This window comes from Anser cygnoides, chromosome 3 (assembly GCF_040182565.1).
Source record: "Anser cygnoides isolate HZ-2024a breed goose chromosome 3, Taihu_goose_T2T_genome, whole genome shotgun sequence".
Classification (NCBI taxonomy): domain Eukaryota; kingdom Metazoa; phylum Chordata; class Aves; order Anseriformes; family Anatidae; genus Anser; species Anser cygnoides.
In genome coordinates this window covers 53,850,000-55,003,432 of record NC_089875.1, presented here as the reverse complement: position 1 = coordinate 55,003,432, position 1,153,433 = coordinate 53,850,000, and the positions used below count along the sequence as shown (strand labels likewise).

The 1,153,433-nt window shown below is 37.9% G+C and overlaps 11 protein-coding genes and 1 long non-coding RNA gene across 55 annotated transcripts; 6 read left to right on the top strand and 6 right to left on the bottom strand.

Moving 5' to 3' along the window:
* Window positions 1–138,338: 138,338 nt before the first annotated feature.
* On the bottom strand, window positions 138,339–168,677 carry LOC106034238 (uncharacterized). The gene is made up of 6 exons (XR_001205881.3): window positions 168,574–168,677; window positions 167,402–167,469; window positions 165,733–165,792; window positions 144,678–144,792; window positions 141,534–141,645; window positions 138,339–139,083 (listed from the first exon to the last, which is right to left on the bottom strand). It is a non-coding gene; the product is annotated as an uncharacterized lncRNA (long non-coding RNA).
* A 9,218-nt stretch (window positions 168,678–177,895) lies between these two features.
* On the top strand, window positions 177,896–255,258 carry RGS17 (regulator of G protein signaling 17). Of its 4 annotated transcripts, none has more exons than XM_066994205.1 (5): window positions 177,896–178,119; window positions 221,368–221,511; window positions 244,357–244,446; window positions 248,194–248,428; window positions 251,107–255,258. In XM_066994205.1, the coding sequence occupies exons 2-5, from the start codon at window positions 221,393–221,395 to the stop codon at window positions 251,293–251,295; spliced, it is 633 nt and encodes a 210-aa protein (XP_066850306.1). In that variant the 5' UTR covers window positions 177,896–178,119; window positions 221,368–221,392; the 3' UTR covers window positions 251,296–255,258. The 4 variants fall into 4 exon arrangements, with proteins under 4 accessions (XP_066850306.1, XP_066850305.1, XP_013033648.1 ...); XM_066994204.1 differs by having other exon boundaries at window positions 177,911–178,115; window positions 251,107–255,257; XM_013178194.3 differs by lacking the exon at window positions 177,896–178,119 and having other exon boundaries at window positions 220,793–221,511; window positions 244,369–244,446.
* A 1,957-nt stretch (window positions 255,259–257,215) lies between these two features.
* On the top strand, window positions 257,216–272,386 carry MTRF1L (mitochondrial translation release factor 1 like). Of its 2 annotated transcripts, XM_066994202.1 has the most exons (7): window positions 257,216–257,897; window positions 260,249–260,328; window positions 261,574–261,757; window positions 268,371–268,534; window positions 269,364–269,481; window positions 271,241–271,377; window positions 271,845–272,386. In XM_066994202.1, exons 1-7 carry the CDS (start codon window positions 257,231–257,233, stop codon window positions 272,046–272,048), a joined length of 1,554 nt encoding a protein of 517 aa, XP_066850303.1. In that variant the 5' UTR covers window positions 257,216–257,230; the 3' UTR covers window positions 272,049–272,386. The 2 variants fall into 2 exon arrangements, with proteins under 2 accessions (XP_066850303.1, XP_013033782.1); XM_013178328.3 differs by lacking the exon at window positions 257,216–257,897 and having other exon boundaries at window positions 260,190–260,328; window positions 261,599–261,757.
* On the top strand, window positions 272,184–281,777 carry FBXO5 (F-box protein 5). Of its 2 annotated transcripts, none has more exons than XM_013178325.3 (5): window positions 272,184–272,322; window positions 276,728–277,461; window positions 277,782–277,872; window positions 279,103–279,264; window positions 280,609–281,777. In XM_013178325.3, exons 1-5 carry the CDS (start codon window positions 272,299–272,301, stop codon window positions 280,858–280,860), a joined length of 1,263 nt encoding a protein of 420 aa, XP_013033779.3. In that variant the 5' UTR covers window positions 272,184–272,298; the 3' UTR covers window positions 280,861–281,777. The 2 variants fall into 2 exon arrangements, with proteins under 2 accessions (XP_013033779.3, XP_066850304.1); XM_066994203.1 differs by lacking the exon at window positions 272,184–272,322 and adding an exon at window positions 273,979–275,086.
* A 122,750-nt stretch (window positions 281,778–404,527) lies between these two features.
* Window positions 404,528–411,933, bottom strand: VIP (vasoactive intestinal peptide). Of its 2 annotated transcripts, XM_013178195.3 has the most exons (7): window positions 411,381–411,933; window positions 410,902–411,023; window positions 409,158–409,298; window positions 408,665–408,769; window positions 407,075–407,194; window positions 406,286–406,400; window positions 404,528–404,817 (listed from the first exon to the last, which is right to left on the bottom strand). In XM_013178195.3, the coding sequence occupies exons 2-7, from the start codon at window positions 411,012–411,014 to the stop codon at window positions 404,809–404,811; spliced, it is 603 nt and encodes a 200-aa protein (XP_013033649.2). In that variant the 5' UTR covers window positions 411,015–411,023; window positions 411,381–411,933; the 3' UTR covers window positions 404,528–404,808. The 2 variants fall into 2 exon arrangements, with proteins under 2 accessions (XP_013033649.2, XP_013033650.2); XM_013178196.3 differs by lacking the exon at window positions 408,665–408,769 and having other exon boundaries at window positions 411,381–411,745.
* Window positions 411,934–424,624: 12,691 nt separating this feature from the next.
* MYCT1 (MYC target 1) lies at window positions 424,625–454,208 on the bottom strand. The gene is made up of 2 exons (XM_013178340.3): window positions 453,944–454,208; window positions 424,625–430,541 (listed from the first exon to the last, which is right to left on the bottom strand). Exons 1-2 carry the CDS (start codon window positions 454,191–454,193, stop codon window positions 430,009–430,011), a joined length of 783 nt encoding a protein of 260 aa, XP_013033794.3. The 5' UTR covers window positions 454,194–454,208; the 3' UTR covers window positions 424,625–430,008.
* Window positions 454,209–470,981: 16,773 nt separating this feature from the next.
* On the top strand, window positions 470,982–782,692 carry SYNE1 (spectrin repeat containing nuclear envelope protein 1). 18 transcript variants are annotated; one of them, XM_013178233.3, is made up of 146 exons: window positions 470,982–471,196; window positions 479,750–480,023; window positions 524,048–524,109; window positions 533,405–533,500; window positions 535,340–535,423; window positions 538,035–538,055; window positions 538,356–538,448; window positions 539,580–539,758; window positions 541,423–541,619; window positions 541,786–541,892; window positions 547,820–547,927; window positions 548,733–548,870; window positions 550,104–550,268; window positions 554,019–554,131; window positions 554,689–554,857; window positions 558,664–558,760; window positions 560,162–560,364; window positions 561,967–562,131; window positions 563,610–563,762; window positions 564,203–564,346; window positions 564,716–564,889; window positions 566,080–566,238; window positions 567,856–568,020; window positions 568,639–568,773; window positions 569,658–569,816; window positions 570,147–570,355; window positions 571,151–571,259; window positions 572,488–572,652; window positions 574,224–574,391; window positions 575,260–575,436; window positions 576,574–576,714; window positions 577,772–577,932; window positions 580,252–580,402; window positions 583,670–583,897; window positions 584,470–584,568; window positions 586,336–586,523; window positions 586,632–586,755; window positions 587,667–587,833; window positions 589,076–589,229; window positions 589,526–590,154; window positions 590,541–590,720; window positions 593,166–593,316; window positions 593,676–593,834; window positions 594,605–594,787; window positions 596,559–596,660; window positions 597,864–598,067; window positions 598,351–598,558; window positions 599,329–599,441; window positions 600,107–600,312; window positions 601,375–601,530; window positions 602,757–603,048; window positions 603,729–603,901; window positions 605,907–606,216; window positions 608,059–608,223; window positions 609,649–610,005; window positions 613,840–613,976; window positions 614,932–615,109; window positions 617,231–617,413; window positions 619,024–619,167; window positions 619,499–619,654; window positions 621,509–621,673; window positions 622,404–622,576; window positions 623,421–623,574; window positions 623,696–623,839; window positions 626,231–626,395; window positions 627,764–628,081; window positions 629,389–629,544; window positions 631,167–631,337; window positions 632,242–632,568; window positions 633,881–634,033; window positions 635,061–635,228; window positions 636,218–636,394; window positions 637,240–637,386; window positions 639,061–639,186; window positions 640,668–640,844; window positions 642,632–642,897; window positions 643,660–645,820; window positions 646,197–646,534; window positions 647,162–647,306; window positions 648,304–648,522; window positions 649,422–649,684; window positions 651,262–651,427; window positions 652,049–652,204; window positions 652,726–652,878; window positions 656,776–656,958; window positions 658,594–658,731; window positions 659,994–660,179; window positions 662,928–663,050; window positions 665,995–666,177; window positions 667,419–667,562; window positions 671,018–671,212; window positions 672,279–672,419; window positions 675,550–675,717; window positions 676,526–676,687; window positions 678,749–678,943; window positions 680,575–680,748; window positions 682,649–682,840; window positions 686,401–686,535; window positions 687,165–687,271; window positions 688,679–688,829; window positions 691,103–691,237; window positions 691,399–691,557; window positions 692,253–692,462; window positions 693,943–694,044; window positions 695,599–695,718; window positions 697,539–697,739; window positions 698,295–698,468; window positions 698,864–698,995; window positions 701,713–701,909; window positions 702,941–703,073; window positions 703,836–704,018; window positions 705,012–705,161; window positions 706,245–706,421; window positions 709,097–709,252; window positions 712,496–712,651; window positions 713,386–713,556; window positions 714,674–714,807; window positions 716,391–716,595; window positions 717,777–717,959; window positions 719,012–719,158; window positions 720,213–720,367; window positions 721,386–721,533; window positions 723,954–724,048; window positions 725,005–725,239; window positions 725,977–726,171; window positions 728,135–728,260; window positions 728,993–729,148; window positions 731,287–731,445; window positions 731,924–732,090; window positions 739,704–739,866; window positions 744,821–745,008; window positions 746,829–746,979; window positions 750,687–750,869; window positions 751,295–751,432; window positions 752,187–752,378; window positions 753,186–753,519; window positions 754,363–754,431; window positions 756,449–756,591; window positions 757,486–757,612; window positions 758,872–759,083; window positions 760,593–760,793; window positions 761,153–761,281; window positions 762,554–762,766; window positions 763,204–763,296; window positions 765,141–765,199; window positions 771,635–782,692. In XM_013178233.3, the coding sequence occupies exons 2-146, from the start codon at window positions 479,960–479,962 to the stop codon at window positions 771,873–771,875; spliced, it is 26,439 nt and encodes an 8,812-aa protein (XP_013033687.3). In that variant the 5' UTR covers window positions 470,982–471,196; window positions 479,750–479,959; the 3' UTR covers window positions 771,876–782,692. The 18 variants fall into 18 exon arrangements, with proteins under 18 accessions (XP_013033687.3, XP_047932913.2, XP_066850300.1 ...); XM_048076956.2 differs by lacking the exon at window positions 470,982–471,196 and adding an exon at window positions 471,549–471,701; XM_048076961.2 differs by lacking the exons at window positions 470,982–471,196; window positions 479,750–480,023 and adding an exon at window positions 520,735–521,425 and having other exon boundaries at window positions 753,333–753,519.
* Window positions 782,693–787,162: 4,470 nt separating this feature from the next.
* On the bottom strand, window positions 787,163–958,433 carry ESR1 (estrogen receptor 1). Of its 3 annotated transcripts, XM_013178332.3 has the most exons (9): window positions 958,282–958,432; window positions 903,187–903,691; window positions 875,802–875,992; window positions 855,332–855,448; window positions 841,460–841,795; window positions 813,881–814,019; window positions 795,642–795,775; window positions 788,882–789,065; window positions 787,163–787,500 (listed from the first exon to the last, which is right to left on the bottom strand). In XM_013178332.3, exons 1-9 carry the CDS (start codon window positions 958,304–958,306, stop codon window positions 787,266–787,268), a joined length of 1,866 nt encoding a protein of 621 aa, XP_013033786.2. In that variant the 5' UTR covers window positions 958,307–958,432; the 3' UTR covers window positions 787,163–787,265. The 3 variants fall into 3 exon arrangements, with proteins under 3 accessions (XP_013033786.2, XP_047932853.1, XP_066850302.1); XM_066994201.1 differs by lacking the exons at window positions 787,163–787,500; window positions 788,882–789,065 and adding an exon at window positions 789,074–793,355; XM_048076896.2 differs by lacking the exons at window positions 795,642–795,775; window positions 813,881–814,019 and having other exon boundaries at window positions 958,282–958,433.
* A 38,203-nt stretch (window positions 958,434–996,636) lies between these two features.
* On the bottom strand, window positions 996,637–1,085,214 carry CCDC170 (coiled-coil domain containing 170). 13 transcript variants are annotated; one of them, XM_048076903.2, is made up of 15 exons: window positions 1,085,192–1,085,214; window positions 1,055,724–1,055,829; window positions 1,054,940–1,055,181; window positions 1,053,330–1,053,495; window positions 1,052,243–1,052,335; window positions 1,032,779–1,032,910; window positions 1,029,587–1,029,843; window positions 1,024,481–1,024,625; window positions 1,022,459–1,022,644; window positions 1,011,124–1,011,441; window positions 1,005,449–1,005,649; window positions 1,003,527–1,003,700; window positions 1,002,161–1,002,403; window positions 1,001,042–1,001,278; window positions 996,637–997,753 (listed from the first exon to the last, which is right to left on the bottom strand). In XM_048076903.2, exons 3-15 carry the CDS (start codon window positions 1,054,972–1,054,974, stop codon window positions 997,553–997,555), a joined length of 2,388 nt encoding a protein of 795 aa, XP_047932860.2. In that variant the 5' UTR covers window positions 1,054,975–1,055,181; window positions 1,055,724–1,055,829; window positions 1,085,192–1,085,214; the 3' UTR covers window positions 996,637–997,552. The 13 variants fall into 13 exon arrangements, with proteins under 13 accessions (XP_047932860.2, XP_047932854.2, XP_066850294.1 ...); XM_048076897.2 differs by lacking the exon at window positions 1,085,192–1,085,214 and adding an exon at window positions 1,057,589–1,057,724; XM_066994193.1 differs by lacking the exon at window positions 1,085,192–1,085,214 and adding an exon at window positions 1,056,992–1,057,115.
* On the top strand, window positions 1,057,123–1,078,041 carry RMND1 (required for meiotic nuclear division 1 homolog). 5 transcript variants are annotated; one of them, XM_066994197.1, is made up of 12 exons: window positions 1,057,123–1,057,254; window positions 1,059,042–1,059,550; window positions 1,064,296–1,064,404; window positions 1,067,317–1,067,392; window positions 1,067,611–1,067,650; window positions 1,071,140–1,071,240; window positions 1,072,200–1,072,306; window positions 1,074,390–1,074,454; window positions 1,075,355–1,075,431; window positions 1,076,610–1,076,730; window positions 1,077,496–1,077,612; window positions 1,077,866–1,078,041. In XM_066994197.1, the coding sequence occupies exons 2-12, from the start codon at window positions 1,059,056–1,059,058 to the stop codon at window positions 1,077,896–1,077,898; spliced, it is 1,341 nt and encodes a 446-aa protein (XP_066850298.1). In that variant the 5' UTR covers window positions 1,057,123–1,057,254; window positions 1,059,042–1,059,055; the 3' UTR covers window positions 1,077,899–1,078,041. The 5 variants fall into 5 exon arrangements, 4 of the variants coding, with proteins under 4 accessions (XP_066850298.1, XP_047932868.2, XP_013033695.3 ...); XM_048076911.2 differs by lacking the exon at window positions 1,057,123–1,057,254 and adding an exon at window positions 1,057,872–1,058,591; XM_013178241.3 differs by lacking the exon at window positions 1,057,123–1,057,254 and adding an exon at window positions 1,057,872–1,058,699.
* A 153-nt stretch (window positions 1,085,215–1,085,367) lies between the features above and the next one.
* ZBTB2 (zinc finger and BTB domain containing 2) lies at window positions 1,085,368–1,093,000 on the top strand. The gene is made up of 3 exons (XM_066994196.1): window positions 1,085,368–1,085,688; window positions 1,087,889–1,088,072; window positions 1,089,941–1,093,000. The coding sequence occupies exons 2-3, from the start codon at window positions 1,087,900–1,087,902 to the stop codon at window positions 1,091,301–1,091,303; spliced, it is 1,536 nt and encodes a 511-aa protein (XP_066850297.1). The 5' UTR covers window positions 1,085,368–1,085,688; window positions 1,087,889–1,087,899; the 3' UTR covers window positions 1,091,304–1,093,000.
* A 20,236-nt stretch (window positions 1,093,001–1,113,236) lies between these two features.
* Window positions 1,113,237–1,143,685, bottom strand: AKAP12 (A-kinase anchoring protein 12). Of its 3 annotated transcripts, XM_066994191.1 has the most exons (5): window positions 1,143,324–1,143,685; window positions 1,133,689–1,133,875; window positions 1,118,939–1,122,720; window positions 1,116,253–1,118,181; window positions 1,113,237–1,115,655 (listed from the first exon to the last, which is right to left on the bottom strand). In XM_066994191.1, exons 1-5 carry the CDS (start codon window positions 1,143,423–1,143,425, stop codon window positions 1,115,647–1,115,649), a joined length of 6,009 nt encoding a protein of 2,002 aa, XP_066850292.1. In that variant the 5' UTR covers window positions 1,143,426–1,143,685; the 3' UTR covers window positions 1,113,237–1,115,646. The 3 variants fall into 3 exon arrangements, with proteins under 3 accessions (XP_066850292.1, XP_013033763.3, XP_013033760.3); XM_013178309.3 differs by lacking the exons at window positions 1,133,689–1,133,875; window positions 1,143,324–1,143,685 and adding an exon at window positions 1,131,260–1,131,553; XM_013178306.3 differs by lacking the exons at window positions 1,133,689–1,133,875; window positions 1,143,324–1,143,685 and adding an exon at window positions 1,131,286–1,131,553.
* Window positions 1,143,686–1,153,433: the final 9,748 nt, after the last annotated feature.

Below are 1,153,433 nucleotides of genomic sequence, written 5' to 3'. Positions count from 1 at the left end.
TTGCACCAGCTGTGCAATCAGCAATTGCAGCCATTGGTTTTCCAGGGATCTTGACAGAAGCAACATGGACCCTTCATGGATAACAGAACCTAAACCTTACATATAGGCAGGAAAAATAAAGAATATGCTAAGTCTTCACTTTGGAGAAGCGGTAGAAGATCCTTCCTCAGGCTCTTTATCATGTAGTTCAGTGCAATCAAATTATCTGTCAGTTGGTATAGAATCAATTTTCCAAGAAAACATGATGAGTAGATTCCACCACTAGATACTTTTATTATTTTTTTCCAGAAAGCACCTCTGGAGAGAGTGAAGGAAAAGGACCTCAACAACTAATCAACACTAATCAGTTTCCTCTTTTTTTTTTTTAATTTTTAATTTCTAATTTTTTATTTTTTAGTTTTCAGACAGAAAGCTTCCTGAAACAAATTCACTTTATTTTTTTAGCACACCTCATTTTCCTTCGAAGCTTTTAGTGACTGAATAGACCTGTCTGGGTGCTTTTCTGTCTCTAATTTTCCTTACAAGTTTTGGTCCTACAGTGGAGTCTGAAATTACTCTGAAATTGTATCCGTGTACTTTGAAAGAGCACTCACAATTAGTTTACTTTTACATGTGCTTATCTACATTTCTGAGTATTATTTCATTTCCTTGTATTATATTCAGCCTACCAGACTTTATGCTAGCTGATGTGCTGTTGATCTCAGTAAATAAACTGTTGTTTTAATTGTTCACTGTTGATGAAAACTGAAAACAGACAGCAGTCTGTAAATCACTTCTTGAAAATACTAATTCCTGATGGTCTTAAACCAATCTCTCAGAGACTCTCACAGAAGAAAACCCATTTTGCAAAATCATTTTTGCAGAAATGGCTATCTTTTTTAGGTGTTCTGCTTTTGCATAACATTGATAATACATCAATGAATTCAAAGTACTCCTGTTATCTAGATACAAAGATGTTATCTCTGTTTTTCAGATGGAGAAACTGAAATGTTGAAGAGACTTCCTGAGGCCATAAGTAAGCTAATGCTGGAGCTGGTTCTTCAGTTCTCCACTGTCTGTCTTTTAATTATAAATATTGAATATCTCCCAGAGTTAACTCATAGTTATTAGTTAAGATAATGCAGTATATTAGACAGGGTTTGATCATGGACAAATTATGAAGTATATATATAATCCATGTGATATCAATTACTGTGTATGACACTATATTAAAATAAATAGTAATATTAAAACAAAGATAAGTATATAGAAAAGAAGTTTGAAAAGTAAAAGGAATGAACTCATTCCACTTCAGCTTTTCTTTAGTGGAAAATGACCACCTAGGTGAAAGACCACATTTTGTGAAAGAGGGAATTACATTTTAGTATATGTAGGAAAAAAAGAGGTGATGGCAAAGCATGGTTCTACTTGTCATTCATAGTCACAGATGATATTAAAAAGCTGTGTAAAAAAAAAAAAAAAGCATAAACTTCACAATTCTGTGCAAGTATGCTCATGCTTTGGCATAAATTTTGTAAATATGAGAGTACTGCACACAATATAACAAGCACTGAGGATCTCATGGCCAAACAGTTGCTAGATGGTATTTCTTTTTCTGTTCTTTTGACCAGCCTGAAGAGGATTTTTCATTTGAGGTATGTAAGAGAACAGATTTAACTGAAAAGAATGTTCATATTGTTCCTAAGGAGTATCAGAACCAAAAAATCAGAAAAACAAGCAAAAAAACAAACAACAACAAAAACACAAAGCAGAACTATTTTGAAACATCTTGTTCAAACTGGTACAGAGTAGACAAGCACTTATCTTTACAGACAATTATACAAGCTCTTCTCTTGTGTAGCACTTCCCAAATGCAAGTTGACACATGTCCAGAGCCACAGCTTAGAACATTCCTCTATAGAAACTTCCTGCATATAAAGCAGTAATTATGGTCAAAATCCAGCCGCTGAACTGCCCCCACAGTTTTCACAGGGCAGGCTGGAGACAGCGGCAGCTGCTGAGTTGTGTTCTACAGGACTGGAATGGACAGTCCAGGCTCCCTAGGTGTGTACCATGTGGTTAAGGGGAAGCATCCAGGGCTGAAAACAGACAACTGCTCATCATCTGGAAATGCTGTGCATGAGTTTGGAAGAAGAAAAAATCAAATCTGGAGATGAAAGAATAGGTAGAATGCAAGTGTGTAGGATATAATGATTTAAATTCTGAAAACTGCACCAGGGGAAATTGCTTCTTTCACTGAACTGTTACCAAAGTATATGATATCATTCTGAGTTTTGCACTAAGGACTTGTCTATGAGCATCAGTGAGACGTGACCTTGTTCAGACTGTGGTACTTAATGAGATACTCATTGCTCGTACTAGGGTCTGTTAAGAAAGAAAAATAGAATGTTGAATGTCTAAGTTGTAATGACCTACAGAGGGAACCATACAATTGAGTGGGTTTATTTAATTGTTAAAGAACTGCAGCATCCTCCTAGTTTTTGCCTTATATGCTATCTTCTTCCTGAATATAGAACATAATCATTCATAGCTTTGTTTGGAATCTCATATTAATACATAAAGTATATTTTCCTATTATTGACTAAAACTGCTTACTTGGTCTTCTTCCAAACCATGGTGTATATACACATTCATATTCTGTAAATATTGCAGAATTCATATTCTGTAAACTTGCAAATAATTTCTTGTTTTGACAAAAATTACTATTGTATTCCCAAAACAGTTAGGAATTGTTCATTCACAGTTAGGAAAAACAATTTATCACCTTACAGAGATTTCAATGGAAATTATGATGAGGGGAATTTGTTTTGTTTTAAGCAGACTATTACACTGAGCACATGGTGTTCTCTATATGTTATTACACATAGATTTTGCAGAATATTATAAAAAAAACCAAGGGTGATTAATGGTAATAAAAGGAGCTACAAAGTTAACAGCATGCAGTCGTTGAATGTCTCTTTATTAAAGCTGCTATGCTGTTGTAACAACTTTTCTGTTCAGGTCACCAGTGCTGGAAGGCTTTCACCCACCATGAACATTCAGTTAATGGCATTGTAAGTAATTTCAAAGCAATATTTGCCCTTTGGCATAAATTATGTGAGACATAAATTATGAAAGACATAATTCATATCAAGGCCAATTAGAAACTTTTCAGTCTCCACTACATAACACAGTCTAATATCATCAGTATTTTCATCTATTTAACGGAGGCATGAATCTCAGAATTAATTATTCTAGTGAAATTATGTGAAGGACCTTGAAATCAAAGAGTACAGCAAAATTCAGAATTGTACTTTACATCAATAGTAAATATCACTCTGTGTTTAAGTTCTATCTTTAAGCTTATACTTTGGAAATTATTTTGATATTACAGTAGGTGTGTAATTAGTTTGTTCTAGCCTTGGATTTGATTTTTAACAAAATCAATAAAGAAAACTTAAAATAAGGTACAATGAAGAAAAAAATGTATAATAATATGAATGGGTATAGTAATAACAATAATAGTAATAACAACAATAGTAATAATAATTGTACCAGGATGATAAAGGATCAAATTCATATATATTTTCTACAAGAAAATGGTTGAAAGGAATACCCTTCCTGCCTACAAAATCATCATTTAATGGATAATATACATATATGATATTTGAAAAAAGGACATATTGAATTAACTTTTGCATACCTTGCTAGTGCAAAGTTAATTCATTGAAGACTTCTAATAATCTCTTAGTATTTGAAGAAGCATCACTTCTCTTGGGAGGTCTTAATTATTTTATATCACTTATGCGTGTATTTTCTTTATCTATTGCACTTTCCCAGTCTTTAACTTTTGGGGTTATCAATGAGTTCTGGATTAATGACTCTGAAGAAGGATCATATAACACAAATACAGTCCAGTCAACTTATTATCATCTCTCAGAAAGACTTATTTTAATCATTTTGGTCGTGGATGAGCGTACTCTTTGACTGGACTTCCTTTGTGATTTAAAAATATTTAAAAGTATTACTGCTTTCCTGGATTCATTTTATATGCATATCTTATAAACTTATTATATTTGCTTTCTCTGTTGCTATTTGCTTTCAAAGTGATGCTGGATATATATATACATTTTTTAATGATATTGTTATAGACCTTCATAAATGTTTTCTGATGACATAATACCATCAACCATAGAATCACCAGGGAGTCTTTAAATCCCTTCAAACATCCTGAAGCACTGCAAATGTTGAGATTGTTTGCTTTTGGCTACGTATTTGAAAAGCTTACTTTTTCACCTGTAAGTTAAAGCTAATAAAAATACATCTGGTAGATGTGTTGACATTTTCTGTGACCATGCTAGAATCTGCACTACACAGATAAGCCCTAGAAATAGGTAAGTGAAGAGCCATTATCAGCCCAAATAAATTTTACTGTATATACCATATTGTTAGTCTCTGACTGTCAGCAGAACTGCTACTGCCTTATGAACAATTAACTTCTGTGATATCCATATTTCTTCTCTGCTCTACTTCTTATCTTTCATTTACTTGGAATTCAATTATTCTACTTTTAGGGGTAAAGCAATTATTCATTGTCAAGTTCAGCTAAATAAATCTTTCTTTCTTAAAATAAAACTTGGAAGTACCTCTGAGCATTTTCTTACTTGTACATCCCACAGAATAAACATGATCACATCATTTTTGTGATCATAAAGCTTTGAATGGACAGAAGTCAGTCATACTATCCTGACATATTGAGGACATCAGCAGAACCTACATTCTTTCTGTAATCATTTCACATGTGTACATAGTATTTGCACTTTGCAACGTACTGGGGGTGTGCACTTGTTCTTTGGTCACAATGACTCAACCCAGAGGCAAATAAGTTACAGACTTCTGGTGGTTTGAATGTGTCCTGTGATTGGGGACTGAGTGGTCCATTATTTAAGCATTGACTATTCATCCTCATTTAATCATACAGTACATGGAGTCATTAGATATAGTAAGCTGCAGTAAATGAGAAATACACTAGCAAAATATCATTGTCTAGAAATTTGGGTTCACAGTCCCAGAATTAAATCTCTGCAAAAGAATTGGAGGACATTTTCTGGTTGGAGCACTGCAGGACTGGTGACAGTCTGCTTTCCTTCCTCTGGAAAACACACCAAGGGAAGGTAGAAATGGCAGGGTTCACATTTAACTGGCCATGAGGTTGTTTCCTTACCTATGTAGAAGCAGTCAATTAGGCAGAAAACAGTATACTGGCATTTTGTACTATCAACTGCATCTTAACTGAAGAAGCAGAAGAAAGTGGTTAGAAAACACATGAGGTTAGGTCAGTCTGGGGAAGACAACCCCTAGAGAATTATACCTACATCCCTTGAGATCAAACAGTTCTGTCATGTTTCAAAAATGTATTTACTAAATGGAGATGCCACCAAGCCCAAATGTTTAATGATATTTTTGTATCCATGTGAATTAGTATAAAAATTGGGCAAGGAAGATTACCAAGATTGGAGCTAAAAAAGTTTGCAGATTTCATGCATTTCTAGTCAGGTATCATACTGTATTGCCTGTGAAAGACTAAATTGTGATGTCCAGAAACAATTTCTCTCCTTTGTTACGTGCCAGACTATTGTGAACAGCCTGTGCCAAAAGTATAATTAGTCTTACTTGGAAAGTGGAAGTTACAATGGCAGCTATCCATGCAATTATCTATTATTTATTTATTTATTTATTATTTTTTATAAAATAATCCAAAAATGTTGTAGGAAAATAATGTATTTGTTATGCATTATACACCAGCAGTAAGCTATACTATTGAAAGTATGGGTTTAGGACCTTAAAGAACTGTTTACATTTCAAAGTATTTAAGTATTATACAGCTTACTCTTGCTGAAATTCAATTCAAGATTTCAATTGTTTTGTAGTTTCTAAGGTGGGCTTAAATGAACATCTCAGAAGAAAAGGCAATTTAGCAAATGCTGATTCCTTTCTTTTTGTGTTTAAAATGTGGTTCTGACAATATAGAATCATAGAACCATAGAATATCCTGAGTTGGAAAGGACCCACAAGGATCATTGAGTCCAACTCCTGGCTGCACACAGGTTTACCCAAAAATTCAGACCAGATGACTAAGAGCACAGTCCAAGCTCCGATAGGCTTGGTGCCGTGACTACGTCCCTGGGCAGCCTGTTCTAGTGATATTTTCCTCTTTAAAGGATTTAAAAACAAAACAAAAAGACCTCAGATTATATATCACATGGTATAGTGTATAATAAATGGACCTCTTCTGCATTATTTTATTACTAGTGCATTGAAAAAGAGATTAAATTCACATGACATAATGCCTGTAGTCTTCCAGTATTAGAACACTAAAATTGCCTGGAGTTGTCACTTATTTTGGGGAGTGGAGAGATTGTTTTGTGTGCCTTCTGTGATCCAAATCTGTTATTATTAATAAAATTGTGTTCATGTTAAACATGTTTGCATGAAAATAAATGCTAAACTAATTTAAATTAAAAATAATATTATAGTAGTCAAGGTCGGCTGCCTCGGAACCGGCGCAACTGCAGCTGCAGCACCTGACCACAAGTTACTGGTGGATCTCGGGCCCTTGCTTCGCCAGGGGAGGCCCAGGACAGCAGCACGACCAGGCCGCGCCCACCGGCTCTCACAAGAGAGGCTGACAGGGAGTGGGCATTGACAGGGCAACAGCGACTGCGCCCATGCCCTCTGCCTAGAAACAGCCACCGCGAGCAAGGAGGGGCCAGCAGTGTGTGTGCAGCGGTGCGCAGCTGGTGTGGCAGGGCGCGAGAGCTCTCCACCAAGTATTGGCAGTCTGTGAGATCACACACCTATCATGGTGTCCACTCAGCAGAGAGCTCACTGCGGAAAGGCTGTGGTGACCCAGACAGAGGGCCTGCCCAGAGACGTGCCTGTTCAGGCCTCTAGCTGCTGGGAGTGCCTGAGCCTGCTGCTGCCAGGGGAGGGCAGCAGGGAGACTGTCTGTTCTCAGGGGGAAGGTCTGCTCACCATGGTGGCTGTGCTCAAGCAGGAGGTGGAGAGATTAAGGAGCATCAGGGAGTGTGAGCAGGAGATTGCCTGGTGGAGTAACTCCCTGATGTGTCAGAGAGAAGGGCGCCGGGGGGATGCTTCCCAGAGGGTGGTGGAGCCCCTGCCCTGTCACTGTCAGGCAGAGGGAGGGGACCAAAAAGATGAGGAGGGTTGGAAGCGAGTCCCAGTTCGGCACCACAGGCAACCCCCCTTCCTACCTACCTCGCTTCCCCAGGTGCCTCTCCGTATTAGGTTTGAGGCCTTCGATCTTGAAGGAAAGGTAGTCAAGGATGTGGTGGAAGGCACGCCTATGAGGTCACATCAGAAGAGGCGGCTGACACCACACCTTAAGAACACCTCTGAAAAGAAAGAAAGAAGGGTAATTGTAGTAGGAGATTCCCTTCTGAGAGAAAAAGAGCAAATGTCACTCTGGTCTTCAAAAAGGGCAAGAAAGAGGACCCAGGTAATTATAGACCGGTCAGCCTCGCCTCCATCCCTGGTAAGGTGATGGAACAACTTATCCTTGGCGTTGTCTCTAGACATACCAAGGATAAAAAGGTCATTAGGGACAATCAACATGGCTTCACCAAGGGAAAGCCATGCTTGACCAACCTGATAGCCTTTTATGATTATATAACTGGGTGGATAGTGATGGAAAGGCAGTGGACGTGGAAATCAAGACGTATCTTGATTTCAGTAAAGCCTTTGACACCGTCTCCCACAGCATCCTTGCAGCTAAGCTGAAGAAGTGTGATCTGGATGATTGGATAGTGAGGAGGCCTTTTTACTGGTTGAATGGAAGAAGACAGAGGGTTGTGGTTAATGGGATGGAGTTGAGTTAAAGTCCTGTACATAGTGGAGTTCCTCAAAGGTCAGTAATGGGACCAGTGTTGTTTAATATATTAATGGATGACTTGGATGAGGGAATGGAGTGTGCTGTCAGCAAGTTTTCTGATGACACTAAACTGGGAGGAGTGGCTGACACACTGTAAGGCTGTGCTGCCATCCAGCAGGACCTCGACAGGTTGGAGAACTGGGCAGGGAGAAACTTAATGAAATATAATGAGGGCAAATGTAGAGTCCTGCGTCTGGGCAAGGATGCAGGACACCAGTATAAAATGGGGACTGCCCTGCTGGAAAGCCGTGAAGGGGACAGGGACCTGTGGGTCCTGGTGGACAGCCGTATGACCATGAGCCAGCACTGTGCCCATTGTGGCCAAGAAGGCCAATGGCAATGACATCAAAACGAATCTTCATTGACCAGTTTTCATACTGGTCTTCCTACTGCCATGTAAAACCATCATGTAATTCATGTGCTTTAATATCCACAAATGTGGTCATTTGTCCACACCAGTTAGCTCTGCAGCAGAGTTATCTGTGAATAGTTTTTTCATTAAATGGTCTTTTAACATGGGGGTTTGAGAATTTAGAAAAGATAGCAAAAATAATAAATAATAAATAATAATAATTAAAAAAAATCAAAAATGCCATAAACAAACAAACAAAAAACAACAGCAACAAAATATAAAACCAACAAACAAGAAAGATGATGTTGCCTCTTCAAGGATTTTCTGTTTCCATATTAGGTTCCTTTATTGGGTTACATGTTTTACTGTTTCTTCTTATGTGACTCTATTACTTGTGCTGACTTGTACAAAGCCAGTAACAGTGCCATAAAACACCAGTTCAAGATGTGAATAATGACATTCTCTACAATCATTAAATCTCATCATTCTGAACTTGAATTTTGTCAGAAAGGCACATATAATCAATATTGTTTGAACAAGGTTTAGTAGTATAGAAAAATATTACATGTTAGTAGAATGGAGCAAATGGTGCTGCACCCCTTGTTAGTCTTGGCATTATAAATGCCCAGCTGAACACTATTACTGGCTCATCAGTTATCCTTGGAACTGTACCATATCCAAAAATTGATCCATTCTGAGCAGTCAGTGCACATCAACCACATATTTGAAGTGAGGAAGAGTGAATTGTGTATGTCAAAGCAGAGACATTTAGAAATTGTTGCGTTGAGTAACAGATGCCTTGAAACCTTGAAGGTCAAGGGACATGACATCTGCCTTGTCCCATGACCGACTGATTAATGTGGGTGCAATATTTTTTAATTAGTTAATATCAGCTTGCCTAACCCACACTCCTCTCTCTCAGTTACTAGAATAATTCTGGTAAATTTACCAGAAGAAAGACCTTAGTATGCACATTTAGTAATAGAAACATCCATTTCTGACGGCTGAAGCAGTAGATCTTCACAAAACTTACACAATGTGCCATAGCTGCCCTTCATTTACTCATGTCATTTCAGACTGTGAACAATATACCAACTGTGCTACCAAAAAATTACATGCACTGAACTAGTGCTGAAATACCATGGTAACCAATATATTCCATTTTTGCTGTTTCTCTGGCCAGAAAATCTAACAATTCTGTAGATAACATTTTCCTCTTGTGCCCCATTATATTTTTACTCTTTGTTGATAAATTCATTTCATTTGTGGGGTGGTATTATTTTTTGTGTTTTGTTTTTCTGGAAAGGCTATATCTTTATGTCTTATCTACAAGATTATATTGCCAGCATATATATTATTGGTTTGCTACGTTGTTTATGCAAGTCCACTTCAGAGCAACTTTATTAATCTTAATTGCCTCCTCCAGGGAAAACATTGATTCCAAATGATATAGTAAAATCCCTGGGGGAAGAAAACAAAACAAAACAAAACAAAACAAAAACTTCTTTAAAGGTATGTTTAATATACATACTATTTTAAAAGAATAATTGTTCCACAAAGATCAGTTTGAAAGTCCAGTCCTTCTCTATTCATTTAACTTTCATTTTTCATTTCACTTCAGGGTTCTGAGAAATAAATTCAAATGTTGATTCTTGTTAGACTTTCAGCAATCCATCTAATGGAAGGTAGGCATGGCTTCATTTCTAATGCACTAGCTAATTTCCAGCTGAGACGGTAGGATCATTTAAAACTGCATGATCTTAACAAATATCAGCTCAAACAAACAAATAACTATGAGAAAAAAAAATGATGTTTCCAAAAACTATTTTCTTTAGTTGAGGGAATGGATAAAAGGAGAAACTGTATGAAGGGGGAGGGTTATGTATCAGACAGGAGAAAATAGATTTTCAAAATTATGGAAGAATCATTTAAAATCATTTAAATCATTTAAAAACAAATAATAGACTCTCAGGAAAAAAGGCTATGCAGCTTCGACATGAAAAACTTTGAGGCTTCCTGCCCTTATTTTTGAAACTTTGCAAATTTACGAGTTGGAGAAAGACAGCTCTTATGTTTTTCAGCTAGGGGCTAAGTAATATAAGTAATTACTATGTGATAGCATGATTTAATCAGAAAACTCAGGAGAAAAGCTGAGTTAAATTTTGCTGAGCCATGAGAATCTGTTCTTCACAAGTTTTCTGTGCCATAATTAATATTGGTGGTATAAGATATTATATACCGTGTTAACTAAATTGATGTAATATCTCGATATCTGACATAATCTTTTAGGTTATTATACTAGTGAATTTTAACCTGCCTTGAAGAAGCAAATTGTCTCAATGTAGATTCCACTAAAAGATCTGTCTGGTTACTGTGATGGTAATCTTCCATTGAAGAAGGGCATAATAGTGGATGGAGTTAGAAAAGCCAAATCCCACCAGGAGCTGAATCTGATGAGGGATATGGAGGGCAAAAAGAAGAGTTTCTACAGGTGTAGAAAAAAAGCAAAAGCTTTTGAGCAGCAAAAGTAAGACTAGGGAAAATGTGGGTCTGCTGCTGAATGAAAACACCGTGATGACAAAGGCCATGGAAAAGGCCAAGATACTCTGTGCCTTCGTCGCCTTGATCTTCACTAGTAAAAGTGGCCTTCAACAACCACAGGCCCCTGAGTCCAGTGAGGAAATTTAGAGCCTGGAAGACTTGGAAATTGGACATGCACAAATCCGTGGGACCTGATGAGATGTGTCAAACATGCTGAGAGATCTGGCTGATATCATTGCAAGGTCACTCTTGTCTATCTTTGTAAGGTCATGGCATTCAGGGAAGGCTCCTGAAGACTGGAAGAAAGTAAATGTGGCTTTTGTGTTCATGATGGATAAGAGGGGGGATCTGGTAAACCACAGGCCAATCAGCCTCACCTTGAGCTCTGGGAACATATGAAAATAATCCTAGAAAACATTTCTGAATATATGAAGGACAAGAAGGTGATAAAGAGTAGTGAGCATGGATTTACAAAGGTGCCTGATCAACCTGAAAGCCTTCTATAATGAAATGACCAGTTTGGTGGAGAAGAGAGTTGAATGTCATTTGCTTTGACTTTAGCAAGGTTTCTGTCACAAGAGGACAGAATGTCCTTGCTTCAGTGACACTTTCACTAGCCTGTCTTGGTGTTGACCAAATTGGAAGGAACTGACACTTTGAAACGGTTAGCTTTGTTAAAGAATCAAGAATAAAGCACCGACCCAAAGAATAAAGCACCTATCCGAAGGGAGAAAATTTAAACTAAAGGAGATGTAAAGAAAGGAGATAAGTGAAATTTAGGTTAACTCACATCTTCTTCAACAGCTTGTACTCCAAAAATTCTTCTCCATGAAAAGATTTTGTCCATTTTTCCATTTAGTTCTCATATTTTTGTCCTTTACACAGGCTTAATGGCAGGAATCCACAGATCAAGCCTAAGAGACAGGAAATAGATGACAAAATAAATTGCATAACTGGAGTGAAACAAAATTATTCTTTTCTTCTAAGTTCTTCCTCTCTCTGTCTTTTTTTTTTTTTTTCTTTGTCTTCTTATCTCTCATTTTCAGTCTTTGCATAGTACAAAGGCCTCTCTGAATTCTGCCAAAGTCATAGTAGAAAAGCAGAGATATGACAGAGTTCATCATGGAACTATACAAAGTGGAAAGAAGCCTCTATATAGCAGGATGTACCTTTAGGAATAGTAAGCTTATGTTATTCAAGCTCAGTATATTATAATGTAAAAGGTTTTAGAGAGATTCCCCTCTTCATGAGTTACTGCCACTGGAGAACAGAAACAAGCTAGGAAGTGAAAAGTCAGCAAATGCAGAAGAAGATATATAGTAAGTGTACAAATTCTCACATGCTTAAATCAGTGCATTAGACTAGTGGGAAATCACTCTTGTATTAGAAATTTACCCAGCTCCCCCATGGTTACATGGTTTAGTCTGCTCCTATTATCCTCTTGCCGAGGTGATCGGCTCCGGGGAAGACGCGTTCTGCAGCAGAGCGGGGGATCGAGACAGGCAAGGCTTTTTTTTTCGGCATCGAGGCCACTCGAAGCAGCCGAGGGAGCCGCCAGGACCCGGCAGCCCTCGCGAGGCTGACGAGGCGTAGGCGGAGCCAGCAGCGCCCCCTCCCTGGCCGTTCAAAAGCAGCCCCTGGGGAGCGCGAGCGACCAGGAGCGCGGCGAACAGGGCGGGCAGACAGGGCGTGGCACGTCAGAAGGGCATGGCGCAGCAGTTCGCGCAGGCAGGGCGAGCAGGGAGAGCCCCTCACCGCTCTCTTGCAGCGGTCTTTCCCTTCAGTACTGGTACTGGTAGCCTGCTTGCGAAAAACCTGGTCATGGTATCGACCAGGCAGAAAACCATGCCCTCTGCATCTCTTGCGGCCTCTCCAGCCACGGTCACCAATGTGACTACTCAGACGGAGGGCTCAGGGAAACACACCGCTGTCTGGGTCTTGGGCTGCAGGGTGTGCCCGAGTCTTCTGTCCATATCCAACAGCAGCAGTGAGGGGTATGCCTGTGGGAGGTGTGCCCAGGTTGAAGAGCTGCTCAAACACATAGCGGAGCTTCGGGAGGAGGTGAGCAGGCTCAGGAGAATCAGGGAGTCAGAGAGGGAAATTGACTGGTGGAGGTGTACTCTACCCTCTCTGAGACAGACTCAGGAGCCTGCCGCAGCACAGGTGCCTCCTGCTACGCAGAAGACAAAACTCCCCTCATCCCACCAGGCAGTAAGAGGGGACCTAGGCCACAGGGGGGAATGGAGGCAGGTTCCTGTTCAGGGTGGTAGTCGAGCCCCGTCCCTGCCCACCTCACATTCCCATCTACCCTTATGTAACAGGTACGAGGCTCTAGAACACCATAGTCAGAACAATGAAGTAGACAAAAGCCCATCCCAGTTGGAGAGGGTGCCTAAGGCAAGGCAACCTACCCCCCGCGTTGCTACATTGTCTGTCAAGAAAGACAGAATGATTATTGTCATGGGGGACTCCCTTTTGAAAGGGACAGAGGGCCTGATATGCCGACCAGACCCAACCCACAGGGAAGTCTGTTTTCTCCCCAGGGCTTGGGTGAGAGACTTAGCTCAGAAAGTCAAGTGCCTGGTACAGCCCACCGACTACTACCCGCTACTGGTCTTTCAGGCTGGTAATGACGAGGTAGCAACGAGAAGTCCGAGAGCAATCAAAAGGGACTTCAGGGCTTTGGGGCAACTACTTAAAGGATCAGGGGCACAGGTTGTGTTTGCCTCTGTCCTTCTGATAGGGGGGATCGCTGCTGATAAGTGGGCTCACCACATTAACACGTGGCTTCGGGACTGGTGCAACGGACAGACCTTCGGGTTTTTTGATCATGGGAAGGTCTACATGACTCCAGGCCTGCTGTCACCAGATGGCATGCTCCTCTCTCAGAGAGGGGTAAGGATTTTGGCTCAGGAGTTGGCAGGGCTGATAGACAGGGCTTTAAACTAGAGTTGAAGGGGGAAGTGGATAAAACCAGGTACGCCAGTGATGAGCTAAGGGATGATGTTCTAGAATCAGAGGGACTGTGTGCCAGTGAGGTCCTTCGGTCGGCTCCACAAGGTGCTGTGTGTAGGGAAGCGCATTTGAAGTGCTTCTACAGAAACGCACGCAGTATGAGGAATAAAATGGATGCGCTAGAAGTCTTGGCCCAGTCCCACAGCTACGACATCATCGGCATAAGTGAAACCTGGTGGGATGAGTCCTGTGGCTGGTGTGCTGCAATAGATGGTTACAGGCTCTTCAGGAGGGACAGGCAGGGTAGGCGAGGTGGCGGGGTGGCGATGTATGTGAAGCATGGGCTGGACTGTGTGGAACTTCAAGTTGGGGATGGCAAAGTTGAGAGCCTCTTGGTAAGGATTAAGGGATGAACAAATAAAGGGGATGTCGTTGTGGGAGTCTATTACAGACCACCAGGATGACAACGCCAATGAATTATTCTTTGCAGAACTAAGAGATGCCTCGAGATCAACTCCCCTTGTCCTTATGGGAGATTTCAACTTGCCAGACGTCAACTGGGATCACCACACGGCTGACACGAGCAAGTCCAGGAAGTTCATAAAGCTAGATGATAACTTCTTGGTGCAGGTGCTAAGGGAGCCAACTAGGAAAGGTACCCTCCTTGATCTGTTGCTGGTAAACAGAGAGGGTCTTGTGGGAGACGTGGCAATTGTCAGCCGTCTCGGTCATAGTGACCACGAAGTGGTTGAGTTTAGAATTTATGGTGACAGAAGGAAAACTGCCACCAAAACTTCAGCCCTCGATATGGGGAAAGCAGACTTCAGGCTGCTCAGGGAACTAGTCAGCAAGGTCCCCTGGGAAGCTGCTTTTGAAGGCATAGGCATCCATCAGTGCTGGTCAGTCTTTAAGCACTGCCTCCTAAAAGCACAAGATCAGGCGATTCCAAAATATCAGAAGGCAGGCAGGCAGGTCAGAAGGCTGGCCTGGCTGACCAGGGATCTTCTACTGGAGCTTAGGCGGAAAAAGAAAGTGTATGGCTGCTGGAAGGAGGGTCAGGTGACGAGGAAGGAATACAGGGACGCTGTTCGTGTTTGTAGGGAGAAAATTCGCGTGGCCAAAGCCCAACTAGAGTTGAAGCTGGCCATGTCTGTGAGAGACAATAAAAAAGGTTTTTTTAGATATGTTAACAGAAAAAGTAGAACCAAAGAAAACATAGGTCCGCTACTTGATGGGGAAGGTCTCCTCACAGACAATGACATAGGCAAAGCAGAGACACTTAATGCCTTCTTCACCTCTGTCTTCAATGCTGATGATGGGCTTTGGGACCCTGGGTGCCCTGAGCGGGAGGACCATGATGGTGGGAATGACAAATTCCCAACCGACCCTGAACGTGTGTGGGATTTGCTGCTCCACCTGGATCCGTACGAGTCCATGGGTCCGGATGGGATCCATTCCAGGGTGCTTAAAGAGCTGGCTGATGTCATCGCTGACCTCTCTCAATTATTTTTCAATGATCTTGGGAATCTGGAGAGGTCCCAGTAGACTGGAAGCTGGCAAATGTTGTCCCAATTTTCAAGAAGGGTAAGAAAGAAGACCCTAGCAATTACAGGCCTGTCAGTCTCATGTCAGTGCCTGGTAAAATTATGGAGAAGATGATCCTTGAAGTTATTGAGGTGCACCTGGGGGACAATGCAGTCATTGGTCCCAGCCAACATGGGTTCATGAGGGGTAGGTCCTGCCTAACAAATTTGATTTCCTTTTATGATAAGATCACCCATCTAGTTGACCAAGGGAAACCAGCTGATGTGATCTTTTTGGACTTCAGCAAAGCTTTTGACACGGTTTCCCATAGGATCCTACTGGACAAAATGTCCAGCATACAACTTAACAAAACCATCATACGATGGGTGAGCAATTGGCTGATGGGCAGGGCTCAAAGGGTTGTGGTAAATGGGGCCACATCCGGCTGGCAGATGGTCACTAGTGGGGTCCCTCAAGGCTCCATTTTAGGGCCAGTCCTCTTCAATGTCTTTATAAATGATTTGGATGTAGGACTAGAAGGTGTTTTGAGCAAATTTGCTGACGACACCAAATTTGGAGGAGTTGTGGACTCTGATGAGGGTGGAAAGGCTCCAGAGAGATCTGGACAGATTGGAGAGCTGGGCGATCACCAACCATGTGAAGTTTAACAAAGGCAAGTGCCGGGTCCTGCACCTGGGACTGGCTATACGTACAGACTGGGTGATGAGACGCTGGGGAGCAGCCCCGCAGAGAGGGATCTGGGGATTGTGGCTGACAGCAAGTTGAATATGAGCCAGCAGTGTGCCCTGGCAGCCAGGAAGGCCAACCGTATCCTAGGATGCATCAAGCACAGCATTGCTAGCTGGTCGAGGGAGGTGATTGTCCTGCTCTACTCTGCGCTGGTGCGGCCTCACCTCGAGTACTGTGTGCAGTTCTGGGCACCACAGTACAAAAAGGACGTGAAACTATTGGGGAGTATCCAGAGAAGGGCCTCTAAGATGGTGAAGGGCCTAGAGGGGAAGACATATGAGGAGCGGCTGAGGTCACTTGGTCTGTTCAGCCTGGAGAAGAGGAGGCTGAGGGGGGACCTCATCGCAGTCTACAACTTCCTCACAAAGGGGAGTGGAGAGGCAGGTGACGTATTCACTGTAAACACCAGTGACAGGACCCGTGGGAATGGTGTTAAGCTGAGGCGTGGGAAGTTTAGGCTGGACTTCAGGAAGAGGTTCTTTACCGAGAGGGTGGTCGCACACTGGAACAGGCTTCCCAGGGACGTAGTCACTGCACCAAGCCTGTCTGAATTTAAAAAGCAATTGGACTGTGCACTTAGTCACATGGTCTAAACTTTGGGCAGACATGTGCGGTGCCAAGAGTTGGACTTGATGATCCTCATGGGTCCCTTCCAACTCGGGATATTCTATGATTCTATGATTCTATTAGACAGCTTTTACCATCATCCTTATGATACAGGTGACCAAAATTAGCAAAATACTACCTGCACAGAACAAACAAGTGCAGCCACTCTTTTACATGCTTGGAGAGAAGATTCTGCCCCATTTATTCTGCCCCATCTGCACAGGTGCCCAAGGAAAGTCATCGAGGTGACTATATGAAATTTTTCACATGGTACCTGTTCTTCTCAATGGGCTATCTGGGATTCCTTAAACTCTCAAAGGCACAATGGGGAACTAATGTGGAAATAGAGAAAGGGGAAGTACAAAGGGGCAGCAGACAGACGTATGAGGTCGCTCTCACCTATATGGTTATTTTCTTTGGAAATAGGGATGTTTTGATTGGGACTTACAAATCTAAATGGTGAAGCTATATCAGTGAAAATGATAAACTCCAAATTTGAATTTCACAGGAGAAGACTTTGTTTCAGCCCATTATAGACAATCTGTGCATTTCAGAGTCAGACTTTGATATGCCCCACAATTTCATTCTATTGTTTGCTATTGCAGACAGGCATCTCATTTGGGATCATCCTGTTTCTATCTAGTAATTAACTGTAATTATGTGGAAAAAGGAATGACTGAAAAATGTACACCTGCTAATTTGGTTTGTGAAGGAACCTGCATGATATTTAAAGCATAGTTTATTTGACCTATATATTCTCCAAACACAGCACAATACTGCAGTGTATACTTCTTTGTTCAGTGCACCAGACCTCAGGAAAGCTGTACATACAGTATTCTACCATATAGTCACATTTGTCTTTGAAACATAATTTTAACTAGGAGTTCAAAATATTAGTTCATTCATTGCATAGAGAAAGTGGCCTGAAGGATATAGAACTACAATCATGTAACCATACAGTCATAATTCTTCGTGTGGGCTCTCTGTTTTACCATAACTATTCCTTTTTAGAGGTCACTTTTTCAGAAACTTTGTGAGCATATTTGTGTCCTTCTTGCTATGACAGTACAATTATTTACACAGCATATTTTTTGTACAGACAAGTATCTATGATTTATCTTTAAATCAATAATACAAGCTTTCTACATAAGCTTGGGTGTCTAATACTTTACACACAAATGAGAAGCATAGCATATTTAAGAAAACATCTTGATATTTGTAAAGCTTTTATTTTACTGCTACAGTTGGAATAACTATGAAGAGAAAATAACTGTAATTGCATGTTACGATAAAACAGGGAATTAAATGCATATACAATTAAAAATAACAGAAAGTGTTCCTTGACGTTACCTCTGAGATCCCAGAATAAAATAGCAATGGATAAAACTGAGTGATTAAAACTGTTTTCTTCAACACTTCTCTGAACTATTCTGCCCTTTAAAGTATCTAAGAAGAAAAATACTCTTCATAAGATTTTTTCTCTACCATGAAACAAACTTGAAATAACCTTGGAGCATCACTTTCCACTGTAGATAATTACATCAATTTCAAGAAGGAAATCATAAGTTTGATTTTGTTGTAGGGGAATATTTCTTAATATTTCCAATCTCTAACATTAGTTTCATAGATATAAAAGACAGTTTTTTCTGGCTGAGAATAAAGTTAAAACACATTTACAAACTAGCTGAATCATCTTAAACATTCTGAATATAATGCTACACAAAATAAAGACTATAATGATAAATGAAATTAATTCTGATTAGAGATGTGACATGGGATGCCAATAGTAATAACATATTTATGTTTGTATAACATTTCAACAGGCTGCTTGTGTTATTGTAAGCCATCTCTTTTGTTCTAATCAAAATGTGTGAAAAGTTCAGTTCTGTGAACATCCTTAGTGTAGACTCAGCTTTTAATCAGTTTTTGAGTGCACATCATCTAAATATCAAACATTTAAATATGTATTTAGGTGGTTAAGTAACCACTTAAATCCAGCATCTCTGTGAATCAGAGAAATGTGTGCAAAATTTTGCGAATTGTACCCTACTCATTTAACAACTATATTTAATCTCCAAATTTTTAAATGTTATCCGTTATAAATCTGCTCTTGGTGCCCTCATTATCAAACTAATGTATTGGCCACAGCTACAATATAAGATTCTATAAATGTCGTTGTATTTGGCAGATGACTTTTAAGGAGTATCAAAAGAACACATATATGGTGTGAAATGGTATTATGCAGTTTTTTTCTGTCCTGAAGCACAGTTTTTATGTCTGACACAAAGATATCACTGTAGAAATGTTAAGACACTCAGGTCAGGTCAAAGAAGATCATGTGTGGAGATCTTTACATGCTAAACTCCCCACAGTGAATGCTAATTACCCACAGTAAAGGAAGATCAATTAGCAAGGAGATGGAACATTTAAGCAAGGAGATGGAACTAAGTACATCTGAGTTGAAGCTGGTCAGTGTCATTGCAAGGTTGCTGTCTAAATTTATTCAGAAAGGTCATGGAAATCAGAGGATATTTTTAAAGACTGGGAAAAGACAAACATCTGCTCCATCAGACATGAGTACAGACTAGGAGAACTCATTGAGAGCAGCCCTGCTGAGACGGGCCACAAGGATGATCAGAGGGCTGCAGCACCTCTTCTATAAAGATGGGTTGAGAGAGCTGGGGATGTTCAGCCTGAAGAAGAGAAGGATCTTGGGAGACCTCATTGCAGCTTTCCAATACTTAAAGGGGGCTTATAAAAAAAGATGTAGTGCAACTTTTTACTCAGGAAGGTAATGATAGGACAAAGGGGAATGGCTTTAAACTAAAAGAGGGGAGATTTAGATTAGCTCTAAGGAGGAAATTCTTTACTATGAGGGTGGTAAGGCACTAGTTGCCCAGAGAAGCTGTGGATGCTTCTTTCCTGGAGGTTTTTAGGACCAGGTTGGACAAGGCCCTGGGCAACCTGATCTAGTGGGTGGCATCCACGCCCATGGCAGGAGGGTTGGGATTGAACGGTCTTTGAGGTCCCTTCCAACCCAAGCCATCCTATGATTCTATGATCTTCAAACAGGAACAAGGGGGATGGGGAAAATGCAGACTAGCCAGCCTCCTGTCTGTGGAAACATTATGGAGCAACTCCTTGTGGGAACCTTGACTTTAGAAGTGGTTTTGACTCTGTCCCAGTTGTAACCTTGCAACAAAATTAGTAAGATAGCTTGGTGTCCTATAAGGTGGGTGGAAAACTAGCTGGACCGTGATTAACAACCTGAGCAATGGGACATAATGCACCATTATCAAAGTGCATTCTAATACCACTTATTGGTATTAGAAAAGACAATTTGTGGAATATAAGAATATTTCTGCATAAATTAACTGCTTTCATTGTAGATGAGAGTGAACCTCTATTAGAATGGTTTGTGGGTGGAATTGTGGTTTACAATGATGTGGTTTACTCACGTGTTCAGACACTGAAAAGTTTGTGATAGTTATAGATCTGTATTGTTTTATGCTAAAATAAAGGTTTATCCACATATTCTTATGTAACTCTGAATGCTGTATTTTCTTTGTTTTAACATGATTTATAAATGGTTGATTATAGGCGTAGCTGGCTGATGGAAAGAAGTATTTCCTGAACAATATGTCATTGCTTCATCTTTGTTTTTGTGATAAGAAATAGATTCAATCTATTTAAGTGTCGTTTTTTTTGTTTGTTTTGTTGGTTTTTTTTGACAGTAAACACTATCAGATATTTGTCCCTGAAGGGCTCATTATTTTAAATGATTGATTTCCCCTTTAATAGCCACTGCATTCAAAAGAGTTTTGAGAAGTCAAAGGTAAGGTAAAAAGCTACTTTGTTTAATGAGCTATCTTGCAGGATATGAACAAGTTAGTTTGCCAACCTGTGTGCCTGAATACTTGTAGATCACCTATGAACTATAGTGATAATAAAGAGAAAGATGAGAGCAATTAATTTACACCTGTTCTTTCTTACCATTTTTTTTCTAAACTGTTTATCATTATGGTATCTCGAGCATACTGACATGTCAGACACAGAGGTTGCTAATATAATGATAACTGGTCTAGTATGGAACAGCTACTACCCTAGCCAAGGTCAGAAACTAATGTAATGGCAGCTGATATCCTGGCTAAGGTCAAAAGCTAACTTAATGAACCTGAAAAAGCAGGATGGATGACTTTTTTGAAATGATTGAGGGAAGCTTTTCAGCAGTGCTATGGAGACTGATGTATATTTACTTTATCTGTGTTGTTGGAAGAGCTCATAAAAAAAATAAAATTCACAGAATTCTAGTCATTTGCTGCAAAAGGCAGGGTATGAACACTGGAAAAGTGAAATATAAGTTTGTTCAGATTCGAGGAAAGAGTTCTAACATTTTATATTTAGGAAGCTTGGTGTCACTGGTATGTGACACCTTTAACTTTGGGATAGGGAGAATTTTCCATCACCTCTTGTTCCAAGTCCCACTGAGAATATCTGTCCACTGGTAACCTCAGAAACCCTTGTAAATTGTAAACCCTTGCTGTGTTCTACCCTCCTCAAGTAAATACATCTGAAAACATTGCTTTTTATCTATCTTTAAAGTCAGTTTAACTGACTTCTCTGTATGAAATTAAATTAAGATGTAAGCAAAACATTTTTTTTTTAATATAAATGTTCCTTGAGAGAACTTCTATTTTTAAAACCCAAATCTGCTTGCTGAATAACTTGATAAAAGTGAATCTTTGAGGGTACTTCTCAGCAATATTGTCGATATTGGATAAATACCATAATCTTATTCTATTTGATGTCTTTGCTACTGCTTTCTGTGTTAGAGCAATAGCATAGTTTTGTGTTCTTTGTATGGAATGTCCTGCCAGTTACCAAGGAATTAAAGAAAATGAATGAAACAGTCAACTACATTGTGCCAAGTGAATGAAACTGTTTCCAGACTGGACAGTAAACTGTCTTAAATACTTAGGAAAAAAAAAAAAAAAAGTTTCTATTGAATTTATTGAAATCTGCCTTACCTGGAACATATTTTTCTTTCATGATTATGTGAATGACATGAACATATGTCCATATGGTTAACACTACGAAAAGACTGACAGGCAATATAATATATCTGAAATACTGTTAATTTTTCTTCCATCCTGTCATGTTCAAGATGACACAGTCTGCAATGGAAATGGTCTGTAGAAGTATTTTGACTCCTATTCTAAACAATCCAGCCTAAACAATCAGCTGAGAAAATTTCAACCCCCCTGATAGAGGCATAAGTGAGGCACAATTGAGCAATGCTGTTGTCAAAGTAATCTGAGACATCTATTCTGATGCCTTAAACTTTCAGGTTACTATAGAGATAGATGATAAAGAACAAAGTTTTCCCGTGAAATTTTTGGATTTCTTTTCTTTCCATGGCTTTGTGGACTGATGACTGTAGACAGCAAACAACGTGCAAAAAAAAAAGCGTGTGCTTTTCTTGCTGATGCTGTCTCCAAGTTAGGTTCTACTTAGTGTCCCAGTGAGCTCCACTTCACTTTGCATTCATCTTTTTCTTCATCACTCAGCAGAAACATTGTGTTGTTAATAGTACTTTGCTTTAAGACTCAGGCTGTGCACAATCAATATATTTCCCTAAAAGTGGAGATTTCTCCTTCATATCGATCAAGGGAACAAAGAGTAAACAAGTGTCTGAGCTGACAGTGGGGAGGGAGATATAGTGTATGTAAATGCTATGTTGAGCAGTGTAAGGGAGGCTGAATTAGCACAAGTTCAAGAGTTCTCAAGAAGAAATATTAAGGAAAAAATGGAATATATTGGAGGAAAAGGAAAAACAAGGAAAAATGGGGAGAAAGAAAAGGAAATTTGGCAAGAAAACAGTGCAATTAAGTAGTCAGATGGAATCACATAAGTTTTTATAAATAGCATTGAGTCACAAAAGAACCTGTTAATGGAATGGTTAGTGGAATGAAAGTTTCCCTACCAGTGTGCAGGCACTTGAAAATGACAATATTCTGACAACAAATTAATACAACATTCATAAATATTACTCAGGGTGTAGTTTTTCATAGGAAAAAGTCTGGGATGGCTGGGAACTGGTAAGAGTTTTTATATAAGCGTAGATAAGAAATATCTTCCATTTCAGTAAAGTGTATGTGATTTGGAAGATGCTGATTACTTCATTTTATGTGGTACAGAAAGGTACTAGAACGCTACCGTTAAGAGGACGCCAATACAGACTGATTTAAAAGGAACCAGTCCTCTTCTTCAAAGACAAAGTGCAAAATTTATAGCAGAAGAAAGCTGTCTGCATTACAATAGCTTCCAGTCTGAGACTCAACTCCTCCAAAGAAAAACTACCAAGAATTAAGCTGATAAAAACTTAACACTAAACAGTTTAAGCAGAAAAGTAATGCTAAATTTGATTAACATATTAATCTGTGTACAGGTATCCTTAAAGCTTTTTCCACACATTAAGTCTTTCAGGTCTTTAGTCAAGTATTTTCAGTGCCTTTTAAGGGATGATAAATCAAAGTAATCTATCAGAATTTGTTAGTTATTCAGAGTAAATTATTCCTCCCATTGACAGGGTTGCAGATGTTCTTTTTTTTTTCACCTGTCAAAGTAGGCCATACTGTGTACATTAGAAAAGTAGAAATCAAGGACACCTTTATTGACAGAAGATAGCTTTGCAATATTTTTAACCTTCTAAAAATATAAGTCTTTGAAAAAAACTTTTTTTTTTTTTTTTAATAGACATTTGAATGATCTGTATGATACAGATACAGGGCTGCCAGCCCTGCCTGTCCGTGCCTGTCACTAGGCCCTCCATGGACCAGGACCTCATGTCTCCATCCTCAGTTTTGTTTATATTAGGAAAACATAAAACAAGAAAACAATGGTAGCTGTTGCGATTTTAAAATATTTATCCTAACTTTCCTTAAGACATAGTTATTGAACAGAAAATCAGCTTCTTGTAAGAAAGTTTCTTTACTCTGTGAAAATCTTGAAATCCCTGAACATTTTGAAGATATTCTTTTATAGCTTAAACCTATTTCAGGTTGGTCTTATGCCTCTATTTTCTTCTCTTTTGCAGAGAGGAAAGGGAAATACCCATTTTCCATTCAGCCTACACCATGTTTCTTCTTTGCTTTTTCCTTGATTCTCTTCGTTACCCATCTTCATTTGTCTGAGCAAGGCCATCCTCACATTATCCCTGTACAGAAGAATGTACATCAAGCATATTTTACCAGTGAAGTATTTCCATTAACCACCATGTCACTTCAGTTTAGAGTGCATGTTTTTGCCTCTCATACAGGGACTCCAGAACTACCATCATGAGCAGGTCCTAGGGTTTTTATAGAGTAGTGTGCTGTCACTCCAGTGGCCATTGACCTCAGAAAGAACGTCTGTGATAGCAGATGCTGAATTACCTGTGTTGTAATAGCACTTGAAATGCCAGAAATACAGGGTTGCATATATGTCTATCTAAACTAAACTGTCTGTCTTCAAATTCTAGGTTGGGATAAAGCTAATTAGCTCATTAAATTACATTTGAAATCAGGGTACACAAGGATCTGAGTATTAGTACATTATCAGACATTATCAGTATCAAACATTATCATTCATCAACATGTATCCATTTATGGAAAGAAATATTTCAATAATAAACACAAAAAATAATTTAAAAAAAATGAAGAAATAAGAAGTGAAATTTAGAATCAAGTTCACAACTACTCATTTCTTACCTCAAGGGATTTCGTATACTAGAATGAACATTACACCTAATAATTTCCTAGACAATGCTGACTGGGTTCAAATACTTCAAAGAATGAATGCCAAAACAGTTATTGTATATTTAAATTTAATGAAATTTTAAAAGTAGGTGATTTGATGTAAAGGATGTATTTTGAAAAGTTAATCTATTTGTTCTGAAATTACTTTTTTTTTTTTTTTCAGAATTTTAATTTTGCTGTAGATTCCATTTCTTCATTTCATCAAGACAAAAGGAAATTTGGAAATTCTCTTCTTCAACAGGATTAAAATTCTATTTCTTACCTAGAGTGAGAAGAATGTTGGTTATGTAGAAAGTCAAAAGTGGTTTAGAATGTATTTGTCTAAGGAAAATGTATGGAAGAAGAAATGAATCTTAATATTGTAAGAAAGCATTATTTAGTATATATATATTGCATTCAATTTCACTACACTTGCCCTATTTAACTATATTAAATACATTATTATAATGCCTAATAAATTATGTCAACTACAGTTGATATAATAATTTTATTATACATTTTTTTAAAATTAATTTTTCTGTAATTATCATTACAGTCCTTATCAGAACATATATGCTGGAAACGTAAATAATTTTAATAAGAAAATAAAAAAGTACACTATTTCTGCTTCATTTTGATGCAAAACACCTCTTGTTTAATGAACCTTCTCCTCACCTACCTAAATATATTTAAAAATAAAAAAAATCATTTTATCTGACAGCACTGAATCTACTAACAGGCTTTTATTTTACGTAAGGCAGTATTTTAGCATGAATATTTGGATCATTTCTGTCAAAGGCAAGATCAACAGAGAGGAAGGTACATAAAATGCTTAAAAAGTAGGGCAGTGCTGAAAAAATGTTGAAAGATCAATCAGTGATGACAATTCTTTTTCTAAGGAGCCATTCAAGGAAAGTGGAGCATATGTTATTTTACTATGAGGCACAGATAAATGTTCTCTTATTTATGAGATCTTAATTTTAATACATTTCAAAGAAAAGTATCAAATGTTTAAGAGGCAAAAATTGATCACCAGATAAAGAATTCAACTGTCCTTAGAAATGGTTGATTTATTTGTATGCATTCATTTACTATAATCTCTTTAATTTAGTACATAGTCATATTTCTATAAAAATGTATCAGCATTTGGCTGCATGTATTAGAACTACAAACAAGTTTAGTAAATATAGCTGTTATTACTATAATGGAATAATTTGGTATTAATACATTCAAATGTATTTAGTGAAAGGTAATGCAGGAAAAAAATAAAATAAAAATCTGCCTCTTAAAAATTAGACTATTGCACATGTTCCCGAGAATATCGTTTTTATAAACACACTCTTTTTTGTCTAATTTTGTGTTTCCCTCCTGGCTGCTTCTTAAGAGTATTTATACCTTCTGTGTTTTTGTGTAGGCTGAAGAACTCTGATATTCTTGCATTTTCTTTTCTGCAGTATTACTCTTTAGCTATGACTTTTATGAGACAAAATATAAAGTTTTATCTTTCTTTCACTTGAGTAACTAGTCAGATTATTTCTGAGCTCTGATGTCCAAGTAGGCACCCAAAGTAAAGTAACTGATGATGTCAGAGCTACTCTCTTAATAAAGCTAGCTCCATTTCTGTGGGAGTGTGGCCATGGGGGTCGACAAGCCCCATGGCTGGTGATAACATCAGACTCCTAACGATGAGGCCATCAGGAATGTAAAGAGTTTAGAGGGAACAAAGAAGGCTGATTCAGGAGACGCCTTGCCGGCTCGGGTTGCTTGTTCTCTGGCCGTTGGGACATGAGGGTTGCTGGGTGTTTGCGGTTGCCGGGCAAAGTGTTTGACCAATGAATAGATAGTGGGAAAGTACTGCTGTGGGGCGAATGGTATAAGAAGGGAGCCTGTCCTCGATAAGGGATATATAATGAAGTTACGTCATCAATAAAGGAGCAGCAGCTACTGATCCTAAAAGAACCCTGGTGTCCGCGTGGTCATTATGCCACACGTTTCCTAGCATGTAGGCAGAACACTACAGCCTAAGGTTACAAGGGCAGGATTAAGTCACAGCCACAAGGCTGCAGCCAAGAAAGGGAATAGATCATGGGAAGACATGGAGCTTAGATGTGTGAAACAGTGGGTCTGCTCTAACACCACAGACTTCAGCTGCAAGACAGGGCCAGCCCAACTTAACAACCGCTGCTCCTTCTGCAAATGTATGGCTTCTCTTCCCAGTGCTGCAGCTACACAGTTCTGCTAAAGGCAAAGTACACGGTAGTTGACAGCTATTTTTCTGTAATCCAGTAATCACATTCCCTTGGAAACTATACATTTTAGCAATTTCTAGAACTGATCCTGCTTCCCAGTACTGGAATAAATAAATAAATAAATGAAAACTAAGCATTTCTTGTATATGCTTACACCATGAAGAAGAGATGGGTATGATATTCAAATTCATTCTGGAATTGAACTGAATTTTAAAGTAGAAATAACATTTCAAAATTTCTAATCATTTTAAAGTACAACCCTTAAGCTAGTCCAGCCATGACTGATAACCACATCATATGGTACCATATGATAGTATTTGTAAAATGAAAGACTCCTTCAAAAAATTGGTTTCTGAAGTAAGCATTAAAACATGTTTTCTTTTTGAAGATAGCTTGCTCAACCACAGCATTTTAGAATTAAAAATTAATAATGCAGAAAATAACTTATCCACCCACTAGACAAAGGAAAAAATCAAATCAGAACACAAATTCACCCAAGTACTCTCTATATTTCATTTCAGTTCCACAGCAGAAATGAGAAGGAAATTTTTGGGGAATGTGGTTTTCCATTTTAATTCCACTTAGAGAGTGATTGAAGAACTGGGTTCAATTACCTCAGGCCTGTGTTTACAGGCAGTTTACAGTGTAGAATATAAGTTAAAGGATCTCAGAGTAGGGCTTATAGAATGAATACAAAATAGTAGGCTATCACAGCTCATTAAATAATAATAATAACAATAACAAAACAATAATAACAATAATAATAATAATAAAGAAAACCAGAAAAATCCCAATAGATTCCCTCAGTCCCTACTAATGCCAAATATATATAATACCATTCTGGGAAAAATATTCCTATGGAAATCAATGGAAATATTGTTTGAATTATTTCTTAGTGAAGATTCCTTCCTTTGACTTTAGCTATACAAAACAGATGAATTCTTGTGGGACTGAGGTTAATTTTACACTCTTATAAACTATTTAGAAGAGAAACTTTGGGATATCAGGGACTGAATAGTATTTTAAAACTGTCCATGGGGAGGAACTTAATCCCTTCTTAAACAAAGGAAAATTTAAATAAATAAATAAATAAATAAATAAAGGCTTTCACAGCTACAGATGCCTAAACCTACTTATCTATCGTTTACTCATAAATTAGCAAAGGCTTAGAAAAAGTGGTTTGGTTTCTGGGTGTATTGCTATATTTACATGTTTGCTCTGGTTTTACTGAAGTTTTGTATGAGCCAAATTAAAACAGTAGTACAGTTTAATCTGTTCCAAATAATTCAAAATTCATTCTACACAGGTTTGTCCCCTGTTAGAGAAAGGCTTTGGAAAACGCACAATTCACCTGTTGTTGGAGGGAATGAGTACTCTGCCATTAGATTTTAAAATACTTCTTTATTATCTGGCTCATAACGAATATGTTGCTTCACATTCTTGAGGAATGATTTGCCACAGTAATTCTGAGCTACCATTTAAAAACTTTGGCACTGTAGCTGTCACTAAGACTGAAGAGTAAAGCTGAAAAGGTTGGGATTTGTGTTTTTTCAGACTACTTTTTTATTTAATGTCTCATGATGGCATAGTTCTCTCTCTGTTCAACTTTGCATTTTGGATTTGACATAACCATTAATAAATAGCTCTGTTAGAACTGAGGTTTTGAGCAAGGCTAGAGGACACATGAGTGTCATGTGCAGCTTCATTCTCCACTCCAGTTCATTCTCCACTGTTCCCAACATGTGTAAAGTCAAATGACATATTTTCATCCAGTGACCATTTGGTTGCTATAGTCTGGGCAACACAAACCTCAAGGTAAGGCGAAGAATCCTTTCCATCCTTTAAAAGTAAGCAAAACCAAAACCAAACAAATAAGAAACAGATAAGTTATATGAAAAAATGTCTTAAAGCTATGCTAGGAGTACTGACTATTGGATGAGATTGAAATGGGTAATGAAATGGAAAGGGCATATTGCTGAAATGCTTTGTTTCACAGACATCTATCCATGCAGAAGGAGCCACATATTAAGTAGCTTGTCTTTAAAGAGCCCAGAATCCTTGAGTCTCTGTTTTACAGTTTTTTTTTTTCCTTCATTGTTATGTCTTACACTACTTCTTCCTAAATATGTATCTTTATATTTTTGTGGTACTAAAACAGTTTTTGGTTTTTTTTAAGTGGGTGAAATGCGATCCATGTAATTCATAATTGCATTTTCTATTCTGATACTTTTACAGAATCACAGCATCACAGAACCGAGGTTGGAAGGGACCTCCAGAGATCATCTAGTCCAACCCCCCTGCTCAAGCAGTGTCACCTAGAGCATGTTACACAGGATCACATCCAGGTGGGTTTCGAATATCTCCAAAGAAGGAGACTCCACAACCTCTCTGTTGGACCTCTTGAACTTTAATTTTTAACTGTTTTACTGTCCTGATAACAGTGATTCACACACAGCAGCTGTAATCATGTAGGTATAGCTTCAGATATGCTCTCCTCTGACCTGCCTGTGTTCCTGAATTCAGATAACTGAAGCAGTACAGGGTATATTTCCTCTATTATATTTCCCCTAGTTATAAACAATAATTAGGGAGTAGCAACAAGCTCTTGTCTATCCTACAGCTAGAGCATTGACAGCAAGACAGAAAGTTTCAGGGTAATGTCAGATCAAACAAAAGCAGAGTAATACCCATGTACCTAAAATGTAATCTCTGCAGCAAGTCCTATACTACAGCTATTGAAGCACTTACTAAAATAACATCCAATTTTAGAGAATATAGGATATGGGGGGGGAAAAAAAAGCCTGAACTTTCAATATGATACCTGATATGCAGTGAAAAATTCTAGGGCTGATTACTCAGTCCACAGATGTAGGGAGATCCAGTTAATCTATTAGAAGTAATGGGGTTATATGGGTTCACCTACTACCAGTCTTTCAGTTTTCCAGAAGCTGCTTTACTTGTCTTTGATAGATTTTCAAAAGTGCTGTCTTCTGTTTTTCTTTTTCTGCAGAAGGCTAGCCAATCAGAGATCTTGCAGCAAGCAGTCAGAGATAATTTTGCCTGTAAATCAAAGTAGTTTTTAAGTAGGCCACAGAAAATGAAGGGCAGTTCCAAGTAACTCTTCTGAAAAATAAATAAATAAATAAATAAATAAATAAATAAAATATGAAGTGGTGGTTATTAAAAAGTTATTAAGTAGGTGACTAAATTAGAGGAGCTAAAACAAGTTTTGTGGATGCTAATGGCTGCGTGTACATAGAAGGCGGAGTGGAGTGAAAGTACTTACAGACAAGATGGAAAACATTGTCAGAAAGTAAATTCAGTGATACCAATGTAAGGGTAGAGTCTGATAGGTAGGTCTCCCATTCAGAAAAATCTTAACAGAATGGAGACATGGTCTGACAGGAACTTTATGAAGTTCAACAAAGGCAAATGCACCTGGGACAGAATAACCCCATGCAGCAGAAGAGGCTTGGCACTGGCCAGATAGAAAACAGTTTTGCAGAAAATAAATTGGAGATACTGATGAACTGCAAGTTGAAGGAAAATCAAAAATGTACTTTTGCAACAATGACAGTTAATTTCATATTGGGCTGTATTAAAGAGTGTAGAAAGCAAGGGAAGTGATTAGTCTGCTCCATTTAACATTTGTGCAAAAGTACCTGGAGCCTTCTGTACAGTTTTTTCCACCCAACTACTATAGGACTTCCAGTGGAGAGTAACAAAGGTGAGAAACACATGATATACAAGAAGAGCCTGAGTGAGCTGTGGTTCTTCACTTTTAAGGGAAGTCTAATAGATGATCTTGTTTTCTGTTACATATTGGCTTACAGAAAAAAGTCAGACTTTTTTTTGATCCTCAGATGTGAAAGTAGAAGAAGCAGTGGACACAAGATGCAACAATGGAAATTCAAATTAAATATTTAGTAAACACAAGGGTGGTAAAACACTGGAACTGGCTTCTCACTGAGGAGTGATGGAATTTCCTTTCCTGGATATTTTCAAAATTCAGTTTGTGCTCCAGAACAATCTGATCAAATGTTGAAGGTGGCACTAACCTTGTGATTAGCCCTCCTTTAGACCAAATGGCTTCCAGACTTCCAAGCTATTCTGTTCTACCTACATTCCTACCAAATATATTCCTTGATTCTATTCTGTTAAAAATAAGTATTTTGTGTTCTTTATGGTATTTCTGATGCTATAATAAGAAAAACAAAATAATCCTTCATCATAGTTACATGAAGAACTTTATTATTTTTGAGATCAAATAAACATTGAGAACTATTGAGAACTTTTCAAGACACACACACACAAAGGCAAAAGAAAGTTGCCCAAAGGACATGGTTAGAAAGAGGAATTACTGAGATATTTTATGAAGTTGGTACATGGCAGAGTGCATAGTTCCTAGAATAGGCAACTATTGATTTATTTCTGAAGAATACAACAAAAGAAAGGTTCCTTAAAAAGGAACTACGAAATGTTTTCTTGGAAAATATGACTGGAAAATGACTAAATGATTTGTATAACACACAGTAAGAGATGAATAAATGAGAGTAAGGGATAGAGTTTATAGAAAGCTGTATCTCTGTCTATCCAATTGTTCAGCCAATCCAATCTAAATGGATGTCACCTTTTGTTCTCAGGTAAAAGTCTCAAAACCTAAATTTTGTGTTCTGATCAGGAAAGAGTGAGCCAGAATATAATGCCAGGGCCTAGGCATCCCCTATTGGCATGTGATGTAAAATGCAGATAGTTTTTAAGACATGAGTAATAATGTCTCTTGATTGTCTTTAGTTATGTGAGAATCAAACATGTAAATATCCAACATCACTCTCTTCTTATAGGAAATATACTAAACAGCTGGAAAATATCCTCAGTTTCCAACTTACTTACCCCCATCCAAACCCTAGAATTATCAGAGACAAAAAATAAACTGAAGGGATGAAAGACATGGACTCCGAACAGCTCTTGAACAGGAGACATTTATTACCATTTTTCTCCACTACATATACTTTCCCCATAGCCCCATGCACTGTCCACGTGCCCGAATCTGTCATACAATTGGTTAGAGACCCTCAGACACGCACCTCAAGCCAGCCAGCAATTGGCCACTGTGCAAAGCTCATCTTTAACACTGCAGCCAAGTTATTTATCTCGACCTTGTTCAAGTTTTTGTTTCTACCGCTTACTTCCTCATTATCTCTAGTTCAGGGACATGTGAAACAGTGCAAGGCCATCTGCAACTTCCTTCCCCTCAATAAACCACTGAGGAAATTGCATCCAGCAGGAGAACACATCTAGAAAATTCTCCTAGTTTTGAAAAGTCATCAGAAAGACCCAGCAGAAATTTACTTTGGAGATAGATGATGAACAAAATCTGGACTATTGACAATAGAATATTTCATAATGTCTGAATGGGTTTAAGACTTAGTAAGACATGAACTCTGAACACAAATTCGCAGTGCGTGATACTTCCAAGGTATTGACCTCGTTCATTCAATAACATATATGTATGGACATAATCAGAATGTTTGTGTATACAGTCAACTTATTAACAACTCTGGAGTACCTCAAAATATTAGACAATTGGCGTTGCAGGATTGAATGATGTCACACAGTATGGAAAGTCCCTTCATGGCAAAAGGGATCTTCCTTTCTATTATATGTAGAAAGCAATAATTTTCACGAAAGAAAACTATCCATTGTTCTACATATTTTCCCCAATTTATGAATATTAGTACTTTTCTTCTGTAAAGTTGTACACCAGGTTATAGACAGGAAAAAAAAAAAAAAAAAAAAAAAGTCCCTGATGCCCTGAACTCACAGAAAAATTGCAGTCTGGGGCACTTTTACAGTATTCAGAAACACAGAAACACAGGACATACATTCTGTTATCTGTTTATTTTTCTGACATCTGCGTTGGTAAGATTGAATAATTTGATCCCAACACAGGTAAAATCTCACCCCAGCTCGTCAGTCTTCCAAAATGTGCCACACAAAGAGTTTTGCACTGGATTTTTTAATTCACATTACAGCATCTGTGGCTGCTGCTGCTGCATAGTCTTTCCTCCAAGCTCATGATACACCCAGCTATTTCTGAGATGGTGTGAGGGGGAGCTGTACTAACCTGCCTTCCTCTGTTCCAGCTGGACTTGGTTCCAGCAGGCTGGGGACTAGAGCGGTGCATGGCTGTCCTAACAACACGCTCTTTTCCCATCTATTCTGTCCTCAGACAGAGCTTCTATCAGCCCCCACTGTGCTGATTATCACTCCTAAATCACATATCACCAGGAATCCATTTAACCATTAACTCTATGTCTTATTAAGCTCATTTCAGACCATCTGCCTTCTTAATGTAACAAGAGCTGGTAGTAAAGTTGCCAGTGTGGTAAGTAAGTTCAAAATGATTTGAATTTTGCTGTCTCTGAGTAAACACATTGCTGAGAGGAATTAACTGGAATTGAGCTTGCAGAATGGTGGTTTCCTGTCTTGTTGTAAATCCTGGTCTATGTCTGCGGCCTGCACATACAAAGCTTTACTTTAGGCCTGTGTCCCTCTGGGTTCTCTGGATTCTAATGAGTTGGAAGGAGTGTGGTAGCAGACTTCATTCCTCTTACTTTTGAAATGTAGCAAATTAATACAGACTTCTCTCCCCTTACAGCCCATCAAGATCAAGGTTTACCATGAAGTTATGAAAATGTAATAGTTCAAATTTCAATAGTCTTAAAAAATAATATATTTCCATATCCTCTTAGAAAAGTGAATGAGACTTTTAATTAAATATGGAGGGGAAAAAAAAAAAAAAAAAAAAAGCTACTCTGTATTAAAGTTTGAAAATCTCATACTTTTGGTAAAATGTCCTTTTTAACTCCTTTCTCCTCTAGGTAGGCATGAATGCCTTGGTGCAAGCTTAAATGTTCTGTTATCAATTCTGCTCTTGAAGTCATTACATAATGACATAGACGTTGCTGTGATGACCTAAGATATTCTGCTATTTCTAATCAACTGTTTTAACAGATTTCATAATACATGAGAAGCACATAGAGGAAAAAAATAACACTTTTCAAGAAACAAGTATTTGCATATTATCCAGCTTCAGTTCTGCTTCACTATATTGTCTTTTATAGCTGTCTTTTAAATCACTGTAATAAAACTATAGACACTCTCGAAGATTTTATTTTTTTTTTTTTAATTTTTTTTCAACCCTAAGGAAATATGACTGAATTATTAGTAACAAAACAAGAGCAATGTAGAGCAATGTTTGAGCAGAAAGAGTGTTTTTTTGTTGTTGTTTTGTTTGTTTTTAAGAAAATGACATCTTATTGTTAAGGCATTTTTTCTTGTAAATGTTTCCAGATATTTAGTTATTTTTGTTTTACTTGTAAGCTTTGTGACTTGTTGTGTTTTGTTTTGATTTGAAGTTTTTTTGTTGTTGTTTGTTAGAAAGTAAGTTTAGCTGCCTTCCATTTATGCTCTCAAGTCCAAAGTTTTTCTGCAGTGACGTTTTTATATAATCCATAAGTCTGCTCCTCTGGACAAGCTTGGCATAGAGAAACATGTCCATCTCATACAACACCTTTGCACTGCCTTCTTTAAGAAGGATATTTGCCATAAATTGATCTTTCTAGTGATAAAGATACGCAATTACTATTACAGTTCTATAAAAATATACGTCATAAAGTGGAAATTATGAGACTCACAAGCAGGTGAATTACACTCATTAAAATTTATTTGCACAGATACAAATAGAAACTGTTACACATGAATATTGGGAATGCACGTGAAAAATAAGAAAGATTGTTGATTTGTGTTTGCCCATTCCAGATAACAAAGACTTTGTAGTTATATTATTTTATGTGTGCTTATTCTTAGAAGAAACTTAGACTTATTACTTTATTATGAAAGTTTGGTAAATTGTGCATTAAGGTAGTAAAACATTATTTTGTGAGGATACAGCTCATTGAAATTATTTCAGAAAAATATTTTGAGCATAAAATTATAATTAGATGCTGATACTGGTAAACCCAGTAACTATTACCAAACCAGTTGGAAATTCATTTACCAATTTAAATCACAAGTTTACATTACTATAAATTTCAATTTATGGTTGAAATTTTGGTGCACAATATAAGGTGTCATGTTTTTTAAAGTTAGCCTTTTCCATTTAGCAATTTAATCATACAGATCTTTAAACATGTCCAGAGAAATCTGTCATGAGTTGAAAGGAACAGGTTTAAAGAAATTGTATTACGACACAGATTGTTAATTCTAGTGGACACCTGGAAGAACATGGGAGAAACACAGAGGAAGTTTTCTAAGATGCAGTTCCACATGGTAAATCTTAGAATCTATAAACAAAAATCCAATTAAAAAAGAAATCTAATTAGCCTTATTTAAAATAAGAGTGTAGAGTGTCTCTGTGTAATTTTGTGAATGATTAAATTCAGGGCCTAATTATGTTATTTCTTTGCAGTTCCAGTTGCATCCCTCATTAATGTCTAGATTAAGGCTAACTATTAATCGAACAGTATTGAGATGAAAGGCCTCCAGAAGTCCCTTGCACTTATTCAAGCAGTCATCACAGTGTTGGTTTTTTTCCCTATGAAGTGCCTGTGCATTGCAAAGTGTCTGTCTTTCAGTGTGTTTGTGCAGCCTTGAAGAGCTAACTAACTGCTACAGCTCTAAATTGCCCACACCACTAATTTTCTTTCAGTCTGTTAAAAGTCAAGGAGTAATAAACTGTACCCCAGTAATGGGCTGCGATGCCAGCATACTTGCCAGACAGAACATGCCAGAACTTGCCAGACATTCAGAACACTGACCTGACGCTGAAGTCATGGGTGTTGTATACAAACAGCTCCATCGGGATTGTCCCTTTGGCTGACTTGTGCCTCAAACTCTCTGGTTCACAGACACGTAACACAAAGAATAAATCAATATTTAAGATTTTCCGGAATAGATGCTCTGGAACATCACGGAGGTTGTCTAACTGAAAATCAAGTAGACAATTTCAAGCGACAAAATGTAAACTTGACTTTAGGATCTAGCAATAATCTAAAATGAGGGTGATGCCCACTTTTTCGTCATGTGTGAACAGATACCCCCATACTCCTAACAGTTATTGTATGAATTGTCAAAGAACGGGAAGGAGGGGGGAAAAATCAAGGAACTCCCAAAATTCTGTCTTACATATATTAAAAAAAATTGGATAGGATGGTTGTTCAATACATTGGCTAACCATTTCCTTTCTGAATATGTCTCTCTTTAATTGCTTAATGCCAAATTAAATCTGCTTAGAATCAGTTACAGCAGAGCTGTGGTTATAACCTCAGCTTTATCAACATTTCTCAAACTCTCCAGCTATGTCTATCACTGTAAACTCAAATGCGTGGGGTGGAATTCCTGGGCCCCCAAACACAACTCCCTATGCTGGGAATCTGGGATACAAACTTGGAAAGTTCTGGGGCACAAAGTTGTCTTGTTCCAAATATTAATCACCATGATTCCCAGCTCCTGAGAATGGCTGGTCAGTAGAGCTGCTCTTAGAGGACAATTTTCGTAGGGCTACACAGCTATCTCATTTTGGATGCTAAGGAAGTTTAGTAGCTTAGACATGGGATTCTTAGGCTACCTGGCTTTTGTGCCAAGAAATAGTCCCAGGCATGTTCATTTTCTTGGCCAAAGCCTCACATACGTGCACTTCAACCCATAAAACTCATCTTTTGTTATCCTTTTACTGTATATTGACAATAAAATTTCTTTATTATTCTATTTTCATTAGATGTGAAAATCAGAAAACTCTTGTACCGGACAACAGAATCTAAGAGAAAGCCTTAAACATAAGGTGCTTCCTCGTGCATGTCTCTGGAGCAGAGGAAAGCATGCCTGAGAGATCTTCAATACTGCCCTCTGTGCATGAAGAGACATGTTACAAATCTGTGCCATAAAACTGGCACAGAAAGGTTGTGGATTTTTCTCTTTGTTTTGTTTGATTGTTTTTCTGAAGTTCCTATTCTACAGGGCTATATTCTACAGTTCCTATTCTACAAAGATATGGTAGATAATACTGTTAGGTATTTCCTGTCTTTTCCTTGCTGTCTTTCTCAGTTATCTCACTGTCCATTGGGAGTGACGAGGAGCAAGTAATAGTTTATGCACTTCTTACTTCTTTATAAAATCTTTGATCTTATGGGAAAAGAGGCAAAAAACTTTTGGAAGCTCTTGAAAGCTGAAGAAAAAGTTTGATATGTAGTAAATTTATCAGAGATTTCACACATTTTCAAGCAGGGTAACATTATTTGCTTTCCCAGTGGCACGTTCTACAATTCTATCTCCTTGGGCAAAAGCTATTTTTTTTCTTGTTGTTGCTTATACTTTTCCTATTTAGAAACCCTGCCTTTCTCAGCTATGAGCAACTGCACAAATCCTTTGCATCCTCAGTACCACCTATTTGGTTGTCAGGATGGAAAATTCATTGATACTAAAATTCATGTTCCAGATTAGAGCCAGAGTCTATCCAGTCACTGATCCAACATAGGGTAGCAACAGATGCGTTAAACTAAAGGTACAAGAAATCCTTGTCTAATGAAGACAGTATTCCCTATTTTTCTGGACACACACACACACACACTTTTTCTTTCCTTTAAAGGAAAACTTAATGAAGGTGCAAATGATTCTTGGGGAATTTTTTCTGTGTCTATGTCAGAGAACTCATCAACCCAGGGTTTATGCCAACAGTTCGTTCTTTGTCCACATCACTCATCTGAGCAATCAGGCTGGTATGGAAATTTTGTCCTGGTTAGGTTGCTAACACATTTTCATTTGGGCTTGTAAATTACACTTACTTCTTCAGCACAGGTCTTTCCCCTTCTATAGGGAATGTATTTATATAATACTTATCTAATTTTTACACACTTGCTGGGAAAATATATCTGATATTCTGTAAGCAGCCCTGAAAAAGGAATAAACATAATTGCAGTACAGGATGAAAATTAACTGAAGCACAGAAGCTGGAAAAAAAAAATAATAGCAATAGTTTATACCACTTGAAGACTTGCCCCAGTGACTTCACTGACATGTAAGTAGTTTTCTGAACAGTCAGGCTTGAATTTCTTGAATCAGAAGATAAAATTGAAAAATAAAATGGCATAGCAAAAATGAAACGGCACAGTGAAAGTAAGCTGATCTTTCTTTTCATCTGAATTTTTGTTTTCACATTGTTCATACCTGGGGTCACACGTTATACATAACTATGTTTCATTATGTATATTTTGTATTGCATTTTACTTGGTAACAATTCTGCTGACAAATCTCCCTAAAGGTTGGTTGTAGGTTCCTTACATGAAAAAGATGCCCCAAGAAACCATACAAAAAATGTTATTTTCTTTCACACTATGTGTTGTACAGCAAGGCTGCCTGCACCAAAGAGTCTTATAGATAACCCTGATTGTAATGCATCATGACAGTGGAATCTGAGCAAATCTTATCCAAACAAATGATAGCAGTTCAGGAGTGCACAGAATGTACCAGAAATCTTTAAAAGAAGCAAAAATGGCCAAATCTAAATATTCTAAATTCTGTATGTCCTATAAATGAATAAACCTCTGTATAGAAATACATGAAAAATAAGCTAATGTAAATGTTAATTAAAAGGAGACGTTATAAGGTTAATAAGCATAATTATAAAAAAAAAAGGCACAAGAATCATGTATTTTATGCATGAAAATTGGCCTGTTGTTTAAATTAGAAGAATCATAGAATCACAAAATGACTTGGGTTGGAAGGGACCTCAAAGATCACCTAGTGCTCCCCCTGTGGGGAAGTAGTGAATATTAAATGCATTTATGAAGCATGGAGAAGTAGTCATTAGTTGTGAAATAATAAACAGGATTTTTGACCTAAATTCTCTATAGCTGTAAAATAATTATATTATTTAATATGATTTGATGGAACATCAAAGGCAAGAAAAATGTCCATAAATACATAAAAAAAAATTTCAATCATATATAAATTGAATGTGGAACAGCAAAATGCAAGGCCATATATCTAAGAATGGAAAAAAAATAAATAAAAAATTAGCTAGCGCATTTTTACAAGATAGGAATCTGTATCCTGAACTGGAACAACTGAAAAAAAAAGTTATTTAAGAGTCATAAAAGAGGAATAGCAGAGAATAAGGCCTTACTGAAGTTCCATAATTGAGAGAAGAATATAATCATCTGATATATAATATTTTTATACGTAATATTTATCATTTTATGTAGCATTAATGATACAGTTATAAGAAATCCATGTTCTTTCTGATGGCAATACTTAAAGAAACCAAGATGATTAATACCTTTGGATTGCAAAAAGAGTTCTGAAGATTGTTAGAATGCTCTGAAAAAAATTCAGAGAGGGGAAATTTTAAAGTCATTCAGTTCAATAAACTGAAGAGAAAGTTACAAGAGTAGCTGGCTACAGTCTATATATGTTCTCATAAGAGAAGAATCTGGAGGACAGTGGATGCTTGAATCCAGCAAATGAACACTATCAAACCTAAACAGTGAAGATTTGGAAAGACAGTGATATACATAAGTGTACATAAGCATGTCTGTTTACAATGTGTAAGGATTATTTGTTTTTAACTTACTGTCAGTGTATACATTAAACTGTGTTTCAGAGTAAAGTTATTGCTTTCTGGACAATGTGAGTCTAATTTCAGTTCAGCTGAGGTGATGAGGTTAACTACAGTGAAAGCAATTTTAACAACCCTAATTCATTCAGACTGGATTGTACAGGGTAAGTACTGATTAAACCTTATTGCATCAGAGTTCAGTTAATTTATAATCTTGGAGGCAAATTCTTTTTGTTCCTGAGATACAATTGGAAAGAAGAAAGTATGCTGTCAGACTTCCACATGGACACAAGTGGCCACTAATCCCTCTTGTTTAACCATTACATTTATTTTACTACTGAGACAGATTTATATTTCTCTTTTTTGCCATTAACAAAACTTGAGTGTGCCTTAACTAGCAAGGATCAAAACACCTGGGCAGCAGAAGCAATCTAGCTACAATTGCGAGTCCAGACTAATTTAGTTTTATCTTGGAGCTCTGCAGTCTTCCTTTCAGGGCTTGAGACCTATTACTAGATTGCTGTGTGTACCCAGATTTAACTCCAAAATGGTTTGGTTTTCTCTATTTTGTAATTCAGCCATCAACGTAACCACACTAAGAAGAAGACACTAATTGAAAAAGGCAGTGGATACTATTTTAGGTAATATGCTGTGTCAAGTCCATGTTTCTGAGTGAATGTAATCACTTTAGACATCTCATTATCTGCAGCTCGTGCAGAGCGTGCTCTCTCATTAGTCTGAAGCATGACTGCTGGTTTACTGGAAAGTCACTAAATGTCTGAAATCAACCGGAAGGGGTCTGTTCTCAGGCTGTGCAGAGTTAATTAAGCACCAATTCTTTTATCCAGTTCTTCCATTTATACCTGGTCCCATTAAGCAGCAGCTTTTTGGGGTCATTAGGAGATCATAAAGAATAATTTATGAATGTCATAGAATTCCAAAGTGCAGCAATCTTAAAAATACTCAAAGCATAGTCCTGCCCCTGTGGTACCCAAAGCAATTGGCCTATATGAAATACAGCTGTACTTTGAGGGTGGTTTTGGTGCAAATTGATGCAAGACACCTTAAATGTGGCAATCTATACTTAGTAACCTCCACAGATAAAAAAGCTGTAAAAAAGGGGCCATATCAGTACTTCTTTGACCTCTGCATTGCTTTTCAGGTCATCCAGCACTTCCAAAGTTTGATGTTCCCTGATGATAAACAGAACAAAAGAAAATATACATTGCTTTTAATAAGGGATCTGTGCTGAAATTTTACAGAATATTTTATAAAATCTCATATCTAATATATGATCAAATGGAAAGAAGGAGAAGACAGAGGTTTTTTTACACCACACAAAGTAAATTATGATTTTACAAAGGTATGTGGCAAATCACACTCTCTGGTTTGGTTATGTCTTTATTAGGGTGATCAAAGCCGATTTTTCTGTTAGCTGCTTGGAGCTGAAGCTACTACAAGTCTCTCTTTATGACAGCAGAAAATAAAACAGCGTATTTGCTAACTGGAGTCTGATAAGCAGAAACATTGTCCTCTCTAACAACAGCTAGGCAGTAGGTAGAGGTTCTATCTCTCTATCTGTAGATAATGATGATATATATAAGATAGATGATATAGAATGAGTGAAACCTATTGACTTTTTATTTTGAAATTACTTTGTCTGCATATTCCATTTTAATTTACTAATTTGAAAACTCTTGGAAATCTCAAAGAAACGTATGACTTGTGATCAAGCAAAACATTTTACTTATTTTCTTAAAGGTATCAGGTAATGACACTTCCATGCTGAGACAGCTGGCTCACCTATGCTCAAGGAATCACAACTTTTATGAAAGAGATTTTCCAGGGTTTTTGCTCACTCCCTCCAACACCCCCAATTTTTTTTTTTTTTCTTAATTGTCCTTTTGGAACAGAAATGAAACAGAAAAATCACAAGAAAGATCAGTGACTCCACAAAGCATGTGGATCAGACAAAAAGAGCTGTCAAAAAAACAAACAACAACAAACAAACAAACAAAAACCTATGAACTGTATTGGATGCTTTGATCAGGGAATATATATAGTCCTGACTTACCAAAATGTTAAAACAGGTGTGTAAAACATTGATGTGGCTTAACTACCTCAGTTTGCTAATATTAAAGACCCATCACAGGCTAGAAAATTAAATTAATTTAATCTGACTCTGATTCCCTGATATAATCAAGATTAGATCAGGGAGTATTTATTCTGAATGCTGCCATTGGTGATAACTGGGGCACAGTATAGACTGTCTGGAGTTCATCCTTCTCTCATGATGCTGTCCCTAGCAGAGTCCAGCACTGGCAAATGAACAACTAGTTTCAGCTCTGTCTGCAAGTCCTAAACTGATTTCCCAGTAGTAAGACAAATCTCTGTTGCATATCTTCAGCTTATTTCAATTCATTTTGTGCTTCAGTCTTATCTGGCAAACTGATGACTATGGTTCATAACTTCACATATTCCAAGGGGATCTCAGTAAAACTTCCTGAGGGGAGAGACCAGGTGGTGGGGAGTATGTCAGGATTACTTTTTCCACAGTTTTCTTAGCCAGAGGGTGTCCTTTCTATTGCAGGTCTTGATTATTTTCAGCATTGCTCTTCTTAACTGTATAAGTAACAATTATCTACTTCCAGTTCATTGAGCAAAGAAGGCATTGTCTGTGGCATATATCACATGGTGGTGAATAGAGCATGTGGTTTTCTAGTGCACAAGTCTTTTGTTTCCTTTAGAGGAGGTAAAGCCATTGTTGTCATTCAGCTCCTGTAATGATGAAATAAAACAATTCCCTGGGCTACATTTTTGGTGAGTTGCAGCATTACTTTGGCAAGATCGACAAGTTCTGTGCTTCCAGGTGAACAACTAGCAAGTTAAGATCATCAATTCTCTGTGAAGATTATTTTAATTTAGTTTTAGTGAAGAAAAGTAAACAAATCTATGATTGCCTCCTGAAAGCAAAAGAGAAATGTGCCACGTAATCATCACTCTTGGACAGGAGCTACAAAGTCTTGAAGCTGATCACATATTCAACTCTGAAAAAGATTAAAGTGAGTAATACCTCCTCTTTTGCAAACAGTTTGTATGTAAGCCAGCAGCTGATTAGCTCATCCAGCTGTGCAATATGAGTAAGCTCCTGGATCAATGCATTTTACTAATCAGCTCCACATATTTACAGAGGCCACTTCTACCTAGGAAGTTGCCATAGAATTTATATTAATGTCACTGCCATGCTTTTCTGGACAAAATGCATGCTGCCAACCTACAAAAGAAGCTTTTGTTTATGTATTGCACTCATTAAGAACACTGAAAAAGTTGTTGACCTAAATACAGAAAAATCCCAATACTGTCATACCTGCAGAGCCATGCATGCATATCTGAGCCTGCTTACCTAATTTGGGATCCAGTCTCCGCTTGGTCCTGCAACATCGACCAGTCTGACCAAAGTATCTACCAGTTATTCTGCAGCTCTGATAATTCTCCAATCTGTTCTAAAACCTATTACAACTCTGGATTGCTGGTATCTGAATTGACTACTATTAAGCACATTTATTCTACCTTGCAATATACATCCAATTCTATGCATTCATCACCCTAGTAAATGCATAAGAAAAGTATTATCCATACAGACCTATCCTAGATGAAACCTTTATTTGTTATTATTTCTTTAAATATAATATAATATAATTTGATTACATAGCCTATTATTCAGGCATTTTCACATTGTAAATGTTCTAAAAACATGGCTTATTTATTAAACCCTATTTTTCCTCTATTTCAGAACATGACCACAGTAAGACATATATGATGTCTAGGCAATTCTCAGTCACTTCAGATCCAAAGAATTCTATTTTCTTTGTTGTACATGACCACTCCAATACCACACTAAAAGCTGCTTAACTGAGGCAAATGTAACAAGAAGCAAGTCCAGGAGTAAATATTGCACCTCCTGTAAAGACAGAAGGTAAGAGGAAACAACAAAAACATCCTCTTTCCAACCTGAGCAACCAGTATCAATAGCTAAGAAAGACCTTATCTGACACTGACGGATGTTAAAAATATTCAATGTATCTTTATTTAAGTAGTCTGTTTAGTTGGCTGTAGTTTTTTTTAATTTATGAATTAGTGAGTTCAGCTCCTCAGTTCATAGTTCGTCCTTGGTGACTGAGCTTCTGACTGAAATCTCTTGCTTTCTTTGCAAAAGCAAAGATTCCACTTTAAAGAAAGGGACAAAACAGGTTAATTTTTTTCATTACTGACCCTTATAAGAGCCAGATGTCTCTGGACTGTGACCGGCAGATGAAAGAAATATTTTATGTCTGTATGAGAGATGAATGCATATGCAGAGCAAGTGCTTGTGAGTGGTTATAATTCACCATTTGTAGAACGGCTTGCATAGATACTACATGAAGCGATGTGTTCCTAAATCTCATGACCCTGTAACAGCCTGTTACTGTCTGCCTGCACAAGTAAAGTTGAATGTTGCTACATCCAGGATGACTAGGAAAACAAAATTCAAACTTCAGCACAGGGAACTGCAACTCTGTGGGAAAGGGAGAAGAAGGTTGGTGGTAATCTAGGGAATGAGAAAGGACCACAAAGAGTTAGAGATGTTTTGTAATCAGATTCTGGCTGTAAGACATAGCTGGAAGACTGCAAAAAGGTTTGAGATGGTAATAGTCTGAGTACCCACCTGCTGATGTTAAACTCTTTAGGAACGTCCTTCCTCTGCTCCTTTTTTGGTACAAGATCCTTCACAGAACTGCTCCCCAGACACTTTATCCCTTCAGTGCAACCACCTACCCATAATCCCAGCTCCTCTTCCAAGAAGTGTTTTCTGTCTCCCACAATAGCACCTGCTAAACTAGCCAGGCCGTGGTAAAGGAGGAGAGAGGTAGGTGAATTCAGGGTTTCATTCTTCCTGCTACCTGTGCTCATTGCAGGACCTATAGCTTCTAATGCATACCATATTACTGCCCTGGGAATAACAAGCATAGTACCTGAACCTATACCTAGCCAATATCTCTGCCCCAGTAACAGACACATGCAGAGAGGCTGTTCACAGTGGAATAGATGATCCCCATCTCTGTCAAAATAGACAATGCAGACCTTCTTTCCTCAGAAAACTAGCTGTTCTGTAAGTGAGAGTTATTGCTCATCTCCAATTGAAAAGTAATTTGCTTGCAGAACAATACAGTGTTGAAACTCAGCAGGTCTATTAAAGGGTCCAATCTCACACCTGAATGAAAACTATTTTTTGACAGAGGTTGAGAACAACCATTAGGTTGTTGCAGAGTACAGCATGCTGGAAAATCTGGCTTTAAAAAGTGCTTGAAAATCCATGTGCATCTGAGCTAACTGAAAGGTTTCAAAATGTAGTGATTAAACACTTGTATGAAAATGGTCCAGAAGGGTCATAACAGGAGCCATAAAATCTAAGCATGGTGTTTTTGTATTACCTCTTGAAATGTATTAAAATAAGGTGAGCATAACTAAAAGCATAGTTATATTGTATAAAAGATGAAACAGGTGAAATATTTCCTATAAGGAATCCATAAATAAATAGCAAAAGAGTAAAATGCTTGCAAGTATCAAAGATATGTATCTAAAGACATGATATTAAACACCCACATCAAACATGTACAATACATTAAAAGGTCTATACAATGTATAAAGGCAGGGATTAAAACAAGGAAAAATATTCTTCAGAAAGTAGAACCTGTGTCTACCTAAGAGAAACAAAGAAAGTTTAAGGTTTCTTTGTTGTTGTTGTTTGTTTGTTTTCCAAGTTGTATACAAAAGCAAAATAAATCAAGAAGAGATTTCAATTATCAACTTTCTAAACTCATAAATAGCACTAACATATTTATATATACTTATATAGCTGGGAGCCCATGAGAGGGGTAAATATTTAATTGGGACATAAAGAGACCATTCAGAGGTGATAAGGTAATGTTAGAAAAACAAAATGAAACATTTGGATCAGTATTCTCTATTGAGGAACAAAACCATGTTCCCAGACTAAAACCATTTCTTATTCAGGATGAGTCAGAGGTACTATCTCAAACATAAGTGTCATTAGAAAAGGTTTTAGAACAAACTGGCAAAGTGAATACCAGCAAATTGCCAAGATCTAATCATATTTGCCTAAGAGTCCCAAAAAAATCTAATATAAATTTGTCAACCTATGATCTTTGCTATGTAACCTCTTTCTTAGATAAATATCAGTATTTGAGTAATAGAAGGTGGCAAATACAAAGTCATTTTTATAAAGAACTCTATAAGGAGCAATAGTTGAGTAAGTTTGATTTATATACTAATTAGGTTTCTTGGAATTTGGGGAAAGAATACAATTAATAAATGAAAACAGGAAAATAAAATAAAGGAAGAAGGTATCCTCAATTATTTATTTATTTTCAGAAGAGGTAACAACTCTATTATAATTTTGAGGAAGTCAGCAGCCATACAGGAAATGTGATTCATCCAACACAACAGACTGAGTACCCAAATCCTTAACGAAAGACTTGAAACAAGGTTACCAAAGAATAAGGGAAACTATGTGAAGTCTTAATAACCAATAGAGTTCTTACTGGACTTTTCTTTTCTCTTCCATTTCATCTTAAAAGATACTGTAAGAGTACAGAAGTCACAAAAACAGATTGTGAGAGTGAGCAAAGGTATCACAAGATATCCACAAGATATGTTTTTAGCCAGACTAGAAAAGCAACAACTAGGTGATATGGCAGTGTTATATAAATTCATGATGGCAACAAGTTTAAACAAGAGAGTTAAATACTTCTATGCACAATACATTAACAGAGGTCATTAGGAATTGTGGATGTCAAAATGATGAATGAGATTAAAAATCAGTGAAGCAAAATTATGAAAGAAAAGGGGTTGTTAATACTGCAAAATCCATTTTTCTAGTAAATGAATTGCCAGAAGCTCGGGAAGCATACCAGAGAAAAAAATAGCACATGTATATTTTGCATAGATTCCTCCCTTCAGCATTTCCTATAAGATAATACCAAAGACAGAGTATTGTTTTGTCTGTCTTGCAAGACAGACCTGTGGTCCAATACAGTAGAGATATTTTTAAGATATCTAGTTCTACCACAAACTAACAAAACAGGGCAAGAAAATGTTATAGTCTTCAATAGGGCAGACCATCAGGAGAGACAGTTTTGTAGACAAAATTATCTTGGTACCCAACAACAGAGTGTCAGGGTGACAACTTCTCTGTTCTTCAGCATTTCCCTCTGACACTTATGGAGCAGCATAACTTCTAGCAAGCTATTGCTAGAGATGGGTGAATGGTGAACAACTCATCTCTGAAGTTGTTCAGTACATCAGACTTTCAATTCCTTTGCATCCCTGTTTATAATTCTGTGAGCCTTTAGATGACAACTTCTTTTTGGAATAAAAAAAAAAAAAAAAAGATTGTGAAGAACCATTTTTGTGTGCAAATATGGTCAATTTTATTCAAAGCACTATAAAAATGCTGAAAATACTCTGAAAGCCACACAAGATATTTGGCAGTGAAGTCAACATATTGCGGACATGTAGTAGGTATTAGAATAATAAGAATAACAAAGACCCAACAACCGCTGGTCCTTCTGTTACCTTTAGTTGAGGAGAAAGTAGCTAACACAGAATCATTCTTAGGCGTGATGTACTAGATACATATTAAATACAATAAAAGAATAATCAGGATTTTCAAATGGTCTGATGACTTTTGTAGGTTTTATTGTTGCTGTTGTTTTTGGTTGGTTGGTTGTGGGTTTTTTTGTTTTGTTTTGTTTGGTTGGTTTTTTTCTTCCCCTGCAGTTTCTCTAAAGGGGTCCAATTTCTAGAAGAACCCGAACTTAGTTCTGAGAATTAGGTCTGAGTATGGGTATTCTCCTCAGCCTTAGCTCAGCACCTTCTGAAACAAACAAACAAACAAACAAACACTTCTGCTGTTTCTTGTTAGCTTAGAAGAAAGAAAAAGAGAGAAAATTTCCTGAGCTTGTTACTATCTTTCATGTTGTACTCCTAAAAGCTTTTATGTTCCCCTGACTGAAGCAGCAGCTATCCCACAAGAAGTGTTTATATTTCACAAAGCCACACACCTAATAAAAGGACACCACAACTACACATACATCCTGAATATCAAATACTTAGAAAAATCATATGGATACGAAATGAATTTGTAAAAACTTTTTACTGAGCAATTTAAGAAAGTTTCAGAGGGACTTGAATTGATAGTTTGCATTTCGAATATGACCTTACATCATGGTTAGTTCTCCTGAGGTCAGTTTGAGGGGTAAGACATGACTAATATAAGTAACAATATCATCTTGGTCATGTTTTATGAGTAGACGATCAGATCATTTTGATTAGTACAACATGAACAATTTACAGGTCAAATACATTATTTATCCACAACCAGACTGAAAAGTACCCAAACAGAAGTCTTCAGCTAAATAAAAGCTGTGGTAAATAAAGCTAATCAGAAAACAATGAAAAGAGAAAAAAAAAAAAAAAGAAAAAAAAAGTCAAATTCTATGTCTAGTTTGTTTTGGTTAAGTAGAATTTAAATAGTCCTTAGAAGACCGATACTTTCCAACATGCAGTACTGTGGTCAAAAAAAATTTCCCAAGAAATATTATAATGTAATTTTTTAACTGGCGATACTTACAGAGCCTTCCCCTGAAAGTCTCAGGCAAAATTATATTCTCAAATATCATACATTATACGAATGTCAGTGTCTTTTTCCCACTCAGCTAAGTAAGCCAAAAAAATTCTCAGGAAAAGAAACTCAAAGCCTCTGTTATAACAGATCTGCCAGGGGTATCTGCCAAAATACCAGATGCTCTGGCTGGAAAACAGATATAATTTATATTACTTGCCAGTATTTACTGGCTGATTTTTTTTCACCTAAGTGAAGAGTGAGATTTCAAATTTTTGTTTGTCTTAGAACAGAAACTTTTAAACTGTCATAAAAATATTTACAACGCAGTGTTTTCTTAATATAAACATCTTAATAGGCATATTTCAAGATTATTTAATGTCAGTGAAAATATAAATAGCAAAATATTTAATTACCTTTACTGTACATTTAGAATTGTGCAATGTGATATTGAGGACATCCATATTAATAATTAGCAAATCTTTTGTGGTTTAATAGATAACTGACAAAAGGAGAGAGATGCTTATGTGTTTCAAAATAGTGACATTTTTATCAAACCCTTTATAAAACATCAAAAATATGGTTATACGGCTTTTATACTCTGACAGTATTGGTATTCTGTAATCCTGGTTCCTCATTTAGGAGAGAAAGAGCATTACTTGAGTGTGTTCTTTACAAGACATAATGATTAAATTCAGGTCAGATTTCTGTTATGTTTAATTTTCCTCATTCAAAATTTTCAGTGAATAAAATTCTGTGCAGACACTTTAGATGTACAGTTCTATCACAGGGAGAATTTATTCCACAGGCAGATGTATCTTCATAAAGATTACAGAAACCAGTAACATAAAAAGTGAAAGAAAAAAAAAAATCTATTTTTATAGAAATTTCTGACACTACAAATTAAATGTTGTTCAAATTAAGCGCAACGATTATTACAATAAGTGAGTAAATAGAAATTGCATATTGAATATATCCAATCTGATCAATTCATTCCACTGCTTTATCAGAGAATGCAATTTTTTAGGTAATCCAGTTAAAGTTGCCATAACAACACAACAGAATAACTCATGTTACAAAATTTCAAATACAATCAATTAGAATAAAATTCTTCAAGTACTTGCAAGTCTTTTTGTGTCCTGTGCTCTAGGTATAGTTTCCCTCCAAGCACATTACCAAATCCTCAATAGTTTTTCTTTTAAACTTGGTAAAGATAGTTATCCTTAAAGAATAGCAATGCAATTTCTAATCCAGAAAAAAAGTTAGAAATTATTTCATCCTTAGCGTATTCCTCATTATTATCCAGTGAAATAAATGAGTGACTCATACTCAACAGAAAAAAGCTACCTCACATTAATTGCTACTCATCCCTTGAAGAGTACAATGTCCCTCTTGTTTTAGAAAGGATGAGAAACAAGAGTGGTTCATTAAGGAGAAATATATCTAATCCCAGTGGAAATGCCTAGGATATTATTATCTTTTAGTCTAGACAAATGTTGAAGAGAGGTTGTCATTTCTTGAACCAACTACTTAGATTAGAGAAATATCTTTGATAGACTATGTAAACTGCCTGATGGATATAATAAATCCAATCTCCCTTAAAACCCCACATCCATCTTTATCTATTGCATGGGAGAAGAGAGTGTAATTGAGGTAGAGATATTTCATCACCTTGATGTTTAAAAAAGTACAGCCTTGACTTCATCAAGATCACCATTCAAAACAAAAACGTTATACTTCTTCCTTTGGTCTACCTCATTTCTTTCTTATGAACAGTTATTAGGGAGTATCAGTACTTCAGTATCAGCTTCAGTACTTCTCCAGGAGTGTGATATCTTTCACCCCATCTCGGGTTTCAAAGTTTTCCTCCAACCTGAAGACAGAAGACACAACATTCAGTGCCTGTCCTGGTCCAGGCCTGTCTTGCTAGATAGCAGGAACCTCAGCCAAAGTCTTTTAATGTCTGCACACTGTTGCTACCAACATATATACCTCACCTATCTGGGGATAAGGGGACTCAGGCAACTCTCTCTGATATGTTCCTGAGGGCTCGAGGTACATAGCAGCCTCTGTGCATATCTATGCTTGAGTAGTGACAGATGATTTTACTGATTTCTTTATCAGGATCCGTGAGAGGATAAGTCCCTAAATTAAACAAAAATCCCTTACCTGACTCTGCTGTTGCTAAGTGAACTTGGTAAAAGTAGCACCAGCAACAATGGTCTCATAGAGGATAGCCAAGGAGAAAGGAAGAGAAGAAGGAGCTTATGACAAAATAATTGATAACATCCTCAAATAATCACATTCTTGTGCACCCATCTGGAGACTCAGCTTAAAAATTCCTCCAAAATTTCAAATAAGCGTCTTTCTAAGAACAGTTAACAAGTCATAACCTGTTTCATATTCTTTTTTATTTATTTTCTGTAATTAAAGACATTTTTCTTGATCATAAAATTATTACTGAATTAATAAACTCTTCATCAGAGTTTACTGAAAACAAGTTCTCACAAGTAATAGTACAATTCAGTATTTATGAAGATCTGAACTTCTAAAATAAAGAAATATGGTAATCAATAAAACCATCTGTCACCACTCAGGCATAGATATTTATTTATTTATTTAATTATTTAGGAACAAGAACATTCGTTGAAATTAGAATACATTAGCCATTATTCTTTGGAGGAATTTGCCTTTTGTCTCACTTGCTAAAAATAACTCCAGAAACTTTATAGCATTAGTCTGCAAATCTTTTGTTGTTATTGTTGTTTTGGTGGACTAAACACAAAAACAAAATAAAGAGAAAACAATGAGAAGTTCTCTCTGTTTAATGCTGGATGACAAAAGCAACTCACTGTGGCAGATTCTCAAGGAAAGAATGTTTCTTGCCTAAAGGCAAGTTCCTAGGCAAAGGGCTGCAGGAAAATTCTGTTAATGCTCCAGAACCCTAGGGTAATCTGTTGGCTTCCAGAAAAGCCTACATTATTTAAATATGAAAATAAGGAAAATCAACAAAGTGACTAAGAAACTAATCTACATTCATGATTTCTGCAGGTCCAAAAGCGTTATTGTATCACTGAAAGGTCATCATCATACTCTGTTATGTATATATATATATATATATAAATATATAAAGATAGATAGATAGATAGATAGATAGATAGATAGATAGATAGATAGATAGATGATGGATTTACTAGACAGCTACCTAGCAGAAATTTTCCAGATGTTATTCCAAATTTTTGTTCTCTGGGTTTGTGTTTCAGGCACAGCAGTGCTTGTACAGCACAGAGTAAATTCTCTTCATCAAGGAACTTGGCACACTAGCAATTACTAAAAACCACCTATAGGAGTAGTCTTTGTCTTTGTAAACAATATTGAAGCAATATAATAATTGCTTCTTACTATACCTTTACTTTGTGCCATCTTATGTGAATGATAGAAAAACAAGCAAACAAACAAACACATAATTCTTGCAAGTAAACTTGCACACTTTTATCAAATCAGCCATAAACAAGAGAGTAGAATAAGCACTCAGTTTCCTGCTTTCATTTTTCTAACTTTAGCTTTCTTAACTCTCCTTCAAGGAAATCTGAGTAAGCTTAAAAAGGTTCCTAGATTTGAAAGTATGGTTTGAAGGCAGTAATGTGAAATGTGAGGTCTACTCTACTGTTGAGAGATTTGCCCTACATTATATCAGCTGTTCAAGACATAATATGCATACTGTTTTTATCCGATATTATTTTATCTAATCTAAGAAAAAAAATATTCCTTTAATTAGAAGAACATTCTTCAATAAGAAGAATAAAAAATAAGATAACATTAATGTTTAATGAGGTACTAAAACTGCCTGAGGTGCAGCTCATTATGATCTGTGAAGAAATTTGGACTTAGCAGTGGTTGTCTGGAAAGATAGAATAAATGAAAACAACAGATAGGATTTTGGAGATTTCGCGTGGTAGATTGCAAATGTGGCAAATTTAAGGACAATATTTTTCCCCAGAATATGAACTCTGATTGAAGATGTGTTCATTTTTGTGAGCGCTACAGTAAACCGTTAATGGTTATTAAACGGAATTTCCAGTCCTCATATCATTGCATGAAGAAGAAATTCTTTTGGAGTTTGATCGTTATAAATAATTGATCATCAAAATAATTCTGAAGCAGAAAAAGACTATAATTTCCTTTATTAGTATTATTATTATTATAGGAATAAGTTTTATATACTTTATCAGATATTACTGACAAAATTTTAATAGAACAGATTTTAGTAGTGATATGTCTTTAGGTTCCCTATAACTTTCCTCATCAAAATAGGATAAGAACAAATTAAAAAAATAATAATAATTCAAGTTTGGCTGCATTAAATCTAGTTGATTTCAAGCTTGTACTTGGTTTCAAATATATGTTGTTCTATGGATGAATTTACAAATTTTTGATCAAATAAAAACCCCACCTTAATTATTTGCAGCATATTTTTTTACTGGAAGTTTCCGGTTGAGTAGAAAGAGTGTCTGTTAATTGTCTTGATTAGCTGAAAGCAGTTTAAACTGCGGAATTGTTACTGTCAGTATATAACACCTAGAGGTTTAATGAGTTGTTTGTGATTTCAACAGAATCAGAGTAATTAGTCATGTCTAAGAATCAATGTCTCATCAAAGGAAATTTAAAAAAAAAATCTAGATATTTCATGAATTTTCAGTGCTGTCAAGAAAATAATTAATGGCCAGCTTTGTTAAATCGTACTAAGTAGTTGTGTATTCCTTAAAATGTTTTTTCAACCACAGAGCAACATAGAGCAGCATAAAGCAACAGTGGGAGAATTTTGAACATAAGATAGTAGAATACTGTGAGACAATATGATAGGTTTTCTAGGTAGGTTTATCACTCACTTCTAACCTACTCTTGCTGTCATAAGAACCTGGATTAACAATACCAGCTGGTTGCATTGTAAAAACCAGGGTAGAGTCAATCTTATGTCACTTGTGACTGCAAAACTGCTTTGGCAAGAAAAATCTTTTGCTGTTTTCCAGCTGGCAGAATCCAGCAGACATAGTTTGTCCTAGATGGTTGATTTACAAGACAATAATTGAATGACATAGTAACTTTATTTTCTACTGCAGTACTGCCTGATGTTTCATCTCACTCTGTGAAGAATGGAAGTTCAAGAGCTGTAATGAGCCAAGGTTCAGCATCATAGAGTAAATTTTATTTTCTATCAGAAAAAAAAAAAAAAAGCATAATTTTCATTAGGCTTGACAGGAACTCAGTGATTTTGCCAATATATGCTATGAATAATATACTACTCACTTAATGAATATTTGAAATACACCTCCTGCTTAAGGATTTGAAAAATGCTCCACATGCTATCCTGGATGTTGTCTTGCATATATTTCTTGGAATATATACAACATTTAAACAGTTAAGGCCTGATCCTTCAAAGGTTTGCACATACCTTTGCCTTTATAGATCTTAGGGACATGAGAATAACTTTTTTATGTTTAAAGTGCTTTAAATTTTTTGTACAAAATTTAAAGATCTTGTTATTTTACTGGTATTTTTACTACATTAGGCAAAGTCCCTGTGAGAGGAGTTACTTAAGTTTAGTTTTGAAAATAATATTTTCCTTTCTCAGAATCACAGAATCATCTAGGTTGGAAGAGACCTCCATTTATAACTATCATTCCTAGAAACAGATACTTATTTGATGAAGCCAGAAATATTTGAATATATATACATTTAATTGCAAAAGATCATTTTCTCTCAAGAAAATTAGCTGAGTATTAGTCACTAGCACCTGAATAAGCTTTTCAGAAGATTCCAGTGTGTTAATGTTCAGGGAGAGAGAGAGATTGCTTACCTCAGCTCTGTATTTTTCAGATTGTACACAGCACTTCCATAAAAAAACCATCCATATTAAAAATCTTCATATAAAAGTTTGACAGATCAATATTTGTTCCTCCCCAACCTATCTTGACAAAATATATGTGTTTTGCTCACATAGATCATCCCCAGAAGATCAGAGCATTTACCCACTAAAAAGAGTAAATAAGGAAAAGATAGAAAATGTATAAATCCAATGGTGAAAGACAAGATCTATCAAAGTCAGTCAGCCAAATTTTCTGCATTATCATTAAGCGAGGAGGAAGCATTAGGTACTTTTTATATGTAAAAAATGTAAGGAAAGTAAATTTAATTTTAATTTTTATTTTTTGTTGTTGTTGTTGTCAGAGGAGTATGCATTGGAGGAAGAGGGGGGAAACTGCAGTGCAAAACACCCCGCTGAAGTCAAGATCAGAGGGAAAAGAATAGCAAGTATTACAAGATACAGTCTGCTAGAATTTTTAAGCCTTGAAATTTCTATTTCCAGTGCAGAAAAGGCAGATGCCAGACCAGTGTCTCTGGGGGACTTGGACAAAAAGGAAGAACCCATGGCTGTAGATACAGAAAGTGGGACTGTATATGCTTGATCCAGCTGAAAGCTGGAGAAAAATGGATTCCTTGGAAAGATTAGTAAAGCTATTAAGAAGGAAAGATATAAAATAACACAGTACCTTCTGTTTTTCTGGCTCTCTAGTCCTATTTCTAATGCAAAAACTAGAGTCTAATTTTATGTCTTGCTGAAGGCAAGCTATGTTTCTCTACTATTTAAGGGAAGGGCAGGTGAAAAGAACCATCTTAGTGTTCTCTCTCCCTTACAAGTAACAAATAATCCAAATAAGACAAGATGAGTAGGTACTGAAGTAAACTTGACCCCAAGATCCTCTGATGGATCTAGAAACTGGAGAGTACCACCAGATACTGCTATAGATTGTAATTTGCAGTCATTTACAATATTTATTTATAATTATAATAGTTCCAAGTACCTGAGGGTAGGAACTTTCTTGCTGCTCCGTGAACATAAGACACACATGCTTCTGTGGTAAGGACCACTTCTGGCATCTTATTTGTCTCGTATTGATGTATGCACATAAATACATACAAAATAAACCAAATCTGGTGGCCTGCCATGAAAAAGAATTGTAAAATTTTTATTTATTTCTTCATTGAAAAATGGCCAGGCTAAAGAAAATGTGTTTGTTTCCTAGTATCATTAGAGAGCTTCAGCAGAGAGCTGTTCTTTCAGAAACAAGCTAATAGCTTACACAAATGGCGTGAGCATAAAGTGGGTGCTAGGGGTCACTATCCTAAAGCATACTGTGTCAAAACCTCACTGATTTTTGTTTGGTGAAACAGGTTTTCTCAAGTAATCACTTAATATGATACTCCTACTTCTGTGTGAGTGTACGAGAAACAGATTCAACCTCCTGCCCTCCCTGGCTCAGAGCAGCCTGTGACAGTAACCTGCATTCTAAGGCAGAGACAGCGAGGGCAGGCACAGGGCTTTCTAGCAGCACAAAGCTCCAGCCACAAGGAAGTACACTGTGAGTACTTTCTCCAAAGTGCATGATTTAGTCCGGAAAGAGACATTTTGACACAGTCAACTTTTGAGAATACATCGTAAACTGCTTTATTTCATTCCAGTGCATGATGGCAAAAGACTTCAGAACATTCAATAGTGTCAGGAAATGAACTTTCAACCTTTAGTCAAGCTTCCCTCATCCCATTCCTCCATTCAGATAAAATTATTTTGAACAAATACTTTCATGAGAGCAGAAAAAAAAATATATAACCTATACTATGCAATATATTGTGTCTTGTTCAGTATCTCAATTCTGTCTTTTTGTTTTCACTGTTAAGTTTCTATGTGTCTTAAGGTCTTATGGTATGTCTTAAATGAAATTTAAAGAGGATATTAAAACTAAAAACACATTACCTCTGGTCACAGCATCTAAGTCTTTCTTATACTTTTATTCTTTCTCTGATATACACAAATATTTTAGCAATGCATCAAAAATGGCCTTTTCTTGGTCACTCACAATGCTGACATCTCAACCTGAGCTAAGTGAAGAATTTGGCATGTGCCAGCAAATATGTGTTATTAATGTTTATATATGTACATTGCTATGTTCATTTTTTTCCTTTTCTTAATGTTTTAAATATGTCCATTATCTAGATGCAACAGCCAAAGATTTGATTCTCTTAAATCTCTTTCTTGTCTCTGATCTGTTTCCTGACTTTGTCAAGTTCATTGCTGAGTCAAATCTCTGTTTACTAGTTTTAAGGACTATGATATCTACTTACCTTAGTGAGCTAACACTTTCATTGTTTGTCAAGAGTACTAGACATCTGTAAATAAAAGACACCATGTAAATACTATATATACATACTTTGACCATCTTTGTAGAATAGTCTTTGTAAAAATCCCAAAGAGCGATTTTATCAAAAGACTTTGGAAGAATCATATCAATAAATAATCACCATAAAATGATTTTATCATGTTCAAAAGATAATTTAGCATTTAAAATTGTAGTGGTTTTGTCTATGTAGTATTTTTCTTCTTTGTCTTTGTTTTTCTTAGGCTTTCATTTGCTGAAGTAGCATATTGATCAGAAATGCCTTTAACAAGAAAAAATTTAGGACACTAGCAAGTCTGGTGGAGTCCTTTTAAAATTACGTATTATGATGAGCAATATAGATACATAAATGAGGTTTGGTTCCAACAGCCCTATAGTAAGTGTTCCTACTGGCTTATAACAATTCAGTTTATAGAATTTCATTTCCTTCTTAGGTACATCCATATCTCTCTTTAACTACCTGCAGGAATCTTCCCTGAGGCATTAAGGTAGATATATTTTTTCCTCCTATTCTTTTTATTGATAAGAACCTGCAGGAAGAAATCAGTTAGGAATATTTGTTGGTTTATTTCATGGCAGTAGAAGCTTTAACTCTGGTGTATATTAAACTTGCAGTCCTTTCCTATAGTTCTGGTGTGGATACTGCTTCTCAGAACTAACCAACTAACCTCTCTATCTTAGGTAATTGCCATTGCTAAAGTGTTTTATTTATGGTTTTAAGAATTTTCTTTTATTAAAATGCAAGCATGTCAGAAACAAGGCTCCACAGGCTTGTGCAAATTTCTTAGCATTGTCTTTCTTAGAAAAATGCATAATAGGATGTCCTTTTAGTTTTAGATAGCTTGATTACTGTCAGAATTGTAAGCTGATTGGCTGAGATTTATTCTTATCATGAGTATTCAATGTCCAACAATTTAATGAAGTTGAAGTGATTTTTTTATTTTTTTGTTAGCAGCATCCCCTGAACAGCCATAAGTAGAGTTATAGTTATTACAGGAAAGAACACTTGAATAAACCAAGCAAGTTATGAGTGAACTAACTTTATTAAATAATCATAGTTAAACTCAAAAATTCATGCTTTAGAAAATTAGGAAAAAGAAGAAGAAGAGTGGAAAAAATTTCACTTTGGGGAAAGCTCTGAAAAATTATCTCATAATCTGTATATTCATTATTAGTTACATGTACACAGTATATGGAATACATGATCCATGGTAGCCTCAAGGTACTATTGTCTACACCTATTTTCTACTCTCAGTTCATTAACATGGAAGAATTACATCTTGTTTACTTAGCTTTAATTCTAAAAGGTCCTTTTTATAAAGAACTCCTTCATTTCAAGCATTTGAAGTATATCTTTTAATCTTCTATACAAACTACATCTTCATAACATCTTATCTGAAAAAAAAAAAAAAAACAACACAAACCAAAGTTCATTTTATCTTAAACTCTGTTTTGCTTCACACTCTATGTTCTTTGCTTTTGTTAACTTCTTAACCTATTTCTCAACTAGTAATTCACTTTTTCCTGTTCGTTCCCCATAAATCTTGAATTTTGTTCTCCTGAACAAGCAATTGTTTGTCACTGGCTTCATCTTTATCAAATCGTACAGCAAAAAGCAACCCCATGATTTCTTCACAAACAATTCTTTATCTACAGAGCTTGATTTGTATTGATAAACATCTGGTAAGATGTTTATCAATACAAATCAAGCTCTGTAGATATCAACCTGAATAACAATGAAGATACAAAAATAAAGGGCCCTGAAGAAAGAATTCTAACACTTTACCTTTCCAAATGCCAATAATTTGTTCAACATAGGCTTAAACATATATATTTTTTCATCTTGTTTGTTATTGAATTTGAAGAGAACACATTCATTTATATTTCCAAAGGGATTTATATCATTAGAGTCAATCACTTCATTTGGGAAAATGTTCTCACCTACTTTAAAAGTACATTTGGGTGACAGTTAAATTTACTGAGTCAATAGAATTATTTGTGTAGTTGTTGTTGGTTGTTTAGTTGTGATTTTTTTTCCTTAGAATGGAATTTTATATATAAAATCTGGAAAAAAAAAAGAACAAAGTGGAAGAAAGATAAAAATAGATTTTGTCCAGTTGATTTGCAAAGATCCTGTTATTTTTTGCTATCAGAAACTTTAAATTTGTTCTGTTTTCCTAAGTACTTGAGCTGATAAGACTTAAATTCAAAACCCACCTTTACATAACAAGATGTTACCATTACAGTAAGAAAAATTTGAATTACATCACCCCAAAGCACTTTTAGTTTTTAGTATGATCTGTTTAGACTGCCTGATACAATACCCAACATATTTCCATAGAGATTTTCCTACAAGGTCAACATTTATGACTGTCTGCAAAATTAAATCATAGTCAGCTTCATTCTTCATTCATTCAGTTCTCAAACTCATATTTCCAAAAGGTCCATACTTCTGCTTAACGTTGGAATCACTAAAGTCTTCACCTGTTATTTAGATAACTAAATAATTTTCAAGCTTTATCAAATTGTCTTTCAAGATTTGTCAAAATGGTAACATGTTTTGCCGTCGAGTATTTTTGTTGTTAGATGTCAAAAAAAAAGGGCGGGGGAGGGGAAGGGAGAAGAGAATTAAAGTAGATGCTTTATCCAGATGTAACCTTGTAGGTATGCTTAAGTCTACAGCAGAACTAGAATATTATTTCCATATAACTGATTATTGAAGGACAACAAGACTCTGAGAAGATAAGTCATGATAAAAATTAAGTTAATATTTATTTTGCTTGAGTTTTCTGTAAAGAAATTGTAACAGAGAATAGAAGACTGTCTTGTAGGGATGAATAATGAATAACTAGCTTACTTCCTTGTGAAATACAAGCAGAGCAGAACTCTAGAAATTAGGTTAGCAGCATAACCTCTTTCTCAAAGTATTAGTTAAATAAATAAATAAATATCCAACAAGGCATGGAAATATATGACCATAATTACCGGAAGGTGATCTTAAAATGTTGTTATTTACAATCCTCCCATTGCTATACAAAAATAATTGTTCTGTTTTCTTTCTGATAAACTTCTACATATCAGAAAAATATTATGTTCCCTTTCTGGACTAACTAGGTTTTTTGACTTTTTTTCTTAGGTCACGCATTTTTAAATATTCATGTATTGTGTTTTATTTACACTGAATAAATAAATAAATAATACATCTAATTCAACAAATAAATACCATAAATCTCTCTTTAGGCAGATGGTATTTACCGTTGTGATGTCCAGTAGGTAGCACAGTGAGGGAGAAAAAAAAAAAAAAAAAAAGAGAAACTCTAAGCCCAGAAAATGGTAGTTAAAAGGCTGAGATGAAGACCCTGGACCTTGTCCTAGAAACAAGGGATCATCTTAGAAGCCATCAGTAAAGGCACAGGCAAGTCAAATCAAATCAAGTTAAAATCACAAGTTAAATATGGGGCTTCTTTATAAATGATGCTATGAAAGACGTGAGGCTACCACCTATAGGTGTAGCTTGGTCTAGAAAAGGGAATATGAGACATAATCAACAGAGGAGCTGGGCTGCAAACTAGACGAAATCTAGCTGGGCTGGTAACTAGAGGAAAAAAAGTGATATCAAATGTAACAGTGCAAGGTAAAAAAATGTGGCTATAAGGACTAACATAGTAAGTTCTGGTCTTGCTGGAGTCAGGGGAAGAGAAAGATCTAGATGGCTTGAACAGGCTTGAAAAAGAAATGTGATCCTGGAATGTGTGGCTGAAATATATTTAGGAGTAAATGAGAAACATTGAAGCCATTGTATAAAGACATCATAACTCTGCCTGTTTGAGCTTACATCACACACCAGAACACTCTCTGTGAGCAGTCAGTTGCCTCAGGAATATCTGTCAGGTATAGACCTAATCATTCTTACTTCAAGATAGTTTGATTCCAACAAGATGTTAATCAATCTTCTTACTTCCTTAGCACCTTCCCCTTTTTAAAACCTGATTTTTCTCCCTGAAGAATTCCAAATAGATATTTTGATCCATTTCTTTAGCTACCAGAAAGACTCTCCTCCCCAACAGCAAGGGACCAGTCAGGTCTGAGCAGCTACATATGGGAACATCTTCTGTCAAGATCCAGTAATTAGGGGAATATCTTGTGACTGACAGTGTTGGAAAAAGTATGCTCAGAGCTAGAATAGTCTCCTTGTTCTGTGTCTGTACAGGACAACCAAATTTCATCCTCTGTTTGTGTTTCAGGAGATCTATAGGACTTAATGGGTAAGAAGATGCTGATATGTCCATCAGCCTTCTGATTATAAAGGTAAATAGCACCTTTTTTGTTCTTGGTTACTTGAGTTGAAATTAAAAAAAAAAAAAAAAAAGAAGAAGAAAAAAGTAAAAAAGGATTAGATGTCTGACCTGCAAATGTAGTCTTTTTATACAAAATGCAGAGTGGGTTTATGCAGTAATAAGGCACTTAAAAAAAATAAGGAAATATCTTTATTACTAACTTAGTTTCTGTAAGTCAGATTAAAAAGAAAAGAAACAACCACTACCACAACAACAATAAAACTAGACATATTTGGGCCCTCCAGGGTAAACATTCTGCAGAAATAATTGCTCTCTTTCATCTGCAGCTAAAACTGAGACAAGTAGTAACGTCCATAGTAATTATCAGTGGGTTAGTCATCCGCAAACACCTCTGGCAATCAGAGCTGAAGTTCCTAAGAAACAGTTGGAATCTCCCTTGGCTCCCTCCTTCTAGATGGAGAGGCAGCTGCTCCAATTTGCTCAAACATCTCTGGAGACCCCACTGATAAGTGAATAGGAGATACTGCAGCTTCCAAGGCGAGCTGTTTATACAGTTCCCAATCACTGCTTGAGAGCAATTGAGCATGGGGTCCCTTTCTGCCTCTACCTGGAAATTCGGTATTTCCAGCAATACCACAGCCTGTCTTCTGGAAGAGACATGGCTTGACCTGTACAGGTTCAGTGCCCCCTTAACAAAGTAGAGTTCACTTTGGATGGTATTATGTATTCTTGTCCAGAGTCAAAAGTCATTCTTTGTGACAGACTAATAAAACATTTATACTAAGTTGATTATACTCATCTCAGTGCTAAACCCCTGCCTCTGAAAGCAGCCAAGATTATTGACATATAAAGTGCATTCCAGCTTCAGCTGCAGAGCTCCAGGAGGCTTGCTATGTAAAACAAAGGATAAGGAGATTCATAAATTGCAGGAAAATAAGTCTGCAGTAAATAATTACTATTTAAATTATGTGACTCTTTTTTTCCCTTGCCATGATAAGTCTTATATACAGAAAAGAGCTATTTAAATATTTGAAGTTAAGTGAATTCTTAATTTATTACAAGTTTTAACAGCTGATATAACTGACCAAATGTTTACTGATGGGTTTTATCACAGAAAAAAAAAACCTAAAAGGGGACTGAATGTTTCAAAATAGTTAATCGGAACAAATAGAATTATTTTGGTTTTATTTTCTTGTTTTGCATAATCACATCTATATTTCATATGTGCATAAAAAGTAACACATTTTGAAAATCCCATACTACAGATTTTCAGAAATGCTATTCACCAGAAAATGTTGTCTCCTCCCTCTGTTTCAAAATGCCTCAAAAAATATAACTTTCAAAAGCTCTTCAATTACCACTAGTTCAAGCTGCAAGGAATGAAGATCACAGTCCTTCTTCAACTACTGTTTAATCATTTCTGGAAGTGATTGTTTGAAATATTCACTAAATGCTTATACAACTTAAATATGCTTATATAACTTACACAGGTCTACATAGACCTGTGCATTTGTATCAAACGTCCTCATTCAACTAAGTCATATTGCTGACTACCCTCAGGAAAATGAGTTATATAGGATGGAAAAAGCCTTGACAGTGACAGATCATAAGCCTACCTGAGCTAGTAAGCCTCTGTCATCAGACCACCTTTGCAAGGGCTATGATTTTAAATCCATGGGACATAAATCTTGGTTTCCAAATCCAAAATTATAAATCTCAAGTACCTTCTTCTCACATATTCAGCATTAGATGTTACTAAGTTCATCCTAAGTCCCAGGATCCATCTGCAAGCATTCACATTTTACAATGAAACAGTAGAATAAGAGCAAGTAGGAACCCATCCCTGAGGACATGTATCTCCACTGCTCCTGAACAGGTGTCCTGATCATGTCCTAACTTTCCTCACACTGCTCCTAGCTTAACTATTGCTATTCATTGTGAGAACAAAAAGAACATATTTCTCAAACTTGAATCCTCATGCTCTTTTGAAGACATTAGGTGGTTTTACCCCGTAAAAATGCCAACTTTCCTAACTTCTTTCGTGTATAATTTTGAAAAGATATTTGTTTTTCTAGGAAGAGAAAAGGTAGCTTTCAATACATTCAGAAATTCATTAAATTTCTTCTGTGGTGTTCAAAGCAACTATGTGGTCCAAGTCTCAGGATAAAGCATAGCCTTTCAAAAAAAAAATAATAAAATAAAATAAAGTTTCAAAATTCCCAATATGGAGGAAAGGGGAAAGGGAAAAGGGAGAAGAACACAAGAACCACAAGAACAACTCTTACCTTTCTAAGAAAGGTAAAACCTTATTCTGAGATAATATCTCTGCATCTTAATCTAAGTTTAATTACTTTAGATATTAAAACATCCAGTTTGTTTTCACATATGGTTTCACTGCATACAGAGAGCAGTGCTGCTTAGTGACCATACTAATATCAGAAAACATTACCTGTTTTCACCTGTTTAAATTAATAATGTTTCATTAGATGAAAAAAAAAAAAAAGTTAATCTGTCACTCATATGAACACAAATATTTTCTAAAATGCTTCTTGAAGATGAGAAATCAGGTTGTCAAGTTATTTTTAGCATTTTTTTCAACTCTGCAACCGGGCATTAAAGAGCGGTGAATAAATGTTAAAATAATCTCAGAAGGTTCTTTCATGTAAAAAATGAGTAAGCACATGAGTATTTCACATCTGTAGAAAGAGTGAGTTATGTCTCAGGCTTAAGGGTGTATCTATCAGTCATCTTTCTTTTAACAATAGAAAGTATCAAAATAATGCAAATTCTATGTCCAGGTATTTGCAAAAAGGGCAGAAAGACATACATTTTTAAGTAAAACAATGACTTTAAAGTAACTGCTAACTTTGATTGTTCAGATTCTGTCATTAAGTAGCTGAGACACATTTTGAGTATTAAATCTAAAGCTATCTTACAAGAAAAAATAACATTCCGTTTTCGTTGTTTTCTTCTAATTAATTTATTGTGAGTAAAGTGTCATTTTTTAAAATTATTATTCTTATTTTTGTTTTCCAAAATAGGGTTTAAGTCACATCAGAATGTTGCACAGCCTTTAGCACCTGTGGCTCACCTTATGGCCTCTCTCTATAAACATTTTACAGGTCAACACAGTATAACTATAAAGCTTTCTATTAGCCACGTAAATCAGAATTCTTAAATTCTTTCTATGTATCCCCTGAAAATCTTCCTCTCTTAAGAAAATAACATTCTTCTATGCCATACTCAGTATTAGTCTTCTATTACTGTGCCAATGCTCATTTTACAAATAGATATTAACACAACACAGGTGCCTGAAAAAAAAAAAAAAAAAAAAAAAGTGGATTCTCTAAGTCCATCCCTCTTTTTCTACACTGAAAAGATTCTGCCAAGAAGTAGCATTGGCTAAGTAATTTCTTCTCTGTGCTCATGACGTGTACTTAGATTTCTGATATTAGTATCACTAACAAATACTCTTTATTTGTATTTGAGCACTCACCAAACTCTGCTGTGTAAGAATAATTTAAATGCTTATAGTTTATGCTTGACTTGGAACCTAAACATCAATAAGTGTATCTATTCTCAGATAGTGCCTTACAATTCCATATTGTTAGGTCTTGACCTTTTTTTAAAGTTCTCAGATATCATGTCTTCTCTAAAATATTGTTCGGGAATTTTTCATTTGAAAGAGTGTGGTCAGTTGACCTTAGCCCCACTGCTGACTCACTCCAAATCCCCAGTTGGATAGAGAACATAATAGGAAGAGGAACAGCAAGAAATCTCTTGGCTTAAGATAAAGGGTTTAATAAGCAAAGGAAAGAGGAAGGATAAAGACAAAACAAAAACAACCAACAAAAAAAAAAAACACAGATGCAAAGAAAATCACTCACTACCGCTCATTCACGATTAGACTGATTTCCAGCCAGTCTCCAAGCAATGGCTACCTACCCCAACAGAACATCTCCCTTTTGCTTTTATTGATGAGCACGATGTCTTGGTGTGGAATATCCCTTTGGTCTGTTCCAGTCAGCAGTCCTGGCTATGTTCCCTCCTAACTTGCACAGCCCCAGCATCCTCACTAGAATAGAGCAAACACTGTTCAGCAGCAGCTAAAATACTGATGTTTGGTCAATGCTGTTTTGGTCACAAATCCATAAACACAGCATAATATAGGAAGAAGATTAAATCCATCCCAGTCAGATCTAGTGAGATAAGGAAAATAAAAATTAAGTGCACAAGAGAGAATGACAGTAGCTCTGCAGGAAAAAAATAAAAATAAAAAAATACAAAAGCTATTTATTTTCAATTCCATTAAAATAAGAGAGATGGAAAAAAAGATTTTTTCCCTTGTTTATAATTCATCTGGGGAAGTGTATTTACAATATATGAATTTGCATAGAAATTCTGTCATTATCATTATGACAATATTAATAGTAAATCATAAGCATGGAATTGTATATCTCAAGGGAGCTATACAGTAGATCATCTGCATTTCCCACAGGAAGGAGCAGCTAACTTTAGCTGTGGTAGATATAGTCTTGCTGGTTGAAAGGGCTACTGAGGATAATGGCCAGAGCTGGGATAAATGACTTGGAAAAAATGCAGTGAAGTAAAGGAATTGTACGTTGGCAAACAGACATGGATATACTTGAAAGACAAGACAACTTTGGTAGGAGAGATACTTTTGCAACAGCAGGTTTGTTTTAAGATGAGGGACAATCAAATGGAGAAGGGAAAATGCAGTCTTTTAGAAGAAAACTCAAGAGCTGAAAAAAAAAAAAAATCCTAAATAGACCCAAAGGAAAACAGAGCACCAAAATGATTCAAAATGATGAGCAAAAGAAACACAATAAGAAAGGTTTCTGTTGTTTTTTTGTTTTGTTTTTGCTTGTTTATTTGATGTTTTATGTGAGTGTTTGGTTTGGATTTGCATGCTACAAAACAAAATGAAGAACAGTTGTATATTTCAACCCTGTGCAATGCATTCTGTATATTTGGTGTTTCCAAAGAGGCCAATCTATAGATGCTTCATTATAGGAACATTATTGTTCCCTTAAGAAAAAATAGATTGTTGGGAATCTGTTCCCTACATGGGGCTTAGATGCACCAGAATTCATCTAGGGCACTATGGTCTTTGACAAAAAACTCGAAAAATGGGAAAGAGCAGTGTCACACATTGCTTCCATGTCTGGCAACCCTTCCTGTACATTCAATGCTAGCAGCAGTTATTTCCTTCTACTCAATGCCACAAAAGATGGCACAGAAAGAGTGTTGGAAGTTCCATTTAAGAGGAAGATAAAATCTGGTCAGTACCAAGACCAAGTCCTCTCCCCCCCCACCTCCTTCTCTCCACCCCCCCCCCCCCCCCCCCCCCCCAATTTTAAGAATACACTGTCATGAACTAATAGAAAAATAGAAGTATTCCAGGCTAAACTAAATTATACACAGTATTATCTGGGCCACACAAATTAAATATCCTTTTAGTTTGTGTGAAAAAATTCTCTTGATTTCCCAAGATAATTTTAAAGTGGTCTCACTTTCAGTACCTCCATAACAATGGAATGCTATACTACAGTCAAATAACAACGATAATAGAGTCCTTGTAGTGAAAAAATACTTTGTAAACTACCACAATCCTCCAACCACACATCTTCAGGCAGAACAATGGAAATGCTACAAAGATAAAAGTAAAATACATCTTGATTCTCTTTGGTGTTTTGGTCAAAAATCAAGGACAAATAATGAAAACCAAGAATTAAAGATAGCTGGTGGGAGGGAGAGAGAAGAAAGCGAAAAGAAAAACTGGCCCTGGAAACAGGGACACAAAGCAAAACTTAAATAGGACTGATTCATTTTAATACATCTAGCTATAATTTTTTCAGCTATCGCTTTCTGAATAGCTCAAACATCCCAAAGGTAAAGGAGAAAACCTTTAAGAGTAAAGTAGGATGGACACCTAAGAGCAGGTACCATTATAATCTTGCTGCTCACCAGCCAAAGATCAGAGATTTCCTGCACAGCATTCCACTTTATGCATCTTTCCTTCTCTTTTTAGATGCATTTTCCTTTTCATTCCATACATGTTTTTTCCTCTTCATTCTGTATGGTTTTTTTCCTCTTCTTTCTCAGAGAAATAACAATTTACTTTGACTAAGCTGTGGAATTTTCCCAAGCTGTTTTGAGCTTGCAACCATAGAGGCAGCTAAAAACTTAAGCAAACTTGTTTTGATCCATGGTTGGAAGGAGGATGGTCTCTGCTTCTAGCAGTTAGATTGCAATAGAAGTCTGAGCCTATGAGTAATTTTTAATAGTGAAAAAAAAAAAAAGAGCATTTTCTTTCTCTTTTGGGGATTTTTTCCCCACCCCCAAGGACTTAGGATTCAATTTAAATCAAAACAATAGCCCCAAATAATCTGAAGTAACCTTCCAGTTTTCACAGAAAGGACTCAGCACCATCATTTCAGAGACAGTCAAATGATTAATTTCCTTTTAAAGATATTTTACAGCTCCAGGCAAAGGGATATATTGTTAAAATGAAAAATTTATTTAATATTTTACATTTCAGATGCCACACTGGTTTTATTTTTTTCTCCTTTATCTCTAAGAGCAGGACTAAATGAGCCAAAATTTCTGCATTCAAAGATACTTAGTATTTTAGCTATTTAATGTTGTGCAGGTCATAATAACAACTTAGAACTGTCGTATAAAAACTTGCCTCAACAAACTGAAGAGGAGATTCCCTGTTCAAATAACCCATAATACTATCTTTGTATAGAAAACATGTACTAGTGTTGTGGGTTTTTACCACATCGGGTAGGCTTGACAGCTTTTTCTGATTCAAATAATGCTACAACTATTGTTAAGTATATAAAAGGATATGCAAAACCTCCCTGAATCCCTAGCAAATATTTTCATATGAAACCAAACTTCTTTTCTTTTCTTCCAGAGGTGCTTTTCTATTTCTGGCATAGATTCATATAGATTCATTCAGACAAGAAAACAAAACAAACAAAAAAAAAAAACACTACAACAAAAACTAATTACTTCATAGTTTAGTTGAGTTTCTGTGTCAAACAGAGTAGCTAACTCCTCTGGATTTGTAAAAATGTAAGTAGTATTTCCTCTATCCCCTAGTTCAATGGTTATTTTAGAATCATAGAACCATAGAATATCCCAAGATGGAAGAGACCCACAAAGATCATTGAGTCCAGTTGCTGGCTTCACACAGGACCACCCAAAACTCAAATCATGTATCTGAGAGCATTGTTCAAATGCTTCTTGAACTCTGGGAGGCTCAGTGCAATGACCATGGCCCTGGGGAGCCTGTTCCAGTGCCCAACTACCCTCTCAATGAAGAACCTTTTTCCTAATATCCAGCCTGAACCTTCCCTGTCGCAGCTTCAAGTCATTATATATATAATACATATATATAAAAAATACATATATATGTAAAATCAGAAGTAACTTCCTTTCCAAGGGTGTGTGTGACCCATAATATCTCTATTATATCACTCTAATAAAAGACATATGCTATTAGAGGGTCCAGACTACTACAGCAACATTAATACTGAGCAGTAAAACAGACTCTGACACCCTCTCTACAAATTCATCACATTTTAAACACTTTCTTGAACCACACTGACTTCTGCTTAAGTTACTGTAAACTGAAAGATGATTATCTTCCTCTAGGATGTGAAGTAGCAACTTGTCTTTACAAATGCTTTTATAAACTGGAGGACCTGGAAGATCTATAAGGTAGTGCCTTTTGTTCCCCTCTTGCCTTTATGTAACAGAACAGTATGCAAGAACAGTTTCAATAAAAACACTCCAAGGCCCACAGCTTTGTAGTAAGAGATATGGTGAGGCTCTCAAATCAGCCTCCTTGGGCTTCCAAGGTCATCAAATCTTTGCCACGACAGATGGTGGCGCAGTGGGAGAGCAGACTGAGCCCTGCAGGACATGAAAAGATTTGACCATTGAAGAGATACAGCTGAAAAGCTATCCCTGTTTCCAATGGTCTTGATTAGAAAATAGAGTTGCAGAGCGGCACAGTATTTTGCTGAGGAAAAGCTGATGCAGAGGAGTTTTTTGCCTAGTCATAGTGAACAAAACTAGGCGAAAAAGCTCAAGAAAGAGTGCTGCCTTGGCACTCGCATTGATGGGTCAAGCTCTGTACTCTGCAAAACCCCAGGTAGTGCAAATAACTGTTCATAACATTAAACAGCACAGGCTGTGAGAGCAAACACACTAGCATTGCATATGCTTGGGAGTAGTAAAAGATTCACAGTTCTTTTTGTGATGCATTGTGGTAAGCTTTATGTCTGTGAGACACATAGGCACACACATTTGTGTTAGCTGAAACATTATTTTATGAAGAACTATGTTTTAAAAAAAAAAAAAAGTGTATTGTGGGTACCTTTAACTCTCCGCTGTCACCTAGCATTGGTGTGAATTGCACAATTACCTAAAGGCATTCAGTTCTATACATTCAGTGATTTAAGCAGCTGCTCAAAAAACTAGAAAAGCCTTTGAGTATTGCACATCATATACATGCATCTTTCATTCAGCTGTCACAGCTGCCTGTCTGAAAGACACACTTGAATCTCCCTTGAATTTTTTGCTCACATTTCTGAAGCACAAATTCTACTCTAAATGGAATATTTCTTTGTAACAGAGTCCAAATCATTGTCCCAGTCAATAATGTTTCAAATATGTGCTTGCAGCATTTTTACATGACTTGCTGTCAAAAAAAATAATAATAATAATAATAAAAAGTCTTTAGATAAGCTATAAGTTATCTTTAGGTACTTTAGCAAAATTGATGTTGATGTGTATTGACTAGATTATTGCTCATTAACTTCCCGTGCATCTTAACTTAGTAACATCAAGCTTAAAGTCTCTTTCTGAATATTATCATACCTACCATTGATACAGAAAACAGCAAAAATAGTGATCTGGGACAAGATACTGGCACCTTAATGGTCAAAGTGAGTGACTAAGGAACACTTCTGCCTGTCTTCTTGGTCTCAGTCAGTACCAAGAAATATAATGTATTTCACAAAGATTCATTGGCTAATTTTAGTATTTCTTAACCACAGTTTTCAAAAATATGGGGGGAGAAATTCTAAAGGGAATTGCAGCTAGCGGTTTGAAACCTACTGTTTGTTACTGGGTGAAAAATTTGAGTCCCTCACTGAAGGACTCTCCCCTATATGTGTGTGTCCACATGTGTGTGCCTTACTTTGGGCTTCTGCCATCAAACAATTTTTATGGAGCCGGTTGTTCCCCAGCTATAAAATGCTCCATTATATATATATATATCCATTTTTGCAGCCTATTTAACAGTTATGAGATAAAAGAAAATCAATATACAATATTATTTTTAAAGCATTATTCAAAATTACTGGCTAGAATTTTTTTTGAAGATATTCTAGCAGCTTTTTTTTTTTTTTTAGTTATTTTAATTATATTTTGAAGTGTTTTTGCTGTTCTTCCAGAAACTGATTAGTAATCTCTGCTGTGACTGTTACAGTGTATTGTTCTCATTTAATTGTTAAGTCAGTTTCTCATCAATGGTCCTTCCCAATAAGTAGAATAAACCTTCTATTACTCAAGCAATTAATCAAACAGTGGGGGAAGAAATAGCTGACATAATTACTATTTGAAATCCTAAAGTTATTTTTAGCCAGCAACTCCTGCTTCATAAATTAAAAATCATTAAATATGGCTTATTGTGTTACACTTTTTGACAAAAACATTATGTTTTTCTCTTCAGTCTTTATGGATGTTGCCTTAACTAAATGAATTCCTGAAACTGTTAGTTAAATTCTAGAATTTAGAGCGCTATGAGTATATAAGCACACACTCGTTTAAAAATGAAAGAGAATGATGTGTTGTGAAACTGATCCTTTCCAGTGTTCAGTATCGACAGTTTATATTTAAATTGGAGCACATTTTACATCCTTTTAAAATACACCCTAAATTTTTATTAAAAAAGAATATATATATATACACGTATATGTGCAGCAAACGTGGGATAATCCTACAGCTTCAGCTCTACTACCATATATTATTCTAATCAATGCCCACATTTTTAGTGCATAAAGTATGTCTTTTCAGCTATTTCTATTTCTTTTTCTATACACTGACTTTTCTGATAGAGGTTTTTAGTATGTTCATTCCATGCCTCAATTCAATTAACTTTAATTATTTGTTAATACAGAAAATGTTCCTTTTTACCACTGGTGGAAAAGATGCAATTCAGCATACTTAATACTTAATATTTATTTTACTATTTTAAAGCAAAACATTGTCCTTACTTGTCCCAGTTTGTTAACCTTGAATATTGTAAAATAGAAATCTTTGACACACTATGATGATTTTTTTGTTTCATCACTGTTTATTTCAAATGAACTGATTCTTGCACATAAGTAAAAATTTCACAGTTTATTTGACAAATCTGAATTAAATATATTACATTACATGGTCTATGCATCCTCCTGAACAAAGCACTTTTATGAAAACTAAGGTATCAGTACTTTGCTTGAAACCACAGCCCTAGTTTTGCTAAAAGGGGATGCAAATACCTTACCAGGTTTGCAACAGGCAAAAATACAACACAACTTACACTGACCTTAAAGAGAAGCAATTAGAAGTTACTCGTTGCAATCAAGTACCCAATATCGGCTTCTGACATGCAATTAAGTTTCAGAATAACAGCTTCAGACAGAAGAGAAATAGGAATAGGGGGCATTTATGTTATGGTGTCTCTTTTCTTATAAGAAAATTACAGCCTAAATATAAAAACAGATGGGAGAAAGAATTTGCTGTCACCCCCATGTAAACAACACTAAGATAGGGTAAACATCTCAGTCCAATCATACAAGTGTCTTGAAATACAAAGTAGAGCTCCTGAGCCCCAGTTCCATTTTGACAAACTGCCAAATAGTGAGAAGTTCAGAAACTTGTAGATATCTGTGTTCTGGAGCAATTTTGTCATCAAGAGTATTTCTGAACATTTTGGATTTATGTCATTTGATGGAGTTTGATTATTCTTAGCCTGCTTGCTTCATAAAGACCTTGCTTCATGTTTATTAATTACCTGAACTGGAAAGATAACACTATCCTTCTTGTGTAGTCTCAAGCAGCATAAATAGCTTCCCTAACAATAATTATTTATCCTTAACTTCTGTTTTGCCCAGACATTCCCTTGTTAATGGTTTAGTGTTCTTTTAATATTTTGTAATTGTTCTCTTTGTAAATCAGTCAGCTGGTCGTTCGGTGTTCTTGACCTCCTTCCCAAGTACATTTTTGGCAGACTACCACACTCACAGTTTCAAACACTTGCTCTCTCAGTTCTGTTTTGTCAAGTCTTTCCAGTCCAGTTTGTTTATTCACTTGGCTTTACAATTGCTTCTCCTCAGATCCCAGTTAGGGTCATGCTCCCCTCTCTTATAAACAGAATATTTTTGTTTTCCCCACAAAGCTGGCATCATCTCGTCTTCCAGTTTGGCTGGAGTGTGAAATTCAGTTTCCTTTTCTTTTTTCCTTTTTTTTTTTTTTTTGTAGCTATGGATGAGTTTTGTTCCTCTTGCTATGGCTGTATATCTCCATTCCTACAATGGCTGTTCAAGTTGCATTTAAATGCTATCATCCAGAACAGAAATTTTACTGGATAGAGTGGTTTTGAGCCTAACATTGTGTTTTCTTTTCAAATGCTAATGCAGACAACATTTCCAGCTTTCACTGCATTTCTGGAAGTCAGATCCTGCTGTCCAAGAAACAGCTTGCAGCACTGTTCATATGCCTCAAGACTACATACAAAAGACATATTCTTTATTTGTTCCTGTTTGAATTTTTAAAAGTTTGTACTTGATTCAGTTAAATGTCACTGAAACATAGACAGGACTCTGCTGGAAAAAATGTGTTTTCCTTACTGAATGCTGGAGTCCCTGTGACATTTATGGTTGCAGTTTTCCTGTGTTTCTTTCCCATGTCAAAAGTAACCATAGCTTCCAGATGTGAAAACTGACTAGCTCTCCACATTAATGATAGCCTTTTCTGTGACTATGCATAGAACCAGTTTGAGAGAGTATTTTAAACTGAATACATAAATAAATTGTGAAATATTAACACTTTCTGCTGATCAGAAATTCCAGGCTTTAGACAGCTCTAGTTTAGAACTTCTGGAATTGATACATTTATGGTTTATCTAGTGCAAAAATAACTGCTTTGATTATGAAGTCTTCTCCAAATCATAAACAGTGTTGAAAAAAATTGTTTTCTGATTTCCTCATTCAGATCAGCAAATTTGATTGTGGAGGCAAACTGTTAGGAACTTGGCATTAAACCTGGGAAGTGTATGCACTGCCTCAGGGTAGCTTGCTGAGACTTTTTTTTTTTTTTCCCTCTCTGCATAGCAAGCTTTGAGCAGAATTGCATAGCTATGGGGTGAAAGCAGAGAACTACAGATTTGCTCCACTACTTCTTGGTTTGTCACAGACAAGATTTCAACTTCAAGTACAGACAGCACATTTTTAAGTCTTCTTGTTCACTCCTACTGTAATTGAACATCATCCTTGAAGCTCCCAGCAGAGCTGGATGGAGGCTTACTGACTAAAAATCTTAGCCTTTCCCTCTCCCCAGATATATTTTCAGCTAAAAATGTCCTTTGTAAAATGGATACCCCTTACTCATCCACCCCTTAATCAGTGTACTGATAAGGAAAATGGATTTACCTCTAACACAACTCCAGCAAGCTAGACCTACACGTACAGACCATACCATTGAGCCAGAAATCAGTTTTCCCACATTGTCACAAGCCCCATCCACTTTTTTGGAATGGGCTGTGAAAAAGGTGCTCAGCCTCTAACACCTAATATGTTGTTTTTATTTAACCCAGCAGGCACCACCCAGAGGCTCATTCACTCTCCCCGGGTGGGATGGAGGAGAGAATCAGAAAGATAAAAGTTTGACAACTCATGGTTTGAGATAAAGACAGTTTACTAGGTAAAGCAAAAGCCACATGCTCAAGCAAGGTAAAACCAGGAATCCGTTCGCTGCTTCCCATCTGCAGCCAGGTGTTCAGCCACCTTATTTCAGGAAATAAGGGCTCATCACCTGTAACTGTTTCTTGGGAATACAAATGCCATCACTCTGAATGTCCCCCTTCTTTACCCCAGCTTTTATTTGACATCATATGGTGGTGGGACATCCGTTTGGTCAGCCTGGGCCAGCTAGTTCTGTCTCCTCCCAGCTCCTGGTGCACCCCCAGCCTCCTCACTGGCAGGGCAGCACGAGGAACTGGAGTCCTTGGCTCTGTGTGAGCACTGCTCTGCATCAACTAAAGCATCGGTGAGTTATCACCACTATTTTCATCCAAAATCCAAAACCCGGCATTATGTGATCTTCTGTGAAGAAAACTAACTCTGTCCCAAAACCATGGCACATGTATCCCGGACAGGCCTTAGGACGGGACCTAGCTCTGCCATTGGCAAGCTAGTGAAAATATTGCTGCCTTGGGAATGGTTTTGTGTAATTGCCTCTTCTGGGATCATTACATCTTCTGAAGCATCTGAACAACATCTGAAACTGTGTACAGCAATGAGGAGTGGCATCAGATGAGCAGTTAGTCTGATCCAATGCGGCAAGGCTCATGCAGAGCTTAAGCTTGTCACATTCCAGCATAGGAGTGACATGTGCAGCATGATACTTGCCTATTATGCAAGAACTGTACAGAGCTGAGCCTGGCTGACTAGGTTTTTATAGAATGAAGGACAAAATGCAAATCACTTCTAGCAGTTTTGCAAAGCTGTTTTCAAAAAGAAAGAAATTAAATTACCATCAATTCTCAAGTTCAGTTCTAGAAAGTGACACCAAATGAAGAATTAAGCAGGTAAAAAATGGGGGACGGATAATGGCTGGCAAGTGTAGGTAGATGTAAAGTCAAAGAATGATGTGACAAGCCCTGGAATATGGCAGTTTAATAAATAAAATTCTGTGGTAAAAGGACCAAGTAGGGAAATCCATTCCTCCATAAACAGTAACATTAAAACTCCAAAATCATATCGTTTGCCAAGTCTGGAGGCAGAGGAGAGACATACTGCCCAGTAGCAGGTGTAGCTTTTTGCCTTCTCCAGTTTATCCTGCTGAGTTGTCTGGTCACTGAAGTGGATGTAATAAAGCTATTACAATCTTTATGATCTAATGATTACTTTCTGCATTTTTTTTTTCAATAAGGAAAAGTTATTGATCATGAGTCAAATAAAATTATTTTAATCCAAAATAAAACTTAATATTTGGGGCAAGTTAAAGGTCGTAATAGCTTTATAATGTGTTTAATAGCTATTCCAGAAGCAAATGTGTGCCTGCTGAAGCCACAGCTCTTAGCTGTTCTTAACTCCTGATACAGACATCCCTTCTTATCAACTGACCACCTAAGCAGTATTAAATGGGAAAGCAACAAACTGTTCACTATAAGTTGTTTGCATGTCTAACTCTTTATTGAAGGTCTAGTTCATTTTGGTGTGTTTTAGGGAGCGTTTCACATGAGTAGACCTAGCAGTGGGTCTGAGGAGGGAGCACATGAAGGTAACTGCTTCAGTGAGCATAGCCATTGAAAAGATAGGAGACGGGTTGATAATTCTGGTATAGTTGCTTTTTTAAATGTTTTACGAAGCTGATGGTTTGTCTACAGCAGTCTCAAAGCACTTTGCTTGTACATTCACCTGCTCCACTGTCTACAAATCAATCAGTTTGCCAGTTGTACCATATTTCTTCAAGCTGCACCGTAAATTTAATTACCCAAATAGAAATGGTAGTAAATAGATTAAATTAACCTCTCCTCAGATAATCAATACACTGAAAACAACTGAACTGAAAAGCTACTAGTTATATGCAAAATAGAGAGTAGATCAGATTGTAGGTGGGTTGCACACAAACCTGTATCATACAGAAAAGCTGTATGAAAGGACAAAAGTTTGAAGATAAAATATTTATCCAGGGCAATATTTACTAATATTTACTCCAGGGCAATACTTTTGATTTTAACCTCCCTTTGTAACTATTGAGTTTGCTGCTTGCTGAAAAAGAACATTTGGTGGAGACAAGCAGCAACTGTGCTATATTTTTACTGCTGGGGATTTGCTTTGTGTATATTGCAAAACATATAAGTTGCACAGCCTCATAAACTCATAAGCTTAGAGACAATCAATTTAGTTCCAATTGCTTACAGTACACTCAAAAACTGTAGCTCTTATTTCTTCAGATCTACCCTTCCTTTCTTAATTTTACCTTAACTAACTGCTTCCAGGTAGCAGTTTCAAAAGCATGCAAAGGTATTGAATTGGACAGCTGTCAAAAATTTGACAAAATGTCCACTTCAGGTCTTGCTTACTGGGCAGCTGGAGTTGCACAGCAAGCAAACAGTCCTGGATGTTAAGCAGCTTCTTGGGACAGTCCCTCAGCATGTGATGTGGACTGTGGTGTTAGGGTTCTTTTAGTAGAAGTAATGTGCTAGAAAGTTGGAAGTTGGTATATGTCAGAACAAATTGCAGGTTTTTGTTGTTTTGTTAGTTTGCTTTGTTGGTGTTTTTTTGTTTGGTTGGTTTTTGAGTCTATATTCACTGACAGGCTTGAATTATGAAGGTATAGTAGGCTTCGAAATCCTTTAGAATAAGTTCTTTAAGTTAGCTTGTCACTTTTCTCCTTCATCTCAATATATTTTGCCTTTCTATTTAGGCTTCCACTACCTGTGTTAGCGTGAAAAACAGTTATATGAAATTCTCAGTCTTTGGTTATCTTCCCCATCAAGAACAGTTCTACACCACATGAATCTGATGAAAAGCTGGAAAAGATGATCTCTAAAAACTCATATCCTGGAAACTTAATGCTTTCCCCCATTGCACATTACATTGCCTGGGAAAACACAGGCACTCATATCTTTGGATTCTTCTACCTATTGCCATTTTGAAGAATGCCTTTGTTTCAGTCAGTGAAGGAAACTATGTTTTAAAGAGGAAAGGATATAAAACTTGTCACTTTCTAAATGCCATGATTTGTGACATATCCAGAATTTTCAGAGCTGCTCTTCTTTTCATGTTACCATTGTACAGGTAAAACAAATAATTTACAGGTAGTACAGATATAATCCTGTAGCCAGCTATAGTGTTATGGAGCAACTGTGCTCTGTGAGACTGAGTGCAAGAAATCACAGGGTGTTTTTTTCTGAAATCATGATGCCCACACATGCTGAAATACCTACTTTCCTGTATGGATGAAAGGATGAAAGGTTGCATCTCTGCTGGCAACAGTACACCTTTTACCTAGAGAATATTCACAAGGAAGACTGAAAGTTACATAAAGACAAAAGAAGAAGTAGGCTTTTTTTTTTTTTTTTTAATCCTGTCCCTCTTTGCTCCACATTGTCATAAGCACTGTACACTGGTTTTGCTTTTATTAAGTAAAAAGAAAAAAAAATAAAAAAAAAATTAAAAAGGTGAGTTGCTTCTTCGTGAAGGAGCAAATGGCAATGAAATCCAAAAAGAGAAAACTAATTTACCATAATAGCTATTTAGCTATATTTAGCATAATAGCATATATGCACGTTATGATCTGTGTTCCCCATGCAATCTGCTTCACTGCACATTTCCAACCCACCTATACTATGCAGACTGAATGTACATCTGAGGTGCATCATCTAGTGTCACAGAACAGCTGTGTGCTAGTCCGATTTTGAGCACAGCACTGGAAGGAAAATAACTAGAATAAAAACAAATAGATAAATCAAAACAAGAGTGGGAAAGAATTAGAGAGAGAAAAAAAAAATAAAAAATCTGTGCTTAGTTCCACGGAGAAAAATAATTTCTTCAATCAGATTGTAAACTCTTAGCAGTAGTGCCACACTTGTGTATCAAGTCACTGAGTGTGACCCACACGTAACATAGTAATAATAAATATTAACTTTTAATTCCTTGGTATAGCATTAAATTGTCAATGTCAGTAGCACAGAGTTTAACTTCTGCAGAAAGAGCACTCTTTACCAGGTCTTTGCATTTCTGAAAGACAATGATAAGCTCCTTACTGGTTCTGGCTTTAGTCATCTACTCAGTAAAAAAAGACCAGAAAAGCTTGGCTTCAATACACCTCTAGTCAAGGATCTTGTCCATATTCTTTTAACAAAGTAAAAATATTCAGGTTTGGAGGTATCTTCCTGAAGTAAATGGGACAAAGAATACAGCTTAAGTTTGTACAGGCTAACTCAGATATGCAACAACTACCTGGATTCTCTGCCTGAAATTGAACCTGCCCTGGGAGAAAGGGTTCTCTGGAAAGATGCTTCTCCTGCTGCTTCTCCTGCTACACCACATAACAACCAGACATGGCCACAGCAGTGGGTAAAAGATTTCAGAGTATGGCTGAGAAGGGAAAGCACCTATGCAGACCATCTAGTCTAACCTCTGTGTTCAGAGCTTTGTCAGCTAAGCAGGGTGCTCAGGACCACATCCAGCTGGGTTTTGAATATCTCCAACTGCTTTTAATCCTCCTTTTGATATAATCCCCTGCTGAGTCTACATACTAAGTAAACTTTTGACAGAAATTCAGGTGTTCAAAAAAAGAGTTCTTTAGTTCCTACATGACTGTTGGCTTAAATTTTGTATTAGTAACTTTACACTAAGGCTTAAAACAACTGCCATATAATTAGTTATAGAAGTAGACGTAGTTATTTTTTAACACAGCTAAGATATTTCACAATATCAGGTTTAATACTGATCCCAGTTGCTTAGATTATAGTCCTGTGAGATAAGCTTTTGCTTGTAAGAAACAGCAGCTACTGTGTGTCTATAGTTAAGAGTCTGACACTGAGCTGGAATGGTCTGCATTTGTTATGTGTAAGAAGCATGTTTCCAACTCATTAAAGCCAATGGGAGTCTTCAGTCAGACATCCAGCAGTGGACTCAGAACAGAGATTTCAGAAAAGTCATGTTTAGCTAAACTAGAAATGTCAGACTATCATAACTTGAAAGAAACTGGGTTAAGGACGTGAAAGAGACTACCAGTCAAGTACAGAGTAACTGTATAGCTATAAACTTGAATTAAAAACCACATGATTCTGAAACTTGGATTAAAACTCTGATTTTTGTACCTATTAGTTTGAGTTAATGGTGGAAAGTGTGACATACAGTGGGGCTCAGAAGCTAATATGTGAAAGAATTCAAAGAATAGGGTCTCTGCTTTTTAAAAGAAATACATATATTTCTGTTTTGTGTTATATAATTTGACTGACATTGTGGCAGTCTGAAACTGAAATTTTGAGGTAGATGTAAGAGGTAACGTGTTGAAAATAGCTCTAAAGGGCAGAGTGATACAATATGATATACCACATGAAAGGTAAGAAGAGAGGATCTGTCCTTTCCTACTTGAAATAATTAACCTTTGCTTTCTACAGTTTTCCTTTTTTAATATAATATGTTGAAAATTGGTACATGATACTCTATAAATGACAGACAAGATAATGGGATAGGGCAGATTTTAGGATTGTTAAAAAGTCTAAATTCTTGCTTCACACCAACAAATGCACCCAGTGTCAAATAAAAGATATGCTGTTCTCCACACAAAAAATGCATTTTTAAAATATATTTCTGAGCAGAGCAAATGGATAACCAGTGACCTTTTGAGAACCTGTCCAATGGTTGCTTATCAGCATGGAAAATTAGCATCATGTTTCCACCTCATATTTCACCTTTTACTTTCTAATTGCATAAACACTGTCCTTGGAATTATTCTTTATAAGACCCATGGCCTCTTTCTAGACATGTGCCATTTTTAATGCCTTCCCATTGCTTCATTCCAAATATTGTTGGGAAAAAAAGGGTGTGGACCTTTCTTAAAATGCAGTGCCCAGAACTGGCCATGCTGTTTAGAACTGGCCACATTTCAAAGTTTGAGGCTACTGGCAGAGGAAAATACCTTCAGTTTATGCCTTAGACATTCCCTTCGTGTTTTATGCCATCTAGAAAAACACTTTTTTCTGCATTACCATTTCATTATTGATGCATATTCAGGTCATATACTGCTATTATAGCTCAGTACTTTAGATTATTCCATAATTATCCATTTTGCATAACAGCATTCAGTTTCCCCAAGGCATGGCATTTTTAGCTTACTTTTTATGAACTGAGTAATACTGATTACAGGGTAATTCGTCAGTTTCTTAAACTCAGCTTGAGTTATGAAGTTGGTGACACCTCACAGTTCAGTGTCACACAGGAAATTAATCTGTGTGCTTTGTCATCCCACCGGTTAACAGTTTAAATTATTGATTAGGCTCTTGCACAGGACCCCATCTGAAATGCCCTAAAATTGGAGCATTGCTCAACAAATGACTAGTTTAATCAGCACCAACTTTATGATGATTTCATGTAGATTGTTTTTCCCTAGGTCTCAGAGAATACTATAATTAATTCATGTAGTGTCTCAAATTCCCCTTTCTATGTGCTAGGGCAGCTATCTAACCAAAGGAAGAAGTTATACATGTTGATGTGATTTACCCTGGCAAATCCACACTGACCATATCTTATCGCTCCATGATCTCTATGGTTTATACCAACAGGGGGATAGTTTACTTCATGACCATTCTGATCAATTGTCCTCACCTGGGACAAGCTCCATGATTCTCTTAGGTAGTGTCCTGGGAGCTCACCATGCCTTCTCCAATTGCCAGTTCTTGGGGAACTATTTTGGCCAATATTAAGGTAAGCAAGGGGCCATCATGGTGAACGCATGCCTTCTCAAAGTGCCTGTTCACCATCATTGTGGTAACACAGAAACCAGAGAGGGACACCAAACGTTTTCTTCATGTTCCCTTTGACAGTACAGAGGATGAGGGGATGTTTAAGTTCCAAAGCAAATAAAGTCACATAGATTGACTTCAGTGGAAACTGAGCAGGTAGCTATGGTAACAGGAAAGCAGAAGCAGAAATTATCACATTGACAAACACTGCATAGCCAGGCTCCCCAGTATCTTTGTTGTTGTTATTTTTTCTGACACTAGTTTTAGTATAAAAGTTTCTCCCCTGTGAAATCATAGTTTGAAATATACAGAGACAGGCCTCTATCAATTTATCAGTACAGCATTATAAATGTTACTCTGAAATCTGTTTTCAGAGATCTCCATTCACCTTCTGTTTTATCTTTTACGTGTCTAAGATTTGCTCTCCTGTGCTTATGGCTTGTTACTTTACAGGCAAAACTTGCCAACTTCTGTCTCCCTCAAATTGTTGTCTCATTCTTATAAAGTTTTCCTATTCCCTAGGCAATGTTTCTAATATTTCTGCATTCAAAAAAAAAAAAAAAAAAAAACTTAAAAAGTTATGATTTCTACCATTTTAGGGGGGAAAAGAGTTCCTGAAAATAAATTCATTCACTGTGGGATGCCTTTTTTTTTTTTTTTTTTAATTAATTGTGCTGCAGATTGCTTGAGGCAGGGAATGGAAATGTCTTTGCCAAGGGATTCTCTAGTAGTTATTCTTAGAGAAAATTCTGAGCGTGCTTTTCAATCAACAAGTCTAAAGAAATAAATGAATACAATAGCAATCATTTGTAGCAAGAATAATTTGTCCTTACCACATCTTCAGATAGAGGAAAAATGTCCTTTAAAAACAGAACAGTAAAAACTAGAGTCAGTCCAAGGCAGGTAGTCATTCCCATTAGATCGTAAATTATTTTATGCATCCCAATAAAATTTGCTCTGACTTTGCATTAAAAATAGGTCTCTGAAACTTACTGAAGGAAGATGTTTTAAAATGAAATATACCATTTGTGTTCATGACAAAAGAAAATAATATATAGTTCTTTCCTGGTTTATAGGGGCTTGTTTTGAAATTAACCATTCTGACAGCACTTGTAGTCATGATGAAGACATTGCAAATCTCCATCAATTGGACTATGAAGACAAGGGGCAAAAAGTAGACAGTATCAGTCAGTGCTACTGGATGTTCTTTGTGTTGAAATACACTCTATAACTGCTTCTCTATGATTCAAACTATTCAATATGCTTGGACATATCATAAAACCTTCCATGATTTCAGAGCCCACTTGTGGGTAGATTAACCAACAGTAAGTCTGTTTATGTCCAATGGTGTTTTTTCTGTACATAAATCATGATAGGATAAAGGCCAACACCATAAATATCTCTCCCTTCAAATCCAAACTACTTCTTGCAATCAACTTACCTAACCAGAGAACACCAGGATTCATCAATAGCAGGTCTCACATCCCAGATGAGTACCTCAAAGTATGTGTAAGAGTCAATCAGTAATAAAGAGTGTTGCCTTTATAGGAGTTTTTTATCTCAGGAACCTTGGCAACAGGACTCCAAATTTGAATCTCCAGTCCTGTAGCCTCCTTAGAAAAAAACAAAACTCTAAGCAAGCCAGGTATACTTGTGGATTTTATACTTTGAACAAAACTTTTTCATACAGAATGAGATTATCATTAGCTAGAAGTAAGCTGGACAGTTTTAAAATACGGATTTTTCTAGGCATCTTTTGGTTAGCTACAAGATACAAGTACATAAAAGGATTTCTCCCTCCATTTCTTGTTTGTCAGAGAACACATGAATAGATTCCTTAGGCAGACTCCCATCCCAGCTATTGAATTTGTTTCTTCTTGCTAATATGGGAAAAAAAAAAATCTTTTTTTTTTTTTCCATATGGTCCCTTGGTTATTTCACCATCTGTGTGGCAGCTGCAGCACTGAAGAACTTACATAAAAATGTATCTTTCTTTAATGTAGCTTTACCAAGAAAATTTTCCTAAAGTCTTGGTCTTTGACTTTGATTAAAATTGCAGGGATCAAGCAGGGAATTTAAACTCAGCTGCATTATTAGAAGTTACAAATCAAGAGCACATGAAATAAGATCATTTAACTTCTTTGACTGTAGCACCAAAACGACTTTATGCCACAAGACATTGAACATAAGCATTCCTGTAAAGCCAAAATACATTGAACATTACATGTCTTGAACCAAGATACCATATTTATTAAAGTTATTTAGTATGTCTAATCAATACAAATAAATATTGATTTATACATCTACGTTTGAAAAGGTGAAATTTGACAACTTAAACTAATATTCAATCTGTCAAATCATGTCTTCCAAAAATATTCAAATGTGAAGGACTTTTGTTTGTAATCTTTGCTGTTTTGCTTCAGATCACCTCCTGAAGGAAAAAACAAAAACAAAAAAAAGGAGAAAAAAAAACAAGAACGACAACAAAAAACTTACATATTCTTTATTCTTTAGTTTAAATTTCTAAAGCAACTTTTCAACTGTGATAGTTGAATTTTGTTTCAAATTAAACTATGATTTCAAAATAAAATCTAACAGACTAGTAATTCTTCAAAGAGCAGGCAATTATTATCTCAGCCTAGGAAAATTTTATGGCCCTTTTGTTTTATGGCTGGGAGACGTGAGCACATTGTTTTACTTGCTGAGAATTCCAGACCAAAAGAATAGTTATCTTAAGTGACATAAGAAAGTGTCTACTCAGTGGCTGTCTTACTGTGGACATCACAAGTTCCAGCCTTGGCTAAAACTGAACTAAGTTCTCTCAGTCAAAAGGTTTTTGGTTTGTTTTGGTTTGGTTTTGGTTTTTGTTGGTGTTGTTGTTTGTTTGTGGGTTTTTATGTTTATGGTGTGTGTGTTTTTTCCAGCAAACAATTACGATTTTTTGATAGCAACTGCTTAGTAGACATATTTCTTGTGTTGGGAAGAAAATGAAAATAAATAAAATACAGTTTTAAAATTTTGATTTATTGTTTTTGATGAAAGTTAATTTTTTTATGCAAAGCTCACTATCATCTGAGTGGTGCAATTGATACACCAGAAGGAAAAGATGACATCCAAAGGGAGCTGGACAAGCTAGATAAGTGGGCACATGTGAACATAATGAGGTTCAAAAAGTCCAAGTGAAATGTGCTGAACCTGGGTCAGGACAGTCTCAAATGTGAGTACAGACTGGGAAGGGAACTCATTGAGAACAGCCCTACCAAGGACTTGAGGGTTCTGGTAGATGAAAAGCTCTACATGAGCCAGAAGTACTCACTGAGTCCAGAAGGTCAGCTGTGTCCTGGCCTGCATGAACAAAGTGGCCAGCAGGTGGAGGGAGGTGATTGTCCCCATCTGTTCTGCTCTTGTGAGGCCTCACTTGGGAGTACTGCATCCAAGCTTGGGGTCCCCAGCACAAGGACATGGACAAGTCAGAGCAGGTCCAGAGGAGGGCCATAAAGATGATCAGAGGGCTGGAGCATCTATTCTGTACAGAAAGACTGAGAGAGCTGGGGATGTTCAGCCTGAAGAAGAGAAGGATCTCAGGAGACCTCACTGAAGCCTTTCAGTACTTATATAAAAGGCTTATATAAAAGATGGAGTGTGAATTTTTACTTGGACAGATAATGATAACACAAGGGGGAATGATTTTAAACTGAAAGAGGAGAGATTTAGATTAGATGTCAGGAGGAAATTCCTCACTCAGAGGGTGGTGAGGCACTGGAACAGGCTTACTAGAGAGGTTGTGGATGCCCCCTCCCTGGAGGGGGTAGGTTGGATGACCCTGGGCATCTTGATCTGGTGGGTGGTATCCCTGCCCATGGCAGGAGGGTTGGGACTGGATGGGCTTTAAGGTCCCTTCCAACCCAAGTCATTCTATGATTCTACAATGATTCTAGGATCATTCTAAACTATACTCCTAAGCTGATTTTAAAATCAAACCTATCTACCTGAAATTGAAATTAAAACTCAGGATTCACCAAAACCTTTGCTCTACACAAAGTAAACATGCTTTATCATTTCTATTTGAACTAAAGTATAATTTACTAACTTTTAGTCTTGCCAGAAGCCTTCACAAATGCATGCTTAAGGCAATGTGTAAATATGTGTAAATTGCAACATAAAAGTTTATAGTTGGTATACTCAAGTCTACATCTTTTTCTGTCTAAATGAGTATAGAGAGCAGGATCTAAATAAGATAGTTGCCCAAGGCTGAAGTCTTGAAAGAGGAAAAAAAAAAAAAAAAAACGATGAAAAATATAAATAATTTCTACATGAGGGATTAGTTTATGTAGATTATGGCACTGACATCATCTCTTAGAGGACATGTCCCATCTCATTATATACTTCTGCAAGCTTTGAGACCCAAACTATTATATTGAAGTGTGTTTTCTATGCACAGATATCACTGTGATTTTCTATGACTGTCGCAGACAATTGCATTTTAATGAAGTCCTTTAATTAACTAATTTTACCTAGTAGCCTACTTGCTGTTGATTATTGTGTGTGTCCAATTTCCTTGGCATTTTGACACACTATTTCTCTGCTACACAGTAAGAGTTTATAAGTCACTTCCGTGTCCCAGAACTATTTTTAAACTACAAAACCATGGAGTTTTGGTGATTTCTATTTTTCACAGTAAAGCTGGAAACATTCATAGTTTTTTAAATGTCCTTGGTAGATATTTAACAGTTGCTCCTGTAATGAGCTGTGACAATATGACTAGAGAAACAGGCTGGATAAATCAATCAATTTCAACAAGGATATAAGTAATGATAGAAATGAAACTACCATACTAAAGCACAATATATATATTTTTTTTTCATTAAAAAATCTTTATTTTTCAAAGCCAAGGTAAAGCTTTTTTATTAATATTATTTTTAATTTTTCATCTTCACTTAAAATACCCTTTCTCTCTCTCTCTCTCTCGCTTTTTTTTTTTTTTCTATATATTTTAAAAGTTCTATAATCTGTTTTGAGATATGGATACTTCCTTCAGATAGTGCTTCATAGTCAAAGCCCACTTGCACCTCAAAATGGTTTTAGCAGAAAGTTTTCAACTCCTTCCTGAGAAGATGCTATTTTCTTATGTACTCAGATGGTAGGATTTAGGTGCCTAAACATGAGGAAACAGTCCTATCTGAAATGCCCTGGGATATTAAAGATATCAGGTGGCAGATGTGACCAAAGGAACTCCAGGAGATTTGTGGCACACTGGAGCACAGTTACAGGTCAGGGAAGATAATCTAAGTCATCAAAATGGCCATTAAAAATAAATAAATAAATAAATAGATAAATAAATAAATAAATAAAAATCTGAATCCCATTCAAGGTATCAGTAGATAGCATAGTAATATATATTGAGGAAAGTAATAAAAGTCTGTGGAAACTGGTAAAATGCATGAATGACATCACTGCATACAGCATTATGTAAATAATGAAGTGTGCAGATGTTCCTTACACATTTCTTGAGGAATGCTCTTGTAGTTGATATCTGAGCAGATATAGGTTTCTTTACTGAAGCTGTGTAACAAGCAGTTGGAAGGCTGAGAAAGAAGACAACATTTAATAAACTTATGTTATTGCCTTATTTTCTGGCCAGTAATTTCAATAATAATCAATAAATTTCTTACTAATTATTACCTTCACCCATTGTTTTGATTGCTCAGTAAAAAGAGGTCTCCTATGTATTTTAAAACACGCACAACACTAAAATCTTGATCTCTTTATTTTATCTCACTTCCCATTCTCTCTATATATATTTTTGGAATATTCTATATTTTATCATTTCCAAATCAGAAATGACAGTTTGTGCCTATCAAAAAGAACAGTCACACTTCCTACCTGAATCTGTCAGCTAATTAAAATAAGAATTGCTCATCACTATCTCTTCCATACTGGCCACAAGAGAAACATAAAGCCTGTGTTCTAGCAGTCTGAGTAGTAATGTGTTCAACAAAAGGACCTCAGCATTTCATCAACAGCAATGAAATTTGCAATAGCAGTTCAGCAGACTTCATTGGAAAGATTTGCTTCAACGGTTTGCCTGCAAGCATAGAAAAGGCTCTAAGGGAGAAAAGAATGCAGGAAGAAGTTCAAAAAAAAAAAAGTAATTAAAGTTGCAATGAAATTTGTGTATAAATGTCACTTTCATTTATTTTTAAAGTGCCAGCTTGAAGCTATTTTATTATTTTATTTTATTTTTTTACAGCTGTTGAGACAGGTCAGGAGCTTCAGGTGGTAAAAACTCAATATGCAAACCAAGAGCTAAGTTTAAATACATGTACTGAAGTTTAGGTGCATTGGTCAAGAGAAACTGTTTTACCTACATATACTGAAGATGACCAGAGTCTTTGAATGAATATCAGGTCCTAAATTGTAGACAGTCATGCAGGAAAAATAAATAAATAAATAAATAAAAATGGTCTATAAGATTTACGAGGAAACTTGTATTAAAATTTAAATTTCTGCTCAAGCTTTCTTATTTTGCCTAGTGCTTTCACTCAGGAGTAACTAAGGCTGATCTATAGTTATACCCCATGTTTACCATTCCATATTACAGTGTAGCTAACTGCAGATGGTTGTAAATTTATATTCTGCTGTACAGTCCATGAATCAGTGAAGATTTATCTAAAAATGAAAATTTATTTATTAAGTAATCCCTAGAGTATTGCAAATATAATCTTTGTGGTATATTTGTAACTTTATCACTTGTTTTACTATGGCCAAAAGTAACATATCTGCAGTTAGTAATATACCTGCACCTCAATCCACCAACAATTTCTTGATCTTTCTGTTAAAGCATGTTTAATTACAAGCAATAAAATTCAGTTAAAAGAATATTAAGTGACTTCAAAGTCATGCACTTCAACTTCATGCTTTCATTTTCTACACTCGTCTGTGTATATATTGTGCCTACTTTATTCAAGACACCACTGTTTTGGGCCATGTTTGGTTTTTACAGGCACCCTGGCTCATTCAGTGCAATATCATTTCATTGTTTCCATTTGTTCATTGTGCAGCTCTATTACCATTTTTTCCCTGCATTCTAGTTTAATACTGTTGTGAATACAAAATTATTAATTTATTCATAGTATTATTTTTTTTTTTTGGATTGTCCATGCAGCATTTGTGTGCTTCAAAAATGAGTTTAACCTTTCCAGGATATAATTATTGTGTAACTGTTCCCATTCTCCAGAGGAGGGACTATAGTAAAGTGACATAAATATCACAAGTGCACATTAACTTAGAATGACTAATTTGAGGTGCTCCAGGACCAGTTTTTCAGTCATTTAAGATTTAATTTTATATGCTCCAATTACTGATCTCACTGGCTATATCTGTAAAGTTCAAGATAGCCTGCAAATTAGCAATATAATAATGACTTGTCAAGACTACCATTCAATAGTGTCATTTATATTACTTGTTCAATATCACCATCCAATTTGCATGGCAGAAACAAGCATGGAAACCAGTTTTTAGGACAGTATTAAGATGTCAAAACTAAGACATATCTGACAACACTCTGTCTCATTGAAAACCATCCTTCCATCTTTTGCAGACAAGGCAGAAGTTCACAAAGGAAGGAAGGAAGGAAGGAAGAGAGAAAGAGAGAAAGAGAGAGAAAGAAAAGAAATAGAAAGGAAAGAAAGAAAGAAAGAAAGAAAGAAAGAAAGAAAGAAAGAAAGAAAGAAAGAAAGAAAGAAAGAAAGAAAGAAAGAAAGAAAGAAAAAAGAAAGAAAGAAAAAGAAAGATTTATATTTTGCTTTCTGTACAGCTGTAGAGTTCAAGCATTTGAAAATCACATCCTAACATGGAGATTAATGGACAATCTGAACTTCAGATATCATCATCAGCCTGTCCACTGTATCTAGGATTATGAAACATTGATCAAACCAGATCTTCAGGTCATGTAAGGATACAGTCCATCATCCTTGATCTTACTGACTGGTAACATAATCAGCACAATCAAGACCTCATCGAGCATTTACAAGGCAATTTCTCTGATGGCCATCCAGTCTGTCCTGGAATGACAGAAGCTGAATGAAAAAAAATCCCTTTTCAATTTGCTGTACTTCTGTCTCAGTTACAGAGTCTATACTGTAGTCACACATATATTATCACTGTACCAAGCCATTTCTTTAGATTGGAATTTTCCTTTTCCATTTTCAAGTAACATTACCCACAGGGCCTAAGCAGTGCCTCCTGACAATAAGAAATGACACATACAGTCTCAGGATATCTTAGTGTGGAAGGGACCTCTGGAGGTAAACCAGTCCAATCACTTGTCCAGAGAATGACCATCTTCAAAGTTAGGTCTACCTTGGTTACCTCTGCTTCTGCTAAGGTATTTGGCTCTATCTGCCTAAACATGAAAGTTTCATCCTTCTCACCATGTTAAAAGGATATGAGCTCTCTGTGACCCTAATAAAGCACTAATATGAGCAAACAAAACAAGAGCTTCAAACTGAAACAAGTTCATACACAATTAGTAAGTTTTCCAGACATGCAAGAAATTGAGATAAAATTACTTCCATAAGCATAAACATAATCCACTTCCTGGATTCTGGGATGCTTTGGAAACTTTTTATAGGTTTATGATCAACAGTGTTGCTGTCAGCATAACACTCATTCATTTGCATTACGAATTAAATGTCACACAGTAATAAACTTGTTTGTTCTCAGAATATACTGCATTGTTCATTGGGAGTAAACTATAATGTTGCTTCATGAATTCAGTTTATGTCTATTTAAGTTTTATGTATTTAATTTTTATATGTGGGATTTAGGGTAATTTTATATTTTTACCCATTATCTGGGCTTTTTAACAGAAGCATGAGCTAGCCTACTCTAACAAGAGATCTGGGTATCTCATTTTCACAGAGCAGTTAAATTTACCGCATACTGTAAAATGTTTTCTCTTGTACAGTAGCTGTCTGTTGCATGTTGCAACATTACATTAACTTAGTTAAGATCATTGATTGATTTATATTCAAAGAATGAAAAGATTACAATTCACATTATAAAATGAATTTAAAAAAAAAAAACATACAGATAAATGTAGTGAACCTTTCTATTTCAGTACATGGTGATTTGTTCAGCTATATTTGGCAAGAGCATTAAAAAGGAAGGACTATATTTCTGTCATGAGTGGATAACATGGGAATGTATATCATGAAACAAGAACATATGCAGCAGTCAAGGATGTCACTGGATGCCATGTCTTTACATTTCCACATCTCACCTTATGTTTTTTCAACTATGATCTTTTCATTTGCTTCATTAACATTTCATCTCATGAAAATGTACATATTTGCTTTCCAAGTTATTTTACTAGATAATTCCAGGTTCAGTGGTTCAGTCAGTTCTGTAAGCAAGTGGCTGTTAACCTGAAACAAGATGTCAAGTCTCCCATGCCATCCAGAAGTAGTTGGTACAAAGTACTTGGTAGTTGGTACAAAGATACTCAGTAGAAACTCCACTGCAAGCAAGTCTAGACATGGCTTAACTTCCCGTTGAACTCCACACTTTGCCTGTTGGCAAATTTCCTAAATCCCTGCCAGATGGGAGCTCCCCAGTTTGATGTCATGCTCACATATAAAAAATAGGTGAACTAGTTTTTGGCTGGGATAGAGTTAATTGTCTTCATAGCGGCTGGTATGGTGCTACTTTTTGTATTTGTGATGAGAATCGATGTTGATAACACATTAATGTTCTAGTTGTCACTGAGTAGTGTTTACACCAAGTCAAGGACTCTTCTGCTTCCCATGCTGCCCTGCCAGCAAGGAAGCTGGGGGTACACCAGAAGCTAAGAGCAGACACAGCCAGGAGAGTTGACCTGGGCTGACCAGAGGGATATCCCATACCACATGATATCATGCTCAGCAATAAAACTGAGGGAATAAAGGAGGAAGAGGGGGACATTTGGAAAGGTGGTGTTTGTCTTCCCAAGTAACCTGTACATGTGAAGGACCCTGCTTTTCTGGAAGTGGCTGAACATCTGCCTGCTGATGGGCAGTAGTGAAATAATTCCTTGTTTTGCTTTGCTTCCAGAAATAGCTTTGCCTTACCTAGGAAACCGTCTTTATCTCATCCCATAAGTTCTCACATTTTTATCCTTCTGATTCTTTCCTCTATCCCACTGAGGGAAAGTGAGTGAGCAGCTGTGTCATGCTCAGCTGCCTACTGGGGTTAACTCACAACATCAGGCCAGCTTGAAAGACCTAAACCCTCACATTCTTACAGTCCATTCATTCCTCTAAACTGCTTACATCCTGCTATACACTGAAGTCAGAAGTACTTTTCAGTGTTATGTTATGCCTACACAATATTACTTTCTACTTCTCTTGTGCTTTCCCTTAGCCATTAGGAATATGTCTCCTTTATTCTCTCAGAAAAGTACAGTGGTAGACGGTACTTGCATTTTAAATTAAAAATATTTGATGCACCAAAGTGCTGCAAACGTTTGAAAATCAATTTAGCTTTTATTTGTCCTGTATACTACTTTATTAGATTAATGACTTAGGGGGGTTATATATATATATATATATATTATTTTTTTTTCAGCTTTTGTTCTAACTTAATTATTACTTTCTTTGTTACAACAGCATAGGTTTGTGTGAAGTAGTTAGCTAAGAAAAATAAATGAAAATTTATTATCACAAAAAATCTTGATTTTGAGTTCTGATCAGTTCCCTGGTCTGCCCTGTAAGAGAACACCACAATCAGTTGTGTCAGACCAATATCAAGTAGGTGGTTCTGTGGTTCACAGGCAGCACTGGAGAGAAGGACTCTCTCCTACAATACTACTGCAGAATCCCACTGTACATCTGTTCTGTATGAAAGTAAAACCTAAACACCAGTATAGGTCCTTCCAGAGGTTTCGGTTCATTTAATTTTCACTTATAATACGGCTATCCATGGCTTTGTCTTGTTAATATCAATGCCTCCGCGTGCTGAGAGTTGATATAAATGAGTTGTTAATGGAACAATTAGTCATCAGATAGCAACTTTTCGACTAAAAATTCTCACATTAGCTAAACGAGACAATAGCTGTTGTGAAATATATGAAATAGGATGAAATCTGTAGCTGAATATTGCTGACAGTTCTGGTTATCTCAGTTTGAAAAAGCTATTGTGGAAAAAAGTACAGAAAAGCTCAATAAGGAGAAACAGAGAAGTAGAATGGTTTCTCTATAAAATGAGATTGAACAGGTTCTTCATATATGAAATGAAAGCATTGTGGGGGCATAAGAAAACAGTCCGTTGATGTTTTGGATGTCAAAATTATAAACGGGTTCAGAAATGGATTTGACAAAGTCACAGAAGTCCAAGGCATGGAAGAAGTGTTTATTAACATCCAGTAAAGGTTATTAGAAAGCCTAAAGTTTGTCTGGAGGCCTTGTAATAATAAAGTAAAGTAAAGTAAAGTAAAGTAAAGTAAAGTAAAGTAAAATAATAAAATAAAATAAAATAAAATAAAATAAAATAAAATAAAATAAAATAAAATAAAATAAAATAAAATAAAATAAAATAAAATAAAATAAAATAAAATAAAATAAAATAAAATAAAATAAATTTCGAGATACCACAAAGTAAGAGATTTTGGAAGTGAACATTTTTTTCAGGTTCTACCTTGAATAGATACAATTGGAGAACATAATTGTCCATAATTGTAAAGCTAGAGATAAGTCAATTGAACATAATCATCAGAGCTGTGAAAATCCTCCATGGCTGAAGGAGACAAAGCTTCTTATACACATAGGAAACATACATGAATGGAGATCTGATGTAGTTACTGATTTACAGACAGAAGTGCGGCCTCCAGAACTGACTTCCACATGAACACAATATGCAGAAGCTTCTGTCTGAGCATCCTTTTCTGGCTTTCCATGCTGCACATATTGAGCATCAAGTCTCTGGTTTTCAACACTAGACCCATTTTTCAAAAAGGGAAAAATCCAGGCTCTGGGACTCAAGTCTTGAGTGTCCCAGACAGTTTTACTTAAGGCACATTAGAGCACTTCCTGAATTTCAAGGAGGCTGAGCTGTCCAAGCAGACATAGGCCCAAACTTTTTGAACCTGTCTTTGCACCATCCACATATATTAGCAACACTAACCATAATGTTCTTCAGTTACAGAATTATTTGTTTTGCTAAAATATGTCTGCAGTGAATATTCTTTAAAATTTGCTGGGTCAGTTAAACAACTACTGCAATGGCCACTGGGACAAAGTCATAGTGCAAGTCATCAGGCCCTTCTACTCTTCTGCTTTTTCTGATAGTCCTTTAATACTTTTAACAAGATTGCTTCTACAGAAACATCAATGATTTGTAGTTTGCGAACTCATATCTAAATCTTATGCTCCCAAGTATAGGGATGAAATTTATTTGCTTTACTAGGTTCTAGGCCTACATAGTTTATAGTTGTGTTAAAGAAAACTTCATTTTAAAGAAGCTTACAGTTATCCAGTGGCATGGATTTGATAATATTTTCTTTTGTTTTTTAAATTAGTAGAATAGATAAAGTTATAAAGGTGTACTTCAAGGGTTACAAGAAATGTCTTCTTCTGAATTACCAACTTACAGTAGAATACTACATTATTGGTCAATGCTTTGAGTTATTCTACATCCTTCAATTATGACAGTGTTCTTACCATATTCTTTAAATGAATCAACACTGTTCAGCAACTCAAATACATCACCTGAAGAACAGCAGTATGTACAGATTAAATTCTGCTCAGGCACAACAGCTATTCTGAAGTTTAGCTAACTCTTTATTGAAAAATTCCCTCTGCCACAGTAAATCCAGTTAACACCCTGTCAGTTTATACCCATGGAAACAGAAGACTCAATGTATTGATTGCAGTAGAAATATTCAAGTCCTACTTCAGGAGAAGGGCCAGGGCACAGCAAGGGCCTGCTGCTCCCAGGGGCAGACAAGCTGAGAGCTGAGGTGACCCCAGAACAGGCCATGTCCTCAGCCACAGGCACTGACCTGCAGCTCCCAAAACACAGTACGCACAGCTAGCAGCCCCAGACATAGTAAGGTCTGAATCTGGTCCAAGGTCCATTCAGTGTGTCTGGTCAGGAGCAACAGCAGATGGGGCTGCAATATAGGTCCTAAGCATCCACACAAGCCTAAGGGGTCCATTCAAGAGAGAGAACCAAAGACACACGTAAAACCTCAGACAAGGACCTGGGGCTTCAATGGAGCCTGTGTATCCATGAGCAGATGTGTGGGTGGAGACCTCATGTGAGGCTGGCCAGGAAAATTAAGGCCTATTAGTACTATCAGATAATAAGAGAGCTATTTGATCTTAAGTAACTATTTTCAGGTGATCCCGAGACATTTCTGGTTATAATATCCTGAAGGAGAAAAATTTGATGATGTTCCTAAGGAATATAGATAAGCATGAATACAAAATAAGAAATACTAAATAAGTAGTGGTATTACAAAGACAAACTTCAATAAACATGCATTTAGAGGCTGAAGTAATTTAATTTATTTTTGTCTATTAATTTTTAAACATCAGTGACATTACTCTTAACTTGCACTTTCAAATATATATAGAAACATGGTGCCCTTATTACCAACCAAAATGCTTTTTAATGGCTCCTTTCACTTTAAGTGCTAAGTATTTTAAGTATTTTTAAATGCTTAAGTATTTTAAGTACTAAGTATTTAAGTTTTAAGTATTATGTCTTTCCACGTTAGATCTTTTGTCTTGATTCTTATTCTTAACTTCCACAAGCTTCAACTGCCACTAACAAGCTACATGAGGTAAGTAAAAATAAATAAATTGATAAAAACTGCCACAAGGATACATGAAATATCCAAGTAGCCATCATCAAGCCCTGAAATAACTGTATGAACACACTGAACTATAACCAAATTCAAGAGCAAATAAAAAATGATGTGGGTATGAGGAAAATAGATTCTTGTTTTTACAGAAACATATAATATACCAGGATTAAGATGCAAAGCCTGGGGAATAGACAAAGAACCACAGTGACTGCTAACTGGGAGTTAATTCCAGAACATGCTAGTACAGCTAGGTCATGACCCTACACTTCAGTAACTTTGCAATACCAAACAGAGCATCTGTGCAAAGCTACTTTATCCTGAAACAATTAATTTTACTCTCAGTGATATCTTGCCCTGGACCATAGATATGTATATGTCAGATCTTCCCATGATACAAAATCATCTGTACTTCAAATATTTAGGGACAGAACTTTGCTGGAGTCAATTGTATTAGACCTACAGCACTGACACACTACAGTAAGATACAAAATTGATAAAGCTTCTGCTGAGGTTTTCCACCTAAAGCTATCTCAACCTCAGTTAAGGGAATTTGGTGTTACTTGTCACTCTCTCAAAGGATTTTAAATTCAATGCAAATGTATATAAGGCCTTTTTAATATGATCAGCAAGCTTGAAAAGGTCTAAATCATTATATTTTGCACTACAGGAAATGGAGGCTGTGGTACTTTCTCATCTCATGACCTGGTATTTCCAAGTTGCACTTCTTAAGCAGTAAGAAAGAGGAAGAGACTAAAATGAAATATTTCTGCAAGAGTTTCATACAATTACTATTTGTTGTCATTGTTTCTAGGCTCCTTCTGTCAGCCTTGCAAATATGGAACTCTTTAATGGGAACATATCTGATATAGTACAAGACCTTCTAATATCAAGAATAGCCCAATGATTTAAATAAATGGGGGATGTCAAACAACTAAGTTTGACTTTTTAGATGGAGGGAATTGTAATTCATCTGCATGAGAGGCTTGATTCTTCCCTCCTTTACTGTGTAGAAACTCATTATGGAAATAAAGTCATTAATTTCAGTGGTATTTGTCATGGAATAACACAATAAACTGCACAAATATCAGAGGACAGGTTAAATTCTGGACAAATTCTAATTTGCCCAGAAATAAAACAAATAAATAAAACACCTCCACCCTTCAAACTAAACTTAGTTAACCATGCAAGATTTGAGTAGTGACAGGAAAATGATATGTGCTGAAGATTTTGAAAGAAAGTATCCTATCAATTTTTCCACAATCAGAACTTTCCTTTTTCTCTTATTAAATGAAGGTGAGGTTTTCTATGCAGAAAATGTTAATTCCGTATCACAAATGTAATTTCAGAATTTGGCTTTCGCTTTGTTTTGGACTGGAACAAAACGTTCCAAAAAAATGAAATTCTCTGGCTCTACCTGGAGAGTATTAAGGTTAGTGAGTTTCAGAACCCTATGCCTACATATCATCACAGTTGTTTTTATCAGCTAAATCTGTGAATAAAGGAATAGTTTAACAGACTTAAAACTTTACAAAGTCAGAAGGCTGTCATTAATTACATTGCATTAATTGTCCCTAATCTTGAATTCTCTCCTCTAAGGAACCTGCTTTGGCAGGGGGGTTGGACCCGATGATCTTTCGAGGTCCCTTCCAACCCCTACAATTCTATGATTCTGTGATTCTCTCCTGACTGAATCCAAATCCTTTCAAGATCTTTCACAGGATCCGCGTATGAATAAATAGCCTGGCAGGACCAGATTTACATTTTTACTTTTCCAAATAATATTTGCATGAAACTGGCTTTCTTCCAGAGCTCTCAGGTTTTCATAATGTTCAGATATGTTTCGAAATCAATATTTATGGTAAAAAGAACTTATTTTCCAATTCTTATAGTATTGTTAGGTGCAAATTAGCTGACATTGAAGATCTTGAAACATATTAATGTTTAATATTAATATGTTTAATATGTTTAATAATTATAATCTAATAATTGATGTTTTATATCATCTCTAGTTACTGATGTGCTGGCATGTAAGTAATGCAGTAAAATATCAATATATCACCTTTACTGCTAAATATATCATTCTGCTGTTTTCCAGAAGAGAAGAGAGTTTCAAGTAGAGAAAATAAACCTGTATTTTTTAAATGTCTGTGTTTACCAACGCTGCTATTTTAGGTGTTCCTCATATATGCAAGAACAATAGTGCATATAGCTGTATCTTTTCCCAGTGACATCTCTTAACAATTGCCTGTTGCTTTGTTGTACTCGTTAATATTTTCTGTATTTTTATAATTTCTTGGGCCTTTTAAAAAATTCTCTATTATTAATTCCACTCTACAAGTGAATTCTTCATTCAAAGAAAGGGCGTGAGTTGTTTTATCCAGTAGTGAACTGTTTTTATTTATGTTTGTCAATGTAATTTATCCAAATAACCCTTATTTGCTCTATTATATAATTTCTCTTTCTCATTGATCCTGTAGGTGGATTAGATTTTTGGACATCTAACCCTTGCAGAGACTGAGTACCTTTAGAAAGTTGTCTATGCCAACTTTTTTCTAATGCTGGGATATAGACCTCCATATTTTTGGGAAGAATTTGGACAGGGTTGCTTTTGAACAAACTTTAGCAAAGAAAGAGGCTGTGTTTGGCAGATGCGACAACCTCTGTGGAGCTTCCCATCTGCTTCCTTCCAGGAGCTTTGTGATGTACCCAGCAGATAGAGCCCAGACCAGAGGGCAGCCCCACGTCTGTTCCCAGAGCTGGGCTCTTTCTGAAGCCAGCTTCAGATCAGCCTGAAGTAGCTTGTGAAAACCTTTCCAGCACACTCATTAAACAGATCATTTGAATCCCAAATCTGTGAATCTCTTCACAGGGGTCTGCACTAGTTCCTACACCCAAGCCTTCTGAAAGTTGCTCTTCTTTTCATAACTTATGAAAAATAAATGAATTTCAAAGAGATGACTAACAACCACAGCTGGTCAAATGTCACCTGAGGAAATGTCCCATTTGTACTGGCTATATAAGCTAGCTGGCAGTACAAACAGTTACTTCACAGCTAACATAGTGTTTTCCATTCCAGAATGAGAAACAGCAAACCCCACTTTCTAATCAGATGTTCTTTGAGTCAGATTCTCTCAGCTGAGTTCTTCTCTTCCACTTCCTGGAATAATAAATAATAAATATCAATCGTCACACTTAGAAAAGACACTATTTTTAATCTGAAAAGGGATTTTTATTTTACTTATTTTTTCACTTTTTAACTTTCTTGCTGTTCTGTGCAGATGAAAGTTGCTGTATGAATGCAAATTTCATTCATATATTCAATCACTTATCCAATTCCAGCTTTTGATAAATATGATAAGACTTGTCTCAGGGACAGAAGAGAGGCTGACTGATTCCATTTCTGATTTAATGGTTACTAAGAGCTTCACGCAAAATTCTGCAGGAGCAAGCCCTTCCATAAAAAAGAAACACACCACTGCCATTTCCAATTATGTTTTAACACTAGGCAATGATTTTTTATTGTGGTATATTAAACAAAATCAGTTTTTCATAAAATATATTTTATGAATACCCAGATATATGTTTGTTTTTACATCTGTGGTGGGATTTAGTCACAAAGAGGCCCTTATTTCCATCTCTTTTAATAAAGACCTATGTAGGAATCGTTACTTTTTTATTCAAAAAGACACTGCTGTGTTTCATTGAGGTATATATTGGTCAGTGTTCATTTTAGTGTAAGGGTTTTGACATAAAGCATTACAAGGATGTTCTTATAGCATTTGGAAATTTTCTTAAACGTATCTGTCCAGTCAAATCTTTTTTTTCTGGAGAATTCTTTTACTCCTGTTTTCACTCCAGCTTTCAAATTTTTATTCTACATAGCCTGCAAATAAGACAAAGGCATCCTAGTATATGGATGACTATAGGACAGAAAGCACTATTGTAACACCATACTCACATAGTGCTTTTTTGGAGTTAGTGAAGTATGACTGGAGACTAAGAAAACATCTTATACACATTTAAGCAGAAGCACAGCACTGTTGTAGCACTTTTTTTTTTTTTTTCATGAGAACGGCCACCAGCTGAAACCAGCATTTCAGTTTCCAATGAAAAAAGCAGGAAAGAAGCCTTTTCAGATCGATTTGAACTCAGACACCCAAGAGAGCATAATTTTCTTAAAGCACTTGTGTCTTAATACATTGTGAGGTTTCCATGCTGATCATTGGGTGAACAATAGCCTGGGGATTTGCAGAGTATTTCAGAGTGTCTCCATATCAGGTTTTAGGACTCCTGTTTTTATCTTTTCTTTAATGCCAGTCTGCAATTTTTTTATTTTTTTTTTTTATTTTTTTATTTTTTTGCTAAACAAGATTTTGAGCTACAGCACACTGTGAAGCTGTTGATTTTGTCCAGAACATCAGAAGAGGTTTGAGTATGTGCTTCCTACAGGAGCTATAATAAGTACCATACAGGGTGATCAGAAATCTCTTCAAATCTTTTTTTTTTTTTTAGTTACACAAGGAAATAAATAGATAAATCTTTCAAATAATGGTGTAAATGCAGTTGTATATTACCACCTGCCTTCTCATTGTCTAAATTACACTGCACAAAAATAGTTTCTTCATATATTCCCTTCTGTATACATTCACCAGATTCCTTCATCAAGTTCTGTTTTGTTAAGAACAAAAAAAAATAATCTTGTTTTCCTTGATTTTTATGTTTGGATGCCCTGATTTCTCAGCTACACATGGTTTTGTAGGCAGCAGTTTTGTAGTCACAGAAAGCAGGCAAACCTCAAGCCACTTTTTTAAACCTCAAGAGTCTTTTAAATTACCTCGTAGTATGATCCTATGGTCAAGATTTCAATAACCATTTGGAGTTTCAGAAAGTTTTACAAAAAAGCTTATTTTCTGTTGTAATCTCTATAGCTGTTACTTGGAGAAAGATGCAACAACCTCTTCCTTGTTTGAATTGTACTCTTTGGCCTGGGGATATCCTATTCTGTCTTCATTGACTGTGCAATCTCAAGTCCAAAATCTTCAAGCTAAAGTGCGAGAAGATTTCAACAGTTCAGTTCACTAGACTTTTCCACTGGAAATGTTCAAACTCTCTTTGCATAAAGATATATACTTGTTTCTATGGTTCTGTAATGAGCATTGCACTCCAAACCATAAGTTTTTTATTACATGGTGATGATTGCTATAAAGTTTTCTATGATATCTTGCTGTCCATTTGGTATTTATAAAACACTATTATCACCAGCCTACATACTAACACTGAAGCAAAATATCAATATCACTGACCTCATTGGAAGTTAATTGCTTAAGTGTTTCTAAAAAGTTCCTATATAGCTAATCTCGTCACTAGCAACCTCTTACAAAACAGCTGCATTTAAATTCTAAAGACGATAAGAAATAAGAGTATCCAGAGAATATCTCCATGTACAGTAGTCTCCAATGGCAAGATTAATATTATTGAAAATCTGTTGACAACTCTTTATCAGAGAGAAAGATTTTAAAAATTCTTTGCATATAACTATATCCTTATTGTTTTCTATCCACCCTAGTTAACTCAAGCAAGTCAGTAATAGTATCCGGCCCTCAAAAGCAGCTAAGTTCCTTCTGGCCTTAGCCTAGCCTGTGGCTGCACTTCCCAAATAATTTGTGAGTTGTGTGGCAGTAATGCCAGAAAATGCCTGAAGAAAAGTTATTTGGCTCTGACACTTTGGAATGCTTACTTAGGTGTGGTGTCCTTATACTGTCAGTCTCATACCACTCCTGACACACTGTCATAAAAAAAAAAAACAAAAACAAAAAAAAAAAAAACACTCGACTGCAGAACAGACCACTCTTTTATACTATTACAGCCTCACCAGAAACAGGTAGGGGTTCCCCCTATAAGACAGTTGTCTTCCTTGTGTTGTGGCGTATCTACAGAAACAAGGAAAATACATTTCTCACTGCATCTCCCCTTGCAATATATGCTAAAATGCAGGAGGATAGAACAGAGAACAAGATGCAGTGATGTGGTAAAATGAATACATTAGGAACGACATATGTCAGGAGTACTCATGTCATAAGACATATGGATGGTATATATGAAACCTAGGGACAACAGCCAGAAATCTGGTGTGTGCAGATCATGACCTGAGACTGGGGTCACTGGACTCCAGTTTGGGGCTTTGTCTTGCACCTATGGCATCCTGTACATCCAGAGCAAGCCAGCCAAGTCTGGAATAGCAGAGAAATGAAGCAGTCCTCCCAGCCACCATGGTCATTTCCACCTTCCCTCACTGGGTTTTACCTGGGTGGAGAGTTTAGGTAACCTACACAAAGCCAGGGAACATGCTGGAGAGGGATGAATAAGGAAGAGCCAAACTCCTCCACCGACAACATCCCATGACAAGGACAGCAGAAAACATAGCCTGGGGACTAAATCTGCCTTGTAGTATCTAGGGACTGTAGTGGCTAGGGACTAAATCTGCCTTGCAACGGTTTAAGACCCTTCCCTCAGACATATAATGATGGCAAGTATTGTTGGTAAGCAGAATATGTAGGAACATGAATGGCTTTCCACTCTATATGGAAGAAATGGTTGTCCCTTTCAGAAGGTTTAAATAAAGATTCAGGAAACAAAATATCATGATTTATTTCAGTAACATTTCAAAAATAAGCTATAATAATTTATTTTGCCTATTGTAAATTTATGAGCACTGAAAGTGTAAAAATCAGTATAAAATCATATAAAATCTCCAGAATTCCGCAGTGTTTAGGGGAAACATAAGTATCAAAAGGAATGGGACACGTTCCTTTCTCATCTCTGTTGTTTTCAGCTGTCAGCAGACTCTGGCTGATATCAACTCCATTTGAATCATATTTTTAAGCTTTTATTTGCATCAACAAGTGACAAATACTCCAAGAAAACTATGTCTCTTGTCAAATAAAGGGCAATTTGTGTCACTGTATACACAAAGAAGCTCACATATATTTAAATAATGAGAACTGAGTTTCTGACCTCAGTATATGACCTGTGGATACGCATGTCTCTATAGCACCTATGCCTTAATTTGTCTTTGAGCTCAAGTATTTTACTACAGTGCCAATGCTTTATCTATATATTTTTTAATCAATATCACATTTTATCTGGTTGACTATGTTCTATTTTATTATAAATGATCTTCTCATGCATTGAATGCTTAGACCAGATAGTATTAGTCTGTTAGAGTGATTCACTTTCAGTAAAGGGAACAGACTTTCCTTGGGAACAGACTTTCCTTGTGTCACTTCATAAATACTTAATCATAAACACTCACAAAAGCATTTCATATTACATGGAGGCCTAATGTAGGCATGGGTGATTTTCTGGCTCTTAATTCTATTGACTTTGACTGCTGAGGATTATATTAACTATTATTATTGTAATTATTAACTATATGTAACCACCTGTAAGTCTAAGCATGAAGTAAACCGAGAACCTTAACTTCAGATATCAGAACAGCAGATATGATTTCTCAGTAAGCAAGCACTGCTTCCAAATATTTTCTTGGCCCACCTGTACTACATCAATACAGGACTTCCCTGAGTCTGTTGAAGTTGAAGGAGGTCTTCACTGACTTACTGGTCTGACATGCTAGCTAACGCAACAACAGAGGAGAGGCAGTTCAAAAGGATGCAGGGTTTTACAAGCTCCTTGTGGTTCTGTCCCCTGTACCTACACTCACATCACTGAGAATCACAGAATCACAGAATCGAAGGGGTTGGAAGGGACCTCGAAAGATCATCGGGTCCAACCCCCCTGCCCAAGCAGGTTCCTTAGAACAGGCTGCCCAGGTAGGCGTCCAGACAGGCCTTGAATATCTCCAGAGAAGGAGGCTCCACAACCTCCCTGGGCAGCCTGTTCCAGTGCTCCATCACTTTCACTGTGAAGAAGTTCTTTCACATGTTGGTGCGGAACTTCCTGTGCTCTGTCTTGTGGCCATTACCCCTTGTCCTATCCCCACAAACCACTGAAAAGAGGTTGGCCAAATCCCCCTGTCTCCCACACCTCAGGTATTTATACACATTGATGATATCCCCTCTCAGTCTTCTTTTCTCCAGGCTGAACAGACCCAGGTCTCTCAGCCTTTCTTCATAGGGAAGATGCTCCAGGCCCCGTATCATCTTTGTGGCCCTCCGCTGGACTCTTTCCAGGAGATCCTTGTCTTTTTTGTACCGGGGAGCCCAGAACTGGACACAGTACTCCAGGTGAGGCCTGACCAGGGCAGAGTAGAGGGGGAGGATCACCTCCCTTGACCTGCTGGCCACGCTCCTTTTAATGCACGCCAGGATCCCATTGGCCCTCTTGGCCATGAGAGCGCACTGCTGGCTCATGGTCAACCTGTCATCCACAAGGACCCCCAGGTCCTTCTCCTCAGAGCTCCTCTCCAGCAGGTCGTCCCTCAGCCTGTACTGATATGTCCGGTTGTTCCTTCCCAGGTGCAGGACTCTACACTTGCTCTTATTAAACCTCATTTGGTTTCTTCCTGCCAATCTCTCCAGCCGGTCCAGGTCTTGCTGAACGGCAGCACAGCCTTCTGGCATGTCAGCCACTCCTCCCAGCTTTGTGTCATCGGCGTACTGGCTGAGGGGATGTCCTGGTTCCAGTTAGGACAGAGTTAAGTAGCTCATAGTAGCTGGTAGGGTGCTATGTTTTGGATTAGGATGAGAAGAGCGCTGATAACATGCTGATGTTTTAATTGTTGCAGAGCAGTGTTTACACCAGGCCAAGGACTTTTCGGCTTCTCGCTCTGTCCTGCCAGCGAGCAGGCTGGGGGTGCAGCAGGAGCTGGGAGGGGACAGACCCAGGACAGCTGACCCAAACTGGCCAAAGGGGTATTCCATACCATCTGACGTCATGCTAAACAATATATAGGGGTGGCTGGCCGGGGTGGGGGGGCCGGCTGCTCGGGAATAGGCTGGGCATCGGTCAGCGGGTGGTGAGCAATTGCATTGTGCATCACTTGTTTTCTTACACATTATTATTGTTAATACTATTATCATTATCACTATTATTATTATTATTGTTATTATTATATTCCTTATATTCCTTATATTCCTGTCTTAATAAACTGTCTTTATCTCAACTCACCGGCTTCACTTTCCCGTTTCTCTCCCCCATCCCAGAGAGGGAGGGGGGAGGGTGAGCGAACGGCTGTGTGGTGTTTAGCTGCCAGCCGGGTTAAACCACAACAGGGGAGACACTATTCCCTCATCAAGGTCGTCGATGAAGATGTTGAACAAGACCGGACCCAGCACCGACCCCTGGGGAATGCTGCTAGTCACAGGTCTCCAGCCGGACTCTGTGCCACTGATCACCACCCTCTGAGCTTGGCCAGTCAGCCAGTTCTCAGCCCACCTTACTGTCCACTCCTCTATCCCACACTTTCTCAGCTTTGCTATCAGGATGTCATGGGAGACAGTATCGAAAGCCTTGCTGAAGTCAAGGTAGATGACATCCACTTCTCTCCCCACATCTACCCAGCTGGTGATGCCATCATAGAAGGCAACGAGGTTGGCTGAGCACGACTTCCCCTTGGTGAATCCATGCTGACTACTCCTCATAACATTCTTCTCTTCCAGTTGCTTGGAGATGACATCCAGAACAAGCCGTTCCAACACCTTTCCAGGGACAGAGGTGAGACTGACTGGCCAGTGATCTTCTCCACGAGGATCACGAAGAGACTCATGATCTTCTCTTGTATCTTCTCCCAGTCCTACCTAACAACTTTTTGTTAAGAAATAAAATTCCCCAGTCTACAAATTCATCACAAATAGGTGAAAATATTTAGTTAGAATTCCTTTAAACTCTTCCATTAGCACACTGGTCACTCGTCTTCCCACTGAAATATTTTTTAAACTTTTTAAAAATCTTTTTAAAATAAATCATGACATTCAATGTGGAGTCATATAATCTTACACTTCAGTGAACTGTTCCTCTCTACTTTAAAAGGAAATTTTACATCTAGCACAGATTTCCTTTGCTATGATTCTCCTGATTGATTCCCTCCACACAGATTTTGCACTGATGGTCAGCCTCATCAATAGAAACTGAAAGTGCATTGTAGCCTATAGCACATGCCCGATAGCAGCCCCTCTTTTTTTGCTCGTGATGCAAAAGTAGGCAACAGGAGTTCACATTATGGAGAATAACCTCTGTATCCTGCCTACCATGAATGACTGCTAAAATGCCAGTTTGTCACTATAAAATGCTGACACTTCAGTGTTAGGCCAAATAGCTAGCTTAGAAGCTTCACACAGTGTTTTAGTGCTCTTTGCTCTCACTTGTTACCACTGGTTGCTCACATACAGCTTGAGCTCACAGTGTTGTCTTCAGTTTATGTGGCAAGGGCTTGGTAGCAGAGGAGCAGCATGGCAGGCCTCTGTGAGCAGAGTCCAGCAGCTGCCCCATGTCAGATCAGAGCCAGCTCCAGCCAGCTCCAAAGCAACCCACTGCTGGCCAGATCATAGAATCACAGAATCATAGAATCATAGAATATCCAAAGTTGGAAGGGACCCACTAGGATCATCAAGTCCAACTCCTGACACCACACAGGTCTACCCAAAAATTCAAGCCATATGACTAAATGCACAGTCCAAACGCTTCTTAAACTCTGACAGGCTTGGTGCCGTGACTACGTCCCTGGGGAGCCTGTTCCATCCAGTGCACAATCACTCTCTCAGTGAATAACTTTTTCCTGATATCCAGCCTGAACCACCCCTGTCAGAGCTTGACTCCATTCCCTTGGGTCCTATTGCTGGTCACTAAGGAGAATAGGTCGGCGCCTGCCCCTCCACTCCCCCTCGTGAGGAAGCTGTAGGCCGCGATAAGGTCTCCCCTCAGCCTCCTCTTTTCCAGGCTGAACAGGCCAAGTGACCTCAGCCGCTCCTCATACGTCTTCCCCTCTAGGCCCTTCACCATCTTAGAGGCCCTTCTCTGGATACTCCACAATAGTTTCACGTCCTTTTTGTACTGTGGTGCCCAGAACTGCACACAGTACTCAAGGTGAGGCCGCACCAGCTCAGAGTAGAGCAGGAAGTCAGTGATGTTGGCTGGGCCTCTGGGAAAGCAGATTTAAGAACGGGAAAAACCTGCTGTGCAACAGCAGCTGGGAGAGAGGAGTGAGAAGCAGCCCTGCAGACCCCAAGGCCAGTGCAGAAGGAGGGCAGGAGGTGCTCCAGGCACACAGCAGCAGTTCCCCTGCGGCCTGTGGAGAGGCCCCTGGTGGAGCAGGCTGTCCCCCTGCAGCCCATGGGTCCCACACGGAGCAGATCTCCACGCTGCAGCCCCCCCGTGGAGGAGCCCCCGGTGGAGCAGGTGGATGTGGCCTGGAGGAGGCTGCGGCCCATGGAGAGCCCCCGCAGGAGCAGGCCCCGGGCCGGAGCTGCAGCCCGTGGAGAGGAGCCCATACAGGAGCAGGGGGTCTGGGGGGAGCTGCCACCTGCGGGGGACCCATGCTGGAGCAGCTTGCTCCTAACAGATGGACATGGTAAAACCACAACAAGTGTGACCTCCTGCGTAGCAGGTCATTGCTCAAGGCAGTCCTGATTTTCTGTATCACTGTGGTGCAGCCAGAGCAAGCCCTCATGAAGTGGCATATCCATCACACTCATGCTGTATTTACACTTACCAAGTTAGGCAACTGTGTCTGCTCATCCTGCTTCTTGTTTGTAGTGCCAAGCAATGTGTGTCTGTAAACCATCATACCCCTCCATCTTCTCATGCACACCTTTTGTTTTCGAGCAACTGTCATAGCCTATACATGACTGGGCAAGTCACTATATAGGTCACTGATATGGAAGGAAAAAAGATTGTAGAATTATTAAAATGTATAGAAAAAAAAAAATCCAGGCTGCATTGCCCAACCCTATAAGTGATCTAAATGGATAATTTTATTTCATGAGGTTTTCTAAGATGTTTTGTCTTTTTAAGTCTGCATATTTCTAGTTTTATATCTCTTAAAAATATTTTCATCCCACCAACCTATTCAAAGGCAAACTTAAACATGGAAGGGTTCTTCTTTGTCAAAGCTCGTCACAAGCATGCCTATGAACAGGTTTTTCTCGTAACACAGAATGACCAGAGCAACACAGAGCTTCCTGTTTTCACAGACTCCTTGAATATCAGTAGGGAAATTAAGTTCTCTTGTTCATTTTCAACATAACATCTGAAATCTCTTACAGGGCAAAATAATACAATATCTCAGTTGTAACAAAGGATATGAGAGATGGAAACATTTCCTTTCATGCAAGTTAATTTTAAATCTCATAGAATTAATTGTGAGGGACGGTTAGGGCTCCCCACCAGAACACTGTAATTGTGGAAGGTTTTACCTGTTTAGCTTAGGTTTAGTACAGATTTGTGTATGTCAAGTAGGTACACAATCAATACTAGCCAGAAAAACGGCTACTATGGAAATGAGCCTAACCTGTGATGGTTTAGACACAAGATTGTGGTGCTAAAAAACAGAAAGCAAGCTTGAGGACTGAATGGTATGACCATATGGAGTTCACCCCCATCCTCTTGCATAAACACAAAGCTATCACTTGTGTTCTGCTATAGCTGAAAGGCATAAAATCCTGAAAAAACATCTTAGGTTCAGGGATCACAGCTAGCATAAGTATGAGAGGAAAAACCATTATGAAATACTGCATTTCTTTCTTGTTTTGAACAGACTGAAAGATTTTCTTTTTCCCGTAATCTTTTCCTTCATTTAATTCTCTATTGATTTTAATTAAGTACTCACCAGATGTGTACCTCCAGCTGAGTTGTGTGTGTGTGTGTGTGTGTTTCTTTCTTTTTCCCTAGTCAGTCTGTTTTTTAGACTGTTTTTCAAGGTTTCAAATCCAATGAAAACCCAAGAGAGCACTAGCAAAAAATTGGCTATCCGCTAGGAAATGAACCACCTATAATCTGTCACTGTGAGATTTCTTTAAAAGTCTCCTTCATAGATGAGCAGCAGTGGATCTAAAATGCTGGCTAATGATTCTCATGAAATGCTTTAAATTCAAAATTGTTTAGGAAGGTTAATTAAAAAAGGTCTCCTTCTTTAGGAAAGTGATTGATAGAAAAGATCAGCTTATTGTTAAGGAAATGCTCTGATAAACAAGTATATGTGGTTAAATTTTGTCACAGACTCACTGGGAGACCATGAATAAAATGACTATTTGATCCCTCCCCCATCTGTAAATGTATGATAAGGACTGTCTTTTTTTGTCCCAGTTTTGTACAAATTCATTAGTACAATACTGGTGAATGCCAGGAAAGTCCTGAAAACAGATGGGCGGTCAGTTGTGCTTACATTACATAGCTGCCTTGTTTTTAAATCAACATCAATGCTAATAATGACAATAATGTACAAAATCTTTGCTTACATTACTTAGATCTACTTACCAAAAATGATTTCTTTTTATTTTTGAGAGTTTATTTTATTGTAAAATTACATAATACAACACACTTATACTGACTCAGAAATCTAGAGAATTCTGATGTTCAACTGATTTAGATAATTATGAAAATCCCATCTTAATATGTGCTACCACACCACCTAAATGTTTAATTACGATAATTCTTATGCTAAATGTTGAAGATAAATAACTGAATAACTTCATTAGCTGGGAGAAACCTTACAGAAGGGAAAACTGAAAAGAAGCCCATTACAAGGTAACAAAAGATCAAAAAGAAGGCTATATGAACAGGACATAGGCCAAAGAAATGGTCAGGGAAGATTACTTACATGATTAGCTAATTCCTTTACAGGGACAAATCAGGAAGAGCTCAAGTGTTTTATGCAAAGTCACACAAGATGATCGCTGTGAAATACAGTTAAAGTTGTGTACAACTACATATTTTCCTAGCAAGGTGTTTCTTATAATCCACAATCTAGGATACACATAGGCTATACATGACTACTGTTCACATTTACAAGTATTAAAATGAGAACTTTTTACAGAGTTAAAAAACAAACAAACAAAACTAAATAAAAACAAACACAACTATTTATTTTAGTATACATCTCTATACCTTCCTATTTTATAAAATGTTAGCTTTTGTAGTAGTGTTGAAATCCACAATCTCTTGCAATAGGAACTGAAAAACTTATTATGGTAGCTTAGATCACTGTTATATTGTTCTTGAAAATGAGCCTACATGGGAAATGATTTTCCAAAGAAAAATAATTCAAATGTAATAAAGATTCTTAAAAAAAAAAAAAATCATTTCCTCCAATTCATACTCTCCAAAGGGTAAAGTTTTTGCTGTTATGAACAACATATAAATTGTATGTTCTGCAAGTGGTTGCCCTGGGTGTTCTTTAGAGTTTCGGTTCTTTTAACTACAATCTCAAAGAATCTGCACAGTTTCTTTCAGGCACAAGACTTTAGCCTGCAAGACCTCAACTAAGTGGCACTACAAGGCTGGTGAGAATTAAAATGAAAAGAAATGAAAATAAACAAGAGGGGAAGGGAAGGGAAGGGAAGGGAAGGGAAGGGAAGGGAAGGGAAGGGAAGGGAAGGGAAGGGAAGGGAAGGGAAGGGAAGGGAAGGGAAGGGAAGGGAAGGGAAGGGAAGGGAAGGGAAGGGAAGGGAAGGGAAGGGAAGGGAAGGGAAGGGAAGGGAAGGGAAGGGAAGGGAAGGGAAGGGAAGGGAAGGGAAGGGAAGGGAAGGGAAGGGAAGGGAAGGGAAGGGAAGGGAAGGGGGAAGGGAAGGGAAGGGAAGGGAAGGGAAGGGAAGGGAAGGGAAGGGAAGGGGGAAGGGAAGGGAAGGGAAGGGAAGGGAAGGGAAGGGAAGGGAAGGGAAGGGAAGGGAAGGGAAGGGAAGGGAAGGGAAGGGAAGGGTACTTTAGAGTTTGTGCTATCTCAGCAATTTTTATGACTTGCCCAGTTTAAAACTCAATATTCCTATGTATCCAGTCAGGGAAAATGAACAAGGAATATTATCTGAAACTTTCTGAGTTCTTTAAGAGCTGTGCAGTCTATGGCTAAGGACCTACTAATATTTCAGGAGTTACTTCTATTTCCATTGTTCTAGCTGTGACCCACTGAATGATTTATCACATTTACCCTTTGCATACGTTCAATGTGAAACCGCATAAAAGTAATTTCCTAACATTATGAAATATTAATGAAAGCAAGAATGGGCAAGCTAGTCATTAATTTAGTCAAAACCTGTTGCATTTTGCAGAATTGTAATGGTTCGAGTCCTAAACACCAGATGAAATCTCTTATCTTTGCTGAAAAATACTATACTGTGTAATTGGAACTGGAAAAGTTTTTTGTTTGTTTTAATAAGGAGTCTAGAAATAAAATAATAATAATAATAATAATAATAATAATAATAATGTGAATCTGTGGCCTTGTCAAGTTAAAAGTTTGAAGTTTTTTTGTAGCTCTGAAATGCTACGTATCTTTAAAAAACTCCTGAGTATTCACTGTAAGTTCATGGAAAACTGTTGTAACTAAATCAAGTCTGGAAGAGCTGGCATTTGGATGAAGCTAGGGGAATAAGCAGAAAGTAATCACCAAAAGATAACTTTACCAAGAACAATGTAAAAAAGCATATTGCCTACCTTAATTAATCATTGTAATTTTTGAAGGTACTCGTTTGGTATTTTGTTTCTACTTGATGGCTTGTTGTACTGAAATGTCTGAAATTTCTTCTCTCTGAAAACATTAAATGTGTCATTGCACTGCCAACTAGGACATTGACGACTGGTCAAAATCTGTCTGAGAACCCTTGACTGAAGAAATAGGGGTGGTGACAGGAAATGAGCTTAGATGAGCTTATATCCCAGTATGAGTATCCTAGTATCCCAATGAGCTTATATTCCAGTATTTCAGTGAGTTTTAACAAAACCCCATGAAATGGCTATGTAAAAGTCTCCCTTAGTTAATTACTTTTCATTCTAACTCTGCAATTCTACAAGCTCTCCAACCCTCCAAAATCTTTCTGGACAGGCACAATTGTAACTTGTAAGAAATCATGACAACATTTTGGCACAGCTAGATTATGATGTGGAAAAGATGACAGAAATCTATGTCTTTTTTCCTATTTTAAACCTCCTTTACAAGTTATTGAAACTGGCACTTCTTGACATAGGCCACAAATTCCTAGAGCCTTTCACAGAAGTAGGAGCCATCTTTGAAAGTGCCCCACCATTTTTTTCTTTTTGTCATGCAAAACCTTAAACTGCAAATTTCAGAGTTTTAAGGGCTCTCTCATGTGTCCATGCAAGAGCTTTAAGTTCTGTCAAATTGGTTACTAAGAAAAAAAAAAAAAAAAAGACAATTTGATTTCTGCTGTGAATTAGCACTTACTCTAATAGTCTGGTATCTTCAAAAGAAAAACACGTCTCATATGCTTGTATATATATGTCATGCATATAAATTGACTTAATATTTTTTCCAATCACAATTTGCTTCAACATTTAATTATTATATGAATGAATGTTGCAAAGGAGTTCTGTTAAGGCATGCTTTGTGTGAACTGCCTTTATGTATAAAACCTAAAACACACAAAGGAGCTGCCTAAAGTACATCAAAAGAGGCTAGCATTATTCTTTCATTTATTTATTGGCTTTGTTGCAAATAAAAAGTTGTAGCCTCAAAAACTTGATTATAAGCAGTTGATCTCTTCATGTTTATGGAATCATAGAATCATATAATTATTTTATTGGAAAAGACCCATGAGATCATCAAGTCCAACCATACCTAACACTACCAAGTCCACCACTAAACTTTATCTGCCTCTTTTTATATTCTCTGCAATAATTCCTCCTCTTAGGACAGTCTGACCTTCAGTGACCTTCTGACTGAGAAACAAGACAGAAGTTAACTGATTCATATGCTGCTAGACCCTGCGTAAAGATTCCAGTATAAGGATACGAAAGCATGATAGGAAACTAAGCAGAACTTAGTCTTTCTGAAAATTCAGAAGAAACCCATAGGCACTCCCACGGGCTTTGGCAGAAACCAAGTTCAGTGCTAGGAACTATTACTACAGCATCAAAACCAAGAAGTAGGATAATGTATCTCCTCTTCCTTAGTCTGTCACCTGCTACCCAGGCTCCTAACAGCTCCTTGCAGGTGCCCAAGTCTCAGAATGAGATGAAAGCAGGCTATCAAAAAAAAAAAAAAATTAGATATCTTATTCACTCCTTCAGGCATTTTCTTTGTCATAGTAGTCCTCAGCAACAAAAAAAAATATATTATTCAAAGCCCAGTGGTATGAAAAGGCAGAAGGACCAATAGGAAAACAATAGGAAACAGAAGGCAAAACAAGGGGATGTCTTTAACAATGACTAAGAAAAGCTGTTCTCTTTCCTTGACTTTTTATTGTTTTGTGAGGGTTGAAGAAGGAATTTTTTCAAATGAAAAAGTTTTTGTGCATTATATTTGTCAAACCTCAAGAAACACCCTTCAGTTCCCTCCATCCATGGTTAGGTCTTTACATGATCAGTGCACACTTCTGCTAACACAAGGGGTGCTAGCTCCTCACTTAAAAGACTAGGAAAGGATGCCAGCTTCAAATGATCTTTTCTGCTTATTTTAGGATGTATTTGTTTTTCCCGTTGCAGGCTTGTTGAGGTCTGAATGAAGCAGTTCAAAAAGCAGAGAGGAGGGCACAGGATTAAACAGTCAAACATTAAACTAAGGTGTGCGTGTTCTGCTTCTGCAGCGCTCTCAGCCAAAGGGAACTTGGTGTTCGGGGGAATCACCCAAGGAAATGTTTGTCTGTTAAAATGGCCAGAGGGTGCAAAAGGCTGCTCAAAATCCCTGAATATACTGCAGGCAGGCATTTGGGGGATAGCCATGAGACTATTTCTGAAGATCTCTGCCCTGTCCCTAGAAGAAAATTTTGCAGGGAGAGTCCATGGTCTTTCCATTGCCAGTGTCATCTTGGGGCTGGACTCTGTCCACATCCCATAGCAGTGATTAGAGAGGAGAATGAAAATGGCAATTAGTGATGGCACAGTGATAGTGCCCTCTCCCACTTCTGCCCTCCTTGGCACACCCAGGTTTCTTCTAAACAAATCAAGTTGGCAGAAATGTCAGCAAGAATTATTGTGCCTGTTTTGTGTGAAACTGAGCTGGATGTCTGCTTGCAAACTACTCAAATCAAGGCTTAGAAATTTCACGGATCTGTGTTTAGTGATCATCTTAATGTGCAATGGCATTTGTGTTATCTTAAAACAAGAGAGCAAACTGCATGCTTATAAGGAATATTGGAAATAGTCAATTGTTCACGTAAGGAACTGCTGTTTGAAAGCTGAAGGCAACAGGCGTATTCATACTGGAAGTGGAATGAAAACTTAGTAGAGAGCAAGGAAGTTGCATATTGTAACTGTATTCATGGAAGTCTTTTGTATTTCAATCTTTCAGACAGCATTTATGTTTACAAACAAAACCTAAACAAATCAAGTGATTCTAAAGAGCACAAGGATTCAGGTAAGAACTTCTGCTATCTGCTGACACACCCATGTGATAGTGTATTTTAAGTTCAAACTCCAAGAAAAGAATTAAAAGCTGAAACATTAAAGAGCTCAGCATAGCTATTTTTTGACTGAATATTAGTGTCAGTGAAGTGAAAATGAAATAGTTCCACAATGTAAACTCCAGTCCTGCTAGCTGATTTGGTGTCTCCACCAATTCCATTTTGAGATAGGAAGTTGTCTTTTGCAATCGCCTCAACTTCTCCAAGGTGTTCTGGATTGGGAAAAGGGAAATTTTTCAGAGTTTTGGAATCTATCTGTCAATGGTCATGGTCAATAAAAATAGCCCTTAATAGAACTAATATAACATACTTTTCCTTAGTTTCCCACTTGACTGGAGTAGGAGGATCAATGGACAAATTCTTGTGAGATAGAGCAAGACAACAAAAAATTGTCCTGATTATGAAAAGATTTCACAATTTCAATCCATTTGCATATCCTTAAAAAAAAAAAAAAAAGATAGCTCTGTTATTTCATGTCAGCTTAGAATAGGTTTTTCTGGTCATCTAAAACAGACAAAAAACCTCACAAGTACAAATCATAACAACTCACTGGCTATATTCATAGCTTATACACTCAAGCTATATTTCCAGCTATGGCAAAAGAATGTAATTTTATTTGGAAAAATCGTTTTGTACCCCTTGAAGGAGAGAATCAAATAGACTTAGCATAAGCAATGTTCTTAAGTAGTACTATCCAATTATATATGAGGGGGGAAAAAATCTGGCAACAAACCCCAAAGCAATTATTTTGTTTTGGAGTTGATCCACTGTATTTTAATAAGAGTCTTTACAATCACATAATAACCCTTCATGTTTAGCAGCAAATGTTGTTGGCTTAATTATGTAAAATTTAGTTCACCTCTCCAGAACTGCCCACACCTCTTGAGATAAAGACCTGCAGCATGATAAAGCATGCATGACTATTACAAATGGGTAAGCAACCCATTTGTCAGCAGATCTGGTATTATTTGTCCTACAAAAAATACGTTCTACTGGAGCAGTTCGTAAGATGCATATGTTAATTATGTTATTAATGAGTAAACAATGCCATTCAGAACCACACGTTGTGGGGTGCAGCCCGAGCCTGGCACAGATTTGAATGGGGTGGAGTGGAGTAACAAAAGGGACTAGAACTGTCTCCTTCCTCCCATTAGCTTCCATTTTTCTACCACAGTAACAGCAATTGATGCAACTTCTTTCACAGAATCACAGAATAGTTGAGGTTGGCAGGGACCTCTGGAGGTCACCTGGTCCAACCCCTGCTCAAGCAGGGACACCCAGCGCAGGTTGCCCAGAACCACATCCAGGCAGCTTTTGAAGATCTCCAAGGAGGGAGACCCCACAACCTCTCTGGGCAACCTGTGCCAGTGCTCAGCTACCTGCACAGCACAGAAGTGCTTCCTCGTGTTCACAGGGAACCTTTTGTGTTTGTGCCCATTGCCTTCTGCTCTGTGACACTGGACAACACTGAAAAGAGCCTGGTTCTGTCTTCATTGCACCTTCCTATCAGGGATTTACATGTTTTGACAAGATCCACCCTGCATTCCTCCTCACCCTCCAACCCCACCCTGCATCCCCCATCTTCTCCAGGCTTAACAGTTTCAATAGTCCAGCTCCTTCACATGCCAGGTCTGGCACATACAATCTCCAAGCTGGAAGGGACCCACAAGGCTCATTGAGTCCAACTGCTGGGTCCCCAGAGGATCCACCCCCCCCGCCCCCCGAAAAAAATAATAAAAAATAATACATAAAAGAGGAAAAAAAACAGTCAGAGGCTGGCTGATGGAGTCTGTCTTGTGGACAAGAGTAGACACGTGGCAGCCTGGCACTCTGCTGGCTGGTGGCTCATGACTGCAGCTATCCTGGAGCCAAGCCAGAGCTAAAGAGCCCTCCTGAGTGGCTGCAGGTGTTAGCTCTGGCTCTCTGGAATGGCAGCTGTCGCCGCACAGCCCCTCTCAGAAGGGTCTTGAGCCACCTCTGCTGTCCCCCAAAGAGGGGACTCTCTGAGCAGAAGGGCCACACAGCACTGGACTTCAAAAAGAGTGGGGTGGAGCCCATGACTTTTAAAAATCCAGCCAGTCCAAGACATATGTCGAAGCCTGGCATCGGTTTTCCACAAGTCTACCAATAAAGCAAACGTGTAGATCCTACCCCATTTTCTCAGTTTTCTCCTGCAATCCCCTCTTGCCTTTTCACCCAGCTAGCAGAGAATTGTATTATTGCTTTTCCTCCTGAGAAAAGATGCTGTGTAGCTAAGAAGTGCGTGCTGTGAAAGCATGTCTAGGTAATTTGCTTTCAAAAACCAATTTGCTCCTTAAATCTTCTTCCAAATATGGTTATATGAAACACATCTACTCTCCGGTGGCATTTGCCTGCAACCTTTTATCTCCATGATTACTTGCTAATAACAAAAACAAGTTCTGCTGATCAATTTGCCACAAGCCCAAACTAGTCTTTCATTTAGAGACAGAAAGTCCAATGCAATCGACTCCCTTTTACCTAACTTCGCTTTCCTCTTCCCCTAAGATCTGGAAAGCTAATTGTAACTGCAGCAACTTTTGAGTTTGTAATAGATGCTGCATTGGCTCATAGCCCCCATTACTCAGCCTTAGGAACTGCTTTGTCTAATTGTTTTCCATCCTGGTAAAAACAATAATTTCAATCATTTGAATGAAAATGGCAATACTGTATGTCTAATTGCACCCTGCAGCTCAGACACCAGTTTTGCTCAATAATGGAGACCTGCACTTCAATATGTAGTAAATGGTTAAATCTTTCCATTTTGGAAGAAATCTCTGTAGCCATTTTAGCTATATAACTGTCTAGTTTTTTAGGAGGAAAGTGGTCTGCCAAAGAATAGACTTTCTCTTCTGTTTAATATTATAATACAGCATTGATTATTTCAAGCTTGTTTGTAATAAAACAAATTATTAGGGCTCTTTTCACACAGTTGCAATGCTTTTGAGTTACAACACCTGCTATGTCTGGGGTCTGTGTTTTTCTTTTTTTTAATAACAATTTTTAGATCTTTCTGGAAACATCTGTATATATTATGGAACTTGAAGTGTTTTTAAGTCCCTGATGAATCCAAGTGCAGGTCTCCATCTCATCTCAGCTATACAAAAGGTCAGATCAGCCTCATGCTATTCTCTCTTATGCTTCCACTTGTAATGATTTCTTTAAGTGTTTGTTTATTAACAAAAAGTTATAGAAGTATTTTCTTGTGAGAAAATAATGCACCTTACAATATAAAGCCCTATTTCTACATTAACGAAGTAGGATTTGATATGTTTTCTTCCTAGCACAGACAGTAATGAATTTGCTCCAGTTTTCAAAGTTGCAGGGGCCATAAGCATACTCTTAAACTGCCTCAGCAGTGAGTAAAATGTGATAGCTCAAGCTCAGTCTTACAAGTTCTCAATTCATACACTCAATTACTTCCTAGTAGAAATTCAAAAACTCTTGAAGAAAAAAGTATTTTTCATGAATTTGGGAAGCTATGTATTTTTTTCTTGAATTTATTATTTACTAAAGTGTCAGTTTGTTCCCAAATTCCTTTCCCTTACCCTGAACACACATGTTCCTGTCTATCCTCTCTTTGCAAGTGCTATTCACAGAAATATTCAGCAAGCCTAGATTAGATATAAGAGAAGTCATTCAAAGGTGGCAGGCATCATAATGTCTGTCAGTCTGTCTGTCTATCTATCTAATCTATGTCAGTAATGCCCTCATAGCTCTGCCTAAGCAATAAAGAAATAAATTGAATGTACCTGTGGCTTTCCTAAACAATTTGGTTGTGCTTTAAAATTAAAGTGTCTCCATAGCAACTTTGAGGGAGAGTATTTTGCAGAAAACATGGCGTGGATTTAAACTATGTAGTACACTAAGACCAATTGCTCAGACCTCTTGATGATAGTATGAACATGTGTCCTGAGCTTGTAATGGCCTGATATCCACCTCAGAAAAAAAGAGGCTGCCATCACTTCTGGCTTTGATAAACTAGCAGGGAGCAGCACGATCGCCCAGGCACCATCCTCCCAACAAGGCACAGCCTTGCAGCAGCAGAGTGAGGAAAGCAGAGCTGGGTCAGCACAGGTGACCAAGGTCTGCTGAGAGCCCAGGCCACCAGGCAAGTCTAGGGCTAAAGGTCAGGGAGTTACATGAGTGGACACAGGCATACCTGCAGTGTAGCTCAGGCAAACACCAAGTGCAGGAGCCTGAGTTTAGAAGCAGCTCCTGAGCAAAGGACATCTGCTGAGATTCTCGAAGCCTGATGGCTTTGCTATGAAAGCTGGCCCTGAGCCCAGGACACATACCCTGCAGAAGAGAGGGAATGCCCTTAGGGCCCTGACACTGACTACTTATGAAGGTTGAGAAAGCATATCTGCAGCTAGTTAAATGTTATGAGGGTCAGAGGAGCCATTTCAATGTTTTGTACCTTCAAAATTAATGCGTGCCACCACCTGCCCACCGGGGATGGGCCTTGCTGACAGTCTGGAAATAACATAGTGCCGTCTGCTTTTGGGAGGCTGCATTTGTTCTTCCGTTGTCATTTTGCAAGCCTAAGTATGCCATTTGGTCTGGAAGTCTATACTTTGTGCTACATGTGGGAAAAACAAATAATAATATAAAAAGATTGCAGGTACTTCTAAATGAAACATGACATCTTTAATAAAATCATTCTAACACAAAATATATTTCTCCCTGTGATGACTACTACTAGACTGTGAACAGCTCTCCTAAGTGGAAAAGACAGAACCTTAAGGTTATAACTACCCTGAAAGTCAATTTTGTTTCATGGCACCTTCTAATAGTTCACCATGACCCCTTTGCAGCCTACATGCCCAGGGTTTCTTTCTCCACAGAAAGCAGTACACTGTGAGCAGGCTATTTTTCTTAGGAGGAGCCGAGAGTTCTTTCCAGCTCCTAATTTCTTGCTTTGTCTTGAGGTGTGACACTGAATAACTGAATAAATATTCTTTTCATTCAAAAAAGAAAAGATTACTAATCTTTGGAGTCATTTGAGGGTCTTCAGTTGGAACTTGTCATATAAGCACACCAGGTGATTTAAAAACACTTGCAGGGGAGACACAGCTGTCTCCATATACGTAAAATGTTGGCAATCAAACAATAGTAGCATATATTTTCATATTTTCATACATAATAGCAGTATAGCTCTTTCACATCTAATTTTGTGTTGGTTTGTGAAACGTCATGTTCATGCGATCATTCACATATTTGATACAGGCCCTGCTTTTATGCTTTCCTGACCTTATCAAGTCTTTTTGGTAACTTTATTCCCTCTGAACTAAAAACACATTTTTGTAGTTTTTGCCCAGAGCAAAAGAAAAAAGCTTTTTTCTCTCACAAGCTTCTGTTGGTGTTGTTGTTCATTACTACCAATGCGATCTGTTTCCCACACCTTCAAACAGATCCCAGAAACTCTCGTAGTCTGTATTTGAACTAGTATTATGATTTTCTCTTCTCTGTCCTCCTCAGGGGCTTAACACAATCCCCATACAGTTCAGAGGGATTTTGAATTGGACTTCAGAAGTGGAAGAACAAGGCAAACATTTGCTTTTCAGATACATAAAGCTAATACAGGCATAAACATCTTTATATTCAGTTATATAAAAACCTTGGGATTAATTCCAGTTCTAATTTAAACAGAATCTGGGAATACATCAACATAGATATTGTTTGTAGCCTGGAAAGAACCTGGAAGCATGGCAGGAAAGACATACACTGCCCCTGGGGTGGTCAGGAAGGGGCTGATGGGTCTCTGGGAGCACTCAGGGATCAGGGCATGGCCAGAGGGCCAGCAGATGTATTCCCTAGGGCTGTTGACTTCTGCCTGTTTAAAGAAATGAGACAAATCATATAGGACACATAAGCTGGGAAAGGACAGTCCAGGATCTGGAAACGAAATGGGAGTGAGAAAAGGTCTGGAAGAAATATATGAGAAACAATGCACATCCTCTGACAGAACAGTCAGGCATTCAGAAAGCACCACTGGATTTCGGTGTCCATAACCCAACCTCAGCTTCCAATAAGGGCAAGCCATAATTAATCAGTGCTAGATGTTGTGTCTATGTCTCTAACATATGGCCATGTTTCTGCCAGTAGCAACCCCTGCCTCTGACCCATCACAGCCTGTTCTCACTGCTCCTGTATGTCTCCTGTCACTCCCCAAATATTCCCTAAAAGTCTTCCTGTCTCATTTTCCCCCCTTTTGCCTCTGCTTTTGTATAGGTTTTGTGATGATACAGATTATCAAAGAGGCTATTTGTGCCCATGAAAATATACTTTAATGGGCTGCCCGCTGTGCTTTCTGCCATAGAAACATTTAGAGATGAAGCATAGGAAGGGGATTCTGCAGGATGGACAAGGAGTCACTGTGCTGGGAGAGTCTGAGCAGCATTTACCAGTTCCTGAGAAATGATTAATCATGCCTGAACTCCATGACATCATAGTGGCAAAGACAGGCTGAATATATTTCCTCCAAAGTATTTCTCCATCTACTCATCCTTCTCCCAATCCCACCACAAATAGGGAAAGAGTAAAAAACCTATAATTCTGTGGCAAGAGCAACAGTGTACCTGCGTTGTGTGCAAAATAGACCAGACTGCCTTGGGAGCAAAAGCAAGAAGTACCTACTGGTGGAAAATGGGAATACAGAGGGACAGAGAACCAACAAAATACAGTTGGAGAAACAAATCGCCACAGCGGGAAAGAACCAGGTGTAGAAGATGCTTTGTCTCTTCTTATGAATACAGGAGAAAAACACTCTTACCCTCTTTCTGGATGGGAGTAGCAGAACAAGCACAGAGTTTAAGAAAAAAGTAATATGGCACAAACATTTTTGCAGGAAAAGGAAAAAATACAGAGAATACTGTAATCACAGAACCAGTCAGATAAAGTTCTCATCTGCCTTGATGCTCTTTATGCCACAGAGTAACATTTGCTGCAGGTTTCTTTTCCTTTCTTTCCTCTTTTTTTTCTTTTTTTTTTTTTTTTCCCTCTGACTTTTTGTGACTGAGCATATCAGGGCAATAATATCTTACTGAATAAAACAAAAGGAGACATTAGGATAGAGTGTCCCTTGATGATGTCCATGTGCTATTAGTACTAGATTCACAGCAAAAAAGCATAAATTATTCAAGCTGAAAAATATTGTTCAACACTTAAGGTTGTTATGCACAACTAACGTAAAAAAAAAAAAAAATTAAAAACCCTACCAAGAAAAAAAAGCCCCTGAACACTATATAGCTACATTACACACTTATTTGCACTGCTAGAAAGGGACATTTCTATTAGCTGGTACACAGTCTGTAGTCCAACAGCTCTATAAACATGTTGAAGCAACCTCAGGGTTTCTATTCTCCATTTTATGATGATCATTTCCAAATACAGGAGTAAAAATATCTCTATATTCCACCTGCTTTTCTCTCTATGATGTGTGTATCGCTTCTTCTTTAGGTAGGTTACAAGTGGGCTGTGCTGTTCTGAACAATAGCTTTGATGGTAACTGTTCGAAAAGGGAGGTGAACAATGAAAGAAAAGGGTTATTATTCAGAACACCTGTGTCTTCCTTTGTTAGTGGCTGATCAGGAAGGACAGTGACAGAAACAGGAGTGCATTTAACTATGAGTGCTTGGCAAAGATGAGCTTCAAGCAGGCAAAGGGCAATAAGTATTGCTTGCTACTAGTTAGAGGGGTTTAAAAATAAGCCTATAGAGCCAGCACAGAAGAGTGTTCTTTGATCATTACTAATAATGTATCTGAACAATGTATGATGTGGGGTTTTAATATTAGAAAGTGTCTCAGCTAGTACCTTTTCTGTTTTATCTCTTTGTTTATTGTTTTACACCTGGAATTTGCATTACAACATATGAAGACAAGCACAAACACCATGACTTTCAAAATCAGTCTGGTGCCACATAAAAATGGCACTCATATTCTGTCTCTTACCTCTAAAATGTTGTTAGTTCCTCCTTCTGTCAGTCCATTGGATTTTTATACTTAATTGTTGGCTTCTATGCTGCTATGCCTTCTCTGTTGGTCACAAAGATCTAAACAGATGTCTCCCTTCTCAAAAGAAGTCTTTCAGAATCAAGAGAAGAAATATTCATTTGGAATTACGGCGAATCCATTAGCACTCAAAATTATCATTTACTGTAGAAGAGAGAGGACTGAACCCCCCAAAAGAAAGCACTGAACCTCACTTGGGCTGTGGGATAAATAACAGAGTTAATTGCTGGCATGGATGGCACTGCCAAGTTTCCTTCTGTGCCTTTCCCCTTTGCCTCTGCCAGCTTCTCAGCCATCCTGGCACACAAGTACTTTGTATTTTTGACCCTTTCTATAATGTAGGATGGAGGTTGCTGTTTCTGCTTTCTCTCCTCTCATAGTTGCCTCACGCCTCCCCATCCCTCTTGAAGGGCATCACAAACACTAAAATGATCTTTGTTATTTTGAGTCTTTAAATCTCTCCACTGGTTTGGTCTTAGAAGCCACCAATGATTCAAGCTTTCCTCCATACTTTCCAAATGGTTTCAGAACCCATTCTTACACTTTCCAACTGCCAAAACTTTATTTTCTTCTGATGAGCATGTGAATGAGATCTGAATAACTGGTAATTTAATGTAAATCAAGTCTTAGAGCGTGACTAATCTGCTGCAAATACTACCTACCAGCTCCTGGAGAGACCTGGATGTGGATGAGTGAACCTCAGTGCCAACTACTACAGCCAGGCTGGGGAAGGGCACTCCAGCCTGTCATACCAGCTACTGGAGGGGGTGCGGGGGTCTCAGCGCCAGCCACTGGTGGGACCTGTGGGGGGGGAGTGGAATTGGTGCCAGCCACTGCAGGCAGGCCGAGGGTGTAGGCTGGTGGGCTGCGGTGCCAGCCACTGGAGCCAGTGGGGTCCTAGCATGGAACCATAGAAACATTTAGGTTGGAAAAGATGTGTGTTCCCAAACCGGCTACTGGAGGTGTGTGTGAGGGGGCAGCATGAGTAAGGCAAGTGCGGGGCTCCTCAGTGGAGGCTGGAGTGGGGCCATGAGTCGCAGCCCATGTGTCTGGTGCCAGCTGCTGTGGGACTGAGTGTCTGTATCTTCCCCTGCCTGGAGTGCATTAGTTGTGCATGTGTATTTGCTAGAAAACTTCAAGCTGGTCTAGTTGGCAAGAAGCCTGGGCCTCAGGTCTGGGCCAGAGTATCAGGCAGGCGGGTATACATGGTACACTCAAGGGGACTGGTGAGTGTAGTGTGCATGAGGGACGACTGTGTGAGGGCTGCATGTTTTCAGTAAACTTCACGCTGAACTAGCTGGTGAGTAGATGACCTGTGAAGTGAGTAAGATGCCCAGGATCTGGGCAGGGGTGCGGGATGGACAGAGGGGCTCTGCCAGTACTTGAATGATCCATGAATGTGTGTGCTTGTGATCCTAGAGAGTGCTGTGTGTGTGCCTGCGCTAGTGAAATTCTGTTTGTACCAGCCAGAGAGGAGGAAGGTGTCTCAGCTGTCTGTATCTATGTTTTACATGAGTCCTGTGTGCAAGTGCTGTTGAAGACAGCCCCTGGCTGGGGCAGCATGTGTGACCAGTCATATTATATCCTCTCTGTCTGTGTGTGTCTGTGTCTCTGGGTTATATGCTCAGTTTTGCTACTGGTTACACCTGTGAAGGAAAAAGCAGCAGCCACTTCACCCAGCCCAGGCAGAGACCCTGGGACCCAGGCACCAGGTTGGGTCTCTGGTCTCTCCTGTTGGCAGCAGGAACACAGAACTGCTGAAGGACTCCCAGGTTTCCATAGGACACCAGTCACCTTAGTTCCTCATCATTAGAACAGAAAATTTCAGTTTTAGCTCTGCTTAAAACACTGAAACACTTGCAGCTGGTTCTGGCTTTTTCTCCTGCTTCTTGGTACAAACAAAGCAAAATATAAATTAAAAGCGGATATGACTCAAATATTTGGACAAAGCATATTTCAACTATAAAAAAATAAGTGTCTGACACTGAATTAATAAACTGGTAGGGCTATTACTCTGCCCGTGCACACTAGTACAAATAGAATATACTTGGACTAAGAGCTAAACTTGATTATTTTTATTGTCACAATTCCTTCTCTCCCAGTATGAAGTTCTCTAATTATAGCCAGCAGTTTCTTTCTAGATAAGTGAATGCTGTTGTTTGATGTCAAGCTAAATCCAGTTTAGATAGCATAGTTACCAGACAAAGATTTTCCTATTCACCACGTCTTCTTATCCACTCTCAGCAACTGAAGTGAGTAAAACATTTGAAAATCACTGCAGGTCAACAGGGTGTGTATGGCTGCTTTGAGCTGTTCCAACACACTTGCAGACCTTCCTTGCTGAGATTTGTTCAGACATATAAAGTCGAATAATTCAAGGAGGCAAATCAAAATGCAAGTCAATGTGGAGAAAAATGAAAATTCCTCCTGCTGTTGCATCCAAATAATTGCATTAAAATAAGCCTATTAGCATGTCATACAAATAAATACAGTGGTTCATATTTGTTATATTCAGGTTTTGTCTCTCTGTGACCTACTTCTTATTTGACAGAGTCCCTTACCTGTCTGAACTTAGGACACAAAAATATTATCCAACATGAATTCACTTTTACTTTATTCTGGTATTTCAGATTTGGATGAAATGTAGTACAAAGCTGGCAGTAGCCTCACCACCATAGCCTCAGTAGTCTCACCAGCATAAAACAAGGCCAACACAACTGGTGACAATCCACAAAGCTTTTTGGAGGCATGCTCAGCCCCGCACAGCCACAGGGACATGGCAGATACAGAATCCATTTTCCCTGGCAACTCTGGCATTTTACATATAAAATTTCTTAGTAGCCCTCATTCATCTTATTTGCTAGGGAAAGCTGTGGTGGGAAGATGGATTTTACCCTTCTTCTTCACATGAATAAAATGAATGGCATAGATTTAGAGCAGCAAATAGCACCAGGGCACACTCACTGGACCATAGAACAGCTGACACTACCTACACACATTCACACCAGTGAATTCTTTCAGACTCCATCTTTTGTGGCCTCATCCAAACCACATCCTGGGAATAATCAGCAACCTGTGCTAACTCTGAGTCGTGCCTGGGAACTGCCCTGCCCAGAGCCATCCCAGCTGGCGCAGTGCATTACCATGCTGCAGACATCATGAACAGTTTGCCCAAGTAGACAATGAAGATCCAGTGCCTGGTCCCATGCTTTGGCACTGTTCAGTGCATTCAGTGCATATTTTTTCAAGGGAAAAAAATAAATAAATAAATTGAATGGCAAAAGACAGTGGCAACATTAACCCATTCTGTCTCTGTCCTCGAAATGTCTGGAAAGAACCAGATTTTGAAAAGATTACCAGAAATGAGCCTGTGGCCAACATCAGGGGGCATGACAAGATCTATGTAGCTACACAGTCTTGCACATCTCTCAATTTTTTGTGAACTGAGAAGTTAGGTTCAAGATTGCATGCATGCCAAGCTACAACGCTATGGTTAGCAAAGATTTTTGTTCTTATCCTTTAAAAATGGGACAGAAATTCAGGTGCCAGAGGGGCAAGGACAACTGTTGTTTTATCCTTTGTATACAATTATGAAATAAACAGTAAAATTCTACATTCTACATTTAAAAATCTACATTAAACAATTAAAATTCTACATTCTACATTTAAAACATTTAAAAGTGTTTCAGAAACTACCTTTGACATATGACATATGACATAATTACCAATTAATGCAGTGATCAGAGAAGCATAGTTCATATCTAATAATATTGAGGGAAGTTGTAGTGTTTGTGTATGCAGTGACAGCAAGTGGGCAAGGCTCATATTATTTTGTAATAACCATTTTGCTTTGTCATGGGTGTCTGGGTGGAATTTACTTCTTGTTTTGATTTTCTTGCTAATTTAGAATTTTGGAGGTTTCAGCTGGATAATCTTCTTATATAAGGATCTTCACCCAAACACTTCACATATCTTCAATGACTTTGTTTACAAGAGTCTTGTGGCTGGAATCAATATCTGACTACATATTTGACAAAATGTGCAGATGCAGGCATCTAATTAACTGTAGTGTTTACCATGCATTTATACAGCCAAATCCTTCTCAGAAAGCTATCAAATGGTAACACAGGCCTTGCTTTGGCACAGAGCACAGCATTGCTTGATGTTCTTTAAGGCACAGTAATCTTTGAAGCACAATTCTTTTGGTTAAGAACAAAGATTTTCCTACTGGGAGTGGCTCATGCCTGCCCTCTGTCTTCTCTGCTCACCTTTTCCCAGTCACACCATGCACCAGCAGGAATAAATTGCGAATAAAATGGATATGCGGGTACCAAGCCAAATGACTGGTGGGATCAGGAGAGCTTTATATGTAGCAGGCAGTATTCACACACAAAAGGTGGGTGGGCAATGTGCTTCATGGTCCTTTGGCCACCACGGCCCACCACAGAGCCTCAGGGCTGCCAGCTGAGGGACAGGGTTGGAGCACCGGAGCAGCACTTTGGGGTGCTCTGCAAAGCCTTAGGAAGCCAGGGAGAGAGTTGCTCAGCTCCATGCTCCTTCTCCTTTGCCTCAGGCCAGTGCTCGGAACATAAATGTGAAAACACCAGTCCAGCAGGTTTTGATCATGGGAAATTAGAATTATCCAAAGCAACGATCAATAGTAGACCAACCGGATCTGACATCCTTGCAAGCAGAAAGTTGTACAACAGTATTCCAGCTACCTAAATTCTCCAGACACATTCACTGAGTAAAGTTCTGTTATTTTTCATTTTAGCTAGTTGCTTAGTATGACAACATAACACACTTCACTGAAGAAGTAACAATTTTAATTGTGAGCAAAATGATTCAAATTCATATAGTGCTGGTTTTGTGCAATTAGCAGAATAAATAAATACACTGTGTACTTTTGTTCTCCCTCTGTGTTGAAAAACCCTACATAGGACTGTCATCCACTGTTAAATGCACGGATGCTTTTTTGAGAAATGTCAACAAACCCGAAATATCTGGAGTGGTGTTGGCCTGTGAGAATAACAATGTTATCATTGTGATAATGTTCGGGCATCTTCCTAGAGCTCATTCACTACTTACATGTACAGCTGGTATCTAAGCTAGCCATGCTCCATGTCCTAAACCATTAAAATTATTTGCCAAAGTAAATGATCATAACAAAAGCAAACATCCAACCTTGTGCTCATCACCTCTGTATTACTTATACTAGATTATAGCTAGTTCATTAAGTGACTATAATACTGCCTCTAGTAATATCTATGCATATGCAAGGTTTTATTTTGAAATAGAAACAGCTCCAGGGTTAACAGGACTCTGATTTTAAAAGCCTGGTAAGTACCTTGCTGCAATTAAAATCAAGTGAACTCAGAGCAGTCTCAGAACATGCATCATGCTTGAGATGATCAGATCCATGACTGAGGGCACGTGTGTCACTTTGAAGAAGAGATTAAATGGACCTAGGTACAAGTCACTAGCACTATGATGAAAGGAAACTGTTCAACTGACTCTATTCTTTTATCCCTTTCCTTCCTTTAAAACAAATTTCTGAAGTAATAGCACATTTCTTAAAATGCTTGATTACTCATTTTCTGTCACCTTCACCTAGGAAGAAAATGTCTTATCTACTTTGTCAGAGGTATGGCTAAAAAAACTTCTGAAGAAATGTTATGATAAAGAAATGGTTTGCTTTACAGCTTTCTGTTGCTGTGCTCACACTGGACTCAAGAGATGGGTGTGGCCGGTGGGTCTTTAATCTGATTTCATCTTCTGCATCTGATGCATCTGCATCTAAGAATACAGGAATTTGCATGAAAGTCTCAATTCAGCTGCAAAGCATCTGGTCACGAAGTGCAAAAATGCTCCAACACTGTGCCAGGTACTCTGTGTGTTTTAACTTACAGGAAAAAGAGCTATGAGACTTCCACTCCTCAGGAAGAATGATACAGCCCTTTGAAACTAGCAGCTGTATAAAATTAGGAAGGTCTTAAATGTCAGTGAAATGCAGAACTTCCTTGTTGTTCTTGACCTTTTAGCTGTCTTCATGCCGTGAAACTTAAATAAAAGACTTCATTAAAAACTACCACAGATATGTCCTGCAGAAAATTCAGTTACTTTGTTTTGTTCAACAAATGGATCTCACAATCATCAGCAAAAGAAAAGGTGACTCAGTGGAAAAATGGAATGTATATAATACCTTAGGGGGGAAAAAAAATGCTCTGTGAGAAAAGCAAATCAATTGATCTACTGAGAAACTAGGATGTTCTTAAGAAAGCAATTGCAGTTCTTTTACTAACAACAGTTAAGTATGGGAGAAAGAGTCCATTTAACTACCACTTGTGAAGAAATTAGGACAAAAACTGTGTCAATTGATAGATCTCTCCCTTGGGTTCCCATATTCTGTGTTCATCAATTACCCACAGTTAATTGAGAAGTGTAGTCTAAAAAAGCTTATAACTGTTCCACCAAACCTGTTCTGATGCTATATCCCAGATGACCCCCTGTGACTGAAGATGTTACCATGGAGAAAAGCTGTTTTAGATAGAACCTAGCACTTACATTATCACAATTGAAAATACGTGTTCCTGATCTATAAATTGCCAAGACAGTTCCTTTAACAGTACCAATGTTACCTACAAATTTGTCAAACTTCTGTTTGTACTTGCGTGAAGTAAAGCAAATGAATATGAAAAGAATGAATTAATATGAATTTTCTTTAATGATGATTTTCCATAGCTTCTTGTCTCAGAAAATGCCTTAACTCCCATGCTAAAATGTCCCTTGCTACAAATGGAGCCTGTCCATAAGGTGCAAATGTTGAACTAACTGAGTAAAGCTGAAAGTAATGTTAATTACAGAACTTAAAATCAGCAACTGCGCAAGAGGCTATTGTAGCCGAGTTTGAGGAAAGTGCTGCAGACACAATTAACATGCTTTGAGTATTCAATTTTGTTGGGTAGCTTCTTTGTGAAAAAGGAACAGTTCATTCTTAGTAATGCATTTTAAGATATACTAGAGTTGTACTGTTTTTGTTTTTGATTTTTGTTCAATTGTTATTGTTTTTACTTCAGGACTGACCACAGGAATATATTTTTGAAGGGGGCCTTCTGTACAAAATCCAAGTACCTGTTATTACCTATCAAGATCCACCTTAAAAATAGATAACATTTTTGCTCTCACTACTTCTTGTCCAAAATCTAATTTCACTGACGTTTAGAACATTCTTCTGAAAGTCTAAATCGCAGTATGAATTAATTCATAGCTAGTTTATGAATTTGTTATTTCAGCATTGTCTTTATACTAAACATGCTTTTCCAAGCTCTTGTTTTTCATTTCCTTTCCTCTTCCTACTCATCTCCACTTGTGCTCCCTGAACTAGGCCCAGAAACAGTAATCACAGCTCTATCTCAGCTTTTTTATTTTTTTTTTTTTTCTGCCCCTGGGACAAACAGGATAATCTATTTAAAACTGCTTTTATTAATTGTTCTGTTCTGTTCTGTTCTCAGTCATTTTTTAAACCTTAGGTGCCTCTGCTTCAATCTTAGCTTATTTTTCAATTTCTCAGAGCAGGACAGTATGCAGTTCTCCAGATGATGTTTCACCCTTTCCTTTCATAGTTCAAGTTAATATTTTCCAATTCTATTTAAATTTCAAATGTGAACTACAAATGTAAACTTCATTTACATCCTTTTGGCATGTATTGTACTTCACCACTTTCAGAGCCATCTTGGTGGCACACCAAGGCATGTATTTGATTAAACATCACAGTTCTTTTCATTCCTGTTTTCAGCTTCTTATCTTACATCTCCCAACAGAAGTTATTGCTCATCCCAAAATATAAGACATCTAGACAGAACTACTAAATTGTGTTTATTTTCTCTTACTCCAGTACTAAATGCTATCGAATTCATTCTGCAGGAGTTTTTGATCACCATGTACTGATGAAGTCTTCCATATTTGCTTCAGCGTATTCATTAGTGCCTATTAATCCTAACCAAAGCCTTGCAAGCTGAGCTTCACTTATGAACAGAGACAGAAATTTGCATTCTAACTACAAGACATCTATTTTCAGTCATTATCCCAAGGCATAGTCGATGGGCATTACAGCTCCTTTCATTTAATTTCAGCTCATCAACATTGAGACAAGAGGTCCGAGAGTTGATTTAAACAAATGATCTCTTAATATTATTTTATAATAGCCTCTCTTATAAACTCATTAGTTGGAGAAAATAGTGGTACTGCCTTCTGCTAAAACTGCCACAGGAACAGGAATCTTCTGATAAAGGGCAGCATGATATAGGAAGGCAGACTAACAGTCATGCTGAGCAAGGATTTGACATCAGGTTGATCAGACTAATCTGCTCTGTTCTGTGGAAAGTCTGTGATGGTGCTGGTGGCAAAAGGATGTTTTTGCATCAGTCGGTACATTTGTCTAAGCCAATCCACATCCACACCTACAGGTTTCAGACAATTTTTTTTCAAGTGCTTTAAAATTGGGAGATAAAGATGCACAAAAGAGAGGCATTGAAAAGTTTATTCCAAAAAATCTATAGCTTGAGAAAAAAATGTGACAGCAGGAAGGTTAGAACAAAATGGGGGGGGGGAGGGAGGAGGAGGGGAAGGACAAAAATATTGATTTTCTTCAGATTTGGGGAATTTTATTTTTATTTATTTATTTTTTGTAATATTTTAAATAATCAAATTAATGGCTTTCTGTCCCTCATACAATAGCTGAATCACTGATAGTTTGGAACTTGGAGCACTGAACGTCATCAGCCTTTTGCTATCTGTCATTTCCTAACCTCGGGGGGTACTTCACATGCTATCAAAGGAGAGGTAACATTTTATCTAATATTTAGCTGCTTGAATCTCTAGAATTACATTTTATGATAAACTCTGATTCTTGAGTTGGTTCTCTTCAGTTGTCAGCTATGGTTTTGCCTCTCTTTAATTCTTGGCTGCAGCACAACCTAAACTATCTTCTTACTTTGCAATACTTACTGAAGAGGTTGTGCAGAGTTCAGCATTATCGGAGAAATAATTATACTCAGTATATATTTGCATTAATGAGAATGAGCTGCTTTGTCATACTCTTGTGTTTAGGAAGAAAATAAGGAAATTATCTGAACATTTATAGGTAATTTGCTATCAAAGGACATACTGAGCTCACTCTATAAAGAATTTGCAAAACCGAGTGTTGAGTGAATTTCATGATTCCCTGGTATTGTCCCAGGGAACTGGGACTTGCTATTCTATAAATTTATATAAAATAGAAATGAACAAATACGTAAGAGATGTTTAAGGGGCAAAGGCTTGAGATAATTGTTGAAGTTATTTGGAAACCTATAGTTGGGTAATCTGAAACCATTGCGATTAATGCCTGGCTGAGCCACTGAGTTAATAATGCCAGTACTCGAATATTTGCCAGTTGGTGACTTAATGTGCCCCTTCCCCAAACGTGTGCAGCACTGCTAATGAAATGACCAGAAATAGTTTGCTCCCTATTGTTCTGTGCCCTAGCTGCTGAAGAATACTGTGACAGCCATCAGCCAGGCCCAGAACACAAGCTGCAGTTCAGTAGTATAGCAGATATGCAGTGTACTGTGGTGATTCCCTACTTCATGGAAAACAAAAGATAAAACAGTGGAGTACCCATGGCAATGATCTCATGCACACTCCCATGGCTTAGCAGCCTCATTTCTACAGAGTACAAAGCATTCAAAAACAACGCGGAAAACCATTTCTCTGCCCTCCCATTCCAAATTCAAAAGTAGTAGCCAAGGAGAATCACACAAAGTCAAAACTTTTCGTGTCCTCTTCTCTTGAATATCAAAAGTCTCCTGGTCCTGAAGGATCAGTCTGGGAAATAAAAGGTATGGGTGTTCAGTGTATTATCATGACACTGTAAAGAAATGCTATCGTTTCCAGTGAGATAGCCTGAACTATTTGTGAATGCCACCAGCTAAGTTATAGCCTGATTCTTGCTTGGCGGGAGTCAGCAGAAGCTTATCATTGACTTCTTACAGACATCTCTTAGTTGTGAAAGCAGTTCTAACTCAGTAACCACCATACAACTGGATACTTTAGCATTCACATATATTTCTGTATCTGTATCTATGTTCTGTGACATATTTCTTCTGAATGCAGCCACTGTGATCCACACTCAGGTCACTATTGAAGACCATTTGGAGACCATTTTCCCTGTGCTTGCCAACCAAAGAAATTTAAAATAAATACATAATTTCCAATGCCAAATCTAAATACTCTTTATTTATCTTTAAATACATATTTTAAAAAATCTTGTTTTGAAATGTATTCGGTCCTTTGTTACAGGCTTTTATAATTTCTTGCAAGATCTATCTTAACTGGTTGTTTCCCAGACTTAATGACTGCACAGAGACCAGAGACTCCTTGCAAAAATTGCTGTATCCCTCACTGGCTTATTACTCCTCACTGGCTTATTTTGCCAATTATTAAAGCCAAATCTTCATGGTTTCTACTTTGCCTTTTTTTTTTTTTTTTTCACACTCAGAAATAGCATGTGAAAGAAATTTAAAAAAACCCGGTCTCTGGTACAATGAGTCAGTGAGTATAAAGTTTCTTGTAGTCTCTCCATACAAAGGGTATAGCCTTCTAGAGTAAAAAGTATTACTGCTGGCTTTTCATTGGTTATTTCCAAAAATAATTTGTCTTGTATCTGTCAAGCAGTCATCAAAATTGGACATAAGAGAGTTCAACTCTCACCTCTGCAGGAAATGGCAAAGCCCCATTTCCAAAGGACTATTTGTATATGTAAAATAAGCTTAGGCAGAATCTTATCACTGAATATGCATTTATAGTCCTCAAAACTCTCACCATCTCTATTCTGGCAGTATCATAGGGTCAGAACAGAAGTTCCCAAGCATCCTAAGATCTGCATCCTTTTGTGCCAGAGGTCCTGACATCCTGGCACCTTGTCAACCCCTCAGTCCCACCATGAACCTAAGTGTTCCCGTAGGGGCCAGGTTAAGGATAGCACATGCAGGGAACATCTCATGGGGCAAGCACAGAACACAGCACCAGTCTTTCTTTTTCACTGCAGTGCTTCACAGACTGACAGGTCCCCCATAAGGAGGGTAGACTGGCATTTGATTACTGCTTCAGACCATCACTAGATAAAATATTCTATTCTTGTAGTCCCATGTGGTTTCACATGATCCAGGGTCAAGGTGAGTGACTGGCAGTTGCCCGTCTGCAGTAAACCATAGACCTGTCCTTGTGACATATTTGTGGGAGATGGAGCTCTGGCAGCCTTCAAGCAGCTGAGAAAAGTGCCTCCCTGTGCCTGTGTACAAGGGTGTGAGGGAACCTCCAATTCTCTTCCTCTGTTTTTGAAAACAGAAGTCCCCCTCCTTCAGGTATACTGGTTTGTTGTTTTGTTGTTGGTGGTGGTTTGGTTGGTTTTGTTTTAACAGATTTGGGCACATACCACTGGTGGTCTAAAAAGTGTGCCTAGACCTGTGGATGGATGGGATTGATATTCCTGTTCTCCAGGGTAGGTGCTGGTTAATTTAGTCTGCTCCTCCTCCCCCTTTTCGGGTTCCTGGTGGAGACACCAGCCTTGACCACTTTGGAACAGATGTGATTTCTCTGTGATGTAGGTCAGAAAGCTCGTCAGAGTCAAATCACTAGTGCAAAAAAGGCCACCTTTGGCTTCTGAAATGCAAAGAATCAGACCTTGTCACTGTTACAGGTCTACACATGAAAGTCCTACATCTATTAAAATATGCCTCTAAGAAAGGGGCCTTTTCAGGAAGCAGTGCCAGCCGACCTCAGGCCAAAACAAGGTGATCGACAGTACAGCGTGACATTTTATTTCATCTACAATTGTTTCTCTGAACAACTGTATGAAAGTGATGGTGACATTGATTTCAAAAGGATTATCAGCATGATTATACTGACTAGAGAATTAATTAATCATTGACATTTGTCAAAAAAATGTCATTGAAATTCTATTACTTCATTATTAGCATAATGAAGAGATCATGTTTGCCCTCTCTGCCAATCAATCAAGCATCTGGTATGCACTCCAAAGTCAAGGAACTAAACTTAAAACCAGAAGGTATTTGATTTTTTTGAAACAGGTTATTTTGCTTGTTTGATGGGTGCCACGCACTATTTTTCAACAGCTGAGTATTTATTTGTGTCTTTGAGATAATACCCAGTAAAAGACAAAAGATCACAAACACTAAAGAAAAATGGTTTACCTACATTTAAGGGAGGATTTTGAACAAGAGATATGTAGGGTAAAACTAATACTTTCATCTTTTTTTTTTTTTAATCAGTAGAGATCAGTATCTTTATCCGTGTTTATCAGTGGCAAATTGACAAGAGAAGTGAAATGATGCTCCCTTTGATGAGCAGAGAAGCCAGGACCTGAACCCAGGTCTTCTGAGTACAGCTCACTGCTCTGTTGTCCAAGCAAACTGTGGTAAAGTGGTAATGCCATTTTCAAAAGTAAAGGTTTTGGCCTGCACTCGTTACTGATGTGAAAAGCATTGATTTAACCACAACATTCAGTAACATAACCATAAATACTAGCACCACACAAACTTGTTGCCAGACTGTTTTGGCACAACTGCCTTAGATAAATACCTGCAGTCAAAAGCAAGGCAGAGTCAGCAAAGCAGTTTGCTTGCTGTCTGAATATAAGATTAGTTACCATGCAGATGCTCCCTCTCTACCTGAGTCATAACCTCACATTACCTACTTAAGTTCTAACCCATCTGCAGGGCCTGCAACTCCAGGTCGGGAGCTGCTTCCTCTGCTGAATGACAAGGGGTCTGGCTGAGCCTGCTGAACAGCTTTCCCTGAACATCCAAAAGTAACTGTTTTCAAAATAGCAAGGTTTCACACAGCAGTAGGCAATGCTTTATGTGACATTTTTCTGGTCCCTTAGAAGCATGGAAAATCAGTGAAAACTTGAGCAGAAAATAACAGCTGGACTCCTCTGCTAGGAGTCTCAGGCTACGTGTGACCAGTTGTGTTAGTTACAGGGCTGATGGCTCTTTTTTCAGTCTAAAATGACTGTATTGGCAGTAAATATTTACGGTCCGTATATCTTTTTACTTCAATGGCTACATTGAAGTGTAATTCAGATTGTGGATAGAATGGTGAATTTCGGCTTACCAATAAAGAAAAGCTGATAAGGAAGATAAAATTGATTAAATTTGAAAGCTGGATCTATTGTACCTTAAAATCAGATAATTTGTAACTCAGCATGGCTGAAAAGGGGAAATTCCCAGCTTACTTTCGGGACATAGAGTAACAAGCTTTTAGTACCGGAAGGCTCTACAGAATTCAAGCCTGAGGTTTAACATACATATATGTGTGTAGGCACATATATCTTGCAAGAAATGCAATATGTGGAAAGAAAAAACACTGCTACATCATTAAGGATATTTTTTGTTTGTTTCTCTCTGAGACATACAGTTTTGTTTAGATTTTATTATTCCTATTAATTTATTTTCTCCTCAGGATTTTGCAAAGCTTTCTGGAGCTTTTTGGATATACCTAAAAATGTTTGGCTTTCTTTGTGACTTTGAACAAAATTCACATCTTTATTCCTATTTTTCTCATCTTAAAAATGAGGGAAATAATACTATCGTTGTTTATAAATCATATGTGTGCGTGAATGTGCATCTGCTAGGGTAGAAAACATTTGTATCACTGGGATAACCACAGTACTGACTCACAGTTTTACCAGCTTTGGGTAATACAGCTGTTCCTGTCTCACACTGATATGGCAGAAGCATATCACATTTTGCTGATGTATCTGCACACTTGCACTCACATGCCTGCACAAAAATTTGTGGGAAGAGATTACCACAACTGCATGGCTAAGCAGGCACTAGCCAGGAAAAGCCAGTACAAATCCTGTATGATGTCTGTATGAGCATTCAGGCAGAAACAGAGCCCAGGCAGCAATCCTGGGGATTTCAAGCTCCATTTCAGCAGCTCTTGGCAGCACAGATCTTCAGGCAGCTTTGGTGGATGTCAGAGCTGGCTTCATCACAGCCACTGCAGCACATGGGGAGCCCCCAGTTGAGCACTGCCCTGCAGCATGGCTTTGGCCAGTCCTACCAGAAGTGTGGACAGCAGGTACAGCAGCCAGTGTGGCATGTCCCTGACTGAGGATCACAGTTTTGGGCAGACTGGCAAATTTCACTTGTCAGCAGAGCTGTTGCTACTGCAGAGCAATGTGCTGGATACTTGCTGACCATCTTCACTTTCTGTAGCCTCTCTGCTGATTCCCTCTCATACTTGTTCTGGCTCCCAGCATGATATCTGTTGCAGATTGCTTCCTCACCTTATGAAATTTGTGCTTCTTTTCTCCTATTAGCACATGCTTTGTTTAACCCCACCTGAGTTTCCTAAGCTGTTTCAGGATTGTTTTCACTTCTGCAATTTCAAAAGAAGCAGAGGTTGTTTTTGTAGCCTGGTCATGAAGTGGATTTTCTAACACATTTTACCACTGCATGCTTCCATCAAAAATGTAGGTCTTCATTGCAAAAGCTGACGTAAGGAAAGGATGAGGTGAAGACCAAGTACAAATTAATTATAGTGGTAGAGTAAATACTACTAAAGTGCTTCATATTTGCCTAAAGCTTTTCTTTGACCTGAACCTTTGCATTTACATTTCAAGCAACAGAAAATTATTTTTGTAATGTATTCAAAAGCAAATATGTAAAGACAAAAAAAAAAAAAACCCTTTGAAGGTCAGTTCAGTGCAACAAAGGCAAGAAGAAATAGTCTTTTTCTACATCAAACTCTTGACACTGAAAATGGCTCTTTTCCCATTCAATAGAGTTCAAGTTTAGAGCTTTAAATTTTTTACAAAATAAAGTGTCATTTCTTTTAAAATGTATTACAAAGCTAAGTGAACATAGCAGTGATAAAAGTGAAGGAGTCCAACACAATACAGGCCACTCACCTATGAGCTGAGCAAATTTTCTTATAAGTACTTTGTGGATACCCTGTAGCTATCCTCATCACCGCGATCCTATATCCCTCTAGGATCCCTAACCCCATCTACCGATTCCACTGAACAATCAGTGATGGTAGGGTCTGTGATATAGATAAACTTGAAGATCAAAGTTATGTTCACAGGAGATTTTGAATCTGTGTCTACAGAGACTCAAAGTCTCTCCCTAACAGCCACTTCCCACTTTCCTACAAAAGGTCATTGCAAGTTGAGGTGTTCCAAGACCAGGTTTGATAAGGCCCTGGGCAACCTATCTAGTGGATGGTATCCCTGCCCATGGCAGGGGGGCTGGAACTAGAGGATCTTTAAGGTCCCTTCCAACCCAAGCCATTCTACAATAATTCTTCGAATACTGCTCTTCAGTTCCTGTAGAGTTTGTCTGTTTCTTATTTATCTCTCATGAGCCACCCATGAAATCCAGCCATCCCCCACAGTGCTGCTTGCAACAACTGTCAGCTTCTCGTGCTGCTGCCTGCCAATTCTGGGAGCCTCACCCGTTATATTTGGCAGCTTCTGACACCCTGTGCACTTAGCTCAGCCTCTGGTTGGGTACTGCAGCCCCAACACCCTATCTGCTTTGGTGCAGTCCATACCATAAGACCCTGCTCTGGCCTGTCTTCCTATCTGCCACACAATCCCATGGCTACTGACCACGTGAGGGACTCAGGCACTGGTTAGCTCATCTGTCAAAGGTATTTTCTGCAGGCATCCCTTCCACACCTGGCTTTGGAAAGCAGGGTCTCAAACCCAAATTCATAGAGATGCAGGAGGATGAGAAGGATGGATCAAGGTTTCACTAAAGTTTTATTCTTGCTTTTCTGCTTAATCCCCTATCTGTGCTTATTTATTCAGAAGTAAGGAAATGTTATCTTCTGTTTTGTCTCATTAGTCTTGAACCCATTTCAAGTTACCCAGCTAGTAACACTGGAACTCCTCTAGGGAGACAGTCCTCTGATGATCGAATAAGGTTGCCTTGAAACCTGGGGGCCATTTCCTTCAAAATCTATGCTCTCAACAGATGTTCAAACACCCAACATTAAAAGAGGATATCACAAACAATATTTCTCCTTTTTATTTCTATGATTGTTATTCCCCTTTTGCTATTTTTCTCTAAGATGATTCTGCGTTATTTTCCCACACCTCATTAAACCGTCTTTACTAATTCTAACACTTTATTTTGCCTAGTGAGCAATCACAAAGTTGCAGATTCTCGAATCTGCTTTTCAGATACCTCAGTTCTTTAGCTTCCTTCAGCTTTTCTTTTTTGTGTGTGCTTATGGTTTGTGGTTTTATTTGCATGTCTATAGAGATTCAAAAATTAACCCCATGCCATGCTCTAAAAACTGAGACAGAAATAGTGAATTTTGTATCTATGCAGCTTTTTCCTTACCTCAATAATACAAGCTTCTGTATGAAAAAAATGAAGCATCCACTCTGTGATGGAAAGATTTGCCAAAACTGAACAGCTAATATGTAATTCTTTCCTGCGTACTCTGAAGGATCATTTGTAAAGTCACTGTATACCTCCAAGGTAGTTTTAACTAAATAGGACAGATTATTTTAGGGTTGTCAAACTCTGTTCTTTGACATATCAGCAACATTTAGGGTTCATTCGTACTTCTGATATGCTGAGCCTGTAATTCAGAAAATTATCTGATATTATAGAGACAAATAAGGAATCATTTTACAATCTCTAACTTCTTACCTTAGTTATCTCTTTTCTCTCTTTGAGAATACTTTGACAATTTTATAGTGAAAAGAAAAAAATAATCTTTTAGTTAGGCCAAAAGTTTAAGGTGGCATTTTCCCTTATTTTTGTGTGTCAGAGAATTTAGTGCTCACATCTTTCCAAGGGAAGGTCTCTCTCCTCCCAGAAATGCTTAAAAATATCCCATCCTGAAGACACTCCGCTGTTTGAGCCAAGGAAGCAAACAGGTGCTTATGATTAACAACTCTTTATGTTCCAGTAAAAGAAACAGTAGAAATAAAATGTCTCAAAAGGCTATTTGTGCAGATTCAGGAAGCATTGTTATGGGTGTAGGTAAATAATTTGTTGATATGCCTTTATTATTTATATACTTTTTTTTTTTTTTGGTGAGGTGTTTTTGGAAAGCTTGCTCCAAAATCTCATCTCTGTCTGCCATAAGAGCACGAAAAATCGCATTATTTTTGAAAGAAAAATGTTCTCTTTGCTAGTTTTTTGATCAACCAAAATAGACAGGTAAGTACAGTACTACAATGCTCTTGAGTGGTGATATACCATAGCAAGGCTGCACTGATATATTGTGACTGTCTGTAAAGTCTCCATTATCTCAACACAAATTCATCTGGGACTTCTGGATATATCACCTAGCTGTAGCCAAGAGCTGGGCGTTTGGTAAATCAAACTGATTTATCTGATTATCCAGTTTGGGGACAGGAATGGAATTCCCAAGTCCCCATGCTTTGTCTGTTTGTCCTCTTTAGTAAGATGAAGCTTCTTAAAGCAAGAATAATTTCACCTTCCTTTTCTCTGTGAGGAATCCAGTGTATTTTGGATGTTCTAAAGACTGTAATACACCAGCCTCTTAGAGGTATCTATCTTCTCTTTATTTTATTACTAATCTTGCAAAGCAATTGTGTTTCTAAAGATTAATATCTCAAATACAAATTCTTCTCTGCTTTTAATCTGGACAGCTTCTGATGTTATTAGATGCTCGTGGTGCAAGTTTCCAGATTATCACCTCTCCAGGCTGTATCCAATCACTTTATTTGGTTAACTTGTTATGAGAAGGGGCATTTCACACTGATTTCAGGGTGGGAACAAACTGTTCTACAAAGGCAATTTCACATTTTCTTTTAACCTTTTGCCTCTTCCTGTATGTTTCTCAGCTATGCCTTTTAAAATAAGAACTGGCCTTCAGCTCACAAGCTCCCCAATGGTCTTCAATGAAATCACAAACCTGCTTTTCTGCCAGAAATCTGCTGCTGAGGCACAAGTTTAATGCTGCCTTTGTCTGCATAGATGAAAGACAACCATATGAACTTGAAACCAGAGTTCAAAGACAAGACAAACACCACTGATCTTTATAAAAGGCAGGGGAAATAAAAAGGAAAAAAAATGCACATAGTAAAGCAATAAGGATATGCTAAGGTTTTAAACTTGGCATATCCCTTAAAGACACAAGTCCCTGCAAATTACAACAGGACCCTAAGGCTTTGTTTTTCAGTCATCCTGTGAAGAAGTATCTGTTTAAAAGAAGGAGTATATTAATTCTTCAGTCATAGCCAAGTGTCCCTTTAGTTTGGCAGAATAAATGTTGACACAGACAGTATGAACACATTCTGCTTTATAGGTCCTCTTCTCCATGTAATCCTGTGTGGATAATTACAATAAGGTTATGTTTATTGCCTGGTAAATATCTGTAGGACACAAACAAATATATAAAATGTGGTCTTTTTTCTTTATGGTAGTTTGGTCTCTTTTCATATTTATACTATGTAACTATATATTTGTTCCTTAGAATTTTTTGATCATTATATTCTTTTTCAGAGGGAAAACCGTAGCTACTGATGCCGGGCAGTCTAGGCATTAGACTATAGAGAAGCTGGCATTTGTTGAACATCATCAGGAGCTACATCCAGCATTTAAGTTTTCAAGGCCAAAATGTGTTCACGTCAATTTAGACTTATTTCATAGACTTATTATTTTATGAATAGATCCATTAATACTACATTTCCCTATTCTAATTACAGAAATCTCATTTCTATTCCTATTGAGTTGAACAGCGTTTTTTCTGTCAGATTTAATGGTGCAGTACAGGACTGAAGTTCTTTCTTAGAATTAAGCCCCACAATTCAACAGATTTTATAAATTTATGTGGGTCACGTATAGTAGGTACAACATATACAAGTTATTGAAGTTGTTCTCTTTTTCTTAACAATGCTACATGATATTGTGTTAGTGCTTAAGGTTGTTTTACATTTTTAACTGAGAAAGTTTTTCTGTGACTACTTTGTGGCATCTTTTCAAGATCTGAGTTACTTTAGAAAGAAACAAACATAATAATAACATTTACAGATTTTTTTTGAAAAAAAAAAATAAATCTCCAATATATGATTTTTAATACTTAACATACAGATAAGCATCAAAAAATGTCTGGATGCCAGTGAACATATGTTTTAAATGTAGTATTTGAGCCTGGTATATAACACTGTCAAATAAAGTCTATCACTTTAATAAATAAAGTCACATCATCAAAAAAAAAAATGTATATACTAAAGACATCTAAAAGAAATAATGGATTGAGCAATTTGCTTCAAGAATTCAGTGTTTGGTAGCTAAAGAGTTGTAAGCCTTATTTTGCTAACACCAAAATGCAATTGATCAAACAAACAAACATTACAAACTTTAAAAATATTCACTGAAGGAAAAAGCTGTTGTCTAGGGAGAATGAAAGTATTCATTTTAAAGAAATACAATCAGAACCCTTTTCTCTCAGCCTTTTATCTCTTGCCCTTGCCTCAATACCCTATTGGCTTTGCAGTCCATTTAGTAAACATATTTTATCTGTTTTTGTAGAAAAAAATGAAGTTGTGAACCTTGTATAACTTCATAATATTAACATAAAACAAATATATCACAAATGCATAGAATGATTTGTTTGAATGGACCTCTGGATTTTATCTTGTCCAACTTCTTTCTCACATAAATTATTCTGGAAGAAAGCACACTGCTGCATGCTATTTTGAGAGATTTTGAACTAAGCACTACTGAGAGCTCCTATTTCTTTAAACCATTTTCTTGTCATACTCAAGTGGCGGGTCACCTTTTATGAAAAGACCACACAGAAAGAATATGGGTCTGAAGTAGACCCAACACGTAGAGGGTATTTTCTTGTGTCTGCAAACTCTGAAATTCTGTGAGCAAATTTCCTTCAAAGTTTCTTTGCCACTCTGAACTGAGGGCAGTAGGTAGGTGATGAAATTGATTTCATCCCCATATCTCTTGAGCATTAGCTTGGCAGCAAGGCTCAAGCTGGCACATCTTTGCCTTCAGAGCTAATTAAGCCCTATATATCTGAGATGCTCTTTGCAGGATTGTTACTGTTAATGAGGTTGTTTTCATGTGATCTCATTGGCAACTGCTGCCTTTGAACTGTTAACAGTCAAAAATTTTGGCTACCAAAACAACACAGAACCCCTCTTTCTCCACTCTTATACCAGCCATGATTCAAACTAAAGTGCAAAATAGAATCAAGAATTATCATTGGTTTTATACCCTGCTCATGTTCCTTTCCTTCCATCTTGCCATGCACCTTCTTGATTTATGGGGAACATAATAAGGCTTTGACTGAAGATGTGTTTCCCGGTGAAATGAGTATTTTGAGACCATATTCTCATGTTGTTTATAGAAATGGAAATCCAAAATGATTCCATGAATGTAAGCAAGACTGGCATATGCCTCTTTTTTGCTTCACTTACCTCAGTATATATAATTTTAAAACTTCTTTATAATATATAATAAATGAAATACTCTATTGTATCCTTTACCTGGTGACTTTTCTGGGCCCCATAGGCATACCATTGCTTTGGTTTTCTTGTCAACAGCCTTCCCCCCTGCCCCCGCGATTAGATTATCGAACTAATTGTCTGCTCTATCAGACAAGGAGCGGCATGACCAGCTGTCTGCAGCTGGGCTTTTCTCATCATTCTGCATGGAAATTTGAACTCCCAAACATAGCAACACACGCAGAGATGTATGCATAAATGTAAATGAGAACTACGAGCATGATGCACTGATTAATAGCTTAAACCACCGCTTACCTTTTGCTTATGTTAACTTATGCAGTATGTCTTTCTGGAAAATCAGAAACTAAGCGTCTTTTAGGCTGATGGTGAAGAACTGCAGTGTTTTAGTGCCTTCTTGTGTTGAAGCCTGGAAGTGCAGTTAAAGTAAAACCTCTGAAGATTAATTTCATTCTGCTCAGACATATAATAAAGGAAAAAATTCCTGCCGCATTTTTCAGCCCTTTGCTAATAATGTCCATAAAACAATCTAAAACTTCTCAGAAATAAATGTTTTTCTCTGATGACAGACAACCAGTTTAACTCAGTAAGTGGTTACTGTAGTATTTGTGGCTTAAAAAGTTATGAGTTCTGCGATGGGGAGAGGTGTTGCCTGGGTATGTGTCATGGTGGGGATTTGCTGTTGGTCCCTCTGGCCCCACAAGCGTCTCTCCGACTTGTACCTAAAGTCAGTCACATGGAAAAATCTCCCTGTGCAGGGCTCAGCATGTTCAGGTTATGCTGGCAACCCACCCAATATTTCAAACAGGGACATGAAGGAGGGATGCAGGGCTTGTCCCTTCCCTCATCTAGACCCATATTCTGCTTGCTCCTTCTACTCTCCGTATGGTGCTGATATTACTGCAAAGAGCAGCTGGCAGGAAACAACAGCTTAAAAAGTCTGGAGGGGAGAGAGGCTCACCAAATAACATTTAGGCAATCCTGATGCCTATAAAATCATGTGAGGGGAGAGAGCTGGAAGTGAGCTAGAGGGATTAAGCAAAGGGGAGCAGAACTGAATGCGCCATCTCATCACATTTCTCCTAAAAACAGAGCACAGCACCATTTCCCCTGCTAGGCTCAGGGTGCAGCACTTCATCCTCTCCTCTGGGCACAGCCATGGCAACTCCCATCCCAGTTCCCAGCTCCCAGAGCAAGAGCACTAAGAGCACAAAAGGGCAAAGCCTTTCTAGCACCATCCTCTTTTCAGTTGTCCAGATAACTGGGAAATGTAGAGAAGTTAGAATTTTACAGACTCATGTTTTCATTGCAATATGCTAGTTACCATGCATTTCCTCAAATCTCTATCTTCTGGGTTTCATTAGTCAGACAGGCTTCACTCCTGGCTATGTAGAAAGGCTCAAACATATGATCAAGAGGCTTATGAAACAGAAGGCAAGTAAGATTGTCAAATGCACTATTTTATTAAATCATGTTGAAACTTTCAATCTGCACAGCAACAGTGCCATTATTTGATAATTATTTATAGTCTCCAGAAGTGCTTTTCTAACTGCCTTTCTTTCTTATTACAGGATTTTGCATTTTCTCATGAAATATGTTGCAGGGAAAAAGAGTGGTGTTAAGATAGCATACCTTCCAGAGGTATAAGGCTGCCATGAATGGAATGAAATATAAAGAAACATATAATGGACCGATATTATAGAAAATAAAATGTTCAGTGAATCTGGAAACATAGACCAAATGCATGGTCTGCTGAGCTATGAAAAATGCTCTCAGAGAAATTCACTCTCAGAGAAAATCACAGTGTAAAACCCAGTTCTTGACTCACTGTGAACATAGTACCTGGAAAAATTATGAAGATTATCTTAGGTACTGTTGAAAGGCATTTAAAGAACAAAATCATTATCAGGCATAGTCAGTAAGGGTTCATCAAGGGAAAGTCCTGTCTTAGTAATCTGATATCCTTCTGCAATAAGGTCCACTTGGTGGATGAAGGGCAGGCAGTGGATGTAATCCTTCTGAACTTTATTCACAGTATCCTTCTGGACAGATTGTCCAGCTGTGAGATAAACAGGTTCATGCTACACTGGGTGATGAACTGGCTCAACAGTAGAAATCAAAGGGTCATAGTGAATGGGACTACATCTGATTATCAGGCTTGTGGTGTTCCCCAAGGCTTAATTTAGGGGCTGACTCTGTTCAACGTTTTTATCAGTGATCTGGATGAAGGTATGGAGTGCATCCTCAGCAAGTTTGCTGAGAAAACCAACTGAGAGGTGCTGTTGACACCCTGGAGAAATGAGAAACTTTGCAGAGGGATCTGCGTAGACTGGAGCATTGGGCAATCATCAACAGAATGAAGTCCAAAAAAGGAAAATGCTGTATGCTGTATCTGGGACAGACTGATACCAGTCACGGGTACAGACTGGGAGACAAGGGGCTGGAGAGAAGCTCAACAGAGAGGGACCTGTGTGTGCTGGTCAACAGCAGGCTCAGCCTTAGTCAGCAGTGTGCCCTGGTTGGCAGGAGGGCAAACTGCATTTTGGGCTGCATTAATCACAGCACAGCTGGCTGGTCAAAAGAGGCGATTCTCCCACTGTATTTAGTGTTGGTGTGGTCTCACCTTGAGTATTGCATGCAGTTCTGAGTTCCAAAATATTAAAAAAATATATATGTGTTAAGGTCCTTGAAAGCATCCAGAGGGCAACAAAGCTGGTAAAAGGGCTGGAAGGCATGTCCTAAGAAGAGAGTCTAAGGGTTGTCTGGTCTGGAGAAAAGGAGGCTGAGAGGCAACCTCGTTGTGCTCTGCATCTTCCTGAGCAGGGGAAGTGGAGAGGAAGGTGCCAGTCTCTTCTCCCTCACAAGCAGTGACAAGACTCACAGGAATGACACAAAGCTGTGTCAGGGGAGGTTCAAACTGGATATGAGGAAAAAATTATTTACCATGAGGGTGGTCAAACACTGGAAGAGACTTCCTAGAGAGGTGGTTGATGCCCCATGCCTGTGAGTGTTCAAGAGGTATTTGGATAATGCCCTTAATAATACTCTTTAACTTTTGATTAGCTCTGAAGTGGTAAGGTTTTGATGGTCTTTGAAGGTCCCTTCCAATTCCTTCTATTCTATTCTATTCTGTTCTGTTCTGTTCCGTTCCGTTCTGTTCCGTTCTGTTCCGTTCTATTCTACTCTACTCTACTCTGCTCTGCTCTGCTCTGCTCTACTCTACAGAATTTGAAAAGTATTCCAGTAACACTATTATGTTGACGATTGCTGTAACTCAATCATTTCCACATCACAGGCCTAAATTCTCAAGTAAGATGTTCTCTACAACTGTCAGCCCTGAACACTCAACCTGAGAGCTGAGGTTCATGCTAGGTTATTTCCACTTTACACATTGTCACCAACAATAAAGACTGTCCTATATCAATTATGTCCAAGAGATACCTTTGTCCCTTTTGTGGTTTTGCACAGGTGTAGTTGATGAAGATTTTGGAAATATTTCATCTGCCAAGGCTGAATGGTTCTCCAGCTCAGCCTCTCTGCATCCAGCCTTCCTGGACTGTAAGTAAAAAGCAGCAAACAAGTTTTTGTTGTTGTTGTTGTTTCAGTTAACCAAGAAAATATTTATCTTATCATTAAAATCAGTAAAGGAGATGAACTGTAGTTCTATGTGGTAAAATGAAGCTATTTTTAGAGAGTCACCAAAAATGTCTCTAAATTAAATATCCTGAAGTACAGCACAGGAAACAATCATCTGTTCACAGAGAACAGACAAAAAGACTTAATATACATTTCCAAATCTAATTACTATTGCTCTGTTAAATTCTCTACCAGTTCACAATGCATTTCAGATGATTTTTTTTTTAAAGAAACTGCTTCCAAAAACTGCATGTATTTCATTGAAAGTATTTTGTCAGTAGCCTTCCATCAGGCCTTCAGCAAGCCAATCAGTAAATGGCTCTTTGGACCAAAAAAAAAAAAAAAATCCATTTGTGTCACTGTGTGAAATAAAAATGTCATTACTGTGGGAGTGTCTTTGTCCAAATGCAGACATAGGCTTCAGCCTGGAGCCAGCTTTCTGTAGGTCAAACATCAGCTGATGTTGGTTTGGAACAGGTCATTTTATTTTGCAGTAAACAGAATAGAGATTATGTTAGTCCTTTTAACAGAACAATTGTCTTCTTGCTCCAAGCAAAGGCTAGTGATATACATTATAATGATTACTGTAAATATTCCTAGAATTTTCTTCAGTTTTGTTTTGCACCCCAATAAAAAATGACTTCAGAAGTTGGCTTCAATCAGTCACAGAATTAACCCAATCCAGTGGAAGAAGTTCACCTGTGTTTCTCTTCTTAACATATATTTAGACTACTTTCAGGTTAACAGCAACAAGATAAATTAAGCACATATAATTTTAGACGCATCTTCACACAGTGTTGCAGAATAAATAAGAAAATAAAGCACACATATTCTGTTGTGCGATGTTGGCCAAGATCAATCTTAGGAACATCTGCAGTAGAATTTTGTATATATTGGACACGCTATTAACCAGATCTAGGTATGAACACTCTGTTAAATCTCACATTCCCACCCAGTAGAGGGCAATAGAAGTATACAATCAAAAACCAATGCATTATTCAATGCCAGAGATTTCCTACAGCATCATTTGGGTTGCTAATTACCTAGAAAGAACACGTGCTGTTCTCCCTCCTATGTGAGAAAACGGTGGGCTACAGAAAGGACAGGAATGCAGTCTTCTCCCTGTGCACTTGAATTAGAACACTAAGCAGTAGGTAGAAATCAGAGCAAAGTAAATCATTCTCAGGCATTAGAGAAAGCCTTCTAATTGCAAGGACAGTTCAACATCAGAGTAACTGAGCTGGTTGCAGGATCTACATTGTTGGAGATCTCTAAGTACAGGCTAGGCAGATGTCTGTGAGGAATGAGCTGGGGATACCACTTGGGGACAAGGTGAAATAAGTGAACTCTTGAGATCCTTTCTTGCCATTTTTCATATGACTGATTGCAGACCTAAGCAGTTTCTCATTTATACCATAAATACGTCTTAAATAAAAAATTAGTTCACAATATTAGGGTGTAAAAAAACATTTTTAGAATAACCTCTACCCATGGTTTTGAAAGATGAATTTGTTTACTTAAAAACTGTATAAATAATACATTTTAGAGACATACCTATTCAGGTGAAGAGTAGTACCAATATTAGAAATGGCTTTTAATTTATGTGTACACTTAATTCTATAAGCTTAAACATAAGCTTATAGTTACTTGTGGCCATTAAGCAATGTACTCTAATGAAAAGAGTAGAGAACTAGAAGATATATTTAAATGGCATTCATTAAACCTCTTCTTGTTCAATCCTTTTTTGGTAAAGTCAGAATTACAGCTGATCACTTGATAAAAATTTTCAATAGAAGGAGAGAAGAAAGAGAATTGTTATTACTCTTTCTTTAAATAAAACCACTGTGAATATAAATGCAGAATAACATGTGGGCTCTTGCTGATCTCATAAAAGTTTTTCAGTTGAATAATATATGTCTGGAATAAACCTCTACCTTTAAAGCTATAGTATGTCAGTTATTACTGCTTTATACAATGCAATTGCACTGCAAATGCAAAGTCATAAGTCAGAGTCCTTCAACAACATCTCAAATTTCACTAAATCTCTAGAGAAATAAGAATGTACATATATTAAGAAACAATAAACTAGAAAAATGGAAATAACATAATAAAGTAATTCATGATAACCCCAAGTAACAGAATAATCTGAAAAAGCTATACTATGCAGAATAGTTTGATCTTAAAGATCTTCTGGAAGACTCACCAGTCACCAGTCTGAAAGATTCACCAATCCAAAGCCAAAGCCAAAATGGGCTACAAAGCCAAAAAGGAGATGGAGACCTGAGATCAGGAGAGAACCAGAGAACCAGAGCAAGGAGCAAGTGTATAGGAGAAAGAAAAGGAAAAACAAAGAGGGAGAAAACAGAAGGTGTAGTAGAGTAGCAGAGTATTTGGTCTCTTTTTAATTCACACAGTTTTAGAAGGTGTTGGAGCCCTGAGGGAAAGAGTAAAAAGGTTTCATTATAGCAGGTATAGTTTATTAGTTGGCCCTTGGAAGATTTATTTATTTTATTTATTTATTTATTTATTTTTATTTTTAAGAAGGAAGGAAGGAAAAAAGTGGTTTACATAAACATTTTCATGGAATACAATTAGCTCATGGAAATTATCACTGCAGGCTTGTCTATTGGAAAATTGTGCATGATAGAAAACAATCTTCTGTAAAAAAAGATTAGCTTTGCAGTTTAGTCTGATACAGATAACACTGCTTATGTTACTTTTATCAGTCTTCATAATGCAAAGTCTCAAATAACCATCAGCTTCATTTTTAAAGACCTGTCCTTTTATGACATCATACAACATAATCATACACAGAAATTAACATGTTGCACCTATCTGGAGCATCCCTTCACCAAGTCAGCAGAATACTAGGCTTAGAGAAATCTAGAACGAGAAGTGTCTTTGTTTTGCTTTTTGTTTGTCTGGTTGGTTTTATTTTGTTTTCAGTTTGCTTATGGCTGTGTGTGTATTGCAGAAGGTGATGTTATTCATATATTGAAAAAAATAAAAATAATTTGGAGTGATGAGCCTTTATTATTCATGCCATTCAGGGGAGCTCATCTCCCAAAATTTTAGACATATATGTAGACAGCTACTCTAAATTAGTTCTAACTCACACAATAGTCAACTGAAAGTAAGAGTCAGAGATACTCATGAAATCCTAAAATTGGTGTCTAAAATATGAGCAATGCCTTTCAGGAGGTGCCTGAGTTTCTCCACACACTACAAGGAGAGATGGAAGTACTTTAGATAAGAGATTTAACTTTTAGACAATTAAATTCTAAAGGAGATTAATCATATCCAGGTCACATCTCCCCTCCAGACAATGAATTTACTTTGAGACACTATATAATGGCAGATTTGTTTGTTGTAAAAGCACTTCAGTAATAATCCCCAATATCCTATCAGAAAACTTGTTTGAGATGCACTGCATTTAAAATTGGAAGCCTCTTGATTTCCAGCTTAGTTGTGTTTGAGGCCAGTTAAAATCACATTTTCCTGTATCGAAAGATGCATTTGAAAAGTTATTCAGATAAAAAAGATTTGGGCAAGCATCCAGCTGGATTTTCTATGCATACACGATTTCTCAACTGAAGATATATTAGTTACACCAACAGTTTCTCAGATACCAGTTGGAAAATCTGATTTTTGTTGGTTTTAGTGGTGTTTGTTTAATTTATTCAGGAACATGTTGGGCTATAATGAATAAAGTGGGTATGGCAACATGAATGCATATTACTATTTGTATATGAATAAAAACTGCAAGTTGGATGACATTGTGCTGATTATTGTCCAAACACATAACAAGAAACAGATCTACCGAAAAAACAAACAAACAAACAAAAAAAACCTCAGTCTGAATAGACAAGTCAAAGAAAAGGTAAGATAAGAAACAGACATTAGTGCACAGGTGGGAGGAGGTTTGTGAAGCAAATTTGTGCAGCAGACTTGCTGGTTTACATACTAGATCTTGTGAGTCACAGGCTGACTACACACTAGTTAAACCTAAGCCTACTTTCATATATACTAGTTACTTATTTTAGTTTCTTCACTTGCTGTATTTCTGTTCATCTTTATATTTGTGTATACCATTGCTTTAGGAGGTTAGGCATATAGACACAAGTCCCTTTATAAAACAGGCAATAGTTTTTGTGGCAAGATATTCAACCTCAAGCAATTCCTCTATTTGACAGCTCTAGCACTAGCACAGTGAAATTTCACCTAGCACATGTATAAACTGGTGAACAGACATTGATATTGAAGAAGCTAGGTGGTGTGCTTGTGTGCGTGTGTGTGTGCAATTACCTGCACAAGCTGCATGCATAACCAAGGTAAGATTTAATCAATTATATTACGATTACTCTGTCTGCCAGCAGGAACTTGAATTTAATGTTTTCCTTGCAAGGATACTTAGGATTAGATGTTTGTTCCTTGATTTTCTCCATGACTTCAACAGTGTGGTAATCTTAATTAGTACTGGGAAAGGATTATTGGTCCTTGTGTCAGCTACAGGTCATACATTCTGTTAGGTTCCCAAACCACCTCTCTAGGTAAGGTATTTATTCAACAAACATGTACTAAATACATATTTATGCACCTACATGGTTTCCCTGACATTTATTCAACAGGATGAATGTTTAAAACAAGACTTTAAATGAAATTCTGTTATGAGAAAAACAGACATAGGAATGAAGATGAATATATGACTACACATGACCAGGCAATGGTAACTAAGGATAGTCCCTCTCTCAACCAGAGTAATTTTCTTCCTATGATAATAAAAACTAAACCTCTGTCATTAATCATGAAAGGAAAACAATTCACAGACCCAAAGTTGTAGTCTATGTGCAAAAAGAATTCTTTAAGAAGTAGGGTAGACCTTCTTATGACTAACTAGGTATTGGTAATTTCAGTTATTAAAATCAATACAGTAAACCTGACACTGCTCAGCTATCTGACATAGCTGGTGTTCATGTTAGTTCTCATGCTGGTTACATGTGTAAATCTTACAATCTAATTGAGTCTGTTTTTCTTGGACTTCCTTTTTGATGGAGCTTGATGTTTTTCTGGACAGCTTTGTAATTTTCCCAGCTAATGTCCTAACTCATACTTCTCATGGTATCATATTTTTTTTTGTCATTTGAGCTCTAGCCTTCCCATTTCCTTCTTGTTCAAGGGGGTATAAACAACAGATCCTATTCCTGGAAACTTCTGCAGCCCAAAGGCAGTGAAGGCAGCTGCCTATAGTGGCAACATTAAAGGAGTCAAACCAACATAAGAGCAATAGAGGACACCACAACCCAAGCAATGGCAAGTGTCAGAAAGAGCAGAAATATATAAAGTATTGTGAGAGGCAAGAAAAATTCCACCTTTGCACACAGGACATTCCTTCGTGTTGCACTAGTTTTTCTGCCCCTTGTACTGCCTCCCTCTCTCACTTCCCCAGTCACTTGTTCAGACGGAGGGAAGAGGAGGTATTTAGAACCAAGTGACAGCACCTAGCTCTTCTCTGTGTTGGATGCCTTTTTGATTAACAAATACCTTTTCAATAATACACTCTGTTAATTAGACCTGTAAAAGAAAGTGTTCTTGCAATGGGTTTCTATAGCTACCTGGTTTTAACACTTTATTTTGGCTATCATTGCCATAGATCTGTATCAGGAAAAAAAAAAAAAAAAAAAAAGTGCACCATGAGAACATAGCTTGGGATAAAGGTCATGTTTTGAAACAGTTAAAGCAATGTGTACTCTAGTCCAAACCTTCAATTTTAAACCTGAACCAGCTGCTGAAGCCAGATCTTTAAAGGTCAAAATAATTGTGAAATGTACATACACTAGTGAACTTTTCAGATAATGTCTCTCTAAATTGGTAGTGAGGAATGACAAACAAGGGATGATTCATGAGTGGTGCTATGTCCTAATGCAGGTAGTAGCTGAGGCATTCAAAAACAAAACAAAACAAAACAAAACCCAGTGCTTTCAGAAGTTGACCCCACTTCCTTACTTCTGCCTAATTCTGAGTACCTAAATGGGATCATGGTGACATTTTGTTGCATCTGTGAGTACTAATATCAAAAGATAATGATAATTAATCCCATTCCACATAGCCAAGTCCCATTTGTCAAAGCACCAAAATTGTGCACTGCAGCTATAATTAAATAATACTTCTGAAAAGTGAATGCCTGATATTTTAGGAGGTACAATGACCCTGTTCCATCCATATTTAAATAAAAATGTCCAACATGATTGATTAATTACAAAAGAGAGAGGGAATTTTGAACTTTAGCACCTTTACGATTTGAAAGCATTGATCCACTGATCAAAACTGATCATTTCTTTAAAAAAAAAAAAAACTAACAAACAAAAACTTATTGAGCAGAATAACCATTTAAACTATGCTTCTCTTTCTCTCAGGAGAATCAGAAATGCTATAATGACTGGAATATTTCACTTTATTTTAATTACACCTGACAAGAATACTTGTTACTATTTAGTTAAGTTACCAAAGTCCACTGGAAAACACAAACCAAAAAAAAAAAAAAAGAATTGTTCTTTGAAATCTTATATGAATTTGATGTTGTTGCATGAAAGACAATGAACTATGATGAAAATAACAGCACCTAGGAGTGAATTTCATGATTAGGAAATGTATCTGCAAAATGAAATCTAAAGTGGTTTCAGCTGAGTCTATTTATTACTCCACTCAAAAGACTGTTTTTTAATGCTTATAGAATATAATTTTTTGCTCAGCTTTAGTTGTAGCTTTGCTCAGTTATGTAAGACATTTAAGCAATTAGAACTAATTACTATATTAAATTTGCTTGCCTTCCTTGGAAATACTCTGCCATTGATATTTGCAAAAGCCTCTATACACTTAACTCCTATTTTCTTGAAAATCCCAGCAGGTACGTATCTGCCTATTCTGGTACTTTAATAATAACTTTGTGAACCTGTATAATAAGTGAATTTTCTTAAGCAGAAGGATTTGGGCAGACTATAAGTCTCAAGTGTTTAGCTTGAATCACTAAGTATTTTTATTAGTTGACTAGATGTGATTTTCTTATTCTTTTCTGTCTTCTACCCCAAGAGTTAAAAATTCCTGTGACTATTGCTGCTTCAAAAGAAATCAGACTACTATGTTACTCATGATTCTTAAGCAGATTTCATTGCTAATTACCAGGAGAGCTTTGATGTTTTGTGTATATGTTTATGCAAATGACAGTTATACAGAAGTAACTTGTAAGTCTCTACAAGTTTTCCATGTATTTGCAAGTTCTAGTAGTTGTAAATACTGATTCAGTAGCTTAATAAGTGCCATGTATTTAATGAATTAAGCTAGGCTTATTCGGGTCTAGCATCTAAGAGGTGTTTCTGCAAAAACTTTTCCAATGTTTAGGAGTAACAAAACGAGACTGAGTAACGAGCTGTTAGCAGTCTTGGTTCACCAATTATAGCATAAGCCATGCTGTATTTAAAGAGCATCTTCATTGTGCTTATAGTTAATTGACCTGCTGAGATCTTTGGAACATTACAGATGATAACCACTGCATGAAATAGTTTTAATTGACATATTCTTTTACTAAAACATATTCAGAAATGACCAGGACATGATTTCTAAGATATATTATTTAACTGGGTCACTATTTTCAGTGTTGCTAAAAATGTGATGTACATCTGATTGTATTTGCCTCAACTTTGGCTAAGAAATTGTAGCTTTAGCCTTAAATATTTTGGTCATATATGAAGATGAACTGGGCAGTCTCTCTTTCTTTTTTTTTTTTTTTGTGGCATTTGTTAATGCCCATGAATATCTTTTGCTTCACAGTTTACTGTTAAATTCTGCATGTGTTTTGTTAAATACTTGACTCTATGTCTTAGTTTTGATTTTATTTCCCTCATAAAATCTGATGTCTCCTTTTTACATAATTTCCACACATTTCTGTGACTAAAAGTTTTAAGTTATGTTATCATTTTCTTGATTCTAGTAGCATTACCCTCTCTTCTTGCAAGAATTAGTTTTAGAAAGCAACTTGATATTTTTATTGGTTTTGTGCATTTCTTTAGATCTTCCTTCCCCCTTGCCCAACCCCCCCCCCTCCCCACAATGGAAAGGAATGACTCTCTTAACAACGAGCTTTTCAGAATTATAAAATAAACTTATTACCAGAATTTCTTATGAGTCACATGAGGAAAAAAAAAAAAAAACACAATAGTTCTTAATTTTCAAGAGTAACAACCTGAAATTCTGAAGACTTTCCCAAAGATTTGGAAGAAAAACAATGCCGTGACAAAACTTAGAAAGTGTAAATAGAAATGATCTTCTTAGTGATAGTTCAGTCAGTCTGATTTTATTCCCAAGAAAAACAATTGAATGGTTCAAGCTGGATTCTGTTAGTCAAAAATAAAGGTCAGCAGTTTAATCAATGGGGTTCATCAAAAATAAATAAATAAATAAATAAAGGAAAAATACAAGTTTTTATTATACCAGTAGATGGCAATGTAATATATTTCAGCTTTTAGGAGACATTTTATTCAAGTAAATTAGACTACAAAATAAACACTGAATACATTTAATTCATTAATATTGATGGAGTTACAGTTTTATTTTGAGGTGTGTCAATAGATAATCACCTTTAGAAAGTTTTTGTTTTCTTCTTCTTCAGGGGATAGAACTTGGTCTTGATGAAATTAAGACTTATCTGTTAACTGGTAGAAAATACATATACTACTAATAAACTGCACAAGTGAAATCAATGGTGTAGTGAATCACCAACTAAGAGTGAGCTACAAAGCCTGGGAAAGCTGCAAGCCGGCTAAAAATATGCATTTAATGTAGCCAAATGAGAATTCATCTATTGGAGAATAAAGCAACTAATCCATACTTGCAGACATGGCAGTTCTAAGAAATTATTTGGGGTTTATGGAGGATAATCAAATAAAGATGAGCTTTCATAACAGCACTGTCACCAACAGGGCTAACATGCTGTGTTAGAGTAATTGGGAACTATGAGTTTATGCTGACTGTGAGCACAGCTGTGAGAAACACATGAAAGCTTAGCTGTTATTAGCATAAATAATGAGAAAAGGAGTACAGAAAGGAGATGGTTAGATTGGACTCATCCTGGAAAATAAATAATAAAAAGTTCAGTCAAGCGTTATGTTAAAGTAATAGTGGAGAAAACAAAAAAAACTATCTCCCACACCAACATGTGTGAGAACTCTGACCTGCGTCCTCTCCCTTCTTATACGTTGGAAAGCCCAGACACCCTCCTTGGTCCTACTGGATAGGATGGGCTCCCTGGGCCAACATGGCACCCTGGAGGATTAGTCAAGATCAGACCAGATGTCTGTCTGGTTTCTGGCATTACATTGACAAAAGATGCCTTGTCCTTGCTAAACTTTCTCCTCCATCTGTGGATTTTCTTATTTCAAAGTCAATGGCATTTTCTGAAGTTATACTTTAAAGATTTTTTTTTTTTCTGAAACTATTTCAATTGCATTTTCTGTACATAAGTCTCTTAGTATGTTAAAGAGATTTTTTGGGTGAATTTTGAAGAAAAAGAGATACAACTATAAAGGTTATTCTATCTCTGTATTTGAAAGTGATGTGACTGCAATACAGATGCTGTACTCACTTTCTGGCAGTGACGGGGCAAGGAAGAAATGTTGCTACATTGGTGAAGAATTATAGATCTACAAGGAAAATTAAAAGACCAGAAAATAAACAGTTCCATCAAGCCTTAGGAAGAGATGCAATTAGGGCATGTAATATTATCAGAGAGTAAAAATACCTATAGATATTTGATAATAATGGCTTATAAATCTGGCAATGAACATATGCAACAGCAGAACAAGGTATAACAAAGCTTGGTGACGGGGTGAAGGAGAACTATGAGAAATTCAGAAATGTGAAGGGGGAAAGAAAAAAATGAATCAAAAAATGTCTCAATAGTTGTAGTCTTTTTTTTTTTTTTCCATCATTGAAAATGTTAAAATCAAGATAATTTCTCCATAAAAGATATTTCTTCTCATTAAAACTGTATTAATTATGGGATATACATTGAGTTTTATCTTATGGAGTGAAAAACTATACTGTGGCTTCCTCAACTAGGTATATATTAAACTCTAAACAAGATTTTCACAGCGTCTAAACTAGTATTGGTTAGGATCTATAACCCTAGAAAGTACACTGTGTTACAGAAGAATGGAACCAAAGACAACAACAACAACAAAAAATAATCTTTTGATTTATATCCCTCAAATAAATTAGTACTATAAATTCAGTCTTCATATGCAGAGTCACAGAATCATAAGATCATCTAGGTTGGAAAAGACCTTCAAGATCTTCAATTCCAATCATAGAACTGACCTACTGAGTCCCATCACTAAACCTTGTGCTTGCACAATACTTCACAGTGAAAACACTAATGGCTGCCCCATTTAGACCTACAAAGTACAGTAGGTGAGTCTTCAGTCTAATCTGTTGAATGACTCGTTTGGCAGCATGAATTGACATAAACTGCTTTGATAAACCATTCACTTGCACAATAGTCATCGTTATTCTGAAGTTATACAGGACAATCACTAACTTATATATACCTTTATTTTAAATATATTCAGAAATTGTTCTTATCATTGTAGGTCACACCAGTTTAGAAGGCTACATTTTATTTTCACATGTTCTTTACACTCTAAACCTCAAAGGAATATAAGTCTCTAACTTGGATGTAATGAGGTAATTATGACTAGTTCATAAACGAATTACCATACCTTACTGTTGAAAATATGACTTAGCTATCCTAATCACTTAGGCACCACCAAGCATACGCGAATCATGATCTTAAATTCTGTTCCTCAGCACTGTGAATCCAGTGAACTGCATGAGGTGCAGAATTGGATATGTGAGTATGAGTGGGTTGAAGGTTCTTCATTTAATCACCAGCACACCACCACCCACTTCTTTCCACTCTGCATTAGGAGAATGCCAGCCCTCTCAAACTGAGTTCATCTTCACATTCTTCTCCATGCATGGCACTACAGACTCAAGAATATTTGAGCAAAGGCCAGACTCTGAAGTACTTATTCATTAGATTTCCAGTTTCAGTATACTTGACAGCATTGCAGAAAAAAAGTGCCAGAAGACCAAAACAGAGACCTTGCCATTGATGCCCTCATTAGATCCAGCATTTAAAGACATATTATTCGGTGTATAGAAAAATATAGAAAAGGAATAAACAGAAGAGTGCTGTCACTGTGGATTGGAATCCTAGAGTTACTAGAAACACTTTTCCAAGAGAGAATAGGATTTCTGAAAGAGAAACAGTTTCATTGGTAATTGGCAATAGTCTTATGGTTTAAAGCTGTTACATTATGAATCCGTTTCACTCATAGCCCTTCATCAGAGGACTGTCTAATAAAGTAATCGTCCAGAGAACAGAGAAAGTAAAAAATCATATAAGGCTACAAATATTTTCACTACAGAAACTCACCATGCCCAGGAAACCTAGCAGTACTTCTGTCCTTGATTCCATCATCTTCCATACAGGTTTTAGGAGTCAGAATTTATAGGGAAGCTTTTCAGTCCAGTCAAACTATTTAGACACAGTACGATGAATGGTGGCCTGAGACTGACAGATCCCTTAATTGCAACATTTTTGAGACTTCAGAAGTTCTGCACATTGTGCATCAGCATGGAAGTGTTCAGAAGATTTATAGAAAAGGAATCTCAGTGATAATTCCATTTATGATCAGAATGCTCCCTTTTTTCTTGCAACTTTTCTTCTTTCCCCTCACAAAAGAATAGAGACTGTATGGTGAATTGCAAAGAACTATTCCCTCAAAAATGTTGCCAAAACCAGTATCACTAAGGATATATCATTTTCAGTGGACGAATATTTTATGATTTTTTTATTATTTTTTTTTTTAACTGAAAGTGCTCTGCCTCATCATTTAATGAATTAGACAACAATCCCAGATGCTTAGACATCACAGAGCCATAACTGTAATTAGCGAAAACAAAACAAGATTTTGAAATTTTGCTCTGAGATTACTATGTTTGTAATGACTTCATAGGTAAAATAGTACCAAATACATCTCTCTTGTTGGACTACAGTTGGTATTGCAACCTAGCTGCAATGTGTAGTTCATTTTCAAAATGCCCAGAGGTAACAACCTCAAATGGGAATCCTCAAGCTCTCAGTTTGGAGATAATCATCTGAAGAGACTTCATTACAGCCAATAGATTCATCACGTTTCTCTTCTTCCTCATTTCCTTTCTCATTTCAAATCACGCACTTTGGTCAGAAGTGGCTGACAAATACGCAAGAATTGCATTTGTGGTCTGGAGAGTTAGGCCATTCTCCCATGGCTTCTGGGAGACACCTGTGAAGATGCAGCTTTTGCAAGAAGTACTATATATTTAATGGTTCAGAGAATACTGTTGTAATTCATGCTGCAAATTGCATTGCTGTGAAGATAAAAGCTAGTGTAGACTTGAGCAGGCCAGTCTGTGACACTATAATATTTTATAAATGCATTAATCTTTGCTTCAAGGTCTTTATTCTTTGCTCTTTGTTTTTGTATTGTTATTTTGTGCATGCATTAAATAACTAAAGTCAACGTTTACTCATGAACTGTTTCTTTCTGGTACTTGTTTACCTTTAATACTGCTGCAACTGAGATCAGAAAAGACACCTGCCTTTTTCAGATTAGAAAGGGCTGCTGGTAGTTGATCTGTGACAGGATCCTGGTTCTGAAAGCTGCTTTCCACTTAGGTGCCTAAAGCACTGGATGAGTACACTAAGTCTCAATGCATGCTGTTGGGTCTACCTTCTCTCCCTGTTCAAAGGGCATGCTAGTATGAAAGGGTGAAGTTAGTAACATGGATGGGGTTTACTGTAACTTTTTTGTTGTACTTGTTTTATTGCTGGTGTCTTGACCTCAGCAAGTCAACTTGCTGAGTTTTTGATGTGAAAACTATGGTCAGAGATATACAAACTCTGTCACACAACATTATTCATTTATTTATTTAGTAGCATACAATAAATAAGTTTTAAAAATGTATTGTATAAATTCAAAAAAAAATTTTTTTTTGTGGGGGGGGGGTGGATTTTTTGGTCTTAAAACAGTGAATGTTCAATGAGTTCAGTGGGAATATGCAGGAGTGGAACAAGTCTGTCACCAGAATAGAGGCTTTAGGATTTGGCCTTTTGTTGCACCATCGTGCACAAATCATCTTAAAAAATCACTTCAAAATGAAATTGCAAACTGGGAATCTAAATTAATAAAATCTTGAATTTTAATACCCAATATGAAACCCGACTCTATGATGAAGCAGAAAAAGCTATCAGTGCAGAAGATTTAAGTACAGCATTCAGTCTTCTCAGTGTTAAAATAAAAGGAAATCCAGATAATCTGTACCACTTTTTTTTTTTTTTTTTTTTTAAGTAGAAGAGCATACACACATTCAAATTAAACATATATTCTTAGACAAATATATCTGGTGACATATATTAATTTGCAATAATAACTTGGTAAACTGGTAAAATTCAATTTAAAGGGAAAGAAATTCAATTTAAAGGGAAGAAATTTGCAAATATATTTAGATTGCTTGTGCCAGAATGAGTCAACCTGCAGAAAAGCTTAATCTTTCAGCAAGTAAAAAGTAAATTTATTCTGAAACTTATGCTTTCACAGGATCAGTATTAATGTTTGATAACTAAAAATTCCTGTTGCAGATAAAAAAATATTTATTTTCTCTATTTTAAGTAATGCCATTGCCACATTTTTTTCTACTGCATTTATAAAATCTTAACAGTAAATTGATATTTTTCTATGCTATTCTGAATAGCTACAAAGAAAGTGTGATCAACCTTTGCACTGAACTGATCAGAAATTCATATTATAAAAAAATAGAATTTAATTAGTTCTTTCAATAGTTTATTTCTGAAATTTGTTACAGATAATCAGTTGCTATACTAATGTAGCCCAGCAATAATTAACATTCAGCTTTCTGGCACTAATCACCGGAACCATGGCTCGCTTCCTAGCATTTAGGGCAGCCTTTGGAAATAATGTGATAAAGCACTCAAAAGCATTCAACCAATTAGCGTGCTTGGATGAGTGAGCTTTGCAAGCCATCTGATTTTAAAAGCAAGTGCCTCATGCTGGGGAATATTTTCTGTGCAAAATTTCCTAAAAGACCGTTCCATTAAATGATGGGGATGGAGAAGAAAACTGTAATCACAGTGTATTAACCTGAAAGGAGGATCCATTGGTCAGTCAAAGAAAACCTGTATAATAAATATAACAAATAATAAATAGTAGAAATGTCTGGAAGAAAGGGTTTAGTTCTAGCTGTAGATTTTTCTGTCCATTCTAAATGCTTGTTGCCATTAAGATGGTAACACGTATAATGTATAGATACTATCAATAGACTGCAAGCAGTATTAATCTTTCAGAATGTTTTGTTATTTCAAGGCACTTCTTAAATTTTAATTTATACAATTACTAAGCATTTCCTTTGTGCACACTCTCCATCTTGTTTTGTTTCCATTTTAAGAGGTTCTGATTTTTTCTGAAATTTCATTCTCTTCAGAAAAATTGCTAATAAAGATTCATATTTTGTGAAAAAATATCCCATAAGATTTAGGAAAATTTTTCAACATGTTCACAAGGTATAAAAATGACAGGAAAAAATTCTGTTGGTTAATACACTTCATGAAATAAATAAATGAATAAATACTATTTTTCAGTGTCAGTTAAATTTGCTCATGGTATCTTCCCATAAAAATCTATTTTGTCAAGGTTTTGCAGAACCTACAAATGATGACTTGTTTATTCTGAGGCAGCTTTTACTTTTTTACTTTTTTTTTTTACTTTTTTACTTTTTTTACTTTTTTTTTACTTTTTTTACTTTTGTGACTTCGTAAGTGTCTCTACTGGTATATACTTTTACTAATTTTAAACACCAACCTTGTTGACATAAAACTGAGACCATAAGATATTTCATTATTCAATTTACAATCTAAGCAGTGTGTAGTTGTCTCTAGAAAGTCGAGATTAAAATGTTATTTTTGATATTTTTCTAACGTACTAATCATTTCTAATCTACACTCACGTAGAGGAAAATTAGTCCAATAGTACATTGTTAGAAGCAATTGAATGGTTTTAATCCAGATGAAAAAACACATTTATTTTTCTGTGCTTTTTTTTTTCTTAAAAATAATATGTATACATATGTGAACAGCTTGGTTTTGTTTCTTCTTTTAAAAAAAAAAAGAAAAAGGCTTGCAAAATGTTTTGTACAATTAAATATTTTATGCATGCAAAAATGTTGAGTTTGTAACATGTTCTAATATTTGTTAATTTTTCCAGTTAATTTATAGGATCTGTGAGACTCTTCCATAGTTACTTTGGGATTTTGAAGATCTTAGGTTCAAAAGGGATAGAAATGTGCAAAAGATCAAAGCATATCAGTAGGTATGACTTTGCCTTTCATTTGCATGTCTTTGGGATCCTAAGCTACAACCCAGCTATCATGATTTTCTAGATCTGTAAGACCCCATTCATCTTACTGCATCCAGAACTGTCTCCCACATCCCAGATCCAGATTTCTTGGTTTCACCAGATACTGGAGCAAGATCTGGGTGTCATCAAGTCTCACCCATACTCACACACCTTTGTTTTCATGTGAAGAAAATGTGAGTACACACTAGGGACAGGAGCTACTGCAGAATATCTTGAAAATTACACATAACACAGCCTACGTGTCCACCCATGGGGAAGTCCTTTTTTCTCTATGTTGGGAAGAAAAGTAAATCAGGGGAAAAGGTGGGGGACACCTGAACTTTCTCAGTACATGCCAAATTAAATGTGTCATGATCTCTCTAATACTACTGTGGCTAAAAAGGCTCAATATGCTCAATTTTTAATCAATTTGTGTAATTAGTGTTAGCTGCTCTGAGCAACAGTGTTTCTTTCACTCTTTCTGCCCCTGATACAATAGCTGATTTCCAGAGACCTTCCATAAATTGAACTAGCTTCTCTCAGGCTCCACATCTTTGGGGAATCACACATTAGGAAAGCCCAGAATGTCTCTTTTGCACTCCCTAACCATAGACAGCAATCTGGGTACTAGTGGCTTTCACTGTGATCCTTGTGCCTGCAACTGAAGTGAATTACCTTCAAATTCTTCTTTAGAGAAAAGGGTAAAATAGGTCTGAAAAAAATGCTTCTAAGGAACTAGGATGTGAGATACCAATGTACAGTTCTTTCAATAGATCTTGCATTTTGAGAAGCAAGTTTAGTGATGGGAAGGTGGGGATAATTACTTTCAGCTCCTGCAAAATTCAGTCATTGCTAAGTGAAGCACAGTAGAGATTAATGTTGTCAAGGGGTTCCCCAACATGTGGGAATTTGCAGAACATTTATTCTGTCTTGATACTGAATCTCTAAAGAAGCGGTCATACAACAAAAGCCAGGCAACCATCTGAAGATTTAAAAAAAAAAAAAAAAAAAAAAAAAAAAAAAACCTCCCAAGAATTATAGAAGAAATGCATTAGGATATTCATAAAGCTCAAGTTTTCTTTTGTTTCAAATTCTAGCTTCCTGAAAGGTAGTGTGAATGATTAAAATCCTCTTCATTGCAGGAATTCACAATAAGATTCCTACCTGGAACTACCAGCAAAGTCTTTTTGCCTTTGTCATGATCAATGCAGTGAGTCTTTTTCTGCACCTGATAAGAGTATTGAATGGCCTAAGGCATATTCTCATTCCTGAACCTTTTCTCAATCAGTCCTGCTTAGTAAAAGGAGTATGCAGTACAAGGCTTCCTCAGCTCCTAACATTGTTTTGATTAATTTCTGTCCCTTGTGTGCATTTGTGTAAAAGAGAAACACATGGGTCTGCTTTCCTACTTTAATCATCCCAATCAAGGCATCCCTTTGATCAACAACACAAATCACAGTACATTGCTTATTCTACAAAAAAAAAAAAAAAAAAAAGTGCAGGGTGTGCTGTAGATCAATATCCAAATAGCACATAAAAGATCTAGAGTATAGATCAAAGAAGAGAATGTTGCTTTTTGGCTGGTCAGTAGTCTTGTGTTGTAGTGTATTACTCCTTTATGTCTTTGGCTAACAAGGCTTCTGGAAACAGACTGACTCAATGAGCTCCTGTGGGAAAACTCACTTTTTGTTCCTTGTCAGTTTAATCTGCTGGCTATTTAGAAAGATGTCATGAAAGACTTTTATTTTCTGTATTTTAGAAATCAATCATAAAATAGATGAAGAGGCATTAAAATATGAACCCACATAAGGAATACCTGAAGCTGTCACTGTGCTTTCGGTCACTTTCCAGCCCATTAAGTACTTATAAATTGCTTCCACTGCTGTGGTGCTTAAGACCTCAATGTAGACATTCTCACAAGCTAGCACCAACCCCTCTGGTGAGGCAGGGAAGTTCTGCTGTTCCCTTCACAGATGGGAAACTTAAGGATATGAAGCTTAAAATCAGCACTAATTTTATTTTTGTCTTTTCCTCTCTGCAAGGTATACTGTGCTAAGCAGGGATGCCACATTAGATCCCATTTGGCACTATGTATCAGCAACTCTGTTCCTACCACACAGTGGTCAGTTATCAATTCGGGGCTCTTTTGTGGCTCTTATGAAAATTAAAGACAAGGACTTATTAAAGACATGGACCCATGGTACTTCAGTACCTTCCAAAGCGTTTGAAGCTTCCTTTTATGTTGGCGAGTATTTTGTGTTTTGCTTTGGTTTTGTTTAATTATTATTATTATTCTGTGAGGATTGTGGTTTTTTGTTTTGGTTTGGTTTTGGTTTTTGTGTGTGTGTGTGTGTGTTTGTGGGTGGGGTTTTTTTTTTTTTTTTTGTTTTTTTTTTGTAGTATTTTTGGCATTAGCTTTTGAATTGTTTTGGTTTTACTTAATAATCTCATGTTTTCTTTCTCTCTTGCACACTTTAGTCTTTACAGACACAGATGGTCCACTCATATGTAAAGTCAGACACATGAATCAGCCTACTTGAATAAAATAAAGCACGTGCATAACTGTTTGCAGAATCAGGGCTTCAGTGGACACATCATAAATCCAAAGGGGGCTTGCCCATAAATCTTGATGGGCAGCCATACAAACTGGCACCTAAGGAGACACCAGACATTCCTTTCTGGTCTTTCAGGAGCAGTCCACATCCCAAGGCACATACCTGTTTGGTAAAGAAGGAAATCAGGTGTTTCCTCTTGTTTGTGTTTCTCAGATTGAGACTGGAGAATACATACAGAGACAAAATGACGTGCCAGGCTTACAGCAGTTATTTTCATTGTGGTCATCAGGGTGCAAGGCTGGTGACTCTCAGAATTAAATACTCTCCTTTTCCTGGGGTACTCAGCAGAGAATGAATAGTCAAATAGTAACTTGTCTTGGTGTTGTACAGTCATTGTGACTATTCTTGGATTTGTGATGAGATAAAACAAAGTGCAGAAAGGCCTGATGCTTTTTTTTTTTCTTTTTCCTAATCTGTTTCTAACCCTTGAGCTCTAACACGGGGCCTGCTGGCACATCTGAATGCCATTGCCTGGTTATCTCTGTTTTCATGGGGGCACCCTTTTACTGAGGTTTGCAGAGACCTCACATACTGTCAGCAGGATGTGCCCTTATTGGTCTTTATATTTGCTGATGACTGAGGAGTGAAATGCCTGTGAAGATGAAATACCAGCATGCTCACCTTTTACAGAGCGCATTTCTGTGTTTCACCAAGCCTTCATAAGCACTTGGTACAGAAACAGCTCTGTTTATTGGAGGTGCTTGTTCCCCAAGCTCCTGGGACTGTGCCCAGTTGCAATCACAGCAGTGTTATTGCAGTTCCTTCCTGTCCCTTTGATGTAGCATTTGCTTTTTAAATTCCTGCTGCTTTCACTCATTTTTCTCAGTCTGCTTTTTGGCTGGGTTTCTGAAGGTACTGGGGCTCTTTTAGGGACAAAGCTTTAATAGGGAGGATATGTTTCTCCCACCTCACTTTTTCACTAATTCACGATGTTAAAGCCTGATAGATTTACTAACATGAATGACCCCTAGAAACACATCAAGGACTATATTAAATACAATTTTCCCTATATAATGCTTGAAGAAGTCGCCTTTAATAACCAAGACAGTGAACCATGTTTATTTCCCAGGTTCTCTCCTTACTCCCCCAAAATGCTGCAAGAGTTTAAGGAGTTCAGTGCCCTGGAGGAGGGACTTGGTATCTTGCGGGAATAAGCTTTTAAATGTTAAATACTTTGCAGCAAATACCCTAGAAACATAACTATCAGCAAAACCGAAGGGACTCTCATGAATTCAGTTTCATTGTCCAAGAAGAGCAAGATGCAAATGGCAAACCTGACATCAACACTAAACCTAAATGGGTGATTTAAAACATTTTTGAATTATATTACTCAAGGCAGTCTATGCTGTGCCTTGGTTTTTTTAAAAGTATTTTTTGTTGGTTAGTTGTTTTTCTTTTTTTTTCTTTTTTTTTTTTCTTTTTTTTTTTAATTGTAAACGGCAGAGGCCCTATAACTCTGCACAAAGCTATTAAGGGTTTTACCATGTTAAAGAGCAATTGGCCTTTCTCTCTCTGTATAAGGAGGGAGGATAAGGCTGGAAAAACAATCTTAAATGAAAAGGTATTTAACCTACTATTTTCCTCCTACAGATATTGTGGATAAAGTGTAGCAAAAGATGTATTGTAGGCATGACTGGAGGACTATATTTTGCCTTACACAATACTTTTAAACCATCTCTTTTTTTTTCTTTTTGTTTTTCATAAATACAACATATAAGAAATTGGGAATTCCAAATCAAATTGAAATTTACTGAAAATTAGTAGTGAAGTTGAAGTAAAACTGTAAATGTGGTTTAATGGAAGGAACATACCTCTTGATCTTGATTTTAGGAGTGTTATCTCTGCTTTTTTGGGTAAGTCACTTACCTTTAATGTTTATAAAATAGAAACAGCACTACATCACGTCCTATGAAGAATTAAGGTCACAATCTTACTCCAATCAGATCTGTTTGGAGGAAGATCAAAGTTCGTTTCGGGAAGTGTTGGACAAATTTTGCCCTCACTTAGACCCTATGGATTTCTGTGGGAGTAAGAGGGTGGCAGAAGAAGTAGAATTACTCTGTTGTCCTTTCCTATTCATTCTGTGCCAATCATCACAGCATCAGAACACTTTCCAAATTAAGATTTAAACAAAGAAGAGTGATGTCTGTCATGTGATGTTTCCTCTGTTCATCCCCTACAAAGAAATGTTATGTGAGTGCTGTGTGGGAGGGATGTTGTGATATTCACATAAACAGAAAAGGTAAATGCATATTTAAAAAACAAAAATAAATATAAATAAAAGAAGAAGAAGAAGCAGACATGCTTATTTCCTGCCTGTTGTGAAAGAAAAGATTGAATAAATGAGCTTTATAATTGAACTGGAAAGGCTTCTAATTTGTTGACATACTGTTCTCTGAGACAGATTTTCAAACCCCAGACCCAATTTTTATTCACTGTAAACATTCAGGAATGAACACTGGGATCTAAATGAGGCAAGGAAAACAATGTGGGATTGTTAGTGAAAAGTATCATTATTATACACCAAAGAGAAAAATTGAATGTGAAGGACTTCTTTGAATAATTTGAATTATTTACTAGAATTTACAGTAATATTATTTTTTCATAATGGACAAAAAATAATCATATATGGGATGGGGAAACACTGAATTATAAGTTCATTTTTGAGGCCATGAACAACAAATACAGATACAAATTCCAGCAGTTGTTGTAGCCATCCATCCCAATTTTTACACTTACACATCCTCAGGACCAAATCTGCTGACGTACATTAATACAGCTCTCCTGATTTCAATGCCCCTGGGGAGAGAGTGAGAGGAGGAGAGAAACAACTTCATAATGTTCAAGAAAATGTATTTTTTTGGAAATGTTGTTAAGAAAATGTTCAGGTTGATAAAGTTTAAGTCCATTTATGTATTTTCCTCTGATATTTTTCTTTCTCATCAGCAAAATTCTCTCACTCCTACAACTGCATCTATTGTATTGTGGTCATGTCATTATTGTCTTAAATTGGGTGTTTTCAACATTTCCCTTGTTATTTACTTCGAAACACAAACCTCATTTCCAATTCTGATACAATAGCTCTCTATAGCAAAGATGAGGGCAGCCTTTAGTGGGTAAGGAAAGAAAGACTGACAATAGTAAAATTACAATTTCACTTTCCATACAAACGTTATAAAGAAACCACATACAATAACTGCTGATTCACTACCAGGATTTTCTGATATTACCTTACATTTGGACTTACCTTTGACTCACAACGAATTGATAGATGGGCCAGCGCTAAAGAGCTTTGGTGATTAAAAACTTCCCTGCCATTTTCTGCGTGCACAAGCAGAGTGTCTGGTGCTGCAGTGACTTACAAATGCTATTCTAGCTGCCAGCATTACCAGAAATGTTAGACACATTTCGTCGTACTGAGTTCCAAAATAGCATGTGGCCTAATAGCCTCTAAAATATGCTGTTGAAGAAGACAGTCAATGACAAGGTCAGTCTTGGTCATAGCTTAGGAGATAGGGCTTGTCAAAAAGCAGAAGAGGTCGGGAATGCAGCTCGACTTCTAACATGAGCAGAACTCACTGTGCTCTCAGGAGCAAAAGCATATAAATAAGTAGGATTGCCCAGTCCCAAGCAGCTAAACTACATTTTCATCTACCCTGTTGGGAGCCAGAACTGAATTTGACAAGGGATTTCCAGATTGAGCCTGTATAACTGCAAGCACATCTTTACCGAAAATGTTAATTTATAAAAGAATGGCCTGGCCACTTGTTTGAGTCATTTTGTTCACCAAAATATTTTCTCAAAAACCCCACAGCACCAAATGTATTGTGTAACTCTGCATACATGCATTTGTAGTATTTTCTCCTACATCCAGTGGATATATATGCCTCTTAGAAGCTGATTTGTGTGCAACACTGTGACAAACAAAACAGAAATTATTTAAGATACACAGATGCCAAGATTTTGGCTGAGATAGAGTTAATTTTCTTCATAGAGGCTCATATGAAGCTGTGTTTTTTATTTTTGATGAAAATAATGGTGGTAACATGCTGATGTTTTAGTTATTGCAGAGCAGTGTTCACACAGAGCCAAGGATTCTTCTGCTCGCCATGCTGCCCTGCCAGTGAGGAGGCTGAGGGTGCACCAGGAACTGGGAGAGGACAAAGCCAGGAGAACTGACACATAAAAACCAAATGGATATTCCATACCATATGGCATCATGCTCAGCAGTAAAAGCTGGGGTCAGGAAGGATGGGGACATTCAGAGTGATGGTGTTTGTCTTCCCAAGGAACAGTTACGTGTGATGAGCCCTGCTTTCCTGCAAGTGGCTGAAAACCTGCCTGCTGATGGGAAGCAGAAAATGGATTTCTTATTTTGCCTTGCTTCTGCATGCAGCATTTGATTTACCTGGTAAATTTTCTGTATCCCGACTGATGAGTTCTCACACTTTTACCTTTCCAGTTCTCTCCTTCATCCTACCTCGGGAGAAAGAGCAAGCAGTCATGTTGTACTGAGCTGCATGCAGGGTTAAACCACAGCAAGAGGTAATGCTTATAATCCTATCTTCCTATTGGCAATATTATAAATCCAGGGAAGAAAAAGGGAAGTCTTTATTTATTTATTTATTTATTTGTCTATTTAAAGACATGTACTCCAGATTTCCCTTTCTCTCATGATGTCCTCCTCTACTGAGGGATTTATATGTAAAAAGATATATTTTCAAATTTCTGCCTACAGGATCTAAAAAGTCCTGTAAATCCTGTCCTGATCTAAATTGTAATAGCGTAACTGCTTAATCAGTTCTGTTAAGGTTGGTGTGAGTTTTTTGAATTTATAACATTACAATTGAGATCTAACTGGGACCATGATTTTTAAATAATCATGAGTTAGAGTGACCAACTTAAGATATTTCTAGAAGGCTGGTCCTTCCAGAACTCATGAGCTTCTTCCCTGCCTCTTCCTTAAGAATGTTTGGGCTTTGGGTGTCTGAGGTTGTTGAGCCAAAATAATAAGTCATTTCTGAAGAGTGATTTATTTATTATTTTTTTTAAGTTGGCAACCTTGTCTACCTGCCTCTGATGGCATACGGGTTATAAGTATTGCATGGATCTTGTAAATAACAGTTGGTCAGCGTAAAAGAGGCCCTATGGTTCATGATGCTTTGATGTTATTTCATTTTACGCACTTTGATTTGATTCATAAAGAAATGCTTAGGAATTCTTTGTAGTGTTCCTTAGCACAATGAAATTTCCAGATGCCTTCCCTCCACTATAGCTCTGATTATATCTAGGAAACAGACTTTTTTGGTTAGAGTTTGACATTTTTAAATATTCTTTTTTCAGGATAAGTTTGCTGTTCAAGTTCTGGTCTGCTGCCTTCTGGATTGTGACAGGCATTAAAATGCTCTTAAAAACAATGATATCATTCATCTCAAAAGACTGTTTCATTTTCTTTATTCTGTCTAAAGTACTTTACAGGGCAATATTAGCTACATGCCATTTATTGAACTATTAGGCTTCAGACAGATTTAGATAACAAGCCTATTATCTTTAAAAAAAAAAAAAAGGGGGTTTACTTACGTGTTGTCTCCAGCTTGTTTATAGTGTTGTCTTTCTTAGTTTTGAGACAAACAAGGCTTGACCAGATGTTGTGTTTCATGGAGGGGAAAGAGAAGAAATTGGTGGGCTGATTATGACATCATAGAGACACAGATTTCGTAGTGATTATCAATTCTATTTTATTATATGAGATCTTCACATCACAACGACTATACTATCATTCTGGATTGTGTTGAGTTAAATAGAATTTCTCAGGATTTACAGTAATATGCCCTAGATTTATTTGTAGCAAGTTTTCAAAAGGGACAGAAGCTGATTTCATTTTAGGTGTGCACAGTGGTTCCTGATTCCTCTACAGCAAAGAATGTGAAGTCACATTTCTCTGTACAATATTACTGTAGTCATGTTTATGGATTATATCCATCAGTGCAATATTAAACAGATGACACAATGGTGAGCTCTTTCCTTTTTTATAGTTCTGTAGACATATGTTGTGCTTTAGAAAATAAAGATGGAGTCTTGCTTGAAAGAAATGACATGTTAATTTAAAACAAGAGCAACAGAAGAAGATAACAAATACAGGAGATTCTTCAAGGGAGAGAGACTAATAAGGAAATAATGAGCTTAGGTGGCTGTCTGGGTATAATTTCAGAATTGCTTTATCATGTTTAAATAAATATAGACTAGTCTAAAAGTCTTTAAATAAATAAAGACTAATCCAGGAGTCTACTTAGGGAAGTGAGTTTTGACAGGTACATAATCACCATATATGAATAGTAACTACGCACGGCCTCTTAGCTTCCAGTCATGTGCTCAGACCATTAAATCATGGTGCCTAGCTGTGTGACAAACTCACAGGTCTTATAATTTGCATTGATGGCATAATCATGACATACTCAAATGTAAATGTTTTCAGTTGTGCAGATAAGGCAGAAATTTTCCTCTTTTCCCCTCTAAATAAACTATACATCTAGGACATGAAATTGCCCTAAAAAAAAAAAAAAAAAAAAAAAAAAAAAGCACAGAAGCCAGCCACCACGCTTGTCTGCTTAACTCTGATGCAGTTGTCAAGGCAGAAGTGCTTGAATACAGCTGCTGTTACACCTCTGCTTCAGGATTTGGTTTCATTTAAAATGATACATAGCTGAAATGAAGTACCATCACTTTCTCTTGTTAGTTACAGTGCAGTTTCCCATCTTTCAAAAGGAGCAATAAAGTTAGAGGTCAGTAAGACTGTGAGAGGTAATAACAGAAACAAAAAGCTAAACAAGTCCAAATGGAGCCATAAAAAAAAAAAAAAAAAAAAGCCACTTTGCACAAACCAGTATATTTTTAAATCAGAGTTTTGCAAATCACCAGACCCACGCTCATTGCCCCCTTTTTTTTTTTTTTTTCACGTGCTGTAAATCTCTCAAAGCCTCAGTGATGTTTCTGGGCTGGGCTTGATGTCGTGAGGCTGGGAAAAGAGGAGTGTGGCACACCTCACTTCTTCTCAGCCTGGGGTTACCTCACAGAATGGCTGTGGGGAGAAGGGAAACAGAACACATCCTACAGACACTCACACCTGCAACTGAGGAAATAAATGGAAGTGGGGAAATGCAAGCCACACAAGAACGTTTAGAATTTATGCAAATTTTGAGCTGAGTGTAGCAGTACTGTGCTGGTAGTCACTGGGGTGTTTTCAGAAAAATTTGGATCATGTCTCTCATAGGAGAGGTTGAGTAGCACTGTCCTCTGATCAGCTGCATGTGCCGCTTGCTGATCAAGATGGTTAGGTTGTCCTGTGAGAAGGAAGCAGAGGTCACAGACATCCTCAACTCCCAGTGTTTAGATCAAGCCAGTTTAAATTGGTTGTGCAGGAAAAAGTCTGACAGAAAAACTCTTGATTTTTGTGAGAATGTTCCAGAACTCAGAATTTGTCATCAAATTTCCATTTTTCTGCAGAAAACTTAAATTGAAGCAAAACAGTAATTTTTAGTGTTACTTCAAAAAAAGCTTGCCTCATTTTGGTTTTCCTGGCAGTTATTCTTGATCAAAGTAAACAAGGACAATTTTTTTTTTCAGACTTTATTAACAAGAACTTAAACACAGTAAATTATCTGAAAGTGTTTGTAGATGAGACAAACACCAGACAAAGAATGAAGTCCATATTTCCATTTGTTATTCGTTTTAAAAAGAATACAGTAAAAGGACATGTTACAGAATATTTGAGGCATCATTCACAAGGACAGTTTAGCCACTCTTTGACACATCTGCTAGATTACTTACCTAAATCATTCTGTGTTGCCTCTCTGTGACTGGATACAAGCTCTACTTCAGAAAGTTCCTGCTTATGCAAAAAGGAATAGCAAATACCAACCAGAGAATGGTGCTCTCTACGTGCAAATACAAATACCGGTAGAAGGGCTAGACATCCTCCCAACAGGAGTGTGTTTGTGAATACCGAGTGATCAACCGTGTCAAATCACATCACCAAACTTTTCCCCACCTGAAGTGCTGTGAGTGGCACAGGTAGAGAGCACAGCGCCCCGGCACCGGAGAGGGAGTGCTCTGCTTCCATCTCTCGGTGAACCAGAGGAAGGACAGCCAGCTGAGATTCTCTTTTTCATCAGGATACTTCATTGATGCAAAAGCCAGATGAACAGATGCTTCAGAGGGGGAGGACAGCTGTGCTATGACAGACAGGGAAGCATGGACAGAGATCCATTCACATAAGCTTTTGACCCAGAATTTCCCCCCCACACACTGTTCTGGGACTTACCACAACCGCAGGAACCTTTTAAGTGGAGCTGATCCAAGAAAAGAGGGGAAAGGTATCTAGTTTGTGGTAAGGAACCTATTCAAGCTGCTATCAGATGCTGACTTCTAGCCAAGGAAATCCATATGACTTTGGGAGGATTTTTCAATACAGCCTGACAAAGAGGGAAACAAGGACACAGATGTGCTCTCGCCAGGAGATGTGGCACTGACTGTTGAAGTCAACAAGGCTGACAGCAGAAAAAGGACCAAAGCTGAATCACTGCCTGGGGGTGCAGCCACAGGTGACAAACACAGGGCACTGCCCTGCTGTCTGGGACTCACACACGTGCCTGGGACTGTGGGAATATACAAACCTCTGATGCCAACCTGTGGGTCATACCAGCACCAGGCAGGAAAGTTGCCCATCAGATGTTCCAGATGGTGGTCTCTGGGCTGAGTTAATAAAATCCTGCCAAATGTGGTGGAGATGGAAAAGAGAGTCATGTATCCTCAACACCACACTGCTCACCCTGCTGCTTCAGCTGTTTCATAAAATCTCCAAGGCTACGAGCTGCAAAACCTGCCTCACAGAGTGCTGAGGAAATAGGAGGTCTCAGCATCAGACCAGACCCTCACTCCCTCACTGCCTTCTATGTCACATAGACCTGACTTGGCAAACATATACGTAATTAAGCCATGTGAATATCAAAAGCTGCAAGTTAAGCAATTTTATAAGAGATATCATCACCTTCTATTTCCAGATACCCTTGTTATAATATTTCTTTGTTTATTTTCCTTGAAATAAAAAAATGTTCTCTGTCCTCTTGAAAACTCTGGATGAACATTCATGTGTGTTTCTAATCCAAAGTTGGTTGCTGCTAACAACTCTGACAGAAGAATTATGTATATTACAAAAAGAAATGGGTTAATTTAACTATTGGATGCAACATTAATTTCTTCACATTACACTGGCTACATTGCTTGTACTTATAATAGAGAATAGATACTACCCAAACCCTTCCATGAAATAAAATACCCAATTTTATTCCAGCACATCTACCTTGTTCTGTATTTATGTACAAATCTCCACCTGAAATATTTGCCTATTTGAAGAGTTGGGCTTATATTCACCCATACTTTCTAGTTTCAAATGCGTGGAGGTTTAAGTCTAACCATTTGTGATTTTTTTTTTAATTTCCACAGTGCAAACTTGTGTAATCATTGTTGTGTTATGAGGTGGAGGGGCTTTTTTACAAGTTGTTATCTGCACTCTTACCTTTAACTTCAGCTTAATTATGATCTCCATGGAAATATAGAATAAATTAAGTAAAATCAGAATAAACAAAGCATAAATCTTTGTGTTTACATTTTACCTACAGTAAACTCTATAGGATTATAAATCATGTAAAGCACAATAGAAAATACAAACTCCCATTAAAGAAAATAATGAATTATGTGTTATACTTATTCAACTTCTTAAGTATGGAATTACCTTTACACTTGAAGTCCCATTTACTGAGAGCAAATACATGTTCAAGACTTTCTTGACTCAGGATCAAATTTTAAAACTTTGGTTGTTCTGCTTGTACTGAGACTAAACAAGGGCTTAGAGAAATAACATTATGATATGCCCCATGATGTTTAAGAGTAATCAGGGATGTCATCATTAGAAAGAAATGCTAAAGAGTTTGTGGATCAGCCAGGTAAGTAAAAATCAGTATTTTATGAGCTGCACCTTAATCTTGATCTTGACAAATTATTGTTAATTTTTCAAAATTCATAACCCCGTTCACTAGAAGTAGATACATCCAGAGTACTACATACTTCTTGCCACCCAAGTGTCATTTCTTAGGAGATAAAAGTGGCTTTTCTGACTACTAGACTTTAATTAAAAAATAAAATAAAATAAAAATTACTTAACCATCTCCTGGTCCTTTCTGTTCACTTCCACTCAAAACGCAGAAGTGTGTCACTGCAGAGTGCTCAGATCACTTGGTTACTGAAGTAAACTAGCTTATCTAGCTTGTAGTGGAATTTATTTGTTGAAATTATAAATGATAAAACCAATTTGTTACTGAGCTAGCGTCAAAGGGCCACCAGGATAGCTTAAGCCCACAGGAAGCTATCTCAAACACCAGAGCTGTAGTTCAGTCTGGTTTCTTCAGTTTAGTGCCAGTGCCATTTTTCTTCCCCTTTGAGACTTCAGGGTTTTGGTGCCTGTTGGCACATAATACCAGCCTTTGAAATACTGATTGCTCAGCCAAAGTTAACAGAAACAGCTGCAAAACAAGATGTCATTATCTCTGGGTCTTGCTCTGAGTGAGCTACAAGTGCACTGCCATCTGCAAAGAGCAGTTCTTTAATAAGGGGACTTCTAAAGCCTTTGTTTCTGCATATAAACACGCCAAATTATGAACGTTGCTTGGGGAAATCTGAAACTGGACTCTCAGAGACAGACTCTGAGTATGTTCAATCTATTGCTACTACAAAAATAAATCTTTGTAACATTGAGATGCTGTAGTGTTACATTTTGCAAGCCATCTTTCCATCCAAACAGCCAATGCAAAAGGATCACTTCTTCAACTTATTTGCTTGTGCCAAAGAGGAGGAGTTGGGGTTTGTTTTGTTCGTTCATTTGTTTTTCGTATTCTTCTGCATAGCAGCATAGAAAGGTCTATTTCTTTCTCTGCACCCTAATAGTATCAAATAGCATTAGATACTCTGATGGTTAAATACAGCTATGGCTGTCGCGTGGGCATAGCGAAGAAAGATTCAAATCAGTATTTAGCATGAGGCAGATCTTAAATATACAGTCACCCCTGTAACTACAACACATTTTTCTAATTCATTGCCTAGTTGATGGTACAAATGTAAGCACCTTTGATCTGCTGCAATACTGCTGCTTACAGAGGAAAAAAAAAAAAAAGTATATTATCAGGGGCTCACACATATCACACATATTTTTCACACATATTTTAAATAATTGATTTTGTATCACATCAAAGCAGTGCTGGAGAAAAGAAAGTCATGACTTTTTGATCAATTTGAAGTTTTGACTATTGATTTGTTTTAATGATAGCCATTGATTCTTTTAATGTTGAAGAGGGGCAGAGACTACTATTTACAGAATGTAATCTTGATGAGTTCATGACCATGAGAAATTTTAAACATCTTGTATTGTACAGGTAAAATATGAAGTTGTCTGAAGTTACACGGTCAACTAATAATCATGGAGCCTTTATACTGGAAAATAAGGAACCTAACTTCATGTTCATTAAAGTAATAGGCATCTTGACATCAAAGATCAGAAAGTTGGTGTATAATGATTTTATTATATTTATATGTAATCTTTATACCAGAGAGCCTTCCCATGTACACAGTGTTCTAGCTTTTTACAAAACATTTTATAATGCATTACTATGTCCTTTTCATTTTTCTCAAAAGTCAGTGACAATTCATTCGAAAAAATGATGACAACAGGTTTCAATTTAAAAATAACGAATGCATGGTAACGGAAATTGTTTGGGTTAAGAAGTGCAAAGAAGCATGGAACAAGACACAGGAACTAGGGAGAGAAAATAGAAAGGCCTGGAAGAAAAAGTCATTGAACACAATTGCAGGGGTCTATAATAGGCAAAAGGATTAGTCAGTGGTCTGAACAGAGTGATTGAACAGCTATTGAAAGTAAGTGTATTTATAAACAGGAGTTCAAAGAACAAGGAATGGCTTCAGTGCAGGAAGCTACGGTAAATAGGAATGGCTGTGGGAAACATTAAGGAAGTCATAGAAAGCTGAAATCTTTTATTCATTTAAATAACTGAAGCATAGCATTTTCTAACATAAAATTCTAAAATTGTGATTTTTTTTTTATGGTATATGGATATATATACAGTATATTGATATATATATATATGGATATTCTGGTGTATATATATATATATACACACATGTTGTTGAACACCTGCATAATACTTCCTGTGTACTTACTAAATCTCTGGGAGAAGACACTTGATTGATGGGTTTCATAGCTTTTGTCAGAACAAAACTGTCATCAAAACTGTTGTTCTAATATTAAGGAAGCTCTAAAGGCTTACTGTCTTCAGTAAGAAATTCATAAGCTCCAACATATGAGATTTAAGTATATTCCTTTTAGGAATATTTCCTAAAAAGGGAGGCTTTCCTGAACTGAGGCCTTAGAATAGCATCAAAGTTCTTTAAATTTAATTGTATATTAAATGTTAATATACCTAATGTATAGTAACATACTTTATTTATTTATTTTTTAATCATCACTTAGCAAGACCTGTTAAGAGACTCAGAATAGAACAAGTATGAAATTCTGAACAGTCATTCTTCCTAGTTGTCCTTCATCACTCAATACTTCTGGAGCGCAATGTCTAATTACACTTGGGGTTTTTTTTGTTTGTTTTTTTTTTTTTCCTTTAAACTTTGCAGATATGCAAAGCTCAAAACACTGGTTTGGCAGAATATAAAACTATCTTTCCTTTTGGAGAATCCAAGGAGCAACAGGGCAGTGTTATGCTGTTGCTCATTGTACCATTACACAACCTGTCAAATGCCATCAGCACAGGAGCAGCAGGCATGTGATTCCTAGTGCTGGGCAGCACATTTGTTAGTGAGCCTTCCAATTGCTTTTCCTATTTACATCTCTGGGTATATGTGTTCTTGGTTTGCATGTTTTTGATAGCAAAACATGCTATTTTCTGAATGTCTCCCAGGGTCTGCCTTCTTGGAGGATCAGAAAATCTAATTTACACATTTGTTGTATTCTTGACAGAAGGGATATCCTACTTCAATGCAGGGTGTGGACTGCCTAAAGAAAAGGCAGTTTTAACTTCCCTTTAACTGTCTGTGAACACTGAAGATGAGTTTGAAGCATATTTAACACCGTTAACACTTCATAAGCATTCTTTTTTTCATTTATAAAACTCTGAACAGTATTTTGGAAGAAACACATCGTGAGCTATATTTCCATAAAGATTTCCAAATTGCCATCCACTTGGTTGCTTAACTTGGAGTTACATCTACATCTTTATTTAGGTATGTAACTAAAAATTCTGCAGGCAAAACTCCACATGTAGGTAGCATTTTTATGATGACACTTGGCATAGTTGGAGGAAAAAAAAAAAAAAAAACAAAACAAAACAAAAAAATGGGCCATCAAGATCTTCTTCAAGTCCTAAACAAAACCTTAAATATCAAACTAAATGTTTCCTGTTCTTGCTTTATTAATTATGTTTAAAATGGCTGAACAAATCAAGAGAAGGCTATAGGAGCAGAAGGGGACAATTGCCAGGGAAAAGGTGACAACGTATGAGCACCTGTAAGCCACAGAAGAAACGCCTGGAAAAATTTTGCCTGTGGAAAACTGAAGGGCTACCTTGGATGGAAACATGATATTTAGTTTCCATCATGGCCTTCACTTAGCCAATAACCTTTGGTATCAAGCAGAGTTATGTATTCCAGTTCTCAGATTTCTCTGCCATGAGGGTCAGGATCAGAAGAAAGTAAGAGTGACGGTTTGCTTCCCCTCTGGACTGCTTCCAAACCTTTTAATTTCAGCCCTACTAATATACACACAGGTCTGGCCTCAGTTTTTGCACACTTGACCGTGGGATCTATCTGGGATGCACAGGAGTCTAGATCGGTGTTGTGAAGAGAATCAGTATGGGCTGTTGGCGAGGTGCGGTACCGCCTTAATCCAGCCTTGTGCCTTTTTGTACCGTCTTGCCAGATTGTTTTGACTGAGTGGTAAATGCAGCAATGTGTTCTCTCTTGAGATATTAACATTTCTGGACTCGTGGCATGATTTGACAGGATCCAGGTGCCAAATATGTATTTTTTCCAGTGCCGTTGCCTTCAGGCATACCAGGCTCCAGATTTTTAAGGTGCAGCAGGGAAGCTAAGTAACGTTCTCTGTTGAGCCAAAATTTGGAAACTGGAGTTTGGGAAGCTGGGGAAAAAATGACTGGCAAGATCTCGCAGGATTCAGGATTCGAAGCCAGATTTTCAGAACATCCTGGTGTTGTTTCTTACAGTCACAACTGACAGATCCACGCTGGTTCTTTATCCAGGCGTTGTGCTTCAGGTGCCTGACATCAAAAAGTTACTCAGGCTCTAAATGCCTGCACTGCTCTCGCCTGCACGAGCGGAAGGAAGAGTTGGATAGCGTTTTCAACACCTACTTCTCTTTTTTTACAAACCATTATGCGGACAAGAAAGACACCTAAGCCGCAGCCCAGCCACCCCTCACCACCGCGGCTCCTGGCTGCCTGCCGCAGGGCACTCCCAGGCCACCGGCACGGCTGCCGCGGGGCTGCGGGGACACCCGGGGGGGAGCTCACCGCGGCCCCCACCGCCCTCGCAGCCCCGGGGCCCCCCGCCGAGGCGCCCCGCGGAGGCGCGGCCGTGCCGAGGCTGCTCCGGGGGCTTTCCCGCGAGCATCCCCCGAGCATCCCCGCGGCCGGCGGGCGGGCGGGCGGCGGGGCCGTGCCGAGCCGTGCCGTGACTCACCCGCCGGGGCCAAGCGGGGAAACTCCCGCTTCGGTGGCAGAGCGCATGTGCCGAGGCTCCCAGCCTCCGCTCCTCGCACCCTCCCCTCGCTGCCTCCCTGCCTCCCGCCCTTCCTCCCTGCTCTGCCTCCTTCCCTCCTTCCCTCCCCGCCCGCCCGCCCGCCGCCGTCTCCTCTCCCTGCCGGCTGGGTGCTGAAGTTGGGCGGATGGCAGCAGCCCAGCTCCGCTAGGACGAGCCGCCGCAGCCCTTCCCGGGATCGCTCAGCGCCAACCGCACGCAGCCGGGCGGGGGTGGGTAAGGCGCTCCGCTGGGGTTTCAGCCTGAACCGTGCGGAACGGCAGCAAAATGTCTGCTTCGGACTGATGCGCGGGGTGGGGGGAGTGGGGAGGGGGGGGAGAAAAAATGGAAAAAAAAAAAAATAAAAGAAAGGGGAGGGGGGGAGGAAGAGAGGAGGGAGGTGAGAGGGAGGATGGATGGAGGGCGGTGGAGTGAGGCTGAAAATGGGGGGGACCGGCTGTGTGTGTGTCAGTGTGTGTGTAACAACGGGCGGCTGCGGCGCCGAGGCTGCAAGGTGGTGTTTCTGTGTGTGTGTGTGCGTGTATATGCGTGTGTGTATGCGTGTGTGTGCGCGGCTCCGTGCCCGCGATGCACAAAGGGGTGGAGAGAGGTGCCGCCGGGCTCTGCCCGCGCCCTCCCCCGCCGCCCCCCCGGTTCGTGCCCGGGGTGCCGTCGGGCGTCCGCCGAGCCGGGCGATGCTGCCCAGCCCGGGGCGGGGACGTGGAAAAGGGGGGGACACGGGAAGTGGGGGGGGACCGTGCCGCCCCCGGGGAAGCCGGGGGCATGGGCTGGCGGTGTGACAGCCGCCGGCTCGCAGCTGAGGCAGCGCTCCTCCTGCCTCCCTTCCCTCCTGACCTTCCCCCGCGTATCGCGGCTCTGCTTGGCGGGCGGCGGGCAGCAATTAGCATTATTATCGCTATTACCGTTTTCATCCGAGGAGCCGGCGTAAGGTGCGGGCGAACACCCGAGTCGTTGCTCCGAAGCCGAGAGTTGCTTCCCGCTCCCCCGTTCCCCTACCCCAAGCCCCCGTCTCGGCCGCCCCCAGCGGGCCGGGGAGCCCCCGGGGGCCGCCCCCGCCGTGCTGCCCTGCGGCACCGCCAGCCTCCTGCCCCGGCCTCCATCCCGGTGTATGCCGGCGGCGGCGGCACGGCGGCGGGGGGAGCGGGTGGCGGGACTGGGGCTGCTCCCGGTGCGACCCCCGGCCCCGGTCCCCGCACGGCGGCGCGGCCCCGGGCGGCGCGGGGCTTCCCTGAGCCCGGGGAAACCCCGGCTGCTGCCGCTGCCGGTGCGGCGGGGGGATGCTGCAATCCCCGGCAGCCTCCCCAAGCCGCCGTGCGCTGCGGTTCCTCACCTCTCCCCGGGATGAACCCGCCCGCGGTTTTAAGCAGGCTGAGGTCGTCTCGCTTGCTCGGCTGTCAAGCCCGCGTTGCACAATTTATAGCTGCTTCTTGTTGATTCATCAGGGGACCTTACCCGCGCCGTCAGGCTTAGCATCGGCAGGGGTAAAATTTAGGATTTTCGGCATTCGGTTTCCTCATTTCCGTATGTGGATTTTCACCGATATGTGTCTCAGGTTTGCAGCCAGATGCTTTTGCAAAATGGATGAAATCTCAAATACCCTGCTAGGTAAATGTAAGTTACATATTGTCTGGCAATAGTATTATGGGTAACAGGTGATAAATAGCTTTCAACAAATGTAATATACACACGCTGCAAATTTGGGGAGTTGTATCAAGGAAGTTAATCCTTATTCAAATCTGTGGATGGTAGTGGCATCATCCTTACGTAAATCACTAGGGAATTTTCCCGTGGCCCAAGTCGTTTAGGCAAACGAATTATTTCACCGTTATAAAGACACAGTGTTACACGCTGTTATCACTGTTATCAAATATGTATTTTCATTTGATTCCGTACTCAGAATAAGCAAAGTCCTAACAAAAGATGTGTGTGCCCCACCCCAGTAAGTTTACGGCCTCAGAACTGCAGGCCATGATAGATGCAAGTATTTACCTCCCTAAAATACATGAGAGTCAGACATTGAAATGCCTTTCTCAATCAGGGCCTTAGATCCTTCTAAGTAGCCGAAATGGGAACGTAATTTGATTAAAAGCATACGATCAAAAGAATTGCTATAGTGAGTTGGACATCTAGTCCAATATCCTGGCTCTGACTGCAGTCATTAGCAGATGCTGAAGGGAGAAAAATGTAAGAAACAGGGCTGGTATACAGTGTTTTTTTCCTGGCATATCCTTTCAAGTTCAAGCAAACCGTAGTACAGGGATTTCTTAACCTGGAGTTTGCTTCCAGGCCATCATGTGTAATAAGCCCCTGACTTTCTGTGCTCCTTTTTTTTAAATCCATTTATACTTTGGTCTCAACCACATTCTGTGGCAATGAGCGCCACAATTTAATTATGATTTGTGTGAAAAAGTACTTCCTTTTGTTTGCTATGAACCTGCTGCCTGATAATTTCATTCAGTGTGTGACAAAGAGCGCACACTGTGCCTGCACAAGTTGCTAGCAGTGTCCTCTCACTCCAGAGCAGGTACAGCACTGGCAGTACAAGTCCCGTCATTTCATCTAACACTGAGTTAGGAGGTCTGCCTAGGAGTGTAAAGCCATATTAAGCTCTCAGTCTTCCTGTTGAAATCTACAGATAAGAATAGTCGTTCTTTTTCTTGTTATTCAACATAGGTACTTGTGCACAAAAAATTGCCGTGAACCCATGAACTCATTTCAAAAAGGTTACTGAAAAGCTGTCTGCTGAAAATTAACTCTCTGCACTATTGATTTGAATCAAAGTCTGACTGACAGCTTGGTGAAAAAAAAATCCTGTCCTAATCCAGTTTTCTACTTATCCTGAGCAGAAGATAAAATGTTTTATTTTCAAACTGCATTTTTTTTTTCAAGAAGTATACTAAATACAAAATGGAAGCTACATATGTCTATGAACTCTGCACATTTGTGTAACATCTCTGCTAATTAATTCCTCTGTGTAAAGCTCATTATAAGGAATGTGCATATTGAACGATGCACACGGTTTCATCAGTAATGTTTAAATGTCCCATGAAATCTAACTGATTTGGAAGGACTTGTGACACGAGGTCTTCTCCCCACGAGTGCTACTGAGTTTGAATCATCCTTAAGAAGCAGAATCCTTGGTCAGATTAACATGGCAGAAAGCTTCCCCGATCTCACTGTTAGGCCCTCTTTGAGTTCGTCACAAGAGTAATAAAAGAATAAGAGCCCAGAGAGCTACAAAAGCACCACATGGACCCAAAGATCCAGAAGTTCCTACTGTTTGAAATCAGGTGCAGACACAACTTGGAACAACACAATCCACAACAAATTATGGGCCCATGGAGAACCGTAGGAACTCATGTGAGCTGAGAAATCCTTCACAAAAGATAAAATATTGGCAACCTCAGATGCTGTAATCCTCACTTCCCAACAGACTAAAAGAAGAGACCAAATGGTATGATTATGAAGACAGGATATAAGGGATGTTAGTCAGTCTCAGACATAAGCCAGTCTCAAACTAGTATGTATAGGTATACATATATGTGGCAAACATACGAATATAAACTTTCCATCATCAAAAATGCATGTGTGTAAAAAATATAATCCTACTATCTTTTAAATAAGATTAAACTTTTTTTTCTGCTTCTATAATGAGCAAATGAAACAACGTTCTTACTTGTATGCTTCACATGCATGCCTTTAAATATAAAACATGGGGAGATTCCTATGAGTACTCAAGAAGTGTACTAAAAGAAACAGTGTTAGCTCTTACAGAGACGTTGGTCGCAGTTCCATTAGCTCACTTCTTATAACATCTCCATGATTTCAGGTATGGATTTATTTTGCACTTGTACCCAATGTCTCAACTTCAGCATTTTTGATGAAAAATATATCCTCACCATACTTGTAGTGCTTGTTCTGGGAATGTATAATGAGTTTTCTAAGAACACAAAATTAATGTGCTAATTAGCTTCAGTTAAAATTAGTTAAAAATGAAATCATTCAAGAAATTTAGCATTTCTATTGACCTCTTGTTTGTCCTAAGTAGTCTTTGTAATGAAATAATGCAATCAAACTTTCCATATTGTTAATTAAAAGCTTTGTGCATAGGGTATAAAAACAAATGAATAGAATAAGTTGTAATTAAGTTTACCTATTCCTGGCTATAGCTAATGGCTATAACCATACAGGCTGTAAGTAGGCTTGTGTGAGTAGCTTTGCTGGCTCCTGGGGGGATACTGCACCCCCTGAAGGAACGGAGCCTTTCAGCTCAGCACCCTGGCAGGTCCTGGCTACAGCAGGACTGAGGCAGGGGGGCTTCATGCCTGTGTCACGCGGTCCCACTGGGAAGTTTGCTGCTTCAGAGACCTCCTGTCTGAAAAAAAATAGTAATTGTGCCTCTACCCGAAGCTGGGTGTCTGCTCTCAGAAGGTTTCCCTTGGCACAGCTGCTGCCTCTAATGTGCACAAAGGAAGCAGCCATGCAGTGTAACTATGGCAGGAACCTGTGGGAACACTTAAAGCACACAAACCAATGAACTCAGGGTCTGCACTGCTGCTCCTGCCCAGCCACCATGCAACCTGGGCCGCAGCTAAATGTGGGTCCTCCAAAGTAAGGGCTGGGTTCACATGCTTCAGCAGTTCTGCACTGCTCTGGTGATGCAAAATAGATGTAAACTCAATTTAAATGACTGCTGTGCTTTGAATAATTTGTGCTGTTCTGGTATATTAATGAATTTGGGCTTAAATTAAAAAAAAGAAAAAGAATAAAACAAAGTAATGCAAACTGATTTAATACTGAATCTATCATATCTTAATGTTTTGAGTGATAGCTTTGTGTTTGGGTTCCTTGTTTATAAAATATGAATGAAATGTTTCTTACCTTTCATACAATCACAATTTTCATAAATTATTTATTGTGTAATCAAATGGCAATAAGTTCTTAGAAACTGGTAGATTTCTAGCCAAAATGTATATGGGGAATTACAGGTAGGGAGATGGGCTAGAAATAAAAAATTAATAACATCTTAAATCTTAAAGCCAAGTATTACATATTGCACTTAAAGACACTTAGACATCTTCAACACTACAACTGCTCTGCATAATCCTTCTCCATACAAAAATACAAAATAACTAGCCTAGTTTCATCAGTGAGAAAGGGAGTAAATTAGTGAGTGATGCATTAACATAGCTATGCAGCTTCTGCTACCAAAGCAGCTTCATTTAAAGCATCTTGGCTCTTCTTCCAGTGATGCCAGCTCTGTGCTTGCTGAAATATGAGGGAGAGATCACAAGCTGGATGACTCTGTATAGACCTAACTCTATATGTGCTGCCCATCAGAGAGTATAACTGAGAAAATGCTGCCTTTAAAGGGAGTCACTCTATCATGGCTTCCTGCTGTAAAAGTCAATTGAATATGTCACTTTGGTCTGTAATTTTGGTTCAGTGCAAGTCCAAGCAAGACTTGTTGGTAGTCTGTTTTAGGAAGGCTGAATGTGGTTTGGGCTGTTTTGCTGTGTTATGTTTTGCTATGTTATATTTTGCTGTGCTGTGGTGTGCTGTAACAATGTCTTCATTTATCAGTGACTCGTGACAGCTGCAGTAAAATAACCCCATGTGTTCAAAGATAAAGCAATTAGACCACAGGAATCATGGATGAAGGCTGTCAGGGCATCCTTAGCACAACACTTCTATGTCTATTGCAGTTCAGACAGCTTTCAGATGAGAGGGCTCAAAATGCAGGGCACTCCAAGAGGCAAGTGTTCAACCAGCCCTAGACACACTGCAGCTAAGGCAAGGAGCTTAAGGAAGTCCTTACATTTCTCATGCTACCAACTAGTGTCACTGTATACATGCTGATCTCCTAAAAGCCTAAATAAGAGGAAAACACGCAGTACATGTTTAATAGTGTGGTTACTATTTATCCTTTATGCAATGAGAGTGACTTTGTGAAATTAGGAGTTTCTTAGCCAATCCACCTTATTAGGGTGCTCTTACCCAGCCCTGCAGGCAGTACCCAGTCTCCAGCATTCATATTGCACCACACCTTTGGGTGGTGTAGATGTGGCTTTCTCAATTGTTTGCATCAAATGAAAAACAAGAGCAGTGAGTAATAACTTCCTTTACAAGGGCTTCACAAGGAGCCCAGGTTTAATGAATGTAGGTGGGAAGTGTGGTCCTAATTACTTTGTGTCCAAAAGGTAGTTTTACTTCCAAGTCTTAATATCTTCAGAAATGAAAAATCTCTAAAATATTAATCAGAAAATTTTCACAGCTTTCAAGATGAGTTTGGGAAGAGAGGATTGAGATGTGTAACCTGTTTTTTATTGTTCGTTTACAATGGTTCAAAAGTACACCCACAAATTATTTTCACGCTTAACTCTGAACTAGTTTGTTGGAATGCAGTTGTCATATAATGATCTGATAATCTAACTCATTCAGCTTGATATATCTCATAATCTTGTAACAAGAGTTTAGTTTGTCCTGTTTTTTTCACTGTTACATTTATTATGTATTCAAAGGTCTCTACAAACACTTTTTGACCCAGACAATGTGGAAAAAAAAAAAAAGATAATAGTAATCAGAGTCTTAGCTGCATGGTAAGCATCATGCTGACCAGAATAGACAAGGATATTTTCAAATTCAATATCTGATTATTTCATATGTAAAACCAGGTCATAGAGCTACTGAAAAAAGTCAAGACAGTACTCGTGTGGTGAGGACATAGAAAAGCAGAGAGGGAACACCTCTACCCAGTAAATGCAGCAACTTCATATAATTATGAAGTTATGAAAATGGCATCTTTGAATGGTACGGTCGTGTACAACTGGGCATTGGTCAGCGACTGAGTATACAAAGATTCACTATAGAGATATATGACTGTTTATGGGGCTTGTCCTGAGTTCTGTTTGCAGAAGAACCATCCCATATCAAATATCTGTCTCAAAGAGCATGTCTTAACTGCAAATTGCAATATATGGTAGAGAGACCTGACATAAGTTGAACACTGGAAAAAATCTAGTTAAGGCAGCACTGTACCCTGTGGAAGAAAATGACCTTATTTTACCTCTACTATCTGTATGCCATCTTGCATCCTGCAATATAGGCTACTCAGAAACTGAGAAATCCATTCCTGATTTTTTTCTGTTTTTTAAACTAAATGTCTTCTGAGGGCATTTACCATGAAATATGTTCCATGCTCCTTCAGCCGATGTCTTAGCTGTTCTTAAACCTGCTTCAATTGATCAATATCCCTCTTCATCTACGGACTTCCCAACTGTATTTCAATAGCAGTCAGTGAAAAATACAGAATTAACACAGCTTTCACATGGCTGTCTAAGTTTTCAGTTTTATGCAGCTAAGGGAGGACAGCTCTTCCAGGTGCAGTATTGCACTGAGCACTTCTTTTACTTGCTGTGACTCTCAGTTCCTGTTAGATTCCCAGGTTATGTCCTGTAAAACAACAGAAGCCTGGGCTTGTGCACCAGAACCTGACCATCTGCATATAGCATTGTTAGAGTGGTCCCAGCCCTGGCTAGAAAACTAGCACAGTCCAGGGAGCATTCCCAATAAAATGCCTGCATGAAGCAGTCCTGTTATTCAGAGCAGGGCAGTCTAATTATAGAAATATAACTAAATTGGCCGTTTGGCCTCAGAGCCAGAGAAGAAGTCCTGGAATTGCTTAGCTTTCCAATATAGATATGTCACATCTTTTCAGGATGGAGCTTCCAGCCTCTGGCTTTGGCCTGCATCTTTTCTCCTTTGGTATGTGATGTTAGATTCAACCAAAGTAAATCCGTTTGCTGTGACTTACTTACCAATGGATCCAAATCACCTTAAGTCAGTGATTTGCCCTTGTTAGCCTATATTGTTCCCTCAATATTCACCTACTACAAACATTAGCATTAGCAATTTTTATGGTTCCTTCTGTTTCGTTCATAGTAGAGGGAAGGTTGTCAAGCTGAATAAAAGAACATATTCCTGAAAGACCCAATTAGAAATACACCTGCTTAAAAGTTATTCCCTATTTTTAATTTTAGACCAAGATTTATCAGGTTTTAATACATTTAATGTTTACCAAGTTCATTTTTATCATATTTATTTTACAATCACAATGTTATATGTACTAACAGACGTCAACGTATTTACATTGGCAATATAGCCACCAAATTCAGCCATCAAATTGATAACCTTATGTAAAATATATAGCTATATAATTTTATTTTTTTATTTACCATAACTCATATGGAATGCCTTTAATTATTATTAAGTTCACTCAAGTCTTTCATATGATTATTATTAATAATATTCTATCAAATCTGTTGGATGTGGTGGTGATGTTTTTATGTTTAATATTCATTTCTTTCACACATAACAGCATAGAGGAGAATTGTTCAAACATTCAGCAAGAAAGTGTAAAGTTTAGAAAAGGGGTGTGGCTCATATCTGTATGTGCATGATATAATAGGAAAATTATATACCTTGTGTGACTTGACTTCTACTGAGCATTTTTCTTGGCCAGGCATATAATGCTGTGACAAACACCATGACCTGGTTTCATACAGGGTGTAAAAGCTAGTGACATTTCAGGAACTTTTAAGAAAACAGAGTCCAGAAAGCTCCAAACAGTAAAAGAGGAGGGTACGATTTTTCATATTATAACAATCTTGAGAATCTAGACAATTTAGTAAGCACTGAGAATGAATACAGAGCACATTATGAAAAGGCTGTCCTTATTAATACTGTTTTTCCAGATTTCTGGGTTTCAGACCTAGGAAGTCTTTTAAGATAATTGTCCCATCATGCCATTTTTGCTACAAGCTCATTTTTCAAAGAATCACATCACCTCTGTGTTCTACGACATAGTAAACAGCACTGCTATTTCATGGAAAAGAAATACAGATACACATTAATTAAGTGATTTCCCAGGATCACACAGTAAAGTACTGGCAGGAAATTAAAAAAAATAAATTGAATATAAAGGGCAGGAATCAAATTTCTTGTCGAAAAGACGTTCAAGAGTCAGAATTTAACACCAAGAATCTTGACTCACACTCAACAGCTTTCTTTTTTACCAAAGTAATGATCAGATGTAAAATATCAGTGAGAGCTTAAGATACAGGACAAAAATGGGAATTTGCATTTGACTCAGAAGTCAGTCTTTCTGTTCTTAGACATTCTGAAAATGACCAGAGCAAAGCCCACATGTTTTCATCCAATATAATTACACTGATGCCTTGGATATGTAACCTGAATATCAATATTAAAAGTATTAGTTATGGCCCTGTTAGAAAAGCATCCCTCAATAGGAAGAAAGAAACTTCGAAAACATGATAGCTTTGGAGCAATGTAACCGTAAATTTTGTAAACTGGAAGAAGAGAATGGAAACATAGTTGGTGGCATGATACCTTCTGCATATATCTACTGATATTTGGCTCATCAGTTCTTTAAAAAAATCTGTTGGGTTTGTTTAGTTTAGTTTTTTTTTTGTTGTTTGTTTGTTTGTCTGTGTGTGTGTGTGTGTGTTTTCTTTCTTGTATGTGTGTGCATGATTCATTAAACCATTACCTATAGATCTGTCTATACAATTCCCAATACAGTAAAGTCAGTCGGATAACACTTGTTCTAGCTTTACTAAATTTAAAATAAAATAAAATAAAATAAAATAAAATAAAATAAAATAAAATAAAATAAAATAAAATAAAATAAAATTAAAATAATTTTCTGCATATATACTTTGTTTATCTTTTTTTGTGACAAAAGATCCTATGAGATCACAGCTATAACACAATTTTTTATTTTATTTTTTTTACTGCTAGCAACAAGAGGACTAAGAGTGGACTAACAAGTCAACACGTCTGATTCTGCTAATGAATACACAATACATTTTCTAACCCAAAATTACTCTGAATGATAACAACACTATACATTCTTTGGCTTAATCAGAGCTTGGCCTAGGGGAGGTGTTTTCATCAGCCTATATCAGCATATACTTTATATATGTATATTATATGGATATTTATTTTTAATGCAGTCTAAGATATTTTGAATAAATTGCCTTGTGCATAGCACGGTGACAGAATACATCCACGGGCTGTAGCATAAGTTACTCCCAGTCAACTTCTCCAGTATATTTGCCCTGAAGTACATTGATGGCCCAAGTAAATGTAAAGTAGTTTTTTTCTTAGTGAAAAGAAGTCACTCCATGTCCCTTTAAAGATAGGGGGAAAGGTCTCTGAATTCAAGTAAATATGGTTTAAAAGAACTTTAATGTAAGAAGACTAAATTTGTCTGAAAGTGTAATTTATTGCAGACTGAGTTGTAGTTGGAATTCAGATGGTTTAAGGTTCATAGGGGTTTTAACTGTCCAAATAATTCAATTGCTATTAACGTATAAGGCATTTTTCCATTAACTTCAACGGACTTCTATGGCAGAAACTATTCTTACATGCAATGCCACCAGTCATATTTCAAACATGTGATTGTGAGAGCTCTATTTAGGCTCCGTTAAATAGAAACTATTCTGCTGGACAGTGAGATCATATGCAGCAAAGGGACTAAATGCCAGAGACACCCTGACTTGGACTGCACCATGTGCAGTGAGATACTAATAGGAATCACTTAAAGACAGTATTTTTTGTTTTAAAACCAAGCTGAACAATATTCATGCAGCAGATTTATTTATTTATTTATTTATTTTTCAGTCTGTATCAAACCTCAATCCACATAGGTGAGAGACTACTTTAAATTGTGCTAGAGTCTTATCCTCAGAGGTACAGAGTGTATGCAGCAGGGTGCCAAGCAAATCAACTGCTATCGAACCAGGCTGGCAGTATGTACTCAGCAGCTCTCTGGATTAGGCTGCTTTTTATTAGTATGGCCAATTCCAGCAGGTGGCTTAGGAGTAGTTTTAGGAACACTGGAAAATAAGAACATAGACTGGAGGGAACACCCTGGCTAATTGCATCCAAATCCCCAGCTGTTTCCAACCATCAGTTCTTACTTTTCCTTCCTATTCTGGATCAATTTAATATTAGAAGCAGGAAGGGTCTTACATCTATTCTTATTCAAAGGCTGTTCCAGAGCTCCTGCTGAAAACCTTTTTTTTCTCATTTCAATATACATTTATTGAAAACTAGCTTATTCTCCATTTGTTCCTATGCAATAATACATATTAAATTGTTTTCCCTTCCTTTTATTTGTCCATCTGACATATTCATCTCGCTCCCGTTTAAATATTTGTCCCCATATTGCTCCTTAGATCAAACAGACCTCAGAAGATGGAGGGAATCCTCAGAATGCAAAATCTCCATATTTTGGGAGGAAAGAAGGCTCAAATGCCATGGCAACAGCACTCCTTCCATTCATGAAAAACCTCCTCCAGCCCTTTCTCTTCATAACTTGATCTGTGGAGTTCACTGTAGTAGGAACGCAATAGGCTGCATGACTACTACACAGTCATCCTCTCACTCCCATTTATTTAAAGGTGATTCCATGCTAAGATGCACCTAACACCTTAAGAAAGCATAAAATTGTGTTGCTTGAGTTTCAGTGCTGTGACACAGAGTCTTTCTTGCTGTAAATAATGGCATCAAAACTCTTAAAGTTGTCTGTGTAAGAAAAGACTCAGTTACATAAACTTCTACAGTCTGGACCTAACTGAAGCTGCAACCTATCCTGTGAGGCCTGCTGATAATGATTCACCACTGGTGAGGTGAACAAGTGACTGGTTGTTAGAAGGAAAGGTGGTAGCTGACCCATAGCCACTTCTATCCTAAGTTACACAATGTGAAAGAAAAAGAAAAAACATTTCAGGTGAAATAGTAGTTAGTAAAAAAAATAAATTACATGAACTCCTGCATGCATTTTCCCTACCTTAAATTTAATATTTGTATCTATCTTTCTATCTATATGTATTAGAATGAAAATAAACAAGAAACAAGACAAGAGAAAAAAAAATAGGAAGATATATCAATATATCTCAGGAAAAAAAATTAATTAGTATATTAGTATTAAATATCTTAATTATCTTAACTTCAGAAAGCTTTTCTGACTTCATGTAACTTTAATGGATGTAATTTCTTTAAAAGTTGATAAAGTTGCTTTTGGAATTATTTCAAACCTAATAAAGGAAGAAACAAAACAAGGTCTTGCTAACTTAATAGCCAAAAAATCTGGTATAATAGAATTCTCATTCACTCTCCCAAAAGAAACCAAATTTATTCTTGTTTACTACTAGGTTTAGAGGTGCCTGAAAGTTGTTTGTTTTTGTTTGTTTGTTTTTCTTGTTGTTTGTTTGTTTGTTTTTGTATCACCAAATTACCTTTCCACATTGATCTGGATACGGGAAAGCTTAAGCATTGATATACTTTCTCTTGTCAGACAAAATTGCTTTTTCAGGAAATTTCTGTAAGTTACTTGTAAGTGCTACTCAATTTTGGCATCTTGTAGAACTAGATAAACTAACAAAATATGAGCGTAGATACTAAGATGTTAGTCTAGAAGAACAGTGTTCCAACAATGACAACTGTGTGATGCAATTGCTTTGGTTCCCCCATATGAGATTTCACAGGACAAAAAAAGAATGTCATCCACTTTGATTTGTTGCTTCTTATTCAGAAGAAAAGTCAAATCACAGGATAAATTAAACATTTGTCAAGGTAATGAAGAATCTGGGCCATTTGAATGAATTGGCTCATGATTATTCTTAAAGTTGAATTGTGTTATGAACTAGGTAATGTTGACCCACTTGCAGACTTGAATGGAAACAGACCATGTGGATTTATAAAGTTTTCACTCTCACGTCCCAAAAGTTGTCTTTACACCCAAGCAAAGGTTTGAGCTGACAGTAAGCATGACATATATTTTATTCCCCTTGCTATCCTAGCTGTTAACATGCAATAAGGAAAATACTCAGCCCTATATCAGGGCAGGGACCTAACTGGGAAATGAAATTTGGCCAGGTCCAAACTTATGATAGCTGAATGATGTCCAAATGTCTGATGTGATTAACAGAGAGCAGTGCCCCCAGAAAATGCAATTATAAAACGACTAGAAAGAAAAAAAAAAAACAAATATTGTATTGTTCAAACAAACATTAAAGCCTTTCAGAAACCATCTAAATTTGGCTTCAGACTGTTTCAGACTTCGAATGCTTTTCACTGTTTCTGAGTGATGTGCGAGGTTGGTGCAATTAACACATTGAAAACACATCTCCTTCTTAAGATGTTGCATGGGTGCCATACCAGAGGCCAACATGTGTCATGAGTATTATCTACATGTGTCAGAGGAGAGTCCCCTGATCAAAAAAGCAGCTACCTTGAGGTTGTAGATATGCACATGCCATTTGTTAAAGGACATTCTGGAGCTCAGGTACCCAAACAAAATATGTGGAGACAGCACTGAGTTGGTCTCTGTGCTCAAGCAATGAACACTTACCTTTTGGGCGTCCAGTGGCTGTTTACTCCATGAAGCACTCCACATCCCACCAACATCCCAGTGTCTGAGCCTGTCTCATCCTCTTATCACACTTCCAAACACAGACACAAGAAATCTTGTCTTGTTCACAAGACAGCAATGTAGATGGGGCATGGGAACCTCCCACACATCCAGCTGGCTAGGACATACGATTTTGGTCCCCCTGTAAGCAAAGCTTCTTAAAGCAGATAGAAAGTATACACAACACCTGTTTATTATGGCTAGGACTCTGAACTAATCTGCAACTCCACAAAATCAGAATTTCAGATGTGGATTTACACAGAACACTGTTAGCAAGCATATCTAATCTTTGTTAGTCTCTCTCCAGAAGTCATCAGTCATAGCAAAATTACAACGATGATGTCGTAAATTAGGATAAAGCCAAAGAAACAAAATTCAAGAAGTTTTCTGATTGTCTTTGAGAAGTGTCCAAAGTAGTAGTAATGAGAATGGGAAGGTTAGAAGTTGATCTGTAGTGGTATAGATGGTTAGTGGCCAGGGGTGACTTCTGACAATAAGAGCAGAAATATACTTTCTTAGGGTGCTCCTGCATCCTAAAGGATGAAATCAAAAATGTTCTCCATGAAAGTATCATAGTACTTGCCCACAAGTCAATGCCAGTGAGAAAACACGTCAGTTCAAATCAAGAACTGCAATGCAAAACTTCCAGTGTTTCCACACATGGAATGATGAACACGAATACAGGCCTCCACCCCACCAGAAAAATCTGCTTAATCTTACTTTATGACAAAACATGCAGACAGCTCAATTTGACTCTGACTAGTTCTTTCTACAAAACTAAAAAAATTGCCTTGCCTGAGCAGGAAGTGCTTGAGTCAGCTCCACAGAACAGAAGTCTATCCATTCATTAAGTGGGATGAATCTTCTATTGAGATGCTAAATATTGTTTCATTGCCTGGCATACAGCCCTTCTATATGATCTGAAGAACTTTTTATTCCACAGTCATATATTCAGTGTGAGCCTTTTGCCCCTGGCTCTCCACCTGTTTTTCTGCTTATATTCTGAGGCAAGAACTGCTGAACTTGGGGAGCAGGAAAACTGAATTATTGACAGAGACAGTCTACAGAAAGATTTAGATTATGTGTACATCTCAGAACTGTTTATCCAGATCTTTCAGGAAAAGAAACAATTCTGCAAGAGCAGAAGTAATAACCAGCAAAGACTGAGGCATCAAGGAGATGTTAATGGGACATTCAAAATGTAGGAATGCAAGATACAGGCATATCAGGCATTCAGACTGTAATGGTAGACAGTAATGATGGGTACTGAAGTGAGAACATGAGCCTGGATATTAGTGAAGAAAAGAGGAATTTAGTGATGGCTACAGTGATACAAACCTGGAAGTATGAAATAGGAGGGTAAAGTAGTAAAAGTAAAAAGAGTAAAGCTGAAAAATAAATGTGAGAGGGAGGAAGGAGGCTTTTTGCTGTGGAGATGGGAAGGAGAGAGGGATTTTAGAGCTCAGAAAAATGAATGACAGTATTTCAACAGATGAGATGATAAATGAGAGAGGAGTCAATGGTGACTGAAGTTTAAAAGGTTGGGAACAAAGTGGTTTGAAAGATTTTTGGTGCAGAACAGAGTGGAATATGTAGAGAGGTAAGAAACACTGTTTCTCTTTCTATCCAATGAATTTAACTTGCCAGTGCAACATCAAGAAGAAGAAAGCCATTCGCTAGTTGATAAGAGGCTGAACAGAGCAAGATCTCACCAACAGTAAGCTGACTACACAGGTAACAGTTTAGACATAAGGCAGTAGAGGAACATGTTGCGGGAAAAAGAAAACTAATGTTAAAGTACTAGAAAAAGAAGCAGTAGTTGCTGAAGAGTTTTATAGTGAGGAATGAGGGGAATGGAAGAAATGTACTATAATCACGTTTCAACATAACAGCTGATTATTTTTAATATATTTTGATTATTAGAAGATGTTTGTAACATTTGAGGAAACCAGTCCTTATAACAAGATGTTTGTTCAGCCTGAACATTAGCTAAGATTTTATTCAAGTCCTGCTTTAAAAAGTAGTTTGAAACTTAAAAGAGTTAATTTAACTGCATTAAAATATGACACATGGACAACACCAGAACCAACCAAAGAAACAAAAATGTTCAATTTTCCCAAAACTAAAATTTCTTCCTGAGGCACTCAAAACTATGTACCATTCAACTAGGTCAGAACTAACAAACGGATAACAATTTTATATTCTCTCTTTTTTTCTGATCCTATCCTACACTCAAGACATCTTTGAATAAGTAAGAGCAAATGTATTCTTCTTGAATGGAAAAATTAACTTTTCCAAAGCTGTGCTTTCTTTGGAACTGGAGATCCATGAAGAGCAAGAATGCAGACAACTTTTGATAGCATTAAATATTCATACCATTCCTAAATTTTCTTTATGTGGGGATTCTACTGGAGACCAACTGCAAGTCTCCCAAAGATTTTATTGCTGGGTTTATTTGTTTTTTTTTTTTAAGAGATAATTCAAAATTTCATTGTATCCTATTCAATACTCTTAACATTTCAAAATAGATTTTGTTTCATTGTTCTACAAAACTAAACAAAACAAAACCAAAAACAAAAACAAACAAACAAACAAAAACTACTTTCCACCATCCGAAATTTCCACAATATTTTTTCTCATCAAAATCTGTTTATGGAAAATGCATAAATATTATATTATAACATAGCTATTGGTGACGTTGTTTTCCAACATACCAGTGCTCTGGCAAATAGAAAGGGGGGAGACAGGCGTGACTAACTGTCTTTTTATAAAAAATATATATATATATTAAGCAATTTCATGTAATTGAAATGTTTCCTAGACCTCCATTTGCATTCAGCCTTCCTTGTAGGATGAGGTATATGTGCACAGGTTGAATTGGCATAGCATAGAAATAGGCAAGGAAGAGTTTATCTTTACTTAATCTGCGATGGCAGTATCTGCTGCATGTACCTTGGCCTCAGTCTTCCATAGACATTAGGAATCCAAACTAGGATTTATTTAATTGGCTTTCAGTCCTCTGTATCCAAGAATTCTCAACATCCCATTCCTCCCACAACGTCAGGTACCCAAATTTCCCAAGTCAACTACCTTGAGTGCCTATTACTCTCCTAACAGTTATGCCTGAAACTGCTTCCAGCTAAGTAAGCCACAACCAGCTCTTATCAGGACAAGTTTTCTGCCTGAGATCCCAGAGGAGGCTGATCCAAGGGACATGCTGGGAGTGTGCTTCTCATTTTCTAAAACAGCTGAGCTCATCACAAAACACAGGTCACAAATCAACTGTCATTCCAAAACACAGCCAGAGATGAAGCCTGGCCAGAAGTAGTTTTTGTGGTTGTTTAACAGCCTCCCCTGCCCTCATAAAAACTGTTAAAATTTTCTTCACTTTTTTTTTTTTTTCATAAAACTATGCAAGATGGACAGCTCCAGCCGGGATGTGAGTTCCACAGGATGCCTCAGTTCCATATCATGTGAATCTCAGGAGTTCAGACCTCCCCTTTGCAACCAAAAGAAGCCTGCCTTAATCACCAGTATTGTGTCCTGAAGATATTTACAGTCCCCTTCCACTATTTCTGTTGACACTATATTGTTTTTCAAAACCAAACCCAAAACAAACACACAAAAAAATAAAACCCATCAAACAATTAAACAGTCCTTAGCCAGAGAGGCAGCAGAGTACCCACCACTACAGTGTTCACCTGGGAGCAGGAACACCTTGATTTTTGCCCTAAGTACCAAAGAGAGTATTGGAGCTACATTCTTTAATCTTCATGATATTGAATAAAAGCAAGAAAGCACATCTATCATTTCCTTTTTTCAAAGCATAATCTGCCCCTTAATGTGTTTTTAAAACAGATGACTCAGAGTCCTAAATCTAGGAGAGGTCCTTGGCCAAAAATCTCAGTCATTCTGCAATTCAGGCGGGGTTTCTCAGTTCCAGGAAGGGACAGGTTAAAGTACTCTCTTGGTCACCTATCCTCCACTCATGGTTGTGCCCCAGCTTAATCCAGTCCAGACCAGAACTGCTGCTTCCGTCTCCCTGCCACATGTGAATCAGTGCAGAGAGCCATTCCAGCTGATGACTGTAGAGTTAGTTTCTTGCCACAACAGCTACTTGATTTGGCTTACCACGTGGTAGAAACACATCAGCAGAAATCAGGAGTTTGAGGACTGGCAGCTCAGACTTCAGCCAGCCAAAGATGCCACAGAGGTTTCTGCTTGGTGTGCTGCCTTCGGCAATTCAATCTGAAATGCCTAATCCTGTCAGTGTATTGCAGATGCCCAGTATTTCACATAAGGATGCAAAAACACATCCAAAAGCTAGGTGCTAGTTGTGTTTTTGCAGCCAGAGTTCTCCGGTCTGGTATTTTCAAGCCAGCTAAGCAGATCAGCTCTGGGGGACCCAGTATTGCCACAGTGCTCTAGAAGCAGAGGGAGGCATTGGTTTGGTTTTATCATTTCCTCATCTTGGTAAAAATGCCCATATGCACTGTGTGATTTTTTTAATTATTATTTTATTTATTTATTTATTCATTTATTTATTTTCTGCTTGCATTGTAGTTCTGATGGGCCCCAGTTTTAACTTTTGAAATTAAGTTTGTGTTTGATTTTTTTTTTTTAATTCATTGAATAGTTAATAAAAGTTGTTTAAATTGTATCTCAAAAACAAACAAAAACAAAAACAAAAAAAAAACATTAAAAGTGACAAAATCTGTGTCCCTGCCTCGGACAAAGACTAAACCTACAGTAAATGTTACATGCAACAAATACCCTGACAAGTTCTCTTCAAATACCTGCAGTTATTATTAAGTGGATGTTCACCCTGACCAGACACCCTAAAAGATATTTATCTGTACATAGGTGTTCTGCACATATGTGGTTATCCCAAACCCCTAAATAGAAAATTAATTTCTTCCTCTAAATACAAGTTTCGTCCTTTTTCTTTTCTATTTATACTATAATCAAGTCTTGTGATAGTTCGTCTGGGTGAAGATATTCACCAAACATGGATGGGAAATGCACTGAATGCCTTTTCTAAGAATTTTTGCAGATATACCATTTGTTGTAGATGAGGAGATGAACTCTTCTGGGAGTTGTATCAGACAATTTTGAGATTGTTTCTTTCTGAAAAGAGAACACTTTTTTTATTTTTTTAACCTTTCATTTATGTTCCCCTACTCTGTGAAATTATTAGTTTGACAGGAGTCATATACGGGAGCTCAAAACTGAGATCTTGTGATCGTAAGACTGACACAATAATGTACACCACCACTTGTAATTCCAGCCAGGATTTAAATGAAGACAGGTCCACTATTATGGCCTCACACAATAGCTTATTTAAACACTAATCACAAATTTTTGTAAGTTAAAGTTTTTCTTGGGTGTTTTGTTTTAGCCCTAGAAGGCAGCTCAGCACCACTACTAAGTGAGCCGCTCACTCACTCTCCGCAGCTGGAATGGAGGAGGGAGAATCAGAAAGGTAAAAGTGCAAGAACTAGGGGGTTGAAATACAGACAGTTTACCTGGTAAAAAAAAAAAAAAAAAAAAAAAAAAAAGCCATGCACACAAGAAATGCAAAACAAGGAATCTATTTACTGCTTCCCATCGGCAGGCATGTGTTTTGGCTCATCATGCATAATGGTTTCTTGGAAAGACAAACACCATCACTCCCAACATCCGCCCGCCCCCTCCCCCCGCTTCCTTCTTCTTTCCCTTCCAGTTTTACTGCTGAACATGACACCACAAGGTATGGGATATCTCTTTGGTTATTCTGAGCTGGGTGTCCTGGCCATGTCCCCTCCCAGCTCCTGGTGCACCCCCAGCCTCCTCACTGGCAGGGCAGCACGAGGAGCCGAAGAGTCCATGGCTCTGTGTGAGCACGGCTCTGCAGCAACTAAACACTGGTGTGTTGTCAGCATTATTCTCATCAAAAATCCAAAACACAGCACTGTGTGAGCCTCTACAAAGAAGATTAACTCTATCCCAGCCAAAACCATGACATCTGGTTGTCTGCACATCTTATGTCATTCTTATGTCTCTCGTTGTCCAAGACAGAATCTTAAAATAGTGTCTGGAGTCTGAGCTAGACTATTTGGTCAAAAAGAAACGACTCCTTTCTGCTCACCCAATAGTCAATCACATGTTCTTACACCTGTATGTAGAAAGCAAGGTTTAAGGCCAAGCTGAGCTGAAAAGGGAATTACATCTGCATCTCTTGCATCTTCTAGCTATATAACTGCAAACAGTTACATACACTTCAATGAGATCAGCACAAAAGTAAGAAGTCTGGAGTCATTTGATTCAACACTGGAAAGATTTTAAAATCACAGATTTGTTTCATGGAATCAATAAATATATATATATTTTATACAGGAAGAACTGCAATACATCATTTCACAACCTACAGTCGCCAACTCCTATTGAAAGAAAGAACTTGATAGAATTCAGACAGTAAGCAACAAATTTAGTCAGGCTTCTAAATTTTAGGATAGTCCTCACCTACTGGCTTGTGCTTTCTCTCCAGTTTATTGGCTGTTTCTGATCAGTTGGGTATGGTGGCTGACTTGTACACAAGTGGAACCTCCATTAGTAATCATGTATTAAAGCTGCGGTGAATGGCTGTTGTAGAAAGTTTAAAGGTTATGTTCTTTTATGGAATCTGAACACTTTTAAAATCCCTTGGGCTTCTCTACTGACACACTGCGAGATGTGAATCACAGCAGGATTGCGTGCTGCCTTCTGTGTAAAGTTGGACACACTGAACAGATTTTCTAACTAGTCAATATAAACATAAATCCTGTATGGCTGTTTTTTCCTGAAAGGAATTTCTTGCTCATACACTGTCAGATTTTAGGGTATGAGAGAGCAGAGAAGATGAACACTGGAAGAGAAATCAAATTAAGAATCTGTGTGGTCTGTGAGAGCAATACAATGGCTTACTGTAAAGGAACACTGTTAAAACCAAAATGCAATAAGAGATAGGTTTTCATTATGAATTATACTTCAATTATCTGGATTGCACCTGGAGCACAGAACTCATTTCTTCAGTTCAAAAACATGCAAATGTCTTTGTGTGAGACTAGCAGACTGACCATCTTCTTTAAGCCTCCCATGAAAGCGACACAAATGCACAAAACCAAGAATAAATGAATAAATGGGGAAGCAACATTCCTGTCCATTGCTTCAGTAACTTAGATGGAAAAAGACACACCATTAAAAGAGAAAGGGCGATAAAAGCATATCACTAGACCGCTAAGTTTGCCTTGTACTTTGCTGTAAAAGCTAGGAATCATCAAGCTGAGTGTTCTGAAAGCTTCTCCATTCAGCAGGATACAAAAAAACAATTCCTACATTTTGTTATGAGTCAAGCCAGCAAGACGTTTTTAATGGGCTTTCAGGCTTGATTTTGGAAATATCATAGTGTCACTTATGGTAAAACTAGAACAAATAATAGCATCTGTCTTGAATATAGCCATCTCAACCCCATTACACCATAGCAATGCCATTAGAAGCAAACTGGCTTTCCTGTACTCTCTCTCTATTAAGTTATCTTCCAAAGTGATAGCATTCTTACCATAAAAATTTGCCAAGCATGTCTTGAATGATTACCTGTTTATATATAATTTCAATTTTTCCATCTAGTACAGTTTCTGATTTTTATTTTTTTTTTGGTATCACATCAACTTATTGGCCCCATTTGATTAAAAAAAAATCCTGCGTATCTGAAGGAGGGATATCTTCAGTCTGTATCCAGGTTAGTATAATGGCCATTTTTAGTTGGAAGATCATATATTGGCTAGCCAGAACAGGAAAACAAAACAAAACAAAACAAAAAAACAGTTTTTCAAAAAGCTGTGGTATGTGAGGCTTGTTGTTGGTTTGAGGTTTGGATTTTTCTGGGGTGTGTGAGGAGTTTGAAAACATTGTCTTGCTACCGTTTCTAAAGCAAGCATGCCAAAGCAATCCATGTAAACTACAAGTGTGCTCACAGGATGACTAATGTCAGCTGTCACTGAAGAAAATGTGCTAGGGAGTAACGGTGTACACCATTTAGCATGGAACAGAAAAAAATGAGTCTCTTTTATATCATTTAGGTGACAGAATCTGACTTGGTACTTAAGACCAAAGTATTACTCTCTTGGCTGCAGCTTAGTTTCCGTAAAGTCACTTGAGCTAGTAGACTTTCAGAGCTAAGCTACTAGAAAGGCATGGCTAGAGCAGGAAGCCAGACTGAGATAATTCTTGAAATCTGAGGTGGTCAGTCTGTTAAAACTGCACTGCTTTTCAATGACTCGAATTGCAGTTTCCTGGCATGATGATAAAGCATAACCCACCGTTCTTTTTGCCAAGTGGCTACGAACTGCCAATAGAGTGCTAGAGTAGACATCTCTGTGGCTGAAGCATAAGCACCTACTGAATTGCAATGAAACAGCATAAGGAAGGATGGAGCATAGAGAAAGGGAGCAGAAAGTGCTGAGACAGCTGGCAAAACCACCTCTGAAAAGGAAAACAAGGTGAACTCCTGCAAACTTATGCATCATGTCATATGCCATCCTCTTGAGGAAGCAGTAGGATGCAAACTGTACTCTGCATTTGCTCAGGAGTAATCCTGACTCCTTTAGGAAGCACAGTGTATCCAAGCTTGAGTTTTTATAGAAATAATCACTTTCACAGTTTGACATCTCAGTACTGAGTTTCCTGACTATCAGGTGAATAAGGTATGTCTGCATTCTATTCTATTCCCTTATCCTTCATAGGAGTAAAAAAAAAAAAAAAAAAAAAAAAAACCCACATACATTTTCACATTATCTAGAATCAAATGTATGTAATCCTAACTGGAGAAATTTGAGCGATTCAAGAATCTTGTGCTCTACATCCTTATTCAGTACTTTTATGTATACTCAAAAAAAAAAATACACTGAAAAAACACCTTCTATGCTTGCTTTTTACATTTATGTGGTCAGATATAGGAAACCAAAACTCATGTTGCTTTTAGGGTTATTTGGAAACCTGGTTAATATCTTGGCCCGGGGAGGTTAATGAAAGTTCTGTGCAAGTGCAAAGTGATGATGTGTAGTGAAGAAAGCTGTTTTCTCACCTAAAAAATGGTGGCTTTATAATACCTGGAGTTAACTCAGAAATAGACCTAGGCATCTTTATCATTTCACTGGTCAAAATGATTACCCTTTGATGTACACTATAGCTGATCTTTAAATTGCACTTCTTCTCCAACAGCTCATGTAAAGTTTACAGCTCATTAGTCATTTTTCATTTTATAACACCAGTTTATACAGTTTTTCTGGTATAAGAGTAAAGGGATGTTGAATAGTGATTAGTAATTCCTAGATATATTTATTCAACGCCCCTAGAAAAAATGTATGCAAATAATAGATACCTGTCTCATGAAATAAGTTTTTGGGAAATTTCTCAGTCTTTGAAACAGCACTTTTCAGGCAGCAGTCATTGTATATCACTCAATTTTGCAACCCTGACCCATTCAGTTATCTAGAAAGGACTCCTTCCAGACAATTCATGTGCTGAGATGTTATCAGGACTAAATAACTTATTATAATATTCAGTAAACTTGACTGTGGTTACTCTTCTGTAGCCATGGACAGGAGTAATTATATGGCAATTTATGGTTCTCATGTAGAAGATTTTCTTCACTCAGAGGGTGTTGAGGCACTGGCACAGGTTGCCTAGAGATGTCCCATCCCTGGAGGTGTTCAAGGCCAGGTTGGATGAGGCCCTAAGCAACATGATCTAGTGGGAGGTGTCCCTGCCCATGGCAGGGGGGTTGGAACTAAGTGGTCTTTAAGGTCCCTTCCAACCCAAAGCATTCTATGGTTCTATAAGTTTTTTGGTTTTTTTTTTGCACAGGTTTACCTGAAACTTCGGACAAGTAAATACCTGAAGAATTTAAAAAGAAAAAAAAAAAAGACAAACCAATAAAAAGTGAAATATTATAGATGATTGGCCAAAATCACTGGAAAATTACTCTCAGCATAGTCTTGACATTAAAGCAAAGCTAGGTATAACAAATTGTATCAGTTTTGGAGTTAACATTACTGTCTCTGACATATAGGCATATATGCCTAATATATGCTGATACTAACTGCTGACTTGCTGTTAGTCAGTAAATCTCATATCTTGTGGCCTCTCTTACTTCTAGGCATTAAGTGCATATCCTAAGCAAGTCTGATCTCATACAAAGCCAATAGCAATATGATAGTCAAATGTATTTCCTCTTAATATCTGATTCAATCATCATTTTCTTCTTAAAAATTAAAATTGAAATCAGCACTAACTGCTATACCTGCCAGTCCATTTTTTATGGTAGTTCCTCTAGACAGCTACAGAATTTCATGTCTGACCACGGGCGAAAACAAACAGTAATCTGCCTTCCTCCAGCTTTTCTAGGACACCTTTTTGACCTGGAAGACTCTTTCAAATGCAAACTCAAGACTGTCATTGCCATATTTGTTTACTTTGAGCTCTGCCTAGGTGAATGAAACAGTCCTGAAAGTAGAACAGAAAGCATATTTTAATAAGTAGGGTGCATATTATCCATTCTCTTCATGGGAGGTAAAGACAGAAGAAAAGTTATAACATCCTCTGTCATGCTGCTCCTCTCCCACAAGATAATGGCACTTCAGTAGCATTATAATTCTCTGTATACTCCTTGATTATTTGACAATGCTTGACTGTGCAAAGCTCTGGCCTTTCATCCCCATTTTTTCCCAGAGAATCCCATTTCTTCAGTTCAATCATACTTGCCTGCTGGTGTACTCAAAGGGGGATGAGCTAATCCGGAGAGGTAGTCTAGACGACTGTAAGAGCAGACATTAGATTGTTTGAATGTCTAAATATTCTTTTTCTTCTTATTATTGTGAGATACATAGAATAACTAAGTTGCTTCCTAGCTAATATGTATTTGCTGTAGAGGAAAGAGTAAACCCAGTGCCTTTGTGTCTACTGTTTGCCATTCAATTTGTTAAGTGGAAAAGCTTTGGTAAGCTAAAAAGCTTTTTTTAACATTTATTTTAAGTTACATTCATAACTTTCCATGAGGGAACACTGCTTTCTGCTCTAAAATAATGAGGTATACACCACTGAATAAGTAATAATCTGTTCATTAGAGCTGAATTTAAGGTATTTGTTCACATTGTTAAAAAAATAAATAAAAATGATTTGGTTACAAGAAGCACTCTAAATTTATTCTCTAAATATTAGTTTGTTGTTTGTTTGTTTGTTTTTCCCCAACTACTTACAAATTCTATAACTTGAGCTCTGATTTCTCCTCTCAATTGTTTTCCCATTTTTAATCATGCCAGCAGTTTTCTCTATTCATGTGGAAGCACTCAGGGTTTTTTCAGCACAACTGCTTGAAAACAAGACAAATTGGAATCCAGAGGATCATACAACTTTTAAATCTAGAAAATTAGTGGTTTAGAGGCAATTTGGAAATCGATATTATCATAAAAGGATTGTATTCCACTTCTAACTCTCCAGAGTCTGTAGGAACTAGTTGACACAGAGTCCTGAACAGCTCCAGTCTAGAGGCGGAGACAGGAGCATTTTTTTCATACATTGAGACTCTTTAACATTTTCCAAAATATTTCTGTCCTAAATAGTGAAAAAACTTTCTCAGATATAATAACCCTTCCTAAGTAGAAAATGTGGAAATTAATTTGGATTAATTAAAACATTGATTTTTTTTAGAATACTTTTATTTCAATTTCCATCATAAATTGATTAATTTCAAAGCAAAAGTTTCCCTTTGAAAAGCTGGCCTCAATTTAGGGAAAAAAAAAAAAAAGTAGAAGAAAAAAACAACAGTAAAACAAAGCAAAACAAAAAACATCTCAGTGAGATACTTTGGCAACTTCCAAAATTTCTTTCAAATAAATGTTTTTTTTAAGAGTACATCTACCATAAACAATTGCTTCAGCAGTCAGTTTTGGTTTTGCCAAACATGGTCTTTTCTAATTTATACTTAATTGAAAATTTCCTGACCAGGCCTATTCCAGATTGACATGGGAATTGACTGGCAGTTGGACACTATGCAAAAGAAATATATTTACATGGCAAGCTAAGGACCGTGAGCATAAAATTAAGGTGATGTTATATAAGGCAGCTCCTTTCCCAGAGAAATCTCATAGGGAGCATAAAGCGGTACTGATTTTGTTTGCTGTGACAGCATGGGGAACTAGCATAGCCAAACTGGGACTGCTTCATGCCCTAACTGTGGAAAGCATCTGCACTTATTAATATGTCCTCTGCAGGACATAGCAGTAGTATATCTACATCCACAATGCCAGTGGCTAAAAAGTTGAAATTTTACAAGAAAAATCAGTCATCAGTATCTCATTCTCATGAATATATATGTGAATATACATATATAAATAATGTAGAAACCTTTAGTAAAGGGAAACCTTTACTCCATTGAATAGCCTTAGTGATGGTGATGACCATTGAACAGCTTATGTTCTGCTAATTGCAGGGCTACAGAAAACTACGTAAGTGCAGTCACAGATCTTCCTGTTCCTCTTGTAATATTTTACCAGAATAATTACTTTGCCAATTACAAATTAACCTTGCTTATGAAGCATCTCCACATTTTTAGGCTAAATTTTCAGGAAAATATCGGGATGCTCTTTGCTGCTGCTGTACCTCCCACCACCTTTGTTGCTGCTGCTGCTACCACAGCTGCTTTGCTAGCAGAAGAGGTGGAAATGTGCACAGAGACAGCAGCAGTACTTGCAGCAGGAGCTTTACCTGTGGAGGTGAAAAAGGTACAGTGATAAGAACAGTAACAAAAGGGTCTGGTACATATAGGATGAGTAGGAATTTCTGCATTCCTAGGGGGAGAAAATGTCATGCTGGAGAGATTTCAAAACCTTTTTATACCTCCAAACCAAATTCCGTTTATTATTTTTATTTTTATTTTATTTATTTTTTTTCTGCTAATGTGCAAGAGGACAATAGTGATTTCAGTCTCCCTGTGCAATTCCAGCTTCCCAGCCACAAGCGTTTTTAGGGCAGATATAATTAATTTTTTCCTTGTGCACTTGAGATTGCATTGGGATTCTCTCTAAGTCTCATCTTCAGCAGACACCTTTGTTCCCCGGGGGGGGATTTATTCACTGCTACAAATCACTCACTTTGAACACCCAAATCAATATGTTTCAAGAGAGTTTGAATAAATTATGTTTGGAAGCTGTGGTGAATATTTCTTTATTTAACAGAAATCAAACTATCCTTGAAAGGGAATCCGCTGTGTATAATTCTGAAGCAGAACTGACAAAATGTACAGAGCTCCCCTAAATACTTAACTCATTAAAGCAGACCAATCTCTGCAGGGAATTTTAAGGACCAGTAAAACAAAAACATAGTAGATGCTCAGGTTTTTATCATGTCAGAAGTTTTTCTTTCAGCTGTAACAATAATAGTTTATTTTGCTTGGGTGTCACTGACATTAAAGCTCTAGACTTACCAAGAGGACAATAGATCACTGTCATAGACTCAAAAGGTAAATGAGAATACTTTTCTGACGAGGGCAGAAAGAGGACATGAATGTCACTGTTACAGGAATCCCTTGTAACTCCCATAAATTGATTATAATTCTTCTTTGCTTCATCTTGTTTGTAAATGTGCCAGTAGGAATGGGGAGGGGAAGAGAAGGAAAAGGAAGAACATGGGGACAGTAGTGGTTATAAATGACTTGACACAGCTCCAGCATGATTCACTGAAGCCTTCCAAAAGGCTGAGTGAAACAGAGACTGCAGCCTTAAATAGATGAACAAAGTAGGCACTGAGGAAGGTTCTTTAGAAGTGCACAGGTGCCTGTACAGAGTGGCTGACCTTCCTAATTTGTGGAGGAAAACCTAGGCCCACTGACACTGCTGCAGAGGAAGAACACCTGCAAGAGAGTCAACAGTGTGGTTGTGTTTACCACTGAATAGGGAGCTCTGAATTTGGCCTGTTGTTACTAAAGTGGCAATTGAGGAATACAAAAAAAATAGTTTGAATACAGGAAATTAATAAGTAATGTGAGTAGAAAAGGACCCACTCCAGCAAAATTACTCTTCTGGATTAATTTGAATTTGAAAAGACCACACAGCTGATAGAAGTGCCAATGAAGTTTTTCAGCCCCTCTTCTGGCTCTAAAACAGATTAACTTGGGCAAAAAATGAGACTACACATCCAATGCAGATCTGCCTTACTTAAATAATTCTGTCTCGAATGACTGAAGTAGCCACAAAACTTCTGAACTTGTATTTCGGAATAACAAGGCATCATTTGAACATCTCTGGCCAAAGTATTTCAGGCATTACTTGCAGAATGGCACCTTTCTATTGCATCAAGATCTTCTCTACCCACTGTTTCCCATATGATGCACTTGCAGTATTGAGACACAGTATGTGATTTAGGCAGCAAGGGGAAAACGGTTCATGATGGGAGATAAATCTAGCAAATGCTCCCAACATTTGGGAAACTGATGAATCATGGCATCAGTGGCAGCAACAGCCTAATGTTGAACTGAACAAGTCTGAAAGGGGGGAGGGTTCCCCCATCCAGAAATTTAGAGCATAACTAGCAAAATCTTTCCACCACCACCACACCCCCTAGGAACCTGTAATGTTGCAAAGATGCCATTTTCCAACAGTCACAGGGAAATTCTGATTAGTCCTTGGCAGAATCTGATTAAATGTTGTTCAGTAACTTACAGCAAGACACAGCTAATTGTTTCTGCAGCATTTTTTGCATTTTCTAAACTATGGAACTTGAAAATACCCGTGAAGAGATTTGTCTACTATCTGCTATCATCAGCAGCATTTAATTTGTGTCTATTTTTCTAGGGAAAAAAAATGCAAACACAGTTGTGAATATTATCAAGTCATTCACAAACATTTTAGGCTAGTGCAGGTTATTTGGAAGTTTTGTTTATGGATAAGCCTGTAGGATACCTGATGACTTCATGCAAGACAGAATGACAATGGCCAGCTACATCACCTACATAATTTTTCATAAGTCATTTATTTTTGTACATCTGAATTAGCTTTTGTGTTGGAGCAAATAGTATCAAAGGAGTACTCAACTTCTGAGTTCTCGTCACTTTCATTAGCTGCATTCAGATTATCTGTAATGATTAATCAACTTGAATAAATTGCCTGGAAACATTCCTTTAACCACTTCCTGTTTGTGTCTCATTAAAAACACTGTCTTTACATGGTAGGGAAGGGTGGCAGATGTATTTACATGCAAATAGAAAAAACAAATCTCCCTCGTGTTGCCATGTGCCTCCTGCAGTAAGAATTGCTTATGGAGTTATCTCAGCCCTTGCAGGGGAAGCTTATTCCCAGCGGTTTCACTGGAGGCCCCTCGCACGTTCAGCTCTAGTGGGAGTTCATGCAGTAGCTTTATGGGGGATGTTGATTGCATCCAGATGCTGGTTCAGAGCAGCCAAAGTAGCAATGGAAACAATGACCCCAGCTTCAGAGGAAGAAAGGGGCAGATCATCCTCCACTGGGAACTGAAACACTGGAAATGGGGAAGGCTGATGAAGAAGTTTCAGACATGCCTTCATTTTGGCAGGAACTGGAGCTATCAGAAAAAGAAGTCAAGCAGAAGCATTCATATTTCTGAAAGTAGATAGTACTCAAGAATCTCACATTTTTCATTATTTTTGCTTACTCAAGTAGAGATGGTTAAACACAAGACTGTTCAAAGTATGGAAAATACACAGAAAAGAGCCTCAGAAACAATGTGTTTTTGAGCAAGACATTACATATGCAAGTGAAATGGAGTTATTGACTGGTTTAATTTTTAAAGGTAATTTTGGGAAAGTTTCTGATGCAAAAGCAAACTAGGACTGCAATTTGAGGCAACGTGCTCGGCCTGATGAAAGATCCAGAATTAACTTAGCAATATGATTATTGATGGGTAAATGAAGTGCCCCTGCCTGAAATTTTGAATGTAAAGCAGGAATCTGATAGTGTGAACAGTGAGGAAAATTATAAAATACATTTTAAAAACAGGCTTGAAGTACAACAACATTCAGAACTAATATGCAGCAGCCTGCAAACAACACAAGTGTGGTTGTCCAGCACGGAAATAATGAAGGAGCTGAGCTGGAATATGCCATTAGGAAGACTGTGCAAACTTCAGGAAAAGCTGATGAACATAAATTGATGATCTGACCAAATGCACAGAAGAATGCTTCCTAGCAGTTCTAGACAGCACTGGAATAGAAAAATGACCAGATTATTAGTTGCAAATATGTGGAATCTCAGCTGTTAGTTGCATGCTCGTGCACAAGTCAGTTGAAGAGAAGAGAAAGGCAACAGATAGTAATACGCAAACTGAACTTTCCTCCATTAAAGAACAGCTAAACAACAAATGGAAAAGATAACACCCACAATATCACTGAGGGGAAAATAGTGTTCCTGTAAGGGCTAATATCTGTTATATCTTTTCTTCTTTTTTATCAGCTGTCCGCCTTTCAGAATAGATACGTCCAGAGACCTCTGCCTCCACTGCTCTGAGGGTGCTGCCCATGCCGGCCACATCATGTGGCCTCATTTGTTTCCACATCTGTGAGCTCCTCTGGGCACCACTTCTCCTCTGGGCAATGTTTCTCCACAAGTTGTCTCCAAACATAGCTGAGTAACTTTGTTGGGATTTTCCATTCTTGTCTATAATGTGGAATAAAGCCACTTCAAGAGATGTTTATTAGAACAAGCAAGGACTAGCGAATTGGCATTAGGCCTGCTGACATGTGTCAAGTGTGTTGGGAAGAAATGCTGAGTTTTGCTTTTCCAGTTGTGCATTTACTGAATATGCCAAAACTTTGCAAGAGGCATGAGTCAAATATAAAACATAACATGAAAGCATCATTTAGTCTGAGAGTTCTTGAAACAAAACAGTGGTCTTTTTTATTGAGAAATACTGTGCTCAATGTCTCTCTGTGAAGCCTCTGTTCTTAGTTATTACTGCATTTAATTGCACACCTCCTAACAAGTAGAGATCTGAGGATGCACAGCTGTGTTAAATGATCATCTTTTGCCTCAAAGAATTGTCTTATTTATTTATCTGGACTAAACTAAATATATATATATATATATTTTCTTAGTGAAAGAGTTACAATATCAGAGGAATCTAATTCACATCATGCAGCCTTAGGAAACATCCGCCTGAAGCAGCAACCTTGTCTAATACTTAAAACACAGATAGTTTTCCAGTAAATAAAATTAATTGCAGAGCTCTTGCACATATCTTTTAAATAATGAAAATGGTACCTTGTCCTCTAATTGTTGTAAATATAATTTTCTAAAATTGAGCCAGAAAGCTACTTAAGCATATTTCACTGTCTAGAGGGAACAGTTCTTTATGCAAAGATTTTTGCTCTTTTTTTTTAACAATATGTAATACTGGAAAAAAGGGTGCTGATGAACTTCTGTCATGGAACCTATAATCTCTGTGGCAGTAAACGTGAGAGGACATCAAACACACTACACTGCCAGCGAGCAGGATTTTGATAGGGAGATAGGTGATATAGCAGGCATTCACATCAAGCTCTGTTCAGAGATCTGTGAAGACAGTGTTCCAAGAGATCTCGCCTGCTGATAGATCTTTGGGGATCTATTTATCTAAATTAAATCGTTTCACTCTATCCCATTGCATACTCAAGCAGAAGAGCTACTTGAAAGCCTTGCTGCACAGTAATATAGCTGGTAATTGTAAATCTGTTCTAATGCCCAGCATAAGATTAGAGAGATTGTAAATATACAGATCTGGCTAGACATGACACTTTCATACCAAAAATTGCATGTTCCCAGAAATTTCAAAGGTTTCAAGTTTCCATAGCATGTTTTCTGTCCCTTGTGTTATATTTTTTTAATAGCAGTACAATGAGTAGACTTGGATTATGATAAATCGTGGAAGTTATACCATGGCAGAGTAGTTTCAAGTTCCAGCCTTTAAACTTTATAAAAATAAGGCATTAAAAATAGACATTTTATGCAACCCGTTTTTGTAATTCCCTTATAAGAGGTCTTCAAAAGGTTTTCCTGCCTTTGGATGTATTTTGCTCTTTTCTGGGCAGCAATTGATTTGCAATTCTTTCTCTCTTTTTAAGCTTTGAAACAAATTCACTAGCACTACAGCCTTCCCTGAGCACACACTGCTTCAAGAACAACATCATACAAAGAAAGAACAGAAAAAATAACTTATGGAGCATTACTTACTCTTGGTGCATGTTTCCCAAGTTCAAATATTCTTTTCTCAAGAAGAAAAATTATAATATTTTTTTAGAAAAAAAAGGATTGTATTTAGCATTGTATTTGTGCAAAAGCTAAAAGAGTTTTTATTGCAATGATTTATTAAGAATGTATTTGTTAAGAGTAAATTAGTGACATGTTTCATAGGTTAAAAAAAAAAAAAGGAAGAAAAACTTCTATATCATTTTTTTTGTTTGTTTGTTTCCATTCTGAAGGAATATGCAAGTCTTCCATAGTTCAATAGCTATCAGATCCTGCAGGAAGACATAATTTATTCTTTTCTGTTGGTGAATATGAAAGAACACATGGGCAGCTTACTACAAAACTTTGTTTACTGGAATGGTTGTGAATCTGTATTTTTAAAACTGACATTAAAAGAATGACCATGGGAAGATAAAGGAGGGAAGAAATCATACTTGCTTTTGTTTCCATTCTCTGTACATCCTCATATCCCTCCCAAAACACAGCATGTTAACTCGCTTTAGGGACTTCCCATACTCACTTCAAAATGTCTCAAACTCCCTGCCTCAGTCTGGCATTTGGAGAATCTCTATGAACCTAGAGAAACCTGTACGATTGTTAGCCCCTCTCTGTATGATTTAGACATTTATGCTGTATCCTTGCATCATATCTCCGTGTTTAGGGAGAGAGATTGTGCTAAAAGCGTCCGCCACCTGATGTTATAAAGTACCAGCAGCCACATCAGTTTGTGGCGGTAGGAAAGCGTAGCTCCTGAAAAGCCTTCCAGGCAAGATAATAAACCTGAAGCTACTGAGGATTCAGTCAGCTGAGGCAGATACTCAAGTGATGAGGCACACAAAGGAGCTTGCTGCTTTACACATGGGAATCGTTCCAGCAAGGGAAGGGATAAAACAAGGGCAAGGGAGAGGAAAGAAAGCCTGCTTATTCTGATGAAAAAGGTAGTGAATGAGTTCTAGACAGCTCTTGTAATGGCGAGGGGCTTCACCTGGAAGTCTGCTTTCTCTTTTTTCCCACAGATCTCTTTCTGTCTTCTGTGCTGACTAGTGGCCTTGACAGATGAGCTGCAGTGAGTCTTGCTGCAGTAGCACCCGCCTGGTGTTGCTCTGTAGGTTGTCGGTGGCACAGCAGAGCTGAGAAGTGCCTCAGCAGGCTTGGGATTGGGAGGGAAGGAAGCCTTGGGAAGAGAGCTGAGCTGCCAGTCAGCAGCCAGTCCCATGAGGCTCCTTCCCTTGGCCATCCCATGAGGCTCTTTCCCTTTGTCATCGGCTGTGAGCGGCCCATGCCACCACACTGGTTTGATGCAGGTGGATGCGGATCAAAGCTTGGAGAGCTCCACCACTGTACAAAATGAAGTCTTGCTCTTTTCTGCTGACAGCAAGTCTTAGAAAGGAACAACTTCAGGACCTAGAGTGGTGGTTCTCACTGCCCAGAGATGTGTCAGACGTGGGGTGTGCCTCAGTTTTCCATGAGAAGTACACAGAATTTTTATGTTTCTGACCAAAGTAAATGTTGTTGGTGAAATTTTTTTGTTGTTGTTGATAGAGATATATATATCAAGGCACCCAGAAGCTGAAAGCTCTGCGTGTTTTCATATCTGCATGCAAATACCAAAAAGTCTCTCATTAAAATGTTGAAGCTTTACAAGACACATAGCCTGCCTGATACCCACTCCATTCCTTGCTCCAAAATGGTTCTAACCCAAGATTTAGTCAGTTAAATCCACAGATTTTCTCTTCTAGATTTTTTTTTCATTCTCTTTCCATTTCCCTACTGCTGTCAGCTCCCCTTTTTACTTCAAGCCATCTTTTATCTTTTTTTTTTTTTTTTTTTACTTTTTTCTGGTGAACAAGCTGCTTGCTCATCAAAAGCAAAAAGACAGAAAAGAGCTCCTCCAAATGACTGTCCTGTGGCTGTGATAAGCAGCTCCTGCATCCCCTTGCAACAGTGAGGTCCCAACCAGCAACCAGGAACATGCAGCCTGGGGTGAAGAGGGTGAGTGCACCAGTTACAGCGATCTGGTGAAACCATGAGGAAGCCTGGGGCCACAGTGTTCCCTGCAGCTTTGGCACCTCCACAAACTGTGCTGTTGATAAGGAAAAGGGACACTTTCTTTTTATAAGTGGGGAATCCTCTCACGTGACCTGCATGTAGGACATGAAACTTGGAAGCAGCAGATGGTAAAGTGAGAGTCGCTACGAGGGATGTGTGACTAACAGGAAAGCAGCATCCAACACAAAGCAAGCAAGTACTGGGAGACAGCGAAACTAGTGGAAATGAAGGCGTTCAGACTACAAGCATTCTCCAAGCGTGGAAGCAGTAGCTGCTTCGGCAGAAAGGGATGAGGAAATGAGGGCAAAGCTTTGCTGTATTATTTGTGGGGAGGAGAAAGGGGAGATAGAAAAAGTCTGAGACATTCTTGTCAGAAATAGTGCCTGAAACACAGAAACGGCTGACACTGAGTAACAGGGAGAAAAAAAAAAAAAAAAAAAAGAGTTTTGGTTTTGTTTGTTTGCTTGTCTGTTTGTTTTACCTAGCATCTAGGAACACAGAGAGAACAGACATATTACAAGACAAGAAGATAATTGGCATGAGAACTTATAAGAACCATGGCAATTTTTGAAATTATGCAAGATTCCCTAATTTTAAAAACACAAAATCGGAGGAACATTTGATTACAATTTATTGCAAAGATTTGGGTAATGATGGTAGATTTCATCCTAAAGCTACAGTCTAAAAAAGTCAAGGCAGCAGAGCCATTCAGGTAAAAATCAATATATCTTCCTAAACTGAAAAATAATTACCTGTATAGCCCTGATAAAAGCATAGCAATTAAATAAGAAGAAGTGCTAAGTAAGTCGCAGCCAAGCCTGGAAGGATTCAAGAACACACCTGTGTGTCTTTAATTATATGAATTATTGTTAGTTCATATCCCAAAAATGAGTTAGCAGTCTGGAAGATACACAGTCAAAACTGTGATTGGAATTTTTTCCTTGCAAAGTACTCAATGCTTTATCCTCTTACCTCATGCAATGATATTATTGCACCCATGACATAGCACCAGTCCTAGCATCAGTTAGCACAAATCATCTTTACCTAGACAGTCACAAAACCACAAAAAGATCTTGTCAGCAGCAAAGATAACCAAAAGATTGACAGATGATAAAGAATGGATGGAAAGGACCCCTCGTGTGTCATGCTAAATTATCCTGTGTACCTTATTGGATGCTAATCGTAGCCCTGCACAAACTGATATGCTAAGAATTGCCTATGAAAGTCAAACGTAATGAACAGCTTGACGTGGCAGAGATTTAACTGTAGGAGTGATGAGAAATAGAACTGCCACAAATCTGAACCTGTTATGCAGGTGAGCAAATGGTTTCCCACACCAAGGGCTAGAGAGCAAAAGCCCAAGGTACCATGGACTATAGGTCACTTAAAGTAGTTACAGACATGGGGTGGGAGTGGAGGAGAAGGAAACAAAGGTAACTGTGGAGTGGTAATAGAAATATTACTAATAGAATAGCCTCACACAGATCCTGCAGAAACTCTTGAAACAGGGTTAACAGCTAAGGATGAAGTCAGAAAAGGCAACATAAATTTGTTGTCTGGAGGTGGTAGGAAGGTAAATGAATGAAAAAAAGCAAGGTGGAAGCAAGAACCATGCGAATAGCACTGTGCAGTAGAAAGAGTCAAGGATTTAACTACTATGGATCCAAATGCCAGCATGGTGGGAAAGAGCATGTCCTCTGCACCAAGTAGAAGCTAGTCTCCTCTCTCTTCCTCAAGTTAGCAAACATTAGCACCAAGTGGAGGACCAGACATATCAGGAGCTTGCTACAAGTTCAACAGAAGTAGAATAGATTGGAGGGAAGTGGGGATGCTAACTGCACCAGAAAGAGGCACAGGAGCTGAAGTGTATGCACACAGCCTGAGCACTACCTGTCAAGGGTAAATATGTCCTTAGTTCTGTGGTCATAAAGTTCATGGGTACTATGATGTATGGAGAGCATGAGGATAATCTGCCCCTGCCTCTTACTGGCAGCTACTTGCTGCAGCTGGCTCCCATCAAGCCTATCCACAGGGTGTGCTTGTATTAACCTTCTCCCACTATTCCAAGCCATCCAGCACAATGCTACATGCCTAAACTTGTTTCTCCCTCATGCCACCTTCTGTTCCTTTCCCTCTTTTTTTTTAATTTTTATTTCTTTGCTATGTTAACCAAATATCTTCTCCCTGTCACACTAATCTCTCATTTATTTATTTATTTATTTCTGTTATTTTGAGGGTGTCTGAGGGAAGGAGGGCTGAAGCACACAAAGATCCTGTCAGAGTATACCTCAGAAGTCAGTCAGTGAACCTAAAGTCAGCATAATGAGCAAATATCATTATTTCAAAAGACCTATGCTACAGAAGCATTTTGGAGGCTACTTCTGTCTAAAGCTGCAACTTTCATTTCTGAAGATAATTTAAAATAATAATAATAATAATAATAATAAGGTGATTAAGAAGTAGAGAGCACAAGTGTTCATTCTACACTGAAGAATGTACAATTTTTTCACCTCAGAGACTAGGACCATGTCCAAAGTTATTTCATGAAATCTGTTTTCACCCTAAAACCATTTTCCTAATGCCTTCTTTGTTTTTCAGCCTGTATTAGCACATGCACCCTAAATGAAAGTTTTGTGCATTTATTTGATTAAATGCCATAGTCATTTATGCAAAGTTGCTGCCATTTCTGCCTATGGAAATCTACCAGAATGGTCTTATGTGCAGAAAATGTAGACAATCAACATTAAAGCTTGTTGGATACTTGCCTTGCACATGCAAATATTTTTCCCCTACATTTGGTACAAAGGCTTGTACTGGTCCTATGATTTTTCTTAAATTTCTGCTGAACATTGTAGAGAATCTATGCAGTTCACATATCCCCAAAAATTACTTCTGTTTTTTCACACAGAAAACTGGCTTTAAGCATAGATAAACTTATTTGGAAATTACAACCATAACGCTTGCAGTAAAGCTATATGTGTTCTCAAGTGTCTTCTTAGTGTCCCCTTCATGGGAAATGTCATGGACTTCCACAAACACTTCTTTAATTATTTAGCAGTATGTCAAGATCTGTATTTCCTCCCTATGAGGAGAATATCTTTTCAGTTTTCAAAAGTGTAGTGGCTTGATGTGTCCAAATCAGCGGCAACCATGCTAGCCACAAACCATAGGTATATATATATATATATAGCATAAAATGAGATTCTCAGATATTTCTCAAACGCACATAAATAAAAGCAATATGCTTAAAAAAGATAAAAGGTTTCCTGGTGAGTGTTACATTTTGCTTTTTATAAAAATGTTCCTGAAGGCTGTAGAGTGCTCTTGATCATAATTTTAGAACAGTTCCTTAAAAACCACATGCAGGCATCTCAAACTTTTCAATAATGCATTACTGTCAGGCTTAATGTTTTGTTTCTTAGCAGTAACCTCTGATTCAAAAGTACAAATGCATATCTACTTGATGAGATTGTAGAGACTTAAGCTGAGCTTCCTAAGGATACTAAGTTCACCATAAAATAATAAAAAGAAATCTCAGACATCCTTTATGAGCACAAAAGCTGTCTGGAAAAGTCATAAAAAGAATATTACTGTACACAAGGCAAAGATTTTATAATGTTCAGCCAAATTGCACAGTTTCCGGTTAAATGAACACTCACGGAGCAGTGTTGTATTCTAATAAAACGCATAATGTCCGAACATTTTCTGCCAAGTGTTCACACAATTTCTTTTTCTTCTCCTTCCATCATTGGACAGAATGTCCAGTTTGTGATCTTCTGAAAGACTTTAGAAAGAGTCAAACATTGCCAGAGCAGGAGAAAGATAACTGCACAGAAAAAATGTACAGGTCTTGAAGCTTCTTGTTAAGTTGCAGTAACTGATAGAAGAGCAAGATATTTTGCTGTAGGCACTTGGGTCTTCAATTCTCCTCCCCTTGGTTTGATCTTTCCTTCCAAAAAATTAGCATTCTTAACAATACAAGCATTTCAAACTTTCCATACTGCTGGAATTAATTGGCATTTTCCATGTATGCTGTATTCAAAGAAATTAAAGTTTCATTTTTACAAATAACTTCTAATTGTCCTTTAATAGACTACAAAGACATTGAAATAAGTAAATGGAGCCCACGGTAATTCAATTACACTTCTCCTTCTGGTAAGCTTATCCTTCTCTATTACTTTACATTCATTTATTTGTAAAATATTGAGTGGTTATCATGACCCAGTAGCAAAATAGGGAATGTATTCATGTCAAGGTTTCTCTTGGGTAGAGTATGATTGCCATTGCTCTACGAAGATTGTATAGGTGGTGAGGAGCACTTCAAAGGATGCCCATGTCTCTTCTGTCTTGACTTCACTATTCATCCAATATTGCCAGGGGTGTACAGAAAATTTTATAGTTCACAGACACTCAATAAAATCTTCCAGTTTATCTTCATTTAGCTTGTGGCACCCTGAAGACACTCTCGAATGAAGACAGCACAAATAAAAGGCTGTTGCTGTGTGGTGGCTGTCCTTGCATCTCAGGAACCGCACAAGCATCTGTGAGCATCAGTAGAGTTGCATCTGGGGCTAGTATAAACTGATGTAAAGTTTACATTTATGCAAGCTATGCAGCTGAGGTTTTGGTGCTTTACTGTCAAAGTTAAAAGAAGCAAAGCAATGCAAAAGAGTTGATGTGCTAGATCACCCAAAGAAAGTATTTTAATGGCTAGGTTTCTTGCCTGCAGAGTAAATCACCTTCAATATCCTTAAGTCATTGACCGCTTCTTTCTGATGAAACATGATTTTTTTCTCTTCCGTTGCAGAAGTTTGACAAAAGACAGATTGCTCTAACTGATTCTGCTCCAATTCTGTCCTGAAAGCTAAGTCATTATGTGTCCTACCTGCAACAAAAGACATAATACCACTTGCCTGCTGTAGAAAATGATGGTGTGTGTTTATCTGCACCCTTATATGATATCTCTTTTTCCAAACAGACATTAGGGAATGGCTCAAGAAGATATGATCAAAAATTAGCTGTCCCTAATGGAGTTTCAAGATGCTTCTAGGACTTCCCAGCATCTGAACTGCTCCATGGTATGCCCTCTCAATCCTGAGAGTAGAAATGCTTACAGGAGGGTCATATGCAGGGGAAAGCTACAACACTAGCAGAGAGGGCTGGTCTTGTCAGTGCCAAAAGTAAAGTTCAGATAATTTGCAGGGTACTAATGTCAGGCTTTTGAGGTCAGAGAAGAAAAAAGAAAAATAAAGTTCTTGTTTCGTCAGAAAATAGACTTCACTACAGCTACTGAAATGATGTAGCCTGTGTTCTGTGCTGTGTTGAACACCTTGGGACTTTCTGGGGAAACCATTCTAAAAGCCTAGCACAAGTTCTATAGAAGATGGAGGAATAGGGCGGTTGAAACATTCAGAAATTGCCTTCTTTTCATCTTCAAGAAGCACTGTGTGGAGTTTGAAATTACTGCAGTCAGTATTCAATAGAATTGCCCAGGTATAAATGTAATAAACCAAATATTCTGTCAGCTATTCCTTTTTGAGCTCTCTTCCCAAGATACTCTTCTGTGCACAAGGGAATATCTCGAATAATTACTCCTGAATACCCAGTGGAATAAGTAGTAATTACACTATATAAACAGAAATAGATCCTTGTGCCAATGGTTCCATAACTGACAGGAAGCCTTACTCCAAACTTAAAATTTCTAAGGGGTTTTTAGTTTTCATGTTCCTCTTGCACCGCAGCATTGACAATGTTCACAGGGCTGTAGAAATGTTCTTGCTTTGCAGTTTATATGAACTACCTGTCTGTAACAAGTATAATAAACAGTTGCTATACCCTGGCATTCTTTTCCTCAGCTGCAGGGTAGGGGCAGCAGATGTGCAAAATTAAATCCTCCACGATTATGGTATTGCTCAGAGGGCCATAATACCTACCCACCCCCAAGAGAATGAGTCAGTCTAGCAAAATAGAATACTATTCTGATTTCTGATCAGCACAAATGTAAATCATAACAATGTTAGTAAACCATGCCATGAAATGGAGGCAAAGAAGCAGATGTAAAACTGGCAGAGGAAACTTTAACCTGTGTTATGATGGTCTGAGAGATCATACAGAGTATCATGGAAAAATAATACTTCTACTGGATGAAGGTCCACCTACATGACCAGGTATTATTATCAAGCTAGAGAAGAATGAAAATGTTGAAAAACCTAAAAGGCAAGAGTCTTGGAGATAGTAGATACAATTTGTACTACTATCCTAGAAGGTCTGCTCAATATCATCTCACAGTATTCTACTCCTTCATAGTTATGCACTAACTTTCACACTTGGTTTCAGAAAAACAATTTATCTCATTAGACTTAATTGCTGAATTAAAGATTCTAAATTCCTTTTTCATACCTTGGACCATTCGCCAAATATAAATCCGCTGTCTATGGTTCAGTCTGTCAATACAGCCAAGAATTAGGATGTTCCTGTTTCTGAATCCTACGTAATCTAACAGAATCAATTACAGTTTTCCATAGATGACATCTGGTATTCGCAAATACAGCCTGAAACATTAAAATAAAATCAGCATGAAACTAAAGTTTCCACCCATCCTCGTTCATCCTCAGTAAACATATTATTGTTTTGCACAGCGGGGTAGATTTCTCGTATTTCTTATAGACTCCAGGTTAGAGACTGCATGGTAAGGAACAGGATGGGTCATGTCCCTCCTCAAAATCCAAAGAGCCAGAGCATAGTAAAGCACATAGTATCGCTCTAGTGACTGGCTAGTCTGTAGGCTATGAGCAGCCTTGGAGGAAACCATGCCTCCTGAAATAGTCAGCAGTGAAGGCACATGTTTCCTCACAGCTCCTGTGTTGCTACCATATACTGCCAGAGTTGCAAACCTCTGACAAGGTTGGCCATTGCAGTCCACATCAAAAGGCGAACAGTGGAGAAGTTTCAATGGTAGATGTTGCTGGGCAGGGCTGGGAACATTGAACCACTCCTGTGAAATCTCACCTCTGCCTCTGTCCCCAGACATGGCCAGGGTTGTGAACTGGGAATTAAAGTTATAGATTTTACCTTTACGCAGCTGAACATCTCCCGTCAGTTTCACCATAATTTCATGCCAGCATAAGCAAGGGCTGCCAGCAGTAGTCCCCACTCTCACCTCTCCTTCTGTATGTTTGTGCTGTACTGCTCTGTTTCCTCCCTTGCTCCACCCCAGGTGTTCACATCTTCCCAAGGTGAACATGACTTGGACCTGAACCAAGTTAAATTTATTTTCCACCCCCTTTATATTACTTTTCAATCATGTGTACTGTTTTATTCCATTCACCAAGTGAATTTGCCTGCACAAATGCTGCTGCCTGCACAGAGAAGGGGACAGCTCAAGCAAGGGAATGAGAGGCTGTGTGCTCAGCAGAAGCAAAGGCAGAGGGTCATCTATCTTAGTAGCAGCGGCAGCTTGTGCTCTGTTAGTTATTGTGAAAGTACAGCAAAGTCACAACAGTCATCACTATGTCTGCATGGCTAACCTTTATCCTGCCAACTTGTATTTATAGTGAAAGAGATTCTAGCCATTTTTTCAATAAAGGTAATAGTATATTTTATATGTGTAGCTAAAATTGTGTAAGAAATGCATGATATCAGGTATAGAGGTTGAACACATGGGCTGCTTTCATTCCAATATTACAGCCCTATAAATGCCTAAATATGGGTAATCTCACTGGTTTCTGAAACTAATACATTTTATGATTATGTAGAAATATTTTGAGAATCTCTGTTTTATAAGAATCAAATGTTCCCTGTGAAAATATCTGGCTTTAATTTCTTTACCCATAGTCATTGCACCTGCTGAAGTAAGTACTATTCACAGCATGGCACAGCTATCTATGAAATAATTTAACTACATCATGCATAGTCAGCAGAAGTTCAGCACTGTAATTTGGAGAAAGTGGCTACATGCTGTCACTGTCTAAGCAACACATTATGCTGCAACACTTTCCTTTCCTTCCTACCTACTGTAGAAATATGGGCGTTCTTTCAATTTTATCAAAGTATTCCATGTTAACAACACATTTACAATAGATTAAAAATATATATATTTTTAAATGTAATTTTAATCTTCAAGAATTCAGCAATTATAAACCATAAGAAGTAATATCAATAGCATAAACAGGTAGTTAAATCCTGAAAGAATTCCTGAAAGTCCCCGAAGTGGTGGGACTTTAATTCCACTTAAATAAAAATCATTTTATGTGAAACAAATATAAAATGGTTGCTCATTGTTCAGTTTAACCAAAACACTGAAATGACTCAGTTTTTCAACATATACAAAAAAGTTAGCTGCACAAGACACTGAAATGAGCACCAACCCTGAGTTCTGCAGCATGGGTTCAAGCTCTGAGACTTAATGTTCTTGCTACAAGGCATTGTGTGTAACCTATCTATAAGGACACTTTTACAGAAGAAATTCAGGAGTTTTAGAAATAATGTAAAATGCAAATTCTCAAAGCTGCTCTTTGAATGCATGTAGAGGGAGTACAGACATCTCTCCATTACCTGTGTATGACGTACCCAGGTGGCAAATTAACCGGAGCCTGACTTTCCGCAGCACTCCTGGCTGCAACAGGAGGCCTGAGGGCAAAGAGCAGAGCACGTGCTGCTCACACCAGGCCCTCTTCAATCCACTTCTGAACACTGGGCTGCTCTCCACACTAAAATGTTTGCACTTTTTCAGAGACAGAAGTACCAAATTTATTCTAATTTGCATTTACTTGTTATAACTCTTACTCTGGGAAAACAATAGTTGTACATGGAAGACATGAACCATTAGAAGGACTCTGGTATCTAAACCTTCCTAAATAACATAACCTGACAGTAAAGTTATAGCTTCTTTTGAAAACTAAGTAATGCATGGAATATTACTTCTAGCTGCATAGTGCAAGTCACTGGAAAGAAAAATATCTTGGCCTAATAAAACCTAGGAAGGACTGACAATGAGCAAAAGAAAATCTGTCACCAGAAAATAGTCCCAAAGCTGGAAAAGTATTTTGGAAATAAATATTTATTATTCCTTTTATTTACAGAAAATAACTCTCAAGTAGCAAATCTCTCAGTTACGACACATAGTAATCTTGGCTCATTATTTACAGACAGCTATTGCTGCCCATGACTTTTACAACACTTATATCGATTTCTCTGGTCTAACATTCACCAGCGAAGTCAGTACTGGATTAAAAAATAAAGATCACTTTCCAGCTCATGTTTGAAGTATATAACCATTTTGCCATATTTTTAGTACAATGGAAAAAGCTGTGATAGTCATATGGTAATGAACGACTCAGTTTCTACCAAGTGCTATCCAAGCTGTGTAGCTTGGTGTTCAGCAGGGTAATAACAGTCCTGTTAGTCCAGTCAAAGTGATAATAGATGTGATTTGAAAGCACAGTAGCATAAACTTGTCACCAAAACGTGGTCTTCTGGAAACTGCTTTTATCACAGGAGAACTATGACTTGGCCACCATGGTTGATGGCCACGTGCTTTCATTGCCACAAGCTGTGAGAATCAGTAGAATTAGAGGTTATTGTAGAAATGTGAATGTACTTTATGATGGTCTGTAGTAATTCTGTACATCTCTTATGTCTGTGTTCTTATAGCCACTTGGGCACTGAAGTAGCTGAAATGAGAAAGAGGCAGCAGTCACAAAATGAAGGAACATCAGCTGTGTCTCAAGCACCTGGAAACCAAAGGCCCAACAACACATGTTGCTTTTGTTGGTGCTGTTGCTGCAGCTGTTCATGGTATGTCCTGTAGTATATTTGGTTCCATATCCACCACAGGTAAACAAGGAGAATGGAAAGAGCCAAGTACTGGGAACATGCAAACTTCTGGGAGAGGATTGCTGCCAAGAGGCACAATTTAAACATTTCACATGCGAAAATAAATAAATAAAAATAAAAAAAAAAATAAAAAAAAAATTAAATAATTCCCTGATTTGGTTGGACATCTTGTGAGGGGGGAAGGGGGAAGAGGAAAGAATAGTAAATTCGAGATATATTTACCCTATCAAAATCATAACTAAATGAGAAAATTTCACCCCTGAAATTTATATGTGAGAGACTTCATGCTGAATATTTTATATTTTGTGTTCAAAGTGTCGGGACTTTTTCTGCTTTTATTTTGATATTGCAGTTCTTTGCATTCAGGAAGAAAAAAGGGAGCCTTGTATTACTTCTTAGTTGTTAAATAATATATATTCTGTAAATCTGAAATCATAAGCCTTGAATTCTACTTTACCTTTTAACTGGTGTGTCAAAATTTTGATGGAAAAAAAGGCTTAGTAATTGTGGTTGCCTGTCTGTTCCTGAACAACGTGTTGGCTTGGAAAGTCAAAGAATTAAAGACAGTTTCAGAAATAGCTTAAAATTTTCAGTGTCTTGAAAAACATTAAGTCTTTACTTCTTATTTTCATGAACACAGTCAGTGTTGAAAGAAAAAGAAATTGACCTGCAGTGTTCAGAGCCTGTGCATCCTGTTACATACAGAGTTCAGTCTCTTTGGAGTGACCATTCATCTGTGTATCTGTGTTATTTTCACTTGAACCAGCACTCTAGCCCCAGTCTAAAATCAGAGGCTATTTGCCCCCAGTACATTTAAAAATACATGCAAGTGGATATTTGGAGCAAAGATGAAGGAGTGCTCATGCTTTTATAAAGATACTTTGCAATGTGTTCATTCCATACAGCACAGGGGCAGAAGTGCCTTTAATGGAAAGAAACAGGAGGATGTTTTGCTGCTGTTTTCTTCTGCTTGTGACAAAGGCACAATATAGGATTTGCTACACTATTACAGACCAAAGGTCCATTTAGTTCAGCATCCTACCTCAGGATGCTGTAGTGGATGCTAGAAGGAAAGGATAAAAGAAGTGAACATCCACATCCTCATGCTTACCCCAACAAAAGTCACAACTTCTGGCAATCTGCAGTTTAGGGACTTCCTGGCCCAGAGGTTATACCTATGGTTTTTGTAGCCCTTGATGGAATTTTCTTTCATTAATTTGTCATATGGTTTTCTGAAGTGACTTTTGTAACTTACCTAAACTTTTGGCATCTAGTTTCCCATAGAAATAAATTCTACAGCAGACCTGTGTTCTGTGTAAATTATTAACCCCTCTTATTTGTTTTAACCTGCTACAGAATAATTTCATTTGATGCCTCCTTGCTTCTATGATTATGAGGAACAGTGAATAATTGTACTCAGGATGATCATTTTTTAGAAAGGCTCTGTCGTATCTCCCTTCATGTGTCTTTTCTTACATAGTCTCCTCTATAATCTCTGTGATACAGAAATTGACCCAGACCTTGGTTTATCCTCTTCTATCGATCCACCTACTTGTGTCTCTTTCTATATCTTTCCTTTTTCACTATCCCCCGTCTGAGATGTGTGACCAGAACTGTTGCAGTAGTCAAGACATAGCTGTACCATGGGTGCACTCTGTTGCAATGCTTTCATGAGCTCTGTGCCCCTTGAACTTCCTCCACACCTTAGAATGCAATACCATTACATATTTGCTTTAAATTGTAGGATATTCTTTCAAATGCTTTAGTAAATGTTTTTGCTGTTCATATACTGTCTTTTTTGGGGAAAAAAGGGAATGTTGAATGGTAGGGTTTGGGTGCTTTGTTTGTTTGTTTTTGATAATGTAGATTAGACTGAACATGCAGAAATTCTGTCAATTTAAGCTAATATTCTGAATTAAGGCAAAACACGCAATCAAAGGAGGTAGTGACATCCCTTGTATTTTCTAAAATCAAAGAGATAAAATAGATGATAAAATAAGTCTTTTCCAGCTCTATCTTCTGTGATTCTACAGTGGAAACCCCAAAAGAGAAGAGATGGGACAAATTTTGAAAAAGACAGCATGAAATGCTTCTGAATCTGAGTTAAAATGAAGTAATTGGTTCTGGTGACAAATTTGTTTGGTGAATTTGAGCTGTCCAGGTGGAGTACAAATTACTGTTCTTGCACCAGTTAGTTACCCTAAAGAGAAAAAAAATGAAAAAAAAAAAAAACAAAACACATAAACTTTGATAGTCACTCATTATATAGATGATTATAGGTAGGTAATTCTCTAGGGTCATGTAACAGGAAGGCTTAATCAATCATTGTAACAGGTTCTCTGGACCTAATGTAATTACATGCTTTCCCTAGTTCCACAGGTATTTGAGTAACATGAATTTCTCAAGAGATACCAGTCTGGAAACGTAGCTGGGTTTATTAATGGTGATAATAATGCTTTAGCTGTCAATATCAAGATAAGAAGGCTTTTCTTCTGTTTTTCCACCAGCTTATGTAACTGAGGGACAGCTCTTATATCACTATCGTTTAGTGCCACAACTTCCTCAGTATTCATAGAAAAGGGGGGAGGGAGGAGGGCAGCTTTTAGCATAAAGCTTTCACTTGTGTCTATGTGAAGAGCTAGTTCAATAGTTCGTATCTCCACACAAATCATTCCAATTCTAAAAATATCTTTTGTGAATCATGTGATGTTTGTTTCCTTTTGTTCTACCCTGTGTTAAAATCAGAATAGGCATTAAGTCTTCTGTTTGCATAACAGCATAGGCAAATATTCACACCTTTGTTTGGAGAATTAATACTTTGCCTAACAGAGACTTGTTAGCAGCAACAGGTTGAATCCCAAAATTACCCAGTACCTATTTTTACAAACTTTTTTTTTTTCTCTCTAATAATTCCTCTTTAAAGGTAATAAACTTCCGGAGCACATTTCTATTATTGTGAGTTAATCCCAGAAGGCATCTGAGCCCCACCCAGCCTTCCCTCCCAGCTGGCTGGGGAGAGAACTGGAAAGGTGAAAGGCATAAAATTTGTGGGTTGACATGAAGACAGCTTAATAAGTAAAACAAGGCTGCATGCACAAGCAAACCAAAACAAGGAATTCATTCACTGCTTCCCATGGTCTGACAGATGTTCAGCCATTTCCAGGAAAGCAGGGCTCATCATGTGTAACAGGTACTTAGAAAGACAAACACCATAATGATGAATGTCCTCCCTTCGTCCTTCTTTCCCTCAGTTTTATTGCTTAACATGATGTTATAAGGTATGGGATATTACTTTGGTGATTTTGGGTCAGCAGTTCTGGCTGTGTCCCCTCCCAGCTTCCTGTGCACCCCCAGCTAACTTGCTGGTGGGGCAGTGTAAGAAACAGAACCTTAACTCTGTGTAATCACTGTTCAGCACTTGGTGTGTTATCAACACTGTTTTCTCCACAAATCCAAAACATAGCACTATGCAACCTACTGTGAAGACAATTAACTCCATCGCAACCAAACCCAGTATGTCCATTGGTACAGATCATGGAATCATAGAATCATTAAGGCTGGAAAAGACCTCCAAGATCATCTGGTCCAACCATCCCCCTACCACCAATATCACCCACTAAACCATGACCCTAAGTACCATGTCCAACCTTTCCTTAAACACCCCCAGGGAAGGTGACTCCACCAACTCCCTGGGCAACCTATTCCAATGCCTAACTACACTTTCTGATAAGGAATTTCTCCTGATTTCCAACCTGAAATTTTAGATAATTGTCATGACAGTAAATTGCTTAGTTTAAACGGACAGAGCAGGGTTTGCCCAGATTGCCAAGATGGAAATAAATGGCTTTTTATTTTTAAGATGGCTTTTTATTTTGATAGGTATGGTCATTAGGATGCTCAACTATTTTAAGCCTTTAAGTGGTGGTCCCTGAGCATGACTAGCTAATCATGAGTGGTTCCTCCTTAGTGGGGAAAATACAGTACTACTGAAATCCTCAACAGCAAAAGTTTGTCCATTTACTTCAGAGGCAAATAATATATGCCTCTGAAGGTCTTCTATAAAACCTTCTTCTCTCTGTTGACCAGATATAAGCCTTAGGTGCTTACTTTGGAAGGACTGCCTCACTGAAGTGTCTAGTATATAAGTACAAGTTAGGTACCTAAGGTGCCAAACTGAATCTCACCGTGTCTTAAGCCACCACAAAATACCATTCCCATAGAGGAGAGAAGAAAAGGCTTCCTCACCAAGTATAACTTCAATGATTCAAGTAGCCATAACTGTCCTAGAATGACTATCTATGATTTCCTCAATTTCACTGCTCTTCAGAGAGATGCACTAGTGTTTAGTGCTATGGCTTTAGTGCTTTGAGCTCAGCCTGGCAAGGTAAAGGCGGAGAAAGACCTTTATTTCACTTTCTTTAACAGTCCACTAATTCAACTTCCTGAGTAGACATCAATCTAGTGGCTCTCATGCAAACATTTGTAAATCATATTCTTCAAAATAATCTCAAGATGCAAACACGGAGATATTGGCTATTTGCCAGTTTTACTTTGCTTCCTCTTTTTTCTTCCACCCAGAGAAGTCACAGTTTTTTATCCTCTCTTCCTTTTATAAGGTGCTCAGTGAATTTCAAAGCTCTTGGACACCCTGATGCCTAATAAGACCTCTCTTATTTCACCATACACAGAAGGTTCAGAGGACATCCAACATCTGCCCTGCAAGACCTTTTCTGTATGGGAGCCTGGGGGACATGAAGAGGCTTGCTTCCTCGGGATGAGTGAAGCTGATCACACAACTGTACCTACTTCTGTAGCTTGATTCAAGTAACTTACCTGGATGGCCTTTTCCTTAAAGGGAACCTTAATGAGACCTGCAGCAGTTGCTGAAGAACTTGTGGAAGAGGGAGAGGTGCTCACAAGTCCAGCAGCGTGACCCATACAAAATCTGTGCCCGCCATTTGATTTCTTGTGACCTTTCTGTGACTAGTTTCCCACACCCAAGAGATCTCGAGGAAGATAGGGTATTTGCCAGCTTGGCAGTAAACAGGAGTTGTGTTGGAAAGAAACCGCTCCCTTCTAGCTCTAATAACTTGCCCATGCCTGCTGTGAGTTAAGTCTGAAACTTCTTCCTGATGACCTTGTTACACAAATATTTTTCTTTATTAAATGGCTCATTTTCCTTGCCCGGGTTTAGGAGCTGACCTGGGACTACAAGCTACTTCTGTCACTTGTGCCTTGAATATGAGATGACAGATATAGTTCTAAGATGTGATTTCAAATTATATTAATATTTTTTTCCTCTATGGGGTTCAATGTTCTCCTCCTCCTAACTAATAGATAGCATGAATAGTACTCTAAATTAAAAAATAAAAATAAAAATCTGTACTTCCAACCTCTAGTACTTTGAGATGAATACTTGTTTTCTAGCATATTCAGTGTTTGCCACTGAAAAATTGTGTCTAAGCTTTGCATGACTCTACACAAGACAATTGCTGGGGATTATAGTCAGGGGTGCTTTATCTTTTTTAACTATGGAGGAAAGTTTGGAGGGGAAAAAAAAATGGAAACAAAACCAAACAAACAAAAGAACCCCAACAATTTAATGCAATAAATTATAGCCACATTTTCTGAAATGTGTGCAAAAACTAAAATCTATATTCTACTTCCCAAGCATGTCTGCAGCAGAACTCTTATGCTGGGAGTAGACTAGAGGGGAACTGGTACAAATGGAGACACCCAGGCTCTGGCATTTTGTTAAAGTTTTTAGCAAGAAAATATCTTTATCTTCAAAGCAAAGGCACTCACACATTTTGAAAAACATTTTTGGCTTTTTTTTTTTATGAACCTAATATTTTAATTCTTCTTTTTCTCCCTCAGTGAGAACATATCTCAAACAGATGTACCCAACTCTCTATGTTGTATTTTTTCAAAATGTCAGACCTGAGAAAAGCAAATGTGTAAAAGTGCACTGGGAATTATTGTGCTGTAGTGTAGAATATGGAAGCATAGACTATTGCACTCTAATTTACTGAAATAGAAGGTGATATTCTAAAAAAAAAAATTATATATATATATAACAGGAAAAGATGTTCAGTTCTGAATCGTTTTATACTTGCAAACATCACAGAACTTCCTTCAGTTTTTATCATTTGTGGTTACAGAGGTCAAAGATGAAAACATTCCCTCTCATTCCTGCAGAATAATTTATCCTGAGGGGTAGCGGGCTTAGCTAGCACAGGAGCTTGTGCTATATGCTTCTGTGAGACAGCCTCACTTGCTTTGCCTCGGATTATCACATTGCAATGGGCAGCACTGGTGCTTCCTGAGGAAAAAAGCACTAGTTTTCCTGACAGGTAGAATTTAACGCTGTACAAAATCCATTACATAACCTGTCACACATGCTACTGAAAGTGATATTTTAGAAAACTAGTTTTAAATCACCTTGTCTTTAAGTCCACCAATCCTGAGTGCTGAGGCCATGACAGAAAGCAGCCTGGCAGGCATTCCTTTTGTCCCAGGAACGCACCATGGCGTGAGCTTGGGGTGAAGACTTAAATGCTTAGTCCTCAGAAGTGGGCCTCTCAAGGAACCCTGAGCTACTTAAAATAAGAAATTTAAATTCTCAGCATTTGGAAAAACAAGCAGAAGACACTCTAAAAATGAATAGCTTGTCAAGTATTCTTTTCATACTTTCATAAACTGTGTTAATACTTGAGAGGTAAAGCATTTCTTTTCCCTTTAAAGCAAATGAAGGGGATGATATCTGAAGTTAAAAAATCAGAGAAGTGAATCCTGTCTTTCTAATGGGTATGATATTTAATGGGCTCTCTCTGCTTTGTAATTCAAACGGGCAAGTATTTTTTTCAGGAGTTTTATGGATGCTTCATTCCTAAGGGCAGGTGGGGGACAGGTGGCTCTGTACATGCTTGTTTACACAGCTCTCCCAGGGCATCACAGTCTGACCTGCCAACCTCTGGGCTTGCACCCTTCAGTGACACTGTGCCAGATTGTCAGTTTTAGCCTAATAATTCCCAGAAGTCTGCTCTCCCCTTGAGCCAGAACACAAATTTATCTCAGATGTGATTTGGGGCAGGTCCAATCCCAGAGATCCAGAGGCAGTGAGCAGAGAAAGATTTTGACCATTTCCTGCACCTCTCTGTGAAGCAGATGTGAAATGCTACTGTTTGAAAGAAGGGAGCACATTTCATCTACATAAATAATGCCACTAAGTGTGAACATATGACAGATTTGGTTTCAGGTATGCTAACTGCAGCAAACTTCACAATTTTTCCTTATCTACTTCTAGAGAGCAAGAGGCCATGGCAGGAAATCAAAATGCTAACAGAAAACTGAAAGGACTACAGAAATAAAAATTACAAAAAGCAGAATTTAATGTAAAATCAACTAAAGAAAGCTTAAAATTAACCTGTTAAATCTCATGTGAAAGCCTGCCTCAGTCACTGTGGAGCCCTGCTCTAAAATGCTAATCTGATCTTTTCTAGTCAGAAAGCAGCCCCGAAATCTCTATTTCCAACTCCATCCATCACCTTTTGTCTTCCTATCTTCCCCCTGTCTTCTTCTCAGCCTCCTGCCACCTACCTCCAAAGCGCATTGCTGAAGGTATTGTGCAGCCTTGGACCACACACTGACTCCCGCAGCAGGAATGAGTCTCCACAGGCCATTTGCCACACAGAAGTGGCCTTGGTGCAGGTCATTGCCCCACTGGGACATGTAAAGTAGATCAGAATCCTGCATTTCTCTAGAATAAAGCAGCAAGCCACACACTGCATATTATTTCTGCCAGTGTCTGCAAAGGGGTTGTCACTAATGTGCTGCTGGGCTACCATGAAATCGTAGCGGAAGCACAAAGATACAAAAGATACCATGTGTTCAGCTTATACACACCATTTTAAATGAATTTTTAGCCAAAAGCTCTGGTTTGGAAAAAAAACGTACCACCATAAATTCAGTCTAACTCCATGTAAACTGACAGATGTTTCTATTTTGAAAGGTATGAGATAACTTTGTTCCTCCCCACCGTAAAATAGAAGACTAATGTGAGGAATGGAGCAATAGCTTATCATGCAGCCAGGCTGTTAGCTTTGCTCCCAAGCTAGTGGTAGAATCTTCATTAACATCAAAAGCAGCACTGTGTTCTCTTGGCCAAGCTTTCAAGATTAGGTCCTTGATATCTTAAACTATGAAGTTCATTTCATATTGAGAAATAAATGAAGGCTCATGTATTTACATATACATACAATTGCAGTAAAAAAAATACAAATAAATAAATAATAAAATACAGTAAAAAATAAATTAATAATACAGTGACACTTCTACCCATCTGTGATAACACAAGCAGGTTAGAGGATGGTAGAACATAAACATAATATATTAGCAAATTTTTAACAAATGTTTCTGAAGCTTCATAAACCAAATGCATAGATTCTTATGTGTATAATACTGCTGAGATAAGAAACACCTATCAGTCAAAAAGCAGAGTTTAACTGCAGAAAATAGTCCTGTTTCAAGCAAACGATTCTGCAAAGGAATTGGAATTAAAGAAAAAAAATCAGAACAACAATCCTCCTAAACTGAAGAATAAATACATGTTCAGAGGGGATTTGGGATTACAGAAGGCTCATTCTAATTCAGCCATACATAAGATGCTGACAGTAGCTCCTTAGAAGGAAAAAGCAGACTAAATCTAGTTAACTTTAGAAAATGATGTTGATTCTGTCCTGGCACAGCATGCAGGGTGTATTCAGGGACAGCTGCTCTTGAGGAGACTAGAGGAGGAGAAAGTGAAGGCAGAATCACCTCCACCGGGGTACAGCAGCTTGATGTCTCCTTGGAGGCTGTTTAAGAGATGGATAGCTTCAGAGCATCAGCATCTTGGTTCTCCCTCACCACTCATGCCCGTTTCCCACCTGCCTATGCCAAAATACTGTTCAGCCTGATGTCTGCAGAATGGTGTCTGAAGGAAGATTCATAATGTCAGGACAGATTTTCTGTCACTAGCACACAGCTTGACTGTTGCTGTGGAAAAAAAGAAAGAAAAAAAACCCACAAAAACAATAAAAACGAGTGCTGAGGTTGCCTGAGTCCAGTTTGTGCTACAGTTTCAGTGATCTTCAGTTGTTAGGAGTATGAAGCTTTTGAAATCTCCCCAGATTTTTTTATTATTATTATCTTTTTTTTCCTTATTGAAAATTTGTCAATTATATATTTACACAAGGATGCATTAACTTAGGAGTCTGTGGAAAAACACAGAAATGCAGATGTGAAAGATCAAAATGGGTCGGAGATCAAAATAGAAGCTCAACTAAGGTTTGTTACAGATGGTGTCATTTTAAAGGAGAAAAAGTGACATTGCAAATACTCAGAGCTTTATTCATCATGCAGTGTAAGAAGGGCTTAAATATTTAAATGCAAAAACAAAGCCAACAAAATCTTACTCAAATTAAACACATTGGCTGCATCTATATTAGCAAACTAAACAGGTCCAGGGGCCAATATGGGCTCAAGCAATCAGCCATACTGTTAAATTGTTAGCAGTTGGTACCTCCCTGTCAGTTTTGGCACAGTTTCAGACAGTGACCTATTGCATGTGCAGAACCCACCCCTGTTTTGGATATGGTGTTTATGGATTTGAGCTATGGGCTGTCCGTAAGCCTCAGCACCACAGAACTCTCCCAACCCCTGCAAGAATAAATGCAGCCTGCAGTTCTGAGCTGAAAGGGGAAAAATATTAGGCTACTTAAATCTGTTAGCAGCAAAATTTCCATCTTATGATGGCTTATTTTTTAACCATGTATCATTCCAAATCGGTTTAAAATGTCAGTTAAAACAGGAATAAATGCCTAGTGCTTTTAAGAGAAAAAATGAGAAAAAGTATCATGGAAATGAGTCTGCACCTCTAGTAGATAACACTTATATGATGGAGATCCTCGCACTTGAAAGTGGGTCAGATATTCATTATGGGAGGCAGAAAGGCAAAGAAGATGAGAATCTTGTCTAGTCACTCTTAATAATTTCATAGCACACTTATTGGTCTAGATGGTAATTCTGGCTCTTCCAAAGTAGCTGATTTAGGCCTGATACTGGCAGATACTGAGCACCCATTATGGAGCAATGGATATTCCTTTTGCTCTTTACAGTCCCTTTTGGTATTCATTGAAAGTGCTTGTTGCTTTGCTCAGCAACTTGTTTAACAATATCTGGAACCCAGAAGTTGGAATCCATCATAACAGAAGCTTGTCTGTATTAAATACAGACTGGCATGACAGTTGTAATTCCAGCTTGTTAGGTGGACAAATGTTAAGCGGAAGATCCCCATCATATACGACTGTAGTGTGGATAAGTGTAAACTAGTTTAGCCCATGTTAATTTCATAAATAAAATATTCTATTCATAAGCATCATGGTAGGAATTACACTTTACAAATGCATAAAGCCCTTTATAATTGAAGAATTTTAAAACAATTTATGAAAAATTATGAATTTAATATGAATGCTGCAATTTACCTTCTTCCATTTAGAAACAGCCACTAAATCTACAGAAGCAAAGGAGCGACCCTAGTCAGAGTGAATTCTTTACTGCTGCTGCTATCTTCATCCCTTTAAACCAAGAATAATCAAAAACACTATGGAAATCGAGACTAGACTCATTTATCTGAATAAACTGAAACCATTAGGCTTGCTTACTAACGGATTGGAGGGCTTTTATTCATCCAGTTACCCTCGCATAATTTCTATTTCTTTGAACACTAGACAACTGCCACTTTTAATTGTGTCAAGTATATGAAGGAATTGCTTGCAAAATAGCTGTAGCCAGGAGTAAGGACACTACAGATTGTCTAGTAATTAGATGTATCCATTGAACAAAACAGGATATGAATGGTAATCTTATTCGGAAGGAAGGAATGAAGTTGACAGCCAGACTAGTGAGCTGTTGGGTGACCTGACAAGAGAAATACACCTTTAAGTTGAATCTTGCCTAAAGCAGAAACCAACCCTAACAAAACAAAGCCAGAGTAATTATATTAAGAATCAGTGGCAAGGGAACTTAGTCAAATTGCATCAATGGATTTCTTATGTATACAAACGTTACATTCCGTATGTGAGACCAAAAATGTCAATAATTTATCCTAGAGGAGACTCAAAGTTCCCAAAAGATGTAATAGCTTCTGGTGTGGCTATCATTATGTAAAAGTAATATAATCTCCTTGCAGTAGAATCCATCAGAAAACATATTTTTCTTAAAGATTTTAAGAAGAACAAAATACTTCTGAGAAAAAAAAAAGGAGAGTTTAGGAAGTCACCATTTTTTTCTTCTTTTGCACAGTTGCAACTTTTGTTCAGTACTAGTCTAACTTTGAGGAAGATACTGTCCTTTATTTCAGAAGTTCAAGTACAGTGCACACTAGTAGTTTCCATCTGCCTCTGGATGCCTGCTGAGCTGCAATATCTGTAGCTAGGTAGATTAAATCAGTCACACAAGAAGAGAGGAGAAAAGCAAGTTCAGCAAGCCTTGGCTTTCTGAAAGACTGTCCATAAAAAGAACAAGACTGCTTTCACATACTCTTTAGCCTGAATTTACTGTCATTGACCTTGGGAATATCTCCCTCTTTCACTGAGAAAAAAAAAAAAAAAAAAAAAAGATATTCTGAAATGTAAATATTGTTACTCTTTTTTTATCAATGTGTGCAAAGACCTGAAGGGAAGGTGCAATGAAGACAGAGCCAGGCTCTTTTCAGTGTTGCCCAGACCCAGAACAAGAGGGTTCATAACAAGAAATGGACACAAGAGGTTCCCTCCGAACATCAGGCAGCACTTCTGTACTGTGCAGGTGACCAAGCACTGGCACAGGTTGCCCAGAGAGGTTGTGGGGTTGTGGGGCTCTTTGGAGCTCTTCAGAAGCCACCTGGACATGGTGCTGGGCAGCCTTCTCTGGGTGTCCCTGCTTGAGTTGGGGTTGGACTAGATGGCCTCCAGAGATCCCTGCCAACCTCAGCTATGATGTGGTTCTGTGATTCTGTGTTTGACTGGGGAAAGACTAAACTCAGATCTTGAATGTTTGCAAAACTTTTGTTGTTGTGGATATATTTGTGGGTATCTTAGGAGTATGCCTCTTCTGTCAGGAGTTTTTGCAGCAGGTTAGCTTCTCCTCTATCAAACTGCTTCTGAACATTTTCCACAAGAAGAAAGAATCGGTTGAAAAATCGCATCAAAGATCAAACTGCAAATATCAATCTTTGTCAGAAGACATATCAACACTTGAATTTTTAATTCTACAAGGCCTTGCTTTCAAATTCTTCATGGGCTCCAATAGGAAAATGCAGAGTTTGGACAAATTCGAAAGCTTTGTCTGCCAAATTTATACTGATTTCTACTTTCATGGAAAATACAGCAGGATGATATAGCTCATGGCTTTAAAAAGAGACTGTTAGTTCAACTGTCCCTTATGAACAGAAAAAGTTATCAGATTTTAGATCTGTTACATTTTAAATTATTAAATATACTGGAAAGGGAATAAAGTGGAGCGCTGTAGATTTGCTCAAACCTTTTTAGGTACTGATTTTACTGAGCCTCTATGACTTACTTTAGCTTAGCATTCATTTTTCATAAGGATGATTTACCTTCACAGTGGCATGTGGGATGCAATTTAATAACCTTATATAATGATCTTACATAAACTCTAAAATCTTGTCCAAGACTTCCCATTAACAAAGAGATGATTATACTCTTAAGCAGTAGATCACTTGGTTTCAATTCCGCTTTTACTCAAGCTAAGGAGTAGCACAGCAAAGGTAAGAGCATCAGAACAGAGCTAGATGCCTTAACTGACCAGACCTTAATAGACTGAGATGATGCAGATAAACGTTAATTTTTACTGATCTCTTTTTTCTTTTATGGTTTGTAGTTGCATCTGTAATGACTTTGACCAATTACCCTGAACCCAGCACAGTATTAAGGAAGCACTGCTATTGAAAAGCCTGTTCTCCCCCACCTTCAAAACATGCCAGAAACATACATCTCAGATAAACTGAGAAATTTCTTATTTTTCAGGGGGAAGTTCATGCTTCTGAATTAAAATAGGGTTGGTCTTATGATAATCCTTTTAAGAAAAGCATTCACACACCTAGTTCAAAATTTCATGAGGAAGAAAGGACTTCCCTCCTCTTCATCTACAGTGTTTTAAGTGTATTTTATTCTAAACTCTCAAATTTCTTGCAGAACTAGCAGCTAGCTTTTCACACAGAAAAGTCCAAAGAGCACTTCAAAAGCAGCACTGGAACAAAGACAGGTTAATTGTCAGCAATTCCTTAGTCACATCTGGATTGCTGCTGCATTGTAGGTATTAGAAATACTGCAGCAAACAGGCCAAGATACTTGTGTGTAGGCACAAAATTTTTTGGCCACAGATCATCATAGAATCATAGAATGCTTTGGGTTGGAAGGGACCTTAAAGACCATCTCGTTCCAATCCCCCAGCCATGGGCAGGGACACCTCCCAATAGACCAGGTTGCTCAAAGCCCCCTCCAGCCTGGCCTTGAACACCTCCAGGGACAGGGCATACAGAGCTTCTCTGGGCAATCTGTTCCACCCTCATAGTAAATAATTTCTTCCTAACATCTAATTTAAACCTACCCTTTTATACTTTAAAACCATTACTCCTTGTCCTGTCACTACACTCCCTGACTGAGTTCTTCTTCTGCTTTCTTGTAGGCCCCCTTTAGGTATTGGAAGGATGCAGATAACTCTTCACTCCTGTCTTCAAACACTTCACAGCCACTTGTCTAGGAATCTCATGACTGATTTAGGGAAGCAAGGATACTTCAAAATAACACACAAAACAAATGCAGGTTTTTTTTGTGTTTTGGGGTTTTGATTCTTTCAGGCATTGCTCTTCAAACTTCTCTCAATAATGCTCAGCACAAACATGACTCTAATGGAAGGTGAAAAAGTATTAGCAGGACTCTGAGAGATAAAATAGTAGGCTCCAGGTATCGTGAAATTAAGAGTTACAGCTTTTGGATTTTCTTGTTAACTGCTTTCTTATTAGAAAATCTCTTTTCTAATTATCAGAGAGATTACTGGGGAAAAAAAAATCTGCTATGACAGAATGTAACTTTTTAAAGAGCTTTTTAAAGTCAAGCACTTTAATAAATCTAAGCACAGTAATTCATTTAAATGTATTTTTGATTATATTAGCTGGAAATAAATATAAATGACTAGTTTGTTGTTAGTAACTAGCAGTTTTTCATAGTAACTAGCACCTACTAGCAGTGAATGAAACCAAAACTACAGATTATTTTACTGTATAATTGAAGAAAAATGATTTTAAGAGTATCAAAACAAATTATGAAATTTCATGAATCTGAAACTTACTTTTTCAGAAATTCTGTTTTGTGGAAAATGAAGTGTTTAAAATCCAATTCAGAAGTAAATTATCTTCAACTGTCAATTTGTACCCAATACAAACTCAGTTTCAGTCAGCTGTGTTCCCTACCACACCACAGTACAAAGGGCTGTGAAACAACTTCTGTACCCATTAGTGAAAATCCGACCAGAAAATTTCCTTGAGTTTCCCATTGGCCCCCAGGATTTACGGTATGCCGAAAGATGCATATGGGAGCCAGAAGTCTGCCTGCATTTACTATTACTGGATCTTGAGCAGGCACTAAGCTTTTTAGTTGAAAGCTCATTCACAGCACACACAAGTGCCCAACCGTCTGTTACATACCGTATCTCAGCTGTATGCTCTTCAAACAAAGAGATGGAAAAAGAGGAAAAATCTGAAGTACACCACACTACAACATACCAATCTGAATCAAACAGAAAAAATACCACCAAGAAAAATTGGAAAGGGAGCAATTTAATGTATTCTAGCCATTGGAAGAAAGAAAGTGTCTGTTTTATCATCTGGTTCATTTTTATTTTACCTTTTGTGACCTATGAGAAGGGAAAAAAAAAAAAGAAAAAAAAAAGCCAGTTATCAGTTATCATCTAGTTATCATTGTGGCTTTTATGGTTACAGGTCAGAATGTTGCGATCATGGTGCAAGCTGAACTAAACTGAACACATGAACTTGGAAGTTTGTGACTGCACATTCCTTTCCCTCACTGAAGCTTTGAAATATTAGAGTTTTTTTAGCTGCAATATAAAATCTCCAGGATGAGAGAACCTTTGAACCTTGCAAATACTTGTTTTATTTAAAAACAAAACTAAACAAAATTATTGCTTTTTTTTTTTTTCTTATATGAGGTAGGCTTGCAGAATCGGGCCTCAAGTTCTCTTTGCAAACACTTTTTTTTCACTCTAAAATAGCTGAGTTCAAGGCAGTGTGTAGGTTTGTTTTGATTATTATTATTCTATTTTTTTAAGAAACAATTTGTATCATACATATCTCTTGCGCCATCTTTTCACTTAAGGCAAATGTAACTCTGGCACTCAGGAAACTTAGCACCACAGGTACCTGGACTTTTTGAAAGGAGTTTACAGTTTCAGTGGACACTGCCAAGTAGGCTGATTATAGCCTTATGGTAATTGTTGGCTTTTCCCCAACAGGCTGCTTTCCTGTGGCAGTCTACTAAACACAATCTCCCTCATTTAGTTTAAAGCATGAGACAATTCATTGCCTCAAAGAAGGATGTAGCTATTTTTCTCTAAGATCCTAACATGTATTCAACATAAAATTTTACATCCTACATTTCTTCACTGAATTCAATGAAGATCTGTAAATCTTACTTCATTAAAGAACTAGGAAGGACACTAATTCTAAAATAAATTCCTTCACTTTTTTTTTTTTTCTGCTTTACCTTTGGACAAAGATGATCATGTTCTGCTGCCTCAGTTAAGACCTGTAATCATTCTGTAAATGATTCCCAAGGCTCTTGACCACCGCTTCCACTTCAATTTCTTGCAGACAATCAATGTATATATATATATTGAAATAACAAATAAGCACTTTTAACTGATTTACGTCTTTCTGTGGGCTAGATGTACATCACTTATGCTGGCTTTGTCACCAGGGTTTTTTTCTCTGGAGCGTCTGCTCCAGAATTCATTTAGTGCTACTAATTTGGCTGAAGGTTGCTCTGCATTTCTATGCTTTGCATATATTGGTATTACAACAATCTAAATGCTTTAGCCTGTCTTGCAATTCTTACTGACAAGGATATAAATTCTCAGAGGTCAGAGATAAGAGACCATAACACATGGCTTTTATGTCTCATGCATCCCCTATGAAAATATCTAGTGGAGGGCATCACTTCTTGACAAAAATCATTACTCTAGTTCAAGTGTTTCTCAAACTAATTATTCTAAATTTTTTCACTTACTGTATCAAAAGTCAACCCTTCCTAACTTTTTCTCAGCTACCAAAAAAAAAAAAAAAAAAAAAGCTCTTTTAAAAATCCTTTTGACAAATACCTATTTTTGCAACTTTAAATGGGAGATAGAAGATAGCATTACTGACTAGGCTCTGCCTAAGTTATGAGATTAACATAGCTTTATTGTTCTTTACAAACAGATCACAAATATATTGCAGCTATTTTTCATTATTTTTGATTTATTCAATATAGTAAAATCATCATACTCCTCTGGTCATAAACACAGCCCTGCATAGTTTTCACTGCCTTCAAGCTTCACTATTCCATCTGTCAGAAGAAAGAAGTTGTCAGAAGATAATTTTATCCTTTGTTTCATGAAGAAATTAAAGGGTGCCAGTATAGTTGTCTGTTTTAGTGCCATACAGCATCACGAGACCACATCCATCTTTGACTTCTACCAGAGCCTGCCTCAGCAGCTGAACAGAGCTGTGCAAATATGCTGATTTTTCAATGACTGACTGTTGAATTAAACTTTTGAAAAAAGTCTGATCAGATTGATGCACAATCAAAAATGGCAGGAGATACCAGCATGCACTTTTTCTGCATCCAAATTAAACCCAGGAAAAATATATTTCTGTTCATATGGCATGTTTGACATCAGACATTTATTAAAAAATAAATAAAAATAAAAATAAAATGAAGGAATCAAAGAGCTTGGAGGCAGGAAGGGGCACTAACATTTTATACTGAAGAGTGAAGGTATTTAGCCAGCTGGGCAGAGATCTAGGATTACTGCCCATCTTTGTCTCAGAGTACTCAAAAACACATTTTCCTCTTTTCAGGAAAATTCAGTGATCATATGTTCTTGTTTTCAGGCTCTCCCCTCAATGGTATAAAAATATTGTACTTTATATAAAATTATTCATTATGCAATGTTTTGCCATTAAGAGTCTCTTATTTCCACCTCATGTAACCTGTTATTTTTATCAAGTGGAATAATTTCAGCAGAACATCTTGAAAGACCCCACAACAGTCCAACAGTGAGGGTGTTTCAAACCATTCAATGAATCTACTAACCTTCTGGTTTAGCAAAGGGCTTCTCCTCCTCCAGATCACCCTGAAAAACATATTTAATGGCTGAATCTGTTTGGCAAATTTGACCTGAGTTTCTCAACATTTTCAGGTAAAGGGCCACATTATATTGTCTGCCAGTGGAATTTTGAAATCTCAAATATATCTTGATCTCATTCTTTTTTCTTTTTTTTTTTCTTTTCTCTTTTTTCTCTTTTCTCTTCTCTTTATCCTTTCCTTTCCTTTCCTTTCCTTTCCTTTCCTTTCCTTTTTCCTTTCCTTTCCTTTCCTTTCCTTTCCTTTCCTTTCCTTTCCTTTCCTTTCCTTTCCTTTCCTTTCCTTTCCTTTCCTTTCCTTTCCTTTCCTTTCCTTTCCTTTCCTTTCCTTTCCTTTCCTTTCCTTTCCTTTCCTTTCCCTTCCTTTCCTTTCCAAGAAAAAAAAGAAAAAAAAACAACTTTTCATTTCATCTACACCTACTAAATCACTATTATTTAAGTTATGTTAGCCCTGCATATAGTTTGCTTAAACTGGAAGATGGATTCAAGCGTCAAAACAATCCTTCCTGGGTCTTGCACACAAGACCTAAAAATATTTTGTCTTTTGATCCAATGATAACAAAATTTCCTAGGAGTAGGATAGGTGAAAAGTAGTGTCAGCAAGATATACTCTTTCAGATGGTAAACCTGTGAAAGAAACATGTCAGAACATTCATCTGTTATCCAGAGGCCCTGAAATGAATATTGATTTTTACCTGGAAACCAAATTCTGCCTTTAGATTATATGTGTGCAACTGACTTATGTGGCCTTTCGGCTGAAATAAAAAATGCAGTTGTGTTACAGCAGTGGCTAAAAGGATCGTGGCCCTACTGCATTACACACACAGATTCAGGCCAAAATATAATCAACAGCAATGAAGTAGAAATTGAGCACTGATCTCCTGAATGGCAACCCAATAGCTTACCAAATAAGTGTACAATGTCCCCATTTGATTTCTACTCCTTATCTTCATGGCAACACAATAAATGACACTAAGAGGACAGGCTTTAATTGTCAGTCTTCAATGCCAGATATAATTGCAAAATACTGGGATGATATACTGCATATGATGCGTATAACCCAGAAAATACCTGAGTAAATAGTAATTAGTGGTAGCCATGCACTGGCAGAGTATTGGTCTTAGCACCTGTCACCATGGCAATTTTCTTGCCATAACAGTAATTTCGTTGATTCACCAGATTTAGGCTACTGGTATATAAGGATCTGATGTTTGGGAAACAGTGAAAGACTACTCATGTACTGGATATACATAGAATGAAAGATTAGGTCCAAGCTCTAACTAATTTTCAGTTTCTTAGTGGCAGTAAAGGTGAGTGCAGCAGTAGAGAAATTAACCAGCTTTTAAAAAAGGCTAAAACCATCGGCAGGAAACACCTTGAAGGACAGGTAGTGAGGTCCTTGCTCTTAAATTACTCCAGCTCTCTTGATGATTCTACCCAATTAGCTTGCCTTTTTTACCTCACTGTGCACCAGTGGGCTGCAATATATTTTTATTAAAGTAATTACTCAACAGAACAACTATTTAATTTCTGAACATGGATATTAACAGGTGATTAATAGTAGCTAAATAAATAAATGTTGGTCTTCTGAATCCCAGTATTTTCTCCAAAAACACATCAGCTAGGAACCCAGACCATTTTAACCTTGTATATGGTAATATTTTCAATTTGTATACATCTTCATGCAATCCCTGGACATTAATATTTTTACTTATAAAGATCCTGAAGTAGCAAAATAGAATTGTACTGACTTCAAATATAAATTACTCATAATAATACTGTTGCAGTAGTTAAAGTAACTATTATTTTTATAAGTGTCAAGAACCCAAGATATATTTGAAAGCAACATCAAGGTCAAGTACTTGGGCTTACTGAAGTACTTATACTTATTTATACTTATAAATAAAGTCAGCACAAATATGGGTAGAACAAACCTTCCAAAAGAACAGAAAACAAACCACTGCTTGTGCTTTGCACTTAACTCTTCCGTTAGGCAGCCCAAACTCTCTCTTTTTAATCCCTTAGTAGTTTTGTTGCAGTTTTATTATAGATAATTTGTGTCTCTAAATTTTAAAGATCTCTGTTGGATATATTCTAACTAATACACAATAATAGGTGCCATATATGTTAATTTCCATCAGATGTCTCCCTAGAACACCTCTCTTTTATTTAACTACTTTTTTTTTTTTTTTTAATAAGGCTTCTCAGCAATTTCCTTTTTCTCAAAGCCTTAAATATGTAAGGCCATTTGTTGATCATCCTGTTGCTTTTAGTTAATTTAGTTTTACACTAAATAATTCTTCTGCCATAATCAGCTAGCTTCCATGGTGGAGTAGTGTATGAAGGATAAGCTTGAATTCCACAGAGAAATGTGAGCAGATAGGGTATTTTCAAATGAAGATAGCAACTTAGCAAATAACAATGTAGTGTTGTCATTTTGATGTAAAAGGTAGCAGTCTGTTATTGTGATCAGTGTTATTTAAAGACTGCTTTTAAATTAGCTTTATAGTCACAAATGTGTAAATATTTAATATATTTTTTTCTAACTTAACACGAACCAGTTCCTTGACTGAAAACAGAACATGTCTGAATTGAATGTACTTCTGTATAAAAATGATGGTTTCTTTCACAGGAAAAACATAGCAAAAATAATGTATCCGATGGAACTCCAGTCTTGACAGATGTAGATAAATAAAAGTTGAAATGTAGGGCTAGTTGTTGTCACTAGAAACATAATGTAGAATTTAGGCCAAGATATATTATAAATTTAGCATAGTTTTGAATACAGTATCCAAACTTGAGAAATTGGTCCAGCCACGTCTAACACCTCTTTTAGAGTCTTCCCTGTTTTGTAGTGCTGACTAACTTCAGCCATTGAACTTCAGCTATGACTGCTGAGATGAAGGGCCAAGTGTGCCCTTCACACTATCACACTGGTATAAATACCAGAAAACTGTACGTTGCATTCTGGGCCCACAATCCAAACTTTTTACCAACATGTAGTCTTGCAGAAAATCAAAATGCATAGGGCCTATCCATTACTCCTCTGATAAAAACGTGCAATGAGGTCAACATGGATTTCTCGTCCATTTCTCTATTTCTCTTTCTTATTCCCTACTCACTACTTGTATTCCCCTTTCATCAACCCGTATTGGTTTTCTGAAGTTCAGCACAGATTTTGCATGAGCACAACCATCAATATCTGACCCCAGACATCAAATTAAATTAGCAGGGCAGATTAGCTGCTCTCAGATCAGTCACCTTCCACTTCCAGTAAGACTCTGCATCCAAACCTTGCAATAAGTCTACTGTCCAATAAGTAAATTATCTCAGTATGGTTTAGCTACTGCTCATGTGATAGAAGAAAGAAAAGGGCAGCCTTTTTTTGAAGGACTCAGGTGAACACCCTGCTGCATTCCCAGCTGACACAAGCTGTTTCCTGCTTCTGCTGTGTCACACCCCCATGGCCCAAAGGACAGTCAGTTCTCTGAACCCAGCCGAGAACACGAATGAATGCTCTTCTAGTGGACGACTGCAAAGGCAGGGAGGGAGAGCAGCTTTGTGCCTCCCCTGCTTCTCCTTTGCCCTCACTTTGTGCTCCAACCAGATGCAAAGTAAACCCTAAGCAGTTACATGTGCGGACTTAAAGATTACAAGACAGAAAGTGGATGGTCCCTTTTTTTCTCCTTCTATATATGGAACTCCCATCGGTTTTCATGGGTGCTCCCTCTATAGACTGACAAGCAACAGGTCAGAGGAGATGGAAGGGCTTTTTACCTGCCAACCCCAGAGTTCAGGATGTGTTGTTTCTCCTGCAGCAGTTGATGACACCCTAACACCTTAGCAGCACTGGAGCTGCATTCCTACGCTGTAACAGGGGAAGCAGGACCAAGGGCCTGAACTAAGGTCTTGGCAGGTAAGTGAAGGAGCAACCAGTATCAAACAGCTTTGTTTGAAAGTGTACGTCTTTGTAATGTTTAAGTCTTAATATGTGCTCTGCTTTACATGCAAGTTTAAACTGCCAATTTTCAGAAGAGTAGTTGAGATCCCCTATTCACTCTGCCAAATGCTTGAAAACATGTTGATGAAACTCGTCAATGCAGAAGGGCTAGGAAGAAAGGTTATTTGTGCTAAAAATGTCTCAAAGTTGGGATTTCTTCTTAGAACTGAGTGGAAGTTACTACAGTTGCGGGGGGGGACACACTTATGTTATCAACATATTTTTGCATATCTCCACTTGGAATGATTGAGAGCATCATTGTATGATGAATACTAAATATTCAAAATACGAGCTTTTTTAGGACTAAGAGGGGGGAATTTTTTGCTTGGTTGCTTGTTTTCCCTCAGTTGAATATGCGGGGAACACCCATTGAAGGAAAATCTCCATTTTCTATGTTTCACTTCTTAAGCTTAATTATTGGAACCAGCTTTCTAATATGAATACTGATGTTATTCAAAACGCACTTTATTTCAGTAGTTATCAGGGACTGTGTTTTTGCTGGCAATACCATGGTCCAGAACACTCATACAGAGCACACACAGGGGAAGCCACTACCACTGAACCACATCCAATTAAAAAGACATTTACAGAAAAGTAAGTGATGCAAGTTACCAGCTTGAAAGAGAAGCCAAAAATTAAAATAATAATAATAATAATAATAATAATAATAATAATAATAACAAATACAATTTAACTAGGTCTTTACCTAAAGGAAGTTTTTATTTTCATTGCTTCTAGTAATATAACTTTAATGGAGGCCTTTCTGTTGAGAGGCCAGTAACTTTAACTTTTTGGAATGAAAAAAAAATTTGAATTAGAGGAGGAAATCATAAGGAGTAGCCACATGCTAAGATCTGTATCCAAGCCATCTACTGCCACTATATCCTGGAGAGAAAAAGGGGGATGTTCATAAAGAATGAACAACCATCCAGAGCTGGTGGGGCACCAATCCCTGATCAGTGTCTGATTCAGATATTCTTATCCTCCCTATCCTTATTGTTACTAATATTATCCAAAATTTCCTAAGTGAAATTACTCCAACAGTGATCTCTAAGTTCTTCTCCATTTTTCAGTGGATAAACTGTCAGCTTGTAAATAAATAAATAAATAAAAATCACATATGTTAATACCAACTGTTAATTAACATTCATCATTATTACAGAAAAAAAAAAGTTATAAAAAATTTCTCTCCAAATGTAAATTTTGATTTGGGTGTAAATTTTAGGGGCAAGAGTGAAAAATGACACTTTACATACATTTATATCTTTTGAAAGTTTGCGTTTCTGTAGTCATTGTTTTAAATTAACTTTCTCTAGACAAAATAAAGTGTTGTACTACATTGCAGCCTCACTGTTAGGAATGAAGATAGAGGAGACAATGCAGGAAGGCCAACACATACGACCAAAATGGAGAGCATCCAAGTCATAGAAGAATGGTAAGTTGGTTAAACTATTGTCCAGTAAATGTCTTTTAATTTGCCTTTAACTAATTTGTTTTGGTTTTGTAGGCTTCTGAAATATTCTTTTAATGACTTTTCCTCCTAAAATTTCTAGACAAAAGGAAGCAAAATGAGGCCTGATATGAAATGCCAACAGGGACATTCAGGCTTACCTACAGTTTCACATTTGTTGGTAAAGAACGATGGGAAGAAATGGGAGGTGCAAGAATGGTTCCATTGATCTATAGGAAGTGTATGCTATTTGTGGGATCATTTTCTTCTGCTTACCCAGACAAGAAGAAAAACTAACTTGGGAAAAAGTGTACTTTATAGTCAGATTTTTAACATGGCTACTTTTTGTAGAACAGTTTGGACTATGGTTTCATCTGAATTAACCAAGGAAACACATACTCTGAAAGCTGGGCAAATGTGCATTAAAGTTCTGAGCTTCTGTGTCTGGCTGAAGGTTGGGCCCGTATTTATTCTGTTGGGAAATATGCTAAACTATCAGTGGTCTTGACTTCTCTAATCCCATAAAAAGTAAATTAAAACTTAACTCTAACTTGACTCTAACTCTATGATCTATTTTAAAAGCAATCCAATCATCTCAGCCTATCCATTGCTACTCACAGTCATTTCTGAGAGGTTAAAATCAAAAATTTCCACAAGATATAAGTAGTATAGACTTTTTTTGTTGTCGTTGCTCTTTCTGACAAAGAACATCTAGTGAACTGATTTGACAGTTTTTTTTAGGTTTATAGGAGTATGTTTTAACTATTTATTTCCTTCAGTTATATTCTGCTGAGCACCCCAGAATTCAAGTTACTTGCAACAAACTTACAGGAGCTCTCCATCGCAACATATCTATGGTACTTTGTGACATTTCCATCTAGGATTATATGTTTCATAGGCTTTAACACTCAGCCTTGTAGCTTTGCCGTGCAAAGGAAGAACAGAGTTTAGTCAGGGAGCTCAGCCTGCATGGCTGAGATCCTGTGTTCTCAACGTCATTGTCTGTGGTAGGCAGAGAGACAGGAAGCCTGAAAGGTCTGTCAGAGGAATATTAACAGAGAGTAAGGATGTGGCTTCACAAGACAAAGATGTAGTTAATTCAAAGCTATGACTTGACAGCTCCTTGCCTTTTGGGAGAAGGAGGTTTGCCACCCATGACATCTCTCTGCTCCCTCCTCTTTTGCCTCCAGTTCTGCTCCCCCACCACAAACTACACTGAATTGGTATTCATCTGAGGTTCTTCAACTCAAGGAAAATGTGCAGAGGTAGCAGGTAAAGAGATTACTTAGTTAAATATTAATTCCATTTTTTTAAAATTCAGCTCGACCATGATATAAAACTGCATCCTACATAACTGAAGATCCTTCTGTAATCCAATGGAGATCAAAAACTCCAGACCATACCCAGAGCACCTGAATTTAGCCCATGGCAAAACCTACATTTTTGCATCCACTGCTAGTGAAACTTATGTCAGGTAGCATCCATCAGCTAAGGTTAGTATCTTAGTTTGTCTGAACTTGTCAAATTTACAGGACAAGGTACTCTGTGATTGCATGAGCTCATTAGGTAAAAAACAAACGATCTCAGTAGCCTTTTAAGAGACTAACTTATTAAGATTCTGATTCACAACTTCATTTATTCATTAATTCATTAATTCACAAATTCACCAACTTTGCAAGTTCATCAACTCATGCATGACTGAGCAACATAGTTACTTGGCTGATGAGGAGGGTGCTCACCTTTCCTGCTTCTTCCTAGGCACATCCTAGTCTCAGCAGTTCAGTTGCTGACAGATCCACTCATTTGAAAGGCTTGTTGGGTGAACTGATGTGTTTAGACCTCTTTCAGTCTACACCACCCCCTAAATTACTGAATTCTGCAGAAACTGCCAGACAGTTGCTGTTGCAAAAATGCAGGAGATGAGAGCCAAAGGTCACAATGGCTGCAGGATGGCCCTTGTCTCACTCTCCATAGTGTCCCACACACATGATACTCACATTTTAACGTAATGGTGCTGCTCCCAGCATACATCAGGCCTCATCATGTGCTGTATGTTAGGGCTACACCCAAACAGGAGGTGAGTGAACATCCAGAGGTTCAAATTTTCCATGTAAGTATCTACCTCTTCTTTCCTGGGAACAAGGAACATTCAGACACTGCCCCACTGCGGTGTTTTGGATGGTTTCTATGTCTACTAAATTCAAGACTTCAAAAAGGGAGTTGTTCTTCTATTTCCCAACATCAGGATGAGTTATTTAAACAAAAATGAGCCTTAGTTTATCAAACTGGAGATTCTGCATGTGATTCTTTCTTTAAACTGATATAATGGTATAGCACAAGAGTATTCTTCACAAATCTCCTCAGGAAACTAGCATTTTGGAGAGGGAACAGGAAAGCAGTTTTTAATGAAATGACACACCTTATAGTGGAAAAAAAAATCTTTATAAGTGAAACCTTATCAAAATGGACTTCTTCTGTACTTTTCTTCATATTGTTTTTACTTTCATCCAACTGTAGTAAAGATGCCTTCCAAACACAGGTTGCTTGTCAGCTCCATCTACTTCAGCAGGTTTGTTTCATTCTCCTCAGAGAGAGGACTTTTTACCTTTAAATCTGTATGTTTATAATTTTTGCTTCAGATTACAACTATTTTGCTGGATAGTTTCAATGTTAAACACTTTCTCATTTATTAGATCTTTTGGTCTGCCAAAAAACTATCATGAATAGCTTCCTGTCATCCAGTCTGCCTTGCATGCAGACTAGGAGTTGACAAATGGACTTGAAATCGTATGGATAAATGTCACTTATTGTGCAACATGATTGCACAGACACTGTTAGCAACATCCAGTAAAACTCTTGCATTGTATCCTATCAGGAAGGGGAGGATGAGCACTCAGAGTTAAGGGTGAAACCGCATTTAATTGTTTTTAAGTAACTTGGAGTATGACCTTCTCAGGCTGTTGATTTGTACATTAGTGTATTAGCGACCCGAATTAGTCTTCTGTTCACTTATCCCATGCATCCGCTCTTACAAGCTGCAAATAGCTTCTTTCAGAAAATGGGAATGGGGATTTTTTCCCATTTCTTCTCTCTTCAGTTTTGCCAGAAACACCCATCACATCCCATGCCAATAGATCATCATTCAGGTCAACAGCACCAAACAGAGAGAAGCTTAGCAACCCTTAGGTACAAGCATAGAGAAATATGCTAATTTAAAAGCTCTCTGAATTACTATTTTGTTGGGCCTCATTAGTATGCTCTTGGCTGCCAAGAGCCTTTTGTTTTTCTTGTCCTTGCTGAACCAAATCGTGTGGCAGGCAGTGATTGGCCAAACCCTATCAGAAGCAGGCAGGGACATCAGGTGTCTTCCAAGCCCATCATGAAAAAGAACCTATTGTCAGCTGCCTCAATTCACATCTCCTTTAAATGCAGAAGCAGGAATTCAGTCCTGTTGCTGGAAATTTCTTTGAGTCTGATGGTGAACAATACCAGTGGAAACCTTGCGGAAAGCCAAGTGCACGTCTCTTAATATTAAACATAGTTTATTGGGCTGTTGAGATAATGAATGCACAAGTGAAGAGTGAACAAAATTCTCTTGTCACTGCTGAAGCCTTGTTGCTTCCAGTTTTCACTCTGGACTAAAGTGCAATTGAAAGGAGAATTTTGGATGAATGTATGAAAACATTGTTACAAAAATAGAAGCATATTTGTAATGATAGTTTGCTTTTGCAGCCAAAACCCTACTGCAGATGAAATTTTGTCTTGGGCTCAGAATTTTGACAAGATGATGAAAACACCAGCTGGGAGGAACCTTTTTCGAGAGTTTCTTCGAACAGAGTATAGTGAAGAGAACCTGCTTTTCTGGCTCGCATGTGAAGATCTAAAGAAGGAACAGAACAAGAAAGTTATTGAAGAAAAAGCAAGACTTATTTATGAAGATTACATTTCTATACTTTCACCAAAAGAGGTAAAGCTGTAAATGCTAGATTTGCATTTTCTGATATTCCAGAGCAGATATGCTATACCCTGGATTGCCAGAGGGGGGTCAGAAAGTCTGCCTGATCTGTCAGATGAGAGCAATACTTATTATAGAAGTTTAGATCACAAAGCAAGGGATAGAACAAGTGCTGACACAGGTGCTAAGCCATTTAGTATCACTGGCCACAACTCCTCAAAGCTCTCTATAAGAGAGGAATAAAAGGGAAATTCCAGAAACAGAAGGATGAGAAATGGGAATACTACTTTAGCAATGCAGTGTGCCTGCCAAAAACAAGAAATACGTCATAGAAATGGATTTACGGAGAAATGGCACCAAAATTTTCAGCATCATATGACAAATAAAATACTCAATATTTAACAGGAAACAAATCAATCATGAAACAGATTCACAGTTTGTGTCTTGTACAACATAAAGGAATTTAAATCATAATCAGCACAGATTTATCTGCTGCAACATCTGGCTGGGAAAAAAGAAGTAAAACTTGCTCTGGTTATTCCTATGTGGGATCAGCTAGTCTAAGTTGATCTCTAAGAAGTGAGATCACATATTTTCTCTAATGAAAGGTATGATAACATCTAGGAAATTATATATAACTTCCTCCAAACCTAAAACTGAAATGATCTTCAGCTGAAGTTGAGTAAAAGCTATCAAATCACAGTTTGGAATAAACAAATAAATATAAAGGCATTGTAGAAGAGTTCCTCAGGCCATGTCATGTACCTTTAGCAACTCTGCCTTGTCTTGCATCTGACTTTCTCCTCAATAGTATTATGCTAATTTACGCTCACTTGTGGACTTGTCTTGCTACATTTTACCTTTGCACTGCTTTTAGTAATAACTTGCAAATTCGTTCATATGAAGGAAGCCACCAGCCATTTATAACTCCATTCCCTTCTCTTGTGACACCATGTGTGCTTTGGCTTTGGAATGAGACAACTACCAATACAGCAAGATAATGTGTATTCCTGATAGTATATATGTGTCTCTAGTACACATATATGTACTAAACACTCAGTTGTCTTTCTAAGCCACCGTGAACCAGCAGATACATTTTAAACACTAAAGTAGTTTTGCTTGACTTAGGGTTTAAAAAAACCTGCTCACAAACTTCATGCTCTGGATGTGTGAGGATGTCATCATCCCAATTGCTCCTGCCCCTACTGGAAACCCCATGAGGCAAAGAAGATGAGTTTGCAATGCTTTCAATCAGCATAGGAGCTTTAAAGTTCTTGTTCATCCCAGCATCACATTCCAGATGAAACCTTTTGACATAGGAACTGAAAGGAGGACTTTGACATAGGAACTTGCTCAGTGATGAAGTCATTGAGGCAGAAACTCCTAGTGTACTAAACAAATACCTTGTATACATCTGTTTACCAAGGAGATAACTTTAATAATTGCAACTACTCTTGCCATCTGGCTCTAGTGAGTCACGGAAAAACTACAATGTGAATTAACAGATCCCTAATTAATTTTTGTTTCACTCTATAACTGCAATTAACTTTTACAATATTCAATGGCAAAACGACACCGCCACTCTGCCAAATCTGAGCTTTTTTGTCCCAGCCCTTTTATTTGATAATGAGGAGTCAATTAGCTAGCTGCATAAACTGGTCTTGCTAAAATAAGTGCGTGTGTGTGTGCATGTGTGTGTGTCATGGGAGGAGCAATTGCTTCAATCTTAGCGTGTCATTTCCATGCTACAGATAGGCACTGGTCTAGGATTTAAAATTATTTTAATAAACTCCTAAGACAAGGCTGCAACACTGCTGCTCAAAACTATGTAAGCTACACCCCTGCATGCTGTTGTGTCTCAAAGCATTTAATCACCATCAGAGTAACCCCTCCAGCTTGTTAAGCTTGGCCACACAGCCCAGCATGCTTGCCCAGCTAAGTCAGTTAGGCACTGAAGTCAATCTGAACAATAGCTGGGTCAGAAATAGCCTGGAAGACAACGTGTCACCTTCAGAAGCTAAAACTGAAGCTCGCTAACAACTTCCATATGGACACATGATATCCTGAAAGTATAAATTGCCAGATGTTAACGGGTCTTGAAGAGAAAAATGAATCAGAAATACTCAATATTAATGGGGAGATTAGCACAACAAAAACAACGAAAAACTCTGGGTAATTTGTAAGTAACAAGTTTAAGGCCTGAAAAAACAAACAAACAAACAAAAAAAAAACTGCTTGTAGGACAGCCAAATAAGAATGCTGAATAGGAAATTTCTAAAGATTCAACCACAAATTATAAGGGAAAAAAAAAAAGCCTTTGTGAGAAATATTTCTAAATATGTAAAAAGATAAAACATTTTACGATATAATAACATATTTGGGGAGATCCAGGTTACTGCTGAGCTTTATTTAGCAGCACTGTATTTATTCTGTTAAAGAGAGGAATTTAATTTTACAGCTCTTAATATGGTTGAAAAGAACAGGTCAAAACTGAAATTGAGTTAGTTGTCTGACTTTGTAATTGTGTGTGGTCATTTTAGAATGCTGGCTGTGAAAGACAAACAGCATAACTTGAATAAACTATGAAATTGATAAGCTCTGGGTATTCTGTGGAGCCCTATGCAATGATGAGATGTATACATCCTTTCCAGCATTATTATTTAATATCAGTCTATTCTCATCTCCTTCAGGTTAGTCTTGATTCCCGGGTGAGAGAAGTGATCAACAGAAACTTGCTGGATCCCAGTCCTCATATGTATGAAGATGCCCAACTCCAGATATACACCCTAATGCACAGAGACTCTTTTCCAAGGTTTTTGAACTCTCAAATTTATAAGTCTCTTGTTGAAAGTATTACAGGCTCTACTTCTGAAACTTAGTTTTAATTTTCAAATAAAATAACTTGATTTTTTTTGGGTGGGCGGGATGGAAGAAAAGTAGTTTAATAACATCTGGAGCTGGGTTCCTGGAGAACTACAGTTTAGCTCTACTCAGGCTACTGTGAAGAAACAAATACATATTATGGTCTATGTCTACATTTTTACCAAGGTCCTCCTTGCTTGAGATGGCATGGGAGGGGAACAATGGATTTGCCAAAATACATTTGTTTCACACTCCTTTCACCCAACTGCAGTCAAGATTGCAATGATGTATTTGTAGTTTTATGAACAGTCTCCTTGTGTATCCTCACACTGCATGTGCAAGGTAAAACTGCTTCACTTACCACTTAGTTGTTGCAATATTTAATCCAATAACATAAATTATATCTGTATTTAAGAACTTTTTTGTGCAATACAGTCTAATGGTACATAGAAACAATTGCAGCAAACCAGAAAGAGGCTTGCATTTTTTAACATCACTAACTGAAAAAAGCCAATTTTTAAGGTGTAGCATTACTCAACATGCTCTACTGAGTACAATACACTGACTTTTTGAAGCCAATATTTCTGTACAGAAAAAAAAAAAAAAAAAAGAAAAAAAGAAGAGCTATTTATCACTGTTTATTTAAAATAAATCAAGCGGAGGATTCCTCTGGTTGTTCACTGCCAAAACTGTGGCATTTTCATTACAGAGTTTGCAATGTCAAAAAGAAAGAGAGAAAAAAAAAGCACAAACCACTTAAAGGGATCCATATCTGGGTGACACAATCTATGCGCTGATATTGTTTAATTGTTAAAAGAACAAAGATTTTCAATGTACATTTCAGATGTCAGATACTGTAATTGATTTATTAAAGACTGGCTATCCAGTTCTAACACTGTTGTATAATGTTATGTACTTCAGAAAAGAAAAAAAGAAAAAAAAAGAAAAAGAAAAACAAACAAACAAAAGCTTGATAATTTAGTTTTTTGAATAAAGAAATTTAATAAAAGACTGCCTACATGTAGCATTTTAGAGCATTTTAGAACATTTTGATGAATTACATCTGTCCTGTAAGATTTTTTTCGAGAGCTAAATCCAGTCAAAAAAAAATGTTTTTAAACAAAGTAATGTTTTACAAGGTGGCGGGTTAAAGAAGATTTATCTTAACTTCTAGCCTCATTGATTTTGAGTACTCCTTGAAAACAAGGGGTTTGGAGAGTGATATTAAACCAAACTTCAAGGGCTCCTAAATCTGCAGTCCTTACCCAAGCAAAATGCCTACCAAAACTCAACGGGTGTCTTTCCTGGGTAAAGAATCCTGTAGTGAGCCCTAAATCAGAGCTAAGGCAGCACAGTACTCAATCACTTTGCTGCCATGGTGTTTTTAATAGATGTTTGCTTGGCCTTTTTATCAAAAAATGTCCAATTTTAGGATGCATTTTGATGTTTAAAGAGACAGTGACTTGGAACTTAAAAATCCCAACATCTTCATACCTACCATATACAAGACAAATGAGCATTAGCATCCCTCACAAACTGCTAATAACATACCATGAGATTGCTTTGAATGCTTGTTAAATATATATATATGCATGTGTGTTTGTATATATATATTTAACACTGACAACTCTGGTCTTGTACTAAGACTTAAGAGGCAAAGTCCTTCTCACTTTCCTAGGCCTAAACACAGCATAACCCTACTGCTTTTGATGGGACTGAAAGGCTTTACAGTTGTGTAACTGAGTGGAATCTGGCCCCAACAAACTTGGCTCCAACCAGCAAGCTGCTTCTTGCAGGCAGCCCCTGGTGCCAGCTCGTGATGAAGCCGCTGCTACCGAGGCTGCTCTGGCTCTATACAGTAGCTGGTAGGATGCAGGTCTTAGTTTATTTCCTGGGGCTTTTTTTTTTTTCCTTTATTTTACTACCTCTTTCTCTCTCTCTCTTTTTTTTCTTCTTTTTCTTTTTTTTTTTTTTTTAATTTATTGAACATGCTTCAAATAGCAAGTCCGGGGAATTTTTTAATCATTCTTTTTACTTGAAACCTATGTGCTTTTTTTGGATATATATGAACAATTTAATGATCTGTTTCTTAAACTCATTTGGTTTTGTAATTTATATAGAATTCAGGAGATGATTAAAAGGGCTATTCTCTATTCCCTATGCAAATATTTTAACTGTTGTAGTGTTTGACAAAATGGGATCTAAAAAAAATCTGCAAAGTGGAAAACAAATCTGTTTACAGTGGCGTTGCTGACTATCCTACCATATTCAGCACTTTTAAATATTGTTATTTATGAAAATGTAGTTTAAAATGCAAGACAAAATATTTATAAATGTTTCTTTTAATAAATAACTGTTTTGTCTGAAAGTGTTATTGTGTTATGACAACTTTATTCATGTTGGTTAGCTACTTACCATTATGAATAAAATATTCAATTATTATACTGATAGAATAATAGCTACGATGTTTACAAATCCTGAGGGGGGGGGAAGTCAGTGAGAAAAGACTGCCTCCTTCTACTGTGAAATACTGTTAGAAAAAAATGATTTTTTTCTGGCTTCTTTTCTTAACTGGAATTTAACTATGGTCCTACATATGTCTAGTATCATTTGATTACAGTTGTATTTACTGTGGTACTAAACATATACAGCATCATATATGTATATATTTATATAGTGTAATTTCAAGTTTGTTGGTGTTTGAGGCACAAAACATTTAGTTCACACATCTAAACAATGTGTAAGAGACAAAACTGCATGCAAAAGTCTTTACAAATGTAGACTTGAATATTCTCAATGTTACTATTTGATGGTGACCTGCTAGTCATAAGCTATCTTTATAAGATACTTCACATAGGTAGAAGTTCTTGTCAGCACAGACAAGTCATCCTTTCAAGGACATTTTTAAAGCTAACCGTGTGGGCCCTAAAATATTATCTTGATTTATAGCAAAGGATTCCAAAACCTGTATTTGGAAACTGTTTCATTATTTTGATAAATATTACACCAATAATTCAGTGTAATACTGCAATGAAATCATGCTCAAATTTTCTTGTCTTAAATCCTCTAGTTGGAGGGATTTATAAATTGACCATAACCTGTATGAAGTTTCTTTCTTGGAGCAAATGCTCATATTTAAAATGGTTAATATACATTTCATCTATTAGTTTGGATTTCCAAAAATTTTATGAAAAAACGGATATAGTCCAAATGGACAACAAATCGTGCCATAACATGATCTCATTGCCTGTCATACAGTTCTTTGAACACAAAATGTAAAACAGTCAAGTTATTAAACTGATTTACTGTGCATGCAGTGTACAATACACTTTGAAAGACTGCCTAAATACACTTATTCTATAGCCTGGAATAAAATACGTATGTATTTAACTTGTATTTCAGTTTTTCATGAAAATGTATATAGCAAGCGCACTACAGAAAGCGAGTTATGTTTTTTCTCATTTTTGCCTGGTGTTTAATCTTTTCTGTCAAATAGAGCCTAATGCCAAATAGCCACAAATAAGCACTTGGGTACACTCCTGAGACTTAGGTTTTGAAGAAACTCAGTCTATGTTGTATTACGCATGCATTCAACTTAGCTGTTTGCAGTCAACTTTCAAATAACTGAGCTAAACATAGTTTGGGATACCTAGAATAAAACAAAAACACAGATAAGATCAAGAATATTTAAATTAGCTTGAAGGCAAATATGGTATGGATGAGAATGAAGGTATGATGGAGAAAAGAGAAGTCAGTGACTGAGGTGACTGCAGTGCTTGTCAGCCAGCCCAGCCCAGGCAGGACACCCTGGAAGCGTGGCCGTACGGTGTCCAGTGCCCCCAGCGGTACACAGCTCACCCGAGCACCTGCGGAATCCACGTGAGCCATCACAGGACCACCGAGAGCTGGCAGAAATCACACTTAAGCTAATAATACCCTCTCTTAAATTACAAGCGCGCAACGTGTCTGCTAGTTTGTGGTCTAAACCAACAATATACGGCAGACCCACACTATAACTTAACTAAGCAGGTTTGAGCCGTCACTCGATGCCAGACTCACTCCCCTTAGCATCAGATGCGAACATAAGGAGCACTTGAGCACGGAAATAGCATCTAAAAGAGGTAGGAAGCTCTTTCCGTGAGAGCAGTTTGCTGGACTGACCACACTATGAGCCCGCTAAGGAACGGGCAGTTTCCATATCCAGTGAGTGTTGCAAAAGCCATTTAGCATATGTATTGCACTGCACTGACTCAAAACCAAAGCTCATACAAGGAAGCCTCTTAACTTCAGCGGCTCCCTGCACCACCAGGAGTAAAGGTCACAGGTATACAGTGCCTGTGAGCCTGCTCCTGACAGCCTTAACACAGTCTGCAGCAGCCTGAGTCCTCATCAAATCCAACAAAGCAAAGAGCTGTGGCTGCACGTACACAGCTGCAATGTCTGCCCCAAGCTGAATGGAACCAAGCCTAACTACCAACTTCAAAATGGGATTTTTCTCAACCCAAGTTGATATTTCTGGGGATACCCAAAAGTAGAGCTTTACAGCAGCCTAGGATGTGGCTGCAGTGACAAACTCCCAGCCCTGTCCACCTCTGTCCTGAACACACGTTGCAGTGATAGAACTTCATCCCCATTCACCTTGGTTCTGAATACTTCTGCCAGCAGATGTGACCTTTGCGGGATGAAAGAATGATGCGATCATGGTGCCAACATCAGATGGAAAAAGAACTTACATGAACATTGTCTGCACTTTTGGGAAACAATTACCTTAACGTTATGCCAAAAGCCAGATTTTGCCCCTTCCTTTATCCACAAACTATCACTCTCTGGAAATCCATTCTTCCAATTTAAAACAGAAATACAATAAAGGTGATTCAAAGGCTGACAATCAGTCATTGACTCACAAAAGCTTTTTTTCTTCCCAGAAGCTTTACATTAAATCACTTTTTATTCTGAATTTCCCAAGCTCTGTGTATTTCTCTCGCAAGCAGTGATCTCTACAGCAGTTAAAACTCTCAAGATTTCTTTCATTGTTCTCAGAACACTGAAGTATTTGGTGTATGAAAGGTATAAATTTGATTTTTTTTTTTTTAACTCTCTGAAAAGAAGGCGTACAGAGAGCGTCACAGGCAGGTGGCAGTGAGCGTAAGGGATGTCAGTGAGAAAGGAGTGAGAAAGTGAGCAGCAGTCTGGACTATTTATTGATGCCAGGCTAGCTGCAAACACTGCACATCCTCCACAGCGGTCTTCAAGTGTAATTTTACTTATAAAATATTGTTACAGCATAATTTGTCAGAGCCTTACTCAAAGCAGTGCATTTGCATCATAGGAAAACATTTTTATCCCACCATTTATTTTAATGTTTGCCATTCCAAATAGCAAGCGTTCGTGTTGTCCATATTGCTTTGGGATGCCTGCAGTGGAACAAAACTCTCAGGCTTTCATTTCTGACTACTGGAACCACTTGGGTGCGCAAGCACTACCCTTACTTTTGATATTGCACCATTGGTATTATCACATGAAGATAACAATTTGCTGATTTAACATACTGAAGTTGCTGTTATTCCATCAGTGTAACTTAGCTGTAAAGTCTGACTGCCTCCTTCTGTTAAGACATGACCAAGAATGGGAGAGCGGCAAAGACCCGACTTTGATCCCTCCAGTGACTGTAATATAGACCGCCTAATAACTTTTATGGATAGTTGCACATTTTTATAATAAAGTATATTCTTCAAACCACGCTCTGAGTTTAGCTAAGGCTCTCATTGATGGCATTACCCAAACCAAGGTCCCCTCGGACAGGCAGCCCCAGCAGGCCGCCCCAGCCCCTCACCAGGCTGCCCCTCACCACCAGGCGGCCCCCACCAACCAGACCCTCCCCCGCTTGCTGAAGCGACACCCCCTCAGCACCCCCTTGGGCTCTCTTCCCAGAAGGCCTTTTATAAAGTCGCGATGCGGTGCGGGTCACTCGCCGAGGTTTTATTTTTATATTTTATTTTGTTTTGCTCAGCACGACAACCAACCGCCCCGCTCCAGCCCCTCCGCCCACAAGAGCTCCTGGCACCACCCCCGCGGCTCACCGACCAATCAGAGCGCGCCCTCCCCTCCCCGAGGCTCGGCTCCGCGAGCCGAAGGGAGCCGAAGCCCTTCGGCCGTTTCCGCCAGCGGAGCGCCGACGGTTGGGCTCGGGGCCGAACCACTTCGGCAGTTTCCGGAAGCCCGGAAGGGAGGCGGCCGAGCGCCTTCGGGTGTCTCCGGCAGGGCCGGGGCTGGCGAGGGAGGACGTCCGGGGCTCCCGCCCGGCGGCTCGGGGCCGGCATGCGGCTGCTGTCGCGAGCCCTCCGCGCGGCGCACGGCTGCCGGGCGGCGGGGCTGCCCGCCCGGAGCTACCGAGCAGCGCCCGCCGGGGGCAGCGCGGCGGCGGGGCCGTGCCCGCCGCAGCCACGGCGCGGTCTGAGCGGCCGGCCCTGCTTGGACGGCCTGTTCGCCACCAACGCATTGAGCCGCCTCCTGGAGGCGCGGGCGAGCGGCGAGGCGGGGCCGGAGCTGGCGGCGCGGATCCAGCGGCTGCGCGACAAGGAGCAGGAGCTGCGCGACACGCGGCAGCTGGCGGGGCAAGGTGAGGTGAGGTGAGGTGAGGCCAAGCGAGGGGAGCCCAGCGGCCTGACCCGGCCCCGCCCCGCCTCAGGGGCCGCTGCGGGGGGGGGGGGGGAGGAGGCGGGCCGTTGGGCCTCGTGGGCGAGCGGGGGCGATTTGCATAGAACGACGGGTGATTTGCATATCCCGGCGTGATTGGCTGAGCGACCCGCCGGCGGGGCGGGGGGGGGGCGCCTGGCACCGCCCACCTCCGGCAGCGCCGGCTGCGCGTGCACGAGGAGGGCACGTCCCGGCGCGGGGGCGCGCCCCGGGGTGCGGGATGGGCTCCGCGATGGCTGCAGGTGGCACCAGCGAGCTCCCCAGGGGCGGAGTGAGAACTCACCTGTTTTTTTGGTTATACTTTTTTTTTTTTTCCCTTTAAACACAGATCTGCACGTGTTCACTTCAGAAGTAATAGAATTTATTACCTATTTGTGCTACCTCCGTAAGCATTCGCCAGATTTGTTAATGCTTAACAAATGTTCAACAGAATCGTTAACTACACTCCGTTACTATGGATGGTGGAGATGACAAACACTGTTGGAAAATAAATCGTATTTCTTATTTTCTTCCATCCCGCAGTGAAAATAGGAAATGCATCCTTTGAACAAACCAATGCTTGACCCAAACCTGTTAGTTTCCATTCCCATGAAATGGAATGAAAGATTTTTTTCTCCTTTCAGAACCTGCTGAAGATGCTGGTGTCATTAAAACCTGATGTAGAAGTTCAGCAAAGTGAAGTGAACATAAGGGTTTAGTCAGTAACTATAAGAAATTCTGTTGCTCATCCTTAAAAATATTTTTATTACTCTTAAATGATTTTAAAGCTTATATTGCTTTTATACGTTTAAATATGCAACTGGTATTAAATAGATTATTTCTTATTATTTACATAATAAATATCTGGTCTGACTGTAATAGACATACAATTCCTTAATTCTTTTCCTCATTTCTGTTGGCTTTAATATCTAGCCCTTGAACAGTCAGTAAAAAAAAATAAAAGTAGATAGTTGCAGGTGATCGAGTTTGCATGTGTGAAGTGTTATGGTTAGCTAGTCAACCGTACATGCCTCTCACCAGCTGTAGGTAAGGCATGCTTGTTATATAAACAACTTACACATGCCTATTTTTTTGCAGTTTCCTTCTTGCAGAGGTGATTTTGGGGAAAAAGTCAGATATTAAACTTGATCTGTAAATTCAAAAAAATATATTTTAAAATTGTGTTAGTGACTAAATACAATTACAGCGATAAAAAGGTGTAGGTTTACAGTGAGAGTGTACCTCCAGTCCTGGCTGAATTCATATAAAAGCTCACCATGCACAAAGAAGAAATGGTTAGCATCTTTCCCTTTCTTCTGCTGCAGTTACATGTCCCTGTGTTCCCCTACCTGCTCTTTAAATACAAGTGCCATTTTCTTATTTTTGGAGTTTATTTTTTTTCTGGGCACACGAGCTGAGTCAGTGCAGATCAGAGGCAGCTTAAGCTGAATTTTTATTTTTCCGTGTGAAGCTTGATCCGGACCAGAGAGGAAAAAAGAAAAAAAAAAAAGAGAACATTTTAATTTATTGAAACCTTGGTGTAGAAAAACAAGTCTAATTCTAAAGTGTTAGTGTTGATCAGTCAAGTAAGATCTTAAAATTTCAAGTTCCTCTTATTATGTGAGGGTTCTTTCATACCTTTTTTCACCTTAGTGATAGAAGTTTTGCAGCTGCTCTGGAATTACTTGATGGAGATGGAATACTTGAAGTTACTGCTACTGACTGGAGATTTTTACATATGGCGATAGGCTAATAGTCTTTTTAATGAAGAGTGTTAATTGTGTGGCTTTTATGCTTTTTAAATCCTTGACGTTCCTATTGCAGGGAAATACAAAAAGCAATTCCTTAGAATCTCAGAGCAGTGGAGATGGGAAGACCTTTCTGGAGATCATCTAGCCCAACCCGCCTGCCCAGAGCAAGGTCATACACAGCGGGCTGCTCAGGGTCGTATCTGGTCAGGGTTTGGCTGTCTCCAAGGGCAGAGACTCCAGAACTTTTATGCGCAACCTGCTCCAGTGTTTGACCACCTCCACCATATAAAAAGTTTTTCTTGTGTCTAAGTGGAACTACCTGTACTTCAGATGTTCCTGCATCTCCCACTTGAACACTACCAGAAAACTGGTACATACTATTTATCTCCATTACAGATCGTAATATTAATCTAATTTTTAGATAGGTTTACTGTGTTTTTTGTTTGTTTAGTAGAGTAAGTTCTTTGTATGGTTATTTTTCAGAAGTTTTTCTGAGAGTGGCACTGATTTAAGTCTGAGGATTAACCATGCTCAAATATTCCAGATGAAAGTGAAGATTTGCGGAAGCTTGCAGAAAGGGAAATCATTTCCTGTGAAGAAGAGATAGCTGAACTGAAACACCAGGTTAGATTCCCTTTAAAAGTCTCTATTTCTTTGCCATTCTTAAACAAAGCCAAATTGTCATCATTGAAAGAAGATGTATGTGATGAACTTTTCTCTTACTCCCATCCCCACCCTCCTCCACTAATTATAATCCTTGACCAATGTCTATTATCTGCATTTTTCATTTTTCTTAGATGGTATATAGACATATATACTATCTGCAGATGGTATATAGATGGTATATAGGCCTGTAAGTGCCTACTTAAGTCTGAAATTCTTTGAATCAATACATCTTGGTAAGTAGGTGCTATGGGTTGTCTGGTCTGGATGTGCCTTTGTGGGTGTTCAGCTTTTATCTTTTAGAAAAACTGAATTTATATGGTACCCCACACTAGTCTTTTGTAAAAAATAGTTTAATACTATGTAACTGCTGTAGCCCGCTACCTTATGTAGGTTCTACATAGTATCTGTGGTATTTTGTATAAGATATGTAGCTTTATGTAAACAAACTGTTACATATTCCTAATCTTACAGATGAAGTAGAAACTGGTATTCTCATATTTTTTTTATTCCTTTGACAGCAATACAACAATCATCCTATATAAATATATATATATATACACACACACACACTGAAAGGAGTAAGAGAAGGCTGAAGTAGAAAGAAACATTACCTGATGCTAGTAAAAAAGGATGATTGAAAAGCATTCATAAATCATCCAGAATTTTGATCCAGTCTGCAAATTTACTATTTTTATGGGTCAGTAAAACTTCTTTTAAATACATAAAAATGATGCAGCAGAATTACTGTTGAAGGAATGCACTCCAGAGCATCCATACCTTCTTAGTTCTGAAGTGGATGTTGGGTTAAAAGGGAATTTGGTGGGAAGGGAAATGCTTAGTTGTCTTGCAAGAACAGTTGTGTATCCTATGGTGTCCAAACAGTGCAGTGTTTCTAATTTATGAAAGCTTCTAATGTATGAAAAGTTCTTTGAAGCTTTGTGGGTCTCGAAAGAAATCTTTTGTTACTGCAAACAGACACAGGGAGCCTTTCTGCAATGCAGCATCCTCCCCTCCCTCTTCCTGACTGTATTAGTGCAAGGGATGTCAAAAAGCACTGAGAGGCCAGCCCTCTGGAGAATCTGTGAGTTAACACAGGAGAATGCAGAGTAGATCAATTACAGACTTGCATGGCATTTTATACAATCTCAGTGCTGGATTGAAGTGCCAGAGGGAAATCTTAGATGGGTGTTTTTGCATTCACAGATAGTATTGCTTTTGATTCCTTCAGAAGAAACAGACAACAGTGATCTTGTCATGGAAGTAACCGCTGGAGTTGGAGGACAGGAAGCCATGCTGTTCACGTCAGAGATATTCGATATGTATCAACGATATGCTGCCTATAAAAAGTGGAAATTCGAAACGTTAGAATACTTTCCCAGTGAAATAGGTCAGTAACAATAAAAAAAGTGTGTAACTTTTTAATTTAAGTTGAAATGTTTATTCCTAGGCCATTTGAATTTCCTAAGTGCAGGAAACTGAATTGCGTAACTTGTTTTCAGAAGCAGAGGTAGAATGTCAGGGTATAATTTTCCTCAGCTTCTGTATTTGAGAGTAAAATTACATTTGAGAAGTACTGCTGAAATATGAAGGGAAAAAATGTCATTCAGTAGTTTCAAAAACATATAAATAAAACTAAGTGTTTGGAGGAAGGAAATGCAGAAAGTCAAGTAGATGTGTTTTAGCTTTATATTAATTTTACAAATACAGGTTACATATTTCTTGTGTTTATAGATCAGTTTAGAGGCAGGCTGAAAGTCTGTTTATTATTTCTTGGCAGAGAAGCAAACAGTATAATTAAAACTAGTCTTGGTGTTTAATCCAAAACATCTTGATTTTTTTTGAAATGTCAACTTAGGGTTTATATAAGGAAATGGGATGTTTGGATAAAGCTTGTGAGCTAGTATAACAGCTAATGAATCTGCAAAGTGGAGGAACTGTTGAGACAGCGGAGAGCTAAGACATCTAATTATTTAAGAAGGCATTTGAGTAAAATTTCACAAGTAGTCAAATTTAGCAGCTTAATGATGCTTGTGAAAAGATATTTTTCTCCGTTCTCTCATTTACTGTCTCTGTGCCTGTCTAAGCAATCCTACCTCCATTAAGTCCTCTTCTGATGTGCTTTCCCTTAAACTGGCAAAGACTGTGTTTCCTCAGACTAGATTTGTCTTTTGCCTAGTTTGAGTTGAGTCAAATTCTCAGCTAGCATAAAATAAGGAACAATGCATTTGAATGAAAGGAAATGGAAAACTGGTTCTTTTGGTGATGAGCTGTTAAGTTGGTCATCTCAGGTAGCAGTGTGTTTACAGAGATGGGATTGATAGGTTTACGTAACAAACAGAGGCAGTGATGTTTATTTATTAGTTGTAGCTTAATCCAGCTGGTGTGTAAGGTTGTATTACAGAAATCAGGCTTCTGTCTCTGTGCTGCTGCTGACACTTCTGCACTGGCACTTTCATCTGTGCAGAAAGTCTCATTACCAAGTTAATTCAATGCACAAGTAGCACACAAAAACCCAATTAATTTTCAGGTGATCCAACACAGGAGAAAAGGAAAAATGCTTATGGGGAGAATGGAAGCAGAAATGTGTGTCTGCGAGTGGTGGCAGTGAGAAATCAAGACCTTTCTGTCCAGCAGCAAGAGATTTGGTCAGCTCAACCTAACTGTGAAACAGCAGTCTGAAACATGGAGAAGTGCCCAAGTGATGACAGGGATTAGTGGTTTTTTTGTTGTTGTTGTTTTGTGGTTTTTTTTTTGTTTTTTTTTTTTGACTGACAAATTGCTAGCCACAGTTCTCAGAAGGCCAGATCTGCTGACTCTGTGTTAACAGATCTGCAAGCTTGCTGTCATACCTGCTGCGGTGAGTAAAGCTAGCACATTCTGGTAACCTGCATCGTGCTGTGGGTATGATTGGTAGGTGGATACTTACGCAGTTTACAATTTGTAGCTCAGATTGGCTGTGAAACTTTAACTGTGTTTGTACTTTCATCAGCATCCTTTTCTTCTTTTTTTATAACGGTGGACAGTTAATTCATAGTTTTAATTATGCTTTTGTTCTTAACTGTTCTGTTGAATAGGTGTCAATAGAAAGTAATGGGTAAAATGAAAAGTAATCCTTTAAAAATTGGATTTCATTGGAAAAAAAATGAAGAAAACAGTTTGCTTGTGAAACTTTGAAGATGGGAGAAGCCAGGATGTCACAGTATGCAACCTGTAAAAAGAACTCATCTCTTTTCAGTCAACAGTTAATTGCAGAAGTACTTTTAGCAAACTTTGAGAAACATATTGCATCTTCCAACTCTTCTGTTCACAGAGTCCAAAATGTGTCATAAGTAGTATTTTCAACTACTTTGAACCTTTTCTGTTCTTTTCATGTAGAAATTCACAAAAAATAAATATCCATGACTCTCCTAATTGAACTTCTCGTGTCAGTGAGCTACTTTGCTCTTCTAATGAGGGTCTTTCCGTGCCTTAAGACCTTTCTTGCTTAAGTACAGTTTTTGATTCACTGTTAATGTAGTGAATAGGTTACAAAAATTGGACTGAGTGGAGGAATATAGTCAGACATCATAAACTGGGAACTTGAAAGTCTAGCCACAGGCTTCATTTTGTTGTCTGTACTCATACTTCCAAAGAGGAAGGCCCATATCTTCACCTGTCAGATAATGCTGATATAATCTGTTACGGGATTTCACTTGCATTTCTGAGTTCTTAAAATCATTAACAATTCAATTTTTAAAAATGTTATTTTGGTAAATATGTTCAAATGGGAACTCTTGTTTTAGAGTTCTAAGTAACTTACTTCAAATTCAAGCTCATGAACATGAACTCAGTTTTTCTGTTTCAGAATCTCCTAGAGTGGCTACTGTTAATTCAGTTAATATCCAAGCTTGAATTTCATGAGACTTGAATTCAGTATTTTCTATTATCTAGACATGTTATTATTAATACATTTTCGTATGGTCAAGAGTCCGTTTGCACAGTTCAGGTGATGGGAGGGGCAAGAAGTTGTTGCATGTTACAGCACAGCTCAGTGCTGAAAGAGGAAAGTTCTGTTTATCCCCGTTTATCCCTAGGCAAACACTTCACCAGCAGCTCAGTCAGTTCAACCTTCTGAGCTGACAGAAATCTATTAACTTTCTTTTAAAATCAAGTTGAATCAATGTGGTGCAGGTTAGGTGAGTGTAAGTGCTATGGGGAAAAGGGATAGGCCTTCTCATGATGACTAGGGGACCGGAACATCTCTCTTATGAGGAAAGGCTGAAACAGTTGGCCATGTTTAGCCTGGAAAAGAGAAGGCTGAGAAGGGGATCTTATCAATGTATGCAAATATCTTAAAGGAGGGTGTCAAGGTGATGGGGCCAGACTGTTTTTGGTCGTTCCCGGTGATAGGATGAGAAGCAATGGGCACAAACACAGGAGATTCCAGCTGAATATGAGAAAACGCTTCTTTATTGTGAGGGTGACAGAGCACTAGAACAGGTTGTCCAGAGAGGTTGTGGAGTCTCCTTGTCGAAACCTGCCTGGGCGTGATCCTGTGCAGTGTGCTCTAGTTGACTCTGCTTGAGCAGAAGGTTGGACCTGATGATCTCCAGGGTTCCCTTCCAACCTCAGCTATTCTGTGATTCTTCATATTGTATGCCAAGAAGAGGATTTAAGGACAAAAAGAGATCTGTCCTTTCCAGTGAAGCAAAACTTGGATCTGGTGAACGCCAGCAGCCATATACAACCTTCAGAGCAGTTTCGTAGCTTTAACAGGGGCAGTCCCACTTCCATGTTCCTTCTATCTCAGCCCTCGCAGTTTTGAGACCACAGTGCTAATTGGATCGATCTGCTGATCCGGCATGAAAGCTACCTATTGTTACAGGGTAGTTTGGTCAGGTCTGACTCAACTAACACTCCTGTGATTGCAAGAGGAAGGGAGCTGTGCTCGACTACCCTTTCGGTGAAAGCTCAGATCTTAGATACTGAACCCACACCATCAGAGACATTCTTTTTAATGCCTTATACAGTAAATCAGTCATACATAAATCTAATAAATATCTAGCCATTTTTCCTTTTTGAAACTGCTAGTCTTTAATGGATATATATGTATATTTGAACTGTTTTGTCTTGCTGAGGACTTGCCTGTGTGATGAGATTAATATTTAGAAAGGTGGGATGTAAATTTACAGAAAAATAAAGGCAGCCTATCCTTTGTTTGCCTGTGTATGTGCAGTGCATTTTCAGATCTTGCTCATTTGTATGAACACACATCTTTCAAAGCTTGAGGGGCTGGGAATAAGTAGTAAGGTAGAGGCATTGTAGATGGCATTGCCATTACTTTCCCATACAAGTCCTCAGTTTCACTTTGTCCATGCTGTGTTGAGTAAGAACTGAGCTAAGGGTATTTGCTGGTATACCAGTGGGTTGCATCTCATCCGTGCTTAATTCTTACAGACTGCATGAGCAAAAGCAAGGTCCTATGTTAAAACATCAAGTTTCCTCATTTCAGAGAGTTCCAGAATTTGACTGAAGTTTGAAAGTGAGCATATGTAAATATGGTGCATGTTAAGCAAAGCTGCAATTAAGAATTAGGCTGAATCCACTTTTAACTGACATTATTGACCTACCCCCAAGGAATGACACTGTGCAAAATAGCACATTTGAGGTTTAACACATACGTTAAAGCACAAACCCACATGTCATTGTTTATCCGCTGCTGCTTGCTAGTGGCATGTGGAAACATATCAGACTTTGTCTCAGTCTGGTTATAAGGTGACACAAAAAATTGAGGGAGTGCAAACATGCACCCTTCTTCTGTGCACCTCACCTTTTCAGAACAGAAGGGAACACTTTTAGATAGAGGTAAACATAGAGCTAGTAAGGGCTAGCTGTGTTCGACAGGCCTGTGCTGTTTCTGCCACATTGAAGATTTTTGGGTAAATGGTTTGCTGAATTTTCATTGGTTTTGACTGTGTTTCATATTAAAACCTGAGTTTACCATGTGTTGGTAAACAGTTGATTTGAAGCAGTACGACCTAAATAAATGCCTGTCTTTCAAACCAGTTTCTTAGTCTTGTGTTAAGCCCCACGTTGCCACAGGCACACGATCACCTCCACAAACATAAACTCTCCTGAATAAGTCACATATGCAGCTGCAGCTCAAATATACAGGTTGTACCCATGGTAGATGTACCAATCCCAGAACAAGTGAGGGAGAAAAGACAGAACATTAGCTTTTGCAATGAACTGCTTATTACGTAATTAATGCTTGTCAGGAGTGACATAGAACTGTGGACATTCAAGTTATTTTTACTCCTGATGTGGCTTGGTTTCTTCCTCATGTGCGGAAGTTATGTTTTTTTAGTACTTGTTTTTATATATATCGGGGGAAGTATGTTTTGATGCTAGCACTGCAGTCAACCTCTGTGAATTATTTAAGGCGTTATTTTAGGTTATATATAAGATTGTTTTACAGTAAAGAATTATTTTGTTCATTGGAGTACTGTTCGCATAATCAGGATTTCACAGTACCTGTTAGAATGCACCTTTCTCCTTTAAACTGAAGACTTTGAACAGGTATTCTTATTAAATTGTGTGCTTTAAGGTCGTATTTATTGTAAACATGATGGATTTATCTTACAGAATTACTAGTAGCTGATGGTTATAAATTGGGCTGCATACGTTGAACAATGCGTTTGATTCTAAAGTGGTACAGATTTGTACAACTGGGAGCAAAATTTTAGAAGTCACAAGGACAAAAATGAGGTGAAAGAGAAAGGAAGAGGCCATGCAGGCTATTTTCCACAAACCTGACTGTAAAAGGAAATAATTTTTAGTAATGTTATGAGGGAATGGTACATCTCTGTAGAACAAAAACATTTGCAAACCTCAGTAGTGGTGTAAAACCTGGCCTGCGTTCTGGCCAATGACTTTGTTCTGTGCTGTTACAGCATTATCAGATTCTTTGTTGTCTTCATCTTCCTTTTTTTATAAAGCTGTTATTTTGTCCCTGTGGTAGATTTCCTTAGTCTAGAGAGAGCCTAAAATGGTGTTTCTGAGAAGCATGTGTGGGCCTCTCATTTTCATTGACTGTGGTTTCATGTTGAAAGACTTCAACAGCAGTACTCTTCCAAGGTCTTTTGTTTCTAATAATTCCCTTTGCACATCGTTCCCTGTTCTGAGAATGGGATCTGAGAACTGATCTGGATTAAAAAATAAAGCAGGTTTCAAAGAAAAAATGAAAAAAATACATTCATTTGTAGTGCCATCAGTTCTTTAATCCTTCAAAAAGTTTTACTAGCAAAATTAAAGGGATTGCACACTGTCAAACAAAAAGGAGACAGAATGCCATCAGCTGGTATTGCAACAAACTTGTCTTGAAGCCATGATTATATTGGGTCTTACTTCCAAGTTCCAACTCTGATGGTTAGGTGCTAGCTTTCAGTACACTGTTGTCAAATGTTTTACTGGATATATGGGTAAGGGGGACAGGAGCTAGAGTTCTGCTCGTTCTGGAAGATTAAAAGAGTAAAATGAAATGAAAGAGCAAGGATGGGATGTGGGTAGGATGCATGAAAAAATGGGGGAAGAAGAAAGAGTAACATCAGTCATCACTAAATTAAAGACTTTGGGTATTATTATTTTTTTTCCAGTGAATGGTGAGGTTCTCAAATACCAGTCAAAAGAATTTGATGTAGTTTCTGAAGGTAGCTTTGCGTGCATGATTCAACCTTTATATGTATATAGAAAATAAAATGGACTTTGTAAAAAGAACTTGAGAGGCCTTTACTTGACATTTTGTGTGAGTATATACGGCTTTAGAGTTTTCTTACATTTTGGGTATAATTCTGCCTAAGCATTTAAATGGTAAAGTAATAATTTTAAGAAACAAAGAAACAACTTAATAAATTTTAAGAAATAATAAATCAACAATGATGCTAAATAGAAAGTCTGAAATACAAAAGCATAGAATGAACAGTTTTTCTTAGTTTTACAACTGTTTTTCTTTTTTATTTAAGGTGGCCTAAGACGTGCGGTTGCCAGTATAGCAGGTATTGAGGCTTACAAGTACATGAAATTTGAAGGAGGAGTGCATCGCGTACAGCGCGTGCCAAAGACAGAAAAACAAGGGCGCATTCACACCAGCACAATGACTGTTGCAATATTACCCCAACCCAGTGAGGTAATGCTTTTTTAGTATAACAGACGTTACCGTAAGCAATGCCATGTTGCTGATACCTACATCTTTTCTGTCAGTCTTACTATTCTCTCTTAATGCCTGGGGTTTTTTTGAATCTTAAAATTTTACATCGTATTTTTTTGTTTGTCTAGGGAAATAATTTCTGTTTTTTCCTCAAAGTCTTAATCTCAAAAAACTTACTGGCAGTTTACTTCACAATAACTTGAAAATTTGCTGTAACTGTGCCTTGCATGTTCAGTGGAAAATTTGACACAGTTGCAAAGGACTGAATTAGTTTAGAGAGCTCAAAGAGGTTTGTTTTAGCACTTTCTCTTCCACAATTTTATAGTATCCTCACTTTTCCCTTCCAAAATGTATGGGTGACAATTTTTTCTTACCGTATTTGCTTGGCTAAAGACAACAAGCTAAGAATTAAAACTTTGTTTGGATCTTTGTTTCATGTTGACCTAGCAAACTGTCAAAAGATGTTATTCCCTCCTGTTCTCCCTAAGTTGTCTCGTTACTTCCTCACACAGATCACCCCATTCCATAACCAGAAAAATCAGTGTGTTCTGTTTTATCTGAAACCCATCTAGTCAAGTTCAAATATTGATTAACTTGTCTGGGAGAGGGTACAGAGCTTTCAGAAGAGGGGGAAGATTAATGCTAAGGGATGGTTGTATCTTAAACTCCTATGTCTGATTTCCCAGCATTTAGTAAGTGGATCTGAGCTACCACTCATAAACCAGAAAAAAAGGTTTGATCTTGCCTGAGTGTGACTTATAAAATAAACCAACTATGCGTATTTGACATCTTTTTCCTCTTATGACAGATGAAGCTGAAAATTAATCCGAAAGATCTGCGAATAGAAACAAAGAGAGCTAGTGGAGCTGGAGGGCAGCATGTCAATACCACAGATAGTGCTGTACGGATAGTTCATATTCCAACAGGTGCTTCACTTTTTCCTTACCATAAGATTTACGTTGTAAAACTACTATCATAATTTCCTTTGAAACGACAGTTTCAAACATGGCTAACAGTAGAGCAGAGTTTTTGTAAAGGCTTTATGTGTGCAAAAATATCCCTAATATTGTGTTTAAAAAAAAGGGGGGGGGGTAAAAAAAAAAAAAGTCTTGCGCCTACTCGTTTGTAATAGTGAAAGCTTTAGTAGGTAACTATCCATTTTGCCATTAAGCATGACACTCTTGAAGTATTCAAATCAATTTCTATGAAAAAAGTTATATTTAAGCTTTCAACTAATGAAAAAAGACACAGAAAAACAAATGTTAAAATCTGATGATTTGCCTTTTCTTGACTATTCTCTGAAAGAGAGGTTGGCTCTTTATTAAAACATTGGTTTAAGTATCACCTATTGCATTATGATGCCAGCTTCCATTTGTCTTTTGGCTCCTTTCCAATAGATTACAGACATAATTAGGAAGTCCACCCCCAGGGCTCAGGTTAGGGAATGTAAGAGGACGGATAAGATACGCCCTCAACGACTACCTGATTTTAGCTATCATATCTTTTTTTATTGCCGTTTCTAAGCTTTTTACTTCCTTTTGAGCAATCCACAACAGCTGCCTTGACTTTCATTGCTTTTTAACTTTTCCTCTTCTCTACCACAAACATTAGTCAAGTTTTACAGCCTCAGGGTAATCCTGAGCGTGCTTATCTTCACATATCCAGATTTTTGCCACCCATTTCTTCATATTTATTGAAGACACAAATCCATTCTACACTTGTTGCATCACCTCAGTAAAGTAGAAGGTAAATAGTGGAGATGGTAGAATTCCGTTTAAGATACGGTGACAAAAAGTTACTTCAGATTACAAGAGTTTTGTATTGTCTCCATGTTTGGGGAAAAAAAAAAAGACCTTAGTTTTTGCTGGTGGCAGTTATTAGTTTTTGTTATATAAATCTTAAAATATATTGCTTTTTTGTGATTATACAATAGAGATGGTTCATAAGGTTTTTTGTATTTCACCTTATTTCCTGAACTTTTCTTGTTCCATCTTTTGAATCTTTGTTCTTCTTGATCTCTCTTCCTTTACAAACGTTCTTTTCCTTCTTCTGTGTCTCTCATCCTAATTTTGTTTACAAGCCTTCATTTTGACCCCAAAAGTTGTTTTTAAACAACTCTTTCATATATCATATATAAATAATCTTACCAGAGTTACTTAAAATAAATCCAAATAAAATCTTAGATAGTACTGTCTTCTTCCTATATTTCTTCTCCCGACTGTTTTGTTAGGCTGTTCACTTCGTGTTTTAAGTCAAATTGTATATATATTTTGATGAGGAAAACCACACTTTTTAAATTTCATTTTAAGAATACTGTGCCCACTTTGGTCTGCTTTGTATACTCACTGCCTAGTGTATATTACTGCTATTTAAATCCTAAATTTTCTGGAACTGTGGCCAAAAACTACAGGTATTAAAGGAATCTTCTGTAAGTCAGATCACATTATTTCATGTCTACCTGTTCAAATCAAATTTCTTGTCATCTGGTTTAAAGTTTGCACTCTTCCAAAATGTATCATTAGACACTAATGAGCCTGGACTTTTACATTCCTAGTCCAAAATAGGTGTTGGAAGAAAAAAAAAAAATGATTATTTTAATTTTTAACATAATAAAAATATTAAGAAAGGGTTTTGACATTTCTAGCGTGTGTTACAGTTAAGTGTTAAATCTCATATTTTTGGCAGGGGTCACGTCTGAATGTCAGCAAGAAAGATCTCAAATTAGAAACAAAGAGAAGGCTATGCAAATGCTTTGTGCTAAATTATACAACATTAAACTGGAAGAAGAAACCAAAAAGAGAAATAGTGTTCGAAAGATTCAAGTAAGTTTCACTTTATAAAGATAGAATTCTATATGTGCATATGTTTTGGGATGTTTTATGCTATGCTCAGCCACAAATCGTAAATGGAACAATAGAGGAACAGGAGTCCATTAAGGACTTATATGAGGGGGGAAAAAAGAAATTTACGTTCTTGTTCAGCGATAAAGGTTGTGCGTTAGCCAGACTTAACGTTTCAGTGGTATGTAAATTCTAGAGACTTAGTGAAACAAACTGGATTAGAGTGTGAAGAACTAGAATAGTATTAGAAAAAAATATAGTAAAATAGGTCTTTTACATGTTTAAGTGTAATTAGTGTGACTACTGAACTAGTCTAAGTACTATATATTTGTATTAAATATTTATGGGAGGAGAAGAAAGCTTTTCCTTTAAATGTTTAATCAACATTTCATCCTTTTTCTAAGAAGACTTTTAATCAGTTTTATAAACTGATTCTCCTTGTTTGATAGATTGGGACTAAAGGAAGATCAGAGAAGATCAGAACATACAACTTTCCACAGGACCGGATTACTGACCACAGAATAAGCAGATCAGTGCATCATATTGAGAGTTTCATGTTAGGGGAAGAAATGCTAGATGAAATGATACAAACTCTGAGGGAATACGCTGATTATGAATCTTTGATGGAAATTATTTCAGAAAATGAAAAATGAACCTTTCTCTTTGACAAGCCATTTCAACAGATGTAGATGCTCGTCTGCCAAAAGAACTTTTTGGAGTACCATCCAGAGAATAGAACTGCTTTTCAGATCATGAAGGACACCACATCTTGTTTCCTCATGACTGATAAACAGTTTTCTTACTTGCTGAGTAAAAGACTTTATTTATTGCTGCAGCAGTACAATTAAGTAAATTTGACTGGTCCAGAAGTAACTGCAGTTTTTAACTTTCTCCGCTGAGAAGATGTTGATACACCACTCCCAAAAGGTATGCATTAAAAACAAGCTATTTCTAGTTCCAGATTTCATTTAAACAGTAGTTTGAACATTGATACAGTGTCAAGTAGCTTACTTGAAATAACAAAAAATCCCTTTTTGTTTGAGTGACAGGAAGAAAGTGATAACTAAATGAAAACAATACTAATCTGAAGACTTGTTAATGGCTTAAAAGTGACACAGGAGAGGGAATTCTTCAAAGTGTATCTCTTTACGTGTTCATGGCCTGTTGGCCCTTATTAATCAAGCACAAAGAATTGTTTAAGAATATTGTTCCTTGTTCCACAAGAGCTCTGGAAGCAAAATGACAAGATGTGTGGAATCTTTTTTGAAAAGAATGGTTCTGTTCTTGAGTCAAAATTGAAAAGAACCAAACAATTTGTAATGTGTATCTTGAAGGCTGGTATGATTTCAATCTCCCCCCCCGTTTCAGGAGTGCAATTTCTCTTTTGTTTTTAACTGGCTCCATTTTTTTTTGATTTTTCTGAAATTTACGTAACATGAGTGGCATCTTATTATTTTGACCTATTCAGTTTAACAACATCTTAAGACATTTGATCTGTGAAAGCAAAATAACACTTTTTCCTTTCTAATCTACTGATAAATGTGCACGTTTATATCTGCGGGTAAATACGTTTTTGCAATCCCAAATATATATATATATATATATATTTATATATATATAGTAACACAAAACCTCCTGCCTCCATCCCATGTTATCCCATCGTGCATCATGTATGCATGTGTGTATACATGCAGAATATATTTGAACTGTAGGTACCAGTAAATTAGAAATCAGAACCTAAGGAAAGAATGTTACCATGAATACAGATGTTTACTTTGAGAATTCTAATTAAAATTACTGTAAGAAATCAGAGTAGGAACAAAGTAAATGCAGCACTTTGCTACAGATAGCTTACTGAAATGCATTATTGAAGGATGCTAGATAAAATTCAGGAAGGAATGCAAAAACAAAACTGGGTGTTATCAGTTTATCTTCTTTCATTATAAGACTGCAGTTGGAACAAAAGCACATTAAAAAAAATAAGTGATTCTACACTTTTTTTTATTAATACCTTGGTCAGCTTTATTTTCTAGGAAATACTGCACGGTAACGATGATTAAATTCCAAATCTTCAAATTAAAGATGCATACGTTATTTTGGGATGTTGGAGTGCCTGTATGCGTGAGGTGAGGTAAATCTTGAGGCCTTTGTCTAGATTTACTAGAAGATTTACAACTCCAGCTGTTAACCTAAGAAAGTGAAAATATACAATGCGCTTCATGTGTAAAATGTTTAGGTATTGATTGGAGCAGAGTCCTGGACTGAGGTCTTCATTCCTACTAGAGCAGTGCTGCAAACGGAAAACTACGAAGCAATTGTCACACTCTTCCTGACTTAAAGCCAGGATTGATGGAAGGAATTTGAGATTCCTTCTCTCTAGCTTCATAGTTCTGTAAGCAAATAAAGGACATTAAGCTGGTCTAAGCACTGGCCTACTGCATAAAACCCAGGAGTGTTTGGGTCTTTGTCACCTCATAACCTTCCCTGATGTTCCAGGTGGTGGCCTTGCTGGCCAGATCCTACCACACTCACAGCCTCCCTGTTCTAGTCTGCCTCCTCAACAGCCACGAGCTGCATCATTGCCTTGCGAGTGGCCACCCTTGGATCTGTGTGAGAAAAGCCAGACATCTTGTGGTCCTGGCAGGAGGCTGGCAGAGGTGTCTGAAAATGGATGTGGAACTGACAGTGTTGTACGAGGTGGACTTCCATACCCCCTGTCACACCTCCTTGGTCTGCCATGGCAGGCTTTGCACCACAAAGGCTGGAAGTCTCTTTTTGGCCCTGTATTCATTTTAATGCAAGACTCGTTTGTAGTCTCGGTGCAAGTGCAGCCTTCCTGAGCTGTGAGAGGATATTTTCAGGGTGGTAGGATCCCTTCCCTTACAGCCTGTTCTCCGTCTGCCGCCAGCTAGCAATGTTCATCATACTTTAGAGGAAACGCAGGCATTTCATTTCATTTCACCCACGTGCTAGCAGCAGCCTGTCAGCCAGGGGGAGGCAGGGAGATGTCAGCCCCGCCACCAGGCGCAATTCCCGGGGGGCGAGTGCACACTCGGTGCGTGCAGAGCCGAAGCGAACGCCCCAAACGCGTCCCTTTGAAAATGACCGTGGCTGCAGGAGGGCAGCATCGGGGAGCCTGATGCTCCCCGGGAGCGCAGAAGCCGCTCGCTCTTTGTGACCGCCGGGGAGGGAGCGGTGCTGCGGGGCCGAGCGGGAGGCAGTGCGGGCAGGACCGGAGCCGGGAGGCGCTCTCCTGCCTCTCCCTCCTCATCCCGCCGCCGGGCGCTCTGCGGGGGGCGAGCCCGTGCGGGGCCGGTGGGTGCGGGTGGGTGCGGGTGGCGGTGCCCGCGCCGTGCCGGGTGCCGGGTGCCGGGCGGGAGCCGGGCGGGAGCCGCGGCCCGGGCGGGAGATGCCCTCAGCCCCGCCCCCGGCGCGCGCGGCACCGCGCCGCCACTCGGCCCGCTCCTCGCCTGCCAAGGAGGGAAAAATGGCAGCAGGGCCGGCGCCGCCCGCCGCGGCCCGGATTGGCCCCCGCCTCCTGCCGGCCTTCCCCATTGGCCGCGTCGGCAGGGCCGCCGGCCCCCGATTGGCCGGCGCGGTTTTGGATACCAAATTCAAAGTTTTTAAAAGTACCCGGCGAGGGCGGCCGCGCACTCACTGCCCGCGGGACGCAGCGGCCGCAGCCCTGCAGGTGAGCGCCCGCCGGGACGCGCCGCGAGGGGCAACCCCGCCGCTGCCGGGGGCTCGGGGCTGCTGCGGGGCTCCGAGGGGTTGCACCGGGGCTGTACGGGGCTCCGGCGGGGCTGGGGGGGGGGGGGGGGGGGCTGAGGGTCTGGGGGCGCTGGGCGTGCTGCGAGGGGAGGCGGGCAGGGGGACCGCGGCTGGGCATCCCCCCGCGGGGCTGGATGGCGGCCGCCGGAGCCGAGCCGCATGCGGGGCACTGCTCGCCCCACGCCGGGCCGGCAAGCGCTGATCCCGCCGGCGGGCAGCGGGCGGGCGGGGAGGGGCCGCGCCGCACCGCACCGCACCGTGCTGTCTCTCTCCCGCGGGGCCGCGCCGCCGGAGGGGGGCATCCAGCCCTGCCCACCCCGCCGCCACCATTTTGGGGGGAAACCCGCCGCCAACGGGACCCCTGACGGCCCTGAGGGGGCTGCGGCAGAGCCCGCCCGGAGGGGGTCGGGGCCGGTTTGGGAGCCCCCGGGGCTGGGCCGAGGAGGCACCATCGGCCGCACCGCGGTGGGGAGGGGGCTCCGGGGGGCTCCGCTGCCACCCGCCTCGCTCCGGGTGTACAAAGCCGTGGGCGCTTTCCGTCCTCTCTTCCCCCTCTTCCCCCAAACGTGGGCACGAAGAAGCGGGTATTTCCCTGGAGCATCATGAAACGCTTCCAGTTCTCCCCTACTTTGCCCCACGCCACTGGGAGTGCTAAAATCCCCTCCCCAAAATACCTGCTCAGACTGGGGGGGTTATTTTTCGTGCCGATTGCGGAGCATATTGGCAATAATCCCCCATTAGGGCTAAGGCGGCAGCGATGGCTTCCCTCTCCCCTCCAGCCCTCGCCCATCCCCCGCGGTGGCGAATATAGATAGCACCACGCTCGGGGGGAGGGGAGCGGAGCAGGGCAAGAAGGGCTCCATTTCCTTATAGCAGCGACCAGTCCCCATGCCTTCGCCTCGCACCCGCTTAAAATCCTGCTCGTAAGCAAGACCCCCGCTTCACCTTGACCATTGTCTAAGGCTCCTTGCACTCCCCTGTAACTCACCCGGGCCTGTTAGCGCACACGTTTTTCCTGTGCCACCCACCCTCCTCCCCTTTAAAAATGCCAGGAACCTGCCCTGCACCAGTAGCATTGCTTCTGGCCATGCACACAGACCGTTCAGGCAGCTCCGGCCTGGCTCTGCCCCTTGCCTGGGCACTCTGCTGTCACTCAGTGAAGGCCTTTGGACTCCCTCCCACCAGTGTCCCTTGCATGGACTGCAAATGTCCTCATCATATCATTGCATCTAGGGCAGGAAGTGGAGGCACTGGTGTGTCTGAAACCAATCTGTACTAGTGGAATGGTGGCAATGTAAATCATCCACTCACTTTGCTCATCCCAGCTATATGCAGCATCAAGGTCAAATCCTGAGAAGAGAAGATCTCAGGTAGATCTAACGCGTGGCTGATCCAATCCTTAGTTCCACTGGTTTTATGTGTTTAGCCACTAGAGGCGTCATTAGATAATAGATTAAAATTCCTACTTTCAGAAGGAAGGCATGATCACTTCTTTGAAACAAAACCAGTTTGTGCTGCAGTTTATACTATGTTGTAATAATTTCCTTACTGTCACTTGCAGGATACAAATAAGGCAATGAAATCAAATATTAGCCACTCTTTCAAAACGAAACGCGATTTTGGTTGTACGTCTCTTCGCACTGGGTTCGTGCCATCAAAGACTGCTGGAAAAACAAGACTGGAAGAGTCCTGCCCCTCGAATTATGAGGAAGGTTTGTATAAAAGCTGTGCTGAAGAGCATCAGAAAATACTCCTTAGTGAATCATATCCTGCAGCCCCCAGAAATCTAGATCTTGAAGATGAAGGAAGGCCTGTACGTAACAAAGAAAACAAACAAATAAACCAAAGATTTGATGAAGGGATCTATGAAGTGGAGGCACTGGAAAATAGTAAACTTAACGAGGACAGTGGTTATTCCTCTATGTTAAGTAATCAATTCAATGATGCAGTAGAACATGAAGATAGTATACCCTTGGCTGGAAATCTCTGTGGCACACCAGAGCATTGTCTCGTGAAGAACCAAGACCAAGTACAGTTTTCAAAGAAGACTTTGTTGCCAGTAATCCATTATGAAAAAATGATTTGCTCAACTTTGAAAAAAAGTGGTAAAAGAAATCTCAAATCTTGGACTGCCGTAGACAGAATTGTTTTTAGGGGAAAGTCTGAATTTCACAACCTAATTGGAAAGAAAATGGGGTTAGATGGAATAGACATTCTTGCTGAACTCTTCCAAAAGAACCTGAAGCATATATTAGCAAACATCTTAAGGCATCTCAGTGACATGGACTTAATAAAGTAAGTATTTTGATCTTCAGGTATTTCATGGTGAAAGCAAACTACCTAATCAGATGGCCTAATGTTTTAGATACGTGATTTGTGACATTTTCTTAGGGGTTAGTATTATGTATTAATATACTAAAACAAGAACTGTTGATGTAATCCATAATATTTGTGGGCAATGTGTCTTTTCCCTAGAAAGTAAAGGCAATAATTGTGAACATTTCCCATTTCTGTATGAAAGAAAAAAAATGCATAAATAGTTATTCCCACTGCTAAATAACAAGTTTTCCGGCTTTCTTAAAAAGATAACTGACATGTTTGTATTGTCATTACAGTTTTGCCAAAATCAGCACAACGTGGAAGAATATTCTGCAAGAAGATATATGGGCTTTCCAAATGTATAGTAAAGCTGTGGAAAACCTTTCTGTAAGTTTCTGCACTCGTAGGATATTTTAAGCCTAAACCAGCTGTGTCTCTTCCCAGCCTCGCAGAAGAGATTCTTAGGTTGGGAAGAGTTAGTCACTGAGTGTCTGAGTTTGTCCTGTTAGGATGCCTTATCTCAACTGTTGCTAGTCAATTCATGATAGTTCCATAAACTGACTTTGAAGCCCAAGGAAGGTTGGCTGAGAAGATTATCCTACGTGATACAGATGTTCTTAAGAGCTTCCCCATGTCCTGTTTAAAGAGGAAGAAAGGACAGTGTCAGTTCCAGTGCTGCCCACTAAGCAAACCCTAGATCCTCTCAGCAGAGGCTTGCTTACTTCAGCATCCCCACTCATCCAGAAGGGAGAGAGACTCAAAGATACTAAGTGGTTGACTGTGAGACTCAGATTTTTTGCATATACTTTCTATCAACAGTCTCTGAAGTCCAACATGTTGGCTACAGACATCCGAAAAGCTTTTTGCTCTGTGAGCTACTGCTAATGCTTATTCACTGTGTGAAACAATAAATACAAGATCCAGCCACACTGGTGTTTTCACTTTACCAAGGCAGGACTCTTTCAGAACGTTAGGAGTACTTTTGTTCTTTGAGAGAGGGGAAGACAATGAAGCAAAGCTTGGCATCTGTCACAGAATGAGGTAGTTAATTAATTTGAGTTTTCGCTAGTACTTCATGATACTAGGTAGTTGTAATGAAAACAATGGATGCCACCGATGTAAAAATTTATGCCATAAATTTTGATTTTCACCTTGCATTGTATCACTTTTTTAACCTGAAATGCAAACATAGGAAATCAGTGGAGGGGAGGGTGAAGTTTACTTTCTAGAAATAAAATGTACAAGCATTCCTATTCTCTGTAAGGATTTAGAAATACTGCTTTGTGCTTTAAAACATTGCAGTGTGGACATTCTGCTTAAATAATTAATGACGTGTTATTATGAAGTTAAATTGTATTAAGTAATATAAAATGGTTGCAAATGGTGGTCAGAAATAGGGGTCAATTCTATTTGTTTCTAACAGTAATGACTGAGAAAGCTAAGGTAAAATTGTTAGCATACTACCTGCTGTGACACTTTATTATTGGAAACCTAGCCAGAGGAGGGATCACAAAAATAAGTTCTTGATTTCTGCTAAACAAAAAGTCACTTTGTATCCTATAAACTGTTTCCAGATCAGTCTCTTCTCAAATTTTATTCTTGTTTTCTCTTTGTTAGGATGGTACTAAGACATCAGAACATGCTGCAACAAGGGAGTACGTTCTCTGCCGGGCAGCTTTAGCTTCAGTTCAGAAAGCAACCCCGTCAAACAGCCTAAGTAAAAAAGGCAGCAGATCCAAAGCATCTAAGAATCATAGTAGGCTCATGGAGTTTTCAGAGGTAACTGGTGGATTTCATTCATCTTTAATTTCTCACACGTTGTCTGGCACACCATCAGCTTGTAAAGTGTATTTCTAAAAGTAGTATCTTCAATTTGAAGTGCTTGTAACTCTTTAAGTATAGCTGCCAGCTTTTGCTTATTGAGTATTTTAACACAGTGGTAGAAACAAAGTGGAGAACATATACTGTGAAGTTGTGCATCTTTTTTCTCTGAGTGTCTAGGTACCATCAAAATAGCTTAGCGCTTTTTTTTTGCTTAAATTTTGGCTTTCATCAGACATGAAAACTTTAAGTCATTTCCTTTTACTTCCTGTGGACTTATGATGAATCACGTGTTTTCCAGTTATACAGTCCCACAAAAACTGTCAATTTGCTTCAACACCAATAGGCAATTTCTTTTTTTTTAAAAAAAAAAACTAAGAAAGTAGTTCTCATTTTTGAAAAATGAAACATCAATAATTCTCGTGTTCATTCTGTGCTTCTTTTTGAACTAATTATCTGACACTGAAATTACCTTTTTAATTACACATTTGTAGCGTGTCCTGTATTTGGAGTTTTGATTAAGACACTTGGTCAACAACTGCTAACAGATTTCCCTTCACCTTACTATTTTTTATAAATCAGACAAGATATAATGGCATTGAAAAGTATGATCAAAGTGCTCTAATACTAATATACAGCAGTTAGTAGCATTAGAAACCTGAAAGTACAACTGTACACTAAAGCCATCTACATTTATTTTGCCTTGATAAGGAGATATATATGTTTATACACACTGATTATAAAAGCATTTTGTTTTTAACAATTGAGTGACATAAGCTCTAATATACATGTTGAGCTATTTTGAATGGAGGATCTATTTTTGTGTCAAAAACGAATTCTTTGGATAAATGTAGGAATTGTTTCCATTTGATGTCTCAAGCTGAGTACCCCACAGCTGAGATATCTGGACTCAATTGTTCTTTTTGCAAATGTTGTTAATTCAGTAGAATTCAGATTGCTTTATTTTTTAAAGCTGACTAAATCACCATCTTTGGATGAGATTTGAAGGATTCAGATGTTTGATATTGGCTATTTTTCTTATTGGTTTGCATTTAGTCTGACTGTCCTTTAAACGTAAGAATTATAAATTACTTATCTCTAATCCAGTCCAAAGTAACTGAAAACCGATAACTTCTGTTCAATCTCCATCAGAACTTGATACAACCATAACTAGACTAAATTTGTAGTTTCTAGAGTGAGAGAAGTTATAATTTGTTTTGTGGCACATGGTTAATACCAGAGGATGTTTGCAATGTGTTTACCCTCCGCTTACGACTTTCTTTGTATACTTTTTTCTGATAGGCTGCCAAGACTTTGAAAAACACCGAAAGCCTTAAAGTCTGCCATCGCTGTGGCTCACCTGCAAAGTATGACTCCTATCTGCAAAGAGCAACATGCAATCGTGAAGGCTGTGGCTTTGACTTCTGCACAAGGTGTATGTGTTGCTACCACAGCTCCAGTGACTGTGTGAGCGGCAAGCCAATAAAATCGAACTCTAAGATAGGGCCACTTCCCGGGACTAAGAAAAGCAAGCAAAATCTGCGGCGATTGTGATCCATCCTGATACACTTTGTCAGATGTGCCATAAAAGATTTCTAGGATGTAAATTTTTCCACAAAGAAAACAAAGCCTAAAGATGCATTTGCATTCTGCCATTATTCTATATTTAAAAAAAAAAAAGTTAATTTTATAATTGCGTTTAGTCATTCTCAAATTCCTAGGAATTGCCACAAATAACCATTTTAAAATGTCTTACTAATTTCCAAGTTTAAAAAAAAAATACAGGACATGGATTCTAGTAACATTTTAAATATTGTCTTGACAATTTTTGTCTGCCATGTTCCAGTCTCCAAAAACTTCACCACAAAAATATTGAACAAAAAGCTTTTGGCAAGTAATCAAGTAATCTTCTTGGCAATTCTTAGGTGCCAACAGGAAAAAAGCTAAGCTGTGTTTTATTTAAATGTTTACTTTTGGTGTTCCAAAAGTCTTTTAAAAGCATTGATAATGAAAATGTCAAGAGAGGTGAATGAAGTCCCCTTTAAAATAAAATTGTGTGAGACTCTAGATTTTATTGTCTTGTTTAAGATTTTGCCTTAATTTTAAAATGTGAATGTTTGTAATGCCATTTTCTCTGATGGTTTATTTGAATCTTAAATTTTGTTGTTCTTCCTTCATTCTTCACTCATTCAGGAACTACATTTTTTCCCAGAACTGTGATTCCTAGCTTTTTCTCTTCCTAAGCTTTTCCTAGCTTTTCCTAGCTTTTTCCTAGCTTTTTCCTAAGCTTTTCCTAGCTTTTTTTTTTTAAAAAAAGAAAGTACTGTATCTTGGCAATACTGCTAAAAAAAAAACTGCCAATATTTTCCAAATTATAATATACATTTTTAATATCTGTATATATTTGTAAATACTTTAAATATTTTTTTGTTTGTCTTGTAAATGTGAAAATAAATTACTGTTTTCAACAATCTGGTTAGTAACTCTGAACTTCCTGTTTGTTGTCATAACAGATAACTTTATATACTCATTTCTCATCTTTGCTGGTAGTGCTGCTTAAAATTTCTGAGATTTACAATGGCCAAATCTCCTGGTTTTGTGTAAAACCTTCGGAATCCATTCTCATGTTGTGTTTCTGCAGCTCACCTAATGTGTGTTAGTGTAACTGCTTGTAGTTTCTGTTCTAACACATTGTAGCAGACGTTGCATTGACTGAATTTATGATGCTGTTGTAGAACTAGTTTGCTGCCGGTAAACTCATACTTGCTATTCCACAGCAAAAGAAAAAGGCAATCTTTCAAGAAAAGCCCTAATTATTTATTTATTTTTTTGGAAACAACTGTTATATGGCGTTTTTTTATTGTTTTTCAGGTAGCATTTAGACAACTGACTGGGAAGGCAGCACAGTCTATTTGTCCTACTTGAACTTCTGGGATAGGAGTTATCAAATACTGCAGGGCAACATCTTCTGCACTTTAATTTTTCTTTTGTGACAACAGTGGTAGAAACAGGCAGAATCTCTAATTTCTGCATTTACATGGTAGACTGAATCACTTAATCTAAATCTGAGACTTAAAATAAAAGGCTGACAGTTACACCAAGAACTTTCATTACATAAAACGTCCCTTAGTTGACTTAGAATGAAAACAGAAGTCTTCCATTCCATTATATCTTGTTCTAGTAATCAGGCCGTGACAGTTTTACTAGCTGGTCCTGTAGCATAGGCCAAAAGAAGAATCGTGCTTTTATTGGAGGGAACACTCCTCAAACAGCAGGTATCAGTCTACAGTTTTGTTTGACATGGGGGATAGGCAATTGTCAGTGACTTGATGCTTATGTAACCACAAAGACTGTTGGAAGGCTAAAGGCCTAGCGCCGATAGGTACGAAATAGTGTGAGCAAAAGTTTGTTACCGAGTATTCCTCTGTCTACTGAAATTCCTGTGTCCTGAATAGCACAGACAATTCAATGTGACCTGGACAGAATTCCCTTTTTTCTGTAGCTTTTGAGAAAGTCATCACAGGTGTCTACACTTAGACTGGTGTTGCACAATATAATACACCTTTAATTAAATGTGATTTAACTATCCTCTTTAATATCTTCATTGATGAGTTAGATGAGGGAATTGAGTGCACCCTCAGTAAGTTTGCAGATGACACCAAGTAGTGGGTAAGTGTCAGTCTGCTGGAGGGCAGGAAGGCCCTGCCGAAGGACCTGGACAGGGTGGATGAATGGGCAGAGGCCAGTGGGACGAGGTTCAATACGGCTAAGTGCCAGGCCCTGCACTTTGGTCACAAGAACCCCATGCAGTGCTACAGGCCTGGGGCAGAGTGGCTGGAAAGCTGTGCAGAGGAAAAGGACCTGGGGATGCTGGTCGACACTCACCTGAACATGAGCTGGCAGTGTGCCCAGGTGGTCTAGAAAGCCAATGGCATTCTGGCTTGTATCAGGAATAGCGTAGCCAGCAGGACCGTGGAGGTGATTGTCCCCTTGTACTCTGCTCTGGTGAGGCCGCACCTCGAGTACTGTGTTCAGTTTTGGGCTCCTCACTACAAGAAGGACATCGAGGCCCTGGAGCATGTCCAGAGAAGGGCTATGATGCTGGTGAAGGGCCTGAAACACAAGTCCTGTGAGGAGTGGCTGAGGGAACTGGGGTTGTTTAGTCTGGGGAACAGGAGGCTCAGGGGAGACCTTATTGCTCTCTACAACTACCTGAAAGGAAGGTGTGGGGAGCTGGGGGTCGGCCTCTTCTCACAGATAACTAGTGATAGGACTAGAGGGAATGGCCTCAAGTTGCGCCAGGGGAGGTTCAGGTTGGGAATTAGGAGACATTTCTTCTCAGAAAGAGTGGTCAGGCATTGGAACAGGTTGCCCAGGGAGTGGAGTCACCGTCCCTGGGGATGTTAAAGGAAAGTTTGGCTGTGGTGCTTAGGGACATGGTTTAGTGTCTTTGGGTGACTTTGGTGTTAAGGTGATGGTTGGACCAGATGATCTTGGATGTTTTTTCCAAACGTTATGATTTGATTCTATGATTCTAAAGTTTGTGTCTGTTTTGAAGCTGAATGTGGATGGTACAAACTTAATAGCTTTACTTTTTCAGGTTTTGAACTTACTAATGTAAGCTGTATCTACTCTCCAATAAGAGTATTATCTCTAATAATTTGTATGCAGAGAAAGTGAAGGACAGCTTCATTTTCTTTTTCCCTCCTGTAGAAACTTATCTGTTTAAGCATTCTGCTTGCTCGTGCAGAATTTTGAGGAAAATTCCTCATTACTTCCAGCAAAGGGGAAGGAATTGGACTACGTGGCTTCAGTGATCATGGGGATATGAATAATATGAAGAAACAGACATTTTTCACTAACTTCAGGGTTGGGTGGGGGGATAGTCTACTGGAAAAAAAAAAAAAGAAAAAAAAAAGAAGTATAAATCCTATGATGAATCTATGAAAAGCATGAAACTATGAATCCTAAGCCAAAATGATCTGGAAAGCAATGCGTAAACTGCTTCTAATAAAAACCTGTGTTTGTAAATAAATGAAATGCAAAGTGTGATTGGTGATACCATACCTCACATATTGTGTACACTTTTGGGCCCCTCAGTACTCCAAAGATATTGAATATCTGGATTCAGTTCAGAGAAGAGCAAGAAAACTGATGAAAGGACTAGAAAACAAGGTATTTAGGGACAGCTGAGGGAACTGGGACTGTTTAGTTTGAAGAAGAGAAGGCTGAGGGGAGACCTCATAACACACTACAGCTACCTGAAAGGAAATTACAGCAACGAGGGTGTTGGTCCCTTTTCTTAGGTGACAAGTGGTAGTATGCAAGGAAACGGCCTCAGGTTGTGCCAGAAGAGGTTTAGATTGGGTGTCAAGAAGAATTTCTTTAAAGAGAGGGTGGATAGGCATTGGAACAGGTTGCCCAGGGAAATGGTGGAGTTCCCATCCCTGAAGGTACTTCAGTGTTGTGTGGATATGGCACTTAGGACATGATTCAGTGATGGGACTCAGTATGTCAGGTTAACAGTTGGACTTGATAATCCTAAGGGTCTTTTCCAACCTGTGGGTTCTGTGACTCCTAGACCTTTTTTAGAAACTAGGAAAATCTTATAGGAAGTTCATGAACAGTACAGGAAACGCAGGGCCATGTCCAAGCAGCTTTAGAAGATCTCTAAGGAGGGAGTCTCCACAACCTCTATGAGTAACCTGTGACAGTGCTCCATCGTCCTCACAGTAAAGAATTGACTTTTGATGTCCAAAGGGAACTTGTACTCCAGTGAGTGCCCATTGCCTCTTGTCCTGTCTGTCACTGGGTACCACTGAAAAGAGCCTGGTTCTATCTTCACTGCATCTTCAGGTATTTATACACACTGATGAGAGTCCCTTTAACCAGCAGTCTTAACCACTGTTCTGGATTCATGACTTCGCTCTCTACTTGTCACTACATGGGCACAAGGTGAGCAAAAGAAATTTTATGTTTTAGTGCAGCCAATCACTGCTTGAAGAAGGAATTTGTATTTAGTAGATTTTATAGAAAGCACCTGTATTTGTTTAAGTGTAGCAAGCAAATATGTGTTCTTAGAAACTAGGAAAACCTTAGCATAAATTACTTTCTGGTAAGAGCAGGGAACTTCATACCCCAGAAGAGTCCATTTGTGATAACTCCTTAAGGATCTGGACCTGTTACCAATGCTTGTAATTTCCCTATGCAATTTTTTTAAGCGGAAGCACGGGGACCTATGGTGGCCACACTGCTATTTCTTTCTTTATGATAATCTCGCCCAACGGTTGAAATCTTTCCCAATGATGCATAGCACTGGAACCATATGAAAACCATATACATCTTCCTGAATGCCACGTAATTGTTGGTCTCCTCACAAATAGCTCCAGTGAATGGTGTACAGCAGAAAACAGTCAAACAAACAAACAAAAACCAGCAACAACAAAACAGAGTGGACAGTAAATCTCCATCCCCATACCAACATCTACCACTGAGTAAGAAAGCTGCTATTTTTAGAGGCACTACACATTAGTACTAGCTCGTGCCCCCACGAATGCTGAAGATTTAAGTGCCAAAAGTGGGAACACAGTAGCATATGCAGATTATCCTTAATGTCTGTGCTGAGCCCTTCTTGAACCTGCCTTTGATATCTAATCAACATAAGATTAATAACTAACATAGGAGAATGGCATGACAGTTGCCAAACAGAGATGAATAATGCCCAATTACTACAGTTGTGTTGTTAAAAATGCTTTCAGACTTGCCATCTCGTGGGCCCAGTAGTATGGCAGGAGCAAGGTAAGCAAGGTAAGCTTCTTAGCCAGAGTACTTGCACCATTCAGATCTACTAAGGGTGATAAATACCTGGTTGATGGTTGGACTTGATAATCTCATGAGTCTTTTCCAACCTAAATGATTCTGTGACTCCTGGAAACTTGGAAAATTTTACAGGAAATTCAAGGACTTCTATGAACTTCTATGAAATTCAAGGACTTTTATGAACAGCACAGGAAACCCATAACACATGGGTTACCAGTGCAGGATGACAGAGTTCCCTGGCTGGTTGGTGCAATGCAAATTTCTCCCAGTTACTTGCTTATATCTTGGCATGGCTCTACATGGAAAGGAAGGGCAAGACATATCTCTGCTTTGTAAATTACCCCAGCTAGTAGCCATTCCCCAAGCCTGAAAAGCTTTGATACCAGAATGGTTCTTACCTTCACCCTGATTGCCTCTCCCTGTGAGGGAGGTAGAGGACGGGATTTAGGACTTCTTGTAAATCAAGAGTAAGTATCCACATTTGGCAACTCTTCTCTCCTGCACTGATGATGCTAATCTGAAGAAACCAAGGAGGTCATCTGTTGCTATTGAGCAGTTCAAAGAGGTGCTTACTTCTTTTTGGAAAACATTAAAGACATTCTCAGCTGTCCCACCACAGCAACCAGAAAAACTAGGGAAATGTCAAATGTTGATTAAACTGATGACATAATCACTTTTAAAAACAAGGATGACTTTGCATGCACCTATCAGTGTAATTTACCTTCCAGCAGCAGGTTTTGTGCCATGAGGACCATGAGACATGGAAGAACCAAGCCAAAAAAAAAAAAAAAAAAGAAAGCTTACTTCAACCATGCAACTGTTGGCACCTTAATTTGGTACACAACCTCTCTGTTTTCCTGGGAGACTCTGTTTTCCTGAGTCTAGCCCATGGCAAAACTGCTGGTATTCTGTCACTAGCTGAATGCTCCACTACAAACAAGCTACCTTTTATAATGCTGAATGTTTTGTTTGATTAAATGTTTAAAACTTAAAGTTCTGGCAGCAACCACTATCAAAAAAAAAAAAAAAAAAACCCTCAGAATATTTAATAATAAAGACCAAAAATAGTAAAATAGTGTAGTCTTCCCTGACTCACAGAGTTTAAAAAAAAAAAAAAAAAAAAAAGGGATCTAGATTAAGACGGCAATAAGAATTGCCTCATCAACTCACAGAACATATACTCCTAAGGCCAAGGGCTGACATCCCTATTGAGGAAATTGTGGTGTAGTATAGAGATTTAAACAATATAAAATATGTTCTGGAAAGGGAAAACCACAAGATGGTGCTCTTGAAACACTGCATGAGGCCAGATTCATTGACTTCCTTCTTGCTCACTTCAGAGTATATTTCCTCCATTTCCGCTGACAATAGCTATCTATCCAGTTACTCTGGTCTAGGGTGATTACATTAAATCTGTGATTAAAAGAACAAATCCTAAACCTTGAATTCATTTACTTATTTTGACACTTGTTTGAAAAATATTTATCAGAATACGTATTTGTTTGTTACACTTAAACAAATATCAGCACTTTCTATAAAAGCTTTATCCTGCTGCTATGTATTGTTTATTTACATGTCTTCTTCAAGCAGTGATTGTCTGACCTAAAACATAAAGTTTATTTTGTCGACCTTGTGCCCGTGTAGTGACAAGCAGAGAGCAAAGCCATGACTCCAAAGCAGTGGTTAAGAGCCATCCTACCAGTGTGGGTCTGAACAAAGTTGTCAGTAACGTGCCCTTGCTGCTGAGAAGGCTAATGATATTCTTGCTGCAGTGGACAAAGTGCTTGCAGCAGGTCGAGGGAGGTGATTCTTCACCTCTACTCATCATTGGTGTGGCCACACCCGGAGCGTTGTGTCCAGTTCTGGGCTCCCTTGTGAAAAAGAGATGTGGACATTCAGGAAAAGGTCCAGCAAAGAGCCACAAAGATGTTGAAGGGGCTGGAGCACCTCTCCTGTGAGGAAAGACTGAGAGAGCTGGGACAGTTCAGCCTGGGGAAGAGAAAGGGGCTTGATGTCTGGTTTCTGAATAACTTAAGCATCAGCTGTATGACTGCTATAGAGTGACTTGGACTTGTCTTCTAGCAGAAGCTAACGCTGCCAACTTGCAAAATATCTAAAAGGCTTAGCAGGAATACATAAGACAACTTCCCAGACAGTGTCTTTCCTGTGTTTTGGAGGAGCTGGTGTCTTGAGCTGAAACACCATTACCGGAAATCAAAGGATGGACTGGGCAACTTCTGTGATACATGCTTGATTTTGGAATACACTTCCCATGACAGAAAAGGTTATCCCTCTAATGCATTTAATCTTTGGAATAGAGGATGAGGATTTACAGAGCTGGGGAACTGCTGGAGTGGAAGTCTTTACCTGAGAATGAACAAATTGTCATGTCAGGTCTACTTGATGCTAATATTACCTTGTTGGAGTTGTTTCTCCCCTGAAGAAGTCCAGGGGCAGACAAGGAGAGGTGGAAAACAAAGTGTTGATATTTCTAACATAAAACAAAAGCTACAAGGGTCTCCTTGAACTTGCAGGTACATACAGAAATACTCACAAGGTTCAAATGAAAGAATACATGTAATGGCCACTGAGATGGTTCAGCAGCTGCGGGTTTGTCCCCTAAGGTTTAGTCTTGCTCTACACTTTTTGTTCAGAAGTGTGTTCACTGTACTTCAGTACTATACTTGCACGAACCAAGGCTTGGGAGGTATTTTGAGAAATTAAGATGTAAAAATTAAAAACAAAACCCAACAACAAATAAAAAACCACAGTTCCTCATGTCTGCTGATTACTCTGCAGGTGTCTGTTTGGTGCTGGGGAGGGATACAAGCCAAGCTGAGCTCTCAGTCAGCTGTAGCGGCAGAACCAGCCTGTGGCCTCACGAATGGATGTCCTCTCGCTGAGCAGGGGCCTTACTGAGGACACAGAGGGAACCCTGGACACCCTCGGCTCCATTTCCCACTTCCTAAGTGCTGCTGGACTGGTTTCGGGGAGGTGCCAGAAGTGCTGCTGACCTTGGTCGACGCAGCTGTGCATGGCAAGGGGAAAAGGAGGAGGCTGATGTGGGACTTGGGGCAGGGGAAAAGCAGGGCCACGGAGCAGGACTAAGGGTAGGGGTGGGAGCCATGGGGCAAGGGGGCCTAGCTGGAGCAAGGGCCACTCTGGGGCACAGTGAGAAACAGAGGAAAGGTTTCCAGATGTTTGTGGTACCTTATAGCCAAACCTGGCTGGTAGTTTTGGATGCTGATGTTGCTCTAAATGGCCTAGTTACACCAAATTCCTCACAAACGAATCACCCACACCCAGAGCATCCTGAAGGTCAGCGTTGGATCTAATCAAAAGTATTTAACCAAAAGTATGTGCAGTGGGCACATAAGGTTCAGGCAGCCCTCATCTGCTCTTCACAGTAGCCCTCTATATGCCGCGATGCTTGGCCCCTGTGAGACCTGGAGGAGGTGTGGGGATGGGCCCATGCCGGCACCTGTGGCCGAGAAGAGCACTGCAAAAGGAAGCTGCTCAGAAGCCCCTGGGTGTTTCAGGAGGAGGTAACGCACAGTGACTACAGCTTCACGAAAGTCTTAATGTGGATCCAGCTATGGTTCTGGTGCTGCAACATTTACTGCCTCCTGACACGCTTGCTTTCTGCCTGTATCTCCTGTATTTCCACCAGGGTGCGCAGTGCACCTTCTTAAAAGTGGTGAAAGCTGCTTCAAAGGGCTTAGGTGGTAGCTTGCTCAGGCATGAATCATAATGCAAACACGATGACACAAGACCTCTGAGACTTACCTCTCATATTTAGTGTCATTTTATGAGGGTCTACCTCGGTTCAGTTAATTACATTGTGCAACAAATTTTCGTTAGTCATATGTAGATCTAATTTTCAAGATTGTCCCTGGGTACCAAATTAGCAGAGAAGACATCAATTGCAATTTGCTTACAAACATACTTTAAACACCAGCTGCTTGTAAAAATGCACATAATGTTTTTAAATTAAAAAGCTCTGTGTTGCCAAAAGCAACAAAAAAAAAAAAATCTCACAACAGGCAGCACAATAGCATTTAGTCTCTGCAATGCATTTACTTATGTACTGCTAGATTAAAATGAAATAAAATAAAATGAAATAAAATAAAATAAAATAAATAAAATAAAATAAAATAAAATAATAAAAATATGTATGCCAGAATAAAACCCAGGAAGTTTGTGGCTTGCTCACATGTCCTTATAATTCTTTATGGCGTATCACGATTATGTGATAAGTAATGAGAAGCTGTAGTGGGAAAAGCCTGTTGAAGTAGGGTAAAAAGCCATGTAAGATATCATATATTAAACATAAATAAATCAGAAAAAAATACTGCAGGACTTTCAGACTCACAGAATACATTTTATCGGAGTTTTGGAAAGCCAGGCTGTTCATATTTTTTCTGTTTTTTTGACCTCTATTAAATAGCTATTATATTTTCTGTATTTATATTTGTATATTAGTATATAAAATATATAATACATTATAAATTATTAAGATGTCTTAGTGCCCTACACCACTACCATTGTCCTCCCACTCTGCTATGAAATAGACATGAAATACGTAAGGAGTGCACTTCTTACATATTTCTATTTATACTCTCAGTATGTTAATAGTCAGAGTATTTATTTTCTTGTCAGAAATTGTAATGTTCTGCAGTGTTCTTGGTACTCTTGTAAACAGATTAAAATCTGAATGGTGTTTTGCTCAAAGGAATGAAAACAACTCCTTTGCTGTATATCAGATATCACGACAGAATAAAGGCTCTCTTCCATTGTAGCTTCAGTCAAGAGCAAGATTTTCATTGTTCCTACAGAGCAGCTCACTATAGTTAGGTTTTCCCAAATTTCTGGCATTTACAGTAATTTAGCATGTTGGGTTTTGTTTACATGCTACTTTTGAATATGATTAATGTTAAAAAAAAATTAATGTCCTATCTATACATATTGACACTGAAGCAAAATAGATCTCAGTATTTACTCTTTTGCATATTAATTTCATAAATCCTGGTGACCAAAATCAAAGGTGCTGGTTGTGTACATTTAAAAAAGTTAGATCATATGCCCTCCTTACTCAGGAAATACTCTAGGAGAAGAAAAATACAAAGTACTCAATAATATTAATAGTAATGAAAAATATTAACTTGTAAGGCAGGTAATGAGAAGTGAACAAGAAGTGTTGCAGTAAGAGTAACTTGATTTTTGAGAGATGTGTCTCAGTTTCATTCTTTGCCTATGTGTGATGTGAGAAAAATAACACTCAAGGACTCCAATTCCTTTCTTGAAAGTGATAGATCTTAATGAAACATTTTCTTCCTGAACGTTCATACTAAGCAAGGCAAATCCATGACCAACAACAGTTTCAGAAATAGTTTTTTGAATGATCCTGGCTTATTTGAACATAAATCAAGGATAGAATAAGACATAACCACACCTAAATCACGTGTAATTTCCTTATGTGTAACTTGCAAAGAACTTCACAAGTGAGATGAATGTTGTTATTCTATTTTAAATGTAAAGAAACCAAGAGGTATGAAATGCTTAGTCCATTATCGTGAAGGGTTTCAGTTACAAATACATCCTGGAATTTCTGACTCCAAATTCTGGGGCTATATCTTCTCCTATCCAAACTGCTTTTCATAGTAATTAAAGTAGAAAATCAAAGGAGCATTTTCTATTTTATGGTACACAGTGCCCAAACAAGCAATGAAGCTTTTAGGGAACATGAATGTGGAGAAAGATTTCTGGTTTAAATTGGTTATATTTTGAAGTGGTTAACTTATATCAACAACAACAACAATAATACCAATAATAATAAAAGGTACAAAAAAACAAGTTGTCTGAAACGATAAAACCAGGCTCAGCTCATGCCTCAGACAGTTTTAAGATGAGGTGAAGATCAGAAGTAGCAAAATCTCAGTGTTTCTTTCTGATGTAGGATTCACCCTTTGATGTAACTTCTTACTGCAGGTGAGTGATGTACACATGTACAGCCCACTTAAGTCTACATCACATATTTATTGCTCATGTGACTGATAAAAACAGAAATTTATGCTCTTGTAAAAATACAGGATTAACTTTTAGCACTGCTAACTAGGCAGAAATGGTTTTGTTATTTTATAGTATGTAAGTGTAACTCACTGTGAAAAAAAAAAAAAAATCAGTGGAAGAAATGCCTTTGACTTGGGCCTCCAGAGGTATGAAGAATAGTCAGAACTGTTAGCATCACTGATAAGCACCAGTCTTGGGCAAAGGGGAGTTGAGCAGCTTGCTCCTGTTTATCTCTTATGCAACCTTTGTGGATGGAGGTCTGCAAGTTTGGTATGAGAGGCTGCCGAAGGCAGGAATCTTGTGGTGGCAGGACAGCCCAGTTCTGGTGGCAGAAGAGTCTTGAAGGCCATAGTACCAAGAATGAAAACTTTTGCCTCATTATTTGTTAAATAAATATTAAAATGAACATCCTTGAATATGAAAATGAGCTTAATGAAGTACATGCTAAACATATATGACATATATGACTTAACAGTACTTAACTCTTCACCCAAATCATGCTAAACATCACCCCAGAAGGGGAAAAGATAAGGTTAGGATATAAAAGAGTGTTAGGAGTTAGTGTTAAGAAAGTTAGTGTTAGGAAAAAAAAAAAAAGAAAAAAAAAAGAGTGAGGAAAAAGAAAAGCAGGGGGAAGAAAGAAGAAATTGGAAACCTAGAAAAGGCAGTTAATGGGCTGTGTTCCTTCTCCTCCACTGAGACAGGGAAGCCTCCCTGGTAAGCTCTGCGACTTCACCCTTTGGTGACAAATACCTGGGATAACATTTTTGCTAGCACTATTACCATATATTACTGCTACTGCATTAAGTGTATTTATCAATGCCTATTCTCTCGCCTTACTAATTACTTTAAATTTTGTGAAGCTGTCTCAGTGAAACCATTAGGAGGGCTCTTAAACAGGCTAATGTTGGACTATGGTAAGTTCCCTTTAACATGACAAGAGGGTAAAAAATATTAATTGTGGAGAGGATGGTAGAGGGTTACTGTAGCTTTTCCTCTTCTATCTGAACAAATTAAATATATCTTGCTATGGGTTTGCAAGGATTATAAACTAGAAAGAAAAAGCCATCACTTACATTATTACTTATTACTTATTACTGTTGCTTTGTTTTGACCTTAATAGATTTATCTTTCAAAGAAATCAACACATCACTCAATAAAATTGTAAAGTTCCAAAATATTTCTGAAAGTTCTTATTGTCACATTTACATAAATTCTTTGCTATAAACCAGTTAAATTTGTATTCAGCAAATAAGGTTTAAGAATACTTCTATTCCAGGGTTTTCTGTATATGTATTTATTGTATTTATCTATAGTTAATTTACCTAATCTTAATGCAAAGTATGTTAGACATAAAATACGAGTTTTTATTCTCTGCAACTATTGTGACAGAAGCTAGCTAAAAGTAGGCAGGTTGTATAAAAATTTCTGAAGTTGTTAATTTATTTTGGATTTACAGAGTTTTAAATTCCTTTCCCAAATTCCAATTTGTATTATGTATTTATAAAATATAAAATATTTATAATCTATAACTTTATTAAAATACTTTCAACTTGTCACAGGCAGTGCCCAAGAAGCTGAACCACCACAGTGCTTTGCCATACTGGCCACTTTCTCCCAGGTGGCAAGGGATGTACCATTATACCTTCACACATTTAACCCACGTACTGAGGCAGCTGGAGGCCACTTTCTTGAAAGGCTTGATATTTTAAAATAGTGTACATACAATCTTTTCTACTTAATATATATTATATATATATATATATATATATCAGTCAGCACTTAGCCACCAGGGCAGAGAGACAAAGCCTTCTTCTTACCTGCTCTGCAAAGGTTTTTCAGACAGCAGTTTTGTTCATGCACATATGGTTCTTGATCTTGGGCCAGGGCAGTTTGAACGCAGTGATTTCATAGTATGCCTGTGCAGACCTCCCTTGATACAAGCCTCACTGATACAGCCTTTCAGAAACAGTCACACTCGTGCAGTGATTCTGGATATTTTTTATTCCTGCTGCTGGGTTTGCTGTAATGAACATCAGAGTTCTTGTCATGGATGCCACCTCACATTCAGAGTACTAAACTTGGCCCTGATTTCAAGTTTGCTATCATATTAATCATCCAACTTTTGGCTAGCTTTATATTGATGTTCTTTTCTTTGCACTGCTATAAATGTGTATAAAATCATATCTAATCTCAGTAACTCTGACAGTTTCCATGATGCCAGCAACAATACCAGTACCCACGCATGCATCTAAAGTAAGGGTCCCCAGCTAAAGAAAAGAAGGCAAAGAGATCTTGAAATAAAGTAAGTACCAAAGATTTTTACCTTTCATCAGATATTTGTCATGCATAAAGATTTTAACTCCTACTTGCACTAAATTCCAGCACAGTGCTCCTATGTTGTTATCATTAATTTCCAAAAGTCATTTGAGAAAGATGTCAGAGCTCAAGATGAGAAAACATAATTGAGTTTATCTTTTTATTGATGTATTAACCAGTGCATTTTCAAACTTACATATTTCTTGAATTACCTTGTTTTATCACTGTTTAGTTTTAAATATTACTGCACTGAAAATATTTTTGAGTCTTTCAGTTTATAGTTATTCTTCTCTTAATAAGAATGTAAAGCTATTGCCCAGTATATAAGCTTGTAAGCATCATCATGTGGATTCAAAGTTAATAAATCTTCCTCTTAATTTTAATAAAGGAATGAATACAGCCATGACCTTCTGCTCCCACCGTGTTAAATTACAACGAGGTTGGGGGTGGTTTAATCTATTGAAGCAGTTGTCCATGATGACATTGCTGTATTATTGATTGAAGACAGACTACATGTGCATACTCATCCCTTTACTTGAAAAAGAAACAGTTTTAAAGCTTTATGTAACAGGCACATGTCCTTAGCTTTCAGCCATTTCAGCTCTGGCATTCTAACCAGTGTATGTGCTTATTTTTTCTTCATGAAATAATAATCACCATAGTAGTAATATGTATTATGCTTTAAGGTATCCATAATGTAGGCTACAGTTTTAGACATCAAATGTTTGAGTGTGTTACAGAGGGTTAAGAAAGTATTGGTTATCTGCTGAGTGTGGCAACAGTTCCTGGACTCAATATTTGTCCTAGTTTTCATGCAAATGATTTATTTTATCTTAAAGCCCATCCAGTAGTGTTTAGGGTAAATTCTGCTTTGCAATATGCTAATGTGCTAAGAGTATACACAGTTTTAAGCCATGCTTAAGATGGCAAAATGAAAACGTCCAGGAACATTCATAGTAATTGAGGCTTACAGCCAATGTCTATGCTGACAAACCCTCTCAGCCTCCCTAAGAGGTGGACTGTGTGCACATGACCCACTGAAGGTAATCTCCACCAACTGTAATAACTTTTGAACAGTACACAGCAATTATTTGGGAAAAAGCTAGTCAGCACAGCCTAATGGCTCTAACACTAGAGGATAAGGTATTTCAGTGCCCAGGAGTCTACTAATGTAACTTGTAATTTGCTTATGTAGAGGTAGCCACAGTGAACTGGCTAAGCTGCTCTAACACCACCAGTTGAACTTTTAGTAGAGAATGATCTTTACTGAAACTACAACATTTAAAACATGGTTAAAGTTTGGCCCACAATCTTAATTACCTTTATGGCAATGAGAATTTATTGGGTACCATTTGGTTCACATTCAGATCTCTAACCAAAGAAGTAAAGCTAAGGGAAATCACTGGAGGCTACGCAATACAACAGAGATAGTCCCAGATGGTGGTGTCAAGACATCTCTGGGCACTCTGTGGTGAACTGCCTCATCTTATTCCTGTCTAAAGTGACTGAAGCCTGTTTGAGAGAGGAGTAAAAATGCATTATTCACATTCCAAATGTTTTAAGCAATGTAAGCAATTTCTGTAGTTGTTCAAGGGACAGTATACCTACTTTCTAGATAGGTGGATTGTAGGAACTTAAAAAGTAATTATAGTGAATAAATTACCATATATTTATAGATCTGACCCATCTCTCAGGAAAGATGCACATCCCTAAAAATACCCAGGAAGAAAAGCACTGGAATGACAGACATCCTCTGATAACTGAGCTGAGTGTCCTGCTTTGTCCCAAACACATGGAAAGAAAGAGTTTTGTACTTCCAAGGTACTTTGGAAGGAAGAAACAGAGAGATTAAAAGGGTTGTGCGCCATGACAGAAAGCCAGGGGTAAAGGCTTGCAGACATGAGCAATGCCATGGAGGTGGAAAGAAAGTCCCGTTTTGAAATCCCTGCTGCAGGTTGGGAAGGAAAGGGGAGATCTGAGAGCACGGCTCTGGTTATTGAACTTGTCCATGCATTACTTACGCATGAGTATAACGTGTGCTATTCAGCAACTAAAGATTTTGACTGATAATACACAGACTCAACACATTGAAACAGAACATAGATTCTATATCGGCTGAAGCTTCCCAGGGATTTTTCTCTCAGATGAAACCTATAATTTATATTTGGTAGGACAAATTTTTCAGCTGCTATAAATCAAAGCACCAATGTGATTTACAGAGTACGAAGATCAGTCCAAACTGTGTGTACATAATTTCTGGGCTATAAGACTGATTTTGGGGCCTGATTTTCCTGTGGTTTTCATTAGCATAATTTTGCAATAATTTCAATGAACATAGAAGTATTTGATCATTGAGTGAAAGGCATATTAGCTCCAACATCTGCATTGCAAAGGTGTAGATGCCAGTTTATGTCATGTTTCTTGCTATCACTGGCAAGTTTAAAACCCAGCAGTCACATATTTAAGTCCATGATAGTCATGTTAAATTGAGCCTATCATGTTGATCATCACACAATAGATTTGTGGCTAAAGAACAATAAATTATGTTGATTCTATCTTCTTAATGCTCTTCCAGGGAAAATATTGATTATTCAATTGAATTGATGATGCTGAAATATTGAAAGTAACATCATTTTTCAAGCAGAAAAGTAGATGAACATATAATATTCTAAAAAAAATTATATTTAGATGTTATTGCTTTCGATAATTCAGTGATGAATTATCATCAGATCATCAAAATATTATAATTAGATGGTTCCTTAATAACAGTGTGTTTAGAACAGGTGTTCCTCTGCAGAGTATTTTTTGCAACTATCATACTGTTAACAGCTATTTTTTTCTGGCTCTACAAGGGGAAGCATTTTCTACAACAGCACAGTCCAGCAGGTGACATATAAAATGGATTTAGACTCCGGGATACTCCTGCCTGGCACTTCAGCCTCTCCTCAGAAGTGTGGCTATTTGAGTAATGCAAATAGTCCTAGCAATCCACCCAGCAGTGCACCAGCACAGCAGAGGACAAGCCTCTGCCACATGTTTATGTGGGAGGGCAGGTAGGAATGAGGGCACATGTTGTCCTGCACTTCCATGTGCTCCACCATGTCGACCAGCTTCTAAAGCAAGGCAGCCCAGAGAAAAATACCTCAGCTAGGATGTGGCCCTGGTGCTGGTGAATTTCAGGCTGTTAGGTTGGAAATTCAATTCCCTTTAATATGTATAACTGAGTCTGGGAGGTTACTCTTTGAAGGTTGACTTTAAAGATGGTTATGAAGTGTTGACATGAGAAACCAGACCCAATAAAAAGAAGAGAGAAAGGTGAAAATAAAAGTTATAGCCACTTAGTCATTTGTGGAAGGCATTGGTCATCCTGCTTGTTAAGTGGTGACAATGATGACTGGTGACTCAGAACTGACCCTTAGGAGACTGCAGCCAGTTGACGTACTTCCATCCATCCCCTTCCCCTCAGCTCCTGGTAGATGCTCAGTGAAGAAGCAGTGGATTTGCCCATTCTACCCAAAATAGAAGCCTGGAGGCTAGGGAAGAAAAGCAGGATGTCAAGACTGTCTTTTTATTTTATTCCCCTCTTCCCTCACAGAAGCAACATCCTCAGGTGATTGGAGGAGAAAAGGTGGCATGGAGGTTTCTATGGGAGGCGATTTTTGGGAGCAGATCCTTGTCTGGAGCACTTCTAGAAAATGCTTACCCATCCATCACCCACTATGGGGCAGCTGATAACTCCAGGGTGAAGGGCCTGAGTTGCTCATTCTTCCTCAACAGGCATACTGAAGAAGTCTCAATAACTTCAGACACTTATGACCAACCACACAGTCTGGTGGCCTAGGATCATATTAGTGGCTGTTATTCAACATAAGATGAGGTCTGTTTTAAAATATGACAGGCAGATTTTTCAACACACTTGGAGGTGGAAGGTGGGGGAGTACAGGATGGGCATCATCCTTCAACAGGTAAAGAGAGAGAGTAGGGAGGTTCGTGACACTGAATCATACGTGCACTTCTTACAGTGAAAAATAGACCAAATAGAGGCTCTGGTCCTGACACAGGCCTTCTGCCAGATGGTATCTGCAGCTGCTTAGAGCCCACAAAATCACTTCACATAGGTTGCTGCACCTAGGATCTTCATGTGGAGCTCTTCTTGCTAGGTATGTCTGTGTTGCTTTTTTATTTCTTTATTTATTTCTGTTTTAGAAACTGAGGTCAGTGAAGAGCAGCTGCACTTAATAGGCCCGTAGTGTACATGGTTGCCATGGGGCTTTGACGTGCAGCATCTCTTTGTGGCATTGGGTAGAGAACAGCACTCTTCTGCATATATATACTGATATTTTCTGATTTGGTCACATTTCCATCCTGCGTGTTTCTTTTCTGCAGAAATAGTTGTACGCTAGCTCAAAGTTACCCATCAGATTGCTAACAGTGTTGTAGGTGCTCACTATCATGTTTCTCTCCTCATGCACCCTCCACAGCTTTCACCTAGCTGTTGCTGTAGGTGTTGTTCATAGGTTAGATTAGCTGCTGCTGAGCTTGTATCATCCTCTGGGCTAAAGCTGGGTCTTTCAGCACATTTTGGGGTGCTGGAGTAAAATCATGAACTTCATTTTGTGAGTTGATCTATTTGCTAAAAGGACTGATGGTTTTCTGCCAGTCACAGCCAGTTCCAGCAGAGGATGGTATGCATTCATACTTTTTACAACATATTGATAAATGCCACTGGCCTTTGCAAAGACACAACTCTTCCTCTTGATTGTATTTAGCACTACACTGATATTCTTATTACTATCATTTCATTCAGGGGGATCTTTACATTTTCAGAGCTAATAATTTGGCACAGCAATTTTCAATTAAACAAACAAACAAACAGACACAAACCCCACTCCCCAAAAAAGCATTATGTATATTGCGGACTAATGTAAACTCACATAATGAAAAGGATATTTCAGTGAAGTACTGCAGCCACTAGTTTGGGAATGATGACAATTGAGCTCAAACTGCATATGAAATTACACTGTAAAGACTGTGTTATTCAAGAGAACAGCTCTCACTGCAGATGTCTTGGATGTTGCCTATTAAACCTCTGTAACCGCCTGGGGAAAGCCTACAATGCAGTGTAGGCAGGCAGATTCTCTTGCAAAATGTAATCCAGGAGATACTACAAGGGACCAGAAATCCTGCTGGATGGTGCTCTGGTTGATGTGGACATGGATAATCTGAAAGGGTTTGCAGGGTCAGGAGGGTACAATTACCTTACTGAAATTAAAATAGACAGCTTTTCCTCAGGAGCTCTGCACTGGAAGAAATGAAAACATTAATGCCACCTAAATCCTCCCCTTCCTAGATCTTGCCTGTGCAATTACCTTTCCCGTTCCATTCTTTAATGGATATGTCCTCTGCTTAAATTCACTTTATGAGTTTTAAAGCACTGTACAATCACACTAATTCTCATAAACCTATAATCTATTTACATTTCACAAATGAAAAATCAGAAGTAAGAACTTGTAGCTAGCTGAAAGCTCACTTCAGAATGTTTCAGAGCCAAGATTACAATGCAGGGGTGCTTGACTTCCACCCTCATTTTTGCTCATTATAAATCTCCACTCCCTTTATGTTTCTGTCTCCCATTTCTAGAATCTAAGCACTATTTCATAAAGGCTCCAAAAATTTACATACCTTTAAGCCCTTACAAAGCTTCAATCAGACATTAACGAACAAAATAACTTCCGATAGTGGAAAAGAGCTCTTCTCCCTCCCCAGTAACTCTGGAAAATGTTTCATTCATTTTAATGACTTAAAGGTTTAAAAATTACTCAGCTAATCTATTTTGGATTTTTAGTAAGAAAGAAGACAATCTGTAAGACATGAGATCATTTCCTACTTTGAAACCTTCTGTTTCTGACTTGCTTTACTGACTCTGCTTCAGATTTCCTGAGGAAAGTTTTATCCATTACATAAGACAACATTTCAGGTAGAAAAGTTTGGCTACAGAAAGCTTATTTATATCTGTTTTACAAGAGGACTAGAATGATGCATTTGTGAATAATAAAGAATATTCATAACAATATTAAAAATCAACCAACTTTTGTTCGAAGTGATAAAATGTAAATTTTTTTTTCCTCCACCAGATTCTGCTGACCTCAGTGGAATTATTATAATTCACAATTATAAAAAAGTTCTAAAAAGTAGAAAGAACCAGACCTCTGATTTCCCTTTTTAATTATTGATTCTTCTCTTCTAATACTTGATTATCACATTATTTTTCATTGTGAATTGAGTACGAGGGAGTTCTGTTGCAGTGTTTGAGAAATTCTGCCCAACCTCTGCTGTTTGTCTGGAGCTTGTTGTGTACAGCTCTGCAATGTCAAACATCTTTGATTGGATTTAGACTGGACCAGATGTCAACAAATTGAAATTTAATGTTGTTGAGACAGATGACAACGTAGGAAGCATAAAGGGATTCATTACAAATTAGAATTAAAGAAAACATTCAGATGCAGTTGTGCAATTTTTATTCACCACAAGTTAGATCAATTAGGGGAAAAAAAAAAAAGAAAAAAAAAACTATTTTTCTCTCATTCCTTACAAAGAAGTAAATGGGAATTTAGGGCTTTATCATAATGCACCAGTATGCACTTTTTTTTTTTTTTTTTCCCCTCTGGACTGGTATTTTTCAAAGATCAGTTTGTGGTATGTATTGTGACATTCTTCCCTGGCCCTCCAATTTGCCTGGCTGAAGATTAGACAGAAACTCTACAAATGCCCAGTGTTAAGGGGCAAAAAACCCACCTTAGAGTTTATCTGCAGAAGTAATAGGTATATAAAGCTGGTAGGGCTTTTTGCCTTCTTGCTGTTGACAACAGCAAATTTGTAAGCAATGACATTTTACTTGTACAGTTAATTGTAGAGCAGGTTTTAAAGTAAAAAAAAAAAAATGCACAGAAAATTACTGCTAAAACTGCCTGTGTGCTCATTTGCCTAAGAAGTGTTTGCAAATTCATCTGGTCAGTAAGCAAAACAAGCTGCCACAAACTCACTGGCCCAGTAAGCAGTGTGGGTCAGATGGTGATTAACTGTTGCCTATCTATCTAGCAGAAAATGCCAATGAATAAGACACTCAAAGACATGGCCCTCTGAGCAGAAGATGACAAAACAGAGGAGGTCAAGACTGAGGTGCCCAACACCACATCCAGCTTTTCTTTTGGAGCCTCTCCTGGTTGCCTGGCCAGCGACTGTCTCCTGCCCCTGGATCTTCTCTGCTGCCATCTGCCAGGATTGCAGTGGGAGAACTTCCTCTGTAGCACAGGATCTGCAACCCTGAGGGACAAAGTCCTTTTTCTCCAGGAACTCAGTGGTAGTGCAGACGTTTCAGACGTTTTTTTTCTCGCCTTGGCTTATCGGTACACCTAGCTGTGACCTCAGAGATGCCTTAGCTTTTGTGTCGGAAAGTAGGCCATTTGGGTTCCAAGGGAATGATTTCAGTGGTTTGTGGTAATGACTGGTAAAGCTTGGGAAATTCAGAGGAGTCAGAAAGTGAATGGGAGCAGTTTTCCTCAGTTCTGAGTAAAGACAGATCCCTTTCCCAATGCAGGCAGCACGGTGGAAATTGGCAGGTCCATATGGAGAGAGGAAAAGCCCCACAGGTGTATAATTTCCCTTTAGGTAGAACTCAGGTGGAAGCTCTGTGAAAAAAATAACTAAAAAAGATGGATCTGGTTCCACCTAACCCTGACTTCTATCCTGGACATATCTGATTGTGGTGGTTTTAACCAGCTGGGCAGCTGAGCTCCGCTACAACCACAACCACTATTGCTCTCCCACTTCTCAGAGGGAAAGGGGGAGAAAATACGATAAAAAGGACTCAAGGGTTGAGATAAGGACAGGGAGATCACTCAACAATTATCATCACAGGCAAAACAGACTCAGTATAGGGAGATTAATGTAATTTATTACCTATTACTAACAAGCTAGAGCAGTAAGAAACTAAAATCAAACTAAAAACACCTTTCCCCCATCCACGCTTTTCTACCTCCTCCCCCTGAGCAGCACAGGGGAATGACAAATGGGGGTTGTGGTAGTCCCTAATGCTTTGTCTCCTCTGCTCCTTCACGGTCACCCTCTACCCCTGCTCCATGTGGGGTCCCTCCCACAGGATGACGTCCTTCCTGAACTGATCCTGTGTGGGCTGCCCACAGGCAGCAGCTCTTCAGGAACTGCTCCCACACGGCTCCATACCACGGGGTCCATCCATCCCCCAGGAGCAAACTGCTCCAGCACGGGTCCCCCACGGGCGGCAGCTCCCCCCAGACCCCCTGCTCCTGCGTGGGCTCCTCTCCACGGGCTGCAGCTCCGGCCCGGGGCCTGCTCCTGCGGGGGCTCTCCATGGGCCGCAGCCTCCTCCAGGCCACATCCACCTGCTCCAGCGGGGGCTCCTCCACGGGCTGCAGCGTGGAGATCTGCTCCGTGTGGGACCCATGGGCTGCAGGGGGACAGCCTGCTCCACCAGGGGCCTCTCCTCAGGCCGCAGGGGAACTGCTGCTGTGTGCCTGGAGCACCTCCTGCCCTCCTGCTGCACTGACCTTGGGGTCTGCAGGGCTGGTTCTCACTCCTCTCTCCCAGCTGCTGTTATGCAGGAGGATTTTTTCCCCCTTTCTTCAATCTGCTCTCCCAGGGGCCCACCCAGCATCTCTCCCTGGCTCAGCTCTGGCCAGTGGCAGGTCCCTTTGGAGCCAACTGGAGCTGGCCCTTATCTAACATGGGGCAGCTTCTAGACTCTTCTCACAGACGACACCCCTGCAAACCCCCACTACCAAAACCTCACCATGTACCTCATCCAGTACACTGATTAAGATCAATATGGGCTCACTTGGGTCATACAAAAATCTGAGGTTTTGTCCTGGTTCTAGACAAGAGGGTGTGGCAGCCTTTTTTTTTTTTTTTAAATAAAGATTGAACGAATCCTTAGTAGCAGCTGAAGGTTTGACTTGAGGCTTAACTGACAGATTTTCATTCAACACATAGCAGAGAATTGCAGCTGAGGTCGCCTTAGGTTGTTCAGCCCCGAGCAGAGCAGGCTGAGGGGAGGCCTCATGGCGGCCTGCAGCTCCCTCACGAGGGGAGCGGAGGGGCAGGCGCTGAGCTCTGCTCTCTGGGGACAGCGACAGGACCCGAGGGAACGGCATGGAGCTGGGACAGGGGAGGGTCAGGCTGGGGGTTAGGGAAAGGTTCTGCACCCAGAGGGTGGTCGGGCACTGGGACAGGCTCCCCAGGGCACTGGTCACAGCACCGATCCCACCAAGTACAAGAAGTGTTTGGATAATGCTGTCAAACACATAGTCTGATTTTTGGGTGTGCCTGTATGGAGCCAGAAGTTGGACTTGAGAATCCTTGTGGGTCCCTTCCAGCTCATGGTATTCTATGATTCGATTTACTTCTCTCCACACCCCATCCCCTGTCATGGAGGCATTTGTCTTTTATGACCATTTTCTTTATAGGTACTGAAATATGGGTACCATGAAGAGGTTCATCACTTTTTCTGTCTTGATACAGCAAGTACTTCAATGAAAAACTATGATTCTTCCTCTGAGCAATGCTGTTTGAATAATACACAGTGTACATAATACAATTTATATAAAAATCCACATTAACCATTGCAGAATAGGGATTCCATATAGAAAGCGATTTAAAAAACTTTACGGTAATAGTATAAAATGACTAATTGTTCTATTATTTTTTTCTTTTTCTATCTTTTCCACTTTATGCAATGCGTATGAAATTTGTCTTTCTTAGTCCTTTCTGCAAAATGATGTTCCTTATTTTTATTTAGGTTTTATACTATTTATTAATTTAAATCTTAGTTATATCCCACTTTCATATGATAAAATATTTCCAGAGGTGTTTTTTTGTTTGTTTGTTTTTTTTTTGTTTGTTTTCATAAGGATGCATACAACTCAGATTGTGTTAACTCTGGGCACTGTGTTAGATGTCCAAGGATCAAAATGTATTTTCTAGCCTTAGAAAAATTAAAAATTCATAGAATTATCCACTCTGTTCCCCATTGTAACTGATCAAGGTAGTAAGATATATTCCTTGTTTTAGAGAGCTCTCTGTAGGGATACTTCCTACCACATCTTCAAAAAGATTATGTTGCTGAAATAGAACTTAACTCTTTCCCTATTTTCTTTTAGATGACTGAAAAGGAAGACATCAGTTGATTATGTTTCTATTGTTCTTAACTCACCTTCTAGTTTTAACTAAAGGCTGCAAAGCAATTAATAAACTCATTAAGACTTTTGCCAAGAACACAAACTATGTCCAAGAGTGGTGTCCACTAAGTTTTTGCATGAAGTGAAGGATAAGTAAGATTACAAATTCAGCACAAATCTACCATATTTTCTTAGAGTGCCCACTTAGCAAGTTGTTTTTTTTTTTTTTTTTCTCTACAGTCATTCTATCTAGCTCTTCTGCTATCTAGAAATAGAAATCTGGTTTGAGAATGATCTTAAATGTTCATTAGACTAGTAAAAGCAGCTATTGAATGTTTCTGCTCTTGTGAAATCCAATAAAGATTGACTTCACATCAGATGGAAGTGATAAAATCAGCATTTTTTAGATCAAACCTGTTGAAGTACATGATTTTATTTAGTGACTGTAATCCTGATCCTAGGATCTGCAGTGCTTGCACTTGATTTTTCAAGAAAGAATAATGCCTCTAATGATCCACAGCTATTTTTCTTCCTCCTCGTTGTTTTTTGATTTTATGTAGTGTATAACAGAAGTGTTTATCTTGACTTAATTAATTTTCTGGACATTTTTGAAATTACTTAAAGCATATTCTGTCAGTACCAAGGTACAGCAGCATGATAACTTTCCTTGCCAAGAAAAAACAAAACAAAACAAACAAATAATAAAAAAAAAAACAAAGCTTAAATTCTCCTCTTTTTCAGGCTCCTTTTCCTCTCCCCCCTCATCGCAATACATGCATTTTAGGGTAAAATAAATGCTTTTATTGTTATTGTTACTGTCTCAAGTGTCTGGAGGAGCAAACAGAATAGACAATATCAGAAAGAGAACACAGATAAAGAGAAAACAAGCAATAAATAAGGCTTTATAAATACTGCAGAATAGGGTATGGCTAAACAATATTTAAAAGGGGGAACACGTGGCTGTTGAATCTATTGCTAGAATTTAAGGTTATTCCTACTCGCGATTCAAGAAGAGGGCAAACTATTGGTTTCTTTTCTGCAGGAAGTCTCATATGCATTTGAAGACAGGAATCATCCCCACCATTCCATTTCCTTCTTAAGTAAACAGCCTAACGTCCTTTTGTGTAGCCAGTTTTCTACAACACTGATCATTCTTACTGCCCTGTGCCTAATCTTTGTCTTTTGCAGAATGTGTTCTTCAAAGTCAGATATTTTGCAGGGTCAAGAAGCTGGTAGTTTTGCCTGAAGTTGAAACCATGCTCCAGCTCAGGAAGTAGCAATAGTACAAGAAAGCAGAAAGATTATTTTAGTCTTGCAAATCTGCTCCTCTTTATACATCCCTGGATGATATTTGCTGCTTTGGCAACAGCAATACATTGTTGACTCGTGTTGGGTTGTGATCCTCTCTACTATTTGGCTTTTTTCTGGGAACAGATAGGGTCATAGGATAAATCAGGCTGGAAGAGACATCAAGAGGTGTCTAGAACAACCTCCAGCTCAAGGCAGGGTCAGTTGTGTGCTCAAACCAAGTTGCTCAGGCTTATCTCTGGCCGTTATTTCTCATGCTCCTGCCATGCCTTTCTTTGAAGAGCGTGGATCCATCTTCTTGCTGACCTCCCCTATAGGTGCTGAGGGGCTGCTGTTAGGTGCCAAAAAAGGCATCTCTGCCCGAGGCTGAACCAACCCTAGTACCTCAGCACCTCCTCACAGGGTGAGTGCTCCAGCCTCTGACCATCCTGGTGGCCCTCCACTAACTCCACTCCAGTTTATTTCCTTTCCTTGGGAGTCCAAAACTGAACATGATACTCTAGGTATAGTACCATGAGTGGTGACTAAAGGAGAATGATCGCTTTGCTCCATCTCTGGTTGTGCTCCTTGCCACGTAGTTTGGGATGTTGTTGGCTGTCTCTTTGCTGCCAGGGCACACTGCTGGCTCATGCTCAACTCTCTGTCTGCCAGCACCCTCAGCACTTTTTCAGCAAAAGTGCTTCCCCCAGTCAAGCCCGACCTTGACTTCACTGCTGTAGGAGGGTCTTTCATGTGAGATGCAGGACTTTACATCAATGGGGCTTTAATATGTACTAAATGCCAGGGTGTTTATAAACCACATCTGCATCACTCAGGAAGCAGAACATCCTCCAGACCATAGAGATTTGGTAAAACTAGTTTGTTCAAAGGATTTTCCAATTGGGCAACAAACCTTTTCTTTATTCTCTCTAAGGAGAAAAAGCCTATTATGTGTTTGGAGAAATATAAATGCATAAATGGTCATGTATCCTTCAAGTAACAAAGGAAATCCCTCTTTGCTCTTCTCCTCAGTCACGGCAGTCAGAATTTTCAAAGGAACTAAGGTTAAATTTTAGAAATATGGTTCTCAATTCAGATGTTTTTTTCTTTCTGTGATTGATTTAAAAAACTATTATGTTAACTTTTCCCATGTAGCAGTCTACTATTACAAAGGAATGTTCACATTCCAAATCTAAGCATTGTCTACAATCACAGCTTAGAAACGGAATCTTGCAAAAAGACAGGGCAAACCCACAAGAGAGTCTTTCCTCTGACTTTAAAATACAATGCAAGTCTTTAGGGCTTTACTGAAGCATAAATTCAGTTCGCTGATGGATGCATGACTTCTTTAACAGCACTTTATAGTTACTCACTAACTGTTACCTTGTAATAATGTGAGCTTCCTTTAGGAAATTCCTCTTTGCACATTCATGATTTTGCTGAGGTTTGGAAAGTGAAATTTACCAAATTGTCTAATATATTAATTTCTTTGTACCATGTTCATCACCATGATATCTACATATTTCTCTAATTATTGAAGCTTTATTGTGAAGCTTTCACCAGTGTATGATAGGAAGGAAACGAGTTATTTGTTATTATCCAAGCTTTAATCTTCAAACAGGATATTAAAAAAGGCTAACTGCCTATAAGAACTATAAAATGGTACTTCAGCTCTTGCACCTTTATGCAGTGTAATTATAATTGTATTACTGGAACCTGCACAAGTGCATGCTAACCTACTCAAGGTAACGAAAGCTTTAATCTTCAATTATTACTTCCTGTGCTTGTTGTCTTCATGTTCCTTCTGCAGAGTACATTGGATCATTCCAGCACAAAATTAATCTCTTGTAGAAAATAAATCACCCTTTTCTTTCTAGTTAAAATATGTTCTCGCTTTGCTATTCATAAACACACTCTTTTAAAGAGGTATATTTTTGTAGAATGGATGTGTCTTGGACACTTTCAAATAACTGCCCATTACTCAGATATGTTAAATGAAAACTGTTTTTGTTGGACCTGCTTTGAATAAGAAGTTGGACTAGATGAGCTCTTGAGGTACCTTCTAACCTACACAATTCTGTCCTTGCTTCAAGTGATCTCAACTTTCCCTTACATTTGGAGATTTCATTGTATTTTCAACATCCGTAGAAAAATAAATCTCTGGAATAATAGAGGAATAATTTTGATTCCAAGGGTTCAAAATTCATGTTGGAAAATGCAAATGTAGAAAAGTGGATGAACTTGTTCCACAGTGCAGCAGAAGTAGTTTTTAGTTGATCTTTCTGTAGTAGGATTGACTACATTATACCAGCTCAAAAAATGTGAAACAGCTGGGAATCAGAGCTATTATTACACTCTTTGATATAGAATGTCTGGAAGAGAGAATTGTGAACATATACTGAAGGACTAACGGTGCTTTGGAGCCATGTCTGTCTTACAAACACAATACAAAATGGGCACCTATGACTCAGCTTTGAAATTGTGGACCCATGCTGAGACATGCTTAATGAAGCTTTTGCTACTAAAAGTGGCCCAGAAACCTCCTTACACAGATAAATTCTAGAGGATCCTCCTCAAGGTTGTTGTTTTTGTTATTATTATTATTATTATTATTATTATTATTATTATAATAATAAAAAAGGACTTCTGGTGGATTGTGTATATTGTCCTCTCAAGTGAACACACTGTCACTGGGAAAATACATTTGGATATGGAACGACACAGACACGAAATGTTGCCTTTTATTGATTTAAAATTGTATATTTATTTAAAAAGTAAAAGATCAGTTTTTTATTATCAGTTTTTTAGTTTTTCAGAATCTGCTCCTCGCTAAGTTTTAAGTTTGTGAAGGGTTCAGAAGAGTTTATGAGATGACTGGAAAACATTTGAAAAAGAAGGTAGAAAAAAGGAAATCTAGGAGTCACAATTTCTTTTTTGAGTCTATATTTTCAAAGTACTTAAGTCATAATTGTTATTTCTTCTGACTCATAAAAGAGTGAAAATGTAAATGAATAAAGGCCTTCAGGTTTGTTCTTTTCTGGACTTTCAGATATTTATTTGTTTCACACTTTTTTGTCAGATAGGTCATTATGGAAAAAACATCAACATAGTTTTATATATCCTGTTGTTAATAAGTAGTACCTTAATAAAGAATTCTAAATGAGGTCAATGGGAGCTCAGTGTGAATGATCTCTGCTTCTCTGCTTTTATTTTGGAAACTATGGGAATCCAAAAGCTATTATGTTGAAGATTTCCCTGTTAATTAAAAAAAAAAAAAAAAAAAGTTTTATTAAAAAAGAGAAAAAAAGAAAAAAGCTTTCCAGTCTTTGTGGATAGTTTCTGGGAACAAATAGATTTTTATATCTTGATTTAAAATGCAAAAGATAAAACATTAATATTTAATGTTAGTGGGTCAAATCTGTGTTAACCTTAGTACTTAGCAGACCTATAAGTTCAAATGTTATTGCAACAAAAAGAGAAAATTTCATATATTTGTCTCAAACTAAGTCCCTCTCACCTTTCCTCATCTCTCCTCTGACTAGCAGACAGAATAGGATTCCGAATACTGATAAGTACACCAGCTCATAATGTATTTAGTTTGCTCCCAAAATTGTAGATGAAGTTTTTTTCTTATTATTTTCTTTGCACCTTATGTTTGCTCCAGTATACCCCTATTGTTGTAAAACAAAGCTACACATTCTTTGAAGTACAATTTATTGTGAGTTTGCAGAGGACGTTTTAACAGAGCGTGATCTCAAAACGTGTTACACGCAGTAGGTATCAAGCAGCATTTTATATCTCCATTCTTGCTTTAAACACAAGGAGCTCAATTCATTTCTTTGGCTGTAAGCAAACAACTTGTCAGGCTCCAGGGTATCTCACACAGGACTTCAAGAAAACCCACATCTCATGTGGTGGCCAGAGGCTGGGAGGATGCCAGGCCATGCCAAAGGCGGCTGCTGATCACCACAAGAGTTCAGACACCGAGGGTGCGATGCGGTTCCCCATGAGATGCTGTCCATATCCAGAAGGGCACAGATCCATGAGAGAGAGATGCCTCTCTGTTTGCAGCAACTAGGCAAAAAGCAGGGTATTGTGGAATGGCTGAGAAGGCACTAAATTGATGAAAGAGCAACTGAATCCTACCCCTAGTGCACATGCAGAGATATAAACCCTGCTCATTAGTTCAGTCTGCTCTTTAATGAAGAAAAACCTGTAGAAAACACTGATTATACCTCTATGTTAACTTGGGATACCCATCAACTAATTTTGGTTCTGAGAAATGACATGTTTTTTGATAATGACTTTTTGCCATGTGGAATTATAACAAATCAGGCTACAGAAACTCACCTGGTTTGTTTCCTTGTCTCCAAAGCAAACTCACCTGTACTTAAACTGCTCCTGACAGACATTTGTTCTTGTAATCCTTTAAATGATGGGGATGCTGTAGTTCCCATAGACTACTCATTCTATTAGAAAGCTAAATCTCTCCTGCTACAATTTAAGCCCATTTCTTATGCTATTCACAGCAAACACAGAAAACAATTTTTTCCTTTCTTCTTTGAAACAACAGTCTAAATACTTGAAAATCTTTCCTCATAGATAGCATCTTCCAGATGTTTTATTCTCTTCAGCTGGCCACATCTTTCAATACAGGAAAAAAAACATTTGCTGCACAAAAACTTTTCTCCCCTAATCCCCTATCCCACTAAAGAGAAAGAGCTTTATGATGGTGATGCATTCATCACTGATCATCTACATTTGAGATTTATTCTCCCTGTGTACCTTTGCTGTTGAGGAATGTTCACTGATATTCATTTCTGAGCCCCTTCAAATTTCTCACAGCAATATTTTCAGGTATGCTGGGCCTTGGTTGTCTGAGAGGCCATCTTTTTCCTCGGGGGGGGGATAATGGTGCAGTCAGAGTTTTCAAGTTTCTGCCTTCTGATTTGACTTGGACTGAGTGATATTTGGTTTGAAACTATTCCTTCTGGAGGCACTCTAAGTCATAGTGTAGTAAGGGAGCAGTGGACTGTAACACAAGACCTTTGTAAGTGTTAAGTAGGTCACTAGCAATTTACTAGGTTTAACCCAGCTCTCTTCAGAGTATATAAAAGATAACTAGACTTGCCAATGTTATTGTTAGACAGCAAGTGATTTAGAAATTTAATAAAAATACTTTTCAAATTAAACAGAGACCTGATCAAATTCAGAAGTATGCCAGGTAACTACCAATGCATGATCCACAAAAATACAAGAGAGTGAGGGAGCTCAGAAGTCAAATACTGCTGCATTTTGTCTGGGTCATCAATTTTTTTTTAATTTTTTTTTTCTATGTGTGCTTCACTGGAGGTAGGAGACATAAGAGCTTTATCATGGAAGAGTTTTAATAAAGTACTGTAGCTTCATCCTGAAAAAGACTGGGTCACTCTCTCGATAACAAGATAAGCTACCCTAGTTTAGTGGGACATACATCACATTGACTCACACCAGCCATTGACCTGTCTCTTTGTGCCCAGAAAAACATTTTGGAGAATTATGCAAAACCTTTCTTAGTTATATAGTTTATATATATGTATTATGTCTCTTTCTCTTTCAGTCAGCGGAGCATAATGCAGTGAGTAGAAGGAAATCATGGTAGAACATGACTTTAAGAGCACAAAAATTGGGGGGATCTTGTCTGACAAATATGTTTGTCACTATTTTTAAGGTGATGAGATATTTCTAAACTGACTGGATTTCAGATTATGGTGTCAGTTAAACAAAAACAAAAAAGTGATTGGTGATTGGGTGAAGGTAATGAATATGTTTGGTAAGCCTGGAATATATAAATTACAAGGAAATAGACACTTAAAAATAGTTTGTCAAATTATGGATGAACATCAGATGAAAGAAATAAAAAATAGAAACAGAACAGCCTTTGGGACGTCAGTGGGATCCATCAAAGTCTATTCATTATACAGCTCTGGCATTTTCCTTCAGTGTAGGGGGTGCCCCAAGCACTTCTGGTTGGTGGCTTGCTGAGTAAATGTCAATTTAACACAGTTTTCCTGTTTTTGCGAAAAATTCCTGTAGGGTCTCTCATCAGCTAACCAATTTTATTACGTCCTCACTGACTCTAGTCAAGCATAAATGTTAGATCTCTATGTATAGCTGCTTTCTTATCTTGTTTCTTTTTGCTCAGTGACGTCAGGGTTTTTAGCCATTTGAGGTCTAAGACCAGCTATTTTTGAACCATGAACTACTCGTATCTTTGATGCTTCTTGCAAATTGTATCCCTGGGTACACGTCACCGAATTCATTACAGGCAGCAGACATGCACACAGTTATGACAGTTGTTTTAAAACTATTAGTTCCACTTTAAATGTGATCCATGGATAATACATCCCAGTGAGTGCACAGAAAATCAGTTCAGTTCTGTTTCTTTGTCATAAGCACTAAGATGAAGCAAAAAACTTGTGAGTGTTGAGAGAGCACTTGTCACTTTTCTTTTTAGTTTGCAGGGTGCGTGTCTGACCATGATTGTACGCTATGCTCATCTCCTCACTTAAAAACACTTCACACAAAATAGAGGAAAAATGTTAAGTGTATTAGATACCTTAGAAAAATATTATCACCTAATAATAGAGACATGCTGTTCTTTATTCTGACCTAAACACTGGAAGCATCCATAGTAACTTACAATGTGCTGTACAAAGAACATAATCCCTGCATCACAGGGACATCACAGTCTAAGTACGTGAGTGGGCATAGTATAGTGATCATTCCTTGTATGTTCATTTAATTGCTGTTTAATTACAAATTTATTTATAAAGTAAAATATATGCATATTGAATAAGTAATTCCATTGGAATTCATCAAAGCCGGGAGAGAGAGGCCTCATTTACTGAACTTCCTATAAAATTATTGTTTCATTTGGGGTCAGAATGGGAAAATTTTAATAGGGTAGAGCAACTTTGTCTGAGATGTGGCATAAAGATTGAAAAAAGTTTTAGTAATGTTGACAGATCTATTTGGAGAAGTTAAGGGCTGTTTTAAATTATCATTACTTTAATTATTATTATTATTATTTTATTTTTGCAAAGGACCTTGCTAAGGTGAGGTGCAGATGTGGCCATTATCTAGCTCATATGGCTATCTTCATTGTAGCTCCACTAACTGGGAAAGGTTCAACTGCAAAGCTCCAGAGCTGCGTCCATCTGTGAGTCACAGCAGGAGCAGAAACTCTCTTTTATAGACAAATAGCAAGTTAGAATTTCATTTATCTATCTGTCTATTTATTTATTTATTTATTTTTCACAGGAGATCCACTCACATAGTTCTGCTAATAGTCAGCAGAAGCTAAGGTAAATTTGCCATAAAATCTGTCCCAATGCCAGAGTGAATCTGTAGTCTTGTGACGGAGCAGCCTTGTGTTTTAATTTGCAGCCCCATGTTCTCACCTGTAGATAACACTTTCTTAGCATAAAAGAGTAAGTTTTAGAGGAAATGAGAAGGCAACATTTCTTTGAGTAACTTTGATTTAGTGAAAGTGAGATTCTTATGATTTTTTTATGATGGGGTTTTTGCACATAAAATATAAATGAAAGCAACTGTTAAGATTCTGCCTTTTTTTCTGCATCATAAAATGATGCTATTTTTAAATAATCATCCCTTAATGCATCACATGGTTCATTTTCATTAAATAAACATTTTAAATGTGTAAAAGCCATATTCATTAGGTTTTTTTTTTTTTTTTTTTTTAATCTAGCCCAATGGATGTGGCTCCCTATGAATAATTGATATTTGTTTTATCTTCTGTTTCATACAAAGAATTAGTTAAATTAAAATGACATTTTTCCTCATTTGTTTAATTTTTCTTCTCTTTTAATCTTCCATTAGTGTTCAAGTAATTCAAATATATTTAGTCGTTGTCCCATTCCCTCTGTTTCTTCTTGGCTGTAAGGCTCTAGCCCCAAAAGGTCAGCAAGCTGCAACCATCTACATAAGCCTTGCTTCAGTCACCACTCACAGGACATCCCACTTGCAGCTTTCCCTATTATACCTCCTCTGGACTTTTCTTTCTTTATGATAAAAAAATTCAGCAAGCCTGGCCTACATCATCTGTGGTTCTGTAAAACCTGCTCATAGGTAGCATGCTGCCCATGGGTCTGAGCCAGATACCACTATACTTATTGGAAAGACAATCGGATTTGTATGAAATCCCTCTGAGTCAGGCTTTACACATTTGTTTTTGCTATGTTGCTAGACACCCATCAGTCCTCACTGTGCACAACTCCTTTCACTAGCTTTATGCCCATTTCAGAGTCATTCCACTTCTGAGTTATTTCAGCTTTATGCCCGTTTCAGACATTTCACCCCTTGACATTTATTTCTGAACTCTACATTACTGAAATTCCAGGAAATTTTGCTCGTCTTCAGTTTGCTTCCTTTTCTTGGCTGCTATTGTGTATAACTGATGGTTTGTAAATCACTCCTTGTTTGTCCTTAGATCCCACCTCACTATCAAGAGAAGTTTGCTCTTTTCTAGTTGGCCTGTGACCCCAGTCCTCTCTGCAATATAATAATCGAATCCTATTTTCATCATTTCATCTAAATTTCATCATTTTTCTCCATTCAGTTATTCTACATGAAATCAATCCATTCTAATAGCATCCAGCTTTGAAATGATTTATTGTGCATTTCTTATGTTGTACATGCATAGGCTTTAATCAGCTCTTGTCTGTTAATAAGTTCTATTCCAGACATGGAAAGAGAGAATATTTTGTTCAGAATATATATGATTTATTAATCAGAAGAGGTGAACTTTCATTCTGGACGGACTAGAAATACGCCTTTTTTTATCAAGCCAAAGGTGAATTTACTAAGGAATAGCTCTGTCATTCATTTAGCTGGAATTGTAGATATGTTTGTGCCTCTGAACTTAAAACAACAACAACAACAAAAGTGAAACAACAACAACAACAATTTAGGTTTTTTTTAGAAATAGCAGCAGTCTGAGATGTTCTTTCTCTATGTGCTTCAGCTTAGTTTCTGTAAAAGTAAATCAGTCTTTTCAAACTGCTTAAAATTTGCAAGAAGGAACAGCCTCTTAAGGACAAAACACTTGTACTAGCTTTTCCAACCATCATCTTGGTAACATAGTTATGTTTTACCTACCACCCTCAGTGAATGAAATCACTTTAATCTCTCTTCCCACCTGTTCGCTCTTCAGAGCTGGTGTACCAGAGGAACGATGCATGAGAGCAAGCTGCAGCCTGTGTTTTGCTTGAATCCCAATGTAATTAAATCCAAATGAAGAAAATAGAGTAAGTACAGAGGTATCATTTGTGATACAACATAACCAACAGAAATACTGCTCCTGGACTGCAGAGCTTTTAGTGCAGTACTGATTATTTCAGTAGTGGCAGGAGGTAGGACAGGAGAGGAAGTTTTCAATCTCAGGCAAAGATTTGCGTATATTTCTTTTCTAAAGCAAGTATATTTCTTTCCTAAAAATAACGTATTTATATTGCATATGTAAAAGAACAAGATAATAAATTTAGAATCCTATTTTTGAAATTCCTGTGTTGAAATATATGAACCGCTATAGCTTGTGTTTACTTTTGTCTTCCACCCACCATTATCTTCTTCGCAGGAAAAAATTTCCTCAGCCCACACAGGCGCATCAGTGACTGACATCAGCAAATGGTGCTTCTTCAGAGGAGGAACAGGCTAGAAGATCTGAGTTTCCAAAACAGAGGTTTTGGGGTTTTGGTGACTGTGGAGCTAAATTTCAGCTGAGAAATGTCACATAATCTCTAGTGTTCAACACCTCACTTTGTTAGATGACTTACAACAGAGACTTTGAAGAATCAGCTTACATGAGGAAAGAGGGTGCTAGGTGCTCTTCCAGAGAATGCCTCTTAGTGGACTTCTTGAACTCAAGGTCCTGCTGTGTGGTGTTGCCTTTGCTGGAAGGTAATGCCATAAAACCACCGCATACCAGAGACAAAGGTATGAGATAGCCTTCATAGCACACATATATGAAGCAGAAGCCCATTATTTGAGTTTGATATTCAGCACATGAGATGTCAGATATAGTGGTTTATATCTTGTATAAAAATCCAAGCTGATCATATGTATATATAAATGACTATTTAACCTGCTTTGTAGCAGAGATAAGGTAACGTCTCTTTTTTCCTTTCCCCTCATCAAACCAAGCTTCTGAGCAGCCTGGCAGGCTCAGATTCTGCCCCACTTAAATGTTGCTCACTGGGAATGGTTTGCTGTGATGTACTTTTTATATGCATGTCTGTATTTGTCCTCTAGGGTAATATGGTCTGACTTCAGTCAGGGATTTAGCTATTAATTGAGCCTTGCCTCTTCTATACACCAACCTTTCATCTTTCCTCTGACAATTTGACACAAATTGTCAAAAGTTGTTGCCTCATTAAAGTAAATGCCTAAATCACCAGAGATCATCACAATCACTTTCCATAATCATTTTCTTCAAATGAGCTATGTTTATTAAGTGGTTTCTTTTACAAAGAATTACAGAATACCTGAGGTATGAAGGTTCCTCTGCAGATTGTCCAGTTCAATCCTCTGCTCAAGCAGGATCACCTACACCAGGTTGTTCAGGGTTGTATCCAGTCTAGATTTGAATATCTCCAAGGATGGAAACTTCACAGCCAATATTAGCTACCTGTCTGTGCCTCTGTTTGACTACCATCACAGTAGCAAAAACTTTTTTCACATGCTTAGACAGAATTTCTTGTTGTTCAGTTTGTACTCATTGCTCCTTGTCCTGTCGCTGGGCACCACTTTGTATGCATTGGCTCCTTGATGACCTGGTTGCCTGTATAATCCCTCAGGCTAATGCAGGTGAAGACCGGTGGATATGCAAAAAGAAGGTGGATTTTCAGTGTCAGGAAACCTCGGTTCTTATCTTAGTCCCATAATGTTTTCTTAAGCATGTTTCTTGTCTGTTCTAGATTTCAAGGGTACCATCTACATAATGAAAATTATAAATGTGAACAGCATTCTTTGGAGTTTTCCTGCAAAATTCTTTTTATAAAAATAACTGTTTGATTTTCACTTACTTTCTTGATATTTTATATTCCTTTAACATTTTTCTGCTTTGGAAACCAAAACTAATAGAGATTCTTTCTATTGTTCTGTATTTTATCAATAACAAAATAGAAGAAAAGGGAGGCAGAGGAAGGAAAGTTCAAGGAGCAGACTTCACATCAATATTGAGTTTGATTTTTTTTTAAAGCTAAATTTAGAAGAAACATTTATTTTAATATTTCTCTCCTCAGTTCAGTTCTGGTATTTGTCTTCCCTTGTGATGTACAGTTGGAAATCACCAAATCACAGATAAATAGGGTGCAGATACAGGAAGAAATGCAACTTCGTGTTATTCTGTATCCTTCCAATAAACAGGTAAGACTATTTTAAAAGGCAGAATAAACACCATTGTATGTAGTTCAGTAAAGTTGTACATAGATCTTGTAAATATCAGTGACAGACCATGACAGAACTCTGTGTCTAAATGTACACACCAAATGATTTCAAATTATTAGTACTACTATATTAAAGTCTCACCATTTCCACATTAACACTACTTCCATGGCTTCTGCATCATCACAGGGAGAGATGGGAGAGGTCTCATTTTTCCTCTGCTTTCCCTTCTGCTTTGCAAAGTGTTGGAGCAGATCAGAGATTCAGTGTTTAAATTCAGAGGGATCTTAGGAAGAGTGATTGTGCTGGGATGGGTCTCAGTGGGGAGGAGCAAATCTCAGGGCCCCCAACGCAGCCCTCTCTTTACTCCTCCAGCACAGAATGAAAAGAACCTGGGACATGTGCCAGCTCTCTGGTGATGTCAGCTTGGTTGGAGAGCAGAGATCTGTAGAGGAAGAGAAAGAGAAAACCCCAGCAGCAGCCTCTGCTAACTCCTAGTTCAAAAACGTTCAATAGATGCTGTCAGTATCTTCATGGAGAAAAACTGAAATGGTAACTCTGTACTCTGGTACTAGGACAGGTTTTCCTAGAAAAATCTAAACAAATGTGGCAATATAACAGCTATTTATCAGCGAAAGAATTAAAAAAAGCTGTTTCTCTATTCCGTTTATTTGCACAAAATACATTATTTTCTAACTGTTTCAATTGATCAAATGGTGAAGAAATATGACTTAAAATGTAAGCAGGTTAAAAATCAGTCTCCTAATGAAGAAAGGGTCAGAACTTACAATGTTCTGATTTAATTTGTTCTTGCCATAGTACCTCCTTACTTCAGGCTTTTGGGAAACTCAAAAAAATAAACTTAATGAATATGCCTAACAGTGGATTAAATCAGAATTTTGTTTACTTCTGAATAACTGTGAGTTCTTATATGCATGTATGTTGTTATGCATTCTTACCTCAGGACACCTAGCCAAAATACCATGATACTCTAAAATTGTAAAAACATAATTCTCAAATCACACCTGCCAGGGGCTTAAAAACCCAGTTGTAGACCAAGCTTCATAGATTACTTGCAAGGAATTTGCTGGTGTAGTAGGTAACAACAGACAATAAAGGGGACTAGGTAGCTTCAACTTACAAATTGTCCATTGAAGCAATGAAGGATGTATTCTGCAGGGTACAGGAGTGTTTTGGAGTAACAAAACTTTGCTGGTCAGAAGTTAAGGGGGAAAAGAATGTTTTCTATAGTCATGACTGTGGGACTGAGCTGGTAGATGCTCATATAAACCAATAAAAACCTGAGGAAAACACTGGAATTACAGTAGACAGTGGTCACAGCTTATGCATGAAAACAAACAAACAAACAAACAAGCAAAAAACCACCTTCCATTTATGCAGTATATAAACAGGGCCAATCCAATCAATCACTTCATTTGAATTCCCTCTAATTTCCCTGCTTAATGATTTCAAAGATGAGAGACATTAATTATTGTCAGATAGATTGTTTCTACTGTATTACTTTTGTTCTAGAGTTAATCCTAACACTGCACATTTTTCTTTTTCCTCTTCAGATTTAATGGCTTCAGTAATTTTATTGGATATAGGAGGTTTTTGAAACATTTTTTATTTTTAACTCCAGGGGGCAGACAGACACTTAACCCAAATCTCTCTGAAATGAGAATAGTGACTCTCAGTGCAAGAGTGACTAGGAATTAGACCAGGAGATTAGAAACACTGGGCTCTAAGATCGCTGGATTTGTAATTTCTGCTTTGCTTTGAGCAACTCACTTTCCTTCTCTATATTCTCTTTCTTTCCACCTAATGCCTACTTATACTTGATCACTACTTTACACTGTCTCCTATCGGGACAGTGGTTATAATAAATAAACTATAACTTAATTTTATGCTTATTTTCCTTTGCATAATTACAATTATTTTTATTTTGTGTGCATATGCATTGTAATAAATAAAGATATCATATATTATCCCATTGAATTATTGGGAAAATAACTAATGAACAAACAAAAAGTTGTTTCTATTTTCACTCAAAGTGCTTAAAAGGGGAGAAGGAATTGTTTGCAAAAATAGCTCAAACTCTGAAAAAATAACTTTTCCAGTTCACAGGAATACTTTTAAAATCCAGTTAACAATAGATGCACCTTGCACCAAATCCAGCACGTGTTGATTGCAAGTCCCCATCAGCTGTTCAGAAATAGTGTGCTTTATTTTTTAAAAAAGTCTTGTCTGAATATCATCTAATCTTGATTATTGCATTAGTTTGTTTTGAAACCTCTTCTATTTACACGTAAAAAGGGGTATGCAAATGTAGAAAGCATTTCTGCTCTCCTCCAAAAAGAACATTTTTGCAAAGATCTGTGTAGCTTTTTTGCTGTTATCTTTCTTGAGTTCTCCTCTTGCATTTTGATTACTGACCCTGATTAGCTCATTCCTTCTCATGTTCCTGAGAAGTCTTATTATTAATTTTTATTTCTTCAGCTAAGTTCTTCTCAAAATAAGTGTTTCTGTTTGACTAGATTTGGTGCTTGTAACTTCTACCTTTTGACAGATTTAGTATTAAAACTGGAAAAATAATCAGACCCCAAGCCACAGGAAGTATTATGGAATTGTGTTTAGAACTGATGTGCTGAACATTCACTGTAATTCTCTCTGGTGTAAAGTTAATTGTGATGCCTGGTTGCCCTGATCTGTATATCAGGTCTTATAGAATCACAGAAACATAAAACAGCTTGAGTTGGAAGGGACCTTAAAGACCATTTATTTACAACTCCCCTGACATGGTCAGGAACACGTTCCGCTACACCAGGTTGCTCAGAGCCCCATGCAAGTTGGCCTTAAACAATTCCAGGGATGGGGCATCCACAACTTCTTTGGCTAACCTGGTCCAGTGCCTCACCACCCTCTGAGTAAAAAAATTCTTCCTTACATGTAATCTAAATCAACCCTTTTGTAGTTTACTCCTTGTCCTATCACTACAATTTCTGACACAGAGTCTCTTTGCTGCTTTCCCGTAGGCCCCCCTCTAGGTACTGGAAGGCTGCAATGAGGTCTGCCCAAAGCCTTTTCTTCTCCAGGCTGAACAATACCAGCTTTCTCAGCCTGTCTGTGTAGGAGAGCTGTTCCAGCCCTTTGATCATCTTTGTGGCCTTCCTCTGGACTCGTTCTAACAGGTCCATGTCCTTATGCTGGGGGCCCCAGAACTGAATGTAGTACTCGAGGTGGGGTTGCAAGAGCAGAGTAGAGGGACACAGTCACCCACCCTTGACCTGCTGGCCACACTTCTTTTGGCACAGCCCAGGATGCCGTTGGCTTTCTGGGCTGCAAGTACACATTGCTGGTTCATGTTGAGCTTCTCATCCACCAACAACCCCAAGTCCTTCCCATCAGGGCTGCTCTCAATCCATTCTCCACCCAGCCTGTATTTGTGCTTGGGATTGCCCTGATGCAGGACCTTGCACTTGGCCTTTTTGAACTTTATGAGGTTTGCACAGGCCCACCTCTTAAGCCTGTCAAGGTCCATCTGGGTGGTCCATCCTTTCCCTCTAGCATTTCTCCAGCATAGCTCTGAAATAAAGCTTAGTAGAGCCAACCCAGCAAATGATTGACTATTTAAGAATTTAAAGTAAGATTGGATTTAAAGCTTGTCAGGGGTGAAATACTACTGGATTTGCCCTGTTCTTTTGTTGTTGTTGTTGTTTGTTTGTTTGTTTGTTTGTTTGTTGTGGAAAACTGTTTGTCAGGTCCTCTTTGTCAGCAAATCCATAGTCCTTATGTTCCAATAATGCTTATGGAGAACTTCACATTCTCAGACACTTATTCCATGCATATCTGTGATGAAGTAAACACTGGTAAGCCATGGACTCTAGACATTAACACTTACAGAACTGTAAATACATATACATATATACAAATTCCCTTATGAAGCAAGTGTAAGCATTATTATCAAAGACTTTGCAGATATTGCGTGATCTAGGCAAGAGAGGAACTCCAGAATATTTCACTGGTGACAAAAATGTGAGGTTAAGAATCAGAAATGGCAACAGTATATACTTATGGAAAATTCCCATTCATTTTTTATAACCAAAAACTCAGAAAGATTTCATCAAACATGATACCAGTTAAGGAGAACATCAACTTTCTGCTGACTGTTGAATTAATAAATAAAGTCCTCAACTTATCAGTTTTTCTTAATTGCACCTCAGACAGTGATCTTGTTTTGCTGACACCTTCTACTCCATGCTGGCCATTGCTGTGCAAGCATGGCATCATTTACAGGTTCATTTTCACCTTTTTAAAGGGAAGGGGTGGCAGCAGCAGCTTGTTTAGGCACAGGTAAAGTATAAGCTGCCACAATTTGATTTCCTGAATTTGCTTGGAGAAAAATTCAAAGACTGGATCCAATCTGCAAGCCACCAGCAGCAACACATGTAAAATTATCAATGGAAAATTATAAGTTTAACATTAGGCTATATTAATTAATTTGTTAAAAATTACAGTAATTTGATTAGGACAGCATTTTTTTTTTGGTCCTGTCATTGCTTTCCTTCTTTCCTTATTTTGGTGTGCCGCATGAAATAAACACCTGCTTTGCTTGTTGTTTATCCTGTTCTGAAACAGGACACAGAGGAGGAAACCTCTCAAGATTCATTTCAGCTGTTTTCCAATTATTTTACTAGTACTATCAAGCTTTTCCATATAAAAGACAGAAAAAAAATGAGTTAACTAATATGATTTGATGAAATTCCATATGAAAAAGAATAAATTGTTAATACTATCTGAATGAAAAAAATGGAAGAAAAAAAAAAAATAAAAATAATAAGAAGAAGAATTAAGAAGCATGTAAGGCATTCAGATAGTGTTGAATGTGATACAAGGTCCTGTTTAGAATGGAATCTGGATAAAACCAAACGGTAAACCTACATAAAATGATCACAGCTCAGCATCACAGGACTCTGAAACAGACTTGTATCCTTGTGAAAGTTTGTTGAATTTATTTTTATTTACATGTGTAAATCCCAAGTGGACTCACCATAAAACTGCAGCACTTAGTTTGAATAGAGAGCTCAGTCAGCTATACCAGTTACTTGTTCTCAGTCAATCCTAAACAGGAATTGAATATTCAGCACACACTGATATCTAATGCAGTACAATAGAAGTAATTTGTGTGTGTATATTCACAGTCTCTCTGAAGTAACTAAATACTAAATGATTATTATATTTTTACAGAGCTTATTTTCTGAGACAAATCTGCCCATCTTATTTAGTTATATTAATTCCATTAAATTTAAAATCTTTTTACTATGAATGGTTCTATATCAAAAAATCTAATTATGTTTGTGAAATAGGTTATTTAGTTAATACTTTTATTATTGACCAATTTTGAATGATAATATTCAATTTTCAAAGACAAGATATTTCTCTTCTCTTTTTATATTGTAAAACGAATATCTACTTGATAAAAGAGATGTTACTAATCTGGAGAGACTGATAGACCATAACAACTCAGTTTTTCATTTTCAATTATTTGTTTATTTTGCTTATTTTTGCTTATTTTTTTTTGTTTGAAAGCTGCTGTTTCAGGTGTGAGTGGGGCATCTTTCATCTGACTCTATAAAAAATAGGTATCTTACGTGAACCATTCATTTAGTTACAATTTCAGCTGTTCCTCTAGCCAATCCCATTTAACAACAACAACAAGAAAAAGTCAGATTCCTTAGAGAGCAAATTCATCCCATAATGGGATCACAGTCACGTAGGATAAATGTTCTTTTCAATATGCCTGTGTCTCTTCATTAATGACTATTCAGACTACTTCTATCATTAATGAAGAGACATAGGCTTTAGTGCTTAACTTTCACAAGGCTAAAATTAAGTGGAAGAAGCTCATTCTATGGTTCTACACATCATTTGGGATGTACCCCTGACTTACATTTTATATTTTCCCCACTATCTCATTTTGTGTGACAATGAGTACAGCAGTGAATATACAATTATCCTTTTCCTCTTCTCTGCTCTCTAGGCATCCATATTTTTAATCTCTGCTCTTTTTCATGCAGCTAAGGGACAAGACTGCAGATTTTTAATTTTAGCTTTTTTTTTTCTTTTTCTTTTTTTCTTTTCCCTTAAAAATAATATTTAAATCAGTTTATTTCTCAAAATCTAAGCTGCTTTTTGAAACTGAAAGATCTAAAATATTTCTCCAGAAAATGTTTAGTAGCACAACCAAGCTTTCCAGTAGTCAGAGTCAACCTTTGATCTGGTTACAGAGCTCCATTATTTTACGTAACCTTGTGTTGGAGGGTATGTTTTGCTCCCATTACTGGTAGTGAATAAGTGTCTGTTGATTTCTTCAATTGCTAAAAGTGAACATTTAGTTACAAAGAGGTAAATTATTTCTATGTGTTAAAATCATGATACATTGTATCATGAGTAATGCTTCATTTGAAAATGATTGATTTTATTATGCTATGATTAACAGTATAGATCTATTTTAGTTTAGAGAAGCATTTGTTCTCTTAACTATATGTGGTTAAGGCATACATGTCATATACTTTCCTTCTCTCTTCTTTCTCTCTCTCTTTTTTTTTTTTTTAACTTGTATGGATTTCTTTATGTGGATGAATTTCTGTATATATAGAATGAGATTTGATGAAAAGTAGGAATAGCAGTGAAGGTCCTTTTTAATTTCTAACTTCTGTGAAGGTGAAGTTATGAAAAAGTACAGAAGGAGGAAGACGAAAAAGCAAAAAGCCGCAGATATTTTTTCACCCATCTTCGTTAGAAGATCTTTGGAAAGAGATGGTAAAAGTTCTATAAGTCTTTGCTTGCAAGTGTGCATTTGGGAACTGTCTCTGGCAAGACACACAGCTAAATTGTACACCTAAACTCAGCTATCTCTTTTTCCTTGTGTTTATTTGGCAATAATTAAGGCAACACTGGTCACACTAAAAGCAGCCAGTACATTTCTGCCTTTTTTTTTTTTTTTCCACTTTTTAACTCTTTGGTCTCCTTGGTCTGCTGCAGGGACTACTGAACTGTTGAGAACATTTGTCTTCAGGAGAGGGAAGCCAGCTTTCTGGTAAGGCTGCTAATAGAAGGAATTGATTTCATAGTCAGAGCTAAATGGCACCTTTCTTACAGCGGACACGTTGAGTCACATCTGCTACGCATGTATCTCTATGCTGTTCTCTTGGAAACTCTTCTATATGGGGTCTGTCTGCCTCTCAGAGCTCAGGCAGAAAAATGTTCTCATTGAACAGTTCATTTCAATTAGGTTTTCTAGCTACTGAATGTCTGCAGTGCATACCCTGACAGCTAGTTTTGATGGGCTTCAGGTACACTGCCTTCAGATCAGCATCTCTACCGTATCTAGTAGGCTGAGCAGGATGTCAAATGCCACTGTAAACTCTGTGATGTTGATAATTTAAAACCACTAGAACCTATTCCCTATGCAGCTCTGTGACTCACTGCAGACATCAACTGATTTCCCCAAACTTTTTGAAGGAACTTTCTGTAATCAAGATACTGTTTTCCAAGGTGAGGCAATAGCCACTTTCAAAATTTAATGGGCACAGGCACAGAAAAAAAAAATGAAATTAGTCCATCAAGGATATTGAAACAGCAATTAGTTAGGAGAATCCCAAAAGCTGTCCTGAACAAGGAAAATCATTCCTCACATGACCCCTTCATGAAAGGTAAAAAATCATGGAATTCTGCCACTTACCATGATTTCTCTTCTAAGCAGTAGATGAATAATCATCATTTTGCCCTTTATTAGGTAGATGGAGCTCTGAATGAAATTACATGCTCATTAAACTAATCAGATCTGGAAAAAAACTTCACTTGACTTAACAAGTTATGTGGATCAGTACATAGCTTTACTTTTCAGATATTAAATGAAGCATAGTACTAAGAAATTGCAGGGTAATTAGCACCTATCTTTTCTTTTTCTTCACTCAGTAACTCTGTTCTTTGTCTTATCTCTGTTTTCTTTGTGTAATGGAGCTTCTCTGATCTTCCCAGAGAGATCTGTCAAATTGTTCCATATTCACTTCTTGACACAAATGTCAAATTATTTTTCCCAGGAGTACAAATAGTGATAACAAAAGAAAAAAAAAGAAAAAAAAAAAGAAAAAAAAAAAGAAATTGTAGAGTGTCATGAAAGGAAGCAAAAGTAGCCCTCTAGAATTTTTAGTGATGAATTATATGAAATGACTTCATTCATATTAAGTGAGATTCCAAGTGGCATGGGAAATTATTTGGAGGTTTAAAAACAGCAGTGCAGAATTTCCTGTTATTCCCGTATTATTTCCTCTCTTCTTCAAATGTAATATTACTTAAATGCTAGTTTGTTTTTCTCATTATGTTCAGGAAATATGATTCAATATTTATGTAATATTTCTTGTAAATGGAAATAACTGTATACTTCTAGAAACTATAATGTTCAATATTAATCTATAAAAGTAAAAATTAATATGGGAAAGTAAATACAAATAGAAATGCAAAATACTTTCAACTGATTAGACATAATAAAAGTATAAGATAATTAATTCAAAATACAGTGGTTTTTTTTTTTTGACAACAAATGAGATTAACATATGAGAAATATTTATTTTCTTCAAGTGCTCCAAAACCAAGAGCTTGTCTTCATTTTAAGCACAGTACAAGCCTAGAATATTATTCAATTTTATGTTTGTTGAGATGGGTCATTTTTGAACAAAATCATACCTTTGCAGTAGTATTCAAACACTGAGAGATGAAAACAAAACTAAGTTTGTTTTAATATCTAGTCAGTATTACCATTTAAAATATGTTCCTTATTTCTCATTTTACTTTGATTAGCTTAAAATAGATGTTAGGCAGATTATTCAAGGCCTTGTTCAGCTGAGTCCACTCTGAATATCTCCAAGGAGAGTCAATAGTTTCCCTCAGTAGGTTGTTCCAGTGTTTCACCACGCTCATGGTGTCTGATGCCTGTTGTGGTTTCACTGTACATCTCTGGTAAGGGTTTGGTTCTGTCCTCACTGTTTCTTCTGATTAGGTAGTTGTAGACAGCAATAATGTCTCCTCCAAGACTTCTCCAGGCCGACAAATCTGTTTCCTCAGCTTCTTCTCACGCACCATATGCTCCAGCCCATGACCATGTTGGGGGATTCTGCTGGATTCTGGTGTGTCCATGTTTGCCTTGTACTTGGGAGCCCAAACTGGACACAGTACTCCAGCACTCACCAGCACTGAGCAGAGAGGAAGGATCACTTTCCCAGGCCTGCTGGCTCAACACTTGCTAGTACAGCCTAGAAGGTGGTTGGTCTTGGGATGCACTGTTGACTCGTGATCACCTTGTTGTCAGCACCCTCAAGTCTTTCTTTGTCAAATTGTTTCCCAGACAGTCAGTCCCAAGCCTGTACCAGCATACGGAGATATTCCTCTCCATATTCTGGACTCAGCATTTGCCTTTGCTGAACTTCAAGAGGTTCTGGTCAGCCTATTTCTCCAGCCTGTCAAGGTCCCTCTGAGAGTTTAGTGTCAATAACCATGGAGTTTATCAGACATCATAAAATGGAAAATCTTCCTTTGAATAAACCATATATGTTTTAGGGTAGCAAAACTGAGATCTCTGATAAAGGAACAAGAACTCAAAGAGCAAAAGAGAAGAACTGAGGCTACTAAGTTAAATTAATTTCTTAATATTTTTCTGGAACTCATAAAATTTATTCTCACATCATCAGTGAATGGAGTCACCCATTAATCTTTACACAAGACTGACGTTACTGTTTTTTTATTTTTGTGTTGTGTGGCTCTGCATCAGGGCAGGATCTGATGATGTACAAGATTTTTTATTTTTTATTTTTCTCAGTGTTTGCATAAGAACATAGCCTAGAAAGCCTGCTATGCTTTAGCTTTATGCTAAAGCACAAATAGTGCTGCTTACTATAGAGGAAGCCCCTGAAGGAAAGAGGGCAAATATAATGTTTATACTTAAGGGAAGTAGGAGGAAGGTAGGAAATAATGGACCAGTTATCTTAACTTCAGTTTCTGCAATAATGAAAATATGAAAATTATATTTTTGTAAACATCCCCAAAACAGCAAAAGGGTGAGCAACTACTAATAAAGATTTGTGAAAAACAAATCATACCTTCTGAATTTTCTTCCCTACTGATAAGAAGCATTGAATATACAGGATAATATACACCGTATATCTTGGCCCCACTATTGTTTTTGAACTGTTTTGTGTGACATTTCCATAAACAAAATAGGGAAGTTAAGCCTTCACAAAATTGCTATTAGGCAGGTACAAAAATGGTTAGGAAACCATGTTTAGTAGTTATGAATGGTTCTTTGTTGGCTAACATTACGTATTGAGTAGTGTTCTGCAGAATCAGTCTTGTGCCCGGTTCTCATCAATGTTCTCATTAGTGACTTGAATCATTGAGTAGGTAGTCAATGATTAAATAGTGTAGTGTGCTTATTAAATTTCCAATGACATCAAGCTGTGAGGGTCTGTAAACATATATGAGGACAGACTTAAAAAAGATTTTGACAAATTAAGGAAATCATTTAAATAAATTGGACAAAATTCAGCAAAGACAAACGCAGAACGCTAAGCTTAAATGATCAAACATTTTCAAACATTTTGAGAGAAGTCATGAAGGAAGCATTTTGCATATGAGGATCTGAAGTAAAATGAGCAGATTTTTTTATTTTTTTTTTTTTAACATTAGATATCCAAAAATGCAGACATCTGCATCTGAGACATACACTTTATTATTCCCTTGAAGTTATTGGGAAGAAATACCTCTTCAGGGAACCCAACTTTTTGAGATATCTGCTTAAGATACCTTAGAAATGCATATATATCTCTACTGATTAACAAAGAAGCCCAGGACAGAAGATCAGCTGTAGATGTCAATTCTGTAAAAAGACAAAAATCTGTGAGATTTTTCTACATCTGTCAGATCAGCATCATGTCAGAGCTGGCTAGATTTCTCTTAAACCAAATAAGAGTCCTATTTATTTGAAGTGTGCTATCATTATCAAGGATTCAAAGTCAGCCACAGAACAGGAATTCCTAGATGTAGTTTTACCAGGGACAAGGACATCACCTGGTACACCCATTTATCCACTGGCTCCTCTTCCCTTGATGACCTCCACTGTGCAAATGAAGACTTAACAGAAGATTCCTATCCCCAAAAATCTTACAACCCAGGAAAGTCTGAACAGTGGATATTCAAAACTTAAAGCGTCAACACAAGTCAAACCTTATAGTGGTGCCATTACCTCTCTAAACTCTGGCTGTATTTATCAAAGTACTTCACACCTCTCTTGCCTAGAGCTTATGGCTGGATGCCTAGATATCAGTGTGATTATTTAGAGTATTAGAAATCATGCAGTTGTCACCCTGGCTACTTTACTGACTTTCACAAAATTCCCTGAAAAGTCTGTCCAAATTTTAGCATAAGCAGCAAGAGGTCAGGTTACTTGAACATACACAGCACAACTCTTATATATATATTTAATTATTTTTTATTTTTTTTTTTATCAGCTTTGGTTCTGATCTATGGAATTATTTCAGTTCTCCTCCACCAAAACCTAATGATACCTTCAAATACCATGGGTTATGATGATGAACAAGAGCTAATGATGTCTACATGCTAAAGACAGACTTTTCACATGTTCATTCATAAATACTAATCCAGTGTTCAACAGTCTAGTGAATGACATGAATGATCTTCCTGACTAGTGTTGTGATTTGGGGGAAACTTACATTGCTTTATAGAGGACTGAAGATCTGTAAATTAACAAAGCATAAAAATAAATAAATAAATAATAATAATAATAATAATAAAGAATAACAGATAAATCACTAAAAAGATTCAGCTCTACATTATATGTAACCTGGCTGATTTGGGATGACCAAAAATGTTTCAGCCCTTTTTGGCTGAAGGGCTTTGTAGGAAGAATGTGGCTCCCACCAGACAGATATTCTTTTAACACAATGTCAAAGGAGTTCTATGCATCTTAAAGAAATTTCTATATAGAGTCCTAGGACTCACTGTAGTATCTAGAAACCATAGCAACAGTTTGCTGCTCACAAAAGTTTAAGTCTCCATTGTTTTACCCAAAATAAAATTGATAATGTGTTGCAGCTACAACTGAAATACCCATATCTTTCTATGCTTTTTTTTTTTTTTTTTTTCTTTTTCACAGTATCAGTGGAGCCAGACAGAACCTGTCAGCAGGAGATTGCTTATACTATTTAGTCCCAGTAATAAATCGTTTTAAAAAAGAAAATACAGACTTAACAGAAATGAACAGTAAAAACAGTCAAAAGCACAGGATTTCTTTCTTTAATCTGATAGTATTTAGCTTTTGAAGATTTGAGCTTACACTAAGCAGTCATATGGACCTCAAGCCTGATACCTGCTGTCACTGTCTGAGTCAATCAAGTGGCAGTGTTATTTCCATCGAATTTATTAGAGCTGTGTGTCCCTGGACACTGGCTTTGAAAGCTGAACTGCCAGCAGCCTAAACCAGGAGAAGTTCAGTGACATTTTGATGAGAATGATTCAGCGCCTGTTTCTTGTTGAGAAAGGGGATAGGAACAAATACGTTTATGCATGCAAGGAGCTCTGTGCTCAAGGTCTGTAAACATTGAGAGTCCCTATTTCATAAATGTTCTGTGACACTTCTATTATGAAGTAGAAAGAACAAGGATGTCCATAAACTGATAGATATCGGCAAACATGACTCCCAGGGGTGTAGTGAGATCAGTAATAAGCAGAGAAGCTAGCTTCCTTATGACCTAACACCATCTGTCACAGCAAAAGCAGGTCTCAGCCAGCTGCCACAAGGCTGGTTCCTGCATGTTGTCTTCCCTCCATCCTATGCCCTAACGCGCTCTGGGGTCCTGACCCTATCACCTTGCATTGCAGCTCTGGTACCTGCTGTGCCCCCCTCATTGCCCTTGTTCTCAAGGGTATTTTTGATGGCCTTGTTCTCCTCAAAAGGGTAAGTTTTTACCTCCTAACTCTCACTCTCTCATAGTTTCCTGGAAATATCTTGTTAAAGCTGCAGATCATGGTAAGGTGGTGGAAGTATGGATTTTGCTGACCTTTGTGAGAAGAGCTGCCACAGTCTTGGTGAATGATCTTTACTAATGATAAAAAACTGCCTTTTCTATTTTTATTTTAAACTGACAAAGGAATACTTCTTTAAAGATGTCATTTCAGATGAATAAGAGTATTTCATTACATTAATATGCAAATTTAGGCCACAAAAATTAAAGCAAACACATCACTAGTATAAGAAGAGAGTGAAATGTTTGAACTACCTGTAGATGTGAACAAATCTGCAGAATGGTAACTTACTGCAGTGATAGCTGAGGCTAACTATCTAAACCATAGAAATCATTGTTCTTGTGATAGAATCTTGGAATGAGACATGTACTAGTCCTCGATCTACCTATTTTATATCTTAACTTACTAAAATGAAATAAAATCAACACCAGTTTGCTTTCCTATATATGTTCCTCTTTGGAAGTATTTGCGTTAACATACAAAGGACAGTGACTGCAGTGGGGTTTTTTTTGTTTGTTTGTTTTTGAACCTGTTGTTTGAATTGAAGAACATTAAAAAAAATAAAATACTGTAGGTCTGTTTGTTACCCAACGAGATCTGTACTGAGATGTCTATCTGCTCAGCTTGTATGTGCAGTGCCTATTTTCTCATGCATCTCCAACCTCACCCTCCCATCTTGCTGTGGAACATTATTTCATGCAACTGTAGGGCTCTGTATTATAAGTAAAATGTCCTCTGAATCCTCAGCTAGAATCCTCTCCTGCATCACTGCCATTTACTCTAGAATAACATTACCTAGTGCTTTGCACAGATGCAGCATAAATATGCCCTCAGAAGAGAATCGTTACATCTTACGCCCTTGATCTCAGATTCTCATTATGCAGTCCACCCCCTAATTCACTTGAGGACTTCCTTGATGGTAATTTGCACAATACTTCGTTTTGTTAACTGAATACACAGCATATCTCCTACAATTAAACAGAGACAGATACATGAAACAAGCTTTTCTGTGGAAAGAATATTATTTAAATCAGAATATTAACTTGGGCAAAACACAGGCTGAGTTAAAATTAGGTCTGTTTCTTTATGGCAGCAAATAGTCTGCTGATCAAGGTATAAAAAGACATTACTTTAGCCTGTGAATTTGGATAAGTCATACGGTGAGACAATTTTAAGATGTCCAATTTTTTTTTTATTATTTTTTTTTTCCTCCCAGACTTTAGAAGACTAAGTAGTAGTCTTAATTTAGCATTAAACTTAGTATTGAAACTCTGGTTTTCCAGGGATGCTAAAATGTTGCTGTTTTATAACGGAACAGTTGATTATTCCAAAAGTAAGTAGCCTCTTATAAATAGTGTATAACTAAAGAATCAAAGCGGTCCTGCTTTTCATACACATTGAGTGTGTTCTTCAGTGATGTAGCCCACATAAAATATGACATAAACTCCCCTCTATCTACTTCCAATGCTAAAACGTGTATAAGATGTGGAGTTTGCTTTTGTTAGTCACTACTCAATTTAGAAATGTTTATCACCAGAACTTTTAAAATGATCATAAAAATATAAACCCTGTTAGATGGCATGACCATATGAAATTACATTGTCCATGTTGCCAGGTTTAATACATATTTGATAGGTTTTTGATAGATTTAGTCTAAGTATGGAAATACATATTTTTCTCAATTGGTAAAAAAAAAAAAAGAGACATTAGCACATACTTGCATCTTTTTTAATGGAAATAACCATAGGGAATCTTTTATTATACCTAGCTACATCCCATCATATTTTTTTTGTGGCAATATTTTATGATTCTTCCTAAAATAGGTCACCTTCCTTGAGACTTCTGTTTGGTGAAAACTAATAGGCAATAATTATACACTGAGTTTACATAAAATCAGCTGTCACTGTTAGTGATAGTTCAAAGTGTGATGGGCTTATTTGGACTTTTATTTCCTATTTCACAGTGCATTTTTTTCTTAACAGACAGCATACAGTGTACATTGGTGTGTACTGAAAGTTTTTCCAACTTTGAGAGTTGGGACTAAGGAGATGTGATGGTGGTTTTGCTAATCCATTCCCTCTTCCCTTGCTGCTCACTACTTTCTGAGTTACATTTTAAGGAACACATCTGCCTGAGTTTAATTCTAATGTGGACAAATTTTCTAAATAAAAAGTTGTATTAATTTAGATATTTCACTGAAGAATCCAGGTTATTTACCTAGAAGAATCACATTTCTGTGTCATGATTTCTTTGCTCACAATGGATGCCCCCTACTAGACTAAGAGATCTGAGATCTACCCACATTTTGCATTGGATTAAATGCTATTACAGGAAATTAACTGAGTTTTCCCTCAACATTTATTTTCTCTTTTTGTTTGTTTGTTTGTTTTCTCTTCTCTTTTGTTTTTGTTCTATTTTTATCTATCTCATTAATGTAGCAACCATCATATACTCGTCTCTTTCATCTATAAATTACATAAGATCCTGTATTGGATGCTCAGATAGATACTGGATAGAGCTGTGTGAGTGAACTGTGCTCCTGCCTCCAGTTGAGAAAAGCACAAGGACATTAGCCATTTTACCCCAATTTAGCAAGCAACAAAGCACTATTCAGTGTCTAATATCCATGAACAGATCTGTCCTCATATGAATGATATTGCAGGCATCTGTCATGATAGACTATGGATCAGATGTGGATGATTTTTGTGTTTGTATTATTCTGCACAAAACGTAGTGGCTCTGCAGACAGGAAATGTTCTTTGGCAAGATTTTTAACAGTGCAGCCAGAAGCTTGTCATCTATCTTTAATACTAGAAGGATATGACATTAACCAATTTTTAGCAAATCTCTGTTTCATGTCTGAGCGTGAGAGTTTTACTCTTCCTGGTAGCTGTTCTAATTGCCTGGCTGAATGCAGCAAATCTATAGCCCTAGGATCAGTAACCCTTCACAGTAACCTCTCTTTCCACAGCTTTGAGTTACTCAGCGGTTGAACATACTAAATTTAAATGGCCAGATACTGTTCTCATTTGATCACTGTTTTTAGCCTGGCTTCCTAAGGAAATCAGGTTTATGTGAACATATTTTTTTCACTAGCCATCAGCATCCCCACTTTCCCTTTTTAAAGTAATTTTGGTCATTGTTAGCTACACATGTCAATGTCTCAAACTCACTGAGTTGCTTTGACTTTTGTGAAAGTAGATGGCTGTAATTCAACTTTATCCCTTCTGTATGGCTGACTGGCTGCACAGAAAAAGAGGATCTGAAGACAAATAGAAACTCATGTGAGTCAACCAGCCAACCTCCATCCCAGCAAGATTTGCTGACGCCCTCCTTGCTGACCAAACATGGACAGAGAAAGCAGAAGTGAGTGAGTGGCTCAGGAGGGTCATAGCTGAAAGGGGAAAGGTTTCAGGGAGGATTGCAGATGAAAAATGTGAGAACAGAGAGAAAGTTGAGTGTGCTTGTGAAAAGGCAAGGGTAGAGGTTGAACAGGCAGAGGGAATCTAAGAGCAATGTAGGAAGACTTACCCTTACTCCACTAGAAGACATGGGGCACATCAAGATATTGGAGCTGAAGAAGAAAATAAGGAAGTCTGTTGTCTTTACTGGTCCTGTTGTTGCATACAAAAACAAAAACAAACAAACGAAACAAAAAACACAAACAAACAAAAAAAACCACACAACTTCACATTTGTTTAACGTAAAAGTTTTGAAACAACTCCAGGAAGATAGATACTTAGTTAAATCCAGTAAAAGTAATTTGTATCTTCAGTTATGGAAACTTGTGTCACTCACATTCTACAGACAAAAATGTTTCCTAAGCTGGAAAAATATTTTTTTTTCTCTTGCATCAGCCTAGAAATGAAAGATGGATTTTCTTCTGTCAGAAAGAGGAAATAATGATAGACCACATTACAAAAAATTACCATAGTTTCAAATTAATTTCTATTTTCATTTTCTCACTCAAATTTAAGTAGCTTTGGGGGTACTGTTATTCTATCTTTTCTCCTCTCTTTTCTCCTCTATCATAGCTGGAATAATGTAAAAGTATAGTTTAGGATATTGTCTCAGCTGCTACAAAGATCATGTTGTGAGTAAAAAGATGAAAAGCTCTAGATTTTCATAGGCTTATTTTCCAAATTATTCTATTTTGTCTCTTTTTCTGCTTGCTACTGATGCATGCAGATTTGTGACATGCTGTTAAGACTGTCCATGCATGTTCATACAGGTATGAGGAAGTTGCCTTTACTCATAGCAATTTACTTAAATTTAGCAGTGAGAGATCCACCAGTGGGAGACCCAAACTATGCTGCTTCTCTTCCAGGACTGCACTCAGCCTCTGTAACAATGAGGAATCATCAAGTTTTCTGCATTTATTGGAGTTCATAAAGAAAAGAAAATATAGTTTATTCTGATGCACAGTCTAGTAACAGAAGGTAGGTTTTGTTGCCCTCTGCTTTCTTTGCTAAATTTAATCATTTTAGATTTTGTATAAACTACTGCTACCTTCCTCTTTAATTTTCTTCAATTTTCTTTCTAGTGTTTTCTTTTTTCTGTGTCAGGGTGCAGCAACGGCCAGCTTCTCCCAGAGGGCAGGTGAGCTGGGAGCCAAGATCACCCCAGTGCAAACCATGCCGTCATCAATGGGTGCAGTCCCGTTGTTTCCAAACACAGGGACAGGTCTTAGGGCTGGGTCCTTCAACAGCCCAGACATACAAAGAGGTGAACTTGGGACCAGACTCATCCATGGGTCTAGCCCCAGGAGATGGAACTGGAGACAGGCCAGAAGATAAGGACATAGCATATATCCAAACAGTGCATTCAGGAGACCAGTTACCTGGACAAAAGTCATCCAGGGTCCAGGACCAGGGTTGGAGATCTGACAGCCCTGGGCTGGTCTGAAAACTTGAAATTTTCTGATAGTGTTGTCCTTCGCATAATCTAGGTTATTAATAAAGACATCAATCAGTATTTTCTCCAGTCTGCATCCCTGAGGGATGCTACTTGACTTTCTAAGTTGACTTTCTACTGCTGTCCATTACTAATTGGTAATGTCCAGCCAAGTAATTGGTAATGTCTTACCAATTGGTAAGTCCAGCCAATTTTCCACCCAATTGATTGTCCACCCCTTCAACCCACATCTCACTAATATGAATGTAGGAATGCTAGGGACAAGTATTAAAGGCTTTCTAAAGTCCAAGTGAGTAATATCCAATGCCAACCTCCACTGACCAAGTCCTCTCAACATGCAAGGCAATCACTTCATGATAAAAATTGCCACATGAATATGAAATGGCGTAATCAATTAGTCTGACCAGTCATTTTACTGGATATTGGATCAGGACTTGACTAAATAAACAGTTGTCATTTGCTATCTCATCTGAAAATTGATTTGTTTTGTCACATATTGGTGTTTATCTTTCACATCAGTCACCTTTCAGAATATGGGTGTATTAGACTTTATATCCTGAAAAAAGTGTATCAGTCCCCTACCTCAGGTTTTCAGGTCGTTGGTTTTCAACCATTGTCATTAGTTTGCTGAGTTACTAATTTGACATGTTGTCTTGAAAATTCTTTCACCAAAACCTTAAGACATATTCTGACTTCTCTTTGTTGCCTGAAATTCAGTAAATCACTTTTAAGACCGTATTTTCATCCATAAATCGTGATCACTACAGATATTAATTTTCATTTCTTTGTCCCTTCTTCATCCCTCATTGATTAGCATAAGGATACGATATAATTTCTATATATTCTTTGGATGGCTGAAAATATCAAGAATAAGTTTGGAGATGGAACACTTTCCTTATATGTATTCTCACAAGAAAATGTCAGAGCATAGTCTTATGCAGGAAACTTGTCTTAACTTCTGCAATTCAAGTGGTTACACTGGTATTCATTATATATTCATGGTACAAATGATAGACTCATGACAGAGTTCAGGATTTACATATTTCTAATTTTAATTATCCCAATAGAATACTGCAATTTATTAATTTGTCTCAAATAATTTGACAATCTATCCTTATTCTGCAAACTTTTTTAATTTCTTATGCTTTTGTCTCAAAAGAATAATTTTCACTTGACTGATTTCCTTTGTCTTGCCTTGCCTTGCCTTGCCATTCCTTCCTTTCTCTGGGTGGCTGTTTTTTTTTCTTTTTTTTTTTCTTTTTCTTTTTTTTTTTTTTTTGTCTGTTAGTAGCTCCCTGCAATGGTCTGTTCTAATGTAGGCTCTGTAGTATGGGCCAGCCATTCAGCTAGCCATGGTAGCTATTAGAAACCCCCAAACAGCTAGCTTTGAGTTTTGAGCCAGAAAGGACATCTTTTGCTAATTATATTTTGATATTCCTGCAGACATATGAAAAAAAACAGTAATCTCAAAAGGCTCAAAATTGAAGAAGTGAAATGAAGAACATAATATTGAGAGTTTAATTGCATGGATGATGACAAAAGAATTTGCATTTTGAAAGAAATGCTATAAATATTCTTATTGTACTACTTTTTTTTTTTTTTCCTTCTTCCCAGACTCAAAAAATATTAACTTTATTTCATTTATAAAAATAAGTAAGTAAATAAATAAATAAAGCCAAATAGGTTGACCAGAAGCCACAGAATCCATCTAGTTAGATGCCTCCTCAACCCACATCCAGCTGCAAGAATTTTGGCCTGCAGGGACAATATAAGTCTAATCAAGAAATTCTGTTTGGTAATTATTCCTTTTATAGTTAGATTGGAAAATAAATTATATATTACCTTTGTTAATTTCTCATTTACTTCTGAAGTGCCTCTGTCACTATTTTGAGGTTCTTTTCAACCCTCATCCTAGCACTAGCATTACAATTAATGCTGATTTTTTTGAGATCAATTAGATATTCCACTACTACAACCCAAATCTGATGTTAATAACACTTACATTGGGCTGAAAAATAGTTAACATGAAATAAAATTAACATTATTTGATCTTAAATAGTCAGTAGAATGTGAAACAATCAAAGATTGTTCCAGCTTTCTTTCTATAATATATATTTGTATTTACATAATAAACCTTGTTTAAATATCAGGTTCTAGCCACAGTTTTAAAGACTGCTGAGCTACAAACTTATGAGAAAGTAAATTATAAGCTTAGGGAGCTGGGGATTTTAATGCCATTTTAGCAGTCCTGAAGACTAAGAGCAGGTGGGATGCGTATGATTCCAACATTCTCTGATTATGCAGGAAAGATTTTCCAGTATTGCAGATACATTTTTTTTTTCTCTTGAGTAACTGCTTGTTCTTTAAGGCATTTCTGAATTCATCTCCAGATAATGAAAACACATTTATCACATTACATATTACAAAAATTTACATTGCACTCTCTCCCCTACATTTCTATGCTTAGTTCTATGAGTTGTTTACAAAGTAAGATAAAATGGTTAAATTTTTAGATTAATTTAAACAAAATAAACAAAGATTTAAAATGTCCTAACCAAACCATTTTATTTTTTAAGGATTTGCACAAAACCACTGGGTCCCTCATACCCAGAAGGAAATTTGCCAATTTAAATACCTGTGATTCTGTGATCTCTCAATAAGTACCCATAAACAGATTACATTTATTCTAAATAAAAGCCTGTGATTAATTGATTAATTTTTTTTGAAATCAGTTTGCACTGTTTGATTGTATAGGATAATGTATTTGCATGAAAATATTATTTGTATGCTTGTGATATTTTCACGGATCTATTTTATCATGTTTCTATCGCTTTCGTATAAAATTAGTAAAGTTAACTAATTAGTAGTCTTTGCCAACCTTATTGTGACTCATAACAACAATGTGAGTCAGAACCTCTCAAGCTATTTCTGTAAAAAGCATCCATCCAGTCCCAAGATCCCCACACCCAAATGTATAAATTAGTAAAACCAGAATTGGATAAACATTGGACTATCTTCCAAACGTTGTTATATCTGTTTTCCTTTCCTCTCCTCTGCTCTCCTTGCAGCTGGGAGAGATCTATATCAAAATATCCCTGATGGAAAACTGTCACTATGAAACAATGAACAAGTTTCCAAACAGTTCTTACTTTTGGTTATTTGACAGCTTCCATACTCAGTAAAACTCAAAGTACTTTTCATCTGTTGTTGTTAACAGAAGGCTATTCAGATAGATCCAAAGAATAATGAGCCCCCATAAATTGAGTTTCATCATGTTATTTATTAGTTAGGTATTGGTTTGAGACCCAAAGCATGTTTTAATATCTCTTCCAGAATATAATTTTAGTAATAACATTTATAACTCTGGAATTTTTGCTATCTATATATGTGTACAATTTCTTTTTAACTCCCACATGTTTTTTTTCCCTTCAGCATTTCCTTTGGCAATAAGTTATGCAGTCCAATTATGGGTATCATGAGAAAGTACTCGCTTTTATTGGTTTTGAATATGTTACCTCTTAATTTCATAGTGTGATTCTCTATTTTTGTGTTATGATTTAGGATAAACAGTAATTCCCAAAAGACATTCTTTATAATGTACAGTATCTCATACTTAAATATTTTTAAACTAGTTAATATATTCCTGGAGCGCCGATTACTATCTAAATTAAATTTATTTGAACATCCTCTTTATCCGTTTTCTGAGTAATTTCTTTCTCTGTTTTTTGGAGCCAAAAGCTGCAAAATAACTGGTAGGTTATTCTGTACAGAAATATTTTTGCTGTGAGATTTTCAAGTGCTGGATTAAAAAAAAAAAAAAAAAAAGTAAAAATCAAAGACTCTTTTAATAAAAACCCCAAATCAATAGGTGTGTATTCAAATATTGGGCTTGCTCTAAACCATCTAAACCATTACGAGAGTAAGCAAAGGATTTATCTTTCACCAAGTTTTATAGAAATGGAAATGAGCCCCTTGTCAAAATTGCCTGTTAATAGTTTGCAGCATCATGACCGCAGGGAACCCATGCCACAGGTCACTTTTCCTTGACTTTATAAAGAACTCACATGTTTTCACAACCAAATACAGAGTCCTATATGTCCTTCCAAATAGGACACTCAAAGGTTAGATCATTCCACAAACTAAAAACCCTTTTGTTCCCTGTTCTAGCTGACTGATGAGATGTTTATCCTTTTTTTTTTTTTTTTTTTTTTATGGCAACATTTAAAAATACACCTGCAGTACAATCCATGTCCCTAAGGAGTATTTTAAGAAGTTTGTGGTGAGAAAGTACCATATGTGCAAACCATTGCAGTGAGTTAAGAAGATTCTTATTGAAGATTCAGTTGGGTCTTTTGAACTGAAAAAATATTTGTGGGTTTTGTTTTGAAACTTACTAAATTGCCTTCATTATATTTCTGCAGCTAACACAGATGTCTTTTGATATTGTGCTATTCATCTTTTATTAATTATCTACTTAGACATATGAACAGACCATTTGAAAATTATAAGCATTAGTGAGCTGAACTGTTCTCTACTGGATATACTTATAAACTACCTCTTAACAAAAATGCTCCTAATTAAAAGAAAATATTCAGGTATTGAGACAATATCTGCTGTATTCATAAACAGCTTAGAGCTGAACTTAATAAATACCTTATTTTTCAAATGAAAATCTATGTACATGTATGTTTGTTTGATGTTCCGAGTTTATTTGTCTTTCATGGAGAAATTAATTGATTGCTTTAGCTAGCTGCAAAAAAAATATTATATGTATAACATTTAATATATATAACAAAATAGATTTTAGTAGGGTGGTTTCACCTTAGGTGGGTTCATAGGTATTGGATTAGATATGCTATATCAGTAAGTCATCTCTGTATCATCTGGATTTCAGACAAAATTTTGTGAGATTTGCAGTGCAGTTTAACAGGCCCAATAAGCATTTGAATCTGTGGTGCTTTCACTCCTTCAGAACTGCTGAAGCCAATTAATAAAATTTCTGAAACTTCCATGTACTTTGCTGATAGCAAGCAATCACTACTTCAACTCCAGCCTGTTGTCCATGAAAGGGAAAATCATGCTACTGAAAATCTGTCTCTATAGGAGAGAAAAATCCCACTATTCTTAAGAAGTATAATGGTATCCCTCACATTAGTACTTTAGGAAAAGTTGTCAGATGTATTCTGTATGGGAGGAATTCTGCCAATAATTGTTTTTTTAAATTGTCACATATGATATTTTAACCAAGCACAATTTATTTGTCTGAAATGCAATTTGCCCAAAGATAATATTTAAGGTGCATTGTGATAAGGAGGAAGAAGTTAAATCAGCTTTACTCACAAAATGGATGAAGTAGGTGGGACATTTAAAACCTGTGAGCCTGCATGAGAAAGTAATCTGTGTTTGAGAGAAAACTGGTGCTGCCTACTTATGCCCTTTGCCACTATATTTTCAAGTAAGAGAGACTTAAGATAATTGATATTGATTCATGTGTCTGTAAATGCAAAAACAAATTTCAGTTAACAAATTGTAGACCTTTTAAAGTTCTTCCTTTTTGCTCACTTACACTTATACCAGTGACTCTCACTACAAAACATCAGTGCCAATTATTAGCTGTACCTTAATCAGGAAAAAACAAAACAAACAAACAAAATACTATTTCCAAAACTTTTCTTGGCCTCTAGTAGGTTTCTGAGCCCAAAGTTTTGTAATTTTTTTTTTTCCCAGTCACCAGAACTTATAGTTAAAAAAAAAAAAAAAGCACAAAAGTTTCAAATACCAATTATTTTATATGTGTATCAGAAAATAAGAATGCCTATACAGAGTTAGACCAAAGGTCCACCATTATCTGTTCTCTGAAAGTGCTTAAAACAGCTGCTTAAATTATAAAGCAAATTAACCACACAATTCTTCTCTGGACTTTGCCTCCAGCAACCTGCAGCTCAGATGATGTCTTTGCATTTCACAGCTTTAGTAGATTTTTATTCCATGAATTTGTCTGGCTTCCTCTTTAGGTTTTTAGCCATGGGAAAGAGTCTGACACCTTACTTATACATTGTGTAACAAATTCTTTCCTGATTATCTTGAATTGCTGTGTTTTAAGACTGTCCTGTGAATTCAAGATAATCAGCAACTTGTTACTTGTGCAGCACCTAAGGGCAAATGCAAGTGCGAGTGGTGAATAACATCAAGAGGTGTTGTTATTCACAGTCACAGGTGATACTAAGTAAGATTGTTAGATGGCAGAGTTTCTCAGATCTTGGAGATATGAATAGAGAAGGAAAGATCTCTCTTGTGTGGAAACCTTTGCTACAGGATGAAGTTCCTGGGAAAGAGCTTCTAGACTCGTACCCATTGGATCAGCTAGATGTGAGGGTGGTGCAAAAGGGCACTTGGTGAGAGGAAAACTGGCAAGGTGAGTGTGAGAAAGCACTTCAAATACCCCAAATCTCACTGAACCTATGCCAATCCAGCAAAACGAACTGGTAATGTCCAAATATCAGTTGGCTAGATTGACACCTTGTTATGAGCATAACATATCATGACATGATCAAGGTTCATTATCACTGCAAACGTAGGCCTGCAGAAGTGACAGGCTGGAGCAATTAGACATGTTGCCTAAGGGTCCAGAAATAATAGAACAGTGGGAGCTAGACAAGGAGTAAAGTTAAACATACTAAGCATAGATGGAAAGAAGGAGAGAAATAAAAGATACAAACAATGATAGAAATAGATATATCTATTTATGGTAACATTTGAGATGTTTGTTCCCATGTGTCCATTCTGAGATGTCCAGAAATCTGTGAGTCTCCGCTGTCTTTTGACTGAATATCAGACTTTTTCAGTGCAATTTCTTTGCAGTTTTCATGTATGCATTAGTAACTCATGTAACTGTAGTCACGTAATGGAATGGCATATGGTGTATTACTCAACAGACCCATAAGGAGATGGAATGACACAAGTATAGCTCAGATTTCATTTACAGCTGAACAGTATTTGGTTCATTAGCTTACTTCTTTACAATTGGATATGTGCAGAGATGTTTAAGAGGTGTTATTTCTTGTTTGCAAACACTCCACATCTGTTTGTGGACCTACAAACATTGGTGACCTACAGTTACATCCTTGGTGAACTGCTACTTAATGCTTGATGGACTTTCTCAATTATCCATTTGTAGTTTCAGCTTTGTTCTTTGTGCTGTTTCTTTTTCACACTAAGCAAGTTCAGAACACTTCCTATAAACACTGGCTGAAGGTAATAATCCTTTTCCCCCAAAATTCTCCTAGCTGGTCATGAAAAGGGGTACTAGGTCTTTCCTCATGCTGTGTATTCTGCTGCCATCATGTGGTTATTTCTTTTCATTCCCATCAAGATTTTTTTTTAAATAAACCATTGTTTTTGCACCTCATTTACATTGTAGGCACCACCCTCTGTAACATGTAACATTCCTGTAACAATTGTTCTTCAGATTCTTACTACTTAGTTCTTAGTATTTTTCATATCTATAGGTAAATGATGTATCTGGCCAACATTTGTATAATAAATACTTTAGAAGATTTATGTTTGAAGGAGAAAAATTATTGGGCCAAAAAAATGCATCATTTTGCACAACAAATAGGTGACAGTGAATGCACATAGCATGTTAAAATTTACTAAACAACGTTGTTTACACAATATTTGCCAGTCACCTGAAACAAAGGGAACAGCTTGTAATGTTTCTCCACAGCTTAGCACCTTGAGGTATTTCAGAAAATTCTTTTTTTTTTTTTTTTTTCTGTATAGTCAGTTTGACTTTGATATCCAGCTATTGAAGATGTTCAATATATATATATATATATATATTTCCTGAATTACATATTTGGATACATGAAAGAATTTATTTTCTCTGAGCCTTTTCTTCTGGTTTTAGTCTCAAATGTCTATTGGAACATGAAGGAGGTGTGCTGAAGGTAGGAAAGTCTGCAACCTCTAGGGTGGATTCTGTAACTTGTAATATCATCAGTCTTACTATGATTGAAAAATAAATACATTAGTGTTTTTCATTCAATTTGGAATTCCCTTTCAGGTAGTTTTTTTCTCCTCATCTGACCAGGATAAACTGGAAGTATAAGAGCTTCAGCAACTGAAACAAATGGACAAGCACTTCAGCTTTTGATAGTCTACCTGATAATGCTTCTCCATGTACGCACATGCATGTACAACACAGAAAACCTTGTATTATTTAGAATGTGCAGTTTCCATCGAGTCTGCTTCATCTAATTTAAACACATTGCTTTGTGTTTCTCTGTAGCTAACTGACCACTATACCTCATTAATTCAGCCAAGTAGTCTGACAAGCTGTACTGAGGATTATTATGTGGTTGACTTATCCAAGGATATAGAATTTATCCTCAAAGTGTAGTAGTTTTATTTAAGGGTATTGTTGGTGTTGGTGGTGGTGGTTAAACAGACTGTCTGCCCTTCTGCAGTTGTCAGATTTTTGGCTTAAACACCAAATGTTATATTGTATTTAAAAAGTCTGCCTGAAACATGTTGCTTTTTTTACCTAATATATCAGTTTTAAAGAGATAAATGATAGTGGTTTAAGCAAATAGTAAGGTACATACTGCTGTGTTAAGAACAATAGTGCATGTGAATGAAGATTAATAAAGTGCATATTAACAGAATTAATAGAACTCCAAGCTTCTGTCCAGCACATTTGGTCACGCTGTAGTGCCTAAATTTTAACTTATAAGTAGGCAGAAATGATGAAAAATCTGCTGTTTTATCTGCCCAGAAGCATTGCTATCTTGCTGGAATTGAAGACTGCAGCACCTACCTCATGCCTATCATCATCTGGGATTTACAAACTGCCTGATGCTCCCCAAGAGCATTGACTTCAGTACAGATCTAAAGGTGTGGAGGATGCTTTTCATGATATGGTAAGTAAAACTTTATAATTCTTACACATTTACATTTTCTGTATTAAGATATAAATACCCTGTTCCTTTACTCCATTTGAGATATCTGCAATGATAAGCATAATGAGTGTTATAGGTTAAAGTTGAGATGCCTTTTTCTGTTTTTGCAGCATAGCTCTTTTCCTCCTATTTGCTTATAACTCTATCAAATACTTAGCAGAAATTTTCCACATTTTATGTTAGCTTAGGTGACAACTTATTTTAAAAGTTTGATCTCACGCAGTTATGTATGTACATGCGCATGAGCCATGTGCATAAAGAGGATTTGTCCATTTATTGTCAGTCAGAAATTGTCCACATTTAATGCAAAAACAGCTGAACTAAATTTTGATAAACTGCTCTCTTCATAGTTTCAGCCTGAAATCTAAAGCTCAGCATGAAGAATAAAAGTTCAGCTGACAGAGTGAATATTAAAACTGTTTGTATGCATGTATATCAGAATTTTTCTCATTATGCCTGAGAATGAGAATGTTGCTGCCCAATGACACTGGAGAATTTTAGGTTTTTATGCTGAGTTTAAAGTGTATGCAAGTATTGGCTGCTCTGGGAAAGGTTTTAACTTCTAAGAGCTTCTAAGCAAAGAGTAAACAGAAGCAAGAAAGAGAAATAAAAATGCTCTTCAAATTTGAATTATAGGCCTCTCCAGCCTTTAGACACCCCAATAACAGTCGCACGAAGTATAGGTTATCCCACCTGTTTAATGAATATTGAATTCTCACTGACATGATGACCCAGCTTTAAGAAGAGTAGAGTGGTCCATGTGGTCAGCATAAGCTTTTAGGATCTGTTAAAACATCATTTTATTCAACTTCATGAATTTTGCAGCAGCAGATTCCTGTGTTTTAGTTAGAATGACAAGCATTTACAGAAAGCCTAGCTATGATCCTATAAAAATTGAAGAGACAGGGAATTAAGTTTTTAATTTTTCAAACATCTGCTTAGAAACAGATATCTTAAATTATTATTATTCATCCTGATTTGTTTTGTTTGCAAGTGCATATTTTGCAGTAATGAATCTCTTGGTACTTGGAATCCACCACTTAAAGAAAATGAAATCTTAGCATCCCGGAGATCACTGCAATCTGATTAATCTGGAGGGATGAGTAACAATCATCTAACTTGACATGGTACTTTACTAAAAAGAAATCTTTAAAAAAAAAAAAAAAAGTGCTTTTCAATTGTGTAAATTATTTAGCTTTCTGCTAGGAATCAAATTGGAGGAGGAATAAGAAGATGGGAATTTTCCAGACAGCAGCTTTTTATAACCACTGTGTCTTGATAGATCACACACAGATGCTGTAATTACCTCAACTGTGGTATATTAATTTTCTAACTAGATACCAACACTGGCAATGCAGTATTATGATGTTTTTCTATCTTGGTCATAACTGCCTGGGCATATTTCTTTCTAGGATAACTCATGCCACCATAAATTATGCCTCCTATTTTTTACATTAATAAGCAACTAGGGAAGGCTAATGTTTGTGAAGATGAAAAGGTTCTCATTATGATTGCAGTTAAACAGAAAAGAGGTGAAAAACATTTTAAAACAAAACTGAGAAGGGGAAGCTGAAATATGAAGCATTTGAACAGGAAAAAAAAAAAAAAAGGAATTCCTATTACAGTAGTAAAGATATTTAAGAACAGCAAAGAAAAAAATGTGTTTGAGCAGGAAAAAAGAAGTCCTATTACATTAGTAAAGATATTTAAAAACTGCACAGAAAAAATGTCTGGCTAAGTTTATCATCTTTATGTAAAGAGCCATGTACCATGTGGGGAAAGCAGTATGTCTAATTTTCAGAAAGGACAACTCATCCTTTCCTCATCAACTGAAACAATAATTTACAGAGTAGGAGACAGAAGGGAAATCTCCAGTGAAGATTCTATTTGCAGAGGAGAACATGAATTTCACCCAAATTATTTACCACAGGCAGAAGTTCAATTATTAATTGAGCTACACTACAAGATTGTTTTGTGGTTGTCCTTGCATTTTTTAGTGATAGATGAGGAAAAGGGAGCAGATGGAGGCAGGTTGCCTGACCTTAGCACATCAATAAGGGAAGGGCTAGATTACCTCAGAATTAGGGCACATCAATCAAAGTCTCTTCAGGATGTTGTTCATGTGTACCCAGGTGCCTAAAGCTCCTGTTACAGTAAAAGTAGATCCAGTCCACAGCTGGTGAAGCATAGAGGGTGATCCACCATAGAGAGTATAATCACTTTGAATTCTCCAGGGGCAGGATTCAGTTGTCTGAATACTTGTTGCCATTTTACACACTTTTGCAATGATACCCCCAGATTTTTGACAAATGTAGAGCTGAGGCTTCAGGCCACCCAGTAATTCTGTAGGCTACCAAGAACTGAGCTTTAATTGCTGTGTCCTCATCATAAAACTCCTTACTTCCCACATTTAATTTAGGCTTAAGATGTTATTTTTCCTCAAAATTATTATTATTTTTTCCTTCTCCAAGAGTTCAGAAAAAGAGGGGTTATAGAGATTTTATGACAAAATATAGGTAAGTCTTGGAACTATAAACATGGACTTAAAAGAGCTCCATAGGATTATTAGACCTATTCCCATCTTCACAGGAAAGAAATCCAGCCTCACGTGGCTGAGACAGTACATTGTCTCTACAAACACTTGTGAAACACAGTTCTCTGTGGAGCGCACTGGAAACCTACAAGAAAAACCTGTCCTCATTGTACTCTGTAGAGTTCTCAAAGTTCATGTTACAGATGATGAGCCACCACTTAAGAATTAACATATTATATAAATCATGTTCAGTTATAAGGGTATATTCCCACTCCTTAACCAGCACAATGAAAATAGAACAGGAAAAAAGAGCTGCATGACTGTTTTATTTACGTAAAGAAATGTCATTAAAATTCTTTTGATTTTCCTGGAGGCAATTTTTTTACATTAGTAGGAATACAGATCTGGCCTAATTTCCTAACTGCAAATTAATGAGGATTGGAGATATTTAAATTACAGTCAGTGAACTCAGATACTTAGAAAAGAGAATATCTTTGGTGCAAAAGATGTGTGAGGAAAAATACTGCAGTAAAGTTGGAAAAGAAAACTTTGTAGATCAGTTGAAGGCTAATTTTCTATATATAGTGTTAAGATATTTACTTGGAGTAGCAAGTTGAAAGAGGTATTGCAAAAGGAACATACATAGATATTTGTCAGTGCTGGGGAGAGGTAAATTTTTCTTCAGAATGAAAAGCTATTTTAATTTTTCTCCTGTTTTGCCTTCGTTTATGTGGTTTTCAGTGAGGGCTACATATCCATGCTAACCTGAACTATCACAGACACTAAGTTGTATGCTTTGCTGCTTCGGTAGTGCGTTGAACCTATCTACTGCTCCCCAGAAGCAGAGCTACATGGTGACATGAGTGGGTTCCTGCAGACAGTACACCATGCCTAGTGGGATGTGGTGGGCAGCCCAAGTGCCTGCATAACCACTGCAGCTAGTGCAGCCTCACGCAGGCACAGGCCCCCCATCTATCAGCATCAATGTCCACAATTTCTTGAGCTCTGTAGGGAGTCACTGTGGAAATGCACTGTACCAGCACACTATTGTGGTTTGTGACATCTCTACGCTCTTTCCTTAGCATGTTATTGAATAGAAAATTGCATCCCAGATGCATTTTTTTCCCTCACTTTTTTAAAATTGAGATTATTCCATGTGTTCCCTTCTTCTTTACATTTTTTTCACTTCTATTTCACAGGAAAAAAAAAAAAAGGAAATGTGGGTTTGTTGTTAATTTAAAACCTACAAATACTTGAAATTGGAAAACTGACTTTTGAGGAAAACTCCCCTTTAAGATATAAATCAGAAATTTCGTAAAGAAAGCCTAAAGTTGACCATAAATAAATAGACTGTAATATTGATTTTGATGAATCCTTTCAGTTGCTGATTTTATTCATTTGATTTCTAACTCATATCAGTATATGTATGTTTCCCAGATATTTTTGTCTCTAGAGTTCCAGAGCAGTACCCTTCTGACAGCCCATTTCACCCAGTCCAGCATTCTCCCATTACATTCTTATGAAAGAATTATTACATTCTTTGAAATAGACTGAAAGAAAAGGATGACCAAGTGCAGCTTGAGGACTGGATTGGAAAAAAGTGGGGTGATGACAGAAAAAAGAAAGTGGGTAAGCTAACTTTTACTGTGTATACAACTAATAAACATTATTGAAATTTCTCAAATTCTGTTTACCTGCATTTAGCTTTGATTTCTCCACTACACCAGTAGAGACTCTAGAAACTAGACAGTTAAAAACCATTCTGAGGTGAATTTTCACTTGTAGTATACTCCATTAAAGAGGTTCATGAGAGACATTACCAAGATGGCTTCTGTATATAGGAATCAGTTAGGGTTTGAGCTGTGTAAAAGTTAGGGTACCAGTAATGGACAGAATTAATGTTCCCTGTGCTCTGTGCACAGAAATTTCTTCATGCTCTGAAAGCTCTTGAATTACCTTACAGATTTCTTATTTTTGAGTAAGAAAAATTAATGATCTCTTTTTAAAATGCTCTTTATGTCACCAGCATAAAGCCAAATATTCAGGCTTTATACAGGGAATTGACAAAGTGTTTTCACCCACCCTATATTGGTTTGTCCTTAGCAGTTTGGAGCAGACTTGTATCTGCTCTCACTCCTTGATAGCTAATAACCACAGATCTAACTTGGGTATGAGAGCTAATTGCCTATAAATGTTCTGCTTATGCTGGGAAGTCATCATACTGAAACACAAATTCAGACTATGTAGACTGATTATCTTCCCGAGAGCTAGAAGCCAGCCTCTGGTACAGGAGCTTCTGCCCAAGCATCTTGCAATCTGCTGACCCCTTTTCCCTCAGGACCCTGTGATTTGAGGCTGTTCCTTAAAGAGCCATTTACTGGAAACAGAGAGGATGATAACAAAGCTGAATTAATTCCAATGGGAGCTTAAAGCCCCATGGGTTAGAGGGGATGACTCTCTGGCAAGAAGAAGAAAAAATCCCACAATCCCTTGCAGACAGACTTCCAGCCCATGCATTCTGAGGTTTTAATGGAAGTTCTGCTACAGACAGCAAGGCATGTGTGAACACTCACTGATCTCACACTCTAGATTAGTGACTTCTGTCAAAGTTGTCATGAGGCACTGTAGTAGTTACCATTCCTGTGGAGATATGATGCTGCTTCAGTGCACAGGAATGGAGCAGATATTCTCTTGATATCTACATTTTATTTATTATTTTTTTAAATCCAGAAAGAGAGAGTGTCTTATAAGAGAAAGTCTATGTACAGGGTTTGTCCATGTGGCTCTTAAAAAAAGTGTTGTACAGCAACTCAACATTGGCAGATGGAAAGACTTTTACTGAAAACATGTAGGGAAGCTGGCAATGTTTTTCTGTTTTTAGGGCTGAACTCACAAATTAACTATGACCTTTTGTTACTGATGACATGACATAAAGACTATGTGTGCTTATCAAAATCAGCAGAAATATTGTCTAGCAAGGATTATTTTTTTTTTTTAAACCAATACATGCCCAACCTACTAATGTCAGCCTACCAAAATCCAAACAATACGGAACTGTTGCAAATATCATATCTTTCCAAACTTGGTCTTTAATCCAAACTGTTTCTCATAAACATTTTCCTTATGTCAAGCTGCAGTAACCCACTTAGCTGGTATCTTCTATAAAAGAATGAATTTGAAAACTACTGCAGAAATAATGCTTTATAGTTACTGAATGATACAAATGTTATCAAAAGATTTAAAAAAGAAAAACTAAATCAGTAGAAGTTGTATGATAGAGCTTTATATCTTTGTCACTTTTAGCTGTGGGAACTTTTTATTTTATTTTATTTTATTTTATTTTACCAAAACCAAATTGTGTTGAGCCAGTAGGACTGCCGAGAGAAGGGAGAAGGGGTAATGGGAAATTAATGCAAAAATGCTCCATCCTATTCATGAGAATTTACCTTGAAGATCTAAAGTTTCCTCTAGAGAGAAGATGAACTAGCAAAAATATTTTTATAAACAAGATATACATCTATATCTTTCAGGAAAAAGAAAATCTTCCTCAAAACCCATAAATAATTATCAAATGAAAACTAAGTGCTGAGAAGTTCATTAATATTTTTGGGACAGCCTCCAATTGTCTATTCAGATAACCTTAAAATGATAACAAAATATTAAGCACTGCTGACAGCACAGTTCTCATCTACTTATACGCATGTGTTTATTTCATTTTTAAAATAAACTTATTCATAGGCACATAGTCTCTGACTCCCAAAAGCATTCAAAGTCAAGTCTATATTCATCCTCACCTGGGGAAATTCCTTACATACTTAAGATCCTCTGTTTCAAGAAAACAAATGCTAAAGTCTTGAAATGATGAACTAGAGATTTTTTACCCCAGGATGTTGTATGATAATTATTGAGGAGCTGTATAAATAAAAGATAATTAACTGAAGAATTAGCGAAAAGCCTGTAACAAAATGTGAGGATGTTCACTTTCACAAAAGGGAAAAACCACAGCCCAGCACAGCCAAGCCCATCTCCCTGTTCTACTTTTCTCCTGCCCTGGCCATGTCTCTGACTGCTCTTACAGCAGTTGATCCTTTGTGTTGAAAACGGGGGATCTAAAATCCTACATATTACCTCCTGCTTCCTCCCTATGGGAGGAAATCTGCCCAGGTCCAGGGCAGACAGACCCAGTTCCATCCATAGATGGAAACCACCCAGGTTTGGGCTGGATTAAGCTGATCTATGCTGCTCTGAAATTCACAGTTCCCAAAGTAGCACAAGGTGAGTGTAGAGGAGTCCCGTTTCTCCTCTCTTCCTGATAACATTAGTTCCCCTGAGCTGGAGAAACTGTGTTAAGGAATGGTTTCAGTTTGACCAAAAAGAGAAGGTGGTAGAGGAATGAAACTAAATCTTTCATGAAATCATTCACTTTTGTAGTATTTGAGATAACAACAAGGACCAGAAGATTATCAAATCTATCTTTTTTTTCATTTGCGAAGTAATCTATACAACATACATATCTATATATTTAGATATATAAAAGTTGTCCAGTTAAGTGCATTTCAGTCTGCATGCCTGTAGTCTCACAAGCTTGAGCTGAGTTCCAGGTTCATAACCAGACAATATTCAACACTTTTGGTTGCAGTTACCTATAATGCGTCAGTTTATTCTGGTGTTAAAATGCCATTAGTTCTTTGAAGAAATAAATAAATAATGACTTTTAAGTGTCCTGTGAAGTTACAATGTGTTGAACTGCAAATGCTGGTAAGTAGAGATAATAATGTGTTCAAAAGATTTCAGAGTCAAGATATAGGACAGGAAAAAAAAAAAAAAAAAAAAAGCAAAAGCTCAATCCTGCAAAGTCTTTCATTGTGTGAGAACTCTGAGCCTGGAGCAATAAAAGCTACTCCAAAGAGCCATGCAGAATAAAATCTGAGAGGAGAGGAGCCTGGAGGCACATCTCCTCCTACATGTGTGAACAGCTAAGTATGGAGTTCGTAAGGGTTGCTACTGTCCCAGCTTTTATTGGTTTTATTGTTCAGCATGATACCGTGTGGTAAGGGATATGTCTTTGGTCAGCCTGGGTCAGGTGTCCTTGTTCTGTCCCATCCCAGCTCCTGGTGCACCTCCAGCCTCCTTGCTGGCAGGGCAGCACAAGGAGGAGAAAAGTCCCTGGTTCTGTGTGAGCACTGCTCTGCAACAGCTAAAACATCCATGTGTTGTCAGTATTATTCTCTTCCTAAATCCAGACCACAGCACCATACCAGCTATTAGGAAGAAAATTAACCCTATTCCAGCCAACACCAGGACAGTCTTCCAGCTTCTCTATTTCATAACAGACCTTTTTCATCTAACTGGAGAGTGGAAAACAGGGACAGTCAGACCCTGTCTGTGGCTGTTGCCAGATGCTAATGGAGTTTCAGCACATACATTTGAAAATACTGGTCTTAATTCAAACAACTTAATAAAACTTTGTATAAAATGGGATGGGTAGTAAAGCATACTTTACAAAAAGTAAGAAGTTTACCTGTACAGGTAAATCTTACTGTTGTTAAAGGGATTTGCTATAACAGGTCAGCTTGTACTTGGTATTCATAGCTGTTGAGTCATTCACTGAGGTAGAAAGTAGAGTTAGAGCTATTCACCAGCAGCCAGTCTCCCTTACCAGCTGATATTTCATATTAAATTGTAGTCTCGGTGTTTCACCAAAATGATTTGCAGTTTATATCCTACATTTACCTCATGTCCTTTAGTCAACTCATTGTAAAGTGCACAAAAGGAGGGTTAGGAAGCAGCTGTGATACCTCTGCTCTTCAATACAGAACAAAATATTTGCAAGCAATTATTTTTCAGCATCTTTTCTGAGTTCATATCCTCAATGCACATCAGAGATGGTAAATTAATTATTATAATTGGTAGTATAACGTAATAAGAAACAAAGTGCATTCAAATCTAGAGGTCAGTTTTAGGGATTTTCTGTTTACCTAAAGAAAAAAGAACAAAGCCTTGAAAGTTATTTCTCTCTTTTTAAGAAGCTCTTCCTAAATAAGGTGCCTCTTTCTTCAGCTTGTTTTCATTTCTAAGAGGTGGAGAGGCCAGATGTGCACCCTGGGTCAGAAGATGTCACTTACTGAATCATCAAAGCATCACAAGAGCAACTGATAGTGTCTATCCAAACTTTAGTACTTCCTTTCACAACTACTTCTGAATTTCATAAGCTCTTCCTGAAAACTTTGGTAGTAGGTCATCCTACTGGATGCGGCTTGCCATGCTGGGAAATAGAGGTTATATGGGAAAAGGGAGGCTATATAGCTACACAGATGTATGAGAAATCATAGCTTTCCATACCATGAAGCATAGAGATTATGTATCTCATCATGTAAGTCTGGTGGAGAAACATACGTCAAGGCTGCTATTTTTTAAATTGCCTGGACAAGGACAAGTTTACATCACCTGAAGTAGAAAGTCACAAATTATTTCATAAAGCTACATTTATGTATAGCTAACTCTCGAATGCCTCAGTTTTTACTTGTTTCCTTTGGATTCTCTGAGAGTTTGCACCTTTGTACACAGTGAACAAAACTTCCTCTGTGATCCAAAATGGAACTGTTTTGAAGAAGCTTTGCTATGTAGAAAATATACTATAAATTGTATAGAAAGCATGAAGTAAAGCTATATAGCAAGTTTAACTAATATGTCTGCTTCTTTTTATCTGGTAATAAAAGATTCATTTTCTATCTAGCTATCTTTTCTGATAATTAAGTTTGAACCACAGGAACATTTGGTTTTGTCAGAAAGCTTGCATGAAACATTTTGAAATAGGAAGTTACAAACACTCCTTTCTGTAGGCAAAAAGTTGGTCAGCTATTCACCTAACATAAATTCAAATACTTTCACTGACTTCAGAAAATAAATAAATAAATATATATATATATAGCTAAATGAACTTGATTAGTTTGAACCCAATTATCTCCTTATTTATTATCACAGAAATTAGAGGGAACTCTCCTGAAATCTCTCAAGTTATACCAGTGTAAAACAAGTGCTATCAAGATTGGCCTTTAGAGTTTTCTCTTCCTGTGACAATTGATCTCTTTATTATCTACTAGGAGTTTAGATATAATACTGTTAACCTGAAGAAAGAGAAGACTACAGGCCATCTGTCGGGGCAGAGGTTAACTTAAAATAACAGTTCTGATATCTGCACAAGAAATGCAGCTATGGAAATGTCCTGTAGATCAGCACTTTCCATAAGTAGTTGGGTAGTCCATCTTTGAGTGACTGAACATCAAAAGGTGTTTTTTTAATGCACCTTAGGCAACTCCAAAAATCCTGGCTTGCAGCTGATTACTTATGAAACTCACCATGACCAGGATGGGCACCCTGGTTAATAGACACTTGTCTACTTGCTGATTTATTAACAGATTTGTTAAATATATTTCTCAGCTATCTGATCAGAAACACAATAAGCCAAGAAAATTCAATGTCTTATTTCACGTTATAACAGAAAAAAAAAGCATGTAAATTTTTATACGTACATATAACTTTTCTTCAAGCTCTCTCAAAAATTTGACAACTAAGATGGAAAATCATGACAATGCTCTAAGGTTTGGTCTTCCTTTAAAGTTCATATCATTTCATCAAGTTATCATGTCAGATCAATCAGTAAAGAAGCTGCAGGTGTAGGTTATAAGTAAGTTGTAAGAAAGTCTTAATAGGAATTCACCAGCCTTGGGCTTCTGTTAGAGTTAATGCCAAGGTTCTTTCTGACTCAGATGCTTTTTCTCAGCTAAGTTGTTAGCACATTTGCATTTTTCATTGATAACTGAATTTGTTTACCCAGAATAGTTGCAGTAACCAGAACAATGATCCTCTCCTTGTTAAACCATATAAATCACTAAAATCATCTATTTTATTCTATTCTATTCTATTCTATTCTATTCTATTCTATTCTATTCTATTCTATTCTATTCTATTCTATTCTATTCTATTCTATTCTATTCTATTCTATTCTATTCTATTCTATTCTATTCTATTTATTTTTTCTTGCTTCCTTTCTAATAAAGCTGTTAAGAAAATGCAATTTAATCAATGAAAAAATACCATCAAAACTTCTAAAAAGAAAACAAGGTACACAATCCCATAGATGTTGGATGGGCTTTTAATGAAATATCTTCTTTTGGTTTTGTGTAAAATCAGTAGGAAAGAAGAGTATGTAGGTCCTTTTCTCCCTAAGCTCTGCCCTTGGGGGAAGAATTTGAATTACAAAAAACTGAGGAGGTTTGATTTCATTTCCTTTCCACATCTGAAGAACAGTGTGGGGGTCAAGAATCTTTATTTGCTTAGTGAGCAATATAGAAGATGTGCTTTCTGAAGAACACGAACACTGCAGAAAAACAGAGATCCATATAAACTGAATGAACTCCCTTTCCAAAAGAATCTCCACTCAGTGTTTTCCTCCTACTTGGATAAAAGTTTGAGTATGCCACACCAAATGTTGGAAGAGCAAGAAATCATTAGGCATTTATTACTGCTTTGCTCTATTATATATTCTGCAGAATAAGTAAGAGATCTGCTTTATTTCCTGTAAATGCCCAACTTCATACTGACTCACTATTATACTGCCTGTAAATCAGAGGAAGCTGTTAGAGCAAAAACAACAGGAAACACTGCAAACATGGGGTCCTTGAAAGAGCAAAGGTGAACTGCTATTCATCCCTACGTGGCACCGGGGAGCACTGGGGACAAGAAGCAGAACAATATGCCTCCAAACAGGTTAGTGGTGTGCAACATCCCAGTCCCTGGTTTGAGCCTCAAAGCAAATTTTGAAATTCTACAGATGCTGAGGTAGGCAGAATGGAGAGAGAGTGGGTTTTGAATGTGCTGACAGAGATACTGGAAAGAAATGAAATTCTGAATAAGTTTGCAGCCAGATTTTCCAAGGCAGGGAAGCAGGTAACTGGGTGGGCAAGTCTTACAGAAAATGGCCTGGGAAGACTTGTGTGCAGGCTGAATAACTGGGTTTGAGCCTCTAAAATCAAAAGTTGGGTTTATTGGGTGTTTCTGTCAGTAACATGTTTTTATTTTTTATAGATCTGGAAGGAGGGGTAGGAAGTAGAGCTGGCATCGCACAGCTCCTATACTGATGTGATCGGGCAGGGTCACCTACAACGAGACTGAAGTTCCACCTTTCACTTAAAGTATTCTTTTGAAGTAGACAAAAGACATAAAAACTAGTATAATTGCAACTGTGCCACTTTCTATACGATCTTTCAGAAGAGTGTCTGAATCCTCCCCCAGTCCTACATTTTCTGAGGTAACAGTACACCCCTTCAGCCACAGTTATGGATGTTCAACACTTCATCAGGCCTTTGATGAATGAAAATGCTGGAGTTAAACACCTGGAAATGCCCAGGGGAATGAACCTTGATTTCTAAAAGTTGTTTTAATTTGACAAAGTGTTGGTCATTATCATAGAAGTATTCTAGGCCCAGTTCTTTCATACCAAAGGTAAACTCTCAGTGATACTAATGGGCCTGTTTAAGTTAATTTTGAACCCCTTGAAGGCCTACAACTTTAATTCTAAAATGCTGTTTCTGTTTCTTCTTTCATTTGCAAGTTGAAAAGGTAAACTGCCCATAGACAAAATCAGGAAAATTGAGCTAGTTCACAATAGCTTCTCTGGATATATATGTTATGCTACTTTCAACTAGGAAACCATGTAACAGAGCACTCCAAATGCCATTCCTTTAACTATTTATATACAAAGTCTCTGGAGGAATTTGATGTATTTGTTTCACTTAACCCAGTCATGATTAAATTTCTCGCATTCTGAACAGCAGGCATAGACCTATATTTCTTTTCTTTATTTCATTACTAGCTGATAATTTTATTGTATTTCCTTTCTGTGTTCATCTCATGAACACAGTGTGTTTTGCATTCAGCTAGATCTTTCTTATTTTTAGATCTTGCCTGATTCACAATAAGCTTTACAAGACAGAAAAAAAAAAAAAAAAAGGCAGACAGCCATCCAGCACCTTTTGTTCTTGGAACCATTTAAAATCAATTTGTGATCCTCTCTACTCAATATTTTTCTCCAAAACTGATAATATTTTCTGCATGAAAAGTTGCTGACTTGAGAACAATAATATATTCTAAAATCATATATGCATTTTTCTTTTTAATTGATTTTATTATATCTGTACATTTTCTTATCCCTTTCTTTGAAGATGGTATTCTATTGTGAAAAACTCAGGACAAAATTACAAGTAAAAAGCCCATTCATTCCTTCTGTGACTACACAAAATGGAAAAGATATCTCATCTAGGTTAGCCATGTGAAAAAGCTCTGCATCTTCCCTTTCTGAGGCTTGAAAAGGTCTTGGATTTTACTCTCTAAGGTTCTGGGAGAAATAGATGCAAGAAGCATTATTTTTTTCTTGTGATCTTGCCTTTCAAGAAAGTCTGTCCATTTTCTGTCTCATGCAGATTTCTCAGTCTTATCTACAGCAAGCGCTCTGAAAGATGGGGCTGGGGAACACCATATAGTAGTTCCTAAACTGAAGCATAAATAGCCCAACTGTAGCTTACTAACGACAGCCTGAGTATTGGTCTGAGGATGTCTCAAAACCCACATTGGCAGCAACCAGAGCAGCCAAGGATGTGTTTTGTATTGAGAATTACTTCCACCAGTACTACATCAGACTGCCTCTGATATTCATCTCAGTTTGATGCTCATTCAAATTCTCAAAGTTCAAAAAGTTTTGTTGCTGCAGCACAAGAAAAGCAAGATACAAGTTTAGGCGATGCCATGCTTGAGTTTTCCCCAATCTGTAAAGTAAAGAGATGATGTTTGGGACTGGCATAGAAAGTGAACTTTTATGTAAGTTTTTCAGACCCAGACTACAGCTTTTAGAGGTTTTTTTTTTGCTACCCTTCCTTGCTATGCAGATAGACTGACAGAATTTGAACTCTTTGGCACATAAATGTATCCTGAAGAGAAAAGCTTTGCAGAATAATGTAAGAACTTAGCAATATGGACAATCAGTGATCTTATGTTCAAATTCTTTCTCTGTTTTATTTAGCAATATTGACACAACCTGTATGTACCAGAGAATTGGACAAATGATTTAGCAAACTTTCCAATTAGCTCTCCTGTGGGAAAAGACTGAAAATGTATTGTTTAGAGTTTGTGAATCTTTTCACTTTTTTCTCAAAGGGACAATTTCTCATCTACATAAAAGGATGAAAATGAATATTGTTTGCAGAAATACTAGCTAACCAATTGACTAACATATGAGTTTGATTACTCAATTGATTCTTTTACTGCAGGAAATCTAATGTTTAATGAAAAAAAAAAGGAAAGAGAAAAAGAAAAGAAAGAAGATACAGTGAACTAACTAATGCAAGTTGTCACTTGTTCACTTGCTTTGCAGGTCTTAATCTCTACCAGCTGATGCCAGTGGCACTGTTCAGTAAGCACATCTGTAAACATTTTAAGATATAAGTAGTGTAGTTAGTTGTGTCCAAAAAGAAAGATAATTTTCCTTATCTTTCATATGATAGTTATTGGGGTCCACTGAGCTTAGGCTGTTTATATTGGTTAATCACACTTTACATGCTATACATGTTTGTTTTAAGCTTATAATCATTTCTTTTCCTGCACAGAGAAAAAGATGTTAAAAAGAATATTTGAACAAGTTGAGCATAACCAAGTTGTTATATAGCATTCAGCCATTTAAGGTTACACAGCTGTTAAAATGTTGAAAACCAAAAGTACAGATTATGTTTTATACACGATATGATTGATCTGATCTGCAACAAAGGAAGAAGAATTCACATACTCTGAGCTGCAACTGTGGCAGTTCTCACATTTTCATACAATCTTTGTTGCTGTGGTATCAAGGCACTTCTCAGTGTTTCTTATTGGCTCTCAAGAGGATTTTCAAAGATGGAAAACCTTTGAAAGAAAGTTAAAGAAAGCTCTGGGATACATTTGTGTTAAGATATTTTTATATTAGTTGTATTTTATTGTAATAATATTAATGCAAGATCTCAGTAGAAATAATTTAAAACTAAAGACCATATTAAGGGGAAAAGTATTAGAAATATAAGAATAAGATGATAACTTAGAAGAAAAGAAGTGGAAGTTTTCCTAGGAAAGGAGACTCTGGAGCACTCAGGTCCTCAATATAACTTTTCTGCTTTCATTGATATTTCCCAATTAATGAATGTTAATGATATGATATTTCTAAATGAATACAAAAGGTGTAAAGCATCTGAAATGTGGCACAAACACATGCAGAATTCTGTCCACGAGCTGCCAATATCATTTTTTAATAATAATCTTAGCCAAGCCTACATTGTATCTGCAAGTATATTGTTCTAGGCAAGTAATTGCGGTCTTTTATACAAGACCCATTTTATGGTACTATTTTTATATAACGTATATTTTTATTTTGACTTTGAAAGATCAAATCCCATTTCTCATGTAAATTCTGCCTTGTGAATGCTTCAGTGACTTAAAGAAACGTTGTAACTCCCAAGGAACTGAAATAGTAGTGTTTTTCATGTGATTGCCACATATAAAGTTTTCTTCCTAATCCCTCTTGCTAAAAAAAAGCTAGGGGTTGGGGTGGGGGTTATAAGAACATATAGCAAGCATGCCATATAGCCACAAATGAAACAAATTTAATAGACTGTATTTAGTTATACAAAGAAGAAAAAAAGAAGGAAAAAAAAAAAAAAGGCAGAGATACATGTTTGTGATATACAGGCCAAATCTCAGTTCAGGTAAACAATTCGATTGAGATCCTTCTCTCCTTTCTCATTCTGCTCAGTCTTCTGCTTGGGTAAACTTGAAGACAAGTAGCTTGCATGAGGGATCCTGTGGTAAGTCACTGGTTCAGATCTCCCTGCCAAGGGTCTTTTTGGCTTTTAGGCATGTTGCTTCAGTCCAGTTTGGATCAGCCAGGTATTTAAGGACTCAGCAGTACCAGGTACAAGAAAGCAGTATTTAAAGCAGTTGTTTCAGAAATCAAGCAAACTGAACTTCCGAAGTCATGCTACAAATAAATTGTGTAAGACAGCTGACTTCTTATCAGCTATGCCAGTTTTCACTAACTGCAATACCAGGCAAGCATATTTTTTGTTTGTTTGTTTTATATATATACTGGTGCAGATGCTGGGTATAATAGATCTTTAGCATATGTTCCGGTAACTTAATCTGTTTTCCTTCTACCCAGAGTACAGTTTCTGCTTGGAATGAAAAGATGCTACAATTGTAGTAGTCCTGGTCTTCGTAAGTTCAGCAGCTGTTTTGAAATGTATAGATGCTGTGTATTTTTAAACATACAAAACAACTGGGAGGAGAGCAATGGAAAATGCAGAATTCAAATTGATTACCAGACTATGTTATAAATAATGTGTAAAACAATAGTATGTAAATGTACTATGGTATCATATAGTTATGAGACATTGCAACAAAAACATTTTATTTAATTACAGACCACTGAAAATGAGTCTCCAAAGCTAGGCAAAATTTTGGAGAAGGCTAAATAGTTTCCCAGCGTTTCATACAAGGAACAACTGCATTCCTACTTACTTTCTATTTTGAAGGCCAACTTCAAGCTAATAAGAAACATTAAAGTAACAAAATTCTTCCACTTGTAAACAGCACAATGAATCTGGAAAAAATTGCGTTGCCAGGATTTAGGATCTGTCTCTCAGGTTTAAGACTGCCCAGTTCCACAAGTAAATGACTTTGTGTCACTCAAGTCTAAGGGATTCTGTGTGTTTATGTTTCAGGCCAATGGTAATGTCTTTATACTGATCATTCACCTGAAACTGTGCTGTTGAAAGTGGTCTGGTGAAGTGATAAAAAATGCTGAGATATCAGCAATTTCGTAAGTACATTTAAATGTTGTAGGCCAGGTACCTCAGAAAAATATGCCATACAAATACAAGAAACAAACAAGCAAACAAACAAACCCTTTGATATCATCTAAGTAAAGTAAAAAAAAAAAAAAAAAAGTTTTAATAACTGTGTATGAATGAAAGTATCATTTTTTACCTTGTCGAATATGATTTACAAACAGATGCTTCTATTCAATACAAGCCTGTGATTTCTCTTCCAGTTTAGGAGAAGTGATTTGAAATATGAGAGAAACTACTTGGACACTTGAATATGTCTTTGAATTCACTGTTTGAGTTTCTATTTATGCAATTTTTTGTTGCAAAACAGTCACAGTGAGTTAGGTATTTCAGAAGATGAAATCCACATGTTGGTAAATTAGGCTGCTACATTTCCTACTTCTTCAGAGTGAATTAGTGTTTAATTCATATAGCAGAATTAAAACTAATATTGAAGTTGACACATTGGTTCCTCAGCTACTATGAATCAGTAGATTTGAAATGTAAGTTGCATTTTATATAAGTCTGTGGGAATAGGCATTGTGATGAGAACTTTTGGTATTTTTAGTATCACTCAGTAATTTATTTTGATGGCTAACCATTTTTTCCATCTTTTTTTTTTTTTTTTTTTTTTCCTTTATTCTTCTTTATGGTAGGGAATGAAGAATACCATACATTGTGACTATTCAGTGAGTAATTGTACAGAAAAGCCTGTGTATGAAAGGGAGGAATCCTTTCAACCAGCTGATTTCAATATGGCCTTAAAGCAGTCAAAATATCCCTCTGTCACACTTGAACCTGGACAAAATCTGAAACACCATATATGTTAAAATGATATCAAAACTATTTATTATTATTATTGTTAGTAATAATAATAATAATTAATAATAATAATAAAGAGCTCTACAAGCACAAGATTTCCTTGTTGTGCTCCGTTTTATCTTTACATGTTACGTGTTATTTCAAAACAGAGCTGAGTCTCCTCAGCTCCTGAGGCACATCGGCGCCATGCTAGAGTGCAGCATTGACCTCTGCATTCTGGATGACTTCAACAGAATCGTTCAAGTCATTTGACATTAAAATAATGTTCAGTGACTCTGTCATTTTCAAGCAATTTCCTGAATAATTTCCAATCTATTAATATACAGGAAACTGCTGCTTAACAAAGGTTGAATTCAGTGAATCCAGGAGCACCATCTAATTATTAACTTCCTTTATTATCTGAAATGAAACCTGTTATGATACAGACTCATTTTAAATATCAGTTAGTGAAAAAGATAGAAGTGATGCACACAACTGACATCCTTGTCTGAAAACGTGTAACGCTCTTATATTTTCTTGTAGTCTATTATTTTACATGGAAAAAATAAGCTAAGCTAAATATATAATGCTACTGATGTACAAAGCAGGAAAGGAAATACCTGTTTAACTATGAATTTCTTCTTTACGTTTTCAGCTTGATATATTAATTGATCCTGTTGATTACAACCACAAAAAGCCCAAATAATATTTTCTTTCTTTGTCAGGCTTCTTGACCTGAATGAAAACAGAAGGCCTACCTAATCTATGACAGGCACAACTTAGATATTTTGACTACTTCTTTCAATTCTACCCTTGTCTTTTTATTTCTTGATGTGACTTAATAACAACTCTAAATAAAAAAAATAAGAAATACGTATAGCCTGACTCTAGAAGTGCTGAACTTCTTTCAAAATCATACCCAATGGATTTTGTACTTACCTGTTACTTTTTAAGTAGCTAACAATTTTAGCTGTGAAGTGTACACCTGATTATTTTTCCATGACTTCTTTCGGTATATGCATTAAAAGAGATCTGTGCCAAGCTGCTTTATGCCTCATGAAAAGAGCATTGCTTTGCTAAAGTGACTGACTATCTAGTGTAAGCCAGAAAGAACTGGATCATTAAAGAGTTATTTTCAGCAGCCAGAACAAGAAATGATGCTGGCAGATTGAAAGATATGACATATTTTTGTACCTTGATGAATATTGAAGATTGTCTCTTCGAGAAAAATTGAAGACCACAGTTGTTCTTGTGTCAAAAAATAGATAAGCCCAAGGCAAAAAAGGAAAAGGGAACCACGAGATAAAAATTGAACTGTTGAAACATGGTGAGTGAAATGTGGTGATTATGTTAGTCATTATACTGTTGTCAATTTGATTAGCAAGTAGCTCTGGCAATGGTATTGGATGAAGAAGTAATGGAAACTTATTTTAACTGCAATCAATTGTCTCACAGCAAATTAGATAATGAGAGACTTGAGTTTTCAAGCTCAGAGGTGGTTTTGTTAAACCCTGAACTTTTGGATACTTACCTAAAATAAGCTAGATCATTCTCTTTTCACAAGGAATATCTGGAAGGCAGAAAAAAACCCTCTCATTGAATTTTTTAAAAATGTTTCTGCTGAAATAATAGAAAATGGGCAAATGAATCTTTCTCTTCTCTCCTGATTCGGAATAACAATTCCAAATGCTAAATTTGGAATTTGTTCCTTTATAGCAATTCTCAGCACTCATAGAGAAACTCTTATAGAAAGGTATCAGGCTTCTGGTCAGGACACCATCTTCGGTTTGCATTTGGTGTAGGGAAGGGGAGACAATAGAGCAGGACAACTTAAGTGCAACCTCCTTGAGAAAGGTTGGTCTGAGTCCCCCATGGAACATGGGCCCAGGACCACATAATGAGAATGCGACCGTATGCAAAGACATGGCAAATCACACTGTGGGTGCTGAAAGAATGATATACCTCCTTCTTTCCCCTCTGTGCAGGCTGGGTGCAGCTTGGTTTCTGGTAGAAGCTAGAAATGCTTTATTTGACACCAACGTATGACATCTGGCAGTTCTTCAGTATGTGTAGTTAATGTTAGGTCTGCAAGAAAAATGTGCCAGCAATGTAGAAAAGCTATAAAAAACATAAATTCAGCTCCTCACCCGTATTCTTTTTTGACTCAGTCTAAAGATCTGATTTAATGGTATGATTTCAAACAAGATAGTACTCTTAGGAATATCCTTAGTCTATTCTCAATATGACAGATGTGAAAGTCCATTAGCTCAGTTGTTTATTTAAGATTAATTGATGTAAACTAGTCTGAAATTGAAATACAAATATCCATGCTGGCTTTGCATTTGCATATTTTTTTTTTTTCAAGTAATATAAGTTAAACTGGTATTTCTTCTAATACAGGAGAGCTTGTAATTTAAAATAAGACTTTGAGTAGCAGGATTTCTGTTGTTTTAGTCTCACATAGAGTAAGAAAGGAAAGCAGTAATAATAGCTATGACTCAAAGCTGTGGTAGCAAGTTTCAAATGGGAGCATCTGTACTTGTTCACTGAAATTATGGCTCTAATAATTGCAAGATCATTGTGTCCAGTATTTATTATAGTGATGATATACTGATGACACAAGACAGTTTTATAAAATACTGACTCTTTAATCCATTTGTGTTTTCTCTATAGATGATGACCATACTTCAGATGCATTGCACTGCTGATAAATGAGTGGAGAATGCAGAATGCCTTTTCTATTAGTAGCTTCACAGCAGAATTTTCTATTCTTGCTGTAGCTAAAATATTTTGTATGCATGTGCAGCCAGGCTGGAGACAGGGAACCTGAAATGATACAGTCTTGCCTATGGCTTGAATAAGAGTAATTCAGTCAGGTGATATGGAGTTTTACATTTTATTTATCTCATCTTTGGAAATTCCATAAATTATTTCAAAATGTAAGGTTTAACATTGCACTGAAAATGGAGATAAGAAGAGTTTGGGCAGAATATAAGTCCATTTTAACTATATACAGCTTAAATAATCCCCCACCCTCCTTTTCATCTCAGTTCCTTATTTCTTGTGGAAGAAATATCAAAGTCTGGAAGACTTCTCACTGCCCACTGTAAAATAAAGATATTTCTTAGGCCTCCATTAACAGGCAATTTGGCACAATAGGAACAGGTCAGTTATGTCTACCATTTGAAGAGTTTGAGAAGGGATGCTCTTCTGTAGTAGATTTAGTCATATTCCTTAGACCAAATATTCATTATACACAAGATGCAAGGGAGATGGTTTAGGCTTTTATGTCTCCATTGGTGATGGGTATGGAGCTGGGGTAAATTCCCCATGTATTTTCTGTGAACTGAGATGATGTCCGTTAAGTCAGGGTGACTGGAAGATTTGCTTCAAAATTGCACTACTGCTCTAAAGTAAAATGTTAATATAAATGCAGCCAGTAAGCACTTCTCCTACTACTGGAGAAAAATAAATAAATAAATAAATAAATAAAAAGTAGAAGGGTCAGTATTTGATTTAATTGCAAGGCAGCATGACTATCCTATATTTTATTGACTTTTTATAACCACTTCTTTTGATTCTTATTTTACTTCTAATTTTATAATTTTAAGTTATGACTTTTGCTTATTTTTGTAGAAAACAATAAGGAAGTATATGATATAGCACACCGTATCTTAAAGTATCACCAAATCCTCAGTGGGGAAGAATTAGGTGCACTTAGATTAGCATTAGTCTTGCTGACTATCTTATTAATTTAACTATGTTGCCTGAGATTAAGGACTGTCTTTCTATTCTATATGCTTCTACATATTCCTATATATTCTATATACTTCTATATAATCTATATCTTTAATACAGACTGTCAGCACCTAGAAGAACAAACCTATAAAAAATAATTATTAAAACTGATAACGTATCACCTTATGGAGACAAAAAAAATGTTATGATCTGCTAGAAAGCCATATTTTTTAAAATATGGTGAATATCTACACCTATGTCTTTATATCTTCATTATCTGTACAAATCAAAGATGTGATAATTATGCATACATTGGAAAGGCTGATAAAGAACACAACCTTTTTTCATTTTTGAATGTTACAGAATGAGAAACATCTCATCACATCTGTCATGTCAAAAAAAAAAAAAGGTCCTTCATAGGAGGACAGTAGTTGTTCTTCAGGAATAAATTGACAGAAAAACATTGCCCTTTATCTTAGATAGGAAGTCTTATATGAAAATTACTTTCTGTTAAGTAATTCTGATCATATACCTTTCCCATGGGAACATAAACATACTAATAGGAAGGCAGTAAGTCATATACACTAACATCCAACCACAACTGAAAAGATTAGAAAGCTCCCACTAACTTATAAAGGATTCAGTCAAGCCATTAGGCAGGCAAGGCTCTTGAAGATCAAGTGGTTTGTTACTAGAATGAAATTTTCAAATCATTCCTAAATTAAAAATAAAAGAGAAAAAGAAAAATAAGAGAGAAAGGGGGAGAGAGAGAGAGAGAGAGAGAGAGAGAGAGAGAGAAAGAGAGGAGAGAGAAAGAAGAGAGGAAGAAAAAAAACACAGTATTTAAGTAAACAAAAGAAAACCTGCAGCAAAGGCTGGTAATCTGAGTATAGTTGGGTAATCAAATTTTACTGCAGCAGATAACGCAATTGATGATACACAGCTCATGGTATAATTGTCTCCAATTACTGATATGACTGAAACAGAGCAGTAGCTATATACTTCTGCTGCTTGTTTGTCGAAACACCATTTCTAAAATAGTATGCACTTCTAACATAACACAGGACAGACTGATGGTTGTTTGTCAAAACACTGTTTCTAAAATACTATACGCTTCTAACATAACAAAAGACAGACTACTTTTATTCTGCCTGTCAGTAGTGAAATGACTGATTTCTTAAATCATCAAATGATGCTGTATACAGTAACTAGCCAACCTCTAAAGTGGCAGGCAAATACAATTTACCATGCAAATATTTATTGACTAAACTTTTTAGACGGTGGGAGGCTTTCAGCAACATGAAATAGTACATGCCTGAAACTAAAAGTTTGCAAATACAGTTGCTGGTTCTGCAAAGATTGTGGGAAAGAGAAATTGCATCACAGAGAGGAGAAATACATTCAATTGTTTTGAATTTATATAGACCTGAAATATGTAAAATGTGGAAAACTGAGTTCTTGCTGATGGCCATAACAGGACTTTGCTAATACCACCCCTTGATAGTAACTGTGAGTATGTTTAGTGTACAATCAAATAAATTGAATAGCCAATTCCATTAATGACACTGTTCACAGAAAATTCATCTGCTTTCAGGTATTCTGCATGTTTGATCTGTTGCATAAAAAGAGTAGGTCAACTCTGGATGGTTTCAGACTGTTACAGGGATGAAAGTGACATAGGTTTGGCATACTTACATTGTTAAACTTGACCTATAGCAGTTTTTCTATCACATAGTTTATACAGGCCAAGTAAGGTGGTTTTTTTTTTGTTTTGTTTTGTTTTGTTTTTTTTTTTCTTTTTCATTTTTAATTATAAGTTGAGGACAATAGTTTTTAATTGACTAAACACTTCGTTTGATAATTAAAATTAGTTGAGGATTCAAATTTAGTAAGCATCACTGCAAAGTTTCTTTAGAAAAAGTGTTATGAATAAATCTGTATACCACCATTTGCTCAGTACTTCTGGCCTCTCTTTGCCAAATCCCGTCTGTGTGTTCAGCACTGTAAACTGATTATTCCCCAAATCATGCTAATTGACCAATTAGCTGAAAGTAAAGGTAAATTAGACTTTGTAAATATTACATAATTACGTTTACTGTCAGTTAATCAACTACTGCAGATACAGCACATCCACAAAGGAATATCAGGAAGAGGAATAAAATAGACCTATAGCAAAGTATAAATTGATAAACATTATTCTGCTGAAAAGGGTCATTTTATTCCTTTTTTTTATTGCTATCAACATTGTTATATTGTTATCAGTAAATTGAATTTATGTGACATCAAGTACATAAGTCAAAAAAATTGTTTGTTCCAAAACAATGAATATAGGTTATCTTATTGAGCAACTGACCATTACTACCAATAACTTCAGGTGTAATAACAACATTCTATTGTCGCTACTAGGTCTATCTAGTACTTAACAGTCATCATGAAGGTCAAAGAGGAAAATAAGTATTACCAACAACAGGAATTTCAATGTACATCTAAGTCGTTCTGGATGTTTGTTGCTAAAAAAAACACTGAAAATCCTGGATGTTTAAACAAAGAGTAGAAAAAAACTATGAGATCATAGTTCCTTCCTTTCATCCATTTCACTTTTCCACCTTCATTCCTCATAGCTTTTAGCAACCTATCCCACAAATATTCCAGTCATCTCCTTCTTATAGAACTGAATACTTACAATAGTTAAATTTTGTATCCCATCTTGGGTGGGATTCAAAAAACATAGAGATCTTGTCATTTGATCCAATCTCTAGTGTCACTTCAACCTTCTAAGAATATGAGCTGGAATCCAGTTTGAGGTTAAGATAGGATTAAAATTTGGCATCTGGATGTAGGGGTTTAGGAAAGTGCAAGGTGTCCACAATCCCATTCCCGTTAGTGGGCTTGATTTAGTTGCCAAAATGCCAGGTTCTTGTGCCATGTCAGGGACTATGAGGTCTAAGTCCTGGCCTCCATCTGCTGTTAAAATAGGCATGTATCTCTCGTAAGTCTGGCTGTGTTTGGTTGCCAACCCTGTGTGGCTGTATGGGACACCGCAGAATATTTCAAATGGTACTGGGTGGGTGTCTATGTGGGTAACCAATCCTGGCTCAAGGTGCCTTTTGACATATAAGTATGGTCAGATTAGTTATTCTGAAATTAATCCCACTGTTAGAGTCTGTATGAGATAACTAGACTTCTCCTTAAGTCAATGGGAAAAAAATCAGGACCTCCCAGAGAAGGGTTTATACTGAAAAAAAATCAAAATATCTTCAAAACATCCGCATTATCTCCCATTTGGAGAAGAATGCCAAACTGAAGCAGCCAACAGTTCCTGTGGCAGAGCTGACAGCCTGTATAGGTGTTTCAGATGGCACTAGGGAACATGACTCTGGATCTGTTGGTATGGGCAACTGAGCCATGGAGTACCCCGCACCTAACACTGAGCAGACAGCAAGAGATGCTCACATAAGCAGTGACTGAGCCCAAGAGAAAGACCAAAGCCAATGGGAATATATAGGAAGCAGGATGAGGCTCCACTGATAATGTACTTCTCTGGCAGTCTTCAAGTCCTGCTGACTCAGCTTTCTACTGATAAGGGGCATAAATATATGTTTCTCATTACAGGGTATTTTGTAGATAAATACATTAAAGATTGTGAAATTATTCAATTTATTTCTTATAATTGGAATCATTATTGCCTGAATGCAAATTCATTTCCTTTAGAAATTCAGATTATCAGAGTACTCTTGTCATTTTCATATAGTTCAAATAGAAAACAAAACAAAACAGGAAAGGAACCCAGGCATTTTGGATGTAGATATTACATTGAAGAAAAACTGTTTATTGCTTTATTTAGTGACATTCACTAGTGCAAGAGTTAATGTATTTCCTAGTTAATTCAGAAGTTCTCATAACTATCATAGTGCTACTTGGAAATATATGGTAAAGTTGTATAAATGACTGTGTTCATATAGCTCAGCTCATACTGCTACTTTGTTAACGTAAGGCACTTATATTAGGTATGTTTTGGGATTCAGAAATAAATTCTATAACTAATGGTATGTTAGTGTCAAGGCCTCTTTCCCCAAAGACAAACTCCTGCCTATATTTAGTATTACCTGGAGATATCTGCAAATGTCATATACAGACCTTCTGTTTTCTCTTGACCACTCCAAGCTGCATACAAGGTAAATATTTAGCTAAATGCTTTTCCGCTTATATGAATCCAAACCATTTCCTGCCCAAAGCCCACCTCGTAGCCTCTGCAAATATTTCCCTGTCTGGCTGTGCAAAGAGCTTACCTGACTGCAGTTTAATAACTTTTTACTCACCTCTTTGAAAACATAAAGGTCATTAGCGTGCTCTTTCTTCTTCTCCCTTCCTAGATGAAAATTATTCTGAGGAAAAATTTAAAACAAAAATGAAAAGAATAGTACTACTTAGGGTTCTAATATTTAGCTAAGGCTATTAATGTCCTTTTGTCCCACCTTCCCCAGAATTTTAGGTATAGAACATATTCTACACAGCAGCAGGTGAACACTTGTCACTCTCTTAGTTTAAGAGGATTTTTAGGACCACAGGATCATATGAAAGTTCAAGCTGGAATGGATCTCAGAATGTCTGTAGTCCAATTTCCTCCTCTAAATAGGGTCAGCTGTTAGATTAAATCAAGTTACTCTGGACTTTATCAAGAAGAATCTTTAAAAGCTCAAAGGATGAAGCCTGAAAAATATTTCTGGGAAAGCTGGTCCAGTGTGAGACTATCCTCATGCAGAAAAGGATTTTTCTCATGAAGTCTGAACATCTCTTGTTTCAGCTTCTAAACTCCACCAGGCTTTGAAGAGCCTGGCTCCGTCTTTTGGGTGACCTTCCCATTAGTATCAAGGAGCTACGATGGGGTCCTCCTGCATATCTCTGACCTCAGGCAGAGCCAGCCCTGGTACCTCAACACATCCTCACAGAGTAAATGTTCCAGCCCCTGACCATCTTGGTGGCACTCCACTAAACCCACTGCAGTTTATTTGTTCCTTTTCTGGGGAGTCCAGAACTGGACATAATGTTCTAAATGTAGTTTAACGAATGCTGAGTAAAGAGGGATCAATTTACTCCACCTCTGGCTATGCTCCTGGTCACACAGCCCAGGATGTTTTTGTCCCTTTTTGCTTCCAGGGCACGTTGCTGGCTCATGTTCAGTTCCCTGTTTGTCAGCAGTCATAGTGCCTTTTCAGCAAAGTTGCTCCCCACAAGTCAAGCCACAGCCAGCGTTGCCGCAGGGGTCTCTTCCTTCCCAGATGCAGGACCTTGCACCTGTCTTCACTGAACTTCATAACATTCATGTTGACCATTCCTAAAGCCCAAGCCCCCACAAAAGGCAGATCTGCCCTTGAGCATATTTTCCAGTGCCCTCCAAAATTTCTGCCGTCTGCAATCTTGATAAAGTCCATTCTGTTTCCCCTTAAATTTAATGACAAAAATGTTAAACAGAATTTTGGGTCCCAAAAATAAAGCTTTGTGGTATTCTACTTGTTATTGCCTCAGCCACTACCCTTTCAGTCCAATCATCCAACCACTTTTTTTTTCCTATCTACTTGCCTATTCATCCAGACGGGAACATCCTACCTTAGATACAAGTATTGTAGGAGACAATTTCAAAATCTAAAGTCACAATAAAATCATCTCTCTTGCTTTCTCCTTGTTCACAAATCCAGTGATTCTATCATGCAAAACAATCAGGTTAGTCAGGCAAGATTTGCCCTTAGTAAATCCATTCTGATTAAACCTAACCACTTTCTTCTCCTTCATACCCAGAAAAGTCTTTGAAGGGGGCTAGCTCTATGATATTCTCAAGGCTGACCAACCTGTAGTTCGCTGGGTTGTCCTTTTGGATTTTTGGAATATTGGTGCAACATTTGTCTTTCACAAATCAGGGATTCCCCTGTGCCTAATACCTCCACAATCATTCAAAGATGATAAATATTGCAAAGATATTGGCCAGTTCACTCAACATCATTGGATGCAGACCATTGGCTCCCATGGTCTTGTATAGATCAAATTCTTGCAAGTAAACCCTGACTCAACCTCCATCCACTGCTGGTAGTTCTGTTTCACTAGGCACAGAAGCCTGGGAGACATAATCAATAAAGACTGAGGCAAAGATAACATTAAATACCTCAGCCTCATCTGTGCCTACTGTCACTAAATCAACAATCCTGTAGGCTCATGTTTGCCTTTTTCAGCCTTTTACTATTAAGGTTGTGATGGAAGATCTATTAATTGCCTTTGACATCCATTGACAGACTCAACTCCAGTTCAGCTTTGGCTTTTCTGACACTTTTCCTACATGCCCAGTCAATGTTCTTAAACTCATTCTCCAGAGCTGTTCTTGTTTTCACCTCCTTTTCATACATAAGATTTCCTATGATTTTCCTGTTGACACAAGGAAGACTCTTGGTACATCTGTTTGTCTTTCCCCATGGACTGTTCCAGCACTTGGAGGATTCTGTCTTCAAGACCTGCCAGACTTTCTGGGAACCTTTGCCTTCCATCAGCTCCCACCCACCTGTTTCCTGAGTAAACTGCAATCTGGTCTCTTAAACTCCAGTGTCTACTCTGCTACTGTTCTTCCTTACTCTTTCATCACCTTGAATTCCATTGTTACATGGCCACTACAGACAGGTCTGTCACCAATTACCACATCCCCAGATAATTATTCATTACGAGTGACTAGCAGATCCAGCTGTGTCACCTGTCTGGCTCATTCAGTATCTCTATCAAGAATTCATCCCTAATTGCAATCCAGAAAGAGAAATCTTCCTGACTGTCCTTCTCCTGTGATGTTTCCTGTTTAGCAGACATCAGGGAATCTATGATGCAGAGTTCATTGAGTCGCTTAAAGAAGGTTTACTGTTTTCTTACCCTCACCGAGTGGTCTACAGTACTGGAGCAGTTACTTTTTTTCCCCCAGCTGAAGGTCTCTTCCTCTGGACCGTAGCTGACCCATTCAACAAGAGCACAGCCCTCTGAAGTTCCAAGTTTCTAAAATTCAAAAAAAAAAAATAAAAATGGTGGGGAAGACTTCTAGCAACCCCCACATATTTGAATAGGGAATTAAAGTTACTGGGCTTAGCGGCTCAACCCAGATAAATAAATAAATAAATAAATAAATTAAATTAAATAAATAAAGCATTTCATCTATAGAAGAGAAGATCCTTACCAAAAAAAAACACTTTTTTTTTTGTTTTAATTATTATTGTTTTTATTATTATTATTATTTTATATATATATATATATGTCCACATTCACTAGTTAGAGATCTCTCCCCTGGGCTACCAGAAGCACTGAAAATCTTGTGAGCCTGTGTCCTTTCAGCAAATGAAGAAATACATGGGGTCTTTTAACTTGCTCCAGAAAGACCAATCGATTTTAAAGTTAGTGAGTCATGAGCCCTTGCTGAATTTAGAGCAAGAACAAACAGTTGTTTCAAGAAAATAAACAGCACAATCAAAAGTACAAGCTTTAAATTGTTTCCTGAAAGGGGTCTGCATACAGATGGTTCAAAAAACCAAATCAAAACAAAAACAACAACAAAAAAGAATGTATACCGTCACCACAGCTAACTTTCCTTTTTGGATCTTTAAAAACGTAAGACTTAAGAGAACATTAATTGTTCCTCTGTGAGTTACACAGCTTCCAAGAATCTACCCAACCTTTGATCTAGTCCTCAGATAGAGTAACCCATCATGTTGTTTTGATTTCCCTGGAGCTAACCCTAGCAAAAACTAGTTATAATGACAAAGATATGACCCTTTCAGACCAGGTACCTCAGCACTAAGGCAGTTGAATAGAATAGTCCCCACATAGCCACCTTCACTTTGTAATGTAAAGAGAATCTGGTTTTGTAGTCGTTAACTAATTTTGCTAGAAAATAAGGCAGTCAAAATGAATGTTACTACTAGGATAAATATATAAAATCCCATTGAAAATTTCCTTCCTTAGGATAAGAAAAGAATCTTCCCTTATGCCTTCCAGAATTCAATAAAATATTCATCAATGTTGAAAGGATGGAAGAGGAAATTTCATTTGTCTTTGCTCTTTTTCTTTAACTCTTACCTCACATACTCTTTTCTCAAAGATAAAGGTGATTTATAGTATTTTTATTATTATTTTGGCTTTAAAAACCTGAATCTATTTGCCATTTGTAAGAAGTGTAGTAAATGAATTCCTACTTTTTAGATGGGCAGAGGACAATTATGATGCCTTCATACTCATTAATTACAGAGGAGAGACTTTGGAAATTAGAGAAGATAGTTTTGGAAAAAAGCAGTAGAGAGTAGCTGAATGGGTAGCTAGACATCTAGCTGAGCTGGCAAGATATGCCTCAACACCACCTTTTGACATGATATAATAGAAAAATTATATAACTCCCTCCAAAACCACAACTAAACTGTTTTTATCTACAGTGAACTTGAAAGAAAATATTATCTCTACCTAACTAGTCATCATCTTCATCTGAACAGCAGCACAATGGCACTTCATTTTAAATTTGAATTTGCTCTCACATTCCTCATAACTCATTTTTAGCCTTGTATTGATTCACTCTCACCCCAATCCCCATTTCTCAGCCCCCACCCCCCCACCCCCTTTAAATATAGTGCCGGTATCTAAATATTTACTGAGATGTGCTGTGTTAGATGCATCTCTTCATGATTGCTATCAAAATGAAAAACTCAGTCTCACAAATAGATCTGTGTGAGAAGATCCGTTTTAACTAGATATAGCCCAGATGAATCATAGAATCATTAAGGTTGGAAAAGACCTTCAAGATCATCAAGTTCAACCAATATCAACCACTAAACCATGTCCCTAAGCACCACAGCCAAACTTTCCTTGAACACCCCCCAGGGACAGTGACTCCACCACTTCCCTGGGCAACCCGTTTTTCCAATTCCTGACTACTCTTTCTGAGAAGAAATGTCTCCTAATTTCCAACCTGAACCTCCCCTGGCGCAACTTGAGGCCATTCCTCTAGTCCTATCACTAGTTATCTGTGAGAAGAAGCCGACCCCCAGCTCCCCACACCTTCCTTTCAGGTAGTTATAGAGAGCAATAAGGTCTCCCCCGAGCCTTCTCTTATCCAGACTAAACAACCCCAGTTCCCTCAGCCGCTCCTCACAGAACTTGTTTTCCAGGATCTTCACCAGCTTTGTAACCCTTCTTTGGACTCCAGGGCCCTGATGTCCTTGTACTGAGGGGTCCAAAACTGAACACAGTACTCAAGGTGTGGCCTCACCAGAGATGAGTTGCCCTATTTCATCAAAGAAAAGCAGTTGTTACCAAGAGGATTATTATTTTCTGGATCAGATTTGTATAGGGTTTGGTGAGATAGGACACATACTTTCATCTGGAAAGCTTTTCTTTCCCTAGCTGGACTGATCTTGAATTTATGTACCTGTTGATTTCTTTATTTTTAATTCCCTGTTAGTGTAGAAGAGTACCAAAATGACAGAGGGAAATATATGTCAGCAGGCATGAACGGACTAATATAGAGTTTTCCCCTGGAGAATATGTCCAGATATAATTCCCAGGCTAAAAAATTCCCTATATTTTACGTTTAGTCAACATGTGGACTAACTAAATATGTTCTGTTGGTGCTCCTATAAAATATTTGCTTTTCTTCCAGTTTTACTTTCTTTCCTTCACCACACAGCCATACAGAAATTTAAACTTGCTTCCAGGAAAGCCTGTAGAATTTCCACATTACTTTTGCAATCAATAGTTGAGAAAATGTGACCACAAATTATTTGTTTGGGTTTTCCAGAATAAACACTTGTAGAAAGAGTTTTGAAAAGTCAGAATATTCTGAACTGAAAGAAGACAATCCCACTGTTAATAAGGAGGAAATCATGTAAAAAGAGTGCTTACAATGTGTGCAGGAGCTGGGAAAAGAAATTAAAGTATTTCAGACTGAAAATTAGAAAGGAATAGAACTTTTCAAACTTACTAGGGAAAGCAAATCACTCATTTTATTGAGTTCTGATCTGTACACTGACAGCACAACGGTACCCCTTTGTGGTGCTCTTGTACATGAGTTCTGTTTTCTCAACATTTGGTTGTTGAGATTGTCTGGTCTACTCAGAACAAGACCGATTCCCTGGTTGGCTGTTATGTATAAAACACATGTTGGAAAACCATGTTGTAATAAAACTTTTCTATGATAATAGCTGGTTCAATATCTGATGCTTTTCCTATTTTATGGGATCTTTGTAATTTTTCTTTGTTGTCTGAAAAGGAAATTACTTCTAATGTTATTTTACAATAAATAGACTAATATTAAGTATATAGTGTTAAAATTTATTCCTCTAATTCTAGGCACTGCAGAGGGTAAAAGTTTATATTTTTTCCATAAAAAACACTCAAAATATCTGACAGAATTTAGCTCCAACAGAATTAGTACAAATATAGCCCAGTTATAGACCCATATTATAGCCCATTACATTCTGAGGTTGTCTTAAATATATTTATAATTCTCTATGAATGTTCATATCGCACTACCATTTTATTTATTTTTTTTGATCTCCCTTACACTTTACCTTATATATGCTGGTGACCTTTCCCCTCATGTTAATGAAGTAACACAATGGTCTCAAGTTTTATCTATTTAGAAATTTATCAAATTTATTTCACTTGCTAGAGATATCAGGAAATATTTATAACTTTATATTAAGTATGAAAAACTGTCTTAATATTCCAAGCAAAGCTTATGTTTGCAGCTTTGGTGTTTCTATATATCTTTAAAGCTACCTCTTTTATCTGAGAGCTCTCTGTAGATTTTTACAACTTTCCCATTTATGTGTCATCAGAGCATTAGATGTATGAGAACATATCTCTTGTGGTCCACTGAAATACTTAAAGGAATATTGTCTTAGCCCCTAGTTGGATTGCAACTCTTTCTGTTTATTACTAGTTTAACTTATTGTATAAATAAACTGATCCTTCACATTTTTCTTCACTAGGAAGAAATTGTAAATGATATTTCTGTATTTTAATAGAGATATTTTGGTTAAACTTTTTCACAAGTCAACAACCAACCTTTTTTTCAGTTGGAATCCTTCACACTGAATTCTACTTCTACATTCTCAGTCTTCTCTGAATAAGCAAGAAATGAACACTTAGGTAATATTCTTCAAATGTTGGTCAAAAGCAGAAATTTTAGCAAACTTGCTATCTGCCCTACTCAAGGGGTAAAACAAGGTTTGAAACTGCTGAACGTATAACTCTTCTCAAGCTTTTAGAAATGCATCATGTGAAATTGGCAGGTCCTAAAACTATCTTATTACCTCTCATAGTTCAAATACAAACAATTGGATATGAAGATTTTAGGGAAAGATGTGTCATAAGAATGAAAAAATGTGATAAGTGCAAACATCATGAATAAGAAATAAGTTTAAATTTTATCTTCCCATAGAGATACCCTTCAGAAAGAGAATCTTTGGAGGACAGTAATGGATGAAGAAACTCTGCAAGACTCAGATAAGTTTACATGTTGAAGGAGGAACGAATCTTATGAATTTCATAGTACCAAATGCATTCTTCACTTTGTTTTGAAAATGACATAATTTCCCAGACTCCTTCCATTTCTTTTAACATCTAGTTAGCTCTTTGTGGTTTGACTTCGGATCTGTTACAATTGCTGACATATGTACAACTTTCCCTAGCTTCTTGTGTGATCTGAAAACAATCTTGGATTTTTCCATTCCAAGTGTCTTGCTTCTTTTACAAAAATCATGTAAACAAATCTGTTTAAATTTACATTACAGAAATGAACCTTCCTACCTGTTAAAGCATTCATGTCTTCTTGTGCTATTGACTGATGGTCAGAGAAACAATGACCCATGTATCATTCATTACACATTATACATTATATATGACTGAGATCTGCCCTTTACATAGTGGTTGAAGGAGTCTCTTTCTGAGCTGCACAGTATAAAACTTTCATGTGAAGCATGTTTCATTCTGAAGGCAGGGATGCTCGCAGGGCTCACAGCAGGCTCTTCACATCACTATGATGTAACTGCAATTTAGGGCATGCTTAAATTAAGAAAACTCCTAAATTTGTTTCTGCATCAAACAGTTAGTGTTCTGTCAAATGCTCACAGAGTAACGGTTCCCTACAGGTCAGTCAGCTGATGAGTATTGTCAGTGGTGGAACATTGGGATTGAAGAGTGAACAGCTTAACTAGATAACACAACAACAACAACAACAACACACTCAGAAGAAGAAAAGGGTTTCAAATTAATATTCCAACTGCCCTTTATTCTCTGTGCTCTTTCTGGCAGAACCTGAGAAGTATATATCTACTCTCACTTGGCTGTTGGTAATTGCAAGACATCTGAAGTCAAATCATTAACAGCTAACAATGTTTAGAGAAATAAAAAGATTGTTTCCTCTTAAGAAGACTCTGGCTGAGAAATTATGGTATCTTTAAATCTCAATGATCACTTTGACAAATTTTTGGAATGCAATAGAGCTGTAAGATGAACTGCAATGACTTAATGGAAATTGAGTTAAGCACAGGCACACGGACTGAAGGATCTAATTAAGCACCATTGGGAACACAAATAAAATAAAATGTAGAAGCTAGTGTTTTACAACAGTGTTTTTCCTATGAGAAATGCCTATATTATAACCTAAATTAGTCTGTATATTCCAGAGAAGATGGTCTAACAAAAGAATTTCCCCCTTTTACTTAATATATACATTTGTAACAACAACAAAAAATGTCCTTAAGACTAAACCTTTGCTATATATTATTTCAATAGTGACTTATTAGGTGACTTTATCAGAATTCTGGTAAGTAAGGTAAAAGGTAAAGAGCAAATCATTTATAATAATAATTAGTAGTAGTAGTAGCAAACATTTTTTAGTATTTGAAACCTTACATATCAAAATAGTTTAGCTGAGCTTTGTAATAAAAGACTACAAAGAATAAAACATTTACTGCTTTTAAATTCTGCTAAATGAAAAGTGGAAATTGCAGTGTTAACAGAAGTGTTAAAGTTTTGTAATGAGTAGTCAGAACTGTGGAAAGGACATACTACCAAGCCTAATGAGTGACAATGTTAAGATATGTTTACTGTGCTATTGGAATGTGCAAACTCTAGTGGAAGTTAGCAAGCAGTATAAAGATGCAAGTTCCCTAACATTTGCATAACCCATCCTGAAAGTGGTACCATGGCATTTATTCTGCTAGGACCTGCACAAGTTAATGAGCCAGTGCTCTTCTCATGCTACAATCATGCCTTCAGCTGCAGTGCTGGCATAGTCTCACTTCTCACTTCCTAAGATATGCTGGTTTACACATATCATGGTCACATCTCTCAATTGCACAGCATCTATGCCCTAATGTTGCCACTTAGAGTTTGCTGTAAGAGTCTGTCTTATGTGACCAGAGGCTTTTGTTTGCTGTGTATAAGCTGCCTGACTCAGGTGTTGCTCTGAACTTGATCCCTTTGGGCATCCTGTTTTTTTTTCTGCAGCTCCATGCATCTACTTACAGGCAGTGATTCCTAACAGTAGGATATGATCTCTTCTTACAATGGCAGACAATCTCATTACATTATTTGTACCATCTGGCTCCTTAGCTTTATCTAAAAAAGCATACAGGCAACTTCAGAACAAGTGAAAATAAAACATGATGTAAAACATGCTGAGGAAAAAGTCTGGGCAAGCTGTCAGAGCAGATTTTCTTTCCTACAGAGCACTACTAAATGCAGGGTTGTTTCTATTGCTGAAGAGTGTAAAGGAGGGGGTTAAAAACAAACTCTGGTAGCATAACTCAGCCTCCAGACAAATTCATCTGAACTGATAAAAAAGTGTTATCCAGGCTTATGCCTTAAGCCTATCTGTTGTGAAACTCACAGTGAAAAGTGAGATATTTGGCAACAGATAAATATTTGGTACAGTCTTGAGTAGTTTCTGAAAATCTCTGCTGAGGACAACATAGAAGAAGTGAAAGTGGAAACTCTCAACTTGGTTCTCACCTCTCAGAAAGCTTTACAGGCAAAAGAAGTGTTCAAGGTTCATATTTACATACACATTCACTTATAAAATTTATATCAAAGTAAGAATAATCACAAAGACAGATTACAAACAAGGAAACAAGGGCAAAAGTAGAGTCCTTTCTCCTTTCCTTAGAAGACAGACTGTTGCCAGCAGGATCTGAAGACACTTTGTAGATCTGCCCTTACAAGCTAAGACTTTGCAGAGTTTTCCCTCGGCATAGCGCTGTCAAAGTTGGGCAGTGCTGACCTGTTTTCTTGTTTTCCTGGCACAAGCCAGAGTTTAGAATCCCATTGGTCTGACTTCAAGGCACCAAATTTGGAGTCTTGTTAATTCCTGCTTTTGGTCTCAGGGACAGCAGCAATGCCTGAATTCCTTGCACTTCCTCATGAGCCTCTGGCACTTTAACATTTATTCAGACTTAGGTTGACCTCCGCTGCCTTTATGTATTTTTAAAGTTCATTCCTGTGCTACTGTCAATACATCTATTTTGCACCATGGAAATAAGAAGCTTTAGGGTGACTAAAATAACACTCAAACTGTTAAGTCAAGTGTGGTTGTGATTTTCAAGATTTTGCTGTTTTCGGTTGACTTTTAATAATATTGCATCTATTTTCATCTCCATCTTTGGGAAATATATTGCATTTTCTAACTAGATTGTCTTGTGATTCATGAAGGTAACTGTAAGGTAGAGACAGAAGCAGTTTTGGGGGACAAAATTTACCTCAAAGAAGGCTTTTCCGAACCAGTGTTTTGTTTACCCTTCAATCATTTATAATTATGTAGCCAGCCTTTCCCAGAATGATTAAAGTGGTATCATCCTAAAGCTGAAAGTAGACCTTAAGTACTGTGGAATAGCTTTAATATGATATTGGAATAGAAATAAGGCTTCCAACACAGACTATATAAAATGCAGAAATAATTGAGTTCTAGGATTGAGATTGAGTTCTAGGAGTGCTCCCAAGGAAATAAGTGAATACCATGAGTCAGTTTAATTCTCTGCTGAAAGGAGACATGACTGTTATCTAATTTGTCACATTATGTGTGACTTATATTCTCATCTGTATATAGCTGCAGGGGTTTAGCACAGTTCTGTCCCTGTTCTGGACATTACACATCACTATACCAGCACGATAAGTCTAATATAATGATTTCAGCATGTCTTTTCCACCTTAGAACCACACAAAAACCCGTGCTGTACTTTGTCTTCACCAGCCCCACCACCAGAAGTAAGCAGATTGGGGTGCAAACTCAATTGTCAACCTCAGTCAGGTTGCAATAAACACAGATATTGTAGCTCAAAGCAAGACCCATTCTGTCCTGCAGCTTACTGTACAGAAGGATACTTGTAGGCTTCACAGACAGCATGAAAAGAGCTGGAAAATAGCTTTTTTTTTTTTTTTTGTCTATTTTATCCTCAGAAATCCTTGCCTTTCAAAACAGAGTTTGGTCTGTAAAGCTGCTATCTGCTTCATCTCCCTAAATGTCTTCTCCACTGCCAAGGGGGGGAAAGGAGCAAATGTAGTCTGACCGGTATTCTCAGGAAGAGCTTTTTTCCCAGTCTGGAAATGCAGCTCAGGTGTGGGGAGCTGTGTTCTGCAGCAGCAGGAGGTGTCTAGTGAGTATCTGGTGTGGTGTCTCATAGGAAACGTTGAGATAATTGAACCCAAACATTGAGATAATTGAACCCAAAGGCGGAAGAGTCACAAGACTCATTCTTAATCACAGTCTTCCTACTGAAATGCAAAAAAAAAAAAATCTTCAAGTCTTAAGCACTCATGACAGCTGGGTGCCTGAAATCCCTGGGGACTGAGCAAGCAGCTCAGGGACTTCCCCAAACCTTCACCATGACACTCAGCTCTTCCTTTCAGCAAGGCACACTCCAGGGACATTTCCCATTGAACCAGGCTGTGCGGAGCACGAGTGCCTCAGCTATCTACCATCCAGTCATGGTTAAACCCCAACACCTCTACTGACATTCTCTTGCAAATATTTGGTTAGGTATGTGGCTTTTGCACCTCATCTGGCTGCTCATATTATCTGATGCCTTTTGCTTTCTATTGAGTTATATATATTTCTGGCATATACAAATTCCTTCATTATTTTCCCTTTATTCTAGGCACTTTTTGTGCCTATTCTTTTGTCCCTTATTTATTTATTTATTTATTTATTTTATTTTATTTTTACTTATGTTCACTTTTATTTTCTGTGTTGTGATACTTCCGTTTTCCTCTTTTCCTTTCTGTCTCTGACTCCTTACAAAAACTCCTTTCTCTCTTCTTCTCTTTCATGCTTCTTTACATTTACCTTATTTCTTTTTCAGAGGAACCAACAGATTTTGTGATCCTCAGCATTAATGATTCCTTGTGTCCTCAATCCTTCAGATTGATAGCACTACATCATGATGTTGGATTAATCTATTTTTTTTCAGTGACATTTTCAGGCTGAGGATTTAAATCAAACTAATTCATCCACTATTAATACAAAACTCTGATAGGAATTCTTTTGTATGAAGTTCTGACAAAAACAATCTTCAAATCCAAGTTCTTTAGTTAAAGCCAAACGCTGAATTTACAATTAATCCCCTCCTACGCATACATCTGAATTCATTAAACACCTTTCCTTGTCTTAAGGTCATCACAAGAGTTCTGTCTCTTAACATCACAATGCTGAGTCCAGAGCTACTGTTTTTCAGATTTTTTTCCTGCTCCTGAGGAGTTGTTTAGTTTGTGGGTGATATCCTTTTTCAAACTAACTGATGAAAGATATGATCATGCATTGTGTGGTAGATGCACAATCTGTCAGCAAGGATCCCTGACACAAAGCAGAAATGTAGAGTTTAAGTTCACTAAAATGTTTTCCACTTTCGAAGCTCCTTTACCAAACAGAATAACTAGAATAATAATGTTCCAAGGAATGCTTTTTCCTGTCTCTTGAAAGAAAACAAAACTAAAGCAAGCAACAATCAGGTAGATGTCAAAGTTTAATGTTTGTCCTTCAGTTTTCCGATGTCAATGATTTAAAGAGGACATTATGTTTCTGTAGTTTTAGTAAGATCTCTAAAGGACTTAGCAAAGAGATCCTGGTCAAAAAAGCTGTGTAATACAGCCTAAGCTCATGTGAATGACAAATCTGGGTGTCTGTGTCCTTTTGGAAACCCCCAGAGTCTTCTTCTGACAGGAGTGAGATTATCTGTCACCTTTAAATCATCGAAGCCTGAGATCAAACAAGGCTCCTAATCTTAACAATTCTTTTCTTGTGTATCTTGGTGTAGTTGTCAAGGTCAGCACCTGCAGCTCTAGTAGTGCTTCGTTACAATTGCTGAGACAGTAGTGAAAGAATTTGAAAATGGATAGTAAGTGCAGGTGGGGCAGTGGAGAGAAAAATCAGACTCCTTCAAACAAGCAGATGCAATTCATCAAATATTCCCTGTGTATTGCATATGGAAATTGATTTAAAACTACTTCAAAGTACTGAGTAACAAATCAATTCAACCTTTTTCCTTACGTCATCCTTTCTTAACACTTCCTCTGCCCTATGCTGGGTTATACCTATTTATGTTAGTCAAGGATCTTCTTTTATTCTTTTCTACAATGGAGGAGAACTAATGCTTAAGATATAATGGTTGTGCCAATACACTACTCTTTGAACAAAAAGTAACCTATCCCTTACATGCGTGTGTAATTCACTTTTCTCAATCTTTCCACAGAGACAAGCACTAAGTTAACTATATAACAAAGGCACGTTTCCTGTGGCAGGGGACAGACCTGGCATGGCATTACTGTAATTTCTTTGTTGAATTGGTAGAGTATTGAATATTCTTTTGTTTCCTGTGGTCTGAATTCATAACAGTTCTTTAATACAGCCTTCTCAAAAAAAAAAATCACGTCTATCAATAATAAAATTTTGAGAATGCACACCCAATATATGTATATTAATTTATTTATAAATTATACATATATATTACCATATTAATACACAATGAATATTATAAAATTTACACAAAAGTATAAATTTAACAGGATAAGATAAGGGTGAAATAAACGTTTGTTGTTGTTGTTGTTGTTGTTGTTGAACTTATTTATTCAAATAAGTACAAAAAAAAAAAAAATTCTTTTTGTAACCCAATGGATTGTTTTGCATATACCTTGGGGTACACACACACAATTTTGGAGACCACTGTTTTGATTAATGTGTTGCTGTGGATTGTACACCTTCTTAGTAGCAGTGGTAACAGTAGCAGTAACCAAACACAACCTATCCATATACCACACACTTAGGGATGACATCACATTCACACAAAAATTTTAAACTTTCAAGTCTAATTCATTTTCTGTTTTGAGTCTGCTAGAATATCTGTGGCTGGTTTGAATTAAAAATATTGTTATGGTATTAGGAAGTGATGAAGACATGACTGTAGCTGTCTGCTTATTTTCTTTTGAATAAAATCACAGAAATTAAATAAGATAGCGTTTGTCATTTATTTATTGTTTTGAAAGGACTGTTGATTAAAAAATACTGGGAGAAGGCTGGTGTAGCAGAATACAGAAGGAGGGCAGCCTTTTCCAGAACTGTTCTTCCCCAAAGGAGGATTGTGATGTGCAGCCACAACACCATGAGAAAGGGTGGACTGAACTGCAAATGTTACATTTGTTACAGGGAGGACTTCAGACCTTTGACTTGTTGTTGACTTTGACTTGCTGACATACCAGCAACTACAGTATAAATCTCCCACAAAAGCTCTGATCTTAGAACCTTAACTATTTAGGAAAAAGAGCTGTAACAGTTACTCCAAAGAATTAAAATTTCTGTTCACAAGTTTTGGAAGTAGCAGTGACATTTAAGTTTTAAACTGATTTTTCTGTTTCCCCTCCATCAGAAAATCAACTGTGGTGTTCAGTTTCTTATTTTTCTCACTGTAGTATCTCCAGCTCCTGTTATATGTACCTTGCCATGTTGTAAAGATCTGGGAGGAATTGCAGCTGTCCTTAGGCATTATTACAGAGATGCTGAAACACAACATATGGGAGAAAATGAATAGTGGAAAGTCCATTGAAAATCATTTGCCTTACTGTTTTGATTATGCCAAATTTCTACTACTGTTTGTTTTTTTTTTTTCTGCTGTTTAAAACCATTAAAGACATAGCCATATAGCCATACATCATCTCTGCTTTGCAATAACACTACCCCTCATTTAAAAGGTAGAAAGTCTTATCTTACAAAATTAAGACAAAATCCTACATATTGATACTAATGATGGAATGGATATTTATTTATTCCTCGTTAGATTTTTGCCAATGAAAAGGTATTCACACCTCTCTCAAGCCACTTAAACAACAGAGACCCCAATCCTGCTCATACTGAAGTAAGAAAATTCCTGCAGAGTTAATTGGAAATGGAGAGTAGACCATGGTCAAAAGTACTGTCATGTACAGATATCACAGAAGCACCTAGCTGGCAAGATGATTAGCAAGCACATCTGTTCTGAACCATTAAAATGATTTAAAGAAATTACCTCTGAAGCCACCCGCAGGACAGCAATTTTGTACAGTCATTACAGACTCGTTAAGAAAAGTTAATGTAGAAAAAAAAACTGCTATGGGAAATATAATCTTTTTCTCTGTTTACTAGATAGTCTAAAGATGTGAGCAGAGAAGAGTCTGAACACTGTTATTTTTGATGATTATGCCTTGTCTCCAGAGCATATTGGCTGACTTATTTCTCATGGTACAGGTTAGACTACTTTTAACATATTCAAACTGTGCCGAGAATTTCCGTGTTGGACATATAAGTATGGTCTAAAACAGGCCAGAAGGATTTGAGAAACCCTCTTAAGAAGATATTCTTGAATTCTACACTTGAATTCAGAACCCTACACTACATAGGCCTCTGAATGTCCGTTTTAAAATTTTATTCAAAGTAGACCTATCATTAGGTTGAGAATACACAATATGGATATAAAGAAAGAGGTACTAAGGTTGGGGAAGGGACTTAATAATTCATAATTCATACTAGGATCAAAGAAAGAACATGAAAAAATGTGATAAACTGAATATTGTAGATAAAAATAAGAATTACTCTTTAAATGGCATAACAGAACACAGTATGATTTACTACTGGAATATCTGCTTAATATCCTTTATTTCATATGTAATATATGAAGCAAATGTTGGGGAGAAAAAGAAGTGTTGCTTACAGAGGTGTTCTTCTGCTCTGAGGCATACAAAGTTCAGTTTGACTGGCAAGCTGGAGGATGTATATGGAAAGCACTAATTGGATATGGTAAAGCTTTGACATCATTTCACAAAACAGTCTCATGAACAAACTATGGAACTATAAGTTTGGACAAAACCACTGGGAGCAGACAGTCATAGTGAGCAAGAAACTAAAACTGTAAGAGATTAAAATTGACTGCGACCAGGAGTTAGTTCATACCCAGTGTAAAAGTGAGGCCAGCTCCCTTTGCTGAGGAGCCATCATCAAAGCAATCATTGCTGTTTGCCAGCCAGTGTGAGGTTTGTTGGAGGGTTTCAAGTCAACTCTGAAAGTGTTACTTAAATCACTACATATTGCTCTCTAAAACTGCCTGAAAGGAAGTTGTAGGGAGTTGGAGGTCGACCCCTTCTCGCAGGTAACTAGTGATAGAACTAGAGGGAATGGCCTCAACTTGCATCAGGGGAGGTTCAGGTTGGAAATTAGGAGAATTTTCTTCTTTCTTAAAGTTCTTCTTTAACTTTGTTAAAAAAAAAAAAAAAAGAAGTCAGCAAAAGGTAAAGTTACAAATGCAATAAAATAATAAAATAATCAAATAGATACTTCAGTAGCAATAATCTGGTTTTATGTCATTTAAATACACAAGCAAAAAGCCAACCAAGTATTCTATGAAGCCACAGAGGGATATACAGAAATTGGGAAGTTAGTTAATGACGTTAGTATTGCTCTGAGCCTGAATAAATTCTCTGCTTTCGTCTTCGTGAAATAAGCCAAAGGTCAGTTTCTGAGGACTGGGATATTTTCCCAAGTGGGAGGGAAGGGAATGGAAATGTTGAAAGACTTTATGAGTACATCAAAGCAGAAAGGCAATTAGAGCTGATAAAAGTTCACATACAACAAAATACAGATAAATTGCATTCTAGATTTTTTTTTTAACCTAGCAAGAGAAAGTAAAAAGATGTAGAGATTTCCAACTCCTAAAAAAAAAAAATCATAATATATATAGGATCTCAGAGCACAGAGATTCGAGAATCAAACTGGGTCAGTCATGATACTGAAGTTTATTTTCTTGTTGATTTATGTGTTAATTTATTTATTGTCTCAATAGGACATAAGGGACAACCTGTGTTATGAGGCTCACTGGTGTGATTTACCCCATAAAGGAATGAGATAAGTAAGCATTGATCTAAAATATTCATTGTGGTGTTTTCCAAAGTAGTTTACACAGTCCCAGGTGCTTGTTGCTCTTAAGGTTGGTTTGATAATATCTTATACTTCCATAAAAGGTATCTTTCATGGATTATTTGCTGTGGAATTATAGCAAAAGATAATTAATTGAAATTATATTATGATGATTTCAAAAATAATTTCATGTATCTTTTTAGAACAAGGTGAACAAATCTCCCCAGGAGGTGTATCTCTAAAAACTGTTATGCTGAAAAGCAGTTTGAAGTGCAAAACTTGATGACCTAAGTAACAAATAACTCAGACTTTCTTAAATCTGTAAGGATGGTTTCATTTAGAACTGAGTTCAGACTGAATTCAATCTGTTCTTGTACCTTCAGGATGGCTGGCAAAAACTTGTAATTGAAAACAAATTGCTTTTGAAAAAATGTTTTTAATTTGAGAAAAAAAATATTTAAAATATTTAAAATTGACAAAAAAAACATTTTGAGGACCATTATAAATATAAAAATATGTTCTATGTGATTATGAAAAAATCATCTTAAAAAATAGTTTTAAAAGACTGAAATAGTTGGTAGATCTTTGTGTGTGACTCAACAGAAAAACATTATCTTTTAAAATGAAAAAAAAAAGTAAAAATAAAGATAATAAAGATTTTATTTGGAATACCATTCTGAAATGATGAAAACAAGCTTTTAGTTCTTAAATGCCTTTTCTGATAGATGTTTATTGGTTCTGATTGAAGGCATTAGGACCTAGTTTATTAAAAGGATAGTTTTGAACAGAAAACAAACAAACATGTAGAGTCATTTTCAAATAAATTGAGATATTAAAAAATTTGTTTTGAGGAACTCCTTTTAAGTCATGAATATCATGTCTACTTAAAACTTTAATCCACTGAGCTTTTATAAGATGTCTGTACAAACATTTCCTGTTAGGGTTTATCAGTGTCAGGGGGGTTCTGTAACATTTGCAAGTCGTCTTTAGACATGGAGAGCAGTTTATGGTCTGTTAAAATACATTGAGAATGCAGGTATTAGGTGACCCATTCTTACTGATTAGTTGCTAAATTCAGTATTTTCATAAGTGGACAGTGCCTTACATTTCAAATTATGATGCACCTATTGAATCCCGTCATTTTGCATTTTGCAACTTATTTTTGTCTTTTGTTCCAGCTAGAAGGGCAGATCTGTGTCACTGGATGCATATCTGGTATGTTGATGTCACATTGTGCTCTGCAATATGTTCCAATGTGTAACTCTTATTTAAGCAGTAAATAGGTTGGATTTTTCAGTATACGTTCTTGATCTTTTAACATATTTTAAATGTAAAAAGCTGGTTCCCAGTAACTACAATAGTGAATTGACAATGAGGATATTGGATTTAATTTCTGGCTTTGTGTGATGTTAGATATGTTGCTTACTTTCTCTTCTGCTTAGTTTCTTCTTATCTGACAGATGATTTTAATGATTCTAGTTCCGCTTCCCGGGAGTGTTGTGGATAAACTTTAATTAATATCTTTAAAAGTGTTCTAGCTCCTTACCTATGCATGTAATATAAATGTGAAGTATGATTAGATTTGAGAAACAATGAAATATCCTAAAGGTTAATAATAACAAGATTAACAGTATGTAGAATTTTATGCTTTCTGTTAGCAGCTTACATGTCAGGTATTACGGTTGTATGCCCACACCTGCCTAAAGGAAGAGTTTTTGACTGAAGAAGTTTTTCCACTCTATTTTTATCTATCATGCCTAAATCAGTTCTGGTTAAAAAAACATTTGTTCATTCTGGAGTTCTCAATAGTCATCAGAGATTTTCTTTTTAATAAGTAACATATTATTCATCACTGAGGTAGTGACCAATAAATAAATAAATAAAATTCCAACACCCACACAGGTAAATGTTATGAAAAGTGAATTTCATGGTTCTCACAAAATCTCACATCAGTTCAGGCCTTGTTATTATTTTTCAGGCAAGGGTGTTCAGTACAGCTTTCCCTGCTTCTAGATTTAAAATGTAACTAATCACTTTTGCAGTTTCCATCGGCTTCTCAGTTTGAGACTGACTTACATTCAAATTGGCCCAAAGTCTTGTTGAATGATCAGCCAATGGGACACTGAAAATGTTTAGATGGCTGTGGCTGGGGCCTTCAGCCTTCACAGAAGTGCCTGTTACACGTGGTAAATTCTCACTCCTAATAACCTCCCAGCAGAAATGATAGATTGATGAATGATCAGGGAAACACAAGTATCATTGTCACGCTTTAAATAAGCCTTCCTGCAAGAAGCATGCTGCTGGGTGGCTGCTGAAAGTTCTCTGCCCCCACTGTATCCCTTGAGCTGAAAACTAAGGCTCCCAGAACCTTCATATGGGAAAGGACACCCACGATTTGCCAGCACAGAGTGCTCGTACTCCCGTCTGTGCACATCAGAACTCTCAACAGAGACTCTACAAAACCTGCGTGCCCTGAGAAAGGAATTTCCTAATGCAGGGCATCCTTATTTAGGGGGATGTCTCAAGGGCTAAAACACCTTTCTGAACTCTATCAGGATTTATTTTTTTCTCTTGTATTCCAGAAAATAGATGACTGCGCAATTCCTTTTCTTACAAAGCTGAGTTAATATTTTAATTCAAACCACATGAAATAAAAAGTCTTTGTGACAAGACCCAGAATCCATGTTTCTCTCATCTTCATCCATTTTTGCTGTTCCCCTGTCACCAGGAAGTTTTTATTAGCTCATTCATAACAGAGCATTTTCAACGGGAGGACTCAGGAATGTTCCTTTTCCCCAACCATTGCTTGAAGGTATACATCCCACTGATTAGCACAATTTTATACAAAACTGATCTTGAACCTGTGCTGGCAGTAGCTAAGGACGTCTACATGATTATCATACCCCTAGACAGTCAGTAAAGTGGGAATCCTCTCACTTCTTGCGAATGCAGGAAGAAACCTGGAACCCTGATGGGCAGGAGAGTTAAGAGAACAGCACACATACAGCACAGCCAGCTGTGATGTGTAGCAGCACCCCTGTTCTGCGGATGCTCATGAGACATAAGTGTCAAATCTGATGTCAATAATAACGTTTCTGGTCTCATCCAGCAGCAGAAATGAACTTTATACACTTAGGTTTTATTTAGGGTCAGGACAGAGGTGAAATGTGTTTTTGTTTATTTGTTTGTTTATTTGTTGCTGTTTTTTGTTTTGTTTTTATTTTTGAACTACAGTCTTGCGCATATTTTTTTTGGCCCAGATATCAGTGAAGTTTTTTGGACTTAGGCCTGGATTTAAAAGCTAGTGATTTAATGCATTGAGCTTAGTATTTGCCAGCATTGTTTCAGTTTCATCCGGTGTTAACTATCTTATGATTTGTCTTTTGAATACTTATATAAGGTTTTTAGTAATATTTATCTATTTTAATTTTATTTCCTATATTGTAGTGATATTTATATGTAATACATAATCATTATACACAAAATATGTGAATAAATATTCTTGCAGGTAACCATTTTAAACTTAAAATTATTTAGTCTCACTATGTATAATCACATGCTTGTTTTTCTCTTACAATGGAAAATGTTAAGATGTCATTTATTTCAGCTTGTTTTCAGCAAGAGCATCATCATGCATCAGATTTCCAGCATCTATTGATAATTTCCTTGTTTGTTTTTAATTAATATTATTAGTCATTCAACATATGACACTCAAAGTAAATGTTAAACCCCTGGCAGCAAAAAATCTGATTGGCACTTTGTATGCCACAGTAAAATGGCACAGGACAGTTGTCGTTCAGGAACAGGAGCACTTTGCTGGGAAAACGGAGTATGACGATCAGTTATCCTGACCTTGAGAGACACTTGAGAGTCACTGGGCTCATAACACTGGTCTCAGAGAGCTGGAAAGTAAATGTTTCCACCAGGTGGTTGGCTTGTGGGGGCACCAGCAACATGCACAGCTCCCCCACTCCAGGAGAACCTCTGGGTCTGCCACCCTGCTCCCCCGTGATAAGCCAGGGTACAGGGTTCAGGCTATCGTTTTGGATCCACAGATGCACTACAAGCAGTGCTTTGGCCTTTCCTGAAGGAGGTTCCGGTCTCTTTAACAGAGCTTTCTTTTTTATTGAGAATCTAATAGTATTATTATCTGTCATTGCTATTAGCTTGTGTCACTTCAGGTTATAAAGTCAATTTGATGCTTATTATTACAATTATGATCTACCAATATTATAGGTTATACTGTAACATTATTATACAGTTAACTTAATGATGAGGAGTATCTATCGTGAAAGAGCGATAGCAGAGTCCAGAAAACATAGGTTTCTTGTAGGCTAGCTCAGTCTGTCTTTTTTTCTTGACTTTGTCACTGCATCATATTTACATAGGCAAAATGGAGAAATATCTGCATAGAAAACAATAAAAGCACACCCTACCAAGCACATCCACCTGAATTACAGGTTGTTGAGGTCCTGTACTGCTGTGGATAGGACACTAGTAATGCTAGAAGCGCTCAGCCCTGTCAGGTCCCTTAGGAGAAGAGTTATCCCCACAACCACCCCGCCTTTGCAATGAGCACGTCTCCTTGCAGCATGTGGCCAGTTTACATCAGGCTCACTAATCTTTTGTTGTAAGTGTCACCAGTCACCATACACAATAGTGTTTGATTGAGATTTCTTCTCTTTTGAAGGAATCAAATTGCAGTTTTTTTTTTTTTTCTTCCATGAAATAAGGCTCACTGGTTTGTGATTAAGATACATTATACATCATAATTCATCTCCTTGTTTATATGCCTATATATATGATGTGCTCAGCTAACATTCTGATAAACAGATTTATTTCAAGAAAAATCTCTCTTGCTTTGAGGTGATAGCTTCTTACATTGTCTTCTGGCAATTTGAATTAACGATACCTCTTTCATAAAATTTAATGATTCCCTTCCATACTGCTAATGACCAGCAGGTAACACTTGCTTAAATAGAAATCTGATTTCCATGCCAATAGCTCTTGTTTTTCTCTGCAAGCACAGCCCAAGATAGACAAAATACTAGAGAATGAATAGCTACAAAATGGATGTCTAGTGATGGGAAACAGGATCACAATAAGATTTTTTTATTTTTTATTACAACTGACTTCATAACTCAGAGCAAAATATTTTTGCTTATTTGAAGTTTATTTGAGATGGTACAATAACACCTCTTCACCATTTTCAAACTATTCTTCATTTTATAAACAAACAAATGAATGACTTCATGAAACCTGTTTATTTTAAGAGGAATGAAAATGTATATTTATATTAATTTAATAAACAACTTTATATTAAAAAGCCAACACACCCAAAACTTATAGACAACAGAACTACAATAAATATAAATCCCAGGAGGGATTTCATGTACTTAACCTTGTCTCACTTCATATGAAACTGACAGAGGAAATATATTCCAATCTATTAAAATAAATTATTTTTCTATATTGAAACTGACTGAAATTTCCCATATAAAATAGAATATCAAAGTCCAACCATCAACAGTGCTACTCCTATTCACTCTTTGACTTTTTAATGTCTTCCCTTTACAGCATCATACTGAAAATATAAAAGCAATTAGTTATGAATAATATAATCATAATTTTACAACATTTTAAATTTCTGTATTCCAAACCATGGGACAAAAACTCTTTTCATGGCTCATTCCCCAGCTGACTACACATTAAAAAACGGAATCGCATTTTACATTTGCAACACTATTTCATATTTATGAAGCCAGAAAGATAAACTTCACACTCATTATTTCAACTATATATATTATTGGTGTGTCCTTCACACTGTAAGTTTTTTGCCTGGAAAAACACATACAACATAAGATTGCCAGGAAAAAGAGATGAAATTTCCCAGCAACCCCGAGTTGCCTCTAATTTTTAAAGACTAAAAAGAACTAATTTCAAGCTTTATAAGAGATAAATTATATAAAAAATTCTGAAGCCATCCAGGTTATGTCAAGGATCCAACCCATTACTTCTAGTCATGAAGTGCATGGAGTATAATTTCAGGATTTGCAAACAGTGTGCTTAGTTCACTAGTACACTACTGCTATTTCACACAGATGCAATTCCTGTAAAATCCTTGGTGCTAAACCAGCATAAAACCAGAGTACCAAAGTTTTGATTGCAATACTGCATTGGAAATAGAAAAAAGAAAAAAAAAAAGAAAGAAAAAAAAATGGGATGATTGATAGGAAGCCTCCTGTGGCAAGGCAACAGTTGGAAAGAAAGCTAATCAGACACAGTCAGAAACTCAGTGGTTTTTGATAAACTGTAAACAGTAAAAGTCATGATTTCTCTCTAAGACATCTGAAACCTTCATTACTGCAATTGCTTATTTAATCCCTCTCACTTCAAGAAGCAAATGAAGCTTTATTAGGCAGCTCATGTAAGCTTTTTTTTTTCCTTTATTCTTCACCAGTACTTACCAATTAACATTGTGCATCAATAACCTGACATTTGTAGCAGCTGCTGAGCCAAAAATGTATGCAGATAGTAGAACAATATTCAAAACTGTCATACTCCTTCTAGGAACAAGACCAAGCGAAGTTACTATTCATTCAGTTACAAAATACATGTTGAACTATGGCCACATGATATCTGAAAAGGAAAAGTTTATCTGCAGATTTTCCATAGGTGTCCATCTCAACGATCATTACACTCCATATTTAATTCTTTAAGCTCCTGATCCTACTTTATAGAAGTTCAACTAAATAAATATCTCAAATTTGGCCCAAGGGCACCTTAAAAATATTTAATTTTTAATATTGACTTCTTAGCCTAAACTGGTTAACTCATCTGCAAAATCTTGGTAGCAGAGCAACCAAAGCAGACAGAGGAAATAAAAGAAGCCAGGTTTGTAAGGAAAAGCAATATCTTTTAATAGAACAACCGTTACTCTATAAATGGAAAAGCATTTAAACTCAATGTTTTTTTTTAAAGTATGAAACCAAATAGCTAAGAAACATCTGGGATCATATAAGTACATTTTGAGAGAATACAAAATTCTTGGATTCTGGCCACAGAGATCTGATGATTTTCAAAGACATTGTTTCCACAGAGTTTTATAACAGCTGTAGTTGTAGTAGCATTATTTAGCCAAAAATCTATGATACATGTTTCTTTCTTTTCCAACACTAAGTCAGATGTAAAAAGGAAAGTCTGGGGAAGTTTTTGTTGTTGTTGTTGTTTTGGTTTATTGAAACATTTTCTGTATTCCCTATTCTACTATCCTGGTGCAGGTAAGAATACTTTTCATAACATACAAAATACCACTGAAAAGTGAATTAATGGCTATAATTAGGAAGAATAGTTGATGCATTTGTTTATCAAAGGAAAATATCATCAGTGCATTTTAAAGTCATCATATATTTTAACATATTAAGGAAAGATTTTAATGGAGAATATACTACAGTTCATTCAAATTATATGTAGTATATCGTAAGAGAAAATAAATACTTACTTGTTTTGTTAGTTCCCCTCCTTTCTAGGCTCAGTGAAGCAAAACTAGATACTGTTGTTACAGAGCCAATAAGCGTTCCTCTGTCTGTCTTTCTACTATGTGAAAAGCACTGACCAATAATTTGAAATTGATGGAAATTGATGGCTCTCAGATGGAAATAAAGGCTTAAATAGATGCTTCAGAAAATGAAAGGCAACCCATCACTTTTTTCTTTTCTTTTTTTTTTTTTTTCCTGAGGACAATCTTAAATGTAAGGAATATAGAGCAGATTGTAAAATTCAAAATCTCAGTCTATCATATGCTGTTCCATTTTTTCTTTCATTTTCCACATTCCAGATAAACTTTAACAAAATCCATCTTACAGTGGAATTGTAGTAGGTGAATTTAGCAAGTAAAGTCAGGTGTTTCTGCAAAGAATTATCATGGAGTAGATAATATTAAGCATACAAAATGACTTGTAGTAATTTCTTTTGTACCTTGAAAGAATAAAACTTTTGTATTTTACAGTCTCAAAGGAGGCAAGCAGCCCTTGTGATCAAAGACAGCCTCCATTAAACTCTTGTAATGTGTACTAATGCAATTTTCCTAAGGGAATGCTGTGGTGATATTTATCCTCAGCCTGCCTGCTAAGACAACCACTGCCAAGGAGGAGAGCGGGCATCTGTATACATGGCTGAGTGGCATTTTTATGCTAGCAGATATTGGAAAGCTCTGAAAAGACTCAGTAGGAATCGAATATGAGAAACACCTGAGGAAAGGGCATTTGGCTTTTTTTTTTTTTTTTTGAGTTTGGAGACATAATTTGACATTTAATATAATAAAACCATCTGTAAAACCATGCCTTGTCCAGGAGTTCCATTATGACAAGTCAAACTCTTCCAGATTAGATGAAAAAGCAAGTTAATTGTGATCTTAATAGATTTCCCAGGTGCTTGCTGTAATCAGACCTACCTTTTTAACAGCTTTCATTGCTCATTAATTACATTTCCTCTCTTAATTTCTCTATTTCTTTCCTATTCCCTGAGGAGTACGGAAACTGGTACAACTAATCACCTCTGAATTATGCATGTGAACCATCCCAGAAACACGTGGTTGAGATCTTTCTCTAGGTCAAGAGGCTACTTCCGATACAGAATAATTTCTCATCTTATGGTAGGAACTTACTGTGAACTTCAATACAGCCAGAGGCTGTGTGTAACAACTAGCTTTGAGGCAGGAATTTTCATTCTAAACTAATTAACATGTCCTAAATCCTAAAATACTGTAAATGAGAAATAATTTGAGATGACTGACTCACCTGATAATTCTTCTCTTTCTCATTAAATGTTTTGAAATTCTCTGAGAGCTCTGTCAACTGTCTGACTGTTATGATTAGGTACTATCTGGATATTGCTTTTCTCTATATTACCGCGTAAGTCTCAAGTTTAAACATTTTACTTGGCGCAATATATTATTCATATACGGTGTGATTGCAATGGAGTTGTGACATGCAAATGAGAATAAAATTAAAAGCAGAATGTATCTAAAACCGGTACCTGCTTTTTTTTAATATACTATTTCAATACAGGTTAGCAAATGTTTCATGCACAGCACCCTACTTTCATCATGTCAAAACAGCACATTTATACATTTATGTCCTGATCCACAGGCTTTTTGTTGTTGTTGTTGTTTTGAATAAGATTTGGTTCATTTTTTCTCCCCATATAGGCCTTTCTTTGGCCTACCTGTGAAAACAGCGGTATATTCTATCTTCGTATCTATTCCCATTTCCTAACTGTGAGATTTTTTGGCCTAACAAGAACAGTATCATGGGTGATCATGATATATCTTCATTTTACTAGACCTAAAGGGCCAGTCATACATTCTTTGTGTACCTACAACTGCGACCTTGCAAGAATGTGGGACTTGTGAAGTCTACAGAGAACCCAGGCCTTGACTGTTACTTTCTTTTATGTGGAACACAAAAGAAAAAGAAAAAAAAGAAAAGGAAAAGGAAAAGGAAAAGGAAAAGGAAAGAAAAGGAAAAGGAAAAGGAAAGAAAGAAAAGAAAAAGAATTGCATTTCTTTATAAGACATTTTCTAAAGAGTATTGAGAGGTGAATTTCAGTGATGTAGTAACCCTGAAGGAAGCAGAAAATAAAGGTTACATTAACAGTGTTTATATATTATGCTGCAGGGTTCTTATCTGAATGTCATTTCCACTGGAATGTCCAAGATTTGCCAAGAATTAGAAAAACAGTTTTGTATGCAAGTGTGGAGGGAAATATGCAAATGTGTGTTGTTATATACATTGAATGAGTTAATAATAAACATGCAATAAAGCACAATTTCCCAATGGTATTTGGTTTATCATGCAAGTAACGTAGAAAATGGTACTATCAGGAAATATAAGAAATCATTATGTCCACAATACTTATATGTACCTTCATACAATAATTTGCTACATAAACAATTACAGTGCCTTCCAACCAAGATGTGGCCACACAGATTGCGTGACTGAAGAAGGGGTCACATTTGTTTATTTTCTGTGTCCATAACAAAATTAATAACTCCAAAATTCTCTATGGTGTTCATTACAAGTTCTCAGATTGTGTCTTGCCTTGACGTATGTCAAAGGTAAAAATAGCTGCAACAACTATAGGCTGTGCATGATAAAAATTAAAATAAAAAGAAAAACAGTGTGCTTGTTGGCATCACAGTCAAATTTGACCATATGGTAGAAAGAAGTCAAATTACAAAGATAAAAGTGGAGTTTTCTTTCCCTGCAGATAAAGGAATGATTGGGGTGAAGAAGAAAAAAAAAAAAAAGTAATAACAACAAATTGCTGACTCAAAGCCTATCTCTGAGAATAATCTCAGTTAATTTTGTTTCTAGCTTTTTATTCTACAGGGGAACATAGAGTCCACTTCCCTTCTTCCTCCTGCTTCCTTATTCTTGAATAAGTTCTTACTGCAGAAGACAGAAAGAAGGAAACACTGCATATACCCTGGCTCTTGTGTTGTCAACTACCTACATTTTAATAAGCTATTGAAAACAATGAGCCTAGAATCATCAGAGAAGTATCACATGCCCTTGACAATCTGTGAATGCAGTGTTTAAACGTGCATGCTACAATAATTCAGAGAAGTCATGGAAATGTATGGTCCTTCATTAAAGTAGAAAGAAAATGATGTATACGGAAAATACTTTGCTTGCAACATATTCACCAAATATTTTCTAGACTGGAGATGGGTGACTGAGTAATTAAATAAATCATCTCCTAACCAAATAGAGTTATTTTGTAGTTTTTGTTTTCTGGCAGTCAATACAAGCAAAGGAATAATAAAAATAAAAATAAAAATAAAAATAAAAATAAAAATAAAAATAAAAATAAAAATAAAAATAAAAATAAAAATAAAAATAAAAATAAAAATAAAAATAAAAATAATAAAAATAAAATAAAATGAAATAAAATAAAATAAAATCATTTCTTCTGGGTTTCCGTGCAACCAGCTTTAAGAAATCTAAATAAGTGTGTATGTGTTCGAACAACTTATTTTAAAATATTATGCCACTAACAAGTATAAATAAAGCATATGCTATTTTTCTGTTTACCTTTGTTTGTTTTTATGTTGTTTTCTTGTAAAAAATCATTAGCAGTTTGTTCCAGTTCAAGTTTTTATCAAAGCTGCAGACAGGTAAGGATAAATGACATCTAGACAAGCTATCCTTGTAACTTAATATTTGTATAATTTACTTAAAAATGAAATTCTTTAATCAATACAATTGTAAAAATCCATAATAGAAGATGCAGTTTAAAAAGCAATAATAAAATTATGGATTTTTTTCCTGTTAGTTTTGTCATATCTAGGTAATTACTCCAAAAGTTGTATGACGTGTATTTAACATTACTACATGTAAACATAAAAACAACAACAAAACACAGAAGCTTTTCTGCAACACTTGATCTGGAAACCTCAGAAAATTAGATGTGGACAAACCTCTGTTTCTGAAGATGATTATATGAAAACTGGATACAATATCTTAATGTTAAACAATTACTAAATTAAGTAACAAATTTTATTTATTTTTTTAAGGACTTGGATTACTCTTTTTTCTTCAATAGCAGATTCTCCCACAATGAATAACATTCCTCACATATTTTTGTTCCAACTACTGTAGTGTGATTTTATTCAGATAAATTGCAATGAGATACTCTTTTAAATTCCTTTCAAATTCCATTAATACAAAGAAGCCTAAAATAATAATAGGTACTGAGGGAGATCCCTGAATATAAAGAAGTTCTCAACCAGTGCAGAGCAAGCTAAAAAAAAAAAATATCTTTATAAGCTTCAATACGTTTGTCATGTGGGCTGAATTTGGAAGACTGTAGTTCCCGAACCTCCTGGAGATCCTCTATTGATGCACAGCTCTTAAAAATTGCAATCCAACAACTTAGATTACTGCAGACTAAATCTGCTTTAAAGCCAGTGTAGAGGTCCTTGAAACCATAATCTTTTCCACTGTGGCTGACCATTGCCGCAATGGAGAGTAAAGCTAGGGCAGAAGACCTTCTCCTTCAATGATGGTTTTTCACTTTTTAATAGAAAATAATTTGATAATGTGTATGCATTGTAATTATGTAGCATGCTGTTTTTACACTAAAGCATATCATTCACCAAACATATTAGTATAAAACACCATGTTTTTGAAACCAAATTTCTGATAGATTTGCTTTAGAGAACTGTTAAGCAGTAATGTAATTAGAAATGTAAAAGAGCACATTTATGTGGATTAGTCCTTATTACAAAGATAACTTGTCTATTGTCTATGTACTTATTTATTAATCATACCCTGCAAACATATTTTAAACAAATAGCCAAGAAAAAGTCCTATTGAAATGTCATTCTGTTTTTACCAGGTGAAGTTCTGTTTGTTCCATCATTGAAAAGCAACCTAATTAACTCATGTATTATTCCATTCCACTTCAGAATGTCACAAACGTGCAAAAGCTATTCAACTGTGCTAAGGCCGGGGAAATGAAATTTTGAATTAGCCATTCTTTGGGAAAGTAGGTTCAAATAGAGCCTGAAAGTTTGAGAACCTGCAATGCCCATTAAATTTGATCTTTACAGAATCAAACCCCTTCTCTATGAAAGAAGGGCACATTAAGCATTTGTATTCTCACCTGTACTGAACGAAGAATGAATCATAAATCAAAGAGCGATGGCCCAAGTAGTCCACCCAGACAGATTTCTTTATTCCTGCACAGCAGCAGACTAATAATACAGAAGGTAATCCCTGTAGTAATCCCTTTAGCTATGGATAAAAGGAGACCCTCAGCCCCTCGTCATCACTAGCACTGAACTTTGGCATAATATTTTTATACACATGACATAAACACACAAGTGAGTGCTTTCATGGCTCTCCTTCCTTCATCCTTTTGAAGCATTAACACTGATGAGAGGCCAGTGTGTCACCTATACCACACATTACTCACAGAACAAGTCAAAGAACATAGAGCTCTCTCTATATTAGTCTCCTTGATAACCTGATAGGGTTTTACTGTGAATTGACATCTCCTCATTTCTCCTTCCTTAAGTTGGCAAAAGCCAGCAAAGGGCCATGGGTGCTCCTGCCCTTGGCCAGCTGCCCCATACTACAGATCATGGAATGGCAGCATAAGGGATGGAATGGCAGCATAAGGGTTGCATTCTTTGCCTCCTGAAACTGCAGGATGAAAAAAAAAAAAAAAAAAAAAAAAAAAAGTGGAATCAAAATGTAGGCTATAGCCACATAAAAAGATGCATTCAGAGATCTAGGTGAAACCACCTAACAACTTGGGCATCTGCCTGTTTAAGAATCCAGTTTTACTTTACAAGCATTTTAGGTTGGATTGAGTGTTTCTCCTTCTGCCTGTCCCAGAAAAGCTGTCATATTTCACACCACTGGTGATTCCATTTGGAAACCTGGAAGTGTTTGAGGAGCAGCAAAATTTCCCCAGTCTGAAAAATCAACTCTTCCACAGCCCTCAGGAGAGGCCCTGAGAATTGCTGGTCACATCAATAGAGAAGTGATATTCAAAGCCGTTTGATAACTTTGAAAGTGAAGCTTCATCTGTAAAACTGTATTTTAGGAGTGTTGAGCTCCAGCCATGGGGCTCTGTGAAATGCAGAGCCAATTGCGAGATGAGACTAGGTGGACTTTGTTTCTTTAGCCCAACAAAGCAAAGGCTGGGAGGTGAATGCAGTCTATAAATTCATCAAGGAATAAAACTCTCTGAGAAGAGTAATGGTACTCTTATGATGAGGATGTTAGGATAGTAATAAATGGTTTGTAAGGCATTTGTCAAACATCCAGGCATTGATTGGAATGAGGTTGCTAACAAGTACAGCCACTAGAATCAGAAAAAGCAGAAGGATGAGACAAACAACTGAACTGTGTTCCTGGTGTAGTTTAGGTTAATGAATGGACTTGCGTGATCTAGGTCTTCTGACTGCAAAAGCTGACTCTCTTTATTCTTAAAGAGTCTTACAGAGTCTTATATCTACGGGAAGAGTCTTATATCTACGGGAAACAAAAAGCCATATATGAACTAGGTTTAATATTAGGTACGTTTTTGGAGAGACACTCTCTATATTGTCTGCGATATTTCAATACTTACTATGTCTTTTTTTCTCTTTTTCACATGGCTCAGTTCTCAAGAAGAAAGCACCTACCTTCTGGAACCTGTATGCTTTGCCCGCAAGCTTTCTAAGCAGACTGTGAGGTACTGCTCTCAAAGAAATCACCAGCCAAGACTGATATCACCAGCACCAAATCTAGAATTTTTCAAACCTTTTAACCAAGATTCATTCTTTTGCATAAATGGTATACCCTCAGCTTTGTCATGAAGAATCTTCCTAGAATATAGCAGTTTTCTTTCTATACTCCCTAATAAGAGGCAGAATAGCTTACTTAAAGCTGTGTGCAGATGTTCTGACTGTGATTAAGGGAAGGGGGGTTGGCTGAAAGACAATGATGAAGAGCTGTGTTAGAATAGCAGCAAATGGCAATAAGGCATCTGTTAAACATACTTGTGAACACTTCAAGTAAAAAACAGCTCAGTAGTATATGAAATAAGCAAACAGCTAGCAACCATCCAGACTCCATGCAGCTGATTTCTCCTCTATGAAAAGCTGATGTGCCTGACACCTCCTACTGTTTGGTAAGGCACCAACACTAACAGGTAATTTTACAAGCACAACTAGAGAAAATTCTGTCTTTGTCCTACCCAATGAATAGCCTGTCTATTTTATATGCCATTGGAAACAAAACAAAACAAAACAAAACAAAACAAAAAAACTGTTCTGTTTACGTAGAGAAGTTTTCACTGATCCAGTAATCTAATAATAGGAGAAAGTGACTGTTTCTAGCTTCAATTCTGCTTTGCCCCCATGACAAAAAGAGGATATGTGTTGTACAGGAACAAATTTCTAACTTGACAGCTATAAAACAGTAGGATCAACATTAAGATAATAATAATAATAATAATTTATATCCTGTGTTTGGAAGCAACTTAGTTTCCTAGGTGCTATCGTCTCACTGAAAGCAAATGTGAAATAAAGTTTTTAAATGTCCAGGCCAGTTCTGAAAATATATCTTAGACAACAAAATCATGCACAAATATCTTCATATTATCCTATGAAAAACTGCATCTATGATCAAATAGATCATTCACTCAGTGGGAGAGGACAAGATCTTTTTATTTTTTTTTCCTTCATTGTTAAATCATTCCCCACTTTTTTCCCCAAACCATGCTCTATGGAGGATATTATTCTCACCACAAAATTTCGATAAAAGAAACTTTTTTTTTTCCACAGTAGAATAATGATGCATGCAACTTTCAGCTTAATTTTTGAATAACAGTATTTGTGTTCATATTTTTGTTTATAGATATGTATTTAATATTTTGAACAATTGTTATTGAAAATACTTATGATAATGAGGGAAAGTTTTTTCCCCCTTCCTAATAAGTGACCTGCATATATCTGTGTATAAAACTGAAGAAAAAAATCCCTCTTTGTTTACTTCAGAAGTAGAAGACACATCAAATTATTTTTCAAGCTTTTTAAAAGGCTGATGTAAACAAACTGTATCTAGTTTTCTACTTCTAATCCTAAACCAGCTTGTCAATCTGGCAAGTGATGTATTTGTGACTGTTCCAAAGCAGAATGGAGAAAAGTTGAAAATATTGCAGTTGCCTAAGCCAGCAGGAGAGGCAGGAGGCTACCCATCCTGTTTGATGTATCCAAGGAAAGGTCAGCCTTCTGCATCAGTCACAATCCAAATGGAAAATCTCCAGTGGGAAGTAAGGGCAAGCAAGTAAAGTGTTCCTGCATACACACACCTTTTCCCAAAAGAAATCCCATATGCATGAAGTCATATCTATGCTTAGGACCCAAGCTACACATTTTCACATTTTTAAACAGAAATTTTGTCTGAGATTTTCAGGTGTAGAAGAAATTTTCATTAGTCCCTCAAGTCCATTTAAAATATTGGAGGAGTTCTTAACATTACATATATTTAAACAAAAATCTCTGTGTATGAAGAAATTGCCTAGGTGGTTTTTTTTCTTTTTCTTTTTTTTTTTTTTTGTCATTAAGATTTTATAATACATGTTAACACAGAAATCCTAACAAAGTTCAAACTACACCAAAGAAAATTCTCAGTTAAATACTACTACACCATCCATCTCTTAGTGTGCTTCAAGTATCTTCGGAGGCAATTTTCCACTCAAATTTTCATAATGAGATAGGAAGTGAGAGTGGACAACCATTAGAAGACCAGTTTTCAAGACAAGGCTTTAAAATTGTAAGTCTAACTTTTGAGAACCATTCACTGGTTTAAACTAAAATTAGTTCAGTCAACACTAGGTGGAAACAGCAATAATAATATCTGATCTGTACAAACTGGTTTTCACTTGATGTATATATGCCAATATTCAAAAAATTTGTAAACCAGAAGGCTGCAAATTTATGAGAACTAGTCTCCATAAATTTAAAATTTTATCATGTGTGAAGCTTCCTTTTAAATGAGAGCAGCAAACTTGTAAGTGAAACTTGTAAATCATTTTGATCACTATCTGTTCCATATGTGTGATATATAAATATACTTGAAAGTCCACATTGAACTTTGTAGGTAGGTCTGAATTTTTTTTACTTCAATTTTTGTCTCATTTTAGGATATGGGAGGGTGTTCATAGGAACTCTAGTATCATACGTGAATATGCATTTCATAACTTGTGTATGCAGTGCTGCAGTGCTGCTTTCCATACTGCAGGAAGTAAATAATTCTTTAGGAAATGATCCAACTACTTAAATCTAGAATCTTTACAAAATACAACTGAATTCTGATTCATCGCAACTGTGAATCAGCTTCAAATTTCCAGTTTCTTACTAAGATATGTTTCTATAAAGCTTACTTGCTTTGTGTTTTTAATTTAACAAAATAATATTTATAGCATACCTCACTGTATAAATATCTTCCTCTACTAATATAGTAGAGACAGAACTAACTGGGACCTCTACCCTTTTTCAGATAACTGTAGCACTGATTCAAACCAATAAGTTTGCCATGATAATAAAATGATTTATTGTCTGCATATTTTGTAAGTTACATTCATTCTGAAAAAATAGTAAAGTTTCTTCAGATATTTTTTTATATATAAGGAATAGTTCCATCATCAAAGCTACAAACAACCAAATGTAGAATAACCAGTGACTTTAGACATCAAACAAGAAAAGGGACTGTGTTTTTCTTTGTATGCTTTGGCAGTTCCAAAGTATTGCATTCAAAACACCACTAAAAACATGGGATACATTTCTGGTTCTAATATAAATTGTATATTGTGAACTATTAAAAATGTGAGTAAAAAGGAAAGATGCTGTCGAAGGTCAAAAAATTTGTAATACTTTTTTTAATTTATTTTCTCTGATTGGCAAGCTGTTATTAAAAAACACTCTTTTGCTCAGTAGTAAACTTCAGATTTTTTTATAATGCAGTTTTAGACCCTTCGTACATTCTTTTCCTCACATTTTCACACTTGTTTATGAAGCTGTCTGCACATGTATCCATCTTATCATACAGTCTTATCTGACTTTGTACCACACCTAAAATAAGCCAATTAATTAGTAATGATGGGCTCTTTTCAGCAGTGCGCTCTTTTTCAAATGAATTTATTGAAGTAAAGGATTTACAGCATATGGACTCACAGACTTCTTATGATTTTAACTGGCATCCATATGTACAGCTTTCAGTAGAGAACTCTAGAGTAGTATTTACAATGTAAATATCAACTTTTATTACATAAGAAACAAATATATCACAACTTTCACTTCACAACATATTTGTTCTGGTTTGATGACTAAAGTCGTCTCTTTGAAATACTATGTGGAACTCAAAAATAACGTGTTCTTGTTGTAGACTTTACCAGGTGCCTTTCAGAGGTCCTGAAATGCAAAGGAGAAATATGCTTTAAAAATCATTTTGGTAAGCAATTGCATCATGAGGTATATAAAAGCAGACAGGAGACAAGAATTAACAATGGTAAAAAACAGCTACTGTGTTTAGGACTGAGAAGGGGCTCTTCGCAGGAGCTTGATGGTCATTACAACTGGCAGACAAGGTTGTAGGACCAAGAATAAAGGCTGAAGATTTATTGTAAAATTGTTACTGCACATTGTCCTACAGTGCTAAACAGCTCACTTTGAAAATATCTGTATCCTTCAGACAGATTGAATTCAGGCTGCTTGATAAAGACTCTGTCAAGAACTGGGCACTATGATAAAATGACCAATAACAGCCAATATTAAGTAAACTTTTCATCTATAGGGAGATCTGAATCAGCAGTACAGTCGATAAAAAAGGAAAGGACCAAAAATATTTCCAAGTGAATATGATCAACCCACTGCATAATCCAGAAGCAGATATTTTTTGAATAATATTTTCCATTAAGATTCTTTTCTGAATCCCATCAAATAGAAATAATTCTGTTCCTTCAAGCATAAGCCATTATTGTTCTTTCTAATATTTGGGACCTTTGGAGGAATAGCCAAATTTGTGGAAAAGAAAAGAAAATTTTCTTTCATTCTATGAACTAAATAACAGTTTGGAGAAAAATTTTTTTTATTTCCCTGAAAACATTATCTTCAGAATTATAGTTTTCATCTTGTAGCTCTGACATAGCTGAATGGCAAAAAATAACACCCAAAACAACAACAACAAAACTATCAACAATTTCTTAATACAATTTTAAGAATAACAAGCCTGATAAGTTTTTACATTACCCTTTCAATTTTATGTCCCTGCAAGTGCTGTGATGTAAAAGGATTTACGTGTAAGTAAATCAAAGAAATGTTTGTGAATGAGCTTTGAAAAATAGTAACAGCTAAATGGAAAACAGTAACTGCAATATTTGCCTGCCCAGCGATCCATCTACACCACATTTCAGATGGGAGCCAAGAACTTCCTTAATGCTTAGGGTTCACATTGCTGATTCTCTTAGTTCTAGGGGCAACTGAGGTAGATGATGTTAAACAAAATGGGTAGCTTTTTTTTTTTTAATTAAAAGAAGTGTCACTGAGCTTGTTCTCTGAAGAAATAATAATCTTTATAATTAAAGATGAGTCAATTCTGATTTTATGCCACAGTGCATACAGGTTGAAACACCCAAGTGAGTTAGGTACATTATTAACAGTGCCATTTAATCAGGAACTTTCAATAACAGCAATCATGGGATAGTTTAATTATTCTTATTAAAATGATTATTATATTCACACATAATCCCTATAGAAAGAAGTAGCATTTTTTGGAACATGGCTTTTTCTGCTTTTCTGATGTGCCGCATTTCATGTATGACTGATCTCGCTTTATGGGTAAAGTTAGCTAACAGCATAAGGAAAGAAAATCTGGGCATACCAGGGGGAGGTGGCTCAGCAGCTCATCTACAGAAACATCATCATAGTTTTCTGAAAAGGAAGGTTCAAGAATTTCTGCTTCATCACGAAGTTTAGAGGGGTTTAGCTCTTCCTGGCTGTTGTGGATCAAAAACAAGTTTTATTGGCTTCAGAAGAAAAAGCAAACAAGAAGCAAAGCCTTGTTCTGACTTTATCTATTGTACATTTTGTTAAACTTATACAGAAGTGTTATGAATAACATGAATTAGCACATTTAGAAGAGGTGAAGAGACAAGATATTTAGAAGAGGTTGTCTGAGTGAATATACAAGAGAATAAGCCCTAAAATACTGGTACTTCTCACCTATACTGGTTAGGACATATGATGTTTTGGGGACTTCTAAATTTTTTGTATTTACTTAAAGATAGATTTTCATCAAATAGTGTGTTTCCCTTAAAATAAATAAATAAATAAATAAAAATTTGTTGATGTTCCATAGCTCTGTGATTTCTTCCTTAAGAGGCTTTTTTTACACATAAAATCAATTTAAGAATATGTCAGAAGCTTTTTAAGATTACTAGATGCTATCTCCTCTTTATTCTTTTACTCTAATCTGATTGTAGCCTCTGTTTCAGAATTGAAGAAAATGTTGTATGTATTTGAAAGTCATCTTATAAACTATGTTAAAAAGTCATTAATGTTCATTGTCATTTGTTTGTCTTCTTTCCATATGTATATATAAGTGGTCATAAATTTTTTATGTTTAGTACTATACAGCTATGGAAAAAATATATTTTCTTTATTGTAGTACCTTCTTTTTCCAGTTAAAACTGAGTTTAAATATTTCTTCACAGCCATTTGCTTCCGAAAGCGGCTGTAGTTGTCGGTGAAGACAGCATCAGAGTGGCGTTTGACAGGACTGTCCTGGGAACTGGCAACATACAACAATCATGAAGGAAAAATTAATAGATAATAACAGTTTAAAAGAAGATAGTATTAAATAAGTAAAATAAACTTTACAATGTTGAGCTAAATAAAATCTAATTTTCATTTCGGCTTTCATTTACAGCTATGACTTTGGATCTTTCTGCACTTGAAAAGTCATTGCCTCTATTGCTTTATTTGTATCGTAATATCAAGGACCGATCTGTCAATTCTCAATGACTTCCAGAGCTCCTGTCATAGGAGGTCTGCAGGATCAAGTGGCTGTGCAAGAATTTTACAATTTTGTCCTATGTGTTCTCATAGCCCCCATTACTCTTTTTAATAAACCGACTTTATTCTGTTTTCTTTCATGTGCTTATATACATTTTAGTCCAATACCAAGATGAAGACTAGTTTAAGTCAGAGTAACCTCTTAAAAGGCCTGGTCTCTGTTCACATTTAACTCAGTGAGGACTGAGCCTGCCTCTGAGGAAAGGGAGAGCGTGACATTACATATATAGCTGCAAATGTTTGTTTTAAGAAAGTATCAGAAGACAAAACACAATTTGTGAAATCCAGACTTGAAGGTATATTTTTCATGCATGGTCTTGGGACACCTCAGGGTGTTCTGATTTCAGTGATCTGTTACTTTATAACATACGAGAAACTGGCCCTATAAGTTCTGGAACAAAGGCAGCATTGACATAAATAGGTCAAAATGGAGGACCTAATTTTCACTCAGCTTTTAAGCAGTAAGTAGGCACTAATAGGAACTGTCATATTAGTTCAGACCAAAGTACCTTATTATTCTGTTCCCAAGAGTGCCCAATAGCTGCTGCCTAGGGATATTGAAAGAAAGAGAAGTACAGAGTGATCCTTCTCAGCACCCTGAGACCATTCGTTCATGAGCTCCCTGCTCTGAAAATTGCATCCAGACCCCTTGCCTACAGATTTGCCTCATTCTTTTTTGAATCCTTCTACAATGCAGATCTCCCAAAGTGCTCTGGCAATGGTTTCTACAGCAGCAAAAATATCATCCCTTTTTGCTGTCACTGTAAACCAGTTGTTTCTTAACTTCATTGAATATCCCCCTGTTGTTACATAAGTAATGAGTAATCATTCAGCTTTTGTTTGCTTTTTCCAGTCATTCACCAAGCCAGTAAAATCATTATCAAAAAAAAAAAAAAGGCAAATTTGGCATGGCAATCATTATACTATTACCAATATTTATTAACAGCTATGTGCAGTGCCTGTTGCTATATCCCTCACAGGTGTATCAGAAATAAATAGTAAAGTATGCATTCAGTAACAAAACCCACTAAGTTATCATATAGGATTTTTGACTCCCCCATTATTATACCAGTTGCCCTTTCATTACCTCTAAATTACAAAAATGAGAACTTAGGTGCAGAAGGGTGAAAAATTGCCAATGAAGCCAGCTAGGAAAAAACTCTACCTAATGCAAGTGTCACCTCACCTAACTCGTTTTCTAATAAGCGAATGCAGATATCTCTTCACAGCAAGTTTAGCCAAAAGATGGCTGTAGACACTGGTGAAAATTCCATCAGCATGCCTTGCATTTCTGAAATGGACAATAAATAAACTCTACAATACAACCTGGGTTTATATCATTTTGATAATGTTCATTTTGTAAACATACTGCTTTCCTTAAGTTATCTCTTGTACATATTAAATTAAGCTAGTTTCATAAAACATCTTCCAGATTTTCACAATATGTATATATATTTTTACCCTTCCTGGGAAGTGAATGAACTCATCATGCCAGAAAGGCAATGCAATCAACATTTCTGCAGACATTCCTACTGCTACAAGTATTCAACCAGAGGGCGTGTTCTTTTTTCGATACTTGATTCTTCCTTTCCTATATTTGTTTGAAAAATGTAACAGATCTTTTGACATAATTCAAGCAATGCATCACCATTTGCATTTATGACAATAAAGAAACTCACCTATCAATAATTCTGGACAGATCAAAATAGAATTTCTCATTTTCAGGTAGTGTGTTCTGCAAAATGTCTGATTCAGACTTTAAAGACCCATGGGCATGGTCAGGTTCACTGGCTGCATCAAATGGCATTCTGTTTCCCAATCTGTTGTAGAAGAAAACCACATGAAGTGCAGTTGACTGAGGATATGCAACATTTCATTGTAACTTAGCATTCTGTTTTGTGGTAAAATGCACCTCTACCTACTTCTTTAATCTGTAAGCCATTTTAAAGTAGTCTGGATAAAACAAAAATCACTTTCAGGTTTAATCCATGCTCAGTGATAAAGTAACTAGCCTAACAGATCTCCTTTCTCTGTAATGCATGCATTTGAGAAATATGTTGTCATTGCACACAATTAACTCCAGTGAACAGTGCATAATGTATGGCAATTCCAGCTCAAGTGGCAAACACTTTTCATAACAGCTATATTTTATATGAACAAGGAATGAAATTGCCCACTTTTGCCAATGCAAAGTGAAAAGAGTTCCTGTAAAGTACTTACCTTCCAATTAAACACTGAAGTGCATATGAAACAGTTCTTAGGCCTCTTCTATAGGAAGGCAAACACACCCTCCAGAACTTCAAACCAAATACGAAGTGCAGTCACGTAACTCTAATGCTTTTTTATTGTCCTCCTTTTAAATTAATTTACTAGTTGCAAGTTAAAAACTGTTCACAAACCTTTCAAATGTATCACTGCAAGTGCTCTGTATAAACCGATTTACATTTACTTCCCATTTTCGTAAACTGCTGTTTCTTATGATGTGTCATATTTTATCAAGGACAACCTGACTGAACAGCAGTAGTTTGGCATCACATGTTTTGTCTATCTGCTGTTGTGTTCTGTGGCAGCCTACCATTCCTATGGTAAACCCTTGTGTGTGGTGATGTGAAAAAAGCACATGTGAAAAATGAAAAAGATAAATTTCCTCGCGAGCTTACAGTTATTATAGCTATTAGTAAGACTTACATTGAGGCTTGTAAGACCTCTCTGGTTAAAATAAATAAATAAATAAATGAATGAATGAATAAAGTTGTTGCTGTGTAAAGCAAACTAACTCAAGCCTTGGAAATAAATCACTGTGCTGTATTCATATATCTCTTTTCTGCAATGTTTTCACACTTATTCACACAATTCCTCCAACCCACATGTGAAACACTATAACACCTGATTTAATTTAGTTAGATAACTAATAAAAACTTCAGCAATTCAAAACATTTAGCAGTACAAAACCTATATATTGATCCATACACGCCACATCCCCTCATTCATGATTTGGGAATTTTTAATCTATTTATTTCTTTATTTATTTACTTTTCTCCTATGGATGTCTATGCTTTTGAAAAGAAAAAAGACAGCAGTTCAGCTATTCACTTAGCCGACCTGTGGAAATGAAGGGGCTTTCCCACAAGAAAAGCAGAGTGTTTTGCTGGACACCCACTACTCCCTAGAGCACATTTTAGCATATATCCTCTACGCCTTTCACAAGTACAGCGGTCACCACTACTCGGTTCATGGGGCGGCATTGTCAATGGTGCCTCTGAGGGTGCGTGCGTGCCTCGGGGGGCTTTTAAAGACGGGGCGAGACCGGGCTTCCCCAGCCACGTTTTATCAAAGCCTCAGCTCCAAGCGCGCCCCCGGTGACCTCTCGGGGTCCCATCCCCGAGCAAGGAGAGCAGCCCCCCAGCCGCCCCCGGTCCTTACCGCGGCACGGCAGGGAAGGCGGCCCCCCGGGGGGGCAGCGCCCTTGCCCGCCAGCAGAGAGCGCTGAGGAGGGCGAGGGCGAGGAGGAGCGGGGAGGCTCCGCGGTGCTCCATGGCCGCCACCTGCGGAGGGAAGAGCGCAGCCGTCACCGCACCGCTCCGCACTGCGCGGGGTCCGCGAGGGGAGAGGGATGCTGCCAGCAGCGGCGTCGACGGGGCGGGGGAGATGCCTGAGGGGAAGGGAGAGGAAGAAGCCCTCGAAGCTGCAGAGGGCAGTGGTTCCCGGGAAGTAGCAGTTAAAGCTTAAATATATATGGTGTATGGTAAAGAAAGAAGGGCACCTCCCCGGCTAACCAGGGCGGTCAGAGCCACTCTCCGCCGCTTCTCTAAAGGGCCGGGAGGGCAGAAGGAGACTGGTGCCGGGGCCACCCTCCTCACCCGCTGGGAAGTTGCCGCTGCGGCGGAGGGAAAGTTACTCACGGAGCCGCGAGTCCGTCGGTGGGGCTGGCTGGGCTGGCAAGGGGCGCTGCGCTGCGCTGCGCTGCTGAGGACGGCGGCCTGCGCCCTGCCCCGCTGCCGGGCTGAGAGGCTGCAGGGGACGGCGGCGGAGGGCGAGGAGGACGAGGAGGAGGAGAAGAGGAGAGCTCCGTCCCGCCGCACGATCTGAGCTGCCCGCCGCTCCGCCGCGTTTTATAGCGTTTACACGTTTCTGCTTCCGAAGAAGCAATCACGTTACTGGGGAGACGTCACCCTTCCCAAGGGGACGGTCGCTTTGTTCAGGACAGTCAGAGACTTATATTTAATTCATGAGGAGACGCGCACCCTGCCTCCCCCCCTCATCCCCCTCTTCCATTATTTGATTTATATTAATGAGTTAGTTTTGCGGGGAGCAGGGCCCCGTCGGCAGCCTGATTCCTCCTCGCAAGGCAGGAGAGCAGGCGGCCAGCGGCGGCTCCGGGAGGGGGGAACTGGGAACCGCCACCACCGGGGCTCTTCCCTCCCCGCCGAGTCTCCCCCTTGCCCCTCCATCCCATAGCCGGCGCTTTTAGGCTCACCCGGTCCCTTTCTGCCCCCAGCAGGTCCCCATCCCCGCCGGGGTGCGTGCCCGGGGCGCGCCGTCGGATGATCTTATTTATTTATTATTTATTTATTTATTTATTTATTTATTCATCGATTGATTTATTTTAAGCGGGCTGTTCGCCAGCCTTTGCTTTTTCGTTGAAGCTGTGTGTGTTCCCGGGGAAAAAATCGCCCCCCCATAAGCAAGCACCGAGGGTGCTTGCGACGATTCGGCGGCTCCCAGCGCGGGCACTCCAGGGGCTAATTCCCAGGGGCTGGGGTCACTGCCACAGCCGAGGGTTTCGACATGGAGCTCTCCCTGCCTCAAAGAGATCCGTGGGCAGCGGGGAAAGAAACGCGGGGAAGGTGGGCGTGGGACCCGCGGGTTCCTGCGAGCACCTCTTCGGTGTCTCAACAAGCCCTGCCCTGAAGTACCTGCCAAAGAATCACGGCAAAAACTGGATCGAAAAACGCCATTACCCTCTCTCCTCGCCCCTCCCCACCTATTTTTCTTTGGGCTTTTCTGTGCCTCTGGTCCTCCTGCTCAGAAGTTAACGATTGTACCCAGTCCTTGCAGAGGGTTTCACTATTTCCCCTTACTTCTAACAAGTTTCTTTGTTTCATGTTTCTCTAAAGGTTAGGCAGGCTCAATGGCGAAGATTCTGCGATGCTTAATCACATTTTCTAATCCAGTTACATAAAAATTAAGCGAATTAGATTAAAAATGCCTGGAAATTTGTTTCTCGGATGACAGCCGTGACTAAAACCAGAGTTCCTGCAGTAGTCTAATTTCAGGAAATTTTCCCCTTGTTACTACATAACTAGAGGTCGAGGAAGCAATTCAGTTCTGGAATGGCGAGATGAGCATCAATAGCACCGTAATCCCCTCACCCCCGAAATATCCATCCAAGGTGTTTCGGCGTCGTGCTGCGTGCACGACCTGCTGGACTTCACCGAAGTGCCTGAGAGACGAGAAGGGAGGCGAAATCTGTCTCCCGGGTGTTGGAGAGCAGAACAGAGAAGCGGAGCTCTGCCCCTGCAAAGGCTGCGGCTGCTCAGCCTCCCGGCTGGGGTGAGCGGGCGGGGGGCTCAGGGCACTCCCCGGCCCCGCTCCTTCACCCCGTCACTGCCGAGGATGAGGCCGCGCTCTGCCATGGGAAAAGCCCAAGGGCAGCCGGAGCCGGAGGGAAAAAAAAAAAATTAAAAAAAATTGCCTTTCAGCTTGTTCATTTTAGCTGATGCAGGAGAGCGGGGCGTAGTGGCGGGCTGTGGGCCCTGGGAAGGAGGGAGAGAGCTGCGGGCTGCTCGCTCCTAAGGGGTGCGGGAAAAGCAAGCCTGCTCTCAGTCGCTACGTACGTGCTGTATGGGAGGCTGCACAGAAAACGTGTATAGTTTTCACTGCCAAAAAAATGAGGATCACTGGTGCTTTTTTAGTACTTTTTAACCATACCATACCATACCATACCATACCATACCATACCATACCATACCCACTTATTTACTGTGGTAAATCTGGTTTGTCATATTTTTTTTTCCTTTTTGACAGACAATAAAAATTCACCTGTTCACCGGAACAGGTTGCCCAGAGAAGCTGTGGATGCCCCATCCCTGGAGGTGTTCAATGCCAGGTTGTATGGGGCTTTGGGCAACATGATCTAGTGGGTGGCATCCCTGACCATGGCAGGGGGGTTGAAACTACATGATCTTTAAGGTGTCTTCCAAGCCAAGCCATTCTATGATTGTATGCATAAAATAGATTGGAGAAGTGAGAAACATTCTGCACGGTTGGATAAAATGGCCTTCAGAACCACTCTATAGGTGGCAGTATTCCTGAAAAAAAATATATAAATAAAAATAAATAAAATAAAATAAAATAAAATAAAATAAAATAAAATAAATAAAATAAAATAAAATAAAATAAAATAAAATAAAATAAAATAAAATAAAATAAAATAAAATAAAATAAAATAAAAAACACACCTCTGTAGCCTCTTTTTCATGATTTAAGCTGTCTTTAGCATATTCACTCTTAGCATATCATCTATTTTTGCTATTCTATAGACAGAAAATTGAGTCACAGGGAGATCAAGTGGATTTCCCATGTTTATGCAGGAAATCTGTAGCAGAGCCTTGGAATGACCCCAGACACTTTTCAATTGCAATAACAATTGTGTTCCTTCAACACCCTGTTGTACTTGCCATCTCCTCCTCCTCAGGAATCAAAGTAAGCTGAAGAGGAGGAGATGCTACCTCCTTCTTTTTCCTTAGTTCTCCATCTCATTTCCCAAGATGATTTTCACAGAAGGAGGTTTTGAGATGACTGAGAAGGGTGTGGGGTGACAATCCAAATTCTAGTCACTTCCTTTTTTTTTTTTTTTTTAATGACATACTGTATTAGTTCTGCATCATTTTGAGATGTTTTGACAGGAGCAAGTCATTAAAAAGAAAATAAGATCTTCATAGAGAAACAGATGGAGGAAAGCCTACTTTCTAAAATAGTCCTAAGTGAATGCTCTAAGATCTAGGCGAACTTACCCTTTTACAATGGCAAATCTTACTGTCCTCTACTGAAAGAAAGTCTATCCTTTCAGAAAAGTGTCCCTTGGACAACAATACCATGTGGTAGCTTCTTAATTAGAATATTTATTAATATAATAAGACATAGGCATATGTATATATAAATATATATAAAACATAGGCAACTTTCAGATAGTCAAGTATTTTGCAGTGGCTGTTGCAGGAATCCTGATGTATAACAGCCGCACATTGACTGAACGTTTATCTTTAGTTTATGTTATCAAGCATCTTATAGTTATTCTTCCTTCAAACTTTATTTTCCACTTAAAAAATCCAAGATTATGACTGTAAAATGTGCAATACTTAGGAACGATGGAAACTCCATTATACATGATTGAACAATGAGGAGTAGAAACTGTCTGAAAACTCATCTTACTTACCATTTGTATACAAACTTGTGTGTTGCATGTTGTAGATCAAGTATGATCTAAAATAGCTACCTCATTCTGGGGAAGGAGATTTGGAAGTTTTTAGTTTTGATAGTTACATTTGATTATTATTATTATTATTTTTAACATATAAAACTGCGCTGAAATTGATGGACTAAATAACTCTTCAAGCCAAATCCTTAGATAGGTAAACCTGCTTAATTCCACTGAGGACCCACTTAACATTTACCAGATTTATCATGTAATTGTGTTTAAAAAAAAAAAAAAAAGAGAGAGAGCGGGAGAGAGAGAGAGAGAGAGAGAGAAATTACATCAGCAGTAGAAATATAGTTTTACTGTTAAAGAAAAGAAGAGAAGAGAAGAGAAGAGAGAGAGAAGAGAAGAGAAGAGAAGAGAAGAGAAGAGAAGAGAAGAGAAGAGAAGAGAAGAGAAGAGAAAAAAAGAAAAGAAAAGAAAAGAAAAGAAAAGAAAAGAAAAGAAAAGAAAAGAAAAGAAAAGAAAAGAAAAGAAAAGAAAAGAAAAGAAAAGAAAAGAAAAGAAAAGAAAAGAAAAGAAAAGAAAAGAAAAGAAAAGAAAAGAAAAGAAAAGAAAAAAGAAAAGGACAGTTGTCTAAGAGCTTGCATATTATATCAGAAAAAGAAACTACTGACTCATGAGCTCTGCCTCACGAATCATTGGGTCTGCAGAATCTCCCTTGTGCATTACAGCTCATGTTCCTGTAGACGAGTTCAGAAACTCTGCCTTTGATCCCATAGCCATATAACATTGATCCATGAGTTTTTAGAGCTTATAGAGCAGATTGATGGAGCACTACCATTCAGCTTTTCTGATTTCCACAAAAGAGATAACAGAAGAAATGTCAAGAAACTGTGCAGGCAGAATAAATGATTAAAATCAAAAGTAATACACTAATCTGCTCTTTTCTAACCCTTAAAAAACATGAGTGGCAGAACCCCCAGTTTATTCTCTCAGCATCGTTACCTTGCTTGGTCCCACTTTCCTGTAAACACTTATATTCCTCAACACCACCCGGTTCGAAAAAATGGATGGGGTCACATGCTGAAACTTGTCCCAGCTTCACTCTCTTTGACTTGTCCCAGCTTCACTCTTTGCAGATATCTCTGAATGCTTCTCTGGATAAATAAGAAAAATATTATTTCATTCTTTTAGATAAGTTTTATTTCAAAAGGACAGTTCCCATTCAATCATACCTTTATCATGAGTCAGTTTTACAACTCAGAAATGTGATAGTATATAGAATAAAACACTGACAAATATTTTGCAATTGAAAACTCATGACTTCCCTCCTGCAACAGAAACATTCATTGAAAGAGTGCTTGTGTCCTCAGTTCCCAGATCATAAGGAGATTACGCAAGCAGAACAGGGAAGCCTTCATTTCCTCTCATGCTCATCTTAAGTCCTGCTCTCAGGTCATAAGTGTGTATCCTCAAAGCAGAGCGACTGATTAACTGTAGTAAACTACTGCAACAAGTAAACTATAGTAACTATAGTAACAAATATGCTTACTCTGTACAACACTTGTACAAGTTTATCCTGTTCCAGGTGATGCCTTTGCATTATGACTCTGTGTGGGTTAACAGTTTTCAAAATCAGTTTTCAAAATCATTGGAACATTTGGATTACATTCATTACTTCTGAACACTCTTCTACCTCTTGCATTAGTAGTCCTGAAAAGCCATTCAAACAGACTTCTTTTCAATTAACATATTGAGCATGCTTGATTAAAACTGCCTGGTGGATACCATGATGAGCAAAAGGCATGTTGGAGACCTGTTGAATACAATAGTATTCCCAGGGGTCTTCTTCCCTTGTCTGTCATTCCATCTAGAAAAACTGTTATTGCTTGTAGTTTGATTTCATATATGCTGTTCCTCACTCCAAAATGCTATCTCAGCTTTTTATAACAGCTCAGAAATGTTTGGGGTAGATATTGTGATCTCCAGTTGTTTATGCTGTTTGGCGTGTGTTTGAACTACTGGTTCTTGTTTGGTTCATGGTATGCATCTATCCTAGAAGCGTCTATCCAAACTCCTTCTCGTTCTTTAAAGAGGATATGATGTTTTTGCCAACCCTCTCTCAATGTTGGACACGTGTTCTACACTCATTCCCCACGAAGATCTGTGACTATACAAGCTTTAACAGTAGCTTTAACATTTCTGGCTTTCTTTCAAAACAATCTCCTTTTAATGTTTCAGCCTGAATTGTTTGAATGATTTAATTTACCTCAAAACCTGGCATAGTATGTGGTAATACAAAGCTTGTCAGGAAGGCAGAGTAGTTTGTGGTCTGGTCATGTTGTGTGTTCTTTGTTTTTAACTAGCTATCTGAAATACGTCCTATTCCTATATATATATATATATATATATATATACACACACATATATATAACTCTCTTGTAAACTTCAACTTTCAGAAAAGGATCAAATGATATTTTAATCACCAGAAATATGATTCCCCTCACTGCAGCTACCCCAGCCCATTCCTCTTCTCTGAAAATCTAAAATTACCTCTGTATATGTCATGAATGTGTCTCCAAAATGCTACAAAATTCAGATTCAGCTTCTCATCCATACGCAGCTAACTCAAAACAACACTCTTTGATTTCATAGAGTTTAGAGATTTTTTTTTCTATAAATTGATTTGTCTGTACAAAACTGGATTTTCTACAGTAAACCTTTGAAAAATCACTTTATTTTAATGATATTTTGACATACGTCAGTTTAGAGCTGGATATTAAGAACTACTTTTCAGGCTTATGTTCCAACATTTTCCTCATGCTTTCCTGCTTGTCACCTGTATTATATGATGTCCTTTTGCTTCTAACTGTACAAATCAATACAAAATGGAAAAAAATAAGTCCATAATCCCTTCAGGTTACTTGTTCAAAGTAAAACCCAAATAACAGCACCACATTGGAGCTCATAAGGCAGAGGAAAATCCAGAGAGCAAAGGATTGTCAGGGACATGTTATCTTACTCTAAATCACTGTTGCCTCTAACCTTCTGAAGTAGGTCTGTAAGTTCATCAGAAGCTTCATGAACAAACTATTGATGCTACTGGCTTGGAACACATCTCCAGATGCAGCACAGCTGTTGAAAGTAACTTTGCCTTCCTTCTTGTTTCCTATGCTAAATGAAAAAAAAATAATAAATAAATAAATAAGACAAGAAATATCACAGAATTTAGTCCATTTGTAACTAAATGATTGGAGACTTTCATGGGCTGAATAGAACGACACCTGTGGGATGACTGGGATGCTTCTCTGATTTTGCATAGATTGCATTTCCTGTGTCTAGTACAAAATCCTGGTTCTAGACTGTGTACATGGCCAAATTCCTTCTGTATTCCCCAGTGAATATTGTTATTATTGCACTGTCTGGAAGCTTGTGGGAGCAGACATATCATCTTGGGATACAGAAAAACCCATGTCAGTTGTGTTGGAAGGCACATTTTAAGATGCTAATTATGCCAGGATAACTTTATCCCTTGAACTGACCTAATCATCACAAGTTCTTTATTTACTGAGCTGAAAAAAGCAACAATCTAAAAGCTACGGCAGAAAAAAAAAAAAAAAAAAAAAAAAAAAAAGAGAGAGAGAGAGAAAAATAAGCTAAAAATGCTTCAGTCTCAAGCAATTACCACTATTGTCTTTATGGAAAAAGAGCTGAGAGAAGTTTTCTAAAATTGTCCATGTGCATAAAGGGCATAGTGTAACGTGCTGTCTCTGAGCACTATTCTAAGCCTAGTGTACGTGATAATGGCTGAGAAAATCTACATTCATATTTAGTTTCCATAAAGAAGTCATATAGAAAGAAGAAAGTATCAACCTACAGTTTACTGTCCTTACACGTACTGATATAAAATATATAATTTGGACTTAACTGCTTTCAATATTAGTTAAGGAAGAACCGTATTATTGTTCATGGACAGGAGAGATACACTTCCAACATAGCTTATCATTTAGTTCGACTCCACAGGTCACTGGAACAAATAATAAACTCCTACATTTTGTTAAATTTGCTTCTTGGCCAATACATCAATGGCTCATTATTCTTTTTGTCCTAAGTAAAGCATGAAGAACATTCCAGTGAATGTAACACCACAGTCAATATATTCCACTTTATTAAGTACACATAAATAGATGATCTAATACCAATAGGATTTTAAGGGATTTGGGGAGGCTGTGGAGATCATCACAGAGATAGAAAAGATTGATAGGACAGCAACACTTTTGATAGCCATCATGCGTACCGTCATCATATGTGTGATGCGTGTATCATTACATTCAACTTTTTTTTTTTAAGTTAACAGATGAATAAAAGTGTTTTCTTCAGAAACTAATGAAACATTCAGCACCTGTGCTAAAAGGACTGACACTTTTCAGTTCTATTGAATGATATTAAAAAGTTGCTAGCTGTTGGTTAGTGACAAGTTGAACATAAACCTTGGACCTTAGCACTTTAAATTTGCTAAATGTCATACTCAAATTATAATAAAGTCTGAATTTATAAATTATCAATCTAGATGTAAATCTTGTTCCTGGTGACTATTGGTAAATCATGCAGTTACATCAATAGCTGCTCATTAAAAACAAATGTATTTCTACTACAACTTTATTTCAGCATGTAACTAGATTAATATATATACATATTTTTAATTTCATGGCAGCAGTTTTTTTTCCTATTATCTTTAAGTATTATTGTATCTCTCCAAGTCACATATAATTGTTTTGTTTTATTTAAACCATTTTCTGTTTCAATAGAAAAAAATATTTCAGTGCTGATTTGAATCCTCTGTAGATACATGTAAAGAATTCCAGTGAAATTCTCTACAACCATGTCTTCCAGTGTGTTATCAACTGCATCGCTATTCTTTGGTGACACATTGACCCATTCTGACATTGCTCAAAGAAAAGACACAAATGAGAAACACTGTTATTCAAACTTGCACTTACTGTTTATTCATAGAAGCCATTTTCTCTCATTCATCTGAGCACTCCATGCACGTGTTCAGCAAGTGTATCACGAGATGAGTAGCCACAGACAATTCTAGAGTATTTCTGAAAATTATCTGGAATTAACTAGAAGATAACTAGAGCAACAGGCAGGATGATCCATATAGGATGTGGAAAAGAACTTTGTGTTCATTGCCTTCGTGAGAAAGGACTGATCTGTAAGTACTTTGGAGGCTACTTTTATCAGCATCATTGCACTATATAGCCTTCTCAATGTTTTTTTTAATGACACAAAATTATGTTTTATTATGGAGTGGTTTAGAGTTCCATTTTTTATTTTATTTTATTTTTTTCCCCTAGGAAAATTTGAATATAGGTATTGATGAAATCTTGAGGCACAGGTGAAGATTTCTTGTAGGTCCCTATAGACCTACGAGACCTTTTTTTTAAGACAGTAAATCCTTCTGAAGTAAGGAGATAAGGAGACACCAGGAAGAATATGAGGTTGTTCTGGCTCATTTGTGTTGCAGAAAGCCTCTTAATTGTTCATTGGCTCAGAACTGGGTTTTATTGACCATTACTAGCTGAGAAACTTAATTTAAATCAAACTCAAGTGTTCTGCAACAAAAGAATGGGCCACGCTGATAATATGGAGATATGTAATGATTTAACCAATCTGATTGGTTCAATATTTTGAAAGTGAACTTTTTGTAGTAAAGGTTAAAATGCTCCTATCAACAAATAAAACAAAATCATCTGTCTGTTTTTATTGTCAAGGATGCTAAACTTGAACTAATTGGATATCCACAGAGAACTTAAGTTGACTGCCATGAAACACCAACCAGTGCAAATTGTGTTAGTGATTTACAAAGGTGTAACTTTTGTTGTTTTTGTTGATGGAGGAATCAGCTTGATGTTGATTGAAGGCATAAGGGAGCTATGGAAGATTTAACTTGCAGACTTGAACTCAGAAAACCTTTCCGCAGAGGCTCATTCTTCATTCTTTATCTACTGCCATTTGCATGATAATAAATAAATAAATAAATAATAAAAATGTTATTACCAGCAAAAACTCTTAGGCTAAGGACATAGTTTACAAAATCATGCTAAGCAGTTAGAAGCTTCATGTAACTAAACATTGTGTGTGGAAAGGACAACAAAGTTCACCTGTCACAGGTATACTTTCTTGCTCTTCTTCCAAAAGATATTCTCGGTTTGCTTCCAGTTGCACCAATTCATGTGGGAGAATAAAATAACATTTAATTCTCTATTGACGTTACTCAATGAGTATTGACATTTTTAACACTGAGTTCAAAGAAAGCCTTCAGAATGAAGAGGTAACAGAACAGTTGACTCAAGCAGGTTTATCCTACTCTCAGCTCTTGGAAGATATAGGTGTCAGATAACACCAAGGTGAGTGGTGTAGTCAACATGTTGGAGGGAAGGGATGCCAACCACAGGGACCTCAACAGACTTGGCAGATAGGCCCATGCAAATCTCATAAAATTCAACAAATCCAAGTGCAAAGTCCTGCACCTGGGTTGGGGCAATCCCAAACATGAATAAAAAATACCATGAGTGGATTGAGAGCAGCCCTGAGGAGAAGGACTTGGGGGTATTTGTGGAAAAAAGACACAGAATGTGAGCCAGCAGAGCACACTTGCATCCCAGAAAGCCAATCATATCCTGGGCTACATCAAAAGAAGTGACCAGCAGGTCAAGGAAGGTGATTATCCCCCTCTACTCCATTCTCATGAGACACCCAACTAGAATACTTTGTTCAGCTCTAGATCCCCCAGCATAAGAAAGACATAGACCTGTTAGAGAATGTCCAGAGGATGGCCAAAAAGATGATCAGAGGGCTTGAGCACCTGTCCTACGAAGACACGCTGAGGGAGATGGGGTTGTTAAGTTTAGAGAAGTGAAGGCTCCAGGGAGATGTTTTAGTGCTCTTCCAATACTAAAAAAGGGTCTACAGGAAAGACAGGGAGGGATTATATTAGGGAGTGTAATGATAGGACAAGGGGTCATGGTTTTAAGAGAGGGTAGATTTAGATTAGATATTAGGAAGAAATTCTCTACTATGAGTGTGGCGAGGCACAGGGACAGGGTTCCCAGAGGATCTGTGGATGCCTCATCTCTGGAAGTGTTCAAGGCCAGGTTGGATGGGGCTTTGAGCATCATAACTGATAGCATGAACTGAGGCCAAATCCATAGCCCTATCTTGGCCTCTGTTCCCTGACCCATGACACTTCATTCAGAGTTTAATGGCTCAGAAAGCTCATACTCAGAACAACCTGTGGTCCTGTGGCGCTGTTGCCCATGAGTGAGAAATGTTAAGGATCAGCCTTTCCTGAGAACAAACAAGTGCTGCATCTCCCCTCTCGGCTTGACTGACAATTACTTATCTAAGAAAAATTCCCTGATTTTCTACTTGAGAGCTGAATATCTTTTTCATGCTTAACTTAGTCATCTTTTAGTCCTAGCTATCTATTATGTATACTACCTGGTTAAAAAAAAAAAAAAAAAAAGTGTACTCATCTTGTTTCATAAAATTCTGCTTGCAGACTTCGTGCACAAAGTATGATATGCTAATAAAAGTTCCCTAATAGTGGAAAGGTTACAAGGTCGCTCAGCAATGAATGTCATGTACAAATTTAAGAATCTGAAAATAAATCATTAACAGAAGTCACCAAAACAATTCCAGATTCCTTTCTGCCTCATCTTCCTGTCAGCTTAAGACAAAGGTGAATCCAAAGTGAGATCTCTTGGGATCTACCACAATAAAAGGCATTTTGTCAATTCCTTAGGTAGTCTAGAGGCAGAAGAGATTGGCGGCAATGTTTCTCTAAGTCTGTAAGAGATTGTCCTGCTGGGGACTCTTTGTCTTCAGACAGTCTTGATTACAAGCAAGATTAACGCAATGTTGGCCTCAACTGCCAGAGGAGACTGATTTCCCGATTCCAGAACTGTCTTTGCTCAGTTTTGTTTTCCAACCCCACTTCTACAACACCCCACACCACACCAAATGGTGCCCAGAAGTATCTGTAAAAACTTCTCTTTACTCTTTCCTGATGTTTCCCATTTCATAGGCACATCATCTAGATAGGCAAGATGAGATGATGAGGTATTCTGCAAAAAAAACATCGCTGTCAACAGAAGTGCTGAGACTCGAGCAAAGATGTGATTCAGGATTTCCTAGCACTACATCAAATAACAGATAGGAGTGGCCAACGAGTGATTCACCATGCCCTCCATGGTCAGTCCCTCATGTGTCTTCACAAGGACATAAGGATCACCATTACATTCTCACAGAACATTTTATGTGCTCAAGAAATGACTGGGGAGGTGAGATGAGCAGAGTAGGCATCTGTTTTCACAAAGAGGAATCTTTCAACAAAGAGAAATCACTTAGCAAATACAAAATATGCTCTTAAATTAGGCACTAGAATGGTGTGGCATATGGAATTATATTCTGATTCAACAGTTATTAAGCATATGAGTAATCTCTCTGCAGTGAATAATAAAGCAATAGAGATTAAATCATCAATGGTCAGTCAATGCATTCAGAGAATTAAGGTAATTGTGAAGCAATATGTTTTTCTGGATTGATCTTGGATAGCAAGACCCTCACTTGTATGACTAGCTTACCCCATTTGCAAATATACCTCTAAAGAACAGCAATATATAACATGGTATAACTTTCATATTCTTTTGATTCACCATTTTGATTACTAATAACTGAACAGTTAACCTTGAAAGTCTTTTTATCAGTAATAACTCAGATTTTGAGTACAATGTCAAGCTAAGAAAGATTGCCTGAAACATTCTCAGTCTGTTTTTATATCTTTTGTAATGTGCAAAACTGGAAGAAACCTTATAATCATCTAGCCATTCAGTGTCTTACAGATGCTTTGAAAGAAGCAGAAACACCTGCTTATATCCTCTGTGATCCTAGTAAATGCTTTTAAATGTATTTAAGGATATCTAGGATATCTCTGTGCAATGCTAACAATTTATCTGAAAATGTGTCAAAGAATATGTAACACTTGTGAATTGTCTTATGTGAAGATTTTGATTTGCTATTGTCCTTATCATTGCACTCCAAAGCTCTCCTCATCTAAAACCAAAAAGTGGGCAATAGATACCTGTTGAATAGGTGGATGAAATGTCAGTTCTAGGAGGAGATATAGGGCATGTTATTTACTTTCTGACTCCATACCTTTTATTAAAACAGAAACTGATAAATGTTCTGTACCCATAAAATGTCTGTGAGAGGGCATGTAGATGCATGGGCCTTGTTACAGGTTAGGGAACACCGAATCAGGAGAAACCCTTTCAGGCATATTTCAAGAACACTATTAGGACAATAAACACAATCACACTTTCACTAACTTTGCAAAGTCATAAATCAGCTATTCTCTAACTGATTTATATTAGTAGAAGCCCATCTTTACCTACACTGAGCTTTCTCAGTCCTTCTTTCTCTCTTCAATATTTCTAGTTTTACTGGGAATATTTCTGTCCTAGAACAGGTTCCTTCAAGTGAAAGAGATTAAAATCTACAAATGCCTAACTTTAATGCTTCAGGAATAATTTTTTGTTGTTGTTGTTGTTTGTTTGTTTGTTTTGAGTTCATATATTTCAGTCATGGTTAGATGCAGTAGGAATGTGTTAGTGTTCAACTTCCTTTTCAGAAGTGATTCAATGTCTAGGAGCACTATCACCTTTAGAAGAGTTTATTTAATATTTATATAAGCACTCAAACATCTATATATTTCTTGAGCATGTGGGAATTTTTATGAGTCAGTTTTATGCTACTCAAAATTTTCAAAAGTATCAGCATCATGGATTAGTGTATTGTAGATTTATAAGAATTTTGCAAGGCAATTCTGAGTTTCACTAAATGATACCTGTTATTCAGTATGGACAAAAAGGTGTTTGTCTTTTTCATGACATCTACTTGAGGGATTAAAGGGGAAAAAAAAAAAAGACAAAAAAAAAAACAACACAAAAAAACATGCTTTGATGCTGGCAAACTAGTGCTGGAGAGCTTATCTCATACAACCCAATCAATTCATCAGAGTGATTCTCTGGATAACAAAGTCATCTTTTCTGTTACTTGGCAGAACAACAAAAGAATGGGATAGACCTGTGTACTTTTATACTTGATCCATAGAGAGAGAGATGGAACTTACTATGGAACTAAATAGATGAGCACTGAATGAGAAAAAACAAATTTTACTACCCATCTAGTAATTATCTTGTAATCTAAATGAAGTTATTCCCTCCTCCAAAAATAACTTCAAAAGGTCACCAAGATATACAGCACAGGAGCAGAGCATAGTCATAGAATGAGTCTCTCCCATTCTTTGCTTCAATGGAGCTCTAATGTGCTTCAAGTCAAGCCCTGGACTGGTCAGCCCTGAGGTTGAAGTTTCATGCTGTTTCAGTGCACATCTGATCGTTGGCAACTTCTCCATGTATGTCCAAAAGAACGCAACTTACTGCCAGCTGTGATATGCACTCTTGTCTGTTTGAAACAAGAGGGTGGCATCAGCTGTCCTGTGTAGTCATCAATATGCCATCGTAAACTAGTGGATTGATGTTGATGCAGATCATCCCTGAACAAGATATGGATGATTTCACATTCCAGTGCCTTTCCATACTGTCTGTACACACAAGACAGTTATGTCCTAAATTAGCAAATCCAATTTCTTGCTATCTTGGGGACATCACTTTGTGTAGCCCCTTTCACAATTAATTGTCTCTTATTTGAAATAACTCCTTGATCTAAAATTGTGCAATTGCTCTTTCTCAGCCCTCAAAGCACAGTCGCTTGATTTTGCTACTTAACAGATGAAAAAAAAAAGTCTCTTTTGAAGAATGTCACAGAGAAAGCAGACAGGAAACATGTTTGTAGAATTAACTCCATGATCCAGTCCATGCCTATCAGACACTGCAACCCTCATGCAGTTACATTGTCATAAATCTGATGGGAGCCAAAAGCTTCCATAAAAAATTAAAAAGAGAAATGAGACACACAAACCAGATTCCTCTGTCGAGTTGTGTCCGCAGACTCTAAACTGTTTGGAAGCAAAAGCACAGGATGAGATACAGCCACCACTTATCATAGTGAGACCAGAGATCCTCAGTGGGGTCACTGGTCCAATTTCTAATATTCTGCTCTCTGCTTTGTGAACTTGTATCAGCAGTGTTTTCTCTATTCTGCTCTGAACTTGACAGATGTAAATTTTCAACTACTGTTTTCTTTCTATTTTTTTCCAGAAGCTGCACTGCATCAGAGACATCACCTAATTTTATCAAGTGCCTATAGGTCAGGGATCTGGCATGTGTCATTTCATCTCTGAGAGGATATTTCCAGTAAATGGGGTTTTCAGTTTATGCTTAAGAATGAATGTTGAGATGACTCAAAAACTTCATGGTAAATTGCAACTGAACTTTAAAAATTTAATTTGGCAAGGATTCTGCAAGCTCAGTGTTTTATAGTACGAAAATCAGTAGCTGTCTGAAGAGGTGATCAAAAATTCTTCAGTAAGGAAAGGTCAAGAAATATAGCAAAAGCTACTTTTGTAAATACGTTGGAACATAACTAGTCTCAGACAGAGCTGGTAAGTTTTGTCTTCTGTATGAAGCTAGAACTGGAGCAATATTTGTTGTGCATATTGGCAGTAATAAACAGGTTTTTTTATGAAAAGAATTAGCTCTCTTCACTTCAGGACAGAAGGTCAGGATATCTAGAGGATGATTGGAGTTTTGCATACCTCACCTTGTGTGATTCTGGTCATATCCTTTAATCACTGCCTCTCACCATTAAAAAGTATTATATGCAAAACTGTTGTAAAGTTTAATTCATTGCTTGTAAATGCTTTGAAATAAGAAAAAATACATTTTTTTTTTTTTAGAAATCAACTTTTCCTCCCAGTATTTTAAATTAAAACCAAAGGTATAAAAGACCACTACAATGAGCAATTATAATTTTTTGCTTATCAAACACCTGTTGATCCCTGAATCCTACAATTGAATTTGAAGTTTGATCATATGCAATGTGTTTTGGTCCTAGTTCAATTAAATGTGCATGAGCCCATTTTAGCATGAATTCTATAATGATTGCCCATGTGCTTAAAGCAAACATTTTCTCACTTTTTGGATTGAAGTCAAATTACTGGGAAAACACTGAATTTTAAATCTGTAATCACATTATTTGTAAGAGAAATTTATAGTGCTCATAAGTGGTGGAAAATCTGCTATATCATCTGATGACCACTCGTACTACAAAAATATTCAATTCCTGTTAGCATAAGTAAGCAAAGCAATTTCCTAATAATACCTGGTTTAGTTTCTACTTCTAATCTCTGGAAGGTGGTCTCATATGGCACATTCCAATGAGGACTTCATGTAAGATCATCAGCCATGGTCTGTCTCCTCACAGGGCAGAGGAGGGGACAAGCCTTTATTCACACTCCCAACTATATCACCTTGAAGAATTAAAGATAATGCTCTTCCATTTAAAGCATTACTTTTATACAAGTCAACATATTTATCTTTCAAAAGAGAGAAAGAGAGAGAGAGAGGGAGAGAGAGAGATTGTAACATCTATCTTTATTTCACATTCTGAAGCCTCTAGAGAGCTTGCAAAACATTCATTTCAGACATTGCTTAAACTGGTATCTGACAGCCAAACTGACTATGCACCAAACAACCTGTGTTTTTAATCCCCCTAATCTGGGGGACATAAAAAATATTTTGATATCCAGTGCAGATTTCAGGAAGAAAAAAATACAGTACATTTAAGCTTCCCTTTCTATTGTTTACTAAATATAGTATAATAAAAGCAATAATGTGCTGTGGAAAGTTCTACTATAATGTAACGTGCATTTATAAACTGGGAGTAAAAAATCACTCATCTAAAATGATTTCTTTCAAGGAGTAAGCAATTTTGGCCTCCTGGGTACACACTGTAGGCCAAGTTGTCTCTTCAAACAGTCCACCAAACTCGGTAAGGAAAGGGAGCAGGCTTGGACTCTGCTCTTTGTAGGCATGTCAGAATAGGTGTCTTCACCTCTTCTAGATCCAGCACACTGTGAAAGCCCTTGTGAATGCAATGAAATTCACCAGACTCAATAACTGTAAATGAAAAAAATATTATTAAGGAACAAAATAACACAGCTTTCTTTCTCCATAGCACTACTGTTTTAAGTCCATAGTCTGTGACCAGACAAATGCAGTTTTACAGTCTTATCAGTAAGTCTTCAGTGTACTAGAACCCATAGTGTCTGCAGTGAAACTATGTAAACGCTGTAAGTAGTTGTTCTAGCAATCACATACATCCCTCTAGAAGGGAAAATGTTGTACGCTAAAGATAAAGCAGCAAAAAAACAGTAAATAAATGCAAAATAATTTGACATTACAATAAAGAATAATTGTAGTTTATAATAACTAATGCTTGCAAGCTCAGGTTTTGTAACAATATTTGCAAGTGGAAAGGTATGGAGCTGGAAGATTGCAGTTAAGAGATCAGTAGTGGTGCTGCATGAGGGATGCTGAACTCTGTAGAGAGATGCATTCTGCTAGTCACCAAAAGCCTGCAAAGTAAAATACTAAACATTTTGCCTCTTCTAGAAAGCTGCTGAATCCTTGTCCCACCCAGAGGAAAGGTGAGGACTCAGGCTCTCTGCTGAAGCATAGGAGTCAGGGGTCCTGCAACTGGTAATTGCCCAACACTTTTAGGAATAAAAGACTTATTTCTAAGCAAGGAGAAGGACTGTTCTTCTACTTATGGAAATTCTCTTCCCTTTATTTGAACATGAAATACTTATCAGGAAACTGATATAATAAAACCTAAAACAGTCCCTATCTGCCTGTGCTATTTCTAAATCCTGAACTTCTCACATTGGTGCAATTAGCCTCTACTAAACGAGGGGTTAGCTTGACATAATATGTGTATAACAGTCAAGTTAACCTCAAGTAAATATTCCATCTTTATCTTAATATTCTAGCTAATTGTACAATCCCAGTATTCAGCTATAGATGTCTAAAATCTTGTGTTAGCGAAATACAACATTTCAGTGAATAACTTGCCAGGAAGAATTGAACTATGGTACAATCTGAGAAATACAATTTGAAATAAGGAAATGAGCAATCCCATAGCAAAACAGGTAACTTAATTAAAAAAGAAAAAAAATGTCATTTATGCAATGCTTATCTTGATAACCAGAACTAGAAAATGAAACATCAGGATTTCTGCTCTCATACAACCTTACTGGTTTTTAAAATGTTAAAATAACTACATGTTTTGCAGACTACAGACAGAAATATCTTTATAATTGTTACCAAGCATTTACTATGCCGTTCAAAACTTTTTACATGAAGCATAGTATATCTCACCATCTTTCCCATATTGTGGGGAATTTCATACAAACAGCCCTAATATGGAGTGTTTTAAGGTCCTTTACAGTAAGCAGAACAGGATACCTATTACCACGGACTGGACTGTGATGTTAAATCTCCTATGAGGTCTTTGTATAAAGTTTCTTCCTTAGAAGCTGTTCTGAGGTTACAGCACGAATTTGGTTAAATGGAGGTTTTCACTGAAAGTTTAATATACTTGGAAAAATGCATACAGCTAGAACATGTTTTTTGTTTGTTTGCTTGTTTTGTTTGTTTGTTTGTTTTTAAAGGAATAGAATAGTGAATTTTGCAGAAATCTGTATATGAGTAATTCCTAACATTATATTTCTCGAAGAAATTATCTTTTTTATTTTATTTATTTATTTATTTTTAATGCGGCAGCATTTTCTTTCCTCTAAAGTAAAAGATAAAATGGTTATAATACAGTGATAGAAATATGTAAGCATGTTGCAAGGCAGTAAATCAGAGCAGGCAACACAAAGACAAGTGATTCCTTGGACAGTGGGACATAGTGCTCTAAAAAATCAGCACTACCCGCCTCCTGGCAATGTACATCCCCTCTGCAATGTGTCACAGCAGCTGGAGACTTCTTAGAGATTTTCAGCATGCACAGAAAATTGAGACATTTGCGGTTCCTCCTAAAATGTCCATGTGCCTTTGCAACAAGGACCTGACTCAAGAGTCAGGGAACGCTTTTATGATGGTTTCATAGGCAGGAGGAGGGGTTTGTGTGGAGTGGCAGATGCGGAGGCTGTTGTTAGACCAGTGGAATTCGGGTCGACTTAAGCTGTTGGTGGTGCTTCCCACAAAGGTTGTGGTCGTGTTGGTGGGAGTGAGGGTGATCAGCTGACTGTTCGTCTCCACAGGGAGGGGAGGGCACTGCAGAAAAGGGTGGAAGGTGGACCCACGGAAGCTTGACTTCCTGGGGAAAGAGTTGGCTTGCTCCAAGGAGGCTTGCCGCTGGAAGGTGAGGCTGGCCAGGCTGAGGTTGCTCCGACGTTCACAGCTGCTGTTACGGTAAAATCCAGTCCTGCCAGTAGTTTGGCTGTGGGAGGCAGGTCTGGACCGACGGCTGAAAGCTGAAGAGCTCCCCTGGGAAATGTGGGCACTAGCTCTGCGACGCGACAAGCAAGTGAACAAGGCCCAGATGACCCCTCCAATCACCAGTCCGATCACCATGGACACTGTGAAGGCTATTGTTATCTGTTCTGAAATACAGCAAAAATACACAGCAGAGTTAATTTATCAGTCCTGAAGAATATCCCTGCTTGAAGATGATTTGAACATGGCAACCTCCTTAAAAGATGAGCACACTCTAAGATTTTTGTTTGTAAGACATGAGTCTTACAGCATAAACACAGCAATTCATACTGTTATAGTATGATAAAATCATAGAATGTCTTGGGTTGCAAGGGACATTATAGATCATCTAGTTCCAACACCCCTGCCATAGGCAGGGATGCCACCCACTAGATCAGGTTGCTCAGGGCCTCATCCAACCTGGCCTTGAATACCTCCAGGGATGAGGCATCCACAGCTTCTCTGGGCAACCTGAGCCAGTGCCCCACCACCCTTATCGTGAAGAATTTCCTCCTAATCTGTAATCTAAATCTCCCCTCTTTTAGTTTAAGACCATTCCCCCTTGTCCTGTCACTACATGACTGAGCAAAAAGTTGTTCTTCATCTTTTTTATAATCCCCTTTTAAGTATTGAAAAGCTGCAATACGGTCACCCTGGAGCCTTCTCTTCTCTGGGCTGAACAGCCACATGTTTCTCTGCCTTTCTTCATAAGAGTGGTGCTCCAACCCTCTGATCAACTTCGTGGCCCTCCCCTGAACTTTTTCTAAGAGATCAACATCCTTCTTGTGCTGTGCTATTTTTTTTTCTTTAATTTGCTTAATTCAACAACATCCAGAAAGTAGACTGCACTTCCTACCAGTCTCTGGTATGATGCAAAGATTTTAGTCTATCCCAGAAATGGCCACCCAGTAACACCAAGGTGTGCTGTAAAACTGCCAAACATTTACTTCTGTGAACACTATAAAGTATGGATTAATGAAGACTCGAGGACTTTTTAATAGATATTTTTATTCTACATGTACGTGTTTGCTAACTCACCTATTACAACTGAGATGTAGCTTCTGCCATGTTCTTAATGGATTAAGTCTTGTATTTATTACAACATGAAAACACGTCCCAGCCTTTTACTGCTGAGTAAAAGACATTTTAAATCCTCTTAGTAATTAATGTGAATTACCATATCCTAAATGATTTAGGTCAGAGATAACCATTAGTAATACTAAGTCCCTTATGTATTTCCCATCCCCCACAACTAATTTGAAGATGCATTAATCTGCCATTAGGAAAAGTATATTTATAGCTCTTTTATACCTGTTTTCTAGCATTAAGAGATCAGAAAGTAAAAAAAAAAAAAAAAAAAAAAAAAAAAAGGAGCATGACTAGGGTCATTTTCTCCCCCACACGGTATCACCAGGTACAAGAATAAGAATTTTTCCTATTTCTAAGAATAGGTTAGTTGCTTCAGAAAACTTGTCATTTACAACTCAGCACCAGCTTTTTTTGGCATACTAAAAAATTTAGACGCATATTTTTGATCATGGATGAGGCCTGAAATGAATGCAAAACCTTTATATATTCCCTAAAAATACAAATAGTGGTTGGATCACAAACAAGATGAAACTCTGTGTTGACTACCCATGGAGCAAAGAGGAAACGAGTGAAAAAGAACCATGAAAATATTTGAAACATTTATTCTGTTTGTGGTGTTGTCTCTGTTATGTTATGATGTTTGTGAAACATTCCTGTTAAAAAGGAAATTGGAAAGGAATAAGGAAAGGAATTCCTTATCTACCTTCTTTCTTCTTTTCACCCTTCAGTGAAGGGTTTTAGACAGAATAACGTTATCACATACTATTGACATAATTGTGAATCTCCTACCCAAGTTTATTCACTCTGTATTTTTCACGAAAGATATGAAGTTTCAGGATGCCCAGAAAATTTAAGTTCTAATTAAGCCACTGGCATTTTGGATGCCTATAGAACACTATTGTTGCTGGTGTCTGACCACTAGACTTTGCAAAAGGCAGAGTAAAGTAAAGGCTGGGGGCATAAAGCATTGGGTATTGTTGCAGAGCACAGCTCGCTGTTAGGAACACTTTATTGTCCCTCAGATCAGAGGTGGACCAGACTTGACCCAAAATACATTTTTTTTCTTTAATCCCTCATTTTTTACAACTAAGAAACTCTTGATTGGGTATTCTGCAGGCAAAGGTCAATTGTCTGGTCTGCTTTTTGCAGGAACCCACAGGCAGCAGCATCCTGTACTACAACTCCGGACCACAGATCAGAGCCCCATCACCATCAGCAGTCTTCTGATAAATGCATAATGATTCTGCCCTTTATAAAAACATCTTCAGAGACACAGCAGGCCTTACTGTGCCACTTTTTTTTTTTTTTTTTTTTTTTGGTCAGGAGCAGGCTATTATGTTTTAATGTGTTTAACACCTGTTACTGCAAATTCCTCCTCATACTGGGAGGAAAAGAGAGACAGATTTCGGTGGCCTCCAGTGAGGAGAGCCCAGGAGTTGTCCTAATGACAGCACTTTGCAAGGGCCTGAGCTGCTGTATGAATGCCCCTACTTCCATCCTTCTATGGCCATGAGAAAGTAGAGCAAGAGCTAATCCTTTCTTAGGTTGATTTATTTCACACCTTGACTAGAATGCTAGGTACATTGTTATATTTTGAGACTGCCAAGGAATCCCCCAGGCACAGGGGGCTGTGCTGCTTCCAAGTATCCCCGCTCCTGCTTGGTATCTTGACTCCAGCAGGGAGGAAGAGAAGGGGCCCTCTATGAGACTCAGCATCCTCCAGTGTAAGCAGAAGCGCAGCAGGCTGCACCAGCATACCTGACTCTGGGGCTGCTGTGCACCATGGTGAGAATTTGTCTCTGCATCCCTCTAGGTATAATTTTCACCACCTGCACGGTCAAATTGGCATTTCACACTGTTAAAAGCAGATGAGGGAATTGACAAAAGTATTGAGTGTAGCTCTTCAGTCCTTCCCACGTGCTCTTCCCCTGTGCTGGTGGTACAGCACAAACAATTATCCCTTTTCATAATGTCTTCATTTACTTTAACTTCTTTGATTCTTTTAGTTTTCTTACCTCTGTATTTGAATGCAAAAATAGAGGGTCAAATTATTCCCTGGGGAAACTCAGCTGGGTTGACACTGATTATTGCAGTCCCCATGCAGTACTCCATATGCTCTCATTTCAGTTTGTACCTACATTTAATCCTTCTGGTTCCTATTATAGAAATATCACTAGACCCATGGGTTACAGGCACTTTATTCTTTCTATTCCCAGACTCTCCCTGACATCAGTGGGAACTGTGGGGGCACACTAATAAGCCAAACTTACTTTTTGTTGACTCCCTGCAGAGGATGAATTTCACTGAAATGTAATTCAGGTCTAAAAACTTACACTGAAGAATTGTAAATCTATGCCCATTGATTTCCTCTTTAGAACGTCCAGTGATCACAGCCCTGAGGTGCATTGGAGAAAATACTACAAAACAGAGGAAAAGATCAAAGGCAGGGAGGGACTTGCTGCACCTGGGATTTTGAGGGGAACAGCTGGCTTCCACAGAGTTGTTTTTCTCTTCCTTAATCGGGGCAGTGCCAGGACAGAACCAGTCTTTCAAGAAAGTCAGAGCAATACTACCAGGATGTATCTCCTAGGGAGCCATTATAATACCCTATAGTTTGCTAAGAGCTTTGCAAGTCATTCTGTCCCCTTCTTTTTAGAAGAAAAGGGAGGAAAAAAAAAATAGGGATGAGGTAGGAATGCTGACAATAACTCCTTTGGTGCTGGTCCCCTAAATATATTTTGATCTGTATGTTTCTCAGGCTGCTCACACTTTCCACTTTATTTGCTTATGTTACAATTGAAAATATTGGGTACATCATCTCACCAATTTTACCAACTCTGACCCCTAACACCTGACCCCTAACACCAGCTGAAGTGAAGAATAAAGATATATATATATATATTTAGCAATAAGAAAGGACAGACTTTGAGGTACAAAGCCAGAAATAAAAAGATAAAAAGAAATAAACATAACACAAGCCTGCTGCATGTTTAACAATTGAATATCTGAGCTACATCACTTTTCTTATCTGTGGTCCTTTCAATATGTCCATGTCAAAAGGTGAAAGGTTTGGAACCCACAGCCTCCCATGTCTCCTAAAGGTTACCCCTAGATCTGAATGCCAAGCTAGCATGTGTCCATCAGGCCAACTTTTGTCCACATTGGGCAACTCCTGAATTCCTTCTGTTCTCTCCTCGTGAATTTCTACATGCAGAATCAAAGGGAGTACTACATATTTGCAAGGCTTTTTTTTTTTTCTTCTCTCTCTCTCTATTTTTTTTTTTCTTTTTCTTTTTCTATACAATGCAAGGTATTTCTATGCAAAGTTTTTTCTTGGTTGTTGTAGCTGGCTTTAAGCCCTTTATAAAATTCCATGACCTGTATGTATGAAGTGTTAGTATACATCCTATGCAGTTGATAATCTTTAACAATCTGTAGAACCACACAGAAGAAATTTGGACATGTTATTAGTAAAGATGATAGACTGGCTGATAAGGTGCTTTTCCTCGTTATGGCCCTGAAATAAGTTCTTTCCATCCAATTTGGGCATCAGTAGCAAGGCCAGCCAAAGAGGGCTTATACTGATCAGTAAATCTTCTGAGAAGGTATACCTTGGGGTATACCTCACCAAAAATTAACATAATCCCTACTTTGACTTGTCAGTCCCTGGATCAGCTAAACTCTTCATGAAATAGATTTTCTTTTCATGATGGAGGATCCTGCCTCTATCATGGAGCTTAACAGGATCCTTGCATATGTACTCAGGTCAATATCTTGTTTCTGTGAGGCTTTCGTTTTCCTTTCATTTTCATGAACCACAACAGATAGCAAGACATCCCTTTGAGTTTAAAACACATTTGCATTGAGGATTCATTCAAATTTCACTCTGGATTTTGCTCCACTAAAATGTAAGAATTTTCCCAAGGAAAATTTTCTCTTGTCATTATCTCTGGCTGTATAGAGGCTGGAGCAACATGCTGCTCCCTGAACTCAGGAAATCCCCTGGACCTGCATATTTCCTATAGCCTTATTATGATCAATTAACCAGTGTGAAAAGTTAAGGCAGACACAAGATTTTCCTTACCCTGCAAGGAAATACACATTTGCAAATTTTTCAACTGGACAAGTACATGAAGGGTTAAGTAGTATCTTTCAAAATCATGAAAGCAGCAACTTCAGTGAGAGCTTCCAAGGGTAAGAATCATCGGGGAGGGGGAAGTGGGGTGGGGGGGGAGCAAAAGGTATTGAATGCAGGGAGCAGAGAGATAGAAACCATTTAGCCAGGCTGTGTATGTATGACTTGAATCTGAACTGCATCATTGCCAATAATAACTAATAAAGAACCAGCCAGCCTTCCTAGCATCTGTTCTGCTCATGCTATTGCTAAGCACAAGGATGTAGAAAACACCCCTACAGTGAGATGATGCCTACACATTTGATGTCTAGTAGATGTCTAGTAGATCATTAATTTCTAGTAGATGGCTTACAAATATTGCAATCTACTTTATGTTTCGGGGCTATTAATATTTTGATGTTGTTGCTGCTTTATTAAAGCTGAAATAATTAAGTAGATTTATCTTAAAGTTATGATACCTGGTAAGGTAGTTTGTCAGTCAAGTATGGCATTGTTCTGCATCCAAACTCAGGTTTTTATAGAGATGCTTTACTCATATTATGTTAGCGCAAGATCCTTTCTATTTACTTCAGCAACTGAGAGTAGTTTTCCCATTTGCTTTTTCTTCCACCTACTTAAAACTAGGATGAGGCATTTTATACATGACATGCAAACTTTATTTTATGGGGACACCAGCAAGTTTGTTTACAGAACACATCACATACAAGCTGCTTGATTTCAACTCTATAAGACATTATAGAATCATAGTATGGCTTGGGTTGGAAGGGACCTCATCTAGGGATCATCTAGTTCCAACACCCCCAACATGGTCAGGGATGCCACCCACTAGATCAAGTTATCCAGGGCCCCAGCCAACCTGGCCTTAAACACCTTTAGGGACAGAGCATCCACAACCACTCTGGGAAACCTGGTCCAGCACCTTACTGGTACACGGAGGGTGCTCTGAGTAAAGAATTTCTTCCTGATATCTAACCTAAATTTCTCCTCTTTTAGTTTAAAACCATTCCCTTTTGTCCTATCACTATCTGCCTGTGTAAAAAGATCATTCTCCATCTTTTCTATAAGCCCCCTTTAAGTACCGAAAGACCACAGTGAGGTCTCCCCAGAGCTCTCTCTTTTCCAAGCTGAACATCCCCAGCTCTCTCAGCTTGTCTTCACAGAAGAGGTGCCCCAGCTCTCTGATCAACTTCGTGGCCCTCCTCTGGACCCGCTCTAACAGGTCCACATCCTTCTTGTGCTGGGGGCCCCAGACCTGGATGTAATACTCCAAGAGGGACCTCACAAGATGCAGAGCAGAGTGGGACAATCCCCTTCTTCAACCTGCTGGCCACTCTGTTGATGCAGTGACATGAGATGCCTGACTGCCATTGATTGCCAAGAATGGCAAGAGGCAAAGAATTAGTTGAGCACCTCAGCCTCCTCCATGTCTGTTGTTACCAGTACTCCCTTCTCATTTATCTGAAGGGGTACGCTCTCCTTGGCCTTTCTTTTTTGACCCATGTAACTATAGAATTCTTTCCTGTTACTCTTTGAATCCCACATCAATTTTAGTTCCTTCTATACCTTGGTTTTCCTGATCCCATCTCTGCACATCCAGACAGCATCCCTGTACTCTTCCCAGGCCACATGTCCCTGCTTCTACTGCCTGTGCATTTCCTTCTTGTACCTCAGTTTGACCAGCAGGTCCCTGCTCAGCTATCTCGGGTTCCTGCCCTCCCTGTCCACTTTCTTATGCAGGGGGATGGAGAGTTCTTGTGCTCTAAGAAAAGCATCCTTAAAGAGTTACTAGCTCTTACCAGTTCCCCTGTCTGTAAGGACAGTGTCTGGGGGGATCTCATCCACTATTCCTAAAGCATCTGGAAGTTCTCTCTTTAGAAATTGTGGGCGCTGACTTTGTTCTTTGACAGGTATATATTCCTTGAGATCAAAAATTCAACCAGGGTGTAGGTGCTGCAGCCTAGACAGCCGCCAGTCTTAAACTCTTTCATGACTTTATTTGCACTGGTGAGCACTGGGTCCAGTAACACTTCTCCTCTGATCAGTTTGTCAATTCCTGGCCCAGGAAGCTATCCTCAACGCACTCCAGGAGTCTCCTGGATTGCTTGCAGCCTGCTGCGCTGCTTTCCCAGCAGACATCCAGGTGGCTGAAATCCCCCACCAGGATGAGAGCGTGTGAGTATGGTGCTTCTTGTAGCTGAAGCAGGAAGGCCTCAGCAACAGGGTTCCCTTGATCAGGCAGCCTGTAATAGACCCCAACCACATGGTATCCTTTATTGGTCCAGTCCTTAACTTTTATCCCTAGGCTCTCAACCTGTTTGTGGTTGTTTCTGAGGTAGCACTTTGCAATCTACCCACTCCTTAACATAGGGGGAAACAGCCTTATCTCTTGTTTCCTCTCTGTTATGAAAAGTTTGTAGCCCTCAATTACAGTGCTGCAGTTGTGTGATTTGTCCCACCACATTTCTGTGATACCAATTAGGTCACAGTTTCGTGAGCACACTGTGGTTTCCAACTCCTCCTGCTCATTTTCCATGCTGCGTGCATTGGTATAGAGACACTTCAGCTGAGTTAATGGCTGCATCACCTTTTTAGAGGAGCCCTCCCTAATTCTTCTGGGACAATTCACAGGTATTTTCTTGTTGCTTCGTAAAGTGTCAATGTTTCTCAGTTCTTTTCTGTCCCTCAGAAGTGACAGAGAAGTGATAAACATGAAAAGTATCAGAACATACTACCATGTTGTATGGTGGAAATGAGATATTTTTATATTTTCCATCCAAACAGGAGAATTCTAAATTTTGTTCCATTTTAATTCTTTCCATCTCACATTTTTATGAACTCCTTCCTTTATGCCATGCCACATGCCAGTGACTCAAAACATGTCCAAATAATTAAGCAGTCATTCCCCTACATGCACACATGCTTACACACACACGCACTGCCTTGTCCCTGAGGTGAAAGACCTTGACAACTGGCAGAGGCTTTGACGTCAGGCATGGAGAAATCCAGCTCAGCTTTTGTCTCACCCTATGTTTTTTTTTTTTTCCCAAATGAACACTTAGTGACAAAAAATGGTATAAAAACTTACAAACCAGAATTGGAATACATTCCTGACCATTGCACAGCTTAGCGTTGAGCACCAGCTAGTGTATTTAGGTATGAATTGCACTTACTTATGAATGACAAATCTAGTAACCTGACTAGTAAGAATGATTGAGATACTGTTTTACTGGAGTCTTGGTGACTTTTGAAGTGAAGTTCATCACAGTGAACAGCGCATGTTTGTAACTTAGCCCAGTTGGTGCAAAACCAAACAGCAGGAGCCAAGATCTGTCAGAATTTTAACAAACTCATAGAATCTTCCTGCAGCTATAGCAAATCACAGAATCATAGAATGACTTGGAAGGGACCTTAAAGATCATCTAGTTCCAGCCCCCCTGCCACAGGTAGACACCTCCCACTAGATCAGGTTGCTCAAAGTCCCATCCAACCTGGTCTTGAACACCTCCAGGGATGGGGCATCCACAGCTTCTCCGGGCAACCTGTGCCAGTGTCTCAACACCCTCTGAGTAAAGAACTTCCCCCTAAAATAAAATCTAAACCACACCTCCCTTAGTTTAAAACCATTCCCTTTTGTTCTATCACTAGCTGCCTATGTAAAAAGTCACTCTCCATCTTTTTTTGTAAGCCCCCTTTAAATGTGCAGGTGTAAGCTGGAGAGGCTGCAGCTATTCCTCCTCATGCATCCCAGACAGTGAGTGTGGAAAGGGAGAATACCCTACACCCGAAGAGCCACCATTTTTTCCCAGCACAGAAGATCTCAACTGATTTGAAGTACCGAAGATTTTATACTGGCTCTAGGAACTCCAAGAAAATTTAACTTGAGGCTGGGGCTGGCAGTAGAAACCAACTCTTGTGCTGCTGTTGTCATGCTGAGTTCAGAAAAAAACAATTTCTCTGTAACTGACAAGTGTTGACATTACTATCTTCCTGATCGTTGTCACTAATTGTATTAGCAAACCAGCCTCTCATTAATCATTTGTAGGCAGCCCATGATTCAGATGGGTGGGCGAATCACTTGCTTTGTGAAAGCAGCCAGCTGTGATCTTAGTCATGGCAAATGTTAAGAAAGGTCACACAGCACATGTGAAAAGAGGGAGAGGAATTGTCTACAGCACAGGCTGATTCAGGTAACTGTGACATCCAGAAAGCAACCAGATGAAGATAGTGAGGTCTAGAAAACAGAATTTGTGGGGGGAAAAAAAAAAAAAAAAAGCTGAAACGCAGACTGTGTGGGACACAAGAACTAATAAAACAAGATAGTTAGGCTGTCAGAATGTCAGAAATTTCAGCTCGTGCTATTGCTAGATCCTTTTCTGCAGCAAGTAAAAGTAATTCTCCCACTTCTATTAAATGAACTGTTGCTGCAAATAAAGTTTCTATGTCTTCTACAGATCATGTAAAAAGTACTGGGTTTAAAATAAAGCAAAGGAAATTCAGATTAAAAGTGCAAAATGTGTTTCTATCTATGAGGACAGGTAAGAACTATTCCAGGTGGGTAACACATCTACACATATTAAAGATTTTAAAAATATATATTAATCAAGGGTTTTTGTAATGTAGTTAATCCTGTCTTGGAGAAAAAAAAAACAAAACAACAAAAGTAATATAGATGACAGCTCAAGGCCCATAGAGATGTTATTTTTTTTTCAGTTTCTAAAACATTCTTTGAGAAGTTGAGATAAGTTCCAGAAGTGTCTGAAAATTTATTAAGTAAATGACAAGGAAAAAAAATTGCATAGCCTATGTCCTTGGATTAATCCCCCTTTTGAATTGCAGAAGGAACAGCTGTTTACTAGTAGGTTTATTTCTCAAATGAGCCACCAACGTAGGAACAAGATTGCCCTCTGCTGGAAATTCATGGTGGAAATCTAAACAGTACGTAAAATACCTTAACTCTAATAAAATAGGGTGTCAGAAAACCTAACAGTGAGCATTTGATGAAGGGTAGAGGAGAACTTAATAGTATCTGAAAACTCAGACTCTGAATTATGCTGCCATAAGCACTTTAGAACTAACATTTTGCAGAGGCATTGAAAGTAGGGTGTACTGTGGCACAACAGAAATAAATATTTATGAGCCTAGTGAAGTACAGTTTGTACAGATTTGTTTTTCTTTGCAAATATATGTACTTATTGTGAAACATGATGTTAATTCTGTTCTTAAATTCCTCTTTCTTGCTATCCAGCTATGTCCAGAATGAACTCCATGCATTAGAGGACATCTTCTTTGTTTACTAATACCGTCATTCATCATGATAAAAATCCAGAACAGTGGGATATGCTATCTCAAAATCCTATAAACCAACTCAGAGTTAATAATGGTCCATTGATATTACTGGCAGTTGAATTTTACTGGAATGATAAATAAAGAGTAACTCTAATAATCAGAAGGAAACATCTAAGATGGAGATGTCGGCATATTTAATTTCATACCTTTGGCATAACTATATAAAACAAAGCAAAGATTTCTTTGTGCAGAGATAGAAACTTTGTTACTATGTGGTTTCATTATAATTCCTAATGCACTACAAAGACAGTAATGTAATTGCGATCTTTTTTGCTTGTGCAGCAAACAGTATTCTGGCAAGGCATTCTTATCATACTCACAAAACCAGAGCATAGGCCTAAGCTATATGTCCTCTGCATAAACCTAAGCTAAACAGTAAAACACAATTTGCCAGAGTGCAATATGATTTTATAGCTATTATGTAATTGATAAGATTATTTTACAGATCCTGAGAATAAAATCTTTTCCTATATGGTCAGAGCATGAGTGGCTAGAGTGATATCCTAATATTATAAGGACAATTTCTTGAAATTCCTAAAGTTAAGGAGGAAACATAAAAGAAAAGAAAGCTACATTCAAGAAAGCAGAAGAAATCCAAAGTTAGAACAGAGTTCTTATTTTTTTTTCCAAGTTACTAGGAAGTCTGTAGCGCAAGGAATAATTTATAATCATCCTCAGTCCCACCACAGCAATTCTGCTGCATGTGGTCTGAGACCAAAGAAACACAAATCAGGACACACTTGTTCTTACTGTGAAAATACACAAAAAGACAAGAAGTGTTCATACTGATAACTTAAGTCTTACCAGAACATAAAGTAGAATATTTTAAAAGGGAGAAAACTCAGAGTGACAAGGTGCGTTCAAAAAAAACCACTAACATAACCACATTTCAGCTTGTCTCATAAATCCTACAAACAGTGGTTCTCAATGCGGAATGTTTTCAAAGTGCTGCAACCTCTACACGTTTGCTGCTGGGGCATAAGTGCCTCCTTCTTTTGGCAAGAAGCCTTGTTTCTGCTCCTTGTTGCCCAGGGCTGCCCAGCTGCTTCCAGGAGTATAGTACTCTCCTTTTTACAGTTCCATCTCTTTTAGTCTCTATTGTAAATGTCCATCATATATGCTAGTGCTGACAAAATGAAAGAAACAGATACATATGTGCATCTTGGCAGAAGCTGTAGGAAATCTAATGAGGCCCAAAATGGTAAAGTTTCTCAAAAGCAGCTCTTCTCACTCAAAACTCTACTGTCTTTGAGATACTGGCACAGAATATTCTGCTTTCTGCTGACAGCTTTAACTTGTGTATTGCTTGTTCAAAAGTAGCCTTTAATGAAAAAATGAAAATAGTATTTATTGTTCTATTTGTAGTCGCTCTCCTTTTTTTTTTTTTTTTTTTTTTTTTTTGAGAGAGAGAGATTGCTAAAACTATGTCCTTCTTTGGGTGGAAATGAAGAAAGTTGTACAAAGTTGAAGAATGGAAGGAAGAGGAGCTGTTTGTGAACTTTGATGAGTAATAATCTAAAGTATCCTAAAGTATTCAATAAACATGTGTTCAAGCAGCAGGAAGAGGGATCTCTATTTAAATAATATTTTCCTACATTTTTCATTACAGAAATACTTAAACTGTATCCAGTAATGCAAAATAAATAAAAAAATAAACCTCCTGCTTATCTTCCTGCTTATTTATCTTCCTCAGGGAACAAATATTGCCGTGAATATGTAATTTTGAGAATACCTAAGTGTGTTCATATGTGGTAGTACTGTACTCTGCAGTTACCTATCCGTAGTTCAGAAATTTGAGCTTTATTTCTCCCAGTACTTCCTGTGTGACAATATGGTTCTGAAATTTCTCCTTTATCAAGTATGGATATGAGTATCTACTTCAGTTTGGTCTAGGAGATCTAGTTAAGTGGTACTGACAAAAATCTGTGCAACCACAAGCTGATAAATGTTGGTGTGATTTCTAAGTGGGATTATTATTGATCTGGACTTTTAGTCAACTCTTGATGATCCAGGGCAGATGATTCAGGATGGAGTTTTGGTATGCAGTGGGACAATGACATTTGTCTCACATGAGCCAGCAGTGTCTGGAAGGCTATGCTTGCACTGGGCTCTGTTTGCTCCAGGTGCAGGGTCTGGTCCAAGCTTTGCTTACCAGAGACTCCTGCACATCTCAATCAGCTGAGCCATCAATGGTCTCCTTCTTCATTTGTATTCTGCCTGCATTACTCTGGGTAACTGAGAGATGGCATCAATATAAGATAACTTTTAAAACAAAGGGTTTAAAATGAGGAGAGGACAGTTAAATGGTCAAATATCACAAGTGTGTGTTAAGACATCGGATTGGGAATTCAAATCTCTGAGTCAGTGAATTTATTTTCTTCAGCAAATAAGATGACTGAATAAAGTAGAGGCCTCTGTTGAGAAGCAGAAAATGCCTTGGTTGTTTCCTTTAGCAAACATGTGCACAACCCTTAAGAAGTTTTTGCATTGCATTGAACAGTCTGTTTGTCTTGTTTGTTTGTTTGTTTTCCTTTTCTTTTTCTCTCTCAACTATTTTGCTGAAAATTTTCTAGCCATCATTTCATAACAATGCTGTATATATTTGTATTGTTGATACAGTTTTGATTGAAGCTATGTAACAAATAAGTGAAGTTAAAACTGTCCTGTTTTTCAATACATAAAAATCAAACTCTCCTAACTCTCTTTTCTGTTTCCTCAGACAAAAAGGGATTTATTAATCATATTGGAAACAAATCTACTACATCCCAAGAATGCAATAAATTACATTTACATTGGTTAAGAGTTTTTAGGAGCACAACCTTGAATTGGTTGTTAAAACTTAAGTATTTTATAGTATATGTACCTTTTATTAAGGCTGTGTAGAAAGTGAAACTTCTGCTTTGAAAAGTAAGAAAATGTGCCATAGCCAGTATGAACCGCAATGTATAGGCTTTTTTTTATTATTATTATTTTTTCCCAGCCAAAGGCATAAGGTTATAAAATGAAGATGATCCTACAAAGACAAAAAGGGTCATTCTTGAATCTTGGTTTTATTTTGTGCTCTTTTTTTGATTGTGGACCTCTCATGCCATCTGCAAACTTCATATTAATCTCTTGTGCAAGGAAAATGACACCACTCAAACCATTCATTTGGCTCAAAAAGGTTTTCAGCTCCTGGTTGAATGAGCTACAATGGCAAAATGGGAAATTGAGTATAAAATATAAATAAAGAGTATTTGCCTCTAACAGTTTCTACAAGAAGAACTGAGACAGAGTCTCAGCATACCCAGAATTTGCTGAGATTAACACTTCTGAATCAAAATCTTGCTATGCTCTAACAGCTGAGCATACAGCTACGTGGGGTTTGTCTTTAGCAAAAAGTTCACAAGGAAGATACTTTTATTATGTCTTTGCTGATATCAACTCATTCACTGCCGTGGTGGTTGGAAGAAGGAATATACATAATTTCCTGAAAATGAGATTTCTGGGTTCAGTGGATAAATAAAACATGATTTTCTTGGCAGCTAGCTCATGTGACAACAAGCAGCAATACACAGTCAATACAGTGGGTGTACCTGCCAAAATGTGTATACACTTTGTGTTTGATTAATTAAATAATACTATGAAGAAACTTTGCCTCTTAACTCAACTACCTTAGATCTATATCCTTCCTGCCAAACATAGTTAAGCATTTGATAAATCAGTGGTTGTATAGTGGGGGGAGAGGAAAGGAGGAAAGAAGCAGTAATTAGGAGGCAGCAAAACACAGCCTGAGGATGACAGATTCACTTTAAAAGAATAATTTATACACAGGGAAGAAATCGTGCTCTGAATAGACAGCATGTACGTATAAGACTGGTCTCATCTCCTCAGTTTGTTTCTTTTATTCATCTGCAGTAATACTTATTTCTTTGGGCTTGCCAGAAGAATGACAAGGAAAAAAATCGGTCCCTCATTAATATATACTTTTATCTCTCTGACAAGCCTGCACATAAGATCTTGGAATGGATTTACATATTAGCTCCCTGAATGCAAGGACTGATTATTGATATAAAACCTTACCTTCAGTAATGTGAGGGATTAAGTTTCACATGCTTGTCAAAACTTTTACTTAACTGACAGCAAAATAAATGTAATTATATTAAAATTGGAATAGTGTGGTCAGCCTGAACCTTGTGAAGAAAGTATATGATTTATCTGATAAATTCTTATATGGGGTTTATATAAAATGGTAATGGTCCAGTAGTCGATTGAAAACAGTAACTTCAGAATATAGCCAGATAGCCAAAAAATAAAACATGGCATAAGGCTAAGACATAGTTCTGTTTCCTAGAGAAATTATTGTGGGAAGAGTACATTTAGATTTGGTGTATGACCTTGACTCCTGTCCCTGATGAAACAGAGAGGAAGTGTTGGCTTCCTGCAGTAGTCTGGCACCAGCATAAACATTAGAAGGTACAGCAGAACATCTCTGGCCTAGTTGTTTTAGGTGCTTTTCAACAACACTGGAAGACAACGAAGCACGAAAGCACAGCAGTTCCGGCAAAATTGCCACATGAATAAGAAATCTAGTTGAAAATCTGTCATTCAAATCATTTATTCTCAAATAAAGCTGAGGAAGACAGAGACATGCTATATCCTGAAGATGAAATGGGGAAGATGAGCAACAGCTTCCTTTTTATTACATAATACCTCATAGATTATTTTCTCATTTTTTATGGGCATATTCCTTGAGAACTTCACAGAAGGAGCTGGAGACCCCAAGTGTTACAGAACAGAAGGATTAATTGCTGTCATTGTTGCCGCTGAAGGACTGATGTTCACACAATGCTATGTTTGCTATTATTGCTAATGCCTCACCATCACATGCTATACTTTTTCTTCCTTCAGTTAAACCCACAACCTTGTTGCCATTTCTCTCAGCATTAGCACTATTTATATGAAAGCTTTGTCCTGTCTGAGTCACTATCCCAGGCTGCTCTGCTGATGCCTCATAACACATCCCAAGTCAGCTCAGGCTGTGGTCAGGCTAACCAGAAACAGGAAGATCTGCTAATGACCTTGACCTGGTAGATCCCTCTTTCTTACAGAGATCTTAACAGCTTCAGCCAGAGGAGAGAGGAGAGGTGGCACATTTGGGTCTTCCTTGCCCCAGTAGTCCTCTAGTTACCATGATCATTATCAAATTTGTGTGGACTACTTAAATCAGCTTCTGGCCGCTTGAGTACTTGAGAAGTACCAGGGGTTTTAGTTATGTGACTTTTTCTACATTTCTATCAGAGGATTTTCATGATTTAGTATTTAGTCAACCACAATGAAAGGGGAAAAAAAATTTTTTTTTTAAAAAAATGCCATTAGTCCAGGGAAATCTCTGTTGCTCCCAAAGCCATTCAGCATAAATTATTCTGAAACTTCTGGGTGTGGGAGGATGCACAACCCTACAGCCCTTTCCAAGGGGAGAAAAAGAAGCCTGTCGTGGTTCCTATACAGATGAAGCTGAGATTTATCCATGTTACCATTATTTATTCATTTCTGTGTTCTGTGTTCTTGGAGTCTGACTGAGGTCCCACTGTGTGGCATTTGTGATGGACAAAAAATAAAACTGGTCCATGTCATGATGAGCTATATAGGATTTTCACAGTCCTGATTTCTGCAATTTCACCATGCAAATATATTGCAATTATTCTTCATCAGTATGAAAAAAATGTTACTCATTGAAATGAAATCTCTGGTTAAATGATCTGAAAATAAGACACCACTATTAAATTTCTGGTATCATAATGTTTCACTGAGGAGCTGGAGAAAGACCTTGTAGGCACATTCAATTTAAGACTGGTAATAAGAAACAAAAAATTAAAAAGATGTAACTAATATTAATATAGAGATCTCATTGTCTTTCACAGAATTGTTTAAATGTGTCATATTTTATATCTGTGTTGTACACCTAGTCCTCAGACAAATGTACTTGAAAAAATATATGTATTTACAGGAAACATTTACAAAAACAGAATCAGCTTTCTGTCTGATTCTGTGTCACACTTTGCCTCAATGTCTTATCTTCACAACTTTCATGCAAAGCAGCACAGGGTAGTTTTCTCTACTTTTTCAAATAAGCACCCAAAATGTGAAAAAAATAGCTGTATTATCTTCCAGAAACCCTACTAAAAATCTGCCTCCAATTATGTTTATTTTCAGTAATGTCTTTTGGAGGTGCCACTCTGCTCTATGTTCAAGCTAATCATAGGAAAATAAAGCAGTTCTAGTTTCTCAGTGAATTTGGGAAGAATCAATGTATTCTACTCCATGTTAGGATAGCTACCTCAGGAGTCTAAACACAATTTGAAATGGATACAAATTTAGGGCAGCAAATTTAGGGCACTTTCTTGGTGGAGGAAGAGGAAGATGCTACGTGTCACAGTTACCTTTACTCTGCACAGCTAAGCAAACACTTAACCAGGTATGTTTGCAGACATGCTATTTGATAGAGCCAGGGAAATCTGCATACACAAGGACTGGTCTGTCCATACCAGACTGTAACAAAGGGCTGTAAGCATACTCTACATTTTTCGGTACTGTAGGCAATGTTATGCAATTATACCATTCACACAAACAACAGAATTTTCTAGTGCAGACAATATTTTGCACATATTTTAGAGGAATAATGCTCTAATTAGAGCACCTGATCAATACTTTCTGGGCTGAAAACAGGGGAAAGATTTCAAGGGTATAATTTTCCACCAGTTTAATTTTTCAGCCATTTAAAGCAGAGAATTTTGAGACCTTTCTGACTAAGATAGAAATTGAAACACTCTTTTTATTTATAATTTTGTGTATTAGACTACATTTATATTAGGTTGTCCAAGTTCACATGCCACTGACATATACCAGAACCAATCAATGGCATCACTGGATTCCATGCTATTCGAAACAAGCTCTTTTTTCTGCAGTTAGAATATATACTTTGCTTTGAAATGGGACTGAAAGAAAAGCTGCCATTTGCTACTAGAGGTCTTAAGCGTATGTCTATGGAAAGGTAGCTTTGGAGATGTACAACTTTTGCTTTTTCAAGTCTTCAGATTGAATAAATAAAGGAGAAAACATTAGCCAGAAGACAGAGAGTTAGGTAAACAATAAACACACAGCAGGACCCTGGAAAATCTATAATAAAAAACCTGGAAGTTTGAGCCTTTTATTTGATTTGAAAAGATAAGTGGGAGAGGTGGATGGAGTGGTTGTTTACATGCAATTGTCTCTTATACTAACACCATCATGAAATCAGAAATCTGCTCATGAGTTGAGTTTTTTACTGTCACACATCATGTGACAAGTAAATGTTGCAAGCCCTGAGTGCAAGTCCTAAGCAATAGTTCAGTATTCCTGATGAGCCAGATATCAGGTTCTGAAATTCAAGTCTTAAGTAAACCACAGACTCATTAAGGCAGTGCATGATAGGGTACTCTGGGAAGTCTGAGTGGCGAAGTTGTCACTCTAGACTTAGTCATTGTTTGCCAGGAGGGGGGATGCAGACTCAGTATGAAAACTGCGTTTTCTTTATATATGTCTGTCTGTGATGTAAATGAGGCATCAGTACAAACTCCTTGATCTGACTTGTATTCTTTCAGATATGTTTGACTTCACCAAATCAATACGGATTAATCATTCTTCTGATAACACTTAACGGTACCATTCTGCTCATTTCCCTCTCACTCAAGCTGTATTGAAGAGTTTGGCTTTTAGTTTTTATCCTCACTGGATATTTTTCTCTACTATTTCTATATTGTCTTAACTAAATGAAAAGAAAACAAAAAAAAGAAAAAAAAGGAAAAGAAAAAAGACAACGTCAGTAAAGAAATTCAGAACTGACAAAGTCTGCAAAGTCATCCTGCAAGTCTGCAATGCCCAGTCTTCCAGGATATAAACTCTCTGGAATTCTCTATTTTATGCTGGTCTTTTCCAGCCATCAGATTAGGAAGAAGCTACCTGTTGAAGCTACTACTGCCAAATCTGCTGTCAAGTGCTCCATGGCTAGCCTCAAATTCTATCTTTGCCTGTCCACATCTCCAGCAGGGCAGTTAAGGCAGCTCCTGGAGTTTTTAGCTGGTGCTTCTCAGGCAAGACTAGAGGGATACTTGTCAAAGGGAGCACAGAGAATGAGGTGAGAACACCCATTATGTATGCTGGAAATGCCCTGTCACACCAGTCAGAGAGGAAGCCAGCAGGCTTAACCTGGTCACCACAATTATCCAAATGCTACTTTTCACACTTGCAACTTGAACTTGCTACTGTTACTTCTAGTCCACCACTGCTACAGACTCTGAAGGGATGCTGGCACAGAAATCATGTCCCATGGCCACTTAGGTTGGAATTCTCAGAGTTTGAGAGCTGTATCAATGCTGCCCTTTCACAAGTAGTATTTCAATTCATGAAGAGAATGACTCGAAGTCCTTAACCACCATTATTGCTAGACCAGTAACACAACACGGTATATTATAATAGGCTCACTAATAGGTTGCCCAGAGGTGTTGTGGCATCTCCCAACTTGTCAGTCTTCGTAACGTGCTTGGACACAGTCCAGGGCAAGCAACTCTGGGTGTCCCTACTTGAGCAGGGAGGTGAAACAGATGACTTCCAGAGGTCCCTTCCAATCTCAACCATTCTGTGATTCTGTGAACTATTGTCCATATTTTCCAGCAGAGTATATAGACTGACTTCTTTCGAGCAAACAAACACATGTTAATAGAGGGAAGACCATTGGGTAAAGACAAGGGAGAGAAAAGGCAAAATTTGGCATTATATTTAAAACCATGAGTGTGTTTGTAGCTTACAAAAGTCAAGTGATAATGCTTAAATTGACAATACCAGACAGTTCTCAATCTTAAAATGTTGAAAGCCAGCTGGCATACAATATTTTTCCATATACCAGACAAATAACATCCTGGATTCTGATTCAGGGGGGAAAAAGTACTGGCTTAATGTTTTTAAGGTATTAAATTGTAATGTTGCATTTCTTAAATAGATACTTGAGTAAAACTAGACTGAAGGATTGTCTAGGGATCCATGTTTATGCTGATTAATACCTGCTCACACTTTTTCTCTCTGCTGTTGTCGTATTCATCAAATGTAATATTTAAATTGAATTTCCTGATCTGAAAGTATTTTACCACTTACACTGGAGGAACAGTATTGTCTAAAAGCCATTTGTTGTATTTAATTCTGTGTGACTGAAAATGCTTTTAGGAATTACAAGAAATGCACTGCTGGTTGAAATGGAAATATCTTTGTTTCCTCTGTTAACTTACAAATCAAAACGAACTCTATAAAGACTATATTAAAACAGTAAAAAATGAGATTAGTAGCTGATGGATGGATACCAAACCCTGAATTTCTCACTGAGCTAATGCCAAAACAAATCTCCCTTTGAGACTACCAATAAAAAAAAAAAAAAAAAAAAAAGCAGATTCTCTGTCTACATTCCCATGAGGTACCAATGGTGCTGAAGCTCAGCAGAGGCTGCCTTTAAAAGCTTCTACCTCTGCCTAAGTAATGTACTATGGGAAAGCAGAGGTTACACAGCTTCATAAAAGCTGGCACCTGAAAGAGATGTTCTGCATTCTCCAGTAGCTCAGCCAACTTCTCCGAAAAAAAAATAGGTATGTGTTAGTAGACTGTGCAACCTCTGTAGTAGGGAACAATGGCTAACAAAGCAGGAATCAGAATCCCAGGGGCTGCAACAACCTACATGAACTCCAGCATGTCTGCCTTTATGCTCGCTGCATATTACACAGAAGATATTTGCTCACAAGGTCAGGAGTTCTATCATGAAACTCATTAACTTAAACTAGAAGAAAACATTAACACTTTAACATTCCTTTTTTTTATTTCTTTCCCACAACATTTATTTTAGGCCAGCAAAAGTGCTGCTTCTGTTTTACATTGCTGCATAATTTAGCATTTCAAAAATGTAACAGAATGATGACAGTGAAGCCTGAATTTAACAGAAGAGTTAAGACTCCTTGGCCTGCAGGATCTAAAACTAAGTAAAACTAAGCATGCTATTGACTCTCCAGGCCTCTAAAATGAGCCTGCAAAAAAAAAAAGTGTTCAATTGTTTAGTTTTTGTTTGTGTTTTTTTTTTATTTTATTTTATTTTATTTTTTTTAATTAATGTGTTAAGGAATCGGTATGAATTGAGATAGAAGATTTAGACTACTTAGGCAATTCACATAGTATGATTTATGCTATGTTATCTTACATATGAATATATATATATTTTTTCCTTTTCTTTTCTATGCAGCTTTATTCATACAAATTTTTAACATGAGATAGTGGCCTGGGGCAGTTGTAAAATGATTTATGTGTGTAAATTTATGATTTACATAATTAGAGGACAAATTAATTTGTTTAGAAAATTCTTAGATGCTTTGTGTGAAGTTACCATTGGAAACCAGACAGCTTTAGAAAACAGGATGCCTGTATATTTTCCAGAGTAGGGAACCAGTTGTTAGACAATAGGTGGTTCAGGAAATTATAAGAAATTAAATATCATTATGAATATCTTCTCTAACAATTTTTACAGCACCTAGTTTTTCTCCACAAAGTAATTTTCTCTCAGCAAGCTGTTACATACATGCTAAAATTTACACATTGGCTGAGTCCAGGAGAGCTACTGAGAAGTCACCCACACAAGGAAAAGGATCTACATCTCTGTAATGTATTCATACATGGTGGGTGGCTTAGAAAAACAATGTAACAGACTGGAAAACATATTCTGAAAAACAAAACAAAACAAAAAAAAACAACCATAGTTTCAAACCCTATCCTGAAATATCAGAGTTTCAAATATTGCATTCTCATTTAATAAAAAATATATATTTATATCTATTATGCACAGTTTTATTTTTACCTCATGTATCTCCAAGGATGTCAACAAATACTAGAACTGTAGTTCTAGTAGTTACAAAGATAGAACTTCTTTGTAAGAGATGTTTTCTTACAGTGAGGTTACATCAGTCATTTTGTTCTGATGTCGATTATATACTTAACTAGATTGTGTTCCTCCCTTGTCTAATGTATATGATATATCTAAAGGAAAGGAAGGATAAATGTTATTAACTCTTCTAACTATATCAGAAAATACAAGAAGAACCCAAGAGATCTCTACTTCCCAGGATGGTGTGAGCTCTTTACAAAGCTTCATCTGCTGTTAGAGCGCAGGCAAATGGGAGGTAATCAGGGCTAGGGACAATATTTATCCCTGGCAAGCCAGGTGGGTAATACTGGTGAGAGGTGATACTGGCCTTTTCAACATTAAGGTGCTCATGCATGTGTTGCTTTGTGTTGTCAAATACAGCTCTTCATATTGAAAGACCAGTGTTTGGCACACTGAGAGGTACCTTAAAGTGTGTAACAGCAGCACCAATGGAGCCAGTTCCATGCTCTGCATGCTGTGAAAATTAAATATTCACTTTTTAAGTACCTTTTGTATACTTCTTTTTTTTTTTGACTGTTCACGAAAATGGAGAACACCTTGCCCACAATCTGAGTGTTATAGCTCATTCTTAGAGTTTCTTATAACTTTGCTGTTTCATGTGAATATTTACTTGAGAGTGAAAGAATAATTTATCTCAGAATAAAATTAAGTCTGCATTAACAAGGGACAGAAACTTTTACACAAAGATTCTTAACATACAGATGAAAGCCCTTCAATTTTTTGTTCTGAAAGAAACATTTTAGAATTATATGTAGTTCCACTCTACAAAAATTATAGTTATTCTTCAAATTCCATCAGACAATAAGAAACTAAACATTAATAACAGTATTTTTTTCTTCAGTTAATCTCTAAGTATTTCTCAAAGATATTCAGTATGATTATCCCACTTTCTTGCCCAAGACACAAAAATGAAATGAGTTGCTCATGGTCTCCCAAAAGGAAAATATATGTGTCAGTGCAGGAAACATGTGGCTGGCATTCCACAGACTCTTGCTTCATATGCTAAGGAAATAAAGGAACTTCTTTAAATCTTCTTGTATTGTTATTTTCCACTCTTTTCCCAGGACGCTTCTATGTAACAAAAGCCCCGTTTTGCTAATGAATATTATTTTTTAGCTTTAGATATCGCACAGATTCTTGAAAGGGTCACTGCTCAATAACAATAATAAAATAGACATAAATATGATCCACATAATATATAATATGATCCACACTAACAATACCCACTAATTCTAAATGGTAATACATATTAATGCTAAATATATCTTGATAGAGCATTTTGAATGGAAATAGTCTCCACAGAATCTGGATTCCACAGAATCCACAGATCAGGTCACCAAATCTGATTACCTCAAATGAATTTCAGTATAAAATATCTTACCAGTACACACTCTATACATATCAGTTAATGCACCATTTCCAGGTCTGGGTGAAGGAAAACAGTCATAATAGAGGATTATCAAAATATGCACAGAGGAAAAAGTAAGGCAAATCTGATCACGAGACACCACAAAAATTACCACTCATTTTACATTCTGGAAGATTAAGAGTGTATTCCAGAGGTTGCAACATGTTTAGTGTTTGCCATTTCTTTTTTGTCAGAAGATGAAACAAATCATGTCTACCATTTAAGGACATCTATTAAACAGTTGAGAATGTCTTCCTGATCTGAAACACACTGAAGTCAATAGATACCTTTTCACTGACTTCAGTAATGGACTTTGTCAAACAATTAGTTCTGTCCTGGAGGTTTCTGCTGTCTTGATTTGTCAAAAATCATGATAAAACCTTGTCAAATAAATATTTGGAAAACAACCTTTCACATTGCAAGAAATACGGACAAAATTTATTCATTACCTTTTGTTTCAAACTTAAGGCTTGCAGTCTCTAGATGTATTTCTTAAGGCAATTAACAGTGAAACTCAACATCTACTTTAATGATATTCTACAAAAAGAAACAGAAAGCTTACCCCAAAACTTTGGTGGCCATGTGGTCAGAGAGTAAGTACTGTTTTTATCCATAACATCCAAATGATAGATACAAAACAATATCTCCACAGTGTAGCAATGAGTTTCTGAATGTTTGAGATTTAGCGGTAGAAGCAACGCTTTTGTGCTGCCAGGGAACTGTTTTGTTTGTCTGAAAGGAAATAGATGTATCACATTTCCTGCTTGTGGACTCAAATTAGCAATTGCTTGCCTTATCTTAGAGCCCCACATGGTTCCTGAGACAGAGGAATAGTTTCCTTCTCGTCATTTCCTCAGCCTGAGTGAATTGACTTAGAACAATACCAAATCTGCTCCTGCCCCAAAATATTTTGAGCCCCAAAACTGTTGGAGATGGAGAGATGCAAATTCTTTTTTCTACTCTTTACTGATTTTTTGTCTTAAAGATGTTCTTTAAAAAAATCAGAAGTACTTATATTCAGTGGGAATTTTCTATAAGGAATAAATATTTGAAAGAAGTTTCTAATAAACGCCGTTTCACTAGTGTACTGATACAGGGTATGAACATTTTTAAGTATTTCCCATTGTTCCTCAGCTAGTCTGAGGAACTAGCTAGGCCTGACAGTGTAACTGTAGGTATTGCTATTTTAATGAGTGTACTTCAAATTTCCTCTGCTGATTCTTTTCCTTTCCACACCCCATTCTAAATTATGAACTCTCTGGAACACAAACAGGCTTTGAGCTAACTGTTTGAATAGTTTTAATAAAATGTACTGGTAAATCTCAGATGGAATTTGTAGGCAATACTTCTAAATATAACATATAGCAATAGTAACATTCCTTAATAATAATTATAATATTAAAAAAAAAAAAAAAGCACCCAAGATATTTGAGGATACAGACACATAATTAATATAAAATGTATGGGAATCAATTAAAAGTATGGCTTTGTATATACGTGAAAAAATCTGTAGAACCTGATTTTAACTATCTCCCTCTTAAATATATTGCTGATAATAAATGCAAGTCTCTAGATGTATCTTTAAGGCAATTAACAAACTTTTTGTGGTGAATTTCAAAACTTTGTTTTCTGAAAAGTTGTGTAAGGTTTTGGTTTGCTCATTGTTAAAAAACAGAATCAGCTACATCTGATTTTCACCACAAATATCACGAAACTCAAAAATTTAGGGATATTCTAATCTTAAGATTTGGATCTAGCATAATTTTATTACTGACTTTTTTTTTTCATTTAATATATATAAATACTTAGCAAAAATACAGTGATGATTAATGGAAGACTAACAGTTTTAAAAGTTGGTGCTTAAAATGACATATCCAAGTATTGATTTAATCTAGTTGAAAAGCATCTGGAAAGACATGGACACTTATACAAATAATTAAATCTTCCACATTATCAAATGTATGAAATATCAAACTTAGCACTTTGTGAGAAAGTCAACAACAATGAAAAGGATGACAGTTTTACTCTGGACAGGGTATTCCAAATAGAAATTTTTTCTTTTTCCTCAGAAACACACAGCTGATATTGGCAGTTGTTAACAACAGTAGATCAGAGAAGAACCACTGAAAGTTATTTGGAGCATAACCCTGCAATGCTTATCATCAAGTTACATCAAAGAAAATTTTAAATGAATCAAGATAATGTGGGCTTACAATGATTTGCTAAGCAAGAGGCTCTCTCAGATCAGTTTCACAATCTTTCCAATGTATATTCTTGCCTTAAAAGAGAACTAAGTTTGTACAACAGAACTTGCCAAAAACAGATAAAATGCCTGATCAGATGTCTTAATTAAAATGATAGTTTTTTTTTCCAAAAAGCTAAAGCAGATTGATGTATAGTAAATAAATCTTGCCTTAATTTATTATTTCAAATATAACATTAATTATTTTATTTTATGCTTGAGAGTACTGCAAGAATCTATTCTCACTGTCCCTATTAGTTCTTTCATTTTTTTCCCTTGAGAAGTATCTTTTTCTGAAAAAATAATTGCTGCAACCCAAGATATCCTTATGGATAAAAATGTTCCTCACCATGCATTATAATGACAAGTATAACACACTGTCACTTCTGACTGGTGGGAGACAGAGGTATGTAGAGGACAAGCTGTCAAATGCATTACTGATGTGAGTTCAAATGAGCAGTCTTTTTTACCCCTTGAAAAAGAGGAGCTGAATTCTGTTTTTAAACTTTTTGAATTTATTGATTAAATGAAGGGAGATGCTTTGAATTTACATCAGCACAAATATTAATCAGTGAAGAAAGAGAAGAACTTCCAGGGGATATAAATGTGATGTGTATCTTCATGCGTTAAATAAATAAATTAATTAATTAATAATAATAATAAAAAAATCATGGGTAAACCAACAGTAGGTACACAATGTAGTTCTGGCAGGTAAAGAATCACTTTCTGGCTTACAAGCTAGTGTGAGGAAATGTAGAAAAAAGAAAGTTTTAAGGGGTTTCTGAAGCCTTGAGGAGTCTCTTCCTGCCTCAGGGCTGTGTAGTCCCTTCCTGCAGGTCCAGTGGGGCAAAGATTTCTGAGAGGCATTCATGCTTTCCCCACTGGTATATTGTGACTCCTCTCTTTTTCTTTGCCCTCCAGTGATTGGCTATATGTTTTTCATTTAACAAAAATACATACAGAGGAGAGATACTTTACTGGGTGTGTAGATATTAATTTAATTGAATTAGATTAATTGAATTAGATTAATTGAATGTAGATATTAATTTAATTGAAACCTTTTTTTTTTTTTTAAAAAAAAAAAAATGCTGGCCAGGGCTCATGGTGATGATGGTCAAATATGATCTGAAACAAACAGAACCCAGATCTTAGCTAGAGTCAGTCAGTGCCAGACAAGAGTCATACCACTGTCACTGGCAGCAGAAAATGATCACTCTGTCAGAATTTTAAAGCAACTTTCTGTAAACAACTTTTCAGTTTTTCAGTTGCTTTAGTGTTACTGGCATTTCTCAAGAAAACAAGATATATATGTTGAATTCTCCTGAGTGAACCCACAAAAAAAATTTATTTCAAACGTAAACAGAGTTCACCAAAAACAGACAATGAAAAAGTGGAATGAACATCCAGTGAAACTTCTTTTTTTGACACTTTCCATTTGGAGATTATGATTTAGGCTGGGATTTCCTTTAATTGTTTCATGTTTCAGCAGCCTCATATTTGTCCTTGGTTAGTTTTACAGTTCTCCGGATGCATGAATTAAAACTCAGGAATTCTTTGACCACTGATGAAAAATATTCCTGTCCCCCATCAAACTACCCCTTTTAAGGGCTGCTCATAATGTGACAAAAGACAGAAACTACTGCCTGAATTTAGTCTTTAATGACTCGCTTTCATCTTCATCAATATTAAACTGTGGAATTCTTCAGTTTTCCTGCTACAGATCACAGTCTCCAGTGAAAGGGTTAGCCTACTTCCGAGTGCTGACTGTATCAGAATACACCTTTTGATATGATATACCTGCTATGATATGGCTTCAGTAGTGTCAATATTTGGAGGAGGGAAAGATGAGCTTTTGGGGGCTAATAGAAAGTCAGGCACTGTTCTTCTGGCACTGTTTTGTATCTAACAGCGTAATGCTTTGTGTACATGTGTAGCCCATATGGAGCTAGCAGCTTGGACTCCAACTTAAAAACTCCAGACTTAAACTTTTATTTTGTCAGAAGACAAAATTGTGAATAAGCAACTCAGAACAGAAAACAAAGTACTGTCATTGTCTGAGGTTTCCTCACTCACAAGGAATTCATTGGATAAAATGGAGGCACAAACCCACCTAGCTTCAGCCCTAAAGTTGAAGCTTGATAAATTACAGAATAGGATTACATGACATGGTTGCTTACTAGGGGTAGAGATCAACAGCCAGAGTAATCCTCCTTCGTTCTTCGTTCTCCTACAAAAGCATCCTGTGAACCACTTCTCATTCAGCCGATGAAGATGAAATCCCCCATACGTTTTCCAAAAAGTGAAAACTTTCATCCAATGGCCAAATTTGCCATTTGTACACAAATTTACAATCTAAGAAAGAGACTTGGCATTATGTCTTCAGAGTACAACTTCTCCTTGTGTTAGAGGTAAAAGGGGCAGTGCAACAATAGACCTCCATCTGCCCAGTTGTACATCCCTGAATCTCCTGAGACATGAAGTACTGAAGCATGACATTTAGTAGACTCATTATATTAATTCAGATTAACATCCTATTCTTTATAGTATTCATTAAGAAAGGGACCAAGTAAGGGGACAGAAAGAATCAACATCCATAGTTCAATATAACCACAAAATTAAATTGTTTTAACATTTTCGTAGTAACTGATAGAGCTCCACAACTGAGCTGTAAATTTTGCATCATATATCAGCATTGGATAAAAAGTCTTCCCTTGACATTATATTCTCTCCTGCCTGCTGTTAAAAAGATCGAATGAAACTGCATCTGTTCTTCTCACTCCCTAAGGAGGTCTGAAATTTTAAATTGCATTGACAAATAACATTCACAGATATATTTATATTTGTTCACACTGAGAATGTTTATTGTCTTTCACAGACATCAGTTTGTTGATATGAGCAGCAGGTGTCTGACTTACTTTTAAAGTGCATGAACTATTTAGGAGCAGAATTGTATTTGTCCCAAGTTGCCAACATAACATTTAATGGACTTGACATGACGTGTGACATTGTTTTAGAACAGGCAAAAATATTCCACTGTGTTACCGTGTGCATGTGGACTTTTACATCAATGTACCCTTGTGGACACCAGTACCTCTGCAGAGTGTTGCTGTTCTTAGATGGGCAAAGACTATTATTTGTAGATAATCTTTTGTTGAGTTGTAAACTATGACTTACCATTGAAATTGTCTTCATCTTATCACACTGTTAGCAATACTAAGATATACAGCACACTGGATTCAAAGTACTTTTCTGAGACCCAGTTTTATTTTTATTTTAACGGAAGCAGGACCCTACTGTCATTTCATTACATGTGGAAGATAAAAGCCTAATCAAAACACATGGAAGCGAGTGAAAACATCCCTATATATACTGAGATAGGTGCAGCTTGGGCAGATAAATATTTAGAAAGTATTTATATCTCCTGTATATCTGAAATCTCTTCCAGAAACGAGATGGGAAGCTTGGTAAGAACGAAATCTTTAGAGTCCATAGGGTTTTATGACTGTTTCCAAAACTAATACTTCTATAGATTCCAACACTAAAAAATAATAATAAAAATATAAATATAAATATATATATATATAAAAAATCCAGAACCACTTTATAACATGGCTTGTCCCAGTCTAATGCAATACACCTGGATTACTTCATTATTCTTTCCAGACTATATCCAGTCTACCAGGCTTGTCACAAAAATAAAATAAAATAAAAATAAAATAAAATAAATAAAATAAAATAAAATAAAATAAAATAAAATAAAATAAAATAAAATAAAATAAAATAAAATAAAATAAAATAAAAAATAAAATAAAATAAAATAAAATAAAATAAAATAAAATAAAATAAAATAAAATAAAATAAAATAATTAAATAATTAAAAAAATCTTTGTGGAATTAAATGTTAGAAGACACACCATTTTGGTCTGACTTATTTAGGGTTCTTGTGAGTATACTGCTTAATTTTCATGACTGTATTTGTTTGATAGGAGAGCAAATTGAAAATTCTTCTTTCATTTTCCAAGGCAAATGTCTTGTGACAGTAAATGTCTGGTTTCCATGTCACACCAGAGGCAAGGAAGTAATGTGAAGTGAAATAATGACAAACATTTGACAATTATGGCCAGGTCCATCAGTTTACTAACACTAAAAAAAATAATAATCTAGGAAAACAAAACCTTTTCTGTATTTTTTAGGAAGAGGAAATCCTATAGGGAAGGTTAAGAATGAAGACATGATAAACAATTGAAGGAAATTGCCTTTCATCAGTTCTGAATGTTTAATTTCTTCCTCTGATTGACAGATTTTTGATCACACTGCTGTCATGGAGTATTCATTGATTTTTACAAATCAAACAAGCCTGGAATGCAATTAATGAGAAAATTAACTGGATTTGTATCTCCCTGTTATTATAGTTTAGATTTACCCAAGGAAATTTAAAATATACATGATGTCATAATGTTTTAAAGTATGTAAAGCCTTGATTAATCACCCAGAAAAGTACAAAGATTGCCACAATACTTTGTAACACTGTAAGCAATGTTTTAAGGGACTATAAAGTCCATAGGTAATGCCTTGTATGCCAACTTAGCTTATTATTATTTATCATTCTTCGTACAGTTTCCCCGAGGCATCCCATCTGGATCACAGCTCTGTTGTACATAATCACTGTACAAACAGGTTACGTTAAGACTAGGTGATTTGCATTCCTTCTTTGTTGTGCAAATGATTGATTCCTGTACTCTCAGAGGAATATCATATTGAAAAGAAAAGAGCCAAGCCTCCTCTCATGGACTGGTATTTTTCCAGATGTGTCTTTGGCAGGTCTGTCATCCTCACCTTGCATGTCAAGATGCAGTTCCATAGGGCAGGCCCATTAACAACTGCAGTGAAGACAAGATACTGGCAGCAAGCTCCTGGTCTGTCCTACCTCTGCTAAAGTAGAGAAGTAGGCAAAAGGTTTTTAGTGGGAAAAAGATAACAGTGGTCTGTCAAGGAAACTGTATTTCTCTTAGCATACCCAAGAGTCCCAGTAGTTGTTGCTTGCACATATCTCTTCCTTCTTATTGAAGCAATTCTAGGCATCTTATCACTCTTCAGAGGCACTAAATGTTCAAACCTTTGCCATCATCCTTACCCATACGGACACCTGAGCCACTGACAATTCCTGCTACTCTCTTTGTAACTCCATGTAGCTAAGCCCTCAACAAGCTAAGAGAGCTTCACAGAGAATGAAGATGCAGTAACAATCCTTTGGAAAATGATGAATAATTAATGTAACCATTTTCTATTACAGGTCATTCATTTTTACTGCTCTCAGATGGCTTGCTATTATAGATACTAAGCTTAATAAATCTTGAGCCAAAAAGGGCAGAAATTCTGGACAAAGGCATCCAACACAGAGTGACTGCAGAAACTCCAGATGTAGAAAATCACTTACTGGTAAGTTCGAGAAGCTTAATACTACTTTCATTTACACTTTTATGAACGCTTTCAGTTTTACTTTCTTGAAAAGGAAAAGACCGGGGGACAAGCACTTCTAAGACATAAGATTCCTGAAACAGATTTTTAGCTTATAGAAATCCATGACAGTAAACCTTGACTTATAATGATGATCTGAACAATTAAAAATATCAGGAAATAAAATGATGAGAGATGATGAAAATGTGAGGGTACACACAGTTTACAAAAGTAAAGCAGAAAACAACATTACTATTTGATATGGGCCATTCAAAATTAAGAAAGCAAACATTTGTTAAGACTAAAATGTGGAATTGAGGGACACAGAGTAGAAATGATTGCTGACCCTTGCAATTATGATCACCTAATCTTAACAAAAGAGTTCTGGACTAATCCAGGAATAGTCCTAAGGCATATGTAAGACTGGCATAAAAAGGCATGGATTGAGATATAAAAAAAGTAGGCAGTTCTGTGGAGAATTCTGACTAGACAGCAGTCAAAGATGATAAGGGGAAACAGTAATGGGGAGTTAGTGCCAACAGAAATGTTTCTACTTGAAGATGAAGATGGTATAGACAAAGATAGTCATATGTCTTTTGAAAGAAATGCAGCTGGATCTCAGAAATATGAAAGATTCTGGTTTGATGATGTCAACTTACATCTGGTCTTCATATAGTATCAGAGAAAATATATCAGAGAAAATATCTGCTCTGACTGGCTGATTTATCAGTTACTGTGGCCTTGTTTAGAACAGCAGTCAGTAAACTAAACAGAAAGACTTCAAATTCCTACTGAATGACCAAAATAAATCTGTATGGATTTTTCTTGGGATGTGTTGGGTTGACTGGAGCTGGGCTTGGGAATTTTGAGATGAGAGAAGAGAAAAAAATGGGAAGCATATAATATGATTTTTGTCAGGAGACGACAGAAAAAAAAAATCCCAAGGATGTAGGGGCTCAACTCTCTGTCCTCCCTAGTCTACTCTGAAAACTCTCAGGTGGCTCATCTCTAAAGCTGCAAGCTAAGAAATAGATTAGGGGCCAGAAGAACATGGTAGGATTCAGAGTTCAGGTTCAGCTGGATCAACAGAGATGTATGTTGGACTACAGAGGGTGCAAGATTGTTGGACTGCTGGACACATTGTCTGTTTTGTGGTTAAAAATTCAGTGTAGTTTCAAAGCCTTGTACTCATGTAACCCATGTTCTTCCAGAAACTGGCAAAACAAAAATATTTTGGAGTTGGTCAGGAGAGCATCTGAATCAAAATGTAGACAAAATCAATTAATTAATTAATTAAAAATACCTCAATGACATTTTATTCTGCATCATATTCAAAGGCCTGCTGCTTATAAGATTGAAAAACAGAAGAACAGAAAGTCACAGAGTGACTTGGAATTATCAAAACCTCACCAGAAACAAAATGACCAGAAAGAGTTCATTGAAAAAGGTAGAGATTTCTAGCTCTAGGTAACACACTCCCACTTGTGTAAGCCTCTACTGGTTTTACTGATAGTTCTTTGCTGTGTGCAGAAGACAGAAGCCTGTAGCAAGTCTTCACTGCATAGTACTGGTGTTCCAGATAAATCTGCAGCAGGTTACCCTTTTATTTCTGGAGTGCTTCACTTCACACTCAGAGGTGTTAATCAAATCAATCACTATTATAGCCATCCACATCAATGTAAACTGTACACAAAATCAGGCCATTCTGATGTGGTCATTTTATACCCACCCTGAAGTTCCTTTGTACTGACAAAGGTGTGTAAAAACCATCAACAATGAAATATCCATCTCTGGAGAACTCACAGACAATTTATGAAATCTCCAGAGGAGCCAGAAACTGTAATCCCTATAGATTTGACTCAGACTTTGCCAGATATCTGTAAATAGTACTACTGAAATCAATGTGTGTAGGCCTCCCCATAATATAGAGGACCAGTTTTTAAAAGGTGCATTTGCTGAGTTTAAGTAAAACATTGTAAGGATATGAAACATCAGTGGGTTTTCTGGGTTTCTCTTGCAGTTATACATCTTAATTTTTTGGAGTTTGGAGAGACACAAAAAAGTTGAGGTACTTTTGGCAAGAGAAGCACTTTTACAAAATCTTATTCATCCTCCCAAGCACATCATTTAGCAATGGTTTTCTCTAGAAAGAAGACATTAACCCAAAGCCTTGAGATAGATAGAAAGACTTCCCCTTAGGGATTTTTTTGTCCTATTAGAGGAGCATACTTACTAAATAATTACTATGAGGAATTTTAACTATATTCTGTATTGTAGCACAGTATTTTCCTGAAATAAACATTGCAGTACAAAACAGCTGCAGCGTTGAAACTGCCTAATTTACTCCTACTCAGGGTTGAACATAGGAAACTTGCAGAGAAAAAAAAAAAAGAAAAAAAAACACATTGCAGAGATGAATGAGTCACAATTTGCAAGATTGCATACGCATATGAAATACAGCCACCTTCAGGATAAAGCACAACACTGTAAAACAGTGCACAGTTAAAGCCAAAAGATGAGTAACATGTAATTTTGGAAAGCAAAGAAAGAAATTTTGTAGGCATGTTAACTTATTCTTTCAATGATTATTGGCCTTTCTATGGACCAATTACAAATCTTATAATTTCATCCTTAGATTTGATCTATCAATTCAAAAAGTGTTCTTAGTCAAACACCTGTCTTTTTGTTTGTATGTGATGTTTGTGCAACATTATTTTTATCTACCTTTCTATTCTGCTGTATTCATTTTTGTTAAAACATTTATGAAATAAGCATTATTTTTACAAGTTTTAATTTAAAAAGTCTATATACGTTGCAGCTTCTCATAGAAAATTTAAAACTTCTTCATTGTGATAATTGAAAAGACGGACAGTTTCACATTGTTGAATGAAAATATTCATGATGAAAAGTATGGATTTCTCATAGAAAAATCCTAATGTTGTTCAGAAGAACTTCTGGTGCTACCTGTCAACATCAAAAGGTAGAAAAAAAATATATCAGTAAGATTAATTGCACAGCAGTCACAGATTTCTGATCTTGGAAGTTCTCATGAATACCAAGATGTTATTCTTATCTAAGGAGTTTAAGAAATATTCAAAATGATGTCAGGAAAAACTAGATAAATTCTTCCTCTTACACATAGCATGCAGTGGCTCAGATACATGCCTTGACTTTTGAAATATTTAACATATTTTAAATATTTAAATTTATTTTTATAGTTCTTTGATGCATTTCATAACAAGACTAATATAGAAGTCAGAAAATGAAGATTTGGAACCTCAAGTATAACAACAGTGGCAGGGGACATCGTGGCAACACCACGGAACCAGTGGTTCCTCTGGGTAGATACTGGATGATCAGAGAGATAAGCTTCACATTCTAGACCTGTACACGGCTTTTTTGGGAAATCCACATTTGTAAGGTCACAAAAAATGGAGCACTCATATAAAAGATATCCTTATGGAGGGTGACTCTTTGCAAATGACATAAAGATTGAATAAGTAATACGAAATGAAGGGAATGTGAGAAGATGAGGAGGGGTTGGAGGTTAGAGAGTACCTGCATCCTGTTCACTTAGGAGTTGCATTTCAAAAATACCTCAAAACTTGGAGCAAGTTTTAATTGAATTTTTGCTAAGTGTACCTGGATTAGTAAGAGAGAGAGACTTTTCTACACTCCTCTCTTTTCCTCCCACATGAGGTAGAGTGAAGGGAACAATAGATACATTAGAAGTTGAGGAGGTATCTCGTAAGGTCTAATCTAAAATAAACTGAAGAGGAAGCATGGGATTTAATAAGGGGCAGGAGGCTTGCTGTGTCACCTGAGGCAGCTACGGCACCTGACAGGAACAAACCTGATGTTTCCTAGACATAAGAAGGAAGATGAAATCAATGACTATTCCTTGGGAAAATACTATTATTTTAGAATAATTGGTTTTTGAACCTCTTGGTTTTTTGTTCACTTGTTCCTCATCCATAAGTGACAGAATCAAGAAGATCAATGCTAACTTCATGTTCCAAAAGTGCATTTCGAATTCTCATTTTTCACAGAAAAGCTTCAAAGCATGTCACACAAGTGTGTGTAGAGGAGTGAAATACAAATAATTTGATCGGTCATATCTATAAAAATGAATTATGTTGGAAGATTTATTTAAGGTTCTTGAACATCTGAGGTTGACAGCAACACCTCTTGTTCCTCCTTTTTCCATCTCCTACAAATGTGTCTCTTATCCCAGTTGTTTTCTAGCCTCCTATATATTTCATTTCCCCGAATCTCTTTCCTGTTCATTCCCTTCCTCCTCTCATGCTTACTGCCCATTACCTCCTGCAATGCCATGTTCTAGGAATATTCCTCTGGCAGTGCTGCTTTCTTGTGTTCTTTTTAGTCCTTTGTGTTACGCACTAGTGTCACTGCACAACCTAGCTCGAGAAACACAATAACCCCAGCTGTCAGGACTTTACAAAAGCAGCTCCCATGCCTATTTGAGCTAATTAACATGACAGCTGATGCAGAAGCAGCAGAGAGTAGGGGGTTACAGTTTGCTCAGAGGCACTGGTGGATTACCCTGTGGTGTATCTCTTCTCTGTACTTCCTCATTTTACAATAACGAGGAAAGAGGAAATGTATCTATTGCACCCTTCTCTCTACCTCACATGGGAGGAGAAGAGAGGAGTGTAGAAAAGTCTCCCTCTTGCTAGTTCAACATGTCTCTAACATGCCTGTCAGCCCTTTCTTCCTAACAAGTTACACTTTTCTTTCAGTGTCCAGATCATGTTTTACTGTCTGTGGTTTCACTGTTGTTTATTATTTTTACAAGGATGAATGGATGTTTGACTGTAATATTTTACTTCAGAGAAATAGTTATTTAAATGTCTGACTTATTTTAAGCTAAATAATTTTTCTGTTCCTGAATGTAGTTCCAAATAGGTAAGTAAAATGAATTATTCCACAAATAAACCCAGAAGGATTAGTTCCTCTGCCTAATAAGAAGCTAATTCACCAAAGTTTTTATATATTTTTTTTCTGATAGTATATTTGTTCATTTTTGAGTTTGGTGCTAAGTTTTTCAGCTGAAACTCTGCCTAGTATTGTTCAAAGACATCCTGTCTCTACCAGAGTGTAAACAAATTCAGAATAACTTCAGATTTGCTAGTTGAAAGTTTCTTGTTCTGTTCTGCAGCTTTTTAGTCTAGCACTAAAGAACTTTGTGATACAGTCCATGTGGTGGCACTATCTGATCATGTTTGCTTTGTACTACTAGTTCAAGTTAAACAAGAGTTAACATCTTTGATATGAATTTTTAATATATATATATATATATGTATATATGTAAATGTAATCAACATATATAAATACCTGAGGGAGAATGCAGTGAAGATGTATCCAGGCTCTTTTCAGTGGTGCTCAGAGCCAGGACAAGAGGCAATGGGTACAAACTGGAATACAGGATATTCCCTCTGAACATCAGGAAGCACTCCTGTGATGTGCAGGTGACTGAGCGCTGGCACAATTACCCAGAGAGGTTGTCGGGTCTCCCTCCTTGGAAGTCTTCAAAAGCTGCCTGGACATTGCTCTGGGCACCCTGCGCTGGGTGTCCCTGCTTGAGCAGGGGTTTGGACCAGGTGACCTCCAGAAGTCCCTGCCAACTACAACCATTCTGTGACTCCGTTATATATATAATTATATATAAAGCTGAGGCATTGAAAAATGTTGTGTTAAACAAGAGTAGGCAGGGGAACCCCAGTAAAAGCCCAATACCCATGGGCTGACTGGGGAGTCAATGGGAAAGGCCCTCCACAGATCACTCTATAGACAGAGAGGGGGGTGTCATGGAATAGATTTTACACAACTTTAATCTCAGGTTTATGGGAGGTAGGGAAAGAGCACCTTGGGATTGTTCAAGATTTATTAAAGGATGTTTAGAATAGGAAGCAAAGGTGGGGAAAGTGAGTAATCATGGTGGATTGTGAGGAACAAGGATGGGAAAGTAGAGGGATAAGGGGACAACAGGTTGTAAGCAGGATATTGGTCAGTATACTTCTCTGCACCTGATCAGCACAGTCTGTCCTGGCTTCTCATTAAACTCCATTTCTATCTCTTTTCGTGGGTGAGGGGCTTCCTATCCTGTGTGCATGGGTGTGTAAGGAAGTCTGCATGTTTTGGAGTGTGAAGAACATTTGTACCGATCAGCAGGTAGAATGGGGCTCTGGCCTTGGGATCTCACAATGCACATGGACCTGTGTCATCCTAGCCACTGTTTGACCGATGAGTTTGACAGCTCCTGAAAGAATGGAAATGTTTTTTAGATCTGAAGTACTTTTGTTTGCATGTGACCTTTATATAACACAATTTTTAGTCTTACTTTAAACAGTAGCAGGGTGTCCACTTTTCATTGCTATTTTGTATTTTGAGTTTTTAGAAATGTTTTCTGATTTAGTATAATGTGTGAAGCACAAATGAGGAAAAATTGGCACAACAATAAATTCCAAACAGATATGAATCTCAACAATAATGAGGTGACTGACGTTAGAAATAAATGCCATTTGCTTTAGCTCAGCTCTTGCCATATGCTACACTGATCTCGTTCTGTACGTGTACATGGTTTTAAGTCCTAATTAGGCATCTCTAAACCATTGGAAGTTTGATAACTTCATTTACAAGAACATACCATATACCATGGTATTATATACTAGTTTAGAGTATGATTTTTGTTTATTTATTTATTTTTAATGTCTACTCCCAGTTCATTTTTCTGTAATGTCATCCTGTTATTTTCATGCCTTTCAACACAAGTAAAGTTAAATGGTCTGTTGCAACACTTCATGTAATTTGGTACAGCTCGAGTTGGAGGGGGTATAGTCTCTGGCTTCTATTGTTATTCTTAAGTTACTGTCATAGTTTGCTCAAGCTTTGTCACATTTAAATATAAAGTATAAGCTGTAGAAAAATTCATTCGGTTTACAGTTTATACATTTATGCTTTACAGAGTACATGAAAAGGGTATGTGGAAATGCACATATCTCTCACGAGGTGTGTGGCAATTTTTAAAGTTGCATATTGATACTGTGTGGCAGTTTAGGACAGGAAGGAAGTGGTAGCTACTGCTTGCTGCAAAACCTGCAGAAAGAAGGGTATGCTCTGTTGCTCAGAGCAGTCTTGATTTTCACAGAATCACAGCAAATAGACTTGGAAGAGATCAAGATACTGAAAGAGATATCCTGTTCTGCACTCCAACAGTACATCAAAAAATAAAAATGCTTTCCAGGAAGAGGACTGACTAGTCTGTACTTTAATACCTTCCATTATGCAGATTTTACTTCCTCCTTATGTTATCTGGTGCAAAGCTTTATTTCCTCCTAACATTTTCTGTTCTGATACAGCAATCTCACCTGCTGCAGGACAGGGACATTGCTTCTTGTCTTCTGCAACTGTGGACACTAAGAGGTTATTCCTTTCCTTTAATAGTGCTCCTTTACTGTTTTGAATGCTTTTATACATACTTTCACTTTCTGTTCCTTTCTATTCTCTAGGTTAAACAGCTATTTATTTATTTATTTATTTATTTATTTATTTATTTGGGGGTGGGGGGGGAGGGGGGGAGTGGAGGGTGTCTTACTTTCTCAGTCTTCCTTCAATCACTCTCACAGTTCTCCTCTGGATTCTCTCCAGCTAGTTTAGGTCTTTCTTGGAGTCTGGTGACCAGAATAGGACCAAGCTCAGAGTGATACAATGAGGCAAAGAGGCAAATCAAAACATTATCTTACTTTCTGAGGAAGGGTGCCCAGAACTCTTCAGTGCCAGCAACTTTACATCTCAGCTAAAAGCAACAGCACTCAGTGATTGATGCTGTGTCATCCATTAGACAGAACCAGGACACTTACATGTCAGCATTTGTTATATTGTCTGTATTTCTTTGCAATTTGTAATACTTTATCAGATTACTCAAGAGAAGGATTTCTTGGAGGATGGTTAGTATCCTTCAGCACACACCTGGGCTGTTCATCTGGCTGCCATTTGTCCTTAGCTGAGGTCTTCTTACATAAGATCTCTTGGAAGCATGCTGCATGCTAAATAATTTCCTTTGGAAATGGTATGTTACTATACATCTTGTTATTTTCTTTATTTCTCTATGATGGAAGTAATATTTGCTTCTCACCTTAATTAGTGTATACATCTAGTAAAGGATCCTTATTTAGTATAACCATTTAATATTAAACATGTTTAACATCATAGTGGAATAAAGTATAAGCTTAGAGTAAGGATTGTTTTCAGTGAATCTGAATATGCTTCTAGATTGTCCTTTCCAAAAATTCCCAGTCATGGTTACAGAGTATGCATGGTAAATTAGGTGACCCCTTTTTCAGAAATGCTATCTATTAGAAAATATAATCTCTACTCTTTCCAGATAGGCTACCCACAAACATCATAGTGGCAAGAGTTTAGTTTGTAATTTTTTTTAACAATTAAAAGAAAAATAAGATGGTGATACATTGTCCCTACAACAGCGAAAATAATTTTCTTCTAGGAAAAACAAAACAATAAATAAATAAATAAATAACCTGGATACGTGCAGTAAAGCTTACAATGACTACCACCTTTGTTTGGAATATATTTTTGTACAAGGTGGCTTCCAGCACTGTCCACAGCTGGAGTTGGTAATTTCTGTAAGAACAAACAAGAAGAATTAGGGTGATATTATATTCTCGATTAATATGCAAAGATAAAGAGATTTAAATAAGCCAGATCTTCTTTTTAGCATGTTAAATTCAGAGTGACTATACAGAAATCAGTAAGGTTTTTTGGGGTTTCCCGATATAACTGATAGACAAAATATATCTTGGTCAATTTAACTGAATATTTGAAATATATACTGCAGCATACAGTGCTGCAGTTTTCCGGACGAAGAAAGCTTACTCTGGCAAGTACTTTCATTGTTAAATTGCTTCAAATGAGAGTATTATTATTATACAAAGTCTAAGCTTTAGTTGTGAAAAAGATGTTCTCTCTCATGTCAGTACTGTTAACCTAAGAAGCTAACATAAAACGTCATTTTCTGAAAGAGACAGCAAAATGGGGAATTTATTCAGCAAATAGGTGTGTGTGGAAAGGGGAAACTTGGAAGCATGTCAGCATCTACTTCCTTTGTCATCTTTGATGCTGCAACGGGCATGCAGTAAGACGAAGAAGGAAAATCAATAAAGATAAAAAGCATCAGATGCAAAAGTCTTTGTAGCTCTCCTGCACAAAACAAGCAAGGAAGCAAACAAACAAATTAAAAAAAAAATCAAAAAGAAAAAAAAAACACAAGAGGAGGAAAATTTCAGGGCCAGTATGCCTGGCTACACCCATTGTGAGGAAGAGAGAATTTTTGTGGATGGATGGAGGTGACCTACATACATACACTCCTGTTTCACAATAAATCTTGCTTAGCTCCTGCTATGTCTTCTACACAGCAACCTGACTCCAAGAGTGTGATTTGAACTGCCTGTTGTGTTGGGAGAGGTGCCACAAGTGTAAATGTTCATATTGCAAGGGTAGCACCAATTTTAACATGACTAGCACTAAAGGAAGGGATGATGCTGAGTAATCTCTGCTGCTTAACTCAGATTTCTTCCATCCCCTCAGTAAACACCCTGCATGCTAATGTTGCAGGCTCACTGCAGCACTGCCAGAAAAGGTGAAAACTAGGAGGTGCAGTGGCACCTTTTCTTCCAACTTCTCAATTTTGGCTCTAGACGAATACTTTGCTCTCCCAGTGATTCCAAGCAGAGATGACCAGTCTAAAGAGAAAAAAAAATATCCCACCACCTACTGCACGATGTTAACCTTAACTGTACCAGTAAAAACGAAGGAGGGAAAAAGCATAACCAAGCGTCAGAGCTTGTGTAACGTCCTTTGAACAAACAGAAACCCATTTCACCCTGGTGACATAAACACTGCTGCCCAGCCAGCGAGGTTTGAGCTCAGGAGCGGCAGACCGTCCTGCTGGTTCCTCTGAGTATTTCTGTCCTGCCGGTGTTATGTAAGCGCCGGTGTCCCACTTTGCTTGCACAGCTCCCCGGCTTACTCGCGACGCTCCGGAGCCCGCACCAGAGACGATGCTCTCCAATACGCCAGGTAATGCAACAACAACCGTAGTAGTAACGCGAACGGCGACGGCGACTGGCAGCCACAGCTCGCCGCAGTCATCCTCGGCGCTATTTCTGCTAGCAGCTAGCGCGCACTTCGCGGGGGTTTGGGCTCGGGGCGGCGGCCGGTGCCCCAACTCCGATGGTGTCCTAACCCCGATGTTGCCTCAACCCCGATGGTGCCGGTGCAGGGCCCGGAGCAGCCCCCCGGGGCCGTGCTGCTGCGGCGGGGCGGGGCGGGGCCCCCCGCGAGGCGTGCAAGGGCAGCGGGTCCCGGGCACGGTGGGGAGGGGGAGGAAGAGGAGGAAGAGGAGGAGGAGGAGGCGGCGGCGGCCCGGGAAACGTCGCAAGGGCACGGCACCCCCGCGGCCGCCCGGCCGCCCTCCCTCCCACATCCCAGCAGCCGCCCCCGGTTGGTGGCCGCGGGGCTGCGCCGTGCCGGTAACCAGGGAGCCGCACGGAGGCGGCGCGGAGCGGCAGCGCGGCGGGCGGAGGTAGGGCGCTGAGCAGGGACGGAGCGCGGGGGAGCGGGGTCTGGAGGGGGGACCCCCATGGGGCAGCCCCCCCCCAGCATCTCTCCTCAGCCCAAAAGTGCTTTGGGATCGATCCGGAGCTCGCTGCCGGCGTTAAGCAGGCTTCTCCTTCTTGCTCAGAGGGTTTGGGATTGTGTCCTTTCGAAGGACGGGGGTAGAAAATCCCGCAGGAGGGGAGAGGTTTGCCTCCTAAAGTGCCCATGGGTGTGTTACGGAGGTACACGGGTATTATGCTTGGTCACGCGGTGCAGGCTGAAATATACTTAATCAAGGGAGACGTGACTATCCGCGTATGCTCCCAAGAAGCTGCTTTTAGGCTGGGTTGCATGCAGTGATGGTGCAGAAAGGACGAGTGCATTGCAACTGAGATGCATAGAGTCCATATGCTCCCTGGTATGTGTGGAAACACCCCAAAGGTAAGACCTGCTGGGATATCTAACAGACACGGCTGTTCCTAGGATTTTGACAACCGTGTCTTCAACCATGTTCCTACTGGGGAAAAGTGCTTGTAAGGACTACTACTACTCTGCTATTATAAACCAGATTTCACAAATTCACGAGAAATTAGCTACATAAGTTATCTACCTGATGCTGAGGGAAACTCCAGTGCTCATCACTATGAGGGATTTATTTTGTATGGTTTTAGGGAAATAGTACGTGCTATTTCTGGCTGCTTGCCAACGCTTTTCAAATGCTGAGCCTGTTGAAAGACTTAACAGGCATACGTTTTCCTGCCGTAGTACTAGCGATGGACTGCCTGCTTTCTCTGGTGTCTGATAACTATTGTCGCAATTTTTGTGTGCACTTCAACACTTACATGGAGCCCAAGGTTTAAATGCTGGTGAGCTATACCAAATTATGGACGGTTGACAGATAATATCAGGGTGCCATGTTGTTGTAATTGGTAATCAGAAAGGCTTTTTTTTTCGTTTGTTTGCTTGTCATACTGACCTTCATGTGGCAGATTACATGACAAAAATGGTTTACGAGGTACAGTGTTAAAATCTGCAGAGCGACTCACTTTTTAACATTTTTTTTTTCTGGTTGGAATCCATACCTAATCTATACGGAATGCATGAAAAACTCTGTAAAGCACAGAAGTTTCCACTGAGAAGAGGAGCTATCCAGAAGGAGCATGGTGCTGCATCTTGCAGTAATCTGTGCAAACTCTGTAGATGTGAAAGAAATAATAATCTCTCCACTTTCCTCATTTTCTTTTACTTCCTGGTCCAAGGTGTTGTGTTGTTTTTTTTGTTTGTTTGTTTAGTTTTTGTTTGGTTTTGTTTTTAATGTTACCTTCAGAGTGGCAATTCTGTGCTGCTGAGTATGGATAGGTATTAATCACTGATGAAACCTAATAAATTCATGAGTACTTAATTTTTTTTTTCTCTTTTACTTGAAGTTACATAATTCTGATAAATGCCAGTAGTGACTTGGACTACTTCACTTAATGGAAACACAAGAATCTCATCATAGCAGTATACCTGTATGCTTTGCTACTTTCCATTTATTAAAATAGGAGAATCATCCAATGATTTTGGATTTTTAAAATATATATATTTTTTATTTTTTACTTTGGGACCTTGGGAGCACCTTCCTGTGAACTTCAGTGGAGTTACTCTGAGTTACATAGCCTGCCAGCATGCACATTGCTCAAGGACAGCAACCCTTTGGTTTTGGGTAAGAGAGGACAGAGGCACTCAGGGAAGGAGGAGCAGCATCTGAATGCATTTGGGGAGCATATAGGAGTGCCAGGCCCCAGGGAGGATCTGACCCAGTGAGGTACTGAACAAGATGTGGGTCCTAGGGGAACTTCCAGGATCGGCACAGTGAGGGGGTCTCTGTGGGTGATCACTGAGGGTCTGCAGGGTGAATCCTGTGGATCAGGCCCCAAGAGACACATGTATATATCCACCATTCAGACAGGCACCATGCTAATCTTTCTCGGTTACACTTTGTTGAAGGAAGTCAGCTGTGTCTCAAGTAGTGACTGTAGTTATTAAGAAAGTACATACATCAAACACAGACAATTCTTTCTGTACTTCCTTGTTACCATGGCTAGTGGTGGAGACTCTGTGTGTCCTTAAAGGTCATAAAAATAACAGCAGCAGTGTACCTCTGAAACAACTGAACTTCTACTTTCATTTCACTCGAAGGCACAGATTTAATGAGGAAAGCAGTTGGGTTTTTTTTCTGCTTTTCCATTCACATGGCAGCCATGCTGCCCCTTGCTCACATATTCTACTCCAGATGAGGTTTCTTGTTTGGGAGATGTGCAGAAAAATACAAGGGATTATTACTTGCTTATCTTAAATTCAGTTTGACCCACCCTTTCCTGAGATGCTTCAGTGTTTTCTATGTTGGTGTTTTCTTTTTGTTTTTGTTTTGTTTTCCTCCTATAATTGTATCTCTGCAGGCACCTTATGCTATAGGTGCTGTTATGCCACAGAAATCCTAAGTGCCATATCAATATGAAAGTAGAAAAATTAGAACAGCTCTCCTACCACTAAACAGCTTACAAATTATATCCTAATTTCACTCTGTCTTATTTGCTTGCATATTGTGACCTCTGATCTTAATCTTAGTCTGTCTTTGTCTGTGCAGATAGTAAGCTCTTTGAGACAAGGATTATATCCTGTGTTTGTAGAAGGTAATGAGTTACTGATCCCAGTCTGCTGCTATTACCAACATCTATATAAACTATAATACATTTTTGTAGAATTTCAGTAGCAGGATTACCAAACTGCAGTATACGATGTATTTAACTTCTCATATTAGAAAGACAGGGAATGACCTTTCTTTGAATATGTCTCTATATATTCTGTTAATTTTTCTGGAAAAAAAAAAAAAAGTCTCTTCTCTATATATTCTGCTAATTTTTCTGGAAAAAAAAAAGTCTCTGTCTTATATTTTCTTCTGGAACACTTTGCATTTTTGGTTCAAACTGAATAACTGCAAGACAGGAGTCACAGTTTCATAATGCCACTGGAATTTTGCAGCCTCCTTCCCCCCCCCCCCCCCCCCCCCCCCCCCCCCAAAAACAAACAAACAAAAAACATAATCACAAGTAAAAAAATAATAATAAAAAACCTATTAATGTGCATAGGTGTGTGAATGACTGTGGTACTACAAATAATTTTTAATACCAGAGTATAGTTGTAGGTGAAGCACAGAAAAATCGTAAGCCACATATGCCACAGTTTTAAATGTCAGATTTGCAAATTACCTTGACTCTTCAAAATTATTAGCTGGTGTTGCAGGCTTTCTGTAAAAAGAAGAACTTCTGTTCAGTGCCAAACATTACTGAAGCACAACTAGAGGAACTGAAATAATCTGGAGCTCCAGAAGGTGTCCAAACTTTTTTTTTTTTTCCCTATGAAAAGCAAGTTTAAATACATCTTGCAAACCTCTAGGTAACTACTGCATATCAAATCAGTTTGGAGTTGAATAGTCAGTGAGAACATCCTATTTCAGTGTTTCCGTTTCAGTGTGTTCTTAGTGAAAGGTTGCAATCCATCTCTTCTTCCACCTTTTTTCTTTTTGAAAGCAATTCATGCAGTAGAGAAAGGAAGCACAGAGTGACAGTGTTGGGATTTGGGGACCGTACTATCAAAAACACTTTTCAGAGCCAAAATTACATTTTTCCATGATCTTATGCAGTGCATCGTTATGTCCCATTCGACTTGGGAAAGTTCCAGTGTACACTGACTTGTGGTGCTACGTTGTGCTTAAGCAAACAAGTGTATGATTGCAGTTCAACTATCTGTAACAATTACCAAAGTCATTCTTCTGTTGGACTGAATTTTGGAAAAACAGTGAGGAGATACTACTTTTTTTGAAGATAGCATAAGAATCATTTTGGATCACTCTAATCTCCTTCTTTATACTAACTCCTAAGTGGGCATTATCTGCAGCTTGATTTATTCAAATATGTTTAGAAATGGGTTCTCAATTCATCAGCTACAAGCTTTCAGTACTCTGGGATGAATTTTATCAAAAGTTCTTCCATTTTTAATTTTGATTTTATTTCAAATGGTGCTCTTTCCACTTCTGTTGCACTTCTGTCCCTGTATTTATCATAGTTTTATCATCATTATCTTCACTGGAAATAGCAATATAATATTCACTGAGGTAAATTAAGCTCAACTTTATCATATTTTCTACTTTATTTCTACTTGTCTGGCTATGAACCATTTGCTCACTGTCTTTACTTCTCCAGTCTAACTCAGCTGGACTTTCAGCAAGTCTCTCTTCAACCCCACAGATAACATACATTGTGTCAGAGATCTTCACTTCTCATCCTTCATTTCTGCACTCTTAATGTAAATATGATAAATAGTATAGCTGGTTCTGTGATTATTTGATGTAGAAAACTGCAAGGATGATCTCTAAAAAATTCTGGTTCCTACCTTTATGCGAATCATTTCTTCTTGGTTAGCATGAGGGTCACTGCTCCCTGACACAATCACATCACTTTCAGTAGCATTTATCTCCCTGTCAGAATTCTGAAGACCTCTACTGTTTCAGGAACTGAACCTGGGGATCAAAGTAGACCTTTAGCACTACAGCAGTAAACTGTGTTTGGTAAGGCACTGGAACAGGTTGTCCAGAGAAGCTGTGGATGTCCCATCCCTGGAAGGGTTTAAGGCCTGGCTGGCTGGGGCCCTGGGCAATCTGAGGTAGTGGAAGGTGTCCCTGCCAGTGGAGGTTTGGGAACTAGGTGACCTTTAGGTCCATTCCAACCTAAGCCTTTCTATGATTCTATGATCCTTTCCTGGAAATGATATTTGATTTAATCAGTTCTATACCAGTTTCTTTCTTCAGGGAAGTCTGCCTCTTCTTTAACGTGTAGTGCTGCTCTGACAATTGGTCTTATCTCTGTCTTTCCTGAGACTTTGTTCAGTTCTTGTGTTATAGTTACTCCAGTTATTCTACTGTATTTCTTGTATTTATGTAGTATTTGTCAATTACTTCTAGTTGCAGTAGTTCCTTGAGTTTATTAGTCTTTTTTTTTCCCCTCAATTCTCTTTTTGATATACTCCAGATATTTTAGACAAGTTAGAACCAGTCTGCCACCTGTGTCTTGCTCTCACCAATAACTGTACTGTGTTTACCCTTTTTTACCTGGACTTTCTTTACCCATTGCTACTATAATTGGAGATTAGAGAAATCTAAAACTCTACTTTCAGGTACAACCGTCTATCTGAGACATGCATTTGGAATTCATTCTATGAGGAATAAGTACAATTCCAGTGAATGCTTCTTTGTAGCTGTGCATCCCCAAGCCTCTTTTCAGTCCAAGTCTCTCTATAACCGGCTCTTTGTTCACCTTTTGCTGTCGTTTTCTAAGAACTGGGAGAGTCACTGTGGAGACTGTCCATGCCTTCAGCAGGAATCTTCCTCTAGTTGCTATATGCTGCATCATCCTGGTGTAGTGGAAATCTGCAATTTCTGATGGCATGAAGAATTCAGAGAATTTTTTACACTTATTTTCATCAGGTTTATCTTCAGCCATTACTCCACATCTTATAAGCTGTCTGCTTTTCTCTTTGGTTTTCTGGAACCACTTCACTGATTGGCTTGTCTGTCAACACTAACATGTCTTATACACTTTAATAACTTAAAGATAAAATATGACCTGCTTTTGCCAATGGTACTGTAGGTTCACCAATAAAAGGAAAATATGTTCTCTCTTTTTTTTTTTTTTTTTTTTTTTTACAGATATTTCAAAGCATTCCCAAGGCACTATGAAAAAATGAAAATTACACCAGGGATCCATAGAACTTAACCCACAGTAGATCTAGGGTTTTTCTTCTCCATAGAAGAGCCATCTTACTTTTCTGAAAGTTGAAGAGAGAAACAATATGCTGTTTTAAAATCTCTGTATTTTATTACTATAGCAGATTGATAGGCCTTGTGTTTTTAATATGAGAAAAGAAGTAGATAGTTCTCTTTACTCATCTAAAATCACACTACCAGAATATTCATACAAGAAGGCTGTGTCAGTGTAACTTTATCCATTAAATGCAGATAGATGGCAAATGTAATAAAATTTTTTTCATATATATGCAAAACTTCTCCTTTTCACTCTTGTGTATTCATTCTCTGTATGTTCAAACCAAACAATTAATTATTTAAAATAAGGAATAACCACTTTTTCCGTGTTAAAGCGTGTTAAAGTTCACATAGTCCTTCAGGTCTATTTCAGGCTGAGATTTATGACATTTAGGCAGTATACTTGTCTTAAAACTTGTGTATTTTGAGAATGTATATTTGAAGATATATCCTTGTCTGGTACTAAAACAAAAATGTCATTCCTCTTATTACAAATGATTTTCTGTAACAGATATGAGTATATTTAACGTTATGAAGATTTAACGTTATGAAGATTTTTTTTTTTTAATGTTTACAAATCTGAAAAATATAATGTTTCTGTTGGGATAGTTTGCTGCAGGCATTAAGCATTTGTTGAAGTCAGGAAAAAAATCCCTTTGTATTATATTGAATAGCTGACTGTGCATGTAGGTTTTCTTGTATGGAGTTTTAGATGCTGGCTGAAGACAGGCGAGAAGGATACATGAAACTTACTTTAATCCATTTCCCTGATGTCTTTGCTGTGCTCTGAGCTGTGGTTTTCTGACTGTGGAGGTGACTGCAGTTGCATGCGTGAATCTTTCTTCCCTGTCTGTAGTAACTTAGTTCCTTCTTTAAATGAGTTAATTTCCATTACGTGCAAAAGATTTTTTGAATGAGCAACTGCAGATTCTTATTATGTAACATATAATTTAATATCAGCTAGATAAATTATTAATTGCTAGTCTACCATTTATTACTATGCAGTGACTCAGCCTGCTGTATGAGTAGATTGAACATATATCTTGATTGCAATTTCCCAGACACTTTTAGCTTGGAGTTGGAGTCAGCATCTTCCACAGCTCCTCTAAATCAGCTCGTTTACAACTGATTTCTACTGATTTAAAGCCAGCTTGGGTCTGCTGAGCTGAGTAGTTCTCATTTTGTTTCCAAAACACAAGGTAAACATCTCATAAAACCAGCAGCAAGAGGGGAAACAGGGAGTTCCTTAGGTCAGGCAGGGTTGGAAGGATCAGAAAAGGAAATGTTAAAACGTTAGTTTCTCTTACATGGTGACAATTTCTTCGGGAACGTTTTGTGTGCCTAAAGCAGGGCAGCCTAAAGGCTCCTCTGTTGTATGCTGGGAGACCATGTGCTCTGACAGACCCTCGGGCCAAGAGGAGGGGGTGGTGCACAATTCCCATAATCCTATTCATACCTGTGATGCTGATCACCTTCTTTTCATCTCGAATTTGGGGTGAACCCAGGGTATGTAGTATGAATGCAGTTATTGCTGGTGTCTATGTGGTCAGTTATTTCTTAATGGAGAACCAGATGCATATATACACAACATGTACTGGCTTCTCAGATAAAGATGCTAAATGACTCAAAATATAACATCATCATACACTGTAAAACAGAATGTAAATATAACTTTATTTAATAGTAAGGTATGCGAATCTCAGTGTTTCAGATTAGAGCACGCAGTTCAGTTGTGTTATGGATTGTCATGATCAATAATTTGTTATTATGCATTCCCTTCTAGCATGATAAAATACAATGAGAGTTGGGCACTTGGATTTTACAAGTGATTTCAGTTTTCCTCCTTTATGCATAATATTATTTACATTAGAAAGAATTACAGTATTACTTTTAATATATATAACTATCATTGTTTCTAAAACAACATCCACAAGCATGCTTTTGAAAGCATCGATGTCTGGTGCATTGCCAATTGTTTTTAATGATTTGTTTTTGCCATTTCCGCGGATGATGGCCAGGCAAGCTTTCAGCATTAATTGTGTCTCTGGCTGGAGGGTACAGCATGCACAAGACACATCAATCCTTATGGGTTAAAATAGCTTTTGAGGCTCAGAATTCTTAGTTTTGCAGAGCTTGTAGATGTTTCTTCTAGATCTTGGTACTTTCTTTTTCAGGTGCTGGGGTTGCTTGCGAGAACAGTGCTGCTGCTGGACCCTGTGAGTGCCCACGTGGGCCGTGGGTGGCTGTGACTCAGCCAGACAGGCTCTGCTGAGGCTGAATGCTGGAAGGAAGCAGTCAGAGGTCGGCACCTCACCAAGGCTGGCGGCTTGGAGGGTGTCTTCTGAGTCTTCTGTCAGTGGAAAGGGACTTACTGCAAAGAGACCATGGCCTCATCCCGACCTGTGGCAAGGTCTAGGGATATAACCAATGTCATGCAACGACTTCAAGGTAGGAGATGGGCTCTGGTTGGTGCTCACCGTTATCCATTCATAAATGGAGGTTCCTACTTTTTACTATTTTACACAGGATGGTATTTCTGAATTCTAGTAACTATTCTAAACTTATCTACTAGAAAATATGCACAGTATATCTGAAGGGTTCTGATTATATGAGTATTTTGGTATAGGATTAGTTGCAATGTTTAGAAAGCAGCTGACATTATGAACCTGGATGCAAGGGATTGAACACTGAAGTGAAGATAAGACTTTGGTGCTGTTTCTCCCACCTGACCAATTGTACGTTGGTTTTCTCGTAGAGAAGAGAATAGAAACTATATCTATCCTTTTCTCAGCTGTGAAGTCTACTGGTAGATCTGCTTTACTGGTAGACTAGCATTTATTAATTTGGTAATACTTCTTGTCTCCAAACAAGGACAGGACCTCATTGCATTGTTAAGCATTGAAAAATTCATAACTCAGTGAGCTAATTATTTGTGTTGAAGTTGGTAGCCTTTTAGATATTGTATCATAGGAATACTTTGTAGTATTTGAGTATTCTTTTTTTTAATGTTCTTATAGTAAAGTATGATTAAATGAAGTTATTGTGTTTTTTTTTTTTAATTAACACCTAAATGCTGCAGCTAAAAACTTGCATTCAGAACATACGTTTTTGAGAGTGATGCTAATGACTAGAAACAAACTATTGTCTGTGCTGCTGTATGCTTCATTCCTCTTAACTTTCAAACTTAAGCATAAATCACTAAAGTAGTGCTTTCTTTACACACTAGCTTCTACTTTAACAACAACTTGTATGCACAGAATCCTTGCAACCCTTTTCTTTATCCTCTAAATCTGGAAACTTTATCTTCCCATGACTTTGCCTTCCATTTATTGTTTTTTAGTTGTGATGGGATATCTGAATTCAGCTTCCCAGTCACCAGATACAACTAGCATGCATGATTTCCATGTAACCTTAGTAGAGAAACATGAGAATAAAGAAAGAAGCAAATTCTGTTCTATTTAGGCCTAGTAAAGCACTTCTCCAGCTCCAAAATACTTCTGCCTTATGTTCTACAGACTTTTGTGTGGTTACTTTTTTCTCCTTACTATTTTATTTGTCTACTGTTTCTTAGGCTGCTATCTTGGACAATTGTTCAAAGTGCCCACAAATGTAGAAGAAAGAAATATTCCCTGCCCAGAGAATTTGTGGTTTAAACATTAGGATTAGACCCTCAAGGCAGACACAAATGAGTGTGCAATGCAAAAATGAAGCCACCCTGGCCACAAATGAGGCAGTGGTCCTAGTACACACACACACATGCATGTGTATATATAAATCTCTCTCTCACACTCTCTCTTTATATATCAATCTATAATATACTTAAAAGAAGTCAGGTTTTTAATAAGGATCCCAGGGTGAGGGGAAAAAAAAAAGATGCAAAGTAAGAAATGAAATAAGTATGAAACCGTGAACCCTTCTGAGGAAAATAAAGAAGTGCACGTGGTAAATGACAGAGGTGCTTGAAGCTTATGAAGACACATTGCAAAGGAAAAGGTCAGAGAGCTGAGCAGCATTCCGGGAAGGTTATCTGGGCTTGTACTCTGAAGCAATGAGCCAGGAGGATGCTGAGGAATTTACAGAACATGTGGAGTTTTAATTGTCAGGCGTATGAGTACTACCTTTCTAAATAACTATGAAGTTGTTACTGACAAAATGGCTGTTCCGTTTACTTGCATCTTGGTTTTTTTTATCTTTTTTTTTTTTCATTTTTTAATGTTTTCTTCTATTGAAATCCAATATAGGATTCAGAATGCTATATTTGTTTTATTTCTTTTTGGACATCAAAAGTAATTAAGTGACCTCTTAAGTGAGAATCATTTAAAAGAAAATGTATGAAGCAAAAAACATTTGGCATTGTATGTTAGTTTGAACTTATAGATGTAACTGGGTTCTTTGCTCCTCAGATGAAATCAGTTCAGCTTGTTATTGCTGGGATCTGGGTTTTGCTGCAGAAGCTATACTTCAATAAATGTTTCACCTTTGCCAAGAATGGAGAGCTTGGAACCGAAGTCTTTTTTTAGTCTGTAGTTCTGCATTATGGATGAGCAGACAATCTGCACTGCGACTATCTTAGCCTTTGTGAATTAAGGTTACTCTACTGGGTCCTGTACTTGGGGCACAACAACCCCATGCAATGTTATAGGCTGGGGGAAGAGTGGCTGGAAGGCTGCCAGTAGACCTGGGGTATTGGTTGATAGTTGGCTGAATATAAGCCAGCAGTATGCTCAGGTGGCCAAGAAGGCCAACAGCATCCTGGCTTGTATTAGAAACAGTGTGGCCAGCAGGACTAGGGAAGTGATTGTCCCTAGTTACTTGCCTCTGGTGAGGCTATACCTTGAGTAATATGTCCAGCTCTGAAGCCCCCAGTATAAGAAAGACATCGACCTATCAGAACGATTCCAGAGGAGGGCTATGAGGATGATCAAGGGGCTGAAGCACTTCTTCTGTGAAGATAGGCTGAGGGAGTTGGGGTTGTTCGGCTTGGAGAAGAGAAGAATTCGGGGAGACCTTATAGTGGCTTTCCAATACCTAAAGGGGGCCTGCAGGAAAGCTGGGGAGGGATTCTTCATCAAAGAGTGTAGTGATAGAACTCGGGGCAATGGTTTTAAACTGAAAGAGGGTGAAATTAGATATTAGAAAGAAGTTCTTTAGTCAGAGGGTAGTGAAGCACTGAAAGACATTGCCAAGAGAAGTTGTGGATGCCCCATCCCTGGAATTGTCCAAGGCCAGATTGGATGGGGCTTTGAGCAACCTGGTCTAGTGGAAGGTATGCCTGTCCATGGCAGGGGTGTTGGAATTATATGATTTTTAAGGTCCTTTCCAACCCAAACTGGTCTATGATTGTGTGGTAGTGATACCTTTCAGGAATTGAAATCAACTGGAAAAGAAGCAGGTATGGACATAGGAACAAAAGGATATTTCTTGGCGTGTGTGCATGGCTTCCCAGGATCCATGAAGGTGTAGCTGGGTGTGTAACCCCAGCTGACAGTGGACTTGACAGTATTCATGGTATGACAGGAACTGAGGTGGTTTGGGGGATCCTCCATTACTACAGAGCTGCAGTTCTGCTGTGCGACACCTTCTTTTGTACCTGGCTATGAGCTAAGGCAGGAGAGAATTTATTGTGTGATGTTGCTGGAGAGTGCTGCAACATGTCAGTGCTGGGAAGTCATTGGGATTGAGGGCCAGAGGTAAAGCAAGTCATTCTCCACATACGACATTGTTGGCTCATATTTGCCTCACAAACTTCCAATAAGTGCTTGTGGTGGGAGGGTGTAGGAAAGATCAGAAAAATGCCTCTCGTCCCTGGGATTATCAACACCAGTTTTGAAATCTCTCCTAAACATCCTGTAAGTTAACGGATTTCTGTCAACTCTACTAAATACTGTGAGAGAGAAATAAATACAAAACAAACTATTGGTTTTTATCAGTGATTATGACACTTGCAGCAGCAAACATAAATGTTAAGAGTTTTTTTGTTTGTTTTTGTTTGTTTTTCTCTTTTTTTTTTTTTCAAAAAGATTGCATATCACTGCCTCAGAAGCCCACTTGGGACAAGCAGTCATAATGATGTGCTGTGTGCTAGGCTGCCAGTGTGTAGCAACCTGTCACATGCTGGTGCCCACGCAAAGGACACCTGTGGTTCTGCTTTTCCTACTCAGGAGAATGAGGGACCTACCCTGTTAGGCCAGGGCTGGTGGGTCATAGGAGGGAGGTGGACAGTGCGAGTATGATTTGTCTTGTCTAATTTCATCATCCTTGTCATGCTAATAAAAAGTGCCACATATGGCTTTTCATTATAGCTCAGTCTGCAGTCGAGAGAGAGAAAGGCATCTCCAGAAGGTGCATGACCCCCATCACTTGAATTTTAATTAATGAAGGCATGTTTTTGAAGCAGAAATGTATCATAGCATATTTTTATTCTGGGAAATTTATAACATTTATAATGGCTGCAGGGAAGAATGCTTATCCCTTTACAAGGAGGAGAGGAGGGTCTGAGGAGGGGCTAGCCGTAGGTGGGAATGTGCAGATAAATCCACAGAAGCCATAGCTGTCCTCCATTTCTACTCTTTTGCTAGATACATACCCTTCGGGGTATGTGGCATCTTTCTACTAGTCTCTACATACTGCTTACCCTTCCTTCAGTGCTAGCTCCAACAGTGTTGCCCTGCAAAAGTGGTTACAGAGAGAGACAACAGAGCATAGAGGAGATACCTGATTTTTTGGTTGCTGAATTTACGCATGAGGAAGCCCAGCCTTGAGTTACTACAGAAAATACTTGACATCCTTTAGTATGATTGTCTTTGCATAATTTATTCCTTGCTAGCATAGTTCAAAGCTTTTTACTCTATGTTTCCTAGTTTACTTTTTCACATTACAAAAGCACTCACAAAGTTTGAGCAGAACTGGTGCTAACCATCAGTTGGAGTTGCATTCCTGGGATTCTTTAAGGTTATTCAGGGAAGTAAATGCCAGTTGGCACAAAGATACTGCTCCTTTGCCTATGGGGAGTGCAAGCTTCTCTAGCGTTATTGCTGGTTATACACTAAAGGTTCTTATAACACTTTTAATATGTGCAAAAATCAAAGCAGGCAGTGCTGGAAAACAAGTCAGTAAAAACTTGTCTTTTTGATCTTTGGTGTTGTGAAATTCAGTCTTTTCCTAAAGTAGTACACTTACAGACAAACTACAGTCATGCTTATGCTGTTCTTCTGAAGAAAATAATAGGACAACATCCAATTCTTTTGGACATTTTCCCATATGTTGACTTGCTGTGTTTGGCTTGTAAGGTGTTATCAAAGAGTCACTATATCATACTAGTGCTGCAGGCTTTCTTTCCACTTTTCTCTTCCTCTATCCAGTTCTTCTAATTTCTCAGTTAGTAGCCTGTGCCAGGTAGAGATGTGGTATTGCATTTATTATGGGGTGGTCCATTCAGTCAAGCAGGACATTTTTGTCTTTGTCTATAGTGGATCACAAAAATTCAGTCTACATTGCAATATAAGCCACCCAAATGAAGTTGCTGTGGTATCATTAATATTTTGAGGCTGTTATCTATTTGAACCCCGTTCAGTAAAACCAGTTCTATAGTGTACAAAGTACAGCAATTTAAACAATATTCTATTATAAGACACATACTTTGTGGTCTTAAAGACACCCTCACCCTGCAAATGATATGAAAGCTTAAAAAAATTCTTAATCTTCTGTTTGGTTCTGGGTTGCACCACTATTCTTTTAAGACTTTAGGCTCATTTTGGTTCAGAGCAATAATGTGCTTTTGTAAACTCCCTGCAGAGAGACTTCACAGTGCAGAAAAAACCGTGGTGGGAAAGAAAGCAACATGGTCATTCATTGAAGACCCACTATTATGAAAAGTAGCCAGTCATTCTAGTAAACTTCGTAACACTCCTGATAAACTTCAATATACACAGGTCAAATTAACTTAAAGTCCAATCACTTTTCAGTTTAAAGTTTTATATACAACTGAGTATTATCTGTAATTTTATCTGTAATTTTAATGCCATCCTTATATTAACACTGTTCGCAGAATACTGTGTACTGTGTTGATTTTCTTCTGGATTGTCCTCCCCCCCCCCCCCCCCCCATCAAACTCTCCTTAAATTTTGGCTCTTTTTTTTCCTTTCTTTCACATCCTAGCCCTGTTTTCTTTTCCATGATGTGCTAGGAGTAGCCATTAGTCAAGCACCAGTTATATTTTCTTTTTTTTGCTGATAGGTACTTTGTTAATATGTACCTTCACCGGACTTTCCCTGTGGTTGTTTTCTAAGTCAACAGTGCCAAGAACCACAGTTTAACATTAGGCTAAGCTGATTTAACAGATACCTGCTACTGAAAGCTACCTTGCTTCACTGCATGTATGTTCCCAACTTTCTTTCCACCAATGCTTCAGATCTTATATTAGATCTGAACCAGATGAAAATTGGATTGTGGAGGTCAGGCGAGCTCCTACCAAAAAGGCGAGTGTCAAGGTTTCCCTTTTCAGTGCCGTTTACAGTTTTATCATTTCTGAAATCAAACTACAACATCACATTTGTAAATGTGAGCTTGAAAGTCTATGCTTGGTCAAGAGTGGAATGCTACACACCTTGCGCAGTGTGGAGTTTTTGTCCCGTGTCACAAATACTGCCACAATTAAAGTTTTTGTCCAGTTTGTTGACATCCTCTGTCTCCATGTAGTCCTGCTGCTGCTGTTCCTTTGCAGTCCTTCACTCTCTGAAATGTCCTTGCGTGATGATTCCTGCAGCTTTCTTGAGGGAAAGTACTTTTTTTGACTCTATTCACTCAGTAGGCCAAGTAAATCCAAAGGGGAATCTGTATCTTACATCTCATGTCTGATTTAAGAGGATTCCAAGCAGAATTTCAAACTTTTTTTTTTCAGTGTAAGAAAACTTAAGTTTACATTCTTTCGTAACAAAATAGATTTATGTGTGATGGTTAAAAGATCTGCAAAAAAACATCATAGCTGTGAAGAAAACTGTTAAAGAGTAAACAAAGAAAGAAAAGAGATCAAGTCTTTTTGTTTACAAAAATGAAAGCATTTGAAAGGGTTATGCAGTCAGGGATATTCAGGTTAAATATTAGTTAACATTGAATAGGGAAACTTGCTAAGGCTAGCTGTGAAATCACTGTTGCTAGAAGTATTTAATTCTGGTTTATGTATATAAAAATTAATACTGCAAGAATATTCCTCAGGTCTCTTCTGACCCAAGTATCTGATAATTTGATGTATTGCCGGCAGAGAGAATTTCTGAGCCTACCTGTAGGTAGTCCAGAAACATATGGCCAAGGTTAACAAAACAAGTAGCTAATAGCATAAATGACATAAATTCAAGTCCAGTTCAAATTCTAGGTATCAAGTTGCATTAGAATGTTTTGTCATAGATAGCAATGAGTATCACAGTGTAAAGAAACATTATTTATTTATTTGATTGCAGTTGGCTTTTATTTTCTGTTCTCCTCAAAAAGAACACAGTCCTGGGGCAGTCTGTGCAATGCAGTATTTGTTTTAGCCCAGCATGGGCTATTTGGGGACTTCTAGAGTTTTTCCTTTGGTAACAAATTCCAGGTTAAGTACTTTAAAATACCTTTTCTTTTTAAACTATTATTACCATCTTACAATTTTCTAGTGCTTTTCTCCCAATGTTATGTAGTATAAATCACCATTTCAACTCTTTTTTTCATTGCATCCTTGCTTGCACTTTTAAGAACTGCACAGTTCTTAAAGGTTGGTAAACTAATCAGTGTTCCTCTTTCCCGTTGGTTGATGATCAACCAGGATAACAAGCTCTAAAGATCAAACAGATGTTATAAGTGACAAACATACATTTGCATTTGAGTTGGTTTTTAAGAAAAAACAGTATATTTTTTTCAGTTTTCACAGAATCACAGAATTGTAGGGCTTGGAAGGGACCTTGAAAGATCATTGGGTCCAACCCCCGTGCCAAAGCAGGTTCCTTAGAGCAGTTTTCATCTGGGATAAAGTGTATATTTAGGGCAGAAAACAGCTGAAATTTTAGTGCTGCATACTGAGATTGCTTACACTTGGTTCTAAAGGAATAGAGTTCAAAAACCAAAATTCTTCTCTTCTTATGTGGTAGAATTCAAATACTAAGGATAGGATTCACTATGCAAAATGTGGGAGGGCAAAATGGGAGAGGAAATTCCTTCTTGACTTGTTCTGTATACTGTGGTTAAAAACAGTGCTTCTTAAAAACAGTTCTTATCTTAAAGTGCATATCCAAAATATATCAGACAAATTCTGTTTTGTACAAATCTGTCTTTACCAGCTCTGCTTCACTCAGTCTAGATTGACAAATTCAGATGTAGGCATCTGCACTACAAGTGTTTAAGTTGGTTGTGATTAAAAAAATTATCTGAATTTATCTGATATGTTTAAAAAAAAAAAAAACTATTTTCAGTTAAAAGATTTTATCTTAAAATAACATCTGCCAGATTTGTTACTGGTGTGAAAACGGTGATGTTTTGAGAAGTGTAAATATGAACAATTGCATGTCAGTTTTGAAGGTTTAGTGGAGATAAAGATTTTGAGAAGGAAAATATTACTGTCACGAATATTTTTGAGAACATCCCCTCTATTCTGACCAATCTCTAGACAGACAGATGTTTTAGTAGTAGCATTGGGATAGGGATATCAGAAAGCAATCCCTTCAGAATTATTAAAGAATTACAATGTCATGTTTTTCTATGAAGGTTATGACATTTATCATTCATCTTATTTAACATCTGATTCCTTTGCTGTCTGTAATAGAATATACTACAGACTTGAAAAATTAAGCTTCATCTGCTCACAGCTGTGCTGTAGTATCTTCCTACAATACAACTTGTAGATCTTGATGTATTAATTTTAGATATAGCACATTGTGATCACAAATAATCTTCCCTCTTGGAATGATGTCTCATCTATTTTTTATTATTACTTTTATTTTAACTTTTATTACTAGAGGAACTTGAAACTATGTCTCTTGTCCTCTATTACTAAGTAATAAGCATTAAAATAGTTTTGTAGAAGTAGTATCGCTGGTCATGCTTCTGTGTTTAGGTAAAAGTCTTCTTCAGAGTAAAGGAAAAAATATTTAAATGAGGAAGCTATATTGGTTTCCTGTTTTAGCCTTTTGTGGAAATCAGAAGCTTTACCACCTTTAATTATCAGGCTAATGATAATACTTCGGAGAATCTACCTGAAAGAGGATAAAACAGATATGAAAATAACACCTAGTAATTATTAGCAATTTATTTCATAGACTATTTCTAGAATGCATTTTTTATTTTGTACTTTAGACTTCATTTGCTTAAAAATATCCTAGCTTCTGTCACAAAGCTCCATGTGAGTCATATCACAGAATTCTAATTTTAGACTCTCACTGAGTTTTAGATGGCAATTGTATGTATCCAAGTGAACCGTCTATTATTGTATGCAAGAAAACAGGCTACTTGTTCTCCCTTTTATCTAGGATGAGAAAGAGCCTTATGAGGAAAAAGTCAACAACCTATTAAGAACACAGTAGTCCATTTAAAGAAGAGAAAAAGCAATACAACAGCAAGAAAATACCAACAAACTAGCTCTTTGGAATTTATTACTCAAACTAAAATGAGATGTTTAAAATGTATTACATGTGTTACATTTTACAGGAATTTATAATTGATTACTTAATTCCACAGCTAACATCTATGTTCAGATTTTAGTTGCTTTCTTTTTGGGGTCTAGATTTTATTTTTTCTTTTGTTTTGGAGCCTCTTCACGTATAATTTGTTTTTCAGAATGTGTTTGAAGGATCTATGGCTAAATATAAAATCTAACCTCTATCCTGTCAATTGGAACAGAGCCTGTTTCATTTGGGGATCTCAGTGACTATTTTAATTCCATAGCACAACCGTATGGGACCTAGCAGCAAAGCATCACCTATTTCAGGTCAAGTCCACATAACTTCCAGGTGAATGTGGAAGAAGGAATAATGATGAGTTGCTATATACTGTGGGAGTGGCTCTTTCTGGGCTCCAGCCCAGCCACAGCTTGGTGTGCCTGGAGGCCAAGACCCCACATCTCACCCTGATCCCCAGTAAAGCCCTCCCTCTTCTCTCTGTCTCTAATACTCCCACTGTCGAGGAGTCACAGTTATTAACACATAGCATTGTGAAATGCTGTTGGGAGTTTCAGTATAAACATTAATACAAACACACAAACATTAGCTTATTAAGAGACATAATTTGTGAAAATTATTTTACTAGAACTTCAGCAGATTTTGTGCAATTACATTCAGTATTTGTTACATACTCATCAGTACTTTTAAGAGGATTATGCCTTCATTGATGCACATTGGTTTAAGTGTCTATGGAGAATCTGTGTAATCTCCTTATAACTCTGTAAGGCTTGTGACACAAACCTGAAAAACCTGTGAAGCTCCAAGCTAAAGATTGTCATTGTATTCACCTGGATACCACATGTGCCTGGAACGTTTAACAATATCTTGTATCTACATAGCTGTTGATGCAAAAAGAGAGTTACGCTTTAGTTTACCTAGATCACAGAGTTTCTTTTTAGCTGTGACAGTACAATTCCAAGGGAAAATCCATCATCTCCTTTCAGCAATAGCAAAGGGCTGTACAAAAGTGGTGTACAGTACCTATGCTTTGTGCAGATTACTCATACAGGCCAGCTAGTGTAGTTTGTCGTGACAGCATAGGGTGTCATGACTCCACCAGCCTGCTTGGAGATTGTCATGTACATACCCAGAGCAGTACAGCTTCTTCACCTACACCGGCATCAAGGACCGTATGTCAGTGTGGGAATCTTGGCTCGAGGCACTGTTGCGAGAAAGCGGCTTGCGAGAAAGCAAGGCTCCAGACCTCGTGAATGCAGCAGCTGTTCTACAAAGGCTTTATCTTAAGCTCATTAAAACAAAGGAAAGATCTTCTTTCCATAAGGTGAAGGGAATGAACTGTTACAGCAATAGTAGTTGAAGAGTATTACTGTTAGCCTTCCGGTCTGGGGGGGGATGGGTGGAGGAAATACCTTACATATCAGATCACAGTACTCAAGAAGATGTGGGGCCAAGACAATATATCAAGGCAAGGCAAAATATTTACTTGTTTATACTGTCTAATGGTTAAAAACAAAACAAAATCCTTACTTAGGAATGGAGCCTGTAGTCTTCAGACTTGGCTATTCATAAGAAATTATAGTTCTTCATGTAAAACCAGTTCTTGGACTGTGCTTTCATTCTCCCAAGTAAATGAAAATAAACAACAGTTACGAGCATTAATCCAGTTGCTTTTACAGCTCACCCTCTCTGTTATTAGATTCATTGGCTACATACTTGAGTGCTGTTTTGCAGTTTGAATGTTCCATTCACACATGGGTGAAGCTGATGTGCCTTGTCACAAGTGAGAAGAACAAGAAATACCTTTTAATGGAAGTTACAAAGCTTGTATTCTCTTCCAAATGAGAAGAGAAATTTTCAGGCATGAATTCTTCCCTTAGATTTGATGGTGAAAATTTTGTGCTTCCAGCTGTGCTGCACTTTTGAGCTTGGTTGACCTTTTCCCCAGTGGAGTGCCTCATCAAAGAAACACAGGCCTTAGCTGGGAGGTTATGTTTAAGGAAACCAAAACCTGGGCTTGTGAACAGACAGGAGACACACAGGTGAGACCATCCTGTGATCAATTACAAATCAGTGAAGAAGCAAACATGATCAAGCCACTGTGTTAGTGGAGGTCATATGGTCATGAAGCTTTGTTAGCAGATGTGGGTTGCAGTAATAAAACATGGATGATCATACCCTGATTTGAGACTGATTAGACAGGACATAAGGCTAATTAACCTGGGTTTTTGACTGCTTTGCATTACTGAAGTTGTGCAATCCAGCAAGAATTAGATATGAAAAAGAATTTGGTTGCCCTGAGGTACTAGCGTAGAAAGGCATAGATGTGGATTTTGTATATCTAAAGATTTTCGATTAAAGATTTTTCAATTAAAAAAAAATAAAAAAAATTAATTAAAAAAAATATATATAAAAAAAATAATAGTTTATAACCTGGTCCATAAACATACAAATACAGTGGATTTAAAAACAAACAAACAAACAAAAACTTCAACAGCACTAGCAGTTAGAAATTAGGAGGAAGACTGTGATTATGTGTGAGATGTTTAGTACCCTCAATGTAGTTAATATTTCAAAAACAAGATACTTTCTTGTCAGCAGTTGTGAGTTGAAGTCAGTGGGCTATCCTGGGACTGCCCTTTTAGTTCTTTAGTGCCATGTCTTTCATATCTATTATGTAAAAGTGAAGCCATGTGACAATCTCATTTATATTTCTAAAATACATATCCATCCTGCCACCCCCTCCCCCCCCCCCCCCAAAAAAAAATTGTATTACTGCTTTTTCATCCAAATCAACTTTTTTTTTTTTTTCTTGGAATACAAAGCTCTGAATCTTACTATGAAGTGTCTGTTTCTGCTTTTCTGCTTCCTAAAGAGGCAAAAGTTCATTTTGATTATTTTTGTCTGGCTGACTGACTGTATTAAGAGCAGGAAATCTACTGCTACTTATTGCCATGTATCGTGGAAGGAAGACTCTAGTCTTGTATAATCCTCTTTCTCGGTCTTGCTTTCCAGAATCTCCTTTTGTTAGGACGCTTTTGTGAGCTTGAACACAGCCAAGTTGCATAATTCTTCTTTCATAATCCCGATCCTGCCTTTTCGTTTGTGTTGTTACTAAGAAAACTGTAGGTGTGACCAACTGCCAGAAGTGACTTGAATAAATGAAAAGAATCATGAACAGTTCGTTGTTGTGTTTGCATATAGTTTCTAAGAGATGAATAGTCCACGCTTACTGGCTCTGTGTTTTTGTATTTGATATTTTAGGCATGTTCAAATACTGTGTTCCCTGGGGAAATTTGTCTGCACAAAAACTCACACCTCATATTCACATTTATCAGGAAGAAATCATCAAACTTGCATAGGAAATTACAAACATTATGAATGAGATTTTATAATAGTATGCTATTTTGCTCATTGTTCAGTGGTAGTTAAAGTATTTCTCTATTTTTTTGTTGACTTTTGAAAGCAATATGCAAATATGGAACAAAGTAACACATTTTGACCTCTGAAGGTGGTAAAGTTAGCTAATACCACTTTCCAGATAGGAGCTGAAATAGAGGAAGGTCTGACTCTCACCTACTAAGAAAGTGTGGGATGCAACATGGCATTTACTGCAATCAGGAAGAAAAGGTCAGATCCTAAAACTCTGCTGTGCTGGTTAAAGTTAACAGCTTGGATCAGGTGCACATGTAACTACCAACAGCTACTAATAGCTGTTTCTGGTAATTATTGATAGTTGTTTGTTTTCTGAAGGCCCATATTAGTCTAAAAGTCAACTGTGTCATCAGGAATAAGAAGTAGCTTGAAATTTAAAGTTTCAACAGTATATTTTCTTTGAACTTGCTGCATTATTATATGTTTGTAATCCAATATTTTGGAAATTTTATAAGCTGCAATGCTTTTTTTTTTTTAAACTCATTATTGGCACACTTAAAGCAGCAAACCACATAGCCCAAATGCCCAGCTATTTAAAACAACAGCAATGACAATACAATGGTTATTCTCTCACTGAAATGCAAGCTGCCAGTTGAATTGTACTTTTAATGAGTCCAAATTTGGAATCTATGCCATTTCTCTTGCAGACTTCAGTGACATAGTTAATTAACATAACATAATTGTCTGTGGTTTAAGGAGCTTGGGTTATTTGCACAGGCTTCTGAGGAAATTTAAAAGTATCAAGCTGAATTACAGTAAAGTTGCAGGTAATGTAAAAGAGTGAGATAAACAGGTTTACATGAAAATGTGTATTGAACTTCCTTTGCGGGAAAGGAAAAGATTGAGTCAATTGATCAAAATTCTGGACAGCTAACTACCTCTTCTCACCAAAATAGGAAGTTTAAAGTATAGAAATCAGAGCTGAATGGTAGACTAAATGGCCTAGAATAAAAACAAACAAAAGAAAAATTCATGCTTTCTTTTCATCTTCTAGGAAGATAAACTTGTACTTAAAAGTTATGTAAAAGCTATGAATAATATTTTCAAGGCAACACAATAAGCTAACATATTGGAATACACGTAAAAGTGAAAGAAAAAATGAAACGAAAGTGAAAGAAACTCAAATAGCCTTCTGACGTAGAAATTCTAAAGGAAAAATGTGTGGAGAGGAGATTAGATATTGAGAAGAGCAATAGCATTGTCTTGGGGAAAAAAAATGGAGAGAACCTTGTTTACATCTTGAAACATAAAAATTACAATGACAAGCATTTTAATTATATTATCAATTGTGAACTGTTTCAGTCTCAATCAAGATCTAAGATTAAAGATCTAAGACTAAGTTTGCCCTAAAGTTTGGTTTATTTTGGCAGTTTATTATGGAAGCACTGTACTATATCAGCTAGTAAAAGATGTATCTGTATTCCTTGGAGGACCTACTATGTTGAGAAACCAAATCTAGATTTCAGATCTTGGTCTCAGTATTGTGTTTCAAAACCCATACACTCAGAAAGGAGGTGCTTTTCATCTGAATTAGTAATTTTAGTTTGAGTATAATCAAGATGTATCATTACCTGCTTGCTTCCTGGCAGGGTTTGACCACTTGCTAATTACCGGGTGATGGCTGGCTGCTGGGTTGCACTTCCCTAATCCTGTAACATTCTCTTGCACTTGCTCTGGCAATGAGTTCTGAATTACACAGCAAGAGCTGTTCATTGTTAGATGAATGTTATTAGAGGTTCATTATATAGAGGTATCTCAATTTCTTCTTTCTTTCTGATAAAGGGGCCTTGTTTTCTCTGTCATTACTTTAGTATCCAAATAATTTGAAGTCCTGAGTCCATGTAATTAGACTAACTTCATACTAGTCAATTGTTGCCTTCTGGTTTTGTCTGGCCTCTTTTACAAAAACAAACAAACAAAAAAAAAAAAAAAAACCTATTGCTTGGATTCCTTTAAACTTTCAAAACTTTCACTTCCATTGCATCTTTTACTAAGAAACGACTCAGTTATTTTAGCATTATCTAGACTTCAGCATTTTTTACCTTTTTGCCACAGAAGCAGAAAGAATTATAAGATTGTTTATAGGTGATACTTGTACATAGTTAAGTCTGTGCAATGGCTGTTGGCTCAAGTTTATTGTTTGGCATTGTCATCTAGATTTGTATATCATAAATACATATAATACATATGGCGTAGAAACATTTAACCTTAGATGTTGAGCTTTAAAGACACACAACTCAATAGCTTTTCACTGAAAGCCATATGTTCCATTTACATGACCTCTTTCATTCTGTTTCAAACCAGTGCTATAGGATGCTGATCATCTGTTCTCCAGACATCTTTTTTTCCTCAGTGGTTGGACAGAATTTGTGGCTGATTGCCAGCAATGCCGGACATAAGCTGCTTTGGCAGATTTACCCTGTTAAAGCTGTGCTTTATTTGGAGGAAAATGTTTCCTTTCCAACACCCACAAAAAGCAAAACAGAAAAAATAAAAACCTTTCAGAATGATACTGAGATAAACCTAGTGACAGAGACTGAGGTAAACCTACCTAGTGCTAAAGATTAAAAATTACTATGGCAAATGAATCCCAAGCTGATGATTTTCAGTTCACTTGTCTATAACCCCCCCTAAGGACTGACTGTTCTCTGCTGTTCATCAATAGAGACAAAATCAGATTAAGTTGTTGGCCAGTGCTATAAAGAATAATCTAATAATCTAATTTCTCTAGTTTCTCTTTTTCCTCCCAACTTAGTGTCTAAATTAAGAGAATGTTTAAATCTAAACTTTTTCCTACAACTGAGTCTCAAATAAAGATTGAAAATACTGCCAATATACTAGTATAAGCTTCTTATTGATGTGTAGAAACATGCAGATTTTGCAGCTGATGTGTCGTCCTTGAGGAAGAACCCGAGCAGTTTGGTGGTGAAGGCTGAGAGAGTTTTCTGGAGAAGCTAGCGCAAGGTATACCAGATGACTGCTATCTAACCTGAAAGAATTCATAGTTGTGTAGCTAAGAGAGTCTGTGATAACCTTGCCCTGATCACCTGCATAATTTTAGAATTAAATTCTGAATGATGGTGTGTCTTTATGAGCACATAAAAGTGTGAAGTGGGGTGAGTAGAAAAGTGCACATAGTCTCTTCTCCATTTGGTGAGGAATATCAGGGTGATTATCTTTAGATTGAAGTAAATGTGTGTATTCATAGATGGAAAATGCTGGATGCCTATGATGAGGTACTTTAAACTCTCACTGAGCAGTAAGCAATGTCTTTCGCTGTTTTTTCTTATGCTGATAGGTTGTTCTAGGTTGAGCAAATAATGCTGCCTCAGGTCATTTGGTCAAAAAGTATGCAAGACTGTTCTGGGAAAATGAAAAAGGGAACATATGAGAACTTAGGAGGAAGTTGTCCAAATGAACAAGTTCCTCTTAACTCTGATAAGCTGCTTGCATCCTGCAAGTCAAGATGACCCAAGATAGTAAATTTACAGAAATGGCAGAAATTATTGTGTTCAAACTCAGCACCTCTCACCATAGACTTTGTGGAGCCTAGATATGATGAAACCATACTGGGGGGAAAGTGATTGAAAGTGTAACTCCATCCTGTGGAGGTCAGTGCTTTAGGGACTGCATGCCTTCATGCTTGTTGGCAGGAGTTTGTATGGATGTGAATCAGGAAGAGATTTCTTTGCTTGTTTATGCTCTGCTTATCGTGTTTTGGGTTGGGCTGAATTAATAAATTTTGGATGTGATATTCACTATGATATGCACTTTTTTTTTCTGCTAATTTTTGTTAATGACAATGGCGTAACCCAGCACACTTTCTTTCAGCAAGATTTGGGCTCCTGGTGGCCATTTTTAGGACTTCAGTCCAGAAATAAATCTTAAGCAGTGTAAAAGTGGAGAATCGATCTAACAAATTCCCATGTGTACATACGTATAAATATAGAATAAGGCAACAGACAGATGTTTCAGGTCTTGTTGATCAAATTATTATCTAAACTAAAAATGTTTAATACATCCTAAACATAAAATAAAAGTACTTGGTCAAGTACATATTTTTATTTAATTGGCAAAGCCTGAACAGAGCAAATGTGGAAGTCCTATAATAACACTTTTAAATTAAGTACTAAAACCAACTGAAACATCCTTTTATTCCTTATTATGAACTAGAGCTCTTGCTGAAAAAAATATTAACTTCATGCCATTTTATTGCAATTGTGTGACCCTCATTATCATTTTATTTAGATTCCTCCCAGTTTTTAAGGTATTGACCTTTACAACATCCCTGCTTGGAAGCAAGGATGCTTGGAAACTTTTCCTACATTTGTGGAGTAAAGACCTGCATATGAGTAGGTCAAATGCCACAGGTGCAGGCAGAAGATACCTGTAGTGGCAGGAAAAATTACAGGTTCCAGCAGAAGACTCAGAAACTCTCCAGCTGCCTGGACCACAGCAACAGGAAAGGTTGAGGACAGTGCCCAACCTGAATGAAGACCTGTGCTCTGCAGAGCTGAAGTGCCTTACTCCTTGTGCTTGGGTCTCCCTGGGGAATTTGTCACTGGGAGTTTAGCCTTCAGGGAGTTTCTTACACCTCTGCGGATGACCATTAGGTGGGTCACCCACCTGTGGCACAGTTTTCTACATGCTTCTGAAATCATAACATTTAAATTATGCCTGATAAACAAACATGCTAAATACAGTTCTGTGTTATTCCTGCATTTCTGTCATATAAAAATGTGCAGTGAAGTTTTCTTTAAGAAAACAAACCAAAACCAACAACAAACAAAACTATGAAATGACACCCTATAAAGAGGCTCTAATTTTGTAGACACTTAGCTCTGGAAAAGGCACTGCTCTCCTGCTTTAACGAGAGTAGTTACTGAGGTCATAGCTGTCCTTTCCAGCCCTTGTGGTACTCCACCCATATGTTGTTTTCATGAAGAACTGAAATCAAGACAAAAAGATCAGAAGGAAATAACCCTTGTGTTGAATTTATTTGGCTTTTTTGTTTGTTTTCTTGAAAGGCGGTTATTCTTCAGACGCTTGTTATTTTTAGTGCTTATGAAACTGAAAGACAATGAACATTGGACAGTGTCAGGAAAGCTGAGAGCAAATATAATATTGGTTAAAAAAAAAAAAAACAAAACAAAAACAAACAAAAACTTGCAGACATAGAATAACTCAGTTGTCTTTGCCCTAATCAGCACCATTTCTGTCCTTAATACGACAGTTTTCTCTGAAAACCTGAAAAGTTTTTCTCTGAAACCTGAAAAGAGCAGAAAACATTATTAGAATATTATGCTTCCACCTCTGATGGTAGCATTAGGTTCTTCAGATCAGCAGGGACTGGAACAAATTAGAGGAGCTGGTGAGGTGTCACAAGTTCTCTCCAGGTTTGGATAAATTTTGAAATGCAGGAATCACAGGAAGTGTGTAGTAGCAACCTGCTTCAGTCCAGTCAGCTGCTGGGTCCAGTGACTGTAATAAAACTGTTGTATTATTTCTATTATATTTCTATTCAAATCTTTTCTATTTGCTTTCAAATGATAGTCAGTATTAACTAAACTACAAAGTCTGCATATCCAGGCTCATATTTTTGTTTTCGTTTTTCCATTAGAGGTGATATACAAGTATCTACATCAAATGCTATGGATCTTTAAGATACCAAGTACATAGATAAGAGCTGTAGATAAAAAAAAAAAATCAAATTATCTAATCCAAATTTACAAACAAATTTGCAAACAGTATGTAATCATATCAGATGACTTCGGAGACTTTAGAAAAGGTACAGTCTTTCAAGGTTTTTGTCAAACCAAAGAATGGCATAGGTTGTACTTGTGAGTTGTAGGGAAAGATATCTTCAAAAGAAGGATTTCAAAGGTTAGAATCTCAAATGCATGATACTGTGGGATAGGTTACTATTTCAGAGAGGGACAGCAGCATGAAAGCAAGGCAAGAAAAACTATATGGAAGATGAGACTGCAGTCATTGGCAGTGTAGGAGTAAATGACTTTAGAAGATATATATATTTAAGTTGTTTGTAAAATAAATTACTTTCATTTGAAATAACATAAGAAAACCAAAGAATTTATCAGTTAGAGAAATGGCAGGGTCAAGAAGGTTGCTGAAGAAGATGGTTTTAGTAGCTGCATGCCAAGTCATTTAGAAAGCACAACATATTGTAGAAACAAAATGCAAAAAGGAAGGTGGTTTTGGGTAGGTGAAGAGAGAAACCAAGTTTGGACAGATTACTGTCCCTAGAGGAAGAAAGAGAGTCTTTGGTATTTTAAGATGGTATGAACAAAAGGGGAGTACTCCAGAATATAAATAAGGAAATACACAAATGTGTTAGCCAACTAACAGGAGTTAAATGTCTCTTCTAAGAAGCTTAGCTGTAGCCATGCGGGACTAACATGCTGTCTTCAATTTTACTCTTAATGCAGCTAGAATTCTGTAGAACTTGCTTTAAAGATTTTTTGTTTGTTTATTTTTCACAGATTTTTAGGTCACTTTGAAATCTTTGGAAATCCTGAAAGTACAGAATGTACACTTCCTCGTCAATTTTGAATTATAGTTGCCTTTTTCATCTCTGTATTTCTTTTGTGCTTCAGTGTAGATTGCTATTGCAGTAGATAGATTTTGGACTGAGTTTTCACTGTTGCCAGTTTCTCAGCTTGCTAGAAGTAGTCTCTGCTCAGTAGGCAGTTATTTGTAAGGGTGACTTCCTGAGCAGCATAACCCAAGATAATAATCCCACCATGGTAGGTTTATTAATCTGCTCTGAAACAGAAAGACTGGATTACTCTTCAGAAAATTTCCATCTAATGTGAACACCAATGTACACCATTTATCCAGTATGATGTTCAAAAAAGAATGTGAAAATATCACTGTTACTTGTTTCTTTGTTTTCCAATAAATTGTACACTACTAGAAAATAATGGGATCTGACGACACTTTCACTGACAGTCTTGTCCATGGGTCAGTGTATACGGATCTCCTGGTAGTTGCCTCACCTATGGAAAACTTTTGAAGCTCTCCTACCAGTCTTTCACTACTGTCAGGCCTGGTTCACATGAGAATTTAGGAACTGCTATTTTAGGACATCTCTGAGGTCTGTAGAAGGTTTTTGGAGGATGGGGGTGAGTAGGTGGTTTGGCAGCTGCTGCCAAAAGCTGGAGGTGGGGCAGACCATGGGACAGTTTTACCGCCCAAACCAAGTCACAGCCACTTATTTAGTAGTTAGTTAATCTCAGAATCTATTAAATAGGATCCTACATAATATCCAAAGAGGGTACATTTTAAGTAGTAACACAATAATGTAAGGTTAAACTCAATCTGATGAGCGATATTCCTTACTGTGAATTAGTTATGAACAGTAATGTTTACGTTTACAAAATTCCAAATATCAACCTTGTATAAAACAAAACATCTGGTGAGGATGATGTCAGTAATTTATGGTCCCAAATCTATGCATTGCTACCTGTACAATACTGGTCCTTGGAAATAATGGTCCATGTTTCTAATATCCTGGATTTTAGGACTTGTGATTGTGTCAGTCATTTATGGTTCCCTAGATTTGCTTTGAAATACTGTGAACACAGTGTGTGGCTTGTTAAAGGGAATTCGAAAACTGTGTTATTTCCTCTAGGAAGCAAACTTCTATTAATTTATCCAAATCTTTAATTAAAATTATCTACTTTCATTTACAAATTTTAAATTATTGTCGGTGGATTTTCAAGGGAAAAAATCTCTCAGACAAAACAGCATTTAAGTTTGTATTTTTCCCATATGCTTCTTCAGCACTGTCTGGAGACAAGTTTTTCTACCTCAGTATACAAAATGTTTGCTGGGCAGATCCTTTCAGATACTCAATAACTTAAAGTTTATCAAACAACACAGCTTGAGGAAATCAATGCAGAGAATTATTTTTATTAGGCAAGAACAGAATGCAAAGGATTATTTGTCTCATGATAAAAGAGAATGTTCTAGCTGAAAATGTTAGTTCATCTATGCCTACACCTAATTACAGATGGTATTTATAATGTTCAGGTTCAGTGACACAAGCCCCAACAATCATCCTTATACAAATATAATCACATAATAATTATGATAATCATAACTGAAAATCTGTATCCAGGGGGCCTTCTAACACGGTGGAGAAATTGTTACTGTATGGAAAAGCGGTGATGGAGTAGACAGCAGAGAAAGAGAGTTGAGGTGTGTATACTTGGTTTCAATGGGAATGATTCAAAAATGAGGCCCCAGAACTGTGGTCAGTAATTAAAGACAAGTGGAGATACTGTGGTGCTGAGGAGAAGCTGGCTGATTTCTGGGATTCAGAAGCTGCATTAGGAATCAGAAAGCAGGACTGCACAGCAAAGTAGGGTCTTAAAGAAAATGCAGGTCAAGCTGGAGAAACTTCAGGTGAGATAGGTGGGAGCAGGGACCAGATTAAGGTTGGCAGGAGCAAGCAACAAGGAAAAAGGAGTAGCATTTCAGCCAAATGGCAAACTGAACATCTAGGAACAGCTGGTGGGATGAGTCAGCTGATGTTTGGGAAACCCAGTACGAAGGCTCATAGTCCAAGCAATGGTTTATAAGGATTATCCAGGCTTTCAGTACTCATTTGTTGGTACGACTTGATTGATGAGGCAGGTCCTAACATAGGCTGAAGTAGAACCACTATAGATTTATCTGTTTCTCTTTTTTAATCTTTGTGTAGAAAACTGCAATTTCAAAAGAAGATACAGGGTGGCATTTTTTTTCCAAACACTGGAATTCTGTCTATGAAGTATTGTTAATATTGAAATTGTCATCCAAATAGTTATCTCTTTCTCAAATTAACATGTACATGTACACACACATTTGTTTTGCATTCATGTATGCATGCATTAACATGTGCATGTAAGTTTAAAGGATATTACCCTGGAGCACTGGCAGAGACACTGTCATATTTCATTATTCTTGCCTAAAATGTTATTTGCTGATGGGGATGAATAGGAACTGTAATCAAACATTTTATCTTGTAGTGACACATGCAGCTCTGTTAATTTTATGTTTTAAAATTAGGCATAATCTTGAGGTTATTTAGACTAGCTGCAATAATTTAGGCTTGCAATACACCCCACTGTTTATTTGTTAAATGTTACATTTTAGCTAGGTTCTGTAGAGCTATCTATACCTAAATACCAGTGGCCTGAAATGAAGATCACCTTCAGCCCCAGTTGACATCTCTGAGATTCCTGTGCTTCTTTAATAATGAAAAATGAAGGTACCTGCCAAATGTTCCATCACGTATTCCACACTGGCATTAAAATACTGAGGTATGAATATCCTCCACCTCTCAAATTGTCTTCAAGCTGTATTATACTGATTCTTCAGGAAAGCAGACCATTTTTGACCTTAATAACGTGTGATAGCGTATTAGGACTCTGCTTGCTTTTACACTGAAAACTGCTAAAACCTACCACTTTGCATTCCCTATTTCTCTGTGAAAGCTTAAGTAGTTTTAATTGACATAGCAATTGCCTATCAGTTTTTTTTTTTGTTTTGCTAGTTTTTTAAGAGTACATGCCCAAAATCTGTGGACGTTGGCCAACTATGCTAAGACAACACAAGATAGATTTTTTTTTCACATTCAGTTGTTCATATTTCCAAGTTTAGCTGTACTGAATTAATTTTTTTTTACACATTCTTAAGTTGTGAAGCTCTCCTACTTTCTGGCCAAGGCAGTTATCAGATATCCAGAAGTTTTGAATTATATTTTTTAAAAATATAAAACCAAACATAGCAGCTTTTCCCTCCCCCAGGTCTGCTCTATTTAGAAGAACTCTGAACGTTTTCAAGTCGTAGCAAAATCTCCTGTTAATATTTGTAATGACATAGGAAAAAAAATACGCACACTTTAATATTATGTTACATATTAGTATTTATTTAGTATTATTTAAAACATAATTTTCAGAAAAATAACCTACAATTGCACAACTTCTAGTAAGCAGGTTTTAATCCATTTCTGCATTTGCTTTAATGCCCCCACACACTCCACCCCCCTCTATTTTCAGCCTTCCTTTCCAGTGTTTAATTTCATTATATTTTACAAAATGCAAAGATACATATAAGCATGGAAATAACTTCACTCAGAATAAGTCAGCATTACTCCATTTCACGTAAGCAGTCTTGAGGAGCTGGTCTGTATTATTATGCACGTGCAGCTAATGATATCAGAGGGACTACTCGTGTTAAAGATCAAGACAGATCTTTTGAGCAGGGACTGTGTTTTGTCTGCATCCATATGGCACCTACCAAATGTTTGTATTGCTAGAGCATAATGCTGCTACCCATCTCAAAAATACAATTATGTTTGATTAGAATTAGAAACAGTTTGTTTTTATGTGCTCTCTAAGCTAAATATACTGTATTAAACCCACTGACGAGCACGGTACAGTAAGGTGGTGTCCTAGAAATGACCAGGGCTTTTGTATAAATGATTATCTTTCTGCTTGAATTAGTCAGTAATGATGCCTGTCAGACAGTGTAGATCTCAGTGGAGCACTCAGAAGTTACAGAATTAAGTACTTCCTCCCTGAACTCCTCAGCCATGCTGCTTTCCCTGTCCCTACCCAGTCTCCATACATCATTCCTGTCCCTGTGGTGCCAGATCTGGGGAGAGCGAAGACTAATGTGATGTTATCTGATTGAATTTTGATTTTAAATTCCATGCAGAGTATACTTCCTTGTGGATTTGCCTGTATAGAAAACCTAGCTTAATGATTTTGAAAGGTTACGTGTTTCCTGAATCGTCATCTTTTTTAAATATGTCCAAGTAAAAATTGACGTACACACTTCATACAAGCAAGTAAATCCATAGGCATTACTGTATTTTTAATTTATTATTATTTAGCTTTTCCGTACTGTAATTTATGTACCATTATTTGTTTGCCCAATTTAAATTTTCAGGAGCAGGGGGAAGATTGATATGTCAGTTATTGAACAAGATGGTATAGGTAGTCACTGAGCAGCAAAACACGGACTTCACTGGACGAAGATGTACTCATTTATTTTTCCTTACAGTTGAAGATGTTTTTCATGATTTGCCTGTATTTTGTGGATAATCAGCTCAAAATTAATGGGCAATGCCCCCCAAGATGATGGTGTCAGTGTGTATTTTAAGCAGATGAATGCTGTAAACTGATTAGTGAAGAATCCTGAACTGTGCAGGTGTTAGAAATTACATTGTGTTACAGTTGACTGGTTTGGCTTGTGAGCTATAATGGTTTTATTTTAATCTCTCCCCCCCCAGTTTTAAAGCACTTAGGTAAAGGACGTAATAGTAGCTGGAGCAAGGACTAGAAGCACATGTTCAGTTGTTCAGTATGTTCAGTTTAGGGTCTTCGTATTCACGTTGTATTATTCAGGCTGTGGAAGGTCTAGAGCTCTTTAATATCAATATGTACTTAAAAGGCCATGTTCAGTGTCTGATTACAGTGTGGCCAACTCTCATAATACTTGATGGTTCTCAGATTCAGCTATTAGTATAATACTAAAATATAACACCAAATTATCTTCTGGTCATCATGGCTGAAAAGAAACATTTACAAATTAGATATATGGCTCCATAAGATAAAGATGAGTTAATTATCATTAAAAAAATAATAATAAAATAAACAATCAGTTTTGGAGAGTTGGTCCTGATATGTAACTTCCATCATTCACATTCTGTAATGTTAAGATTAACTGGCTATGGTGCAGAGCCTGAGGGGTAGGATTTAAGAAACTTCCCTCATTAATTTCGTAATTCAAATGTGAGAACTTTTGTGGTAGCTTTCATTTGAGCTGGTTCTTGGATAGAGCAGTTTAACGACACTTTTGGCCTGGGGCTCTTATATTCATCTAACCCCAAGATAAGTAAGTGAGGATGATCTGATAACCATGGACTTGGGGAATAAGATGTGTTTTCTGTTGTCGGTCACCCAGTTGATGCTTTTACTCAAATCTCTAGAATAATAATGTGAATTATTTTTGTACTAATTGTGTTAATACTTGAATAGCAGTAACCTATAAAAGTACTGGCGCGGTAGTTGTATTTTACACTGTGAAGAGTTGTCCATCTGCTGAGGGCCTGAAGGGCCTGCTTCTTTCTTGTAACCTAGATGAGAGGTGGTCTGCAGGCTACCTGGAGATGTTTGTCTTCAGAATCACTCTGGTGATTATGTAGTCTTCTAGTCAATGTAAAAAATTTACCAGTGAGTTTGAGCTACTCTAGAGTACCAACGGAGAACTGAATTTTTCATAGCATTTCACTTTTAAGTTCTGTCTGGATTAAGATGCAAGCTTGTACCCACTGAAGTTAATGAAGTCTTTTGGACTTGGATCCATGACTTTATATCTTCAGTGTCTTACAGGAAGCAAGAGTCCTTTGCCAAAATAATTAGAAAATAATGGTATGCAGTTATCGGTTTTTGAGGCATAGATCGTGATACAAGGTTGTAGCATGTAATCATTTCTGTCTGTTTTTTCTAGTTTCCTAGAGTAAAGTGATATCAGCAGTCAAACATCCATGCCAAGGATATAAAAGCCGAGTGAGCTGAAAACACATTAAGCAGCTTGTTTTAATGCTGTGAATGTTTCATGCCATTATGCAGTTGAGTGAAGTATTTGAGCTCTGTGTGCCATGCCAGGCATGTTTGGGCTTGTTTGTTGGCTGGACCAAGTTTATTTTTTCTACTGTGTCCCAGACTAGAGGACTAATTCAAAATCAAGGAGTGCAGTTTTTGAATTCAAACACAATCATCCTAAGAAAATTGTAACCAAACCGAAGCAAAAAGAGTTTGTATAAGCATGGTGTGAAGCATAGCCCTGAATTGTTGGGATGGAATTTTTCTCTAATGATTGTTTTGCAGCCAGGACTCCCTCGAGGATGGAATTTGGTCCTCTTGGGGACAGCTCCCACCTGTCCCGATGCCCGGCCCCAGTGTCAGCTCTGCCACTAAGCCAACCACTTGCTCCATCCTCTTTTGGCAGACGTCTCCATGTCGGGGTCCCCGGGCAGGATGCTGCAATTGATTCATCGCTTCTGTGAACATTTAACAGAAGTCATTCAAAATTAATGATCTGAGGTTTGTGCCCTATCTGGAACATGGCTCCCCCTTTACAAGCAAGGGATCACCAGCTAGAAATCATAGCGGTAATTAAAAAGTAAATGGCAAAGGGCTGGGTTCTCCCAAAAGGGTAGAGGTGGGAGAATTTCACCCATTAATACTTTCTATTGTTAATGGAATTTTTTTATATGGTTTCATGATGGTCAGTAACACCAAAATATTACAGTAATGGCTTGTTTGTCTTGGCAAAAATAATAATAGAAGAAATCATAAATTTATACTGAAATTAGAAAAACTGTGAAATGAACTGCTGGTAATGCTACCTAACATGACTTAGCATTAATAAACATTTTATTTCTTGTAATCATTGATAAGAATTTAGATATATATTTATCAGCTCACAATGTCTTCAAGCTTTTTCTTCCCCTCCAGTGGACATGTACAAAGAACAATGAGCAGCTGACTTCCTAGGGCAGCACAGACCTTGCTTTTTTTCTTAAACAAATAAGTTATGTTCAATAGAGATGAAGAAATAGCCAGGTACATCTTCTTACAACAAACTGAAGAGGAATTGAGCAAAGAACATTTGCTCTTGTTTGAATAAATGTTAACAGAGAAGTGCCACCTATTTGAGCCATTCTAGTCATAAGGTGAGTAAGAGGCAGATGTCGTTCCTGTGTTGCAAGGTAGTGGTTAGTGCAATTTTAACAGTTGCTACAGCCAGATAGGAAATATTTGTTAGTATTGTAAATCTGATTTACTTAATGTGCTTGTGAGCCAGCATCACAGTTGCATCTCAGTTATGGCCCATGGCCATGCAGCTTATTTCTAAGCAGGAAAGGAAATCCAAGTCTTGTACTATTCCTTCTGTCACCATTACATCCTTCCACACCAGCAGTGTGCACGGTGCTCCTCTTGAGAAAGTCACACATTTAACAGGAGTGCCCTTGGCATGCAGAAAATAAAGGCAACACTTTGCTGGACAGGAACAAGGTCACCACTGTGCTGCTTCTTGTCTGTGCCAGAGCCCTGCAAGCCCAGGCAGGAGCTGCTGCTTCCCCTGTGGAATCAGGGTAGTGGCTACTGCTGTGGGAACAGAAGGACATGACTCTTTGGAAGCAGCAGTTGCTACTCCCACTTCGTACAGGATCCAAAATTTAGATTGTGGAGGCAGCTTTACTATATTTCATCTTAAGTGTTAGATAATTTGCTTAATACCCCAAATAGAACTCTGTTTTCAAAAGTTAATTTCAAACTAAAAATAACCAAAAGATTGTGTGTGGTAAATTTTGATGTACTGTAGCTACCCTTCACTGGGTTTGTCGTCATGATCATGGCATTCTGATCCACAGGTTTTGCTTTTCAACATTCTATCATCTTTAGACAAAACCAAGAAATGCCCTTATGAGTGGCTTGAGGGATTTTGCTTGCTGATTGTGAAATTCAGATAATTTGTGTCTGTGCAGCTCCTCATTATAATTTATTTGCTATTTTGGCAATACAGTAAAAACATCCTAGGGAGTATCAAAGGTAATAGAAACAAATGACTTTTTTAAAAAAGGTGATGTTTAAATCTGTGTGGTCTGTTTTTTCTTTCATTTAATCTAACTTTACAACAGAATGTAGACTCCAATCCATGTAAGCTCAGCTCACTCTGGTTCTTGTCGTGGTTTAATTTACTCTTGTCTAACCCCAGTGATGTCAGTGGAACTTCTCAGTGTGAAAGCACAGTCAGGCCAAGAACTGTTAAGTTTTCTAGAAGCTGCCCTCATATATGCTGTGAAGCAGTGACAGAAAAAGAAAAAGAAAAAAAAGTGATATGTACTAAATATAATGAATAAAACAGTAGTTGTACAAAAAAAGCAGACTATAGAGGCTAAATTCTTTTTATTTTTTTTTCATACTTTAGTAACTATTAAAAATGAAACAAAATGAAGAAACATACCTTAGATACAGTAAAACGAACAAACAAAAGACCCACCAAGATCCTGTTTTCTCAAGAATGGGTTTGACAGAAAATTTTACTTTGGTGTTTTTGTCCTATGTTTCTGTTAATATGTACAAATTTTAGAAAAGATGTTATGCTGCTAACTGTGGTTTACTATTTAATTGTCTTCTCATTAGTGATAAATTTTGTTACAATTTACATACAGAACTCAATACCAGTGGGTCTACCAGTGTTTTTATTTTGACTTACAGAACATTTCTGGCTGTTTCTCAGATGATACATACCCCTCAAAAAGCACTGATTTATTTTATTTTTTATTTTTTTTTTATTTTATTTTTTATTTATTTTGTGATTTGGTAGTAATATTTTTCATGTTAAATGAGTGCTATGAAGTTTAATATTACACAGTAATTTAGACTTTCTGTTGACTCTACTGAGCATGAAGTAAACCTTGTAATGTACCCAGGACAAGAAACTTGGAGTTTGCAGTAATTAATGGGTGTAACTAAATTGAACATATATGTTCCAGACTCCTGGGGTCTTCAACAACCACAAGAGAAGTCAGCTAGGTGGAGTCCTTTCTCATCCCTGATCCTTGTCATTTCCTAATGAAATTGGGTTTAGGAAGGTAGCGAGTTAATGCCTATCAAAGCTGTCATCCCCTTAAGAACTGGGATATGTGCTTGCATCTGTGTATTTGAGGAGTATCAGGTCCACTATATAAAACATATCCAGTGAGTTTCTGTAATGTTTCAATGAAGAAAAAAAAAAAGGGGGGGGGGGGGGGGGGGGGGGGGGAGTGCAATTTAGGCAGAAGTGAGTTTGAGCTTGCAATTCAGCATAGTTAGATGGCCCCCAGGAAATCTGTGAATAAATTTTCCCTCCACGATGAACCTTTGGATTAGATGATCCTCAGATGTCCCTTCTAACCTCGACCATTCTGTGATTCTGTGGTTCATACATCCCACTCTTGTCTGGTCCCTCAGCTACATGGAAATACTCTAGCATGTGGCTTTTACCATATTCTCTCATACTCCATAAGGTTGCTGTCTCTGTACTTACAGACACAAACAGCATGTTGTGCCTGTTGGAGCATGTATTGGTGTTATTATGTTGATTGTCAGTGTCTTCTGAACCTATAATTAGCTGTCTAGTCATTGTCATTGATAGCAATCAGCATATCCTTGCACAATAGGTGTATTATGAAGGTATTTGAAACATTAACAAACACATACTATGCCAGTATTGATTTCAGTCCATCTTCGAATGAGATCCTTGGCCTAAGGGAAGAATCTACCTTCATAATGCTCCAGCAGAATAAAATAGATTTGGAGCCTGGAACTTCTGTTAGGGATTTTCTTTCTGTAAAGAAAAGTGAAGCAAATTCCATGCTACTCTGCCTTCACATTCTGCAGAGGAATTACATCAGGACAGGCTAAAGGCTGAATAAGTACAGCCAGAGTTGTGATGTGCATAAGTGTTTAAGGAAATCAGAAAAGATTCGATGAATCGTTATGTTTACAGTGTTGTAGGAGTTATTGTTTACCTCACCTAGTTGCAGGTAGTTCCTAGAGTGCCTCATAAAATACAGATACATGTGCATATTTATCCTGCAGATGCATTCTCCTGAAGCTCATTATCTGGTCCAAGGTCTGAATGAACTGAAGGAAAGTTTTTGTTTGTTTGTTTGTTTTTTCTTCCTTGAGTATGAATTGGAACAAAAAACAAAACAACAACAAAAACAAAAGTGCAATTTCTGGTAAATCAAAATGCATACACCTTACAGGTGCTTCTTGAGACTGATGTTCTTGTCACTTCTGTTATTACTAGCAGCAAACTATTAAGGGCTCTGACATGCACCTGGCAGGTTTACCTGTTCCAAGGCTGGTGATTGAGCACTTTTTTTCCTGGCAGTGACGAATATTTTAGAACCTTAGATTTGATGAAAATAATACGGACCTGAAAAATTTCAAACTTACATGTTTCTATAAAAAGCATTTTTTTTTTCAGCAAAAATTTTGTCAATGTGTGTGGTTGTGACCACTTTCCTTTCCTATATGGAAAAGCGAACAATCTCATAGCTGCTTTCTCTTGTGCACACGTATGCCAGTACTAGATCTAAATTCTGGCTCCGTCACTATCATCAGCAAGGCATCCTCTCTCTTCAGTGGAGTTGGTTTTTTCTTCACTGTGTTTTAGATGTCCCTGTAGATAGTCTGCAGTCATTCACTTCTTACATAAAATTTGCAATGAAACCTTGAAGAATTTTTCTGATTAAAAATATGAATATGAACTGATGGGTTTGTCATAGAATATGTTAAATGTTAACAGTGCTTAGTCACAGCACAGTTCCTGGGGAAATATGAGATGTCATTGTCTTTTTTGTGGGCTATTTATTTTTGTTATGATGATTGTTTCTTGTTGTTTTGTTTATTGGACAACCTACTGTGAATATGCTTATCTCTTCTTTTTCATATCATTTTAATACATTTTTGGATATCCAGTACATGTGAAATCCCCCATGAGGAAATATATTTTTCTGCTTATTGTTGACAGACATGTTCTTCTGTATAAAATCAAGATGCACAGTCAGTCTAATTAGAATAGGTTTCCTACAGGAGAAAATAAATTCTTCCTGTGAGCAGGAAGATGAATGCAGGATATCTTCAGATTTTTGGACTTCTTGAAAAAAAAATAACTATATATAGATATTTCTAGGAAAAAAATATGCTGGGGGTTGGTAAGGAGTTTATTTAGCAGGGACCTAGTAATAACATAACTTTTTATGTGACAGAAATCTTTTATCTGTCCTTTTTAGCACATGCTAAAAAAGCGGTATGAAAGAAGTGTACATTTCTATTTCATGTGGGAGATGGTTGCTTATCAGATGTACAATCTGAATTACAAATGCTTGTCTCATTCAGTGGCAAAATTGCTGTTAGTTTGTGTGTTGCAGGGCTAGAGCTGTTCAGCACCGTTTCTGGTGGGCTGACAAGGCAGAGGTGGGAGGCAGGCTGCTTGCCCTCTGCCAGGGCACCGCTGCTGCTGCCACCCTACGACAAGACCAGGGACTGACCCACTCTAACGCCATTTTTTTTTTTTCTCTTGTCCTTTCAAGTGACATAGTTGCTACAAATACTCTTTTACCTGTTCAGTAGTGTCTGTGATTTGTAACCACAAGAAGAACTGTTTAAGGCAAACATGGTAGTGGCTTTCATTTATAAATACTTACTGTGGTGTGTTACAGGAGTATGCCAAATCACATTTTAAAATAGTAATCAGTGTCCAGACAGGTACATTTTTATTTGAACAATGTCCGGTTTTATGCCAGTCAGTCTGTTCAATTCCATGAAATTTCATGGAATAAACTAGTATAACATACAAATGAAGGAAACTCATGGATGAAGACACGTGCTTATTGGTTATCAGCTTATGTCCTAGGTTGGTGGTGTGGAATGATACTCAGAGAACAGACTGATTTTGGTCTATGATTGAGTCCAACAAACATAAGGATTGAGTCCAACAAACTTAAGATTTGTTTTTAGTTGCTTGAGTTGTTTTCATGAACATCAGTAACCAGTTTGCTTTGAGATTTTCCTCTTCAAAAGTGTTGGGTTTTAGAATATTCTGTGTCTTTTAATAAGCTTAATCAAAAAGAAAAACAAAACCAAAAAAAAAAAAAACCTTACAAATTATTTTCATAGGATTTTCATATCTTACGCAATGTTACAGAAGTAGCACAAGAGTTACAAAGGCACATGGTTAATCATTAGGTCTGATGGGAAGTGCGAAATCGTACATAGAAAATAAAATATTACTGATTGAATATTTTCAATTTACCCACCAGAAAAGGCAGGGAGTATTTGAATGAAACCTTTGTGGCTGATTAATTAAAGACTGATCTTATTACATGCTTAGAAGGGGCAAATATAAAGTTTGTACAGACACAACTACATCTGACATATGTGACTTTTGAGTTTGTCTTGGCAATAATAATATTTTAATTCCAGGGCAGAGATGTTTATAAAGTGAGCAGATTCTGCCTATTTGATTTGTTTTTTCCAGCTACCAGTCAGAGTTTTTTTCTCACTTGCTGAGAGCATTCTCTCTAGATGATTCACACTGTTCTTCTTTCTTCTCAGTTTCCTCGCATTAACACAGCTTTTTTGTCCCTTATGTGGCTGAAGCAGAGATAAATCTAGGTGCTGCCATTGGGATGGGAAGGGAAGTGGGGATAGGTACTGAGCATGCAGAACAGTTTCTTTCTGGGATTACTTGGAGCTGAAGCACTTATGGATAATAAAGATTGATTTTTCCCCGTATTCCCTGAGCAGAAAAATATTCAGACACTCTTTGTGGGAACAGTTTATTTACAGACTGCTTGGTGATCCATTAAGGGGATGAAGCATGCTTAAGTGAGAATGGTGAGTTGTTAGAGTCCAGGTGTTAAAATTCAAAGTATGTAATGAATTTGAAAAAGCTTGTAATTTGGACAAACTAGTATAGATATTTTTTTTTTTCTGAGGATAGCCAGAGTTCTGCTTCCTGCCAAATGTGTAACTCTGAACTTCCTATTTATTTATTTATGTATTGAGAAAAAAGAAAAAAAAAAAAAAAGAAAAAAAAAGCCAATCTAAAATTAGGACTCTTTGCATCAAAAATAGCTTGTAGATGGATAGATTAAAAAATTAATTTTTCTTCCATGGGCTTGTGAAAGCATTGCTTACAGTAAATCATAATATATTTTTATTTTTATTTTTCCCACTGTTTGTAGCTCTTTATCAAAGAGTTTTTTTACTAGCTCATTTTATCTTTGTATCATTGAGCAATTATACAGTCTTCCAGGCCTCAGCAGCCCTTACTTAGCATAATAAAATTTTCACGGAAATGAATCCTAGTAGAATTACACATCAGAATAGCTCACTGGTTTGTCCTGAAGTTTTAGTAAGCTCTTTTACATTAGGTGGAGTGAAGTGAAATTACAGGCTCAGCTGTGATACTTATCACTTTGGGGGATCCCTGAATGTATAGGAAATTAAATGTTTTCAGTTGTGTATTTGGATGCTTGGCTTGAGAGACATGGTCAGTGAGCATGACAGTGGTTGAAGTTCAAAATGGTCAGTCCTACAGAGCTTTTATTTATGGAACTCACTGATGGTGAATGGACTTTATCAAAGTAGCTATTTAAATCAGAGCATATTTTCAAGATGTCCTTGCTTTGAGTCTCACTGAGAGCAAAGGGACAGAGTGAGAACAAGGGTCACAGAAGTAACTGCCACTGCAGGGAAATCTCGGTTCATCTCCAGGGCATTGCCTACTCTGGCTTCCTTGAAAATAATTTTTTCTGTAGAAATTGATTCCCACAGATGGACTACAGAAGTAATTAATTTATCATTAATAGTATAAAATCTTAAGAAGATGTTAAACAGCAGTGGATCTACATTTTTCAGCCTCTAGGTTTCAAATGTAATTTTCACCAGCAAGACATGCTTCACATTACATCGTAATACTGGTTTATTTTTAGCACAGAATATTGTTAATCCTCTGTAGGATTATCAGTTAACAGTGATAAGTATTTCATAATTATTCTGCTATTTTTTAATTTCTTTTCTTTTGTTCAAGAAGGTTTCTGAATAAACTGGAACACTGTGTGATTAGGGCCTAAAATCTTACTCTTTACTGATGACCCTTGTTTTGTCATAAGAAAAGTGCAGTCATACCTGTGGCATGTGCTGCCCAGTAAAAGGGACAGGTGACGGGTTCAGCCATGCAGAGAAGAGGGACCTGAGGTGTGCTTACTTGTAGCGCTACTTTTGCACAGATAACTTCAGCTTATTTGGAAGTCTGTATTTTCATGGTAGGTGCATAAGACAGGTATAGAAAATATACAGTTTTTAGCAAATAGGAGTCTTCTAAGTCATATATGATCTGCATTTATAAGCAATAAGTAGGCACCAATAAAATGATGTTGACATCCTGGGAGATTGCTACAGTGTGGCTCTTCTTATGTCTGAAAACCTTTCTCTAACTCCTATATATATTCATATCCTATCTGCAGCCTTCTTCTCATGTTCTTTTGCATTGTTTTTTCACGTTTTTCCATGTTTTTAATGTTTTTTGTTTGTTTTTTTCTTCTCCCTTTTCTAGTGCTCATTCCTTTCTCATATATTTGCAGAGAGCAGTTATAGCCTTTCAGGGAGTGAGCAATCTGTGCCGTTTCAGTTTTCTCTTCATCCGGTTGATTTGAGTATCAATTCCAGATCCTCACAGTATTCGAATGTGGGTTACCAGAACTCTGAATAATATTCCATGTGAGTGCTTATTGTGTCTGACACAATAATTTTTTTATTCCACGCTTAAGCTGATTATATCCTATCAAATAACATCATACAATCCCATTTGCCGTCTTCATGGCTGTGTTGCACTTGTGGCTTATATAATTCCTGTAGTAGAACTACAAAAGTATTTATTCCTCCAGTCTGGTTTTGTGCAATGAGTTTCCACCTCAAAGCATAAATTCCTGTTACTCCCCAATTAAGTACTTATGTAGCTTTGCACTTTAGCTGTTTAGTAATAGTACTTTAACTTTTTCCAATTCAGTAAACTCAATTTCTTTCCCCCTTTCCCTCACCTCCCACCTTTTCTTTTTTTTTGAAGGTATTCTGATTCCATTGTACTGGTGTTTCCCAAATATAAGTCATTGTTAAATTTATAAGCATTGTTGTGATTTTCTTGCCAAAATCGTGGCTGAAAATATTAAAAACTTAGACTAGTGTTTGAGGAACTCCAACTGTTGTTCCTAATTATATCATTAGCACTTAAGGATGCCCCTTCAACATAGTAGCCCTGTTTTGCTTGTTTGTTTTTTAACCTGCACAGTAACTTGTTTTATGAGTAGTTCCAGTGGCAGATAGTGGGACAACACCCTGAATTAGCTACTACTCACTTTAAAGTGGCGGAATTTATCATATACTACTTCATAAAGAAATACCACATTTTAAACGTGAGTGGTATAATTTTTTAAGTGAGGGATTGTTTATTGGGGGACACTTAGGAAAACAAAGGAAAATTGAGAAAGGTACAAAACCATTGTGCATGTACCAATGTATACTCAAGTCTTTCATAAAGACTGTCATTCAGAAACAACAGATGGTTTCTTTCTCTGATAGGAATATTTGCATTATCTAAGGCCATGTCGTGTTTGCACAAGTCCTCTATTGGTATGATGTATGCACCTAACCACCTGTTACTTCACTCCTAACATCTCTTCAGCACTTCCATAGATACCAAACATTGCATTCTTTCTGAAAACTTGTAAATATTAATTTGTTTCAGCATAACATGATAGGTTTGTTTTTGTTTTTGTTTGTTTGTTTTTTTTAGATTTTGTATTGTGTTTTTTTGTTGCTGTGTTGTTTCTTTGTTTTTTGTTTGTTTGTTTCGTTCAAGGAACAGTGGAGTGTAGGAAGTAACGCTTCCCCAAGACCTCAGTTCTTATATATGCTCATACACATTTTTATTTTATTACAGTTCACACTTGGAAGAGTAATTAATTTGTAAGGTCCTGATTTGAACCTGAGTTGGAAGACTCAGAGCATGTGTATGTGTATGATTTTATAAACATGGCGTGAAATTATTATGTGTTTTAAAGTAAATTTGCACATTTCTTATTAATGCGAAATGTTTTTTTTATTTACTACTTATACTGAATCTATTGAGTTCAGCATAACTGAATATGTGAGTGAAGCATTTATCATTTAATTCTGAATGTTCTTTAAATTATTGTGCCTCCAAGCATTCAAATATAATAATTGCTTTCTTTCCCTTAGGCAAATTTTCACAGAACTTTGTTTACACTGTGTATAACTATAGTAGAAAAGATCTTGAGGGAAAAACTGCGCAGACTTTGCACAGGGTAAATGAAGGATTCTACATTATTGTTAATGTTTAGTACAGTATTGTCATTTCCCTGAGTTTAGGCATAAACAGCACTAAGGTATGATTGCAGTCTTTTCTGCAAGACATGAATCATGATGTATATTTTGTTTTTCTGCGTAGATTTATGCATGTTACACATGCTTCACCCCTACATCCTTATGTAATCTCTTGAATAGTGTGTGCCCAGTATGTCTCCGTTGGTTTGACTTTTCTTAGTAGATTCTAAGCTCTTCCATGTCTGAATCAAATGTTCTCCACTTCTTTTAAGCTACTGAATTCACTGTAAGCATAGAAAAATAGTAATGTATAGAATAGAATAGAGTAGTTCAGTTGGAAGGGACCTTCAAAGATGATCTAGTCCAACTGCTTGACGACTTCAGGACTAGCCAAAGGTTAAAGTATATTAATTTGCCTGAATGCTTCTTGAACACTGATATGCACGGGGGTATGAACCACCTCTCTAAGCCTGTTCCAGTGTTTGACCACCTTCAGGGTAAAGAATTTCTCTAATGTCCAGTTTGAACCTGCTCTGGAGCAGCTTTGTGCCATTCATTTGTGTTTTATCATTGGTTATGAGTGAGAAGAGACTGGCACGTTCCTCTCCATTTCCCCTGCTCAGGAAGTTGCAGAGAGCAACGAGGTTGCCTCTCGGCCTCCTTTTCTTCAGGCAAGACAACCCAAGTGTCCTCAGCCTCTTCTCTTAGTACATGCCTTCCAGCCCTTTTACCAGCTTTGTTGCCCTCCTCTGTACAATTTCAAGGGCCTCTTATATTGCGGACACACACAATGTTAAAGGTGAGACTGCACCAACACTAAATATAGCAGGAGAATCCCTTTTTTTGACTGGCTGGCTATGTTGTGTTTAATGTATCCCAAAATGCAGTTTGCCTTCCTGGCTGCCAGGGCATGCTGCTGGTTCAGGATGAGCTTGGTGTCAACCAGCACAGCCAGGTGAGCTGTCCCTCATCTCTCAATCTGTACATGTGTCTGGTATTACTGCATACCTGGTGCAGCACCTGGCATTTTCCTTTATTGAACTTCTTGCTATTGCTTATTGCCCAATGCTCCAATCTGTTTATTCCCTTCATCCACCAAGTGGGTGACCTTATCATAGAAGGAGATCAAATTACTAAGGCAGGACTTTCCCTTCATGAATCTATGCTGATTAAGCTCGATAATAGCTTTGTCTTTTACCTGATTTTAATAATATTCAGGATAATCTTCTCCATTATTTTTTCAGAGACTGAGGTTAGACTATCAAGTCTGTAGTTTCCTGGGTCTTCTCTTATGCCCTTTTTGAAAATGGGTATAACTTTGGCTAGCTTCCAGTCAGCAAGGACCTCCCCAGACTTCCATGATGACAGAAATTTGTTCCATGCTGTCTATTTGGCATAAATAATTTAAGTTTATCTTCCTTATTAAATGAAAATGAATTTAAAATATTCTTGCACAAAGTCTCTTCAGGATGCTTAACAGTGTGAACAGTCTTGTCAGTGTCACACAATAATAGCAAATCTACTGAAAATCAACCACAACTCAAAGTAATTTGCCTTCCTGGCATGTTTGGCTTCAGTAAAACACCACTTTCTGTTGTTTTAGGAGATTGTGTAAGTGCCACAAAGTGCGTAAGAGATGGAATTGGAGCTTATCCTCTCAATTTTCAAACATATGCTACCTTCAATCTGATCTCATAGATATTTTTGTATAACTGCATGTTAAGTACCCTTCTTGACTGTAGAATGACTACTTAAAGAAAGATACTAAGAAAGATACTTGTAGACTGTCTGGTACTGATCTGGGTAGATTTCAACATTTTTAAAAACCTTCCTTAAATGATTTGATGTAAATGATCTTTGTCGTTAAGACTTCTGTTAAAAATTAAATATTTCTTTACCATAATACATGTTTAGTTCAATCTGATTTTATAAAAACATCTAGGGGAGAGGAACCATCCCCACACAAAGGCTGTCATACACAATTTTTTCATGTAAATGGAAAGAATTGCTGTAAACGTAAGTGGTAACATGATGCCAGTTGCAGACCTGTGGTGAACTGAAAAACATGAAGATTTCTTCAAAAAAAATTTTTTTTTATTGTAGTCATTACAGATGATGATGTAGGTGGTACTGAGTTCATAGACAAGAAAATGATTTTTCATGCCTTTTTTTCTTTGTCAGGGTTTCTTTACATCTTTAAGTCTTTATGAAAAGTTCTTTTGTAAACTGATGTGCTTATTACCATGGAGGCATTGAAATTTGAGAGTATTTTCTTGTAAAATAGAATACTTGTTAACAAACTTAGGATTTTCTACCTGATTTGTATATTTAAAGATATGTTTTGGATGACGACAATTAAGGAAAATAAGTAATTAAACGGACAAAGGTCAAGTTGACTCTGATCTGTCGCATCAAGCTGTTTTCACCTTGTGTACAAGTCTAGAAAAAAATAAGCATGTGTAAACACTCAGTTCACTGTCACCCATGCCGGACTGGTGAATAAGCAGACACCTTTATAGCTTCCAATCTAGCATCTTTTGGAAGGCACTGAAGTCATAACATATAATCATATCAGATGTTGAATATTCTGATTTTAGGTAACATCTTTCTTCAGAATACTGCTTTAAAAATTAATTGAATGGGTTTTTAATTGTTTTCTAAAAGATCTTGTTTTCATTTCTGAGTGTATTCAGCCAAGTACAGATACGAAAACGAATAACATATTTACATATTAAGAGAACAGTGAAGATGATGAAAGTAACAGTAGTGCATCAATACAGGCAAAAATGCAGTAAACATAAAATGCAAATACATTAATTGGAACATTTCTATTCCTACAAATGATATAAAATCTCTGGTTCCAGAGCCACCATACTAAAGCTGCCTCCAGATTGAGCAACGGTGAGAACTCCATAGAGCAGATCCCCATCATTTTCCTTAGTGGGGCTTTGGCCAGGATGGCTTGAGTCTTCTAGCACATGTGCATGGATTTCTTTTCTGCAGAAACTGATGGGGAGCAAGCTGGTGCTGAGTGATGGAGGAGAGTATGGCTGGTGTGTGTACTTACAGCTCAAAGCTTGGAGATTTAGATAACAGACTGTTAGTGGTACTATTTCACTGTCTCTGATAAAACACATTCAAGAGGGGCATATGTACAAAAGCTACACTTTGACAAACCCAGTCTTTCTCCTCAAAATAAAAATAAAAATCCATGGAGTATTTTAAATTATATTCCTATTCTTTGTATTACTACTGCTCAACCTCAAAGTCAACTGCATTGCAGTGGCTGCAGAAATCAATTTTCTTTCTCTCTCTCTTACTTTGCTCCCACTGCACAGAAGTCTCTTATCCTTTTCTTCTTTCTAAGATGTATAAAGTAACAGTTAAACTTAGCAAGTGGCAAACAATATATTGGCTTTAGAGCTATCATGAAAGTTTTTGTTTGTTTTAAAAAGCAAAATCGTCCTTCCATAACAAACATTCACCAGATACTTGCAGGAAGATCCAATTATTTTCCTTTATTTCCTCCGTGCACTAATTCTGAACGGAGGTGCTAATTAAGATCATGTGGCTTAAAATATCGATTATTTTTATAACTAAAGTCTCCATATTATCGCTTTGACTCTGCAAGCTTTTCTACAGCTGCTTTAAGTTAAGAATGTCCTTAATGAAGACGGAAATTGCCATATAACATTTCTTATTGAAAGCTTTAGAGAATTTATGCCAAACTGCTGACCGAACAAACCTTCCCAGCAGGGTGCTTGCTGTTTGTCGCTTTCTGTGCTGTGCATGTTCTCAAATGACATCTTGAAGCATTGCAGGTGGTTTGGCGCTTCTCTGCACTTCCAAGTTGTCTTAGCAATATTCCTAAAGACTACAAAGACCTAGGAAACAACGTCAATAACAACAACAAAAAAAGGGAAGCTGTTTGGTATCTTTAGGGCTTTACTAGCATAAGGAAAGAAAGCAAAAAAAGAATAATTTGTGCTAAAAATGAGAAGCTGTGAGCAACTTGATTTTTATTAAAGTAGAAAACAAAGCAAATGCTAGGTCACCAAGAATCAGTCAAGATGCTTTTGTTAGCCATGTGTGAACTCACCTTTGTCATGTCTCTCTGTGCATGAGACTCCTCCTTGTGTGACCATGCAGCAGAACACTCTATGTACAAGCCTGTGCTGCAGCTGCCTTCCCACCATCCAATCCCTGTGTACCTGAGGCCAGAGGGGTGTGATGTGAGATCTGCTGCTACACACCATGCACGTGCAGTTCTACAGATAAGATGGGCTGGGTAGCTTAGGGAAGCTGTCTCTAGAAGAGCTCTGCTGGAGAGCATGCCATTACTTTGTCTCTTCATGTATATATATGATACATGTGATAATACTCATCATAATGTGCATGAATATTGAATATTTCATCACCTATTCATAACTGTCATATTAATAAGATACATATTTTTCTTTCAAAATAATTTATTAATTACTAATAAATAATTTTATTAATTTATTTTATTACAGTAAATGTGTTTGTCTTTTTTCCTAATCAGCCTAAATTGTGTTTTGTTGGTCGTGCTTTAGCAGAGTAAAGCTTTGTAAAATATGAAGATATTTTCAGCCAATTAAAGGAAGATAATTTATTAAATAAACTTTCTTACAACATTTCTTTTAAATGCAGCATGATCTTGTCAGATTCATCATGTTCTACACAGACAGAAATTTGAATTCAACCTCTGTAATGATGCAATCGCCATAATGGCATACTAAAAGCAGGCCTTTTGTTCTCATTTCAGTTTTACGTACTGCTGTGTTGGCCCCTGTCAGTGAACAACATATGAATCTCCACACTCACTGTTTCATAACTGCCTTCATTTTACCAGAGCAAAACAAAGTCTGTTCAGATGCTCTGGTGCTCTGACTTAATGAAATGGAAAGTACATTGTATTTTCAGAAATTGCAGTACGTTTCAGGCTGATTTAGATGCACTCCAAAAATTCTGTGCATCCTTACATATGTTTCATCCTTCTTATACAACAGTTCAAATATATTATTAAAAGCAAAGTGGCCTACATATCTGTTCAGATTCATTGCTTGCTATTTCTTCCAGTTCAGTGTTTCAGTGGCAAAGCTGAAGGGTATTCATGTCTAAACAGAGTATGCAAAGAGGAACCCAAGTGGTTGCTTTTAAAAGCTGCTTTCCTTTATGTGTATGAAACCTAGAGAAGGGCTATATTATTCAGCCATTTTTATGCTTACTGAGCAGTGTGTTATTACAAAAGCATCGGTGAGAAGACTGCATTGCTTTTTGCAGCCACACATCTTGCTGTTTTTGGATATCAGCAGTGTAGTTGGGTTGTCCCAGTCCCTGGATGAATTATTCAGGCTCTTGACATCAGCAGTTTCTGTGCCTGGATTGGCTGGTGCTGGGTTAATAAAATCTTTCCTCAGGAAAACAGTGGAGAAGGATGATGGCAGTGAGACCAGCAGAGCTGCTGCTTCCAACACAGCTGGCTTTGTCTGGCTCTTGCATCTCTGCAAAAAAGCATAAAGATGATTTTAAGGTCTGCCTTCATATGAATTCTCCAATAAGAGCAGGTAGAGGGATTTGTGTTAGAGGCCTGCATTGCCTGTGAAGGAAGAATATTCTACTTGAAGAATTACTTCTGGCTGTATTCTAAAGAAACGCTGCACACTATACCAGACAGGAGCAGCAGCAGTGCTTATGGCTCGTTACAAAGGTGCTGGCGGCAGAAATGTTACATCGTTAAATCTGCTTCCCGGGTCCTTTCAGTACCATCAGGGTAAGTGGTGTAATCAGGGTGCTGGCAGTCTTTGCAAGTGGGGAAGGCGTAACAAACAGTATGACACATGCGTCTTGTGGTTATGGATAAGCACTACTTCTGTAGAGAAGTAGTTAAATGAAAATAACATCTTTTCTTCCAGGAAAATTTGTAAAAAAAAAAAAAAAAAAAAAAAAAAACATATTTATTGCTAAATTTGTAAAATTGAGCTGCTACTTGTATTATCGGACATAGGTTACTTTAATTGGTACAACCCGTGCCTTTTAAATCTATACAAATTAAATGCTAAAAACAGGAGACGTTTATTAATATTTGCACTTGAGCTCATAAAGAATATGTTGTTCACATATATTCCCTTGAAGCAGATTCTTTTGCAATGCTATTTCTGCTGTTTATTGATATGACTGTGACTGAGTGTCTACTGCTGCTAACCATTTGGATGCTGGGAGTTAGTTCTCTGGTTTCCAGTTGCTGCCAGAAGATAGCTTCTTCAACCAGCAGGATGCATTGTAACTAGAAATTAGGAAACTAGAGGTGAAAATCATTCTCTCATTCCTGTAATGAGAAGTTCAATTTCTGAAGGTGCAGTTCTTTTCTTTTGGTATGTCTTTGTTGTGTCCGGATTTCTGGGGAATTTTAAGTTGCAGAGGTGTGAAGGAAGTCAAGACTGAACTGATCCTGTGCAGAGGCTCTCTCTCAGTCCCCATACCTACTCACCCAGAATGCCATCCAAATGTACAAATAATTCCAGTGAAATGAATTGGGCTAACATCATTGCTTGTCAGAGCAGAGCTGATATTTACTGTATCTCACAAGGGAAACATCTTGTTCATGGTTAAAACAATCTAGTGAGAAATCTGTTTTCCAGAATGTAGAAACTCAATAGTTTTTAACAGATTTTATCATTTCAGGTATCTTTAAATATTTGTGGTTTGTTTTTTTGTTGTTGTTTTGTTTTGTTCTTAAGTCATCAAAATTTCCATTTATTGAATCAGAGTTCAGAATTTAATTATTTTTGCATTAGTTGCCTGTAAGTAGATTCTGAAAATTTGATGAATGTTTCAAAAATAGTGTAAAAGAGCCTACCCAATGAAATCAAAGGAAAAAAAAGAATGCAAAAATATCTTCTTAGACATGAAGTATTAATCTAGTAATAGATGCTAGAGATGTGTCTTTTCCCCCCTGGTATTTCTTATCTGTGAGTTCTTATCTGTGAGATAATGTTTCTTTGTAAAAAAAAAAAAAAAAAAAAAAAAAAAAAAATTAGTTGTAATACACAAATATATTTCTAGAGCTTGTATGTGATCAGGGAGCAATTGTTGTCCCACTTAAAGTAACATTTTTGCTGATGAATTTTTTGCAGTGATTTGTATCTTTTTGTACCCTCACTGTGGAGCAGCATTACGTTAGTGTAAATGAAGGAGCTAAGTACGTATATTAGTACATACATTAGTAGTAGTATGTGAAACTTACTGGTTACCTACTCCAGAGCTTTAAAGGGAATTAAAGAATATTCCCTTTTAATTTTACAGATGTGAAAGAGAAAAAATTGCTTTTCAGTGTAGCACAAGTCAAAAGCAAAGGCAGAAACTAAAATTATATTTTCCATCTGTAGACTTTGGGACATGCATGTGTTCTTATAAAGAATAAATATTTAACGGGACTTTTATTTATTTGGATTTTCTGTAGGTGTATGAAGGTGCTTATTTAGAACTGATGATGATAGTGACATGAGTTCTTTTTTCAGAGAAATAGCATTTCCTTTTTATCTCCAAAAGGAAAAATCCCAATAGAAATATGTAAATACCGTTTGTGTAAAAATTATTCCATGTGTCAAAACCGATTTCCCACAAGGAAGGTATAGGGTTTCATGGACTGGTTACAATTCTGTGATTTTTTTTCCTCCTGGCTGTGGAGCCATAACCCTGGCTGCTGAAGTTAGAGGAGCTCATTCGGGAGCTATTTTTGCCTATGCAGCTGGAAACAGTCCATGAGGGGCTATCTGAGAATCAGTGGAACTCACTATAAATCAGACAAGTTCTGCAAAACAGGTCTGAGGGAGGTAGTATATGAACTATCTGAACTAACTGATGGCTTCTCCCTAGCATGATCTCCCAGAGGACAAATAAGGGTGAAAGTCCAGTTTCAGATATCTAATTCAACATTATGAATATTTTCAAATATACATTCTAATAATATTTTTTCTGAATCTTCTAAATTTGATTTTCCTAATTAAAGCAACTTGACTATCAGACATGGATTCTAATTGGAAAGTATAGTAGAAGCACTAGGTGCTCAGATTTTTTTCCTGGATAAATATAATGTCAACTTTGAAGTCGAATTTATCTTGGCATTCAGACTTGAAATGTTGTCTTACTTTTCAATCACTCATTAAGACTTGAACTTTGCTGTGGAACTTCAAACAGTCAAATGTCAGAGTATTATTTTAAGACCTGAAGGTTTTTGTTATGGGTAGTTACAGACAAAATTATCTGAATTGTCTCAAGAAAATGGTGGCATTTCTGGCAAATGCATGATGCATATCATAGAATATTATTCTTCCATTACATAAATCCAAAAATATTCAGCAATATCTAAACTTTTTTTTTTTTCTTTCCTCAGATGAGCAAGAGTCAGTGCAGAAAAGGACTTTTACAAAATGGATCAATTCTCATCTGGTTAAGGTAATGTATGGCTTTGAAAAAAAAAATATATATATGTATATACATATTTTTTATATGTTTATATATATATAAATATATATTTTTTTAATCAAACCTTTTTATTTCTACATATACAGGCTCTGGAGTATAGAACATGTCAGATTTGGCTGAGCAGAATAGTATAAACTTGAAAAGCGATCCACATTACCTGTACACCATCAAAGATAAATCTGATTCAGTATGGTAGTGATTGAGGCAGCTACATCTATAGGCAACTGCTCATCTCCTTTTGGCAAAATTAAGGTCTGAAACCGTAGCACATTAGCAGCTATTCCAGCCAGAGGAAAGATTTGAAACTGTGTTTTTTTTTTTTTTTAAGAAGTAGAAATATTAACATTATTAGATACAATGTACTTGAATAAAACTGAGTCAGTTGTGTAGTTTGATTGAGGCATCCTGGACTGGCTGCAAATATAAATATTGCTTTTTAAATCCAGTGCCAAAATCATTATCTGATACATCTTAGGATGTATCATGAAAGTATTTTTGCTTCCTCTTACCACAACCTAAAACTCAATTTCTGGTGTTAGCACAAGAACAAAGGGAGTGATTTGCACACAATTTTAAAAATATTGTTACAACTGATACCAGCTTTATCTGACAACTTGAGCAGTGAGATTTAATTTGGCACTTGACAGAGTTTTCTCACAGCACAGCTCTACCTGTAGTTATTCATCAGTCCAGCTGATTAAAATATCTAAAAGTGTTCTTAAATTATGAACATGAATAAGTTTGAAAGTTGAGCATGGAATAGCTAAAATAGTGTTGTTTTACCTTCTGCATATGGAGTTGGCAGATAATGCCCCAAAATAATAATAATAATATTGTTATGATTGACTATTAGATATATGTATATGTTGTTAATTATACATATGTGTGTGTGTAATGATAATTACTAGTAGTAACTGTCTAATCCTTGGGAGGAGACAAAATCATGGTGGCAGCTCAAATAAGGTATTTTGTTCTGGATTGACTGTTGTAAAATCAACATTTACTATACCAAACTGATTGGGCAGTGAGGGCTCAGATAGACCTTTTGACTTTTTTTTATCTGTATGTGTATTTCTTTAAAGTCTGTGATACTGTAAAGGTGGATCAAATAATCACATTCAAACAAAGCAATAAACCAGCCACAACCCTTACATTTAACAACCTTAGCTACTGTGTAGTATTTGGTCTGTGTTAATTCACCCTTTAACAGGAAAGTTGTTTCTGTCATATTTTCATTGATAACTGTCAGCAAGTTTGCCTCACTGCCTAAGCCAGATTTATAAATGATTTACTTTGTTTTGTTTCTCGTTTATGCTATTATGCTGTTACAGGAGAAGCACTGTTTTTATATTACAGAGGTTAGACTCAAAAGAGGAACAGTGACCCATGCCTTTCAAATGTTTACATTTTTGAAGTATAAACTTTTAAGTCTTTGTTGGTCAAGTTTTTGGAAAGTGTGGAAATATGTTTCCTGCATTCCTTACAGCTGTAGAAAGTACGAATGGCTCTGTGAAACACACAGGCTTCCCTCGCACTCATGTTCCATATTGTAACCTAGAAATTCAATGTTTAGGTTATTGATTCTTATAGAAGGTCATTGCAATTTTTATTATTTAAAATGAAAGTGAAGGCTGTAACATCTCCATTGTATGGAGGCCCTTGAAATGTGTTAGGAAAAAATCCTGGAAGTAGACCCACTTTTAGACAGAATTGTCTGCTCTCTTGTTTGAACACAGTAAAATGTGGAGCACCAGAAAAAACATTACCTAATGAGGACTATCATGAAATGCTGGCCTTGCACTGATTGCTGAAAAACAACAGTGCATGATGAACTGTCAAGAGACAGAAAAATTCTTCCTGGTCTGAAGGAAAGCAGATGTCACCCTTGCAGATCACCCTAATTTATGTCCATGTGACTCTCAAACACATACCAGTTAGAAAACGCATACCAGTCTTTTAACTGCCCCATCAACAATGTTTTGTGTCAGGAGACGTAAAGGCTAGGAAGACTTGAGATCACAAGGAAACTGTGCTTTCAACAGCTTTGTTCCAAAGCTTTCACTGTTTGCCATGTTTCTTTTACCTGTGAGAATAACACAGTTGCCTGAAATAAATAATGTTGCAGGCTTTGGTGGAGAATAGGGCTTGTGATTACTTTTGGCTACTGTAGACCTACTACTTTACCCAAAGTGTTTGTACTGTATACATTTTTGTACTGTACGCACTTTCAGGCCTTGTCATAACTTGCCATCTATATGAATTAGCAGCTGGTTTATTGAAACTAAAGGATTAAAAGTTCATCGTTTTTAGATACTGATAGATAGTTTTGACTGATAATACTATGAATAAAATATTATTTGTATGGTTGTTAGTGTGTGAAAATTCTGAGGCTAAAAACAAGATGTCTAATGGTATTTATTTATTTAGTAACTCAATTTATTCTAAATCATCTTGTTTCCCTTCTGAGAGATGTGCACCCTAATTCTGAAATACGGTCACTCCTGGAAGTGTTGATCCAAAGCCTGATTGATGTTTTATTTGTTTATTTATATACTTTAGTATTCAGACAGGTAGTATAATACAGCTTCATTTTGGGACAGCTTTTAGCACTAGGCTATATGTGTCCCTTAGCGAGTTCAAGCTGTTTGAACCTGTCCCGTGATTCTGACTCAGCAACCTGAAATCGTCTCTGCTCCCCGGTTCCAGAAGTTAAGGCCAAAGCTGCTAGATAAACATGATCTATCTGTCCTCTGGCTGTCATTTTTAATACTTGTGCACCTCTGCAGGCGTAATGACAATTGAGATACACATATGTAACAGGACTACAACACTCATGTTTTCTAGCTGCATGTTACTATTTCATACAGTTCATTTAAGCTCCCAAAACTAGACCTCCCTCCTCCTCTCAGTCTCAACCGTCAAATCCATAGAAATAATTTGTTTGCTTCTCAGTATATTTTGAGGAATCTTTCCAAAGGAAAAGTTTTAAATAGAGGGCACTATTACACCAAACATCTAATACAAACAAACAACAACAACAAAAAATACTCAATTGCATCCATTCTGAACAGCAATTACTCTAACTCTAATTTCCTTTCAATACTTATCCTGATTTTTTTTTTTTTTTGGTAGCAGATTAGATGAGTAAAGAAGAAAAAGCAAAACACTCTTCTTTGAAAAACAGCAGGGGTATATGTCTTTTATTGCCTTTGCCATTTTCAGTGAAAGTGCTGGAAAACAGCAGTTTCAAAACTTTTGAACACAGACAGTAAATTGGTTTAACCCAATCAAATAACATATTGTATAGGCATAACTTCAGTATTTGTGCTCATGAAAGTATTGTAAACTCACCGAATAGAGACCACAACTGAAAAAAAAAAAAAAGTATTTTTGTATTTCCATTAAAAAGGTGCACATATCAAGAAACAAAAGCAAGTAATGAATATCAAATCAAAATAAAACTAAGAATGGATAAATTTTTGTACATTATGCAAATACAACGCTCTCATAGTGCTAAATTAAATCTGGATATTAAACCTTACATGAAGGCTTTACAAACTGCGAAAGCTCTATATGTTTTATAGAACAAAGAAAGGAAGAAAAAAAATGGATATAGGAAGATTTGTAAATCTCCCACGCAAGGCTGTAAGCTGTGCTAATTTGTGCTTTGAATGTAACTTGGTCTTCACACAAGAGCCACATCATTTTTATGAGTAAACTAAGTAATTCTCTGTCTTTTTCAAATGGGAAAACAAAGGCTGCTAATTGTCTTAGTGACTGACACAAGAAAAACTTTAAGCTAAGTCCATCTTGTCTTCATGATGAGGAAAATCTGACTGGAAGTTTTTTGCTCCAACAGTCACCGCATGTATTCACTAGTATTGCATGTAACTCTAATATTAAAACAATAAGGAATGCTAAATAAATTTGTGTGAAAAAAATTAGTCATGTAAAACCTAGGGCCTGATCCCTCAGACTTTAGTAATAAAAATAGTCATTAATGGCAAGAAACATGAAAAATGATGTGCTTAAGTATTTATGAGTTGAACTGGGGCAGAGGGGTGGACCAACTACTACAGAGTGACTGGAATTTAACATTCTCCTTCCTGTACTCACATGTACTTCCCTGCCAAGACAAATTCAGTAGTTAAATAGATTTTTTCCTGTTTGTACATATGAATGGGTTTTCCTGCATTTTTTTGAGTAGTTTTTGTAATATTGTTTGAAAATTAACATTGTAAAGGTAGCTTTCATAATGCTTCTGATAACTGTTCTTTGTACAGTGTGATGTACTTATTAGAAATGTTAAGTACAGGGTGTGAGGAAAATATTCCTGTAGCAACAATACAATTGAGAAATGAAATTAATGAAATGATGTTGGAACAGAACAGTGAAGCTTAGCAAGGGAGATCCTTTATCAGGGCATGTACTGACAGGACAAGACAATGATTTTAAACCAAAAAAGGGTAGATTTAGATTAGATAAAAGGAAGAAATTCTTCACAGTGCAAGTGGTGAGACACTAGAACAGGTTGCCTAGAGAAGCTGTGGATACCTCATCCCTGGAGGTGTTCAAGGCCATGTTGGATGGGGTTTTGAGGAACCTGATCTAGTGGGAGGTGTCCCTGCTCACGGGAGGGGGCTTGGAAGTAGATGATCTTTGAGGTCCCTTCCTACCCAAATCATATCATATATATATTATATATGTTATATATATGTGTATATATATATATAATATCATATATATCATTATCTGAATATCCATTGGTTCCATATTTGAGGTTTGGATTTTACAAAACTTAGTTTACTGTGTCAGAGGAGCAGTGTCTAGACATTGTAGGATTATCATATATCTCTTTTTGTGAGGCTTGTCAGTCAAATGCTCTTTGTATGTACTGATGTTCTTTAAATCATTCATAATATTTCCTGAACACTGCAGCAAAGGAGATCATCTTGGAAGAGCAACAAGTCTAAGCAAAGCATTTGCTCATCAGTTACCATTAGTGATCAATTCTAAATACAGATATTTAAATAAAAATTTAATGCTGGGAAAAATGGTTCATTAACCTTTAAAATTAATTCCACGTTAATTCTTATTCCTCCTACAGAGTACATGAAATTAGTTGTACTGAGTATGCTTCTCTCCTTGTGACGTGACTGTTCCTAAATGTCAATATCACTATAAACTAACTCCTGTGATTGCATATATTGCAATAAATGTGTTGAAAGTGTACATGTGACAAAGTATATAGAATATCATTAGTATCATTTTGCTGTTTTGCTTTCCTGGATAAGCTTATGGAAAACCAATGTCAAGTACTAAGGCACATGAAATTTTAGTGGAGACCTGACAAGTTGTAGATTTAATGTATGCTTGCTCATCAAAGTATATTCTGAGTATCCCTAAACAATTTTGTCGAAGAAGCTTAAAAATGACAACTTCCCCTTAATATTACAGAATTTTAGAAGTTACTTTGTGTGCTTTTTTAATGTTCTTTTTTTTTTTTTCCTGGTTTAAAAATGCTTTCATTAAACTATTTTGTACAGACTTTCCATCATTCAAAATATATATTGAATTTTTCCAACATTCAAAACATTGTTTAAAAATAGTTTACAGCCAATCACATTGTTGAAGCTATACAGTTACAAGAACAAAGACAAAATCTGGACTACTTTTTCTATTTTCAAGATTACAAAATTTTAAGTTAGTTTTCACTCCCTGCTTTTACTGATTTGCAGTTAGCATTTTGGCAATGCACTGTGGCTACTAGATGAATAGTTGCTAAGGCCTGTTGAGTGTCTAGAATAAAAAAGCATTCAACAGATTTTATCTGAATACAGTTCTAAAACAAAGAAACAAAGCTCTCTTCTCTGGAGGATAATAAGTAAGCAATATACATCTTCAATTTCTCATTTTATTTCATTTGCCATTATACATACAGCCAAGGACTAAGTCTCTATTCATTTCAACGGAAGACTCGGTGTTAATTTCAGTAGAGGATCTGTCTCTAAAATATTCTGTAGCTTGAGCAATACTGTTCAATGGTTGATATAAATAGATAAATGTTTATGAACTTAATATCAGCTACTGTATATCTTACTTATTTGTATTGGCATGGGAAATACAATTGGCTTATGTGGAATACTTATGTTAAATAGGAATCTATTCTTCTATCTATACCATTAAAAAGATGCCTCATTCCATACTTCTGAGAGAAACTGGAGTCATGATAATAGGGTAGCTCGTGGTAAATTCTATGCTATGTGCACAAATTACTAAAAAAAAAAAAAATTTATGAAATACAGTAAGGGTCTTATCTCCTTGTAACGAGGTGTTAACATCTTCAGGATAGTGAAATATATTTTAAATTGTATTTTGCAAAAGTTTTTTGGCAATATGTATAAGTAATTTTCCATATAAAAGGAATCTCATATAGAAGACCAGGTGACATGGCTGTTCTACCTGCTTTTCGTTCATTGTTTTATTAGTATTATATTACATGGTGTGTGTTGCTAAACTCTGGCAGTGATGGCAACTATAAAAACCTTGCAGCAACAAAAAGTAGATTTCAGTCTACTGATTTGTGGCTAACTTTTATGATTTTCATGTTTCAGAGAAGTCAACATTACAGACAGATGTAAATCACTTGGCGGTTTCTTTTTCTCTTCTCATCATTTTTAATGCTTTCTCATATTTCCCCTTGTTTTCCCCAGGCTAATATTTGATTCATGTCAAAAGTAGAATACTTGAGGTGCTAGTTTGCTTCAGTGATGCCTCCAGTGATACTTTCACTGCTTTACCTTAGAACTATGCCTAAGTTACAAATTCGGTTTTTCTAACTACTGTCAGCGAGGAATGACCAGTGAAGTGTGGTTCAGAGCAAGAGTTTGACATGGATGGTCAGAGGATGTGTTTACAGTGTATGCACTATGGGAACCAGAAGTACCTCCCAGACTTGTTTTGCGTATGAATGCCAGATGACTTTTGACTTCTTGTTGGGATAAGGCAAATTCTGGAGTGTACCCTGAATTGAGAGTATGGATACCAAAACATTGAGCATGGAAGGGAGCTGTGGTGCTCTCAGCAGATCATCTGACAGATATGTTATGGGCATCAGGTGGTGTATGGGGCACTGTAAATCTCACCCTTCAATCTAGATGTATCCTAAATCATCCTCTGTAAGAAGTTCCCTCTCTTCCTTACTGTATACTGAGCTTCAAGTGACAAACCTCACTACTGGGGCATTTATGTGGTGAATCTTTTCAAACATTTAGCTCCTGTTGGATTAGGATGGCAGCTGCTTGTCTTTGTTGCTGAATTATTTTAGTACATAGTTCTTCACTGTTATATCATGCAGTAACACTGATAAAGCCAAAGCTGCTCCAGACTCCAAACAGGAAATGATAACGCAGAAGGTGAGGAAAATTAATTGTATTTATGTCAACTGCCTGTAATGCAAGACTGTGACAAATTAATCTCCAGTAACCTGGTTGCCCCATTGATTTCTTTGTCGCTATATTAAGGAAGAACATTATCCATTATGTACTGCGTCGCTAAAGAAGCAAAAAGAATAATGATTACATTCATTTTTGTAATGAGTAGTAATACTGCTGTGTTTTATATACATGAGAAAATAAACTCTTTTATTATTGGGCTATCAGAGCATGTAAAATCTCAGATGAGGTCTACTTTCAGCAAAGGAGTTCTTTTTTCCATTTTATGCCAAAATTATGTCTCAGTGAAATATTAGTTCATCCAAACTGAATGATGAAGGTGGGGCATTTTGATTTTGGGAAGTACAGATTTTTGCTTTCTCTTGATTTGCTATAGTATTTTTTGTTTTCAAGAGCAGTCTTTCCTTTCTTAGGTTCATCTTTTCAAATATATGTTTCTACAGAACAAAAATAATAGATCAAGTTTTTGTATAAGATTTTATTTTTATTTTTATTTTTTGGAAGTACCCCATACATAAATTATTTAATACAAGTTAATTTCAAGAATTTTGTAGTTTAATCATCTTTTCAGTCAATTATCAGATATGACTATTTTCATTATGTGAATTCAGATATATGAATTCTGATAACCTCATGGAAGCTAGAAGGTATTTCTTTCATTTAGTTCAGCAGGGCAAAGTTTCACTTTAAATTTACTGTTTCTAAGAGATACTTTGTGATCATTAAAGGGGCCATTCAAGGGGACCTGGACAGGTTGGAGAAGTAGGCCCATGTGAACCGCATGAGATTAAAGTCCAAGTGCAAATTGCTGCACCTGGGTTGGGGTAATCCCAGACGGGAGTACAGACTGGGAAAAGAACTCGTTGAGAGCAGTCCTCAGGAGAAGGAATAGGGGGTTCTGGTGGACAAAAAGCTTGTCATGAGTCAGCAGTGTGCACTTGCAGCCCAGAAAGCCAACTGCATCCTGGGCTCCATCAACAGAGGATTGGCCAGCAGGTCGAGGGAGGTGATTATTCCCCTCTGCTCTGCCCTTGTGAGGCCCCATTTGGAGTGCTGTGTCCAGTTTTGGGGCCCCCAGCACAAGAAGAATATTGATCTGTTGGAACAGGTCCAGAGGAGGGCCACGAAGTTGCTCAGAGGGCTGGAGCACCTCTCCTTTGAAGAAAGGCTGAGAGAGCTGGGGATGTTCACCCTGAAAAAGAGAAGGCTCTGGGGAGACCCCATACTTAAAGGGGTCTTAGAAAAAAGGTGAAGAATGACACTTTACTCAGGTAGTTAATGATAGGACAGGGGGGAATGATCTTAAACTAAAAGAGGATAGATTTAGTTTAGACATTAGGAGGAAATTCTTCACTGTAAGGGTAGTGAAGCACTGGAACAGGTTGACCAAAGATGTGGATGTTCCATCCCTGGAGGTGTTCAAGGCCATGCTGGATGGGACCTTGTCCAACCTGATCTAGTGGGTGACATCTCTACCTATGGGGTAGGGGGGTTTGGAGTTACATGATCTTTAAGGTCCCTTCCAACTCAAGCCATTCTATAATTCTACGATTAAAGACCAGATGCTAGTCAGAGTCCACAAACTGGCCTGTACTGAAGAAAGTAGAGTACAATGTTGTTGCCTTGTTAAAGATTCTTGAAACACCATCTGTTTACATATTTTTCAGTGTTTTCATTATTCTATTTGCAAATGTAAAGGCAAATGTTAAGCAATCTTTCTTAAGTAGAAAATGACAGTGTTAACAGCATTGAATGGAGATAGAATGTAATTCTCCTGAGCCTTTATAATATCTGGTCTTCTCACTTTTCAGCGCAATCCTCCCATGCTGGTCAATGATCTGTTTGAAGATATCAAAGATGGGGTAATGCTGATTGCCCTTTTGGAGGTTCTTTCAGGGCAGAAACTGGTAAGAAATTCCTTCCTTCTGAATGTAGAAGATAGTTACACTACTTCTCTAGGATATTATCTACTTTTTTTTTCTATAGTTGTATAAAGAAAAAATACTGATTGCTATATAGCAAAATAAGTTTACTCACAGAGTTGCCTATCTGGTTACAAAGCAAAACCAGATGATTACAGAGTGACATTCTTATTTTATGCATTTTCTTTTATTTTTGTCTTACTAGTTCATAAAAATAGCTCATTTATATTAGTCTTTACAATTCACCTTGGTGTTACTGTTATGACACACAAAAGGTCTAAAACTCAGGCCAATTCTATGTCTTGAAAAAATGACAACAGTCTTTTCTTGACTAGTTCACGGCTTTCACTCTGAGAAAATGTGAGCCCCTCATGTATCATGGGGTCTAATATTCATTTACCCTGACAGAGGCTCAGCTACTGTAAAGAACCTTAACTGATGCCAAATGGCTTTCTCACAGCCAAGTTATATAAGGAGGCTACAAGATTTACATAGCAAATAGGCTGTGTAAATCTTGGGAACCAGATTAGTGTTGTGTGTGTGATGGGAAGAGAAATGAAACATTTGCAGGCCAAGACTTCTCACATTTTCCAAACCAGCTCACATATCAAGTGGCAGCATCTGATAACAGAGTAAGTCTTCCATCTGCCTTGATCTAGGTTCAGAGGTTACCTATTGCCCCACAGTCAGGCGATTTCCAAGTGACATTCTTTTGCTCCATTTTCATATGTCACTTCTGTTTCGATTGCAGGTGATGCACAAAATTAGTAGTAACTCAGATTGCAAGTGATTGTAATGTAAGATACAAAGAAAGCTGCTCCTTCAAATGTATTTTTGCTCTGTTGAAGTGTACCGATTTATGTTTCTGTTCATGTGAAGTCTCCCTCTTGTGGCAAAACAGAGGTAGTGAAACAGAAAAAGAATTTTAGTGAAGTTACCGGTTATATTCACATTCACTGGATTGTATCCTGCCTATATTTACTAGTGAAAACAACAGAAATTACAGAACCAGAATAATGTCTGGTTAATTTAAAAGCCATGTATAGTGGAATACTATATTCTGTAGTAACTTCAAAATAAATTTCAAAACCTAAAGCAAAATTTTGTTAAAGTAATTTCTAACTTCATGAATACAAATTTAAATGGCTGTAGTTGTATATTTTCATTGCAACATACGATTCATGCGGGGGGGGTGTGCAAAATTACAGTTTAGAATGGTAGAGACTACGATGTGTTCTTGGATTAATTCAAGAAATTCTATTTTATTTTTTATTTTTATTTTTTAGCCTACATGTCTGAAGTTCAGCAAAATTATTGTTCAGTAAGGATTTGTGATTTTTTTTAAATCATCAGTGTATTAAGGAGAATTGATAAAAAATAAAATAAAAAATTAACATCTGCATAAAATGTCTTTACTGCAGACTGAATTTTAAAACTAACAACAACCTTGACTTCTCAGGCAAAATTATTTACTGAATGTTACCTTCTCTCAAATATATGTTAATAAACATAATTATTTTATTTTACATAACAAAAATACTTTGCTGTTTTGATGAGGTCTGTAGGCTGAAGTCCACAGTTTTAATCCTGGAGTTATTAAGACATCTATAATTATTTGATCATGTAATTTTGGTATTTATGTCCCCTATATCTGTCAGTCCTCTCTGATGGTTTTATTTAAAAATGCAACTTGAATGTTTCAAGCAATGTTGTTCAGGTAAATCAGGCTATGGCCTGTACATATGTGTTCATAATGATCTTGAACTTAATTTTTTTCAGCAAAGTGGCATACATCTAACTAGAGTTTACACTGTTCTTTTTAAGCCATGTGAGCAGGGACGTCAGCTGAAGAGAATTCACTGGGTTGCAAACATTGGCACAGCTCTTAAGTTTCTAGAAGGAAGACGGGTAGGTTTGGTAGCACAAAAGTTGCTGTAAAGTAAAAATGTCAAAATTCAACATTAGTATGTAGAAACATATAGGGTAAAGTTGTGTTTCGTTGCTGTTGTTGTTTGGTTGGTTTTTGTTTGTTTGTTTGTTGAGTTAGAATCACCTTGGATGATCTCCTTCATTTTCTGTGCTCTTTCTCTGTTTCTTACTTTTCCGTTGCTGTTCTCAGCAAAGTTGGGAATGATCTTTAGTTCAGTTCAGTAGAGGTGTTCATTTATAATTAAAAGAACAGATTTATGGACTTGACTACATCGTACATGTAAAACTCTACTCCCTGAAAGTATACACATGAGAACAGTGTGGTTATTAGCTTGGCAGGACTTCAGGTTAATCCATGGATTGATTCTGGTAGTCAGTACTGCAGCCACTTTAGAAATGTAACAAACCTTTTTAGAAATTTAACATATTTAGATATTTAACCTAAAGAGTTGGGATTGTTCAGCCTGGAGAAGAGAAGGCTCCGGGGAGACCTTATAGCAACCTTCCAGTACTTAAAGGGAGCCTACAGGAAAGCTTGGGAGAGACTGTTTGTCAGGGAGTGTAGTGACAGGATAAGGGGTAACAGTTTTAAACTAAGAGTGGGTAGATTTAAATTAGATATTTGGAAGACGTTCTTCACAATGAGGGTGGTGAGGCACTGGCACAGATTGTCCAGAGAAGTTGTAGATACCCCATCCCTGGAAGCGTTCAAGGCTGGATGGGGCTTTGAGCTACCTGGTCGGGTGGAAGGTATCCCTGCCCTTGGCAGGGTTGTGGAATTGGATGATCTTTGAAGTCCCTTCCAATCCAAACCATTCTATGATTCTATGAAAACCTAAAAGCTTAATGTATTCTAGGTACGAATATCAAATACAAGCAATCTACTTTTTTTTTTTCCTTTTTTCCTCATTTTCCTCTCTGTATTATACTGACATATCATATACTGACATTTTTTCTTTTTTTTCTTTTCTTTTTATTAGAATTGCATTTACTTTCTTCATTTAATGTCTGTATTTCAGTTTATTTTTAGTTTTTATTTTTCAATGCACATGTAACACCCAGTGAATTTTATTTCTTCATAGTGCAATACATCAAGAGTTTTTGGACTTTGGCATTCTTTCAGTTTCTTTAACCCCATGGCATTGTGACTTAATTATTTTTCTGTTATGTGGTAAGCTATCTTAGCAGATTCCAGTAGAATGAAATTTATCATAACAGAATTTTTTTCTAGTGAAAAACATGTATGACCATAGCAAAGACAAATACGTTTGCAAAGCACAGTTCTGCTTTGACTCATGGCTCTGCTAGTTAATGTAATAGAGTTTGTTGATACAAACCATATCAGAATGCAGCCTCAGTGTGGAGGCTTGAGTATAGTGAGAGCTTCCTGAATCATAGACAAGACTGGGGTGAATAATAATAATGATAATAATTAAAAAAAAAAAAAAAGTGCTTTCCTAGTCTACATGTCAAAATGTAGTGGGGGACCCAAACTTTGTATGATGTAGCAGTGCAGCAAGATAATTAACTCTGCTAAGTATCAAGATAGATCACCAGGAATGGGACACCATGATTTTGCTTGCCGATCTGAGCATTTTTGTCTGGTCTTTCAGTTATTTTTGTATGCACTGTGTATTAGTATGCCGGATTTCCTTCTAGAGGGAAATGGAAATAAGCACTGTGTAAGGTATATTGCTGTGTCTGCAGGCTGAATCCAGACTAAAGAATGCATCTATCCAGTCTGTCATTGTTTTCCTCCCAGAGGAGATGGGGATGCTGTGGGCACAGGAAATGCCTCTTTAGCATCTGAGTGCAGTCCCTAGTTTTTACTCACAGGTGAATGAAGGGAATGTATAAACGGCTGTCTGTGGTGCCTTTGACAGTGCTGGGGGTCTCCTACCACCATAAGTAATGTTTATTACACATATAATCAACTTCCTATTTTCACAATCCAGACAGACTCCTTTTACACTTCAAAATGCAATTGGCATTTGGCAGATGTTCTCTGAACATCAGAGAACATCAGATGTTCTCTGAAGTTTTTCCATGAACAAGTATGCAGCGCATGAACACTTTAGCTGCCCTTATTTATGTCAGTATTAAGGGAGACTATCTTAGTTTTGCTGAGGGAATGAAGGTTAGCATATTTCATTATTTTCTGACACTATATAATATATTCAATTTCCTTGAGCATTATCTATGTATTAATTTCTTTATACATACTCTGTCCCTTCCATGACTGGCTTTTCTCATATGAGGTTACTTTAGGGTGATACCTTAATCAGACTATAGACTAACATTTGGGAGTTAAGACTCACAGAACCTATTCCTGTTTCTTAACTTTAATTCTTAACTTTAACTCTTAAATTTACTTTATTTAGTCCATTCCACACCTATTAGAAATACATCTTGCATAATTTAAAATCTGTTATGCATAGTCTTTAATTTACTTTCCTTATTAATTGTGCTGTAAGATGTAGCCAAAAAAATGCTATTTTTACATTATAAAATTAAATGAATGCATTTACCTGATAATTAATCACTTAAAACTTATTTTTGTATCATTTTTTCCATTTGTTTTTCATGCAAGTCTATATACAGAGGATCTCCGGTTTGTATAACGGTTTTACATAATTCTTTTTTTTTTCTTTTTTTTTTTCTTATTGTTGTTTTTTAAATGAAATTAAATATTATTTATACAAGTAATAGCATGCAGCAGCCCCCAAAAAATCTTTCTTTATAGCTATTCTTGTTTAAAAAGTGAAATTGTATCATTCAGTTATATTTTTTATTAACAAACTTGTTATTTGGTTACAAAACTGTGTTAAAAGCATGAAACCTATTTGAAATCTATTTTGTAATTGTTATCATTCCTTTTGTGTGGTAATAACACATTTTCTTTCCTAAATAGATTAAACTTGTCAATATAAACTCAACTGATATTGCTGATGGTAGACCTTCTATTGTGCTTGGCTTGGTGTGGACCATAATTTTATATTTTCAGGTACAACATTTTTTATACTTCAGTGTAGCTTGCTCAAGTAATGGTCCAGGTCATCATTTCGTATGAACTGCTGTGTTTCCAGTACCTCACTACATCTAAGTTTATAATTAGCTATGGATCTGATCCTGAATAAAGGAACAGTTTACTATAGGGGTGCTTCACACTGGTTAAAATAAGATACCTGTCTTTGGAATGGACCTCGAATGGCTTTCCTTTATCACTAGAACATATTCTTCCACTCTCTCTGAAGAGTGCAAAAGAACAACAAAAGAAAAGTACAGAATCATGGATTCTTCATACAAGCACCCTTACCAGCCCTGGATATGATTGTGCTGTATGACTAAATTCCATTGTACATGATGTCAGACAGTAATTATGCATACATAACATATGTAAACTTGCTGATTTCACTGGGAGATGCAAATACTTGTAAGTACAATACTTAGCTTTAAATGATGTAGGTGGAGACCAATCTTGCAGTGTCCTCCAGATATAACTATTTCATGTTAAGGCCAAATTGTTGTCAAATTAATGTTCTTAAAAGAGAAAATTTACTGATTTTCATTTGATGAAAAGCATGATGCAAATAACTGTCATACAACCTCAGCAAGCAATACTAATGCACTTTGTTTCTGTACATTCACTATTTCATCACAAGGTATTTCTAAGCAGAGATACAATTATATTTACACCAAAACAGTACAAAGGTAACTTAAGAACTATCCAGATGATCATCAAGGTCATTTCCATTCTTTAACTGAATGAGTGGCCTCTGAAATTAGTGGATTGTTTTATAATTTCAGTTCAAGCTAAATATGAGCTATTGTCTCCTACTTGAATGATAATTTGTCATACTAGATAACTTGACACAGTTACATATTGTTGTAACTGTTTGTTGGGAAAGTCAATGATTGCTAGATTTTCTATACTTCAGAAATTAAGACCATCATCTGGGCACATACATTAGAATTTTTGAAGCTACTTTAAAGTACAGTTAAACAATCTACAGCATGTTAATCACAGCTTCTGCTCAGCTTTGTTTTGTTAGTCCTATTACGATATTATTTAAGAGACTGGTGAGAATTAAACTGATTATCTACAAACAGTCCATTAATATTTTTTTTCACACAGATTGAAGAGCTGACCAGCAACCTCCCACAGCTGCAATCATTGTCTAGCAGTGCGTCTTCTGTGGAAAGTGTTGTCAGTTCAGAAACTGCAAGTCCCCCAAGCAAACGGAAGGTGGTAACCAAGGTCCAAGGAAGTGCCAGGAAGGCTTTACTAAAATGGATACAGTACACGGCAGCAAAGTAAGTAACCTACAGATGAATTGATTTTGTATCTTAAGTGTAAACTTTTTCTTCAGAATTTAAACTCTCTCTGTCAGGGACTGTCCTTTTGCTATCTTTTTATATAGCACCAGCCTGTGATCATATTATTTTTGATAATTGAGGCTGCTAAATGTTCCACCATTACAAAAAGCAAGTAATCAATAATAATTTACATTAATTTTACAAGCAATCACATTTTATAGTCTCTGAATAATGAATGGGATTATCTCGACAGAATGAGGAACTGAAAGGGGAATTAAATATCTGAATGTTTTAGTCTTACTGCCAAAACACTTGATGTTACAATGCAAGCCCCACACTGACAGCATTCCTTAGTGACAGAGCCTGTAATTCTGCACTAAATTCAGGCACTTGCTGTTAAAAGAGAAGTAGTGAAAAAACAGAACATCCTTCCACAGTTTTAAGGCAAAGGATGTATTACTGCAAAAATTGTCTGGAATTTTCATTCTTCTTAAACAAAGTTTATGCCAAGTAAGCCTAAATTTATTTCAGTTATTTTTGCTATTTGGTACAATTATCCCAAGTTTGCTGTGCTTGCTAAAAGGCATGGAAAAAGCATACATTAAATCAAAGAACCAATATTAATTTAGTGGCTTTCACTCTAAGAAAATAAAAATAAAAGGCATAAAAGAATAAAATGGATTTTTTTTTTGTACTTAAGTAATCACTGCTGTTTGAAGATATCAATCATGTAATAATGTAGATGGAAATAGTAAATCATGGAACAATGCCTCAGAGAAAAGAAATATAAAGAGAAAGACTTTCTCCAGTTCTTCAATAAATAGCTAGAATACAGTAACTAAAAATGCCTAATCAGATTGTACTGCACTATTCCTATTGAATTGTTGTTAGGAAGAGACAGGCTAGTGAAAGCTGTCAGCTGCAACTTCCAGACATGTAAACAAGCAAGATACAAACAAAGAGAGAGTTTCATAAATCTGATTTTCAGTACAGTGAGGAAGAGTAGGTGAAATGTGTTATAAGAAATCTAAAAGAAGGATAATACACTTTGCCAAGCCCTCATTTAGCTCACTGCAGGAGCTTTTCAAGGGCTCATCAAAGGCTGTAGTTTTCAATGATTACAATAATCTGTGAATGAAGCTTTCATCTGGAGTTACTGTTCCTGTGACCTTCCCAATGACAAAACTACCTTCTTGTCCAGGTGTGTCTTCAAAGGAAGTTTACGTGCTCAAACTAATTTAAAAAACAAACAAAAAAAAAGTCCTGCAGTTTGTGGACCCTTCAGAATTACTTTTAAAAGCAGCAGTCAGAAGTGATATTCAGTTCTGATTACTTTCTCATTATATCTTTGCACTTCTTCATCATATACAAGAACCTCGGTGCACTTTAATTGTTCAAAATACCATGGGCTTATGGCCGCTACTGAGCTTGCTGGTGACAAATGCAGTATGTATATAACTATATCCTCTAGGATCTTCATATGCAGTAATGAATTTATGCAGTGTACAGATGGAGCTGTAGTCAAGCTGACTAGCACTGTAGGAACACCAGGTGGTTTAGGTCTAATTATGAGCAGCCACTGGTTGGAGCATCCTGTCTCCTCCCGTATTTCCTCTAGTCTTGATACTGAGATCCACTATTTTTTCCTTCATATTTCTTAGGCAAGTTGGAATTGAAATCAAAGACTTTGGACAAAGCTGGAGGAGTGGTGTTGCATTTCATTCCGTTATTCATGCCATCCGTCCAGATTTAGTGGACATGGACAAAGTAAAGGGAAGATCAAATAGGGAAAACCTGGAAGAAGCCTTCACACTCGCAGAAACAGAACTAGGAATTCCAAGGCTCCTTGATCCAGAAGGTACCTAATTCATTGCTTAAAAAAAGTTTGGACTATTCGTATGAGTTAAATCAAACATGCTGATTAGATGGTTTTCAGAAGAAGTAGAGTAGTGTTTAGATATTTAAGTATCATGTTGTGCCATTCAGATATAATTTAATTTACTATGTTCTGTACTCATATCTAGATGTGAATGTTGACAAGCCAGATGAAAAGTCTATCATGACATACGTAGCCCAGTTTTTGAAGTACTACCCTGATCATCATACGGTGACTGATGTGCAGGAGAATGATGTAAGTTTCTCTTTCATACCTATACAAATCAGTTTATCTTAGGGGGTGGGGGTGTTATAAATACATTTTTTAGCTTATTATATTTTCTTTTGATTAACAGTTCAAATGAAAGCAAGCAGAGTAGGAAAAGTAAGAAAGATTAACTGAGAATAAAAGAACCTGTGTTGTAAATATTTACTAGTAGATGAAGAAAAGAGTGTGGCAGTTCTGCGGAGATTTTCCTTTCAACAGTAGGAGCCAAAAAGAACAGAAACAGTTTTGGTAAATGTTAACAAATGAATGGATCCCAAAATTCTCTGAGAGTTTTTCAAGCATAACACCAATAAGATTGCAACAGTTTGTTACGTGAGGCAGAGCATCAGTTCTTTTTCTATCACAATGGATTTATGGATAGGAACAAGAATAGTCCAAGAGATTGCTTAGTTTTTGGACTTTTAGATTTGGGAGGCAGTTATAATTTTGACACAGACTTCTTTATATTGCACTGTGAAGTTAGACTAGACTATTTGCTTTAAGGAATCACTTTCAGTCTTTTTTTTTTTTCTTGTTTGTACTGTGAGTGCTGTAGTGCATTGGTTTTGCACTAGAATATCTGTACTCAGTGATGCCAAGCGATTATGACTCACTTCCTAATCCGGATCATTTACTTCCTTCATGGCAAATGGAAGGAAACACTGCTGAGACAATCTGCTCAGCCCCAGCAAGAGAGAAAGAGCACCTTTTGTCTGTGTTTCTGTGCATATCTTATGGACAGCATTTTTTTTTTAATACTTTCTGTTTCTTGTTCCAAATTCTTTAATATAACACTTATTTAATATATGGGTAACTGCTTTTCTTGGCCACACAATCCACCGAAATGTGATTTTTTTTGTTTGTTTGTTTTTAATCCATTCTGCACCTATGGTCATTCTAATATGTACCTCAGGTAAATTAATTGATTAAAAAAATGTAAAGGAGAGAGTACTACTTTTTTTCTCAGTGCACATTGTATCATATATGAGTTATTCGTGTGATGATATAATCCATTTAAATTGAAAATTCTTTTTTTTTTTTTCAACAATTTTTGTCCACTGATTCTGTTCTGGGTATATACAGGATTGGTATTTTTATGTCTTCACATTTATAAAAGAGATGTATATATTCATGAATGCTCTCCTTCACACAAAAAGACCACATGCATCACTTACACAATCACATATAAAACCATATATACATCTCTTTTATAAACCTGAAGACATAAAACGCTCTGCTCTTTGTTTCCCCATAGGTTATGACATTTTAAAAGATATACTTCTCTAACCGTCTTGGAAATTTAGATACCTAAAATTTTCTAGTATTAACTGAGAGAAATTCAAAAATCTAACAGATGAAGTTTTTACATTTGAAATGAGCATTCAGAAATTAAGCTGGAAGACTGCAGAAGTGAAGATATAATGAAGCAAATTGCAGTCACTGCAGTCAGTCAATTGTGTTTATAGTTTGACTTGATCCAGTTAATTACCTTTATTCCATGGTAGTTTCTCTGTGGTTTTATTTGTTTGTTTTTCTTTTTTTTTTGTTGTTGTTGTTGGATTTTGTTTGGTTTTGTTTTTAATATATAAGTAATAGGTTATTTTCAAGCAAATATGATCAAGGGTTCATCTCATACTGTTTATATCTAACTAGTAGCATATGTTGAAATTAAATTTAATACTCATAGAAGAATTATTCCCATCTTCTGAATCCATTCAAGCAAAAGTTTGAGCAGCTTTGATGGGACCTTGTTGAAAATTCTTACCCTTACACAGTCCCAATGCACTTCTGCTGAAGCTAGTAAAGAGGTAAAGTTGTGAAACATCTATCAATTGCTTCATCTTGATATGATTTTAAATACAGAGAAAACACATTCCTTCAAATTAAAAAGTGTTCTAATGAGAAACAAGTAATTCAGAAAATAATCCTGTCACCTCCAACATCTTTATGCCATTATAGTTCCCAAATATAAAAGGAATTTTCCGATCAGCAACTGGAAAAATATCTTTCTGAGCTCTTCCAGTAATTTGCTGTCTGCTTTTTAAGATGTGCATTAATAGCTCTCCCCTGAAGATATTGCTTGGCTCAGCATTCACAGTGCATCTGTGCTACTGTTATCAGTGGATGTGTTTCAGTGATGACAGTAACACATACATATAAACAAGAGTTTTCAAGAGGAATTGACTAAGTAATTGAATTCATAGATAAACTTTTTTAAAGGGACTTTTTCTTTCCAGTAAATTGGCAATAAAATAGTTCCACATTTCTGAAAAACAGATAACTTTTAACTTTTCTTTTCTTTTTTTCTTTTTTTTTATTTTTTTTTTTAAGATTTAAATGGTCATGTCTGAAAATTCTGTTCTGGCTCTGCCTAAGAATTTGAACAGTTCAGCTGGTTTATAATTACATAGTAGAGAACTCAAGATAACTCATTTCCTAGTCCGTAATTAAATTTCTCATGAAACACGGATATATATTTTTATCTCTCCAAACAACAAAGTATTCTGTATTATGTAATTTTCAAATTAACACTGGCAGTTCAGTTTTAAAGAAGAAAATATATATATATATATATAGAGAGAGAGAGAGAGAGAGAGAGAGAGAGAGAGAGAGAGACTGAGTTGGGCTGAAAAGTTTCTATGTAAATTTAATTTTTCCCCTGTTCTTATCATATTGGAATTCATAAACACTTTTCTCTAATCTTTTTCTTTCATATTCTTTGGTGGTTGAGTGGTCCAGTTCTGTTGTTTGTCTCTGCAAATAAGTGAACATGCGTAGAATTGTATCAGGATAGTTTAATAATCTAAAATTCTGTTTGGAAGTAGCATGCAGAAAATAAGTTGTAGTGACTTAAAAGAGTTAAAGTAAATGTGATCGGAGATCAAAAATCCTCATACTGAGGAAAGAACAAATGGTCACAATTCTTTGATGGTTTTCTTTGATGGTTTATGTTATGTTCTGTATTCTGCTTAAGATGTGCAGGCTTTAGAAAATAGTTATGTATCTGTAACAACACCCTTTTAATGTTTTTTATTCAGTGTAAGAAACATTAGGCACTAATAAAAGTCATGTTTTAAGAATGATATCTCATCAGACTGGGGATTATGGTGGCAGGGGATGATGGTGGCAGGTACCTTTGTTTCTAAGAAAGTGAATCCTTTATGACAGTTATCAAAACTGAGACTTTGAAATGTTTTTGTATCAACCAAGGAACACAGAATCACTGCAGGTGACAAGAAGTGATCAGCTCAAGTGAAAACGTGTGAAAATTTAGAAATAAATAAATAAAATGCCTATTATGCTTTTCTTCAGTTGCACAGTGTCAACGCCATTAAGTTAGGCAGTTATTGAAAGACCTACATCTGCAATTAAGCAGAAAAGTAAACAAATATCATCTGACTAAATAGTGAAAATAAATAAATACATGAATCTCAGAAGACCTATTGTCACCTATTAACTTTACCTTTTTCACTTAATGTCAAAGAAATCATACTGTAATTTGAGAGGTGTGGCTATTCCTGTGTTCTTCAGGTATCACACAGGTGCTCTTGTTCTGGTGATTTCTATTTCAAAAAGAGTCAGGCTCATTTTTAGCAATTATTGAATTTTTAAGCTGCTTTAACAGGAATCTTGCTAAATGCCTGTTTTGCTCACATTGCTTGCTGTATGAACAGTTGTCACCACACAGATGCTCTTGCAAAGACTTATCTTAAAGGAAGTGATTCTCAGCCATAAGAATGTAATCCATAGAGGAATAAAGTCCTGTGCTTTACAAAACTGAAGTTATAGTATGAACTAAAAATAGTGCATTCACTGCACTATTCACTGCATTGTGAAACACTTTCTCTTCTTGATTTCAAGAATACCTTACTTAAAGTTTCAATTACCAGGATTGTTACAGGAGTTTTGACCTATTAGGATGCAGAATTTAGTATTGTCTTTATGGATCTGACTGCTAAATATTAATAGAGATTTCAATAGTCTCATTAAAGTTATCACTTCTAGCGAATGGAGTGCTTTTAATACCAAAGTTCTTCTTTTGGTGGCTGAATGAGTAAAGAATTCTCTCTTCTCATAAGGGAGTAGTCTTGGATTTGTTGTTCATCTCAAAGAATCTTGATGTTATTTTTCCACACAGAAAGCAAGCTACCAGACCAGTAGAGTAGTGCTATCAGACCAGTAGATTAGTACTATCAGACTAGAAGAATAATACTTTTATTCTCCTTCTCTATGTTTAAATGTTGGAAGCATTAGGTGTTCTGGCATTTTGTGACACTGTATGCAGTAAAGGAAATGCCAGCATTATAAAAAGCAGGAGCAGGGAAGTGTCATATATGCCCTAGACTGTTTCTCAGGTACCAGCTTTAGGCATGTGTCAGAAAATAGGAAATAGAGCTTTGTTCCAGTGCAGCTGTCCTAACACAATGTTAACCTTGCTGCAACATCCAGATAAGAATTTACCTAGGGAATTAACAGACATAATGCCTGTGAGATTTGCACAATCTGTTATGCAAATTCTGTCCAACCAACTAGCACTGTTTTGAGCAGAGGATCAGTACCGGAATTAGCAGAAATACATCAAAGTAGATGATTCTGTCCTTTCCTCAACTGAAATGAAGCAATACCTCTAAGCTGTTAAAATGGTTAAGGGAAGTTACATTTTACATATTTGAGACAACTTTCAAAGAAAGGAACCATAATTGGCTCCTTTCTCAGGTTAGGATTTTATTAAAATAATTAAATTTATTACTTAAATACTGTCAGGTGCTCTTCTTTTTTAACACGTAATCCAGTGCTTCTTCTCTCAGATAATGTTTAAAATTCAGTCACTCATTTTAGGTGCTTAGCTGGTGCAATGCGGTGTTGCTTTTTTTCACTGCAACAGATGTGTTTCTGATAGTCACCAATTTTATGGTAATATCACTTCTTTCATTTTAAAGAGTAGCTTCTGATTAACAGCCAGAACACATGGTTCATTGGTTGAAAATATGAGATGGACACTTGTATTCTACTTAAAGATTAGCGTACTTACACAGTGCACAAAAAGCCTTTCTGTTGTCTGCCAACCTTCCCATATAACATGCTGACAGACCTGAGATTTCCTGCCAGTATTTTAATTTTCACTGCCAGGTCACTGAACTCTGCAGAGAACTTTGCAGCCTTGCAAAGCTTCAGGGCTGATGATATACTTGAAGTGTTAAAGCAAAACTATAAAACAAATATGCCAAAAATGTCATGGAAACAAAAGAAACTGAATAAAATCAAGTTTTATTTCTTTCTTTCCATTTTCCTTGTTAAAACATTCTCTACTAAAATATTTTGCTAGCTTCTGAACTTAGAGCTTGATGTCAAGGATTTCCCTGAAGTCACTAAGAAAATAAATGCATGACCTTGGGATCATACTGTTACTACACTTTCTCATCCAGCACCATAACCTTTCTCTCCCCTTCCCTCCCCTCCCAGCAATAGTAGACCAGATAAAAAAAAGGTGGTGAAATGATGATGATAAATTCTCTCCTGTCTCAGCCCAATTAGCTTTTCCTGGAAATTCACTCTGCATATATGTGGAAAACTAAAATTAGCTGTTGAGGTATATTTGAAGTACTTTCTGTTAATTTAACAGCAGGCAAGAACTACAAGTAATATTTCTGACACAGTAATGACACAAATAGTTATGACACTGCAAGACTCATGTCTAGATGCTGAGTTCATCTTTCATACTCACAAAGTGCTTTTCAATTAGACTATATGAAGATAAGTGATGAGAGAATTTGGCCCCAAGGTTTCTATTGATTTTCACTACAACTAATGACCTTGAATGGCTAGAGAGATTTTCTATCCTGAGCTATATCTGACACCTCTATTAAAAGGCTGTAATAATTTTTTTGTGTGTATGTGGTTGTATTAACTCACAGAAGGAAGACAGGTTGATGCTGAGAGACCTAAAAGTGTGGGCAGAACAATTTGAAAGAGATTTAGCCCGAGCACAGGTGGCAGAAACAAGCTTACAGGAAAAATACCAGGTAAGCAATTGGGAAATATTTATTTGAGTAATAAGATATTATTGTCATCATTTTTGTAATATGCATTGCAATATTTTATGCAGTCTGCATATTTGCAATTCAACATACTGTAGTTTAAAGAAATAAGGATGTAAATTGTGTTGCCTGTTATTGGTGGAGGATTATAATGTCAGCTCCAGCTTTGCTATGTAGAATAGTGCACAGATGGTTTGCCTAACACAGAGCTTTTTCTAGCAGCATGAACGACTGTCCTAGTTAGAAGTGAGCATGTGTCTGTACAGTCCTTCCAGATCTTCCATGATATAGCTCAAATGAGAGGTATAACTGAAAGCTGGATGAGGTGAGAGGTGGACAGAAGACAGGGCTTAGAGCTTCATTTTTAAGCCCTCTCTTAAAAGTTAATGTCTAAATCTACTACAAATTTTGGCCTAAATTTTCTACCGAAGCTTGACTATTTTCTAAAAACAGCAACTGTCTGTCCTAACTTGCATTTAAACCATTTGCTAGTTCATCTGAAAAATGATTATTTCCTTTTGGACAGAGTTCAGGCATCTGATAACTGAAGGGAAATGTAAAAGTCCTACCTATATTTTCCTGGACCATTCTAGGATCTATTAAAACCTTTAATAAAAAACAGTTCAATGAAGGTTATAAATATACAAGTTAACTGCTTCTCCTTTTTGGGAAGTATTATGACTTCTATCAATGCAAAATTGTCATATAGGTAGCATAAATGGCAACTCCATAAATGTTGCAGATTTTTTTTAACTCTATGCTACATTAACTTGATTTTGTCTTTGTGCAGTCATTTAAGCATTTCAGAGTGCAGTATGAGTTAAAAAGGAAACCGATTGAACTTGCAACCCAGTCCTTACGGAAAGATGGTAAATTATTGCTTGATCAAGCTATAGTGAAGCAAGCATGGGACAGAGTTTCTTCCAGGGTAAGTTGAAAATTTATTACACTATATATTTTTTATTAAGTGAAGGCTGAGATTTTTAAATACTTTAAGGTACCTATTTGCTGCTGATTTTACTAGGCATTAGGAACATAAATATGAAACAAGTTTCTAGTGATGTTGAATTGTATTGTATTTTTTTTTTGAGAATGTTTATAGCTCTATCGTCCTTAATATTTGTTCAAAGACAGTATGAACTTTAAGACAAGGACAGTACTTTGAGGTTTCCCTTTATGTGAAGTTATATTGACAAGCCAAGCTGAAAATATTGTGAAGGGAAAAAAATGCACAATGCAGCTTCAAAATGTAATTTTTAAATTGAAACTACTAAAGTTATTCTAGTTATAACTAAAAATTCAAATACAATATTTATAATTTAACCAGAAAACATTTCTGTGCAACAAATTCTGAACATGAAGATTTAATGCCATTTTTAATGCCAGATTTTAATGCCATTTTTTACCTGGTTGCAATAGAAGGAATTAACATTAGTTTTCGTGATAGTAATTCTGTACTAAAAGAATGAAAAATCCAAAGTGAGTTATAATGTTTGTCCCAAATAAGAAATGTTATCAAATCATTATTTGATACTCAGTGTATCTTCACGTATTTTTTTATTATTATTGTGTGTGTGTGTATGTCATATTTAATGGAGAATCTATTTTAAAATATTCTTTTTTGTTTGTTTGTTTTGGTTTGTTTTTGTTTGTTTGTTTTTTTACAGTTTTCATTATTTTTACTCCCATAACTGGGATTGCCAATAAGACATGGTATTTTACTGTTGTACTCTGGACTCCACAGTTCTTTGAAACTCATTTGCATATTTGAATGAAAATAAAATCAAAATTACAATGAAAAGGTTTTTATGGAAAAGTATGAAATAAATAGCACTGAGAGGAAGATTGTCTCACCTGCTTCGCTGTGCTTGATGAAATTCCAAATCTTCAGAATGTCAGCTGTTACAGTTTACATATAATCGGTTCTGTAACGCAGCTATGATTCTAGAAGGGAAATCCAGAAATCCTTATAGAGATTTTGTCGCCTATGAGAATGATGTAATTTCAGAACTAATGTTGAAGTAATATATCTAGGTTTTTGTCTCAAAGTGTTGTGTTTTATTTTATTTTTTTCTTACAATGAAGAGCTTGTTTTTTCTTCATACTTGTTCGTAAAATTAAGCAAGGAAGGAAATTCAGTCCTCTTACTTTTATTTCCCAGCTATTTGATTGGCACATACAGCTTGATAAATCTCTTCCTGCACCTTTGGGTACCATAGGTGCTTGGCTTTATAGAGCAGAGGTTGCTCTGAGGGAAGAAGTAAGTATTCAGCAAGCTCATGAGGAAACAGCGAATATAATACACCGGAAGCTTGAACAACTTAAGGTAAATACACATGAATTCTTTCTGTGCATTATATTTCATTATTTCCAAGGCTATAAATGATCCATGATTATTAATTGCAATTTGAAAGCTAGTTGGTATGGGTGGTGTCACTTTGATGGTAGCTAAAGATTAGATATCTTTCAGTGATGACTTTTAACTGTGGTACCTATGTATTTTACAAGTAATATTAAAGATTGGTTTTGAATGTTCCTGCTTCTTCTTTCTGAAAAATACTGTGTATTAGTATTTTAACTGTTTCCTATTCTAGGAGTTCTGTTGGGGAAAACTCCGTACAGAACTCCTAAGTTGGATGCATTGTCCAACCAATGTGAATTCACTAGGTGAAACAGAAGAAAGACAGCAAGCTAAATGCAACTACTAAATGTGCTGATGGTTCGTGAATATATAGCTCAGACTCGGGGAAAAAAATTGTGAAATGAATTTTCATTGGATTGTAATGACAAATGACATGAGAAGTCCCCTCTACTGTGGTAAAGAGGAAATTTACCAGATAAATTTGAATATCATTTCTATTATTTTTGCTGAGTCCTTGTTGTCATTTAAAATCGAAACTGTGAGCTTTGTCTGTGCTTTTATGTAATACATAAGAGAAAAGTATAGAAATAAAATATTGGAGACTTGACGAAAAACTGAAGCAGCAAATATAAAGGAGAAAGGAAAAAAATGGTGTAGAGAAAGGCTGTACTTGTGGCAGTAAAGCTGTATTGTTTCATATATTTTCTTCAATATTATTTTATCAATACTATTTTTTAAATTTCTTGTGTTTGGATATTGCTTTCATTTTTATGGCTATGGAGGTTTTTTTCCATTAAAAAAATCCACTTTTTAATAAAAGTAAAGCCACATAATGAAAAGCTGACAAATTTCATGGATATCTTGGAACAGATTTTTGACAGTTTTTGGATCTCCCAATTATTCTTTATTAGAACAGTGTCACCTGTTCTAATTTAAGTTTTAGCTAATAAATCTTACCAAAACAATATTAAATATTATGGGAAATATAATTGTTATCTTTCAAAGTCTAGTCTTTCATAAGGTTACATTTCATTAGCTTTATTTTTGACATAAAATATTACAGGATTCATAAAAATTGATTTTCATTAAAAAAAATGTTTTTTTTTTGTTGTTGTTATTGTTTGTTTGCATAATGTGAATAGTATAAACCTTATTTTGATACATCATAAGAAACAGAAAAAAAAATGTGTACTAAACTCTATTCTCTTTGCATCAGAAATAGTGGGGGGGGATTTCTACTCAAAAAAAAAATAACAACTTAGTCTGTTTCAAGGAACTTTTCCCATGAGAATGAAATGGGGAAAACTTCAACATAAACATGTATAATTACATCAGCTCCTGGAGCTTTTTTATCACTCAAATTTATATTGATGAATCCTGGTGTGCTACTGGGTAGTACCAGAAATACATTAGCCTATTTTTTTACTTTTTTTTTCAGTCACTGTTCTTCAGGAGGTTTTGGGGTTTTGTTCGTTATGCCTTTGTTCAGAAAACGTCACCTTCTCTGTATCTCTCTGTCATCTGACATTGCTTATTTTAGTGAACTTTATGGCTTATAACCATTTGGAAGCTAATACAAAAGGTATCAGCTTACTTGGACAAACTTTCAAGGAATTATGCAAGCGTTTATTTCTTCTCAGAAAGAGTAGTTAGGCATTGGAATGGGTTGCCCAGGGAAGTGGAGCATCACTGGCCCGTGGGGGTGCTCAAACAAAGGTTGGACCTGGTGCTTAGGGACATGGTTTAGTGGGTGACATTGGTAGTAGACTGATGGTTGTACCAGATGATCTTGAAGATCTTTTCCAACCTTAATGATTCTATGTTGTGGGTCATTTTGCAGAGCAGGATTTCTCTTGATGTGTAAAAGTTTTCTTGGACTTCCAGTTGATTTTGGATGAAACTGATGGGTTTTATTTTCACTTACGAGTGCATGTTAGGGGCATTCCTCTTTGTCTGACAAGGTCTCCAATGCAGCTAGATGAGATGCATGTTCCAAGTCAGTCCGCTACATGAGAGTAAGTTAGCTACAGGATAGCCTCAGTGGAGTTTTCCTCATGGTAAAATCAGTGCATCACCTGCATCTGAGAAAGTCTGATTCACTTTGTTTCACAATGAGGTTTTGACTGAAGTAGAAAACAGTGAAAACATAGATGGGTTGACGGGAATTACGGGACCATTTGGTGATCTGAGCAAGTAGATAGGATCAATACACGAGTGTTGTGGTTTAACCCGGCCAGCAGCTAAACACCACACAGCCGTTCGCTCCCCCCTCCCTCTCTGGGATGGGGGAGAGAAATGGGAAAGTGAAGCCTGTGAGTTGAGATAAAGACAGTTTATTAAGGAAGGAAAAGAATAATAATAATAATAGTACTACTACTACTAATAATAGTACTACTAATAATAATGTGTATGAAACAAGTGATGCACAATGCAATTGCTCACCACCCGCTGACCAATGCCCAGCCTATCCCCAAGCAGCCAGCGCCCCCACCCCGGGTAGCCACCCCTATATATTGTTTAGCATGATGTCAGATGGTATGGAATATCCCTTTGGCCAGTTTGGTTCAGCTGTCCTGGGTCTGTCCCCTCCCAGCTCCTGCTGCACCCCCAGCCTGCTCGCTGTCAGGACAGAGCGAGAAGCCGAAAAGTCCTTGGCCTGGTGTAAACACTGCTCTGCAACAATTAAAACATCAGCATGTTATCAGCACTCTTCTCATCCTAATCCAAAACATAGCACCCTACCAGCTACTAAGAGGAAAATTAACTCTGTCCTAACTGAAACCAGGACAACAAGCCTGCACTTTGTTCCCATGGTAGAGAAGGGGGCAACTTTTTATGATTACCTTTTGCTAATAGGCTTCTGAGCACTTTGTGCCAAGAGCTGCCTGTTTGCAGAAAAATATCCACTGCTTTGTGTCCTCTCAGCCACTGGGGACTTTACGTGTTATTGTTATGGTATCTCTTCAAAGACTACTGCCAGTCATTCATTTTAATATGTAATCTCCAGGAAACCGTTTGAAGCGGTGTTGCTTAGTTACAGTTGAAATGTGCTCTGCTGTAAGGTTTCTGCTGGTACAATCCTTATCACAGGAATACTGGTCGGGTACCACATTCTGCATTCATTTGTGTAATATAGAGAGAACAATCCTGAAATCCTTTGATGCTGAGGGAATGAGAAGTTCACTAAATACTGAATATGTACTTACATAAGGAGCTCTGGATCTTCTGCCGGTATATAAAGGAGTAGGTTAGTTGCTGAATATTTGAATCGTACTTAATAAAGGTTAGTATCTGCTATAAAGATGTAAACAGTAAATTTAGCAGGATTATACAGTAGTGGTATTAGTGTATTTTCATGCTGCATTTCAGGCATTATTTAATACAGTTAAGAGTTCTTGTTTTGTTAAATCATTGCAGTGTATTCTCTGTTTTAAAATCTTCCTCAATTGTCAGACATAGCTTTAACAGAGCATTTAATAAGGGTGTTTCCTATGTAAATGTTCACGCTGATGTAAATGCTTTTATGGTAGGCATAACCTTGCATGCAAATCTAAGAGCATGATCAAATAGTTAACTACATTGAGTCATCGGTGCAGACTTCAAATTGTGCTTATTAGGTAGCCTACTGTGAGCCTTCTCTTTCTCCCTCTCTCCCTCTTCCCCTCCACCCCTTCTTCTCTCACTCTCAATCTTGCTCTCTCTCCTTAAAAACAGGATCTACTTAAAAATATAGAAGGTCACAAAAAGACATTCCATGAGATCCACAGAGCCAGGTCTGTTAATGGAGTACCTGTTCCACCTGACCAATTAGAGGATATGGCAGACAGGTAAGGCTTTCAATCTGAAATGAAAACCCTCTGTGAATGAAAGGAGACCTGTTTGCTTTTTAACCTGTTCACATAAAAATTGCTGTCTAATTATGTTTCTTAGTGGCAAGCATGAAAAAAATGGAAAGGAAAACCCTCTCAGAATATAAATAAAAATACACTGAAAAGCTTGGTGCATTGATGATTGATGAGAATTAACAGAAGCTAAGTGTTTTGAAAGGGAATACTTTTTTTTTTTCTTTTTTTAATTGATCCTGTTATTACTTGCCCCTGGAAGAGATGTTATGTAACAGCAATCAGGATGAATATAAGAAAAAAAGAAAAATGACTTTGCAAAACTTAGTAATAAATGTAAACTGATGATTTCTATGAATAAATATGATTATAATTCATTTGCTATTCAAAAGCAGCTATCAGAATGATCGTCATATATAATTAAATGTTAGTAGACTCTGAATTAGGTGAAAAATATCTGAACTGTAAGTGAAGCTTTCAGTCTGCCTTGGAAGAAAAAAAAATTATTGATGTATTTTACTACAGTATGATTCATTTTCCAGGTTTAATTTTGTTGTCTCTTCATCTGAGCTCCATCTGTTGAAAATGGAGTTTCTGGAACTGAAGTACCGTCTACTGTCACTCTTAGTCCTTGCAGAATCAAAGTTAAAATCATGGATTATCAAATATGGAAGGCGAGAGTCAGTGGAACTACTTCTTCAAAATTATATTGTAAGTTGGGGTTGTCTTCTTTTTTTTTTTTTATATTTGAAATAGTCTCATCAAAGATTGTTTGAATTTAATAATAATAATAATAATAGTTTAAAAAAAAAAAAAAGAAATGAGACTTGCCAGTCATCAACTTTGACTGCATTTATTATGAATATCTTTTCAGACGTGTATCTGTCATCCCCTGGAGAAGCCTTAATCAAAATGCTAAAAATGAAAATCATGCATTTTACATCATCTCCTCAAAACCAGAAATAATGTCCCAACTGCTGTCTGACCATCCAGCTTACCAAGCATATAAGGAACTTCCAAATCCTATATTTTAACTTTAAATAAAAATTTAAGAGAACTTAATTTCATCTAATTTTACAACAACATAAATGCACTTTATTGTGCCTACATATGAATTTACTGCAGCATTGAGGAGGTTCTCGGAGTGAAGTCTTTCACATTACAATTATTCTTAATGTCCTCCAAATGAAGAAAAAATAATAATTTGTCTCTGTATTTGTTGAATGTATTATACTGGAAGTGGAGTCATTCTATTCTTTCAAGTAACAGTTTTTCCACTTCTGCTCTACATTAGTATATTAAACCCATTACTTTATTTCTGTTCTGGAAAGAGATTGCTCCAGCTCTGCATCATTCATATATCTTGTTAAGAAACAAAGGCTATTGACTTACAAGTGCTCATTGATACGATCCCTTTGTTACAAATTAATTTGCATTATCAAATGGCTGGTAAGATGGTGCCACCACTTGCACTTTTACATAGGGTATGAGGGATTCTTTCAAAAGCAGGTCTGGAATAAATACTTTTCCCCTTCTATCTAATACATATGAGGAAAATTGCACAGAAAAATTCAGTTTGGAAAGAATTCATACAGTTATAGAAGCTTTCAGAGCCACGATACTGTAGAGAAAGTTACTGGTGCCCACATAGCCTGCCAGTTTTTATTGTACTGGAAACAAACTTGAAATTTAAATTTCCTCTTACAGTGTGAGAACTGAAGGCTATTCATACTTTTCCCTAAATTTAAGCTCTAGCAGTTAGAGACACAAAAAATTCAGGGGCTAACCCTTGTTTCAGAAAAACAGTAAAATATTCAGATGATCATTTACAATAACATAGTTTGCTAGAATGATGTGCAAGAGCTAGGTGTTAATTGTCCATATGTATGCTTTGTAAGGTTGTCTCAAAGACCGCTAAAGGGTGTCAAGGGAAATAATGAGGGAGTGGATAGCTTAACTTTTGGATTAATATTTTATATCACTTTCTTATTTTTAGCTTTAAAATAAATATTAAGTGGTGAATTTTTATGTCATTTTGTGATTAGCTCAATTATTCCTGTGCTTTCAGACCACTAATTCTGAGTTGGTCAATAGGGAAAAGAAAATGCTTCCTTGCATCATTTATGAAACTATCACATCAAAATGAGGAAACTGGGACAAGAAGATAGAGCTCAGTTTCATTCCTGATAGCCTTCGGTTCTGTTTGCTTCCGTGTGTCCTATGATGGAAAAAGACTATTTGCTTTGGCTTAACTGAGAGCAAGTTTCTAGGAGCAAAAGCTGAGTATTACTCTTTGATTTAAATAGAAATCTTAATTAGGAAAGCCATAGTCAGTGCCTTCAGTGACTATGTTAGTAGACAATCAAAAAATAAGTATGTTGTCTGTCAAAGCAGACTGAGCAATGTTGGCATTCTAGGAGCATGCATATTTAGGATTTAGATATAACATATACCTGGAAAATATTTATGTTCTGTACCTTAAAAATAAAAGTGTACATTGCTACTCTAACCCGTCTTCTTTTCACCTGTGTGTCATATACCAGAAGTAAAGTTCAGCATAGACTGTACACCATCAACTTGAAGAATATATTGTACCAAAGTGTCAGCTGCAGTGGAAATACTGGATACAGCTATCCGTGGACTTAAACCCGTCACACTATTTTTTTGGCATAGGTTTATTAGAATGTTTGTAGCACCAGATGCTGTATGGATTTGGGAAAAGCTGCATATTTTCTTTAAGGGATCTTGTCAGATGGGAGAAATTATTACTTGGCAAAACACATATATTTAATTTTTGAATATATTTGGAATTGCTCTTGGGATTAGTATAGCATAAATAATTTGGTAGCATCCTTTACTTTCTCATATGAAGCATAGCTTTTGGTTCAGGGTAAAATGTCTGTGCATATGGATTTAGCAAAAGTGAAAATTCAGGAATTTGTCAAATAATTTGTGGTAAAGCATGCAATTCTTTATATTTGACAGATTTTTTAATTTTTATATATATATATATTTTAGTAGAGAAAAAAATCTGTCTTTTCTTGACTTCTAGTTTCCTTGGTTATAAACATATTTTAAATTTACTTGCTAGATAACTGTGGTGATTTGACACAGCAACTGTAAAAGGTTTTAAAATAGAAGATTTTTAGATACATCTTGTCTGGTGTGTTTATTTTTAAAACTGTTTATCATATTTATATTATGTGGGCTGATGAATACAAGATCTAATTCTTCTCTTCAAAGTACATTGACCTTGGAAATTTTTTCATTGATCGTTAAAACTTTGGCCTCACTTGAGAGCTGGTATTACCAAAATTATAGTAGTACACATAGAAGTTTGCCTATTCTGACATACCAAATCTTGTATACACGTATTAGAGATGTGTTTGCCTTAATGGTAGATCTATATGTAACTAGAGACACAGCAGGTAGTATAGGTTATAGAACCATTCAAAAACTCTAGATAAGTACATTAGGTAAGGCAATGTAAAAACCTTATAAAAAGTAATGCAAGATACAATATATCTTTGTATCAAAAGATACATTTGCACAATATAGATATATATTTATACAGAGCATTTAAATAAAGTGACATTTCTGAAAGACATTAAAAAAAAAGCCATTTGGCAGAAATAAAGAGGCATAACTTTGTGACCAAAATATTTCCATATAAATTATTAATTGCTCTGTAACACATTACATGTTGGAAACACCACTCACAAAGGAAAAGAACTGTTTTGCACTTTGGAAAAGTGTTTTGCCTTTTTTTTTTTTTTCCGCTTTGGAAACATATATTTCTTTAACTATATTTTTACCATTTGCAAAGAAGGTAAAAGAAAACAAGGATCAGTCAAAAGTATTTCATCTCTTGAACTGAAATCTGTGTTTCTGTAAAGGACTAATACAGAAACCGTTTTTAATGTTTAACTAGATTTGATTTTTGTAGTAACCTTCTTATAGGGAGGAAATTTTTCATTAATTAAAATGATTCCACTGATCACGTAATGTTTATTTCTTCACTTTCTGTATATTCATAGAATATACAGAAAGGTTAGGGTTGGAAGGGACTTCAAAGACCATCTAGTTCCAACCCTCCTGCCATAGGCAGGGATGCCACCCACTAGATCAGGTTGCTCAGGGCCTCATCTAACCGGGTCTTTAACACCTCCAGGGATGGGGCATTCTCAGATTCTCTGGGTAACCTGTTCCAGTGCCTCACCATCCTCTGTTTGAAATATTCAATGTAACATATGCTAGGACTTTCAGCAAGTGATCAACTAGCAGATTAACAAACATATTAAATATTCTTTCCATATGCAAAGTAAAGAAACTGAAGTTTGAGGGGATACTCTGCTGTACCATTAATTTTAAAAAATGAAATTTATATACTATTTTATAAATTAATAGAGGAATAATGAAGTTAAAAGATGTCATTGCTGTCCCGGTGTGATTTCAGGGAACATATTTTTAATATCTATCTTTATTTTCTCTGTGTAATTATTTTTTTTTTCTTTCAGTCTGTTATTGAAAATAGTAAGTTCTTTGAGCAATATGAAGTTACATACCAGATCTTGAAAAGAGCAGCTGAAATGTATGCCAAAGCAAATGGCTCAGGTAAATGCCTATGTTTCTGTTGTTGTGGGGATGCCATTTTAATCTCTTCAGACATAAATATCTTCTAAAAATATAGCCTAATATTTGTTTCTTCAATGCATAGAGCTGTATAGCGGCTGCAGTTCACCAGAGAGGCTACAGCCTCTTGTAGCAATTTTGCATTTTCTCTAGCACGAGGCCAGCTGGTAGAGAGCTGCTTTTCAACTTTCTGAATGTCCAGAAGGGCATTGTCATGTTCAGACTTCCTACTGGGAGAAGTCCATGGTCCATCCTAACTTATAGATTCTTTGAATATTGTTGATCTGAGCCCAGTAGTGTGCCAGAGAACCAATTATCAATAGGGAAAGTCACATTCTGGTGCCTGGGGACACTCCCTGGCAAGGCTTCATTTACTAGAAAAACACAGCCAGAGAGCTGATCCCAAAGTTGTCACAGTAGCAAAAGTATCCCCTGATTTAAGAAGATTCTTCATCAACTGTGAAGTTATAAGGGGAACCCAAATGATAGCTCAAGCATGGGTGTACATGAGAAAAATGTGTAGCTGATTGAACCAATACCTCCTGTAATTTCTGAACAGCACTGCTTGGTTCAGTGAGAATGTATAAGGGCAATATTTGACCTAGGTAGACATGATATTGCTTTAGTCTCTGCTGTGATAATAGCACAGTAACATCTGTGGAAGATTGCTGCAGCTGTTAAAATGGTTAGCATATTTGCAGAGAAAATGAATATCTTTGTTGTTGTGAAATTTAAAATTGATGGTGATACTCAAATTTTACTGACAGGATATTCTTGCAAAGAATAAAAAATAATAGATTTACTCAATGGTATTAAAAATCCAGTAGCAAATTATGTGTATTCTGTGAAGTCTCAGGATTTACATGGATTCTTTTTCTTATCTCTGTTTTTCCTTCTGGAATAAGGACATGTATCTTTCTTGCAGTGAAGAAAATATTAAAAAGTGAATGGCAAAAATTAGCAGCATTTTGTTTTAAAGTCAGTAGAAAGAAGTTCAATTTCATTCAGTAGTTTTGTATACAGGAATAATTTGTTTTTACATTACACATCTCTACTACTTTATTTTTAAATTAATTTTCTCTCTTGATTTCTTTTACTGCAGATTAGAAATGAACATCAAAATGAATATGCAGTGTTTCTATTCAAATATGGCACTCATTTTATGTACTTTCCTCTGTCTTTGATTCACATGGTTAATTTTTCAGTAATAAATTTTGTACTAAAAATTGGGCTATCAACTGAACATATTTGTATAAGCCTTCTGAAACAGCAGTTTTGGTAAAATATAATTCCCTGATGAGAATGGATAAGTGTAGTATAAAATTAAGCTTCACAGAAGCTTAATAATAAACTTAAATAATTGATTTCATTCCTGTATGTCAGTGGAAGAAGTTGAGAATGTGATGAAATTCATGAATGAAACAACAGCACAGTGGAGGAACCTCTCGGTAGAGGTGAGAAGTGTAAGAAGCATGTTGGAAGAAGTAATTGCTAATTGGGACAGATACAGCAGCACTGTGGCAGGTCTGCAAGCCTGGTTGGAGGATGCCGAAAAAATGCTTAATCAGCCTGAACATTCTAAAAAGGTATGAACTAATACCATCTATATTTGTCTATTTTGTAAATTATGAAATATGTTATATACTTTTGCATTTCCTTAGGTTGTTTTAAAAAATGTCATACAAGAGAGAGAGAGGTTCAGGCTGGAACTTTTTAGTGGATTCATTGATAGATTCAAGGACTTGAGTAGTTTGCTCCATCTTCTCATTCCTTCTTGACCTCTAATAAGGCTGACCAGGACAGTTCTCCTGTCTCCTAATAAGGAGAACTGGACAGTGCCAGATTCAGTAGATTTGCTTAGTTTTGCCTGTATTCACAAAGGACAGTCTTGGCACAAAGCAAAGGCTATGCTCTGCAACATATAGAAGATTCAAACTGCACATTTAGCTTACTAAAGAACGATGGTTATTCACTGATACATCAGTACAGAGTATCTGTACTCATTAACTGATCTCAGCTTTGAGAATTTAAAACACTGTTGTTCTACTCTTTCTTCAACAATTTTAAGCAGTATATATCCATTTAAAATTTTCTCTTTGGTTGTATCAAAAATGTAATTGTATCAGAAATGTTTTTACATGTAGATAAGTTCTGACAAATATAACTGTAAAGTTTAAGAACTGTAGCTCCAAAACTTCAGATGACTGGCATTACAGTTGGACAGGGCTTTTTCACATCTGACCCTAAGCAAGGGATGGCATAGCACTGTCACTGTCAGATAAGCAGTCTTGGAAATCTAGATCGAGAGCCAGTAACAAAATGAGTCAGACCCTCTTCCTTGGTCTTGAGGACCAAGTGGCATGGTTCAGCTTGCACGTTTGCGGCTACTGTATTTCTCCACCTAAAGAAAGTGCCCTCTTTGATTCAGACTGTTTGGAACAGTACTTGCCCTGTGCTCTCCACTGAATTGCATACTGTTTGGGAGAAGGGCAGCTGGCAGAAGCCAAAGCCATATGAGAGAACATGTTAAATAATGTGGACAATCATGGGACAGTGATTGAGTACTGTTTAGTTTGCTGGTATAGCTATGACCATAGTGCCTGGAGATACCTGCCTTAAGTAACTCCCATCCTTAGATAACAGCCCATTCTCTTGCAGAGCAAAAAGGAAGGGGAGAAGGGACGAAGCTGGTCTTTGTCTTCTCTGCCAATTTATGTTTTGTGTACCTTCCTACAAGATGTACAATGGGTGGGCTATTTAGGCTGTCTTAGTGGGGTGGGGGAAAGAAATCAGTCACAGCTATCCTTTTCACTTAAGCTCTCACCTTCTCTGAGATAGGAGGAAACAGTAGTGAAGAATCAATTTTCTCAGATCAGAAATTTTATTCTAACAGTGTTTTTAGTTACTGACCAAATCCTTTCTCTTAAGGAGGAATTCCATTAGTTCAACTGAAGCTACTCACCACAGTAAAATGAGCTATGAGTAAACTAGTAGCAATTTTTAATGTAGTAGGCTGTCTTCAAACAGTTCAAAATTCTATTATGGCATATCCAATATAAAGTGTTTTAGAGAATGATTGTTCAAAATGTTTTATCAAACCATTAACGGGTGGCTAAAATTTAGTTTAATGGTTTAAGGTAAATGTTATTTGCAAAGGTTTAAGAATGTGCATCCATTTTTTTCTTCAGGATTTTTTCCGGCACTTACCTCATTGGATCCAACAGCATACAGCCATGAATGATGCTGGTAATTTTCTGATTGAAACATGTGATGAGGCCATTTCCAGAGACCTTAAACAGCAACTTCTGTTACTAAATGGAAGATGGAGAGAGTTGTTTATGCAAGTTAAACAAGTATGTGGTTTTGCTGGTTTTATGTTTAAATTTTTACTTTGTAATTTCCATGCCAGTAAGACAGATTTGCCCCACTAGCAGGACTATACAACAGCTTACTAATGTGCCTAACTTTTTGTAATTATTTAAATATGAAATTAAACCCTGCCAGTAGTTTAATGCTATTGGGGCATTTGTCTTGTTTATCTTTTGGGTTATAATTTTTTTTCTTTTTTTGTAGACATTTTCAGCTGGTATAGCCTGTATTTTTTCTTTACTGTCATAATACGGTGATTGTTATTCATGCATAACTTCTACTTTCTTTTAAGAAAATGATCGGTTTTACATAGCCATTGTTATTGCAGGCTCTGTAAAACTAAATAGGGAAAATGTTGAAAGTGCATATTTTTATTACCCTTTAATGGAAGTTGTGTTCAATCACTGTACTACAACCATAAGCAGGTGCAATGCAAATTAGTTAGCTAAATGTTTTCCCCAAATCAGTCAGACATTAGTTCCATCTCATGAACCAGGAGGTACTTATAGCAAATTTAAAAACTAAAACTAAAACTAAAAATACAGATCTGTCTCATGAAAGAGATTCAACTGTTTGGAAAATAAATGTTTTTATGTTCTTATTAAAAGACACAAGAGAAGATGCACAAGAGAAGAGAAATTATGCACAAGTGTTTCACACCTTATAAACACAATTGGAAATATTTTTGCTTATTGTCGGTATACATCTCATGGTATTTTTCCCTTTCAGCAGCCTTCAGTTGGCAGTTGCCTGTTTGAAGACGCTGAATCTGCTTTTTTAATTGGCATGATTAGTTCCATTGCAATCAAGTTAAATGGAAAAGCAGATTATGAGTGCACACTTCTTTTTTATTGTAACTTTTACAAACTAGAATGTTGTCAAGTTTTATTTGCTAATAATATTTAGGGTGATTCACTGTGGAACTGTAAAGCCCAGAGAAATGTGTTTCTTGTCTTATGTCTTTCATATGCTGTCTGTGAAAGCATAGCCTGTCTCCACTTCCATTATACAGTGCTTTCTCCCTTGTAACACCTCCTGTGTTCTCCCTTCTTCCAGCCAGCAGTTTTTACTGGACTTTCCATTCTTTTTCAGCTTTTCTAGGCTTTTTGTATTATTTCTCATTGCTGAACTTTCAAAATTGGCACTGTAGGTAATGAGAAATTAATAGAGACATTGATTCTAGGTTAAAAACCAGGGAGAGTTTGGCGTTCTTGGAAAAATCCATACCTTAAAAGGGCTGAACTCTAATTTGAATGTTCTTAGCATCAGCACTGCTGAAAATAAATCAAACCCTTAGTGTAGAATATTTTCCATTACTTCATATTTTATTGAATACAATTTTTCTAGCAAAAAATTGCTTTGAAAACATGCTAATTTTCTCAAGTAATTATTTAGTAGCCACATATGTCATTTGGATAAGTTTTTTTGTTTCTTTCTTTCTTTTTACTTTACACTTTTTTAGTATGCTCGAGCAGATGAACTGGAAAAAATGCGGAAGGAATACCTGGATGGTGTTGCCAGTTTGACAGCCTTTGTTGATGAAAACAATAGAAAATTTTCAGCACTTGTAGAAGTGTCCTTCCTAGATGTCAAGATGTTTGTACAAGACTTAGAAGTAAGTGTCTTCCTTCCATTCTTTTCTTTCCCTTTTATAAAAGAGAGGTGTGTAACTATTTAATTCTGAGGATAAAGCATAAAATCATATTAGTATGCATTTATTTCCATTATTACTCTTCTTCACTAGTGTTATTTTTGTATAGCTTCTCCTATGGCTGATCTAAATCCTTTTGTTCTATGAGTGATGTTTCTAGAGCACATTTCCAAAACACCGTCCATCTGGATATTTCTTTCTCTTTAGTTTCAAATCACATCTGGGTGAGCTGATTTGATACCGTTTGGCACATTTTGTATGCATTTGAATTACGATTCAAGCTTCACAAAGTCAGACAGGACAAAAATTGGAATATATATCTCACATCACTTGGTAATAGTCTTGAATCTCCCATGAATGCATGAATGCTATTGTTGAAAATTTTCTTGAAACATTTGTTACAGAATATTAAACAGAAATTGCCTGCCATGGAAGCTCAGTACAAAATGGTCGCAAGAACGGCACAACTTGTTACAAAAGAAGTTTCCCAAGAGGAAGTAAATGAAATGCTTGCAACTTTGACAAGGATCAAAGAGCAGATAAGCAAGGTTGCAGAATACATGTTTCTACTATACATGGTGTTGACTGCTGAACTAGTAACCAGTAAGCTGCATGAGAGAGGGGAAAACAAACAAACAAAAAAAAAAACAGGAATATGCATTTGAGCAAATGTATGTCTGTAGTAACAGTGGAGTGAATTAATGGTAGAGAAAATATTACTTCTTTCAGACCTCAAGACTACCATCTTTAAATTTATTTTATTTTATTTTATTTATTTATTTTTAAAGTAATACAGTACTGGGATTGATCTTAAAAGAGACAGTTACCAACTATATAAATTTACGTGTAAATGAAGCTAATGTTTATTGAATTTTATTACCTTTTTAATAATTATTTTTCTCTGCAATGACCAAAAGGTTAAGGAGTATTCCTGTGCCCTGCTGTATGAAAGTCAGCATCTGCTGTCTCCACTGGAAGAACTGGAGAAACAAATAACAAATTTTTATGAATCTCTTGAAAAAGTCAATGAAATAATTTCTATCCAGGATCCTGAAACACAGTCTACAACACTTCTTAAACAAAAAGCTCAAGTAAGTTTATAAAACGACTTGCTTTAAAAAAGGATTTGCTTCCTCTGACTATTTCATTTTCTATATGTACAATTTGATTACTAAGATTTTTTATTTTAATTTGGTCAGCTGCCCAAATGTTTCTTCATATTCAGGCAATAAACATAACCTATCCTAAAATCAGCTAGGCATAAACATACAAGGATTGAAAACTATGTTCCCCCACTATAGCCCATGGTTTCTCAATCCAAGGTGCAAATATGAGATCTTTGTTGTGGAGATAGGACTGAAATGTTAGAAATGGAAATATATATATATATATATATATATAAAAAATATTATATATAACATATTATATATATTATACAATGTATAATATTATATATTATATATATATTATACAATGTATAATATTATATATACTATGTATTATATGTTTACATTAGTGTGCTTTATGTATACGTACGTAAAAATACTTCAAGCCTGCAATGTGGAGAGATTGGCATAAGTCAATGAGAAGGGTCTTCTTTTCCAGCGACTTCAAGCTTTGATTGTACTTGGGTAAAAAAATGACCTCGTGAGCTTGGCTGTTCAATCACAACAGTCCTCTCCTGTACGTGAACACAACACAAGTCGTGTGTCAAGTCTGCTGTTTAAGAAGCAGTCTGAGTACTCTTTTCCTCTTTCCTGATGTTGCCCAGACTCAGAATGTCATCATAAAATTTTATGTTTCTTCTGCAGTTGTTTGCCATCAAGGAACTGAAATCTTCTCATTTATATGAAGGCTTCTAACAGGAAAGGTTAATTTGTTGAAAGGCAAGATCAGTCTGCTATTGAGAGTTGTCATTCTGATGTCTATTTTAACAGCAAAATTAGAATTGTGATATAAATACAGACATCACATAAAATTAAATCACAGATTTATGCACTGACCTGTATTCTACAAAAATATCCAAAGGGCTTTGGCACGTGTCTGTTTTTTTTTCTTGTTTTGTTTTGTTTGTTTATTTATTTTACATATAGAACTCTATTTTTCATTCCATCTAACATTTTCTGTAGGCTGTTTTTTTGTGGGTTTTTTTTTTTTTTTTTTTTTTTTTTTTTTGTGGTGCTTTTACCTTGTTATTGTTAAAAAACATCTTCCTGTTATTTTGCCAAACTTTTCTCTCCTTTATTCCTGGCCAGGGTGGATATATGTTTCTTTCTTTCAGGATCTGGTAGCTTATCAAGAAAACTGCAAGAAAGCTTTGTCCCTCATTGAGAGAAATAGTCAGAGTATCCTGCAGTGTGTGGCTTCTAGTGAAGTGTTCCAGCATTTCCATCAGTCAACATTTCAGAAGAAAGTTACACAAGTTCAGATTACTTTTCAGGTACTTATGTAACACCTTGGTGCGTATTTTTGAAATCTTCTTCATATGCAGAAAGATTTGCAATTGCTGCTATTGGTCTGGGGCTTTGTATTTCATCAGAAAATGCAGTGGATCCTGAAGATAAAGTCAGAATTTACATTTGTTAATGTAAAAATGCACTTAGGGCTAGAATCCACTTTAGCTTTAGAATTCTTATTAGAATTATTAGAACATTATTATTAGAATTATTAGAACATTACTATGTTATTAGTAATATTGATATTTTCAGGGCTACTTAGCCCCAGTCTGTCACGAACTCAAACATTTTCTTGGGTGAAGATCTCCAGATACTGGGTTCTATTAGATTTGTTTTCAGGCAATTATTGTTGTAATTGTTGTAATGTATTGTTGTGTAAGGCTATCTAAACTGAATTTCAAGCTGCAGACAATTATCTGTCAGTAAAGAGTTGTCCCTGAGAGGTGGATTTCAAAAAATTTATTGTACTTTGTGGTTTCTACTTAAAGATCTATAGTTTTTGATTTACCATTTAGAAATCATCTATTTAAGCTATGTTTATGTTTACAGAGGCAGATACAATTGTCTTGATAAATTCACCATGTTTAAACATTAATTATTCTGTTTCTATAAGGATGGACAGTGATTCTTCTCTGGGCTTAAAATATTTATGGATCTGGAAATTTGCTTTTTCTCGTAAAGACTACATTCCTATACAATTTTATTATTTTACACAAATTTATCTGGAACCTTTAAAAAGGCTTAGCAAGATGTTTAAATTGACAACTACAGATTTGATTAGCTCACTGGGTAAAACCACTGTAATTCCTTTACACTGGGGTTAGTAATCAGTGAGGACAGCGAAGTGTGTGGTTAGTACACAGTGTTGGAATTACCTTGGTGCAGCTGAACTGGTGAACTGATCATTTGTCCTGTTAACATTTATTATTTGTTTATGGATTGTAACTGCTGGATAATGCCATGTATCAGGACAGAATGCAAGGCAGAATAATAAAGAGTGTAACTAAGGTTTCAAAACAAGAGAAATATAAACTAAGCAACAAAAAAAATGTCTCTTTTAAGCAGCCTTTTACATGGTTTGACATGTGGCCTACTAGAATGATTATTGTTCAAACCTCCAGGTCAGATCTGTAGCAATGAACTGGTTGGATCCATAGGTTAAACCATGTTTATCTGTCTCTCCCCTCCAATCCCATCCCCTCATTTTTTAATCAGGGGTTGGTGCAGAAGATGATAGTCTGATAAAAGGAGAAATGCAATGACAAACATTTAAACAAAACAACAACTGCTTTACATTTAAAAGCAGTCTTTGGGAAATAAATGTTAGCCAAATGGCTTTTAGGCATTCTGAAAGTATCACAGATACCTGTATTGAATAACTATCCATTTTTAATTGAATCGAGGATGACATTAAGGTGAGTCTTTGTATAGGTATTAAAAACTGGGAAAATGGGAACATGAAAGGGAGAAGAGGAGCAGCTGTGAATAAAATGTATTTGCAAGAGTGACACCAATCAAATTCATTTTTAGGTAAGATTGTGGTAAAAGTAAATAAAAAACAGTGAAAAAGTGCCAATTAAATTTCTTTGTTTATAACTCAGAATATGGTCAGGAAAGCTGGTGAATGGAGAAAAAACATAGAAGCAAATAGCCGTCTGATGAAGAAATTTGAGGAGTCTAGAGCAGAACTGGAGAAAGTTATACAGATTGCCAATTGTTGCTTAAAAGAAAAAGGAAATCCTGAAGAACTTCTCAGGAAGCATAGTGTGAGTACATTCTCTAATTTTCCTCATGGAATTCTTCAAGTGCATGACATAGAAGTGAAAAACTTATTTGATTTTAAAATTGACATAGATTTCTTCCATATTTTGAAGTGATATGGACCTGGTCAATGTTAAGACTGGAAAAAAAAAAAAAAGTTAAAAGAAAAATATATATAACAATCATCCTTCTTATTGGTGAATGTAAGCAACCAGAAAGTGCAGAGAGAAGAACCCCTTAGCCATGAAGGTTGGTTTTGCCTATAGAACTGTTTGGAGTTGAGAGCATTAGTCTGTGTTTTGACAGGCTCACACATCCACTGCTGGGTTTTCAGATGAATGAGTATTCGTTTGTGTATTATAACGATTACTTACACATCTGGCTTTAAAAACTATTCTAGTTAAAACACCATATCAATGTACTGTCTGGGTGCCCCAGAATAAATTCATTTGCTGGACTATAAATAGATAGACAAAGTTTTCCTTAGTTCAAACTCTACTTCTTCAATGCAACAGATGTGACATTGAAACTTAAAGTGTGTGTTAAGGAACTTCATGCTAGCAAGTTATCATATCAATAACCAGTTTTGTCATCTGACTTTTCACCTTTCACTTCAAACTCAGGAATTCTTTAACCAGTTGGATCAGAGAGTCCTAAATGCCTTCCTGAAAGCTTGCGATGAACTTACTGACATCCTTCCTGAACAAGAGCAACACAGCCTGCAGGAAGCTGTGAGGAAACTCCATAGGCAGTGGAAGGTTAGTGACATTGAATGATTTCTCTGGACATTCTGTGTTAACTTGGGAAAGTTAACAGACATGACCTATATGCTGAATATAGGTTACAATAAATAAATAAATAAATTAGTTGTATTCTTTGACTTCTCATACAGTTGGAGAAAAATCTATGTTTTACTACACTAGATACACCTACACCTACAAATACCCTCCTGAAAAAGCACTGATAATCTAAGTGGTCAAAATTCAGGAAATGAGAGAAAACAATTTTGAAACCTTAATTTCTTCCCCTGTGTACAGACATAATGATACCTGTGTTAAGAATATTTGTTGAGCCTAAGTGCTAGCTTTTCTTACTTTATGCTGATGTTGGATGACTGCAATTACTTTCCCAACCTTAGGAAAGCAAATTTGCAAGAAATCAGGCTATCGGTTTACACTGAGTCTTCTGCCAAAAACTCTGAACAAATCGAACAAACTCAGACAACTGAACAGACATTTCTCATAAGCTGTAGAATTTTTGCCTGTTACAACATGTTGTAGGTCAGAGTTGGAGTGAAGAATTAGTGGTTTCTCACTGGCATGCAAACAGGAACCTCTGAAAGCAGGTGTGAATATAGGTTCACTATTATTTTTTGTTTTATTGTTTTGAAACAGGAAGTACTTCGTATATCTGGTCAAGATCCAAGATATCTCTGAGACGTGCCTTATAAATACATATTCTGGATCCCACAAACATATGTCTTTATCATCTTTCTAAGAGACATCTTAGATCTAAAACATCTAAGATGCCTTGTTTTCTATATTAGGAGTTGTTAGATAATTTATTTGCAGTTACTTCACACTGAGGTAATGGGTGTATTGTTTTATTTCTGTGCTTGTTTATTGCCCCTGTGGGAATGTAGGATCTTCAAACAGAAGCTCCATATCATTTGATTCAATTGAAAATTGAAGTGCAGAAAAACAAGCTTCTGGTCACAGTGGAGGAGTGCAAAGCTGAACTAGCTCGTCAGAACAAGGTGCTAACCAGAGAAGGCAAAGAAAGGATGATCGAGGAGCACATGGTATGAACTATACGCCACCAAGTGGGCATGTATAGAAATACATCTGAATATAAATGGTAAACACATCTGACCAACTCAAGCCACCAAACGCTGTGCACAACTGAATCAGTTCAATGCTTTGGACCTTTAATAAAATAAATAAATAAATAAATAAATAAATAAATAAAATCATTTGGAATTGATCCTTTCATGCTAATACCTAGAAGCTTAGTAGGAGCATGTATGACCTAGTAGCAGCATGTATGACCAGTTTACAGCAAATATATAGATATGCTTTGTGATTTCTGCCAATTAGATTATTATTGAATTTTCTGCTTTGTCTCCCATTAGCTGTTCTTCGGTGACAAGGGATCTTACCATCTGTGTGAGAAGAGACTACAACGAATTGAGGAACTCTGCCAAAAACTTCCAGTTTCTGATCCAGTGAGAGCTACGCTGGAAAGTAGCCAACGAATCCTGAAGGAGCTGAAATCCCAGATAGACAGCACATACGCAAAACTAACAGAGCACTCGGACACCTGGAAGGGCTATAAGAACAGGTGTCAGCCCAGTTCCTAGAGGGGTCTGGTAGTGCATTATGTGTGATCACTCCTTGAAATGTCATTATAGATCGGTACCGTGTAGATCAGTACCATGTAAAGAATGATAAATACTGTGTTCTTGACTTCAAGCTAACTATAACTATATGTAGTGATTCCACAAATAATAGCAGGGTTTTGAGGGTTTTATAATTATTAGCTTAAATTTAAGAGGTTACCATTTAACAGTGGTAGTCATTGTCTTTTCACCTTGCTTTGCATTATCACAGAATCACAGAATATTTTGGATTGTAAAGGACCTTAAAAATCATATAATTCCATCCCCCCTGCCATGGGCAGGGACACCTACCACTAGATCAGGTTGCTCAAATCCCCATCCAACCTGGCCTTCAACACTTCCAGTGATGGGGCATCCACAACTTCTCTGGGCAACCTGTTCCAGTACCTCACCACTCTCTGAGTAAAGAACTTCTTTCTAATGTCTAATCTAAATCTACCGTCTTTCAGTTTAAAACTATTACCCCTAGTCCTATTGCTACACTCTTTGATGAAGACTCCACCTCCAGCTTTCCTGTAGTTGCCCTTTAGGTACTGGAAGGCTTCTATAAGGTCTCCCTGAAGCCTTCTCTTCTCCAAGCTGAACAACCTCAACTCTCTCAGCCTGTTTTCATAGGAGAGGTGCTCCATCCTGTTGGTCATCCTCATGGCCCTCTTCTGGACTCGTTCTAATAGGTCCATGTCCTTCTTATATAGGGGTCCCCAGAGCTGAACGCATTATGTGATGTTTTATTTCAGATTTTCCGAATTGGCAAATTGGATTTCATCAACAGAAAGAGAACTAAAGAAGATAAAGGAAAGTGTCAATGATACTGCCAAATATGAGCAGTTTAAATCATCTGTGGGGGTGAGCCCTTGGCTTATATTCTAACTAAACTACACTCATTGATACTGGGTCTCTGAATAAAACTGTACTCTGAAGTATTGCAATTGTTTTAGTGTGGAAACCATGAATAAAGTTCTGCTGATTCTTAGAATTCTTAAAAATATTCCCAGGACAAAATTCCATGTGCAACAAATCATGGCATAAGTTCCTAATTCTAGAAATTTAGAGAATAGCAGGTCCCTTTACCAGTATATTCAGACCATCCAAAATATAGCAGCAAGTACACTAAATACTTGCCCCTTATTCTGCTGCATGTACAGTTAAAAGTGTGGTGCAAAGAAAAGCCAAAATTTCTGGACTGGGTGTTTGTGAAGGATCAAGTTATTGCCCTACATTTACAAAACATTTAGGGAAAACGTCTATAATAAGACTTCTCTTCTACAATAGTATAACAGGGAAGGCAGATAGTCTACCATTCACTTTTGTGTTGGTGAATGGTAAGAGAAATAGTAGGACAGTTTAAGATTCAGTCCTTCTAGTCCTTCAGAACTAATCATTTTTTTTTCTCTCCACATGTTAGAAGCCAAAATAGGAATATCACATAACATAAAACTTTGTGTGAAAGTCATGAACAGTTTGTAAAGGCCAGCTGTGCAGAGAAATAAAATTAGGGTGACCTTGATAAAGCAGAAAGACTGTTAGTTAAATGGGTGCTTCTGCTCCAGAGAGTCTAATTTATTCATGTAGTTTACTTGCTGACAGCTTCTTATCAGCATTGATACAAAGACATAAAATAACTACTGGATGAAAAGACTGAAAAAATATATATTGAAATGGAAGAAGAAATATGTAGTAGAACCTTATATGTTGTTTATGTTTGAGAAAGTCAGCATTTAAGATCTAAGTTGTAACTAAGAAATTTGCTCAATCTATGAAAAATATATACATGATACCAACTATCTACCCATATTCTATAGGTAAAAAATGCTAGTTTGTGAGTAAAAATAATTCTACTACTATTTTATAGAAGGCAGTTCTGTAAAGTCTGTGGAGCAAATGCAAAAAACTAGCCACTGATTGGAACAGAATTAGATAGAGTATGTGATCAGAAAAACTTTACGTTTCTAGTGTTTCAAGATAAGAACAAAAATAGTATGTTTATACCACTAATCTTTGAACTGATGCCATGAATGCCACTCATTAATATATTTTATTTACTTGAAGAAAATATGTTTTGATTCTTCCATAGGAAATCAGGCAGCACATTAACAAGCAAGGAGAAAATCACAGCTGGCTGAAATCTAGACTTGCTGTTCTGACTTCAGTATGTACTGATATGGAGGCCAAAAAGACAGAGGATGAGCTATGTAAACTTTCCAGTGACTTCAAGGGACTCCTGGATTTGCTGGCTGAGGTACAGAATGAGGGACACAAGAAATCTCCATTTACAGTGTCATATGAAATGACATCAATCATGGCTTCACAAGTTTCCTGATATATATATATATATGTGTGTGTGTTAATTAAACTGCAAGCATTCAGCAATGAAAAAAATAATAATAATAATAAAAAAAAAAAAACATTTGTACTGTCTGGGTAGCAAAGCTGTGAGACAAGCAGATAAAAGATACAAACAGTATTATAATAGATTTATAATAGATCCTTTTTTATTTTTTTGGTCAGAACTGAAATGTGTCCTAGTAAATAAAATATTTATAGAATCAAAATGTCAGTATTTTTAGAGGCAAAAAATAGTTTTCTAAAATCAGTTCTTAATTAACATTGGGAAAACCTATCAACTGTTGGATATACGCCTTGTTTTTAATCTTAATTTGTGTATCTTTTATACTGAAATAATAAAAGAAATACTGTGAGGTGATTTCAAATCATTTAGATGTCAAACATGCACTGAATTTGCCGAAAAAGGCCACAATTATCTGAGGTCTGAATGGTAATGAGATACTGGAACTGCTGAAATTATGGGAAGTTTCTAGTCAATAAGAAGTAAAACTTTTCAGAATTCACTGAACCCTTGAGGTCTGTGGGATCTTAGGGATCTTACCACTTCACAGTTTTTACAGTAAAAAGAAAGATTAGGAGAAAATTGGTACCTCCTACACTTAGAAGTCAGAACAGATCAATTTGAAAAATAGTTCAGTATAGAGAAAGGCTTGAAATTTCAAATTTCACTGTTAATGTCAATCCTTGTGGAGACCTCATAAGTGTTCAAACTGTGTAAAAGTTCCATGTATTTAATCAAAATTTTCTGAATTTCCATCATGAAAAAAGTATGTTTGGAAAGTTGGGGAGAACCAATGTTATGATTTCCAAGTGATGGCAATAAATAAATGATACCTTTTTTTTTTAATATATTAAAGTACTTTTGCTTTTTGTTTCCTCTAAAAGTCAGAGCCAAGGGGAACACAAGTTCATGAAGCTACAACAAGAAATTAAGAACTAGAATTTAAACTTGTTTTGAATCTAAAAATGCAACAGAACAATATATCCCAAGTTGGAACAGGTCAACAATGACCATAGAGTCCAACCCCTGGTTCTACACAGGGATACCTAAAAATTAAGCTGTATGTCTAAGAGTGTTGTTCAAAATCTGCTTGAACTCCTGGAGGCTTGGTGTCATGACCACTGCCCTGAGGAGCCTATTTCAGTGCCTAGCACTCTCTCTCTATTTAGACAGCTATCCACCGTATGTCAATGTAGTAGGGTGTATGTCTAAGCAAGACAAAGCTCTCTACAGTCACATTTTAAGGCTACAGTCGCTCACCAATGTAAAGTTAAAGGTGTACACTAAGAATTCTAAAGATATAAAAATTTAGACAATTTAGTCTTTACAATTTTTTTTAAGACAGTTTTGTAATTCTTTTGTAAAACAATTCATTTTTTACAAAAAGTATTCCACATATATACGTCCTTACAATATAGATTTGTCTTTTAACATGAAACATATAAAGTTATCATTAATTGTAGATTGAAAAGGCATTAGGCACTCTTGGAGACTGTGTTCAGTACAAAGAAGAAGTTAAAAGCACAATTGAAGAGTTAATCAACAACTCTAAAGAAGCCCAAGCAGAGGCTGAAAAGATCCTGGATACTGAAAGTTTATTACAAGCTCAGCAACTACTGTTTCATCATCAGGTAGGGCAATTTCTCCACCTATGTCCATATTTGATTTTTTTTTCTTCTTTAAGGCAGGAGGTATGTAATTACTGAACTATGTTATGTCCAGTAGCATAGCTCTCTCTATCAAAGCTTGCAAGAGTCATAACCAGGCACTATGATGTCTTGCCTCTATTTTATCTGAACTCTTTGGTGTTTTAAAAGCTGTTGTATGTGTTAAGGTTCATATTGTTCTTTCAATACTCTGCAATCCTTACTCATCATAGGATAGGTAGTAGGAACAGTTAACTTCTCCCTGAGTTCTCGCACTCTTCTCTCTCTTTTGGTATAAAGTCTGGTATGGTGAAAAAATACTTTGACAAAGACCAGAGTAGAAATGACTGGGCAACTGTCAGCTTGCATAGCAAGTCTGGTAATGTGTCGGGCATGTTAGGAAAGGGGATATAGTCTTAGGAGTTTCTGATAGTGCTATAAAGCAAGCTGATATATTGCTTTAATCAATCCAAGGCTCCAATCTGTTCTTCAAAGAACACAGAGCAGAAGCAGATACTTCAAGGCACTCATGATGAATGCGTGCACCTTTGGGTACTGCTGCAGTTGCTCAACCGTTGCAGCTTCTTCTTTCTAAAACATTTCTTTGGATGAATAGCCATATATTGTCACTCTCCCTCTTCCATTTCTATGACACAGGAGGTGTATACACCTTTTGGAATTCATGTCATATACTCTACGAGTATATGTGACTCAAGTAATACTTGCACAGTCTATTTCTCTGCTTATTACTTTCAGTGCACACCTATTGCAAACCACAGAAAGTGGTTTCAGTGTGCCAATTTCCCAAATGAGCTAAAAAGTCTGATCATTCCTGTTGGATGAATCCTTCTAGCAAAGGACTAGGAGACTCCGTGCAAAGAGGCAAGATCTGCAACAGCAGATTTTCCAAGCTAAACAGTTGCAGATTGAAGGTGGACTGCCAAGCACAATGCGGGAGGATTTATTAAAGTTGGAAGGAACACTGGAGAGCATGCAGCAGACTATGGAGAAACGTGAAGAGCAATTGCAGGTGGGTCCTTGCAAGTAGAAATAAAAACATATGCTTTATTCTTCTCTATTTTTTTTTTATTAGGAAGAAAAAATATTTTATATAAAAAGTCAGAATTTTCATTCTCACCTCTGAATCTTGATCCTTGAGGTTTTCATGATCAGTGCCTGCATCAAAACTTCTTGAAGCTGCTAGATACTTCTAAATAAAGAACTAGCATTTTGTTTGGAAATGTTTAAAAGTCCCAACTTTTCAGTAACAATATAGTTTAAGTAGACATCTATGAATTATTTTTTTGGATGGGCTAATTATCACCCCTGGTTATTAAAGATGACATGGACCTTTATTTGAGAGTACTAAGGCAGAATGATAGAGTAATAATGTTGTGCAGATGTTGTGCAAATATAAGCCTCACGGCTACTGTGTGGAATACTTGCTGTCATCCTAAATCTAGAGAAGGAAATAAAAAAATCACAGAAAAATCAAGTGGAATACTTTAGGCTGTATCACTGACTGAAAAATAACATGATCAACAGAGCCCAAATAACTTCTTAAAGTAACAATTTATTATCAAAACCATTTTTTTTTCTAAAGAATCCTATATATGAAACCTTAATTTTGCTTTGCTTTGCTTCAGAATCAAGAAAATATTTGTTAATTATTTTGTCATAATTAATTTGTCATAATTCTTGTGACTGGTAATGAAATGCTAGTCAATAAAATGTTGGTCAATATTTAATACGATCAAAACTAAACAGATTCTTATGTCCAAGTAAAGGTTTTATTTCATAAAATCCTTTTAGATATTGCTGACTTCCTGTCACCATAAGCATAAGCATCTGCAGTCATCACTTCAGACTTAAAGGACATTCAAATATAAGTTTTAAATATTTCTGTCACCTTACAGATTGAACAGTGTGCAAAATCAGTGAAGCAGTGTGAAAATGCAAAGAAAAACTCTTTTTTGGGTTCAAAACAGTTTCATCTGTAGAATAGGTGGCATTTCAGGAGAAATTATTTTATGTTAGATGTTTCTGTTTTTTTTAATTTTTCTGTAACTTGAAATGAAATTCCTTCTTTTTTATTTTTTCTCTTCTTTGTCCTTTTTGTCTTTGTGTTTTGTTTTTTTCTTTGTTTGTTATTGTTTTCTTTTTGTAGGTCACAATAAATAAATGGGAGCAGTTTGAAAGGGACAAAGAAACAGTTGTAAAATACCTTAATCAAGCAAGCTCTGCACTTGAACGTATCTTAAATTTTAGCAGTTTAGAGAGCCTCTCTTCAGAACTGGATCAGACAAAGGTATTCACTGTGTGAGATATAGGAACTGAAATATCTTTCTGCCTTTTTTGTTAACATATTCTGAGCATATTGCATACAATATTTTATTGTTAATGCTGATGCAAATTCCGTATACAGTTTAGAGACTACATAAACTTCAGAGGTAAAATGTTATCTCTTAAAAACATAATGAAGAATTATTCAAAATCTTTATCTGAATGTATAAAATGATAAAATGGTAAAATTATTTTAAAGACTTCCCATTTTATGCTCGGTAATTGTCTGTACTGGTAAGCTAAAGAGTATCAAGCTCTGGCACATCATCATTGATAGTGTACTCCTTGGCAAAGTCATGTATGTGGCTTATGGCAACTAACACTCTTCTAGCCCTGAGGAGACAAAAGAAAGAATTCCACTGTATGGAACCTATAAGCTATAACATGCCACTTAACCTTAATAAAAGAAAATTATTCCAGCCCAATTTATTTACTAATATAGAAGTAATATAAGTGATAGACTTTCCATAGTGCTGTGCTTTTCATGACATTTTTACCCTGTGGTGAACCTGATACCACATTATACCTACCTTGCTTATTCTCTGAATCCATTGTTCTGGAGCACATTTACTATATATGATAGAAAATAGCTACTAAACCAAGTGAAATTACAAGCTACAAGATACTACAAAGTCATCTCTTTAAAGGGCAGTGTAATATAAAATATAGATGGTTACTGAAAGCATATAGTATTCAAAAATTCATTTAAAACAACAAAAAAAAAAAGAAGAGCTATAGAATAAATTTCCATTAGTTGAGTTAATACCTTTTGGACATACATAGTTTTCCTTTCCAAAGTTCATTAGATACAGTTTGTTAAAATGAATATACATTAAATGCAACATGAAAATAACTTTATTGAGAGGTTTTTTTCTGTGTATTTACACATTCAGAATATACATATGGGACACACATAACGCTGTGCAATACTTTTTTCCAAGAACAAACATTGAGGACAAAAAATACTTTTTGAATATATAAAACTGTACGTAGTTGTATTAATATGTCTTTCATCCTTACAGGAACTTTCTAAACATGCTGAAGCCATGACTATACAAGCTGAGAATTTGGTGAAGAATTCTTCTGAGATACATCTTGGTTCAAAGAACAAGCAGTCCCTTCAGCAGCAGGCAAAATCTATCCAAGAACAAGTGAAAAAAGTAGAAGTTACTCTTGAAGAAGAGTACGTTCTTAATAAGTCTTAATATTTATTCTCCACTATAAGATTGAATCAGATCTCTAGAATCCCTTGCCCAACATTTTGTGTTGTCTCATCAGCTCTGTCATTTTCAGCTTGCCATGACATAACTACCAGATTATAGTACCAAATATGTCAAAAGGGTAACATGTGCAAATAAACTTAATCTTTGTTTGATAATACATAATTTATGAAATCATTGTAGTTACATTTAACCTGTCACGGTTCTTACCTTTAAGCCCCAGTCTTGTGAAGAAGGGATAATTAATCTTGTTCTTAAGGTTCTACAATCTTTTAGAAAGAAAAATCTCAGTGCAAATATGAGAACAGTACCATATTTGCCTCAATTTTCAGTTTTCCGTTTTCTCTATAGAAATGTCAAGAAGTGCCTTTATCTTAGCTGAATGCCCAGATATTTTTTTTCATGGGCAATATCAAAAGCTGCTTCTGCCATCACAAATGAGAAGGCATCATTTGCCAAATTATGTTTAAAAGTGTGACATTCAAACTACAAGAAAATATTATTAAATGCTGTAAATATTTGTATGTTTTGGTATTTGTGAAAGTCTTATCCCTTTTCCCAAGTAATCTGAAGTTACTCAGCTCAAAGTTACTCTTCAAGAGTGCTTCAGCTTTTGACATTTTTCTATATACACATACACTTGTATGTGTGTATGAAATTTGTATTTTTCTCATATTTAAGAGCAGACTCACAAAAGATGTTTTCGTGGATTTACTATGTAGATTAATTTGCTATACAAGTTTAAGAAGACACCATGTGGTGGAATACCACGTATTCCATCTGAATATGAGCAAAAGACAATGTCAGCATTACTGTTTTGTGTTTTTTTCTCTATTGACCATTGTCAAGTCAGCATGTTGGTACGAATTTAGTTGGTACCCTTTTCTCCCTGATGAAGAAGAACATCTTTAAGAACAGAGAAGAGCTGTAAAACAGAACATAACAAGCCTCTGCAGCAGATGCAACTTTCTGATTATTGTTGGTCAATTTTTTTATTTTTTGGATACATTTTATTCAAGTGTATTAGAGTAATTTGAAATCAAACATTCTACCATATCTTTCTGAATACTTTATAAACCTTCCCCACCCCCCACCCCCCCCCAATGTTACTGAAAAAGCTTGTATGATTTTAGTTAATTTTGATACAGGAAATTCATCCTTCCAATAACTAATATTCACTTTTTTAATAACATGTAATCTAGTTTTAAATGGAAACCATTGCTGATATCCCCTTTTGATCTAGGTATGGAACAGGTTTAGTTGAATGTATGGTTTATACAGAATGTCTGTGATACTGTGATATGACAGATAATAAAGAAATAAATCCCTTCTGCAAAACCCATGAATATATACAACTCTCTATAGTTAATCTGCAGAACACATAATCAATGTGTCAAAGTTATGTTGTAACTCACATTAATAAAAATGTTGGCCCAGTAATTTGAAGGTATCCTACATACATATATTATGACAGTGAACAGGAAGGGGAAATTTTCATTTTGAAAATAAATAAGAAAAAACAAAAAGGACATTTTTACTTTTTTTCAGTGACATCTTTTCTTAAAGCTTCCTCTAGCATTACTGAGGGAAGAAAAAAAGAAAAAAGGAAATGAAATCAAATCTTTTTTAAAAAAATGGTTTTTTGTTTGTTTGTTTAAGGCTATATTTAAAATGAACATGTATTTTGGAGTTTTGTAATATTCAAACTTTTCTAATGAAATTTTTATATTTTCAGTGGAATGGAAAGTGCAAGCTGTGTGTAGGACCCACATTAGTACTGGTATCTTTAGATTGGTTTTAAAGTAGAAGAAATTTCTACACTGAAAGTTAATGCTGTTAGATCTTATAAGGGCCTTAGACTTCTCACTTGTGCCAAAAAAAAAAAAAAAGGGAGGGTGGTGTTTTTTTTGCTTTCCAAGATGTATACGAATCAGTCACTGTCTCTCTCTGTTTAACATATCTATAATGGATGTTTCAAAACATAAATATATTAACTTTGAGGTACTTGTCATATCTGTTGATTCTTTGGCTCAATATGAAATTATTACCTCAGAAAACACAGGTGTCCCCACTATGACTAACATAATGGTTTGACTTTGTGTGCACAGTCTAAAAGAGAGACAAGTTTGAATTTAGGCTCACATCTTAGTCTTTTAAAATCAGGAGTTTTTAAAATGCCCTTCCTTTAGACTGAATTAGTTACATTTTTATTCTAGCAAGAATACAGGCAGTTTTAATATATTAAACTTTTTATTCTCTCTAATTAATTTGGTTAATTTTAGTATTAAAAGCATGGAAATGGTGAAAAACAAGTGGGATCATTTTGGCAATAATTTTGAAGCTCTGTCCATCTGGATAGCTGAAAAAGAAAAAGAACTGGAAACTTTGGAAACAACATCATCTCCTTTGGACAAACAGATCAGCCAAATCAAGGTGATTAGTTCTTGTTATGTTTACCATTAAAATCCCATTCTCTGTCTTTTTTGATAGAGGCCAAAAGGAAGAACAGACTTCTTACACACTTCCTAACTACCGTGAAATAGTGATGACACTTGGTACATGAACATGCAAAACAGTAAGGTTTCATATAAGCTAGAGAAAAATTCTTCTGACTTCTCTGTTAGTGATTAGTGTACATTGGTGTAGCCTTTATGTGTATGATTAAAAAAAAATATCATTTAATTTATATTCTTTTCCTTATTTTTCCGAGTAATTTCCATTGGTGTAAAAAATAGCTACATACCTATAAGGTCTCTCTCTCTCTCTCTATATATATATATATATATATGTTAAACATATATCATCTACTAGGTATAGATCTTGATTTCAATCTTGCAAGCAAAAGTTATAACTTGATTTATGTTTTATCTTTTCTTATAGAATAATAAAGGAAATATTGACTTTAGTAGCTTGCAAATCTGCATTTATTGCTATTATATTTACACTGTCCTAAATTCTGTGTACATTCCTGTAGACATAGTCTTTTAGTTTCTTGTTGCTAAGGTACATACTGTCTCCAAGCATTTCCATTTCTAAAGGTCTGCCTTGAAATCCTTCTTCCACAAATGAAAACGTGCCTTCTTTGAAGTTGCATGTTTCTAAAGTGGCTTTTTTTAATTTTTAATTTTTATTTTTATTCAACATGTTTTTATACTGAAATTTTCTTAATGTGTGACCTACCTATCCTTCAGAAAGCAAGAAAGTGCAAAGTTATGCAGCTGCTTACAGTTAAGGACCAGACTGACACTAAGTCACTAGTTCATGTAGACCAAACAAAATAAATATCTTGATTTCATCACTGAAGAATAAAACAATGCTTGATTTTTTGCTGTATTGCTGAAGCAACTTAAACATCTTCCTTTCAAATATATGCATTTATTCCACTGGCATGCATTGTCATCTATCCTTACTTGTCAATAATTAATAGGTAAGATTCCAATATTTAAGACAGAAAATGATATTAATATTGCATTACAGAGTAAAGACAGTTCTTGCATGTCTAAATTGAGCCTCTTTAAGCTCTACTAGTACATTTAAGCCAATGCCCCAGAAAGGGTCTTCCTTGTTATTTATGCAGATAAGCGGTAATTTTTGCAATGCATTGCAAATTTCTGAGAATTCCAACACAATTTTTCTTCATTTAAACATCATGACAGAAAGAAAATGGCCAGCAGATAATTTTTATAAATGTCTGAGTAAATAGACACAAAGCAGAGAAAACTCTTCGGATAAAGCCTAGGGTGTATAATTGTAACTCAGGTAAACAAAGCACCTCTATGAACAGTGAAATGAGTCATACAACCTCAGATATGTGGACATAGCTACAGATCTCCTTCAGCAGAATTTCTGAGTGCCTGATTTTGAATAAATTATGTTTTGTTGCAGGTTTCCTGATGGTTTAGTTTATGTCACAATGCTAATCAACATACTTAGTTCATAATTTCATGTACAGAATTTTAGTAAGGACTACTGCAAATGAAGAGAATATAGTGTGTTCCCTGACATCTTTGGCTGAACAGATAAAAAAACTGGGGTCAGCTGAACATAATTATCATGTACAATAGTGGTAATTTTCTGCTTTTTGTGACATTGATTGCAAAACCCCAATGATGTCATCAGAACCAGATTTTCACCTACACATTTTTCTGAAATTCCTGGTGGACAAAATGACAGCTATCACAAGAAGATACCATTGGTGGCAGGCTCAATGGGAGTTTGAAGGCCTCAATTATCCACCTTCTTTTATGTAACTGAGTGAATTTAACTGAATAGTGTGGGAGTAAACAAGTTCTGCCTAATTTGTATCTGCTGGATTGTTAGATAATTTCAGCTTTAGGGATGTAAATCTAGTATTTTTCCTCAGCATCATATTCTCATAAAAAAAAAAAAGATACTTTATAATCTGAATTAATTCAGCATATATTGCATAAATAGACACTATAAATGCTTCCAGTACCACTTTTTTTTTTTTTTCTGGTGTACTGTCACCCTGCTAATTCTGGACTCTGAATGTTGAAGAAAGCTACTTATGAGCTATATAAGTAAGGCACCATATTTTTATCACAATTATACCAGAAGGTGGACACACTTTTAATACCTTTGAGAGTGCATATTCAGGAAAGTTTTAGGTTGATGTCATATACATACATATCTTAACAATGCTATATCTAAGAATGTTATTGCCACTTTCAATTCCAATGAGCTCTCTAGGCTCTCTCAATTCCCTCCCCAGTGCATGTTTTTCACTCCTTTTGAAAAGAACTCCAAAGATATACTTCATCTGTGGAATTCAAAAGAATTCTGTCCTGAAAAGAAAATATATCTGCAAGTTCACAGACGCTTTTTGAATAAATAGCTACCAAATATAAAATACCACGTTTATGTCTTGCATGTTATAGCTTTCAGGTTTACCTCTAATTTGCAATAAAAGTAAGTGAGGAAAAAACAGAGGAAGCTGTTGGCATGTACTTAGTGAAATATAAAGCCAGTGTTACTCAATCTTCATGCATTTAGTAATGGACTTAGGAGACAGCTGAAAAGTGCCAAAGACTGTTATCACCATTGTTTCATGGTAAATGAAATTTATACTGTAATGTGGTTCTTTATTTAATCCTCTGCTTGGGGGTACACTCACCTTACCACAACATCTAATTTAATTTATACTTTACTATACAATAGAAATTTAAATTAGAAAAGGAAAACAACCTCTATTGGTTTTTGAATCATAGCATGTTTTATTTTGTTAGTGCTTGAAAATTTATTAAAAGCAAGTAATCAGATCATAGGGTTTGACTTCTTAAAAATATTGTTTTCAATTACACATTTACTTATTTCTTCTTACAAATATTTTGAATCCTTAAGAGAATTGCATATGAATTTGCTGTGATGAGATGGTAAAATATGAACCATCTTGCCTACTGATGAAAATATGCACCTCAGCAAATTCTAATTCTTCTTCACGGATGCTGTTTTTGTGTCAGGCTGAATTTTAAACCTTTTCCATTGCTAATCTAAAGAAGAAAGGGAGAAATACAGGGTATATTAAAGACTTTCATAACCAGTTACTTCACGAAGTCAATGAACTCTCCTCTCACATTTTAAGAATATTGGTAACACAGGTGAAAGAAGGAAGTATAAAATGTTATTCTGATCATTAAAAACCTGTTGTGCTACTTTATTTAATATGACTTTATATTTTAGGTTATTAATAACGAAATAGATGGTAAAATAACTGGAATCTCAAAACTAGAAGAAGAAGCTGAGTCATTTTCCCAGTTTGTTACCTCTGGAGAATGTGCACATATTAAAGCCAAACTGACTCATATCAAAAGGTATTGGGAAGAGCTAAGAGATCATGCACAGAGATTGGAAGGAACAATCACAGGGAATGTATCAGCACAGCAGAAATATGAAGAATGTCTGAAACAGGTAGACAATGTAAAATCTACTGGGCTACTTGCAGCATTTATTGAATTATTCTATTTTTCCAAAATTAAATATAAAACACCATATTATAAGAGAATGAACTAGAATGTATGAGTAACTTTGTAAGGTAATTGTAAGAACTCCATAGGTAAGTTTTTGCTTTGAGTGACTTAACACGCAGGCTCAAGAAGACATTAAATTATACATACTCAAAAATTTATACTGTCTTTTAGAAAACCTAAGTGATTCTTCTGGATGGAGAATGGTAAAACATATCCAGTATCTAGTTTATATGTATAAACTACATAATTCCAACCTTAGATTGTTAGTACGTGAATATGATACATCATAAGGGAATAATTTGGATATTATTATTGTCCCAGTTCCAAGTAGTAGAGCACAGTTAGCAACTTTTAACTTCAAAAAACACCCAGCACTACAAAAAAAAAAAAAAAAAGATAATATTCTCTTGGCACTAAATATTTATAAAATGTCATTTGAAGCACCATGTATGTATTTCTTGATAATTTTAGGCTATTTTATCATTATTAGTATTTGTTTCCTTTTCTTCATAGGTGCAGCAGTCAGTGTCTGAATTTGAAACTAAGTTAGCTGAGCCTCTCACATTATGCACTTCATCACTGGAAACGTATGGAGCCCTGCAGGATTGCATGGTAAGCACATGGTCAGTGATTCCTGCCACTGAGTCCAGGGAAATGGAGCCACAATGAGCTCCTCACAGAAATCCTAGTAAATTCTAGGCCTGGGGCTGCCTGATGCCACACAGCCTGGGATGGATACAGGAGGAGGCAGGGGCTGCTTCTTGGGTTGGGCAGCCCCAGAGAAGCAGCAGCTTTCCTCTGCTATGACCTCTCACCATTTCAGACAGGCTTGGAGGGCTTTCTCCCTCCTCTAGAAAAAAGACCACCAAAAGTATTAATTGAGACTTCAGGTTTTTGTTTTTAATTTCATATGTTATATGAATATTTCAATATAAGAAACAAGTCTGGTAGGCGTTGTTCTATTGTTCCTCAAGGATTTTTATGAAACTTAGGTTTTGGAATAGAGAGGTCTGTGATTGAAATAAATAAAATAAATAAATTAAAGTGGATCTTCCTAGAGGCACTTTTTCTTGGGCTGTGCACAGACTGAACAGAGTTTTTCAGCAGACAAGATTTTTTCTGTGGTGCCATAGGCACATGACTGTTTCAACATTTGGTTCAGTCCATTGCAAAAGGAAAGGAAAATTTGGACTGGTATTCAGACTACAGATAAGCCCAAATCTCAGTGAACTTGGTGTATGTAGCATTTTTTTTCTGCCTCTGTAAGTATGTAACATGTTCTTCCATGATAGTCATTGTCTTCCTTTCTGAGAAAACTGTAAAAACTCTTTGTTGTATATTGCAGAAAAATATATGTAATTTCCTTTTGAATTTAGTGATAACTACTTGCAAAGTCTCTATGCAAGGAAGATCTGGCCAAAGCACTTCAAAAAGAGCTTGATATTTGTTCAGGAAAAAGAACTAGCGTATAGAAAATTTATTCAGACAACATATGTAATCATTATTGTTACTGGCTTTTAAACATTATGAATATACTGAGTATACAGTTGTATTCCTTTCCTGCGTACAGGATCATGGTGATCCAATATCTTAATGTAAAATTATTTTTTTTTATTATTATTTAGTTTAAACAGCAGCAGTGTTTTGCTGTATAATACACATTTCTCCTATATATGATTTATTCCATGATGGTCATGATAACCATTACTGTTATCATTGCACACCTGTAAATTGGAACTTCAGTGGTATTAAATGTATTTTATTTTGTGCTTTTCTAGCTCATTTTACTACTTTTGGTTCATTTTCAAGTGAACAAGTTTCCCAGCCCTTTAGCAATCGCAACACTGGAAAGTCTAGTCAACTTTGAATGCCACTTCTATGAAAAGACGCTGACAGGAGTCAGCTATGGTTAACGCTGACAGGTGCTTACTGTAACTGTTCCCTATTTCTCCCTTGTCATGACATGGGTTGTGGCAGTCTTCACAGGTTGGCAGGAGCATTTGTAGTTACTGTATCTGTATAAGTTAAAGCAAATGTTTTCTTTGGGATTTGGAGCATTGTCCTACACGATCATGCTGTTTTGTGTGCCAGTTCAGAAGATCTGACTGTTTCATTGCTGACTGTTATTTTTACTTTAACAGTGTTCTTAGGAAAGAACACTTTCCCACTGTAGGCTAGTGGTGATTGATATACTTGGACCCGTGTATCTAGGATAGACGTGAGATAAACTTAATTTATACTGTGGCTTCATGATCTGGGGGATATGGCATTGCTTCAAACTTCTGGTGGAAGTATAGATTTAGTTATTTTTTCCCACCTTTTTTACTGTAGCTTTGCTATTAATGTATATAACTTCTCTTTCTTTTACATGTTCATTAGGACCTTTGTCACACTGTGGAAAAACTGGGCAACACTCTGGCCTCTCTCTCAGCCTGTGCCCGAAAGGTGGCCAACAAAGAAAAAGCTGCTCAGGAAGTTACACTGTTACAGCAGAACTATGAAAAAGTGCTAGAAAATGCTAAAGAGAAGCAGCTGTTACTGGAGACTCTTCTGGCTCAGTGGCAGAAGTGAGTAAGCTCCTATGTCTATTATGATGGCTGCAGAGATCTTTCCACAGTCAGTCCATGATATGATGGGGAAGACTTGAATTGATCACTATGTTGTGATTTTCTTAGGCAGGAGAAAGAGCTCTCTTCTTTCCTGGCCTGGCTGGAGGGGTGTGAAGCTGCAGCCAGGCCTTCAGAGCAGTATGTTTCTGCTGACAGAGTTAAGCTGGCGGGTGAACTGCAATCTCTGCAGGTATGTTTCAACTGAAAGATCATTCCCAAGATCATTCCCCTACATATCCTAGTTTGTTTCTGTACCATTTAAAGTATGTGCTTGCTCAATTGTCATCTGACAAGTCACTTGATTCTGGACTTCGGAAATGTTTAAGGGAAATATTCTTTTTTTTTTTTCTTGTTTTATCAAAAAAAAAAAAAGGAAAAAAAAGTTATTTGCAAATATAGTATGTCTGCTCAAGAGAGAATATGTCCTGGCATATCCTATATATTTATCATTGGTCTGCTCGCCAGAGGATCTTTACTATAGAGAAATTCCTTTATTAAGCAATGATACCTTCCTTTTCTCATGTGAAGAATGTTGGAGCGACAGCAAGATATTCAGGGATGTAGAATTCACAAGTCTGATTTCCTTTTGCTTTTTTAGATTTGTTTTTAGATTAATAGGAAGCAGTTGGACAGATGTAGCATCCTTTACACACTCCATGACACCAATCAATCCATAATTTGACTTTTAAATGTTACTGAAGGGAAGGAAAATTACTATTTTGTTTCTTTGTTTGGGCCAGTATTTTCTCATAATTCTGATGCTGCACGGAAAATATGTTGCAAAACTTACTCTTGATTTTAGCCATTTTTAGCAGACAGTAGAGCTGTATGGAAAGGTCACACTTTGTCCTGGGAGAGAGAAAGGAAAACAGTTTTGATGAATCCTTCCTGAAATACAGTGGCAGCTTTAGCTGTCTGAGAGATACTGAGTAACCTTGTGTCCTAATGGATCTCAGTTCCTCCAAGTTATTTGGAGCTCATTCGCTTTTTTCAAAGTGGTGTATTGGAAAGATTTAGTTGATTTTTTTATGATTTATTGTTATTTGACGTAATGTGATGTCATATTTAATCTAAATTCTGCACATTCCATTGTTTTCCCAGGATTTGAGAGCAGATTTTGAGTCTCATGCTTCAATCTATGCGAGCCTGTTGCAGTTAAATGAGTCACTGTTCCCAACAGCTTCCAAAGAGTGTGTGAAAGCAATAAAAGATAAATTTAAAGAGCTGGATGAAAGGTGGAAAGCTTTACCACAAACTGTCGATAAAAGGTTTGTGCTCAGAATGTTTTTTACATGTTGAATGAGAGTAACCAATACCTCGATTAGGAATCCCAGTCCTGAAACCTAGTTTTACATTATTATCATTAGGAAAACAAAGATTTAAGAGTCGCCTTGTCCACTGTGCTCCCAGGACAGGGATGTGGGGAATCCCACAGATTTATCATGTTGCCTTTTTGGCATAAACTCTCCTGCTTCTTTGATAGAAGATATTTATTGCAAGGAGTATGGTGCCGGAAATGGATATAGTGTTTTGTTTCCTCAATTACATGTTCTCAAGTAACTTCCTAAATTATTTCTGGAATCTGTAATATCTGCTTTTCATTTCTTCAGCTTATGCTTTACCTTGTGCAAAGCTACACTACTGTCTTGTTAAACCCACTTTGGATGTTTCATTTGCTGTCAATTCTATAAATACTCAATTGTTGGGCTACTGACTAATATCAGACTCAGGAACATTGCCTCCTTTTCGAAACCATGTCGTATGGTATTATTTAGATTTCATTTGTTTTGGTGACGAATGTACATATTTTTCTATTTGTAAAGTGTCTTAAATAATAGACCCTGGTCAATGACATCATTTTTTTTAGGTTCTTTATCAATGCAATTATTTTACAATGTAACAGGCTTCTACGTAAATTTTCATGTTGAAAATCACATAGAGAAATTTCAAAGGGAAGTCTTGCAATGGATGAATGGCGAGGCCTTTTTTAAGGCAAGGGTTTAGAAACTTATGTCTGCTACATGCTGAATACCCGTCTGGACATGTTCTTTCTTTGAATTGTGTTCCTCTGACTCCAGCCCCACTTACTTCCGTGAAAGTTGAGCATTCAGCTACTCATCCTCTGCCTACATTCATAAGACATTTACCTCATATGCAGTGTTGCAGATAGGATAAACAGAACTGAAAGTTAGCTTCAATATCATTCTCTGCTGGGTCTACCACTATGAAGAAAAGTTGAAGAAGCCATACCTTGGTGGCTTGGGGGACTTCTAATAGTTGTTATGAACAGAATGGTAGAATAAAGGAAGACCAGATTTTATACTTTTAGGTAGTGCTTCCCAGTCAAGTAATCAACACAGCAGTCATTACTTTTGTAACACAGATCTACATTTCCTTCTTTCCTTCTACCTGGCAGTGATTTTAATGCTGTCCAGTCAGCTATGGGTTTGAATATGGGAAATGATTAATTTAGGTCAAGTGCTTTCATATTTACATTTGACATCCTATAGGATCAACCTCCTTCAATCTCTTGTTGCTGAGCATGGACAGTTTGATGAGCTCCTACTTAGTTTTTCAGATTGGATTAAGCAGTTTCTTGCTGAACTACAAGCCACTTCAGAGATAAACACAGCTGATCAAGTACTGGCTGCATCTCAAAATAAGGTAAACTTTTGGATGTCAAAATTAAAGGCAGACAGATTGTGCAGTATATTCCGATAAATACTCATCTAAAACTAGCGGGAGGTCATTTACTTGTGCTTGAAAATTAATACTCTATTGCAGCCACATACACATTTCAATCATTTGACCAGCCTAAAACAAAATCATAACACCAAACTGTTCTTACTAAAATCACCTCAATAGTACTTGTTTTAATTATAAGTTTAACACTAAAATGTTTTCTGAACTTTTGGTTGGAAAAGGAAACCCAGCTCTCATATTTTCTTTTTATCTAATAGAACCACTCAATGGAAATTGAAAGTAAGAAGCAGCAATTCCGAAGTCTGAAGGAACATGTAGATAAATTATGTTCTTTCAGCTGTCCAGAGGACCAGCAGACATTGCAAGGAAAGACTGAAGATTGCTTTCAGATCTTCCAGGAGGCAAGTCAAATAACTAACCAAAGACAAGAGGCTCTGGATCAGCTGCAGGTATTCCTGGGGCTCCATAGTGCTTCTTCAGGAGTGCTCCACCAGCTCAGGCAGACAGTGGAGAAAACCGGAAATATGGATAAAGCTAAATCAGAGTTGTTGGAGAAGGAACTCCATGATGTTATTCAATCTCTTAACAAATTGGAATCCGTTGCTGTCAGTTTGGACGGTTCACTTACTAAGGCCCAATACCACCTGAAACATGGGAATTCTGAGCAGAGGACTTCATGCAGGGCTGTGGTGGATAATCTGTGCTTAGAACTGGAAGCAGTTCAAAATCTTCTGGGAACAAAACAGAGTGAGGCAGAAGCTCTTGCAACCTTGAGAAGATCCTTCATGGAACATAAAGAACAGCTGCTGAAGAGTATTGAAGATACTGAGGAAAAGGCCGACAAGGAGGGCCTACGAGAAGCAACACTGCAAGCCCTCCAGCAAAGGTAAAAACAATATAAATGTTTGAGATTGGCACCTCTTCATTTGCTTGCAGTCCCTAGACTTTTTATGATGAGTTGGAGGTACGTGTGAGTTTTCTGCCTGGGTGTCTCATTACTTGCCATTTTGCAAGGCATGTGAATCCATATATCTATTTAGTCAAATTTTGGAAGTGAGATGTTTGGGTGTAGGGAAAACATGAGCAGAACATTTAGCAAGACTCTCAAATCTTTTATATTGAAAGAACAGAGAAGAAAGTCTTTGTCACAGAAAATTATTTTGTTCAAATGAATCCAAACTCCCAACAGTTATTAGAAATACCATATACCATAGGTTTCCCTTGCATGAAAAGGAAGATAAGTAAATTTGTAACCTGACTTTTAACTTGCAGATTGAGGGTCTTTAACCAGTTGGATGAAGAATTGAGTTCTCACCAGCATGAACTCCAGTGGCTCATGGACAAAGCAAAGCAAATAGCCCAAAAAGATGTAACACTTGCTTCTGAAATTGACAAAGAGATTAACCACTTAGAATCTCTGTGGGAGGATACCAAGAAAGTTATACATGAAAAGTAAGTAGATCTTAAATTTATCAATGTAAGTGTATTATCAAATACACTTACATATATAAAGGAAAGTTGATAAAGAAAGGAACTACAGAAATAAAGAATCTAATTAAACTTGTCAACATTTTCTTTGTCTTAGATGCCTTTTCTTATATTTAAAGAAAACTTATTTAAATGTTCTTTTTAAAATTTGTATAGTAAAATTAAGTGCTAGATTCATTCAATATTACATCATCCTCAATGAATGATTTTTGTCTAAGGGCAGAGGCAGAACAATTCCAAACCTGACTAATACTTAAATGGACAGATGCAATTTGGTGATGTCCAAATTTGATTTGATTTACTGGCACAATAATTAAAAATATGTATTTATTTTGTAATCAAAAATGTTTTTAGTTTGATTTATGCTGTGCTATTGTTCCTTTTTTCTTGATTGAGATGATACATATATTTGTAAATATCCTTCCCTCTCTTATATCTCGTCTGCACAAAATTTCTGTACAACTACATGGATTACATTCTCACTTTTATTTTTTTTCCAGCTGAATTCATTCTATTTTTCTAGTGTATTTTTAAGAGATATATAAACTTGAACTAAGTCAATGAAAATAATGGCTTTGTTAAAAAATCTTTACCACTTCTTTTTCTTTAGCACTGCTACTAATTTGTATTTCATGTGGCATGTTGGTACAACCCATTTTTCTTACCTGTAGAAGTCCTTAATAATAGTAAGCCAAGTAATTTCTGTATTGATGTGCCAAAAACTAGATAGCACCACTTTGGCAGTGAAGGACATGTATTATTAAAATAGCTGCCTCTGATAGATGCGTCATTGAGGGTAAATCAGTTGTGCAGTTGTCACATGCAGTAGGTGTATCTATACCTAGAACTGAAAAATACTCAGGTACCTGGATGTGGTTTAGACCCAGCAGGCCTCCAAGCACCACCCAGACTCTCACTCACCCTCCCCAGGCGGGATGGAGTAAATAATTGGAAAGGTAAAAGTGCAAAAACTCATGGGCTGAGATACAGACAGTTTACCAGGTAAAGCAAAAGTCAGGTGCAGAAGAAAGGCAAAACAAGGAATCCATTAGCTGCTTCCCATCAGCAGGCAGGTGTTCAGCCACTTCCAGGAGGGTGGGGCTCACCACCTGTAATGGTTTCTTGGGAAGACAACCACCATCACTCCAAACATCCCCCCTTCCTCCTTCTTTACCCCAGCTTTTTATTGCTGAACATGACACTGCACAGTGTGGAATATCTCCCTGGCCAGCCCAGGACAGCTGTCCTGGCTGTGTCCCCTCACAGCTCCTGGTGCACCCCCAGTTTCTTCACTGCAGGCAGTACAAGGAGCAGAAGAGTCCTTGGCTGTGTGTGAGCACTGCCCTGCAGCAACTAAAACCGTGAGGTGTTATCAGTATTATTCTCATCAAAAATCCAAAACATAACATCATATGTGTCTCTACAAAGAAAATTAACTCTATCCCAGCCAAAACTATGACATACCTCATGGTTGCCTACCAAAGTAAAAATAATGTTGATTTTTGTTTAAAGTATTAATCTAATTTATTTTGAACTGTTTTCTGTCTCATATACATACAATTTTAGACCCTCCCAAACCCGATTATTTTTGGAGAGTGCTTTGGAACATTCAGAAAAGGGCCAGGTCTTAAAGCAATTGCATCTCTTTCTTGGCAATGTCATATTTCCCAAATTCCTTTCAATGGTAAACACTGTTCTACAATTAAATGTATCCATGATATTAATCTCACCTCTCTTTCTTCAGCATAAACACCAAGAATGGATTGGATATATTCTTTTTTTCTGTCTGTTGCCTGAACAGAAATAGGCTTTTCTAGAGAGGGAAGGAAAAAAAAAAAAAAAAAAAAAAAAAAAAAACTTTTCTTAGCATCAGGTTATTTTATTTTCAATACAATGATACAATAGCAGGTGAGTTGAATATAATGTTTTAAACACAAAAGATTGCATCTGATAATTGGAGAACAAATTAGTTAGACTTATCTTGCATTGCTTTAGCCTTTACTTCTGCTTCTTCTTATCCAAGAAATATTCCATGTTAAAGGAAGAGGTTAAAAAATTACTTGCAACTGTCAACATTATTACAATGTGGTTTCTAGTTAGTAAGATGCTAAACTTAGGAAGTGAGAAACTTGAATTCCAGTTTTAGTGTTTCTTTTGCTAAAGTCATTTGCTTCACAATATGATATGGATGAGATGGTGTTTGATATACTGCCTTGATGTACAGTGAGGTGCTTTGTGATGTATGGACCCCCGGTGATTTGTGAAAGCTAAATATTAGTAATTCCTTGACTGCCCAAAATATGTTTAGGACTACATTCTGATTCCCTCATGCTGAATTGTTATACTACATTCGCTTTACTTCATAAACATAAACATGAATTATGCTAACACAGACTTTTACCATTACAGAAAGGAGCAGTCCTGTATTCTTATCGATCTGATGAAAGAATATCAGAGCTTGAGGTCAACAGTAATGAAAGTCATAGACAGTGCTGACAATGCTTCTGTGATCAAATCTATTTGGAAGGATCATGAAGATGTCAAGAGAACTTTATTGAAGGTAATTACATATATTTCATTTGAAGGATTTAAATGATCTTTGATTTTGTTAGGATTTTCTGTTTGAAATGTGCCATTGGGCTGTCTTTCAAGTTCCTTGAATTTACTGTCAAATCTTGACACACTGACATTCAAGATTCTTCTGATTCTGGTGAGGAAAGAATATAGTCCTTTCTGCCTTTCTTGTAAAATCCATTAATGGGTATTTGATTGTTGCTATTTTAACGTTTTAGGATCTAATGAATACATTTTCAAATGAATAATATACACCACAGGCCTAGAGATGAGTGCCTGAAGAACTAGATTTTTTTTTTTCTTTCATTGAGTCTTCATTAAACAAGCAAATATTTACGTCCACAGCATGAAGCTGCCAAGAATGACCTGAGTGATAAACAAAAAGACCTGGATACTTTCACCAATAAAGGAAAACATTTGTTAGCAGAATTGAAAAGAATGCGTAACTGTGACTGTACTGTGGTGAAAACAGATATGAACTCTGCGGTGGACAAATGGCTAGATGTAAGAATCTGGTGTTTTTACACAAAATACAGTTTTTAATTGAGCAAAGGTTAAAGTACTAGTATTTTCTTAGAATGTGCAGTTTTTTAGTAAAGTTTACTCTAAAATATATGATATTCAATATGATATCATAGGGATAGTGCACAGCAATGACATTAATTTGCTACACAAAAAATCTTATAACAGTGTATGAAAGTAACTGTTATAGATCTACTCAGTGCACATTTCTGAATATAAATTTGGATTGGATTCTTGCCTAATGTGTGCCAGTATTATTTCATGACAGTAAGTTTTACTAAATAAATAAAGCAGTAAATTACATTATATTAAGTTACACCATTAAAGATGTGAATACATTGGGAGAGATATTATAACAGAGAAACATAATATAGAAATTAATATCTTTCATTTTCATATTTATACTGCTTTGATAGCAAATTCTTTTATCACATGAGAAAGATAAATGTAGCTGTTTTTAATAACAAATTTTATTTGAACCTGAAATGATTTCCCAGTAAAATAAACAAACAAACAAACAAAACACATACAACTTTTTAGAAATAGTAACATATGATTTTTGTTTATTTTATGATCTAGGAAACTAAATTCAAATTAGATTTTAGAACTTTTGCATAACTCTAAGAGGAGAATTATTTTGCCTAGGCTAACTAATTATTTTTGATGCACTTGTCTTAAAATTGGCTTCAAAATCTAAAAGAAATCTAAAAATAATTTTTGAATGGTATTTATGTGTTCTCCTTTCTTAAAAGGTGTCAGAGAGGATTGAAGACAACATAGACCGTCTGAGTGTAAGTGTGTCTTTATGGGATGACATCCTGAAAATTGGAAAAGAAATGGATGGATGGTGTAATAAATGTATTTCTCAACTGAATGAAGGCATCGGCAACTTGAGTAACAGTCAGAGAATGGAGGTCATCCTGAAAGACTTTCAGGTGCTTACGCATAAATTGTTAATAAAAATGTTTTGGGCAAAAATCTCTAGTGATATAAGGCACATAGATAAACCTGCACTGCTGTAGACCAATGTGTCCCCTGCACAAGCAATGCTATCACAAATGCAGTGGCTAGCTGATGACACTTCAGCCTATATTTGAAGCTGTCTGCTTCTGACAGAAACAAGAATGGCACAGCTCTTACTCCATCTAAATGCCATAGTCATTTTGACTCTAGCAGTAGGTGACCATGTGTTCTTGCAAGGACAAAAATTTCAAAAATTTGGACATTGGACTGAACTATGGTCCAGTAGAAGCTCATGGAATATTTAGACAACCTCACCTGAGGTTAAGCAATGAGCAACTTCTAAAATCTCAGCTTAAAAGATAGATTCTCCAGCCAGTATAATAAAGTTATGGTGGACTGTAATGCAGATTTTAATGTCAGGTTATAACAAGTTCAGTAACATGCTCTCTTTCTTTTCTGAATAGTATTAAACAGATTTCGGAATATAATCAGTGTTCAGGAAGCATTCTGCCACCACTGGCTTAAAATGTACAGCAGGTCAACCATAGAATGAGTCATATTCTACTTCATTTGAAATAAATAATGTCCTTATGAAGGTGCACAGTGAACGTATACAAGTACAATAGAAGATGAAATGGTGCTAATTCAGTATTTTGCTGAGGACAAACTCTACCTAATGTCTTTGTGACAACCATGACAGTCAAACCACCTAACTTCATTACTATTTAAACCCAAACCACAGGTGTTACCTGATTTGAGGAGAGCCAAAACAACAGAAACCATGAGGACTGTGGGTACATCTGCAGTCACAGAATGCATAGTTCATAATACTTTTTCTGTACTGTCTTTTGCAAAGTCAGTAGGAAAGGCAGTTCACTGACACATTTCACATGGACAGAAAAGTCTCGTATATTGTCCATACCACTGGTCTCTTTCTCAATTAGCTAATATTAGCTAATATTATACACTCCTAGAACATCCCCTTGAGGATTCTTCTGAAGCCACCTGAATTTGTACCATTCATGAATGGTGCTGAAGTGTAGCTGTTTAATTCTGAAATCCACAGTCCAATCATTTAACTGGAGTGACCTGTTTGAATTTTTCAGAATGAAAGTCTGGGTAACGTGGTACAAACACTAAATTGTTGCCTAATACTTCAAAACTACAATTATACAGATTATATTTTTCTCTTTTATATTTCTGTTACTTTTAAAATAAACAGAATATTTATTTATAATGTGGATATCTATGACTGCAATAAATACAAGGTCCTGACGCGTCAGCGTACATATAACAGCATTTTTAATTCCATTTTGAGTGTGACTTTTAGTTCTGTCTATTTTTCTTCTGAGGTCTCATTTCCTTGTAATAAAAAACAGAGTACATCTATTATGCTTTGCATGCTACTTAGTGGAAGCTAACAACCACAGTAGATTTTTCCAGTCAAATAAACAATGACATTCCAATCTTTATTCAGCCACTTTAGGAAACTAAAGCTGTTGTATTTTAAATGCTAAAAATATGTCTGGTTATTTTAATGGAGGGAAAAAAATCTGAACCGATTCTAATAAAGGAAAAGAAATGGGAGAGCTTTAGAGAAGGAAACTGACAGAACTGTGCTTGCTGCTAGTTGCTAAACCTCATTATATTGCTGTTCATTTTTCTGACTGATGAAGCATCCTTTTGAAGCTCTAAAACCTTCTTGTAGTTTGTTATGAAACTTTAACTACATCTTTTCTACAGTCTCAAGTCAAGGATAAAGAACAGAAGCTGGAGCAGCTAAGCTCTAAAATTTCAGATCTCAAAGAACTGACTCATAGTCAAGAGCCTCCTGCAGATCTTCAGGTAAAATAAAGATACTGTTCATCACAGCCTATGCTTAACCATAAGTATTCTTTAGTAGTCTCAAATTAGCGTCCTGAACTAACTGTTACTAGATAAGGATAAAATAGGAGCACTGAAGATGAGCTCTTGAACTGTTGTTATTGGTTAGTTTCATAGATTTTTATATTCTAGGAGAGATGCAAAAGCAAAAATATGAATATTTTTGATGTTTGATTTTAAAGGGGAATTGATATGTGAGGTTATCAGTTTTCAACATGTCAGAAATTTTTAAAGGTAGTCTGACTTCTCTGATTTCCACAGCAAGGAAGTATCTCAGTAGATAATTATTTCAAACGCAGGTATCAGATTTTAACTGAACTTAATCTAACATTCAGGTCTTGTCCACATTTTGCACCGACTGTAAACATAAGCCTAAATTACTAATCAGATACTGATCAAGAACCCTATATTATCAAGATGTGCAAATTATGTAGTGATGCTTATGTTCTCAGAAATTATTTCCTTTATGTGAGAGAATAAAACTTCATGTTTAATCATATTTTTATAATAAATTTAATATCTATTCACTTACAGTGTAAAACCTAGAGCATATTATTTTGCAGTATATCCCTGCTAACCAACAGACACCTATTTCAAAATACTGAATATGATAAATACGATAAAAATGTGCACCATATCCACAGTAAAACAGTGGTAGATATTATCCTATTATAAGTTATTTGATTTACCTTTTATTAGTAAAATGTATACAACTAGCATCTACTATAATTTCATATAATGCTGTGATTAAACATTCTTTTTGTGTTTTCTTCAATCTGCTTTACAGTGAGATTCTCAGTACTCTTATTTCTCACCAATATCACCAATATTTATTGTATAAAGCTCATAGTAATTAGATCATGTTGTATATATATATATATGGCAAACTATTAAAAGAAATAAAAGATCAGCTGTTTAATTTATCAAAAGTAGATAATAACATTTTGCATTCTGGCTTTTAAGAAGTTAGTATCCCTTCTTTGGATTACTGTATATCTAAGATTTGATCCTGAATGGCTGATATTTTTTTATTCATGAAAGCATATTTAGTCATGGAGTAAATTTTTAATGTGTATAACTTTCCTACCTTACATTTTTTCAATATATTTCCAGTTTTCATAATAAATGTTTTAAGTATTTTTAAAGTTAACATTTTTCTTTTAGTTTATAGAATCAGATTTAAGGCAAAAGCTGGAACATGCCAAAGAAATGTCTGAGACAGCAAAAGAGACACTAAAAGATTTCAGTACTCAGAAGATGCAGTTACAGAATTTTATTGATCAGACAACAGACTGGTTAACAAAAGTGGAAGATACACTTTTAAGCTGTGCACATAATCTAGATCCTGAAGCTCTAAATAAAGTGAAGGTCAGTGTTGAAGAAAATGAATATATTTCTTTTTAATGCAGTGAACTTCTGTTTTTTATATATTTCATATATATTTGCTGGATCTTTAGTTTCAAGAATTCATTTCACTTGGCAAGTTCAGAAAGCATGGTCCAGATCCAGTGCTTCTTCCCTTGATTGTGTCTAGACTTGCAGTAGACCGTAGAATAAAGGAATGTATGGGAGGAGCAGAAATGCTTGAGAAAATAGAGGGCTCTTTCGTTTATTTTAAAATGTCATATTTATGTTATAACTTCATTTTCAGGAAACACAAAAAGACCTACAGCTTCAGCAGAGCAGCATTGATTCAGCCCGTGAGAACCTCAATGGACTGTGTCGCAAGTACCATTCTGTAGAGCTGGAAACTCTTGGTGGCACTGTCACTTCATTAATAAAGAAATATGAGGCTGTGAATCAGCTCTGTTCCAGAACGCAGGCCAGCTTGCAAGAGTCCTTGGAAAAACATTTCCTCTGTGAGTCTTCAGGCTCATTAATATGAACCGTTAGCCCACAGCCATGAATCATTCTGGAGCCTGCCAGAGTTTCCAGTGATGTCACTTGCAATTACAACTTTATTTTTGTATGGAGCCTTTCAGAAAGTTAGCAAATGGTCATTTACCATCTGCTATGAAACAATGCATTTTACAAAAACAGAATTCAAATTTAGACATGTAATGTACATGAATGGCAACTCACCTTTCTTCAACTTCTATGTTACTGCCTCATATTCTCACAGATTCTTCCTTAGTATACATCTCTAATGCATAAATACACTTTGTGTATTTGCTATTCAGAGATGTATTTAACCATATGGAAATCTTTATAATGCAAAAGTCCTCATCTGGAGTAGTTCCTGGTTTCTCTGGGAAATAAGTGGAGAGAAGTAGATATTTTTTAATCTTAGATATTAATCTAGATGTTTATCTAACATCAAATTAGGATAAATAGTAGCCTGGAAGTGTCTGTCTTTCCATTGACTATAAAGGGGAACCTAGTATGACTCTTGAAATTTGGATGTTTGCTGTGTAAACATCTGACTTTTTGTGAAATGAATCTCATCACCCAGTGTCACTAAAGACAGTGAGGCTCATCCTGTTAGCTATTACACATGGTTTCCGAAGGATAAATGAAGTGTGGGAGACAGCTGCACAGTATTGTGGTTAATGCTGCTTTTTTAAAAAAAACAAACATATATATATATATACATATATATCCTCTTATCTATATTTTTTTATTAAATAAGATTCTATGCAAGAATTCCAGGAATGGTTTTCTGATGTGAAGGCTGCAGTAAAAGCATCATCTGACAGGTCTGGAGACAGCAAAGCTATAGAGGCAAAGCTACATGATTTGCAGGTATAGTAAAAAAATAATAAAAAAAAAAATAGTAATTGACAGTACAATTACATGTACCAAATTATATCTCTAAAATAATTTGTAGAACCTACCATGCATATGATTTTGTTTCCAATAAGGTAATGTAAGACTAGTTCAACAAAGTTACATGTTCTGTAAAGGAAACACAGTTTACATTCACTGTTCTGAAATATCAGAGTTTAATTTCTGGAAGGTTAAGAGGTTGATGTATCTGAACTATTATTTTTTTCTGATTTTTAATCCCCTGCCCTGCCCTGCCCTGCCCTGCCCTGCCCTCCCCTCCCCTTCCCCTATTCTCTTTTACGGTTAGTCAGTCATTCAGATTTACACTGAGGTATCAAATCTTGTCCGTTTTTCCTGGGACAGAGCACAAACAGAGCAGACAGCTAGTGCAAGCAACCATAATTACTGAAATGTCTAACATCTTTGGGACATCAATAAACTATCCAGAGAAAGACAGGGCTGTCTTGGGAACAGATAGGAAAATCAAGCTCTGTGAATTATAGCATCATTTAATAAAATTTTATTTGAACTATCCATTGGATTTTTTTCCACTTCTAGACATTGTTCTCATCTTCTAATACAAAATATTGCTTATCTTTATTAAGTCTTGCATGTTTAAACTGTATTCTTTCATCACACAGATTGTGCTGGATTCTATTAGTGAGGGACAAAACAAGTTAGATGCTGCCTGCAAGGAAGGAGAAAGTTTGTATGCTTGCTTACCCAAACCAGTTGTGATCCATATTCAGGAGCAAATAGTAAAGTCTAATCAGAACTTCAATGAATTCTTCAAACAGTGTCTAAATGATAAGCAGGCCCTGGAAGCTTGTGCCTCACACCTTGGAAGGTAAGTTGAAGATAAACTGCATGAAATGTTCAGACTGTGGAAGTACAGGACACAATTTGAAATGATTTCCAGTTACTCTAGTCCTGTTTGCTCCTTTTCTTTGGAAATATTTAAGACAAAATGAAGTTCTCTTCAAAAAACTAATAATAAAAATAATAATCCAGCAGGTCCAGCTCTGAGAGTATTAGCTTAAGTGTCAGGATTATATATGTGGAAGAACTGTGTAGCTCACGTGATCCCAGATCAGAAGTTGGGGTCTCAGTAATTCAAATGCACTTTCCTGGGAGGAAAAGGTATGATGAATTTTCAAGTTCTGCCCTGGCATTTGAAGATAGTATGTGCTTTCTGAACAGCTGGCACCCGTCCTGTCCTATTCCAGATGTACATATTTCCTAAAGAGCTAGTAAGAAAACACTCTTAAATTAACACCTTGGGCTGGAATTTGAGGAGATCAAATGCTTTTAGGTATAATTAGATTCAAAACTTGCTAATTGAAAGCAAAGTTGGTGTGTCAATAATGATAAAAGAGCAAGGTGGGTTGGTGTGCCTTCATGTAAGTAAAAAGCTTGCAAACATAGGAACTTAGAGCCTGTTTTGCTGAGTTCTGAACACTCCAGATTCTACTTATGTTCTGTCAGAGAAATTAAAAGCGCAACACTCCAGGTATTGTATGTATCAATACTGAGTAAATATCAATTTCTATCCATTTTTTTTCTCTTAAAAATATCATTATGAGGATTTGGAAAAAAATATTTTTTTTTGCTCTGTCTTTATTGAGTCTAGTAATAAATAAAAGCACTGCCACTTTAAATTTTGAAGGCTTCTTTTCTCACTGTAGTTCCCATGATTTTCCTGAACATATTTAGAGAGTTGCTGAATATTTTTAGATTAGTAGTCACCGTGGAATTATGTTTTGTGTACAACTCCTATTTGCTAAGAATGAAACGTATACCTAGCTTTGCTTTCCCGGTCTTTTGGATATTGAAAGAACTGAGTTAACTTCTTGCTAACTTCACTACACCTGAGAAATATTTTTTAAGTAAATATTTATCTGTTCTGTAGTTTTGAAGATCACTACAAGAAACTCAGCCTGTGGATACATGACATGGAAGAAAGAATAAGCACAGAAGCATTAGGAGAGAGCAAACAGCTTATTCCCGAGAAGAAAAAGGAGGTGCAGAAAGTGGAAAACTTCCTGGAAGAGTTACTGACTTCAAGGTAGTATGAAACACTTTTCCTAAAATGCTCTCACTTTTTCCTCTGTTAAAGTAATACTGAAACTGAACTGTTTGGGTAAAGTGTGCTTGTGAAAGACAGAGAAAAGTGTTGCAATATACTCTAAAAATAGACTGAGTCCAGATATTCCCAGTTTTAAGGAAATTTGAACTTCAAGACAATTCCAAAATTTGATGTAGACACATTTCTCATTAAGAAAAGTGTATCTTAGTTCATTAATAAATGGAGCCTGAAAAATATCATTGTTAGTAAAAGCAATAGTAAAAACATCATTTATCATCATATCAATTTATAAAATTTTCTTTTTTTTTTCATTTTCTGTCCTACAACACCTAGATCCAACTGGGTTAGCAGATTCTACTTTCCTATAGAGTTTACTGTATAAAGAGACCAAATAACATTATTGAATAACATTAATATTATTTACTAATAAATTGGCTGAGAAATATTTCTAGATTTTAGACTCAGTGAGTGGATCATCATCCAGGCAAAGTAATGGCTGTTTTTTACTACATTGTGTCTTTTCAATTTTGTTATTATTGTTATTATTGTTAGGTTAGTGAAGATTGAAAAGAAATAGTAGTCAGCTGTTCAAGGCTCACAGCATGCTAAAAAGAAACACACAGTCACTATCTATCCTCTTGAGACTGTTGCAAGACATTTTGGTCTATATAAATTCCTTTTATTCACAGGATATCAGGAAAGGTGATCCAGTAGTAGATTAACTGAGGCTGTATAAGGCCAGAGTTTTAATTCCCTTTGCTGAGCCTTGTACTGAACCCCAGAGTTAGAGTCTAATGCTGGGCAAATGGCCTGACTTTTCCATCATGCATTCCTACGTGTCAAAGACTATAAACTGCTCAGAAGTTTTGGCAGGTAAAAAAAAGGTAGCAGTTTATAAAGAACTGGGTGCCTGATAGCCAAAAAGAAAATAAGTTAGCTTTTAATTTAAATGTGCAACACAAAGATTCCAGTGTGATAATTTGGAGTATTAAAATCTGCAAGAAATGGCACTGTACACAAGTACAGATATTAGTCAATACATACTGCTAATATTTCCTTTCAGTCTCTCCCAGCTAGCTTTTCTGTTAGACATTAACATTGGTGGAGCAGATGATTGTCAGCACCCTTCATGACTTCTCATAGTTGCTATAACAGTGTCATATGCTTTTTGAAACTGATTTTCAGTCTCAATATTTTTCTTTCAGGGAATCTTTTGATAAGCTGTCCCAAATGGCACAGGTTTTAAATGAGGAAGGACATGGTGCAGGAAAGGAAGTGCGCCTGGCCTCTCAGCATCTCACCAATTATCAAAACATGGTCAAAACAGTCAAGGATAAGCTGAGAACATGTCAGCTTGCACTCCAGGAGCATCTCACTTTGGAGGAGGCATTGCAGAGCATGTGGTCATGGGTGAAAGAGGTTCAGGATAAACTGGCGACATCAGAGAGCACAGTCGGTAGCAAAGCCACACTAGAGAAACGACTGACAGAAATTCAGGTAAAGCTAAAACTGGAGAGTATACATCAATTAACATTGTGTGAGGGCCACATTAATGGAAAAGAAATAATTTTGTATTTTATTCTTCATACTGTTATTAAGGAGTGGAATTTGAATTTAAAGTGATCTTAACAAATTGGGAGATGCAGTGTGAGAAATAAGATAAAGTGTAATGAAGACAGATGTAAGGTATTGTAGTTAATGAAGAATAACCAACTATGAAAATGTGTATTCAGGTTAAAAAAAAAAAATCTTTCTAATGGAGGGGAAGCCTTGGAATCGTTCACATGGAGACTCTATGACATATCTGTTACAGTAGGTCTTCAAGGACAGAAGGACAGATTAGGAAGGTCATCAGTGTAGGAGATCCCACTGTATGTTGCTGTCTTTCTGTGCAGTGCTTAACCTATTCATTATCTACTGCAATGTGAGCAATATTTTAGGAACTGCAATGTGAGCAATATTTTAGGATGACCAATGCAGAGAAATACCTGTATGGCTTTTGGGAAAACTGTTGGATTACTTGCATATATCAGGGTACAGACACTAACAAAAACAGGTGCCTAGGAATTCATACATGGTATGGTTATCAAGGGTAAATGGTGTCTTCTACTGGAAGTATAACAACTTTCATCTCTCAGCAGATTTCACTTAATATTTTGATTTATTTTGCCTCACAGGAAATCCTCTTACTCAAAGGTGATGGTGAAGTTAAGTTGAACATGGCCATTGGCAAAGGAGAACAAGCACTTAGAAGCAGCAATGAGGAAGGACAAAAGGTGATACATACAGAGCTACAAACGCTGAAGGATGTATGGAATGACATCATTAGCACATCAGTGAATTGGCAGAGGTAAACTAACTAGAAAACACAGCTCAAACTCTCATATCTTTGCTTACCACAAAAGAGGTACCTTACAGCACACCATTCATTCCAGTCCATTCATTCACACCTGAGGGGAAAGCTACATACATCATCAGAAAGAATCAAAATTACCTGAAAAAATACATCCTTCTATAAAAAAAGCAAAGAGTTGACCCTATCAGCTGAATCAAGTTTCATATGAGATGGTCACTTAAGAAGAAGTAGTAATCATACAAATTCATTCAAAGAAAAATCTAGAAAGGGCTTACTGAAATATTGAACCTGTACTGGGGCAGGACCAAGAACAGCTGACAAATATTTTTCTACTTTTTCCCTACAAAACTCTAGGAGGGTTCCTCAATTATCTTTCTCTTTTTTTTTCCCTTGCCTTGCCTTTTCTATAATTTGAATTAAATCTAATAAAATTTAAAAAAAAAAAAGACTTAATATCCACTCCAAATAACATTTCCTGAAAATGAAGCTAATTTATTCTTACCTTAACTTTAGTGGAAATTAAAAGTTTTTGTTATTGCCCGTGTGAGAACTTTTTAATATATTTGAAGGCCCCCAACATCTCTTTCTGGACCTCTTTTATCCATGTTTCTGTTTCAATAAATTGCAGACTACTGCTAGTTTGTCTACATTTTTCATAAAAGATAATAATTTAAAATGGACTCATGTCTTATGGTATTTGAGAACTTATTAATTATGAATAGAATATCACTATTTTCTACTTTATATAACAACCTTCTTAATACAGTCCAGAATTAGATTTTCCTTTCTTTCCAACAGGATAATATTGCCTTTTTTTTTTTTTTTTTTTTTTACTTCTTTATCCTATGCAATTTCCAAATCCCTTTCCACAGTATCGCTCCCAGTTCTGTAGTTGTAGACCTGACTTCTCCCTCCTAAGCAGAGATTTTTTTTCTTCATCAAATTCCATCTTTCTTTTCTTCTTTTAACAACATCTGGCATTTAAATCCTGTTATCCATACTAGCTGCATGCCGTCCCTTGTTGCTTTCATCTATGGGTTTTACAAGCACTGTCTCTTTCAATAATGACCCTAGTCATTATTGGATAGAAACGGGCCCTTCTGCATGATCTTAATTCCTTAGCTCACTAATGAAAACAAAGCTTTCTCTGCATTAGAAAACTGACATAGATCTGTTTGTTAGATTATCAGAGTACTAGGGTATCTGAGTCTTAAATATCAGTTGTCAATGAGCTATGGTATGAAATTGCAGTCAATTAGAAGTGATGCCACTTTCTTACTTATTCCAAAATTGTAATACAATGCTATGTAGAAAATTATGGTGGGAAGCCTTTAAGATTTCATTTTAATTTCATCCACTTTGTGTCATAAAATATTGTTTATATTACTATAACATTACATTACAATATTACTATTACATTTTAAACAAAATCTCTACTACACTCTCAGCTGCTGTTAAGTCCAGTGGAATCAGAATTACATTCCTCAACCAAGTCCCAGAAAGACCTAGAGATCTGCTAGAAGGAGCAAAATATAACAGAAGGGTATATTTCTTCTCAATGATAAAATGGACAATTTATAATTTATTCATTCTTTAAAAAGTTACCAGGAGCTCTCTTAATTGTCAATAACATAATAGGATGCTGTACATTTTGTTACTGTGGTCATAAGGAGCTCTAATAATGCTCTATATTTTGATTTGCTAGACAAACACTGAAATGTGCATTTCATTAGTCTGAGACAGAAAGATTGCTCATGTAACCTGTACTAGGGAAGCAGTTGTATCAGGTTATATGTAGTAGCCCAATGAACACAGAAATTCTAGAATAACATGGATTAAGTTGACACAAAACTAAAACAAGATGAAGGAAAAAGCACATATTAGATGTATTAAAGATGTCTGTATAATGTAAAAATTAGGGTATATGCAGGCTCTTTTTTTTTTTTTTAGACCTTTCGAATGTTCTCATCTGTACTGTATATGTTTCTTTTAATGTAAGCTGCCTAGAGTCTATCATTAGCCAGTGGAATGAGTACCTGGAAAGGAAAAACCAACTGGAGCAGTGGTTAGAGAAACTGAATCACAAAGTGGAACAGCCTTTAGAACCACAGATTGGTCTGAAGGAGAAGTTTGCTCAGCTGGACCATTTCCAAGCTATTGTTTCTGAAATAGAGGATCACTCTGGTGATTTACAACAACTCATTGAAAAGGCTGCAGAACTTCATGAAAAAACTGAGGATGTTTTTTTTGGAGCAGCAGCTCGAGAAGAACTAAAAACACAGTTTAATGATATCGCAGCAGTAGCCAAGGTAAGAAAAAAGCAAAGGTCTCCATTTCAAGTAAGTAAAATGTATGGACACCTGTATAAAGACTAACATTTTGATTTTTTATATTTTTATATAATAATATATAATATATAATAATAAATATAATTATATATATATATAATTTTATAGCGAATGAAGGATTGATTGTGTTTGAATAGTTTTGAATAGTTTGAATAGACAGTATTGGATACATGCAGACTGCTGAAAAAGTCAGTATGGCATCCAGAAAGTATAACTAACAAACTAATATGCTGGAGCACGGTGAAAATGTCAATAAGCACATTAAAATAGAGGAGTAATAAATGAAGGAGAAAATAAATGAATGTAATACAATTGGATTTTCCAAAAGCCTCTGACAAGTGTCCACACAAAGGATTATGAACTTTCTAACGTTCTTAAATAATTACAAATGATAAGGAAGTATAAGGGAAATTGCCCACAAATATTTGCCAGATTCATGTGCTCTCCCTAGATAGCATGGGAGAGAATAGTTGGTCAGATGAACCATTATACAGGCCCAGTAGAGCACTTGTCATGTGCTGAGCACTTGAGGCAGGTATTTCTACTTTGCCCACATCAGAGCAGACAGATACTGACATCCTGTCAGTCTGAGGCCATGCTGTGTTTCTTGTGCCTGCATGAACTTCTCTGTTTGGTGGAGACTGGGGCCTGGAACATGTTGTAAATTCATCACCTGTAGGGTAGCAGTGTCCAACAGCATCACAGCACTGGCAGGCTGAGAAAAGAATTGATGCTGGGCATAGAAGATGGGCCAAGTTTGGCTAGCTGATGTGCCAGATGAAGCTACTGCTCCCTTCTCCACTTGCTGTGATGGCAGAAATTGTTGACAACTTTGCAGTCTTTCCTTTGGGAGAGAAAAACACTGATTGCAATTGGTAAAAGTCACTGCCATCAGAAGAGAAACAGTTTCCCTCTACTCTCCCTGTCTACTAGTGTTACATTTTTGTATGTAAACAAAAGTAAAGAAGGGTGCGTCTTTGGCTTTCCTGATACTCTTCTGCTGCCTTCAGAAGACACCTACCTTTTTTTTTTTTTTTAAGTCAGGCACATGTGTACGTTTCCTTACTTGGTCGTTGGACAAAATGCATTAAGAGGTAAAAATTTTTAGAATTTACTTTAGGTCATCTTAGTTTAGCTATTAACCATCAAAGAAAGATTCTGACAAAGAAACATTCACATCTCAGTTCATTTTTGGTTACTTTTGAGAAACATTCCTGAGAATTTTAAGAACAAATCTATGGTCAAACCAAAGGCCAGCCTAGACCAAAACACTAGTTCACCTGTAAGGTAAACTGGCCCCACTTTAAGCTTATGTTAGAACACTGATATGAAGCCATGCAGTTGTTGTATGTCTATGTAAGGGAAAGAGTCTTCCAGGGGTGCAAGGCATATGGCCTCGAGATAGCCACTACTTCTGATCTGATGCCTAAAAGAAGGACTCAGCACCATAAAAACCTTTTGCACTTTTGAACAGCAGAACTCATTTGTGGGCTTCATATTGGACATCTCCGTGACTTTGCTTAGCATTTATAGAGACTTATTTCTTCTAAAAAAAATTAAAAAAAAGCTATATTTCTGCCAGCATTCCTGTCCAGAGCAACCTAAACCAAACTTTGTGCAGTGTAGCACTGTGTTCTGTTGCTATAAGCTGCTACAAGTTCTGCTGCTCAGTAATCAAATGGATGCAGAGCAGTTCTTTGTGATATTACGTCCTTGAAGTCTGGACAGAAGCCAGGAAAGTGTTTTAGCAATTTAACAGCTTTTTGTTTGTTTGTTTGTTTTGTTTTTAAATCTGAAAAATAGGACAAAATGAAGAAAGTAGAAGATATTGTGAAGGATCATTTGTTATACCTTGATGCTGTGCATGAATTCACAGACTGGCTCCATTCTGCAAAGGAAGAGCTGCACCGCTGGTCAGATGCAACTGGAGATACATCAACGATACAGAAAAAACTGGCCAAAATCAAAGTAAGAAATATTAGCTGTCATGATTTCATCTGTGATTCAGAACCTATGCTCTAAAATAGGCCACAGCCAAAAACCTGTGGGATCTTGCTCTTTGTGTATTTGAAGTGGTGATTATATTTCAGTGAGCTGAAAGCAGCTTTTCTAAGCTGTGATGTCTTTTTGCCTGCCTTGCCATACTAAACTGATGGAGTGAAAGTACAATCAATCAGACCTGAGTTAGCCACTGCATGCGTGGAAACTATTTTCAAGAGTGGAAGCCCAGTGGCATCACAGAAAAATATGGCTTAGCTGATTAATAAATACCATTCTGTCCTCATCTCCAAATATGTTTTCTCCATAAACAGTGTTGTCTGAATCATTCAGAAACAACCTTTTGTGATTTTCACGAAGTGGAGATGCATTACACAGTTCAAGGATCCTCAAACACAGTAGAAATGTGTGTTGCCTCTTTATGTATACTCTCCTTATCCTGGCATCTCTCTGTGTCCATCCATTCCTAGGCATTTGAGTGTCTGAGCAAGTTACATATTTCTGAACACAGCATTAAAGCAGACTTCATGTTTTTCTCATGCCTGATGTTTACATTCAAATAGTCATGCTAACAGCATTTTAGCCTGCTCCTAAACTTGAGGGCGGGCCTGTGAGCAGAGTAGATGAGGGTTCAGGATAGCCAGATCAAATTATAGATTTGTTGTTTACTCCTGAAAAGTTTTTAGTCTCCTTTGCATTCAAACTCCCCATGTATAATATGAGAAAGGGAGGAGACAGTAATTCCTAGTTCATAAGACGAAGAAAGTAACATTTTTTTCTGGCATGCAGTGATTGGGATGATATTTATATTTTCCAACTTCTAAAGCTGAAAACTAAAAAAAAAAAAAAATTCTCGTAGCCTGTGTAAGAATGAAATAGAACACTGTAGAAAGAATTTATTAAAAACCAAAACCAACAACAACAAAAAGCATGTGTAACCAATTATGGCACATCGCAGATCATGAGTAGGCTGCAGAATGCTTTTTTTCAGCAGCACAGTAATGTTCTTAAAACTGCTACGTGCAGCTCTGTACCAGTGTTTGTTATGAAAAACATCTCAAATCAGTTTCTTTCTTCATCTTACCTTAAACAATACTTTTCAGTATCTGAAAAAAAAAATATATGTATATAGTTCTTTCTCCTCTAAACTTATGGAAGTTTTAGAACCACTCTGCTATCACTGTAAAGCCGTCACAGTCCCTTGACTGAGTTTTATTTTCATCTTGCCTCTGGCTGTGTTTTGCCATTCTGCACGCAGTGTGGGTGTTGTGAAACTGTTGCTGCCGAAACCGCTGCTCAGCGCAGTGCTGCGCATTCCCCCTGCATGCTGCCCCCATCTTGGGCGGCTCCCCCTTTCCAGCTGTAGCAAGTTACCATGGCAATGTTGCCTTGCAGGAGCTGGTAGACTCCCGCCAGATTGGTGCAGGCCGCCTCGTCCGAGTGGAGACTCTGGCTCCCGCAGCCAAGCGCAGCACGACCGCCGGTGGGTGCCATGTCCTCGCTGCCGAGATGCAGGCCCTGCAGTCAGACTGGAAGCAGTGGGAAGAGAGCGCTTTCCAGAGCCAGCAAAGCCTGCAGGATGTGCTGAGCCAGATGGCCCTGTCGGAGAAGGAGTTCGCCGCGCAGGTCGCACAGCTGGAGGAGGCCGTGCAGCAGTTCGGCGGACTGCTGGCCACCTGGTCGCAGAGCCTGACCCCCCTCGATGGCCAGCACACTGACACCGAGATCGTGGAAAGCTGGCGCAAGGAGAAAGTAAGGTCACCCCTCTTTTCCGAGTGGTTTTCCGGTTATAAATGTACAGATACCATGGGCAGAAAACTTCTGCCAAGTGGCACTATCAAGGAGTGGGAGAGGTAGAAAAAAATAAAAGATATATTTGAAAATATATACTATGTATATATGATATATTAATATATATTATATAATATATATATAAAATTATATATATATACATATTATATGTATACCTCTGAAATCCCAACTTTCCAAGCTTCTGTGACTGTAAGCAGAGCAAGCACTGTTTACACAAGATATGTCTTTGGCCTCTGCTGTACTAGACTTAGCAAATGCTGCCTGGATCCTACACATTAAAAACAAGGCTAGCCTTTAAGAAGATGAAGGAACTAGCAAACTATCTCTGAATTTCTCTTTAAGTTGCTCGGTGTTTTGAGCCAGGGTAGTACTTGATCAGGGAAATGTGAAGTATTTCCTAAAAGCCAAGTAGCAGCTGGAGTGATTTCTAACTCACAATTTGTCATGCATGTATCGAGTTTCTACTTTCCATTTCTTTAAATATTCCTCACATTATACATGTTAAGATCTTGTCCAGTATTTAAAGAAGTTATATTTGAAACAGGTATTTTTGCTAATTGCTCTGCTATGGAATGTAGTGGAATTCAGAGAAATAGAAAAGGAGTTCCTGAGTGTCTTCTAGCAAATATTCCATATGTATGTATCACACACACACACACGGTATATATATATATACACAACATTCAAGTTACATATCTATAAGTTTGTATGTATCTCAATTTCTGTGAATCACAGAAGTAGAGGAAAGATACATCGTATCTTTTCCTTTCTTTTCAGGGTAGTGTTCAGTTTCAGTAAAAGAAGAGAGGTATGTGATGCTTGCTTTCTCTCCCGTTCACTGAAGAAATATTCAAAAAACCCAAACACTTTCCCTTTAAACTGAGATTATAAATCTCCTCCTCCTCCATTGTCTGTGCCAAGTTATTTCTGTGGCTTCCCCTTCCACAGAATTCCCTGAAACAGACTGATGGAACCTGCCTGTTTGAGTGCCAGTACATAACAGTAGGAGTAGCAAAGCTGACACTACACTGGAGTAAATAAATAGTACAAATATGCCAACTCTTCTACGGTTATGTTTTTAAACAGGAAAGGAAGATATGGAACTGTCATCAACATGTAACAGATGTTTCTTTTTTATTATTATTTTTTATTATTTTTATTTTACAAATGGAGAAATACTAAATTCAAAGGACATTGCTTTTATTAGTACTATATAAAACATATATGTACTGTAGCTGTATGTGAAATGTTTTATTTAGACTATAAAGTTGTAAACGTTAGGTAAGGAGGAAAATGCAGAGGAAATATAAGTCTTATTATGCCCAGCCCTACTATGTTTTTTTTTTGTTTGTTTGTTTTTATAGCTTGAAGAAATGCAGTCAGGACAGTAGTCCTTCCATTTGGGCTCCAGGGATGGGTTCTATTGTGAATGTAAAATAGCACTGCAGCATTCCCTTTCCATTGTCACATACCAATTATGTTGTCATGCAAGCCAAGGCCACAAATTAAAGATGCATTTCCTAATTCTCAGAATTAGCAAGCTCACTCTGTTATCCCATACTCAAGCTCCGTTCCTTTTCTTATGTGCAACATAATAGCAACAGATCTTACACCTGGTATTCAGCAAATTATTTTTGTAATTCTCAGATTCAAAATTAAATCTGTCACTGAAACAGTGCTATTAGTAATTCAGTGTCTCTGTATGGTCACAGCTAAATGTAATCTGTTTTTCGAGTAAATGTTCCTGCTTGTTGAGAGGTTATGCCTAAGGTTGTATATCATTAAAAGAATCTTTTAATAGTTATCATGCTAAGTTATTTGAAACTGATAGATTTTATTGAAAACAGATGATTTTAACCCCTGTGATACTCTCAGGTTCTGTTTCTTTGGAAAAGAAAGAAAATATATATTACCTCATTATAGTGATTCCTGCCATAAGTAATCTCTGTTTTAAGTGTTAAAAAACATCTTGTTTTAAGTAATGGCCAGTTTGCTGTCATTCTTAATGCTTCCAAAAAAAGTCTTGTGTGCAGTTTGACAAAGTAGACAAACAAAAAACAGTTAGCTTACTTTTTTTTTTTTTTTTTTTTTCTAAACATCATTGTTATTACATAAGCACTTAATTCAGATGTTATTTTGTGCGGTTTATAAACAAATCAGCATCGTGACTATTTCAAGTATCTTTTAATTATGGTTGAACACATTTTCGGGTGTGTGAGTGACTCAAAGCAGATAATTATTTATGTCAAAATGGATTGTTGTTTTTCCTGGCAGTTCAGGTACTACAAAGAACATGCATCCCTTATTCTTATTTTAGCTTTCTCGGAAACACACAGTATAGATCCTTAAAAAATTTTGCAACTCCGCAGACTTTTCCAATAAAAGAGATATAAAACAAGCACAAAGTTCCTCATGGGTGGCAGACACATTATCTGAATCCCAGGCTTTTGATCATTTGCTGTTCTTACTAAGTCTGTAGTCTTGCTAGACCCTTGCTAATATTTGTTTTCAGTTTTAATTTACACAAGTGCATATCAGTTTATTGCAGAGTCAGATAATATTTTACAGTGAAAATGTATTTGGTGAGTTTTTTTTTGTTTGTTTGTTTGTTTGTTTTTGTTTTTTAATCTTTGAAATTGTGGTGTTTTCAAAACCTTTTCTCTATTTTCATGTACATAACTTATATATTTCCTGAACATAGAATTTTGTGCTGATAGATAATCACAAATTGTTTACTATGTATATTCTCAATCATCATTTTGCATATATTCAGAAACTTAATGGAGGGAATTCCTTGTCCCACTTCCCCTGTCCCCTTTCTATTCTGTTGTCACTTTCATGTGATCAGTTTCTTATATTTATACATACATTTCTTCCAGATCAGGACTTAGATGTAGCCAAACTAATCTATGCATGCCAAACACTCTGGCATGTCTTCACTGCAGAACCTTTGCTGTGGTGAATGTAACTAGCTAGAAGATTGTCTTTTCTCCCTGGCAGTTTAAGAGGAATGCCAGAAGAATTTAGTTTCTAATGACGTGAGGAGCCAAGTCTACACTGCTAATCATGCTGGAGTAGTTGGCAGGGTGCTGCAGTGGAGACGCTGTGTACGTCAACATGAGAACTGTTTTTGTTGGAGTAGTTATCACACCTCTCCCAGTGACGTTTGCTAAGTAAACATAAATACTTTTTTCTTGACTTAGGTGCTTCCAAAAACAGTGCAGCAGTGACAGCCAGTAACCCTCAAAGGACTGTGAGCAGCTGTACTTTTACATCAAGAAAGCCTCTGTCAAAATATCAAAGCTATTAGAAGTTTTGTTTGTTTGTTTGTTTGGGGGGTTTGTTTGTTGTTTTTTTTTTTTTTTGATACAGCTTGTTTTTATTGAGCATACTAAACTCAAGACAAAAGGACAATTATAATCATATGCATTGGTATTATTTGCTATTCCCTAATTGTACATAATTTCATATGTACAGCTAGTTGATAATACTATATATTATAATATAATATATATATATATCATTTATTAAAACAAGGTGCATATCTTAAGCTCTTCTATGAGAACATTTTGAACTAAAAAAGTTGAGGTGTCCAGAAATTTAGTCTATAGAAGCTCATAATTTCAAATAAGCCTCTGTGCTTGATTGCTAGAATGCTCTCAAAAATGGACACACATGAATTGCAGCTGAAGTTTAAATTAAATTTTATAAATTTTCATTGTATTTTTTTAATTATTTACTTACTAATATTGTTCATTTATTTTGTTTTAACAGGAAACATTGGATGCCCTGGTGAAGTCTGAACATATGATAGATGAGATCAAGACTCAGTTAAATGATCTCTGTAGATTTTCCAGAGATTTGAGTACTTATTCTTCAAAAGTTTCAGGGTTGATTAAGGAGTATAACAGGTACATTTTCATCTTGTTTATAGTTAATCAATCCCATATATGTGTGCATGCAAGTGTTTTTTTTTTAGGGAAACATTAATTAGAATGTTGGAATTTGAAATAGATCTATACAATGATTAGAATCATTATTTTGATATCGATGTCAACAACATTTTTAGCATTTTAACATTTTGCAAAATTTTAGCAATATTGCCTTCAATTAGCATTTGTAGAAAATAGTTGTGTTTTTTCTAAGACCCAAGCTATGCCAACAAACTGAGCTTAAGCCAGTGTATGTCCACACCTGGTCTATTACAGGAGGAAACCTTATAAGAAACTGTGAGGTAGAGCTATAGCTCGTTTACCTGAAAGAGAAGGAAGCTATAAAAGCTGTCTAAATTTTTTTTCTTAATTTTGTCCTTCGTTATATTCCTGCCCTACCTGCCCGTTCGTTGAAGCATGGGAGCTAACGTGTATTTGCTCTCTTTACTTTCTCTGAGGTCACTGTAGCTGATTGACACCTGCATTTCAGGTACAAGATTCTTTTGTCTCTTTCAGGGGTTGTAGCTTTTGGCTTCTGTAACTCCAGAAGAAGGGTATGATGACCCAGGTTGATCCCTTCTAATGTTATGAACTTAACTAAACCGTGGAAGTTCATATTGTAATTTCTGGAGTTTCATGTTCTGTCCCTAGAGAGAAAAAGGCTTGAAGAAACTGTTCGTTCTTAGGGGTACTGAATCACTCTGTAAAAGCTTATCTGTCATATCTGTGACAGCTATATCTCAATTTGCATACTTCACTTTTAAGGAATTGAAAGCTTCTAATGGATTTCCTGGTGCCTTAATAACTTGCTTACAGTTGGTAGAAGGAATCCAGGTTTTATTCAGAGAAATAAGTAATAGCACTGTCACCTAACAGAGTCCTTCCCTTCCTCCTTCTTTTCCTCTCTTCTGCTTCCCTGATGTGGTAAACCCAGCCTTTGCCTGCAAGCTTCAAAAGGATGTCAGAGTAAAGAGCAGATCTTGCAGCAAAGATTTCGGACAACTTTCAGGGACTTCCAGCAATGGCTGGTCAACGCAAAAGTGACCACAGCCAAATGCTTTGATGTACCTCAGAATATCAGTGAAGCTTCAGCGAGTCTACAGAAAATACAGGTAACTCTAGCAATTAGACGTTCAATCATTTTCATACAAAATTCAGGTCAGTTTTTTGTTAATGTTATTGACAACACTAAAGGTGACTAACTGTAATGAAATAAACATCTATTCTTTTTTTTTTTTTTGAATCTAGGTCATTTAATTTAGCTGTCATACTATACTTTATACGTAGTCATTACCTCTCATAGTTTTCCTTTTTTTATTTTTCTTTTATATTACGATACGGAAAAACGTGTGTTTTGAAGGCAGGACAGCACTGTAAAATTGGTAGGACATCAGAATTGGGACTTAAAACCTGGAATTATTTCAAAGTCATATAAAGTTTTTCGCTCATTTATGAAAGTAGAGACCTTATAGTGTAAGAACAAGGTAAAAATGTATGCAGTGGAAGCAGGCATTTAAAAAGCATGATTTTCATACAAAGCTAAAACAAGACCCAGCAAAATTGTGGAAATAAATGCCAATTAAAAGTTTATTTTATTAAACTAAAAGAAATAGTTTTTTGAATAAAATATGACTACAATTTTAGAAATGAGAAGTACATAATGACATTATTTAACCTTCAGTTACACAGTATGACAGAAGAAATTCCTATCAGTTTTTCCTATCAGAAAGTACCAAAAGCGAAATCACTTCCCCCTGTTTCTGGTAAATTTACTTTCCCTTGCTTAAATGGTTTATTTAAAAGGGTAAACGACACTTTATTAATGTGACAATTTTTTTACTATCCCAAAATGAGACTATTTTAAGAGTAAACACAAGGGTTAAAAATAAAAATAAAATCCAGTCATTTTGGAAATTAAATAAAAGAGTTTTAGCAAAAACAATTTCCAAGACTGGTAAGACATTTTTTTTTCTTTATCGCTGCAGCCTATTCATAAGACCTTAGTTTGATCTCCTTCTCCCTGAAAGCTACTTTAAATGAAATAAAATTTTTTGACATGTAGTAACTGCTTTAATACTTTCAGGCATGTCATGGGAGCCTATATAAACAAATTATAAACCTATATAAACAAAATTATTTTTTTTAAAGTTAATATTCTCTCTGTTAGCACCTTTGATATCATTAAGTCACAAGGTAATCACACATTTGATTTTAATAAAGCAAGAGCTTGGACAAAGTATTTCAAAGCTAACAGACCCTTTGCATTCTCTGATAATAGCTCCAATGGTACACATAATCAGGACCTTAGTAATTTTTTAATCAAGCCCTTTGCTTACAACATGGATGTAACGTGATTATTATGAATATTAAGCTAATTGTGTATCATGTAAGCATAATAATAGTTTAAAATAAATTCATTGATATTTAGAACTGCTAAATTCACTTGAGTTCTAAAGGCTTACAAAATCTTTTAATAATTACAAATTATAAGAACGCTATCCCAACACATTGGAATTTAAAAATCTGCCTATTACCTTACAGTACCTAAATTTACTCACATATTTCCATATAGTCTTTGAATACCAACACTGTGAAAGAATTCTGTGAACAAAAATACTTTGAGTCAAGAAAGGTACTCTGAGGATGTGGAGGATAAATCACACAGCTCAGATGTTGCTCAGGGTCTGATTGTTAACCCCTGCCCCTACACATGCATTGGAAATCCAGTATGGCTGTCTGCAGTGGGCAAGGCTTCTTTCCTGTGTTCTCTCAGAGCAGGACCCTACCCCTGCATGTAGCTGCAGCTCCATGTCATGCTGTGCCAGGATACTGGTTTCCTGAAATGAAAGTGTTATCACTTTCTGTACTGTGAAGATTTAAAGAAGCATAATGCCATGTTAAGTGGCCGGTAATGTCTCATGAAGTGCAGAACATACAGATAAACCAAGAGTTAGTATATACATTATTTAGACGCATGGCACTTCTGGATTAAGTAGCTGTTGTCCCTGTAATATAAATGATTGCCCCTCATATGAATGTCCCATATAAATGTGAATAATATTAAAATGGAATATACTGAAATATGAATTAAAAAATTAACATGCAGAAACAGTAAACTCCAATCTCTGTTAAGTTTTCTGTGACCTTGCCATTCACCTTTACCGGGACTCAAAATTAACAGAAAGAGCTTTTACTGAATGCAACCAATTAACTTATTTTATTATAATTTTTAGGAATTCTTATCGGAAAGTGAGAATGGACAACATAAACTAAACCAGGTAGCATCCAAAGGAGAACTGCTGTGCTCCATTTTACCAAAGGAGAAGGGTAAAGTTATCCGGGACAAATCTGCTACTGCTAAAGAAGATTGGAAAAAATTAATCAGCACCCTCCACCAGAAGGAATCTGCATTGGAGGTACTGAGCAAGTCACAGTGGGGAAATATTTGATATAAATTTCCTCTTTGCTTTTTGTTTCAAAAACACATTCATCTTAATAGAGGTCCTTACAGTTTAGATTTCCCACTATAGCAGTAAGTGTTTATAGTGTGACAGAATAAATAGCTGCTTTCAGGAAGTCTTACTCTTTCACTTTACTTAAATTTTACTTATGTTTACTTATACCCTTCCCACATGAAACCACTATAAGTGGGATGTTTCAAGCAAAAGGTGTTGTTCAGATTAACAGAAAGTAGAAAAGATGGCAATGGCTCAAATTCATTAACATGAGTTTCATCTAAAATACTGGATTACTAAAACTCATGAAAACACATTTTCTTTTTCAAATGCTGTTTTAACACAGAGTTCTGACACCAGTGCTGATTGAAGACCCAGTGCAGTGGGTGAACTTTGTTGTTCTTACTGCAAACTGGTGAAATATAATGATATATTTGAACAACTTTCTAAATAAACCCTAGTGCTGTTCTCTTTTCAGAGCTCACAATTCAACCAGAACATAAGGTGAATATATTTAAAACATAATCTCTTTTAAGGTCATAGGTTTTAAGGTCAAAAGGTCTTAGCTGGAATTCCTTGCATAGTGTAGGAGAATTAAAGTTCTTAGGCCTTCCTGCTTCAAACCAGTACTGTCTAGCCAGCTGAAAAAAAAATATATGTTTAAATAGATTTAATATATTGTGTAGAAAAGTTTTTGTTTGTTTGTTTGTTTGTTTTTTTAAGAAAATTCCCAAGTAGCAAGAACTTAACTTACTTACTTTGTCTCAGAGTAGCCATGGAAAGGGAGATTTCCATAGATGTTAATCTTTCTGTGCCCAGCATTTTTCAGTCTCATAGGCTTAGTCTTTCATTCTGATGCATAAGTGATAAGGCTATAGCTAAAAAGAAAACAAAATCAGTCTGAAAATAAAATAGTAACTAGGGCATAGGAACTGTGCTGTTCAGTTTTCTATTACGTAAGAATTATTTCAGGTGCTATTTTTTTATAATGTAGCATAAACCTTTAAGAAAATTACGCAGGCTGAAGGAATGCCTACATATATCTTACACATACATTTTTAAAACTTTCTACTAAAAGAAAATATAATTAGAAATGAGCATCAGGACTGGGTTGAGCTTAGTCATACAGGCTCTAGGAATAATGTCAACCCGTTTAAGGGGGGGGTGCTGTTAATGACTGCAGGCAGAAGTAAGGTAACTTACATCCCAAAGTAACCTTGATTCAGACTCTCTTTACTATGCGAGATACACTTATATTGAGTCAAAGCTCATATAATCTGTAAAGCTTTCAATTCAGAGAAAATTTGCTTCATTCTCTCAACTGTATAGACATACTGCATTGTTGCCTGTGTTTTGTTTTTTGAAGAAATGCTCTCTCAGACTTTTCTTGCAGTATCTATCTGTGGTATGGGCAGGGGCAGAGCCAGTGACATTTATTTTGAACAGCTGCGGTAGTGTTTGGCTTCAATAGTATGTGTGTACTTTGTGTGTACTTAATCTGTGGGTTGTACATTACAGCTATACCCATTGCAGGGGGACTTTATAAATTTGTATATTACATGTGTTCCCAGAACTTAAAGATCCAGATGAAGGACTTTGAAGCAACTGCTGAGCCTCTAGCAGAGTGGCTGAGCACAACTGAGAAGATGGTACAGGGAAGTAGCAGTAGGCTCCATGATCTTCCTTCCAAGAGGAGAGAGCACCAAAAGTTGCAGGTGACTTCTTACAAACCTTTTAACAGAACCAGCTTTTCCACTCTCATCCTGCTGGCCTCATTGATGCTTTACAAGATCATGATCATTCTGGCATCCTAAACTCTAAATAAGATGAGAACTAGTTTCAGGGGTTGCTGTTGATGATCCTGTTCCATCAGAGTTCACATCTCCAAATTTCTTACGACATGCTGCTTCATTGCTATAGCTGTATGGTGTGCCTTTCACAGTACATGTGCCATTTGTCATTTCTATATTTCATGGGGCCTTCAAGCTGCTCTCTTGCCTGTTTCGTTGCACCCACTTGTAATATTAACGTGCTTGTGCTTTACAGTCTGTCCTTGAGGAAATAAGCTGCCACGAGCATCAGCTCAACAGGCTTAAAGAGAAAGCTCAGCAGCTGTGGGAAGAGCAAGCTGTCAGCAAAAGCTTTATGCGCAGAGTGTCTCAGTTGTCTTCTCAATACCTTACTCTAAGCAATCTGACAAAGGTAATGCACCCAGTGTATGTGCTTTTAAGCTGTTCCTTTGATGTTTGTGGAGAAAAAGAAAGATTGAAACGTAAAACACTGTAGCTGTCTTGCTCATCTGCTCTGTGGTATGTCTGAGCTTGCACTGGCTTTAAAGAATGAGAAATAGGGACCTGTATAATTTCATGGGCTGTCAACAAAATAGAATTGTGATTATTTATTTATTTAATTTTATTTTAAAGTAATTTAAAAAAACACCCTCCTGATTATCAACAGTTTTGTCCTGACAAGGTGCTTGTGATGTGATTTTGATTTTTTTCAAACATTCAAGACATTTTAGATTAGTAATAAGTGGCACCTGAAAACAAACAATCAAACAAACAAAAAAAAATGTATTTTTCAAAATCTAGGGCTAGGGGAGCCGGGTTTTGGTGGTTTTTTGTTTGTTTGTTTGTTTTTTGTTTGTTTTTAAGAAAATGCCAAGTCATTATATGGAAATATTATTACGTAATTGTATTCTATAAAGATGACTAATTATTTGCATTGTAAGTATTTTTGTCTAAAATCAATAGATTGTTCTTCAACATTATTTTAAAAGCGTTACCTATGAAGCTGCTTTTGAAGGTTCAGTGAGAGACATTGGTCAAACTCTAAAGTATCAAGCTAGGAATGGACAGTTTAACCTAACTCTGTTTTGCTGAGTGGTACATTTCATCATTTGATACTCTTACTACCTCTATTGTTTATGCAGATTAGAAGGTCTTTGAATCAGGACTGTCATTTTTCATAAAGTGCCAGTTATGAAGGAGGCTTGGTATTGAATTAGGCTTGTAGTTACTACAGTAATAAGAATAATTAAGGATTTTGGCATTGTGTTATGGGTTAGCAATTCAACACATAAAGTATTTGTTGGAGTAATTGCTGTGGTTTTTTATGTATGTATTTACTTATTTATTTATTTATTTTCCTTATAACTTTCTGTGGAAGTAAAAGTATAAAGAATATTTAGAGCTATATGATATACTGAAAATTCAAACTGAAAAGATGTTAAGTTTCTAACATTGGCTTATGTGGACAGAACTTGTAGAAGATTTCAGGATAAGAGGATGAGGTCTGAGGAAGAGGATAAATATGGTCCAGTCAATGAAGGAAATCATGAAGTTCTTTGGTTTGCTATGAATGTTTGAGATAGATCACCATATCTTCCTGAGCCTGTTTCAATGGCTTGACTTTAATTTTCTGTTGCCATGTGAAACACACTCTGTTAAGTACTCCTGTTAATCTTGGGCCTTGTAGCAGTGTAATGAGTATGTATTTTTGATATGAGTGAGTGTCAGTGATTCTTCAGAAGAATAGGTGGGAGCTGTTCTTCTCGTTCTGGGAACCAGTTGAAGTTACTGAGGAAAACATTTTTCTATTCCAATATCAATGAAATAGTGTTGCTCTAGTAGCATAACTTCATATGCTTCAATTTGTCTTGTGTATTGACAGATTTCACAAGTTATCTTCAGATGAAACACTGAAATGTAATTAGTTAGATATGATGCTTAATAAAAAATGGATAATAAAAAACTCACCTACTTTGCGTAAGAGGAAACAAAGATAAAAATTTAGATTTATAAAACAAAAGAGGGCATTTCTGAAATTTTCATTCCTATATTATGATTGGAAAACTAGCGTGACTTTGTGTTCAAAATTCATTCCATGTTCAAGTTTCATTCCATGTTCAACTAAGTGTACTTGTTATTGTGTACTTGTGTATGAAGAGAATTGCTGTGTACAGTTTATGAAATTTGTTCTAACATCCTTGAATACATATGGGAAATAAACAGTACTTTGACTAGCTACTGATACTAATTGCAGTATGAATTGCAGGAGAAGGTTTCCAGAATGGATAGGGTTGTAGCAGAGCACCAGCAGTTCTCTCACAGTATCAAAGATCTCCAAGACTGGGTGGCTGATGCAGTTCACATGCTGGAGTCCTACTGTCATCCCACCGCTGACAAGAATGTTCTGGAGAGCCGGATGTTAAAGCTGGAGGTATGTAAACAGACCTATATTCTATTAATATCACTGCCCAGAATATATTAAAGGGCAGTGCTCAGAAAATAATACTTTGATGTCCATATTTTGGCTACAGCTCAAAATATGAGGCAAGCGCTTCAAATTATAAGGATACCACCAAAAGCAAGAAATCGTAGCAAAATACTAAAATCATTTTTTGTCTTTTGTTCATTGAGTGTTTCACATTCATGCTTTCAGGGTTTCCATGGTTTTACATAGTGCTAGAAGCTCTTAGTTTGCAATTGCACAGCTCTAGGAGCTGGTCTCAAAGCTGCCATTGTTGATAGTCTACTGAGTTTCTATGTTGTTATATTTGTGTTGCAGATAGATCCTAGAATTGTAGAAGCTCTATAGAAGAGCTTTTTCATCATATCTTGTTTTCTTTCTGAGTAAATCCTCCCATTTTCCATCTAAATGGCGTTCCCTTCAGAATGTGTCCTCTACACTTTGGCTCATACACTGCAAGTACCTGCATAGATTCCATGAAAGCTTCCCTGTCAACTAAATTTATTTTTTTAATAACCTAAACCTACCCTTTGAAACATACCTGTTCCTTTGAAGCCCAGCCATGAAAACCACTGTCCCTCTTCTAACTGACTGTTTCTACAAGCTGCTAAATTTGATTAGCTAATTTTCCAGTGAATCTAGTTAACATATTCATGCCCAAATAATGATAAAAATGGAACAATATTTTCTCACATTTTAGGGACTGCTAACAGTGAAACAAGAAAAAGAAATCCAAATGAAAATGGTTCTGACAAGAGGAGAATCTGTTCTGCAAAATACATCCTTGGAGGGAGTACAAGTGATTGAACGGCAGTTGCATACCCTGAAGGACAATTGGGCTTCTCTTCTGTCTGCTTGCATCCAGTGCAAGAGGTAAAAAGGGTATGAGGTGCACAATGATGCTTGATAGTCAAATTTTTGACTGTTAAATTTTTGGAAAAGTTCATTCACCAAGTTTTATTAATTCAGGAGTCAAATTTATATAAAATGACTGCGTGTGCCTAACATTGAAAGTTTAGAAGCCTTTAATGACCTATTAGTTTGAAATGGAAAAAGGGGAGGAGACAGTGAGGAACTAAACTTTATTAACACTTATTGTCAGTATACTCTTAAAAATGGATTGCACATTCATAATTGTTTTGTAAATTTTATTTTGAGTTGCACTCAATGCCTTGAAATGTTCTCAGAAATGATAAGATCTTCACACGGAAAGTAATGGTTGTTCTGTCAAGGTTCTGTCTGTTTTTTCACTTGTTAGCATTTCACAGGAGGTACCATAATTACAATATCCAATAAAGATGCTCAAAGTAGTGATGCTTAAAGTGATAGAATAAAGACAGTCAGGGAAAAAAATGCAGCCTTCTATGGTGGAGCATAAATAGTTGAAACATTTTGATTTAAAACAATCAAACAAATATTAGAATGCAGCAGCAGAAAATTTCTGATTCTGGATCTTATTCTTCCTGTTATTTTATTTACTAAAATTTGCACACATCAGCTAGCTACATCAATTTAACAGACCTCTTTAAATTTCCAAGTTTGAAATCTTCATTTCTCTTTATTGGACAATCAATGCTACTAGTTAAAACCTGTAGGGTTTTAATGGCTGTCCATTTAGGTTGTGGTATAAGTCTTATAAATATAGTCTAGAGTGACTCAAATAGCATGAGAACCTGAAACTCCAGTATCACAACAAATGTGTATTCTTAAATTGCAGTCAACTGGAAGGAGCTCTCTCCAAATGGACAAGTTACCAGGATGATGTTTGCCAGTTTACTAGCTGGATGGATAAAGTAGAAGCAAGCATGAATGCTTCTGAAAGACAATATGCTGAATTGAGGGAAAAAAACGCTGCCCTCAGCAAAGCAAAGGTGCGTTTGCTTTACAACAAAGTAGCAACAAACGCATATCACCTTACAAGCAATAAAAGTCTGATTAATCTGTGGTTTGTTTTAATGCTGCTTATTCATAAATTATCTTGCTGTTTTGCAGCTACTCAATGAAGAGGTGTTGAGTCACAGCAGTCTATTGGAGACAATTGAATTAAAAGGCAGTGGAATGGCTGAGCACTATGTCACTCAGCTTGAACTCCAGGACCTTCAGGAGCGGTACAAGTTGCTCAAAGATAGAACGAGGGTACAGTTTTTCTTTATAGAATTCCATTACATTTTGTTGTCCACAAGGAAGCAGAGGAATTCTTTTCATTGTTTTTTTTATTTTTTTTAATTTATTTATTTATTTTATTAGAGTTAAATGAAGAGTAAAAGTCTGGGGGAAGCTGTAGGTTAATGTATGTGACAGAAAGTTATCAAGGTGCTTTATCAATCTATCTTTTTGTACCACTGAGCTCTAGATATTTTCAAAAAGTTTCTGAAGATCTGAATCTGCAAAAAAATAAAAAAAATAATCAAGTAAATAGGTCAAGGAATTCCATGCCAAAAGTCTAGCTGAATTCAGTGAAGATATGACTTTATTCGTTGTGACTGAAAATTTGGAAGCACCTCTGAGTATCTGTGGTTTGCATAAATGTAGGTTTTGCAATAAATGTAACCATATGAGCAGGTAAATAAAAAATGGTTGACAATTATAGGATCTTGCTGCTCAACACAAACCTTATTAGCAAGTGAATAGACTCTAATGTTGAAAGACCCAGCAGGACTTGGACTTGATCATCCTTGGGACAACTTGGGATATTCTGTTTTGTTCTAGTAAGTACTACATTTACTGGAAAGTGTTAATATGGTAGATCTTGAAAAGATTAGGGCATAAAGTACAATATAGAAGAAATAATAAAAGACTTGGTAGTACATGTAGTAAGGCTAGGTGGTTACCTCCAGTTAACCCATTTTTTTTTCTGTGCTGATTAAACCATACCAAATGTATCATCAGATATATCACTTTTCTTCATGACACCAGGGTAGTAAGGCTGCATTTTGTTGTCTCAAGGATGTCTTTTTCTTGTGCAAAGGGCCAGAATTCAATTTTTCTGATGCATAAGTGATTGCCTGTTTTGTGGTACTCCCATCCACAACTACAAAGAATGCATTGTACTGTCTTCCCTGGACCTCGTCAGAATGAGCTCAGGCTTGCCAGAGAGATGAGTGATGTCCCAGGAAACATAAGTGGATATCTAGTATTCCTGTTAGCATGGGGATTCTCTAAACTTTACCTCTTCCTGCAGCTTTTGCTCTTGCAGAAAGTTGTACAGAATGCCTGTATTGACTAATTGTATGGAAAAAGCTTGATTAACAGTAGGGGAACAATGAGAAACAGTTGTTTGTTCATAGGGGCGAGAGCTCTATATGTCTTTCCTAATGATAAGCATCCCATCTTTCTCTTACCACCTAATACCCTGAATGACTTCTGGTCTTCCCCACTCCCAGCTGTGGTGTTAATGTTAAGTGTCTAGACTACACTTAACCCTTAGGAAGTTGTTCATATGCACTAGCTGGAGAGTAGAAAAATCAGGGGAAAATACCAGTTTGGTAACTAATGAAATGTATGCCTTGAGTTGCTCACTTGAAATCTTCTCCATTTAATAATCCTTTGGCCAGGTGAAAAACCTGGCAAAATTCTGCAAGTGCTTGTGGTCCAAACCAGAGCAGACTAAGACCTGAAATTCCCTGCAGCCACTGGTAAGAGGCAAGAGAATTAGTCACTCTTTCCCTCTTCCCAGTATCCCACTGTTCCCTGTGAGGACAGTGACATTTAAAAACGGACAGCTGTACTCTTTCTCCTACTGCCCTGAACTGTTAGAAATAGATAAAGCAGACTATAGATTCACACTTGTTGTTTGCGAAAGCATTTTTCTTATTTTGTAGCCTGCTGCCCTGGAACACAGGCTCTGTTACCTTCATATGAATTTTCCTCCCTGCTCCCTTCAGTTCCTCCAAGGTCTGAATTACATGTAGTATAATTTTCTTGCCAATGGAAAGATCAGTCTTGTGCTGATGCAGGATGCATTTCTTTCTGTACTCCAGATATGGTAATATTTTAGTGCTGAGTTGTGAAATCACCCACATACATGGACAACCTGCTGTTCTATTCTTAGTGCATTCTGTAGGAATTGCCCACAAAGGACTGGGATAGTCTTCAAACCTGAAGATACTAGATACTCTTAGGAGACTATTATTCTACTAGCATAATAATAATAATAATAATAATAAAAAACAATGTAAGAAAAAATCCTAAGCTTATAGTCTCATCAATAACTTCAGTAAACAATTTAAATTGGTATAAGAAATAAGCAGATCTTTTGTTATAAACTGAGGTTTTATTTAAAATTAAACACAGATCAGAATTTCAAATCCCAGAATTCACAAACTTAGGTGAATAATTGTTAAGGATAATTATCTCTATCTCCACATTTGAGCCCTCTTTCCTTATAATCAATTAAACCATCCTCAGAATCCAATTAGTCTTGAATTCTAGGAAAGCTCAGCATCAGACACAAACTATGATCTCAGTACTGGATTTATGTTTTCTTGGTTTAATGATACACTTACATATAAACATTTTAACAAACAGGAAGCAGTAACAAAAGCTGAAGGATTGCTTAACTTACATCAGGAGTACCAAAGACATCTGAAGGCATTTGAAATATGGCTGGAGAAGGAACAGGAAAAACTTGACTGCTTATCACATCTTGAAGGTGATGCCCAGAAACAGGAGGCAACACTCCGAGACTTACAGGTACAGTATGTGTAACACCCTAACTAAAATAATAAATAAATTCTACTTGTAAAATAACAGAATAATATTAACTGCTGGACAAAAATATACTTCTCTGTTTGGCTCAAGAGCAGCTTAGAAACATGTTATATCTAAGTAATACACTGCTTAAAAGTGGTTCCAGTAAAGTCTGTGGGAACATTAATGATTTTTTCCAGAAAGAAGCATCAGGACTTGAATGAATTCTTCTGCCATAGTAATGCCGGTTTCTTGCAAGTACTGAATTTATTTTAGATGTTTGACTAAAGTGAGGAAACTACCTCTTTTCCCTGTGTTTCATAGAATATCAGAAGTATTCTTTTCATTAAGTTTTCACCTTTTATTGCTTACAGTCCAATACTTACTTACCTACCTTTAAGTTGTTCCAGTCATGTAGGCTGCCTCACATGGTGACGTGGGAGGATTCTCGCTGAATCCCCCAGGTGATAATGAAGGGTAAACCTAAAGTACTGCAGTAATCTCCCAGTTATAATCTTAAAATGACTAAAGATATTTTCAGGCTTGTTGCTGAACTAGGAAAAGGGCTGTGCTTGAGTTTCCATGTGATGAAATATTTATTACTTTATTCACAATACTGAGAAAATCTTTGTGTGATCAGTGTCTCTGTATATAAACCTTAATATTAAGAGTTTAGAAAATCTGAATCCAGTTTGAAAATCTTAGTATATATTTCAAATACAAACCAAGAAGACATATAACTGTATTTTGGTCAGATCATTTCCTGATTAGGTTTCCTCATCTGATTGATTCCCTGCATACTTTCTAATGAAGTTCTAATAAATGAAAAAAAAAAAAAAAAAAGAACACATATATCCAGAAGAAGGTATCGAGAATTATTTTGGGATTATGTATCAAACATACATAGAAATAATTAGGCGTGTTAATTAAAAATAAATAAATAAAATGAAGCATCATCTTGTTCCTTGTTTTTAAACAAATTTAATTTTAGAATCAGTCTCACAGTGTGTTTGCTACAGCTGGAAAATTTTGAGCTTAAGGTTGTGCTGAATGGGTTGCAGGCTCCCATGACAGCTCAGGCAGCTACTGTTTCAGAGCTCATTATAAGGCTAGGAGGGGAAGGAATTTGATGTAGATTTTGTCAATATTTTTCTACAAATCTCTTGTCAATAATAATGATAGTGGATTTGCTTTGTAAGTGAGCATGTCAGCAAGGTCTTCTTAGAGATAGTGTAATGTGTGTTCAACCATAGATATCTAAAGGAAATGGATAGATAACTGCTTTTGTCTGAAGTAGAACCAGGGCTTCATTTGCCATGTGTAGTAAAAACTGCTGATATAGGGTATTTATCCATAACTCTGCCTTCACAGGAGCTGCAGGTCCACTGTGCAGAAGGACAAGCCTTACTGAATGCTGCTGTTCATGCCAGAGAGGAGGTGATTCCCTGGGGCATGCCCCAGATAGAAGACAGAGCCTTGGAATCTGTACGGCAAGACTGGCAAGTTTATCAGCACAGGCTTTCTGAAGCAAGAAGCCAATTAAATGCCACTGTGAGCAGGCTGAGGTTAATGGAGAAAAAATTTCAGAAGGTTAATGAATGGCTAACAGATCTGGAGGAGAAAGTTGCTGTCAGGACTGGGAGGCAGTCTGGTAGAGCAACAAAGGAGATGCAGCTTCAACAAATGAAGGTAAAGAATGTAGTTAAGGAATTACATAAATAAGGAATGTGAGCTTTCCACATCAGTGGCTAGTGTGAAAATGTCAGGAATCATTGCAATCATCTGAGTGTAGGCACTCAGAATGACGTATCCAAGAGTTTTGTGCCTTCTGGGTCCAGATTTCCCCTGTTCTACTTATAAAACAGTGGTTATACCAACGTTGAAATCTTATAAGGAAGATCTGGAATTCCTGTGTTCTGTGGAATGAAAAGACATTACTGAGGTTCTGGAGTGGGAAAGAGTTAATTTAGTAACAAAATAAAATGTCATAAGCTGTGTTGTGAAGTCTCTGCTGTGTTGATGTAGTAGTTTTCCTTAGTCACTAGAAGGGGAAGACGTGGTTCTGAAGAAACAAAGGAAGCGCATTTGTAAAGATCCAAGGTTATGTTTTATGGTCTCTTTTAGAATTTGGGCAACAGAAAAAGGAATTCCACAAAAAAGCAACAGTGTAGGAATTCCAGCCTGCATTTCTATTATTATTCATAAAAAAGTACTAAGTCTATTGTAATAAAATTCAGTCCAGTCCATTTAATATTGTAAAAACATAAAATAAATCACAGAATGGCTCAGGTTAAAAGGGACCTTAAAGATCATCTAGTTCCAACCCCACTGCCAAGGGCATGGGTTCTACCCAGTAGATCAAGTTGTCCATCCAATCTGACCTTGGGCACTTCCAGGGATGTGGCATCCACAAGTTCTCTAGGCAACCTGTTCCAGTGCTTCACCACTCTCTGAGTAAATAATTTACTTCCTCCTAACATCTAATCTAAACCTCCCCTCTTTTAGCTTAAAACCATTCTCCTTCTCATTATTTGCCCATGTAAAAAATCACTCTCCATCTTTTTTATAAGCCTTCTTTAAGTACTGAAGGGCTGCAATGAGGTGTGCCTGGAGCTTTCTCTTCTTCAGGCTGAACATCCCCAGCTCTCTCGGCCATTCTTCACAGGAGAGGTGCCCCAGCCCTCTGATCAACTTTGTGTCCCTCCTTTGCACACACTCTAACAGGTCCACATCTTTCTTGTGCTGGGGAGCCCCAGACCTAGATCCAGTACTCCAAATGGAGCTACACCAGGGCAGAGTAGTGGGGGGCAAAACATCCAGTATGTTCATTCAGTTAACCTTCATCAGATTCTGTTTAATTTTCCTGTTGTAACTCAATGTTTATAACCATGTATTTCTTTTCCTTTCAATGGTTTCCTAACCATTACAACTAAATTCCTGTTGTGTTTAAGTTGTTTGAATTAGTCATACAAGATGGGTAATGTCTTTTGTCATAGAAGTGGCATGAAGAAATTACAATCTACAAAGATGATGTGGAGGAAGTTGGGATGTTAGCTCAGCAAATACTAGAGGAATGTCTCACTACAAGTAGAATGGGAAGCCAGGCTACACAGCTTACATCTCGATATCAAACTCTTCTTCTTCATGTCTTGGTAAGTAATGATTAAGTAATTAATTTATAGATTCTAGAATCATAGAATATCCCAAGTTGGAAGGGACCCACAAAGATCATTGAGTCCAACTCCTGGGTCCAAGTATTATAAAATTATAAATAGTCAGTTGAGAAACAAGTATAGATAGACTTTCTTAATTAGATTTTATCAAATTTTATTCATTACTGTAGATTCCATAATACAATGTTCACATACATATCTGTGTGTTTATATAACTATGTACATATAAATATATACACATATATATAACTATATACGTATAAACATCCACACATACACATAGATTTCATTGGTCTAAATGCATTAGAGAGCAATAATCAGGTTGAAGCTCTTTCAAAAATATTCAGCATTGATCAGATGTTGTTACTACCTTTTTTGTCAGCTTCAGGAGAGAAATTCAGAATTCAGCAGATTTGAAGGCTGAATTACTACTAGAGAAATGTTTTCAGGTTTCAGTACATAATAATATATACATATAGGCGTGGGCAAAAATGAGCGGATAAGGTACAGTGTTCAGGTCACTTTAGGTAGAAAGAGCTTCATAGTAACATCATCACAAGTCACTATACAAATTGCAAAATATAAGTCCCTTTTCAATGTTTAGCATTAACTCAGTTTTAACATTAGTGATTGTGGTATGTACGCTCTGACAAGACCCCGGTAAGAATTATCCATTAGATATGAAAGGACTCAAAAGCTACTTATTTAATCTTAGTATATCAGGTTTTATCAGGTTTTATCAGGTTTTAAGTGGCAATTAATTGCTCTCACAGTATCACAGTATCACAGATTTCTAGGTTGGAAGAGACCTCAAGATCATCGAGTCCAACCTCCGACCTAACACTAAGTACTCCACTAAACCATATCGCTAAGCTCTACATCTAAACGTCTTTTAAAGACCTCCAGGGATGGTGACTCAACCACCTCCCTGGGCAGCCCGTTCCAATGCTTAATAACCCTTTCGGTAAAGAAGTACTTCCTAACATCCAACCTAAAACTCCCTGTCGCAACTTTCGCCCATTCCCCCTCGTCCTGTCACCAGGCACGTAGGAGAACAGACCAACCCCCACCTCTTTACAGCCTCCTTTAAGGTAACTGTAGAGAGCGATAAGGTCGCCCCTGAGCCTCCTCTTCTCCAGGCTGAACAAGCCCAGCTCCCTCAGCCGCTCCTCGTAAGACTTGCTCTCCAGACCCCTCACCAGCTTGGTCGCCCTTCTCTGGACTCGCTCGAGCACGTCCATGTCCTTCCTGTAGCGAGGGGCCCAAAACTGAACACAGTACTCAAGGTGCGGCCTCACCAGAGCCGAGTACAGGGGCACAATCACTTCCCTAGACCTGCTGGCCACACTGCTTCTTATACAGGCCAGGATGCTGTTGGCCTTCTTGGCCACCTGAGCACACTGCTGGCTCATATTCAGCCGACTATCAACCAATACTCCCAGGTCCTTCTCGGCCAGGCAGCTTTCCAGCCACTCATCTCCCAGCCTGTAGCTCTGCTTGGGGTTGTTGCACCCCAGGTGCAGGACTCTCTCTAATCAATAGCTATGATAAACATCAAGGTGTTTCTCATTTCTTCCCCTAACCTCCATACCTGTTTGAAGGAACAAATAAAGTTTCTGGAAGAAGAGATACGCAGTATGGAAGAATCAGAATTGGCTTTTAGTGCTTACACAAATTGGTACGGAGCTACTAACAAGAACTTCAGAAATGTGATCACCAAGTTTGATGTGTTGGATAAAACAGCAATGGAGAAAAAAGTGCAGGAACTAGAGGTACAGTGTTCTTTAATACAGTTGTTGTTTGTCTTCAGTTTCTGTTCACCAAGAAGTGCCTATATTTTAACATGTATCTTAACAGCTGCTCAAAATTCTAACTTCACTCTGCCCAGAGAAGTAAACAGGATAAAGATCACCAAATATAAAAGTTTGTGTTCTCATGTCATATACATAATACATCACAGTTTGGTTGTTGAGGTTATGCATAGTCATAAATAATATAATCCTCTCTTTCCATAAGGCATGTTTTATGCCATAAGGTATATTTTGTTTCAGGTTAAAACTTAGAATAAATTTCCCTCCCATGTCATCCTGCCATGTATGTTTTATACCAGTATGCATTGTGGCAAGTATGCATTGTTTCCTATATGCATTCCTGTATTTATACCAGTAATTATAATATTATATACTTAATTATAATTCCCGTATTTATACCAGTATGCATTGTTTCATGCTTTACTTCATTGAAATAATTCAGTAGTAAAACTCATGTTTCACCTCAGAGTTGCAAATGAGTTTTTCATGTTTCCTGTAGCTTAAACATAATTCACTAAGTGAAAACTTTCATCCATTACAGAATTTGAGTATGAATCATCTCCTGGTAGACCTGAGTTTCTGTGTTTATGTTCACAAGCCCAGTGCAGAGCACTGGGAAGTATTCGTTTATTGTTGTTGTTCTTTTGTTTTTTCTGCTTCTTTCTAGTTTATCACAAGTTAACCCCAGGTAATTTTGTAATTAAAAGTCCATTTAATTTCCATAGCAATTCCTTGTGTCCTTAAAAAATAAATAAATAAGTAATAAAAAAGTTATCCTCTCACTAATAATAGAACTACACTGAATCAAAAAGAAAGAGACAAGAGCTCGTATGCATTTTTCTGTTAACTGACATTTCTTTCACAGCTGCTGTTGAGTGATATGGACATAGGTCACAGTTTACTAAAATCTGCCCGTGAGAAAGGGGAACGAGCTATAAAGTACATGGAAGAAAATGAAGTTGACCAGTTAAGGAAAGAAATTGGTGATCATGTGGAACAGCTTGAAGAGTTGGCTGGCTCCATCAGGAAAGAACACATGACTTCAGAAAAATGCCTTCAGTTGGCAAAGGAGTTCTCGGACAAGTACAAGGCACAGACTCAGTGGCTCACAGAGTACCAAACCATGTTACATGCTCCAGTGGAGCCAAAAAGTGAACTCTATGAGAAGAAGGCCCAGTTGTCCAAATATAAGGTAAAAAGTGATCATATCATTGCACTATTGAATGAATCTTGACCTATAGACTTGCAAGAGATCTTCTGATGCAAGTGTCTGTTCAAGTGTCCTCAATAGATTTATGAGATATCTCTGATCTGGGTGTCTAAATCAGCAAAAAAGTGAAAAGATGCATGAAGCCTACACCTATGAACCAGAGTGGGCACATAGATATGCAATGTGAAAGTTTTAATAAGGCTTCTACATTTGAAAATGTCCTGTTATGAAACAATATTCTATTTTTACACGTGAGCAATTCCATTGACAGCAACAGAGTTAACTTCCATTTAAGCCAGGATAGAAAATAATTGGTCTCTCTTCTCTGCAGACATTTCCTCTGTCTACATTTGCTTAATCATCTTTCTGATTAAAGCTGAATGTCCCAGCTCAACTGACATCCAGGACAGTCAGCTGCTATGGCTTTCTCTGTTTTTAATTAACATTTTTATGATTTTTTTTCCACTTGTAAAATTGAGTAGAAAATAATTGAGAACAAAACTGTTGCGTATCTTAATGATGCTTTTATGAAATACTCCAGGCTTCCATATGTTTCCATATGTAAGATGTATACTGGGCCTGGCTGGAATGAAGACAGCTCTCCTCATAGCAGCCCATACAACTCTGTGTTTAGCATTTATGGCTAAAACAGTGTTGATAGCGTACCAATGCTTTTGCTGTTGCTGAGCAGTACTTGCACAGCAGCAAGGCTTTCTCTTCAAGCCACTTATCCACCCCATCCTCCTGCAAGCCTAAATACTCCGTCATATAGAAGATCTGTGTGCTTGCTTGCTACATGTTTGAGGAGCTTATATCTCACTGCTAAGTGATAGATACTGCCATGTACTATGCTGTCTGACCCAGTAGCGCAACAATGACAACAGGAACTTAGACTGGATACCCTTTATATTAAAGACTTATGCATTAATCTGTTATATATTATCTCCCTAAGGGCAGGGATTTGGTGATGATTGCCCACCTATTTGCAGAATTTGTTCCTCAGAGCAAATTTTATCCTTAGCACTTAACTGTTCACACATATTAACTCACTTTCCTTTAGCAGCTCCAAATTGTTAGACATGCTACTAGGCAATCACAAAAGGATCAATTGCTCTTAGGTTCCTGCAAAGCTGTTGTCTCAGGGCATAGCTGGAAAAATATAGTCCCATAGTAGTAGCAAAGTTCTTCTCATCTGGAAAGGATGATATATGGCTGTACTTCAGGTCAAAGGTAAGTGAATGAAATAGATCTTCGGTGCTCAATATATATTTTGCTATTCTTGCTTGCACTGTAGTCCATACAGCAGACTGTTCTGTCCCATGAGCCTTCAATAAAATCAGTGATTGAAAAGGGAGAAGCACTTTTTGATCTGGTGAATGATGTGACTCTAAAGAGCAACATTCAAGACCTTCAGAGCAGTTACCAGGAACTCTGCAGTGCAACAAAGGTAAAAAGTCAGAAAGAAAACTTAAGGTTCTACCAAATTACTATATTTTTCCCCTCTTTAAGAAGTTGATTATTTTTTTCATACTGCTATGATGTTACACCCTGCACACTGAGCCAGTTAGGTTTCCTTACGTTTTATTTGTCTCTTGTTTCTGCTAAATCTCACACAAACTTCATTTAATCTAGTTTCATTACTGAATGGAGGTTGCTGGAGAAAATGAACCGTAAGATGGATTCAAGTTAATTCAGCAAGGACAATATAAATTAACATTGATTCATGAGTCTACATATATATAGTAGTACTTTGAAACACATAATACTAAATACGTCCTGAAGTATGATTATGGCTACAGCTTTTAATAGCTTATACCCCTAACAAGGAAAAGCTCCGCAAACCATGTTAGTACTTATCTTATTAGAGACCCTTTAATTTCCAATCCATCCATCCAATAATAGATTATTTTTTCACAGCTGATTTTTTAAATTTGTACAGCCTGATTTGTACCACAAAACTGATATCTGTTATAGTAGACATAATTTTGATGAGTTAAATGCAGTAAAGTACATGAAAAAGCTTTTTTAAAGAGAAAAAAATAAATATCTCAATGTATTTATTCTTGGTTTGTGTACTGCAGTCACAGGCAGTATGTACATACAAAGGCTTTAAGCAGCACAGACCTAACCATAGCATTTAGTAGGTCATGTGCAGTCTCTGAGTGTCTGTAATAACTATTTTGAAATGAATTTAATGTCAAGTTGACAATGTTTCTTTTCTTAAAGAAACAGAATCTTCACTGTTTTCCTCAACCTTCTCAATATGGTGTTTCACCCTAAATGAAAATGCTGCTCAGTACCACAGATTTTATTCACACAACTAATCCCGTTGGTATCTGGTTTAACAGTCTAATCACAGGACTCACCCACAGGAATATAAATTTGGAAGACTCTTACTATGCTTTCAAGATCTTGGTGTTCTGTTTTTATTCTTCTTACCTTATGTTTTAATTTTGGTCATTGTGAACCTGCAGGCATATGTTGAAACTTTAGAGGTGAGAGTAAAAGAACATGAGGATTACAATAGTGATTTGCAAGAAGGAGAGAAATGGTTACTACATATGTCCAGCAGGCTGGTTAGCCCTGACCTCGTGGAGAGTAACAATCTTGAAATAATCACTCAGCAACTAGCCAACCATAAGGTAGGTTTGGTACTTTGGTAAACCTTCTTTATTGGGTGAATTAGAATTTTTCTTCTCTGCTTCTGCGTCTTCATTCCAGAGCTCTAGTTATTTCTCATTCATCTGTTTTATTCCTCCTACTGTTAACTGTGAAAATGAGCACCGGTGTCATTAACACAGTTGACATATTTACCTTGTTGTAGCACTGTATCTTGGATCAAATTGAATCTGCACAGGAGCTTTGTTGTACTCTGATCTGAATTTCATGTCAGATTCTTTCTGAGAAGTTCCAAGAAATAGACCACAAAAGGCAGATGAGGGTCTTTTTACTCCTAAGGTGTTTTTGACTCTGACACTTTTAAGGAAAAATAATAAAAAAAGTATTTTTCCCCTCTATTAAATTGTCATATTTCATCCATTGGTTTAATTCAAGGTATTGTTACTGATGTTATCAGTCATAAGCATTCACTACCTCAGTTACTGATACTTTCCGTAAAATAAAATAAAGCATAATCCAATCCCCACCACCACATACACACTTAGAAACTGAGATTCCAAGGGCAAATATTGAAACCTTTTACCTCACTGTGATTAGCATATTATTCTTTAAGTAACCTCTTTGAATAAAAAATTAGCTCAGCCAAAGCTGATGCAAAGATCTTTCTACAGTTGAAGAGCTTATGGAATAAGATATGATTCAGCATCAGGTTTTGTCCTTAGCATTAGACACAAGAGAATTTGATGGAACCCTGGAGATCAAAGCAAGATAAAGGGCACTCTGTTTTGGGGCATGAGCATATAATGTTTACATGTTACGACAGTGCTGCAAACATTTCTGTGGAATATCTATGTAAAGACTTTTGACAATGATTTTATAATGAAAGTACATTCTAATAGCTTGACTGTAACAATGCACGTTGCCTGAAAACCTGTTTCCACATCTGAAGACAAGGAGTGATCAGAACATATTCTAAATTTAAAATATTATTCAAAATATGTTAACTACTTAGGCTATCATGGAAGAAATTTCAGGATTTGAAATTCGTTTGAACAACCTGAAGAGTAAAGGTGATTATTTGATCAATCAATGCACAGAACATCTTCAAGCAAAATTTAAGCAAAATATACAAAGCCATCTTCAGGGGACAAGGGACAGCTATTCTGCCATATGTAGTACAGCCCAAAGGGTGAGTCTTGTTTCAAAAACATTTTTAATACAGTTTAAGGATAACAAATATTTTTTTCTGTAATTGCTTTCTGTTTCTTCAAATTGTATAAATTTCTACTGTTTCAAAATAAATTGAGCCCATAGGCTCCTAATATAGCATTTCATCATTACTGTGGTGCAGATGAATTTCTTGTGATCCAAACGTTGCCTTGCAGCCAGCATAACTAGCTGTATATCATCCAGAAGTTTGTACTTAATTTCTCCACTCCCTTGCAGCATTCAGGTTACAGAAACTTCTGAGCAGTCACAGTCAAGAAAATAAAGCTTATTCCTACTTCAAAAATGATGGAGCAAATTACACTTTTAGTGCCAGTTGTTTGCATACATAAATAACTGGTCTTAATTATGTGCAAGGAAATACTGTCTGTCTTAGTTAAACCAGAATATACAATAAAGAAGGGCTAACTGGGTCAGTTGTTAATCCAATTAGGAGATCAGGACAGCATGGTTTCAAAAAAAAAAAAAAAAAAGTCTTCAGAGTCAGTAAGAGTTGTAGGAAGGTAAAACCTCATACTATAACAATGGTAAAATGATGGACAAGAATACAGAAATTAGAGAAAATACTCTTCATTTTCATCTCTATTTTCTCTTTCCAGTAGCTATGCTTTAGATATTGTCCATTTTATCCACAAATGAGCAAGATGCAGTGAGAGCTTAAGGAGTTAACTATCCCATGGTCGTTTGTTGTACAAGGGCTAAAGTAACTACAGTCTTTGCAGTTCTCTTCTGCAGTTTGCAAGGTGTGGGAAGAGAGACAATAACGGTGTTTGAATATGTAATGAACCTCCAAAATGTTTATTTTAGGTGTACCAGAGTTTGGAACATGAACTCCAAAAGCATGTTAATCATCAGGATACCCTACAACAGTGTCAGACTTGGCTGTCTACAATACAGTCAGAATTAAAGCCAAGTACCTGGCCACCCTTCAGCCTGGCAGATGCAGTTAAACAGGTAAAAGTTCAACACTTGAATATGCTGTTATCCTTAATGAGGTGATTTCATGTAAGAACTTTATATTAATAGAAATTAGGTACTCCCTCTAGCCTCCTCAGACACTTGTGTAGCCTCATTTTTTGTCCCCAGCTCAAAAAGGAATACCTTGAAGGAAAAATAACCTTAGGTGAAAAATCACACAGGGCTTTTATTAGCTCTGCTAAATACTTAGAAATATGCTACTTGAAAACAGTTGGCTAATTAGATAAACCTGCTCAGATATTCCATAGATATGTTTAGCAGAGAGGTTGTGTCTTTCTGCGTGTCTAATTGCTTATTTGTCTGTCTACTAAAGTTCCTACATGAGACCTGGTTTCATAGTACAATCGACACAGAATCTGTTAATCAGCCAATTAAAATAAGTTTTCAGTCTGATAGTATAGAACTGCCTCCAGCTCACATTAGTGATTAAGAATTTTTTATTTGTTTTCTGATTATTTTTAGTAACTTAATATATGTTGTTACCGGATTTGTACATTGTTTTCAAACTAAACTGGTTTGATACAAAAAATGCAGAAATTCAAGGCTTTCTCATCTACCATATAGCTTAATTGAGACTTTGAAATACTACAGATTTTGATTTCCCTTTCCTCTAGTCCTTTTTCTGCTCAACTCTGAGAACAGTATGGCTGTCTTCTAGATATTGTTTCTACCCTTCCTCCTACCCTTTAAATAATAGGAGACGGCAATTAGCCTTCCCTCTCTAGGTTGGACAAACCCTGTTCCTTCAGACCTGCCTAAATGCCACGTGCTACTGCCCCATATACACTATCCCTTTGGTGAACTTGCACCAGCTTGCCAATCTCTCTTCTGTTAAGAGGGAAACTTGAACCCAATACACCAGGCTCAGCCTGACAAGTTTAAGTACAGGACGATAATCCCTTCCTGGAGCATGCTTTCAGCTTTCTTGCTAATGCAGTAATTCAGGGTTGCAACAAGGGCACACTGCTGGGTATTCAACTTCTTGTTTACAAGGACCCACCACTGGCCCTCTGAGTGGTCATTCACCCTCCTCTCTGGGACTCTAGGAGGTATGTTATATGCAGGTATAAGCCTGCTTTTTGACACCGATACCACCATTTTCTTGTGGAATGAGGAAAATCTTCATAGAGAGAGATGGGCTTCTATGGACAATAGCAAGAGGAAGAACCCTCAAAAGAATAGTGTTGTCAGATATTGTCAGTTGTAGATGCTGAGAGGGTTTCAGAGGGTGTGGAAAACTTGTTTTGCCACTGGTTTGGATCCTCCATGATCTATTGAGATGCAAGAGATTTTTATAGGTATAGGCAACAAGACAATTTAGTAATCGGATAAAGCCCTGCTTCCCATTCACCTTGGGAAAGTAAGTCACCTTTCTGAAACTCTTGTGTGTGTCTATCCAAACCTCCTAATTTTAAAGAAATAAGCTAGGTAATGCATGTCACTGAGCTCTTTGCTAAATGGACAATGATAATCAAATTTTTAAGCATTACTCTTTTCCATATTTTTTACATTGTTTCTAATAAAATAGCATATGTCTACATTTCTTCTCTTGGAAGTAATGAGCTAAATTTTAAACACTGAAACATGTGATTTTAATAAAATAAGAAATATTCCACAAGCTGAGTTTATCTGAGGATTGTCTTCCCTCAGGTGAAACATTTCCGGGCTCTGCAGGAACAAGCCAATACATATTTGGATCTTTTGTGCTCCATGTGTGATCTGTCCGATGCCACAGTGAAGAGTACAGCAACAGATATTCAACAAACAAAACAAATGGTACAAGATAACCAGCTTTTAATCCTGTTTAGAGCTTTAACTGCTTTCATCTGTCCTCTTTTAAGAAGGTCATCTTGGGTAATGGTTTAAAGAAATGTTATCTTATATGTTACATTCATCTTAAGTATTTAATTCAGAAACATTTTATCTTCTCTTTCTTTTTATACATATATATAGATATATAATATAGATATTATAAAATTGAAAAAATGCTATCCTGGCAGTAATAAAAAGAAAAGGGGCAAAGGATGTGAGAGGTACTGAGGTGCTAAAAGATGTCCTAAAGCCACACATATGACATCATGTTGAAGAAAACCAGTTCCAAATTATTTTTCATAAAATATAATTCAGTTAATTATTATTTTTAATTAAATATTATGCATATTTGTTTATTTATTCAACAGTAGACTGATGTTCTTCTTCTTAAGATATACTAATATATTCTTTATAATCATGATTTTTATAATTCAATTCATAAATCTATGTAATTTATCCAGAGTGCATCAATTTTAGCATATGAATGTATAGAAGTGTACCTCAATTTTAAGTTTCAAATTACCTTAATGATTTGTTTTAAAATAAAATAAACATAGTTTATTAGAAAAAATGTATTATTAGGATTCCTGGGTTTTTAACCATGAAAATTTGTTTCACATGTGCACACACACAGAAAACTCCTGAAACTACTTCTACCAAGATTAAAAGTATAATACATACAGTAACAGTCTTTCATACCAGAGAAGCAAATTGTGCAAATCCAAGTAATCCGTACAAAAAACTGCAGTCCAAATACCGAGTAACTAGAAAGCATCCCAAACACCAAAATGAGATTCTTCTTTTATATATAAAGTAGTGGGGGGGGGGGGGGGGGAGGGGTGGAAGAAATCACAGACAAGGCAGTACTCAAATATATAGAACTGATTGAGAGTCTAAACCTTAAAGGCACCCTACTTCTAGTTTGAAGCAAAAGAAGCTCTGTGACTATTGGTGTCAGGTGATTAATGGGCTCAGATCCGCTAAGCATTGTTCTTCTCAGCATTTTACAAAAGACATATAGGCAAAATTACTGGGCTAAGCAAATTAAAATTAAAGTGTTTTGTTTAAGTGTTTTTTTGGTCATTGTGAAGGCGTATAGGGCATAGTCCTCCACGATTCTTGGTATGCAATATGCATTACAAATTACACAGTTAATTTAAGCTTTAACTGAAGACTTAGAACACTTTGAAATACACATAAATATACTTGCTACACTCAAGGGTAAATTTTTTCACAGCTTTCCTTGGATAGGTTTGATTTTTATGACTTTTGAAGGTTAAGTCTCTTTGTGAATAATATTAGCCCTTTCAGAATCTAGTACAGGAATTTGTTGTGAGTACAGTATTGTGCTGGGAGGAAGAAGGTATTCATCCTCCAATCCCCCAAAATAGCTGCATTAAAGCATTCTTACTCCTTTTCTTTTCTTTCCTTTTCTTTTCTGCTAGATTGAGCAACAGATAATGCACTCACAGTATTTGGCTCAAGGTTGGGAAGAGATAAAACAAATGAAGGCTGAGCTCTGGATATATTTCCAGGATGCAGATCAACAACTACAGAATTTGAAAAGGAGACGTGCAGAGTTGGAGCTAAACATTGCCCAGAATATGGTACTCCAGGTTAAGGTAAGGAGACTTTAGGTTAAGAGCAGAAGTTAAAGAAGACGTTTATCCTATGGCTGATTTAATTACAATACTTGCTATATACATGTGTTGCATAGAATTGCTAATATGTTCTAAGCAAGAACAGTGAAGACAGAGGAAAGAAGGTTTCCTTATTGATGCTACAGGGTGACACAGGGAGCAAAACACAGCACAATACTATTTTTCTGTGTTTTTCCTTTTCTGTTTCCTTTTCCTTTTAACAGCAGACAGTTTGCAGCCTATTGTTTGATTTGCCTTTGCTTTTAAAAGGCTAATTTCTGTTTGCAGTGGATTTGAAGATAAGGTCTGCAACTCGTGCTTGCTAAGTTCTTTGATTCCAGTACTTGTAAATTATGCAGTTCTATTTCAAAATCAGTCTAGGAAACTGTTCAATTTTGCTGGACTCTGAAAAGCACAGGAGTGTTTGCATAATGGAAAACCAATTTAATTTACCTTCAGTAGTGAGATAAATGCCTTCAGGTCCTCAGTCATTACAGATATTTTCCATCGTTATTCTGCACACATCTCAAACATCAGTAAAGTAACAAGAAGAAACAGGAAAACAAATTATTTATTTGATAACTGATTAAATGCTTGACTTTTTCATTTTTAGTCTAGACTTCGCGTTTTCTTTTCTGATGTGCCAGGAGTTAGTTGAAAAGTAAACAGCACTTCTTTTCTGTTCTAAAGAAGTGTCAGAACAAAGTTGTAGCTCTTGAATACACCTCAGCACAATGCAGTCTAAGACCTGCTACATTAACTATCATTAAAGGAGTCTGTAAAGAGGCAGGAGTCTGTACTTCTTCACTATTTCAGTCAGGAACTTTCAATTATTACAAATGATAGGCACCAGTTGTACTGTCAGATGTCGTGCAATCTGTATTTTTACCTTGTATTCCCCTGGTGTAGGAAGATGGCTAGCTCCATTTGAGGCAGTAGCAAAGAAGGAAGCAGAGAAGGGCAGTAGCATCTCTTCTCCAGACCTCCAAAAGTCCTCAGTGAAAATGAATCACCCCAGCAAAGTGCTGGAGCTGGGCATAGTTGCTTAGTTATTGGAACAAGAATTTGGAAAAGATTATATTTACCCTAGACAGTGTGTAAGTGCCAAAGAATATTTGATTATTTTAACTGTCAGTATAATGTATATTCTTCTCTTGGGTTCTCTGTGACTTCTTATTCAGTACATGTGTGTACAGATGAGCTCATTTGTCTACTGGAGTCTATTAACTTAAATAGTAATCATACCTGAATAATTGTTGGCTTTGTTTCATTAATGACAAGAATAATGGTCACTATTGGAGAAATAGATACAATGCAAAATATGGATGTGGGGTTCACAGACTCACTGGCATTGCTTCCTTTTTTCAGTATCTGATGAAAAAAGGAAAAAAAGAAAAAGAAAAAAAAAAGAGCTAGAAACAGTATTTGCAGAATGAATTCTCATGAGACCCTGATTATCTTGCTTGTAATAATGTAGGTAGAAGAGGCGTTAGTCCAGGCATCTGGACAACAAGATGTCACTTGCTTCTGAATTCTTTCTATCACTGGCACTGGGAATCTGCTCTGGTTTGCCATCCTCATCTGATAAGATGGGGAAAAAGTGCTTTATCCCTTCCCCTAACCTTTTTCTAATTAACATTTACACAACATTTGCCTGGACAGATAAGTAGTACTAACACAATATATTAATTTCAGAGTTTGTATTTAAATTTCATCATATAATTTAAAGTAGGTGACACTGTATTGGTTTTGGTTTGTATCTTTTTCAGGAATTCAATCAGAAGTTACAGTCTAAGCAGTCAGCTCTTACCTCTGTGACTGAGAAGATAAACAAACTAACCCAAGGACAGGAATCACCTGAACACAAGGAAATTGGACAGTTGAGCAACCAGTGGCTGGACCTCTGCCTTCAGGCACACAGTTTGCTCATACAGAGGGAGGAGGATCTGCAGAGGACAGGAAATTACCATGATCGCATGAATGTAGTTGAAGTTTTCTTGGAAAAACTCACAAAAGAGTGGGACAACCTGGCTAGGTAAAAAAGAAGAGCACACACAAGGCTTATTACATATACACTGAAAGAGCTGTTTACAGAGTGTCTCTAAGTGGATCTGCTAAAAATACATTTTTTCCATGCCTAAATTAAATCAGGCTTCCCTTATTAATTATAACATAATTACTTATATTACTTGTATTGAAATAAAGAGAGTTTGTGGAGCTGTATCTTCAGTCTTTGTCTTTAAGGCAAGTACTGACTCATCCCATCTTGGGGTGTAGCATTTTCTGATATTTCAAACATCTTGACTGTTTTGTTTGAACTTTTCATTTGTGTTTGTTGTCTTTTTATTATCTATTAGACTATTATATTTAAGCCTAGTTGCTGCTGCTAAATTGTTGCAGCTGCTTTTCACTCATGTATAGCATAAACACACAGGCTGTGTGTAATATTGCAGGAGTCTACTACTGCTGCTATTACTGCCATGAAACAAGATTCAACTTTATTACTTCTTGTTACTGTATTCTGGTTGTTTGAATGTGCAATATAACTTGTATGCTGTGTATTACTGATATTAATTTGTTTGGTCAACCCGATGACCATATTGCAAGTGAAAGAGAGAGGAATAAAAGTGTTAAACTTGGTAATTGATATTCAAGACTGGTACCTTCAAAAGAATCTGATAGCTGTAGGTATTTATATGATGTTGCTTTCAACATATAGTGGGCTCATAATTTATCCTAACCTCTTTTAAAACTCTGTCCTAATCGTTCATTTCTGTCCTATCCATTTTGATAACAGATCTGATGCTGAAAGTACAAATGTGCACCTTGAAGCTTTGCAAAAATTGGCACTGGCACTACAGGAGAGGAGATTTGCTCTGGAAGATTTGAAAGATCAGAAACAAAAGATGGTGGAACATCTAAATCTTGATGACAAAGAATTAGTAAAGGAGCAATTTGGTCATTTTGAGCATCGCTGGACTCAGCTGGAGGACCTTGTCAAAAGAAAAATTCAAGTTTCTGTTTCAACCTTGGAAGAGTTCAGTTTGGTGCATTCGAGATTTCAAGAACTAATGGAATGGGCAGAGGAGCAGCAACCTAGTATCTCAGAGGCTCTTAAACATAGCCCTCCTCCAGATTTGGCTCAGAGTCTTCTCATGGATCATCTTACCATTTGTAGTGAGCTTGAAGCCAAACAGCTTGTTCTGAAGACACTGGTGAAAGATGCTGACAGGGTGATGACCAACCTAGGACTCAATGAAAGGCAGGAGCTGCAGAAAGCACTTTCTGATGCACAGCATCATGTAGATTGTCTCAGCAATCTGGTTGGCCAGAGGAGAAAGCACCTGAATAAAGCACTATCTGAAAAGACACAGTTTCTCATGGCAGTCTTTCAGGCTACCAACCAAATTCACCAACATGAGAAGAAGGTAACGTTTCCAGAACATATCTGTCTGTTTCCAGAAGATGTGAACAAACAGATTAGGGCTTGTAAGAATGCCCAGGCTAACCTGAAGACCTATCAAAATGAAGTCACTGGGCTGTGGGCCCAAGGAAGGGATTTAATGAAAGAAGCAACAGAACAAGAAAAGAGTGAGGTGTTAGGTAAACTGCAAGAACTACAGAATGTATATGACACTGTTTTACAAAAGTGTAATCAGAGATTGTTAGAACTGGAGAAAAATATAGTTTCCAGGAAATATTTCAAAGAAGATTTGGATAAAGTTTGCCATTGGCTAAAACAAGCTGATATTGTCACATTCCCAGAAGTTAATGTAATGAATAGTAACTCTGAACTGTACACCCAGTTGTCCAAATATCAACAGATTCTTGAGCAATCTCCAGAATATGAAAATCTATTACTTGCTCTGCAAAGAGATGGCCAAGAAATCCTACCATCACTTAATGAAGTGGATCATTTCTATCTGGATGAAAAGCTTAACATTCTCCCTCAGCAATTCAATACTGTCACTGCTCTGGCAAAAGATAAATTCCATAAGGTTCGGGAAACAATTTATGCTCGAAAAGAATATGCCTCTTTGATTGAGTTAACAACTAAAGCCTTGACTGAGCTAGAAGATCAATTTATTAACATGGACAAAGCGCCAGCTGCTGTTTTAGCCAAAGAAGCTGTGTCACTTCAGCAGGCCTACAGAGATCTCTTAGGTGAAGTGGTGAGCCTTGGTGCAGCAGTGGATGAACTAAACCAGAAGAAGGAGGCCTTTAGAAGCACTGGCCAGCCATGGCAACCAGATGAAATGTTAAAACTTGTCACTTTATATCACAAGCTGAAGAGGCAAATAGAACAGAAAATCAACCTGTTGGAAGACACAATAGAAGCATGTCAAGAACATGAGAAAATGTGTACACAACTCGAAGCACAGCTAGAAGCAGTGAAGAAGGAACAGATTAAGGTAAATGAAGAAATGCTCCCAATAGAGGAAAAGTTGAAAATATACCATTCTCTAGTGGGCAGCTTGCAAGACTCAGGGAGTCTTCTGAAGCGAATAACTGAACATATAGAAGCCCTTTCTCCTCAGCTTGACCCATCTGCATGTGAGACAACAAATCACCAACTGCAGTCTTGGCAAGACAAACTAAAGTCTTTGCATGCTGCCATTGGAGACACAGTGATGGACTGCGAGAACAGACTTGTGCAAAGCATAGACTTCCAAACAGAAATCTGCCGCTCACTTGACTGGCTGAGATGGATCAAAACAGAACTCAATGAAACACTGATTTTGGACCTCAAACTGCAAAGCATCCAAGAAGAAATCCGAAAAGTTCAGATACATCAGGAAGAAGTGCAGTCAAGCCTGAGAGTGATGAATGCACTGAGCAATAAAGAGAAAGAGAAATATATGAAAGCAAAGGAGCTGATACCTGCTGACCTGGAAAACACTCTTGCTGAACTAACAGAACTAGATGGTGAAGTTCAAGAAGCTATACACATGAGACAGGTTAGTGCATCCTCAGTGTCATTAGCTTCTCATTTGTTAAGCTGGAAAATATGACTCTATGGCTTGATGTTTGTAATCATCATGAAAGGATTCATTTTAATAATCCTGTTGTCTTTTTTTTGACACCTTAGATCATGGCCTGTTGCATTGGTGAACATAGGGGGAATAAGATTTCCTCAATATGCCCATATCCATGCGCATAGAAATGCTGGCTGACTCAAAACCTACTTCCATCTGGTCTCTCCAGACCTACGTTTTAGATATACTACAGGGAAAAGAAAGCAAGCATGGGCAAAATCCAGACTCTGATGAGGATATATTTGTTGCTAGTGTGAATTTTTTGTCTGTGTCTATATAACGTTCACTTCCATTTCAGGCTACCTTGGATAAACTATATAGCCGTTGCCAAAGATACTACCAAGTGATGCAGATAGCGAGTGACTGGCTTGAGGATGCTCAGGAATTTCTGCATTTAGCAGGAAATGGTCTTGATGTTGAGAACTCAGAGGGGAACCTAAGGAACCACATTGAATTTTTCAGCACAGAAAGTCAGTTCAGTAATCATTTGAAGGAGTTACAGGGTCTGGTGTCTGAGATGGAGCCCTTTATCCAAGCCACTGTAAGAGAGCAGCTTGTGCAGAATCTAGGTGCATTGGAAGAAAAAGGCAAAAGGACAAAGCAAGACTCTAAAACCCAGCAAGAACTGTTGCAAAGGTATGATTTTCTCTCTCTCTTTTTTTTTTTTTCTTTCATTTTAAGATCGCTTTGTTAGTGATGAAAGAAAGAGATCACAACACTTGATTTGTCACCTAACTGGAGTACTGTAAGCTGTGCTACTGGTAACAGAAGCAGATATTGGGATTCAGAACTCTTAGATTCTGTTCTTCACTTCTGCCACTGACTAGAAGTGTGATCCTGAGGAAGATATGATAAAGTTATATAAACCTTGGAAAAGCGCTGAGAGGATGTATAGGGAGTGGCTATTTTACATAGTACAAGAACCATGGAGTAACAAATAAAATTGAAGCAGATATTTTAAACTACAAGGAAATACCATTTTAACAAACATTACTGTGTTACTCATTATTCCAGAATGTTCTGGATGCCAAAAGTTTGGATGGGTTTGAAACACAACCTAGACAAAGTCACTGAGGAAAAGTCTATCAAAGGCTATTAAATGCTGAGCTGTGAATACAGTTTCTAGTAGTCTCTAAGGCACAGCTGAAAATCAGCAACATACATTTCTGTATGTGTGCTCTTTATCTAAGTCTATCTCTTTCTTGGAAAATAATGGTTTTATATTGCATTAAATTGTTTTTTCTGGCACTTTATTCATTTAAGGTGTGCTTCTGAGTGGCAGGAGTATCAGACAGCAAGGCAGAAGGTTATTGAAGTGATGAATGAGGCTGAGAAAAAATTATCTGAATTTTCTCTAGCTAAAGCTGCTGCTTCTCATGAAGCAGAAGAGAAATTGCTAACACATAAGGTAAGGTGCTGAAAATGATATGGAATCCTTTTCCTTCAAGTTAAAAATGAAAATATTTTATGGAGGTCTTTACCTGTGAAAACCTGAAGTTGAGTTTTTAGATCTTTTCCTGTAGCTCATAAATGTTATAGCACATTAAGAGCTGTTTTGTGTTGTGCAGAACACACATTATACTTGTGGGATGAATGGGACAGATATTTTGTAATCTTTTTCCAGTCTGCGCATCTGTGACTGTAGGGGACTGGAAGAAGCCAGGAGATTCCTAATAGTCCCCGAATTGTGTACCCTATGCAAAATTCAGAACAGAAATTTCCATCTCTTTCTGCATCATATGGAATAGTTTTACTAGGACAATAAAACAGGATTTAATATTAACTCATTTACTCTGAAAGAAATAAATGTTACAAGAATTACTTTCTCCCCCAGCATTTAGGGTGCTGCCCTCACTGCTGCCATTCAGCTACCTTAATATACTTAGGTATAGCCAGTTAAAGGGACTTCAGACATCCCATCTGGTCTCGAGCTGTCTCTTCATAAAGGCAGGAAACTCCCATAAGAACACTGTCCTGTCTTCCAACTTCATGAGAATATCCTGATACAACTGAATATCTAAAATGACATTAGATTTTAAAATGACATGGATGAGTTTAAGCACTTGAATTGCTTTTTTTTGTTTTTAGGCTCTAATAACAGAGGTTAAAATCTTTGCTATGAAAAAGTTCCTGAACACTCATTTCCATCCCTTTTGAGGGGTTAGCATTAAAGAGAAAATCTGATTACACTAGATTTCGCTGCTTCCAGAGAATTGCAATTTGGACCAGGTCCTTCCAGTCACTGTAGCTAACGTATTGCAGTGGAATAAGTGGAACCTAACCAACTCAGTCAATGTAGGGTACCTCCTTTTAACCTGCAGTGGCTGGAAGTGGCTCGTCTGCTTGCAAGTGTATTGCATTGTAAAAAAAAAAGAAAAACTTAATGCTCTTTTTTGCTTTTGCAGACTCTTGTGTCCATAGTGAATTGTTTCCATGAGAAGATCACAGCTCTAGAAGAAAAGGCTTCACAGCTGGAAAAAGTTAGCAATGATGCCAGCAAGGCAACTATAAGTAGATCAATGACAACAGTTTGGCAGCGCTGGACACGGCTCAAGAATGTAGCCCAAGAACAAGAGAAAATTTTGGAAGATGCAGTACAGGAATGGAAGGGGTTTAATGATAAGGTAACTTCTGGTCTTGGTAACTCCTTCTTTTCTAACTGTACATGGGTTTTCACTCCTTATACTGCCCTTCACAAACATTGAGTACAGATCACAATGAAGTCTTGTGAAACAAACAAGTCAATTTTGTTAGTAATAATTGCATGGTAGAGAAAACTGATATTGGGAAATACAGTGATTCTTAGGTCACAAAAGAAAAATAACAGCAACAAAACAACTATGGAAGACCTAGGTTTAGAACCACTGCCTCTAAGGCTTGCACTGTTCTTCTATATGTATACACATAAAGTAAAAACAGAGTTATTTTGATTTCTAGTGGTTCTTCAGAATCTTCTCCTCTGTTTCCCTTTCCCAAATAGTACATTCTAGATTAAGTCATTCTCTTTTTTTTTTTCAGAAGAGAATGAAGTTGCTAATTCTAAGTTTGCACACTGATATCTTTGCCTGTTACTGATCTCTGATCATGCCTCTCTTTTTTTTTCGTAAATCCTACCTGACTCTCATTATTTGTCATTTTCCATTATTTTATGCTCAGATTGCAGTCTCTCTGAGAATGGGGATAATCTTTCTGTTATTTGTATGGCTTATGCCAAATAGGGGCATAAGGGGTTAAAGGTCTAAGTCGTATAGCAGTAAAGATAATAAATGATCAAAAAAAAAATTATAAGGAGACACTCATCACAAAAAAAAAACAGACCGTTAGCAAGCTCTAGTCTGGTGTGAAGAGCTACGGCTACCCAGCTACAACTAGCAGCATTAGGTCACAGATTTAGATCTATATTGTTGCACCAGCCCTTTACCACAACTGTTCTACAGCATGCAGCACAGGGCTTAGCACATTTTTATACCAGTTATACTAAATTGTTTTAAATTTCATTAAAAGACTGCATCTCTTTACATAGATTGAGAAAGCCACTGCAGTAATAGATCAACTACAAGATCGTTTACCAGAAAGCTCAATAGAAAAGGCTTCTAAAACAGAGCTCCTGGAACTCCTGGATTACCACGGCAGCTTCCTTCTGGAAGTGGATCACCAGCTATCATCTTTGGGTCTGCTCAAACAGCATGCTCTTAGTATGCTTCAGGATGTGGAAATAATGCCTCCTTCTCAGGAAGAACTACCAGTCATGCAAGAAATCAAAGCAATGCAAGATCGATGCCACAAGTAAGGAATTTTAAAAGATTCACTAGAAAAAAAATGGTAACCTAAAATTAATTCAGTAATAACAGTTCAAATATTATTTTTCTTATCATTAACAATTGTAATACTTAAATAATGTATTTATATTTAAAATAAACATTAGGTAAAATTTAAATGATGCTTAATTTTGAAATCTGTTTTTACCATTATTTTTTCACCACCATATGTATTGTAGAATATGTACTTCCTGCCTTGCATTAATAATAGTAACTTATGTAAGACTTGTATAAACTACGTTAAAGTTATAACTGACTTTAAACACTTCCATTTCATCTTATCATCTTTTTGTATCCTGATTTTCGATTAGTCTATCACTTTGATTCTCCTCTTTGAAGTACTTCGGTATCAAAAGTAGGCATCTTGTGAATTTTATAAGGGAATTCAGTGCACAGGCAAACAGAAGACATCTTAAAATGTTACCTTATACCTTACACAAGTATTTATCTAAATCTAAAGTATTTCTCTGTCATATAAAGCAGGAAAATTTATGGTTAAGGTTCAGGGTTCACATCCATTTCATAACTGCACCAAGATGCCATTAACTGGATCTCCACAGTGGGGAGAGAAAGGGAATAAAAAGTTTAAACCTTGCATCTAGCCTGTTCAAAGTTAGTTGTGTTTATGCATAACTGATTACAGTAGAATAGCAATCACTGTAGAAATTGTGTAGAGATTAGCACTTCTGTAATTCCATTCTTCACCTAGAATTGTTTTCTAAGAAATAGCATCTGAGATGATTTCATGCTTGTATAAGTAAGGCATGATTCAGCTGTGAAAGATTATATGTGTGTAAATCAAACATCAGAATATCAAAATTAGATCCATGTCACATGCATAAGAGCTGCAAACTTCAGTCCTGTAGATCTTTCACTAATCTGACATCTGAAAAAGTATTCTGCTTTTTTACAGGACATCCAAGTTCTTGAGGAAATTATGTCTTAGTGTGGAGATAGGTCCCAGGATCAAAAATGGTGTTCAGATGTTTGAGCCGTGTCTTATCCTAGGTATTCTGCCACCGAAAATCCCAATAGTGGTGGGATTCGTCTCATGTTATATTAGGTTATAGATATCCACATCTGAACCAGTTAATTCTTGCTGCCTAATTAGTGGAGAGAAATAGACAGGTTTAAGGTATAGTTTTTCTGACCTGTTTCAGAAGTTTCTTTTAGAATGATGATGAATCATCATAAATCATACTCTAGAGTTGCTTGTTTCCTCCACTGATAATAAGGACAGCCTGTGATGGTGAGCACATATGTAGGTGTCTGGTACTATAAACATTTGCATTTGCTCAGAAGAGTTGTGCATGAATGGCAAAATACATAAAACCACTCATTAAAAGGTGTGAACTGTAGAATGAATGTGAGAAATTTAAAAGTGTCTGCTGCTTTAGTAAACTGTTGCTACAATGCTCTGATTTTTATTAATCTGGATATGGGGCTATTCATTTTTTTCCTTATTATTCACTGTTTTTTTTGACAAAGCAATATGTTTAGACATTCTTAATTCTTCACAAATAATCATTGTTTCTGTTTCTGAAGTATGCAACAGAAAGTGAAAAAAGGTGTGAAGCTGGTGAAACAAGAGCTGAAAGAGCGTGAGGAAGTCGAAACACAGATTAATATTGTGAAGACTTGGATCCAGGAAACAAAGGAATATTTATTAAACCCTGATGTGGAAGTGGATACTCAACTTCAGGAGTTGCAAGTATATCAAATTTCTCAGTTTCTAAATTGTGATGTTTCTAACGTGTCTTCATCATAATTTCATAGTGAGTGTTAATCCCTTCCAAACCACCATCAATTCAAATTACAAAGTATTAATTGGATTTTGAGTAAGCCACCAGAAAATAAAATAAAATAAAATAAAATGAAGTAGCAGATGGGCTACAATATCTTATTTTAAAGATATTTAAGATGTATTTAAGTATTTGCATTTATGCAACCTTACATGCCTAGTATATTGTTTAGGAAATTTTCCCCCTGCATTTAAAATATGGAAGAAATATAGAATATGAATGTACAGAATGTGGCATTTCTTTTCTGTCTCATAAGTCTTGGGAGAAACAAAAGCAACAAAATAAACTCAAATTACTGAAGTTGCTGAAAACTTAGTATTTTCCATATCAAGGTGGTTGGACTGGAACAGAGGACTGGACAGACCATCATAAATTAGAATCCAGGGAATTTCAAGATACAATTCTTTTTAGTGAAATAATTAAACAAAAAATTGAAATGTTTGTCGTAAGATGCAAGTAATGTCTATGTTTGCTAAATTTGTACAGATGTTTTCCCATTGTTCCTAACAGTGTTATTTCTCTGTAATTAGTCTCTCCTTGGTGAAGTAACTACACATCGCCAGGCTGTTGAAAAAATGGCTGAACAACAACAGAATAAGTACTTGGGGCTTTATACCATTTTGCCTTCTGAACTCTCTCTTCATTTAGCAGAAGTTGGACTGGCCCTTGTAACTGTACAAGATCAGGTAAAACATAGCACATGAAACTTTTACGGAATTGCACAGATTCACAAAATTGCTGTGGTTGGAAGAGACTTCTGGAAGTCACCTGGTCCAACCCCTTGGTCAAGCACCTAGAGCTGCTTACCCAGGACCATGTCCAGGCAGCTTTTGAAGATCTCCAAGGAGGGATACCCAACAACCTCTCTGGGCAACCTGTGCCACTGCTCCACCACCCACACAGCACAGAAGTGATTCCTGATGTTCAGAGGGAACCTCTTGTGTTCCAGTCTGTGACTATTGCCTCTTGTCCTGGCAATGGGCACCACTGAAAGATCATGGATTCATTTACGGATCTAAAGCCCTTCTTTAGACTTCATAACTTATTGACGTACAGTATCCAAGTGTAGTCAAACCATGGTAATGCAGAGTAGTTTTATTATCTTCTTAGTTTAACAAAATAAAATTAAAAGTAAATTAAGTGAAAGTTAATTTCTTTTCTGGAGGACCGATTTCTGGTTACTGAATTTAATTCTTGTTGTTGACAGATTCAAACCAAAGAAAAAGAAACTCAGCATATCAAAACATTGAATCAAGAGTTTGGACAGAAAATCCAGGGGATAGCAAATGAACTAAATGCAATTCTTTCCAAACTGAAAAAGAAAACAAATGATATAGCACAAGCTAAACTTGAACAGAAGGTAAGACTAAGGTTTCTGTAATTGGTTACACCACAGCACCACAGACTCTTCAGAACTGGGACTTGGTACCAAAATTATATTTTTAAAGAGCTCAATCAAACCTTTTTTTTTTTTTTTTTTCCAAAAGAGCCCATACAGGCAGATAAGGCCTTAACAAAAAAGTGGAGGGAGTATCTGAGAGTAAAAACAAGTCAGTTGGACAGAATTATGCTTTTTTTAAATAATGAGTATGATTGCAACCTGAGGAAGCCTAAGAGGCTTCCAAACTGCTCCTGTTTTAACTCTGTATTGAAAAGACCATTCTTTACAATCTTATCTTTACTTGTAATAAATAGAATCTAACTTAGTACTCCATCTCATATCATTTTGTACAGTGATGAATTTAAAAACTACTGGTGCTGTTACAGAAAATGAAAAGGACTCCTGGTTACTTTTCTGATTTTTCAATTATATACCAGAAAATTTCATCTCCACTCAGGCATAATGGCCAAGTTAGGATTGTCGTATGAGAGTAGGAGGTTTTTTTGCTTCCTTTTCTGGCTTTTGTTGTTGTGGTGTTTCGTTTTGATGGAGAACTTCCCCATCGCTACTTGATGGGGAGGGTCTCCTCACAGACAATGACATAGGCAAAGCAGAGACGTTTAATGCCTTCTTCACCTCTGTCTTCAACACTGATGATGGGCTTCGGGACCCAGGGTGCCCTGAGCTGGAGGACCATGACACTGGGAATGACAAACTCCCAACCGACCCTGAACGTGTGCGGGATTTGCTGCTCCACCTGGATCCATACAAGTCCATGGGTCCGGGTGGGATTCATCCCAGGGTGCTTAAAGAGCTGGCTGATGTCTTCGCAGGACCTCTCTCAATTATTTTTCAATGATCTTGGGAATCTGGAGAGGTCCCAGTAGACTGGAAGCTGGCAAATGTTGTCCCAATTTTCAAGAAGGGTAAGAAAGAAGACCCTAGCAATTACAGGCCTGTCAGTCTCATGTCAGTGCCTGGTAAAATTATGGAGAAGATGATCCTTGAAGTTATTGAGGTGCACCTCGGGGCAATGCAGTCATTGGTCCCAGCCAACATGGGTTCATGTGGGGTAGGTCCTGCCTAACAAATTTGATTTCCTTTAATGATAAGATCACCCATCTAGTTGACCAAGGGAAACCAGCTGATGTGATCTTTTTGGACTTCAGCAAAGTTTTTGACACGGTTTCCCATAGGATCCTACTGGACAAAATGTCCAGCATACAACTTAACAAAAACATCAGACAATGGGTGAGCAATTGGCTGACGGGCAGAGCTCAAAGGGTTGTGGTAAATGGGGCCACATCAGGCTGGCAAATGGTCACTAGTGGGGTCCCTCAAGGCTCCATTTTAGGGCCAGTCCTCTTCAATGTTTTTATAAATGATTTGGGTGTAGAACTAGGTGTTTTGAGTAAATTTGCCAATGACACCAAACTTGGAGGAGTTGTGGACTCGGATGAGGGTGGAAAGGTCTTGCAGAGAGATCTGGACAGATTGGAGAGCTGGGCGATCACCAACCACATGAAGTTTAACAAAAGCAAGTGCCAGGTCCTGCACCTGGGATGGGGCAACCCTGGCTATACATACAGACTGGGTGACCAGACGCTGGAGAGCAGCCCTGCAGAGAGGGATCTGGGGGTTGTGGTTGACATCAAGTTGAATATGAGCCAGCAGTGTGCCCTGGCAGCCAGGAAGGCCAACTGTATTCTGGGATGCATCAAGCACGGCATTGCTAGCTGGTCGAGGGAAGTGATTGTCCTGCTCTACTCTGCGCTGGTGCTGCCTCACCTCGAGTACTGTGTGCAGTTCTGGGCACCACAGTACAAAAATGACATTAAACTGTTGGAGAGTGTCCAGAGGAGGGCGACGAAGACGGTGAAGGTCCTAGAGGGGAAGACATATGAGGAGCGGCTGAGGTCACTGGGCCTGTTCAGCCTGGAAAAGAGGAGGCTGAGGGGGGACCTCATCGCAGTCTACAACTTCCTTGTGAGGGGGAGTGGAGAGGCAGGTGACCTATTCCCTATAATCACCAGTGATAGGACCCGCGGGAACGGTGTTAAGCTGAGGCAGGGGAAGTTTAGGCTGGACATCAGGAAGAGGTTCTTCACCGAGAGGGTGGTTGTACACTGGAACAGGCTCCCCAGTGAAGTAGTCACTGCAGCAAGCCTGTCTGAATTTAAGAAGCGACTGGACTGTGCGCTTAGTCATGTGGTCTAAACTTTTGGGCAGACCTATGCGGTGCCAGGAGTTGGACTTGATGATCCTTATGGGTCCCTTCCAACTCAGTATATTCTATGATTCTATGATTTTGTTTTGTTGATGAGGAAGGAGAAGCAGGACATGGAGGGCTCATTATGTGGTTTTTGGTTTTATTGTTTTGTGTTTTTTTTTAACTAGTCAAATATGATCTTGACCAAGTTAGTGCTTGAAAGCATATGAAACAGAAAACTGGGTATATCTGATATGTCAAAAATCACCTGTTTGTTTTCATGAGTTACAAGCGATATGCTCCAAAGTACCATTTGCTTTCCAGAAGGTGTGACTAAAATACATCCCTTTAAAATTGGTAAATTTTTGACCCCAGTAATTGAGCAGAAAGTCAGTGGTATGTACTTTCCCATGTAGTACAGACAAAACTTCTATGTCACTGACATAGTTCCCTCAACTGCATTTATGTCAGCTCTCAGGTGATACTGCTGAGATCGAGTTGGCTTTGATCACAGTAGTAAATATTTTTGATGTTAAAATTAAAACTGATTGTGAAAAAGTAAAATAAGAGTCTGTTTTAAACACATGACCAAAGTCAAATGGATCCATCCCTCACTTTTAAGCAACCTATAAATTCTTTATCATTTGTTTCTTTAGCATTGACATTTAGTTATGCTTGTCTGAAATATGTATGTCTGTATTTAGATGCATAGATCACCATCTATCTTTATGTCTACATACAGGCATTAATATCATTAAAGCATGTTACTATTCGTGGAACAATAGTCATTTATCATGAATGGTTGATCATAAATTACACTCTAATGGGTCTGTGCTAGGACAGTCCTAATCTGGCAAGCTTAAAGCACCTGCAGCTAGAGTTGTGTTCAGTTCTGAATCAGTTTTTGCCTGATGATTGCAATTTATATTTCTAAAAATAATCGTAAAGAGCTAAAGTGTTTGATGAGACTTATTTTGTTCATACTACAAAAGCAACGAATCATTAACACCCTAGGCATGAAAGCAATAGGAAGAAAAAAACACCCCATCCCAAGAAACTGTAGCCACTAAGCATGTTATCAGCCTGGGAAATATAGAAATCTTTTTAGATTTCTTTTTAAGAAACTTTGTAATTATGGTAAGAAAAACTGTTTTAAAATTTGTTTCTATTGAAATAGTCTATCATGATCCAAATCACATCTATGTAGATCAAGCTATGAAAATGCAAAAGTTTTTATAATGCATTAATGAGTAATTACATATTTCTGAGTTTGCAAGTATAACAAGATCCTTTTCAAGTAAACAGAAATCTTTATCATGGCAACGTGTGCTGACCATTCACTTCAAAAACAAACATGGAAGGAAGGCCAAGAACAGTTAATGTCACTCTGAAGTGACTCAGTCTTTTGGTATGGTACAGAAAATGGTTATCCAATTCAGCCAGGAAGTCAGAGAAGAAAGAGTAATGGGACACATATAAGAGATGACCAAACATCATGCTGTTCTGCCTTCCTGCTTAGACAAGCATTGCTGGTTTGCAGCCAGAATAAAAATGAAATGAACTATGGAGTCTTTGGACAGGGTATGAGAGTTGCAAGTTGAACTAGAAATAATCAACCAGAAAACTAACACTTCCTGTTGCACTGATTTTCTTGTTTTTCTGTCTAGATCCTTGGTGAGGAGTTGGACAGCTGCAATATAAAATTAGTGGAATTAGATGCATCAGTCCAAGACTTTGCAGAACAGAACATACCCCTGGCTAAGCAGCTGGCTAACAGGATAGGGAAACTCACAGCACTGCACCAACAGACCATACGACAGGCTGAGTACAGAGCAGCCAAGCTCAGTCAGGTATGGTCTCAAATCCTTTCTGTCATGTTTTTGTAGTTGTTGTTGTTGTTTTGTTTTTGTTTCTTTGGTTTGGTTAGTTGGTTGGGGTGTGTGGTTTTTTTGTGGTTTTTTTTTGTTTGTTTGTTTGTTTGGGGGGGGTCAGAAAGAGGAAGTACAGGCAAATTTCTCATTTATTTTCCTGTAGATACACAAGAAGGGACATTCTTTGGCAAATCCGATTTGTTCAGAGCTTGTATCACACAGCAGAGGAGTACAGGCTGGGGTCAAATAAAGAGGGTGGAATAACTCTGTGTGATGCTGCTTTTAAGAGATGCATCTACTGATTGGTTCCTCTGGTGCCCTGAACAAATTTTAGACCTACCTACTAACAACAGCATGCCAGAAAATAATACTATGTTGTCATACGTTTCAGGGCTTCTGTCTTATCACTGTTACCAATATTTGCTGCCTCATACACACAAAACAAAAATAAAAATATTTTACTTTAGTCACAATATGCAAAGGGAGAATATAATTTGTAGATTCAATGAAAAAAGTCTAGATACAAAGGCCCCGATAACGCATAGTCTTTCTTCACTTTTACATTTACAAAGATTCTTTCTCTGCTGTTCTCAAGATTCAGTCTCTGAAACCCTTTGCAATAATTTTTTGCTAACTGTCATTATCCAAAAAAAAAATAGAAATAAAAAGTCTAGCTAATACAAAAAAAAGGATTTTCTATGGTTCTGCAATCAACACCCTGATAATTTATAAATTCTCTTTTCTGTATGCATGAAGAAGATTTTGTAAGTTTTGAAAAAGTATATCATGATATTTTTTTCAGTTGCCTCTGAAAATTTGTTTTAAAAACAGGTAGAAAATAAATATTGAAGTACAAGTTCAGTCAAAGGTACTTGGTGGAGGGATTTAACTATTGTTAGGGTATTTTTGTTCAACAAAGAAATCCACTTCCCACTTAAAAATAAAAATAAAAGCAAAGTCAAGACAAACAATGGATAAAAGTAGAGAAATACAGAAATATAGTTCAGGCACAGAGAGGAGTTGATCTGTCCCTCATACAGAACAAATGCATGAAAAATTAATCCTATTGTAAATAAAGGGTACTTGCTAATCACAAATTAGATGAATCAGAAAACAGAGCATTTTTGGTCTTGTATTGCAAAACAAATGCACATTCTTTTTGTAAATGTGACAGCTTGAGTAGACAAAACAGGTTTTAAATAAAAGCAGTTTGGGGAATTACATGGCAGAGACAAAAAACATATGAATGACATAAAGGAGACTTGCAGTTAGCTATAAGTTATTTTCAAACTTCTGTGTGTGGCTGAAGTATGTGCAGGAAGTGTACATTCTAGGAATGTAGATGAGCATCAATGCACTCTCCCAGGTTTACCTATGTTCTTGTGGTGACTTTTTTCCTCAAAAATAGATATGGTTATTACTGAAACCAAACCTATTTTAACTCCATAAATATAGACTTAATTGGTTTATATTCAACAGTAAGTAAAAGTTGTTAAAATGATCCCCAAAGTTAAAAATATTAAATGAAATTAAATGAAAGCAATTTTGTCATTACTAAGAACTGTACAGAATTACACCTTAGATTTAAAAGGTGGATTTTTCTCCTATATCCAGGCTGCTTCACATTTGGAAGAATACAATGAGATGCTGGAGTTCATACTGAAATGGTGTGAGAAAGCAAATATCCTAGTGCATGGTAGTATAACATGGAATTCTTCCTCTCAGCTTCGTGACCAATTTAAAGCCTACCAGGTGATTATATAAGTTGTGAAATTTAAGGGAAAGTGTATAAAAGAATTGAAGTTTTATTTTCCACACATTTTCCTTTCTTTCCTTGAGAAAAATGCCTAAAGATGCTAGGTTTCTTTATTTTTGATAATTGTTTTGAAGACTGAAATAAGGATGCATTGTTGAATAAAACTGTTTCAAATGATCTCTCTGTTTACTCAAGTACATTGGCTTCATAGCAGCATTTGATTGAACACTGTGTCTAGACAGTGGGATGCTATCACACTGCATATGTCATTAAAGCTAATACTCCCCTACATAAAGATCATAGTAATTCTTTTCCTGGCACTAGATGATTCCTATCCAAGAGCATATTATAAATTCTAATTTAACCAAACAAAATCTTCAGTCTTTTTCTGTTTTAAGCTAAGCTAGAATAGCCTTTGTTCACATTTGAGCAGTTTCATACCAAACGTTTGCAGACTGATGCACAATGGATGAGTTTCTTCATCCCAAGTGCTTCCTGAACATCTCACATTCGTGTTTAGCTCTCTGTGACAGTGCATGATCATGTGAAACAAATCAAACCATCATGAGATGATCATGTCTCACTAATGCCAAAATAAGACTGCATTAATTATGTCTTCTATATACGCAGAGAGAGATCAGTTAATTGTCAGCTGCATTCAGTTACATTAGGGCAGGGTAAAATGCACACTTCCTTATCCTGAGTAGGACTCTCCAGGCAACTTATCCTGAAGAAAGCTGGGAGGTAGCATTCGTAGTTTTTTTTTTTTTTTCCCTGCTTCAGAAGTATAGGAGATGGACTTAACCAATGGCATCCCACTAAACACTTTGGTAGCCGATTTTTATGGAGTATTGATGAGTATTGCCCTGTTATCACACATTAATGACTATTGCCCTGTTATCCCAGTGCTTTCTGTTGCTTCCTATTGGGTATGTCAGGCTTCCAGAACAAATCATATATATAGGTTGTGTATATTACATTTTTTATAGGCAAGTATGTGTAGCAAAACACTAATGATGGTAAGCAGAGCTGCTGAAGCTTCAAGACTTACTCTGTTGTTAACCTGATATAACCTGAAGCACTTGAGTGTGCACTGAGAATTAAGCATATTGCCTAAGCCTTACAGTAAATTGGTGAAACTTAATCATACTTATACATGTGTACAAATTGAGGAGCTTGAACAACAGGAATATACTTGGAGATGTGTCCAATCTGTAGCTCAACTTTGGCATTCAATTCTGATTATATCTGTATCTAGACTATGCTTGAAGAGTCTGTGGAGATTCATGGTGATCTTGAGGCCATGAGTGAGAGGATTGAGTATCTGTCCAGTGTATACTCTACTGAAGCAATGTCTCAGCAAGTGCTGGAACTGGGACGTCGTACAGAAGAGTTACAGCAAGTTATCAAAGTACGGTTACCAAATCTCCAAGATGCTGCCAAGGTATATGAAAGCACTTTTTTCTAACACCAGCTGACAGCTGGTTCTATGTGCTTAGAGAATTATGGTTTTGTAAGTACTAGAAGTGCAGATTATCTGTGGTCTATAAAGGGTACAGTTCTGTTGAGTAAGCATAGGTGTCCTGCACTGCTTGCAATGCTATTGAGCATTCAGCCTCGACTTCAGCTACTGATCCAAATAGGGACAAGATTCCTGTTACATCTGCCCTCTCTAGATAGATGTATTGGGTACCATGGTGTGTCTTAAATGGCACTAAACACCTGTGTTTAGGTACTTGAATTGAGATGAAAATGTCTCTGTCAGTATTTATGCTGTACCATTTCTTTAGTTTTCGCTTAGAAGATAGCTCTCTATGTATTCGAATCAGCACTGGACCAGACCAGGACTCTATAATGGAAGACCTGTCTCTCCAACACAGTGCAATGAAAAGAAGGAACATGCTTTTCCATGTTCCTGATACTTCTTTGCAACTCTTCCATATGGGTTTATTATTAATATATGTGTGTTATCCTTATGTAATGCATGAGGGCACTATAAACTGGTACAAGACACAGGAAAAAAGCACAGAAGTCTTTTCTATTTGCTCTTACGGTTAGGGCACAAAATTTTTATTTTTTTATTATTATTTTATTTGACACAATAATTTGGTAAAAAGAATATAAAAGAGTATTGTATATTTCTAGGTTTGTTTTTTGTTTCTTTGTTTTTGTCAGATGCTACAGCTACACACAAGTAAGTAGGAAAATAGTACCTAAAGGCAACTAGGAATATCCTATCGCTAATAGTTAGGACAATCATAGCTAATTTTAAAATGGTTAAAAATGTGATTCATTTGACAGTATTTATAGGATATGGCAACATGACCATGTTTAACGACTGATGGGCAGCTAACTCCAACACACTTCTCTCTCCCCCTCTTCAGAAGGGCAGGGGGAGAAAACACAATTAAAAAAGAAAAGTTAATGGGTTGAGATAAGGAGCAGTTTAATTAAAGGGGAAAAGAAAAAAAAAAAAAAGGCTGCATGGGAGCAGAAGGAGAAAACCTTCTCTGCATTCTCTGAAGCAATGTTCACCACATCTTGGGATGCCGGGTCTCATCATACGTAGTGGCTGCTCAAGAAAACCAACATTTTCATGAGAGTCATGTCCTGCCCCTCCACCCCTTCTCCTTATGAATTGAAAGGCTTTTACTTATTTTTCCCATGGGAAAAAAAATGCATACAAGTAAGCACAGTAGAAATTAAACTTAGTATCTTCAATTCTCAGATAAATGTTGGTATAATTGAATAAACTATTTGTAAATTTTAACATGGAAACATGGAGCTGAATAGAAGTCATCATAGATTTGTGAAGAAAGAAAATCATATCAAAAGAGTGCAATTTAACATGAAAATAATAGGTTTTGTAGATAAATGCACGTGTCCAATATCTTTAATAATGTTTTACATGATATTGTTATTAGCAAATGTTAAAGCTTACCTAGTTGAAAATAAAATAGGTAGATGTTTAATAATAATAATAAAATAGAATGTTCAGAATTTTATCTGGTGTGTAATTATCCATGCTTTGCACCCAAAAGGTAGGATACATCAAGTAGGATTTTTCAAGGATTTTGGGTCTGATACTTGTCAATAATTTTCATTAGTGAGGTGGATGGTGTTTTAAAGACCATGGTTTTTAAGTTGCTTAGACAAAAAACAACTTAGCAAGAAAACAGCTTAGACAAAAGTACAGGAGCCACCTGGAAATAAATAAATAATTAATTAAACAAACAAACAAAAAAATAAATAAAGCTGCTATTGAATAGGGACAAAGGCAAATTGTTACCTTTAAATGAGGGGGGAAAAAAAAAGTACTTGTGTATCTGAAAGAGGAGCTACTGGCAAGAGGCACACTGTACAAGGGTCTTGACTTCAATCATAGAAAAATAAATGAACATTGTTGCAAAAAAAAAAAAATCCAAACACTATACAGAATATAAAGTATTTAATTATGAAGATATGTGAAGCAGTTCTTTTATTCTCCCTATTGGTCAGTAGCAAAGTTTCAGCTGTGTCCTGTTTTCCACTTGAGGAATGTTGTGGACTCACTGGATAAAGAACAGAGGATAGTGATAACAGTGTCATGAGTATAAACTTGCAAGAAAATACGCATGAAAAAGGATTATCCTAACATATGAAGTATTCAGAAAGGATAAAAATAATTTGTTCATGTCTGCTGTTAATAAGATAGTAAGTAGAGAATTGAAATTACAACAAAATATAGTTTCATGTCTAACAACCAGAAAAAAAATCTTCAAAATAATAGTACTAGGACACCGGAGTATGTTGTCTATAGAGATAAGAAGGACACTGATGGTAGTGGTCGTTAAAAACAGTCTGTAAAAATAAGACAGTTCTGTCCTGTCTTATTGTGGGAAGGCGACTAGAAGTCATCTTGATCACCTTTCTAGACCTAGCACATTGAAATCAGTTTTATAATATAAATGCTGTATTTGAGATGGATGAAGTACTTGAAATAGTAATAAATAGTAATAAATAACTCTGGATTTGGGACCTATTTATACCCTCATATGACTGATATTTTCATCTAATATTTTAAACAGTTTTCATTGTTAAAATTATGACATAGCTTTGACACTGTAATAAGGGGCACAGCTACAAAATCCAGATATTTATATTTCTAGTGATTTTTTTTTCTTATTTCTGAATCAAATCTATTATGTTACAGGACATGAAGAAATTTGAAGTTGAGCTGAGAGCCCTGCAGGCTGCTCTGGAGCAAGCCCAAGCCACACTGACTTCTCCAGAGCTCGGACGTTTGAGCTTGAAAGATCAACTGTCTCACAGACAGGTAAAAGGGCAGGACCTCAAAGTTAGCTCTTGAGTAGCATGAGCTTACACAAATAATGTTGGTAAGACTTGTGGTGTTTCTTAGGTAGACCATTTTTTCAAAATCTAGCTGCAAATTACTGCCAAGGGAATAAGGGATCAAACCATAGAATCACATATTTTTGAGTTGGAAGAGACCTTAAAGCTCATCTGTTTCCACCCACACTGCTATGGACAGGGACACCTTCCAGTAGACAAGGTTGCTCAAAGCCCCATCCAACCTGGCTTTGAATACCTCCAGGGATGGGGCATTCACAACTTCTCTGGGCAACCTGTTCCAGTGCTTCACCACCCTCTGGGTAAAGAATTTCTTCCTTACATCTAATCTAAATCTCACTTTTTTAGTTTAAATCCATTACCCCTTGTCCTGTAACTATATTACCTGACAAAGAGTCCCTCTTTAGCTTTTCTTTATAGCCTGGATAAGTGCTAGAAGGCCACTATAAGGTCTCTCCAGAGCCTTCTCTTCTTCAGGCTGAAAATCCTCAATCCTCTCAGCCTCTCTTTGTAGGAGAGGTGCTCCAGCCCTTTGATCATCTTTGTGGGCCCTCCTCTGGACCAAATCCAACAGATCCATATCTTTCTTATGCTGGGGGTCCCAGAGCTGAATGCAGTGCTCCAGGTGGGGTCTCACAAGAGCAGAGCAGAGGGGGAGAATCACCTCCCTCGACCCACTGGCCACACTTCTTTTGATGCAGCTCAGAATACAGTTAGCTTTCTGGGCTGCAAGCACACACTGCCAGCTTATGTTCAGTTTTTTGTCCACCAATACTTCCTAGTCCTTTTCTTCAGGTCTGCTCTTAATCCTCTTGTCACCCAGCCTGTGTTCATGCTTGGGATTGCACTGACCCATGGGCAGGACCTTGCACTTGACCATGTTGAACTTCATGAGGTTTGCACAGGCCCACCTCTCAAGCCTGTCAAGGTCCATCTGGATGGCAACCCTTCCCTCCAGCATGTCAACCACACCACTCAGCTTGGTGTCATCCACAAACTTGCTAAGTTTGCACTCTTATCCCACTGTCCATGTCACCAACAAAGATATTAAATGGGAAATTCATTCCCTCAAAGGAATTGTTTGAAGCATAACACTTTGTGGGTTTGTTCTTAGCTTTATGCAGTCCTGAGAATTGACCATACAATTCAAGTTCAATACATGTTAATAGTTATAAACCCAAGCTTTTATCTAGAACTTTTTATCAAAATATTCTTAAAGTACTTCAAAAGGAATTCTGGATTGTTATCCCTGTTTTGTAGCTAGAGGTGCAAGAAGATAGTATACTGCTTGCTCCCCCAATAGTCAAGTGAAAAGCTAAGAAAACTCAGTATTTTGTAAGCCCAGTTACTTTTATATTTGTTTAGTTGAATTACCACCATAAGATACTGCTGATTGTACTTGGTGTACTATGGAGATTTTTTGACTTGTTACTTTTGGCCACAGTTTCAAGACAAGAAAAGTAATCCATGTTATAGCTTACTAAGTTCCTTGAGAAACATTTCTTGCTGCAATCTGATATAGAGATTTAACTGTTCTAGTCTCCCAGGAAAATTAAATGTCAACAGGTCCACTTTAGGATTGAAATATGCAGAAAAAAAAATAATATATATATATATATAGATGATAGGTAAATTTACAGAGCTTTACTTTTGATTAAAATATATGGCCTTTATTCTAGAGATTGCATACGAGTTTCAGAACATGACATTGAAGAATATAGGTGAAAGACATCACCCACCCAAAGAGTAAAGGAGTACTATGTTCTTTGCACTGGCTCTGTCAGGTCTTCTAAGTATACCTATCTTTTGTACAGATGGAAAGGGGCTGTAGCCCCTGCACATGTATTTCACCAGACAGAGAGGCATGTGGCCCCATGGTACCTCTGAGTGCCAGTTGCACAAGTCATCTTTTGCCAGCAGTGCAGGGCCCGACAGAGGAGAGGCCTTCCCAGTCCAAGGAACAGGTCGTTGTACCAAGTCTACCCACCATACTTCATGAAGTCTATCTTTCTGCAAATGGTGTAGGAGGAGGGAGACAATCAGTCTCTTCATCCTTGTTCACCAAATACATTGCCTAGATGATTTGTATTTATTGAGCTTCAAAGCTTTTCTAATGTACTGAGGTTCTTTTCATCAGCTTTGCCTTTTACTATTTTTTTTCTGTGTTAAAACTGTATATTTTAATCAAAAGGAAAGCTTTAATGTACATCTAATTCCCTAACAAAGATAAAAGAATACCAATAGAATCTATTAATTGCACTTATATCATTGCAGTTTTATATGCTTCTCATGCATAGACATTGTGAAAGGAATAGAGACTATTAAAAAGGGCACCCAACATATGATTACTAAACAGAAACAAATAAATAAATCTGTATGTGTATTTTTGGTGCTTTATTGCCTTTTGAACTTTAAATATTTTCAGCAATTATTTATATTTTCAAAGGAAGACTGTAAACACAACAGGATTCATTTGCTGTTTTTTAACTGTGCTTCAACATAGAGTTCCACTTGGATTTTAACGTTAAAATATATGTGTGCATAAGTGACTCCTATGCAGCTTCAATCTGTGGATTTTTTAAAGATATTTATCAGATATGTTAACAGAATTATTCTTGTGCTTAGACACTCAGAAATAAGAATGACTGTTTTTTTCATGAATTATTTTTATGCCTGATATGTAGGTATTTTGGTTAACTAACACTTTAAAAGAATGCTCATTTCAGAATGAAAAACTCTAGACAAAGTGTATCCTAATTATATTAAATTAAAAGCAAACAAACAAACCAACAAACAGATAATCAAATTCATTGTTTATTTTAGTTCGTGAATTCGTAATTATCTTTTGCTGCATCAAATGTTCTGTGAGTTCTGCAAAATGGGCTTATTGTGGCACTGACTTTTTCTAGCATCTGTTGTCTGAAATGGAATCACTGAAGCCAAAAGTTCATGCAGTACAAGTTTGCCAAAGTGCCTTGAGGATTCCTGAAGAGGTGGTCACCAGCCTGCCAATATGTCACACTGCCCTTCGGCTCCAGGAGGAAGCTAGCCGCCTGCAGCACACTGCCATTCAGCAGTGCAACATCATGCAGGCAAGAGTAACTGTGTCCCATATATTACTCTGAGTAATTTGACCGCACAAATTGCAATGAAAACAATTTTATATCTCTATCCATTCTTCTTTGCCCAGTCATACAATTAGTATGTTTCTTAGTATGTTTCAGTCCTTTCTGATTACATATTTGGGGGGGGTTAACATTTTTGATGATGTTATTGGTCAATTTACTCATCAGACTCTTATGGTGGTTCTGTCCTGAATCTTGAAATGTTTTTTGTAATGCTGCTAGGATTAAATAAACAAATAGTTAATATACATTTGTATGCAGGGTAATATTTTAATTAATATAATCAGTTAATGAAATTAATTTTAATTATAACATTAAACATTATAACATTATATCATTAAACATTATATAACATTATAACATTATAACATCAGCTGCTTAAAATAATAACGTAACATTGAGCTAAATAGCTTTCTAAGCTAGAAGTTATTATTTTTTTTATTTAAGCTTTCTAAATATTTCCTTCCTGATTTTGAAGACATTCAGTATGTATTAAATTTTCACTTCCAAGCTTTGCTAAATACAAGAAAATTAGTTTTTGTTTGATAGCTTGATTTCATACCTAAATATGTAAAACGTATTTCCAAAGAACAGAATAAACTTTTTTTTTTTTTCTGCTAGTTAGTGATAGAAAAATACATATTGAGCTAAGGTACAGCTACAGAAATTCAAGTTAAATAACAGTAGAGGCTTCTAATTATTAAAGGTAGTTAAGTATAAAGAAAGGCATAATATCAGACTAAAGGTTTTTAAAAACAGTTCAGGCCAATTTCTGGGAAGTTTATACTAAAAAGAAAATAATGATACCACACTGTTAGGATAATGGTCTAAATCAGTCTTCAGGATCTTCTCCCAGTTGTATTTTCTATGATTCTTTAAAATTTAAGTTTCTCATGTAGTTTTTCCATTTCATAGAAGGAGGCTTGAATTGAATAAATAGATGAAAGTGCTTATATTAAATCTATCAAATAATCAATGCTGTCTTTTGGTGAGTATGCTTGGGGCAGATGCTTATTGAAAGCTGAAATTCTAGCCTCAATATTGAATATCTTAAAAACAAGCAAACAAACAGAAACACTTCAGCTTGCCAAGGTGCAAGCGCCAGTTGGGTGTAAGTTTGCTTCAGTGCAGAAGGGAAATTGGTCATACTTAGAGTAAATAAATACTTATTTTCATGTAGACACTTGATTTTTTTTTTTCCTCTCTAGGAAGCTGTGGTTCAGTATGAGCAATATGAGCAAGAGATGAAACATTTACAGCAAATGATAGAGAGTGCCCATTGTGAAATTCAAGACAAGCCAGTAGCAACCAGCAACATCCGTGAACTCCAGGTCCAGATTTCTCGTCATGAGGTAGGAAAGACAGAAAAACATAGGCTCACTGGCCGTTCACTGGCCTAAAATAATTTTCATAACCAAGTTTCATAAATTAGCTGAGTAGTTTTTTGGATGTGCTTGAAGGCTATCTGAGCAGATAAACCAATACCCGATAGGAAACTCATGCTATTAGTGCAATCTGGAGTATTTATTTGTTTATTCAATTAAATATGTCCTAATCTCCAGGCAACATTATGCAAAGTAAAACATTATGTATTTAAGGGGCAGTTAACACAGGTTAACTGAGGAACATCACAGAAGTCAATGCTAAGCATTTAGTCACTTGATCACTGCCAATTCAGCAATCCTTAGATATATCTTAAAGTCCTGACTTATTTCCATGCCATTAATGTAAGAAAATACCAGGGGACTTGAATCACAGGAAAACTACAGTAAATTTGGAGGAAAAGTCTGCAAGAGTCACTCCAAAGGATTCTTGTCAAGCCATTTTGGGGAAGAGTTCTATCCTGTGAAGTTACAGGTTTTGCCCTCAAACCCATTGACTGTAAGTAGTCACATGAATCAGGACAGTCTCCATGGAGCCTTTTCTGCTGTGCTGGCATGGGAGCTCCTGAACCCCTTTTCTATGCCTCTATCTGCTATGTACTCCAACAGATAGAAAATGCATCAATACATGTGTATCACTTTTGACAGCAGATGGCACCATTTCTTTAACTTTGAATTAAAAATCAGCCTGGGATATTACGTAACCTAAACTAATGTTATATGTGTTGATCCTTTTCTGTCTATAGTTTTCACAAAAGCAACTCACTATAAATGCAGAGTGTTTTCCTTTAGAAACAAAACAAAACAAAATAAAACAACAACAACAACAACAAAACAATACCTTCTGTATTTTTAACAGGGAATTCAAAATGCTAGACTTTCTATTCAAATGTTCTGGAACAACAAAAGCAGCAGGAGAGTCACTTTAGTGATACAGAGCAATGCTGATGGAGAAAGGAATGAGGCTGCAGGGACGAATTTATAATGGGGCAGCTTGTAGTTTCATCTGCATTTCAACAAATTCAGTAGCTTCAGTTTAGAAGATTCCTTTTAAACATCTGCAAGAAGATAGCAGCTTTACTGCATATTTTTGGGAACAGCCAGGGAGTGGACAGGTTTCACACTCTCAAGCTTTCCACATTTAGAGACAAGGGGTTTTAAAAGACTAAGATACACATATTTTTGGTTTGCATTTTGTCTGCTCACTAGTTGTGGAAAAGCACACAGTTACATAAGTGGACTCTATATTGTTATACAACTTTAAAAAGCAAGTCTGTCAACACAGGCTTGTCCTGTGTTTTATTAATTTAAGAAAACATTAGTTGCCAGATTGTCTGTTTAACCCTGCATGTACAGGAACTTAAATAAGCATTTTTAGTACCTTTGTTTAGAATGAAAATAGGAGGATGGAAATATAAGGAATGTACACTGTTTTCTAGAAAGCTTGTAGTACTGCATATGTATGCAGTTATACTCTGGAACTAAGTTTACTGAACCCTGTTTCTTTAGACCTTCAGAAAAGAATGTGGGCAAGTATCTCCATACTTGTGTATGATTTTAATGGATATACAGTACCTCACAGGAAATTACCTTTATAAGTTGTTTTATTTTTTTTTTCACAATCACATTTTTGCATCTTTTTTTATTTTCTTTGTATTCAATTGAAGGAGGTATGTTAGATTCTTGGTGCATTGGACATTAATTATACAAATGTTATTACCTTTCAACAGTATTGATGGAGTAGTGTGTTTTGAATGATAATAGATTTCCCACTTGTGTGTTGCTGAGATGTGCCATTCATCAAATATTAGTAAATGACTAGTACTAGACAAATAGAGCAGATAACTCTATTCCAGCTACTAGACATTAAAGCTATGGCTTGATTTGATCACAGTTTTTCAATTGATCTCATGAACTGTTTTATACTTGAGACTTTGTTTAGTCTCCAAGGTGAACCTTGGAGCTCCAAGAGAGGTTGTTTTGTTGCTGACATGACAAACAGTGAGCAGGTACCATTGAGTCCCAGACAGAAAAAGTCATCATCAGTCTTTGTGATGCATCCACTTCGAACTCTGTATTTTCCACCATGACTGTTCTCCACTGTGATTTTGAGGAAAAGGTTTACTGAAAATGTTTTATAACCAAAATAATCTTTTAATTTTACTTGCCTGAAGCAATAATTTTATTTTCCTTTTTAAAGATACTGCAATCATTTATTATTACACAATATTATATTTATTATACTAGATCTTGCAACTTCTGTTGCTATTTTTCCCTGAAAACTTTCATTAGGTGAAAAAAATAAAGCAGGTATACAAATAATTTAGAAATATCCATTAGAATGAATAATCACTGAACTAACAGGCAAGCTTACACAAATGTTGTTTTAACTGTATAAATCAAAATTCTATCACATCACTGAGCCTCCAGGGAGGCAGGAACATTGGCTTTGACAGAAATGTGAAAATCTCCCTGCAGTTTTTATTTGAAAAATATGAATTGAATGCCTTGAAACCAGACACTGAACTAGGCAGCAGTAAAGTGTATGAGAGAATATTAATCAGTTTCTGTCTATTCTGTTCCATGTTTCTTCTCTGACTAAACTTATTGTGGTGATGTTTCACCACACAGATAGACCATTTCATTGCCATGATAAACAATATTTTAAAATATACTCAGCTTTAGGCCAGATCTACCAATGCTTATTAAAGAAGAGCTAGTACTGTCTGCAGTTCAGTTTTTAACTCTGAAAACTTATCCAAAACAGAAATAAGATAAAATATGTCCAAACACTGACCAGAAGTGATTCAGTCTGCATTTAATCTTATTATGTGAACTATTGTTCATATTACAATTGATCTTGTTAAACCCTGTGAGTTATTGTTTGAACTGTTCATTCTTTCTGGTGAGAGCTGAATGGTGCATTTTTTTTTACAGTTCTGCTTATTACATGACCTCATTTTCATGGCATGCAGTATGTGGAAAAGCTTCATCTTCCGTAGATAAATGCAAATAGGTCAGAAAGAAAAAACAGAAAAGAAAGAAGGAGATATGTTCTGCTTTTTTGTAAATTGAAGCATAGAGAATTTGTGTCCAGTTCAGGCTGGATGCAAGTATGGGGTGTCCTTCACTTCTGCAATGATCACACAGAGGCTTTCACAGTACTTTTCCGGTTTCACTTCAAAGCTCTCTGCTTTGCGGTTTAGCTGTGCAGTGAGACGCAGCCTGACTTGTTCCCTCCACAATCAACATCCTGCTTTTCAGCTAGTGCTGCTGCTTATGCAGGGTTTCTGAGAGGCAGCACTATGATTTCATTGGCTGGGCTAGGAGGGGAGAGCTTGCCTTCTCTACGGAAGCTGGAATGCTGCTAGTCCTCTGGCCTTTATTGGCTGCCTCTGCATTAGGGAAAAAATATGTTTCCTCAGGAGCTGGCGCAGAAGATCAAAGGATACCAGGAGCAAATTGCTTCGTTGAATTCGAAGTGCAAGATGTTAACAATGAAAGCAAAACATGCCACTATGCTGCTGACAGTGACAGAGGTGGAAGGGCTTTCAGAAGGAATGGAGGAGCTGGATTCAGACCTGCTCCCGGCACACCCTTCTCATCCTTCAGTGGTTATGGTAAGGAATGAATTGTTCTCAGGACCGTTTATCTGAGCTGATTGCTTTTGCATCATTGCAACACTCCTGCGTAGCGAGTTGCCACAGCTCATATCTACATTTTGCTTTTGAAATGGCTGGAGTGTTGCAAACCAAACAAGCTACAGCTTCCCCTTACTGTATTTTGCTTTATATGGGTTTTCAAGACTCATAGATATAGGATGAAGTTATTTAACAGACAAACACCAGTGGCAGTTATCTGTAATAATATGCAAATTCAGTGCTTTTTCTTAGCTATCAGCGTGTGTGAGCAAATGCCAAAAAACTGTTGAATTGCAGGAATCAGATAAAAACAGAAGAAATATTATTTCATAGCATGTTGCAGTGCATGTATTTTACAGAGCATATTTATAAAGCTCTTTTATTAAAAAGTTGATGTGATACTTGACTGTATGCTGCTATATTTTCAAATGAGTATGTGGGAATGAAAGCTGGCTAAGTATTGACATAGGCCTCATGTTTGAGTTAAAATGTTTTTGTTTCTTGTTGGGTCTTACTATAAACATACTGCTAATGTCATTGGGATTTTTGCCTGAGTGCAGATTTCAAGATTTATCATGGTATAACAACAGGGGAAGCAAAAATTATAAGTTACTATGGATTATATGTTTTTTATATCTTATGTGTATTCCTTGTTGTTCTAACCAGGCCTGGATATAGATACCAATACTTCATTATTCTGTATCTGTCCATAATATTTCCATATGCATCTCTGATTGCACAAGAAGACATTTAGACAGACCCTGGCATGTTATTCAGTTGCTGGCTGTACATTTCCTTTTAAATTCATTAGGTTACAAAAGAGAACGTTCATAATTAAAGTATGGCTAGTAAATATGACTATTAATTCACCAGAATTTTAACCTGGCAAATGTAAGGGCACGAAGGATGACTAAATGCTGTCATGTTCATTCCAGCTGTGTGTTTTGTTTTGTTTTTTCTCTTGTTTTGATCTCAGTCTAAGTAAACCTAAGCTGAGGTAACTGATTTTCTTCCTGTGCTCTGGGGTTTGCTTTTCCTGTGGCAGATGACTGCTGGTCGCTGTCACACACTGCTCTCCCCTGTCACTGAGGAGTCTGGGGAGGAGGGAACCAACAGTGAGATCTCTTCTCCACCTGCCTGTCGCTCTCCCTCACCTGTGGCTAATACAGATGCTTCTGTTAACCAGGTACCTCCCTCTTGGCATTCATTCAGCTTTTGTCTCAGAGACATGTATGGTTCCATTCCACAGGTGGTTTATTTAATCCTGTGAAATAATATTTGCCTATAGATCCAAGAAAATGAGGCTGTACCTGTAACTTAAATGAACCTTCAGATTCTAGCTCAAAATGTGTACAAATATTGACTAATGAGTTTAAAATATGTAATTTGGCATTACGGCTATTCGCTACTTTTAAAATAAATTTTAAGTGACAGTTACAAAGCTCTTCCATGTCACTACTATTTTCTATTTATACCCTATTTTCGATTTTCACAGCAGTACACAATGGAATCTTGCATCCTGAGAAAAAATGCAATTTTAAATAATAAAACATTGTATTATATCCATATACATCTATCTTACAGCATCATTGTCATTGTAGCATTGAATTTGCAGACTATCTTCCATTTAATACCATTTCAAGTATTAAATTTCATGTAATTTTATCATGTATTGTTCATTCCATATTTCAGTGACAGTCTATTTTAAGTGGTAATAAGAGAGATCAGTGAAATAAATTTTTTAAATTAAAACTGTGGACTCTGGCACTTCTACTAGGATCCAGTGTACATCAGCATTCATTATAATGTGAGCAATGAACCAGCATACTGAGCAGCATGTACATGAAGGCACATATATAATGCTAAGATTAAGTTTATAAATTAGCCTTAGGAGCAGTCACCACCTCACTGAATTCATCATGTTTTGTGGTTGTTGTTTGTTTTTTGCATTTGTTTTTATTCCCAAAATTGACTGTTGCAGAATATGAAGGTAGAGTCATGTTGTGTTGCATTGCTGAAAAGAATTAGAGAAGTTTGAGCAAGCTGCCCAATAATTCCTTCCACTAATTTTGAAGATGTACATGGTGCTTTAGAAGTTGCTAAATCTAAAGGATTCATTTTCATGAACTTATATAAGAAAGAACATTAGGGTAAGATAGTAATAAAGGTAGCATTCTTCAACAGAATAATAAAAATGTTATATGATGAATCAGAAGGATTTTTCTCTTACTTCAGATAATCAGAAATTTCCTGGTAATATTTACTTAATGGTAGAACAAAAAAAAAAAAAATGTCAATGTCAATCAGTGAAAGAGTTGAATGACCAAGAACATCTTGTGGCCTAATAAACAAATCCTTCGTAGGTTCATTACATTTCTCTAGGGGGTGGGAAATAAATAAATAGATAGATAAATAAAAATCCAGTAACTCAAATAATAAGGAAAATCCAGTAATAATGCTGTTGTAACATAACCTGACATGGAACACACAAGTTTTAGAACCTGTGATTTACTAGGGTAAAATTGAACAAAAATATGATGTCTTTCATTTAGCAGGAGTTCTTTGAAAGAGATAAAATCACTCGTGTTATAATAATGTAAAAAAAAAAAAACTGACAGATGAAGGTTTCTTCAGTGTGGTTAATGTTGAAATGAACTTCACTTACTAGACAATAAGGGGAAGAACATTCCAAAATGCACTGGTTTACTTACAAAATGCTTAGGTTCCCATACACATGAGATTTAAACTAAAGAAATTTTGAAGTTGCCAGAGAGGATCATGATGGATGACTAGGAAGACTTCATGAAAGAAGGTTGGCAAATAATAATAGTAAAAAAATAATAATAACAGCAACAACAACAATAACCCTAGAGAAGAGAGAGTTAGGAACTTAAACGTTAAAAATATTTGTATTCAGAAAAAAAAAAAAAAAACTCTGCAAAACTAATTTGGATTTTTTTTTCTTTTTAAGTAGCCAGTGCTAACAGAAGTAATTTCTCACAGGAATATCACCTGCAATGTACCAGAAAAATATGTGAACTGGATCTCTAGAAAGTAAAGAACTACATTAATTTAGTTTTGGGGGAAAATAATCAGAGCACTTATAAAGGTTTTTGTTTTGTTTTATTTAATTATTTTTTCCCTCTTGGGGTAGGAGAAATGTGTTGTTAAAACTGTAGAGAGAGATTAGGGATTAAAGTAACACAATCTTCCATCAGAGTTCCATAATATCTCCTAATGATCAAATGTAGGTATCCCGAATTGAGACATCTAAGTGCTATTTTGAGAGTGCTAGTAAGTTACAAAAATACAAAACAAGTGTCAGCTGCATATTAGTGGAAATACTGATCCTATGTATGGAAACAGTAAAACAAAAGCATGTAATACAAGAAAGTGAAATATCTATCACTGTTGTAAAGTAGCAGTTGCCCAGGGTCTTTGTTTTGAATTAAAACTCCTCTTAAAAAAAAGTCTGGGGAGTGAGGGAAGGGTGGAGAGAGACACAGCTAAAAAAGATTTTAAGAATCTTATCACAACTCTTAAAAGGTCACAAAAAGATCTGTAGTGGTAGCATATGACGTCTTGGTCCCGGTGTCTTGTTGCAACAGTTGAAGAAATAGCCAAACACTAAATACACAAGTTCTGATGGGAAATATTTCTGCCTTGAATTTTTCAGTGGTAGCTTGAACACTTGCCCATTTTCCTTAGTACTTCTGGTCCCTCTGCCCACTGTCTTTCATGAGTGAGTCAACAGTACCTGTTTGAAGACCAATGCTTAATATTCTTTCTTACTTCATTGACTAGTCCTTTGGCATATTCAATTTCAGTTCTTCTGTTGTCTTCTCTATGCTAATGTTCGTTAGAGTGATATTCTTTGCCACCTACAATACCCACAACTCACTGGGTTGTGATGGGCTTTCCCCATTTATAGCTGTGTTGCTAGAATGTTGTTCCAAATTTGAGCACTCCCCTCACAGACATTCCATGTCTGTCCACAGTTGCATCTTGAGCCTCCTGGCTAATATCCATCCAAACAGATACTGTCGACATGGAAAAAAAAAAAAAAGGATCCACAATTTTCATCATATTAAAGCTCCAAACCACACTCAGTGTATTACTTTTAAATATTTATTTACTTTGTTGTTCAGGGATTGCTTGGTTCTTTTGGCTTTGTGTCTTGGTGATGGGTTTTTTTGTTGTTGTTTTGGTTTGGTTTGTTTGTTTTTAACAGACGTGCAATGGATCAGTATGTGGGGGGATAGTCTTATATATTATCTTTTATTTTGAAAGTGCAATAATGTGCTTCGTGCTTGTAGGACATTGCTTATTACCAAGCCTTATCTGCTGAACAGTTGCAAACAGAAGCTGCTAAAATTCAACCCAGCACTTCAGCCACCCAGGAGTTTTATGAACCAGGCTTAGAAACAGCTGCTAGTGCCAAATTGGATGATTTGCAGCGTTCCTGGGAAACACTGAAGAATGTGGTATGTCTTCATCTGGAGGGTTTAAAACAATCCGCTAGCTTGTAAGGAATAAAATGCAATTAACCTGCTTAGCTAGTATTCTTCTCTGAAGTTCTTGGCTCTCTGGGGGCAACAAGAATTGTCTGTTGCAGTATTATATTACATTATCTTTGTTCGTTGAGAGCCCGTGCAGGATGGACATCTATTAAGAAAAAAAGAAGTCATTTGCGCTGATAGTTGCCTCCAGAAATATTAGCTGTTGTCAGACAATATTCCATAACCTAACATGGAATTCAATTCATACCAGAAATGTTGGTAAAAAAAGGCCCAAGCATCCAGTTCCTCCAAATACTGAGTCAGCTTAACACACTTCTGCATAGTAGTGTAGCATAGACATTCAGTGATATACCAAAAAGGCTACAGATTTTATTACATACAATATATTTTAATTCTTTGCAAAGGCACAGCAGCTATTATGGGGTATTAAGAACTATGCCTCTATCAAACTATGTGCATGTACATGATTGAGTGCATAAAATCTGTAATAATTAATGAGAATGTCCATAGTTTATCCCTGCATAGTAAAGTGTTTTTTTGTGTTTTTTGTTTGTTTCTTTGTTTTTTCCAGTCACAGAACATAGAATTTGATTGATGATGTTTAAACATATAAGTAATTTTAATATGGCTGTTTTGATTTCTAATTTATACTTTTGAAAAATGATGTTGCAAGTTTTTGGTTTTTGTCTTGTAAGCCTGGGGATATATGAAGCAGAAAAACATTCAAATCCTGTATCAGAGGTTAGAACTTATATCTTCTATTCCTCATCAGATAAGTGAAAAACAGCGCACCCTTTATGAAGCTCTTGAACGTCAACAGAAGTATCAGGACACACTCCAGTCTATATCCAGTAAAATGGAGACCACTGAGTTCAAACTGAATGAGAGTCTGGAACCAGCCAAGAGTCCAGAGAGCCAGATGGCTGAACATCAGGTAAAAACTTTTACATAAGAAATAAAGGGAGGCCATGCATTACCTCTGTATCTTTAGTTCCCTTTGTTGTTAGATAGCAGCGTTCTTTTTGGTTGGATGACTCAACAATATTCAGTAGCTGTATTATCTATGTTAACTGTATGTCTTGCCTTTCTGGACTTCCCACTCTTCTAAAGATGATGTAACAGGGATTCTTTAAAGGAAAAAAAAAAAAAAAGTAGGAATATATAATGTTTGTCCAACCAAAATTTTCAGCAAAATCTTTTGTCAAAGATTGTGTTCAATGACACCTACATATACTGGTTTTCAACATTAGTGCTATTAGCAATATATGCTAGGACATTTATAGAGAGAGACTATATGTAAAGTTCCCAATTTTAATAAGATCATCACTAATACTGATGCATTGTAAATTGATCTAAATACACTTTTTGCCTTGTTAAACAAAACAAGCAAACCAAAGCACGCAAAAAATTCCCTCCCAAGGGAAGTCTTGAGAAATTATGCTCTTAACAATAAGAGAATATGGTAACTCTTTGAGGTAAAATGCTGCAATTATATTCACCAGGAAGCTTTTCCTTTTCAGGTTATTAATGTCAGTATTACAGACAAAGAATTAAAATATAATATTATGTTGAACTTTACTATATCAGCCCTGATGCTAGAGGAAAAGGTTATCCATTTCTAACTCATTTTGACACTGGATATTCAGTGTCAAGCAAGTAAAATGTCTGCATCAAATGTCTGCACAGAAATACAAATGGATTATTTCCCTGGCAGATGTTTATCTTCAGAATGTAAAGAACCCAGAAGAAGGCTTTCAGAGAGGTAACACTATCTTTCTGTCATCCATGTAGGCTGGAGGAAGATGCAACCAACACAGGTCTCAAACATTGTTACATGTATAATGGCAACACTGAGCCATTTCAAAATTGGTTTGAACTCATTAATTACAAAAAAGTGTGGACTAGGCTTCTCAGCTTGATTCATTTTATTTTCTTTTTCATTATGCTTGCACTGAAAATATAAGCTCAGATATTTGGTTTGGTATGTTTTGCAGTTTTTACCTTCAAATAATTACAGATACAGAATTTCACCAATATATACCAAGGAAAATCATGATGTAAAATATGTTACATGCTGGTTTTACTTGCAAATTTCTTTATTGGAGAACACATTAATGTGACAAAGAGCCAACATTTTACAAAAGACTTACAAAAATAGTACATTGAATGAGAAACACGTCTGTCATTATCAGTCAATGGACACTTGTCTAAATTGCACTTAGGACATTCTCTTGCTCCAGATGCTGAAAATTTGAGTCAGTACAATACTCAAATGCAGAATACAGCTGCAGGTTTGTCTAAATAGCTCTTTATCAAGAAACCAACCAGACATAACCAAGTTGTAATCACAGTTGTAAGCACTCTAACTGATAACTTGAAACAGTTTGGTAGGGCCAGTCTCACTTCAGTATGAACTCTGACTTGCAAAGGATAACATCTGGCTTTTGCAGCAACGTGTTGTCTTGTGTATCCAATGCGTATGTACTCTCAGAAATGGAAGTAAAGTGCTTGCTCTAAGAGATTGATAATGCAACATCATTAGGTATCTGTCTTGGAAACTGATTTACAGGCTAAGAATTACAGTAGAAATGTCTTTCACACCATGGAATTATTCTCTGGATGTTTGTGTTTATTGTTGTATGTTCTTTGTCCAGTTAGTAAATTTCTTCCTGGAAACTAACTCATGCCCCTGGTTCTCTTTCTCTCATCGCTTACTGACTCATTCATTCATTATCCTTACATAGTCTACTAGAATACCCTCTGGAAAGTTTTCTGGAAGAACAAAACTGTATGTATATTTCCAACAAGTTTCCTTCTTGTGATACATTTGAAACTCAAGATGAGGAATGAAATCCAGCAGTGATGCATTATATTGTTTCATTCCTCATGCTTCTTTGGAACAGTCACCTTGACTTTTATACTAAGGATATACACCCTTAGATACCTTCTTCTCTCTGATAGATGAACTAGTTTCTCTGCTCTCATTTCTAAATAGGCTTTGATGGATGAGATTCTAATGTTACAAGAAGAAATCACTGAGCTTCAGACATCATTAGCACAGGAGCTGGTTTCAGAATCACGGGATGCAGAAGCTGCTGATCAGCTGGCATTGCAGTCCACTCTCACAGTCTTGGCAGAGCGAATGGCCACAATTCGAATGAAGGCATCAGGAAAACGACAGCTATTAGAGGTACCGAATAAACTCTAGAAATTAGTCTTTTGGATTGCATTCCAGATTTTGAGAGCCATTTTTGGCACAGCTGTACTTTGACTGAAGTTCTTAATCACTAGTGAATACTTCTAATTGAAATAAGTCATTTTCATTTCTGCTCATTTCTCACAATTCCTTTCCCTAAAATATTATTGTTCTTCCCTAGCCAGCCCCTCCTCATAAATAAACTAGACAGAATCTGGAAACACATTGTGCATATGTTTATTTTTTATTTAATATCCTCGTTGACATTTTCTCAATAGGTGCCTTATTTTCTTGGTATTCCTTGTCCTCCACAGAAGAAGTTATGGAGTGCATTTATTAAAAGTAGTTTGCAAGTATTAAAAGCAGTTATCTACAGTAAAACTGAAACTTTTGAGGAGTCATCTGTCCAAACTGGGAAACAAGAGAAGGGGGAAAGTTCAAACCGAGAAATAATTCCTCTTCCAAACTGTTGCCTTGTTGCCTCTGCTCATCTTCTGAGTGATTTGCATGCACACTTTTATAATGGAAGTTGGACTCTTTTATTTCTTTGTCTACCAACTTTACCAAAAATCCTTTAACATGAAGGTGATTTAAAAAAAAAAAAATCAATTACATATAGGAATATTTATGTGTATAACGCAGCAGGTATGTATGAGAAAATGCATTCATGTTAAAGCTAACTACAATCTGGCTACTTTGAATGCTGCAGGGCTGATTTACTGCTGTAATTCTGAGAACGCCAACAGTGAACTCGTAAGCACATCAACTGCTGCTTTTATAATTTCAAACATAAATTGGTTCTAGGAGACTGTGTGAGGATTTGCTCTGTAAAAAAAAAAAAAAAAAAAAAAAAGGCACTAAATTTTTCCCTCTCAGAAGAAAAATGGCCTTTACCTAAAATTATGGAGCTCAAAATAGAATAAGGATCTTGCTGTTTGTAGTTTGAGCTCCCTACAGGATCTTCTTGATGGCACTTAGGAGAAGATGCTAACTAATAAGATAAAGCATGAATCAGTCAGGGATCCTCTGAGAGGCTGAACAAGGTAGACAGCTATTCAGTCTTCTGTCTACCCACGGTGGTTACACCAGAGGCCCATCAGTACCTTGCTGGGACCTTGAAGTACACTCTCATGTTTCTCATGAGAGATGCTAAGACTATCTAACAGCCTGCTGCTGCCAAAGAAGGCAAGGCTGCTCTCCTTTCCCTGTGGTCCACTCCCACCTCTGTGTTACCCATGCATCTTTCTCCCTAAGTAAACCGTTTTGTGATAGTTAAGCAAACTGAATCAGGGTGGGGGAGGGTGATGGTGGGACCCAAAGGAGAGCAGCAAAAGGAGGCAGAAAAGGCCTCACCTTTAGGAGGTTCTAATAGTGGACATCTACTTAAGTAAGTAAAAATAGTAACTTAACTGAAACAGAATTCAGTCACCAAGAAAAAATGTTCATTAATTGAAAGCAATAATATATTGTAAAGTTTTCAAACTTATGAAAGAAAATGCTTATCATGGCTTAAAGAATACTGTATAGAAGCAGTGAGAAACAGAGAGAAGGGACAAAAAAAATAAGTAACTACTATGGTGTACGGCTTTTAAAAAGTAAAATATCATTGTAATTTATACCTCTAGGAAAAACTGAGTGAGCAGCTGGAAGAACAGCGGCAAGAGCAGGCTCTTCAAAGGTACCGCTGTGAAGCTGATGAGCTTGACCACTGGCTACTCAATACCCGTGCTACGCTGGACACTGCTCTGGTTACTGCTGAGGAACCTATGGATATGGAAGCTCAGCTGGTGGACTGCCAGGTAAAATTATCAGTCTGGTAGTATTTAGTTGAAGAGGGAGGGCATAACTTTATCCAAATAAAGAGGTAAATACGGAGCATTAATATTAAGACCGTTACTGAGTGGAATGAGCCAGCATATTAACGGGAAAAATTTTCTGAGATCCTTAGGAATGTTTGGTTAGCTCCATCAATGATTTGTGAAATTAAAGCCTTTTTTCCATTTCTTATTAAAGACTGCACAGTGATTTAAGAAGCACATATAAATATAACAGCAGAAAACCAACAAAACCTGATTGCAAGAATGTTTGAAGCTCTACAACTTTGAGGGGTTGTTTGTTTTGCTTTAAAAGCCATGTATTTGCCTGTACTTACTGTTTTTACCTCACACAAGCTGTTGTGGAACAGCTCGCTTGATATATATGAAAACACCTGCAGTGTACTTTCCTACTTCTCCTTTTCCAGCTGAAGAACACTATCCCACTAGCAGTGGTGACTGGGACAGTGCTGTGTTTTCTTTAGGAGTAATTCCTAGCTAGGTTCCAAATTTAAGGTTTAGTCATCAGCGGTTATTAATTTTATGATTTTAATATTAATCAACACAGAATACCAAAACATCTGAGGAAAAACATTCTTTTCTACAATAGGAGTAATTGCATATACTTTTATTAAAAAGACTTTTATTAAAAACACATCCAAGTTTACAAGTTAATGCTTTTTCTCCATTTTTAAAGGACAGTTTAGAACTGTGTGATCATTATGGTTAAAATGATAAGACAAAAAAAAAGGCAAATGTAGTACTTAGGACTCCTTTTCGTACTATGTAACAAGGAACTCAACTAATTTGGGATAGATGGGAGTCAAGTTTCATACAAGTCTGATGAATGAAAATGGATATATAACAACATTTAGATATATTTCCACCTTCTGATGTTGCTTCACTATTGGAATTTTCAGTCCACTCAGTCTCAGATGTTTTTTCACTGTTTCATCCTTGACAGCCATATTGTTGCATATAAACCCTGTGAACTTGAACAAAGCAATATTTTTTAAAAATATAATCTCCAGGAAACTCAAAACTAAAAAGAACAATTAACTCTGTGGATGAGTTAATACTGCTGTTCTTTAGCTAGTTCTTAAAAACTTAATGCAGTAAGTTTTTTAATAAGTCCCATATTTTTTCCACATTTTCGAGACTCTGCCCATCTCATCCTGCACACATTCCTTCAAAGGGCAATATTTGTAAGCTTGTACTTGACAGTGGCTATGGAAATAAAAACTGATATTAGGCTAAGATTTTCAGCAAGAATACTATGAGCTTTAAATTAGGAAAATCAAAATATGCACCACGTTAATGGAACGTCAGGAAAGTAGCTCTTGAGAATAAACATGCCAGATTTGTCACTTTAAGTCTTTCTTTAGACTAAAGAGGATTATACAGAAATCCTTAAGTCCAGCATGAACCAATCAGAAAGAGCAAATAGCAAGAAGAGAAGCTTATCAATTTAGTCAGAGCAACACACAGGTAGAACGGATTCTACTAAACGTACATGGAAGAAGAGGAAAGAAGTATCTCCATCTGTGTGTGCTCTATTTCTTGTCATTATGGATGTCAGTCTAGCATCTTAGCCACATTTACAATTAATGCGAAAATAAATAACATCTCCTCTACAACAAATCCTTTGTTTCAAATAATTCTTCAAATTCCTATTTTGAAAAAAAGGTTGTAAACAGAAATTACACATGCAAATGCCTGTGAGCATATTCATAAAGACTTTGAAAGGGACTGGAAAGCAAAGCAATGAAAAACTGGCTCACTGTTAGCTTGGCAACGGGTGAGGTATGCTACAGGTCTCCTTGCCAGAAAACGTGACAGATGCTGGAAAATGTATGAATTTGCTTCTTTGTTTTTGCTGCTGCAGAACATGCTGGTTGAAATAGAGCAAAAGGTGGTGGCCTTATCAGAGCTGTCTGTGCACAACGAGAACTTGCTTATGGAAGGGAAGGCTCACACCAAGGACGAGGCAGAGCAGCTGGCTGTGAAGCTCAGGACACTGAAGGGCAGTCTTCTGGAGCTGCAGAAAGTGCTACATGACAAACAGATCAACATTCAGGTAAGTGGCTCTCTGTAATTGGCTTCACAGTGGGCAGGAGTTTGGGAGATTTCATGGCAGTGTTATGCAGCTGGGCAAAGGAGTAAAAATATTCTACTGTTTTAGATTGAGCTATTCATCTTTAATTAGTAAATGGATTTACACTCAAAAATAAAGAACTGCTGAGCAAGCTTCAGTTTATCATTTCAAGCACCACTTCACGGTGAAACTATCTGCACTGAACCTCACTATCTGCGTGAAAGGACAATAATAAAGTAGATAGATAATTAACTTTGTCTGAATATACTATGTTCCTGTTCATGGTCCCTGTAGATTACATGTGCTCTGGGGCAGGATTCCTCCCTGCAGCAGAAGAACAATCCTAAACACGTGCTTCCATGCATAGTGTGCACAACATAACGTATAACATCAAAGTAATTAAATATTTTTAAATATGGCTAATAGCAGCATCATTACACTAAACAAAATATTATATAGACATAGACACATGTAACATTAGTCGTGTCCTAGGTTTCTATTCCTAGCAGCACTGGTCTGCTTACTATAACTAGTTAATTTTATATAACACTTATTTTAGTCACTCTTTAGGTTAAATTAGCATGTAGAGAACTGAATACACACAAGAAACCCAGCCATGTAATGTGACTGACTAGTTTTGAATTTGCTTCCTCTGCTGTGACATATCGCTTTCCCCTTCCTTTTCTTTTACTTCTTCCCTGGACTTTGTTGTGCAAATTAAACATGATAAGCTTCAACGATTTCTAGCTTGTAATGCAGATTAAACTCTACTGAGAGGTTAGCTTGAAAAGTCACTTAATGTGCTAAGAACTATTTTTAGCCCAGAGCAATTGGATAACTATAAAGTATAATATAACTTCACCAAAAACAAACAAACAAAAATAAAAGGTGGGAGGGGTGGGGGACAGGAAGGGGGAACCCTAGGTATTTATTGCTATTGCATCTAAGATTGAGGCAATATGCAAAATGTTTCATATTTTGGCCCAAGACCAATGTCTGTTTTGAAGGAGAAAAAGAAGCTGTTTGCCCCAATCTTTCTTTAATATCCTTCTTACGTATATTGGGCAAATGAAAAGTGTTACCAATAGCATGTGGGCATATGATTCTGATATATTAATCTGATATATTCTGATAATAATAATAATTATTATTATTATATAGTCAAAATTCTGATATACTAAGTACAATTATATTAGCCTTTGCTGCTGCATTTTAAATATGTCTGCAGCATTTTAAAATATGATGGTGTGATTTAATTTACTTAAACTTTTAAAGCAGAATTTTTGGATGTTTTTTCTAATATCTAAAATAATAAAATATTTTCAAGTTGTATAATAAGACTAATTTAGGATACTACATGCAGGAAAGACTTTATAAATTGCAAGTAGTTTTTGGACTTCACCTGTGGATTATGGAAGAAAATAAGTTTAGGTAGTGAAACAGCTACCTTTTCAAAAGAGAAGTCCATATCAGAAGAGGATATTTAACTAAATGTTAAAATAATTTCTCGGTCAGCTAGAATATATATTGTAAATTCTATCTTTATGAGTTCATGCCCCTCATGTTAAAATGCCTTTATTCCAAACAATCAGGCAAAAAGAATTTCTTATAGACTGAGGCTCAGAACATCAGATGGCCAAACTAACTCTAACCCCTGCCATTAACACTGAAAAACATTACATGCTAACAGCACTGTAGCTCATGCATGTGAGAAACACGCTTCTCTCCAGGTGTATTATAAACTTGTAATTGCCCAGAGACACGGACAAACCTGCACCCACGAAATGCACCCAAGTTGCACTGCAAGACAAAGAGCATTGTAAATACGGAGCTATATTTTCTTTCAAGCAGTATTTCAGCATGTCTGCTATTCCTGTGGCAAAAGGCTTTTTTACAGCCAGTGTGAGATTCTGTAATTTCTTTGGGCAATTTTAGCTTTCTTTCTAACTGCATCTGTCATTAATGATCTGGAAAAAAGTCATAAGGAGACCAAGTCCATTATTAATAAAATAAAACACTGAAAATAATCAGAAACATGCTGGGATCTTGAGTATTCCAGATTACATTGATTTCAAATATAGCATATTTCAAGCACTTTGAAAAATATACAGAACATTGCCTTGTATCTTCTAACATCTGTAATTTAGGTGCAAAAAAAATTAGAGTCCTTATAAAACAAAAATGTAAAACTGATTTTGTATTAAAGATAGCGCTTTCCTTTCTATTCCAAGGCAGGGGGGGGGGAAGGGGGGGGATGGGGGGGGGACGGGGGGGGTGCGGGGGGGGGGACAGAGTGTGGACACGACAGACAATAACAACTTTAGTCTTCGGTTCTACAAAAATAATGTTACTGATACAACTTTGTGCAATGTAGAGCTCCTTTGACAGATCCATTCTATCACCATTTTCATCTGGGATTTTCCAATTATTTCTGTGCTGCAGTGGATACTCCCCGGGAAAGACAGCATCGAACATTCATTTCCCTGTCTGTTTAAAGGAAAACTATTATAGTTCTCTCAGGCAGAATTCAAATGAAAACACAATTGTATGTATTTTGTGATTGGAGAATGATAAAAGTCGGTTCACAAATAGTTTTTGTCTAAAAAAGTATGTACAACAGCATATTTGCAAAACCTTATTGCATCCACAAAAGCCATAAACACTTTTAAACCCCTTACTACTGTAGGAACTGCAGGACTACCATTTGTCATAATGTAACTGCAGTATTTTAGCTTCTAAACCTTCTTCCCAAAATAAGGGAACTTCTTCACTCCAAATCTAAGTGAAATCAAGCAATCTGCACAAATGTAATGAAAAACTAGAGATCATTCTCTAAAGGAATCTACAAGCTGAACTGCTATTTTCCCTAGAGCATATAGGAAATATAGGGATTTCTATTTTTTAGAATTTACGAAAAAGATTGCCTTTTTTCTCTTTTAAAAAAATGGATCCTCTTTGTTTCTCTCGGGTAATATTTTCTTTCCCTAATCTGATATCCTGTATATGCTGTTGTTTACACTCCAACTACAACAGTTTTTGTAGAAGCTTGTTTTCCTAGGAAACACAGATAGAGTACTTATTTATAAAAAAATAAGAAATTGACCAGAATGAGGAACAACTCTCTCTCTTTTTTAAGTAGACAAAAAAAAAAAAAAAAACTTTAATTAGACAAAAACTTGACAGAAACAATCCATTGATTCCCCCTGCATTCCCAGATAGAGCTTCATCTACCATTACAGAACAATTCTGTTTTCTAGGAGAGGCAAAACTGTCTTTAGGAGTATGTCAGTCCATGGTCTCTTGATCTCTGGTCTCAGATTCTGATAATTGAGTGTGGAGCTGTGTGTTTATTTTTAGAGATGCTTTCTTGCTAGTAACCGAAAACCAGCAAAAGTCAGAAATCTGAAATCATAGCTCACTTCAGAATTTATGTGAGCCAGCAACTTGAAAAGTAGAAGATGGAAGTACATGTAATGTAGGGACTTGCCAGCTCCCTAGCAATATAAGAAATTTTGTAAAATTTTTATTTTTTTCTCTTAAAGCAGGGATCGCTACAAGAAAAGGAGGAGAACAATCTGGACTTGGTTTCTTCACAAAGTCCCAGCGTCCAAGAATGGCTGGCACAAGCAAGAACTACTCGCTCACAGCAACAACAGAGCACTATACAGCAACAGAAAGTTGGTGTTTTACATTTTTTTACTCCCATTTTTAGATTATGTTTAACACTATAGCTGAGCCATTCTAGTTAGTTTTTCCTCTGAAATCTTCATTTTTATACTTTTTGTTGCCCACTGTTCCTATAATTGTGCATCTGAGTTCACTGTTTTTGTCTGTAAAAGCAAGGAAGACTAGACTTCCTGGGAGACTATGGTCAACTCACTTAGTCACTCTGTACTTCTGTTGTGCATCAGTAAAATGAAACTGGATGAACCATCTGAGTTGCTGTAAGGAAATGATGCTCAAAATAGTAATCAATAGTATCTTTACAGAAGCAAAAGATACACATATTTCAAGGTATATTGTTTTGCATGATACTCAGACATCCTCACTGGGTTAAATTCCAGGAACTATACTGCATTAGTCAATTAGTTCAACATTCCACTTCAGTTTATGTACCCGATTTTTCTGTCTCCCTGGGTGGAGATTTTGCACTGGTTTTGGTGCTCAAGTAAGCCATATCAGAAATAGTTTAGCTGTCTTTGCTTAATATAGGTATATCTATCCAGAGCAAAAACATTGTTTCAGGTTTGTCTTTCTGTTGTTATTGTTATTATTGTTGGTTTTTTGTTGTAAATTGCTGTGGCAGGAGCTGGAACATGAGCTAGAAGAGCAGAAGAATCTGCTGCGGTCAGTGGCATGCCGTGGAGAAGAAATCCTAACACAGCAAGGTGCTCCAGAAAGATTAAGTATAAGGTATGCTTAGATGTGTTCTTCAGTGAAGTTAAATTCTTTGACCATATGCCTTGTCATCTCTGTGTTTACATCCTTGCTCCACATATGCTCCTCTAAATTTTTGTTTTGTTGTTTTTATACAGCACCTAGGGTACTGCAGTTCTGGTTTGTAGTTAGAGTTTAACATATATATATATATTTTATATAGTAACAAATTGTTTTGTGCTTATAGATTCAGAAATTAATTTTATTCATATTACCATGCATCATTCTAAAATTGCAAACTAGTAGGATTCATTAGACAAACAGTGGATCATTACTATGGCTTTCTGGTCCAGCATTTGTGTGTGAATCATAGCTGAAATCTGTTTAAAACATTATAGTCTACTGTTGTAATCAGATCCTCCCAGATGAGATACTCATTGCTTAATTTCATTTTTCCCACAGTTAGTGAATGTTTCTCTTTTTGTAGCCCTGTGTGTTTTGAATTTCATCTCTGGTCTAAATTTCCATGTACACTTACCCATTTGGGGGAAGTAATCTTCTTTAAAACCCTTAGCTCTGTCTGGGAGAGAGTTCTGCTTTAGAGAAGGTGGAAGAAAATAGCTTCCTACTGCCAATGCAGACCTTCAGGGACCAGCAAGGGCCAGGTCTGGGGAAGAGGAAATCAGAATGGACATTGTCAGTTTTAGAATCAAGGAGCTGTCAACCCTTCAGTTGAAATACTTCCTCTATATTTCAGCACCAAAGTCTAGAACATGAAGGTGATTCATGGGACAGGAGAACCAAGATTTATGCATAGAGAATGCACTGTTTTCCTCAGCATTTGTGTTAATTCAATGTGTTTTCTTCTTATAATGTTAGAAAGTACTTAACTTGTATCTACTTCTGTCTGAGGTTTCCCTCCATGACGGGTTATACCATAAGAAAAAAAAAAATCAGAAAATGAATGGTTTAATTAACTGTTTACCATATTACCATTTTACATACAAAAACTGTTTCATATGTAAATTTATACGCTTGTACTGTATTGAAATATCCAAGTATGTCTGGCATGTCAAGAGAGGAGGGGAGGAAAGAACCAGATAAATTTTTTTTGTTATTTCATGCTTTGAAGTAAAGCTTGTTTAAATGTTGCATTCCTGTGTGATATAGTTTTAGTCTGTTTTGGTAGTTCTGGCTTATTCAGGGTACTCACAATTCTAACAGCATGTTAGAAAGTACATTTTATCTCATCGGACAAGATCAATTACTGTTACAAACAAGCCTTGTCTTACTACCAGGAATAAATAAATAAATAACAAGGAAAAGCTTTAAAAAGTAGCGCTTAACTTTAACATATAATTTCCTGATTGAAAAAGGAAATAAACACATTATGGTATTATAATTTTTGTTTTTGTTTAAACTTTATGTATTTTCCCATTACAGTGAGAAGCCTGATACACTCTCTAAAGAATTGGGCTTGGAAGGCGAGAAACCATCATCTGAAGAGCAGCTGAAGCTGAAATGGGAAAGCCTGAACCATGAGTTCAACAACAAGCAGAGGCTTCTCCAGAAAGCTTTAGAACAAGAACAGCTGGTAGCTATTTGTAATTTCTCTATGTGTTTTCTCTGTCAAAGGAGTTATCACAACACAAAATACAGTATGTGCATAGCAAATGAATTATGCTGATGTTATTAATGCAAAGAATATGGAGAATTTTCTTTTTCTGACATTTTAAAAAAATATATAAATGCTGGCACTAGCATTGCTCCTGTTTGAAGTAATTCAAATTGCACTACTATTCAGGTGAATAAGCTAGAAAGAAAAGAAGGATTAGACAAAATTTTGATCTACTCATGTAATTCAGGATGATTCTGTAACAAATTTTCTCTCTGAAATTGACCTCTGGTGACAGCTTAGAGAATCATAGAATTATAGTATCATAGAATGGACTTGGGTTGGAAAGGACCTTAAAGATCATTTAGTTCCAACACCCCTGCCATGTCACCCACCAGATCAGGTTTCCCAGGGCCCCATCCAACCTGACCTTTAACACTTCCAGGGATAAGCCATCCACAACTCTTTGGGAAACCTGTTTCAGTGCCTCACCACCCTCTGAGTGAAGAATTTATTCCTAATGTCTAATCTAAATCTAACCTCTTTTAGTTTAAAACCATTCCCCTTTGTCCTATCATTACCTGCCTGAGTAAAAAGTTGCTCTCCATCTTTTTTATAACCCCCCTTTAAGGTTGCAGTGGGGTCTCCCCAGAGCCTTCCCCCAGAGCCTTCTCTTCTCTAGGCTGAACATCCCCAAATCTCTGTCTTTCTTCATAGGAGAGGTGCCCCAGCCCTGGGATCAACTTCATTGCCCTCCTCTGGGACCCACTCTAACACTTCCACATCTTTCTTGTGCTGGTGGTTGCATGCAGTACTCCAACTGGGGCTTCAAGAGGGCAGAAGAGAGGGGGACAGTAACTTCCCTCCATTTGCTGGCCACTCCTCTGTTGATGCAGCCCAGCATACAGTTGGCCTTCTGGCCAACTCTCAATGACTTCTTCACTTAGTCTGTACTCATATCTGGGAGTGCGCTGGCCCAGATGCAGGACCTTGCGTTTTGCCTTGTTGAACCTCATTAGGTTCACATGGGCCCACTTCTCAAGCTTGTCCAGGTCCCTTTGGGAGGGCATTCCTTCCTTCTGTTGTATCATATCAACTGCACCACTCAGCTTGGTGTCACCTGCAAACTTGTTGAGGATACACTTCACTGCACTATGTCATTGATAAAGATATTAAACAACACTAGTCCCAAGGCAGATTCCTGAGAGACACGACTCATCACTGTCTTCCACCTGGACATGAAGCAATTGACCACAACTCTCTAGCTGTAGCCATCCAGCTAATTCCTTATCCACCAAATAGCCCACCATTCAGATCCATATCTCTCCAATTTAGAGATAAGGATGCTGTGTAGGACCACGTTAAAGGCTTTACAGAAGTCCAGGTAGAAAACATCAGTCAGTCTTCCCTTGTTGACTAATGCAGTCACTCTATCATAGAAGGCCACCAGATTGGTCAGGCTTGTCACTTCCTTGTCTTACATGTGCCTTGACGTTGCTTCCAGGAGGATCTGTTCCATGATCATGCACAGAGATGAGACTCACCAGTCTGTGGTTCCCCGGGTCCTCCTTTCTACCCTTTTTAAAAATGGGAGTGTTGTTTCCCTTTTTCCAGTGATCAGGGACTTCGCCTGACTGCCATGACTTTTCAAATATGATGGAGAGAGGCTTGACAACTCAATCAGCCTGTTCCCTCAGGACGCAGGGGTGCATGTCATTGGACCCCATAGACTTTTACTTGTTCAGTTTCATCAGGTGGTCTTGAACCTGCTCTTTGCTTACAGTGTGAGGGACTTTGGTCCCCCAGCCCCTGCCTAGAGCTTATCAGTTAAATTGTGAGTATGTGACAAAGAAGCAAATGATTTCAATCATGGAATTTTTACTGCAAGGAACAGATTCATCAACTGAACTAGGAATAGTCCAAGACCTATATTACTGTACATCTTCTATTTTATTATCAGTAGACCCAGACCCACTATTCTTTATATCACACTGTATTAAATACAGCTTTCAAAGTTCTAAATATCTTGTATTCATTCAACAGTATACATAGCTATATGGTGGGTTCTTTTAAGTGCAGTTATTTATTTTACACTTGAAGTGAACCTCCTGTTGAGCAATCTTCTATACAAGAACATTCATGACAGAATAGTTGTGGAAGGGCCATAAACATTACTTGGTGTAGTAGAACTTGCATAGCTGAATTTTGTGCCATATATTGTAGAAGCACTGTAATTACTATTTATCTCTCAGCAGCTTTATCACAGACCAAACAGACTGATTTCTGGACTGCCTTTGTATAAAGCAGAAGGACAGGATGAGGATAAATCATCCGTGTCACCAGTACTGGTTGAATTGAATCAGGCTTTTGAAGATGTGTCATCTGAGGTAACATTTAAATCATCTTTACTCTGATTTTCATCAGAGACACATTTACAATGCAAACTCTTCTAGTTCCCACCAAGAAATCCTGTCCTTTCCCTAATATTAGATGTTAGAGAGAGTATCTTGTACTTCTGCTCTGGACTTTTTTGGTTCCTTTGGCCCAGGCTGGACAGGCAGAGAAGGAGAGACTACATCTAGAACAGAAGCTGTATGATGGAGTTGCAGCTACCTCCTTATGGCTAGATGGTGTGGAAGAACGGGTATTTGTTACTACATCTCTGCTACCAGAGGAAGAAACAGAAATATACCTCTCCAAACAAGAGGTAAGGAATCCATGAATAGGACTGTCTTTAAATTGAAAGTAAGGCTACATTTTATATAGTGGTTTAGAAAGAAAATTTTAGAATTGTCTTTAAGTAACATGTCACTGTCATAGTCCTCTATGTAACTGCACTACACTGCTACTTGCAGAAATAACTTTACTGAGCATGTAGACAATGCTTTAGAAAACAGAATCTGACCGAAATTTCGCCTAGTCAGAAGAGAATTAAACACAGACTCTTTCTTCTGTTTAACTTCTTTGCTTAGTATTAGCAAACACCACCCTGTTGAAACTGAAATGAAGCAAACAAGGGAGAGGAAAGCTCTGGGTTTTAGAAACAGTACAAACTCATCAATGTGAAAGAACATTGAGAAAGGAAGAAAAGCTTTTTCATGCTGCGGTTGACATAAGGCGGCAGCTACATGTATTTCTGCTTCCTGAACCCCTTATTCAGAGGGAGGGATCATTTGGGCAGGTTAATCCTTGTTATAGGACATGTTCCTCAGAGTATTTGGTTTTTATTTTTATTTTTTTGACTGTCAGAAATTATAGTTGCATAACTTTGTCTAATGTCTGTTTCTTAACAATGTAAAAAAGTCACTAAATCATTACAGAATGGGCAATAGTTATGACAATATGTTTGCCTGCTTTCTAGAATGTCTAATTGTCACTTTGTTTTGTTTTCTACAAAATCAGTCTCTTGCAAAAGAAATCAAAGAGATAACAGAAGAAATGGATAAGAACAAGAATTTATTTACTCAGACATTTCCAGAGAATCGTGATAATAAGGATGTTATAGAAGACACTTTGGATTGTCTCCTGGGAAGACTGACTTTACTGGAGTCAGTAGTAAACCAGAGATGTCACCAGATGAAAGACAGGCTCCAGCAAATAGTGACTTTCAAGGTATGATGTCCATCTGAAGGAATTAGCAGGGTTACATGTAAAATGGTGATATAAAGGATCTGACTCTCAATTATAATTTTTTGTATTAAATCAAGAGAACAGGTTTTCACAGGTTTTTACTGAAAATTAAATTCTCTCTTAGGCTATGAAACTTGGCACGTAAATCATTTTCCAAAATTTAAACTCCCTGCTAGAAGACCCATGTTTCATGACATTACTATAGAAGGGATCATCCATCCAATATCTTCTCACCCTGTTGGCATTACAATAAATAGAATTTCTTGACTACTGACCTGAAAGGAGAAAAAGCAATTTTAGAGTTCCACTCCACATGTTTTGTGATTTCATAAATGATAGAGTGCACTGTTTTCATTATCTGAGATGAAGTAGAAAACAGTTTTGATTTCCACCTTTCTGAACACTGTTAGGCCATCCCATTCTTCTGTGAGAACTCATATCTCAAGGCATATTCACTCATATTGAGTGAAGCTGAAAAAAAGAAGAGAACAGGAGAAATATTCACATTTTGAAATCTCTTCAGAGTTCAGAAATATTTTCAGATCTTACTTGAGCATTACCTTCTCTCCTATTCTTATAATAAAAAGCCTCCAGTATTGTTTTGGAAAAAAATAAAAAATAGATTCCTGGATTCCTGGTGTCATTAGTTTAGGAACATCATTTCACAGGTGTTAATATATGATTTGTTTCCAAACTCCATAGACTTTCGTCTATAATAGGCAGGGAAAAAGATGGTCAATAACAGACCTTTCTTTTTTGAAGAAAGGAGACAAGTTGATTAGACTCCTGTATGTATTACTGTTATACCACAGAGATTCAGTATTTAAAAGAATTACTGCATGAAAAACTCAATAATGCACACCTTCATAATGGTGAAAGTCTTAGAAATATGTGCTGATTATTTTCTATTTTACCAATATTAGGAGTTTGTTTGTGATGAATGCATGGCAAAAATAAATAAATAAATAATAATAATAGTACCTTGGCAAAAGTTATAATGTATAGTTGGTCTTGTAATGTGTGGAAGATTTGTTTACTACATTGTTTTATTTACTGAAGTTAGTAATGAATACAACTTGTCTTAAAAAAAATAAATATAGCTTATCTACAAGTGTATGTGATTGAATAAACTACAGAAGAGTAACATTTTTGTTAGATAAAGCTACCTGATCTTTGGTTATTAATTATCTAATTGGAAGGGAAAAGCAGAAGTGTATTCATAGGTTTTGTTTTAAATAGGAGTTGCTTTAACTTTTTCTCATTTATATCCAGTTATGCACTTTCAGCAAAGTTGCATGTTTTGCATTGGATAATTATGACACTTCCAGTTTTGAATAGATCGTATTCCTTAGTGCTAACATTTCAGCATTGTAATGCTTTAAACTTTTTGGAACATAAGGTATTTTTTGGTTGCTTTGTGCAGAGATTTTCTATTTTTTTTTGTCGTTTTTGTCTCCTATAGAATGATCTGAAGCTCCTGTTTACATCACTGGCTGATAACAAATATTTGGTTCTACAGAAACTAGCAGAGGCAGCTGAGAAACCAGAAACAGAACAAATGCAGGTATTAACAACTGTCTATTATTTGACAAAATAAATAAGATGTAAATTTTCTCTTCAAGGTATAAATGGATTCTAGAGAACAGTTGCTTTGTATGATCTAAACTGGTTATGCATACACTATTTTCTGCCAATTTGAAAAAAAAAGTCTAAAGTTATTTTAAAATTGTTAGGTTCATGTACTTTATTAAAAACTAAAGGCACTTTCTTTGTCACTGCTTTATAGCGGCATCTTGACTCTTATTTAAATTAAGACAATGATTGTGTTTTTGTTTTGTTTTAATCAGGAATTGCCTAATGAATAATTAGTTAAAAACATGACAAAATATATTCTGTTTCCTTGTTTCTGTTTTGCCAACAATGAGATAATTAAATGAAGTATGCTAAGGGTTATTTTCCACAGAGGCTTCTCATTACCCAAGAGCTTCTGTTGTCTGGTACCAGCAGGGGACTGGGAGGAAAAGACTTAGCCTTCAGCTAAACAGAAGTATTGAGTCTTTTATATTTGATAATCAAATTAAAAAAAAAAAAAAAAAAACAATTAGGTCTCTCATATAAATAAGAGAGGTAGCACTCTCTCTTTCTTTCCTATTGTCCAAGATGTGAAAGATTGTTTAAAATTAGTTTCTGTATGATTAATTTACCTATCAAATAGGGAAATATAGAATCATAAAATATCCTGAGTCAGAAGGGACCCACAAGGATCATTGAGTCCAACTCCTGGCAGGTCTACCCAAAAATTCAGACCATATGACTAAGAGCATAGTCCAAACACCTCTTAAACTCCAACAGGCTTGGTGCCATGATCACATCTCTGGGGAGCCTGTTCCAGTGTATAACAGCCCTCTTGGTGAAGAACCTTTTCCTGATATCCAGCCTGAACCTCCCATGTCACCGCTTGACAGCGTTCAACAACATGCTAACAAAAGAAAATTAATTCATTAATTATCACCTGTGTATCCTTGCAAAGACCAATCTTTATGCTTAAGTTGTAGCTTTCCAAGTGTGAAAGAGGATGTACAATTCCTTGTCCTTGACTGTAATATTGCCCCTATTCTGGTCCTCTAAATGAACTGCACAAAGCTCTTTTACTATCATGTATCTTTTTTGCTATGATGGTTGTTTGCTTGGTGCTCAGCTATGACAGGAATAAATATTACTACAAAGAATGTTCTAAGGTGGTGTTAGAACAACTAAAAGTCCTTTTATGCCTGTTCTATGTAATTAATAGCATGGAACTTCACAGCAAGGTTTTGTATAAAATACTGTGTGATACTAAAACAGCTTAAAATTTACAAAAGAAAAAATGTATTTCATTTTAAAAAACAAGCTGTGCTCTCCCAACTTTGAGTTTTTCTTTATAGTATACTTTAAATCCTATCCTAGAGTATAGAATTTTTTCTTTATAGTATCCTTTAAAGTTCCATCATATCAGATTCATCCTATGAAGAGGACTGATAAATACTTCAGGCAGAAAAATGGAATAAAATATTAATGTACGACAGTTAGAGTTTTGTTATTAAATCTTCAAATTAAATGATTTAATTTTCAAATACAGGTCATACTGCAGGCAGAAGAAGGTTTGAAAGAACTAGATGCTGGAATCAATGAATTAAAAAAGCGCGTAGAGAAGCTGCAAATTGACCAGCCTGCTGTGCAAGAGCTATCTAAGCTCCAGGTAAGGTTCATAAGTTCTACCCTAGAGCTGGCTAGTGATATGAGAGTTGTTAGTATGCTCCTTTTTGTTGTTCATAAGGCAGTTTAGGAAAGCATATTTTAAAGCATTTCAGTGCGTACAATAGATTGAAAGCTTTCTCCCTCATTCATTTACTTTTTCTACTTTAGATTATTCAAATTGTCTAACTTCTCTATTAGTAGCATCCATTATAGAAACACACAAAAACATGTTTCAAGTCCCTGTTCAAATGGATGAAGTTAAACATGTAGACATAAATGCTTGTTGAAAACTGACCCCTGTTCTCACTACTGTCTCATGATTTGGGGTTTAACTCACATCAGTAATTTTAAAAGAAAAGCTGGGGGAAGAGGCAGATGGGGGTGGGTAAGGTATAGAAAGTCTAAGTATGACCTGAAACTGGAAATGTTCAACTTTCCCTAAAATGCTAAACTTAATAATGCTAAACTTAAAAACTTTCTCATGTTCCTGCACACATGGTTTTGAACACACCTAAGTGGTAGGACTCCCTGTAGGGTAAATTGATCCAGAACTTTTCTAAGGCTGTTGAATCTTCTTTGTGAGCAGTTTGTTGCTGAGGTAGGGTAGTGAAAGGTGAAAAGAAGGTTTATGACCGAATTTTACTCTTTATAATGATGTAATAATAATCTTGAAACAAAAAAAACAGGTGAATATGGAACAGAAACTTAAGCCAGCAAAACAGTAATCTCAATTAAAAATAAATGACAAAGATTTTGTGTAAAAGGCATCTTTATTTCACTTCTTTATCCTTTTGTTCCAAGAGCCCCGTTTTTTGGTGGTTTTTTTTTTTTTTCATTGTCATTTTATGTCTACATATTCCTCTCCCCTTTACCTCAATTTAAAAAAAAAAAAAAAAAAAAAAGCCTTCCCTTTGCTTTAGTACATTTATGTTTCTCACAATTGTCTCTAGAGCTGGGAGAAACAGCTGCAGTCCAGTGGGTACTTTGCTGTAGCACTGGCTGGTCTTAGAGGTATTTTGTTTTGGATGCCTTGTCTTCAATAAGATGAGACAAGTCTTTGCCCATCAAAAGTCTGGGCTTATCCTCACAATTAGATATATGTTCTGAGAATATAATTCTTAAGACCAAAACAAGCAAAGAGTCCTGCTCAAATGAAGAAAAACATCTGTAGGTTGCTCTCACTTCTGTAGTTGATGTATACAAGTTGAGGAATAGCTATGGGAGCTGATGAGGTTCTTTCAACTGGCTCATTTTGAATTTGACAGTACAGGCATGCTGAAATATATACTTTTTTTTTATTTTTAGTATATACTTTTGTTGCTAAGAATAAGCTGATATGGCATAGATCTGGGGTTTAACTCTAAGCTCTGACTGTTCTGAGGCAGCAAATGGAGATAAACCTGGCTTCAAGATGCCTGTATCCTGTAGCCATGATGGAATCAGTCCAACCTGTTGCAATATAAGAAGCAAAACATAAACAGCATCTTCAGTGTCCAGCAGCCACATAGTAGTCTGTTTTTTGATGACTTAAGTGCAGTTACCCTACTCCTTTGCTGCTTAAAGCCAGTCTTAGGGATTCTGCTAATTTTGTTCCCAAATGCATACACCTGAAATAGTTACAGGTGCTACTTATCTTTCCTCTCTTTAAATGCTGAGTTATTCATTTATCAGTTAAGTCAGTATATCTGCATAGTCTTTTTGAGTTGAGAATATATATTAGTATGCTATCATTGGGCGGAATACACTGACAGTTAAAGTAGCTGTTAGGTAGATATGTAAGGTGGAAAATAAGGATCACCATTGCTGCTTTTTTCTCCCAAGGATACGTATGATGAAGTGATGAAGATCATTGGATCCAGACGGAGTGACCTGAACCAAAACCTGGCTCTTAAGAGGCAGTATGAACGGGCTTTGCAGGACCTGGCTGACCTGGTAGAAACAGGCCAAGAAAAGATGGTTGGTGACCAGAAAATGATTGTTGCTTCTAAGGAAGAGGTTCAGTTGCTACTTGACAAACATAAGGTAAGAATCAGTGACATATTCAGGACTAATCACTACATATTCAGGATATTGACATATTCAGGACATGAATATTGACATATTCATATTCATATTCATCCTGACATATTCAGGACTAAAAGTTCCTATTATTGGGCTGTTGTGCTACCTAGCAATTTCTTCCATTGCTCCATTTTTTTTCTAATGGAAATCTAAGTTTGCTAATAACAGCCATAAAATATAGAAAGACCATGTACAGCAAGTCCACAGTTTCATGTTTGGCAGAACTTTTAGGTAGTTTATATCTGATTTAAACTATTTTTGTTTATGGAATGAGAGGGTAGAATTTGCATGTAAAGGATGACCTCTTTCTTTCTTTAAAAAGGCTATTGTCCTTTTTATATTGTGTAATGGATTTTGTGAAATGTTGGTGGACGGAAAAGTTTACCTATTTCTATGTCTGCAGATACTTGATTGTACTGCTATTGTCTTAAGTTACTGTTTTAGTGGTAGTGAATTATGTAACAATTGCACTTTCTCTTTTCTATTCTCCTCCTCCCCCACATCCAAACTTCTCAGGAATATTTTCAGGGGCTGGAGTCTCACATGATCCTTACGGAAACACTCTTTAGAAAGATGAGTAGCTTTGCCCTCTTGAAGGAAACTCAGTCTCATTCAGAGCTAATGACACAAGCTTCAGCTGTATTAAAGCTGGCCCATAAACGAGGTGTGGAGCTGGAATACATTCTAGAGGTGAGGATCTCTGTGTTATTTTCTGTATGTCTATTGTAATCAACAGCCAGGATATCCTACAATGTTGATTTCCTGGACAAAACTGGATGTCAGTCCCATTTTTCATACACACAAGAGACCGAGGGACAGCATGTAACCTTTGTTTTGGGAACTTCAAGTGACATCAATTCTGTTCCTCTAAATTTGAAAGAGCTACTTAGCTTGACATGACAAGTGTGTTCTGACCAAAAGCTGGGTTTGATGCAGAGATGGTGTCTTATTGTAGATTCATGGGACATTTGTACTGCTATTTATGTACATTTACAACAGTACAGCTATAGCGTTTTACTTGGGAATAAAATGTCTAGACACCCAGGTCAATAATCACTGTATGCGTGGATAATTTCTGTTTGTAGACCTGGATGCATCTGGATGGAGATTACCAGGAACTTACCAGACAGCTGGAGTCTGTTGAAGGTATCATCCCTAATGTTGGTTTAGTGGAAGAGACGGAGGACAAGCTCAGAGATCGGATTGCACTTTTTCAGGTTGGTGCTATTTAGTCATTCCTGATGGAAAAGTTGAGTGGAAGAGTACCTCTGAAGGTCATCATGGGGATCCCTCCTCCCGCTTGAAGCAGGACAGTTGTGATGGGCTGGATCAGCCATAGTTTTGGAAACCTCTAATAACAGAGATCTCACAGCTGAGGTGGGGACCAGTTGCAGTGCTGCACAACCTACTACTGAAAAGGTTTTCTCTAATGTCTGATCTAAACCTTCCAACTTGCAGCTTGTGGCCATTAATCCTTTTTTATATTATGTGCCTCTACTGAGGAGCATTTATCTCCATAATATAGGAACATTTATCTCCATAATATTTTTCATTCTGCTTCAAATAGTTGTAGGTCTTTGTTACACTAGCCTTTAGCCTCCGCTTTTTCAACCTAAAACAAGCATACCTCCCTAGTCCTCATTTTAAAGGTCATGTGCTACAGGTCCCTGAACATCTTAACAGCTCTCCACCAGATCCTAACCAGATTCTTCTTCTTGAATGTAGTGGGAGGTGAAGACAGGTCAAAATTGGATGCACTAGATGAGGACTTATCAGCACAATATAGATGGGGATAATAAAATAACCTAAGTCTGTTGTCCACTTTCCTACTAGTGTAGGCCAGTGCTGTGGTTTTCCTTATTAATGATGCCATTGTTATATTAGTTGCAAGATTAAAGACAAACTGTTCCCTTCCTAGCCTGTGCTTAAAAACAGGGTTATTCTGCCCAAGGTACAGAATTTCTACTTCATTTGAACCTTCTGAGGTTTCTGCTGCCTCCAACCTCAACTTTTATCAAAGTGTCTCTGGACTAAGCCTGCCTTTTTGTGTGTGTATCAACCACTCCACATATATTAGTGTCATCCACAAATTTACTGAGGAACGCTCCATGTCATCATCCATGCCATTAACTAAGATGTTGAAGTTATTTGGGCTCCAATATCAACAGTCCTTGGAGTACTTGTTCATTATTGTCTACCAGACAGATATCAAGCCTTTGATCATTACTCTTTGAGACCATCAGTGTAACCCATATAACTGTCCATTTCTCCAACTCCCTCTCTCTCAGCTTCCAGAGCAGGGTGTTGTAAAGAGACATTATCAAAGGCCATACTGAAGTCTGTCTCATCCATAGAGAGAGTAATTTTATCATAGAAGGCAGTTAAGTTAGCGAATCCATACTGAGTATTCTTGATTATTTTTTCTCCTTTTTGTGCTTGGAAGTGGATTCCAAGAAGATGTACTCCATGATCTTTCCAGGGAGCAAGATGAGGCTGAACAGCCTGCAGTTCCCCAATTTGTCTTCCTCTTTCTCACCTGCAATAAGAACTAGTAGTTTAAATATAGATTTTCTGCCACATCCTGTTTTTTTCAGTCCGTTCTCAAAATGAAAATTCTGGTCTAGTGTTTTGTCTTTGTCTTGTAATACACAAGATACTTCAGTTGTGTTTGTGGTGTTTTGTTTTCAGAAAAATGTCTGCTACATTTTTCTTGCAAATTTACTTTTCATTCTTTCCTATTCTGAATTTACTACATGTATTGTTCTTTTACCAGACAGCTTTATGCTTTTGTAATGGTGGGGGGGGTTATTATCCATTGTGTTTTGGTTTTGTTTAACACTAGGCATTGCTTGTGGTTTTTTGTCTCCCTTATCAGTTTAATAAATTGTGTTATTCAAATCCAGATTTTCAGATTCTGATATGGCATAACTTTTAATACCATTTTTTCTTTCCTCTCTCTGTGTCCATTTTTAGATTTAAAATTAATCATATGTAATTTATTGCTGTCTTGGAAATTTTATGTTATTCTCTACAATTTACACATTTATGTTTGTATATATGTTATATGTAAATACATTTGTAGACATATAAAATATATAAAAAAAATAATTTATCAAAGCTTTATTTACATGAAAGAGAAAACAGGAAGAGCAATAGAAAGTTTATGTACTCACCATAACATTGACAGCTTTGTACATCTTATCTTCAGACTGTTTTAGCATAACTGAAAATTCAGAATACATGTACATATTGCGTAGTCAGATATGCAGATACTTTTGAAAATTTTTACTACTTATGTAATGATAGCAGAATTTGGCAGGTTTATTTGCCCACATGTACAAATTCCTTACCAATCCAGAAGTCACGATTTCTATAAAATCTGCCTCTCTTCCCGGTTGGATTCAGGGTCAGAGTATTAATAGTCATTGTGCTCTAGTATTTGGATGTGTTGGTTGAGCTTCTCTTTTGTAGTAAAGGAGGAGAGTTAGATGGCTTGATAGCTGAAGATAGACATTGAAGGGCTGCAGTATGTTACCTGCTAATAACCTAGGCATCTTTAAATTTCATTATAGTAGAACTTTGAGCAGATGGAAGATTAAGTTATGACTTTTTAGTCAATTTCTCTTAGAAGTGACATTGCCCCTCTAAGATTCCTTTGAATTTGTTCTTTTCTATTGTAAAACATCAACACCAAGGAGAAATTCATCAGAGGGAGATGTTAATAGACATACTAAAGTGAGGGGACTTGTTACAGCACATTCAGATTTTGAGCAGATTACCTGCATGTTGAATCTCAGGCATTCTAGAACTATTACAGAGGGAAAAAATGTGATTTGCAGTAATGACATCGGATATGCTACAAAACGGACTATTGAAAAAGCATGGTAGTAGAGACCTGCAGACCTATCTAACTGTCTCTCTTCTGTCATTCCAGCATCTGAGATCTAATCTGACTGAATACCAACCTAAATTAGACCAGGTGCTAGATGATGGGAAAAGGCTCCTTTTTTCTGTTAGCTGCTCAGACCTCGAAAGTCAGCTGAACCAACTAGGAGACCACTGGCTAAGTAACACCAGCAAGGTTAACAAGGAGCTTCACAGGCTGGAGACAATACTGAAGCACTGGACAAGGTGATGCTGATATAGTGAATGTTATAATCTTCTCCAATTGCACTGTTGAAGTCAAAGGCATTCTGAACCCAGAACTATTAAATTCCATACTTAAAGGAAAGTTCTATAAAATGCATGTGATGGTTTAACTAGTCTACCATATCCTACTTTTGTTCCATGCAAGTGCTCTCATACTCTCCCATTTACAATAAAGCATGCGCCAAATAAAAGTTGGTGAGAAGTCAGAAAGATATCTTGATAAGATAACAAAATTATAAGTCCCCTCTGCATATATAGTGATGAAAAGGGGTGTGTGCTTTGCTAGACAGCGTGAGTATACTTACGATGTTCTGGTAGAGATATTGCCACTGCTGGGTACTTGTGTTTCTGTGCCATTGCATATAGGGAAGGGAGCTTTTAGCAATGTTCATATGCCTCTTTTGAAATTAATTCTCTAAGTGATATAGAAACTTTCTCTATTATTCATAATGTTCCTGGCTTGTTAGCTCACTAGCCTTTCAAGAGAGACACATAAAAGGATTTTTATATAAAGTTTATATGGAAGCACTCTCATTCTGACATTTGATTAGTTGCTTAGCATATGGAATGATATGAAGAGAGAGCTTCTGACAAAAGCATTACATTTCTGATATAAGATGACTCGTGCTAAAGTTTTTGGAAGATTGAGACTTCTAATGGAAAACAAAAAAATGTGATTGTTTTTGTTTGTGTGGTGTGGAATGGTGCTATTAGAGCTTTCCCGAAAAGGTTGGTAACCTAGTTACCAGTCTGCTAGGAGATAGTTTTTTCTAAAAGGCAAAAAGAAGTCACTGTTAGGAATTGTGGATGTGATAGCTAAAATAAGAGCAGCCTGACACCATACCTTTCTTAAAAATTAAATCATGCTTTTCTGAAAGTTGATAAAGGAAAAAAAATATATTTCTTTAAAATCTGCCATATCATATCTTTCTCTAACACATAGAAGAGAAACTACTCCACTGGATGCTAGAAGTGACAATGACTGTTTTAGTTTTCTGTAAAAATTTTTACAGGTATCAGAGTGAATCTATTGAACTGACACATTGGTTACAATCCGCAAAGGAGCGACTTGAGTTCTGGAGCCAACAGTCTCTGACAGTTCCTCAGGAACTTGAAACTGTCCGAGACCACCTGAATTCCTTTCTAGTAAGTCATTCATGGGTCTAGGACATCTTTTTTTCTCAAATTACAAATAAACAATGTAGCAATGAAATGGTTATACTTTCTCTCATCATTAAGTTGAGCATGCAAAAAAAAATTACTTCTGTAGATGAGCTGGTGTGTTTGCACATTCAGAACTGTATTATTTTTATGACTAAAAGCAGTTTCCATTTTCACTTGATTTGAAGTATAGCTGGTAAACACTAACAGAAAACGTGTATTTGGAGAACAAGTCTTGTGAGGAGCGGCTGAGGGAGCTGGGATTGTTCAGCCTGGAGGAGGCTCAGGGGCGACCTTATCACTCTCTATAGGTACCTTAAAGGAGGCTGTAGCGAGCGAGGTAGGGGTTGATCTATTCTCCCACGTGCCTGGTGACAGGACGAGGGGGAATGGGCTAAAGTTGCGCCAGGGGAGGTTTAGTTTGGATATTAGGAAGAACTTCTTTACTGAAAGGGTTGTTAGGCATTGGGATGGGCTGCCCAGGGAAGTGGTTGAGTCACCATCCCTGAAGGTCTTTAAAAGTTTAGATTTAGAGCTTAGTGATATGGTTTAGTGGAGGACTTGTTAGTGTTAGGTCAGAGGTTGGACTAGATGATCTGGGAGGTCTCTTCCAACCTAGACAATTCTGTGATTCTGTGATTCTATTTTTTTGAAGAGAAATGAGGGTATTCTTAGCTTTCTGAGGTAAAGATTTAAGTACAGTAAATGTGTAGTTGCTTATCTCCACAAAAATGATTCTGTTTACAGGAGTTTTCAAAAGAAGTGGATGCTAAATCATCACAGAAATCTTCTGTCCTCAGTACTGGGAACCAGCTCCTCAGACTGAAGAAGGTCGATACGGCAGCATTGCGTGCAGGATTGTCCCAGATTGACAGTCAGTGGACAGAGCTGCTCACACAAATCCCAGCAGTACAAGAGAAATTGCACCAGGTAAGGAAGCACAGTGATGGCTTTTGATATTCCAAAAAAATCAAACCATACAGTTGGCACTTTCTCTGAGACATGGTTGCTCCCTTCCTGCCTATCCATATGAGACAAGATAGGGATATTACTTTCACTTTAGTGTGGGAAAGCTTACACTCTTGTCTAAATCTCGTCTACTCATAGTGTCTAGCACCAATAGGTGCTACTTTCAAACTTTCCGAGTTACACTGGCTACATTTTAAAGAAAAGTAGATAAGATTAAAAAAAAAAAAAAGCATAGCTGCCATAGATGAAGAGTATAAGATGTTTACCGAACTTATTATATTTGCCAAAATATAATGTCATTCAGTAGTTCTCTAAACCATCTTGTAATGCAAAATATGTATATCTATCTAAACAAAAGTCTTAGAGTACATTTCCAAGTAATTGTATTTAAGCAAACACTAGTGTATCAAATGTTTTTTAAGAAAAAAGTTTTTTAAGAAAAAATTAAGAGTCTTTTAAGAAAAAATCAGGTAGTTTTCAAAATAAGCCCATTTAGAAATCACCTCCAAAATTATTTTCCATTGGCCTACTCAGTAGCCATTTACAAGGACAGAAAAAGTGTAGCTTAAAGTTGAGCTACATAAACCCAGTACAGAATTATGGAATGAAAATGCAGAGCCTTTTGGAAGCCAAAATGGAATCTTTGGGTTTGTTCAGTTTCTTTGTACAATGAGGAATGGAAATAAGAAACCTTTAATAGAATGTTTTCTTATTAAGATGTATGAAGTTTTACAATGTATTTCATATTAAAAGCTATCATTTCTTTTACTTATAGACTTTTATCTTAAAACTTTTTTTTACTTGTAAACTTTTATCTTATAAACTTCAGTAATATTTTAGGGATGTAGAATAACATGATAATAAGAGCAGGTAAAGGAACGTATACTATGGTAATGCAAAGCATGGAATTCTTATCCATTTTCTTCACAACATTTAAGTCTGTTATCTCTACAGCTACAGATGGACAGAATTCCTTCTCGCCATGCTATCACTGAAGTTATGAGCTGGATTTCCCTGATGGAAAATGTTATTCAGCAAGATGAAGAGAATATAAAAAATGTAGTAGGACAGAAGGCCATTCAGGATTATGTCCAAAAGTACAAGGTATATTATGGAAATGTTATGGATTTTCTTTTCAGATTATCTCCACTAAATATATATACATATGTAAAGTATAATTGACTTAAGTAGATAAAAAAAGTATTTACATTGTGGAGTGGTTAGAGTTGTACACTAGATACAACTGGGTAATATTTGATACAGTGAAAAAGAAGCAAAAAATACTTTTACTCTGCTGTTTATTTATTGCAGGAAAGTAATTTTTGATATACTTACCTTAATTTCCAGTTAATCCAAAGCAATGTTCACATGATGAAATGTTATTAGATCTAACTTTCATCCAAAACCACAAAGCACTTTGTATATGTTCTTTCATGAATTTTTTGCATGGTATCACCCTCTCCTCAAAGCATAGCCTGTTCTTGAATGAAAGGTGTTCAGTGCTTTACAGATCAAGATAATTTTAATCAGTATCTGAAGTGAAAATGAAAGGTGCTGTATCTTGAGATAACTATTGAGGAGAATAGATAAACTACAATCTCAGTTCTTTAACCAGATTGGTAGTACTCATGTAGTAGATATGCACCCGAAGACTCTATTTTCAGTGTTAGATTAGATTTATTCTTCTGAAGAATATTCATTATGATACATTCCAGATATTTGTACATGTTACATGAAAGGCAGATACTTCACCTTTAGTCTTCACTAGTTTCCTGGAAAAATCATTTCTTGGTTATTCTTCTTCTCTCTTTGTAAGAATATCTTCTGTATTACCTCTTGGTGTAGTAAAAAAGCTTTATACTAAATAAAGTGAATAAAATTTTTAAACAGACAGTTTTTCTTAAATCGTATCCTTGAGACCAATATGTTTACTGTTGCATTTTAATCATTTGCTTTTCTTCAGAGAAAACAGATTCTGTATTCCAAAGACAATGTATTGACGTCTTCATTCTCAATATTTAGAATACAAATAGCAATGTTTTTAATTGTTGTTCAAATGCTAGAAAAACTTCAGCAAAATTGTGGTAGAGTTGTAATCTGTGAACATTTTCCTCCTCTGTTCTGGGCGAAGTTAAGAAATGATGATACTTTTCTTTTTTTTTTTTTTATTCCCTTCTTTCTTACTAGGGTTTCAAGATAGATTTAAATTGCAAACAGTTGACGGTAGATTTTGTGAACCAATCTGTGCTACAGATTAGCAGCCAGGATGTTGAAAGTAAACGTAGCGACAAAACTGATTTTGCAGAACAGCTCGGAGCAATGAATAGACGTTGGCAGATCCTGCAAGGCCTGGTAACGGAAAAGGTAAAGAGGAAAACCTACAGCTGCTCTGAAGTAAACTGTCAAAACATATGCAAATGTCAGATAGTAATGGCTAGAAGTCTCTGCAGGTCATCTAGTCCAACCTCCTGCTCAAACAGAGCTCACTTTACCATTAGATGAGATTGCACAGGGACTTGCTTAGATGAGTTTTGAAAATCTACAAGGATGGAGATTCTACAGCCTCTCAGAGCAGCCTGTTCTTGTATTTAACCACTGTCCCCTATCCCTGTGAGGAACAGGTTTTTTCCTTATGCCCAATCAGAATTTCTATTGTTGCAGCTTGTGATTGTTGTCTCTTCTCTTTTCACTGTGCAACTTCAAATAGATTTTGCCTCCATCTTCTCTAAAGGAGCACCCACATAAGGAGTGGAGGAGCACAAAGAGATGCTTTCTTAACCTTCTTTTCCCCAGGCTGAATGAAGAAAACCTCTCCTAATATGTCATGTGCTTCAGCTCCCTAACTACCTTAGTGCCTGTTCACCAGTTTGTCAATAAAGAGGGCCCAAAATGGATCACAACAGTCAAGAGAGGGGAATAATCTCTTGTTTTTACTTGCTAGGCACACTCTCAATAACCTAGTTGAGGATGTAGTTGGCCTTCATCAGTACAGGTCCACACTGCTGATCTATTGATTGCGTTCAGGTTATTGCCCATCATAGCCCCTATGCCCTTTTCAGCAAAGTTGCGTTCTATCCAGCTTGCTGCTAGCCTACTGCCAGCCTGCATTGTTGCATGTTGCTTTATCCCAGGTGCAGGACTTTACGTTTGTCTTCGCTGATTTTCATGAGGATTCCCAAGGCCATTCCTCCACCTTATTTACGTTTCTGTGAATGGCAACCCTACTCTCCAGCATATCAAACACTTCTTCTAACTTATAAAACATGAACATATGTTTATATGTTTTATAAGTTAGAAGAAGTAACATATAAAACAACATCAACATCTAACATATAAAACAATATCAACCCTAGAACTGGTCATGATGATGCATCTTGTAAGTGACTGCCAGATGGACCTCGAAATGTTTATCATTGACCTTTAAGGCTGATGACTCCAGAAGTGTTCATTCACTTTTATACCTCCATCCAACCTATCTGTCCTCAGTTTTTCTATAAGGATGCTATAGCATCCATATCAAAAACATTGCTAAAGCCAAATCAAACAGCATCCACTGCTCTCCATTTGTCCATCATATCATCATAGCAGTTAGTCAGTTAGTTGAGGCACAGTTTACCCTTAGTAAGGCTGTACTTATTGCTCCTCCTTATTCTTCATTCATGTGGACATTTCCACATTTCTGACAGGATTTGCAATATAACCTTTTTCCAGTCACCAGAAACCTCCTCCAACTGCCCTTTAAAAGTGACAGCTACCTTGCAATGACATTGGCACCCTTGGATGCAGCCTGTCTTGTTCTGTGGACTTTTACATGTCCAGCTTACTTAAGTAGCTCCTAATTCTTTTCTCCTCTACCATGGCTAGTACAGAGTCTGCCAAAAGACCTAGGAGGCATGAGACGTTGGCAGTAGGATCAGAGCACAGAAGACACAGTGTGCCTCAGATTGTTCTGTGGTTTCCCATTAGTTGCTGAAGTACTTGCAAAGATTAGCAAGTAGGGTTCTGTCCCTCACTAGTTAGCTACAGTCAAAATTTTGCTTTCCTAACACTAGCCCCACACAGCCAGGCAATGCTTTTATGTCCATTCTTTGTAAGCCACTTTCCATGCATACTTCTTTTTCCTTTTTAGCTCAGTAAGAATTTCTCAGTTCAACCCAAACTTCTAAACTATGCCACCCTGTTTCCTTGTAGCTTGGGTTGGGTCATTTTTGTGACTTGAGGAAGTTGTCCTTGAAGAACATCCAGCTTCTCCCTTGCCCTTCAGTACAGCCTCCCATGGGATCATGCTTACTTGAACAAACCAAAGTCTGCTATCCCAAACTCCTAAGGATCTTTAATCTGATATTTGCTTTCCTCACTTTGCTCACAGCTGTCTTGTCACTGTGGTCAAGGCTGCTATTGACCATCACATCCTTAAACAGTTCTAATTAAGATTACACCTAATTATGTTGACTCATTCCCTAGAGTGAAGCTTGTCTTAAGTACTGTGAATGCCTTTTATGTCAACACTGCCATTTTCAAATTCTGCTTTGTTTTTTTAGCTCTTATATATTTCCTTTCAAAGAAAAAACTATCTCATTCTCCATTGAACACCTATTTCAGAAAAATCTAAGCGATTTCAAAGCTGTCAGTTGACAAAGGAGTTAATATAAATATTCATCTGCTTTATCAGAATAATAAGCAAGAAATATAAAATGCATGTTTAGATGCTTAATTTTATTTGGGAAGTCTTGAGGTCTTTTATGTCTGAAAATAATGCCATTTCATAAAAATTTCCTGCTAAAGTGTTAGCTCTTTTCAATGTGTCATAATATTTGAACAATTTATCTATACAGAATAATTCCTCAATTAAACAGATTTTTTTTATGTACTCCTTTACAAATAACAGGCATATTTCAATTTGAATACATATACTGTTTTTAAATTCGGAAAACATTACTGAATTCTGAGAAAGGCACTGGTCAGCATTGTTTTTCACTGATTTGATACAACATTAGAGGTAATTGTATGAGGAAGTATACACTCATATTTCTTTGCAGATCCAGCTGTTGGAAAGTCTGCAGGAATCTTGGACAGAATATGAAAATAATGTGCAGTGCCTAAAATCTTGGTTTGAAACCCAAGAGAAGAAGCTGAAAAAGCAACAGAGAATTGGAGACCAGGCTTCAGTACAGAACGCTTTGAAAGATTGTCAGGTAATGTCTCTTTCTAAATAGCAATATTCTCTTTCCAGCAGTTAGAAACAAAACCAAATAAAGTCATGTGATATCTGCATATCAGGGAATTCAGTGACCAAGCTTCTCTGTACTTCAGTGAGAAAGAGATTTTATTCCTAATGTGCAAGCACTAAAGAAAGGAAGAAGGAATGGTAATACCCCACAAGGTTTAAAAGCAAAGTCATTATTCTTTTTGCATTCAGTATAAAGGCAAGGACATTTCCAGCTATTCCAGGCTTACTGGACTAAGGCCATCAAAGGAATATGTTCCCATTCCTGTTTGGCTAGTCATTTGGAACGTGATGTCATGAACACCATGCTTGACTATTCAGAAATATGTTGTGTGGTTTTTTTAAACTCATCACTACCTTTTCTCTGCCCCGACTTTCCTTCCATTCTTTTTCCCCTGACATTCTCATTTCCTCAGGACTACTAAAAGAAAGATGCTAGAATGCAAGGAGGGTTTATTTCTCTTTTCAAAAAGTGCTAGGAATCATATTTGTTCAAATATTCAACTATCCAGAAAAGCCAACAGTGCTGGACTCTTTTCACCTTCGAAAGAATGAAGAATAATCTTGATTAGCATGGGCAAAGACTGAATGAGGCAAAGCTCAGTTATACATAATGCACAGCAGGTCATAACTTCATGCAAAAATTATACAAAGACTACACAGCAGTGAATAGGGAGTTACAGCTGACACTGAGCATCTGACTAGGAATAGTGCACATTTAAGTAGTTGGAAGCTTGCTTCTGGAGCTATCAGACTAGGGTTCAAGCTTATACATGTGTAGGAAAAAAGTTTTTCTGAATTTCTAATTTTCTGAATGCTATCAGGCATCAGAATATTTTTGCTCAAAATTATTTTGTTCCACCAGAGACCAAATAATAAATTTCACAACAGATCAAATGTGCACTTAAACTTAGGACAACTGCATGTCCAATTTCTTAGTATTCTTTTACCCTTAGAAAAGGAGTAGGGAAGCATGTTTATCTTGGTGTTGCTGTCTTTCACCCATGCATTTAATGAACAGGATAAGTATGATCCCGCTTTTAAGTCTTCACAAATGGAAATCTAAAATGTAAAATGAAGTGCATAATAGAATTTAGTGTAAATTCACCAGTGCATTAAACCCGTATTTCATTCTGTAATGGCAAATAAGTGGTTAGGTCAGATATGTCAGAAGCCTTTTTTCTTCTTTTTCTTAATCCAGGTTTTCAAACTGTATGCAATGCCTAGTTTCAGTTAAAGTGTCTTTATGATTTCAGCACAATAAGTCCACACCAAGTGTAATTTAGCATAGACTGACATAATTGGCAAGCTGTGCTTGGCTAGAGTTCAAAGCTGAATCTGATTTATCACCTTTTTGGTTTCTTTTGGTCAGGGAAGTTAGCAAATATGCTTGGGGAGTCAGTTACAAATGGCAAGACTTTGATCGGCACAGAAACAAATTGTTTAAGAAATAACCATATCAGACACTCCCAAGTATCCGGTTCAACTAGTACAAAAGCTGCAGCTTATTTATTAACCAATGTTAGTTGCTACCTAGTGTCATATTAATAACTGAAGGCAACATTTTTTTTTTAATCACAGATCAGAAAGATTAATGCATCTTTAATTTTGTCTTGAAGTTCACGTGATGAAAAAGAAACAGAGAGCCAGAAATATTTGTTATTATTGGTGTTTGAAGCTTCTTCCCATTTTGCATTCTGAATTTTGGAGCAACCTTCTTCAAACTTAAATTATTCTTAGTGTTAAAATCCCCTTCTCAGAAAGTCAAAGTTGATATTTGCAACTTAGAAGTATTTGCTTCAGTGTCAGATGTTAAAAAATAAAAATAAAAATTAAAAAGTTATAAATAAAATGTTGAAATAATGCAGAAGGGAAAAAATAAACAGTGCAGCAAAAATGCTCTCACATATATGATTTACAATGTATATAAACAAAACTGTGTTGTTTGTGAGAAGGGATGAATTTTGTTAATAGCAAGTGTTGGGCAGAATTTGGTTCCAAATACTCTTCCTGCTATCAATAATGTCAAGTCTCTTATAGCAGTGGTTAAGCTCTTTTTGTTATTGTTGTTGTTATTGTTTTGATTCATAGGGAGAGTATTTTATTGAAAGATAGGTGTTTTTAGTTTGCCCAGAATTTTGTTGTTTTCTTTCTCGGATGATTCATCTCTCTCAGTAAGGAATAGCCTGCAGAATATGGACAAATTGAAAGAACTTTGGCATTGGAGAACTTTGAATCTTCATTTCCATGACCACTCTAGGGTTCTCTTCACAATACAGTAAGCACTTGCTTCAAGCAGCAAAACAAGCCATTCTCAAGCTGTTATAACCTCTGTGCCTAAATACTCAACCCCATTTTCTTCACCTCTTTTCAAGCCAATCTTTCATTTTCTTTCTATTTTCTTGGGTTAGTGTGGGAGAATGCTGAGTAGAGCAAAATGTTATAGAGCTCATTAATCATTGAATGGCTCAAGTTGGAAGGGATCTTAAAGGTCGTCTACTTCCGACCACCCTGCCATGGGCAGGAATGCTACCCACTAGATCATAATAATACTTCCCAACAGCATATAGCCTTGTGGAGGCAATAAGGAAAATTCCTACAGTCTGTTGCTTGTTGTCATTGTCTGGAGTCCAATGAGCTTCTCATCTAGAAAAGGGGAAGACTTGATGTCCTCAGGCAAAGGGCTTTGCTGGGACCTGGCAAAAGAATAAAGATTCCACTTTGTGTGGGGAGGCACAGCAAATTGACGTCTTTCCCTAGGAAATCATTTTGTCCTTTTCTTTGGGTGGCAAAATTCAGTTTTTCCAGGGGCTTGAGCCAACTTTGAGCTAATTAAAAAGCCCTCTGTGTTCTAGGACAAACTAAGACAACACAACAATTTTCCCTTGTATTCAAACTGCTAGCCTATTTTTAATTAATTTTGTACTCTTCCATGAGAGCAGCTGGTTACAATGGAATTTTAATGCAGATGACATACTTCTATTTAAATTAAAGATACGCAACTGTGATTTAAAGGGAAGATAAAATATTCAAGAAAATTGTTGATGAGTTATAATTCTCTTGAGAAAAAAAAGACAAAGTGCACAAGTTTGCCTTTCCTATTTTTAGCATTGTACAAACTGGGGAGCTTATGGGTATCTTTTCTGTCTCAAGTCATTATCCATTAAAGTAAACAAACAAAAATATTCAGGTGTCTTGTTTTTATTTTAAGGAATTAGAAGAATCAATAAGAACAAAAGAAAGAGAAGTAGAAAACATAGAACAAAGTGGCCTGTCTTTGATACAGAACAAGAAGGAAGAAGTCTCTTCTACTGTTATGAATACACTCAAAGAAATCAACCATGCCTGGGCCAACTTGGATCACATGGTAAAACAATTATCAAAGAGCAAACCATAGTTCCAGGAATTAGAACATGTAGGAGAAGAATTAGCAGTTTGCATCTAGTGGATTTCTTCTGTGTTGTATGGGAAGAGATTCTGAATCGTGTCTCTGTTTTCATCCATCTTCAAGCTTGTGTGTACATAATATTTACTATTTCAAGGATCACAGAATCACAGAATCTGTTTTACATTCTTAAAATTTAAGCTTTTTATATGCTGATACATAGTAGAAAAGTACCAAATGATCCATAAGTAACTACCTTTTTAAGCACATGGGTCACTCAGACTGAGGAAGAGATCAGTTTCAATTGTCATCGTCTGAACCTTGGTAACATTAGTCCATGTTTTCAGGAAGAATGCAGTGTGTTAGAACTAGCCTCTCTTGACTTTGAGAGGCTGATTGCCTGTCTTAAGGACTCAAGAAATTTCTTTTGAACCTTCTTCGAAGCAAGGTAGAATGTACTCAGTATCTTTTCAGTCCCTACCATACTGGTCTTCTGTGGCTTTATAGAATCAAACAGAACTTTCTGCTGTACCCAGTGTAAGCCTAGCTGATGGTAGGGCAAAATGTTCTCTTCTTTCTCCAACAAGTTTAAAGTTCTGCATGAAGAACAAGTAGAATCTGAGATCAAAAGGAAGGAAATAATATAAACAAAAGCAAACCCCTTGAATGTTTTTCATTTACCTTTTTTTTTTTTTCTTCTCCTTCCCTCCTCCTAGGTTAGCCAACTAAAGATATCGTTGCAGTCTGTTCTTGATCAGTGGAGCATTTACAAAGTGGCTTATGAAGAACTGAATAGTTACCTGATGGAAGCCAGATATTCTTTGTCCCGTTTTTATCTCCTTACTGGTTCTTTGGAAGCTGTGAAAGTCCAAGTTCATAATCTTCAGGTGAAAAGGAATACCATGCCTCTTGCCACACTAAGGATGGATTTAAGGATAAATGTTGTCCTTGTTGCATGAATGCAATAAATGTACATTTTAGCTGATAATGAATGAAATTACAGACGTATTGGTGCATTAAAATCTTATGACATTGAGAGGGCACTTTATCAAGTAGCCATTACATTTTTCATTTAACTAACTAACTAAATAAATAAAATGATAAAATTGTTTCCTTTGTAGATTTTTTATGTTGTTGCTTACATTTTGACCTGTGAATGTTCCAAACACTGAGACATCTTTTATAAAATTATATCTGTGGATCTAGTTTACATAGAAAAAGCATTTTGCTTAAAATTAAATGTTCTCTCTGATTGGAAGTCCAGACGTATACAGCCGAATGCCTTAAGCATAATCCTCACTTTCCAAATCAAGATTTAAAGAACATCTATTAATACATTTCACAGCCACTCTTTGATGTTTTCATTTTCTACATATCAGACATGAGGAGTCAGTAGAACGATAAGTTGTGGGTTTTTGTTTTGTTTTGTTTTGTTTTAAAGCCCTTTTTTACTTATTTTGTGTATATTGATTAATCAGGTTGAGATTTGCTGAACCGTTCAAACTGTAATAATATAGGTTTTTTTTTTTTAAAAAAGGAACATTTTCCCTGATAGCAATACTTCAATCTGTTAAGTGAAAAAGTAAGAACCTTCTTTTTAGAATAAAGCTTTTTTTATGCTCTTACTTTTTCATCTAATTCTGAACAGGAAAACATAATTTAATTTAATATCTTACACCAGTTAATGTTTTATTTCTGAGGGAGTTCCTTGCACTTATTCTGTCAGTGCAAAAATATTTGCTTAGGGTAATTTCTTTTACAAAATTTTTATATTTTTAGAAAATATTGGGTAAAAAAAATACTTTTTGCTACACCTAGATATTGAATCAAATGTATCTAGCCATAGTCTTTACATTAAAAAACTTCCTAGTTAGATTCAATACACATGAAATCTAGTTTTGCTTTCATAACCCATATATTGCAATTGATACATACCATTTTGAAATGTTTCTACATCATACAGTTGTAATAGTTTGTGTATCATTATTTTTTCTTCTATTTCAGAGCCTACAGGATGAACTAGAAAAGCAAGAAAATAGTTTACAGAAATTGGGCGCCGTGACCAATCAATTGTTAAAACAATGTCACCCACCAGTGACTGAAACACTTACCACCACTTTGAAGGAAGTGAATATGAGGTAGAAAGTTTGTTTATGTTGAACTGTACTTTCAGTGGTAGATTTGCATTTAACCGTGGACTCAGTTTTCCATCATTTTTATTTTTATTATATTTTATGTATTTTTAAATTTATTTATTCATTTTATTCCTTTTCCTGGAGCAGAAGTGTGTCATTTTACTAGTAATAATAAAATAAACGTTTTCTCTAGCAAGAGATTTGGATTACTAGTGTCAGCAGCTTTGCTCCATGCATGGCTGCAGGCAAATTTGCAACCATGATAATTCTTGTCCTGGGAAATAATACTGCACTTAAAATGCAAGAATGCTGTCTGAAAATTGCATTGCTGTGCATGTCTCAGTTTCTCCAGTATTCAGCTTGCAATTTCTAGCTGTGGGAAGAGCATGACAGGCTTTTCTATCTAAGATCTAAGCTGTTGCCAGTAGGTTGGCAAACAACTTCCCCAACTTTGAATCCAGGCCATAGAAAGTCTGAAGGTTTATTCAGAGAAGCTACAGAAAGATTTGATTGATCCAAGATCAAAAACTGCAGTGGTGGAAATACTATTGTATTTGGCTTCGGGGGTTTGTTTTTTTGTATGCTTATTTGTTTGTTTTTGAAAACACAATCATGCCAAACTTATTTTGGTTCATCCTGTACTAGAAACTGGAAACATGGGGAGAAGACTTTTTCCCCAGAGAAGCTGTGGATGCCCCATCCCTGGAAGTGTTCAAGTGTTCAGGTTGGACAGGGCTTTGAGCAACCTGGTCTAGTGGAAGGTATCCCTGCCCATGGCAGGAGGGTTGAAACTGGATGAACTTTAAGGCCCCTTACAACCTAAGCCATTCTATTATAAGATACTGTATGATTTAAGTTTCAGTGATGACTGACAAGGTTTTCACTTTATGAGATAATTTTATCATATAATAACAATTGAAAATGCTGTGATTTTTCTTTGATAATGAAATAATGAGACAATTTGATAAACACAGTACATTTCAGAAAGCAGCTGTTTTTGGGTGCCATTAAAGCTAAGAATTCAAAGAGGAATTAGACATTTAATTGGATAATGAAACTATTAGAGCTTTAATAAGTCTGGAAGTATTTTAATTTTACAGGGCTTTATGAATTTAAAGATTCTGTGAGAGTTTGGGAGGAAACTGCAGCAGAAGAAATGGTTTCATATTTACACCTGTTCCGGGCCTTTCAGGCCCTTGATGGAATTTGATACTGGCAGTTCTTGGTCAGTTATGTCTGCTTTGTGTGGTGAACCAAGGTGTGCTAAGTGGGAATTGCAGGAGGTTCACTTCAAAAAGTGTACTCCAGCTTTGACCTAAAACATTAATATGCAGCATCCAAGATGCAGTACAGATCAAACCTGGTGTGACAGGTCAGAACATCCTGTCAACATATTTCTTGGATTCCTTTTTTTTCTCCTAATGTCCGAATCTTGATTATTATCAAATTTCTTAAAAGACAGAAGACCGCGGAAAACAGCACTGAGGAAGAGGGGCAGAGACAATGGAAACAACAGTGAGGAAGAGGGGCAGGTGTAGTTCCTGTGGGCTACCAAAGTTTGATCATTCATCCAATCTCTTCACCAGGTGGAACAATCTTCTGCAGGAGATTGCAGAGCGGCTGCGTTCCAGTAAGGGTCTCCTTCAGCTGTGGCAGAGGTACAAGGACTGTTACCAACAGTGCTCTTCCACGGTCCGTCAACGGGAAGATCAAATTAATGAACTGTTGAAGACTGCAACCAGTAAAGATATTGCTGATGATGAAGTAACCACTTGGATTCAGGACTGCAATGTATGTTCACTTAAGCTTTGCACTTTACAACAGCTCTGTGAGCTAAAAATCACAACAGGCTCTCCGTTACTAAACTACATATTTGGTGTATTGGAAACTTTCTTTTTATTGAAGCATCTCTCACGTTCAGGAGAGAGAGCTTCATGTCTGCTACCCAAATCTCATGATTTTCTTGAACTTATGTGATCCCTCTATTCTTTGTTGCTGTGTTATGTTGCTTTTATCTGAAGTCATCTCTCTGGAGAAGGTGGATAAATTCTATTGTTTGATTCAGTCTTAAGTCCCGGCTTATCAAAATATTTCTTGCTTGGCAAGAATCTCTGCCAAATCCATTGAGCTCCTTATAGTAGAAAGAAACAGGATCCTTTGTCTGTATTTCCACAAGTCAAGGCTGGTCACTTTTTCTGAATGAAAAAAGACTATGTGTGTGTTTTTGGTGTCTTTATCCTTCACATGGAAGATGTTGACTCTGGAACCTTGAGACTCCTCTATTTTCGATACTGTGTCCCAGAGAAGCAGGATTTTTTGTCTCCTGTTATGTGGTGTGTTTCGGTGTGTTTGAGTTCAAGTTAATGTGTCATTGATAAGAAAATTAAAATGGCAATTGTCTTAAGGTAAGAAAAACAATTGCAAGGCGAAAAATTAACACATTAATGAGCATTCTGAGCATTTGCTGCCATAATCTGTTGGACAGGCAACTCAGATAGTTCAGTCTGATAATTGCGTTACACAATTTACAAAAGTTAATTTTTAATCCCTCCTGGTAATTCATAACAGGAAGAAAAAAAAGAAGAAAAAAAAAAAAAGGAGATCTAGTCAGACCTCAGCTGATCCACAGGGAGGGTTGCCACTGCTTAGGACCAGCATGTCAGTAAATCAAAAGTGTTTTTTTCAACAAGTGTTGCCTCATCAGTAACTGCAGTTTACTCAATGACAGCTGAGTATTCACTTCTTTCTGTTCCTCTGCACCTATGTAATCCAAGATATGTTTTATTCTGCATATCATTTCCTTTTTATGCAAAGTGACAGTGGACATTTTGGCATTGAAATATAGTAGTAAATATAAATTCTTCATGTAGTAGTGGTGCTTATTGATTTCATTTCTCCTGTATATCAGGGAGGATGGCATCAACTGAGTGTCAGGTTAACTATTCATATCTTTATTCAATGTGTTGCCACAGGATCTACTCGTTGATTTAAAGACAGTACAGGATTCACTGATTGTTCTTCAAGAACTGGGAGAGGAGCTAAAAAGCCAGGTGGAGGCTTCAGCAGCAGCAGCTATACAGTCTGATCAACTGTCTCTGAACCAGAATCTGTCCACCCTAGAACAAATTCTCCGCAAGCAGCAAACAGTACTTCAGGTATTGCAGAGAGTGTTTTCAGTTCCTGCATCCAGTCATCTTGTTGTACTTGAAAACACAATTAGCCAAAAATACCTGGGTAAAGAAGATGGTGCTACCTGTTCATCTGCATTTCCCAATCTTCCCTGGAAGCCAAAGATGAGAGCAAAAAAAATGCTCAAGTACAGTATAGAGACCTTGTAAGAAGGTCCACTTTCTGGGAAGAGAATGTGCAAACCTCACGGGGGAATGTTTCCATCTGGAATGCCAAGGGCAACATTCTTTGTGCAGACAGCAATAGTGCTAATGACATGATCCACAGCTACTGCTTCCCTAGTGGCAACCTCTCTTCCCAGCTTGTTCTTTAGTGGTAAAACAAAGGAGGGAAGATTCTGAACAACTGTGTAGCATGGATTTTAACAGTTCCTGATAATGTCAGTGACCATACTGACACCTACTATTTGTGTCAAAGCTTGTACGGCACATTTTGTTAATTGCGTGTGTCACTAGGGACTAAAGGGCAGAAAAGGAGTGGCAGAATGTGTTTCATAGGGCATGGAAGTGCATGGATGAGAAAGCAACAAGGCAGTGGCTTCTGTTTGGGTGACAAGTGGAGTTGTCCAAGAAATCTAGTATCATCAAGAATGTGCTCATTAATGTAAGGAGAGATTTTTTTTTCATTTGAAATTGCAATAACAGAAACTGGTGGTTCTTTTTACTGACAGAGTACATTAAACAGAGAAGTATTTTATATAAGTTAGAGCAGGCTATGTATTTTAAGTCGAGGAGGTCTTTTAATATTTTGCTGAAGTGCTGCCCTTTTGCTATGATGAAAAATCCCATTTTCTCACCCAGTGTGGACTTTACAGCAAAAGCCCCATGATAAAAATAATAAAAATAAATAATAATAATAATAAACACTATATCCACAGTCTGTAAACAAAGCAACAGTTGCAATCACTCCTAGCCTATACCTCTGTTTGCAAATCTATAATGAGAATAATCAGGAGCATAACCACCAGAAGGATGCTATGTGGCTAAGTTCCTAAATCATGGGTTCTTTTTTATTCAAGGCTGGAGTCCTGGACTATCAAACCTTTGCCAAGAACCTGCAAGTCCTTGAGGTCTGGGTAACAGAAGCAGAAGAAATACTGAAAGGACAGGATCCTAGTCACTCATCTGATCTCTCAGCAATACAGAGTAGGATGGAGGAACTCAAAGTGAGTAATAAATGCACAAAGTGTTCATTTTTTTACATTGGCCTGATTAATTTGTACAGGGTATGCACAAATACTACTCTATACATATTAAAGAACTGTCACTCATGGGAAGCGTAAGACTGAGAAATTAGAAGTTTGATGGTAGTCAGGTAGTGATTGATTGTCCATGTTATTCTGCTCCTGAGTAAAGAATAAAAGGAAAAACAAAGGATTTGGATTAAAATGAATATCAAATCAAAATAAGAGTGGAAATTTTAGCAATTTTCCTTTACCTTCTTTTCTCTCAACTTTTTTTGAATGTATGCAGTTCCTGCCACACTGATATTTAGTTTAAGGACCAAATCATCTACACATTTTGGATATATTGATATACTGAAGTGTACTGAAACATTCATACTGTGTACCCTATAATATACATTTAAACTCTTTTTCTCTTTATTTTTGTGTTGCCTTTATATTTATTTATTTATTCATTTTATCTTTCTTCTTCTTTTGGAGGCCCTGACAGGAAGTTGATGGTCTCTGCCACCTAGGCTGGTTTTGTCATTTTAATATTCAATTACTTTCAGGATTAACTATACATGTTTTTCCACTGTGCATGCTAACAAGCATAGCACATTTTCCTAATTTAATGATTTGGACATTTCTGTACTGCAAAAGAAAAATAATAGTAATAATATAAAAATTGAGTAAGTTCAATGTGGTATACTAGCCTAACATTCAGTTTAACAAACAAGGAAAAAAAGCTCACTTTCTTGGCAATATAGACATGTTGCTTCAAGCACTAGCCTATTTTTGCAGCTCTTAGAGGTAAATCTCTAGTTCAGCAATATATTTAAGTGCAATTTGAGTTTACTTCTCTGTTTCTGTTTAAGTATTCTTCTAGACTGAGACCAAAGAGGCTGAAAACTGGAAATCAAATCTTTCCTTGGCATAGGGATTGTTTGCCACTTGGTGGCAACCAAGGCTGTTCCAAATTTAACTGAGTGCTAGCTTAGTCTATACTAGTGTAATTACTGAACTTTTTGCTTATCACCTGTATTGTTTTTTGCAGAGTCAGATGTTGAAGTTCAGTAGCATGGCCCCAGATTTGGACCGTCTTAATGAGCTGGGTTACAGACTTCCTCTGAATGATAAAGAAATCAAAAGGATGCAGAACCTGAACAGACACTGGTCTCTCATCTCATCTCAGACTACAGAAAGATTCAGGTGGGGATAGCTAAAGATTATTGTATAGTTTTCTTATATCACAATAGCTAGAAAGTATACCTTTTGCAGAATATAAAAAATATTTCAGATATTTCATTAACCAAAGCTCCTTTCCCTTAGTATACTCATGAATAAAGATAGAAGCCAATGAGTTGAGACGGTGGTTTTGCCATAAATTAGAATTTGAAATAAGGAAGATGGGTTCTTTTTAGTGTTGTCTAGATAGATTAAATGATGCAGCTGCATGGGAAAATCAATACTATCTGATTTAGATTTCTGTTGGAAAACTTACTGCAGGAGTCAATACTATGTGAGAGAGCAGGAGACCTTACCTGAATCCGTCTTTCTCTTCTCTTCTCTTCTCTTCTCTTCTCTTCTCTTCTCTTCTCTTCTCTTCTTCTTCTCTTCTCTTCTCTTCTCTTCTCTTCTCTTCTCTTCTCTTCTCTTCTCTTCTCTTCTCTTCTCTTCTCTTCTCTTCTCTTCTCTTCTCTTCTCTTCTCTTCTCTTCTCTTCTCTTCTCTTCTCTCCTCTCCTCTCTTCTCTTCTCCTCTCCTCTCCTCTCCTCTCTCTCTCTTCTCTCTCCTCTCCTCTCTTCTCTTCTCTTCTCTTCTCCTCTCTCTCCTCTCTCTCCTCTCCTCTCTCTCTCTCTCTCCTCTTCTCTCTCCTCTCCTCTCCTCTCCTCTCCTTCCTCTCCTCTCCTCTCCTCTTCTCCTTCTCTCTCTCCTCTCTTCTCTTCTCTCTCCCTCTCCCTCTCTTCTCTTCTCCCTCTCCCTCTTCTCCCTCTCCCTCTCCCTCTCCCTTCCCTCTTCTCTTCTCTTCTCCCTCTCTCTTCTCCCTTCTCTCCCTCTCCCTCTCTCTCCCTCTTCTCCTCTCTCTTCCTCTCCTCTTCTCTCCTCTCCTCTCCTCTCTTCTCTCCTCTCCTCTCTCTTCTCTTCTCTTCTCTTCTCTTCTCTTCTCTTCTCTTCTCTTCTCTTCTCTTCTCTTCTCTTCTCTTCTCTTCTCTTCTCTTCTCTTTCAGTAAGCTGCAGTCTTTCCTGCTGCAGAAGCAGACCTTTTTGGAGAAGTGTGAAACCTGGATGGATTTATTGGTTCAGACTGAGCAGAAGCTGGCAGCAGAGATTTCAGGAAACTACCAGAGCCTTTTAGAGCAACAGAGGGCACATGAGGCAAGTCATCATGTATATATATACATAACTACAACACATATTATTTATACAAAGGTGGAACTCACATTCTTTTGGGGAGTAATATAATAGTATGTCTTGAATTATCTAGTGCGTGGTCTCCCTGCCCATGGCAGGAGGGATGGAACTGGGTAATCTTTAAGGTCTCTTTTAACCTGAGCTATTCTATGGTTCTATGATGAATTGAATTACATTTGCTTGCACTCTTTATGGATATCTTAACTTAGAAACAACAGCATGCAAATAGTCAGTGATATCCAGTTTTGTGGAGGGCTTGCTTATCTGTTTGCATTTTGTGTATAATATATTGGGATGCCTCTAACTGCTTGTCCCCTATACTTATTCTACTTCAGATTAGTTTCTACCAAGGGAATCAAAGTTTTATTGGTCTTCCCATAAGACCAAACTGTCCTCATGCACTTTGACCCTTTGTCTTTAGTCCTAACTGGAGATTTCAGTTCTTTAATTTTATTTTGGTTTTGTTAATTTACCATTAAATTGCCAACATACATTGTATCTGAAGAGCAAGAATTTTCTGTCAAAGACTGAGTTATATAATTCATCATGCAGCCTCCATTTGTGTTCCTTTTGGTAACATTTCCTTGGAGAACAAACTGATTTGATCTTTGCTCTGTGCTGGAATCGTTTGTTTGTAGACCTATTTATAACAAATCAAGAACTAGTCCAGCTTTTGCTGCAGGGAAAAACTGATTCAGAGTTTCTACTAGAGGATGCTTTTCTGATTCTATGGTGAGGTCAAGTGATGCACATTTTTTCTCCACCCATATTGTTACTGCCAAGAATCCTAGTAAAGATCAATTAAGACAAGTCAATTTTCATACCAAAGCTCCCATGTGGCCACAGCAGTTTCAGTTCCCACAACTTTTTCATCTGACCTACCCCAGTACTCAGGAAAGATCACAGGGGAGTTGTGTCCTTCCACCCCTTGTGTCTTATATCAGCATAATGTTCGGGTGAACGTTTTTAAGCAGAAAGTAATTCACAATCCTTTTCGCTTGCTTTAGCGGATATTTGCTTTAACGTTTAACTGCATTTGCTTTTGCAAATCTCATCCATTTCATTTCCTCTCAGTGCTGCCAGCATTAACTGGACAGGGTATCTTTGTAATTTGAGATATCTCAGCTCTTTGAGATTTACATGTCCACAAATCATCACTGTCTAAATAGATAATTTCCTACTGTTGTATTGTCCACTCACAGTTATATTTTTTGAAAGGGGTTAACACGGATCTTTTTGCTTGCAATTGCATGTCTCAAGACCTCAGCCTAATTCTCTCCTGAAAACTTGATCTGCTTCAACTGTCTGAAGCAGTTAGTTCAGATAAGTGCTATTCAGTAGAAGGTTTTTTTTCTTTCAACTATAAAGTCATCTTTCAGAATTTAGAGAATTAATAGCCAATTATCCAAATACTACATTTCACCCTAATAAAATGTTGTAAACTGTGTCTTTTTATGAAGAAATTGCTTTCCACTCCTGCCAGCTGAAAGAGAAGGTTCAAATCTAAATTCCTTGAGATGATTTTCCAGATTGTTTTGCTTTATTTCCTTGCACATAATGAGAAAATATTCCTTTTCCACATACATTCCCAGAATGGATATTGGGATGTATCCAGTTCTGTTATCAGCTTTCCAGTGCTGACTCTTAACTTTGTTGATGTTTATTTGAACAGCACCCCAGCTACCTCAGTGGCCTTATTTAGAAATAATTTCCCACTGTTATTTACAAACCTTTGATGTGGATGTGGTGCTTTTTCCAAATATCATGAGCTAACACTGTCAACCACATCAGATAACTCTTTCATGACAAACTTGCAGTCATTCTTGTGCAATTCTCCAGATATCTATCTGCAGACCTGGTACATTCCTTGTGACTCCTGCAAAGTGCCAATGCACTGAGACAAGCATTTGAGAAAGTGCTGGTGGGGGAAGAGGCAGTTGCTTGCCAATGCACTTACTGTTGTGTTTTGTGGTTTGTTTGTTTGTTTTTTTTCAATGTGCTGGTATTGTGAATTTCAATACCTGTCCTCCTTTCCTGCTTCTTTGAATTCCTATTTCTGTGTTGACAGTGATCTACACGTGAGAAGAAATTGGAATGGCAAGTGGTCTCACATAACAGAATATCCCTCTTATATACAAAGTTAATATGTATGCACAGAACAAGTGGATGTTGACAAGAATATTTCTGGCTTGGGGTAGGGTTTGAGTACATCCTCTCTAAGCAGAGTTCTTCATGCTTGATAAGGTTTTATTTCACCTATCCTCTCAGAAAAAGATTTTAAGTAGTCAATGAAAAATCTTTTTTACCACAGAATACAGATATTTCATACAGACAGAATTAAAATGTAAAACCTTTCTTTAACATCCTTGTCTCCTGAACAACAGCTATTCCAGGCAGAGATGTTCAGTCGCCAGCAGATTTTGCATTCAATTATCTCTGACGGGCAGCACCTCATAGAACAAGGACAAGTGGATGACAGGTAGCCATTCTTGTGTTGTTCTTGCTGCTGGTTATGTGAAATAATACTTAAACTAGTGGGAGACTTCTGAACAGAGAATGTTGCACAAGATGTTAGTATTCAGATAATGTTTTTCCAAGACAGAAGTTACCATCTATATGCTTAAGCTATTAATCAGCCAGCTCTTAAATAATACAGTGTTCATTAGGATGCTATGGGGTAGATGTGCTGCATTTGGGAATGCAGCAGCCTTGAGGCTACTTCTCTGACAGATATTTGTCTTGCATTATCAAACACATCACATATATGTCTATTCTGATGTACCTTCAAAATATCTCTTTCACCAAAGGAGCCTGCAGTGACTGATTTACAGTGAACTACTCTTGATTTGTGCCAAAATAACCTGCAGCATAAATATGATGGAATAGGAATTCATTCCTGTCTCAGAGATTTTATTTTAAATGCTTCTGATCAAATGAATAGGAATCAGTGGAACACCGGTGGCTTCACACTTATGCATTGATTTTGCTAAGGATATCATGGTCCTAATATAAGAAGAACTGTTTACTAGGATGTGAGAATTTTATTAATTCTTTGTACATCTTACACCTGCTTTGAGCTAGCTCACTAGTAAATTTGAGGGCAAATCATGAAATTTCCATGATTTACTATGAATTTGGATAATCCAAGCTAGCAAAAACTGTGGGTTTGTTTGTATGTTTGAGGGGGGAGAAGAGTTTATTTTTTTAGGAAAAAAAAAAAAAAGGGTAATTGGAGCCCTTTGATTCTCCATGTATATGATGTGTGGAGTTCTCATCCTCAGTAAACTGTCATTAGACTTCAGTAGTTTTCTTCTAGTGTTTAATAATCAGCACCCAAAAAACACATTTCCTTTCCCCCCAATTTATTTCATTAAAGAAATAGACCAAAGTATGAAAGCTACCATGGCTTTTTATTTATTTATTAATTTACAATAGGGATGAGTTTAATCAGAAGCTGACACTTCTAAGTAATCAATGGCAAGGAGTAATTCGTCGGGCACAGCAGAGGAGGGGGATCATTGACAGCCAGATCCACCAGTGGCAGCGCTACAGGGAGATGGCAGAGAAACTGCGCAAGTGGCTGGTGGAAATGTCCTGTCAGCCAGTGAGTGAGCTGGGAAATGCTCCTATCCCACTGCAGCAAGTCAGAGCATTACTGGATGAAGTGCAGGTATGTCCAGTGTGTTGTAGAAAGAAGAAATAATACAACTTTTTATCATCATCAAAATATTCTTAGAAGTACTTTAGAGTTATACTATGTGCCTGGTAGAAAGCAGTATTAGATATCAGTTATTCTTTGAAACTGACGTAGGCTCAAAAGCAACACTTTGATGGAAAGGAAGTAAAGAACATGCAGTGATGAACTTAACAAGCTCTTTCTCAAGCTTTGTTAGTTTTTTTTTTTTATTTGTTTTGTAACTAACCTCATATTGAAGCTGTCTTGAAACAAAAAACAGTAATCTCCCATTTGAGGAATGTATTCTAGCTAACAAAAATGGGTACCTTGAACGGTTGATGTGATTTTCATGTCAGGTTAGCAGTATCTATTTAGCAGTTTGGTGTCTTTTTTAGCCAGACGATACTGTATTATAATACTTATAATAATGCTTATAAGCATAATGTGCTCTTGAGGAACTGTTTCTCCTCAAGATCAATTGAACTGCTGATACGAATGAGGAGAGAGAGAAGTCTTCCATGTCTTTATCTCCTTGGAGAAATTTTCTAATGGTCTGCCGCAGTAAATGATCAAAAAAAAAAAAGTATCAAAGTATTTGAGCTGTAGCTCATGCTTAAGTATGCAACCAAATAGAAGTGAATTAGTAAAATATGGTTTTCAGGATGAATTATAGTGAACTGCTAATTATAACTAAAAAGACAAAGTTGACAGAAATCCATTTATATCTGCAGCTTAAAGAGAAAGTTGTTCTAAGGCAGCAAGGGAGTTACATCCTTGCTGTGGAAGCTGGCAAGCAATTGCTGCTTTCTGCTGACAGTGGAGCTGAGGCAGCCCTGCAGACAGAGCTTACAGAAATTCAGGAGGGCTGGAAGATAGCTAGCACCCAACTGGAAGAACAGAAGAAACAGCTTGCTTTAATACTGAAAGTAAGTGTATAATTTCTTCTGTACCTTTCAGCATGTTCACAGTTTCTCACTCTGAACCCTGATAAGACAAGTGTTCTCAAGGGATGAGTACAAATACAGGAATTGAATGTATACTGCATTACCATTTCATTTCACTACCTCTGATTTTCAAATATTTAAACTAGAAGAGGTAATACTTTGGAACAGGCTTACATATTCCTTGATATCTTTTAATCGATATTTCCACATCACTGCTAATAAAAGATATTCCTAACAATCCTATTGTCAACATAGAGCAAAAATGTATTTTATTTTGCACAATGCTGGTTGGTTTTTATACATACTGTATTGAAAATTTTATCTGTGTTATTCCTTCTATGTGCCAATGCTGAGATTTCCTTAGCCATTTGATAGCTGGTGCTTCCTTCAAGAGTCTCGAGTATTTGTTAACTTAGGTAATACACTAAGAGGGAGCATTGAACTTTTTTTTTTTTTTTTAAATGTAGGCAGCATCCAGAATGCCTGCTAACATCATTTTAAGTACTGAAGATGGTAGTCCAGGATTTAAATTCGGTCTGTTTGTTTTTCCCTTTTGCTCTTTCCATGCAGGATAATGAAAATTGGACTTGTGTATATTAAGAGAATAGGTCAAGTGCTTTTAGAATAGTTTCAGCGGCTTGATAGAATTCCACAATTATAGACACTTTAGTTTTCTTTGTAAATAGCAAGGAGCAAAGCAATGCAAGAAAATTAAATATTATTTTGGAAAAGTTCAGATAAGTAAATTTTTCTTCCTCTTTCAAGCCTTGTTCCTCCTACCTCTGCTTCTAGTTGGGGAATTACATCAGGAAATTTTAGTCATGAAAGCTTATATCTAGGGAAACTAAAAGTTCTGTGTTTTTTTTGGCCAAAAAATATAGAACTTGATGCGTGAAAGTGAGGAAGTACGTAAATTACCACACAAATTGCATAAATCATCCCATAGATATCCAAATTTCATTACATGTTGCTACCTTGGTCCTACATACATGACTTTTCAGTAGTCTTCTGACAAAATGAGAAGTGTAAGAGTATATCTTGCATTAAGAACATCATGTAAGGCCATATTACTTATTAACGAGAGAAGAAAAAAGACACTAAAGAAAAGGTTTTTTTGCAAGACCTGTTATTTATAATTCTCCATCCTGAAGACGATCATGAAATACTGATATAGACTGAAAAAAAATGGAAGGAGAGAAATACTAAGGCAGTGACAGAAGGAGAATATCTTCAAATAGACAATTTAAAATAAGTTCCTGTATTTCTTAGTATAATACAACCAGCATTCTTAAGGGTTGACTGGCTTATTACAGATTTTTCTGTGTGATTACCTTTTCAATAGGCTTTAACAAATAGGTGAGATAGGCAAAGCTATGCTGTCACATGACTGTTGGTGGGTTTTATTATATTGGAGACATTTAAAATTTTGGAAAGTATACAAGCACTAAAGCTAGATGTAGCTGCTAGGACCATAATTTGGAGGAGGTACTTCAGATACTTTGATCTGACCTGAATTTGCAGTAACCCCAACATTTATTTATTTTTTTCTGGAGCTTGATGCATCAGCCATTCAAGAAAGGAAATGGAAAATAATTTGGCTTGATGCATTAGCCATTCAGAAAAGGAAATTGAAAATAATTTGGGGAGTTAAAGGCTTTTCTGAAAGGGTGGAGTTGTAAATAGACAATGCTATAATAACAGGAGGCTTTGACCAGTATATTACTGCTAGCAAAGACCTACATCAAAACTAAAACAACAACAACAAAAAAGATATGACTGTGCATATGACCCAAGCTTTACGACTCTGAGTATTATTTAAAGGGGAAATTCAGTGCTTGCTATTGTTATGAAAATGTGTAGTGGTTAGTCAGTCAAATGAACCAACGTAAGTATGAGAAGTATAATCTAGATCTGAACTGAAGTCTATCAAACATTTTGCCTTCAGGACTGGGAAAAATCTGAAAAGGGCATAGGAGACTCCCTGGAGAAACTAAGATCATTCAAAAAAAAGCTTTCTCAGCCTTTGCCAGAACACCATGATGAGTTGCACGCAGAGCAGATTCGTTGCAAGGTAAAGCACTTGGTCTCTGCTAACTGTTGTCTCATCTTTGCATGCTTTTATGCAGTAATCTCTTTAGGTTTTACATCACTGACTGTGCAAACCCACCCCACATCACTGTGACAAGCTAAAAATCTATCCATGTAACATTTGAACTGTATAATACCTGAGTGATCTCATTATGATGTAAAACCTGCAGGGTATACATAGAACTGATCAAAGTGAGATTAGAATAGGGTCTGAAAAGTACTGTAGAAACAACAAGTAATGGTATATTTATATAATACAAATTCTTGCTTCAGATTTAAGCTCATGGTATTTAAAGACTCATTTTAGTGCTTCTTATTTGAGGTTGAGGATCTTAGATAATATTTTATGCTATATTTCTTGCAGTAGAGAAATGTGGTACAATTTGAAAGTATTTTCACTACAGAGAAGTCCAAATCAATACTTGAAACTCCCCAAACCCTTTGAATTTGAGACATTTGAGTGCTATTTTACTTAGTGGCTACTTGTTACAAAGCTGATGTATCGTACTCTACTGGGGTTGAAAATAGGGGAACATATGGGGTTGGTGTATTCTTTTTCTTTTAGATAGGGCTGAAGTAGTCCAAATGGTGGGTCTGCTCAGATATGACATTAATTCAGTGAGATAAGAATGTTCATCTATGTTCATCATCACCACATTCATTTTTTTCTGTTTGTTAGCAAACTGGTCTTTTTTCCTTGTGCACTTCTTTTAAGGAGTTAGAGAATGCTGTTGAAGGATGGACAGATGACCTTGCACACCTCTCTCTGCTGAAGGAGTCCCTGTCTACATATATCAGTGCAGATGATATTTCAGTTCTCAGTGAGCGAATAGAGCTTCTGCACAGACAGTGGGAGGAGCTGTGCTATCAGGCAAGTATAGTATTGAGCTCTGATATGAGTATGCAACTAAAAAGGTATTGGAGGAAAAATTGAATGCAAGTGGCATATTTTGGAAAAGATGCATATAGGCACAGGTAATGTTCAAATTTGAACTCTTGCTGGATCAGGGATAATATCCATTGAAATGTTTCCTTTAGTTACTGCTTATATTTTTATATTTCTTGAACTTTGCCATGCCTATGAGGTCATATTTAAAACAACAAAAAGTCATACTGTGTGTTGTGGGACTGTGGCATGGGGAAAACAGAATTAATACAGTTTGCCATGCTTTTGTGGAGTAGCTGTGCACAGAAATGATGTCCTCTCTCAGCTCAGCATTACTTTTATACCTTCAGTTCTGCTGACGGCTTCTCCTTCTTCAGATGTTAGTGTCTGCATTTCCCTTATTCTGAGGGTGACTTACTTGGCTGCACAATGAGATGAAGAGTATTGCTTGATTTTTCAGGTACATAACCTGAGAGGGTGACAGAGCACTGGAACAGGTTGTCCAGAGAGGTTGTGGAGTCTCATTCTCTGGAGATATTCAAAACCTGCCTGGATGCCATCCTGCACAATGTGCGCTGGGTGATCCTGCTCAACAGAGGGGTTGGATCAGATGATCTTCAGAGGTTCCTTCCAACCTCGGCCATTCTGTGATTCTGTGATCATGCTATTAGTGTTATTTCCTGCATCCTTTTTGCATTTAGAGATGCAAATAGTGGATTCTCCCTCACCCAGCTTTTCAGATTAGGATAATGTTATTTCTGTGGTTTCGTAGATGTCGCAGTGCATACCAGGGATATTGTGGCAATAGTTACATCACATCAGTTTCCTATGAAGGCCTCAAAACCACCCTCAAAATAGAAAAAGTGCTTTACATTTAACAGTGCAGAACTTCTTTAAAGTTAGTTGCATTTGAATGAGCCAACATGGGTACGTCTAAACTATGGTCTAGTTACTGTACATGTATTTATGGGAAAGGAGGTAGCCAAGTAAAGAAGTTTTGTACATACTAAGTGCTTCAGGATGTAACCCAGTGCAACATTGTGTTCAACCATTGCTTATTTCCGGAAAGCTGTCATCAAATTTAAAACCACAAAAGGGAAATGTTAAGATCATGCTGTATGCTACTGTTAAACCTAACATGGTAGTCAAAGAACACAACAATCACTTTTGCTTATGAAAGAGCAGATGAAGTCTTCATATTCTCAGCTGAAATGCTGATATAAAGTCAGAAGCAATTCAGAGTACAATGAGAAGGAAATAAGTAGTGGTTCAAGTGTCTGAAACTACAGAAACAACTGCTGCTCACCCTCTGCTACTATTTTGATTTCATTTTCCATCCTTTTCCTGTCAAGGATGGACTATTACTCATTTCTTAAACTTAGCAACACTTTTCTTCTTCCAGTATTAATTACAAATTACAGCATTTGTTTGTTTGTTTTATGCCTATTCTTCCTTGTCAGGACATATTCAAGTCCTTTGGAATCTCTGAAGGTGTCAGCGATTCAGGAGAAATAGTCATCTGTGGAATGAGTGTACTGGGACTCGAGTAGAAAATTGCATGTGCTATTTTAGAAATAAAAAAAAAAAAAAAAGAAGAAGAAAAATGTAGTGTCTCTTTGATTTAGCTGTGTGCTCATGCACAAATCATGAAGTCTTGTAGTTTGGTCTATGCTACATATATATATATAATTTTTTTTTGTCTTGGTCAAGCATTTATATCTTCCTTTTAATTAATCTCTTAGACTAAAAATAAACCATTAATATACCTTATTGCATTTTATAAGTGAACAAAAATTTTAAGAAAATTTCCTTCTTCTAATGAAACCTTAGAGACATTATGAAACAATATATTGACATGACACTAAGCATAGTACTTGGATGCATCCCTCTATGCAATTGGATGTAACTAGCAAGAATTCTGAGAGTAACACTTCTCTCTCAGCTTACAAAGAATCATGCAAAGTATTTGCAGTACAACTGCAGTTTGTTGTAATAGAAGTAAGTGGCTGGAGTTCATCTGCAGGGCCAGAGGAGTTCACACAGAGGCACAAAGTGCTTCAGCTATCTCTTAAATTAACGTACTTCTATTTATTTATTTATTTATTCTGTTTAAATGTTTTAAGGTCTCCTTACGTCGACAGCAAGTTAGTGAGAGACTGAATGAGTGGGCTGTCTTCAGCGAGAAGAACAAGGAGCTCTGTGAGTGGCTGACACAAATGGAAAGTAAAGTTTCTCAAAATGGTGACATCCTCATAGAAGAAATGATTGAGAAACTTAAAAAGGTATAGTGCAATTACAAACTGTTTTTTTAACTCTTGCTTGGTTTGTGTTGCAAAGAAGATAATGAATTAGCTGAAATAGAGATTTTACCTGTTTATAAATTCCAGTGCGTATTTTTATTCTCTCACTTCGCAGATTTTTCCTGTCTTTTTTAAGGTGGGACTATCCAGGATACCAGAAAATTAAGAGAATATAAAGTCTAAGGCAACTGAGTGCTTTACTAAATGTCCAGTCAGAATTTACTGCAATGTATTTGTAGAAGGGTTTTGTTGGTTGGTTGGTTGGTGGTTTTTTTTTCCATTCTTCTGATAAGGTTGTTCGTGGTTATACCCTAATATTTAAGAGATTGTCTCTCTACTGTACCAATCACCAGAAGAACAAAAACACGTTAACATTCACTTGTATTCCTGTATGGTTCCTTCAGTAGTGTAGGGCAGAATGCATTCAGTATTTATATTCTGATTGTTCTTTTCTGTCCAGGATTATCAAGAGGAAATTGCTGTAGCTCAGGAGAACAAAATCCAGCTCCAGCAAATGGGAGAGCGACTTGCTAAAGCCAGCCACGAGAGTAAAGCATCAGAGATTGAGTACAAACTTGGCAAGATCAATGACAGATGGCAACATCTTCTGGATCTTATTGCAGCCAGGTAAAACAGTTGTTTTGTTTTAAATTAAGAATCATAAATTAAAAATCAAATTAAAATCTTTTTATTTGCTTGCCTTTTCATTATTAAATGTGAATGAGTTTATTCTCAGCAATCAACACATTTCTGTGAAATTTACTTTCCTGTTTTCCTTTGCATTATTTCTTCTGACATTATTTCTTCAAGTAAAAAAGAGACAATTTGAAACTTTATCTGCTAGAATGACACAAGGTTGGTTGCAGCCAGATTTATTTGAGCTTTCTTCAATGCAATCTTACTTCAGATGAGTGCTTAAATCTGGGTAGAAATGTAATTAAAAATAAAAATAAAAATGTTGGCAGAGCAATGCAAACAGTGCAGTTATTGTTTTGGCTTGAATTTCCAGAAGAGCAGTTCTAAAACTAAGTCTGCTCAATTTGTTTTTGACTGATGGAGAAAAGTAACGGAAGGTAGATATATACACATTGGACTTAAATATTCTTTTTTATCAAGGTGAACAACGTAAAAGCAATTTTCATACCTTAAAGAAATACAGGGTTGTTGTTTGATATATGAACAAAATTGGCTTATTTGTTTCAATATTTTCTGCTCGGAGTCATTATACAACCTTCTTCCTGTTACAGACAATAATTTTGGCATGGTTTTGTATACGCAGTTCATAAAACGTATACTCTGTATTTTACACTTCTGGGATTTAAGGATATATGAATTGAAGAGTATTTCAGTCTTGTTTGCAGCAAAAGGGTTTGCTTTGGTTTATGGGTTTTTTTTAACCTTTTTTTTTTTTTTTTTATTATGCTTTTACTGCATTCCTGCTCTGAAATCTTTAAGCATGAGAGCAGTAAATTTTATGTAAGCAGAAGCATTCTGGTGGCTCCAGCTACTTTTACAGCAGTTCATTTTAAAGTAATGAAAGCTGTATAGTTTCAGAACAATCAAGTCAGGAAGTGGTGCATTACGGTTGAGGAGCCTGCTTGTTTTAGAGGATGTGATACATCACCAGTTGTTGATCATGATATATGTTGTATATTTTTTGTGTCTTCTCAAACACTTCCTCAGACAAATTTTCAAATGTTATGTTCAAATCATACCTTCAGGAAGTTTTGAGTGAAAAGCAATGACATTCAGAAACTGTAAAACAGGTCTTTAAAACATCTGTGCTGTCTATTCAGTATTAGAGATTAATGTCCTATATAGACACAGGGAAGGGTTCAGGATTTGGTGTTATTATTGGGTTGTGGAGAGGAAGGGGATATACAGACTTAAACTTCTGTAAACTTATCCACTTAAACTTTTTCATTCTGTTATCATGAAGCAGGGTGTCAAGTCCTAGCACTGGACTAATGTATGTGAAGTATTTACTTACTTTTATTCCCTGAACATTTCAACTAAGCCTTCAGTTTAGCCTTCTTAACTAATTTACTTCTTAATTCTGGACTAAGTACAGTTTGGAAAATGAGTGGCTGGGGAACAGCTTAACAGAAAGGGATCTGGGTGTGCTGGTTGACAGGAGGCTCAAAATGAGCCGGCAGTGTGCCCTGGCAGCCAAGAAGGCAAAATACATTTTGGGGTGCATTAAACACAGCACAGCGATATGGTCAAAAGAGGTGATTCTCCCAATTCATTTAGCATTGGTGCAGCCTCACTTGGAACATTGTATGTAGTTCTGGGCTCCCTAACTTAAAAAGGATGTTAAGGTCCTTGAAAGCATCCAGAGGAGGGCAACAAAGCTGGTTAAAAGGCTGAAAGTCACGCCCTTTGAAGAGCAGCTGAGTACACTGGGTTAGTCAAACTTTTAGAAAAGGAGGCTGAGGGGTGACCTCATTGCTCTCTACAGCTTGCTGATGAGTGTAAGTGGAGAGGGAGGTGCTCATCTTTTTTACCTGGTATCTAGAGACAGGACGTGTGGCTATGGTTCAAAGCTGCACCAGGGAGGTTCAGACTAGACATTAAAAAAATCTTTACCCAGAGGGTAGAACAGGCTTCCTAGAGAGGTGGTTGATTTTGACCTTGAGTCAGCCACAAAGTATACTGACAGTTGGACTCAATAATTGTTTTAGGTCTCTTCCAGCTGGAACTGTTCTACTCTGTTTCATTCTAACTAGCATGCACAGCACTATCGTATGCAGTTGTACAACCCTCTCCATTTCCAGACCTTACTGAAGTGAAAAAAAAAAAAAAAAAAAAAAACTATGGAAAGTTTGAATGTTGCATTTCTGAAGTTGGGAAGTAAATAGTGGAGAAGTTTGATGCTAAGTTATGGAGATTTTGCTAGTTCAGCTGTAGCTTAGGCTGATAGGAGTTAAAACCTGGTTAACTAATTGAACAAAAATTTTTGCATTCCCCAAGGAGATATTTAGAAGACTGCAGAGGCTCTTTCAAATACATCATTATATATTGAAGTATGTTCCTATATTGATATTTTTGAGTTCGGAATATGTCATATAACATAAGTTTTGTCTGCACTTAGCTAGTAAATGTAGATTAATTTTTCTAGTGTCAATAATAAAACACACCTTTTCATATTCTGAATATCCTTTGATCATAATCCTTGATATCATTAATGAAATATTATAGCCTGCACACTATTCTGTAGAGCCACAGTCAGCCTTTGCTTGGAGTATTTTTCTTGGTGTTTTTTTCATATTTTTTTTTATTTTTTTTTTCCATACAGATGTGAACTAACAGAAGGTGCTCTAAAAAATCTTTAGTAATATAGTATGATAATATGAGTCCAATCTGTATCTTTACTTGTTTTTGTGCTGGGTGGTATTGTAAAAGTCTTTCTTTGTCGCGTTCTGTTTTGTTACCTAAATTTTTATTTGCCTCTCCATTTTGAGGAGATCCGTAACTGAAGAAAAGACAGCTACAGAAAGGTAGTTGTGTCTCATCATCAAAAATGTATGTTTCTGTCCTTCTAGAAGATTTTTATCCTTTCAGATGAATTTATTTGATAGGTCAGCCTGCTGCACAAAATGTTACTTATGTTCACAGCCAGTTAGCAGTGCTTTTGCTGGTACTGCTCAGGCTTTGCAAGGAAAGTAATATTGTATGGTCTCTTTTTTTCCTCCCTTCCCCTTGCACTCATGATCCACATTCCTGGAGATCAAGCCTGGCACATGTTAATGAATGCAAGTTTTATTTAGAAACATGACCACTTGTCACCATTCAGTCTCATGTTATCAAGCAACGTCTGCTAACATTTGTTTGGCGTGCAACATTTTCTGTACAGTACTCACCAGTGAAAAGGAGTTTGTCCCCTTTCCTTCCCCCATACTAAGCACAGTGTTTGCAAGCTATTGGAGTGGAAGTTTTTCTTTTTAATGCTGGAAAATTTCATGGTGGTGGCGGAGGACTTGCAAGCTATGAGGATGGCGGAGGACGGCAGTGTGGATTCAGATCTCCCAGACTGTAATTGTGATATCACAAGGCAGGCAGCTATTTTTGTTTCCTTTTGATTGATACAGTTCTTTCTGAAGTCTTGGCTTGCTGAGAAACAGATAAAAATATTGATATATAGAAATCACTGCCTTAGCTAGAAATGCCTGCTTTCTGCTCTATTTAAAAGTAGTTGATAGTAATAATGGTATACTTTGTTTTACAGCTAGTGCTTTTGGATCCCAGATTAACTTTTTGTAACTAATGCAGACTTGCAACTCCTAAAATGTCTTTGCTGTCTGAAAGAGACTGTTGACTGCTTTTACTGCTGTTTTTAAATACAAGTGTATACACGTGAGAGAAAGCAGACTTTATATTTGTCTGCTCACTGTGTCATCAAAGGGGCATGGCTACAAGCAAAAAGCAGAGACGGAAAGAGGCTGTAAAGACAATGTCAGACATTACTGGAGTTGATCTGTCCAGTACATATCCTGTAACTACATGTAATTCAGCCTACATTTTCTTGCATTTATGATTCAATTTCTCTTTTTCCCTGTTCACAACATAATCCCTAGAAGTTTTGTGTGTTATGTTCATAGTTCTATAAATTCATTCCTTGAAAGGGGAAGCTGTGATCTGAAGAACAACTATAACTGACAGTAATACTGCCATTGTGCACATTTGTACTGTAATATGGACCTTACATCCTTTTTAATCATAAACTAATTTTAAGATTTATTTTAATAGTGACTTTTTTAACTATTTCATAGAATTAAATGCTTCTTGAAACTTCAGTTATGAGTACTTTTTTTTTCACTTTTCTGTTTTCTACTGGCTTTATACAGGTTTAGCTAACATAGTCTTACTGTCTGTTTTCATGTTCATTTTAAGTTTAACATTAGTATCCAGCTGTCTAAATGACTAATGCAGTAGCTATGAGTTCTATATGATGCATTGTTAAGTATTTACAAGGCTGTTCCTGTTTATGTTTAAGTGGAATCTCAGGCTGTCTAGTTTAGGACTGTTAGAATTAAAGGCATTTGGGTTTAATTTCAGCTCCAAATTGTTCTGCCATTGCCCTTTCTTAATGTAAGATAAACATTTGAAAGTTACTTTCTTGGGGAATCTGAGGTACAGTAATTGAACATTCAAATTTAGAAATGAGTTTTCTTCACTAGACCACAGAAACGGTTTGATTCTGAAGTGTTTTCCTTTCTGAAAGTCTTAAATATTTGTAAAACGTAGCAATACTGATGTAGATATATAGATATATAAAACAACCTTTGAAACAAACATGGCATGAGCTCGAATGTGGTGTATTCATTATCAAGCAGGGAAGTTATCTCAAATCTCTTCAAGTAACATGCATAGTGCTGCAACAAAAGCATGAGATGCTTATCAGAATAATTGTTTAAACATAATCTTGTAAATGAAATCTCAAAAGATCAAAAATTACAGTTGGCTAGGAATACCACATATTTGGATGGTTTCTAATTTGACCTTTGTCTCTAAGTAGAGCTTTTAGTTTCATTTTCAGTCTTTCAGGCCCTGCCATTAACATAGAAATATATGATTTTGAGCTGTTACATTTTCAAGGGGAAGACAATTTTTTCTTGCATACACATTATGTAATTATTTGTACACAGGCACAGTGTTCAGTGAGATTAAGAACACATGCATCTTGCTTGCTAAAATTCAGAAGAGAAACTGTTAGACATGCTGGATGTTAGAGTAAATTTTCAGAACAGCTGCAGTCACAGCATAGTACTGTTCAGTCAAAAAAAAAAAAAAAGGAAGCCCAGCATATTCCAAGAAGCACATGTTTATTTGCTTCGATCTGTACCATGGGCAAGGAACCTGTTATGTTATACTCTGTACAAAAAATGAACAGTATGAACAATAAAGGTAGTGGGGGAGGGAAGGAGCTGTCTTTTTCTTGAAAGATATATATATATTTCTTTTTATTTATTTACTTTTGGAATTTAGGTGCAGGTATACTTAAGAATTGCAACAGCCTTTGGAGGGAGGGCAGGTTTAGAAGTAGTTTTTGGCTTTGGTTTGAGAATTCTTTTCATACATCACTTTTATTTTTTTCTTTTTGTCTCTTAAGTAACTTAGGTCAGGTGAGTGAAGATAGTGCTATTTGGTTTTTATATATATATATATTTTATTTTTTTTTGGAGCCTGGCAGAGAAGTAGTCCCATGCAGTCTGACTGAGACAAAGAGGGTACTTTCTGATTATCAGATGTGTCAGGCAAAATTTAAATTAAATCTAGCAAAGATAATAGGGTACTATAAAACTGCCAATATGAAAAGCCTGGTTCACAGCTTGGGCTTGCAAATGATAGAGCAGCGTTGCTTGTATGCTGAGGCCTGATGTGACTCATTGCTCCCTTTCTCATTCCAGCACACCTGCAAAAGATCAACAGCATTCAGCCTTGAGAGTATAAGCAGAAAATGAGCTGGATTTCACCCCAGTTAGACTGAAAAACTGTATGTGAGGTCAGAATGAGTGATAACCAACTTTCTTGCCTATCCTACAAGCAAGCTTCAATCGATCCAAAACCCACAAAACACATGTATAACACAAAAGTGAAGAGGGGATGGTACCCCAAAGATTGGTTGCTCATGGTGTCTCTCCAAGGCTGAATACATTGCTGTGTTTTGGGATGACCTGATTGACTGGGAATTGGGCTGTCTTCCAGCACAATGGTGTTGTCTTCAATTACTTCATAGCTAGATTTTCAGATTACTTAGATTTTTTCAAAGTACCAAGATTTTTATTTTTTTTTTTTCTGATAACAACTCTACAGATGTTGGTCATGAGACTCTGGCATGAAAGATGCCAGATTTGTACTGTTCTTGAGTCTGTTTGGTGCTAAATATCCACATTTGATTATCTGTGACCTAAGAGAGGTCTAAAAATGGGGGGGGGGGGGCGGGGAGTAATAGTCTTGCGGTTTTCAAAGTTGATATTAAGATCTCAGTATTTCTCTTTGGTAAGGAATGGACACCCATAGCAAACCCTCAGTAGTCAGCTTCATGTACAGCATTAAATGTGGAAATGCTTGATAAATTTCAATTTAGAATTATGGACAAAATATGAATTGCTCTGTTTGAATTATGGGATAGTCAGGTGGCATTTTTTTTCTTTGATGAATTCAGTAGTCTTGTCTTTTTCAGTCCAATTTAGTCAGTATGTTCCAAGGTGCACTCATCTCTTAAAGCTTTCTGATATTGAAACACTTAAGTGGAAGAACAATGGAAGCATAGGAGGGAATGTTACTCAAAAATGTTTGTGGCACTGCATAACAAACAAACAAACAAATAAAAGAATTTTTAAAAAAAGAGAGAGAAAACTTAGAAACAATTTCAGAATCCTCTAATGTATGTTAGGTAACATGGGGGTAAGAAGGAAGGAATTACTGAGAAAGACTTTTACAGATGAAACAGGCTGAAGTGAAAAATATCAGCACAGGTTGAAGGTTTAGTGAAATTTTTCTCACTCATTAATCTTAATGCACATTTAAATCAAAAGCACTGTATAATTTTTCCTGACCAGTACTTTTGCAGGGTCAGGGCCTCCAGAAAAATACTACTTAGATATCACTATGAAAATACATTCCGATTTCATCATTTAAATCTGAAGTAGTCCATTAAGACCAAGAACATCTTAAAGCAGCCCTTGGGATTCAGGAATTTTCACTAAGTTCCCAGTTTGAGTTCTCTCACTAAAATCTGTTTACTCAGGCACAACTGTCACTGTAACAATAGTTCAATGTTTCAAAATCATCAGGGTGAAAACGATCTGTTCACTCAGAGCACTACACCAACAGTACTGGTTAACTGGACCAATTATTTGTAGTCTAAAATCTTTTGTCTTCTTTTAGTCAAGTTTGCAACTAAATTAGCTACATTATTTTGGGTTTTGGTGTGTGTGAGTTTATTTAAATATATATACATATTTGTATTTCTAACAAACATTTGTCTCAACAGATAACGGTATAGAACCTTTGAAAATGTTGTCTGGAATTAGCAAACTCTTAATTTTTCTTAACCAGAACCTATGAATGCTGGATTATTTGTAGAGATAATACACCTCTGTTACTCAATAAAGGAAGACTTCAGAACAGAAGTTGCCATCTATGTTAAGTTTCTTCTGAAATCCCCCTGAACCACATACTGTAGAAATTCTTCTTCAGAGTGTATCTATGTTCCTGTTTCTTTTTCTTTACAGGGTAAAGAAGTTGAAAGAAACCCTGGTTGCAGTGCAGCAGCTGGATAAGAACATGAGTAGCCTGAGATCTTGGCTTGCCCATATTGAGTCAGAGCTGTCCAAACCAATTGTCTATGAAACTTGCGACTCTGAGGAGATACAAAGGAAGCTAAATGAACAGCAGGTAAAATACAAAACACTTGTAAGGTGCACAATGGCATTGGGAGAAACAAAGTAGTGTGTCCTTGGGCTGCTCATACCCAGGGCATGAGGCAAAAAAGTGTTCGAATATCAAGGCAAGTGGTGCTTACTGTGTCACTTATAGAGCCTTCTGCTGGCTTTGACATCGAGTCTACTGGGAGCTGTTTGACATTCACAAGAAAGGTAAGGCACCAAGAGATGTAACCTGAACGAGCTATTGCAATTGATTTTTCTTTGGGGTTTGTGGTTTTTGTTTGTTTGAATTGACTGTTCCAGGAGGCAAAACTGACACCTATTAGGCCATGCAAATTTTGCACATGCTTGAAAAAGACTGTTTTTTAGCAACTTTTCTAACTTGGTTTTATCTTGCAGCTTGTTTGAGAATTACATTGCACGCAAAGATGCATGAACTATACATGTGAAGTTAAAATCAGTTGTTTTATACCGCCCAAAGCTTTTATGCAGTGCTAGAACAAAATAGTCAACATTGGAACAGGAAAAGAAATATATATATTATGTCAACCAGCTTTTGGCATTACAATTAATCTTACCCCAAAGAACATTTATTATACTTTCTATATCCTGGTCCACTTCACTGCTATGCTATATGCCTACTTCACAGATTATGGCTCAGTGCAGTAGAAGGAAATATGTGGGCGCTTCATCCTTCAGCTGCCCAGTGTAGTTTTATTTAGAAGCACTTTGCTGGTGAAGACTGTTCTGTTGTGTTCATGTTGGTTATTTATTAGCAGAAATACCTTTTCGGTGCCTCATTGGAGATGAGTTATATGCTCTCCCGAGTTCTTTCACGAAAGGAGAAATAAATGTGTGGGAAGAGGAATGCCAGAATGCTTTGGGGAACTTTAATTTATGGAGTGCATAAACTGGCATTTTGATCTTTTAAGCTGACTGTGGGGCTGAGACCCAAGAATGTTCTCAGAGTGTCTTCTGGCTCCCCAACTGATTTTCTACATGGCTGTGCAGAACTGCTTATTAATATTCTATATGCAATTTACACAGGGTTAATAATTCATAACACACAAGTGTAACTAATGAGTTGTGTTTCTGAGATGGTGAAGTGCTGGGCAAGGCTAAACATTGCTATCAGTAAACTAGATACTTGACTTTTTTTGCACTAGGATCCCTGTGCAAGCATTCCACAGTTTGTTATAACCAGTCCTCGTGGGACTTATTTGGGGTATGGAGACTGGTGTCTCTCTGGTTTCCACCATTTCCTTGTGGTGGTTCCCATAGAGTGACAGCATTCAACAATATTCTGTGGAAGTCTGAGTGGTTTCACTGGAATCCCAAAGGGGAAAAATAGAGGTGAATTTTATACTGGGAAGATACTATGTTTGTAATCCTGATGATGATTTGATTTGATCATGATGCAGACCATGGTTGTCATATATATATGACAAAACAAAAACTTTAATGTATGGCAACCAGTATTTTTATTACTAGGCAGCTATATCTCTGTTCACTTTATCTCAGAAGGCCAGCATGTCAGCCATCTCAAGTATTTCATCCCTCTTTTTTCTTCCCTCTTAGTGTTCTTCTTTTTTATGTTTAATCTTCCACTGAGGCCATGTTATCTTCCCTGTTCATACTGCTACCAGTTGTTCATATACAAGATTACATAAAAAATATTATTCTGTGAAAGAGGAGGGACAAATTCCATTTCTGTAACCCCACTGTCAATCTGTAACTTCTCAGCCTCTTCTTCAGCCAAGAATGAGCTTTGCAGGTTGCTGGTCCCTATAGTGAAATTAAGAGGCAATTCAAGCTGGATATCCTGGGGAAGGTAGTGTAACCTCACTGAAGCATTTTCCAAGGGTTGCAAGCTACATTTCTAGATTACTTGTTTGTTTACTTTCTCAGCCTGCTACCAGTTGAAATTGAAGAATCGTTTTTGCTTTAGGGATAATTCAGGAGAAACTTGTACGTTGATGACAGCAGTGCACGGAAGTGATGCTTCTTCTGTAAACTAACCAAAAAGGCTAATTGTTCTCTAAGAAACATATCAACTGAGGCCATGGAGGAAAAAAATATACATATATATCATAGTCATCTGCTGTAGAAAAGTTCTGTAGGTGAATAAAAGTTTAATTCTTAGGAATACTCAGGACTACCAATGTGGCAGTTATAACTGCTGCTGTAGTCCAAAACAACAAAAAGGAGATTATGTTACCTGAACTTGCTTAGCCTAAAGTCTCATAGCTGTCTGTAGTACATATTTTGTAGAGTATTGAATCTATGTATAGTATCCACCTTATATAACATCTCAGGACAGGGAGAAAAATAAACACTTGTACATTATGATGAAAGAGTATTTTCCAGGCAAGTAAAAGTGAAAGGGACAGTGCTGAAGGAGAAAATACTGTGATTTTCCACTTTCTCATACAGGTGTTCACAAAATATCCTTCTGTTTCATATATGAGAACAGGAAATTAATAAAGTCATCGAGTCCAATCATCACAAACAACAAAATCAGATAACTGATATAAGATAAGATTACTCCATTTCAAATTTGATGATGATTTTAGATTCTATATTTAAACCTCATTTCCTGCTGGAAGGCTGTATTCATATTGCTAGTTGTTAGAAAGGTTTGTCCAATTAGAGCTTAAATTTATGTAGAGACAGTATGTCGACACTATGTTTCTTTTTGTGTGTTAACATTTTTCTTTACAAGCAAAATAACAGAATCACAGAATCATCTAGGTTGGAAGAGACCTCCAAGATCACCGAGTCCAACCTCTGACCTAACACTAACAAGTCCTCCACTAAACCATATCACTAAGCTCTAAATCTAAACGTCTTTTAAAGACCTTCGGGGATGGTGACTGAACCACTTCCCTGGGCAGCCCATTCCAATGCCTAACAACCCTTTCAGTAAAGAAGTTCTTCCTAATATCCAAACTAAACCTCCCCTGGCGCAACTTTAGCCCATTCCCCCTCGTCCTGTCACCAGGCACGTGGGAGAATAGATCAACCCCTACCTCGCTCGCTACAGCCTCCTTTAAGGTACCTATAGAGAGCGATAAGGTCGCCCCTGAGCCTTCTCTTCTCCAGGCTGAACAATCCCAGCTCCCTCAGCCGCTCCTCACAAGACTTGTTCTCCGGACCCCTCACCAGCTTCATTGCCCTTCTCTGGACTCGCTCGAGCACCTCCATGTCCTTCTTGTAGCGAGGGGCCCAGAACTGAACACAGTACTCAAGGTGCGGCCTCACCAGAGCCGAGTAAAGGGGGACAATCAATTCCCTAGCCCTGCTGGCCACACTGTTTCTTATACAAGCCAGGATGCTGTTGGCCTTCTTGGCCACCTGAGCACACCACTGGCTCATATTCAGCTGACTATCAACCAATACTCCCAGGTCCTTCTCTGCAAGGCAGCTTTCTAACCACTCACTTTACCTCTACTTAGCCTCAAGTTACCGTGTTCTTGTTCTCCTACTGTGTTCATCTCTTGGGGCCCCCAGCACAAGAAGGACCTATTAGAACAATTCCAGAGGAGGGACACAAAGATGATCAGAGGGCTGGAGCACCTCTTCTATGATGACAGGCTGAGGGAGTTGGAGTTGTTCAGCCTGGAGAAGAAAAGGCTCCAGGGAGGTTCTTCCAAAGCAGGTCTACAGGAAAACTCGAGAGGGACTTTTTGGCAGGGAGTGTAGCGATAGGACAAGGAGTAATGATTTTAAACTGAAATAGGGTAGATTTAGATTAGACATTAGGAGGAAGGGTTGGTGAGGCACTGGAACAGGTTGCCCAGAGAAGCTATATGCGCCCCATCCCTGGAAGCATTCAAGGCCAGATTGGATGGGGCTTTGAGAAACCTGGTCTAGTGGAAGGTGTCCCTGCCCGTGGCAGGGGGGTTGAAACTAGATGATCTTTAAGGCCCTTTCCAACCCAAACCATTCTATCATTCTATGATTCTATAAATAAAATTCCACATCTCTTATATTAACAGTTATTTTGTTCACCTGAACCAGAAGTGAATGTGGTATTCTAGATGCAATCTATCACTTTATGGTATAGTCATGTTAACACTTCTCTGTTACTCTTGGGATTATGTTGCCTTGACCTTGGTCCATCCTGACTTTTCCATCTAATATTCTGATGGTTCATTTCAAATTTAAGCAAAAGTCAGGGAGGGTTTATTTTTCTTGCACTTATCTAACAGAAATAGCCAATTACTTTTGTGGCTTGTCTCAACTTGAACCAGTAGTTCAAAACTGTAGCTGAAAATATGCTTCAAGAACCAGCATTATCACCAGTGGAGAAAAAGACATTACAACCAAGAAACCAACAGGAGAAATAATACTGATCACATATAACAAGTGCTAAGACCACATAAGTGCATTTTCTTTAGCTGTCCTAAATACTCCTTTCCAATTCCAATTAAAATGCTATATGTTTTGAAAGTTGAAGGAATAAACTTCTACTAAATATGCAGTTTGACATGTGCTGCTGCCAATCTCCATGTCAGACATGCCACTATGCAGCTACCTTGCCTGGGGAAGAGTAGACTCATGAAGGGCCCCTCCAGTAGATAACAGTTTTTCCTGGCACACTTCTCTTACTAACTTCTGCTTTACACTTTCTATGATAATGGAGAAGGGATGGGAATGTCATTGGTGTTGTTGATTAAATGTAGCTGAAAGATATTCATCTGAGCATGCAGAGCTCTGGCAGTTTGTCCCATAGCTCCTGAGAGAGCTCGTCATGCTGCCAGGTTCTCCTAGCTTCGCTGATAACATTGCATCAATATTTGTGCTGTCACAAGCACAGTATCTATCTTAATAGATTGCTTTTTTCCTGTTTGCAATTGTTTGTTTGTTTGTTTTTGTTATTTTTTGATTAAGTAGAACAGAAATGCATCTGTATTTACGCATGTTTTGTCATTTCTCTTAAGAATTAATTTCTTCATCTACAGGAACTTCAGAGGGACATAGAGAAACACAGCACTGGAGTAGCATCTGTTCTCAATTTGTGTGAAGTGCTTCTTCATGACTGTGATGCCTGTGCCACAGAAACAGAGTGTGACTCTATCCAGCAGGCTACACGCAATCTGGACAGAAGGTGGAGGAACATTTGTGCAATGTCAATGGAAAGGCGACTTAAGTAAGTCTAAAATGTCTACAAATGAGTATTTCCTTCCACAAGCACAACTACAGGATGGGATATATATGATAGGTTTGCAGTATTGAAGGAAAGGGTCTTGTGGGAGTGTGGCCATGGGTGTCGACAAGCCCCATAGTTGGTGATAACATCGGACTCTTAACGATGAGGCCATAAGGAATGCAAAGAGTTTAGAGGGAGCAAAGAAGGGTGATTCAGGAGACACCTTGTTGTCTCGGGTTGCTAGTTCTCCAGCCGTTAAGGCATGGAAGTTGCTGGGTGTTTGCTGTTGCCAGGCAAAGTCGCTGACCAACGAATAGATAGTGGAAAAGTACTGCTGTGGGGTGATTGATATAAGAAGGGAGTCTGTCCTCAGTAAGGATAGATGAAGTTATGCCCTCAATAAGGGAGAGTTGAAGTTATGTCATCAATAAAGTAGTAGCAGTTATTGATCCTCTTTCAACCCTGGTGTTCGTGTGGTCCTTTACGCCACAAAGTCTGGGGGTCAGAAAAGGATCATACACTGAATAAAAGCCAATAGTTATCATGATACTGGGAAAAAAAAAAAAAAAAAAAAAAAAAAAAAAGAAAATGGTTGCATGATTATGGGTCTTTATATAAAGTACACAAGTCAATTACCAAATTTTGCTCACATGAGGCCTTTGATGGAATATGTTTGATTTTCCATGCTTTATGGAAGCAATGAGAAATAAACTAGAGAAAGTATGGATGACTTCAGTGACTCCAAGAGGTTTAGAAAACATGACCTAAAAGGGAGAGTTGCAATAATTAGGCTTACCCTAATGATGTTTGTCCTGCTTCATATCCATAGATTGCTATCTCTAAGTAATTTTCTACTGTTTCCATGGTAATGTATGCTATTAATACATTTGTAATAGTAAATTAGCTGAGCTATCAGTATTTAGGATTGTTATTGTGCTAGAAAGTTATTCATTTTAAAAAGGAAAAAAAAATCAGGTGTTGAAACTCAAGTTCAACAACATATCATCAAAGTGTAAATTTTGCCTCAGAGTATTGCATGGATCAGGCTTCTTTCAGACCTGCATATCTAAGATTTGGGGAAAATGTCTTCTGTATGCAAAAGCACACAAAGTTCTGTTGTAATATAAGCTGTCCCCACCCCAAAAAAAAAGATCATCTTGGGATTTTACAGTCTCAATATTAAGACAATTTGATTTCAGGGTCAAGAGTCAACCACTCCTTTCACATATTTAATTGAGATCAAATAGTCTATCTGAAAAGTTGAAATAATTTTTAATTTTTTTTATTAAAAAAAAAAAGTTGTTACCATGTATACTGAGAGAGAACATTTTACCACTTGTTGAATGCCAAAAAAAGAAAAAAAAAAAAAGTTGTGTCCTTTTGCCATGCAGGATAATGACTGAGAACTTTAAAACAACTCAAGCATTCTGTAAAAAAAAAAAAAAAAGTTCTGCAGTTGAAGTTACTGTGGAATTTCTAATCTCTGAAATACTGGTTTAGGTACCTAGATTAGACTGTATATCTGAAGTTATTTAGCATGTGCTATGATTTTTACAGCTCCTATTGCATGTTTATAGTGTTCTTTTTATAGCGGTTCCAAAATTAGATGTAGTAAAAAAAAACTCATCATCTTATTCCAGCTCAGTCTGGAATGAGTCAGTCTCCTCTGTTGTCTGTTTATCAACCTGCCTGTCTGAGTTAGATTAAGAGCCAGTTATTGTTTAGTGCAGTACTAGTTTGCTGTTGATGATTATTTAAAGTACTGAAGGTCAGCTGTTCTTCAGTCCCAGCATTCCTTAATTTTCCATTATCTATTGCAGAATTGAAGAGACGTGGCGGTTATGGCAAAAGTTTTTGGATGACTACTCAAGATTTGAAGATTGGCTAAAAACCTCTGAGAGGACAGCTGCTTTCCCAAGCTCCTCTGGCGTACTTTACACGGTTGCTAAGGAAGAACTGAAGAAATTTGAGGTGATTTATAATACTTGAAATTTAATATCTACTGATCACATTACAGCATCCAGCTGGTGTTCTTCCTTCCCATACACAAGTCACTCAGCAGACACTGTACTGACATAGCAGAGTTGATGATATTGCAACTGCCCTCTCTGGCATGTTTCTAGGAGGAAAAAACAGTGGAAGGTGGAAACTAAAAACGCTAATAAGTTAATCCAGCCTCACTTCATTTTTCTTCACCACAGTTAGAATTCTTGGCATTTTTCTTCTGCAGCTCTTTAATATGCTCAGTCACCAGGTGCTCCATAGCATTCATTAATCTCTCTTCAGTAAGTACCTCTTCAAATGAACGCTGTATGTCTTGGCTTTTGCTTTGATTTCATCCCTTTACTTCTTTCCATAACACTCTGATACCAGCCCTCTGAACTCTTGTATTGTTTTGTACAAAGTACTATGTCCTCATGTTAGATACTTATCCCTGAAATGCACATGCATGCAAGTATTGTTGTATGTTCACATGGTGTCCCCAGCAACTTAGAGGTCAAGTGTGTCCTTAAAAGTTGACAAGCTGTCACTTCAGTCAATGCTTAATGGCTTGTTACATAACCCTGTCATGTCTCCTACAAAGTGATGCTTTGTCTCATAATTGCAATGGGTTGTAAGCCTGTATGCAAAGCACACATAGTCCATGTGGCTAATCACGGTAAAAGTCATAGAATCAGAGAACCACAGAATTGCTGGGATTGAAAGGGGCCTTAAAGATCATCTAGTTCCAACCCCCCTTTCATGGGCAGGGACACCTCCCACTAGACCAGGTTGCTCAAAGCCCAATCCGACCTGCCCTTGAATGTTTCTAGTGATAGGGCATCCACAACTTCTCTGGGCAACCTGTTGCACCTTCTGGGTAAAAGATTTCTTCCTAACGTCTAATCTAAATTTCCTCTCTTTTACCTTAAAGCCATTACTCCCTGTCCTATCACCACACGCCCTGACAAAGAGTCACTCCCCAGCTTTTCTGTAGGCCCCTTTTAGGTTCTGTAAGGCCACTATTAGGTCTCCCTGAAGCCTTCTCTAGGCTAAACAACCTCTCTCAGTCTGTCTTCATAGGAGAGGTGCTCCATCCCTCTGATTGTCTTTTGCTTAGTTTTAGATTTGCAAAGAGAATATCAAGATGAGAGAGAAAAATGACTCTGAAGAAAGAGAGCAAATTATTTAGAGATTTCTGTAAACAAGCCAGGTGCTAGAAAGTATTTGCTCTGAGGAAGAAATGCTAATTTTACATGTCCAAGAGAAGTTAATACTTTCTAGTGTGGCATTTAATTCAGAAACATAAACTGTGAAGCACTGATTCAGGTTTTATTATTGACATTTGCATCTCTGAGTGTACTGGCCAGGTTCTGTTGTTATACACTGCCAGACTTCTTAATTAGGGTGAGGTAGGTTACCAGAGCATAATAATGCTTGCTTGCTGGACCCATGCACTCTGCCTCAGACTTTCTTTCCATTGTTTCTTTATTCAGTGATCATGTGTCTAAGTGTCTTGTTTAGCAAGTCACTCTATGAGAAACAGTACCAAAAATCTTAGCTGTCTGATTTTCACAGGTGACTTGACATTGCCCAAAACCTGTTTCATCAAACCCCCATTTTTAAGGTGACCTTCCCTCTCCTGCAGACGTGTGTGATTTTTACTGCAGGAACTAGCTGCAAAGTTTAGCTGTCTTTCTAGAAGCCTAGAAGCTTTCCCTGCAGTTGGGTTCTTTCTCCTTTCCCTTTTCCCTCTTCTTCCTGATTATGTAGTTTCTCAAACTACCAAAAAAAAAAAAAAAAAAAAAAAAAAGGAATAGAAAATATAAGAATTTGGTGTTCAAATTCAGTTGAATTCAGCAAATTCACTGTTAAGTCAGTATAAAGTCAGCCACCTATGCATACTAACTAAATTGATTTTCTGCTTTAACTGAGGTTTTTTTCTAATTTTATTTTCGCCTCCATATTAGATGAAGAATAATAATAAAAGTAAATAAATAATAAAAATAGTAATTAAAAAAAGTGTAAGACCATGTAAGAACATTTCATTTCCTGATCGTGGAGGTCAGAGATGACTGTCACGGAATTCACAATACAAATTCACACTGCATCCTCCTCAATAGCTTACAGAGAAATGAAGAGAGGTTACAGGGAAGAAGGCAACAGATGTATTCTTGTGTAGCTGAACTGGAAGAATGTAAAAACAAATATACAGCTGTTCTTTTGCTGGACAAGTCTTGGTAACAGGTGAAACAACAACTGCACATTTGTAGATTTCATAATTCTAGTAAATATAGTCATAATTGTGCCTCTTGCATGAGAATCACTTCCCTTTTTCTCCTTGTGTGATTTTAAGTGAATTCAGTTTTGTTGAGTATTTCACTCCAGTTACAAGCCCATTTGCTGCTTGTTGGTTGTCCCCTACTCAATTTAACAGTGATTTAAACAAAGGAATAGTTGTATTGAGAGGACTCTACACACTTTTATCATTTTTTCTTTTTTTGGACCAGCTTCTTTACTTCTGTCTCTGGTCTTATGGTAAAAGAGTGCTTATTTCACTTTTAGCTTTAGTACAGTATGAAGAGTATATATCGTTAATGAAGAAATCTTGTGTTACCTGATATTAATGAAAAATTATATACTGAAGTGTTTTTATCCGTCACGCTTCTCTGGTTCTGAATAAGGATGTTGTCTTGTTTTGGGAGAGATTGTTTATTTGCTTTGTGAGCAATAGTGGAGAGCAAGTTTGCAGAACTACAATTGGAGCAAAAAAATGTTCACCTTTGCCCTTCTTTTATTCAAAAGAGAGATGGTAAAGTAGTCAATTTTAAGGCTTCTTTTGTTTGATTTTCTGTTTGTGAAAATAGAGGTAAGTGGAATTTTGAAAAACAATTCATAAATAATTTTTGATTGGAAAAAAACAATCAACTCCTTACACAGTGCTTCCTCTAACTTGCTTTGTGATTGCTAGTCACACTGTGAAACTGATGGGCTAAATCATCTACTTTTCCACTACCCAACTGGGTGACTGAGTCTTTAGTAACAGTAGAGGAAGCACTGAAAGTGTGTGACACAGACACTTGTCCAGGCATATGTTGGTATGGATGTTCATAAAATTTTCTTTCCGTGAAAATTTTAAGACAAAACTGACTTGAATACCAATATACTGAGGTTAAAGAGGTTATTCCTTCAGTACCATTTTTTGCTATTTTTGGTAAAACTCAGATTAAGCAGTTTCTTAAAACTTAAATATTTGCACTTCAGCAAATGTAGTTTGTGTAAGGAAATCCAATGAAGCCACAGGAATCTTGGCTTACTTTTCCATTAAATAAAAAAAAAAAAAATCATATTCATTGTTTGTGTTCCTGCTCTTCAATACAAAGGCATAAGAGCAAGTAGAGGACACTATCTTATTTTTTTGGGGGTGTGATTTTTATCATTGTAACAGGTATTCTTCTTTCAATTTGTCACTCAGTAAACTATGTCAGCCTTGTAAACTTTTTTCTTTTTCTTGTTCATTTTAATCAGAAGAGCATATCTCAATGTCTGCATCTACACTGAAATTTATTTAACCCCAAAAGATCAGCTATCATGGGTTTTAGTGTAGAAGCAGGGTCAAAGTAAAAGGAGAGGCTATATACATATTGTGATTTAAATAATGAAAAATCTGATGGTGTCTTTTATTCACACTGCTTTAGGCCTTCCAGAGACAGGTGCATGAAAGTCTGACTCAGCTGGAACTGATTAACAAGCAATATCGTCGCCTGGCCCGGGAAAACCGTACTGATTCTAACTGCAGCCTCAAGCAGATGGTCCATGAGGGAAACCAGAGATGGGACAACTTACAAAAACGAGTTACCTCCATCCTGCGCAGGCTAAAAGTATTTTTCCCTGTTTAAGACTTTGGCTTTCCCTACTGTACTTGTGAATTAAGGGTACTCCAGAACCTTCCAGTTTAATACATTTTAAGTGTTTTTGAGGGTTTTTCTACCCTTGGAAGAGAAAGGGAGCTTAGAAGTTCACTTTGAGGTAACCAAAGCATGAAATCTATAGACAAATGCTTGGTGACCTTGAATACCACCTCCTCCTTAGAAGATAACTTTTGTATGTCTGCTAATTGCAACTGAAGGTGATGTTACTGAAGAAGGAACCCTAGAAATCATGTAGGAAATGAAAGAAGAAAGTGTACTGAATTTGGATTAGGTTTGAAGGGCATGAAAGCTCTTTCTGTGGAGAATGCTGTTGCTGATTTTTGGGAGGTTGTTTGGTCATTTCATGCCACTCTGTTTTCCACTCCACTTCCCAGCATTTTATTGGCCAGCGTGAGGAGTTTGAGACAGCACGTGATAGCATCCTGGTTTGGCTAACAGAGATGGACCTGCAGCTGACCAACATAGAGCATTTCTCAGAGTGTGATGTCCAAGCAAAGATAAAGCAACTTAAGGTAAAGAATAAGTAAATGGAGAGAGGGTGAGGGAAGAGTGAAGGGATAAAAACAGTCTTGGGTCATCAGAAGGTGGGAGTGGGGGGGGAGGCAGCTAGGGGAGAATTTAAGAAACATTAAGCCAAAGTGCATCCTGATACAGTCCCTTAATTGCAGGCTGAAATTCAGCCTCAGAAGTTTTGGTATATGTCATGTTTCAATACGTACTTTTCTGCTAGAGTGAAAGAACTTTGGGCAGTGATAAATTTTCAGAAAAACAAGTGATAGTCTCTGTTCCCTAATTAAAGGAAGAAATGTAGATTAAAAATAATGTCAGGTCTCCAGTACCTCTGACACCTAACAATTACTACATTTTCCAACCATTTCTGCATCCAATTAATACATTATGTGGTGAGAAAAATGTCAAATGGAAATCACATTATGCTATCCAAAATTCCAGTAGGTTAGCTTTAGCATCTGTGTCCATTCTAGACGTTTGGTCATGGGCATGGCTTGTTTAGAGAAGAGCTTTCTTTCCAAATACAACAAGAGAGGAATGAAATGGTAAACCATGAAGTATCACTGTTTTTGACAAGAAAGACTGTGGAATGCTAAATTTAATTTCTCATTGTTGTTCATACCAGAATATTTATAATCATTCCATTTTGTTACCCGCACCGTTCTTACTGAAAAAATCTAAGACTTGTATCCTTAACAACTTAGGTTGTTTTAATGAAGATTTCATTGGTAAAGTATGGGCTTTGCTTTTATAAAGGCTTTCCAGCAAGAAATTTCCCTGAACAACAACAAAATTGAGCAGATAATTGTGCAGGGAGAGCAACTCATTGAGAAATGTGAGCCAATGGATGCAGCTGTCATTGAAGAAGAATTAGACGAGCTGCGTCGTTACTGTCAAGAGGTCTTTGGACGTGTGGAACGTTATCACAAGAAACTGATCCGTCTTCCTGTGTGTATACTTACATATGTATTTGCTTTATTGCCATTTAACAAATGTGAGAATGAGGAGACAGAAAGATGTTGAAATGAACTAACATTTCCAACTTTCAAAAAAAAAAATCCTGTGGTTTTAATTTTGTTACAACTCTGACTATCTGCCTCCCTTCATTGCATGCTATTTATGTCCTGTTCAGAGAGCAAACTTAACAGATCTGGATTTTTTTGTAAAGCATCATGAAAATCCATGCAAACTTGAGATTTATAAAGCTTTGCTAATGGGGGAACATCTCTATTGTTTTGTTTTCAAAACAATAATAGAGTGATTCTCCCCAAGCAGAACAGATAGAAATTTGTCTCCAGAACTGAACAAACAGCTGAAGAAGTGAGAGCAAAATGACTTTTGGTAGCTCAAGTCCCACAAAAGGGAAGGAACAAAACCCATTTTTTCCAAAAAAAGAAAGAATATAACAGGAGCACTGGTTACAATAAAGGTCACTTAACATTTGACTCCAGAGTTTTCTTTAACTTGATGTCTGCATTACACTGGCATCAGTAGAAAGTCTGGAGCCATTTGCTTAGTGTGATAGTGTGGTGCCTTACATAATTAAAATGACCTTACATTATGAAATTTCTTGTTGTTCTCTTTTTTAGTGGACCTTTAAATAATGAAGGGGAAGTGCAAAAGCAAGCAAAATGTAAACCCCCTCATTTGACTATTACCTAATGCTACTTTATGCTTTATATTTATGCTGCCCAGGTTGACCTTACAGTGCTTTTGCATGTTGCATTGATCGATCCGTTTGCATTATTTTTCTAGCTGACAGATGATGAACATGACCTCTCTGACAGAGAGGTGGATCTGGATGAATCAGCAGAACTCTCTGATATACACTGGCACGACAAATCTGCAGACAGCATTCTCTCCCCACATCCTTCTTCCAACCTTTCACTGCCCCTTTCACAGCCAGTGAGAAGTGAGCGATCAGGTCGGGACACCCCTGCAAGCGTGGACTCCATCCCCCTGGAGTGGGATCATGACTATGACCTTAGCAGAGACCTGGAGACCGCTGGTTCACAGGAAGTGCACTCTGAGGAAGAAGATGGAGAACAAGAGAAAGACTTCTACCTGAGAGGAGCAGCAAGTATAGCAGGTATGGTAGCAAATTGTGTGTCCTGTTCTCTCAGTAAGAAGAAGCAAATGTTACATGTGTGACTGCTTGGCTAAGATACTCATGGAAAAGTATTTTAAATAGCCCCTGAAGATCTTAAATAGCTTTCTGCAAGTGATCCCAACGGCCTTCTGGCCTTAGATGCAGTGCTGGAAATTCCTGGATGACTACAGCCTTGGAAAATCACAAAGGTTTGTATGATATGACAGAGAATTGGCTATCTCTGTGCCTGCAGCTTGCCAGATGGGATATGTCATCTGTAAGAACTATGCGTCATAACTTATTCTGACTAGAGGATATGCTGGATATGGCAAGAGGCGCAGAACATACCGATGAAGAAATGCTGGGGGAGAGATCAACAACCCAAATCATAAAGTGCTTAAGTAAATCTTATTTAAATCTTAAAGTCCATATCCAGGCAAGACTCCAACAACCGTGAGTTCAGACTGAGGTGGCATCTCAGGTCTTGCTTTCCAGCAAAGCTGGAAATCCTTCCTAAGTTTGTATAGTTTGTGCAATAAATCTTAATAAGTGAAAGTTACCGAATGCAGACAATTGTGCAGGAAGACTTACTGGTATATTACACTCTGATCTTGTGGCTGTCTTTTGCTTTCCAGGTCATTGCTCTGAAAAGAGTCAGGTTTCCCTGGATATTAAGAGACTTTTTAGCAGGATCCTTACTTTTGTCTTCATCATTTTTCCTTCTCCAGAAAGGATGTTTGCTATTGGAACTGTTTCTGTACTTCATCCCATGGAAAAGACTCCTGTTATGAGGAGACAGCCATTGCTGAGCTGTCAGTTTAAACTGTGCTTTTATTTTTTCAGATGTAGAGATCCCTGAAACTCTTGACACCTATGTAACACTTACAGAAAACGCACTCAAAAATATCTCTGATAGGCACTGAAAAATTCTAAGCATAGCCAGATGCAAATACTACAGTGCACAAGCAAAGCATCTTCCTCTTCTCTATGTCTTGGCATCTGTTATACTTTTCACAACTTACAAATATTTCTTCTGTGGCAGCATTGGCATATTAATGTAGAAATACCTGCTTTACTGCTGTGATTAAAGGTATTACTGGGTGCATGGATGAAACAATGAAGTTTGAAGTATTGGCCCTCTCACCTTCTCTAATCACAAAGCTGATTAGACGAAGCTGATCAGTAGTTTATTCACATTGGTATTTGTTCTTTGAAGTCCCACAACAGGACTCAATGCTCTATGTCTCTCAGAGAAGAGTGATTTCTACAAAGATTAGAGCACAAGGAAAAGATATAGAGCAACACTTAAAGGTTCAGTTTTGCACTTTTTTTTTTTTTAACACCACAGCTTGAATTATTATTTAGCTATAAAGTTTTAGGTTAGTTCTTATTTCATGTGATTATGATGCTAAGGTGACGGACATACTGTCATCCAACGTCTTTGTTTTAGTCTTTTATATTGGAAGGTAGATTTTTTTCAGTTTGCATTTTTGCACAAGATTAAGCATACTGTTTCACTTGTTAGATCTCAAAGAGATTAGATGCACTTGCAAATACCTTCTCTCATGATCTCACAGTTTTACTCTTGTGAAATAATGCAATATTGCAAATATGAAATATCAAACATTTTAAAATCTTTGAATTTGTTACCTCAGGTTCACTGTCTGGTTTAATTTTTTTCCCCAGTTTAGTCAAATAATACCGTGAGTTAATCATGATTAAGAATATAGATAGTATTATGTATAGAAAAATGTATAGTTTCATGACCCATGAAAATTTTGAAAGTAGTGAGAGAAAATTTTGAGCAACTTGTTCTGTCTATTTGGTGGGATGGCATTTTGTATGAAAAGAAGTTTAACCATCTCAGAGTCCCCATTTTCTGTAATTAGCTGGACAGAAGGCTTACTTTATCTATGCAAGTTTTCAAACTTGTTTTTTATAAACAAATTCAGGCCGTCTTTGTAAAAAAATGGAAATCAGGCACAGTCATAGAATATGGATAAGAGGAGAGGAATCTCATGCAGTCCTCTAGGCTGCAGACTACTTCTGACCAGAATTGGCTGTATCTGATTCATATCACAGAATTCACTTGACCTCTATAAGGAAAATGTACTTGCTTCAAAAACAATATGAGTTCCAAATGGCTTGGTAGAATAATACCATTTTTAAACTGTGTTAAACATTATTTTTGTCAAATATTTGAATGGAAAAACACTATAAATTTTGCTGCTTAGTGTGGTTGCTTTAGTCAGGTGTGGGCTATTCACTGTGGCACTTCAGAACATCCAGTCTTCTTTGGATTTTGAGAACATAATTACAACAATATCACTTATCATTTATATACCACTTTTGATCTTCAAAATTGAATATAAATAGAATCCATTCATGTAGCTCAAAATTCTACTATTTTTAGTGCAGAAAATTAATACAAAGAGAAACAAGAAGAAATCAAATTTTAATGCAGACTTTGAAACAGGAGCTTGTGATACAAGGTTTTATCTGGGAGTGTTTGAACATGAAAAGGAGCCATGCTGTCTCCAAAGTCAGTGAGGCTAGAACATGTTTTGGTAAGATCTTTGCGCTTCACACTGGTGAGAGATTCTCTGAGGGAAAAAGTCCTTTCAGAATAGTTAGCAAGCCTGCTTGAAACTGTGAAGTTTTTGATCATATTCTTATGGAAATTATGTTCATTTGTACAGTGGTAGAAATATATATATTTATATATATAAATATTGCTAACATGCTCTAATGTGACTAGTTATTAGTTTGCTTTGACGTGTACTACTCATACAGATGCAGTCATGTTTCTTCTTTACTGTGTAATCTAGCTAGTATTCCTGATACTTACTCTGCCTGGGCAAAATGTAGATAGAAGTTCTGGAAAATTTGTGTGGCAGTCACTTTTTTGTTTGTTTGTTTTTTGATACAGGAGAATCTAGTGCGCTAGAAACACATATCCTACAGCTGGACAAGGCCTTAGATACCAGTCGTTTCCAAATACAGCAAACAGAAAACATCATCCGCAGCAAAACACCTACAGGACCAGAGCTGGATTCCAGTTACAAGGGATATGTGCGTGTGCTTGATTCTCATTATGTGCTGACATTACTAAAAATCACTGTTCTTAGTCATGGTGGTGTATTTTGGAACAAAAGTCAAATAAGCACTCCAAGCTTAGGTTTACTTGAAAGAAATCACGCTGTATTTTGAAAGAAATACAGCTTTTTCAACAACTGCTTCTCAGGCTTACTCACTCACATGGTTACTTACCCTTAATCACATGCTTTGTTGTTTACATTATTAGTGTTTTTACAATAGTATAAGTTTACAGAAACATCACTCTAGGGAGTTTATTTTCCTATTATATTTCTGTAGATGTCCAAAAGTAATTTCTCACACGTGTCTTTATCCATCTGATGTTGATATCTTTGTTTAAAATTCCTCTGCTTTTAAGAGCAAGTTTTAAAGCTTGATGCATAATATTCATTTTGCTGATGAATTGTAAACATGCATCATGTAAGCAAAGTTGCATATGTGGAATCCATGACTGAAAAGCTTTCTCAGAGAGGTTTTCTGTAAGAAAAATATCTCCGTAAGTTTTTCAGACCATTTTATTACTGACAGAATTGAAAATTTAGGTGCTTGGATATATAGTAATATTTCCATACTGTTGCTTCTTTTCTTAATCACATTTTTTAGTGTCTAAACATTTAGAATAGATGTCACCTGAAGTTCTCCAGCAAGATATGGCACAGAGGCACAGAGATATTTTTATTTCATCTGAATTTAAGTCTTTATTGTTTCCATATAGATGTCTTTGATAGTGTCAGGACAAATTGTCAAAGGAATAGAATTTTACCCTCACACTTGGACCTACCTGCAGAAAATTTTGGAAGTTGCATTTTCCCTACAACTAGTCTTGTATAGTGCACATTGAGATGGGTATTTCTTTGTTTGTTAACACAGATGAAGCTACTAGGTGAGTGCAGTGGAAGCATAGACTCAGTAAAAAGACTTGGATGCAAACTGAAGGAGGAAGAGGAAAAATTATCTGGACTTATTAACCTGAACAGTACTGAAACCCAAACAGCTGGTAAGTAATATTCAGTATTTTGATGGAAATCAATTATGAAAAGTAGCAAACATATGCAATGTTTTTCTGAATGAGCAGTTGGTGTTATTTACTGACATAGATATTTACATAATTGTGTCTGTTACCATGTTCTGTTTAACATCTCTCACAATTAAGTAGGAATAGTAAGTATTCCTTGTATATGTCATATGAAGACTTTAAGCATACAAGTGCATTTTAAGAACCCCTTCATATCATGAGACATAACTGTAAACCTTTGAGAAAGTCCCTGTAGATGCAGTGCATTTTATTAAATGTTTTCTTTTGAAAAATGATTGCTTATTTTGCCCTACAAAACATGTAAATCAGCATTCATTTCTTCTAATTTCTTCTAATTTCTTCTACTTTTAGAATTAGAATTCTACTTTTTACAATTAGAATTCTACTTTTAGAATTAGAATTTCTTCTAATTTCTTCTACTTTTCACTTTTTCTTATATTAGCTGTCTACAATATAGAAATATATATTCACCTGGTAGAAGTATTCACCTGAGTAATTTTAAGCATCAGCTGTAGAGCAGAATGTGTTGATTTTAAAAGCATGAAGATGTTCCAGAGTCTGTAAAGGCAAGGTCTCCATTCTCAGCCTGGCAATACATGCTACCTATGTAGTTTATTTTATTTGTAATTAATATATATATTTTTTTAATTTTAAGTTGATGGGATGATACAACTTGTCCTTCTCTAAGACGTAGCATTTCAAGTAAACTAAGAAGAAACAGCCCCTAATTTATTTCTTTTTAACAGAGATACTTATCCAATGCAACGTCAGTAGCTTTAGCTAATGTGGTGATGGGGGAATATTAAATAGTGAGAGGTACAAATACTTCTGAAAATAATGATAAATACGTGGCTAGTTAGACATATTCAGATTCTCTCCTGTTAGTATTTATTCTGATTTAAAATGTGTTTATACCAGCATAACCTGTTCAGAAACATGTATCAACTTAGTTCCGTAAAGCCAAGAGGAGTCTGACATTAGAGAGAGGTAACATTTTTTGATGCCTGGTTGCTCATCCAGATTTTTCATTCTTTCTCTCCAATGTAATGTTTTTTCAACCTAACTTAGTTTTCAGCATGGTGCTTAAGGGGTTAGGGTTTTTACAGATTTTAAGGGGCATCTTTTGTACTGTGCAGGATTCAACTGACACAAATGCATGTGTGGCAAATGTTTGGGGTGTTTTTTTGTTCTTTTTCTGAACTTGGTGTTTATCATTCCAGGTGTAATTGACCGATGGGAATTAATCCAGGCTCAAGCTCTAAGCAAGGAACTAAGGATGAAGCAGAACCTTCAGCAGTGGCAGCAGTTCAATTCTGACCTTAATAGCATTTGGGCTTGGTTGGGAGAAACTGAGGAAGAGCTGGAGAAGCTCCGCTGCCTTGATCTCAGTACTGACATACAAACCATAGAGCTTAGGATTAGAAAGCTGAAAGTGAGTTCTCTTTTCCATAATTTAGGTTGTAAACAGTCCTGAATGCAACATATATGTTAGAAAGGTCACTGATAGTTGCAGCTGGTTTGCTCCATTCTGTACATAGCTGATGATTGAAGTAAGTAACTTCAGTGTGATTTTATGAATCACCTTTTGGCAGAAAAATGTACTGTTGCCATTTACTATTTAATACAAATGAATTTTTGAAATAGTAATTCTGTGGCAATTCTGTAATTCCAGAATGCACAGATAATTGCTGTAGTTAGCTAAGCTGATGAAAGTTGAAAAAAGCCAAATGAAATAAAATCTCTTCTAGTAAAGCTGGTAACAAAATAACTATTTCAAAAGATACTCCTCTGGGACATATTACTTTGTGTGGAGGAAGAAGAGTGTCAAATGGGCTCTAGCCTAACTCACTGGGGTCACCCAGTACAGCAAAAAAATGGTGTCACTTTGCAACATTCCTATTTCTTCTGTTATCTCAGATGTATCAGGATCTGATCACTGCCTTTGTGATCTCTCCTGGATATTTTACAGTTATAAAGATCTGCAAATGTGGTGCTCCACAGCTTCACATTCGGTTATTAGCATCTTATAAGCTTGGGTACAAAAATGTGGGAGCCAATGTCAAAATGTTCTGTGATCCATGCTAGGAATGAGGTGGACAGACAGTAAAGATTGTTTCCGGCAGTGATCCATTTAAACCATATTAATGCTGATCTTCACTGCAATCCAAATATAGCTGTCATAAGTACTACAAAGGTCACTGTGACATGGGGCTTTTAAGTAAATGCTTTAAACGAGGTGGAAAAGGGGACATTTCATAAGAATCCTGTTCTTATCTCACCCACTCTTGGAAAGCTCATTACTGCCCTCCAAACCAAGAGAGGTGGGGTTTCTTTTGTGGCTTCCAATGTAAGCAGATCATTTTTTATAGTCCTGCTTCTATAAATTGGAGTAAGTTGTTTATACTCTTGTATGTTTTCTTTTCCTTCAGTAAAAGGTTTTATTTTAAAATATTGTTGACAGCCGTTTCCACTTGAAAACATGTTGGTTTGTTGTGTTTTTGTTGGGTTTTGTTTTTTTTGTTGTTGTTTATCATCAAAACTGAGAAGTGAGGGCAAAAGTTTTATTGTGAGCTACAGTACAATTGTCCTAAATTTTGTTGGACCCTCCCTGTCTTTAAAATATCTCAAGCATGAGCCAGATCTTTAAAATTCAACTATGATTTCAGCCTTTTAAGACTTTAAAAGTTTAAATAGCTTCTTCTAGTTTATGATCACAGTAAAATTTTAGTAGATGTTAAAGAGTGAACATTTGCAGAGTCACACAATGAGCATAGAAGTCTCATATGCAGAGCAAAGAAAGAGACATTAAGGTACATTGCAGTTGCTGAAGGCGAATCTTTACATCCTCATGGTGCCTTCTCTGCTTGATTTTTCTGAAAGTTGCGTATTTCACTTATTTCTCTTCTTTCTTCCACCTATCCCCCTTTCTCTTATCATCAAGGAGCTGCAGAAGGCAATTGATAACCGCAAAGCAATCATTTTATCCATCAATTTGTGCAGCTCAGAGTTCACTCAGTCCGACAGTGAAGAGAGTAAGAAGCTCCAAGAGCACCTGTCACAGATGAACATGAGCTGGAAGCACGTATGCACTATGATGGATGAATGGCGCTGCTCACTGCAAGATGCATTAATGCAGTGCCAGGTCTGTATTGTATTTATTTTAAATAGTCAGCAGCCAACATATCAACGTTATAAACCATATTGCTTTCTGGTGTGCTCATTATCCAGTCTGGAACTTGCCCATGTGAGCCAAAATACAACTTTGTTGAATTCTTTGTAAAGAAATTTCTGAAAAATACACATGAACTACCTGAAGCATGTATTTCTAGCCCAAGGTTTTCTAACTTTGTCATTTCTGGAATAGTATTCTCATACTCTGTTCTACACTTCCTTACATGTTATGTTATTTAACCCATAGGAGCTATCATAGGATCAATTAAAAACCTAAATTTGACAGGAATTTTCTGCTACATTATTAAAACCCGCACTCATCACTTGCAGGACTTCCATGAAATGAGCCATGGTTTGCTGCTCTGGTTAGAGAACATTGACAGAAGAAAAAATGAGATTATGCCCATCAATCCAAACCTGGACTCAGAAATTCTGCAGGATCATCACAGACTTCTGATGGTAGGGCTATAATCACTCTTTTCTCTCCCAAAGCACATCATCAGAAAAATAGCTAGTCAGATTTACCTTTCACTCGAGGATTAGCATTGTCTATTTTGAGCTAACACACAATGGTGGGACTAAGTTCTAACTGTGGGACTAAGCAGCTAACTTTACTTAGGAGAACACCACTCATTTCTGTCAATAGCAGAACTAGCAATTTAAAGACTCAGGCAACATCTAGGCTGCTGTATATTTTGCTGTCATTTGATGTTTAGTGTTTTGGAAGGTCTGTCCTCAGTGGGAACTTGCTGCAAACGTCAGGGGTGTTAAGCAGTCACAGAATGAACTGCAAGCTGGAGGGAAGGAATGCCATCCAGAGGGAGCTTGACAGCCTTGAGAGGTGGGCCTGTGTGAACCTCTTGAAGTCCCACAATGCCAAGTACAAGGTCCTGCATCTGAGCCAGGGCAATCCCAAGCACAGATACAGGCTGGGCAGCAAATGGATTGAGAGCAGTCCTGGTGAGAAGGACCTGGGTGTGTTGCTGGATGAGAAGCTCAACATGAGCCATCAATGTGTGCCTGCAGCCCAGAAAGCCAACTGTATGCTGGGCTGCATCAAAAGCAGTATGACCAGCAAGTTGAGGGAGGTGATTGTCCCCCTCTTCTCTGCTTTTGTGAGATCCCACATGGAGTACTGCGTTCAGCTCTGGGGCTCCCAACACAAGACAGATGAACATTATTAGACCAAGTCCAGAGGAGGGCCATGAAGATGATCAGAGAGCTGCAGCACCTCTTCTATGAAGACAGGTTGAGACAGCTGGGGTTGTTCAGCCTGGAGAAGAGAAGGCTCTGGGGAGACCTTACAGTGGCCTTGCAGTACCTAAAGGGGGCCTACAAGAAAGCTGGAGAGGGACTTTTTTCAAGGGCATGTAATGATAGGATAGGGGGCAGTGGCTTTAAACTGCAAGAGGGTAGATTTAGAGTAGATATTAGGAAGAAGTTCTTTACTCAGTGAGAGGTGAGGCAATGGAACAGGTTGCCCAGAGAAGCTGTGGATGCCCCATCCATGGAAGTGTTCAAGGCCAGGTTGGATGGGGCTTTGAGCAACCTGGTCAAGTGGAAGTCATCCCTGCTTCTCAGGACAGGACATTTTTATTCTTTCTCTTTTCTTTCCATTTCATTAATTCCAAATATCTGCTTTCATGACTTCAAGCTTTGTTCTTTTTTTTTTTTTTTCCCTTCAAAAATAACTTCCATTTAAAAAAAATCTGGTGCTTGCATTTGCAATAGCAAATCAGACGTGAACTGCTGGAGTCTCAGTTGAAAGTGGCATCACTGCAAGATATGTCCTGCCAATTGCTAGTCAATGCTGAAGGCAAGGACTGCCTTGAAGCTAAAGAAAAGGTGCATGTCATTGGAAACAGACTGAAGCTCCTCTTGAAAGAGGTTATACGTCACATAAAAGACCTAGAGAAAATTCTAGACATTTCAAGTAGTCAACTGGTAAGTCATGTTTTTCTATTCCTTCCTGTTTGTTGGGCACATTTCTCACTGTTTTGGTTCTTGATGGAACCAGCCTCTTCCTGTAATTAAAAGCAATTAAAAAGTACTATTTTTAAACTGTATTGACTTTGGTAGAAAATCCTTCACCTAAAGCAATTAAGTTTTGACTACGTGTTTGTTTTTCTTTTCCTTCAGGGTTAACAGAGAAAACATGTAATACCTTAATCTTAGAAAAATTGCTAAAAAAAACTTTTTATTATTATTATTTTATTTAATGAATTAATTAATTTCATGAAATTAACTTTTTTCCTCCCCTTTGGAAATAACTCTGCCGGGACTTCACTGTGGGATTTGTTTATTTATTTATTTGTTTATTGAGTTTGTTTACCTGAACGGCTAGTTGATGCATTTCTGAGCTCCGTTCCTTCTGAATTTAGGATTTATCCTCATGGTCTTCTGCTGATGAACTAGACACATCAGGCTCAGTGAGTCCTGTATCTGGACGAAGTACGCCAAGCAGGCAGAGAACGGTAATTTCACATCCTACACTTTCTGCCATCAAATGGGTGGGAGCTCTGGATGTCTATAGTAGTTCTAGCCAGATGAAAGGCCCCCCTTCTCACTTGATAGGAAAGGAAATGTCATAAACCAAATAAAAAACACAGCTGCTTTCCCCAACCCTGCTGCATATCCCATCCTGCATGAAATTTGAATTGATAAATATTATCTAAAACCAGGGCTGTCAGTGTGGTTGGTTTACCATGGTATGGCATGTTGTGTCTCTTGTATTTTGCTCTAGTGATGACAGCATCTCAAAGTCTGGTCTTGTCTGGTATAATCAATCTTCCATTTCTGTTTGGCCTTCTCTTCAGAGCTGCGTCATCGAGAACCTCAATAAATGCATATATTTCTTTTCATTTCTGATGAACATTGTAGGTCTTATTGAGACTTTCGATGAACGGCTGAATAGAGCTGAAGGACATAAAACATTGATCAAAACAGCTAGTTGAACAGGACCTAGTCAATGATGGCAACGCTGGAGTTGTCTGTTTACATTGCTGGCACAAAATTCAAGAAATGTAGCAATACATGCCTAGTAATTAACACTTCCATACTCTGAGCCCAAAATGGAACTGCAATTATTTTGTCTTTTTCTGCAATTCTATTGGTTGATTACTTCACTTTTTTTTTTCCTTAGTTCTTAAAAAATCAAGTTTGTTTGTTTTGTTTTTTTTTCCATTTGCACTTTTTGTAAAGCATCTGAGTTCTGTCTTGACAAACTGTATGGCTCTTGGAATTTTTTTTTTTGTTTTGTTTTGTTTGTTTTTATATTCACTAGTTTCCTTTTAGATGCTAGTATAAAAATGTAAAGGAATACTGGCTTTTCAAATGAAGAAACAATATAAACTTTTACATTTTATTTCAAAGGTCAATGCTTTCATCTTTTAAATTTAAACTTAAGTGACTAATAAAAACTCTGATATCACAGATGTAACTGGAGGATGCCTGACCATTGCAGGAAATGGAGAAGTACCTTACCATAAAATATCTCTCTAAATAGTATGCAGATTTTTAATAGACTTTATCTTAACATTTTAATAAGTATTCATCTATCATTTGTTAGTATTCATGTACATGACTACTTTTTCTCATTTTTGTGCATAATGTATAGCTAACTTTTATGATTCATTGTGTCATACAACTGACCCACTGTTGGGTCTGTTTTTTCAGACTTCTGCTTTTTGCACTCATAATTTTGGAGACTGAAGTGATGTTGTTTACAATTTCAGCACCAAATACACTGATGCTATATACTAATACTAAAAATGACATCAGATTGATAATCATCTAACTGCATTAAATATTCCAGCAAATAGTTGTGAGTGCAGGAATGCACCTACAGTTACTTGGCCTTCAAAATTGTGTGGAGGGCAGTGGAGAAGAGGCCAAACACCTAGAAGGAGGCCTTTTGACTTTTTTTTGTCCTTGGGAATATTAACTTTACGCAATTGCATTTTGAAATATCTGTATTTTCCCATAATCATCTCAAATTTATTTCTACTTCATATCACAAATTACATGAGCTCAATTTCTAGTGACATATATATGTTTTTAATCCTTTTATATATATGTATAAATGGAATGGCTAAACTGTTATTTTTTAATTCACTGTATACGTTCTAATTATTTCCATATTCAGCTAGGTGAAAAGAAAAGCCAGTTTCCTTGGTTCATGGGTATTGGTCACTTCATTTGATTTTTTTTGTTTGTTTGTTTCCTTTGCTGCACTTTTAATTTAGTTTCATTGGTAGCTTGTCTTTATTTGCCTGGACTGAACATTCTTCTTTCTTTACCCCCTGTTCATTGCAAACAGCCACGGGGCAAATGTAGTCTCTCACAGCCTGGACCCTCTGTCAGCAGTCCACATAGCAGGTACCTTATTCTCCTGGTTTCCACACTCTGCTCTAGAACCCCAAGAGGATGATGAAAATTGGCTGTGATTCCTGTCAGTCCACACCAACTCTGTCAGGTGGCCAGGACTTAAACAAGTGAAAACTTCCCTATTATTACTAGTTTGGCAAAAGGTGCTCTCAATTACTCCATATTCTTTGTTAATAGAAATACTGGATAATTCTTGAATCTCTACAGCTTTTGATTCCCAGTAATTCCATGTAATAGACATTTATTTTTAATGTGGTGTTTACAGTCATATCTAATGATGATTTTGGCATAATTTAACAGAAATGCCAGTAGGTTCATGGCAAACACTTTTTATCATCCTCTTTACCTCTAGATATTAAATTAAGGAAGATAACAGGCCAGTACCATTTTCTAGAATTCACAAAACCCACAGATCTGGATGAGACATACTAACATCCTTTTCTTTTCCATTCTTTTTCTCCTTCCCTGAAATGTTTTGTTCGGTTTGTGGGTTTTCAGTACTTAAGACTCAAAATTAAAAGCCAGAATTTGAAGGTTTTAAAACTTGGGGTCACTTTCTCTCCCCCCATCAGAAGACTGCAATATAATGTGCTAATACTGCCATGGCTCATGCCAAGTGCTTGCATCCGTGTATTGCTCTGGGAGCAGCACTGCCCCATCTCTCTCTGACCAGTAGAGAGCAGACTTGCAGCTACAGCTTTTTGCTTTCCACCTTGTCTCCAGCAACCTGTCATCTCTGCAGCTAACAGTGCTTCTGCATTCTTTGTTGTTGTCAGTGTGATACGTGTACTTTCACTCTTTTACCGATCAAATCACTAGCCTCTAGAGTTAAAAATTAAAAAAAAAAAAAAGCAGTAAATACACAGGCATATATATACACACTATGTATAAAGTGGAAGTCTTTTGCTATTTCAGCATCTTATGCAACGCAATAGGAACACAAAATAATCAGAAAGCATGATCAAAATAGATTTGTTCTTATAGTTAAGTCCTAAGTCTGATTTATTCTACATATAACATGAACTACTTCATTTTTAAACTAACTCCTGTTGAAGTGAAAGATTTAAGGTTGGAAAGAAAACAACATTAGATTTAATACAGTGATTGAGCAATAATCAGGCAGCTAAAATATATCTTGAGATTATTTTTTTTCCCATAAGCAAAACAAAGGCTTTATTCAGCAAAATATAAATGAAATAGAGTAAAAATACTTAAATGTAGTTGTTTACATAAAGGCTTCTTTAAAAAAAGTTTGTACCACAGATATAGTTAGTTACTGCGAGTGAAGAGGCATAGTTACAAAACCACACAGCATAGCAGATAGAACAGGTGGAGTATCATTCACTATTTCCACTGACACTAAGAAGCTGCCTTGTTTTTAGGGATTTTTTATCCTCGAAACGTAATGAAATCACATAGAAAATAGGTGAAACACATACACGCCGTCTTTCTGTCTGATGCAGAAAGAATTAGTTTTTTCCAACTCCAGTCTGCTACAAAGCTTGGCATTTTGTTTCTCACAGGGAATGGGAGAAGGGAGGAGTGGGGCTTTACTCTGCAGCCATTAACATCTAGGAGGAACGGAGAATGTCTTCGGCAGATAAGCATGCTTGCACTAGCAACATTGTACTCAAGCAACGTATTGTGTGCACTCTTCCACTCTCCTGTATGGTCCAACAACGTCTGCCAACCTTTTGAGAAGGTTTCTGGTTGTAGGTGTGAGCAGCTGGCTCAGAGCACAGCTAGCAATGCTTTGCAGCTTTGAGATCAACCTCTATTCTAGCAGCGGCATTGGCGCGGCACCTTTCAGATCAAGTCTCTCCAGCACTGTTTATTAACACATCTTGTAGCGATACAACACAATGTTCAATTTGTCATTCAGACAAGCATGGAATACGAATGAGTCACTACTGAATAGGAAACTTAATCAAATGCGCAAGCCAGACAGGTTGTGGTTGATGTATAATGTGGTTTTAACTGATAAAGTAGTACAAGCTGTCACTGTGTTCTTTAATATTTTGACATGCCTCTGATCAGAGTACTTTGTGTTTGATCTTGCACTGGATCAGCAAACCCTGTTAGAGTTTAGTATACAGGAGAAATAAAGTTAATTTTAAAATATTTATCACATAGAAGATTGTGAGGGAAAACTCATTTAAAAATTAGAGGGACCGTGTTTTCTGTATAACAAATGTGATATCATTTTGCCTTCCCTATTATCACAGCGAAAAGAAAAGCATCCATAGTGTGGTGGTAAGCAAGGTATACGTTTAAACTAGATGTTACATTGTGGATTTAATTAAATGCTGATTCGAGAGGTATTAGTAATGCTGTACTAAGTGGGAAAAGCAAATCCAAGAATCAACTTCTCTTCCTTCATCAGTTTAATAGAGCTGTCGTAAATGCACACCTGGATCTGTGCCTGTGGATTTTCTGAAGTGATTCAAATGTTAAAAAGATTAAAATAATTGTTCAATTTGCTCAGGAGTGTTTACATTGTCTCTCTTGAGCAGCTCTATTCAAGTCTTGGCGCCACAGTGCCAACCTCCATTTCCTGCTCTCCACAAGCCTCCCCAAATGACTACTGGGTATTTAAAGGTCACTTGCTGTTCCTGGAGCATACCAGGCCACAGCACTCTTCATGGCTTTAGCCACATAATGGCAGTCATTGCCAAGCAGTCGTTCAAACACGAGGTTTTCATTTAGATTGCTGTTGCTCTCCCTGTTTTCTCCCTCATTCTCACTTAGTGCCTGTTATTTTAACTTCATATTTATTTAACTTCAAATTTATTATTCAACTTCATATTTAACTTCTGTAAGTTTGAATTCATCTTTCAGAAGTATGATAACCAAAATAATACCAACTTCTCCAGGTGAGGTCTGACTCATGCCTTATAGAACATCATTAAATCAACCCCTTTCTCTTCTGGAAGTCTTGAACTGAAATTTTGAAATTGTTTTTGTCCCCTTTCACAGTTATGTTGCATCATTAGCTTTTGGTTATTTGTCAAATAACAGCTCTAGATTTCTTTCTTTGTTATCTCCAGAGTGTTAGCTTCCAAATGCATAGCACTTTTTATTTCTACCTTGCATACTGTAATCTTAAACACCTTTTCCTACTTCTTAAGTCTATTTCTGATCTCTGAGTCACCCACTTCGTTCTGTGCAATAAGCTAATCCTATTTTGTATTTGTAAAGACTTCCAATTTCAGTCATAGAAATGAAATTTGCTGTTCTTATATTTTGTGCAGTAGTCTTTTCATAAATATATTAAATCAAGGCTCATCCTTGATTAACTCCAGTAATAACATCCTACTAGCCCAGTACTGCTGCTCTCAATATAAGACTGTTGTCTGCATTCCATTAGTCAATTCCCCATTAAATTCACTTTATTTATTCCTATCAGTTGCTTGAATTATAAATTGTTCTGTTATAATCTTTCAGATGTTTACTGCAATCCAGATAGATTAGTTCAACCATATTTTCATTGTCCAAAATAAATAAATAAATTAATTAAATTATATAAATTAAATCAGTCATCTTTAAATGCAGGTACTCATCTGAGCTGAAATTAGACTTCAACTTGCCCATCTGATCTACAGCCTGGTAAATTAGCTTCTCTCTTGAAATGCTTCAGAAAGAGTTCCAATTTCTCTGACATTAAAAACTCCCAAAGTAAGGGTAACTATTGCTTGCACTTCTTAGGTTAATGTGAGAGATTTCTGGACGTGAAGAAGCTTACATCTGGCCAGGTCTGCAGCTGTGCCTCCTCCTTTGTCGAGTTAGCGGGAATTATGTATGGAATGAGTAGCAGGTGGTCTTACTTCCTTGCATCCAGAAACAGCATCCTGTGTGATAAATGGTGGAGCAGTCAGAAGAGAGACAGCGGAAGATGCAAGCTCAAGAGAAAGAAATTACATTTTTTTCTCCAAACTGGCATACAATACTTCAGCTTTCCCTTCTCCTGCTGGAGTAGATGGGAGTTCTGCCTCTTATCTTTAGTAAGGCTTTCTGTTAACAAAGTATGGATATTTTTAACCATCTCTTCTTACCAAATCCATTAAACACTCTAAACTGAGCATTCCATTTTTCAATTATGTCCATTACAGAGGAGTACCTGCAATAAACAGTGACAGTACAGCACTTGAACATTTTAGAATTTACCCTCTGAAGATGTTTTCATAATGATTCATTATTTACTTGTTGAATTGTTCCCATGCAATATTAGAAACTGTTGTTCAACAACCTACTTCACTGCAGAGAGTTTCAATATACTTTGCCATGAACTGCTTTAATTTTTGAAAGAGAATCTATGTTCCTTGCTGAGACCAGCCATGCAGTTTATACAGTTCGACTCTTTTTCCTGTTTGTTGTTTTAATTTTTTGTTTATTTTGTGTGTTTTTTGGTTTTGGTTTTGGTTTGTTTTAGTAAATCACAAAGCAAAAAGTGCTGGATTATGCTACAGCAACAGTAGGAAAAGATTTAATAATAATAACAACAAAAACAAAAGTAGATGCTGACTTTGCCTTTTGATTCTGCTTTTTAGTAATTTATTTACTCATCATTAAACAGCAGTTACCAACTGCAGAAATACAACCTTTTTAGTTTGGGATTAACAACATATGTACAGTGAGAGCCTTGTAAATAGGTGGACTATGCAATCAAGTGCTTGGAAGGTAATTAAGCACTCCTTGTTCCCTTTGTTCCTACCTCAGCCCATTAATTTTCTGTCTTGGCATTCTTGGACAGTAGAAGTCCCGATCTAATTGAACTTTAATATGGAATGCTCTGATGCTGTTAAATGTGCCATATCCTTTCCATGTGTTCTTTATAATACGTGATCCTGCATAATTCAACAAGCAGCTTTCCATCCAGGCTAGAATAACGTGGATTAAAACAGCATGTGATCCGTTGTTTTGATCATCCCTCCATCCTGGGATATGTAGGTCAAGTTAATCATTTAGCTTTCCTGAAGTGTTGGTGGTTTGTTTTGTTTTGAATTGTTTTTGGTTTTGTTTTATGGCGGTCTTCTTTCTGTCTGGCTTTCTTGAAGTCTTCACAATGGAATGATACATATGTATAAACAAAATATAAAAATAATCTCAAGCACAGGAAGAAGTTTTTTCCTGAACATGTGGAAAGGGGGCCCTTGCGAAGCCTCATATAGTTTTGAAGATGATATTTTGGTTTTTGTATGCTTTCTCACATGGATTCAGATTTATCTGTGAGACAAGATCGAAAGGACAAAGAAATCAAGAAACCATCAAGACTCGCCTGACTGGGGAGCATTTGACCTCAGCAGACCTGATCTTCCATACCTTTAAGTTGAGACTAAGTGCATCTTTATGAGTATTTTTGTCTCTTAAACCCTAGCAAACTATAGGTTTTCTGCAGCTTCACAACCACAGCAGCTACACATATGGTTTATAGCGACATATCTATGGCAAAATTCATGGCATAACATTTGAATGGAAGATTTCATGAGACTAATGATTTGAAGGCCCTAAGTTCTTCCATTTTTGCCTAGTGCTAAAATACAATACTTTACCATGTCATTTAATTAGCACACTCAGATCATCCATGTTCTGATATTAACTTGCAAAATCTCTCTTTTGAGTGCTCCACTTACCTCAAAACCTGTTGTCTGTGTATTAGAGCTCTGTCTGTCAGTTTCAGTCAAAAGGGAAAATGTGAAATCTGCTTCTTTATCCTTTATTAAAAAATTATTGGATTTTTGTGCTTAATTTGAAGTGACCCATTAGAAATGTTTGGAAATGTCTCCCATGGATTTCTGATAGATAAGTGCCATTTCAAGACAGATCCATAGACACAAGGGATACAATCACTCAGATGTCCTGTCAGCTGAGCAGATAGATTTTAACTGCTGATCCAATGCAAGATTCGAAATACAATGTGCTTTGTAGAAAATGAGTCCCCATTGCCTGAAGATTGGTATGTTAATTAACTGAATATTGATTTAACTGTATCTTATTGCATTATACACTTGTGGATAGTATAAAAGGAAATTAATTTAGAAACTTCTGCAACCAAATACAGTTGCCATTTTAAATGAGGATTCTTTTTTAGGCAGTGTGCAGTGAGCATGTGACAAGTATGTCCCACTTTTTATTTTCCCCTTCTCTAGAGCACAGTTAAGTGTAGAGTCTTCTCCATAACTGATGAAGGGGCTGTGGTGTCACAAAGTCCATTCCATTGTGATTATTTGTTTTTTTCTTATCCAGTCTAGAAACATGGGGTCTTTTAAGACAGCTGGGGAAATAGCATGTTCAGTGAAAGATACCTCTGCTGTTGTCAATCAGTGTGTACAAATTCTACACCAGCCTTCAGGGACAGCTGAGTATTTCAGTGCAACCTCTGCTGCAGTAATGTCTTAGAGTATTCACCTGTCCATCTTCTTTTCTCAGGTCCATAAGAGGTGGCTCAGGTTCCTCCCCTTCTGAGGCTGGGCCAGCATGGCAGCACCCATCCTTCTTCCTCAGAGTCCTCAGAGCTGCTCTGCCACTTCAGCTCCTTTTGCTGCTCCTGATTGGGCTGGCTTGCCTGGTGCCAATGACCGAAGAGGACTACAGCTGTACTATGGCCAATAACTTTGCCCGCTCTTTCCATCCCATGTTAAAATACATGAATGGTCCACCTCCATTATGAAGTTGTGATACAGCGGGTGATCTTGCTGGAGTACTGGCCAGGTGGCAGGACGGTTTTAAAGCATGACAGGACTCAGCGTGGCAGCTTTACCTGTCTGCTGCAGCCACCACTGTGTCCATACCATTCTCTACTGGCACTCAGACAATAACAAATCAGTGTATCAGTACCAAACTATACAACATATTACCTGAGTAGCATTACTTCAGTATTTGCATCTGGGGCACTAAGGAAATGACATGAGTAAGGGAAATGTCCTTTTGTCCAGCATTGTGGATCTTTTAGCCACTTTATACCCAGGTCACTGCCCTGTACTATGCATAGCCAAGGACTTGATACTGTAGATCCTTTCCTGTGTGCTGCTCTATATGAGCTATTAGCCTGTATTTGTTAAATACCTTCTCCGTATCTACAGTATGCAAAATAACTAATGTTTAAGAAATTTTAGAGCATTTGTATCATACAATTTTAAAGGATCTTGTATGGCATTGTATTATTCCCTGTGATTTCTGTTTTGGGCATGGTGATCTAACCTTTGCTTTGGATGTACAAGGTGTAAATCTGAGAAGCACTTTTTTTAAGGTTTAAAAAATGGATGTAATAAATGAGATCACAAAAAGTTTTATGAGGAAAAATGTTGAATGTCAAGTTGAAAAACAAAGAACATATTTATGTATGTACAGTTTGCTAAGCCAAGTTTTGTTTGTATTCATTTCTTTGCATTTATTATAGATACCATAAAATATTTTGTCTACGTGCTTTTTAAGGACAACTATGAAAACCTCTAAGTTTAGAATGAGATATGTATGGTATAAAAAAAAATAGAAAACATTCATATGCTGCACTTCTAAGAAATTAAAAATGCTGTAACAATTTAACAGTATTGGCTATCTGTTAGAATAAAATCATCTGGAAAATGTGACAAATGGTAATATATATGGGAAAGTGTTACATAAATTGTATCACTATACTAAATGTATCACAACAGTATCACTAGTTGAACTTCAGCATTTGAAGGATCCAAAATAAAGCTCCCTTTTCAGATAAGTGTAACATTTTCCTGGAAAGGATTTTGTACATCAGCAAAATATCTTCAGTGTCTGAGACCTAGACTTAGAGTGACACAAGTATATATTCTTCTTAAGACCTAGTTTCCTTCATTGGTATTCACGATTTACGCTAGGCTAGATTAGTAGCTATAATCACTGATTCTGAGCAGACAAAAATAAATAATACACTTTCAGGGTATAAAAATGAGCTATTATTTGCAAGAAGTCTGACAGATTTGTGAAATTGACCTTTTTTCTCTTTCCTGATATTAGTTTCTATGGTAACATAATTTATGTCAATGGTAATCAATGCACATACATTCATAATTTGGTAGTTCGCTCACCTTAGACAGGTTAGTCCAGATCTCTGCATTCTTTAGACATCCTTTCATCAGCTGGTCCTTGTTTTCGGTAGCTAATTTTTTTGTTGAAAGCTTTTTTTTTTTCTTTTTTTTTTTTAATAGAACATTATTGAGAGTAAAAAGACTAATTTAGTGAGGAGGATCTAAGGCTGTCTCTAAATTCTATTCCTCATTCTGCTGTTGGTGATCTCATGGAAGCAGATGTTATCTAAAGGGTAGTAGATAGCCTGTGATTATCAAACTATGAAAGAAAGTTTTATCTGCATAGCTGTCTGTTGAACCAGGAAAAAAGGCCACAGGTGAGAACTGTGTTAGTTTCTTACAGTATTTAAAAATTGAGGGAGAGGCGGGGAGTTTTGAAGGCAGCTGGTTAGGGGGGAGAGGGGAGTGCAAAGAAGAGAGTTCTGTTTGAATGATGTCAGATACAATTAATAACGTAGTTTAAAGTATAAAAGGTAGCACCTGGCCTGCTTTGAACTGCAACCTGACATTTGAATTTTGCCAACTATTTTGCCATTCTGTAGTCACAGTTTCCTGAAGTCTCTGATTGTGTGCATATATGACCCATTTGGAACTGAACTTTTTACCTTTTGACCCAACCCCTTCCTCTTTGCAGATTTGCATCTTCCACTATTGTTGACAGTTTGTCATCTTCAGCTTCCCCCTTATCTCTGTTTTTCTGTTGTTTGTCCTCAGTAGTTAGATCATGAGTTTCTTGTAATAACCTGAACATATGAGGGTCCATCAAACTTTCTTCAGGAGCCGGATGGCCTCTAACTCCAGAAAGCAAGATGCTACTGTGTTTCAAAAAGTGCTGGGAAGCCCTAATTTATAGAGCAGCAGTGTGAACTGTTTGTTTGTTTAGGATAGCGTTACTGACCTTTTTCTTATGTGTACCTCCTTGACCCTTGCCCTTGCTGCCCTGTAGCTTATGTCTGAAGTGCAGAATGGATGAAAAAGAGATCCCTGCTTATTGGAAGTTATAGAAGAAAGCAGAAGAGGGGTTTTTGTTGTTGTGGGTTTTGATTATTTATTCTTGTACTCAGCTTCATCCATGATCATTTTGATTCCTTACTGCATTTATTGTCCCTGGAGAAGATTTTTCAGGTAGTTTAATGTAAGTGGGAAAGGGTAAAGTTGGTGGAGATTAACGTATATATATATATAATTTTTTCCATGCTGACTGCGTAGGGAGAGCGGAAACCCTTGGTCAGCTGTTACAGCTGTTTCCACATTTCTGGCTTTCTGTTCCTTCACACTCTGTGTTACTCAGTGCTGTAACAGTCGTCTTCCTCTTTATTCCTAGCTTCTTCTCTCCTTAGTGCTGTGGTCATTATTAACCACATCATTTTCCCACATTTCCTCCTTCAGTTAGAACTGCCATTTCGCCCACTGGCTTTTTGCATGTCAATCATTTATCTGCAGATTCCTTTTATCTCCCCCTGCCCCTAGCCTTTGTCATTCAAATACTTGCTTTCAAAAGGTTTCACCTAAAGATTTTGCTTTTTTTGAAAGTAATCTCAGCAAGCTTTCAGGGTTCTTCTAATTATAAGGTCCTCTCAAACCATAACAACCATTCTACAGGCTACTACCTACAGAAAATGACAGTTGCTCAGTTGTTAAAGAATTAAAAGGCTATGCAAGGGAGTTTTGGACGTAAAGTGGTTACAAAAGATAAAGTAGTATGAGTGCATCCACATATACAGACATATATGATGGCAGAAAGCGGTCTTCAGGAATTTTTGTTCTTCTGTTGTACACAGTGAGAAGTGATAGATGTCCCTGAAAGTGTGAGATGAAAGGACAGCGTTGTAATCAAATCAGAGGGACTGCAATGGTATGAGAGGTCTGAAACCATCCTATTGCATGATACTGACTTATTTTTGAACTCAGTAAAATGAGTGTTCTGGGTGACTTTCAAAGATGGGGGAGACTGAAGGGACATATGCAAGAAAGTGGGACTGCAGCAAAGTAGCCAGGTGTGGTTGTCTCTAGTACTGCTGTTTTGGCATTTAGAAAGCTACGGACTTCTGCAAAGTTTGTATCTGCCAGAGCAGCTTTCTCTTTTGATGGTCTGAATGCCATACCCACTTCCCTAAGACCTAGGGAAGAACAGCCTTTTGTCTATAAAAGGAAAGCAGAACTTCTACACCTCATTCAAGCTTCCAGTGGAGTCTGGGGAAGTAATCACTAAAATTTGGGAGGGATGATGCGCAGAATGGTTCCATCTTGTTCATAATGGTCATGCCCTCTTCTTTCCTCTCCCATGAACATGAAATGTTCAGTCTAGGAAGACAGAAGAAAGTGATGAGCTGCAGAAGGAATGGAGGTTAACCTCATTAAAGAGGTAGGGCATAGCTGATGTGAGATCATAGGAACTTTTCATAATTAATTGATAATGAATTCATAATGTCACAGACCTGGAAAACACCTCTTTGTAAACTGTAAACCTCCTATACCCTCAAGTATAGGAAGGTCAGTTTGTGAGCTGTCTTAAGGGAATCGTAGGAAGTTTGTGACAGTATGTTAAGGGTCTCCTGAGTGCCAGCTCAGGCTTCTTACTTTCTAGTCTTCAATCTCAATTCTAGACAAAGTTTCCACCTGAACAGTTAAAGTGGTTTGAGAAACAGATTCCTCTAAAAGGAATTCCCAGCCCTGAACTGATTCCATTATGACTTCAAATGTGTTTTTGCAGAATTACATCATGATCCTAAGAACTGGCACAAAGCAGTGAAAGCTGAAACAAATACCCACAGGATGCCCAAACTTCACAGGATCCCATTAAAGCAAAAATCATCCAATGAGTACCAGTGGCTTGAAGATCTACCTTGAGTTGCAAAGCTCAGTGTGGCATCAACATGTGTGTTAATCATCATAGCATGAACTAGGGTTAATGGGGCAAGCGTAGGGGGAAAAAAGCACACCCAGAGTACCCTCAAGCATTACAGACTGTGGTATTAGACAGCTTTACAGCTTGGTCATCTTTCTTTTCCTGCTAAGGTCAAGCTGTTCTTTCTGCCTACCTGTCTCACTGCAAGAATGTCAAAGAGGACTTATCGTAGAATCATAGAATCACAGAGTGTCTTGAATTAGAAGGGACCTTAAAGATCATCTAGTTCCAGCCCCCTGCCATGGTCAGGGATGCCACCCACTAGATCTGATTACCTAGGGCTTCATCCAACCTGGCCTTGAACACCTCCGGGGGTGGGGCATCCACAGCTTCTCTGGGCAACCTGTTCCAGTGCCTCACCACCCTCTGAGTGAAGAATTTCCTCCTAACATCTAATCTAAACCTCCCCTCTTTCAGTTTAAAACCATTCCCCCTTGTCCTTATCATTATCTACCTGAGTAAAGAGTCACTCTCCATCTTTTTTATAAGCCCCCTTTAAGTATTCAAATGCTGCAACAAGGTCTTCCCAGAGCCTTCTCTTTTTCAGGCTGAACATCGCTAACTCTCTTAGCCTTTCTTCATAGGAGAGGTTCTCTATCCCTTTGATCATCTTCATGGCCCTCCTCTGGACCCTCTGTAACAGGTCCACATCCTTCTTGTGCTGGGAACCCCAGACCTGGATGCAATATTCCAAGTGGAGCCTAGTGGAGACTTAGGTGTAAACAAACTTTTTGAGAAACACACAAATTAGAGTTTGAGATACCCTGTGTTTGAGATGCCCTTTTTCTAAAGCACGTCAGCTACTTGGAGTCTGCCAATAGGAGGGACTGAAGTCTAGTAACATGCCTTGAGCCTTGGCTGCAAAGCATAAGAAAAGGTGATACAGGAGCCACTGAACTCTGGGTCCAAGGCATGTGTTCAGGCCTAGAGAGAGTGCATGTAGACTCTGCATCTTGAGGAATGCCAGTCATTGCTATATTATATCTTTCCCTTTTTCTATTGTAGATAAATGCAGCAGCTGCTGTCACACTATAATCATCCCTGCAACTTCATGCATCTTGTAACTGTGAACTCCGCTTATCAGGCTTGAAGTTACCTCATAGATAGTGGGTGTTTAAAGGTGTAATGGAAACTGTTAGCTCAGTAACTCCAGAATGCGTGGTAATATCAAGACATCATCTGCTCTATACTTATAACGATAAAAGTGCAAAATAATGAGCTCCATTATCCCTGAGCTTACAGCACCTTTTTATGTAGTTTAATTTGTGGGCTGTGCTTTACAAAATCCAAAGGGCAATATTTAGAAATGTCTGCTGGTGTTAGGAGTACAAGTGATCTGAATATGACAGAAATAGTGTACATTTATTGCTCATAGCTGTGAACCTGATGATACCCATTGCCTATCCTCTCACTCTGTTCCAACAGTGATAACAGCTTCATTCTGCATCAGATCAATAGTCTGTCTCCACTAGTTTGCCATCCTTCCAGTTCCCCTGCAAATCCTGTGAATACATGTAGTTTGGCCTTCTCTTCTTCTTAGAGCTTTCTCCAACAGCTGGTCATTGAACCAGGACAAAGCAGTTGAGATTGTTGTATGAATGATCATCCCCACCCCAAGCGTCTTGTGCTTTTTGTGGTTGAGAAATCTGTTTACAACTGATAGCATCATCCACATCATCATGTGCATCTGTGTGCGTGTTCAAAGGCATAACAGAACACTCTTCAAACTACAGATCCTATCAGGATTTAGTGAGTATAGGCTGGTTCTGGGAGATAAGAGCAGAGTCGAGAAGAAGAAACGCAGACTGCAACTGCAGAATTCAACAAACCAGTTATTGCCTATGCTGGGGAAGGGGAGAATTGGAACATTTATGTTGTGGGTTGGGGGAAAAAGGGTGCATCTTATATTCAGAGTTTTCACTACAGAAGGCTTCAGTCCAGTAACCTTGATGCCACCTAACAAGTCTAGGTAATGGTGGGCCGCTTTTAACCTTGGCAGCAGTATTGTGAAATGCACTGCAGAAAACTGAATTCTTTTGTTGTTGCGCTATTGAGCCATAGTTAGGCTTAGAGGGACACAAAAGTGAAACCTATACTTGTAAGAAGTTGTGCTTGTTTTAATAATATTAATAATATTGGAATATTCATATAATATTTAACAATAAAGCATTACATGGGAATGATTTAGATCATTAATTTGTCTTCCCAAACAGTGGTAGATAAAAATCTGTGAAACAAGAAAAAAAAGAAATGAATAACTGCATGCTTAAGTGAAGATTTGTCATAGATAAAGCCCTGGTTAAATTATAGGAATTTGAATTCTATTAAATGATTTCTCTAAAAGCAGACAGGTTCTGAACAGCCGTGATTTTTATTGTTTGCTTAATATGGTATTCAGAAATAGAAATGGTCAAAACAGCTTGGTTCAGTAAATACCTATTTAAAGAGCTGAGGTGTACCAAATTGACTTGAGCACAATGAGGTCTGAATAAAACAATAGCACATTTAATGTTTGGAAGAGTGAAGAGGCTTTAGGAAAGTGTTGTCCACTTCCTGTAACAGAGGTGGCCTGGGAGAGGAGAGATGAGCCAATGACCCCTTCCTCAGGGACAATGCAGATGTGAATGTAGTGTGCACAGAGGTTACCCAGGTCACACTCTTAGAGTTTTCAGGCACGCTGTAATTTCTGCAAGACTGCTATTTCTGATGTTGTAACTGTGTTGGTTTTTGTTTGTTTGTTTGCTTGTTATTTTTTCTTTCCACTGTTTTTTGAAAGGCAGTTTAAAAAAAAAAAAAAAAAGCTCAAAGGAGAACTACCACTGTTCTTTTTTTTTTTTTTTTTATGTAAGTGCTCACAAGCCTATACAAGTGGGAGATATGTGTCTGTAGTATTCTCTTTACAGGTAATTTAAGCCATTGTCTCAGAGGGTCTCCTGACCATTGGACTGCATGTTAAAACACATGGTTGCAATTCAGTTTTAAACCCTTCAGTTAAACTCAAAGCATTGTGCAGCCAGGTGTGCAGACCTTGGGGGCAAGGCAAAACGGCAAAACAAACAAACTAAAAAAAAAAAAAAGGAACAGGAAAAAAAAAAAAAAAAAAGAAAAAAAAGAAAAAAGCATGATGTTGTAGCAAGGTGGTTGAGATACAAAGAAGAAACAGCAGAGTTGAACTTTCCTTTTTTATTTTCAGGTTTAATATAAATGAAAAATAATCCTGCAAATGTAGACTGGAACTCAAACTTTTCTGGTCTCATAAATGAACTTTTAGGCTTTGAAGTGCTCTACTGTAACTCTCACTGCAAAGTGGGTAGCATTTTTTGCTTACCTCTACAGTACAATGTTCTTGTTTTACCTTTCTGTGGACAACATGTACTCAAGAGGTGAGTAGAAAACAAGAGAAGCAGCTAACAAGAAGCAAATCTTTCTGCCTTAGCAAGGGACGTTTGGTCTTGGTTTGTACGGACGTTTGGTCTTGGTTTGTACAAGGCCTAAATATCCTACAGTCCCAAGCATGTACTACAAAATCTGGCTATAACAAAATACTGAAAGTACAACCTTTCCTCACATGCACATTTTTCAGCTGTCTTTGAAATGGTAACATATCGGAATGTTGCACAAATGTGTAGGAATAGAAAATAGAAGATAAATTTTATATCACCAACATGCAGCAGAAATGAAAACATTAGCAGAGTGACACCTAAATACTGCAACACACAGCCCTTATGGGAACGTGAGAGTAGGTTAGGCTTGCCTCTGCTGAGATAAGTGCCAAATGTTATTATTTTGATGGTCAATGTTCCTGTAGACTTAATTTACATTTTTACATTTAGACCTCTGTATCTGCAGGACGTCATGGTGAATAATAGCAATTGGAGCCTGACTGGGCATAAGAAAGACCATGTAAGCAGTGCCCTTATGCCAGCATACTTTCTCTGTGCACACTGCTTCTAAGTCTTTTTTACATTTGGATTTTTTTCTCCTCTTCACTGCCTGGGTAGTGGAGACAATGTTATTATACTGAGCAAAGAGATGCAAGACTTAGCCAGCCTAAGGAAGAGCTTCTCCACGGAGCTTTTAATGCAGCAGTATCTGAATGAAAAGAAGAAGTTCATCATTTAATTTTGAAGAATAGTCTTTACAGTTGCAACATGGTATAATTGAATCTATTTATTTTATTTGCTTGTTTATTGTATTTGCTTCATTCTCTGTCTCGGTTGTCTGACTGAGAACACCAAGCTGTAGCCTGTGAAGAAGCTCTTAACATTGCATATCAAGGAGATTGCCTTAATTGACAGAAAAGTAAAAGCCATCAGGTATGTTCCTCAGTTATCCATTAGCTATGCCATACCTTTCTAATTACTTAAATAGAAGTAAATATGCCAGACAAAGGTGCATATCACTTGCATATTTGGAAAGAGAGGAAGCAGGTGTGTGACAGGGAGCCCACTGCATGTGTCTGTGTGCATGTACATGGGCTCCCCCACAGAAACAGCCTTTGGAGAAGGCAGCTGTTTTGGAAGGGTTTGTGTATGTAGTGAGGGAAGAAGAGTGATAAGACCAGTAAAGGTGTGCCAGGAGTTTCAGCTGCAAGAGTTCTTCAGTGAAACAAGAAGATTTGTCATTGCTGCCTAATTTCTCAAATGACTTCAGCCAACAGACGTAAGAAATCAGGAATGAGGCTGGCTCCTGGCTGGGGACATGTGCCCAGTACCTGACAGCAGAGGCCCTTTTCCCGGTGAGTTTTTCCTGTGACAGAGTGAAGCAAGTTGACATCTCATCCACCATCTTCCGTCACAGAAGACACATGATGGGAAGGAATGAAGACTGAGCCAGGGTTTTCACTGTGGTGCACACCATCAAGACCAGAAGTAACAAGCACAAATTAAAACATATGAAATTCCATCTGAACATGGCAAAACACTTTTTTTTTTCTTTCTGCGAGGGTGGTCAAACACCAGATCAGGTTGCCCAGAGAGGTTGTAGAGTCTCCTTTTGTGGCTAATCAAAACTCAACTGGATATGGCACTGAACAGCATATGTATGGTATGTGACGCAGCTCTGAGCCAGGTGTTGGCCTAGACAATCTCCAGAGGTGCCTTTCCAGCTCTGCTGTTCTGTGACTCTGTATGGTCACATTGTGCTCTGGAAAGAGATGGTCAAAGACTGCCTAGTCTCAGGTGCTATGCGCTGTCTTGATGCTTCAAATTGTTATGATTTAGGCAGATATAAATATGCTCAGACTTAACCTGTTTGGTTTTTAAATGAACAGTGATGGGTCTTTGATTTTACAAGAGTAGTCTGCTGTTCAGCTGCTTTTGTGGATTGGACTTGTGAATTGAGTATCACAGAGAAGCAGTCATCGTTAACCAGTTCTCAATGAACTATAGGGGCATTTGACCTAAGTGCTCATTCGGTCCAATGGATAGAAAATTGTATAAAGCCCTTGAATTTTGTGAGCTTGTGAGTCAGCATTTAAACCAATCTTATTACTCTGAGCACATGTATGGGTACAATTTGTTCAAATTACTCTGGCTTACTACTGGTAGCCAAAGTAGCAACTCTCAGTCAAGTTATTTACCATGGAAGCATATTGCAAAAGTCATATGATTTTGAACTATTGGTCAGCTACTACTTAAAAGCCCAACAAACCCCAGCTTTCTATGGGATTCTAAATTTGCATTCATGCTTGAAAAGCTGTAGGGTGAGGTTTCATGTGTACAAAGTACATTACTGGTCTTGTCTAAAATCATTGAGACAATAGTTGGAATTAAGGTAATGATCTCATCATTTTTTTTGCTGATAAATTATGTACAGAAAACTGAATAGAAAGAAAGAGCTTTAACATATACATTGAATATATAGTGTACTATTTAGCTAGTTACTGGAAAGTAATGTATATTAGCATATATTGTGTATATAATGTAACATTTAGCTAGTTACTGGAAAACAATAAGCAGAGGAACAGATTTTTTTAAAAAACTGTAAAAGATAACATATGAAATAAATTTCTCTGGTTAATTCTTTATTTTGACATCAAATACAGTGAAAGTCTTGCACCATCCAGGTAGCCTATCAGATTTTCCATTTAGACTCTCTGTAAGTTTTTAGGTGCAAAACAAAGAAAAAAAAAAAAACTCACCAAAACAAAGACATCAATAATTTCATATGCATGGGTGAAAGAACAGAATACTTCAACAAATACATTATGGCATCTGAGCCTATATCAAAGAAAGGGCTTTCCATTGACAGACTACATAGTGCAGACAAAAGCATTAGTTTTAAAGTATATACAATAAGGTGATACATAAAGTGGCTTGTTAATGCAAGTCTCATGACCAGCAGTCTATCCCTTCATTTTCCAATGGGCACTTTCTGAAGAATCAGATATATAATTATAGGCACACAGGAGTACAGAGCATACTAATTTGCAAGATGGCAGCATATACATTTTAGTTTTATTTGTTTAGGCACATCTGAATGCAAAAGATTTTTTTTAGCTTTTTTTTTTTTTTTTTTTTTAAACACAGTGGAAAACAGAATACCCTTATGGGCAACAGTCATTCTGAAAACAATTTTCAGGACATAAGGCTATCTGCATTTGAAAGATGAAAGAGAATTGCTAATAGAAAGGGTAGGACATTAATGTTAAGGAAATATTAATTTAAAATTCTCAGATCAATTTGAGATTATGTTATAGTTGCAGGTGGCAGCAAAGACTGGTTTGTATTATAATACCATTGTTAACATGACGCTTCCTTTACATATGCTGAATTTCTGTCTGTAAAACTATATTATGGTTGCAAATAGAATTGAAAAAGGCCATCTCTTTATTTGGAGAAAGAAATGCACTTCACGTAAATTCAGCTAGAATACCTTATATATAAAATCCCATTAGCTTTAGGTTGGGTTGCATGCTAATTTTAAAGTAGCATTTTTTATATACAAGATAGGTTTGCCATATTGCAAAGTCTGTGGTAAGACTCATACCCTAGTGAGGCAGAATTTTTACATTGCTGGTAGTTTGTTTCATTTTAAACATTTAGCTCAACACTTAACAAATCGGTCAGCCTCAGTTGGGGTGGATAGGGAATCCAATTAAAATCCTGGTTTGAGGGTAGGAGTGTGGGGGCAGTTGAAGTATTCTTTTTTTTCTTTTTCTCCAGTTTAAGTTCCAATGACCTGCTAACAGTCCTTGCAATATTCATGGGAACTCATTTCAGTTTTCTTTCTTTAAATATATTTTTTAAATTGTTAAAACCCTTACTATACAGAAGGAGAAAGATAATCAAGAGATTTCATTGAAACCTAATAGAAAATTTACCACAAATACACACCAAGAAACTCTCATTAAAATATTTTTCCCCAGTACAAATCCTACTAACCCCAACTGGGAGTTTTACCTGAGACAAAGTCTGCAAGATAAAGACATGGCTTGAACCACTACAAACCAGAGAAGCTTTCAAATATTGTTGGAAACTCACTCAACTGGGTGCTACGCTTTACTCTATCATCTCTGCTCCTGTCTCCTCCTTTTTTTATTATTTTTTTTTCTTTTTTGGTAATATTTCAGTAACAACAACCATATTCTCAAGCAAAGCAAGTTCATCTGGTCTAGTTCTGGTTGGCTTATGCTGGTATTACATTGCCTATGTTTCTAGGGCTTTTTTGTGTTGGTATTTTTTTGTTTGTTTGCTTGTTTTTGTTGTTTTTTTTTAAAAAAAATCCACATATAAACATTATAAAATAATTCTTTCATTAGCTGTCCAGAGACATCACTATGAATGTTTTGGTAAAAGCATAATTAGCTGCCTTGAATATTTTTCTTTGATTTTTTTTTTTACATGCTATATATTTTTGTTTAATATCCAGCACCAGGTATTCAGGTAGTACTGGTTTGTCAGCTGCAAATATAAGGTATATATGTGTGTATATATATACATATATATACACATGAAATAGCATCCTGTGAAATAACAATCACCAAATGGCAGGCACAATTTTCTGCATACATGATAGCATAATTCAGAATTACATATGAAAAAAGTTGCCACATTTATAGCATATAATTTGTTTAATCCGTTGAAGAGCTACATTCAGCTGTCTGATATGTGGACAATCATCTTTACAGATAACTATGGGAAGATTACTATATTCATTAAGGTGCTGCTTCAAATAAAAGATCATCAACAAGTTAAAGACACAGATCATGAAACTGCCCCAAGGTAAATGAATGTACCATTGGGAATCACTCTTTTTCTTTCCTGAATGCCCTTCGTGGTTGCTGCAACATACATGGGGGGGACTTCAGCCTAGGAGAACATTTGTAATTATGATTGCAAACTGACTTTCTTATGTTACAAGCCACATTTTGATACCCTTCTGTCTGCTGCATACCACTCCAAATCATGGTTGTCCAGCCTCACTGGGACAATCCATAGAGTGCATTGGTATTACTCTATGTAAATATCATCGGAATCTGGACCTTTGTTGTGGATTGCTCTCCATCAACTATTTTTTTTTCTTTGAGGCCAAATTTACACTTAAATCAATACAATGAATTCTTCTTGGATGTAGGAGGCAAGACATTTATTTAAACTAATTTTCTTAGCAGCTGATGAACCACAGGCTTGATCCGTGTGTTCTGTCCTGGAGAACACACAAGCTGCACATAGAGCATTGAAAAAAGCAGCTCTAATGCACACTGGGCTGCAAGTGAATAATGACAATGTAAGCACTTAAGTGTATCTACAGGAATTCCTGTGCTCCATTCAAATCTTAACCTGCACTCATTTCAGGGCCTTCATGATTTTTCTAACACATTTGGAACCCAGCTACTAAACAAAACAAAAATAAAATGTGCTTTTTTTTTTCAAGGCCTTTTGAAGCCTTCCAAAAGCCCTTAGGTACCGAATTTGCACGCGCACACACACACACTCTACTAAATACACACAAATACAACTCCTTCAGCACATCAGAAAAAAAATGATACTATAATATGCATCAATAAAAGGCCTATTCACTTACAGTGACTGCTTCACACATTCAGACTTGCACTGTTTTCAAGGAATCTGCTCAAGCATGCAGGTAGCATCTATCTTTAGACTTTTAAACTGCGCGTATCCTCGGATATGTACATTAAATTGTTATGGACATCATTATGTACACTCACTAAAAAGTTGAATCCTTTACATGGAGCTCAAACTCATCCTATGCCTTGCTGCCTTCACAATTGCTATGTAACTGAAACTCACTGAACACAGACTCTGCTTGTCTAACAGTGAGCGTGGTTAGACATAGGCACTCCTGTACCCCATTAGTTGCACTATTTCCTATAATTAGTTACAGGATATTCCAATCAGCATAACCTAACATAAAGACATCGACTATAGTAGTAAAAGAAGCATCCCCAAACCCTCCTCCAGCACTGTGGCCTGCTGCTATGAAGCAGCCTATACGCATGCTATAGAACTTCCTCGCTGACAGGTGGTCACTTCCAACCAGCTATTGAACTAGTCCCTGGTGGTCCATGCTAACTCTCAAACTGCACCTGAAAACCAGACATGCAGACAGCACAGGCAAAGATTATCATTAAACTAATAAATCATCCCCGGCATATATAATAATCACATTCCAGTACCCAGCAACATTCCCTGACATGTTTAGTTTTCTATCCTAGAGGCAGTCAAACAGCAGCACCAAATCCTGTTTTGGACAGTTTATATTATGGATAGGTTGGTCTTTCTTTTCAGTGTCTCTCCTTCATGAGTTGCTGAAATTCTTACGGTCAGTAGACCTTGTGTATATTTATGGTTGACTGGAAGAATCCGACTAACCTGCACAAAGAACTGTTACACACGTGCATGGAGAAAGCCAGATTTACCTTCCTTTCACCTGGGCATGCAGTCCTGGAGTCTTCACCATGTCTGAGACACATTGTCCACTTCTGATATCACAGGTGAGGTGGATCTTAACAGTGATTTTTGAGTTTGTCCCAACAATAGCTGAAGAAAGCCAATGCAAAACCTACTGTTCTGGCTCTGATGGCCCTCAACAGTCTGGGTAGGCAGGACTACCATGAATGGAACAATCCCACACTGCTATGCCAGTCTTATGACATCCTCACCCTTTGGTTTGTAGCGCAACAAAGCAAAGGAGAGGGAAAGGTGGTTTTTTTTTTTTTTTTTTGTTTTTTTGTTTTTTTTTCATAAAACAATGTATGTGCGATAAGGTGAGTTTTAATTTTTGTTGTTGGTTCTTTTCTGGCATGATGATTTTTTGTACTCACGTGATCTGACTTAAGAGCAATTATCTATAATATCATTGCTTGCCATTTTGACCTTGTTTTAAACACTGCTGAGCAACAGAACAGTTTAGCTTCATAGGATAGGATAGGATACACACAATGCAATTTGGCTAGAAGATATGATAAGAGGACCTAAAAGTTTGGTCAGTATGATCTTGAAAGGGAGCTATCTGCTGATGTAAGCCAGTAAGGCAAAACAAAAATTTTAAGAAAGGGGGTACTTTCCACTGTAGGAAGAAGAGAGGCAGGAATCTACCTAAACTACCAAGGCAGCCGCTAGCAGTACAGTTTCACTGTGACACACTAAAAGGCCAATCAATTTTCCGTTATCCCCCACTAAAACTCATTCAGAATCTACCAAACTTCTTCAAAGTTTCAAGCAATTCAAGGATTAAATGGGCTCAGAATTTGGGGTGGATATCAACAAAGGCTCCCACTCAGGAAGATACCAATATGCATGGCTGGTATGGCCTATTAATTTATGGTAAAATGAATGTTTAAGTTTATATTAGGACTTACCCAACTTGCATGCAAAAATAAATTAAAACACTGCAAATTCAAATTAAGTTAGCCTGCCAATCCTTGCTGGCTCTCCATAGCAATGAAACATCTTTCAACTAGAATAAGCAATCAATTTAGGCAAGCGCTTGACAAACACTCAAATGGAAAATACAGGTTACTGATGTCATTGGAGTGTTTACATAGGTGGCACTGCAGGTGAAATGAAGCATGAGCTAGGTAGTACACTGCTGGGTTTCTCATACCATTATATATGCTGACTTTTGTTTATATTGTATTCTGCATATTCTCCTCTTCTTTACTGTTTATGTAAAAGGACTGCAATGAATGAGAAGAAGCCGATGCAGTCGTCAGCTGGCTCCGGTTCTCCTCTTCCATCGGTGCAGCACTCCTGGCTGCTGGGGCATGCAGGCGGTGAGCGTCCAGCATCTCCAGCAAGAGATCGTAGAGTGGAACTATGTTTTTGCACTTCATATTGTACAGGTGCTCCATTCCTTTGTTGCTGTGGGTTTTAATGAAACAACGGTTACTTTCCAAATGTGCTATAAAAAAAGCTGTCAGCTAATCATAGTTGGGTTCAAATAAATTCCTCCTTGTACAAAGCAACTAACTTAGCAGTGTAATTGCTGCACACTCCTTCTAAAGTTTGCAGAAGTCAGCTTCAAAGAACAATTCAGGCTGTCCATGAGCAATTGCCTTCTAAATGTGGCTATTTTCTCTTTTGCCAAAAAGGTGACCTAGAGCAAATGGACTCCTAATTTAGGCACTTTGATTACGTGGTTGGGATGAATCTTGGTTTTCCATAATTGAACTTTTTTTTCTTTTTTTTTTTTTTCCTAGAAAATAACCTTTTGGCCAATTTGAGTTAATGCTGTCTTTGCAAACTATAGAAACAGTAATTCACTGTGCATCTGAGCTTCCTTAGTTGTTCAAATTCTTAAGAAAACAAATGCCAAAAAGGTGATTAACATGAGAACAAAGAAACTCCCCCAAAACATACATATAAAACACATACCCCTTAACTTTTTCCTTGAGGTCTGTATGTCAGTCCAGTATTTAAAATCTGTATGTCTCAGCTTCAATAGCTATTTTGTGGTGATTAATTTAATTTTAATTTTATTAACTGAGATAATGAAAATTAAAATCTGTTTAACAGCAATGCCTCTTATTACTTCATAAAACTAAAATATGTACTGTGTCTTTGTATAGGCTTGTCATGCTGCACACACTCCAGCTAGTGAGCAGCTACCTTAAGAGGTAATTACATTAGGGAGAATGACTGCTGAGACTACCAACAAACTGAATGCCTCAGGCACTTCACCTCTAATTAGCAAAGGGCACAGTGCTCTAGACTGGGACTCAGAAGATCTGCATTTTATCTTCACCCGTAAGATACATATAATGATAATAATCTCTTTTCTAAAGTGATTTGCAATCAAGCCACTTGTGATAGGTGGCTATACAAATGCAAGAGTTTTATTAAATCTTATATTAAAGGAGACTAGAATTTGTAGAACTAGGCTGCTGTTACATTGTTTTTCATCTGCTCGCTACCTTTCAAACAGAATAACAAGGCACATAGTATTAAAAGCAGACAGTGCTTATGGCACTGTCAAAGCTACAAGTAAAGGAAAAGAAAAAAAAAAAAGAAGAAGAAGAAGAAGAAGAAGAAACAAATTGGGAAAATGTTTACCCCTTTCACACCATAATCCAGCATACTGTTTTGTGCACAAGCTCCATATATACTTATGGAAAGAGGACAATGATCTATCTTTTATATAATGCACACAGTTTGCACTCCCCTCCATGAAGAAAAGCACAACTCCAAGCACACCTGTGCATTTGTGAAACCTCCCTGCACCTAACCTTGTGCTTGCTCTCACCTCATATGCCTGATGTGAGAGAGGATGAGGAGAAGCTGAGCCAGGCGTCGGTGCTGCTGCTGCAGGGAAAGACCTGACTTAGCCATTAAATGTATCAGAGTATCCGTGATTTTGTCTAGAACACGGTGGATATAGTCTCTCTCTTCCAGGGATTTCAAGGTGCTGGAAAGAAAAGTGTACACACCTGGAGCAGGAAGGAGAAAGAAAACAAACAAACCACAGGCAAAAATTACTTTGTTAGAGTCAGACCTTGTGGCTGCCCTCTTCAGCTGTGTTAAACCATACAAGCTGCCTGTGAGCATCCTACTTTGGAAGGCACCTCTACATATAAACTTGTCATTTCCTGGCAGCTGGGAAGGATGTGGCGACAGTCATGACACAGGAAAGAGTGGCTCAGAGAAGCACAGGGGAAAAAATAAATCTCCCAGAAAGGGCTGCTGGGCAATGGAGGCATTATCTACGACGCTGTACACGGAATTAATCAGTTCATTTAAGGAAGAGAGTAAAGAAACTAAACAGTTCACAGAAATGTGAAGAACACAGTCTTTGCCCTGAGACAACTTTCATCCCACCCTGAAGCCTGGATTTGGTCACTGTGGACAGAGCAGAAACAAGGGGTGGCAGAGGTCACACATATCCTGGAGACAGACCTGACCTCAGGCTGCTCATTTCTCTTGGTCACGCAGCTCCAAAAGGAGGAGATGCTGTTGCCACTTGAGAACTCTGCCATATTGATTGAACAAGCCCAGGCTGTCAGCAGTTTTTCCCATTTTCTCTGGTGTTTAATATTTGGGTTCCGGTAACTTGCTAGGCAGTCTAGGACTGAATAATATGTTACCACAACACGTGTAAACAAAACCAGGGTTTGTTTATTAGCACTGGCCTCAACAAGACCCTCTCAACCAACTAGGTTGGCTGTATTGAAACCTGTTTAAATATAACCATCTTTCATGGCTTCTTGAAATTGAACTACATGAAAGATTTGGACCAGGAGGAAATTTTTCCAGAGATCAAACCATCTTGAGACTCCCCCTCCAGCAAGCCCCTCTACACCTAGAAAAAGCTATTTTCCATGAGTAGCAGCTCTTGGGTACATGAAGCACATCAGATTTCTTCCTAGGAAGTTCTATAGAATTCTGTACTTTTTTACCTTGAATTCATTCTGTAGGAAAACACACAGCCAATGTGAAGTATGTCACAGTAGCATTATGCTACCAAATGGCAGCTGTTGTCTTCAGAACTACTTTTTAAATTTTCTGGATTGATCTCATAACTCTATATAGATCGTATTAGTATAATCCATCCTTGAGTCAGCAACAGCTTAAGAAGTATGTATGCTGATACAATCAAACAGACTTGATCATGACCTATCTTCACCGACCTGTCTCCATAAAGTACTTGACAAATCCTGTGTTTTATGCTTTCTGCATCAACTTACAGAGCCAAGAAGTAATTTGTGAGGGGGTGTTTGTTTGTTTGTTTTTGGTCCCTGGAAAAAAATGGTTCATGAAATTGCTATTCATTTAGTTTTTCTTTAAAGGATCATATATAGCAAAAGATGCAATCCAGTTAGGGATATTAAGAAAAAAAGAAACATGCACTAAAACACTCACACACAGTAACACATGTACTACAGCTTGTTTGTACTGTTTGCAGCTGGGTGTTATGCCATCAGATTTGAAGATAAGCATATTTATTAATGTGTCAGAGCAGTCAGGGAATTGAGATTTTTATTTTTTATTTTTAACCATCTTTGTGATGTGTCTCACATCCTCACATCATCCTGGTATATCAAGGACCCAGTACCTAGAAATACTGTAACCTGCAAGTAGGTTTTATGACTTTGGGTCTTCTGCTCTAAAATGAAACATAAATTTGTATGAGTGTATATGTGAGAGAGAAACTGCTCAAAATCAAAAACAGAACAAAAGGGTAACAGAAATAAAGCACAGCTTCTGCAAACCAATAGTCAGAGCTCTTTATTTTGGTAATGATTATTGCTTTGAATTTGATATAGACAGATAGTACAATGGCCTCTTTTCTCACAAAGATTTCAATGATTATTATTTTTACTGAAATGAATTCACTGTAAAGAAACAGCTCTTGGGGCTTTTCTCAGCTGGATGACTCCAGAAGCTATTAAAAAGTATAAATCAAAAAACAAACAAAAAAACACTCCCCCAAAAATGAAGAGACTTCAGGCAAATGACCATCAATAACTGCCAAGAAAAATGACAGTTGGTTTTCCTTTCTACCCCAAATGACTGCTCCTGCCGCAAGCCAATGACCAGAAATTTCCCCAAAAGAAATACCAGCTATCCATCATAGACACACACACAAGCAGAGTTTTGGAAAAAAAGTGCAGAAAAATTGTCTTAGCAAAGTGAAATTTAACCGTCTCAAAGGTCTTTCCAAGCTCTGAAGCAGACAGAAAGCCTAAAGCAGAATTGAATAGCTATCGGTTGGTTTTCCAACTATATGTCATTATTGTAAAACATCATAGGAGAGAGACTAGAGACAGCACTGCCCTGTGAACAAGCAAAGCCTACCAGGCTGTGTCCAAACACAAAGCTATGTACACAGATTTCCTCAGGGACTGCAGTGCTACTGTGCCAGTTGTTGGCATATCATAGTAAAGTTATACAAGTATTGCTATATACACTGATACAGGCATTACTGTAGAGGAGAACATCCTCTAAATATTTTCTGTCACAATAAATCCTGTTTTAAAACATATTTACATTCAGTGTTCATTCTCACAAAACAAACTAAGGGTCTTTTTCCCTTCTATCAAGCCCCATCAGTCTGTACCTGTAGCAAGTCAGGCTGAGCAAAGAGCAAGTTCAGCTATGTACGATGCACTCGTGTAATTTTCCACCACCAAAGTAAAGAAATCAATTAAAAGCACAATTCAACAGGAGAAGGAAAAACCAAAAGAATAACAGTCACAGGAATGATGAATCAGGGAAATTTACAGGATACATAAAATCAGCAAAATCTTACCATCTCTGTGGACTTATCAGCAAACTAAGTAAATCAGCTGCTAAGGAAGATGTGACCTAAATCTGTGTCTCCAAAATGAAAACCTGTTGCTTTGTCACATAGCACCACTCCCCTTTTTAGATCCACTCAAAAGTAAAACATCTGTCATTGTGTTGTCCTTTCATGTTTCTTAGAACATGAATGTTCGTAAGAAACAGCATTCTGTTATTGAGCTGAATGTGGTTTTGAAAAATCCAGTTTTGCTTTTTAGTCAAAAGACATTGCTGCAGCTTTAGAGGGGCACCTTTGGTTTTGTTATTTAGCTGGAGACAGTGCTGTCCTTGTTGTTACAGACATGCTGTCTCCTTGATATCTCAGGAAAAATTTGGAAGCAGCATAAATGTATATTTTGCTTTATAAACAAAACCTTCCATCTTTTCCACACACACTGAGGGAAAATAAAAATAAAATAAAAAAATAAAAATGTTAAGACCACATGAAAAAGCAGCAGAAAGATATTAAACAGCCTTGAAAGACACTGAAAGAAAAAAAGAGAAAAAAAAAGAGAGAAAATAAATGTCCAGCAAAAGCAAACAGCCCTGCCTCATGTGAAAAGACTAACATGTCCAAGCATTTAACAAAGTAATGTTTGTGTACACTTGGGGGATAAACTCCACACAGACTTTTATAATGCAAATAGAGAATGCTTTGAAATATGAAGTGTAGCAAAATTAGTGCAATTCAGTTTTGGAAATTTGTTTAAAACCTTTTAAGATCAGATGATTTAATCATATGTGTACATAATATAAATAGCAGAGCTGAAGAGATCATTTTGTGTGTATCTGCTGTTTCTTTAGTAAAAGATTTGTGTATATATATATATGCAACCTTAGAGAAGCTAGAAGGGAGGTTTTGTCCTCCTCAAATAGCAGTAACTTCAGGGTCAGATCAACCTGCCCAACAGTTGCTCATTTGCTCAGTTGAGTTTTGGTATCTCTGAGGATAGAGATCCTACCATCTTTCTGGCCAACCTGTTCCAGTGCTTAACCTCTCTCACTGGAAAGAATTTTTTTCTACTCACCTCTGAGGAAAGTCTTTCCCTGTTTTTTCTGTAACCTGCTCATAAGCTATATGAGGACAGCTGTCCCTCACCCTTCCCTTTTCCAGGCTGAATATACCCAGCTCTCTCAGCCTCTCCTCATACACCACATACAATGTGTGCTTCAGAGCACATAAGCACATAACATTTCATGTGTGTCCAGCACTTTGCTTCAGGGAAGCTGGCTATATTATATGAAGTAAAGCATCTCCAGAAGACATTTCAGAATATCTATGCCAAACAACACTTAAACAGATATTACACATACCCCAAATTATCTTATTTCTCTGTCTCTGTAATGCAGCCTAGCTTCCTAAAAGGGATCTGACATTCAGAAGCTTGTGTCCACATTCCGACCATCCAGTAGTTAACTCCTCTGACAGTTATAAAATACTTTGGTTAAAGGAATGTAAAAACAGAAATAGAAAATTACCGTTATGCATAAAGTCAATGAAAAGCAATACAGGCATACATTCTGTGACCATATATACATATACATTCAGTTTACAGTGTACTCAGAAATACTGCAATGAGTGCAGTATGCAAACCAGAGTAGCACATGATGATCTACATAACAATGATATAAATTGTTTTCATCATGATCCTGTAACAGCTTAGCCTGAACTATTCCTTCTGAGCTGTCACCACCAAAGCTCTTGTAAAAATGCCAGCCTTCTGAGCAAATATAAAATTTCACTTAATGTAATAAATAAACATACAAATAAATAAAAACACTCTAAATCAGATCATTCACCAGAACATCAGATCAACTCTGACTTTCTACCATATAAATACCATCATTTCAAACCTGTTGTGTGGTGCTGAATCTTGAAGGAGTGAAGATCCATAGCTCCTAGCCTCGCCTAGTGGGCCCATCTCTCTTATGGGCAGAAGGAAGTCTGCCTCTTACTATTACTGACTTTACTGGCTGCAGGTCTTTTTACAATTTTTTCTTAGAGGAATCTTGAAAGAGAATGCACCATTAATGGAAGAGAGATGTGCTTACAAAGGATATGCCTGACAGGGCTTTGTATAAATAACAAAATTATTTTTCTGGATCCATATTAAATACAGAAGTGGGGCAAAAACTCTTAACAGTATGACTCGAGGACTTCACATTCAAGACTTGTACCTCTAACACATTTCATTCAATTTTCCAATTCTATTTCTTTTCTAATTCTAGTTCAGAACTAGATTTATTTAAGACGATAATCACATTTGTTTATATTAGCTGAAAATCTGGAGCAGCATCACCTTTCTGGAAGAACATTTAATTTTAGTAAATATTCTCTAACAATTATCAGGACAACAAAAGGAAAAAAAATCTCAAAATGTATTTAATTACAATTATCACACCTTGGCATCCAAGATAAAAACAATAGCTCTTCATTCCTAATATGCTAGATGCTTGCCTCAGATGTCACTTTTTGGTAATTAGTGGCAATCACAACAAAATCTGAACTATATTAATATCTCATAGAACATAAATGAACTATTTTATATGTGATTATATAAGTAAATAGTTCTGCTTTATTTATTTATTTATTTTATTTAGACCAGGTTGTTTCCATAAAGAGCTAAGTGCCTGATCAGTATGACAAAGTCTGGTGTGACTAGAATCATCTTTTGATAAGAATTAATTGAATTTGTATTTCATGCAACTTGAGCAAGTGGTCTGCTAGACTACAGGATAAAAGAGACACACAGTTCTCCACATGTGCTTTGTCTGGAGGCTGATACTGTCTACAACTTTAAATGCAGCAGGAAAAGTGGAGAACAAGTAAATCCTCAGGGCTGGAAAACTTTGGCATTTTTAGTCATTAGATAACTTAGCAGGGAACTGAGTCTAAAATTTTGCCTTTGGTGCCTACGTTATTTTTTTAGACCTCTATCGTTGTTATAAGAATTTTGAGGGTTTCATTTCTGCATCTAAAACAAATTGTCTGGAGATTTTTCTCCAGAAATTAAAAAAAAATAATAATAATACAATGTTTTGCAACAGAAACTTTCTGCCACACTCTTCAACTTTTATTTGCTTATTTCAATGATGTGATGAAGAATTCATCAGCTAACTTCAGACATTTTTATCTATAGCTAGGCTTGTTATCTAGTTGTTTATTTATTTATTTTAAGTTTATTTAGAATGAGATTTACAGCCTAAAAATAATTTCATCAAATATAAAGGAAGTATAAATTGATGGCACCAGTCTTAGGTGGCTGTATTTTAACATAAACAATCATGATAATCTCAGTTACATCTTTGCCATTCTTTCCCTTCATTTTGCCATTGTCAAAAAAAAGAAAGCATAGGCCCTGGTTTATAACTAAGCATTGCTTTTGGATGCCTGAACTGTGGCTCCAGCTACCTCAGTGCCTTGTAATCAGGACTTTAACAAGACCCACCAGTTCCTAGTTCAACACAGTGCTCCAGTTGTCCTCCAAGCCAGCTGCATGCAGTGTATCAACCTCTGGTCATGTTAATTTGCTGGGTCCAATCCACACCACTGACCAGGTTTGCCGTCTATCATCCCTACCTGGTGGTTCTGCCCATATGTCTTGATAGCCCTTTCAGTTGCTGCTGCTTCAAAATGAAAACATCACCAGAGACAACAAGCAGCACTCAAACTGCATGCAGAAGCAACGGCAATTACCCGAGTGACAGCAAAGCACTCCACTTACCAGAATTGAGCAGGATGATGGACTTAAGGCACACAAATTCCTCCCCTTGAAGGTTCATCATGCGAAACCGAGCAGCAGTAGCCAGCAGCATGTCAAAGATTTCCACCATGCCCTCTACACATTTCCCTTGATTCCTGTGTGAATACCATCAAGGGGGAGATATTCACAGCTTTAACCTGGCAGTATGAGCTTTTCATTCCCCTGGACCATTCCCCTCCAATTTGATTTCTCAAACCTCAGAGGACTGCTAGCACATGACTTCCTGGTTAATGCTCCTTGGTTGTATGTGTGATTACAAAAGCATGATTCCCAGTATCCCAAATAAAATGAATAAATAAATAAATAATGTTTTTCCTGGCATTACTGTGGTGGAACATGAGAGACTGATTCAGCCAAACCCTTACATTCAGGACACAAAAATGTTTTAAACTACATTTTGATTTATTTTTCATATTTTATTTTTTCTCTTTTTTTTTTTTTTTTTTCCCTTCAACTTACATAGCTCATTTTGTACTCCTGGTCTGTCATAATGTTCCAATATGCTGTTCCAATATGCTGTTCCAATATGCTGTACTACCTGGTCTGTCATAATGTTCCAATATGCTTCTCACATTTTTTTTCTGCAAGCATCACACCTCCGTAAAGAATAAGCCATGAGCTCAGGAAGGACTCATTGGGCCAAAGTCTTGTTTGTATGAGCGTGTCTGATTAAAGCTTCAACTTCACTTCAGAAACCAGCTCTCTTCTTATAGTACAACTTTAAACAAAGCTGAAGTCTTTCGCTGATGGGGAATCTTCATGCATTCATTAATAATGTCAATTAAACACTTCCCTCTGCTCACAACACCAGGTATTCTCACTCACAAATTTTCATCTTGCACATCCAAGAATTAATGAAGACTGTATGTAATTTAATGAAAATTTTGCCTGCAAATTTTCTGGTCATGGAATTTTAGATCACTTACAGTACTACCTTTTACCAAAAACTATCTACTTTTAATTTCATTCAGACTTCCTGAGTGAAATTTTAATATATAAATCTCAATGAGTGATCAGAGTTGTTGACTAAAAATATACTATCTTTTAGATATGGGACAAAAATTTTCAGATTATCACTATAAGAAAATGCAAAGGAAATTTCAGATGATCAGATGGCTGTCACACTGTAATTTGTAATGCAAACACAGATTAAGCGTCTCTTAATCTCACCATGATAAACAGCAACACTGACTACCAGCACGGACACACTTGCCTCATTCCTTGAGCAGCCGTGTTGCTAAGACCTCTTAGCTAATGTCTAAACTTTTGCCTGAGCCTCAAACAAAACACTCACCTTCCTCTTTGACTACAGTCTGAGAAAATTCTTTGCACTTCCAGATCCTTCCTAAACCTAAACCTGAGTCAAAGAAGGGGAGAGGACATGGGTGAGCACTTGTGCCGCAATCAACTTTTGAGTTCAAACCCCTGTTCGGTTTAACTTGGTGCTTGAACTTAAATCTGCATCTCCTTTACCGCAGAGCAGTACATATCCACCAGTGACTATGGCATGTTACAGAAGCTATTCCATCTGCTTTCAGAAATATTTAAACAAAGCAGAACAATGTCAAGAAAAGAAACTGGGAGACACTCCCTTAAAACAGCCAACAGGGTGTTGGTTAAAAAACAGTAATATAAAATAAACGATATGCTTATCCAGTGTTCCATTGGAAGTGGGAGGTCAGGGTTTGAGTTCTAGCTCTCCATCAGGTACTAGGGAGATTTGTAAGCATGGACTATGGAGCAAGTTTTTCAGTCACTGTTATAGCTGCACAAATTTGATGACTTTTCTGTGAGAAAGAGATGACTCAGCCTTGGGAGTGCAAAGAGTAGGAAGACATAGGTACTTTTAATAAGGAGGATTGGTTGCTCCTTCTTGCCTTAGGTCCCTGTGGGCTACCTAGCAGCTGCACATTGAGCACTCCCTAATTCTGCCCATGCATTTCACTTGTGAAAATGTGATTTCCATTGCTCAGCAGGCACCCAGTCACAAGCTGAAACATTTGGGAATGCAATTTACATGGCCTGTTCTGGCTTCTAAAATGTTCACTTAAGAAATAGTGATTTAAACTGTAGCAGCTTTTGAGAAATGACCAGCAACACTTGTAATTTCATGTATTAGGATCCCTCAGGCTATGGTAACAAGTGCAGTTAAAAAGTCTTGGACTGAATTCTATGTCCTAGGGTTGGCAGGCATGCAGATTCAGTGCAATGTTCCATGTAGAGCATGGCACCTCATTTACAATGCGTTGAAAGATGAGCTGAACTAAATGACTGATCTCAGCCTGGTACATCTGAACTTGAAATTTAAATATAAATTGTGAATTTGAATATAAATTGTGAATTTGTAATTCCCAGTTCTGCCTTTTTTGCTTGAAGGCTGAATTTGAACTCAGACATGGATTTTTCAGTGATGACTTATCAGTTATACTGCTCGGTGTTAGATAGAGGGAAACCTTCAGCAAAGACCACCTTGCTGAAAAACTGAATTGGTTGGATTCAATTATATTCCTCCCCTGTTTGAACATAAATAAAATAAACAAAGTCAATCTAGTATTTAATAGCACCACTGGCAAATCAAAACCAAACAAAAATCAGGCACTCAAAGCAAGGCATGAGAATACGAACAATTACTATTGCCTCAAAATCTGTTTTGTCTGATAAAATTTAAATTCCATTGAAAGAAAACAAACGTGAACCTTTACAGTGAGACAATTTCCACTGTTTCTGGTACAATTAATATTCATGTCTATAACTAGAGGAAGATTAACTTGCACATATACAATTCAGCACAGTTTCAGAGGACTAAAAGCCTTTAATGATTTTGCAATAATTTAAATGATACCAATCATTAAGATTAGCTTAAGAATTTAGCATTTCAGAATTAGGGAGAATTTAAAAGTTTCATTAGGCCACATTGCAAACCACGCATATTAAAAATAATAATAATAATAATCTTCACGTCTGGCTAAGACATCTACTTGTTTCCTAAAACCCATCAAATTACTGACAGTCAGTGTTCAAAAGAGTTCCAACACAGCCTGAACAAATTGCAAAACAAGTAAGCTATTTGTAAAATGAAACCTTTTAAAATACCTTATGGAAACTCATAAAATGGAAATGATATTTTAATAGCAAATAAGAATTATTGTCAGGTACCTTTTACAAAAATATTTCAAAGGACTCTATCTTACCAGATAATATTCCAGTCAATAATTTCTTGCCAATAGGTATAACTTATGGACAAGAATCTCTAGACTTGCAACATTTAGTCCATGTGCCTAAATTTCCTTGCGTGTCTATTTCCCACCAGCTGAATTCATATGATAGGTGATAAATAAAAATTATGTAAATTCAAGAGATTCTAAATACCTTCTAATCTCATTTGCCTTGGTATCTGCAGTGTGTGAAATACCAAAGAACTCCATAATAAATATTCACATGTGCAAGCAACAAATCAGAAATTTTTGCTTTATTTTCAGAGCTAGACAGCAGCTCCAACTCCACTGAAATTAGTGGAAACTGCAGCAGCTCAGCATCTATGACATGCAGGCTTCTAATCAAGTGTTTTTTTTATCTAGGCTACAACATTGGTTTTCTTTGTTAACCAAAAAAACTATCTGAAATAGGAATTTCCAGTTCTCCTAAATTGCCTTCTAATTTTCTAACATAAACTGAAAGTATTATCACATCTTCACAGCTATATGTCCAACAGATAAGAAGGCCGATCTAGGAAGGCCTAGATAACTTTCCTGGAGGACAAATTAAGCAACAGATGTAAAAATTATTCTTATCTCACCATCGTGCTGTTGTCTTTGTGTAGTCAGCTTACTGAAAACAAAAAAATAATGCCTTGTTTACTGAAAAATGGCAGAGCATATTCTTGGAAGAATCCTTAACATTTGACTGTTGGGAAGTGTTAAGGCAAGTGCTGCATAAGAGTGCTATGTGCATTAATTTTAGTAAGTCTACAGAATCACAGCATCACCCAGGCTGGAAAGCATCTCAGGATGTTTATAGTCCAACCATCTGTTCAAAGCAGGGTTAAATGCGTTCTCAGACCAACTCACTCAAGGCTTTATCCAGCCTCATCTTGAAAACTTCCAAGGGTGGGTGCACAACCTCTTTCAGCTTAATTACTTCCATAGCTATTTTTTCTCCCCTATATCCAGTCAGAACCTCCTCTGCTTTAATTTGACTCCTGTTTGTCAGTCTACCATCAGTCATCTTAAAGAGTCTTGACAACCTCCCTGTAGAATTTACAAGGTTAGGTATGCTTCAAAAGCTGTCTCTTGTTCAGGCTGAACAAATTTTGTTCTCTCAGCTTCGCCTCAAAAGGCATGTGCTCCAGCCCTAACCACCTTGGTGGCTCTCTCTAAGACTTGTCGAAGATTTTTAACATATTTCCTGTAATGTGGAGTGCAAAACTGTACGTGCCACTCCAGATATAGTCTAATGGGTGTCAAATAAAGGCGGAATAATCACTTCCCTTGCTCTGCTGGCTACACTGCTACTGATACAGCCCAGGGTACTGTTGGCCTTCACTGCTGCCATAGTGTAGTACTCAGACCACCTTCAGATTTCTGTTCAGTGGGACCTTAGCTCTGTTCCAGCAGAGCTGTTCCCCATCTTGAACAGGGGCAGTGAATTAAGCCCATCACAAGTGCAGGACTTTGTATTTTTCCTGAATTTCATGAGGTTCCTGTCAGTTCATTTCTCCAGCCTATCTCAGTCTATCCATATGGCAGCTCAATTCATGAAGTGCACCCCCTAGTTTCATGTCATCTGAAAATCTGAAGACTGTGCACTCCTTCTCCTCCTCCAGGTCATTGACAAAGACAGTTAATAAGACACATCCCGTGATAAACCCTTGAGAGACTCCAACTGCAACTAACATCAAGATAGAGTGTGAACCATTAACAAAACACATTGTCATTTTATTGAAGAAGGCAATCAGGTTGGTCAAGTACAATACACCTTTGCTAAATCTATTCTAACTCACCCTCTCCTTCTTCTCCTTATTCTCATAAATGGCTTCCAAGAGAATTTGCACTATGATTTTCCTTGGGATTGAAGCGATGCTGACTATTCAACCTGTAGTTTCCCAGACTGTCTTTCTTTCCCTTTTTGGGGGTGGGTGTAAGATATGCCTTTCTCCAGTCATTGTGTACTTCCCCTGATCTCCACAGCCTTTCAGAGAAAATAGAGAGAAGCCTTGCAATAACATCATCCAACATGTTTGGGTAAAGCCCATCCCATGGACTCATATGTGACTTCTCAAGAGATTGCTGACTCAGTTTTCTTCTACAAATTGAATCCCTTCCTCCTTGAACCCTGTACATATGCTCACAACCTCAGAATTTATTTAAATTTTGGAAAAACCCTTGCTATCAGGAATGTCTTTTACAAAAACATAAGATCAAATGACAGATAAGTAAACATTAACAGAGAAGGGTGTTTAGGTGAGGACAACAGGGACCTAGGGAATGTTGTCATCAAAATTTTCATTCAAAGGGAAAAGATGAAGTAGGAGCAGATACACCCATCAAACCAAGGTCTGACTATGTAGCTGGCATCTCCAGCAACATGCTGGTTTCTTTGATTGTGGTACTTTATTCAGTGAAGAGGGACTGCTGAGAACAGATGGGATCCACCAGACTAGGAGAAGGATGGTCATCTTTACCAACAGACTTGGTAACTTGGTGAGGAATCGTCTAAACCCAGCTTGTCACAGGATTCCTAAGCCTAAAGTTAGGAAACAGAGGATGTGTGATTGAGAAAAGGCTATGGGGACAACATTCCCATTTGTGGTTAGAAGGGGGGATTCGAAGGCTTACCTCAAATGCTTGTGCTGTGACACATAAGGAGAAATGAAAATTTATACAAAGTAATATGGCTGTGAAGAGACTGGAAATGCATAGGCTTGGTGGGATAGTGCACAGATAAGATAGCACGCACAATCAGATGATGGTCATGGTAGGTTCAGCTTAGTTAGGAAGAATAGGTATGGAAGAAGAGGAGAGGAACTTGAGCTCTGTATAAAGTGAGTCCTTGACCGCATAGACCAAAAGAAACCAGAACTGCATGTGTCAGGAGACTTTGGATGTAGGTCAGAGAGAAAGTAATGCTGATGACTTGGGGGGCAGGAGAGATCGCCGCCAACTGTCTGACCAAGACACTGAAGTGGATAAGTCTTTCTATAAATAACTTGTAGAAGCGTCTCAGTAATAGGTCTACAGTCTTGTGGAGGGTTTCTACATGGATAGTCTGCAATCAGTAGCTAGAAAGCCACAGCAGTACTATGCAAGCAGTCCAGAGAGTTTCTGGACTGTGTTGATGATAACTTCCACAAACAATAATCTACCAAGAGCATATCTGTATTGACCAGTCGTCACAAAGAAAGAGAAACTGCTGGTGTGTTTGCTCATAGATAGGACATTTTGCTGCAGGAACCACGAGATGTGACTGAGCTTAGGATCCAGAAGTAAGCTGGGAAGACAAACAATAGACTCTGCATTTCAGAACATTCTACAGTTTATTTAGGGAATTGTTATGTAGAATGTTCTTGGAGACATGATGGGGAAAAGCATCCAGGGAGATGGAAAATATTTTCAGGAAAATTTACTGAGAACTTAGGAACAGACTCATGCCATCATAGAGGAAGACCAGGTATTTCAGCAGAAGATCCTCTTGGATAAGCAAGGAGCTCCTTAATGAACTAAACGGAAAAATTTAAAAGAAAATAATAAAATTAAAATAAAATAAAATAAAATAAAATAAAATAAAATAAAATAAAATATAAAATAAAATAAAATAAAATAAAATAAAATAAAATAAAATAAAATAAAATAAAATAAAATAAAATAAAATAAAATAAAATAAAAATTAAATTAAATCAGGAAGCAAAAGAGTACCAAAGTGCTGTTCGAGCATTTACATCAAAATCAATTTAGAGCTAAAACTAGTGAGGGACTCAGAAAGTAAGAAGAAGGGAAGTATGGCAGCAACAAATGGAAGTTCAGCAAGAATGAGCAGTTGATGAATTGGGAAGAAAACCTACTGGCTGACTACATGGAATAGACTGAAGCAATCAAAACAATTTTTTTTGGTAATATTTCACTGGCAAAGCCTACTGACAGCCTTCCATCTGTACCAACTCAGTCTGAGAAAGGACAGAGGCATCCAACAGTAACATATTGACAGGTTAGGGAATTGTTTAGGAAATTAGTAGTTAGAGAAGTACTTCAAATCTGTGGAGCCAGATGGGGTTCATTTCAGGGTGCTGAAAGAGCAGGTCAATTTTATTTGTTAGGCCACTATCTAACACTTAGAAAAGAATATGGAGATTGGAACAGGTCCTGACAAACAGTAGAAGGTTGACTCATCTCTGAAAACAAAAAAACAAACAAACCAAAGAAAAATCATGAAGGAGGATCTATGAAACTTCATGTTTGACCACCCTGATTGATTTTTATGATGAAATGATTGATTAAATAATCAAAAGCAGGGTGGGTGCTGAGTTGCAACCTTGCTGGAAAGTGGATAGCAAATAAAATAAGCTAACAGCATGCTCTCATAGTGGCTAAGGCAAACTGCACACAAACTATGTTAGGATGAATGTGGCTGGAACCAGAGAAATTGTCCCCCCCTTACCAGTTGGTCCTGTTGAGACCATACCAGTTTCTCGTCTCAGGTCTCTCAGCATGGGAAGGATGTTGGATGTCTCCTCTGACTGGAGGTGGTCAGAGGCATGCAGCATGTGGCCTACAAGAAGGGATGCAATGATTTGGATCTGTTCACTCTGGTGATGAGGCAAAGTATGCACTGAAGGAGACAGGCCAAACTGCAATCCACAACTCCTAGAAGGGGCATTACAAACCGGGTGGAATCAAGCTCTTCTCAGGAGCAGTGGGTGTTAAAGCAAAGGGCATCTAACTGTTGCAAGCTGCAGTTAGCAAGGTTTGGGCTGGATTGTGGGCGGGTGATGCAATCCCGAAGGAGGTACCCATAGAAGCTGTGTATTCACTATCCTTAGAGCCTTTCAAGACTCATCTAGACAGTCATAGCTGGCCTAAACATTGCTGGTGTTGGCAACACTCTTGCTTCAAACAGCAGACTGGACAAAATGATCTGCAACTAACATTTTTGTTTCTAAGTAAATTGCTGGAGAAGTTCCTGAAAGAGTTTGGTTTCAGAGGGTGTAACTAGAAGAAAGAATTTATAACTAGTTTTGAGCTTTTTAACAAAGAATCCAAACATGAAGCCAGCATCTGAATAAAGAATAAAAGCAATCCTTAAATCATACAAATGTTTCCTGTACTAATGTAGTGGTTAAAAAAAAAAAAAAAAAAAAAGCCTTTTGACTTCGGTTTCTGCATAAACCTGGCACAGAATACAAAACAGAGAAGAAAAAAATTAAAACTTAGCCTGACTTCCTGACTTTCTTCGAATTAAAAATCTCTTCATTAGTTTAAACTTGGATTTTATTTTGGAGAAAGGTTTGAAAGGAGTACAATCCTTTCTATTCACAATAATCTGCTCATTCTCAATGTATAGCTTCTCCATATTTCATCCTCCTTACATCTTATTCTCATAGTTCTTTTATATTTGGTTAGAATTTGTTTCTAATTCATTAAATTATTCAGTCGTGGCAAAGGCAAGGAAGAAATATTTATCTGTACAGGGGTAAGAATACAAATCCAGAGGGAGGAAACGTTCACATTTTTCAGAATGGTACCTCCAAGGTACCTTGATTTTGCTTCTTTTATTATTATTTTTGAGGGGTTGTGGGAGGAGTTCACTAAAATCTTTTTCAGTTGATTTACAACACCGTTACAGTAATTAACTCTCATTGTTTAAACAAATACAATATTTTTGGCTACTTATTCAAAAATATGTGCCTTTAGTGTCAACGCATGAATCACAGTCTCAGAATCACTCACAGCTGGGCAATTGGAAAATACAGGACTGGAATTAACACAGTTCAAAATGGAATCAAGTTTTTTTTCCATTGAAGAGTTGCTTGAGTTAGACATCTTCCAATAAACAAAACTGAAATATCAGTTCCAAACAAAAATTTGAGGGAGGAAAACAAGCAGCACCCCTAAGAGCAAGGCTCTCTTTTCCTCCATTGAGCTGGGGAGTTACACCTGTATTTCTTCTCATAACAAGCAAGTGACCCACTCTTTGAATTACTGCTTTTGGTACTGTAACTTTCCCAAAGCAAGTTGAAAAAAACTGTTGCCCACACACAGCAGCGGTTTTCAGCCATTGTGGCTATGTCTGCTATATCAACAAAGCAACAATTAGGATTGAGCATGAGGCTCTGATGGGTAATTCCTGCCTCTTCCAATACTAATGAAATTACCAACACACCATTCTCAGGTTTGCTAATCTTCTCTGGTGTCTGTTCTGAACCTAAAGTGGTGGCTTATTCAAAGACTAAATGGGAGATTTTAAAGTACAGCCAATAAAGAAGAGGGAATTCAAGAAGACTAGGAGTGTACAAAAGACAGAACAGAACCATCAGCACAAAATACAATTGTTATATACATTTGTGTGTTCTATTAATAGACATTGATAAACACTTTCTACTCCTACATGAAATGAAGCACTAAAAAATCTTGATAACACGTGCTATCAGGAAAGCTCCATCTGTAGTGATTTTAATGCCAAATCAAACACATCCATCTGAATGTCTTAAATATTGCCAAACTGGCTTTGGAGAACCACTTAACTACTTAAGGATTCCCCCTTTTCTACAATTCTATGCTTTATCAATAGTTAAAAAATAAGGAAAACATTATCTGCAGTGAAATTTTACTTCAGACCATCCTGCATTAAAGAAGGGAAGGGAAGACTGACTGGCCTGCAGTTCCCCAGATTTTCTTTTCCCTTTTTAAAAATGGGAGTGATGTTTCCCCTCTTTCAGTCAGTGGGAGCTTCACCAGACTGCCACAACGTCTCAGATATGATGGACAGTGGCTTAGCAACTACTTCTGCTAGTTCCCTCAGGAACCGTGGATGTATCTCATCAGGTCCCATGGACTTGTGCACCTTTAGGTTCCTTAGCTGGTCTCAAACCTGATCTTCTCCTAAACTTCTTCTCCTAATTCTTTTCCTCGTACTATCACTAAATACCAGGAAGAAATGAGCACCACACCCCCTGTGGGACCTGACTGTACTTCCGTCTCCTCTACGCGTTCTATTTATGCCCAAGTTGTTTAAGAACTCCTTATTCATCCATTCAGGCCTTCTGCCACTCTTGCTTGACTTTCTGCATGTCAGGATGGACCATTCTTGAAGCTGGGAGAGGTGATCCTTGAAAATCAACCATCTCTCTTCTTTCTGTAGGACTGTATCCTACAAAATTCTTCCAAGCAGGTCTCTGAAACAGTGAAACTCAGAACAGTGTTTTGATCCTGCTCTTTGGTTCTTGAACTGCACTGTTTCATCATCAATCCAGCTAAGTCTATCCCCGACCTTCATGCCTTTGACTGGTTCTTTCTTTTCTGTAGCTATGACATCAGGTGAAGCACCTCCCTATATCAGCTCTTCAAACACTTGTGTTATAAATTTATCATCAAAGCAATCCATAAAGTCCCTGGATTGCTTGTGTCCTGCTGGGTCGTTCCTCCAGTAGCCCATTAATCCTGACCTATAGGATCTCAGCTGGTTCCTCATCCATTCCTAGCAAGATCTCCATATATTCCCACTGCTCACTCACACACAGGGCAACCTCCCTTCTTGCTGTCCCAGTCTGTCCTTCCTAAAGAGCCTATAGCCATCCAGTGAAGCTTTCCAGATGTGTAAGCTGTCCTATCATGTCCCTGTGTTCCTAACGGCATCGTAGTCCTGCAACTGCACATAGACTTAACGCTTAGGGTGCAGCTCTTTCTACTTGGTTTGGGAGAGACCTTGCAATCAAGGTCTCTGCTGTCTATGTCACCCTGAAATTGCCAGCACAGTCTACCACCTTCCTCAATTGATTTTTCTGTCATCACCTCCCCCGTAATACCCAGTTTAAAGCTCCCTTCATCAGGTTGGCCAACCTGGGGACAAGGATGCGTTTGCCCCCACTTGGTAAAATGGATCACATCTCTTCCTAGCCATCCCAATCCTCAGAGCAGATCCAATGATTATAAAAAGCTGAATCCCTGTTGTTGACACCACCTATGCAAACAGCTGTTGACCTACACGAGACCTTCCTCAAGCCCCTTTCTCAGAACCATGTAGTTATGACCAAGTATCTTTCCTGGCTAGATCAATAAAAGGTTCTCCTACCTAGGCAGTTAAAGTAAGAGTACACTCTGTATATCAACAGTGATGACTCAGGTCTGAAACATATATACAATTAAACACTGTCACACTGTCATATCTTTTTTTTTTTTTTTTTTTTGAGGTAAAAGATTTTAAATGGACCCATAAATAAGATAGGAGAAATCTCTAAAATGCTGCTATAATTGTAAGAAATCTGTGGGTTTTTTAATTTTTATTTTATTTTTAGCATTTGACAATATTTAGATTAGAAAATTGCTATGAAGGCTTTCTATAAAGGAACAGTGAAATTACAATAATTTGCTGAAGAATGTTATACAGGAAGGCCATTTTCAGTTTAATTTATACTCAGTCTGAACCACCTTACACTAAAAATACTTCAAAATTCTCTTCATATCAAATATGCAAAAAAGTTTCATTCTGGAAAGATCAGCATCACAATTCACCATGACCTAGAACTGGGGACTGACCTTCCAAGGTCAGAGTGACTAGATGAACAAGCATTCTAAGAAGCTGTGTAGGAAATAAAGGCTATCTCAAATCCAGAAATGTTTCATTCTCTCTGAAAACTTCTGTTCTGTGCCTGCAACACTCAACAGGGAACTTCTTTTTCTAATGGCTGAAAAATAGGATGATCATAATTGTGGGTTTTTGTTTGTTTGTTGTTGTTTTCTTGTTTAGTTTTTTTTGTTTCTTTGTTTTGAGAGTTTACCACTTTGACCATTACCATGCACATCCCTAAAAACTAGAAGGATCTTCTTAAGTTATATTTATGTTTTCTGAATTACAAAATTAAGTAGTCTTTACATTTTTCTCCAAGGCCCAGTAGACTCTGATTTACAATAACTAGAACTGATCCCCTTGGCATTTTTTAAGATGTTTAACTCTGCCTCTTGTAATAATCCTTTTGGATTCTTTGGGCCTGCAATATATTAATACACCTCAAAATCCAACAATAAAGTGAAAGGTGAGGAAGAGTTTAAATCATTTCAAGACATTCTTACAGGTTGAAACATACAGTTCAATCAGGTAAGTAGCCTGATTACAGGGTGATTGTTTGAGTTGGTTTTCCAACACAGAATCTATTGCTATAAAAGATGTGATTAAAATAATATATACACATTTTTTCAAATGTATTTTGAAGTGCAAATTTAGATATATTTGTTTAATATGTGCCTTTTCCCTTTGTAATAATAACAGCAGCTAGTCACTAATAAAGTGAAGCATCTGTCACCACTTTGCTTCCATTTTTCTGGTAAGTCAAAGGTAATTAATGCATCCATAACTACACAGTGGGGAAAATTTAAAAACTAAAAATAAAAAAAACTGTCCATTTACTCAAGTGGCAGACTGACTAAAAGTACAATGTCCTTAGGGATTTGCAATATTTTACAAGGTGAGGGACTAGCAAAACACACTGATTTCATACTGACACTCTTCAACTATATCCAGTCTTCTATGAAAATATCTGAATGTGCTATCTTCACAGAAAATATAAGACTTTCTTCAGATGTGGTAAGAAACCTTCCAACCCATGAAATTTTCCATGAAATCCATGAAAACAATAAATTATTCATCTGCAGAGTCATACAGAGAATGCTGCAAGCCTTTATGCTATTCATGCTATCTGCAGTTTAAAGAGATCCATGGCCTTCTGCCATTGCACAATATGAAGGTCAGTAAAGGGAAAATACTCAATTTCTTCTAGATGAGAAAGAGAAGAATAAGCTTCATCAAGCACTGGAAGAGGATGTGAACAGCAGTTTCCAAATAAAATAACTGATAACTCGATTTCTCCATAGAAAGATTGAAATAACCTGGCAGAAATTGCAAATACTGACTGCATTTAATTGAGATTTTTGAACTCTCTAGACTGATTTGAGGCTAGTAGACTTTTTTTTTCAATAGCAAATAAAAAATAACTAGAATATAACATGAGAACAATAGTATTGGTTCCTTTCAAAAGTATATTAAACCCTGGGCTAAGCATACAGGTGTTTGGATCTGCTGATTTGTAGTAATTACCTCTTGCTTTAGATTGGAAGAGAGATAACATGTGGAGTACCATACTTCTTCTCAACCTGCTCATGACTTTATACAATTACTATCATTTCTGTTTCATTTTCCTTTTTCTACTGAACTTCACAGACAGATAAGTCAGTCTACTTAGTCATTTGTATCAAAACTTATCTGTGTCTTTGCCTATGCAACTCCACTGGATAGCCCTCCTGTTTTTTCAATATCTCTGTTACACAAGGAAAATCAGAAAAGCATGGTTTCTAAGCACAGATTTACACAGTGTACTACCAAGGTTCTGAATTATTTTTTTCCCAGTGTAATGATTCCTGGGAGGCGAGCTGCAATATTTTTACTTTTTGAATTGCTGGTGCCATAGAACTGACTAATGCAACAGTGAGATGGGAAGATCAGCTCGAATGTAGCTTATGAAGTTTAGTACTATTCTCCTCCTATACGCATTAGTTTACTTTTGTCTACACAAAATATAGATCTTGTTTAACACCTTTTGGAAATCAAACTAGACCTCCCTTGTACATGTGCTTGCCAATTTCTTCAAAGAATAATATACCTTCCAATATATCTACACCACATACCTTCTCCTTACAAAACTCATGGTGACTCTTTACCACTATGTCATGCTTATTCATGCCTCAGCCAATTCAATTCATTTCTTTAGACTGTAACCCATCAGTTTCCCTGTAATGGCCATCAGGCTTACTGGGATGAAGTTCTACCAACCTATTTAAAAACGCAGCACTGCTGGTACGCATTTTGCTAGTACTGGGGGTGTTTCAGTTGAGAAGTCATCCACTTCAGGTAGCAATTCAGTTATTTCTACCATGAGGGTTTTTTTAGAATTTTATTTCAAACTTTTAAGTAATGTCTGATCAGTGTAATATTTCAATGCAGCAAATGCTTTAAAAATATAATAAGTTATGACTTTTTCTTAGTCCTGAAGAAACATTACATTTTCCTCAAAATTATAAACAGCTTATTGTCGGGCCTGACAAATTTCAGCCCTGGTCTAATGACATTTTTAAGGTCTAGTTTATTGGGAAACCTCCAGACAGGAAACATCTGTTTCATCCCATTGCAAACGTAACCCTTTACTTCTGGATTTGCCTCATACAAGATACTAATTTTCAAAAACAGTATATAAAAGATTTGCATTTATCCTGGATTATTATTTTTTTATTATTGTATCAGACGCTGTACATTAATTGCAATCTCTGTGAGTGTGCTATTGTATTTCCTTATTGGGTTTATTTTTCTAATCTATACTTATTGTCAATTGAGCTTTTATAATAGTATCAATTGCACACTGTAAAAATGTACTATGTGACTGGCAGACTGCTAAAAGTCCTGATTTTGAATCAAGACTCAAGTGTTCAGGTAGTGCATTAACTGAAGAAGAAAGGGTGCATTATCCCACAGAATACCCTATCTAATTACAAGACAGAGTGGGAGTAGAAAGGGATAATGTGATGATATTCATCCATACAGAATACAATTGTCTAAACATACTGGCAGCTTAATTGTTGTGTAATTATTTTTACAGGCAAAGCAAAATTTTAAGAAGGAACTTAAAGTGGGTAAAAAAGGGCTACTTTATGGATATTTTCAAGGAGTCTTCCAAATGTGAATAGATACATAGGAAAATTATAGAGGTATTTATTTGAAAAGGTAACATGTACTGTCACAGAATGGGACAGAATGTAGTGTCACAGAATGGGACCCAATAAAACCCAAATAGGAGGAGCAAGCTGGAAGAACAAAAATTAGATTTGCTCAAATAAAGGCAAAATAAGAATGGTATTTTTATAGCATTTCAGACAGATATGAACAAGGCAAGACTGTATTTATCTAGCCAAGATGGAAAAAGTTGCTCTAATAAAACTTGAAGTGACCTGAGCTTTATATACAGATGTACACAAATGACAGTCTATCAGACAGAAGGAATCTATCAGTTACAAGATAAGCCTGAATGTGAAAAATGGAACAGATGAAGAAATCGGAGAGGATGCCCGGCACTGAACGATCAGACAGGCAGAGACAACATATTATAAAGCTCTATATTAATGATATTGAACATGCATTAAGTCCACAAAGACATAGGTTAGAGACAGACCAAGGCTTTAGTATCTGCAGTTGGTGACTCTGGATTATAGCTGACAGTTAAATTTACATTTGCACATGCTTTTAACTGCACAGATCAGGTAACAGGGTAAGAGTGATGGGGATTCATGACAGAAAGCTGTGGATGAAAATATTGAAAATAAGTATCCTGTAAAGAATATGTAGGTTAAGGAAAGAAGCCCAGATGAAAGAAAATGTTACTACTGTATGCATCTTTTCCATTATTTTAGCCACTCAATCATAATTTCATTATTTAAATCTACAACAATAATGCATCAAACATTTTTTTGCACTCTTCTTGTGATATATGCCCAAATATTTGATGCAGTGAAAGGACTCCACTGGCTTAGTCTTTGAAACAGTCTCTGTCCCGCCCTCTCAAATCTGGCAAATAATATGGCTCTGCTCTGTAACACTCTCAAATGGAAACATGCTTAAATCAAATTAACACATAAATTAGTGTTAGCACTAATTAATTATTACATCAATGGTTATTAAATTAATTAGCATATCAGTGCTCTCCAGAGTCAAGTAATTTATTATTTCAGTTTTGGCAAATATCCCTAACAAGTAGAGGGAAGAAAGTATATGATGCCCTGGAAAAAACATTTCTTATTATTTGAAAATGATAACATATCATAGATTTAGACTTTTATAAACAGTCCTATTTAAAAGTCAGAAAACAAAGAGTCTGTTTTGGTTATGAAGTAAATTAATTTTTCACCTCTAAAGTAATATGTGTTTCCACTTACATGCAATTGTTTCCTTTGATCCATCAGAGACTTGGTTTAAACTGCATGAATCAACTGCTCAGACTTCATTTTATTCAGAGTATGGGGATTTTTGGTTGAGAAAGACCAAAGTTTCAAATGTTTCCCTTGCTCTTTTTCTTAGCTAACAGGAGGAAAAATGGTACTCTGGCTCTGTTCTTCAGTTTTAAGTTTTTTCACACAACTTACATTACAAAATGTGGAACAGATTAGTTAGTTTTTGGAGGCTAAATTGCATTTTATAGTATTTTTCAATAGCATACTATATTTGCTTTCCTACAGTAGAATTTTTTCATTTTTATGGGCACTGAGAAATTATTTTAAAACTGATGCGTTTTCTCTATTTTTTTGCCTGGTCTAAGAAGAGTATATTTACATTTAAGCAAGCAGATATATTCTGCACAAAAAATATATTTTCTGTGGTTTTTTTTGTACATCTAGTTCCATAGCTCACAGATCATGTGCTTAGACAAGCAGAAGAGGGGCTTTCCTATGGCAATAAACAAGGCAATAAGCACTTCCTTATTTCTATGAAATATTATGTATTATACTTTTAGGCATTATTGTTTGTATTTTTCTAAAATAGAAAGATTAAATCCTTTTTTTTTTCAAATAGAGGGGAAAAAGATCAAATGATTAGCATTGTACAAATGAAAGCTCAGTACCCCACAGTTAGTCAAACAAGCTGCTCAAAAGATGTAGCCATGGAACAATGTTAGTAACCCATTAGGCGTTTTGTCATACAGTCTTGGAACTTTATGAACTCCCAAGTAGATTTAAAACCTTAAATAAAAAAAATAAAAAAATAAAAATAAAAGAGGAAAAAAACCTTCATTAATTACTGTAATCTTTATTTTGAAACCCTTACAAGAGAAACAATTTTTCTTCTAGCAAGAGTTTTGATTAATTCACCTAACTAATGGTTGCAGTTGCTGAAGGAACTGCCTTTGACTCTTTGCTGCAATGCCTCTGCTACAGCTTACTGTCTCTGCAGCTAAGCAATAAGACCAGTAGCATTGCCAGATCTTAGCTGCCTCACATTATAGTCTAGCTCTGCACTGATGTGACCAATGTCCACACATAAGGTCTCCGCTGCCAACTCTGCTATGTGGGTGTCTTCAACATCAAAAAAGAGCACTACCCATAGCTAGGATATCTCTATCCTAACCAACTGTTCCTAGGTTTGCCACAGTCATCTGTCAAATTCCCTGCTCACTATTTATTCTGTTTCAATGCACTTTCTCAAGGCTAAATATTTTAATGACTGGAAAAAGAAAAGAAAAAAAAAAAAAAAGGGAGAGAGAGAAGCTTGAGTTTGCACTAAGATAGCTAGAATTCCTGTTTTGATTTTGTGAAGACTGGTAGCTAAAATCCAGGATATTGTTGTATGGCAGAGAAGCATATTTTTCTCTTTCACATAGAAACATCTACAGCATCTCAGCAAGACTACATAAAAAGGCTTAGAGAAGCAAACAGGTGTGCATTTTCCAAATTTGACTCCAGTGTTCAGAAGAAAAATAAAAACTTCAGTGTAAATAAATAAGATTTCAACTTAGATCCATCAGGATTTTCTTACAAAGTTATGTCTGGCTGCCTGAATAAACGAATTTTACCTAAGACTGGCTAGGAGGATTCTAGGTAAGCAGAAATAATTATCTGGATTAAAGTGATTAGTGTTCCAGATTTAATTTTAATTTAATTGAGCTTTGCAACAAACTGTATAAATGATAACTGGAATTTTCATCTGCTTTTGAAATAAAGTACTTCCAGCAGCAGGTAACTTTCAGATATTTTCTCTGTCTAACAAATTACTAACATCATTCACCAGAGCAATTCTAGATATTTTAGAGTTCCTTTTCCAGTCCCACCAACGATAATCCTGCTTAATTCATGACATACTGTCAAATTGTAGTATCAGCAAGATGACTACAAACTAAAAATTAATCTGATTGCAGTAGAAACAAATTAACTTAAATAATTAACAGCAGTACTCAGACTGACCTGTCCAGTAATAGGTTAGGTGCAAATAAAAGCTTTCCTGGGTGTTCCATGGAGCGCCAGACTAAGCCAATCATCAGTATCTCTAACCAGGCACATTCCAGTAGATGGACCTGATCATGGAGTGTTAAATCCACAAATCCTGAAAGAGTAAATAGGAGACAATAAAAACACTCCAGTTTTGTAAGTGGAACAAAATTTTTCAGAGAAACGGGTTAAAAAGTGCATCGGAGCTGGATAACCAAGAAGAAAAGGCAATAAAAGCAATAAAAAGAGCAAATAAAAATTTCTCCTTTTTGAATTTTCTGGTTGAGATTTGTGTATTTTCAGGTTCACTATGTCTATCCTATAAAACATTCAACACTTTCTAGCAGTGTAAGAGCCAGGTTAACATTGTACTGTGTCTGGCTGGGATGGAATTAAACTTTCCCTACAGCAGCCCATACATTGTTGTGCTCTGCACTTGTAGCTAGAACAGCACTGGTATCACACCAGTGTTGTGTCTACTGCTGAGCAATACCGGCACAGCATCAGGACTCCCTCCAACTCCCCCAGAGCCTGCAGGTTGGGGGTGGGCAAGAGGGGAGGAAGGAACATGACCAGGGCAACTGACCTAAACCAACCAAAGGGATATTCCATACCATACAATGTCACACTCAGCAATAAAATATGGAAAAAGGAAGAAGAGAAGAGCGGTGGGCTCTCATTGTGAAAACGTCTGTCCTCCCGAACAACAGCTACATGCGTTGAGGCTCTGCCTCAAGGATGTGGTCTAGCATTGCTCGTTTGTGGGAAATAGAGAGTAATTTCTTTCCTCTGCACTTCCACACAGCCTTTGTGGTTTTTTTTTGTTTGTTTTTTGTTTTTCCCTTTTCCCCTTTCCCTTTAGTATTATTATTTAATTAATAATGATTTTCCCTTAAAAATTATATTTTCCTTTAATTAAATTATCCTCATCTCAACTTGTGAGTTGTTTCTTTCCTTTTCTTCTTCCCCTCCTCTTCTGAGGAGGGGGAATGAGAGAGCGGTTGTGGTAGAGTTCAGCTACCTAGCAAGGTAAAACCACCACAAACATCTTCTTCCCCATGTGTTGCTGTTGGCCTGGGAAGCCAGGCACACACTTCAAGAACAGACAGCAATCTGCTGAACGCCCTTCCTTGTGGAATGCTGTTTTACAGATTTGTGAACTTTTCATCACTCTGGAAGTGCAGTATGGGAGAGGGCCTAATACAACATTTCAAATTAATCAGTAAGCAAATGCTTATAACAGCATAACTAGAATTCACTGATGGAGCCATTTGCTTGTATTTCTATTGGATTAAACCACCAGGAAGGAGGTGGAGGAAGAGATGACCTCTCTTTGTATTTAAACAGTGCTAGAAACAAGGAATGCAAAATGACAAGGTGGCTTATAGCAATGCTAAAATATGGAAATGAAGAATAATGATGAAGGTAGACACGAAAGCATAATGACAATGGTCATTCATGCATTCATTTGATGGAACAGATGATGTCATTCTCTATTTGAGAATCTCACTGTTTAAGAAAATTACTTTCAATCCAAAGATACATGAAGTGGAAATTGCATAACACAATTATATCCTAGCATAAGATTCTTTAGTTATATAAGCTTGCTAAGAATGAAATGTATAGAAGTTCCCTCAAAACTGATATTTTTTATCCTTTACTCAGTGCTACGTGTGAAACATATTTTTTATCTCTCTTTTTTTTTTTTTTTTTTTTTTTTACAGTTGTGATTGATTCATATTATTCTTCAGAATACAAGTTACAGGATAGGTTACCTCACCAGCCCATTAAATGGCAATGAGCTTGCTTTAGTATTGTATTCTCACTAAAGGTATATATTGAGTCAAGTTCAAGCAATAATACCTTACGTATTCTCAAGTACTATATTGAGAGAAAAAAAAAAAAGTGGGAAAAAAAATAACAGACACATTTCTAAAGCTAGATGTTGTACCATGAAATATATTTTTGCAATAACAAAGAGAAGGAACAAAATAGAGTTCACAAATAAACTTAGAAAATGTTATAATGTTTTTCAGAACAGTTGGCGGTATAAATATTTTTAATGAAAACATCTGAGAGCTAATCAGTCCATTCATAAACAAGCATTCAAAAAATAAAAAAGAAAAAGAAAAAGAAATAAACAGCTTTGACATTTCTGAAATAAAACTCATCAATCACTAGGAGTGGATTTAGACCAAAGTAGCATTACCTGCTATTTTTATGAAGGTGGTAAGTATTTAAAAAAAAATAATAATAAAGTTGTCCTTTTTTTTTCTTGTATTTTTCCATTTATTTCGAAATGTAAAGATGAGTTTCAGACTTCATAGTGACGGAATTGCAGTTGCCTGAGTCATCACCAAACAGCCTGAATCAATAGAGCTAAAACTTAAAATAGTAATATTATTAACTACAAAGCATTGATTACAGCACTTAAGAATGAAACTGGCAGAAGGAAACTGTTGTCTATATATGGAGAACAAACAATAAACACTATATTTCCTATTAAGTATTGCCTTACACAGCACATATAATGTTTTTATCTGTGAATGAAAAGAACCACAGCAATGCATGGGCACAATTCCCTGTGTGGTGTTTGAAGTTTGTGGCCAGTTCATATCAGTCAGTTATATTGCCATCATTTCATATGGCTGCATACTATTCTACAGTGGATTGTTTTGACTTGCAGAAAAACTGAGTTTGTTGCAGCTGTGGTAATTCACTTTACTGTAAAACTCTGCTCATTCTACAGTATTTTGGATGCCAAAATGTTTGGCAGCACTGTAAAGTTCAAGTCATACCTCAAGTCTAGATTCAAACTACATGCAAGAAAAAACTTTTAACAAGTCTTTTTCTTCCAGAGTTTTTCAAAACATATGAAAAACATAAGAATAACATGAACAGTCATTGAAATATATCTACATATGCTGGGAAAGATTATAACTGTGTGCTATAGCAGAACCCAAGCAGGAACTAACAAATCTCATAGAACTTCAAACACCTATTCACAGCCCTGTCTTTAGTATGCAGAACAGACGTCCTTTCTTCTTGTATTTCAACTTAATGTAGTCAAAGAAACAAATTGAAAACAAAGTATGTATCTTCCAAGCTGAAAAGAGGCTGTGTTTTTCAAAGCACAGAACTATAAGGAATAACAACACCCTTTGTACAAGGGCACTCTTTTTCTGATATAGTTCTCCTTCCTCACTTCACTTCGATCTCCGCACTGTCTTGGTCTTGTTTTTACTACACCTAATCTCAAAGCCTTTTTAAGAACTAGGATTTTATTAGCTCTAATTTTCCCTAGCCCTGCATACAAAATTTCAGATTGCACTGAGGTTATGTGATCTGCACAAAAACTAAAGAGAAAAAAGTAAAAAATAAATTACCTCAGTAGTTTTGCTAATCTGCTTTGAGAGAAAGAAAAATACAGCATTACAAAGCTAAAATCATTTAAAGTAGCTAAATATGAAAATTTTGCATTAAAAAGTCCTAAAAGGATTGACGAACAACATTTTTGCTACCTGGAATATTAACTTTAATTTCAATGAAGTTTCATCAGAAAACTAGGATGAAAAATAAAACTGATGATGTGTCTGTATTTTAAAGTCTTAAATGACCTGTCAGCCTTACAGTTTTGGGTTCCATAATAAATCAGCTAACACAAGCCTTGATTACTGAAGGTTTAAAAGTCTGTAATATAATAATGCACAAGAATTGTAATTCATAGAAACCTTATCAAATTAACTTGTTGGCTTTTTAGATGATATTATACATTTATTTGATAAAAATAACAGTTTTTATGAAATATGCTTTTACAAAACATTCAATTTCATAAAAGTATGCAACAGATAAACTGAATTCAAGTGTTTTAAGTGACACATCTCAGTATGCAATGGTAAAAAGAATTGATTTGAAATGATGTGTTTCTAGAGGAACCCCATACAGCTTACTTTTTTATCTTGAGCATTTTTTTAATGATGACATGGGAAAAAGCAGAAATCATAATTAAATTGACATGATGTCATGTGGAAAATAATATAACAAACGGGTTAATAATGTAAGCTATCTAGATCACTCATTAGCTTCATCATAAAACAAACAAATAAACAAAAAGTATAAAGAGAGAAATTTAAAACCAAGAACATTAGGGATATATACAAGATGTAATGGTCAGAGCTCTAGGGAGGAGCTGGAAATGATAGAGGTCATCCCTGTTTGAGCTTCCAGTGGGAAACTACATCTATAAAACCAATAAATTTTATAAAAAGCCAGGCAAACTCAAAAGGAGTTAGGAAGTTAAATTACCTCCATGCTACATGTATCTGGTAGCCACTCTTGAAGGAGGATGAGAAGTTGGACAGAATGATAAAGGTCAAAATGATGAAAGCATTGAAAAACATGCCCTCTAGTGAGGAAAAACAGCAATTTAGTTACTCTCTCTTTAAGCCAAATAGGTTAAAGAGTTAAAGGACTGCAAAATGTAAATACCTAAAGAAAAGGAAAGCGACATTACAAATGGTAATGGTATAACATACAGAAGCCCACAGTGGAACTTAAACCTGCTCCAAGTCAGACTAAAAACGAGAAGCCATTGTTAACAAAAGTAATTACCTGAGCAACATACTAAGGTTCCATGAATTTTCTGTCATTTGAAATGTTAATCAAGATTTAATTATTATTTTTAAGACATATTCTTGTTCAAGCAAGTTAATTCAGAATAATGTTACAGGAGGTTAAATTAAATGATGAATAAATCTTTAGTCAATTCATCATTCAGAGCAAGCTGCACTTTAATTTCACTAAAATTATGTGTTGATGTGCACTGCATTCCCAAATATCAGTGTTCTTTTAATGCTGAAAAGTTTTGAAAGAAAAAATATTTCTGAATTCCAAATTTTCAGTTATTGTTCCTTAAGGAAAGAGAAAGACCTTCACTTCACTGTTGATAAATTAATTGCAGCTTATTCCATATAACCTACATCTGATTCCATCTACCAGACTGACCAATTGAATGATCTTATGACACATATCAATATGCTTATGTGGCCAAAAATCTTAAGGTCTAGACTGCCATTAAGCTATTCATACATCATATGTCTGTCAGAAGCAAAACACAGATTAAAATCCATGTCTGGAATGTCCCTGTTTCATACACAGATAAATTAATGGTATTTTTGAGTGATTGCCAACAGAACACAATAATTGTTCCATGAACTCGTGTATAAATATGGAAATATGAACTTCTGAAAAGCCAGAAAGGTGTTCTGAGCACTCAGCTAAGAGTAGGTGGCAATTAAATTGGTTATGTGCAAAACAAAAATGGTAATGTTCGAACTAAACTGATTATACTTGCTAATATAAAGCAACACTATATGTCATATCGGTGATAATATGATACAAATCTCTCTCTTCCAGACAGTACTGGAAGAGGCAGCAGGTCTATGGAGGAAAAGCAATAAAAATCCCTACTTTGGTAAGCATGTCTCTAGAGGTGAAATTGGACTTGGGAATATAAACTATATCAGTCTACCATTAAGGAAAAAAAAAAATAAAAGGAAGGAAATCAGCATGTATCAGAGGTATGAGCAAATCTCTTTGGAAAGTGGGAATTTTGGTCATTGTCCAAAGGACAGGTTACCATGAAAGAACACAAGGATTGCTAGAATGAGAATTAGGTTTAAAAAGAGAGAGAGAGAACAACAAAAACAACATAAAAAACCTACTCTTGAAAACAACAGAGAAGAGGTTTGCAGTAGGGAGCAACGTAAAGCTCTGATGGTTTTCATTTATTGCTACTGTAATGTATATTGTGAACCCTGCAGCCCTCTGGATCAAATGCCAACAATATATATATGTCAAATGTTACCAGTCCAATATTTTGAAACCAATAAATTCATTATTAGTCTTAATTATTTTTGACATAGTAAGTAGCATCCGATTTAGTCAGAAAGAATTTCCCTAATAATTAACATTCTCAGATACCCAGTGATTGCAGATTTACCCCTACAACAATAAATCCTCCACTGGGTACTTATTAATATTTGGGGATTTTTAAATTATTGGCGTTTCACAGCTTCTGCTATGACTCAACACACAATTATGCAGTGTCCAGACTATTCCTCTTCCCACAACAAATGATAAAGCAATCTTCTTTTTTCATCTGATCTATCCGTAATCCTACTTACATGTTTATACCATGTCTTAATTACCATGAGTACCTAAAATATAAATTTCAAGCAATTTTTGCAAGATTATAAACAAAATTGTGCTATAAAGAATGACTCTGCCTCCAAGTGTTCTGTAAGAAAGTAAAACAAAAGCAGTAAAAAGCTTTAAAAGAAATACCAAAGGTCCATCTAGCAAAGTATCCAATTTACAACAGCAATTGATACCAGATGCAGAACATACAGCAGGAAAAACATAAAGTCATGCTTCTAGAGATGCTTTCTCAGGCTCCAGTGGTATGTGACTCAAGGACTTCCTGAGCCAAAGATGGTCTTGTTTGTTCAGTCAGTTTGTTCAGTTGCTTTTTGAACCTATGTAGACTTTTAATCCACTTCAGATTTTTTATATACTCTGGCAGTAATGCTCTTTGGTAAAAAGTTTCACACCCTAGGTTAACACTGTGAAAATCATAATCTACTCAAATAAATAAATAAATAAATAAAAATACAATAAAAATAAAAATCACTAACTTTGATTTGATACATCTAGTTATTTTAATGAAATATACCATCATTCCCTAGGTCATCATCTCACTGCCAATCTTCTCTTTTTCAAAGAGTTTATGTATATTCAAGCAATTCCTTACATTAAAATTATCCTCATTCATCACTGTCCTCTGAGCATTTTTCAGTTCAACTATATTCTTTTGGAGACAGTGAGACTAGGACTGCACAGTTTTTCACTGGCTCTTGTCTTTATCACCGTAGCCAACTTAATATTACCTGTAATTTTTAACACTGCTATTCATCCCTTTTTTCCAGATAAATTATAAATATGCTGAACCTGTTGGACTGCAAAGGTTATGTCATTTCTAAACGTCCTGTTCTCTTGCCTGGAAAGTCTTTACCTTGGTAGTAAAGAGAATTTTTATAATCTCTTCTATAGTAAAAAATACAAAATGGTATTCTTTACAAAAATGTCCTGAGAAGGCAGAATATTCTTACACCACATCATATATCTGCATATATAAAGCATTCTTTTCTTCTATCTTTTTGCAGTGTTTTGAAAAGTAGTAACTACAGGAGAAAGCTGTTATTTTCATCTTAACACAGTATTTTAGCTATGCAACTGGCATGTAATCGGGCACATTTGGAAGAAACATAAATTAGGTTAGCAAAGACAGCAGGAAAGTAGTGGTGAGTGTTGCTACCTGAGAGCTAGCAACCACTCAAAAAAAAAAATATATGGTTTATATGAACAAAATATCTATGTAGATAAACAGAGAAAAATAATGCCAACAGCAAATTCTTCTTTCAGGAAACAGACAGAAAAAGGCAAAACAACACCTGTTTCTCCTAACCTAAAGGGCACTAGAGGATCAATAGCTCCGCCATGATCGTTTGATCAACATGAGAAATTTATGCTTGCTGTAGTGCCAGTGGGCCAGTGCCAAGACTTTCCAAGCAGAGAGGTGAGACCACATCTCTGCATTTATCTAACACTTAAAATGACATTTTGGTCTGAACTTGCATGGATCGCTCAGATTCTTCAGCCTTTAAGGCAGAGCCAGGAAATCTCTTAGTCCAGCTGAGAAGTGGCTGAAGTTTTCACCCTGACTATAGCCTTGCCAATACACAACAACAGGGCAAAGAGTTCAAGAAGTGAGTCAGAGAATCATAAACACTATTTTCCATGAGTCTCAGTATTCACAGGGATATTTCTGTAATGCTGCTTATTTCTACTTCATTACACAGCTCTTCAGATCAAAATTATGACCAACTTTTATTAAGCTCTCCCTCCTTAGGGCATTTAATGGATAGAATGGTCATATTGTCTTAATTGTTTACACAACTCCAGTGTTTTAAATCAAGCTGTGTTTTGAAGAGTGAAGATCAAAAAGTTCTAAAATTCAACATTTTGGATACAAATGTTTTGGTAACAAAATAAATAGTATGATTGATACATTCTTCTAAAGGGACATTACTTTATTTTCTGTAAATGGGCTCAGGAAAAAATAGTTGTAATTTGCTAAGTTCCTGAGAGAAAAGGCTGAAAGGCAAACACCAAGCAAATGGCACACTTTGTCAACTCTTTCAGAATTCTGTACTTTCACTGCCTGTATAACTATAATAGATTAGAATACCACTCTAAACTTATAAATTGTCTCCTCTAAACCTAAAAAGTCTATCAGAAATGAAGAGATGAGATCAGAGAAAAGACCATCTGCTGTTAATTACCGTTAATTCATTTTAAAAAAAATTACTTTGCATTTGCCATTTTAAACACTAACAGCTCTAAACCTCTTTCTGTATTATAACAATTACAATTTACAGCCATAAACGTAACCTGAGTTAGGGATGTTGCAGGGGTCAGTTTTGTCACTTTTATTTCAGATCCCATTTGTAGAAGCTGGTCAATCTGCTTCCACCTAAAAGCTTCACCATGGCAATTCAAAAATGCATTTCTCAGTTGAAGGAGAACCATTTCAACCATTTTACAGGAATGTGTAAAGTTATTATCACTTCAGTCAATACCTTCTGTTTGCACAAAAGTGCATATTTTTTCAGGCCTGCCCAGTCCATATCTTTTCAGGATGAGGAGACTAAAAGGTTCTTGAGGCCATTCCTGGTCCAAATAGCTAATGCCCCATTCAGGACAGGAATCTCTTCTACCTTCCTCAGGTACATACCAGTCCGAACTACAACACAAATGTTCCCTGCGTACCCCAGATCTAATAAATACTGTCCTACATCAAATTTCCTATGCCAAAGCAAGCTAGTGGAGAAGCATCCGAGTGGAAACTAATCTATTCAAAGCCAATACTTTGTACCACAGTCTGGATTTAGGTCCATGAAAACACTTTACTGGTAAATGACAGATAATTGCCACTGGTCCGGCATACATTCTCATCACCTGACATACACCTGCCACGTTTTTGTGAAATACTGCTGTCTTGCCTGAGAAAAATGTCAGAGGTCCACAGGACAGCACTAAGATGGCTGGTATTGCTCCTGGGGAGATGCACTTGGTGCTGGCCCAGCTGCAGCATGCAGATGCCCAGCCTAGGAGCCAGCTCCAAGAATGGAAGTGCTCTCATTGGTTTTGGGGACAGTGAATTCTCAATGCACAGCAGCCTCAACTAAATTGCTCTTCAAGGTTTGATTGTCTGGAAAAATCTGTCACAAGCTGGTGGTCAGGCCATGGCTCCAAAGCTCCAAAGCAGAAGACGGAGATTTCTCCCTCGCTAGGATCTCCCTTGCATGGATGCAGTTTGGAGAGAAGACAAGTTGTGTTGAAATGCAGCTCCAGACTGTGGTTGAAATGCAGCACAGACATAGCCAGTGAAGCTAAGTGCTTAAATTTCCCAACTTTCCTTGCATGTGTCACCATGTCTGCCTTGACTAATAAAGTTTTTATTTTGCAACTGTTTCACTTTGATAAATAAGATTATTCCAGAAAGTGCATTAGCACCACCAGTTAACACAAATATGTTGAGGCCTTCCATCAGGAAACACAATAAAAGTAATCAGCACTCACATAGCACTTTACATTTTCAAAGGGCAGTAAAGCCATTAAGTATTATTAAATGTATTTTATAGACAGAACACAGAGAGGTTAAGTGCCTCATCCAGGAGGCGGCAGGATTAGGACGGAGGTGTGGCAGGCTCTTAGCACACTCTCTAATCTTTTCAGCCACAAAATCTTTAGGATGGAGAAGCCTCCTTGAACTCAAGTGCAAGCTCTCTTTCTTGCAAATCAGGAAAAAGAAAAAAACCGGCAACTGAACTTTTCTCAAAGTGATAAAGGAAATAAAGCCTTAAAAAATCAGAGTTGGAGAAAAACTGTTTAGATTGTGAGGCAAAGACCTGCATGCAGTACACTAAAAAAGCACGAATTCTTTCTTAGATTTTAACATACTCAATGGGCTAGGCAAGGTAACTGCCTATACTAGAACTTCCTAGACCTAAACTTTCTTCCTCATTTATACAAGTAGTTTCAAAAGTCATTAAAATAATAATAATAAAACCAACAATAATAATTGTTGCTGGTGAAGGCTGCCTGGCAGTTTGCTAGAGAAAGCTTATCATGTTGTCTTTACAAAGTAAGGAGGGATACATGCATATATTTTCTATACAAACACCAAGCAATTCAAAAGAGCAAAAAAAATTATGTTAATTATTACAAGACAATTTCCTACAACACTACCATGCTCATGTATTAAAGCATTTTAACTATCATTTATCCCTGGACTGTAATCTGAACATCCAAGACTCAGGCTACCCTTTGACAAAAATAAGATGCTACTTTAGGGCTCCTTTATCACTGAGAGCTGTTCTTTCTCTCAGGGAGTTCAGGCTTGCAAATAAAGTGTGCAGGATATTGTCTACATATTGAAAAAGGGAGAACATAAGCTGCTCCCAAAGATTTTAAGTGTAGGAACAATCAACTTCATGGGAAGGCTTTTCATTTCAAGGATGTTCTCTGAAACTTTTCCTACACTGTTGAGGTAGGATGCTACATCAAATGTATTAGCTGCTGACTAAAAACGCAGTATGAAGTAATAAACCTTTTTTTTTTTTCCCTCTACAACAGTTAATTCTATCACTCTAAATTTATATCAATATTTAGAACAGTTGCAAGTAGGTTTGTGGATTTTTTTGTGCATGATGTTTTTGTTTTTTTTTTTATTTATTTTTTGAATTTGTTATACTTTTTAAGAGGTCAGTACTATGCAAAATGTTTTGCTCCAAAAGCAGATCCAGCTAAAATCATTTGTGATGCTGGCTACACATTCCTGTCTGACTTTTATGAACACGAAAGACATGCTCATAAATACAAGCTGTCCTCTCCACCTCATTCTTCTTCCTGCCCCTCCCCACCAGGCTGCTGCTCTTCTGGTCTGTGCTGTTGGTTTAACTATTCATCCAACAGATGAAATAACCCCACAAGGAGGAGCGATGAAAGACATGCAATGGGCAGTCAGGGAACACCAACCACCTTGGATGAACCCTTGTTATAAACCTGCTCCAAGATTTGAGGTCATATCCAGCATGACTCAGATTTTTTTTGCATGCTTAGCTGAATTCAGACCTTTTTACTAAAGTACGTGTTTGTGCTCCAATCAGAAACTAAATCAAATATAAATAAGTGATGTGTTTTTTGACTGCCAAGAACAATCGTTTGAGCAAAAGCTTTTCTGAAGCAATTACTCATCAAGTTTCTAAGAAAATGTATAGTCACTGGATGGGGACGAAAGGAAGCAGACTGAAGTGGACTCTTTCACAGCACTGTAAGTGACCACAGCATGACCCTGTGAGGTTTCAAATGCATGCTTCAATGCACAGTTATCAGGGGAGATGTTTGAGAAACAAAGATCAGCCTGCAATACTTGCCAGTTTGCTAGTGGTATTTGCTGCAGCCCAGGCTCATGAAAAAGTCCATGAAAAACCTCAGGCCAGACAAAGGCAATGCAGGCATGCTGCACATGCTAATGGCTGGGTAGCAGGGTTGAGGTGGCAAGTGAATGAAACTTGGTTAAAGTGAATCTGGAGACCTCCTCTACCACAGACAGCTCATTATAACTTCTTCACACCTCAGTTTCCCCACAAATGCTAGGGTATAAAATATCTCCTTTGTTCCATTTTTTATGCTTCTTGTTATATTGGTTAGAAAAGGTACACAAAGGACCTGAAGGCTGTCATTACACATTCGAGAACATTTTGGAAAAGAGATAAAATTATCTTTTCAAGGTAACACAAACAGTGATCATCATCAGCTACTCTCCTAAACTAGTATTATTTATTTATTGAAGTAACTAGAAGCTGAAATTAATGATTACTAACCTTATAATTTACCTGTTTCTTAATATGCCTAAAATCCTGATTTTATTTTATACTTTTTTTTTTTTAACTCTTTGTCAATTATATTTTCACCGTTTTAATTTCCATCTCCATCCATGGTTGGAATCTTGATAAATGTCATTTTTGAACTGAAGACCTTTTTTGACTACAACTTTCAGGTGATGAAACTGGGAGGGCTCTCCTCTTTCTTCCTTCATTCATAATATCCAGTGAACAAAACACCAAATTTTCTGCTCCTTAGTCTATTTCATCCTAGGATCTAGGGTACTTACCACTGAACCGATTAACATTCATTTCAGCAGCATCTGGAGCTAGCAGAAAAGCAGACTATTTTGCAGCCCAAGGAAAAGAAGAAGAAAACTGTCAGGTCTATACTGAACTTGAAGATTAAAACTGCTTCAAGACCACAAATAGAAACTGCTCAGAACATAATGTGCTGTACCCAAGAAATGGAGCATAACCTCAGAGTTCATGGTCTGGTCATTCTTTATAGTCATTAGGAAATAAAACTAGCTTGACTAAGGCACCTGCATCCATTTTATTTCTTCAGGTTGTTCGCTTTTGGAGAAGTCCTACTTTTCCCTAATGCACTTGTGAGTAACAGAAAAAAAAAAAGTATGTATATGTATTCCTTTATGTTCATTATGTTGTTGTACCTATACCAAAACAGAAACATACACATATATAAATGTGTATGCTAAAATGTTTTCCCCTCCTATAACATTCACCCCTCCACGACTGGTTTTGAACAGAAACCAATCTCTGAAAAATTATCCAAGAAACTGTAATGACACATCAAAGAGAAGAAAGACAGCAAAATTAATTGCAGCAATTTCCTTTAACCACTACAACAACAAAAGCATTTTAGCAGCTGTGTGGGAGTGTCACCCTATGACAGAGCAAAAGAATACATTGCAGGGAAATCAAGACTCTGGAATGCAGCTGGCCATTTATATTCATTTTGTTGTCCAGGGAAACCTAATAAGTTAGCAAGGAGCATGTTCCCAGAAAACACATCATTCACTGAAAACCCCTTTTTGCACGCTCTCCTTCAACAGATGATAAATTCAAGCAACATTTCAGAATCTGCTAAGCCTCAGGCAACCTAAGGAAACTCGTTGTATGGACCAGCCTGAGGTGTGAACACAAACATTGCTCTTGGAGAACCAGCACCTTGTCCTCAACCAACCCAAACTGCTGAGGCACACACTGAAGCTGGAACTTGTTGGAAGCACTCTGACAGAATATTTACATTTGTAAGTGACGGGTTGACAAGCTTAATACACTCTGGAGAACTTGTCAACTTTTACGAAATAAAAATAAACAAGTAAAAACAGGGTGGGATCTAGCAGGGAACACATAGCATCCGTCTCAGCTATCTTAGTTTTCAGCACTCCACCATGCACCTATTCCTACTCAACATTGTGAAAGGTACCTAAACTTCTATGAAATCTAGGGCCTTTTTTTCCAAAATTCTCATTTTCATTTTAAGCCAGTGATTAAAATATTCAAAATATTAATTAAATGTATTTATTTTACCTGAAATGTTTCATTTTACCTGGAACAGTTACTGTTTAGCAAAAAGATAAAGACGTAATTTTTTATTAAGTTAAAATGATTCTTTTTTATTGTTTGGTACTGTCAGGAAACAAAGATATTAATTATTCACATAACTCTGATGGAAACATCTGGAAAAGTTTTGGAACGTTGTACAAGTTCATCCAAACTAACTGGACCTATAAATCCTATTTGTCATCCTTTGTCAGGACTGGAAGGTTGAATGGAATTCCATTACTTAAAAATATCACAGTAATATCTTCTAATAAGTACAATAGCAGGAATTAAAGATTAGAAAAAATATATGTAACTTAAAATTCAGCAAGTTTCATCTGGAATTATAATTTGATCTTTTTTCTTTTTTTTTTTTTCCAACCATTAAATTGTGGTAGTTTTCATCTTCTTTCTCATTTACAGAGAAAATATTATTTATTGTTTTTTTCTTTTCTCTGTCACCTGGTCTGGAATGTATATTTGACAGATTCCTCATGGATGAAAATAAAACATTTAGCTTGGGTCAAGAAATGGAGCCACAGTTCAGACGTAGCCTTGGATATTGTTTTACGACTAGTATCACCCTACTATCTCAAATATGACCTTCAAGACACAAGTTTATTGATATATAGAAGACCTTTCCAGGCTGAAGGCTCCTATCGCCAGAGGCAGAAGAACTATGTTTGGTGTACGAGCCATGAGGTAGCAAATATGTGCTACTAAAATGATGTTGCCCACATCTGATGATATCCAGAATGTTTGGGGGGGCTGAAGCTATTCTATACTACAGCTAATATATGCTTATAAGCTTCTACAAACACAGTTAAATATAGTCCTACCCCTATAAACATTAGTTATTCTCAATCTGTTTAAAGAATCTGAAGCTGAGAGACACAGTGTCCCACAGGCAGTTTGTTTATAAAACAGAAATCTTCTCATCACAATTATACTGAAATATCTAGGAAAGCACCAAGATACTTCTGACATCCCAATATTGAATGATTTCAGAGAAGTTACTGACAAGCTAATACCATTATCTCCCACCTACTTAACATCAGCACTTAAAAGATACTCCACAACACTACTAGTAAATAAAATATCTCCTAGGAAAGCTGGTAATAATTATTCACTGTCAGCTGAAGAAGAGCAGATCTGAATTAATCAGACTGCAATGATGGAGTTTTACCAAAATCTCTCAGAAAGCCCACTGGTAAACAAGGTACAAAAAGCATCATCTGGAGTTTAAAGAAAAGAGCACTCTGACTGAACTGTCTGCTGAAGATAGTCAGGGAAATATATTTATGTTGCCTGGCAGTGGCTCATTCAAATGTTAGGATCTTTCTCAAAGGCTTGAGTACAAGTGGTCCCTTCAAAAAAAATAAAAAAGAAAAAGGAAAAAGAAAAAGAAAAGGGAAAAGAAAAAAGAGTGGAACAAAGGTACAAAAACATAGGGAGGAAACATGAGAAATAGATTTCATATGTTACATATTTTAATATATCGCAGTATTTCAGTTTAGCTATAATTCAATTTTTCTTAGAGGGACTTAGGCAGCAGTATCAAAGATCAATTCTTGTGATAGCCTTGCATAATACCTGAATAAAGTAGCAAGCAAAACTCCTGCAAGATATGAGACATTGTGCCAATGAGAAGCATTGAGCAGGAACATACAGAACATTATAAAAAATAATAGCAGATTGAATTCGTATTTATACCTGTAGGCTAAGAATCTTCAGATCTGTTTTTGTTTCACAACAGGGATATTTAACATGCTTCACAGCATTCCCATGCAGCAGACAGAGTCCTCTAATAGCAGTTTTGGCATCAGTAAACTGTGGTACTTTATAAGGGAGTTATATACAACTGACACAGAGAGACATTGGCAAAGTCAGGAGCAACAGCAGTGTTACCCATTGGTAAGGCAACATTCTTCCCAAAAGGCCCACAGTAAAAGAACATAACCCTGCATGTATGCTTGGGGGAGAAAAATAAAGGTGCATTTGGTATTCATATCAGAGTAAAAGATCCTACATAGCTGTGCTTATATGAGTACCAAGGGGGTAGAAAAATGAAGCTGAATGAGGTGTTGATAAATATGCTAGGTTTTCACTGGCAGCTCTTCTCTGTCAGCTGAGAACATACCTAGGTATACGGCTTTTAAAATGTGAAATACATAAACCGATTAATACCAGTGATTTATTGCACCATCTCTAAATGAAATACTAGAGGCTTCCTTATCCACTTGCAAAATTCTGCCCTGCAGAAGAAAGCTAATTCAGAGCTGCCCTTTCCAAAAAGTTTGGCACATGCTTCTGTTGCTTTAAGTCACTATTTACTACCCACACAGACCAAGCTTAGCCCAAAGAAATTCCATAAGTTTTTGTTGTCTTTGTGGAAGACAAGGGCAGAACAACTTCTCAACAGCATGCGTGAGAACAGACAACCACAAAGTAACTCAGCAGAAAGCAAACCAGATGCTTCCTCTATAATCAAAATAGCAAATGCAAATGAACAGCCAGTCTTTGTCTCCTGTGAAGTAGTCTCCTGTATCCTAGGGCTGGAGACAACCCTAACAACTGTGATCCTTTATGTACTAGGATGCATCTTGATAAATCAGCTTGGGGTCTTTCTTCTTTCAAAACAAGGAGCAAAGGGAAATTACCATGCTTTTTCTTCCCTCTGATTCTCCAAACCCTCACAGCTCTGCCATAATATTTCAGAACGTATTTCAGAACATTCAGATCAAGCAGAAATACTCAAAGTAGAAATTACACATCTACTTGACCAAGCAGTATAAAGTCTGCAAATGGTGCCAGTAACTAGTTTTTTTGCCTTTTGTACAGGAAAGATTGGAAAAGACCTCTCTGTTGAAGTTGGAGTAAAGAGAAATTAAATTAGAAAAAGGCTTGAGTTAGAGCTGTATTTTACCATTGACACTACAGATAACGTGAGCACTTCCCTTTCTAGCACTCTTAACACTTGCCTGCTCATTCCTGGCCTACTGTCACCCTCACGTTCCATCTGACTCAACTGTTCTGCAGTGAACTGAACTGGGGAACTCACACACACTAAAGGCAAGTTGAAACACACACCCACACCCACATTAAAATATATATACATATGTATATATTTTAATGCAGATCAGTTCTTCTACTTTGCACAACTGCTATAGCTCAGGCAGAAGCAGCAGGGTAGGAACCACTCTAGCCATCACTGCAACTTGAAGAAATGCTTGTGAAACTACAATGTCACAGCAGCTGAAGCTGATTTCTAGCAGCAACTGCAGTCCCACCTCTTGACTTGCACTCACACTTACATACTTTTGACCATGCAGTGAGGCTTATGGATGTTTTGCAGCATATTGCTGGTATTTAGACAGCTCAGCACCCTTCCACTCCTGTAATGTCTGGGCCGGAAAGAGGCAGTAACAGCAGCTGGAGATGAGGGAAGGACTGGACTGCAGCAGTCATGATTGGACCTTTCTAAGCTGCCGATCAAGGTTTACGTTACCAGTAAACATCCTCTTAAAATCAATAGAGATCAAGCAAATGGCAGTCTAGGGAACACATGGCCAACCTCTAGCATGCTGAAGGGTAGTAGGTTCTACACGGGATTATTCTTCCCCATCAGTGCCTACTGACTTCCAAAGTGTATCCTACAAATCTATGGGAAACACACATGAAATATCACTTTTGTAGCAATGAAAGGAGATTTCAGAAATAGGTCATTCATGCAGTAATACTATATTCATTTACACTAGCATGGTAATATTATCATTTTAGCTACATTCAGGTCAGTTGTTTCTAATAGAATGAACATATCCAGTCAGAAACTGTTCAGTGTTTTAGTAAACACTTGGCTCACTTCTCAGCCACCTGTATGGCCATTTCTCTATTTGCAGCCATGTTTTCTGAGGGATAGCAGCTGTTGTAGAAGATGTTTCATCATTAGTCTATTCACAAGATTTAATATTCTTTGGAAAAAAATCTAATTAATCATATTCCCTATTCTGTGAATCAAGTAAAATGAGATATCTTGAAGATTATTTCTTTAATCACCTCAAATGCTCCAGAAGGTAATTTAATGGGGAACACCTCAGTATGTCTAGAGTCTAAGTGAGATTTTGAACTGTACTTTTCCCCTTGTCTTTATATTAGCTTTATTTCTGGGCCTTGTAACTTCCTACTGGATTAACTCAAAAAAACTCCAAACCAAAAATCCTACACTACAGAGACAAAATCACTGAAATTTCTGTCAATAGGTTTTGTTTTGTTTTCTTTTACTTCTGAGATCAGCCTACTCATAAGGAGTACTACATAACTGAAAGAATCGCTGGGTATCACCCTCATCCCCAGAAGTGCCTAGATAGGGAAAGGGTGCAGGACATTCAAGATGTTCATTCCTCCTTCCTGGTTCTATGACTCCTCTCTTCAAGAGGCTTAAGAAGCTACAGGTCTAGATCCTGGCTCTAGCGGAAGTGATAAATAATTTATCTTCATCTACCTGCTGAGTACTGTTGTGGACAGCTATGTTTATCAGAAGGAACAGCACCTTCCATAAGGAAGAAAGAAAACAATGCTTTCTTATGGCCACTTTTATCAGAGAGCAAACTTCTGGAGGAGTGATTTCTCATTCTCCATTCCACCATGGGATATGCTTTAACTTGCTTTTACTAGCTTGAATTCACAGCAGTTCATAACTAACAGACAGACAAAACAACACACCCTTCACACACATAGTTCATTTCCTGGAGAGATAATCAGAGAAAATAAATAAATTGTGTAACAGATGTGTCACATAATGCACCATTGTAGCAATACAAACAGGGCAAGAGTCTATCCGGAAAAAGTCCACAATAAATCCTTCCTAATTATTTCTGTGTATCTTAAAAAACCCTACATATCTAATGTGAGGCTTTAGTGAATGGCTCACTTGAACAGAAAACTAATACAGATAATATTCAAATAACCTCTAAGTTGGAATTACAGCTGATTGTGCTCAGATATGTAGCACTGGAAAGAAACTAAAAGAATTATGCTGAAGTTATTAAACATCAAGTAAAAAGGGCCAATTTATGTGAATTATGTGAACAGGGAACAATGGGTATGTGCGCATGCACATACATATTGCATCAGTGCTTTCAAAACAATTGCATATTCTTTTTGTAAATTATTTTAAGAAATAAATAAATCAGGAAGGATCATTACTTACTGTTTACTTAGAGTGGAAATTAATGAGCATTTCCTGGAAAGCTCCAGGGTTCAGCATAGCTGAAACCTGTAAGACAGCTATGTTCATCCAAGAGTGTAAATTATTTATCAACTAAGGGAAAATACCAGAAAATGTTTTTATAAAGGGTTCATTTCTTTTAGAAATAAAATAGTACAGTCTAAGTATTTCTTTCATTAAATTTTAGATTAAAATATCAAGATTATTAATATAGATCCTCATTTCTGTCTCTTTTTTTTTCCCAAACCCATAGAATTTCATATTCAAATGTTTATTATCAAACAAACACAAGTTATTGAATGTTCAATGAACTCCATTATGTAAGTAGTTTTTGTTAAAAGAATGTTAGTTCCTTCTTAACTGTTCGGTATTATTTCTAATCTGTCACTATAAGACAAAAAGCTAAAGATTACTTATATATACATTGTTCCTTGTAATTCAAATACTTCTCAGTCTGGAAATTTCTGAGCAGATTCAGCCTTGTAATAGTACTTTGGGTCTTGGTTTTAAAACTACTGTGCACAAAAAGAACCTTACATATGTGGATAGTTCCATAATCTTATGAAATGTGTTTGGATATGTACAAACTTGCAGAAACAGAGATTTACAAGATAATTTCATATTCCGATTTAAATTTATATTTTAGCAAATATTAATTTCAGGGACATTTAGATAAACATGTATTTGAGGTTCATGGTTCTAAAGAATGCCATTATAAAAAAAAAAAAAAACACTTAGAATAGAATATATTTATTATGCTGAGATAAAAAATGGATGATATTGGAAGCTTTTGTTAATTGTTTTCAGACTATTCACTTCCAAATACAAAGGAGGGAACTAAGACATCTCTGGGAGGACAAACATTATAGCACGTAAAGATGAACTGGGCTGTCACAAAATGTCACAAATTCACTTCCAAAAACAAAGAAGGGAACTAAGACATCTCTGGGAGGACAAACATTATAGCACACACTCTGTGACAACATTTATTGATTTGTCACAAAAATGTAATGAAAAATGTTGTTAGCTAATTTCCTTATTTCTAAACATCAGAAACATATTGGGGGGGAGGTGGGTGAAAAGAGAGAGAACTTTTAGCGCATTTTACATATTCACCTCCATCTTAACAAAAACACATTTATTTAGAAGGGCAATAGACATTTTCTGTTCCTTTGCACAAAGAACAATAATTATAGCTATGCAACACAAGTAAAAGACAATTTCTGTCATTCTTTGTCAGTTTAGAAACTTGTATCTTATTACAGCTTTACTAAATATGAGGCACCTAGAAGGCTGGATAACATGCTTAATTTAATAGCTCTTTGCAGTCACCTTTCAAAGTAACTACCCCTGTGAATGAGAAGACAATATAGCACTTTCCAGGAATTACTCTATTACTGGACTTTTTTGCAACATAAGAAAAAATAACTGACATTTATCATAAATTTGAAAAAAGTATCACCTCACATATGAAATAGAGCTCTTAACTGCAGCCAAAGAACTTTGCTAAAAAGAAATACAAGCAAATGATGCATAATGGAATCAACTTATGACTTAATGTTCAGAATCTCATTCATCTGGACAAAGAAATAAAATCTGGAAAGCTGCAGAATTAATTTTATGACTTTATAAGAAAATCTAGTGAGAATTTAAAATATTATGAAATGTTGCAAGCTATGCATTAGAAAACCCTCAAAGGTATACTTCTGAGATTATTCAAAGACTCCATTTATTTTCTGATTAGGATCATCACCAAATAAAATTTACTAATATTCCTAATATGTAAACCAACAAGCAGGTAGATGTTATGAGAAGAAAAAGTTGTGAAGAGACTGATTTAAGTCTAAGCAAGGTCCTTGTGCTTAATGAAACTGAGGAAACTGGGGAATCAGTCACTACCTGGTCAAAGAAGAATGGTGATTTGCCTGTAATCATGGAAGAGTAGCTTCCTCAGCAATTCAGTGTTTCTATCTCTACAACATTTTTATCTCTGCAATATGTACTTTATAGTCATCCTTATGGCAAGTGGCAGATGCTGATGGGTTTGTAGGACACTGGCTGTGTCTCAGATACAGAAAGGAAGCAAATAGTAATTCCTTTTATTTATGTGCATATAAATACTTCACTAGAGCACGGGTTTTTACTGATCCCCATGTACCAATGCCTGTGATCTTGTTATCTGCCTCAATTCATCCTCCTCTGCATTTCTTTGGCTTCTTGTCTACAGCAAAACTGCCCATACCCAAGCTCTTCCTGTATCCACACACAGTTCTCTTTCCCTGCCTTTATTTCAAAAGCTTCTCACCAGCCACCCAGATGAGTCCTGGCTTGCTCCTCAGCAGTGCCCAGGTCCAGGCTAGGTTGTGAGGGAGACAGTGCTCACAGCCTTCCACTCAGCAAACCCAAGGAGAAACATCAGCAAGTTTTAAAATTTAAAAGTCCTTTCAGAAATTCAGTCTAAACATAACTTCATGTGAAATATTTTGGCAAAAGAAAATGTAATAGAAAATACACACACTTAATGTTATTAACAGGCAACTATTCTTTCTCATAAAAGCCTTAACCCAGATGCAGAAACCTTGAGGATGAAAAGTTGAGCTAGGGCATTGTTTTCTAAATACTTTTCCCCTCTTCACCTTGTTTCCCCTGTCTGAAAATTTACGCAATTGAATCACCCCCAGTTTGAACATATTCTTGTACTCCACGCCGACACAAAACTCCTGGGGGAAGACTGGAGCATGAAGCTCAAAGACAATGGCTTGGAAGAGGAAAAGGGACAGGGACAGGGGCACAACTTCAAAGAACCCCTGAACAAACTACTGTCCTTCAGCAAGAGCCCTAGGAATAAGTAAGAAGTCCAGGACTGAGTTGCTGAATTTAATACAGATTCCCAGTATCTTCTTCCTCTGATCCTGCTGAATTTGGTATTTTTTCTCCCTGTTGGAGCCTTTTTGATGCTGGTCAGCCTGCTAACTCTAGCTTTGATGCAATTATTTTCCCCTCTACACTCCTACGCTCCTAGAGTTTGAAAACACTGCATTTGGATACCTCTTACATTTCCAGTATCAGAGCTGTTATTCAAACCCTGGTCCTTTTCCTCCTGCTATTACTGTCTTCTAGTTTATTGTATCAGCTATTGAAAGCACTGCCTGTTTATAGTTTTTGACCCCACACATACCTGCAGCCAAAGTCTAAGTACCTTTCTGAATACTTCTGTTGAACTGTTCCTTCTCTGCTTTGGCTTTTCCCCACCTGACACAAGCTCTCAGTGCATGTAGCTCTCCCCCACTTCTCCCTGTTCTTTAGAATCCTTTAGAATCAGTGTCTTCTCCTCAAGATCTCACCAGCAAACCGTTGCACTACATGGTCTGGTCCTTTTCTCTACTTTAAATTTCTCTACAGGAGGAAATACACCTCCCTGCATTTCAAAAGCACTAAAAGACAATTCTATAAATAGTCACAGTAAAAGCCACCTGCGAGAGCAGCTTTGTCTCATCTTCACCCAGAAGATGACCAAGGAGGAGAGAAAGGGGGGAGGCTGTTGTTTTTTACACAGTATAGACATGAAAGACTAAAGACTAAAGAGTAAGAAAACACAGTGATGGAAAGCTTTTATATGATATCCAATAGTTTTAACCTTACTCTGTTGCCTCACATAATCATGCTATTGCATGATACCTCTCAATCTGCTGTTTGAATTCAAATGATAACTGACTACCTTATTCCATTGTAAGGACTGATTCTTATCTCTTGCATTCATGGCAATGAATTGAAACTTCACAGAAATTAAATTAGCAAAAAGCATCCATAAAGTCAAATCCAGGTGCTTGCTAGCATTCCTCTTTCACTTACAGATCTGTTGGCTTCCTTTATTTTCAGGGGATTAGTTAGACTATCACTTTTACAGATTAAAGTAACTGGTAAGCAGAGGATTTTTTTTTCTAATAACATTGTTGCAAAACTCCGCAGCAAACCCACTAGTCAAAGGAGAGAAGCTATTTTGCAGCTATTTTGGAAGGTTTGTTAAAAAAAAAAAAAAAAAAAAAAAAAAAACTGTTACAGCAGCTGCAAGTCTTGTCTTTTTTTAAGCTAATTGTAAATTACTGCCATAAGGACAACTGCACATGAAAACTCTGCAAACTGCCCCATGCCTAAAGACATCTAGAGCTACTAAGATACACCATTCCTGTACAAGGTTGCTTTCTTTCCACTACATGTTCGCTTTTTTTTTTTTTTTCCAAGGTTTGGTGTCACTGAATTGCAATGTAAAATTGTGGCTATTGTTGGCCTCTTTACATACTGTTCCTAACTTAACAATCAAAGCAGTTTAGAAGGTCAAATAGGAAAACAATATCTTTAGAAAATAGCAACTTCTGTGACTTTGAAATAATAATAAAAAAAAAAAAAATCAGTGCCAAAATGTTTATCTCCTCGGTTCATGAAGCCATAAAATAAGTACAACACCGTGAATCATCTCAAAACTTCAAAGCTTGTGTGCCCAGTGTACCATTTTAGGGCTATTAAGTTGTACAGCTACTGTACTTGTGGTAAATAGTTATACAAGATTGTAGCAGCAGTGCCAAAGATTCCACCCTTACAACAAACTCTCCTTAAAGCTGCACACTACCATGAGCTCACTGCGTGAGTTTGTTATGTCACTTACCATCTCAAGATCCTCTCCACAAAAAAAAATGTTGACCATTACATTGGCAATACCAGCTTCCTTTAGAGAATACAGAACTTTAGATATAGATATTATGATATAAACAGTAAGTGAATAATAAAGCACAGTGAGTTAATTCCCTTGACGTATCAGCATTTCTGTAGAAAAGCAAATAAATGGTTTTGCTCATTGTATAAAAGACCATGAACAAAATTCACTAAACTAAAAAAAATAAAATATATATTATTTGAGATTGAAGGTGGTAGTATATCCCCAAGATGTTATGTAGGCCAAGGAGAAAATAGAAAGACATGTTTTTCAGGAATACATGATTCAGAAATGAGCGAGATGGCTACTCATCTCCTCTAATACCTGTTAACATGTGATTTTCAGTGATTTGTCCCAATTAAATGGTAAAAAGCTCAGTTTACACGTGTACAAAAATTCTAGCCCACCACAATCTGTTTGCACCCGCATTGAGTGCAGCTGCTTGCTATCCCAGCTGGCTAGGGTAATCAAGGCATCACTACTGTCTTAAAGAGGCCATCTGGGAGGATTTAAGCCAAAATACCCATTAGGCCATGTAAAGAACAGGTCCTGTGGGGCATCCTGAATTTTTTGTGTATGTCATAGGACACTGTACAAGTTTTTTGCACATGTCATCTGGCAAAACCATTTGTATCAGTGGCCAAGGTTTCAAAGGAAAATTAAAACAAGCTTTTATGGACTTGGCATATTATGAAATGCACTGTCATGGGAGAGCTTTGTTATGAGCTCAGTTAACAATCATGTTATACTTAAATACTGAAAACTGTTCTTTAAGCTTATGCACAACAAGCTGCCACAAGTTGTCTTTTCCATAGCAATTTGTCAATATCATCAAGACTGAAGAGTGAATTTATGCAAATTTGTTAATACTAAGTCAGAACTTTGAACTAATGTTGAACAACTTAAAACAAAAATTTGGATCAGTTGTCACCTTTACAATCAGGGCACATCTGCAAAGCTACTCACTTCAATTTGGAGACTGTCCTCAGCATGGCTTTACAATATGTCTCTGTCCATGTTGTACTAGGCAGCTGATTACAATGTTTTCATTATTTCTTTTTGTAGAATAAAGTTATTTCTAACAAGTCCATCTTCTAATTAGCTGTTTCTTCGTCCATGACCACCTATTTACATCATCAGAAAGATTGGCTTACCAAAACAAGGACTTTACCAGTTGCCTTGACACACTTGCCTTTAACACCTACATGGCAATATAAATTCCAAACACAATCCTGAAAGTCCTTTTGAAGCTGCATCTTCACAGAATTTCTGTTCTTTTAATATCATTTTCTTCTATCCTCAGCAAATATGCTCTCAACCCAGCAACTCACATCAGCTTTGCTCCTTCCTTTCCATCTGCTAAGAGTCTGCATTTAACTAAATGAACTTGTGCAGTGCTTCCAAGGCTTGAGAGAAGTGCATAGGAGAGGTTGCTTCCTGTAACTGCTTTTGGTACAGGTTAAAAGCACATTCGCTCTTTAGAAAAATGTTTTTACCCTGGGTTCTGAATCTCGAAACTGTAGTAAATTAGTTGAGAAAATAACTGAGTTGAATCCCACAATGCTGTTGTACAAAGTAAATAAAAGAAAAAGCAGTTGCTCAGTTTCTCTGTTTATGAATAATGAATATGAAAAAAAAAAACTATAATTAATCAGTATTGTGTAATTCCTAGTAATAAAACAGTATTCAAATGTAACATACTGTAGAGGTGAAAAAACAGCTTGTGTTGTCAGATACATTTCTCTTAAAGTACAGCTATTGCTAGTACATTACAGAAGGAAACTTCAGCAAACAATCCAAGCAAGAGTCCTATCTTTGAAAGATGATTATTACTTCTATAATTTAAGAACTAAGAACACTCAGACTTTTCTAGAACCAAAAACACCCCCCATCCTCCCGCCTGAAAAAAAAAAAAATCCTTTCAGAACTACGTAGAGAAGCAAATTTTAGAGACAGATAAACTATTGGGTCTTAATTCTTTTAAATCCACTTGCTAAAATACATTAATTTATGCTTTTGGACATGTATATAGTTGTGCAAATCAGGATACCAAGAACCAAAGAGGTGTCAAGCAAAGACATACGTTCAGAATACCCAAACTATTTATATTCTGTGTTAAAACTTTCAGTTGGTAAGATTATTCATAAAGTCTCTAATTGATACAACTATGACTGGGAAGGGAAGGGATTTTTTTTTTAAACCAAAGTTCATCTGTTTTATAAAATATTCACCTGTTAGAGTGCTTATTCATGTATATACACAGAGACATTTGTCTTAGTTTAATTAGTTTAAATGTAAAATACATTGGACATACATAAATAATTGATAACCTTATACATTTGGTTTTCCAAATCAGAAGTTTGCTTAAGAAACAAAGGATATATTTGGCAAAGCAAGCTGGATTTTGATCTTTCATGGATGTAATCATCTTGGAACAAGAAGTTTCATGGAGATTTCTGAATAAAAAATAGATTTGAGTTCCCTAACACTGTTGCTATATACCAAAACACATTTTGATTATTTACATTAACTATCTAAATCAAATGCCAAAGAAAACAAATGTTTCCAGTTGGAAAACTTACTGAGTTTAGAATGTGGAGTATTCATATTGGGTATAAAGTAACATTTTTTTATCAGTAGAAAAAATCAGTAGAAATATCGTTTGAATTCAGCTGTTTTGATAGTGTATCACTTTAACATTACGATCATATGTTCATCTTCCAAAAGCATTTTCGAAAGGCATGATCCAAAGCACACCAGATTAACAGAAGAATGCATCCTTGGCTTGAACAGACTGTGGATCAGGCTTTAGCCACTGAAAGAATAAAATTCTCAGGTGATTTCCTATGAGATATGATGAGAAATTGAATACTTGGAGGTTCTCATTGGTCATAGCTGGAGCCCACAAAGTGACATGTGAAAAGTGCTAAAAAGGGAACCCATAAGGACTGGAAAAGACTCAGCTTTTATGGGTTATTGATTTACCAGGAAGAGTCTTGCCAAGTTTAAATGAAGAAAAACAGAAAAATGGCATAACCCAAGTAATGCTGTTGAGGTAACGTACTCTGTAATAGTGAGTGAAAATGGTGGAAGTGTTCTCCAACATCCTTTCATAAGACAGCTACATGATGTTAATGAAATAAACAGCTCCAGTAAAAACTTTAAGAAATCTGAATCCCAATGAATTTAAAGTATAAATTATTGTGTATGCTGGTATTTTACAAAGTAAAATTACAGGATCTGTAATAAATTTTTAATAAGCTTTTAAATGTTAATTTAGTGAAAAGAAACCTTGTAGACTGACACTTTTAAAGATGACGAACCTTAATTATGAAACTGCACTCTCATTTCACTGATATTAATCAATTAAACCACATGAAAAAATGTATAACATAACCTCAACCAAAATGGTATCTCAATTCTTAAATTCCCTCATAGAAATGAGGGGTTAAAGGTAAGCAAGTGTGATGCAACAAAATGTTAAAAATAACAACATCCACTTCCAGTGGGAAAAAATATTCAGAAAAAAATTGCTATTCTGTATCTCTTTTCAGACCCAAAACTTACGGAAGAGTTCTAATTTATGTTTGAAATGGTAAACTGACAATTAAATTAATAATACTGAAACTTATGGGATTGGTAGAAATGTTGAGATATATTACAAAAATCTGAGTAAACTCAATCTCAAAAGGGAACTAAATAATTAATGTATTTAGATCAAACAGATTAGATTCAGCTTTTATTAATCTATTTTAGCTTGAATTTTTGTTTGTTTTTTAATCTGAAAACAGTATTTATATTCCCCAAACTATACAATATTCAATAATGCAGAGAAAATATCTTTTCCTTCACTTACAGTCAGTTAAAGTCACTTACATTGCCCTGTAGTTTTCTATCAACCAATATAACACGCAATTTGTGATTTTTTTTTTAATTATTTATACTTGTGAACAATTAGTGTGAAATTAGGAATTTAAAACTGTATCTGTAATCATGTCATGTTTAGCCTTTTATGCTCCACTGGGGCTCTCTTTCCTTACCTGGAACTCTCTTTGCCCAGTTGATCATATGCACTAATTCTCTGTCTGCAAGGTTGGTCAACAGGGTCATCATAGATGCTTCGTTGAATGGTCTATTTGGGTCATATTCAGAATAAACTATGGGTGGCTCAGCTTCCAGCAAGGCACTGACCATCTGTTCTGCTGTCAAGGACAAAGCTGGACTGTTCTTCTTGTTATGTTTAATCACTAGTGGACTTGTCCAAAGGGTGGGAGCTCGCAGCTCTGTAGAAGAAGCCTCCCCGTTCCTGGAATCCTGTTCCTCTCTTTGCCGTTTCTGTTTCATCATTCGCCCGCCTCTGCGGTCTTTCCGGATTCCTAGAGACACACAAGAATATAATGAACTCATTTCCTTAAACACAGGCATTACATAAATATGGCCTCAGCCAGTCAGAATCTGTTGTTGATAGACCCATGGAGCATTAATGCCTGGTTTATTTTGTCAAGGCTTCTTCCTACACATGGAATCTTACATGAGTAGTTGGAGAGAAAAAATATTTCAAAAAGTATAGTGTCAGGAATAGTGACAAAAGGAAGTCAGTACCTGGAAATAAACATCTTTTTTTAAGCACAAACTTCAAGGTCATGTCCCAACCTCTAGCATGCAACTCTTCAATGATTGATCAATGTAACTTCATCATCTGAGTGGACTAGATGGATCACAGAAGTAGCTCTCAAAAACTATCCAAGAAGGTTTTGCTCAAGTTCACCAGTTTTAACTAAACATTATTACTGACGAGTGTATGATCTTCCTAGTTACATAAGAACTATCCAGAAAAGTTCCCAGCATAAGATGGGCTTATACAGCAATAAAGATTGCCATATAAGCAGATAAACAAAAGCAAGAAAAGGGAAGATAATTGCAACCTCTAATCTAATGCGGGAGATCTACTGTCAAAAGTCTGTTACAACTGGAAGAGAAACTATCTTTGTCATTACAGTACATTTCTGCAATGTGTTTAGCACTGAATGACCCTGAACCTTTGGAAATTATGAAGTCAGCCATACTAATTAGAACAATGTAAGACCTTACAGTATAACAAAATCTCCCTTTGTGGAAAAGTTACAAGCAAAATATAATGATAAAGCCCACATGGACTCCAACAATAAAGAGAAGATTAAGGCTGCTTCTGAGTGGAGGAGGCACAGGCATTCTGAGGCTGAGTTAAAAACTTAAATCAGTTATCGAATGGGGATGGGGGATGAGTAAATAAAAAGGAAGGCACACGAGGAATTGAGCTGTGAAGAGAAGCCTATGAAGGATCTAGCTCGCTTGCAACCATACTGAGGATCTCATTGCTGCTGGGTCGGCAGAGTCTGCCAGACCATTTGCGTGGGCAGCCCATGCATGAACCACACCACACAGTATCCACAGTTCATTAGTCCTAACTGAAGCAGATCACTAGAAAACAAAGTGTTTTCTACTACTACAAGTGTAGAAGCTAGGCCAACCCTTCTTTCTCTCCCTCACTTTTTTGTAAAGAGATGAAGAAGCTGACCCCCCCAAGTTAGATGCCTGCTATTTACAGTATGTACCCCTAGCAACACCCAAATCCCATTTCTGAAACTGAGAAAAAAGGAGGAAATAATCTGCAGTGTGGTCTTCTTCCATTAGGAAATAAGAGCCTCAGCTACTGAGCCCCTCCAAATGCCCGTCAAAATGGCAAGAGGACTAGTCAGAGCCTTGTAGGTAGCAGTTCCCTTACTTCCATTTCCAATGCTGTGTGGGCACAGGGGTTATTCTGGAGTTCCCATGCAATATGGTCCCATGAAAAGTTGCACCATTCCCAGTTTGATAATCAAAGGAATAAAGATCTATACAGAAGAAGGAGACAAACTATTCAAGAAGCAGAGGAAGGAGAACAATTAAAAAAAAAAAAAAAAGAAAAAAAACTTTGAGAACTTCTGCCAGTTGAAAGAAATGAATACAGGTCTTTCTAATGGATGGGAGAGAGGAAAACACAGTCTTTGCTCAGCTTTTTTCATACCACAGAAATATAAGCCTTCAGGTTCCCAGTTTTTGTTATTAGCACCTTCATCCCAAACCCAATATTTATTTGTATAAATGTTCAGATAAATAGCTTTTGGATCCTGTCAGCAGGTGTCCTTTCCCAGTTTCAAAGCAACAGAGTATATCTTTAGATCAATGTGCCTATTTCTTTGAATATGGTGATATTTTCACTGAATTAGTACTTGAAGATTAATACCTATAAGTCTAATTCTTTCAAAATCTAGCAGGCCTCCTGATTCTAGTCTCTCAATCTTTCCATATACAGCAAGTTCAATAAATCTTTCATCAAACTTACTACTGCACCTCTCTACATTTTCCCATTAGTTAACCAAGTTGTAAGCCAAAAGTTTGAAGTGCATCGCTGCTCCCATTTTTCATTCAGTAATACCAATTTTTTCTTACCTCTGGACTATTTCTGTTTAGAAGATGAGGGGGAGATCCTTGCTATCAAGAAAAAATGCTAGACTTATTTTGGCAAAATATCTTCCTAGAGTTATTCTATTTGATAGCTTACTTCATTAGACTACTCAATAGTATGCATGCTCTTCCATAGCAGATATTTTTGTTGTATGCTTTATATCAGTGTAATGTTGTTGAATAGAAATTACCTTCTGAAACATGCAGACATAATCATGCGAACAAAACCACATGGTTCGTATACACTAAAGCATTTGCTAGCTTTCCCACATCCCAAATTCTACAGCTGCACATGCAGTAATTTCCTTTTGAAGAGTTAGTAGTATCCTTGGGGCCTCCACTGTTCAACATACTCATAAATAGATGGACTCAGTACTGACATAATTCAGAAACAAGATCTTAGGGTTACAATAATACTATAAAAACATCAGATAAGCTAGTTTAGAAAGTAAATAGAATGTTGGAAGTTACCAGGAGAGGAAGGGAGGACAAAGCATATTCATAAATCACAGATTACGTTAACTCATGAGACACACTACAACGAACACTATATGCAGTTCTGTTCTTCTCATTTAAATACATATATATGTAAGATATAAAAAGGGATAAGTGAAAGACATGTAAGATTATCTGAAATGTGGAATATGTTTGGTGCAAGAAAGAGCTGAATTGATTAGGTCTGCCTGGCTTGCATGTAAGATACAAACCGACAAAATCCAGAGTAGCAAGATGATTAAGATATGAAGCCAGTGGAAGGTTCAGACCAGCTGATGAGGTTCTTCTTCACACCATGCAGAAACAAAGCTGAACTTGTGAATACATTAGATATTGGTATGACAGTGAAAGATATAGGTCAAATTTGTTGGAAAAAAGAAACCATCAAGGATTAATACATGCAAGTAGAGTACCTTTGGCTTGAGTCTCTATGCCATAGATTACTGGAAGGTAGGCAAGAATTTTTTTTTGTTTTGCTTTAAACGTATTCCAGCCGTGTCTTATTGTGTAAAACAAGGATATGATGATAATTTGACATAACAGAGGGCAGGTAGCAAATGTAAGCACGCTTAGTTGCTTAAAAATCAACTAGATTATAACTGAGAGCAGTAGTTTTATTTTTAATTCATCTGCACTGGCTTCTCTTCACCCTGAAAAACATGGTACATTGAGTGAAGCTGAACACAACCTGAATTTTGAAGAAATGCCCTGCACAAATCCATTTTTATGTTTTTATTTCATGAATAATAATAACAATAGTAAATCTAGGAAGCCTACATTAAATCTTGTAGAGAACAGATCCGAAAAAATAAGAAAGGGACAGTACACATTCCTTCTGCATCCTGTCAGAAACTTTTATGATGATGGATATAAAGGTCTTTGAATCTGTATTAGCATCACACTACTAAGAGATTTATAGAAATTACTACTAAATTTTCACCTATCCCCTGGATGGTTACACAACATAGTGATTATATTATTCATTTTCTTGGATGAAATAGGAGTGAACTTCTCTCTGAAAAATGTAAGTGCTTCCAAATCTCCTTCAGCTTAATCAAATTTTATCTCTTAAAAAAAAAAAAAAAAAAAAGATAATAGTAATGCACAGTCACTAATTCAAAAAAAAAAAAAGACCAATTCTATTGAGCTAGTTTCATTGCCAAAAGTGACATGATCTGTAAGTTTGTTCTTTTTTAATATATGAATGCATTAATTTTGATTCCACAGTTCAGCCAATAAAGGAACTTGAATTGCCAGATGTTAAGAAAAACGATGTTCTACCAAAAATGGAAGTTCTGTGTACCTTACAAAAGCTCTCAAACAATTTCCACTTCATTGTAAAGCTAAAACAGGCAAGATTTTCAAAGACAGTAAAGCCTCGTATCTAAATTCAGCCATGGAGACAAGCTGCAAAACTGTTGAGCAATTGCATACTCCTGGAATTCGGTAGAACCTGATTAGCAATAAAATTGCGTTGGGATTGTAGAATCAAACTTTAATCAGATGAAGCACTTCTGTAGCGTTTGCAAACAGGTGATTAAAATAGAACAAAAGATAAATTCTAGATTATTTTAAAAATATCCTAAATCACCAATGCATTGGACAAGCACTGAATCTCAGCCATCCAACAGTGGCTCTCAGCATGCATGCCATCACACAAGTTTGGCTGCAAACTTGTATAGACATCCCTGCAGTTGCAGCACATGCACATCTTAAAAAATAAATGCTAAAGGTTTTGAGAAAGCATAAGCCACTAGAAGGGGAAAGCTACCTTACCATTGGAAACGGGTGCCAGAGGGTAACAGAAAATCTGCATGCTCTTACTAAAGGCAAAGTGTACATTCTTACTCTGTGCTAATTTGTACTTGTGTCCACAAGCTAAAAAAAAAATTGGGGACAGTCTTTACATTCCTACATATTGCAAATGATCTGCAGAATCGTTTACTTATATTATGATACACACTTAACAGTAGTAACAAAAATAAAGCCTCAAAATTTTATTGAAGGCAAAGGATAGTAGTAAGACCACACCACAAGGTAGTTGAATATAAGTCACACAGATAATTTCTGTACTTTCTAACATTTCTATAACATTTCTAACACTTTCTAACATGCAACTTTGCAAAGAATCCAGACAGGAACAAAGTTTCTTTTTTTTTTTTTTTTTTTTCTGATGAGTGATAGGGATGTCACAGCTGCAGTATTTTTCCTCAAAATATCTTATTCAGTAAACCTGGGTTTGTTTAGTTCTGTTTATCTTGAACTCACAACAACATAAAACTAAAATAGTTTAAAGTCACCACCTTTCATTAGTTCATTATCATTGTCTAGACTAGGACATAAAAATATATTCAAAAGCAACTGAAGCAATTTATTTTCTTAACTCTCCCTCAATAAATGTGCAAAAGTACAGCATATGCTGCTCAACCATAAGTGACAGCAGATTTGACTCCAGAATTCCAGGTCCATACAGTGGGATGAGACAGTATTTTGTCCTAGAAACTGCTATATAAAGTCTACTGGAGATAGGAGCTTCTATTTAACCTTTTATAAACAAATAATTTTATCTATTAAAATCAAAGTAAAGACTTAAAATCGTACAGCCAGCAAGCAAGAAAATTAAAAGTAACACCTCATGTTGGTATGCATAAGTATCTTGTGTATTATTTGATAAACATTTCAATTTAAAACTTTAGGCACACAAAAAGCTTTCTGTTTTTAGCATGTGTTACCCCTGAAGCATACAAACAGAATATTTGTAGACAAAATCTTGGCTTCCACATTGTGATTCAGTGACAGTAGAAGGGCTTTGTAACAAAATAACAGAAGTTGCTTTTAATATTCGTAACTGATGCAGTAGTTTTCTACTTTTGCAAGGAAAATTTATGTTCCTTCCAATTGTATTTCAGATTATTCTCTACTTTTGTCAGTGGCCAGATGCTGATAGGTTTAGAGGAGAAATTCAGGGACGTAACAAGTCAATGAACTCTTAAGTCCTGTGCCTCTTTTTTCTGAAAGTACAACCAGAGAATCAGCACACTGTTGAACTCTCAGTCAGAATGTCAAAAATCAAAGACAAAAATAAAATAATCTCTATCACAATATCTGGCTTTTTTATCTTCTAACTGCTTAGAAACCACATAAATGATATGGAAAATGTTTCTTTTCAGCTCACTGTCTTTCCACTACTCACAGTGCTTTGGCATCCTACAGTTCCAAAGCTCAGCTCAACCACGTAGTGATAATGGCATCAGTAACTGCCCCAGCCATGGGCAGTAGAATGCAAGTACTGCATAAAACTCATTAGCACATAACTTGGAACTGTACCACTAATAGTACACGTGCCTTACTCTGGGAATCCTTGCAATAGTCAATGTTCTGCAAATTAACCTCCACTTTTTACTTGACAGACATTCAGATTACTTTTCAAGTATTTAAAGTAGTGGAAACACAGTAGATTTGGAAACTTGACAAGTCAAAATATAAAGGCAGGGTAAGTGCCAGAAGTGGAGAACCAGAGCTCTGTTTCTAGGCAACAAGCATATAAGCAATAGCTTCTCATTCATATCAGTGCTGTTTCATGTCTTACTGGAGCTAGCTTTCAAAACAAATAACTTTTAACACACAGAATACGCTCCTACTTAAAAACTGCCTTCTCAGAAATGAGTTTTTATCTTTGAAGTTTTTCCTGCTTTTTATTTATAATTAAGCCATGTATTGCTTATAAAAGTTTGTTTAATATTTACAGACAGTCTTTGACTGTAATAATTCAAGTCAAATGGAAGAAATAAAAGTATTACAACTAGATCATCACCCTGGAGCTGGGCCTAATCATTGAATATTATATTCTTCCAAAGCAACAGCTTTTTGCCAGTCTATATCAGTAGGTGAATATAGTCCTGAGAATTGGCTTAGACAGGCTCTTAAATCTCCATTTTTCCAACAATGGACAGAACAGAATCTGATATACCTCAATATTTGTTATGCCTCTCTCTGCCACAACAATTTACTGATACTGATTTTCAAAGTCCCCCACCAATTCAAGACATTCAAGATATATTCAAGAAATTCAAGATACTTCCTTGTTTGGGTACCTCACCCAGTATTGGACCTGGATACAGTTCCCCTTTTTTGCAATTAAATTATGTTGGACAATGGTCATATCAGATGGTTGTACAGCACCTAATGCATAAACTAAACTAAACTAATAAAATAATAAAATAAAATAAAATAAAATAAAATAAAATAAAATAAAATAAAATAAAATAAAAATAAAATAAAATAAAATAAAATAAAATAAAATAAAATAAAATAAAATAAAATAAAATAAAATAAAATAAAATAAAATAAAGACTACCGGACTGGAGTAGTGGCTGGTTAGCAGCCTACCAAATCAAGCCTGGGAGTTTAGGTGATGTAATCAAAAATAAAAATCCAGGGAATTTTTCATTTTTTTTTAATGGCTCTTATCTCTTTCCTAACTAGGACTTCTCACTCTATAATCAGTGCTACCTCTATTAAAAGAGAAAGAGATGCAGCAGTAAGAGGTGCCGGGCACAGGGCTTACATACAGAAATCATGGGTCTACCCCACGTTCTGCTCCACTAGTTTGCTTGGTGATTGTCACATTAAACATCGCACAGTCCTAGTATTCACATCAACTACTGTTAGCAAACAGACAAATGTAATTTGGGGTCTCTAGTGACTTTTCATAACTCACAGTTCGAGAACCAGTAAACTACTAACTACAGATAAAGGTCCAAGACATGCTTCCTCCTGATATGTATTTTGACATTCATTCTTTCTTCATAGCACATGTTTTAAAGAGTGCCACAGGATTTGTACAAGAGGAGCAACAGAAATTCAATTAATCCATCATTCAATTGAATCACTTTCAGTGCTGACCCTCCTGCACAAATCATACTAAATTTGGGCTGGAGTAATTATGGCAACAGCCCCATTTCTACATAATCCTTACAGTGAAGGCATAAACATTCTTGGGTTCACAATGAAACCTTTAAAATAACCAGATATTAACCATGATTTGGAAAAGCCAAGTCATTTTAGGAGTATGAGGCCATTAGTACATCTCTCAAAGAGAGAAATTGTAACTGCTACGCTTTAGAAATTAGATCTAATTTCTGATCTTTTCTGATCTTTTCAGTTACAACACCAGGAGCTACCTTCAGTATGGGCAAGCGGGAGACAGAGCTGGAGGCACAGCAGGAATCTTAAACTTCATTTTAAAACTATCAAAAATTTAAACAGGGACAATCTTTCTGCTGTATCTGTCATGAAGTAATATCACAACTAAAAAATAAATTTCTAATTAGGATCTTTAAAGAATGTAAATGGCCAAAAAGAGAATGTAAACAAATAGGTAGATATAATTGGCTTTACAATCTCAAAGAAATAGTATTCAATAGTAAAACATCAACAATTCTTCAGTAGTAAAATATTATTACATGACTAGCTAGAGCATATAAAGAAGCATAAAACAGGTTGTCAGGTAGGGCAAAATCTCTGTCCTTCGAGATTTTCACAACCTGACTGGAAAAGTCTTAAGCAGGCTGATCTGAATTCAGTGTTGAACCTTTGACCAGGTGGCCTGACAAGAGGCCTCCTGATGTTCCTTCCACCCTGGACTGTTCTGTGAAGTAGAAAGAGAAAAAATATATTTGCAAAAACAATAATGTTTTCTTTTTCTTATTTTGGGGGCAGAGCAATGCAATATTATATTTCAATGGCAACAATCCACTTTGCATTTGTACAGTGGGGAAAAGGAAACATTTCACTAAAAAGCCAGATTTCCACTCCATCTTCTTTTCCAAGAGCCTGCTCTAAACTCACAAAACTTTGCTTCAAATGCTGCTTAAGTATATGCTTTCAGCCCATCAATTCAGCCCAAGGTCCTACAGTTACATACTTTTCCTCGTACATTTATCAGGCCCCACCTACACAGTTATTTGGCTGAGTACAGAACAGTATGTCCAATAAATATCATAAAGGTTCTCCTCAGACAAACCAAAATAGTTTCATATTGTTAAGCCATTTGCCCTCATTCACTAATTTCTATTTTTGATATAATATTTCATTAAAAGATAATTACATGGAAAAACAGAAAGTCTGGAGCCATTCCAGTGGTTGCGTCAGACATAGATTTACCTGTGGTTCTGAGAATGATTTTAATAACTCTCTAACCTTTTCTTTTTTTCTTTTCCTTCTATTTATTTTGTTTCTAACCTTTTCTTTTTTTTCTTTTTTTTAATTTATTTATTTTGTTTTTTGTTTGTTTGTTTGTTTTTTAACATGTAAAAAGATAGCACTCATCAAGGAAGTATAGCTCTCTCCATTTAAAAACAAAAAATCAGTAATGTTCTCTGAGGTAATGGAAAATTTGCCAAGTGCTTTTTATTTCCCTGTAAAATGTTGTCTTAAACTTAAGCAACATTGTCACACTGAACTAGACTGAATTCTCATATGGTTACAGTTGGGTACCTGGTTCAACAGAACGTAAGAGGAAACCTGAAAAGAGGAATGTTTTTTCCTCCCTGTTTCTAGTAGTTAATGAACGTTTCTATAGGCACCTGACTTGTGGTTATAGCACACTGCTACATCAAACAGACTTTTATTCCCTGGGCTGTACTGCAGTAATCTTTGAAGTCTTCTCAGATAATCTCTTTGGGCAGCACTGGAGGATGTAGGTTTCAAATACACTGTGATTTCATAGTCCAGAGAAATGACACTTCTGAACAGAGAATCTTCTCTAGACAATATGAAATTCAGGCTGTTCCAAAACAATAAATACCCGTAATCGTATTCATGATCACTATTTGGATATAGTAAATGAGCTCTCAGTCCTTGATCACCATATTTAATATGTCTTGAGGTTGGGAAGCCATCAGCATATACCAGCTGACAGAATCATGTACTTCTCAGAGTCATTAAAAATACCTTACCAGGTAAATAATTGATTCTTCAGAAAGGATGTAGCATTTAACATTATAATGAATATTTTCATAGCCACATCAGCACCCTGTTCTGATCCCATAGGCACTTGATATTAAACCTGCATCAACACAGATGAAAGAAGAGGAAGAATGTAGCATTCTAATAACTAGAAATTCACATCTATTTATCACACTATAACATACTTAAGTGATAGGTAATAATTAAAGTCAGGTGAATAAGACCCTTTGGAGCCAAGCCATTAAAAAGTCATTAAAACAATGAAGTAATGGAGAACTAAGTCTATATTGGAGCAGAGATCACCTGGACCATATATACAGTTGGAGCTTCTGCAACAGCTGTGAAAACTGCTGTAGTTGCAGTTGGAGGACTGCAACTGCTGTAAATACTCCTTTTGGAGTCTGGGGGTATGTTGCAGGACCCCACACAGTGTGAAATATTAAGTTACGATACAATCATCCAAAGCAGAACAAAATCAGTCTTCATAAATGTATCAAAGGATCATATAAAAAAGCAAAGCTACTTTTCTCTGTTACCCAACCAAAAGAAAGAGGCACATGACAAAAAGCTTATTCCATGTGACTGCTATGTCCTCATATACAAACATAAGGCTGCACAGTCTAAATATTAACATATGATTTTAAGGTCTTTTTGGCTTATTCAGAAAAAGAGTATTTGGACAAAATATAACAGCTATAAACTCTGCCTCACTATAAACTTTGCCTCATATGCTATGTCACCAGAGAATCTATCAGTCTAATTGTCTCAAAGCAATGCAATAATGGATGCAGAAGGAACCACTTGCAAATATAAGAGGAGAGAAAGAAAATAGCTCTTCAGTATTGGAAGATATTTTTGAAAGACCAAAGAAAAGCTGGGTGAAAAGAATGACTAAATTTCCACACAACCTCATAAGTAAATGTTCCTACAGTAGAGCTCAAGACCCACTTAAAGCCTGCATTCTTCTGAATGAAGCCCTAAAAACACATTTCAACTGTGTCCACTCTATTAAAAATAATGTTAGATGAATTTTTTAATATTGCATTCAGTTAGATGACTTTCCAGGATTTAAACCTCAGAAACCAGAGCTTATAATTTATGTTTCAAATTAACCAGGAACAATTAATCAGGAACTCATCTAGCTTCTCCTGTTGGTACTGTAACTCAATAATATCAGCTATTGTTCAGAAGTTAAATGACGGATGAAGTCACAACCTAGCAATGTTGGCAATATATTCAAAAAAAAAAAAAAAAAAAAAGGAATTCGGTGAAGAAAGAAAACAGATTATATTCAGAGAAAAGAGAGATTATAGAATTGTTCAAAAGGTCCTTCTAAAAGGTATATCATCCTAAGCATGTAACAATTATGGAGGTAAATATAAAAGTAAAATCTGACACAAAAGAATTTTTCTTTTCAAATGCATGATAGAACTAATCCTTTCAACAAGACAAATTCTTTTGTATGAACAAAACAAGATTATTTCAATTTAAAAAATATTACAAGACAACTATGAATTATTAAAGGAAAATATGGAACTTGAGTTAACCACAGCACTGTGTGATTCAAAAGTGATGAAGAGAAGCATTGTAAGAGACCTATTACAACAGAAAAGCTTAAGACATCTCCTCAAGGAAAAAAAAACAAAACAAAAAATGGAAAAACAAAAATCAAAGTTAACCAGATGGAATACCAAGAACATGCACTTAACCTTTATCTTCATCTGAGAGACAATATGACAATTATCAAGCAGTATCTGGAGAAAAACACATATTCTTAGACTCTCATCTATGAACCAGTAACGAACTTCAGTGCATTATTAGTGGTCCTGTAGGAGCAGGCACAATTTATACATCTGCTCTCCTTGTTTGTAATACGTAAGTTTAGATTAAAAAAAAAAAAAACACTACAATATCAACTATTGTAAAATTGTCAGTGACTATAGAAATCTTGCATTATTGTAAAAGGAAAGAAAGAAGTCCACAGGAATTTACAAAAGTGTGGGCCACTGTACAAAACATAAACTTCAGAACACTTATATCAGAAAGAAAAAATAGCAGTCTGTTTTTTAGGGGGTGGGGGTCTTTTTTAATCTACAGAATGTTAGCTATGTTAGCTGAGAATTCTGAGCAATTTTAATGCAATTGAAAACATGTATGTACAGAACAGTCAAAAACAAAACATATCTTATAGAACAGATATCAAAAACATCAATCTGGATCATTAGTTAAATAAATAAGGAAAAATGGATGGAAAGGTGCCCAATTAAAGATGTAACAGCATCATAAAACATAATGATATATCTTAACATACATAATTATGTATCTGGCATATGTACAAGGGTCAGAGCTTAAGGCTGCGTGGCAAATTTATGTATGACATTTTCTTATATTTGCTTGTCTTGCCTGAAGCCTTTACTTCTTCAGACCATTGCTGTTATACTAATTATATAGATATGACTTTTAAGAATATCCACCAGAATATTAAGGTAGAAACAAAAAAACTCTGGATCCACAAACTCAATTTTATGAAAAATAAATGTCTACAGTCTTAAGCATTAGAACTGAAAAGAGCCTTGATGCCTTCCAGCTGTTCGCATCACTAAACTGAGAGTAACAAAATCAGTCTCAGCTCTTGAATTGAGAAAAACGCATATTCAACGTCAAAGCACAACGACACCTTTAATCTTTTCCTTCTGCTCTTTCTCCCGGAATTCCCAAACCTGGCCTACCCTGACTGCACAGACTGGACTTATAAACAACCATTTGTTGAGTGAAGGATAAACATAATGAGGTACACTTCGCTCTTGCCCCCAACACAGTTGATTTTTCTTGGAATAAGTAAACGTTAGTGTGCCACAAAAGGGAGAACCAATATACAATTTCACAATTATCCCCTTCCTACCATGAGACATGGGTTCTAATGTTTTAGTATTTTGCTAAATTTTCATGTAAAAATAGATTTGGATAAAGCTAATGAATACTCTTCATTAATTAAAAAAAATCTGGAATTTTTAGTAGTCTATTATAAGGTTTTCTTCTGCTTTAGAGAAAATATTTCTCATATGAAACCCTATGATTTCCTATTCTTCTTAAATATTGATGTAAGGGGCTTGACTTTTTCAAAAGCATTAAAAATTGGTAACTTCTGTCTGCTTTCGACAAATATGCAGTACTGTAAAACAGAGGAGAAAGCCAGGTATCATGATCAATTCAAAACTGTTACAGAAAGAACTCTTCCATGTAAGAACACACTGTGGCAATTATTCAGTATTGTCAAATATTTCTAATTTTACCTCCAAAAGTTTAACACTATATAATTTTATAAAATAATTCACTGGTGTACCACTTCAGCCTAAGCATTCAGTGTCTAATTCTTCTTCTCTGATATCATTAGTACATAAGTATCTTTCAAGAAAGCAGCACCTATCTCAGTTTGTAAAAAATAAGTGAACCTTTCAGTTTTGTTGAAATTAATTTACATCTACAATATATGTACAGTACTGGAATAAATGAATTTACTTTCCCTTCCAGAACTAAATGAATAAGTATCAAATAACTCACAAGTTTATTTTAACAAATATGGACTGATCTGAGATTATTAGTGTTTTTCACAGTGAACAGCAAAATGTCATAAAATCTTGGGTTAAGTGTCATTCATCACAATCTGGTGTCTACCACAATAGACAAAATAAAAATAATCATGCATCAAAAATACTAACAGAAGAAGCACAGGTCCACCAAAGTCCATGTTCCTATAAGTTTTGATGCAAAATTTAGCTAAGAATAATAACATAAGATTTGGGATGTTTTTACTTTTTATTTAATTGCTCTTTGATTTAATAAACTTCAGATCAAAGAAAGTAGTTGCTCCCTGCTTTAGGAACCATATCATCTGTCCAATGAATTAAAAAACAGGAAGGCAGACACCAATGCTGAGGATTTGTTGGTTGCTGTGTACATACCACCTTTCATCATTCCCACTTCATAGCATTTTCTTAGTCGGCAGGCTTGGCAACTCTTTCTTCTGTTCTTGTCAATGGTGCACTGGTTAGTAGCAGGACACATGTAGTCATTGTGCCCTGTAAAAACAGAGGGAAAGTAATGACACTGTTACACACAGTCTCAAATCACAGACATTACAAACCTGCCTATAATACTTTATCTTATTTTTCATTGAGTATTTAGTACAGCATCTAACATCTCAGTTATCATAATCTATCCCAATAGATCTTAGTGAAGCTAACACATTCACAATATATTTATTCACAAGTTCTTTACAAGTACTATTAGAAACACATAAAAATACCTATAGAATAATTTTTAAAAATGAACAATCACAAAAGGTGATAGATAATTATAAACAAGTCACTTGACTTCCTTCTTCGTAGCCTAAGAAACACAACGCCATCTGGTTCATCTGCCTGTTTTCATGCTTAAGCAATATACTGCACAAAATGATCATAGGTTTATAGAATGAAAAAGGCTTATCCAATGAACTTTTTTAGATATCTACGAAAATTTAGGGCAATTTAGAAGTTAAAAAAATAAAATAAAATAAAATAAAATAAAATAAAATAAAATAAAATAAAATAAAATAAAATAAAATAAAATAAAATAGAAGCAACACCTTTTAATTTACTTGCATATCAGGGAAAATCAGTCTCTAATTCACTTCTTATTCACTTCTGTCATTATAAATTCTTAAATTACCATGTGGTGCAACTAAGTTTGGTACCAGTACCTTTTCCTTCAGAGATCCACTTCCTCATTTATTAGGCTCTGAACCTCAGTTCTTGCTACAAACATTTTCAGCATACCATAATTTGTTACTGCCAACAAACCTCTATTCTAATTTTCCCTTAAAAAGAAGTATCAAATATGTACTCAAGCCTTCTATTAAATTATTTTCCAAGTATAGATGAAGTTTAGCAAGGATAAAAAGACTATCCAAAATGATCTTATTGGTGCTTGGTATTCATCTAAACACAACTAAGGTACAGCACACAACGAAACAATTTTACTGCAGAACTGTTTGTTCTTTCTTTCAGATCCAGGGATCAGCTTGAGGTAGAGTAGGTTGGAGGTTTGACAGAGGCCTTGGTCTCATCAAATCATCTATCCTTGACTACAAATTAGAAAATGGAGTAAAAACGAGTATCAGATTACTCCAGGAACATCTGCTCTTTAGTGCTACAAAACTGGGATCCAATCAAAATAAGCAGCCAAACTGTAAACTAGTTAACATGGTGACAGCTGACTACATACTCTCTCAAACAGACAGAATTATTATTTGTTAACTCTACTTTACAGAATGGTATATGACTGGAAAAAGCTGAGTCTTCCAGGACTGAGGTAAAGAGAGAGAACAGAAATTCAGCTCAACCTCACCATGAAAGAGCATTTTAATTTTCAGTTCCTCTGGTATGATACACACTGTTCTATATCTAATTCAAAACATTTCACAAGAAAAAGAAAGAAAAAAATAAGAAAAAAAAAATCAAGACAGAAAGAAAACAGCCACAACAGTATAAAAAATGCAGTATCTACAGGGAAAGGGAACAAAAAGGTAAAGCTCTATTTTTATGGAAATGTATTTTTATTAGGTCATACTAAACAGCAGCAAAAAAATAAAAATAAAATTATAGCACCTGTCCTCAACCACCAGCCTTGACTTATAAGCTGAGTTCTGAAATAAGGGGAAAGAAAGACTGAAAACATTAATTAATCTTTTTTTTAAATGAAGGAAAGCTTTGACATTCTATCTGATCTTCATCCTAGTGAAGTTAAAAGGTAATTTCACAAATGGAATGACTGCAGGCTCTGAATTCAGCAAGTCATTCAGAATATCATTTAACTCCATATAAGAAAAGTAGATAAATGGCCCGCTTAGGTCAAAGCTGAAGATGTGCTGTACCATGTTCGCTGTACCAGCGGATGCTCATAAGGTTCAACAATTTAAAATTTAAAAAAAAAAAAGTGACTATGCAAAAATCTAGTGGAACCACTATGAGCAGGATGGTCATTCTTTTCACAGTGTTTAAGTGGGTGATAACCTATCAATTTTCTCTGGACCCAGATCTCCTTATGCAAACTATTATGTTTTGGGAATGGATTTATAATTTGTAGAATAATATATAAAATAATCCTGACTGTGATCAAGCTACAGTCCCTATTGGAATCAATGTGATTCATACTACCTTGTTTCCATAGTTTATATTTTAAATATATGTTTTAGAGTTTAACTTAATTAGTCTGTTTTCATGCACACAACCTGCACCTTAGACATTCTTCTTCCATAGTGCTTGATCAGCTTCACAGGATAAAACCTGTAAAATTTTGAATGCCAATAAAAAGAAATATGTGTGTGAATAGCATAATTCTTCTGATTATGAGTGCCATAGCTAATGTAAATGTTTAGACTTTATATTAGCTGTAAGCCTAGTAAGAAGATAGTGCATTTAATATTTCTTACAATTTTTGGTTTAGTTGAACCCACGTGTCTTCAGAAGACTAGAAAAACATAAGCAACTTGGAGAAAATGTTAGATAATTAGAGTATACAGTAGAAATTATTATGAAATGAATAAGGGCAGAACAGGACAGAAACGAAGGAAGGAAGGCAAGACCATTTCCAGCTTCCTGACAACACCATCAGACTCGGTCACAGGAAATGAGGAAGAAAGTTTCTTTTGCAAGGAACAGACAAGAGTGGTAGTCTAGCTTGGGGTGGGATGGAATGGGAAAAGGTAGAACACAACTAAGAAATAGGTAAAACTCAAAGATTACTCGTGGTTTTAAGTAAAGTAATATAACTTAATTACTCTGCTGCAAGGTGTATTGTCTTTTAATTATTCTATTTTTCATTTTATCCTTAAAGCTCATCTCTTGGCAAAGCTGATTCTGAACAATCTGACATATTAGAAGGGATTTAGAAGGGATTTCTCACTGGTAGTAATCATTAACCTGACAGTGTGTCACATTAACAGGTGCTCAACTGCCCTACCCCACATTTTTGTGGTATGCAAACAACAATATAGGCTACAGGAGAGACTAATTAGATCATTTGGATAATTGGTATCACAGGAATGCTGAGAGGAAGAAATGTCCTTGGTGATCACTGATACTTATAAATGGAAGCACTTGGCTTCTCTGGTCTTACTGGTTTACTGTGTTTTTTTGTTTGGTTGTTTTTGTTTGGTTGTTTGTTTTTGTTTTTTGAAAATAAATTACTAGATAGTCTACACAAAAATAAAGGCACTGAGTTTTCTAGAGTAAAGCCACTCTATTATATATATGACCTTGGTTTAATCTCCACATAGCTCACATAGCTGTTAGTCTAAGGGCTCTCACAGTACATGTGGTGTATGCAATAGCAGAGCATGCTTGAATCAGTGGGAGGATGATTTATCTGTGAGGATTTCAGTCAGCAAAACACTTCATATTTCTTTAAAGTTAAGTGTTACTACATTCAGCAGAACATTTAAGCATCTGTGGACTTCTAGCTAGTATTCCCAGCATATTGTATATGGCTAAAGCTAAGTTTGAGCGTTTCACTGAATTGCATCTTTGAAGACCTGACTCCATGTTGTCCTGGACCAACAAGGATGAAAATTAGGGTCCTATTAATATATTCACATTAATTAGCATAACACAGAAACGGGCAGTTCCATATTATATTTCAGTAACCATCGAGATTAGCCTGAGGGCATGATTAGTTTAAGCAGCACAGAAGTTGTACAAACAAAATGAATCAAAGCAACGAACATGTCAACATGTCAGGTTAAGAATGCTTAAATGATACTTAATTGTACAAAGCCAATATAGTAACATTTTTAGTTAGGTAAATTTTGTGTGAAACCTAAACTGATGTAGTTGAATTGACACACACCGTACATTTCAAACAAAGCTAGTGAGTATTATTATCATTTTACTGACATGTGCTCTTCATTTTATTTATTTATTTATAATTTCAATCCTCACATCAAACAAATCTCTTCAACTTTCTTTACCTATCTACATAAGGCATCTAACAGGTTAGCCATTACCTGGAAGCACCAAGTTGTTCTATGATCCTATTCTGATAGTGAAATTAGCAGAATTTCATAAATGCAGGTGAAATGAAGGCTACAGTGGAGGAGTTTATCCACACATTAATGTACAAATCAAAGAACAGAGTGATGAGTTGGTGGACTGGAAAAAGGAGAACTAAAGAATACATAGGGCCGCTCCTTGATAGGGAAGGTCTCCTCACAGACAATGACATAGGCAAAGCAGAGACGCTTAACGCCTTCTTTGCCTCTGTCTTCAATGCCGATGATGGGCTTCGGGACCCAGGGTGCCCTGAGCTGGAGGACCGGGACGGTGGGGATGACAAACGCCCAACCGACCCTGAACGTGTGCGGGATTTGCTACTCCACCTGGATCCCTACAAGTCCATGGGTCCGGATGGGATTCATCCCCGGGTGCTGAAAGAGCTGGCGGACGTCATCGCGGAACCTCTCTCAATTATTTTTCAACGATCCTGGGAATTTGGAGAGGTCCCGGTAGACTGGAAGCTGGCAAATGTTGTGCCGATTTACAAGAAGGGTCAGAAAGAAGACCCTAGCAATTACAGGCCTGTCAGTCTCACGTCAGTGCCTGGTAAAATCATGGAGAAGATGGTTCTCGAACTTATTGAGGCTCACCTGGGGGACAAAGCAGTCATTGGTCCCAGCCAGCATGGGTTTGTGAAAGGTAGGTCCTGCCTAACTAACCTGATTTCCTTTTATGATAAGATCACCCGTATGATGGACCAAGGGAAACCAGCTGATGTGATTTTTTTGGACTTCAGCAAGGCTTTTGACATGGTTTCCCATAGGATCCTACTGGACAAAATGTCCACCATACAGCTAAATAAAAACATCATACGATGGGTGAGCAATTGGCTAACGGGCAGGGCCCAAAGGGTTATGGTAAATGGAGCTGCGTCAGGCTGGCGGGCGGTCACCAGTGGGGTCTCTCAAGGCTCCATTTTAGGGCCGGTACTTTTCAATATTTCTATAAACGATCTGGATGTAGGAATAGAAGGTATTTTGAGCAAGTTTGCTGATGACACCAAACTTGGAGGAGTTGTGGACTCGAATGAGGGTGGAAAGGCCTTGCAGAGGGATCTGGACAGATTGGAGAGCTGGGCGATCACCAACCGCATGAAGTTCAATAAGAGCAAGTGCCGGGTCCTGCACCTGGGACGGGGAAATCCTGGCTGCACGTACAGACTGGGCGATGAGACGCTGGGGAGCAGCCTAGAAGAGAGGGATCTGGGGGTCGTGGTAGACAGCAAGTTGAATATGAGCCAGCAGTGTGCCCTGGCGGCCAGGAGGGCCAACCGTGTCCTGGGGTGCATCAAGCACGGCATCGCTAGTAGGTCAAGGGAGGTGATTGTCCCGCTCTACTCTGCGCTGGTGCGGCCTCACCTCGAATACTGTGTGCAGTTCTGGGCACCACAGTATAAAAAGGACATGAAACTGTTGGAGAGTGTACAGAGGAGGGCTACGAAGATGGTGAAAGGCCTGGAGGGGAAGACGTACGAGGAACGGCTGAGGTCACTGGGCCTGTTCAGCCTGGAGAAGAGGAGGCTGAGGGGAGACCTCATCACAGTCTACAACTTCCTCGTAAGGGGGTGTCGAGAGGCAGGAGACCTTTTCTCCATTAACACCAGTGACAGGACCCGCGGGAACGGGGTTAAGCTGAGGCAGGGGAAATTTAGGCTTGACATCAGGAGGGGGTTCTTCACAGAGAGGTTGGTTGCACACTGGAACAGGCTCCCCAGGGAAGTGGTCACTGCACCGAGCCTGTCTGAATTTAAGAAGAGATTGGACTGTGCACTTAGTCACATGGTCTGAACTTTTGGGTAGACCTGTGCGGTATCAAGAGTTGGACTTGATGATCCTTTAGGGTCCCTTCCAACTCAGGATATTCTATGATTCTATGATTCTATGAAAAATAAAACCTTAGAAAGAATAGCCTCAACAGCAAGAAGAAAATTTTCATAAACTGTAAGAAAAAATGCACGTGGACAATAGTATAACTGTATATGCTAACCCCATGTGAACAAATGTTGAATGTAAAATAAAACGTTATACCAATTTTAAGTTAAAGTGCCCCAATAAAACGCCATATTGGTTTTTAAATCCTGGTCTGTCCTAACGGGAATCACAAAAGAACAGAAGGTTATGCCTAATTCCTATATAAGCACAGACACTCACATTCACAGCTTAATTACCCTCAGCAAGGTCTTTGGATTTGGAACTTGGGTTCTCTTAACAACTACCCAGCCCTGCTGAGAAGATGAATAATTTTCTGTTTTTAAATACACAAGGCATTTCTATATACAACAGTAAGGAAAAGGGCCTAGATTGTAATATATACTTTCTATGCATCCTGCAAGGAAGTCCTCCTTCTACACACATCTCTGACAGAAGGATCACAGAGCCACTAAAGAATGAGAAAGGAAGAAAGGTCAAAATCTATATATTCTGTATTATGCCATGAACTGAGTGTTCATTTTCAAGTGGAATCTTCTGGTCTTTGCATATGTATAGCACTGTTAACATGAGCAGTTAAATCAAGTGAAATGATTGTGATACTGATCTTTCCTTTATCCTTTCCATATACTATTCAGCTAGCAGGAAAAATTAAAAAAGAATGAGAAGAGACACTGCTTGAACATACCATACCTGCTGTCATCTCACCAATTCAGTAACTCATGAACATATACATTGAGAAAGAGTAACATATAAAAAGTAAAACACTACTTTAGCTGTATAACTATATAAATGTAAAATTATATTTTCTACCCCAGCAGATGATTTTGAAGTTTTTCTTATTGGCTTTAGTTCTAAACATTGAATTGGTGTTTCATCTACTATTTCAGCCTTGTGACTCTGTATGCGAAGTCTAGTTCTATCCCAACTCCATTCCTGTCTTTTTTAATTTTAGACAAGATAATAAAATAGGAAGCATGTTTTTTTCCTCATGACATATAAAAGACACTAATCTAGATCCAAATCTCTACAAAATCTGGCAAGGAGTGTGACATATAGTTTCTGTTTCCTTATCTGATAAATCACAATTGTTTTTAATCCTTGGAACATGATTAAAACAACAGCTGTTAAAAGAAAAAATCCCACAATATATTACTTACAACCATCTCAATATGGTCTCTGCAGGGACAAAAACCATTTTCAGAGAGAGTCACAGGCATGCCATGAACATCTTATTCCTGTAGATTTGGAATGATATCTCAGGCATTTTTTAGCTTCAGTTTATTTGATCTAAAATGGGAAGGGGAGGATTCTACTACAGAAAACTCCCACAACTAATGAGGCCAAAAAGTAAAAACAATTGCAAATTATCCTTGTACACTTAAAATCCAATAGGGTTTGGTAACAGGAAAATTAGCATATCTCTATTTTTATTGCAGGTATGTTTTGGATTCTCATGAGACCTATTGAATAAGTTTAGCTGGTCTTACTTTATATTTGGATCCTTGGTAACTGAATGTAAAGTTTGCACAGAGCTGTAGTGTATTTATCCACACAGTTACCCCCCGTAAAAGAAAGTGCCATTTATTTTGTTAAAATATCATATAAATCTTTAACATCAGCACTCCAACAGAATCCCTTTGTTGCCTGTGAACTACATTCTCATGCAAAATAAAACCAAGTTATGTTACTCTTTCATTTATTGACATGGAGCACTGATATGTGCTCGTTGGGTTGCTTATATTCTAACATCATCCATACTCTATATTATATTCATCCATTTTATATTCAGATGGGTCAACAAAGACAACTTATTCTGTTGCCCTACATTTCTTCAGCCACACTTTAGAGTGGGGAGTACCTGTGTTATTTATAACAAAGGAAGTCCAACTATTTCAATAATTTGTAACTAAACTAAAATCAAGTCTGTGAGAGATATATAATCTTACACAAAGAATGCAGACAATGAGAGATCTTCTAGAGCTGTTACTAAATTATTCCAGCAGATAATTGCCATTCTAACTCAGTGATTTTTTTTCTCTTTTTTTCATTTTTTTTTTCTTTTTTTTTATAACCCTGAACTAGTACTAATACTTCCACAAAGTTTTTTAATAGTCTCATTTTGGAAATAAATTATATCACTTCATGCACTTCCAATAGAGTTATTATTTAAGTCATTTTACACAGTTCTGTGTAGTTTGATTTCCACTTCTCCAAAGAGAATTCAAAGGATAAACTTAACCTGCAGAAAGTCTGAAAGTTCAAGTGAGTGAAATTTATGGAATAAGTTTGAATCAATAGACCCATACAAGTTAAAAGAGGTTACAAAAACATATTTTCTTTCATACCCTCTGAAACCAAATGAAACAGTTACGCACTTTCCTGATGGACACAAAAGCATGTCCTCTTGTTATTTGTAAATGTCAAACTCTTTTCTTTTTCTTCCTCTTTTTTTTTTTTTTTTTTTTTTTTTTTTTTCCCCTAGTGGATATAGTGAATATTTTGAACTGCTGACAGGCCAAGCACTGAGCTAGGAATAATGTTTGCAAATTAAATATTCCTGAAATACTTGCAACATGAAATACTCTTTAACTTTACTTTGTTGCTTGATGAGACACAACAATCAAATATAATATTCCAGAGGAAGTAAAACACCATTAAAGCTAATAATACAGGTTACATCAAGTACAGTCTCCAAGTGCTAGGAATTTTGTCTAGGATGGAAAAAGTTTTGGTCTTGGTGGAGGAAGAACCCATAACCGTTTATAAAATCAGATAACAATAAGTGAGAGTTCTCTACTTTCTGGTAAAGTATGCTGCTCAACTTCAGAAAGGCTTTCAATATAGCCTGGGAGTAACATTTCATATGTCAGCTATCTATAGTTTAGATTATGTCAGAAAACTGATCTTGGGGAGTAACTACCAGAATTCAATGTTACAGTGGAAGCTGATATTGAATGAGGCTTCATATTGTCTCTCCTAGATCAAGTCCTTCTTCAGAAATGGGTAATAAAACCATATTTATTTCATTAAATGTTATTCACTGGTAGATGATCTTTATGTGTGTTGTAAGAACAGAGGAAAGACCAGACTTCTCTGCTAATCAGACAGAAATAAATCTGAAATAAATGGCAGGAGTCCACAGGAGTCTACAGAATAAGAGTTCAAAATAATCGTGGCAAACTGGTCAAGCATAGCACATGGGGAAGGAAAAAAAAAAAAAAAAAAAGAAAACAGAGCAAAAGCAAAGACCAGTAAAAATCATTGCATTAAAACAGGAATAATCAGATGCACAAAACAAGTGGTTTCTTCTGTAGAAAAAAACAATTGAGTTTATTCTGCATCACACACTGATTGCGTGAACAGTGTCATGCTTTGATAAATAAGGCAAATATTACAGTGAGACAGAATAGAACAACATAGAGGAATACCATTGGCTAGGTATGTAAGATAATCCTATTGCTTTGCTCAGCATTGGTAAAGCAACATATAGATAGAAAACATACCTCAAAAATAAAAATAAAAGAAAAAGCAGGACACAGTACAGAATCTCCAAAGTATCACAGAATCACAGAATGGTTAATGTTGCAAGAGAAGTCTGGAGGTCATCTTGTCCCACTCACCTGTTCAAACACGGCCACCACGAACAGGTTGCCCAGAACCATGTCCAGATGTCTTTTGCATATTTCCGAGGAGGGAGACTACAAGCCCTCTGGGCAATCTATTCCAGTGCTCAGTCATCCGTACACTAAAGAAGCATTCCCTGATGTTCAGAGGAAACCTCCTGTGTTCCAGTTTGTGGCCATTGCCTCTTGTCCTGCCACTGGGAACCAATGTATAAAGCCTGGCTCTGTCCTCTTTGCACTCTCTCCTCAGGTTTTTACATACATTGATGAGATACCCCCTGAGCCTCCCATTCTCTAGGCTAAAATGTCATAGGAGAGATGCTGCAGTCCCATAATCAACTTCATGGCCCTTTGTTGGACTCTCAACAGTATGCCCATGTCTCTCTTCTACTGAGGAGCCCAGAACTGGACAAGTAGAGCAACTAGATTAGAAAGCTAGATAACAAAACCTATGAGAAAAGGTTGAACAAACTGGGTTTATTCAGGTTAAGTAAAAATAATGTATCTTTAACAGTGTGGTAACACTCTTTGGTGCTCTACAGGCTGTTGAAGGGGAAAAGAGAACAATTTTATTTTTATTTTTTTAATTTTTCTGACAGACAGGAAAATAAATGATGAGCTTAACCTGCAGGAAGGAAGATTCAAATTTCATAGTAGCTTTCGGAGATAAGGAGAGTTAAACAATGGATCAGCGTACAAGTTTTAAGGAAGCAACTAAACAAACATATGTAAGGAGTCAGCAATAGTTGATCCTATCACAGGACAGAAAGATGGACTAGGGCTCAAGGTTCACTGCAGCCCAATGATTTGCTTAGACCATGAAAAATAAGGAAACATCTTGGATGCAATCATCTTAAATCACTGTCATATCTACGCTGTAGCATTTAAAACTCACTGGAATACTACCACTTTCAAATGTCATTGACTAGGAAAAAAGAAGTTACTTACTTTTTACACTTACTTTTTAACAGCCAAGTTTCTGTAACAAGATCACCATTAATTAGGATTCTGATATTCAAAATACGCATTAGGAAGCAATGACCAGAGCATGTATTTAACTCAAGAGGCTCTAGAAAATATATACTAAAAACACAAAAATAAAACAAAAGAAGTTCCAGATGAAGCTGGCTGATCACAGGTGATTAGGACTGTCACAATGATTCCTAAACCCTTCTGGTGTTTCCAAATACACATTTTCTGGACTTTGAACTTCTAACAGTCACCTACCTCTCAAACTGGAACTGAGTATTTTCCACCCTGACATTAGATACTGGTCTGCAGTCCCTGTTTATAGGCTGTGTTTGCCTCTGCAAGTCCCACTTAGGCTTATGTCCTATAGTTTTGCTCTTTCTACTGATAACTCATAGAATCAGCATACAAGCAGTCTTATTAGGGAGTTTCTGTCTTCTTGGCTGCAGGATCAGTACAGAATTTGCAACTGTTATCAAGCAGATTACAAAAATACCATGAAAACAGAATGTAATAATGGAAAGTTATAGGGAAGATTTCATAACACCCCCCTCAAACTGGCAATATTTCAGTTGCTGCACTGCAGCATTACTTAACCATCCACTTATTAGGCATGCTTTACCAGAGAAAGTCTTCTCCTCAACTCAGATGAAAATATGTGTCTTACTACCACTCCTAGCACTAAAATTTGAACTACATACTTTGAATAGAGCACAGCTCTATCACTGTGAAGCTAAAACAATTGATAACACTCCAAGACTACTGCCAAAACTCTCCTACTTGATGTTCACAAGGCATAACCATTAACTACAATTGATGTTCAAGACACACAACTAAAATACTTTCCAGCTTCAAGAATTCCTGCACTTCAAAGACCACTATATCTCTGTGATTCAAGACACTAATGGCAATCCTCTGCAATTCCTCAGCATGGCAATTCATACATTCTCATTTGCCAGCCTATTCTTGCCGGGCTGGTACTGCTTTGCATCATGCAGTAATTCTTAACTAAATATTTGTGAAACTTTCCAGATTTTTGTCTGAATATACAGCTGTGAGGAAAAGGCAGAGAAGGTGCACCTGAAAAAAAAATCAGAAGAGTTTATGACAAAAACAGGAAAATATAAATGGGGATTTCTAAGATACTTTGGCAGTTCTCAAATCAATATATCCTTCAATGTAGAGTTACTGCTCAGTTTTCCAAATTCCTTTTCCCCCAGGGCAGGTTCTAAGCCCCTTAAATACAGGCATTTGTTGGATGCTAGTCAGAGATGCTAGGATTAATTTCTTCCTGTCCCTTTGGTGGCTATCTAAATAACAAGAGAATTAGAAGGAGGGGAAAAGAATGTGTGAGTCACAAGGGGATTTTTAATTTTTAAATGGCATTTGTAAGGCTGATTTTGAAACAATTCATCCAATTCTGATATCTAGATTTTAAAGAGGCTATTACAGGGGAATTAGAAAAGGTCTAAAGACAAAGGAAGTGATTCAGAAAATAGAAAGATATACAGTGAGTGACTCAAGCACTTTTGTTTACTTAAGATATCAAGGTGATTTGACTGTAACAACTTAAGTTGTAAGAACCTCCCACAGGGAGGAGATACTAGGTACTAAGACTAGTTTGTGGATGTGATATAAAAGCCAAAGTAATTTAAGGTAAATAGATTTTTTTAGCAGGTGGGAGGACATTAGAATAAACAATCATCATAGGAAAGCTCTTGAGCCGACAGATCAAGGCTGGGCATCTTCTAAAAGATTTACTTCCATCAAGCTACTGGGCTCTGCACATAGATAGCATATAAAGTTTATATTGAGAAGAGACCAGACTTAATGATCTAATGGCCCCTTTTGATCTTAAAATCCATAAATATTTTAATAGAGAAGTACAGCATGCTGTGATGTGACTGCTTGTTATGCCTCTGGATTCAAGTCAGTTGACCAAGTACATTCCTGAAGGCTACATATGCTGGGCAAAGAATAAAGCACTCTTCTATCACCAAGCAACACACTGTTCTTGGTGTCATATGATTTTTTCCTCACATAAAACTTTATACATTAATATCAGTCTGCACTGTGTTTTTCTCAAAACAAAGTCCCAAATCACTTTTGTGACATAAACTAACAAAATGGACTGACATTGGAAATTTCAGCAGGCAGTTGAGATTTTCACCAACCATTTACTATTTAAAGAAAATTGAACAGTTGCAAATATTGAGAGACAAGTACTAATTCAGGTTGCCTTCTAAGCATTAACTGTTGGGGAAAAAAAAAATTGGCATTTAAATTTCACAAAATATCTCCAGAACCATTCCAAACGCTCTAGATAAAATTAAAAATGAAGCTATCCATCTCCATTTCTGGTAAGGTCCAATGTAGATGTGAGTTTTCACAAAATTTTAGTAGTTACTTATGCAAATAGGTAAACCAAACATATCACTGAAGGTAACATTACACGGTGAGGAAAACAGACTACCCCATACAGCTCATTCATGTCTGTACTCACTCACTTTTTCCTGTGGTTCTATTAAGAACCATATAGTAGTTTTGACTACAATGTATTAAGAACATCCATCTTCATTATGGCAATTCTCCTATGAAATCTCTAACGTGAAACATAAAAATAGCCAGTCCACTCCGTATCTATACATATATTGGAAAATACAGGACAGTAAAGAACAAAAGTAACACGGTCCTTCGGCATTTAAAGACATTCTATACACAAAAAGAAAAACAATTGCTGAAAAAGTACTGTATTGCTTTTGTTTATTAAAAAAAAAAAAAAGTCCTATTTGCCTCAATACAGTTAAATCATATGATTCCCAGAAAATTCTTTACCCTTTTTTAGGAATATATGTCATATATACAAGGGAGATAAAATATTTACTCCACACAGTCTTCTACAAATTAGTAATATTTGTTCCTAGATATCCAATCACAATCTCTTTAAAATTATTACCATATGAAAGGTAAATGGCATGTTTTCGCATGTATATTCAGTCTAAAAATAACTGACATTCCTGTAAATTGGATACACATCCAATGAGAATATGTAATTGCCAAAGCAGACGTCTTTTCCAAATCCTGTAGGAAATACAAAAACTCCCTTAGTTCATCAAGACCAGGCACCTATGACTTTAAAATCCCTTTAGAGGGCTTTTTATACCATCTGTGATCAAAAGATAATAATTCTTTCACAAGTATTCAAATCCTTGGATTATTTTTTTGATATTAGTGGATGTCATTTCTTATGACAGCTGTTGTCCAAAAAAAGATGTGGATCAACTGGAGAAAGTTCAGAGGAGTGTAACAAATGGGATCAGAAGTCTAGAAAACATGTTCTGCAAAAAGAATTGTGTTTGTTTAGTCTAAAAAAAAAAAAAAAAGACTAGAAGACTCAGGAAAGATATGATAACAGTCTTCAACTATGTAAAAGGTTGTTACAGTAAACTTTCTTCATGCTCATGAGGAATAGGGCAAGAAGGAATGGGCTTAAATTAGAGCAAGCATGAGTTAATAATTAAGAAAAGCATTTTATGGGACACTGAAAATTTAAGCTTTACATTTTTAAAGCCTACATACTTAAAAATTATATTAAGTATGTAAATGAAGCAAGAACTAAATTTACAAATTAGCATGTACTGTAGCACAAACAGATAACAGATCTATTGTTGAGGACTGTAAGATTTATACACATAGAGACATTCGCCTTGCCGAGGCGACCGGCTCCGGGGCAGACGCGTGCTGCAGCGGAGCGCGGGATCGGGACAGGCAGGGCTATTTTTCGGGCATCGAGCCTACGTGAGGGAGCCGCCAGGCACCGGCAGCCCTCGTGAGGGAGGCTGACGAGGCGTAGGCGGGGCCAGCAGCGACAGCGACAGCTCCTCCCCCCGGCCGTTCAAAGGCAGCCCTTAGGGAGCGCGAGCGACCAGGAGCGCGGCGACCAGGGCCGGCAAACAGGGAGTGACGCGGGGGGAGTGACGCGGCAGTTAGCGCAGGCAGGGCGGAGCGCTCACACCCGCCCTTAGGGACAATTCCTCTAACGGCACTCTCCTGTCAGCTGGGCTACAATGGTCTCCACCAGGCACGGTGCCTTCTCTAGGAAGTCAGTGCACACCCAGACCGACTGCCCGTCCAAACATGCGGCAGTTCAGGTCTCCGGGTGCGGGGAGTGTCTGAGCCTCTTGCTGCCATCGGCGGGGGGCAGAGAGACTGCTCGCGTGAGGTGCGAGCAGGTGGACGACCTGGTCCGCATGGTGGCGGAACTCAAGGAAGAGGTGCAGAGACTGAGGGATATCAGGGAGTGCGAGCGGGAGATAGACTGGTGGAGCAACTCCCTGCAGGACCAGAGGGAGAGGGACCAGGGTGAGACGCCCCAAAGGGGGGTGGACCCCCTGCCCTGTTGCCATCGGGCAGAGGGAGGGGACCTGCGAGTTGAGGAGGAATGGAGGCAGGTCCCTGCTCGACCTCGCAGGAGATGCCCTCCCCTGCCGGCACCGCCTTCCCAGGTGCCCTTGAACAATAGGTTTGAGGCCCTGGGGCTCGAGAGACCCGTGGGTGAGGATGAGGTAGGAAGCCTACCCAGGAGGATGCCTGAGGTGAGGAAGTTGACTCCACGCCTCAGGACTGCCTCCACCAAGAAAGAAAGAAGGGTGATTGTTGTGGGCGGCTCCCTCCTCAGGGGAACGGAGGGCCCTATTTGTCGGCCTGACCCCACACATAGGGAAGTCTGCTGCCTCCCTGGGGCCAGGGTCAGAGACGTTACCAGGAAGCTTCCAAACCTGGTTCGCCCCTCTGACTATTACCCGCTTTTGATAGTCCAGGCTGGCAGCGATGATGTTGAAAAGAGAAGCCTCAGGGCCATCAAACAGGACTATAGGGGGCTGGGACGATTGGTGGAGGGAGCGGGAGTGCAGGTGGTGTTTTCGTCTATCCCTACGGGGGAAGGGAGAGGCACGGAGAGGACGCGGAAAGCTCATGTGGTTAATAGGTGGCTCAGAGGCTGGTGCCAGCATAGAAATTTTGGGTTTTTTCACCATGGGGAGCTTTACTCGGCACCCGGCCTGATGGCCCCAGACGGGTCTCTATCTCCAAGGGGAAAACGGATCCTAGGCCAGGAGCTGGCGGGGCTCATAGAGAGAGCTTTAAACTAGGTAAGAAGGGGGACGGGGCTCAAACAAGGCCTGTTGGAGCTGTGCCGGGGGAAACAATGGCTAGGCCGGGGAAGAAGGCGATGGCCCAGCTGAAGTGCATCTACACTAATGCATGCAGCATGGGTAACAAACAGGAGGAGCTGGAAGCCATTGTGCAGCAGGCAGGCTACGACTTGGTTGCCATCACGGAGACGTGGTGGGACCGCTCCCACGACTGGAGTGCTGCAATGCCTGGCTATCGGCTCTTCAGGAGGGACAGGCAGCACAAAAGGGGTGGTGGCGTGGCTCTCTACATTAGAGAATCTTTTGATGTTGTGGAACTCCAGGCTGGGAATGATAAGGTTGAATCCCTGTGGGTTAGGATCCGTGGGAAGGCCGGCAAGGCTAGCATCCTGGTGGGGGTCTGCTATAGACCGCCGAACCAGGATGCGGAGACGGATGAGGAGTTTTATAGGCAACTGACAGAAGTTGCAAAATCGTCGGCGCTTGTCCTCGTGGGGGACTTCAACTTCCCGGACATATCCTGGAAACACAACACGGCACAGAGAAAGCAGTCTAGGAGGTTTCTGGAGAGCGTGGGAGATAGCTTCCTGACGCAGCTGGTCAGTGAACCTACCAGGGGTGGTGCCCCGCTAGACCTTCTCTTCACAAACAGAGAAGGACTGGTGGGAGATGTGGTGGTCGGAAGCTGTCTGGGGCAAAGTGACCACGAAATGGTAGAGTTCTCTATTCTTGGCGAGGCCAGGAAGGGGACCAGTAAAACTGCTGTACTGGACTTCCGGAGGGCTGACTTTGAGCTGCTCAGGACGCTGGTTGGCCGAGTCCCTTGGGAGGCGGTTCTGAAGGGCAGAGGAGTCCAGGAAGGCTGGGCGCTCCTCAAGAAGGAAATCGTGATGGCACAGGAGCGGTCCGTCCCCACGTGCCCAAAGATGAGCCGGCGTGGAAGAAGACCGGCCTGGCTCAACAGAGAGTTGCGGCTGGAGCTTAGCAGAAAAAAGAGGGTTTATAATCTTTGGAAAAAAGGGCGGGCCACTGAGGAGGACTACAAGGATGTAGCGAGGCTGTGCAGGGAGAAAATTAGAAAGGCCAAAGCTCATCTGGAGCTCAATCTGGCTACTGCCGTTAAAGACAACAAAAAATCCTTTTACAAATACATCAACGCGAAACGGAGGACTAGGGAGAATCTCCATCCTCTACTGGATGCGAGGGGAAACCTAGTTACTAAGGATGAGGAAAAGGCTGAGGTGCTTAATGCCGCCTTTGCCTCAGTCTTTAGCGGCAATACCGGTTGTTCTCCGGACACCCAGTGCCCTGAGCTGGTGGAAGGGGATGGGGAGCAGGATGTGGCCTTCGCTATCCATGAGGAAATGGTTGGCGACCTGCTACGGAGCTTGGATGTGCGCAAGTCGATGGGGCCTGATGGGATCCACCCGAGGGTACTGCGAGAACTGGCGGAGGAGCTGGCCGAGCCGCTTTCCATCATTTATCGGCAGTCCTGGCTATCGGGGGAGGTCCCGGTTGACTGGCGGCTAGCCAATGTGACGCCCATCTATAAGAAGGGCCGGAGGGCAGACCCGGGGAACTATAGGCCTGTCAGTTTGACCTCAGTGCCGGGGAAGCTCATGGAGCAGATTATCTTGAGGGTCATCACGCGGCACTTGCAGGGCAAGCAGGCGATCAGGCCCAGTCAGCATGGGTTTATGAAAGGCAGGTCCTGCTTGACGAACCTGATCTCCTTCTATGACCAAGTGACGCGCTTGGTGGATGAGGGAAAGGCTGTGGACGTGGTCTACCTTGACCTAAGTAAGGCTTTTGACACCGTTCCCCACAACATTCTCCTCAAGAAACTGGCTGCTCGTGGCTTGGACTGGCGTACGCTTCGCTGGGTTAGAAACTGGCTGGATGGCCGGGCCCAGAGAGTTGTGGTGAATGGAGTCAAATCTGGTTGGAGGCCGGTCACTAGTGGAGTCCCCCAGGGCTCGGTACTGGGGCCGGTCCTCTTTAATATCTTTATCGATGATCTGGATGAGGGCGTCCAGTGCACCCTCAGTAAGTTTGCAGATGACACCAAGCTAAGTACGTGTGTCGATCTGCTCGAGGGCAGGAAGGCTCTGCAGGAGGATCTGGATAGGCTGGAGCGATGGGCTGAGGTCAACTGCATGAAGTTCAACAAGGCCAAGTGCCGGGTCCTGCACCTGGGCTGCAACAACCCCAAGCAGAGCTACAGGCTGGGAGATGAGTGGCTGGAAAGCTGCCTGGCCGAGAAGGACCTGGGAGTATTGGTGGATAGTCGGCTGAATATGAGCCAGCAGTGTGCTCAGGTGGCCAAGAAGGCCAACGGCATCCTGGCCTGTATAAGAAGCAGTGTGGCCAGCAGGTCGAGGGAAGTGATTGTGCCCCTGTACTCGGCTCTGGTGAGGCCGCACCTCGAGTACTGTGTTCAGTTTTGGGCCCCTCGCTACAGGAAGGACATGGACGTGCTCGAGCGAGTCCAGAGAAGGGCGACCAAGCTGGTGAGGGGTCTGGAGAACAAGTCTTACGAGGAGCGGCTGAGGGAGCTGGGCTTGTTCAGCCTGGAGAAGAGGAGGCTCAGGGGCGACCTCATCGCTCTCTACAGTTACCTGAAAGGAGGCTGTAGAGAGGTGGGGGTTGGTCTATTCTCCCACGTGCCTAGTGACAGGACGAGGGGGAATGGGCTAAAGTTGCGACAGGGGAGTTTTAGGTTGGATGTTAGGAAGTACTTCTTTACCGAAAGGGTTATTAAGCATTGGAACAGGCTGCCCAGGGAGGTGGTGGAGTCACCATCCCTGGAGGTCTTTAAAAGACGTTTAGATGTAGAGCTTAGGGATATGGTTTAGTGGAGTACTTAGTGTTAGGTCGGAGGTTGGACTCGATGATCTTGAGGTCTCTTCCAACCTAGAGAAATCTGTGAATCTGTGACATAGAGACTAGGGCAGAATTACCCAAAGTTTTTAAGTAGAGCCATGGAACTCAGTGAAACAGTCAGACTCATTTCTTCATCTCTAAAGGCCAAAATCTGAAGATCTGTTCCATACAGGTATTTGATAACTAACTCTTACTTTTACATAAGAATACTTCAATTTTGTTTTGTTGATGGGTCACCCACAAGCAAGTTACACTGGTACGAAATTAAGCAATTTATTCTGTCTACTTGGTATTGATCTAAATGATAAATATAAGCTAGGAAAGAAGACAACATTGTTTAAAAAAAGGGTGTTTTGGGTAAGATGACTTACTTCAATTCGAGTTCAAGTACAGAATTCCAAAATTCTAGAAATAATTCTGATTCAGTCAGGGGACTTAAAATGAAAAAGCACTCAACTGGAGGAACTGTTGTCCCTACCTCACAAGTTTAAATATGTCATTCTGATGTTAAGTAAAAAGCATTTCATCCTTTCTCCCTCCAGTCTGGCTTATTACTGACCTCTGGCTGTAACCACTCTTTTCTAAAAATCACTTAGATGAATTTGGAAAAGCAGAAATACAAGTAACTATTAACTAATCACTGACATTCAAATCATTTCATCAATGTCTACCCTGCAGCCAATCTTTCACTTTTTTCTATAAGCTTGGAAAAGTTCTTGAGCTGAATGCTGGAAGTCTTATTTAACCCAACTCGGCAGTAGTCTTTCGACAAAACAGGCAATAATCACACCTAGTGATATAAGGTAAAAACTGGTTTTTGCTACGTTTACTTCAAAAAAAGAGCTACAGGAATTTCTGTATTTGTATATCACCTGGGAATGTAGAAAACTATAGAAACCTAACAAAAGCACAGCACTTTGCTAGTTTTCTAATTATTTGGAAAGGAAGAAATTTGTTTTATATTCATCTTCACAGTAATACTTAGATACTGAATAGGATATTCAGTAGAATCACACTTTGGTCTTACTCAGTTGTGTTGAAGAAAGCAAAAAAAAATAGCCATTCCATACATGCCAGGGATTTTAATCAAGAATTACCTTAGTCACAGTAATTAACGCTGTTTCTGTTCAATGTCCTCTAATCCAGTGGACATTTTACACAGAACACTTTTAGCCATGACAAGACTGTGAACTATATCATTCTGTGTATAGTTCAAAGCCCTGCTTTACTGGGAGATGCAAATATTATTTCTTCAAGGATACATTCCTTTTTAACCTTGGGTCTCAAAAGACATCTCAGATCTGCAAGTGGCTGAGGTTGGAATGAACCATTTTGCTAAAGGAACATTGAATTAAGATTAAGAAATCAACCAACATGAATTAATCTTCATCTGACTAGGAATTCTCAAAAACAAACAAAAAAAAAGTTTTGGTTAGGAAGTTAATCACAGAAAAGGGATATACATAGACTGAAAGAGTGATCATCTTGATCCAATATGGATTTTTAAATTAGATTTCTCACTACCTCCATAGTCAGACATACAGAAACCAAGATGAATACACAGAAGCTTTAATCTTCCCTCATTAATCTTGGGCTAAATAACAACATAATATATAACTGTTAGAAACATTCACCAAATACAGAGCAAAACGTATATGGGAGAGCACAGTAGCTCCTAATGAAAATCCAATAAATGTCATTGTCCTGGGCTCAGGCTGCAATCTCAGCTAGCTTCCTCAGGAGTAAACAGTTAAGGTGACTCACTTGAACAGCTTATTACCTTGAATACTCCTTTTGAAAAAAGCTTTGCAGCCCTCACAAGACCAGACCCCATAATGGTAGCCTGAAGCATAGTCGTTGCACACAGCACAGTACCGGGTCTCCTTGGTGGACTCCATGGATAGGCTCCCTTTCTCGTTAGTACTGGACATCCTCTCTCGGATGCTGTGACGCCTGCTATCAGAGCTTGGCCTGTTAAAAGCAAAAAAAAACAAACACAACTTTTTCAGCATTGTTAGGTCTCATCCACTCCTAAAGACTGAGAAAGAAAGAAGAGCACATCTAATTTTGAAACAAGAGATCACACACACCCCCCCCCCAAAAAAAAAAAAAAAAACTTGTATCTTTGTATCTCTTTCTTTTCTATTCTAATTGGAAAAGTGAAGAACTAATAAGATACAGAGAAATTCCTCACAAATCAAACTGATGTTATTAGGCACTGCACCTTGAAAAAAAAAAAATGCTATTTGATAAAGTAATCAGTTATTCTCAGGATATTACAAAAGAACAACCACCCCACCAAAAACAATAAAAAAAAATTTAAAAAATGTGTACCTGCTCCTGTCCCAAGGGTTCAGCATGTCTGCAGTATCAGTAATGAGTCTGAGAATCTAAAGCAAAAATTGCCTAATATTTGCAACACAATTTGCAAGTCACTTTTGCAAGGCTATTTTCAAGGCTTATTGCCCAATTAGAAATCAAAACTTTCCTTACATTGTCAGAGGTATAAAATAATTCCTGTTCTCATTATAAAGCAATTTATACAAAAATGAAGCGTTTTTACCACTAGAAAAGTCAGAAAGCATTAAAAGCTCTTGCCAAAGAATTTCTGTTCTAGTAATATCCAGAGCCATATGTGCAGTATGTGCAATACTGAATGAAAACTGAAAAAATCTATAGCATAAATGGCAATCAATTCACATCTGGTAAGAGGTTATTACAGGTAGTTGCTACAGGCTTGGTAAACAGGACTGTGAGATGAGAGGATGTGAAATTACCAAGAGGAAGAGCAGTGATCTCTGAGATTGCTCCTGGAAGGTAAACAGCTCTCACATGACATGCTCTGCAGTAAGAGTCTGCACTACAAATTGTCCAAGACACAAATCCATTTGCGTGTGACAATATCATACAAGTTAAAGCATGAAGAATCCTCCTGTTTACAGTCATTACCCACTTATCATGCATGTTTTAATTGCTGGTTAGTAAACAGATGTCTCCTATCTCCCCTTGGTTCCAACCTTTTCTGAAACATGTTTTTGAACTAGGAAACCCAGGCTCTACTTCAGATTTCTCCATGTATACTTAAATTTGCCATATTCCCTTCTTCAGTGCAGAAAAACTTCCTGTGTTTTGATGAACTGAGGCATCTGGCACCAACAGCACCTCCTGCTCCAAACTAATACTCCCCTACAGCTTTCTGATGACTCTTACACTAAACCGTTCTCTTTCATCTAGGCAAAATTCCCCAAAACCTCCTGCTACAGTCTATCTCCTGAAAGCTTTACACCAGACAAAGCCACCCATATGATCTCATGTGAGCTGCCAGCCATCCTCTGGAAACTTTTTATACATACTCTCTGTCCCAAAATATGATATATTTGCATTGAACAGTTTTGCATGAATAACAGTTATTGGAGAAACAAATGGCTGTGCCATGTTAGACAGCACAATCTATTACTGGCATCATTCAGCAAATCCACATTTTTAAAACCAAAAGTTCTTTAACAAACTTTATATACCAGCTAATTTTGGAAATTTATTTTAACATTTTTGTTTTCCTTAGGACCCGTGCAAGATGGAAGAAACTGCAAATGAGGAAATGCTGACATGGCACAACCCTGGTTCTTAGTGATGTGGGAAAACCAGAGAATCTCAGAATCTGACAACATGAGTTTACCAAAGTAGGAAGGAAAAAAAAAATAATAATAATAAAAAAAAAGATAAAATCATTGCCTATTTCCAATGTTAAAATGTGAAAAACATATCATTAATAAATCATTATATATGCAACACCTGCATATTATGTGTAAATACCTTTCCAAACCTGCCAAACCTAGATAGTTTTCTTATTTTTCTCCAGGTCTGAATCTTCTTTTGAATTTGCTTTATCTCAGTGCCTCACTTAATTGACTCTTTTTTTCTACTGAGCACTGATCAGAGATGTTTCTCATATTCTCTACCCCATTCCCTCTTGCCTGCAGCTAGATCACTTAATCCATCCCTTTAGTACAAATTTAAATTAACCAAGATGAAGCATTTTTAAAAATATATATTTAGGTGTGTATAACTACAAGAATATTTTAAATATTACAATTTAAAGTAAAAGAGCAAGCAAGCAGATAATTGCCAATATAATTTTACCATCAATAAACTATTCTGGTAGTCATACATGACTGACTACCTCATAGATATTCATAAATGTGGATCTTTTCTTCAAAACTGCTACAAATACGCATGTTACAGGGTTCCCAAAATAATATTCATATCAATAAGAAATAAAAATAAAAGTCTAAGTTTTAAATTAACTTTAAAAAGGACATTAAAATGCTAAAATGGAGAAAATCTCAAGTTCCAAAACAAGTGCATTTCTGTGGACATGTAGTACCTTTCCAACACCACCCACTTTCTGAAGCAATCCTAGCTGGATACAAAACAAAACACTTCAACCAATAGCTAAAACCAAAATAGAGTAAAGAAATACCAAAGAATATCAGTCATCACTTCATCCAGATTATTCAAATACTCACCTTTTCAAACTATTTGTTTTCACTCAGATCAAGACTAGGCTAACAAATATATTTTTATTAAAATGTCATTTAAGAATAATAAAAAAATGACTGAAAATTTTCCTGGAACAACAACAACCAAAGTGCTTCTCCTATCTAGAATGGATAAGAAATTTCACCCAAAAAATTGTAAAGTACAAAAGAAAAAAAAAATAAAAGCTGCATAAACAGTAACAAAGAAGATGTAGTATTTTATCATGCTGCCTGAGGGTAGTCTACTCCACAGACTGTCAGTCACAGAATCAGAGACATATTTTCAGAAGCAATCTAGAGGCAGAGGCATGTAAGACAGTTTGCTTCCTGTAAATACACAGAGGATCAGTGGTGCAAGGGATCACAGAAAAACAAGGGAATAATACCACTGCTCACGACTGCCAATAATACCCCTGCATTTCATAGTTGACTTAGACGTCCATTGCCTTTCTCCTCACAAACTTGTTATGTTGAAAGACCAGTGTAAATCTTTTGATGATGCAGATCTTCACAAAATAAAATAAATCCAAAGGACTTTGCCAGCTTCCACACCCCCACACCCAGCAAAATCCATGACACTCAAGCACCACACCGAGGCAAACTGGCCTTGCAAAATCATCATGTTCAGGCTCTTGTGAACCACAGCAGAAAGCAAATTAGAAAACCCCTAGCTCCATCCTCACCAGAAATAACAGCTTGCCACCAGTTTCCATTTAAACCATGGAAATGAGACCTGGTAATAGACTTTGTGTTATCATAACTGTAGTACTTATTCAAAGATATGAGGAGGCAACCCTTTGGGAAAAGAGGATCCCAATAACTCAGAGATTGCTAAATTGAAATAACATCTCAGATTTCATCTGGAAGTCAGCTGCTAACTAGTGCACATCACAGACCACTGACGCTGTGTCTTGACAAAAAATAACAATCTGCTCTTCATCCAGTTTTCAGTTAGGTTTCAATGGTTAGCCTTCTGGAGAACATAGTGCAACAACCCAACCCAACTTTAATAACTTTGGCAAGACTATCCTTCCCAAAATACAATAGCAGAACCTTTTCAACAGTTTCCTTTGTAATCTATGCAAACAATAAAAACAACAAAAAAAGACCAGAAGTTCTTGTCAACTATTTTTAACAAAGAGAAACATATATCAAAAAAGAAAGAAAACCGAAGATAAAGCTCTCCATCCAAGGCCCCCAGCAAAGCAGAATAGATTAGAAGGCAAAAAACCTCAGGGAGCACATGATTTACTGCTCTTTTCCAAATGTAATAATACAGCAGACATATAAAATGGAAAGATCTTCGGAACCTACAGAGCAGGACAAGCTCTTCCATGCTCACTTTTATGTTTTCCACCTATGTCACATTGAATCTGCTCTTCAGTAAATTTGTTTGCAAACAAAATTCTGCTTTAAACATTCATTGATCATCCAGGACTCTAAAGCAGCCAAGAGATCTTTAACCCCATGTTGACTGTAAGGTAAAAGGAATGTGTACATGTTGCAATTAAAGTTTTGTAATGTAAACTCGCTTTTTGCATCATAACACTGACTGGGAGGCAGAACGAATTTAGATCAACTCACAGTACACAATACAGCCAAGATTGAGGTAAGGTCCAATTTATTCATAAACCCAGCTTTCTGTGAAATCAAGAAATTTCATAGGAGGGGAGGTTCTTAAGGGGTCATTTTTTTAAGCTGGTAAAGGAGACACTCTGATAAAGATTAGTTTTCTGAATTTAATTTCTGCAAGAAAATTTAATCTGCAGATGCTAATTTTTTTTCTTACCAGAATGGACAGAAATCCCCAGTGTGAAAAGCCTCAGAAACAATGTTCAGTTCAAATGCAACCAAGGTCTAGCAGGAACAATGCTTTCCACACACTGGGCTTATTCTAACAATATTATGTTATTCAGTATGAAATTAATTAACTTGTTTTTAGAATGTGAATCTCCATATGGTGCAAAATTTTTATAAAAGATTATTTACCAAGAATTAAATGCTTGAAGATTCTTAAAAGACATCTCAAGGAGAAGTACTGCAGTAGGAACAACCAAATATACAAACAGAAAATTGCACATAAAGTGCCTCAAAAATGTACTCTCAGAAAATAGCTCCAATGAATCTGGAAAAAAAATGTTTTCAAAATGAAAATGTTGGCTCGAAATGAGTATCCCCAAATGTCTAGGGCTGTAATTTAGCTAAATATAACTTGAAGATGGAGGGGAAGTAAGGTGGGGGAGGGGGGAGGAGAGAGAGAGGGAGAGAGGGAGAAAAAGAGGTGTCACGTGGAGTTAAGTATCCGACATGGAATCACAGGATATGTTAGGTTACACAGGACCTCGGGAGGTGGCCCCAAACCAGACCATTGTTGGCGTGTGATGGGTTACAGCAGTGAGGCTGGGTTCTAGCAACGGGACCTGGAACCAGCAGCAATCTTTGTCTGAGCCTCCACTGGTGATAAAGTTTGGCCAATTCCTAGTCCATGGCTTCCCCAAAACAGGATGATTTCTTCTATGCTGCCAAGGGGGAAGACTTCTGCACAGCTCTGACCTGAGCCATGACCTGGGGGAAGGTTATTCAGCCAGGCCAAACCCCCCTCCGTGAATGTGAAACTATTAAGTGGTGAGAGACGTCATGTTAATGCCCATGCCTGTGTCCTAGCCTGGTTTAGTTAACTAATATACTTGCAAGCTTTTCTTCTCCATTATCCTCAGGTTATTATTCCCTGATCATCTTCAAGTTAATATCTCTGTTTCCAGGTGAAAAAAAATAAGCTATAGAGTGAGAAGGATCAGAATGAAATTCAGGTCTCTGTAAGGATTGCAAATCAATGCTTTGATTTGATGGCTAAACTAAAATAACAGGAAAAATAGTTTGGTATTGTCCAGCAAATGGTACTGTTGCAGACAAGGTCTCTCAACATGAAAACAAAAACATATCTTATTAGGTCGTCAAAACTGCTTATTCAATGAAATCAAACATTTCCTTTGGTATTGGTTTAATCCTCTTTCTTCATCCTTAAGTCATGTTAATTTTAAAGTGAGTGACTGAAGTACTGTATTTGGATGTGCCAGAATTTATGATTTCATGTCTGAAAAAAATTATCTTACATTTATCTAAGGGTATTTGCAAAAGTCAATTTTAGCATCCTTTCAGTCCCTTAAACCTTCACTTTTTACTTTTTTTTTTCTCAGATCTACCACTAATATCTTCAGACTGCATTAAAATCTAGTGAGGCATGCCTATGCACAGTCACCGTGCAGTCCGTGGCATCTCCAGCCACACTTTCCAGAGTTTCAGTTGATGGCAGAGTCAGGGAGCCCATTCAGATGCTTAATGCCTGAATTTGGATGTTTTCAATATTTAATTTTCCCATATTCTCATTCCCAGGATTGGTGTTCCATGTTTTAGAAATGTAAGCTAACTATTTTGCAGTTGATCCCCTTGACTAACAGAGAAGTTTGTCCAATTTTTCTGAACAATGTAGACAGTTTCCTTGGGGGTGGTGGTGGGGTGATTCTTTAAAAGGGGAAGGCACTCGATCTGTTTGACTGTTCAACAGGTCTGAAATTTGAATTCCGAAACAAAACAAAATCTTTGGAATAAGCTAAAATGGATCTAGATCTTGTAAATACTTGGAAATTAGTTCTGTTTCACTCTATTTCTTAGTGCTGTTGGAATCTAAACTAAAACTCACAGAGTCATTCTCATTAGTCTTAAGTGAAGAGTGGTGTTGTAGCTGTATGTCACTGAGCAGTCCAGAACTCAAACAGCCCTGAAGCACTGGCAATTTTCTGTTTGTTTGTTTGTTTCTTATAAACAGAATGCTAATAACTTCTTGCTGTACATAAGGTGACTGCAGAAAGACCCACACACGTGCTTTAAGGCAATATACATTCAAGGAAGATTAAGATTTTAAATATAGCATATAGCTGAACTGCACCTTGCAAACACAACTGAAACCTACATTTATCCCTCCTGTACATATGTATATTATCTTTAATTGTATGAACATACTTTTCATGGGGCAACAGTTCATCAGTGCACAGGACAGTATTTATTAAATGAGCAGCTATTCTGCCTTTGTTTTTTTCCTAACCACTCAGCATCTGGTGCCTTACTATCAGCACACCATCTGAATTCAACTATAACATCAGAATTAATTTCTTTCCAGTATTTCCATGCCACTGTAGCATTTAAGTGTTTGACAACTGCTAATGAATGTACTTTTTTCAATACTTCTGTGAGTTGAAAGGATGAAAAATGAGGGTGAGAGAGATTAAGGTCAAAAGTATATACAGAGTCATATGCAAACCTGAGATTTTAAGTACCCACCATTAAATAGCATTTTATGTGTTCAAAGTGCTACTTCCCTTGTCTGCAGCTGCAATGGTAAATGTTTAACTCTTACATAAATCAGACTGTAGGACTTCCATTCAGCACAAAGAAAATTACAATACAACATAAGACTACTTGTGAAGAATTTGATTTTAAATATTTCTAAACTTCACAGAAGGATTTGTGGCAGAGTTAGACATAGAATTCAGTTCTTCAGGCCAGCAATCAGCTGCCTTCACATAATAATATTTGGAATTTTTGTCTCATTCCTTTTTTTTAGTTACCGGTAATTGTGAGAAAGAGTAGAGAATTTACAAACAGTGTCATATTTCACTACATAAGTATGATACATTCCAGAGTTGATCTTTTTCATATGCTGAGGTAGTTGTTCACTTATGATTATCCTGTAATTATGAACATTATAATAATAATCATATCAGAAAGTGGAAGCACAAAGTTGGTCAAATAAGATTTGCACAGGTCCTTTCAATTTGGACTTATTAAAAATACACGTTGCAAACTGTTTTTTCTGTGTGCAGCTTCTCACCTTCTGAAGAGGACATTGAGAGGAAAAAAAAAAAAAGTATCCTTTTGCTTTGTGTTTAAAGTCACAGATAGCAGGTCTGGAACATACTGGCGTACCTCTCACTTGCCTCAATGCAGGAGGCAACAGCAAGAGAAGACTCTCACTCACTACCCGAGCAGCAGAGGAAGGATGCCAGTGATATTTGCTAACAGATGTGAATAGTGACGCTGCTTCAGGTTAGATGAAGTAAAATATAGAAAATACACAGAGGCGTATGCCATTGCTGCCAGTGACTATGTCTGCCTAGTCTTTCTGCAGCTGTTCTTTTTTCAAACACTCTTGCCTGATCTACAGAGCTCCTCTTTTCCCATTCTTACACTTACCTCTACCTTTTCATTCCAGTATCAGCCTTCTTGTCCAGAAAGAGCAAATTCCTCTCATCTGGTGCCTGGAGTGACTCCCCTGGCTACTTCTCCCATGCCCAGACTCCCCACAGGCTCCTCATGCAAAGCTCTCCTTCCCCCCTCCATTACTATTTATTTTCCTTGTGTCCTGGGCTGGAAGTTTCCACTCTTCTGCCTCTCTCTACACCCTTCACAAATGTCTGCCACAACAATGTTTCAAGTTGGTCTAAACAGAATTAAAATATTTTAATTAAAAAATATATACTTATAATACCTTTAAAACTATGAAATTTAATTTACTTAAACAGCCTTGCCTTATGTGATTTGTACTTACATATTTTCTCCTCTGGACTAGGACTACCTCACTTACAATGCAATCCCTCATCAAAGTAACCAGTCCCATTGGAGTCCCAGGGTTCTGTGCACTGGGATACTTTGCCATTGGGATAAATGGCAACTGGAACCATATCTTTAAAGTACCAATTGAGAGATGTCATAATAGCCACAAATTTGATAAATGACATAACATTTCTCCTTACCCTCCCCCCCCCAGTATTTCAGTTCTGAAATAAGAAAAACACCGTACTTTTATGTTTTGAAAACTATTGAAATCAACAAAGAAATCCACTTCCTGCAAAGTTCAGAGAACAAAATTAATCTTTTTCAATTTTCAAGGAAAAAAAATATTTTCCATAGGACTTTCATTTGGCAGACATACAAATTCTAAGAAATTTTGACAGAAAAATGCTTTGGTGTTTCAAACACCAAAACATTCCTTTTCATTAAATATACATTCAAAAGGAAATAGACATTTGTATGATATGCAAAAAGTAATAATAATAATAATAAATAAATCTACAGATGCATTGAGAGGGACAGTTTTGCAATTTCAACTACATGCCAGAGTTTCTACCACCTGTCAAACTGCACTGCAGTCTTGATGTGAAAACATAAATAGACATACAGAAATTACAAACCCTGCAATCACTGTATACTAGCATTTGGTAAAGCTATCAGAATATCCCTTAAAAGACTGTATATCTAGACCTGCCCCACAGGTACTTGTTTTAACTTGTCTTTACAACCTTTCCAATGAATAAGCCTCTCTGTGCCTGTTTGGAGCTTCACTGCCTAATGTGCAGCCTACACCCTCTCTGCTGGAACTTAAGCTCGTTTGTCCTCAGCTATTTCCAGTTAGCCTGGAGAACAACTAGGTCGCTGCCCTCTCAATACAAATCTTCCCTTCCCAGGATTCCTGCCACATCTCTGCCTCCACAGATTCTCCTCTCTAATCCTCCCGTCCTCTTGCTCTCTCATAGGGACTGCACTTGCATCTGAGTGGACATGAAAGCCTCTGAAAGAGGCTTTGCCAGTCTCTCCTAAAACAGCATATTTATCTCTTCATCTGTCTTGGTATTAACAGAATAAAATTTGCCTTTCCTGCATACAACTACTCCGTTGACTTGTATTTAGTTTATGATCCTCTCTAACCCTTAGATATTTTATTGCAATACTCTTCCTAGTCAGTAATTCCCCAGTTATTATACTCGTACATTAGATTTCTCCTTCCTAAAGGCTGGGCCTTAGTGAATTTCAGAAATGTTTAATGTTTCAGCTTCTATTCCAGTTCTCTTACATACTTCAATTTCAAGTGGCCCATATACATATTTCTGCTACTTTTAACAATGGGCAGATACCATCTGCTTATTTAAAAATGAATGGTACTTTCTTTTTTTTTTTGTTGGATTAAATTCTCTGCAAATTATTGTTTTGGTATATCTTTTTAATCTATGATCCCTGAGCATCCTCCTACTCGTTAAGGAATAGTACCTTTAAAATATATATTTTGATCCAATTTCCCAGGATCCAAAATAATGACCAAGTAATTTGCTCAGGGTTTCTATGCCCATTTCTACCTCCTGTCAGTTTGGTTGGGGCACTGTTTCTGACATTTTCTCTTTCATTCAATTAAGCAACCTCACAGACTCTGGTGTATAAAGTCATACAATCTGAGGAAATACCTTCATCCACTGCCTAAAAGCATGCCAAATTTTATGAAGAAGCTACTGACAGACAGAGTGCCTCAGGGCACTGCACAGATCTGATTTTCTGGCAGCAATACTGAGTTGTGTGGCGGTGTGGCTCTGGGGACAGAAGTGACAGGGGCCTGAGTGTGGTAATCAGCTGTGTGCAGAACTATGTCAAAGTGGAGGGTCAGATGGGCAAAAAGTCTGAGAGGGAAAGGACATCTCATTTTAGTGTAAACAATCTGAAGAATAAAATATGTTTGAAAAGCTGGAAGCATGGGGAAGAAAAAAAAAAAAGGTTCAGCAGACTATCTCTGGAGTTTATCTTCTGCTACTTTCACACATCTAGAAATATCTGGTCACCTTTGTTTCCATTACAATCATGCCAAGCCTCACAGACTAAGCTGAAAACTTGCACTACTACATTTCTTATATAATTCTTATAATTAAAATATGACTTTTAAGAAAAAGCTGAAGTGCAGCCTTTAATATAAAAATAACACATCATCCAAAACAAATCTTTTCTCTGAGTTTCACTGTTCCTAAGCAAACTTTCTTCAGAATTACTCATTCGCTACACTCATTTTTTGTTTCCTTTCTAATGTTTAAATGAACTACCACAATTCTAGCATCTGAAGAGAAAAAGTTAAATGCACTTAACAGATCAGAAAAGAGTGTTTCAGGAAATTCTGTCGGATTCCTACACTTACCTCCAGACTATTTCAAAGCTAAATGCCAGCAAAAACACAAGAATCAGTCATAAATCTTCCTTTACTATGCCTTTATAGGGATTTCATGGGCTCAAGTGTTCTTTTTATTCTTGGGCAAACCTTTTTTCCAAATATTTCAGATGCACACAATTACACTATAGTTTAGCCAATTACCCAGACCTTCTTTAAATTCCTGTAATAATCTTTCTATGACAACATTAAATGGGACCTTTTTAGAGAAAAACACTTGAAGGATATAAAAGTTCTCTCTCACACCAACTTCAAAAATGATATGTCAAATAAGAATGCAGATTGTATAACACATTACAATTTAGATAACACTGTTTTAAAATTCCAATCTAAATTCCTATCATTTCAAATACCAGTTTTTCTTAAAATGATGTTTTAAACTCAGAATATAACTTTAAGGTGTACACTTCATTTGCAAATGAACCCCTGAAATTAACCACTGTTATAGCCACATATGAGCCCAATAAATAAATTAGAGGGCTCTGGGCCACAGGAAAATAAACCTTGATAAAATAAAGGACTACCTGAAGTAGTGCTTTTAAATTCTTCAAAGTGTATGCAGACCTCTTGAACTAACTGATGTAAAGCATTGAGGAAGAGCTTACCAACCAAGCCATCTACAACACCCGGTGCCAGCTACTATCAAGAATAAAGGAAAAAGACTAAGCGGAGGTCCCAAGCCTCACGATGACATGACATAGGCAGCAAGAAAGGTGCTGGGCCACTTTGGAAAAATCTACGCAAAAGGCATAGCTAACACCTACATGTAAAAATGCTTCTGTATTTGCCTCAGAAGACATGGTTTATCCACAGCTCCATGTTTCTGCCCAAGTTGCTGGAGAGCAACTTTTTATACAGACAGATAATGATAGGACAAGGCAGAACAGTTTTAAACTAAAAGAGGGGAGATTTAGATTAGATGTTAGGAGAAAGTTCTTTATTCAGAGGGCCGTGAAGCACTGGAACAAGTTGCCCAGAGACGTTGTGGATGACCCATCCCTAGAGGTGATGAGGGCCAGGATGGATGGGGTTTTGATCAACCCGATCTAGTTGGAAGTGTCCCTACCCATGGTGGGTGGGGGTGGAACTGGATGTTCTTTAAAGTCACTTCCAACCCAAACCACTCTGTGATACAATGATACTATGGGAAAAAAAACAATAAATAAATAAATAAATAAACAAACTTGGAACCCACCCCCTGTACTCTTTGGACTAACGGTGCACAATCTAGTTCCCAGTGAAAGTAAAAATAATTCCTAAATGTACAGACCCATTTGTGCTTAAGTCAGTTTCACCAAAACAAATTATTTGTATATGGTACCTGTATGATCCTAGTCATAGGAGCAGACTGACCAACTTGCAGACCATGGCTAGCCTGCAACATCAGCAGCAGATGAAAGCCAGCAAAGGACTGAAAAATGCATGTTGTGGTGCAATACTGGCCTGACAATCAAAAAGACAGAGGCATCAGTCCTAGCTGATGCCCCTCTACAAGCAATATGTTTCCCAGAAATTCAAATATGACTAATCTCTTGGAAGCTTGAAAGCATAACAAGTGTAACAGATGGGACAAAAGTAGATGATGTGCATATGGTTGAGTACTACCAATCACAGGACGGGTGACAAAAGCCTGACAGAAGGCAAACAAACAGCCAGTCTGAAAACATGTCGTACCTACCAACCATTGCATACAAGGGCTGTATCCCACCTACAGAGCTGAGCTATCAGGCCAACAAAATACCCATGCCTTCTAGCTTGTTACATAGCCTACTTCCATAGTTAAGAAAAATGAGTAACAAATTTTGTCAAGAGGTCTTGACCCTAGTAGGGGAAGAAGCAGTTTGTCCTTTCATTCAAAGTGGAGGCAGAATGGATGCACAGAAGTATGATGCCTCACAAAACTGGGGAAGCTTGCAAGGAAACATTGCTCCAGCTGAGGTGCTTGACTCATACTAGTCCTGTGGGAAGTGCTGAATTCAACCCTGCATCCCAATTCATTATTTGAAAATTAATGAACAGTAAACCATGTGATAAACAGATTGGACTTCGAAACAGAGAACTGAAGTCTGGCAGAGACATGTATAGCCTAGCAGTTATGAGTGTGCTAGCAAGGCCTAGTTGTTACATGTGTGCAACAGGGCCGTAAGGCCAGGCCATGTTGACCCACAATGAAATAAAACATAACTTATCTAAGACATTTGTCATAGAGGATCTCTGGAAACAGAAATTTACATATGCTAAAAATACAGCTGAAAGTATAAAAATAAGAAAATAAAATTAATAAGAAATAGATCTTGAACACTTTGTCATATAAAGGATACAATTTGAGACACCCCCACCAAACTGTTTTTTAAAGTGATTTCAAATTTCTTAGATCCTACAGCTCTCTTTCCCTTCAAGAATAATTGTTAAGTATTCAGCACCCACTTAGTATTCCCTAGGAACCACTTCTGAAAATTTGGTGTTAAGGGCTCTAAAGGCTGTCATTTTATTTTATGTTCAAGAAGCAGTAACTGTAAACTGCTGTCAAACTGGATAGTCTTGCTCTCCCTCCATTTCTGGCCACAGACACTAAAAGCAAATCAATCCTACTCAACACAGTCATAAAACTTGAGCCAAGAAAGGAGGCCAAAAAATGCAGGGTGAAGAGAGAAGGGGCCCAACTCTGTGGTCATATTGGCGTGTTACTCAGGGAAATCATGATCAGAAATGTGACAGGGAAAAGTCCCTTCTAGTGACAGTTTTCAATTAGAACATACTAATGATTATATTACAACAGTATGAAATATTGAAATAGTGGATTGAAAAAATGGACTGTGTTCTTTCCCTCATTCCTCTATATCTTCCCTTTCCTGCATGCAGACTGCAGATCTGATCTGTTTTATTTTGTGTATGGGTGTCTCAATCATCACTGATAATTGAATAGTATATATAGAAATTTTTAGATATCTAATCTAAATTAACCCAAAGTAGCTAATTTATTAATTGAGCTTATTTCCATACATATATTTGCATAAACTGATTGTTCAATCAATAGTAAGCAAAGAACTTATGGCTTATGAAATGTAGAACATATGTAGCCAACTGCACATAACATGTGTTTGCAAAACTGCCAGCTGTCATAGTTTGGGTAACATGCATCAGTGTGTGAGAAATCAAGCCTGTGAGAAACCCATACTATTGCCCTTTGTGTTGGTGATAATTTCTTTGCAAGACATTAAGAAGTTGCATTTTGTTTGGTAAATACATGTCATCTGTGTCATTTTTTATTCCTCGTAGTAGCAGAGAATAAGCACAAATGCCTCAGAGGTGCCACAACATAGCACCTCATTAAACTTCCCACTTCTTATTGACGGTAGACAGTAATTGCACCCTGCCTAATAAATTACAAAGGAAGGAAAAAGTCTATTAGATAGACAAATGCATGTAGAATAACATATACAATATTACGGACACAGCAGTCACACATTTGTTGTGACATTTATAAACATATTAGCTGCTCACAAGGGACATACATAATAGCAGTGTACTAGACACAAGGAACACCTACTGAATTTTTTTCCCAAATATGCATGCTTCTTATAAATAAAAGAAGAAAAAAAAGAAAAAAAGGAAAAAAAAAAAAAACAGGTTTCAACTTCAACTTCTGTTTGTTGCACTTGTGGTGTTGGGACTGAGCAGCAGCCAACAGCTATAAGTCACCTGCCTTTAAAACAGCCTAACAGATTCTACATTTCTTCTGACCAAATTAGTCCCAAAAGTTTTCAAGACCCCAGATTCCAGATGTTACTATTCTAGAAAATGACCTGAATGAGCAACAGGTTACAACACAACCCCAAGCTCTCATCTTGGCTTAATGTGGTACAAAGATGACCAAAATTAAAGCTTCATTTACAAATGGTCTCTATATTCAAAATATTTAAAAAGCATATCTTTATAAGAAATTCAAAAGCATAAAAAGATTCAAAAGAAAAAAAACCACATAAGCCATATTCCTGATTATTGTTCTCACTTGCTGATAAAATGTGGAAAACCATTTGCACTCCTAGCACAAGAGATCAACTCCAGTTCCATGTGCTTGAGCACACAGCCCAGAGGAATTAAACAATGCAGGTGTACACACAGCAGCAGGCACAGGAAAAGGTAAGTAGCTCTGCATCATGGGGCTTATAAGAAGACATGCTGCTGCACATGCTAGTGAGTCAGGAGGTGACAAAAAGACATAGAAGAAGAGAGAGAAAGAGCATCTCACCCCTGATATGACAGAGACCCCTGAGTATGCACAAAATCTGCCATACAGAACAGATTCTTGCTAAGGACCATCAAATCTTAGTTGAACTTACAGTGTAATAATAGGTCCCTGCACATAGGCTTTGGTTTAGAATTGATTCATATTCAGTGGGCCTTCCAACAAATGGTTTGGGTTGAGTTCAGGGTGACAGGAGACAGTTGTTAGAAGTCATCAGTTGGAATTCAGCTAAACCCCTCGATATATATTCTCAGACAAGAAATTAAATTGGCCTCAGGTTTTTTTCCTAAGAGTTTAAGGTGTTATTAATAAATAAATAAATAAATAAATATTATTTAAAGTTTAGCAACAAAATTTTTTTCAATGCAATTTTTTTGTCCTTCAGAATCCATCTATTCCGCTTAAAAATACTCCAGAGTAACTACAAGGATGTAATAAAGTATCCTTGCTAAATTAATGAATTATAGCAGTTCAGTCTTTTGTTATGGATGGAATATATGCTCATAATTTATTAATTACCTCACATAATTAATTTAGGTAAAAAATACAGATTAAATGGGCTTATCTATTATGCAAAATCATATTTAATAGGAATTGCTCTAGTAGAGTGTTAATTCAGTTCAATATTAGACTGCAGCTGACCTAATATTAATCTGATTTTGTGTGTATCTGAATCTGTAAAAAACTTCAAAGTGATCTCAGATCCTCTGATTGCAAATATAAACTGATTTTTACCGCATCAACTTGTGCAAGACTGTTCATTCCACACAGCAGCTATGTACATGTCTAATGATAGAAACATAGCATCTCATGTCCTCAGAATATCCAAGGGCTAAACAGGAAGATAAAAAAGATTGAGAGTGCTGATAGTACCAAAGTAGATACCTAAGGACTAAAAGTAGCTCTTCAATTGATTGTTTCCCATGACAATTTTAGCATATAGCCTAACACGGACAAAAAAAAATCCTGGATGGCATACTCTGTACACCTCCCTGTTGCAGAAATACCTGTTGTAAACATTTCTCTATTGATTCCCATGTAATAATTCACAATATATAGTACATAAACCCCTATTCCTCAGGTATGCTGAGATGACTGAAGTGTAGAGTAAAGCTAGTGATTTCATTTACTAAGGATTGAAATATCCAACTTTCTTTTCAATAGATCTAAATTTCTTTTTTTATTTCAGTTTGGAATATGTTGGACTAACATATTTCTAGCATTATACCTTTTTTAGGAGTCTCACTTCTCACAAAAGCAGTCTTGAATATCTCTCATGCTCAGACAGTTAAAGCTACAATGAAATCTCTGATTCTTAGTCTTGGATTCAGAATTGGCCATATGACACAGGTCATATCTTTAAAAACAAAATAAAATAAAAAGTCCATTGATGTTATCACAAAAGGATCAAGAAGGCAGATGCAGACCTGGTAATTTCTCTGGGACAAGGAGATATTTCCCAGATAATATGGTGACAGGTCTACCTGTCTACCACCTCCAGTTTCTATTCATTTTAGGTTGCTGTGTGACTTAAACATGGCTCTTGGCAAAAGTCATGATCCTGAGCTGCTGGAGACCTGTCCTCACTTATTTCTCACTATATGTGTCCTGTCATAATCAAGACAACACATTTTGCTTAACTCTCCCAGGTTTTAGTTCTGGAACGACTTGGAAGGAGAGCAGAGATGTGAGGCCAGCCTCTTAAGCAATACTGCTTTCAGGTTGCTTGCCATTTCCTCACAGATCAACATTTGTTGACAATAAAGTGAATTAGATAGAGAGGAAATGAGGCATGTATGAGTCAGAAAATGGGTCATACATGAAAACAGCATGAAGCTATTAGTACCTAATGTTGCCATTCAATGAATAAAAAAGAAGCTGGTGCTAGATGTTCAGCAATGTTTTAGTTATTTTTGAAAATACACTCTTGGCCCTAGTAATTTTCTTAAATGCTTTCAAAAAAAGAGGTACAGAGAACAATTAATATTTTTAATGGACTGGCTTTTGTACTGAAACACATCTGTTCCTCTGAAGAGTAAGACCCTCAGTGCTTTGCTGAAATGAAACCAGGAAAATCCTTCATCATTCATTGTATGAACATACAATTCCATGTAAGGACTGAAATGGAAATATATCCATGCCATTTTGTTTTGTTTTTCCCAAGAAAAACACTAGGTATGCATGATTAACAAGCCTGTGAAACATTATTTTTGTTCAGTTTCAAACACTGGTTAGTAATATCATTCTTAGTTTCCAAAATTATGCTCAGTAGGTGACTGTGCACCTACTCATCTTTTGCATGTTTTCACCTTTGTTCATATGTAGCCTCGTGTCTTACTTATTCAAGCCTGCTCAGAAAACAGTCTTACTGATATTCCACATGTGATTTTCAATAGCACTCTTCATTACAACTAGGTACTTCACAGACACCAGTGAATGTTTATTCATTAGGCTTCTGTGTGCTGAAGCAGTGATATTTCACGTTAGGAAATTAGAGAGAGAAAAAGATATACGCAAGCAAATTTAGTTCTGGTACGTCTCAGCTTTTTGAAGGCTGGTGTCATATTCTGTTGTTACTTTATTATATTTTCTCTGTGTACATGAGAAATGACAAGGCTTTAGAGAAAGTAAACCATCAACAGCCAAAGCAAGATCCCGTGGAGTCCTCTCAGTGGCAGTCAGCGTTTAAGGAGTGATGGAAGCTCATATCAACAGCACTGACCTCTGCCACATGGGCTACTGGAAGAACCACCAGCTGGGCTAATTCATTACCTTCTAGGCAAATCTATATTGAATATGAATGAAATGCAAAAATATCACACACCCATTGTGAGGAATGTTGTTCTACACAGCCCCAGATCCATATCTCTTGTTTCTCCCTCTTGGCCATATTTGCCCCATGCTCTGTAATATATACTTGTTCTGTTTCAATTCTGTTGGCCCCACTCCTAGTCTCAGTCCTGAGTACCTTGAAATTCCACCCTTTTTCTCCAACTAGGTCTTGTGTAATTTCTCCTTCTACTTGACTTTTCTGGTCCTTCCCAAACTCTTCCAGGTCACAGAATCACTAAGGTTGGAAAAGACCAAGATCATCCGGTCCAACCACCCCCCTACCACCAATATCACCCACTAAACCATGTCCCTAAGCACCAGGTCCAACCTTTCCTTGAACACCCCCAGAGACGGTGACTCTACCACCTTCCTGGGCAACCCACTCCAATGCCTGACCGCTCTTTCTGAGAAGAAATGTCTCCAAATTTCCAACCTAAACCACCCCTGGCACAACTTGAGTGCAAGACCCGGCACTTAGCCATGTTGAACCTCATCCCATTGGCCTCTGCCCATCAAAAAAATCTTCCCTGACCGGGAATCAAACCCAGCCTGCGGCGGTGAGAGCGCCGAATTCTAACCACTAGACCACCAGGGAAGGATAACATGCATACGTAAGGTCCTTGAATAGTATCTGCTTTCTCCTACTAGACTTCTTCTTTTCTATGTCCTTGTTTTGTCTGCCAGTCCACAACAGCCTGCTACAGCATCCTTACCAGAGATTCAGTTTCCACCTTACCAGCTCCACCTGGTTGTTTCACTGGCCCCGTTCTGTTCATCAATGAGACCTCCTTTATTACTCACTCCTCTTCCAATCTTTTAAGCTTAGTTTTTGACCACATTTTACTGGTGTCACTTTTGCCAAACTCTTTAGAACTAATACAAATGAAGCAACAAGACATTAAAAACAGAAGAGAAACCGTATCAGCATATGAGGAGATGCTGAGAGAGCTGAATTTGCATAGTCCTAGACGACTATATTGCTGTCTTCAATAGTATAATAAGAGACCGTAAAGGAGATGGAACCAAGCTCTTCTTGGAGAAGGAAAAGAGAGAAACTACACAAGTTTTAAGAAAATTTTGACTACACATTAGGAAACAGTGAGAGTGGTTCAGCACTCTAACAGGTTGCCCTGTTTGGATGTGAAATCTCCATTCCTGGGTATTCAAAACTCAGCTGGGTAGGGGCCTGAGCAACCTGATCTAACTTTGAAGTTAACCCTGCTTTGAGCAGGCTGTTGGCCAGGTAATCTTCAGAGGTCCCTTCAAACTTATATTACTCTTTGATTCTCATCTCACTGCAACTTTTCTTTCCCCTACCTGATACTTAAAAAGTTAAGGTTTTTGTTTGTTTGCTTTTTATTTTTTGTCAAAACACTTTTAAAAGAGAGAGAGAGATAATCATCCAACACTAAAAATGTAAGTCAAAGCTGGGCAGTGTAAGTAACCAGAAAAGAGAGTAACTAGGCAGACCTAATAATAAGCAACATTACTAAATCTACTTGAAAGTAAAATGTAGTCTTGCTCTATGGTGTTTAAAACATCCTCTGTAGAATCAGATTTTTTTCCTCTTTGTTTTTTAATTTTATTCCTTGGATCAAGAAGAAGTAGTAACAGTAATTTAACTTACCAATGTGCAACCTGCTTTAGCAATATTTAAATTCTTAAGCTGCAATATGCATACATTTATCTCCTATTGATACCCCGGTAGAAGAAAACTAGGACTATATTTCATGTTGCATGGCAAGACAAAGCTATAAATATTTTTCAACCCATATGTGCTAAGTAATCCAAACCATGTAAAGCTATTGTAAAGTAATAAATGTGTTACAGTGGCTCATATGTTGCTCATATCAACATACACATTTTTTCCTTGCTTGTGTTTATCAGTTTGGCTAAAGGAGAAGCATCATTTTACTACAGAATGGAACCAAACAGACGAAGCTGTTCGTCGACATATTAGCTCCCTAAAGATACTTAGATCTGGCACATGCTCTTGGCCTTAGTGTTCTTTGCTGCTGCTACAATTTCCTGGGTACAAGGATTCTGTGATACGTAATTTGAAACAGGGATCCCATCTCAAGTTCAAGGTGTAACTAATAACCAAAGCAGCAAACACTTATATGAATTAGTTTTCTTTAGAAAACAGCTGATACAAGCAACTAAGTAGTAACTAGAGATACTGTTTGATCAAGATAGCTCAGCACAACAGATGTTTTAAGTAAGAATGCTTACTAGCCTTATGAACTGTAAATACAGATGGTAAGGTGTTATATGACATTTTAGTTTTGCCAAAGAACAGATTTTATAGTACTAGTATTCAAAATTAAAAAATATATTTTTAGAGTTAGCACTTTCTAAGCTTACACCTGTTTACAGATCAACTTTGAAGAGGGAAAAAATGTAAGCGTCTAAAAACTGGAATATGTTTCATGGATTTACAAATGAATAGATCTTGTCTCACAAACCACAATTACATTTAAATTTCAGAAAAAGGAAAAGTGAAATCAAAAGAAAGCTGTAGGTATTATATATTCCAATTTTAACTGGGTTCTATGTAAAACCAGCAGCAGGGGCTATCTGTAGAAGATACTATGAGTTTCCCAGTCTTGTTATTTAAGATTTAAGGCCTAAATTCTGTGCTGCTTCTGCAGGTGCTACTCTCTGCACTATATCTTCCTAACCATTTGTATTTACTATGGAATGAGACTTTTCCTGTGTTGCAGTAAATTTCCTTTCTGTTTTCTTCCTAGGTTAGACACCTCCTTTGTATCATCCTAGGAAGTGTTCTATAGTCATGTCTTAGCAGCACAAATCAATCCTGAAGCAGACAGTAGTGAACAAAGCAGTGTTTCACAGGTCTGCATGATAGCCAGTAATAAAATAACAAAAAGGACTGGAACTAGCTGCTTTGTGATTGCAGTTGAATTGGACAACATTTTCACCACAGATCAATGAGACACTGAAAAATCTTCAATTAAGAAATACAGGTTTTCCCTAGGAAATGAGTTAAAAGTAGTTTCCTATCTGTATGTGATGATTGAGATGAAAAAATGTACTGCTAGCTCACATAGCTTATGACCGTAGAGTGAAATGCATGGACATTAAATGCAATCCAGTGCTGCCTAGCTGCTCACTGGTGTGTCATCTCAAGGGGACAGGAAGGCTCTCTCCTGCAGCATTCAACAGCCACTCAACATAGATACAGCTGCCTGGCTCCTGGTCATGTAAGTTTTGACAGTTGGCAGTGTTGTGAGACAACAGCATGTGGAAACAGAATACAATGTGTTCCGCCCATGTTGTCTGATATGAGATAGACTATACTCTTGAACAGTAGTTGTAGACTGATTTTCTACCCACTGGATGTTAAGTGGTTACATGCAACATTTTTCATGGTTAGCCACCAACAACTTGATTAAGAAACATTTGTACTTACTTCTGGCTTTCAACATTTACTGTTATTTTCTTCTATTAATGTCTTCCATAGAGTGGAAATAATATGAGAGGCGTCATTTCTCATTTAGAATAAGATGCTGGCGGTTGTGTCACTGATTAAGAATGTCACTGGTTGGAAGACCACTGTTATTATTATGTACATCTATCAAATAGAATTTATGTTTAGGACATTCATATTTAATCTCCATGTTTTCTAAGGACCACATTTCCTTGTTCTAATAAAAGGTTAGAATAAATTTCCCAGATCCCTCCCAATTCTGATATTGTTATACCTTGTCAAGGAAGATTATCTTGCAGATTAAGTTTTATGATCTTCCTGTCTCAAAGAGGAACAGTAACTCTAAGTATGTAGTAGGTTAAATCTGGCAAGCAGCATCTTACAAGTTCATTGTCTTGGGCGAGAAGAAATATCTTGAGTAAAATGATACAAGAATCCTCGCAGCAACTGGAACCTGAACTTTGCAGAAAAGCTGAAATGCCTTGCTTTGCCCAGTGTTACACTGATCAGGATTCCTAATGTGCCGTGGTAAAAGATGTCCTCTTTCATTTCACTGGAAAGGCCACTCGAATAAATAGGGATAGTGTAGAATTTCAGATGTGACTTCTCTCTTTTTAGCAAATTTTCCGAGCAGCCCCCACAATTAATGCAATGAAAGCAATGCTTTAAATTAGGATGTTGAAGGACAGCATCTCTGCTCTGATCTCAGCTCTGATGCCTGTATAGACAACAAAAAACTCCATGCAGACAGAGCAGGGAGCCTATGATTGGTTTTAGTGTTTTATTATCAACAATATCAAATTACTTAGTCTCAGTTTGTTAGAAGAAGTGGATACATTTCATTTGCAGGACTCTTCACCTTTACATTGTTTAGAGCTGTCTTAGCTCTGGTCAGCCTTTCTCGTGTTCTTAATCAGAAATGCTGACATTTGATATTCACTTTGCAATTGCTGAAGGAACTAGTGCCAGCAATTAATGCTTTCCCTATCAGAGCAGATATGGCCAGTAGTGTTTGTTGTTTCAATAGCCTCAGAACAAGAGTGATCAAGGCCAATAACACAGAGTCAATTCTCTGTCTTCCTCTCAAGGAATATAGTGCAGTGTCTATCTGAAGGGATATTATAGATGTTGACATCTTTGACTCCTTAAAAACAGGAAACATAAGGGTGGCATTAATTTCATATAGCTCTGGACATCACTATGCATCTACCTCCTTGTCCATTCAAAAGATACCTACACCAGAATGAGTCTCTTTAGTCATCTTTTATTGTACAGAAAGAGAAACTCACACTTTTAGGTAGGCCCTGACACATCTAGTCTATTTTAATTATGTATCTTAGAAAGGGATAATGTGTGTGCTTACAATGCCTCTTTCTCTGTTTCCATAGACTAAGGGAGTCCATGTGAAGGTTTGATGCTGCTGTCCAAGTCGCATGACATTTGGGGTGTCTTGGGTGATCATTCTCACTGACACCTACCTGCTGCTCCAGGAAGTTGTAGGTCCTGTGTCATATCTACCAGCCCCCTCTAACCTTACAGCCCCTCAAATGGCATCAACATATTCCCTAAGGAGAGTTGCAAATGCAGTAAAATTGCATGAGTCCCTCATGACTGATGTGTAAGTACCTCAGAACCTTTAACAGGTTTATCTTCACGACACTTCCATAAGAAAGAGTAACTCCACATTTTCCTATCTTTTTCATTACAGGCATCTAGTGCTGTAAAATTAACAGGTATAACAGGACAAGCTCTGAAAACAAGAACACTGAGTATTCAACAAACTGGGGTCAAATGTCATACACTGACACTTAGAGAGAACCTGAGAATGGATTCATGCTGTAGAGAAAAACAAATAACAAGAACCGAAAAAAACTTCACAGTACGTAGCATTCTTTCATGTTATGGAAAACCTCATACAGCATTAAAAAATAGATTTATTCTAACATTCTTTCAATCTTAAAATGTGGAACCCTCTTTAATGAGAACTCAACATGAGCAGCTACAAAGACTCATAATGAATCAGACAACATAAAAAAAATTAAAAAAAGAAAACAAAAGAAAACATTAGACTAAGTAACCTTGCTGTTCAAACTGGATTTATAAATTACAGAAGAAGAGGAGTCAATCTCCATTTGTAATCTTTCTCCATTCTAGAAAGCATCAAAAGTTAAAGCTGTGATCATACTGATTAGAACAACATGTTTATAGTAATTCAGTATCAATTTCAGTATGATAAATACATTTCAGTAAAGCTAAATAAATACTTTATTATATTAATCTAATTCCAGAGCCTGAGGTAATAGAGGGAGTAATGAATGATTTTTCATCTGATATTTCTTTTTATATGCTGATATGCCCTGTCTCTGTCAATCACTACAAACTAAAAGACAATTCCCTCACGAGGTAGCTGGTAGGGGCTGTCTCTTTTTACATGGGTTTTGGTCAAACTTGGACGCAGCACCAAATGTAGGTTACAGAGAGCCTGAAATACAGGCATGATTTTACTTCAGGTCTGAGGAGTGCACACTCAGTGGGATAACACTGTAACATCACACAATGGAAGAAGAACAAGGATTCATCTTTGCTGTTCTTTATAGGAATTTACTGAGGTAAATTAGATACTGAATGGCTTCTTGTTTTTTCCCCTGAATGAACAAAAACCTGACAAAAAGGATAAGGAAATAATCTGACCAGAACACAAATTTATTAGTTAAGAACAAAAGAAATCTTTCAATTAGTTTACCATAGTATCCGTAAACAAAGGATTTCCTGTATTAATAAACAACTAATAGCCAGCCTTTAATAAGAAACACTACTAAAAACAGTGACAGAAAAAATAAAATATATGTAGGATTCAAAGAGAATCAAAAACATAACTAGTGTTATGCCTTCTCTCCCTTACTGAAAAATACTGACGCTGTAAGATAAGAGAAAGGTATTTTAGTTTGGCTCCCTATAAAAACAAGCCACAAGGTCAGACATAAAAGGGGTCAAGTTCAAAACAGCACAATATGAATTAATTAAGCCCATTCTCTTTTCTCAACTTCTGATGACCCATGATTTAGAAACTACAGGAAGAAGGAGACTTATTTATTTATTTATTTGTATTCTTCACAACATTTGTTCTTTTCTCTATGTACTGTTATATTCTTCAGCTAGACATACAAGTCTGTCATTATCTTGCAATAACATAGTTGTTTAAAATGGAAACACAATTTAAAAGAAAAAATATATAACTTCTGAATGAATACGTGTCAATTAATACACGTCTATAGTCAGCATGATTTTGAATATTTAGTAACGAAATCAAATTACCTTAAATATTTTCTTCACTACACGTGGTATTTTTGCAGTCTTGTGACTGAATATTTTGAACATTTTATCCAAGTACTAACAAAATATTATTTCAGCTCTAACCTACAATGAATATTTATTGTCCTAGTCGCTTATATCACAGAATGCACTATTTGCATCCCAAATCCATCATATAACAGGGTGACACAATGCAAACCTCCCAGTGTGGCAAGCTAAACAGCACAACTGTTACACAGAAATGGTGAATAAGAATTCCCGAAGGGTCCTTTGGAGTCCTAAGTTACACTACTTGCTATAGCTGCAAGCAACCATATCATAAACTGATCATGATAGATTTTGAATTTTGCTAGGACTTTTAGTTTGAGATTGTTTTGCATTTACCATTCCTTGTGGTAGGTTGCTCCAGAAATTCACCGTTTTAATAGTTAGACATCTTCCAGTCTCCAGTATCTCTTTATTGACAGATTACACTACACCATGCTCTCTTTTTTTCCAGAATCCAAGTGAAGCCAATGAGATGAGCCAAATGAAGCAAATTGGAAATTCATGCATTTCAATATTTTTGAAAGAACTTACTTTTATACACCATGATTAGGTATTTAAATATTTCCCAGACACTGAACGCCTATTCAAATTATTTCTAGGAGACTATTTGTGATTGGATTTTTGCCAAAGTACAAGAATAAAGACCTAAAATTTAATGTTGTCAAGACAATAACTTTCTAAACACAGTCTTGCTGAAATGAAGAAAAAAACAATGATTTATCAATTTAATTGCAACAGTAGTATGCCTATTAACAAAAGATAATCATAGCAAGGACTTTGATGCACATTTCCTATTACCATATCAAATGTGCCTTACAGAATTATGGCTGGAAGGGGCCATTAAATCTGTTGTATAACCTTGTATACAGATAAACCACCTGCACATCCAAGATCATTAATTCACTTAATTACTGCAGCTTTAAACCCCATCAGCTGTGTACGGATAAAACACATCTTCAAAGGACATAGTCATCCTTGATCAGAAATATCAGGAAATAGGGAATCCAGCACTGCCCTTACATGTTTGCTCCGATAGCTAAACTTCACTACTAAAAAGTATGCTAGTTTTATTTTGAAGTGTCTCACCTCAATTCACTGTTCAAAAATGAAAGAATTTCATTTCCACAGTTCAACATTTATTTCCAGACGATTCTTGTTTTTCTCTCTCCTTAAGGAAATCACCCTGACTATAGCACATTTCCTGCCTGTGTATTTCAACTTCACTAACTCACTGCTCCACTGTTTACACATTTCAGGTCCCTTACATGCTTTCTACCAAAAAAAAAAAAAAAAAAAAGTAATGTAGTGCAAAGTGCACTTTTACCCTGAAATCAGTTAATTAATCAAGATCTTTATGCTCTGACATGTATTCATTCTTCCTAGAGGAACTGCATTCGATTGCACTAAAATGCATTTTGTTTGAATCAACTCAGTTAACAGATCACTTTATTGGACTGCCTGGCATAACCATTATCTTTTCACTAGTCTTTATTTCAACTGATCTCCAAAACTGTTTAATCGTTTGCAAAAAGTGCAACCATAATCTGTTTTTTTGGACCATATTCTGCTACCAGATTCTCACTCAGGCTTAGTTAGACTGATTTTAAGAAGATACATTGCTGTTCCCAGCAACATACTATCTTGTGCAAGTAAGTCTGACAGAGTCTGATCCTCAACAAGGAAACAATAATTTGTTTTTATTTTTTAGAGTCACTCCATGTGTAGCAAACTTACATGTATCTCCCAAATAAACAAATGCAGACAGCAATTATAAAATATATATATAAATATATCTAACTGTTCACCCTGACTCAGTGAAGCCCATTATAATATGCTGATGCAAAATTACGCTATTAACACTGCACAAACATTAACAGTGTGAGCATTGGTATGTTTGACTATATTTTCTTGGAAGCTACAGCTCTATTAATTACTCCCACATATTTCAGAAATTAAGTAAATGTTTTCATAATTGACAATAATATTAAAACCCTTCAATCTAAGAATAAAAGTAAAATTAAAAAAAAAAAAGATAAAGTAAAATACACTTTTCTTCCAAAATGCAGCATGTCAGATTTCTGCTTGATATATATGAAAATATATCCAATGAAAAATATAGGTTATTAGGCATACAGCTCTTATGGTAGCTCACAGAGGTGGTTGCTGACTGAGATACTGTCACTGAGTCAGCTGTAACAGTTTGATTAGGAAGGATACTGCATGTCTGAATGACTTTCTATATAAGCCACTTATATTGTAAAGGAAGTCAGAGGAGGAAAACACTCTTACTAGCAGCTAAGAGCTGAACAAACAACGGCTCGCATACAAAAACGTCTGATGGTGGAAGTATTTTTAGTACACTTTTAGACAGTAGTTTTAATATATTGCAACAGGGAGATTGTTTGCCACTCCTTAATCAATTATTTTTTCATGCTATCCAACATTTCCACTCATGATTTAATTCATTTCTCATTTATATACAGTTTTCAAAATTTACAGCTTACAGGCACAGTCAGCTGTGAGTTACAGTTTTGTTTTATCCTCTGTTATTTTTATGGTCTAGATATCGTGGACGATTCCGTGAGATTACATGGTCCTTTACACAAAAAGCAAAGCCAAGGGCACACATATTGCAACATTCTATTTTTCTCAGCATATCTGCTTAAAGATGAAAGAGAAATCATCTGTAGCACTTACCTGTAGAAGGCTGGAGGACCAGCTTCCCTCATCCCGAAGCTGCCCTGTTCATTTTCAAGGTAGTAGGGTACCTGCTGGCTGTGATGATGGATGAAGGGTGAGAGCTGGGGCGCCGTTTGCAAGAACACCACAGGGTTTGGTGGGACATTGTTCAGTGAGTGAAATCCTGCCAGACTGCTGGACCCAAAAGATTCTGAAGTAGGGGCATAACTGAGAGTAGTAGAGCCGTACACTGGAGCAGTAGTACCAAAATCGTAAGTGGCCCCTTCTGGGTAGTTAAAAACTCCTGTCTTGTTGCTCTCCACATACATGTCGCTGAGTGATCTTTCCAGGGGAATCTTCAGCTGAGGTCTGCTCAGTGTCTCCAGTTCAGTGCCTTGAATCTGGTGCAGCAGGGTAACTCCAGAGGTTTTGGTGTGAAGGGTCATGGTCATTGCTAATGGCAGTGAGCAAGGAACATATCTGCTTTTACTGTCAACAGCGAGATCAGCAGCTGGCAGTCCACCTAAAAAAAATACCAGAACCTATTCTGAGGCTCAGCAGAAATCACATTAAAGCAGCGCTACACAGGTATTACTCTGATCTCGGCAAGGAGGAGGATGCAAACAAATGCAGGGTAAGCACTGGAAACGCACATTCTCCCTCTCCCTCTAACTTTTGAGAACTCCTCATCTGTGCTCATATGCGTTACAAGGTGCTGGCCGCAAGCCAGGAGCTCTTGCCTAGTGCCGACGCTGGTTTAAACATCACTTCAGAAACAATTAGCTTTGGAGTTATACCAAACAATTGTCCCACTAAATGTTACTTTATTCTTACTAGTCATTTAATTTTTCACTGCAGAGTAGCCAGCGCTCCACAGCAACTAACGGGAAAGGACGCTGAAATTAGACCAGGAAGACTAGTCCAGTGGTCAGCCACATTACTGCCTTTTATTTCCTCAGCAGGCTCCAATCTATCTGTGCTTATCTCTCCTCCTGTTTGATTCATTTTCGTGTTTGCTAGAAATATGTAATGTGTACATTGTAATGACCCTGGGTAGGACTATGCTGTAACTGAGATATGGCAAAGCAGAATGTGTGTGCAAGCGCATGCGCCTGTGCATGTCTGTTTGTGTGTGTGTGTGTGTGTGTAGCTAGCCTCAGTCAACAGAACAAACTAACAGAAATTAAAGGATGATCTATGTAGGAGAAAACATTTATAATACACTTGCATCACTAATAGCAAGTTGAATTAGCTAGAGGGTAAAAATAACTTTAAAAGTGAAGAAAAGCTTTAGATTAGCCTAGAATTTTCTGTCTGCTTCTTTTTTGGCCCATAAAATTATGAAGTAAAGCATCCTTCAGACTTTGCCATAATAAAATCTTAAATATTAGGAAAAATTAATTGACTGCATAACACGTGAATTAAATACAGGATATTTTTATTATTCACATGAACAAAAGCTCAGCAAACTTTATTTTTGACATCAGACTAGAAAATCAAGTAATCTAAAATAAACTAATGGGATCAGCTTTAAAACAAACCAAAATGCCTCTCAAAGTTATTTTTAGGAAAGAAAAGGGGGGGGGGGGAGAGAAAACATAATGAAAAGGTGTGGCATGCATGTTTCATCTTGCCATCTCATTCCATATAATTTTAACTTTGCACAAACCAGTTCTCCTGAACCAGCTAAATGGAAACCTCCAGAAGCTGTTCCAAGTTCTCTAGTATTATTGCTGTGGTCTGTGGCTCAGTCAGCTAAACAGATTAATGCCAACCGTAATCACATTAATATATGGGCTCCAGTTAGTATGCATAGACTTTGATACTAGCAAAGTCTATGCTATACTTAAACAACTCCACAGTTACTCGGCTCAACCTTCAGAAAACCCAAGAAACTGAAAAACTGAATATGCACGTCACTAATAGCTTCTAGAAAAGTTTACTAAAAATTGTTTTATTTTAGTAATAACATTGTGTTTTTAAAACTTCTGCTAAAATAGCAGGTTACTTACATTTCAAAGATTATAATGACATAATATATATCTGTACCTCTGCAGACACACAGCTAAGACAGCAGCACACACATAAATATGTACTTGATAGATTTCCTCACCCACCCCGCCACCCTCCCTACCCTGTTCAAATTTCAGATTGCAGACTTTGATCAAAGAGATAAGCCTGTTTAAATAACACTGGACTAAACATGTTCCCAGTTAAAAAGAATAATAATAATCAGACAATCATACCCAGCAGTTCAGAAAGTCTTCGAAGAGTTATACTGAAAATATGCCAGACAGTGTGAGAGAGAAAAAAGAAAGTGTGTGCATGTTTGCATAGAGTGGGTGAATGTGCATCTGCAGAGACTCACAAAACAGCAAGCAAGCATAGCTCTCAACAGCCAGTCTGCTGGGCTACACAGACTGAAATGAATGGCAGTTACGAGTTTAAGGTTGGTCACTCTTATAGATTTCATTTTGTGCTTTAGTAATACGTAGAAGAAGCATTGTCTCATATTATACTGCATAATCTAGGAATTAATGTGAATCTATCTGCCTTAAGGAGTACTCACTTCTTATGTGTGTTACAAAATGGACTTTAAATTTTTATTTAAACCATTATCTGATGTGTATGCTATTTTAGAAATACTACATTGACATGTAATAAAATTCTACAGCATAATAGCTGGGCAGAAGATGGAAGATAGAAGAGTGCACACGCTGAGTTGACTTCTGAGTGTGTCCTGTGCAACCTTAGTGCTCTTTACATGCAGTTTTTTAAAATGTCATTAATTATTTTGGGAGTGTTGTGTGTTTTCAGGGAGACAAATATCTAAAATTTCCGCCATATGCAAACAACACTGAAACACACTTTAGGGTTAAGCAAAAGCAGCTGCTCTTTAATGTCTGCTCTACACCATTTAACCTGAGACCTTATGACCATTTTTCCACAGGCCAGTGTGGAAAGTTTCAGACAGTTTCAGAGCTCAGGAATAGATGGCTGCGGATTCCCTGTAGTACATAGGCTGGTACACATCTCAGAAGAAAAATGCAAGTGCCACCAACAAGGTCTTATGGGTGGGCTAAAAATCCCTGTGATAGCATCTTGTACTGTTTGCGTCAATTTTTTTCTTTGGGGATGATCAAGGGGGCAAGAAAGGGCAAAGACTGGGAGGGAGGTGGGCCTAGTTAATCAAACAAAATTCTAGGAAGAAGGTGAATTTTTGATTTATCCATATTGCATAATATTTTATTATTATTATTATGCATACTATTTAGGCATTAAAAAAAAAAAGTCAAAATAGTATTTAGACTTTATAAAATAAAATCCATGAAATGCAACAGATTATCAAAAGTGTTTATTTTCCTTGTCCTGTATGGTGATGACTACCCTACTTGCCCCAAACTAACATATAGAGCTTCATCCTGCTTTAGAGATGTCATTGAATGTGTCTGCTTGTGGGCTTGTCCAAAGAAAGAGATCTAGGTTCCTAAAACCCAGTCTTTTTGCCTAAAGGCCAGGACTTACTCCACCACCCAGTTAATCACTGTGATCTGTTAGATGTCAAGTTTTATCCATTTTGAACACAATGTGGAAATACATACAGGATATAGCAAAAAGATTTGGTGGTACTTTTCACCAGTGGATGCAAACAGCCTAATCAAAAACTTGGTTACATTAAATTTCATTTCATATATGCCTTTATATACTTCATGTATGCCTTCATAGAGAAGTGCTTGCCTTATACACTGGGTATGTAAAAATAATAATAATAATAATAATAATAATAATAAAATCACATGTAGTAACTATAGAGTAAATAAAAACACAAATTTCCTGCAGCATCTTCATTTCCAGTGCTAGGCAGAAATGTTCAAAAAACACCAAGTCAATGGGAAATGTACCTTTTAAGATTTGATAATTTCTCCACTAAGCTGTATTCAGCTGCAGCCCTATGTATTTCTTTCATTTTAATTAAAGGCCTAATATTGTTTCAGGGATACAGCGCACGTTTACAGGAGAAAGTCATCTATCCAAGCCTTCCTCACACCCCTATAAAATACTGAGGGAAACTGGTTCTGCAGACCAAGTTGCTAAGACAAGTTGCTAAATTTACATCAGGTATAGATTGTTTTTGGGGGTATGACTGAAGTTTGGGGATATACAATTAAAATTAATGCTGGTTTTGAGCCATACATGATATGTACACATTTGTTAGAACAGGGAGAAAACAGGAAGGAAAAACAGAACAGCAATTAATGAATACTGAAAAATCAGGAGGGGACAGTCCACAGTAACTGAGAAGCACTACAGACATTGGCTAGAAAGTTCAAAGCAGAAATTGCTTCTTCACATGCGGTGTTTTTTAGTGAGATTGAGACAAAAGATGAGTTTCTGAATCAATGAAGATTTAGGCACTCTTTCTCATGGAAATTAGAAATAAATTGATTACGTGAAAGTGACTGATTAAATCCTGTGTTCCCCTTTTAATATCTTAGCCTATTTTCCTTTTCTAGTTATATAAAATTTCCAGTGCCCAACTCCTATTTTGCAGACTGAGGTTTTCACCCTAAATAACAGAAAACATGAGCATATTTTCTCTTCAAATCTGGGAAATATCTTATGTCGAAAACAAGAGAATTAGCCTCCTTCCACTGATGGCAAATGAAGTGGCACAAGCCACTCAGAAACAGAAAAAGAAAGGATAATAAAATTTATAGAAAATATAACTTATCTAAATAACTAAAAGAAGGTTTGGGGATTTCCAGTGCCATGATTCATTTTCTATTAACTAAAAGTCCTCAATGCCAATTAGGGTATGGTAATAGAACAAGTTCAATTTATAGGAGACAAAAAAAGAAAGAACAAAAAAAAAAGAAATTGAGGAAGAAACAGCCTGAACAGAACAGATTCTTGATTCCGGAAAAGATAAAATAGCAATTTGAAGGAAAAGGAAATGAAAGTAAAAACCATATATGAAAACGATTCAAATTATAGGAATCTGTAACGATAGCAAAACTCCTAATCCTATACTGGGTGTTTTTTTCAGTGCTAGTTTTAGTACGTATTCCAACAGAAAGTGGTAAACTCAGAACTGAGAAGATATACTATAAATTTTCCATAAACCTGCTGACAGTGAGAGACCATAAACTTCATTGCTTTGGTTCCACAACTATAAAGATAGAAGCTTTTTTTAGCTGCTGCAATTAAAGAAGAATCTATTGCACATAACAGGAGGAACATTATGTTTTTCCAAGATTCCACTGTAGCATTACAGAGAAATTATGTTGAGTTTAGTCCAGTGAGGAAACTCCTCAAGATACACAGCTGGAGAACAGCACCATCTACCCCACTGCTTTACAAATCTTCTCTGAAAATAAATAAATAAATAAATAAAATAAAGCCCTTGATACCACTAGGCAAAGCATGAGGTATGCTGAAAAATTCCTTAGGCTCTTAGTAGAGATAAGCTCTTCAATCTCTTATTGTTAGTTCATAACATTTAAAATTTTTATAAGCTGATTTGAAGACGTATACGTATTTTCCCCGGCCCCCAAATAATTTACCAAAACCATCTATGGCATGAAAAGGCTGGACCAAAGATTTTTAATTCTGCTTTTACATTTTATGTTTGTTTTACAATTACAAGGGGAGTTTCTGCTTTCACATGTCAAATGCATTTAGGGAGTTTGATAGCATTTGCTCAAAATATTTATTGTTCCAAACAAGAAACAGTGGAATACAATTATTCCACATGTTTATTAATTTACATCGTTTAGATATACCTTCAGTTTTATCTATACACTGACAGAGAAGATCTTTTATATATTTTATCTGAAAATTATCTGTGCAAGCAAAAGAAAAACTAGGCTGGGATGTCAGAGTAGGTTTTTGGTAAAGTATTCTAATGCTTTTTCATTTTAAGAGTGCTTACAGCTATTTATGATGTGATCAGATTTCTGCCATTCAGGTGGAAATCTTACACGTCAGGGATGAGCTCAGAAAGAATGTCTTGGAAGTATGTGAGCCAATTGGACAGAAATGTTTTGCTTTTCCCATCTTAAAGCTTTCTAGAAAATCTTTTTTCTTCAAATGAGATGCCCTTTTTTTTGCTATAGGTTTTATGAGCAGGAACTTTGAATCTGGAAAGGACCTGAAACTGTCACAAAAATGCCTTTTGCTGTTCCTCTGAAACTCCACCCACTTTTGGCCAATTTTTAAACCTTTGAAATTTTGCAAGATTTTTAAAAGTTAATATTTCTAAAAAACTCTCCTGACTGAACATGCTCTTTTCTCTCTCAGCTCCTAGTCCTGACTGGACTGGGCATGAAACTTCCCAAAACAGTGACTGACACACTACCATCCAGATGAGAGTACAAAAAGTTTTTCCCTTTCATTACTGTTCTGGGGCAGAGTAAGAGTCCAGGCTTGAGTGCAGATTATTGTGTCAGTTATAACTCTAAATTTCAGTTCCCGGATTTGCAGACTGTATTTCCTGACACCAAAATGGGATACCATCTTCCTTTTCAATTCAGCATTAGAAAACAGTCTGTAGAAATGAACCCTTTCCTAAAGGAGTAGAAAATATGCTGTAATATAACTAGCTTGTGAATTTCTTCAGTGTTTTTTGTGCCTACAAAAGATGGGAGAGGATAACACAACAATTATGCCCAAGCCATACAGGATAAATGACTTACTACATACATAAAATGGGCCAAAATACCTGAGTACTCTGGACAAACTCAAAAGATATTAGCAAATACTAACGTTTCAAAGGGTTAGCAGATGTTTTCATGCAGGCTGGAAAAAAAGAAAGCAGAGGGTGAAGAGGGGAGGCAAGAAAAAGGAAGAAAAAAGACATCTCTCTGCTTTCCTAAGCAAAACGTTAACCACTTGTGAACGAGATGTTCATTGGCAAACATGTAGCACTACAATATCATGATTTAATATTAAAGAATATACCTTGCTTAATCACAAATGTGGCATCATAACATACCTTTCCTCATAGATCTCGCTTCATTTTAAAAACTGAATGAGATCTGAAAAGCAAAGCTGGAGCTTAGTATCCCATGTTCACATTAATTTATTGTGCTTATTTCAAAGACAAATCAATCTGAGTAACTGATCACCATGAGTTAGTATTTTGAAAGGAGTCTACCAAGAAAATTTTCATAGAATTATGAAATGGCTTGAGTTGGAAGGGACCTTAAAGATCATCTAGTTCCAGCCCCCTGCCATAAGCAGGGACACCTCCCACTAGACCAGGTTGCTCAAAGCCCCATCCAACCTGGCCTTGAACGCTTCCGGGGAGTGGGCATCCACAGCTTCTTTGGGAAACCTGTTCTACTGCCTCACCACCCTCTGAACAAAGAATTTTCTCCTAATATCTAATCTAAGTCTCCCCTCTTTTAGTTTAAAAATGTTCCCCCTTGTCCTATCGCTATCTCTCCATGTAAAAAGTCATTCTCTTTTTTAAAAGCCCCTTTTAAGTACTGAAAGGCTGCAGTGAGGTTGTCTTCAGAGCTTTCTCTTCTGGCTGAACATCCCCAGCTCTCTCAGCCTTTGTTCATAGGAGAGGTGCTCCAGGCCTCCAATCATCTTCATGGCCCTCCTCTGGACCCAGAGTAGACCCACATCCTTCTTGTGCTGGGGGCCCCAGACCTGGATGCAGCACTCCAAATGAGGCTTCAAAGGGCAGAGCAGAGGGAGGCAATCCCCTTCCCTTGACCTGCTGGCCACTCCTCTTTTGATGCAGCCCAGGATGCAGTTGGTCTTTTGGGCTGCAAGTGCACACTACTGGCTTATGTCAAGCTTTTCATCCACTTGAACTCTCAAGTCTTTCTCTGCAGGGCTGCTCTCAATGAGTTCTTCACCCAGTCTGTACTCATGTCTGGAATTCCTTGACCCAGGTGCATCATGTTACACTTGAATTTTTTGAAACTCATTAGGTTCACATAAGCCCACTTCTTGGATGGCATCCCTTCCTTCTCACAGCACCACTCAGCTTGGTGTCATCTGCAAACTTGTTGAGGATGCACTCAATCCTACTGCCTATGTCATTGATAAAGATATTAAACAGCACTGGTCCCAAGACAGACCCCTGAGGGACATCACTTGTCATCAACCTCCACTTGGACATAGAGCCATTGACTGCATCCCTCTGGTTGAACTTTGAAAGTCTTCAGGAGGAAGACAGCTTTGTATTAAGGGTGAGGCATCTTCAAAATGGTGAAGTATTACCATGCCTGGACTCCCAGAGTTAGTCAGAAATGGTTAACCCCATTTATGTGGTGATATTAAGTGTGACTAACAAGTTTTGTTTATGAGATTCAAGGTGTGAAACTGAGCACAAAATTTCAGCATTGGCCAGGTAGGTGCGGAAGACAACTGTAGCTAACTTATTTCTAGTTGCCAGAGGACAATTTGAGGAAAAAAGTTGCTGAAACAAGCTCCTTAAATCTGAGTAAGATACCTTGGAGGAGAGATGTGAGAATATTGTCTGTAGGAAAGATTTTTATCTGAATGAACTCTTAGGAAAATTCAAAAAAGTCTGGTTATAAAAACATGCCAGTTTCCCCAACATGGCAGCTTGAGCTTCATACAAGAATTGACACTTCAGATACGAGTTAAGTGAGTGTCTTAACTAGAAGACAACTTGAAGAAGCCTTACAGATAGCATTATAAATTTGTAACTGTGATACCTGTCTTCCATGTTTGTAAATTCTTAATTTAGTTTAACCTTAAAGTACCCTGAGGTGATTTCAGGGTAAATGGCACACACTACAGTATACCCATGTAATGTCCCTAAAGAAATGTAATTCTTTAAACTGATAAAGTACCTTTGGTATAATACATAGCATCCAAATAATGATCTTCAGATCACTTAACAGATAACAGGTTGTACCTCTGGTGAACTATACATACCAATTTGAACATGAGTAATGCAGGAATCTATGTGGAAGAAACATCTAGATATTCTAGATATAAGAATTAGCCAAAAAAAAAAAAAAAAAACACTGAACAGTCTGTAGAGTACAGATAAACACACATCTTCCCCTGCCCTCTTGCCCCCATGCCTTCCCCCAGAGTCTTCCATTGTTTCAGCAGGTTTTTTTAGTGGATGTCAGCTCCATTTACTAATCAGTCATATTTCATAATTAATTAGCCTCACTCACAGTGTTATTTCTCAATACTCATTTTCCTGCTAAATGCATGACATTCTACTAAGGAACAATGGCCTCTCAGATTTCAGGCTTAAACACATATGCCAATACGCCTTTGCAAGTGTACCCATTGGCATGCAAAATATGCATGATGATGTTCTCCTTAGGTAAACTGTCTCAGTTACATCATTTCAAATACTATGCTGTAATTTCTGTCTGAAGGCTATTTTTTTCTTATCTCTTGCTCTAGTTTCAAGTGACACAGCAACAGATACCTATAACAAATACAACTCTATAACTCTATTCTTTCAAAAGATGTTTGCTAATGGGGAAGGGGAAAAAACAAGTGCTTGCCCATTTTATAATATTCAGATTTAAATAACAGGTCTCAGATTAGGCCTCTTAGTGTGAGAATTCCTGTTACCTTTATTCCCTTTTGGGCCTCCCAGTACAAGAAGAAATTCCAGAGACCCCAAGCATGTGGGTGCCAGGCATAAGAGAACCTGCTTCAGGTAGCAGGACCTGCTCATTCTGCAGAAAGAAAGGTTCAGGGTAAATCTTATTGTTATTTACAACTGCCTGACCAGAGAATACAAAAAAGAGACAGATTCTTCTTGGAGGTACACAGTGACAGGCCAAGAGGCAACATGAGACCAGGTGGTTTAGAAATTCCAAATAGATATTAGGATTTTTTTTTACCATGAAAGTGGTCAAATACTGGAAAACGTTGCTCATAGAGGCTGTGGACTCCCTGTCCTTTGAGTTTGAGACTCAGCTGAACAAGTCCCTGAGCAAACTGATATGAATAGACTTCCTTTTAGCAGCTATTTGGATGAGATGACATTTTATCATCCCTTCCAATTTAAATTGCTGTACGATTCTGTGAATCTAATACACAGATCTGCAACAAAATATTCAAACAGAAGACATTAATAGGTTAATTGATTATCTGTTTCTTTCCTGTTCTCCACAGAAGCCTAATTTCAATATCCCATGTCATGGTTTCATCTCTGCTGCACTTTCATCAAGATAAGTTACCTGTCTTTTTCAATTGGCTTGTGATTCTCCCTAAATTAGATAGGAACTAAGAAGGTTCAAGGGGCAAAGACACCCTTCCCTTCAATTCATCTATTTGCTGGCCTGATCAATGTCTTAAGAGTCTCAGTTCCCTGGCTGAGACTCTATAATAATGAGAGTTAAGAAATATAAGGGATCTATTGTCCTCTCCTTACCTTCTCAGCATCCCTGTAAAATGCTCCCATTCAGACCCAAAATGCCTTTGTAGCCCACTGTCACAATAATGGATCAGCCTGTTCTCAGAAGTCAATAGCATATATATGTTTGCACACCCACCAAATCTGAGGTGCTACATGGTTGGCGGGCTCTTGTGGCTTGCACAAAATAAAGCCTGCTGCCTCTTTTGATGGAGATGACTGCCTTCATCAAAAGGGTCAATCTGAAGCATCATTCTGCATGTCTAGTTTTCTCTGGCAATGTTTTCCTGTACATACACATGATGGTGTGGACATGTACCAAAGTGACCGGAGTGTCCAAGTGTTTAGAAGATAGAGCTTAACCCCAAGCCAGAAGATGGTATAGAATCAAACTAATGGCATGGCCCAGTTCCTTCAATCTATTTCTTTCTAGTAACAGTATTCAAAGATATCATGTTTTGTTTTAACACCTCACACATTCACATTTCTTTGCTGGCAGCTGGTCCTTCAACAGAAAGTTCCTTGTGGTGAGGCTAGCCCTACTACCCCATGAGATTATATTTCCTGTGACTGAGGCCAAGGTAACTCTTGGCAAAATAATTCAGCTTCAGCAACCCATTCTTGTCTACAGGAATATTTGGCTTCAGTAAATGGTAGCAGAAGTCACTCATTTTCTGTTTGTCTTCAGAGAATTGGTTTTGCTTTGGATATGCCACTAAATATTGCTAATCTTTCTTCTCTGCTATTACAAGCATGGCTACATATACATATGAATAATCTGTAACCTGAACATCAAATCCTCCAGTGTACTTTGTCTTCTCTCTACCCAATTGCAGATTATCACAGAGGCACTGGACTGTTGCCACTGCCATGCAAGGAAGATATCTCAGTTTTATTCCCTGCCTGTCCTCATAAACTTCAAATCCAAATGGAAATATCCACAGGTTTATTAGTTGTTGAACTAATTAGTGCTGCTACACACTTTCCTGTATTTTCTCCATGATGTCAAGAACTGGCTTGTTACTGTCACCACCAGTTCAGCAACAACTACAGACACATCTGATTGACTCATTGTTGCTACTGGTCATCCATCTAGTACATTGTCTAGAAAAGCAGTCTGTCAGCAGCTGTTCATTAAAAATGGTTGTGTCCAGCAGGAAAGGTACTGACTACAGTCGTCTTGTGTAGACTCCAAGTGAAATAGCAAATTTGATATTCTAGATAGGAGAAGGATGATAGATGTTGTAGAAAAATATGCCATGAGTTAACAATTCATCAATTCTGCTGTTCATTAAAAATGGTTGTGTCCAGCAGGAAAGGTACTGACTACAGTCGTCTTGTGTAGACTCCAAGTGAAATAGCAAATTTGATATTCTAGATAGGAGAAGGATGATAGATGTTGTAGAAAAATATGCCATGAGTTAACAATTCATCAATTCTTTGTAAATGGGAGCTGTATCTTCTGTCCTCCTTTGATTGATAGTTGTTTTTTAAATAATAACAAAATATTTCTTTATTCTAACAAAAAATCAACCCATCTAGAAGAGAAGTTTCAGTAAGAGGTTCCCTCGGATTATATGTTTCCTTTTAAGTAGCAGAAATGTACTATATATTTCAAAAGATGTATTTTTGGAGGTAATTAACAGCTTCTTCCATAACAATTATACTACAGATATGCAGGCCCAGAAAGATCTTGAAATTAATTGTTATATTTCTGATACTTTCAGATTTTTAAATTAAAAAAGAAAAAAAAAAAAAAGAAGTGTTAGAGATTGTATTAAATATATAATCCAAAATAGGGTTGCACTATATCTTCCATGATATTATGAATCAGTCACTGTCTTCAGTGGAACTGATCATGATGAGGTAAGATAAAAATGAGTTTAAGTGCTTTGCTGGATCAGGGCCTAAGTCTCTGATCCTCATATATCATCTCCAACCATCAGAGAAGTCCAAAACTAACAGCCATAGAGGCTATATCTCATTCTTTGGGAATAACTTGCAAACTTTCCAAAATTCTGTTTCTGTGATATAAGGTATACTCCTTAGTCCAGAGAAGAAGTCCAGTTTTAAAACTGACTTAACAAGTCTACAAGCACAGTCAATGCAATCTGAACCAAAAAGTGATTCAAAATATTCAGTTCTACAGTGATTATTTTTTGTACCTGGGAGCACCTAAGATCACCATCAGAAGGTTCTTGTTGTGCCAGTTATACATACACTTAAAGAATGTTTACTTAATAGTGTAGATTTAAATATCCAGCTTTATGCCAGTGACTGAAAATAGCACCCTAAAAAAGCTTTGCCATTTCTTCAGAGAATTCAAATAGACCTGTATCTCCTGCTTCTATTAAATGGTTACATTTATTCAATAAAACTGAGATCTGCTTTATAAACTCAAAATATAAACTCTTCTGACCAAGATATCAAACAATTCAACTGCAAATACAAGAAACTTATACAGAACTAATGAATTACCAATAACAATTTGTTCAAAGGACCAGGGTATTACAAGGAAGGCAATTACAAAGGGCACTCAAACTGGACGTGGTCCTGTGCAATTTGCTTAAGCAGGGGAGTTGGACCAGATGACCTCCAGAGATCCCAGCCAACCTCAACCAGTCTGTGAAACTAGCCATTATGTCACTGAAGCATCAATATGTTACAACTGTTGAAAACTTCATTCCCTGCCAAAACAGTAGGGATAATGAGCAACAACAAAATCATTCAACTTCAGTGTGCTCTAACCAGCATCAAACAGAAAATGGCATCACAATTATCTGCAGTATGCTGTCTCAAGGAGATGAGAAACAAACCCCCACCCATACCCCACCCCATCCCCCTCCCCCCCCAAAAAAAAGAAAAGAAAAACAGACTATGAAAAAGAACTAGGCTTCTGGTTAGTGAAAGCTTTCAAAGTCACTTCTATGCTTCTTTAAAAAGGCAAAAATGCATTGTCATCTGTCAAGCGGAACAAATAGGACCTTAGTGATTCAGTAACAGTTGCACTCTCTTGGCAGATATTAGCTTGTTTAAGGCAGGGAAGATCAAAGGACACAACTGAATGCCAACATTGGGGGGGAGAAAAAAGGTCAAAGTTATTTATTATTTCAGCATACCCCTATCTTTATTTGTTCTACTACCACTTTCATTGTTTTGTGCAACAAGATGGAGGTCTTCCTGAAACAGAGCAGTCAATAATTTAATGCAATGGTTCTTTTTGCAATCCAGGCTCACCCTATAAGTTCAGAAACCCATCAGAGCAATAGTTTTCCCATTCCTAATAGTATGTGAAATACACAGTCCCACATAGTCGTTTAGTACAACAGTCTACAAAACATAGAAGCAACTATTATCTATTAGCAATGACTTAGAGAAAGGGTTATAATGAACAGGAATCATCGGCATTGGAGAAATCTAACAAAAATATTGATATTTGATTTGAAAAAAATAGAAAATCCAGGGTTAGTTTTATCTGGCTGGTATTTTCCATGATAGTGATCTTACAGCTGAGAAACCTTCAAAAGCTGCCAACGCTACTGTCACAGACATCTTGCAGCTATGGTAAATTAATTTAAATGTTAAAGTTTTTGTTTGGTTGGTTTTTTCAGTTTGTTTTGTTTTGTCTAGGAAAACATCAAGAAATTGCAGCTCTTATTATGTAACTATGTGATAGGGTTATTTCTAATATTTCCTAAATGATGTAATCAAATAATCAAAACCTCAACAATACATCATTCACACAACCTCCTTCCTACCACACTTTGAGTAGGATAGGTATGCTTAGAAAGGCCTCGTCACAGAAAAAGAAAATACTTGGTAGTGTTGGCAGCCTCTGCTGTTGATTTTCCATCCCAGAGTACAAACAGTCCTGACATCATCGGAGCTGCATGGACTGGTGACACATTACAGCTCAGACCCAACATTGTGACACTGCAGGTGGCACCACAAAGGCTGCAGCCACTGCAAGGAGGTTAGCACATGGACACCAGTGTCAGCCAATCTCATTGAGGATGGCTGGCAAAGACAAGGTGTCAGTGAAGATGCTGAAGGCATTTTCCTCATGGAAATACTCATTTTGTAAGCTAGAGGTGGATGAAACTACAGGCTGCTTTGACTCTATTGAAAATAGAACATACCTGCAGATGCTCTCAGGCACTGGAAAGCAGTTGTTAACTGTTGGAATATTCCCTGGAGTAAGTTTGGCATGTGCCAAATAGCGCTACTCCAAACAATCTCCAGGCATGGTTGAGGCATTAAAAAAGTAAAGGGACCACTGTCATTATTTAGTTTGCATCCATCCACCATTTTGTGGAAAGTAGTAGCTTGGATGCAAGCTACTCCAGGGCAACTGGTACAGCAATCTGGTAATAATTTGGGGTGAATTTGATTTGTGATTATAGCTAGAGCCCCTGGCTTTTAAGTTTGTTACAAGTACTGATTTGCAACCTGTTTGTTAGGTGCCAAAGTTCAAGAGCAATACAGACTGTTACAAGCTGGGCATGCCTCATTCTCAGTGGCTTCTGCATGACTTTAGGGTCATGCACAGTGAGTCAGAGGGCGCTTTTGACCCAAAGCACCCAGGAAGCATTTCACAGAGGAAACACATCCCCATTTCAGAGTTCAGGGAATTCAAATTCCTGAAAGCCAGCCTGGAAAGGCAATCTGGCATGCTGGTCAGGCCTTTAAAAAGAATAGTTTTGCAATACAGTTCAAGTGGTGAACCGCTGACAAAAGTGGTGGTAACCCTCCTCCTACCGTTGCATTCCTGTCCCCTTCCATGCTTCCAGCTTGGAGACTGACATCTGCAAAATGCTTTTATTTGTGTTCTGAAATGTGAGTATCGTGCTGGTGCAGCTCTTGAGCCAGCACAGGGGAAGCTGCAGAAGTACATTGACAGAGTGGGGAGAAGGTGATCACCTTTTTCAGAAGCAGCTATCTGCATATGTATATATATATATATATATCAGAATCTGCTATTTATGTGTACCATAAAAGCACACCCAGAGAAACCAAGGCAAAGCAGAAAGGAGGCAAACTGCCAATGAGATATTTGTCCACCACGCATTCACATTGGTCATAGTGAAACTGAATCAAATACACCATGGATTATGTATATGTGTTATATGGTTAATTTATTTTTCTGTTACCTCTGTTAACCTATGCTCTCCTTAACAAATTATTTTGTTTTGTGTAAACATTCAGTGCTTGCAAAAGAAAATGTTTGTTAAGACCAAGAAGAAATATTTTGCTTTTCAAAACTTTTTATGAAAATGCATAGTTAAATTTTTCCACATTTCTGTGCAACAACCCAAGCAGTAAAATGTCATTTTTAGAGGAACTTCTAAATATTTGAACTTAGCGAATGTTGGCAAAGAATAGTATGTGATTTAATTTATTTTTACTGGGAGAAAAATATTATTCTATAATATATACTGTTCAATTAAGAAACAGGAAATAAAATATACTGTTAATTTCAGTAAGCCAAAAATACAGGCTTAGTAATGGAAAGCTCAAAAATTGTTCCTCCATAATATTAAGGTAGGTACATTATATATCTTTATAAATAAATGTGTTTTCACATAGGCTTTAAAAGGTTGTTGTAAGCAAATTATTAGGGGTGACAGATCAAGTCTGCATTAATATCACAGCATATCACTGTATGCCTATGTTTTCACTTTTCAGATAAAGATTGAATATGAATAGATCAAATTACAAAAATATTCCTTATCATACTAGTACTATCATGGAAAGCCTGCATCTGCTATTGAAGCAGAATCAAACTTGTTCTTGCTTTCCACCATCATATGGTCACTGCTAATTAATCAAAAGAGCTCCAGAGATCTAGTGTCAACTGCAGTCTGCAAAATCTGCACACCCAGAAAACACATGCATTGCACCCATGACTACTTACTGCAGACTACCTCTACACCTTCACCACCAGTCGCTGCAATACCTTTTAGTATTCCAAATAGTAAAATAAGTACTACATAGCATTCCACCTAAAAGACAGCTTGTGTTATTTATTCCCCACTTAAACATATCCCAGTGAAAACCCCCATATTTCTGTCCTCAGATATAAAAAACTGTTAGAGTGCAATTCTAAGGTAGTCTGAGCCCTAATACATAGTATACTTCAACAAAACATTTGGCAGTGGATGAAAAAGTTCCTCTTTTCATGCAAAATTGTATCCTGCAATGCTCACAATTTTGTATGGATGAAAACTAGTTTGTATTCTTTCACCTATGTTTCAGTGAACCACTATTTTATTATAGTGCTTGAGAGAGTGATCCACTGAATTTGGTACAGTTCTGGAATATATTTAGTGAGGTAAGGGTTTTAGGGCAAGTATCTAGAATTTACTTGAACAGGTGTGTCTTCTTGAGCTGATGCCATAAATCAGTTGAATCGACTTTAGAAATGAGACTGGAGTTAAATTCACTCCTATTATGTAGTTTAATTTAATTTAACAATATTATAGTTAAATGAGGGTGAGGGGTCTGGAGAACAAGTCTTACAAGGAGCGGCTGAGGGAGCTGGGATTGTTCAGCCTGGAGAAGAGGAGGCTCAGGGGCGACCTTATCACACTCTAGAGGTACCTTAAAGAAGTCTGTAGCCAGGTGAGGGTTGGCCTATTCTCCCATGTGCCCGGTGACAGGATGAGGGGGAATGGGCTAAAGCTGCGCCAGGGGAGGTTTAGGTTGGATATTAGGAAGAACTTCTTTACTGAAGGGTTGTTAGGCATTGGAACAACAAAGGGTTGTTAGGCATTGGAATGGGCTGCCCAGGGAAGTGGTTGAGCCACCATCCCTGAAGGTCTCTAAAAGACGCTTAGATTCAGAGCTTAGTGATATGGTTTAGTGGAGGACTTGTTAGTGTTAGGTCAGAGGTTGGACTAGATGATCTTGGAGGTCTCTTCCAATGTAGATGATTCTGTGATTCTGTGATAGCAATTGCAAGTGAAATGTGGATGCTATGTTTGCCCAGAAGACTGAAATATCAGACAGATTGTGTTTTGGCTAGTAAACAAAAATGGTTAGTTATCAGTCTGAAATATAAGTTGAACAATTTATTGTTGCTCTTGTAAAGGTATCTCCAAAATCACTGTGTGGTATCATTGCTCCAAATATTTCTAACATACAAGTTATAATGTTACCAGTGCAAATTCTGGATTTGTGACTTTGCACACAGCTTATGTTCCCAACTAGTTTGAACCCCTCTTCCCCACTTAATATTCTTAACTTGCTGTTCATTGTTCATGATCAAGTAACATAAAATATAATTTACATCAAAAATAAAAGCACAGTTACAAATCTACTTCTGCTCTGTGACAGAACAGAACTGTATTCTGAATGCAGATGGCTACTTATTTTATTTGAAGTATCCAAACTGTATTAAACTACCCTTGATAAAATTAAGTGAACATTATCTAAACTTAAAAAGTAACTGACAAATTTGCATGGCTGCATCCTCACTTAAATCAATGAATAAATAATCCCTGTAAAATCAATATGATTATTCATGAATAAATTTCCATCAGTGCTAGATATGTTTAAATGCTATGGCCCTTATTATTAAAAGAAAAACAATCCTCTGCTAGGTTGTATGACTTTACACTACCTACGTTTTGAAATGCTGATTCTGAGGAAATACAGGAGCAAATGCTAAAACATAGCACCACTAACACAACTAGCAGTTGATTCTGTGATAGAAGTCTTTCACTGATTGCTTACATTCCCTTGAGCCTAAGAAAAACAAACAAACAAAACATAAAAGATATTGTAGCAACAATATCTGAACTCCAACAAAGTTGAATTATTTTTATTTTTTTCAAGTGCACAGTTTTTCTTCCTTAAAGGAATGAACATTCATTTGTTTTAATTTCCCATACAGTGCCACTAGCAGCTAGGGATACCCTGTGACATCTCTAGCCAAAGGCACATTTGACTTCTTTTGCTCTCATGAGTGAAAGCTCATGAAGATAAACAGGGTAACCTTACCATCTTAAACACTTTCTAGATAAGCATGTTTATTTTACAGAGTGGGGAGAAAATGTTTCCATTTGAACCTGATGTACTTTTCCTTTAACAGATATAGCAACTTTCAGATCATATTTGGCAAAAAGGCTTGCTTTTTATATATATACTTAGCTACAGACATTATAATAAATAAAGCAGGGCCTGGAGCTCAGTTAGCATGCTAGAGAAAATCTTGAAAACAGCCACATCTCTAGTATCCCACATTTTTTAGCTTATAAAATCCCATAAACATGCCAGTCTTGCAATAGGGTTTGCAAGTCAATACATCTGGCCTAAACAGGACAGATGTGAGGGCATGAGATCAAAGCACTTGAGTCATTTACCTCATATTATATAGAGATCCATCGTTTAATAGCTTCATGTCTCCATCTTCCTCTCTCCTAAGCCAAAGCAGGTGCATTAACACATCCTTTCAGATTGAAACTACAGCACCACCAACTTGAAGTGTGAAGTATTTTCTCAAGTAAAGTTTCTTGTGTTGCTTAAAAACATGACTCAGAAAGAAGCAATCAGGAGAGAAAAGTGTGGAACAATCCCAGTGTGAAAATTCAGATACTATAATCTCATCTCAAAGAGCGCACACAGCACCGTAGAAACCAAATTCCAGAAGAAGGGGTTACTGCTTTCAAAGCAGAAATAGCTGGAACAACTTTAATTTTTATCAGAATCTGGTCATCTCATAGCAGCTGAAGTTCTGAAAAAACTACCAAAGTTAAGCTCTCTTCAAATGAGTGGGACACGCTTATTGACAACTTAGTGGCCAGTAATGCCTGTCACTGCATCATCCCAATTGCTTTCCAGAATCTCGGAATTCCACACAAATGTCATTTTTAATTCGATCTACATACTCCATACTCTCTTCTTTCACAATCCATCACTAGGTAATTACAAAGTATGACAACAGAAAAATTAATCTATTGAATAACACCTATTTTAAGGGAATCCAGTGTAACAAGACAGCATTTTTAGATGCAGTCACAAAATATCATAAAACAATTTTTATACGCTAGAGTATTTTGAACAGGCTAAGATGTTGTTCAATAGTCTTAAATTTCAACATCTAAATCTTTACGCTCATTTTTATTTTCTTCAGAAGTGTGCACCCACTTATATTATGAAAGATAGACACCTGGATCTATGCAATTATTGGATTTTTTTTTGGCCTTGTTCCATCAGTGTGTTGTACAGACAGGAAGTCTGAAGAAAAAAAGTAAGTAGAGCATGTCTGGATGGTTATCTTCATCCACATTGCTTAAGAGTAGTAGTTATGCAAATCTTCATTACCATTATTTTACTGGCTTCCAGACAGTCTTACAAAACCTTGTCTCCTTCCCTGAGTAAATACCAGGTCAAGTTTAGTACTCCTTGCTTTTGGGACTACAGAAGTTCCTTCAGACCAATGAAAAAAATACCATATAATCCAAATAGCAAACAATCTGCTATATTTACATTTAACAACAGTCCTTTAAGTGCAATTCACTAAGCCTAAATATATCCATTTCATGTCATTTGAGACACTCTAGGCTATCCAAGACACTATGTGAAGTTGGCATATATAACCCAGTAGTTAGAGGAGACCTATAACCTCTGGAGCAGCTATGGGTGGGCAACAGGCACTTACATCTCAGGGGCCATTATGTTACTATTGGTACTTAAGTATACATACTTGGATATATATATGTCTACGTATATATCTGAGAGGTGTACATTTGCAAACAAAAACTATAAGCTTTCTACTCATGCCCTTATGATAAAAAAAAAAAAGTGAGTCAGAATAATTTGCCAGTATAGCTTACACATATACAGAGGCAAAAGTATTATTTATCATAGAAAGCAACTCATTTTGAGAACCCCTCTACAAACACAATTAAAAGGCATTCCCAAATCTTTTGCCAAAAAACACTATTACCTTTATCTCTCATGTTTGTACTTTCAGTTGAAATGTGGCCTACTGTGTTAAAAAACTGACATAGCTAGCATAAATTATGTTTCCTTGTGGGATTAAGTAATTTTCATCTCATCTCATAGATGCTTTATTACCACTTCCTAAATATATGGAACAACAAATACATTTCAAATATATTATGTGTATTTAACTCCTATCCATATCAATTAAAGACAAAAAAGACAGCTTTTAAAAACATTAAGTAAACTTTAAAAAAGAAAAAAAAAATTAGACATAAGAGTTTTTAAAAATGCTTTGGTTTCAGATATATCCATTATTATCCTTCCAAATGGATTTTTTTCTTCTTGTATTATCAACATATTTTACTTTCAAAAATAGCAAATTTTGATAAAGTTCAAATTCAAATTTGGTATAGAGCTCTATCCTGTGGCCTTTTCATTTCATAAATCAAAGTCAGAATTGAAGCATTCATTTTGTTTTTCCAGGCTACTGTCAATGTTTTGTATTAAATTATTCACATTGATTCATACTTCCTTTGGAAAAGGAAACAGTCTCAGGTGACTGGAAGTGGACTGGAGGAGATATGAAATATCTCCTTGTGAATACCATACTGCTTCAGACACAGTATCCCTATAGCCCTGTGTCCCACATTCAGTAATTGTGGTTACAAATGGATGTTCTGTGAAGAGAAAGAACAGGACAAGTATATGTAGCATTTCTCTTCTATATTCTCATAGTTTCTATTTTCTGCTCACAGGACTTGTTGAGTCTAATACAATTATCTATTCAATAACCCTCAATGGAATTCTCTTCCAAGTCATTTTTACTCTCCCTTCAACTTGTCTAAACTGTTTGTATCCATACAAGCCTTTGTCAGGAAATTTCACAAATCCCTCCTTTGTGGAAAATTACCTTCTTTTGCTTGTTCTGAACCTTGTTTCTTGATGTTTCTCTGCATGATCTAGCGGTAATTCTCTTTACAGAAAAACTTCTTAACACTCATCCATTCCCTTCTCTACATCCAAAAGTAGAATCCAAAAAGACCCATCAAATCAACTCTTAAGACCCTTGGAGAAACCTAAAGTCATTAAAAATATCCCTGCTTTATCTGAAAGTCCTGGATATAATTGCTCTACTGTTTTGGCATAGCACTGAAGCTGTCTTCCCTTAGCAGCTGGGTACCCAGTTTCATGCCTAAAACAGGCTGGGATATGAAAAAGAGGCAGAACAGCACTAAAATCCACAAGTGACAATTTGGAAGGAGTGCTCTGAGTATGCCTAACACATGTAGCACAGCTTAAAAAGAAGTCTTAAAATAAAATAAACAGCCAACTTTTGTTAAGTGATGAAAGTATGAGTAGAAGCAGGACTGAAGCCTTGTGGTTAGAATTTTCACTTGGGAAAAGGAAAACTTACATTTTAGTCCTCCTCCTAGAACAATTTGCACTTTATTCAAAGTCTGTTTTCATATAAAACTCAGAAAATAAGTTTTAGATCAATACTGTAAAGTGCAGCCTCCAGAAGACAGGAAGATAATTTCACTTGGTGTCTGTTTGAATTCTAATAGCATCATGCAAATTATACATGCTATAGAGGACCCATAGCACCAAGACAGAAAAGCAGACTCAGAAACCTACTGTAGACAGAGTATGTAGTCGCCCCTTGCCAGCATTAAGACAAAGTTTCTGCCTGTGAAAGAGACAGAGTCTGAAAAAAATATTCATTAAAATATTCATCAGATCATTAGATCAAAATTGTTAGATACAAAACAAGATTTGTGTTTCTGATATCCTTCTCTGGACACATCCTTCCTCGAACACATATTTAAGTGTGAGGTCAAAGGAAGAAAGCTTCTACATTCTCATTAGAGTCTTGGATGACAATGTTACTAACACATGCAACTCTTCCATTCAAAACATAGAAAGGCAATTACAAACTGTTCTCGTATTTTCTTGGGAGAGGTGTTAAGGCATTACATTAACATAAATTACAGTGTTTCAACTGAAAAACAGAAACTATTTTTCACTAGAACATTTCTCATCACAAATGACTAGCTTCCTGCCAAATTTTAGCTAATAGTTCTTATGCCTGAACTACCAGGATAACTTTAATATTTTGGTAAGTGACTAAATCAAAGGAATTCTAAAATGAATCTGCCACATCATTCAGAGCTTTGCTTAGTTTTATATTTGTACATGTAATTGCAGACCTTGGTTGATATATCATAAAGCAGTACTCCAGTCCTGTAATTCTTAGCATTGCTAGTTTGTTACTTATCCTCACTAAAGCACACTACAGTAATTCATAAAAAAATCCTCATCCATGGGTCTTTTGTGCCTGACACATCCACATTTTTCGCTTCCCTATGTCCCAACCTTATATACATCCTGTAATTATGTAATACCCCACCCAATCTCATATCACATTTTATATACTGGAACTAACCAGTGTTCTCAAAACTGTTCATAAATACTAAATGTCAGCAACTTCTTTCTTTATACAACACTGGGAAGTTGCAGTGTTTGCCCAAAACATTCCAATTTAGTAATGGAGCAGGACGAAACCTGGAAATGAGATACTGTTTTCTAGCTTCTTGATCTAACTATGAAGCTTTTGCTCATTGAATATCATCCATCAATAAAGTGTATGACTCAAAAAACACATCTATTTATAACGTAATTCTGTAGGATGTGAACTTCTGACAAAACTAAGAAATCTGGAATTGAAATAAGGCAACTTTTAACAACCAGAAACTATGCAAATAGTATCCCTGACAGCCAGCTGTGCAATATTATCCTTGCTGTCCACAGGTGGTATATATGTATGGGAATGGTTTCTGTTAAAAAGAAATGAAAGTGTAGGAGAAGATACCACTGTACTGTAATCCAGATGTCTGTCAGCATTTCACTGGAGGATCTGCAGCTGAACAAGATACAACTGCACTGAGAAGTGGTAGGATTAGTCAAAATAGTCTGAGAGCCACTGTAACTGGTTTAATAAATAAATAAATAAATAATGTTTTCCCTTAAGAGATATTTTCCAATTGTGCAATTTTCTTCTTGTGGCTACTTAGCAACAGCAGTCATTTTCCATACAAGAATCCTCCTGGTACATTTGAAAGAGCCCCAGGCAAACTACCATATACAATATTCATTACTTTGAATGAACAAGTGGGGAAAAAAGTACTGAGTTCAAAATAGCTCTGCATTGTTTGGTAATCATTACAAAGTATCTTTTTCCTATATTCCACACACAATGTGTTTTCGTTTTTTTGTTGTTGTTTTGTTTTTTTGTTTGTTTGTTGTTTTTTTTTCATTTTTAATCACAAATGGCTTCTTTCTATACAAAAGAGAGAGAGAGAGAGAGAGAGAGAAGAAATTCTACAAATCTGTAAATCATTAACATCAGTTCATCAACACAGCCTCCAGCCACATTAGGAGACACAGTGCAGTTCAATTGCTCTGTAACCAGTTCAGACACTATTTTCTATCCTCCTAGTTGGAATAAATGATTCAACATTAAAAATTTTGGATACTCACCTTCTCTAGTGTGTCTAATGATACCATCATCAGTGGTATGGTACTTCAGGACCAAAAAAATGTTTAGAAAACTTAACATAGGCAGAACCATACCACTTTATCATCAAAATATACCTCTTGGAACACCAAATCCATTTCTAATTCACTACAATTTAGTAGCATTGTGGTTATTCAAAAGTGTTAATTAAAATCTGACTATACTGTTAAACTCAATCTGTTCTCTCTTCCAGACTATCCTGTTGGTAGAATGAGACATCCCTATCCACAGGAGTAAATAATGGCCGGTAAAGATGGGTATCTGCTTAATACGAGAAAGGGTTAAAAAAAAAAAAAGATGCATTGTTACTCTGTATTAACTGTGAACACAGTTCAGCAAAAGCTTTAAGCATGTGCTTAAATCTGTGAAAATAATTAAAAGCTATTATATATTACTATATATATATATATACATATAAACTTCGATAAAACAGAAGACCTTTACTCTCTTAGACATTTTTTCCAGGTGTCAACTAATTTTTGTCTCCTTTTTCAACTTTTCAACATCCTTTTAAAAACATAGACAAAGGAAACTATTTTCTCTGCTGGTATACTTAGAGCACTCTTTATTCTTCATGCTGTTTCCCTGTTAAAACATCCGAAGATTACAGTAGCTCTTTTTGTCACAATACTACACAGGCAGATCATAGTTTCTTGGTTCCCTCAATATTGTTTCCAAAGTTATTGTTTCCTGAAGCACAAGATAAGATTATACAAAAGTTCAAATGCAACATTCCCTTGGCTCATTGTATGATTCATCTTCAAAGCCCTGATTCCCTCACCAGCTACCTGCAACCAGGCACAAAACGCATGTCCTTTTCACTCAGGTACAGCTCTCTTATTATCCAGGATAACATTAATCTTATTAAGAATTGTGCTTCAGTGCCATATGAGTGACATAAATTCCAACTCTACGTGGTACAGATGTAATCATCCACTCAAGAGAGGACTCACATTGAGTAAGTTCCTTGGTGTGGTCCACAAAGTCAGTATGGGATCATCTAAGGGGATATTTGCTTTGGAACAGATGGTTCAATTGTGCAGTCAGGTACAAACTTACATGGGAAAAAAAAAAAAAAAAAAAAAAAAAACTGCTATTCCAAACCATCTAGATGAATGAAAAGTTTCTTGCATACTAACAGAAGCCTACTGAAAAAAGGGATAAAAACCACATTTGCAATCAGGTTGAATTCTCTACAAATTTGTTTGTTTCTACTTGAATATGAGTCACTGTTGATAGGTAATTATAGTCCTCATTTACTGTCCTAACTCATTAACTCTCCAAAGTGTTTGCACATTTTCACATTGAAGACAATACTAAAGTATTATTGTCATGATGATACCCCAGTGGCTAGGAGAGAATAAAATGAAACATGCAAAAACTGTCCCAGAATTAATGCTTTCAGCAGGCAAAATACAGTATCACTGCCACAATGGCCCCACAATCAACATTTATGGCAAAGAACATTATGGTTACCATTAGTGATAAAGTCAGTGTTGACATAGAAAAACACATAGGAAACAGCATATTGCTTTAAGCTGAATCATTCTGATATCTGTGAATACAGTAGTAGTTTGGCTTCAAATGAATTGGTATTTTTTAAGACCTTGAAAATGAAAACTATGAAGTAACTGTGGAGCAAGTGGTATTGTTTGTAAATGTAGCCAGACTGAACTCAAAAAAAAAGGAACATTCTCTAGGAAAAAAAATACAAAAGGAAGGAATATGTATCATAGCAGATAAAAGCTAATACTCACTTAAAAATACATCACAACCACTACCATTTGAAATACAAATGGTGAGGGAGGGGGAGAAGAGGTATGTTTTCTTCAATGTCTTTATCAATGATCTGGACAAGGGGATTGAGTCCACCCTCAGTAATTTTGCAGAAGACACCAAGTTAGGCACAAGTGCCGATCTGCCTGAGGGTAGGAAGGCTCTGCAGAAGGATCTGGATAGGCTGGACCAATGGGCTGAGGCCAACTGTATGAGTTTCAGCAAGTCAAAATGCTGGGTCCTGCACTTGGGGCAAAACAATGCTATGCAACACTACAGGCTGGGGGAAGAGTGGCTGGAAAGCAGCCTGGCAGAAAGGGACCTGGGGGTACTGGTTGATAGTCAGCTGAATATGAGCCAGCAGTGTGCTCAGGTGGCCAAGAAGGCCAACAGCATCCTGGCTTGTGTCAGAAGTAGTGTGGCCAGCAGGGCTAGGGAAGTGATTGTCCCCCTGTACCCGGCAATGGTGAGGCCGCACCTCGAGTACTGCAGAATATAACAGCTATTACAGTAGGATTTCCCAGTGTAAACAAATTCAAGGAGAATACATCATAGCAGAATGCGCTGGATGATCCACTGCAGGAAAGCAATGAAGCAGAAAGTGGTACAGCCTGGAGCAGTGGGGTTATAAATAAAAAAGCAGTAAGTTGAGCTATTTCATATAGGAAAATGGGCATCTGTCCAAATTAGGAATAGGTGATGTAATTTACCTGTGCTGTGCTTACCTTTGATTTCATCACTGGAAAAGCTAGCCTGGAGAATTTTGTTTTAAGATATTCTTATCACAGTGTATTGCAGGAAATCTGAATGAATCTGAATGTCATAAAGACGTATTTTAAAACCAGTTTAAATAGAGAAAATGTTATAAAAATTGAGAATAACTTCAGGATTAACTATGAAATTCTAATTGTTATTTCTCTTACCATTTTATATTCAGAAGTGAAATATTTGTACAATGGACATTAACTTCTATTTGGACAGGGCAGGTAGGGACTAAGTGACAGATAACCACTTATTAACTAGAAATCAGGTTTGTGAAAGGAACATCCTACATATAGAATAAATAAATGTCAACCCCTAAGAACACTGGTCTGAAGCAACAGCAAATTTGAAGTAAAAAAATTATTAGTGATTACATTACAAAATATACAAAATTTCCAGTGCTTCCAAAAGAGAAAACAAATATTAACAAGTATAAAAGCATAGACTTCATGCAGGAGGTTAGTCAGCCAACATATTTGGATATATGCCAAAAGTCTGAGATGAAAAAAGAAATGGGGAGTAAGAATGTGTACAGATTCAAAGCTGTTGAATAAAGCATTGAAATCAGAAAGATTTATGTTTTCTGCATTAGATGAATGTTGTTTTAAAATTAACCAAAGCCTGTGCTTTTTTTCCTCACTCAACACTCTCAGTGGGTCTTGGCAAATACTTGTGCTCCATGACAATGTTGAATTATCATGTATAATATAACTTGGAAGAGTGTTTTTTTCAGCTAACACCATTTTGGAGTTGCCTTTCTCATGGAAATAAATGTCTGAATTCTGGAGCACAGTAGTAAAAACAGGTGTTAGCATCAATGCCATCTTTATGGGTTAGAGGGAAATAATTGACACAGATGTACTAAACCAACTTGCCTCTGGCAAATAATGTCTCTCAGGTAGAAATTGTCATGGGAGACCCTGGAACTCCCCGCCTTTGAACTAAGACTCCAGCTTCATCCTCACAGTTCATAACTGTGGTTCATTAATGCAGGCAATAAGTAAAATGTACTCCACTTTGTCCCTCTGAAAGACACATTCACAGGCATCTGCATACAACACCTTTTCTGCAACAAAACAGTGATTTTTATTTGTAAAGCTCTAACATTTCAGATCATTTTAAGAATAGTATTATGAAGATTGCATAGAGAGAAGTCAAACAAAAGTGATCAGAGAACTGGAACACCTCTCCTATGAAGAAAGTCTAATAGAGCTGGGGATGTTCAGCTTGGAGACGAGAAGGCTCTGGGGAGACCTCATAGTGGCCTTCCAGTACTTAAAAGAGGCTTAAGATGGAGAGAGACTCTTTACAAGGGCCTGTAGTGACAGTACAAAGGGCAATGGTTTTGAACTGAAAGAGGATATATTTTGATAAGGTCAGAAATTCTTTACTCAGAGGGTGGTGAGGCAGTGGAACAGGTTGCTTCAAGAAGTAATAGATGCCTCATCCCTGGAGGTGTTCAAGATCAGATTGGATGTGGCTTCGGGCAACCCCATCTAGCAAAAGATGGGGTTGGAGTAGATGGTCTTTAAAGATCCCTTCCAACCCAAACTTTCTATGATTCTATGGTCCTATGAACCTGGTAACATAACTTGCTTCTCTTGCAACCATGTTTTGGGCAGCAGAGTGTATCTGATATCTTTTTCTTCATTTCAAAACTAGACAGTTCTGCCATGTTTTTAACTACCAATCACTTAAACTTGGCATTAAGCTGTTCCTTATCCTATTTGTCTTCCAAGGCAACCCCTATTCACACTGCCAGTAACACATTGGAAGAGAAAGATACTAACTCAGGAAGCCTGAGTTGCAGACTTCTGAATATTGGAGGAACATTCATGGGAGTTTAACCTGAGTTTATTCTTATATACTTAACTATGCATACACCTCTACCACTGCCGGAGGCAGGACATTGGGCTACATAAACATTCGATCTGATGCAGGGTAGCCATTCTTTTGTTCTTGGAGGTCATTTGAATCAAACTGTGTTTACTTAGCCTAACTTCTGTTTCAAAGATGAAATCAAAATGTCTTTGATCTCATGGATTCCAGGACAGTGAGGTATAAGTAGACTGCATCTTACTTACAGATATGTAAGAAAAGTAGCTTTGAAATACTCTACACCTGCTGATGAAAACCTGTAGTAGAAGAGCATTTCTAAAAAGTCAAGACTTGGGGTAAGAGTTAGCAAGCCTAACTGATGTATTTTTAACTAGTTGATTGAAAAATAGTGATCTTAAACTAGAGATTGTTGTGCCTTGAAGTCTCTACAACATCCGCAGAATTCAGTCTTGTGCATATATCCTTGTTACCCTTGTTGTCCTTAGAGCAGAGGAAGAGTCTTCCATCTAGCTTCTTATTTTGTTGGAAACAGACACGCTCCCACAAGGTCCTGAGCCATTTTCTAGAGGGAATCCCCTCTAAAGGAAGTGTAAAGAAATCTTCCTGGAAAGCTTTAAAGTTTGCCAGTTCCTTCTAAATGACTATTACCAGAAGTTAAAACATTTCACAAAATTTGCATATGATCATAAGGGTTGGAAGCAATGTCACAAAAGAAGGAGTATTGCTCAATACAGACTCAACTTCTGAGGGCCCTGCAAAACCCGGTCGTGTCTACAGTAACTCATTTGCACAGCTACAGGTGACAGGCAGCCCAAAGTGACCCACGGTCATAATGACATTCTCACATTCACAGGGACAGAAGACATAACCACTTCATGTTTGCAAACAGTGCTGAACGCTATGATTAAAATTAAACAAGGGTGAGTGCTAAGTTAAGAAGAGTGAAATCAGGGGCATAACAATACACAGCTATATGAACTCTTGAGCACAGAAAAACAAAATGGAAACACATCTTAAGAGCTCCATTTCTGCAATAGGACAGACACAGATCTAAACTGGAGTCTGCTCACCCTGGAATATATCATGTAACAGGAGCAGAAGCACCTCACAACTAAAATGATGTATCTACCTGAGAAAACCTATAAAATAAAATAAAATAAACATTACAGTAACAGGTCTGAAGGAGCAAATTACAACAGTAAAAGAATTGTACCTTCTCGCTGGAAAATGGGAACCAACTGCATCTCTTAAGTGACAGCAAAGAAGTGGGATTGTACTGAGAAAAATGGCTGGCCAAAGATTTCCTTACGCTGGGGATAACTCTTCAGGGCTCACAGCAGCACACAGCAAATTTTCCATCATCATAAAAGTTCTCACAAGAACTCCCACGGACTCCTCACCATTACTAAAGGTTTCCTACAGATTATGCTAAAACCATGAGTGTGAATGGATTATTTGTACTGCTTACAACCATCAGTAAGACACAGTGGGTGAAACAGTTTTGAAATATGTCTGTCTATCCATGCAAAATATCTAAGCTGTATTAATGGCTGGAATTCAAAAAGCAGCTTAGACAAATTATTTTCACATGCTACATGTAGGAGTCATGAAAAAATACAGCAGACTGCATCAGTGGGTTCTCCATCATTGCCATTTGCCAGCTTATTCTCCTTTCTATATCATCATAATCCTGTAGTAAAATCTCACACATTCTTGCAGCAATAGGATGATGTCACTAACAAGAAGTTTCTAAGAATATACATGTAGAAAAATAAGATATCATTTCAGAATGAGAAGACCCATGCCCAATATCATGTTGCCACTTTTCTGCAAGATACAAAATGGTGGATGGATATTTGTTGTCCCTGCACATTAGAAGAAAAGTACGAAAAGATAACATTTCCTTTTTCTCTTAAAGACCATCCTTCCTAAGCCAAGGATCAAAGGAAAAAAGCAGTGTTTCTTGAACCTAAGTTGGTTAGGAAACATTTGTGTATACTTTCATGCACTTAGATATAGTTCTTCTTAAGTGAGAGCTCCCTAGAAATTATTGGGTTTTGATCCTTTCCTTTTTTGCTTGCTACTTCCCACAAACAAGATATCATTCCACCAGATAATGTCCAACATAACACCAGCTACTAAAGAAGATGTACTTTCCCCAATATTTTAACCCTTTTTTAATGTCTGAGGTAATTAAATTAATTGAATGCTATATAAAGTCATATTGTCTGAACCATGCAGTTAATGAATGATCCTAAGAAAGAGGTGCAGCTGAACTGGAAGCAGAGGAAAAATAAAAAATTCCCATGAAACAAGTTGAAGAACAGGATTTCAATGCTGGCATTTCCTGAATGCTCCCAGTATTCTGCTTAAAATCAGAAAGAGAGGAGAAGAACAAAGATTTAATGCCTACTTCAGAACATGGCAGAAAGAACAGAGATTCAGACTCATCAGGAATTAGGGCTGCTTTCTGCAGAAAAAGAGACCTCAGCTGAAGAAAACAGGAACCAAGCTGTTGATGCTTAAAACTAAGAAAGGAAAGGAGGAAGGGGGAGAGGTAGAGAGAGAGGGGAAAAAAAAAAAAAAGACAAAATAATTATATTTTTTTTTAAAAAAAGGCCAATGGGGGACAAGAGACAACGTACAAGTTAACACCTCTGTTACAGATAAGAATAAGAAAATTCAGTGCTATCTGTTCCAGAGGATGAAAGCAGTCAAACAGGCAATATCAGACAAGGTGTAACTTTCAATAGAGTGGCAAGAGGACAAAAAAACTGGTGTACATGCTTGTACTTGAATGCTAGAAGGCATAAGAAATACGATAGCAGAAATGCATTGTCTGGCCCTAAATGAAGGCATGGATATCCTAGGCATATCAAAAAATTAGTGAAATACCTGTAATGCTAGCATGCAAAATACACAGGCAAAGTACATAGGTTATCAATGATAGAGTTACTCTATCTTAAAGAGACCTTAATCAAAACAAATGAGTGAGCTAAGCACCTCAAAAAGTAGCATTGACTTTATAAAGACTGAAATAACAGACCTAAACAGGAAGTGTTGAACATGAGTCTACCAACCAAAATGATGACATGGTTTGTGATATGCCTAGAAACATGAGACAACATGGAGAAAACACGATAGTAATGGCAGATTTCAGTTATTCCTATGAAAGTAAATAAACTGTATCAGGATATATAATACAATGACCAATTTAAAGACACGATCAATTATTGCTTCATGGAGCATATACTTAGACATTCCACAACACAACAGATGTAGTAGTGTCTGGCTTGGTTCAGAAATCCTGAATAGCTGAAGAGTCCATCTATAGTAGAAACCATAACATATCCAAATGTGCCACCTGTGCCGAGGTATGAAATTCTGAACACCCACCACAATTGTCCTCAGCCTCAAAAGGCCATGAAAATAAAGTCATATTAAAAAGGAACCCACAGGGGGAGCTAAGAGAATTAAATCTTTAGAAGTGGCCAATCGACAACACCATTACAGGAAAACAGAGTTAGGAATGGTTTGAGGAAAGTCAATGAAAAGTCAGCAGGGCAGGGGAGGTAGATTAGAAGCAAGAAGACAATCTTCCAAAATCTGAAGCAGTGTATAAATGAAGAAAACAGAAAGGACGAGGAGCTCTGGCAGATTAAATGTACATACACAATAAGTCAGACCAAAGAACTTGTTTAAGAAACAACAAAAGAGAAACTAATACAGAGAAAATAATACTATGTATTTCTTGTATTTCTTGAAACACATCAGGAGCAGAAGCCTGGCAATATGTCTATAAGGCCAACTGAAAGTCAGGGTACGAAAAGAGCAAGCAGGGAAGGAAAAAAAAAAAAAAAAAGAAGAAAAATGAAAAAAAAAAGAGCAATCTTTTGCAGTATTGTGTAACAGTAACTGGAGAGTTTTGTAAGGAAACCTGAATTTTCTTAGTGAAGACTCAGGAAAAGTCTGAAATTCAGGTGAATATAGAATAAGCTATAGAAAGATTTTACAAAATTAATATAAACAAATTATCAAAAACAGGTGGTATTCACCAAAGACATTTAAAAGTATTCAAGAATGAAATGACTAAATTATAACAATGAGCACTAAACTCTTATAACTGCATTTGTACAGTATAATTGAAGAATGAAAAATATGGCAACTTTTAGAAAACATTCCAGGGTAGGTCTGTGAACTTGCAGGCTGTCCAGGTAAATTAATAGAATATATGGAAATAAAGTTAAAAGAGAACCTGCATGAATATGATGAAGTCAGGAAAAGACAACAGAGATGTTTTTTTCTAAGGCAGACCTGCCTTTTTACTCGTTTGGTTTCTCTGATACAGCTGACACTGTCTACGTCAGTTTTCAATAGCCTTTTACTGAAGTCTTTTGCCAAAACTGCAAGGAACTGCTGAAGACCCTTGCAAAACTGCATGACCGGCCACAAATTAGTAGATGTTCAAAGTAAAGATGAAAGTACATCAGGAAAAATAATGCTAAATTTACATGTACAACACCACAATGATACACCCTGAACTGGCCATTACCATGAGGGAGACATGATAGATGTTCCATGAAAACATCAACTCAGTGCTCAGTTTAGGTCAAAAAAAAAAAAAAAAAGGAAGAAAGGAAAACAAGTGTCAGGAATTCATAGTGAAGGGACAGAGAACAGAACAGAAAACACTACCATAAATCTATATATAAATCTATGGTTTGTCAATATGTGGAGTACAGGTGCAGTTCTAGTCACTTCCTCCTAATGAGGATATGGAAGGATATAAAAGGTTCAAGATAATAAGATGACTGAAGGCCTGGAATGTATGAGGGATAAAGGATAAAGTAAACTGTGAGTGCACTCTGAAAAAGACGTAATTTGGAGGGAGTATGAGAGGTCAACCATATCGTAAGGGACATGGAGAAATTCAGTGAGCTTTGACTACTTGCTCTCTGCCAGTGCAAGAACCACAGAGCATCAAACGAAGCCATTAGGAGCCAGGTTTAAAACAGCAGAGAGAATTCTTCATATGGCAGAAATCTCATTGCCAAAGGATGTTGCAGATGCTATAGGTTCACCTGGATTCAAAGGGACACAGAAACTTAGAGAAATCCACTGAAGTTCACTAAATTTTCAAACTCTCCATCAGGCTCAGGAAGTCCCTAAACTAACTGAAGACATGGAGGGTATTAGAGGGAGCATATGCATTTACTGTTCCCTTTTGCACAGCTTTTACCTTCGTCCCTGCTAGCAACAGGACACTGGGCTAAAGCAAAGGGCAAGGGCATGCTCAATCTTTGAGTTCCTCCAGTCATATGACCTCCCTACAATTCTTGCTGAGGGGGTTCCAACACGTGTAAAGAGGTGTAGAAAGAAGGTGCTGCAACACACCTATGACCTATTGAATAGGTCTTACTTAACCCATAGGCCTCCGATTATGGCTCTATGTCTGTGCTGTTGGTAATCTGAAAATAGACCAGGTCTGTCCAGGTGCTGCACAGTCTAACTAAAAAACGAGAAAGAGACTAGAAGCACCTTTGCCTTTTCCGCAGCACTTGATTAGAGTACACCAGAACAGACTCTAGATTCAGCACATTATCTTGGAACATTAACATGCAAATATTACCTTGTGCAGAGAACCATTCTACATTCATATCTATTTAAGTAAATCCAGTCAAACACAAGTCATAGATATTCACAGATAATCAGAAATCCTTCTAATAAACCTGATTATTTAAGTGCACTGAATGCTCTGCAATAGTGATACACATGAAGTAGTTGTAGCCTGCTGTATACTGTAATTCTTACCACTTCACACATTTATCTGTTTGGCTCTTACAAAACATTGTTATATGATTTGAGATACACTGTAGGACTGCATTATAGAAAAGATCTAGTGACAGTGATGGTAGTTAAGGTTGTGCAACAGTTCTTTTCATATTTTCAGCTGCTTGTAACAATTTGGGCTGAAATTTACTGCTGTGATTTGCTGTGCTGTGCACAGGCAATTTTTTTCCATTGACAACCTGCAATGTTTCCAGGAACAACACTAATGGAAATGCATAATTTTGGCTGCATTAAAAAAAAAAAAAAAAAAAAAAAGTGGCCTTTTATTGAACATCTAATGCATTTCTGTATTTTGAAACAGAGATCAAAGACGCAACAAAACCTATGTCAGAAGGGTCTTCAAATTCTCTGTGAAATTCTACTTCATTTTGGCCAAAATAAAGTTATCAGCTAAAATCTCTCAGCTTAAGAGTAAAATTATTCTACAATGTCATTCCATGTGTTTTAAAATCATCTAATTTTACATAAACTTTCAGCTCAGCTGTTCTAGCACTGCTTTTTAGCTTAAATAGCACAATCTGAATAGCACTACCTGAAGATTATGGTCCTTGATTTACAGCATTGTGTCATATCCCTTGTACCCCTTCCAGATCTTCTCCTTTCAAAATACTGGTTCTACATTTTGTTGATCATCCTCTACTTCAAATTAATTTCCTGCCACAGCTGTGACTTGAAAACTGATAACTTAGATCATATACAGTATTCCAAAAGAAGCCTTAAAGAGACTTCTTCAATTACATAAATATTTCCCTATATCACATTATACAAGAATGACTGAGGTGAGAAACGACCTCTAGAGATTTAGTCCAACACCCCTGCTCAAGCAGGGTCATGCAGAGCATGTTGCTTAGGATCATGTCCAGTCAGATTTTGAATGTCTCCACAGGCTGAGACTCCATAACCTCTCTAAGCAGCCTTTTCCGTTGTCTGACCATACTGACAGTAAAATAAATAAATAAATAAATAAATCCTACATTCAAGCAGAATTTCTCATGTTTTGGTTTGTGCTCATTGCCTCCTGAATTCTGAAGTCAGTATGTAGTTATCCATTCACAATTTTCCTTATCAAATAACAGATACTGTCTTTGGAAATATTTAATCAAAGTATTTACAAGTTGTCAGATGATAAAAATATGTTCCATGCTAAGTTTTGATTTCACCTTCAGTCACTTCCATATACAAACACTTATTCTTTTCAGTCATTCTGCCTGTATCATAAATCGTTACTGAAAAAACAGGCAAAGAATGGTGTTTTTTTGTTGTTTTATTTGTTTTTTATCATATATCAACTGTTTCCAACAATGTCTTCACCTTTAGAATATTTACTCTAAGAAAATATATCTGATTTACAGAGGAGGTGAGAACTTAAAGCTGCTACTTATGGTTCAGGTCTATATTTGAAAATAAATAAAGTGCCTTATAATGTTAAGCCCTGAGAAAAATAAGTTCTCAAAAGTCTCTAAATTCTACGAATATGGAGTGCCCAATATTTATCCCATCCACAATCTCTAAAATAAAAATAATACAACCCTATTGGCTTCAGTGATTTTGTAATGGTTTCTTATATTAAATCACTAAAAAAAATCATAAGGGAATTAACTTAAAGTCTCCATAATATCAACATTTAAAATAAGAACTTTACCATACATTACACAATGATGATGAAAAGTGGAATAGTTTATTCATGAGTTATACAACTGGTGTTCTGTGCCTGAAGAAGAAATATTACAGAAATATCATGCAATCATGTAATTACAATTCTATCACATACTATGCATATACAATAAAGCTGAATTAAAATAGCAGTTATTACAATTTTGCAATCTTTATACTTTTCCTTTGATGATCAGTATTTATCTGGTGAAACTATCACTGCAAAGGTAATTAAAGCATCTCTCTTGTTAGCAGTAAGGCATCAAGTATATGCATCTATGTGCATCTGATTTCCTAAAGTGCAGTTTCACAGCTGAGAGAATAATTTAATGTAAATGGAGAAAACACATTGTTTCCCAGGCCACATGCTATTACATGTGCCAACAGACTGACGCACTAAGAAGTTTTGTGGTATCTACTGTTAGCTACTAAGATGGATGATTAAAAAAAAAAATAAAAAATAAAAATCCTTATTCTCATACATACAAAACAACATTCCAAAAACAATTGTAAAGAGGAAAGAGGAAGGTGAGCAATGTTTATAGAATAACCACAACAAACTTCCTATTCTTTTTTAAATGTCTTCAAAAATCCCTCTTGATTTGCAGTGGGAAAAATAAATAAATAAATAAACTACAGTCACCAGGAATTTATTTCCAACTATTCTGTCCATTTTCCTTTTTCTCTTCTTGGGTCAAGTCAGTAAGAAAAGGAATGCTTCCAACAAAACTAAGAAGCCTATAAGATGTAGTTCAGTTCTCCAGGAAAGTATTGCATTGTGTTCAGATTGTGTTCAGATACACAAGGTAACCAACAAAGGAAGACACTAGCTTTTAGATGATCTGCAGTGACTTAAAGCCAACTCTTCAGAGAAAAATCATTTTGGATATCATAACAATAATAGAGTCTGTCTAGCTGAGGATCTTTAAAAAGTAATTTGCTTTCAGACTCCAGACCGTTAAATTGTGGCACAGAACATAACTAGGACTGATTGTCTTCAGGGGGAAAGGACACACACAGCCATCACAGGTTAGAGTTTTCACACTAGAAGTCACTTTTATGCCAATATGAACAGCAGAATCAGGCACATATCATTTCTACACAGATCAAAAGAGAAACACTCCTTAATCTTAGATAATGGCTTCATGTCAAAACCATTCTGTAACCATTTCTCCAGTCATTGTTATAGCAATCAGTCTAGGACTACTGATAGAAATATTATATCTGTTTTTTTCTTGAAGAGGTTAAGAAACAAGAAGACTAAAGGCAAACCCTTACGTGAAGACATGTTGTGTCATAGACTTACAAATCCAGTGTGCAGTGATGACCATATAATTCTTACTACCTGTCTTGAATCTGCAATGCCATGGTCTGCACTTTCCAAGGCATTGAGAGCACTGTCGTCAATGGGACTTTAGGTTGCACACCTGAACCCGGCCCCAAGGTGGGATTTAGACATCATGGTTCCTTTTCTTATTGCTTATTTTCAGAATTGCGCAATGCAATTCTGACTTACAGGGTTCTTAACCTTCCATTTCTGGTAGCTCCTTCCTAAACCCAAGCTGCTCCTTTAGTTGGGCCACAAGAACTGTTTGCAGTTTGAGTGGTTTTCTGCTCCAAGATTAAAACAAACACACGCACACACTTCACACGCTTTGTCTCTTTTTTAGATTACAGTGTAATTCAATAGATGTTGGTGTCAGCTCTGCTGAAGGCGTGACACCAGTTCTCTTAGAGTCACTGACAAGAGAGTTGGTATCAGAATCTTCATAATGTGAAACCACTGTCTTTCTTATTTTCCTGCATTATTAACATTCACATATCTTGACTGTAGTCTTTCTGGTTGTAGTCCCTTCATTTTTGAACAGGTAAATTAATTTTTGTATGGAAAAGGATATTCTTTTTAACAACTATTTTTTTATTTTTTGTTATTTTTTGAATATAAACTCATCTCCAAACCCCTCTACATCTGAAAGGATTTTCAAGTGCATGTGAAAGACATGCAAGTCTGTCAAGATACCTCAGAAGCAAAACAAAACATTACAGAAACCTCTGTGTAAATTCACACAGAGGCATATATACATGTAAAACTAGCATGTATTAAACATGCCAACAGACCATGCTCTTGTGATATGTTGAAGACAGGAATGATATGTGCTTTTAATTCTGCGTTGTAGGCAGTAGGAAATAAAGAAATTAATATTTTAATAGCCTTTTTTCAAATCAGATATATCACTTGTCAACAGTCAGTAAAGTAATGTAGCATGGTAGAACAGACAATCAGAAATCATGACAAAAAGGTACTTAAAACCTAGGGTTCAGGATTTAATTATTGCAGTCTCAAATAACCACTTCTGGAAAAACAATATGGTGTTGAAAAAAACCCGGCCCTCAACTTACTTCCCACAAACCATCTGTCTAGTCACTTATTAGTTCATCAGACACTAACACACAAACAAAAACAGATATGATATGCTTAGTGTGAATTTACTGATGCCTTCCTTGCACTCATGCTATGTGAATGAAAATGTACACTGTATTGTCACTTTATGAAAAACTGATTAGGCTCACAAACTTCCTTGCTGCCTACATACACCTGAATGATCAAAGCAGGAGAAAATTAATAACAGATCTTTGATTAACTTAACTGCTTTTGAGAACACATAATTCAAATAACTTAATTTTGCATAATATTTAAATTTAATAAATGTCATTTTTAAAGTGTAAAGATTTGATTAAGAAAATTATTTTTTCAAAATCTCCCCACCGTGAAAACAATGTAAAAACACACATAAACATATATATATTATTTACACGTATTTATATTATTATTATTATTTATATATTATATTTTTATATGTGGGTTGTATCTACATACAGAAATAAAATCCCTCATTTCATTCATATCCCTCATTTCATCATATCTCTCATTTCATTCCATACACCAAATTCTCTCCTTGACAAAATAAATTGCATTATCGGTATAAGGCACATAATTTCCAAATGCTAAGCTCATAGGTCTGATCCCTTTACCCTTTCTCTCTCTCAGATAAGATGCATATATCAGGACATGTACACATGTGCCCTTTCTACTGCTGAAAGAATTTGCTTAAGAAACAAAATTGTCAGAAATTCAGAACAGAAAAAAAAAAAAATACAAATGGTTTTATTTGCCTTCTATGATGAATACTAAACGTACATAGATTATAATGCATATACCTATAGCACCCCCTGGCCTCCAGAATTAATTTTTTGCAAAAATTGAGACTGCAAATCTTACAGAGAATTCCTTGGGAGCAAAATGAGAGAACAATCAGTTTCTATTGTGTGATTCTCATGTCTCTCTAGAGGAACTCTGCAAAGTGATTTCTCTGGAGATTGCAATCCATAATATACAATTGTACAAAATATAAGGGAGAGACTTTCTTCCTCCAATCCAGAGAAAGAGATCATTCCATACACAAATGACTATTTTTCCACATTCCTACTTTCAGTTAAGGTTGCAATACCTACAAAAAAAAAAAAAAATGCAGATCTCCCTAATGCACAATATTAAGTGTTCAGGATAATAGAAGGAACAGTGGGACTGAAAACCTAAATGCAAGCAAATTTTATTTTTGATTCAATCACAATGAGACTACAGAAAGCATTACTATTTTTCCATTAGTAAAAGATGTTGCTAAGGGGACCCATATAAATGAACAGGTAAGAGAAAAGAGAGAAGAAGAAAAAAAAAACACAAGGACAGTCAGAAACAAAAATTTTCACAAAGTGTATTGAGGGTGTTTTCATCTGAAGAGGAGTTTGACACAGAAGCAGTTTTTCAAACTAGAAATAATTTTAAAAGTAGACAGCCCTTTACAGAAAATAAAAATAAAAAAAAAATAAAAAAAAATAAAGGCATATTCTTTAAACAATCAAGGACATGTCTGTGAATAGAATTGTGCTCAATAATAGACAGCAATATTTCACATTACTACTGCACTATCATCATGAAGATTTAAAGAAATCTAGCAACATTTATTAAAGAATTTCCCAGCCATCCCTGCCTAATAAACAGCATAGCAATGGGGAAGGTTCTCTGGAGTCACACCAAAAATAACCAGCAGTCAGAATTAGAATGAGTGGGCAATGGGTTAGGAGTGGCAAAGAACCCACACATATGAAAGACCCAGGAAAATTCACTTCTGAGTCCTGTACTGAAGTCAGGTAATTGATCTTCTTCCCTTACACCCCTCACTTCCATAAAGTATAATCTAATACAATAACTCATGTTTATTAGTAGATTTTTTTTTTAATTATAATCTCTGCCTTGAAAATGGCTTACAGAATTGTATCTTTTCCAGTGGTTAATTACCCCCTCCTTAAATATTTGTACCTTTTCCCCAAGTTTTTGACCTTACTGTATTTTCACCTACTATCTCAAAGAGATTTATGTTATATAAAACCATTATTTATATTCAGAATTTAACAAGACAACGGCATTTCTATGGCTGATTCCCTGTGGCTGAAACAAAGCTAGACTTTCTCCTGGAGCTCTCCTACAGCTGAAGCAGGGTTCAGTCCACAGCACCAGACTAGAGATTTTCCGAAGTAAAATCCCCTGAAGCACACAGTGTGGAGGTCAGGTTCCTCACCACCAGCTGTCTTGCTTTCCAGGCTTGTTGCTATCCTGCTAAACTACTTGCAAGGGGGGGAGTACATCCACAGCATGTCAGGAAAAGGATGGAATACGTTGTTTATAATTGCCCTATATGTGGCCAAAATACAATATCAATTGTTGGTTTGAGCTAAACTAAACAAACTGCCCAAGGGTCGTCTTTTTTTGCCAGCATTTTTTTCCTCTGTAAACTTGGAGCAGTGCTTTAGCACTCCTTCCCAAATAAAATAACAATATTTTTTTTTCACTTGCTGAAATACTTAGTGAGGAGGTGTTTCTTCCATTTCTCCATTTTTGTACTCTCATTTCTAATTTTTCAGCTGTGAAAAGTTTATTTAGAGGTAAGAAATATACATACCAACACTTCTTCCAATCACCTTTAAAAGAAAAAGCTGTTGTGGAATGAACAAAGTAATTCGGGTAAAATATAAAAACCTCTACTCTGCCCATACAAAATAATAACCTGAAAAAGCTCACATGTTCATGAATCCAATTGTCCATACTATTTGGCTAACTCACATGGTTTTGCAGGACAAAATCTATTAAAATCACTGAAAGGTGTATTGGCAACTCTTTAAAAAAACTAAGTAAAACATACAGAAATCTACACTGAATGTATATTTCAGAAACACAGCAGTTTAAGTATAGCAATACTTTTCAAAGCAAATGCAAAACACTTTCAGGTCTGAAAGCATAGATGTTGCGGGAACAAGAAGGGGCAGAAGAACCAAGTGGTGTCTCTCCAAAATGAACTTCTTGATGTATGACATTATCTCTGTGTTCATTATAAACAGTAATATTTACATAAATGCATGCATATAGGCATATTCACACGTATATATGAATATATTCATTGCAGAGTGAAGCCTAAGTCTTCCACAAAATTTGTTCAAACTCAGAGAAGGAAGCAGCTGTCTCCCAGAATAAAAATAAATAAATAAATAAACAAATTAAAAAAAAAAAAATAATCAAAGCTTCCTGATCCACTCAAGACTGGGAAGAAAAAAAAAAAAGTGTCAAACACTTCTTCAACATCTGAGCAGTTTGAACATTCCACTGCTCTAGCTATGTTTCTCCTATCTGCTCAAGGCAACGTGTGCAAACCTTCCTGCTGCTCACGTTTGTTGTAGAAGTGATGGAGCTGATAGCTGCATGCTCTAGGGAGACCTCTAAGTGGTCTCTGCCATCAGCAGGAGGAATGAGGAACTTTCCTGAAGGAATCAGGGAACAGCACACAGACAAGGAGCTACTACACAGAGCAGGCAATGAAGTCTTGATCAGTTGTGTCATCAAGCTGAGAAGCTGCAGAGAGAATGCAGGGACAGTGAAGAGGCTAAAGCCTGGGGGAAAGAACAGAGAGCAAAACATGAAACAGATGGTGACAATGAGAAGACAATGAGCAAGAGGGAAAAAGTGGTGACAGCCAGCACAGAGTTTGTCAAAGGGAATAAGCATTAAGAGTTTCCTCCTGAACAACCAGGCATCCAGTGTAACTTCAACCTTACGCTGCAGAGGAATAGTATGTAAACAAACAACAATGCCTGTGCACTACAACCTGCTACAGTGAAGCTGAATACGCCTTCCGGCCTAAACCAAGCTAGAATGTATACTACCAATGGGCCTTGACAGTAGTGTTCGCAGTTCAGCTGACCTAGAATTAAATTCCTCCTTCACTACCCCATTTCCAGGGGAAAGAATGCTACAAAGATGACTTTTCTTCAGGCAGACTTGTTCAGGTTTCTTCACTAAAATTTGCTATGTTACATTCTGCAGAACAAAAGGGCTTAGCCAGCAGACATCATTGGGATGGAGGAGGCCCATGCATCTTGATTAGACACTGCATCAGTTACCTTTCAAACTGATCCACAGGTTAAAACCAAAAAAAAACATTATACACACACAGGGGAGGTTTCTCCACCTCACAGACTGAAACATCCGGATCAACTAAAAGAACAAAGATGTTGGTTCAAATACACACAGAACTGGAAATCAACTTTCCTGTCCTGGTTGCCAAGAAAAAGTGAAGAAAATTGCTGAAACCGAACCACCATGTTCTTTCATAACTATTTTATTTTAATTAATGACTCCCAGAACAGGCTAACATCCTCTGAAGTTAACAGGCAATATGGAAAAATAACTTATTTTGCTATTTCAATTTAACAGCCATTCTAGGATGAAGAGAATAGCTCTGTTGTGAGGAATGGAAAAGAGAAGAAAGGATGGGGAAGTACGAGGAAAGAGAGGAAGAACAGGAGAAATGGAAGGAAAAGGAGCTGTCATCAAGAAGCAAATAATGTCATTGCTCTCATTTACGAAATGGGGCTAAGGTTCATAGCTTAAAGTTCATGAGTCTCAATGATTTTGCAAGAATCTATGAACTCTGACAATACAGAACAGTGAATTCATTTTGCATTAGTTCTTCATTTCAGCCATAGCATTTTTTCATGTCCCCAGTGATGGCTTTTTTCAGGTTAGCAGCATCAAATGTTTCATGAAAGGAAAGGGAACAGATCACAAAAATATTATCAGTCATTGTATCCACATATATCCATTATTATAACCCTGATGGTACTGTAGAAATAATAATAAGAAAAAAATTGGTCTTAAGTCTGCATTCCTAATATTTCTTCATGCACGTATCACTCCAAAATTACAGACATCTTCTAGGATAGGCTTAATAAGACACTCAATGAATGAAGGTCAAGAATAGTAATTTTGATAAGGTAAATCATTCTACAGAGACAGAAAATGTTGAGAAAGATGGAAAAGACAGAAAGGAGGGCTGGGGAGCAGAGATGCCAAGAAAGGAAATTGCATGAGAGATATGTGGGATGTGTAGACTAGGTAAGCAAATAATATGAAAAAGAAGAGTGAGTGATAAGAAAGTGAAAAGCAAGATGAAAGTGGCCATAAAAAAGCAACAGATACTAGGGCCTAGATCCAGAAAAGCTCTTATGTTCTTAACTCCAAGTATGTTATTAAATATATGAAGTACACCACAAATAAAGTTAATGATGTACTTAGCAAGACAGACAAATTTAAATATATATATATATATATATATATCAAGGAAAGAAGAGTACAAATCAAAGAGTAATAATATCTAAAGAAAGAAGAAAAAGGGTCAGCAAAAGACTAAACACAGAATATGAGCCACCCTTGTCACAGGGTGCTTTCTTATGAGGAATATATGCTATCAGTATTAATGAATATTTGTATATACTACAAATCATACACAATAATTTCTCAAATTAAAAATTGCTGGATATAACATAGGGTTATCATTTGACAAAAGAAGCAGAGATAATTGTATAACAGAAAAGTTTACAACGATATAGATGCAAATGATAACAGTTTAACTGTAATGAGGTACAAATATCATCAAGTCCAAACTAGTTACACATACATATCCTACATACACATACAAGGATACACATACATATCCTTTCTTCTTTAAAAGTGAGTTTCACAGATATGAAAACAATCAGAACTATAATCAGTTGAGAGCAAGCATTTGCCTAGAAAGTATGAATGACATGTGAAAACTTTTTAAGAATACTTTACTAGCTGTTGCAAAAGCTACAATTCAACAAAATAGCATGGCTCAAAAAAAAAAAAAAAGGAAAATTAAATTTGACTTAATGAACAACACGTGAAAAATTATAAATTTAATAATAGTCTGGGGGCATCAAAACTTTAGATTCTCAAACCATACTTGCAATCTTATATATGTCCAAGGAATAGATTCATAAATTGAAAGCAGGTAAAAGACACCACTTCAGGAACTCTAGAAAATTATTGACTGAAACAAAGGGTCAGAAAAAGAAGGCAGCAGTTCAGGCAATGAAGGCATTTTTCTAAAATATTAAGAGAGAAAAATGAATCCTAATATTGACATCAGACCATTTTTAGAATGAAAAGTTAGTATTCTCAGTAACAATGCACACACACACACAAAAATTTACAGCAGCATTCAAGTAAATTGGTTATGGTTTGTGAAAAGCTACATCCTTGTAGCATCTTTGCTGCATCCTTTTTATATCCTTGTAACGACTCACAAGAATGTTAAGCAATGGTTACTGATATTACATTTTGTTAGCAAGTATGTCTGAAAAAAAGTGCCAGAAGTCTTACAAGAGCTGGCCAATGACTTCTCTGAATATTAACTATGATTTTCTACTAAATCAGAAACATTGTGGAAATCTAGGGGGGAAAAAGGCTGAAATTACATTAGAATTTTTAAAAGAATAAACAGGATTCCAAAGTAACTTATGCCCAATGTCCGATTATGCTTTTAAGGGAAATCAGGGTTTAAATTAAGAAGTAGAGACTAATATAATATCAACCAAGAAGGTTATATAGTGTTATGCGTACAGTGATTCCTTTTAAACTACCTGAACAACTATTAATTCAAGATTAATAGTTGATGAAAGCAATAGCATTGTGTGATGTACTTTTCCTACTGTAAGGCATTTGATAAAATAGCTAGACAATTTGATTAAGGTAAGAGTATGAAACAAAACAAATTGTCATATATTCAAAGTGTTAGATTACAAAAATGTAATCGTGAACAAAGAAACATCAACAAACAAGGATGTCCTACTGCGATTCAGAGGTTGTTTAACAGCTATACTCTTTCATATTTTCCTCAGTGTCATAAATGTAAGAATAATAGCATTGCTAATGAGATGTGCAGAAAAAAATGAAACATTTAGAAGAAATATGAATAAAAAATACTACTTTTAATGACACAAAACAACCTGAATTGTTATATAACCTGCCTTAAGGTAAACAACATAAATTTCTGCTATAGCTAAATCCAAAAGCATATATCTAGAGGAAATATATATATATACACAAAATATATATATACACGTGCAAGCCATTGCATAGTGCTCTGTCCCAAGGAGAAAAGACTGACAAAGATCTGGAGTACTAGTAGGCAGCTGAACATGAACTCCCAATATTACCCTGTGGCCTCAAGGTTAAAGCAATAATATAACTAATAAATAAATAATAATATAATAAATAATAATATAATATAATGTAATATAACGCAATAGGGTAAAATGGAAGAGTAAAAAGAGTCATATTTGCCTCTATTTCTCACTGACACACAGCATTTACCAGGATACCACAGCATCTACCAGGATACAAGGCCAGAAATAGACAGCACATTTTAACATTACAGATAATTACCCACTGGAAAACTACTCTGCTTGTCAGGACTGATCTAAAGCATTCTTACAATGAAGCAAAGAGTTTCTTTCCTAAATATATATATAATCTCAGACAGAAAATAATTCAGAAAGATCTTATAGGTTGTGCTACAGAGGAAGTCAGACAAGATGGTCAGAATAGCTCCTGTTCAGCAATGCCAGTTCTGCAAACAGGACTATACACATACGTGGGAATTAGGCAAATGTTACAGCAGTCAGAAGATGCATTCCCTGAGGTGCCTCTTATAAATCCCCACAGTATCACGATGCCAGGAACAATTAAAGCCGAGAGGAGAACTGCATGTTTGGGACAGACTGCAACCCACAATGATGTGAAGACTGAGCAGCTCTGCTGCTCAGACCTTTCTAACCCAGGCTGAGGCTTTTCCAGCTCCTTCAGATGGCTGCAAGTGCAAGAGGAAGCTGACTTCTTTTTACTTCGACTACACATTTCTCAAATATACAGAACCAAATACAGTAACTTGGTCACCACAGAAATCATACTGTCAGATTGGGTGGTTTTCAGAAAAGAAAAGCATGTGCTAGCAACATATCAGCAATTAATAAAGTCACTAGGGCATATGTATCTGGCATATTTTAGAATGTAACATATTAAAAAGTAGATAGCACAGGGGATTCATGATACAGTACAACTTAGAAAGATTCATTTAGAATAAATAGCAAGAAACAAAATGTAGCTGTCAAAACAATCTACTTAGCAGAGGAAGCTATTCAACTGCAAAACACTATTTAAAAGGAAAAAGACAGGAAAACTCACTGGAGGTACTCTTAGGCAGCTAGAACGTTAAAATAACCCTGCACTGCGAGGGACATGAATGTGAGGTATCTGTATGTTTTTACTATTCCTGACTAAACTGTAGCTGATGACTGTCTATATGTTCCAAAAACCTCAGAGACAAATTAACTTACTCCCATATAATCAGGTAAATACCAAGTTTGGGAATGAATGGAAAATAAAACCTTTAGACTATAAATGAATGTTTCATGGTGCAGCTAAACACATAACCCACAAGATAAGCAGATATTAATTTGATAGTGCCTGGTATGTAGAATTTTTGCTAACAAGGAGCCAATTTTTAATAGCAATCATAAAGCTCTTAAATTAATCATCTACATAGAGGCAAGCAAAGCCAACAAATCCCCCAAAATATTGCTTGATTTCAAAACCAGTAATTGCGTAGAAATAAAGAAGTTGCTGTAAAGGAACTAGCAAATGGACATGTAGAAGAGCAAAGAGTTCATACGTAGTACACAGAATATGCTGAGTGATGTGAAGGAAACTTGGATAAGCAGCACACTTAATTACCAATGTGGCGAAATTATTTGAAGCAGTTCTTCAAAAAAATGAACTTGTTGACTTAATGGAGGACAACAGAAGATAAAATAAAAACTGTGGCATACTAAATGTAAAAATGCAATAAGACAAGCCAAAAAAATTTGAGAAATAACTTGCAAGTGTTAAGGTGGGTTTTTTTGTTTGTTTGTTTGCTTGTTTTTTTCCAAGTACATCAAGATTAGGAAGCTTGCCAGAGTGTCTACAGGTATGGTGAGACATAAAGGTGTAAAAGGAGCACTGAGAGAAGATTAGGCTATGGCAGAAAAACTAAATGAAATTTTTGCATCCATGCTTATAGCACGGACCTGAAGAGGAATTCTCATAACAGAACCTTTCTTAAGGGGGGCTGTTGAAGTATCTGTCTGAAAGTTAATGTGTCAGTAAAAGAGGTTATAGAAAAATCATCAAAGAGAACAATAAGAAGTCACCAGGAGCAGCTGGTGACTTTTAAGGGTAAAACTCTTAGTATTAATGGACAGGAAAAAGACAAAATGGATTGCCAACTCTTAAAAGGATGTGGGAAAGAGGAGGAAGAGAGAGGTAAATTTAAGTTAGCTGAGATCAGGTGTCAAGACATCTCTTCTGGGTAATTTAACAGAAACTGCTACCAAGAACACAATTAGAGAATCCTTAAATACAATATCTGAATAAGAGTCATTGTGGAAAATTCTCTATGAGGATGTTGATTCTATAGTCAAATATAAAAGTAAATTAAATTTATTTGGATTTCTTTAAGTAGTTCAGCAAACTCTGTCTCCAAGAGCTCTCAGAGAAATGGGCTAAAATAATTGCCTAACAGGTAGGACACAAAACCAAATACAATCAGCCAGGTTTTTTTTCAGTGGAGGGAGATCTTGAGGGAATTATTTCTGTTAGTTCCTCTGCTGTTTAATATTTTCTTAAGGAGTGTATATTGATATAACTACTTTTGCTGATGATACAAAGCGTAGTAAGGGTGAGGGCCAACTGCAATGAGTTGGAAAAGGATTTCATAATGTTAAATTATAAAATGGCAGCTGGAATTCAATAAAGATCTGAAGGTTGAAGAGTGTATTAAATAAATGATGGTGAAGAATTTGGCTTACTTGACTAAAAAAAAATGGTGATAGGAAATCTGACCGCCTTCTATAAAAGCAACATTAGGCATAAACACAAGAGGTGTCTAAGCCAAAGAAAGAAAGCTGGCACTGAAAACAAATTCAGTATGGAAATTACAAGACTCAGCTGCCAGAGGGGCAAAGCTCTAGATCAGCTTGTCCATGAGAGGAAAAACAGCCTAACTGGGCTTTAAGATAAACATGGATAAACACTGTGAACAAATTACACAATCTGGTTGCTATGACAGCTCAGCCAATCCAGAATTGGCTGGATTCAATAAGTGAAACTAAAGCAAAAACTTACCAGCACAGAGCAGATGCACAGTGACTTGTGTCTATGCAAAAGTAAGTCCTCATGCGTTATCTATGCTGAAATAAATTCCTGCTTCTCTCTTGAGATTACAACCAGTGAGTTGCTGCGTGTGCAGGAAGCCTCGGGGTAGCTAACCGTAACTCAGTCATGTTATCTCATGTTGGAGGTAACTAACAGTACCTCGAGCCTTCTATCACCAGAGACATAATTAGATTTAAGGCATTTTCAAGGGGGAAATAATGTTCCACTTTTATCCAAAATGTCTGTTTTTCCTTTGGATCTTTCTATGACAGCAGATGTGGGTTTAAGTGTAGAAATAGGCAGGCTCATATGATGGTCAAGTCTTTTGCAAGCAGAATTATGATTTGCCAAAGTAGACCCAGAGCTGAGACAAATTAGTGACAGATTAGTTAGCTAGCACAGAGAATGCTATTAGTTAATTAAAATAAGCTGTGTCCATGTTACCATCTTTCTTCACAGTAGTGAGGTTTTGAAGTGATTTCCCCAGTGCACTGGTTTGGTATGTGGAGCAGCTGGGGTGTGCATAACAGATTCCTTTTGGGTTAAACTAAACTGGAAGCTCTGCTCCAAAAGTGTCCCAAATGCACCCCAACCCCTCAGGGACCCATTAGGATCTGGACCCAAGAGTGGTTGGTTGGATGGTTCTTACTTCCTCTTTCTCCAGTCAACCACCACAGGAACACATGAACTGTGCCTACACCAGGGAGGCAGTCCCAAGCTGTTACATGCCACCAGGGACATCTGGTCCTCACTGTCCCACCACAGTGCTGCCAGACATTCCCAGGGGCAGTCACTGATGACTGGAAACCTGCCAGGAAGGGCACACCGGGAGAGCATGGTCCTACCCCAGCCCTGATACTCAAAGGGGAGGGCAGAAAGTGACCTGGCTAGGCCAACTAGGTTATTTTACAATTGGCAACAGGACAGGATGAAGGGTTGTATAACACCAGACAGATGATATTGGCTCACTTCATAACGTATACACTTCCCAAGCATAAAAATTCTGCCTTGAGCATAATTAGTCGTCTGATGTTTTGCCTAGTTTTTAATCATTTAAGTTACCAAAGATCAAATTTGCTTAATGGTTTGTCTTACTCGCCTCAGTTTAATCCCCTTAGGGAAGAAAGATTAGTTACTTGTGCTTTTTCCTCATTTTAAAAAAAAAAATCATAACTGACTCACCACCTAATTCATAAAGTTTCTTCTTGAGTCTCTCTTGACTTAGCTTTCTCTAGCTTTTTCTGTTTTATTTTTAAAGACATTTTTACAAGCACATCCTTCATGTTGCTAGGTTTCAAGAGAAAAGAAATAAGGAAAACAAATCAATATTTTTTTTAAAAAGACAGCCCTTTGTCAAAAGTCCAAAAGGAAGTATAAAGTAATATTGTTCTATTACTTATGTACCAACCTTCCTGATGCATTTTTTCCTAATTTCACTTTTTTGTTCTATACAAAATTGTGTCAGCAAGCAACAGCAAATCTTTTAAGAAGACTAACCAAGAAAATAAGGTGCTAATGAAATAATTATGAACTCATGTGTCATATAATTACAGAATTTCATTTAAGTGGTGCCCTTGCTGTCCTCTTGTGTTTATACATTTGTGTGTATGCATGCAAGCTTATGTGTGTCCAGTGAACTGGCATAACACAGAAACATCACTGAAGTGCAAAGATATAGCAATGTATGCAACAGATTAGGACAAGAAACAAAACCACCTGAAATGCATCCAGTTTAAACTACAGAAAGAATTTAGGTTGACAAAACAGAGTAATCAGACTGGCTGGGACAAAAATATTACTGCTTTTTACTCTTGTGAAATGTGCCATCAGCTCTCTAATGATCATGCGAAATCAAGGCTTCAGGGTAAATTTCACATCCGAAAGTGTCCAGGCAAGATATCAACGTCGACAGAAAAAGGGCTCTTCTGACACATCCAGAGGTAAAATACAAGTAGAAATTGAATGATTTCTTTGGATGGTGAGGATACAGCTTGGCACCAGTTGTGAACGTATTTGAATACTGGGCAGCAGCACAGTCTGAGATTTATAGTATTTTGGAAGGAATGAGTAGGTTGCTGATTTATAGCAACAGAGTAAGATGAGCCCACAAATATCATTTCTGTCCATTACCTCAAACTTGATGATGTTAATAGAATGAGACCCACGTATGAAATATTTCCTACTTTTTCACTGTAAAATCAAATCTTAGTGATCTTTTTTGTAAAGCCACATTCAGTTTTTTATACCTCCACCTGAAGAAGGTACAAGCCAAAACTGTAAGCAGTTACATGGGAGTTACACGAGCTTTCAGAAAACAAAACAAAACCAGAAAAAAAAAATCCAAACAAGATCCTAATTCTGTGTTGATTTGGATTTCAAATCAAGGGCTTAAAAAAAATGCCAAAATACAAGCCCAAACAATTCTGGCCTCGCAATATTTATGTTTAGCTGCCATAGTGGATATAAAGACTGAAGCAAACAGTTAAGACACAATATTGATAGATCTAACCTGTTACAGTTTATGCAGAAAACATTGCTATGCTATTGAGAGCCAAAAACATCACGAATGAAAGCTATCTAGAATAGAATAGACACAACACTAGTAGTTGTATATAGAAATCTAAATGGACTTTTAGAAAATAAAGTATATGAAACATTATCTGCATAGTCTCTAGACTTACTTCTCCATAGATTATTCTTTTCTATTCAATATTTTAGGGTAATCCAACACAAGATAAATGACATTTTTATTATCTGTAGGAATTTGCATAAATATAATTACTAAAATCTGCACATTAATAAAAATAGAGAAAAATCCCACAAAAATGTTATTTAAAAAATAAAAATACTATCTTCCATTCAAAAATTACCCAAGTTTTAACATTTAGACTATAGAATGTACTTAACTGGGGAACTGATAAGAGTCCATCATTTTAGCCATTAATCTACCTTCTGCAGTAAGTGATAGTAACAACAGAAACTATTGGGAAGAAAATAATAATAGAGTTGACCCAAATTATAGGCCTAGGAAATTGAAATTAATTAAACTTAAAATCCTATATGAAAAAGATTTTTTTTTTCAAATCAGAGATCTGCAAATTCCCAAAGTTATACTATGCAAATGCTAATCACCAAATAAACCAAAAGAAAAATATATCTTGTGAAGCTAGTAAATTCGTTATTATCATGTAATTATTTGAAAATCTTTTCCTCCTCCTTTTATCTTCTTTCTCAGACTAGTTACTATCATGAACTGAATGTTGCCAGAATGAGCTTTTACAGATATTTGCTCCTTGGAATGTGGAGTGGGTTTTTTTTTTGTTTGGTTGGTTTGGTTTGTTGTTGTTATTGTTGTTTTCTCAAAATTAACAACATATCTTACTTTACTCTTGCAAAATTCAAATGCTCATATCCCCCTACAAAAAACTTTGTAAAAATTTCATTTTCATCTGCAGTGTTGCTGTCAAAAAGGGAAGAAAAAAAAGTTTAATAGTTTGGTGAGAAAAGATGTATTCATATTTTAAACTGTTCCTTCTTGAGGAAAAATACTGTGTTTAAATTCCAGTTATGCTATTGAGCTAGAAAAGGAAATGGCCCTCTGAGTCACTCAGTGTAGTCCTTACTACCAAGCCTTCACCCCAAGTAGCCAGCTCACTGTGCTCCTTACAAACAGGGACCTGTCTTAGCCTACCCCTCCCTTGGAGGCTGAACCCTTCTACATTTCCAGCTCCACTCTGAATTTATTCACAGTAACACCCATTTGGTTTTGTGTCAGCAATAACTTTCAGGGCAAATATTTAAGTTTCATGAAGATAAGTAGTATTAAACAAAATCACCTACTTCTTTATGGCAGAAAAAATAAAAATCACTTTTTCTAAACACAAGTAAAGTTACTAACTTTGGGTATTTTTATTTAAAATTGATATCCATATGTTAGTGTGAGGTGTATTAAATGAACTCTGTATACTTTAATGTTTGGCAAGTACATTTTTTACTTACATATGTATATATACATACTTTTTTAGATTTTTTTTGTACCTCTTTTCACTGTTCTTCTACTTCCATTATTGCCAAACCATGTCATGTTTCCTTGTACCATTCATAAGACCTGCAGACTACAACTCCTCACATAGTGTATAGGACTGGAGCTTAAATTTTTCTGTAGCCTCTGAGAGCCTGCAAGATAATTGTTTCTTCACATCCTTCCGCACATCTAGGCATTACCTTTGAAAGCTTCTAGTGATCCTGCAGTAAGATTCAAATATGGTAGCAAGATATCCACAGGAAGTGCTCATTGGCTCTGTCCCTTCACTTTCTACTTTTGCTTTTCCCACAGTACTTTCATTAATTTTACTCTTAATTTTCTCATTCTCTTTCTGTCGGTGTCTCTCCCCGTGCCAGCCTGTGGTGCCTGAGGACAGTGCAAAGAAGGAATGGGACAAGAAACGGCTGCCAGAAGTAAGTCTGAATAGCCAAGAGGACAAGGTGAAAAGGAAACCTGTTCACTGTCAGTAGCTGCTTCCCTATACGTGACATTTCAGATGGCTTGCATGAGAAGGTGCCAACAAGACACATACAGCTATCACTCCAAATGAATGAATGACTGCTGGCTGAACCAAGACAGCAAAATGACAAGGTCTAAAATATGGGTGTCATTTTAAGACTCCAATCCACACTCGACTTCTGATCTCCCCTAAAATCAACAGTGTTATTTTTCAAGGAATCATGGAACTGCTGTGATTGGGAGAGACTTTGGAGTCCCCTTCATCTGACACAGCACCCTGCTCAGGGCAGGGTCACCTGCAGCAGGTTGCTCAGGGCCACGTCCAGGTGGGTTCTGATGTCTCCCAGGATGGAGACTCCACAACCACTGGGCAACCTATGCCAGTGTTTGACTGCCCTCACAGTAAAAACAAGGTGTTTTCTTGATGTTTTCTGATGTTTCTTTCAAGAAACAAAAACAGTTGGGCATGAATGAAGGTAGTAAATAAACCAGTAGGGGAAAAAAAAAAAAAAAAGTGAAAACGGATCCTCTAATTCAATTATTTGAATTTTACCACTTGTAATTTCTCTGGTCACAACAGAAATTAGCATATCTTTCACGCTGGGAACTCATGCTCACAAGCCTTAGTGCTAAACTGTGGGAAGCATCGTGAAGTCCTGCTGTGAGGTGAAGTCTCAAAATTCCAGTTAAGTGCACGTTGTCATTGTACAAAGTCTTGAAACAAAGGCAAATAGATGAAACTGAATTAGAACTTGTTTTATCATCTAATATACAAATTCACTTTTTAAAAAAGCAGTATAGGCACTCTCCTTTCCTGCCTGTGTAATGCTTTATCAACAACCCAACAATTTAAACTTCTAAACAAAAATGGCAGTAGATTAGCTCCTAAATTTCATCCAACTAGCATAACAAAGGTGTTTTTTTCTAATAAGCTCCTCAGACAAGTATTTACACATGGATGCTGTTGTGCCTCTGACACTTCAGGACAAGGAGTGTTTATATTGCAGCAAACCAGAACATAATTTGGAACATACAATTTTCCTTCATCTCTTGTGATGAGGGGAGGAGCTGCACTGATAAGTTAACATGCCTCACCGGTCCTTCTTGTACTTCAGTGTAAACATTAAGTAAATTTTTTCTGTAACCAATGGATTTTTAGGAGGAAAAAAAAATAAGAAAAAGATTTCAAATGGATGTCTAATGCATGGTCATTAGGGTATAGATGAGTAACACACAGAGAAAATAAAGAAATGTGTGATAATGGTCTCTGCACTTGCAAAGGATACAAGTTCCAAGCCAGAGGCCATGATGGGAAATCATGAGATCCCAACTTATTTCAACAGGTCTTTCCCACAAACATTTATTCTTAATTAAAAAAAAATAAATAAATTAGACAAAAACTCTACTCACTATGAATTACCAGGTAAACTTTACCTATAAAGTTTAGACACTGTATTAAAAAAAAAGAATGACAACACTAACTCTAACAGGAACAACCTCTGAAATAAAAAGCATATGACAAATCTCAATGAACACAATTTAAATATCACACAGGATAATTATGGCTCAGCATCGGCTGAGATCAAAATACAGTATTTCACTTCATTCATAAGCTCCCCAGAAAATGATACAATGCCTTGTGTACCTGACTGCCCTTTAATTGAATTAAATCCTTTCACTAAGTACCAGCCAACTTGCCAAGACGTGACCGTGTGATTTCAAATCATTTTGTTTACTATTTTCCTTCCACCAAAATAATCAATTGTGGCTGGCGAGGGCGAATCACTTCATTCTTTCAGAACTGCAGATTGGGATTTTTGACCCTACCTAAAGCACAAATTAAATAAAATACTACTACACTTGCAATATTCCCTATTCAACTTAAAATGAACTTTAGGCAGTGCTTGGAATGCATTTCTTTTGTTTTATGTTGCTTTTTTAGGCTTCTCAACTACATTGCAGGATACAGGAAAAAAAGGAACATAGTAAGAAAAAGTAACGTTAGGCAAAGAGGAAAAAAAAGTCAAAACCAAAAAAAAAAACAACTTCTAAGCATTTCCATAGACATCACTAGGTGTGCCCCGCAAAGTTTTGGGTAAAAGCAGCGTTTAAAAGTGGGTGTGAGCGACAGAAACTGGCAGAAGCTAGGAGTTTTTGTCACTTACATTTATCCCAGAAGGTTGTTGCCATTACTTCGGCAGCGCTCTCACTGGCTGGGAGGATCACGTGACATGGGGAACTAAAATAGAAAAGTCTCAGTAGCGAGGAAACTGAACCAGAAGCACATTTGCAAGAAAACACGTATCACGAGCATAATAACACCCCCTTAGCAGTGAAAGGTGATAAATTTAGAAGGAAACCTATCCTGTATTCAAAACACACTGCCTTGCACAGTGCAGCCTGGCATCAGTCCCCAGTTCGACATACGGGAAGTGTTTTCTGCTATAAATCTCAGTCCATGTCTATACATAGCTAAACCTGGTAACTGCTCTAATAAATCTCAACAAATTACCAAACCCTAAAAGAAAATCTGATCTATTAAATTTAAAAATAAACTTCCAGTGCTGGAACATTTTCGTCTTCAGGCTGAGGTTTTTACAGTTGTTTGTGTCTACAAGAGAAGCAATTTTTTTAAAAGCATATGCTCTTAAGGTAATTGGGAGAGCTGTAAACATGTTGGAAGATTGCTTTCGATTCTTTTATAAGTAAGTAATATGGTCGCAGAGCTATAAACTACTAAAGCATGGACCATAAACCTGCAAATTCTAAATAAAGAGAAGGCTTGAGTAATCCAAGACAAAGGCTGCACAGATGAATTAGTGACCAAATGCAGGTTCTATACAATGATATAATATTATTCTGGTTTCAAGTTTGCTTTTTAATCGTCACCATCAGAATAGCAGCTCTTTCCATTTCTCCATTTCATAAACCTCTAGAAAAAAGTTCCAGCACAACCTGTTTGGATTACAGGAAATACATATTACCTTTTGCACAGTTAACTTTTTCACCATTTACTGTTTTGTTTTAAATCAGATTATTCCTGTTTTATATAATGTCAAGCATTCCTTGTTTCTAACGCATGTCAGGACAGTTAGCGTAGAAGGAGACTTTACGAAAAGATGCAAACAGCAACATGAAGGAGACAGCGATCAAGGAAAAGAGAAATGTGTTGTACATATTAACAGGACAAGGGCAGGAAATAATTTATTGCTCTACTCCCTAAAGTCAATCTTGCTGTTATAAGACAAAATATTGTAATGACCACCCTTTGAAAGAAAATGGCTTGCAAGGGCTGTTAAATTAAAACAGAAGTAGAGAACACAATGCAAAGCCCGTCATAGCAGACTCCCACTGTGCAATAAAAATGGAAATAATACAGAGAGGAAACAATAAACCAAATTATTCTCCTTGTATTGAAATAATACAAAGATAATTCTTCTTAATAGTAAAATCTCAAATTAAATTCCCCCCCCAAATTATACTTTTTTATCAACCTACATACACACACACACACACATATATATATACAAAATCAGAGAATATTTTCAATCCAGACCGAAACTTCGAAACCACATAACCAAGATCTATTTTATTCTACAGCATACCCCAAGACTTACACTGAATATTTCACAGAGTACTGAATATTTCACAGAGTATTTTCACAGAGGTACTAGTTCATGTACAATAGAGTAACACTAAAATGTTGCTCTTATGTTCCCTGATTCTATTGAAAGTTGTGAAAGGAAACATGAACATTGACTCAGAGTCAATAGACGAAGCACAACAGAACAACATACCTAAGCTGTTGCCATTGATTAATTACTAAATCTGAAAGATTCAGAGCTTATTTTTTCCTTGAAAAAAAAATACATTTTGAAGCCTGTAGTACATATTGGTGTGCACATAGACCCAGGTATTCTACCAGGTACACATTATTTTTATTACTGTGTTCTCAGGAAAAGCTTTGCATGACTTTAATTGTGCCATTAAGAAGATAACGTGGCAGAACTGAACGCACTGGAAGGTTTCTATTGATTGCAATAACAGAAGTGTTGGGATACTGGAATTAATACAGTAAACAGTGGATTCTGCCATAGATCTTAAAAAATGACTCAAAAAAATGGTTTGTTGTATACTCTTCACTGATTTAAGAGGCCTGGATGAAAAATTATCTTAAGTCAATTTTAAAAGTAATAATGGCACGCTATAACATATTTTAGAGAAAGTCTAGATAAGCACTAATACCCTTCTCAGGGTATTGTTGCAGTGCATCCCAAACACATTGCAAATCATCTCAGCAACACCTTTGTTGTCAAACACATACCTTGTTTTACATCTTTTATTTTAGATATTTTCTCACATTTCACTTTTCAACTTGAAAGATGCAAAACATACGGAGGAGGAAATGCAACAGCATTCCACCACAGATAATTTAATGGACAGAAATATATGCAAAACAAACCTACAGGCAAAGGTAATGAATCAAGGGCTAAAGGAATGCCAAAGTAGGGAAAGAAATACACCCTTGTGGGGGGAAAAGCATGACAAGGAAGAAGTACATCATCTCCAGAATAAAGAGCCTTAGGTGAAAAACCAAAAGAGTGTCAGTAAATCTTGGAGCCTAATACAAAGTGGGCAAAACCAGGAACAGAGCAGAATATCTTTTTGTACAGCTGGAACCATGGCACCAGGTCTGGTATTCCACATGCCTCCTTCCCCTGCTTTTATTAATATGGATGTATATAGGCAGTAATGAATTGCTAATTTAGGCATTCATCAAAGGAGCAATTTGACAAAGACAGCATTTCAATACTCAATCCACTTATTTACTCAGGTACTGTCCAATACATATCTATTACTTTATAACATTTCTATTGAAAGTATGATAGAGATGAACACATTTGGCGGTCTCATACTTGACCTGCCTTGACAGCACATTCTGATTTTCCAAAAATCAGTTCATAGCTAAAGAATACAGTTGCAAGTAGAGTGCAGACAAGTTTTACTGACTTAAATTGGTAGAAACATGCATCTGTATTCTTCCTTCTTGTTAGACCTAACTTTGGTCTTGAGCCAGGAGAAAACAAGTAATCTTCTTCAAGCTCGGGGTTCACTTATGCCCAGAGGCATGACTAGCTTGAACCTGTTACATGAGAGTCTCTTTACAAATTAATAGAATAATTAGCAAGCAAAACAGCAAGGACAGCAGTCTATTCCACATCTGTTTTAAAACACACTATTTTGTCCATTTTTTCACAATACAAATATACCCTCAAACAAGTTTTCTTCACCAGCACCAAATTTTAATCTTACTGCTATTGCGAAGTTCCAATATGTTCTAAAAGTGCAGTTTTCAGTAAAATTTCTGTGAATTTTCAGCAAAAAATGTACACAATTTGATTTACATGTTCATATACTTCCTTACGCACTTAGATTATTTCCAAAACAGGAGTAAATTATATCACTCTTTCAATCTCTCTTCTGTAGCTGTAATCCACAACCATTTGAAATAACTCTAGTAATCCTGGTGCTAAAATTGGCCTTTAAGAGCATAAATATAAGCCTCCGCAACAGATGGCCCCCTAATTTATTTCAACTCACCACACACATCCCTGCAAATTTACTAATATCTAGTGATAAATCTGTTCAAAGCACTAACATACATATTGTACACACAAGCTGTTCTCCTGGAAAACACAATCCTCATGTAAGATATTTAAACACATTTAATGACCTTCTATAATTGAGGATATCAAGTAGTGGTACAAAGCTAAAAGATCATATCCCCTAACTCCTAGAAAAAAATAAAATCCAAACAGTTTTAATTGAATAACAAAATCTAATCCTCCTACTCTAAGGATGACTGCTTTGACTAAAGACTTTTTTTTCTTGTTTAAAATTAATTCTAAATTCTCATCCCTAGCAAATAAAACAACCCCTAATAGAAACACAAACACTAATTGAGAAATTTTGTGCTGCAAGTGAGAAGAGCATGGAAATACAAGGCATTTCGTAATCTGTTCACATACAAAATACTTCACGCATCTGAGACAACGGCTTTGCCACCAGCTTTCAGATATCATTCTCAATAAACAATTCTGTTTTTTGCAGTCTTTACTTCTGCTAAGAGAAATAGCAGAAAGAAGAGGAATGTCAGGTTATATAGCTTTATCTGACACCTGCTGTCTCAGCCATCAGTATGTCACAACTACTATCTATTCCACCAATTTATTGCAGAGTCTTGAGACAAAAAATTCATATTATTTTTGCAGACTGCTACTAGGATATTTTTCAATTTAAACAAATTAAGCAAAATAAAATGATACATATGCTATAAGTGGTTTAAATGAGATTTTAATTTGGGGTTATTCTGATACTATGCAATTCTGTGAGGCATTTTGCTAGAGTAACAAAATGCAAATTAAGTCTCTTTTATAAGGAAAGTCGTCATCTAGTTCTGTACTGTCACCTAATATTACTAGTCAATTTAAATTCCATGCAGCTGGAATTTATCCTTTACTACAATACCAAAAATGTATGTTCAGAAAAACATTATTGTAAGAGTATGCACCATGCAACTACACAACTAGGAGTCTACTCAGTGATCAATAGCACTGAAACTGAAAAAAATTTACAGTAAACCTCAGGCTGCAACAGACTTTTTCAAATAAAATATCTTTGTGATTGAATTAGGTTCTTCCTAGATGACCATCAAATATGTTATTTTGGACTCATATTTCTGATATGTCATTCAATAACAAACTCATTGTCATCACTATCACCATCTGTTCAAGAAAGCTCAGGATTTATATGAACAAATTAATTCCTAGAAACATAATATTAGAAATGGTTTAAATCAAAAAGTTAAACAAACTATTTTTCTTGTTACAGCTGTAGAACATTAAGATTGACAAAGTCCATTCAAGTCAAGACAGATTCCCTTTTCCCTTATTGGGCTCGAGAGTATCCAGAAACACTACACAAATATACATATATATATATATTTGTCCCCTACATATATAACTAAGATCATGGGGGCCTAATAGCAAATCAGAAATACATACTGGCTTTAACAATGGTATCTGACCTAGGTGAATCTACTGTATGGACTTCACATCTGAAGTGTCCAGCTACAGAGTATTTTTTTCTTTAGAACAAGACTACTTCAAACCAGAATCAATTTAATTGTCTCCCAAGGGAATATGATTAGACATTAACTGTGGAAATTTTTCCTGGCATTGAGCTGATATCCCAGGAAATACAACCCTATTTGATTTAGCAAATCTAGAAATTATTTTACAATTTCCATTTTATAATGTAAAAATCCTAGGGGTCGACCCAGTTAAAAGACACTAGTGATTTTCCTTTTTTTTTTTTTTTTTTGTACTTCAACATCTGAGAATGCAATCAGACACAGATGAAATAGATCTATTTTCATAAAGATATAAACATACAATCTTTTGAAGGAATACAGGAGAGAAAGTCTACAAAGCTGAGCAACCGAAAATATTACAGTGTAAACATACATTACAGAACCAAGCTAGGGAATCTGTAACATTCTCAAAATAAGTTATAGCAAGGAATGCTTTTATTTCTATGAAATACTCAAAATAAATTTGAGAAAGTGGTAAAAACAAACAAGCAAAAAAAAATGCCTTCCATTTCATGAGTAAAGACCAGTTTAAAATTTGAATACAAAGATGATCTGTCTTCATTAAATTTTATACTACCCTTGTGTACATGTATCTTTCTAATATCAGGATCTACCTAGTCAAGAAGCCAAGAAGTTGAAACCTGCATTGCTGACCTCCGGCCAAAAACTGATGTAATGAGTAACAGGCTAGGAATAAATCAAGGAGGCCATTTCTGCTGTTTCAAACCTACATGGTACTATGGGCCATCTCTAATCAAAAGAAACATTTTCAGAGGTCAGACTGGTAAATACAATAAAGGAATTGTCAGACATTAAAGAACATATATTACAAGTGCATATGTATGGTTGGATAAAAAAATATTGGAAGAGAAAATGTAAGGACAGTAATTAATATATGCAGATAAAGGTTCACAGGGATGTATTAAAAAGACGCAGTTTTCTGTCAGTCATTATGTTTGCTATATTATTACCTGTGCAAATTTTCCTGATGATTACTACAGCTGTAGAGACATGCTTGAAGAAGTACTATTCAGGTCAGGTGCTGATAAAAGGACAGGCACAGCAACAAAGACATTTAGCACAAATTACAAAATCTGCTTTGGGGGTCTGGATACACACTAAATATTTAAGAACAAGTAGGTTGCATGTTGCCATGACTGCACGTAGTCAAGTAGTTTAAAGTTACCTAACAACATAGTCTGCAATCCCAAATTTCAGTACATTGTAGATGTATCCTAAGCAATCTACTCACTCACACGCAGTGTCCAACTTTAGTGAAGAACTTGAGGAGCTTTACAGAAAGATCCTATAGAAAACGCAATATATATGACTGTACTGTGATTTTCTAAGATCTATCAGAGAGACTAAACAAAACCAATTTGCAAAGATTATGCAAAGAATATCACTGGTGCGGATTAGATCATAATCTTCTACCTTCCTCAGACATATGGTAGGCAAAATGTATGTGAAGGTCTTTTTTTTTTTTTTTTTTTATCTCTGACAATAATATACAGTGAACAAAAACATTTTCCCTCTAATTTTCTAACAAGAAAGGAAGAAAGAAAGGAAAAAAGTTGTCTGTTCTTAGGGATCAAGTACAGGACATTTCAGTCCAAAAGGTGATTGGTTTGGAAAGTAATAAGAAAATGTTAGAAATATAAGAGATTTAATAGCATCTTAATTTGAGCAGGCATCAGAATTGCCAGTTAAACAATACTGATACTAATCTACACAAGCCAGTGAATTAATAAAGGAAAACTAAATTTTGTTTTCACATAATCGTTTTCAGTTGAAACTTAAATAAAGATCAAATTTGATTACCTACAACTTTATATTGGTAGCATAATTTAATAACAGTGATAGTTTAAATTTTGTGGCTACTTCTTGAAAAAAGTGTAGTGAAGTCAAGGGAAAACAGAACTGTACAAGTATATCTCTTTTTATGATTTGCTGTGGGATGGAGTTGAGCAAGAAAAGAAGAGGGAAGATCAAGAGAGATGAAAAAGGGATGGACTACATGCTTGGTAGGAAAAGTTAAAAGAAAAGCAAAAGAAATTCCCTTCTCTCCTTTGCCTTCACTTTTCCAACTTTTCCTTTAGTTATGAACACATGAAAGCACTGAAAATGTGTGAGAAAAAGCTACAGATCGTCAACAACATTTTGTTGGACATAAAGGAAGTGGTTAGTGTCAAATATTTTAAACAGGAAAACTTACTGTTTAAATATCATTAACAAAATGTAAAATGAAAGCTGGTTTACTATCAAAACATCAAAATATTTTATCATGAAAATAACAAAGTTTCTTTTTTTTCCATAATGCATTTTCAAGTTTTCATTTTAACTGGAAAAAATGGTGGAACTGGGATGAATTTTTAAAATATTTCTTGAGAAGCCAAATGAACTTTTTTTCCAAGAATTTCATCCTTCTCCTAATGTACCAGCTAGCTCATTCTAGGTACAGTGGGACTGCAGATCAGACACAGAATTAAAGCATTTCATATTACAACATGCATGCCGTTAGCCTAGAACAGTGTACAGTGAGATGATCCTTGCAGAAGCTGGTCATCTCACAGTCTGAAAACAAACACAAACCACTCAGAAATAAAACAGCATATCAGAAGTAAAGCACACAACTTAGACTGCATATTTAGAAAAGGGGAATTGTCACTACTCATTGACGTCAACAGGTAGGTCAAAAGGAGTTTCTGTTATTGTTATAATTATTTTACTTCACCTCATGGAATCAATATTTTGAGGACAAGATCTATTTAAAAAGACAGATAGTTTCACCTTCCAAAAGAATATGATCAAAATAAATACACCAACACATTTTGTAACCTCCAACACGTAACATAATCTTCAACATTTAGCAGAAGAAGCTTAGGTTTTAATTATTTTGACTGTCACAGAATGACACGCATTTATAAAACACGTATTTACCTGTTGATGGGTTGTGCAGGAGTCCCCAGCTTCTTTTCTTTCTTTCCCGGTATTCCTGGTAGTGCTCACCAGCTCCTCTGCCCTCATAGTCAGGGCAGGATGTGCACAGTGGCCAGGTCACCCAACCAGATGGAATTGTCCTCACCTACCTGGGCCATTTGATATTCCAACTGAGGCTGAGTTTTCAACAGCAGCCCATACCTCCTTCCTTGGCATAGAGGGGTGTACTGACTCTACCACTCAAGAACCATATAATTTTCAACCCTATTGTTATTATATCATGGAATTGGGTTATTAAAGGAAAAGGAAGAGTCTGCAGACAAAGAACAGTAAGAAGATTGATGGAGAAAAATGTGGTGCCTAGATTTTCAGTGGAGGAACCGAGTAAACAGTGAAAAGGGAAAGCTCCCCTCCCTCTCTTTTTTCTCATCTCCTTCCAGAACTTCTTTCACATTTGTTGAATCTAAACTTGACCAGCTGATACATTGCTTTTGCCTCTCACTAATTACTTATGGACTCTTCAGAAGGATGGATGAGCTCTGATGCACGCTGGCACAGGTGTTACAGTACACAGACTAATTCCACAACTTGCCATGCAAACCGACCAGAAAAACTCTGCCTCGCTACTAAAAGCAGAGATTTCTATGACTACTGTGAGGAAAACTATAACAGAGGAAATACATGCTATCAGCCAGAAACACAGCTGAGGCAACAACTACTCTCCTAAATGGGATGAGGAGTCAAATGGGCATAGATAGCCAGAAACCAGTAGACATCTGTATTTGTGAATCTTCAGTACGCATAGCATTGCCAGCTTCATCTGCTCCCCATCTGTTTAGTAAGACAGGCTACTAGGAACATAAAGCTCAAAATCTCTACCTTTATCTTCCACAGTACCAGTGCTCTGTGCTCTGGACATCAGTATCTGAACCTTTGGGGCAGAAGCGAGAAAAGCTAAATGTACAAGAGATGAAGTTCCTGTGCAGCCAATCTAAGACAGCAGAATAAACTCCTAAAAAAGACTACGCTCTCATTGCTCAAGCCAGACTCTCTTTGTCATGATTAAATCTGACCGGTATACTGGCAGTCAGATGATGCCATGAAATCGTTCTACCACACCTTTCCTCTTGACAGACTGAAACTATGTAGTTCATCTTCCCTTTGATTGCCAACTGCTGAGCTTGCCCCATATACACCTTCTTGCCTGGTTCCCAAGAAAGCAGGCTTCCAGTTGGACACCAGTGATGTGCCTTGCCATTGCAACCCTCACAAGTAAGTCACCTCCAGAAGCACTGCTGGAGAGAAAATCTTGTTCATTGTACTTAGGGAAATTAAGGCAATAGGGCATAGATAGGGTAAGCCATGCTGTGTCAACTTGCCCAGCAGCAAGTTTCCAACACTGTCCAGAGGTCTAGGGAAGAGAAAAAAAAGGTAAGCAACCATGGCATTTCTCCCCACACTTGCCCAATTTCCAGCTATTTTCATTTATGGAGACTTCCTGAGCCAGATGCAGCTTCTGTAAACCACATACAAAACGTGTGTATGCCGTCAGGAAGGTTATTTGAGGAAAAAGAACAGGAATCCAAGGACTTCCCTCTCAGCTGTAGCTTAACATGCTGTATTTTCAGTAAACACATTCTTGAGAAAAATCTACAAAAAGCCAAAATCTAACAGAGAAACATGGAAGATAAATAAAACAAGGATCTTCTGTCCTGTTCTCAATCCCATTTGCAGAACAATTTAATACAAATTATCTATCAGCAAATTTATCCTTAAAGGCACTTTTTATATTTTAATACATCTTTGTATTTTAACACGTATTTATATTTTAATACTTTTTTTTGCAGTTGCTGTTAACAATGGAAGAAAAGTCTAACACCTCCAGATATACAAGATGGGAATTTAGAAAAAGAACTGGCTATAGTTTTTAATGTTAATCTTAAAAAAAAAAAAAAAAAAAAAAAAAAACATAAAAATATGAATAGAAAAAAATATATATGTTGACAAATTTACAGGGACATGCACACAGATTTTTAAACTTGTGGGACTGTGCACTCTTCAAGCAGTAGGAAGAAGTCACTGTGAAGAAGCAGTGAATGTTTCTTTAACATGCAAGCCAAGAACATTCTTTGAATCTTGAGCATCTAAGTAGGGGTATTGCTCCTGGAAAAGAAAGCAATCCTTCTTCTTCATTTGTACTTCTGTGTCTGAAGTAAAAGTGAATTGAAGGAAAAGAAAAAAAAAAAAAAAAAAGCGTAGTAGGCTTATTAAGTTCTAATAGTTTAATTCACACTACCTCAGCATAATAGCCACCTTACTCCAGTTTATTACAAATCTCTGTCCAAGTAGCAGTCGCAACGGGCTGCTGAGTGATAAACTGACACAGTGAAGCACAATTCAGGTGTATTTACTCAATCAACAACCATCCTGACTCACTTATCTTTACACAGCAATCTACCAGAGGCAGTTAATCCTTTGATGGCATGCCACCTCAACCATCACACTGACCATTCACTCAAATCTTTGAGAAAAAAAAAAAAAAAAAATCTGTTATTTGCTTTTAACACCTAGCCTCATAGCAAAATTGCCTGAAAGCTTCTCAGAAACATGGGCAACAGAGCTCTGCAAACACAAGTATAAACGTAGTCAGATATGCAGGGGGAGGGAGGAGAAAGAAAGGGTTAAGGCAAAGGGGGAGAAGCTGAGGTAGATCCCTAATAACCAGACTTGCTGGCCTGTGACTGCCAAAATAGTGAGGTGAGCCTGGAGAGCTGCAAGAACTTCCTCCAGCAGTAGCCCCTGTCCACTCACTCATTTGCTCCTTGTGGGTGGCAGTAGCAGCTCCTGCACTTGCAGGGCTCTGGCACGGGCAGAGCTAGCAGTATGGCTGCAGGTCACCACCAAAACCTACAGCTAAACTCAACATAAAAGGTAGGAAAAGCCCAACAATTAAATTCACAGGAAATTTAAGGAGAAACAGAAAAGGGAACTGCTAAGTCAGCCCTCATGGGAAGATAGGAAATTTTAGAAGTACAGCCTCATCGGTTGTAGTCAGGTGTAGAGCCTATTGGAGCTGCATTTACTGGGACATAAACTCAGAACTGCTCTCTTATTTATTCACACAGGTTTACTCTACAGACCAGCCAGATGCCCAGCCTTATGGTCTAGATTGTTACATACAGAATTTGGAAATACTGTCTTTGAAATCTCACTTACTGGAGCACCAGGCTCTTTCTCCAATACTATCATAGTTTATATAGCACACAGGCCAAAGAGCAAGATGAATGCACTCAGCAAGCGCAGTTAGACGATGTAACTCTGTCCTTATGCCCTGCTTGTTTCACGTCAGGCATATTTCTTACCTTAAACTGCTACTTCAAACAAACACCACATTCTTCCTGTTCCCAATTATTTATTCTGCCAATTCTAAGTATCCAAAAGCCAGGTCTTATTTCAAAAACAGCATGATCTGTGTTGGGGATTTTTTTTTTTTTACTTCATATTTTTACCTTTTGGGAAAAAATTTCCAACTTTTCTTTCCAGCTGTGAGGAGCAGAAACTCATCTTAAACGAACAGGGAGTGTAATGTGATCTTTTTTAAGATAACTCTTTTCTTCATCATTAAAAAAAATCCCCATATTGTGGAACCTGCAATAAAATCATGAGGTAGCTCATAAAAGAGCACACTCCATGTCTGCCCCATGCCAGAAGTCCTATCTCACAGAATCACAGAATCATTTAGGTTGGAAGAGACCTCCATGATCACCTAGTCCAACCCATGACCTAACACTAACAAGTCCTCCATTAAACCATATCACTAAGCTCTACACCTACCTCCCTACCTCACTACAGCCTCCTTTAAGGTACCTGTAGAGAGCAATGATGTCTCCCCCGAGCCTCCTCCAGACTAAACAACCCCTCAGCCGCTCCTCACAGGACTTGTGTTCCAGGCCCTTCACCAGCTTCGTAGCCCTTCTCTGGGCATACTCCAGGGCCTCAATGTCCTTCTTGTAGTGAGGGGCCCAAAACTGAACACAGTACTTGAGGCGCAGCCTCACCTGAGACAAGTACAGGGTGACAATCACTTCCCTAGTCCTGCTGGCCGCACTGTTTCTGATACAAGATACCTCTTCCAGGCAGCTTTCCAACCACTCATCTCCCAGCCTGTAGCGCTGCTTGGGGTTGTTGTGCCCCAGGTGCAGGACCCGGCACTTGGCCTTGTTGAACCTCATACAGTTGGCCTCAACCCGTAGGTCCAGCCTATCCAGATCCTCCTGCAGAGCCTTCCTACCATGAAACACAATTCCCTTGTGCTTCCCACAACCATTCCTCCCTTCTAGTCCCTCTGCCCCACAGCCTCCCATCTCAGGCTCATTCCCAAACTGCATTCCTCAAACTCCTCATCTACTCACTTTGCTCTTCCTCACCTTTCCAATACTGCCGTTTTGTTTCCTTCCACCACATACCCTCGCTCAGTTTTATCTCCAGAGCTATCAGCCTGGCGAAGGTGCTAGTTTCTGCTCACCCCCCACCACCCCGGCCTGAGCGGCCTCCTCCCTGCTCCGAGGCTCCTGTGGAAGAGGGAGCAAAGCAAACCCAGCCAGCCCTTGCCCTCTGCCTCTGGGCCCCCAAGCCTGCCCAACTCCTCCCTGACCAGCGCTCCCAGGCAGTTTCTACACCCCTGGCAGGTCCTCCAGGCCAGACCCCCAGCGACCATAATGCCCACCATATGTCTGGACCATGCAGACAGCACATCAGTGCTCACTTTGCTGGCACATCTGGGCTAACGTCCCAGAGGAGAGGGCATTTCGAGGTAGATCCCAAGGCAGTGCTTCTCTGGATTTCAGCGGGAGCAAGGAATTCCTTCTGCATGGGGGGATTCCCTCAAAGCACAAAACTTCATCTAGCTGACAATCTGGTAAGTGCACTGTACAATCCTGTATCACAGCCTGGATAAAATTAGGGATTAACTTAAATTTAATCAATCGATTTGTATTAATTTAAATTTATTTTTAATTAAAGTATTTAATATTGATTAGCAATTCAGAGTTAGACTGCGCATCAACAAGGATGTCCAAACCCAAACTGATATCCATGCCTGAGCAATAAGAAAGATGTGTTGTCCAAAGTGATCAAAAGAGGAATCAAACGTGACGCGTGGAGAAGGAAGAGGAAAGGGAAGAAGGAGAATTAAAAGAGTTCTGGTTTAGCTCTGTTTACTTTGAGCTGATGGTCAAACATGAATGAGAAATGTGCCAAGATTTTGGACTAAGCGGAAAGGAGAAAGAGCTGAAAGGAAAAAAAAAAAAAAAAAATCAGTGCTCTGGGCTACTCCCCTTCCTTCCAGTCCCACATTTGTCACTCCAAAATAGTGACAAAGAGGAAAGAATTAATTGCATGGGCAGGAAGGTGCAGACAAGCTCTAACAAAGTTGAATGGTACAGGAGAAAATGTATGGGTTATTGCCAGAATTAAGGACTTATATAAATATATTTAGATTTTATCCAAATGTAGACCCATTGTTAACTGGAGAAGATAACATTGATAATTAGGAAGAAAAGAACATCTCAGGAAAAGAAGCAGAATGATGTATTTGCATCACAGGTAAGAAGAAACAATTTTCAAATCCACTAGTAACTGAGGAAAATGTTAATCAACAACTATTAGAGATAAACGCTTGATGGTGTGTACTCCCAGTCACAGTTTCACCAGCAGAGACATCTTTGGCCTGCTAATCTTGCAGCAATGCAGTTCCAGAAGACTTTCTTGGCACTTTTCTGAAAATTTCCACAGTGTTCTGTGCACGTCAGTCTGATCTGATCACACTTATTTGTCAGAGATGGGGAGGTAAACCTGAAATCTCAGAGGATAAAATTTGCAGAGGATTCGAAATCTGGTTCTCATACACGGATTTTGATCACTTCATAGATATTAGTACTTTTGGCTTATTGAAAGCAAATGCAAAGTACTAAGGAATGTCGGTCACCTGTGATGGAACAGGGGGCTTGATCCTGTAAAATAATGTCTCTGATGAGTTTCAAGCTGCTCTGCATAACTTCTGTCACCCGACATACTTAAAGGCCTGGTATTAAGCAATGCAGTATTCTTGCCAAGCTTGCTCTTCGGTTCAGCCAGTCTGACCAACATGAAGACAATACATCTGTTTCTGGCCTGCTAGTTACCATAAGGGATAATGACTCTCTATCCAGCACCCAGCATAAGAGCTGAGGCTGCAGCAATGAGCTGCATTGATCGTAAAACTAGCACTGGATCTCAGCTTCCCCAAGACTTCAGAAACACTTATTTTCCAGGACTGCAGACTCCTTGGTCCCCTGGCTGGACAATTAGAAAGGAAGTAGGAGTTAAGTGGAAATTTTATAACATCTGTACAAGAGTACAGACAATGAACCCCACAGTAAATTCTGAGAACTATCTTGTGGAGAAGGGCTGCCAATCTTTTCAAAAAGTTATTAATATCTAGGGAGATACTGGAGGAAAGGATAAAAAGAAGTAAAGTACTCCTTTCCAGAAAAAGAAGAAAAGCAAGAGAGTGTTTCTGGTAATTTTCCTGTAAGTTTATCTTTATTGTTCAACAAGGAATGGAAAAAATACTAAAAAAAAAATTTACTGGCTAGCAGTAAGTTTGTGTGAATCAAGCAGTATTAAATTATAAAAGAAAAAGCTTGCCAGAAATCCATGACTCTTTCAAAAAAATATGTAAAATTATATAATTAGTGAAAGGAGTGAATATATTAGCATGTGACAGTACAAACAGTGCTAGACATATAAAAATAATGACTTAAAAAAATTCCAGCTGACCGGAATAGCAACACTGCAAAATTAAGTGGTTATCTATAGTTACACTGTTATGGCCATTCAACATTTGCAAAGGATAAAGAACACAATCTCTAATAGGGTAAGTTTTAAGACATGGCTTACTTAACATCCATGAGATGGAGAAAATAGCATAGTTGTTTAATTATTTCATTAGTGTCCTTCTGTTCTCATAAAATAATTCTTTTTCTTTAAACCCTGGGCAAATCAACATAACTCAATCAGATGTTGCAGTTTTCCCACTGTGTAGTGCTGTTCCTCTTTGGATCCACAAACCATGCACTAACCTCCTGATGTACCAACATTTTACAGGCAAAATGTCTTGAATTCTGCAGTCACAACCAGACTTCGGTTTAGAGATGAATCTACCCAGCTTGCCTATGATTGCCACCTGCTCACCACAAGCTCTGTGAATATTTCCAGGAGAAAATAAGGGTGAAGGAGGCAATAAAACCAAGACAGCATCCTGTGCTGCCTCTGGAGGGGACAGCAGGTGCATCAGGCACTTGCTGTGCACTGAGAGGCACAGGAGGAGGGAGGAACCAGCCACTCAGGTGTAATGAGAATGCCTTGCTGAGTACTGCTTCTGGATCATCTGAATGATGTCTGCTGAAAGTCCATGCTGCTATGACACCTATAAGAAATTAGATAACCTAAGAAGAGCTAGATTGAGAAGCTGATAGTAAAGAGAAGCTGTCACTGCATGTGTTCACTGCCTTCTCCTCAGCTCAAGCGTCACTTCTTCTGAACTGTGAGCTTGTGAGGATGTGATCTTTTGAAACCTGTAGCAAGAGACTGAAGAAATGTTGTTCTATCTTGCAATGGGACAGTACTCTCTTAAGAGCTTTGGGACATCGAGATATATGGATTTGAGGGGGACATTTCTGCCATAAGGATATTGACAAGGAAAAGTCTCTAGTAGAATTAAAAAAACTGTTGGCAGGGGTGATCTGTCAGGAAAGACATAAAAAGTTATAAAATCTACTTTGGCTAAGTGATTTTTAAGACCACTTCAATGGTCTGCATGAATTTAAAAGTTGCCAAGGAAGAAGAATATACATTTAATATGGTAGAAAGAATCATAAATATAAAGGGTGGATTGAAATTATAAAGAAAAGGTAGGAGTAATCTTTATGAATTAATGCAATATTCCCAACTCTAAAGAAGTCTTCCAAAGCGCTCATCAGCTAATGTCCTGGGATTTCCAAATCTTGAGCATGCCAGACACTTGAAAACAATCAAACCTCTGGAAAATATGCCCAGAGATACCAAAAGCAATTTGAAATAGATTTTCATGTCTTAACTTCTTGTTTTGTTCAAAACACAACTACATTACTCCTTAACCAAATGGTGGCCTAGGAACCTATTTTTATTGTAAATTTAAATAGTTTGAATCCTGTTATAGAAAGGATTAGAACATAATTCACTCTGCAGCTCTGTAGAGCAGCTTTGCTGCTTCTAGGACCTTCCATTCTAAATTTGAAAGCTCCCACAGCTTCCATATAACCATGAACAATCTTCCTCTTATCTGATTGCTGAGAATAATCATCCCAGGTTCTGTCTTCTGTCCTGAAATTAAAAATACACTCTTTTCCACAAATTGTCTGAATATTCTACCATGTGCTGTATGACAGGCCCAATCTGTTAGTCCTTTATGCCAGACAGAGAAAAAGTTGCTCCTTTGAACGATTTACTACCCTCTGTGTTTTCACTGACACAATAATTACTTTCTCTGCATTTTTTTTAAGACTCTTTGTAGGCAACTCCCCCATACCCATGAACAAGCTTAACGAGTGCTTTAAAGTGCTATCTGTTTTCCAGAGTCTGAAACACAGATGTCTCTTTTTGGTAATGTTGCAAGCCATTGACCTCAATGCAAATTTGATGTGTTCCATTGGTGCACTATTCAGACATGATTTGCTATGTAAAGGGTTGGGGTTTTTTAATTATTATTATTCCTTTATTTTTTTAGAAACTAGTTTCAATTCCCAGCCTTCATTTAGGGAGTTTATCTTGATATTGTTCCACTTTTCAGCAACTGATTTATACACAAAGATACAGCCACTATGCCAAATTATAAAATGCATTAACCAGCAAAGAGGAAAACATTCATTTAAATTTTCTTTTCAAATTTGAATCTTTCTGAATTTTCTAATTCATGCTTAATCTACTTTACCTAGCTAGCCTCTCTTTGCTATTCCATCTGAATTTTGCAGACAAAATTTGGGCGAACACATTAGGGCCTACATCTGTAGGAAAAAAAAAAAAAAGCCTTTTCATCTTTCAAACTTTTGGCAAAAATGTAATGCTGTTGGGAAACTGCTTTGGTTTTTGGTAGCAGGACAGCATTAGAATTAGTCCATTGGTTCAGAGAGTTCATCCATTTCTTTTAGTGCCTGATCTCCAGCACTGGTCGGAAGCAGATGCTCAGGGAACAAGCAGGTATGACACTCCTGAATACATTACTACCCTCCAGCTCTTCTCTCAGTGTATTCCCTGAAATTGATCTGGTTTATCCATTTACTAACACTGAGTGAACTCTTTTCCGTGTATTTATCCACATTTATGTAAACTATCACACGTGAATTATCAATAATATCCTTTGACATGAATTTCCAAAGTCTACTGCATGAAAAACATCTCCTTCTGTTTGTTTTGAACCTGGCTTCTACTAGCTTCAGTGTACTGAAAGGCATGATGAACAGAAACACAACTCACAACTTTGCAGATTTCTATCAAATACTCCCCAAATCATCTATTTTCAGAGTCCTAGCCTACTTAACCATTCCCCATTTCACCTCAGAGCACGAACAAAACTGACAAATCTGTGACTCTTAAGAGACACTGCTAACAAAGTTCCTCCCAGGTGCTTAATTCTGTGTTTTTACAAAAGAACTGTTAACAAAAGATGATTTTTAATAGTCAGACTTGTTTGTTCTGCAGTGCCTTTTATTTAGAACATTGCCAAGGGGAAGATATTCGTTTCTACATTCTATATTCATTTTAGATTAAAAGAAACCAGGCCATGAAGGTATAAGTTATAGATACAATCGAATCAAATGCACAAACACAATACAGAGAATATTTGGCTAGGCAGTAAAAGCATCCCATGTATTCGTAGGAGCCATTAATTTGCTGCATTTGGCACAGATGGATTCTTGCACAGAGAATTAATTTCACCTAATTTCAAGAAAAATGCAAACAAATCAGAATCCAAAGGACTGTAATAGTATTAGAGGATTTAAACAGAAGAGGTGATGAAAAGATAAAGAAGGCTGTACTGATTGGGTTTCTTTTCTCTGAAGAAGTGGAGGCTAGGGACAAACATGATAATGATCTTACAACAGGTAACAGTGCTGTAAGGAGGGCAGTAATCGATAGTTTACCACGGCCACCATGAGAAGCAAAATTTGTGAGACGAGTTACACATTACAAAAAGCTTTCTAATGGTCAGAGGAAGAAAATGCCAAAATAGTCCATCTAAAGAGATCTGGAATCTCCTCCCCAGAGGGCTTTTAATATCTTCCAGGGTGGCATGTTTGATCCTTCCTCAGTCTATGCAGATAAGTGATCTAAAATCCCTGTCAGCTCTGCACTCCTATGGTTTCCCATTGATGCAACATGTGGCTTTAATGGGACACAGCTGCCTAAAAGCATTTTATGAGTTCTGGTAGCTAGCCAAAGGACCAATATATGGACCTGCAAATAACAGGAATAGGACACAAGAGCTATTGTTCCCAGTCATATGGTTTTATTTGAATGTTACTTGGTTTGAAAAAATCAAATCTTGCCTATTCAGTTTTTGCTGATTCAGTCTGTTTAAGGCATACAAAGTGGGAAAATAACATAATTGATGCTCTTATTCTGAATTCAAAATTTCCAAATTGCTAACAGTATCAAGGGGCTCTCAGCACAATGCAAACAGAATTTGTTCTTAGGAATAGGCCTAACTGCATTTTGGTTCCAATTAAAACATATTTTTGGCTTCTTACTGCTTACCATTACAATTACTATGACCTAATGGGAACTCAAGCTTTAGCATAATCTCCAAAATCATAACCATTCTGTTTCTTCATAAATTATAAAATCACACACCTTCCAATTGTTTGTGGCAGAATTTGCTCTGATTTCACAGGCAGAAGGATATAAGCATGGGCTGCTGCATCTAATGAAAGCAAGGTTCATCGTTAAGGCCTTCTCATGACAACTCAGAGACAGTAAGTGTGAAAAAGTCTTTTTCTCACTAGACACTAACAGATGACTACAGGAAAATAGCACACTGCTGCTCTTTAATTTGGTGATGCTACTTTATTCTTGATATTCCTGTCTCATTTCAGCTTCCGATATAATTAATGAAAAGAGGTAGGTCTTAAACTACAGAGTAAACTCAATCCATTGAGCAGACAAAAAGATACCATTTCTAACAAGCGCCTAAGTTAGACTGCTCTAATTTATAAGCATAAACCTTCTCCTTAGGGTGCAAGCTGCCAGTCTGAGGTAAAGAATATTATAATACGTGAGAATTTTGCTCTACCAGGGAGCTCATCTGCTGATTAAGCAGGCAAAATGTTCTAATAGAAACAGATGCAAAACACCCCATAACAAAAAATAGGAATAGAAGTCTAGGTAAACATTTGCAAAAAGTTAGATACACTAAGTGATTCATTCTTCCAAGCAGATTCAAGAAGTAAAAAAAATAAAGTAAAATAAAACTATATATACACCTGCCAATACTGTAAGAAGAAAAAATTAAAAAAAAAAATCAGACATCATGATAATAATTCAAACTCACCCAGTATCTATAACACAGCTCTTAAACTTATTTAAGTAGTGTGTACAGTGACAGTCTAGCGACTGCCCAATTCATGCTTAGGTGCTCGCCCACTGTCCCCGACTCTGCATGCTTACTATATCATTGCTAGACTCTCTTGTGGAGAAAACCAAACCCTTTCCACCAAGAGAAGAATTAAAAGAACATTTTTAGGGTCACAAAGTCAGGCACTCTAAGGTAAAGGCATGCCAAAGCTTAAAACAGTTGTCCTTATTGTTTCCATTTGTACATCTGCATTGCCACTTCACTGCATGTCTTAACATGAATTTCTTTTTTTCTCTTGGTTCCAACTGATTAGCTCGGTTTTTTAAATTATTACTTTCAGAATTTGTTCTAATGTCTGGCATACTGTTCAGGTCAGAACAAGAGGCTTTTTGTCACTTTCACCCCCCTCTGCCTGTTATAAATATAGATAATACAGGTGTTGTACTCGGTAATTCCCTAGTGAAATTATCACCCAGCATGAAATATTTATCAAAATAGTTTGCTTTTGACCTTACAATAATGTTGAAAGAAGCTTGAGCTTTAACAGACTATTCAATTCCCCTGTTTTACGTATGTGTTAGGCAATGAGAAATATTTTCAGGCTGTAGACAATTCCAAAATTAAAGCTGCACAAGATGTTTTATCTCTGGAATCTAGTCACTGAGTTATTGATACTGCAAAACTCCTAAAGTATTTAAAGTAGACGTTGTGTGCAAGTTTCTTGGTTTGAAAAACAAACATTCTTCCTTTCTCAAAAATTCAATTATGTGCTGCCTTCTGACAGTCTCAGTTACTGTGAAGAACTAAGGTCCATCACAAAAACCTCTGCTGTCACTTCTCTTCATAGAATCACAGAATGGCTCACGACCTTAAACATCACCTAGTTCCATCCCCCCTGCCGTAGGGAGGGATGCCACTCACTATTTCACAGCCTCTCTTATGCTGGTACTTCCTCACAGGTAATTCTTCCAATTTTGTCTTTCTTACCCAGTTTTGGTCTTTACTCCCCAGCTTTCTGACCTCCTTATAGGCACTAGAGGGAAACATCTTTTCCACCTTTCCAGTTCCTCCTGCAGGAAGCTCCTGTTTAGGCTGCACAGCCCATCCTTTTCCCCTGCCAGACCTATTTATTCTGTACAAGCCTTAAAATATAAATCCTCACTTTTCCTCGGGCTATCTACCCCTTAACTCCTTTCGTCATCCTAACCTCTTTGTCCAGCCCATCCTGACTTCTTACCCAGAAAAGTAAACCCGATGTCTAGTTTCCACTCCCACATACGCCTCCAGTCCCTGTATTTCATCGTCTTCTACAAATAGATCCAATGTCTCAGTCTATTGCCTTGATCCTTGGCCCAAGGTCAGGCTCTCCTCCATTATTCTTTTCAACTTTAGGCAGCTTCCTCCTAAATAATGCATAGATAATGCAGAGAAGGAACCCCATACCGATGAGCCAGTGAAGCCAGCAGCGCTCCAGGATCTTCAGTTACAGCAGAGGTCTGCTCAGCCCTGCACCGTCCCAGCCTGGGCACGCAGAGATAAACGTTAGGGAATAAAGCTGAAAACATCCAGCAAATATGAGCATTTTTAAACGATGTTTTATTTAAACAGCTTACCATTTTGCCAGATTTGGGTTGATTTCACAGAGATAGGTCACCATTTAGCCAATGGCCATTTCTTTTCCAGGTGTCAAGCCTCCACTCAAAGCACAGACAGAGTCATGCAAGAAAGCTTTCCTTTAGTTAGGGCCAAGCAGAACTTGAAAATACCTTCGCCAGCACACACAGTATATGTGCAAAACTCCGTTAGGGTCCACGTTTTCTATACTAACACAAAGCCTACACTAGCTCTCACTCCACTTGTGCAATCATGAAACTATGACCTGCAGATCAACGGTCCCACAGCTACATTTGGAGTCCCACAAAGAAGAGATTATCCCTGCAAAACTATTTGCATTTCAAAATATATATATGTAGTTGGGGGCGGACTACTTCCAATTCATTTTTAAAATGAAGTATTTGGGATATAATTTTGCTAAAAGACCTGTGTCGGTCATGCAGACCAGCATAAGGAGAAGTCAGATTTCAACTCAGACAGTTATAGTTCGACTACAATATAAGCATCTGAAAACAAAGACCATAGTGGGAAGTGTCAGGCAACTTTAATCATAGGTGGGGCTGATATAACCACTTTATCACAGGGAAACACACTACATATGCAGGGAGATCAGCCGTAAAATAACCTCCTTCCCGTTATTACCCTGCAGATCCAGTAGCTCCCACACTTCAAGCCACTTGAATTTTGGCAGCCTGGTGACTAACAGCCAGAAGCACAATTTCAAGCTGATGATAAAACACTAACCTCACAAAACAACTCGTAACGGCTTTTCCAGCTTGTGATTTTCAATGGGCGAAATTAACAGCGGTTGTATGCTTGCCGCTACATTAAATGGTCTAAGTCATCCGCAATTTCTGGAAATTTCTTCAAACCTAAAACCTGTAGCTAATAGTTATTTTCTTGAACTGGCACTGATATACTCAATAAACACACTTCAAATCTATGCAACAGTTATTATGTATTACCAAAGGGAAGGTTGTCTCCTATGTACTTTCCCAACCCAGTGCACAGTCTGTAAGACTGCTATGATGCCAATGGGTATTTCTGCAACATGGAACTTCACAGGGAGATGAATACAATATATTTTGCTTGGAGTACAGTACAGAAGCTGTCATTGCTGCTTTGGGAGAAGGGCACTCTACATCCTACTGATTACTGCTCCAGAAGCCAATTTTGGCAAAATCAGGCTCAGACAGAGTCCTGTGCTCATAGTCTAGAACACAAATGCATAATAGGTGCAGCACAGAGAAACGTACATCAACCCACTGTACATATAAATATAGACATGCAATTAAGTCACAACAGATATGAATCAGAAACAACAAAACAGAAACAACAGCAAAAAAAAACAGATTACCTACTTTGACAGATTCATACCAGCAGTCTTCTCATTTTAAAGCAAAAAAACAGGAGAGAGAATATTCAAATTTCTTGCCCATTTGGGTGGCTTCTTTGCACATGTTCCTGAATTTTCAGCTATGATGAGATCTGCTCATTGGCAGTCACCAAGAGGCTGATATGACCATGAAATGAGGAAACACAGGGAATGAAAAATAAGGTGCTAGCACCACCATTTGCTGAGGGCTGGAAAAACTAGCAGAAACTTTAAGAGACTACAAAGACCTGTTTCTATAACACAGGCTGCTTTTAACTCTCTTACCATTGCTGTTATGTGAGATGCTTGATCAAAACATGCTGTCAGCATTAATTATTTGCCAGGAAAATCTTAATGAAGTCTAGATGATAATTTTTATTTCCAGCGCTATAAATCTGCATGTGTAGACACAGTTTCGTACAAGGGTTGTTTGGGGTTTTTTTAAGTGTTATTTGAGTTAAACAAAAATATTACTGAGAGCTAACCATATACTGACAGTGAACATACAGCGGCTGGCTGAGGTGAACTGAAACAGCTTAAGAGAGTTACTATGCCCCTGGAAGACATATTTTACTGCTGCTCCCTGCCATCCTGACATGAAGAAATTGGGGGGGAGGGTTCTGCCAAGATCCCCTGGCAGGGGTGAGCTGTGCCAGCAGAGCCCTTCCCCTCCGTCACATGGTGCTTCCATGTCGGCCTCCTGCTTCCGGGAGCAGCTTAGGTTCGCTTCTAAGGAGGAGGAGGCCTGCAAAGGAGGAAAGCAGTACGAGTCTTATTTAAGCAGTCTGAAGGAGCACGGCCTGATTTTAAAAGACACTTGCTAAGAAGCAGATCACAACACCTGTATTGCTCAGTACACACGTGATTCCCAGACTTGATGTGGGCTTTTAAAATCAAATTTGCTTCTTCCTTCTGTGCTGTCTGCTAGCTTAATTTTGCTCCTCTTGAGCAACAGACACTTACTTGTGACAAAAATCAAATGAATTCATGACAAGGGATGCACTAAATTTTTTATTTTTTTCAAAAAAAAATCTATACTGTGGAGGGGAAATGTTTTAATGTGGGATAAAAACTACAATTACTAGTTTTCAGAAAATTGACAGAAGCATCTCTATTGCACTAACACACTGATAAGCATTTTTGTTATCAAGACATTGCTACTGGCCCAAAAGACCTAGTAAATTTTCCTTTAACAAAGTTTTTTAAAGTCACACTTTTAATTCCTTACATGAAATAATGAAATGAAATGAAATGAAAAAATGAAAAATTTTCTGTAGATTTTGATCTGTGAAGAGGATAAAGAGCAAGAGCTATACTATCTCGTAATAACATTATCTGATATCAGCTCAATGCAGAGTAGGTTCAGAGGGTATGAGGAAGAAAAATTAAAGAGTATCTTCCTCAGCTTTGTAACTGTTTTCTGAAAATTGTTTAGACTCACTCACCATGACAAGATTACTGTTACAAATCTGTAGCTGAATTTCTTCCTCTGCTAGATCTTTCCACGAACAGCATACTTCTTTCATCCTAAAGCATCCCAAACCAGATAACCTGGATCTAGCAGGTGCTCTGAGGTGCAGGTAACAGTGTGGACTCAAGTTCCTCACAGTCTCAAGATCTTTCAACAATTTCTCGCTGTCACAGTGAGTTAAGAAAGCATCATCTAGATTTACTTCTATAACAGGCAGAATTGAGATATGAGTGCACATCAGGTGATGCAGAACAAAGATGAAAAAAGGTTTCTCTAAAGACAGCTATCAGTGGTGGCCTCTGCTTTGGCTAGTGTCACAATACATAACCCTATAGAAGTTAACAAAAACCACTTAGATGTGCACAAATTAAGGCTTTTTTGCATTAGATATACAGAAAGACAGAGAAAAAATACTTGTCTTGATCATATGTAGTAGCTATAGACACAATGAAAAAAAAGGAAGAAAGCACAGACCAATTTTTTTAAAGCTGGATATTTTGGCAGCTCCAAGTATTTTCAAGTATTTCATATATTTCATCCAATTTATGCAATTCCATAGAATGAAAATGGATTAAAACTATTGCCTTCTTTTCCTCAAACATTTTTAGCCCCTCAGATTTCTCAAAGCTGTCTAATTACTCCTAAAGCTGCTTTAAAAACTCTCAATTTCTTGGGAGACGTACCATCAGGACTTGTCAGTTTCCTCACTGTCATGAACTTTGTCTCAAAGTGTGTTTTCATCACTTACCCCAAGTCACAGCTGACACAGTTATATTTGTTAAAGTATTTAATTTTTCCCAAACTGTTTTTTTTTTCTGCACCATTTTCAGATGTGACTACACTATACAGGCAGCTGATAACAAATCTCCCTGCTCAATGTTTTCACGTATGGCCTCTCCAAGTAGGCAGGACAAAGATAAACGCAGCACAGTGATAGATATTTTGTGTTTCTTATTTCTAGCCTTTTTTACATTGTTCTTCCTCCTCTCTAACAACTGCACTGTGACTTAAGACTGACATACCTAACTATACTGAAGTATAGGGCAGCTATGGAAAACACACTTTAAAACTGTGCTCAGGGTGTATACGCAAAAGATAAAGATAATGAAACAGAAAAACAGAGTGAAGTTCATGGCTTGTAGACAACCCATGAAGCCATGAACCAAAGCCGTGAAGCAGCCAGTAATACTGTCTAAAGCTGGGCCAAAATTGCTCATTTCTCTTCCCTTTCTCCATTAGCCACTGTCACTATTACAGGCACAGGCACACTCAGAAGAAATTCATAAGGCTAAAAAAAAAAAAAGTATCCTTAGGAGCTTCTGCACTGTAGTTACTTGTCCTAAGTCACTGCAGGATTTTCTGGGGAGGTCACACACTCCTGAGCCTCGCAGATTGCTGAGAGAGGTAGGACTGCAATTGAGAAGATGCATTAGTCCCAGGAGCCAGATTCTTAGAGAGGGATCAGTGCAACCAAAGGCCTCCCTTCACGGCAGGCTGTGGAGTGTCCTTGCAGGACCTGAGGGTGCCAACACTCAGCTTCTCTCCCCACATCCCTTTGGTGGCGTTAAAGGAAAAGATGGGAAAGAAAGGAAGAAAGGTGGAGCAAAACTGCAAAGGCCTCAAGGACACTGCAGAACTGGGGTAGAGAAAGCTGCTGAACAAAAGTCCTGTGTGTGCTCCAGGAAGGTAAGAAGGAAGAAATTAATGGGATCGGCTAAAACTTAGGGCTTTGGGCCCCAGAACACTCCCAGCCTCACTCCTGTCAAACCAATTTAGAGAAGAGGGCATCTCCGTAGGTAAAACCATAGCTTCCCATACACCGTGAACTCAGCATCACACAAATATGTACAACATGCTGTTATATGCATATATACTCACATATGTATGAGTAGCAGCACAGTGTCACTGTATAAACTAGGGAAAATACTATCTCGCTTGCTCTGCAGCCTATAGGTATTAACACCTCTCTTACAGCAGTGCTGACATCATGAAGGATTCTGCTCACAAACAGGCATATAAACCAAAAATATTTCTGTCTCCAGCTTCATACGGCAACACAAGTTGCCATATGAAAACAACAAACCAAGCAAAAAATCAGGATTTAACAAATAGCAATAAATTTGTATCTTCAACCTGCTACAACTGACACCATCTGAGCAATTACTGAAAACATCTGCTAATTCTTTAATCATATTTATTTACAGAAATCACGCAGGCAGATATATTCAGCATTATTACTGATTTTTTATTTTTATTTTTTTTTTGTGCAGTGCTTTTGCACTGCAGTAATTTAATTTATTCTGTGAATCCACACATAAAATTTCCAGTTCAGTTAAACGATCATATTATCTTTTGTTAAAGACAGAGAAGTCTTTAGTCCTTTCAGATCTTTGTAAAATCAAGCCAGTGGGTTCTGCTTTCATGACCAAGGATGCAAAAGCCATCATTCTTAAAAAAGAAGCTAGAACAGATAATAGATGCCAGACCTGTGGAATGCAAGAGGATGAAAGACGCAGCAAAAGACACCAGAGGTTTAGCAGGGGAAGCAGCTTCACTCTTTCAGTTAAGAAACGTACATCTCTGATACTTCAAAAGAAAAATTAATATTAAAAGAAAAAATATATAATTCACCTATTAAGAAAGAACGTATAGTTTCTGTGATAATTTTACCAGGACTTGTGGGTTTCTTATCTCTTATGAAAAAGAAGAGCTATGCACATCTTGAGATATTATTTGCTCCCTGAGATGAGGAGTGCTGCAACACTCATGGAAATCCAAAACACTCTCTCCGTGCAGAGATGGCGTGGAGAGATTTACAACAGCATAGCAAAGTAAACATTTAGGCTAACTCCTGAAGTTAAGCATGTGTCCAGCTGATGGTATCACATGCAGTTACATTTGTTAGCTGGAAGTTATTCTACAGCTGTCCTCCTTCTGCAGCCCCCAGCATTGGCCACGTCCATATGTCAGCACTGGATGCTAGAGAATATCAGGTTGCTTTGCTATGGCAGGCCACATACACGTTTTCTAGGCCATCTCACTACAGAGAGTTTAAGATCTTTTCAAATTTACGTACACAAAAAAGCAGTTAAAGATTCATTCTCCAATCTGAAAGGTAAATGTCTACATGAAATTGTTGTCTTTTTTATGAGTAGTCTCCATATTCCTCTTTTTTCTTCTCTGTCAGCTGCATTCAGCCAGTTTAACTGGTGGGAAGAGTTGTCTGGCTAAAGTAAAAGCAAACAACATCTTACAAAAACTAAAAGATACCATTTTATTTAAAACCAAGTTCTTGGCTGTCAGGATACCCAAAGAACCCCTGATGAACAAGAAGTACTGCTAGGAAAGTTGATATTAATATTTCCACCATAAAATTTCATTGAAGATTTTCAAAAAAGATGGGCAAAAGATGCATCTATAAAAATAACATTTTTTCCTTCCAAAACAGCAAATGAATTCATGATTGCCCAGGTCACTTGGTTTGTGTAGTGACTGACTGGGTTTTCAATAGCTGACCTTTATCAGATTGGCTGATTGACAGTTGGTTAAAGGTAATTTTGCATTTCTTGGCCCCAGAAATATATCACCTTATTTCAGTTCAATATCTTTTTGGTGTTGTTTTGTTGTAGTTGTTGCTAGAATCAAGTTTCTTTACCTTCTTGTTTATTTAAATTACTAACAATAAATGTAAAGTCAATTTAAATCAATAATTATGTTTACAAATTTTATACCAAAGCTATAAGTAGACCTTAGTGCTTCAGACCATTTCTAGCAGAGTCTAAGGAGTGTGGGCTACTGAAAGAAAACTTTTACTCCGTTAGTAAGTTGACTGTTTTTATTAATGTCCAAATTTTCTCGGCACAAGAAATGAGACTCCATAACTGAGCTCTGTCTACACTGATACATAGCAAAGTTTGATGTTTTCTTCACGTTAAACTTACCAGGTCATAACATGACAAATGCCGGAACCCTGGCAGCCTTGCAGGTCTGGAGTTGAATGCCTTCAACTCCTCAGGATTTGGATCTTCCCAGAGGTACACGAGCAAAGTGGCCAGCCTCTGCTGGCTGACGGTGCTGGACGCGTTTCTTTGCAGAAGACACTCATCTGGCAGCCAAATGGCAGCATAAAAATCACAGAAGACTTGTTCTCCAGACCCCTCACCAGCTTCATTGCCCTTCTCTGGACTCGCTCGAGCACGTCCATGTCCTTCCTGTAGCGAGGGGCCCAAAACTGAACACAGTACTCGAGGTGCAGCCTCACCAGAGCCAAGTACGGAGGGAAAATCACTTCCCTAGTCCTGCTGACCACACTGTTTCTTATACAAGCCAGGATGCTGTGGCCTTCTTGGCCACCTGAGCACACTGCTGGCTCATATTCAGCCGACTATCAACCAGTACTCCCAGGTCCTTCTCGGCCAGGCAGCTTTCCAGCCACTCATCTCCCAGCCTGTAGCTCTGCTTGGGGTTGTTGCGCCCCAGGTGCAGGACCCGGCACTTGGCCTTGTTGAGCTTCATACAGTTGGCCTCAGCCCATCGCTCCAGCCTATCCAGATCCTCCTGCAGAGTCTCCCTGCCCTCGAGCAGATCGACACACGCACCTAACTTGGTGTCTTCTGCAAACTTACTGAGGGTGCACTCGATCCCCTCATCCAGATCGTGAATAAAGATATTAAAGAGAACTGGGCCCAGTACTGAGCCCTGGGGGACTCCACTAGTGACCGGACTCTAACTGGATTTAACTCTATTCACCACAACTCTTTGGGCCAGGCTACTCAGCCAGTTTTTAACCCAATGAAACATACACCAGTTCAAGCCATGAGCAGCCAGTTTCTTGAGGAGAATGCTGTGGGAAAGTGTCAAAAGTCTTACTGAAGTCAAGGTAGACCACATCCACAGCCTTTCCCTCATCCACTAAGCGCGTCACTTTGTCATAGAAGGAGATCAGGTTCGTCAAGCAGGACCTGCCCTTCATAAACCCATGCTGACTGGGCCTGATCGCCTGATTGCCCTGCAAGTGCCGCGTGATGACACTCAAGATAATCTGCTCCATGAACTTCCCTGGCACTGAGGTCAAACTAACAGGCCTATAGTTTCCTGGGTCTACCCTCCAGCCCTTCTTGTAGATGGGCGTCACGTTTGCTAGCCGCCAGTCGACTGGGTCCTCCCCTGATAGCCAGGACTGCTGATAAATGATGCAAAGCGGCTTGGCCAGCTCTTCCACCAATTCTCTAGCTACAGCATGTAAGAGATGTTGGTCCTGAGGTTCTGTCATCGCAACCAACTGATAGTATTAATCCAGCAGCCTTTTGAAGCACCGATGGAGCATCCTCAGGAGTACCGACACAAGGCTGTGATGTGCAGCCCGCAAGTCTCTCTGCATGATAACAAGAGCACCGGCAGCTATTTTTCTCCTTGTTCTTTTGGATGTTCTTCACTTATCCAGCCAGTATTTGCCTAGCAGTTGTTCTGAATTTTTGCCTTTTGTCAGTGATGGCTGCTTCTTACTTCCTAATTAATAGCATCACGCTGACTTTGTATCTGTTAGCTCATCTACTAGAGGTTGAAAATTTCCATATGTATCAGGCAAAAAGAGCTCTGAGGCTTTTCCTTCACAGCCAACTCCTACTTTGTCTTATGTAGTGGTATTCATCTTCTTTGACTATTTCTTACATTATTAGCTGTTTCACAATAGCTTTTCACACTACCATGTCCACTAGAATATGACATCTGCAGTAAGTATCCATTTTAGTTTCCTGCTAGTATTTAGTAAGAGGATACAACATACATGTACACATACAATATAATATGTTAAAGAAATTACATTTGAAAATTTCAGGGATTTTGTACGTCACTTATTTTGGACTATCTAGAATTCTGAGCAGAGGAAAGAACACTTAAAAGCAGTTAAATAAGAAATCCCACAATAGCCAAACTACTTAACTTACTGCCAGAATATAATTTCCTTCATTTACAATTTGACAGCTTGTTTTGTAGCTCTTTGAAAAGCAGAAGTGTTACTCTGTTATGTGTAAGACTTTAAAAATAACCATAAATAAAATACTGAACTCCAGCTGCTAACTGCAAAGCTGAGGATAGAAACAATATGGTAAAATATTGCTGTTGCTACTTAAAATATTGAATATATTACCAGCCTTGGACAAATTTCTAAAACATAATTATGTACTTGTGAATGGAAAAAAAAAAAAAAAAACTTAGGTTCTATTCATGCATGCACACATCTTTCCCACAGATAGTCCTGTCATATCCTACTCCACTACATCACATCCATGCAGAGACTTCTGTATTTCGGGTGGTTTTCCACACCAGCATCCCTTCACCTGTTTGCAGTCTGGTCCCATTCCCCATTTGGAATTCCCTTTCCATTGTACACATCTAAACCATCAGCACCAACTGTTCTCACCCATCCCACAGGGCTTGTCAGAGGAACAGTCTTCACTTACCGCCTAATTGTGGATTCTTCCACATTTTACAACATTGTTTTTTTGTTTGGTTGGTTGGTTTTTAATAGATATAATTTAGGGTGAAAATGTAAAGTCTTCTTTCAATTGAACATGTTGGGCCTTTTGCATCATTTTCAGAGCTCACATATATAAAAAATTGCAGTTGTTTTCCATTCAGAAGTGTGAAAACCAACAGTCCTAGCTGGAAAACTGCCTTACGCTTCCAGGAGAGACAAAAACCAAACATATCCAGAGGTAATTGGTAGAACTGGGATTTTGGTATTTTGACTGCTTCTGACCACGTATTCCTCACCTCCTACTGCCTGTGACAAGCAGGTTTCACCGGCAGGGACATCCCGCAAGCCACACATGCCCTGTGGCAGCTCTCCCTGGGGAGCAGCACAGCCACATCCCAGGTGCAAGACACGACCCCACTGTCTCTGCCCAGCTCCCTACATCCTTACGTCTTACATCCTGGGATTTCTTCCCATTCCCCCCCAAGGTTGGGTACCAGTTTTTAAACCTGTGATTTTGTTGTATTGTGGGAAGATTTGTGCTCTGTAACAGTTTCACATCAGGGAATATGGCTGAACAAGGAGCCCAGAGAAAGCAAGGGAGTATCATGTCTACTAGATGCAGCACGGATGCACAGCTCAGCACCAGGGCAGCACTCGGAGGAGGCAGCAATCACCTTGCACCTTGATGTGGTTTTCTGCAGGTCTCTTCATGTTGCTGCAGTTTCTCCATCTGTAAGGACAGAAGCAATAGGCCAGCACCCCTTGCCAAGCACTTTGAGATCCTGTCGCAGAAAGTACTACGTCAGAGAACAGTCTTATTATTAAGTAATACATTTATGTAAATTACAAGTATTTATTCTACTGCAATTTAAGATAGTCTAATTATATTTGTAGTTATTAGCAACTGAGTATTAAAACATTTACTAAGCAATGTGTTTATTAGAAATAAGTCAGCGTTTTCATTTTGTTATCATGGTCAATATTACTATTATCTGGTGGATAACGTAGCATGCATTTTCTGTTCACAATATTTTTGTGTTCTGACACTTTTCCTTACAATGCTAATCCCATTTCTACACGGGCAAAGGACTTGGGACCTGAATTTGTGGTCCACAGGATAGGTGCTGACCAGGGGAGTACAATACAACAGTTTCCATTTTCAGTCACTCTTCCAGCAGGTTCTCCAGCCTAGCTTAGAAATAAATGTCATTACAGTTTATTGTAAGCTAAAAGCAAAACTAGTAGCAAATAACAGAAGGAAATTTCCACAGATTTTTTTCTAAAGAAAAAAGAAATCAACAAATTATAGGGAGTCCTATAGGTAACCAAATATAATTTTATAATACTCCAATATTTCATCTACAAAACTGTTAAAGAACTTTATCAACGTGGTTGGGCAACTGTAATTACCTTCCTGTTAAACAGAGAACACAAACTTCAGTACTTAACCTTTCCAGAACCAGAGCCTTGTACCATCAAACAGAAAGGAACATGCTCATGTTGTAAGAAATATATATTTTTCTCAGACAAAAGTAGTGCCTTACAAATGGACTTTTGAAATTTAACTGTGACAGAAATAAGGGCCAAAGTTCATAACAAAATGTATCCTACACATGGGCCAAGCAGCTGAGGGCAGGCAGGTGCCAGCAGCCTTGTGGGGGGTGTCAAACCCAGAGCCCTGCCACCACGGGGTGAAACGGCACCTAGCTGGCTGCTGAGAGCTCACGGGTGGCAGACCAAGACCTCTGGCAGTGAGACTTGGGAGGCATTCCCCATTGATTCCCCACTTTTCCAAAACAAAAGAACAAGCGTCATTATAGTAAGCAAGAAGCTGTAAAGCACTGGGTGAGAGAAAGAGAATTATTTCCATCCTAGGAATTCCTGTATCTAAGAAAGTTAAATTTTTCGTCTTCGCATGGAGACCATTTTCAAACCACTGTTTTTTTAATTCATTTTGACAGTAACAGTGAAGTCTGCCCAAGGCAAGAAGCAGATTGTTTTATTACTTTAGTTTGGGCTATATACACTTTTCAAGCTCAATTTGTGTCCGCGAAGGTAGAGCCTGAGTTTCAGAGGGCATTCCCCTTCATAACTCCTATTGATCTTCAACAGCCATTCTGGGTGCTCTGCACCTCCAAATGCCAGATATTAAAGCCCTTCCACTATGAAGAATGTGTAAATCCATTGAAAGATCATCCAGAAGACTGCACAGCACGTCTGCCCATGGAGAGAAACAATGGGACCACTGATGTTCGTGCAAGCAGAATGGACTTGAGACGGTCACAGTGAGCAGTGGGTGAGGAAGCAAAGGGCACTTGCTAGCCCTGATCCCGCTGGCACACCATGCTGCTCAGAGGCTCTGGTAGCAACTGCAGTGATGCACACAAAGCAGGAGTCCTTGCACAAGGAAACACTCTGTCACGTGGTGTTTTCCAGACCGTGCAACCTTGCTTCCTCCCGCTCTTCATCAGTGAGGAATGCTCATTATAAAGGTCAGTCTTCACTCTGCTCTGAACTGCCCCAAACTGACAGATTTTTATTTATAGATATAAGCAAAATTATGGTGTGGTTTTTTTTTTTTTTCCATTTGTCTTGTTCTGAGGAATGACAGCCATTTCGGCTTGACTTTTCAAATGAGTAAATGTTGTCACCTAGCATCAGAGACTTTGCTCGTACTGTAAATAAAAGCAAAGTTTTGTAAACAGGAGCACCAAATTGTGTTGCAGGCAATGATAACGTTGCTATAGACAAGGATGTAAACTGTACCTTCAAATCAGTCAGGAGCTTCTTAGGAAAATCACAGAGGGTACATTTCTGGAGGAACACAGTCTCTGATTTAGAGGCCATAAAGACATTATAAAGCAATATATTCTCAGTATTTGAAAGCACACTGCTTAAGAATAAAATAATAAAATAACAATAATAATTAATAATAATTAATAATAATAATAATAATAATAAAGTAAAACCAAAACTGGCCATCCCAGCTGGAGGAATATGGGATCTCTGTCCTTGCAGGCCAGGCATTTTATGCATGAAAGGGACAGCTGTAAGCAGCAGTGCTGCCCTTGCCACTCCTACAGCTTCACAAGACCGACAGGATGCTTACCTGCCTTGACTCAAACTCCATTTGGGCTGCAGTCCTCAGGCAGGTTGCCAGCCCTTCCTCCTGCTCTAGCTTCCCTTTTTCTCTCTGCGTCAAGGACAGGTTTCCCAGGGCAGCTAGCTCCTCGTGTTTCTATCCCAAAGCCCATCCACAAGTCAGGAGAAGTTTATAAAGCCTTACAATGAGGATTTATCACCAGGTAACTCTGAACCCATGACATCAATTTCTGCTTGGGTCATTGCTCTAAATCCATCTCTGTTTACTAGTTGCTTTTTCAAATATTTATTCTTTTTTTATTCCTACGCTCTCCACAGCCTGCTAGCTTGAACTGTTGTGATGAATAGTTTCTCACAGCAAAAAGGGAATTCATCTTCAAGTATATTTTTAGCTACTTGAAGTCAATCTATTTCAGCTCCTTGACTGAGATGCATCTCAAATCCCCTTCCTCTGTCCCCTCTTGCTTCCACAACCTAGATATAGCTGCCTGGAGGTTTGCATCAACCTCACTACTTCTCTTCACTCCTGCTGGACACTCCCCAACACCATTGTCTATCCCCTGTTCAACTGTTCTCAATTCATCTTCTCCAAGACAGCCAGGCCTAGCTAATGGTGTCACACGATGGTGACACCATGTAAGTATTGTTCTAAAAACATACAACACCAAACACTATCAAAAAGGTGATGCATTGGTGAGACTGCGATAACCTCAGCACTAATCTAGCACTTTTCTGCGCAGCCTGGTTTGGGCCAATCTCCAAGGAAAGCTTTAAGGGACTTTTAAGTCTCAACCTGTAGGGTTCCTTCACCAACGCTGATGGCCACACTACTTCTGTAATAAAAAAGATTGCAGTCTCCTTCCCAAGCATCTCCACCAGATTGTCTTGCTGCCATCATTTTATCCTTGTATCTCTCCTTCTTTCTGCAGCTCCTCCTCCCTACCATGGAGCAGCAGTCCATGCCTGTCCCCTTGTGGACACATGCCTGACATAACCTTGCAAGTTCCTAGGATCCCTTTAGGTTGACCAAAACCTTTCTGCCCCTTTGGCTCCACACTCAAAAGCAGACTTACACCCCAGCAGCTCCAGAAAGCCACCTAAAGGGAGTACGAAGCACTGCTGTCTGCTGAGGGACAGAAAGCGGCAGAGCAAGGAACTGAACAGCAGAGCAAGGGTGAAGGGATTGCTCAAGCAGCCCTGCGCAACGAGGCTGACGCTGGAAGCCTGCTGGATGAAGAACAGGGCTGGCCACAGACATTTCGCTGCAGATTAGCGATCTGTGAAAGAGCAGGGTGAGAAAGAAAAGCAAATTTAATTGAGGACAGAGGCCAAGAACAAAAGATAAATAAATAAGCAAGCCAACAAAAAAGCAAGCAAGCAAACAACAAAACAACAGTGAATTACTCCAAAGAAAGGTCTGTTGGTACTGAATTTCTGATCGTCCCTTTGAGGCACCTGTCAGGTTAACTGTGAGACCCCAGACATCCATAAAAGCAAGAATTCAGCTGGAGCAGCTGCCCATGTCAATCTATACTGCTGCTTTTAAGTTGCACACTTTTATACTGTCACTGCAGTATGAGGGATACACAGAGAAAATACGTTGAAATATTTGTATCAGTGCTTCTTTCTCATTCACTGTGCCAGCCTGAGTCCAAGAGCAGCCCGGCAACAGTCCGAGGGCTGCAGACACTGTCGGGACCAGAAGCATCTTTTGGACCCGCCCAGATTTGCAGTCCTGTTTGCAAGGCTTCCCTCTGCCCCAGCCCCAAGAGCCGCTGCAGTCACTCTCTTCCTTGGCAAAGAAACATGGCTGGGAGGGGAAAGGGCTGAATCAGCTCTGCTGGCACGTCACTGCCTCCATATGAACACCAGACAAGTCTCCCGGCATCCAACAGATGCCACCGCATGTTTGTTTTGCGGTCGGAGCTGCCAGCGCATGGTCGGAGGCGCAGTGCGGCCTCCCCGCTGCGCAGGGCTGTGGTTGAGGAGGGAGCTGGGAGCCGGGGCGAGGCAAATGTCGCACCCAGACAGACCCCCGGCCAGGACCAGGCTGTCCGCAGGGTGAGCCCACAGCAGCTGGGGACATGGACTCATCCATGCAGGCAGCTCCATCATTTCCAAAGGGGAAACAGAGCTTAGCTTCTGGAATTAATTCACACCTCGTCGCTTAATAAAAACACCTCCCTGCTTGCACACATCTATGGACCTAATCCTATTCTGGTTCTTGCCTGCACGCTTAGCGGTTAGACTCCACGCTCTCTAGTCCCATCCCCAGAAGTACCAAAGTCCTCTGACAATTGTTTTCTCTAAATTGGGCTGCGTGGAAGAGAGTGGCTTGGTCTCCATTTGCTCACACTGCAACTTTCTTTTCCTTATTTCTACTACCTACCAAAAGTGTAAGTAATTACAGAGTAATCAAAAGTGTAAGAAAAAACACATCAACAGTTTTGTTTATTGCCATTTCAAAAGAAGTGCTCCTCTTTGTTTCTCGGCTCATTAGCTGATTTCAAACTTACCAGAAAAGCATTTTTTTTTTTGTTCAGTCAAAGTTGTTTTTTGTAGGTCTTTATTTCTGACTCAGTTATTCCTGAATAATTATGGATACAGTTTTATAACTCATTCTTCTTTTCTTCCAGACAAGGAAACGCTGCCATACAGGATTCTTGCTTATTTTGACAGAAGAACAAAGTAATCTGAAATCCTCCATTTGAAAATGATTATGTTTGACCGTTCTTTCCAATTTCTATTCTGGCAAACACCCAATTTTTGTATGTTCCACACAATTAACTAATTTTAAATTGTTACTTGGTTTTCTGTGATTCAATAATATCAGAGATCCTTCTTCTCTAAATTCACAGTGAATTTCAATTCACTTTGTTCCTTTCCTCTTTTTTTTTTAATTCAATAGAAACCTATAGTTTTAAAAAAGACTTCTATTTCATATGAGTCCAAGAGGACACAGAGTCCAGGAGTCTTTTTCTCTAGCAAGGTCCCTGATTCCCTACCTGTTTTTGTTTTTGCTTTTTAATTGAAAATCTATTAAGATTTAGAGTCATCTCTAGTCGCCCTCCCCTGCACCATCATAATGGACAGAATTACTCAGTAACTGAACAACCCCAGGAGAACGTGAATAATGCACACATCATTCACATCACTAAAAGGTGGAAGAAGCAAACAAACAGCTTTATACAGGAATAATAAACTCTACAGCAACATAAGTTAAAGTAATTTAATATAATCTATCTTTAGTCTTCCTAATGCTAATTCAGCAACACATTTAAGTGCTCTTGCACTTAATTTCTTTGAGGAATCATGACTCTACCACTTTAATTCCTCAATATAAATTTTGAAGAACAGATTACTGACAATATGTTATATAAGCAAAAGTTTAGTTGCATACATTTTAATACTTATAAAATATTTAAATATAAATCATGATCACTCGTTTCTACCTGCACTGTGATTTTATTAGTAAAATATTTATGGCATGTAAATTGTTTCACTTCAGTATCTACAATGGCAACGTTTGTTGAGTTTTGCCTTTTTTTAACTACCAGTCTGATTTATTGCCTTCATTAGAGTTGGTTCAGCTATTATTTGGAGAAAAAAAAAAAAAAAAGGCATTAAAAAGCCCTTATTCTACTTTCTGCTGGCATAACACACAAAATAGTAAGCAAGCTTTTTTTTTTTTTTTTTTTTTTTCCAATGTCAAAATCTGCCTCCTCTGAAGTAATTGAGCAAACTTTGCTGGTGGTTTTGCTGGAACATCACAGCTGGTGCCACAGTTGTGGTCATGGGGGGACAGGGTACAGGAACACATGGCATGGCAGCAGACTAAGTTTTTTTGCAGGAAATCATCTGACTTAACCATAAATTATGGCCAAATATGAATACTTATTTATGATTGGCATGCTCAGAGTCTATTAAAGTTATGACTGTTATCTGGGCTGACTAAAACTAATTTCTTAACACAGTTTATTAAATTCGTACAATGTAGTAAAATATGCTTTGTAGAGTATTTGTTAATGTATATGAAGAAACCAGGTTTTGTTGCTTATTTACACAACCCTAGCAGAAAAGAAATGCCCAAAGAACCAGCAACACACACACTGAAACTACTTGTGTTTTTTTTCCAAAAATTATCAAATTCCTACACACTTTTCCACTCTCTAAATTCCCAACCAACATATCACACCTAAAAAATATTTACATTTCAATTTGTTATTTTACTTTGAAAGTGTAGTGCTTTCCTAAGTTAAAGTCTATGCAAGTTAATATTAGATATTTCCATTACTCCATTTATTAAACTGTACTGGAAAGAAACAATATCTCATCCTAAAACAAGAAAGAAATTTGATTTTAATTCAAGTAGCCTCAGGAGCATAAAAATATATGATTTATTGTGTGTCCTAAAAACACTGATTTTGCAAAAGATTGTGTTTCCCTTTTTTTTTAAGCCAAGTCACTGCAAAATGATTTTGCAGAAATGCAATAATAAAAGCAACCTGGAATGCTCTAAGTCCATAGCCATATACCAAAATTACTGTATTTTCTTCTAAAAGTCTATTTTTTTCTTAAAATAGTGCTCAGTTTTAGTGAGTGGGTTATCATTTGCTGCGATACTGTAGAAGGTCCACAATAGTCATACATAAATAGCTAAGTCATCTTTACTGTTCAACAGATACACATAAAATATATAATGGGAAGAGAAAAAAAACACACAATCAATTTTGAGTGTGCTATTAAAACAGATTTATTGTTCCAAAGTATTTTAAAAATCATGAAGTTTAACAATCAGAAAGGGCATTAGGCTGCTTTCATGATTAAAAGGTAATTCTGGATATATCACCATTGCTTTTCTGAAAATCAAGACTTCAGTAATTCAGCTATTTTCTGTAGTGGATGAGGATTTTTTAATACCTTATTGACTCAGAAGAACTGCTGCTTATTTGGCCAATGGATTAATTGCCCAAAGAACACAGCAGCTAGAAGAAATACTTTCAAGGCGTCATGACAAGAACAACGTGCAATTTTACTATATCTAATTTTACTATATATCTATGCCAGGCACATGACTGGAGCCTGTGAGAGATCCTTCACTGAAAAAGCATAATTTTTTGTTTTGACACAAGAGTAGTCTACAGAAAACAATGGAAGAAAAAAATACCTCATTCCAAAACCGATAGCCTTCTGACTGATTTCCAGTCTTGAGCTGAAGTTCTTGTGTACAAAAATGCACAGATGGGTCCCATTTTGCAAGAGAAACAGAAGCTGGACAATCCCCATTTCATCACTGTCACCCAGAGGTAAAGCACAAGAAACATCACTGAAGCTGACAAGTACTTGCCAAAACTGTGAACTGATCTCAGGTGGCTCATGCCTTCAGTGCCTCTGCACTGAAACGGGAGGAATGTTCATTGTTCACATATTGCCTACCATTTTCATGACTGAAATATTATGCAGCCCAGGAATTTTATGTTTGTTGTGTCCAGGTTGTTGGCTATATACTATCCATTAGGCTCAGAGTCTCTACTGAAACACTAAAAATTAGTCCAAGTAGGTATCTGTAGACCAAGGAACCGAAATAAGGATCTATTTTTTATGCGTATCTAGCAGATAGGGAAGAACAAAAGAAAATTTTACTTAGGTTTCCTCAAAATGTGTGTTTCATTGAAGAAATTGTATGTTCATCTTGTGTCCTTGCCACATCTTTGAGACAGACACAGGTAATAAAATGGTGCTGATGACAGTGAATCAACCCCTCAAGACATGTAATGATCTCGTAGTCAGGCAGAGCAAGGCTGGCAATATCGAGGCCCAGCATCCGTGAGACCACCTCTCGGAAGTCTGCCAGCTGCAACAACAAACAGAAAGGAATTACTAATATATTAACTACGAAGCAAAGGAAATGCCTGGAAAAACATATACATATATGCATACATACAAACACAAGCATTTGTATTAGCAGGACAAAATACAGGAATTTCTGCTGTTGCTCAGCACAGAGAGCTGAAGAGGATGGAAATGGACCTTTGAGGCATACTTCAAACAAAACAAGTAAACAGCTGAGGTGCTAACAATCTTCAACAAAGAACACTCACAATTTCAATATTTTTTAATATCCATCACAGGCATATCTTCCCTGCTGATTAAACAGTGAAAACTACAGAAAAGATGGGAAGAGGAGTTGTACTTGACCTAGTAAACAACAGAGACAACTGAAAATTTTGGCAGTCACATGTCACAGCATGTACTAAGGCACTGGCCCTGACCTCAAGTCCCTGATCTCTGCCTGCCACAGCTCCTCTTTACTCATCAGTTTCTCTTGGACCACCTTCTTGGACCATGCAACCTTACTCTCCCCTGTCCCAGCTCCATGCTTGTTCCCTCGGGTCCTGTCGCTGTCCCCAGAGAGCAGAGCTCAGCGCCTGCCCCTCCGCTCCCCTCGTGAGGGAGCTGCAGGCCGCCGTGAGGCATCCCCTCAGCCTCTTCTTCTCTGGGCTGAACGAACCCAACAACCTCAGCCACTCCTCACACATCTTGCCCTCTAGACCCTTCACCAACTTCATAGGCCTCCATTGGAGGCTCTCTAATAGCTTTTTGTCCTTCTCATATCATGGTGCCCAAAACAACACATAGCACTCAAGGTAAGGACGCAACAGCATGGAGCAGAGTGGCACAGTCACTTCCATCAGCCAGCCAGCCACACTGTGCCTGGTGCATCCCAGGACATGGCTGATCCTTTTGGCTGCCAGGGCACACTGCTGGGTTATGTTCAACTTGATGCTGACCAGAACCCCCAGATCCCTTTCTGTGGGGCTGCTCTCCAGCCTCTCATTCCCCAGTCCGTACAGACTAGAATTTGCCCCATCCCAGGTGCACAGTCTGATATTTGCTCTTGTTAAACTTCATACAGGTGGTATTGTCCAGCCCTCCAGTCTATCAAGGTCTCTGAAAGGCCTCTCTATCCTCAAGGGAATCAAGAGCTCCTCTTAATTTAGTATCATCTGCCAGACTTTAGACAAGTCTAACACACAAAGAACAACATGAAACATTGTGTTAAACCCTAAATGTCAGTTAATTCTAATTTACTCTGATCCAATATTAATTTTTTACTTCACGTGTGTATTCTCTGCCATTCTTTGTGAACACAAGAATGACCATTGTCTTAACCAGTTGGCATTAGTTCAGTTCTGCATACTTTTAGTTTTCACAGCATAGAAGATATCCATGCAAAACTGCAATGTTACATAAAATGAAATGTGGTTATATCCCTGAAAAGCAGACGATACCTGAAAAAAATCACCCAAATGTATTCAGAAGCAGTCAACCTAGCCACATCATCAATTCCATCAGATAACAGCAATTTGGGTTTCTAGTAGTTTTCTTAACATATACACTCAGACACACTGCATTTATATTCATGTTAAATATGTGCATGCACACTGAAAGAAATATTTAGCTCTGCATTCACTAGCTTTTACAGAACAAAAGAGAGATTTGGCCCTGTTTAGCATCCTTGAGATGGAATAACAACCGAGTCCAAAGCAGGTGAAGAACTACACCGAATTGGGAGTGAGGAAGGTGTTTTCCTTGTTTAATGGTTCCGGAGAAGTCCAGAACAAACTCAAGCGTTAATTAGTAATAGAATTTAGAAAGAATTGTCTGATTTAGCAACAGTAGGTTTATCTCAAGGAGAGATTTTAGCTAAGAAAACTGTTAGGAGGCAGGTGAGTATGTTACATATATTGCTGGTAGTTCTCATATTAGCAAAATGGCATTACTACTCAACAGTACTGCACAAAGTATCAGGCACAGGTTTTACAAACAGCTTTGCTCCCCATTCAGCAGTGCCGTTCTACCTGTAAGTATCTGAAACATTCCTGGTGATTGTGGGTACTGGTGAATTATAAGATGATGCTTTTGCTTCATTAACCCTGAAAGTTTGAGACTAGTACTTTGCTGCGCTTGAGCATTCTGCACTGTGTAGCCCACTTACCTCACCTTTCCCACGTTCTTCACATTTGGCCAAAGAACACTTCAAGTGTTTGAAAAGCCTTGGCATTTTAAACACATTCAGTATTCAGCATATACAAAGCATTCAGTAAAAATTCAACGTGTGGGTTTTAACAAGTACTCAATGTATGACTCCATAGTATAATTTTCTGAATATAATTCAAGCCATTTTCTATGTGCAAGATGCTTAGTTTCCTCATGAGGCATATGAAGAAATTAGATATTCCTGCCAAATTTCCAATGTTCATTATAAAAAAAAAAAGAGGGCTAAAGCTTTCCAGGAAGAAAGATCCCCATTTCTTTTCCTGTGTTAGTAAATCAGTATTTTTCTAGACTCATCTTAGGAAATAGCATTCTTAAATATAATCTAGCACTGTTGCTGAGACCAACATCTAATGTAAAAATTTTAGCTAGAAAGACTGACGAAGTTCTAAGCAATTTGAATTTGAATCTTACCATGGCACATTCATGACTTTAATCAAGTATCCCATAGGCTTTTAACAATGATGCTATCTATAATGTTGTTATAAAACTTGATATGCTGGGGCAATTAAATACATACTTCATAATTTTCTGAAATTAGAATGGAACATACTTACTAGTGTGCCTGTCAGTTAAATTTCCTGCACCCTCCCACCCTAATACACACGTTGGTTTCTTATGGATGAGTAACCACAAAAAATTTTTCTCATTTTGAAAAACTTGTATGTCACAAATCAATCTAAAATAGCTGTCTTCAAATTTTTTTTTTCTTTTCCAACAGTCTTTGAATTTATGGCCTATACATGGTACTAGGTAAGCAGGTTTTATACCCAAGAGATATGGAAAAATACACTTTAAAAGGATACTATGATTTTAAAGCATTTTTATTCTTCTCCAAAATGTGATATAAAATGAATATTTTGCAATGCATAAAAAAAAATGCATTTATTTTTCATTCTCCTGCATGTACAACTTGAAGAAGAGTTTTGACTCTTCTTCACAGCTGCCACACTAGATAACATTTCCTTGCTTTATTTACACAAGGTTTTACCACAGCCAGGTAACTGTTCCACCTACAACACATTCTTTCATTCTAAATGACACTAGCACTTGTTGAATACCTGTGCAATACCTGTACACCTACCTGTCTTTCTCTTCTTGTTAATTCTGCAAGGGTTGTTTTAAGCACCTTCATTTCACTGGAAACTGCTTCTAGCATATTTTTGACTTTTTCTTTATCCTCAGTAGCTTTAAGCTCCTTTAAATGAAGTTCAGATTTGACAGAATTTAGTTGTTTCTCAACCTTTTCTTTCATTCTTTCCAATTTGCCTTGAGACTTATTAAGTTCTTCTATTGTTCTGTTCTGCTCCAAAGTCTGGATCTGCAATAACCAATTCATAAAGCAATATTAAATTTGTCACACGTTTTCGTCTAATATGAACAAATAATAATGATGGCTAATCAGGACTAAGCACTCTGATGTATTTTCTTACAAATTCTTGAGGAAACCACATGTATGTGTGAACTGTAAAGTTATCAAAGCAGACTGGCCAGTGTCAACTCATTTACCAGAAAGACTGTTGTTTCAAAGACTGCTAATTCTCTATGGGGTTTGCAAGAACAGGTAACTGGACAGAAAAGAGCCCACAGTGAGAGTTCAATCCCTGCTAGCCACTGGGAAAATAATACAAAAAAAAAAAAAGTTGCCAAATGTTTTGGCTGGTGAAAATCCTTCAGTTGCAAGTCATCTATTTCAGTTCATGAGCCATAAGACACAAAGTTGCTTAAAATAAACCTTCCTCACTTCCAGTGGTGGCAACCTATCAGCAACTGCAAATTACTTGTTTCCACCTGAGTTAAAGCAGGTAATTTATTACTGCTGCAAGGTAATAAAACACAGGGATAATGAAAATTTAGCATCTTGCATGTTTTACACACAAAAAAATTTCCACTCTACATACTTATCAGATGAGATTTGCTGTGAGCAATGTATGGGAAAACAGGATTACAATTATACTGACAGAAAAGAAAGGGATGCATGTATAATAATTTTTTTACACTAAACTGAATATTTACATGGTGCTTACAGATGCTATTTAACATATCAAGACAAATTTCTAAATACACAACACACTGTAATTTTATATTTTTCTACATGAATTCAAACAGTACTCCATGGATGTATTTATTGTAAATGAACTCCAGCAGTATCCAGCTGGAATAGAAAAAGGGGAAGAAGCACAAATCTAATCTTTTAACTCACCTTAAGTTCATTGGTTTCAGACAGCTTGGCTTTGAGATCAGTATTTGTTTCCCTGGCCAGATCAAGCTGCTTCTGTAACCTCTCTATCATCTTGTGCAACTTTCTGACAGTGAGATTGGCCTCATCCCTCTCCACAGCTAAGGCTGTCCTTACTTGCTTCTCTTCTTCCAGCTGGGTTATTTTCTGCCGCAGAAGGTTCACGTGCAACTCTTTGCTTTCAAGTTTTTCTTTCTGAGTCTTCAACTGGTTTTATGAATACAAGGATATTTAAATATATATGTAAAAGACAATGGTACTACACAGATTATTGTATAAATTTAATCACCCTGTTGCACATTTAACCTGAACTCCTAATCCTCTCTTCAAAACTCTGTAAAGCAGTATATACACACTTACACTTTAATTTCATACCTCTTATATTACCAGTTCTTTGTGCTTCTCCATCCCTAAGCCTGTGTATTACCTTTTTGAATGTATTTACACGTAGACCACACCTTATTTGAACATAAATACCTGTGCATCAAACATGTGAAATTGTCTCAAATATAAGGCACTTGTCAAATGTGAGACATAAGAGACATTCATTAGGCAGACCGTGGTTCCAATGTGGTAGTTTAAGATATTTCCATGTTTAACAAGTTTATTAAGCCTAATGTGCAAGGGGCACAGTCATCACACAGAAATAAGAAAGCACTCATCCACTGCTCCTACACAAAGGTCAGCAGTTTAGTTTTGCAACTTTGGTGCTCAGGAGACTACTTGTTTTCAGCTTGCCTGAGCTGAACTGCCAAACTGTACTCTGGAACATCTAAGGAGTATTAACATTACCTCAGAGAGGTAGTTGCTTACAGAAAAAAGAATACAGTATGGTTTTAAACCTTAAACAGACCTCATCCCAAGCTCTAAACCATTCTGATAAGCCTAATAAGAGAAGATTTCACTCTGTCACAACAGAATGACTGAGGGGTGTCTGACTACATTTGCACAGATAATCAAGATTCCAAAAGGAGCACTGTTCTTGTTGAAATGTTTAAATACTTGGTGAAGTACAACCGATGTTCTACTAGCTTCTAGAGAAGCTTGTATAAGACACTCCCCTTCTCAGTAGATCCTTGTAGTTTTAAATTTCAACAGTAGTTTATAGAAGTATGTACTTTTAGTTGCTTTAACATGCAATCTGCTTTCACAGCTCTATATGTTTATCTTCTCTTAATGATTCTCTTATTGTAAAGGACATCTTTGATATTTCTTATACATATATGAAACGAAGCTCCAATCTGCCACCTCTAACAAGCTATCACACAGATATAACCATAGCAGCATCTTATCTTGGAAACAAACAGTAACAGTATTCATTTTTGCTTACCTTTCTTCTTAGGCTATATGCCATAGTCTTGTTTTCAATCACTGCATCACCTTCCAGTTTGACCAACTGTTCTACCCGGGCTAGAATTGCATTCACATTCATATCAAATCCAACCTCTGCTGCTACACTATCCAGCTTCATCTTCTCATTAAGTTGCTCCAGAAATATCAGATACTAAGATACGATGTGGGAAAATGTGAAAAAGAATAATAAAATTTCATTAAAAGTCCTGACGTATAATTTAGAAGCAATTCCCCCCTACACTGACAACCAACTACACAGAGCCAACAGACTATCTTACAAGGTACTGGAAGGATATATTTTTCATACACACTCCTGATAAAATTTTAAATTCTCCAGTTGTCCTTTTTCAGCCAATATTTTTGTTCATAAACTCCTGGACCTACTGTATTTATTTTCTTAGCAAGACTAGATTGCCTTGTGCTCCTCTGCAGCAAGAAAAGTACTAGGTATGTGTGTCTGCTTTTGACTCCACTTCCTGCCCGCATCTCTGCTGTTCTACATGACCACACACTGTCGGGGAGGAGGAAGAAAGGACAGCTACATCCCATTTAGTGGAAGTGCATGCCCACTGCTCTGAGCTCTGACTGACTAACACAGATAAAACTGGTACTGGGGATACCACGGGTGAGATCCCATGTGGTCTAAGAAAACACAAGAGTGTTAGCACAGTCAGACTTTTGCCCTTCTTTGAAGCAGTAAGTTTTAGAGATAACAGTTACTGGTTTACAAATTGTTTTAAAGATTACTTTAATTGCATCTTCACCTGGCTTACTGCTGTGAATACATACATTTACCAAAAACTTAATCTGTTTTTTTTTCCTTGTTTTCTCCTACCTGCTAGCCCTTTAAAAATTGCATTCATTTGCTGGTCACAATTAGCTTCTCTTACAAAAACCAAAGCTCTTCTTCTCCCTAAGAACCACATTTGCCTTTGTTTTCCCTTACTTCTATTGCAGGTCATAATCTTTGCAAAGAAATAACGAGAGGAAAAAAAAAAAAAACAGTTCCATAACTGTTGCTTAAGATGAAGATGAAAAAACACAGCAAGAATGTCTCTGTTTCATGATGTTTGTGTCTCAAAAAGTTAAAAACAACACCAGAAGAAGAAAACACTGAAGTCGTTCATCAACAGGGAGGTGGGAGGGAATGTAGACAATCTATTGCAGCAAAAACTAGAAAGAAATTAAGGAACTACTGACACGTTCTTCACAGAGGAAGCAGGGTGAAAGAACACTTCAATTTTTCTGGTTTGCTCCTAAGATAGTGGATGCTTCATTCAGAAAAAGTTATTGTATCATAGACTAATGCAAATCAGCATCAAACTATTGATTCTTTGCAAATTCAACTCACTAAGCACTGATCTTGGCCTGGTAACATGCTACAATGAACAATGCACTTTGTCTTTCTTAGCTGGCTGGTTTAGCTCTTGTACTATGCCATTTTTCAAACTCTTAGTATGCAAACTTGTACCAAGATAACTGCATTTATTCATTCAATTCATAAAGCAATCTTGGTAGTTACAATGGTCTATGGATATAAAAGAATCGAAGACTGAAATATTTTGGGAGACTGTGGACCAGATGATATATTACAAAAAGATGGAAAAGCTTTGAAATCAAAGAATCCTTAAAGGATTTCTGATATATATACAGAGACTTTTTTAAAATCTTTTTTTTTTCCTCACATTAAATGGACTTTGAACTTGAAAACTTATCTACTTCTTCCAACTAAAATTGTCAGTTAAAGAAAAGATGTTACTACCCCCCACATGATGCCTTACTTTGCTAATTCACATTATTTGCAGTACTGAGCAATACTCAAGCTGATCAATGTAATACAGTTAGCTGCATCTCTGGCTTTGCTGATTTTTATGAAAATAAAATAACACGTGCAAATACTTTTTGTTTCTCAAGCTTCAAACCATCTTGCATCATATCTATAGAGAGCAATTCTTCTTCCAAAAGTTTCAGTTGATCCTGGAAGGTCTCCGACTGTTTTTCAGCTTTTCTGTTTCTCTCCAGAGCTTCTTGATACAATCTGGTCTGATTCTCCAAGCTTTCAGTCAATTTAGCTATTTGGGTTTCAAACTGAGATACCATCTAGGGAGCAAGCAAGCCAACAAAACATATAGAGTTAGGTGAGTGTGGAAATTTTAGAAAGATATGAGACATCTATTATCAAATTATTAAGAAGAGGATAAAATACCTCTCAAAAATATGAAATTTAAAAAAAAAAAAAGAGTAAACTTTGTTGCAACCACCCAGAGCAAATGACAGTGATGACATGTAAGATTCCCAATAGTGAACAGCAGAAATAATACTTAAGATTTCTCAATCAAATAAAAGGAGCTAATATATTTTAAAACAAAAAAAAAAATGTAATTTTAATGGCACAGAAAGATTTAGATTACAATTAAATAAAAACAATAGTTTGCACCCTAACTGCCTAAAAAAAAACGACTGAGAAATTAATGCTGCTTGTACAGAGGTAGAAAATACTGAACTGCAATAAATTCTAAACTGCAATAAAACTGTGAGAACCCTAACAAACATTTTATATTTTTCTGCATCATATGTCACTCGGTAGGAGAAACAGCTTTCAGTAGCTTGTGCCGAGAGATGTGTTGCTGTCTGTGAACACGGAATCCCTCCATCATGCTGCAGAGGGTCTCCGCTCATAGCCCAGCCGAATGGGGTCCTGCAGGCTTCCAGAGACCATAACCACGTGAGGGGTTACACATCATAGAAGGTGAGACCACAAAATAATCAATCTGTTACTTTATCTTCAAAGGCACCCAGAAGTAACCTTCACCCCTGGCTTAGGAACAATCATCATTTTAGGGATTTCCTAAAACAGAGTTGCACCCTTATTACCCGTGCCTGTACCCAATGATTGATGAAGGCTCTGGTTTTGGTCCTGTAGTTCTGACCTCCATAACCTCCAGTGCCAATCCCTTGTGCAGCTTAATCAGGCACTGTATTAAAAACAAACACACTTTCTGCCTTTTTTTTTTTTAATGTGACTACCAGATCCTTTCAAAAGGGTGCCTTTTATTTCTTGTGTTACAAGAAATTCCAAATGCTCAGAGGCAGCTCTTACCTTGAGCTGTGTTCATCCCCACTGGAACTAAATAATCCTCTGTAAAATGTCTGAATTTTATTTTTCTCCTGTGCAAAGCATGACAAGAGCATGTGGTAGCAGCTGGCCCAGCATCAGACCAGAAAGAGGGCCGTGCCTATGCAGTCGCTAGGCCATTTCCCTCAATAACCCAGCGGTCACCAAGACAGTCGTATGCTGACTCCAGCTGAGCACAAAAAGCAGCATGCAGGATGTAGCTACAAGGTCCTTCACATCATAATAGTGATTATTTGTTCTCTTTTCCAACATAACTAGACATTCTCGTCATCTTAGTATTATCTTGACAGTAAAAAAGCTGCACTGTTCTGGTTTGATAAGATGATATCTTAAACTACCACTGATTTATATGCACAGATGGGCATTTAAGTTCAGACAATCTATAATCAGATCAGTTGTTCCTACCTCAGGTCAGATGGGTAAGTAGTCAAGGGAAAAAGCTTCAGCTATATAAATTTTTCTACAACAAATCTGCAAAGGATCTGAACCTGCAGACCTCGCAGCAGGGCTGGGCTCTGTGTGAACTGATAACAATTGCTTGCCTTGGACTCCTTATGAAATCCTTATGAGCTCCTTGAGCTCCTTATGAACTCTTCTGGTATGTCATAAATAATAAATGACAAAAACACCTAAGAGCTGTCCAAACATACTCAGACAATGTACATCTTATAACTGATGAAATTATCATCAGGACAGTGATTCAAAGCAGCATCTTAATCCTGCAGTAGAATACCTATCACTGGACATTGTTATATTTTGTATTTTTTATAACTGTGGAGCCCAGAACTGCATGCAATATTGAAGGTGAGGCTGCACCGATGCTAAATATAGGAGAATCACCTCTTCTGACCGATTGGCTATGCTGTCTTTAATGCACTCCAAAATACAGTTTGCCTTCCTGGCTGCCAGAGCACGTTCCTGGCTCACGTGGGGCCTGCTGTCAACCAGGACACCCGGGTCCCTTTCTGCTGAGCTGCTCTCCAGACCCTTGTCTCCCAGGCTGTACCTGTACCAGCATTATTGCATCCCAGGTGCAGCACCCAGAATTTTCCTTTGTTGAACTCCATGCCGTTGCTGATGGCCCCATGCTCCAATCTATGTAGATCCCTCTGCAAGACCTCTCATCCCTCCAAGGGGTCAACAGCACCTCCCCATTTAACGAACTTGCTGAGGATACACTCCACTCCTGCATCCAGATCACTGATAGAAATGTTGAACAGGACTGGCCCTAGAACTGAGCCCTGGGGAACACCACTGGTGACTGGCCTGCCAGTTGAACCCCCTTCACTACGACCCTTTGAGCTCTACCATTGAGCCAGTTCATCACCCACCATAGTGTGAAGCTGTTTATCTCACAGTTGGACAATTCGTCCAGAAGTTTGCTGTGGGGTGTCAAAGGCCTTACTGAAATCCAGGAAGATTACATCTATCTTCTGTTCATCCATGAAACAGGTGGCCTTATAACTGAAGAAAATCAAATTACTAAGGCAAGACCTTCCCTTCAGGAACCCGTGTTGCCTATGCCTGATATTATTATTTTTTAACTGATTTTCAATAAACCCTGGCATAGTCTTCTCCATAACTTTTCCAGGGACTGAGGTTAGACTAACAAGTTTCCTGGGTCTTCTCTCATGCCCTTTTTGTAGGTGGGTATAACGATGACTAGCTTTTACTTCAAGTTAGACAGTTTACTGAAAGGTATATGAGAAATTCTATCTGAAAAAAAAAATAATCCTTTGCTTAAATGACTGATGGTAAAGCATGCATACCCTAACACAAGAAAGTTATAACCAAGTTCTGCAAAGGAATTCACCCAGAGACGCAATGGGAATCTGATCAAGAAGGTCAAGACCAAGACATATTCCTTACAAGTGAAGCCTTAAAAAATATTTAATTCTGACATGCAGAAAGAAAAGCAGGTCACTGTAAAACAGCTTTTTTGATGACACAATCTACGTTCTACTAGAGATGGATTCGTAAGTACAGAACATTGACATTTTAGCTCAGTTATAAGCCCCTAATCTTCATACAGAAACTCTTCTGAGAATAGATGTCAGCACTGCTTTAATAACATAATTCACCTTGGGACAGTGCACATAAATTTTTCCAAACCTTTGAGTCACAGCAGTAAGACGTTAAAGTTTCATCACTTAACATACCTAGTAAACACAATGATCCACAAAACCTTGTTACTCAGTTACAGTGACTAAATTCACAAAGAAGTACTAAACTTCAAAGCTAACATTTATGATTCATGAATTTCTGGAGCCACAAATTGTTTGAGAAGGGACTAGCATTCTGGGGGAGTATTTCTATAAGTACAGCAGGCGATTGCTGTATTTGTTAGCAGAGGCAGAATGCTACACTAGGCATACCCAAAATAGCTCCTCTACTATGTAAAAATATACCAACAAAAGAAGGCAACTGTACCAGCATCATATTTCCAAAACACAGATTTAGGTGGTGGCAGATCAGAGTCAATACCTGCTCTGTCTTAGTAATAAAGCACATATATTTAATTGTGATAGCAATAACATTGAAAAACATCCTCAGACAACCAACAAATTGAGTTATTTTTTCATTGCAAGAGTCCACAGGCCTTTCTGGAGGACAAAGAGGTCAGAGCACAGCACTAAAATAAATGAAGTCACACTGCTGTGGAAAACTACCTGCTTTTCTGAGCATCCGTTTCTTTACCTCTAAAATAAGAATAAACACAGCTGTTTAGAAAAAGCATAGCTAATTATTTGTATATTTTACAGTAGTTCTCTGTTACAGAACATCTCTAAACAACGTTGTCACTTGGAGATCTAGCCATATGCCTCTCTAGCAGGTAGAAAAAGCCTGTATCTGAAAAAAAAAAAAAAAAAGACAGTTTGAATCCTCCCCCAAACTAGCAGTCAACAAGACTAGTAAGTCTGCAAGTGGGCAACCCGGCACGTAATGTTAATAGAGTGAAGGAATCAAATCAAGAACAAGAAGAATTGAAATAAGTAGCATGTACTGTGCCTGCACTGTAGTGTACCACAAAGAGATGAACAGCTGTTCAACACACTACACAAACAGACTTAGCTGCAGCTGAATCTTACTAATGAAGCAGGTTCCTCGAAAGCATTCCTGGGAGCAAAACCTACTAGTCAATGACTACCAGTCAACTTAAATTTCCCTTTCTCAGCAGATCTCAACATATTCAGCATCTCAAGTGAGCATACTGTATGCCAAAACACCAAGCAGTACAATCACACATGTATATAAAGCTCTCATTAGATTTCAGCTTGAAGGCATTTTGATAATGGACACAATAAATCCATAACATATTATAGCAAAACAGAAAAGAGCTTCTATATTAATCAGTTACTGCCACACTTCCACTTCAGAGGATCATTTTCAAATGTTCAATATATTCACAAAGCCTGAGTGTTTTCATTGAAATTTGGCACGCTGACTCTAATGTATAGGGGAGTTGCATTTTTTAACAGAGTATTTGATCTAAATGCAAAGAAGTATTTTCAAGAGCTATTTCCAGCCTTGGACAGAATACAAACCCACAGTATTTTTTCTAACATAAGAAACTATTACATCAGCGGGAGATGCTAGAATCTAAAAATCTGGCGAGGTCACAGAAGCTGATTTCCAGTGACTCAGTGAAAACAGCTTTTCATTTAGTGTGTGACTTCTAATTAAATAATAGCCCTCCCTGACAGCAGTGTGCTGACAACATTAATATATTCTCATACAGAAAGAGTGAGAAGCCTGAGTACAGAGACCAGAGTCAGGATGGGATTCTGACATTGGTTACACTGCATTCTAGCCTGCCTCTCCCCTGAGCTCTCTCTTCTGCACATACCTTTCCTTTGCAAATGCTATCAGCCCAAATTCCTCTAGCCAAAGCATTAGAATACCCAGCTGCCTTACTATTACTTTTTTTCTACAATGGTGAACAGTTATGGTTTCAAAAATACTTACCTGTAAGTAAAAAAAATAGTCTTTCCTAGTAGCAGACTTTGAGGATTGGAGGGAAAGAAGTTGCCTGGCGCAACATTGGTTACACCTGCCTCAAAAAACAGGTCAGTCCATTAAGTCACTATTGTAACAGCAAATCCGTGCTTGCTCACATGTTCAGCTAAATCATGGTGACCATGCAGCCACTCCTCATGTCTGCAAAGCAGCTCTGAAAACAAGTTTCAATGTCGTAACTAAGAGACTTTTCCTGCTAACAGCTCTTATTGTTGATTTAATTTCTGACCTATTTCTACTTAATAAAACATAAGTGTTTTTGGCTTAGTATCTCAAATTAGCAGTCAACAAAATTAAAGTTTTCTGTAATTTCAAAACCTAAGCAGAAGGAATCAACAGTCAAAAAGATAAATCAAATAAAAAAACTTAGCCAAAGAGAATAAATACACGTGCCGTGCAAGTGCAGTAGCTGCTGACTTACTATCTCTTTACTCTCCTCTTTGCAGTTTATTTCCTGAATCCTCTCCAAAATAGCTTTCTCAGAGGGTTTAATGGTTGCCGATCCACTGCTGAGAAGGGCAGCGATTTGCTCTTTGAAAGCCACCAAAGAACCTTGAGCAGTCCTGGCCTCTTCTTTGTTGCTCTTCAAACTTCCATCCAGCTCACTCAAAGATTTCTTCAGAGTGTGAAGTTCTTGCTTCGAAGCTTCCCAACCTCTCTGGTTAGCAGTGAGTTTATCTTGGAGGTTTCTGATGTCCATCTCCAAACTCTGTCTTGCTATTCTAGCACTGTCAAGATCCTAAGAATACACGAAAGACTAAACCAAAGTTTTAAAATTCATTAGAACCCCTCCCCATACGCACAAAGCAGGGAGTTACTCAGAAGCAGGTATTGCACCTAGAGAAATACAGACCCATATTGCTCACAAGGACCCAACAACATCAAGTCTTCATGAGAAAACTCCCACTGAAATTAATGAAAGCCCAAAGCCTGCTGTAATCACTCTATAGATAGCTTAACTTCTTGCAGTAACCTGGAAAATTGCATGTAAACAAAAACAATTTTGGATTGTAAATAGATAAAATGACTTAGAAAACCAATGGTGAACAAAACCTAATGAAAACAAAGCTAAAGTACTACACCTAGGAGGGAAAGCATGAATACACATGAAGTTTTTGAATGTAGAGTAGAATTAGATGTTATCTCTGAGAATAACTTACATGAACATGACAAAAAATTCTGAGATTATTCTTACACAGATGTATGAGGGGGTTAAAATCAATAAGAAAAAGTTAAGACAGCCTAAAGGAAGATGCAAGTGATCAAATATCGATTTAATCTCAAATAAGAAATGCTTTTTCAAAAGATGCAGTAAGGTGAAGAAACAATAGATTGTACAACACTCAGAACAAAAAAATTTAAAAAAAATAATTATTCTGCATTATTGCATCTTCTGAAGAAAACAAAATCACTCATAATAAGCACAAGCCTGAGGAAGAGGAGGTCAATGCAGAGTTAAGTGTCCTTCCACAGAGCCTACAGCTGCCCTCATCTGCTGCTCAGCAGAGCTCTGTCAGAGTGCAGAAACATCACTGGGGAAGGATGAATGGGATGGTGGTTCTATCTAGCATCCTTGTAATTTTTTAATCTTTTAATTTTTTAATCTTTTTTTTTTTTTACTTTTTTTTTTTTTTTAATTTTGAAGGAGTCAGTTCCTGTCTACTACTCCTTGCATTTCAGAAGTAATACGTTCAAAGATAACGTTACCCTTGGTACCAAGGGACACAGGATACTGTAGGATAAGCCTAACTGGTGAATAGCCCGTAGGATTTACTGCTCAGAGTCATCGTTGGATCTTTGGCATTTTGTCATGGTTCTCATTTAGCCTCTGACACCCATAGGCTTTTCCTACTAAGCCCAGAGCTTTTAAAATGATTTTCCCTTTATCTTCTGATAAATCAAGGCTCAGTTTTCAAGGGAGAAAAATAGCCAGTGTACATGTATATCAGTTGTATATAAAATATTGACCCAACAGGGATGCAGAACCGTGTATCCTGACCCACAGCACAAAAGCAAATGATGAAATATGGAAGAAAAATAACCCATTTAAACAAAAGAAAAAAATTAGCTCTCATTCAGTCAGCTTGCAAACCTCTTTCCTATCCCCGCATCACTAGAATTAAAAGTGTTTGTATACTCATATGCAAGAAGAAAAATAGCAGTCAAATCAACTCAAAGAACAGAAAAGACAAAGTCTTCATTCCTTATGGTATTATCTGATTGACAGGAATCAGCCAGAAATAATATTACTTCACACAAGGCAAAAAATTAAGCAAGAGGATGGCATATTTACAGAGAGTGACTGAATTTCTCTAGAAGTTCCAGGTTTTTAGCAGAAGCTCAGTAAGTGGGTTGATGTCAACTGAGATGGTCTTCCTCAGAATTTAAAAATTGTTCCAGGAGCAGCTTTGGACATGGTGGCTACTTGGGGGTCTCTCAGGGTCCACCTGTGCTTGCTGTGCGGCATAGTAAGCTGTTTGCATTATTGGCATACATGCTTATACATACATACATGTATTGGCATACAAGCAATACATCTGGAAATAGTTATATAAATCAGCAGTGAGGATGGGACAGGAGTTTGGGAGCACCCTTGGAAATAACATAAATATAACATACTAAAAATACTAAAATTTTTAAATAGCTTCAAAATTGCAAACATGCAGACACATAAATGAAAACAAACCAAACCAAACCTTGTCATTTAGGTAATTATTTGTTACTTGAACTTTCTACAGTAATTGTAGAACTCTTGGAAACAAATTTTGGCATGACTCCTTGTCTTTTTTATCTTTTTTTTTTTTAATTCTAAATAAGTCCTATTAATAGAAAATTCCCACCTGTGTTAAGAATTACACTATGGTAATTGCAGCAAAGAATAACGGCTGGTTTATTTCAGTTACAGTTTTCTGCAGTCAGAGTTTTTTCTTTCAGAAAGACAGAGCAAAAGTAGTTTTCCAGTCTCAAGGAGCTTACCTAATTACAATCTCATTTCTAACTGTGAACATCTGCAAACACACAGTTGAATCAAAAGATCAAGGTATAAAATAAATAACTGCAAGCCTGTTGATGCCTAAACCTTTAAAAAACAAAGCAGTCATACAAGCAATTTACAGAATGAAAAGTAGTAAAATTCAAAGCATTAAAATTCTGAACAATCTTCCTTAAAGCCTCTCCTCAATGGAGAATATTTAAAGTAACTAGCTTCAGCAGGGTCAGCATGAACTTAAAACAGTACCTGGAAGCTTAGGCACTGTGATATCTAAAGGTTGTAGCCCAACTAGAGGCAAAACCCCAAAAGCCCGATGGCTTCGTGCAGGGGGATAAAATAGTTATGTTCCTAGAAGATGGAATGAATGGAGCTGTAACAGCTTGTGGTTTTTCTTCAGCTCCTCAGTACCCATGGCCACTGTTCTGTGACTCTGAATCATATGAAGGTTTTGGTACACAGCTTGTAGGGTTAAAAAAAGGTGCCCAACACTGACATAGCTTTTGAAAACAAGAACTATAGAAATTCTTGTTCAAGTAAAATAGATTTACCCAGGGTATTCTGTGTCAAGTAACTGACTGTTAGACACGAGACATGCAGCAGACATGAAGCGGACCACTTATGGGCTGAAGAAGAAAGCGGGAGCAGAGACTCTTAAACTATCCGAGACCTAAGCAAAAGAGTTCATACAGCACAGTGCTGTGCTTGCAGCTACCCACTCACCCCTGGATGGAGTACACACCCACTCACCTGCTGGCACTCTGCCTGAGATTAGAGAAGATGGAAGAGTATCCAGACCACTGCATAAGATGCAGTGAGGCCTCCTGAGAACTAATGTATTCAATATTAGGTCAGCTGTATTCACATCAAAAGCTGTAACTGGCAGAGAAAATTACTTCTGTCTTTTAAACGTAGAAAGAAAGAGACTATTTTATCAGTAAAGGCTAAAAAGCTGTATTTAACACTGGAAAACAGTCAGGGAGATGTGATTGCATTAAAGAGGCATATGTATGAAAGAGGCAAAACAAGACAGTGTAAGATCTTTTAACTAATAATATATATTAAAACATACCCTCATTCTACTGATCTCTCTCCAAAGATGTAATTAATTCACATGAAGTGAAAAATAGCAGAGAGTAGCATGAGAAGAGCTATTGCAGCTCAGACCAAAGGTTTATGTATTCCAACTGCCAGCCTCTGACAGTAGGCAGTACCAACCATCTCAGAAAGGTTGTAAGAGCCAAGGAAGCATAAATTACTTGCTCGGAATACTCTCCCACCTCAAAATAATTGCAGCTCAGAGACTTTCAGATGTAGAAATGGCCTTTTCTATTTTACTGCACTCAGTGATTTCTTCTTCCATTTTTATGTGCAGTAACTTTTTTAACCATGATAATTTCCAGAATCTATAGTATCTCATGGTCATAGTTCAATTTTAATTGCCCAAAGAAATGTATCTTCCTGTTTGTTTTGAATTTACTGTCTTTTAACTTCATTTAATGAATCTTGTTTTATTAGAAAAGAGAGTAAACAACTATTCTTTAGCTTCTCTCTCCTTGGCACTCACAGTTTTGTGGGTCTCTCTCACGTTACTGCCCAGATGTCTCATCTCAAATCTGAAGAGTCCAAGTCCTTTTAGTCTTTCTTTATAGAGAAATCACTGTATATTTGTTTTCATATTTGTTGCCCTCCTCTGAATTTCTTTCAGTTTTAGCACATTTTTAAGGGATGTCAGAATTTCAGTGTTCAAGAAGTAGACACACCACGGATTCCAGTAGTAACAAAATAATATTTTCTGTTATCTCCCAATAATTTATAATATTATATTTTTCCTACTGCTGTTGACCTGAATTTGTTTGAGAATTATCACACTCCAATATCTCATTCTAGAGTAATTACAATAAACTCAGAGCCCACTATTTTGTAATTGCTTTTTATTAAAATTGCTTTGTTTCTATATAACTATTCAGTCCTGCCTTTATGCATCATATTATATCTATCTACTCATGTTAACTGACTCCTTCAAAGAATTCTAGCTATATCTACAGTGCATGATTTTTAAATATATATATATATAAATATATATATCCCTAATATATAGTATTTTTTCTTATTTCTCAAGATTTCAGCTGTGCACCGAGAAGGTTTGTTGGTCTGTCATTTCATCAAATAATCTTTTTAAGGAAGGGGATGCTAGTCAAATCAGTACTTGTGGTCCCAAGGCTGGTTTAGAACTTCTGACTCAACACTATCTACTCCAAATTGATTGAGGACTTCAAATTCAATTTTCCAAATCTATGAATTGCTTCCTATAGTTCTCCTTGCCTAAAGAAAAATAAGCAATAAAACACATCACCACAGCTGAAGCAGATTTAGAGAAGACACAATAGGTTCACATTCCGAAAGTGCTATAGCTTTTTGTTATGGTTTTAAATAAACATAAATTTAATTGCTCGTTTACCTAACTTATATGGTTATAAACAGCAAAAATGGAAATCTTTGCTTTTATTTAATGCAATAGATTAAAACAGGCTAAGAAAGATCATTTTTCTCTTATTATTTCACATGTATGACACCACAGAAGTATGCCACACAGAAGCGTTCCACACCCTATTTAAAAGCCATTACTGTGGCTTTGCATATGAGATTACAATAATATTGATGTTTATCTCCAGCACCAGCTTTCATCTTAACTTCTAAAGGAAAAAAAAGAAAAATAACAAAGAAAACAAACACGGCTGAAATTTTCTTTTTGTATTGAGTTGTACATTTTTGACTTTAGGAATGGCTATGCTTGAATTTAAACCGATGAGAAAATTTATTTTTATTTACATTAATTTTTAATATATGTGGGCTTCCAATACTAGAAAGTATCCAACCACATTTGCTTGTCCATTTATATGCTAGAATCATGTCAAACAGGTGCTTGTAAGTTTGACAATGTTGTTTCAGAAGCTCTGCAGAAGTCTTGCCACAAAATACCAGCAGAAGAGATGATGGCATGAAGCCTTCTCTTTCCACAGAGCCCTCTGAAGACTTGTGAAACTTTAATTAACAATCTTTCAGGAACCAACCACTCATTTGTGTCTTTCATTGTTCCTACACATGTAGCTGCTCCTAAAGCAATTTCTCACTGGAAAGGAAACTGCTCATGTTAAAATGGAGAGCTTTCCTCACCGCATTTCACACAGACCACAGCCACCTCATCACATAGTTTTATTGCCCACCAGCCATGTTACAGAGCCCCATCAATTATCTCGGCTGTGGCTAAAGCGATAGAATCTCTTGGCTTTCATTACCTCTCTCTAAAACTCTGGTGTGCTTCCCTGAAGGAGTATGTACAAGGCAAAAGGTAGGCAGCTGCACCAAAGTTGTTATAGGAAAGGATTCTCTCTTGATTCAGTCAACTGTTGCAAAGTTTTTCACAGAGGAGGTTATTCATGAGGCAAGCCTCTAAAGCTGTGCCTTAGTTAGTTATTTATCAAAATTATTGTGATATTAAAGTTATCAAAATGTATCGTTTCAATTGTGCACACTGTATGCCATGTTTTCAAAATCTCAGAATTATTATTTTTTGAGACACAATGTAAAAGAAGTAACTCATTTGAAAACTGTTTTCACAGATGTTATGATACCATCTTTGCACCTAAAAGACTCTTAAGTGCATCTATGATTTTCCCTAAATTGGTAACAAAAAATTCACTGACTTCTGAGGAGTCAAGATCCCACTGTTTGTAGAAAAAAAGAAAATAAATTCAAAGACACGTTTAGTAACAGTAACACTGTTATGCTTACTGTAAAGATTTTTTTTCCTCAGGTTTAAAAATAACTAGAAGTTTAAAATACAGCAAGTTCAGCCAGGGATTTATGGAAATGTGAAATGAAGACTTGCTACAGGAAAAGCAAATAACTTAGCAGAGAAAAAAAAGACAAGATTTCACTTCGAATTAGATGAATGGAATGAAATGGAATAGTTCAGTTAGAAGGGACCTTCAAAGATCCAACTTCCTGACTACTGCAGGGCTAACCAAAAGTTAAAGCATTTTATTGAGCATTTTATTTTATTGAGGGCATTATCCAGATGCCTTCAGAGCACTGACGGACTTGGGGCATCAAGAGAAATACTGCGTAAAGATTCATAAAGAGAAATGCTATGCCATAAGAAGGTGGGTACAGACCTGAAAGCTCATGAAATAGCTGAGGCTCTTTCTGCAGAACTCACACATATTTAACAGTGATAGTCACACAGCATCCAGAGCCTTGCCTGTATTTTGCAGTATAGCTTTCCACATACAGAACAGCAGGGATTACTGTTTATTTTTGGTCAAAATTCACTAACGCTGACAGCACCATTTTCTAAAGGGCTTTCATGAGATTTTATGCGAAACATACATATTGTTTTGTATAGTAGTAGCATTAGCTGTTAGCATGGAGATAGATGCAATCCTTGAATCAGGAAGCTGAGAGAATATAGGGCAAAAAGTACCTCTGCTTCTGCATTCTTACATACTCACCAGCCACTAGCCACTCTCACAGCACAGACAACAGTTGTTCAGCCTAATGTAGCAGATTCCTACATAACTGCTGTCCTTCACCAGCATCTATCCCTCTACAACCCCTGCCACAACCACAAGCCCATCTCCTCCCTTTTCTTTCTTGCTATGGCCATATGCTAATTGAGGCACTTGTTATCCATCCAGAGGAAACTCTGGGCTTTTTGCCTTGAATGTCTTCCAAGAGTGCAGCATTTAAGTTAAATAACTGGAGAGAGTCTTCAGACCAGAGAAGGATATTTGAACTTACACCATCATTATTAATACTAGCACTTCAATGAGCAGAAGGGTCTCAATATACTAAGTCAATTACATAGCCCCCCCCCCCCCCAAAAAAAAAATCAGGTTACATTAACAGGAATAATAAGTTATAAAAGAGAATGCCAGTATTTTCCAGATGAATTCTTACACCAGCTGTGTCTCCATTTACCACTGCTATACCACAAGAACTTTAAACTAGATTGCTCTTATCTCCTACCTTCTTTGATGATTCAACCTGAAAATAATTGAGATGTCTGCTGAAACCTATCTATAAAATTAATTTTCTTAACGACTTCTTACAACAAATAGAAATAAAAAAAAAATAAAAATAAAAAAAAAAAAGATCCAGGTTCTAACTGGGAAAGCCATTGTCTATCAGGAAAAGCAAAAACTAAAATCATTTGGTCACATCTCCTACAATCAAAGTATTTGAGTATATTAAACATGTAGGAGTGTTTATTGTTTACTCAATTTCTCAATTTCCTTAAATTATAATAGCCTATTTTTAATTAACTATGTTTTCATACAATCAATTGATTTAAAAATTTTATACTGCATACTACTTAGATTTAATTAATAACAATTTAATACATTAATAATGAATTAAAAAATCATTTTTATTATCAATTTTGCATCAACAGTATATACAGATACATATGAATTAATTAAAATTGATTGATAATATTCTAAATATGTTTTTTGAAGACACTGCATGGTGCACACGTTTGCAAAACAGATATTTAAATTAACATTTGAGAGGAATCACAAATATTTCCAGGTTGAACCATCAGAGGAAATGAGAAACAGGAACAAGATAGTTTACCAATTCTTGTGGCTCATCAGTGTCAATGCTATATGAAAGGCAAATTCATCTGAAAGAATACATGCACGTTCTATACCTTATATAAATACTGTGTAGATATTTATTAAATACTAGAAAGAAACTTGGCTAGAGACTTCTTTTTTTTAGAGACTTCCAGACATTCTCAAAGAATGTCATAATACTGTAATTAATGATGATCGTAATAAATAATCACTGTCTGGGCACACAGAAAGAACGAATAGATATTCCAATTCTCAGTCTAGAAATCTGGGCAGCATTTAAAAATTACTTTCTATGAAACACAAATGTGATATCCAGCACTGTCAGAAAAAACATTTATGTTATGTTCAGAGAATTCCAGGAGCACCTTCTCACAATATTCAATTGGGAATGTGGGAAGTTCAGGATTCTGAAACAAAAGTAAAACAGTACCAAAAAAAAAAAAAAAAGGTTGCTGGCTACCTACTGCTAATTAAATTTGTTTTGATATTACATTAGTTTCTCTTGTTCGCTGTTCTATAGTTGTAATGCACTGAGGCTGACACGGGAATTAGTAAAATTATTGTTCACTTGCTACTGTTGCTCCAATGGAAACCAGGTGACACCAACAAATCCTGGAGCATCAAATTTACTAAAGAATATTCTGAATAACTCTCACTTATTAACTTTTTATCATGCTAATATTGTCTGAATACAACCAACCTGGCTTGCATTTTCTTCATCAAGAATTTCAGTCTATAATCTGCTTACTTGGCCATGAGTTAGCTGCCTCTTCCTGGGGCATAAAGAGAGGCAGCTCATCAAGAGAGAGAGCACAGAAAAACCCCAAGGAGCAGGAGTGAAGAACCACCTGGCAAGAAAAACTGGAAATGGTTCAGAGAAGAGACATGAATAGGGCTGAGACTGAGACTTGTCAGAGAAAACTGACAGAACTCCTGAACAGAAAGGTTGTGTTCTGCCCCCTATGTAATTAAGAAGAATTTTGAGAGACAAAACTGGGGCAAAGTGTCCATCATCTTGTAATACAAAACATAGCCAACATATTGGCTAGCACAGAAACACTTCTTTATTACCTGTGACAGTATGGATTTCTGCTTTTTTCCTTCACAAGTGAACACGAAACAATGCACAACTCTATTCATGTGCTTATTTAAACTGTGAAAAGTCAGACCTACTTTATACCACTGAAGATGACCTTCTTGTAACCTAAAACATCCATCAGAGGAACAAGGGATGCTATAAATCCTGCTTTAGATACGCGGATTAAAAACATTCTTTGCGTTTTTACTTATTTTTTCAATACTGAATTTCTTTATATACTTTTGTGAACACAAAACCTTCTCAGGAGATTTATTCAATCTCTGCAAAATTAAGTAGCTAAACTGAAACAGCACTGGAGGAATCTGCAACCTCTAAATAAGCCATGATGGCACACACTTCATTTGAAAGGCAATGCTGATAATTCAGCAAGACGTTTCTGTAAAATGGGCTAAATAAATTATGTATTTGGCATACGCGCAATAACAGGAAAATATTTTTCATCCAAGTGTTTCAACTTTTGAAATATTTTGGCACTCAGAGCAAACTTGCAAAACAAATCATAAATGAAGCCTCATCTCAGTTTAGAATGTCTCCTGATTCTGGCTTACCTGGCAAGCGCACCACCCTTATTCACACACATGCTTGAAGAACAGGGACAAAAAGTTCTCAGAAAGGCCTGGTTAAGTTTTCAGTCCAGGTTCACTCTCACTCCAGTTTGAGTCTTAGGAAATTTTACACAGGTTGTTAAGAAGCATTTTCAGCAGTAAGTAAAATTTATGACCCTTGTGGTACTTAACATTCATTTTCCCCACAACAAATTCTTTCTTCTTAAAAGCATGCTGTCAGCTCTCTCATCTGCTAAGTATTTTGCCTACAACAAAATCAGAACACTTTATCCTTTAAAGTGTATGATTGTGATAAATCATTCAGGGAAAAAGTAATGCTGGAGGGGTGGAGAAAACATTAACATATATTAACTTTCAAAACTTACTTGCACAAGGTTGTATTTATGTTAAATTTTCTACAAAGTCAGTTACACATAACTCAGCTACATATTTGGCACTTTAATCTTATTTTCTTTAGTTCTGACCATCAGCTTTAACCACACTTCCCTAGTACCTGCAAGAAATTTCCATTATGGTTTTAGTAAACTGTTTTCTTTTTGCAGTTATCACTCAAAGTACAAAGTAGTAAGGAAAACTGCCGCAGTAGCTGACTTTGTTCTTTCTTTGCGATATACCAAACCCTTATGGCGAGCTCTCTTGGAGTACTTAAGTCCTTAAATCATATATTTTTCTTTCCAAATTGTACCTAGGTGAATTTGGTGAATACTTGACTTACGACTTCACCTACAGTTCTCATTTCACCATCATTCCTGCTGCACATTTTCCCTCTACAGGTTCTCCACAGTAAAGTTGTACTTTTCTGCAAGAGACAACCTAAAGCCTACAACATTTCGGGTATGAGTCAACTGAGTACTTATGATATACTGGTTTATTATGCAGTGAAACAAGATAATCTAGTGTGTCTGAAAGCCAAGACACTTTATTTCCAGACCTTAAGAGAAAAAGAAATAATAAAATAGGATTCTACTAATTCCTTTCAATCTCATTAGAATTTTTGAAGAATCTGAGTAACTGTATCCTCAGAAAACTTACAACATCACATAAATATTATTTAAACAAGCATTTTTTCCATTGTTCCATGCTTGTGCCTCAGATATATTCACACTTATACATTTACAATGCTTTAGCAAAACTTCTGCTTAATTACATGTTTGTGCAAGAAATAAAGGCTACAATATGAAGGGAGCAAAAATGTCAGTTTGCAAGCATCATCAGAAAACATCAAATCTAAATCAGTTCTACCTTACACAGTTATTGTTTAATTTCCATATATTTTAAGATTTGAAAAAGCTGAGAATAACCTTAGAATAACCTTTCGTTTTTTTACTAAAGACCGTCATTAGTGAAAGTCTTTCAGAAGTACTTTTTCTCATGCAACTCCTATCCAAAATTGATCTGAAATTTTGAGAAATGAAAATTACAAATGAAAACTAGACAAACATATGCATGATTCAGTTATGTACCTTACTAAGTTTTTCCATGTCTTGATAGTATCCTGCTGCCTTTTTCTGCTCTTTGTTTGCTTCTGAAACAAGTCTCATGATAGTTTCTCTGCTAGCCTTGGACTCCATCTCATGGCCATCAATAGCTTCTTGAAGAGCAGCAACCTGACCTTTTAGTGCCAGATTTTCTTTACATATTTCACAGACCTAGAGAGATAATTCAAATAGTGGAAACATTTTTTAAACAATTAATTATGTTTATTCATCCCAGTATACAGCTCCTAATCATCCTAATACAGACATGATGTTTCCGAGAACCCTAGGCCAGATTTATAATTGCATTCTACTACTCCTTTCTAAAAGAGCAGAAAGACAATTAAAATGAGAACCATATTCCCACCAGAAACTCACATCTTAGTGCAGTGTGGTTCAGATTTACCCCCACACAATGTCTATAATCTACTAAAGAGGTGAAGAGCTACTGGCACTTTTGAGTATCTGCAGTTGACATAAAGCAGGTCTCAAAACGAAAACAGATCATATAACTATCTTCATGTGAAAAGCAGACTGCTTTGGTTGGGCTTGTTAAGATTTATGCCTCTCATTTGGAACGACAAACTGAAAGCTGCATTTTATGCTTGAAACTTTTTAGGCAAAGGAAGATTTGAGTTAGTAACAGCTATTTCATGAGCGTATTCAAGAGCAGGGCCAAATACCTGGTGAGCTGCTGTGCTGAACAGCCAGCACCTTGGAAAAAGGAGTATTTCCAGTAAGATTCTGGTGCTGTTTTGGTACATTACGTTGTTTCCAAGAAGGGAGTAGATAAGTGTGGGTGCTTCAAAGACTGCATTAGGAAAAAAATGTACCCTGACTGGTAGCTAAGTTTTCCTAATGCACACAATTTTCAGTGCAAGCTAGATTTCCCAAATAGATCTATTAATTGTCAGGAAGAAAAGAAAAAAAAAAAGAGACAGTGTATACTTTAAAAAATAAATAAATAAATGTTTATTTGCTTAATTTAAAGCATGTAAGAGATGCAGCTTAATGCAAGTATCTTTGCCTCCAATGACAACTAGCCAAGTTTTGTTACGTGTATCTGTTGCAATTTGAATATGCTTGTAATATTATGAGGGTAAGGACTGTAAGAAAACTGTGACACCTACTTAGATCATCTTATTTTATTAATGTTTCCTTATAGCCAGGACAGTTATAGTATGAATATAACAAAAGAGAAATTCCCAAAATACCGAGTGTGTTCCCAAGTGAAGAAAAGCGGCTATACAGAAGACTAGACACTATATAAGAACGCATAAAATTAGAATAAAGTGCCCTTCAGCAGCCTCTAAAAGGTTGAAAGAGTACACAAACAATTTTCCTTTCCTAAGTGGACGTTCTGCATTCAGTACTTCAGGAATATTCTGAGGGGAGATAATAAATTTTTATGCTTAAGTTTCAAATACACCCTATATTGATTCACAGCATTTTATTACTCAGTTAACAGTTACACAGGGCACAGTTAAGGTTGTTTTAGCAAATGCCATTTCAGATATTTCTACTTAATGGTACGTCAGCTTGAGATAAGTATTAAACACAAGTGGTAGAATTTGCATGTCATCTTGTGATGCCCATTGCTAATGTTTTCAGGAAAGCTTTCAACCATATCAAGGTTGTACTTGGAAACTATAGGCTGATAAAATATGTACGCAAATAAGACTGAATTCACTAAAGTCAATTAGTGTTCAACACCTTTGAAAATCAGGCCAATATGAAAAACCTGTCTTAAATGATACCACTCTGCAAATCATTATTTAAGACAAAGATTCCTCTTTATATATATATAATAAACAAATATTCTTCTACTAATTTTCTACATAGAAGGATTAATTCATTTTCTTCGTCAAACCAGTTTTTTGGAGGGGTTGTTTGTTTTGTTTTTATGAATTAAACTAACTTTGTCACTCCTGCGGATATTCCTAAAACACAGTAAAAGGTTTTAATAAGTCTTGTCCACACATATTAGAAAACCCTTGCTTACACAATCACCTTTGACATTAAATGTTCCTGTGGTTTCTCTTTCTCTCTGATGTCTGCGTCCAAGAATTCAGAAAGCTGTGAAAGGAGCTCTTCATACTTTCTGCTGATCTTAAAAGCTTGTGTCTTGCTTTCTTCACACTCATTCAAATATTTACTAATTCAACAAAATAGACAAACCAAAAAAAATCAGGATAAATGTTCTCTGAAACACAATTCTAGGCAAAAGATATTATCCCAAGATGATTGCTAGCTTCTGCATACTGGAAAATGAATTTTGAAAGTTACATGTTATGTAGCTCTCTCTACATACTGTTTAATATATATAACTTTTTTTAGTCACCTTATGTGTGAACACGTCTTCATCTTTGCTTTTGATTAGCACTTTAAAGAATCTTCTACAATCCCAACCACATTCTCAGCACAAAATTTCAATAAAAGAACTAGGTAGCATCAATGCACTGTCCTCAGGATAGTCAAAATGGAGGCTGCACGTAAAAGCTTAGGAAAAGGGGGAAGAGCGATCAAATTACAATAAAAATATATTAAAGCACTTATCATCCCTCTCTAATGAAACTGACAGTGCTGTTCAAAAAACAGGGGAAAGACAAGCCCCTCCTGACTGATGGAAGCGTAGGGCATCCAGAGAGCTTGTGAGGGGAAGTTCACAGGCAAAAGCAGAGAGGAGAGACACTATTTTGCTGCACATACACACTCTTCTGCGGTGTAACACTGCCCATGAACACAGGGCATAGAGGTAAAGAGGTTAAAAAAAAAAAGTGCAGGTTGGATTCAGGTTAAAGGCATCCATTAAAGAAAAAAAGCATCAAGGGATCACCACAATATTATGCAGAAAAGGCAGCTTTTTGTCATCAGTTTCATCACTTTCAAAAGGTGCCTACCATACAGATACATAACTCATGTGAAACACCTATCAGTCCTACTGCTAAAGGTAGCAACATTAACAGCAGGTATCAGTTTGTAAGTGTTCCCTGTAAGAATGAACAAACAACAGAGTGGCCTAAATATGTTTACTCCCTTCCAGTTGCCAGGAACAGTTTCCCATGTCTGGGAAACATGCATTGCCGTAGCCTGCACAGATAGCAAATGTGCTATTATGTCTAAATCTTGCTCACGATGCCGTAACACTGAGCATCACTCCTGAAAAACTACAAAGAGAGTGACTAACAAAAATAATCCCCAAACAAAGTTCAAAATTCATTTAATCCAAACATCAACTCCAAATCTATTTTGGAGTATCTTATTAGAAGGAGGAGCAGTTTATACTTGTGGTACACCAGTCTCAGTACACCTGTCAACTGACGCTGAAGAAAGGAACTGCTAACAAGCTGTCCATAGCACTTGCTAATCCCAACAGCATGCAGAGATCGGATATAACATTACTGTACAGCACAGAAACAGCATCGACAATTCTCAGTTTGGAGCCATTCTCTGATAAAACCCATGAAAATGGTACTCAGTGGTAAAAATACACTCAGTGCAAGAGACAAATCTATTGAGCTTCCAGATAAGAAAGTACTTTCTAAAGCAAGGTCTTCACAAAGATTTGAATGCTGAAATAAAATGAGATGTGAGATATCACCAAACAGCTGTTTAGGGCAACTAGTTTATTGAAACTGTTAAATACTTGTTTATGAGAGCACAGCACTGTTCAAAGTTTTCAAGGTGGTCATGCTAGCCATTTCTGGGCTCATTCTTCTCCATTTCTGATTTCTTCCTCTCTAGGATGGCAATCAAACAGGCACAGAGCATCACTTCATAATCACTTTCATAAAAGCAGCATGAGAAACCTATAGAAAATGCACAGTGGGTGCAAAGGCAGTCCATTAAATGTCCACTACTAGATTGCTGTAAGACAGTCCTGGAAAACTTCAAGATGGAACCTTAGGAGAGAGGAAAGCAAGGTTGTTGTCAGTGCTTCAAAGGGGAAGACAGGAGAACAAAGAGGAATGGAAAACATTAATTACTGCTCTGCACAGGATGCAGAGAACTCTGTGTAGTACTGCACAGCACCCACTGTGAACCAGGAGAGCTTTGCTTTCTGCAAAGCACGCTCTGACCCTCAGAAAACAAGCACCTCGCAGCTTTCTCACCTCCAGGCAATTGGCATTCTCCTCCGTTACCCCAGCAAAACTAAGCTGTGAGATGGTTACTAAACTGCTGTCCTGAGGAGGGATACATCAGAAGTGAAAAGGTATGAAAATCCAGAAATGCCATACATGCACATATATACATTAGAATATTGTATTAAATTGACTGCCAATCATGCAAATTGTTCTATGGCTTTGAAAATAAGGTGCATCACCCACAGAACCAGGAGCACTGCTAAAAATAAACAATTGGAAGAACAAAGCATACACTTGACAACCCGACGAATAACCTAATTACCTTCAGTACAGCCATAAAGGTGTCAGCACTTAGATAATAGGCATTCAGGTACAAAAAGTGGAACACAGCTCTTTCACAGTTTTGCTAGCTCTTCAGAACTAATGAGCAAAGAGAAGGGGAGAAAAAAAAATGCTCTTCACAGCTCAGGTTCTAAAAATACTTTGGCAACAGACATGTTGAGTAGAAAAATATCATTTTTAATAGGGGAGATGTACTTCTTGGAAACCAATCACAGAATGCATTAAATATTTTTGACTGTATCCCTTGGTATACAATGCAAACGTGTGTTTCGTGCCTACTGGCTTGCTCTTCCCTTTTATCAGTGGTTTTCAATTAAAATCTTGGATACCTAATTATGAACAGCCTTGTTCTACTAAGCTGGTCAGACTAAGCAAGTTCACTACTGAGTCAACACATTGATTAGTATTAAGGGGCACATGTAACCACCAGCTGAGGATGAGAAAAAGCTTTGAAAGCATGTACCGTAGATTCATAATCAGTTTAATCCAACATGGTTGTTGCTTCCAGAACAGCAGGCTCACTTCCCTTTGTCCCTTTCCTTTTGCCAACCGTCTAGTGGTACAGCCAGGTACACAGCTAACTGGATCTGGGATTGTCAGAGCTGCAAATTGAGCTTTTTATTTTGCTCACTTTTCTCTTGGAGCAGATCCCTGGTCCCTGACCACCATGCAGCAACACAAATGGAAATACTGACACACGTAACATGAGCAAAACAGAGCAGCTACCTAAAAGACAGGACCACAGTGGGAGAAACAGCACAGATTTATACCACATAAAACTTACCATATCCCTGTAACAATAGGCTAACTCTGATGCATGGTATTTTGGCAGATTTCTCCTAGCAAGTGAAGCAAACAGGATAGGAGGCCCTTCTTTCTTTTTTTCAAAAGTAGCATTTTAAAGAGTCTTAATAACCATTATCTCAGAGACTGTGATGTTTTCTATGTTGCTAGGACGCATAATACACTTTTTGGCTTTACTATCCCTTGCTTATATTGGGATTGTATCTAAAAACCTCGTCAATCAACATTAGCACTCCCCAGGCAGGTTCTTTTAGCAATTCAGCTCATAACAGACAAGTGCACTGCAATGGATTTCTCCAGATACTAAAATAACTTAATTATCCACTTCTAACTCACAGAGCCTGAAAGAGCTGTGCAAAATACTGATTTGAGAATTACAGATAACTGGTAATGCTTGTCTTGCTTTTAACTAGACAATATCAAGACAGACACAGATATTAGCCTTGTAATGGTGAAAAATCCATTAAAAAAGAATCATAGAATGGCTCGGGTTGGAAGGGACCTCAAAGATCATCTAACTCCAAGCCCCCTGCCATAGGCAGGGATGCCACCCACTAGATCAGGTTGGCCCAGACCCCACCCAGCCTGGCCTTGAACACCTCCAGGGATGGAACATCCACAACTTCTCTGGCAACCTGTTCTTGTGTCTCAGCACCCTTACAGTATAGAATTTCCTCCTAATATCTAGTATAAATCTTTTTTAGTTTAAATAAAATAAATCTCTTTATCTCTATCTCTTTTTTTTTTTTTTTAATAAATCTCTTAGTTTAAGATCATTCCCCCTTGTCCTATCTTTATCTACCTGAGTAAAGAGTCACTCTCCATCTTTTTTATAAGACCCCTTTAAGTATTGAAAAGCCACAATGAGGTTTCCCCGGAGCCTTTTCTTCTTCAGGCTGAACATCCCCAGCTCTCTCAGCCTTTCTTCATAGGAGAGGTGTTCCAGCCCTTTGATCATCTTTGTAGCCCTCCACTGGACCCGCTCTAACAGCTCCACATCTTTCTCGAGCTGCGGGCCCCAGACCTGGATACAGTATTCCAGGTGGAGCCTCATGAGGGCAGAGTAGAGGGGAAAAATCACCTCCCTTTACTGCTGGCCACTCCTCTGATGAGGCAGCCCAGGATGCAGTTGGACTTCTGGACTGCAAGCACACACTGCTAGCTCATGTCTCGCCTTCTGTCCACCAGAACCCCCCAAGTCCTTCTTTGCAGGGCTGCTCTCAATGAGTTCTTCTCCCAGTCTGTACTCATGTCCAGGACTGCCCTGACCCAGGTGCAGCACCTTGCATTTGGACTTGTTGAACCTCATGCAGTTCACATGGGCCCACTTCTCCAGCCTGTCCAGGTCCCTTTGGATGACATCCCTTCCTTCTACTGTACCAACTGCATCACTCAGCTTGATGTCATCTGCAAACTTGCTGAGGGTGCACTCAATCCCATCATCTATGTCACTGATGAAGATATTGAAAAGCACTGGTCCTAAGACAGACCCCAGAAGGACACCGCTTGTCATCGGTCTCCACCTGGACATAGAACCCCTGACCACTGCTCTCTGGGTGCAGCCACTAAGCCAATTCCTTATCCTTTCTTTTTTTTTTTTTTTTTTGGGGGGGTGTGCGTGTAAATATTGTGGTTACACCAAGCTGACTCATTATAGTGATTTCTTCTCCAAAGGACACAACTCTTAAAACCCCGTTTATGGTCTAACAACTCAAACCTAAATACCAGTTTTGAAACCTTCCACACACACTCAGGTACAATTGTTTTACAGAACATAACTGCAGATCTGAATTCTGTCATAAATTCTGCCCACCAACTTATTTTTCTGTTGACAACTGCAGCTTTCTGTCATCAAAAAATGTTTCTCATCTCACATGAATCTTACTTAAGTTTGGCATTTTGCTCATGAAGTTTCTCCTTCAGCTCACAGTTTTCCTTGAATGCTGCCTGAGCTGTCAGCTCAGCCTGTTTTTTGGAAGTGGCAAGTACACTGGACTCTTCCTCTGTCTCTCGAACTCGAGTTTGCAAAGACAGGAGAAGAGACGCCTGTCTAGCATTGTTTTCCTTGTAGCTTTCAGCTTCAGCCTTCAGCTCTTGAAAAGAGGCTTCCTTAGAGACCATTCTGGACCTGAGTTCTAGAAGCTATAAACAGAAAATGAGAAAATTAATTAAAAAGGAAAAATAATTTCGTGCAGACTGACATGCTTGCCTGCATTAAAAGTTCAATAACGTGACAAGAAACACAGACTTGTGAGAAGACAGTCTTCTATCACTATGAAACTGAGTGGAGGGAGACAATTTTATTTTATATTACTAAAAGAAAATAATAGGGGAAAAAAAAACTTATGTTGTATAATACAACTTAATATAATCTCTCTGCCTGGAAGATACATTTGCTCACAAATACAGAATTAGAAAATACCCACTTTACTTCTCACACACAACCTTAACTCACCTCCCTTATGCAGCTGCATTACAATACAGTAATTAATACCACCATTCCCTCTTTTTTTTTTGCCTGCCTCCTCCCTGCTCCCAGTTCTAGTGCACAATTCCACAAATAATGTATAGCTGTGGGGAGATGTAATAGCAAAGTATCCTGTTTTATGAGGGTGGAACCTTTTGATGATTTGCAGCATATTCAGAGGCAAAGAAGTTTCTGGAGATTTGTGCTTTAAGGTAATCTCTTTCCAGCTTATGCAAACAGTTATTTTTTGGTCAGATGATTCAGTGAAATGTAGCTGGATTTACACAGAAACGGCAAGAGAGACTTGTAAGGAGGAGGAGGAGGGAGATTACTGCCAAACGTTAAGAACCTGATCCAGAGATATTAGAGCCTCCCAGTAGTTCATGGAGTTCATTCATTTTTCTTTACCTTCCCCTCTCTCTTTTTGTTAAAGTACCATTTTCCATTGAATTATTTATGCTACAGACTTCTGCAAAAGATTGAGCTTCAAGCAGATGCACCAAGCACACACAGAATTTCAGTTCAACTATTTTACTTTGTTAAAAGCAACATATAGTTTAAAGCAAAACTTTTACTATTAGAAGTGTTAAGGTTTGATTCCAGCTTTCCCGACAATTCCAGATATAAGCAGCAGGGCTTTTAACTTGTGGCAAGCATCAGTGAATATTTAAGACATCAAGCTGCAATACAGGAGGTCAGAAAATTCATGGTTCTACCAGGAGCTTCTGGTGTGACCAAACCTAAGATACTCAGAGTGAAATTCCAGGAGGCTGGTGAGCCAACTGAATAGCCACTGCCTTTGGAGCTGACGTAAACCAGTGCTGATTTTGAGAAATGCAGCTCCATCCTTTCCCAGTCTCATAGGCTTCATGTCCATACTCCACCCTCTTCTTTGCGCTAGCAGAAATACTCCTATGGCGATGAGATGAAATAGATCAGGAAACTGATCCGGCTCAAAAAACGACCCAGAAGGAAAGGCTTTATCCTTCAGCTGGATCCGTTCCACAGTCCAGCACACCATAAGACACAGACATCTGTGCCAAGGCAAACGATAGGACAGTGTGGGAAAGGAAACAAGCAGCTGAAGGAACAGCAGGATTGCTTTGTTTGGCAGTTAAACCAAGTTATGGTAGCTTAAAGTGTTCATAACCTTAAAATTTTCTCTGTGGTTCAACTCCCCATCTGCAAAATGTGATATTTTTTCCTCTGTCTATTGCCTTTGTGGTCAGTTCCAATAGCAGAATAAAACAAAAATAATCCCATATTATGAATTTTAAGAGTGCTCAGCGTAACTGGGCTCTGACCTCAGCTGGGTCATGAAGGTCTTTATTAAGAAGAGCATGAACAGCTGCTTTCTTGACTATTCTTCTGTTTTGCAAGAACAGTGCTGAAAGATTCTATAAATCAGTCGGTCATGCTGGCAATAAAGCCATTCGAGATTTCCAGTGAAAAAAATTCTGTCTATGAGAACATGGAATTCTGTACAACTTTGTGAAAAAGAAATTTAGAGTACTGATCCTAGATAGCAATTAACTGTAAAGGATCTCTGCAGTAATTTCAGGATCAACTGGTCGAATTCAAGCTCAGCTGACAGACACTCATCCCTATAGCTCTGACTGGATACTGAATAAACAATTCATTCTTCTACAATATTACATGTTCTTGCTGTTTCCCATATTCAGTTATCTACAATAAAATAAATTTTATTTCATTGACTCTTTTTTAAGGTTCAGAAGCTATGCAAGTGTTTCTCGAAGCACTTTACAGAGTGCAAGAGAAATACACATTTGTAACATGTACAGACGTTTAAAGAACTAGCTGGACGAATGTTCACGTCTCTATCAAACTTTATGTATCTATGTATACTTACGAATATATACACCTAAAAGTATGGAAATAAACATATGAACCTTTTCATTACTCTTAGATGCAAATATTGACTCCATTTTGAAACTGACCACCACCTGCATTGCTGCATTGTATCAAATCTACCTTATTTGGTCCTACGTTAACAAAAATTAAGCATGAAAATACAGAAACTCTGAAAGTTATCCTCTAATAAATCCTCTCTCCTGAAAACTACCATCCACACAACAGAGACAGCAGAAAAGGATGCATATAGGTTCTCCAGTTAAAATCAGCCTCACTAGCTCAAACACAACTTCACTGGTGATGCAAGCAATGCAAATTTTGGGAGCCATAACTCAAATAAATTGGAGAAATGGGTGAGGATGGGCAGTTATCTCTGAAGTTACTAGCAACAACAGTAGGACATCTGTCAGAACTTTTTACACAACCACAATTTCAAAATATTAACTTCCAGGTTTAATTACAAAATATTGCATTTAGTATTGCATGATGATGATAAAAACTAGAGTGGTTCAAATCTTGAAAATATAAACTCATAGTTCTTGAGCACAGAATCAAGCAGAGTAAAAATCACATCAGAACTCTAAAAAGAAAAAAAAAAAAAGAATATTATAAGAACCAAAAGGTTTGTAACCAACCCAAGAATTTTTAGACTTTCTGCAAACTTTCTATTCTCAACAGAAAGATACTGTAGAAAATCTTCAGATGTGGAGAAGTATTTGGAGGTATTTTAAAATATACCTCTGATTGGGCACAATCATACTTCACTGAAAGTGCTGCAAGTTCACTTTGAGCAGTCTCTGCTGCAGCTCGATAGCGGTTTATCTGCTCTCTGGTGACAGGAATATCCAAAAGAAAGTGATCATAAGACTCCTGGGGAGACAATGTGAAAACAAAACCATTAGACATCACATTTTAAAACATTTTTGCTTCCGTGCTTTTTTGTTTTTTTTCAGCTACTAAAGAGCCTCTGTTCCAAGCATGTTATTTCCAGAGTAACTCACCCTTATTGTAATATAAAGTAAACAGTCATTTCTCTATCAGCCACCACTTTCACCTGCAATTTAAGCCATCAGCATCAGTGCTAGAGTATACCAGGAGAGCAACACGCTTGTTAGAGAAAGGCCTTTCTATTCTTTACACAAGTCCACGGCCTCTAAAAAGGGGTAGGCTAATGCTAGGTTGCCTTGTGTATCTATATTTCAATTCAGCATTATGGGAGGAAAAAAAAGTAATGAGATTAAAAATCTCAATTACAACTAAAAATCACAACTACAGAGTTATTTGACTTTTGCATGCTGCTTCTAGTTGGTGTTGTTCTTGTCACTCAGCATTTCCCACCACACAACAGACTGCTGCCAACACGCTGACAAATTGTGAAGGCATAATTCTGAATCCTCAGTGTCTATGAGGGTATCTTGCAACTTTCAAGCCAGAATTTGCAGTTGTATTACATACAGACAGATTAATCTAACTCATAAATCAGAAGGAGGGAGAAAATAAAGGTAGATCATATGAATCTCTATAAAGGGCTAACCTGCTCCCTTGGTACCCTCCTTCCATTAACAGTGGCCATTAGCAGGTTCCCAAGCAGATACAGCACAAGTACATAAGATATTCCCCCTCAGCAATTCCATAGCCTCCAATTATTTTCAGCTCAGGTTACTTCCTGCAGTTTCCATGAACTTAGTCACACTCAAAAGTCCCCTGTCGACAAACCTCTCCAGTCACTCCTTCAACCCATGTCAACTTTCATACAAAATGTTTTGTTGGCGATGATGTACTAAAGTGTCTCTTATACAAAGAACGACTTTGTTTTTCAGACTGCAGTTATTCTAAATACCCCCATAATTTTACATTGAAAGAATTAAAAAAAAAAAAGCACACTGGCTGTCAATCTTCTCTGTGCCACGTGTGATTCTGCAGCTTTCTATCACGTCTCACCTCCGCTGTCTCTGTACCAGATTGAAGAATCCATGCCTACTCAGGCCTCCATCTGTTTCTCAAAGTCAGTTTTTGGCTTGCCCAGCTGTGCTTTTACTTTTAATCAGCCATGGCTAAAAGTCCTTTTGAGTTCTTACTATGAAGTTTGGGCACAATTTCAGTTTTTTGAATGATACTTTCTTGTCCCCAGCAATCACCATTACCATACTGACTTTCTTTCATCCTTTTTCAAACCCTACTAATAGATGACAAGTACTGGCTTTGTGCTTCCAGCAGTCTCCTTCACACCACTTTCAAGACTACAATTCTTTTAGCCATGCCTTCTAGACTCTTTTCAATACGCTTTCTTATTTTTGTGCATTTCTTCTACAGTAGAACACAAATGCAGTGGATTTCTTGGCCTTTGTTATTTAAATCTTTCAATATGAAAATTGAGACCTGAGGTCTTGATAGGAGTTCCATTAGACAGAACATTTTTTCAGTCAGCCATGACTACAAAATGATGTAATTTAACATCTTCAGAACTGAAGTCCGTTTAGGCGATACTGGGAGCACGTGTGTTAGAGGACAGAACATGAGAATTTTATTCCATCAGCTGCCACACAGGTAAACAAAACTGCAATACTAATGCTTTTAGGTATGTTACGAAATGCAACTCTCCACCAGTTCATGCCTGCCCTCGAAACTAGGTATTCCAGTGGCGACAGACGAGGTGTTGTCTTCACTCCATGCTGTTCCTGATGGCCAGCAAAGGGGGTGCCAGCCTGCAACATGCTCTTTTCAAGCAACTCGGGGAGGCAGATTTACAGCTAAATTATTTAGGAAAGCCATGCATGATTTTTTAAATGAGCTACAGTGCCATTCTATGTAATTAAGTAGTATTAACTCCACGTAGAAAGAAGCAATTTGTATAGGCTTGTCATACTTGAAAACTAAAATTCATTCTCCATAGTACACTTATTTAAATGCAAAAATTACTCCTGAACAATTACCTGGAACAAAAATATTTTTCTGTAATAAAATATATTTCAGTTCTAAATGGAACATTACCCTCCTGTAACAAGCTGGTAAGTACTGGTAAGATCCATGCATTAAAATGTTTATTTGAATATAAAAGCATGAAATTTTCTGTGGCAGGCCACTAAACAAATAGCACTGATGAACACTGAGGAGCAATAGAGCAAAAAAAAAGCCTGTAGGGATTTCATTAAGAGTATAGCTAAACGCACTGAACGGCAGGTGAAACTGACATAAATGAGATTAAAATCGTAAATGATTCATCAGGTGCCTCTGATGTCATTGTTGTAGTTTGGTCACTGCATGGTGGCACACATGTATGTGTATATACACACAAAAAGCCTTATTTTTTATTTGAGTGCCAGTCTATAAAAACATCAGGGCTGTAAGGACTAGCAAACTAGCAACCTGGAACAATTCACATTCAATTAAAAAAGAAATTAAACAGTGCCTCTCTTCAGCAGACTGTATAACTGGATGTGTAACCCTTACTGAAACAACTGGGAGCAGAAATAGTTTTCTGCCTTCTCTCACCTTTCAGACATACCTGGGCTTTTAGACTTGAAAAGAAAAACACATCAAAAGTGAGCAACACACACCATTAGCTCTTTGCCTGAACTGTTTTCTCACAAACTTGTCGTTTCCATTCTCGTACACTCATCAGTCTCCATGAGCGCAAGACAAACTGAATCTCAAGACATCTTAAGGCTGACTGAGCGAAAGACAACTACCTAAGGTCCCAGAAAGAGAACACTTAGCTATCTGTTCCTTTCCCTGTTGTTTTTTGGTTTGTTTTTGTTGCTTTTTTTTAACTTGTTCCCCTGAAATGAGGGGAAGGAAGGAGGAACAAAAACCTACACAGCAACCTTGGAAGAGTCCAAATAAAGAGCTGAGCTTCCTGATGATCACAGTTGCACAACCTAGATGATCAAAAGGAAATAAGGAGGTGGAGAACAAGTAGCTCCCATGTGTCTTTTAACTGACCAAAACCCATTCTCTGGAACAACATTTTCAGAAAATGCAAGAAGCACGCGTTCTGCTGACATAAACTTACAAGCTTCCTGTGGAGTGTGTAACTGTGTTCATGATTATGACTGCTACAAAACACACCAAAAGAGAAGGCCAGATGGCTAATACAAGCAGCAACTGGAACTACCTGAGTAATAGGACATGTATATAGCTGAAAACTACACATGCTAAAACTGAAAGCATAAAACCTTGCATTTAGAAATTACAGCTTATTAAAACATCACAGAAACCTGTCTACTCAACACTGCACTTTCAACACAGCTTTCTCAATGAGATAAATAAATGAAATGTCCTCCTAATAAAAAAAAATAGCATCATGTCTGCTTTCCTCCAGTCCTCAAGTACCACAGCAGTCTTAAGTGAGAGCTTACACACCACGGCTAGTAAAAGCTATTTCAGCTTCAGAGTCTTTTACAGGGTTGCAGTGCTGACCCTAAGAACTCCCTGTCAGCAGCCTCCTCTTTTAGAGCACGAAGGGTGTGTCTCAGATGCCTTTCCTTTGGCTACGTGTTGCATGGAGACAGCCATCTGATGGTTTGATAAGAAAGTTCCAAGTTCTTTAAGGTTTCCTTAAGCCAGAAAACATGATGTTAAAGGAGCATCCAGAGTTTACAAGAGGTTAATAGAGACTCTTGCACATATTATTTTGAAGTTAGAGTGTGACATGTAGCCCTTCTATTTCATTCTACATCAGCACTGGTTTCCAGGCTGAGATAAATTAGAAGTTCAGCTCCTGTCCAGTCTAAATAGGAAAAAAAATGAACAGTTTTCTAAACAGGTGAATATCTAGTAAAATAACTCTCTATCAAGAAACACATACAGAAATCCTTGAGGAATAAGGCAAAACTACTGGTTTGGACTCTGGCAGAAGGTAAATTACTTTGGATTAGTTTTTATAATATTGTCGACTCTTTAATCTTTCTTCAGTTCCCTAGTAGAGACCAGCATTATATCCATCAAGTTTAATCACATTCATCTCCTCAAAGACACTCAGCAGTGCTCTTTCACAGAGGAGTTGCCACTCTCATCAAGCCAGACTGATACACGCAGCACAGCTCACGGTCATGTACAGCAGAGCACAGCCTCTGAGATAAAAGCGCTGCCAATTTTCTCAACACTTTATCATCATTCTAAGGGAGTAAGGCACGGCCTGGGCCATCTCTTTGCTACTTTGTCTTCTTTTTGCTTTATTCCACTTGTTTCATATTGTACAACCACATGGAATTCTTTGAGGTAGAGAGCTTTGTTTCATCCTGTCATACAGCATGGCTCCAAAACCACAGCTACTGCTAGCAAATACTAACACTGTTTACATTATTTATATGTTATTATATTTATATTACTGTATTGGCGTACATTTTCTTTTTCTTCCCTAAAAAAAGACAACTGCTTCTGACTCTACAGAAAAAGGCACACATCTCGAAACTGATGAAATAATAAAATTACAGATCACAGCTGAAGAAGGCCCCATTCCTCAGCAATAATCAATGTAAGAAAGCCCTTTACAGATGGAATTTCTAAAACCTACATTTGTTATACAAAGGTAGATTTTTAAATGGTGAGTATTTTAAAGAGATAAAGATAGACATCCAGAAGGATTTAAAATAAGCCAGGTGCAAAAGTCAACAGGAATTACCTTTCACTCATTTATGGTTTTAGTGAGATTTATAGAAGCAGTTCTCAAGTGCCTTAGCAAATACGAAGCTAATCACTGCAACACCACACTAGGAGAGCTGCTATACTTATAACATTTGGGGGAGGAGGGGAGGGAGCGTACATGTCTTAATATTTAAGTAAATAGCTTTCCATGTTTTGCCAGCAGCTATTCACAAGTCTGGTCATTAGTCATGCATATAACAACTCCATTAACCGGGCTTGACTCTACTACAGGAGTAAGATTTACAATGTACATGTGGGGATTTTGTCACTCCCTGGAAAAAATCAGATTTGTAATGTCTCATGAGTACTACATAGTTTATACTGATTACAGTTATGTGAATAAAATGAATAACGCGCTAAAAGAATAAGAGGCAGTACACAGGAGAAACCTGCATATATTATAATTCAATGAGCTCTAGAGCAGTCTGGGTTTTAAATGTTTCACCCATTCACATTATGAAATTTCTATCTCTTCCCATTTACCAGCAAGAAAATTAAGCTTTCATTTTACTTTCAATGCCAAACAGAAGATAAATCTATATTTACAATATTTAAGAGTAATATTTACTTAAACCTTTAGCTTCATTAGCAATAGACATTCTTTAGAGGATGAACAACATGAGGTCATCATTGTTATTATGTGGTGTGGGTTTTTTCATTTTTTACCAGATAACTACTTCCACCATTTTGGAATCTGGCCTGTAATTGGCAAACTTCACTTAATTCAGAATTGACAGAACATCAACAATATTCACTAGATTTATACCTACCCATACACTTCAAAATCCATCAGCTGTTCAAGTCAGTCACTCCCATTCTGCTTTTATCAGCTTTTCCTTTATTAACAATGTCCTTTCCTGCCACACTTCTAATTTCGACCCTGGCAAACACTGCTAACTCTGCCCCCCTCTCCCCCTTTCCCAAAAGATATATATTTTTTTAATCTCTACAAAAATAGAAAGCCCTCAAAAAGTAATCACTGACCACTACACTGAGTGACTGCCGGTACAGTCCTTCCTTGCCTCTTGCCCATAGCAGATGAACACTACTCAGGGCAGGGAAGCACTTAGGCACATTTGGATTGGCAGACCAAAAATAAATAATGACTCACGAACCTTTATTGGCTCCATTCTTCCTTTGTTTCTAAATGGAAAAAAAAAATAGAGGTTGAAAACAGGTGATAATAGTTTGCATTCTGAAAACAAACAAAATCCTGAACCTATTTTTCTTCCTAATGCAACTTTATGCTTACAGGTGTATATATACATAAAAATTGTTCTAATTTCTGAAAACTCAATGCATTTTCCTAACGTAGCGGCACAGATGATTATTATTTGTTGCAACCAGCACGAAGATGACATCCAATATAAAATACTGAGATGAACATTTTTATAGAAAAAATTCTATACAGAATTCATCTCCCTCAGAAATCACAGGGAAATTTTAGTCCCAGGACAACGGAGAACAATAGGAAATCATTTTGCACGGGCTCAACAACCAGAAAAGGGAGCTTAAACACCATGTTTTGATTGTAAATATTCTAACTACAGTTAGAAATGTAATATTAAAAGTTTGTTGTCATCCAGCACCTGATTAGCTTAACGTTCTGACAAAATAATCAAAATATGTTCTAACAAGGCCACTTTTAAAACTTTCTTGTATAAATTGATTTTAAAGGAAAGAAATCTACTTCAGCATTCAGGGATCATTCAACTTTTATTGTATTTTGCAAAAGAACCTATCCTAATATATATTTTTAAAAAAAAAGTTCAAGTTTTAGAATATATAAATTTCATAAAATCTGCACAATAAAAAGCTGATCTTATGTAAATATCTGCAAGTTTCATGAAAATCAGGCAGTGGCCAGTTTTCAGAGACTCAGTAGTGAATGAAGGGAAAGCAGATAGCCCTTGGGCAGTGCAGAATTAGCTTGGCAACAGCAGCTAGCCAGCCAGCACACACGTAGCTTCAGAATAGCCACAGCAGCTAAACACACCCATGCAAGAAAGGTGAGCCACTATTACACAATAAGTCAGATTTTGTTAAATCAGATGAAAATAGACCACAATGAACCAGTATCTTAGAGAAAAAAAAAAAAAGTTCATAAATTAACCAGCCTGTATGTATATTTTGGGTAAGCTTAACTTCTTTCTCAGTAATGCTTTGCCCAATTTGCCTGCCATCAGAGATCTCAAAATATTTGTATTAATACTGCTTTATGAATATCAACCTTAAAAGTTGCATGTAATATTAAATATGTTGGGTTGGGTGGCGGGGGAGTTATATGCCTGTGGAGGGGTTTTTTTTATGCCTTAGCATAGTTCTGGAAACACACAAAAATGAGTAACACATTCCCAAAAGCCCAAATAATTAGTGAAGAGATTTTCTAAATTCCTTTCAGGAGGGTATTGCTTAGCCCTACCCTCCTCCCTTTGCAGTAGTCATTAAAAAGGTATTATTAAATGATAAAAATCACTGTCTGGTGTTGTTTATCTACTGAAGAGGCTTGATTAATGGGCCCAGATGAAAGTTGCACAACAATCAAAATTTTAATCTTACCCTCTACTACTACAAGCAGCAGTTAAAGCAGTATCATCTTTCATTTTCCTCTCTGTTAGGAAGAGGTGACTTTGCATCTAAATTTAAATAATAAATTTAGTATGACAAAAGACAGCAGTCTTCTCAAGGCAGAGGTAGAAGCATCAATTACTGTAAATATTATTTTTTTTGTTTTTTTTCCACTTCATCCTTTGGCAGCAGGGCTAAATTAAGGAAATTGGATCTCCCAAGACACTTTATATCATTGATTTTCCAAAACGAATAATGAGGAAGAGCTGATGTGTTTAGTGCCAAAATAATAAAAATGGTAATTGCCAAGACAAGAATTAGGAGTAAAATATAACAAAATTAAGTGCTTATGCGGGGATTTTTGCAGCTCGCTTGTTCTATGGGTTTTACTTCATTGGTGTTGAATAGTGTTATATGACTTTTGTAAGAGATTTGTTTAAAAGAAAGATTTGAAAACAGACCACCACGGAATGCCAACACTCTCGCACTTCTACAACGCCTATTGTGTTTTACCTACAGGCAATACAAGCCAGATATTTGTGATATATTTGAATGTGTGGGTATAAATACAGTTAAGACCGACTTGCTCTAGATTGGTTTGCCGTTTGTAGCCCACAATTTATAAACACAATTTTCTTAATGTGCTCCTGAGCCTCCGCAGAACTGCTCACAGCTTGCTGACTCCAGGTCAGTGGGATGGAGCTGCTGTCAGTTCCCTAACTAAGCTGTGCTAACGAAAACTCTCTAATCAGGTAAAAACAAGCATGGTTAATATAATGGCAATCAATCTTGCAACACACAGAACCTCTGTATTTTTTGTTATATAGCGTAATTACACAACTGGCATTCAACTATGAGGGGCATACCAAGCTGTTCGTGCACTAACAAATAGTTTTCCCTTCAGAAAAAGAAACTGTTACAAATTTTCTGCTCTATCTTCAGCAGAAACGAGCTCGATTCTTCCAAGCATTATCCTTGGGTGTCTCCTCTCAATTCACATCAAAGCCAGCGAACCGGTTTCAAAGCAGTAAGAAAGGCGAAGAAGAAATTCTTAGATAACCGTAAATTCCTGCCACATGACAGACCCTCCCTTCTGCAACACTTAACAAGGAGAGGTTTTGTCCTTGAGTTTGTACAGATAAGCTCTAACGATCGGCTCAAGCTTACCGAGGTGGGATTGAAGCACACGCCCACCACCAAGTAAAGCTCTGCAGCTGCAGAAATTGTTAAAAAATAATAACAATAAATTTAAAATCGAAAAGACAACTGGTGAGAGCGGTTTCCAGCCAGCCGTACTGTCGGTCGCCCTCCGCAGAAACAGCCAACAGAAAACTCCTGGAGACCGGGAAAGCGTTTTTCCAAAACTGCTCCGAGCACGGCCCGGCCTCGGAGGGCTCAGAGGGGCCGGCGGGGCTGCTCCCGGCCCCGGAGCACGGCCCGGCCCTGCCGGCAGCCGGTACCTGGGCAGCCGAGGGGCGGCCGGGGCTGCGCGGGGCCCGGGGCTCCCGGCTGCCGGCCCTCGGGCCGCTCATGGCGGCCGCGGCGCTGGCTCTGTCCCCAAGGCAACGCGGGCGGGCCCGGCTCGTTGGGTACGGAGACAGCGCATACCATGGGGCCATTCTTAAGTAAATGATGCCTCGCCCCTCTTCGGGGGTCAGTTTCCACTCGCCATGGAGCAGTAGTGAAAACATCCGGTCAGCAGCACAAATACTAGATCTGAAGATTAAGTTAACGGGAGCGGGTGCATGCGTGTTGACCTTACAGACACAACCTCTTTTTTCCTGTAAACAGGACAGCAGCAAACTGCGCCACAAAGCCACTTCCACTGAAGCATATAATGTTTGAGGTTGGGAAAGAAGCAGTTGGGATCATCAAGCCCAACCACCCATCTGATCTATTGAGTCCCACCACAAAACCATGTCCCTAAGCACTGCATCCACACATCTCTTAAATACCTTCAGGGATGGCAACTCCCTTGGTGGCCTGTTCCAATGGTTAACCCCCCTTCTTGTGAAGAAATTCTTCCTGATACCCACTCTAAGACTCTTCTCGCACAACTTGAGGCCCTTTTCTCACATGCTATCACTTGCCCCCTGAGAAAAGAGACCAACACCCGCCTCACTACAACTTCCTTTCAGGTGGTTGTAGAGAGTGATGAGGTCTCCCCTGAGCCTCCTCTTCTCCAGACCAAACAACCCCACCTCCCTCAGCCGCTCCTCACAGGACTTGTGTGCCAGGCCCTTCACCAGCTTCGTAGCCCTGCTCTGGACACGCTCCAGGGCCTTGATGTCCTTCTTGTGCTGAGGGGCCCAAAGCTGAACACAGTACTCGAGATGTGGCCTCACCAGAGCGGAGTACAGGAGGACGATCACCTCCCTGGTCCTGCTGGCTGCACTACTCCTGATACAAGCCGGGATGCTGTTGGCCTTCTTGGCCACCTGGGCACATGGTCAGCTGGCTGTTGACCAGCACCCCCAGGTCCTTTTCTGCCAGACAAGAGGGCCAAGCCGCATACCCAGAACTGCAGCAACAGCAATTGGTCACACCACGGGGAGATGGAGAACACAAGATGTCCTCTGATTTGGGAAGTGCCTGGAAGTGACCCATCTTTTTGAAGGGGTGTTCACAGAAGCTTTTTTCCACTTCAAATACTCCGAACAAGAGCACTTCACAGAGCCGAGAAAATTACCCTTTTTCTCAAGAAATCAAGGTGGAGGCCCACAGACCAAATGACACCATGCTCTTGCTCAGGCACAGTTTCCTTCTCTTCTCCAAGAGACTGGAAAATGAGCAGTCCACACAGCATGGGGAGAGCAGGCTGCCTTCATTACAGCAAAAATAACTCCATCAGACAGGGGAACCTCCTCCTCACCTCCCTTCCAAATAAAGTAGATAAACATGGGAACAGAGGAACTGCAGCTAGCATTAATAAAAGGGAAGGAAAAGAGGAAGGGAAAAAAGGAAGGAAAAGAAACCTTCAGATGTGCAGGCATATTGGCGCTGTATATCACTTACTTTGGAGCTGCTTAATCAGGCCTGTCACAACAATTGCAAGGAACAGTGCCATCTTATGTGATTTCTATACTCAAATCAAAAAGTATGACAGCTTTCCTTCTGTTTCTATGAATACTGATGTGTTTGTGTTTCCCAGAGAATAAAATTGAGAAGCTAGGGTTAGTACTGTTTTTTTTATTATTATTTTTGTGTATTAAGAATACACCTGTGAGTGATCAATTCATTATTTAGAGACTGCCACACTCAGGCTGCAAGCTCAATATAAAGGAAAATTGTGCTAAGGACTGTTTGCTGTTACCTAAACATGCATGTCCACACTACCTTTTTTCTCCTCCGCTCTGTGTACCTGATGCTATTGCACTGTTTCTGCCAGTAACAGAGAATCTCCCCACCATCCATGCCCAGGAGTGCCAGTGTAGATACCATATTTTAAAATGCTACATTACTTGAAGCACAGAGCTAGGCGATGCCATCCCTCAGATGGAATCTGCCATGTGGAGGGAGCAATGTGCACTAAACTGATTAAAGGAGGGGAAAAAAAAGAAAAAAAAGATTAACTGGAACAAAATAAAGCTGGGAATAGAGCAGGGGAAACAGAGCTGAGAGTGGCATGGGGCTGAGCCATGCTGTGGCTCTGTCTGGGCAGCACAGAGTGGAGGGACCCTTAAGCCTCCACTTCAGCAAGCACCTGGGAAAAGCCACAGAGACCATCAGTGGCCAAGATGACAACTGCTCCCTCTGATGTGTTTCACTTCATCCTTACTGTCTCAGTGAAACAGAGAGCAGCTTTTACTAACAGGATGCATGGAAGAGCTCGGCGCAGCGTCAGGTACGCACTGCAGCCAGCACGAGGGAGCGGCAGGACCTCACTGGGGTCAGCGGCTGCCGGGAAGCACAGCCGGCCGTGGGTCAGTCTCGCCCCGTGCTCCAGCAGTGCAGGACTCACTGTACTGGCTCAAAGGTGCTACAGCCACATGTGCAAAGTGCTGAGCCCGCAGGAACTCATTCTGCAATTCATATAATTACAATATACAATGCATATAATAAATATTTGATATTTTTGACAGGTTAAATTTGTACTGATTGTCTTGCACAAACACCAGTATATATCTGGTGTAAGTTTTAACATCTTCCCCTAAAACAAAAATCTCTAGTTGAGCATCTTGACAGCAGCCCAAACTGTCCCACTAGCAGAGCAGTGTGAAGATGCATGATTAAATGACTGTGAAACCTTGTCCTAACACTAAGTACATGCTTGAATGCATTTCCCCATCACTAATCCTGCAGCGCCACAGCTGGTTCAAGAGCCAAACTTCAGCTACTTCTATGCCCTTTGTGATACTGAGAGAACACTTATGAAACTGCAGCTTAGAGTACGGCTACAAAATTATTCAGCTTTAAAAAAAATTTAAAAATGCTGAACTGTAGCAAGAGTAACAAGAGGGGCAAGAAAAAGAGGATGAAAAAAAAGCAGAAATTTCATTTAACACTGGAAAAGAATGTGGTAATTTGAGGGAGTACAGTACCCACTCTTCAAGACATTCAACCATGAAAGGTATCCTAGTACAGGATGATAACACTTTAAAATGTTTTAGGCTTGTTTGCTAAATACTACAGGTAGAGCTCTCAAAAGGATTCAAATGTTTCTTTAACAGTGAGGACATAAAAACTTAGGAAAGATTAATTCTGAATTTTTAGTTAAAAATAATTTCAAGGAATCATTTACATGAACGGAATTCTTCATGTTGTGTTACAGAAATTACAGGGAGAGCCTCAGCCTGAGAAAATAACGATACAGAATCTCTTGAATTCATGTACCTACTAAAGTTACTCTACTCTCTAAGCAGAAAGTTTTGATTTATTAATTCTATTCGCAGATCGTCATTTAAGAATACATAACCGATTAAAAGATTGAATCAAAATATTTTAGTTTTGAAAGAAACATTTTTTGATTAATACTGTATAAAAAAAGTGGTTTTGACCTCAAGCCATTGACATCAATACCACATTGAGAAGGTAACATGACTTGAATACATATACCCATTTCAGACACTCATGTAAAGGCAACTATCGCTGAGGTAGAAGAGACTATTATGCTAGCAACATTAAAAAGGAAAATGAAATGTTATTTCCCCAAAAGAGACTTGGGGTAAATTTAGTCTCTAAGACCTAATGGTATTCAAATTCAGCTAGAATAACTGAAACAGTCACATTTTTACAAATACTGGGCACAAAAGTCATGAGCATGACATGCCAAGGTTCATGCTTGCCTTCCCAAAGGTATCAATTCCAGAAGCGCAGTGTGTCCCAACACCAAGCTGCACTGTCCCCCTCGCCTCACACACACGTACCCAAGATCACTAGTATTACATCCTGTGGCACAGAATTTTTCTTGGAATGCCTTATCTTCAACCTACCTACTTCAAAATATAGTCAAGAAATCAAGACAGGACTTATTTCTATTTCTCTTCTGTCAGTTGACACAGAAGTCACAACTAGTGGCAGACAATGTGATGTAGAGAGCAAATGCTTGAAAGTATGACTTTTATTAAAGGAAGATTATTGCCTCTCTGGAGGCAATTACATAACACATTTACAGACTTTAAGGTGAAAAAGATATAAATACAACTATAAGGAAAAATTAGACTCGTGGGAAAAGGAGACAATATCACAGACTAAGAGGATTATGAGCATATGTCTGTGTGTGTCAATTGTGTCTGATACCAGTTACTATTGGAAATCTGACAGTGGACAAGCTTGAAGATTAACTAACCTGATAAAGACTAGTTGTTCCTCTGCCTAAACAAAATGGCAGTGCTTTTTTTGTGAAATACTGAGTTTAACTGTCCTCAGCCCATGTGAACCTGCAAAACTCAGCCACACTGATGGAGACATTGTGTGGGATCATTAAACCCGCTAATGTATACCTTGATATATCTTACCTTAGTCTGCTCAGTTCCAAATCTTTGACGTCATTAAAGACTTGGAAGAAATACGTAGGATCCCAAGGAAGATGAAAAAATTCTACAAGCATGGAAATGTCTTTTTTTTTTTTTTGGGAAAATTCACATTTCAAAATTGAAAAAAAAATGAAATTCACATTTCAAGCATAAGTTTGAAAGATTATGATCATTTAGTTTACTGAAAAGTAACAAAAGCAGCATACAATGAACGTTTATTTAATTTATACGATCATAATATGACATCTTTCCCAATGGAAGTGGAAGAGGAAAAAATAAAAGACCCCAAACTCAAAAAAGAAGCATAAAATCACTAAGGTTGGAAGAGACCTTAAGATCATCTGGTCCAACCATCACCTTACCACCAAGGTCACCCACTAAACCATGTCCCTAAGCACCAGGTCCAGCCTTTCCTTAAACACCCCCAGGGATAGTGACTCCACTACTTCCCTGGGCAACCTATTCCAATGCCTGACATATAAATAAAACCCCTCCTCACAATTTATGTTTGGAATTCACAACTATAAAGCTGAGCCAGAATTTGGATTAACTTGTATATACATATTTATGACATAAATGTACTCCATTTATTTTCACAACCAAGAAATATAAACTGCCCATGGTGTAGGAAGAACTTCTACACTCTGCTTGCTGCCACATTGTAAAGAAATAAAAGAAACATTTTAAACAACAGATTTTCACAGTTTTATTTTTAAACTCCTTAGGTAAGTCATAGGTGATTTTCAACTTATACTTTTGCCTTAAATGAAAATAATTCTATACTTTTTCCTCTGTATTTTAGATAAACAAACGGCTTCTAAGCAAACAAAACATTTAATGAAAACTAGCAATTCTGTATAAAATTCCACTTTGGAATTCTTATTTTATATACAGTTTAACTTCTTAGAATAAAAACATTTAATGGGCATACATTCTGGGCAACAGAGTGAACAGTTTCCTATGCTGACAGAGTACTGGAGATAAATATGCTTCACATCAAAGAAGGAATTAAGTAGTTCAACCATGAATGCAAATACACTATGAACTTTAAAAACTATTTCAACAGCAACAGTTAAGGTTTATAGAACATTAGTAGTGCATGTAAAACAAAGCGGCTTTGAAATATTTTAGTTACACTGAGCTAAACACTAAAATATTTCCATTTTTGCTGAGAACATATGGAGCACCTAGTGGTTTGGGAAATGATCCTCATAACAACTACACCAGCTGCACTAGGCTTAGTAAGAAGCTGTCATGTGTATTTCAACAGACTGTCAATGCTTTTTAAGGTTTTGAAATTGACAAGAATATCAGTATTGTAACAAGGTAAGAACTTTATTGAGACATGGCAGCATTAGGGAAAAAATTGGTACTCTTGCATCTATTTCTTTCAAAACCTCAGTAAGCTTTATTGACATTTATATAAAATCCACTTCAGAAGAAAAACACCGGGAACTTCGGCCTGAATTACTTTAAGTTGGCTTTTTCACCCATTGAAACAGTATGACGTTTGACTTTTGCACAGAAGTATATAATTTATTTCAATATTCTTAAATCAGTTTCCAGTCATACCATCAGCTTATTTTCTAGATCAGTTTATTTTATAACAACTCATCTTACAGCCTCAAATACATACAGAATTATTGTATATATCTTACCTAACAAATTATCAAGTATTAAGTTTTTATACTGGTTTTCGCTGTGCCAGTGACCCTGCTTTTCCCACTGTTTCATCACAGATGGAAGTCATCATTACCTCTCAAGGACTGATTTACAAATACAGTTCCTCAAGAGGTAGAACAAATATATATATATAAAGTCAAAAGACATTGGTCTGTGGTGGTCCTTGGAATTACTGAAAATGCCTTTATTTTTACTATAAATACTCAAATGGCACATGAAGAGAAAACCTCAAGCATTTGGGTATACAAATCAGTAGCTCCTGAGGTATGTTGTAGAAGCATTTTGGGCAATTAGTTGTAACTGATGTACAGAAGCAATTTTCCTGAACAATCAAGAAAATAATTATGCTATAACATATGCTATTATTATAACATATGCTTTATACTACCTAATAACAGTATATTCCATCTGAACACAGTAGGCACATTGCCTTTCATGAAGCTCCAATTACACAAGCAGTTAATGCTGAATACCTAGGAAAGCACTTCCTAAATGGATACACTATTTTCAACTAACCTTTAGCTAACCCAAAAGCAGAGCACAGCACCTCAGAGTAAGTCCTGCTACTACCTTATAGCATTGGAGAACATAACACTGGCATTCCAGCTTCTTTTCTTTATGAGAAATCTGAATTTTACTTTTTGTAAACTTTTTGTAACAGCCAACCAACAAATGGAAACGTGTGATGCATATTCCATCCTGCCTGTAAATGACACTTTGCAGTTACAGCTATAGAAGCCAAGCAGTTAGGTATCTGGAAGTTATGGATGTGCATTCTTGATGTAATTATGTTGTCACACTATTAATTACGAAACTTTTCTTTGTGAGGGGTAAAAGATGTGCTCACTTAATAGACTGCAAAATGATTTTTTTTTCAATGTGACATCAAGTACTAATCTAAGAATTACATCTTACAACAATCATGAAAGCAATATCCTATTTCCCCACAAACGTTAATGCAACAGTCTGCAATGAGAAGATTCAGTAAAACTGACAAACTACTGATGCATTTCCTAAATGACTTAGCATTTTGTAGGGCTATTTATCATGACTTTAGAATATTAATTTTCACTGACTTGCATTGAGTTCCCTGAAGGAAGAGCCAGAAAGCAACCTGGGGATAGAGAGACGGATTAACATCCAGTGAGACATGTGAACAAGTTTCTCACCACCTGTAATGACTGCCTAAGAGGCAAATCTATTCCTCGAGGCACTGCCTCAACAGTGAAACAACCCTTTCTCTTCTTTCAAGAGACTTTCAAACCTCTCCAGCAGTAAGTGAGCACCTCACAAATAATCTGTCCTGAGACAATCAGGTTCTTTCTGCTAATTATTTTGCTTCCTTGGACAAGGCAGGGAGTTCTCATTGCATGTATTCCACAACATCCACCTCTCTGCTCTTGACCCAAAGTTGTTGCTTCAGAGTGCATTTGAAACAAGTTAACAGCATTTTCAAAGATGAGAAACTGGGGCTCCAGTGCCCAGACTCATCATGTCATTTATGTATTTATCAAAGCACCAAAGCTGGAGCCTCCCTGAGCTCTCTCCAGACAAAGACAGGCCACCTGACCTTTAGCTCTCTTGACTGGATTTCTAACTTACAGTTATTCAAATGCTTCAGGATGAACGTGAATTCATCCTTTAGAAGTAGTAAGCCAGAGATACAAAGAAAATGACTAAGTTCAGGTCCCAAAACTAGAACCCCACCCTCAGTATCATATTGCCTCCTGAAATGTCTAGCATGTTAGTTTTTGATTATTGACCTTGCAACTTTAAAATATTAGTATACTTTCAGATGCGAGAAGAAAGAAGAACACAAACGCAAATAACCAAAGTCATCAGCAACTGGAGTGCGTTTATCCATTATATTGATCTTTATTATGGGAACACAGTATCTCATAGCACCAGCTGATTCTCTGCATGTCAGAATGAGAAACGAGACATTTCTTGCCAGTGATTTCACTGACCAGAAGGGATTCCAGCTTCATTTTCAAAGGCTAAAATAGCTTTAGACCTACCAAAGCTTACCCTTGTCTTAGGTTAACCGTAAGTGCATAAGTCGCTTTTAGTCCACCTTCCACCACAGAGACATTCTGATTCCTCTGTCAGAGCACACGTTTCTTCAGTTCCAGAATGTAGCCAAGTAAGGACGCTACAGTGTCCTCCTTTTTGTTGTATAAGATTTCACTGTTATCTATAAAATAGAAGATGAAGTTTCTCTACCTACGGTCTACTCCTGTTCTCTGTAATGTAACAACCTCGGTTACCAGCAGCAAGTCCTGCTCATTTTAGCAGCTCCAGACAGCAGCATAGACAGAAAGACAGACGCTGTGGGAAATTTTGCTATTTTCTAACAAACCTGCAGTTATCACTGCCATCATATCAGCCCTCCAAAAAGGCCCTGTTTCAAACAACAAAAATAAGACGATAGAATCTATTTTTAATTTTTCCTTTAGAAACAGATAATGCATTTCCCCTTTCATTTCACTGTGAAAAAAATCACTAAAATATTCCAAAGTTTCCCCCAACTTCTGAGTGAGGTAAACTGAAACTGGGGTGGAGGAAAAGAAAATGGGACGTAACTCTAATTAGCAGCAACCTGTATAGCCCGTGTATCTTTAGCATATATTGTACTTCTCAGTGCAACTGGGGTTTTATTTCCCCCATAAAAAATGTGGCATCCTTCTTAAAAAAATACAAAGCACTATATTTGACAATAAAAATGTTCACAATTGAAAGAGGCAGCAATGCTTGAACCACCAACACTGGTGGTAGACAGGCCACCTTCAATTCAAGTTTTTTTAAATCTAAAATCCAGTTAGCAAGGTAACTGTGTTTTGTTGTTGTTTTTGGTATTATTCTTAGATAAATAAAACCTTCCCCACTCTTAAAATGAAACTGTCCTTTTTCCTACTAATCTTACCAGATGGGGTAACTCCCCTCTTACAGGCAAAAAGGCTAGCAACATCCACTTCTGTTTTAAAAATCAAAATTTAACTTTCAAATTTAAAGTCAACGTTTACCAGATATCACCCAAAAACTCATCTCTTAATGTACTGGTAACTATTTTCAAATAAAGACAACCATTTAAAAAACAATTAAAGTACTTTGTCAACTGATACAAGCAGCACATAAAAAACGATGTAAAAAGCAGGAGTAAACTCTTTCAAGCAGTTTTAAAACATGGTCCTGCAATGACCATATTCAAAATAATTCATTTGTGCTCTTGCTAAAACATTAATTTTCATGCAATTCATGGCACATGGAGAACAAAATATCCTGAAGTAAGTAAATACATGCAAAGATACAGTTGAAAAACCTGTTTCCAAAGTAAATTTTTCACTTGGTAGGCATAAACCCTCATACCCAACAATGAAGAAAAAAATTATGGTCAACCAAATATTCACCTTAAATATCTTCTGCTGACATTGGACAATAGGAACACAAAATATGTTGAAATGCAGAGTGATTTATGTAAACTGTGAACTTTTACAGAACACCAAAGTCTTTTGTGGAACAACAACAACAAATTGTTTGGAAGAAAAAGTGCAAACGAACAAAAAATTGCTGAAGCCAAGCATAGAACAGAGAAAGTTAAACTTTTTAACAGAGTTAAAACTGACTAAATCTATCTGCCAGAATGTTAGAACTGGAGTCAGAGAGCAGCATCAAACTGAACCACCCCGTATTTCCCACTTATCATCCATTCAGGTTCAGAAGCCTGAATCTCTTCACCTTGTCCAGGTTTCAGGCCAACCTGCGTGTCAGATTTCAGTGTTCTCAAACTACAGAGAGGTGCAGGATGAAACTTGTTCAAGGCCTGATGAAAAGGAACAGTGTGCTCCCATTTTCTATCCCCTGTTAATTTTCTATAGTTTAGATCACCTTTAAAAAGAAGCAAGTTTGACTTCTGTAGATCAGCATACAAATCAGGAGCAACCTCAGCCATACTGGAAAAGTCATGTGGCAAAGTCCAAAACATGTGATCGTGGTAAACCCAAACGCCCTTTTTCAAATTGCCCTCCCAGTTTATCCCACACCTAGACATCCACATATGATTAGCTGCCTGAAGCTGTTTTATAGTCCAGTTAAAATCATTCTTTGTGGTATCTGACACATACCATGGAATACTCTTTCCACGGAAATGGACTTCATCAGCTAGCTTTGATGATAACAGGAAGTCAGCCAACACAAAATCACTTACAAGTTCAAATCCAGCATTATCCAGGATTATATCAACTCTAACTTTACATTTATCTGTTTTTCTATTTTTGGCATTTATAAGTAGTGACCAAAGTTTTTCCATATCATTCACTAAGATAAAAGGTACCATATCTTCCAGGCACTGTAGAGGACTAGATTTCTGAGAGCTGTCCTCACCAGCTGAAAAAGAAAGGTCACACTTATTGCCCCACAATGACACCTAGAATGAGGAAGAAACAAAAACATTTGGTAAGTTTCATTGTAGCTACATTCTAAACTTCACATGTACTTAAAGATTTTTGTTTGTTTCTATTTTAGGGACATGAAGACTCTGACTCCACATTTTCCTCCAAGCTTTAACAGAAATCAACTTCTTGTGCAAAAATCTCAACACAGAAAAAAAAAATCTTGGAAGAAACCAAACAAGGCTCTGTATTTATGCAGGCAGCAGAAACATGCATCAGAACTGACAAAAAAGGAAGATTCAGATCAATGTAAACACACTGATCAGAAAGCTTTAAAAAATATGTTCTCCACACTATAACTCCAGAAAACAGCAGTGGAAAGACAAAAAAAGGAGTAATAAAATGCGATTGATTTGTTACATGAAGCCAAGTAAGAACTATAACTAATACCAATTTATAAAAATATAAAAGTATTTTAAGTACACTCTAATGAGCTTTTTAAAAAGTTTTGTCACATAGTCCATGTGCATTGCTGCCAGTGAACGAACTTACCGTAACCCTATGAAATTCTGTATTCTACCCAAAGGCATTTTTTTCCAAGAATGGTGCAGTTATAAACTTTTGAACCACTTCTGGCCCAAAGTGACATCTAGCTTATTTCCAAAAGTCTAAAGCTTTTAAAGTGTCAGTAAAATTAACTGTTTTAAAATTCTACAGTTAAACAACAGAAAGGCCCTCTGGAACTCAACAGAAAATTTATTTTCGAGGTACTGTTTTCTGAGGGAGAATAAGCTGGGTTTTCAAATACACAATGAAGACCAGCAGTATAAGGAAAACATCAAACTTAAATATTTCCAGTGTAGTGATACAGTATGGCCGTCAGGATTTCATCACACTCTTACAAACAAAAAAGCCTTTTTTTTTTTTTTTTTTAATTTCCCAATGAAATTCAGATTCTTTATACTCTCAAGATTTCATTTGCTACAGAGAGAGGATATTTTAGTCTTGTGTTAAGCACTACTAGTTTACCTGCAGTAACTTAAAAAACTCCTCCTGAAGTTGCTTCTCATCTAGATCTTTGATGTTTTTAAGCAGCTCCTGAAAGTAAGTGCATAAGGCAATAATAGCCCCTTGGGATTCGAAGAAATTTTGAGCCTTTCCTTCTTTAAATACATCGAAGTTGTCGATAGGTGGGCTAAAAGTAAGCAGAGAAAGAACATATTAACATACTGTCCACATTTTCCAAGACAGCACTTGAAACACATGAAAACGCAAGCTTAGAGCTCAGTGGTTTTAGACTGTGTAATAGCCACTGGTTAGATTTTCCAGTTTTAACTTGTCACAGTGAATTCTTAGACATCTGAAGAAAAGCTTGATAACACGCCTTACTAAACCAAATAGCACACAGGACACCTTCATATTTTTAGCAATTCTGAGAGCGAATAAGTGTTCAATCCCTATTGTAACAATTTTGAACTCCATTCTTTGTATACAAAGGACTAAAACTACAAAATGCAAGTGAACAAGCATACTGAATTGCTGGCCCAAATTGCATTTGTGCCTACTGAAGTGCATTTCCCATACCAAAGTCTCTTACAGTGATGCGATGTCATTCTTATGAAAGCTTTTAACTAGGACTTTTGAAAACTAATATGACAAAGATGACAAAATAATTCAGCTCTTGTAATATATAAGAACTAGAAACTCGTTATGTAATAAGAATCGTATTTGCTGTTACAAGTTTTAACAAATGATTGAACCTCTATCAAACCATATGCTTAAAAGCAGCAAAATAATAAAGACTGAGAAATTTAAAGCTTACTAATGAAGAGCACCTCGTTTTTTAGTACAATCCAAAACATCCATGTCATATTTGAAGTTTCTGCTGCAAAGGTTCCAAGGGCCTGATATACCAGTAGAAACAAGGAAACCCATTACTGTGTTTTCGTTTCTGTAATACTACAGACAAGTCCGCTGTGCATAACGCATCTCATCTTATTTTATTTAATTTTAGGCAGCAGCAGGCAATTAAACTGTTCATTCCTACCCCATTACGTTGTACTGGCACCTCTCCACAGTACCAGCACAACAAACTTTTCCTTCAAAGTTATTTTTAACCAGGATCAGCTCCCAAAGTCTGATGCAATGCATGGCCTGCAAACCCTGCTGTAACTAAGATGATGGTGTAGAATGAACGGGTCTGTTGCAGTAAGAACTTCAGATTTCAAGCATCCGAACAAGTCAGAATGCCCAACGTGGTGGTGGCACTCCTATTACGTATTTTAGATGAATGTACGCCTTAACAGACAACTCTAAACTAACAAACCTTTTAGATACGTTAAATCACTTTGAGACCCTGCTCTACATTAGTCTGCAAGGGCAAGCTACACAGTCAAACTTTAGTTTTCATGTAGACTAAGTTGCAGAAATTGAATCATAACAAATAACAATAAACTTCAAAATCTACTGAATGAAAGAAGAATTTTAAATCTGAGGTGCAAAACAAAGGAAAAGGAATATGGAAAAGCTTAATTTATTTTTTTTTAAATCTTAGTCCCCAGATGTCTTCCTTTCTCCTAAAATTAAAAGGGGGAAGAATAATGTTTTGCAGAGTAATACACCAAACTAGTACTACTTACTTCTGTGCTAACGCTGCATGAATTCGACGATACATGTAACACTCTACGTATAACCAAGGAGACTGAAACCAACTTGGTTCTCCATTTCCATTTGATAAATTTCGTTGGTAGTCGAGGTATTGGTTCCACAGTGTGGCATCAGGCAGTTCATCTTCTAAGGGAGTCACTGGTTTGTCTGTTTGCAGTTCATTCCGTAATTTGGAAAGGAAAGATATAGCTCTCTTCTCTGCTTCAACACCCTTCTGAAATAAGTAAAGAACAAAATTTCCTATTTTGAACATTTAATCCTGTAGAAATGCAGATCTGGTTTTCAGGCATAAATAGGCGATAAGCTTCAACTGCTACAAACAAGTTCCCAAAAAATCAGCTTGATTCAACCAAACACATCTGGGTAAATGATACTCATTTTATGTATATCATCCTAAAGTGAATCACGCATTGGACTTCTTTATAGATTGGACCTTTTGGTCATTAGAGGGCAACAGAAAAGTGAAACTGCCATCTTCAGAAGACAGTAAGTCTGTTAGACATAGCGCCATTTAAAAAATAAAAAAAAAGAGAGAAAGAAAATGAGGCAGTTGCAGAACAGAAAGATCAGAAAAAAGGTAGGACAGGAAGACGAATTATGAAACTAATGAAAGAAAGCTACAAGAAAGATGGCCAAGAAGAACAGATAAAATGAATAAGAAAGCCAACCAATGAAAGAAACCAGTAAAACACATCATAGAAGGGGTCTCAGCGGTTAGGGAAAAAAATTTGGGGCAAAAAGACACCTTACTCTTACCTCACCATGTTCTTCAAAGAATTCATTTTTATGTCTATGCAGAGTATCAATAGTTCTTGTGAGGATCTGGGGTAGTCTGTCTTTAATTGTAAAATACGCAAAGGATCTAAAAAGGAAAGGATCAAAATTTTATTACTGAGCAGAAATGATAAAGTATCTTCTATTCTTAAATAAACATAAGGTCTTAAAAATATGTGTGTGTGCTTTTAAAGCAGTTAACACCCCCCCAAAAAAAAAAAACTCAAACTGGTAGGGTTCTTTGGTTGACTTTTGAAGAAAAAGATCTTTTCAAGGAAAAAACATTAACTGACTAGCCGTGACAGAGGTAAAAATTGTAGTCAATTCCAGGCTAAAACACATTCTCTGACTGTGGTTAGCCAGATGTAAAGACACATAAATGTAAAATTAAGAGCCCAGAGAAACGTGTAAGGTTTAGGTATGCTACATTGCACTGATTTTACAACAACAGAATCCACAGTACTTTCTCCCCAGCACGTGAATTCATATATAAATAGATAGAGTTACAGCCACTTAGATAGGTATAAATGAACTTACAGGTGTATATATGTAATTAGATAGAGAGAATTATAGAATCGCTAAGGTTGGAAAAGACCTCCAAGACCATCTGGTCGAACCATCCCCCTACCACCAATGTCACCCACTAAATCACGTCCCTGAGCACCACGTCCAACCTTTCCTTGAACACCCCCAGGGACAGTGACTCCACCACCTCCCTGGGCACCCCGTCCCAATGCCTGACCGCTCTTTCTGAGAAGAAATGTCTCCTCATTTCCAACCTGAACCTCCCCTGGCACAAACTGAGGCCATTCCCTCTACGTGAAGGGTTTTACGGTGGTTTTGTTTGTTGAGAAGGGCACCGAGACAGACGTTAACGACGCACTTTAACCCTCCTGCAGAACACCCCTTATTTCAAGGCGTACACGCCGGAGCCGTGATGTTGGGGCCGAGACCCACGCAGCAGCCCGGCAGCGGCCCCAGGGCACGCCAGGCCGCAGCCCGCACCGCCGGCCCAGCACCGCACGGCCCGGCCCCGCCCCGCAGCGCCGCCTCCCGGCGCCTCACCGCAAGGCCCCGTCCGGAGCGCTCCGAGGGCCGGCCCCCAGCTCCGCCTCGCCCCGCCCGGCGCCATCCCCCGGCCCCGCCGCCCCTTCACCGCCTCTCCCCGGGCCGGGAGCCGCGGCCGAGCCCCGCTCTGCCCCCCCCACCCCCCGCGCCCCCCCCTCTCCCCGCGCCGCGCCCGGACGCACCCCTTGAACCTGCCCGACAGCGGCAGGGCCGTTACCGCCGCCATCTTGCCCCGCCCCTCGCTCCCCGCCCCCCCCCCGGAAGCCGGGCGCGGCGGCCGGACGTTATTGGCGCGGCGGCGGCGGCCGGCGGCGGCGCTCGGCGCGGCGGCGGGCGGGGCCTGGCGGCGGAGCCCGGCGGGCGGTGGGCGGGGCCGCGGCGAGAGCGGCGGAGAGCGGCGCGACCCCTCCCCCCCCCTCCTCCTCCTCCTCCTCCCCCCCCTCAGGTCAGTGCTGGCGCGCGCCGGGAACCGCCTCGCCCCTCCCCGCCCGCCGCGGCGGCGGCGGCGGAGGGGGAGGGGGAGGGAGCGGAGGGCGGGCGGGCGGCGGCCGCCCCGCGCTGCCGAGCGGGAACGGGTCGGTGGGGGAGGCAACGGGGGAAAGGGGGAAAGGGGGAAAGGGGGGGAAGGAGGACGGGGCCGTTTCCTGCCCCCCCCCCCCCCCCCCCCCCCCCCGCCCAGTGTCGCAGCCGCAAGGTCGCGGCTCGCTGCCCGGCCGCCCCCCCGTGGCTGGGTGAGCGCACGCACGCACGCACACGCACACACACAGCTCCCCGCGCACCGGGGCGGCTGCAGGAGAAGAGGCCGGGCGTCGTCGCTCGCCCCGCGCCCGCCCGGCCTTGGGCGAGGCGCCCCCGGCAGAGGCGCCCGTCAGCCGCCGGGCGGGGCCGCGCTGCCGCCGCCTCAGGGGGGCGCCGGGGCCTCGCCGCCGGTTCTTATACGGGGGGCGTCCGATTGGCTGCCTGGCGGGCTGCGTCCCGCCCCCCCGAGGCGGGCAGCCAATGGGAGCGGGGCTCCGTCGTCGTGCGGCGGGGCGCTGCTGCCGGGCCGGGTGATGGCGGCGCGGCCCGCTGGGGCCTTGGCTCCCCGCTGCCAGCAACGCGCTGGTTGCAGCCAGCGTGCCCGTAACCGGCTCACAGATCCCAGTAAAGTGCCGAGCAAAAAGCACATAAATCTATGCCCAGCATCAATTACTTATTCTGTGGTAGCCCGGAGGAGCTCTGTGCCCCTCCTCGTAGAGCTTGTGAAGAAAATGGGTGTTTCAGCCGTCACGCTAAATGCGTCGGTGCTATTAAAGATCCTTTACGCTGGTTTTGGAAAAATATCCTTAAGCTGACCCTCTTTTTTCAAACCGTGCATCTTAATGGCTCTTCTTTATGTTAATATCTTCCTGAAAATGAATTCTCTGTCACCAGGGGAACGCTCCTGGCTAACAGAAGCAGGTGGGGGCAGGGACGCGGCGCTGCGATTCCTCAGCAAGCGAAACCCGCCCCTGTAGGTGCCGAGTCTGTGGACACTTGCAAAGTTCATTTGATTAACACGTACAGCGTAGCATAAATACACTCAGGAACTAGATTTTGTTCTGGATTAACAGCCTAACAATGCATGTTTCCGTCAGCACAGGTAGATCCGCAGGCAGACCTTGCAGCCCGTGCTGCACCATTATGTAACTGCGGGATCAAGACCATAACCTCATTTATATGCCTCTCGCTTCAGTCGTGACAGACAAGCAGAGCTGGATCCATGCTGGGCTGTTAGCACTGCAGTCGTTTCAGCTGGTGTTGGTCCGTATGTGTGTTCTGTAGGTGCCATTTCCATACAAGCACACAGCAATCTAGTTGTTGTTTCTGTTATGTAGAAAATGATTCTCGCAGTCTAATATCCTCTTTGAGGTGAGTCTTGCTCATGAGTAGTTTTACCAGTGGGGTTACTGAGAGCACAGACCGCTGCACAGAGCGAGGGACAGAGGGGAAAAGATACCTGGTTACATATTGACATAGCAACCAACTCTACCACCGTGTATGGCAAGCACACAGTTCGTTAACATGCTTTAATCTTAATTAGAGTATCTCCATAGCATTGAGAAAAAGCTTTTTAGAGCCATCACTGTTCATGTGTTTAGGAGCACTAATGAATGCAAAAGGAGTATGGGTCACCTTTTAGCTAAGGGAAAAATAATAATGTTTCTTTCCAAAGGGTTGATAGAGGATTTTGTTTATTTCTTGTAAATACAGTTCTGAGGGAAGCAATGAGACTGAAACTTCTGCGCCTTCAGGCTGGATCTTTCCACACTTTAACAACCATATGCCGACACCAAACCTTTAATAAAACTGGACCTCCACTGCTAAAGCTGCGTAATGAAACTGACAGGACAGCAAGGAAGATTGGGAATTCATTTGCTCTGAAGACTGCTTCCTCTTGTTTGACAAGTCGATGTGTGCAAGTGAAGAATTGGCAACTGATCCAAGGAAATGTATCGGCTTTGGGAAAAAATGTGCATTATCAGAGCAGGGAGATGTTTTTTCCACCCTGGAAACGTTTTGGTATGGCAGCAATGGAAAACTACAGGCTCAATACGGAGCATTTTAAAAAGCTTCGGAACATATCACCAAGATTTTACTCGATTGTAGCAGCTTCTAAAATTATTCCAAAACACAGTAACCAGCCAGTTAAGAGGCCACCAAAGGCACCGAGGACCAAGCAGCCATCCAGAGCTAACCAGCCACTACCGTCAGACATGGAGGTAAAGAATAAAATTTTCATTCTATATAATATTAAGGGAACTTCATCAACCTAATTTACGTTCAGATTTGGGTTTAGTTTAAAATTTTAATGCAATTAACATATTTATTTGGTGAAGAGGATTTCATTGTTTACCTGACTCTGGCTACATAGAGAGGTCAGAACTCTACAAACAGGAACAAACTTGATAGAAACTCTTGTGTCTGGTATTTTGAAGACAAAATAAGAGACCTACTAGCAATGTGTGACAAAAGTGGAAGGAAGAGAGTTGGTTGCTAAAACGGAAAGACATTAAATCCCTTTAAAATGTTTTAAGTTAGTTTAATATTCAGGAGAAAAATCCAGCTTTTGGTGTAACTCAGCTTTCCCCAGGCATCCTTCTTGCCCAATTCTATCCAGTTTTAAGGTTTCATTCTATTTCTAACAGAAATCAAGATGAAAGTAAATAATAGAGTTTATAAATATTCAGATTAGGTTTCAGAAGCTTTCAGTTTAGGCTGTATTCTCAAGTATCGCTGCTTGTTTTTTATAAACAGTCACAGCATTTCAAACTATAGTGAAATAGCTTTAATACTACAGCAAAATTATTTCAATTTTATTCTTAGTGATAAAATAAGTTCTCGTAGCAACATCTGGATGGAGATCACAACACTTAGTATTAGAAGCCTCACAGTATTTCAGAGAAGTAGATTGTTTCTTTTCTGTCAGTGGCAGAACTGAGGTGCAGGCATAGCCTGCATTGCTTGAGGAAGATTATTCCCGGATCACCAGACTCCTAAATCTACAGAGTAACTGCAACAATAAACTGTTTGGGATAATATCAGATCTATAGGATGAGTAAGTGGAACAGTGCATGCTTGTAGCTGTTAATCCTTAAGATAGGTCTTTGAAAGCCTTTGCTACTAGCCAGAGCAGACTGTGAATGTACTCAACTATAAGATCTGCAAGGAAAAAATCCTGGTGTCAGAAATGTTATTGTTCTCCTCGAGCTACAATAACAGCTGAGTTCCAGGGTACTGTTAACAAAATAGTTCTGTAGATGAGACTGGGACCAGCACTGTGCTTTCAGAAGCAGCTTCCGCATTGCAAAATGTGCCTATTGCATGATCTGCTGAATGTGAGCACCGAGGTCTTAATGCTTGCCTTCTAGTCATGCAAGCTCTTGTTTAATATTTTGTATGATTAACAGGAGTAAGATTTAATGTAACATCAAGGTTCCGTTGTAGAAAATTTAGTTCCCGCTTGAGTTTTCCTATTACTCTGAAAACAGAAAGTGAAGAATTTTAGTCCTAAATCACCACATACTGTTTTAAGCTTGTTATTTGTACTATGACATTATATGTAGAGGTTGCTTCCTTTTTTTATGGGGTGATTGAAGTGACATTTCTTATTAGATTTTTGAGGTTTCTGAATGGCAGTATGAAGTGCTAACAGTTTTTGTCTGACATTTTCATTTACATGTGTACAAGTAATATGCACTGCTATTTTTACTTCTTTCCATTGTGAAGAGATGGAGAAAATTCTGCCTGATAGGAAAGATTATTATTATTTCATTACAAGGAAGCTTCCACACTGTAAAATGGTATGCCAGAAATCGCATAAACTCAGGCCTAACAAAAGCATTTTCTATTTTTGAATAAACCCTTTGTGGTTTTGGCAAATACACAGCTCCATTTTCAGGGGTACTTGACATGCGGTCACCCTGACTGTGCACAGGCTGATAGTATTTTGGAACAAGCATTTTTTTTACCTGTTTTTGTACTTCCTTATAGGTACTTAGTATAAAGAGTTAACTTAAAGATGCAACCGTTTTCTGTAATATGACTAATAACAAGTACAGCAAACAGAGAGGCCCTATTTTTTTTTCAACACGCTGTCATTATTCTCTAAATCCTGCCGTCACGAAAAAGCTGATCGTGTCTTCCTCTGCATGTGTTGGGGGAACCAAGAACCCTCCAGTAACACAGGCCCTACTTCCAATTGAGTTGCCTGAGAGCTGTGTCCCTTTCTTCAGTCTGCCTCTGGAGACAGCAGCTCTAGACCCACTCTGAAGGTTTTCAGTTAGATGAACCCTGAGGATCTCTGAGGTTTTTCTGTTGGGAAGGGCCATTAACACCTTTCTTTTGCCGAATTGTCTGTGAATAAGCTCCTTCCCACCCCTTGCCTGCACTCCTCTCTCTTCATGTGCTGCCTGCAGCTGGAATGCCGAGCACCAGCAGTGATAAATGGTCCCGAGACCAGTTCTTCAGGGTAGGTGGAAGAGTTGCTTTAAAGTGGTAACTGGTTTAGTCAGTCCCTCGGTGACTAGTGCCGCGACTCGGGTTAGTTACTGATACTGCAAGGTCTGAAGGCGCGAGAAGCCTTTCAGCTGATTTTTAATACTATAGCCATATACCGTAGAAAAAGCTTGAAATTCAAGTGAAGATGTGGTTGCTCGTATCCTGGAGGTAAAGACCGATTCCTGTGGTGGTATGAGGATTAAGTTCATCTTGCAGGTTTTCTTTCTTAAAAATTTCTGTATACTTAAAATGGAAGAGGTGGACTAACCAGAGAATTATGGTTCCTGTGCAGTTGTTGGGGGGATGATGATATGGAAAACGAGTTGCTGAAGTGGTTAGGATGTCCGTGATAGTTGCTGTGGAGCTCTGAGTTGAACCTGAGCGAATCCCCAGGTGCAGCCAGGAAGCAGGGGGTGGCAAGTGGCTGGAGTTCGTGTCACCAGGACAGACCTTCCATGCTCTTCCAGGCAAGTGTGCAGGTGAGGGTGTAACAGGAGGCACAGGATGGAGGTTTACTGGCCTAGCTCGCCAGCCAGAACCTATGGATAACAAGTTAACACCTGTATGTTAGGATTAGCTGAATCACTCGTTAGCCTACAGACTTCTCTGTTCGGTCTCCATCAACTGTCAAGGGAGACTAGACTTGTGTGGATGCACAAATTTTAGGTGCCTTAAACTCTATACCCATTCCAAATGTCCCCCACCAAACAAGAGTTTAGTTAAGGGGGAACAGTGCACTGTTATTTAAAAAAAAAAAAAAAAAAAAGAAGAGAACGATAATACTGCATATTCAAACTGCTGATTCAGGCACGTAGTCTCGGCAGCCAACTTCTGGTGCTAACTACACAGTCTTCGCCTGGAAACTAAAATCACAGGAGCAGATAGTCTGTCCTCTAGCGCATCCGCCTTGAAATGAACAATAACAAAATCAACTATGGAAAGTATAGAGCAGGATAAAGATTTTTGGATTACTACTAGCTAGAAGATTACAGTATATTTCCAGAATAGATACTGAGAATGTTTTTTTTACAGATGATACGGTAATAATGCAACTTTTCAAAGGTACTGCAGCAAGGAAACTGAAAATACAATTCTGTTCGACTGTTGACTCAGCCTCGCAGCATAGTCATGGAAATACGTCTACAAAATTGCTGTCTGAATACTGGATTACTTTTAAAGTGTATTTTCTCTTAGTGGTCACTGAAGTAAGATGACGTGTAAACAAAACTTTAGAAATGATAACGGAACGTTAACATGAAAAAAGAAAATGAAGTTTAAGCGCATGGCCTCGCTCCTGATCACTGGTGGTGGGCCCCCTTCAGGAGCAGAAAACCTCTTCAGGTATTGCAGTTCGGTGTATGAGTGCAGCGAGAAAGTCATTTGGATTTGAAGTGTATTGTGGGTCTAAATGCTTGCAGATGAGAACAGCTCTTTTGTTCGTTTGTTGTTAGTTACATCCCCCTTTGTATTAGTTACAAAAAGCTGGAAAGTGACTGATCCGCAGTGAGAAGCAGCGCTGTCTGGATATCTTCCATTGCAGTGTACTGAAGAACGTTACCGTGGGAAATACAGGGTATCAGAACAAAGAAATCCCCTTAAATCGAGGAGTAGAATTTGTAGATCGGTTTATGGTGACCTGTCGGATTAATCAGGACAGCTTTTACACAGATGACTTTCTGATGTCTTTGCCATGCGTGAGTCAGTCCTGCTGCCAGTCAGCATCCCTTTGCCTCACGTTCCTGCATTGTGCCGGTTATTTGTTCCACTACGGCATTTTATTTATTTCAGGCTGCGGGATACTGAGGCAAACTGGCTGTTGCACACAGCTCGACCGCGGTTTCAGCCGAGGCCGTGTTGTTAGTGCAGCGTTTCCCTCGGAGAGAGGACGCTGATCTGCAGCACCTGCGGCTCTGTGCCGTCCCCGGAGCTACCCGCACAGCCAGCTCCGTCCTGGGCAGGATGGGACCGGCCTGCTGCTCCGGGAGCTTGTGGTGCTTCATAGGCAGGCCGGGGTGGTTCAACTCCACGCGTCTTCACAGGTCTTCAAGCTGGTATTGAGGGTGTCTTGCTTTTGGTTTTGGTGGTCGACCAAGTACCTCATAGGGCTTAGGATGGGAGAGCAACTGTAGCTCTCCTGTTAGAGCATTCCTTTGGCATTCAGGGCAGAAGGGCGCAGTTTGTGGCTCTGTCACACAGGTTTTTGGTGTGACTGACTCACGCCACGTGGTTTGGTCTCCGTCTGTGAACCTCGGATAGGTTTTCTTCCCCACTTAGCTTGGAGTAACCTCATTAGTAGTTGTACACGAAGCGGACAGCATAGCAAAGATGATTAGTAGAAAAGAGTGAGTAAATGAAAAGTAAATGAAAAGTGTCACTCTTGTGATCAATTTGAGGCAAACATGAACGTGTCTTATGAACATCTTGCTTCAGCCTTTCCCTAACTCAAATCTTTATTCCTTTGGCACAGAATCTGATGCAGTGCACAGCCTTTGCAACAGCAGATGAGTATCATCTTGGTAATCTGTGCCATGACCTGACTTCACATGGATATGTTGAAATAACAAGTTTGCCTAGAGGTAGATTTTTAAAACATCTTAAAAACAATATTATATCTCGTTAAATGAAATACAGGTGAGGTATATAATTTTTATAACTTAACATATTCTTATTGTGGTAATACCCTGGAATATATCATGGTACTTGTAATATACATGTAGCTCTATTTAAAAGTTCCATTTACTTTAAAAATAAATAAATAAGCCTTCCAGAATAGCAGTATAACCAGCACTTGCTATTACCGTATGGTAATTTTTCCTCAAATTACTGTTACACTAAATTATTGAAAAATTAGTCCTAGAAATGCATTCAATAAAAATATTTTTTGAAATTTTCTAATACCAAAAATACTACTTTTCAAGAAATCTGCTAACTGAAAATTTTCTGAAAATTTATTTTAATCAGTGTTTCAGTATGTGATGCCACAGTGCTTCAGCTGCCAAACAACTTTGTAATTTGAAGTGTTGCACCTTCTTTCCATACCCAGACTTCTATTAATGTAAATCACCGAGGGCTGGAGGCACGCAAGAGAGAGGCTTGCTGACTAAGTGAAACGTAAAGGAGATGCACATACAAATTTAATTCTGGTAAAGAGAATGCAGTCGATACTTCATACTGGCCAAACACGTGCTAGTCAGATGAGTCCCTGCAGCAAAGTAATTGGTTCTGGTTCTATCCAAAGTATCTCTGAAGACTTGCGAAAGTATGGCATGGAAATAGCTGCAGGATACTCCAGGAGAAAAACAAATTGAGCTTTTTATAGCTTAACGAACCCGATGCCCTAGAACAGCTGCGATTTTCATATGTTGGCAGTAGATTTATTTATTTTTTGTGAATGAACAGATTATATAAAGCTAAGAGGAATGACAAATATTGCTTATGGGCGTTTCAGTAGAGGTTATCAAATACCTGGCTGACTCTCAAACACCTAATAAACCAGCCGTGATAATAATCCAGTGGATCTTTTTAAATGCAAGATTTGGTAATGGCCGTATTTCTCAGAAAGGTGAACATGGAAAGAGAAGGTGCTATGTAATACAGGCATCATGTTCCTTTGTAGTTAGTTCCTTTGTATGAAAACAACACTGGTTTCACTGCTTCAGGATAGAAACTTTGTACAAACCTCAGCGTGACTGAGTTATTGTAACGCAAATTGTGCTGTTGCTGGTACTTTACCCTGAAAGTGTGGGGTTTGCCAGTTCTTTCGTTTATTCCTGGTGTGTTTTTGACTCCTTACAATAGATACTCTGCCAGAAGTTTGAAGGAATTAATGAAAGGATGTTTTTGTGCCAGCAGATGTGACGTTTTGTGGTGGTTGACACGTGGATGTAGCAGTGCTCAGTCACCAAGCTGAATGTTACATCTTGCAAACTTGAGAAGTACTAGCACATAGAAATCTAAATTAGAAAACGTTGTGTGGATTTGTTGTTTTGTAGTGTTCTGCTTAATTTTATTCTTTTTTGACCCCTTTAAAAACATTTTAGAGGGACTATTTATATAGGGACTATTTATAAGGGACCAAATTCACGTTCAGTGTATATGTTTTAGCTGGAGGGGATTGATAAAGTAAGAGTGATATTTGAAAAGGCAAATGAGAAAATGCAGACAAATGTTTCTTCTGTGGTGAACTCCCACTTCACACCCAAAGCTTGCTCCAGTGATTCATCGAGTCATATGTTTCTGAATTGGAATAGCAAGTGAAAGAGAGATCTTTGAAGAGTTCATACAGACCAACTAACTGCATGGTCTCGAGTTGTGTGTTAGCAAAAGTATGGCCCATATTCAGTCACCTCTTCCTGCCTGCTTAGGCTACGTGCCCTCTGTGACTTCAGCAGTAAAGCAAATGTTGGAGTTCATACCCAGACCTAAACTGGTGCACTGGTGATTGCTTTGTGATATTTATGCAAAGGGGTTGAGCTTTTTAATGCTTAGGTGTTAGGCCTTGCAAATTTCTCTTTGCGGAGTCTCAGCTCACAGTAGAGGTGGGAGGTTTTGCTGGTCTGGCTACCAATGGTAAAATGAGTCACGCTGGAAAGTGAACTTTCCTTGGCATAACCACAGCTGGGCTTCTAAAGCTACGCCTACGTTGGCAGAGCAGTACAGGGGAGCAGCTACAGGGGAAGGGCGGGGGAGTGGAACTGTTTTGAGCACCCAGGACCCACACTGAGCAAACTTTGGGGCCTTCTGCTTGCACCAGCTGGTGTAAGAGCCTGGTCCTATATAATGAATGTCCATTAGCATGGTTGGAGTACTTTAAGTGCAGTGCTGGAGCTCATCTTCCAGTTTAATTTCATGCAAAAGAAATCCAGTTTGTGCACCCTGACACTTCTGCAGTGCAAATCCAAAGTGTGGTGAACGAGGGTGACTGGAAGATTTATTTCAAAAGCATGCTTCAGATCCAAAGGAAAACATGGATGTTCCCTCTGCTGCCTTGGGGGTATGCTCTTTCAGGTTTCTGACTAACAAAGCAAAGTCAGCAAGATTAGTCCCTCGCTGTATAGAAAAGGGAGATTTTGGTCTTCCGGGCAAGCAGAACTTGAGCAGTAATTGCTCTGCAACTGTGGGCTAACTTCCATAATTCACTTGTGTTCATGTCCACTTTTGCCTTCTATATTCTGTTCCTGGTTAATTTACTATGCCCTGCATGGGTTTTGTCTAAGTCTTTTGTTCTTTAGAACTGTTACATTTCATTAACTACAGTTTATAGTGAAGTTTAACATAGCATCTGAGTCTGTCTAGCATGCAACACTTTAGAAAAGCTGCTTAGTTTTATATTGTCACACTTCAATCAGAAAAATAAAATATGAGACTGACATTGAAAGTGTTAGCATGCAACTGTTGAGCTGGAATCATATGCTTGTAGCTGTCATGATTAGAAGTGTAATTAATTCTTCCTTTTGAACTTTTATTTTGCTTATTTGTTTCCAACTAGATGCTGCAAATGTTTTGGTGATTGGTACTGAGAAATCTGCAAAAGATGATGATGCTGGCATGATTTTTTTCTTCAGGTAAGTTAAAAACTATGCCTGAAACATTATTTTATTAATAGCAATCAACAATATAGCTATCAGCAATAGCAAACTGTGAAAGTGCAGCTTACTAGATCATTGCATGTAGCTCAATCAGAATGATTCAAAAAAAAATTGATAATACACTTGATCATACAAAATTGATCATATACTTAAAACAGTGCAATTACACCTCAGTTTTTTCCTTGAATTCACAGGGAAGGGGCTGTTGTGTTTTGGAATGTGGAAGAGAAAAGTGTAAGTAAAGCACAACTGTTTGCTAAAGCTTCATAGTGAGATGTCTTGTTAGTCCCACAAAGCCCAGCACGCTTTGGTTTTGAGAGTTCACATCTCTCCAGAAAGGAAGAGGACTGATTCTTCTCCTAAGGAGTGTAGCTGCCCTCAAGTGTGTGGCTCGCTGCTGTATCACCTTTGAAACTTGTCTTTCTGCACAAAATAAGCAAATAGATGTGTAGCATACAAAGGGGATGAAATTTTCTACTGAAGGCCAAAAATCTGAAACCTTAATCCTGTGAGACTGACAAAAAGAAAATTCTTGCAGCTTTATGTACTGAAGATCAGAAAAATCAACACATGAATGGTTGTTTAACAGGAGTTAATGTAACAGGAAATAAATAAGCAGAAAAGGATCATTTTAGTGCTATTTAAGTCAGATCTTAAAACTGCAAGACTTACTATCCAAAGCTTACATTTGGTTAACTTGAAATATGCCAGATTTGTAAACAATTGTTTTTCCTTCTTTTGTGTGTGTTTCTAACAGCAGTTTTCCTAAAGGAAAGCTTTTATAGGATGGTATAATTGTTAAAATATATTGATATCGAAATAACGTGCATATCCCTTGTGATAAATCAGTGCTCTTTGCTGACCAGGAGGGGAATGCTCCAGACATACTTATTTTTATGAATATATTTATAGTCTCTTTTAAAATATTTTATATCTATGCATTTTGTTTACTGTGGTTAAATAAAGCTGAGTGCTAGATACATAAAGAAAAGGCATTGATCTTATCTGTAGGCAGGGTCTGTGAAAGTAGTTGGCATACTGAACACGATACTGAGATGCACAGACATTCATAGAAGGATGTTAATTAAGGTAAATGAAAATACAGAGCTGTTGTTTCCAGATGTGAACAACTTCTGGATTCGAGTTTGCTTTTTCCATTTCAGACCTGAAATGTGCCCGATTTCCTGCCTGTTTGGGGGAGTTTCAGTACATCAGCAGGCCTACAAAAAGATACTAGCTTTCCCTTCAAACCCTGCCTGTAGCACATTTAGGAAGCAGTGGCTGTAACTATGCTACTGAGTCACAGGTATTTCTGAAGACTAGCTGACTAACTCCTGTTGATAGTTATGAACTGGGCACCTCTGCCCTCTGGGGTACTCTGAAAAATGTCATTTTCTTGTACATTTTTACATGCTTAAGTACGTTTGAAAACTTGACACCACGTTCTTTTTGTCAGTAGAAGTAACTTTAGTTGGTCCTCTGTTGGCCTGATTTATAAAAGAGGAAAACTGCCTTTTTCTGCTTTTTGAAATCATAGTCAAAGTTTTAACTTTCAAACAACTTGCTCAAACAGGGTATTTTTTATGCATAAGTTTTAATGAACCAAAACAATACGAAGACCTGGTCTGTAGAACTGAAACTGAAAGTAATTCAGTAAAACAGTGTGTAGAGACAATGTGAACAGACAAAACTGCTCTTTAAAGGTACTCCAGAATGATTGTTGTGGGAGGAAAAACTATTTTAAACAAACAGACACTTAACAGAACAAATTATAACTACAGGCTGATCGTAAATAGGACTTAAAGATGTAAAATACTGTTCTCAAGTACCTGTGCAGCAAGGTAGTGCACTAGTTTCACCAGAAGTAGTAAGGGCAAAAAGCCAAACTAGGTGGAGTTCATGTGTGTCGTTAAAAGGAAACTGCGAAGCGATTGTCTCAAATAGGAAGGGTCTGCATTGAGTGAATCCAGAACACCTCTTCTCATTAAATGTACTCTATCACAGGTAGTCCCTTCTGTAAAATTAGGCTGGGCCTAGAATAAACTCACATCAGTCAATGGAAACTAACGTATTACTTTAAAAGAAAGCTGCCACTAAAACATAATTTCCTATTATTCAGAGCAATGGAAGAACTTTGGAAATATGCGTAATACAAGACACATGAATTCTGCAGAATCAGTTATGGTCTGTAAAGCTTTGTTAAATCTTACTCTCTGCTGGTGCTGGGAAGCCTGACCTGGTTGTAGCTCTGGAGGAGACTATTAATGTATTAACAGCATAACTATTACTATATTGATATAGGCTCCACAATGCCAGCTAGGCTGCCTGGATCCAAGTGAGTGCACTCTTGAAATCTGGCATGCTATGTTACAGATTGGCTCTTGGCTCTGGCGTTGTTTCAGCAGGATTTGCATTGCTGAATTGTCCCTCGAAGCTGTGTATCTAAGCTGACTGGCCTAACAGCATATACTTCCTCACTGGAGGGGAAAATATATATATTTTTTTCATATCCTTGTTTACCATAATATCGGGAATATATGGCAGGCATTAGACATGCTAGTATTACATTCAGGGGTACAAAACAAGCAGTTGCATATGTAAGAGTATTTCTGTCTGTTTTTTAGTGAAAAATGTTGTCGTGCCTTAGATAGGATCACTGAAATTCTTGGAAGTAATGAAGAAAACAAGTACTGCAAAGAAAAGTGTTTCTTGCAGGTGATCCAACAGATTTTCAAAGTACTTAACCTGGAGGAAATGCTTCAGGGACAATTTATTGACATACAGTATGCACTGAAAGATTAACTATTCTACATTGTTTTGAAGAGATTATTTTAAGTATCACTAAGTAGAAAATACTTCTTTAAAGAACTTAGGCACCAAAAGTATATTGTGGGGTTTTTTTTAGTAGCTGCTGTGTAGTTAGATGCTTTTTTGATACCTGTATGTGCATGCTATAGATGAGGGTTTTTTCAGTTCAGAATTTGTTTCTAATTGCATAACAATTTATATGATAGGAGGCTTTAACGCATAGAAAAGAACAAGAGTGAGAGATCCTAAGTTAAAGGAAAAGAGCTTTGTGAGAGAGCAGAGCCCATTATTCCTGCATCAGGTTTTAGTGTGTTTGGGAATAAAATGACAATGAGATTACTCCTCCAAGTGGAACTGCGCATTCAACTGCTTACAGGGCTGACTGTAGGCAGCTGAAACTATTTTTCTTTTTTTATTTCTCTAGTGAAAGGACTTCTGTAACATGACCTGACCTCTGGTAGTTGAAACAAAACTACTAATTTTAGCAAACTAGTAATTTTGGCAGAAGCAGCCACCTGATGTTTTTATCCTAAAGATTCATTCCCACACTCAGATGTGCTGAAGTTTTGTACAGCTCATTGTTGTAATACTGAATATTTCTGCATTGTCTTTACTGCTGCTCTGGTTAATCCCTACCTTGTTTTATAAATGTAGATATTAAATGACATTTTAGCCTTAATAGATCCTTTGCAGTTGTTCACAGCCACAAAATTCATCCACGTGGCTTCAGAAATAAACTGCTAATAGTTGCTTCATTTGAATACAAAAAATTACTAGCACACCTATTCATTTTTATTTAAATAACTTTAATAAGCATGGAAGTTGCCTTCATCAGCCTATTACATGCTAGCTCTTTGTAGAGTGATAATATACTACAGTAGTAACTGCTCCTGTGTCCAACTGTCTTTTTCTTAGATGAAGAATATAATGCGAGTGCTAGAACAGCATGAAATTCAGCCATATGAAGTTGCACTAGTCCATTGGGAGAATGAAGAGATGAACTATAGAATAGGAGAGTAAGTATCTTCAGGCACTCCTATTTATATAAAAGCTAACAGGCATTTACAACAAATTCACGTGAAAGTAACTAGTAGAAATACACCTTTTTTATTCTTGTTTCAAATGAGTAAAAATAGGGAAAGGAGAAAACAGTACATCTAAATTCACAAATTTTGTTGAACTGCTAAACTTTTGAGTAATGGCCTTTAGGACTTGATTATACACTAAATTTTGTAAATCAAGAAGGTCTGTGTCTACACAACCGAACGTGCCAAACAACAGAACAATCCTAAACAGAACCTGTGTACCTCACAGGAAAAATAAATACACATTGTTGAGCCGACTCTGATTTAAAGAAGGCACAGTACTTCTCTGCATAAGCTTTCTTCAGTGCCCTCTAGGTTCATATACAAAGAGGCATTCTGCGCGTACTTTGCTTCCTAGGAAAGGTATAACTTGAATACTATGGGAGGATGTATCTGGCAAGCTGTCTTGCCTTGTTAAATACTTTTTTCATCATGCGGAGCAAATTATCCCTACGGAAATACTTTTCAATGTAAATGATTGTGTAATTTACCTGTAATTTTTCTAACAGCGCCAAAAAAACTGTGCTCCTAAACAGGACACTGTAACAACATAAGCTGAACCATATCAGGTCAGCTTATTTAAGGTAACCTGGTAAGAGGCCAAGGGGTCTTTTTTTTTTTTTTTTCCTGGCCACTTGAAAACTGTGGACTATCCAGATGTGGTGTTTGTGATTCCTGACATAGTCATAGACTGAAGAACTAATTTTCAGTGATTTGTTTGGTTATTGTTGGTTTGAGCATAAGTAAAATGCAAGGATGGGGGTGATAGCCATGTAGATACATCATGATTTATATAAAACAACCAACCTTACTTGCATTGTTGATTATTCTTTAAGTGTTCCTTTTCTGGTGGCTTAGTCAATGAAGATGCTTCAATCCTGTTTTAACAGAGGGCAGTCAAAGCTTCATAAGGGAGAAATCTTGTTAAATTCTGAGTTGGATATTGATGAAGTTGTTCTGCAGAAATTTGCCTTTTCAAATGCCCTTTGTCTTTCCGGTAAGTTAATACTGTTTGTAGTATCCGCCTGTGGTACAGATTTTGTGAAATATCATTGTAAGTGAGACTTGGACAGTGAGAGGCTGAAGACTTAGAGTCTGGTTTGGTGAACTGTGTAAAGATTGTGCTTCAGTGGGAGGATTAGTTTTCAAAGCTTTCGCTTTGTTTTCCATAAATTGGAATTACTTCGCTCACTGTAAATCTTCTTAAGGATGAGTAAAGCAAATTAAGAAATGTACTTTGCAAAAGACAGATGTTCCACTGGGCATACTGTTGCCCATCTTTGAGATTATTCTAGGATAGTAACAAGTGTAGAGTCTGGAATTAGAAAGCTGTCAGTAATCTTAGGTAATTGATCCTGAAATCATTACCAGAAAAAAATAGATACCAGCTAAAGCAGGTAGTAATGTAAAGAAGTGATTCTTGGCGTGGGAAGCATTCCAGTATCAAGTGCGTGGACTGGAGTCCCAGATAATGGTTTGATTAGGCTGATCAGCTACGGCTGTGCTACAGGTGGTACTTCCATCAGGAGGCACTGCAAAGAAGTCAGGCTCAGCAGCGATGCTGCTGCTTCAGACCTAGAATGAGGTAGGAAGTGGGGATAGAAGCTAGCGGCAATAAGGCTATCCTCAAAAAGGCCTTTAAGGAAGAAAATCGTACTACCTCTACTGCTTTTAGGGTGAATGACAAAATTCATGTAGTATGTGAGAAAGAACACCTTTAAACAGATATCAAAAACCAGAATGCGTGTTTTTGAAGTGATCCACCACTTGACCAAGGCACACAGCATAACTAAATGGTTTTTGGCTGTTGAAGAAAGAGCTATTGAAATATTGAGGGAAAAAAGCCTCTAGTTCTCTATAGTTTTGCTATTCATAAAACCACTGCATGGAAGAGTGCTGCCACATACAACTGAGCAAGGGATTTATTCCCAGGAGATAATTGGTACCAATTTACATTAGTGTTAGACATGTACACCATAAGGGAAGACAGTGCAATGTTCATTGATAATAGAGGATGCAAGTGTAGTCCAAGTCAAATGTACAACACAGCAGAAACCAACCTCTGTCAAATAATCAGCAATAGCTGAAATGCCTATTGGCCTCTTTTCAAGGGCTAAATTAAATGCCATTTAACTCACTGACTTGGATTAGGCTTCTGTACTCAAAAAAGACCATGAAAGATGCTCAGCATTGAGTTTACTGTGTGTCCTGACTAAGTGGTGCGAACGATTACTACCAAAAAGCATTCATTTTAAGAAATAAACCTTATCTGTTTAATTTTTCTGAGTGAACAGGGTTAATTTTTGAAACTGATCTGTCCTTATTACTTCATTCTTGCCTGGGAATCTGAGGATAAAAGAACAAAGAGCCTGAGTTATATCGTTTCCCTGTAGAAATCATCCTTTAAGGCTCAAGCTGAGACAGAGTAGAACTTGTGTTGGCATTGCCTGTGCTGAACAACTTCCACTAAAGATAAATTATCTTTTCAGTGAATGATATATTCACCAAAACAAAATGTAAGATTGCCTAAGCTTGAATTTAGCTTCAACACATACAGGTGATGGTGTGTCTATACAAGCTAATTCTCCATGGTTTGAGCATGCTGCATCAAGTATTGGACAAATTGGAAATTAAAAGTTCTACACAATGCTGTAGAAATGTGTAGAAAAAGTGGAGACTCAAGGGGCACCAGATGAAGTCAGCCTGATTCCTGCAAGGCTAATTATCTCCAGCATGCCTCCTTGGAATGCAGTTTGCAAAGGCTTCGTACGCAGCACATAGCACTCAAACACACCTTGTTGAGCTGAAGCAAAAGTTCTCCAGGATCTGAACCAGTCCATTGGAGAGTAGAGCTGAGCTCGAGGTGGTTCTGCTTGCAGAGCTGTCAATACAAACCCGAATTTGTCTGTAGATGTATGAACATGTATCGTATAATACCAATGGTATATCGTACATGTTGATACAAACCTATCTGTAGCATCCCAAAACAGTGTGTCGGTAGATGTAAATTAAGATCATTTGAAAGCATATATATATACCTACGTCTCACAGTGTTCCACTTTGTCACCTCTGTGTTGCAGTAAAACTGGCTATCTGGGAATCATTATTGGACAATTTTGTGGAATCAATCCAGTCAATTCCTGAGGTGAGGTCTTGTTTGTACCTTTCCCCTCCTCTTTTCCTGTGCTATGTTAAAGACCAGATATAGCTGAGGATATAGGAAAAAGCAACCGCATGCTTAATACATTTGATGGCAAAGCCATCAACACACAAGCTCAGAAAACCTGCAAAGGGGTGGGACAAGAAACGAGCAGTCTTTAAAAGGCTGGGGGGCGAGGGTGGGAGTGTGCATTGGAATAACGTTTCCCATGTTGTGCCACCGTCACCTACTGCTGTGGGACATGCATGCGTAACAGGACAAGCAGCATTTAAAAACCTGGCCAAATGGTGTGTGTTGCACCTTTGGCCTCAGAGTAGTCTGCTGTAACCTGAATGTAATGAAGAGTTCAAGTGAGTTACTTAGACTAGTGTTTCCACAAGGCTTAATTAAAATACAAAGTCCATATCGTGTTGCATTTAAAAATTAGATTCATAGGCTTCAAAAGACAAATCCTCCTTTATTTTTAATAAAAGAAATAACTGGAAATACATTGTTTGTTTTAAATGAGGAAGAACCCTATAGAAAGGACAAATAAGTAGCAAGGTAAAAGAACACTGTCATGACTTAAAAATAGCAATAGTAGTAAGAGAGGACAAATGATCTCTCGTTTGGGAAACCATTCATAGAAAATGTTCCAGGATCCTGTATTGATACTGACAGCCTACTTGGTTGCTTGCTGAAAACCCAGACGACCAGTTGAATGGTGATACTCTTATCAACCTAGATAAGCAAGGCACCATTCAAACAAAACTTAAGTGTTGTAACAAGTATGATATGCATTCAGATTTTAGCTCATACGAACTTCAGGTTGTATGAGAACGTGAGACTTCTTAAGGTACAGTACATGCTATTTGATCAAGCGGTGAAAAACCTGTTACTTTGCAGATACTAAAATCAGGAAGAAAGGTGAAACTGTCTCATGCAGATGTGATGCAGAAAATTGGAGAACTCTTTGCATTAAGGTAACATTTTTTTGTTACACCAAAGACACTGTATTACACGGAACTTAAAAATCACCTTGTGTGTGGTACAAAGACTGGGATATACTTGAAGCTTTGGAGTAGTTCACAGTCTGGCATGAGCCCTGTTGGTGGGATTCCCTCAGCCGCCTTCTGGCTTGAGGCAGTGTTTGTGCTGTCATGGTCAGAGGACTGTGCTTCCCACTGCCTCACCACTCTCACTGTGGTATCTCAACTATAGGCAGGCATTAGGCAGCACATTCTAAATGGCCAAATTCCACACCCTTTTCCTTTTCTAGGTACAGCAATGCATGTTTCATAACCTGCAATTATAACAGAGAGTACAGTATGCAAAAGGATACAAGGAGGAAGCATGGGGGTTAAGTAGAGCCATTAACTATGGTCTACAGTTAAAGTTTTTCAGGGATTTGGCCTCTTCTACAAGTTATGTTCTTTCCCTAGATTCACTCAGAAACCACTGCTACATTGCAAGGATTTAATGTTTGTTTTTTTTTCCTTCTCAAGTGTAACTTGGCCATTAGGAATACACAATATTATGCACTTTAAAAAAGTGAAGAAAGAGGTAAATGAAGAAATCAATTCCTATCTTAAACAGTAGATTTTATCATCCTACTTGGAGGACCCTTCTGTAATGCACAATGATGGTATAAAAGTCCAAAGATTTATGTGAGCAGTAGGCTGAGGGCAGGAGATCATAGCTCCTTGCCTTTATAGAGCTGAGCCAGGAGCCTGGTTCTGAGCTATGCTCACATACCCAGCGTGCGGTGTCATTCACGCTTCAGAGCTCTGGAATAGAAACAAGCTGTTACAGACCTCCCCAGTAACTTTAATTCACATACTTAGCTTCAGTGAGCTACTAGCATAGTGAAGGACTACCTCCTCAGTTTGTCACCTTCTTTAACTTCTGGTCGAGGAATGTTGCCATAAGGCAAAAACACTGCAAAGACTGATGCATATTACAGTATTCTCAGAAAAGTTTCAGAGGATGTTACCAATTTCAAACAATAACTATGTTAATATTTTTATTATGAAAGGAGAGGTTTTCATATTTTATTTAACAAGAAAAGCTTTCCATAATTTTTCTTCTAACCACTATGTAAATATTTACTCCTATATGCACCCAAAGAACTTTGAAATACTGCAGTAACCATTCTTTTTAGACACCGCATAAATCTGAGTTCTGACCTGCTAATAACACCTGACTTCTACTGGGATAGAGAAAAACTGGAAGAGCTTTATGACAAAACTTGCCAGTTTCTCAACATTAATCGCAGAGTCAAGGTAGGTGTCTTATTGTTGCAAGAATACCCAAATCAGCCGTCTTTGGCTTAGCAGAGCTACAGACTACTTCATAAGTGTCTGTTTTAACTGTAGAAGGTGAATAAGCACAGTAGGATCCTATACACTCTTCCCTTTTCTGTGTGTTTGTAACCCACTTGCATCTTTTACCTAGTTTAGGTCAATGACCTTGTTTCAACCATCTAGACCTAAATGAATGGATTGATTGCTTATTTCCAAGCCACTAAATTAGGCTTTAAATAGTTATAAGAGGAGGAGCTTTAATTCTTGTTCTGAAACTTGTGCAAGAAAAGTTTTAAAAAAATGAGATGTGAAGCAGTCTTCTTACTGATATGATGATCCAGGTGAGCTCAGTGCAGGGCAACGTAATGCTTACTGCTCAACCAGAGTAAGCATGTGAAACTTTTCCAGTGGTACAGCAACCTTCAATATTGACTTAGTTACCTTTGAGGCATTCCCATAAGCTGCGTCATCGTCGCTTGCATCTGTTTTCATGACAAGAAATCACCTAGTAGCTATTTAATACCTGCAGATGCCTATCTAAAACCCATTGAAATAAGTTATTTATATGAACACTCCCCTTGCTTGTGCATGCTGCCTTACGGACTTCCCCTTCAGTTCTTTTGCAGAAGCATTAACACCTTTCTGCAGTTACATTCAGTAAGCCCCGCTGTGGATTGTGTTTCTTTAGCTATGTCATACAATTTTTGGAATCCAGCTTTGCCACATGCTTGGGATCTGTTTCAGGTAATGAATGAAAAGCTTCAGCACTGCATGGAGTTGACAGACCTAATGCGAAATCACCTGAATGAAAAACATGCTCTGCGCCTTGAGTGGATGATAGTAATACTCATCACCATAGAGGTTGGCTCCTTTTCCCCACTATTACACTGAATAATTCAGTAAAAAGTGCAATTTATATACTTCATAATTTGAAAATCAACATTACCTTATTTGTGTAATGTACTGTACGATGGAATTAGTCTTTAGTTCTTTGCAAGTAACTTTAGAGTTGCAGCTATAGTTATTTTCCAGATTATCTGGCTTACAGTGTAAGCTGTTGTTTTAAAGATTAATATGTGTTATTTGATTTAATAATGTGTTTGTTATTCCACAGGTTTTGTTTGAACTTGCAAGGGTAGTTTTCTGACCACAGACGAAACTCTGGAAGAAAACTGACGAACCAATAGAGACCATGTGGGCAAGAAAATGCTTCTAGAAAATAGTGGAGTTGTCCCTCTTGATAAATATGTACATATTCTGCTGAAATAAAAAACAAATCTGTGAACATTATCCCCAACTGCTGTAATAGTGGTGGTTAAAGAAGTCTTAATCTGTGGATGTGCTCAGGTAAAACTGACATACAAATGATACATTCTAGTGGTTAGGCTGGATGCAGGGAGCTAGCATTTTGCTCCTTACTGAACAGAGACAGAAGGATGGATCACTTCGGTGCTGACCTTATTAATTTGCTGAGCTACCTGGCATGACTTTAATACGTCTGGCAGGTTGGGGTGGTTTGGGTTTCTTTAATGATATTATGTTCTTTCCCTGTCACTACAAGGTATTTGTACAGTTGCATGCACATACAGTTTAGGAACTAGTTGAACTTTATCTGAGGTCACAGGAAGCTGTAGCAGAACAAGAAACTAAAGCTCACAAAGTTTCGCTGTAACATAAGGGGGATAGCACAGTTATCTGATTATTAACAGTACAGATTACAAAGAATGAATTAGTGTAGGTTAAAGTGTCTTAATTTTACTCTAAGTAAATGTTTCAATGGTTTTTAATCTCTTCCTAGAGTGCTCTAGATTACCATCTCCACAACACTGTCACTTGTACTTGTGAGAATGAGGTTTGGGTTTTTTCAGCATTCAACTCCTTTCTACGTGAATTTTCAGGAACTACTATGCAACCGCTAGTAGTCACCTTTTCCCAAGATCAGGTTAGTCCACTGGACTTGCTTCAGTGTCAGTTGAAATATAACGTCTCAGTAACATAACCTAGGAATTCTGAAAAGCCCATGAAGCATCATTACCAAGCTGTGATGGCTAGATTCAGGCTAGAAGTGAGATTACATTTGCAAGAGCTTACGTGCTAGTTCTCTGTTCACCTGAAAACAGTCTGAGTATGGCATTAGACTACTTCTGAATACATCAGGCATGTACATGGGGAAGAGAATAGAACTGGGCAGAGCTAGGAAAAACATCCGACTATAAAACCATCATCTTGCCACAGATTGCTACCAGCGGCTGGGGGGGACATTGTAAGCAGCAGCAGCTCCTCTTAAAGAGTAGCCTTTTCTCCTCAGAGAATCAAAACCTGGAGATCAACAAGCAGTTCTCTGAGCTGCTGAGGCTGTCTGAGCTGTCAGCCCCATTCACAGAAGCGAACCAGTCAGCAGAAGAGCTTGGTGACAAAGTTTACTATTAACTGCGGAACAGTTCCTCAGCACTGAAATAGTACGTTAGATCCATGAAGAGGTGCTGGGTACATTTTTCTACATAATTATAGTAGGAGGATTAGGTTAAATTTTAATTGTCACTCTTGCAGCAAACGTTTTTTCATTCCTTTATCAAAACAGGCTTTTTCACCCCCACTTTGAATACAATAAGTAAGCCTGAGAAGGTAAGTTCCCATTCATCTCACACACTTCATGGTTTTGGTACTTCAACTAAACTGCTAAAATGTAAATTGGCAGGCAAAATGCACCTATCAAACACACAGACTGAGTTATCAAGCCAAACGCACTGAAACAACAGGAACACGGTTACTTTTGCAACTTTAAATCAGTTTCTGTCTGCATAGATGACTACAGCTGTGAAACGCCTCGTTCTGTACGGCCCCGGACCCCCTTTACTGGGTGGAATGGCTGTTCAGTGTGCTGCTTCAGTTAAGCCCTAACTGTACCTTAAACTTCGTAGCCATCTTTTTCAAAATGTACCTGTTGGCAGCTGCAAATCTGAGGGTTTTTTTATTGGTGAACTATACAGCCTCTGACAGAACAGCCTCACTGTGTTACAGGCAGAGACCCAAGACCAAGCCAGGCAGTTGAATGCACCAAGAACCTAACGAGCTCTCAGAGCGCAACATACAGCAGAGCTACCCCCGGTGGGCAAGACTTAGGACACTCCTCCTGCCGGCAACCTTTCATTCTGCTTCAAGCCAGACAGCCGACAGGGGCCCCGTGCAAGTTCACAGCACGACCTGACCAGCAGGGAGTTTATGGCACAGGCGAGATTAGAATCCAGTTCCAGAAGCAAACAAAGCCTGCCGTAACTGTGAGAACGTATCTGCCTTATCTGTCTCATCCAACACACGCCTTCATAGTTTAACTGTAGAGAGCCTTCTGCACTACCTCACTCAGCACCAAAATGGGTCTATTCTAGCCAGTGAGGGTCGAAGGGAAAAAAAAAGTGATGGAAATACAGTATATATGAGGAAAACCAGAGAGCAATCCTATTATAACTAAAATTCTTTAAATTGTATTTTTTTAATAAATTAACATAAATCAAATTAAGACCAAATGGCAAAAAAATGGTTCAGATGGAACCTCATTAGAGTATCGTTTATAAAGACCCCAACTGTACAGACAGCTTCTAACTGCTTTTTCCATCAGATGAGATAAAGGACAACTTGTAGAAAGTGTTTTTCTTTGAAGATCTGCTAGACAGAGTTGTCATGAGACTAGCTGGTTGTAAAACTGCTAAGAGCACTAACAGTCAGGAGTCCTGATGTCCAGTTTTTGCAGGGGAACCTCTCTCTACTGGCCAGGGTCAGTCCCTGTTTTGCCAGCAAACCAGCCCTGCACGTGAAAACATATAAAAATGAAAGCATATAAAATGACACCTCCCTACGTCTCTGCAAAGATAACTTATATTCAGTCCAGCCAGCGCATAAGAGCTTGCGGATGACTTTCTTGCCAACTTCAAGCATCTGCCTGAAACAGAACTAGTAAAATGCTGTGAGATTCTCTTTCCTTCCCCATCCTAGCTTAATGGTAAGAACCACTGAAAGTTCAGCTCAAAAGAGGAAAGAAAAAAAAAAACAGATACTGTGTCCACCTAAATGAGTTTATTTACTCATAGCTAAGTAACAAAGTCGCCTTCTAAAGCCAGCAGGGACAGAAAAGATAGAGACGCCTGGCAGTAATAATGGTTGTGGCAAACCTTTTTCCAATCTAAGACCCTTCACACCTGGATCCATTTAGAAATTGCAAAAAGGAACCGAGGTACCGCGTGTGCCAACCTACTTTTCTCAGCCACCCTCGGGACCAGAGACGAGTGCTGCGGGAGGTCCTGCCGGCCTCGGCAGGGCGGTGGATCACCTCTGCTGGGAGTCTCATTCTTGTCTGCAGACGGGTGATGGCACCAGCCTGACAACGGTACAGATTTCGAGGTACTCGAACACAATACAATATAGAGGGATGTAAAAAGCAAAACGCACACCCTGAAACACTTTCTTCCAGTGGAGGGGTGGGGAAGAAAGCTTAACTGTCCTAGCTAAGGGGAACAGAAAGGGTCTTGAAAAGTACACAGCCCCAGCTGAGGAAATAATCTTAAGAGACTGTAATTCTGTACAGTCAGTGGGAAGGCAAAGATCTGTGCTAGCCTTAGACAACTTTTTTGCCACAGCTATACGCTCCACCAGGTAGCCCACTTCTGATCCCCCAGTGCCCACCCGTGACGCATTTCTTGGCATCACGCACATACTCTCTGCTACACATAAAACCAGGAGGATGAATCTCAGAAAACAAAGCAATTCCAACAGTTTGGGGTGCTCCACAGGTTTTGACAGAACAAGAACCTAACAGACCTAGACACACTCAGAAAGCAGAGCAAGCAAACCCCTCTCCTCACACCCACAGCACCCCCCTCCCTCCATTTCTGATTCTTTCAACCAAACCTAAACAAATTTAAAACAAAAAGATATATTTTTTTCCGTAAGTCTACTTCGAGTTGTGGAAGGCACCACGTTGACAGTATCACCTTTTCTCCCAGCTGGTGCTATATACGCCAGTCTTCAAGCTCCACGCAAGAAATGTGTTTTCCAGACAGGTAAAACAGGAGCACCAACCGATGGTAGCTGCCAATTCCTGTTGCACCCCCAAATACTTTTTAACACTCTGCCAACTGCACTTGAGTCAATGCTAGTATCGCGACCGTTCTCGACAGAAACCTCAACTGCATAGGCTTGAAAAATGCACTCCGTGCAGTTGCAGTTTCAGTCTTCCCTCCCCAGGGGAAACAAAATATGCAAGTACACATATTACTGTCGCTTTATAGTTGTGCTGCACTAAAAATGTCACTCCAGCCAAGAATGCACGGTCCCTTTTCAACTTTCCCAGTTAAAAGCAGGCAGGGCTGATGCACCAGGCCAGTCTGGGACGAAGGCAGAGGCAGCAGGAAGCGGGCTAATCTGCACGGCAGGAGCTGTGTCAGTTCGGTTACGCCAACAACTCCTGATGGAAATGGGACACCTAACAAGAAATTTTTTCTACCTACAGTTAAACCATTTCCTCTGAGGACACACATTCTACATGCAAAAGGATTTAGGGTTTTTGTTCTGTTTGTTTTGCTGCTGTAAATTGCAGCTACTCAGTAGCCAACGATAAAGCTTTGCTCACTAGGTGTAAAAACAAGAAGTTTCCACATTCGTAACCATCAGGATACCAGAGCAGCCCTAATGTGAGGGCTTTTCCTGGGGACCACTTTTCCTTGCTCTGAAGATGAGCGAGGTTTGGACCGAGCGTGTGACAAATTCTAGCAGGGCTGATAGCCCCGGATGAAGAGACCAGCGACTATCAGATGAACAACGTTTATTCATCCAGCAAGAAGCTGCCGCAGCTGTCACGCTTCCCACCAAGCCTTGTCACCAAGATAAATCAGAAGCCAAAGCGTTAGAAGCGTCAGCTGTGCTAATAAAATGGATTTACAGTGTTGATATAAACTCACGTTTTACTACAGATGTAACCATGTGGAAACAGTGCCCAGGACACGCACTGACGGGAAGCCCCCGACAGCTTTGGCGATTCCAGAAGCTGCCCTGGGGCAGCGGGTAAGGAGCTCTGCAGGAAGGAACGAGCAAATTGCTCAACGGAATAGGGACTCTACTCTCCTGCTTTCCAAAAACACTACGAAATGTGAAGACTCGCTGAAACCCCACTGATGTCAACAGAGCTGTTAAGGTTTTGACTAGAACAACAGAAATCTGCTCCCCCAAACCAACTTCAGCTGAACTCCACCGGAGACACACTGACAGACTTGGGGCCACCTAACTCAAGTTCCTCCCACTGCTCTAGTGCATTTTTCCTCAGATTAGCAAACATCTTCATCGTCCTATTAGCACTTAAATCATCAGCAGGGTGCTCATTTACAATGCAAAATGTTACCCTACCAAAGTTCTGCCTTTAATCTCGGTTATGCGTAGATCAAAACAAAACCAAAGACACAGGGACTGATCCTATCATCAACAGCAACACAACTAAAAATGCTCTTGAGCGTGTAGCAATATTTGGAGCAGTTTGAACATTCCTTTCAAAAGCTCATAGAATTAGGAAATAAATCCTGAATAAGCACCTCCAGAAACTGGAGAAAATAGTCAATGTATAAAAACTGAGAGCACAATAATACCACTTAATGAGAAAAAGATACATTTTAAGTTATAATTTCAGCTGCATTGATTGCATGTTAAAAAAAATGCCATAAGAATTCAGATTGATTTTAGATTTAAAATTTTAGATCCACATCTTCAGCCAGGTGTGAACCATTGCAACAGGTGAACCGTTTGTGGCTCCCTGTGACACAGATGGCGCATCTCGGGTGCCAGTCGGCACTGAAGATGTAAAGTTAGGCAGCATTAAACTCAGCACAGAAATCTTTCTACCAATTCCAGCGGGCTCTGAATCTGACAGGATGCTTTTTAATTAAGAATGGCATTATTGCTGGATTAAGGTATTAGGTATTGCAGTCCAAACAAGGGGCTTTAAAGCTGAATTATGAGTTTTTACAAAAAACAATCACTAAGTTAATATTTTTCCAGTTTCAGAGAGAACACAGAGGAGAACCTCACATGAATTCTGACACAGAAGAACTCAAGGGCAACAAAGACAAGAAAAAACAGGACACAAAGCAAAATCAGATAGGTACCTGCCAGAAACAACATGATTTTCCCAAGTAGCCCACTCAAATTTAATTGAAAACTGTATCACTCTCACCACGTTCCCCCAGAATGAGACAGATCGGCCACCACTAAGCAACGCAAGTTCAAACATCCACCTACTCTCTTTACTTTGTATTTAGTTTGCAGAGCTGAAATACAAGTGAAACGTAAGGGGATAAAATCTGCCAAGTAGACTAAAAGCCTTCCAGTCTGCTGGTGAAATACTTTTACGCAAACTTTTACCATGCCCTCAGCACAACAGAACCGTGAGCGCTGTTAAAAGCGTGCCGCCTGTAGTTCAGCACAGATATCTGGGGCGGGTTCTGAGGATACAGTCCCGCTCGGCTTCCTTCTTCCAAATACTACAACAGCAGCAAACACACCATTGGTTTTGTACTCCAAGAAAACTGGGGGTTTTTGTTTAAGGACTTAGCTGGTTCGTTTTTGGGTGCTGCTTAACAAGGATAAATAAATAAATATTGATGAGCTATCTGCTGCAAACAGACTCAAGCTGTATCTACAAGACTTCCACCGGCTTCAGCGGCAGACAGCAGAGTCAGGCTCGCGTAAAGCTCTCCCAGTCCTTGCTCAGTTTAGATCCTGTAAAAATAACAATAGCCTCAGATGACTGCAGTCGCCTGCTAATTTACAGACCAGAGGAGATACAGGACTCCTCCGCCCGTTCTCAGCACGGTTGCCGCCAGGACACTAAACTGGAAGGGTTTGGGCTTTGGTTTGTGCGTCCCATCCTGTCCCTCTTGCGGGACACCTGATGCATTGACTGCGGAGATACCAGCCCAGCTCCAGCTAGCGCCCTGCAAGCTCGGTCAGAGAAGTGCCTTGAACGAGCTGGCTTAATTCAAGAACTTGCTAAGCAGCTTTAAATAAATAAATAAAACGTGACAATGACCCAGACCGATTCGGACGGTTGGCACTGCAGCGGATACCATTCCTACTTCAGGAAACTATACTTCACGATAGCAGGAGCGGGTCCAGGGGCACGGAGCGACACTCCCGCTGCTGGCTGAACGCCCCCCGCCGTGCCTCTCACCGCCACCCGCCAAGTGCCTCCGTCGGAGCCGCGTCCGGCAGCGAGGCGCAGGAGGGAACCCTTCAGCCTCCCCGTCCCGGGGGGCTCCCGGCAGGCGCTGGCCGCGCACCGCCCGCGCACCGTCGACGGAGCGAGGCCCCGCCGCGCTCCCTCCCTCCCTCCCTCCCCGTGCAAGCCCCGGGCGCGCCCCCCACCGGCGCTGCGAGCCCCGGTGAGGCGGCGGGGACGCACCTGCGGCCGCCACTCGAACCGGGGAGGGAGCGCGGCCTCCTCCTCCTCGCCTCCTCCTCCTCGTCCCGCAGGCGGAGCTGGGGGGGGGGGGGGGGGGTGCGCACACCCACCCCCCCCCCCCCCCTCCCCGCCACCCCCGGCGGGGCCCGGCGAGCCGGGGCGGGCGGCGGCGGGGCCGGTCCCGGCGGGGAGGAGGGCGGGGCGGGAGGGGGCTGGGTGGCGGCTGCTGCTGCCGCTGCTGGTGCTGGTGCTGCCGCCACAGCGCTCGCCGCCTCCCCTCCCCCCCGGCGGGGGCTCCTCGCTGCAGCCTCTGTGCTCCGCTCTCGGTCATGTGACCCTAACGTAACCGGACAGGAAAAGCCGCCGCCGCCGCCGCCGCGCTGACTCCGTTGTTGCCGCCGCCGCCGCCGCCGCCGCTGCTGCCGCCGCCGCCGCCGGGAGCCGAGACCACGGCGGCGGCACCAGGCGCCTCGGCCGCCCGCGCCCCGCACCCGCAGGTGAGCGCTGCCCGCCCGCCCGCACGTGGGGCCCGGCCCCGCCGCACCGGGCCCGCACCGACGGCGGCGGCGGAGGGATGGGGGGGGGGGGGGGGGGGGGGAGGCGGTGGGGCCCTACCGAGCGCTGTGCGGGTTGGGGGGGGGGGGGGGGGGGGGCGCTGAGGGGGAACGGGCCGCGCCTGGCGCCGCCGCCTGACGAACCGGGCCGGGCCGGGCGGCTCCATCCGGGACACGGCCCCGGGATGGGCCCGAGGGGAGGGTGAGGGGTGAGGGGGGGGGGTAACGGGGGGAAGGTGGGGGGGAGGGGTGAGGGGGGGGGTGCCGGTGGCTCCCGCCGCGGGGCCGGGCCCGGCCGGTTGGGGCCCGCTCGCACGCGCCCGCCCTCCCGCCCCGCGCGGGGCGGCCCCCCCCGGCCGGCGGCATCCGGCGCGGGGAAGGAAGGGCGGGGGAGGGGAGGGAGGGAGGGAGGGGGGAGGGGGCGGCCCCGCCTGTCTCCGGCTCCTCGGCAGGGGCGGGCCCGGCCCCAGCGGCGGCGGCTGCCGCGGCGGTTCCCGTCTCGCGCGCGCTGCGTCTCGCGCCGTCGCCGTCCGTCCGTGCGCGTGGCGTGCGCGGGAAGGGGGGGGGGGAGCGAAGGGAGGGGGGGGGGGGGAGGTGGAGGAGAGGGGCGGGGCTCAGCCAGTGAGAGCGCCGCGCGGCCGCCCGGCCTTCCGCCCCGCCGGCCAATGGGAGCGCGCCGCCCGCTGTGTGCCACAGGGCGCGGGCGGCACGGGGACGGGGGGGGGGACGGGGGGGGGAGAGGGCGGCCCGCAGGCCACGCCCACGCGGCCGCCGGAGGCTGCCCCGCAGCGCGCGCGCGCACGGCGGGAGCGGGAGGGAGCGGGCGGGGCGCGCGCGCCGCGGGGGCCATTTGCCCTCGGCCCCGCGCCTGTAACGGCCGCGGCGCGTCACGGCGGGACGGGGCCGAGCCCAACGGCCGCAAACGGCCCGCGAGGGTCCGCATGGAGCCCCCCGCCGGGTTAAACGCCGATAAACGGGGCTTCTGGTACCGCTGACGGAGCCGGCGTGCCCCTCCGGGGGGGCAGGCGGGGTTCTGGCACGTTACTTTTCATAATCGTTAAACATGACTGTCCGGGCATCGATGAGGGAGGACCTGAAGGAAGCTAGAAACCGGTTTTTTTTTCCTATCAAGTGTATTGACCAAGAAAATAATCATCGCTACCTGGAACGGGCAGCCCTTCTTTCGCCCTCCAGCAGGCAGAAGTACTTCTAAACGTACTACCCTATGTGCAGTGCACCTTTGTCCTCTTTCCTAACAAGAAAAATAAAAGAATCATTCCTAACATACTAAAGAAACAATCAGTTTGTACTTCACCCAAAATCTTGGTAACTTCCTCTTAAACCCAAGGGAAAAAAAACTTTCTGTAATTCTGCCGCTGTTGATCCGTTTTCCACCACGTCTTCATTTTGTGTTTGTGGAGCATCTCCACTGTTCGGGGCACATGCTCCGTGCCCTGCGCCCAGTGTTTGCGTTGACCCGCGCCGTGCTGTTTCACCTGGCTGTGCGCAGAACTGCGTTAGTTACTGCGTGCTGTCACTTTGCCCACAGCTCTGTTTGTTTTGGTTAAGTTTATATCCACTTGTTGATTGTACCGGCCATATATGCATCCGTCCAACCATATGTAACTCTCCTAATGTGTTTCCCTGGCTATTTTTTTCCCAAAGTTGTCAATTCTTGCTTCCAAAGCTGCCCTCGAACCCTTGAGAGAAGGTTGCCACTCTGAGTACAATTGCCCTGCCGCACGCAGCCTGTAGGGGAATGCAGCAGGTGAGGCTGCACAAGTCCTGGTTTAGGCTGGCTGAGGTTGGTGCCACGTTTCACTGGTGCTTGCCCGGTGTTGCACGGGTTCCCATTGATGGATGGAGCCATACACATCACCCCCCGGCGTTCCTGCTTTGGGGGACAAAGTAGGAATTTCCCAGGAGAGAGCAAATCACTTGCACCTTTGTGAATCGCGTTGCGTGTCATGAAACAGCGGTCCTTGCCTGCGTGCGAGGTGTCATTGCTGTCGTAGTTTGGGGTTAACAGGTGTTACGGATGCAAGGCGTACAGATATTAGAGGAAAATAACTGTGGAGAGGGATCTACTGTTGCATCTGTATATCTACTGTTAAGTTTTACATGAAAGTCGTTTGCTTTTCAGAGTGTAAAAAAATGGATTTGGCCAACCATGGACTTATTCTGCTGCAGCAACTAAATGCTCAGAGAGAGTTTGGTTTCCTGTGTGACTGCACGGTTGCAATCGGTGATGTCTACTTCAAGGCACACAAGTCGGTCCTTGCTTCTTTCTCCAACTACTTCAAGATGCTCTTTGTTCATCAAACCAGGTAACTACGGAAAGGCTGACTTGACTGTTAAGATGTTGCTCAGTTAGCTGTGGTAGGGAGGTCTAGCAACGTCTTGAAACCTGAAATGTTCTTTTTGCTTCTTGCTGTGACGTAGTGAATGGTATCTGATCATATGTGCAGACTAGAATCTCAGTTTAAAAGTGTCAAAGTTGAACATGAAGTCCATTAACATTAATGTTATAATTCAGTGAATATTCTTCATCCTTAAAAAGTATAGGACGCCTGGAATTGAGTATTTAAAGGCTTCTGTCTTCACCGTTGCACTTCTCTTCCTCCACTCCCTATATTCTACGCAGTCTTGGCAGTATTCTTGACATTGCCATAACATTATAAGCAACCCAGTAAGTATCTACTAGGAGATTTTGAGAAATGGACATGTAAAATAGGGTAGTATGTTTCATGGTTTTCTTTAAATCAGTTAAATAATAAATAAATATAAAATAAGGGTTGAGTTGAGTTTTGGGGGCAGGAGGGGCTGTTTTGTTGGCTCGTTTGTTTCTTTCTTTTTGGGGGGGGAGGGGACAGCTGAACAGAGAAGGCATTAACAAGATGAGTTATGAGACTGTTTTAAAGATTTTTGAGGAATTCTCTTTTTCCCGATTATTTGAACTGTATCAAAAAGTTTAAGTGAGCAAAACTCTTGGCTCTGGCTAATAGTCTTTGTCCAAAGGTAAATAAACATCAAGGAGAGAAGTACGTTGCACTTCTGAGACAGAACTGTAGCAGGTGTATCAGTCTTGATGCTCTGTCAGGAGCATACAGTCATCTTTGGAGGACAGCACTGCACAGTTTATTTTGAGTAATACAGCTGAGTTCAGACGCAGTCAGAGGGAGCTCAAGAGGGGTACACCTCAAGAAAAGAAAGAATTGGCTATAATTTCCTCCTCAGCTTGGTAGCCTGCCGTGGTCAGAGCGTTCAGACCGCAGTGCAGTCATGTCCACTTCTGGATTTGTCTTTTATTTAACATATGCTTAATGTAAGAGCTGTGAATAACTGAAAAACAATCAGAATCCCAGATCCTCTCCTTTTGCAAAGCGGCCTAACCGAGATATTCCTGATTTCCTTTCTTGTTCTGTGAACCTCACCTTTCCATCTTCACAGAGATCCAGCTGGAGGGTTAGGGGGTGTTTCAGTCCAGAGCATCCTAATGGGTGATGGATGCAGAGAGCGTGATCCAGCTGGAGGATGTTGGTTTCAACCCGTTGGTGTTGGTTTCAATCCCGTTAGGCTGAAGAGGGCATCGCAACCAATGTGCCTCACTTAATTGAACACTAACCAGGGGACTGTTAGCGCTGACCGAGCATACTGCTGGCGCTACCTTTCCTTCCTCCCTGTTCGGGAAAGAAGCTACTGTTCTCTTGATAAAGAGTCTGGCCTTCACGGGTTGGATGTGCTCGGGCTACACCTTTTTCATCAGATCCTCAGGGAATTGACACCCTGTCCTGCATGTTTCTGGGTCATAGTGCAGCTCAGAGGAGGTGATACCACACGTTGGCAGAACTGTTACTGTAAACACTAGTAAGACGTAGAAGCCAAACAGGTAAGTGCCAGATGAGTTTTAGGTGTTTTCAGGGCCAAGAACTGAGAAAAGTTTAAAGGGCTGTGAATTCATACTCCAGTGCTAGCAAGTCTTAATTTGGCTGCAGACATGTTTGAATCCAATTTAAAAAAGGGGGGGGAAATATCTTCAGAATTTATGAAATATATTGATGTCTGTGACATCAAGTCTGTCATACAACAGCAATTTAGAAAGGTGCATATTGCTTTGGGACAGCTTTATCTTTATCTAGATCTGGTTGAAAACATTTCCCTTATCTGTTACTGATCATTTTGTTTCACCTTGCAGTGAATGTGTCCGTTTGAAAGCGACTGACATACAGCCAGATATCTTCAGTTATCTCTTGCATCTGATGTACACCGGGAAGATGGCACCGCAACTCATTGACCCAGTTCGACTAGAACAAGGAATAAAGTTTCTGCATGCCTATCCACTCATTCAGGAGGCCAGCCTTGCGAGTCAGGGAACTTTTTCTCACCCGGATCAAGTGTTTCCATTAGCATCTTCATTATATGGCATTCAGATTGCAGATCACCAGATAAGACATCCCACTAAGGTTACATCAGCAACTGACAAACTCGGGAGAGAACCAAGGCCACAGACTTCACGGATGACCCAAGAGCAGGTTTCGGAAGGCTCACAGCTCTCGCAGTTAGCTACAACTATGCCACAAGTGACCCGGACAAATATGACCACTTCTGACCCCTTGCCATCATCTTTATCCCCAGAATTGGTATCCGCTGCTGGTAATAATTCACCTGCAGGAGAAGAGGCCAACATGGAAGCATCTTCTTCGGATGAACAGCCTACTTCACTCACAATAGCACACGTCAAGCCAAGCATTATGAAAAGGAACGGGAGCTTCCCAAAATACTATGCCTGCCACCTCTGCGGTCGACGGTTCAACTTGCGCAGTAGTTTGCGTGAGCACCTGCAGATCCACACAGGAGTTCCCTTCACATCGAGCCAGCAGGGAGAAAGTAATATTTCTTTGTCTCTCTGTAACAACACAGCTGAAAAAGATGCCATGGAAGTGCCTGAAGCCGGGATGATTAGTGACAGTGAGCTGCAGCAGATCTCAGACTCTCCAATAATTGATGGGCAGCAGCAATCAGAGACACCGCCCCCCTCGGATATCGCAGACATAGACAACTTGGAGCAGGCAGATCAAGAGAGGGAAGTAAAAAGACGGAAATACGAATGTTCCATCTGTGGGCGCAAATTTATTCAGAAAAGCCACTGGAGGGAGCACATGTACATACACACTGGCAAACCCTTCAAGTGCAGCACTTGTGACAAAAGCTTTTGTAGGGCTAACCAGGCTGCCAGACATGTGTGCCTAAACCAGAGCATGGACACGTACACGATGGTGGACAAACAGACTCTGGAACTCTGTACTTTTGAGGAAGGCAGTCAAATGGACAACATGCTAGTACAGACCAACAAGCCCTACAAATGTAACTTGTGTGACAAAACATTTTCAACTCCCAATGAAGTAGTCAAACATTCGTGCCAAAATCAAAACTCTGTCTTTACGCTAGAAGAAGATCGCTCCATTCTGCTAGGTGGTGGGGACGCAGAAGCCACAGAGACTGATAACGCAGTGTTAGCCTCCATCAAAAAGGAGCAGGAAGCAGTGTTGTTAGACTGAATGTGAAACCTATATCAATTTTTTAAAGTTTCTTTACTCATTTTTATTAAATCAACCCTCCCTCCCCCCCCCCTCCACCTCACTTACCCCTGCCATCTTTTCCACCAGCCTCCTTCCCACCCGTTGTCTTCAGCAACCAGAACTGTACTGGCACATTAGGAAATGGGACGTTGCCTCTCCCACCGAAACAAACAAAAAGCTCTCGCGTCGATCCGCAACATAATTGATTTTAATACAAAGGAACATGTGAAAAATAATCCAGCTAACTAAGTCGATAGTATTAGTTAATCCAAATTTAATAGATTTTAAACAAAATTTAGATTGCTTAAAAGTGTATTTAGATACGATGATGAACGTAATGAGAAACAGAGTATCAGTTTGGTAAGCAAAGAGTATATATATAGTTTCCCCGGTAAAAGGCATTTTGAGAAAATCTGGCAAATTTAACACCATGCTTTTTAGAACTCCACATGCAAGTTGATTAAGATTATATCTTGAAACCCTCAGACTTTTTTCTCAATGAACGCAAAAATTGTTCATTGAGTTAAAAATCGCTGCGGGTATTGGGTTTCTTTTAGCCTTACGTTTTCCTTCAAGTATGCCTTTGGGTATCTGTTTCAGGTAGCATGATTGATTCAAGCAAAGGAGCTACGAAGTCAAATTTTGACTTAAGTAGCTGAAATAATAATGTGATGGCAATCTTTATATATATATATATATAAAAGTACTGTATATGTATAAAGATTTATATATATATGGAAAGTGTTTGTGTGTATATTTGATACAGGTAAATAAATGCACACATCCTTTTTAAGCAACTGGCCGTCTGCTCTCAGATTCAGCCCAGAAAGTATTTTAGTTGTTTGACAAGACTAGTTATTGCACAGGTTATTTTGAATCAAATTTAAAAATGTCCTCAGCTGTGTGCATTTTTATTCGCCTGTAGAACAGAAGCTGTTAGGTAAGTGTTGTCACCCAAGATGCAAAGGAAACTGGAGAAGTGACATCCTGGTGAGCACAGTACCATCATCGGTGCAGCACATGCATGTGTTGTTAGCTATAGTTTCGAGTCATTCTGGATGAAAGGAGAGGGAAAAACTGTATTTATTGCCTTACTCAGGCAAGGAATGCCCGTGGTTTCATTTGGTCTAATTGCATGAGTTAAGATGAAGAAAAAGTGGTGCAGAGCCATTCTAGCAACAGGGGATCATGGTTGTTTTAAAGCGAATCTGTAGTGTCGACTGGCAAATTCTGCTCTTTGAGAGTCCCTTTATTTTCAAAGCCAAGACAAAGTCTGCAAAAACTGAAAGGATGAATTCTGTAGTTTTAGTTACTGCTGATGATAGCACTGCATCTTTGTGTTAAAAAATCAAGTTGCTGATTCTTATTATTTTATATTAAAGTGCCCGGATTTTTTGCTGGTAGCCTCAAAACCTAAACTGACAGCAAGAAGGAAGCCCGCCTAGCAATTACTGGGCCGCCTTCTGGCATAAAGGACAGAATTAAGTGCCCCATCGTAAATGGAGACACTGGGTGTTCGGGGGGGAGGGGTGGGAGAGGGCAAGTCACAAACCACAGCTCTTCTCTGTGTATACATTTAAACTGAATATCATCTTTTTGTGTATAGTTAAGTTCTCAGATTTGTAAGTTTTTATACATCATTTCATTGAATAAAAACTGAATTAAATGGGATATGATTTATTGAGTTGCAGGTGAAAGGTTATTGGTTCTTTCGATCTTGCTGAAAGAATTCGTACTGGGTCAGTTTAAAAGCCAAGCAATGTATTCTGTATATCAGACTAAAACCTCCTTCATGCATATGAACAAATAGCTTACTAAAGCCTAAAACAGTGAATTTAGCACAAAGGGTCCCTACCTATTCATATCTCAAGTTTTTTATTATAATGTGACAATTATTGTAAAGTTTATTGTAAATGGCGTTGAGTTTATTATGTCTTCTATTAGCCTAGTAGGTCTAAAATCATTTGATTTTACATCAAGGTATAAAAGTATTTTGAGGTAAAAATACAACATCTTACACAATTATTTTAGTGTTGCCCATTTTAAAACTTTTTTTAGGATCTTTATCTACCAATGTAATTTCTTTAAATGTGTTTTTTGTTTCATCTCACTTACTCTGAAATGCTCTCAGAGCAGGGGGGAGAAAAAAAAAAAAAAAGAATAAATCTTTCCTTATTGAGGATATGGTCAGGGTTTTGAGGTAGCTGTGGTTTATGGGATAGTCACAAGTTCATTTCCAAAATGACTACTACTGCTGAGTGTTGCCACCTCAGCTGTTAGTTACTACATATTCAGATGATCTTTCAAGAGCTCCAGGTCAGCTCCTATGCAAAGTACAAGGGTTTAGCTCAACTCCCCCAGGGGCAAGTTGTAGCAGGAATAGATGCACGGCCACACCATTTTTTGAGACGTTCATCAGCCCCCGGTCCTTACCTTATTCCTGCTCTCGCCTCTCTTTCTCTGTCATTTGGAGAACATGATGTTTGCTTGGTTACATGTCAAATGGCCCCAACGAGCTGGTCTGGAAATAATGAGTCTGAAAAAAAAAAGGCTGTTTTTTCTGTCAAATCCCATTTGAGCTCTGCAGAGGGTTTCAGATGGCTTGTGGGTGGTGCAAGGGCAGAACTGAGCAGGGAGGAGGAGCACCAAAACCAGCGGTGCTGCTGGCAATGTGCGGGGTGAGGAGGGCAGGGTGGGCAGCGTCCCCACCAGCCGGGGCCCTGCCAGAAAGAAGGGTGACGTGGGGCAGGGAGCTGCCAGGGCAAGAAGCTGGCAGTGACAGCCCTGCTGCTGCAAGCCACGGGAAGCTGCAGGCTCAGCAGAGAGCTTTCACCTGTTACTATCTGTTCTTAAGAAACAACGCTGTCTGGTAAAGGGAAAAAAAAAAAAAAAAAAAAACGCAATAAAGAGATGATTATTTTTCTATCTGTTCAGCTGTTAGAATGGTTTATTGCGAATACTCCTTATTGCGTGGTGCTCCAGAGTGGTGTTTAAATCCTTGCTTCTCACTGCTTGGGCAGTGTACCTCTACTCATGAGTTAGGAACGTTACAAAAGGCAGGATCACAATATTCTGATTAAAAACATATATATACTTCTTAAGTTATTAACAGCTGAAATGAGAATTTGGGTATTTACAGCACAATTGCATTTTTGTCCCAGCTTCTTTGTTAAATCCTGCCTGAATTAGTACAGTTAGAGATAACTTCAGGTTTTATCTTTAATTTTTTGACACACAAACTTATGACCGACTTGCTCATTACTCATTCAGTCTGCTCACTTGCGAATTTTGCACCATTAACAAAGACAATTGTGCAGGAACTACTGAAAAATCTGAGTGAAAATCTGTCATTGTTTGAGTCTGTGGGCTGGACCTTAAGTACATTTCCAAAGGAGTAACCTGAAAGTTAACTTCCCTGGTATGTCATATAATAAGACACCTCTGCCTTGACCTCTGAAGTACTGAGCACCTACAAATCTATTTGGTCAATAGAGAGATGATAATTGCCTCTGAAAGTGAAGATCACAGCCATCTGTAAAAAGCACTTTTTGTCAGCTTTGTACCGAATATCTTCTTAGTCACTGGTCTGCTAAAATCGTTCTGCTTCTGCAGGAAGAAAATTTATTAGAAGATGTGTTTAGGTACTTTGCCTTTTTGGAAAGTAATATATTGCTTTGTTTATCTTCAGCACAAGCTACCGAAGACCAATGTGATCCATTCATCAAGTTAAAGTATTTTTAATTGGTTGTTTTTGCACACCTTTTAATCTTCAAAGGAAAACACAACTAAGGATTCATTTTAGTGTAAGTTAGATTCTTTCATTGACTGTAATTCATTGCTTCCTACAAGGCAACAAATGTTTCCATGCAGCAAGATACTTACTTTGCAGCTATGAATGATTAGAAGTATTTAGGTACTAAAGAGAAAAAAAAATCCGTTTAGCATTTGTACTCCAACACTAAATATTACAATTCTAATTAGTTACAGCATCATACTTTCATAATGAAATCTAGGTGATACGCTACCAGTGGGGATAAGAGTGGTCTGTTTAAATAGCCCAGCTGTTGTCCCACCTGAGGCAGAAATTTCAATTTTTATGGTTGTTGCTTTGTTCATTTACTTCTGCTTGTACGGATGCCTTTTGCCACTGGATAATGAAATCTCGGTTGTAACAAGACCAAAACAAAATGCAGAAAGAAGCAAGGAGTATTTTCACTTCATTAACGTGTATTTGCCAGATGATCTATGAAAACTCATTGTCCTCAGACGGGCTTCTGACAAGCCTGCCATGAAAAGGGGCTTGGCCTAGTGGAACTTGGCCAAAACCACAGAAGTAACTTCCTCTGCGGTGCAGCCTTGCTGCTGTGCAGCTATGCTTCGCAACAGACCGCATTCACCAGGATGCAGAACTCAGCATGCTCTTTGCTCAGCTGTCAAGGGCTTGCTGCCACTCCTTGCAGTAGCACTACTGTAGCACTTACGCCAAAGAAGCTGCAAGCAGGACTGCCTTATAGTCAGATCATGTTTACTGCATTAGCCAAAACCTATGCTGTCCCCGGACCTCAGGAAATCTACTCGGAGAAGAGAGAAACTGAGCCACAAACACAAATTAACACAAGTGCCCGGTTGCTGCCTGGCTCTGCGGGGCGTGGAGGAGGCAGCCCTCTGCCCCGGAGTGCCTGGGGGAGGGAGCCACAAACTGCTGACTGTTGCAGGCCTGGTTTCGAAGCACTCCCCAGGTTTTCTAAAGAAGCTTCTTGATAAATCCAATCTTTCCTTCAGTCATGTACCTTAATCTCCTAATCACGTGGTTAAAGCATTTTCCATTTTGTTATGACTTTGTCACATGAGTCCAGTTTTACCAGAGAATTGTTTTGTGGATTGTCACAGTTCATTTGGGTCTCCCAAATTCACAGAGCAACATACTCTGTGATTCAAGTTCCATCTCATGAGCTCATTGGCAAAGGGTCAATCTCCTTTCAAAAGACTTGTCCAATTTATTAATTCTCTAGATTGCTGTTTCATTAATTCACCGACTCATTAGTTCACAAAGTCTCTAACTCACACATTTATCAGTAAAATAGTTGCCTGGCTGAGGGCAAGAATACTCACCCCTCCTTCTCCTCCACCACGGTGCAGCCATCTCCTGTATCACACTGGGACGACTCACACATTTACTTCAGGCAGCTTTTTGGGGTAAGCAGGTGCCTTCCAGCTTAAGGGTTACTCTATACCTTTCCAGTGAGTTGTTGCAGTTAATCCTGAAGAGTTTCAGTCTTATTAGAAGCTACCAAGGAGTTACTCTTGCAAAGGTGCAACGAGAGCAGACCTTGTCCCCTTCTGCCCTTGGTACCCCATGCATGTGCTGCTCTTCCTGAGAAGAATGGCGCTGCTCTCAGCCAGCACCAGGCCTGAGCAGGAGCTGTGTGCTAGGGCAGCACCTGACAGGAGTTGAGGGAACAGCCACAGGCATTTATTTCCAACACTGCCTTATTTCCTCCTGACTTGATTCATGCTGGTACTGAACACAGCTCATCATCTAGAGCTGAGTCTGGATTTTTTCTGTTAGAGATCACTGTTAGCAATAGCATTGCAAGAGTCCAGGGCCTGATTTCCATGGCAGTGCTGCCTCAGACACAGTTCTAGGTGCACTTGAGGTGCATTCAGTGTCAACCTGTAAGAAACCAGCTGAGCCTCCTGCCGGCAGAAGGCCTGGCTGTGAGCATGCAGAGGACAGCACTAGATGGTGCAGTCACACCAGCGCAGCCACCCGGGCCTCCTGGCTCGCTGTCCAGCAGCCCGTGGCAGAGGCAGGCACCTGGTGTCCCACAGAGCCTTTCTGCAGCCGCACCTCCATGCCCACCAGCCCAAGCGGGCAGAAAGGGCCCTCGCCACCCCCTTCTTGGAGCAGTTGAAGTAAGGGCGGTAAATCCAGCACTCGGGAGAGGAGCAGCCTTTCCTGAAGGAGAAGCTTTTCCTTTTTCTAAGCACCCAGTTCCTGCAGAAAGAGGTGCTGGAGGCAGGAGGTGCTGCCAGGCCGCCACAAACGGCATCCACGGGTGTCGGAACAGCCTGGCCTCAGGTGAGGCCAGGTGGGGAAGGGGCAGCGAGCCCCCGGGGGGTCCTGTCCCTGCTGTCTGTCAGCAGAGCTGCCAGGAGAGAGACACGAGCCAACAGCTGGGTGGCAGGGAAACTGCAAGGTGGAAACACCGGCACTTCCATTATTACTAGAGAGGAGCAAAGGCAGAGGGGAAGTAGACCTGACCCAGGACAACCCAGCAAGCTGGGTCTCAGTTCTTCCCACCCCGAGCCTTTTCCAGTGCCACCGGTGAGCAGAGCAGGGGGCTGCCAGGACACGGCTGTGCTCCCAGCTGCAGGGTTGCAAAGAAAATGGCCAGCCCCTTACCTCCACTTTGCCGCCTGTTCACCTTCTCCACCCCAAGCCCCCCCCCACCACCTGGGCACCAGGCCACCAGGGTGAGCTCTGGGCTCCGTATCCCACGGGGGTGTTTGCCCCCGATGCTGGTGCTGCAGCCAGCACTCCACATCTGTCCCAAGGCTTGTTCTGTGCCTGTGTAATGGTTTTGTCCTTCCTTCGGTGCCTCAGAAATCAACAACACGTCTCTTGGCTTATTTTCTACATCTGCATAACTTGTTGCTGACTGCTAAGGTAGCATGTTTCACTCTGGCTCGCTGCTGGAGCTCTTGTTTTTTCACTTGGTATTTCTTCCTGTTCCACAAGGAGCAGATGACCCACCTGTGCTCCTTCCAGAAGATCAGGTGTATCGCTGGTGGGAGGGCTTTCTCCTGCTTGGTGGGGCCTACTTGGGTGGGCTTTGTGTGCTGCGTTGGCTCAAAGGCAGCTGCCTCTTTTTTCTGGAAGTTTGTACATAGTTTGTGTACTCTGGAGATCTGCAGACTCAGGCTGAACACCACTCTCCTCTGATTTAGCATGGGACTGTCTCCACTCAAACATGCTTCCAGCAGCAGCTGTAGAGCTGGGCAAAGCCCACAAAGCCAACCCCTTCTGCATCTCCAACAAGACCCAAACCTGAGGCCTTTCATGACAGAATTTTTTGGAGGGAAATACAGGCTCACCTGTCTCCTGAGTAGTGCAGGCACTGGGATCCTGCCTCACACGGGAAGCCTTATGTACGATACCTGTACGGCCGGGCTTGCTCACTGGGCCGACCAGGGCAGGGTGTTAATTCCCCACAGGTCATTGCCAGAGGCTGGCTGGAGCGGTTTTAAGGACGGAGTGTGGCTGCCCTGGGGGATCTCAGCTGATAAAGGTGTGTCTCAGAGAGACTGGCTGCAGCATCGCTTTTCCTTTCTGATCTCCACCTGCTGCAAGCAAAACGAAAGCAAAAATCAGCTGCAGGAGTCAGAAGAGACTAGAGAGCTATGCTGCCTTTCATCTGTGTGCAGAGCCGTGCGATGGAGAACGGGGAGCAGAAGTATGTTGAAACAGCAAATCCAGGCTCGAGGGGAGGGTCTGAAAGATGACTAAGCAGTTAGGTACTCAGCAAGCAGTCACCTAAACTGTAAAACTGTGACCATGCATCTAAGGACACCACCTTTCCCGTTTTTTTGGTTCGGTTCGGTTTGGTTTGGTTTCTTCTCTTTTTGGTAAGCGCTGTTAGGTTTTGCTTTTGTTTGTTTGTTTGTATTTTTACTCTGTTTCCTCTCAAGACAATAGGAACATATAAGGCGTGGAAGTAACAGTGAAGTATTTTACATTTATAGATTTTTTTTGACATTGTAGATGTTTCTGTGATAACTTTGTAAGGTGGATATGTCACGTGGGCAGCTGGCAATGACAGCAGTTTTCACCGTGCATTCAGACCATGCCCCAGTCCTAGAACAAGCAAGGATCTAGGGGTCTGTGCCTTTCAATGTCTTTCTCAGACTGAATTGAGAACGCTTGGCTCCTGCTGTGTCAACAGAGGGTAGCAGCACTCCAGTGATAGTGCTCCTCTGAGGGCTGGTGCTTCCTTCTTGCCGCTGACAGCCAGAGAACAGAAGGTGATACCAAATGCAGTGTTCTTGCTCCAGAGAATGGGAGCACCACCTTCAGTTCTCATTGGCTTGAGGGTCAGAAATCTCTTAGTATGGGATTTGTATCTTTGTAGAAAAAATAATAATAAAAATCATAGAATCATTAAGGTTGGAAAAGCCCTCCAAGATCATCTGGTCCAACCATCCCCCTACTACCAATGTCACCCACTAAACCATGTGCCTAAGCACCAGGTTTGTCTTAAAGAGAAGAGCATACTAGGGATTTGGAGTTGATGGTTGTATTGATATATACTTTTTTTCCCCTTCAGAAATTGTGAGAGATGGATCCTCTTGCTAGAGGACTTCCTAAAGGAGTTGTTTTCTGTTCCAAAAGGAAGTTGTCACACAGAAATCAGAAGTCCTCAAGACCTGTATTTGTGTCTCAGCACAAGTCCTTGATACAGAAGGGCTAAAACCCATGAAAAAGTCACCTAATGTGGCAGTGTCACGTGAAACATTTTCCTCCTTCTGATACTGGTGAAGGAGAGTGGGACATGACGGCTTAATCAGAATCCGGCCATGCCCTGGTGGTGGTCTCCTCCAAAGTGCTTACAGGCGCTGAGGTTTTGCACGGTGAGAGAAGACAAGCGCAGCTGCTGCTGCCAAGTGGATTTATTTGCTCTGGTGTGTGACTGCTGCTAGTGGTACTAACTTGCAGTGCCACACCCCCGTGGTGATACTGAAATGAGAAACGAGCACATTTATTTCCTCCTGCTGCCAAGGAACACAATTAAATGTGGCTCTGAGGACCAAGAAATAGGGATACAATACCACAGACACTTAGCATTGACATCTCTGCTGCTCAACATAAGGGAGAGAGGTCATTTGCAAGGGTGACACTCAAAGCATTAAGCTGTCTCCAGGATAGCATTGAGGGCTATGGATTGCTCTGGTTGAAATGAAGCAGGCAATTTTGCAAAAGCACCAACTTGCAAGCTGTATATAAGAAGGCAGTTCCTCAGTTTGCTTTTAAAACTTGCCAGCTGAGTGGCAAAATCCTTCTTCAGTGTCTGAAGGGATCAGCAGGGAGGCATTTCTTGGTATCAGCCTGCAAGAGGAAACGTGTTAAGATTACACAAACAAGTTGCTCTGGCTACTCAGAAACTCACGAAAGGCTCCAGGGAGTAACCAGAGCAAGTCAAACACCTGCTCAGGAGACGCTTAGGTCCAGGAATGACACTGCCTCTTCAGCTGACAGGAGCATTTGTGGCAAAGACTTGCACTGCAGCCAGAAACCAATGACCTGCCAAGCAGGCCTCAAGCCCAGTGCTCTCTTAGACTGCCCTTTTGATGCAGAAAAGCCACAATCCAGAAAAAGTCATCTAAATGCAGCTGGGGGCCACAGTCTGCCTTCCCCAAGACTTTTTCACCTTGAATGAGGGCTGAGGGTTTTAGACAAGGCTCAACTTGTAACCAAGGTGTAGGGTTAGGGTTAGGGCTAGGACTGGGAGGGAAACAGAGACAAACCTGCAAAGGGGCCGCTGAAGGAAGTGGGAGGCTGCAAGGACTGTGCAAGGACTGTGGTGGGGATTGCGGGCACAGGACGTTGCTTGTTCAGCTGGAGTGACACCAAACGCATTGTTCAAGCATTCAGAAGTAAACTGAAGGTGTTTCTCTCCATTTCTTTCTCTGTCTATTCTCTCCTATTGTCAGCTTTATTTTCCCTTTCACCCAAGAGCATGTGCAGGAGATGCCCCTGTTTCTGTCCCTGCCTCCTCATAAGAAAAGGGAGAAGGAGAAGGGGGACTCCTTGCTGCCCCTCTGTGAGAGGAGAAGACCAAGAGTCTGCTGGTATCTCAGGGCAGTAGTGCCTTTGCACCACATTCACGTGGAACATACATTCACCTGTACTTGGCACTAAAGGCATTGCTTTTTAATGACAATGACAAAAAGGTGAAGTCTTCAAAAGAACGAGTGTTAGCATCCCTGAGTTAAGCCACATGGATAAAGCTGCTGGCTCTGCCACAGCCTTGCCAGTTGTTCTCTAGAACGAACATCTCTTCAAATACCACATGGATACTCAGCACATCTAACAGAAAAAAGCTTTGTAAATAACATCTTACTCTCCCAAGAACATCTTATTTTCCCAAGCAGTTCTCAGAGATGGAGATAAGGAAGGTCCCCTGACTTAAGCAAGTGCAGTAAATAGCTTGGGGCGGGTCTGTACCTATCATCTGTTCTGATTCAGATTTCACTGAAGTGCAAACAGCTTTGGGCATGAGGCACTCCATATTTATCATGGAAAGCAATAGTCACGTCCTCTTGGATTTTCAAAAAGCTTTACTAGAGGGGAAGTGTAGTGCAGACCAAATCTCATAAACCCTCAAAGGTAAAATATCTATAGTTAAGAAAACTGGAAATTATATGCTTTACCTCTCACAATAATCACCTTAAACTACAGGCTGGAGGACAAGATAAAGGGAAACGCTATTAAAGCAAGGGGTAGTGGTACATGAAAGAAACAAGGTGTTGAGTGGTGAAGAGAGACAGTAAGGAGAAGGGAAGAAAATGGCCTGATGATTAAACTGATGAGCAGCACTGCCTCCAATCTCCTTTTCACTAGATTAAAATAACAGCTAAGGAGACAAGATTGGAAGGGGCCCAGAAATTACCCCAGAAGGAGAAAGATATTGTTTCTTAAGATGTTACTTACATTCAAGGCCTCAGGAGCAATTGAGTCCCAACCTTATGGAAGGCCACAACTGCCTTCATGGCAAATATCACCCTCCCATGTCTATTTTCCCATCTTCCACTGACAGGGGGTGTTCTTCTCTCTCTGTGTGTGTTTGCTGACCTGTACGTTGGTCTAGGATATCCATAATCTGCCCAATTTCTTTTTTCTTTAATTCTACTTGGTCTATGTCTAAGGGATTCTATGAATTTATTTCTGAAAGATTTTGTTCCCAATCCTGAATTCAAAAATTTGCTGTTTTCATTGAAGTGTCGTCAAGGTGACATTTCCTAGTAGAGCTCCTGCCCCCCCCCCAAACACACATGTAGTCAGCAGGGTAATTGTCCAAGGGTCAGACAAGCCTCAGCAGTCTCTTCACAACACCCCAACATGAGCCCCCAGCAGGCTTCAACCATCCCTAGATATCAGGTGAGGTGGGAAGCTGGGGGTGTCTGTACCCTGCAGCAAGGAGTACCGTACCCACTTTTATCACGCGTTTCTTCCTCCCAGTGCTGCTGCGGGATTCAGGCTCAGCGTGCATGGGTGCTTCATCTGACACAGCTCCCAGTCTCTTGCCTGCTCCCAGCGCACTCAACGTGCTTAGAAGCTGTGAGTCTTCAGACGGAGTAGGGGCCACCCTCCACGGACCACAGGTGACAATCTTCCAGCCATCACTCTCATGGGAGCCTTTACATACCAGCCGGATTACACATAGATGCCGCCTACTCCTCCTTCAGTACCGCTCCTCCCACTGCTCCTCTGATGACCTGTGGTGGCGTAGATCATCAAAGGAGACCTGCAGAGCTGTGTCCTCCTCCTAGACGCAGCTCTGAAAAGCAGAAGTTTGAGCAATGCCGCAGCTTGTTTTCTGTGTCACCTGAAAATTCGTGCTTTTTACGTCAGTGAGTCAGCAGGGCAAACCGTGTCTGAGGACTGGGATGTAGGACAGCTTCTGTGAAGGAAAACTCCAAAGCTGATCTCCAACACAAAACCAAGAGTGAGTTTCTGTGTTGGCTCTCCATGAAGTCTGCTATGCTTCTTGGATGCAGTTCCTGAAAGAGCATTTCATTCAGCCCAAAAAGAGACACAGAGAGTGTATCTGCTAACCAGCTGTGCTGAAACACGTCTCTGTCTCCATAGCCTCTTGAGAGACAGTGACAAAACCAGACATTACTGAGTTTGTTGCTTTGGAGAATGATGCTCTGTGTCTCGCCCCATCAGAAGGGACCTTGAGATGACAGCGCAGCAATGTGTTTAATTTGAATTCTGCCTGTCTGGTACTGTAGGGATAATTGTCCATCCTCAGAAAATAAGGGGGCTGTGGCATACATAAGACGATCAACAGTAGGCAGGGGGAAGGGGAAGAGACCAAAACTCCCGTGTTCCTGTGTTCATTACGCAAAAATCAAACAAGAGTTTTATCCCCTTCCAATGCACTAGTCTAACTTATCAATTTGCTAATTCATTACTTCATTAATTCACACACTCTTTAACTCACAAAGTTGCTAATTCATGAGCTTACAAGCAAAACAGTTGCCTAGCTGAGGGTGAGAGTGCTTGTCCTTCTTCCTCTGTCACACTGCAGGCATCCCTTGTGTCTCTGGGAAGCACGGGAGCCTCAGCAGCTCTGCTGCTGGTGGATCCGCTTCAGAAAGCTTGTGCTACACCTAAAGGCAGTGGTTTGCCACCAAGAATAAGCTTAAGAATAGACAGTAGCACATGCAGTTTTACATCCTCTTGCTTGGGTCATAGATTCATTTGCTACCAGCCCTTTGTAAGCTGCTAATAACACCTTTTAAAAGTTGAACAATTGTGCTGAGCAATCTGCCATGCTTTGGAAAGCAGTGTTAGGGTGTTGGCCCCTGCTGCCTTTGTCCCCACCAGCATCCCTGCTCTCCCACCTGGACGTACAGTGAGAGGGGCTGCTTAGGGTGGATGAGCCCCAGTGGTTGGTACACATTTACATGTTTCTTTAAAAGTTTTGGGGTCCTCATCATGTCGTGGGGTCCATTCCTATAGTAGGTTATAGGGTGGTTAGGCTATTATACCACACCCTGGAATACGTGCCCTCCGACATCCTGAAGTCCCCATCACAGCACACAACTCCTGTTCTTCTCCCCCCTGTCCGTCTGACTCCACAGCAGATCAATTCCTGCCTGGGAATTTTTTTTTCTCTCGGTCTCTACCCCAGCAAACTGTGGATGTGTTCAGACGAGTGTCCACAGCCCGGCCGCAGGATCCGCCGAGCGGCCACCCCGAAGGCATCGCCGATGCATTGCCCCACAGTGACCTCTTGTGGTAATTTGGTGCTTCCAGCTTCTCAGCCAACGTAGCAGGAGCAGAGAGAGTGGGAGGACGATGTGCCAAGCCTTGCGATTCACGAGTCTATGTACACCCGAGTCTTTGCCAGTGACTCTCCCCAGGGGTGCCCACAATAGAAACAGATTGTTTGCTAGCTGGAGCCTGTCCTTTGTCAGTGTCCCTACCTACCACCTACATTTGGGCTCCTGTGTCGACAAGGGTTGTTGTAACGTAGTGGTCATTAACTGCCACCGTCATCTTGGTACCTGGATCCTCAGCAGTGCAATTAGCACTCTGACTGCCACCAGATCAAGCCCCAGCCCTGGTTGCCTGCATACGCGTGGTCCAGGGGCACTGCAGGTAGATGTCAGCACCCCTGAGCTTGCATCTCCAACATCCCCCAACTTAGTCATTATTTTTTTTTTAAATTGCACACCAACCATGGTGGTGTCACCACCATCCCTGGGTACAGATCCCAGAGGACTATCATGGGGAGTTGATGAGAAAAACTTGGCCAACTGATGTAAAACAGCAGTTGTCAGCCCGTTTAACTGACTCAGGGAGAGCTCTTTATCTAAACACAGTTTCCATAACTACTCACACTCAGAAGTGACTGGGGGGTGCTTCTCTATTTCCCCCATTTTCCTTTTCACTTTCGCATAGAGACAGGCCTCTTTTCCGTTACGTTAGCTGAGGTTCTCCCCATTTTTTAATCATTTGTGATATATACTAGTACGTACCACATATTCTGGGAACCCCCTCGGAAGGTATTACTACTTAAACCTGGCTAAGGCTAATGATTCCAGTGCTCCCTCTGCTCCCTTTGCTACGGGACTGAGATGTCCCTGCTCACAAATAACTGCCCAGAGATTTGGCTCTGCCAGGGGGGTAGGGGTGGGGGATGTTTGGCTGGCACCTGGGACAATGGGGGCTGTTTCCTCCATTTCAGCTAAAACAGGGGGTTTCAGTTAGGTAGTTTTCAGTCTGACTGCCACAGCAGCCAGGCAATAAGGCTGGTGTCTAGTAGTTATTACAGGGGGAAGCAGGCACACACTCATGGGAGTGCTCTGTTGTCCTATCTTCATTACTGGTAGAGGGATGGGGGTAGGAGGATCATCCCTGTTATCATCTCCCCCTGAGGACAGGGGACGAGGATCCAATAAATCCCAAATATCCAACAGACTTTAAGTTGGTGTAACAGTGGCTTCCAGCAATCTCCTACTGTGCCCTTTGGCTTCTGCAATTATCTGGGGCTGAAGTTTTGATTCAAGCAATTCGTTTTGCTTTTCTATCTGTCTATACTTTACTTCCCAGGTACTCCTTCCATTTTCCTTTTCCTCATTTTCCTCTTTCACTCATACAATCTCTCCCTTCATCTTGTCTGTTGCTGCTCTTAGACAACTGCCTAGTAGCCAACACATAGCATCTTTCCCTTTTCCCTTCTTTAAATTACAAGAAGCCTATCTTCAAACTCATGCCAAATTTCATTAGCATCCATGCAGCAGCTTTCCACCCAGGACACATCTCACTTAGATTTTCACAGTCCCTCTTTCCCAAATTTGTCTCCCAGTCGTTGACACTCATTATTCAGTTTTTCATTTGTCACCATGACACACACACTCACTTAATCAATTACCTCAGTTGGCATGGTGAAGCAGCTCATCCCTGCCAACAGACGTGTCAGAGAGAGATCCAACTTCTGACACTGATAAAATGTCACGGTTCATTTGGGTCTCTCACATTCACAGAGCAACATACTCTGTGAATCAAGCTTTCTTTCATGAGCTCATTAGCAAGGGTACAATCTCCTTTTGATAGATTAGACCAACTTCTTAATTCTCTAAATAGTTGCTTCATTAATTCACCCGCTCATTAACTCACAAAGTCACTAACTCATGCACTTATAAACAAAACAGTTGCCTAGCTGGGAGTGAGAATGCTCATCCTTCCTTTTCCACCACACTGCAGGCATCCCCTGCAACACTCTGTGAGCACACGAGCCTAGCAGCCTGGCTGCTGATGGAACCACTTCAGAAGGCTTTGATCAGAAACTACCAAGGAGTTACTCTTGCAAAGGTGCAAGGAGAGCAGACCTTGTCCCCTTCTGCCCTTGGTACCCCATGCATGTGCTGCTCTTACTGAGATGAACAGGGCTGCTACCAGCCAGCACCAGGCCTTAGCAAGAGCTGTGTGCTAGGGCAGCACCTGACAGGAGTTGAGGGAACAGCCACAGGCATTTATTTCCAACATTGCCTTATTTCCTCCTGACTTGATCCACACTGGTACTGAACACAGCTCATAATCTAAAGCTGAGTCTGGATTTTTTCTGCTAGAGACCACTGAAGTAGCTTATTATTCTACATGTGCATCTTATGCACACACATTACCAATGCAAGCTGATGCTGTGATTCTTTTTCCTCTTTAACGACTTTCCAAGCTGGATGAGAGCTCATGTAACAGCAAAGACAGTGGCTTGAAGTAGTTGCTGCTTTTGCAACGTCAATTTCTCCAGCTTTTGGGTTATTTATGAAACAAGAAGTTTCCTGCAGAAACAGCCAAGAGGACCCCTGTAACTGGGGCTGCAGAAGTCACTCTGCTCCAGGGAGCCCATTCCAGCCTCACTCCTGCCTGGGCGACCTTGAGTGCTGGCTTCTGGTTGGGTTTCCACATTAGCAATAGCATTGCAAGAGTCCAGGACCTGATTTCTGTGGCAATGATGCCTCAGATACTGCTCTAGGTGTGCTTGAGGTGTTGTATTGGGCTTACGTGGCAAGGTTTTGGTAGACAGGGGCTACAGGGGTGGCCTCTGTGAGATGAGGCCAGAAGCTGCCCCATGTCAGTTAAGGGGCAGACCCAGCCTTCTTCATAAGGGACTCACCACTGGGCAGATCCAAGCCAGTAATTGATGTTGTTTGTGCCTCTGTGTGAGCAGATTTAAGAAAGGGGAAGAAAAAAAACTGCTGCACAACAGCAGCTGGGAGAGAGGAGTGAGAAGCAGCCCTGCAGCCCCCCAGGTCAGTGCAGCAGGAGGTGCTCCAGGCACACAGCAGCAGTTCCCCTGCGGCCTGTGGAGAGGCCCCTGGTGGAGCAGGCTGTCCCCCTGCAGCCCACGGGTCCCACACGGAGCAGATCTCCACGCTGCAGCCCGTGGAGGAGCCCCCGGTGGAGCAGGTGGATGTGGCCTGGAGGAGGCTGCGGCCCATGGAGAGCCCCCGCAGGAGCAGGCCCCGGGCCGGAGCTGCAGCCCGTGGAGAGGAGCCCACGCAGGAGCAGGGGGTCTGGGGGGAGCTGCTGCCTGTGGGGGATCTGTGCTGGAGCAGTTTGCTCCTGGGGGATGGACCCCGTGGTACGGAGCCGTGTGGGAGCAGTTCCTGAAGAGCTGCTGCCTGTGGGCAGCCCCCGCAGGCTCAGTTCGGGCAGGACGGCATCCCGTGGGAGGGACCCCACGGGGAGCAGGGGCAGAGAGTGACCATGAGGGAGCGGCAAAGACGAAGCCTCAGGGACTGACTGCAGCCCCCATTCCCTGTTCCCTTACGCTGCTTGGGGGAAGGAGGTAGAAGAGGGTGGATGGGGAGAAGGTGGTTTTAATTTGCTTTTAGTCTCTCACTGCTCTAGCTTGTTAGTAATAGTCAATAAATTGCATTAATCTCCCTACTCTGAGTCTGTTTTGCCCGTGACAATAATTGTTGAGTGATCTTCCCGTCCTTATCTCAACCCTTGAGCCCTTTCCATCATATTTTCTCCCCCTTTCCCTTTGAGGAGAGGCAGTGGGAAAGCAGCTGTGATGGAGCTCAGCTGCCCAGCTGGGTAAAACCACCACGGGTACAATTCGTGTTGACCTGTGAGAAACCAGCTGAGCCTCCTGCCGGCAGAAGGACCGGCTGCAAGCATGCGGAGGACAGCACTAGATGGTGCAGTCACACCAGCGCAGCCACCCGGGCCTCCTGGCTCGCTGTCCAGCAGCCCGTGGCAGAGGCAGGCACCTGGTGTCCCACAGAGCCTTTCTGTAGCAGCACCTCCATGCCCAGAGGCAGCTCTGGCCAGCCCAGGTGGGCAGAACGGGCCCTCGCTGCCCCTGTCTTGGAGCAGCTGGAGTAAGGGCAGTAAATCCAGCACTCAGGAGAGGAGCAGCCTTTCCTGAAGGAGAAGCTTTTCCTTTTCCTGAGCACCCAATTCCTGCAGAAAGAGGTGCTGGAGGCAGGAGGTGCTGCCAGGCCGCCACAAACAGCATCCACAGGTGTCGAGACAGTCTGGCCTCAGGTGAGGCCAGGTGGGGAAGGGGCAGCGAGCCTCCGGGGGGTCCTGCCCGCACTGTCTGTCAGCAGAGCTGCCAGGAGAGAGACACGAGCCAACAGCTGGGTGGCAGAAATGATTTACAGGGGGGAAATGCTGGATGTTCCCTGCACACCATGTTCCAGCTACGCGAGGGAAGTTCAAGGCCTAGGGGCGGCCACTCTCTGGGCCCCAGCACTGCCTGTCCCAGTGGCGGGTGGGAGGCTGCTGCAGCTCCACGTCCCCAGGTCCAGTGAGGAGACAGAGCGTGATCATGTCCTGCCAGTGAGCACACACACGCAAATACATAAATGCCCAGGCACAGAGGTTAACACAGAGAGAAAACTCTGTCTCTACCAGCACCCAGCTGCATGCCCACAGCATGGGTGGCCTGATCCTGCTCCTCCTTTCCCACTGATCAGGATTGGAGTCTGCTACTGCAATGTGGCCCCCACAACACATGGGTTGCTCCTGCTGTGGGCTTTGGGCCCTCAGCCTGTCCAGCAGCAGCCCCCAGCCCTCTGCCCTACTCCAGCCACTGGCAGCAGCACCCAGAAACCCCAAGGCCGTGGCTCACCCAGCTGCTGGCATGCAGACCTCTGCTCCTGCCTGCGGTGTTCACACCTGCACGTGCAGAGCACACAGCAAGGCCATGCAGAAAGCAGCCAGAAATCAGATTTACACAGGGTAGGGGACCGACTGTGCTGATTAAGCACAGGGCTCAGTCTGACAAGCTGCTGATCAGCCACCTTTACATTCAAACAGCCCTTTCTTACCTCTATCCTTTTCCTACAGTTGTTCCTCTCTAGTCTGCCTTGATTATTTCCTTTCCCCACCTTTGTTCCTCTCACTAAACACCCCCTAATTCTTAAACCCTTCCTACAGTCCCCTTCAAACATCCTGTAGTCGGTTTTATACAGTCCCCAAATGCTCTTCCTCCTGCATCCCATCCGTCCCTTAGCAGTTTCAGTTGGCAGTTTTCTGGGGAGTTTCCCTGTTGACTCATCCTGGTGGGTTTCACACCTGAGACAATGGTCTCATCCACGAATGGTCTTAGGAAACAGCCAATTCAGTGTGCTGTAATTATCGCTGATTAGGTTTTCACTGATTAGGTTACAAAGGTTCCTCCACCTATCATTGTTTCTCTGATTTTCCCCCTTTCCCGGTGTCCGTGTGTTTATGATGATTAGGAGTTGCCCTTAGTTGAATAACTAACAGATGTCCGTAGATTTGGTTAAAAGTAAACGAAGGAAACTCAGATCTTTCTTGTTTGCCGAAGTAAGAATATGATACCCTTTCTCCACACCTGTTTGAATTAAGCATTGTTAACAAATGGCAAGGTGTGAGCCAAGGATTGCAAATCTTTGAACAACAGAGGATGCTGTAGTCAGCCCACATGGCACCAGGAATCTGTTACATCTGAGGCCGCAGAAGAGACAGACGCTCCTGGTGTCAGCAGTATTACTACAGAAGCAATGGTAATGTCTTGAAAACACCTGGCACAGAAAAAGCTTATCCTCTGAACTCTGTTGAACAGCTTGTGCTTAATGTCTGTAGTGCATGTGGTACCTTAGTCATCCTCAATTACAGAGCTACTAAAGAGTTGGTCTACATTCAGCTGCTGTGTGAGCATTAGTGTCCTTTCCTTCTCTGAGGGAATGATTTACTTGGAGGGAATACTGGGGCAGAGAAGAGGACTCCTGTTGGATGCAGAGAGATTATGATGCCTGCTTCTCTGGCAGTGGAAGGAGCAGGTGCCATGGTCTGATGCAGAGCCCTTCTAGCTTTTCTGGATAAATATTAGTTCATAATCTAGTAAATGGAGGGCTGTAGTGTTTTGTTACCAGGATTATGAGATACTTCTGAGAGGTAGGTAGATGTAGTTACACATCTAAGGAGGGCTTCAATTACTGTCATCCTCATCAGACCACAGAGGGCTTACCCATAGGGGAAATCAATGTGTCTCTGACCAAAAGCTGTCTCTAAGCAATATCTTGGGCAGAGAGAGAACAAAACCTGCCAGAAATGCTGGTGACAGGAAGGTTTGGAGGCAGGTGGCGAGTCAAAGCAGAACTTAACTCCCTCAGTTTCTGGGTACAACCTCTGAACAGCAGCACAACCAGCAGCCATTGCCATTCCTGAGAGGCAGAGCAGAAATAACTACCTCCTGAGGGAAGGGGAAAGCACAAGCGTCAGACAGCCTCAGTGACAAGCAATGTGGACAGTGAGTCAGGAAAAACAACCCATTTTCTTCTGCCTCATGCTAACTTCAGGCATGTGTTGATTCCAAAGTGCTCCAGCAGGTAAGAGTGCAATAGCGATATACTACAAAGCACAACTGTAATATTAGATCCTGTCACAGACAGCGGCTCTAAGCGGGTACGTGAGGCAGGGTATAAGTACGTGACGAGCATATGTGGTACTTCCCTTTATATTTTCACAGACTCAGTTTTGGGATTTCCTGACTCAGGTGTGCCTTCTGCATATTTGAAATCTCTCAGTGGATTTTCTTCCATGAATTAATGCAGTGTTCCCTTTCTATCCATATAAACTTTCACCAGGTTTTTGGCAAGGAGTCTGGTAGGATAGTTACCTTTCATACATGTTCCCTGAGAGGTGTCCCTTCTTCAGCATGGATCACCTCCTCCCAGCCTGGGGAAAAATGTTAATTCTCCATGCGTGATCACTACTACTCCCCCTACTCTATTTTCTTTGCTTAAAATCAGAGTATCTTTTTTTTGTTATTGGTGCTCTGTTCCCATGATTTGGTTACATTTTGAGCTCACAGCAGAATCAAGCAGAGATTTCTCACCGGAACATTAAAACGGGCTAACCTCAGCGCTCCTCTTTCAACAGCCTATTTTAAGCTCTTCTAAGCATAAGAATCATTAATATTTCAGTCTAACTCATTTAAAATTCAAATGTAACCTTCTAAACTTTGGTCCATGCCCTTTATCTATAGTAGATTATTCAGTTATCCAGACCCCTTTATCTAAACCCATTATCCATTCTCAGCATCTCCCTTTCTATTACTCAAGAAAATAGCCATGAGGGGAAAAATAGAGCTACACTGAACTTTATTCTTTAAAGGTCAGAATTGGTTGTCCAGATACTTTTATATTTCTTGTTTTTATCAAATTTTAAAAGTTGCCACTCCCGCCGCCTCCTGCAGAAAGGGAAATCACTATCTTCACAGCATTTTCAATTCATTGCTAAGTATAACTTTAAAGATATGAACAGATTATTCTTATTACTTATGCTGGTATGTATGAGCATATTCTTTAACAAGGTCTTCATCACAGAAGTTACACTGTGGCCTTCTGCTGCATTTAGGTTTTATTGATCAGCTTTATTTCTTGTAAAGCTAGTTTTCTATCCACGCACACACAAAGGGAACTCACTTCAATTTGGTGGCATTTCTGGGGGTGGCGGTGGTGGGATTGCTTTGTTTGTCTGTTTATTTTTTATTTTTTTATGTTGTACATAGCAATGAGTAGATCAGAACATTCCTGAATTCTTTACTGTTATTTTTTCATTCTCTCTTTTGTAAAGACTAAACTTAGCGTCCAACTAGAAATGCCATCAGCCCTAAATTCGATATAAATATTGTGGTGGCCAAGCTTCCACCTTGCTAGCAGCATCTTAGGTGTGTTCACACCCCTTCTTTTGCCACTGCTCGTCCATCACCAAGAAGCCAGGACTTGACACGCTGTGCTGCCAGTCCCACTGGGCCACGATTCCTCATTGCTCCTCGTACCAAACCATACCTTTCCTTGCAGGGCCGCCAGCCTCCTCAGGCCCGCTCCCCTCCCACATGGCTGTGTGACCGACAAACATCCAGCATTCGGCATCCAGACACGACCATCTCAGGCATCCTGTTTCTGGCAAGCTGCCGGCCCGTCCCCAGGCACTTGCTGTATCCAGGCTGTGCAGGTTCCTCCGCGAGCACAGCTGCCTCCCATATGCTCCAGGTCTGAACGGGAGAGCCAGACCTGCTTCCAGAGCTTGAGCTAACAGGCAGGATACTCAAGCTATTTCCAAAAAAACAGCCTCCTGCTGATTCAGGTGGCTTGGTCGCCAGTCCCTGCACTGATGCTTGTTCAGGGACCTTCATATTAACGAGTACCAGGATATCATAAATGCACAAACCTTGCACAAGGATGGGCAGAGGACTTGTGTCTGCATTTACTGTGACCAGCGCAGGTGTTTGCTGATAATGAATTTAGCATCTCAGCTTCATGGCTGAGACCAGAACACAAACATAGCTTTTACAAAATGAGTTCAAGTGTGAGTCTATACAAGGCACGTGATTTACTGATTTTTCATTCTGGCTCACTGAATACTATTATCTATCTTGAATTTAATGGATTTTTTTTTTCTTTCTTCACAGTTTTCTGAAGTATCTTAATAGTACATGCATATTTTATAGAAACTTATACCCAAGTTGCCATTTAATTCTGCAATTAGCTCCATTAATTCACATCAAAAGCTGAAGGTCAGTCAACAACAAATGAATCATCAGGAGCAAATCTAACTCTAAAGATTAAGCAACCATCAAAATAACTTACAGTAAGCAAGCTGAAAAAAAAAAACACATACACACATTAAAACAAATTTGTAGTTGTATTTTATTTAATCAATGAAAATCTACGTTAAAAACACAAAATCAAATTCAGTAACCCAATACATTGGATTAAAGAAAGCTTCAAGCTTTTAAGCACAAGCCAGAAGTCACAGTCTCAAATGAGAGTTTCAGAGGCCAAAGCAATATGCTGGAACAAAGTAGGATATTTAGACGGAGTCATGCTCCTTGCACCGTTAGCATGGGTTCAGGTGCAATATATATTCTTAGCTGTCAGTTACAAGAAGCCTTTGTATTTGTTTTATAGTTACGGTTGTTGCATTGCTTACCTAGGCCCTGGATTAATGGAGAAAACAAGCAAGTTTAAGCACTTGCCTGCCCAATTACTACCAACAGACAATTTACATTGTGATAAAGCTAGCTTTATTTAAATGAGGTTCAGACAAGAATTAACTTTACATATTATTAACAGCTTTGGAGCTACAAACATAGGAATCAGGATTACACAGGTCATGCTATTGTTATCTCATTTTACCTGCTGCAGTCATTGCAATATGGCTTAACGTACATAGGTACACAATTTGTACAAATTCAGCCAAGTTTGCACTTGTGAGGTGTTATTAAGAGCATGATTAACTTGCAAGCCAACTTAAACCTGTGGAAACCAACAGAATTTGTTGGAATTGCCCAAAGCTAAGGGGGAAAGCTGCCACTAACAATGGACAAAGACAGACTGGATTGTTTGAAACCACATTGTTTGGCTTTAAATATTTATATAATTTGCTCTGAGGTAAGGAAAAATCTTTTGATGCTTCCACACAGGGCAGCACCAGATGGTGCAATCACACCAGTGCAATCAGTCGCATTGCTTGCTGTATGTGCAGCCCCGAGGAGAGGCAAGCACCTGCCGTAACAAGAGCATTTGTACACTAAAAGTTGTTTTTAAAATAAATTACTATACAGGTAGGATAGTGAGCTATTGTTCAACTTGGTGGGCATCGGTTTCACAAAGTGCGATCTGTAACCTTCACTTTAGAAATCAGAGCTGTGACTGGTACCCCGTGTTTGATTTTAATGTAAACAACAAAAGGGAAGACCTACTCCTGTTAGGGACGGACATCCCAGGACCTCAGCACCCCAAACTTCTGTCTTTTGCAATCCAAAGCAGAATTCATTACCTGCCTGGATGTTAGATGGTGTGGGTGGAGGTAAAGGCTTGGGGATGAATGGGGCAGTGACCAGGACTGAGCAGGGTGTGATTTGGGTGTTGTGGTACAGCTGGGGTTGCTGTATGAGTAAGACAGCAGGGAAATACTAAGTCTGGAGGGTTCTCAGAAACCTGGGAGGACTGCAAGCTGAAGTGACGTTGGTCAACACAGTTGGATCTGACACAGGTCAGGGCTCTCCTTTTGTCTTTAGAAATACCATAGTTCTACATTAAAATCGGAACTGGGCTTAGGATATACATATAAATATTCAAAGCATGACAGCCAAGTTTTGGAGAGATTTTACAAAGGGAAAAACCTGGAACAATAAATAGGAAACTACATGTTATCAAATTCCACTCCACCAGTATCAATTTCCTCTCCAGGCTACTCTACAAAATTCCTTTAAGGGTACGCCTAAACGGTACAGAAGTATCATAGCTCTACAATAAAATCAGAACTGGGTTTAAGACATACATATAAATATTCAACACATTACAGTCCAGTCCTGAAACCTGAAGTCTTGAACAACAGAAAAAGAGCATTCTCAATCTCCTTTCAAGCTACACTGTAGAAGTAATTTCTGACTAAATCAGGCCTGCACAAACACAACTGAAGGATGGATGGAGATACCTGAATGGGACTGAAAGGCAGAAATCTTGAGCATCTTGCTCAAGGATTTGTGCGTGATCCAGTTCCTGCTGTTTGCTAGACACGTCTGCTAGTCAGCCAGAAGTCTCGTGTGTTCTCATCAGTCAGCTCTCCTCTTTCCCCTCAGCACAGAAGTTGAGCAGCAGCTGTGGCCGCTCGTAGGTCGGATCAAGGCAGCTACGGAAGATGTTTGGGGGTAAGGGAGACTGCAGAAAGGAGGTAGGAGATTTTGGGATGAATGAAGGGATTCAAGAAGTCAGGGCAGAGACAGGACGCGTTAAGTGAGGGGACGGTAATAACTGTGGCACAAATTTTAGTGGTCTGTCCATTCACTCGGTTGTGCATTTCCAGTCTAAACGGGATATTTTGGGCAGAGGCAAATGACCTTTGAATGGAACACGTGTAGATATACCCAACATTAAAGGCATTGTTTTTTAATGACAATGACAAAAAACGTGAAGTCTTCAAAAGAGCAGATGTTAACATCCAAGAATAAAGGGTAGTGAATTAAGCTCCTGGTTCTGTCACAGGATTGTCAGTTGTTCTCTAGGACCAGCATCTCTCCAAATGCCACGTGGATACTTAGCACATCTGAAAGTAAGAAGACAGTAGAAAAAAAAAGTATTAATGTCAACTTACTCTCTCAAAAACACCTTATTATCTTTCCCAAGCAGCTTTAGAAATGGATTTAAAGACAGTCATGTGGCTTTGTTAAGCATAACAGTAAATAGCTAAGAGAAAGACTATACCTATCACCTTTTCTGATTTGGATTTCACTGAAGTATAAAGAGCTTTGGGAATGAGGCACTTCAAGTTTACCATGGAAGGCAACACTCACCTCCTTTAGGATAAATTAAAAAAAAAAGTCTGTGGATTAAATCTTATACACATCTGTATGGCATGTGTTTAACGTATCTTGGAAAACTGGAAACTACATGTTCTGCCTCCCAGAAATATCACCCTAAACCACAGGTCAAGACAAAGGCCTTTAATGTGAGCACAGCTGTACAGAAAACTAACAAGGTGTAAAGTAGTCAGAGTAGGGAAATCTGTGGCCTGTTGGTTGAAAAGGGGAGCACTTGTCTTTCACTGGAATTAAAAAAAAAAGAGGAGAGAGACAACAGTTGTAGAGAGCGCAAAATCTACTTTGGGGAGAAAAAGAAATTGCTGGCTAAAATTGCTACTTACATTCAAGGCCTCGGGAGCCAAGGAGTTCTGACTTTGTGCACCATCACAAGACGTGCCTTCTTGGCAACCATCATCTTGCCACGTCTGCATCTTCCCGTCCTCCACCGGTAGGTGACATGGTTCTTCCTCCCTTTCTGCACACGTTTGCTGACCTATATGTTGGTCTGAGATTTCTGTAACCTGCCCAATCTCCTTTTCCTTCAGTTTTAGTGGGTGTACATCTAGAGGGTCTTTGGTTGAGTCTTCTGAAGTACTTAGCTCTAATGCTGATTTCTGAAGTCTTACACTTTCCTTTGAAATGTCTTCAGGGGTAGGCACAATACTTAGAGAATTCTGACTTTGTCCATCTTCCAGCACCTCACAAGTTAACAGCATGTCTTTTGTTTTTCCTACAGTTGCATGAATTTCTGCAGACTCTATTAATGCAGCATGTTTCTCTACTTTGGATTGCTGGAGCTCTTGTTCCATACTTGATATCTCTTCCTTTTTTACCAGGAACTGGTGATCCACATGCATGTTTTCCAGAAGTTCAGGTATAATTGTACCTGATGGGCTCTTCCCTATGGTCTTAATGTGCTGCTCTGACTCAAAGGCCTCTTCTGTTTCTGCAAGTTTGTTAACGGCCGTCTGGATGACATTCAGTACAATTTCTGTACTCTGGGACTCTATAGTCCCAGAAGGAACAACATCCGCCTCAAATTCTGTGTGGGTGAGGGAGAGACCATCACTTAAAGGAGCAGCAGGCTGTTCGGGTAGTCCCGTGCTCTGGGGACTCTCTGGTATTCCATTCATGTAAGCGGGACTTAGTTGAGGCTGGGGTGCTTCTGCCCTACCAGGCTCTGCAGTTTCACTGCCTGAAGAGTCAATGGTGGTAAATGGGACCTCATCAGAAACCATTTGCTCTGGTGTGGTTGCCAAAGGCTCTGCAGTTTCGGCTGTTGTGTCTGTGGGCGTGACGGTTTCTGCCACGACATGCTCTTCAACTGCTGCAGCTGCTACAGGCACAGGCATTTTCTGAGCCTCCAAGCTCTCAGCTAATACGATGTCTGAGTCGGGGCCCTCCTCCCGCGCAGTTAAAACCTCTTGCTGGACAGCTGTTGAACAACATTCATCACCCCTCACTGCTTCCTGTTCTCCAGATCCAAATACTTCTTTGGCTCCTTCCATCAATTGCCCGTTTATGCCTTCTTCTTTCTGAAAGCCTTGATAGTTCGAGGTTTCTACAAGTTCTTGTTCTGTTTCTGCAGTCCTTTCTTCAACTAAGCTGCTTAGCGTTTCACTTGTCTTAGGACTTACGTCAGTGAGGGCAGTGCTTCCATTTTCAGTGATAGCTAGGCATGTTGATGCTGCATTAGATGTGCTGTCTCCTTCAGTCTGGGGCATGGCCTCAGTGAGAGCCTTATCACTTGGTGAGTGTGTTTCAGTTTTGAGCATGGCATCTTCTATTTTGCCACTTTTGGTTTCATCACTCTGGACGAGGGTTTCAGTTGTTTCTATGCATTTTGGCTCTAGGATGGGGACAGGATCTTTTGCCACTATCTGCCTATCATCCCCATCCCTCACACTCTGCTCAGCAGCTTCTGCTGCTTCTGAGGCTGTGGTTTCAGAGATAAGGGCACAGGTTTCTACCTCATTCTGCGTCGGGACCTCAGCAGCAGTGACTTCTGTGCTTTTTACTCCAAGGAGCGCAGCATCTTCTTCCTCTCCCTGGGCAGGTGCCGTGCTCGGAATGCTTTCAGTACAAGTTTGCTCTTGTGAGTCTAACTCAGGAATTTTGTCTTGTCTTTCAGGTTCAACAGGGACCACAGTGACAACTGCTTCTGTGCACACTGGTCTTGTGGTGAGAGTTTCGCCCTCTCCTTCAAGCTTCACGGGCTCTTCACCTGGAAGCCCCAAGGCAGAGGTTTCATCTTCGGTCTTGTTCTGCACCTGTGGAGAATCGTAACAGATCCTTAAAGAAGGGTACAAGCAGGGAGAGACTGAGAATGTTCTGGGTGAAAGCACCAGAAGATGTGACCAGGAGGAGAGGAATGTTATAAGAAGGATACTGAGATTAGCAGGTCACAAAGATCCCAGCACATCCAGTGTGTCAGGACACAGCTCAGGAAACAAAGGGCAGCCTAAAGCAAGGGACAGCTGACAGCACTTGAAACCAAGACAGCCAGAAAGATAGTGGAGACATAGGTAAGAAGATAGGAACACATCAGTCACAATAACTCCTGCACACAGATGGAGTTAGTGGTGTCATTTCTTTTCCTCCCTTTGCAGAAGTGTCTCAGCTACAACTGTATCTCTGCCTATGACTGAAGATGCCACCTGCTGTGTACGGTATCATATGGATCACAGCTGCATCATGTGTTTTCATATAATATCTTCAGTCACAGCGTGCTGTGCAGGAGCCCCAGTGGCAATTGTTTTCAGCACCTTCTGATCCATGCACACCATCTCCCACCCCCTTTCTGCAACCATTGCATCCACATCACTCTGCACATGAGCATCAGTGGCTGCTCCTTCTGGACATCTGTGTGTCTGTCTCACTAAAAACGAACTTCAAGTGCCTCGTGCTGCACAAGGAAGGTCTTTGACAGGACTATTGCCACAACCTGGCTCTAAACCAAGTATAGTAGTTAACACTTGCTGAATTTTTCTTTGACAGATCAACCTTCCTATCTCATGTAATACTTACTGCAGCCTGGACTTCTGGAATACATTCGTCTCTCATCTCATCCACTGTTAACTCTGTTAGTGGCAGTTTCTCTTGTTCTGAAGGCTCCTGCTTTGCTAATGGCTCTTCCTCAGGAGTGACTATTTTGCTGTCTTGTGATGAAGGTTCCTCAACTGTCCTCTGCATTTCAGATATTTCTTGGTCTTCTACAACTTCTTCACACGCCTGCCGCTGCCTTTCATCTCTCAATACATCCACATTTTCATATCCTTCTGTACTTTCTTTCATTGCAGCAGATACTTCACTACTTTCTGAACCTTCATGTCCTCTCTCTTCAATTTTATCTCTGCCCTGAATGCTCTCTGCACTTTCCACTGGCTGGACATCATCCTCTGTGTGTTCTGCTCTTTTCAAGGACTGATCAAGCAAAACTGTTTCCTGACCTGCAACTTTCCCATCTTTAGCATCATCTTTCACTTCTGACTCAATTTCTTGCACTTTTGTAACTACAGTTGGTGTCATGGTTCTTTCACTAACCAGCTGTGCTACTTCTGATGATTTTACTCTTTCAGCAACTTCGTGAAGAACTTTTTGCGTCTGCTTCTCTAATTCTTTCAAATTTTGTTCAGTGGCTTCTACTTCTTGTACTGGTGTAACTTCTTCTGTAGTATCTGGGGTTTCTAACAACTGTGAAACAGCAGAAACCATCTCGGTTGTCTCCTCAGCAAAGGATACTTCCACTGTTTCCTCAGCACAGGAAGCTTCAGTTGTCTCCTCCAGAGCCGTCACTGCCTCTGAGGTTAACTCTAACTCACTTGCTGCAGTATCATCACTTAGATCCTTTCTCATCTCTGGCACTGTCTTAGCAACTACCACTGCTTGTTCTACAACAACTTCTGATTCAAATGCTTTCTCAGTTTCTTTCTCTTCCTCTTCTTCTGCCTGCTCAATGCACTCTGTCAGAGCAGCAGATATCCACGATGGTGACCTTTCTTCAATACTGGTAACGGCTCTTTCCCCTTCCACAACAGTAACAGTGACTGCATGTACCAGCCCTTCACTGGGTTGCTTAACTCCTAGGGTGTCTTCTAATTTTTCTGCTCCTTCTTCCTCTGAGGTTTGTTTTTTCATTGCTTCAGCATCTTTCACTTTCTGGGCTTCAATTTTCTCTTGCTCTGCTGCTTCATATTCAGACAAAGGAACAACAGCTGGAATATCTGAATCTTCCTCAGTTGTTTCTGCCATGTCTTCTCTTGCTTGTTTAAGATGCGTTGGTTCTGGCTTTCCATCTGACTTTTTCTTCCTACGGCCAGGCATAAGTTTTCTAAATGGAACCCATGATTCATCTTTTCCAGGCTCACCATCCGATGTTGAATGTTCCAGGCTAGATCCCACAACAGAGTCTTCAGTTCTCTCTTCCATTCTGGTTTTGGATTTCCTTCTTGGAGTGACTAACCTTTTAAATGACTCCCATGTTGAAATACCTTCGCCTTCAGATGGGCTTCCAGCTTGTTCTGGAGAGGAATTCCCTTGTCCTTGATCACTCTCCTGAGAACTAGTAAGAATTGCATCTGTTGCTGTTTCTTTGCTCTGTCCAGATTCTTCTATTTTTTGGCCATCTTGACCAAACTTATGCTCAGCTTCTTCATCAGATGATGATGATTTCCTGGCTCTTTTCTTTGAAGAACCTACACATATAAAGGCTTCCCAAGACACAGAGGTGTCAACCTTTCTTTTGGGCTCTTCTGTGACTTTCTCTGTTTTCTGGTCCATCCCATTTTCTTTTAACTCTACCTGATTTTCTTCAGCTGCATTTTCAGTTGCAGACACTGCAGCACTCTTTGTCTTATCAATTTCTTCTTCTTTGTCACTTTCAGAAGGTCTTCTGACACGTTTCTTGGGAGTCACCATCTTTTTAAATGATGCCCACGGAGTAACACTTTCTCTTTTTCTCTCCACATCTGAAACTGCAGCATCTTCATTTTCAGAGACCTGCATTCCATCTACGGATTTTTCCAAAGAAGGAATTTCATTCAGCTCCTCAGGAGAAGAAGCAGAACTCTCTACCTTTTGTTCTTCCGGGCTATCTGGGGAATCTGATAGCTGTTGAGTTAGTTCTCCCTGTTCCCCTAACTTAGATTCTTCTCTTTTGCCTTTATGCTTCTTTCCAGAGAGTTTTTTTAATCCAGTACCCGTAAAGAGTTTCTTTAAAGGACTGCCTTGCAGTTTATTTTTTTCTTGAGAAGAGAGCAGTTCAGCTTCATTTGTGATACCCTCTGGAGGCCTCTTTCCTGCTGCTTCTTCAGGAGTTATTTCTGTGGTTATTTCACCTGGTTTGGTACTATCAGTCATAACTACACCAACTTTGCCTTCATCAGTGGGTTTGACTGATCGTTGATCATCCGCGGTATCAAATGACTGTTCAGAAGTAGAAAAGGACTTTTCTCTAGCAGCCTCCAGAGTCAGTTCTGTCTCGTGTCCTTTGCTTGCTGCCTTCTCTGTGGTTTTATCATGAGCTTCTCCTTGTGCCTCTAACTTTTCAGTGACATCTGTTGCGGGTGAAATTTTCAATTCTGCTCTCTCTGGTTTTTCATCAAGCATTTCTTTGACCAGTGGCACAGGTTTACTTCCTTCTATTTCTTCAGACTTTTTAAACTCTTCACTAGAGATTTCAGTTGCCAATGAAGATCCTGCTTCAAGTTTCTCTTCAGAGGATATTTCAGTTCTGTCACTTACTTCACACTTCTCTGTAGACTCCAGATTTTCTCCTACAGGTAGGACTTCCGAGGATGCCTTCAATTCTCCATTCACCCTGTCTGTGATTACAGGGATTGTTATTAGTGGTTTCTCTGTCACTTCACTTTCTCTCTCTCCTTCTTCAGTTTTTTCTTCCGTTTCACCAATATTTTCTGTGACTTCTACCAATTTACCTTCTTGATCGTCTTCAGCTTTTTCCTCCTTTGCACTTGTAGCAACAGTTGTCACTACATCCTGCTCATCATGCTCTAGTAGCTTTTCCTTCTCACTTGCATCAACTCCAATGGCTGTTTCAGTCTTAGACTCTTGCTTTCCATCTTCTGTTTGTTCTTTCTCGTGTGTTTCAACGGTTACTGCGGTCACACTCTTCTCTTCAACTTGCTTCTCAGACTCAGATTTCTCCTTTTCGCTGGTTTCAGTTGTTAATGTTGCCCCCTCTTTTTCTTGCTCTTCTTCTTTTGTAGGAGATGGTTGTTCATCTTCTTTGGGCTTCCTAAAACTCTTCTTTTTTCTAAATCCAGCCAATCCCTGAGAAAAAAATTTTCTTAATGGTGATGCAGTATCATTGGCTAAAGCAGATGACTGAGAACTAATCTCATTTGCTTCTGGTGTTTTAGGAGATTCATCTTCCGTTTTTTCATTTTTCAGTGCATCCTTGGCGTTGTCTTCTGCAGAGGGTGCATCTTCAGGCATCACTGTTTCTTCTGAGCTGACTTCTTTTTGATCATCAGCTCCCTCAGTGACTTGTGTTTCCTTTTTTACAGTAAGCAGCTGAACTGGTTCTGATTTTCCTGTCTTCTCTTTCTTCACTGTGAATCTGAATCCAACAAATTTAAAAACCTTTTTAAAGCCCAGATCATATGATGGTGTCTCAGATGCTTGTTCAAGGTCTTCTGCATCTTCTTCCGAAGATGGCAACTGTTTAACTATATGAGCATCCTCTTTCTCAGCATCTACACCATCTTTGGTGCTTGAGTCAGATGGACTTGTCTCCATAGTTTGGGTGTCTTCCTTCAGAATTACACCAGAATGTTCTGTTTGTTCAACTGTTTAAAAAAAAAAAAAGGGAAAAAATTGAAAAAAAAGTTAATCTCCTTCTTGATTAAATGTTATATTATACCTTTAGGTACATATACATGCTATTTTTCTACAGTTTTATCAAGATTTCCTAAACATACATGTTCCATTATCTGCGTGCCTCCGTTAAAATTTTTAAGGATTAGTTTTTCTGATCTAAGATTACTGTAATTCCTTTCCTTTCTCACTTCATTGTATATATCCTTTCAAAGTTTATTTGAAAATGCACCTTTAGAACTCTCTCTCTCTTTTGCAGTATTTTTCTTCTTTTGGAATTTAACACAAACTTAAGAGACAAAAAACTAATTTCTCTCCAATCAATACTCAAAGAATGTAAAGAACAACATGTGCAATTATTTCTGAAGTAAAGCTCAGAATCCTTTCCAGGTAGAAGGATACCTAGAGGGGTGGGAGCGGTGGAGAAATGTTGACTTAAAATTACAACAAGAAAAGGAAAGCTCATTTTACAGCTCTGTCCCAAAAGAATGGTAAGATGTTAAAATGCCCATGGGAAATTCCCTATTTTTCTGAAAACTTGTAAAGCCCAGAACAGTTACATTACAACACATTTGTTTTAAAGATCGTGAATCTTGGAATTCTCCCATACATCACATCACCGCAATTGCCAGACAGAAACCTCATCCACAGCAATTCCACACTGCCTGAAAATAACGAAGTCGTTACTACGCAAGCAGGTAAAAATTCTACCCTCCAGTTCTCACACGTCTGTGTTTGCATTGCCGCTTTCTTGAGCACTGTTTGAGTTTTTCCTTCAGGACACTGGCAGCCAGCCTCTCAGTCTTGCTGGGACAATTTAAGCATTATCACACCCTCTAGCCATGAGCTGCCTAAATTCACAGACTAGCATATAAACTAATCCCCCTGAAATACAGCAGTTAAAAAGCCAGCACATATCCATTTTAAAGCACAAAACTGTAAGCTCTACATACCCCCAGATAAGTAACGTGTTCTTACAAATTATTAACAAATTATTGTAATAAGCCTAAATGCAAGTTTAACATTTTTTTGAAAGAATTTTGGACCAAAAAAAATAATCCAATGTTAAGTGGCAACATCTTGGGAGAAGGAAATGCCCTCATCTTTAAGTTGTATATGTGTTACTTTGATGCCCAAGGGCATACAGGAGACAGCTTTCAAAAGTACATGCATCAGTGCATTCCCAAAAGTGAACTTGTTTTTATTTGAACCATCTTCAAGTTGGATCTAACTGCAGAGAGCCTTCCTTTGCCAGGGACTGGACCAGCTGAGCTCCAGAAGTCCCTTCCAGTTTAGATGCTTCCCTGCCTCTGTTTGCTTACGACTTCTTTAGAAAGAACTGCATCTTTGTAAGAGTATACACAACATGCCCTAGGGTAAGGCTGAAACACAACTAAATAACAAGTAAAACTAAATCTACAAGTACATTGGCTTCTAATAGCTACGTAGAGGGCAAATTATGTTTATATTCACTATCAGCAGCCTACTGGTTGTTACTTCTCAATTGACATAAGCAAAGCGTTTTTTTTCCCTCTTTATCTAGCTGTTTAAAATGACTTACTTTAATTGTTAACTCCTAATTCTCTTAAAAGTCTGACCTCTGATAACACCCTAGCTCCCTGAACTTTTCAAACAATGATAGAAATGTTCAAATTGAGTAATCTGTGCCTGAGCCAGGTAAGAAGAAATATATATATATTTGAAGAAGCAAGGATTATTACTCCTGTGGTAATAAACCTCTTGCAAACATCAGTACAGTCCACAAGCAAAAAAAACTCACTGTAAGAACACTTCAGTCATTGGCAGGGTAGGGAAGGGAAATAAGGTTCTAAGCATAGCTCGAAGCAGCAACAACACATTTGAACTCACTTTTCATTTTAAGATAGCTAACAAAGGAAGAAAATGTATTTATTTTCCTAATGTTTTTGGACTCTTATGAATCAAAAATTATGGAGTTGCATGCTAAGACTACGTAACGATAAAGCCAAGGAACCACTTTGCTATCTATGTTCGCTTATTCTTAGGTCCAGAAAGAAGTGCATTGTCATCGCCATCAAACCATGCAATTTAACAGGAAGCTTATCATGGCTCAGTAGAAATTCATAAAGTTAGAGGCATTTCTTCAAACACTGGGGTACATATCACATTTTAAAAATATTTAGTAACAGGCTTACTTTAGATCTTTAGAGATACACAGATACACATATAGAGAGATAAAGGGACATCTGTAGATATATACATATATATATTTGTTTATATATATATATAAAATCTGTGATAACAAAGCTTGTACATACTGCTGTTTTCAATACAGCAACATATTAATTCCTCTTTTTTTCCTGTGTGGAGAAGGCGATATTTCTTCCCTTTGTCTATGTTACAAGGTTTTTTTTGTTTGTTTGTATGTTTGTTTTCTCCCTGGGTCAACCAGCTATGAAATTAAGCACTTGTCATTTAATGTTAAATACAGATTTGTTCATAAGCCAAACCTCTTACAATCTCCTATGGAAAAAAGGTCTATAGAGCCTCCCTCCTGTTACTCCTCAATCCTGCACTAATGCCAGCACGCTTCCTCTCACATCTGGGACGCTCTGTCTCCATCTGACATGACTCAGATAAAGGTAGAGCAAAAACCAGGGCTGCGAGCCAGGCAGGAATGATGGCTCTATGCGGGAAAGAGGAGAAGCAGAAAGGCAGTGGGAGGAGAGGAGAGGTAAAAAGGCAGTCATGGATCACTGTGGGCAACTGCTGAGCAGCTAAAGACATCTTTGTAAGGGCTCTCCTCTCCTCTCCTCTCTCAAGCAGTCCTGGAGAAGGCATATTTACTATTTTGGAAAAAAAAAAAAAAGTTTCAAAAAACAGTTTATAGTTGCAGTTTAGGCTGCATTTCTTTCTGTTTTTGTTAATTCCTAGAACACAAGTTTAATGTTTAAGAGGAGTTTCAGAGGTTTACATGTAAACTGGTTTACTGTAAGAGGGGAATGATACAGAATGTGAATGAGTGAGTTATTTCTGAAGTAAGATATAAGGCATAAGACTAGTTTATGAAGGCATCTCTTCATACTCATGATAAGCAGTCATGATTTTTGCTTATGAATGCATTAATTTACAAACAGAATAACACACTAGGACAAGGACTAGATATCTGTTAAAAGCTTTGCAGGCAAAAAGAGCTAAAAAACTACTACAAAAGCTGCAGGTCCAGTGAGTATATAGTAAGATGGCAAATGGAATCAGAAGAATAAAGAGGACACGGAAGTGTAGAGGCACAGGAGTAAACTTTTAAAAACTGTTAAAGTAGGTTGACAGCAAGTAGATCTCCCTTGCGGGTCCAGCAAACATGCTGCCTTGCAATACTTTATTAAAGAAACTGCAAAAGGTAAAAAAGACCTAAAGAAAAGCGAATTTTTATATTTTAATATCAGTCAGAAAAGCCGCAGCTATGCTACACACGTCACTTTTGCATCGCTCCCTCATAGCGCACGCAGCGGGTATTGCGCCCACAAGGTAACACAGAGCCTGGATGCCAGCTGCCAAGTGACATGCTGCCATTGTTCCCAGCCTCTGCTTCACCTGCTTCCTTCTGCTCTTCCCCATTGAAATCACTGCACCAGCCCCTTTCAACCAAGCCCATTTCCAACGCCCTTCCTCAGCGCTGCGCGGGGTGATGCCCTTCCGGACAGCTGCCCTGCGTGCTGCCAGGGGGCTGCCGCCACTGCTTGGTGACAAGCTGCAGCGTGGTGCATGCCCAAGCGATGCTTCTGCAAGGTGACAAAGGGTGCTTCTCTATCCCACCGGCACGTAGTAAACAGAAGACCTGAGAAGCCAACCGTACATGCTGAACTTGCTCTTTCTTTGGCAGTTGGATTCTTTAATGACGTTTTTTATTAATGACATTCTTGGTGCTCAAACATTTCAGGGCACTGCTGAATGCAAAACAAACAATGAGTAACTCCATTTGGAACTTACTCACCCAAGGTACTGTTCAGAACACTGCAGCACGTCACTGCCACAGGTATTTTGGCAGGGCACCTAGCTCTTTGTGAATGAAGTTATTGAATTTGAAAGTATCTTTAAGAAACGTGGGAGATCTTCATCAAAATACTTCTTTTAATAAAAAAAGCCTAGTAAAACACTTATGAACGCAGTTTCTTCAGGTCTTCAGGGGTAGGGCTGCATGCGCTATCGGCTCACAAAGAAAAACAGTGCAATAAAGCTATATCCAGAGGCAATGATAAAAAAAATCATAGGTCATATCATAACATTGATCCACTTCGCTATTTAAATCCACTGTGGCTAAGAACTAGAGCTGAAATTCCACTTTAACTGCTTACGTACCAGTCAAACTTTCAAATATTTTAAAATCGAATCAAGGTGCCATTTGTGTTTTTAACCACTACAAGTGGTTTCTTTTATCCCCAAGGAAACATATGATATTGAAGGCCTTGTATAATGAGAAGTGCTTGGTCCCTACCCCCCGTCCCCCAAATTTCTTTAGGTAGCTTAGTCCATAGTGAGAATTTATTTGCATTTTTATGAGAAGTATACTGATCAGATGTTGGAAAATTAATATTCTCAGACTACTTCCTAACTCGTTACATTCAAAATGAAATGAATTTATAGCACTTCTGTTTTAGCAGGCTGAGAGCCACTGTGGCAGTGTGACTTCACTGCTCCCACCATCTCGCCTGTCTCCAGAAGTGCAAACGTGTTCCTCTGCTGGTAGCTGCCAGAGGGAAAAGCAGCTCTCTGACTGCAAGAGTTAAATCCGCAGCACTTCATGTGCTCGCAGTCAACCATGTCAACATCTGGAGCTGGTTGACTTCTCCCCCTAAGGATTTGCAGTGCTGTGCTGGATTTTTTCCATAAATTCCCTGCATTCTAAATCTATCAGATGGATGTCACACACACCCTGCGCCCCGTGTTTCAAACCCAACGGGCCACTGAGAGACTCCAGAGGACTTTTTCACATTGTTGTTTTGTTTTCTTTTATTCGATGTTTAAGTATTCGAGGCCAGACCCTGCTTGTAGTCACATACACAATATCCTTGGTAGGCTTGCTTAAGCAAGAAGGAAAACTGAAGCCACAGAGCCGAGGGGCGATTTCAGAATCGTTTGCCTCCATTGTACCTGGATTTGCCACAAAAACAACTTGTGCAGAACACCTACTGCTCGAAAGCTCACGTGGCAGTGATACAGGAGAATGTAATTTAAAGAAGAATTTGAACCGAGTGTCCTTGATATTTCACACTTAACACCAAGCTTTCATTCGTTAAATGCATTTTTCCTTAATGGCACAATTCTTCTAATTATTAGTAGAAATGTTTGAAGACAAGAACTGATACAAATGGAGAAGCAGTAATTAAAATACGTGGTTTGAAACAACAGCTACAGAAAACCTACCCTAAACAGGTTTATTCGGAACAAGTTATCTATTGGGGATTATTAGCAAAATTGAATACCTAAACAACAATGAAAAGCAAGCTGTGCTTTTGGGTTTTCATCACAGTGTGCAAGAATCGAACATTATTCCTCAATTCCTTTGACCTCAAATTTCAGGTGATGAATTTCAGTAAATCAAACAAAAAAGCACACCCCCCCCCCCCCCGCAGTAACAGAATTAAGCAGGAGTATGTCCAGGTGGTACATTTCTAACAAAGGTGGGGATTGTGTTGTTGCTTTTAACTACACAGTTTAACGTACCAAAATCTGTACAACTGCTGCTTCTTGACAATATTTCAGATTCTTGCTTCCTTTCCCTACTATTCATGATATTTATGTTTCTGCTTCTATGTATAAATATTTCTCTAATGGATAGCGCACACTTCTTCCCTCCTGATTCTATTCGCTCAATTATTTCTAAGGACTGACTCACGGTGTTAATTGTGGGGAAAGGTTTCTTTCTGAAAAATTAAACAAAAAGAAGGATTTACAAAGATTTCACATAACAAATTTCACAGTGCATAATTGCAATTCATGAGCTTTCTAATCCTGTTCTTCTGTCAAAGCATTAACAAGTCCCCTTAAATTCAGTCTTCAATTCTCTGGTACTTGGGAGGCAACCAAAGAGTTAAGTCTTAAGTTTTCACATACTTTTGTGTCTCTTTTAAAAAAAGAGAAAGAAGGAAAAAGTTGCAAAACAGCTGTAATTTTTCATGGCTTAGGACTCCTTCAGAAAGCAAAAACAATGTCCCCAAAAAAGGACATCACACACAACCTCATATGAAAGAAACCAAAAGAAAGCATGATCATTTCCGCTGCGATGCTAAAACATTCCTCATAAACCTTTTATTTTTAGAAGTTTATGCTTTAGCTGTACTTGTCTGCTCCAACCTAGAGACTAAGTTCTCAGATTCCAGCGTGAGATGTTATAAATTTCATTCATTCAAGATTTTAAGATATTTCTTCGTTCAGTTCGATGTTTCGAACAACAGCACTAAAGTTCAAAAAACAGTAGTTAAGATCCTACAAAATTGTTTTCTTTTTTTAAAAAAAAGGTCATTAACCGTGGCTTGGATATACAGTTACTGTATTTAAAGATTCTTCATTAAACGAACTCACAATAATAAACTGCTCTCAAACTAGTCCAGCTGTTCTGCCTGTGAACCAGACCAGCACGCTGCAAATATTTATGAAATTTCATGGTTATCCATACCATCCGCATCTCATGTTCTGCGACTTTGTTTTGCTTTTTAAAATAGAATGTATTCACTAAACCTAAGACAGATGCACTGGGGTATTTGAGAAAAATAGCTGCTCTGCTAAGAGCAAGGAAGGGATAAGCAACATGGCTTAGTAGTTGTTGTGACATTTTTGAGAGCCCCTAATGACTAATGAAAATGCACAATGGGAAACAGCTTGGAAGTTTTCTTTGTCAAAGCATCTGCATAAAGGATAACAGACACACACAAACAAAGGAGTTTTAGCTTTAGCGACGCTAATCAGACAAATGATAGCTTAATACACTCCCGCTTACCAATAAGGAAATGCAGTCTGTCCCTTCAAAGAATGATAACGCATACCATGAGCTAGATGCACTTCTTGCAAAATGTACTACAGAAGCAGTTGTGCTACAGTGAAAATCCAAGTTTCCACAAGAATTATTAAATAAAGAAAACCTCAGATGATCAAACTGTGCAACCCTACGAAGAAATTGCTTTTGAAAAACAGTTTAACCTTTAAATACTAACAATAAAAGGAAATAAAAAAATACAGAACCCTTGAGGAAAAAGACTCAGCATGTGATAAGCTCATTAAACATCGAGTTTAATGAAAACCCTATTGTAAACAGCAGTAGGATATCTCCTCCCCTACTAACTGATTCAAATCACGTACAGTCCTCCCCAGGGTCAGCTCCAAATGGAGCTGGACTTCTGCAGGCTTTGTTGTCCGTATGCATTGTAACACTAGAGTACTTTGCATGAATAAGCCCCCACTATTTGGGGAACTGGTTCACTAACGCCAGCAAATAAGATAAAAGTAAACAAACAAATATTCATACAAGGCAATAAAAAAAGATTTACTAAATTACAAGAGACACATCATCAGTCTGAGGGAAGTTCTGATGCAAATTAGTTACCTTTACGGAAAACTAAGCTTTTGGTTTTTTTTAAGTACAAAAATTGTAGTGCCACTTTGTTTCCAGATAAAGACAAAAGCTTACGCAAAAGCAGCAGCATGAGGTGTTTTTTTTTCCTTTTAGCTTTTCACTCCTGCAAATAGTATTATCTTTTCAGAAAGCCCAATTAGTTTATGGTGTTAGCTCAAACACTTCAGTGGCTCATGCGCTACTTTCTTAAGCAAGATGCACAGAGTCCTCCGTATATAACATCAAGATTTTGATATCCCAGGCTGGAATCCTACTGGGATCCACACACCCACCCCCATGCCATGGTGTTAATCTCCTCTGGATTTTTGCTTCATTATAATTAATGAAAAAGAATAACAGCTTAACTTCTCTCATGCAAGTATTTTTTACAACACCTAAATGATGCCTACTTCTCCATTTCCTTACTTTTGACTGTATTTAGCCTGTAAGATATTTTACTGCATTATGCTATTTTTTCTTAATCAAGAAATAAAAAGCATTGTAACTCTTGATTGTTGCTGCTCAATTTCAGACCCTATGTCACAGTCCAATACTGCAGAAAAAAAGTAAGCGTCCTCTAGTTTATAAAAGTCTTGTATTACAAGTGCCACTTCAAGCATGCAATTGAAGTGACAAGAAGTTTTAAAATTTCAGCAGCCTTCACTGTGAAATGGTTCTCATTTTGATAAAATATTTAAGGCAGACCTTTTAACTCCAACTATGCCGCCAGGAAATCTATCGAAAGTAAAACAATACTTCTGAGAGCCCAAGGAGCGTTCCAGCATGCACACCACAGCTCGCCCCACCCCAGCAAGTCATAAAACCGCTGCAGCACAAAGTCACCAGATGTCACACACACAAAGCCAGGCACTAACCAGCAGAAAGGGGGGGAAAAAAGAAAAAAAAAAGAGGAATGTGCTTACGTTTTAGCAATGCCACACTGCCTTACCCGTGATTGTTATGGTCCCCAGCATTTTTAAATTACACTAATAATAAGAAACTTCCTCCTCACAGTATGAGGTTCCTGATATTTATTCGTCTGGAGCAGCCTGAGCGTGGGGAGCGTGCAGCAGAGCAGCCTCTTGCCTCAATGAGAGCGCGTGAAGCCTCGTCCGTCTGATGAGAAAGGCAGATTGAAGCTGTGCTTCCACAGCCTCTCTCACTTGGCAGCTGCTCTTGGTGGACCATTCCCTCCTCAGCTGTTTGCTGCACAACTAAGGGAGCAAAAAGCAACTTGGGGGTGGGCTGGGCGCACGTGATGCGCCATAAGGACCTGGATCCCTCCCCTCGTCTGCTCCAGCACCAATTGCTGGCTACCAGACCTCATGCGAGGCTCTGGAAGTGTTCGCAGGCTGCAGAAATGCAGTTTAACTATTCTCTTTCCATTGTTTCACTGCTGGTAATTAAAATAATTATACTTTGAAGTATTTGTCTTGATACCTTTCAATTCAAGCACCTTTTTTTTTTTCCTCCCTAAGAGAGGAAACGTCAGCTTTGCAGTAAGAAATAATCACTTTTAAAACAGACTGCTTCATTCCCAACTTTTTAAATGGTTTTGAAGCAGCCATGAGACATCCAGACCAAGCTGATATCTCAATATGTGCTCGTTAATATCCCTAGGTAGTTTAGTCTTCATAAACAAAAAAGCATATTAAACCCTTTTGTTTATCCATAGCAAATCACTTGCTGCTTTGCATACTGACGGTCACTTTTGGTTGGGTAACACGAAGAACTGTAGAGCTACAATGATTTATTTCCTTGGATGGAGAGAATTCTCCTCATGGAGCATTTAAAAGATACCATCCCCACCCTTATTCACCTGCCTAAAGGACATGTGGACCAGACACTGAAAGGTCCAGAGGATTGATATGAACAATGATGGATATCTAAGTGTCATTTTCACTTGAAGAACTAGCTTTTCAGTGCTTTACCAGACAGTTTTTGTCTTCTGGATGGTGTGATTTTCAGCTACTGCTGCCAGAAAATATATGCTGTATTGCCTCCATAAAGGTTTTTTTTTTTTTTTTTTTTTTAATAAAAAATAAAAAGATACTTTAAGATCAAACCTGTGGAATTGTTTTCCCTTTCATATAAATTATGCTACCATCTAGGCTTGGTTCCACTGACAACAGTGAGATAAATCCCAAATAAACAGCAACATCATGCAACAACATGACAGATTAAAGAAAGTAAAGCCTTTTGGGGCAATCTATTCAAGTACAAATTCCTAATACTATCCATATTCATAAAGCATCATGCATTTCGTCACCTATAGTCATCTACATCTAATGGAGCTTCTCACCTCTTCTTCTTTATATGCCTTAAGAACACAATTCCAATACAACCAAAGCTACAACCCATAGTTATTCAACAAAGATTACTTTGTTAAGTTGAAATCCACGCCCTTTTAAAGACCTTTTCTATTACTTGATCCAGAAGCTGAATGCCAACACAAAACCTACTTCAAAACATCAGGTATTTTCTCCTCCTTTGTGACTTTGTTGAGTATCCTCTCTCATACCTATCCTCTCAAGAGGAAAGCTTTAAGGGGAACCAGTGAAAGCCAAAACATGCCACGTCACAGTTTTACAGCACCCCTCTACCAACGCCAAGAAGGTCGGCCTGCTGCTAGGCCTCTGCAGCCGATGCCACCCAGGGCCGGGAAGGGGCAGGAGCAAGAGGCTGGTGATGGCAGGGCCTCTGTGAGAAAGATTTGGGGGTGTCAAAATGCAAGTCTGATTAAAAGCAGTTTGAAAGAGAGCTTTAAGCAAAACCAAGCCAAGGGATTAGCAGCCTGTCCCTTCTTCCTGAGAGTTCAAATGGTTCCTGGGCACCCTGTTCGAGATGGCCCTGCTCAAGCAGGAGGTTGGACCAGGTGACCTCCAGAGGGCCCTGCCAACCTCAGCCAGTCTGTGATTAATATTAATATCATTAATGAATATAATAGGATTTCTACCCTATGAAAGAAGGGATATGCCTGTTCAGCATAAACTCCTAACACAGGAAGAGAAAATTGATCTGTTCCCTCAGGTGAATGCTCGAGCAATTGGTAGCAAGCAAGCAGAAGCACTGCAGGCTCCCACTAAGGAAAAGGAAGCACCTCAAAGGCAGAAAGGATAGCATCCTGTACCACTGACAGCACCAGCCCCAACTCGTTTGTTGTCTAAAATCTTCTATAAAGAAAAGGCATCCCAATAAAACACCCTAGAAGAAGCACTTGAGCAACCAACAGATAAGCTGAGAAACTCTCCATTCACAATGAGATGGCCAGCTGAGTTCCATTTCAACTTCTCATCTGCTCAGCACCCAGACCTCTAAGATCAGTCTGTTGAACCCAGATTTTTTTACTTACCATCTGTTACAAGGGCCTCTGCTTGCTGTCCAGGAGGTTCCTGGATTGGTGAAGCTACCTCTGGCTGCTGCTCATTCAGCTCCTGAGGTGTTGTGACGTCTCCTGGCTGCTGGGGCTCCTGTGGTGGGGCATCAAGCTCCAAGTTGTCTTCATTAACAACAGGTACTGGTAAACTCGCATCTAAATCCTAGGCAGCCAAGTATTGGATGAAGGATGGTAGCAGAGGAGAAAGATGAAGAAAGAGAAGTAACATCAGTACCGGGTCAACCTTTTTTGCACAGAACATTGTTCTTTTGTTCTCATTTCACTTATATACGTGCAAGCATTTGGGGAAGTAATTACTTCTGTGCAGCATCACTCCTTCTCAAGGTTATTAACTTTAATAAAATCAAAGTACTTCTGTGAGGAAAAAAATACACGATATAATCTGGGACTATTTATTGTACTCTTCTGCTGCATGAGATGCATGGATGAAGAAAGTTTTACAGACAATGGCCTATAACCTTGTGTAAAAATACATTTCTAGCATTCCTTCTAGCATGAAGGAAAGCTTCAGGATAACGTGAAAAATATCTTTCCATTAGCTAGATTCATTCTTCAAAGTGTCTGGCACAATTGCTCCTATATGTGCAGGAATCCTGTCTACATTTTGGCCTTTGGTATGGCTCCTCTGCTGACGTGCTTATCTTGTGATCATAAACAGTACAATTGCAAAGAAAATTAACTATTTGGGACAGAAAGCCGAACATGTACACACAAATCCCATGAGGAAATTTAATGAAACTAGGATTAAAACTAGAGTTTTGGGGCCTCAGTTATTACGTAGAGCTTATTCTTACAGGGGAAAAAAAGTTTGCAATACTTTGGGACTCCTCACTATAACATTTGAAACTTTTTTCCTAGATGTGCCAATAGAAGGGGAAAAAACTCTCAGCTTCTACATTTGATACATTTTAATCACTTCCAGAATTTCTATAGGCTTGCCATATAACAAGGGAGATACTTTTAAAATAAAAATGTACTTCCAGAAGTATGAAGTGTGTTGTGGTCATAAAAAAAAGTTTCCTTACGCTTTATTTGTTTAATTGACTAGCTCTCCAACTGATCACATTCCCTTCCAACAGGAGCTGCTTCAACTAATTAACCACATCTCACATCTCTGCTCCTGAAGTGCAAGTTTAAAGTTCCTCTGGTGGAACAGCAGACCTTAATTACATATCATTTTCTTATTACTCAGCTGTATTCCCAAAATGCTGGCATTGAAGACCTGTTAATTATATGAAGGAACCACAGATGCATCCCATTTTCCAATGTAATGCAACATCCAAACGCTTGAAGCACCAAACTGGGATCAGAAAGATGACACACTTGATGAGTATCTTCCAAAAAGCCACTAAAACAAGCTTCTGAATGGGCAGACCTCTTTATTTATTTTTATTAGCAATTAGCCTGCTGCAGTGGAATTCCAAATCAACATGTGAAGTGCCAGGCAAAAGGCTTTCCCTCTTATCCTTCAACTACCTATTCACGTGCCAGGTCAGATCTGAGGAAAGCGCTGCACCTACTTCCACAGGCAAAGGAGTCTGCATTAGGGTTCCCGATCTCCAGTTCAGAAGCCCTTAATTAAGCCAAATTGTTTCCACCTGGCGTTGCTGCACTCCTCAAAGCTGCCTTTCACAGCCACATAATCCACCTCACGAAAAAGGACACCACTCTGCTCTACTGCCAATACCACAGATGGAATAATCTGGCTTCAGAGTTTTCACATGCTGAGACCAGATATTAAATAGAAGAAATACGCAATGGCTCAACACTCAGATTGTGCTCCCACTTCTCACATCATCCTTTTCATAAATCTAAAACACAGGAACTCAGAAGAAATGAAAATGCCACAGAACTGAACAAAGGGATGTAAAATCTGAGTCGCTCTTCTGCAATTGCACACAGGATTAATTGAATAGTAACAACCAATCGAAGACTAACAACAAATAGACACAGAAAATAACAGGCCTTTTTTTTTTTTTAAAGTACTTTGAGATTCTTCATTACAAACTTATTAAAGGACTTTTCCTTTAATACATATAATAAATTTTAGTCATTCGTTCTTTTAAGAAGACTGTTAGTCCTGCAAACACAGGAACAACCTTAGCTTTACTGGCTCTAATGGCACTTAGCTAACCATCCATGGATGGTTGTTTTGAGGTGACACCCTCAGAATTAGCACCAACAACTCTTTGAACTCACAAGAAAGGCAACAGCACTGAATATTTTAGCACTCCTCACCTTGTTCAAAAACTTCCTTCCCTTTCTTTTCAAACTTCCCCCAGTCAAACCATTTTAAAGCTAGAGTCATATTGACAAATGTACTTAGACATATACTTAAAATCTACCATTTGTGTAAGTCCCTAACTACATGAATGGACACAATCTATGGACTCTGTAAGGATGATGTGGCATAAAGGAACTAGGTACCCCAGTGCAGTGCCACTTGTCTCCTCCTTAAATTGATCCCTCAGTGTAACAAGGAAATATTAATTATTACCATAGCAAACATTTCCCCAGTCCTGAATTTATTCTACAATCACAATGCATTCAGGAAAACAGTGACTATGTATTAACCCAAAGATATATAACCAAAATCCAGAAATCACTGAATCAGTGACTAAAGCAGATTATGCTTTAGATTTGTAAATACTACGATACTTTCCTTCTGTTCTTCACACTGGGAATGTAAGAACATTGCTAGATGTAAGACTAGAAGCTGTTTTTACTACCAGCTGGTAGAATTATAACCAGTATTTACTCTGTCCATAAATTCAGTTTAGAAAGCAGGACACACGATTCAAAAATCAAGAAAGCTGTAAATATATGAAAAACTCAGTATTTTCAAATTTGACCAGATCTGCAGTACAGCCCAGCCCTTCCAGGGAACAGTGACTGTTTTAGACCAATCTCTAGGACAGGAGTTGGATGTGATTCTTGGCCACAGGAAGGCAAATTTAAATTTCCACATCAAGTGTTCTGCTTTAAATAATTATCAAAACCAATAAAGTATTTTTTCCACAAATTAAAATGCATACAAAGGAGAATAAAACATGCACCTTCAGGGGCTGGGGCATTTGTAACATGAAGGGATACAACAGCATAGTTTTAAAACAGAAAACTTTTTTTTTTTTTTAAAAGAAAATTTGCTCAGGCTCTTTATGAGGGTCATTGCAGTCTGTCCCACTGCATTAGTTTGTGAAAGAAACTAATTTCAATTTTCACTCACATTAACTGCTTCATTTCTCTGAAGGGATCTGAACCACAGTTTAGACCAATTATGTCCAATTTATTCAGCTGTGTTCTTAATTCCATTGAGAATAATTATAAAGCTTAGACAAATAAAGTCAAAGTTTAGAGAGATGGGTGAAAATCTTAAAGACAAAAATTAACAATATTGGGAGTCTCATTATTTAGCTCTGTGTTTATCTACAGGTAATGAGACATTACTCTTGGTGCATTTATCGGTATTTATCAGGTTTCTGTGGCATTCACTCATATCTCTCTCCTTGGGTTATGAATTAACTTATGAACGTGTTGTCTCAAATGCAGGAGAAACTGAAAAGACTTGGTTATCCAGTTCACTGGTCCTTCAGCTTGATCATTCTCAAAACAAAGGACCATCAGTGATGTAACACTTCTGCTCCTGTCATGCCACCGCCATAAATCATGCAAGCAATTTTTAAAGACTTGCCTCATACCCACCGCAAAGGTGGAAGCCAAGCGCTGGTACACAGCTAATGAGACTAAAACGCATACCGCTTGTTGCCCATGCCTACAGCGGCTTCTGCTCCATTTGTTGGGTAGTGTTGAGCCCAACCGTTAGACTTTAGTAAATGCATACACCATCACAGACGTATAAAGAAAGATAACAGAACCACACGAGATGTGGATTAACAGAAGGCCCCTGACTGCTTGTTGTACGTTTGAGCACGCTTCATACGCTCACTCACTATTCACCACGGGGCTAGCAGTGCCCAGCTTCTTCCCCCACCAGGGATCACCGTCATTCCCAACATTCCTTGTACCAGACCCAAATCATTCCAAGGATTCCTCATACCGGGCCCAAATGCACCAGGGTTAATTTTGCCTCATTCTGTTAATCCCACTACACTGATTCTACGTGAGATTACTAAAATAGCCAGATCCAGCTGTCTGAACAACTGAGCAAACTAACGCAAACGTCTCTAGTATTTTTTCTGAAGTTGGATTTCAAAACTATGGGAAGCTTAGAGCACTGTTGGTCAGCTCAGGAGGTCAGCTCCTTACACACACTGCCTCATTAAAAAGATCTTCAAACAGCAACATTAAAAAAAAAAATTTAGGTCATTCTAGTTCTTTGTTCACAGCAGTTCGTCTTGGTTTGCATTAGCTAAGGACTAGAGGTTCATGGGACGTTACAAATTCCAGGTGGAGATATGGAATAAGGCCTTCTGTCAAGGCACATAAGAACATACTTAGGTTCAGTATCTTTTTTCTGGGTAATGTCTCCTGCAGACAAAGTCAAGAGCCTTCTCCTTACCTTTTATTCCCTTGGATCAAGCTTCTTCTCTCCTAACTCTGTCTTAGTTGTGACATCTCCTTATGGATGACTAACCTTGAAACCTTGAAATCCTCTTGGCTAAAACAAAGCCTGGTTTTTACTCCCAAACTGTCACCATGATCTTTTTGCAAGTTGCGAGGTGCTCCTCCCAGACTGCCATTCAGGTCCGTACCCTAAGCTGGAACCAACATGAGCTCCTTCCTCAGTCTCATCTCTCAGCTCTCTCTGCATAGCAATCCTAGGACACCACTACAATGCTGTCAGAAGGACAGAGCACAAAGCAGGTTACTCTTGTTTCAGTAACTAAACACATGGCTTGCATTTCCAACCAGAGTGACTTTCAAAGGCCGCATTGCTCCTCATTGCATCTCTTTAGCTTCTCTGTCATATCAAACACAAGCTAATTGCCTTCCCTGGCCTTCAAAGTGCCCAGACACTCCCTCTACCACCTCCCTCTTATCTCCTAGATGATTAGAGGGCTATTTCACACTTTCAGTGGATCCATGGCATCAATTTCCATTGTGCATTTTTTCAATTAAGCGCCTTTATGCTTTCTCCCAAGCCACTCCACAGGCGTGGGCCGAACTCCAAACATCACCACAAGACGACATGACTGTCTTCCTTCCAGGTCTGAAGAGGACTCGGAAGGAATCAGCCCCCCGCTGTACCGGGAGCACCCTGCAGCCTCACCCACACCATTCAGACAAAAGACTTCAAACTCAAGTGCTTTTTAACCAGGGCTCTTAGAGATGCTGTTTAGGGACTTTCCTCTGGTACTTGATTAAGCTGAGTTTTACCATCGCTAACGTACGACTTGCTTGTATTTGCAGGCTGACTCAGCCCCGTCACCAGCACACAGTTGTTTAAACAGCAGATGTAAGTCTGTCACAGCTGTTATTTGTCATGCATTCAGACAATAAGACATTCTGACATCTCAGCTGGTAACCTCTTTAGAAGAGACAGTTCCAAATATTTACTGTCTAGCAGACACTTGCTCTCATTACAAGGCAGGTAGCGTAATCAAGTTACTACTCAGAAATAGGAATTATCCAGAAAACACGGTTTGAATGATCACTGCTCTTGAGCCGGGGCCCTTGCATGGGAGCAAGCCAGGAATTCACCACACAAAGTTTTAAAGCCATCAAAATTCCCGCAGAAGGCTATCTTTGCCAAACCTCTATTTTGCTGCAAGAATAGCTTGTTGCTCTGCCAGGCTTTTTTTTTTTTTTCCTTCCCCTGCGTCCTACCTTTAAAAGCTTCCCCACGTAGCAGCAGGTAGCTGTTCCTACACAGCTCTCTGCTTTCTCAGCAGGGCCACAAAAAGGTACCTGTATTACAACTGGTGCCCTGAACTTCTAAGTAAGACAAAAACGGTGTGGATCACATTTGCTCTGGCTCAGATGTTCATAGCATGACACAGCTTTCCTCTCACAGGCCCTGCAGCTTGTAGTCGGTTCCCACCCCACAGGGCCCCAGAGGGCCCCGCTCCGAGGGGCAGCAGGCCAGCACCTCTTCCCAGTCTCTTTTGGATCTCAGCATCAGAATGGGCGGTTGGGTGAGAGGGGCATCACCGCTATGGACAGAGATGAGCACACAAGGTGAAGATGACAGCACTAATCTAGCCATTCGCTGCCACCCAGAGGTGTCACCCAGGTCTGGCCTGCTCCCTCCACCCGCTGCACCTCAATAAATTGGCAGAGACCAGTCTTGCCAAAGCAGCTGAACAGCTTCCTATGGGGTTAACTCGCTGAATGAGCTTGCTGAGTGCCAGAAGCAGCCTGGAGAAGCTGCAGGCACCCATACTGGAGAGGAGGCAGAAGCACAGGACCCATACCAGCAGACATCTCAAAAGCTTTTGCTAGCCTGGGACAGCTGAGGTTTGTCTGCTCTCTCCAAAGAGATCCTTCTCCTACTTTTAGCCCTATTATTATTGAAATCTGTTAACTCCTCCTCAGACCAAGCTTCAGTCCTCAGTGTTACTCAGGATAGAGTGGCAGGGAGACCTCAGCCACGGTCTACCAGCTCACTGCCACCGGTGTGGAAATGTTTCCATTTCCCCTCCTGCCCCACACACCTGGCTGCCTGCCACAGGTGCTTGCCTTGGCCTGACTCTAGGTATCACCTGGGCATTGTATGAGGCAAATGAATCCATCAGGGAACTGGCCGAGCATAGAGACTGGCCTGAAGAATTAGTGAGTTGGCTTGGCTTATGGAAACATAAGGTGAGCACCAGGCACAGCGCGAGGTGGGGCTGTATCATATGGGGCAAGGCAGGAAAGAGGGATGGGGGAGGAAGAAAGGGATGGGAAGAAATATTGCTGCCGAAACAGTCAGGAAATATCTAGATCAGATCAGGCCTCTGTGGGACCACACCCTGCCCACAGATTTCAGCAGGACGTTAGATGTTGATTCACAGGTCGGATGGATTTGGTTCAGACACGCGGAGGGGTTAATACCTCCAACTATGTCCCGTTCCCTGCAGAGGGGGCTTCCCACAGCAGGGTGGCTACGCACGATAAGGATCTGTTACAGCAAGCAAAAAACAAGAAACCACACCACCAATTTCAAGTCCCAATAACATGCTGGGCTGGAAACTCTGGAGCTGCTGCATGTATAAATCAGCAACAACCTGTGAAAGGATGGGGTGAACACCTGAGGTCCTAATTCCTAGAGCCTATGTTTAAGCTGCAGTGCTTCCAAGACAACATGCCCAAGGCTCCCAAGCATCTCTAGCACTGCAGCCCAAGTGCTTAACAGGGCATCTGACATCTCCCGGGCTGCAGTAGTGAGAAACACAGTTTCTGGACCCCCCTTCCAGTAACTAGGACACCTCAGGAACTGGTATCTGGCCAGAGAGTCACAGGGGGATAACGACATGACTTGAAGACTGTAAATTTGGTCTTTCTGGAAGAAAAAGCAAACAGGTTTTCATCTTGTACAAAATACAATTGTTACAAAAGAAACTTGATTAAATATTTTGAGGAATTTTAAGTGACTAAGAAGTACAACTGCTGAGATTTTACATCACACATTAGAACAGTTGCCTAGACAATTCGTCTGTAATTGACTTGCCAAGGCTCACTCACATTAGACTACACTGAAGCCAGTTTTCAGAGTTTTTCTTCTAAAAGAGAGGGTAGTGATGAGCATTTTAATTTGAAAACCATAAGAAAGATGACCATCCTTTAAAATGGCCCTATTGCATATTCTGCAAACACATTAGCTCATTGATAGATTTCTCCAGGGGCATAGCATGATCTGGTGATTTTCAAATTCAAAGGGCTAACTATGAAAAATTACGTCTCAAATCCACATGAAGCTCTCTCACTGGAGTAAGAACAGATTAAGTGAGATACAAAAAAAAAAATAGCAGGGCTAAAGTTCATTAAAGCTTCCTTTTCTTTTTATCTAATGTAATGGAAGACAAAAATGGCTGTTTTAGAAAAGCAGCAGTAATACAACTTCTAACAGCAGTGAAATGCAAAAAGAACTTCCCCACCTTTAACCAGTTCGACTTAAATAATAAAATTTAATTATTCGAAAGCATGTTTCCTAAAGAGCGGAAGATATAAACCACAGCATTAAAAACAATAATAGTCTGTAGTCGAGAACAGCATCGGCGGTGTTCTCTTTTTTTGTCTTGGTTCCCATAACTGGATAAACATGGCTATGAACATTATGTCCCTTCTTGAAAGTCACATTATCTTCATTTTAAAACAATCACGGTAACCAAACGCTTGCCCTCTGTAAATTCACTGCCGTCTAGATTTCAGCATCTGAATTCTAGAACCGCCCAGCGTAACTGCTAAATATTTTGTCAACCAACACCAATCCCTTACGCTTATTTAGTTAAAAAGAAAATAAAATAAATCTCAGTTAATTTAAAGTTCATTCTCAATGCGGTTTTCAAATCTGTCAAAACACGCACAAGGAGGTCTAGGGGATGCCAGGAACTATGGGAAATTCAACTTGAAAGTTAAATCTGAACCACAAGGTCAAAGAAACAAAGTCATAACCAGTTCTCAAGCTCTAACAACACCCACACGCCAGCTTACAGAAACTTCTGAGTGGCCGTGCTCCGGGGACCCAAACTCCGAGCAGCCTGGGTATAACGTCGCATTATTCCCCCCCTAACAAACCAACGCCTGACCCCACGGCGATGCTGTGTAAACACGCCGGTGGACATAACCTCCCTTTCAGTCCCAGAATCCCCTAAACACGCCTATTCCAGAAGGATAAATGGGTTCATTCATAATCTATTTTTAACCCCCAGACATGTTTTAAAAGAATTTCTTTCAATTCTTTCGGCGGCTCCGTTGAAAATAGCGCGTACCCGGCCCCCCCCCCAGCCCCCAGCCCCCCCTTCAGGGGCTGCCCCCCGCTCCGCCCGCCCCGGTGCGCCGCGGCACCGGGGAGCACCCGAGGCAGGCAGCGCCACCGCCCGCGGCCGTGCCTCCAGCCCCGGGGGGGCTGCGGAGATGCCCGGGGGAGGGTCGGGAGAAGGGGTGGGAGGGACCCCCCGGGCTGGAAGCCAGCGGGACAAAGTTGGGGCAGCGCGGGGAGGGCTCCGTGCTGCAGCCCCCGCGGGCGGGCTGGGCTGTGCCTCGACGCGCCTCCCACCGCACCCTCGGGAGAGATGGGAGGGCGGCGGGGGGGGGAGAAAAAAAGGAAAAATTAAGAAATATTAACAACAGGAAAAAAAAAAAAAAGAGGCTGCGGAGCGCGGCGGCTGCGGAGCGCCCGGTCCCGCCGCAGCCAGCCCTGCTGGCGCAGCCCCTGCCCTCTCCCCCCGGCTGGGCGCGGCCCCGCTCCCCCCGCAGCCCCCGCGGCCACACACAAAAGCGGCGCCCCCCGCCCTCGCCCCCGGCCCCCGCCGCCCGTTTTATGACTGCGGCGCTGCCCGTGGCGCAGTCCCGGCCCGGAGCCCCCCCCGCCGGCCGCGGCAGGTGCCCGAGGGGCCGCAGGAAACTTTCCCCGCACCGGGGGAGCTGCCACCGCCCGTCTCCCCCCCACCCCAGCCCCCCCCGTCCCCGGCCGCCCCCTGCCTTACCTTGGCGGTCTCCGCCGCCGCTTCCCCCGCCGGCGGTGGGGGGCTGCCGGGGGTCCCGGCGGCGCCGTCGCCCCCCGGCTCGGTGGAGCTGCCGACGCCCATGGCGCTGCCCCGCGACCGGGCCGGGCCGAGCGGCGGGAGGGGGCTCGGGGGGCGGCGGCGGCGCAGCCGGGAATGAAGGAGCCCGGCTGTCCGCGAACTCCTTTAGGGAGCGAGGGGAGGGAGGGAAAAGGGAGGGAAAAAAAAAAAGGAGAGGGAGGAAAATCACCTCCGCCCCTGGTCCCCCCGCCCGTCTGCCTCTTGCTCCATCACATGAGCAGAGCCCCAGACACGCCTTGCAGCATCGAGCCGGGCTGATAAGGAGCGCCGGGGGGGGCAGCGCCCTGCCCGCCGCCGCCCCGCCGCCGGGGTCCGGCCCCTCTCTCCCGGGCACCGCCGGGGCCGCTCGGGGCGGGGGCGACCCCCGGACCCCGGCCCTCGGCGGCCGCCCCGCGGCGCTGACTCAGCGCTTCTGGCCCCCCGCCCGCACCGGGACCGCACCGGGACCGGCACCGAGCCGCCGCCCACGGGGGGCGCCGCGCCCCGCCCGGCCGCGCTGCCCCGCACCCCCGGGGGGCTCCTGCCCGCCCCCGGGGACCCCCAGGCCGGCGGCGCCCAGGGCTCGACCGCCGCCGTGCCGGGCCTTGTGCGGGAAGCCGGGGGCGCATCCTGGCTGCAGCCGATGCAAAACGAGCGGGGTCCTGTGCCTCAGGCCGCCTCGGGGTGGGGAGAGATAAAAAACAACAAAAAACCGTGTTTTTTTCTTTTTTCTTTTTTTCTTCTTTTTTTCCTCAGGTATTAATTCATGCCAGAATACAGGGCATGCAAAGCAAGCGACGCAGCAGTCTCTCTCCTGACCTGACACAGGAGCAGGACCAACACGTATGTAGGAATATGCTGGTCCAAAAGCATCCCCCGGGAAATGACACACACTAAAGCACACCAACCACTATGTGCCAAATGGATCCACGCGCTTCAAATCCGCCCATCCTCTGTGGGGTTCGTAGTTCAAATCAGATATCAGGTACTCAACAGCCATATACAATTTCCCTTAGAAAATTTAAAACAATCCTCGCTCATCAAAACACTGCTTCATTCAGGGAAAAAATAAAAATAAAAAATAATTCTCTTTAAAAAAATCCATTCTACAAATTGTCTGATCTCTGCACATGGCCATTTTTTTTCCCCCTAAAGCAATCAAACCATACCAAGTCACTGAGTGACAAAGCCACTGCAGCAACTCCCTTTAGCCAGTACGAGAACCTACCAGAGCCTTCAGCAGAACAAAACTGCTGTCGTGGATGGTGCAGGCAGAACCAACACCCCTTCCCGTGCTGCTTAGTCCCACTCCTCCTCAGATTCCCTGTAGGTGTGTGTCACAGCAGGATCACATTGTCCTAAAGCCGCTTATCTGCCCAACAGTTTCAATCGTTTATCTTTTTTTCCCCCCTCATCTCCAGGAAATTGGTGTTTTAAGGGAGCTCAGGAAAAATAAGAAGGGATTGAAATCTGGTTGTGCGGCCAGTTGGTTCAGGGGGGTGGAAGTGAAGCCCGCCCGAAGTCATGGCTACCCCCAAGCTTCAAGCAGGGGAGCTGCACCCCGCAGAGCAGAGCGCTCAAGTCCTTGCTGCAGGAGCCATTTTGAACACGCTCCGGCCTCCACGCAGCCTCCGAGCCCAGAGCCGCCCAGCCCGTCTTACATCTGGTGCTCTTGTCACGCCTCTGCGCTGGGAAGAGCAGCAGGTACAGATATATTCCAGAGTGGGCCTACGGGATCTTTTCTGCAGTGAAATATTGGTAAATATATACCAGTATATATGCAGAGCCAGGCCTACAGCAACTCACAAAACCACACGGGAAGGCCTCTGAGGACCACTTTACAGCGCACGTTTCTGTCTCCCTGCTACCAGGGCAAAGCTCGATCTCAGGCTCTTGGTGCGCCCCTGCCCATAGCACTGTGCACGTGTACGGGGCCATCAGCTGGGCCTGTGGTGCGTCGTGGCCCCTGTGTGCCGTCTGAGTTGTTCCTGGTGGTTCAGGTGAGCGGGCAGAAGACAAGCCTTCCTCAGACGAGATGCCCAGCAGCTCCAGAGAGAAGAGCCACTGGATGGTTACATCCGAGCATCCCTCAGCATCTAACACTGCCTCTGAAGAGGAACTTCCCCATAGGCACCCACCAGCCAGCACCCGTGACTATTCCTAGCCTCTCCTCACCATCGTCCTTTGAAGGACACTCCTGTGGTGGAGGAAGAGCACCTCTAGCAGCACCTCCATTCCCCGCCCAGCTGGCCTTTCTCCCTGCCTTCAGCTGCCGCACCATTTCTCTTTCCAGTGCTGACTGACCACCAAATGCTTCTTTTGAGAGCAGCTAGGACGCAGCCTGCTCTCCTCCACCTGAAATTGCTCTGTAGGCCTTCTGCTCATGGCAGCACCCCCTGCTCCATGGACCTCATGGCTGCAAACACTGCAGCAGAGTGAGAGCACCTCAGTGCCTATCCCCCAATCATTTTCCAAGTGTGGATTTCTTCCTTTTTAATGGAATTTCTGTATCACAAAATAAAATGTGCTGTTTTCTGGTTTAAAGGCTGAGCAGTGCAGAATGGCTTGCGTGTACACGCTTAACTTCTCCCCCCTTCCAAACCAGCAAGTTTGTGCAAACCTGTGGCACAATCAGCAATGGCGCAGTGTCCCATTTCCTTTTTTTTTTCTTTTTTTTTCTTCTGTTGCTGATTTTTTTCTATAGTTTCACCATTCCTAGGGTAACTATAGCACAGGGACTTCAAGAGAGAAATCCTCAAATCCTCCAGCCTGGCCCAGAGGCTGGTCACTTCTCTTTTAGCCTTTCACCATGTTTTGTACCCGGTCTGTACAGAAGGAATCATGATGAATGACAGGTCTGGCTCCGGCGTGTGTTGTCCTGTGTTTCTCTATCTTCCACGTGCTAGAAGGGTTATTGCCCAGACCTTTACCCAGACCAGAATGCTTCAGAATGGCTCGACAGTCTTTTAGTATTGCCCTTAACATGTAACTGCTTTAAACATCTTTGAACTCTGGGTAAATTTCATAATGAGATTTAAGACACAGTCTGTGGACAAGGCTTAATTCCCTCATTTTTAAAAAAAATTTACTTCTCTGAATATGTTTATAACTGATGTCACCAGTGCAGATGTATTTGTAAAGAAGACATGAACCAGTGGACTCAGCCAGTGCTGATGAAATATTTTCTTGCCGTCTTTTGTCCCATTTGTGATTTTCCCCACCCACTCCTTGTGGTCTTGACTCTGTGTCCCTGCGAGTGATGCTGCCCATGAGCTCTGCCATTGCCACCCACACCATCTGTGCCTGAGGAGCAGCGGGGTGCCTGGGAGGGCTGGTCCCCTGCATCTGCCATGGGGAACGGGGCCACCTGGCCCTCATGGGCTCCCCATCTCTGGCCCAGGGTGTTTGGCCGCAGGTTTGTGCAGGAGCACGGCAGGAAGTCCGGGCAGCTGCCTGGAGCCCTGTTCACACTGACACTCCTGCTGCTTTTATCAGCGGGAGCCGCACTGGGATATTTTTGGCATAAAAGCTAAGTGGAAACATATCGTATAAGTGTTCTTGAAATGGGAAGCTCTCGAGAACATACCTTAGATCTGGATAGAGAATGTACTGCTCTGACTTCACCTCAGCTGTATTTATCTTCAGCTTCCCCCACCCCACACCCCTTTTTGGCTAGTTGTGGTAGGAAATCCCAGGATGCTGTTAGAAATAAATGCATAACCCTAAGGAACTAATATGTATCAGCCTGAACTAATATGTATCAGCCTAACAAAATACTGACAATGAGTGTAAAAGGAAGAAAATTACAAAAATAGCCATGTAAAAATAGTTTGCTTGCAAGCAGCCGTGATGAAGTCATAGGAAAAAAGAACAGGGGGCAAAGGAATAAAATTTTCAAAATTATCTTTTCCTTACTTCTCATGAGCTAAAATAGAAAAATCATGCTGATATACAAAACTAAAAACAACAAACAAACAAACAAAACCCACAACCACCCTCTAATTCTAATGTAGAGCTATGTCAGAAGAGACCTATTCATGGGTAAAGACTCATACATATATCTATATGTATATATGAGTTCGATTAAAAAAAACAGCATTAGTAGCAGAAGATGACTTTTAGCCTTGAATTTGATTTAAGTAAAGGCCATACATTTGAATAACAAGTGTGTCACCCAGTGCACATTTGCACACTGTGGCAGGTCCCAGATGCCACTGCTCAACGTGCTGGAGCCATTTGGGGATAGCTGCCCCCACCTGTGGTTTAGTTTCTCTCCTCACCCTCTCCTCACTTACCCTGCTCTTCGCAGGAGGAGTTTGACAAACATGTTAAGCTTCAGTAGTCCAATCGTCATCACCTGCCTGAAAGCAGTTCTTCACAAGGGCATGGGACAGGGCAAAGGACTGCAGAAGTCCACCCCGTTGGGAGTTTTACTGAAGAGATGCACAGCATGGCCAGGTCACTGCCCAAGTGGTGTGGTCTCAGCACTGTAAGAGCTCTGGCTGCCAGACAGCCTTCTGATCTGTTCTTATCAAAATATTGGGGTTCCCAGGAGACAATGTTTTGGTGTCCAAGCTTAAAAGAGACAGTGGCTGAGAAGTTGTTCTTCAGTAGAGGAAAAAAAAAAAAAAGCTTGGCTTCATAAAGAAAAATAAAAGTTCACTATTATGACTACTTTTTTAGAGAAGAAAAAAGCTCAAAGGAATCCATTTCATACTGCTCCTACAATACTTTCCTGTGAATGGGGGGAAGGCTAGACCCAGGCTGTAATTTGGTTTCCTAGTCTTAGTTTGGCAATTATGCGGCGTAGCAGAACAAATAATGCGGTGTGCAGATGCATGGGCTGTAGAACACCAGTGTGGAGCCCAGCTTGCAGCAAGCTCAGTGACAGTGGCAAAGGGGGAGGAATGTGTCCTCCCTTTTATCTGCTGCATAGATAAATGCATCTGACCCACGGAGCCTTTCAGTCAGCGCTCTGAGGAAATTCCTCATCAGGGAAGGAATGCCCAGGGGACAGAGATAAGGAGGCAGAGCAACTCTCTGTAATGCCATTGCCCCATTGTCCCAGCAGCAGGTGAGTGACTTCCCTGCTGTTTCGTCTTCAGGAGGAAACCTCTGAGGACTGGGACTGAGAGTGGTGACTGTTCAGAAACGCCTTGGCACCACTGGCGTTGTCATGACAGCTGAGAAGAATGTCAGGGTTCAGAGGCAGCAGGTGCTGGGACGCCACTCTGAAAATTAAATTTTAATTTAGAGTGGACTCAGAGAATAATATAGGTTGTAAGAGACCTCCGGAGGTCATCTTCTTGCTCAAAACAGGGCTAGCTTCAACCTTAGATGAGGTTGCTCAGGACTTTATTCAGGAGAGCTCCTGCTCCTCCTCACCTATTGCCAGTGCCTGCAGCGATGCACTTCCAGCCTCCGCTGCTGAGGGATTCCCCATTCTCCACAAGCTTGGGTGAAGCCCCGAGATGCCCATCCTCTGCCTGTCACCCACCAGTCTCTGCCAAGCCCGTGTGTCCCCAGCTCCCCTCTGGAGGTGTGTGGCCACCACCATCACCCTGACAGGCATCCAGCTCTGCCCACCACCCAGGCAGCCGCGTCCTCTCTCAGGAGTCCTGTGCCATAAATGGGAAGTAGGACATGAAGTTGTTCCTCATCCTCCCACCCCACAGAGACTACCTGCCTTGTGGGCCATTTCTCATCGTGTTTCATGGCTCCTGGACGTGCAGAGAGACATTTTCTGAGTGGGACTGTGTAGGCCATGAAATCCTTCCTCTGTGCTTCACTCCCAGGGAAATTTCTATCGCTGTAGGTGGGAAACACCAAAATGCTTTCTGGATCATAATGCCAGCAAACAGAGCAGGAAAACAACTTTAGAAGGAAACTTGCAGACCACCGGGATCGTGTCTCAGTACTGTCACATTCTTCCTCTGGCCCAAGCAGGAACCATGCTGCTCTGCCACTGCCCACCCAGAACGCTGCCGCAGGGATGATTTTCCCAGCCCGTTACCTTGACCTTTCTCTTTGCAGCATTCCTCTGGCTCTCCATCGAGCACAATTTACTTGTCTTTGCCTTCACGAGCTTTCCTCATGTAACCCCACCATATTTATAATCTGTCTTTCAGTATTGCTGACAGTCATGGCTACCTGCCTCCTTCGTCTGCTTTTGAGATTTTCAAGCAAGAAACTCTGTGCTTTGCCTTGTGCTGGAGGAAACGTCCTTCAAGTCCTTCATTAAATCATGCCTTTGACATGCCATCTACAGAAAATGGGACAGCTGCCGTGATGTGGCTGATCTACGATCACTGCCTGGCGTGCTGAGCAACCTTATTTCCTCATTTCCTCATGTTCCTGTATCAGTACACATGAATTTAGTGCAGGATTACCAGGCTTCACCTCTGAGCCCTAGCGCCATTTCTTCACCAGGAGCCCTCCTGCTTTCATGCAGCAGGCACAGGGTGCTCGTGCTGCTGCCTCCCGTTTTCCTTTAGCCCCATGCTGGTGGCACAGGGTCCCACCATTGGCTCTGGGCACAGACGATCCCACCAGGGGGACATCTCCTGGGCAGCAGCTGGGTTTCCAGGCCACCCACTTCACACATGAACCTCTCCAGCTGGGCAGGCAGAGCCATCCAGTGGTCCTTGGGTGGGTGGGTGACACTTCATCCTGTCCTTGTAAATTCTCCAGTGGACGGAGAGCATTTTTGTTCTGTCTGGTAGGCACAATGCTGAAAATAATGGGGTTCAGCTTATGAGCTCTTTCTCCAACAATACAAATAATAATAAATAGGCCTTAGCTATTCATAATTTATACATTTTGTCATGAGCAATAAGTAGAAATGTTAGGCTCATCGCTTGACTGACAAAGTACAAAGAAGCCCCCAAATCTTAACCGAAAGCTTTTAACCTGTCAGTGATCAAAAATAAGCTTGATTCCAGAAAAATAACCGGAAGAAAGATAGCCTGAAAGATAACCATCATGTTTCAGACTTGTGAATAATTCCTGAGCTGGGACTCTAACTCAAAGCCTTTCCAGCCCTTTTGTTGTCAAGGCACATAAGAAGATTACTGACGCGGGAAGAAAGCGAGAAGTGGAGCAAGCATAGATCATTTCTGCAGTCAGGTTTTGTCTTAGTCATTGTACCAGAGGGCATTGATACACCTGGCAATCAGAAACCTTTAGGGATGGTGAGAACTACCTATGGTCTTTGTGTGGGTCATTGTATTCATCTTCGGCTTGGCAAACAAAAAATGCAAAACCATTGGGGCAGAGCCAGAAGTCTTTCTATAAAGAGTCATGTATATGTGTAAAATTTAGATAAACTTTTGCAGTTTTAGCACATGAAAAGGTAAAATGCGTCTCTTGATAGCATTTTCTCTTGATAGCTCTTTAACCATTTCTGGCAATAGTAGCAGATCCTCAGCTGGTCCTGTAAATGCTCCGCGCACCTTCCTTGTAATAGCAGGAACAATGACACAGCTGGTGTCATTTCTATGGCCAGCCGTACTGCCACAGCACTTCAAGTGATCCTTGATAAGATTTTAAGTGAAAGAAAGGAAGAAAGAAAGACAGCAAGAAAACCTCCCCCACGTCAAATTCTTCAGGCTGACCTGTCAGCTTCTATGTTACTACATTTGGACTTGAATTTCTCACCAAGGTCAGAGCAGATTAGAAACTGCTTTCATATCTGACAGAAATATTGCTCCCCTGTGAACAGGGGGTGTATCTTGAACGTGGAAAAAGAGTTCTGTCTTCTCAAACCAGCAGTGTAGAGGACATGGAGGCCTCTCTATTCACTCTGATTTGCACCACCAGGTCATCTTCTTTCCCTAATCCAACCTCCCCCACTTTCTGTTTGGATCTAAGCAGCAGACTCTAAAAACACAACTGAAAATACCAGAAAGACATAACAAGATTTTAAAGATCTTATGACCATCTCATGATCACCAGCATTCATTTCTTTTTATGCTGTTTGTGGGAAATGTGCAATATTTTTTTCTTAAACCATGCCTAAAACACAACAACAGAATTATGTGCAGCCAGGCGAGGGCTTTATTTCAGGAGTGACCTCAGGACTCACATTTCCTCTTGCCTGAAGCTCAATTCACATTTGTAGGGAACTTGCTCAGTGGGAGACATGTTTTTCTTAAATGTTCAACAGCTGCATGGAAGCTAGGCAGCAGGAAAAACAGAGGGGCAGGCAAAGGATAAAAATAATAATAATGTATTCCCCCCTTGTCTTTTAAAACTCTGGTTCCCTCAAATAAAAAGTAAGAAAGGAAAGTCTGAAAATCCCGATCTGATGAAACTGAGACACATCGTTTGAGTGGCACGCCAGAGGTCATGAAGAAGTCTGTTATGGCAATTGGAACAAAGCACAATATCCATTTCCCAGCCATGTTTACAGAAATGTCTAGCTCCACCAGAATTAGTAATGGGATGCCAGAATGCAGAAGAGCCACAGTTTTTTCAGGGACAGATCTAAATGACACAGTGCTGAAAGAGCATGATGTGAAAGCAAAGGGTGGGGAACTTTAAAAAACATCTTTATTTTAGAACAGGCTGGCAAAGTAAGATTTGTTGAGGAAGATGTTTGGGAAAGATGTACAGTAGCAGAAAAGAAAGGTGATTGTGCTAGTCAGCAGGTGACCTCAAAGTACTGAAGATCAGCACTAACCAGAGTTTTCTGTTTGGTCACTTGGCCTCCCATGTGTGTATCCCACGGTCACTTTACATGTCAGGGATTGGACGTGCACCCCCGTCACCTCTAGTGATAGTCTGCAGCAGTGAAAGCAGCTACTCAAAATAAATGGGAAGAAATGTTTCCCTGGTTATCTTTCCCTCTGTGGGATGCCTTTCTCAGCTGGAAATCAACTTTTGTGCATCTCGTAAACATGACAGAAAAGAGAAATTAAGAAGAGAAAGCCAAAGAGAAAGCTGCAATCAGCAGGGAGGTGGGGTTGGTGATTACGGACTCCAAAGACGGAGGAAGCAAAGGGCAGGTAGGGAGGCAAAGAAAATCAGTAGGAGCAAAGAGGTGCCAATGAGGATTAAGGAGCAAGGGGAAAGGAAGTATTCCACAGAATTTTTCAAAAATGTATTGCTTGGTTTGCAAAGCTAATGCAAAATAATCCCAAATCTTTTACTTATTCTGATGCATGGCTCTAGTTGTATCAACAAGCATTTTTAGGCCAAAATCAGGAGCTGTCACTTGGCCTGTGCACTTGCAATCTTTCAGAAGTCTGTAGGCTGAGTCTTCCTCGCTCGTGGTGGGGAGAGGATGGAGATAATGCTGAGAGAAATCAGCATTTTTATCTGATTTATCTGGCCTGGCTCTGACTACAAGCTGAAGATAGTGCTCTTGTTGATGATAGGTTTTCCTCAAGTGCAGTGAGCACTCTCAAGATGTCCTTCTGGTGACAAATCTGAGTACATGGGGCTTATCCGAGGTGGGGTCAAAGCACATAGGCTCAGACCCGGAGCACACATGGTGACCAAGATTTATCGAAGTGTTGCTGCTTTTTCTGCAGGGACAGGCTGCACACCCCCCGCACATCGGCAGCCCTCTGAGGAGGGCAGAACTCCTCACCAGCATGGGAGCTCCTCCGTAGCATATTTCTTATTGAATCAGAAGCTGTAAAGAACCTGCTGCATGTGGCTCTTCAGATTCGAGCATCATCTTGTGATCGTGGCATAAAAAAACCATCCTGTCAGCAGAATATGAGCCCTCTGGCAAAGCTCAAACACTGTTGTTTTGTATAACTCTGCTCCCGAGTCTCAGACCTTGCCTCACATTTAAGCCGCGTGGTGCAGAAGCTCAGTAAATACCATTGGGCACCGCGTCTGGCTGCTGGCGAGCAGCTGCATTACCAACACAGGCAGTTAACAAGGCTGCTCGCAAAACCCAGGTGGGTTTTATCACATTTACTGTCTCACAAGTAGCCAGTACTGACCTAAATCTTCTGCTCCCAAACAGACAGTGACGGGGCACTCCCCGCCAGGGCTGGGGCTCCTGTCCTCACGCGGCAG

Coding starts and splice junctions, on each gene's coding strand:
- RGS17 (XM_013178193.3), top strand. CDS start 221,309: ATGTACTTTATGATGGTCTGTAGTAATTCTGTACATCTCTTATGTCTG. Junction 221,512..244,356: donor TGTTGCTGCAGCTGTTCATG/GTATGTCCTGTA, acceptor ACTACATTGCAG/CCTCACTGTTAGGAATGAAG. Junction 248,429..251,106: donor CTATACTTTCACCAAAAGAG/GTAAAGCTGTAA, acceptor CATCTCCTTCAG/GTTAGTCTTGATTCCCGGGT.
- MTRF1L (XM_066994202.1), top strand. CDS start 257,231: ATGCGGTGCGGGTCACTCGCCGAGGTTTTATTTTTATATTTTATTTTG. Junction 257,898..260,248: donor GCGGCAGCTGGCGGGGCAAG/GTGAGGTGAGGT, acceptor CAAATATTCCAG/ATGAAAGTGAAGATTTGCGG. Junction 268,535..269,363: donor TATTACCCCAACCCAGTGAG/GTAATGCTTTTT, acceptor CTCTTATGACAG/ATGAAGCTGAAAATTAATCC.
- FBXO5 (XM_066994203.1), top strand. CDS start 274,805: ATGCCCTCAGCCCCGCCCCCGGCGCGCGCGGCACCGCGCCGCCACTCG. Junction 275,087..276,727: donor CAGCGGCCGCAGCCCTGCAG/GTGAGCGCCCGC, acceptor TGTCACTTGCAG/GATACAAATAAGGCAATGAA. Junction 279,265..280,608: donor GGCTCATGGAGTTTTCAGAG/GTAACTGGTGGA, acceptor TTTTTCTGATAG/GCTGCCAAGACTTTGAAAAA.
- VIP (XM_013178195.3), bottom strand. CDS start 411,014: ATGGAGCACCGCGGAGCCTCCCCGCTCCTCCTCGCCCTCGCCCTCCTC. Junction 407,195..408,664: donor CTTATTAGAAAACGAGTTAG/GTGAGGTGACAC, acceptor GTATGTTGCCAG/TTCCCAGGACAGTCCTGTCA. Junction 406,401..407,074: donor GTTTTAACTGGAAAAAGAAG/GTACTACAATAA, acceptor GATCCACAACAG/CCAGGAAGAGCTAAACCCCT.
- MYCT1 (XM_013178340.3), bottom strand. CDS start 454,193: ATGTGGGGCTCTAAGATAAGGCAAGCAATTGCTAATTTGAGTCCACAA. Junction 430,542..453,943: donor ATGGCCACCAAAGTTTTGGG/GTAAGCTTTCTG, acceptor GCTGTATTTCAG/AACAGATAACAATAGCCTTC.
- SYNE1 (XM_048076953.2), top strand. CDS start 521,347: ATGGCTCGTTACAAAGGTGCTGGCGGCAGAAATGTTACATCGTTAAAT. Junction 701,910..702,940: donor ATACTGAAGCACTGGACAAG/GTGATGCTGATA, acceptor AAATTTTTACAG/GTATCAGAGTGAATCTATTG. Junction 725,240..725,976: donor CATTACTGGATGAAGTGCAG/GTATGTCCAGTG, acceptor TTATATCTGCAG/CTTAAAGAGAAAGTTGTTCT.
- ESR1 (XM_013178332.3), bottom strand. CDS start 958,306: ATGGCAACAACCTTCTGGGATAAAT. Junction 855,449..875,801: donor TTTCAAAAGGAGTATTCAAG/GTAATAAGCTGT, acceptor CTGTTTTTACAG/GGCACAATGACTACATGTGT. Junction 841,796..855,331: donor AGTGGGAATGATGAAAGGTG/GTATGTACACAG, acceptor GTGTGTCTCTAG/GAATCCGGAAAGACCGCAGA.
- CCDC170 (XM_066994193.1), bottom strand. CDS start 1,057,035: ATGGCGGCGGTAACGGCCCTGCCGCTGTCGGGCAGGTTCAAGGG. Junction 1,029,844..1,032,778: donor ATGATTGTGCCCAATCAGAG/GTATATTTTAAA, acceptor TTCTGTTTATAG/CTTCTAGAACTCAGGTCCAG. Junction 1,005,650..1,011,123: donor AAGAGGAGAGTAAAGAGATA/GTAAGTCAGCAG, acceptor CTTGCTCCCTAG/ATGGTATCTCAGTTTGAAAC.
- RMND1 (XM_066994197.1), top strand. CDS start 1,059,056: ATGAGACTGAAACTTCTGCGCCTTCAGGCTGGATCTTTCCACACTTTA. Junction 1,059,551..1,064,295: donor CACTACCGTCAGACATGGAG/GTAAAGAATAAA, acceptor CCTTTGGCACAG/AATCTGATGCAGTGCACAGC. Junction 1,076,731..1,077,495: donor ACATTAATCGCAGAGTCAAG/GTAGGTGTCTTA, acceptor GATCTGTTTCAG/GTAATGAATGAAAAGCTTCA.
- ZBTB2 (XM_066994196.1), top strand. CDS start 1,087,900: ATGGATTTGGCCAACCATGGACTTATTCTGCTGCAGCAACTAAATGCT. Junction 1,088,073..1,089,940: donor CTCTTTGTTCATCAAACCAG/GTAACTACGGAA, acceptor TTCACCTTGCAG/TGAATGTGTCCGTTTGAAAG.
- AKAP12 (XM_066994191.1), bottom strand. CDS start 1,143,425: ATGGGCGTCGGCAGCTCCACCGAGCCGGGGGGCGACGGCGCCGCCGGG. Junction 1,133,876..1,143,323: donor CGGCGGCGGAGACCGCCAAG/GTAAGGCAGGGG, acceptor TTGGCTGCCTAG/GATTTAGATGCGAGTTTACC. Junction 1,122,721..1,133,688: donor AGAGGCCCTTGTAACAGATG/GTAAGTAAAAAA, acceptor TTTTTTAAACAG/TTGAACAAACAGAACATTCT.